At 46.9% G+C, this 1153433-nt stretch overlaps 12 protein-coding genes and 6 long non-coding RNA genes across 50 annotated transcripts; 11 read left to right on the top strand and 7 right to left on the bottom strand.

The window, feature by feature from the left end:
• Nucleotides 1–11039: 11039 nt before the first annotated feature.
• On the bottom strand, nucleotides 11040–14732 carry LOC128333901 (uncharacterized). The gene is made up of 3 exons (XR_008311109.1): nucleotides 14632–14732; nucleotides 12641–12752; nucleotides 11040–11185 (listed from the first exon to the last, which is right to left on the bottom strand). It is a non-coding gene; the product is annotated as an uncharacterized LOC128333901 (long non-coding RNA).
• Nucleotides 14733–54761: 40029 nt separating this feature from the next.
• TRIM29 (tripartite motif containing 29) lies at nucleotides 54762–86054 on the bottom strand. The gene is made up of 8 exons (XM_053269987.1): nucleotides 85923–86054; nucleotides 68155–68250; nucleotides 66598–66831; nucleotides 65645–65843; nucleotides 62602–62700; nucleotides 62056–62154; nucleotides 58581–58657; nucleotides 54762–54824 (listed from the first exon to the last, which is right to left on the bottom strand). Exons 1-8 carry the CDS (start codon nucleotides 86031–86033, stop codon nucleotides 54762–54764), a joined length of 978 nt encoding a protein of 325 aa, XP_053125962.1. The 5' UTR covers nucleotides 86034–86054.
• A 45426-nt stretch (nucleotides 86055–131480) lies between these two features.
• Nucleotides 131481–152761, top strand: OAF (out at first homolog). Its single transcript, XM_053270284.1, has 4 exons — nucleotides 131481–132201; nucleotides 147761–147895; nucleotides 148830–149010; nucleotides 149616–152761. The coding sequence occupies exons 1-4, from the start codon at nucleotides 131938–131940 to the stop codon at nucleotides 149888–149890; spliced, it is 855 nt and encodes a 284-aa protein (XP_053126259.1). The 5' UTR covers nucleotides 131481–131937; the 3' UTR covers nucleotides 149891–152761.
• A 17425-nt stretch (nucleotides 152762–170186) lies between these two features.
• POU2F3 (POU class 2 homeobox 3) lies at nucleotides 170187–234512 on the top strand. The gene is made up of 12 exons (XM_053269926.1): nucleotides 170187–170199; nucleotides 191097–191131; nucleotides 217555–217659; nucleotides 219189–219291; nucleotides 223961–224043; nucleotides 226574–226756; nucleotides 228605–228746; nucleotides 230006–230142; nucleotides 230588–230749; nucleotides 232366–232432; nucleotides 232771–232903; nucleotides 234382–234512. Exons 1-12 carry the CDS (start codon nucleotides 170190–170192, stop codon nucleotides 234419–234421), a joined length of 1200 nt encoding a protein of 399 aa, XP_053125901.1. The 5' UTR covers nucleotides 170187–170189; the 3' UTR covers nucleotides 234422–234512.
• A 12981-nt stretch (nucleotides 234513–247493) lies between these two features.
• On the top strand, nucleotides 247494–254115 carry LOC128333833 (TLC domain-containing protein 5-like). Its single transcript, XM_053269852.1, has 2 exons — nucleotides 247494–247689; nucleotides 253577–254115. Exons 1-2 carry the CDS (start codon nucleotides 247494–247496, stop codon nucleotides 254113–254115), a joined length of 735 nt encoding a protein of 244 aa, XP_053125827.1.
• A 5916-nt stretch (nucleotides 254116–260031) lies between these two features.
• LOC128333586 (TLC domain-containing protein 5-like) lies at nucleotides 260032–270184 on the top strand. Of its 4 annotated transcripts, XM_053269180.1 has the most exons (4): nucleotides 260032–260253; nucleotides 260481–260616; nucleotides 263110–263309; nucleotides 264419–270184. In XM_053269180.1, the coding sequence occupies exons 2-4, from the start codon at nucleotides 260576–260578 to the stop codon at nucleotides 264955–264957; spliced, it is 780 nt and encodes a 259-aa protein (XP_053125155.1). In that variant the 5' UTR covers nucleotides 260032–260253; nucleotides 260481–260575; the 3' UTR covers nucleotides 264958–270184. The 4 variants fall into 4 exon arrangements, with proteins under 4 accessions (XP_053125155.1, XP_053125158.1, XP_053125156.1 ...); XM_053269183.1 differs by lacking the exon at nucleotides 260481–260616; XM_053269181.1 differs by lacking the exon at nucleotides 260032–260253 and having other exon boundaries at nucleotides 260402–260616.
• A 7701-nt stretch (nucleotides 270185–277885) lies between these two features.
• On the top strand, nucleotides 277886–377912 carry ARHGEF12 (Rho guanine nucleotide exchange factor 12). Of its 4 annotated transcripts, none has more exons than XM_053269177.1 (41): nucleotides 277886–278533; nucleotides 316590–316613; nucleotides 317553–317641; nucleotides 322265–322321; nucleotides 329797–329895; nucleotides 331405–331454; nucleotides 332367–332424; nucleotides 333222–333403; nucleotides 334084–334161; nucleotides 335837–335956; nucleotides 336758–336892; nucleotides 340264–340335; nucleotides 341585–341677; nucleotides 342731–342841; nucleotides 343176–343274; nucleotides 343677–343719; nucleotides 344767–344872; nucleotides 346352–346489; nucleotides 347271–347303; nucleotides 348414–348528; nucleotides 348757–348859; nucleotides 349407–349613; nucleotides 350606–350738; nucleotides 351157–351192; nucleotides 352177–352331; nucleotides 353386–353532; nucleotides 354737–354822; nucleotides 356441–356566; nucleotides 358076–358190; nucleotides 359013–359113; nucleotides 359487–359564; nucleotides 359934–360009; nucleotides 360382–360549; nucleotides 361110–361197; nucleotides 364563–364649; nucleotides 364783–364853; nucleotides 366069–366302; nucleotides 366975–367436; nucleotides 368625–368935; nucleotides 371145–371217; nucleotides 373286–377912. In XM_053269177.1, exons 1-41 carry the CDS (start codon nucleotides 278502–278504, stop codon nucleotides 373294–373296), a joined length of 4602 nt encoding a protein of 1533 aa, XP_053125152.1. In that variant the 5' UTR covers nucleotides 277886–278501; the 3' UTR covers nucleotides 373297–377912. The 4 variants fall into 4 exon arrangements, with proteins under 4 accessions (XP_053125152.1, XP_053125151.1, XP_053125153.1 ...); XM_053269176.1 differs by having other exon boundaries at nucleotides 349404–349613; XM_053269178.1 differs by lacking the exon at nucleotides 322265–322321 and having other exon boundaries at nucleotides 349404–349613.
• A 14176-nt stretch (nucleotides 377913–392088) lies between these two features.
• GRIK4 (glutamate ionotropic receptor kainate type subunit 4) lies at nucleotides 392089–733314 on the top strand. 5 transcript variants are annotated; one of them, XM_053269827.1, is made up of 22 exons: nucleotides 392091–392273; nucleotides 392750–393082; nucleotides 515097–515228; nucleotides 606270–606434; nucleotides 618700–618797; nucleotides 623268–623433; nucleotides 632138–632316; nucleotides 637062–637115; nucleotides 657666–657827; nucleotides 672275–672427; nucleotides 674615–674719; nucleotides 688500–688607; nucleotides 690504–690707; nucleotides 707463–707576; nucleotides 714598–714707; nucleotides 719160–719333; nucleotides 720815–720980; nucleotides 722254–722479; nucleotides 724209–724337; nucleotides 728011–728129; nucleotides 730629–730718; nucleotides 732797–732923. In XM_053269827.1, exons 3-21 carry the CDS (start codon nucleotides 515147–515149, stop codon nucleotides 730716–730718), a joined length of 2604 nt encoding a protein of 867 aa, XP_053125802.1. In that variant the 5' UTR covers nucleotides 392091–392273; nucleotides 392750–393082; nucleotides 515097–515146; the 3' UTR covers nucleotides 732797–732923. The 5 variants fall into 5 exon arrangements, 4 of the variants coding, with proteins under 4 accessions (XP_053125802.1, XP_053125801.1, XP_053125800.1 ...); XM_053269825.1 differs by lacking the exon at nucleotides 730629–730718 and having other exon boundaries at nucleotides 392095–392273; nucleotides 732797–733314; XR_008311082.1 differs by lacking the exons at nucleotides 730629–730718; nucleotides 732797–732923 and having other exon boundaries at nucleotides 392089–392273; nucleotides 722254–722430.
• On the bottom strand, nucleotides 518148–526130 carry LOC128333816 (uncharacterized). The gene is made up of 3 exons (XR_008311083.1): nucleotides 526049–526130; nucleotides 523619–523771; nucleotides 518148–518318 (listed from the first exon to the last, which is right to left on the bottom strand). It is a non-coding gene; the product is annotated as an uncharacterized LOC128333816 (long non-coding RNA).
• Nucleotides 728032–730467, bottom strand: LOC128333817 (uncharacterized). The gene is made up of 3 exons (XR_008311084.1): nucleotides 730353–730467; nucleotides 729233–729339; nucleotides 728032–728155 (listed from the first exon to the last, which is right to left on the bottom strand). It is a non-coding gene; the product is annotated as an uncharacterized LOC128333817 (long non-coding RNA).
• A 23819-nt stretch (nucleotides 733315–757133) lies between the features above and the next one.
• Nucleotides 757134–786424, top strand: TBCEL (tubulin folding cofactor E like). 7 transcript variants are annotated; one of them, XM_053269139.1, is made up of 10 exons: nucleotides 757433–757477; nucleotides 757588–757655; nucleotides 761941–762052; nucleotides 764953–765102; nucleotides 766502–766641; nucleotides 769029–769210; nucleotides 770649–770905; nucleotides 773376–773502; nucleotides 776678–776794; nucleotides 782986–786424. In XM_053269139.1, the coding sequence occupies exons 4-10, from the start codon at nucleotides 764970–764972 to the stop codon at nucleotides 783302–783304; spliced, it is 1275 nt and encodes a 424-aa protein (XP_053125114.1). In that variant the 5' UTR covers nucleotides 757433–757477; nucleotides 757588–757655; nucleotides 761941–762052; nucleotides 764953–764969; the 3' UTR covers nucleotides 783305–786424. The 7 variants fall into 7 exon arrangements, with proteins under 7 accessions (XP_053125117.1, XP_053125115.1, XP_053125119.1 ...); XM_053269142.1 differs by lacking the exons at nucleotides 757433–757477; nucleotides 757588–757655 and adding an exon at nucleotides 757134–757204; XM_053269140.1 differs by lacking the exon at nucleotides 757588–757655 and having other exon boundaries at nucleotides 757334–757477.
• A 5574-nt stretch (nucleotides 786425–791998) lies between these two features.
• TECTA (tectorin alpha) lies at nucleotides 791999–852110 on the top strand. Its single transcript, XM_053269138.1, has 24 exons — nucleotides 791999–792062; nucleotides 799396–799529; nucleotides 801280–801567; nucleotides 807951–808088; nucleotides 808402–808567; nucleotides 811876–812288; nucleotides 813910–814483; nucleotides 816768–817360; nucleotides 820280–820853; nucleotides 823210–823820; nucleotides 825304–825865; nucleotides 830779–830978; nucleotides 837514–837897; nucleotides 838497–838783; nucleotide 838929; nucleotides 839807–840110; nucleotides 841562–841672; nucleotides 845954–846156; nucleotides 846659–846822; nucleotides 847965–848213; nucleotides 848327–848489; nucleotides 848767–848854; nucleotides 849282–849398; nucleotides 850307–852110. The coding sequence occupies exons 1-24, from the start codon at nucleotides 791999–792001 to the stop codon at nucleotides 850405–850407; spliced, it is 6489 nt and encodes a 2162-aa protein (XP_053125113.1). The 3' UTR covers nucleotides 850408–852110.
• A 68-nt stretch (nucleotides 852111–852178) lies between these two features.
• LOC128333574 (uncharacterized) lies at nucleotides 852179–869515 on the bottom strand. Of its 6 annotated transcripts, XM_053269153.1 has the most exons (6): nucleotides 869386–869515; nucleotides 868380–868514; nucleotides 857587–857707; nucleotides 856753–856868; nucleotides 853599–853682; nucleotides 852179–852292 (listed from the first exon to the last, which is right to left on the bottom strand). In XM_053269153.1, the coding sequence occupies exons 3-6, from the start codon at nucleotides 857642–857644 to the stop codon at nucleotides 852278–852280; spliced, it is 273 nt and encodes a 90-aa protein (XP_053125128.1). In that variant the 5' UTR covers nucleotides 857645–857707; nucleotides 868380–868514; nucleotides 869386–869515; the 3' UTR covers nucleotides 852179–852277. The 6 variants fall into 6 exon arrangements, with proteins under 6 accessions (XP_053125128.1, XP_053125127.1, XP_053125125.1 ...); XM_053269152.1 differs by lacking the exons at nucleotides 868380–868514; nucleotides 869386–869515 and adding an exon at nucleotides 865046–865214; XM_053269150.1 differs by lacking the exons at nucleotides 868380–868514; nucleotides 869386–869515 and adding an exon at nucleotides 863544–864705.
• Nucleotides 864937–877075, top strand: SC5D (sterol-C5-desaturase). Of its 2 annotated transcripts, none has more exons than XM_053269148.1 (5): nucleotides 864937–865074; nucleotides 867276–867493; nucleotides 868253–868385; nucleotides 869860–869960; nucleotides 872635–877075. In XM_053269148.1, exons 2-5 carry the CDS (start codon nucleotides 867284–867286, stop codon nucleotides 873082–873084), a joined length of 894 nt encoding a protein of 297 aa, XP_053125123.1. In that variant the 5' UTR covers nucleotides 864937–865074; nucleotides 867276–867283; the 3' UTR covers nucleotides 873085–877075. The 2 variants fall into 2 exon arrangements, with proteins under 2 accessions (XP_053125123.1, XP_053125122.1); XM_053269147.1 differs by lacking the exon at nucleotides 864937–865074 and adding an exon at nucleotides 865199–865348.
• Nucleotides 877076–899058: 21983 nt separating this feature from the next.
• SORL1 (sortilin related receptor 1) lies at nucleotides 899059–1037316 on the top strand. 6 transcript variants are annotated; one of them, XR_008310998.1, is made up of 50 exons: nucleotides 899059–899383; nucleotides 919508–919624; nucleotides 922218–922343; nucleotides 923766–923927; nucleotides 927154–927221; nucleotides 928503–928683; nucleotides 932338–932439; nucleotides 933665–933834; nucleotides 935432–935624; nucleotides 935743–935860; nucleotides 936869–936942; nucleotides 939812–939900; nucleotides 941040–941218; nucleotides 943539–943725; nucleotides 945796–945924; nucleotides 948214–948299; nucleotides 948943–949115; nucleotides 949367–949498; nucleotides 951965–952056; nucleotides 952915–953161; nucleotides 954969–955107; nucleotides 956291–956464; nucleotides 958702–958815; nucleotides 959142–959264; nucleotides 960336–960455; nucleotides 962832–962957; nucleotides 963674–963781; nucleotides 965096–965227; nucleotides 966641–966772; nucleotides 967569–967703; nucleotides 968140–968301; nucleotides 969724–969873; nucleotides 970883–971011; nucleotides 973071–973197; nucleotides 973981–974150; nucleotides 975329–975441; nucleotides 975957–976061; nucleotides 977429–977501; nucleotides 978846–978928; nucleotides 979778–979874; nucleotides 980506–980690; nucleotides 981524–981643; nucleotides 982602–982766; nucleotides 982864–983038; nucleotides 984342–984448; nucleotides 986944–987136; nucleotides 987787–987999; nucleotides 988866–988966; nucleotides 998018–998150; nucleotides 1032805–1037316. XR_008310998.1 is itself a non-coding variant. In XM_053269302.1 (49 exons), the coding sequence occupies exons 1-48, from the start codon at nucleotides 899063–899065 to the stop codon at nucleotides 988931–988933; spliced, it is 6684 nt and encodes a 2227-aa protein (XP_053125277.1). In that variant the 5' UTR covers nucleotides 899059–899062; the 3' UTR covers nucleotides 988934–988966; nucleotides 998018–999106. The 6 variants fall into 6 exon arrangements, 3 of the variants coding, with proteins under 3 accessions (XP_053125277.1, XP_053125278.1, XP_053125276.1); XR_008310999.1 differs by lacking the exon at nucleotides 1032805–1037316 and adding an exon at nucleotides 1003775–1003854; XM_053269302.1 differs by lacking the exon at nucleotides 1032805–1037316 and having other exon boundaries at nucleotides 998018–999106.
• A 3295-nt stretch (nucleotides 1037317–1040611) lies between these two features.
• Nucleotides 1040612–1152616, bottom strand: LOC128333715 (uncharacterized). 5 transcript variants are annotated; one of them, XR_008311040.1, is made up of 6 exons: nucleotides 1147211–1152616; nucleotides 1140406–1140501; nucleotides 1139369–1139467; nucleotides 1050114–1050210; nucleotides 1043302–1049250; nucleotides 1040612–1043179 (listed from the first exon to the last, which is right to left on the bottom strand). It is a non-coding gene; the product is annotated as an uncharacterized LOC128333715 (long non-coding RNA). The 5 variants fall into 5 exon arrangements; XR_008311038.1 differs by having other exon boundaries at nucleotides 1040612–1043470; nucleotides 1045760–1049250; XR_008311039.1 differs by having other exon boundaries at nucleotides 1040612–1043470; nucleotides 1045972–1049250.
• On the top strand, nucleotides 1094631–1118611 carry LOC128333721 (uncharacterized). Of its 2 annotated transcripts, none has more exons than XR_008311047.1 (3): nucleotides 1094631–1094795; nucleotides 1101186–1101238; nucleotides 1109982–1110287. It is a non-coding gene; the product is annotated as an uncharacterized LOC128333721 (long non-coding RNA). The 2 variants fall into 2 exon arrangements; XR_008311048.1 differs by lacking the exons at nucleotides 1094631–1094795; nucleotides 1109982–1110287 and adding exons at nucleotides 1097597–1097859; nucleotides 1118473–1118611.
• Nucleotides 1101706–1121414, bottom strand: LOC128333719 (uncharacterized). The gene is made up of 2 exons (XR_008311044.1): nucleotides 1120027–1121414; nucleotides 1101706–1107111 (listed from the first exon to the last, which is right to left on the bottom strand). It is a non-coding gene; the product is annotated as an uncharacterized LOC128333719 (long non-coding RNA).
• Nucleotides 1152617–1153433: the final 817 nt, after the last annotated feature.

Below are 1153433 nucleotides of genomic sequence, written 5' to 3'. Positions count from 1 at the left end.
CTTCCCTGTCAAGCTGACTTTCACTTTGCCCTTTTCATGTTGCATTTGCTTCAGATGGGTTTTACATTTTTGTCACTTGCCGGGAGGCTCATCTCAGAGACCTTTCCCAAAGCCATCCTCTCTGGGCCCAGGGTGGCTGGCGGCGTAGCCACAGATTATGTCCGATGGCAGGTAATTGCCAGGGGGGAGTGGAAAGAGCAGAGCGGGGAGGAACATCTCCAAATGGGAGCAGAGGCCTCCGGGTCATGGCTGTTTAATTCCGGAGATTGAGTCAGACACGGAGCGAAATGGGTTTCTCTGCAGCTCGTTAAAGGGCACCTGAGACTGTGTGATCAATTAGATCTTCTGACTGAGGGAACAAGGATAACCTCTTCCATGTTCATGAGCACTTAACATGGCTCCCTAGACAGTCCTATAAAAGGGCTGTCCTCTATTAACCTGCTGGAAAGACAGCCCCGAATGCTGGCCCCACTCTCTTTCTGTTCGCCTTTGGCATTCAGAAATCACATCAAGGGACCGGCAAACAAGGGCAGTGCAGTGTAGTGGGCAGAGTTTAGCTCTGAAAGTAAAGCCCCTGGCACATAGGAAGCTGTGCCTGATACCAAGACAGGTCAATGGTCCATCTAGCTCAGCATTTCTATACTGATTGGTAGAGGCTCTCCAAGGTTTCTTGCAGGAGTCTCTCCCTACCTGGAGATGCCAGGGGGTGAAACTGGAATATTTTGCATGCAAGTAGATCAAGGCTGCTCAACTTCGCCCCCACCCCCAGCTGTTTTTGAACTGCAACTCCCAGAATCCCCAGCCACAGTGGCCAATAGCCAGGGATTATGGGAGTTGTAGGCCAACATCTGCAGGAGGGCCAAAGTTGAGCAGCCCTGAAGTAGATGCTCTACTTGCCTCACCCTCTAAGGGGGAATATCTCACAGCAGACAGTGCTCAGATGTAATCACCTATCCAGATGCAATCCAAGCTGCATCCTGCTTAGCAAAGGGGATAGCTCATCCTCAGACCGGCTCTCCATCCCTGGTTCAAAGCTATTCTTAGGCAGGTCTCATTGGGTTTCTTCTTTGCCAGTACCAAATGATCACACAGCCAACTGAAAGGCACTAACTGCACCATCCTGTAGCACTCTGCTGTTCTTCTCCACGTAGATAAACAGAAATGGGAGGAGGACAAAAGACAAAGAGAGGCTTCATTTAGAGAGCACTCTGCTTTCTGATGCATAAGGAAGCGGCAATATCAATGATGGAAAGAGCACTTTCGCTCTCCTTTTTGTCAATCCTTGTGACAGGTGAAATGCACAGAGCCCATCCTGGGGGGTTTGGGGACCGGGTGTGCCATGGGGGCTAGCTTTGGGGACAGCAAATCAAAGTGTCTCCCCACTCGCTGAAAGATGAGCTCAGTCTTTCCATTATCAAAACCAACCTGGCCATAAAAAATTCATTCCATGCTGACATTGGGCTAAAAAAGTTACAGCTTGGAAGTAGGAAACTTGTAGTCTATATATTTTCCCCTCTTTTAGGGCCAGCTTGGAGCTGATTTATGCCACCCAAAGTTTTCATCATCCTAAATCAGTAACGCCTGTTAAAAAGTGAAGTTGACTTCCTAGGACTGTTCTTGTAGCTATTGCAAAGCAGGGTGTTGAGTTGGAGACATGAAACAGCGGACAAAACATTCCCTGTGGTATAATTCAGTCACAGGAATATGCATGCCTTCAACCACACTGCCCAGATGTTCCTGATGGGATATGGGCTGCTTTGAACTTCATCGTGGCTGTATCCAGGAATCCTGGATGTACACACACACACATGCACACACACTTCAAATTCTGCAGCACAGAAAATCAACTTCTATGCTCAGAATAAGAGAGATAAATAATTTCTACCTACATGGCCTTGTCCTGATCCAGCAAGGGTTTTCTTATGTCCCTGTGCCTTAGTAGCTAAAGACTTCCATCAGGATCAGAGGGGACATGCCCCTGAACACCAGGTGCTAGGGAGCACCCAGGGAGGGGTCTATTGCCCTGTCACTTGCAGCCTTCCCGAGTCCATTGGTGTTTTTATGGATATTTTAATCTGGTTTTTCTATGTTTTTACTGTCAAATCCATGTTTTGTTTTATTCTTGGTTTGTTTTATGCTGTAAATCGCCTAGAGACTTCAGTAGTGGGCGGAATACAAATTTATTAAATAATTAATCATAAATAAAAATGAAAAATCTGATTGGTCACTGCAAGAGGCAGGGCTCAGGAGTGGGTGGGCCTCGGCCTGATCCAGCATCTCATTTTGTATGCTTGTTCTGGAACTTAATATTTGCACTTCACACCTGGAGAAAAACACCCGAGAAGCAGATGGGTGGGCCCATTATTTGAGTTTTTGCACTGACCATGCTGTGCTCGACTTAGCTTTACTAAGAACATATATGCTACTACATCCCTGCCTAAGACCCTCCTCCCCCACCACCCAGAGCCACCCAAAGTTCTCCTGCTCCCTCATATGACTCCATCCTTTCTCCTTTGCTGTCTTCTATGCCCAGAATGGCCTCCTAGGAGACCTGCATAATGTCATCTCCCTCCCTCCCTCCCTCCCTTCTTCACACCTCTCTTTTTCCATCAACCTTTTAGCAAACTGCCTGGTCCGCGTCTCCTACTATAACAAAGCCAAAAAACCGGTAGCTGACTTGATGTGTGAGCACTGTAAGATAATCCCCTTAGGGGATGATGGAGCCACTCTGGGAAGAGCATCTAGGTTCCAAGTCCCCTCCCTGGCAGCATCTCCAAGACAGGGCTGAGAGGGATTCCTGCCTGAAACCTTGGAGAAGCCACTGCCAGTCTGTGTTGACAATCCTGAGCGAGATGGACTAAGGGTCTGACTCAGTATATGGCAGCTGCCTATGTTCCCCCCAATTGCCCTTACTTCCATTTCCCACACCATCTTCCATTGTTTTCCCTATGTCTTCTTATAGATCTATGTTATATGACCTGTGCTCACAACACACTTATTACTTACCACTTACTTATAGATTGCAGGCTCCTTGGGGCAAGGACCTGTCCTTTTGCACTTGATGACATGCGTATTGATGGCACTGTGTTAACTACAACATCCTGTTTTGAATGGTGGCCAGGCCGATGTATCCATAGCGTCCAAAAGGAAGAAATGAAGGAAAGCGCTTCCCCTGGGTGTTTGCTCCCCAGAAACTGGGATTCATAATCATACGTAACATGAAGCATCATACGCCCACAGGAGGAGGAGAGCTGATCACAAGCAGGAACTGTCCCCTTTGCTAATCAGGGTCCATCCTGGTTTGTATTTGGATGGGTGACGACATGTGAGCTCCATCTGCTATAAGATATTCCCCTTAGGGGATGGGGCCGTAGCTCAGTGGCACGGCAGAGCATCCATTCTGCATGTAGACAGTCCCTAGGTTCAACCCCTGCTGGCAGCATCTCCAGGTAGGGCTGGGAACAATCCCTGCCTGAAACTTTGGAGAGCTGCCACCAGTCAGTATATAGACAATGCTGAGCTAGATGGGCCAAGGTAGAAGGCAACTCGGCAGCAGGCAGCTTCTGATGTCCCTACGTACCAGTGTGACCCAAGGTACTGCAGTGCCTGAGATGAGGTGCCAGATGCTGCTGTGCCCCATACTGCTGATGGGGGCCAACCCACTTTAAAACCTGACCCTTGTGAGCTTTGGGAGTGCCATGGGGTGGGGGGCAGAGAGGAGAAAAGGTTGCCAGCCACTACCACGTCTCTTCTCATGTTTCTTGGCTTCGCACCGAGACTGAAGAGAGGCACTCTTTGGGAAGCGTGTACATTTCAGATGGGTCCTGATGGCAGCAGCAAGAGGCATCTCGCCAGCCTGCCAGCTCCCCAGTAACCTGCCACCTGAGGCGCCCAACTCACCTGGCCTCATGGAAAGGCCGCCCTAGCCCCTGACTCTGCCCCAGCCCCTGCTTTTTCTAGGTCATCAGACTAGCGTATGGAAGACAACAAAGTCAGGCCCATTTACCCTTGGTTTTATGACTTGGTTGATGTTATTTTTGAGAAACATAAATTTGTCACAAGGCTTTGGATTCTCCCTACCACCACCACCACCACCACCACCACCACTTCCAATCTATAATGTCACAAATCATTAGTCGTATTGGCAGAATGCTGAGATTTATGGATCTATCGGGAAGAAAGATTGATGGCTTTGCATCCCCCCCCTTCCTTTTGCTGCTCTGTAGGATAAACTCCCCCCTCCTCTCCCCCGCTCCTTTTCTTGGCATGCATAAACAAATTGGGAAGGATCACAAAGCACTTGAAAAGTAGGCTTGAAAATCCCAACTGATCTTCATAAAACTGAAAAGAACAAAATGAAACCCAACAAAAGGCTAATGTAAAGTCTTACAACTCACATGTGTACAGCAAGAGAACATTTTCTACACCGCAACACCTCTAAGAAAATATTTCAGGGCGGCTATTGCAGAGATTGGGCAGAATATTACTTTTGGCTCTTTTATGGCCCAGCAGCCTGAACTTGCTCAGCCAGCTGTTTTACCTGGTCAGGCTGGAAAAGCCCCTTGTATCGTGAACAGCTGTGTGCCACCCACTCAGCCTCCACCAATGAGGTCAAAAGGTTTCTGAAGTTGCCAAGTAGCAACCCAATAGGAAGCCCAGTGCAGGAAGAGGCCTGCAGAAGATTTAGCCTTCCTCCCCACAATCTCATGCAGCTGCCCCAGATGCAAAGAGGGCCAGTGAGCTGGCCATGGGGGACAAACAACAGCAACATCCCAATCCTCTCCCTTCCCCTTGATAGCCAGGCCAAAAGTGAGTTGGGCACCCTCCTCCCCACACTCCATCTCATAGGGGTTGTGGGAAGCTATGGTTCCTAACTAGCAAGAGCCAGGAGGTTGGGACTGTGTCTTCTGAGGCTCCCCCACCCTCGCTCCTCCAGTGGTATCTTTCAGAGCAATAATTAAGAATGGAGAGGTGAGCTGGTCTTGTGGTAGCAAGCATGACTTGTCCCCTTAGCTAAGCAGGGTCCACCCTGGTTGCATATGAATGGGAGACTAGAAGTGTGAGCAGAACTGTCAGAGATTCCCCTCAGGGGATGGAGCCGCTCTGGGAAGAGCAGAAGCTTTCAAGTTCCCTCCCTGGCAGCATCTCCAAGATAGGGCTGAAAGAGTCTCCTGCCTGCAACCTTGGAGAACCCGCTGCCAGTCTGTGAAGACAATACTGACTTGGATAGACCAATGGTCTGATTCAGTATATGGCAGCTTCCTATGTTCTATGACCTCAATGCATCACAGAGCACACTAAAGGCTACCATTCCCCAAAGGAATTGGGTTCATCTGTCCTGATGATCCATGCAGAAGTATTGTGTTGCTAGAAAAATAATTTCTCAGATCATGCAGAAAAGCGTGGTGCTGAGATGCGCTCTTTTGGACTATTGACATTTTGCTTAATTGTATAATCTCACTTTTTTATACACATAAGAGTCGTGGAGTGTTGATGAAGCCCTGTGAGACAGCTCCTGATTGTGTCATTACTCTGGTTAATTGCCTATTGGCTAAATGCATGCATACATTGCCCATCTGCATATCCGATTGATAGTTGCAAACAATGTTCTTTGCAAAGCCGAAGATGAATGTGGAAGGAGGAGGGGCTGAGCATTCTGGGATCTTCTTGGGCTTAGTATGGAGAAAGTGACCCCTTTGAGATGGAGGGGAAACAGCTCTCCATTTCAATGGACTGCATAGCACCAGCATTGCCCCTTCTCTTGAGTGCCAGCAGAACCACCCACCTCACTAAGATCTCCGGGTGTCAGGATGTCATGGCCTCACTGAATGAGTCAGACCTGGACTCCAAAGAGGAGAAGACACCATCTCTGGACAATGGCCCAGCCCATGAACAGGTCACAGCCATGAATAACCTACATAGCCTCATCAGATCAATGGCACAGCCCAGGAATAGACTGAAGTGGGGGAAAGAGTATCTCTTTTAACCCCACAGCTAGCAAGAGAGCAGAGCCCACAAGTTGTTGCTCAGCCGTGGTATACCTTGACAGTATCCATAAATAATCAAAATGAGAAGATTTTTTTTTGCTGTTGACTTTGTTGAAAATATTCATCCTGCAAAAAGAAAAGGATTTTCAGTTCAGCCCTCTAAGTTGGATTACTTTGCCACAGTATTCTGGTTTTTATTTAAAGCACACACTAGATGCAGCTCTGGCCACAGGATCAGAGGCAGGAGAGCAACAGCAAGAGATGGGGGACTCCTTCACCTCCTGGTTGTGGGTTTCACAGAGGCATCTGATGGGCCGTTTTGGGGACCAGGATGCTGGGCTCGATGGGCCTTGGCCTGATCCAGGAAAGTTCTTCTGTTGTTCTTGTGTTCAAAGAGTGGAACCTTTAGTCAAGCAGTGCATGCTCTGGGTTAGCATCCAGCTCACATTAATGTACAAACTCAATTCCTTTTTGAGGGGTTTTCTTTGCAGGATCTCTGTGCAAGTCCCCTCCCATGCCCAGCACTCAAAAGTACTCAAAAGATTCTGCCACTTTCTGTAGGGTGGCTTGAACTTCAGAACCTAGCCTCTCCAGTCTTTCTGCTCCCCTTTAAACCCATGTAAAAGAATTATGTTGTGATTTTAAAAGGAAATTGAAAAGCTCCTTTTTACTGCTTCCTAAATGAACCTTATAATTTTTTCCCCCTGTCTGTAAGCAGCAATATTCTCCTTGCTCTCTGTCAAAAAAACAAGTACTGGTGAAGGGCAGGAATGCAGTCAAGGAGCAAGAAGGATTTATTGCTTCAATGGCTGGATTTTTTTTTTATTTTTAAAAACTTAGATATATGGAAAAGTTCTGCTAGGAACCTGTTTAGCTCTCTAAATGGACAGGGGCTTGTGCAGCTTGTTCCAAGAATAACGGGCTAGCTCGGAATGCATTCAGGCACTGTAACCACTAGGGATTCCTAAAGTTCAGAGTGTAGAGGATTTGCCCTGGAATGAGCCCGGATTCCCTCCAGTATTGCACAAACATACTGAGCAGCATTAACAAACTTCTTCTTCTTCTTCTTCTTCTTCTTCTTCTTCTTCTTCTTCTTCTTCTTCTTCTTCTTCTTCTTCTTGATTTCTTTACTCTGTCCTTACCTGCCCTCGATTGACTTCATTTGCCTTCACTGACATCATCAGCCAAGTATGTCTGGCTACATGACAAGCTTCATAATTACTTGGTTTAGAACATATGAATTTGGCATGCTCATGAAGCACACTTTGATTCGGAATAGCTCTGTTCTTCTCCATAGGGCACTGCCTTATCCTGAGCCAGACCTCTGCTCCATCTGAGCTGCTCCATCTAGCTGTCCCTAAGCTGGTCAGTGGCAACACTGACCTGCAGGGGTATTGCAGAACCTGAGCTGAGGTGCTATCTTGCTCCACCCCCCTGGTGGGGGCCATATCCTTTCAAAATTGGCCCTTGTGAACTTCGAACATACCTTGAGGGGGCCAAGGATGAGGGAAAGTTACCAGCAAGGTTGCCAGCGGCCTCCTCTTCTCTCCTTCTGCTTCTTACTAGTTTTGCAAGGAATTTGGGGAGAAGCACAATCCAGACGGATCCTGAAAAGCTTCTCTGATGTTGAGAGTTACTGTAGTTCCTCAGTTAGTTTCTCCCCTGGTCAGAATGGGCAGGTGCATGTTTCGTGTGGGGAGGAGTTCCAGTCATTTGCCAGTGACATCTAGCAAGCACCTTTTCAAAGTGGCAATTCCCTTTATCGAGCAGGGGGAGAGCAACTGGCCCTCTCCATCCCCAGCACAGCATCCCTCCAGTGGCTGTTGCTGGTGTCTATGATGATTCTTTTTTTAGATGGTGAGCCCTCTGGAGGACTGGGGGCTCCCAGAGACCCCATCTTTACTTATCTATTTGTTTGTTTGTTTGTTTATATCTATGTAAACTGCTTTGGGAACTTTGGCTGGGAAGCGGTAGAGAAGTATTTGTTGCATTTGTCACATTGGGGGTTGCTGAGCTAAGGTATTGAAGGAGGCCGTGCTAGCCTGGGTAGCCCAGCACTTCTCTGCCAGGTAGCCCAGGTGTTGTACCTGGACTAAAAGTGAGGTGGGAGGGCATGTGTGCCTGCCCTCCTCCCTCACTGCCTGGTAATATGAAAGCTCAGGCTGCCAGCAGTCGGAGCTTCCATAGAGCTGGGCGAAAGGAGTGACCCAGCCGTGGGGAGTCCCCCTATGTACCATGTTCCTTGTGCAGTGCATTGTGGGATCCCGGAAGATGCAGCCAAGTCCCCCCCCCCTCGCTGCAGTGCTCTCCTGCCAGTCGTGTGGGCACGCTGCGTGGCGTGGTGAGGCCAGGAGCGGCAAGGATCATGTGGAGTAAGCTCCCAGCACCTAGGGTCGTGTGGGTGACCTATTATTTATCTGGCCCACTTTCTGAATCAGTTTGAAAATGGCAGGCAAGCTTCATTGACAAGGTAAATAAACGAACAACATTAATTACCTTCCGTTATGTACTTTGTAGGTATTTATTGTTTAGCAAAATCCTCGCTCCCCTGATAACCTCTTCGCTCTCCCCAGATTAGCTGTTCTAGTCGTCCCTGTTTTATCCCTTCACCAGTCACCTGTGCCCTAACCCTATGCCTCATATTAAATTTTTTCTGGCCCCTAAACAGACTATTAATTTTTCTCAGCTTAGCACAATTTACAAGACAGAACCAAGTGTGTATCTGTCCAGCCTGGAGGAAGGCGAGCTGTCTCCCTTCTGCAAAGGCTGTGGAAGAAGCATGACATGACTGAGTAAGCAACGATACGTTATTTTTAAAGGATCCTGTGTATCGATTTGTCTTTAAAGAAAAGCATCATTGCCTCCTTTTAAAGGACATCCCGTGTTTTATTAAGATGTTGCAGAAGGCAGAATCAAACCTGCAGACTTGAACACGGATGTAAGCCATTAAACTGTTCATTAAACTGATTTCAGTGTAGAATCTGGCTGGAAGAAATCCAATTTCTACCGCCACTGCCCTCCCATTAATGGCAAGTTTCTCTATGTCTTCTCCTAAGACTAGACCACAGATAACGCCTGATGTTAAATCAGCAGTGCAGATTTCTTGCTTGAAATAGACCCTTGGTTGTCACGACAGGATTTAAAATATCGACATTTCTACCCACCAGTGTTCCCTATAACAGGAATTCCCTGATGTTGTTCACTACAACTCCCAGCATCCCCAGCTGCAATGGCCTTTGGCTGGGGATTATGAGAGTTGTAGTCAACAACATCTGGGAATCTCTGTTAGAGGGACACTGCCCCCCCCCCACCCCTGGTCTGTTTTGTAAATGTGAACACAAGTAGGAAAACACTAGAGACAAAGTCTCCAGAAAAGTACTTAGAGCTCCCCCCCCCGCCCCCCGCCCTCCATAACAGCTCTCAATATGCCATAAACCACTAGGGGGATGAGAAACAAAACTAAAAGTGGAGTGAAATGGGAAATCCTTTTTGCAAAACAGTTCCGCTCCTGAGAAATTGTGGGGGTGGATTTCAGCGATCTGCTGCTGCTACTAACAACTGTGGTGAAGAGGATGATATCGCAGTAACTGGGGAGGAGAGATGGTAGTAGCGAGCATGAATTGTCCTCTTTGCTAAGCAGGGTCCACCTTGATTTGCACTTGGATGGGAGACTCTGTGTGAGTACTGTAAGATATCCCCTTAGGAGATGGGGCCAAAGCTCAACGGAAGAGCAGAAGGTCCCTGGTTCACTCATTCCCTGGAAGCATCTCCAAGTAGGGCTGGGAGAGGCTCCTGCCGGTAACCATGGACAGTCACTGCCAGTCAGTGCAGACAAAAATACTGATTCAGTATGAGGCACCTTCCTATGTTCCATTGTGTGTCAATGACACACTGCCAGCCACCATCACTCCGCCATCCACAGTCTAACTCTGGGAGGAATTTGGGGAAGTGTTTTGCTGTGTTTCTGATGTTCTCTTCTCCTGAAGCCACTTGAGGTGAGAAATGAGAGAGGAATGGGGGGTACAGAGAGGGTGCTTTTCAGACATTGCCAATAGACCTATGCATGAATGTAAAAGTTGGATTGGGTTTGACCCGATCTGACCCAACACCACAAATGTCGGTTCGGGGTCCTTTGGATCCTTCTGAAAGTCAGGGTAGGAACTGGGATCGGAGTTGGAGTTGGACAAATCTGAAAATATTTTTTAAAGTAGCTACAGATATTCACCGTGAACCTGGATAAAAGGTAATATGAAACCGGAGAGTCACAGGGGAAGTGATGCAACATCACAGCTTTGCAGGAGAGACCCAGAACTTGGCTGCTAGTGAGTCAAAATAGGCAAAAAAAATTTTTTTTTAAGGGGTGGGGGATTCACACAGGCAGGCAAGCAGATGGGTAGGCAGATAGAGTTTTTTTTTTCCTAGGAGATGGGTTTTTTAAGTTAGGAGATGGGTTCCACACCCTCTGGCCACAATCACTTTTTTTAAAAGAGCAGACTCTTGCTACTCTTTGGAGCTCTGGGAAGCTCTGTTTTTGTTTTTTCTGAAGAGGTTCCGCTCTGAACTTAGCTATGCAAGTTCAGGTTCCAACTCTTTCTGAACCCCTCCAATTTGGGTACAGAGGTGCACCTAGGTAATTTTGGAGCCTGGACCTAAAGGCCTTTGGAGGCCCCCCCTCCCCTGCAAATTAAGCATTAACATGCTCCGCCAGGTGACCTCACCACCAAGGACAGACTAAAGAGGAGGCCCTGGACTTCGGCCCCAAAGTCCAGGGGTAAGAGCACCTCCATACACAAACAGAGGTACTCTTACCCCTGGACTTTGGGGCCGAAGTCCAGGGCCTCCACAGTCCAGGGCCTCCTCTTTAGTCTGGCCCAGATGGTTTGGTCACTCGGCAGAGCATGATAATCCGTGTCTGATTTTACCGATCCGACTTTGCACAGGAAGAAGGAAGGAAGATAACACACCTCCTACCAACACCAAAATAAGATTCCCACAAACTTTGAGGGGCCCATCCAGGAAGGTGGGGACCAACAGAGGGAACTTTGCCAAGGGTCTCTTCAAGGCCTGGATCTCTTCATTTTTAGAAATTAAATAGTACATAATGTTCCTTGTTTCTGAGCATTACAACTTGTTGGAAAGGAATGGGACAGGCTGCACCACAGCGTCTCTTTATGTTCAGTGTTTTGATCTGGAACAAGCTGAGCAAACAAATGAACACGGGTCGGAAGAAGCCAAATCTAAAACGTGAAGCAGGCAAAATAAAGCAACAACTACAAAACAGAAAAACCACCCTTCCATTTGCTTCTCACCACACGCTTGTGATGTTTGGCAATGTCGTGCATTTCCCCTTCGCCTGAGAGAACGACGAAACAAAGCCAGCGCTTCTTTGTCAAATGAAGAGGGTTAGCTCACACCTCAGAGGCCTCGACAATCATGGTGGGCAAAGAGGAGGCCGCCGTGCCTCGCGTATTAATGGAGGCATTACTTCTAACGCTCACTCAGAGAGGGAGAGGTGCGTTTCAGAACTAGGCCTCAGCCTGTCAGGCTCTGTGGGGAAATTCGGCTATATTTAGTCCATTCACTCTTCAGAGCCTTTAAAGTCGTTGCTCCCTCCCCTGACACCCTCAGCGTAGCGAGCGTTGGCAGTTTTTGTGAGGGGAAAGTGGCGTGCGGGGAAGGAAGCGGGAGTCGGAAGACAGGCCTAAGAGCCTGAGGCAGTGCTAGGCCTCAATGTTTTCCACAGCGTTGTCAACATTGGAGAAGTGGGAGCTGACAAAACCTGTCATGGAGAATTAGGCCTGCCGTGACAAGGGGAGCGGAGACGGCCACTTTCCATGTCAGAAAGCTGTGGAAGTGAATGGCAGGGCCTGGCTTGGCCTGACAACCTTGTGTTTGTGGAAGCTGTGGGGGCCATGTTGGATCTTATGAGCATGGGGCTTTGGAAACAAAATTCACATAACAGCAGGGCCTGGCAAGGCCACAGAGGGGTGTCCCCCGCTACAAGGCAATGAGATGTGATGATGAAAGACCTGCAGGTTTATTTTTCATGATGACTAATACAGCTACTCTTATGTGACTGCTGGAAGTTTCCCACATTAAAGAGACATTCGTGCGACATCCACAGATCTCACATCAATAACAATTAGGGCTATGCGAAGCTTCGGGTTGCCGTTTGATTCGGCTAAGATTTGGGCTGAATCGGTTAGCAGGCATATTGGCTTTCATCATTGACACCTATTGTTAGATAATCTTACATCAGCAAGAGAGCATGATAAGCAGAAGGGTTGGAAGAGACAATGAGAGGTGAAAACTGTCTGATGGTAACATGTAAACAGGTTTAGGTCAATAAAATGATAGCTGCAAACATCACAGGATATGACTCTACACATGGGCTAATGAAACATAAATGAAACCGTGAATAATTCATGGCAATGTTGCAGCCTAATTACAAATGCGGCAACATCCTCTGTTACTTTATCTTCATGCTAAAAAGGGTTAAATGGTTGTCAAGACACCATACCCTTACTCGGAAACATGTTTCCATCATTTACTTTGAATGTGCCACCTAAAATAAGAGCGCTGTATAACTTGCAAGCTTGCGTAGCGCATTGCGAACATTAGCTGCTCCTAATAAAGCTATTGTTTTTTCTGACCCTGTAATATGTGTGAGAATTGTTGCTCTGGTGCTTGCAGGGGAAGATGGAACTCTGCAGAAGCCGGGGGCAGTGGGGTTGCAATGTGCTCTTCGGTGCTGAAAGAGGAGTACTGTCGACAGAGAAGTGTTATTCATTATTATCACTAAGGCTGTTTATATACTGCTTTCCAACAAAAAATGTTTTCAAAGTAGTTGACATAGCAAAGTTAGAAGTATCCCCCAATACTGACAACAATGTAGCGCTAGGATTTTTGTGGAGTTCCATGTATATACAAGAGCTCAGAGAGCTTTGAAGCTCCATATGTGCATCAGAACCAAACAAAGTCATTGTTTATATACAAGCATAATGGTGGTGGTGGTGGTGGTGGTGTGTGTGTGTGTGTAGAGAGAGGAGGGAGGGAGGGGGGAGGTATGGCTAAGATTCATATTGAGCTCCGTTTGTGCACTGGAGCTCAGAGAGCCTTGAAGCTCCAGATGTGCATCAGAACTGCAGAAAGTCATGATTTACATTCAGTCTTAATAGTGATGTGTGTGTGTGTGTGTGTGTGTGTGAGAGAGAGAGAGAGAGAGAGAGAGAGAGAGAGAGCGAGAGAGAGAGAGAGAGTTGGGAAGTTATGTTTAATCTCTGTGCAGACAGTTCTTAGACAAAAGCAAAGATGAAATATCTCTGGAACAGGGACATAAAGTAGATGCAGGAGAAACCAGTCTGGCACTGAGTGGTAAGGAAGTTTCCTTGAAACAGGCAAAAGTTGAAGGACCTGTGGATTCTAACCCCAGCCAAATACATTTCAGGGGGTGGGAGTATCACTTCAGCTTTATTCCTCCATCCCTTCTCCTTACCCCAATCCTGGTTTTAACAACCAGTGTGTCAGTAAAGCAAGCAGTATCCCTTTGCTTCTGATAGCATCTAATTGGTTGTGGATAATCCTATATTAACTCTCCCAGCTGGATCAGAAGGGGCCTCATGTGATTCAGTCACGTCCCATCTCCGCAGAAGGTTCCGTTATCATGTTTATGAACAGCCACGCCAGGCATGGAAATTTGCATATAAATAACCTGCCAGCACTGAGAGCACAGAGAGGCACCTGGTAACTACTTCATTTATTACTCTGGAGAGAGGCGGAGGCAAATGGCCCAGTGCAGCGGGCAGCCATGTCGCGGCAAATTCATCTCCCATCACTGATTAGCCCCAGCAGGGGCCATGACCCCTTAAGTGTGTGTGTGTCCAAAATCTGCACACAAATGTTGTCATCTCTCACCTCCTACTGAGAGGCTGGAGAAACAGAAGGATTCCATCATCTAGGCAACCTCTGCCCCAGCTAAACCCAAACTAGAGTCTTGTGTGTGCATCTTAGACACACTGCCATTGTTGCTTGTAGGTTAACCTGGGTTCCCTTTGAAGAGAAAAACTTATGAATGAGCCTTGCAGAGTTAGACTAAGGGTTGATCAAATCTGGCAAATCCAACAGTGACCATCATGATGCCTGCAGGCATGTGTCAACATAACATAAAAGTCCTATTCACACAGATGCTCTATCATTGAGCGATTGCCCAGTCCTCAAGCTAAATGCATGGGCAATCTGTGTAGATGGTATACATGCACACATCTGAATGCAAGTACAATTATACACACCCCTATGCACATCCACAGGAGCAAGACCACACTCTTGTTCCAACTCCTAACATAAGTAAACCAACTAGCCCCAGGGCATAAAAACTGTGTTCACACTTGAAGTTCAGAGTATGGACAATCTGTGTACAGTGAACACAGATAAAAATCTGAATCCACATACACATGATACTGAATGCACATACTATCGTACTTCACTTTTGTAGTAGCAGTAGAGGAGAAGTTTGAAAAGGTCTTCGGACTGAGCTGAAAGTGGAATGTTGTCATGAATATTTCCATCCATATCAAAAGTCACTCTGCTTTTGGGGGCGAGTGCTGCAAAAGGGAACCAAAGCATTCCCCTATTTAGGAAGCATTACCTTCACTCTGTGTAGGCTTTTTCTTAATATGCCCATAACCAAATCTGATTGGCTGTGTAGTGTCACAACATCACCATGTTTACGATATGATCCCTGACTGGCCTGGATGACTCTAGAAAGGAGGAAGGAACAAGCTTAACTCAGGGGGGAAATGCACCAAAGTAGCAGCAGGAAGGAGAAACAATGACAATAAACAACTTACAAAATGAGGATATCCACACATTTAAGGGGTTTTTGTGTGGGATAACTCTACCCCCTTTGAAAGAACTACCTATTACTTGAACACTAAAATGGGTGCGTATACAATGCAGCCCTAGCAGAAATGGAATTTAGAAGCGAGAGATCAACAGGGCTTGTTGGGTTGGTGGGATGACACTGAGAGCCGAGCGGAAATCTTCGTCTAGATTCCCTTTATTGAATGTGGGCTGTTTATGTGTCATTGCTATAGCAACAGAATGTTAAGGCAGCGGGCGCTAATGTTGCCACAGTCGAAGCGCTAATGGAGTCTATTAGTACATCTCAATCCACACTGGCAACATGGTTTGGTCTAGCATCATAAGCATGTGCACCACCAAAAATAAACAGCTCAATAGTTTTCACAGAGGCCTGTGAAACCCATGGCAAAAGCTGCTATAGGGAAGCAGAGAAGAAGCTCTGAAGGCAAGTGGAGGCAGTTCTTCTGTGTCTGTTCACAACTGATGGTCCTCTTCGGCATCCAGAGTCTTCCAAATGGAGCCGCAGCCAGGGCTGCTGGCTTCATGTCGAGCTTGAAAGGGATGAACATCTTCATCTTGTCATGTTTCAAAATTCAGTGAGGCATTGGCAATGGCCCTGAAGGTTTGAAACTGGGATTTCAGAAAAAAATAGGACATCAGAATTCTATTCTTGGCCATTTTGGTTTTGTCACACTTTCAAGGAGAGGGTGGCCTGATTGGTTAAGTGCATGGATGAAAGCAGTAGTAGAAGAAAAGCGAAATGCTATCGCATGTCAACTTCCGTATGCCTTACTCATGTCAGATTGACTTGGAAATGAACCAAATTATTTCACACACACACACACCACTCGGAAATAGCTTGGCTCATTTCCAAGACAGTCTGGGTTTACTAGGACCCCCTGCCCCATGAGCCCAAACCCTTCCATCTACTCACACAGCACCCTTCCATCCCACCAAATCCATACACCAAACCCCTTCTATCGCTTCCCTTTCTAAAAAGATTTGCCTAGCTTGTGTGATGATGTCAGCCAAGGAAAGAAGGAAGGGGGGAAATCTAATCTCTCCTTCCCTCACATCTTCAGCATTTTAGTTACACACCTAAAAGAAAATTGGGAAGCGTAGCATTCTCAGGGGCTGCTAGTTTGGGGGATTCTTTTCTGACTTGGATTTTAATCCAGGGGAAAATTCAGAGACTTAGTGATGCTCACATCTTCTTTGAGGTGAGAATCACGCACCTTGGAAGGTTGTTTCTCCCCCCGAGTCTGACAAACCAGCATTATGTTTCTGTTACCCAAATGATCACATTACCCAGCAAACACAGTGAGCATCCAGGCCACTCAAGAGAAGATACAAATCAAGAGAAGATGTAAACCTGGCCTAATCCCTGGTGTTTCTGTGATAAAGGTAACAACATGTACATACAAGCTACACTTTCAGTGGTATCACACGATCCCTTGCTATATAGACCTGTACCTTTCATCATGCAGCAGGGGGGGATCCCATGATGGAATCTTCCCTCCAATTTTTTTTTTAAAAGCTCACTGACCATGGAGATTTAAAAACCTCTAGGAACTTGTGGGGAAAGCACTGCAATATGAGAATGATGAATTGGTACAGTCCAAATAGCATCAGCCATTGGCAATGATGTAAACCATTCCACTGAGAAAAAGAGGCACTGAGCTTTTTTGCCAGCAAGCACGGAAGCCTGAGTCTGAAGGCACAAAATGCAGCCACCTTGCTGAAGATAAGCAGGGTTGGTTCCAGGCAGTGCCTGCATGGGGAACCGCCCGGGAACCCTGGGTACCCTGCCTTGGGAAAGGTGGGACACAAATCCGCAGTTTCAAAGGGGATCATGCAGGAGAACCTCCCCGTTTGCCTTGGCAAGGCTTTGGTACAGCAGCTGCAGGAGCCCAGGTGGAAAACAGAGGTGTTGCAACTTGCAGAAGGGTCCTGTCAAGCTGCGGAATCAAAGGCGAGATAAACAAACATATTTGCAGTGCCAAAAGCGGCTTCTGCCGATGACTCCTTGCTCCCCTCGCTCCATCCCATCCTTCTCCTCTCCTCCCACACTGCCTCCCTCGTAAGTAACGCAAATGAAACAGAAACAATTAATCTAATGTCAGCTGCAGGGCGAAGTGCGAGTCCCAACACAGAATAAATAAATGGATCCTTTTTCTGGCTAAACATTCAAACAAATTCCAGCCCAGAGAAATAAAAGGGCGAGAACAAGAGTTCAAAGAGAATATAACGAATTGGAAGAAATAAGCAGCTAATGGCCTACAGATACTATCAACCAGGAGCCAGGAGAGAACGCTGAGCAGCACAAAGAGAGAAGCAATCTATCTCTCAGGTGTGTGTGGGAAATCTGAGGGGACATTTAGGAGATAAAACAGTCCGCGCTCTGGTCTGTTGATTGGATTCTCAAGGGATTTGTTTCCTCAGCTGACAGGGCCCGACCCACAACATGGTTACACTTCAGCTTAAAGTGGATTACATAGGAACACAGGAAGCGGCCTTATTCGGAGTTGGACCCTTGGTCCATAAAGCTCATTACTGTCTACACAGTGGCTTCTCCAAGGCTGCAGGCAGGAGTCTCTCTCAACCTTATCTGGAGACACCAGGGAGGGAACCTGGAACCTTCTGCATGCAAGCAGGCAGGTGCTCTTCTCATCCCCTCAAGGGGATATCTTGCAGTGCTCACACATGTAGTCCACCATTCAAATGCAAACCAGGTTGGACCCTGCTTAGCAAAGGGTACAGTTGCCTGTGGGCTTCTCAGAGGGATCTGGTAGGACACTGCATGAAACAGGACGCGGGACTAGATAAACTTTGGGCCTGATAGTCTAATGAATTGCTCAGAGCCCCAGATCTCATTAGTTGCCTCCCTCCTCCAGGACCACCTCCAGAACAGAAGTGCAGCCATGGAGACAGCTGCCCGGAGCAAGGGAGAGAGCTCTTTGCCTCACCTGGCTCTCTGCTGCTTCCACCTTCATAGGTACTGTATGAAAATATTAGACACTTTAAAAAAAAACACATATGCAATCATTCTTGGTGGGGTATTGAGTTTGCCACCGAATGGTGCATCAGGGAAATGACTTGACTAGCAAGCCAGAGGTTGTCGGTTCGAATCCCTGCTGGTATGTTTTCCCAGACTATGGGAAACACCCATATCGGTCAGCAGCGATATAGGAAGATGCTGAAAGGCATCATCTCATACTGCACGGGAGATGGCAATGGTCAACCCCTCCTGTATTCTACCAAAGACAACCACAGAGCTCTGTGGTTGCCAGCAGTCGACACCGACTCGATGACACCGAACTCGACTCGACACCGACTCGACGGCAAAATTTACCACTTTATGATTGAGTTTACATATCAAAAGGGTGTCTGTGGGCTGTGGCCCAGATCTTTTAAGTATCTAGAAATGCCCCTGTGAGAAAGTAATTAAAGGGGAGCTGATATGGAGGTGTTATACTGGAGGGGAGGGGGGAGCCCCCCTTTCTGTTCCTATGATATTGTTACCATCTTCTGACTACTTGGCAAACTGGGATGGGAGGAGGAGATGACGATGCCAGGGCCATCTCTCTCTGCCCTTGCAGTTGCCCACAACTCCTTGGGGAGGTTCCAGAGGTTCCAGAGATAAGACGAAAAGGGTGCTGATGGGTCCCGGGCTCCTCCTGAAGTCCATGGAGGCTCAGCCAGGCAGCAGCAAACATGTCTGGTGAGTGACGGCACGTAGAGGATATTAAAAAGAAAGGCAGTTTAATCTTGCAGGTGAAGGCGTAAAAAAGAAATTAATGCCTGAACAAACTCAAATTAGAGATAAGGCATTTAATTGTTAGCGGTGAGGGTAATTCATTACTGGAACAGGCGAATCGAGGAGGTGACGGCTTCTCTGACATTTGCGGCGCCCAAACGAAGACGAGATTCTCTTCTAAGGAATACATCGCTAGTCGGCGCGACACAGATAAAACCAAGGGAAGAAAATTAATTTGCTGCTGAGTGATTCCTTTGGCCTCAAAATCTCTTAATGGCTTGAGAGAAAGTGGAGATTCAGTGGGAGCCCAGTCCCCTTTCAGAAACATGGGGCCAGTGAGCTTTCCATGTGGTAAAGGTAAAGTGTGCCGTCAAGTCAATTTTGACTCCTGGTGCCAACAGAGCCCTGTGGTTTTCTTTTGGTAGATACTTCCCTTTATGTCGTGGTGGGTGCACAGCCATCTTAGGCCTTGTCACAGTCTCAGGGACTTGAACCAAGATTCTCAATGGTCAAGGTCTCGGACATAACCCTTAGAGCAGGGAGATCTCAGCCTTGGATCGCCAGATGTTGGTAGACTACAACTCCTGTCATCCCCAGCTACAATGGCTGGCCACTGTGGCTGGGGATGATGGGATTTGTAATCCAGCAACATCTGGTGACCCAAGGCTGAGAACCCTTGATCTCAAGGAACCTGAGACTGTATGTTCTGAAGGCTCGAGCCCTCTTGAGGCACAGAAGGAAACAGTGTGCAAAATAGGGCCGTGTAATTGGCAGGCAAGAATGAAATCTCATAATTGGCCTGTTCAGGTATAAATATCAGGAGCCTGGCCTCCATCCTATTCTTGATTGGTCAGCAGAGTAGGACTTTCTGGGCACTTCAGGAAACTCCAGGAACTAAGCAAGCTACCAAATTTGAATTCACTGAAAGGAAAGGAAAGCTTAACCAAAGTACGCTAGGTAGAAGCAAGGTCATTGCAGCTGGGGATGATGGGGGTTGTAGTCCAATGATATTAGGACTACAACAACATATCTACTACAACATAACTATAGGCCAGCAAAATCTAGAAAAAAGAAAGAACATATATATGCACTGAGGGTTTTTCCAAATACATTTTTTCCAGGTGCTGGAAGGAATCCTGCCCTAGAATGTAATTCAAAATCCTCTTCAGATTCTCTGGGGTTGCTCAGCAGTCTGGTCCACATTGAAAGGATCCTTGGAACACAGAAAGTCTGAAGTTCTTGATGGCAGGGAGGTGGAGTTACAATTAAACACGAGGCTGCTTGGTCTGATGGAGTGAATAACATCCACTAACCTTTCAAGGTTTTCTTCTCAATTCCCTATGCCTTTAGCATTTCTCCTTGTTATCCAGATGGGACTCATTCCAAGAGGATGTTCTGCAAAGCTCCGGGGGGATATTAGCAGCTCAGGATCAGCATTTTAACCTTGGTTCAATTTCTGTTTTCTTGTAGGGTCCCCAGGGAACATCTCAAAGCTTTTATTGGAAAGAGAGTTACCATGTCGAGAAAGGAACCATTCTGGAGGTTAAGACTTCATGGCCTCCAAGGTGGTGGCATCTTATAAAAGCAGACATTCAACAGAGTTGACTGTGATTTTGAACAACCTTGAGGGGTGTCTGGGTGTCCCAGAAGATGTGTGAAGGGTATGGGCAGTAGGACACACCAAACAAATATTCTGCAGTTTCATTTTTCGGAGCCAAAGAAAAATTGATTTTAGGGAGACAGAAATATTTCCTCAAAAAAAAAAAAAAAAAAAAAAAACTTTGACTCTCAGAACATGCCACTTTTAAAAATCTTGTTTAGTGCCATTATTTTCTGCAGCTAAGACTGCTTTGCTGCCGTTTTCTATTTCGGGATTCCTCCAGAGGAAAAACATCTGAGAATTTTAAGGGAATCCAAATCATTATCTATAAGTAAATTTTGCCAGTGGGTTTCTCTGCATCTCTAGCCTTCCCCACTCCTGGTTCATCTTTCTCCTTTCTGTTCCGTTTAGCCATGTGGGTGATCCTGGCCGCTCAAGGATCACATTGTGATTGAGGTCATCAATAACATGGTACGATGTGGCAAATCCCAGCCAATGAAGGATGACATCGTGAATGGGGTCATCAGTAATATGATACTTTGCTGCAAATGAGATGTGGCTCTGTGATGATATCAAGGAGGGCAAAAAATAGTCAACTGAAAACAATGCCTCATGGATTAGTCTCCTGTGGGTCAGCCAATCAGGGATCACAGAGTGAAAAGGCTCACATCACTATGCTGTGAGGCCAATTCACTGGGTGGCATCACTGAGAGAGAAAGGAAAAGGCAATGCACATGAGTAGGGTCATAGGAGTGCTGAAAAATCCTCGCAAAAGAGAAGCATTCTTTGACACGGCCAAAAATGTTCCCCAAAAGCAATGGGTAGTTTCAACTCCTGCTAACAGCAGTGGCACCTTTTAAAGTGGTGATTCTCTTTAGGGGAAGAGAATCTGGCCCTATCCAACCCCAGGACAGCATCCCTCCAGTGGCTGCTGCTGAGGGCTATTTTATCTTTCTTTTTAGAACCACCTTATTTACTTATGTAGAACCACCTATTTAGAACCTCCTTATTTACTATTTATTTTTGTATTTAATTTTCTAGGTAAACTGCTTTGATATTTGTTGAGAAGTGGAATACAAACATTCGTAGTGGTGGTGCAAGCAACTCAGCTATAATGAATGTAACTGTCAGGCAGAAAACTTAGAAAAATAGAGAAGAGCACAGATCTGCAGTGCACTGAGGGGGTTTTGGGAACCTTTTTTCAGGTGATGGGAGGGCAACACAAACACAAAGGTCTGCGCGGAACCTCCAAATGCTATTCCTCTCCGTGCCACAGCCTTTGTTCTCCATTTCTGCTTTACCTTGCTTACTGCAGCACGGAGGAGTCTCAACGTCCACACCTCAGCGCTTGCATTCCACCAGGAGAATTTCTCATAGCCATTGTAAAATGCTTCGTTAAGGAGGAGTCAAGCTGGGCAGCGTTTCTCGAATCCAAGCTATGAAACTCACTCTCCCAGCCTGGCCATTTCTTCTGTTATATTCCTCCCCACACTCCTCATTTCCACTCCACTCATGGCTGATTTCACCTGTAAAGTCGGGTACTTATCCAGCCCGCTTCACCTGGACCATCAACAGTGTGTCCTCAGCACAGGATGAAATCTCCTTCAGGACTCACGGGTGCTGTTATCGATGCCAGGGCTTAGCCCTGGAACGCCGAGGTCAAGACTCAATCAAAGTGCCTCTGAGCACATGCAGAGTGCACTTGCCTAGAGGTGTCTGCAGAGGCAGCCCTTTCATGAGGCAAGGTGAGGGGACACCTCTCGTGGCAGTTTATTGGGGCACCAGAAGGGTGCCATTGGAGCAGTCCTTTCATACTGGCCTGACCCTTGCAAACCCTGTGAGGAGCACCTCTCTCCACACTACTTTATTTTATTTTATTTTATTTATTTATCACATTCATATACTGCCCAAACTTTCGTCTCTGGGCGGTTAACACAAAACAATTAAAACATATATAAAAAGTTAAAACAATTCAACAATTTAAAATCAATCACAAAATTAAAACCAACAAATTTTAAAAGGCTGAGAGCGCTTGGTTAAAAAGATGGGTTTTCAGATGTTTTTTAAAAATTGCCAGAGATGGGGAGGACCGTATCTTAGTAGGGAGTGCATTCCAACATCTCAGAGCAGCAGAGCTTGTAAGGAGCATGAGGAGAGAGGTGGAGGCGGCTGGTATCCTCCAATCCTCCCTGCTCTCTGTGCCACTTTCACAGCTGGTAAGGACTGGTTTTGAAAGGCTGCCACCCCCACCAAGGCTATGTATGGGGCAGGACAGCATTCTGTGACTCACCTCAGAAACTGCAATACCTTGGGCCACCCCTGCGTGTCAGCTAAGCTCCCTGGGCTTGGATGTGAGCTTCAGGAACTGTTAATGCTCGCTTCGGATAAGAGGTGAGCATCCGAAGTTTATGAATTCTTCTCTGGCTTTGAGGAAAATCCGACATTAGGTAGCCCGTGGGAGAACTCTGTGTCATAGGAACATAGGGAGCTGCCATAGCTGAGAGAGATCCCTGCCTGCAACCTTGGAGAAGCCGCTGCCAGTCTGTGTAGGCAATACTGAGCTAGATAGACCAATGGTCTGACTCAGGATATGGCAGCTTCCTATGTACTGAGTGAGACTATTGTTCCATCTCGCTCAGAATCGTCTACACAGACTGGCAGTAGCTTCTCCAAGGTTGTCTCTCTCAGCCCTATCTTGGAGATGCCAGGAAGGGAACCAGGAACCTAGATGCTCTTCTCAGAGTGGCTCCATCCCCTGAGGGGAATATTTTACACTTCTAGTCTCCCATTCATATGCAACCAGGGCAGACCCTGCATGACAAGTCATGCTTGCTACCACAAGACCAGCTCTCCAATCTGGAAGCTAATTTACTGTATGCAGAACCCCTGCCACCGCCAGGCTGTTGAAATCAGTCTCACCTGCCCTATCTTGAAGTGAGATAGTGGGAAACCTAGAACAAAGGCTCTTTTCTCCACTTTCAGTCTCACTTCAGCCTCTGATTACCCTTCAACTGTGTAAACAGGCTAGAAATTGAAGCAAGTTAAGAGGGTAGTTATTTCAGGATAACGGATTGTATAGACAACCTCATTCCCCATGACCCCAGGGATGCTAAAGGTAAGCACTACATGTTTTGGATGGAAGCCTGGAAAAACCCCAGGCATTTGAAAATCTGATGCCTGCAGGCACTTAGGAACAGGCAGTTGCTTTATTTTTCCAGCCCTGGATTGAATGGGTTTGTGAAATATTGTTTTTCTTTGTAAAGGAAGAAGTGTTGGGGAAACATCTTCTCCAGAACTCCTACGGCACAACCACCACCCATGGACTTCTATTATGGCTTGATGCTGGATCCCCCCACCAGATGGCCGCTCTCTGCTCCCATCTCTGTGACTCTTCGGGCTGCGAATCTCACGATTCCCAGTAGTCAGATTAAGGGTGCAAGAGTTTGGTTTTTGAATGATGCTATCTATATATTTATTTCTCTTCGATGTACAATGCTGCTGATCTTACGTGTGGCAGTTCTCGCGAGAGTTCGGAGAGCTGCCGGATAGCGACAGGGATGGGCAGCCAGCCAGCTGGCTGGCCAGGAGTTAACAATGGCAGTGGGAAGGCAAATGACGGTGCCGGACAGTGGAGAATGAGGAGGCGGGGCGGATGGGGAGGAGGTGGAGGTGGGCGGGGACTGGGAGGAAACGGTGGTGGAGGCGAGGGAGGAGGAGGAAGGAAACGGCGAAGGGGGCAGGCGGCCAGGCAGAAGGGGAAGATGGGGCGGGTGGGAGAAAGCTGCGAAGGCAATGGGTGGGGGAGGAGAGAAACTGCTGGGCGGGGAGAACTAGGAGCAGATGCTCTGCCCCCAGCCCAGCTAGTTTGGTTTTTCGTTTGTAAACCACCCAGAGCCGTTGGATTGGGTGTTATGGAAATGTAATAAATTATTATTGTAATTCTTGTTGTTGTTGTTGTTCTGGTTCTGGTTAGGTGGTTATTAATAATAATAATAATAATAATAATAATAATAATAATAATAGTAACAACAACTACTACTACTACAACAAAATACAAAGATCTACAAATTGAAATTGAAAGGCTGTGGCAGAAGAAGACCCAAATAATCCCAGTGGTCATTGGCGCCCTGGGAGCAGTTCCAAAAGACCTTGAAGAGCACCTCAACACCATCGGGGCCACAGAAATCACCATCAGCCAATTACAAAAAGCAGCTTTACGGGGAACAGCCTATATTCTGCGACGATATCGATAATAACAGCAACAACACTGACAATAAAATTCAGCCATCCCAGGTCCTTGGGAAGGACTCGATGTCTGGATCAAACAAACCAGTCAATAACACCTGTCTGACTGTGTAAACAAGAAAATCATCATCATCATCATCATCATCCTTTAACCTCAGCTAAAAGCTAGGTTTGTTAAGGGGGTTAGGTAGGCGGGGAGCAGAGGGACCCGCGAGGATCCCACCGCTTCTCACGATCCGCCTCACCTCTTCTTGTGAGAAGAGCCTCTCAGGGTGGTCTGGTGGGTTAGAGGATCCAGTGGAGGCTCCAGCCCTCTGTGTGTCTGAGGTCGGGCGTCCCGTTGCACTCCATTGCATAACCCCCCTTTCCCTTTCCTAAAAAGTGGGGGACATCTTGTCACTTCTCTGGCAGCCCAATAATCCACTGCCTGAGGTGACTGCCTCACCTGGCCCCATGAAAGAGTCACCCCAACAGACTCTGGAAAGTGCAGAGTTTCATCCGGGATCTCTGCTGAGCACCCTCGATTCTTTCGAATGATCCACAGCAAAATCCAGTGGGGTGGGTTAGCCTGTAAAGTGCTCCGGGACAGTCCCATTCCTCAGAGGGGGCCATTATATCTGGCCACACCGAACCACCTTGCATCCTGGAGTAACCATGGAGGGCCCCCCCACACACACACACACACTTGTCAGAGCAAGGGGGAGGGCTTCCTCCAAATGCTCCAGTGCCTTCCGGCACTCCTTCCCTTGCTCCCGGAGACACAGTCTCCAACTCCATTAACCTCGCTCAGCAGAGATGCACAAGTGGGCTGCAAATGACAAGCCGAAGTGGAAGAGTAGGAGTCTGTCACTCTGCAAAAAAGCGGAACACATCCGCCCCCACCCGCAGCCTCGACTCCGAAGGACATGGAGCGGGGAGAGAAGAGAGAGGTCAGGATGATGAGCCGCTCCCATAGCTGTGAGTGTGCGTGGGATTGATGAGAGCGAGGGCTGTAGACAGGGGTGTCGGAACTGCACAAAGGTAAAGGGACTGTGTTGCATTGCCAATACCCCGTTCACACCCACAGATGGTCATTTTGCATCTTAGCTGCATGGAAGCCATTCCCCATGGTGATCCGTTGCTTTATGGACACACAAAGCAAACCTTTCTAAGGAGATACGAGTAAGGAGATACTACGTATGCTACGTGAGCAGTTCCTTTCATTGCTGCAAACGTTGGACCCATGGCACACAATGCATGTGCTCCACCACCGAGCCGTGGGCTCTACCCAAAGGGAAGTATGTTTATATGATGCTGCCATCTGAGTCAGGCCTTGGTCCATCTAACTCAGTACTGTCTACCCTGACTGGCAGCAGTTCTCCAGGATCCCAGGCAGAGAAAGGACTTTCCAGGGCGGCAGCAATGTGGTCGGGTCCTGTGTTCTGAACACAGATGCCACAGCCACACCACCAACCCCACTAGCCTCCACCTCCTCCCTGGAAGAAATAAATAATATCTCTCTAGAATAAATGCGGGGTTTTGCAGACAGTCTTTGGCAGTGTGAAATGGCAGTGGGCGGTGTGTGTGTGTGTGTGGCCAGTCATTCTTGCTTGGGAATATAGGGCTGTTACAAAAGTGTCTCTTCACCTCTAAAGTGCTGGGAAGTATGATAGGGTTCACCACACTACCAAGTTTTCAGAATGAACGTAAGCATTCTGTTGGGCCAAATCCTCCATTCTGTTGTCCCTGAGATTATTTTGGTCGATCTCTTTCCAGGACCCGGCAACTCATAAATAAAGCCACGGATTTAAAGCAAGGCTCAAATCTTATTTGAAAGGATTTGCTTTCTCTTTCATTTCTCCCTGCTCCCCACCTCCCCAAATGTAGTTTTATTAACCCGTCTATTCAATCAGAGCTGGGAGTCAAGCTGCCTCTGAGCTTAAAAGGTTCGTGTTTCTGAGCAACGGGTTGGTTGGAGATTTTCCTTGCCATCCTCCTTTGGCTTTGTCGCTTTAATATATATTTTTTCCTTTCTTTCTCAGCACATTCTAATCTGCACACTTTTTTCACCAGATGCTGATTTATTTATTTATTCTTTTATTTATTTATTTATTTATTTTTGGCATCCTGATTTGCAAGGATATTTCAGTCTGTGGGGTTTTTTTGTTCTCCCTTTCGTATGCATTCCCCTCCTGCGCCCCAGCTTCCTATTTCCAAACTAGTTTTGTGCAGCAGAGGGGAATGAACTTAATAAGAACATCAGAACAGCCCTGCTGGATCAGGCCCAAGAAGGCCCATCTAGTCCAGCATCCTGTTTCACACAGTGGCCCACCAGATGCCACTGGAAGCCTACAGGCAGGAGCGAAGGAGGGAGAGGTGACTTTTTTGGCATCTCTCACCATTACAATCTGATCTCTCCACAGCAGGGATTCCCAACCTTGGCTTCCCAGATGCTATTGGACTACATCTCCCATTATCCCCAGCCTTTGGCCACTGTGGCTGGATTGCTCCACCTAGCTCAGTATTGTCTACATTGACTGGCAGTGGCCATTTTATTTATTTATTTATATCTATGTAAATCGCTTTGGGAACTTTTGTCGAAAAGCAGTATATATTCATTCATTCATTCATTCATTTCAAGGCTTCAGGAAGGAAAACCTTTCCCAGCCCTACATGGAGGTCAGTGTTCCCTCTAGCAGAGATTCCCAGATGTTGTTGACTACAACTCCCATAATCCCCAGCCAAAGGCCATTGCAGCTGGGAAAGCTGGGAGTTGTAGTCCACAACATCTGGGAATCTCTGCTAGAGGGAAGTCTGCTGGAAATGCCAGGGACTGGCCCCTGGGACCTTCTGCATGCAAAGCAGATGCTCTTCCACTGAGTTACAGCCCCATGCCTTAAGAGAAACATCTTGCAGTGCCCCCAACATAGTCCACCATCCAGATGCAAACCAAGGCAGACCCTGCTTAGCAAAGGGGGCAGTTCATGCTTGCTACCACAAGACCAGCTCTCCTCTCCAAAGAGGAGCCTCTCTTCACCCACCTGGCATGTTACAACATATGAATCGGCCCCAGGTCTGCCAGAATCATTGACAAGTAATGTCCGTGCTTGTATCTGAGTACAGACCATTTATTTCCACTTTCACAGCATCCTGATTGTGAACCATTCCCGGATTTCGAAAGCAGGTTGGCCTCGACATCAATGGGAGTCTCCCAGGCAGGAGACTTTTGCTTTGAAGCACTCAACTTTTTATATTTAATAGGTTCACCTCCTGCCCCCCTGGATGCCTGCACACAAAGGCGTACAGAAATGGAAATTTTCCTGCTGATTGCTTTGCTGTCCTGAAATTTAGATTTCATAAAACCTAATCATCTTCATTAGCATAATTTGGGCGGATTCGCTCTGTATCTCAGTGACACAGTTGATTATTTATAGGGCCCAACAGCTGATTACAATTAACTTTGATTAATGAAAGGCTTGCTAAAAGAACCCAAGAACAATAGAAACAGAAGCCCCCTTTTCCCTACCTACACCATAATTTATAACACAGACCAGTTGGGCTCTTTTTTTAGAGGGAAATAAATTATACTAGATCATAAAACATGAAAGGGAAGCATGAAAGGGGCAAGGAAGAAATATTTATTGGGCCAGTTTCTTTGTTGGCGACAATTGGTGGTGTTCTACTTCCCGTTTAGACGAGTGAGCGCTGCAAATTTACGCCTGCTAATGAGAACCTGCGTCTTCCTCCCTTCCCATTGCTCCTCCGTCCCTCCTCTGAACGAGACTGAATGCTAAGCTGATCAGAAAAGTGGGCTTCTTTAATTTATGCAAATACATGCGCAATGCCAATATTTATGTAGGCGGTGCGTGCAAAGAGAGGATGGCGAAAGAAAGATTACTCTTTTAGGAGGTGCCCACAAATAAACAGATGCCCCAGTCTCCAGGGGGTTGTGCCCAGTAAAAAATATCTTGAGCCGGGCTAAGTGAGACAAATAATCTCAAGAAAGCTGGAGGCCGGAGATGCCGATGAGCTGAAAGAAATGCAGATTTAAGTTCCAGGCAATATCCAAAGTGACCAGCTGTATCTGGAACCACAAGGGATCAGTGCAGTTGTGATAGACCTCCCAGCTACACACCTACAGACACACCACTCCAACCACTTTACAATGGCTGCCTTGGGAGAACAGAACAGACCTGCCCAGGCCCCAGCCAATTCCGGAGCGAGGAGAGGGATTGGGCAAGAAAGAAACTGAATTGTGCAAGAAAGAAAGAAAGTGTAGGTGGCCTTGGAAAGAAGGCAGGTCTGCTGCACCAGCACCTACCGTATCAGCCCACAAAACAGGGCCTGTGGTTCAGATTTGCAGTGGCCACCCTTTTCACCCACATTTCACCCACCCTTTTCACCCACATATTGGGTGCCAATATGTTTCGGGGTGAAATACAAAGTGCTGGTTATTACCTATAAAGCTCTTAACGGCTTGTGTCCAGGCTATTTAAGAGAGCGCCTCCTTTGTCATGAACCCTGTTGCCCTTTATGATCTTCTGGAGAGGTCCAGTTACGGATGCCGCCGGCTCATTTGGTGGCAACCCAGGACCGGGGTTTCTCTGTGGCTGCCCCAGGGCTTTGGAATATGCTCCCTGCTGAAATAAGAGCATCTCCTTCTCTGCTTGTTTGCAGGAAGACCCTCAAGGCTCTCCTGTTCTCGCAAGCTTTTTAATTAGAATGTTAATAATTTCAATAATTTGTTTTATATAGTGCAGCCTAACCTACTTCACAGGGTTGTTGTGAGGAGAAACTTAAGTATGTAGTACACTGCTCTGGGCCATCCCCACACCTTGTGGCAGCAAAGACTGTAGGTCAGTTCTGCAGATGTTTCACCAAAGGGGAACACAGGAAACTGCCATATCCTCAGTCAGAACACTGGTCTATCAAGGTCAGCATTGGCAGTGGCTCTCCAGGGTTTTAGACAGGGATATATTTTTTAATCAGTCCTACCTGCAGAGGCCAGGAATGGAATCTTTTTGCAAATCATGTGCCCTAACTCTGAACTACAGTCCCTGCCCACAGTTCCCTATGGAATTTGCAGCCGAATAGGCTACCCTGATGACCTCTGAGGCATTCTGCAAGCTTTAGAATCAACCTTGTCTTTGGGTTTCCATCAACACCCCTCAAACAGAAACATCGTTTCTGAGGACGAAGCACCAGGTTCAGTAGAAATCTGTTGCTTAAAGCAAGGATGGTTGGCTCAGATCTTCTGTTCTGGACCTTCCTTCGCTACACTGGAGCTTCCTTAGTTTACAGGATTGGCCCTGTCAATTGCTGGCTTCTGGCACCACTTCTGGCATTCCGTGCAGGTTTCTTTCAGAAGCATCATTCCTCCTGACCAGCTGCCGCTCTGTGGCCATTCATTGCGAATTCAGCTTGGACAGAAAAAAAATGATTCCATTATTTATTCACCCAGCCCCCAAAGCAGTCACCCCTTCCTGTTTTGTATTCTTCATGTGCATATACATTCCAAACTGAAGTGTGGCCATAAGCTATAATTTACCATAATTGTTTCAGAGCTGCAGAAACCCCTATAATATTTTCACTGGCTATATACTTTTTGGAGACACACGTGATCTCCTAGGGTGGTGGCAAGCATGCCTTCTCTTTCCAATTACACAATGAGTGTGGTCGTATCCTTCCTCCAGGACTGATGCTTTAGAAGGAAAACCTCTAACCCCCTGGAAAAAAGAAAACATCTTTATCCGTCCCAATGGTTTTCTTTTCTTTAAAAAAATAATTTCAAAAATCACCACATTTATTTTCACAAGCCAGGAGAGGAAGCCCCACTTTGGGATTTCCGCCACATCTCTGTACTGACACCACCATAGCCTCCTTCCTGCATGGATCAATGCTGACATTTTATGCTCATAAAAAATACTAGCTCAATCTTTTGTGAGAGCGAGAAAGCCCATGCCCACAGGAGAGGGGCTCAAATGCTGGAGCCTCTATAATATGCTTTTAGAAAGGCAACCAGTGACCAGCAACGTGCATTTTTAAGATGGTGCCTGCCAAAGGCTTAACTTTTGGCCTTGGACATAGAAAGCTATCTTCTACCTACCAAATCAGAGCATTGGTCAGTCTAGCTAGATACAGTCTAGCTCTGTATTCACTGTCTACACTGAATGCCCAGGTTTTTGAAGAGAGGTCATCCCATGAAACTGATTGCTAGGAATAAAATGTAGGACTAACAAAAGGAAATACTTTTTCACACAGAGCATAATTAATCTATAGGATCCTCTGCTGTGGGATGTGGTGATGGCCACCAACTTGGATGGCTCTAAAATGAACTTAGACACATTTATGGAGGACAGGTCTGTCAGTGCTTCCCAGAGGCATTTTGTGGGCCATGGTGGGAAACAGGATGCTGAACCAGATGGGCCTTGGGCCAGATCCAGGTAGGGCTGTTGTTATGTTCTTATCACCATCTGCATGCAAAACTGGTGCTCTACCACTTAGCTTGCAGTACCCTTCAGATGGATTTCTAAACTCCAGCTTCGGCCAGCAGTTACCTCTGCTTCGGGACTGATCTTCTTATGGACCCTTTCCAGAGAGGTCCATCCCAAAGTGGCCCTAATCCTTCAGGAACTTGCAGTTTGGCCCCTGGGTGCTCAGCTACATACAGCCCAGCACCAGTCTTGTCCTCAACCCTCACCTGATGCTATTTTGGACAATAGAACCCTCTTTCCTCCCTGCCTTTAATCTACAGCTTTCAGTGATACTATAACACTGAGGAACCATTAACTTCCTATACAAAGCTTGAAGTCTTTAGGTCAAGGGTCTATCACAGAATAATCACCTAGTCTCTTTTTAAATAATCCTTTAAAATAAAATATTTCATAATGCCACATTTTTATCCGAGTACTTATATCTGGTTAATTAGCTGATTTCTCTCCCTCCTCTCTTTTATCATTGGCTTCCCACTGATTACTATGGTATCAAATGACCTCAGTGGAAAAGAGATTGTACAATATATGCAGAGAATCGGATCATATACGCACACACATTCGTATACCAGGTGCTAAAATCTCCAGTCATTAGAAGGCAAATAGAAAGACCATTGAATTTCTTTTATTGATCTTAATTGGCCTTTGGATGAGAGCCTAGCAGGAGAGTGAAGGGTGATTAAATCCATAAATAGGACAGCCTAATAGATCAATTAGGCTAATGCAGTTATTGCTCCTATAAATATGGAAGAAAGTAGAGCAATTTCTTAGCAGGGCAGAAAAAGAAGAGAGGCTGTTTTAGAATGGGGAGAAATAACCATCCATGCGAAACCTGGAGAAAAGACGCCATTCAGCCACACACAATGAAAGTACAAACTAATAGAGGTTTATTATTGTTCAATAACCGTGGCTTAAAGTTTTGGGGATGAAAATCCATAGACAGGACTGCCCACCATCATTTCACCCTCCTCCCTGTGCATTGAGAGTGACTAAAGGGTCTGAGCATGGAGGAAAATTATACATAGAGGAATATTATAGCCCTTTGGTGCTAAGGTAAGGAGGGGAACTGTGCAGAAATGTGTACAGAAGAGTGCCACCTTTGCACAGGTGGGACTGGAGGCAAAGGAGACAGGAGGAACTACCCCGCTTACCCCTGCTAATTGAGCAGAGAGGCACCTTTTAAAGTGGAGATCCTCTTAAATTTGGGGGTGGGGGACAACTGGCCCTGTCCAGCTGCAGCACAGCATCCTTCCAGTGGCTGTTGCTGGTGTCTACCCTGAGTTTCCTTCCATCAGATTGCTGGGCGGGGGCTCTTTTTTACAGGGCAGGGAGACCCATCCTTGGGGCCCAGGGGTGGATGAACTCCCACCAGCCTTCACAATTGTGTCTGGAGACGATGGGAGAAAGTAGGACATCCCAGATGAGCTGGCCCTCTTGACATTCAGGCACTGAATCTTCTTTCTGAGAGAGTGAAGATTTCTTGCTGTTGCGTTGTGTTGAAACCTCTTTGTACACGAGCCAGCTGGGGTGGTCGGTACCATCTGAGGGAGATGGTCCCCTCCCCTCTCCTCTCCTCTCTCTCCTTCTTGGTCTGGCAATTCTCTGTGGGCTGCCATGCTCCAATCCTAGTGTCCCCAGATCACTCACAGCCACATCATGTTTCCTCCAGGGATGGTCCATGATAGCCCAGAAGGACACGTTAGCATCTCACCTCAGCTTAATGCCTGTTGGATCATGCATGTTCACTGAGATAGGAGGCATGCAACTGGCCCCATGGTTGACCAGCCCGAGGCAGTTTGCATGAAACTCTCTGTTGGCAAGCCGGTGGTGATCTATTGCCTTGTTGGTTCCATACTTTATCCTTGTGAAAAGGAGATGGGGAGGGAGCGTTGTAAAGAGATGCAACCTCATAAATTATTGATCCTGGCAGGATTGAAATTAATATGGAATGGATATTTACTGCGACAGACTGAGCGCTTGGCGAGAGAGCTGTACTGGGGGATCCGTGATATACAGTGGGGTGCGGCCCTTGTCTCTGCAAAGGAGCCCTGCCTCTTCTCGGTCCTGAAAAAAGGGAAAATCAACATTCTTCAGCAAGATAGCCCAGCCTTTTGCGCCAAGAGAAACTGGATGCTATAAATGGTTTAAACCGTGCAAATTAAGGAAATCTGCATGCATGGATTTAAATAATTTGCATAATGTATCTTGCTTCTTGTTATCATGAGGAGGGGTGCAGGGCACTGAAGCCTCCTTCCACATATGACCTATACAGGCAGCACATCCAAGAAGAAAAGAGTGTCAAACCCATATGTAGACCCTGCCATTGTGTGCACATGACTTGGGAAGCCCTACACTGGCAGAGCGTCGCAGTGGCTGCTCAGACACCATTGTGTGCAGTCATCACCTGGTAGACAATCAATCCTTAATGTATGAAATGACTTAAGGCTTTGGCATAAAAACACAGGAAGCTGCTGTATACCGAGTCATACCATTGGTTCATCTAGCTCAGTATTATCTACACTGACTGGCAGCAGCTCTCCAAGGATTCAGAAAGGTTTTTCTCCCAGCCCGACCTGAAGATGCCAGAAATTGATCCTCCTGGGACCTTCTGCATGCAAAGCAAATGCTCTTCCACTGAGTAACAGCCCCATTCCCTAAGGGAATATCATAGCGCAGACAGTACTCACTTGTAGTCACCCATCCAAATGCAAACCAAGAAGGACCCCGCTTTGTATCTTATGTTCATAGTGTACATGTTTTTCAAACTTTTAATTAGATTTATATTTTTATATTCCATTTAAATTCTTATTGTGTAGTTTTTTATATAGTATTATTATTATTGTTTACACAGTCAGACAGGTGTTATTGACTGGTTTGTTTTATCCAGACATCGAGTCCTTCCCAAGGACCTGGGATGGCTGAATTTTATTGTCAATGTTGTTGCTATTATTATTATTATCATCATCATCATTATTATTATTTCAATTTCTATATCGACCTTCCAAAAATAACACAGAGAAATAACAAATAAATAAGATGCCTCCCTGTCCCCAAAGGGCTCACAATCTAAAAAGAAACATAAGATAGACACCAGCAATAATCAATGGAGGGATGCTGTGCTGGGGGTGGAGAGGGCCAATTACTCTCCCCCTGCTAAATACAAGAGAATCACCATGTTAAAAGGTGCCTCTTTGCCAGGTTAGCAAGAATTCCATTTGAATTCTCATTGGTTTTTTTATGGTTTTATATTGCTTTTGAATGTTTTGTAAACCGCCTTGAGATTATTTTAATGAAAAGAGGTATAAAAATTTAACAATATAAATGAATGAATGAATGAATGAATGAATAAATAAATAAATAAATAAATAAATAAAAATAAAGTGGCAAATCATATACTTTGTTTGTATATGATTATACAAATCATACTATACTTTGATATATTATCAGCCCCAGACCAGCTCTCCTCCACAGCGACTCTCCAAGGTTTCAGGGGGGAATCTCTCTCAGCCCTACCTGAAGATGCCAGCGACTGAACCCCGGACCCTCTGTGTGTGAAATGGAGGTTCTGCCACTGACCTACTGCCCCATCCCCTTGAAACAGAAATTAGAATTCCAGTTGAAAACTGACACTTCCAACCAGCTGTTTATATAGCCGACTCCATGAGCAGCTCCTAGTGTGTTGGCTTCACTGCAAAGGGTATGAGTAGCTGAGCATCAAGCAGGCCTAGGCCTCTATGCTACAGCCTCTTCTCTGCATGCAGAAGGTCCCCAATTCAGTTCATGACATCTCCAAGTAGGGCTGGAGCCTTGGAGAGCCACTGCCAGTCAGTGTAGACCAGGGTTTCTCAACGTGTGGGTCTCCAGATGTTATTGGACTTCAACTCCCACAATCCCCAGCTCCAGTGTCCTTTGGCTGGGAATTATGGGAGTTGAAGTCCAATTACATCTGGGGACCCACACGTTGAAAATCCGTGGTAGACAATACTGACTTAGATGGACCAAGACCCTGACTCAGTATAAGGCAGCTTCCTGTGTTCAAGACCGTCTAGGACATGGTTGTAGTCAGCAAAGTAGCTCAGGTCCTGCAAAAAGCTCTGCCTTGGCCTGGAGAAGACTGGATTAGACCCCTGAAACCTTGGAAAGCCAGATGGATCAAGGATCCAACTCAGTGGAAGGGAGCCTAATATATTCAGGACTTGCAGTGTCTCCTAGTCATCCTGTTCTCTGATTGCACAACCCTGAGTTCCATCCAGCATTGGCAGAAGGCTCAGTTTGGGACTGTGATCAATTCCACAGCTAACGGAGCAAATGTGAACTCCTTCCTCCTTCCCGAGTTTGCCCCCAGAGGAAGGAAGCAGCAGCTTGTCTCTCAGTAAGAAGCACACAATGATCCTCGGAGGCTGGTTGCTAAACAGCAGAGGGAGGATTTAAAGATGTAGAACACAACCAAGCAGAAAGAACCTATCGGCCCAGTGGGCACCCGCTGGGGGAGAAGGAATTAGAGACGGCTCCCATGCTGAGTAAGTGCCCGGCTTAGAGGCTACGCAGTAGAGAGATAGGGAAGAGCAGTGCTGTGTGCACACTGGAGCATATCCACTGTCATTTGGTGTGGGGGTGGATTTCAGAGTTGCAATGAGATAACAAGGAGATTTGTGGGGGCAAGAAGAAAATAGGGACGTGAAGGAACAGTTTGTGATTGACCCAGACTGGTTCGAGCCATTCAATCACGAACTACTTCAAACTGGTTTGAGCTGGTTCATCAAACCGGTTCGCATACCCATGGTTCAGTCCAAATTCGGTTTGAATTCATACTGGACTGCCCCAGACGGTCCATGCACACCCCTAGAAGGAAGCCATTCCTGCATCATGGCATAGAGCCCCCTGCCATGAACTATGAGTTCCCATAGGTGCCACTTTTTTCATGGTCATTCAGAGGGGGGCAAGAGGGGCAGTTGCTTCCCCCCCCAATTGAACCAGTTCCCATTGAATTGAATGGGGCATACTCCCAGAGAGACAGTATAGAATTTCTGTCTTTGCCCCCTCCTGGAAAAAGTCCTGTGGATGTCCATGATTTCCTGCAAGTTCACTCCCACCAACATTTTGCAGATGAAGATAAGGGCATGCTACGAATACGTACAGGATCATTCCAAGTATCACTGACTGTTATCATAGGAGCATTGGGACATAGGAAGCTGCCTTCTACCAAGTCCAAGCATTGGTCCATCTAGCTCAGTGTTGTCTACATTGACTGGCAGCGGCTCTCCAAGGTTTCATGAAGGGAAATCTTTTCCAGCCCTACCTGGAGATGCTGCCGGGAAGGGAACTTGGGACCTTCTACATGCAAGCAGGCACTCTTCCACTGAGCTTGCTAATGCAAGACAAGCAACCCTCTCCTCATCTCCCCCTCATATATATTGCTGGAGGCTCTGCTTCATCTGCAGGGTTCATTGACTCTGGGCTGATCTCTCCTTCGTTTGAAAGTGGTTTGTTTTTTTTAAAGCATCTCTTTGTGATGTCCACGATATGCCAGCACAACACTGAGTGTGCTACCACCTGTTGTCAGCAGTTCAAAAGATCCCTCAACAGGTGTAGATGAGTGTCTTCTGTGTGGTCAGCATGGTGGTCCTCTTCTGCTCCTGTTCCTCTTCTCTGGCTCCTCTTCCTTTTTTCCTGTGTCGATTAGGCTGTGTGCTGCATAACATATTAGCTCGCCTTAGATCCCAGCCTGCTGTGGCATAAGATCTGGTGATGGCTGCAAGCTTGGAGGGCTTTAAAAGGTATTGGACAAGTTCAAGGAGCTACCAGGCTTGACGGCTATGGGCTATCTCCAGGCTCAGGGACAGAGTGCCTCTCAATCCCAGTTCTCTCCCAGTTCTGACTTCCAGTTCCCCTGAATCCCAGGGGAGCAACAGCAGGAGAGGGGGCGTGCCTTCATCTCTTGCCTGTGGGCTTCCCAGAGGTACCTGGTAGGCCACTGTGGGAAACCAGATGTTGGTCTAGAATGGACCTTGGGCCTGATCCATTAAGGCTCTCCTTGTGTTCCAGTGCTGACAGTTTAGTTACTCACCATGTAACATGGTGCGCTGAACATGAGGGACAAGAATGATAATGCAGGGAGAATGAACATGCAACCAGCAGTGCAGACACTGGAAAACATTCCAAGTTGCAAAGCCATCCCAAAATCATTTGTTTTGTGTTTCTTGATCACTAACCATGTTATAATATTTGTTCTTGTTATTTGGCTAAATACATCTATTTCCATTTCCCTCTGATGGTTTTTATTGGATCCATCTCTTTGCTAACTCATTGCGGCAGGGGGGAGCTAATTGTTAATTTCTTTCTTTTTATGTTATCCTTTTATTGCATTACGCAACCTTTTATTTTAGATTTTGTATTGATCTGTTGTCTTACACTGGTTATTTTGATGTTTGATGGAAGTAGCATTAAGTGGGCAGGGAGAATTTCAGAAGAGGAACAGGAGCAGAAGAGGAACCCCATGCTGACCACACAGAAGACACCCACACATGCACGGACACCATGTGTGTGCTAGTGGCACGTGGGGCTTCTTGGGATGTGCACCACCCCAGCAGGAAGCTGCATGGGGTGGAGGAGAGAAGATAACGACCTGCTCTCCCTTTTCTTAAAGCTCCTGAACTGTGCTCCCAAAATGTGCTGGAACCACAGGTCAATCAGTGGTCCATGCACATCCCTATCCCCACCCCCTTCACCTGTAAGGGTGGGTGCCTCCTGTGGGACAGGTGGACGATCCCATCGCCACCTTGGCTGGCTGTGGCTGGCTCTCTGGCTGGTTCCGATGGTGACCCAGGCCACCGGCGCCCCTCCCCACTTGGAATCCTAGGCAGCCACCTAGTTTGCTAGGCAGGTGGGCCAGCCCTGGCCCTACCCCAATGGTGGCAATATCTGCAGCATTCATCCACTGCTCCAAAGGAGCTGACAGCACCTCAACAACTCACAAATATGTGGCGACGTGAGCTTCTAGCAGCCCCAGCCTGTTTATGAAGACTTCAAGTCAACACCTGCATTGTGCTTGTTTGTGAAAGACACAGAATTTGAGCCCATCTGCTAGCCGCTCTGCACAGCACCAGGGAAAGCCAGCCCCCTTCCAGACCTGCAGGTTGGGGTAGATAAACTGAATGTTCTCCCAGCCCCTGGAATTGCAACCTGCCTCCATCCATATCTGTCTCGTCAGGCCACAGTGGTGTTTCCCCTCTTATCAGCTGCTTGGCAGCCCCACAACTTTCTTCTGGACAGTCCCTGGTTTTCACCCCAGAAGTGGCAGCTTTTTATAGCCAACCAGAGAAAGGAAAAAGAAATTTCTTCTGCAACGCCACTGCTGGCTCTACGAAGGCCATGAGCAATATTTATGTCTTGTTGTGCTGCCTGCCATGGCAACTACAAAGTGAGAAATCACACACTGGTCTTTCGGAAAATGCAGGCCCTGACAGCCCAGAATAGAGTTCCAGCAAATTATTTGCTTTCCTATCACCAGCCGGTGAATTCCACCCATTTGCGGCAAGGGCTTTTCAGCTGAAACTCCTAGCGGGGAAAGAACCAGTCGGTTTCAGTTCCTAATCTGTGATTCCCGCCCTTGCTCTACAAAAAAAGATTCACCTTAAGGCCTGCAATCTGCATCCCACCCCCCACCCCTGCTTTGCCTATTGAATGACAGCATGACCTGGCCGTTCCTTCTTGCTCCTGCACTCAACCAATAAGAATGCAAGGATGCAAGGGACTGTAAAGGCTAGTTTACAGTGTTTGAAGCGAGTCATAAAGTCTGGGATTACTGCAGTTAGCAAATGTTTGTTCGGCACGGCAGAAAAACGCAATGTGCCGTCTTCAAGCACTTTGGTGGTATTAGTGTCATCGTAAACACTCCAAAGTCATCTTCGAGATGAGCTCCAATTTTATTCATGCACAAGGAACAGTAAATAGGTAACAGTGATGCTGTAACTGTTTGTCAGCTCAAACCTCTGTAAAAGAAAGAACCTAGAAGCAGCTGCAAACAGAGGGATGCCTCTAGGTCTAGAAAGAAGGGCCAACCAATCTGGGCCAACCTCTACCCTGTTCAGGCTTGGACTGGCCCACAGGGCAACAGGGCATATTCCCGGCACGCCCCAGCTGCACGGCACCCCTGCACCCCAACTCCCACCCTTAATTACCTATTCTGCTCAAAACTCGGCGCCCTCCACACATATATTCCACCGCCCTCTCAGTGCTCCCAGTCCGGCCCTGACCCTGTTCCCCAAATAATTCCTATTTCCCTGATATAAAAAATGTTCATGGTTTCTCCAAATTCCTTCTTAACACATCGAGTGTCATTCCAAAATTGATTCTACTGATGACCACCTTCCTCCTCCTCCTCCTCCTCCTCTCCTCCTCCTCCTCCTCTTCCACCTGGCCTGATGAGCACTGTGTCCCCCATCCTTACTCTCAACAGCCGTGACGACTGGGGAAAGTCCACTAATTGCCACCAGCCCCAGATATGGAAACTCCACCCCACCCCACCCCACCCCATCCGCCATGATGTTTGCTACAACAGCTTACCAAGCAGGGGATGGACTTGGAACCATAGAAGCATGAGGGCATTCAGGGATGTAATTTAGTCTTGGCTCAATGTTTTGATTCTTGCCAGCTGTGTCTGTGTGCATTTAGATTAATCCTGTTAGCTGGCAGGAATGGCGGAGTGGCAAAGACCCTGCCTGCCGCTTATCAACAGTGCTTTGTGATTCCCGTCTTGATATGCAGCTGTGGAGGAGGAGGGGGGGATGCTACAGCTCCTTGTTGCTGGACAGTAAAATCCAGTCTTTCTGATCTCCTTCCCCACCAACCCCCAAGGATGACCTATCCTAGAATGTATTTATGTATATGGCCTGAGCAAAGAGGAACTCACCAATCCCTACCAGATGACATCAGTGAGAAGACAGATACATATGGAGTAGGGCAGTCAGAATCTTGATCTACTTACATTAGCATTTTTTAATGCACATAGAAAACTATATCAGAGGGGGAAATTCCAGACTCGTCTTCTCCCTTATCTGTTAGTTTTCTAAGTGCAGGGATATTTTGCATTCAGGAGCTTTCAGTCATGTGAGCCCCTCCTGGGATCTCAAGTGGTACAGCCCAGCACTACTACTACTATTTGCTACTTCAACGGGAACTAAGCCCCTGTCTCTAGCAGATTGAAGGGCTGCGAAGAGGTCCAAGCCAGTGGTTCTTAAGCTCAGGTCCCCTGGTTTGACTACAACTCCCATATTCTCCAGCCCAATTGCCTTTGGAGTCATAGTCCAACAACATCTGGGGACCCAAGGTTATCAATGCTTGTCTTAGGCAGGGGGTCTTTGATCGAAGGTTTTTTCCTGAGACAATCAGAGACTGAGTCACAGCTCTAATCTTACACACACCCTCCCCATTATTAAAGGACTGCTGCTTAGGACATCTGTTGGCCAACCGGCCTGGACATCTGTTGGCTGACCATTAAAAGATTCCTCACTCACATTTTGCATTATCCACTCCTATGAAGAACTGCTCACATTGGGGGTTGGTGATTATGGAACCCAATGTAGTCAAGTGGTGCAGAAAAGGACTGGCAAGGTTCTTCTGTTTCTTTGCTTGCTGGGTGATTCCCGCCCACCCCCTCCTTTTTAATAAAAATTGAAAATCATCAAAGAAAATGAACATTGCTCAGTGGTATTCAGGGCTCGATGGTTTGCCCGAGATGACGTCCGATGAGCAAGAGACAGGAGGCGTTTCAGGAAATTTGCTTCTGTTTCTTGGAACCACAACACTGAGCAAGGTTAATAATCAGATTGCTCGCTCGCCTCAGTGTGGACTACACGTGAATCTTAAAGGTGGGAGTCTGAGATTCTTTTCCACTTCCCAGTTTAGCCTGTTTACCAAGCAGACCGCTTGCCCAACAGATGTGAAGAGCAGAGAATTGGTCAGTCATGGAAAGAAAAATGGAAATGTCTGCTTCCCAGAATGCACTTGTCACTGCCTTGCCACAGGCAGCTGAGCACATGGGCCACTGAATCCCAGCTGGATTGGGCCAAGGGGTTCTGCCTGATCTGACTAGACATGCTTCCAGGCCCGGCCAGAGTCATTATCTTGGTGAGGGACAGACTCTGGTTTTTCCTGGGGGAGGTGTGTTACCGAGCTGGCTCTGGGAGTCTCTTTCTCTCAATCCGCTCCTCTTCCAGTTTGCTCGCTTAAGACATTCCAACTACCTCTGGCTTGCTAATCAATTCCCCACTGCGCCATTAGGTGGTAGCAAGCATGAATTGTCCCCTTTGCTAAGCAGGGTCTGCCCTGGTTTGTATTTGAATGGAAGACTACATGTGAGCAAAGTAAGATATTCCCCTTAGGAGATGGGTTCACTCTGGGAAGAGCACCTGCGTGCTTGCGTGCAGGAGGTTCCAAGTTCCTTCCCTGGTAGCATCTCCAGCTAGGGCTGAGCAAGACTCATGCCTGCAGCCTTGGAGAAGCTGCTGACAGTCTGTGTAGACAATAATGTGCTAGATGGACCAAGGGTCTGACTTGGTAGAAGGCAGCTGCCTATGTTCCTATGTACCAAGGTCAGTCCCTGCTTACTAGGGGTGTGCAATTTGACGTGATCTTGAATCTATTGAGATCGAATTATTATTTCTTGTTTACACATTCAGACAGGTCTCATTGACTGGTTTTTTTTATCCAGACATCGAGTCCTTCTCCTGGGATGGCTGAATTTTATTATCAGTGTTGTTGCTCTTATTATAGATATCGTCACAGAATATAGGCTGTTCCCAGTAAAGCTGCTTTTTGTAATTGGCTGGTGGTGATTTATGTGGCCCCTATGGTGTTGAGGTGCTCTTCAAGTTGTTTTGGAATTATTATTATTATTATTATTATTATTATTATTATTATTATTAATTCGATTTCTATACCGCCCTTCCAAAAATTGCTCAGGGCAGTTTACACAGAGAAATAATAAATAAATAAGATGGCTCCCTGTCCCCAAAGGGCTCACAGTCTAAAAAGAAACATAAGATAGACACCAGCAACAGTCACTGGAGGTGCTATGGATTGGGGGCAATTTGGAGGCAATTTGGCAATTTGGCGATTCGACCTCAAATTGAATCACCCTCAAAATAAAGGGTTCAATTCAGGGTCAAAGAGAATCAGCCCTGCTTTAACCTAAATCAATTCAGATGATTTGAGTGCCATTTTGAGGCCCGTTCAAATTAATGTTGAGGCCCATTTTTCTGGGGAGAGCTGGAAAAACGGACCTCAAAGTGATGCTGCTTTTCTGGGGAGAGCTGGTCTACCAATTTGGGTCAAGAGGTAGACCAGCTCTCTGCTCCAGAGTTGGCAAATCTGCCCACCTTGGAGGTCTGGTCTACCTGGTAGACAAGTCCCACAAGGTGGGCTGACATTTTAAGTCTGTCTGAAGCAGAGGGCTGGTCTACCCGCCAACCCCAACTGGTAAACCAGCTCTCCCCAGAAAAGCAGCATCACTTTGAGGTCTGTTTTTCCAGCTCTCCCCAGAAAAATGGGCCTCAACATTAATTTGAATCTCTTGAATTGATTTGAGTGATTCAAGGGTGATTAGTTGAGACAGGCACACCCGTTCGATCATTCTGCTATTAGATCTGAGCTCGAATTGAAGAATCTGATACATGCACACCTCTACTGTTTACTGCCATCTGTCCCTGTTCCTAGTAAGTAAATCTGCCCCCACATTGTCCCTATCGATCCTGATCCAAGCAGGAGCTTTCTGGGTCCCAGAAGGGGACTGGGTCAGGACAGGAAACTGACAGACGATCAGGACCAAGGCTAGCTCCCAGGGCCATGTGCAGGGCACCCACCAGGGGATGGGAGGGTATTGCTTCAGCAGAAGTCTGGTCCCAACTAGCCTTCAGACAGCTTTGCTCTGCCATTCCTATCTCTAGCTCTGACCTCTTCTGCAAGAATGGCCAGAGCATAAAGGGGCAACAAACTGTTTCATAGGCCTCGGCTCTGATGAGGCTGGGAAGTCTCCACCCAGGCTGACTGGCCCTCGGATAGATTCTCAGAGTCTGAGGATGAAGGCAAGGGCACCCACTCTGGTTATGGCGGAGGGGTGGTTCTGATGCAGCTAGAGCTGCCTCCTCTGACTCGTCCCCCAACTGATCTGGGGCCATGACACTATGCTGTCTTTGGGGGTGGAGATATGATGGGGATACCTTTTCCCACTTGTTTAAATTTAGCCCAATTGCGACCTCCTCCCCCAAAGCTGCTTATTGTCCTGGGGGAGAAGCTACTCAAGACATATTTCTGTCCATAGCAGCTTCTTTTCCATGGCAGGAGTGGGGCATAAAGACCTGAAGCTGCTTTCTGAGTCAGATCCTTGGTCCATCTAGCTCAGTATTGTCTACACTGACAGGCAGCAGCTCTCCAAGTTTTCAGGCAGGAGTCTTTGCCAGTCCTTCTGGGATATGCTGCTAGGGACTGGAGATGGGACACTCTGCATATCAACCAGCAACTCTGCCATGAAGCCAAATCCCCATCCCCAAATCTGGCCCTAGCCTGGAGTCAGAGAACCATTTGAGTCAATAAGCTCCTGAGAGGAAGGGCAGAATATAAGTGCAATGAAAAACTGTGCCGTGCAGATTTCCAGATCCCAGAGTCTAACGGTGGTGGAGAAGAAACATGCCCTTTACTGAGCTTCCTGGTGCCGACGGGCTGGACACTGTCAGCAGAGCATTGCTGCAGTCCCACGCTCTCAGGCCCACCCTCTTCCTCTAGACACAGTTTGTCATAACAGTCCCACACACCATTTCTGATGCCTTCAAGCACCCATCATGTGAGCCATCCAAGCGCCTCGGCAGGGGCAGCTGAGGGACGTCTTTTAATTAGCAGGAGAGTAAATTACACTTGGCGATGAGGGCCCCTGACTCCTTCTCGACAGCCTGGGAAAATGGAGAGACTCACATTTTCAATTTAAGGTTTAGTTAGATAATGCCGGTTGGTGCCAATAGATTACAGAGTGGATATTAAATCCTAGAGGATTTGCAAGGAGAGACAGCCAGCAGAATCTCTAAACAGTCTGGAGGAAGGCAGAGGGCAGAGGCAGAGGATGGAGAAACCTGGGTTTGGGGAAGGGTGGAGAGGGGAGAAGGCCTGCAGTAGAGGGTGGCTTCAAGGAGAGAGAGAGAGAGAGAGAGAGAGAGAGAGAGAGAGAGAGAGAGAGAGAGAGAGAGAGAGAGAGAGTGCTAAGGGGGCATCTTTATTCAAAAGCTCTTACTTCCAGGTCCATGTCTCCACTCCACAAATTAATAGGAACGCAGGAAGCTGCCTTATACTGAGTCAGACCTTTGGTCCATCTTGCTCAGTATTGTCTACATCCGGGATTCTCAACATTGGGTCCCCAGATGTTATTGGACTTGAGCTCCCATAATTCCCAACCAAAGACCACTGGGGCGAGGGATTATTGGAGATGAAGTCCAATAACTTCTGGAGACCCAACGTTGAGAACCACTGGTCTACACTGACTGGGGGGTGGCTCTCCAAGGTTTCAGGCAGGAGTCTCTCCCAGCCCTACCTGGAGATGCTGCCAGGGGTTGAACCTGGGACCTTCTGCATGCAAAGCAGATGCTCTACCACTGAGCTGTGCCCTCCCCCACCCACAAAGGTGGCATCCCTGGGTCTCCCATATAGGATTGCTCTACCACTGAGCTACAACCCCATCCCCATTCTCTAATAGCTTACAGCAGGCAATGTTTGCATGTTGTCACCCATCCAAATACAAACTAGACCAGAACCTTCTTAGCAAATTCATGCTCGCTACTGCAAGACTGGTTCTACTCCCTTAGATCTCTGGAATGTGTCGAGAGGAGAGCTGGTCTTGTGGTAGCAAGCATGACTTGTCCCTTTAGCTAAGCAGGGTCCACCCTGGTCGAATATGAAAGGAAGACTAGAAGTGTGAGCACTGGAAGATCTTCCCCACAGGGGATGGAGCCGCTCTGGGAAGAGCAGAAGGTCCCAAGTTCCTTCCCTGGCAGCATCTCCAAGATATGACAGAGAGAGATTCCTGCCTACAACCTTGGAGAAGCCAGTCTGGGTAGACAATACTGAGCAAGATAGACCAATGGTCTGACTCAGTATATGGCAGCTTCCTATGTTCCTGTGTCTCTCTGTGTGTCTCTGTGTGGGTGGGGGAAAGCTGTATCTTGACTCTAGTGTGCATGCACACAAATGCCAATCCAATAATGCTCGCTTCTCTTCCATCCTACCATAACTGTGTGTCTTGCAGAAGCAGCATTAGCAGACGCCCTCCAGTGGTGGTGGAGAGGGAGGAGAAGGAAATGATTTGCCCCCCTCTCCTTGCCAGTGCCTGGCATGCTCTGTAGTAGTTCATCAGTGCAAAGCCTCAGTTTCAAAGCCTTGAGAAATGTAGTTTCCCCAAGGTACACACACACACACACACACACACACACACCCATCTATGTTTAACTCATTATTGCTGTTTGCTAGTGGTCCATCTCTCCTATGGGCTTACTCCACACACCAAAGAAAGGGGACATGTCCTGAGCATTTCTGACCCTGAAAATTTCTGGTTTGCAGAATTCTTTTCATTGGAAAAGGATGGCCACCTTTTTGCCAGCATCGACGCTAGCAACGGATATTTGCTTGCATCCCCCGGGGTCACTGTTTGCAAAAATGAATATTTGCACATCATTTTGAGAAGTCCTGGCAGCATCTGCTTGGATGAGGGGCAAAGGAATATCAATTATTGTCCAAAAACACCACCGCACAGCGCAGATTGAATGCTGGAACCAGCTGGCTTGACAAAGCCCGGGGACCATCTGGGCGCTGCGTAGATGACTGATGAGGACCTATAAGATTACTAGTTTTAATTTATGGTGGGGGGACACCATATAAATTAATTACCAGGAGTATCTGGGCATGTGCTGTATTGTTCGAGCCTCTTGCCTTGAAGGTTAGAGGAAGAATTAACCTCCCGCTCGCTGTGGAAGAACCCTTCCTTCTGTTTCTAGACATTCAGGTTAATGGAGAGCTCTTTAATACAAATCCAGTTAGCAGATGGAGATGGTGCCACAAATGAGTTTGTTCTCAGCCGTGGTTAATGTTTCCTGCCCCCTTTGGGGGAATGTTCCTCCTTGGTCCTTTTGATGCCCCCTGAGATTGGAGTGGAATCTTTGGCAGGAGCTGGAGGTGGGAGTTCTCAATAGGCACCACTAAATGCAACCGCTCCTTTCACCCGTGTGCTTTGGATCTTAAGAACTGCTGGCTAGGCTAAAGATTTCCGATGTTATAGAAGACTCCAGTATACAAACTGGAAAGAGATGAAGTCTTTTGAAAGCCCTCCCTGCTTGGTTCTAAGGACATAAGAACAGCCCTGCTGGATCAGATATGTTAGCATTAATAGTTAGATGGGTGCTTTGGGGAAACTCACAAGCAGCATGCAAGCCACTGCCATCCTTTGCCATTTGTCTCCAAAGCTATGCGGCTTCTGGTTGGAGAGGTTCCATCTAGCTATTATGCTTGACTGTCATTGATCAGTATAAGCTCTATGGATTAGTCGAGTACTTCTTAAAGCCATCTAAGCAAGTGTTGGCCACCCCATCTTGTGGCAGTGAGTTCCATAGGGGTAAATGGGCATTTTGTGAAGAAGTGCTTTCAGCAGGATTGCGGGGGGGTCACTGCAATAAGATGTGTTGTTGGTCACTAGAAAAAGGTAGCTGCCAAGATTGTTACTGCGATTGTTGAGTATTATGAATAGCAGTGCCATTAATTTGCGTGGTTCTTTACAGAGTGCAAGATGCAGATCCCTGCTCCGAGGGGTACTGCACAAGCTCCCCCTTGTCTCCAGCTGTGTTCATAATTTGCCACAAAGGGAGGCAGCCGAGGAAGGGGTGGGGGGCAGAAATAAAGAGGAGAAACGTGTTAAGGGTTGGCGCAGGAAAGGCTGCACGTATGTCACACGTCAGCAGGGGGAGCCCCAGATGTTGTGGTGTCTGGGATGCGGCCCAACATGTTGCCTCCCCCCCCCCGCCCCCATGACGATGGCGGAGGCCAGCCTCCTTTCAAAACCGAGCCTTGCAAACTTTGGGGGTGATGCAGAGAGTGGGGAGGAGGGGAGATTACCAGCAGCCTCCCCTTCTCTCCATGCGCTTGGCCCTGGAGAGTTGCTCCAATGGCAACGGAGGGGGACAACTTGCCACTGTGCTGGCACATCAATAGTCCGCCGCCCGAAGCAATTGGCTCACCTCGCCTCTTGAAAGGGCCGCCCCTGGAAGCCAGAAACCAGTTTAGAAAACCCCTGATCCCCAAACCTGGATTGCAACTTGGCAAAAACAGCCCTGACCTTGGAAGCGTGTGTCCTCCTCCCGCCCCTCCTCAGCCACTTGCAAACTAGGTGACCAAACCTTCAAAACGCTTCCCTGATGATGATCTAAGCGCATGCTGTAAAGGTGCTGGCTGATTCCCCCAACCAGTTGACCGAGGAAGCTCAGCCGTAGCAGGGCTGACAAAATTGACCCATGCGGATTGCATTGCAGGGGAACAGTGACACCTGCTGGGCACATTTTTCTGCGCACCCCCCCCCCCGGTGCCTTCTGCTGTATGGAAACCGCCAGTGCTGCCTGCAAACTTTGCAAAGCAAAGGATAGGGGAAAAGATAAACTTTCAATTTAGAGTGATCTGTTTTCAGCCTCAAGGTGTGAGACATTTCCAACCGTCCACGTTTTCAGATGCGTTGGGCTAGTTCATAAAAGAGGCAGCCTTCACAAATGTGCCTTGAGAGTTTCCAGAGCCGCTGTCAGACTCACAGCAAAAGGAAATGTTGGACAACACCAAAGGTCCATCCAGAGAGCCCATAAAGAGAGCTTAGCCACCCCCATCCCCCACTTTGCTCCTCAGCAATATCACAATGCCTCTGAACTTCTAGAACCATTGATGGACACTTCCTTGCCTCCGAATTTCTCCCATCCCCTTTTAAAGCCATCTAAACTAGAAGCCATTGTGACATCTTGAGGCATTGAGTTCCAAAGACTAACTATTCAATCAGGAAAGAAGTCTTTTCTTTTGCCTATCCTGATTCTACTGCCAATCAGTGTTGTTGGGAGACCCTGAGTTCTAATGTTAGGAGAGAGGAGGGGGTAAAACCCAGACTGGCGGCGGCAGCTATAGTGACCAAGATACCGCTCTACAAAGGCTCCATTCTTCTTGGTACCTGTAATGCTGAAATGACCACATCACAGACGCTAGGGACACTGGGAAATAGTTCACCAGGGCAGGCAAGGATGGAATAAGCACCCTGGAAACTGCATGTCCCAGAGAACCTTGTGCCCATGCTGCGGTTGAGCATACCTGGGACATGCAGTTTCCAGAGCACCTGACATCACTACTGAGTGCTTTGGGGGAGGCATTGAAAACTACACATCCCAGGGGTCCTTGCTACATACCCCAAGGTACATACCCTTGCTACATACCCCAAGGTTGCCCTCCTTGCTACATACCCCAAGGTTCCTTGCTGACATGCACAAGTTCAGATGCTCCGCTTGCATTCTGAGTCAGAGAAGAACTCCTTGTGAAAATGGTGCCCAATTTGTAATGCAACTGAACATTACAAGCTGTAGAAATTTGTATTCCAGGCTGGGTAAATATTAACTTCAGTGACATCAGTACCAATATCTGGTAGTATTCAGCAAATATTTGAACAATCAGAGAATATCCAAAGGATATTTGACATCTACATTCTGAGAAGAGAATTTTGAAGAGAACTGTTGGGAGCAAATTGGTTTCAGCTGTTCTTCTTAAGTCTTAGGCCTGGCATGCTAAATACTGAATTCCAGACAGGGCAGCTGCTTCAGATGACTGCCTTGCAGAGGGCTGAAGCTGATCAGAAATCCAAGCACCTCATTAGCGCAACAGGCAGTGTGGCAGTCTCATAATCGGAAGGTTGCGAGTTCAAGCCTCATGTGGGCCTTTTGGGGAGGAGATCTGGTCTGGTGGTGGTGAGCATGAATTGACCCTTTGCTAAGCAGAGTCTGCTCTGGTTTGCATTTGGATGGGTGACTACCTGTGAGTGCTGTCTACTGTAAGATATGAAGAGGCCCAGTGGTAGAGCATCATTTTAGATGTAGAAGGTCCCAGGTTCCAATCCCCGGCAGCATCTCCAGGTAGGGCTGGGAGAGACTCCTGCCTGAAACCTTGGAGAGCTGCTGCCAGTCAGTGTGGATAATGCTGAGCTAGATGGACCAAGGGTCTGACTCAGTAGAAAGCAGCTTCCGATGTTCCACACTGACCTTGCCACAACCTTTCCCAAGGCAGTCACATTCTGGGATGCTGGTATCAACAGGCCTTGGAGGAAGACCTCCTAGGCAAGACCCCTGCACTAAGCCAAACTCTGGGCTCCCTGGAAACCTCCATGGCGAACACCTGCAGAAAAGCATCCCTGGCTTGCATCCTCAAGGAACTGGAAGCGAAGCGTCAGCCGCCATTTTTGGAAGAGGGAGAAGATTTCCTTCGATTGCTTTTTAATCACCGTAATCACAGTAATGGACGCAGTGAGCGGAATAGATGGGGACGAGCCGAAAGGTGCACCCATCGGATAAATGAGGATAATTGATGGCCGTCTGCACTTAAGAACAGCTATCTTGAGTCTCTTTCTTTGAAAGCATGACTGACCCCCTCAGATCATTATCGGCAAAGATTTGAAATAATAATAATAATAATAATAATAATAATAATAATAATAATAATAATAATAATAATAAAAACAGCAGGTAAAGAAGCTGATGGGCTTCCTTCCCATCTTCCTCTTAGGATGAAATGTTCAAGGATGCTCTGAGGATTTCCATAACTCCGCAGGCAATATTGATCACACAATTCGAAAGCTCTCCCCGGCTTTTCCTCACTTTGGGCTTCTGGGCTTTTGCAGGGACCCCTGACCTCCACTAAGGGTGAAGCAAGATATTTTTTAAAAATGAAAAAAAAAATCCTCTCTAAAACCCTTATTCACAGATTGGAGCCACTGCCCTCATGCATCCAAGATATAAGGTACATAGGAACCTATGTAAGAAGCACTGGTCCATCTAGCTCAGTGTTGTCTACACTGACTGGCAGCAGCTCTCCAAGGTTTCAGGCATGAGTCTTTCTCAGCCTAATTAGAGATGCTGCCAGGGATTGAACTTGGGACCTACTGCATGCAAAGCAGATGTTCTACTACTCAGCAGGTGCATATATGCTTGTTTGGTTTTGATGGACTTAATTTTGTGTTTCTCAAACACCCCTATGATACATGAGAATATAGATCGTAAGCGGAGACCCACAAAGTGCCAGCCAGAGTTGGGACATGGATCTGGGTTCAAATCACTAATCATCCATGCACCTCACTAGATGATCTTGGGCTCCTTATCCCACAGCCTAACCAACCTCAAAGGGATGTGGTGTGTATGAAATTGCAGGGGGAATAAAGTATGTTGCCCTGTGCTTCTTAGAGGAAGGATAAAAATGCATGCCAAGGGAGGAAAGCAATTAATTTTTTTTCTCCCCCTCTCCCGCCCACTTGCTTCCCCTTTATTCCAGACTAGGACTAAGTGTCTTGATTTAGAATTCCTCTTCAGCAATGAAACTCACTGAGTGACGTTGATCCAGTTATTCTCTCCGTCTAAACTACCTCAAAGGCTTGTTGTGAGGCTAGAACAGGAGACAGAGCACATCACCCTTGGAGGACATACAGGATAACAATAAACAAATAAGATCAACACATTTTAAAACAGCCAGGCTGCTCCGGTGCTTTTCACGGCCCCTTGATTTTCAGAAAATGGTAGATGAATCTTTTCACAGCATGAAGATAAACGTTATCATCTCCAAATATGTCTGCAGCAGGTCAAGCGACTGTTAAAGGCCCAGCTGTAAGGCTGAGTAGAAAGTTGAGTTGCTGAACAAAGTCAACTTTTGGCAAAATCTTCCAAATGGGGAAAAAATGAGGTGCAACATTTTATTTGTTTTTATTTGTTCTATTCTCAGGGACACTTACAAAGCGAAGTCTTCTAGATAGCAACTTTTCAAAGGCAATTAACATTAACTTGTCACTCGGCTTGTCTCTCACCCTCCCTCCCTCCACTCACCAAAAAACACCTTTAAATATGATAACATTCAGAACAGGACATGTGGCACAAAAATACATCCACTTGGAAGAATACAACTCAGAATTTTTGCAAGTGGGTCCACATTAGGCCAGTCTGCAAGATTCTTCCCCACCCACCCCAGCAATGGATTTCAGTTCTACATTTTGCAGCCGGAGGGTTGATCTCGGAAAAGTCACATGTCTTGAAGCCCTGGCCCTCATTCTAGCTGTGTGGGAGCAGTTTGGTTCTCATCGTGAAAAGTCTTTCTGTGCATGCCCAAGGGAACTCTTGTCTTTATTGTCTGTTCTGGGAGTTAGCCCTGACCTTCAGCACCATTTCAGGGGCCAGGTTCTGGTAAACCTATGCCCCAATTAAGGCCTGCTATGCAAGAGACATTTTGGATGCCATTGTAAGATTTCCCCAGTATTCGGGACATTGTGGTGAAAGAGTGGTGGTAGAGTGGTGAAAGCGTAAGGAAGGAAGGACGAGGACGTTTTATTTCTTAGAATGATAACCTGACTCTTTAAGGTCTGTTTTTACCTCTGTATCATTATCTACCACTGATTTCACTTTGCATTTCCTGCAAAGTGTTTCCTGCAAAGTGTTACAAAATGTTTATTTTTCCCCTTCCTTTTTTATTCAATTTTTTTTAAAAAAATTGCAGTTTTAGGATACGCAAGATAAACTTTGCAAGAGCTGAGCTGCCAGAGCAACACTGACCAACTTGCATAAGCTTAGCTCCCCTGCGCATTCATCCATGATGCTTAAGCAAGGTAATCAACGACTGTGAGCCAAAGGTTGCTTTTGGACAGAGCAGAATGAAAGCAACAGCATTAAAAACAAAAAACAAAAACAACCCTATACCATTTCAAGTTCGCTTTAAGCTTGCATAATGCAAAAGCAGATGAATATTTTCTTGCATTTTGCTTCACCATACAGGTGGGAATGGATTCAGATGCTTATATATCTGAGCCACTTTAAATGGCTTTATTTCAGTGGAGGTAGACAGTCACAAAGACTAGCTTAAGTTGACTTATTGGGAGAGAGAGAGAGAGAGGCATGGATGTGAAGGATCTGTCTGTACAAGTAAAAAACATCTCAGAAGCAACCTATAAGTCCCCTCTTCAATGACCTCCTGCATCCAGCCTCTGTCCACTTCCTTCAATGGCTACCTTGCATGCATGCTTTCCAACATCTAATAGAGGGAAACAGGTGTGCTTTTTAAAAAGACTGAATGAAGGAAGGGGCCTAGTCACTGACATGCTATCTGGGGGCCTGCACTGTTGAATTAATAACCTCTCTTTCTGAGGCTGGCTTTTAGTGTGGAAGCTATAATTACGGGGAAACACTTTTCACCCTGAAAGGAGGTGGGGAAAGGCACAGCAAATAAACAGAATCAAACTGCAGCAAGCAGGTTTAGGATGGGTACTGAGCAACATCTCCAGCTACAACAAGGTAGTAAACAGAACAAATTCAGGAGCGTGGAGAGCAGTGTTCTCTCTAAGGCATGCGCATGTGTGCATGCACACACAAGTGTGTTTGATGTCCGCTCAGTTAATTTTAGATCCCGCTCAGGTTGAATCAGGAAGGCCTCACTCTGAATGCACATGTGCACACACTGCTTTGATACTGCCGCCCAGACCAAAACTCATTCCACACATAGATGGAAAAAGAGCTAGAGAGAACACTGATGGGGGGGGGGCAGGAAGTCTCTTTGTATGGCAGTTGGCAAGAGGACCTTGGGCCAAGTGGGGCTAGAAGGCCTTCCAAGGACCTTCAAACGCTGAATTCTCCCTGTCTGTGAATGAATTGTCAATCAGGTACAGCAAGTTCCTTTAGCAGCCAGCCTCCCCCCTCAAAGTCAACATATTCCCAGTTCTCAGACCTCGTGAAGCCAGCATCTGCTTATTTAGGAACATGCATATTTAAAAAGTGGGCCATCAGGTGTTCTGGAGGTAACATCATCTGCACTGCAATCTTTTAAAAGTCTAAGGTGTCGGATGAAAAGCAGAGTGTATCTCTCTCTTTTTTTCCCTTTTTAGAAAGGGATTCACCACAAAGTCATTTTCAGCCTGCAATAGGTGTGACCTCTGTTAGTCAGGTGTTTGGTGTTTGCATGAATTGGGGCTAGAGAAGAATGCTTGAAAAGGGAGAAATAACAGGTTTGAAAGGGAAGGGAAGCGGTCTTTGTTTCTCAAGCATATAGAATTTCTAGAGAGGAGATGCTTCCCAGGAAAGGTCTGATGGATTTAAAACGTGTCTAGCTCCCACTAAAGATGATTCAAGTCGAGGCTTTCAAAACCTCACAGGAGAGGGTCCCTAGATTTTAAGCCTGGGTACCATTTCTAGGGTCTTTTGGAGAAACGGTTCCCATGGCAACACTGACTCTAACCCATTGGTTCTCCACTAAAATACACAAGAATCCCCCCTTGCCCTGGTTTTTAGTTTGCAATAACTGCACGTTCACACACACACACACACACAGCTCATCACTTGAAAAGAATAAATCTCAAAACTTCACCCTGAACAAAACAATAATCATTCTTCCAGATAATAAAAGAAAACAACTGAACCAAAACATATCTGCCGGTATCATCTGAGGGTCAGGGGGAAAGGGAATAGCGAAGACATCTAATCAATCTTCCATTAGTAGGATAGATGTCTCCCCCTTTCCTTTTTAATTTGAGAAGGTGGTTGGAGGCAGAAAGGAGGTATTAATGCACTACCAAGCCTTTTGGCTATCAATCCGCAGCCATCCCCTGTTAAATAACAAGAAGAAAAAGTTAGCATTTGGTGGTGGATTTGTTTTTTTTTAATTGGTTAGCAAGTAGAGTTCTCTATACTGAGAACCCCATCAAAAATCAACAGGTGTCTCAGAAGAGAGCACCTTCTCAAAAAAGAAAGGTAAAAGCATTCAGGGATGTTTTACTATTGGAGCGGGGTGGGGTGGGGAGATGATTAAACAGGAATGTGAGGGTGGTTTATAAAATGATGCATGGTGTGAAGAAAGAGGACCTAGAGAGAAGTTTTTATCCTCCTTCTGTGATATTAGAATGTTTGGTCTTCCAGTGAAACTGATGGGGAATAGATTCAGAATGAAAGGAAGTCATTTTTATCTAATGCAAAATTAGCCTTTGGGACTCACTGCCACAAAATGTGGCAAGGATCACTGGTTTAAACAGTTTTAAAGGGGGATTAGACATACTTAGGTATGTCTGTGGCTATTAGCTATATTGCCTTGATGGAATCTCAACCTTCAGAAGCAGCCTGTCTGTCTCAGTCAAAGCGGCTGACTGAGTGAGACCAGGGCCATCATAACACTGACCCCGGAGAGAAAAAGCAGCGTATGCATGCATGAGTGAAGATCTCCCCTTGCAAATAGCCAGCAGGAGCGAAAGCAAGCAGTTCTACAGGGAAGGGTGGTGCCTTGGGTTAGTGTTTGGGAGGCTGCGATGTGGTTGTTTTTAATCAAGAGCAACATGATGTCTGGGCAGTCAGGAAGAGGGGGGGTGAGTGTCTCCTTTTCCCCTAGGGTGCAACACACCACAGCACCTCCTCGCCCCTCCCGCCCCCAACACCTTCCCCCCTAAAAAAAAAAAAAAAAAGAGGAGAGCAGCAAGGTTAATAATACAGCAGCAAGGGCATCTGTGGAAATTCTGGTTTCTGCTTCAGCTCCTCACACAGCTGGGCTTCTCCATCGAAACGCGGGGATCAAGGTGCTTCGTTGGAAGTGACTCCGTTGCCCTTGTTGACGTAGAAGGGGCGGTAGTGAGACTGCAATGGAGAAGGTAAAGAAAGGTGAGTCAAGAGAGGGGTGGGTGGACTTGCTGGCTTGTTTTGAACTCAGAACCCTGCATGCATTGGTACAACAAACACTTCCATCCATCCAGCAATGGAACCCATTTTCCATCTTGATCAGCTAGAGCAGGAGTGCACAACTTTGGCCCTCCTGCAGACACTGGACTACAACCCCCATCATCCCTGAGTATTGGCCACTGTGGCTGGGGATGATGGGAGTTGTAGTCCAACAACATGCACCTGGTTGGCTCCTGCATGAGGCAAGATGCTGGACTGGATGGACCTTTGGCCTGATCCAGCAGGGCTATTCTTATGTTCTTATATGTTCTTGTACTACTGCTATTATTCACTGTTAACTGTAGCTCCCTCTTCAAGGCAAATTGCACCTTTAAAGGACCAGTGTTCCCTCTAACAGGGATCCCCAGCTGTTGGACTACAACTCCCATAATCCCCAGCCACAATGGCCAATAGCCAGGGATTATGGGAGTCATAGGCCAATGTCTGCAGGAGGGCCGAAGTTGAGCAGCCCTGGGTTAAATCCTTCCTCCCTACATGCAGTGGTCCCAATCCTGATCAGGCTCCGTGCAGCTGCTATTTTAATGGTTCAGGGTTTTTTTAATAAAAGCATGACCAAATTGCACGCTTCACGTAACGTATCGTTTGGCGCAGGGAATCTTTCCTTTCAGCTCAGGTTGGTTGAACCCAAACCATCTATTTTAGCACGACGTCTGTGAACTTAGTTGGTGAAAGAGTTGGCTCTTTACTCTGAAGGGTCTACAGTGGGTGTTGGACCACAACTGTCAGCCCTTTCACTCTGCTTCACCAGCCCTCCAGATACCTGCTGTTCAAAGCTGCCTAGAGTATATTAAACCCATTTGCTTTACGGCACCAATTTCATACCTAATTAAAGAGGGGGATAAGCTACCCTTTAAATAACCCTCAACGGGGTGGTGGGACAGGCCTCCGATTGCTGTGCTGCTGGCTGGGAGAATTCATATTTATGGGCCTTTTTCAAAGCACGTGGATTACTCAAATACATATTTAAAGCAGCTTTAAAGTGGGATTATTGGCCCAGTAGACCATAAAAGCTCCAGCCGCGTCTCTGCAGTCCAGTGGAAGTGCATCTATTCTGGGAGTTTTAATGCTCTTTATTTATCAGCCTGATTGTTTGCTTTGAGGTATAACTGGCCAATATAAATGCAATTTAAAGACTGAGAACAGCCTGCACTGCTAAATACACAGCAAGGGCAGCGTCAGAGGGCAGGGGGCCTGGGGAGTTGCTGGGGGCCTGAAGTGTGTTCCCCATAACAGGGGTTTCCAGATGTTTTTGACTACCATCATCCCTAGCTCCAGTGGTCTTTGGCGGGGGATGATGGGAGTTGTAGTCAACGACATCGGGGAATGTGTGTTACAAGAAACCCTGGTCTGTATACAAATGTTTAATTCACAGAAGGAAAGGGGTGTGTGTGTGTGTGTGTGTGTGTGTGTGTGTGTGTGTGTGTGAGAGAGAGAGAGAGAGAGAGAGAGAGAGAGAGAGAGAGACCCCACCCTATTCCCCCCCCATTTTGTGGAGTGACTCATCTCCTGCTGGTGGCTCCTCTCAGCATTGGTGACCACCATCTCCCCCCCGCCTGCCACCCACATAACCAGTGGTTCTGCTGGGGGATCATCCTTTGCCACTGGATGGAGTGTGGTGGGTGCAGCATCAGCCTCCTCTCCTGGCAACCAGCCCCATCAGCCATGTGGATGGCGGGTGGGAGGTCAACGCAGGCCAAAGCCTCCACTGCACGCGGGCTGGAGAAGCCATAAAGGCGCACGCTTGCATCCCTGGAGGAAATCAGAATGATGAGGGAGCTTAAGAACATCCTGTCTTGGGTGCCAAACTGTCACACTCTCATTTTAGATCCACACATAGTGACATTTGCAAGCAGCCTGCCTTCTCCCTCTGGATGTCATGCAGTTAATTATTTCTTTTTTCAAAAAAAAAAAAAAAAATCTCAAGCATCTTCAATCTTCATCAATAGAGCTTAGCCACTATCCCTTCCCTTGATCCTCAGTAATCTCGGTCGCTAAATCCCAAGTCCTTGATGGACTCATGCTGTAATTTCTTCCCTCGTGGATGCATGAGTGAAACACATAGGAAGGGGTGTGTGTGTGTGTGTGTGTGTGTGTGTGAGAGAGAGAGAGAAAGATGTCACAGTCTGGAGTTTCTATATTCCATCTGGAACAAGGTTTGGGTCCTGTGTTCCCAGTAACAGGGATTCCCAGATGTTATTGACTACAGCTCCCATCCCCCCCAGCTGTAATGGCCTTTGACTGGGGATGATGGGAATTGTAGTTAGCACCATCTGGGAATCCTTGTTACAGGGGGACATTGTTTCTGTCCCTTTATGACCCTGCACAACAACTAGTTTTCTCAAAGAGAAAGTGAACGAGGGATGAGAAGTGAACGAGGGATGAAACCAGCACCTTGACTTCTCACCCCTTCACTTGCCTGCTTGTAAATCCTGTTGCCAGGATGGCCATTTACTTCACTCTGCATTTGGCTCTAGGCTGACACTCTGGAGACGAGGTGGGACCCCTCAGCAGGCTGGATTGGGTCCAGTGGTCTCCCACGGCTGACCCTTCCTAAGGCACCAGTAATGTGTGCCTTAAACCAGGGGTCCCAGGAGCCAGGTCTGGTGCCCCCCACACCATGAGTACTATCAGCCCTGCAAGCCGGCCAGACTGAGCCCTGTGCTTCAAAGGCGCCATCTAGACTGCAGTACCAACTTGAGCCTTCTGTCAGCTGACTTCCCAAGGGCCAATCCCTGTCCACCAGACCCTATAAAGTCCTCACTTCAGAACTTGCTCCTCAGTCTCAGCAGCTCCCCTCTGATGACAGGAGTGGGTGTAAATTCCTGCTCCATTTCTCTGATTGCTGCATAGGCAGCTGCCATATACTGAGTCAGACCATTGATCTATCTAGCTCAGTATTGTCTACACAGCCCGGCAACACCTTCTACAAGGTTGCAGGCAGGAGTCTCTCTCAGCCCTGTCTTGGAGATACCAGAGAGGGAACTTGGAGCCTTCTGCATACATACAAGCCTGCAAATGCTCTTCCCAGAGCGGCCCCATCCCCTAAGGGGAATATCTTACCGTGCTCACACATGTAGTCTCCCATTCAAATGCAACCAGGGCAGATCCTGCTTAGCAAAGGGAGCAATTCATGCTCCCATTGTCTACCACAAGACCAGCTCTTAATCCCTGCCTGACTTTATTTTAACTGTTTCATGATCCTTTATGATATTTTATTATTTGATGGTGGTCTCTCATATACCAATATATTGACACCACTATGGAAATATCATATCAATAGGTTAAAAAAAACCAACCACCTACATAATTATAATAATAGGCAGAATGGGAGGCTTCAACCCTGCTCTGATGAAACATAGGAAACATAGGAAACTGCCATATACTGAGTCAGACCATTGGTCTATCTAGCTCAGTATTGTCTTCACAGACTGGCAGCGGCTTCTCCAAGGTTGCAGGCAGGAATCCCTCTCAGCCCTATCTTGGAGAAGCCAGGGAGGGAACTTGAAACCTTCTGCTCTTCCCAGAGCAGCTTCATCCCCTGAGGGGAATATCTTGCAGTGCTCACACATTAAGTCTCCCATTCAGATGCAACCAGGGCAGACCCTGCTTAGCCATGGGGACAAGGATTCCCCAAGCGCACGTATGATCACTTACCAGCAGGCTCTGCTTGGAGGATTTCCATGTTTGTGGCTGGGTCTTAGCGGCTTGGTGCCTCACTATGGAAGGGTATGCTGGGAAGGACACAAGGCGGCCATGGTTATTCCTATAGTAGCACCCTTTCTCACACACAGCCCTGTGCACCTGAGAATTAAAGAGACAGCTCCAGGATCTTTCCCCCTCCAAGTCAGCAAAAAGGCAAGGCAGTCCCAAGGTGTCCAGGTCAAACTGGGGACATTTGGAAGAAAGAAATCCCCAAGGAAAAGACAGCAGAGAAGGAAGGAGGAAAAGGAAGGAACTCAAAGCACATCATCAACACCCTGAAGTACCATTCTTAGTATAGAGGCTCCCGTCGGACTGTTTGCTGAAATCTCCAGGTGAACTCTGGCCAATTGAGGGGAACTGATATGGCATCTTGGTCCCATTGCCCACTGGAAAATAGAAGAAGCAATATTACACTGAGGCGGCATAGGTCACAGTGGCTGGCTCTCAACCGCCTTGTGTGGCCAGTGGCTTGAAAGGCGTGGTATCAGATCTCATACATCAACAACCAAACAAACTCAGCGCTCCTTTTGGTCTGATTCTATCAGTCTCTGCACCGAGGAGCAAACCAGATGTTAGGTGGGGAGGGAGGGGTTGAAATGCACCCCACACCCCATGCTTCTCTCTCTCGGAAAAAGTAGTCATACGAGGGAAGATTTGCATTAGGGTCACAGTGTAGGAAGAGAAGGATGTTGGACGTTAACCACAGAGGAGAAAATATGAAGCCACTCATATTGTGCCTGTTCTCTCGTTTCAGGGGGCAATTCAGGGGAAATCAGCATGGGAGCAATTATTTATTTATTTTTATTTAGCGCATTTTTATACCGCCCCAACCCAAGGTCTCAGGGCGGTTCAGGTACTCTTCTCCCTGGCACCATGATTCCAGTGCAAATTCAGCCTTCCCCAAACCATGGCTGCTTTTTGAGAGAGGAAAAAAACAAGAGAGTTTCAGTCATGGAACTCACATATTACATCTAGTTTGTCCCCGAGACTGAAAATCATAGGATCAGCAAGAGGCCCCACCACTGGCATACAGGCAGGATCTAGCTTCAACATAAGGGCAACCAGGTGGGAAAAGAGAATACTTTCATACAAAGGGAAGAATCCAAATTTGGGCAACAATTTCTCCGATAAAAGCAGAGGTTAGAGTAAGAGATCTGTAGAAACCAGGAAACGATGGAGGGGAATCAGTTTTTACTGATTTTCATGGTTTCCATTGGCATAAACCCAGATGCCCAGTTCTCCTCGAATTTGCCAGTGTTCCTGATTAAGCACATCTTGGCCCTAATCCTGAAACCCTACTCTGGAGCTTCAGTAATGAATCAGTTAGAAAATTCGATAACCAACGAAAAGGCTGTCCCTGATTAATTGGCCAGTAGGTTTAAAGTATAGATGCATGTTATTTTTCAGTATAAGTACTTACTGGAGGTGGCAAATTCAGTATCAGAAAAGAGGCATTCTTTCTCTCACATGGAAGAGAATACCTCTTCCAGGATGATGCTTGCCACAACATCTCTAAAAAATAGAGGCTGACATCCAGGCTGACATAGAGGCCTAAAATAAAGGCTGACATCCAGTCTAAGTTGTTAGTGCTACTCAGGAGTTACTCTAAAGAACAACTTAATATTAGTAGGACTACTCAGGAGTAATTTAGTCTGGCTATCGATCAAAGAAATGATGCTTCTTGCTTTAGAACTATTGTTTGTAAGCATATTCAAATGCCTTTGCTTAATAAATGGACTAATATGAGTAATCAGCACAGAGTTTGTTAATAGAGCTGGTATGATGGCTAGCCCTAGGCCAAATGGCATCCCGGGAGAAGAGTGTCTTCGCATCCTCCATTTGTTCAACATTCAAATACGTTGTTTGATTGTGTTTGGAGTCATGATTTGGATGCACGATATGCATGCCTGGTCGAGCCCCGTCACGTGACACGACAAACGTGCACATGTGGCTCTGTAAATCTGCATTTTGCATGCCATATATAAGCAAATAAAAATAGATATTGCTTCCTCTAATTCTATAGAAGCTTTCTAAATTTTTTACTGAAATGCCCAGTGCCCCCCAAGCTCAGCCCCCTCAGTACTTACCCCTAAATTTGTTTGTTATTTCTCTGTGTAAACCACCCTGAGCCATTTTTGGAAGGGCAGTATAGAAAGCGAATTATTAATAATAAAAATAAATAAATAAATAAATAAATAAATAAATAAATAAATAAATAAATAAATCCAGCAGTGGCTCTAATTGCTACCTTTGCCACCACTAATTTGACAGCTCTGCTGTTTTCAGTAGGCAGTTCTATGAACCGCAGAGCTACCTTTATTGGATTAGGGCCTCTCTGTATCTCCCCACTCTTGCTCTGGTTCTCACTGTACTCAGAGGTACAGCTAGGTAATTTTGGAGCCTGGACCTAAAGGTTTTTGGAGCCCCGCCCCCCACGCCCGCTGCAAGTTAAGCATCATTTTTTAACAGTAGGTTCTTGAGGGCACAAATCATACCATCCTCCAGGACAGTCTAAAGAGGGTTGGGGGGGCAGGGGGTGTGGAGGCCCTGGACTTCGTCCCAAAGTCCAGGAGTAAAAGCACCTCTGACTGTACTGTATTTATGGATTCATTCACATATGACAGTCTAGTTTATAAAGCCAAAGGGGTAGCGTTATGGCAGTCTGTCTTTGTCACCTTCCAGTGAACCCTATAGCCTTGTTCAGATATTATGCTGAACACTTGTATAATGAACATTGATGGTACACAGGTACAGATCTGTAAATAAGTACAGTACAGTGATTCACAGGTTATATCAGGCATGGGTACAGCAGTATACTTCCTATCTCTTCCATGCATTTGAAGGGCCCTGTACCCAGGACCGCATTTAAAATGAAAAGTATAGTCATTCACTGTGTACAGATACCTGAAAACAGGTACAATATAATGGCTGAATAGGGTTTATGACTTCTTCCAAGTGGTGGCAATTCAATGGAGAAAACTAAAGAGCTGCTGCCTGTATGAAATTCCCAGGAACTGCACAGTTTAACTTTATGCACTGAAATGGGTGAACTGGGATGGGGGTCAGCTGTACAACCACCTTGACCCCAAGGCTCTCTTGCAGAATATCTGCCAGACAGAGTCCATGAAAAGGGAATGAAATGTGTTGTCATCATTTCAGACGTGGTGCTGCGAAATGTCACCCACAGAAGCCCATGGGGCCGCTGCAGCCAATCAGATTAAAGGGCAGTGAGGGCAAATGAAGGTGAAAACAATAAGGGCAAAAGAGAGAAAGAGAACGGCATCCCAACTCAACCAGCTTAAAGTCAGGCTGCTCTTAAAGCCACAGGGACAGGAAAACAAGTGAACTGACGACCCTATAGGGAACCTGATGTGTTGATATGGAGTGACGGGCCATCACTGGTATGACTGAGGGTGGGGAAGAGTACCTTTCAGAGAAAAAGCAGAGTTCCCTGAAGAAATTGTCTCCTCCGCAGTCTGCATGGCAGAGTATTCCCATGCTCGGCTGTTGTAATTGTTGCTGCCTCCTAGACAAGAGAATCCAGGTCGGGAATTAGTCAGTGCCAGTCAAATTAGGTGGATTCAGGATCTGCCTAATGTCATCAACATAACAAATCTCCAACCAGCAGATGGAAAGTCAGGAATAATGTAGCCACTTGAGCAGAGAAGCAGCTTGGCCCAGAGAGCAGATCGATGGAATGGGCCAGCCATTCCTTAGAGCACCAGAGTGGTGGACGTCCCTTGTCTGAGCTGAATGACCCACAGTCCTCTCTCGGAGGCCATTAGCCCACTCACGTGACTTCTCTCTGGCTGGTTATCTTGCAGATAATCTCCTGGAGACATTGTCGATTTGGGACAGAGGTGCGGAGGAGAGAACGATGCTACTGACACTGCTGAAAACTAAAGGCAAGTTTCCAAGCGCATGGAAACAAATATGGAACCTAGGGAGGTCATTTTGGCTAGTCCATACATACCTTTTGGAGTCAAGAACATGGAGAACCTCTTCAGGCTATCTGGCTGGTTCCAGTCTGAGTAGCTGCTGTTCATCATGAAACGGTGATCACCTGAAAGACCTGAATGATAAAGCCTTACATTCTTAAGAGGAATAGGATTCCATTGGCAGGTGAATAGACTAAATATTCACCAGCATGAGGGGCATGAATGCTTGGGGTGAGGAGAGCAGGTCAAGCTGAGCATTAGAAGAAGTGGAGCGCACTGGTTGCCATGTGGCACCTGTCACCAAGTGCGGCGCTAGACCAGGCCTGCTCAACTTAGACCCCCCCCCCAGCTGTTTTTGAGCTACAGCTCCCATAATTCCCAGCCACAGTGGCCAATAGCCAGGGGTTAAGGGAATTGTAGGGCCGAAGTTGAGCAGCTCTGCGCTAGACAGAAGGCCAGTTCGAATTTAGGAGTGCAGGAGATTGTCCCCTTCGTGGGTTAATGAGTCCCCAATGCAGAAATCCCACTGATAAGGAGGAAGCAGCATTTCATGGAAGCCGGCATTTTACAACCCAACCTGTACTTTGTGGCCACCTACTAACGCCTGTCATTAGTCTCAGCAGAGTGTCCATCTCTCTCCTGTTCCAGCTCATCCTGGAGGAGATGGCCACTTATCTCCACTCTTGGCAGCTCCCCACAGGCTGGGCCAGCTGTGAAAATTACATTGCAGTCCTCTCAAAATGAGGCCACAATTGCACAGAGGGACTCAAAGGCCCATTTTGGCTGGACAGGAGAGGGTGGGCAGGCTGCAATCTTTTGTCTCCCGGCCTGGCCTAAAATGGGATATGGCTCTAGAGAAAATGCCTCCATTTAGTCACCCTAAGCAGTGTTATGGAGAAGGGCCATCATTGGGTGCCTAGCAAGCAGCACTGGTCCAATCCCTGGCACTGCCAGTTTCAGGAAATGATCAGATACAGACCCAAGGATGGTTTAAATAACTGCGTGGAACTGAAATAATTGCATGCGTATTTATTTTTTACATTAATCTCCTGTTCTTCTTCTGAGAAGCCCAGAAACGTGTATATGGTTTGTGTTTATCCCCACAACAACTCTGTGAGCTAGATCAGGCTGAGAGATAAGTGACTCAGAGTCACCCAGTGAGTTTCAGGGCTGAAGGGGGATTTGAACTCAGATCTGCCCAGATTTTTGCCCTATTCTTGCCTGCCACCCTCTTCCTCTGTCCGTTCCTCAGAGTTGAATTTTAAACTACAAGCTACTTGGGGCAGGGCCAGCCCTCTCCCCATCTGCATCATGCACACATGAATAGTACTATTAATTTGTGAATTATATCAGACCAACCCACCCATTAAGTGTTGACACTACAGACATATACAGTCTCAGCGTCTCTCTCAAATTCCGTTTTCATCTGCGGATACATTAGAAGGCTGGCTTATGACTCTGGAGTGGATGACACCCGTTATTACATTCAACCCCACTCGATAGTTGATCTGCTTCTTTGCACGTCCAGGAGATTGCACCCTAGCGCACCAACATGTTTCAGACACTTTCGATGCATCTGAAGCCCAGAGAGCCTTGGCAGACCTTTGCCAAGGAATAAATAGCAGCGGTATGTTTGATACAGATCTTAATGAAATGATAACCATCTGAGGTTTCCACGGCAACCTTCATCAAAAGCAGCATCAAAGACTTTTTCTCCCCCTACTGTATGACTTGATCCAGTCCCACGTCTTCCCTACACAAATTGAAAGGTGATGGGAGTCATTACTCATCCAAACTCACCAACCCAGATGCCCTGGGCAAAGTGCATCATGTCCTTAGGGCCAGAGATGAGCTATCTAACCCCTAATCTGGTTCTCAGCACAGGAGCTGCCAAACGTTAATTCATTTTTTGCGATCACTGCTCCTGGTGAGGTGGAGAAATATTATCTCCATTTTACAGATAAGTATCTCAGACATGAAGCAGCTTAAGGTCTTAGATTCATTACGACTTCTTTCTCCTCTCTCGCTCAACTGTAGATTGTACATCAAGCAATTGTCAGGGGAGTGTGTGTGACCAAGAATTACATCAGTTATTAGCAGTGATTACAACATTTGTGTGGCATGGCACAACGGTGGTTGGTTTTTGGGGTTTTTTTAGTTAAATAACTCACCATATCAAAAATAAAATTCCATCAACTTTGAGCCATTGGGAGCAATGACACCTAAATGGAAATGTCCATAGGTCTGAACAAAGGAAAATGACACAAAACCTACTGAGGAATAGCAACATTTCTCTTGAGTCCCCAGATGTTGTTGGACTACAACTTCCATTATCTCCAGCCATAGCAGATGATGGAAGCTGTAGTCCATCAACAACTGGGGACCAAAAGCTGAGAACCCCTAATGCATGGAATTCTCTGCCATAAGAGAACATGAAGGGCACTCACTTAGATGGCTTTAGATATTCTGGTCCCAGAGTTTAAAGTTCAACACTTAAGACATAGGAACATAGGAAGCGGCCATTTACCATGTCAGACCATTGGTCCATCTAGCTCAGTATTGTCTACACCAGGGCTGCTCAACTTCAGCCCTCCTGCAGATGTTGGCCTACAATTCCCATAATCCATGGCTATTGGCCTCTGTAGCTGGGATGATGGGAGTTGTAGTTCAAAAACAGCTGGGGGCGGGGCTAAGTTGAACAGGCCTGGCTACACAGACTGGCAGCGGCATCGCCAAGGTTGCAGGCAGGAGCCTTGCCCTGCCCTATCTTGGAGATGCCGCCAGGGAAGTTACTTGGAACCTTCTGCATGCAAGCATGCAGGTGCTCTTCCACTGAGCTATGACCCCATCCCCTGAGGGGAATATCTTACCGTGTTTACACTTCTAGTCTCCCATTCATATGCAACCAGGGTGTACCCTGCTTAGCAAAGGTGGCAATTCATGCTTGCTACCACAAGACCAGCTCTCCTCCCATAGACCAGCTCTCCTCATTTCTCAGATCCCATAAAGAAAGCAGGACTGATGCTGTACTGAATTAGGAGGCAAGATTAAATAAGAATCCACTCTTGGTTCCCTTACCATTTTCCATATGATTCCTCTCAATGAAGTTCCTGCTGAGGTCTGCCTTGCAGATCTTCTCAACATGCCTCATGCATACATTCAGGAGATCATCCCTGAGCAGGCCCATAGATGGACTCATGTTCTCACCCTCCAGCAAGATGCTGTATGTCGGCAAAGAGGGCGGGATGACGTAATTCCTCATCATTGCTCCAAATTCCTGCCAAGCAGAATAAGAAGCAGAAGTGGGATGCAGAGGAAGATAGTCTGAAGGCACACAGTGCAGTGACCTTGCTGAAGCTAAGCAGATCTGGGCCTAGTCCATGTCGGGATGGGAGACTGCCTGGGAAGGGAATGCTATGCCTGGAGCTCCATCGTGGAAGAAAGGTGAGATTCAACTCTAATATACTGGACAGAGATCAGATGCTGGCATGGGTGTGGTTAATGGCTAGTGAGAGCTCAAGGGGAATCAGCCAAAGCTCTAGGACTTGGAAGCTGGGATTCCGGCAGGTAGCTCTTCCCCACTGTTAGCAGAATAAGAACCAGCACTATATATAGTATATCCCCTGCTAACTGAGCAAAGAGGCACCCTTTAAAAGTGGTGATTCTCTTGTATTTAGCAGGGGGAGAGCAACAGGCCCTATCCAGCCCCAGCCCAGCATCCCTCCAGTGGCTGCTGCTGAAGTCTAAAATCTACAATTTTTAGATTGTGAGTCCTTTGAGGACAGGAAGCCATTGTCTGTCTGTCTGTCTGTCTATGTAAACTGCTTTGGGAACTTTGGTTGAAAAGCAATATATAAATATTCATCATTGTATTCATGTAAATTATGCCTACAAATCTGTGCAAAATTGCAGCATTTGTCTGGGTAGAGAATTCAGCATGAAGGGGTTGCGCAATGACAGTTGTCTTGCATTCATGCTGATGTTTAGCGGTCTCATCTAATTCTCCAGAGTAGTGGATAAATGGTTCTAACCTGCAAGAAGAGCACCGAGTCACTGATCATGCCTATCTGCTCCCTCGTCTCCTTATCCTCTTGCAGCAGCTTGGCCCTTTCTTCCAGCTCCTCCACAATCTCCTTGATATTCTCCACAGCAATCTTCTCCCTGTGGTCCAGGCCAGCCTTCACTTCATCGCGCTGTTTCTCCAGGTCACGGATCAGCTCTTTGAAATGCTGCTCTACGGTGGCTTTCTCGTTGGTAGTAAAGTTCTAAATGGAGGAGATGGGGAGAAACCCACTTGCAGGGAATTCAGGTTGACTTCTACATTAGGAACACAGGAAGCTGCCTTATAGTGAGTCAGGCCCTTGGTCCATCTAGCTCAGTATTGTCTACACTGATTGGCAGTAGCTTCTCCAAGGTTTCAGGCAGGAGTCTTTCTCAGCCCTACCCAAAGTTGCTGCCAGGGAGTGAACCTGGCCCCTTCTGCATGCAAAGCAGATGCTCTACCACTGACCTACAGCTCCAGCCCCATAATATCACAGTTTACCAGGGCCATCTTCCTGGGCAGTGGAGTTCCCAGGTACTTGAATGGCTCTGCCCATTGACACTTCTCTACACAGGAAGTGCTGTTCAAGCTTCCTGTCCAGGCTGGAACCTTATCTGTTTAACAATAGTCTTTCCCTGTTTCTAATTTATTTGGACTCTTGACTTATTCCCTGACATAAAGGTTTCTCTCCTCTGCTCACCCAATAACAGAGGCATACATAAGTTTATTTAAAAAGGTAATTAAATCATGCTGATGCCTACATACATGTACAATCAAAAACCCTATGATGCTGCTCCCTTTCAAAATGGCAGTGCCTGATATCAGCCAAGAGATTCTGAGGGAACCAGAAATAACTTGGATACAGCTTATGAAATTTCTCTAGGGGTTCTGAACATACCTGTGTGCACACATATCTTTCATTTCGGTCAAATAGTTGACCAACATGCAAAGTCTTTGGTTTATCAGAGGTTTGGACAATTAGTAGAGCAATAAAGATTATATTAATCCGAGGTGCAGTGAATTCAGATAAGACGTGTTCACATACTCAAGGGCTCTCCTGCGAATTGGACAGAGAAAGTAGGCTTTGCATATTTTGCTTAACATAATTTTTGCAACACCCTGAGAGATTCAGGGATAAGTGCTGGCAGGTGAGATAAAGCAGCCTCTTGGGCAAAGCCAAGGTGTGAAGCTTCACGTTGGGGTGGTCCCCAGAGTGGGAGAGAGGATGCTGTGTGTTCTCGGCCTTCTGCCAAGTGTGTTGCACTACAGGAACCATTTTTCCCATGCTCACAATGGTGCGGTTGGTCAGGCGCCAAAGAGATATTTGAAAAGAAAAAAAGTGAGCAAGAGGTGAGAACGTGAAGAAAAAAATGGCAAGGGAACGTGGGAAAGAAAAGAGCAAGGAAAAGGGATATGGAGGCGAGAGAGTGATAAGAAGGAAAGAAAAAAGCAGAAGGATGTGGGAGGTGAAGAAAGGAGTGTGTGTGATGACTTGCAAATGAGAGGGGAACCAGAAAGGACAGATGGTGACAGCACAGTGTCTCACCTTGATACGATCTCTCTCCTTGTGCCACTTATCCACCTCGTCTTCGAGCTCTATGATCTTGAGCTGCAGTTGCTCCTTTTGCAGAGAGAGCTCCGTCTGTGGGAGGGAAAGAGAAGGAGACCCATTGAAATCACCCAAGCACAAGGCCAGCCACAAAGCCAGGTGATGTTCTTGGCTGATGCATTTGGCCTAGACCACAATGTCTGCAGACTTCAGGTTCCTGGCGATGGTTGAGGAACTAACATGGCTTTGGCAAAAGGCAACATCTGCATAACTCCAGCTAGGTCAAATGATCCAGCTCCCTAAGCAAGAACAGAAAGACCCTGAACAGTCAAACCTCCTTCCCTTAACAGCTTGGGAAGAAGCGATGGGATTGTGATGCCTCTTTTCATCATGATGGAGTCATTCGCTGGAGGGGGCCTGGGAGGCCGATTTCCCAATCCAGCTGCGTTTGAAGCAAAGCACCCAGCCCAGGGTGTGTCTCTGCAACAATAACAGTTTTGCAGGTAATTACGGGATGACGTCGCGCGCTGTTGCTACAGGTGGGATGATGCCCTGGGCAGAAAGTTTGTCTCAACATGACCGGGAATTCGTTTGCTCTGGGTCTAGGTTTTTGGTGCTGTGATCAAGGAAGGGTGAACACTGGGAAGAAGGAAGGGATTGTGTGCCAAGCTGCACTTGGATGGAATCAGCTGACTGACTCAGACAAGGCTTAATTGCAGCCCCTCTTCCCAGCTATCGTTTTGCACATGTAAGCACTGAAGGAGGAGCCCAGGGTTGGGCAAACACGTCTGTGGGACATACTGGCTCCTGGCTGGCGCAAGGTGGGCTGATCTGAGGACACTTGGGACTCAATGCACGTGGACCATCTAGGAGCAGACTCCCACTGGTGCAAATCTGGGGGTTGGTCTGCATCAGCAGTGTACCAACATCCTACCTGTCCATGTGACTGGTGCCACACACTGGGCCAACCATATACCCCTTGTGTGAGATGATGCACAACTGAGCCGATGGACTCACACAGCTCTTCATAAGAACCACCGTGAGGAATCAAACCAACAGTCCACCTCGTCTACCTTCCTGTTTCCAGCACGGGGCATGAAAGCAACATCCCTCCTCTAGTATTGTATTGTATTGTATTGTATTCATTCATTTATTTTTAACATACTGTATTTCTATACTTCCCCAAACTCGTGTCTCTGGGCGGTTTACAATTAAAATCATTTAAACATTAAAATCATTTAAAACCCAACATTAAAAGTATTCAAAACTATAAACCTAAGCAAAAGAGATGGAGAGGCTCTTATTTCAGCAGGGAGCGCATTCCAAAGCCCAGGGGCAGCAACGGAGAAGGCCCATCCCTGAGTAGCCGCCAGACGAGCCGGTGGCGACCGTAGACAAAGCTCTCCAGATGATCTCAACGGGTGATGGGGTTCATGGATTTGTCCCTGGAATCTGGTGCTCAGAGGTAGACTGCATCTGATTATGGAGCTTCCATGCTGTAGTTAATGAATCCAGTACATGAATCCTTTGTATGTGTAAAGTATGCAAAATAGCACTCTGGCCCAAAAGGACTTTCCAACTGAATCTTGAGCAGGGAAGAGGTTGCCAGTGCTTGCTGCAGTCTCCCTATGCTGACAGGGGTTCCCACCTTGGGGCCCCAGATGTTGTTGAACTATTAGCTCCCACCAATAGCCTTTGGAGGCTGTGGCAGGGGGATGATGAGAGTTGTAGTCCCACAACATCTGTGGATTGAAGACTGGGGATCTTTGTGCTAATATCACACCATGCCATCAGAAGGAGACTCGTAGTGTAGATGAGTTTCCCACCATTAAGTCCAGAATGTGTTTACAGAAACACTCCTACAATCCCATGTTAACCCTTTTTTAAAAAAGATAACAATAATTCTCCTACAATAAAATCCCCACTGCAGATAAATATCACTCCTCCATATATTGAAACTATTATGAAAACAGGAGGAAATTCACCCGGCTTCATTTGATCTCTGGTGTAGACAAATATTTTTTAAAATTAAAATGTTGTTAGTGTTATGATTTCTCTCACACCCAATCTCAAGGGCTCAGGGCAAGAAATCTTGATCTTATTTTATCCTCTCAACACTACTACAACTACTACTATACCACAGACCTGCAAGATGAGTTCTCCTGAGAAATGATAGCCCGTCCACCCAATGAGCTTTGTGGGTGAGGATCTGCACCTAGGTCCAAGTCCTCCACCCCATTCATTACCCCACACTGGCTGTACTCCTGGTATAGAATGCCCCTGTGTTCCAGTGTTTTACAGAACATGGCCCCAAATCTTGTGTGGTCTTGCATCTCCCATTTGACCTGTGGGCATATTAGCTACTACCACATGGGAAACAGGAGCTGTTCCTTGAAAGGCATGTCTCTACTACCGAATTAAACTGGTTTAACTGCCACCTCAGCATCCCTCATGGTGCTGTAGAGTTGCCAATGAACTCCTAGCAGAAAATTCTCAGCACTCTGACCACACCAGTTCTCAAGAATCATTTGGGTGAGAAGCCATGACAGTCAAGCCAGGTTTTCTTTAATTGCTTTAATGCATAATGGAGATTTGTCTTAAACTATGATGACTATGGCAAATATTTATATGCCACTTTTCAACAACTTTCAGGATCTGTTTCCACCTGTCTTCTGGCTGAGACAGAAGTGTGGGCTGGCTACAAAGAGAAAACCAGCAAGCACCCAAGCCAATAGGTGGACTATAACTGAGGAGTGTAAGGTGCCCTTTCTATCTCAAGACAAGGCTCCCAATACTCAGGCTCCGGGACCTCACCTTATGAGACCTCTTTTATCACTGCAAGACCAGCAGGCTGAACGCAGTGCTCTGAAGGTGCCATCCACACTGCGACATCAGCATGCAATATTGGTTCGCCAACTCTATCAGAAGTCATTTCTGGAGATTCCTCCCACCCCAGACCCCAATATTTTTCTCACTGCTTTTCACTATATCAAGCCATTGATATTACCAGTATCAGGCCAATATCACAATATCAAGCCAATCTCCAGAGTTGCTTTCAAGAGTTACATGGAAATGGATGCCAATTCCTGGAGGAGTTGGCAACCTATTGCAATACCTGTCTACCTGGTCAGCTGACCTCAAGGGCCAATCACCATCTGCCAGGCCCCATCAGGACCTAGGCTCAGCAATTACGCCTCCATTTGAGCAACTAGTCTCTGGTGTGAAGACACTGCCTGCCCTCCATCTTGATCAAGCTGCTGCCTTGCATCTTGACCTCTGCCTGGTTCGGTCTAGAACCTACCTGCAGTTTAACCATCTCTTAACCACTGGTGGGTAAAATGCTGCCTACCAACGACTGGTCTCAGCAGGGCTTTAAATTGTCCATCAGCCAGGCCCACAAATTTTGGTCATCAGTGCTGGCTCAGGAAATGGATGTTCCTAGTAATTTCTGGCAATTGTCTACCCCACTCGAGATGAAACATAGGCAATAGCATTGTTGAAGTTACAGCTTTATCTGTGTTACCACCCCTCTCTTTATTCCTACCCCCACAAATGATTCAGGTAAAGCTGCAGTCATATTTGCACAGAGGAAATGGTTAGGGTCAGGGGAATAATGAACAAATTGCTGCTCTCTCTCAATGGAGTAATCTTTGGAGGATATTCCTGCCAATTTTCATTTCCATTCCTCTGACAGCATCAATACAATGGTATAGGTTTTCTGTTTTTAAAACTGAACACCATTGCAAATTTGACCACTGCCGGCCTGATGGTCAGGACCAGAAAAGCAGAATAACACACGGAGAGCTGAAATGATTGCAATGCTATCACCTATTTCCCATCTCTAGAGGTGTAAACCTTGTCAAAAATCACAGTGAACATTCATGTCCCCCGCTCCCGGTACCGATCGCCTCAGCTGCCTGATGTAGTAAATGAAGATATGGGGTGGGGGGGGGGTGTAATAGGTAATTGCCTTTTTATGGTGCTTGTCATCAAGATAGATTCCATGGGGATTTCTAAACCTTTAGTTACTAACTCATTGTAGAAGCTATAATCCCTTTGATCTGTTCTCATTCCCAATTTGGAAGATGGAAGCTGTGTCAACATCAATCTCCATGGTACCATGTAGGACAACCGGCGCAATAGCAAATGAAAATTTCAAAGGTAATTTAAGGTAGCCCAAATCTCAGAACCATCACGATCCCAAGGCGCCTTTGCCCAAAGATTTATGGGAAAGAGCACAAGGATGCGGTCGGCCGGTGCATTCCAAGCAGGCATAATGGGAAGAAGGCGGGCGGAGGCAGCAATGTGAGCAGCAAGGTAGGTAATGCAGCGCACCAAAGAGGTGTGATTTATGGGCAGGGTGGGAGAAATGGGCTTTCTCCCATATTAATGGGCTGGAGGAAGTAATTCTTTTAAAAAGAAATGGGAAGGAAGGAGTAAATATCGGAATATCTTACCTCCATGAGCCATTTTTGGAAGGGTGGTATAGAAATCGAGTGAGTGAATGAGTGAATCAAGAGTAGGCTCAAAATAAAGGGCGGGAGACCCCCAACAAAGCCAGGCAAAAATGCACAGCGCATGTCTCTCTGTCTCCTTTCCTGCCCTGTTGTTCCTCTGTAGCATACAAATGGGATTTTTCTCCTTGGACTGTCAAGCTACAAGTATTTCATGTTCTCATACATGGCCAGTGTCCTCCTGTTTTGACCCAAGAACGCAGACACCCTGTTAGGTGCTACATTTTCTCCACACTGGGGAAGTTGTTGGAAATAAATTATTACCAACAACTTTCCCAATAACTGAGGACACATGCCATGCCCTCAGCTGCAGCCAGGTCCCTACACTGCAGCTTATTATTCATATATGGTTATTCTGGTCCTGATCAGGAGAACATCACAGCTGCTGCTAATGGGGTAAGGAGCAAAGAGAAGTGCAACTTGGACATTCTTGTGGCAACTTGAGCCACTGTTGCCCCTACCAAGGACTCCTGGGAGTTGTAGTGCTGTGAGGTGGGAGCCAGGCATTGCTCTCCACCCAACCCAACGGCAATTCCCAGGATTCTTTGGGGGAGACCAGGACATAGGGACATAGGAAGCTGCCATATACTGAGTCAGACCTTTGGTCCACCTCGCTCAGGATTGTCTACACAGACTGGTAGTGGCTTCTCCAAGGTTGCAGGCAGGAATCTTGGAGAAGCCAGGGAGGGAACTTGGAACCTTCTGCTCTCCTCTGGTATATTGTACATTTCTGTGAGTGAAGAAACGGCTGGAAAGGAGAGAGGGGACTAAGGTGAACCAAAAGAGGGGAGGGAGATCAATCCCAGGCCCATGATTTACTAGATTATGTATAGAAAGAGATCACCCAAATGCCAGTCAGTCATGCTAGGGGGGAAATGATGGTTGCAAAATGACAGCAAAAGCTTGTTGTGTGGCAAGAAGGGTTGGGCAAGCAATGCTAAGAGGCCCCACCATCCTGGAGCAGAAAGACCGCCCCAGCTTGGAACATTTGAACATAAGCAGTGCAATCCAAAGGACTTCACACACCATGCAGTCAACTGAAAGAGGACATGAGGAACGCAACTGGTGGGGCTGCATGGGGCAAAAACATCCTGCCCCCCATTTCTTTACATGAGTTGTTATTTTTTTAAACACACACAGACATACACAGGTGGATTCTCCCAGGGAACAAATTGGGGGCAATGCAGGTACAATTTTTGGACCAGGCCCCAAAGACTTGTATTATCCAAATGGGTGATCTAGTCAGCCCTCATTCGGATCAGGAGGAGGCCACAGCCGCCGACCAAGGAACGAGCTGAGGAGAAGGGGGTGCAGCTCAGTCACCATTCCATAAATGGGCTTCTCCACCTCCTCCATCTACCCGGCCCAAGAGCTGCGGCATCCAAGCACTGCACTGTGAATTCTGAGTTTTCACTTCCTGAAGCACAGAGGACTCTGTTCTTTGAATGGCACAATGGAGAGGGCAGGAACAAAAGACGCAGGTGTGCCTTCGTCTCTCTCAAGGTCACACAAGAGTCGAAGCTGGTCCAGTAGAGCCCTCTCTGCAGCGCGGCTCTTAAGGACACGTGAGCTGCCTCCGGGTCAGCTCCTGGCAATCTTCATCTAGCACTCAGTAGCTGGACTGTGGTCAAGGGCTCTCGAGGTTTGCAAGGGGGTTTTCCTAGGAGGGGGACAGCCTTGGAGGTGGGCAGAAGCAGCATGAGCACACACCCCTCCACTGCTGCCGCCAGTTTGAACTCAAGTCAGCCTTCCTGGGATTGTCCTCCTTCATTCAACATGGTATGCTGAATAATCTTATGTTGGAAAGTGGCATGCCTGGAAGGAGAGGCTACCACCGCAGTGCCTGTGCCCTCCTGGACAGTCCGTGTGCATTCCGCCCTTTTGTAACATCTGTGCACAGATTTCCCCAGTTCCAGCTCTAAGGTTCGGGGAGGGGACCGTCAGTGCCCCCCCTTAACCTGGAAGATGCAGGTCATGACAACTGAGGACACCCCCATGCTTCTTGGGTGTGTTGCTGGAAGCTGATGGGCTACACCTGGCTAGACCCAGCTCTGCGCACAGCTGCCCTTTGTGGTGAAATGCCAAGGCTACTGGGCAAAGCATCTCTCCAGGCTGTGAGAACATGAGAACAGCCCTGCTGGATCAGGCCCAAGGCCTATCTAGTCCAACATCCTGTTTCACACAGTGGCCCTCCAGATGCCTCTGGGAAGCCCACAGGCAAGAGGTGAAGAGGCATGCCCTCTCTCCTGCTGCTGCTCCCCAGCAACTGGGATTTGGAGGCATCTTGCCTCTGAGGCTGGAGGAGGCATATATAGCCACCAGACTAGTAGCCATTGAAAGCACCCAACTACTAGAAATCTTCCCAGCTTACTTCTCAGCTACTAGAATAACTCTGCCCACCCAAGCTGTCTTTTATCCACATGAAGGGCTATGATGACGTCCTATTCTGGCTGAACCTTGGCCTGGAATAGTCTTCTCTGGCTCTCAGCTTCTTTTCTGGTTCCAGTTTCCCATCCCTGACTCCTGGCTTGTCCTCCTGACTCTGACCCTTGGATTAGCTGCCAGCTGAGAGGTTGGCCTGTGGCACAGCTCTGGCATCCTCTATGCAAAGCAAGGAGGGTCAGTAAGGCTGGGTCGGTGTGTCCCTTCCCAATCTTGAGACAGCAGCAAAGACCCAGCTTCAAAGACCTTGCCTCACCATCCCTTGAACCATTCCTAGATGTGCCCTCAGAAGCTCATAGAAAATGTGAGCCGGAATCAGTCCCGCCATCTTAATCTGAGGTGGGAGATGTTGTGTCTGGCTCATTATGACAGAGGGCTGGTGAGGCTAGACATCAGCCAGAGTTTTGATTTGTATGATTATCGTGAATTGCGTACATCTGATGTGTGCACAGCAAGTCGCAATGCTGACCACTAATCAACGAGATGAAAGAGAGAATCAAAAAAGCTTTTGTCAAGGCCCAGTGAAAGTTCTAGGCATCCACCCAAATGCATTCCAGATCTAGCCATGAACAAGTGTGTTGCCCAAACCCAACTGCTGGGGCAAGAATGGAGCACTGAAGATGACAGAAGAGGATTCTTGCTTCATGAGTTACGGTGTGAGTCCGTTGTGCAATGTGGCAAATCAACCTGCACAGGTTTGACACCTTCTTAGTCCAGGTGGCCTAAAAACAATTGTATCCTTCAGAGCATATCTCCAGAATTCACTGGCAAAGCATATTAAGCCCAGCAGGTTCAGAACCAGATTAGTGTCTGCATTCACTTATGTCTACATGGATGCAGTTTTCATCCTACATGGCTCTGTTCCACCACATCATCTCCAGCTGACCAAGAGAGCCTTGTAAAGAGTACTTATGGCCGGAAGCCGAAGCATCCAGCCCAGTTCCAAGCCCTGTGTGCACTCCTGAGAGCTGGTGGTTGTGTGTTGGCAAACTTGAGGTAGGAGGAGAGGGAAGTGATTGGGGCCATTCACACGACCTACTGGGTGGATGGAGGGAAGGCTTCCCAAGCCTTGCCTTTCCCCCCCGATGATCATTGTCGCCTTGATGTGAGCACGCTCCAAGCTTCGTGCAGCATAAAGCAGGGACGGATCGCTCTGAGGCCGGGACCTGTTGTCCCAGCCCCTGGAAATCCCATGATGTACCATGCAAGTGGTGGGTGCCCATCAGTGCTTCAGCAGTGGCTGGAGGCAGCTGGTGCTGACACACGATCAATGGAATGGGCTCCCTTCACCTCATTTAAGCACCTGGCTTCTTTGCCGGGTTTGCTGCAGAGCTGCTGCCGGGATCTATGTGTCTCCCAGCAGTTCCCACGGGCAGCCAAGCCCAGTCTTGGCTGCTTGTGAGAAAAGCCTCGTGGTGTGCTAGCTGCGATCTGGGTAGGACAGCAGTGGCCCACCCAGATCGTGTACCCAGCCCTGTCTCTAGGGTGGAGGAGAAGCACGTCCTGCCCCATATCCTGCCCAGATTGCAGCTAGCACACACAATCACCTCGCTCCATGTCTGCTGTCACACAACCATTTCTCAGGAATATGGACGGCTGCTCTTGGGTCCTGGCTTCTGATCGCGAGAACCAGCCCAATATCTACCACACATGCACCACATTCAGCTACTGGGCACATGTGAGGAGGAGCCCTGATCTCATGGCTTAGCTTGGGTGACTGAATGCCGATACTGCCCATCTGAATAGTGGGTACATAGCTGCACAGGGAGATGGGAAAGGTTCTCTCTAGGTAGCCTAGAAGCTTGGAAGATCAAGGCTCCCAACGGCAGGGAGAGAGCTGCATGCCTGCCCTGCCATCGGCTACTCTCTTGCCACACTCTAGACACATCGTGGGAATTGGGCGAGGCGCCCTCCCAGTGGAGGAGCACACCCTTCCTCGGGGGAACAGCCAAGTCGCATCATCCCTAAGCCTTGCAAAACCTGTGTGTTTGGGGTGGCTGCTGTTGGCCAGCAAACAGGGCTGGGGGCTTGTGGAACAGTGCCCTGCTTTTTATCATCTTGTTTTACACATGTTTCAATGAACTATTACCTGCACAAAGCCTTTTGGGACTGAAGGGGCAGACAATTGAGCTAACTGAGCAAAGAGACACCTTTTCAAAGTGGTGGTTCTCTTTACTGAGCAAGGGGAGAGCAACTGGCCCTATCCAGCCCCAGCACAGCATCCCTTCAGTGACTGTTGCTAGTACCTCTCTTGTGTTTCTTTTTTTAGATTGTGGCTGCTGTCTTGGGTTTTCTTTCTACCTTAATTGCAGTGGGCATTGGAGACTGAAGTGCCAGGGATGGTGGAGGCCACCACGAGAAACTCGTCATGATGTCCCATGGAACATGGCCTTTATTTGGCATCTACCTGCTGATCCCACAACTAGGGCTGGCCCGAGAATACTGCAGGGCCAAATGCTGCTTGCCACCGTGACTCTGGCGGAGGCCTGCTCCCTTTCAAAGCCGACCCTTGCAAGCTTTTGAAAGTAGTGCGTGGGGTGGGAAGGAAGGAAGGTGGTGGCCATTGGCCGCCTCTGCTCTCCTTGTGCTTCTGGAAAGCTTTGCAAGATATGAGGAGGATCACTCCTCCTTGCAAAGCTGGTCAGTGCCAGATCAATCCCAGAGAGCTGCTCTGACAACAATGGTGTGGGGCATTGTGCCGCCCTGCAGGCATCCTAGCAATCTGCCACCTGTGGTGACCATCTCATCTGGCTTCATAAAAGGCCACCCCTGTCCACCACACCTTCCAGAAAGTCACTAGGTGATTTTGTCTGACCCGAAACTGGGTTGGAGGAGTCGCCAGCCAGGGTAAGAGAGCTGTGTGCACTCACGATTGACAGTTGTGCAAACTCAAAAAGCAAGGTAGGAGGAGGGGACAGTGACAGGGGTGTAGCTATAATGGGATCAAAGAACCCAGCCCCCCCAGCTCCTGAGGCCCCCCCCCCAGCTCCACTACTCTCTATTTTCTTCATTATCTCCCTCACTCTGAGGGGCTGCTGGGCAGAGGAGCAAACACGGCCCCCCTCTCCCCTAGCTACGCCCCTGGGCAGTGAACATATGGGATACAGGAGCTGGAAAGGATGACTTTTTGTCTATGCTCAGTAAAGTGCTGGGGGCAGGATGTGGTTGAACACACCCCTCTTACCCAGCTCCCGCCTCCCACATGATCACCCTCCCCTCCTCCTGCTGTGCTTTTTGATTTCACATGAGTGCGGATTGGGAACTTGCCTGGCTCTCTTACCCTGGCTGGTGTTCCTCCAGGCGGTTGTGTGGATGAGCCTACTTTCTCCCTCCCCAGAACCTACTTCCCATCCCTTGGTGATCTGCTTGACTGGTTCCAGCGGCCTACTGCTATGTTGTGTTGCAGGCATTCAGAGCCTTACCTTGCCCTCCAATAGGGACCTCAGGGAAGGTTGCAACATTGGTGAGGCTCAACGTGCTAATTAAGAGCAGCTGTTCTAGGTCAATGGGAGGGGCCAGGGCAACATCCAGGTGTCTTTGGGGTTCCCTTCCCCCCCAAATACCCAAACATTTCAAAACCAAGGGCTTAAATCAGGATTATTAAGAGGGACATTTGCCCACTGCTGGGCTTCCCAAAGGAATCCGGTTGACTGCTGTGAAAAAGAGCTGGACTAAACAGAACTTTGGTCTGATCCATCCGGATCAGGATGTTCGTCTGGTTAACTATAGACACCAGGTTGATCTGATGTCTGGCAAATGAGCCACTTATCTACTTGAAGTATCTATGCCACTTAGTCTAAACATGTTTAGTTCAACATTCCACCTTCATCTGGAATGGCCAAGAGCAACTGACCCACCCCTGCCCAATTAGAAAATCTATCCAATTTTCATTTAATTGCCACCTCCTTATACCTCCTCCATCCACAGCTCCTGCACTTCTTCTCCTAGTCCCTGCTCAATCAAATCCACATTTTCTGTGAAGCTGCTAGCTTCTCCCCCTTAGTCCTCATCCCCAACCCAAACATAACGTATGTATCTATTGCCACGTTACCTTTCTTGCCTTTCCTCGGCCCTCCCCTACATTTGATGTCTCCCCCCACCCCCACTGCAACCTTCTCAGGGCAGGGACCTGTCATGTTGCCTCTGGAACTCAGGAAAGCACCACCTATTATCATAATTACAGCTCACATGATTGCTCTGCCCCTCTTTTAAGGAGCTCAAGATGTCATAGGGAGGATTTTTCCACTGTATTCTCACAAGCAGGTCAGGCTAAGAGAGAGTGCCTGGCCTAAGATCAGCATCCCCATGACTTAAGAACATAAGAACATAAGAACAGCCCTGCTGGATCAGGCCCAAGGAGGCCCATCTAGTCCAGCATCCTGTTTCCCACAGTGGCCCACCAGATGCCGCTGCAAGCCACAGGCAGGAGTTGAGGGCATGCCCTCTCTCCTGCTGTTACTTCCCTGCAACTGGGGACTTCTCTCACTCACCACAATGGCAGAAACCACGGGGATGCATGTACTCAACCATCAGCTGCAAACAATGGCACTGCTGCTTCCGTGTCCACACAACAGCAGTCTTCCATCCCTGTTAGACTTGGGTATCATGCCAGCCTATTATTATTGTTTACACAGTCAGGCAGGTGTTATTGACTGGTTTGTTTTATCCAGACGTCGAGTCCTTCCCAAGGACCTGGGATGCCAGAATTTTATCGTCAATATTGTTGCTGTTATTATAGATATCGTTGCAGAATATAGGCTGTTCCCAGTAAAGGAAGTTATTATTAATATTATTTCACCAAGAAGGGGTGAAATTCTATCTGTCCAGTACCCACCAGTATCCAGTCTTGTTTGCAGTCCAGAAGAAAGCATGGAACAAAACACGAGTCTCCAGCACACCTCGGGGGAACTCCCCAGGCCCTCTCCAAAGGGCATCTCTCAAAGGCTGGCGAAGTTCTTTGAACAGGTTTTCATCTGCAAGCCATTTTGTTTAAATTAGAAACACCCAATTCCAGTCACTGATGGCTCTTCTAAGGCACTTCATTAAGCTCCACAGAAGGAAAGGCAGAAAACCACACACACAGATTTAAAAAGAAATGAAAAATCAAAGCTTCCTCCATCAGATGAGATCTGACATCAGATGAGGGCTGGGCTGCCATTTCTTTGTTATTTACAGGTCTGTGGTTTCCAGATATTTTTCTGATGTTTTATCTGGGGTTTGGTTTGGTTTTTAAAGGAGGGGAGGCAGGAGAGAAGAAAGAGCCTTCAAAAACAAGCTACTGAGGGGGGAAAGAAACTTTTAAAAATATGTATTTGACTCCCTGAAGGCTTTTTGGAATTCTGTTTGTAAAAATCTTTTTGTTGTTGTTTGCTACAGGGGGGGCTGTTTTGAGTGTGTGCAAAAGAGAATTCTAACCCCTAATCTATCCCCCCATGTAATGGACTTAGCTTTTCACTTTTATTTATTTTTTTCCTGTGCTGTTTCTTTAAATTTGCAGACCTGAAAGACTGGCAGACTTAAGGGAAGGTTAGAAAAGTAATTCAAGGGAGAAGGAGAAGAAAGAACAGAAGGCAAGCAGCTGTAAGGATAATGTGATCAGCAGCACGGCACCTTGCAGTATTGTAGGGCCGCCTCTGACATTAGAACGATGGAGCTGAAAAATTCATCTAATCCTGCTCAAATCCTACATTTTGGGCTAAACTTGGAAGGCGGGAAATCCAGAGAGGTTTTGCTTCTCGCTGCTAAAGGCTACTCCACTGGAAAGGAAGAAGAGAAGAGGCTGTTTGACTGGAACACAATTTTAACACAAATCAAGGTGACATCTCTGCCTTTTTTATCTTTCCTTCAGTGTGCATGAAGGATAAAAGGGGAAAAGATTCCCCTCTCCCCACTCCCACCCCCAATGCTTTTTAAGGATAGAAATCATAATTTTTTCACCCAATCCGAAGATTCCTGTAGCCCAATTTTACACCATCTGTGCTAATCGTTTGCAGAAATTGACAACGTTTAGCATGTGAGCATCATAAATGGCTGGAGATCTTTGTATCTGTGAATACACAGCTAAGAGAGCAACTGTGGTACAGTGGTTAGAGCATCAGAACAGGACTGGGGAGACCTGAGTTCAAGTCTCATGGTTTTCAGAGCATGGGGGGCTTACGGAGTCTGGATTTTCACTGGATTGGATTAATTTCTGTGTGTCTTTGAACTCTTGGCTGGGATTTAGCAGTATTAATCCTTCTCGATGCTGGCTAGGCTACAGGTTACAGTGCCTGTGTGACACTAATTCATGAACTTGTGTAGGATTTTGCACAAATGCCTGTTACCAAGCCTTTTCTTCAACCTGCAGTGAACACGTGACTACCAAAAACACATTCCAATCTATGCCCATATTAGCTTTCAGAATTAGGTCAAGGGATTGCCAGTTAATTTCAGCAAACCAAGTTGCAGCTTGTCCTTCTGAGTCACTGCCTACACACACACTTTTGGAACAAAAGCCGAGAAGGCCTCTAAATGGGGGTGGGGGGGAATGGTGCTAACTTACAAGCACTTCAGTGTTTCAGCTTTTAGATTCTTGAGAATGCCCATCGATTTTAAAAAAAGGTTTTTAGCCCTCATGAAGAATCGTCATAAAATATATCGCTCCTTTTTTCCAGGGTGCTCCAATATTTTCCCATATGCTCCAATAGTGCCTATCAAATAACTGTCCCTATTTTAACCTTGTCTGAATCATTGGAAGCTGCTTTCTATTGAGTCAGACCACTGATCCAGCTAGCTCAGCACAGCCTACATTGACTCTCAGCGCCTTTCCAGGGTTCCAAGCAGAGACGGGGCATTCCCAGACCCACCTGGAGACACCAAGGATTAAACCTGACATGTTCTGCCTACACATGCTCGACCCATGGTTTATGGGCTCATCCCAAGAGCTGTGCCCCTATTTCCTTGTTGAAATGTTGTTCGTGTGGGTTCCTGGAGGAGTCAGCCCTTCTCAGTTCTGAACTTCTGCTCTCTATCCAGAGTCTCTAGAAGTTCAGTCTCAGAATGGGGATTAGACACATTTTCAGGTCCAGGATCCTCAGCAAACTTCCCTCCTGAGTGGGTCAGTCTCCTACTACCTGGGATGGCCCTGAGAAAGCTGTTCCACCACTGCGACCCAAAGGCCCGGGGCAAAGACAGGGGTCTCAGGGATGCAGGAGGACCTTGGCGGCTGCTCAGGGCTGGAGAACCCTGACAACAGCCCTGTGTCTCTTGTCACTGGGGCACATGCCTGGAAATGCAGGCACGCACGTGTGCTGAAGCCACCATGGTACACGCGGTCTGCCATTTTGCACACTGCAGCCGCAGAGGTATATCCTGACTGTGGACAACTGCTCTGAGTCCAGTTATGCAGTTCTGTGTAACATTTTTTTATAAAACAGCCTTCTGGCCTTTAAGCCGGTGGGAGACAGTCTGGGTGTGAGACATGGGAGCACAGGCCTATTTTTGTTTCTGAAACATTAGCAAATGGTGTGTGAAGGGAGAGACATTATGCTTACAGCTATGCTTCAGTGAAACTGATTGAAAAGGTTTAGGGGTGAATCAGGACCCTACTGAGGCTCATTGGTTGGCCATGTGGGACAGGGCCTTTTCAGTGATTGCCCCAGGCTGTAGAACCCACTTGCAGTTAAGATCTGCATGGCTCCCTCTCTCCCAGCCTTTCGGAGGAACGTGAACCATTATCCAGGCTTTTGGCCAATGAGTGGCCTCTGGCTCTCTTTTCATGTAGCGCTCTGTGTGTGTGTGTGTGTGTGTGTGTGTGTGTGTGTGTGTTTCAGGCTGTTTTTATTGAAATGTTATGATCCTTTTTATCTTCTTGTTAACTGCCCTGGGGTCTTAGGATGAAGGACAGTTTAAAAAGATGGATAGATAGATAGATAGATAGATATCCTCATCTCTCTGTGCCCTTGCTCTATGCATTATCTTACTTCCCTCTACAAATTGGAAGATGGCCTCTACGTACTACAGTCAACTGATGAGGACAACCACCATGTTCAAAATGTATTTGGGCACAGAACCTTCAAAGATCCTGGCTGGCCCAAGAAGCGAATCAGGTTCTCTCCAGGAATCACCCCAGTATGGAAAGGGCCTAGTGTTGTGGGACTAGTTGGGTCTCTCTTCTACAGCATGAACTGAACCTAATACTTAATCTGGCATCACAAAAAGGGAAGCAAGTTTGGGGGGTAGAGAGTCTAGACAAAAACTCCATGAGGGCTGAGAGGATACCCATGCCCTAGAGCGATCTCAGCTGGTGCCAGCCACCAAGATGGGGAGACAGGGAATAAATTAAGCTACTAAAGAAGCAAACCAGAGGAGCAGGGAAGAGGGAGAAGTAGCAAAGGTTGCTGCATTCAGCATTAATGAGGCTGCAGTCAGTTGTCTTCATAAAACAGCAAAATGGTGGAACTCTTAGAAGCAACTGAGCAAATGCCTTCGTCTGAGTAAGAGCATTGATCCCTCTCGCCTAGGATTGTCTGTTCTGACTGGCAGCAATTCCACACTGTCTCAGGTGCAGAGAGAGGTCTCCTTACCACCAGCCCAACAGCCTGAGATACTTTTCCCTGGAGACTGACCACATCTGCATTCAAAACATGTGCTCTGCCACCGAATTGTATGGCCCTTTCAGCTCATGGGAGGGAAAGGAGAGAGGCCTCCCCTCCAAGTTATCCTCCTAAGGATTTCTAAAATGCCCGGAAAATCCTGTCTCCCCTATTGCCTTGCTGCGTGGGGAGAATATTCGTTCGAATCTACCCAAGGACAGAATGGCTGGATTTTCAATTGCAAAACAATTGCCAGAAGTTCCCATAAAACATGTCAGAACATAACGCCATTTCTGGATGCCTGCTCTGCTATGTTCAGCCACAGATTCCCAGAAGTCCTTGCAGAACCTTGTGGTGGCTGCTACTCATCAGAGGTGCTGATACTGACCTTGGTAGACTACTGGTTTGAGCCTATAGTGTACACACACCGAGACAGACACACTCACACATCTTGTTAAGGTCACCCCTGACCATCTTTTGACTGGCCTGGCCTGGCTATGTTTTAATGACCTTTCTTTAGGGCCATTGACATCTTGAAACTTCATAATCCCTGAAGCTGTCCTTAGTTGGGAACAACAAACATACCACAGAGAGAGATTGGGGTGGGGCTCAGTTGGTTTCCCCATAATTCTTTGCCTCTTCTAGAGTAAAAGTCCCCCTTTCAGGGAAAGGAAGGAAGAAATTTGTCATTGTTATAACACAAGACAAACCAATAGGGCTTCCTATAAAATACTACCTGGAAGCTGAAAATCTTGGTGGGGTGGGCGGGGAGGAGATGCTAACCAACAAGTTTACAAATGTGGCCACTGAGCACCACCAAAACCAAGGTGTTGAGCAAAAAATGGAAACCAAAAAGAGAAACCTATAAGGAAATAAGCATGCATACGCTCAAAGTGGAAGGGGATTAAAAGAAAAGGTAAAGGCAAGGGGATGGGAGGCCAAGTGAAAATGTGTGGTGGTGTTGTGTGGCTGCTGATCATATCTAGTAAAGGCCTTCCGTCTGACCTAAATCAAGGCCATTCACTGATTTAATACAGCGAAATGCTCACACAACACTTTTGCATATGTCCACATTTCCCTCAATTTCTTGACTTTTTCTGAAGTAAAAGTGCCCCTCTAAGGGAAACAGCCAAAAGGGGAAAAAAATTGCAAGCCCAATCGAAGGTGAAATTCCTGTCTGGTGAGTACAGCTTTATTCACCCTGAAGCATGAAGTTATGATACATTGTGCTTGCCACAACGAAGTTGTCTAACAAAGGTACATGATCTTTTTCCTCCTTGGCCTGTAATCACCTTCTCTGGTGATTACAAAGCCTGACCCACTCACATCCCTTTCTTGCAGCCCCTCTCCCTCTCCTTGAGGAAATCCATCCATTCTGACCCAGCAATTACCTCCACCTTGTAATTTACTAGGTGCTATTTGCATCCAGCTATTCTGTAACACAATCTAGAATTGCAGTGCAACACTTCTGGAGATCCTTGCAGACATGCCCCAGGAATGTCAATTCGACAACAATGTATAACACATCTTCCATCCTTCTCTCTACGCCTTCCATATCTCCATGCACACCAACCAGTACCCCATCTTCTTCCTCAGCTCCCACAGACACACACTCTTACAACACATCCAGAACTCATCAATCATCCAGCTCTCCACATCATTCCTGACTGCCAACTGTCACGAAGATCCAGAAATTCATTTTTTTTAACATATAACTGCTTTGAGATTTACATTGCGCTTCTCTTGTAAAGGTATGTGATCCCTGATTGTCTTTCCTCTTGACAATTAGGGATCAATTCACACATGCAGGATCATCATTGGGCTACTGCGGCATCAACCAGAAACAGAATTTTCAAAACTTATCCTAAAATGACATGTTTGCACATTCAGGTACAAGGCATTGTATGTTGAGAGACCAAACAATGAGAAGTCACATAATGCCCATGCATCTGCGAACCAGCTCATTGCAGTGACCAGAAATGGAAAGTTAGAGAAATCATATAGTGTTGATGTCATTTGGCATAGTAACAGAGAAACACAGAACATAGTCAGCCATCCCAGTGCCAACCGGGGCAGACCCTGCTCAGCAAAAGGGACAATTCATGCTCACTAATGCAAGACCAACTCTCCATGCAAAGGTCTGCTGGAAATGGGACAGTTTGGATGGAGAGGCCTCCTTCTGGACACTGATGTGGAGAGAGTAAGGGTTTAGTAATCTGCAGAAACAGAATCTTACCTCTTTGCCAGACTTCTCGACCTCTACTGTTACTGTAGTGTGATTCTTGTGCTCCTGGAACATGCAGAGATAACAGATGCAGACCTGATCAGTCTGGCAGAAGAGCTCCATCGTCTTGCCATGCACGAGGCATTTCCTAGCTTCAAAGTCCTTGATGGGATCCAGGAGCTGGTGATCTCGGAACGCAGCCCCTTCTAAGTGAGGCTTCAAGTGGATCTCGCAGAAGTTAGTTTGACACACCAGGCAGCACTTCACAGCCTTCTGCTTGTTGTCAACACAGGAATCACAAAGGATTTCTTCCATAGGCAGCCGGGGTCTTGAAGCAGACCCTCTGCTGACTCTATTATAGTTGGATCTCTTGTCTTCTCCGGATTCCCCAAGGGACACTGTGGGTTTCCTTAGATCCCCAATCTGCCCACTGGAAAACAAGGGCTTCTTTGCATCCCCTTCATTGATGAAGGCTTTCTTGGTGTCCATGGCAAACATGGTTTTCCTCAGCTCCCCTCTCTCGGGGAAAGAGAGCTGGGTCCTCCGAGTTTCCCCTAACTGCACAGAGGGGAAACTGGGCTTCTTGACCTCCCCTGAATCCATATTGAAGTAGGTTGACCTCTTCTCGTCAGCCGATTCAACAAACTGGATTATTGGCCTCTTCCAGTCACTCCCAGAGTAAATCGAATTTTTGACCTGACTTGTCTCCAGAGAGGAACTGGTGTTGTTCTTGTTGGCGTCTTTCTCCCCCCTGTTTGGGCTGGTTGATTTCTTCCCGTTTTCTGCCTCCTTCTTGGGGGATGTGGGAGTCTTCATGTCCTCCTGCTTCCCGGTGGTCCCATTGGCCCTTGCTGTCTCCATTCTGCAGCCTTCTCTCCACTCTTTGCTTTCGGCCCCACAACTTAGCTCGCTCCCTTCAGGAAGGCGTCAGATTGGGGACACCGTTTGTCTTTTCTTGGAAGCAGGCAACCTTGCTGGCTGTTATCCCAGCAAGGAATGGAAGAGGAAGGCAGGAAACGCTCTACCTAAATGCCACACCTGGGAGATGGGGAGGAGAAGAGAGACACCTGGATTTTAGTGGGCAGAGCCAGAGAGAGAGTGGAAGAGAGAGAGAGCAAGAGATGTTACAAAAGGCATCAAGAGATCCAGCTGTATGGTGAATTATGAAAGGCAGCCAACGCCCAGACACATTCTTGTCTAACCAGGTTCGGGAATGAAGAGCTGCTTATATGTCACTTCTTTTTTTAAAAAATAAAATAATGTGCATTAAGAGGCAGCAACCAGTTTTACTGCCTGTTTCTAAAATAGTTACCTGGTGACAACAGGTGTGGAGTGACCTTTTCTGAGGTATGGGCTGGGTTTGTTGGAGAGCGTAAGATACATGACGCTAGTTATAGGTAGGTCAGTGAAAACTGGTGCAAAGAATCAGAAATGAGCCTAGGGATTGTGTTATCAGAAATATAACAAACAAAAGAGCAAGGGAGAGAGAGGCGGAGAGTGTGGGGACACCAGACCCTGATGAAACTTCAAAACTGTGCAAAGTCAGGCTCCTCCATGAGGACTAGAAACTGAAATAATGGGAACTGAGCCACTTCTTAAGAGCCGTTTTCTTTTACCGTGTGATTCTTTGAAGAGCTGCACCTTAACACTCATCTTGTTTTGCTGAAGGAGGAAACAATAGGAAATCCTATATGCTTTCCTTTTCTGAAAAAGGAAAGGGCAGTTCTAGTGGTGAGAGAAAAGGCCTTCATCCACCCTCCACAATGAATGACCATCTTGTAGCAAGCATGAATTGTCACCTTTGCTGAGCAGAGTCTGCCTTAGTTTGTATTTGGATCTGTGACTCCGTGTGAGAACTGTAAGATATTTCCTTAGGACAAGAGTTCTCAGACTTGGAGAGACTGGTTCAGGGAAGTTTTTGGACGACAATTCCCATCATCCCTGAGGATGATGGGAGTTGTAGTCCAACACCATCTGGGGACCCAAGTCTGAGTACCGCTGCCTTAGGGGACGAGGTCATAGCTCTGCTTTAGTAGAGTATCTGCTTTGCATGCAGAAGGTCCTCCTAGGTTCACTCCCTGGCAGCATCTCCGGGTAGGGGTGGGGGAAACCTACCTGAAACCTTAGAGATCCACCCGGTGCTACAGGGTAGATGTTGCCAGACAGGGTAGTAGCTCATTACTGAGCTAGATGGACCAATGGCCTTATTCTATATAAGGTTGCTTTCTATGTTTGCATAATGCTTGTGCCCGTTATGTGGCCACAGCCAAAACACAACACCCCCAGTTCCCAAACTCTTCAGCCACCTATACTTGACTTGTGATCATTACAATGGACTGTGGACACACACACCCAGGGTTGCTGTTTCCTCCCCCATAAATGACACACTCATTTATCAGAACGCCCAGGTACCTAGAAGCTCTTCATGAATCCGAGGCCTTTTACTCCAGGGGGATTCTTGCTCTGCACTTGTCAGATTTCACATGTTGCCTGAAGGTTTCCTGACTAGCACAAAGGCTGATAGCCCAATGCCCTTCCCAATGCATGGGCAAAACTTTGAAAAATGCAGTTCATTAATTATTTTGTTGTGTTTTTAAAAATGTTCTTTATTGACTTGATATACCAGGCTTTTTTCTGTGCTCAGTTGGTGCTTCTCGGGCTGAGCTGATCTCTTAAGACAACAGCCTTGGGGGAACTTGAGGCGATTAAAAAATGTTCCATGGTGGAGTTCTGCGTTCTCAGATGTACCGACAAAAATATGCAGGGTGTGTGTGTAGTGTGTGAGTGTGTTTCTTTTAAGGCCACATTAAGTCTTAAGGTAGAACAGAATTGCAGGTAGCCACCCAGCTCCATAAAATCACATATTGGTAACTTGGTCTTCAAGCTGGGGTGCTTTTATGCTGTTTTAGGCACCAGATGTTCCTAAGCAGAAGGAAGTTTCAGGGAGGCTTTTTTTACAGAGTCAGTTTGCACATGAGAAGGCTTATGGGGATTTGGTCTGTTCCTTGGCAAATGCACCAATCCTAAGCACAGAAGAAGAGTCTTGCTGGATAGAACCAGGTGACTGTATTCGGCTTCCGACAGTGACCAATGAGATGCCTCTAGGAAGCCCTCAAGACTTGAAACCTGCTCTTGAAGAATGGAGAATCCCATGCAGGTCATCTTCTGCTTTCTGGCCCAGGTGAGGTATGCCAAATATTTGTGTTGGGGAGTAGGACTGAAAAGGCATTTCTGCATCCTCAGCCATTGCTCAGGGCTCCTTCGGAGAGAGACCTGCCCCTTCTTATTTTTCTCCCCACACACGTGCAGAGACCAGACCTTTGTCAACAGTGCTGTGTGACTCACGTATCAGTCAGCCACTGGCACTCTAAGCCTTCTGTCATTTTGCTCTATTCAAGGCATGTCTAGACAGCATGGGGTGGGGTAGGGAGAAGTGGAAGTTGGTGACAGACGCAGCAATCAACGCGTCTTATGCTGCGGAAACTCTAGCATCCCTTTTTTTAATGGGACCTTTCATCAGTGTCCCATTGATCGTGGCTGGTAGCCCAAACCTAGCCAAGATGGATTGTCTGTATGGAGCTCATCCCACACAACAGCACCATCTTTCCAAGGGAAGCAGTACTCCAGCTGAAGCAGGTGCCACAAAAGCACAGGGTACAATTGTCCCCAGATTTTGCCCCGAATCAAAGTGCATCTGAAGGCAAAATTCAAAGTGTATCTGTAGACACCTGCACAGGTGAATTAGCTGATGAGCTTCACATGAAATCATACAGGGTTCAGGAAGGGCTAGACAAGATGTTAAATGAGTTATCGCAGCTGCAGAGGATGGACAGCTGGATCGGGACCATTGCATAGGAGTCAGGGGGCTTAACGCAGGAACAGGGGCAGCTGCCTTATACCGAGTCATTGATCCATCTAGCTTGATATTGTCTATACTGACTGGCAGCAGCTTGCCAAGGCTGTAGGCAGGAGGCTCTCCCAGTCCTACCTGGAGAGGCTGCCAGGGATTGAACCTGAGGTCTTCGGCATGGAAACATGCAGATGTTCTTCCACTAAGTAACAGTCCCATCCCTGAAGGGGAATATCTATTTAAATATCTATCTAGTTTTAGCAACATAGGAAGCTGCCTTGTACAGAATCAGGCCCTTGGTCCATCTTAGGTAATTTTGGAGTCTGGACCTAAAGACCTTTGGAGCAGAACCCCCCCCCCCACACACACACACACACTGTTAGTTAAGCATCATCCCCCTACACAACAAGCGTGCGTGCGCACGCACACACACACACACACACACACACACACACAACATGACAGAGTATCTTCAACACATGGGTTCTTGAGGGCACAAACAGCAACTGAACTCACAAGAATGCAAGAATATAAAACAGGTCTATTGATGCGAATATGCATTAGCAGAAACATTTCAACACACAACGTATTCCCATCCCACACATTTCTTTCCCCGCTCCCCACTCTGTCTCTAAAGCACCTGGCACAGGTCATAATCACACTCGGCTGCATGGCACAGTGCAGGCCAAAGGCAACCACACCACCCAGGACAGACTCAAGAGGATTTGGGGGGCCCCAGGGAGTATGGAGGCGCTGGACTTTGGCCCCAAAGTCCAGGGGTAAGAACGCCACTGCATCTAACTCAATATTGTCAACACTGCCTGGCAGTGGTTCTCCGGCAGGAGTCTCTCTCCCAGCCCTGCCTGAGACAGAGCAGGGTGAAAAGGTTGACAGAGCACCAACTCTGGATGCAGAAGGTTCCAGATTTAACCAGGGGGACTGTATGGAGGGAAAGGGCTGGGGGAATAGCATGTCTACAGCACTGCTCTCCCGGTCCCCCTGTGGCTGTTTTCAAGCACTCAATGAGGTGTCAGGTGATCCGACAACAAAGCTCCTGTGTCATGGGACCTCTTTACCCTGAGATCAGACTGACGAGCCGGGGATGCCCAGTTTCCCCACAGGAGCCACCTCGGCTTAGTGTAGGCTGCGGAGTCTGAGTCACGGAGAAACACACTGCAAAAGCATCCTCCAGAGTCATCAGCCTCTGAAGCGGGAGAGTCCTTTGCAAATCCCAATAAATCAAGCTTCGCAACAAACCTGTGAAATAGGTCAATGGCACCACTAGCCTTGAGTAAACAAGCAGGGGAGGATGCAGCAGCCAAGGCCTGGGGAGGAGTGCTAGCTAAGCTGTGTGGACAGACTCTCACGTACTGCTCCCCTTGGCCCTGTATGCACTGGTTGTGGGGTGTGGGGGTCAAATCCCGTCTTCCTGGACTCTCTCCCTATTTCTTGTTACCTGCTCCAAGCTGAAGAGGGGTTCATACGTGCCTTAAAATGGGGGGATCCTCAAACTTGGGTCCCCAGATATCCTTGGACTACAACTCCCATCATCCCCAGTCACAATGGCTGAAGGGGGGGGTGATGGGAATTTTTTTTTTTTTTTTTTAATGTTTATATCCCACTCTTCCTTTGGGCAGCCCAGAGTGGTGTCCCTGGCTACGTTTATCCTCGCAACAAGTCTGTGAGGTCAGTTAGGCTGAGAGAAAAGTGACTGCCCCAGACTCACCCAGTGAGTTCCATGGCTGAACGGGGATTTGAACTCAAGTCTCGCTGGTCCTGGTCCAACGCTTTAAGCACCATACTACACTGGGGACCCAACCTTGAAAACCTTTGGAAACTTCAGCAAGTAGGCAAATGTATCTCATGAGCAGGATGGTGCTGTGCAATGTAAGCCTACCTTTTCATACTGCCCAGGTGCTGGGGTCTCTTTTGAACTTGTATAAGGTATTGCAGGACCATAAGCTGTCTTCTGCTGAGTCATCAGACCATCGGTCCATCTAGCTCAGTACTGCCTGCATTCACTGGCACTAGTCACCTTAAGTGGCGCAGCGGGGAAATGCTTGACTAACAAGCAGAAGGTTGTTAGAAGGTTGCCAGTTTGAATCCCCGCTGGTACTATATCAGGCAGCAGCAATATAGGAAGATGCTGAAAGGCATCATCTCATACTGCACGGGAGGAGGCAATGGTAAAACCTTCCTGTATTCTACCAAAGAAACCACAGAGCTCTGTGGGTGCCAGGAGTCGGAATCGATTCAATGGCAAAGTTTACCTTAGCTCTGCATGGATTCAGACATCCCCAGGGGATGGAGCCACCACTCTGGGAAGAGCAGAAAGTTCCAAGCTCCTTCCCTGGCAGCATCTCCAAGATAGGGCTGAGAGAGACTCCTGCCTACGACCTTGGAGAAACCACTGCCAGTCTGTGTAGACAATACTGAGCTAGATGGACCTATGGTCTGACTCAGTATATGGCAGCTTCCTATGTTCCTATGATCCAAGGTGGAGAACCATTATTCTAAGATATCTTTGATATCTTTAAATATCTTTGAATACTGGGCACAGTCAGGATCAGGATCATGACCTACAGGGATGGAGATATAATCCTTTCCCCTTGTGCCACAATCATGATGAAAATCTTCCCCTCCTCAAAGCAATTAGCAGCTGCAGGGTGCAATTTTCACTCTGCATTTGATGTATTGCGTAGTGTACACAATATATCACAATGCACAGCGGAACCTCCAGCCATGCAGGATAAGTGAGAGCACGAGGACATTCCATGCATCACCCTATTCGTCTGTGAACTACTGGGAGACATCAGACCTTCTGCTCCCTCAGCTGTGCTTTTGTCCCCAGCTGGTTCTTTCGGTGGTGTAGGAGGAAAGAAGGGGACAGTCTGCGGTTGCCAGCAACTAGAGTCGTCAACCCTCCAGGACTGGCCAGGAATCTCCAAGAACTGGCATCCATCTTCAGGAGAGCCTTGCAAGCCATCCTGAGGATTGCCATGGCTTAATAGTGTGAACCATATTGGCCGGGGGAACCTCCAGGAAGAGCGTCAGTCAAGAGTTGGCAGAAACCCTACTAGCAGCTACAAAACATGGAGGCTGTTCTCACAAGCAGACAAGACCGCGCTTGGCTGCCTGTGTGAACTGCCAGAAGCCGCGTGGCTCCCTGTGGTTCATCAACGGCAAACCCGCCTAGGGAGTCCGCTGGTTAGCCAAGGTGAAGGATGCAAGCGTGCCCTTCGCCTGGGTTAACTGCTTCTGTGTCGGCTGCTGGCTGCTCCTAGCCAGCACTCACAGGAGTGGGCTCCAGTTCCCCACAATGCACTGCATCCTGGTGTGGTGCATTTTGGGATGTCGGGGGATGACACATCCCGGCCCCCACACCTCTGCACTGCCGGGGCAGTGGTGGGGCGTCTGGGCACACAACCTGCATGCCCAGCACCAACAGGATGATCGTCTGCAGGGGAGCTAAGCTTTCCAAGGCGTCCTCTCTCTCTCTGCCTAGCCGCTCTCATGCTTGATCATGAGAAAGGCCCAGAGTGATTGTTATTACCTATAAAGCCCTAAACAGCTTAGGCCCTGGGTATTCAAGAGAACGTCTTCTTCACCATGAGCCCCACTTCCCATTAAGATCATATGGAGAGGTTTGTCTGCATTTGCCGCCAATGCATTTGGTGGCTACTCGGGAACGGGCCTTCTCTGTTGCTGTCCCTGGACTTTGGAATGTGCTCCCTGTTGAAATAAGAGCCTCCCCATCTCTGGCAACTTTTAAAGAGGCACTGAAGACACATTTAGTCACCCAGGCTTTTAATTAGATTCATGGTTTTTAATTTTTAAAGTTGGTTTTAAATGGTTTTCATGTTAATGCTTTTAATGTTTAAATGATTTTAATTGTTTAATTGATTTAGCTCTGGTTTTAATTGTTAATTGATTTTAATTGTTTTTATTTTGATGTAAACCACCCTGAGCCATTTTTGGAAGGGCGGCATATCAATTGATCAATCAATCAATCAATCAATCAAATAACTGAGTAAGTAAGTAAATAAGTTTTTTCAACGAGTTCCAGATACATCATCCCATCTCATTCTCCAAGGGTCTCAGAACAGCACTCGTGGGATTCTCACTGGCCTGGTTCACACAGCCATGTCAACCTAAGTTTATTTAATGTGGGTTAGCAGCATAAATATGATTGTGTGAATCCAGGCCAAGGTGGTTGATGGCCTGCGATGAATCTGCCTTGGCATGGGTTCACACAATCACGCTAATGTTGGAAACCTGCATTAAAGCTAGATTTGAATGGTTGTGTGAACCAGGCCCCTAACTTTTTATCTTCACAACAGCCCAGGTACCTCACAACAACCCAACCAACACAACCTCACCACAACACAGCCTCATGACGGCTCTCAGGCTAACTCAGGTTAACCTAATAGTGGCATGCCAGGATCAAATGGTGGTCTCCATTGCTGAGTGGGGATTCAAGCCTGCTTCCCCCCACTCTGCGTCCAACATTCTACAGGTTCTCTTTTGGAGCATGGATTCTCCATCCCTCTTCAATGAGCAAATTTTCTGGTTAATTGGATCTGGCTCTGAAGCATGACCCACAATTGGGCAGCTGGCAACAGTACCTCCTACAGGTGTGGGATCCTCAACAGGTATTCTTCTTCTTACCATTCAGTAGCACTGCCCTAGATTTATTCTGAAGCATCAGAGCTAACACTTTGCTTTGAGTGGATAGAGGAGGAAGGAAATACCTCCCTTTTCACTGGAAGGAGGCCTAGATATCAGCTGAATTCAAAAGAGCCTTTAGCTCTGGAGAAATGAGGCCAGGATGTGTGGCAAGCAAGCTATTTTGTGAGCTTATTCTTTGGGAGGAGCTTTCACTGTGAGAAACTCATGAGGGACTCATGGGGAAAACATGTTTAGGCAAGAATGCTTATTCAGCCTGAAACTGAGTCATACAGCCAGCTTTTTTCCCTCTTCTTTTCCCCTGCTTCTTAAAAAAACAAAAAGATGCAAGGGCGAAATTGAAGTGAGGGACGTTCCAGACAAAGAACAATTAAAACAGGAGAAAGAAAAGGATGAGAAAGAAGAAGGAAGAAAGTAATGATGGATAGAACTGGGAGCACAGGGCAGAAGAAGGGAAATAAAGGAAAACAGAAAAGAAAAATGAAGCAATTAAAAGATGGGAAGACAGAGAGAAAAGATGGGAAGGAAGAGATAAAAGATGGGAAGGCAGAGACAAAAGGTGGGAAGACAGAGATAAAAATGGGAAGACAAAGATAAAACATGGGAAGGCAGAGATATGAGATCGGAAGACAGATAGTGGGGCAAACTGGAAATGATTTCAGAGACTGTGTAAACTTGATGACAATTTACCTTGTAGCAAAGAAACTGGTTTTAGCTATGAGTAGTTTCAAATGAAAACTGATGCAAAGCCATCAAGTAGCCAAATTCTATACCTGCATATTCAAAAATAAATGCTATTCCATTCAGTGGAACTTACTCCCAAGTAAACATGGGTAGGATTGCAGTCTTAGAGAGATGTTGCTTTAAAGTAGAAAATTAGAATGTAAATCTTAAATATTTTCTTGAATATGGGGCATAAATACAGTGAAAGGAAAGAATGAGAAATTGTGAGCATATTCCCTTTAGGGGATGGAGCCACTCTGGGAAGAGCACCTGCATGCTTGCATGCAGAAGGTTCCAAATTCCCTCCCTGGCAGTATCTCCGAAATAGGGCTGAGAGAGATTCCTGCCTGCAACCTTGGAGAAGCCACTGCCAATCTGTGTAGACAAGACTGAGCTAGATGGACCTATGGTCTGACTCAGTAGAAGGCAGCATCCTATGTTAGGCGAAACGTTTCCAGCCAGTGTGTCTGCCTGCCAGCTAAAGTTTTCCCATTCCTGCTTGTGACACAGCTGCTAAAGGCATAGCAGTCCCACCAGAAAAACAAAAGGGTCACCTTCTCAGTAAATGGAACGGTGGGCCTTGCCTTTCAGAGGCACTCACCTTCCTCGCAAGAAAGGTAGGGTGTGCTGCTGCTGTTGCTTCTTCTCCAGGCTAGACTTGTCCAGACTTGCTGCACAGTTTCCCTTTGACTAGCACCATTTTTACAGTAAAGATGGCTTCTCTGGCAGTTTTATGGATGCCTGGTTATTAATCTTTATGAAATCCCTGCTTACGCTGGAAATGTGGGGTGAAGCAAGAGTGATGTCAGTCTCCTCTGGTTCACAGTGTGACAAACCTCATACCCCTCTTTCTGAATCAAAGTCCAGCAACTTTGTCGCTCAGCACAGAGGCACAGCCAAACAAAAGATCAGCAGCTTAATCCCAACGGAGGAGTCTGAACATGATCAGGACCACAAGGCTGTCCCTCAAAACGACAGCCCTGTATTAGCTGTTCTCCTCGATATGGTGGAGCTCAGCTTGGCAGATCTAGTTCCTGTCCTGACATCACTGCATTCTTCATTTTCCCTCCTCCAGCAACAGCTGCTGCCAGTTTTGGTGTGAAACTGTGCAAGATGGGAAGGAGGTGTAATTGAGTGGCAGAGTGAATGCAGAAGGTCTCAGGTTCAATTCCTGGCAGCATCTCCAAATAGAACTGGGAAAGACCACCCCACCCCCCAGCTGAAACACTGGAGAAAGACTGGCAGTCAGCGTAGACTAGGGTTTCTTAACCTTTGGCCCCCAGATGTTGTTGGACTACAACTCTCATAATCCCCAAGCAAAAGCCATTGCATCTGAGGATTCTGGGAGTTGGTCCAACAACATCTGGGGGCCCAAGGTTAAGAAACCCTGGTGTAGACATCCCTGAGCTAGATCAATCAATGGTCTTCCTCAGAAGAAGGCAGCTTCCGTTGTTCCTGGGGAAAACACAGAATGATGATTTATTTATTTTGTGTATTTATTTACATTTATATCCTGCTTTTTCTTCTGAGGAGCTCAGAGCAGTGTACATGGCAGGACACAGCAGTCTAAGGGTAATGGAATTACACAAGATCAGGAGAGCTGGTCTTGTGGTAGCAAGCATGGCTTGTCCCCTTAGCTAAGCGGGGTCTGCCCTGGTTGTATATGAATAGGAGACTAGAAGTGTGAGCACTGTAAGATATTCCTCTCAGGAGATGGAGCCGCTCTGGGAAGAGGAGAAGATTTCAAGGTCCCTAACTGGCTGATAGGGCTGAGAGAGACTCCTGGCTGCAACCTTGGAGAAGGTGCTGCCAGTCTATGAAGTCAATACTAAGCTAGATAGACCAATGGTCTGACTCAGTATATGGCAGCTTCCTATATTGCTAATCAGGAACATTGCAAGGAACAATGTTCCTACTGGAGCCCTACTGCATTCTGCACCCTGTAATGCAACTGAGCCATTCCAAGGATAACGGAGTCAGGCATGTTACCATTTTTTCCAATGACTGTAGAAACAAGCAAATTTTCAAGCTGATGTTATATGCACCTACTGGCAAGAGAACATCTCCTACTATAAGGCCACATTTTTACAAAACTCTTAAATACTATAGATAGTGTCTGAAATGTGCAAAATATTGCATATTTTTATATTGCACAAATATTGCACAAAATATTGGTAACGTAATCTGAGTTTTAAAACATAGTTTCTGATTCAGTTACTAGCATATTTTGCAGATTTCAGACACGATGTATAATATTTAAGGGGATTTTTGGCTCTCTCTCTCTCTCTCTATATATATATATGTGTGTGTGTGTATAAGAGAGGGGGGGGGGAGGGAGGGAGGGAGGGAGAGAGAGATGGGGTTGTTCCCTTGTCAATGGGTAGAAAATCCCCTTGAAAAATTGCTTATGGCTACAGTCATTGGACAAAGTGGTAATGTGCCTGATTCCGTTACAAATGGCTCAGTTGCGTTACAGGGTGCAGAATGCAGCAGGATGCCAGTAGCAGGAGTCCTGTGTTGTTCCTTGCAATATTTAGTTGGCATTTAATGTTCAAGTAAACAACTGTTCTTTTTATGTTTCTTTTTTAACGATAGGTGTAAGCGTATCAGCTGAGCTAATACTTCCCGCTTTGTTCTGAGCAGGGTTATTAATTCAGCCTATTAGCAATGCACATGGAAGGGGCACTCGGAATTAATGAGACTCAGTATAATTAATCACCCTCCAGAAATTATGACTTTGCAGTCATAATTGCTTACAAATAAGCTCAGATATCAAACAAGCCTGGAAAATCACATTCTGCGAGCCTGCCGTTCCCTTTCTCCATGATTCTTGATTTCTTGTGGATTTATTTAAGAACTTGGAAGAAAACCTATTTACCAAGCAACATTGCAACATACAAAGTTGTCTTAGAGTCAGACCTTTAGTGCATCTGGCGGTTTTGATGTAAACCACACTGAGCCATTTTTGGAAGGGCAGTATATACATCAAATAAATAAATAAAAATATTGTTTGCTCCAGGGGTTCCAAGCCTAGGACCCTCAGGTATTATTGGACTACAGCTTCCATTATCTCCAGCCATTATGGCCAAAGACCTTTGTATCTGGGGATCCACATCTGAGGATCCAACATCTGGAATTCAAGGCTGAGAAGCCCTGGTCTACTCTAGCTGGCAGTAAGATCTCTCCAAGATTTCAGACAGACAGAGGTATTTCTAAGCATTCCTACCTGGTATCCTTTCCACTGGGGGTGCTGGAGTTCAACTTGGGGCTTGCTTTCTGCATAAAAACCATGAGTTTCCCTACTAAAGAATGTCCCATCCTGTCCCCTCAATGGGGAATTTGGTGCCATGGGAAGCAGTCTCTTCCCTCAGCCGGTCGGATTCTACTAGGTAGTAAGGCAGTGAAGTGATAGAAACATATCCTCACCTCTGTCCCAGCATTGAACCCAAGCCTTCAGGACAGATTCAGGACAGACAAAAGGGAGTACTTCTTTACACAACATGTAGTTAAACTATGGAACTCACTGCCACCATATGTGGTGATGGCCCCCAATCTTGACTATTATAAAATAGGATTTGACAAATTCATGGAGGAAAGGGCTACCAAGGGCTACTAGCCATTGTATCACCTGCTGAGAGGGCAGAGAGCCACCTTTTATAAGTGGTGATTCTCTTTATTTAGCAGGGGGAGAGCAACTGGCCGTATCCATCCCCAACACAGCATTCCTCCAGTGGCTGTTGCTGGTGTCTACCTTCTGTTTCTTTTTTAGATTACGAGCCCTGTGGGGACAGGGAGCCATTTTATTCATTTATCTATATCTATGTAAACCGCTTCGGGAACTATTGTTGAAAAGCAGTATATAAAAATTCATTGTATCGTATCGGGGGGGGGTGCCCCTAAACACCAGGTGCTAGAGAACACCAACGGGAGGTTAGCTGCCCTCTTTTCCCTTTTTGCAGGCTTCCCAGATGCACCTGGTTGGCCACTGCATGAGGCAGGATGCTGGCCCGGATGGGCCATGTGTTGTTGTTGTTGTTGTTGTTGTTGTTCTTCTTCTTCTTCTTCTTCGGCCACTCTTGATCCTGGGCTAGATGAACCTATGCATTGACACAAAGCGAGGCAACGGTATTCATGAATCCCCACACTGGCCAGTTGGCCGGGAATGCCAAGGGAGGGCTTGGGCTGCAAGCACACCTGTTGGTGGGCCACAATGTAAGCACACCTGTTGCATTCGCCTCAAGCCACCTGCAAGCTTCACCTGCTGGAGTCCTGGGAGCAAGAGGGCAGGACTGTGAGGGAGCGTGGTGGGTTGGACTGGCTTTTTCTCAGCAGCAGCAGCAGCAGCAGCAAGAGACTGGGAAGGCCTGCTTTGGCAACCTCACTCGGCGTTTGGCTGCACCACCCAGGCGCTTGCATGCTTTGGCCCGTGTCCACTAGCTCGGTGTGTGAACGTGAGCTGATGCCGTTTATTCGCTTAATTGCAATTAACTTTAAAGCTCCGTCAAGTCCCAGCACAGCTCAGGGTAGCGTCATGGGACTGGCTGACGCCCAGGGAGCGAGCGATGGGCTAGCCCAGGGGCATGGATGGCCTACATGGAGGCCAAGTCGGGCATGTGCTCTGTGCTCCCGGCTCCACCCAGACCCCCTACTTGCTCTTGGGGGTGGCTGCTCCACCCGCCTCGGTGTGAGTCTGGAGTCTGTAGGTAGTGAAGAGGACAGAGACGGAAATGGTCATCGGTGCCCAGAGCAGGAGCAGGGCTGGGGTCAGGCTGTAGACCAGAGCAGCTCAGCTTCCACCTGCCTGCAGATGTTGGCCAACATCTCCCATAATTACGACCACATGAAGCGACCACATAACACCGGTTTTGAAAGAACTGCATGGGCTGTCAATATGTTTCCGGGTGCAATACCTATAAAGCCCTTAACAGCTTAGGTCCAGGCTATTTAAGAGAGCGCCTCCTTTGCCATGAACCCTGCCGTCTGTTACGAACTTCTGGAGAGGTCCGGTTACAGTTGCCATCAGCTCGTTTGGTGGCAACCCAAGACCAGGCTTTCTTGGTGGCTGGCCCAGGGCTTTGGGATATGCTCCCTGCTGGGGGGCGGGGGGGAGAGCATCTCCTTCTCTGTTTGTTTTCAGGAAGAACCTCAAGACTCTCCTGTTTTCACAGGCTTTTAATTAGAATTAAATTTTAATGTTTGGTGTGTGTTTTTTTTTAAAGTGTTTTAACCACTATTTTATTCTATTGTTTTTATCATCATGTATTTTAATCCATGACTTTTAAATATTTTAAATTTTGCACACTGCCTAGAGATATACATATCAGGTGGTACAGAGATAGATAGATAGATCGATCGATCCCTGGCTATTGGGATGGGAATTGAAGTCCAAAAACAGCTGAGGGGCCTAAGTTGAGCAGGCCTGTTGTAGACCCAGAACATGATCTCCCAACCGCTGCTGAAACCTAAAATATGGGAAGTACCCCTCTGTTCCTTCTGCACAACAGTTTCTGGTTTTGGTGGGATCAAAATTAGGAAAATCGGAATGTAGGAAACTGCCGAGTCAGAGCCTTGGTCCATCTAGCTCAGTATTGTCCATACTGACTGGCAGCAGCCCTCTTGTGTTTCAAGCATGAGTTTCTCCTAGCCCTGCCTGGAGAAACCAAGGAGTAAACCTGTGTTGGGTGTGGGTGTCCTACCCCTGAGCAACAGCCCTCTCCATAAAGTGAGTGTCTTATCCAGTCACTGACCACACCTGCTTAACTTCAGCAAGATGGCTGTATTTTGTGCCCACAGACCATGTTCTGCGACCCAAAATCAGAATGCAGAGCAAGGCTGCACAACTGTGGCTCTCCAGCTGCTCTTGGACTACAACTCCCATCATCCCCAACCACAGTGGCCAGTAATCAGGAAGTTGTAGTTCAACAACAGCTGTAGCACCAAAGCTGATGTAGAGAGTGCAAATGAAACTGATTGGCTGTCAATTCAGGGCAGACCAAAGAAAGTCTTTCTTTACATAATGCATCGTTAGCATATGGAACTCACCGCCACAAGATGTGATAACAACAGCCACTGGCTTTGGTGGCTTTAAAAGGGGATGAGATAAACTCATGGAGGATGGAAGTTCAGTCAGTAGTAACTAGTCATGATGGCTTCCTGGAGTGTCTAGATTCAGGGGCAATATGCTACTGAATCCTGGTTGCTGGGAAGTAGCCACAAGAGACTATTTTCTTCATGTTCTGCTTTTGGGCTTGCCAGAGGCACATGGCTGACTACTGTGAGAAGCAGAATCCTAGCCTGGATGGGTCCTCAGGCTGATTCAGCAAGGTTCTTCTTACATCCTTTTCAATCCTGTTCAACTTCATTCAACCCCAGACTGTTGCAGCTTCTTCCTCCTTGATTAATCCCATGGGCGATCGATGTCACTGAACTGGACACTGCATCGTGAATGATGTTATATACATTGCCAGCTGGATCTGGCTGTGTGATGACATCACTGGGGGGAGCGGGGAGTAATGCCCATGAAAAAGCACATGCTTCTCAAGGTATGCCGGCAAAGTGCCAAGAAGGGGGAGACAGTTTTTGTCACTACTGAGAATGAGAAAAAAGTGAGTTGTTTCAGCCCAGCTACAATGTGAAGGAATGAAAGAAGAATCATTCCTTCAGCTAGTGTGACATCTGCGTCCCTTTCTCAAGAAGGCAGACCTGGCCATGGTTACCCATGCCTTAGTCACGTCACGGCTAGATTACTGCAGTGCGCTCTACGTGGGGCTGCCCTTGAAGAATATTTGAAAACTTCAGTTGGTGCAAAATGCAGCTGCCAGGGTTCTCTCTGGAAGTGCTCATTTGGAGCACATTTCACCTATTCTGAAAGAGCTGCACTGGTTGCTAGTTCGTTTCCGGATCTAATTCAAGGTGCTGGTTAATACCTTTAAAGCTTTTAAAAGTTTGGGCCCTGGATACCTGAGGGACCACCTGCTTCCAAGGGATCATCAGAGGGGCCTTTGCTCTGTGTGCCGACGCTGAGAGAGGCTAAATTGTTGTGCACATGGGACAAGGCCTTCAATGTTGTTGCCTCCAGGATCTGGAATGCTCTCCCAGTTGATATTCACTCTCTGACATCTGTGGCTGCTTTTAAAAAACAACTCAAGACCATTTTATTTAGGCTTTTAACACTTACAAGCTGCCATTTTTCTCAGCTTTCTTGCTTCTGTTTATCTTTTTAATTGGTTTTTGGTGTGTTTGTGGTTTTTAATGTTGTTTTTTTAGGTTTTAAATGTAAGTTTTATGGAATGCTATTGTATTTTATCTTTTGTAAGCCGCCAATATGAAAGGTAGTATAAAAATTGAACAATAAATAAATTGCAAAGAAAGAAAAGAGCTCTTAATCTGAGCAGAAAAGCCATTCCAATCTCTCTGTATCTGGTATATATTTGCAGCCACACCCAGAATTTTAGCACAATGTACCAGGAAGTTCTCCTGCACATCATCTCTGGGAAACATGGAGGTGGTGCTTCCCTTGGCTTCACCTGCTTCAGCATCATGATATTGTTCCCTGGCTGCTGTTTCCTTTGTCCTGCCGGATTAGTCACCTGGGTGATGCAGGAGAAGCAGGGAGCTCATAGTGAATCTGATGGGGTTATGTTGCTCTGCAGTCAATCGATTTGACAATGACATCACTGTCAGTTGCATATGAGTACAACTGAGAGTGAAGACAGTGCTTCCTGGAGCAGTCACATTGGTGATCCCGGCCAATCAGGGATCCTATAGAGTCCAGGATAGCATCCCCATGCTACATAGTCAGTCTAGGTGCTGATGTCATGGAAGGCAGGTGAAGTCCATTAATCAAGAGTCAGAGAAAGTCAAAGCAACATAAATATACACAAATAAGCAAGGAGTGTCCAAAAATCATTGCGAAAGGGCACCTACATTTTTCAACACTCTTGATAGGATGCTTCTGCAAAACTTGTAAGCAGAAATGTCCTAATTGTGAATATTAATCTTCTAATATGACTCCATCACAGTTTTTAGAAAGCTGGTTAAATCTTGGCTTTTTATCCAGGCCTTTACATGATTGTTTTATTGCTGCTTCTGTGTGTTTTTATCCATGAATAGTTTTATGTGTTTGTATATTTTTAGATTTATATTTTTAGTCAAATACTTTTAACTCATTTTTATTATATGTGTTTTAACTTTTGTAAACCACCTTGGGATTGTTTTTAATGAAAGGCGGTATATAAATCTAACAATAAAATAAATAAATATAAATAAATGCCATTTTATCAAGGAAAGTGGGTTGAGTGCACTGGAGAGAAGGGCCATCTAAGCAAGAGGGGGATTTTAACAGCAAACATTGTGCATTAGCGCTCACTGCTGCTATTCAGCCTATGCTGCCCCATAACCTGCAATGTGTTGGCCACTAGTCCTCCTTGAAACTGGCAACCTTTCCCCAAATGCAGGCACCAACAAAGCCAGGACACTGTCGCCATCCTGATGCATCTTGGTTGACAGTTGGTGGTTTATCGAAGAATGAGCCCATTATTTTCCCCGAAAATCAGAATGTGTGAATCAATCAGCCGCAGTATGCTGTGGGGAGAGAGCAGTTTGGGGATTCCAGAATCTTTTAGCTCATCATTTCCCACACCTTTGGATGCAGTTGGATATAGGACTCCAGTAATTCCCTGGAGTTTTAATGATTGCCTTTTCCTGCTTTTCTCTGATTTTAGAGGTTGTGTTCTGCTGTGCTTTTTCAATAAATATTATTGTAAGCCAGTATGAATTCATTTATGAAGAATGGCAGCATATAACACTTTTGAATGAATGCATGAATAATGTGCTTAACAGAGAATTGGCTGATCAACAGCCATTTCATTACCAGCAACGACAACAGCACATGCTGAGGTTTCCAATATCATCCAGTAGGTGTCCTCCTTGACGCGCATAAATGCTTTCTTGGAGAATTGATGTTGCAGGCATGGACATAGCCATAGCCATAGCTGCTTTTCTGTGCTGAAAGATAAAGGAGCTCTGTGCTCTCTTCTGCATCCAGTTGCACAACGTTCCAGGTCCAGCCCTTTGGAACAAGGGCCGAACCAAAGGTTCTTGCTAGAGAACTTTCCTTTCAAAATTTGAGAGAGGTAGAAAGAAATGGTGGGACCCTCCCTCGATTTCTCATATTTAGCCACTGCCCGTTTTGTAGTGGCAGGTAATGGCACTCCTCCCAGTAGCTGACAGCTAGCGGCCATATTTCCCCCACAATTCCCAGTCAAGTGATGCTACACTGTCATATAATATCGTACTGAAGGGCCTTGTGGAGGGAAAATTCAGCTTCTCATGAGAGGACTGCTGAGTTTTGCATATACACCTAATTTTGCACCCCACTCACCCCTGAAAAATGTGTGCAGTCACCACCATCACCAGCCTATTTCCACCGCCTTTAAATGCTTGTTGGAAGGGGAAACATTTTGACACAGTCCTAGAAGTGATTTTCCTTCACACCAAGCACCCCTTGATGAACTTTCAATTACATTGGTTGGATTCTGAACCATGTCAAATGCTAAGAATCCAGAACCAACATACACGGGGTAGAGAGAGTATTATTTTATTATTATTTTGGCCCAGCAATTGTGCATTTAACAGTATCCTGTATCATGGGTATTTCTCTTCATTAGGCCACTGTTAAAAGGCAGAGGAGCAGGGCTGTTGGGGGGGAGCTATTAACCTTGGGTTGCCACATGTTCTAATACTTCCAGTAGCGTCTCCATCTCAGGAGCAGTCTGTGTTTTCTTTCACAGTCTTCCGGAGAAATTCTTTCCTGAGACAGAAAATGTGTCAGCTCTTTAGCCCAGAGAGCAATCTGGGGCCACCTCCCCAACAGCAGTGAGTAAATGAGTTGTATAAATATTTGGTTTTGGAAGAAAATCAAAAGAATATCTGGCGTTTGTATTACTCCCCTTTCAGGACTCCAGAAGGGGAATGCTCCTCTCACCCTGCCCTTGAGGAAAGAGGAGATGTTTACCAGCTGCTTTCATGTACACAGCATAAAGAGGTTTTTATTGTAATGGTCCAATCTGCCACATGACACCAGGGTGTATTGAGTTCTGTGTTGGCAATATACCTTGAAGTATGCAAATATTGCCTTTGAAATATGCAAATATCAGGAAACACTGCAAACACAGCATGAGAGGAACACCACAGGCCTGGCTCTTTCCTGTACCAATATATTCAATAGAGTTCTCAAGGCTGCAGCGTGAATGTTTCTAGCTAATTTGACTTTGCTCACCCAACCAGGTTGGCCTCTTGTACTTTACAAACAGTTGTTTAGAAGCAGTTGGTTTCATTACATTATTATACACTCCATTCAAAACAGGGAAAGTGAGCATGCCCTGAGGCCACTGGTAATCAAAGTTGAGTTCCCTAGAACCTGGCCACAATAAATGTTTCAACCAGTTTCAAAGGCTCTGGTAGCTGGGGATAGTGAGAGTCCTTAGTCCCACAACATCAGGCGACCCATTGTGTTGAGACCCTCTGACCTAGGACTTCTGTGGGCTGCCACTCTATGGTAGAGACACCAGGAGGATGCCGAGTGCTGAGTAAACTGGCCAGGCTCTAGAGATTTTTCTGAAACGGTCCCCACCAAAATTTCATCTTGGATTATGGCATTCCAAACTACTTAGCCTTTCAATCTCGTTGTTCTGCACAGGACAATGACAATAAAGATTTATCTATCTATCTATCTGTTTCCTTTGACAGCAAGTACGGTGCCGGAAGGTGGACTTTATGTCCATCATTCTGCTGCCTGGGTGGATCAGCCGCAACAGTGGGAAGAGGGCTGTTCTTGTGGTAGAGAGCATGGATTGTCCCCTTTGCTAAGCAGAGTCTGATCTGGTTTGCATTTGAATGGGAGACCGCATCTGAGCACCGTAAGATATTCCCCTCGGCGGTGGGGTGGGGTCACTCTGGGAACAGCATCTGCATGTTTGCATGCAGAAGGTTCCAAGTTCCCTCCCTGGCAGCATCTCCAAGAGAGGGCTGAGAGGGACTCCTGCCTGCAGCCTTGGAGAAGCCGCTGCCAGTCTGTGTAGACAATACTGAGCTAGTTGGACCAAGGGTCTGACTCAGTATATGACAGCTTCCTATGTTCCTACACCCATGCTGCCAGGCTGGCCTTCTTCACTGCGCATATTTCATCTGACACATCAGTTTCCAGCCTTTATCTGAATATTGCCACATATGGCCACAGGATGAGAATCTGGCATCAAAATCTCCTTCTGGTGCTGCGTTTAATTCAGTGGAAACTGTCAAAGGGCAGGTATTTAAAAGCATTTCCTGGCTGTAAGAGGTGTTGGGACTTTGCCTCTGCTCTGCTGGGCTCTCCTTCACGTGACATTTTCAAACAGAGGCTGGACAACCATTCAGCAGAGATGCTGTAGGCGTTCCCCAGTAATGAGGAGCGGGGTGGACTAGAGGAGGACCTCCATGGTACCTTCCAGCCCCAACATCCTAGTATTCTAGGACGCGGTGGTAATGTGGATGTGAGGAATCTGAAATATAGGAAGATAATCCTACTGCCATGTGTCACACTTGGGCAGAGTGAGTTGACTATGTACTGTCTTCTTACCAGAAACATCTTCCTCCCTTTTCTCGGGCTAGTAAATCTTGCTGCAGGTTAGGGATGTGCAAGCCGGCTCAAGGTTGAGCTAGCTTGCCCTCGGACTGGCCTGGCTGGGCTTGGGCCCGTTCATTTTTTAAAAAATGGGGGGGGGGGGGTTTGGAATGGCGGACTTATCTGCGTGACCAGGTCATGACCCGGCCAGTGCGCATATGTGACAGCCTCCAAAATGGCCACTGCCAGCCCTACCTGAAGATGCCAGGATTGAACCTGGGACCTTCTGCATTCATTGCAGATGCTTTCCCACTGAGCTAGAGCCCCAGCCCCAAAGTTGGCATACAGGGGGTCACCCATCCAGCCAATGGCCACACCAAGACCGGCTTAGCTTCAGCAAGGTGGCTGTCTCCTGTGCTCTTAGGCCATGTGCCGATGTGTCGCAGGCCAGGGGATATTTAGCTGCAGCTACGTTGGTGGTGGCCTTCTTCATTTCTTGGAATCCCCGTATGTGAAATATAACAGGAGCTGCCCTGAGGTCTAATGGATTAATGCGTCCAAGCTGAGATGAAAGAGACGGGAGGGATGCCAGATGACATTAATCCTTTTAATGCACACTCTGGTGTCCTTGGCCAACTCACTTAATCCTCCTTCCCACACAGCTCAGTTCCTGCAGGCACACAGCCTGCTCTCCACCCCGCAGGAAGAAAGCCATGCCTGGCATAAGGCCTTAGGCCTGGAGGAGGTGGATGATGATGATGATGATGATGATGATGATGATGATGATGATGAACTAATACTTATATACCGCCCTTCAACCAAAGTTCCTGAAGCAGTTTACACAGAAAAATAAACCAGACATAAACATGATGTTCCCCTGTCCCCAAAGGGCTCACAATCTAAAGAGAAGCGTAAGGCAGATACCAGCAACAGCCACTGGAGGGATGCTGTGCTGGGGTTGGATAGGGGCAGTTGCTCTCCCCCAGCTAAATCTAAGAGAATTGCCACCTGAAATGGCATCTCTTTGCTCAGTTAGCAGGGGTAATATTGCAGGCAGGCAGCAGGGAAAGCGGCCCGTTCAACCATACTGCCTGACTGGCCCTCCAAACCACAAAGGGAGCAGTGTGTGCATCCACCCCAACTGATGCAGCGTCCTATTGCTGCATAATAACATGGAGTGCAGAACACTGGGGAGGAGAGCTGGCCTTGCAGTAGCAAGCATGGATTGTCCCCTTTGCTAAGCAAGATCTGCCCTGGTTTGCATTTGGGTGGGAGACTACATGTGAGCGTTGTAAGATCTTGGGGCTATAGTTCTCTGGAAGAACATCATGATGCATGCACAAGGTCCCAGGTTCACTCCCTGGCATTTCCAAGTAGGACTGGGGAAGACTCCTGCCTGAAACCTTGGAGAGAAGCTGCCAGTCAATAAAGAAAATGCTGAGCTAAGATGGAGCAATGGTCTGGCTCCAGATAAGGCAGCTTCCTAGGTTCCTAACATCCAAACCGCCTCTCACTGCACAATTTAAATACTACTAAAGTAGGATTGAAATCATGTGTGAGGGGCAGCTCAGGCATCCTGTGCCCTTGTCCTCACCTCAGTCTGCATGATTATGTGGTGGGACAGGATTCCAGGGGGCATGCAAACGAGCAGGGACAGCTTCCAGTTCGGAAACCCAGTCCCCTCCCTTCTACATCCAAGGCAGATTCTGGTCCGTAGTGAACAGGTGTGTGCCTGAACATCAAGGCAGAGTACATCACCTTCCGTTCCACATATTGAAACTGCTGAGGGGTGTTTTGGAACTGCTGGCAACTTTCTGTAAGGCAATTATGTTTTCCTGGGATACCTTTAAGCCAAAGTGGCATTGCCTTCTTGGCTTTTATATCAAAGGAGGACAAGTGATTGCAGAGTAAGTGAAGACAACATAAAAGCCAGGTGGGAAGGGCCATCAACAGTGTGTGTGTGTGTGTGTGTGTGTGTGTGTGTGTGTGTGTGTGTAGCCTGGAAAGTGAATCTATGTAAGAGAATATTACAAATATGTCCCTATATTCATTTGTGGAACATTGGGTGTACATTTGACGGAAACGTCTTGTTTAAGCTGTTTGGGGATGCATTTCTCCAGAGAGCATCACCGAAGAGAGGAAATGAACATCAAGTTTCCAAACTGGAGGCAATTCAAAAAAGAGAGTTTTCTGAGACAAGGCCTGCTGGTGATGTCACTAGACTGCCAACCCCTGAAAAACTGGAGGGCATATGAGGGGATACCAGCAGGGGCATCATTAGGGGGTGGCCATGGGTACGGGCCCCCAATGAATTAATTGCTCAGAGCCCCAAATCTCATCAGCTGCCTCCGTCCTCCAGGACCATCCCCAGAAAGGAAGGACAGCAGTGGAGGCACCTGCACAGAGCATGGGGGAGAACTCCGGGCCTCCCCGGGCAATCTGCTGCTGCCACCTTCATAGGTGCTGCAGGATAATATTAGAGATTTTTTTTTAAAAAAAAAAACATACATAATTATTCGTGAGGGATTATATGAATTTAATTATCAAAAGGGGAGCTGTGGGTCTGGGCCCTGCATCTTCTAAGTACCTAACAACGCCCTGGATCCCAGCAACAGGCTCAAAATGTTCGGAAACTGACTTTTGCTGTCTGTTTGACAGAAAAAAAGGGGGGAAAGCTGGAGAAACAGGGTCGTTTTGGGCAAACTGACAGCTCTAAATGAACATCATATGGCAAATAAGTAGTAGACTAGCAAGGACACAAAGAACGTGGAGTCTAAACTGAGAGAGAGAGAGAGGGGGGGGGCAGGGGAAGGAAGGAGGGAGAACAAACTACAGAAACAATCGCCAGCAAGCGCTTTGAGATTCCCTTTGATTCCTTATATGGGAGAAGAGACTCCTCTCCAAGCCTGACTAGAAGAATAGTAGAATTCCACCTGAAGCATTCTGGCTGGAGCAGAGCAACCAATCTCGATGGTGGAAAACTAGCAGAAGGAACCGTTCTTGCGGCAGCAAGATGGGGGCTGCTCACAACCTGTCAAGCTTTGCCTTTGTTTAGCTACAGACTACCAAAACCATGGCTCATTTTCTCTTCCTAAAGCTCTTTGTTTCTATGGACCATTTTACCAAGTGCCTGGAAAAGATTGCAGAGTATTGCTCTGTGTGGGTTGCTTCAATGCCTTGGCGATTAAGATGAGCGTTGCAAGAGCTCGGTTGCTTAGAGGAGTTTAATCCTGGTTTTGATTGATACTAGAGGAAGCAATGTCTGAAACAAGCCAGATTCTGGTCACATTTGGGGCATCCTAGAGTAGTGTTGCAGGGTAGCACCCCTGACTCACCACCCGGAGGAAAGGACATCTGCAGTTCCCAGAGTCTGTTTCACTTAGCTTCACCGATCCAGTCATGTGTACACACACACACACACCACTTGGAAGGTAATATGGGGATAACAATAGCAGCCTACTTTACAGGGCTGTTGTAAGAGTTACTGAGCTAATTTAAGAGAACGTCTTCTTCACTATGAGCTCCATCATCCATTGAGATCAACTGGAAAGGTTTGACTGCAATTGCCAACAGCGCGTCTGCTGACTACACAGGGACGGGCCTTCTCTGTTGCCACCCTGAGAGTCTGGAATGCACTCCATGCTGAAATATGAGCCTCCCCATCTCTGACAACTTTTTAAAAGTCTTTAAGGATGCATGTATTCACCCAAGCTTTTGGACTAGAATTGTGGTTTTAAATTGTTTGAAGGTTTTAATTTACATTTGAATTTGTTTTATGTTGCTGTAAACCGCCCGGAGATGGAAGTTTGGGGCAGTCCACAAATATAACAAACAAGCAATGAAGCTCTTTAAATAGTACTGAGTACTGTTAGATATTAGTATTCTCTTGAGACTGTTCTACAGGGGGAAACGCAACAACCTGACAGCATTACTTCATATTCTCGAGTGCCACCTGCTGGCTGTGGACTAATCAAACAAAATGAATTCTCAATTATGCAAATTCAGTTCAAGTTCAGGGGAAATTCAGGGCCCATTCAGATCCCTTCGCACCTGTTAGCAGTTGCTGGGGGCCCGACACTCTGGCCAAACCAAGAGGTTGGGAATGCATGAATGCATCTTCCTCTTACTTGCATAAACCAGCGGTGGGGGTGGGAGGCTGATTGGGATCAGGGCCACCATGCCGAAGGAGGGGTGGTTTAATCTTTCCCCCCTGAAGGCTTTCACAGCATGGTGATGGGGAGAATTATATGTTAATGCTTGCAGAACACATTGATATTGAATGCACAGGAGCAGGGAGCAGGGAGAACTGCTGGCACCCACAGGAAGCGTTGCCCCCACAGGCGAGGGCTTTCCATGGGGCAGATGAGGGGAGCAGTGAACGTCACGCACCAATTCAGCAAGGCCCTTTGCTTTGGCCTCTGGCTCGCCACGGCAGTCATGATCCTGATACGACTCCATTCTTGCCCAACACCTGCTTTTCAGATCTCATATTGGCCTGTTCGGATTTGCTCAGCGGTTACATGGAGCGGGATCTGGCACTCAGCCCACCTTAATCTGCTTTCGCTGTCAAAAAGGATTTTCGCCTGAGAACTGGGAAGGTCAGGATGGATCTGAACTCCTTGAGCGAGGCTCTGGAGCCCCCCCCCCCCCATTTAAGTAACCCCCTCCCTTTCCTGCCTTCACCCCCACCCCCACCCCAGGGACAAAATGCAGGACTTTTTTTCTATCCTGACAGAGCCTCTTTCCTGCTAGGCGGCTCTCCAGCGCTTGTTCGCTTTAACTGGAGCGAGCTCTTTTGAACTCTCCCTGAATTAACGTCGCCATGGCAATGGGGTTGGGGTTTTGTCTCCCCTGGCCTGCCCTTCACCCTTTGGCGAGAGGCTTGGGGTGGGGGGGGAGGGAAGAAAAGACCGGGGAAGGGAGGGGGGAAAGGGCAGCACCTTGGACCGACCCGCCACCCCCCTAGCAGAGAGAGGTTGAGCTACGCTTTCCACACTGAACCAAACAGCCTGGGTTGCCAAGTCAAAAGGTCTCCCAGAACACTTGCAGGCGACCGTGTTGAGGTCCATGAAGATCGCCACACGGCAGGCCATGCAGGCATGGGGGTTTGTCAGGCAGGGTGGGACACATCGGAGCATTCACCCATCTGGTTAGACCAGGGCTGCACCACTGGGGTACGCCAACAGAAGCTGGACTACAACTCCCATCATCCTCAGGCACAGTGCCCAATAGTCAGGGGTGGTGGGAGTTGTCATCCAACTTCTGCAGGAGGCCCTGGGACGGTCCTGGGATTTTTGGCACCTTAGGTGAAGTCTGAATTTGGCACACACCCCAGCTGAGAAGTGCGCCGGAACCCCAGCCTACCTCAACTTCAGCCAAGCAGGTGGTTCATTTGCTGGGATAGAAGAGAGTTCAGGATGGCAGAGAGAGCAAAGCAAAGCAAGGCAAGATTGGCTTTGTTCACTTGCTGTTTCTTCCCCCCTCCTGTGCGCGCACACACACAGACACACACACACACCCCGCTCCCACTCCAGAGAGGAGAGCAAATGAGCATTCCCAGCAAGTCAGGCATGTCATAGTTTCTTGGAGAAAGAAAGGGAGTAATGTAGTCCCCCCCCCCCGCTCCAGCCAAATTGGTGCCTAATGGATGGCCCAGCCCTGAGGAGGGCCGAATTTGCACAGCCCTGCATTAGACCAAGGACATCTGCAGACAGAAGGCAACTTCAGTTGGCTTCAGGATACAGAACAACTACTCAATGGACTGCAAATAAGACCCAGCTCGTATGAGACCCAAGTTGCATGAGTCTTGTGCAGATGACTGCAAACTGGGCATCATTTACATTTGTAGAGGTACCCTGATTGTGCCTCTTGTCCGGCACTCTAGGAGAACGAACTCTATATATAGGACCAGCGAGCACCCCACCTGCTCTCCAGCTTCTTTTTGCTTTTTTTCCCCTCCAAGCTGCAGTTTTTCTTCTGGCCACTGTCAGGGGTGGCAGTGTGGAGCAGTATAACTCAGGCCAGCCACTTCCTGTACACCGCTCTAGTGGTGCAAGAGCCCGGCAGCTGGAGACTCTGTTCAAGACCACCATCACCACCCCACACCTCACACTCCGGAAACTGCAACAAGACATTTGCCCCTCTAGGCTTGCCAGCTCCTATTCAAGTTATGTTTGCCAATATTTTTCACAATATCAAGCCACTACTTCCCATCAGGTGCTTTCAAGGGTCATCTAGAGCTTGATGCCAATCCTGGCTGGTCGGCAACCCTACCTGGGTGGTGGTGGGAACCCTTCATAGGAGGGTGCGGATCGGTAATTCAGGAGGACGGGGTGAAAAGGCTCCCTTGAGAACTAGGAGAAGGTGGAGCAGGAAGTGGAAAATGTTTCCTGCTTCTTGTTTTTAACTTGCTTTTTAATGTTGAATGTTTTGTTTTAACTGTTTGTGTTTGTTTCATTGTAAACTGTTTCAAGATTGAATGAGGGGTAGTATACAAATGCAATAAATCTGGAGACAAGGCTGGTCGTCTGCACTTGGCCACCGGCTCATCTGGCGGCTACTCAGGGATGGGCCTTCTCCATTGCTGCCTGGAGGCTTTGAAACGCACTCCCTGCTGAAATAAGAGCCTCCCCCTCTCTGACAACTTTTTAAGTCTCCAAGGATGCGTTTATTCACCCAAGCTTTTTAACTAGAATTGTGGTTTTAAATTGTTTTAATGTTTGTTTTCATCTGTTTTATGGTGTTGTAAACTGCCCAGAGATGTAAATTTGGGACGGTGTGCAAATCTAATAAATAAATATAAAATAGGGAGCAACAGAGCATTCTATCTGCGGCAGCACCCCTCCCTTGATTTGGATCGAAATCTGCCCTCCTCCCCCCCACCCAGCCAGAACCTCCCCTTCCTTCGCAAGAGAATGCCTCCCCATGCTTTCGCTCGTGGCTGCAGCCTCTCTAAAAATGCCAGGGCTGGCCAAGGCCTCGGAGCAAACAGCCTTAAGATAAAGGACCACTTCATTCCACTCCATCTTCTGTCTCCCACTCCTGTCTCGGGCTCGCACAATCTGACAGCCACCAACAATGTGCGTTTCTTCCCCAGCCCAGAGGAGCCTCTTTGTAAGCAAACCTGTAGGTGGGAGAGTGAGACAGGATGGCTTTGTTTCCTGGATCATTTCTTTGCGTGCAAAGAAGCCCTCCTTATCTCCTCGGATAAACTTCAGGGCTCTGGTCTTGACTGCTTTCCTCTTCTTTTCTTCTTCCAACCCATTTTCTCGTCAGTGCTGTGTCAAGAAGCACTTGTCCATTCAGGAGAGTTGGGTGTCTTGCTCAGAAGTAGAAGTACGAAAACCAGGTGCCCAGAGACCCCCTGATTCCTGGGGACCTGGTTGTTTATGGAACGGTAGCATGTACTTTTCAAAAAATGGGGGGGGGCATCACTCAGTGGGAGCATATTAGATTTGCCTGAGGGGAGTCCCAGGTTCAATCCCTGGCAGCACTTCCCGGTGGGGCTGGGAGTAACTCTTGTGCCCGAAACCCCAAGGAGCTGCTGCTAATCGGTGTAGAGAAGACTGAGCTAGATGGACCAATGGTCTGGCTTGGCATAAGATTGCTTCAAAGAAGGGCCCATAGCTCAGAGCATCTGCTTTGCATGCTGAAAGTCTCCGGGGCAATCCCTGCCGTCTTCCAGTAGAACTGGAGAGCTGCTGCTAGTTAGTGTGCACCAGGGGCTCCCAACCTCTGGTATACCAGATGTTGCTAAACTACAACTCCCAGCATCCCCAGCCACAATACATTGTAGCTGCAGATGATGGGGGTTGTCGTTCAGCAACATCTGGAGTCCCATAAGAACATAAGAACAGCCCTGCTGGATCAGGCCCAAGGAGGCGCATCTAGTCCAGCCTCCTGCTTCACACAGTGGCCCACCAGTTGCCTCTGAGAAGCCCAAAGGCATGAGGTATGTGCATGCCCTCTCTCCTGCTGCTGTTGCTCCCCTACAACTGGTATTGAGAGGCATCTTGCCTCTGAGGCTGGGGGTGCCCTATAGCTGCCAGACAAGTAGCCATTGATAGACCTGTCCTCCATGAATTTGTCTAAGCTCCTTTTAAAGCCATCCAAGCTGGTGGCCATCACATCCCGTGCTGAGAATTCCATAGATTAATTACCCGCTGTGAGAAAAAGTACTTCCTCTGACTGATCCTAAATTTCTTGGCAATCCGTTTCATGGGATGACCCCTGATTCTAGTGTTTTGAGAGAGGGAGGAAAAATTCTCTCTCTCTACTCCATGCATAATTTTATGCACCTCTATCAAGTCTCCCCGTAGTTGCCTCTTTTCCAAAGTAAAGAGCCCCAGATGCTGTAGCCTAGCCTCATAAGGAAGGTGCTCCAGGCTGCTGATCATCTTGGTTGCCCTCTTCTGTATCTTTCCCAGTTCTACAATATCCTTCTTAAGATACAGTAACCAAAACTGTCCGCAGTACTCCAGCTGTGTTCCCACCAGTTGGGAACCCCTGATGTAGACCGGGGTCAGTGTTCCCTCTAACAGGGATTCCTAGATATTGTTGACTACAACTCCCAGAATCCCCGGCTGCAATGGCTTTTGCTTGGGGATTCTGGGAGTTGTAGTCAACCACATCTGGGAATCCCTGTTAGAGGGAACACTGCCAGGGGTTCCCAACCTTGAGTCCACAGATGTTCTTGGACTAGATTATTGATGTGCATTTCTGAAATCCTCCCAACGGTCGGTGTAACCCTCAGAATATCTCCCTGCTGCAGGCCGGGCCATGAATTTTCAACGGTTTCCCCCCCAAATGCTCAAAGCTCCGAAATGAGCCGGCCTTACCTGTAGGCCTGTTTTTCTCCTACAGCTGCTGCTGCTTTCTGTGGCAGCCTCTCCCCCTCTTGGCCCCCTTCCTGTCCCCCCCAGAAAATCTGCAGCTGGATTAGAAGAGCAGCCATGCTCATTCCAGGTTAATGAGAAACTCCTGCACTTTGTCCCTGGAGCGGAGCAGGCAGCCAGCATGCATGTGACTGCATGGCCAGGCTGGGATCTTTGGGAAATGAGAGAGAGGGAGGAGGCCTGAGCCACCAATTCTCCCTTCTAGAGCTTGGTCTTGAAGCCCATTTCCAAGGCCTGCATTTTCCCCCCAAATATCACTCTATATAATCGCCAACTCCAAATATCCCATCTCTGGGTCATTGCTCAGAGAACATCAAAGAGGTAAAATGCTAGACGCCTGTTTGGGTGAAGGGTGGGGGCAATGAATCAAGGCAGCGGGGAGGCAGTGTTTAAGTCCCCCAACTCCCCACCAAGGTGGCTTCTGCACTAGTCCTTTCCTTTGAAAGGGTTCTCCGTTGAGCACTTCTGTTCTGTGCTGCTCTGTACAGTTCTTTCGCGCTTTTTGCAATAAAAGGCAATTGCAGTACTAGGCAAAGTGCAATTGAGGTTTCTGCTGCAGGCAAAGTGCACTTGAGGGCTTGCAGAGCTCCCAGGCTTTTAATTAAATGCTTTCTGTTTGCAGATGTGAGCTCTTTATTGCTCTCCATGGAGTAGGGCTGGGAGAGAAGTTTTGAATTGCCCCTTAATTGCCCCTTGAACCCCCTCTCTGAACTGCCCCAATATCAATTTGGGTTCCTGTGGTGAGGGAGGCTTTATTTACTGATCAGCTCGTATTATTTTTCCTTTTCACTGCAAAATAACATTAGTTCTGTATAATAAAAGAAGAAGAAGAATCTTTAAAAGCCTTTAACGGCACATCTGTTCGCCCAGGCTTTTAATTAAATATTGTTTTAATCATTTTAACATTGTTTCAAAATATTGTTTTGAAATTCTAAATGGTGGTGATGTTTTAACTTTTCCTGTTATCATTTATTTTGTTTTCATGAATGTTTTAACTTTTCTGTTGCCATTTATTTTGCTTTGTTGTAAATTGCCCAGACATATAAGTTTGGGGCAGTGTGAAAAAATGTTAAATAAATAAAATAATACAAAATAAATAAATAATAATGCAAGGAGACTAGTAATTAAAGCCTCCCCCTATTCCCCCACCAGAACAGAAACAGACAAGAAGGGGGAATTTGTAGGACCTGTAAACTCGTCCTACCATCAGGACCTCTCTGCTGAATGAGATGGACTTATGAATAAACATAACAGGAGGATCTTGGAGATATTACTGGATAAAATACTGCAGTGTGGAACTTCTCTTGTAATTCCACATAGCATTCCATGTGGAAAAGCAATGCCTCTGGCCCTAATGGGCTAGTTTAGAACCCCTGGGAATGGTAGTTTTATTAAAGGTCCCAGTTCCCTTGATTCCCTGTGGGAAGCCACACTAGCCAAACCAGGGTGCTTTCCAGCCTAGCTGCTCAACAGCAGCAAAATGCCTCCATTCAGGCAAGTTGCATTCGAAATGTAAGCAGCAGGGGGCGCCATCGCACAGCAACTAACAACCAAAAAACCCAGCAACTTCCTTACACCGGATATACGACGTCCTAGCTCTATATCGCAGCGATTAAATTCAAAACAAGGCATTGGCAATGTGAACGGCACCCTGCTGTCCGCGTAGGGACTGCAGTGTCACAACACGGGAAGTGCGGAAGCTCACTTCCGAGATACGCCCTGACCCCATTGCAGGGTCTAATCTGGAAAGCACCCAGTTGAAAGTGGCTCTAATCTGTAATGTAGATTTTTTCCCCTAGAATTTCAATTCCGTTGCTGCCGTGCACATTCTGGTCCTCAAACAGGCTCTGTTAACAGACACCTTCATTAAGAATTTGCACTGGCATTGTGATGGGAATTTAATCCTTGTGTGAAGCAGCTAATTGCTTAAAAAGCCAGGTAGTTCATCAAATTCATTAGTTGGCTGACAACCTCAATAAATAATTGCTTGACTTTCCATTCCCCAGCTTCCCTTCCCCGTTGTGGTAAAGGGGTGAGTGGGAGAGAGAGAGGTGAAGCAAGAGGCAACAGAACCCATTGTGAAACTTGGATGGGCGTTGTGAAACTGACCTCCAGTGGACAGCTGCATCCCATAAACCAAGACTGTTAAAGGCCTGCTTGTCTCCCAAAAGGACTTTGAGTCACAAGTGTGAGCAAAGCTCACCAATAAAACTGGAATAGTTCGTGGTTTTGATTTACAGCAGACAAAGCCGGGAAGCAGGGGGGGATCCTAGGGAGAAGGAAGGAAGGAAAGAAAGAGGGGTTCTCAAACTGGACTCCCAGTTGTTGTTGGACTACAACTCCCAACATCCCCAGCCTTTGGCCATGGTGGCTGGGGATGATGAAATTTGTAGTCCAGAAAGATCTGAGGACCCAAGTTTCAGAACTCCTGCTCTGAGGCAAAGGAAGACAGGCAAGGGGAGAAAAGGCAGCAGGAGGCTTTATAGACAGGGCTGTTACCCCAAATCTCCTCTGGAAAAGTATGTGTGTGTGTGTGTGTGTGTGTTCACACACCAGCCAAACATACCCCAAAGTCCATTTGAGATCCTTGGAAGCACTCCACACACAAATCAGGCTTTATCTTCCTCATTCTAGCTTATCTCAATGAATTTTCGGGTTTTTTAAAATGCTGGTTTTAAGGAGTTTTTCTGAAAATGCCAGAGCAAATAGGGAGAGGCACTAATGTAGAATCATTAACATGATAAGAGGGATACACTCTTTTAGGAAAGCAAATACAGGCTTTAGAAATCTCAATCTCTCTCTCCCCCTATTGGCTAGAAGGAAAATGCAAAGGCATGCAATGTGAACCTGCACCAAAACAAAACCCGAGAGCAGAGGGGAGGGGCTGTTTCCCTCAGTGCCGCGAGTGTAATTCGAAGTGACTTTGCTCAACATGTACCCCGCAGCATAAAGCCATGTGTGAATAACTCCCAGGAAGTTTTTCACACCCGGCATTTAATCTGCATCTCCTCCGGAATGGAGGATACACGTTCACATATCGGTCAAATTTACCCCCAAAGTCCCTGCGAGCTAACTGGAAGCACTTCACACACAATTCGGGTTTTTCATTTCACGTTAAGAGTGTAGCCTGATTTGTATCCAGGGTGGAGAAAAAAATCCACTTTTTGCGTCAGTTTCTGGGGGCAACTTTGAACGTGCAATAAAGCCTCACAGTAAAAGCCTGCTGTCTGAGAAAGCGCCAGGCACCATGGGGAAACTGAGGCAAAGGACTGAAAAATCTCAAGGGAGCATGCTTTTCTTTTTAATCAAGGACCTTTACGGCGGGGGGGGGATTACTGGAAGAGGGAACTAGGGCTGCAAATCTTGTTGCTATTCCTGGCAGCCTGCCAGCAGAGAGGGAAAGGAGAGAAGGTTAACCTGGCAGGAGTTGATTTCCTGCCTGGCCTTGGAGCGTTGGCACCAGGGCCGGCCGAAGAACCGAACGGTGATGAAGGGCTTCTGCGCTATGGCTCCAAACTGCCACATCAGCAGCGAGGAGGACCACGAGCCTTCGAGCCGCGTGGTGACTGTAACGAGGAACAGATTGTCTCCTGGCTGCTTTCCAGGCGCAGCTCAGGAAAGTCCTTGGACTTGGATACAGAAGTGGGGGAAAGCACAGGGTGTGTGTTGGGGGGTTGGGGGGGAGAACAGTCGGCTATCAAGCCAGACTGGGCCCCGGGCAGAATTACGGGGAGACATCAGAAGCCACAGAAGATGAGCCGCTGGACGGCACCTGGGTTGCTTTGTTCTGATCACCACCAGCCTGCGGGATTTAGCATGCCGAGGAAACAAACAGAAAGTGAACTTAGCTCTGTGATCAGTCAGGAAAGCAAACACTCCAGCGGGAGCGGAATCGGGCTGTCCCTCCTCCCACTCCCAGCCAGTTAACCATGCAACAGCTGGGCTGGGCGTCCTTGGGCCAGGGCCTCTGTCTCTCTTCCTCAGTGAGGCCACCTCGTCCCTCATTCAGCCACACTTGTCTGCTCTCAGGCCAACGGCCTCTGTGATGCACCCGGGCCTCAGCTGGAGGGCTGGGCTGGAGAACCCTCCACTCACAGACTTCCTAGTCAGGGGCTTTGGGCTGGCCTCTCTTTCTCTCTGCCCAAGGTAACCACCACTGCAGGGTTGTTGGGAGGATAACATGAAAATAAGAGATGTGATATGTGGCCCAAGCTCCTTGGGCAGCGGACAAGCCTGATTAATAAACGGTTGCTGTTTTTTGCTACCGTTATGCTGAAAGATGCAGAAAAGTGCTACCTCCATTACTGGGGGCTGGGTGTGAGTCCCTTCCCTGCACAGAACAGCTACAGCATTTAGAGCTTTTTCGTTTAAAAAGAGATGGCTAAGAGGGGACCCAATAAAGCATGGGTTCCCAACCTTGGGTCTCCAGATGTTGTTGGACTTCAGCCATGGTGGTCGAAGACAAATTCAGGAAGGGAGTCAGGTCCAACCATGGTCACCATGTGAAGCCTCCATGTCCAGAGGTAGTCTATCGTTAGCACCCATTCCTGGGCAGGGGCAATGGGGAGAAGGCTGTTGTAATCCTGTGGAAATGGGGCTAGATGGATCCTTAGTCCGGTCCAGCAGCAGTGGCCCTTATGAGAGTGAGTCCTAGTGCCCCATGCAAAGGGGGGAGACACAGGCTCCCAAGCTTGGCCTTTGGCCATTGGGGCTGGGGATGATGGAAGTTGTAGTCCAAGGACATCTGAGCAGGAGACGCCAAGAGCCGAGCCTGGGCCCTCCTGCATGCAAAGCAGGTGCCCTGCTGTGGAGTGGCCCTTCGCCAGTGAGATGTGTGGACTGGGACACCGTCCTTGGATTGCAAGTGGCAATTCAAGAGGCACAGAGCCTGTCCAGTTCCACGGGAATAGGTGTTGCCTTTGAAGCTCCCACGTCGAGTGAGAGTCAAGAGGCTTCCACTGCCTCCCAGTCAGCGCGGAGATTTGAGTCTCTGCAACTGGACGACAGCTGGTTTCTGGGACTGGCAGCCAGTGGTCAGTGGTGGGACCAGGCAAGGAGCAGCCCTACGTCCAGTGGCAAGTAGTACTCTGGATCTGTGGCAGGGGGGATGCAGGAGACACTGGACCCTCTGAGAGGATCAGCCTATCTGCAGCCCACTGGTGGTGGCTCCACACATGTCTGCTGTGTGAATCAGTGGAGAGGAATCACATACTCTTCCGTCTCTTCGACAACAATCAGTTGCTGTGTTTGTGCTGAATCATATGTCCCGGAGCTTTCTCCCTGAGTGGGCGTCGATGGCCAAAAGGAGAATGCATCAAAGCAGGCTCTTGAGTTCCGGAGGAACAAGGATTGCCAGCGGTATGAGAACACAGGAAAACATTTATATCTAGCCAGCAGATCTCAAAGACCTTGAGCCTCCTGCATTCGGAGGATGGGTATAGGCTCCGCCCTGGGACCAAGCTGACCACACAGCTCAGAGGTGGGAGCCAGTAATTCGGGGCAGAAGCCGGGAGGGAGCAGCAGCTGGTGGTTGATGGATGAAGCCAGAAATGTCCTCACAGGGCCTGAATCTTCCTCTCTCATCTCCACTACCCTCTTCCTTGCCAAAACTGGGGAGGAAATCCCTTCGGAACAAGTTCATTGTTATTGTTGCGGTTATTAAATGAAGATAAACTTTATGGGATCCGATCGAACTTGGTCCATCTAGTCCAGGATCCTTCTTCCTGGATGGCTCACAAGATGACTCCAGAAAGTCATCAAACAGGGCATGGAGACAACTGTTGACATGCCCAACAACCAGTATTCAGTGGCATCTTGGGGACAGGGCCATTGATCATTGGAAGAGCATTGGCGGCTTCGCATGCAGAAGGCGAGTCCCAGGTTCACCCCAGGAGGCTTGACACACAGGGCTTCTGCCCCGAATCTCCTTCGGGAGAGCGTGTGTGCGTTCACACACCAGCCAAACCTACCCCGAAGTCCCTTCGAGATCCTTGGACCCACTCCACACATGTTGGGCTTTGTCTTGCAAATTCTAGCTTATCTCGAGGTATTTCCAGGTTTTTAAAATGCTGGTTTTAAACTACTTTTTCTGAAAACATCCGGAGCAAATAGAGAGAGGCACTGAGGTAGAATCATCAGCATGAGAAGAGGGATACTCTCTTTACAAATGCAGATATAGCTTTTTAGTACTCTCTCTCTCTCTCTCTCACCCTCACCCCCATTGGCTAGAAGGAAAACACGGAGGCATGCCATGGGAACTTGCATCAAAAGCAAACCCAAGAGCAGAGGGGAGGGGCTGCTTCCCTCAATGCTGCGAGTGTACTTCGAAGTGGCTCCGCTCAACATTTACCCAGCAGCATGAAGCCAGGTGCGAATCACTCCCAGGTTGGGCAAGGAAAGACTCCTGTCAGTGTCGTCAGTCCTGAGCTAGATGGGCCAAAGGTCTGACTTGGGATAAGGCAGCTTCCTATGTTCCTAATATTTGGGGATGGGGCTGTAGCTGGTTAGAGTGGGAGAAGAGCGCCTGCCTTGCATGCCGAAGGTCCCCAGTTCGATTCCTGGCAGCATCTCCAGCTAGACCTGGGAAGAAAGACTCCTGTGTGAAACCTCAGAGAGCTGGTGCCAGTCAGTGTAAACCAGGGGCAGGCAATAAATTGTGGCTGGGGATGATGGGATTTGTAGTTCAACAACAGCCGTAGAGCCGGGGTTGCTTACCCCATCCCCCACCCCGGAGTGGACACTCACAGAGCTAAGCTAGATGGACCGCTCACCGCCTGACTCAGTATATGGCCGCTTCCTACACTCTGGTGTTCATCTTGCCTCTCTGGACATGGATGAGGCACTCATCTCACCAGCTGTCCTGACTCTTGCTAGCCCTCTCCTCATCCGCGCTCTTGCCGAATCCCCCATGGAGGGTAGTCAAGATTGATGAGCCAACCCTTTCCCTCCTCCAAAAAAAGGCGACCTGGATTAGGCACTGAGGCCCACACAGCTGTGGGGCGGGAATCCGCACACTGAGAGCTGGCAGCCAGGAGAGAGAGCCCACCCGCTGCCTATACCAGCCATTCAGCCCTTTCCAGCTGGCTCCAGAAGGGATTACGGTTTCTCAAGGAGCCTCGGCAGTATGACGTTCCGGCCATTCTTGGAACATGCTTAACTTCCTTGCGGCTTGCAGAGAGAGAGGATGCCTTTGGAGATCTGCTGCGGTGGTCTCTCTTGTGCTGTTTGGCCAGCTCACGTTGGGGGGCGGGATGTTCCTATTCAGGACCCCTTGTGCTGTGCAGCAGCGTCACCATTTCTAAACAGTTCTCTTTGGGAAAACTCCAGGAAGTCTGTTTATAGCTCGAGCACCAGAAAAGAGCTTGCTGGAGAGAGGAAAGCAGGAAAATGGAGTGATGTGCGTTCCGGAGTTGCTCTGTCAGGGAAGTTTATCATTTTACTCTTGGAGGCAGGGAAGGAGTATATAATCCACCACTGAGAACAACTTGGCAATGTTTGTGGCAGGGATGGGGCTGTATTAGCTCAGTGGCAGAGCATCGGCTTTGGAGGCAGAAGGCCCCAGGTTCCCTCCCTGGCGTCATTTCCAGGTAGGGCTGGGAGAGACTCCTGCCTGGAACCTTGGAGAGCTGCTGCCAGTCAGTGTAGACAATACTGAGCTAGAAGGACCAAGGGTCTGACTCAGTAGAAGGCAGCTTCTTGTGTTGGGGTCGTAGGTCAGTGGTAGAGCAGTGGTAGAGCATGCAGAAGGTCCCAAGTGCAATCCCTGGCAACATCCCCAATGAGGGCTGAGAGCAACTCCTGCCTGAAACCTTGGATGAGCTGCTGTATAGACAATAAGAAGCTAAATGGACCAAAGATGGTCCCCTGTCCCCAAAGGGCTCACAATTGAAAAAGAAACATAAGACAGACACCAACAACATCCACTGGAGGGATGCTGTGCTGGGGATGGGATGAGGGCCAGTTGCTCTCCCCCTGCTCAGTAAAGAGAATCGCCACTTTTAAAAGGTGCCTGTTTGCTCAGATAGCAGGAGAAACTCCTGGTTGTGGGCTTCCCAGAGGCATCTGTTGGGCCACTGGGGGAAACAGGATGCTAGACTCTGAGCTTTGGGCCTGATCCAGCAGGACAGATCTTGTGTTCTTAGGCCAACTTGCTGGTTCTATACATCCAGTGATGACTTCTGATAAGAAATCTCTTCCATCTGTCCCCTCACACTTCTTCCAAGGAGTCTCCTTGCAACAAAAACATTCCTTCCTGATTCTGTTACAACTGTCCGGTGCACAACAGGTGGTAGTGGGTCACCCACCTATATTCTCTCAATTCTTCTGTCCAGAGATGGCTTTGAGGCCCCTAAAACTATGCCCATGTTACATGCCCTGCTTCTGTATCCCTCGCTGCCACTGCTTTCTTTTCCAAATGTCCATTTTATAAATCACGTTAATTTGTTTTCTATTGTTCTTTGGTTACATTTACACGGCTCCAGATTGCTCCTCTCCGCTGCTGAGATCATATTTATGGAGGTTGTGTGATGTTTGCATTGCTTTCCTCTCGGCCTGGTTATTGTTTTGGCTGGACGCGTAGCATATTACTTTGCTTAGATTAATATCACTTTAATTAGATTTATACCCCTATGGACACCAAAAGCTTCACTAAGATTAATAGGGCCTTTTCCACTGGATTCATCTCGCCTGGAATAGATTTGTAGGATTTTATTGTTAAACATCCGTGGCTTAATTTGCCTTTCATACTGGTCCAGGGAGTACTTGGTCAATCTGCATGTTAACTTGAGAAGCAGTATGGTATAGTGGTTTAAGCACCAGACGTAGACCAGAGTTTAGATTCCCATTCAGCATAAATCTCCTTGGATGACCTCAGACCATCACACCACCCTGCAGCCTGCCCGACCTCATAGGGCTGTTGTGGAAATAAAGGACGGGAGGGAACTCATTTATACTGATCTCAACTCATTAGGGGAAGGATGGGATCGATGTGTTTTTAAAACCCCGGTGAGGTTTAAGAACAATCGTGGTGGTTATTTATGCCCCATAAGGCCCATTTCAGCCGATCTAGTCCAGCATCCTGTTTCCTACAGTGGCCCACCAGATGTATTGGGATGCCCATGGGCAGGAGATGAAAGCATGCCCCCTCTCCTGCTGATGCTCCCCTGCAATTGGTATTCAGAGGCATCCTGCCTCTGAGCCTGGAAGTAGCCTATAGCCATCAAGACTAGTAGCCCTCGGCAGACCAGCTCTGCTCCTCATGTTTAAAGTCACATCTATTTTGGCTTTTGATGTACAGTGAGGGTTTTTGCTTGTTGATCCCCTGCCTTCCAGCCAGATATTACTTAGATTAATTAGCCCTTTTCACTTCCCTGGCAGAAGCTGTACGTCTGCAGGGAACTCTGTTGTTTGGCCAAATATGTTTTCCTAATACTTCTTTAACAAGTGCAAATACCCTTCTGGCTTTGAAATCCTCAGAAGGTAGGCAATTGCAGAGGACCTGGGGAAGGTGGAGTTAAGGTTTAAGTGATGTGTAATGGGACAGCGGGGGCGGGGGGGGGGTTGCCTCAGAGGTGAGCACATCCGTATTTTCATTGGGGTGAATTGGCAAGTATGCACATAATCTTGTTTCCTTGCTTCAGAAAGAAGATTTGCCTGGTATTTGGGTCAAGCTTTGGAAGGCCGTTTCATTTTCCATGTGCTGCCCATGGACTCTCCTGATTCATGCTACTACTGCTGCACAGGTTGCTTTGATAAAATTTGGGAGTTACCAGTGCAGGAGAAACTCCCTTCCCAGCTAAAAGCCTCTGCCCATCCAAACTATAAATGTTTCCTTTTAGAACATTGGTTACCCTTTTTATATTTTATTGATGCAACAACAACAAAAAGATGCTCCCCCAAACCCCTTCATATATAAGACCCGAAAGGCTGAAAATGGTTTTTATATAACTAGCACAGTTTACCTGGTGTCACTCAGGATTTTGTGGCTCTGCCCGCTGTAAATCCGTCCATCTGTCTGTGCCGGGTGGCTTTCGGGGTCCCCGGGTACCCTATGCTACATGTCGGGTCCTAGAAAGTCACTTTGCCAAGTTCGAGCCTGTTAGCTCAAAGGGTGTGGGAATATGTAGGGTACAGACAGACAAACAGACATTCAATTGCATATAGATACAGTAGATCTAATTTACAAATATCCTAAAAGGATTGAATGAACTAATGAAGTGTTATTTTTATTTGGTCCTGAGCTGAGTTTTCTCTGTCATTTTTTGTAATTTGTTTTCTTTTGTACATTTCTGCAAAAATTAAGAGTATATTTAAAAACTGCTGCACATGAGTTGAGTTTCTTATGAAAATAAGCAAAGGGAGGAAGGCCAGAGAGACAAGGAGAGGACGTGACTGGGTCTGGGAATCTCTCGCTGTGGCTTCAGCACTGTGATGACTGATGCTGTTTTGGAATCTCCCGTTGTGCAAACAAAAGGGACCAAGGGCATCAGTGACAGCTTCCGGCCAGTGTGGCTGGGGCTGATGGGAGTTGTAGTCCAACTTCTGGGGGCCCAAAGATGGGAATTCCTGCTTTAGGGAGGTTTTTTTGGGGGGGGTCGGTCTAATTTGATTGTGCAACAATTATTCACCTCTTGAGATGGAATTGTGGCCATGAACTACAGCCACTCTGTCAATTTCCTTGCACTCCATGTTACCAACCTTGGGGAAAGAAATGTTTATGATGTTTGACAAAAACAATCCACAGTTCCCTGGAAATCTGGAAGCGACTTCTTGCATATTCTCATTTGGAAGAACTCAACCCTGCACAGAGTAGGGTTACATAAGAACATAAGAACAGCCCTGCTGGATCAGGCCCAAGGCCCATCTAGTCCAGCATCCTGTTTCGCACAGTGGCCCACCAGATGCCACTGGAAGCCACAGGCAGGCGCTGAGGGCTTGCCCTCTCTCCTGCCATTACTCCCCTGCAACTGGTACTCAGAGGCATCCTGCCTTTAAGGCTGGAGGTGGCCCACAGTGGTATGGAAATATCTTAAATAATGATACAATCCACCAAAGAACAGCAGTGTCCCAACATTCAAGGTGTGGGGTTGCCAACTTTTTAATGGGCCCTGCTCCTGTGCCATCATTACAACAAAATTTAGCAGATGGCATTTCCCCTGGCACAGATATAATAGTAATGGCAGGGAGTGATGCTTAATATAAAATCAAATCAAATCTTCTATTATGGTCTTAAACCAGCACAAAACATTAACTTATACATTGCAGTACAGTATATGTAATAAAAAATAATTTTAAAAGGAAAGATGAAAACAAACTTACAGACAGTGATACTTATTTGGAATTAGCAGTTAGCAAATATTTTGACGGTGGCCCGCCTTATTTTTAAATGCTTAATATCATACTGCCGTGCTGCATTCATACATGACACAGGAGCAGTGCCAATTTTTAAAGTTGACAACCCTCGTGGGGGATTCTTTGCTTTTGAATCCAACTTCCGGAGGCTGCATTTCCCCCTGCATCTCACTGCTACCTGTAGACAAATTGTGAAAGTGTTTTGCCTTCCCAAGTTGGTGGCTGGAATTTAACCATCTCCGACGCAAGCAAAAAGCAGCTGTTTATATTATACCTCGATGCTGTTTCAGAGGACTTTGGCCTCTTTATTTTCTCATGGCTCCCCCACCCTCGTCAGGGTTAAGTGCATACTTCTCTGGAATGTTGGGAGCATTTGCCATAAATGGCAAATTGGGCCTGCGTTATAAAGAGAAGGAAGGAAAACAGATTCCACCTTGCCTTGATGCAAGCTCTTTGAACCGTGCGATCCGAAGGGGGGAGGGAGAACCCCGGCTTCATTGCAACAGAAAGTCTGTTGTTTGGTAGCGAGATCCAGATGTGGCAGGAAAGCGTCCCAAAACACAATGCAGACTTGGGTGGAGCAAAGCAAATGACCCAGTTTCTCTCTGGCGCTCAGGGCCGGCCCCAGCACAAAACAGGTTGCTTTGGGCAGGGTATTACTGGCCACTGGTTCTTCCCACCCAGTTTATCTTCACAACACCCCTGTGAGGTAGGTTAGGCTAAGAGGTGGTGACTGGCCTGAAGTCATTCAGTAGGGGGTAGGAAAAGCTTCGCAGCCTGATTCGGGAGCTGGGTGCGCTCCTGGTTTTTGGCCATGTGTTAGATAAAAAACAAGGTTGAAGGTGGGGAACTTGATTGTCAGTGAAGTCCAAGCTGGTTAGGAAGAGCACTTCCGACTCGGATTCTGTCCCCAGCTTCCGAACGAGGTAGGAGGGGGAACTATCCTGCTAGGGCTTGACTGATGATCCAGCTCCGCGGCCTCTGACCTTGTTTTTATCCAACACACGGTGGGACACAAATTCAGGGAGGAGAACCCGATCGTGAGAACAGCCCTTGTGAGTGCCATGGCTGAATGGGGATCTGAGCACAGGCCTCGCTGCTGCTACTCAACACACCGACCACTACACCGCACTGCCTTGCGACGTCTTGCAACAACCAACAGCCAGCATGGCATAGTGGTTAGAGTGTTGGACTAGGACCAGGAAGACCCGAGTTTGAATCCCCATTCAACCATGAAACTTACTGGGTGACTCTGGGCCAGTCATGTATCTCTCAGCCTCAGGTTATATGGATGCTTGTTCTGCTCAGGTTTGAAACAGCACAGGAATGCCAGCACTTTGCATCTTTGTGTGTGTGTGGGGGGGGCACATTTAAGGCCCATTCACACATTATGTTTAACACTCATATGACGAGGGTACAGCATACACAGGTACAGATCTCTACACAGGTACAGTCATCCACATGCTATGCTGGCCGCAGGTACAGCTGCAGGGGAGTAACAGCAGGAGAGAGGGCATGCCCTCAACTCCTGCTATAGGCTTCCAGTGGCATCTGGTGGGCCACTGTGTGAAACAGGTTGCTGGACTAGATGGGCCTTCTTGGGCCTGATCCAGCAGGGCTGTTCTTATGTACACTTCCTAACTGCACCATGCATTTGAAAGGCCTGTATCCAGGTTCACTTTTAAACTGAACACAGGTACAGTCATTCACACAAACGTGTATGAGCGTACAGACATCTCTGCACTTGTACAGCATGAATCCGGCTCTGAAATTCTAGCAGGGACCAGGGCAAGTCTGTGAGGATGATCTTCAGCAGAGATTCTCCAAGGTGACTGCTGCCAGTCAGAGCAGAGAATGCTGGGCCGGAGAGACCAGTGCCAGCTCTTTCCCAGCCCTGCAACGTGGGATCCTTTAACTGAGTTGAACCTGGAATGTTCTGCATGTACGGCATGTACTCGAAGTCTGAGGTACCCTGTGGTTTTTCCAGATGTGTCTTCCTTCCTTGAATGAGAAATAAATCCATAACAAAAGACCTTGGCTGGAAATGTTCCCTGCTGCTTTTTGTTCTTGTTCCTGTCTCTTAAAATGCATCTATAAAACAGTCGTCATCAGAGCAGGGGCGGGCGGGTGGTGGGGGGACTAGGACTGAACTGCACGTTGCCAGTTTAATTTCATGGGGAAATTATATCTGAGCACAGATATTGTAGGCACAAGATTGTAGGCACAAGATTGTTCTGTGCCCAAAGGCTACCCAAAATTTAGAGACGGAGATGTGAGACCCACCCTGGCTGGGGAGGAGAGCTGGCCTTGAGGGAGTGAGCATGAATTGTCCCTTTTGCTAAGCAGGGTCTTCCTCAGTTTTTATTTGGATGGGTGACTACATGTGAGCACTATCTGCTGAAAGATATCACCCTCCTTGTGGGGTGAGGCTGTAGCTCAGGGGTACAGCATCTGAATGCTTGGGTGCAGAAGGTGGCACGTTCACTCCCTGGCAGCATCTCCAGGAAGGACTGGGAGAGACTCCTGCCTAGAACCTCGGAGAGCCGCTGCCAGTCAGTGTGGACAAGACTGAGCCAGAGAGACCAATGATTTGATTGGCTATAAGGAAACTTCCTAGGTTCCTGAGACTGAGCTGGAAAATCTGAACCCAGATCTCAAGGTCTAGGATCATGTTAGTCCACCAATGAGTTGCCCTGCAGCCTATTTCTGTGCAGTTTTTATGTCAAGGCAAGACCCACTACATTGGCTGACATCCAAAGTTACTCAGTGGCGTTACTCAGGAGTAAAGGACCACTCAATTCCAGTAGGGCTCCCTCTCATGAATTTAGTGAGGATGTCAGCCACTCATTGCAATGGGACTTCCCCAAGATGCATTCCTGAGAAGTAATCATGTTAGTCTGTTACAAGACAGAGAGAGAACAAAGGAAACTGGGGCAGAGCCACCATTGGGCAAACGGGTTCAAAGAACCCGGGCCGCCACCAATCAGGGGCCATGAGCGCGGCCCCAGACTCGGCTCAGACGCGGTGGGCGTTATTTCGGTCCCGAACGGTCCCTTAAAGGCAGGGAGAGCCGCTCCTGGTCTCGCGGCCCAAGCAGCAGGGCTGATCAATCTCTCTCCCCAACAGGGCTGCGCAGCCTTGTTTAGGAGAGAGATCATCCCGCACTGCATTGGCAACGTGGCCGGAACGGCTCTCCCAGGGAGAGTTGCAGCGTGGGCCACCCTTCCTTCCAAACCGGGCTGGGCGGCCCCGTTTGGGAGGGAGTCCATGTATCCCAGGTGTGGCGTCAGACACGTGAGTGTGGCTAGCCGGGCCCCCGTGTCTGATGTTAGATGTGGGGGGCAGGGCCATGGGGCCGCGGCGGCCATGCACAGGCCACCGCCAGCCTCCCTACACTGCTGGAAAGCACCTTGTCGTACCAAAAGTCCCACTCTTCCAACAGATTGACAAGGAGGGATGGGGTCTTAGCTCAACGGTCGAGCATCTGCGTTGCCTGCAGAAAGTTCAGTCCTAGACAGCATCCCCAGCTGGGGCTGGGAGAGACTCTGGAGAGCTGCTGCCGGTCAGTGTAGACAATGCTGAACTAGATAGACCCAGGGTCTGACTCAGGAGAAAGCAGCTTCCTATGCTCCTATGAACTTGGAAGGGGAAAGCTTTCACCATGACCATAAATCTGCCAGCCTTTAGGAATTCTTCTTTGGAGGATTTTCAGAGGTGCATGAACCCCTGCTGACTGAACAAAGAGGCACCTTTTTAACATGGCAGTTCTCTTTATTTAGCAGGGGGAGAGTAACTGGCTCCATCCATCCCCAGAGCAGTTACTCTGATTAATGCTGCTCCTGTCTATCCTGTGTTTCTTTTTAGATTGTAAGCCCTTTTGGGGACAGGGAGCCTTAATTAATTAATTAATTAATTAATTAATTCTCTATGTAACCCACTTTGGAAACTTTTGTTGAAAAGTGGCACATATATCTATCTATCCGTTGTTGTGTGTAAGCAGGGGGGAGGGTTGCGGCCTTAAAGGATTGTGCCTTTTATCCTTGCAGCTTTCTGCTTTGCTGCTGACTTTCCTCTCTCTCTCTCTTGGTTTTTTAGAAGGAGAAAAATCCAGGAATATATTGTCTTCCAAGCCAAAACCAGGGGAGTCCAATTTCTGGTTAAGGAAGAGAATGTTGCTGGGGTGGTATTGATTAAGGCTGTGGCGGAAAGAAAGGAGTCCCCCCCCCTGTCTATAAATCAAGCTTTCGGTGATGGCGTGTGTGTGTGCGTTAAAGAAGTTGGTTAGTTAGTTGCTTGCACACACACACACACCGCGCCCGCCCTGCCTTCAGCTGGGGACCAGCTGGGGAGCCGCGCCGGGCCTTCCCCGGGCGGAGAGGGGGCGCCTGTCTCTTTAAGGCAGGCAGGTCGCTGCGCCTTTTGTAGCGCTGGCGAGCCTGAAGGAAGTGACGGGGCGATTGAATGGAAAAGAGCGCAAAGGCAGCGGCGAGGCAGCCAGCCTGCGGAGGGGGCAGCAGCGGGAGCCGCCTGTGCCCGAGGGAGGAGGCGCCCGCCCCTGGCACCAGCCCGGACCGGAGGGCGGCGGCGGCGGCGGCGAAGGAGCAGGCGGCCGGGAGGAGGGCGGCGCCGCCCAGCAGGCTCCCGGGGGTGGGTCCCCTCGCCAGCCCATGTGGTGGCGGCGGTGGCCAGAGCAGGGCAGGAAGCGGGGGGGAGAGCGGCGGCGGAGCGGGGGCGCAGGAGCACAGCCAGGCGGGCCCCCCTGAGCCCGGAGCCGGCCGAGCAGGAGCGCAGCGCCCCTCGCAGAAAGTTCCTGCCAACTTCGGAAAGTTTTGGGCCGGCGAGGCGGGGCGCCCGGGCGGGCACGGCGAGGGCTGCCCCGGGGCGAGGGGCGTCCCCGCCGGCCTCCCCCCCTCCCCCGAGGGGATGCGCTGCCCGGGGGGCTCCGGGGGGCTCCCTGCGCTCGCCGCCGTGGCGCTGCTGCTGCTGCTGCTGCTGCCGTCGCCCGGGCTGCGGCGGGCGAGCGCCGGCGGGGCGGCGGCGCCGTCGGAGCTGCGGGTGCGCGTCCGGCTGCCCGACGGGCAGGTGACCGAGGAGAGCCTGCAGGCGGACAGCGGCGCCGACTGCATCAGCCTGGAGCTGCGCAAGGGCGACGGGACCCTCCTCACCCTCACCGCCGACTTCAAGCAGGTGCGGGCGGGGGCGAGCCGAGGTGGGAGGGGGAGCGGGCCACGGGAGGGGCCAGGGGCATTTCTGGGTGGGCCAGCTGGGCCCCAGAGGGAGAACGCCTGTATTTCGCATTGGCCCTGAAATCAATCCTGTTGAGTTCATAAATGGGGCCGGGGGGGGGGACTCCTTGGGGGGGGGACACTTGCCCCTATGCCCTCCCTTGCACCCGTGCGTTGATGTGGCTTACCCTCTTACGAATATGGGAAGCTGCCTTCTACGGAGTCAGACCCTTGGTCCATCTAGCTCAGTATTGTCTACAAAGTCTGGCAGCGGCTTCTCCAAGGTTGCAGGCAGGAGTCTCTCTCAGCCCTATCTTGGAGATGCCGCCAGGGTGGGAACTTGGAACCTAGATGTTCTTCCCAGAGTGGCTCCATCCTCTAAGGAGAATATCTGACAGCCCTCACATTTCTACTCTCCCATTCATATTCAACCAGGGCAGACCCTGCTTAGGTAAGGGGACAAGTCTTGCTTGCTACCACAAGACTGATGAGGTGAGGGTTGGGGTCTGGGGATGAAGCTGTTGCTCAGTGGCAGAGTTCCTGCTTTGCATTTAGAGGGTCCCAGGTTCATCCCCTGGCAGCATCTCCAGGTAGGGCTGTGTCTACCTTACCTGTGCCTAAGACCATGGAGGGCTGCTGCCAACCAGAGTAGACCATACTGAGCAAGAGAGACCAGAGGCCTGACTCAGTGGAAGGCCACTTCCCATGTTCTTCCAGATCATTAAGACTGTATCAATTTCCTACATTTTTCTGCCACCAGGTCCATTTGTCTCTTCACAATGACCCTGCAAGTTAGGTTAGCTGGAGAAATAGCGACTGGTCCAGCATTGCCTTGTGAGCCTTGAGGATTTGAACCCAGGTCTCCCCGAGTCTAGTCTGATGCTCTGACCCCTATCCCACAGTGGGACAGGACAGTTGTGTATTGGTTGCAGGGGGACAGACTTCTTTGGGGGTGGGAAGAACATGCCCGGTGAAGATGTCTTCCCACAAGGCAACCTGATCTTAAGCATCTCTTTTCAAAAGTCGTCCCCCCACCGCCCTATTTCCAAGCAGATCAAACTGCAGGTCCCTAGGGCAGCTGCACACATGATGCAGGTGCACAGTTTGATTTATCTTCTAGGACTGGAGGTACGGCACACAGCTTGGCTCGCCTCGCTGCAGAGCCTTTTGATGGAGTCAGTTTGCACACTCAGCTCCTAGACATCAAACGCCAGTTCAGACATGTAAGACACACACACGGAACCCTCAACCCTGAAATACTGTCGAAGGTGAAATCCTACCCCCACCCCACCCCATGCTGCAACTGGAGGAATGGTCCTGGGTGGCTTGGGTTGTATGTGCAGGTATCTTGGGGCCATCCTTGATGTGACGTTCTCAAAGTTTTGCTTTCCGTGTGAAATTGCGTCCTGAGAGCAATTGTGAACAAATCATCACTTAAGAGATTTTTTTTAAAAAAATGTCAGTGTCTGAATTTAGTCTAAATTCAGACCAAAGGGAAAGAGTTTTAAGCATAGAAAAAAGGATGAGTAAGGGTGGATATAATAGATTTTTTGGGGGGGCGGGAGTAGATCTTGGGTGTACCCAGTGAAACTGGCTAGTAGTAAGTTCAGGACAGACAAAAGCAAAGACTTCTCCACATGATAAGTAGTTAACTTAGGTCAGGGGTTCTCACACTTGGGTCCCCAGATGTTGGACTATGACTCCCATCATCCCCAGTGACAAAGTGGTGGGGATGATGGGAGTTGTAGTCCCAGCCACATCTGGGGACCCGTGTGTGAGATTCCCCTGACGTATGGATCCCCATCTGAAAGCCCTGAGACTGCTGCCATTCTGGGCAGATGATTCTGACGGAAGCATGGCCCGACCCGATGTAGGGCCACTTCTTGTGGACCTTGTGAGCTTCTCAGAGAAATCTGGTTGGCGACTGATGGAAAGAGGACGTGGTCTCTTGGCCTGACTCGGTAGAGATGATATCTGGACGCAAGCAGGAAGAAACCCACCGATGTGTGTGCACGAGAGAAGCAGCACTCTGCCTTAGGAACGTCGGAAGCTGCCTTCTATCAGTCCAGAGACCATTGGTCTAATTCGGTCTACACTGACTGGCAGCAGCTCTCCAAGGCTTCAGGCAGGAGTCTTTCTCAGCCCTACTTGGAGAGGCTGCCAGGCATCGGACCTGGGACGTTCTTCATGCTAAGCAGATGCTCTTCCACTGAGCCACGGCCCCATGGAGAATATCTTTGCCGTGCTCGCATGGAGTCGCTATCCAAATGCAGACCAGGACAGACCCTGCTTAGCAAAGGGGGCAATTCATGCTCACGACCACAAGACCAACTCTCTTTATGGCTGCGGTGTGGAGCAACCAGCATGCACAGACCGATTCTGCTGCACGGAGGAGGGGTGGAGACGCAGACAGGTATCGCCTTAGAGTCATCACCTTGCGCCTACGCACACAGCTCTGATCAGCTGGCCCTGGGGTGTGCCTGCTCTGACCAGGCAGCAGCATCTTCTGTGCCAAGGCAGGGTCCCTTCCCGGTTCAGCAGGGGCCTCTACAGCAATCCGGTCATCCACTGGCCACTGTCTGGATCCCCGTCTGGGCTAATCCCTGGTGTATTTTGCGTGGCCTACATTACGCAGGGGGATGGCGCAGATCAAAGCGTCTCCAGCCTGGGAACGCTGGACACTGATATCTTCTCATGGGGAGAGGGGTGGGAGAGAGAAGCAGGCGGGGGAGTGTTTGTAGAGGATCTCTAGCTGTGATTTCTGGAGCAAGCCTTAAGTTGGAGGAGAAGGGGGGCTGGAGGAGCAGTTGGAAGCCCTCGTGGACCCACTCCTCAGCTTGGCAGGGGGCTGAGGGCCCCCGTTCGGGGCAGCAGAAGAAACCGCTTCCCTTCCCCCTCTTCTGTAGAGGGGAGGAGGGGGTCTCTCATGGAGCAGGCAGACGCTTGTTCCAGAGGCCAGCATGATCGGAGACCCTCTCTCCCCTCCCCCAACCTTTCTGGCACACATGGAGGGCTTGGGGAAGAAGGGACCTCTGTGGACCCCAGTGGGAAGGAACCACGGACTGATGGCTTGCATGATGGGGACCAAGGCAGAATGCATCAGCTGCTACCTGGGTTACAGGTACTCTGGAATGAGAGATGGTGCGGGGGGGGGGGGTCAACTTGCATGAGATGCCATTTAAATCTGGAGGACGTTTCAAACGGCATCCCTTAAAGCAGAGGTTGCTCTCCACTTGGGTCCCCAGATGTTGGGGACCACCCGTCCCATCCACTCCCACCCTCCCCAATGTCTTGTGGGTATTGTGGCTGGCTGGCGGGGGCAGGGGCTGCAGTCCAACAACATCCAGGGACCTCAAAGCGAAGGGGTGCCCTTGCAGAAGTTCTCAGTGCTTAAGCTGTGGGGTGTGGCTGCGGCTGTTCGGAGGAGGCATGGCCCCAAGGCAGTTGGAGGGCCAAGTCTGCCCTCCCCTACGTAGAGGGTCCAGATGAGAGCCCTTTCCAGAGGCAAATGATAAATGCCTGAGAATGAAGCCGCATCGGCCGGGAAGTGGGAGGAGAGGCCATCTCTGGTGGCGCTCTGGCTCTAGGAGATCCTTGGGACCTGTTCTGATCGTGGGGTTGGCTGGCCTTGGCCGGCCGTCTCTCCTCTCCTCCCTGCCCTCCTTGACATTCCTCCCCAGAAAGGAGGAACCCTCTGAACACTTTAACCTCTAGAACTGGGGGAAAGGTTGTTTGTCTCCGTTCCAGGGTGCCGTTAAGCTGTTGCAGGGTGGTGACGCACGGGTGTTTCACACCCACGACTTCTTCCAGTTCCTGGGCTTGTGGTGGTGAGACCTTGCAGGGACCGGTCGGAATGCCGGCCCTTGGGTTTTCTCTGCCTTTCCTTTAAAAGCCAGGGAGCTCCTTAACTGTAGGATGGAGGGGAGAAGGGACCTGAAGGGCTAGAGACGGGCAAACCTCACCCCTGCTCGCTTTGGCCTGGCCCAGGAATAAGTCCAGTCTATTTCCTCCTGCCCCACGAAAAGAAAAAGGAAATAGTTTTAGCTTATTTTTGCTAACTTTGCCTCCCATGACCCTCCCCCGTCCCATTAGAAATTAGACTGTGGAGTATGGGTGAGTGAAACTAGAGACTCGATGTGATATGCTTGTATTATGATTTATTATTATTGTTATTATTAGTTGTTGTTGTGGAATAACCCAGATTAGATCAGGAGCATGCTGCTGGCAGAGGGAAGCCTTTACTCTTTCCCCATTTTCTTGATTAAAATGCTCTCCAGATTCCTGCGGTGACAAGCATGAATTGTCCCCTTTACTAAGCAGGCTTTGCCTTGGTTTGCGTTTGGGTGAGCGGCTATATGTGAACATGGTCTGCTGTGAGCTGTTCCCCTTAGGGGAGGGCCCCTGAACTCATTGGTGTCTTAGCCCTGCTTTACATGAAGAAGGTCCCAAGTTCACTCCCTGGCAGCATCTCCACCTCTGGGAAGGACTCCTGCCTGAATCCTTGGGAGCACTGCTGCCAGTCAATGTAGACCAGAGATTCTCAACGTTGGGTCTCCAGATGCTGTTGGACTTCAACTCCCATAATCCCCAACCAAAGACCACTGGGGCTGAGGATTATGGGAGCTGAAGTCCAATGCCATCAGGGGACCCAGCGTTGAGAATCCCTGGTACTGTAGACAATACTGAGCTAGGTGGACTAATGGTCTGATGCCGTTTGAGGCAGCTTCCTCTGTTACTGATGGATTTTTTCACCTTTGGGGCAATCAACCACCTGGAGGGGGGTATTTGGAACAACAGGATGGCTAGCCCACACACACACACACACACACACACACACACACCGGTGCAGCGGTCTTGATTTGATTTGCTCCTGCCCATGGCTGTGCATCTCTCATGTCCTGCTCAGTTTGATCCTGAGATCTGTGGCCAGGGAAACGTGGCCTGCCCGTATTCTGGGCCATGGCCACGGCTCCGTGGACGCCACGGCAGAGAGGGCAGGCTCCAGGCCATACCCCTGCTGATCCATGCTGCCCTTGTCGCCTTCCCTTGCTTGGGGTACTTCTCTGGCAGTTCCGGCCCTCGATGAGTCAGTAATGAGATGCTCAGGCAAGAATTCCAGCTCCTTTGTGGAGGAGGGAGAAGAGTCGGCGATGGCGCTGCGAGTGAGTTCTAGCATTTCCAGATGTTCTGTACTGCTATTCTTTCCCCATGCAAAAAGAGAGGGGGGGAGAGTTCGGTTGCATTCCACAGCACTGAAGCCACCACTCCAAAGAAGTCGTCCATTTGATCTGGCAGCCTGGATGCTGATGGATCCCGGGAATGGTGGGAGGGAGAGCTGAAAGATGCCGAGGGTTTGTAGGGCCCGAGAGGGACAAGAGGGAGAGGTTCTAGGGCAGGGTGTGTGTTAATATTGCAAGCCTCCTTCCGACATCCTACAGCACTGGCTGGCAGCTGGTGCCTTTGAGCCTAACCTGGCCACTTGGCATTACTGAGTCATTGTTCCGTTTTCCTTGGAAGGCTGCATGACGGGTGAAAATTCCACAGGTGAAGCACTTTCCAGCATGGAGATGCAGGTGGTGGGAAAAGCTTCATCTGTTGTTCAAAGCACACAACTCCCATCCTCCCTGACTATTGGTGGTGATGGCTGGGGTTGATGGGAGTTGTAGTTCAATCACACCTGGAGGGCCAAATCTGGACACCCCAGTTCTAGGACTAGACAAAGACCTTTGAAGCTGTCCTCAACTCATTTTTAAAAATGCCAATGAAAGATTGTGGTTTTGAAGTTACCCTGGACACCAACCCTATGGTGTGACATCTTGATGGAAAGTAGGAACATAGGAAGCTGCCATATACTGAGTCAGACCCTTGGTCCATCTAGCTCAGTATTGTCTACCCAGACTGGCAGTGGCTTCTCCAGGGTTGCAGGCAGGAGTCTTTCTCAGCCCTATGTTGGAGATGCTGCCAGGGAGGGAACTTGGAACCTAGACGTTCTTCCCAGAGCGGCTCCATCCCCTAAGGCGAATATCTTACAATGCTCACACTTCTAGTCTCCCAATTCATATGCAACCAGAGCAGACCCTGCTTAGCTAAGGGGACAAGTCATGCTTGCTACCACCAGTCCAGCTCTCCAAGTAGAGAGACACACACTTTCTCAAGAAGGTCCCAGGTTCTTAGTTTCTTGTTGCTACATTTTAAAGCAGGGGTTCCCAGCCTGTAGTCCTCCCGATGTTGATGAACTACAACTCCCAGCATGCACAGCTACAATAAATCATAGCTGGGGGTGATGGGAGTTGTAGTTGAGCAACCTCTAGCAGATCACAGGTTGGGAGCCCCTGCTTTAAAGGAACGCATTTAGCACAACTGAGAGAGATGCCTCTGTCCTTGTCTAGCTAGGTGTATGGCAGCATCAGTTGGTCGAGAGCCAGGCTGCACAACCAGGGCCCTCCAGCTGCTTTTGAACTACAGCTCCCCTCATCCACAGCTACAGTGGCCAATAGTCAGGGGTGATGGGAGCTGTAGTCCACCGTCTGCAGGAGGGCCGTAGCTGTGCAGCCCTGATCTAGATCTAGATGGTCCAGGATGCTGAAGAGCAGTGTTCCCTCTAAGAGGGATTCCCAGATGTTGTAGACTACAACTCCCAGGATCCCCCCCGCAAAAGCCATTGCAGCTGGGGATTCTGGAGGTTGTAGCCAACCACATCTGGGAATCCCTGTTGAAGAGTGTGACTGCCTCCTATATGTGACTGCATCCCTGCTCCTCCTTGCAGTCGAATGCTGCTCCTCCTTCCTTTCCATCCCTGTGTAAATCTCAGGCAGGTTTTGAATTGCCCCTTGCTCTCCTTGTGGGGGCCTCGTATCAAGAATGGAAAGCGAAAGAATGCCTGCGATCCACTTGGCCGCCTGCCGTTTCTGACCTCTGTTTACTTTCCCCTCTTCTGCCGCTTGCCAGTTGCCTTTTACCTCCACCGCGCGTTCATTCCAGAGGCGAGAAACACAACCCGAGTGCTTGGGTGACTCCAGGGCTCTGGAAACCGAAGGGCTGGGGCTGGAGAGACCTCTCAAATTCCTCGGTGCTGGGCTCAGACGCACAGGCACCTTTTTGCATAAAGCTGCTGAGCCACCATCTGGAATAACTATTTGGCAGGCATCTGTATTTGGTTGATTTCTATCTGCCTTTCGATCTAGAAGGATCTCCAAAGCAGCCTACATCTCCCCCCGCCACACACACACACTTTATTTCAACTAAACTGACAACAAAATAATAATGATTCGTATGGACAATTACATCGTCAGGTTAAAAAAAGAAAAAGGACAAATATGAACAAAGTGGGGGTGGGGAGAAACCCTTAATCCGGGGGCTCTCAAACATGAGTCCCCAGATGTTGGACTACAACTCCCATCATCCCCTGCTGCAATGGCCAAAGGGGATGGAAATGCATGCAAAGCCTTTACATAGTATACAAGTTGTGCTAATGTTAATACTAGGTGGGTGTCGGGGGGCGGGGGGGAATCTTCCCTGGATAGGTTTGTTTGTTTGTATAACATATCTGTATTCTGCCCAAAACGCAACTCTCTCAACAATAAAAACAACAAATAAAAAGGTTAAAACATTACAATAATTTAAAATGTAAAACAACATTAAAATTATGCTTCCACACTCCCTGTGTTGTGACACTGCAGTCCCTACCTGGACAGCAGGGTGTCGTTCACATTTCCAATGCCTTGTTTTGGATTTAATCACTGCGATATAGTGCTATGACGTCGTGTATCCGGCGTATAAAAGTTGCTGTTTTTTCGGGTTGTTAGTTTCCGCGAAACTGCTCCCCCTGCAGGTTTCACGTTTTGAATGCAATTTGCCGAAACGAGGCATTTAGCCACTTTTGAGCGGCTAATCTGGAAAGCACGCAGCAGATGTACCACTGTTCTGAGGAAATTCATCTCAAGAAATGGTCGCAGCTGGCATATCAACCATAGCTGATAGAAGGTACCTCTGGCTACTGCCTCAGCCTGGGACACCAGAGGGAGGTTTGTGTCCAGAAGCACCCCCAGATTGTGTTCCTGTTCCTTCTGAGGAAGTGTGACCCCCATCCAGAACCAGCCGCTCAAAATCCTCTCCCAGGCACAATGGTTGTCGATTGTGGCTGGGCATGATGGGGCAGCTAACAGGAGAGAGCTATTGCTTTCATGCTTTGCATATGTCTACCTGCTCCTGTTGGAAACAGGATGAAAGACTATGGGAAGAGAGCTGGTCGTATGGTAACAAGCATGAATTGTCCCCTTTGTTAAGCAGGACCCACCTTGGTTTGCATTTGGATCGGAGACTGCATGTGTGAGCACTGTAAGATACTTCCCTTAGAGGGTGGTGACCTAGCTTAGTGGAAGAACACCTGCTTTGCATGTCGAAGGTCCCAGGTTCAGTCCCTGGCAGCATCTCCAGGTAGGGCTGGGAGAGACTCCTGCCTGAAACCTTGGAGAAGCCGCTGCCAGTCTGTGTTGACAATTCGGAGCTAGATAGACCAAGAGCCTGACTCAGTATAAGACAGATTCCTCTGTTCCTGTGGTCTGAGCCTGTAGGGCAGTTACATTCAGCAACAGGGAGACCTGTCTGTTTTTAGCAAAGGGTTCCAAGGTGGCAGATGTTGCCTTTCCAAGTGGTCACTTTCAAAAGCTGAGTTGAAACAGAGCATTCACTGGGTAAGGTCAAGGTAAAGTGTGCCGTCAAGTCGATTTCGACTCCTGGCGCCCACAGAGCCCCGTGGTTGTCTTTGGTAGAATACAGGAAGGGTTGACCATTGCCTCCTCCCACGCAGTCTGAGATGATGCCTTTCAGCTTCTTCCTATATCACTGCTGCCCGATATAGTACCAGTAGATGCTCCCAGTTCCCAAATGATAACGGGGGGCCTTTAAACGTTTGGCCCAGGAGGGAAAGATGCCATTTGGGATACACAGCAGCCAGGCGATGCAGGCTGGAAGTCGCAGGTTGGGCTCACAGCATGAATAACTTGGAGACGTTAAACATTAGTGAACTGATCACACTGTTTTTGCAGTATATGTTTCCTGCAAGCTGGGTTGGAGGGCAGCCAGGGGCCCTGCTTGGCAGAATATTGCTGCCGTTGCCCTGTGGGGCAGCCATGTGGACCAGGCAGGGCTGCATTTTAATTGCTTGCGTCTTTAAGCATACGGGCGAATGGGTTTATATCTGGAATGACTGTGAACTTGACACCTGAAAGGGAGTTTCTGATTGGGGTCGGGGTCAGCTGTCGGGCTCAAATTCCAGGGGGGCAGAGGGGCCCAGGTTTCTTAGCTACTGTTATAGCTAGAGAGGACTGGGGGCATATCTGTCTAAAATTGGGGAGAGTCCCGGGTGGGACTTGTGGATTTCGTTAAGCACCCAACATCTGGGCATTGGTTGGATGGGAGCTGGTATCCTGATCCTCTTAAGGCTGTGTTTACATCGGCACTGGGGGGAAATCTGCATGCATTCACCTTTGTGTTCTCCGTGCAGTTTGCCTGATGAACCGGAGATGGTCCTGAAAAGGACAACTTAAGCCCATCGGCAGATGGACACGGCTGTACGTTATCTTGCATGGCTGCACCATTTTGGACTGAAGTTGGCGAGATGAAATGTTAATCGGAGCATGCTCCCACCACAGGTTGTCCATCTCTGGTTCAAGATGGCTGGAGGGTTGGAGCATCTTGCTTATGAGCAAAGGCTTTTTCGGGCTACAACGGGAGTTGGCAACCTTGGGTTCCCTTGTGGCTAGGGAAGGTGGAAGCGTCTGGGAACCTAAGGTTGGCAACTCCTGCTTGGCTGGGGATTATGGGAGTTGTAGTCCAGCATCACCCAAGGTTGGCAACCCCTGCTTTTAAAAAAAACAGAAAAGGAGGAAGCTTCACAAGGGATATGGAGCGTGTGACTAGAGAGGAACTGACTTGTAGGAAGTTGCAGGTAAACACAATAAAGCTTGTCTTCATGCATTGCCTAATTATGGCATGCATCCTTGTTAGGTGAGCTGGCCCACTGGCCTAGGTGGGCTGGCCCACTGGCCTGATCTTGAAGGCTATCTCGGTGGCTGTGATAGATAAATGACGAAACCCCCATGTACAGAGACAGTCTACCTCTGAGTTCCAGATGGGGACAATCAACAGGGACGGCTCCTTCAAGATCCAGTCGCACCCAGCCGGCCACTCTTGAAGGCAGACTGTTGGCCTTAATGGACCTTTGGTTTGAATGAGGAAAGTAATTATTTGTTCTGTTCAGTGGACAGAATGCTGGACTTGGACTGCAAACGTCTGGGTCCAAAGCCCTGCTCTTCAGAAACCTCAGCAGAACTAGAGGAGTGGAAGGGAGATCTCGCTGACATGTGTCCGTGCCGAAATATGTGGCACATACATGTTTGTAGGAGGCATAACGCTCTCTCTCCCCTTTACATTCCGCCCCTCTCCACCTCTGTTCCTCTCCCCCAAGGCCTTCCTAACCAATCCAGAACCCTCCCTGAAAACCCACCTGCAGACCAAATGCCAGGCCGAGCAGCCTGGGGGTTGATGGCTCACTGGTGGAGCCCATGCTTTGCTCGAGGAAGGTCACAGGTTCACTCTCTGCCATCCCCTGTTTAAGGGGGAAAGGTGATGGGAAAGGTCTCTGCTTGAGAGCTGGCAGTGATGCTGCCAGCCGGAACAGACAGTCCTGGGCTAGTTGGAATAACTGGACTCAGCATGAAGCCGCTTCAGATGCTGAGTTCATTTGCATGCACCCCTGAGATGCACAAACTGCCTTGACTGCAGAAGCTGGAGTCACAGGGTGCCGGATTTTGAGGGTTTTAAAAAATCATTTACACCCTAAAATTCTAAGTCCGGTCACCACAGTGTTCCTTTTAGATACAGCTTTTGAACTAGCCTTGTTTGAGACCGAACATAAGCTGGAGTCAGGTCCAGAAACATGAAAAGGGAGATTTCTTTTTTCTTTTTTTTTTTCTTTTTTGCCTTGCATCACTTCTGTCCTTGAGTCACTTTTTCAAAGGAGGATTTCCCAACAACTTCCCCCTGAGAGTGATCATGAGGAGCGCCCCGAGTGGGGAGATCAGTGCCAGCCGGAACATCTGCAGAGGCGCCGATTTCCTGCTCAAACTTGTTGCTGTGCAGGGAAGTTCTGTGGAAACTCTCAGGGACTCCGTGTGTCCTCTGCTTTGCTCAGCCAGAACTTACTCAGGGCTGATTCACCAGTTCCTCGTTGGGATGAAATTCTGGCAGGGAAACCGGGGAAAGAGCTTCTCTCTTTTTTCCAAAACTTGGGAGAAACAGTGTAAATTGGGGTTCTCAAACTTGAGTCCCCAGATGATGTTGGAACACAACTCCCATCATCCTCTCCCACCATGATCTTGACCATTGTGGGTAGGGATGATGGGAGTTGTAGTCCAACAACATCTGAGGACCCACATTTGAGAACCCGGTGTAGATGGTTTTTTTCTTTCAGAAGTAGGAATGTTCCTTCCTAAGAAATGAAACTCAAGTTCACTCCGTCAAGGGGTCTTGGAAGGAACTGATGTGACCGCCCCCCAGCCGTCCAAAAAAGCTGAACTTTTCCTTCGCTTTTGGCATGCTCAACTAATCTGTTGAGAGTCTTTCTCCCCACCGCCCAAATAGAAGTCATGGAGTCCCCCGGTCTGGACTGAAATCACAGTGTGGGGGCAGGGTGCTTTTAACCCTTTGATCACACAGTGGTCCTGGTTGCCAGTGGACTCTTTCTCCTTGGGTCAAGAGCAGCTGGGAAAGCACAATGCAGATTGGCACCAAGGCAGGGACCGAGGCGTTAAGGTTCCTCCCCTCAGCCCAATGCGGATCAGCAGTTGAGAATCCTGTTTAGAAGACAAACCCAAGCATCGCTGCTCTGCTGGCCTGCTTCACAACCATGGGGTGATTTCGGGCAGGAAGGGAGCCATCATTCGGCTCTTAAAATGGTACAAAGCTAGTAAATAGACTAGAGATACAGCTGAGAGGTAGGGGTTTGTGGCACAAGCTCGGCTAGTCGCTCTCTACCACTTGCCTGTGGCCTGAACCAGCCCTCCTGGGCAACCTTTTGGACTGAAGTGCAAAGGACCGTCCCCTCCGCCCGTGGACAAGCAGAGCCGACAGCCGCCGGTTTGTTGAGATAAAGATCTGGCTTTGGTGTCGAGCGTGCCAGGGCGAGATCATACAGAGGAAGCTGTTCTGAGCTGAGCTGATTGGGCGGTGGGGAAGAGCGGAGGCTGGGACTCTCTGGGCAGCAGCCGTGCCGGGGCGGCCCTTCCATGAGGCCAGGCGAGGCAGGTGCCTCGGGCAGCAGGTTATTGGGGTGCCAGGGAGGTGGCAAAGGGCCCTCCGCTCCTTTCACTTTAAAAAAGGGAAGGGAGGAGAGAAGGAGGGGGGAGGCCCTTTGGCGCCCTGCCTCCGGCACCCAGAGGTCTTGAGCAAGCCCCCTCCTTGCAGCAGCAAAGCGGTGCTCTTCACAAGGCGGTGTGGGGCTGATAGGGGTCCGGCTGTGGCAACGGCGGCCACACAGCGCAGCGTCCACCACCGGGTGCCTTCAGAAGAACTGGCACCGTTGCTCCAGAGCGTGCTTGCACAGAGGCATGAAATGGCACCGTTGCACAATGCTGTGGCTACTAGCTTCAGGGGCTGTCGTGTTGTGCAGCTGCATGTGCAGGGTGCGGTTCGGGGCACTTGTGCAACAGGGCTCTGGTGCGGTCAGGCACAGCAGCACGGGCAGTGCAGAAGCCGCCCCCAGGGAGCTGTGTGGTCTGTGGGCCAGTGTGTTGGGAAGCTGACCCGCTGGAACGGATTGTTCTGCAAATCCTCGTTGGCCCTCCAACTGGCTCCTGTGTCACTGAGAACCCCCATCTCTGGGCCGGCCCGCCCTGTAACCTCCTCCTCTGTAGGAGTGGTTCAGGCAGTCAAGGCCTTTCCTGTCGGATGTGCTAGGCAAAAGCTGGAGTATTTGGGCATCTCTGGACCCAAGGACCAAAGCATGGAAAAGCCGCCCCATTTTGCACTTAGCTGGAGGAGAGCTGATGTTGCAGTACTGAGCATGAATTGTCCCCTTTTGCTAAGCAGGGTTTGCCTTGGTTTGTATTTGGATGGGAGACTACATTTGAGTGCTGGGAGATATTCCTCTTGGGGGATGGGGATGTAGCTCAGTGGCACAGCATCTGTTTTTCAGGCAGAGGGTCCCTGGTTCCATCCTTGGCAGCATCTCCAGGTAGGGCTGGGAGAGACTCCTGCCAGAAGTGTCGGAGAAGTCACTGCCAGTCAGTGTTGGCAATACTGAGTTAGATGGACCAAGGGTGTGACTCAGTAGAAGGCGGCTTCCTCTGCTCCTCCTCTTGGCATGTTCTTTTACCTCCTTGCCCCTGCATTTTTTTTTCCTCCCCTGTCAACACATCTGAGGCTTCTCACCTATATAGGAGCATAGGAAGCTGCCTTGTGCTGAGTCAGACCCTTGGTCCATCTAGCTCAGTATTGTCTATACTGGCTGGCAACTGCTTTCCCAAGTTCCGGGCTGGGGTCTCTCCCAGCCCTCCCTGGAGATGCTGCCAGGCACTGAACCGGGAACCTTCTGTATGCAAAGCAGATGCTCTCCCATTGAACTCAGGTCCCATCCAATGGAGTCCCCATCCAAATGCAAACCAAGGCAAGCCCTGTTTAGCAAAGGGGACGATCCGTGCTTGCTGCTGTAAGACCAGCTACCCATCCCCAAGTCCCCTCCCCATCTAACCAAGATGCTGGCTTGGGCCCCACACCGGGAGGCCTCCCAACGACAATTCCTTTCCACACCAAGCCGGGAGGGAGCCTGCAGCCTATAAATCACTCGGCTCTTGCAGAGGGAGTAGATAAATATTTAGACTGGCTCTGCTGGGTCTCACGCTTTCTGGGGAGATGGGGAGGAGCGGGCCAGGGCTGGGGAGTGAACCTCTTGGAGGGGCTGGCAAGGAGAGGAAGGGTCTCGCTGGCAGGGTGCCGGCAGCTCCCACAAATTGGGGTGGGATGCCGACAGCTAAGACATTGTTCTTGCGCCCTTCTCTGTCTGCTGTGGTGGTTATCCGACTCTGTCCTGGAAGCTCTAGGATTCCTTGGAAACTTCCTCAAATTGAAGGTCAGGAATCACAGAGAAGCCTTCCCAAAAGGCAACCCGCATGCCCCAGCTGATCCGCCCCCTGCAAAGGAGTGTGTGTTGGGGATTGATTGATTGTTGGAAAGGAGGCTTTCCGTTTGCACATAATGCCGGTGAGGGCCCTGCATGCCTGCTCACACAGCGCGTATCGCTTACTGAATCCAGGCTCCACAGGGTTCTTAGGTAACTGAACAGGTTTATTAGCAAGGCTATATACAGCCTTCTGGTGGGGCTCTTAAGGCAAGCCTGCAGCAGGCTGCTCTTAGTCCAAGGGGAAAGGGGGGGATCTGGGCAGGGTCTGTGTACAGAAAAGAGGCCATGTCTCCTATACCTTCAAGAGATGCACAGGAGAGGGGATTTCAGCAGGTGCTACTTTTCTCCCCGCTGCGTGACAAGGACCGTGGTGACTGGGAGTGATGGGAGTTGGAGTCCAACTGGGGACCCACGTTTCAGAATTCCTGGTACAGAGCCGTGCATGGAGTCTTGGAAATCGGCAAAAGGTTTTCTTGGCATTCTTTTCTCACTCCCCATTCATGCCACACTTGGGTCGAAAGAGTCTCAGAGAGCAACTCCACACCCCACCCACCCCAGCATTGGATCTCTCTTGGCTGTCTTTTAAAATGCCTCTCCCTGCTCCCTTTTTCTGGTCCCACTTGGGCCAGGGGCAGGCAGGGCGGGTTGCATTTCAAGAACCGGAAGAGGCATCAGGCCTCCTGTTAGCACCATTAATAACTCCCCCGAAGTGGGGCGAGGGGGAGAGGGCTGGACTTAACAGGCTTTGCCGTCCCTCCAGCTGGCATTTCCCTTAAGGAAGAAAGTCTGGAAGAAGGAACAGCTGCAGGCCGTTCTCCTGCAAAGAGGCCCCTCTGGCTTTGGGGACGCCGTCTTGCATTTTTTTTAGAGCAACTCATTTGTCCTTTTGGTGTGGGGCAGGGCAATGCAAGAGGCCAGCAGTTCCCAAATGGGGGGCCTCCAGATGTTGCTGATCGTTAAAAGAAGCAAAACTACTCTGCTGCTTTTAGCCGCATGGTAACAGTGGGGAAATGGCCTGTCTAGCAAGCCAGAGGTTGCTGGTTCGAATCCCCACTGGTGTGTTTCCCAGACTATGGGAAACACCTATATCAGGCAGCAGCGAACTAGGAAGATGCTGAAAGGCATCATCTCATACTGTGCGGGAGGAGGCCATGGTCAACCCCTCCTGTATTCTGCCAAAGACAACCTCAGGGCTCTGTGGGTGCCAGGAGTCGACACCAACCTGACAAAACACTTTACTTCTTACAGCCCCTCACTGAATATTTCAGGCAGAAATTCAGATATTCAGGATGGAGAAGTTCTGCAGGAAACCTCTTGACTCTCCCTTTCCCTTTTCTCTTAGGAGGTGAAGATCTTCCACGCCCTCATCCTCGGGGAACTTGAGAGGGGCCAGAGCCAATTCCAGGCTCTTTGCTTTGTCACTCGGCTCCACCGGAATGAAATCATACCCAGCGAGTCCATGGCCAAGCTACGGCAGGTGAGATGGAGAAAGACTCGCTCATTCCCAGGACAGGCACAGGACATTTGCTGCTGCTGCTGCTTCAGATTTATTTTCACCCTTCTTTAAGGGGTGGGGGGAATCAATATTCAAGATGACTTCCATTAAAAGTATGCAAAGATGTAATAGAAATAGTAAGCGGGGAGGCAAAAGTATAGTATTTAGTAAAAAGTGCAAAAAAGCAATAAAGATTAATACCAGATCTTAGGGGGCAGGGAGAAATATAACAGAGAAGGTGCACCCTAAAACATAGCCATTTCCACAGCATTGACCCAAGATATGTTAAATCTGTGAGGACTTGTAGCAGAGACTTCTCCGTGGTGGCTCCCAGAGTGCAGAACTATTTCCAAGCTGAAGCTTGCCTCCGCCTAGCATTACAAACTGATTTTAGAAAACAGGCGACGGCATTTTGAAAACAGGTGATCCTCCAGATAGTTTAGTGCTAGGGCTTATTGTTTTAGCCATTTTAATAGCTGCTACAGTTAACGAAGGGGCTGTTATTGATTGTTTGATTTCATTGTATGTTGATGCTTTTATCAGTGTGGTCCTGTGCAGTGTAACAGGGATTCCCAGATGCTGTTGATTACAACTCCCAGTATCCCCTGCCAAAGGCCGTTGCAGCTGTGGATGATGGGAGGTGTAGTCAGCAGCATGTGGGAATCCTTGTTACAGGGAACTCTGGTCTTGTGTGAATCCCCCCCCACACACATACACCTCTTTGAGTTGGGGGATGAAGGACAGCAGACTATAAAGTTTCATTTATACCACCTAGGAGCTTTCTCTTCATCCCTGCTCATTCAAATTCTCGGAGTGATGTTTAGTCCCAAACAGCCACTGGGTTTGCCAGCCCAGCTGATCAGACAGACGGCACAGCTCTTAAGACTGTTCTGCCCTTTTCATTCCTCCCGCTCAGAAAAACCCCCGGGCCGTACGGCAGGCTGAGGAGGTGCGTGCCCTCGAGCACCTGAGCATGGACGTCGCCGTCAACTTCAGCAAAGGGGCCCAGCTCAGCTCCCACATCTACAACGTCTGCTCAGAGGCCAAGGAAGCCATCTACACCCGGGAGGAGGATGTGAAGTTCTGGCTGGAGAAAGGTAGGGGGCGCTGTTTCCATGGCGGCAGGGAGTTGGCGGTACCCTTGGGCTCCCAAACTTGCCACGTCTTTGTACAGTGATGGTAAATAACTAGGGATGCTTCCAGAATCCGCCAGATTCTCCTCCTCGTGTTGAGGTCCTGCTCTGCTAGATGTGACTAATGGAGTGGAATTCAAAATGCTGAAATCCATAGGGAGCTTCTTTATACCGAGTCCGATCCGTTGTCTACAGCCGTGGGTCCCAACTTGGCCAGTGTCACATCTAGCTTGGCCCTAAGGGTGATGGCTTTGGGAACCAAAGCATTGTTCCCTCTAACAGGGATTCCTAGGTGTTTTTGACTACAACTCCCAGAATCCCCAAGCAAAAGCCATTGCAGCTGGGGATTCTGGGAGATGTAGTCAACAACATCTGGGAATTCTGTTTGGAGGGAACATTGGTTCCCATCTCATTCACATTCCAGGGACAATCCAAGCATCACCCACCAGGGGCCGCATCCGAAACGTGGGGAAACAATCAGTGTTCCCTCTAATGGGGATTCCCAGATGTTGTTGACTACAACTCCCAGAATCCCCAGCGGTGACTCTTTCTGCCTTCCCTCCCTGCAGGGGTGGACGGCTCCATGTTTGAGGTCTTGCCCCAGTCGGCCGACCTGCCGGACCTGCAGCGGTGCCGGCTCTGTGTGGATCGCTGGAAGCCCTGCATCTGCACCTACTCGCTGAGCATCGAGTGGTACCCCTGTATGCTCAAGTACTGCAAGAGTCGTGACGCCTCCGGGAAGGTCTCCTCCTACAAGTGTGGGATCCGCAGCTGCCAGAAGGGCTACAGCTTCGACTACTACGTGCCTCAGAAGCAGCTCTGCCTCTGGGACGAGGAAACCTAGCAGGTCCTCCGGGCGGCCGTGCTGGTACCACCGGCCCCTCTGCTCCACCTTCCTCCGTGTTGACCTGGGTCTTGCGACTGAGCCGGCAGCCTGGCCAAGGAGGGAAGAGGAAGGGTTGGACCTGGAGGGGCTCCCGTTCCGTGAAGGCTTGGCCTCTCTGTCACATTGGCTTCCCAGCCGTAACTCCCTCGGACTTGTGGAAGGGGACTCCCGAGGAGAACGAGTTGGGGAGGCCGTGGGGACGAGAGGTTTCCTTCGAGCACAGCCTGCTGTGGGCATTTCCTCAGCCCGAGCGCGGGAAACGTTCGCATTTCACCTCTGGACCGAAAAGCATGAACTGAAAGGATGCCGGCAACTCGGTTTGGATCCGTGAGTGGAGAGAGCCAAAGAGCCACACCAAGAGAGCTGTTCTTGCTGCAGCCAAGAAGCTTGAGGGCAAAAGGTGACCTGGGTATCTTTTGGACCCTGGAGAAACACTGTCTCACCCTCTTTAGTGCCCACGTAGCCTTGGGAGCTCCGGAATAACAGGGTTGGCTTTGGGAAGCTAATCCCTCTCCTGCAAGCATTTACCAATCCTGACGAACACGAGAACTCAACGCTTGCTTGCTTATGAAGATGCCTTATACTGAGTCAGCCTATCAGCCTGTCTCACGCCTAGTATTGCCTACTCTGACGGGCAGCAGCTTTGCGGGATCATAGATCTCTCATCGCCTGCTGTCTGAGCCTTCTTTAAGTGCCAGTGCTGGGGACTGAACCTGGGACCTTCTGCAGGTAGAGCACTCTGCCCCTCAGCTGACCCCTTCCCCCTAACCATGAGGAAGCAATGCAGCCCCTACAGGGTTCGGCCGCATGGGCTCTACCCACCATGTCCTGCGATCAACAGGGGAATGAAGGAGTGCCATTACGCCCTGTGCCTCAATTCTGATTGGCTTCTGGTGCCAGGGAAGGGGACGCTGATCCATCGAGGAACCCGCCTTCTAGTTTCCGATTGGCTCCCCAGTGAACAGGCCGAGCCATGGTTCCAGCAAGACAACCTTTCTCTCTCTAGACCTCCAACCTCGCTCACTTTCCTCAACTGCCAGCCGAGGGTTAGTGGACAGCGCGAACCGGAGCCGCTGGAAACCGCAGAGGCCTGGCCACTTCCTCGAGATCCGTGCCTTCCTTCTCCAGTGCCTTCTTTTTTCATTGACTGAGCTTGTCCATGCATTTGGGACTGCCCCCAGAGTGCGACTGGGTAGGAAGGTAGTCCCTGTTGGAAAGTTCCTCCAGCAATCGGAGCTGGGGAGCAAGGAGTTGGGAGGAGGTAGGTGGCCAGGCTGCAACGTGGGGGTCAGAAATGCCACCTAGAGCCAGTGCCACCCGCTCCTGAGCAAAACTCAAAGGTATGGGGTGGGATGGGAGTGTGCCCTTCAGCGACAACATCTCACGTGGCGGACTTGTGGCACATTTGCCACAAGTGTGGGCTCCATCCCCACCAGCTCTCAGGCAGCGGTTCCCTGCTGTTAGACCTCAGTTTTCCTGATCTGTAAAATGGGAGGGAGAGAGCCTAGGCCATCTTATGAAATGAAATCCAAGACTTAGAGGACCCAATTATGCCGGATTCCCCCCATTTCACTGCATGGAGGCAGAAGAAGACCTTTTACCAGTAAAAGCTGTGTTTTTGGCTTTTAAAAGCATTATTTAAAGCATTTACGGCTTAAGGTGCATGCATTGCAACTCGGTACACCAGTTATTGGAGTCATCCTACTAAACAGGGAGGAGAATTGGATCACACAACCCAAAGTGTGCGGTTGAAGTGGCCATCGGTGCATCCACCTGTGGCAGAAATTAGGTCACAAACATATGAAGCTGCCTTGCGCTGAGTCAGGTTATGGGTCCATCTCGTCTGATGTTGTCTACACTGACTGGTAGCTGCATCCCAGGGTTTCAGAGGGAGGTCTTTCCCATGGCATTGCCCTGTCTGGAAGTGCCGTGGGTTGAATCTAGGACCTTCTGCTTGCAGAACAGGCTCTACTCTGGAACGAAGGCCCTTCCCTTCAAAATGACTGAATGTTTACGGGTCATCCCGAAATATATATTTACAGAGTGTTGCCATATTTTTTTTTCTCGCAGGTCTCTTGTTCCCTAAATGTAAAGTTGTGCCGTTGAGTTGGTGTCAACTCCTGGCGCCCACAGAGCCCTGTGGCTTTCTTGGTAGAATACAGGAGGGGTTGACCATTGCCTCCTCCCGTGCAGTATGAGATGATGCCTTTTGGCACCTTCCTATATTGCTGCTGCCTGATATAGATGTTTCCCTATACCTATATAGGTGTTTCCTATATAGGTCTAGGAACACATATAGGTGTTTCCTTCATAGTCTGGGAAACATACCAGCCGGGATTCGAACCAGCAGCCTCTTGCTCACTAGGCAAGTTATTTCCCCACTGCACCTTTAGGTGGCTGTCTTTTGCCCCTAACAGGCAGAAATTCAAGAGGTGGCAGCATTTCCAGCTAGGATGGGGCAGCTTTCCCTGTTTGATTTTTGCCTAAAGGCAGGAAAAGGGTGTCCATTGTATTTGCAAACCGCCTCTTTAACTGGCTCCTTCTGCTGCCTGCACGCCCTTCTTTCTTTGCTCAGCTGCAGACATTTCACTTCACTGAAGTTCCAGACCTTCAAGGTTTCATTTCAAAATAATTATTTCTTTCTACTTTCTCACAGAATTATGTTTGTATGTTGCTCTCCAGGCAGGAGGGTGTGTGTGTGTGTGTTTCAGTCCTTTTGTCCTTTTTAATTGCTTCATGACATGGAACAAATATGAAACTTGAATGGAAAGTATTTTTTAAAGAATTATTTATCATGCGTACAATGAATAAACAGATTTTTTTTGTAAAGAACAATCTTCAGGCTCTCTGTGTTGTTACCCAGAAACCTTTGCACCAGATGCCAGGTGTATATGGAATGTGTACCTCTTTTGCCATAGGTGAGAAGTGATGCATTCATGATCAGTGCGTCTCTACCTGGTGTACCACCTGAAATCAATCTCCAGATTTCCTTATATAAACCACCACATTCCTTCTGCTGTCTGCCTTATGAGGGATTTGTGAACAGGGCTCCCTTTAAAGCGTGTGCATGAAGAGATCATGAAGCATGTGCATGAAAGGATCTTGGGGTCATGCTGGACAGCTTGTTGAATGTGCACCACTCACTGTGCGGCAGCTGTGAAAAAGGCCATTTCTGTGCTTGGAATCATTAGGAAAGGGGTTGACAATAAAACTGCTAATATTATCATGCCCTTATACAAAACAATGGTGCGCCACACCTGGAGTACTGCATACAATTCTGGTCACCACATCTAGAAAAGGACATTGTAGAACCGGAAAAGGTGCAGAAGAGGGCAACCAAGATGGTCAGGGGCCTAGAGCACCTTTCTTATGCGGCAAGGCTACAACACCTGGGGCTTTTTAGTTTAGGAAAAAGGCTACTGCGGGGAGACATGATAGAGGTCTATAAAATCATGCATGCTGTGGAGAAAGTGGATAGAAAGTTTTCCACCTCTCTCATAGCACTAGAACCAGGGGTCATCCCATGAAATTGATTGCCAAGAAATTTAGGACCGACAAAAGGAAGTATTTTTTCACACAGCACATAATTAATCAATGGAATTCTCTGCCACAGGATGTGGTATTGGTTACTAGCTTGGATGGCTTTAAAAGGGGCTTAGACCTATTCATGGAGAACCGGACTATCGATGGCTACTACTCTGGTGGCTATAAGTTGCCTCCAGCCTCAGAGGCAAGATGCCTCTGAATCCCAGTTGCAGGGGAGCAACAGCAGGAGAGAGGGCATGCCTTCACCTCTTGCCTGTGGGCTTCTCGGAAGCTGGTAGGCCACTGTGCGACTAGATAGCCCTTGGGCCTGATTCAGCAGGGCTGTTCTTATGTGCTCAGGGACCCAAGTTTTTTTTCTGTCCGCTGAGTTAATTTGAGATCCCACTCAGGTTGAATCAGGAAGGCCCCACTCTGACTGCACATGTCCACACACCGCCTTGATACTGTCGCCTGAGCACAGATGGAAAAAATTAAACATGATGAGTTTGGGTCAAAGACAAGAGACCCAAATAGGACTGATTCAACACAGGTGAGGTGTCTTGCCATTTTTTTGCTTCTAGACTTATGGCTGGCAATTGAGGGTGTCTCGTCCTAATGAGCTGGTGCCGGGGTGGGTGGGGGGAGTCACACCTGTCTCTCCTTCCTGGAGCTCTGTTTGATTCTCTCTCTCACCCATCCTACGGGGCCCTCGTGCTTATGACAGCCATGCTGCCTGCTGGCTGGCCATTTGTCAGGTAGAGCTGCATGGTTAACTGCGCAGCTCTACCTGATGAATGGCCAGCCTGCAGGCAGCGTGGGACAGGAGACAGAGGAGCAAGCAGAGCTCCAGGAAGGAGGGGAAGCTATGCATCCTTCGGTGCCCCCCCCAGCTCATTGGGACAAACTGCTCCTGGATACAATAGATCCAGGTTCCGACTGTCACCACAAGGTGGAGCTGCTGGCTGAGTTTCTATCACAGCGCCCACATCTGCTTCCACCTGTTTTCCATAGGTACACTTTTAAAAAATTCTTTGCACAGGTTGCTAATGTGTACTACTTCTAAACTTAATACCTGAGCTTATCTGCTAGGTATGCCTCCTTTTGGTAGCACAGTACCAAGAGTCTCCTCTGAGGTTATGTATTGCGATATCAATCTTGGATGAAATTTTGGTTAATTCTGCATGTTTTCGTTTAGGGGTTCCCCTGCTGAACTACAACTCCCATCATCCCCAGCTATAATTTATTGTGGCTGGGGATGATGGGAGTTGTAGTTCAGTAACAGCTGGAGGACCCCACGTTGGGAAGCCCTGTTTTAGTGATTGGGTTAGGGTGCTTCCGATAAAAATCCTGGATTGATTTGCTCTTAGTGGGTTAGAAACGTAAAGGTGCCTCAAGTGTGATTCCACAAGGGGGCGCTCTGCACCTGCCTTTCTGTCTAGCCAAGGGAGAAGTGGTCAGCTCAGCTACAGTATTGGACTGCAAGTGAATAAGACTAAGGCAGCTATTTGGCTAACCTCGTCGCTAAAGCAAGAAAGCAGCAGCGCTGCCCTGGAATAGAGGCTCTTCCTGGCCTTTTTCTTGAATGGGGGTGCCACTTTCCATGGCTGGAAGAACGAAGCCAAAAGTGTCATATCGCTTCGAGCTTGGGATTTTTCCAAAGGACTCTGTTCAGACATTGGATCATGAGTAGAGCACTCCAGCTGAGGTACTTGCTTGGGAGAACAAGCCTCATGAAAGATGCGGGCACGTCGCTTGATGCGTGCCAGACCAAGAGACAATCTTCACAGGTGAACAGCCCGCCACAGATGTACAGTAAGACCCCAGACGTGACTTTGGTGTCACCTCGTTTCGCCTCAGAAGACACATTTCCAATAGAATCAGCTCACACAGTTCAGCCAGCAAGGTCCCACACTGAATGCACACACTGCCCTATAATAATAATAATTAATTAATTAATAAGCTTGATTTGTTAGCCGCCTCATAACAAATTGTCCTCTGGGCAGCTTACAACCACACCATTAAAGCATGCTCTAAAAACACACAACATGTTAAATCATAACAGACAAAAGTGGGGGGGGGGGAGAGAATACAAAATACCAATCAACCATTTTAAAAACTTCTTTTTAAAATCAGTTACAATTGCATCAGAGAGAAAAACCAATTCTAAATTTAAATCTCTGAGTCAACAGAAAGGTCTCCACCTGGCGTCTAAAAGAACAAAGTGACGAAGCCAGGCGGTCCTCACAGGGGAAGCTATTCCATAAACGGGGTGCAGCCACTGGAAAGGCCCTCTCCTTATTCGCCACCTGCCTCACCTCATTTGGCCGGGGCACCTGGAGAAAGGCTTCTGAAGAAGAGAAGACCTTAAGGACCAGGTTGGGACCTATGGGGCAAGGCGCTTCCTCAGGTAATCCGGTCCCAAGCCATTGAGGGCTTTAAAGGTTAAAACCAGCACTTTGAACTGGGCCTGGAAACGGACTGGGAGCCGGTGCAGCTGACGAAGCACTGGCGTAAGATGCTCAAAACGTCCAGTCCCCGTGAATAACCTTGCAGCCCTATTTTGTACAAGCTGCAGTTTCTGGACCGTTTTCAAAGGCAGCCTCACTGCCTTGATTCTCCTGCCCAGAACAAAACTCATTCTGCACAGAGATGGAAGAAATTAGAGGGACCACAGATGCCCAGCCCCAGTTCGGCTTTCTGTGAGAATCGCTGGGATCAGGCCCGGTCCCGCAGAGCAGTGCCGCCTAGCCCTGCTATTTACACCAGCTCTTAGCCAAGGTGGAGGGAACATAGGGAGCTGCCATATACCGAGTCAGACCATTGGTCCATCTAGCTCAGTATTGTCTTCACAGACTGGCAGCGGCTTCTCCGAGGTTGCAGGCAGGAATCTCTCTCGGCCCTCTCTTGGAGATGCTGCCAGGGAGGGAACATGGAACCTTCTGCTCTTCCCAGAGCGGCTCCATCCCTCTTCCAGTGCTCGCACATCAGGGAGCGAGTGAAGGTTCTCACCTGGGGGCCACAATGGAGAAGGCCCGGTCCCACGGGTGCCGACACACAGAGCAGAATCCCTTCTGCTGATCTCGTGTGGTGTGGGCAGCTGTAGAGAAAGGCAGCCCTTCAGCCTCAGCCCTGGAGGACTTGAAATGTGCTCTGCAGCACCGTGAACTAGACGGCGCTTGCAGCTTTTGTTTTTTCCTCCACTAATGAAGCGAGGCCCTTCTGGAGGCTCTCTGGGTGCCCCAAGGGGGCTGGCTTGTGTGGCTCGTTGGCTTCAGGAGATTGCCAGTGGGTCGTCCCATGAATGTGAGCACAGCAAGGTTTCCCTTTTTCCCCCCTCCAGGGACTCCAGACCTCACAGCCTTGCAGAAAGTCGCTTCTCAGATTTCGGAGAGGAAGGCCCACTGGAGATTTGCATCCAGTCTATGCAGATGGCCCGCTTTGCATAATTTGCATTGAGGGTTTGCAGCTCCTTCGCAGAGCCTGCCAAGTACCCAACCTCATCGTTGGGCTGGTCCCTTAAGCCTCCGGCATACAAATCATGGCTTGGGGGGCTGTGTGCCCCGAGGCAGAGTTGGCACCTGTGGGGTTAGAGGCAGGTATCTGGGGGGCAGCAGCCAACAGCCTTTGGAGCTCCGGGAACACAGCGTACATTCAGAGGGAGCTGGCAAAGGAGGAGCCATTCGCCAAAGAGCCACCAGAGGTATCAGAAACCCCACTGCACTCCCTCCCACCTGGGCCTCCTTGAGGCCCTTCCCCCTGGCCTCGCTGGGCAGCTGGGTTTTGGCCCCCACTGCTCGCTGACCCACTGACCTCCTCGGACCCTCCTTCACTGCCACGGCCTCATGATGTCACTGCCCTGGCCGGAGCCCATCCCAGCGAGAAGAACACGTGTCAGGCAGGGGCACCATCCGACCGCCTCGCAGCCAGCAAACCGAGCCAAGGCAGCGGCAGGGGTGGGTGAGCTGCCAAGTGGGGGCCGCAGAAGCAAGCAGCAGGTGGGCAGGGCGCTGCGGAAGGTGAGCAGCAGGTAAGCTGGGCAGCCCCTCCCTCACCGGCCCCGGACCCTCAGCACCACTTGGCGGTCCGTGGGCGCTGCACACTTCCGTTCAGTTGTGGGTCCACCCCGGGTTCAGGATAGATTTTTTTAAAATGTTTTTTAAAAAAAAAAACCACTCCTGCTCAACCTATATCATTGCCGGATGGAACTCTCTGCCACAAGATATGCCACTGATTTATGGCCAGACTAGACCCGACTGGAAACATGACTTCTGGCCCTGCGTGTTTGACTTCCTTGTGTGTGTTTCAGGGTTCTTGTCGTTGCTCAAGAGCCACAGGGGGCCCCTGGTCCATCGTGGGAGCCATGGAGTGGCGGAGAGGATGGATCCCTTTCCCCCAGATGTGGTGCAGCAGACAGATGGCAGGGGAGTGACTCTTACCAAAACGCCCAGCTTATGGGCTTCCAGAAATGCTGAGCTGGCTACTCTGGAAACAAACAGAGCAATGACGCAGAGTGGGGCGCCCAACCCAGGGTTCATGGATGTTGCTGGACTACAACTCCCACAACCCCCTGCTGCAGTGGTATATATTTTTTTTACCATTGTGGCTGGGGATGATAGGAGTTGTGGTCCAACAACAAATGCATGCCCGAGGCTGGGAACCCTTGGCATAGTCAACGGGCCTATGGTCTGACCCGACGTAGTTCTGACTGAGTCCTTGAGACTCTTGGGGTGTGCCCAAATCGACACAGACACCCCCTAGTATGACACAGTATGAGCAGGGCAAAGATTCCCTCTCATCCCGGATCCTTCCTCCGCCACCGAGTCTCCCTGGCTCCTCTGGAAAGTCATGTCTCTTCCCACCCTGTCTCTGGGCCCTGGGTTTCTCCACTGGTCCTGATCAGTATCGCAGCCGCTTCGTCACCAGAGCACCGCAGCCAGACACACACACCCCCCACACACACCCCACAGATCCCCGTGGGTGCAGGGCCCCCCACTCTCCCGTGCCTGTTCCTCCTTTGGGAACTGGGTCAGGATCCGGGCCCCTCTCTGCCGTGGGCCTTTGAAGCTCACACGCCCTCTCGCCGGCCTGAGCAGAAGAAACCTTCCCTGCCGTGCTTTGAAGGCTCCTTCCAGCGTGCCCAGGCAAGGTGGCTTGGCCTGGTTTCCAGGCGGGAGGGAAGCCAGACCCGTTTCCTAAAGGGGGTGATGACTCAGCTCTGGGGCACCTTCTCCTGCTCCCCCTCCCCCCAACTTGGAGTGAGAGCCCCCCCCCCCCCCCGGCAGGCCAGCCCGGGCCCCACGGTGCCGATCCGGAGCAGAGGCCAGGGGGTGGGGGCCTCCTGCTCCCCTCCCCAGCTGGGCCGCCCCTCCCTCCCTCCTCCCGGTTCCTCCGCCGGGCTGGAGTTACTAACATGCAAATCAGCTGCTTTGCATGGGCAGCTGGCCAGCCTCCCGGGCGCACAGGGCTCCTTGCCCGGGCCGAGGAGTGCGAGGAGGTGCGGCCCCAACAGGGCAACGTGTTCACCTGCCTCCTCCGTGTGGCAATGAGCAGCAGTGCTCAGCCGGAGGTGCCAGGAGCAGCCGGCAGGAGAGAGGGGGCCGTGGGAGAGGCGCCTGGGCAGAGGGAAGCTGGCTGCCCCACGGGCCACCACTTGGGGAGGGGGCTGGCTGGGCTGCAGGTACCTCTCCGCCGGCAGGATGGTGAACCTGGACCCGGTGCACACAGGTAGGGCTCCTGGGGTGGGCAGGGGAGACAGAGCTGGGCTTGTCTGGGCGAGGAGGAGGTGGAGAGTGGGAGAGGACCGCAGAGCTGTCAGTTTCGCCCGGGCGGCTTCTGCCGGCTGCTTTCTCCCCCGGTCTCTCTGTGCGCGCGCATGTGTGTCCGCCGCAAATCGTGAGTGCAGCCTCAGCGGGGACAGGCTAGATGAGGGGTGCAGTGACCAATCGGCCCTGGTGGGGAAGGGGGGTGGGAGGGATGGCCCAGGGTGGGGAATGTCCCAGTATGTCAGATGGTGGCATGCGCTCCCTGCTGAGAGATGAACCTCCCCATCTCTGGCCATGCTCAAAACACACCTTGTCGCCCAAGCTTGCTCAGCTTCCTACACTTTTGGGCTTTTAATCTCTGGTTTATTTTAAAATTGGTTTCAGTTTTTTGTATATGTTTTTAACTGGCTTGATGCTATTGTTAACCACCCAGAGATGAACGTTTGGGGTGGTGTACAAATTAGAGAGAGAGAGAGATAAAAAATATTCCATCGCAGGCACAGCCATGTCCTTCCTTTCCAAAACCAAGCGGCACGGGCGTCCCAATCCACCGGGAAGTCGTGCCCTTTGACCTGGAAGCTTACCCATCCTCCTGCTCTCAGACATGCAGGGACCAGTTTGTGGCTGGATTTCTAGTGAGAGAAAGGCTCTTTCTCTGCACATGCTCAGGAGCACTCACTGGTTCCAAAGCTGAGCACCAACGCTGAAAAAAAAGAGGGGTACTAGAGAAAGTCCTCGGGGAAGCCTCCAGCTAGGCCGTGCAGAGTCCAACTGAAAAGAAGGAAGAGTGTCTCTCGTCATCAGTTTCAGCAGGTGGTAAATAGTGAGAACAGTGTGCATTATGTGCCTGAAACAGTCTGGGAGGACCAGGGTGTCTGATGGGCTGCGTGTTCCCTGGAGAAGCTCTGGAAATTTTCTTGGAAGCATTTTCGGTGAAATTTGAAGGTGCTGAAAGGTTTTGGAATGAAATGTGCTAATCAGTGCAACATCAGCAACATTCAAAGAGTTTTGGAATCAAACGGGGCAATTTTGAGGGGGAGAAATTCTTGCCAAGTTCTGGTGGCTTAACACCATTTGGTGATGGCAGTGTGTCCTTTCCTCCCTCCCCCCCTCCCCCCCCCCCTTCCTTCCGTCCACAACTTAGGCCACATTTCTGCAGGCTGTGCAAGGGCTGTGCTCATCATGATGGCTTTCTGAGGGGGATTCTGGGGCATAAAGGCATCTGCCAATAGGCAGACAAGTTTCTTTCAGGCTCTCCTGAGAAATTGCCAAAATTGTCCCCCTCCATTTCTCTGCCTGAGAATATTGTGGGCAAAATGAAAGGTAGACATAGGAACATAGGAAGCTGCCATATACTGAGTCAGACCATTGGTCTATCTAGCTCAGGATTGTCTTCACAGACTGGCAGCGGCTTCTCCAAGGTTGCAGGCAGGAGTCTCTCCCAGCCCTATCTTGGAGATGCTGCCAGGGAGGGAACTTGGAACCTTTTGTTCTTCCCAGAGCGGCTCCATCCCCTGAGGGGAATCTCTTCCAGTGCTCACACGTCTAGTCTCCCTTTCATATGCAACCAGAGCAGACCCTGCTTAGCTAAGGGGACAAGTCATGCTGGCTACCACAAGACCAATCTCTTGGGTCATGGGAAAACTTGATGACGGTGAAAATGAGAGGGGCATTTTGGGTCAGGAGTGGACAAGGTTGTTGCTCCCATATGAAGTTGCCCAGTTGTTGAGATCGTAGGTGCATATCACACTGCTAGATACGCCAACTTTTTAAAGAGAAGTGAGTAACCACCAGAGGCAGGGGCTTCTTCAGAGTGGCACCTTGTTTCTGGAACTCCCTCCCCATATTGATTGGCTTGCAACCCATTCGGCTGTGTTTAAGTGCCCCTTCAAAACTGGACAGTTTACTCAGGCATTTGGTGCTCTCCAAGGTGAACTGCTATTGAAGGGGTGGCTGGACCGAGTTGTGTCTGTTCAAAGGTCGCCACCACATGTTCGTTAAGCATCGGAGGCTGTCTCAAAAACCACGGGCTGGCTGACGGGGTGGGAATACAGACTTCCAAGAAGCATCACAGTTCCTTCTCATGCCGAACGTGGTGGTCCAAGGAGAATCCGGTTGACAGCAAAGAGGGGCCACCCACCACCAAGGCCGTGGTTTCTGCCTGCTGGGAGGGCTCTCCAGATGTGCAGAAAAATACCTGCTTGTCGCTCAAAAGAGAAAGTAAATAAAAAAGCCGTCTGATGAGGCTGTTGTGCTAGGCACAATACTCCACGCAGGGCCTCCGTCCCTTCCAGGACCTATGAAACTGGGATGCTCAAGAACCCGATTGCTTATAATGGGGGTGGGGGTTAAGGTCGAGGGGTTGTGCACTGCAGGGTTTTTTTAAAACAACACCTCTCTGCCCTGTGCTGTATGGGGGAGGGTACCGAAAGGGGAAAGCCAACCCCACACTTGATTTCTTTAGCTGTACACGTATACAACAAGAGGACATTTCAGGGAGGCGGGAAAGAAAAACGGTGTCCTTTCCCCCCCTCTCTCCGCAAACTGGCCTTGCACTCCTGTGGATGCTGGGATTATGGGAGAATAGGTCAGGGACGCGTGACTAAATTAGGAATCCCTTCAGTTCACTCCTACGATGCTCCCCTACAGGGGAGAGGGAGCTGGTCTTGTGGCCGTGTAGGAGTTGTGCCTTTTGCTAAGCAGAATCTGCCTTGGTTTGCATTGGGATGAGAGACTACATGTGAGTGCTGTAAGATACCCGCCTTCGGCTCAGTGGAAGAGCATCTGCTTTGCATGCAGAAGGTCCCCGGTTCAATTCCTGACCGCATCTCCAGGTAGGGCTGAGAGACACCTGCCTGCGACCTTGGAGAAGCCGCTGCCAGTCTGGGCAGACAATACTGAGCTAGATGGACCAAGGGTCTGACTCAGTATAAAGCAGCTTCCTATGTTCCCTGTAGCCTTATAAAAACAGTAGCAAAGGGGACTAAAAGAAGGGGGCCAGCCCCCTCCAGCACCTTACCCCTGGTAGATTTTGTAGTATTTTTTTTTAAAGAATCCCAAGGACATTAAACTGTATTGAAAGAGAACTATGTGTCACAGTACACAGAATGCACTACAGCATACCTTGCTTGTGTGCGTGTGTGTGCAGAGGCACTCTTACCCCTGGACTTTGGGGCCGAAGGCCAGGGCCACCTCAGCCCCCAGGGCCCCCCAAATCCTCTTTAGTCTGTCCCTAGTGATGTGGTTGTCTGTCCAAGCATGATGATGCTTAATTTGCAGAGGCGGGGGGCTCCAAAGACCTTTAGGTCCAAGCTCCAAAATTACCTAGGTGCACGTATGTGTGTGTGTGTTTGTTTTTATGTGTTGGTGGCATATGCACAAGCGTATCCAGAGTCACTTCTGTGTTGTGTTATGAAACCAAAACTTGTTCTGAAACAGCACTGCTTAATGGCCATTCTAGTTCTTAGTAATCACGTGACTGCACAAGAACCCAGAGGTGGAGTGTTCATGGCAACCTTAGCGATGACAACACTCACTCCAATTGTGGCAAACCGCCTAACTCCCACTTTGTGATGTGCAGCGTTCTTAGGGGTGATGTAGTGGGAGCTGGTAGATAACATGGGCAGAAGTACAAAGTTACTCCATTGGGACAACCCAATTGCTTTCTGGTGTAATGTTGTAACTGAAGTACTTTGTTTGCTCACAGGAAGGAAATGGTTAATGGTCACTTATTTCCCTTTGGAGATTTCACACACCAGGCTGCTGGTGACAGTAAGGCAAATGACAGAACCGCTAAGTTTGGAGGTTTTGCAAAAAAAAGAGGAAGAAATACCCACTGCACCTGGGGTGAGCAATTACCCCAAAAGCAAGGTGGAGGTTTAAGCCAGGGGTAGACAACCTTTGGCACTTCACCTGTTGTTGAACTACAACTCCCATCATCCCCAGCCCCAATAATCTGGTGGTCAGCCATTTCAGGAAAAATGATCTTTATATGTGGATGGCGGAATCATGAGAGTTGGCAAATGTAATGAATTTATTATTGTGAAAATTCAAACTGTGTACAGATGCGCACAGCTGGCTTCAGCATCCAGTTGACTTCAGGTGTCGTGTACATCTTTTTCTCCTTGCTGCATCGACAATATACACATCTGTACAGTTACAGAACACTGTGGAAAAGCCACCTAATATTGCACATCTGGATGTCATCAAGAATATTTTGGAGTTCTTTTCCTGCACCACAGTCACTAGCCCAGGCAACCCTACAGCTTCTGCTGTCCAAGCTGTAATAACCCTGAGCTCTTGTCATGTGGGTAGGAGAGATCTTCTGAAGAAATGTTCAAAAGCATGCAAAAAGGGCAGATAAATGCCATATAGCAAACTCTTAGTTTAAAAAAATAAATAAAAAATATTCAAATGGATTTTTTACCAAATAAAAAAGTTGACTTAGGATGACATTAAAATCTGTGTCTGCTCAGCATTTTGAAGAAGCTTCCTTCTGAGTGAGAAATGGCCTCCTCAACAGCACAGGTGGCTATAGTGGGCACTTCAAAAGCCCTCGCTCCTTTAAAAAAAAATCTAGGAGCAAATCCTGATGCTGAAGAGGCAACTCACTTTTGAGTTCCAACACGGAAGCTGCTTGCCTTTTCGGCAGGGTAGGTGGAGGAAGTGGCAGACACTTCTGAGGAAACCCCTGTGACTCTTTGGCGTGGAAGCCAAGTTTTCCCTTGCTGTCCAACTGAAGCAACGCAGCTGTGTGGGAAAGCTGATGGGCGAAACTTGCTCCGTGTGGTAATGAAACCGACTAGGCTGGCTCCTTGGTTGTGCAAGAGTTTAGAGGCTGGCTTTCTCTCTTTCCTGGTGCTATCTATTGGAGGCCGGCGGAGTTGTCTGCAGGGGGGGGTCTGTGTCTTGCATTCCGGTTAGCAATCATGCTGTGGGGATAGAATGGGGAGCGGCCAGAGGAGGGCAAAGACTCGGGGCAGACCGCCTTCCAGCCCTTGAGTCCTGGCCCTAGGGGATCGGGCAGCCTGCCTCCAGACCAACAGAGTTCCCCAGTGCCAAGGACACTTCCTAAACGACTCTGCCAGCAATCCACTTGCGTGTGTTTGGCGTGGAGGCCGAAGGTGTTTTCTCACTAGGAATCTAGAGATGGTTGCCTGATACGGCGACACGTGACGCGGCCCGCTTACCGTAACTGGGTTGTTTGATGTGAAATCCAATTTAATTCTTATTGGCAGGCAGGCAACGGCTCCAGGCATCAAGGCTTGGTGCTGGGTGCTTCTGTGCCAGGGCCAGGCTGGCATCGTGGGCAGGTGTTGAAAGCATGTGCCGACTCCACGCCAGGTGTTCTCTCTCTCTCTCTCTGTGGGGTTCAGGTGGTGGTGGTGGTGGTCAGCCCGCCACCCTGGGCTGCTGCCGTCACCCAGTGGCAGGTGTACATGCATGTGTGAATGCGCTGCCCATGGCGCTGCTTCGCTTTAGGGCCAAGCAAACTCCCGTCTGCAGATGCCAAACATGGATCTAATTTCTTTATTACTATTTTTATTAGTAAAAAAAATAGCTTGTCCTAATGAGCCGGGGATGGCACACACCTGCCTCTGCTTCCCAGCAGCAGCAGCTCAAGTTGCTCCTATCTCTCCCGCCCCTCCCGAGAGTCGCGCTGCCTTCAGGCTGACATTCCTCAGGTAGAGTGGGGCGGTTAACCGTACCACTCTACCTGTTGAATGACCAGCCTGCAGGCAGTGCGGCTTTCCGGTGGGGCGGGAGAGAGAGGAGCGTCCTGGGCTGCCTCCTTTGGTGCCCCCACTGACTCGTTAAGATGAGCCACTGCTGATTATTAGTATTTTGTTCCTTCCAGTTCGCCTTATCCTTTTGCATTCACAGTTTGGGATTAAGAGGGCTCCCCACCACCCCCACCCCCACCGGTTTTTGAGAGGCTTGGCTCTTATGTTCTAAGAAAAGCTATTCGACAAATTCACGAAGGAGAAGAAATGTACCTACTTCTCTTCACCATGGTCTCTAAATGGAACCTCCATGTCCATGGGCAGAGTATCTGAGTGCCAGATGCTGAGGGCAAAAAAGATGGGAGTGAGGATGCTTTCGTGCCTTGCTAGTGTGCCTCCCAGAGACAACAGGCTGCTGGACTTAGTGGACTTTGGTCTCATTCAGCACCACATTCCCTACACCGTTCTGTTTTTATGGCAGGCAAGGGAAGGGACTATTTGGTTGGGCTGTGTTCATCGCAGTTCCACAGACTGCCTCTTGATGTCTCTTTTCCATGCCTTACCCTTCCCATCCCTTCAGGAGTGGGTGGGTGCTGTTTTCCAGGAACTGGAGATCATGTGTAGCATTTTAGGGGCTCTAGAAACTCTTTCACCACTCCCGCTCTTGAAGTGACATTATTCATTCTGGCAAGAGTAATGTTTGTACAAAACTGATTCCATGAGTCTCATTTCTCTCTCACACATCCTGGGTGTCCCTCTGCTATGGCTATACCCACCCCACAATTAGGATCATAGGAAGCTGCCGCCTACTGAGTCAGAACAGTGGCCATCTAGCTCAGTATTGACCACTCTGAATGGCAGTAATTCTCCAGGGCTTTCCCCAGCCCTCCCTGGAGATGTCAGAGATTGAACCTGAGACCATTTGCCAGCTGAGCAGATGTTCTGCCGCTGAGCTATTAGTCACGAAAGAGAAATAGAACCTCCATATCAAGTGGTGGTTTACCTTAATATCAGATGCTGGGGATACACGGCAGGCCCAAGGTCCTTTGGGCCATGCTGGCTTCCAACTGGCTGCCTACTATTGGAAACAGAATGGTGGATTTGATATATATATTTTTTGCTCTGATGCAATAGCACTTTGCTTGCATCATCAAGGATTGCAAGGAGGGGAACTCAATGACACAGTAACTCCTTCCTTTGTTGCTGTTCCTCAAGGACAGTTTTGAACCAAGTGATGAGATAAGCTGAAAGGGGCCAGGGTCCGCTCTGCACGCTTGAAGGGAAACCAAGTTTTGTATTGATGGCTTTGGGGAGTCTGCCAATAAACATGGTGTGCTGTTCTGGGAGGGTGAGACCAGGAGACCATCAATAAACAACCACAGCCAATCAATTCCGCCAGACAAAAGAAACCTGCGGCCCAAATGAAAGGCTGTTTAAGCCCGTAATCTCCTTCAATTTGTGTTTTCCCACGAAAGAGCTTTGTCCGGCAGGAAGGTTTGACACAGATCATGCGGGGAAACTGAAAATAAACAACTACCGAGAAACAGAGGGGAATCAGCATGAAAGCCGGCAGACCTTTCTAAACATGACTTTTCTAAACTTACTTTTGATTGTAACAGAACAAAAAGCCTGCAAAAGTTATCCAAGTGAAAACAAGCCATGCGAATGAGCATTATCACTGAATTTCATATCCCAGGGGGAAATAAACAGGCTCTATCTACCTAGGGTTGCCAACTGTCCCTCATTATGTAGGATGTCCTTCATGTCAGGGATGAAATGTTGGTCCCTAGAGGGACACCATTTGCCCCTCATTTTTTCAATAGCATAACAGTCAATTACATAAACGTCAGTGGTACTCAGGCTCTGGATTGCCGCTGCGTACACCTCCCAGCCCCACCCAACCAGCCAGCCCCCTCCAAACTTGTGTCCCTCATTCTGGCAATGAAATGTTGGCAACCCTAGTTCTACGTTCATGCATTCCAGAATGAAGCCTAGGGTGACTGCAAAACAGTCGTTTCGAACATGGAGTTTGGAAGAGGGATGGAGCCGAAGTTTCTCATAAGTGAAATCCGAAAAGAAGTGTCAAGGGGACCCCATGGAGAAACTGAAATTTGCAGAGAATATTGAGGAGCCATCCAAGAGGAAACATTGGAGAATATTCTCAGATGGTTTCTCTACATCCTTGAGGCGACTGAACAATAGATTACCTCAGGATAGCTGCCCCCCACAACAGCCCGTGGTCACCATGTTTCCCCCCCACACAATTCCCTGAAATTAACTTGGCAAAGAGGCACCTTTTAATATGGTGATTCTCTCTTATTTAGCAGGGGGAGAGTAACTGGCCCTCTCCACCCACAGCACAGGACCTCCAGTGACTGTTGCCGGTGTCTATCTTGTGTTTCTTTTTAGACTGTGAGTCCTTTGGGGACAGGGATCCATCTTATTTATTTATTATTTCTCTGTGTAAACCACCCTGAGCCATTTTTGGAAGGGCGGTATAGAAATCGAATGAATACATAAATAAACAAAATAAGTTCAGGATACTCTGAGGGGGAAAGCATGGTGGCCACTGTGTTTTTCTCCCCAATGCTCTTCACTGAGGCAGTGCTGGGGCTTTGTGGGGAGAATCATGGCCAGCCCCAAGGGGCGCTTTCTAGGCAGGGCTCTGGTGCTCCACATGGACTTTAAAAGCAGTTTTAATAAAGAACAAAGATCCACATCTCAGCCCCACTCAAGCCCTCGCCCACCCCAAATTTACAAATACAAAGGGGAAACGAAAACATGGGGGTTTGAACGCACTGTTGGATGAAAATGAACCAAGTAACAAGTGTAATAAATGGAGAGGAACAGAATCCCCAAATGCAACAAAAAATGCTTGTACACCCGAGTCCCTGGTAAACCGGGGCTGTTCATTTATTTATTTGAAATATTTCTACCCCGCCCCTCCAGTGCACTCCTGCTCGGGGTGGCTCACAGCAATCAAATAGACACCAGATACAACAAAAGTGATAAAGTTAACTAAATTAAACTTGAAAAGAAAAAAAGAAAAAGAAAAGTTGTCAGATTAGAAACCACAATCATTCGGTTCCAGTTAAAACTGAAAATACTGAAAAGCGAAAGAAGCGAAAGAACCTGTCCACCTCGCTCACCGTTGTCTGTCTTCACGGACTGGCAACAGCTCTCCCAAGTTTTCAGGCAGGAGTCTCTCCCAGCCCTACCTGGGTGCTTTCCAGATGACCCACTGCAACACTGTCACCCCTAGCCTGGTTTTCTCCCATCGTGAGAACCACCAGGCTCAGCTGTGAGCCCGGTGGTTCTTCAGCGGGTAACCCGCTAAACTACCCCTGCCCTTAAACCAGGTTTGCTGCGCGGCCCCTGAACTCCCAAGCCCCTGCCGGCTCTGTGACGGAGCCGGTAGCCGCTACGGCCGCCCGGAGCAGACTGACTGCCTCTAAGTGTGCTTCTGCACTGCCTGTGTTTTGACAAGGCGCCGTTCAAGGAGCCGTTCACATTTCTGATGCCGCCTTTCGGATTTCTTCCTTGCGTTTTAGTCCTACAATGTTGCAAGTCTGTCCCAATAAAATAGCTGTATTTCCCCGTTATTGGTCGGTTGCACAAGCGATTTACATTTTCAAAACAATCCTGTCAAGCTGAAGCATTTAATGGCTGAACAGGGTGACGTCTGGAAAGCGCCCTGGAGATGTTGCCAGAGGTTGAACCTGGGCGCTTCTGTGTGCACGGCAGGTGCTCTGCCTTTGAACTACGGTCCCATCTCCATAGCTTTGCTGTGGCCTGGCAAACCCTTCCACAACAAAAATCATATTGTCTTGTGTTAGAATCTCGCACGTGCCTCATATCTCAGTGCTTGAGCATTCGTCCAAAATTCTATGCTTCTGAGCCTTTGCCTGTCTATGTTCCAAGTGGCTTTGGCATCTTGTTTCCTAAACCCTCAAATTATCTTTTGTGGATTCTCTGTGGCTTGTTGCACACATGAGATGGAAACTCTCCGTCCTTTATCTCTCCTGCCTGCTTCAGAAAGAACAATTAGACATTGCAGAATTTGCCTGATTTCGAACGATGTCTCTTTAACGGTGCAATCACCTGGCAAAAACCGCAGAGAATGTGGACGGGGTGCCACAGAAGTGTTATTCATGGATGCAAATTACCCTCCAGTACTCAACAGGGGAAATGGGTACAGCTGGCTTATGCAAATTACTTTTGTAAAAATAAAAAGAATTCTTTTTCCAATGAGGTTGCAAAGAGTTAAAAGTATTCTTGCAAAGCGGGGGGGGGGGGGCGGAGTGCCCAGGTGTATTTAAATGCCCCAGTTTTCATCCTGTACCTGGTTTGATACCTGGGCTCTCTGAATGAGAAGAGCTATTGGGACACACTGTGTGTGTGTGTGTGTGTGTGTGTGTGTGTGTGTGTGTGTGTCTCCACATTCAATCTTGGCTAACTCTGGTGAAGATTTGGGGACTCCGAATCGTGGTGGCAGGCGTCGCACTCAATTTCAGGGTAAATGGTTTCAAACGCTAGCCCAGAATCAGCTGTGGTTAATGCTATGGAATGAGGCTTGCTTGTTCTGTTTGGCAAAGTTTGCAGAGGCCCTGCTAACTGAGCAAAGAGGCACCTTTTAAAGCGGCAATGATCTTATATTTAGCAGGGGGAGAGCAACTGGCCCTCTCCGGCATATAATAGATACTTCTAGTCCTATGCTTCTCAGTGTGGCTTAAGTGTTTTATTAACTCTGCACAGCATATTGAAATATCATCTGAACTTCTTAGAGTGGGTCAAGAAAGCTGCCTTCCCAAAGGGGAACCGTGGCCAATGTTAGGATTAAGAATGGAGGAGTTCACCTCCTGGGTTCTTCTCCAGCTAGAGGAGAAGTCAAGGATTTCCTTTTTCAAACTCCTGTCTTGGTCTTCCAACCATCCGGAATTATGATCTGGGAAATGTATGAAGGAGAAGGCTGAGAGGTGAATTGAGATGAAAGGCAGAGAGAAGGGAAGGAATGCCAATGCCTGGGTTTATGAATATTCTACAGGTGGGATGTGTAGGAATTGGGAATTTGAAAGTCTGATAGCCTATGGTAATGAGGCGCTCATTGATGCTGCTAAGTGGAAGACACATGTGGGCTGGAGACGGTGCCTGTCCTTTTTATTGAAATCAGTTTGTCTCTCATTTTCAGACCTCAAGATGAGTGGCGATGTGGCTGACTCCACAGAAGCCCAGAATGAAGGCAGCCACATGGAAGCCGGTAAGGTGGTTCTCCTTCTCCTTCTCCTTTCTCCTTCTCCTTCTCCTTCTCCTTCAAAGTGAGGGCTACTAGTACTGCACCAGATACCCTGCTTTGGTCTTTGCTGTGACAGCAGATAAGGAGGATCGTGTCAACCCAAACACACAGGGAGAGACGGGAGAAGGTTGCTTTGGCCTTGAATTAAACTTTCCATTTGGATCACTTCACCTGAGCACGGTTTGACATTTTCTGCTAACAGTTGTGGATTTGACAAACCCAGAAGGTTTAGGGCGAATGCATAGATTCCCATTTTTAAAAACAATGTACCTGATTTATTGACTTTGCATTGCTATACATTATTGCCAAGTATTTACTTATTTTGTTTGAATATTTGACACCCACTTTTCAGACACCCCTTGAGAGTGGCAAACATGAATATGAAACAATAACACAAGAATCAATTGAATGTAATACAAAATACTTCTAAAAACAAACAAGCAAAGCAGCAGAAAGGAAAGATACATTAAAACAGACAATAAAAGTGAATGGATCAAAAAGGCCTTGATAAATAAAATGAAGTTCAACAGATGCTCAAAAACCATTAAACACAGTACTAGGAAGCGCGTCCCAAAGGTAGGACTGGACACCCAGTAGAAAAAGCCCTCTAAACATTCAGTAAAGTAAAGTAAAGTGTGCCGTCAAGTTGATTTTGACTCCTGGCAACCACAGAACCCTGTGGTTTTCTTTTTGGTAGAATACAGAGGGGTTTACCATTGCCTCCTCCCGCACAGTATGAGATGATGCCTTTCAGCATCTTCCTATATCGCTGCTGCCCGATATAGTACCAGTGAGGATTTGAACCGGCAACCTTCTGCTTGTTAGTCAAGCATTTCCCCACTGCAGTGTGGCGGGAATCAAACTACCTCTAACAAACTACAAGTATATGTGAGCATCCCCCCACCTAATTATATCCCACCTTTATGAAGAAGTCATAAAGCCCCTTAATATTACAGGGAAACTTGGCCAGTTTATAAGGAAGCTACAGAAGTTGCCACTTTCTAGGAAAGGCAGGATTTTCCCCACATTGCCCAAGCCAAAAATTACCCATGTAGGTTTTTGGTGGAATGATTTTGCTGCTTGCAATATTACCGTCCTAATTACTAGAGACAGAGGCAAGGTGAGCTCATCCTGACACATGTTTTTAAAAGTGTGCTAATAAGGCTCAAATTAGTCCTTCTTTTAGCTCATGAAAACGGAATCTGGGGAAACCCTCTCGGGTTATAAAGTTCAAATGAGTTTTCATTGCAGGATTGTTTCCTCCAGTAGGTATGAATGATATTTTCCAAAGAGCTCGGAGGGCCAATTTAATTTTTTAAAAAACCCTCCCAGAACCCAGAAGTGCCGTCAGCCTGGCACCCAGCTCCTCTGCGATCTAAAAGGGTTGCTATCCATCTAGTACCACACAGTTTAACTGCACCTCCAAGCAATGATTTCGCTTCTCTTGTCGGCGATCTGACTTGAAAAGAAGGCGAGCTAATCAAGAAGTCTTTCAAGCATGGGAAATGTTAGCTCAGTGTGCCCATCCACACTCCAGGACTGGTTCGCCATAAAATCTCATACTGCTTTTGTCGATGCTGGTATCAAACTTCAAAATGTCATAACTTGGACATAACTTGAGTACAATGGACGTTCTGTTAGCCTTAACTATGTCTGCAGAGCTTTTGCTGAATTTATTGCGGTTTTCTCCTGGTAGGTTTCAATGACCCATGCTACAGCAATACCAATTTTTTCTGTTCATGTGAGGACTGTAGGTTTATGGGATTAAACAATCTACATCCAAATTTATCATTTTATTTGTTTATTTATTTATCATATTTTATACCGCCTGATATGTAAATCTCTCTAGGTGGTGTACAGATGCCTTGCCAACATTAAAATCACAGGTTAGAATACATAAAACACAATAAAAACAATATAAAACAAATTATTAAAATTATTAAAGTTATTTAATTATTAAAGTTATTTAAAATTATTAAAATTATTAAAGCCAACATTAAAATCACAGGTTAGAATACATGAAACACAATAAAAACAATATAAAAGAAATTATTAAAATTATTAAAGTTCTAATGAAAAGCTTGAGAGAACAGGAAAGTCTTGAGGGTCTTCCTGAAAACAAACCGAGAAGGAGATGCTCTTATTTCAGCAGGGAGCATCTTCCAAAGCCCTGGGGCAGCCACAGAGAAGGCCAGGTCCTGGGTTGCCACCCAAAATGAGCCAGTGGCAACTGTAACCAGACCTCTCCAGAAGATCATAAAAGGTGGGAGGGCGGGAGGGTTCATGACAATGCATCTTATGCACCATGCAGCACCTTAATGATTTGCTAGTCCAACACACGCCATATAATGATACAGAGTCACCTCCATCCAGGATCCTCAGGCAATAAGCACACATTTGCAGTTGCCAGTTCATTTCTGGGGTTGCTTCCAGGTTCTAAATCAACTCTTTCAAGCCCTCAGGGAGGGACTTGAATCCTTGAAGGACCACCTTATCCCCACAAACCCGTCTTAATGCAAAGGTCCTCCATGGAGATCCCTTTTAGTGGCCCACTGATGGCTGAGGGATGGGTAGACACATGGCTTGGAGACTTTTCTGTGGTGGTGCAGGCTGTGGAACTCCTTGCTCCAGGATACTCAGCTGACTCTGTACTTTTTTGTATATAGATACCAGGTCAAGATGATGTGATTTCAGTGTGCCTGAATTTGGCCAGGGCAAGAATTATCACTAATGGGTCCCTTTATGTAGCTGTGTTCATTCCTTTTGATGATGATGATGATGATGATTAATAATTAATTTAAGCTTTTGGCTCATATCTTGTTATAAACAGGGCTGGATCCAGGTTTCAGAGGTCCCTTAGCAAATTGCCCTCCAGAAACTCCTTCTTCCTATATCATGGGCCCCAAAACACAGCTCCGCCACCAGAGGGGAGGCAAGCTGGTCTTGTGGTAGTGAGAATGAATTGTCCCCTTTGCTAAGCAGGGTTTGCCTTGGTTTGCATTTGGATGGGAGACTGCACATGAGGGCTGTAAGGTATTTCCCTTAGGGGATGAGGCCGTAGCTCCATAGTAGATCATCTGCTTTGCATGTGGAAGGTCCCAGGTTCAAACCCTCATGGCATCTCCAGGTAGGGTTGGGAAAGTCTCTCCAGCAAAAAAAGGGAGATGTCTAACATCAGCTGCTGTGATTGGTGGGCAGTATAAAGCCTCTGGATTGGCTGGGCCTCATATAAATATGAAGAGCTTGGCCTTCTGTTCTCGCCTTGTCAACAGAGCTGCACTTTCTACCAGCTGCACTCTGCTGTCAGGGATCCTTGCAGATCTGAATTCAAGCGTGGTGTAGTGGTTAGAGTGCTGGATTAGGACCGGGGAGACCCGGATTCAAATCCCCATTCAGCCATGAGACTTGTTGGGTGACTCTGGGCCAGTCATTTCCCTCTCAGCCTAGCCTACTTCACAGGGTTGTTGTGAAAGAGAAACTTAAGTATGTAGTACACCGCTCTGGGATCCTTGGAGGAAGAGCGGGATATAAAATGTAAAAGGAAAGAAAGAAAGAAAGAAAGAAAGAAAGAAAGAAAGAAAGAAAGAAAGAAAGAAAGACAGACGGCTGTCCATGATTTGGGAGTGCTTTTGACATAGCAGAAGAGCTGGCTTTGTTCCACTGGTTGACAGAAAGCAGCTTCCTTCACTGAGGAGTCTCGTTTCCTATTTGTTTCCATGTTGTGGTTTTGTTTTCTTTTTAATCACTTCAGCCTGTCAATACAAGGCCATTTTTCTGGAACTTCCTGGGGGGAGAGTATTTCATCACCCCTTGTCGGTTGTTGAGAATTAAGCTTTCAGTGGCACATCTTTTGCTAATCATGTAAAATGCAAGCTCCAAGGAGTAAGAAATCATTAGCACTGTGGCTGAGCTGGAAGGAAGAATGCTTTCCTCTAACAATTGTATCCCCTGTAAAAAGCAGCCCCCTTTGGGATGAGCTTAAAATGGTGCAAAAGGAATTGCACATTCAGAAGTAGAGCAAGCAATGCCATGTGGAAACCATCGCCCTCCCACTGAATTTAGTATGTATGTATGTATTTATTAGATTTATATACTGCCCTTCCAGAATGGCTCAGGGCAGTTCACAGCATGATAAAAACAATTAAAACAAATTAACAATTATAATCGAACTATTAAAACACAATAAAACCAATAAAACAGCTAAAAGCCCTGAAAATCAGGGCAACAATTTAAAACATTTAAAACCCTGGAGGGCCAGGCCAAATAGGTAGGTTTTAAGGGCTCTCCTGAAGGACAGCAATGATCTCAGATTACGAATTCCTGCCTGGAGTGCATTCCACAGCCCGGGAGCAGCTACAGAGAAGGCCCGCCTCTGCGTCGCCACCAGACGAACCGGTGGCAACTGGAGACGGACCTCCTCAGATGATCTTAAGGTGCGGTGGGGATCATGTAAAAGAAGGCACTCTCTTAGATAAATCGGACCTAAGCCATTCAGGGCTTTAAAGGTAATAACCAGCACTTTGTATTTTGCCCAGAAATATATCGGCAGCCAGTGTAGCTGTTTCAAAACAGGCATAATATGGTCTCTCCGGGTTGCCCCAGAGACCAACCTGGCTGCCACATTCTGAACTAACTGAAGTTTCCGGACTACGTACAAAGGCAGCCCCACGTAGAGTGCATTGCAGTAGTCGAGCCGGGAGGTTATCAGCTGATGCACCATTGTTTTGAGGTCATCCTCTCCAAGGAATGGGAGCAGCTGTTGAATCAGCTAAATCTGATAGAAAGCACTCCTGGCCATGGCCTCCACCTGAGATACCAGGGTGAGGCCTAGGTCCAGGAATACTCCCAAGCTGCACACCTGCTCCTTTTGGGGGAGTGTAACCCCATCCAGCATAGGGCAATCTAACTCATCCCTCAGATTCTGAGCCCCCACAATGAGCACCTCCGTCTTGCTTGGATTCAGCTTCAATTTGTTCTCCCTCATCCAGCGCATTACTGCCTGTAGGCAGGCATTTAGAGAGTGAGTGCTATTTCCTGAAGATGAAAAGAAGAAGTAGATTTGAGTGTCATCAGCATACTGATAACACCCAGCACCAAATCTCCTGATGATCTCACCCAGCGGTTTCATGTAGATATTAAAAAGCATTGGTGACAGAATGGAGCCCTGGGGGACTCCATACAGCAGCTCCCGTTTTGAGGAGCAACTGTCACTAAGCTCCACCATCTGGAATCTACCCAAGAGATAGGAGCAGAACCACTGCAAAGCAGTGCAGAGAGAATTGGCCTCTCTTACCATTGTTCACGTTGTCATGTATCATATTTGCCCAAATGCAAGACGACTCTGAGTTTAAGACAAGCCCCTTAAAAAATAGAGGTTAGATATAGGTTATACCTATATAAGAAATGCCTATATAAGAAATATAGTTATACCTATATTTACCCAAAAGGAAGAGGACTTTGATTTTCAGAGGACTCCCTGATTTCTAACATCAAATAACTTGGGGGGAAATCTGGTCTTGGATTCAGGTAAATACAGAAGCAAGTTCTGATTGGCTAGATGATTGTGTCATGACATTGTGCCCAAGATATGATCCCCAGTAGACTTAGAGTGAGAGCAATGCCGTTTAGGAAACTTGGCCTTTATTCCCCTGCTAACTTGGCAAAGATTCACCCAAAGACGTATGGGCAGTGACAGAAAGGGAAGAGGGACCCCTTTCAGCCATGAAACTCACTGGGTCAGCTCAATCCATTCACTCATTTCCAGTCTAGACTACCTTACAGGGTTGTTGTGAGGACAGAATCGGAGGGGGCACTATGTATACTGCCGTGAGTTGCCTGAAAGACGCACGGGGCAAAAATTGAATTGAATTAATTAATTATTAAAATAACCATTCTTAAAATTAAATTAAGAATTGGGGGGCAGAGAGCCCTGCTTTTGCTATATCCCGTTGGGACTATTCTGCAGAGCCTCCAAGGATCTCCCAGTAGCTCCCAGTCCACCTCCTCCCCACCCCCACCGGCCCAATGGGCCCCCCTGCTCCGGCCCAGGCACGCCACCCACTCCCACTCCCCATGCCCCGAGCGAGCGGCACCCTTGCTGCAGGCTGGCTCCTGATGAGACGGAGCTGGCTCGGAGCACGGCTTCTGCGCTGACATACCCGCATTGGTTCAAAGCCCAATTTAATTAAATCCCAAGCCCTGGACACCCTCTTGAAATGGAGTCAAATCTGTCTTAGCACTAGCCACTTCCAGAGTTATTTCAGCAAGCGGAGAGCGAGCCAAGAAGGTTGGAAAATGCCAGTTCGACAGGCTTGGCGCTGGAGGGGCTGGGAGGTGGAGGTTGCGGCAGTCTCATTGGCTGCCAAATTGGCCCCCCAATCCCGGTTTGGATGAGCTGCAGCTTGCCGCTGGCTGCTGGGAGGCAGGTCTTGCCTTTCCTTGAGAGTCGCGATGCAAGCGCTCTCAGCCCATCGCTCCTCGGAGCAAAAGGCTTCACCGTGGGATGTGGTTGCTTTTTTAAAAAAGGAAACAGCCTCTGTGGGGGGAGATGCTCCGTGTGGCAAGAGGTCAGGTGTCTTCTAGGATCAAAAGACCCCACTCCAGTCCAGACATGCAGGGCTGGCCTGAGCATTTTGACTCTCCACCCCCCACACACACTTGCAAGCTGCTCACTCACCAGGACAAGAAAGAGTTTGAGAGAGAGAGAGAGAGAGAGAAGCAAGGCAAGGTGAGATTGGCTTTGCTTGCTTGCTCTCCCCACCCCCCACACTGCCCGCCAACTCCCACTCCAGGGAGGAGAGCAAATGAGCACTCCCAGCAAGTCAGACATGTCAGTGGTTGCTTGGAGAGAGAAAAGGACATATAGCACTGCCCCCATGCCCATCCTGGTACTGGTGCCTTTGGCCTGCCTAGCGATGGGCTGGCCCTGCAAAATGGCACAAGCCACAGGATGGGGAGGGAGCTGTCATGGCTATGACTGCCATGGAATCCCTCCTGACATTCAAACTGGAAGTGAATTCCAAAGCTCCCGCTTAGGTGAAATATTTTTCTGCGTTTTGAAGGAAGCAGGAAGTTCTGATCTGTGACAAAATGTCTCGGGTGAGGGCCCACACACGTTCCTAAAGGCAGTTCACACGATCAAAAATGGGGTAGGACCAGCATCCTACCTGGCTCCCGGGGACTGTACACACTCCTGATGATCAACCATGGGTGAGCAAACAACTAGGTCGGTGGAGCAGGGAGTGATTGTGTGTGAAGCAGGAGCTGGATGGGAATGGGCAATTGTCCCACAAATGAATACCGAATGCAGAGTTGAGACTTCCACGACGGCCAGTGGTGGCGTGATTAGGTAGTGATGTTGGGTATGAGAAGAACTGGGCTACTAAAAACCCAGGTGTTTGTCTGCAAAATGTTGGAGGCTGTCCAGTTGGGAATGGGGAGCTGGACTGTGAGGTCAATGGTGATTTGAGATTTGGGCTCACCAGAAGACCCTCTCTTTGCAGAAATGATCCCCTGCCAAAGATCCAGTTGCTAACTCAGAGGGCTCGCTTGCCTCCTTGCCTTTCTGTGTGTGGCCACAATTCTGGCGTTTCCAGTGCAATAAGGGTATTAAAAACCAGTTGGGAAGCCAAGGTGGCCCCTTGGAACTTGGAACCAAAGCCTCCACCATGTGGCTCCCGCGGTGCGTTAGATGTGTTTCTACCCTTCTGGAAGGCGGCGGCAACAGCAGGGAGTGGTGTTCCTGCAGACTGGGTGTTCTTACCTGCCTCCTTCTCCTCCTGTTTCTCTATCTCTCATAACCTGGTACAACCCTGCACCCAGTTCTCAGAAGCCTGGGAGTCTGGGAAATAGCTCCCAGCCATTCTTCCAAACATCTATTATTCCCCTCTATTAACCAAGGGGAGTCTACTCCATGGACCCCTGTGGATCTCTGAGTCTCGTTGGCCCCCTTCCATTACATGTGGCTGTGCTCCCCTCTTTTTCTATGTTTTAATTTCAGCTCGGGGAGACCCTGACGATCAAGCCCCTCCCTATCTGATATGCCCAAACGAGTAGGTTGGGACACGTTATCTCTGTTTGTTTGCAGCAAGCTCTGCCTCTCTCTGCCTCAATCACAACAACAACCTTACAGCAAGCCGAGCAGCACTCCTTTGATAGGCAGCATGGTGCTGGAGTGAGGGGAAAGCAAGGCCAGGCCTTTCCCAACAAAAACATAAAACAGGCTACGAGGAAGCACTTCAAACACACCTGTTTGTAACCGAACGGCTGCAGGACTGGGAAACTCTGCCATCCCCACCTTCCATACTGGGTGAGTGGGGAGCTGTTGGCATCCTACAAAGCACTAGATTTGGACAGATGCACAGCTCAGGCACAGATCCACAGACTGGACACCCAGGGTCGCCAGAATAGGTGTTCTCAGTCTTTGTCCCCAGCTGTTGCTGGACTACAAATCCCATCATTGGGGAACCTGAACATCTCACAACTTCTGGGAAGGGACCCAAGGATGGAAACCTCTGCTCTAGAATTTAAATCTCTTAAGTGGATAATGGAAGCTTCTCGACAAGTACACATGCATGTAAATCGATGCACGTGAACACTAAGGCCCCATACAATGTGCAGCCCATCATTTCACACCTTGAAGCTGCAGAGCTCTGTTTTGAATGGTGGAACTGTGTTATTTTATTTTACTTTGGCTGAGTATACTTTCAGTGGAAACCAAAGACAGCGACAAAACACATCCTCCTGGCTTTTAAATGGGTGGATGGTGGGCAATTGCCATACAAACAAATACAATATCCAGAAGGCAGAGCAGAGCCTTCAACAGTGGTATAGGGGGATGCACTAGAAATTGACCACATCCGCACATAACGCAGAACCACAGTTGAATGGGCCAGAGGTTCTGTGAGCATTATGTCTGAAAGCGGGGAGATATGGTTTGGAGCAGTGACGAACCCGAGGTTTCAGATTTGGAACTCCAGTCTGAACCCTCGGGTTGTAATGAGTTTTGTTGCTGCAACCTGTGGTTCCAGGAATCCTGTAGTATGTCCGAATTCGGAACCGCAGGCTGCATTCCCCGGAAGCTCCTCCCTTAACTCCAGGCATGATTGACTGTGCAGGCTGTCTTTCATGCAAGAAGGAAACCCACATGGCCATCCCCCCTTCTTTTCTGCCATCTCGCTGACTGCAGAGAGGGGGCTCTCCATTACATCCAAATTGGATGGGAGAGTCAGGGGTGGGGGAGAGTGGAACCGCGGGTCCATTGGACCTGCAGCTCCACGTTATGTGTGAATGCAGCCACTGTAACCCGGGTGAGGGATGTCTGGGCACACTGCCTTGCTGTGAGACTTGAGCTGTGTAGGAATGATTGATTCCCAATGTATTAACTCAACTCTTGCTGTCACAGGGAAGACTCCTCATTTTAATCCATACTGCAGGGTAGGTAGCAAGGAGAAAACTAAAGTGTGCCTCTGGGCATCGGCAGAGTGCCTCCCTTTCCACTGTGAGAAACTTTGGACTCAAGCCACTGTTTTGGGTCCCAGCACGAAGAGGCCGCCTTAGATGTTGCACGGTTTCATTCCGTTTATTTATTTATTCTTTGTAGTGCATGCAAGGCAGGGGGACGTCAAGTTCTTCTCCCACAAGCCCCCTCCATGCTTCTTGGCCCCATCTCTCCCCCCCTTCCACACGCTTCACCCACAACTTGCTCTTCCAAAGTGCAGAACCCAAACAAACAAACAAAGCGAGAAAAGGGAGGCCTTCTACTAGTGGCGCAGCTGGTTGCTATGGCGATGAGATCCTGGAGGAGATTTGCATAGGGCTGCTGATTTCCATAGCAGAGCCCCGAGTCAGACCGGAGAGATTTCCATATCCCCCCCACACACACCTTTCCCCCCACCTGCTCCCTTGAAGTCAGTTGGGGTGGAGGCGTGAGGAGTGGGGGAGATTTGAATTTCAAATGAGGCTGATGACATCCTGGGATGGAAAAGGAGGACAAAACAGCCGGCCAGGTGGGGAGGGAGGGGGTGCTGTGGAGCAGGGGCTGCAATCGGAGATGTGTGTTTTTTAGAACTTCTTGGAATCTTTCTTCTGGATTAGACCCACCACCCGAGGCCCAGCGAAACCAGCGCTCTGCTTCCCACAGTGGTCAGATACAGTAGATGCCTCTGGGAAGCTCTGGAGCAGGCCACGGAGGCAACCCCCTCCCCAGTCCTCTGTCCTTGGGATCTTGTGCTCGGAGCTGTCTGCATCTGAACATGGAGGCTCCACTCTGAGTGGTCCAAATGGCCTGCTCCTTGAAACCCTACCAGAAGCTGGACAGCCTCCCCGTTTTCAAGCAAGCAGCCAGCACGATCCCAATCCAAAAGGTGCCACGTTGATCAGTAGACTCATATAGTGTTGTAGTGCCTTCATGCTTGATGGGAGTTCTGCCCATCCCCATTTTCCAGGCTGGCGTCACAACGAAGCAAGAGGGGCTAGCATGAAATCAGGACCATGTTTTGGGAAGAGGCTGTAGCTCAGTGCTGGAGGGACCAGAAAGAGGAGCCCATGTTCCATTTGCCCAGACTCTGTGCTTCTCCCCTTAAAAGGGTCTCAGGTACAACTTCTGGGAAGATCTCTGTCAGAATGCTGCTGCCAGTCTGTGCAGACAATACTGTGCCCGATGGACCAATGGTCTGACTCAGTAGAAGGCAGCTTCCTATGTTCACAAGGCCTTTGAAAATCAAAAATCCAGCCTTCTTCTCTATTGAGGATATGGCTTAAATGTTCTCTTGCAGAAGGTTGGTGTTTTTTTAATTGTCTCTTGCCTGCAGACCCAAAGTCCTTCTGGCTGTGGGGGAAAGCAGACAGGAAACACTTCAGTTGCATACTTTCCCAACTGAACAGTGGATAGGGACAGGCAGAAGGTAGCTCAGGATATCTGGATGGTTTGCAGTATATTCTGACTGCCAATCATTCAATGAGGTGCTTCACATGATTACTGTGAAGCGCCTCTATGAGGTCTGTGGGGAAAGCATCACAGAGCCAGTGGGGGCTGCAGGGATTGGGGGCTGCTTGGCCCCCGGAAATCCCAAGATGCCCACGCAAGTGCATGGGGCATTCAAGGGGGGGGGAGCCTGGGAGCTGCTTGCAGCCGCCCGATCAGGGTCTACTCGTGTGTCACTGCGCGCCCTGGTGACATATAAGCAATAAAAGGAGGTTAACGGAGCCGATTGGTAGAAAGCGGGCTAGGCTCCTTTAGCCCGCTTTCTACCTATTGTGGGGATAGCTTCAGAAGTTAGTAAAAGTCTGTGTGTGTGTGTGTGTGTGTGTGTGTGTGTGTGTGTGTGTGTGTGTGTGTAATGCTCAGCCATGGGTGGCTTTTGGCTGATTACTTCCCTCTCAGACTCAGACTCAGTGTTCCTCGCCTGGAGCTTTACTGCAGGTTTACTGTGAATTTGCCCCCATCGAATTTGCCCCCATTGAATTTGCCCCCAGGAAAAAAAACAAGAAGTGGGGGTTTTGAACCCATAAATCGGGCTACACTCTCATGCACAATGAAAAACCCGGACCCTGTATGAAGTGCTCCTCAATAGCTCACAAGGACTTTGGAGTGAATCTGGCCAATATGTGAACGCAGCCCCTCCAGAAGTGAGCTAAAAAAGCCTTGTCTGGAAATGCTCCTGAAAAATGCAAGCATGAACTGGTTGCCTTAGACCAGGTCTTTCTGCAGTTCTGCTGGCCTTTTTTGGAGTTGGGTGTTCAACTCCAAAAAATCACGGATCTATAGGAGTGCAGGTATGGACTTGTACTTATGTAAGAGGGTTATCTCTTTGAACGGCTCATGGGGTGGGGCAGATAATTGGCTCCACCCCACCGCCAAGCGACTATTTTGCACGTGGCTGCAGTTGTTGGACCACAGAGTTGCTCTCTCTGGAATCTAGTTTTGTTTTGCTTTAAGGAGATCCGACCACCCTGATATTCTTCCCCCTCCTGGTCTGAAGGTAAAAGTAGTTGCTCTGAGACTGAATCCCACAATTAAGTTGCCAGGTTGGTGCATGGAGATGCCCAATGTGTTTAGGGAGAATGTGGTTCTCCAGAATGTGGTTAGGGAGTGCCCCTCCTGCCCAGCTCCCACACATTCACGCTCCCCTCCTCCTGCCTTGATCTTAGCAAACCGGCTCCTACTCCTACTCCGAATATTTCTATGCCGCTTTTCAACAAAGGTTCCCAAAGCAGTTTACGTAGAGAAATAATCAATCAATCAATATGGCTCCCTGTCCCCAAAGGGATCACCATCGAAAAAGAAACATAAGACAGACACCAGAATCAGTCACTGGAGGGATGCTGTGCTGGGGACGGAGAGGGTCAGTTGCTCTCACCCTGCTCAGTCAAGAGAATCGCCACTTTATAAGGTGTCTCTTTGCTCAGTTAGCAACTGCCGATTGGGAGCACACAGGGTTCTTCGACCCTGGCTGGACGACGCTCCTCCGACCATGCACAGGCTCGTGTGAAGTGAACAGTCCTGGTTTCTCCACGCACCAAACGTAGCACAGAATCACATCAGCCTCTGCCAATTAACCCTCATTATTTAGGCAATGCTGTGGCACTAGTAGAGAGCTGTGCAGAATGCCGGGACACCCACAGCGCCCTGATCCTGTGCATGGAGCAGCAGCGTACCAAGTTGGGTCTGTAAGAAAACTCCTTGTTGACACCAAATACGGTGAGCACTGGGCCTGCAGTGTGAAACCCAAAGCATTCCTACCACACCGGGCACCACCGATAAACAATACTGCAGGGCCTTCATAAACAGATCCCACTCTGTCTTTTGATCCGTGTTTTTACAACGGGGAGAATAATTTTAAGTTACTTTTATCTGCCGCCTTAATAAAACCTGGTCTTCCCTGACAATGCAATTAAGAGGCATTACTCATTTGTTATGTCTTTGGCTCTGAGACAGTTTCAGCCTTGTGGAGCTGATGGGCGCATAGAGAGAGCTGGGTGGCATGCCGCATGCAGAGTCTTTCTTGCAGAAGAGGGGGGAGCAGGTGCACAGCTGTGGGGCGGGGGGGGGGGGCTGTTGCTATATACCTGCCAATCCCTGCTTTTGGCAGGGACATTTCAAAGCCTCATGATCTGCTAAGGCACAGCTCGAGAAAGCAAGGACATCCTGGACATCTTGGCGGAAACCTGAGGACATAGATGCCTTTTAAGTGCTCTAAGCACAGCCCTGCTGGATCAGGCCCATGGCCCATCTAGTCCAGCCTTCTCTTTCACACAGTGGCCCACCAAGCAGAATATCTCTCAGTAACAAAATGTTAGAGTTTCAGGGTATCTTTCAGCAACTTTCAGTCCTTAAGAGCGTAGAGGACATTAATTTAGCATGGTGAGTTGTGTAGAGTATTTTCTTTGGTGTCTGAGCCCATATTGCCTTTGAAATTCACTGCTTCTCATTATGCTACTGTATTTCCCAGGGGAAAAAAACCTGACTGGCTGGCATGATGAGCAAGGGTAATGGGGAAGCTAATCTACTGCAGCATCACAGTTGTGGACGCTGTGGAAACAGTGGTGCGGCTGGGGAGGACGCCAGTTGTGCTATCTGGGTTACTGTCGTTAGCTCCGTTCGCCACACAGGGCGTGCTGCCGGCATCTTCCCCAGCAACACCACAATACCCTCACACATCATGTTGGCCATTGGCAACAGGACATACCAGTGAAAGAGCTTCTTGATGCAATTAGCATGTGGAACTCAGCACCACAAGATGGGATCAGAAGGGTAGGTAGCTTGGAAAAGGGTTTAGAGCAAATTGTTTTGGGGGGAGGCCTATCAAAGTCTAGTGGTGGCTAAATGGAACCTCCATGGTCATGAGCAGTGTGCCTGAGTACAGGATGCTGGGGGCAGGCAGCTTGAAAGGGCAGTTGGCTTCATGCCCTGCTTGTGAGCTTTCCAGTTTGCCTGGCAAGTTTGGGAATCAAGATGCTGGACTGGAGGGACCCTTGGCTTCATCTAATGGCCCATTTCTCACATTGTTTTGTTATGAAAGGCAGAGGGGCTAAAGGGCTGGGTCCATTCCGTTGCTTTCCAATGTAGATTTTTCATGTACTCCCCATCCCAACAGGAGTGGATAGGTACAGATTTCCAGGAACTGGGGAACATTTGGGGCATTTTGGGTGCTCTCAATCTTGATCACTTTGCTCCCAGTCCTAAACTGTCAGTGTTGTCAATGTTCATCCTGGTAACAATGTGTGCAAAACCAATTTCTCGGCCGTTTTGTCTCTCGTGTATATGCTACATGTCTCTCAGTTATGGATTTATCCTTCTTTATGACACCTTAAATGGCATGAGGGTGCCATCAAAATAACTGGAGCAGCTGCGCTTAACATCTGCCAGGTCCCCTTCCTCCTCCTTCCCTGCCCATCCTCTTTCCCTCTTCCACTGAGTGGGGTTTAGTTGTCATTAAATGCACCATCTGTCTCACCCAGCCCCAGGGAGCATCATTCCTCCATCCCCCAGTGCAAAAATGCCTCTCTGCAGCTGAGCTCTCTTGCTATCCCAGCCTTCTCTCCGCAAGGTCTCTGCAGTTGGCTTCCAGGCTCAAAAGTAGCTCTCGACACACTCCCCTGCCTATCTCCACACACTTGTCATTCTTTTTAAGACATCTCCATCTTCCAGACAACTTTGCCAGCTGCTTCACACCACCCTGCACTCGGGGGAAAGCTTTGAGCAAGGTGGTGTTGTTGCGTCGCAAGAGGTACCTGCATTTCCCCCCAGTGGAACTCATACTTTTGGGAGGAGGGGGAAGATTTTGATTGGACAAATGATTGGACAAACAGCATGGGGCGAGGCTAAACAAACATCCCCCTCCCCTAGTACGGCTGCTCCAATCAAAAACAAAGATCCCAGCAGCTGCTTTAATGCTCAAAGAGAATCCTTGGGTAAGGGAGGAGAGCATGTCTTGTGGTAAGGTAATGTGTGCCATCAAGTCGATTTTGATATAGAAGAGGCCTTTACCCAGGTCCCCAGGTCATTTCCTTGATTAAAATGCTCTCCAGACTCCTGTGGTAGCATGCATGAATTGTCCCCTTTACTAAGCAGGGTTCATCTGGGTTTGCATTTGGATGGGCAAGGGCAACTACATGTGAGCATGCGCGGAGGCCATGTGCGTGCCAGCATCATGCACGGGCAGCTGGGGGAGAGTGCCACTGGCACACATAGTTAGCTGGGAGGATCGCCGCCAATTCAGGAAATGGCAGCAAGCTGTGGAGAAGCAGGTATGCACCTGCTCTCCTCCATTTTAAAAGGGTTAGGGATGTGTCCCGAATCGTGTGCCGAATCGTGATTCGTGCAAATCCCTATGCACAACCAGTATGTGGATGTTTTGAAATATTTGTAAATATAGACTTGAGCTCTTTGGATCTCTCCATTGCCCTATCCCCGTGGCACTGGCAGAATTAATTTCGCCATTTTTAATTTTATTTTTTGCATCGAGTAAGTGGTGGATAGGTCCCCCCACAACATGCTGTGCAGTTTAAGCTTATAAACATCCCAAAGGGGACCTGAATAGTTTTGGTTCTGACAAAGACAAAATACAAATTCTTCATGGGGTCTAACTCTGGCATGGCTTTGTCTGTACCCATGGGCACTGAGCTAAGTGTGAACAGGCAGAAAATCACCCTGGGATGCAAATGTTATCCACAGCCATCTGGTAGCCTGGAGCCAGGCAAGACTGGACATTTACCACAGCTTTCGGTCTGCTGAGCTCATGAAGCGGGTAAGGAAATGGGCAAAACTGCAGGTGCTTCTTTAGAAAGAATGTGGTTAGGAGCACTATTAGCTCATATGTTTCCCTCGGGAAATCTTAGCATAGGCTTGCAGGAGAGAAAAGGTTTACCCAGATCTCCAAAGATTTTCTTTCTTTCTTCAAAGGTGGTCCATATCTAACTTTTGGCCTAGGCTAGGATCTTGCCTGATCTGGGCTGGTTCTTGCCTGAGTAGGTGCACTGTCTGTATCTCTTGGTTGAGGTTCTTGCCTGAACAGCAAGGGGTTCTCATACTTAGGTCCCCCAGTGTGAGTAATCCAAGTTCCTCTCGAACCCAGACCTTGGTCAAGTGTACCCATTTCTTCTCCCCTAGCCAAAAAAGTGCTTCCTGAAGGCTCCACTGCTGTTCTCCACAGAGTCTTCAGCAAAGAATGTAAGACTCTTCTGCTGCAGTAACGCGGTCAGATTCCCAGTTCTGAGGATTTTCTCCCACTCTCTGCAGGCTTCCAAATGTCAGGGGATGTGACATCTAGGCAACAAAATACATGTGCACAAGCAAGGAACATGCATGGGTGTGTTTATGTTAGAGAGCAGAGCTGGTCTTGTGGTAGCAAGCATGGCTTGTCCCCTTAGCTAAGCAGGGTCTGCCCTGGTTGCATATGAATGAGAGACCACATGTGAGCACTGTGAGATATTCCCCTCAGGGGATGGAGCCGCTCTGGAAGAGCAGAAGGTTCGATGTTCCCTCCCTGTCAGTATCTCCAAGATAGGGCTGAGAGAGATTCCTGCCTGCTACCTTGGAGAAGCCGCTGCCAGTCTGTGTAAACAATACAGAGCTAGATAGACCAATGGTCTGGCTCAACATATGGCAGCTTCCTACCTATGTTCCTGTGTTCTATGTTCCTATGTCTATCACACAGTCTATGCATAATGTACCTCCTATTGTGTCATTCTGAATTTTCCTTTTAATGCATTTTAATGCTTTTCTGGGTCCCACACCAGCAAAATGTGTGGGACCCTTCCATACATTTGCCTGCCTGAGTCACATGCATGCCTCTCAGACAGCAATCAGCTGAGTTCTGAATGACAGTTGCACTATCACTGCCTGGATGCCTTTGCTTTTGGCACAGCTCAAGAGTGCAATCTTATTTCTTTATTTCATTCATGTATTGGATATATTGACACCCCACCTGACTGATAAGATCATTTCAAGGCGGCTGTCCAAATGATACTCATCTCTTTTGCATTTCAAACTGTTACCAGGTGCATTGTATCTCTTGGGAGTTTGCGCACAGTGGTGGCCACTACTTTTTCGGTTTAACATGCTTCCATTGTGTGACTGCAGGCATATCTGCATCTGTTTCATATCCATATGTTTGTTCTCCAGTCACCCCAGGTGTGTTCTGTCATCCCTTTTTAAAGGCTGATTCTCGGCCCATGGTTATCAACAAGAGCTTGTACCACAACGAGGGCAAGTGCTGATAGGACATTCTCTTGTGCAATTTCTCTTAAGATGAATGGAAGGAGGGCCGTTGTGGTGTTCTTGTGCATTCATTGTCATACATAGCTGGAGGCTGGCCCACAGCTCACCTGACTCGAGGGTTGCTTTCAGAATCTTGAAATTCTGGCTTAGACGCATTTCAGAATCCAGCCCACTGTTGTTTGCGAAAGCTGGCTCGTGTTTACAGAGTTGTTTTTAAACAAAAACCAAAATGCTTCCTACAGGATTGGCTGTGTGTTGTGTAAAAGACATCTGTAAATGCACCTGATCTTAATCTTGCAGCCTCCCAACTTTTCCCACCCTCCCCTCTCTCTTTCCACTTCCTCATCTTGTTTGTTCTGTGATTCCACTTGTTGCTTCTTGTCTGGCATCGATGAGGTGGGCAGAGGCAGAGGGCTCCACTCTCCATGCTGTTATGTCCACTGCTTTGTGCAATAAGCTTTGAAATATCTCTCCCCCACCCTTTCTCCTTCTCTCTCTTTCTTTCTCTGTCTTTTTCCTTCTCTCTCTTCCTTCTCTCTCTCTCTTTCTTTCTCTTTCTTTTTCCTTCTCTCTCTCTCTTTCTCTCTCTCTCTTTCCTGCTCTCTCTTCCTTCTTGGCCTCTGCTAGTAGCAGGGATCCCAGGAAAGGGACTCTGATGGTGATCTCAGCTGCCAGCACAGCTCAGGTAGTCCTTTGGGCAAACCATTACATCTCAGCCCAACCTACCTTGCAGGTTTGTTGCGGCAATCCGGGAGATAAGAATTGTGGAGTATTTCGTTCCCTGAAGTGTGCTGCGGAAGGGATAAACAATAATTATTTTGTCATATCCCAGTTGGAACAGCTGATTTCATGGGTGAGAAGGAAGTTTCCCACAAAGGCGGTAAAGAACTTGCCCTCCATCACAGCAAGGTGGAAGCCGGAGGGAGAATGGAAGGAAGTGCTGTAACTTTGCAAAGCCAAACGGTGCCGCTTCCTACATCTTCACAAGGCCTTGTGTTTTTAAAGCATGTATATCCCACCTTCCCTTTTTAATTTTTTTTTAAAAATTGCATACGGCCGTTTCCAAAATTAAATTAAAAATTTAAAGCATCATTCAAATGTAATAAAATGACTATAGTAGAAACCCAATAAAATTGGCAAAACACAGAAGACCGCATAAAAAGATTAAGAGAAAAACAGCCGCTTCTCAAAAATACCACTTGGGGTTGGCGTCCTTCGTGTTGGAGGACAAATTGCAGTCAAGAAGGAAACTTCCTTTGGAAAGGAAGTTGTATGCCTGTGGGTCAGTGCTCTCCCCACTCATTAATGGCAATGGGCTAGGAGAATGCCAACGTGTGACTGGTCAAAAGGTCCTTGAGGGCGAGCAGGAAAAGGATCAAAGTCTGATTCCTAAGGAAATGATATTAGGTCATCAGCTCTTAAGCACAAAACCAGCCAGATATCAAAATACGCTCATGATTACAACATATCACAGGGCATTTACACAGGCACATTTCAATGTCTCACCTATGACAGTCCTTGAGGGAATATTTTTAAAATATCCATTTGCCAAACGTTTTTACCCTTGTGGAGATGGAGCTCCTGCAACAGCAGATCATGTACTATTATACTGTAGCTCTGATAAGGGCATGCATGACATTCATAAAACTTCATTTTTAATAATTTTTTCCAGGCCATTTGGATGAATTTTATGTGCATCATTTCAGATCAAGATGATTTGATAGATGGTTGCCCGGTTCTGCCTGATAGCCAGTAGAATTCGTCATGAAATGATATCTATCTGATTGTATAAGAATTAAGTTTAATATGATAGTACCATTCTTTTAGTGTAGAATTGTTGGGTAAGGTTCCCCTCCCTCCCTCCCTCCCTCTCCTCCCTTCCTTTTCCTCCATTATAAGTATTGATATTTGTATTGTATTTACTATTTTATCATATGTGTATCTTATCCATACACTTCTTGAGTATTACTACTACTTCTACTGGTCAGTGACTACAATGAAAATTCTGGTTCTGGTTCAAAAACACCACTATACCTGATCTCAAGCTCATGGTCCATTAAAATCCCAGGCAAACCACATGGTTTTAAGGTGGCACCTAAAATTTTGCACAGTAGGCAGCAGGTGAAACTTTCTGGGCAGGGTGTGCCACAGTCCGGGCACTGCCACAGAAAAAGACACTGGTCATCACCCACTAAACCGCTGAAGGTCAGGGGCCCTGAAGAAAAGCCCCCAATATGAACTCCAATATGAGCTGGTAGGTTCCTATGGTGGCCAAGAAGTCATTAGGTTGCCTGGGTTCTAAGATGTAAAAGGCTTACAAGGTCAACACTATCAGCAATTAATTAATTAATTAATTAATTAATTAAATTTCTATAACTTACCTTTTACCATTAAAATATACTTGTGGCAGCACATAGTCAAATACCATAAACAACAAAATGCATATATCAATTAAGCAGGGCCATGTAAAAAATTATGATATACAACACCCTTCCTCTAAGGAGCTTGGACTGGTATGTATGGGTCTTAGGGACATAGGAACATAAGGAGTTGCCATATACTGAGTCAGACCATTGGTCTATCTAGCTCAATGTTGTCTTCACAGACTGGCAGCAGCGGCTTCTCTAAGGTTGCAGACAGGAATCTCTCTCAGCCCTATCTTGGAGATACTGCCAGGGAGGGAACTTGGAACCTTCTGCTCTTCCCAGAGTGGTTCCATTATCCCCTGAGGGGAATCTCTTCCAGTGCTCACACTTCTAGTCTCCCATTCTTATGCAACCAGGACAGACCCTGCTTAGCTAAGGGGACAAGTCATACTTGCTACCAGAAGACCAAGTCTTGCCTCCTACTCCATTTTTATCCTTTTGGTGGAAGGAGAGGGAAAAGAAGAAAAGGCCAGGAGAGGAGGAGGGATTTCCACCCATAGAGTTGGGCTAGAGTGGTACTGCTCATAGAGTTGGGCTGGCTAGAGTGGTGCTAGAGGTTCAGTGCAGTTGCCAACCGCGGAGAGGTGAGTGAGTGAGGAGGTAGGCTCCAGATCTGCCATTCTCCCAAATTTGTTGCCCAAAGCAACTCACTTCCACCTGCTGCCTGCCTGGTGTAGGGGAAGAATGGCAATTCAGTCCCCAAATAGCAGAGCAAAACCATTTTGGTGAGAAAGCAGCCAAGCAAGAGGTCTAGAGACAGTTCTTTAAGTCTGAAGAACAACAAGGGTTTATTTAGAAATTACAAAAGGATAGGAAAGCTGAGCTTAAGGCTGAAAGGAGAGAGAGAGACTAAACAAACAGCCATCTCTGGAGAGAAAAAACTGAGACTAACACTGGAAGAACAAAGTGAGGGGGAGTCCCGCACTTTTATCCATGACCCTAAATCCCCCCAGTGGTCACTATGAGACATTGCATCTGAGAGCTGATACTGCCATGGTCCTAGCTCCTGGGAGGGTCAGCACTATCAGGAAGGTTCTTCTGTATGGAAGAAGCAATTCCTGAACTGCCCCAGCCCTTCAAAAACATATCTTCAACGGAGCACAGAAATAGGTTGTCAACCAGTGAAACTGAAGGAGGATAGGTTTGAGTATGAAGTATTGTCTAAAACTACCACCTTGATTAAGTGTTTGGTCTTCTGTGTGTTTTTTTCATAGGAAATGAACGCAATGGTATGGATTTCAACAGACAGGTAATACCCATGATCTTCATTTCCAATGTGTTTTGCTCGTCGATGTCATATGCCTTTGTTGTTTTGATGTGACCAACTAGGGCCCTTTTCCCCTGCCTGCCAATCGCAGGGTAAGATTGATTCAGGGCTGGTTCTGACATGCAAGTGCAGTTCTTGATCACTCATCACTTGATTATGCAACATGATGGGTTGAGTCTCAGCCAAACATATGAACTTTTCACGTGACCAGTTCTCAAGGCTCGGATGGCTCCCATCCACAGCTAAGAAAGCACCAACCAGTCAGCAAGCCTCTGATTGCCTGATTATGTGAAGTGGCTATTGTGGTTCTTATGCCATGCAGAGAGTTTGGGTCCAGGGATGCAACCAGCTGAATCCCATGGTAGAACATTTCCAGGACTGTACTAATTCAGTTCATGTGTGGAGGAATTACTCTGTCTGGGGAAAATAATTCCAACTATTATGCAACCATGGACAAATGGGACCATAGCTCAGTGGCGGAACATATGCTTTGCATGCAGGAGGTCCCAGGTTCAATCCCTGGCAGCATCTCCAGGTAGGGCTGGGAAAGACTCCAACCTGAAACCCTGGAGAGTTGCTGCTAGTCAGAGTGGACAATACTGTGCTAGATGGACCAGTGGTCTGACTTGGTATAAGGAAGCTTTGTATATAAGTGATTTACTGCAGTGACCATAATATGGCAGCTACATTTGAAAGAGAATTCGGAAACAGAAGAAGGGTATTTATGGGTCAGACCAAAGGTCCATCTAGCCTTCATTCTGCTTCCCCCACTGACCAGCCAGATACCTCCAAGGACCCCCATCAACAAATCTTGACGGCAATCATGCCCTCTTGTTGTTGCTCATCTGCAAAGGGTGTTTAGTGCTTCTGAACATGGAGGCTCCATATAGCCATCATGACTAATAGTTATGCAATATCTACCCAAAGCTGAAGACTGGATGCAGCCTTGTTACAGACAGTGGGAGGTTCTCTCACAAGGTACAGAATCTACTGGATCACTTTGCAGGTTAAGCCTTATCACCCACCCCACCTGCACCCCAAGTTGCCATTGGAAACAGAGACTCTCCACCCACAGAACACCAGCCCAGATTTCCTTTGCTATGTCTGGAGGGAAAACAGTATTGATTCCAATCTCAAGTTTTTCCACCTGAGCATCTTCCAAGATGTGAGTGAGTTCACCAGACAGGAGCCTGGGTGAGAGTCATCATCAATGAAGCTTTTGTTAATTTCTCCAGTGTGCCCATCTCGACATGTATTAATGTGTTGACTCATGCACGTCTTGGAGATAAGCAATTGTTTGTTAGTGAACACACCTGCAGTGGCCGTGACGCCTTTGACAGATGTTCTTAGCAAGAAGGTATCTGCAGCAGATGCTTTCGATAAGATGGGGAGCTCCGTCTCACATCATGGAGACATTGCCAGGTTGGACCGTCCCTGGCGCCAGTGGGGAGAATTGAACATTTGAAATAATGTGAGGAAATATCCTCTTGGTATGAGGTAGGGTGGGTGAAGGACAAAAGGCCTCAGCCCATCTAGGAAATCTATCACTAGGGTGAAAATGAAAATGGTACCTTCTTAGTTCCTTGATCACGGTGGAATCCTAGCTATGAATTAAGACTGAGCCGGAAATTCTCCTTTAAGACTGTTCGGCTCGAATTTGAGTGGCAAAGTCAGAGGGGTGAAGCGGGACCAGAAGAGCCTCTCCCAAACAACCTATTTTCTCTCCCACTTGTGTAGCAGGGTGGCTCCCCTCTGGCCAGTTGGAGGTAGCCATTTTTTTTAATTTCCCAGAAGTACACGGCATTTTGTTCATAAGAACTTATGTGGGAGCAGGCAAATGTTCATCAGGCGCAGCATTCTGTTTCCCACACTGGACAACCAGATGCATCACGGAAACCGACAAAGTGTGAAGGCAATACTTCTCTCCCAATGGGGCTCAGCATTCTCAGGAGAAGTCTGGGAAATATGAAAATGGTGGCCACCAGCCAGTAGCTGTCAGGATGAGTGCTGTTGCAAATAAGACTACCTGTTTTGCTCCCATGACCCCCAAATGACTGAAATCCTCCCTCTGTGTTGCCGACTGTGAATGGGGTAGCACCTTGGAAGGGCATTGCTGGTCAGCCCTACTAAGAAAAGAAAACATGCTGCCCATACCAGGCACAATTATGTACAGCGTGGAAAAAGTGAATACAGAGAAGCTTTCCCTGCCTCTCTTGAAAAACTTGGACTTGGTGACATCAAATGAACCTGTCTGGCAGGAGATGCAAGACAGATGCGAAGAAAACCCTTTTCCCCAAATGCACATTTACCTTCCGCAATTCACCGCTGTGAGATGAGGCAGAACCACAACCACTGTGGACTATAAAAGGGCATTAAATTGATGGAGAAGAGCTTTGGTTATTAGTTATGATGGCTGTGTGGAACCTCCATGTTTAGAGGCAGTCTACCTTTGGATACCAGTTGCAGGGCACCAACAGTGGGAGAGGACTATTTCCCTCATGCTGCTGCTTCTGAACTTCCTGAAGGCCTCAAGCTACCCATTGTGTGAGAGGCATGAAGTTGAATTCTTCTTTGTAAGGCCTGGGAGTCCCCATCAACCTTACGCATGGCTCCCTGACCTGTGTGAAGCTTCATCCAAAGCTGAATGCTCTGCTATGGTACCCCTGGCACCATGTGGAGGTGACCCTTCCCACTGTGCAGTTCTGTGCTTTGCCCAGTGCTGGGGAGGGGGGCATGGGGGGAGGGTTCCTTGAAGGGAAATGGAGCCCTCTGGGGCCCCTGTGCCATCTGGTAATCGTGCACAGCATTCTTGGAAGTGTAGCCCTTCCCAGTGCTTTCCCCATAGAGTTCCTAAGAGAGGACTCTTGTCTCTCTTCAAGGGTCCTTCCAGCACTGGGAAAAGTGCAGGACTGTGCAGAGGACAGCATGGTGGGAAATGGATCTCACATTGAAGGTTCTTTGTGAAGATCACTGTCCTAGATAGATGTTGGGTTTGCTCCTTCAGAACTTGTCTTATCTTCTTTATGGTTTAGACTTAGACCCACGTAGAGAAGGCTGGGCTTCTCGCACGACCTATCGCTTGCTATCTGGTGTCTGGGTGACTCCTAAAGACTTGTCTTGCTTTTCTTTGGTATGGTTGTTTTTTTCCTGGTTGGGGTTGGCATGGAGAATAATTATCCGCCTGCCACACCTCAGACTCAAGGCCTGCTACTGGGGAGAGAGCCCAAGCTATTTTAATTCCTGGAGGAGAGCCCTCAAAGACACCCCCAGCAGAGGTTACAAACGCAATCAAGAGTCAGTGCCCCTTTAATAGTATCCCAGCATTCGTGGTGGGACATCTTTTTGTGCAGGCGACACCTCCGGGAGGAAAGGTCCTAAACCACGACACCTTTCCTCCTACATTGCAGGAATGATTTGTCATGGGAGGGCTGGTTTCCATCATGGTGTTTCCTGCAAAGGAAGTGAAGGGTGAGGCTGGGCCTGAGATCATCTTGCTTCTGGAAGCAAAGAGAAGGAAGTTGTGTGTGTGTGTTGTCAGTTCTGGACACCATGCAGGAGGGTAGATGTCTCATTTTTACAGAGGTGGAGTTATAACTGGATGGATGGGTTCAAAATGCCCTGCTAACTGGGCAAAGAGGCACCTTTTACCGTGGTGATTCTCTTTATTTAGCAGGGGGAGAGTAACTGGCCCTCTCCACCCCCAGCACAGCATCCCTCCATTGATTATTGCTGGTGTCTATCTTGTGTTTCTCTTTAGATTGTGAGCCCTTTGGGGACAGGGAGCCATCTTATTTGTTATTTCTCTTTGTAAACCGCCCTGAGCCATTTTTGGAAGGGCGGTATAGAAATTGAATTATTATCATCATCATCATCATCATCATCATCATTATTATTATTATTATTATTATTATTATTATTATTAAAATACCCAAGTCGCCCAGTTCCTGAGAGCCTCCTGCCTTTCCCCTCACCTCTCTCCCTGAGCTCCAGCCAGCCTAATTCTCCAGCCCACTTTGTTGTCTACTAGATATTTCTCTCGTTCTCTCCAAGAGGTCACCCAGCCAACAATGAAGCCAACAGGGAAATGAAGCCCGGAGGGCCACACTGGCCCTTCAGGTGCTGGCCACACCCCCTGCATGTGATATCACACGCAAGGGGCCAATAGGCAGAGGGGTGAACACCAGCTAGGTATGTGCCCAAATCAAGCTACCACAGCCCAATCATTTCAGTGGTGGTGGTGGGGGGGTAAGCAGTAGCTTTAGATGGAGGCATGCAGGTCTGACCTGCTCCTTTGCTGCCCTACCACAGTGTGGTCAGTTCTAAAAAGCCATGCCACGCGGCTGCATGCTAGCCATGTGTGTGAAGACCCCACGCGTGGGCTGATAGGGGCAGTGCCACAGTCACATGGTGCAGCTGGATCAGACCATTATTCTATCTAGCTCAGTATTGTCTACCCAGACTGGCAGCGGCTTCTCCAAGGTTGCAGGCAGGAGTCTCTCTCGGCCCTATCTTGGAGATGCTGCCAGGGAGTGAACTTGGAGCCTAGATGCTCTTCCCAGAGCATCTTCATCCCCTGAGGGGAATATCTTGCAATGCTCACACATCAAGTTTCCCATCCATATGCAACCAGGGCAGACCCTGCTTAGCTGAGGGGACAAGTCATGCTTGCTACCCCAAGACCAGCTCTCCTCTCCTTTCCTGTAATGGATGTTGAATGTATTATGGCTGTGTTCTCATGACCACAGGGAGAGTGGTTAAAGAGTTGGTCGCCATCACCAAGCCCGCAGAACGTGATGTGAGGACCTGGGATTTCCAGGCAATCCTGGTCAAACAACTATGGTTAAATGGCATTTAACTACGGCAATGTGATCGGGATTGCCCAGAAATTCCAGGTTCTCACATCACATTCTGCGGGAGCATGCGGGATTCAGTGATCACTGTTATCCCTTTAACCACTCTTCCTGTGGTTGTGAGAACATGGCCAAAATACACACACACACACACACACACACACACACACACACACACACACACACCCAAATATTTGGTAACTGTCCCTTCTGCCCTTCACCTAAGAGAAGCAGGACAGTGGAGAGTGCAGGTAGTGGCCCTCTGTGGACTGAGGCGTTCTCAGAATAAGCCCAAGTGCAGTGGCATGTCTGTGGCATGGCAGAATCTCTACCTCTCGCCACGCTCTTCCCTGTGCTTCAGCCATCAAGCCGCCCTCACTCCTTTGAACCCCTTTGAAGGCATAAAGTGTGAAGCGTGTGTACATTTAATTAATCCTCTTGCATGCAAACCTGGGAGCCAGCCGGTTTTCATTTTGCCAGATCTGGGCTTGTTGCCCCGAAGGGTTTCTTTTGTCATCCTCTTTCGTTCCATGCAGTGCCTCATCAGATTGTCTTCCTGCCTTTCTCTTCCCGCCAGCGACTGGTCCTCATTTCACTCTCTGCCCTTGCAAAACTTCCCTCTCATCCTGATGCCAACCAGCCTTTTTGTCTCTCTCGCTCCATAGCATCACCCCCTTTATAAGTTATTGCCAACCTTTGATTTTCAACGTACTAGTCCCTTGGGAGGAGATGGAGAAATAGAGCCAGAGTGGGTGGGGCCTTGGCAAAACTAGAGGGGGCCCCAGATGGGACCAGAGTCAGTCAAGGACAGATGAATTTGGCCAATGAGTGGTGGAGTTGGGATTGAATCTGAAGGGTAAGGGGCATGGCTAAAAAGAATCCTAGTGGATTATGGGCCAGATCTGGCATTTACTGACTCTTCATATTCCATTGATGGCTTCACAATGCTAACCTGAAAGGAAGTATTGAGTGGAGTGCCACAGGGTTCTGTCCTGTGCTTTGTGCTGTTCAACATTTCTATAAATGCGCTGGGAATAGAGGGGATGTTTATCAAATGCACAAATGCAGGGTAAAGGAGGCCTGGCCGGGCAGCAGTCTTTGCAAAAAGGATCTAGCTGTGTTAGTGGACAACAAGTTGAACATGAGCCAGCAATGTGGTGCAGCTGCTAAAAAACTGGGCACCATCTTGGACTGCATGAATGGGAGCATGGTGACCTGGTCACAAGGCGTTTCACTGTTCCACCCTAGTCTGAACTCACTTGGAGTACTGTGGCCAGTTCTGGGCATCACCTTTTAAGAACACTGATCAACTGGGACAGGTTCGGAGAAGGGTAACAGCGATGGTTAGGGATCCGGGACACCAAGTCCCAGGAGGATTGTTTAAACAAGCTGAGTTTGGCCTGGAGAAGGGGAGAGATGATAGCTGCTTTCAGCTATCTGAAGGGCTTTCCCATAGGAACTTGCGTGTTCTCTGTTGCTCCTAAGGTCTAGAACAGATGAGTTGAAAATACAAGGAAGCAGATTCACATGAGACGCTAGGGGGAATTTCCTCCTTGATAGTGGATGGATCTGCCTACTTATCAGTGGGCTCTTCTTCATTAGAGGTTTTCAAACAGAGACTGGACAGCCATTTGTTAAGAATACTGCAGAAGATGCCTAGATTGAGGGAGGTAGACTAGAAGATCTCCATGAGCCCCTTCCATCTCAAACACTCTGTGATGCTAGAACACAGCTGCACTCTTGGGCAATCCCGCATAAAAGATTCTTCTCCATACCACCTGCTCTGCATGTTCTCCAACATTCTTCTGTCGCTTCTGCTTGGAAGATAATCACTCCCTTACCCTATAGCTGGACTTTGATTTGGCTGGCACTTAATTGGAGCCAAAGAACTTCTAAACCACTAGCCAGCTTTACCTGATTTGTGACTGGTCTTCCTACCTATTTCCACATCTTCCATGTAGCACTCTGTATATGGCGTTTGTCTTCACTTCCCATTCCTTCAATTTCCTCTAGTCTTTCCACCCCTGTTTAAACAATCAACACACGTGAGTTGGGGCCCACATCTTTATATGATGGTGTGTCTTGTTGCATCAAGATGTTTTATGTGTGGTCTTCTGCCAATGCACACATCAGTAGCACACAGAAGGCATTTGGATACAATCTCTCTCTCTCTCTCTCTCTCTCTCTCTCTCTCTCTCTCTCTCTCTCTCTAAAGTACACATGAATGAGAACCGCCATTGGAAAATGGCATATATGCCAATTCCCATATAATTTTTGAAAAGCTTGTCATTAAGCCAGAATTCAGAAGGAGTGGAACTCAGGATGGAACAAATGTGAACGGGGAAATGTGAAGAGAATGGGGGGAAATATTATCTCCCATATGAATTCAGATGAACAGTGTGAAGAAACGCTTCTTTGTGCTTGTCCCGAGACTGCTGTCAATCACGGGATGCCCTCAAGTTCTAGTGTTTGGAGAGCGAAAATCATTCCTGACTTGTGTCTTCACACCTCTCCTAAGTATGCAAGCCTCAAACACACTTCCTTCTTTCATTGCTGGGTGGTTTGGTGGTTTGCTTGTTTGTTTAACTTCAAAGCCCCAACCCCTCAAGCTTTCCTCTGTCGGAAAGGCTCTGTGAGCAGCTGAGGTGTGCCTTTTTGTTGCTCTTCCCTATGGGATCCTTTTCGAAATGGGAAATGCAAAAGGCATTTGGGGATCTTGTAATTCTAAGAGGTGGGTAGGAAAGAGAAACTTGGCAGGTCCCAGTTCTGATTCAGGGTTGTGGAAACCTGCATCTTAAATTCCCCATTCTACAGAGCTTTTAATGGACGCATGAGTCCTATTTCCCTTTGCATCATGGCACTCTAATCCAGGAGGGCCCAAAGTGCTTGAAGTGTTCCCTTTACCACCTGGTGGTACCCAACTAGCATTGAATTAGTGTGGCCCAGCAGCAGTTATTTGGCAGAAGAGAAGAGTACACATACAGGACTTTCCTTGGTGCTGTGTTAGTTGACCAGTTCTTCTTTGCCATGAGCTCAGTTCCACAGAAGTAGCTTTGACAGCTGCTAAAGCATCTGTCTGAGCGGCACTGCAGCAAACTTCAAGGGCTGCACCCATTTCACAGATGGACAGTTTGAGGCACAAGGAACACTACACAGATGTCGATAGCCTGGATTTCAGTTTTGCAGTGCTTTTTTGCCACGTCAATCAGAAAAGGCCACGTGGCAGGCCTAGGACTCCAACCCAGGAGCCGCTTTTCAAGATCTTGGGAAGGTATTCCTGAGTATAATTCTCAGATTCTGTTATAGCCACTCTCAGCCGGACAACATGTTTTGGCTCTACCCCGAGAAGACACCAGTGGTCCAGACCAGGGGTTCCCAACCTGTGATACTCCAGAATTAGGTACTCCTCATTCAATTTCTTGTGGCTGATGGGAGTTGTAGTTTGACAACATCTGGAGTAGCACAGGTTGGGAACCCCTGGTCTAGATGGATTCTGTGTATCTTAACATGTATTCTCTTTTTGGCACGCATGCAAAATTGTGCCACTACGTGGTAATCTGCAGGATAGCACGCCAACAAAAATTCTCATCAAAAGTGGGGCACACACAAGGACACCTGCTTGCGTGGTGCCATTTTGCTCCTCTTGTGAAGACGATCTTTGTCCACAGGAAATGGGGCACATCAGAGAAGCTTTTTCCCCCCAGGGGTACCTGCCAAGAACTGCTTGCTGATTGTCTTGCATCTCACAGCATTGCTGGGAATACTGATGCTTTCGTGAGGAGTCCGTTGGCATGGTTTATTGGTTGGGAGAGACCCTTCTCCAGGGCTGAGATCCATGGCAGAAGCCCATGAGTCTGGAATGGGAGAAGCTGGAAAAAACCCAGGAGCAATAAGGGGAGAGGCGTGGTCAGGGAGGGGGTGTAAGAGATAAGAGGGAAGAGGTGTGAAGTGCGAGGCTGTGCCAGGCTTTGAAGAGAAAGAGGAGAAACCTGAACTGAATGGGTTAGGAGGAGGTGCTGAGAGACAGCAAGAGGCCCAGATGAGAGCCGAAGCCCTTTGAGAGTATGTGGCACGTACAAGGATACAGTGGCCCATGGTTCAGTGGAAGAGGTGGCCCTGGCCTGATTTCAGAGGAAGAGAGTAGCCAGAGCACAAGGATGGCCCGCAGCACTAGAGGATCTCTGCCAGCTCACTTTCACTGTGAAATGTGGAAGTGCATGTGCAGCATCTTGCTTTGTCAAAACATCTGTGGGAATGCCAAGGAATGCCAGGAGAGGTTTGGGACTGATGGATTGATGACTGAATGGCTGATGGATTGATTGTGGGGAATGGAGATCTTCCAGCCCTTCCTTAGAATAGCGTAGCTATCAAAACCATCTTGCATAAACCCACAAACAATAGGGGAAATGAAATAAAAGTGCCAGATTTCTTTTAATCAGATTAAACGAAGAGAAATAAAAGGCCTTACAAAACAGAAACTACCTGAAGAAGTGGGGCCGGTAGTGGATGGGGCTTTAACACAGGAACATCGGAAGCTGCCTTATACTGAGTCAGACCCTTGGTCCATCTTAGCTCAGTACTGTCTACACTGGCTGGCAGCAGCTCTCCAAGGTTGCAAGCAGGAGTCTTTCCCAGCCCTACCTGGAGATGCTGCCGGCGAGTGAACCTGGGACCTTCTGCATGCAAAGCAGATGCTCTACCACTGAGCCATAGGCAGCCCCATTCCTAAAGGTGGCATACATGAGTCTCCCATACCAAGACCTGCTTAGCTTCAGCAAGGTGGCTGTATTTTGTGCCCACAGGACATGCTCTGGGACCCTTGGATCATACCCTTGTATTTCCCTGGGGAGAGAATTACAAAGATATGGGGCCACCATGGAAAAGGCCTTGCTTCTGGTTCTCAACGTTGAGTCCCCAGATAGTATTGGACTTCAGCTTCCATAATCCCCAACCAAAGGCCACTGAGGCTGGGAATTATGGGAGCTGAAGTCCAATAAAATCTGGGGATCCAACATTGAGAATCCCTGGTATAAAGGAGTTGGAAGGGAACTTACAGATCCAACCTCTGTTCAAATAGGATACGACAGATATTTATATCCTGCTTTTCAACAAAAGTTCCCAAAGCGGTTGACAGAGAGAGAGGGAGGGAGGGAGGGAGAGGGAGAGGGACAGATGGAACCCTGTCCCCAAAGGGCTCACAAGCCAAAAAAGAAACACAAGATAGTCACACCAGCTACAACCACTGCAGGGATGCTGTGCTGGGGATGGATATGGCCATTCGGTCTCCCCCTGCTCAAATAAAGAGAATCCTCACTTTTAAAAGGTGCCTCTTGGCTCAGTTAGTAGGGGAGTTCAGTGGAGAAAACTTCTACAGCTTCCCTGACAGATGGTCGCCCAGACTCCGGTTGAAGGCTGAGAGATGGTGAGTGGTCCAAGAACACCCACTGATCTTTGTGGCCAAGTAGGAATTGGAACCTGAATCTCCCTGGCCCTAGTCTAACCACTACACTGCACTGTCCTTCAGTACACCATGGATGTTTCTTCTCTAGCTCAAGCTAGGGCCCAAGCTAAGAGAAATGACTGTTAGGCGAAATCTCAGCCTGAGCAAGAAGCCTACTTCCTAAGCCGGTCTGGAGGAACAAAAATGCTCCACTCTCTGAGAAACCTCCAGCACCCAGGTAGACGCTCCATCCTTTAACCCGGATGGCTCACTAGACAAAGCAGCTGCACACAGAGTCATGGGCTCTAAGTTCTACTCCCAGCAGCTCTAGGCAGTTCCACCTCAAACAAGCCATTTGAAAAAAACCTTTTGAAAAGAACAGCCAGAACAGCAATTCAGAAAGCCCCGCCATCCAAAACTGTCAACAACTGGCACGTTCCCAAACCTCAGCGCAGCACATGCCTTGGCGAACACTGAATGGTGTTGACTATGCAACCAAAAGGTTGGGTTGGAGGGATTGTCTTGTGACTCGCCAGATCCTGGATGCCCAGAGAGATCTTCCGATAAGGGCCAGCTGGTATGTCCCAGAGGCAAGAATGCATGTGGCCACATCCTATGGACAGAGGCCTTTTGTGGGGAGTCATTCTCCAACACTTTGGTCAGGCATGGAACCAGGAGTGTGAGGAGTAGCCATGGATTGGCACCCCTTGGCTGACCTTCACCAGTGGTCCAGTTCTCTTATTGCCCAAAGCCAATAAGCTCATTTAGAGCTTCAACCGGGAGAGTATGCAGCTGGTCTCCCTCCCTCTTAGAAAATACCCCTGTGGCCCACATTATTACCATAGAGTTGGTCATAGATGAACCAGATTTTCATCGATGGACATTTTCAGTGTATAAAAGAATGTTTTTCTGAGAGACACCCCCTCAACAAGAATCCCATTGCCTTCTTTTATATTTTCACTCGGATTTTACTGTTTCGCTCCTGTTTGTCTTATTTATTGTTTCCCCATGTAAACTACTTTGAGAACTTTTGTTGAAAAATTGTGTGTGAATTTCCATAGCAGTCATAGCAGTAGTAGTTCACCACCCCTCTTAGGAGCTGCCATGGTTCAATTAAAAGCATGGGGTGGAGACATGAGTTCTTGCTGGCCATGTGATCCAGCCAACCAGGGATCGTTGACCAGTGTAATGATGCCAGGCCATCAATAAGATATGGCTTAGTTACAAGATGGCATCACAAAGCCATATCAGAGAGAGGGCAATGCTTCCTGCCCTTGCTCTGAATAGGCTATGTTTGCCTGGTTTGCAGCCCTCAAATTATCCCCAGACTGGGAAGGTGGCATTTTGTAACAGGTAAATATGTTCAGAGAAATGCTTCCTAGTTTTTATCAATTTCTCAACTATAGGAGTTGCATGTGGCATTTTTTATTCCTGATTTATTTTTATTTTATTTTTTTGCATTTGTTAATCCTTGCTGGTTGTGCAAGATGATACATGCAGTAATGGTAATTGCAAAGCTGTTATTTTTTACGAGCCATGATTATTTTATTTTATTATGTCTATAAGAAGGGCAACTCCAGATGGGGGAAACATATACACATAAGATGGAAAGGATCAAGGGATGGGTAAGTTTGCAGGTGCCACCTCAAGCTCTCTGCCCTGCCAAATGTTTCCTTAGCTGAACTTGATCAAGTTAATAGAAATCTCAAAGGGTGACTTTGGGCCTGTCGCTGCCTCTCAGCACAACCTACCTCACAGGGTTGTTGTGAGCATAAAGAGAATCTTGTTCTCTGCTCTGAACCCCTTGGAGGAAAGGGGGAAAATGTAGTAAGTGAAGGAATGTGATCTGGAATGAAAATGAGCCCATGCAGTTCCATATCCAAGTTTCCATGTTGGTCAGTGATGATGTCCAAGGCCAAAGGCTTTGTGGAAAGGGTTTTTTTTTTTTTTTTAGGAGCATCTTGGTTGTCCCTCGTGTGTTCTGGTGAGAAGCTCCAGACAAAAGAGGCAGTGAGCAAGAGAAGCAGGAGACCTTCAAATGGCTAAAGCTGGTGACTTTGAAGGAGTGAAAGCAAGGATACAGCGCAGAGATTCTCAGATTTGGGTGCCCAGAGGTTGCTGGAATACAACTCCCATCATCCACTGCCATGATGGATGAAGGGAGATGATGGTAGTTGTATGTTGGACTACATGGTTGGGAACCCCTTGTATAGTGGGAAGTAAAGGCTGAGTGGTGAGGTGGACAAGGCCCTGGAGAGCTTTTGAGGTGAAGATGAGGCAGTTGTGCTGGATGAGGGGGCCGGATTTGAGGCGCAGGGTGGCATCACTAGACCTGAGCAACAGAACTGGCTGCTTTAGGCAATGGATTAGTGGACAGAGGAGAGGTATAAGCCAAGGGGAGGGAGGACCAGCCAGAAGAAGCCGGCGGTAGCCAAGAATTCTACCATTTCCACCGCCTTTTATGGGAATGTCATCACATGTTGGGCCTTGGGCAAGAGGAGTCAGCCTCATGTTTATGAGAAGGAGCACTAAATGAGACATCCATCTTGGCCTGACAAGTCCAAAGGCTGCTGCCTATATCTGACTATCGCCACCTGTATCTCTATGGCTCTCGGCATCCCACAGTCAGGGCTGGCGATGTGCTCGCCCCTTCAGCTCCCCTCTCGGAGCCTCTGCACATTGCTGGCGGTTCTGGGTCTGCCGGGTGTCTTCATGATCCAACAGTGTGCCAGGTGTTTATGGATCAGTTACAAAACAGACTTTTTTTTTTATTACTATCATCATTATAGTGATTCCTACCTTTGCTCTATTGGTAAGGAAGAGCTGGAGCAGTAATTACAGGCAGGTTGGGAGATGTTTTCCCTTCATAATTCTCCCGTCTTGTGAAATGTTTATGAAACATCTTCCACAAACGAGTTATGCAACTGGGCAAGTGAGCTTTGATCACTTTCCATCACCCACTGTTTGTTGTTGGGTTTGTTTCCCCATTGAGCTGAGGTGAGATACCCATGGCAAGTACCAGACTAGACAGGCAGGCGGTCTCATCTAGCAAGGGGTCTCGAACTGAGGTGCTGAGAGGCAGGCCCCAGACACCTTATTGCTCCCTCATAGCAGCTTGCAAACAACAGGAATAGCTGGCCCGATCTCAGCTGCTCTACAGCGCCACCACTGCAGATGGCCGGAAATTGATACTGCAGCTTCCAACCTAGCAGGGTTCGGATGTCACAGAAAGTGAATAGGGTTCATCTGACCCTCTGGTGGTGGTAGCAGCCAAGGCCTTTCCTACCATCCAGGCAGGAGGGCAATCTACCATAGAGGGCAATCTGCTGAGGACTCCCTGAAACCTGGAGCCAGTCCTGTATAGCAGGAAGCATAGGAGAGGCCTACAGCGAGTATATACCACCTTGGGACAATTTAGGAGGATAATAATTCAATCTCTTATAGACATCTCCTCATTTAGTGCTTCCAGGCTCCTAGTGGGGAAACGGTTGATATTTTTTTAAAAAACACCTTAGTGTCCCATCTTGAGGTGTCTTTCCCCTCCAAAACTTTATAGATTACTGTTTTTGCAAGCGACAACAGCCGGAGTTGTTAATTAACAAGCAAATCACCAACAGCAAGCTATTTTAAATGTTTTTATATAGAGGGAAATTGAAAGAGGTGTAATTAGTCTAACCGTGGCAGCCATGATTATAAAACTGTCAGTGATTAACGGATGGAAAACCCACAGTATTTGGGTGACCTTGAAACTTGTGAATCTGGGTTTTCTGCAGGCTTCCCAAACTAGGACCCAATGCTCATAGATGCTTCTGGCTTACACTTACAGAAGCCCCTCCATTTTTGATGGGCCAATTTTTACATAAGCATATGTCCAAAAGTTTAGTTAAGCCCTGAGTGACTATTTTTAAAGATCACAACTTGGTGAGTCTGTTAGCTGTCCCTGCACTCTGTTCCTATGGTGCCTTCCAAGATGGCCCCAGGGAAGCTCACCTGTAAGGGGGAAAATGCTTCCCTCTCCTTGTTAGAAGGTCCATTGCAAACCATTAGACCAATGTCTTAGTCTTTGGCATGTGGGGCAATGATGCTGAGCAGTGAGTGCTGCTGCCTGGACTTCCCAACTCAACAGAGAGGGCATGACTTAGGGATGTGAGCTGCAGATAGAAGGCCTAGATTCACATCCAAAACCCTTCTGTCTGTAATCAAAAATCCAAACTGCTCGCCTGTCGTGTTTCTCATAATGTGTGGTGATGCACATTATGATGCCGATGGTCCATTGTTTCCTTTAGAGCACCCTCCATAAGGGATGGCCCAGTGGAGAGCTGTTCCTATGGTACTGAGCATGAATTGTCCCCCTGCTAAGCAGAGTTTGCCTGGGCTTGCTTTTGGATGGGTGACTACATATGACCACTGTCTGCAGTGAGATATTCCTCTTAGGGGGTGGGGTGGTAGCTCAGCAGTAGAGCATCTGCTTGCATGTAGAAGGTCTCAGGGTCAATCCCTGGCAGGATCTCCAGGTAGGGCTTGGGAGGACTCCTGCCTGAAACCTGGCAGTGCAGTTGCCAGTCAATACTGAGCGAATGGACCAATGGTCTGACTGGGTCGAAGGCAGCTTCCTATGTTGCCAGATGCTGCCTTGCCGCATGTTCCTGGTGGGGGGTCAGCCCCGTTTCCAAGCCAACCTTTGTGCACTTAAAAATGGAACAAGGGCAAGGAGGAAGCAAAATTGCCAGCAGCCTCTTCTTGTGCTCCCTGCCAGCTTTGCAAGGGGTGTGAGAAGAGGGCAACCTTCTCTCCGCTTGCAGGGGTCAGATCCATCCCAAATAGCTGCTTCAATGGCAGCAGTGAGAAGGATCTGCTCACCTCACTGTCGCTCCAAGAATCCTCTGCCTGCGGTGACCACCTCACCCTGCCTCACAAAAAGGCCACCCTTCTGCTCCAAGAATAGCATTGCTGCCTCGTTCCCGGAACGACAGCGGCGTGAGAGCAAAGCATTCCACAGGTGCAGTGTTTCTCATCCTGCAGCTGCAGACATGCGGAAAGCAGGACCTGTTGAATTCCTCACTTCTGGAGACAGGCAGTTGTTAAAGGGACTGACGTCTCTTATAGGAACGGAGGTGGTAACTCTATTACAGACGCATGTCTCTCCATGCAGAAAATCCCCGCAGATGAAACACTGAAAAAAGTCTCCAACCATCTCTTCCTTTTAACCACGGCTGCTTTGGCCTCAGTGTAGTCAGACACAGCCCCAGGAAGTTTAACAAGATGTGGGGCCCTGATGTACCAAGTTTGGCTCTGGATCCAGCCTGTTGTGGTTTGGTTCCCTTTCAAATTGATACAGATGAGCAACAAGAAATCAGAAGGAGGGCAGGACTCTACCTAAAACCTTGTGGTGTGGAGGCTCAATCTCCCCAGGGTATTACTGGAGCTCTCCAGTTCCCCATGCAATTTCTGAGAACTTCGGTCAAATGGGAGGGAGACGCTTCACTGGAAGACAGAAAACAACTCATGCTGTCAACCAGCTTTCTATGCCAACCCTACGTGATGTTCTCATGTTATTCAGTGTTTGATACAGCTACACACCCCTTTCTGCTTGGACCGCTTCCAAAACCCTTCTGTTTGGGCCCCAGTAAAAATTGATTTCAGTTTGCAAATGGCTTGCGCTCCTTCCACATTTGGTGCTGGTTGGGATCCCTCTGCTCATGGCCAAGGTCAGGTCTCTTTCCAGTGGCTGATAGCTTTTTGCTCCTTCTCCCGGTGGTTGCTTTGGTTTGGATTTGGATTCCAGAGTCGGGCTAGTCAAGGACACATGAATCCTGAGGCATTTTTCAGCATCTTCCAGAGCTGCAGCTACGCAGAAGAGCTAATTATCTTGTTGTGAGTTTCTTCTCAAAGGGGGAAAGCTCAGAAGGGACATGCGGGGGGCGGTGTGTGGAAGGTAGAACTTTTCCCTTAGTCTGTTGGGAATGCCTCCTAACATGGGCCAGATTGAGGGTTACCTGGATAAAGTTGTGATGTTGGGGGGAACATGATTTTACCAGCAGGTAGAGCTGTGCAAAATGATTTATACGCTCAGTTTGACCACAGAATTGGTGTATTGTTCTTTTTTCTGAATGCTGTTTTAGGAATATTTCAGGGCTTTTTTGTTTTCAAGAAAGAACAGTTGTAGGTTCAGGTTGGTTGTAGGTTATGCTGGTGGAGGGTGTGTGTGTGTGTGTGTGTGTGTGTGTGTGTGTGTGTGTGTGTGTGTGTGAGAGAGAGAGAGAGAGAGAGAGAGAGAGAGAGAGAGAGAGAGAGAGAGAGATGGCATGGTGTATTCTCCCTTGCTGTTCTTTAACATCTATCTCCTACACTGAGACTCTTTTGATCATCTTTTTTTTAAAAGTCCCATCAGAAACTTTAGAACTTCTTGTCTCCCTCTCCTGGTCAGCAGCTGGATTGCATATAATGGTTTTGTAGAGCCCAGCCAGGTAATGGCACAGCAGGGAAATGCTTGACTAACAAGCAGAAGGTTGCCGGTTTGAATCCCCGCTGGTACTATATTGGGCAATAGTGAAACAGGCATACTGCAGTGGAGGAGGCAATGGCCGTAAACCCCTCCTGTATTCTTCCAAAGAAAACCACAGGGCTCTGTGGGCACCAAGAGTCGAAATCTGCTTGACGGCACACTTTACCTTTAGTTAAAGGTAAACATGTTTTGGGTTTTTTTTAACCAAACCAGCACTGATGCTTTGTCAGTGCAAGATTTCAGGTTCCACAGAGCAATTTTCTCAGGGAGAAAGGGGGTTTCTGGAGCTGTGGCTGGAGAGTCAGTGAAGTGGGTCTGTTGAGATGTTGTTTCCAATAATCCTGTTTACCTGAAGTGACTCCCCTGCCTGTAGTGTGCGTATGTTTGATCTTTTTATCATTGTCCGTTTCCAAACATGCATGTGGTTGCAGCCAAGGAATAAGCACGGTCATTTTAAAAAGAGAGGGCCATCTCTCAGTAGTCAAGCACCTGCTTTACCTGCAATGCGCCCACATTTAATCCCTGGCAGCATCCCCATGTTGAGTTGGGAAAGATTCTTGCCTGAGACCCGGGAGACCTGCTGCCAGTCCGTGTAGAGAATACGGTGCAAGACAAACAAAAGGACAGGCTCAGAGTGAAGCGGCTTCCTATGTTTCACTTATTGGTAAATTTTGTTGTCCAGACGTGACATAGCAAAAATACTCCAGATGTTGGCTTTTGATGTTGGGGAGAAGGTCTTAATTGTTGGAGAGAAAAACTAACTGGGAATGAGGACGTTGGAAAATTTGTCCCACTAATCATCTGAGACAGACTGTATATTCAAAAGATGTATACTTAACATACAAAGATTAAAAACCAAAACGCAAAAAGAAAATACAAAGCTACACATTTCTGAACTGGAGCATGAGTTTGTGGGTTCTTTCTCAGTGAAGCATTCTCAACTTTCCTTTATGTTTTCTAACTGAAATGACAGAGAGCAGACAAAAGTTATTGCTCACAGAGCAGGTGACATCAAAAACATGAAGTAGAACGTCTAATGAATGGTCTTAATGATGGATGATAGTGCAACACATTGAATTGGAAATGCATTTTTATGTGTTTTATGGTGGTTATAGTCTTGACCAATAAATTACTGATGTAAGAGAAGACACACGGGAAAGGTTGCTCTTAGATTAATATAGCAGGGAAAGCAAGAGATAAATGGAAACAAAGCAACTCAAAAATAAAGAAACAGCATGCAAGATAAAATGCATTTTTAAACTATGAGCAAACTTTCTGCTTCATGTCAGATGGGAGATTGTTTTACATGGAAAAATGTTAGAACAATTATCATCTCTTTTGCTGTAACTAGATTTGTTAATTTAATCAACTCAAAATAGTTCTAAGCTTGCTTTAAGTGACTTTCTTTCTTTCTTTCTTTCTTTCTTTCTTTCTTTCTTTCTTTCTTTCTTTCTTTCTTTCATTTTTGTCAAATCATATCTTTACCATTTATTTGTTGGGGGTTGTTAATTTTTACCCCAGTAGGTAAAACAGCAGAGCACTAAGGAATGAGCACACACTGCAGTTACAGAGTAGGTAGCAGAGGATGGTTTAGTTGTTGCAGCTATTTAGAGAAAACACATGGACATCCTTGTAGAACTAAATACTAAGTATTTATTGGTTCAGTACACTTGGATAGGAAAGACCTAATCTTAATCTAAAGGACTACATATTGAATAGGTAAGGAGGGAGAGAGATGCTTCATCTTCTCTCTGGGAGGAAAGGAAGGCTTGTGACTCAGCACAGGAACTGCGGAAGAGTCAGATCAAGGGTCATAGAGTAGAGACAAGTAGAACAGTTAAGGAGACCCTCACTCACTATCTCTACTCAGAATGCCCCTAGTGGTCATTAGGATAGTTGGTGCAAAGGGCGATGCATTGGAAGGGGAACTTCATCTCCAACACCCCTTCTCATCGCCTGTCACACCAGCTCACGACTCCCATCTTCTCACGAAGCATTTGGAATCTGTCCCTGGACAATGGCTTGGTTAATGCATCTGCCAGCATCTCTTCTGTAGGGCAGTACTTAAACTGGACCACCCCTTTCTCTTGCAAGTCTTGAACATTGTGGTGCTCTATGGGAATGTGCTTAGTTCGAGGCTTCATCTTCTCCATTTGGGAGAGCTGGATACAACTTTGGTTATCCTCAAACATCACTGTGAACTTTGGTTCCTCAATCCCAAAGTCCAATAGTAGCTGGTGTATCCATACTCCCTCTTTGCACGCTTCACTTGTTGAAACATACTCTGCTTCTGTAGATGACTGCGCAACAAGTGACTGCTTGTGGCTACTCCAAGTTATGGCTCCACCACCACCTCCATACAAGGACAGGTGTCCACTTGTGGACTTGCAGTCTGTTCCATCTTCACCCCAGTCTGCATCCATATACCCCACTAGTTTGGGATTGCTGCCTGCTGGAATCTCCGGTACACTGTGGCTATGTACAGATGCTTTCCAATTGCCTCTCTGTATTGATTGTTGGTTGGTAAAGGCTCACTGTCTCTGTTTTGCTTCCAGAAATTAGCATCCATTGGTGTACTGGTGTCATTGGCGTCTGTCAGTCTCAGGCATTCTAGAATATCCTTTATCTTCTGCTTTTGGTTGAGAAGGAATGTCCCATTCTCTCTTTTTTCCTATTTGGATGCCAAGGTAATAGGAGATGCTTCAGAGTTCTTTCACCTGTATTTCCTTGTTCAGGTGCTGTACAATCTCAAGACTGTCTTGCTGATTCTCATGTGCAAGAATCAAGTTATCAACATGAGTCAGGATATAAGTCCATCTATTGTCTCTGTATCTAGAATATAGGCAGGGGTCAGCCTTTCCATTCCTTGTGTGAACCCCTCCTCAAGTAGCAATTGATTCAGCTTCTCATTCCATGCTTTGGCAGCTTGCTTTAAGCCATAAATGCTCTTTTGCAGTTTGCACATGAGCCCCCTCTTTCCAGATTCCTCGAAGCCTGGTGGCTGTTGCATGCAGATGTCTTCCTCGGTTTCCCCATGTAGGAAGGCAGTCTTTACATCCAAGTGTTCAACTTGCATCCTTTTGGCTTCTGCCACACCGAGCAATGTTCTGACTGAAGTGTGGTTTACAACTGGCGCAAGAGCTTGATCAGGTGGCATCCTTTCATTGTCTTGCCAAGTAGTGGGTTCTTGCATCTCTCCTCCTTTGGCCATGAGTGAGAGTCTTTTGGGTAGAGCCTCTTTGTTGGGCCTCTGTGAGTGCCTCAGTTCGGGTTCAGGTTGCACACAGCCTCTTCTGAATCTGGCACTGGTTCTTCAGGTGTGCTGTCTTGTTACATATTCATTTGAGCCCAATCGCATGGTTCCTTATTTCCCTGAATTTCTGGTAAAATTTCTGACACTTCATCTTTACTTGGCCTTTCTCTTTCATCAAAATATACTGCGTTGCAAATTTTGACCTTTCCACTTTTTGGATCAGGGATTCTGTAACCTCTAGATTTACATCCAAAACTCCCAATTCACATCTGCAATTGAGTTTGGTCCTTTTTGCCTTAGGAACATGCACATAAGCCATTGATCCAAAAACTCTGATGTGTCTCAGGGAAGGTTTTCGGTCATGCCAGAGTTCAAATGGTGTTTCATCTATTGCCTTGGTTTGCAACCTGTTTTGCAAGTAGTTTGCAGTCATCACTGCTTCCCCCCAGAACTTGTCTGCTAAATTAGCATCATGCAGCAGACATTTGGTCATTTCGAGTAGAGAGCGGTTCTTTCTCTCAGCTGTCCCATTAAGTTGTGGAGTAAATGTGGGAATAGTGTCGTGCAAAATTCCATTTGACTTCATAAATTCTTTCATCTGGTTGGACATATATTCCCACCATTGTCTGACCTCAAACACTGGGGTAGCCTTCCATATTTGTTATTCACCAGTGCAACATATTCTTTAAATCTCTCAAACACTTGACTTTTCTCTCTCAGAGCATATACATAGCAAAATCTGGAGAAGTCATCAATGAAAGTAAAAATGTACTTATTTCCAGCCAAGCTTGGTTGCAACAGACTACAAATGTCAGGCTGGACCAGCTGCAGAACCTCCTTTGACTCTACATTTCTCCTTGCATGGCAAGTTGGTATTACTCCATTGTTAAGTATGCAACACTGACATCTGCTGGCTTTTTCTGGACATTCATTTATTTTAAAGCCTTTAATTAATTCTTTCATTTGAAAATCATTTTTCAAATTTAGTCTTTGGTGGCCCAATTTCTGGTGCCATAAGAAGTCACAATTTTTGTGTTGGCATGTGCTTGGGCAATAGTGCAGTGTAATCCAAAAAGTCCATCATCATGCATGTGAGCAGTCATAATCAATTCGTCACCTTTGGAAATATAGCATGCTTCATTCTCAAAAATTGCCTTGCACCACTTCTTAAGTCCATGTCCAATTGAAATCAAATTGGTTTACATTTCTGGTACAAAAAAGGCATCACTTATTTTAACTTCACAGGTTTCAGCACCTGCTCCTTTGCAGAGGATTTTAGCTACCCCTCTTCCAGCTGTGGCTATTGTTCTGCCATCAGCTAGAGTTAGATCAGACTTGTAGTCTTTGTCTAATTCAATAAACAAATCAGCATCAGAAATTATATCCTGACTTGCACCTAAGTCCAGGATAAAGGTGTGCTTTGGGGCTGCTTTTAAAATTATATTATCGCTTTTGGCTGAGACATTGTCCGTTCTGGGGCTATCTCCATTCAGCTTTTCAAATCCACCATATTGCCTCTGTTTTCCCTTAGCCCTTTGTTTGTTCCTTTGTCTGTCTCAACTGGCTAGCTTCCCGCTCTATGGATATGTTAATGAATTACTCCCGATTTGTTTGCTGGAGCAAGCTACAATAGTTTCAGTTTTAAAGTTTTCTTGCTGTAGCTTTATGTTGAAGTTTCTCAGACATGATATTACATTTTCCATAATTAATAATTCAGTCCCTGATGCCTCCAGGGCAGTAATTAGAGGATCAAAACTCTTTGGCAAAGATTGCAGGATTAATCCAATCGGAACAGAATTAATCCAATCAGAATCCAATCCACATTTGTTATTTTTTAAAAGTCTGCCAGTTTCCAAGAGACTTGCTATCTGGGCTTCAAAATCTCTCCCTTCCTGCAGCTGGGAAGTCTTTTAAACAAAAGTCTCATAGTCTTTTAAACAAAAGGAGAGCTGCATTTGCAGAGACCTGGCTGCATTGCTTCCTTAATTTCTCTCACGCTTCTGAGGCTATCCTAGTATCACATATATAAATCAATAAATCATAGCTTACACTCAAAATCAGTAATCCATATGCCTGCTGGTTCTTCTTATCCCACGAGGCTTGAGCAGCTGCATCTTGGGCTGGTCCTTTCTCCATGAGGAGCTCAATAATCCCTTTTGTCATGAAAAATCCTTCCATCTTCAAAGCCCATGTTTCATAATTGCTGCTATGCAATTTGGGGAAAGGAGAAGCTGTTCCTGAGTAGGCTATAGTTTCAGGATCCATGCTGCAGTTTCTAACTAACTCAGCTGCACTTTTAAGAAGGGGGAAATAAACTCTGCTTGTGCCTAAAAGCCTGTTGTTGCTCCTGCTGAGCCCATAACCCTGTTTGGGGGTTGTTAATTTCCCCCCCTGTAGGTAAAACAGCAGAGCACTAAGGAATGAGCACACACTCCAGTTACAGAGTAGGTAGCAGAGGATGGTTTAGTTGTTGCAGCTATTTAGAAAAAACACATGGACATCCTTGTAGAACTAAATACTAAGTATTTATTGGTTAAGTACACTTGGATAGGAAAGACCTAATCTTAATCTAAAGGACTACATAATGAATAGATAAGGAGGGAGAGAGATCTTTCCATCTTCTCTCTGGGAGGAAAGGAAGGCACAGGAAGTGCAGATGATCAGGGGTCATAGATTCTTAACATCTATACAGAACTGTGAGGAGAACATGACCTAAACTGAATATATCCAAACCCACAGGGAATATTTATGTGAGCTGATACCTGAGTTTCCAAACCAAAATGCCAGTCCAACATACTGTCAAACCTGGCTCCAGATCAGAACTTTCATCCATCGAGAGAAATAATGTATTGAACGAGACCAAAATATCCACCTGGTTAAATACTGCTGTCCCATGCATTCAGTCTTATCTGTATGCAACCCTAAATATTTATGGTTTAACCACCACTCCACAAATACCGGTACCCCTTTATCCTCCCAATTTATGCCATTCAGACTGACAGGATATTCCTTTTATAACTTTGATGGCTTTACAAAAAGTGTTAGACACATTTGTGGAAGCAAGTTTTATCAATAGCTGTTAGCCAGGATAGAGAAATGGAAGCAATGCTTCTCCATGCCTTGCTTGTGAGATTCTAGAGGCATTTGACAGGTTACTGTTGAAAAGGCTGGACTGGATTCGATGGGCTTTTGGTTTGATCTATTGCTAAGCTCACACTGTCAGTTTCTTGAATATTTTATGGAAGGAAACCTTGTGATTAAATTACATGGTAATTTAAAAGATTGCCTCATATTAAAAAAATCAAACAGGAAGGAATTTGGATGTCTCATTGCAGTCTCAGATTAATTTCTTCCTCCTGGGAAAGTTGAGTACAGAAATCCAAACATTTTGAAACTTAAGGGGGTTGTGGCGCTGTTTTGGATTCTCACTGCAAAGTGTAAATTTGGCAGATGAATGACTCAGGAGAGGTTGATCCATGGCTTATGAAATTGCACTGATCTTCTTGCCCTGGGCAAGTTGTTCGCGGGTTTTCTGTTTTGCTCTGTTCTCCTGCCAGGTGAGTATACAAACGTTAGTCACCATTATCATCAAAGGCTGAGAGTGAGCAAATAGGATGCTTGGGCTGTCTGGACAGTTGTGCAATCCCTCCGTGATCTATTCCAGGTGGGTGGGCGGTGGGCTGTCTTTGCTTGCGACCCACCTTTTCTGAAAGGCACAGGGGAGGAATGTCTCCTACAGGACCAACTCAAAGGTTGCAAAGTTATGAGCAAGCTTCCGGGTTCTGCAGAACTCTGATTCAGGCTCTATGTTAAGCAAAGCAAGGAGAGAAGAAGAAAAGCAAGTGTAAAACCGATAACCTAAAGTCTGCGGTTCATAAAACTTTTTAGGTGGGGCGCTGGAGGTGTTAACACAGACTAAGCCATCTTTCTGCTAGGTGCAAAACAGTTTCAGGCTAATCCAGGAGATTTCCTGGGACAGCGAAATAGTTGCCCCCTTTATAGATAGATTGATAGATGATATAGATATAGCTATAAACAAACAAAAACAAACAACAAATATTTATATACAGTTTTTCAACAAAGGTTCCCAAAGCAATTTACATAGAGAAAACAATAATAAATTAATAAGATGGCTCTTTTCCCCCAAAGGGCTCACAATCTAAAAAGAAACATAAGGCAGCCACCACCAGCAGCCACTGGAGGGATGTTGTGCTGGGGGTGGAAAGGGTCAGTTGCTGTCCCCCTGCTAAATGTAAGATAATCACCACTTTAAAAGGTGCCTCTTTGCTCATTTAGCAGGGGCTGATCTGCCTCTAGGATTAAGTGGAAAGCAAAAGTAAAAATGAAACATGGTAATCTTTGTATTAGCAAAATAGAGGAGATTAATTTCAGGTGGCACATGGGATAAAGAGTTCAGAAGCCAAAGTAGGTGGTATTACCTAGTGGATGGAAGGCACGTTATCTGCAAAAGTTAACATCTTCCAGTAACTGAAGACCATCCTCCTCCAGTTTTAAGATATTCTGAATTATTCCTCCAGATTCAGTGACAATACCACTTTAGCTCTCTCTGTCTTTGTTCCTCTTCTACCTGTCCATTCTATAGCATCAAGCATTTCACAGGTGCAAAGGAAGACACTCTTGTGCATGTCAACATTATTCTATGCTCACACAAAGGACCCACCCACTTTCCATTGCTGTAAATTCCTAGAGCCCAGCCTCTGCCTGCTATCCAGAGGGGTGACAACTATTTAAGCAGTTGTAACTGCCTTAACCACCACTTTATCTGCAGCAATGAACAGGTGAAACTGACCTAACAACTGCTCGGGGCTGCAAATCAAGCCTCCATTAATGGCACAGTGACTGTGGCTGAAAAGTTGGCAAACCTAATTGTAGATCTTTGATGAGGCTGTCGCTGCTTTGCATCTGCTTTGCATGCAGAAGGCTCCAGGTTCCCTCCCTGACAGCATCTCCAAGATAGGGCTGAGAGAGACTCCTGGCTGCAACCTTGGAGAAGCCGCTGCCAGTCTGTGTAGACAATCCTGAGCTAGATGGACCAAGGGTCTGACTCAGTATAAGGCTGCTTCCTATGTTCATCTGTAATTGCCTGTCCTGCATTGCTTTCAAAAGCAAAGAGATCTTAGTGAATTGACCAGAAGTGTTTCCTTTTTTTATTATCAGTTTACCAACACAGTGAAAAAGGTAGTGCATCTCATTTTAAAAGAAGGTGTTCCCTAAAATCTTCCCCAGTGGTAAAAAAAAATCTAAAATACAAAAGAAATAAAAAATCTTCTAAATTTAAATCATCTAAATTTAAATCTAAAATCTAAAATCCTAACATCTTCCCCAGTGGCATCCCATTTGAAAAGGCATTCCCTAAAATCTTCACCAGTGGTAAAATCAGGACAAGACTGGGTCCAGAACATAGCAGGAATCACAGAAACTATCTGGAAATTTCCACCTGTTTTAAAGAAACTCAAGACTTTGTAAATTCTCATAATTTTCAGCTGGGGGAGGCTTCATGTAATTGAGGCATCTGATCTAGAGATGTACAGAAACTCCTTGAGAAATCTTGTTTGCCTGAGAGTAACTCATTTGGTTTACCTTGCACATGCCCGGGACAAAACCTGAACCCCACTTCTGATTTCACTTTGTGTGACATTTCAGTGCACCATTTCCCCCACTGAAAGCCCCGCAAGTGGCTATTTGCCCCTGAAACAACTATCCTGCCATGGATTTTTGACATCTAAGCAGCACTTCTGGTTGACTTCTGGTTTTTCTGCTGTGTTTAGCTGCTTCTTTTTTTTAACATATCAGTCTGAAAAATCTTATCTTCATGCAAATGTGGTCATTTAGGCAATTCATGAGTCATGTAGGAATTTTCACTATTGATTTGTGTCCCAATAATATTCTCTCATTTGAGTACAAAAATATGCCTTGGGAAGCTCTGGCAACCTTAAACAGGGTGCAATTCAGTGGCAGGTTAATGCCAGCCATGGCAGCTGTAGAATCTCAGAGCTCTCCATCCCAGATCTGTCTCTCCAATCTATACTAAATATAAAGTGTGCCGTCAAGTCGATTTCGACTCCTGGCGCCCACAGAGTAGCCCTGTGGTTTTCTTTGGTAGAATGCAGGAGGGGTTTACCATTGCCTCCTCCCATGCAGTATGAGATGATGCCTTTCAGCATCTTCCTCTGTTGCTGCTGCCCGATATAGTAGCCGTGGGGATTCGAACTGGCAACCTTCTGCTTGTTAGTCAAGCATTTCCCTGCTGCACCACTTAAGGTGACTCTCTACAGAGTCCTTATTTTCTACCTCTGTTTGTAGTGATGTGGTTACTTCTTTTGCTCTTCCTCGCAGATTAAGACGGAAGACCTCAGTGACTCCTTGCAAACGACCATCCCTTCCAGATCGGGTCATCTAGTCCAAGGGCCCTCAATGATGCCTGGCGGCCAGATTGGTGGGGTAAGAGCTTCAGGGCTTCCTAGGGACTTCTGGAAGTGGGTTGGGTCACTGCCTGGATGGGAGGCTGCCTAGGAACCCTATACATGCCAGTCTCAGCTCCACCATAGAAGAAAAGCAGTATCCAAATGCAATAAATAACTAATGTTGTGTCCTGCCTCTTTGAGAGTCAAACCCCGACGGCCTCAGAATGAGAAAGGCAATGTGAAAGAATGGAGCAGCGGGGGAGGGGGACAGTTTCAGTTTTGCAGCAAAAGTCTGTTTGAGTGGTTGAGTCTGTATGATCTCCTTGGAGGCCTAGATGAACCAAAAACTAAAGGCAATCTTCAGATAAACTCTAGGCCAATCACCATTCTAGGTTTTCTGCACAGGGATTTTCCAGTGCATTGTAAACAACTCGCAATTGTGTTGTTAGAAGCAATGGAATGTGTGCTGCTGTTCTCACCTCTAAATAATATTGGTCCCAGGGCATGGTCTGAGGGCACCTTGCTATAGCTAAGCAGGTCCAGGTCTGGTCAGTGTCTGGATGGGGGACTGCCTTGGAACCCCATGGGTGCTTCCTTGAGTTCTATGATGGAAGAAAAATGAGATATAAATAAATACATAATATTAGCCAAGTACCATCACTGCATAACTCTTTCCATGAGGGCCTAGATGGCCAAACAACACAAATTGCTACACAATAGCTAGGCACAAGATATATGGCAAAAGGGCTCCCTCGTGGCAAAAATGTTGGTGAACATGTCTGGGAAGGGAGTTCCAGTGTCTGGGTGCCACCGGGGGAAAGACCCTCTCTCTGATATCCACCTGCCCAACTTCAAATGAGTTGAGTCATTGAATGATGAGGAAATCAAGTGAAGTGTGTGCCTGTGGAGCGTGCCCTGTTGTTTGGGGGGAGAGGAAGAGGAATGAGTGGTGAGAGTGAGGAACCATAAAGATGCAGAGGAGTATTCTGTCCTCTGGGTTCCAGGAGTCCAAGTCCAACAGTGGAACTGGCACCGGGCAGGAAACTGACAGAGGAACAGGACCAAGGCCAGATTCCAGGCCAGGATCAGGACTTGGAGAGTTCCGAGGGTTGCATGCAGGGTATCCACCAGGAGATGAGAGGATGGTGCTCCAGCAGACGTCTGCTCCCAATGGAGCCGTCAAATGGCTCTGCTCTCCAGCTCCTGTCTCTGGCTCTGCCCCCTCCTATGGGAGTTGCCCCAACTTAAAAGCTTAGAAGCTCTGTTCCATAGGCATGAGCTCCAAGGAGGGTAAGGAGCCTCCACCCTAGCAGACTGATCCTCAGATCGGTCCTCGGAATCTAAGAGGAAGGCAAGGGCACCTCCTCTGATTGTGGGGTAGAGGGTGGTTCTGATGTGACTAGAACTTCCCGCCCTGGCTCATCCCCTGAACTGTCTGTGCTCTCCCAGCAATGAGGCTTAGAGACCCGGAGCCATGACACAGAGGGGCAGGCAATAGTGGGAATCTGTAGCTGTCCGAAAGAGCTTCTGTTGTATTTGATTCATCATGTTGTTCTCCTCTTTCAGGATATGAGCTCCCTTCACACTTTGCAACAGCTTGTGCAGGTTCCAGGACATATGCAATCCGTCCCCTTATTCCTTCTTTCTCAGACCTCAGCAGGGCAACAAGGTAATATGACCACAAACAGATAGGGAGGGAGGGAGGGAAGGATGGAGAGGGCAGGGCTGCTCAACTTCAGCCCTCCTGAAAATGTTGGCCTACAATTCCCATAATCCCTGGCTATTGGCCACTGTGGTTGGGGATTATGGAAGTTGTGGTTCAAAAACATCTGGGGGGTCTAAGTTGAGCAGGCCTGAGATAAAGAGATATAGGCCATATTCACATGTAACACAAAACTGGAGGTGAAGGGACCTCTGGTTTCATTTTAAGTATGTCCAAATGCAGGCAACTGCAGTTTTGTGGGGAAATGGACCAGCGGTTTCCCTCTCCCAACAGAGATTTTTTTACCTTCAGTGAGGTCTGCTGCCTGGACCACAGTGCCAGCATCACGTCCGAACACTGGCACCACAGTCTGGATGCTCTGCAACCAGAAGCTCCTCCCTCACTCCGGCTGCTATTGGCTGCCAGGGCTGTCTTTCAGTAAAGAAGGAAACCCCGGCAGCCAGTTCCCCCTCTTCTCTGCAGTCAGTGAGTCTGCAGAGAGGGAGTTCTCCGTTTCATCCAAATTAGGATGGGAGAACAAGGGATGGGGAGGTGCAGAATCACGGGCTCCATCATTGCTGTGGTTCTGCCTTATGTCTGAAGGCGACCATAGTTATGAACAAAGGCTACTGCCTGGTACTCAGTCAAACCATTGGTCCTCCAGGCCAATGCTATCTACTTCGGGGGTTCTCAACCTTTGATCCCCAGATGTTGTTGAATCATAACTCCCATCATCCTTAGCCACAATTTATTTGTATTTCTCTGTGCAAACCGCTTTGGGGATATATGTTGAAAAGTGGTGTATAAATATTCTTCTTCATTATCATCCAACAACATCTGGGGACCCAAGTTTGATAACCCCTGGTCTGTTTCGAATGGCAGCAGTTCTCTGACATCTGAAGCAAAAGTCTGTCCCATATATCAGTCAGTTGGTCACGTTTATTGAGTGGTCACAGACCCCTTATAAAATGCAAAGAAGGAGCAAAAGCACCAAACCACAGATCCATTTGGGAAGCATGCCCAAATGTTTGAAAGGAAAAAAAGATGCAAAACTGCTATACAGAAATAAGACCAATACAAACTATATTAGACAATTAAAAAGTCAAATGAAATGAAATCTCAGAGAACTGCACTTAACCTGATACGATCCTTTTGCAAGTCTTTACTGCAGAGAAAAGAAATGTAGCAACAATCTCTGTCAAGCTTTTATTGGTATTGGCCAATTAAAAAGGTCAGATGCCATTCCAAAATTCTTCCTGGATATTTAATTAAAATAAGAGTGATTAGTCTAGTTCACTCATCTCCATAATGAGATAAAAGCCAAGGTGGTGTAGTGGTTAGAGTGTTGGACTAGAACTGGTAAGACCCAAGTTCAAATCACCATTCAGGGCCAGTCAGTTATCTCCCAGCTTAACCTGCCTCACAGGGTTGTTGTGAGGATACACATAACCATGGGCATTGCTCTGTGCTCCTTGGAGGTAGAGGAGTTTAAAAATGTAAAAATAAATATATAAATAGATTACTTGAGAACAGCACACGAGTTAAAGATCTGACCACTTCATCTCCACAGGGACATAATCGGTGATTGTGAGGAATACCCTAAAAACGGCCACCTAAAACAGCCAAAGGAAATGAATTTAGTCTGGTCCTAGCTCCAGCCCTAAGACCTTTAACGGGAGATATGAAGGACCCTGCCCCCTGTGTCAAACCCTTAAGCTATGAGGCTCCAGACTCCTGGATGTTTCTCATATGAAAGGTTCTGGACAACAATGGAGCCCCACAGCCCATTTTCATCATTGAGGGTTTACTGGAACGAAGAGCATCTTTCCTTCCTTCCTGGTTTGGTGCTTTTCCTCATTTGCATGCCACGTGACTTCAGAGCAATAAGAGGTTGGGAATCCAGATTCCGATCCAGGTTCCTGCCATCCCTGGAGACATGGAGTCGCAGCTGTCCCTCCCTCTCTAACCCTTTCCTTTCTGGATGAATTGTAATGTATTCATTCACACTTGGCACATTCCCATCCCAGCAGAGTTACAGGAAGATGCTCGCTCCTTTAAGTCTATCACCCACGCTGCAGGTAGATGGTGAATCCACCTGGCTAATTTCTGTCTGTCTCCGTTAGATCCTATCTCGCTGACAGTTGCCAAGATACTAAACGTCGATACGAGCCGTCTGGCTTTTGCAAGACCCACGGATGGCTTGCGTGCTTAATTACATTGATATGCATACCCCTAATTTGCAAGGTGCCTTCCTGATGAAACAATGCCCAAACCCAGCCCTCTGGGGTTGACAATTTGGTTTTTCCCCCTCATTTATTTATTTATTTATTTTAATTTTGAGGAGTCATGACATAAGGTTTGAAGCAAGGATTCAGCTGATGTTGTCAAAGGAAGGGCTACAGAACCAGCTGACGGGCTGCAATAATTAGGTAACGGGGAGGGAACCACGGTCATGTGTGCTCATACTGTGACTCAGTTCTCAATAACAGAAAAAGCACTCCCTCACTTGAAGACAGTGCTGTCAGCAATACGTGAACCCAGGAACCTTTGGTCCGCCCACCCCTATGCCCTCCCGCAAAGCGTTCTGTCCTTTGAGCTGGGTGCAGACTGCTTTTCTACTCTAGACGGTGAGCACATGAGCTTCAGCTCTGATGCAAACCCTTCAGTAAACAAAGAAAATGGCGCCACAGAGCAATGTCGCCAACACGTATAATTGCCCAGTTGGGAATATAGATTTGCCCAACTCATCATGTTCAGATGCAATACCTAGCCCCAGAAACCCAGGCTGACGTCCTGACTACATTTGCTAGAGGAAGTCCTACTGAAATTTAGTATCTCTTTAGAATAGCTCTTGAGTAGCACTATTGAGGAAATTAATCTGGACATCATCCTCTGTTTCCTTCAAGGTTCTTCTGCTTCTTGGAATGAAAAGCAGACATGGTAGCCATCTGCAAAGAATCTCTTTTTAGTCCAAGTCCCAGACACCAAATATTGCTCACACCAGAGCAAAGGAAACATCCTCATAGGAACATAGGAACGTAGGAAGCTGCCTTCTACCAAGCCAGACCATTGGTCTATCTAGCTCAGTATTGTCTTCACAGACTGGCAGTGGCTTCTCCAAGCTTGCAGGCAGGAATCTCTCTCAGCCCTATCTTGGAGATGCTGCTAGGGAGGGAACTTGGAACCTAGAAGTTCTTTTCAGAGTGGCTCCATCCCCTGAGGGGAATATCTTACAGTGCTCACACATCTAGTCTCCCATTCATATGCAACCAGGATGGGCCCTGCTTAGCTAAGGAGACAAGACATGCTTGCTACCACAAAACCAGCTCTCCTCTCCTGACCAGCTCTCCTCCCAGGAGATGTTTAGGAGGGATGCCCTTCCTTCTCAGTGCTTTGGGTGTTCAGTACAAATTACAGCAGGGAGATTTTGAGCCAATTTAACACAGTGCAACTGAGTTAATTTAGAATTCTACGTGGGGGAGGAATGAGTTGATCTCCTCTACCACCACCACTCTCTAATATTCATAATTGGTGACCCATCTATGGACTGAGCTGAGGACAGTTTACCCATCATTAGTTCTGCAGAAGAAGAGAGGTCTTAGCAAGATGAGCCTAAGAGAAGAGAGGCCTTAGACCATGCTTTCCATGCAGGAAGTCCGAGGTCTGATCGCCCATTTAAAAGTTCAGTAGGAAGTGACATCTTCCTAAGGTGGTGGTGTTGCCAGTCAGAGCAGACAATCCTGAGCTCGATTGAGCGATGGTCTGACTCAGTGCAAGTTCCGTATATGCAAGTGAAGGTTCAATGAGTAGAGGGTGCACTTGACAAAAAGGGCAGCAGCTCATGCAGAGCATTGTTGGGGATACGGAGGCATGCATCTCAGCAGGGCTTGATTTGCTGATACGTGCGTCTGTCACGCACATTGTGAAATCAGGCTGAGCTGCAAATGAGCTGCAGCACCTCCTCTTTCTCTTGCTTGCCTGCCTTCATCTTTCGCAGCAGGTCCCAGTGTTGAGATGTTATCTTCCCTAGTAAAGGCAGCCAAAGGCCCAATTTGGAAAGGCATAATGAGAAACCAGAAGGCAGTCAATTTGCCTGTTTGATGGCATGCAATTAAGCTACTTTGCATGTCATTTCTGATGGCATTGCAATGCATTCTGGGATCCCTAGCTATTCTGGAGTGGTTCAGGTGTCACTCAGTGGCCTTAAGCAAGCTACAGTTTCATCGCCTGGACTTCCAAGGCAAGGTCGGCAGGCACACGTTACAGTGACTTGAATTTAGCCAGTGCCAATTGGAAGACCATCTGGGAATCCCATATGCACCACCTTGGGTTCCTTCGTGGAAGAAACCCATGTCATAAGCAAATGAAAAATGAGACGCACTGGCAACAGATGTTCCCTTTGGCTGGGAAGCAAATGCTTTGATTGATGAGCATGAGTGAACATGCCCAGAGTGAAACCAAATAGATGATGCAATACTTTGGATTGATCCAGTTTCTGCTGGAGAATGGAAGGACTTGGTTGATGCAGGCACCATTGGTAGTACTTGCTTCCCTGGAATACTGCCCTTGGTTTAAGAAATGAAGGTTTTCAAGAGGAGATGAAACAACCTATGCAATCTCTCCCTTTCTTTTACAGCTCTGCAATCAAATCTAATTTCCTTTCCTCAGCAACAGAGTAGCCTCCTTCTTCCACAACATGGTCACAGCTTAGCATCTCAGGTAAGCACTTCTTGGCGGGCGAAAGGGGTCATCCCATGAAATGGAAGGCCAGGGAATTTAGGACAGACAAAAGGAAGCACTTTTCCACACAGTGCATAATTAATCTATGGAATTCCTTGTCATGGAATGTGATGATGGCCACCAGCTTGAATGGCTTTAAGTGGGAATTAGACAAATTTATGGAGGGCATGTCTGTCAATGGCTACTAGTCCTGATGGCTATAGGCTAACTCCAGGCTCAGAGGCAGGATGCCTCCAAATGCCAGTTGCAGAAGAGCAGGAGATGCGGCATGCCTTCATCTCCTGGCTGGGTGGCTTCCAAAGACATCTGGTGGGCCACTGTGCAAAACAGAATGCTGGACTAGAGAGGCCTTGATCCAGGAGGGCTGTTCTTAGTCTGGAGCTAAGAATGTTCTCAAAGATTCAGCATATGCCCCAGTTTCTCCTTCTGAAAATCCAATGTTGACTTCAACGTTTTCATGCGAATATTGAATGTAGCATTTTGCTACAAAATGTAACTGCTTTTGATTCATTGGTATCTCTTTGGCCATTTGAACAGGCATCCGATATGAAACCTCATAAACTGTCAAATATGAAATCTCATTGCATGGCAACAATAAACACTTGTCAGATTCCAAATCCCATTGCATGTCAGCTCCCACAGATTGTCAAATACTACGTGCCATTGCATGGCCACTGTTGAATACTGCCACTTATCAAACTTGGGCTGTCAAATAGCAGGTATCAAATATTCTGCGAATAGTCAAGCAATGGTAGGCTATCTGAAGAAAATTTGGCATCACATTCACACAGTAGTTCTGCGGAGTATTTGGGGAACAAATTCATTCCTGCTCTAATTCAGTTCTGACTTCAGGAATTTCAAAGCTCTATGGCCAAAGTCCGCCCCCCCTGCCCCCATTCCTTGCTTTAGCAATGGAGAGCAAGCAGAAGTAAGCATGTGGTCACATTCATAGCACTGAGTGTCCTAGAGGATGGAATTTGGAACTAAATGGGATATTCCATTTGGAAGGAGCGTGGGAATTGGAGCCTGTGGCTGAGATCACGTCGAGCCAATCCCAGCACAAAGCATGGGGAGAAGTGTTGGGTTTGGCTTCTCTCATAACCCTAATCTAATCTAAGGGCTAAATCGGAAGACATTTTATTTCCGGCAGTTCCCCGGGGTGCTGCAAAATAACAACAGCCACCCAGCCCCATTATCCTTAGGGCCACAAAATGCAGCCTGGTTGGGCCCACTGCGGGATACCTAAGCTGAGAGCAAAATGCACCGATGAAACACAAAATGAAGGACAAGAATTCCCTGCTTGGGGTTTACCATCAGACCTGGGCCAAGAAATAGCCCAGGTGAATATGTGCAGGCTTCCACTCTCTCCCATTGTATAAGCCTCTCTCCCAGCAGAAAAGGGACACATCTGGGCAAGAGTTAAGCTAGAACCTTTCCCCTGATGTGCCTACTTGCAGGGAGGATTTGTCCCTGCATTTAAACAGGCAGGACCCCTCTCCTGCAGTCTCAAGTGATACCGTCCAAGCAGATTGGAACCCTGCATTGATTCTCGATCAGCAATCACTGAGGAAAAGGCTGCTTAACAATGCCATTTAGTCTGTCCCAGGAGGGTGATAAAAGGGTGGATACTTCCCATCCTTGCTTAAGAGTATAGAGGGTTTCCTTTTGAATACCTGCTCCCCTATTAAAGTTCCCCTGGTCCCAATCCAGGTTGTAGCCCTTATGGGGGCGAGCAAACTGAAGCTAAATCCAGACAAGAAGGAGGTGCTACTGGTCAAAAGCCAAATGGGACAGGAAAGCCAATTGGGACATGGTGATTCAACCGGCTCTGGATGGGGTTGTACTGCCCTTGAAAGAACAAATGCACAGCTCGGGGGTGTTGCTGGACCCTGCTCTGCTTTTGGAAGCTCAGGTGCAGGAGGTGGCCAGGGGTGCCTTTGCACAGCTCCGGCTAGTGAACCAGCTAGTGAACCACCCTTTCTCAAGAAGGCCGATCTGGCCACTGTTACTCTCTGTGTGTGTGTGTGTGTGTGTGTGTGTGTGTGTGTGTGTGTGTGTGTGTGTGTGGTTTTTATTTGTTGATTTTAAGGTTTTAAATGTAACTTTTATGGAATGTTATTGTATTTTATCTTTGGTAAACCACCTTGAGATATATTATGAAAGGCAGTATAAAAACTGAACAATAGATGGATGGATGGATGGATGGATGGGAGAAGCATTAATTTCTGTAAGAAAAGGCAAGCAGGCCAGGGAGAATGACTAACAACACATTTAGTTTGCCTTTTGCTTTGACGAAGATTCATTCATTTTTATGCGGCAGCTTTAATAGTATTTTTGGCAGGCTCCTCTGATGGTTGTCTTTAGCTGTTTTAGAACATGTTCGCTTCTTTCATGGTGAGCCGCCCCAAGCTGAAAAGGCAGGCTGTATAAATAAACCCGAAATAAAAAATCCAAGGCCATTTCAGATTTTCAGGTGATGGAGATCCTGTGCTGGGTTGTGTCTTAACAGGCCGTGGGGCGTCCCGGACATCCTGGGCCAGCATTAGAGCCCCACCTGGAGGTCCCGCAGCATTTACATGTTTCCAAGCACTTGTCATCTTCGACGGTGACAGACGAAGCCAATGACCTAGAGGAACTGGAAAAATTTGCCAAGACCTTTAAGCAGAGGCGAATCAAACTAGGTTTCACGCAGGTGAGATGGAAGCGAGAGCCTTCCCACTCAGATTACTGCATTCAGAGGGAAGCTCTGTCCCCACCCTGGCTTCCTGGTGTCTCCCAAACTTGTGTTAGCCAAGGAACACTTTTGCCAAATTCAGATGTAACAGGAAACTGGAGGTGCCTTCACTTCCGGTCTCCTTTCTCGCACGTCCAAATTCGGTAAAATGGAGTTTGCTGCGGAGAGGGGCCCACGGTTTCCCTCCCCGAACTCCAATCTGAACCTTCGGTCCAGAGTGGAGTTTTGCTGCAGCAGAGAGGCAGCTCTCTCCTGCATGTCTGGAAGTGGACAAGAAAGCGGGGGGAGGAGGGAACCGCTGGTCCATTGGACCCTCAGTTCCACGTTACGTCTGTCCAGGGCCTTTTTCTGAATGAAATTGGAGTCACAATTCATTTGCACTTAGACATACTGTAGGTCTACGGACACACAATACAGCCACCTTGCTGAAGCTAAGCAGGTCTTGATGTGGCCAGTGCCTGGATGGGAGACCCATGAAGGCCACTTCTGGGAATGCGGCTGTGGCTCAGTGGGAGAGCATCGTGCTGAAGGCCTCTCTGGCAGCATCTCCAGATAGGGCTGAGCGAGACTCCTGCTTGAAACCTCAAAGAAGCTGCTGCCAGGCAGTGTAGGCAGTATGGAACTAGGTAGACCCATGGTCTGACGGTATAGGGCAGCTTCCTATGTTCCTATGTTCCTAAAAGTGTACTTCTTTAGAATGTGAATGTCTCCAAATGACCAGTCCTTAGAGGAAGAAACAGTTTATGTTTCTGAGTGAGTCACTGTTCTGTGTTTGCTTCCCAATGGCCTGTGCCTCATGTAGGGACGTGGCAGGCTTACCTGACTACAAGGAGGCAAAACCAGTGCAGTAACTCATTGCAGGGACACAAGGAGGCTCCTCTGGGGATGGATCGTTCAGTTGCATCGCTGCATCAGGAATAATTGTTCATTGATGTGATCATAGCTGATGGCAAAATGCAGCAGATTATAAACCCTTGCCCCCAGCAAAGGCAGAACCATGACTCGTGCAGAGATGCCATAGGGATCCTCCTCTGTGGATTGGGCATCCCCGAAGGAGGCCGATAGAAGGAATACTCTTCAAGTTGTAGGACCAGAGTATGCTATGATTGTATCGTCTGGCACTGTGCTGTCGTCCCATTGAGTCACAGCAGGGACTCACACAGAGACACGATCACAAGACTCCTCTAAGGTTAGATTGTTCTGTTGCATTTCTGCAGCGGGAGTGACTGGATTGTCCAAATCACTGGGGATCTCAGGCCCCATGGGAGCATATTTTCTTGCTGGGGACTGCACTGGGACTCAGGGGCAGATCAACCTTTTTGCCGCCCATTGGCAAATAGGTTTTTGACACACACACCCCACCCTCCCTGCAGCTGCAGCCAGCTGCCACCACTGGGCCCCATCCCGTCACCAGCGATCTTTAGGGGGCAAAAGGGGGGACTTTCCCTTCGCCCGGTTGCCCCTACTCCCTGGAGCGTCTGCTGCTGCCGCTTCTCAAATTTTGCCACCGTAGGCTGATGCCGCCTCTGCCTTTGCATTAATCCGCACCTGCTGGGACTGCAAGTCCCAAGTCACACTCCGTGTGCCACTCCTGTTGGTGTGACCATCTGGGGTGCAACGGATATGCCCCGGTTTTCCCTCTGTGCAACGTTGGCGTCTACGAGGGAGAAGAACAGGAGTGGCGAGGGTGGGAAGGGAGCTGCTCGTCTCCAAGCCAGTGACCTGAGCACTGGGAAGGGTGTGGAGTGGGGAGGGAGCCTTCTCCTGGCCTGCGCCCCTTTCCTGACCACCTTCTGCCTTCTCTAGGGTGATGTGGGCCTCGCTATGGGAAAGCTGTATGGCAATGACTTCAGCCAGACCACCATTTCCCGCTTTGAGGCTCTCAATCTGAGCTTCAAGAACATGTGCAAGCTAAAACCCCTGCTGGAGAAGTGGCTGAGTGATGCAGGTAAGGCTCAGCAGCACAAGGGTTTGGGTTTTTTCCCCCCCTAATAGACAAAGGAGTCCACCTATCACTTTGCAGAATATGTCGAAATCTCCATCTCTTTCAGGACACGTTGAGGCTCTGCAGACCTTGCCTAAATTTATTGGTGTTTAGTTTTTTTTCAACATGGGCCAGAGGCTGGAGACTTCTTGATGAGAGGGGGGAAGCTAAATCCTATCTGTCTGTCTAGGCAGGTACAAATCTAGGCAGGTACACACAGTGGTTTATGTTGGGAAAGACAGCAACTGTACCACACCACTGAGCCACTAGGGGGTGATAGCGCACATTCTCCCAACAGGGATTGTATGGTGTTCCCGTTAGTAATAGTAGAAGCTGCCAAACATCGTAAACTAATGTGCCATTTTTTTTATTTTTTATTTTTAGTTTGCCAGGATTTTTTTTTTCTGGCTCTGTTGGTCAGGGTTTTTTGAAGCTTTGTGCTTCAGGGAATCGCTTTCTCTCTTGAGTCATGGGCTGAAAAATCCCAGCATGTTGCAGAGGCTTCTGGGAAACATTCCTGGGGCATGCACTGCAATTCATACGGAGCGTTGGTCATGCGTGCTGGACTTCGCTTTTGCCTGAAGTGAACTGACCGCCAGTTCACCCAGTTGTAAACTGAGTATCCTGCGCAGCCATGGGAGCTGTGCACACTCCTGGTTGTTGTTTTTTAATCATCTGCTAGCAAAAACCTAGGTAGGAGTAGAGGAGAGCAAGCATCTGCAAGCCAGGAGCTGGGTAGCATGGTGAATGGTGGTTCTTTGCTAAATGCCAGAGCTGGCCAGCAGGTGGCGCTGAGACAATTGAGCAAAGAACCTGCTCTGTGTATGGACAGTGAGTGAAAATTGTACAGTCCATGGGATCCCCAAAGCCTGGCGGTGTGTGGAAAGAGAGTAAGACATGCCTGGAAAAGTGCTATTCCAGCACTTCTTCTCAAGAGCTCTCTGATCTTGATAACTGCTATGTATGTGCCATCCTACCCATCTCCTGGCTCGCCATCCCTTCCCTCTTCCTACCTAAGGTTTTTGATAACACACAACCAAAAACCAGGAAGCTCCTGAAGCTGGATTGTCCCACCCAAATCGCAGCCATGTGAACTGGCTGTGAGAGCACCTTAAGATTCCCCCCCCAGTGGTTACAGAATCACAATCTTTGTCTCAATCCATAAATTGTCTTTCAACCCCTTTTGATATCTGGCTCCTTTCTCCCCTCTCCCTGCCCCATAGAATCTTCTCCTTTGGACTCTTCTGTAAGCACCCCCAGCTCCTACCCATCTGTGAGTGAGATGTTTGGGCGCAAGAGAAAGAAACGCACCAGCATCGAGACGAACATCCGTTCCACGCTGGAGAAACGATTCCAAGATGTAAGAAAAGTGATCTATGCAAGCCTCATAGAGTGAAGTGGGCGGCGGGGGGGGGGGGGGGTGTCACTAAAAACCTGACTAGAAGGAAGGATTGTGGACTAAAATTGGAGACCGCCTATAGCCCAGGGCTAGAACACAAGTGTTGCATGAAGAAGGCCCTGCGGGTTCAATCCCTGGGATCTCCAGCTAAAAAGACCTTCACTAGTAGTAGTGCTGGGAAAATACTGTTTTCAGTGGAAGAGAATCTGCTTCCCATGCAGGAGGTCCCAGGTTCCCTCTCTGGCAGCATCTCCAGGTAGGGCTGGGAAAGACTTCTGCCTGAAACCTTGGAGTAGCTGTTGCCAGTCAGTGTAGACAGGGCTGCTGCAGCATTCTGGGCCATAGTATGATGCCCGCAGGTTGCTCCACGTGTTTCCATTGTTCCTCTTGGACCTTCTCTCGGCAGAACCCCAAGCCCAGCTCAGAGGAGATCTCCATGATAGCAGAGCAGTTGTCCATGGAAAAGGAAGTGGTCCGGGTTTGGTTCTGCAACCGGCGCCAGAAAGAGAAACGCATCAGCTGCCCAATACCCTCTCCCATCAAATCACCCCTCTATAACTCCAGACTGGTAAGAGCTGCAGAACCGAGTGGCATCGACCATGACTCTTTGATAATAACCCAAAGTGGAAGGAATGGGAAGGAGCCGTTACTCAGGGGTCCTGGCATTATTTCCTTAGGGCCCCCTGCTGGCCAGCTCTTGCATTTCATAAAGACCTACTACTTTTATGGTGAAGGGTGGCTCTTCACTAAATGCCAGAGATGGCCAGCAGGTGGCACTAATAAGATTGTGCAAAGACCCTGTTCTATGTATGGACAGTGAGTAAAACTGAACAGGCTGGGATTCCAGAAGCCCAGTGAAGTGTGTGGAAAGACAGCAAGACATGCTTGGGAAAGCGCTGTTCCAGCACTTTGTATTGCAGTCTAGAAATGCTCTCAGTTCCTTTTCCTAAAGACTTCTTTAGACATTTTAAAACACTTTAGAAATGCTGCCTACTTTTTATTATTCATCAAGACTGGTATCCAGCTGAAACTGTGGCCGAGAGCATCAGTCAACAGACTAGGCAGCAATTTCTCATGATGCTCCAGAGGAAATCACATCACCACAGCCTTCCGTAGCACCCAGCACCCTTGTTCTGTGTCCAGAGGGCTTTCAGCAGGAAGGGCTCCATGTTGGTGGCGCTGAATCAGTGGGGAAAACACCTTCTCCTGACTCATCGGTCCTGAGTCAACAAGGAGAGCACTGATGGTGACCCATCCACTCTGCTTTCTGCAAAGCTTGGCTCTGCAGCCATCTAAACAAAGAGTCCTCCAAGTACCAAAGCAACAAGTCAAGGAAAAAAGCAATTTCTTGACCAAGAGTCACCATGCAGCAGGCGGGTTACAGGAGCATGGGTACAGTATGAGGCCATCACTTTCTGCTTCCCTGCAAGATCCTGCTCTGGGATGAACATTTCTTTCAATTGCATTGGAAGAGGGTACTTCTCACCAAATCTGCAGGGATGCAGGGAATCTGCCTCAAAAGATGGACCTCCCAATCTAGACCTGAGCACCCGATTCAGGATCCGAGCTTAGTCCCGAAACTCTGGCCTTCATGCAGAACTTCATGTCATTGAGCATGTGCAGAGTGCCCGAGAACATCTAGAGCCTGGAATGAAGGCAGAGCGCAACAACACATTTATTTAATTATCATATAGCCCTCAGAACTCTAGGAGGGAGGGCAGCAGAGCTTCTGAGGCATGGTGTAGTACTTGGCAGGAATGGCTGGGATTCACACCCTCCAACCTGGACCCAGATATCCCCCTCCTGGTTGTGAGGTCTGCTTGTGGTTACTCAGCAGAGAGGCAAAGGCATGCTCTACGTCTGTATGGCACCCCGCATTTCAGTGCAGCTTGTAGGGGAGAATCTGCTGGTGTATTGTGGCCATACAGACTGGGCTTGATTGATACAGAGCAGGCACCACCCCGAGTGTCTGTCGTGGAGAGCATCAGCAAGCTCTGAATTAGTGACACAGCCAGATGTTTCACTCTGATTCTCATTTCATGTCTCGGGGTGTTCCCTTGACCTCATTTCCATGAGGAAGGCACTACATTGTGCAAGAACTGGGGTTGTTTCATACCATGCTCCACTTCCTAAATCTCCTGCCAATCACTTCCCAGGCCTCATTTGATTGTTTTCCTTCTCTAGGTTTCTACCTCAGGATCTTTGGGTCCCCTCTCTATTACGCCCGTCCACAGCACTATGCATGGTGCAGGTATGTTTTGCCGGCCAGATCCTCCTCTTTTTGCACCATTCCCACCATTCAATCCAACTGCCCAATACTGACCTCGGTGTCGGGGTTTGGTTTTGTCCCCGCCGCCCGGTATTGCCTTTTGCTTGGAGAATCCCATGAGTGTATCCCTCTGCAGAAGGAAGGTCCTCCTTGCCCAGAATCGCAGCAGTGAGAGAGGCTGAAAATGGCATGTTAACCTGCAATTACTAGGATGGAAAACAATGTGGCTGAACCAGTTTTCATGTGCAGAGCCACCGACTTGCGCGTTTGGCTCTCAGTGGCTGTGGTTGTTTTTAATGGCTGCTTCTTCTCTTCCGCAGTGACGTCTTCCTGCTCTCCGGGGAGCTCCAGCCGGCCCTCCTCTCCTGGCACGGGACTCCACGCCAGCAGCCCCGGCATGTCCCCGAGCAATGCCAAAACAGCCATGAACCCGTCCAGTTTCAACTCCCCTGGGTAATACTGCATAGGGGCAGGCGGCTTGCCCTGCAGCCCTCTGAAAAGCAGCCCGAGGCTGGGGAGGGAAGGAAGAGGAGCCGAGCCAAGGGGAGGGGGCCACAGAGGGGAGGCCAGAGAGGGAGGGAGGCCCCCAGTCGGTGGAGTGTGGATGTCTCTGTGCTGCTGAATGTCCCCCCCCCTGAGAAATTGCTCTCCTCGCCTTTGAGCCTGGCTCAAGGGAAGACAAGCATGGAAATTTCACATGGGTGGAAACCCTCACAAAGGCAGGTAAGGATGCCCATTGGAGACATCTGCCTGGGGATGGAGAAGACCTATTTGACAGCATTCTAGCTCTCTCACACATGGGTTGCCTTCCCCTCACCAGTGTGGTGTCACTGGCTGTCCAAAACAGGGTTCCCAACCTTGGGTGCCTTGATAGTTGTTGGACTACAACTCCCGGCATCCCCTGCCAGGGGGTGATGGGAGTTGTAGTCCAACAACTATCAAGGCACCCAAGGTTGGGAACCCCTGGTCTATCATAATGGCCCACATTTGCAGAATTCATTTTCAAGGATTCAAAGGAGTGGAGAAATGTTGCAGGGAAGGAGTTAACCCTCTCTTCCAGCACCATGATCCTAATCTAAATCGGAGAGCCCTGTGGCTGTGATTAACATTTAATCATTTGATTAATAATTATTAGTGTTAGCATTTTGAAAGCTAGAGGTCTAGTCACAGATCTCTCAAGGTCACATCTAGTCTGGCCCTCCATTACAGGTCTTTGCTTTCACTTATTTAATTGAAAATTAAATTACCCCACTCTTTCCCCTTCCAAGACGTTCTCGAAAAGCAGCTTACATAACCAAATTAAGGCAGAATCCAATCACAACGCGCAGAGACACCATCAGCTAGTAAATGCACCCGGAGGCCAAACACAAAATTCACACCCTGGGTCCACAACAAAGAAGGCCCTTTCCCTCGACCCCACCAACCCAATCTCAGGTGGAGAAAGCACCCACAAAAGGCTGGCTGACCTCAATGGGTGCCCTTAAGACATCACCATCCCAGTCTTGTATCTCAGCTCACATCCCGTGAGTAATAACAGTCACGGCCCAGCCTGCTTCAGCCTCCTGTAACCCTGAGTCAGAAGCCCAGGCAGGACCAGCACTAGTCCCGGCCTTGGATCATGACAGCAGAACCAGCATCGCTATATCATCACCCCCCCAAATATCCACATATTCACTCTCTCCACACCATGCATAATTGTATAGACCTCTATCATGTCTCCCCTCCGTCACCGTTTCTTCCAAACTAAAAAGACCCAGATGTTGAAGTCTTGCCTCGTAAGGAAGTTCCTCCAAGCCCCTGATCATCTTAGTTGCCTTTTCCCAGCCCTTCAACTTGGACCTCTCCAAGGCCTTTCCATTTCAGGCAACCAGAGCAGGACAATCATGTGACGTGTTGCCTTTTTAAAATGTATACTTTGTCTCTATGAACAGATCGTGGTACCGATGGAACCAGCCAACCTACCTCCATTGAGGCAACCTTCCCCAAGCAGCATCCGCCTCCACCATTCTCTCCTCTGTAGAAAAAGGGACCCTTAACTTCTTGCGATGGACTCGCTTCTCCGGGAACGGTGGCTTAGGCAAGGATTGGGGTTCCGGTGCCTTCCAAGAGTCGCAGGTCTCCCGGGAGACCTTGGCCTTACTCGATGGGAGCAGAACTGCCGACGAGATGAAAACTGTGATGGAACCCCAAGTGGTTGAGGGTGTGTGGGGTGGATGTGCGGCTTCCGGGCCACATCATAAAGCCATAATCTTGTCAACCTCAGACATTTCTTCTTTTGGTGCCTAGAACTGTTGCTCAGAATTTGATGCCTGACAATCTGTAATGGGGAAGGACAGCTACCTTCTCTTTCTAGCTCATGAGTGCTTCTTGTGTAGGGAAGTGACAGGGCCACCTCTGTGCTCAGCCTTAAACATGCAGGTGCTTCCTTGAGGATCCCCAAAGCTGGCCAAATCAGTGTCACTAAAGGGTTGAATCTGGTTTGGCACACTGACATCTGGAGGTTTAGAATTCCAAGTCAAAATGATTGATTGTCCCTGACAATCCAATCTCGCTTTTCTGTCTACTTTTTCTGTTGCTTTTCTGACTGGATTGGTGCATCCAATCTCGCTTTTCTGTCTACTCGACATTGTGAGTTCTCCACAGTTTAAATGCCTGTTAACGTCCTGCTTTGGAACATAGGAACATAGGCAGCCGCCATATACTGAGTCAGCCCATTGGTCTATCTAGCTCAGTATTGTCTTCACAGACTGGAAGTGGCTTCTCCAAGGTTGCAGGCAGGAATCTCTCTCAGCCCTATCTTGGAGATGCTGCCAGGGAGGGAACTTGGAACCTTCTGATGCTCTTCCCAGAGCGGCTCCATCCCCTGAGGGAGTGCTCACACATCAAGTCTCCTATTCATAAGCAACCAGGGCCGACCCTGCTTAGCTAAGGGGACAAGTCATGATTGCTATTGCTACCACAAGACCAGCTCTCCTTTAATTCTTAGGTACATCTGGAAAAAGTCCCAGAAGTCTTTTGGCCCAGGGGTCTTTGGGTATCAGAGAGTCTCAACAGGGCCGTCAGCTTCTGGCACTCTGTAGTCCAATTTCTGTCCAAGTTCTGGAGCCAACTGTAGTCCAATTGGTCCAGAAGCACATGTGTGTGCCAGAATGGCCAAGGGTCAAATTCCAGAGTAGGCAATTGGGGATCTGAGAGGTGCATGGTTACAGCCAGGCAGGGGTCAAGATCCAAAGCAAAAGGGGTCCCTATCGGGGGTCAAGATCCTGGCAGAGGCCCAGGACCTTAGACAGAATTCACACATCAAAGCCAGGTTTTTCAGGCTGAAGAGCAAGTGCAAAGGCCAGGGCTTTATAAGGCCTAGTGGTCCAGGATTGATCCCTGGGGTCTGCCAATATAGCCTCGTTAAAGTTTGGATTCACCTGAGGTTCTCAAAGTTGGGTCCCCAGCAATCTTCCCTGTAACAGGGATTCCTAAATCTTGTTGACCACAACTCCCAGCATTCCCAGCTGCAATGGCCTTTCGCTGCAGATTATGGGAGTTGTAGTCAACAACATCTGGGAATCCCTGTTACAAGGAACACTGGTCCCCAGGTGGTTTTGGACTAGAACTCCCATTCCCGCCAGCCACAATGGCTGCAACGGCTGCAGATAAGAAGAGCTGAAGTCCAAGCTCATCTGGAGACCCCAGTGTGAGAATGCCTGGCTGGCTTAAGGCATTCCCATTTCCCCAAAGAAATATTTGTCTGTACAGATGAACACAGCCTTAGTTGCCAGCCGGTCTGCATGGCAGATGGTGGGGACTGGGAAGGGAAGATACCGGGGGTGGGGGCAGCCCTACAGGGACTTCTTGCCTTGCTTCTTATAACTTCCCTGGGGAAAGACACACCTTTGGGGAGGGTTTCCTACCAGAAGTAAGAGTATAGAAGGCCATCCAGCACTGTGTATCCTTAGAGACTGGTCTGAAGATCCAGAGAACAGCCAACCTAGATACTACCCACCAGACACATGTAAGAGCTGTCCTCCTTAGGCCCTTTTTTCAGGTTTGTTACCCCACCCATGGGGGAAAAGATACAGAAAGACAGCCCTTTCCCCTTCTGCTCATACCCACTCTCCCCTCCTCAGCTGCTTTTCATTTTTCTTGAAAAAATGTCAGAGGACTGTTACCCACGTCTGCAATGTCAGGCTCTACCGCCTCTGAAGCAAAACTGAGATGAGCAGAATTCCAGGCTTGGAAGATTCTCTTTCTAAAGAGCCTTTTAAAAAATTATTATTTTTTTAAGGTACATCATTCCTTATAGAAAACTCCCTTCTTGCACTGCAGATCCGTTGGTGATCAATATTAGAAACTTCTGATGATCATGAGACGTGGGTCTGAACAGATGTTTTCTACCGTCCATGGGGTACTCAGGTTAGCTACTAAGCCAAGGGACTGTCGTCTTGCTACCCATGATTGCGTCGTGCTGGTGGTGTGGGGTTTTTTGCTGTGTTGTAAATAGACTATCCCCCTCCCCACATATTTTGCAGCCCACTCCCCGCACTCTTCTCTCTTTGGGAGAACAGTTTGTATAACTCAGGTGTGAATTTTGAAGATTTTATGTGTGTGTGCGTGTATTGTTTTGATTTCATTAAACATTGTTTTAAAATGCTGGGAGCTTTCTTCTTGGAGACACAAGGGAAGGGATGTTTAATTATTTGCCACCTAATGGCACAGTGGGGAAATGGCTTGACTAGCAAGCCAGAGGTTGCCGGTTCGAATCCCCACTGGGACATTTCCCAGGCTATGGGACACACCTATATCGGGCAGCAGCGATATAGGAAGAGGCTGAAAGGCATCACCTCATACTGCAGAGGAGATAGCAATGGTAAACCCCTCTTGTATTCTACCAAAGAAAAACCACAGGGCTCTGTGGTCGCCAGGAGTCGACACCAACTCGACGGCACACTTTACTTTACCACTGAGGTATGTTTTGGGGACCATTTCAGTTGGGTGATGATCATGGGAACCTCTATATCTGAGCTCACAGTGTCCTGCTCCAGGCTGCTTGGTACTGAGACAACGGTGTGACAGGCAAAGTTGAAACTGGAGAAAAGAGGGTTTGTTGTGAACCAAGCCTGATTTGTACACTAGATATGCTCCGGAGCTAGCATATGAAATTAGGCTTGTCTCACCAGTGTCACAAAGAGACCAGTTCTTTTTACAGTGACCATGTATAGTCTGGGCACGAGAGTAGAAAGAAGACCAAAATACTCTCAAACAATTCAATGGGCTTTATGGAGTATAAAAGAGCAACAGCATCAACCTAACTGATCAGAAAACAGAACAATCAATCAGAACTGCTAGTAATATTTCAATTATAGCTTGTGATAACGTCAACACAGTGTTCCTAACTATCATATGTGTGTGGATGCATGTAAGGTCAGTATTAAATCTTCCTAAAACCTAACACAATTCAGATATAGATGGAAAAGGAGCGGGGAGTAAGGAAGGCACAGGAGTGAGATAGTTGGGCATCAGGTCTTAGTAGAGGGAAGAGGAAGGGGGATCCAAGGCTGTAGACGCAGCATATTTACCAGGGTCCTATGTGGAGCAGCAAGTGTACACAGCTCGGATCGGAGGCTTGGGAGCAATGAGGCTTCAGATGGGAAAGACTGGTGCTGGATTTCACAGACAGAGTCAGCCCTTGATTCTTTGCCCCACGGCAAGAATCACTGGGCAGTCTCTTGTCTGCAGATTTCAGGCCTCTGTTAGCTCCACAGCTAGACAGCAGGCCCTTGGGATGCACACATGAGCAAAGAACTGCTGGTGAGGCAAAGCTTGCTGCTCTCTGTCCAGTGAGCTCAATTCTTATAGTTGTTTCCTTATTTGATCTCCATAGAGTCTATTCAAAATATCATCATTCTTCCTGGATCACAAAAAGGTGGCAATTTGCTTTTACCCTCTTGATACTGTCTTTTGATTGTTGATATTAGTTCAGGATATTAGGTCAATCCAGGGTGATCAGGATCTTGGTCTCATCTCCTGTTAACTGTTGTTGGGCAGAGTATTGTTCTATTGATATTCCTAAAGCAAATCTGCATCTCAGAGCTTGCAAACAGGCATCTTCTCTTGTCCCCAGATTTTTTGGTGCCTGGTCCCCACAAAAGGTGTTAGGAAGGAAAGATCAAGGCTATAGGTGTGAGAGAGCAGTTAAATCATCTTTTTTGTGTGTGCATCTACCTAGGGGGAATTCTAAAGACAGCAATAGGGTATAAACAATGCTTCTAATTCTACATAGCAAATATCTCCTCCGAGAAAGACAGGATTATCCCTGGCAATTCAAGACAATTCTGATCCAATATGAATGAGCTGGGCACCAACATATCCAAACTGCTAGTGTGTGTAAATCCTAATGCCATGCATCTGTAAAGGCATTCCACAGTGATAGCATTTGAATATGTGTGAGACAGGAAAGCAATCCTGGCTGTTGAGTCTCTTGATTACCCATTTCGCAAACATTGAGAAACAATGCTAGATTACCCCTACCTTCACAAAGCAATTACCATCTGTCCTAGAGGCAAGTCAGGAGATCTGGGTGTCATGTCAGTTCATCTGAGTTCAGGCATTCATTCATTCATTCATTCATTCATTTGATTTCTATACCGCCCTTCCAAAAATGGCTCAGGGCAGTTTACACAGAGAAACAACAAATAAATAAGATGGATCCCTGTTCCCAAAGGGCTCACAATCTAAAAAAAAGACTGATTCCCTAATTGATTCCTTAATAAAATGGAATCAGACATAGGCCTGGATTCCACATAATTCTGGATTGGTAACTCTGGGTTTAATGTTGGAGTCAGGGTGTCCACAACAGGTTGTTGTTGTTGTTGTTGTTGAGGAGGGGGGGTATAGAAGCAGTTATGGGAGGCAGTCCTTTCCTAGGTGCCAGTATTCATTGGCATCTGGGGAACCAACTTTGAAAACTCCTGCTGTACCCTACATTTCAAAAGGAGTCATGCCGCAGATTTGTATCAGGATGTTATTATGACACAGTCAATTTCATCTTCTATGCCTTTCTTCAAATGATAATGTAATTGACGCATTACATTATGGCCTTGATAACATCATTGACACAAGGTACCAGCAAATGGAAAAGAGAGCATTTGCTCAGGTAGGGAAAAAGCTGAGCAGCGTGGTGGGCAGCGCACCAACAGAATTCCCACTCTGTCCCAAGAGCCCAGCGCCAGGTACAAACACTCTGAACCATCACTCGCTCGGACAGTGTGGGCCTAGAGAGGAAAATAGAGCTTTTAGACATTACAGCGACTCGACCCCACCCGCTAGCCCTCCAGCCTCTGCTGCTGCTGCTGCAATAAAAACCCAGATTCAGGGGGCAGAGCCACCATTGTGCAGTGGTGTTCAAAGAATCCAGGCCAACAATGAAAAGGGCCACCAGTGCCCTCATTGTGCATGACATCATGTACAAAGGGGGCATAGTCAGCGTATGTTAGCTGGATGCACTTATTTCCTTTTCCCTCGCTGGAGGGAGAGAAAGGGAAATAAACACAGCCAGCCAGCAAATGCTGGCTGAAAATGAGCTTGGGAGAACTCATCCAGGCTATGTCCGCTTTGCATGTGACATCACTCACAAAGGGGGTGTGGCCCGGGCTCCGGCAAGCCTGTTCAAACTCCCCCGAGCTCATTTCCAGCCAGTGTTTACTGGATGGCTGTGTTTATTTCCTTTTCTCTCCCTCCAGCGGGGGAGAATAGGGGAAATACAAGCATCTAGCCATCAAACGCCAGCTGGAAATGCATTCAGGATGGCTTTGGTGGGCCCTTTGGCTATCGGGCCACATCCTGATTGTGCGGTGGTGATCAGGCCACGCCTTCCCCTTGCACATGATGTCACATGTATGGACATCAAGCGCGGGGGCCACCAGTGGGTGGGACATGGGCCACCTTTCTGCTGGCTACTCCACTGCTCAGGTGGTCACAGCTAGGAGAAACTAAGCTCCCCAACCAGGTCTCCATCATACAAACCAGGTCAGCCCCTTCCTCCACAATTACATTGTAGGTGATAGAGATTTTTTTCTGGACCGACCTGGCATGAAACAGCAGCACCAGCAGGCCAAAGGACACGTTGCCTAATGGTATTACTATGCCATTCAACTTCTTACGAATCACTTGACACACTGCTTAGAAATGCCGATGTCATAGAAAGGCATGGGGATTGCTGGCAGTCACATGCAGCAGGAGTTTGCTTTGTCAGGCTGCAATCCAGAGCAGATTAATTCCTCGTCAACTCCAATTAAATCAATGGGATGTAAATTAGGCACAATGAATCACATCGTCTTGATTATTTTTCAGCGGGATTTAAATACATTTCACTTTTTCCGAACTGCTGCAGTTGGGAGTGTGTATTCAGTGGTGATGCCGAACAGATTCCAAAATCTCAGCCTCCTTAGGTTTCTAGTCCTTCCACTTACAAAATGTGTGTGGTTAAAAATGTAGCGCGGGGATCTTTTCTATGTGGCTTGTTGCTCCATTTGATTTGAGTGATCACCATTCTCATAAACTACTAGCCACGATGCCCCCACCCAAAAAAAGCTATTAAGATTGGCTATTTGATTGCAATTACTACAACAACGTCAACTGTTGTCGAATTATTCTTACTGAATAACCTTTAACCTATTTTAAACCAGGGGCTACCAACCTGTAGTACTCCAGATGTTGCTGATCTACAACTACCCACCATCCCCTGCTATGATTTATTGTGGCTGGGGATGAGGGGAGTTGTAGTTCACCAACATCTGGAGTACCACAGGTTGGGAACCCCTGATTTCAACCACAGGCCAGCAGATGTGGTGGTGACCACCAGTCGAGGTGGTTTTAAAAGGGGATTGGACACCATCACGGAGGATAGCGCTGTCAATGAGCTACTAGAGGTGAGCTGTCTATTTCTATCAGGCTCGGAGGTGGCATGACCCCGAACATCAGGTGCTAAGGATCACAAGGGAGGGGCAGATGCCAGATGCATCTGGTTGGCCACTACGTGAGGCAAGATGCTGGACCGGATGGGCCTTGACCTGATCCAGAAAGGCTTTTCTTATGCCCTTATTATGCTATTAGCCACAATCACCCGATGCTTGCACCAGTCTGTCTCCGCCTACCTGCTGCCCTGAATAAAACCGGAAATGGTTGTCACCTCCTTGTCTTGCTTGTGAAATTTCCAGAGACGTCTAGCTGGTTGCTACTGGAAACAGGACGATGGCTAGGTTGACCTTTGGTCTAGTAAGGCCGTTCTTCTGAGACTGTAACGGCGGCTGCCAGGTAGTGGGCCCCAGGCCATTTCTTGTTACAGCACTGGAACGTAGTCGCACCAAGGAACTTCCACAGTAAACGTAGTGCTCCTTGTAAGCTGCCATGGACCTCGTCACTGTAATGGCTGAGGATTTTCCTCCCCAACCACAGTTGAGTCAATATTACCGGCATCAATCACGGGTGGCTTATTCACTCTCTGCTGCCTTCGCCAGGGAGCTTTTGCAAAGCAAATACAGCATTGGAGGGATGGAGATTTTGCCTGCAGCTAGGAACGTTGCCAGTGCCTTTGTGGACACGTGTTGGAACTGGGATGCTTTACAACTCAGGCAGGAGATATCTGGCTGGCAGTTCTTCCTGGTGAATGTGCAGAGAGGCAAGCTTGAGGGATGACATAATAGGTCTCCCATAGAACTACTACTACTACTACTGTTGATAGAACGCTTTTCTCCAAAGGTTGCCAACAGTGGCAGTACACCTAGGTAATTTTGGAGCCCAGTCCTGAAGGACTTTGGAGGGGAGGGGACCCCTCACCATGAGCCCCCCCCCCTCTTAATTTTTTTTTAAAGAAAAGAAAACCTTGCAGGAGGGAGAGCAGCAAGAGCAGCCAGTAGAGGATCCCGCCCAGAATGTGCAGCTCCATTGCACCAGAAAGGCTCATGCACAGCAGCAGCCAGATTGTTTCTTGTCTGGAGGAAGGGGGAAAGAGCAGGGGGACAGAAGCTGGGGGTGCTTTTTTTTTTTAAGGTGGGGGTCCCGACCCAGCAGCATGATACAAGTGGGTGGTCTGCCCCGGCAGGCAGGCCTGTAACATGCTGCCATAGCCACAGCTCCTGGAGGCCTCTCAGCTGTGTGGATCAGGGCCTCCTCAGAAGTAAGCTGTGCTGATTCCAAGAGGGCTGCTTCCCCGGTTCAAAACAAAAAGCATGATTCGCCTTGCAAAGGCTGAATAAATGCATCATGTAAATTGTTCCAGAAATTACACACACACACACACGTCAAATCCCCCACTTCCCCAGACCCTCATGGGCACACAAGTTCTCTAATAGGGATCCAGCCAGAAGAGGATCACCACTCTGAAAGGTGCCTCTTTGCCGAGTTGGTAGGTGTGAATGTGGACACCCCCCTCCCTCGGCCCCCTGCAGACTAGGCCTGGCCCCTGCAGCCAATTTATCACCCCTCCTGGTGGCCCTCCCAGATACTGACAAAGGTGTAGTGAAATGTTTTGCTCACCGTTTCACTTGAAAGGGAAAATACTAATATAACAGCATGTACATTTGATTAAAAAACCAGAACAGCGGTTGTGCTGGATCAGACCAGAGGTCCATCAACCGCAGCATCCTGCTTCATGGCAATGAGACCAGTTAATGAAACATCAAACAATTAAGGAAGCAGTGAAACACATATGGAAGCACTCTTTCACACTGTGTGAGAGCCTAGAAGCCACTAGGTTTCTTTTTATGACAGCCGTGTGCATGGGTCGTCAGGCTAGTAAAACGGGATTCTTTTGTGAGGACACTTTAAGAGCATGCAAGTAAGGAACTGAAGATCAGTTAGGACAATATTTTGTCGGGGATGGGGGTCTTCTTCTTCTTCCCCTCTTCAATGGAAATAGTGATCTGGCTGTATCCTGAGCCAAGTTATTTTGCTTGGATTGACTTCGCAGGACTTGTGCCTGATCAGGTGTCCTACAGGATTCAACTCATAAGCAATAAGATCTTGCCCTCCCCCAAATATAATAAAGAATGTATAACAAACTCTGTTGATATGGGTGGTTTATTTGTTGATATTAGTTATGTAAGTCTAAAGACACTCAACTTTTAAGAGAACAAACATTTAATCCAAGATAATACTTCATAAAGATACACTTGTGAGGATAATACAACCCCTAGTAGAAAAGTCAATATACTCTATATTATACAAATCCACAACGGTGACCCAGTGACTTCTGTTTAGTTGTTAAATCTTAGAAAAATTAGAAAGCTTCAATTAAACTTGATAACGCTGGTGGTATTAATCCATATGTTCCACTGATGTGCAGAATCACCTCTATTGCTTTTAGAAGATATACTAAACAACTGGCTTACAACATTTCTGGTTGGATTTGTTAGACATTATTTTAGAGAAAAAGTTTTTGCTTTGGAGACGAATATTTGAAGATATTTAAGAGAGCGCCTTCTTCTTCATGAACCCCGCTGCCTATTAAGATCATCAGGGGAGGTCCAGTTGCAGGTGCGACTGGCACAAGTCCTGCTAAGTCAGTCCAAGCAAAATAACTTGGCAGTGTCAGGATGCAGCCAGGGGATCACTCACTATTTCCATTGAAGAGGTGAAGAAGAAGAACTCCCTTCCCTCCCTGACAGAAAACAGTCCTAACTGATCCATAGTTCCTTACTCAGATGCTCTTAAAGTCTCACCACCAAAGAATCCAGTTTTACTGGCCTGACAGCCAACACACATGGCTGTCATAAAAAGAAACCTAGAGTCCCAGTGGACAGAAACAGACCTGCCCACAACTGGAAGGCTATAAGAGATCTGGGAGCTATCCCTGGCCTGGCCCGGCCCAGAGTAGCTGATTTGTAATTCACCTCCCTTGGACTGACCTCCATGGCAATGAGTGCAGGTGGTTAAACAACTCTCTAAGCTTCACTGTGAGGAAAGACGAGAAGGAAATCTTCACGGCTCAGCTGCTCTTCTGGGACAAACACTTCATCCCTGGACACTATAGAGAAGGCGGCTGGCTGGACTTGAATCAATAAACATTTTGTGGTTCTCATTTCAAGGAACTTCAGCTCTGTCTGTGAGTACTTGAGGACTCTGCCCTTTTAATATGTATTCTTGTAGGGGAGAATGAGAGAAAGAGACAGGAACAAGAGCGTGACATCCTAAGAAGGACACGGAGAAGACAGGACGTTCTTGGCTAGGTCAGAGGGTCCTCCCCAGATGTTGCTGGACTACAACGCCCATCTTCCCCAGCCACAATGGCTAATCAGGATTTGGGGAGCTGTAGTCCAATATCTAGGGATCCAAGGTTGGGAACTTCTTTGCTACCTCATGGGATTTTAGCTGGGGGGCCTTGATCCCAAACTGTTCCATGCTGGAACAGACCAGCAACAGAACCACTGTTTTAAATCAGGGGACAAAGACAGAGCGAAAAGGGCACTAAGAGAAAAGAGTGTGGGGGGGGGGGGTAGGGAGAGAAAACAGGTGAAATATGGAAAGAAACAGAAAGACAGTGAGAGAAAGAAGGAGAAATACTAGCTGGAAATGAAAACTGGGTCCATGTTAGAGGGCTACGTGTGGGTCTTGGATCTGAAAAAGTTGGAGATAACCATCTTGGTGCATGCCTGATTGGAGATGTTGGTAGTCATACCAAAACAGACAAGTCATGAGATTCTGTTGCGTCCTGGTTGTTGAACAATACTCAAGTCTTTGGGGGGGGAAACTTTAAAATGAGCATTTAAATCTTAATCTAAAACGATTCTGCATGATTGCCTGTGGCTCTAGTAAAGAAGCAGGATGGCACCAGTGGGGGATATAAATACTGTGGGCAGAAAAGGGCCAAAGTGCATTTCTCGGGAGGTGAGCATTATATGTTAGATTTCTGAAGGAGAAAGGGCAGTCGATTTCTCATCAGCGCTCCTGTCCTAAACATAAATAAAAGTGAGCCTATGGGCAGCTGTGCATATTGACTGATGACAATAAAGTGTGGGGGGGGGACTCTTAGTATAAGGCAAAATGCCTAAGCAAGCACAGGGTTCCAGCAATGGGAAATAAGGTGAAAGATACGGTATGTGTCCTGGGGTTGCTTGCGCTCATGGAGCCTGTGCACAAAGGTCTCGGACAGGATCTCTGTTTAGGTGCAGGGCTTGTTCTGGGAGAATTTCTTAGCCATCCTATCAAAGGATGGTTTCCCTCCAGCACATGCTGTTGGAGAAAGATCCTCACCTGCCCCCACCCAGCCTGCTCTTCTCCACTCTTCCCTCTAAGGCGTCTACATGTGCGCACACTCACAAGTTTTTGGTTGTCTGCTCAGTCAATTTTCGATCCCACTCAGGTTGAATCAGAAAGGCCCCACTCCGAATGCACATGTGCGCACACTGCCTTGATACAGCTGCCCAGAACAAAATGCAGGGGGAGGGGGTGGAATAGAGGGAGCCCTGGTACCTACCCAATTGTGGAGCTCCCAAATCTAGCAATTGCAATGACCATGCTAAGCCACTAGATGGGAGTTTCACAACTTTCCTCAATTTGGAATTGCCTTTCAGCAAAAGCCTGGCTCCGTCATCAGAAGGGATTCTGCATTCCTTGATGATCAATAATTCACAGTTACATCCTCCCGACCCTGCTTGTTGCAAAACCAGGAATGAAGGTGTGTGTTTTTTTCCTAGAGATGTGCATGACATAATTTTTTTAATTTGTTTCTCATTCGAATCAAATACCAAAAACTCATTTGGAATTTGAATCAAATTCGAAGCTGTCCTGGTCCGAAAATTCGATTGAAATTCAAATTGAATTCGATCCTGTCTTGGCGCCTTTTAAAACCAATGAGGGGTCCCAGGTGGTTTTTCAAAAGGTGCCAGATGGATCTTGAATCGAATCTGAATCAAATTTCAAAAATTTGATTTGAATTGGAATCAAATTGCCCTTTCAAGGAGTAATTAGATTCTAATCCAAATCACTCAGATCACCCAGATTTGAGTCAAATCTATTTGAATTAGAATCGATTTGCACTTCCCTAGTTTTGTTCCACAACAAGTGAAGATCAGCAAGCTTTATTTAGAACAGTCCAAAATCAAAGTATCCTTAACAGAGGAAAGGTGAATGAGTCTTTAGACCTTGGCTTTAGGGAGTGGTTTCAGACGGCCACTTCACAACCTCTTGAGTCATCTCCTGTGGAGTCTTTCTTTCCAACAGTGGCTGTATCAGCATGCTCCCTCCCACTGCAGTCTCTAGTGGAGCCTTGTTCCATGTCCTAATGCCTTTGGAGACAGGAACATAGGAAGCTGCGGCTGCTTATACCGAGTCAGACCATTGGTCCAACTAGTTCAACACTGTCTGCTCTGATCGGCAGCAGCTCTCCAAGGTTTCAGGGCTCAGCTGAGAGTCTTTCCCATTCCTACTTTAAGATGCCGGGGAATGCACCTGGGGCCTTCTGCAAGCAAAGCAGATGCTCTACCACTGAACTATTGCCCCATCCTTGTTTGGCTGGGAGAAGGGACTGAAGCTCTGCTGTTGTAGCACCCCAACTGTGCAGCCCCCTTCCTCGGGAGGCCTTTGTGTCCGCCTTCAATAATGGTGTTTCAGGAGGCAGAAAAGTATTCCCATTCCACCCAGCTTGAATTTTCAGTCTCTCCATTGCAGTTATGTTTCCAGGGGATGAAAGAGCTGGTCTTGTGGCAACAAGCACATCTTGTCGCCTTAGCTAAGCAGGGTCCACCCTGGTTGCATATGAAAGGGAGACTAGAAGGGTGAGCACCGGAAGATATTCCCCTTGGGGGATGGAATATCTGGGAAGAGCAGAAGGTTCCAAGTTCCCTCCTTGGTGGCATCTCCAAGAGAGGGCTGAGAGAGATTCCTGCCAGCAACCTTGGAGAAGCTACTGCCAGTCTGTGAAGACTATACTGAGCTAGATAGACCAATGGTCTGACCCAGTATATGGCAGTTTCCTATGTCCCAATGTCTGCACCATGAGAGTCTTCTGAGTGTGCTCTCTCTCTCTCTCTCTCTCTCTCTCCCCCACAAGAGGATGGTCTCCATTGCCGTTCAAGTGGTCTTCAGCCTGCTGGTCTGGCTTTCACTCTACAGTGGCTTTTGGTGTCGGAACAAGCACCGTACAGCTGAATGGAGCTGCCGGCTGGTCACCCTGATGCATGGCCTGATCGTTACCTTCCTCTCTGGCTACATTGTTCTGATCGACGGACCCTGGCCTTTGACTCATGCAGGTAGATAGGGATGGGTTGCCCTTGTCGGGGTCTCGGGGATGAACACACAAAGCTGCTTTATACTGAGTCAGGCCCTCCAGCCATCCAGCTCAATCGAGCCTACACTGACTGGCAGCAGCTCTCCCAGGAATCAGACAGAGGCCTTTGCCACTAGCAGTGCCAGCAGGGGCTGAGCCTGGGGCCTTCAGCCAACCAAGCAGGAGCTCTACCGCAGAACTGTGACTCTCCCAAATCAAGGGCCAGACCTGGAGACTGTTGCCCTGATCTTTAGCCATCACTAACCCTTGGCTTACCTTGCCATCTCCACCTCAAAGCACTGCTCCAATCTGACACGGACTGAACTTGAATCGGGTTCTTCAGGGTCTGCAGTAGGAGGGCCTATGCTCCCATTGATAGTTGTAATCGATGCTCATGGACTCCCTGTTTCTTCCACCTTTGATTCTAGGAATATGCAAAACGTCTCGACTTGAAACAGGCTGTTTTCAGGTGTTCTGAGCTCAAAACAAAATGCTCTTAAATGAAAGGGCCTGTTTCGAGCTCGGAGCAAAACAACCCTGTTTCAATTCAAAATGTTTGCACATTTCGAATGCTGTTTTGGAGGCTTGCTTTCCCCCCTGCTGATTGGTTTCCTGGCACTGGCTTGCAATCCTATGGGGCTTTTGAGGGAAGGTTAAAAATGTGTTTCAAATTGCCTGCTTGCCCATTTCTTTTGTGGGCTGGGTGGTAGATAGCACCCATCATGCCCTACTACCCAACACCAACTACCACGGAGGAGCTATCCGTGGGGAGATCCAAGATATGCATGGGGTGTTCCAAGTTTCCCCACTGTTCCCTATGGCCAAAGCACTCGAAATGTTTTATTCTGTTGAAACAGCCTGTTTTGAGAAAACGTCTTGGCCATCTGCATTTGGTTTCAAGCTCAAAGCAATATGAAAAATTTAGGCACATCCCTACTTGACTCCTGTTGCTTCCCCTGACCCAGGTCACCTCCACTCTGATCTCCACCCTGTGCCTTTCTCCTGCACCTTATCAAGCGGTTCCTCCCTGCCTCTGGCAACACCCCAGGCCCTTTCGCTGCTCCAGCTCATCTGAGTTCTCCCGCCTTGATCTTCCACCTCCAGCCTGCCATATTTGTTTCCCCCGGTACACACTAACTTTTCAGCTTTGTCTCTCCCTGGGTGTGGAAGATTGAAACACAATCAATGGTGCATAACAGCAAATCTATTGTGTCATTTATAGCAGTTGCAGAATTTAGAATGCAAAAGAAAAGACTGCAGAATGGGGTGCTTTGGTTGCAGAATCTAGCTTTCTAAGGATCTTCGCTCTTGTGTTTGTTTGTTTGTTTAAAATCTTTCCACATTTGAAGCTTTGATGGGGGTGTTGTTGAAGGGAGTGCACTTTGTGCAAGCTCAGTGGCACTCTCTTTTTTATTATTTCTATATCAGATAAATCATAGCCTACCTCCACATTTAGGATTAGGAGGATTTGGGATTAGGCGATATATAGAAGCCTTGGTATTCCCAGCACTTCCCATGTTTGACATTGGTAGATCCTGGCTGCCTTTCTTTTCTTAATTGCATTGCTATCCCAGCCTTCCTCCAAGGATCTTAGGGAACATATGCTGTTCCTGTCCCCCTGTTCCTTCCTCACAACAATCCTGTGAGGTAGGTCAGGCTGAAATGACTGATCCAAACCTTCTGGCTGAGCATGACTTGAACTCATGTCTAAATCCAACACTTGCCACTACACCACACTGGCACCAATTCCACGGACTAGTAATCAGAATAATTGTACCAGAATGAGTGGTGCATAGCAGGACACAGTCTGGGAACAAGTTGCATCTTGCCCTATAACAACATTTCTACAATTTCCTTTGTGTGGGTCTCAATGACAGTTCCTGTGCTGTTGAAGAGAAGGTCAGCTGTTATCTGAGATCTCCGGTTTATGCTTCCTTAAGGTGCAGTGACAGAAATATGTTTGCTTATGAAGTTGGATGTCACAGAAGGGAATTCTTTACATATATTATTTATCAGGTCTTACACCTTTAGTACATGAAGCCATCTTTTTCTTTTCTTTGTAAAAATGTCTATCCTGCCTTACACCATCAGTTATAAGGCATCTTGCAATAAAACTAAACCCAATGGAATACAATTCCACCCATCAAATAAAACAGCAGACCAGCTGATAGGAACATAGGAAGCTGCCATATACCGAGTCAGACCATTGGTCTATCTAGCTCAGTATTGTCTTCACAGACTGGCAGCGGCTTCTCCAAGGTTGCAGGCAGGAATCTCTCTCAGGCAGGAATCTCTCTCTTGGCAGGCAGGAATCTCTCTCTTGGAGATGCTGCCAGGGAGGGAACATGGAACCTTCTGCTCTTCCCAGAGCGGCTCCATCCCCTAAGAGGGGAATATCTTCCAGTGCTCACACTTCTGGTCTCCCATTCTTATGTAACCAGGGTAGAACCTGCTTAGCTAAGAGGACAAGCCATGCTTGCTACCATAAACCAGCTCTCCTCTCATAAAAAGGAGGATAAAAAGCTTTCAGAAAACCTCATTCACCAAATCCCGTGCGGCTCTAAAGATAAGAGGTGGTGGAGTGCTGTGAATCAGGATTTCCATGATTTGAATCTCACCTCTGCCACAGCCTACTCGATGGCCTTGGTCACTCCTTTTCAGTTGCACCATGGGGATTGCAATGCCTCTCTCTCCTTACAGAGCTGTTGTAACAATAAGATAATTTATGGGAAGGACTTTCAACACTCAAAAGCACTATATAAATGCTTAGTCTGGGAGAACAGGACACCCAAGTTCATACCAAGTGAACACATCTAGGGAAAGAGTGCTGTAATTTGAGTGCCGCTACAGAAAAGATGTCAGGCTTGCCCCCATAACCAAGAAGACTAGAACTTTCATGTTTCAGATGATTCCCAGGGTATATCCAAAACTCTGTGAACTGCAACATAGCTCCAGCATGAAGTAGTGGTTAGAGCAAGGCTGGGCCACCTTGGCTCTCCAGCTGTTGTTGAACTACAACTCCCATCATTCCCAGCCATAATCTATTGTGGTTGGGGATGATGGGAGTTGAAGTTCAACAACAGCTGGAGAGCCAAGGTTGCCTAGTCCGGTGGTAACAGGGAGACCCAGTTTCAAACTCTTGTTCAGCCATGAAGATCACTGGCTGACCTTGGGCTAATCACTCCCTCAGCCTAACCTACTTCACAGGGTTGTTGTAAGGATAAAATGGAGTGGGAGGGCTTTGGTGGCACCCTGAGTTCCTTGGAGGAAGGATGGAGTAAGATCCTTGGAGGAGGGCTGGGATAGCAATTCCATTAATAAATGAAAGGCAGCCAGGACCAACCGACCAACCTACCTATCTATTTATTTATTTGAAACATTTAATGTACTGCCCACTCCAAAGACTCTGGACGGTGTACAATAACATGTAAATAAGGTAACATTAAAAATTACAATCAATTTTTAAAAAAGAACAAAAAACCGTGCACAACGCTTAACAAACTCAAATAGATAGTAAAAAGGAAATTGAGTAAACTTCAGGGCAAATGCCTGGTGGAAAAGAAAGGTCTTCAGTAAAGATGCAAAGACCAGTAAGGAGGGAGCTAGATGAATCTGAAGGGGAAGAGAATTCCAAAGAAGTGGGGCAGCCACCGAAAAAGCCCTTTTGTGGGTCCTAGAACTCGGAACCTCTCGAAAATCAGGGACTGAGAAAAGGGCCATCTGAAATGATCTAACAGGACGAGATGTCAAACATGGGAAGTGCTGGGGATAGCAAGGCTAATAAATGAATATTGTCCCACCTCGGCTGCAAAATGATCTCTCCGAGTGTAGGCCTTTTGCTCTCTTCCCTCCCTCTCCGTGTCTGCTGGCCTCAAATGTCCGCCCTGCTGCAGTGTCCTCACAAGCCCTCTTGCATATTCGGCTGCTCATCGCTGGGATTAGGTCTTTAATGGCTTCACGGAGGCCCCTGTTGCCCTCAGGGGGGCGTCTAAAAATTCCTGGGAGCAGCGCCTTAATCTGAGCCGTTTGGCCACATGCCATCTGAGCCATTGACACAGCAGACAAATCCTTTTTCGCGGCTGGCATCCATGCAGATTGCCACGCGGAGGGCATGAAAAAGGCACCACCTAGAACGGGGCACGGAAGGGGTGCTGGGGGTGACGGGGCCAACAGAGAGCTGTTACAATCAGGCAGTGCGAGGGGGCGCTTTCTTGTCAGTGCATCGCAGTGGGACACACACACTGCCCAGACGGTAGCTGAGAAGGCAGAGATCAGGGCAATTCACACGATGGCCATTAGTGTGGACTGCCCCGGGATTGGCATCATGGCCCTAATTCGGCAGCTGGGTGTGCTCCTGTTTTGTGACCGGTGTAAGAGAAAAATGGAGCTTGGCTCTCAGCTGGGCAGGGTCAGCGCAGCCTCCTGAGATTCTGTCCCCAGCTTCAGAACAAGGTCTGCGGGAAAACCGACCTGCCCGGCAGGGGCTTGGCTGACAACCAAGCGGGCCAACTCCCACCTCGTTTTGATCTCACACGCAATTGGAAATCGGGAGCACACCCAGCTCCCCAAGCAGGGCGGGAGCCTTCTCCTACCCTACTGTTGATCGTGTGACAGCCCCACGGGCTGGTTTGGAGGCTTAGTGAAAGCAGCAGGCCAGGGCGGAATGGTCCCATCGCTGCGGCTCCTTGGCCTCTTGCCAACAGCCTAACACAGCAGAGCAGACTCAGCCCCTGAAGGCTGCTGCCCTCCCCTACTGCAGGAAGCCCTACTTCTGCTGCCCTCCCCTACTGCCGGAAGCCTTCCTACTGCTGGAAGCAGGGTGTTGGGCTAGGGCAGGGATGCACAGCTTGGGCCCTCCAGCTGCTGCTGGACTAGAATTTCCATCCCCATGCCATGGCCGCCATGCCTGGGGATGACGGAAGCTGTAGTCCAAAAACAGCTGGAGGGCTGAAGTTGTGCAGCCCCAGAGAGACCCCGGGTCTGATCCATCAGGGCTCTTCCCAGGGCAGCCCCAAGTATGGAGGTACCTGAGGTGAGGAGGTGCAAAATGCTGCCTTGACCCTTTCCCTGGTGGGGGCCTTACCCCTTGCCCCCCTTTCAAAATCAACCCTTACAAAGTGGTGGGGAGGATGAGGAGAAGGGAAGGTTGCCTGCAGCCTCCTCCTTCTCTCCTCATGCTTCTTGCAAGCTTTGCAAGGGGTGTGAGGAGATCCACTACTCAGCGTCTCTGCAAACATCAGATCAGTCCCAAAGAGTTGGAACATAAGAACTTATGGGATGACTTCTACCGAGTCAACTCATTGTTCCCTCAAGCACAGGACTGTCTACACCAGGCCTGCTCAACCTTTGCCCCTCCCCAGCTGTTTTTGGACTAAAACTCCCATAATCCCCAGCCACAGTGGCCAATAGCCTGGGATTATGGGAGTTGTAGGCCAACATCTGCAGGAGGGCTGAAGTTGCAGGCCTGCTCTAGACTGACGGGCAGTGGCTCTACAGGCTTCCAGGCAGGAGTCTTTCTTCCCAGCCCTACCTGGAGATGCTGCCAGGGATTTAACCTGGGCTGGGATCTTCTGCATGCAAGCATTCAGGTGCTCTTCCACTGAGCTATGGCCCCACCCCCTATGGGGAATGTCTTGCAGTGCACACATGCAGTCTCCCATCCAAATGCAAACCGAGGCAAACCCTGCTTAGTAAGGGAAACAATTCATGCTCACTACCACAAGGCCAATGGCAAGAGCAAGGGACTTCCTGCCACCCTGCTGGTCCCCCAATAATCTACCCTCTGAGGCAGCTGTCTCCCCTTGCCTCGTGAAAGGGCCACCCCGGTTGATCTTAATTCAGACTCATGTATTCTCTTCTCGCTGTTCCAGGCTCCCCGAACACGGCCCTCCAGGTCTGCCTGATGTGCCTAACCCTGGGATACTTCATCTTTGACCTGAGCTGGTGCCTCTATTTCAACAGCGAGGGAGAGCTGATGATCTGCCACCACGCACTGAGCATCTGTGGCATGGTTATTGTGCTGGTGCTGGGTGTGTCTGCGACCGAAATCAATGCCGTCATCTTCGTGAGCGAGATCACCAACCCGCTGCTGCAGGCGCGCTGGTTCCTGCGGGAGATGGGCCGCTACCACAACAGCCTGGGGGATGTGGTGGATTTCCTCTTTGTTACCCTATTCTTGGGAATGCGGATCGTCGGGGGAGCGTGGATCGTGCACTCAGTGGTGATTTCGCCCAAGACAATCTGGATACTGAAAGGGGGAGTCTTGGCTATGTACCTGGTGTCCTTGGGGTTTCTGCTGAATGTTCTTGGTTTCGCCAGGAGGAAAATGTGGAAGAAATACTTTGCTTGGAAGACTGAAGGAACTGGGGGAGAACTGCCCAAAAGCAATGGACATCTGCCTGCCTGTTAACTTGGACCTCCGGTGGGCTGTTGTGCCCCACCTAGCAAGAAGCAAATGAACACTCCAGCCTTCAGATCTCAAGGAGGACGTATCCAAGACCAAGCTACATTGAGTCATGGCATTCAGGGCTGGGTGTTCTTCTAGGAGGAGACTGGACAAAGAGGTTAGCAAGGAACTGTTGAAAAGACAAGAAATGGGTTAAACCAGAAAGTCAAGTCACCTGGAAACGCAACAGAAGAGCAGATGGACACATAACAATCTCTACAGCAAACCAACCAGGATTTTGGGCGCTGTGGATGAAGGCTACATATTTCCTCTCTGGGATCTCTGCCACGGTATTTGGCGATGGCCAGCAACTTGGATGGCTTTAAGCAAGGTTTAGACAAATTCATGGAGGTCAAATCTATCAGTGGCTACTACTCCTGTTGGCTGTAGGCTACCTCTGTGTTCAGAGGCAGGGTGCCTCCAAAAGCCAGTTGCAGGGGAGCAATAGCAGGAGAGAGGGTTTGCCTTCATCATCTCCTGCTTGTGGGCTCCCCAGAGGCATCTGGTGGGCCACTGTGGGAAACAGGATGCTGGGCTAGATAGTCCTTGGGTCCAGGGGCATAGCTAGGGGAGAGGGGCCCCGTGTTTGCCCCTCTCTCTGGAGGCCCCTTGGAGTGAAGGAAATAATGAAGAAAATAGGGAGGGGTGGAGTGGGGGGGGGGCTCAGGAGCTGGGGCCCCCAGGTTCTTTGAACCCATCCGCTCAATTATAGCTACACGCCTGCTTGGGTCTGATCCGGGAAGGCTCAGCTCACGGTGCTCCTTGTCTCGGAAGCTGCTTGGCAATCTCAGTGGCTATTGCAAGACAGAAGAGTGAAAAGGTTGCAGGTCGCCCTTTCGATTTCTCTCTGTTGTGCTTGGATTTTCTTACAGCACCGCAGGCAGGCCCTGTCGCCCAGAACTGTCTCCTGGGCTCAGGGGAATCATCTGTACTAATCTTTCAGCCTGCCAGAAAGCTGCCCTTGATCTCTCCGGCATGGCCTCTCTCCAGCAGATTCCGCTGCACTAGAGAGCCTGCCCGCGGCTCAGACGCCGGTGGGGTTGCAAAGCCCCTGCCTCTTCCCAAGGAATCACCACACGACTGCTCCAAGTTAGCGGAGAGAAACTGGAGCTGCTGCTGCTGCCGCTGCTGCTGGCGCTTTTCCCTCACGTGCTCCAGCGCAGCGTTCCCAACTGGTGGTGGTGCTCCAGATGTTGCTAAACTACATAACTCCCATCATCCCCAGCTACAATTTATACTGGCTGGGGGTGATGGGAGGTGTAGTTCATCAACATCTGGAGTGCCACCAGCTGGGAACCCCCTGCTCTAGCAGATAAGTCGGGGCTGAGGTTTATTGGGGTGGGTGGAAAGAAATAACCTGCTTTAATCATTCCCTCTCCCAAGGGGATTGTAGTTCTGTGAGATCTGTGGCCTCTAATGGCGGATTCTTAACACTTCACCAAACTACAATTCCCAAGATTCTTGTGGGGGACACCATGACTGTTAAAAACTCATAAAAACCACTAGAGGCAGAGACCCCAAGTCTTCTCTGTATCACCCATCTTTTCCAGACCGAAGCATCTAGACCAGGCCTGCACAATATAAGGCCCGGGGACCAGATCTGGCCCGCAGGGACTTTTTTTTGCTGGCCCCAGGGCTGACCCAAAGTATTGTGGTGCCTGAGGTGAGGTGCAAAATGCCACCTTGCCCCATGGACCTGGAGGGGGTCAGCCCCCTTTCAAAACTGACCTTTGCAAGCATTGAAAGTGCATGGGGGACAGGGAAGATGAAAGGTTGCTTGTGAGGAGCCTCCTCTTACCTCCTTGTGCTGTGAGTAATTAATAATTGCTTCCATTAATATTCTAATAATTAATTCATAATGTATTCATTAATGTGCTGAAAATTCACCTCGGCCCCTGCATACCAAGTCATGGTTGGTTCTGGCCCATCCGGGTATTTGACTTGTGCACCCCTGACTTCTAGGCGGAGTCCCACGACTCTTTGCACTTGGCATGTCTGGGATGATGCCACCATGAGTGAACTTTGAGGGGCAACAGTGCAAGTCTTCTCCAAAAGAAGTCTCTTTTGGAAAGAAAAACAATCAAAACCCCGGCTTATTCGCCATCACTGGGGAAACCTTCAAAATGTGCTTCCAGCCGAAAGACAGGGAGTCACAAACTGGAGCATCCACAAGACGGAGAGGCTCTGTGTGCACGAGCCCAGGTCTTCTCAAACTCAGCTCCTTAGGTGTTGTTGGCCACTGCAGCAGGGGACGATGGGGGTTGTAGTCCAAAATCTGGGGATCCAGGCTTGAGAGCCCCTGGGCTAGCTGGCCTCACATCATCCCAACAGGAATTGGATTTGATGCCAATGTGACGGCTACTGAGTCCCCTCCTCTTAACCGAAAAAAGAAAGAGCCACAGTGAGAAGGAGTGATAATTGTAAAAAGTATAAATGAGACTTTATAAACGTATCACATTTTACTACCTATTAGCTTCAAATGGCCATTTGAAGCCATTTGATGACCAACAACTCACTCCCCAACCTCTCCAGCTGGGTACCAGCCTTTATACTGAATGCCCATAACCCAGCCCCCAGCCATGTGATCAGGAGACATCTAAGGCTCCCCTGGGTCCTACCTTCCCCGTCCCCGTCTCCCCTACTGGTTCCCGTGGTGTTGAATCTGACTCCGTAACCCAGGAGCCAGCCACACAGCCACCCCATTCTTCAGCTTGCCCCAACATCCTCTTCATGTGAAGTGGTCCTTGATCCCATTTCAAGACAGCAGTCGCATTTCCATCGCATTCAAAGTGCTTGCCTCAGCCCTATAGCCAGTAATCTGACCAGTATTATCCCCATACTACTGCAGGTGGGAAGGCTGAGAGAACATGAATTTGCCTCCAGGCCCCAAGAGGGTGTGTGTGACAAGAATTTCCCAGTCCACAACTCATAGGCTGCAGTCCTGTGTACATGTCCCTGAGAGTAAGCCTTATTTAAGTCCGGGTACTTACTTCCAAGTAAACATGCAAAGGATCTAGCTATCAGTCGTGGCCCATTACCAACTCACATAAATGTATCATGGCTCATGAAACCACTGTGTGTATCTTTGTACGTATGTGTGTATGTGAAATGTGCATGTATGTATTGGTATGATCTTCCCGATCATAAAGCAGACATGGGAAAACAACTTTTTTTAAAAAAGCTATCAAATGTATAGTGGGTTACACATCTAAAACAAACCAATTTTTGGCCTTCTGAAAGGATTCATTATTTTCTGTTATTTGCCATTGGATACGGCAATAGGACCTTCTCAGTGATGGTCCCCAGATTGTGGAATTTCCTCCTCAATAGGCTGGTTGGCCCCCTCACTGCTGGCATTCAAGCAGCTAGTTAGAACATATCTGTTCCACTGAGCTTTTTGTTTGTTTGGGGGCTAATGATACTAGTGTTGTTTTATAACTGGATGTGTTGTCTTTGTTATTGTGTATTTTATTTATTTATTTTAATTATATTTTGTAAATGTATTTCAAGCCAACTTAGGGGCTTCTTCAATGAGCTCAAAAGGCATGTATAAGAATTCTGGATAAATAAAAACATATGGAAGTCTATGAGTCAGGTGGCCTCTGGTCTCCAGACTGCCAGGAGCTTTCTCAGACAGCTGGCTTCGCCGTGGGTTTTCTGTGAGGCTTTACAGCGACTTTGAAGTTGCCCCAAAAAACCGAGGCAAAAAGTGGGGTTTTTTTTTACCCCAGATATAAACCAGGCTACACTCTAACGCGCAATGAAAAACCCAAATTGTGTGTGAAGTGCCACCTGAGAACTTGCAGGGACTTTGGGGTAAATCTGGCCTATATGTGAGCGTACCCCCTCTATTCCAGAGGAGGTGTGAACTAAAAGCTGAATGTGAAAAACTTCCAGAAGAAGTGAAATAAAAGAAACGGAATCTAAAGGGCATTTCCCACTTGTGTATCATATCATCAATATACATACAGATACTACTGTTGTCTCTGGCCATAAATACAAATGAGGCTACCATAAATGGGAGGAATGTAAAGAAACTGACCTTAAAAAGCCAAAAGACACCAATCGGTCTTCCAATTTTTCAAACCCATTTTTCAGACTGGACATGGGCAGGGGAAGGAGCCCATATTGCAAGTTCATATTGGACCAAGAAAAAAAAAGGGAGGGGGTTCTCCTATTTGGCTAACCTTAACATTCTCCTCTCCTCTTGCATTTCCCTCCCCAGGGCCCTTTTGAAGACTCTGAGAGGTCCTGCGGGAGGCACAGTGTTTTTTTGTGCCACCCCCACCTTTTTCTCTCCGGCTGACATACTGCACAATGTTTCACACATGGTGGGATGTTTGTGCAGTTGCACCAGTTCAAAAATGGCACAGAGCTGCACAACAGCCAAACGGTTGCACAACTCGGTGCCATTCTTGTGCTTGCCCTTGCCCAATGGTGAAAATGTTAGTTACATCCCACCACGTGCATAACATTACACAAAATGTCAGCCTCTGCCCCCTGTGTCAATGCAGCAAGCACAAATACTGAAATGAAACTCTCGATCCTGGGTAGGGATGTACGAACCGGTTCAAATTCGAACCGAACCAGGGGAAGTTACGAGCAAAAGCAAAACCGAACCACCCCCTCCTGGTTCGAACCTGGTTCGAATTCAAACCGAACCAGGCAAACCGGTTTTGTGCACATCCCTAATCCTGAAATTAAATTTTAACTGATTAGTTTTACTGCCTTTTATGATGAGGATCAATGTTATTTATTTTATTTTTTTCAAATATTGAGCCATACTTTGGATCCCCCCACGCCTCCATGTTTGTGGCCAGGGGCAATTGCTCCTGTGCCCTGCCTCTTTAAAAATCCACCCTGCCTCTCTCTTTTGGTTAGCCTTCTATCTGCACTTCTGCTAGAAACTTTTAGGAATGGGGAATGCCTCCATGGAGGAGGATGAGGATGGAAAGGGTAGAGGGGGGCCCACATTAGACCAAGGGGTACTCCTGAGAGATCTCCTCACCATGGCTAAGAGATCTGGCAGTGGTTTGTCTGCATGGAGCTTAAAACAGGTCGGACAGGATCAGAACGTAAGTTGGAAGGAGATGGTTGTCTGTGTGTGTTTTGATTTCCCAGAGAGCAATTAGCCATCACCCGATAAGTTAAATATGCAAGTCCACAAATACAGAGGCAGATAAATTTAGCAGTGATTAGTCGTGATTCACAGGAGGCTTGAACAACAGGCATTGCTGTAATGATGTGCCTGCAAGCTAGTTCCTCCTTGAATTTGCAGAAAGGGAGATAATATATGCATTTTAAAATCTAAGCCAATTTGGGGTGACAAAGTTGGGCCTAGGGATAGAAATGCCATTTAGCAAGCAGGTATGTAGGCAGAAATGATTTTTTAAATTATCCTATATATATATATATATATATATATATATATATATATATATATATATCCGCTGCATGCAGAAAACTACCCCCATATATGTGTGTATGTATATACACACACACACACAGAGGGAGGGGGGGAGCCTCCTTATGATGTGGCAATTTACAACGTGGAAGGAGCTCTTTCTATAGGGGAGTCGTATTCAAAATATCTTAGAGAAAAAGAAAGCTCAGCTGCTTCATTATCCTGAGGCAGACCCTTGGCCCATTTAGCGCAGTATTGTCTTCAGGGGCTTCCTTGCGCAGAGGCCATCTTCCCGGCCTCTCGTTCTTCCAAATGATGCTGATCTTCTTCTCCTTCCCTACTTTTCCTGCTCCTCTTTTCCCCTCCGCTCAATCAATTGGTTGGAGGGCTGCAGAAAATAAGGGGCGGAGGAGGGGTGGTGGGCGATCTTCCTCCTCCTCCCCAGGCCCGCCCGCTGTCACGGCGCTCGCCGCAGCCTTGCGATCTCTCCTCCCCGCCAGCAGGTGACCCTAAGCCGGGCTCCTCCGCCTGCCTGCCTGCTTGCCGCCTCCGTCGCCTGGAGCTCGGTGATCTTCGTAACCGAGAGACGCCTTGCTTGCTGCCGGCCAGGGGGCGGAGGAGCCGACGGGGAGAGAACGGCGGCGGCGGCGGCGGCCCGGCCCGCGTCCCGCTCGGGCCCCGTCTGCGCCCTGGGCCAGGTAACCTCTCCAAAGAGCGCACGCGGCCGCCGCTCTCCAAGGGTCTGCTGCGCCCAGGGGAGCGCGCGACGCGCCTGCGGGCACGCTCGCGGGGATCCATGGGCTCGGGTGGGGCCGAAGGGAGGGTAATCCCAGCCCCGGGGTGGGGACTCACAGCTTTGCGGCTCGCTCGCCTTGGAGCCGGCAACGGCTGTTGGAAATGTAACAGGGGGCCTGATGGTTTCCAGATGGAAATGCGGGTGCCCAGCGTGGCTGAGCCTTGGAACTTGCTGGCAGGGGCACACGAGGCAACAGGTGGAAGGCGTCTCTGGGCACGTGCAGAATGCTGTTTGCTCTCACCGAGGAATCGTTTCAACGCCACAGGTGTCTGAAGGGAAGGGGAAGGACTCTGGGTCAGGAGGTACGATTTCCAGGCAAACGGAAGCCTTATTCCCCCGCCCCGCCTCCCGTTTCCAAAGTTAAATTAAAATGGAAAGGTCTTCGGTTCCCTCTCAGCATCCCCGGTTAAAAGGATCTCAGGCTGGGAGAAGTTCCTAAAGGGTTACTGCTGTGCCAATCCAGGTAGACACATGGTTGCTGATTCAGCAGAAGCTGCCTTGCCTTTGTATATATTTGCATATGATGCGCAGCCCAGCTCCACACATGTTTACTCAGAAGTAAGCGCAGTGTGTTCAGTGGGGCCTTTCCCCAGGTAAATCTGAATTTGATTTTTCTAGAAAGCACTCAAGGAGCATAACAAACTCAACAGGAAGCCACTAAGCCATTAAAAGAAAACAAGCCCAAGGCAGATGCCAGGCAGGCACCGCTCTCCCCAGTCAAAAGGCTGTAATTTATTTTGCTACATTCAACAAGGCTTGGGCTGTATCCCACCCCTCCTTTGCCCCTCCTGCTCTGGTGGTTGTTCTTTGCACAACTAAAAAGGGATAAAAGAAGCCAAAATGGATTTTCCAAAATCTTAGAAATCAGGTACGGAAAGCAATATACAAACTGAGCGATCTTCTCATTTCCATAGATACTGCTTCTGAAGGTCCCTGGCAGCATCTCCAAGTAGGGCTGAGAAAAGCCCTTCTCTGCCTGAAGCTCTGTAGAGCTGCTACCAGTCAGTGTAGATAATACTGAGCCAGATGGACCAATAGTCTGACTCAGTAAAATGCAGCTTCCTATGTAAAGTAAATTGAAGTTGAGTCGGGTGTCGACTCCTGGTGCCCACAGAGCCCTGTGGTTGTCTTTGGTAGAATACAGGAGGGGTTCACCATTGGCATCTCCTGCGCAGTATGAGAGGATGCCTTTCAGCATTTTCCTATATTACTGCTGCCCCCATATAGGTGTTTCACCAGTAGGGATTTGAACTGGCAACCTCTTACTCTCCAGGCAAATTACTTCCTCATTGCGCCATTAGGAGGCTCTAGCTTCCTATGTAAAGTATGCTGGTGTCGACTACTGGCGACTACAGAGCCCTGTGGTTGTCTGTGGTAGAATGCAGGAGGGGTTGACCATTGCCTCCTCCCATGCAGTATGAGATGATGCCTTCCAGCATCTTCCTATATCACTGCTGCCCGATATAGGTGAGCTTCCTATGTACCTATGACTAAATCTCATTCATTTCAGTGGGACTTGAGTTAGTCAGGAGGATGAACCTGTCTCATTGAATTCAATTCAATGAGCTTAATCATGACTAGATGCCAATGAATTTGTTTATTAAATTTTATATCCTACTGTCCTTCCATCCTGGAGTTCCAAGTAGCATTTAATAAGGACATAGACAACTACAGGGTTCTGTGGTCGCCAGGAGTCGACACCGACTTGACGGCACACTTTACCTTTATATATGTTGGTAATTTAATTGAGTTTTTTAAAAAAAATTGTTCTGGTTGTTTAATTGTTTTTAATGATGTTTTAATTGTTAATTGATGTTTTATATTGTTCGTATTTCTGTTTTAACTGTTATTGGTTTTAATGGTTTTGTTTTAATTGTGAACCGCCCTGAACCACTTTGGAAAGGTGGTATAAAAATCAAATTAATTAATTAATTAAAAGGTGACAATGTCTCTGGGCCATCCTTTCAACATGCAGTGACTTGTGATTTGGCTAGCATATGGAAACTGCAGAAATTAGAGCTGGAAAACTGGCAGGCATTGAGTGGAGCATCTCCCGCACCCAGGATACAATAGAAGAGAAACCAGGCAGGAGTCTCACATGAGTGTAGGGCATGTCCAGACTCTGCAGTTGGTCCACAATGCAGTGGCCAGGTTGGTCTCTGGGTCATCTCAGAGAGACCATATCACTCCTATCTTAAAAGTTGTTGTTGATAACCTTTCTGGGCAAAATACAAGGTGCTGGTTATTACCTATAAAACCCTAAACAGCTTGGGCCCTGGGTATTTAAGAGAACGTCTTCTTCACCATGAGCCCCATTGCCTGTTGAGATCTTCTGGAGAGGTTTGCCTACGGTTGCCACTGGCTCGTCTGGTGGCTACTCGGAGACGGGCCTTCTCCATTGCTGCCCCTGGGCTTTGGAATGTGCTCCCTGTTGAAATAAGAGCCTCCCCATCTCTGGCAACTTTTAAAAAGACACTGAAGACATCTTTGTTCACCCAGGCTTTTGATTAGATTTATAGTTTTTAATACTTTTAATGCTGGGTTTTAAATGATTGTTTAAATGATTTTAATTGTAAGCTGCCCAGAGACACAAGTTTTGGCCGGTATAGAAATATGTTAAATAAATAAGTAAATAAGTAAGTAAATAATAAATAAATGTCCTTATGCTCATCTGTGAAATATTGGAAGGTATGATATGGCTGTCTACCAGATTTGGCTTTAATTTTGCCTCTTCCTTCTCCCCTTCGTCCCATCCTAGAATGGTGGCTTCCATGGTCCTCCGGGTGGCCTGCAGCCTGATTGGCTGGTTCTCGCTCTACACCTGGTCCTGCCATCGGTACAGAGACCGCACCTGGGAATGGAGCTGCCGACTGGTCACTCTCACGCATGGGGTCCTGGCCACTTTCCTCTCTGGCTATATCGGCTTCATTGATGGCCCGTGGCCAATGTCTTACCCAGGTATGTGATGGGTAGAGAGCCGGCCTTGTGGTAGCGAGCATGAATTGTTAACTTTGCTAAGCAGGGTTTGCATTTGGATGGGTGGCTACCTGTGAGCACTATAAGATATTCCCTGTAGGGAATGGGGCCGTATCTCAGTGGTACGGCATCTGCTTTGCATCAGAAGGTCCCAGCTTCAGTCCCTGGCAGCATCTCCAGGAAGGGCTGGGCCAAACCCCGGCTTAAAACCTTGGAGAGCTGCTGCCAGTCAGAGTAGACCAGGAGTTTCCAAGCTGTGGTTCTCTAGAGATGTTGCTAAACTACAACTCCCATCATCCCTGGCCACAATAAATTGTAGCTGATGGGAGTTGTAGTTTAGCAACATCTGGAGTATCTCTGGTTGGGAATCCCTGGTGTAGACCAGGGATTCTCAACATTGGGTCCCCAAATGTTACTGGATTTCAGCTCCCATATTTCCCAACCAAAGGCTGCTGGGGCTGGGGATTGTGGGAGTTGAAGTCCAGTAACATCTGGGAACCCAACGTTGAGAATCCCTGGTGTAGACAATACTGAGCTAGATGGACCATCACTCTGTATAAAGCAGCTTCCTATGTCCATAACTTTGGACTGGATGCTGGTCCAGTGCTCACTGAAAGCGACTTGGAGGCCATGAAGCAAACCAGTTCTGCATGGAGACTCACTAGGAAATTAAAATGCTAGTAACTCAGTTCCTTTCTATACCACCAGTGGCAGCTCAGAACTTCTGGGCACATGAAGAAGGGCATGAAATACCACCCCCATCAGTGTACTTCCCTCCCACTCTTTCCCTTTTTAAAAAATGGGGGCAGCAGAGGAGCATCTTGCTGCCTTGCTGACAACCTAATACCCTGCTGCCTGAGACGGCCACCTCGCCTCGCTCTGCCTCACCTCGCCTCACGAAAGGGCCACCCCGTATTCCACAGTGCTGTTCACCAGTGTTCCTGGAACATTGTCGGAGTAGGATTGGGATTCCCAGATGTTGTTGACTACAACTCCCAGAATCCCCAGCGGCACTGGCTTTTGCCTGGGGGTGATGGGAGTTGTGTCCGGTTGTGAATGCAGGCTGATCTGACATTTGTCTTTCCTTTCAGGGTCGCCCAACACCAATCTGCAGGTCCACGCGCTGTGTATGAGCTTAGGCTACTTCCTTTTCGACCTGGGCTGGTGTGTCTACTTCCGGACAGAAGGCCCACTGATGCTGGCCCACCACACCGTCAGCATCCTGGGGATCACCGTGTCCCTGGCCCTGGGCGAGTCAGCCGCCGAAGTCAACGGCGTCATCTTCGGCAGCGAGATCACCAACCCGCTGCTGCAGGCCCGCTGGTTCCTGCGGGAGAAGGGTCTCTACCACAGCTTCACGGGCGACGTGGTGGACTTCCTCTTTGTGGTGCTCTTCACGGGGGTGCGGATCGGCGTCGGCGCCTGGCTGATGTACTGCGTGTTGCTGTCGCCCAAACCCAAGTGGTTCATCAAGGCCGGGGGCGTCATCATGTACGCTGTGTCTTGGGTCTTCATGGTTAGCATCTGCCGCTTCGCCCGGCGGAAAAGCATGAAGAAGTTCCATGCCTGGAGGAGCAGGTGGAGCGAATGTGGGGACTTGAATGCCAATGGGTACCTGAAAAAGCATTGACCCCCGCCCCACCCCAGGTTGGGTCTGCGTTCATGATCTGGCAAGAAAAGGGGCCCGGCGGGGCCGCAGCACAAGGCCAGATGGGAGAAGCGTCCCATGCAGTGGAGAGTAGTGGACAGACTGCCGGAGTAGGACCGGGAGACCCAAGTTCAAATCCCTGCTCAGCCACGAAGCTCGCTGGATAACCTTGGCTCAACCACTTCTAGCTAGAGAAATTCGCCTAGCTAGAGAGAACTTGCTTAGCCTACCTCACAGGGTTGTTGTGAGGACAGAGTGGGATAATTCCAATTTGCACCGCCTTGAGCTCTTTGGAGGAGGGGTGGGATACAAACGAAACAGGTAATAGAGATAGAATTAATGCTGGCCCAATGTGGCAGGTTTTATCCCTGTGTTTCAAAACTAGCCAGTCTTCTCATCCAGCTGAAAGAGCTGGGGATGAGGTGGTAGAGTCCTGAGGAGGTGGCAGAGTCCACTCTAGAGTGGAGTGTACCCTTTCAGTTTGCAGGGAGACCGAATACTGTACGTTTAAACCTAGCACAGCAAGGTGCGGGTTGGGCTAGAGCAGAGGCTCCCAATTACAACTCCCATAATTCTCAGCTACAATAAACTGTAGCTGGGGGTGATGGGAGTTGTAGTTCAGCAACATCTGGAGGGCCACAGGTTGGGGACCCCTGGGCTAGAGGGACCTTCTCTCTTGATATGTTAGGGGTTTGGGGTTTTTTTGTTGTAAACGGGCAGGCTGTTTTTTCTGGAAGGGGGAGTATTTCCATCATGGAATCCCCACCTGAAATGGGAGACTCCGTTCTGCCGCCTTGTTTTGCAGTATGCCTAGTCTTAGGCCTCTAGTGATGCTGTTGGTGTTACGCTGTAGAAGCATTTATAGATGCTGGGATAGCATGTGCTGCCAACAAGGTAACGACGGCAAGAGAAAAGGGCCAGTTTACTCAGAATATAGTCGGTGTGCATTCCCAAGAGCCCTTTGGATGCTGTTTTCCACTACCTCCTCCTTCAACACTGCCATAGCCTTGAGAGGCATTGCCAACCCCAGTGGTACACTGCAGTGTGTCTGCACATCTGGCGCACCTCCAGTTAGGCGTAGGATGCATACTTGAAGTGCTGGGGGTGGGGGTGGGGACTTGGAAATGTGGCCTTCCCATGTGCACTCAAAAGAACTGTGACCCATTTGGGGCTGGTCAAGGGCCCCACGTGAGTCGGGATTAATCCTCAGAATGAGTTGCAATTCAGTCACTGGACCTGGGAGGTCTTCTAGTCCATGCCCTCCCTTCTTCTGCCAGCTTCCCACCTTTGCAAGCATGTCTTGGAGCTGGGACTACCTTCCACCCCTGGTTACCGCCAACCCTTTCGCAAAGGTAAGGAGGGATTGTTTGCAGGCTACCACCAGGATTTTTCAATGAGTCCTTATGGGGACTCAGAGAATCCAGATTAATTGGTTTATTTGGGGGCAAATGGGGATGGGGCCATAGCTCAGTAAGAGCTCCTGCTTTGCATGCAGGAGGTCCCAGGTTCAATCCCTGGCAGCATCCCCAGGTAGGGCTGGGAGAGGCTCCTGTTTGACTCCCTGGAGAGTTGCTACTAATTGGAGTGGACAATACTGAGCTAAATGGACCAGTGGTCTGATTCGGTATAAGGCAACTTCCCATGTTAGGACCATAGGAAGCTGCCAGCTACTGAGTCAGACCATTGGTCCGTCTAGCTCTGTATTGTCTTCAGAGACTGGCAGTGGCTTCTCCAAGGTTGCAGGCAGGAATTTCTCTCAGCCCTATCTTGGAGATGCTGCCAGGGAGGGAATTTGAAACCTTCTGCTCTTCCCAGAGCAGCCCCATCCCCTACGAGGAATATGTTACAGTGCTCACACTTCTAGTCTCCCTTTCATATGCAACCAGGGCGGGCCCTGCTTTGCTAAGGGGACAAGTCATGCTTGCTACCACAAGACCAGTTCTCCTAGGAACCAGGTTCCTAGATTCTCCCATTCCTATTTTGAATATATTGCTCAGACTTTGGTAGTGTGCTGTACCTAGGGACTAGGAGGAATAGAACAGAGAGGCCAGGAATTCCTATCACTGCCACAGGATTCACTTGGTGGTCCTGCTATGCAAATCTTGCCTTGCTGGATAAGAGCAGAGAGTCATGTTTTGCCACATTCTGGGACATCCACAAGCAGGGCTTGAAGGTAACCATCCTTTGCCTGTCCCCAGAATAATCTCCCATTTAAAGGCAGGCTGCCTCTGTCCATGGAGGTCCCATTATTCTAGGTAAGGGCGTCCTCTACTGCTCAGTAGATGATGACTCAATTGCTCTAACTTGGGGTACTTACCCACCTTTTAAAGGTGTATTTTTTCCAATTCAGATTTTTAGAGAGGGGGAAATTTCTAGAGTCAGCTCAGGAGTTTTTCCAGCAGTAGACTGCCAGTGTGAAAGCAACATTATTATCTTCTATATATTTATTTCTCCTAGGCGTACCTGTCGCTGATCATGGCAGCTCTCGTGAAAGTTTGCAAGCAGCTGCCGATTAGCAATGGGCGAGAAAACAGGGATGCTGCCTGGCCGGTGGGGGGAGCTGGTGGTGGCGGCCGTCTCAGCCGCCGGGAATTGGCGGGTGGGCGGGAGGAGGCGGTGGGCCGGCTTTCCGGCATGCCCACCAGCCAGAAGCCATGGGGTGGGGTCGGGGAGAGGCAGGCCAGCCATGCAGCGGAAGCACAGATGCTCTGCGCCCGGCCCGGCTAGTTTTTAAGTACTGCCTCAAACAGCCCTGAGAATGTAGGTAGGCTAATCACTCAATATGGTTCTTTTTCTTCTTCTACTTTAGACTTCTGTTTCTTCTTTATCTGGAGTGTTAACATCCAGAAGATCAAACCAGTATTGGGTCATGGCGGGGGAAAAGATGGGGAGTGTAGGACCTTCTTCCCTCCACTCCCAATGCTTTGGGTTTACTTTGTTGTGGACTAGTCCATTGTTGAGAAGGAGGAAAGGGGAATAATTTATACTAAAAGCGGAGAGACCGGTGTTCCATACATTTTGGACTGGGTTTCAGCATGGGAGTGCGGCTTTCCCTGCCCCTCATCCAGACATGGGATGCCTGCAAGCAGCAGCATTTATTTATTTATAGTTCCATTTGTCCGTGGCCTCAAGGTGGTATACAGCCTACAGTGTCTCTTTTCGTTTTAGGGTGTGAGTCCTTTTGGGACAGGGAATTATGGTTTTATTTCTGCTGTGTAAACTGCTTAGAGAACTTCTTTTGTTGAAAAGCGGTATATACGTGTTCTTATTACTAAGAACAAAACACAATATACATTCACAGTAACAAAAACAATCAGCAGTGGAAACCCATCAAAGGCAGAAACAAAAAGCGCTGAAAAGTATGTTAGCAGCCTCTCTTCCACCCCACAACCTCCAATAAGATATCCCAGACTTCATGCACACCCCTCTGCAAATATGCAACTGGCATAGGTGAATTAATTATGCATAATTATGAATTAAGTATGCAATAAGCAGTTGGGGCTGCTGGTTATGTCACAACACTTCTGTGTGTGGTGTGTTGAGGGGCCTCTGGACCCTTCTCATTGCTTGCATCTGTTATAAAGAGAAATTGGTTCTCCCTGCACACACACACACACACACACACACACACACACACACACCTCTTTCAAAACTGTAGTTTGGACTCCTGGGAGAAGCTGTGCGGTGATGTAGTCAGACCAGGAGGGAGTAAGCATTTCGTTTCTGATCCCCCAGGGTCATCTGAGCTGAGCTGCTATAAGAGTTTGCATAACTTGTTTCAAGGGCAGTATGTCAGAACGGTGAGTTACTTTGCAACATTCTGTGCTCCAGTTCTGTTGAAAAGGGGCTCTCGTCAATGGCTCTGATGCTGATGATTTCTTTTGCACGGGTGGAACTCTTCCCTGGGTCAATGGGATCTCTATCAGTTGGAGGTGTGAGGGCAGAAGCCAGTGTGCGGAAGGGAGAAAACTGGGCCGAGGATTTAGCTGGGCATAATCGTCTAATCCACTGGATAAGGGAGGTCACTTGAGCAACTCTGATGCTTTGGAGCCACAGGACTGAATCTGTGACATATGGAAGAAGTCACACCTCAATCAGCAAAGGCTGTAGGCAGATACATTAAACCCATCGAGTGAAGGTCAGGAAGACAACTTTCTTTCCTGTTTCCTACAAGCACAGGACAAAGGTGCCCCTTGTCACCCAGCAGAGCTCAGCCTGGTAAGAACTCAAGTGTGTGATCAGCAGATTCCTGTGATGAATCAACTGCTCAATTAGACCACTTTATACCACACAGGTGAGGGATCTAAGGCTGACACCCAATTAAAGACACTTTAGTCGATTCATCAAGCAAGTTCTAATTGGTTAATTAGTTGGTTATATCTGCATAGGACTAGGACAATCATTATGAAGGAAAGAGAACGCTCGCCTTGGTTTTAGATGGTGTGTGTGTTGCCATGGGAGGAATCTTAGGAGGCATTCCTACCTAGCCAAATGGGAATGCCTCGTTTGCAATGGTGTGCACCTTCTACAGCTTTTTAAAAAACAAATTCTTCTATACTTCTCTTAGAAGAAAGCATTGCCCAATTAATTGGAGCTGGTTTTTAAAACAGGTTAAATATGGTTTGATATTGTAATCATAAATATGATTGAATATGGACTTTACCAATTAATTGATGAAAGGTTGCAGTCCTAGAGGGATCAAATGTTTGATAGATGTGCTGGATTAGGGAGATAAATTATATATGAACACCCTGCATCCCTCTGCCTTGCAGCTCAGCATGCCAGGGAGAAGACTAGACTAGAACTCCTCCTTGACTGGCTAGATTTCCACAAACAAGGAGTCTGTGGAACATTCAAATACTTGACCCCCGTGACTGCCACCTGCATCCTACAGTCCAGGGACATGCTTGTCATGTGATCTGCAGACGGTGTTGCTTGACTCTTACTGACCCACAAAGGATACGGAGAGAGGAAGCCAAGGATGTGCCCCCTTTAGAGGGAAAGACAATGTCCAAAAGAGTCCACCACTTTACTGTCTGTAAGGGCTAACCCATGGTGTCTTGGTCCAGAGGGCAAAGGAAACCATGGGACTAGTGTATAAATACTGTGTTTTGAATTACTGTGTAATAATTAATGTTCCACCAGTGTTGGGTATAGCAGCTTTGTATTATATTTTATAAAAATAAAGAGATTTTATGTATGTAAAGAATGCCATAGTAGCAGTGGAGTACAGCCAGATGGAAAAAATGTGGGCCAGGAGCTAGACCCAAAGCCTTAATGTCAGGGTGCTCAAACTTGGGTCCCCAGATGTTGATGGACTACAATCCCTATCATCCCCAGCACGACTGGGCATGATGGAAGTTGTAGTTCAGCCTCTGGGGACCCAGTCTGGAGCACCCCTGCAAATGCATCCCATGAGCCATACACTGGGATGGACTGCAGATCTACAGTCCTGCATCTGAATCCTTACTGGGAGTCTAACTCTAAAATTAGTTAGCGGAGGAGCACAAATACCTGGCCAGCCAATTAATGCTCCTATTTTCCAAGCGAGGAACGCTGAGGCTGAGAGATAAGCAATTGGCACAAAGCCAGCCACAGTATGGGGGGCCCTTTCTGCTCCTAAAGTATAAGCTGTAGAAACTGAAAGCCCTTGCCAATCACTTGGAGATCTGCCTTCTGCCCCCACTGCCCTACAAAGCAATTGGTTTTCCTCCCTGTCTCCTCAAGCCAGTTTGACACGTCTGATAGCATGCTGCCCACCAGTATCCAGAAGTGCGTTTACCCCTGGACTTTGGGGCCGAAGTCCAGGGCCTCCACAGCCTCTGGGGGCCCCCAAATCCTATTTAGTCTATCCTAGATGGTGTGGTCACCTGGCGGAGCATGATGATGCTTAATGTGTGTGTGTGGGGGGGGCTCCAAGGGTCTTTAGGTCCAGGCTCCAAAATTACCTAGGTCCACCTCTGCCAGTATCCAATATTAGATTGCTGGCCAAGGCAGTCTCGAAGTTCACAGCATCTCTACATTGCTGATAGTCAGAAACTGAACAAACATCAAGGGTCAGTTCATTCTAGAAATACAGATCATCCCAATTTGGCAAAGGCAATCTGTGTGTGGGAACTTTTGGATTAGGTTCCTTGAGCAGATGGCTGCTACTGCACACACAGTTCTCATGACTATGGCCTGTTGCATACAGAGGTCATTCACACAAATTAATGGTAACCCACATTAAACCTGGATTTGAAGGAAACACACTGAGGTCATTCGTACAATCAAAAACTGTGTTCTACCCTAGTTTGGGAGCTGTGTGTGCTCCCAATTGTTGATTGCGTGGAAGCGAGGTTAAAGGAAAACCTGGGTAGAAGTGATTGTGTGGATGCAAGGTAGGGAGAAAACCTGGTTAGCTTTTCCTCCTGCCTTGCTTCCACACAATAACTTCTACCCAGGTTTTCCTCTTACCTTGCTTGCATACAACCAAAAATTGGGAACACACACAGCTCCCAAACCCAGGTAGAACACTTTGAGGCTATTACCACGATCGATGGAAAGAGGGCTAAGGGAGCTTAGCCCACTTTCCATCGATCGTGGGAACCACCGGGCAAGGCAGCTAGCCTGCCTAAAACACCCTTCCCTTAAATGAGGTTAACAGAGTGAGCGCTCCGTCAACCTCATTTGTTGCTCATGTGTCGCCACGGCGCGACACATCCAGCAACAACCTGGATGGCTTTAAGAGGGCGTTGGATAACTTCAGGGAGGAGAGGTCTATCAACAGCTACTAGATGGAGGACTAAAGGCCACCTCCAGCCTCCAAGGCAAGATGCCTCTGAGTACCAGTTGCAGGGGAGTAACAGCAGGAGAGAGGGCATGCCCTCAACTCCTGCCTGTAGGCTTCCAGCAGCATCTGGTGGGCCACTGAGTGAAACAGGATGCTGGACTAGATGGGCCTTAGGCCTGATCCAGCAGGGCTGTTCTTATGTTCTTAAATCCACGTTTAATGTGGGTTACCAGCATTAGTGTGATTGTGTGAGCCCATGCCAAGGGGGCTTATGGCTCAAGATGAATCTGAGATTCTCACCTAGTAGTAGTTAGTAATTCAATTTCTATACCGCCCTTCCAAAAATGGCGCAGGGTGGTTTACACAGAGAAACAACAAACAAATAAGATGGAACCCTGTCCCCAAAGTGCTCACATTCTAAAATGAAATATAAGATAAACACCAGCAACAGTCACTGGAAGTACCGTGCTGGGGGTGGATAGGGCCAGTTACTCTCCCACTGCTAAATAAAGAGAATCACCATGGTAAAAGGTGCCTAGGCATGGGTTCACACAATCATGCTAATATCAATAACCTACATCAAACCTAGATTTGAACAATTGTGTGAACGGTCAATGTCTCAACATCCAACACCCTGAACTATGCATTTGACAGCATACAGAATGTGTTTGTTCTTGCAGATCTTTCCCCACCATTTATATTTTTTGAAACCTTCCCTTTTAATTAACAGCCCTCTCTTTTTTCATCATTAAATAGCTCTGCATCACTGTCATTTTTTTCACAGGCTGGCATTTTTTAACGTTCAGGAGTTTCTTTCCTTCTGACACAGACACTGTTTAACAAATGGAATCTTTTCAAGTGTTTGCAGTCGAAAGAAATACTAGCACTGTCAGCAAGTCTGTTCTTTGGATCCAAAGATAAGAGAACATTTAGAGTCTTATTAAAGCTTCCTAAATATGCTTATGTGGCTTCCAGATTCCATATTGCTTGGTGAGTTGGGGGAAAGTTGTAAAACTCTGCTACCATTTCCAAGGGTTGGGGTGGGGTGGGGGGTGGAGATCTGAGACCCACGCAATCTTTTCCAGACGTCTTTAATTTCTTTATATTGTGCCACTTTGATCTTTTTGGTCCAGACTGGAACGTATATTTTGTGTGTGTCTGTCAGAGAGCGAGCGAGAGAGAACGCTGAAATGAGTTCGTGGAAGAATGATCATGTGTGGGGATGGGCATTATCCTTCTGCTAGCCAAGGTTGTCCAAGAGGGTGGCATTTGGCAGTTCAGAGGCAGCTGAGGTGTGTAGAACCGGTTTGACCAGCCCCCCAAAAAACTCGAACTGGACTGCCCCCCCCCAAGGCAGACGGTCTTAGTTTGTGGATGTATGGAGGTCACTCAAATGGCCTTTGCACATCTGCAGATGCCAGCCTGCCCTGCTGAGCGGGGAGTACCAGTGGAGCTTAGAGGAACTGCCGCCACCACCCTTAAAAACAGGTAAGGTGTCTTCTCACTGCTGCTCCCAGCTGTCCTTAAAATACTCTTAAAGAATCCCCCCATTCCTTTGTTTGTAATGGGGAATCCTCACCAGATTTCCCTTTACAAGCAGAGCCCTTGAGCTGGGTCAACCAAATGAACGGGAGTGCCCGCCAGTTCAATCTAACCGACTTGCGGACCAACAATTCGGTTTGAATTCAATTCGAATTCGAACAGAACTGCCGTAACCAGTTCCATGCACAACCCATCCCCTAGCAGCTTCATTACCACAGCAACAGAACCAAGCCCACCATGGGGCAAATGGGTAGCCATCAAAGTGGCTTTCTTACCATACATTGTGGGAGGAGGGGGCCCACAACATGGAGTTCAAGGAGCATTCCCAAGTATGCAGTTTTTGTGAACATTCCATGATATCAGAGCAGTTCAGCCAATGCCGGTGGGGGAGCACAGAGTTAATGCTGCAAATGTATAAGATTTGCAGGCTGGTAGTGAGGAGGCCCAGTGCTGGGATTCAAAGGAGCCCTGTTCTTGATTTAACAATGATAGATTCTTGCATTACAGGAAGAAAAAGGTGAGAGGCTTCTGATAGATTTTCTGGCAAGGTGGAAAAATGGACTAGGCTTCCTTTCGAACTGTTCCTGCTTCAGCCTGTGAGATGTTTGTCCCTTAGAGACCCAACACTAGACCCAGTGAGATGTTTAGTAACTCAATAAGAAGTTTGCAGTTCTCTGATCCTAAATAGGTACCAATCCATTAATCAAGGGAATTTCAAACATGGTTCAGCCATTCTTCTGAAGCCAAGTCAATAAATTGAGCTTGCTTCTATTTTTGCTTAGTATGTGGGAGTTTTTCTTTCCCATGAGACAATCCTCTCCTCCAAAAAAAATACCAACCACCATAGCATTCCCCCCACAATCATGCCCGTCTAAAACTTCTGGCTCTTTAAAGTCCAAACTATTTCCTAAAGCTGATTGTGTTGGCACACATTTTTTATTTTGAAAAGCTTTCTTCATATTCTAATGACAAAAAGAGAAAACTAAACACTTCCCCTCACAAAGCAGAATTACTTTCCTCAATTCAGTTTTGTCTTGAGTCTGCAAAGAACATGACCGACAGTGCCAGGAATTTACAGACCGTGATACAACCCTTTGTATACTTCAAGGAGCTGGCAGCCTGACTGGAGAATATCTAGGAGCTGCCATAAAATCAAGTCTCTGCTTTAATTTCAGAACCGGTATCTAGTCCTCGTGAGAAAAACATTTTGCAGGCCAAAACATGGACAGCTGGTTTCAGCCTCAGAAAAACATGGATCCAAGTAATGTCTCTGCCATTGACTGTTGGCCTCTAGCCAGGGAACCATTATCGTCATAAATATATCTTTGTAAAGATATACAGTGCTTAACATACATTATTCCAATTACTAGGAATGCACCATTCTTAATGTGTGAAATTAATTGCTTAAAACATATTAATGAAGATGCCCCCAATTAATTAGCAAAGCTTCAATATTCATCAGTTGGCAAATTTTAAATTAAAATAAAAAGTGTTTGGCAGGTGCCATCTCAGAAGCATTCCCTACTGTGTGAGATGAGAGAATGCCTCTTTCAGGATGGCTTGCTGCCATTCTTGCATGCATCATCTCAAACAAAGGAAGAATTATCTATCTATCTAAAACTTATTTATTTATTTATTTTATTACATTTTTATACTGCCTTATACAAAAAAAGTCCCTGGGCAGTTTACAATATAAAATCCATCAAAACAATAACATAATTATTGTATGCAAGGCAGGCATTTAGGGAAGTTAGGCCATTTCCTGATGAAGCTGACATAGAGAAATAGATTTGGGTGTCATCAGCATACTGATAATCAGATCCCCTGATTATCTCCCCCAGTGGTTTCATGCAGATGTTAAAAAGCATTGGAGACAGTATGGGGCCTTGCGGGTATCATATGCATTTATGACTTTTGACTGGATGTCTCAAATGTCCATGATCATATGCAAATTCATGCATATTTAACCCACGCATCTACTAAAACAGAATGCCTTTCTGCCTACATTTGTAGTCATTCTTGTTTTTTTTCCATTGACATTTCATGTTCAATAAGTGTATGCTCTGAGTAGCAGCTATTATGCAAAGGAGACCATTTTGGATTATTTTAAACTGGGCAACGGGCATTTTATCTTCCTATTGAGCTGCCAAATTATTTTACATTTCTCAATGTTTTGTGATTTTGATGGGGGTTTTCATGATTGTATATTTTTGTGGCTGTTCACTACATTGCACTGTTGATGAGAAAGGCAGGCTATACCATTTGGAAAATAAAATGAGTAGAAGTTGTATGATTCAGCGGCAAAGATTTCTTTCACTGGGTAACAGCCCTACCAGGAATCCTTACCAGGGTAAGGTAACTGTTCCATTGCATTAGGGTAGGGTTGTTGTGAGCTGGTCTTGTGGTAGCAAGCATGATTTTGTCCCCTTAGCTAAGCAGGGTCTGTCCTGGTATACATTTGAATGGGAGACTACATGTATTAGCACTGTAAGTTATTCCCTTGAGGGGATGGGGCAACTCTGGGAAGAGCACCTGCCTGCTTGCATGCAGAAGGTTCCAAGTTCCCTCCCTGGCAGCATTTCCAAGATATGGCAGCTGCCTGTGTTCCTATTTGGGGACTTCCTGATTCATAGCTCAACCTTCCCAGCCTCTGCTCTAGCTCCCACCACAGATGCAGCAGGAGACTTGTGGCTGTGCCTGCAGAGCACCCCCACAAAAGAGAAGCAGGGCTTATCTATGGCCATAGCCACCTTAAATGGTGCAGCGGGGAAATGCTTGACTAATAAGCAGAAGGTTGCTGGTCTGAATCCCAGCTGGTGTTTCCCAGACTATGCGACACACCTATATCGGGCAGCAGCAATATAGGAAGATGCTGAAAGGCATCATCTCATACTGAGCAGGAGGAGGCAATGGTGAACTCCTCCTGTATTCTACCAAAGACAACCACAGGGCTCTGTGGGCACCAGTAGTCGACACCGAATGGACAGCACACTTACCTTTATCTATGGCCATAGTCTCAATCCCCCTACTCGGCTCTGCAGATTTTGGAAAATGTAGCACTAATTGCTTCCAGTAGATGGCAATATGCTGTTGCATGTAGTTAATCACTTCTTGTTCTTTTCCAATTTGTGCATTGTGGGATGAGATGGGTGTGTGGTGGATACACGGGAACCTTGATGCCAAAAAGTCTACAAAAGTGATATTTATTTGTGTGTGATTTTATTTAATAAAACCCAACTTCAGATCAAATTCTAACATATGGTTGCCACCCCATTTGTGTCATGGTGTGTGTGTGTGTGTAGTAGAGGAATGATGCTTAACTTGCAGGGGTGGGGGCTCCAAAGTCCTTTAGGTCCAGGCTCCACAAATTAGCTCACTTGTGCCTAAAATGTTTACACATCAGCCATCTTGAATTGGGGTGAATGACATCATCACCGTTGAGGTATCCCTACTCCCTACAACTGCATGTACCCTATTTGGTTCAAACTGGTCCAGGCGTTGCAAAGTTGATGGGGTTGGGGTGGGGACAGATGGACACACACACACGGAATGCCAGGTGATCCCCTAAGTTCCAAGAAAGTAGGCGGGGAAAAAAAAAAAACACCCAGCAGAGATCCCAGATTCAAAGACCCCAGCGTGTTCCCTCGGAATGGTCAGCCTCAGTATATGGCAGCTTCCGATGTTCCTAAGGGCTGGGAGCCTATGAGATGCAGCCCCCTTGCTGAACCTAAGCAGTTTTTGGTGGGGTCAGTGCCTGGACGGGAGACCCTTTGAGGCTGGGTCTGCGGAGAGCCCCTGCTTTGCGTGCAGATTGCAGAAGGTCCCAGGTTCACTCCTGGCAGCATCTCCAGGCAGGGCTGGGAGAGACTCCGGCCTGAAACCTCGGAGAGCCGCTGCCAGTCGGTGTTGTAATGCAGACAATGCTGAGCTAGATGGCCCAAGGGTCCGAGTCTGACTCCGGCCAGCGTCCAGAAGGCCGCCGGATTCAGCCTTCCCCGATGAGCTGCTTTTTGCACAGGGCGCGGCGCAACAAGGCAAAGCGGTCGCAGTCAGGGACACCGCCCCCGAGGGAGTGGGGGGTGGGGGCTGGCTGGGTGGCAGCGGGCTCTCTGCTCTCCCCCCCCCACGCCTCTCTGGGGAGGGGGTGGGGGCAGGGGCCCACCTCAACGGCTTTCTTCGTTCCAGGGCCCGCTCCAACTGCACGCAGCCCCGCCGCCGTCCTTGTGGCCTGGCGGGCGGGGTGGGCCCCCTGGGCACTCTCCAGCGGCCGCTCAACCACAGCTCCCAGCATCGCCCCTCGGCGGGAGGGGAGTTGCCGTCAAGCGCCCCCTGCCTTGGAAGAAGGATTTGAGGCGCCCAAGGGAGGCCCCAGCCCCGCCTGGGGCGCACCGCCGGCCGAACCGGAGGCAGCGGGCGGGGCGCACGGCCAGACCTCTCCCCAGGCCCAGCCACCACTGCCGCGACGAGCGCAGCGGCGGCCGCCCACGTGGCCGGGGAGAGGGAGCTGGGGGCTGCCTTGGCCTCGCGAGACATCCGGGGTTTGGGCAGACCCCCCCCCCTCCGCTCTCCCCGCGAGCGTCCTGTGGCAGGAGGAGGAGGAGGAGGGACCGAGCCGAGAAAGAGCGGGCGGGTGCGCGCGCGCGCAGTTACGCACGGCCTCGCCGCTCGCCCCCTGACCGGAGCGCGCTCGCCCAACCAACAACCGGCCTCCTCGCAGGCCGTTTGAGGCGAGGGGCTCGGCGGCTTCTTGCAGGGGCTCGTGGGGCTCGCTGCGCGCGCCGAGGGGGCTGCCCGGAGCAGAGGCCCTTGGCGACGGCGGCGGCGGGGGTGGTGGTGGTGCCAGTGGCAGTCCGGCGCGCGCGCGGGGGCCCCCTTCGGAGGCAGGCGGCGGCGGCGGCGGCGGGGGGGCTCCCGGAGGCCGGGGGCATGCCTCGCGAGGCCTCGCTGCCCGCCGGGGGGCTCCTGCTCCCCTCCCCAGAGGCCGCCGGCCGGTGGCTTGGCAGGACCTGGGCAGGGCGGCCTGGCGGCGGCGGCGCAGAGCAGAGCTGAGCGGAGCGGAGCGGAGCGCGGCCGGGAGGGGAGCCGGGACTCGGGGTGGGGGCGGGGGGCGGATGGGAACGGGGCGCCCCGCCGCAGGGGTGGCGGAGGAGCCGTGAAGAGGAGGCGGCGGCGGCGGACCGGCTGACGAGGCGCCTTCTCGCCCGGGGCTCCAATGAGTGGCACAACGCCTGCAACCACGGACAGGTCAGTCGGCGGCGGCGGCGGCAGGGGGCTGGGGCCGAAGGGAAGGCGACTGGCTTGCTGCCCGCCAGAGGAGCAGCATGTGTGGGAAGGGCAGCAGCAGCAGCAGCAGCAGGGGCAGCTCAAGAGAGGCTGTCGGTGCATCTTCGTCCTGAACCAAACTGGCACTCAGACGGCCTATCAGTCGCATCTTCACCCAATCCCAGCAAGGAATTGGTTAAAAAAGAGCGAGAGCGAGAGAGCCTTTGCCTGGTGGTGAAAAGATCTGATGGGGTCTTTTAAAGAGAAGGTTGTGTGATCTCTCGATCTCTCTCTCTCTCTCTGTATCTCGAAGCCTGTTTCTGTGCACTGCCCATCCCTGTTTGGCAGCTGGATATTTGGCTGGATTTTAGCTTTAATCTTGCACCAGTGTGGAAGGGACAAAGGTTGACAGGCCAGGGTGAATGAGGCTGGAGCCTATTGGGGGGGTTGGGAAGCCCACCTTTGATCTGGTGATCACTGAACCATCCAGGTTAGATTTGAAATGCTTTAGCCCAGGAGTTCCTTTGGCCGTTGTAGCTGTGTGTGCCCGGAATTTAGTCCAGGCCCGGAATTTAGTCCAGGAATTTAGTCCTGGGGCTCCAGGATTGGGAACCACTGCTTTAGACAAATGTAGGGCTTCAGGCCTTCAGCCTGTTGGTTTAGATTGTGTGTGTGAACCACTAGCATCTTTCCTCCGCTTTGCAGGAGGTCACTGCATTTTAGGATTCAGGAATCTGGGGGAAAGGTCGTTTTGGGTCAAGGTGGAAAGCATACAGCCTCTTTCCCCAATACTGTTGTTACCACTCATAAATTCTCATTCCATTTTCAACACCTATAGCATTTGTTTGCTGTAGTGCAACCTGAAGGGCTTGCATTAGGGTTTTCAGGAATAGGTTTTGAAGCGTCTGTCATCCTAGTAGAAAAGAGGTCTGTTGTGACTGGCACGTGGGATCCTGCATACTTTCTCCTTCCTTCCTTTCTCCCCTCCCCCTTCCGGGACTTGTGTTGCATTCCCTCTGTTTATTTTTGGATCCTATTGCACTGCTAACCCACTCCATTTCCTTGCAGCAACTGGTGGCTTAGTGATAATAGCAGTTCCGGAACCAAGAAGGTGTCCTGCCCATCTGTAGGGTAGGGAAATCCTAGTTAGGGGGTATATGTATAATGTTCACATTTCTAATCCCTTCCCATCTGGTAGGGTGTAAATTAAACATGTAGGAGTCATTGTTGCTCCTTCTATTGGAGATCAGATGTGTCACTAGGGACAATGTCTCACCATTGGACAGCTAATTTTCTCTGGCAAGTAGATATTGCTCTTTCCAATAACAAGATGCAATATCAGTTTCAGCACCTAAATACATAAACACTACAAAAAACAAAGTGAAGTTTGATCCAAATATTTGTCTTTGTGGTGAGCACAGTAAGAGTTTTCCAGAGTCTCTTTTGTCGTTGAGTCATGGAGTTATTCAGGAGCATAACCCATCTCTATTGATTGTCTGTCAGGGATTTTCTGGATTCTAGAGCTGGCTACAAGGCAGGCTAATTGTGATACTTGTATATACTTCTAAGGTGTTGAGCCTGTTCTTTTAAAAAGTCTTTGCTTAAATGAGGGGTGACAGGTTGTCACTGACAACTTGTCACTGACAACATCTGGAACTTGAATGCTTAGTTTTGAATGCATTGCCCTGGTGTGTTTAATCTCTCAGAAAAAGATTACAAAATCATGCTAAATGTGTTTGGTATTTCTTCTACAGAGTAGGTGATCAACTGATTAATTTGAAACTATAATAGGTTGGGTGATCTGTTAGGCCTAGGCCATTCATTTTTTCCAAGTTATATTTAAAAATAACATTGTAGTTATTTTAAAAATAAAACAAAAAAAAGGTTTTTGAAAACACACCTGTTATATAACAAATACAACAGATTCTCTTTAATCAGGCTTTTAGTTTATGATGATTCAAAGTTTTGTTTTATGGTAATTTTAATCTGTTTTATATTATTTTGGGGTTTTAGCTGCTGTTTGTTTAGATTGTAAACCGCCCTGAGATTTTACATAGAGCAGTATATAAACGAATAAAATAAAATAATAGTAGTAGTTGCCTAATAGCTACTTTTTTGACATTCAGGTCAGTTATGTTGTAATGGGAGAACAGTGCTGATAGATCTGGCTGGTGGCGTGTTTTCCATTATCACACTAGAACCATCAGTATAAGAATACAGTGGTCCCTTCTGGATTCCTTTGACGTTCCTTGCATATTTGATGTGCAGCATCCCCTCCGATGTCCTAAAGTGTGTGTGAAGGCTGGTCAAAGTTTGCTTTCCGTCTCCAGCCCAGGTGTAGTAAAAAGAGTGATTGGCATGCAAGCAGGCTTATGCCTTTCATGCCACTATGCTTGACCTCTGCTCTAGAGAACTTTTTCTTCTAATACTCATAAGGGAATTGTTTTCATAGCCCCCCCTCCCAAGCGTTGGTTTTATAGGCATCATGCCATGGTCATGGTAGGGGGGGGGGAGTGCTGACCAGCTGTTTCCTTCATGCCAGGAACCAAGCAGATAAGTAGGCATTGATGAGTGTCCTAGACTTAATTTGTTTTGCAGGCTGATCCATGGAGAGAGTTCCTGCTTTCCTTTTGGTTGAGAGAAAGGTAGAGTTCTGTCACCCTAGAAATCTGCTTCAAGCATGGCGTTTTAGGCAGGGATCCATAAATTTAGGTTTGGCTCACTAGCCAGCCATTATTTGTGGTTGCCACCAATTCTCTCTCCTCGAATCCTTTTCTGGCATGCAGGCAGGGCTTAGGAGAGAAGTGGGTCTCCTGTTATGCGCATTGGAATGTGGAAAGGGTGAAAACAGTGGGAGCCCTCTCTTACTGCTCCGTAAGGATTCCTGCTGTTTCTTACTTTCTCAAAAAGGCAGTGGAAAGGAGGCTTCTCAGGAGGAGATCTGTGTTGTGCTGGGTGTTCTGCTCACCAGAGGGCTGAGAGCACAAGCAAGCAGATTTGCAGAGGCCTGGCTTTAATATCTTGTGTATTTTGCAAGTCAGACAATGTGATCTCCCTCACTCACTATCTTTCATTTTTCTTCTATTTTGAACTGACTGCTGCCTTCTTTAATCTGTGTTGGATCAAACTGGGCACAACTCTGCTGTCTATTTATTTAAATTATAGAAGTATTCCTTGAAAGACAAACTGCAGATCCAAGCCCTGTATCTATACGTGTTTCAGTTCAACAAACCTGGCAGTAGGCACTGAATACTTTATTTCCTGTTGGTTTTGGATCCAATACCAGGATGGCTGCAGGACATCGGACTTGCTCCTTCTCATGCTTGCAGCTCTTGCTTATGGACTCATTTGTAGCAGGGGGTTTGCATCCAAATACTTAGCACTAAGATTTTCCAGAGAGGCCTTGCTCGGAGGTCAGATTAGCTGGGGCAAGGAGCAGGGCTTTCTTGGGAACAGCATTCTCTTCTTGAGGCTTCCTCCTTAAGGATAGCTCTGTGTTCACCATCTCGAATGTAGTTAAGACCTTGTTTTTTTCATCAGTAGTTTGGAGGGTGAAATGATTGCTGTTAAATTGACCTGTTAAGAGTGCACGAGTGCATACGCACGCACACACACACATTACGTGGCTTTTATTCTGTAGTTTTATTTACTATATTTTATTGTTGATGACTCTTGATTACGATGTTTTCTAATTTTGTGGGCCCTGAGAGCCTTTTTTTAAAAAAAAATGTGACAGGGTATACATGGAAAATAAAATGCATGAAGCTGACTGACAGCATGGGGCTAGGTTGTAAATAGGGAGGAGGGCTGGTCTTGTGGTGAGGTAAAGGCAAAGTGTGCTGTCCATCAAGTTGATTTCAACTCCTGGTGCCCACAGAGCCTTGTGGTTTTCTTTGTTCTAGAGGGGTTGACTATTGCCTCCTCCTGCGCAGTATGAGCTGATGCCTTTCAGTATCTTCCTATATCACTGCTCCCTGCTATAGTATCAGCAGGGATTTGAACTGGCAATCTTCTGCATTTCCCCACTGCGCCACTTAGGGTGGCTGGTCTTGGGGTAGCAAGCATGAATTATCCCCTTTGCTCAAACCAGTTTGTCTTGGTTTGCATCTGGATGGGAGACTATGTAAGTGCTGTAAGAGATGGAGCCCTAGTTCAGTGGAAGAGCAGAAGATCCTCAGGTTCACTGGAGGTAGGCTGGAGAGACTCCTGCCTGTAACCTTGGAGAGTTGCTGCCAGTCAGTGTAGATCACACTGAACTAGATGGACTAATGGTCTGACTCGGTACAAGTTCGCTTCCTATGTTCTGATGAATCTCTTCTCTCCCCCCTTTAATTCTCTATTCCTGATTATCTGAATAGTTAAAGGCACCTTATAGGTAGGGCTTGAGCTGTGCAAGATATTTTTCAGAATTTAATTGCAACACTCTTGTGCTGAGAAGTGTATCCACTTTCAAATTTGGATCAAGTTTACCTGTCCCATCATGATTCGGCCTCACAGTTCCTCTTCTTTCTATAAACTAAACCAGATTGTCTTGTTCACCTTTCTCTTATGTTTCCTCACTGTCATAAATGTAAAGTGAGTTTTAACATCCCTCTCCTGTCTCTTTTTGGATACCATTCTGTTGCTTACATTTTTCTTTGGCATTTAATCATTTTGTCCCTCAAGCTATACTTAACTGCCTCCTCTCTCTTTCTCAAGGTATGAAATCTGTCTACAACTCTTAGCGTCATTCTGTGCCTCTAATCTGTCCTTACACATCTGCAGAACTTGATGACTTGTTCCTTTTTAAATCTTTCTCATCCCTCCCTCTCAACTTAAAAAAAAACAAAAAACAGACATTTGTGGTATTGACTTTTGGGTCCATTCTTGGCTTCCAATGCATCGACAGGATGACGTAATATCTGGATTCTCATGTCCACAGTCGTAGGAATTGCATAACACAGAGAAGAATATTTCTACCCCCAGCTGAAAGCTGGCTTTAGACATTCCCTGTTTTTCCATTTGTGGCAGGCAGCACATGGCAGAACAAGAGAGGTGTTTTTATCCTCGGAATTCAAAATATTAAAGATGACCAGGGCTCTGGTGTATCATGTTACCACAGCCCAGAAACATCTGAATGTGCCTGCAAATAAAAAAGAAACAAAAAGCAGTCTAGTTAGCTGTGCTTCCTTTCAGTCATTGCCTTGTATATTGTGCATGTGTTTTTTCAAAAACCCTGTAAGAATAATTGACATAATTCTGGAGGGAGTTAGTGTGTCTCTTTTTAGAATTGGTATCCATTCTCTGTATTCTCTTTTGAACCGAGTTTTCTAATACAGGCCTTGAATTTTATCTTTGGATCTATGAGCTAGACCAAAAATTTAGGAGCCAGCAATGGACAAAAATACTGGATTTGATGATGGACATGATGGAGGGGGAGGGAAAATGGGCTTCTCTTTATTTCCTTTACAAGTAACATACGTAGAACAGAAAAAGGACTGTTTGGGACAAATAAAGATGCTATTTGAATAAAATCTCTGAATATCCTAGACTAGGTGCCAGGGTTAAATTTTTAGGTACCATGGCTCCCTGGCACCCGGGATTTGTTAAGCCCTGTTATCATACAGTAGTATTAAAAGCCCACGCTACTGTGACTGTGAAGGTAGGGGTTTATGAGGACAATTACTTCTGGGAGACTTGTTAATTGTTACTTTTCCCATCACTAGCTGCTGGAATAGACTAATTTGTTTCTAATTTGTTTAGATGCACTTTCGTTGTCTTTGAGTGCTTGTATGCTTAGCAATGGAGACATCTCGGTGGAAACTAGAAAGCTTCCGTTAGCTTGGAAAGATTTTCCACGCTAATTTTCTGTGAAATCCACATCCTTCATTGCAGCAGCTTTACTGAAAAGCTGGAGATACTTGAAAGCAGAGCGTAGTGTTCACTTTAGATTTGTGAAACGTGGACAAGTAAACTGTATTGGTAAAGTTGTGCCGTTGAGTTGGTGTCGACTCCTGGTGACCACAGAGCCCTGTGGTTGTCTTTGGTAGAATACAGGAGGGGTTTACCATTGCCTCCTCCTGTGCAGTATGAGATGATGCTTTTCAGCATCTTCCTATATTGCTGCTACCTGATATAGGTATTTCCCATAGTCTGGGAAACATATCAGTGGGATTCGAACTGGCAACTTCTGACTTGATATTTCCCTGCTGTGCCATCTAGCCCACCTTAAATATTTCTAGTCATCCAGACAAGTCTGTCTTAACACATGTCGTTCGTTGTCCATAGCCTGCTTCATTGTGCAGTGATGATTCGTGTGGTGGTAGCACCATCCAAGTCCTTTCTGGGAAGAAGGGACAAGTTATCTTTTTCTTGTGCTTCTCCCAGAAAATTCTCATGCTGCTCTTGGTGGGTGTATAGCTCATGTCAACAAAGAATATCGCAAGATTTACTGTATTCGTAAGCATCCCTGCCTACCGTGTGAAAAAGCAGACTGTGAGGCTTGATCCAGTGATGATAGAGAGGTCTCCAGCCTGCCATTTTAAGATGGCAAACTAGACTTTTTCAAAGATTTGGATGTTGCACTGAATATTACAGAAAATTGAGTTCCTCTTTAATGGGGGCCCCTGTTTTCAGCAGCAGAACCAGGAAGTAAAGGACTAGCTGCCAGTGTTCCCTTTAATAGGCCAGATGTTGACGACTACAACTCCTAGCATCCCCAGCTGCAACAGCTTTTGCTTGGGGATTTGGGGAGCTATAGTCAACAACATCTGGGAATCCCTGTTAGAGGGAACACTGCTAGCCAGTAACTCCTGGTGCAATTCCTACTAGCTCATTGGTGTTGATGAAAACTTGCCTTCCGGGGCAAATAATGACTCCAGGGTTTGTGGGGTAATGACTCCAAGTTTTGTTAGGACCCCTGTGTGTCAGGAAAGCGTTAAATGCCCCCTTCCTGCGCACTGTGGCCCTAATCCTGATCTCAACCCCCCCTCCCCTGAAAACACAAAAATTGCCGTTCAGTTTTTTTAAAAGAAAACACACAGGACCAAACTATGCATGTATTGTAATGTGCCATTGACTCTTTCAGTCCGTGCTTGCTCTTTGGAACATAGGAAGTGGCCATATACCGAATCAGACCCTTGGTCCATCTATCTACTCAGTATTGTCTACACAGACTGGCAGCGGCTTCTCCAAGGTTGCAGGCAAGAATCTCTCTCAGCCCTACCTTGGAGATTCCAGGGAGGGAACTTGGAACCTTCTGCATGCTGATGTTCTTCCCAGATTGGCCCCATCCCCTGAGGGGAATATCTTTCAGTGCCCACACATGTAGTCTCCCATTCAAATACAAACCAGGGCAGATCCTGCTTAGCAAAGGGGACAATTCATTCTTGCTATCACAATGGCGCAGTGGGGAAATAACTTGACTAGCAAGTCAGAGGTTGCCGTTTTTAATCCCCGCTGTTGTGTTCCTAGATTTTGGGAAACACCTATATCGGGCAGCAGCGACATAGGAAGATGCTGAAAGGCATCACCTCATGCTGTGCAGGAGATGGCATTGGTCAACCCCTCTTGTATTCTACCAAAGGGCTCTGTGGGCTCCAGGAGTTGACACCGACTGGACGGCACACTTTACCTTTACCACAAGACCAGCTCTCCTCCTCCGATTCTTGTATTTCACCTTCTAGTAAAAGTGTTGCTTGCTTTTGCCATGGCTATTGGCTAGGACTGGAAAGTTATCCGCAGGCACTCTGATTGTTTTGCTAGCAGAGAGAAGCACGCTGGAGCTTGATTTTCTAGTTTTGAAGAAGGCCGTGGGTGCCGAGGTAATTACTTGGGTGGAGGCAGGAGACTGCTGGCCAGATGTGTGTAATCCTTTGCTTGCTTATTGTGGCATAAATTAGTAATGCTTGCAGAGAACTGAATGATCAGGGCTGTAGTGGATACTGAGTTATTTCTATTCCATCCAGAGTATTGTTGTTTGATCCAGCAAACGTCTGGAGCGGGGGAAGCAATTATGGAGTCCTCGTATTTCAAATTGGCTAACAGTCTGAAGAGGGAGAAGTGAGAACTTCACAACAGCTGCCAAAAGACTGGAAGGGCACCATCTTTTGGTCCCCCTTTACTCTAGAAAATACCTCTGAAGCTGGGAGAGCCCTGGCCAGTCCAATACCATCATGAGTTGTGTGCTAGGGTTCTTCCTCAAGGGTTGGCTGTGGTATAACACAATGCACACCTTTCTACATTCTCCTATATTTGTGAATGCAATCCCTCAAAGATTTCCTGTGGAATCTAGGAAATTCTCTCCCACTGGATTTGATGATGGCTACCAACTTGGATGGCTTTGGAAAGGACTTAGACAAATTCATGGAGGACAGGGCTATCAGTGGCTACTAATCTTGATGGCTATAGGCTACCTCTAGGTTCAGAGGCAGGATGCTCCTAAATACCAGTCTCAAGGGAACAGCAGCAGGAGAGGGGGATTCCTTCATCTCCTGCTTACGGGCTTCCTAGAGGCATCTGGTGAGCCACTTTGGGAAATGGGATGTTGGACTAGATAGGCCTTGAGTCTGATCCAGCAGGGTTGTTCTTATGCTTTCAAGCTATTAATACAGGGATTCTCAATCTTGGTTCCCCAAATGTTGGGCTACAATTCACATCATTCAGAGAGCCAGCATGGTGCAGTGGTTAGAGTGCTGGACGAGGACAGGGGAGACCCGAGTTCAAATCCCCATTCAGCCATGATACTAGCTGGGTGACACTGGGCCAGTCACTTCTCTCTCAGCCTAACCTACTTCACAGGGTTGTTGTGAGGAGAAACTCAAGTATGTAGCACACCACTCTGGGCTCCTTGGAGGAAGAGCGGGATATAAATGTAAAATAAAATAAAATAAAATAATCATTCATATTCGTGTCATCCCCTGGCTACAATGGCCTTTGAGGCTGATGGGAGTTGTAATCAATTCATTATGGTAAACAACCAGCATTTGGAGTTGTAATCCAACAGCAACTGGGGATTTAAGTTTGAGAATAGTATTAAGGCTATTTCACTGCACAAAGCATATTTTACTGGTACTGCTCGTCTGGTTGTTGAGTCTATCCTTTTTTATGTGGCCTGCATACAACACACACACACACACGTCTTCTCCCATATATATCCACTTGAGTGTTATCAGGAAATGAGGCCTCGCTTCAGGATTGCTACCTTTAGAAATCAGATTAGTGGAGAAATGGTGTTTTGAGGTGACCTCATAACTATGAACTTCCCTCCCATCAAACTCACTGGGTCTACTTGGCTGGTCCTCTTAAAAGGCCCGTAGAACACTTTCCCGTTTTGACAAGCCTTTGATCTAAACATTCTTTGGAGGCATTATGCATAGGTCGCCTCCAATGTATAGGTTGCCTCTGCAAGTTTTGGGCGGTATAGAAATATTTTAAATAAATAAATAAATATTCTAGCTTGAATATGGTATTGATATTGGAGTATGTTCTTAATATGAATTTGTCGCCGTAGTTCGTAGTAGTCCATTTTTATTTTATTTTTAAAAACTGATCCTGTGATGTGTAATGGTTAGTGGAACATAGGCAGCTGCCTTATGCTGGGTTAGACCCTTGGTCCATCTAGCTCAGTTATGTCTACACTGACTGGCAGCGGATTTCCAGGATCTTCTACATGCAAAGCAGATGCTCTGCCTCTGAGACCTAGGGTCCAAATCCCCATTCAGCCACGAAGCTTTCTGCATGGCTGTTATCTTTCTTTCTGCCTGACCTACCTCATAAGGTTTTTTTTCAGGTAAGAAAGGAAGAACCATGTTACACTCACACTGAGCTCCTTAGAGGAATGCGAGAATAAAAAAATGACCTATGTAAATATTGTTACATGCGAACCCGTTTGAGGATGCTGATTAAGAAGCAGGCTATATGCATTTTTTAAAAAAACAACCCCTAAAGCAGATCGTAACAAGCATGATGAGAGCTGGGAACTGCTATAATTCAACATGAATTTCTTTTACAGTGCCGCATGGTTCTGTTTTTGTTACTTTGCAGCCTTGCCAGTAGATTGCTTCTTCAAACCTTGCATCCTTTTAAAGATGGTTTTTCTATTGCCTTGGGAGCAATAGGGTGGAAAAGGGGTATATAGATTTCTTACTGGTGTGTGTGTGTGCGCGCACGTGCAAAAGCAAGCAGTTGTACACTTGCTACTCTCTGTTCTGTCAGAAAGAGCTTTGATTAAAGAAGGGAAAGTGCAAAAGTCTGGGAACCAAGCCCCCAGACAACCAAGACATATTAATTATAGAGAAAGGAGTGAAAGGCCAAAGAAGGCACTCTGCTTAAAATGCACACAAGCAGGAAGGAGTATGTTTATCAGAGCACATTATGGACATAAACGTATAACAAAGGAAGACAGGAAAAGGAAGTGGACTGCATGATCTTCAGACATGGATTTATTCTTTTTGCATCCCTAGGAAGCACCCTCCAAAGTTCTGTTGCTGTGTAAATAAATCCTGGGCGTTTGCTCCAGTGGGCCCGAGTCTAACTTTCCAGCCACGTTCGTCTTCTTTTAAGTAAGGTAAATCTGTGCCATCGAGTCAGTGTTGACTCGTGGCAACCACAGAGCCCTGTGATTGTCTTTGGTAGAGTACAGGAGGGGTTGACCATTACCATCTCCCGCACAGTATGAGATGATGCCTTTCAGCATCTTCCAGTATCACTGCTGCTGCCCGATATAGGTGTTTCCCATAGTCTCGGAGACATACCGGTGGGGATTTGAACCGGCAACCTCTGGCTTGCTGCACCATAAGGTGGCTTGTTTCCTTTAAGTACCTGCTTCCATTTTTGCAATTCCAGACTTATTATTCATAACTTCAAAAATAAAAAAAATAAGGCAGCACCTTTTAGACCAGCGGTAGTTGATGAACTACAACTCCCATCGTCCCCAGCTGCAGTTTATTGCAACTGGGGATAATGGGAGTTGTAGTTCAGTGACGGCTGGAGAGCCAAGGTGGTCTGTGTGTCTTCGACTAATGCAGGGGCTCTCGAACTTGTGTTGAGATGTTGTTGGATGACAATTTAACCCACTTCCTCATATACAGGGTGAGAAGAAGGATGGTCAGTTTCAGGCCAAGGTTCATCCTAAATTGTTTGTGTCTGGACCAGGAGGTGCTCTTCCAACCCCTGGTCACCAAAAGCCAGCCACAAAACAAAGCAAAGCAAAACAAAACACTTTGTGCTTGCTCACTTATTTATTCATTTAAAATATTTATACCCTGACCTTCCAGTACACTACAGCTAACAAAGCCAGCAAAACCCATGCACTATATATTAAAAAACCAACCAATAAAAAAACGGATAAAATAGAAACTAACTAAAAGTGAGCCTCAGTTAAACTCAAAACTTAAAATTACAAGTTCAAACCATTAAAAGTTAAAACCTGCCAGAGACATATTCTGTTACGAAACACAAAGAAACGTGTGCTGCTTTTCCTGGCAGCCCATGGCATATTGCCCATTCTGCTGCCTGCGCCCGTGTTCCTTCCGCAGAGAGGGGTTTCCCAACTGATGGCATTCCAGATGTTGCTGAAACTACAACTCCCATCATCCCCTGCCACAAGTGATGGGAGTTGTAGTTAAGTAACATCTGGAGGACCCCCAGCTGGGAACCTCCAGCGTAGAGCAATGAGAACGTTGACACTAGAGTTGTAACAGCAAATGAGTGTGCCCGTCTTGCGGGTAGGATGCAACCATTTGTGTAAACCGTTCCAGTTCAGAGTCTGTACATTCTGAAGTTCACGTCTTGTTTCTGTGCAATCTAATCTGCCTGGCCCTTCGTCCTGTTTGTCAGGCGCCCCTCGGCGATCTGCCGCCGATGGTCAAAGTATCGCTCACTCTCTCTGCGTTAGCAACACATTGTCCTCTTTGGGATTGCAACAGGATGTGCTGACTTGGGATGTACGGCTGCACTTAAGCCTCCGGACTTGTTTGAACAGCTCAGCGAAATTACGGCTTCTCTGCTATGATCTCATTGGGGGACGTGGCGCGGAGCGCAAGGTGTGAATTAACCAGAAGGGCCTTTCGGGGTGGATAAAGGAATGGCACGCCTGCCCTGCCAGAGAGAGGGGGAGAGCTGCTGAGTTGCCTGCCTGTACCCACATGACTGGGAGGTGCGGCCCAGCATGCACGGTGCGCTGTGGAGAGGTCTAATCCGCTCCCGAGCAAGCCCCTGTGCTGCCAGAGACATCTGACTCAATTCGAGCCGCTCTGGCTGCAGCGCTGTGCCCTGGATTGGCCTGAAGGGTTCCTGTTTATGTAGGAAGCCGATCTCCAACCTGCTCTGCTCAGAGTCCCGGTGGTTGGTCGTGTCACATGGCGGAGCGTTGGGGTGGCTTCCGGTGCCGAGAAGTTTTCCAAGCCGATGGCCGAGTCTGCTGCAAGCAGTTTTAGGCATGTCTTGGTGGAATTTTGAGCGAGCCAGTATTCGAGGAAGTGGGCTTGGGACCAAGAGGGATAGGAAAGGGTCAGCTGACCTTAGCGAGCGTGCCAGATGCACTGGGGGAAGAGGAGAGGGAGGCTGTGTGTGGAATGGAAGTGTTGCAGGATTGTAAGCCTGCCAGCTCTCCAAAGGCAGGCAAGCCGTCATTCCTTAGAGCAGGGGGTTCCCCAGCTTGAGTCCCCAGGTGTTGCTAGACTGCAGCTCCCATCATCCCCAGTTCAGCCATTGTAGCTGGGCATGATGGGAGTTGTAGTCCCAATATCTACTACGTTGTTCCCCGTAACAGGAATTCCCAAATTTTGTTGACTGTGGCTAGCATAATCCCCAGCCCAAGGCAGTTGCAGCTGGGGATGCTGGGAGTTATAGACAACGGCATCTGGGAATCCCTGTTCCAGGGAATATTGCTGGGGTCCCAAGTTTGAGAGCCCCTGCTTTAGAATGTGGAGCTTCCTTTCAGCCCTCCAGCTGTTGATGGTCACATCATCCCCAGCCACAGTGGCCAGTAGTTGAGGATGATGGTAGTTGTAGTCCAGGGCTGCTCAGCTTGAGCCCTCCAGCTGTTTTTGGACTACAGCTCCCATAATCCCCAGCCATAGCAGTCAATCGCCAGGGATTATGGGAATTGTAGGCCAACATCTGCAGGAGGGCCGAAGTTGAGCAGCCCTGCTTTAGGCTCTAGCTGTGGCTCTCTGGCCAGTTTATATTCTGTGCACATCACAGGGGCGGGTGAGATAGGTGAAATTGTGTCTTCTGACATGCTAGTTTTTGTGAAGGACCTTCAAAAACCCTCCCCTCTCCTGCAGCTGTTAAGTGGTTCAGTCCAGAAAAAAATGTTACCGCTTGATTCTGTTAATCATATGAACTCGATTAATATTATACTGTAGTAGTTATGCACATTTTTATTGCGTATGCAGGACTTTTAAATACTGTCAGCAAGTATCTTCTGCATGATCAAGTCTTTGTTCTTGTTCCGACTTCCTTGCATTATGTTTTTTTCCTGGGATGCTTTCCCCAGAAGCAGAGAAAGGAGATGTTGGCTATCCAAAATCCAACTGCTTACAAGCATGATGGACAAGATAGACGAGTTTGCAGGTCTTATAAACAATTAGTCAAATGGCTTCAGTTGCAGGATATTAAAGGGCTGCCTGCCTGGGTGTTGTAACCGGTCACAACAGCAGTGGAGCAAGAATAAGGTTGTCCAGACGTTGACAAATTTTCTTTGAATCTTGAAGACAATGGATACTTGACAAAATTACTGGATTTAGCAACAGACATTTGAGAGTAGGTGGGTGGGATTCTCTTTATCCCTTTTACAAGTAACACGCTGAAAGCAGAAACGGGGCTGCCTGGGACAAATACAAATCTAAATAAATAACTCTGAATATCCTGGTCAGGAAGTGCCAGGATTAAATTTCTAGGCACCCTGGCTCCTTGGCGGCTGGGATTTGTCAAACCTGGAGGTAGTAAATCTGATGACTGTGACATAGAAGAAAGCAGTTGGTAGAAAAGAGACGAGGAATCCCTTTCGTGTTGGAAAGCATTATATAACACCACTTTCACGAGCCCTTTTATGGCAACATAAAAACCGAAGTGATAGAAGTGATGCATAAAGAAAAATGAAGAAGGTCTCATCTGCTTGAGAGCCCGAAGGAATAAATATTAATTCCAGGGTTACACATGAAGGAAGCACTTCAGACCTGCTCATGAGGAGCTGAAAATCTCAGACTGGTGACCTGCTCTTTCTCTCTGTTGAAACAATCAAGACTATTGGTTGTGGTTTGCCTTGTGCTGCTTTTGTGGTTCCAAAAGTGGAAGTGGTTCTTGTGGGCGACAAACTGATCACTGTGGGTATCACGTGTGTTGCTGTTTCTCTTCTCAATTCTGGTGGCTGATTTGAGGAAGGTGCTGTCTGGGGCTGGCTTTTGTAGCTTTCGGCAAGAGATTTTTTTCAGCTCGTGTTGAACAGTTGCAGTCAAGCACCCGCAGCTCCGTTGGTGAAGCCGGAACCTTTGGTAGACTCGGACGACGAAATTTCACGGCCCCGAATTGCCGCCGGAACGATGAAGGGATACAGAAGCAATAAAGAGTTGTGTATTAATGCAGGGATTGTTGAGCAAGCATCTGAAAGCCTCAGCTAGGGTATCCCATACCTTTATGGAAGCATACCTTAAGTGGCACAGCGGGGAAATGACTTGACTAGCAAGCCAGAGGTTGCTGGTTCGCATCCCCACTGGTCTGTTTCCCAGGCTATGAGAAACAACTATATTGGGCAGCAGCAATATAGGAAGATGCTGAAAGGCATCATGGCAATGGTAAACCCCTCCTGTATACTACCAAAGACAACCACAGGGCTCTGTGGGCACCAGGAGTCAAAATCAACTTGATGGCACACTACCTTGACCTTTAATTACCTTTAAATATTACAGTTATGAGACAGGCGACACTCTGCATGCCTCCATGCAGAGTGCATTATTAAGGAGTAGGTTATAAATGCATGTTCCATTCAGGAAGGAAGTGGGCAATGGGGGCCCCAGGGCATGAGCCCCCCTTAAAATGGCCTTGTGTTACACATGCCACCACCACCCCGCCCCGGCTTTAAAATCCCCTAGGGATTCACATGCAGCTGGTTGAAAATCCCGGCATTAATGGAGACTGTTTCATTTTCCAGACCTCATTCTAACAAATAAGAGCATAAATGGGCAATGTTTTTATATTATAGGTTGTAATCTATATGTGTTCTCAACAAAGACTAGTATGTGATGTATGCAAACACTGTGTGCAGGGCAATTTATAGATAAGGGAATTGATTTTGGGAACAGATTATGGGAAGTTAATGCAAGAGCAAGCTCTTCCCCTCCCACCAGGTTTCACCTTTATTTGCCACAAACAAATGCTACCCAAGTTGAGTAAAAGGTAAAATGTGTTGTCGAGTCGGTGTCGACTCTGGCTCCCACAAAGCCTTGTGGTTGTCTTTGCTAGAATACAGGAGGGGTTCACCATTGCCTCCTCCCGCATAGTATGAGATGATGCCTTTCAGCATCTTCCTGTATCGCTGCTGCCCGATATAGGTGGTGGGTAAAGCTACTGCAAGGGTGACTGCATCTAGGGAAATTTATTCTCCTCTCTTGAAACCCCATCTCTTATTCTCAGGGGTCAAAAGCAAGATCGTGTTTGCTTTTAATATAAGCCCCATCCAGACATTATATTCAACTCTTGTACAAGAAATGTATGGTGTACACAGGTGCAAATCTGTACACAGGCACAGTTATTTGCATGTTAGGTTGAACACAGATATTAGCAGTAAGCTTCCTATCTGTAGGCAGGCCTGTATTTGAGAGGCCTGGGCCCAGGTTCACCTCTAACATGAATGCAGGTACAACACACAAACATGTATGAGAGCACAGATATTTGTACACTCCTACAACACAAGGTCTTAATAGGTCTCTGGTCCCATGGAAATAACAAAAAAAGTTGCAGAAGAGGAACAAGGTTAGTCTAGCTTTGGAAATAGGTTTACCAAAGTACTAGTCTACTATTTTCTCTACTACTCTGCCCACACCTGTGCTAGCTATACATGACCCACTGATGGCTTGCTGAAAGGGGGTGAAACAGAAACTGGATAATCAGCTTCAGTTTGATTTACCTTCCTCTTGTAGGGGCTAATAAGAAAACCTGTGTGCTTGATTTTCCGGTGGAGTCTCTTATCATCCCTGAAGCTCTGCATGCTCTTTGGAAAGATCAGGAAACAATATCTCCACTCTTTCAGAAGTAGTGCTCGCCCACGGAGTGTGAAAAGTTTATTGTGGAGCTGACTGAAGCCCTTTTGCAGGCTGACATTATCTTGCAGATGACCGTTTTGCTGGTCCTAGCTGGCAGGTGTTGAGGAGATATGCTCTCTTAAAGACCAAACGTTTGTGGCTCTTGGGAACAGCCTTTCTGAATGAGGTTATCTGTCTGTTTCAGAAGTGTTCTTCAATCATTGATGAAGTCGCAGATAATTAAACTCTGGGGTTGAAAAATAACCTTGCAGCAACTTGCGACTCACAGGCACTTTGCTGTTCTCCGTGGTCTCATTATGTGGAAAGCTGCCAGTTGACAAGAATCCCATTTTTGTTGTTAATGCATCCACAGCTGCTGGAAGTTCTTTGTCAAGGCTGCTTATTTACTTCACCAGCGAGAACATCGGGAGTGCCTGGGAAGCACTCCTAAAAAAAAAAATCTTCCCTCCACCTATCACTTGTTTGCATTGCAGGGAAATGTTTTCTTCAGATCTGCCCAGTGCTTCCTGAGATAGTTAAACAGTGCTCAGTCTCTCTAGACCAGATGCAGAACAAAGTACGTTGGCACTTTGCAGAAACTCACATCACTGAGTTAAAGACCTAAGATTTTCCCTGTTTGCTCTGTCTGACTGCAGGTAGCCTTTGTAAAAAGCAAAATAAAACCCGCCAATCCATATATTCCTTCTTGTTAATTTTTGTAAGTTTTTCTCTAGGGTACATTGAATGGTAGCTGTGGGCTTCTTTATTTAAATGGCAGCCACTACCATCTAGCTGTTGGAACTGAGCAAGGAAGTGGGGAAAGAGTAAAGAAACTAGCCGTTAGTGAGGCAGAATATGCTGACTTACGGAGAATTGGGGAAATGGGCCGCTCAGTCTCTGGTGGGTGTCCTCAAAGCAGGACTCTTCTTTTTACGAATCTTTGTCTGTAGAAGTCTCTGCTCCCAGAAGGATGTAAGGAGCATTTAAGGGGAATAATGATTAGCCGTTCTCAACTTTCTAGGTGATAAATAGCTATAGAATCTCAGCATAGCAGCATGAGATCAGCAGCGGCTTTTGGGAAGGAACCCTTGGTCCTTCTAGCTCCGAATTGTCTACCCAGACTGGCAGCGGCTTCTCCAAGATTGCAGGCAGGAGTCTCTCTCAGACCTATCTTGGAGATGCTGCCAGGGAGGGAACTTGGAACCTAGATGCTCTTCCCAGAGCGGCCCCATCCCCTAAGGGGAATACCTTACAGTGTTCACATGTAGTTTCCCATTCAGATGTGAGTCAGGGTGGGCCCTGCTTAGCAAAGGGGGCAATTCATTCTTGCTGCCACAAGGCCAGCTCTCCTCCCATATTGCTGAGAGCTGGTGGCAATCTGTATCAATCCATATGTGTGCGTACATTTGCACAGGGATGTGGGTAGGAGTGGTCTTATGATGGTTTCCCCAGTTGCTCTGCTGTTGTGCTATCTGCTAGGCAAATGTGAGGCTGGTGGCAGTATACAGCTTTCTTGTCAGCTCAGGTTCTGCATTTCCAACAAACTCCCATTCGTAAAAACTGTAAAATGCATTTTTATGAAACGACTTTAGGTGGCAAATGTTCCCTTCAGAGAGTACTGATGCACCAGTCCTCTTTGTACTGCAGTACAATCTGGTTATTTATTTTGTTCTAGAAATACAGGGGTGGCTGGGTGGGCAAATATTCATTCACGTCCATCAACTGCTGCGTTGCAGGCCAGCATTGTGGCTCTTTTTAACACTCGTTTTGCAGATTTTCTACAGATAGAAACATCTCTTGTAAACTGGGAGTTCTCATGATGATCTGTAATGTGCATTTGGTGCTTTTCAGTTTCACATTACTTAACTACTCTATTTAATTTACTGGTCAATGACCAAAATAAACGTGTCTGTCTGTCTGTCTGTCTATCTATTAAAAAAAAGAAGATGATCCCTCTAGAGACTTAACAGCATGCACCTAGGTACCAGTTGCAGGGGAGTCACAGCAGGAGAGAGGGCATGCCCTCAGTTCCTGCCTGTGGGCTTCTCAGAGGCATCTGGTGGGCCACTGTGTGAAACAGGGTGCTGGACTAGATGGGCCTCCTTGGGCCCGATCCAGCAGCGCTGTTCTTATGTTACAATTTGTATTCGCTCAGTTCCTGAAAATTGCGGAATTTTCTCTTTGCACCTAATTATGGGAGCCAGTATGATTTGATGGATATAGAGTGGGGGAGGAGAACTGGTCTTGGGGTAGTGAGTATGAATTGTCCCCTTTGCAAACAAGGTCCACCTTGGTTTGCATTTGGATGGGTGACTACATGTGAGCATTGTAAGATATTCCCCTTGGGGATGGAGCCACATTTCAATGGAAGAGCACCTGCTTTGCATGTAGAGGGTCCCAGGTTCACTCCCTGGCAGCATCTCCAGGTAGGGCTGGGAGAGACTCTTGCCTGAAACCTTGGAGAGCTGCTGCCAGTCAGTGTAGACAGTATTGAGCCTGACTCGGTATAAGGCAAATTCCTTATACACCTGGATCTGAGCCCTCTGCTATGGTCTCTGTTCAAATCCTTTCTCTGCCGTAGACTTTTTGAGTGCCCTTTGGTCACAGCTTGCATTTCAGTCTCTTCTCTATATGTGCTGGGACCTAAAGTAGCTTACTTGCATGATTTTGGTGAGATCAGCTCAACAGAGGCTGCAAAAGCACTTCTAAATATACACGAGTAAGTATATTTATGTCAGGCTGCACAGGCATCCGTTTTGGGTACTCTAGCTTTGGATTTTTTGCTTCAAGCTGGAGATCATATTAGATGGCTTAAAAGACCATTTCTGTATGTATTCTGTAGGCCCAAAACTTATTTGAAACAATGGAGTGATAACACGTGTGTGTGTTTGTGTGTGTGTGTGTGTGTGTGTGTGTGTGTGTGTGTGTGTGTTTATGAACCATGAATTGCTAAATTACTAGCATTCGCCCACACTTTGACTCCTTGCATAGCATTTTTGAGCATTAGAAGCATATGTTAGTGTCTAACTTTGGGGAGGGAGATTGCAATGCCTGGAAAAGACTATTGATTATTTCTTCGCTGGGGGGCAGTGCGATGACATTGGTGGAAGGGAAAAAGTCAATTGCAGAGCAATGAAAGACATGATTAGTTTAGGGTGGCTGGCGAATGGGCAGCTTTCTTATTATTCTCATGCAGTGGCTGGGCTTAAATGGGGGCATCGGTCTATGTTGCTGAGGTGGAGGAGTGTTTGAAGCTGCATTGAGGAATGGACCTTTGTGTGTTCAGAGGTTGGGAGAATGAAAACAGGTACTATTGCTTTTGGTCTTGTATCTATCCCGCTGCTATCTAGTATTGAATGTGTGCAAGTCCAGATTTAAGTGTCCGGATGCATGGATTTCATAAACGTTCCAACAGGGAGTCTGTTTATAAAGTTGTGTCTGCCTACATTGGGGTGGTTTGATGTCTTTTTGCAGGCGTTCTCAAACTTGGGTCCCCAAATATTGTTGCCCTATGACCCCCATCATCCCCTGCCACAATGACCTTTGGTTGGACGATGGGAGATGTAGTCCAGTGGCATCTGGGGACCAGTGTTCGCCCCAACAGGGATTCCCAGATGATGTTGACTACAACTCCCAGAATCCCCAGCTGCAGTGGCTCTTGCTTAAGAGATTATGGGAGTTGTAGTCAACATCTGGGGATCCCCTTTAGAGGGAATGTTGCTGGAGACCCAAGTTTGAGAACCCCTGTCTTAGTGGCTACTCTTCTGCACACAGTTCAGGACTGAATTGAGCAAGTCATGGTTATCCCTCACCTTTCTTATCCCCTGCTGTTTTCTGACAGATGCTTGTTAGTATGAATTATCAGGAGTGAAGAAATGTTGGCTCAGCTTATCAGTCAGACAAAATATTTTACTCATCAAGCTCTGTTGGTACATTGCTCATCAGGACTCTTTTCACTCGTCAGGCATCATTTTTCACTCGTCACAGACTAGTAGACTAGTGGATTTCTGCAGCCCTGTGAATTACATTAAGCTAAATGAAACGTCAGCATTACTCGTGCATTTTGTTGGTTTGCTTCCTGCCTTTCCTTCGAGGAGGTCAGTGGATGTACTTTTGCCTAATCTCTTGTCTCCAATCTAGGTTCTGACCAGCCAGAGAGCTACTTAGCTCCAGCAAAGCTGCCTCATCCTGTCTGCCCAGTGTTTGGTTGCTCTTTGCCTCTTACAGTCTTTATATTTTGAATGTTGTAGATTTTAAGTTTTTCTTTTTAGATTGTTAGCCCTTTGGGGGACAGGAAGCCATCTTTATTTTATTTATTTGTTTATATCTATGTAAACCGCTTTGGGACCATTAATTGAAAAGCAGTATATAAATATCCATCGTATTTGTATCATCTGATCAGTCATAATCTTTATTCTGAGCAGCTGAATTTATCCTCTCCCCAGCTTGGTTTCCTGCCCCATATTCATTGGCAACAGAGAAATTTCTTGTTCCTCTAAGCATGGAACTTTGATGACCCATTAAAATGTTGGTTTTTCACATGTGTGGGGAGAAGTATGAAGCAACAGAGGATTGTGGAGGTGTGGAAGCCAAAGCGCCCCCTGCCCAGATGACTAGGGCTCCTGGGTTTGTGTAGCATCTCTAGAGCTTCTTGCACAAGGCTGTGGTGCTCTTGCATAAAACTTCTGGGAACTTTGAATTCTTGGGAGAAAACATGAATGTCTTTGTGTCTTTCCTTTGTGAGAGAAAAGTATTCCGCTCATCCTGAGAGAGAAAATATTGCAGGAGAAGGTTGTGTTTTAAATTTCTGTTTTTTTCCTGTCTGAAAATTGTGGAGAAATAAGGGGTTTATTCTTATGCTATCTCTACTCATCCATGGCAATTGCTTCCTGCTTGCAAATGTCAATGACTGCGAATAGTTTTTGTTGAAAAGCAAGTATATAAATATTCATAGTCGTATATTTATCAAAGTGGTGTACATAGAGAAATAATAAATAAAATAATAAAGTTGCATCCCTGTCCCCAAGGGGCTCACGATCTAAAAAGAAACACAAAGTAAACCAGCAACAACCACTGGCGCTCTGCCGGGATTGTATGGGGACAGTTGCTCTCCCCCTGCTAAATGCAAGAAAATCACTACTACTGAAGGTGCCGCTTTCCTCATTTAGCAGGGTAACTGGTAAATCCTCCAGGCTTTCCTTTCTTATAAGATGCCTTTCGGTTTCCACCTTAGTATGCTGGTGTTGAGTGGTGAACACTGCTAAGACTTATAGACATCTTTGCAGAAGGGAAGCCAGTGTCTTTTTAGTTAGTTAGACTGTACTCCTTCCCTGTTCTGTAGCTCCTATTCCTTGGGGATCTTCCAGGCTCCGTTCAGCGGAGCTCTGGGAAGCTGCTCATTTTCCATGCCTGGCTCCATATTTGGGGTAAAGGTCTGTGAATTCCACATAAATATTTCCCGTATCTTGTTCTGATCAGCAGGCGAGCCCCCTTGCCTTGTCGTCGTTTTTACAAGTTCCAGTTTGCTTGGCTTGCTCTTTCCGGGATCACGCCAGAGTTCCTTTTTATCCACAAAGGGTGTGTGAGGGAGAAAGCAAAGGCCAGAGTGGAAACAAAAGGACGAGGATCAGGAGCCGCAACGGGAGGACGGGTAGCGGGAATACACTGAACAAATGGCCCTGATTCTTTTATATTTCTGTTAAAAACAAAACAAAAAACATTTCCTGGCATTTGAAACATTCCAGGGAAGCAGCCTTCTTTGACGTAACTCATGGTGCGTAGAGATCATGGCATTTCCACAGAATTTAAGCCATTGGTATGTTTCATTTTTGATTTTGACAATCTAAACATATCTGTCTCTAGGAGGTTGATGTTCTCTTGCTAAAATGCAGGTGTATAATAAATAGAAGCCTAGTTCAGCCCTCCGAGATGACCCATTGTAAAAATGGAGGGCAGTCATGCTGTCCTTTGTCACATGCACATCTTCCACTGTGGTCAGTCCCCACTTCAGATCCATCTCTCCCCACTTAGCTTTTTGAGAATAAAGGAAGTTCTGATTATTTCACACCAGTATCTTTAATGGTCTGACCAAAACTTGGAATATTCTACATAAGAAGCTGCCGTCTACCAAGTCAGACCCTTGGTCCATCTAGCTCGGTATTCTCTACACTGACTGGCGGCAGCTTCTCCAAGGTTGTAGGCAGGAGTCTCTCCCAACCCCACCTGGATATTCCAGCTTTTGAACCTGGGACCTTCTGCATGCAAGCTCTACTACTGAGTTATGATTCCATCCTCTACGGGCAATATTTTACAGCTGGCAGTGCTCACATGTAGTCACCCATACAAATGCAAATCAGGATGGACCCTGCTTAGCAAAGGGGTCAATTCATGCCTGTCACTGCATGACTAGTTTTTCTGGCTGGACAACACACAACCACAATCATCGAACATACAATGTGCTGTTCTTTTGTACTTAGATTCTTATTGGATTCAGCCCCACATGCCTGCACAGAGCTACAACCTGGGTCTTTCCCCTAAGAGACGCCACTGAGCATCACTCAGGTTCCCCCATCTGTTTGGTTTTTGGCCATCACGGCTAGAAATGTCCATACCGTGGCATCTTGGAGCATTTAGGATTCATGGTTCAGTAATTCAGTCACCCATTGGGATGCTGATATCAGGTGTGTATACGGAGGGGTAGGAATGTGCATGTGGTTTTGCAGCATCGGAAGCTGCAGGAATGAATCGGCACAGTCACCTTGCCAAGTTGCACAATCTCCTTGCAGACCCAGACGCTGAGCTCCCCCGCAAATAATGATTTCAAAAGGAGTCTTGTTTGCAAATGAAGTCAGACTCAGGTTTTGAGTGCTCTGTTCCCTGCTGGCCCAGGAACATGAAGCTATTATAAAAGCATTTAAAAATATATATACTGCTTTTTTGTGTTTGTTATTCCAGCCTCCTTACACACATCACCATTTTAAAATGCCAGTTGACGACAGTATTATAACCTAGAAAAATGGGGGTGAGGGGGCAGGCAGAAGGGAGCCCTGTTCCCCCCCCCCCCAGAAAAGGGACACAAAACGCCATCCCCTGGCCCTTCATGAGTGTTCCCTCTAACAGAAAATCCCAGATGTTGTTGACTACAACTCACAGCATTCTCAGTCAAAGCCCATTGCAGCTAGGGATTCTGGGAGCTGCTGGTCAAGCATGACTTGTCCCCTTAGCTAAGCAGGGTCCATTCTGGGTGCATTTGAATGGGAGACTACATGTGAGCACTGTAAGATATTCCCCTTAGGGGATTGAGCCGTTCTGGGAAGAGCATCTAGGTTCCAAGTTCCCTCCCTAGTGGAATCTCCAAGATAGGGCTAAGAGAGATTCCTGCCTGCAACCTCGGAGAAGCCTCTGCCAGTCTGTGAAGACGATACTGAGCTAGACAGACCAATGGTCTGATTCAGTAAATGGCAACTTCCTATGTAACACTGCCCTTCACATCCTTACACTAGACAGCTAAAACTAGTCAAAGCTGATGAATGTACAAGAAATGTTTGATATATGAATATTTCACTTGTCTCCTAAGCCAGGGATTCTCAACCTTGGATCCTCAGATGTTATTGGACTTCAACTCCCATAATTCCCAACCAAAAGCCATTGGGGCTGAGGATTATGGGAGTTGAAGTCCAATAACTTCTGGAGACCCAAGGTTGAGAATCCCTGTCCTAAGCGTCAAAGGAGACAAACACTGCCAGAAGTTCCATTAATCCTCAGAGGTTCACCAGAAGCAAGTAACATTATACCTGTTTACAACTAGGGGAACTGAGGTAATGCGGTTATTCAATGCATGAGAGAAATGTAAAGAATGAGGAACAGGTCTCCTTCCAGAACAAGTTGGGGTTTTTTGTTCTTCATCACAGCCTCTGTATGGACCAGAGTGTGCCTGTGGAGAGGTGGAACCTTCTAGGAATTAAGAAGACATTCCCTGAAGCCCTGTGAGGTAAAGGATAATGCCCAGGCCCATACCGCTTATCACTGAACTGACATTTTAAACTCAGGTCTCCTGGATGAGAGACCCACCACCATGTTGTAAGCAGCACTGTACCCTTAGGTGTACATGATGTGTTGCGAGTGTACGGATGTCTGCATACATGTGTTTGTGTGTGAATGGGTGTGTTCATTTTAAAAGTGAACCTAGGTACAGGCCCCTCAAATGCATGGTACAAGTAGGAAGTGTACTGCTGTACCTGTGTTCAGCATAACATTGTGAATAGCTGTGCCTCTGTGCGTTTGTACACTTGTACAAATGTGGAACATAACATGGGAATAGGGCTTATGCTGCTTCTCCACACACAGGTGCTCTGTAGTCATCATGTGTATTGGGGAGTGGGGTGGGTGGGATTTGGGACTATTTAGCTTAGTCCCTGCTTCTTGGTAGCATCCTATGAGTTCATTGCCTCACATTTTGGAGCTGCCCCAAATTTCATTTTACCTCGTTCTTTGACCTTTTAAAAAAAATTTTAAATAGAGAGTGTCAGTCTTGGGTATCTTTGATCTTGGCTTGGGATCGAGTTCTGTCTAATGTTGGGATGAGAAGCCTTTGTTCTGTCAGTCAGTACCATTTTGCTTTTATCTTAAAGCTCCTCTAAACTGTAGTGGTGTGCAGCTGGGCCTTGTGATTTTTAGGAAGAGTGTGAAGAAGCCGGGTGCCCCACTTCCCACTTCCATTGCTGGTCATGTCTGTGTTCCAACCAGTTGTCTTGTTCCCATCCCCAGCAAAAGTGATGTTACTTTGAACGGCGTTCAGTTCAAACTGTTGAAGCCGTGTCCATGATGCTAAATGATTTCAGGGGGAAGCCTGGAGAGTTTCCCTCTTCCCTATCTATCTATCTATCTATCTATTTATTTATTTTCTCCCCTTCTTGTTGTTGTCGTCAATTGCAGCGATCCTTGTTAACGGAGCTCCAGCAATACTGTTGCCTGGGGCATGGTTAGAGCCTTGGAAAGATTTAAATTAATCAAACACAAACAGACAGTGTAGCGTGAAGAAATTTCTCTCCCGCCAGCACTGCTCACAATCCTAATTAGGTTTATTGGGGCAGAAAAAGAAAACAGTCCTTCCACCGCTGCCCTCCTTCCCCAGGGCTGAATGGGTCAAGTCGCCGGAAGAGCTGTGAGCTGGCTGGCTCTCTGTACTGACCCGCTGACCTCCATCCTCCCTTGCAGGAGGAAGGGATGGGATTCCTGCATCTTGTTACTCACGTAAGTCCCACTGGCCAGGTGTAAGCCCTTGGGGGTTTAACCAAGCCTGCACACAGAAGGGTTCTAAGCTGGTAGAGAGAGCCAGAAGCATTAGATGAGTGCAAAGACAGGATTGGGAATTGGGGAAGCAGTTGGGCTGAGCACCAAATAGAATTGGAGCTGGTCCCCAGAGTAGCCAGGAGCACAGCCAGGTGGGCGATCCAGGGAAGCTAAGAGCAAAAAGTGGAGAGTGAGGGACAGTGAAGCAAGGGAAGAAGTTGTCCAGTGTCCAACTAAGGCCTGGTCCTCACAATCATTTAAATCTAGATTTAATGTGGATTACTGACATTAGCTCGATTGCATGAATCCACACCAAGGTGGTTTTATGGCCCAAGATGAATCTGAGATTACCACCTTGGCATGCATCCACACAACTGTGCTAACCCACAGTTACCCAATTGTGTTACCCGCATTAAACATAGATTCAGATGACTGTGTGAACCAGGCTTATTTAGCTATATCTTGCGCTTGTTATTTTGGGAGGCTAGTGGATCTGGTTCACTCTGAAAAAGAGGTAAATAATAGAATGGTAGATCTGAAGTTGTGATGATATCCCCTTACAAGTAACATACTTAGGACAGAAAGAGGGCTGTCTGGGACAAAGATTTTTATTAAATTTTAAACATCTCTTCCTCTGAATATCCTAGGCTAGGTGCCAAGGCTAAATTTCTAGGCCCCAGGGCTCCCTGGCACCTGGGAATTGATGTAAATGCCATTAAAAAGGTTACGTACAGCAGCCTCTAACCCATTTCAAGACTTCTACATTGGTGGATTCCATGCCCCCACTGCCTACTATGGGAATAAGATTTCCCAATTCTATTTTTAATTCAGCTGCCCTTCAAGACCCCGGCATGCTCAAGTTTAAACCCTCTTTACTGTATCAGATGAGAGGACTCTCTCTAGAGGAAGCCTATAGATGCTGTTTTCTGCCTGTCCATTAGCAGCGCAGTGTTGAGCCTTAGCTGAGATAATGACGGGGAGGGAGGAGGGAGGAAGAAACTCCACCTCTTGGCCAAATGCCTTTCCAGGAATATCAGCTGAGCCTTTTGAAAGAGGACCCCCCCCCCAACAAACCAGAGAGGGTGACTGGTCTTCTTGGAGGATTTGGCCCTGCGTGGTCATCGGAAATAGCTTTTGCTGTCTGTCTTCTGAATTTTCCCCACTCCCTCTTTTCAATCCAGGTAATCTGAAATTCTTTGTCTCCTTGCTGTGATGTGTGATGTGGTTAAGGAAGACAGTAAACAGCTTTTCTGGGTGCTGGCTAATAAAAGAATGTTTCTTGATGGCAAAAACAAAAAGGGAGTTTGGAGAGAGATTTTAGTAGTACATGGCTGTGTTGCAATTGTGCGTTTGTTCTTTTGTGGTTTAACTCTGACTTTTAAAAGCATGTTTATTATTATTATTTTAAAAGATGAGCTTGGCCTCAGATTGAGAACAAAGGTTTTGACAGCTAGAAAAGATGCCTTGCACAGAGAAGGCAGTTAGCAGTGCTACCCTTCTTTCACGCCTGGATCCTGAGCCAAATGCAAGCTTTTTGACTCACTTGGCCAGCTCTGTGGTTTACCTGTGGATGAAACGTCTTGATATCCCTTAGTGCCGTGTGATTTGAGCAGTTATTGTTCAGTGCTTACTAAATTGCCTCCTTCAGTGTTTCTGAATACAACATGCATGTGTGTGTCTGTCTCCTTTATTTACTTCTCTGTAGCAGGGCAAAAAAAGGACTGTGCTTAGCAACCAGTACACTCAAATTAAAATAAGGAATGCATCGGGGTTCCAGGTACTTGTATTTTAAAAGTCTATGGTTTATTTAATAGACTTGACACATGCTTCTGAGACGGAGGGAGCGTTGCCTGAAAACCAAAACTCGACCGCTGCCAGGATCATTGTGCTGGATTACTGCTGATCTTTTTTCCCTTTTTTAAAATCATGGGGTGGGGATAGATTGGCAATTCACATTCTGAATAATATTGCTGGTTCAGAATACGCACAGAGCTAATTGTTCTCATACCATCACTATAGTGACATGCGTGGAGAAGCCGCTGCATGGCTTTGTGATACGGCATCGCCGTATCTGTTTGCAGTTGTGTCTGTTAATGAAAAGATGTCAGGTTAGATGTAATGGGTGGGGATGCTGAGAAATAATTTCCTTGAGGGGAAATGGTTACTAAAGGAGTTGTGTTTTTTCCCCTTCCCTTAGAAAGTCAGTGTTCTCAATACTCTCAGCTTGGTATGTAAAACTGTTGTGTTTGACCAGGCTATGCACTATGAGCTTTTACCTGTCTGCTGGACAGAATTGAGCCTTTTTCCTTTTCAGGACATTTTTTTGATTAACAATGGTTTAGCATGGGTTAGGCCACCTTGGCTCTCTGCTGATGTTGACCTACAACTCCCATCATCTCCAGCCACAATCATCCAACTCCCATCCACAATGTGGCTGGTGATGATGGGAGTTGTAGTTCAACGACAGCTGGAGAGCCAAGGTCGCCTGCCCCTGGTTTAGCAGAAGATGCTTGAGCAAAGGATCTGGATTATTTGTATGTCTGTTGTCCGACAGCAATGATTTCTGAATTTTTTTACTTTGACTTTTTGGTTGCTTTTTTGTTTGTTGAGAACGGCAAGTAGTATGAAGATGAATCAGGACAGCGGAAATGCAAATTGAGCACAATGTACTTGTTTGTATTTTACTTCTATTTAAGATTTCACAATATATTTTGGCATCCTTACTGGAACAGGTGTGTCCCTGTTTCCTCCTTCACCCCTCCTTTGTTCATTGCTATCAAAACTCTTCCTCTTCAGTGTGCTGTATGTGGGGCTGTCCCTGAAAGGTGTTTGGAAACTGCAGCTGCCCTGGAAATGGCGGCCCACCAGCTTTTGGGAGAGCACAGTGGGAATCCCATATGAGTTCCATTGGTTACCAGTTTGATTTGTGGCTAAATTCAAGGTGCTGTTGTTTCCCTTTAAAGTCCTTTACACTTTAGGCCCAGGATAACTGCAGGATCATCTCCTCCCAGACCCATCTTCTTGCTTGTTAACATCCAGCATTTGCGGTCTTCTGAATTGGCTTCTGCAAAAGTGGCCTCCAGATCAGGAGTTCTCAACCTTGGTTCACTGGATGTAGTTGAACTGAGGGTTATAACCACGGCCAACCCACTGTAGACAGCCAGAGGTACAATAACAAACATTACATGGTGAATGTAACTGAAAATCTCAGAGTGCTGTCGGGGGTTCTCTGTACAGGAAAGATGATGTCTCAAAGCCTTAGGGTCAGGGGGTCCTTGTCAATTTCCCCCTGGGTTTTCAGAATACCTCCCCTCCCAATATGGAGAGGACATAAATCCAGCATGCCGTTTGCCACCCAGCCAGAATCCGTTTGTGTTCTTGCCTTCTGTGTGAAAATGCTGAATTCATTACAACTATGGAATAGAGTAGATGGCCCATCAGATCCTAATCTTTGGCTAGGGAAATACTGTTCCCTTCTCCTCACACCCCTGCCCACCCTGTTTCCACAACTTGCTTTCCCATCTTAGTATTCTTATTCTCCTGGTGCCAGAAGATCTTACTCTGAAAAATCTGGATCAAGATTTAATATGCATACATAGAATGAATTCTCCCCCTCTCTACCCTGCAGTTTAAGTCAAGTACAGTACACTGTATAGAGCCCAAAATGCAATAGATTGTGCCACCTTGTCCAGAATCATTATGCAGCTCTTTTTACAGTTATTGATAAAAATGAAAAGTGGGAATCAATCATTGGCAGTTGGTAAGTACCCTAGGAGACCTGTGTGTCCAGAATCCATTTACAAACAAAGTATGCTGTAATTAGATCCAAACAAAATGAAATCTCCCGGCTTGAAGAATCCATACAGGGAAAATTAGGGAGGAGAGCTGGTCTTGTGGCAGCAAGCATGAAGTGTCCCCCTTGCTAAGCAGAGTTGCCCTGGTTTGCATTTGGGTAGGTGACTACATGTGAATGCTGTCTGCTGTAAGAGATTCCCCTTAGGGCAGGGCTAAGTCGCCTCTCAATACCAGTTGCAGGAGAGCATCAACTTCGGCCCTCCTACAGATGTTGGCCTACAACTTTCGTCATCCCTGACTATTGGCCACTGTGGCTGGGGATGCTGGAAGCTGTAGTCCAAAAACAGCTGGAGGGCAGCAGTTGGCTAGCCCTGCCTTAGGGGGATGGGGATATAGCTCAGTCATAGAGCAATTCTTGCATGCAGAAGATCCTAGACTCAATCCCTGGCATCTCCCTGAGAAAGATCCTGCCTGAAACTTTGGAGAGCCACTGCCAGTCAGTGTAGAGAATACTGAGCTCGATGGACCAAGGGACTATCTCGGTATAAAGCAACTTTCTATGTTCCTAAAATAATGGATCCTTTTACCCTCTGGAAAAATATACTTTCAGAAGGCAATACATTAAGCCAGTATGAAGATATACATTCAGAACCTGATCTCTCTCTGAGTTCACCAGAAAGTTACACCAATGGGTAGTTAAGCTGCTAGAATAGCAAGTGCTTCTACACACAATCTAAATTACCTAAAACAGTAAGAATGAGTTATTCTCCTTCCTCTGCCCAGTGTTTAGTTCAGTGTCACAAGGCATATAAAAACCTTCTGAAGGAAAAAGAGAAGAAATTTATTGCAAGAACAAACACAAGTTGATCTTGACGTATCTCCAGTAGCCACAGACGCCACAATATTTGGCAGATTGGTGCTATTACCAGCAAAGTTCAAATTATATGCAGGTTCCCCTAGAAAAATGGAAATCTTGCCTTGGGTGGGTATTTTCTAAATGGGAAGGGAGTACTGTTCACATGTTCCTCTCTAAATGTATTCATTTAAATCAGATCTAGTCCTGAAGCACCACCTACAGAAAGAGGCCAAATTCATATCAAGCTTGAGATCCAAGAAGATTCTGGAAGGGTACATGATACCTCCCAAATGTTTGAATGTAGCTAACATCATTCAGCATCAATTCAGTCAAGATGTTTTACCTGGATACATTATGTTGGTAGGATCCCACGGAAATAACCTGCTATCCCAAAAAACTGGAGACAAAAACTAGCACAGCCTCTCTTGATGGTTAAGCAAATTCAAAATGGTAGCATCAACATTGTAGGCATGCTTTCTTCAAAACACTCTGTTTAACTGGGTGGGACAAGACAATATTGTTGTAGAAGAAGTAAGGTTTAAAATATTAATAACCACTATTGGCTGGATCTTAGACCTGCAGCATATCAACAGATACACCCAAAGTTCCAAACATATCTGCTTGTAGTCCTTGTTGGTCTGACCTCTGCTTTCAGTGGCATAAAGTAGTATGCTCTGGAATACAAACATCAATAGAAGGCTTTCAGCCATAACCCACATATCTTGCTCTGGCTACTGAGCATGTGTGGAAAGTGCTACTATTCAGACTTTGAAAGAAAGGTCACCTTGCATATGATATAAGTAAGTGCAGAGCATGAATGGTCAGTTGTGGAGGATGGAGTTTATGTTGGGCTTGAATACCCTGTTTCCCAGTCCCTTCAAAAGATGAGGGAAGCGCACGCTCTCTCTCTCGCTCTCTCTCTTTCTTCCACAAGGGTTTCACAGCTTTCCTCTTGTACCTTCTAGCTCTGTCCAAATGTCCGAATTCCCATTAAGCTTTGCTTCTCCTTGTTGCTCTGTATTATCTTTACTGCAGCAACCCTAAATGGCTTATTTGACCAACAAATTATTTCTGGTTGTTAAATTGGAAACAGGTTCCCAGTCTTGTCATGTGAGGTGGTCATTGTTGTTCTTACTTTGTTTATCCACTGAGCAATTAGTGAGGATTCCACCTTGCTTTCACTGTATTCTTCTTCAGATTTTTCACTGGCTGGGGTTTTCTAGATAGCACTGCTCACTGTGAGTTGAAATAATTTATTTTTTATATATTTTTAATTGAAGGTATACAATGCACAACATTCCCTAATGGGGCTTCAAGACTGTACATATTTACGGGTTTCCTCTGGTCAGTTCCAAACACACGTGTTAAGTTCTGATGTTCCAGGCGCGTGTCTGTACAGAACATCATTTGTTGAATCTTTTCTTCCTCCTTCTCTGTCGTCAAAATTGCCGTTGGTTATGCAAGGTTTTATGCAAGTGTTTAGTAGCTGTTTCACAAGGTACTTTACAAAGTACAGATTTTAATACTCTGAAAAAGCATTCAAAGAGCAGAGCCTAAATGAGTGTACAGTTTGAGTCTTTTACTTCCAAAGCATTGCAATAGAGTTGACTGAGTTAGTTAGAATGTATACAAGCTTGTCAGTTTTGATGTAGATATGGTGAAAATGTTTCAGATGTCCTTGTTATCTCTATAATTTCATTAAGTGAGCATTGAGATTAATGCCTCTGATTTCATTGGAAAATGAAGATTTTATCTCCCTCTTTCTTGCTGCCTGAACACATCCATCCTCATTTTCTTACTGCCTAAACTTAGTGGTTGACACAAGATCCTTAATTGAGAACAGTATTAATGATTTACCTAAATGCTTTGTCTGCACTTTTTCTTTGAAAATAACATAGCTGAATTCACATCCTCTTCTCCCAGCCAGAAACATGGCACCGATCTCACATGGGCAGTTGGTTTGCTGTAAGCCATCGTTTAATTTAGTCTCTGAACCCCAGGTTTCGAGAACTTCTGCCCTACTTGTCAGTGCAATTTGCTTTCAGTCTTGTGATTTTGATGTGTTCTTTTTATCTGAAGAACTTGGCTGATTGCTTCAGGTTCATATTTTTCAGAACTGACTTTAAAACTCTTTTGGAAATTTTAAAAATGAACCAACATTATATAATAGTTGTAGAGGGGTGCGTGTGTGACATTTTAATTCCTCCTTGATAGATAGCAGGCAATGATTAAGCACTGTCTCACAATCGTAGGTGGGAGGTATGCTTGTACCCCATGCCTCCCATATAACGCAAGTCCCAGGTTGGGTTTACTTACCCGACCCCCACATGATTGGGCAGCTCTGCGCTCGGAGAGAGGGAAGAAAATGAGGCTGGTCTTCCAGCATCCCACAGTGCATTGCGGGAGCAGTGAGGAGGCAGTTTTCAGTACTGCAGCAGCTCTGCTCTGCCTCACCCTGCTTTACACAGGACTCTATGGTCCTGACAGCCATCGGCAGCCAGAATTGTTTTTAAAAACCTATTGAGCATGCAGACGACCACCCAGGATTAGAGTTGTTTTCCTCCTACATCAGTTTGGACCTGAGTAGCAAAGTCAGATTACCCAATCCCAAGTGGGGCAGGTGTGAGGGCTTTTCTGGTTGTGAGAATAATCCTACTGTGTTCTGTGCAGGGAAAACATGCTCTTTAGAATCCTCAGCGGTGAAAGTTTTGGTGCCACAATACTTATAAGATTGTAATTCACAACTGGAGGCGCTGAGAGTGCTGGGATATAGACTGGTCTAGCTCCATTTGGCGTCAGTGAGACTAAAATAGCTTATGGCCTTGGTTGTGGAGTGAGCTGCCCATGGTAGAAATTGATCTCTTTGGGGAAGGACTGTATTTGATGGTGGAACTGTTTGGCTGTAAAACATCCCTCTTCTAAGCAGAATTTCTGCAGCGACTCAAAAGCCACTCACAGGGCTCTGGCTCCAGATCAGCACAATGACCACATTGAGGGTTGCTGCCGGGGAAGCCCTCCTTCCTTGCCTGCTCGATAAATGCAGTTCTTTCTCTGTGAAAAGCCCTGACATCAGCTCTTGGAAAAATCCAAGGACTTGTGTCATGGAACAGTGCTGAGGCACTTGCTCTGGACAGGGGCTGAATGGCCGGACTGTGGCCGAGACTCCAGTCGCACGGCTTCCATGCTCCCGCCCCCTCCGTCTCCAGCCTCCCTCTCACCCGGCTGCTGAGATAGATATTAATGTCTCTGTTGGAAGGAAAAGGATCAGCCTTGGACTTGGTGACCAGCAAAAACACACAAATAAAAAGCACCTTGCTGAGGCACTTGAGAGCATCTTGACTGAAATCTTGACTGAGTTGGGGTTTTGCAGAGGAAGTTCCCGGGATGTGATTCATACAGCTTGAATGCTGCATCCAAAGCCACGGTGTGGTAGCTCTGGAGCTAGTTTCCTGCCGAGGGGCACAGTCCCCTCACATGATGTGTATAATGGCCAAAGCAGTAGCACAGTGCAGTGGCTTCCTTGTAGTGCATGGGGGATCTCGGAGCTTGGAATCCAACGTCAAGGTTCTGGGCAGGCATCAGCCAACCCACTTGCCAGCTCTCCAGTGGCAAGTGCCCCCAGCCCACTGATGAGCAGGACACCCAACGCCACACAGATCTCCTCCCCAGAGGTCGCATTTCCACTGCCAGTTTTGAGAAGGTAATAAACAGCAGGGATCCTGAGGAAGAGGCGAGGACTTCCCCCAGTTTCTTACCATCTCCATATCCCAGTGCCAGTGCCCAAAGACCCACAACTCTCCTAAGAAACAGAAAGGGTTTGGAGAAAGAAAGAAGGCTGGTGGCAAGCGCAAATAATAGCTGGCTTGCCACTTAATGACACAGCAGGGGGAATGACTTGACTAGCAAGCCAGAGGTTGACGGTTCGAATCCCTGCTAGTATGTTTCTCAGACTATGGGGAACACCTATATTGGGCAGCAGTGATATAGGAAGATGCTGAGAGGCATCATCTCATACTGCGCGGGTTATGCTGGCCTTGGGCCGAAATAAACAAATACATACACACTGCGCGGGAGGAGGCAATGGGAAACCCCTCCTGTATTCTACCAAAGACAACCCCAGGGCTCTGTGGTTGCCAGGAGTTGACATTGACTTGACGGCACACTTTACCTTTAGTGAGCTAAGCCTAAATCTGTGGGTTGCTGCTTATGTGGGTAGCCCCAGCCCTCTCCGCTTTTGTCATCTACCTCAACCAGCATTGCATGTCTGGAATAGATTTGTTTGTTGGTTGCAGCCCTATTTGCAGATGGTGGGGTCTGTGGTTCAGCCTTGGTTGCATTCCTCTTCCATGCCTTTCTAGATACCATCTGATTTTATTTTATTTTATTTTGGTCAGCTCATCACAGAACACCCCCAACAGTCTAGGGGCAAATTTGTGAGAGTATTTAGTGACTCACATTTGAAGTTGGTTGTGGGGATTTCCATGCAGAAGATCTGATGCAGCTTGGAAATTAGTTCTGCTTGATTTTTAAATGTGCCGCACCTCTCTGCACGTTGAGTTCACTGATATTGTTATGACAAACAATGTCTATTCTTAATTTGCACTGTAGAATGTAAATGGAAAAAATGTGTGAATTGGATGCCTGTTGCCATAGTTTCTAGTTGCTGCTTTTCCAAAACGAAGGCTCGTTGGCCCCAAGTCTTTTAGCAAACCTAACTCAAGTGGATGATCCATAAAAAGGCATTCTTGATGACTTCGGAGTCAGGTATCTCTAGGGCTGCATTTGATGATTCTGGGAAATCTGAAATTGCAAATTATGATTTGATAAACATTCTGGCTTCCTTAAGTCATGAAGCTTGAATGTTCCTGCTTTGAAGGTGGAGACCAGATTGGTTTGTAGAACAGCCCAGAAATCTAAAGCAAATAATGCCATGAATGATTTCCTTATGAGTCACCTCTCAGCTGTGTCTGCTGTCCAATTCTTCTACCAAAACATGATTGTGTTGCTTCAGGTTCATCAAATCGGGGAGGAATGCCAACAAGTGGGTGACAGAGTTCTTTCAGTTTGCATTACAAAGATCCCATAGTCAGCACCTGATTGTGATCACTTTGGGAAAGGAGTTTCTGTCCATGGAAAGGAGAAAAGCAAGGCTTTGAGACCAAGAAGGATGTTACTGTGCCTTTGCTGTTGACTAACACCTCTTGCAGCTGGACATCCCAGTTCATGAAGGAACAATATATGTTTGGGAGAAATAAGAACATAGGCAACTGCCTTCTACTGAGTCGGACCTTTGGTCCAATTAGCTCAGTATAATCTATGCTGACTGGCAGTGGTTCTCCAGGCTTTCAGGCAGGGGTCTCTTCCAGCCCTACCTGGAGATGCTAGGGAATGAACCTGGGATGTTCATGAAGGAACAATATATGTTTGGGAGAAATAAGAACATAGGCAACTGCCTTCTACTGAGTCGGACCTTTGGTCCAATTAGCTCAGTATAATCTATGCTGACTGGCAGTGGTTCTCCAGGCTTTCAGGCAGGGGTCTCTTCCAGCCCTACCTGGAGATGCTAGGGAATGAACCTGGGATGTTCATGAAGGAACAATATATGTTTGGGAGAAATAAGAACATAGGCAACTGCCTTCTACTGAGTCGGACCTTTGGTCCAATTAGCTCAGTATAATCTATGCTGACTGGCAGTGGTTCTCCAGGCTTTCAGGCAGGGGTCTCTTCCAGCCCTACCTGGAGATGCTAGGGAATGAACCTGGGATGTTCTGTGTGGAGATGCTATGACCAATGATGCTTTCCCACTGAGCTATGGCCCCATCCCCTACGGGGAATATCTTACAGCGCTCACATGTAGTGAGCCTAACCCTAACCCTCCAGATGCAAACCAAAGCAGACCCTGCTTAGAAGAGGGGGCAGTTCGTGCTTGCTACCACTAGACCAGCTCTCCTCCCACAAAATGGCAAAGATGTCAAAGTGAATGCAAATTTAACCACCACCACCCCCCCAAAAAAAATCTGTCTTGGGTGCCTGCACTGAATCTCTGTGTTTTGTAATGACACACACTGCAGTTTACCAGGTGCAGGGGAGCAACAGTAGGAGAGAGGGCATGCCCTTTCCTCTTGCCTGTGGGTTCCCCAGAGGCATCTGGTGGGCCACTGTGTGAAACAGGATGCTGGACTAGATAGGCTTCCTTGGGCCTGATGGAGCTGGGCAGTTCTTATGTAATCTAGTTTCTTACAGTTCTTGGAATCTCTCATGCAGATGATATTTAGGTATAGAAGAATGTCTTCAGCAGACCTTTAAGTGCTATTAATATTAGCTAACTGGTGTGAAAAGAGATTCTTTCTGTGTTTAGAGTTTTCCAGTCTCCACAATAAACACATTAAAGTCTTGTTTGGTTTAATGGCATAGCTCTTTGCTTTGTGGACTCTTTCTGAGATGACTGAAAAGGAAATTTTTTTAGGGAGTTGATCAGTGTCTTGACAAAGGCAGGGCATAGGTCCAGCTTGGTCATTTCTTTTAGCTTTGCTGAGCACTGTGCAAAAGAATTTTGTACTGGAGGGAAGAAACCAGACGTTCTCAGATCCGTCTCTGCAGTGAATGGGCTGAATGTGTGTAGGCCTGTGAAAGGTTCCCCTGTGATCATGACCTACTAGCTGCCCTGCTTCCATATCCCCTCCCTCTCCCTCCCCTCGTGTTGGGGGGAGGGAAGGAGGCTGGGGAAGCTGGCTTGCAGCCCTAGAGCTTCCGGGAATCTATCCCAGAATCCCTCTGGAGCGGTTCTCCCTTTGACGCATGCGGCTTCGTTTGCAGCCTGGCATTCTCATGTAAGAAAGGCGGAGGCGAGGGGGGTGGTGGTGTTACCAGCACTGCATTTGGGAGTGTGCTCACCCCTACAGACTCGAGAACAAATTTGCTCTTCTTTCTGGTGGATTCCCTCCTGCAGTCTTGGGAGGTGTAAAATCAATGCTGATGCTCCTCCTGGAAATATCATTATGAAAACAAGCACAGTTGCTTTATTGTGCAGTGAGAATGCTCCGCAGCTCGGAACGGACTTTATGAAGGCTGTTACTGAGTGTAGGAGCTGCCCAACTGATTGCATAGGCAACAAACACCTGAGTGCTTTTCTAAACTAGTTTAGAACTGAAGTCTCAAGACAGTTCAAAGCAAACATGTTAACAACTCTGTGGGGGTGGGGGTGGGGGGGAGTTTAACCAGTCACTTCACAGTGGAGAGAACTGCCAAGGAGTGACAGAATTGTGTTTATTCCTGCTTGTGAGTCAGGCTCCCATGTTGTGTGTGTTTAATGCTGCACTATAGAGATGTCTGCAGTTGCACTACAGTGAATACAATATTTGCGGGAAAATTATACATCTAAGTATTATTTATACAGCCTTGTACAAAATTGGGTTCTGAGTGTCCAGAATTGAAATATTCCTACAAGAGAAGCTCTACTTGGAAGGGCAGTTCATGAGTGACACACAACAAACTGAAAATACACATCCATTTTTGATGTGCAGATGTAGTTCATGAAGCCGGCATCTTTTTGTCTTGTTGCTTCATTTGTTTTGCAAAAACTGAATATACTTTTGTTCAGCTGGAAAATGGAGGGAATGACTAGAAATGATCAGCTACCCACTTTGATCATGAATCCTTCAGTGCAGGAGTTCTCAAACTTGGGTCCCCAGAGGTGGTTGGACTACAACTCCCATTGTGGCCAGGGATGATGGGAGGTGTAGTCCAACAGCATCTGGAGACACACGTTTGAGAACTCCTGCTTTAATGTGGAACCTGGCATGCTGTTCTTAGTCATGATTAAAAGAGAAAGAAAAGAAATTACATTGCACTAATTTTTATTCTTGCTTTTCAGGTTTCCCCTTAAAAAACCTACAAGGTAAGTTCTTGAAAATTTGTCCACATATACATCTGTTAATTAAGATATTGGTAGTAAAAGCAAAAAACCAACAACTGAAAACCCAATACCCTCTTCGTTCCTCTCCCAGCTTGCTTCCCAGTCCACTTGTTCTTTGTATTCTGTCCCCCAGATCTCTCCTTGTCAGAATAGCTTCTGTGTCAAAGGAGCGAGCAGAACCACATGTGTCTACCTTCTGTATTGCACACTAGCTCCCTACTTAGAAATCTGTGGGGAGTCTCACACATCCTAGTTTAAAGCCATGCTTTCCTCAAAAGTTGGATGATAACATAGGTCAGACTCCTTCATTGTAAGGCCCAAGGGTGGGCGGCAGTGGGGGCCCCCATCAACCCTACATGTGGCCCCCTGGCCAATTGTTTCTTGGACCTGCGTGAAATTTCAACCAAAACTGAGTACTCTGCACAACCCCCCCCCCGCCCGGCACCATGTGGAGGCAATGGTTCCCACTGTGCAGTGTAGTGCCCAGCAGAGTTGGGAGGGGGTGGAACTTCACACAGTCCTGTAGAGGTAGGTGGTGGTTTTAATTTAATAGACTTGGGAGGCCTGAGGGTGAGAGGAGAGCTGGTCTTGTGGCAGCAAGCATGAATTGTCCCCTTTGCTAAACAGAGTCCACTCTGGTTTGCATTTGAATGGGAGACTAGAAGTGTGAGCACTGGAAGAGATTCCCCTCAGGGGATGGAGCCCCTCTAGGAAGAGCAGAAGGGTCCAAGTTCCCTCCCTGACAGCATCCCCAAGGTAGGGCTGAGAGAGACTCCTGCCTGCAACCTTGGAGAAGCTGCTGCCAGGCTGTGTAGACAATACTGAGCGAGATGGACCAGTGCTCTGACTTGTAGAGACAACTCCCTCTGTTCCTATGATTCCATGGCTTTTCAAACTGCATTTGCTTCTGTTTGCATTCAGGCATGGCAGCATCCTGAGCAGAGAGTCTCCAGCGGACAAGAAGCAGAAGGTTGAGCGCTGCATCAGTGCCCAAGACTTTGACCCCACAGGTAGAGTCCTTGCAGCCTCCTATCCAAAAGCCCAGTACTTCATAGCTAGGAGTTTTCAGGATGGTGATAATGAACCTAACCTTCAGAATCTGTTGCTGGTTTTCTTACACACAGGCTGCGTCACATTTTCAGGCCTCCCTTCTCCACGGTTGGACTTGCACGATAGCCTTCACAGTTAGGTGCTGTCAGTTGGGTCAGTCTGAGCTGGGAGAGCGGTACATGGGTCGGGCAGCAATGGTGGTGATGGAATTTCTTGTGAAACCAAATGAGGTGGTCTAGAGCTAGCTTTAATTACTGCCTTTGTTTGCATATGTGTGAAAGGCCTGCCAAGAAAGAAAGAAAGAAAGAGGGCCAAATTTACTAAACTGGGCAGAGAGCAGGCGCTTTCTGGTTGAATGGGTGTCGCGAAAGCCTTCGGGCCAAGCAACATGCGATGTGGAACATCCCCGGTTACAAACAGCTGTGTGGGCTTCTGTTTTTTAATCTGAGCAGAGGTGCTTGCTTGGAGAGGGAGAGTTTAACCCTTCCTCTCCGTGTGGTTTTTCTCATCCAGGTCTTCCCCTTCCCAAGCTGATGTTTGTCCTGTTTTCGAAAATATTTGAAAAACAGCAAGGGCGGGATGGGGAAGTTTGCCACACACTCCTCCTCCAGTTTTATAGCTCCAATCAAAATCTGATTCCCCTTATGTCTGCTTACACTGTATTTACCCGAATCCAAGATGAGGTTCTCCCCCCCCCCCAGCAGCTCTTTCCTGTTAAATATGGAGGGTTGTCTTAAAGTCTTCTTTCTTTTGGATAAACACAGGTATAACCTGTATTTAACCTCTGTCTTTTAAGGCGTCTTCTTAAATTCAGAGTCTCCTTCTGTTTGGGTAAATATGGGTAAGTCTTTTAAAAAGGTGGGGGGGGAGGGCTGAGGAAATCCAGTATGGATCTCCTACACCTTGGGTGCTTTTGGCCCTAAGGCTTCAGAAACCAATTCGGCAGCAGTGACTATAGTTCTCTATTAGGCTACTTTCAGATGGATCTTTTTGTGGATGTGGCTGCCAAGTATGCAGATTGACCGTGCCTGATAATTGTGGGCTCCATGGGGATTATGCTGATCTCTGTATGGCTTGTGCCTGTCGATGGAGGAGCTCTCTCTGCAGTTGGCAGCCCAAATGAGGGGTTTCTGTGGGTTTTGTTGTGTACCCTCTGCACAGCTCTGTACCTCTCTCTCTTTCGCCCTTTCCTGGCAGCACCCCCAGGATTTACCGCTTCGTACTGAATACATGTAGCAGTGTGGGAAGCTTCCAGTGGGGGTGGTTCAAACATAGCACCAAACTATGAGATGTGATGTGACTAAGCAGTCCAGGAGCTGGGGTTTGCACTCTCCCTCCACCTCCTCATGTGCAATGATTGCCTTGAAACCAGTGGGAGTCGGTTACCTTGTGCAAGGGTAGGAGTGAGAGCACAAGGCTAAGGTTCCTTGGGATTGCTCATCCCTGCTTTGGTGCTAAGTAACTGGGCACTAGATCCAAATTGTCTCAATAGATTTACTTGGATGCCATTTCCTTGGTAGCACCTGATGGAGACGTCTGACAATGGTAGACTCCTGGGAGGACCGCTGGCCTTGTGGGAGCAAACATGAATTGTCCCTGTTGCTATAAACATGCTCTGCCTTGGTTTTGCATTTGAATGGGAAACTGCATATGAGCACTGTAAGACATTTCCCCTTAGGGGATGGGGCCACTCTTGAAGAGCACCTGCATGCTTGCATGCAGAAGGTTCCAAGCTCCCTCCCTGGCATCTCCAGATAGAGCTGAGAGAGATTCCTGCCTGCAACACTAGAGAAGCCGCTGCCAGTCTGTGTAGACAATACTGAGCTAGATGGACCAGTGGTCTGACTCAGCATATGGCAGCTTCCTATGGGTAGATAAATAGCTGGTTGCACCTGATAAGGCCGTTTCCGCCTGTTGGCAGAGCAAATGTTTAAAAGTGCATGGCTCTGAGAGCCAAAAACCTTCCTTTTCAATCATCCGGTTGAAGTTTGCATTCAAGTGTTTTGTATTTTTAAAAAGCAACAAACACAGCTTCTTAACTGGACACGCCTGTTCACTCTCTCTCTCTCTTTTCCCCCTGTATTTGTAGACCATCTATGTTGCATTCAGAGTCTAACGCTGTCTTGGGGATTAGTCTGCATGTGAAGGTTCAACCTACCCCAACCTACTAACCCAGTGACTGCTGTGTGCTCCTAACTGTGTGACTGGCTTGCGGGTGAGCCTCTTGGCCCCACGTGGTGTCTTGCTTTGTGTCTGTGCACTGTGCTGTTTGGTCTGTTGCTCCCCCAGATCACGGAACAGGTGAGAGAGCGGACTCTGAAGGCGACAGAATGTGATATGCAAAGAGATGCAAGTGCCGAGGGGATTAAGTTCGTTTGTTTTTATTTGGAGCGTTTATGGGCCACTCTTCAGTATAAAACTCCCAGCGTGGAGTTCAGTCGATAATAAAGTTACAATAAATCATCAACCAGATGCAGGGGAGTGGCAGCAAGAGAGAGGGTTTTCCCTCACCTCTTGCCTGTGGGCTCCCAAGATACATCTGGTGGGCCACTGTGCGAAACAGGATGCTGGACTAGGTAGGCTTCCTTGGGCCTGATCCAGCTGGGCTGTTCTTATAAAAACAGAAGCAAAAATGAGCACACGGAAAGAGCTGCCATAACACCAGTAAAATCCTTCTAGGTCCAAAATCAAATTGATGCCGAAATGCCCAGGCAAATAACATCTTCACCTAACGTGTTTTCCCCCCAAAAGGCATTCCACAGATGGTGCCATAGACACAATCGTCGAGAGATCTGAGTTGTAGGCGGAATAAAAATCAATAAAATAAATGAATGGCTGAAAAGTCCTTCTTTTTGGCCACTGCCTACTTCATCTCAGAAGGGAGGGAGATCCCTGCAATGGCAAAGGATTGCAGTAGGCCATATGGAAGAAGGCGAGTCTTCAAGCAGCCATGTCCCATGGTGCCTTTTTTGGAGCTGTCTGTTGTACCACCTCTTCATATTTAAAATAATAGAATTTTGGAGCTGGAAGGGATCTTGGAGACCTTCTTGTCCATCCTCCCTGCTCAGTGCAGGTAGCTCCTACAGCCTCCCTGGCAGCTGGCTGTCCAGCTTCTGTTTTAAAACCTCTAGTGAAAAAGAGCCCATCGCTGTACAAGGCAGACTGATCCACTGTTGAACTGCTCTAAGAGTTAGGCAGAGTTTCTTAACTCTACTTCCTTGTAACTTCAACACTGGCGCTAATCGTGCCCTCAAGAGCAACAGATATACGTGTTTGATCCTCCTCCTATGAGGCAGCCATTCAGATATTTGAAAACAGCGTTCTTATCTCCCAAGTTTTCTCCAGGCTTAAAAATACCCACTCCTTCAACCGTTCCTTGTAGGACTGGGTTTCCAGACCCCTCGCCATCTGCTTGCCCTCCTACCTGAACCTGTTCTAGTTTCTCATTCTCTTCCTTGGAATGCAGTGCCCAGAACTGGACATGTGATTCCAAGTGAATCCTGACAAGTGCAGAACAGAGTGGGACTATTATGGCTTGTGATCTAGACCCTACGCTTCTGTTAATCCAAGACTGCATTGGCCTTTTAGTCACTGTACCCCCTTGCTGCCTCATTTCCTGCTTGTTGGCCACTAAAACACCCAGGTCCTTTTTCACATGGACTTCTGCTAAGCCAAACCTCCCCCATCCCATACCTGTTGGGTGAGTTTTGGCTTCTGCTTTGGAGACTTGGGTTGGTTCTTGGATCAGCCGTGGTCTCGCTGAGTTGGTCCCTCATTTCCCCATCTGTAAAGTGGAGAGAGTAAAAATCCACTTAACAACTTGATTTCAAGGGTGGATGAGAAGTGCTACCCACCTCGGTCCTTTGAAATCGCACGATCCATTAATGTGGGTAGTGCTTTGTTGCTGTCAAGAGTAAGTACAGCTTTAAAGAAACTGGCATTGGAAACAAATCCTGTTAACTGGATGCAGTTACAGTAATTAATAAACCTTTCTGCTCTTGTTTGTGAAAGATATGTTAACTGGGATCTGCAACCCTCTGGTCGCAGACTGTTGGGGTCTCCGTGACTTTGGTATTCTGATGGAGGACCGTGAAATATTACGTGTTCCTCATCTTCTCCAGAGATTATAGGTAGCAGGTTTGGGAACAAATTTTTCCTAAAAAGCTAATTTAGGAGTTGCTGCTGTTTCCCAACTATCTGGATCTAATTCAAGGTAAGGCAGCACATTTGATACGATTTACTCAACACCACCGACAGGCATGGTGTGTTTAAAGCAGGGCCTGCACATTACTGTATCTAGAATATGCTCTCCCCAGTTGGTGTAGGAAATAACTTGGTTACGGCATCTGTTTCTTCCTTGCTAGAACCTGGCAGTCTGTAGAGTTGCCTTTACAAGTTACACCTCTGGTATTCACATTCTGATTTCCAGATGTTATCACCTCTTTGTTACTCATCTGTGTTTTGCACGAATTAACCCTGTGACACGATCCACTTTTGTTTTTATGCATTGCATTTTACTTTTTCCACGTTGGTCTCCATATTTCCTATATATCTCTCTCCTTTTTTTCCTGCTTTCCGTGCAGATAGCTCTTCCAGGAAGACAAAGTATAGCTCGGAGGAGGGTAGATCCGAGACGTATGGTAAGCGGAAGCCGCTGCTGCAGCCGTGTGCTTTTCTGTTGCGTGTGCTCCGTGCGGTTGTCCTGTGTGCCCGGCAGTTCTGCCTTTGCTGCGCATGGCTTGCTCTGCAGCAGAGGAAAGGGCTGAGCTTTTAATGTGGCTTAAATGTGCAGGCTTGCAGCTGATGGCTACTAACCCACATGTGGCAAATGTCAGATGTCTTCTGTATCGTCTTCTGTTTCCTGATAAGAATGTTTGAGGACTTCATCAGAAGGTTGGCCAACTATTATTCACAGCCGTGGCTCAACACATTTTTTGAATAGATGTGAGTCCTGTTGGGTCCCAGAGCATGTACAAGAGCACACGATACAGCCACTTTGCTGAAGCTAAGCAGGTCTTGGTGTGGTCAGTGCCTGGATGGGAGACTCGTGAACGCTGCCTTTGAGGATGGCACTGTAGCTCAGTGATGGACAATCCTCTTTGCATGCAGAAGGTCCCAGGGGAGGCGGAGCAGCAAGGTACCTTCCACCATTGCCATTGGAGCAGCTCTTTGGGAGTGATTTGACCCCTGCAAGCTTTGCCAGGAGCGCCTCTCGTGCTCCTTGCGGAGCTCACAAGAGGAGGAGGGTGCTGCCCCCCCCCACACACACTTTCAGATATTTCCTTGGTTTGGGAAAGGAGCTGGGCCCCACCAGGGGCATGGGGCAAAGTCGCATGTTGTGCCTCGTGGGCCACCCCAGCCCACGCAGGCTGCTTTCTCCTCCCTGGAGGAAAGGTGGGAAGCCCAAGGGAAGAAAGAACAATTGCAGGTCACCTTTTGATTTCACCAAGTGCCACACTGCCCCCCTGGAGTGAGTACTCAGCTTTCAGGCAGTGTCTTCTCCCTGGCCCTGCTTTGATTTCCATGCCCAGAGCTCCTGATGCAGGGGCACCTTTTCTGACATACCCTGCAAAGCTTGCAAGACTCAGAGGGAGAGGAGAGGGGGTTGCGGCGAACCGCTTCCCCCCGCTCCCCATGCACTTTGAAAGCTTGCAAGGGTTGCTTTTGAAAGGACCTTCCCTCCGCCTCACCAAAGCTGTGGGGCAAGGCAGCGTTTTGCACCCTGCCTCGGGTGCCACAGTACCTAGCAGCACACTGTGGCATGAAAGCCTTTCAAACATAACCCTTCCTAGATGTGCTCCTTCAGTGCATTTGCGGAGGGTGGGTGGGGCGGATGCTTCTTAGGCCTACAAGTTCGGTGGAAATCTACTTGTAGTAACTTGTTGCTTGAGTAGTGGTCCCTACAGAGAGAGTTAAAGTTGCAGCCAGTGTGATGGTTGCAGAAACCCCTCGAAGGGAACTTTTCTAGGGAGTGTAAAGCTTTCTTTTGGAATGAAAGAACTGACTTTATTGTACTAGAATCTCATTGTGGTGGTGGGGGGGAGAACCCTGCCTCCTGCAGCCATTTGCAAATCTTTCTGCCTTATACAGAAAGGTGAAACAAGAATATTATTTCTTCGAATGTCACGCATTGCCTTTTCAAGAAGTTGCAGTGATAGGATATTGAGTGTTGGCAGCCAGAATTGGACTGGTGGAAAACTCCTCCCTAATTTGATGCTAGGAAATCCCACTGACGTAAAGTCTGCTGTGAAGTCACTCCTCTTACTTAATTATGGGAAATGTGTGGTGTGCTTGTTGGAATGTATCTGTCGTTTGCTTCCTCCGCCTGCACTGTGTCCTGGCTTTTCATGGAGAGATATCATGAAACATGACTTTATAACCCAGGCTCCTTTTTTGTTTCCTCTGAGACTTCCTGCAGAAACTGTGTCTACGGCTGGGATTTAGCTGTGCAGGTTCCATTTCTTCTTCCTTTCCAGTGGTGTTTTGCCCTTTTTGGTTCCTGTCACTTTTCCTACTGATGCTGAAATCATTGTGGAAAAACTTGCAGTGTTTGCTTGGGATGAGACCAAGCTGTTGAAGCCCTGGCTCCAAGAGAATACTCTCTCTATGGTGCTGGTGGCTGCAGGTTCCCTTTACTTGCCTTTGGAAGTTAGCAAGGAAATATCTTGAAGTGACAAGATGCATTAGAGGCGTGACAGCTCCTTTAAAAAAAAAAAGACTGGAGTTGTTGAAAGTCTGGTCCAAAAGAGAAATAATGCCACAGTCCTTGATTGCTTATGACATGGGTTTTCAAACTTCCTTAACAAGTGTACGCCTTCTGTCTCAAAGTTTCGGTTCACATTCTATCTATCTATCTATCTATCTATCTATCTATCTATCTATCTATCTATCTATCTGTCAGAGAGAGAGAGATTATTTTTAAAGCTGCAAACAGAACTCCATACAAGAATATCTGGATCCCAGAAGGATGCTGTTAATAAAAACAATAGTGTAAATTTATTGATGAATAATTAAATAGAAATGTAATCTCTCTCTCCCTCTCTCTCTCTCTCTCTCTCTCTCTCTCTCTCTCTCTCTCTCTCACACACACACACACACACACACACACACACACACACACACACCATACCCCTACCTACCTCTCAATGTTTCCAGACCTCGGCCTCCTGGATCTCAAATTTTCCAGACAGCATCTGCAGAACCTAAAATTTGGCCATTTTGCTTCCCCGTTCTGTTGACTGCAGTTCTGGGCATATGCTGTGTGACCTCATGCAGAAAAAACAATAGTTTCCCAAGGAGACAAGGTGTGCAAACTTCTTTTGTAGTCCATCACATTCTGTGTCTCAAGAGCTGCATGTTTGGTGTTGTGCAAACTTACTTTAGCACGTTTTGTGACCATGGTGCTTTTTGCCTCCATTTTCCTGATGATCACCTAATCTGGTCTTGCCTCCCTGCCCCATTGGTCCAGAAAATTGAGGTTCCACTGTACATGTATGCATGCATGCTCATTCTGACTCATGCATACCTGTTTGTAAAGCAGATGAGCAGCCCACTCTGAACAGGGGTCCCAAGGCACGTGCCACCTGTACCCTTTTAATCTGACCCTGCACTCCATGTTAACTCCCCCCCAAAGCACCCCCAGGGATTTGTGTGCTCCTGGGCAAAAATCCCTGGTTTATGAGATGTCAGCTAGGCAGGGAATGACCATCAGGCATCCTGGAAACAATGAGATCAGTTTTACTTGTGTTCTCCCATCCTGCCACCTTCTCAGATACGATATTCATCCAGCAAAGATTAAGCCTTCCCCTTTTTATAATCTGAAGAAAGCACTCCATAGCATAGTTCAGAGTTTTTTATCTTGAGGCTGCGTCTTGTGGTGATTCTTACGATGGTTGGTTTCTCAAGACTTGTAATTTCAGGCATTTAAATGGTTCTAGAAAGGATTATTTGCAATTGGGTTCTTCACAGAAATGCTAGTTACTGTGCCAGGAAGGCTTAGCTGCCTCAAATTTGTGGCAAATAATTTTGGGGTTGAGAATGACTTGGTTATTCTTTATTTATAAAAACAAACCCTAGAACAACCACTTTCTGTATTCAACTTGATGGCATTTTCCCCCTCTCAAATCATTGTTTCCTGCTAGACACCAAAGGAGTGAGATCTGATCTGTAGCTTTATGATGCATGTATTTGCCTAATTTGAAAAGTACAGATTTCTTCCGTAGTCCAAGTGGAGGCTAAAGGAGTTTGAAGGCTGGCAGCAAGACTAAATTACTCCTGAGTGGTCCCGCTGAAATTAAGTAGTTGAGTAATTCACAAGTGGTATGATTGCACAACTATTGGATGTCAGCCATTATATTTCGGCCTGTCCTTATTGCTTGCTTCACACCTTTGGACAATGTCGCTGCCCATTGTGGTCACAATAAGGGTCAGAAATGACTCTTGGAAGCTCTGGCGAAGTTGAATGCACAATGCCCACAAACCGGAGACCTTCAAGAGGATTTGCTAGTTTATGCTTGTCTTATGATGCACTCTAAATATCTGAATTTGTACCAGGTGCCCAGGGCTGGCTTTAGGGCAGGATGAGCCGGGCAGAAGAGGGCCCTGAGCTGAGCTTGGTAGCTCTCTCTTGAATGAAGGAATGCCCTTGAAGGTTTAACTGGATCTCAGCAGAGCACTGGTGCCGAAACAGCAAATTGTTGAGAGGTGACTCTGGGCCCTTTGTGGGTATTGCTGAGAAGGTCTGGGAACAGCAGGGCCTCTGACATTACCAGTTTTTGCAATCTTGCACAAGTCTGGGGATGGAGCCATAGCTCGGCAGCAGAGGAGGAGAGCTGGTCTTGCGGTAGCAAGCATGACTTGTCCCCTTAGCTAAGCAGGTTCTGCCCTGGTTGCATCTGAATGGGAGACTTGATGTGTGAGCACTGGAGGATATTCCCCTCAGGGGATGATGGCGCCACTCTGGGAAGAGCATCTAGGTTCCAAGTCCCCTCCCTAGCAGCATCTCCAAGAGAGGGCTGAGAGAGACTCCTGCCTGCAACCTTGGAGAAGCCGCTGCTGCCAGCCTGTGAAGACAATACTGAGCTAGATAGACCAGTGGTCTGACTCAGTATACGGCAGCTTCCTGTGTTCCTATGCTTTGTGTACAGAAGGTCCCAGTTCCAGTCCATGACAGCATCTCTAGGCTGGGCTGGGAAAGACCCCTGTCTGGATCCCTGGAGAGCTACAGCCAGTCACTGTAGACAGTACTGAGCTGGAAGGACCCATTGTCTGACTCGGTAGAAGGCAGCTTCCTGTCTTCTTAAGCATGGGGCTCTGTGGTCACCAGGAGTCGGCACCGACTCGGCAGCACAACTTTACTCCTTACCCGGAGCGCTGTTTGTCCTAGGGCTGTCCCCACAGGCACCATAAGCAAAGAAGCGCCACTAAAGCATAAGTTTTGCTGAGTGGCAGTTTTGGAAAAGGCATTGGACTGAGCATGCGCAGGAAATTGGGCTGCCTAGGCCCGGAAACAGAGACCTGAAATCATGAAGGCTTTTGCAAGGAAGATTAACTAAGGTCTTACTCATAAAATCCAAATATTTGTCAGGCAAGTTCTAAACAAGCTGGGTTTTTTTTTGTTTTTTTTTTTTTTGGTAGCTCTTGTACCCTTCGGCATCATCCTTTGAGGCAAGGCTTAGAGTTGTTTAGTCATGTTAAAGAATCGGAGGTGAGGGAAGGAAAGTAGTGTAAATGAGAGATGCCACATCTCCAGTCCTGTATTGGGCAGCTTCACACATTATCTTGGCAGTGTGGCTGCAGAAAGAATACAAACCATGTTGCTTTGTGGGTAGCCTTTCACGTGTAGCTGTGCATATGTAGTCAGGGGTGAGTGTGTGGGGAAGAGGGAGGGAGAGAGAGAGAGAGTGAACCAAGCCGAGAGTCACGTAATGCTTGTAAAAGTGTTTATGGCAAGCTGTGCTCCCTGTATCAGAGATTCCCGGATGTTGTTGACTACACCTCCCATAATCCCCAGCCAAAAGCCACTGCAGCTAGGCATGCTGGGAGTTGTACTCAACATCTTCTGGGAATTGCTGTTACAGGGGAACAGTGATGGCAAGGCTGCAGAACTTTGGCCCTCCAGTTGTTGTGGGTTAGGATTGTGGGACTACAACTCACAGCATCCCCAGGCACAGTAGCCAGTAGTCAGAGATAATGGAACTTGTAGTCCAACAGTATGCAGGAGGGCCTGTTGTGCAGCAAGCCCTGGTTTATGGCGTAATCAAAATTGGATCGAATTCACGTGGGCACTGCGTTGCTAATCTGCGTGCCGAGACGCCCATGCGGTCTGCTTACCAGAGACGAAGCCCCACGCTTCAGCGTATGTGTGAAGTGAGTCTTGTACCCCTGTGATCAGATTTCTGCATGTCACTGAAGGAATTAGAATTGCTTGAATTCTCCAGGGAGCTCATGAGCTGTTGCAAACACATGTCCAAAATGCTGCATTGCTGATGAAGTACTGCTACAGAGAGTTGTGGGTGTTTTCGTGCAGCGTGAACAGAAACTTGCTTCGCCCAGCCGAAATGTTGCTCTTAATATAGCTGATTGCATGGGTTGAAACATGGCCAGTTATGTTCAGCTGGTCACTTATATGGTGCTTTATTGTTATGTGAGTTGCTCTTGCAAGGCAGTTGTCCAATTATGTGAAACAAGTAGGTCCTATTGTGCATAGCTTTTTGCGTTGCTTCATCAGACATGTGACCTTTCAGTATGCAGGATGCTCTTCTTGGGTGGATGAATTTTGGGTCATGGCTTATTAAATAGTAAGACCTTAAAGACTTTATTTGATGTCAAAAACCCTGCCGATTTAAGAACAGAGTTAAGGTTATCTCATTTTGGCTCATACTCCACAAAACCAGGAAATTGGAACGCAAGGCCGTAACAGACATGCCACGTGATCAGGACTGATGTTGTCCACTGTCCAATTGTGCTCGCTGACAACTTGCCCTTCATGTACCCACACTTCTTCTTGGTCTTTGAGGCCCAAATCGAGATGAGGACAATGGAGAGATGTAAGTGCCTGGAGGGCAAATTGTCAGCGAGCCCAGTTTAGGTGCTTTGTTTTAAAATTATGAGCCACCTTGAGTCATTTGTGAGGAAGGCGGGATAAAAATGTTATAAATTAGATTGTGAGTGCCTTTGGTACAAGGACACCTCTCTGTTCCTTTTGCGATGTAAACCACTCTGAGAACTTTGGTGGGTGGGGGGGCGTTCAGAAGTGGTATGTAAGTATTCTAAATAATACAGGTCTACCTGAGAGAGTGGTAGGATGTATTGCAGCATTTGACAGAATGGCAGAAAAATGTCAAACTGAGAAAATACACTTTGAGAAGAGAGATTTAAAAGAGGTCAGAGGAAAGAAGAACAATAAAGAGCTTCTCACAATGTAAAGCTTGCCTATCATTGATGGGTAAGTGGTTAAATCCATTTCTGACTGAAGCCAGTGACAAAGGTAGACTTGGTATTAATAGAGCTGAAATGCACCCAGTATGGCCAAAGTTTCACAGTGAACTACAGGTGTGTATCAAGGAACTCCATGTGCCTAGAGAATGGGTGTCTCATAAATGAAGATATCTCAGCGCTTTTTCTCTTTGTTCATGTAACCAGTCTAAATATGCAGATAGAGCGAGCAGCTTCTGCTCTTCCACCATTGCATTTGCCTATTGGTGGTGATTTGGCCAGCTGTAGACAGACATGCCTGAGACTGATGAGACTGCACAGGTTGAGAGAGAGAGAGAGAGAGAGAGAGAGAGAGAGAGATGGAGGGTTCTTCTTGTGAAGGGAACACCCATGTAGAGTGACTGAATAGCCCCATTCTTTCGAGGCTTCTGCTAGTGCGAAATACAATGGATGTATCGGAGCATCTAACCTCTCTTTGCAATGTGTCTGTCATGTGATCAGTATTGTAAGCATAACCTGCTGTAATAATTCCCTTGCTTTGGGCCTGATTCCTTATTTGTACCCCTGCATTTCCTGCCTAAATTCCATCCTGTAGGCCGACTGTCTTTGAGGAGTACGGGCTTCCAGTCTGATGCATACGCCTGTCTCTCTTTCTCTTTCTTTCTCTCCCCCTGTGCAGGTCTTGTTCAACGCTGTGTTATTATCCAACGGGATGAAAATGGGTTTGGGCTGACCGTCAGTGGAGACAATCCAGTTTTTGTGCAGTCAGTCAAAGAAGGTGAGTAGCTGGGCTGAAGATGGGCTCATATGTTAAGAGTTTCAGCAGGTCCATGTTGCCTATTTAATGTGTACCCGGTTCTACCCTGCAATGTGTGAGACTGAAACCTCTATCATATTTGCCTGAATCTGAGACTACGCTTTTTCCAAGTCCTTTGATGTTAGCAATCAGGAGCTCATCTTAAATTCAGAGTCCTCTTCTATTCGGGTCAATACGGTATTCCATTTGTACATTGGCCATAAAACAAGCTGCTTAGAGCTGTCCTTACTCCCATATGTCCACAGTGTACACCCACAAGAAGTAAAGACACCTGTTTGTACCCCCGCAATCTAAGGTCCGTCCATTAAAGCTGTAACATGAAGCTGCACCAAAAGTTGCTTTGTTTAAATCTTTTTGTTACTGGGGAGTACAGTGCCCAAGTCCAAAGTAATGCACCTTGTCAAACAACAAATTTCTGACACCGATTTACAGCTTGAAGTTGCTAAAATCCCAAAAGGTTTATACCTTGCTGCATATTTAAATAATATCACCTTTTCTAAGTTCAGGCGGGCACTATCTTTAGCTCGATTAGACGCGCTTCCTACAGCGGTGCTTTATGAGAGGTTCAGGGGGGTTCCTTATGCGTCCCAACTTTGTCCTTGTGGGTCTGGTGATATTGAGACTACTGAACACGTTATCTTATATCGTGACCTCTACAAGAATGATTGTTCAACTCTTATTTTGCCTTATCTTGTGACGTTTCCCACTCACTCAGATGAATTTCTCTTAAAATGTTTATTGTCAAATTTTAATTATAAATACACCAACTCAGTGGCTAAATTCTGTTAAATTTTTATGTAAATTACATTCTGCTGTGTGTGATAATGCTTCTGGTCAATGACTGAAATAAAAATGACTGACTGACACCTTGCCATTCCAATAGGCGTGCATTATAAAGAGATAAGTGTTTTTTTTTTAAGTGTGGGACACATCTGGCACATAATGCCTGTATTTTGTATTTGAGTATTTTGTCCAAATCTCTTAGGAAGTGGCTCTAAAGACATTAGAAGAAGGGGTTGCAAAACCCTTACTTATATGTAGGGCAGAAGACTGAAGGGGGGGGAGGGGGGTATTAGTGCATCTGCATGACCACTTACCACACTGTGGATGTGGTCATTAGCCCATAACTAGAAGCATGGTGAGTGAAGGCAACAGGGTATCCTCTTGCTGTTTAACAGTATCCTGAAGCATAGACTCAGTGGCTCATGCTGGTCTGGAAGCTGTCCTGTCTGTGACCAAGCAAGGGGCCAGAATGTTACAGGAGCCAGTGCATGCAAATCCAGCATCCACACATGCCATGCCGTCGTGCCCCAAGAGTGGCGTAGCGTGCTGTCTTTGCAGAGCGTGGCCCTTACACAACCTGAAAGGGAAGGTGTGTCGTTCCCCCATCCCCCCGGATATAAGAGAGCAAACCGATTGGGAACAAAACCTTGGATTGGATTCTTAAATGCGGATTCTTTTCTTCTCTAGATGGAGCAGCCATGCGGGCTGGGGTTCAGACTGGAGATCGAATCATTAAGGTAGGGACGATTGGCGTCACTAGAAGAGCCAGTTGCTGTTGGAGGGAGAGAGAAAGGAATGCTTCAGTGGTCCCCCCATCAGCACACCAGAGCTTTGCCAAAGCCTACCTCTCAGGAACATTTGAGGCACTGTGTATTTTCCTATATTTAGAATTGGCAGTAAGCAAGAGGTGACTGTTGCCAGATGCTGACTTTTTTTCATGGAAAGCACTCTCATTTCATAACCTTGCTTTGTTAGCCGATGTACATCACACGAGGTTTCAATTTCATGTCTGCTAAAAGGCCTTTAAGCGCTAGCGGGTGGGGCGGAGGAGAGCCAAGACTGGAGTTCTGCTTCATGGCTGCACACTGAAATTCACTTCACTCCCCTCCCCGCCCCGCACATAGCCCACAGTTGGGGTCACGAGCAAGCAGTCTAGATATTCTGGCTGTAAAACAGCATGCAAAGAAAGCACTCCAAAGATTTCCACTGTAATTATACTGTGTGTTTTATTCCTGTGACTGAAAAATATATACGGGGCTGGCTAGGTCTTGCAAGGGGTTTTTGGCCTAGTGTGAGATCAAAGGACGAATCTCTGTTAGAGGATGAAGGAAGTACATAAGAACATAAGAAGAGCCTTGCTGGATCAGGCCCAAGGCCCATCTAGTCCAGCATCCTGTTTCGCACAGTGGCCCACCAGATGCCGCTGGAAGCCACAGGCAGGAGTTGAGGGCGTGCCCTCTCTCCTGCCATTACTCCCCTGCAACTGGTACTCAGAGGCATCCTGCCTTTGAGGCTGGAGGTGACCCACAGCCCTCTGACTAGTAGCCATTGATAGACCATTGAATGACCCATTTTGATTTCATTGGGTCGAGATCTTCCCCATAGTCTTCAGAGGAACCAAAACTGACAAACCTCTTCCCTTCTCCTAGGTGAATGGGACTCTGGTCACGCACTCAAACCATTTGGAGGTGGTGAAGCTGATAAAGTGTGAGTAAAACTCTGTGCAAATTGTTCCTGATCTCTAGAGTGCTTGGGATGTTGGTGGATGGATTTGGGAGGTGTCTGGGGTGTCTCAGAGAGACCACATTATGCCTTTTTCAAAGCACCTGCATTGGCTGCCAGTGGGTTTCCGGGCAAAATGCAAAGTGCTGGTGATTACCTTTAAAGCCCTAAACAGCTTAGGACCAAGTTATCTGAGAGAGCGCCTTCTTCTGCATGATCCTCAATGGAAATTGAGATCAGTGAGAGAGGTCCGTCTCTATATGCCACCATCTCGTCTGGCGGCGACTTGGGAGCAGGCCTTCTCTGTAGTCGCTCCTGGTCTGTGGAATGTGCTCCCTATAGATACTCATGGCTTAACATCTCCACCAGCTTTTAAACGAGCCCTTAAGGCACACTTTTTAAAGCCAGGCTTTTAGTAATTTCTGAATGTTTTAAATTTTTAATTGCTGTTTAATAGTCGGTTTTATTCCATTGTGTTTATTTTTGTGAACTGCCTAGAGCCTTTGGAGTCAGGCGGCATATGCATTAAATAAATAAATGTCCCGAAGCAGCCAGAAGGCAGTTAGTAATTGGACATTAGCCATGATATTGACCTATGATTTGTCTGAAGCCCTTGGGATGCATTTCTAGAGCACAGTCCTTTTGGCATCGCAGGCTTCACGGGTCTTTTGGTGCAAGTGACTTGAGTTTTCTGACACATTGAAGAGAGGAAGGGTGGTCTCTCTCCTGTCGACTCACGTGGCCCAAACTGAATGGGATTGTTTGTTGTCCTTTTGCTGCAGCGGGTTCCTATGTAGCTCTCACTGTACAAGGGCGCCCTCCTGGGTCGCCCCAGATTCCACTGGTGGCTGATTCTGAAATGGATCCGGCAGCTTTTGGGCACATGTCTCCCATCATGACATCTCCTCACTCACCTGGAGCATTTGGAAACACGGAGAGAATTACCAGCCCGGTGCTGATGGGGGTAAGATCTAAAGGGCTTTGGGGAGATATGGGTTAGAAGATAGGGTAGGGTAACTTTCTTTGTCCTGCTCCATCAGACTTATTGGTGAATGGGTCATGTCAGTACTCTGGCTGCCTGTCTTCCCTGTAACAGGGATTCCCAGGTCTTGATGACTGCAGCTTCCAGCCTCTGAAGCTGCATTTTTGGCTGTGGATTATGGGAGTTGTAGTCAACAACACCGGGGAATCCCTGTTACAGGGAACACTGCCAGTCACAGTAGATATTTCTCCGTTCAGCCGATCACCACTTAACTCTTTTATATGGAGGGAGCATTACAGGGTTAGCACTAGAGGGCATTTCTGTTAATCAGATCTTCTCTTGCAGAACTGCGTGATGGCAATTTGCATGATATTGATGTTATCATTATTATTGTCATTATGATTTTTCCATAACTTTGGTTGTCTTTGCTGAAATGTGAGGATATTAGGGCAATGGGAATTGAAGATGCAACTAGCTGGTTGATTTTTTTTTTTAACACCCAATTATGCTAGTTAGCACTTTGCTTTAAATGCAGAATTGTGCATGGACAACATAGAATATGTTTTACCACGTTATCCTGTTTAGAAGGCATTGTAGAGGCTCTGTTGAAGAGTGGAACTTTCCTTGAAAGTAAAACTGGGCCTTCTCTTCTCTTGCACCAGGAGGAAAATAATATTGTTCACAGCCAGAAAGTGGAAATTTTGAGGAAGATGTTGCAGAAGGAGCAGGAGCGCCTGCAGGTACGTAAGCAGGGATACTTGGGAGGAACAAAAAGTCGAAAGCTTTAGTTACTTTTTTGTACCACCCCATACAAAAAGGTTCCTGGGCGGTTCACAGTCTAAAAACCATTAAAATGCTGACACAATTAAAACAATTTAAAAATACAAACAAAAACTCTAAAACCCGAAGCTTTAAAACTATAAACTAAAAGCCTGGCTAAACAGCTATGTTTTCCAGTCCTTCTTAAAAAAACATTCAGAGAAGGGGAGACTCTTAATTTCATTAGGAGGTGTATTCCAGAGTCCCGGGGCAACTCTAGAAAAGGTTTGCTTTCGTGTCGCTATCAACCAAGCCGGTGGCAACTGCAGCCGGACCTCCCCAGATGATCTTTATAGGCGGCAGAGTTATTGGTGAGGAAGGCATTGCTATTTACTAGACTGGCCAATTTTAACCTGGCACAGTATCCTAGTTCGGTTCAGATGATCCTCTAAACCAGGGTTTCTCAAACCTGGGTCCCCAGATGATGTTGGACTACAACGCCTTTGACCATTGTGGCTGGGGATGATGGGAGTTGTAGTCCAGCTTGGGGACCCCAATTTGAGAACCCCTGCTCTTAAACCATAATTTAGATAATGATGAGTCAGCCACAGTGAGTTCTCTCTCTCCTTTGAGGATGAGGGGAGGAGATTTGAAAGTGCCAATTTTCAGTTTTGAATAGACTGTTGTTTCCTCTTGCATTCAAATTCAGGGAAATGGTGGTTCCTCTCAAATGTGTCTTGTTTGCAGGCGTAGAAGGCACATCTCTGCCGTAGCTTAGCCATTGCCTGAAACTGAGCTCACTGAATTGCAACATTTCTTGCTCGTGTGTAATAGAAGGGGGCAGAGGGATGTAGGAACACAGGCAGTGCTTGAATTAGTGACAAGCAGTGTTCCCTGTACCAGGGATTCCCAGTTGTGGCTGACTACAACTCTCAGCATCCCCCGTTGCAGTGGCCTTTGAGACTGGTCTTGTGGTAGCAAGCGTGACTTGTCCCCTTAGCTAAGCAAGGTCTTCCCTGGTTTGTATTTGAATGGGAGACTAGAAGTGTGAGTACTGGAAGAGATCCCCCTCAGGGGATGGAGCCACTCTGGGAAGAGCAGAAGGTTCCAAGTTCCCTCCCTGGAGGCATTTCCAAGATAGGGCTGAGAGAGATTCCTGCCTGCAACCTTGGAGAAGCCGCTGCCAGTCAGTGTAGACAATACTGAGCTTGATGGACCAATGGTCTGACTCAGTATATGGCAGCTTCCTATGTTGACTGGGGGTGCTGGGAATTGTAGTCAACCACAACTGGGAATCCCTGGTACAGGAGATACGGGTGGCAGCCACAATATATTTATAAGTAATTCATGGTTGGTAGTAATAACTTTTATCTGTGGCACATTTTTGGTTTATAGCAAGGCGTTTTGTCAATTTTAACTTCACTCCACAAGGCGGAAGTGAGCGTCGTTTCCTGGGGATTCCCAGCAAGCTTAAAGCAGATTTTGTCTCCCAAGCACTTCCCTCTGCCATGCTGCTGTGGCTGCCAGCGTGCTAGCATTTCTTGCATTAAGATAAGCAGCAGCTTCGTTGGTCTGTGGCACTGCATGCCATTTGGTTTGTAAATGCAACAGAGGAGTTATAACAAGATTGACTCTCCCACCTTGCCATCCCTGCAGTCCTTGCAAGAAGATTACGGCCGCTCTCCCGCTGCGCGGCTGCTCAAAGAGATCCAGGAGGCCAAGAAGCACATCCCTCAGCTGCAGGAGCAGTTGTCGAAAGCAACCGGCTCCACCCAGGTAACGGGCAAGGTCAACTTGGGTGACTTTAAGTGAGGCTTAGACAAATTCATGGAGGATAGGACATCAGGGGCTACTAGTCCTGATGGCTGCAGTTGCCTACAGGCTCAGAGGCAGGATGACTCTGAGTAGCAGTTGGAGGGGCATGCCCTCCTATCTTTCCCCCTTGGGCTTCCCAGCGGCATCTGTTGGGCCACTGTGGGAAACAGGATGCTGGACTAGATGGGCCTTGGGCCTGATCCAGCAGGGCTGTTCTTGGGTTCTTATTGTATAGACGCTTTCAAGCACTATTGGGGGAAAATCCATTATGCACTTCCTCTCTTTTTTAAGATGGTCTGGTTTGGGGATTGATGTTTTGCCTCTGACTCCATCCATTTGTATATGCTTGGTACAGCCTTTTAAATTAGAGACCCGGCTGTGATTTTGCCAGTAGTTCTCGTATCAGGAATGATCATCTCTCGATGCACTGGCTTCTTTTCTTCTTGTTAAGGCTGATGTCCAAAGCACTTGCGTGATGAGCAGAGTTGCACCAGAGCACAAAGACCACATGGTTGTGCTAAAAAACAAAAACAAAACCACTCAGGGATCTGCACAATTGCGTGAAAGTGGCATTTAAAGCACCGTTGGGCAAACCTACTTACGCTAATGCAACTCTAGTCTTGACCACAAGCTCAGGCTTGGCACAAGTAGCTAGTGCAAGAGTTCTGCATGAAAGCAGCCTCTTTCCACAAGTGCTTTGTTAGGACGCGTGCCACTGCCTTGTGTGGTGCTTGTTTGTGACCCAGCGTTGTCTGTTTCCAGGATGGCGTCTTGTCTTCCAAGCTGGCGACTGAGTCTTTGCAGATAAGTGAGGTGGAAGCTGAGAGCGGGGATGGGCTCAGCAGAGGAGATGGCAGCTTTGGCGATGGCTCCCAGCCGAATAGTGACATGACCGAGGTAAGCACTGGATGTGGCCGTAACCTCTGGAGGCAGCGCTTTGCTTTGTCAGTGAGGCTTCTGTAACCCAGGGTCCTCCCTGGAGTGCAGCCGGTCCCCTGTGGCGACAAACGAGAGACCTACAGGACTCCTGTAGGTAGATAATCCTCCCTGTTATCTGAGCCCAGTTGGAAGCAGCTGGGGAGATTTCCTCCACTCTTATTGCTTGACAAGAATTGCTGAATGTTTTGGGTGTCCTGTAAAGCTTTTCTGCCTTTATCTGGTCGGTTTCTTCGCTTTTCATGGATAACTTTTCATTTCCGTTTTTAAAACTTGTTGTTGATTGTGGTTTTAGTCTGGTCTTAACTGTTTTAACCTTATTAATTTTTTAGTCTATATTGCATCTGTTTTATTAAGGTCGTAAGCCACCCCGAGCAGTAGTGCACTGAAGGGACAGGTTATAAATGTTTCCAACAGGCCCGAGGTTCAATCCCTGGCAGCATCTCCAGGCAAGGATGGGAAAGACTCTTGTCTGAAACTGAGAGCTGCTGCCTGTCAGGGTAGGCCATACTGAGCGAGATGGACCAGTGTTCTGATTCAGTAGATGGCAGTTTCCTGTGTTCCTGTGAGATGGGATTATAGGCTGAGAAAGAGGGACATGACCAAGGCCACCTGGCCAACTCCCTGGCAGAGCAGGAATTAGAACCCATAGCCACCTTCTGCACCTCGACGTCTGTCTCGGTCTACTTGCATTTCGCTCCCATCACTCCTGGGCCTGGGTTTCCCATCACCCTGCCCCGCCTTTCAGGTGTGTAAATGGTTTGCCCGAGTGCACCACCTAGTAAGGAGAGCTGCAGACTCAACACGAGGCGGCACGGAAGCTTGATGCATGGGTCTTGGTTGGCAGGCTGGGGAAGGGGCGCCAGCTTCTTCCAGTCCAGGGCTTCCTGCCAAACACCCACTTCCTGGGCAGAAAAGGGCAGCGCCAGCCTTCCCAGGAGGACAGCAGGGAATGGCCCTACCTTTCCGAACATGTTAGGATCCGTTATGTGGTTAGGATGACTCAGACCTGTAGGGCGACTTGCCATTAAAGCGAGTAGCGGGAGGAGGGAAGGGTAGAGGCCTGGTTCATGCCACATACTGTTCAACCCAGCCGTTCTTTTGAAACATTTAGCTAGGTACTAAGAGGAGCCTCTCGGTATAGGACTTGGGGTGTCTGATCCCCTGAAACCAGTGTGGGGCAGCCTTCCCAACCCAGGGCTTCTTGCGCTTGGGTCCCCAGGTGGCGTTGGACTACATTCCCCTTCTGCGTGCAAATCGGGTACTCTGCCACAGAGTTACAGTCTTGTCTCGTGTTAAGAACATACGGACAGCCCTGCTGGATCAGGCCCAAGGAGGCCCATCTCGTCCAGCATCCTGTTTCCCACAGTGGCCACCAGATGCCCCTGGGAAGCCCACAGGCAAGAGATGAAGCCATGCCCTGCCTCTCCTGCTGTTGCTCCCTTGCAACTGGGATTTGGAGGCATCTTGCTGCTTAGGCTGGAGGTGGCCCAAGAGCTGGAGGTGGCCTGTAAATTAGCCTCTTATGGACGGTCACTGGCTGGGGATGGTGGGAATTCTAGTCCAGCATCATTTGGGAACTCAAGCTTGCAAACCCCCTGGGCTAACCAATTTCCAGATCGAAGTATTATTATTTGGGCTCAGGGATGTTGTTCCTACTATAGCTGCTGCTACAGATATTTACATACTGCTTTCAGCCAAAGTTCTCAGAGCACTTTACATAGAAAAATACATAATAGATGGCTCCTTGTACCCCAAGGACTCACAGTCTAAAAGAAATACAAGGTGACACCAGCAACGGCCACTGCGGGGGAGGCTGTGCTGGGAAAGGAGCTGCCACACTAGGGATTCTCAAACTGGGGTCCCCAGAAGTTGCTGGACTTCAGCTCCCACCATCCCCAGCGGCCAAAGGCCATTCTGGCTGGAGATCGTGGGAGCTGAAGTCCCACAATGGGACCCTGGTTCAAGAATCGATGCACTTCCCAGTTATGAACCAGTGTCAGTCCTTGCTTCCAGCTTTCCATCGCTAACGAAACGCCACAGAAGCAAGCAGCTTGAGAGCTGTATTCCAACATGCCTGTTATCACTTTCAAATCATTAAAATGCACTTCAGTACGGAAAGAAGAAGTGAAAGGGTTTTGCATCTATAAGAAGCATTGGGCAAGAGGGTTTTCCCTTGTGGTCTTCTGCTCTAGTCAAGGTGGGAGCTTTCAGTTCCTCTCCACTTAGCTGTCGGTCCTCCTTTGCTTATTGGATAGTGAGCTGTGGTAGGTGCCTTTGCTTGTGGAGAGGCTCTGGTCCCTACAAGCCAAATCTCCCCAGCTGTGTTTTGTGGTTTTAATATAGTGAGAGGCAATAATGTGTCGGTGCTGTCTGAAACCAAGCTGTATCGGGCAATGTACTTTCTGGTAAGGTGTGTGTGTGTTTGTGTTTGTGCACGCTCGCACGCAGACCTTTAAGGAAGACGTTTTTCTGTGATATACAACTTCATAAGCAGGAAGTAATGGGGGTGAATGGGTCTGAAACGCTAGCCTTCATATCCAGGGGCATTTTTAACTTGAGTGAAAAGGCTCTTAATTTAGGACCACAGTTAGTTTAAAAGAAACGAAACAAAGAACAAGAACCATCATCCCTACGAATCAATGTAGAAACTTCCAGAATTAGGGACTTTTTCTTCCTGCTTTAAGAAAATAGCTGAGCAGATGTTTAGTAAAACTTGCAAGTATGTGTGTGCATGCCACTTTGGGGGTTATATGTTTGAGGGAAGATGAAGTATATTCTATACAATTGGGGGGGGGATTTAAAAATGTGTTTGTATAACAGCTTTCCCCCCAAAGTTACCAGAGAGTGTGTGTCTGTGTCTGTGTCTGTGAGCTCATGCATTCATGCACCAAATCTGTGAACCCAAGATGATAAAAAGAGAGGGTTGAAATTGTGAAGCATTTTGAAAAACTTATTTTACATTATTTTAAATGCCAGGATAGTCTGACTTGCCCCTCCATATCATAGAAAACTTCTGATATTCTTAAGGCCACATAATTTTGAGATAGCATTGGCATAATGTCCCCTTTGTTGCTAGGTTAAGTGTTCATGATAACTTCTTAAAACAAGACCTGCTATAATGTGCAGGACTGGGAAAACAAAACCAATAATTCAGTTGCTGGGTCTCCTAAACATGTGATGCTGGTACTCAAGGCTTTTGGAATATGTTTTCAGTCCTGATGAGAGTGATACTTGACATGTTTGATAATCCTTTCTTTGTTGAACTTCCAATTGTTTGACAGGGCAAGCCCTGAATAGTAAATGGTCTGATTTTTCTTCATTCTTCCCAGAGTCCCCGGAGTGGCCTGAAGGAGCGAATCTATCTGGATGAGAGCCCAGAGAAGAGTGAGACTCAAGATACTGTGAGTGCACGATGAAAATCTTGGCAGTAGTTTTGCTGTCAGGAACCTTTTGTTCTTCCCAGGATTTCCTCTTTTGGTTTTTGAGCTTGCAGATGACATTATAATCTTTAATTAGCTAAGGGTTTTTTAAAAATAAAATAAAAATTAAGGTTGTGTTTTTGATAAATTCAGATTGTGTATTGGAAACTGGGCCTTTCTGTCTTGCATGGACATTTCCAAAGTCATAAGAACAGCCCTGCTGGATCAAGCCCAAGGAAGCCTATCTAGTCCAGCATCCTGTTTCATGCAGTGGCCCACCAGATGCTTCCGGGGAGCCCACAGGCCAGAGCTGAGGGCATGCCCTTTTGCTTGCTGTTGCTCCCCTGCAACTGGCATTGGGAGGCATCGTGCCTCTGAGGCTGGGGGTGATTTAGTATTTTGCAGTGAGGGAGTTTTCTCTGCTGCCTATTAAAAATCAGTCCTCAAATCCATCTTAGAGAAGAGATCACTAGCTCAGTGGCAGAGCTCATGCAGATGGTCCCAGGTTCAAACCCTGCCCTCTGCCTGCCATCCTGTAAAGCTTCTACTGGTCATTCAAAAGAACTGGGCTTGGTGAGACCAGTGACTTGATTCAGCTGTGCATGCACTCTGAATAGCATTATTCGGTCTCTCTGTCTGTCCTGTGCACCTAGGTGGAGATATTTTATATCTTAATGGGTCACAGTACGTGGGTCTGAAGTGTTTTTCTGCTTTTCCCTGGAGTACCCTTGAACTTGAGAGGCAAATCTACAGCCACACATGGGCAGGTTCTCTCTTGACATTAAGGAGTGCTGTTATTTTTCTTCAGAGGACGAGATCTGGCACAAAAGACTTATGCAGGTTTCAAAGATTGCTAAACATTAATTTTCACAGCATTCTGTACAGTGAGGTGGTGCAATCTGCCAAGGCCTAGTTTAAAGCATTATAATCATCCCAGTTTTTCCACAAGGTGTTCAGGGTGGTTTGCAATGGCAAAACATTGGTAAAACATCATCACAGTGCAAACAAAATAACAAATGCATCTTGAAATAATCACAGTATTCCAGCCAGGTCGTGTATTCTAAAGTTGTATTTTCCCTAGTCTAATTAGCAGAGTAAAATTGCTAGTTGAGGCGGAAGTGGTGGTAGAGACAGAACTTGGCCTTGTGCTTATCTTCAGTTGGCAAAAAGAGTAATAAATTGCACTCTTTGCTTTCTTTCTCTCTCCCCCTCCCCCCAACAACTATACCAGGACTCTCAGTCCAGTATTGGAAGCCCCTCCTCACGAATGGCTCCTCCGATAATAGGAGCAGAAGATGATGATTTTGATGGTGAACAGGAGCAGGTGAAAGTTGCACTCTTCTCTGCCGGGATCTTGTCCCTTCCCTTCATACTTGCTGACCATTGTAATGTAATCTCTTCCCTGTGCTTAAGCGGCAGGTCTGTCCTTGGGATTTGTTTTTGTTTTGTGGAGGGGAAACAGTTTCCCTTTGGAAAGCCTTGTTAGGGGATGCACTGCCATGGTGATACTGGAGGGGAGAGTGGGTTTTGAAGTAGCAAGCATGAAGTGTTCCCTTTGCTAAGCAGGGTCTGCCCTGGTTCACATTTGGATGGGAGACTACACAGGAGCACCGTCAGCTGTAAGAGATTCTCCTTGGGGGATGGGGCTGCAGCTCAGTGGTAGAGCATCTGCCTTCCATACAGAAGGTCCCAGGTTCAATCTCTGTCAGCCTCTCCAGGCTGGAATCTTGGAGAGCCACTGCCAGTCAGTGTAGACAACATTGTGCTAAATGGACCAAAGTTCCGACTTGGTATAAGGCAGCTTCCTATGTTCCTGTAGCTGACCAACAGTCATCCTTATTTTAAGGGTTTGTGCTGAGAGCCGTCCTCTTTCTTTATTTGTGAGAAGTGAGTTTTATTTGCCTTACTAAATGCACTGGCTTGCTTAACTCTTGATACTGGTACTTCAGTTTTTCAGCCCAACACTGCCATAATATTTTGGGTGACTGGGGATTTGTAAATGTCTGTGCAGAGCTAACCTTAGAGAGCCTGGGGCGGTGTGTGTGTGTGTGTGTGTGTGTGCAAGGCCTGGGGCAAATCAGCCAGTGCGAGGGCCGCTTCTAGTTAGTTTCAAGGGGGGTTGAGAGAGCGGGACCTAGGTCACACACCCTGCTTGCCCTGCTCTGAGAACGGTGTGTGTGGGTGTGGTGTGGGTGTGTGTAAGAGAGATATTGATTGATTTGTGTGGAAACCTGAATTAAGAGTTCAAACTGGTATGAAAAGAACAGGAGATGAATTTTTGTCCAGCTTCTCCTGAATGGACAACATGTGGAGGAGGAAGAGGGATGCACACAGCTGGGAGGTCTAAGTTTCAATGATTTCTCCTGTGTGTGTACAGATCAATGGGCAGTGCAGCTGTTTCCAGAATATAGAGCTGCTGAAATCTCGCCCAGCTCACCTGGCTGTCTTCCTGCATCATGTCGTGTCCCAGTTTGACCCGGCTTCGCTGGTAAGATGTCTGCTTGCAAGCAGTCCTTTCACGGGAAGCTAATCAATTCTGAAACCCTGTGCAGCACAGATCCAGGTGCAAGTGTGGTTAACACAGTAGCAGCCTGGAAAAGAAAACCATTTAATCTGAGACGATAAAATTGGTTCAGAAACTCCGCCGTGGAAACAAGCGCAGAGAGCACATAGCGACTGGAGTTAGCATTTGCCTTATCTCAGGGCCTTAACTGGGTCTCTAAGGAAATTTTTATCCCCTTGAAAATCTGAATGTAACAGATTGACACTCGCCGCTAGAATTAAGCATTCTTCCCTGTTGTTTCTTTGGTTTTTTAATGTAGCTTTGTTATCTTTTCGCGGACCTGTACAAACAAACAAACTCCAAAGAGACTCGCCGTGTCTTTGCTGAGTTTAATCAGTTCTTCCTGGAGCGAGCTGCGGTAGGTTTCAAAGCAAACGCGCCATTTTTCTCCTTGTATGTTTAACAAATGGGCAGCTAGTTCAGCTTGGCCTGATGAGTCCCGTAATGGCTCTGAAATCAAAGGCTTGCATTTAGGCAGGATGGACATAGTCCCTCAGATTTCCAAGGCAGATTCGTTTTTAGACATGGTGCTTGGACATCGTGGCCTTAAGCAGGGGCCTGTGAGCTCAGCAGAGGGGGGCATGCTTGTTGCTAAGCTAAGCTGGTCTCTTTTTCTCTCCTCCTGCCATGTGTTGTACTGTCAGATGACACTGACGGTACCTCTTCGGGGTGAGGCTGGGGGGTTAAAAGCGTGAAGGAAGGGCCTAGGCTGAATCCAGGCGAGAAATGGATGTTTCATTTGTGCCTTTTATTGTTGCAGAATTTGAAGGTCCCAGTTCCAGACGAAATATCTTCTGATTTAGGTAAGTTTGTTCTAGATACTGTATAGGGCAGCGGTTCCTAATTTGTGGTACTCCAGACGTTGGTGAACTACAACTCCCATCACCCCCCAGCTGTGGTTGGGGGTGATGGGAGTTGTAGTTCACCAACATCTGGAGTACCACAAATTAGGAAGCCCTGGTACAGAGAGAGCTTTTTTAAAAAAAATTAAAGTCCTATATTCTCTGTTTTGTGTCTACGCAAGATCCTCTGATAGACAGTGGCACTGGTGCTTTTTTAGGACAAAGATATGCTGTGGGCTGCCAGATACCGCAGGCAAGCTGGTCTGGCAGTAGCAAGTATGAACTATCCCCTTTGCTCTGCAGGGTCTGCCTTGGATTGCATTTGGATGGGTGACTACATGTGACCACTGTCTGCTGTAAGATATTCCCCTTAGGGGACGGGGCTGTAGCTGAGTGGCAGAACATCTGCTTGCATGCAGAAGGTCCCAGGTTCAATCCCCAGCAGCATCTCCAGGCAGGGCTGTGAGAGACTCCTGCCTGAATACATAGGCAGCTGCCATATACCGAGTCAGACCCTTGGTCCATCTAGCTCGGTATTGACTACACAGACTGGCAGTGACTTCTCCAAGATTGCAGGCAGGAATCTCATCCAGCTCTAAATTGGAGATGCCGCCAGGGAGGGAACTTGGAACCTTCTGCCTGCAAGCATGCAGATGCTCTTCCCAGAGTGGCCTCATTCCCTAAGAGAAATACCTTGTAGTCTCCCATTCATATGCAACCATGGCAGACCCTGCTTAACAAAGGGGACGAATCATACTTGCTGCCACAAGACCAGCGCTCCTCCCATGCAGAGCTGCTACCAGATAGTGTAGAGTCAATACTGAGCTAGATGTGAACCAAGGATCTGACTCGATAGAAGACAGCTTCCTGCGTTCCTATCCTTGCGTTTTTAAGATATGTAGCTTGATGATATCCATGCTGCAAAACACGAGGCAAAAAATATCACTGCTAAATCTCTGTCTGGCATTGCTCTGAATGTAACGGATTACTGTTTTCTGTAACTTGTAGAGAAGAGAAGGCTGGACTTGATTCCTGAAGAGCTGCACCGCTATTATATTCAAACTGTGCAAGATAAAGTCTTCCCTGAGGTCCAGAAGCACCTTGAAGATTTTAGGTATATGTTGTTCACCTGTTAAACGCCTGGCTGTCTGTATGCTCCGAAGAGTGATTGTTGTTCCTTTGCAGGGGGAGGGGGGCATCCATGGGGTTCTAGATATGGGACTGCTCTGGCACAGACCACAGTAATGGAGTCATCCTGAGAGTTATTGCATTTCTTGGAGCAAGTGTGGTCAAACGTGAGTCCCCAGATGTTGTGGGACGACAACTCCCATCATCCCTAGCCACAATGGTCTCAGGCTATTGTTGCTGGGGGTAAGGAAGGCGGGGTAACTTCAGCCCTTTCTGTAGCGTTTCCCCCCCAGCTATCCCACCAGGCGGCCTCATAGAGACACAAGCCTTTCTGGAAAGAGAAGATCTCTTTTTTCTAACTCTGCCTTAGTTCTCCATGAAATTGATTCTAAGTTTCTTTTCTTTTTTCTTTTCTTTTTCTTTTCTTTTTCTTTTTCTTTTTCTTTTTCTTTTCTTTTCTTTAAGTTTCTTTCTGTTCAAAATTCTGGTCTGCTTTTTGCCTAGCAAAGTTCTCCATAGAAAGTTGGCGCTCAGGCCCTTCTAGAAGTGTAATGGCTCATTTCTGCAGCATTCGGCCAAGCCACTATTTGACGACTGGGTCTTTGTGTGCATGTTGCTGTTTGCATTTGGGAGGGAAACAACTCTGTTGGCACAGGCATAAGCCTTTCAGTGGTTGCAGCTGGTTTCCTTTGCTATCCAGCATTTTCCCTGCTTCTCCTTTGCAATGTATTGCGTCCTATTCACTGGACTCCCTAGGGCAGTTCACACGATCGCCATTGGGATAGGAGAGGCCTCCTCCTCTATTTCAGGAGCCGAGCACTAGAAGCAGGGAGCTTGATTGTTAGACTGAGCGTGCCCTACCCAGATTCCGCCCCCAGCTTCTGCACGAGGTTGGTGGGGAAGCCGTCGTCCTCATCTGGGGCTTGACTGACTGTCACAGAAGATGGAAAATCGAGAGAGCACCCAACTCCCAGATTAGGGCAGGAGGTTCCTACTCTAATGGCAATTGTGTGAATTGCCCTCCAGTGTATCAAAAGGGGCTGCGTGTTAATAGTGATGCAGCCATGGAGTTTAGCTCTGTGATCTGTGTGCTGCCTCTGCTTTCTGCAGCATGAAGCATAGTGTGCTGGAAACAGCTTGCCCAGGGGCCTGTCGCTTGATAGACGCATGTCTTAGAACAGTGCCCTCTAGGCACACACCGACTGCCCTGATTAGGTAGGAAACCGTTGTCTTCTGAGTCAGGCCCTTGGTGTATCTAGCTCAGTACTGTCGACACTTTCTGGCAGCAACTTTCCAGGGTTTGGATTAGGCTATTTCCCAGCCCTGCTTGCAGATGCCTGGTACTGAACCCAGGACCTTCTGCATGCAAAGCAAAAGCTGTTCCTCAAGTGATGGGAATACATTGCTTCTGCCTTTCTCCATTACTGTGTTCTTCATGTCCCTGTCCCCGTCTGCGTGTCTTCAGGCAGAAACGCAGCATGGGACTGACGCTGGCGGAAGGAGAATTGACCAGGCTGGATGCAGAACGTGTCCGTGACCGGACCACGCTGGAGAAGGAGAGAGCGTGTGCAGAGCAGATCATTGCCAAAATTGAAGAAGTGCTGTAAGTATGTGTGTGTGGTGGGTGTAGCTCTCCGCAAGCAGAGAAAGCAACTTGATGAAGAGGTCAATCCCAACTGCATTTCATTGTGACAGGTCTCTGCAAGAAGGTGGCTCTCCAGGCCAAACACAGGTCACAATTGCGTACAGCTACTGTTGGCTGAGCTTAGTTTTGGGAGTGGGGATGGAGTATTCAGCACTATCTATCTGTCTATTTCTCTAAGGTGTACCTGTTGCTAATCCCATGCGTGGCAGCTCTCACGAGAGTTTGTGAGCGAGCTGCCAGCAGGGGGAAAGGAAAGTGGCAGAAGCAGACAGGCTTGCGGGTGAGGCGGAAAAGATGGTGGGGAGGAAGAAAATGGCAATGGCAGCGAGAGGGAAAGAAAATAATGGCAGTGGGGGCAGGCAGGGAGGGAAAGAAAATGGTAGCGGGCAGGGTGCGGGGGGGAATAGAGGCACAGATGCTTTGCACCCGGCCCAGCTAGTTTTATTTATTTTATTGGTACACCACCCCAAACTTCTGTCTCTGGGCGGTTTACAGCAGCATAAAACAAATTCAAACAGAAATTAAAACCTTAAAACAATTAAAAACCACAAGTCTGGTTAAAAAACTTGGGGTGAATAAATGTGTCCTAGCAACTTATAAAAAGTTGTCAGAGATGGAGAGGCTCTTATTTCAGCAGGGAGCACATTCCAGAGTCTTGAGTTCTGATAAGCAATCCAGTGCTAGTGGGAAATAAGAAAGCATGATACAACACCAGGTTCTTTTGCCTCTTTCCATACAGGATGACCTCCCAGCCTATAGAAGAGGAGAAAAGGTAATCCAAGGTCTCTTTTCCTCTGGGGTTTTTGGGAGTGTCTTTGCCATACTCTGGGTGAATCCTTCTGTGATTTGTGCACACTCAGCAGGCCGACAGAGCCCTCTGCTGGCTTTGTTGGCAAACATCATTTATGTTTTATACTAATCTTCTTTCGACCATCTAGTCCAGCTGTGTCCATTCTTGTTGGCTTTTAGGGTCCCAGGCAGGCAGTCCTTTTAGATCATGAGTCCTTTGGGACAGGGAAGTATGCGGTTCGTTCTATATAAACCGCTTTGAGAATGTTTAGGGTGAAAAGCCGTATATCAGTATTCATAATACAAATATATGATGAATATTTGTATTCCGCTTTTCAACAAAAGTTCTCGAAGCGGTTTCTATAGAAAAGAAACCACATAGCCCTCTGTCCCAAAGAGCTCCTGATCTAAAAAGACTGCTTGCCTGGGACCCTGATAGGGGTGGTGTCTAAGGTCAAAGGTCACGGACCTCTTTTTATGGAGGCGGTGGGGATTGAAACTTAGACCTTGTGTTTGCAAAATCTGCGGACGGCTAAAATATTGCCCACTCCCATTGCATAAATTGCAGTGTGTGTTTCTGGTGAGCAGTGATGCTGCAATTCAAGTAGATTTGGGCTGGTATAACCTTTAGTTCACTTTCTGCACAATTGTACATTTTGACTTGAGTAAGCAGAACTCACGAATAATGTCACTTGGATCATTTCTGTAGACCAGGGCTGCACAACCTGGGCCATCCTGCAGATGTTGGACCAGAACTCCTTTTAATCTCAGACTATTGGCCACGGTGGCTGGAGATGATGGGAGTTGTAGTACAAAGGCAGCTGTGGCTGGGGATGATGGAAGTTGTAGTCCAATAGTGGCTGAAGTTGTGCAGTCTTGCTAAAGAGTCAGGGTAGAAATGCTAGAGATAAATAAAGAGGGAAGCGCGTTTTTTGTCATAGCATTATAAATCGCTACTTCAATGCTAAAGAAGTACTTGACTGCGGTGAGGGGAGAGAGAATCGTTTGCTAATCTGTTCTTTCCTGCCGCTTCACGCAATCAGCCTGATGAGATATTCTAGGTAGCTTAAGTGTCTCATGGTCTTCCCTGCAGTTCAAGCATGCAGTATGTTGTTCTCGCCTACATGAAGCACCTGGGCGTGAGAGTCAAAGAGCCCCGGAGTCTCGATCAGAAGCGGGGCCGGATTGGATTCCTGCCCAAGATAAAGGTAATGGTGGCACATCTTCAGTCAGAATGCTGACCCAGGTAGGCAAGTGAACACAAGGTAAAAGTCCATCTCAAAGTTCCTGTATTTACTCGTAGAGTAAAAGTACTTCCTTTCTTCGGACTTGGTGCTTTGCCAGTACCCACGGATCTGAACAAGTCAATGAAAGTGTCCTTTAAATGGGACATCTTGCTAACAGTCACTCTTTTCGTGGCTGCCTCTCTCCTCTAGCAAAGTATAAAGAAAGAGAAGGAAGGGGACGAAAAGAAGAGGAGAGTCTTCCCCAACATCCTAGGACCTCCCCGGAGACCGAGTCGCCACGACAGCTATGCAAGTAGGTTGGGCAGAGGAAATGCAGGTTCCTCTTTCTGTCGGCTCGTCTGTCTTGTCTCAAAGTTTGATTTCTTGCCAATCGGTTTGTTTTCATGCGAAAAATGAACTACCGCGTGCAAGCTATAGTGGGACATTTTCCTTTGAAGTGTGGCATGTTCATTGTCTTTAAAATGAGAGTGCTGCTGCCAGTTCAGTGTAGACAGTACTGAGCTAGAGGGACCAAAGGTCTGACTCAGTAGAAGGCAGCTTCTTCTGGAGAAGGACTATAGCTCAGTGGAAGAACATCTTCTTTGAATGCAGAAGGTCCTAGGTTCTGTTCCTGGCAGCATCTCCAGGTGGGGCTGGGAAAGACCCCTGCTGAAACCTTGGGAAGTTGCTGCCAGTCAGGGAAGACAACACTGAGTTAGATGGACCAAGGGTCTGACTCAGCAGACAGCAGCTTCATAGGCCCCACGTCTTCTTTCCTGGTTCCTCAGGTTCAATGAAAGGCCTGCTGTTTGGGCGAGAACCATCGGCATACTGCTAATTGCTTCCTGTCTATCCAGTAGGCCGAGCCATGGAACTGCAAAAGCAGCGCCACCCAAAGCACTTATCCACACCTTCCTCCATCAGTCCGGAGCCACCAGACTCGGCGAAGATGCGCCAGAGCGGGTCCAGCGATGGCACAGATGCAGCCTTCCCAACTGCTAACCTAATGTCTCCACTCGCTGCTGGAGCCTTTCCAGCTCAGGAAGGGAACAAGGACACTGACACAGGTGGGAAGAGAAGCATTGTTAAAAAAAAAACCCACCCTCCCACCCCAATGTGCTTGCTGTTGACGTCATCCTTCCCTTCGAGAGGAAATGTTAAACCTCCCCTAGAGTTTCTCAAAGCACGTGCTGCATTCTGCTTTCAGTTGCTGCAGGTCCCAGACCTCAGTTACCGCTTTCTGGGAGGGAAGTGATACAGGGACATAAGAGCCCTATTCAGACATTCTGCTGTACAGAAGTCTGTACACTCGTACACCTGTTTGTGTGAATGACTTTACCAGTGTTCATTTTCAAAGTGAACCTGGATAAACGTCCTTCAAATGTATGGTACAGATAGGCAGTGTCCTTCTGAACCTGAGTTCAACATAACATGTTAATGACTGTACCTGAGTATACAGCTGTATCTCTGTACAATGTACACTCTTCATATGAGTGTGGAACATCACATGTGAATGGGCCAAAGATAAAAGGGTGTTATGGAAGACACTTTGGGCCCTCTTCACGGGTTATGTGCACACACACACACACAAAAGCAAAAGCAGGTATAGAAATGGACAGACATCTGTACAGTCATACAACATAATGTCTGAATAGAATTTATATTATACCTGCATCCAGGAGTGTGTACTCTTGCTCTTGTTTTCGTGTGAATGATTGTACCTGCGTCCATTTTTAAAGCAAACCTGGGTACAGGACCCCTGAAATTCAGGATACAGATCAGAAGTGTCCTTGCTAGTTTACTAGAGCCCCTATTCAGACATGTTGTTGTACCTGTGTCTGGGGATTATGGGAGTTGTAGTCCAAAAACAGCTGGAGCGGGCCTAAGATGAGTAGGCCTGCTGTATCCAGATCTTTTCCTGTATACAATGTACATAGATTGTATGAGCATTGAACATAACTCGCGATTCGGGCTCTGGTTGTTTTAGAAGCTGGGTGTGACTTTCAAGGTCTGAGAAGCATGGCTGTAACCTCCCTCCCCTATGTTCTTATGGTTTTAGGGCCAAAACAAGTTGGAGACCCTCCATCATATAGTGACTGTGTAGACGGTGCCCCCCGCACACCCAACACCCTCTTTGACTTCCCCTCCCCTCCACTGGACCATTTGCAGGAAGAGGAAGGAGATTTAGACAGGTATGTCTTCGCCTCAGGGCCGCCTTAGCCTTCACTGACCACGGTGCTGTGGGGCAGTGAGAGAGAATTCAGTAAGATGCTGATCTATATAGAACCATGGGCGATTCATGGCAGTTTGCTGAGTATTTTGGCTATTCTTCAGCTTTCCCTGTATTGGGAGGCACTTGTGGCCTATAATATTGGGCACCTTCACTAATAAGAGACATGGGTTGACATCCAGACTAAGTAACTCAACAGTTCAAGTCGAGAGTTGCTTCAAAGGACTCTTTAATGCCTGTAGAACAGCTCAGGAGTAATTTAGTCTGTCGGCCACAAACCTTAAACCTGTGCCTAGGATTTTGGAGAGTGGCATAAGGTTTGTGCCCGGCAGACCGGCTCCATCAATCTGTGTTTGATACCGATTTCATTTCCTTCCTAGGTTAGCAGAATTGGGAACACCCAAATCTTTCCGCAAGTGAGTACAAGTATGAATGTGACTGGGCTTTGTGCCCTGAGGAGGAAAAAACGTAAACAACCTTGTACCTTAAATGTCTTTCTGCCCTGTCAATAGGGAGGGCAGCGGAATCAGAATATATTGCTGCAAAGTTCTGCTTTGATACTGTAGGGCAGGGCAGAGGGTGCTGAGGCTATTCATGCCTGCATTTGGGAGGTGTGTCTTGATCTGTGGGCGCAAGGGACTGAGACCATCAGCCCTACTTAAGCAGGGGTAGACGGGGAGAGTTCAAAGTCCATTCTTGATGCTCTTGTTGAGGAAAGAGCTCTCTGCCCCTTTAAGGTGACTCATAGTGTTGCTTTGGATAAGTCACACAAGCTGCCTCCATCTCAGTTTACCCAACTACTGTAAAAGAAAGCCACACAGGAAGCTGCCATATGCCGAGTCAGACCCTTGGTCCATCTCGCTCTGGATTGTCTACACAGACTGACAGCAGCTTCTCCAAGGTTGCAGGCGCAGCAGGAGTCTCTCTCAGCCCTGTCTTGGAGATGCTGCCAGGGAGGGAGTTTGGAGCCTTCTGCATGCAAGCAGGCAGGTGTTCTTCCACTGAGCTACGGCCCCATCCCCTAAGGGCTCACACGCGTAGTCTCCCATTCAAATGCAAACCAGGGCAGACCCTCCTTAGGAAAGGGGAAATTTCTCCCACTCTCCTCCTTGAGCAGCACCATCAGTAAGAGTCACCGAGCTTCTGGCAAAGTCCTTCTGTCTCTCAAGGCAGGGGCAGGCACGACAGGAGGTGTTTGGCAACAGCTGGGGAACCAAGGCTGCCCACCCCTGCAATCTTAAGGCAATCTTCCCCGCTTCCATTCCTGACCATAAGATGGTTCATGAGATCAGATCTTTGGGGCATTTTATTACTGGATTTGCGGGGGGGGGGTGGCTGGAGAACAAAACAGCCGATTCTCCTCCTGCCTTAAGAATTCACGGAAGCTTCCCTCCTCTTAGGACAGACAGCATGGGTGCTGGGGACATCCAGAGCGAAGATGAGCTCTTTGACTTTGATGTGGAGACAGACCTGCCCAACTGGCAGCAGCTTGTGAGCCGGGAGGTGCTGCTCGGCCTGAAGCCCTCTGAAATTAAGCGCCAGGAAGTGATTAATGGTACATTGGTGCGGGGGGGGGGGCACCCCCATCTTTCCCTTGCAGTGACTAAAGTTGTCGGTTAGAAACCTGTCGGCTCCCAGCAGTGCAAGTTTTGTCTTCGTGGCCTGCACAGGAGGCTGCCTGATATAAATATATTATCTGCACCAGGCATTGCCAGCCTTGGGGGCCTAGATGCTGTTGGACTACAACTCCCATCATCCCCAGCCACAATGGCTGTAGGTGGGGAATGATGGGAGTTGTAGTACAACCTTCTGGGGGCTGAAGTTTGGGAAACCTCCAGTCTACACTGAGTGGCAGCAGCCGTCCAGGAATATAGGCAGGGATTTCCCCAGCCCGACCTGGAGATGCCTGAGACCGTCTGCATGCAAAGCAGGTACAATACTACTGTGCTACAGCCCCCTCCCCGCCTTCCTTCCTTTGTTAAAACCACCTCGAATTTAAAGGCTACCTTATTGTACGTTTAAAGTGTATTATAACAGTGTGGCAGTTAATAATAAAACACTATTTATGAAAATGGCTAGCATGAAAATGTCTGCTTTTGCACAAGCTGTAGGGTCATGGTCCATGTACACAGATGTTTGAGGAGGAGAAGTGGAGTCTGTTCTGGTCCGGCTCCCAGAATAGGGGCAGAGAGAAACATGGACCTCAAGGGCAGGTGGCAGACGAACAAAGGGCAACCACAGGTTCCTTCGGGAAGCATGATCCAAGCATAACCTTCAGGAATACTCCTTAATTTCAAGGAAGCGAATCGATTACCCCCGGTAACTCAGTGGCCTGGAAGGTGCTGATGCACTCCTTGGGATCAAAATCTTCTTCCCTACTCATTTGATTATTTGCAGGGTTAAGAGTGCATCCTTCTCCCAGAGGCAGTTGGCACGCAGAATGGGGTTTTTGAGAGATTTAAACTGCTGATGTAATCCTCTAAATTGCTTAACTCCCTCACTTCCTGACCATTCTTGCTTCCGAATTTAAACTGTTGGGCGTCTTCCTATCCTTCCTTTTTCTACAGAAAGGCCTTTACAGCTATTCTGTTTCTCCTCCTTCTTTCCAGAGTTATTTTACACTGAGCGTGCCCATGTCCGTACACTGAAGGTCCTGGATCAGGTCTTCTACCAGCGGGTATCCCGCGAAGGAATCTTGCCTCACTCCGACTTGCGAAAAATCTTTTCTAATCTGGAGGATATCCTTCAGCTCCATGGTGAGTGAGGGCCTCTGGCCACCCATTGCCTCCGGCTGCTCTCAAAACAGCAGTGGTGGGAGATACACGCCTCATGGGTATTGATGCACAAGTAAGAGTCATCCTAAGATGGTGGTTTCCAAGCTTGGGCCCCCAGATATTGCTAGACTTCAACTCCCATAATCCTTTTGGCCATTGTGGCTCGGGATGATGAGAGTTTAAGTCCAGCAACATCTGGGGCCCAAGGCTGTGAATTGCTGCCTCAAGGCGATGGCCATGCATGTCACACTCTTCCAGCAGAGAGAGCTACTGGAATAATGTTTGGATAGATGCTCACCAGCGTTCCCTGTATCAGGAATACCCAGATGTTGTTGACACCAACTCCCATAATCCCCAGCTGCAATTGGCTTTGGCTGGGGATGTTGGGGGGGTTGTAGTTATCAGCATCTGGGAATCCCTGATACAGGGGACACTGATGTTCATTGCAAAACCACTTGATCTCAAGCCTCCAGTTTACAGGACGACCTCGATATTCGCGGGGGTTCCGTTCCACGGTACAACCGCAGATACGGAAACCATGAATATCAAGCCATTGAAGCAATGGGGAATTAGGGGTTAGGGGGTGGGGATATCAGCAAAACACTGAATTGGGGGGGCAGGGGAAAGCTGCTTACTGTACTTAGCTTCTCCCCCAATTCACACTGCACCTCAGAATGGTTGGCCTCCTCTAAACCTAGTTAGCTTCCATGCCATTTTCTAAATGTTATCCTTGAGAATTTGCATCATTCGTGGTGTGTGTTTGCTTCTTTTTATTATTAGTCAGGTTGGCAGAGAAGGTGAATGTCAGAAGGGGTGAAGTAAGGAGAGATGGTGGAAAGGGGTTAGTATGGAAATGAAACAGGAGTTAGAAGAAGGAGAGGTGTGTGTAGTGCATGCAAGAGTAACATGTGGAGGCCTTCCCCAGATTTTCAGCCAAAGCTCTGTGGAATCTCCAATGCACCTGCTGCATATTTCTGGCTGGAGCAAGAATGCACCATTCCCCTTGCTCCATGCTCACGTTGTGGATGAAATCTGAGTGGGCTGAGTCATGTCAACATCATTGTGGATGCCCTTGAGCTTGGGAACTCTCAAGTGCATTAAGAGTCATTGGATTTGGGGGTCACTGCCACTCTGTTTCCAGACCTGGTGCTAATTTCCACCTCTCTGCTTTTTCTTTGCTGTTCAGCTGGATTGAATGAGCAGATGAAAGCGGTGCGAAAAAGGAACGAGACATCAGTTATTGATCAAATTGGAGAGGACTTGTTAACTTGGGTAAACTGAACTTTGTTTGCTTACTTTTTGGTCTTCTGGAAAGTGAAAACGTTTTAGAAAAAGAAGATTGGCAATGGAATAGCAAATAGAGCCACAGGTCAGCCTTGGCAATTTGTCTTGTCTGAGAGCCTATTATCTGGAATTCTTCATTTCTGAAAGAATGACGTTGAACTGGGGTGGGGGCAGGGGAGACTCGAGACTGTGGGAAGATGGAGGCAGCTCAGCATGGTGTACGTGTTTCACTTCTCTTGTGGAGTCTTTATCTAGCTGAGTGCTTCTTTCTTATTCAATTAACAATAAATGAATGAATGAGTCATTTAGTGTAAAGGTGACCTGCAAAAAAGGGAGGATTTGTTCTGTCTTTTAAAAAAAAAATTGCCAGTGAAGGCGGTGGGATATATATATGAGAGAGAGAATTCGGGACGTGATGAGCAGACCAGGAAATGAACCATCTTTGAAAATGTTCAGGTTATAACATCTTGGCTTCATTTTGTGGATGGAGTCCCTTTTATTCTCAGAAGAATAAATTGGTGTGCGGAGTGTGAGAATTGAGAATGGTGTAGAGGGAGAGAAACGTTTCTCCCTCTCTCAAAACACTAGAATCAGAGGTCATCCCATGAAAATGCAAGGACATTTAGGACCGATAAAAGGAAGCACTTTTTCACATAGTGCATAATTAACCTATGGAATTCTCTGCCACAGGATATGGTGATGACCACCAGCCTGGGTGTCTTTAAAAGAGGCTTAGACAAATTCATGGAGGACAGGTCTGTCAGTGGCTACTGGTCTGATGGCCATGGGTCATGAATACCAGTTGCAGGAGACAAACAGCAGGAGAAAGGACATGCTTTCCTCTCTGGCCTGTGGGCTTCCCAGAGGCATCTGGTGGGCCGCTGTGGGGAACACGATGCTGGACTAGAGAGGCCTCCTTGGGCCTGATCCAGCAGGGCTGTTATTTAAGATGTATGTTCTGGTTCAGTTCAGTTTCTAATCTTCCAACAAGACTTTTATCAAAGAAAGTGCTCCATGATGTGACTTCAGCATGAAGTATGTGTTCTAAGCCCACCCTGATTACACTCAGAACTGAGCTGTGCCTGTTTCTACCAGGCATAATCTTTGCCCTACTTAGTGCACTGCCGATATCCAGCCTCTTGGGAGTTTTCCATGGGCCACCCATGTGCAAAGATACAGAATGTTCAGGCACAGTCGGAATCCCTGCCCCCAAGTTCCAGTGCAGGAAAACAGAGCAAAAAGGGCTGTTGCAAAGGGCTACAGGAGGGCCTGGCCAGTCCCATTTTCTGGGTGCATCTTTCACCCCCAACCCAGGGGCGCCTCTTCCATGAGACGAGGCGGTCGCCTCAGGCAGCAAATAATTGGAACACCAATGTGGCAGCAAGGTGCTCTCCTGCCCCCACCCACTCCAAAAGGGAAGAGGGGGAGGAGGCTTCATGCAAGCAGGGGCGGCATTTGATGCTCTACCTTGGGTGCACCCAAATCTGGAGCCTCCCATCCGTCTTTGTTATCAGAATAACATCGGTGTCTGCTGGTGCGGCACATGGCCTTGTAGTGAGCACTTCTTCTTTTTCTACATTTTGGTTTCTTTGGCTTCTTGTCTCAGTTCAGCGGAGCAGGGGAGGAGAAACTGAAGCACGCCACGGCCACCTTCTGCAGCAACCAGCCCTTTGCTCTGGAGGTAATTAAGTCCCGGCAGAAGAAGGACTCCCGCTTCCAGACTTTTGTCCAGGTAAATCTCACCGGGTTCTCCGTCTAGCCGATGCCTGTGGGAAGAACAGTAGAGGCTTCAGAGAGGGCACAGTGGTGGAGTATGTCCAGTATGTTCCCTTGGCTGTGGATTATTTTTGGCCATCACTTCTGAGGGAAGAGTCTAAATCCCAAAACGTATGGGGAAATGGTCCTAATTGCAGTTCAGGTCAATCGAGAGCTGTTCTGGACGATAGTAGTGTAGATTAGCAGATAATGTTTCCTCCAGAACGTCCCTGTGGTCAGCATAGCAAGCCAGGTGTGTGAGCTATCCAGTCGGTCATGGTCCAGGTTGGCTGTATGGTCTGGCAGAGACCCTCCTCATACCAGCGTAGGAAGCTGCTGAATCAGACCTTTGGTCCATCTAGTGCAGTATTGTCTACACTGACTGGCAGCAGCTCTCCAAGGTTACAAGCAGGAGTCTCTCCCAACCCTATCTGAAGATGCTGCCAGGAATTGAACCTGGGTCCTTCTGCATGCAAGCCAGAGGCTCTTCCACTGAGCTACAGCCCCATCTCCTCAGGGCAATATCTTACAGCCCTCTCATGTAGTCACTCATCCAAATGCAAGTGGAGGAGAGCTGGCCTTGGGGTAGCAAGCATGACTTGTCCCCTTAGCTAGGTAGGGTCCACCCTGGTTGCATTTGAATGGGAGACTACACATGTGAGCACTGTAAGATGTTCCCCTCAGGGGATGGAGCCACTCTGGGAAGAGCAGAGGTTTCCAAGGTCCCTCCCTGGCAGCATCTCCAAGATAGTGCTGAGAGAGACTCCTGCCTGCAACCTTGGAGAAGCCGCTGCCAGTCTGTGAAGACAATGCTGAGCTAGATGGACCAAGGGTCTGACTCAGTACATGGCAGCTTCCCATGTTCCTATGTAAACCATGCTTAGGCAAAGGGCAGAGGTGATGCTCACTACCACAAGACCAGCTCTCCACCCTCACGGGCTGGAATACCCCACACATCTGTAGGAGCTGGAGTGCTGAACCCTCCAAACAGGGCTGTGCTATGGGCCACGGAAGACCTGGTAGGTGTCTTACACTAGATGAAGTACAATATCCTGTTAGGCGAGGAGGAAAGGACAGCCTGCCTGGGCTTAATCCCCACATCACCACGGAAAGGCCTTTGCAGCCATTGGCTGGGATCTCGAATAGGGAATGGTATTCTGGAAAGCGTGCTGCTCTTTCTCCATCACGCGAGAGACAAAGATGTCTCCATTTAAGTCAGTGACTGAGATGGATGGCTGATGATATCACGTCCGTGTGAGGGAAGGAAGCCCCCACCAGCTTTTGTGATGAGCCTTTCCTCTCTGTAATGGCCCCAGACAACGGGACTGTGTTGTCGGTCTGATAAATCTTGGCGTTCCTTGACTTGTATTTAATTGCCAGAAATGTGAACCAGTGAGACATTCATATGATGAATAGACGGTACGCGTTCAGGTAATTATGGTTTAATAAAAATGACAGATGTGGTTATTATGCTGTTTAAATTTAGGATGCTGAGAGCAATCCGCTCTGTCGCCGGCTGCAGCTGAAAGATATAATTCCCACTGAAATGCAGAGGCTGACCAAATACCCCCTTCTGCTGGATAATATTGCAAAGTACTCAGGTATCACAAAGCTCTGTCTGCTAGTGGGTGGTAGGGGTTTAGGGCAGCTGTAAGAACAGTTTCAAGTTTCCGAAGGATCCCTGGTCCCATGACGCATTCTCTTTGAAAAATCTGAATTCCGGCCCCTGTCTCATTGCTACCTCGGCCATTTGAGCCCCCCTACGTCTTGCTCAGAATGTGGGGGAGAAACTCCTCTCTCGGTCACCAAGACATAATGCAAACATCGTTCTTTTGAGAGAATACTCAAGCATCCCAGAGAGCTCATAAGTGTGGGGCTAAGGGAGAGTGAATGGGAAATGGAGCTGTTTAATTTTGTTGTGGTTGCCACAACACAGACCTAAGGGCTGTAACAATGCACATGCCTGTATACAATCTTGGTAAATATTATTTTTTTTTTGCGGGGAGTAAAGCGCTGTAATTTGCTTTCTAAAACATCGCTCGATAAGGTGCAATGTTCGCAGCTTGTCCTAATAGCTGCCTTGTGACTCTCAGAATGTTGAGTGTTTACTATTGACAGGCGGCAACATTTATTTCAGTGGCACAGTCTGCAAATTATATCCTCTGAAAAGCTGTTGCCCATTTCCTTTGGTCTCACTATCCCTATATGATGATGGTTCTCTTCTGAGCCAAGGCAAAGGGATTGCTCCCGACATGGTTGTAGGATTCTAGAAGCAGCTCTGCAGCAGCAGGCAGGCAGGAGGTCTTTTGAAGCCAGGAATACATGCAAAAAAATGACTCGTAGGCACGCTTTCAGTTCGTTAAACTGTAACCTGGGAAGGATGCTTTCTGGAGAGCGCCACCTTGATCTCTGTCTCGTTTTAGAGCAAAGTGAGGAGAAGGAGAAAGTGAAGAGGGCAGCAGATCACTGCCGGCAGATCCTCAACTACGTGAACCAAGCTGTCAAAGAAGCGGAGAACAAGCAGGTGAGCGGGGCGAGGAGGGAGAGAGACCTGAGTTTGCACAAGCTATGAGGGACCCTCGACAACGGTGTGTAGCATCTATAGCAAAAAGATTGTGTGTAGCTTTGCTGCTAAAATGCTGCATAATGCTGGCATTTGGACCATAGGAAGGTGCCTTCCATTGGTCCATCTAACTCAGAGTAGATCGTTGTCTATACTGGCTAGCAGCAGCTCTCCAAGGTTTCAGGCAGGTTTTTCGCCGCCCTGTCAGGGACTGGACCCTGGGACCTTCCGCATGCATGCGAAGCTGGTGCTCTGCCAACTGAGCTATGACCCACCTGGTTGCACCTGGCTCAGTTTGACCGACTTGGTTGGCTTCCTTCTCTTTCATTTCTAGCATTTGGAAGACTATCAGCGTCGACTTGACTTGTCCTACCTGAAGCAGTCAGAGGGCCCTATGCTGGATGAGTTCAGGGTGAGTGGAAAGCCATGAGAGGAGCCCTGTAGATTTGAAAGCTTTATAGATCCTTTTGCTGCCAGTGTATAAAGCAGACCTTAACATTTTCTTCATGCCTTTTTTTTTTTTTTGGTCTGACACTGCTTCATGCTATTGCAAGTTTCTTTTCATAATTCGTGAAAAAGCATTCCGCATTACAGTGCATGTGTTGCTTGGCTAACGCCTTCACAAGAGTTCCAGAACTACTGTGGCTAGGTGCTAATTCCTAATTTTGCAATTACGAATGTTGACAGCCATACTTTGAAAGAGCAATGCTATAAATTCCTCCCGTTTGCATGCATGATCTTCCTGGGAATTTTACTCTTTTGCTCTGTGTTGTGTTGACAGAACTTGGATTTAACCAAGAAGAGGATGATTCACGAAGGGCCTCTGACCTGGAAGGTGAATCGTGACAAGACGATTGGTAAGCCCTCCAAGGTCTACTGACTTCCCATGAGGTTTGGGGCGGCGTGAGGGGGGCCAGTTGGACCCTGGAGGCACATATGCATGTCAAGTTTCCCTGGTACTCACAATAATGTAGGTAGGTTTCTTAGAGCTGATCAAGCTATTCCTGTGCATTTGGCAATGGGATGGAGGCTCATTCAGACCGTGCAAGGACACAGCAGTGATTCGCGAGATGATTCAGCCCCATCTGTAGCTCCGAAGGGAATGACTTGGCTGCCTCGTGAAGCCGGTGCACTGCTGATTACTGGCTCTGCGTGGGACGCATCCTTCTGCCTACCACGGAGAGTGGTCTGTAACCTCTTCCTGGCCGTCTTTTATCACCCTGCTGCAGATCTCTACACGCTGCTCTTGGAGGATGTTCTGGTGCTGTTGCAGAAGCAGGACGATAGGTTGGTGCTGCGATGTCACAGCAAGATCCTAGCTCCCACGGCAGACAGCAAGCACACATTCAGCCCCGTCATCAAGCTGAACACGGTCCTGGTGCGCCAGGTGGCCACAGGTTAGTGCAGCCAGAAACGTTGCCCAGAGAGGTGGCTTCTAGTCCTCCATGCGCCAGGCCCACAAATCGTGGCCATCGCTACCATCTCAGGGGACAAACGCTCCGAGTGATTTTTGGCAACCTCTGCAAATACGAATGGAGTGGGAAAGTTGAATCCATATAGAGAAGAGCAAAATGACTCCAGGAAGCCTCTTCAAGCAGGGGCGTGTCCATGTGGAAAAGCCTGTAAGTTAGGTCAGCTTCCTTCAAAACATGGACACTCCTTTGGTAACGGTAACTGCCATAGCTCTGGGGAAACGCACCAGCTGAGAGCTGTGATCGGTCCCAGAGGGGACAGTAATTGTCTTAGGTCTGGGTGAGCTCACTAGCTAAGATGAAGTTGCCTGGGGGGAAGTAACCTTTTCCTATTTGACTACACTTTGATCTCTGCAAGCAAAGTGCCACTCCATGCTCGTGTGGCTTTCTGGGAGATTCCCCCCCCCCGACCCCCAGCTCCTTGCCTCAATATGAATTCTAGACATGCTGTTTTCAGATTTAACCGCCTCTGTGTTTTCCCCCAGATAACAAAGCTTTCTTCGTCATCTCCATGTCAGAAAATGGAGCCCAGATTTATGAACTGGTGGCACAGACGGTTTCCGAAAAGACTGTGTAAGTGGGCTTTGCGGCCTCTGCCAGTGCACTGCATTTATCACTTCCTAAGGAGGGGAATAAATCTTGTGTTCCTGGGCTGTGAAGCTGTTTCTCGCTGGAAGTATTAGGCTGCTTGTACACAGTTCCTGGAGGTCCCCCCTGCTCCCTTTCCTAGGCTCATGCTCCAAACCAGAGATTCCCAAAGTTGAGTCCACAGTTGTCGTGGGGCTACAGTTCCCATCATCTCTAGCCAAAACGGCTTTTGGCCATTGTGGCCGCGGATGATAGGAGCTGTAGTCCAACAGCATCTCTGGACACAGAGTTTGAGAACCCCTGATTTAAAAACATCCTTGTTTCCAACTGGGTAGAAGGGGATGTGGAACTCTGGAGACGGTGTGGGAAGTTGGAGCTTGCATGGGGGCATCCTATGACTGCAGCAGACGTTATCTTTTGATTAAGACAGCAGAGCCTCAAAGCTTGCCAAAGAGAGCTCTCACTCATACCAACTAGTCGGTAGTATTTGTCTGCAACCTGGAGACTAACTAGCAAGGTGTATATGGGATGTTTGCTGTCATGATGTTGGCCTAATTCAGACATGGCATAGCAAACTGTATTGTTGAGCACAAGAGTTCTTAGGTTCGCACAATTCCTACTACTACTGCTCCATCTATGGAAGGAGAGCAGGTCTTGTGGTAGCAAGCATGCATTTGTCCCCTTTGCTAAGCAGGGTCCACCCTGGCTTGCATTTGAATGGGAGACTACATGTGTGAGCACTGTACGATCTTCCCCCTAGGCGTTGGGGCTGTGCAGGGAAGAGCTCTGCATGCTTGCATGCAAAAGGTTACAAGTTCCCTCCCTGGCATCTCCAGATAGGGCTGAGATTGGTTTCTGCCTGCAAGCTTGGAGAAGGTGTTGCCAGACTGTGTAAACAACACTGAGCTAGATGGTCTGACTCAGCAGAATGCAGTTATGCTTGTATGTCATCTTTCCACGTGACGGGAGATGGCTGGAAGCTTCCTTTCACTGTTCATAATAGACTGCAGTTGCAAGATCAGATCCTCATTTGATATCCTTGCTGGCTGGCTTGTTTAGCACACTTTTATACCAGATCTCAAAGTGGTTGGCAACTAATTAAAATAACATGCATGGCATGGAGAAAGTGGAGAGAGAGAGATTCTTTTCCCTCTCACACAACACTAGAACCAGGGATCACTCCATGAAATTGATTGCCAGGAGGTCTAGGACCAACAAACAGAAGTACTTTTTCACACAACGCGTGTTCCACTTGTGGAACTCTCTGCCACAGGATGTGGTGACAGCCAACAACCTGGATGGCTTTAAGAGGGGTTTGGATGACTTCATGGAGGAGAGGTCTATCAATGGCTACTAGTCAGAGGGCTGTGGGCCACCTCCAGCCTCAAGGGCAGGGTGCCTCTGAGTACCAGTTGCAGGGGAGTAATGGCAGGAGAGAAGGCAAGCCCTCAACGCCTGCCTGTGGCTTCCAGTGGCATCTGGTGGGCCACTGTGCGAAACAGGATGCTGGACTAGATGGGCCTTGGGCCTGATCCAGCAGGGCTGTTCTTATGTTCTTATCTATAAACTTTTTTAAAAAACTAAAGTTTAGAATCATGTTTAAAAAACCAACTAGGAGCCTGGCTGCACAGGCAGAGTGCATTAATAGTGCTCTTCTGAAGGCCACCAGAGAGGATGCAGCTCTTCCCTGTGCATTCCACAGCCCCAGGGTTGTGGTTTGAATACACACACACACAAGGTCACTTGACTCCTTGCCCACTTCATCAATTCATTGTGCTTGGGGCAGATGGGAGTTGTAGTTCAACAGCTGGTGCACCCCATTTGCCCACGCCTGAGCTAGCGTAAAGGACATTGCCTTGCATTATCTTCTGCCCGGACTTCTGCCTCGAGCAACTCAGATAATCCCCTGGAAAGAGAACTTCCAGAGAACGGCTTTGCTGACACTGCACCCTTCATTTCTTTGCTTCTGCTGCATCCTGTGTCCAGCAGCAATTATGCAAGGTTAATGGGACAGGCTGAAGGATGCTAGCTTTTCTGGGCAAAGGTGACCGGAGGTACAGGCTGCTCGTAGGAATTTTGCGACGTGCCTAAGCTTGGTCCAGCCTTGCCTTGCCTTGCCTTGAAAGCTGCCACAGTTGAGAAGGAAAGTGACTGTCCTTGGAAACTCTGAGGCTCCAGGGAGTTGGTTATGAGCCGGATCACCTCTTGCTGTTTGTTTGAGATGGATTTCTCGTCACCTCTGGCAGTCAATTGCCTTTTCATCCTACATGGTCTGGATGGCATGTAATTAAGAGTTTGTTTACAAGGTCAGGGGTGGCTTAGCTTCCCGAGGCAGTTTGCAGGCCGCGTCCTACTGAAGCAAAAAACACCAGACACAGGGAATGTGGGGGCTTTTCATACATTCTCTGGTTGATGTTCCTTTCAATGAATTCTGTTTCTCCTTTATACACACTGCAAATGTTCCTGGAAAGAGGAGTGAGGGTATTAATTATAAACTTTGAAAAGTTCACTGCAGAAAGAAAAGTGCGCAAGTCTTTATTTCCTGCAGGCAGTCTGCAATTAAAGCAACTTCCTCCTTGTAACGAAAGGCCTCAGCAGCGTGACGAGCTTTTTGTTCACCTGCCTGGCATCCCTAGTGGGCTCTTAACTTCCGAAGTGCAGAATTAGTCATTCTCTCTATTTTCATTCATGCTGCCTGGAGACACACTGGAGAGAAATGGCTTTCTGACGACTTCCTGATATATCCATGTGGTTTACTACTTTGGTTAAAAGAGCAGTCCTCTTAATAAGGAAAACTGTTTTTCTCGTCTCCTCTGCCCCCCACTCCCCCCCCCCATCATCAGCTATGCCATGGGGAAAGGGTTGTACAGGTCATCTTTGTAAGCCCCACTTAACCAATTGTTGCCAAACAGGTTTAAGTTAAGGCCCATTCACACGTTGCGTTCAACACTCATACAATGATTGTACACAGGTACAGTCATTCACATGTTATGTTGAATGTAGGTACAGCATTTCACTTCCTATCTGTACCATGCAAGGAACACAGGTATGCCAATTCATACAAACACATTTACGACTTTTAAGGGGCAAACTGCAGTGAAGTGTGATGGTGTGCAGGTGATACCTACACGCCTTTGAGTAAAGCTTTGATTGCTGCCATAATATAGAGGCGAGACAAGAAATACAAGAAGTGGAACGGTGCCTGTGTGCAAGGCAACAGCAATCTACTAGTCTGTGGGCAGTGAAAAATGATGCCTGATGAGTGAATGGGAGTGCCCACCAACAGTTTTGCATTGGTGGGGAGCGGGCAGGATGTTATCTTTAAGTGTGTCCTCCTTGCCTCCCTCCAGGTGGCAGGACCTCATAGCACGGATGGCAGGAACGGGGAAGGATGGAAGAGGCCAAGGGGTGATTCCATTACAATCCGGACCATGCGAGTAAGTTGCTGGGTTTCTGTTTTGGGTGCCGTTCTGACAACTGCATCAGCCTTAACCAGTCAGGGTCTTAAAGAAAGAAAAGCAAGTTGTGTTGCTGTTCAGTACGTGTGGTTAATTTGTTTTCGTCTTGCAGGGAGGAGGAGGAGGACCAGCCTAAACTGAAGGGAGGGCAAGTGACTCCTGACAGCAGCATGCAGAGTCCAGGTAAGATGTCCATGGAACTGCTCATTAGGAGGTTTTCCTGATGCCATGTGGGTGACCTTTTTGTCCGTACTCAAGGCCAGCAGTTGAAGGCAAGACCTCAAAGAAAGAGTTGTCAAACCAGCAAAAGCTGACTGCAAGAGGAGGGGTTATCTAGGAGGAGGAGCCCCACCGCTTCCTGGAGCTGGCCCTGATCCATAGGAACACAAGAAGCTCCCTTCTTACCCGACCATAGGTCCATCTAGTTCAGAATTGTCTTCACAGACTGGCAGCGGCTTCTTCAAGGTTGCAGGCAGGAATCTCTCTCTCAGCCCTATGTTGGAGATGCTGCCAGGGAGGGAACTTGGAACCTAGATGTTCTTCCCAGAGCGGCTCCATCCCCTTAGGCGAATATCTTACAATGTTCACACTTCTAGTCTCCCAATTCATATGCAACCAGGGTGGACCCTGCTTAGCTAAGGGGACATGTCATGCTTGCTACCACAAGGCCAGATCTCCTCCCTTAGGGCAGGTGCTGGAGCTGGCCGGCACCTCCTCCTGAGTAGGGCCATCAGGAGAGAGGCCCTGCACAGCTGGCGGGCTACTGTTGAACTGAGTGGACTTTTGGTCTGGTGGAACAAGGGCGACTTCTCGTATGCATTGGAAGTCTTTCTGCAGTTGTTCGTTTCTTTCAGGAAAAACTGCAAGGGGTTGTGGGGTGGGGCAGAGTGGAGCAAAAGCCCCATTCTGGAACTGTGTTCCAATGTTCCTCCTCCCCCCGGGTCTGTGTCATTCAATAACCAAACATACGTTTAAACACATGGGGCTCATTCGCACGAGTGCTCACTGAGTAGGAGCCCTGTCCTAACCAGTGTTGGGAGCAGTGTGCTCCTGGCTTTTGAATGTCTGCGAGGGAAAAACAAGGTCAGAGGTGCCGGCAGAGATTGTCTGTTGAGTGGCAGCTGGTTCCGAGGGCTCCATCCTGCCCAGCAGCTGCAGCCAGCTGCTTAATGAGGTAGGAGGGAAAGCCCTCTGACCCAGCTGCCGTTTTACAGAGGATTACAGTCAGCGCCTCAGGATGATGTTGGACTTCCACTCCCAGACTCCCCATTATGGGAGTTGAAGTCCGACAGCATCTGGGCACCCAGGTGTGAGAACCCCTGCCCGCCCAGCCCCTGGGCGAAGAGCAGCATTCATGCAGAGTGGCCTTGATTCTGGTGGGCCATGGTTTGCTTCCAGATAAAGACCTGGGCCTGGAGTCCCCCCTGCTGCTGAAGGCGCAGCCTCTATCCGCAGCCTCCGTGTCGGAGAAGTCGGAAGAGGAGGAGCTGCTGGAGGCCGAGGGGCCGTTTGGGAAAGAACCGCCGGCAGACCTGCTGATCAAAGAGTCCTCCGAGCGCTACAGCCACACCAGTCCGGAGCTCCCTTTCCAAATCTCAGAAGAGCAATGGGCGTTGGATGCACTAAGGAATTGTAAGTATACGCCAGGGGCGGTCTGGCTGTTTGGGTAGGGAAGGGCTCATGGGCAGCCATTGCCTGTTGAGCCAGATAAGCACCCTATATTAGTAGAACCCCAAGACTTTCCCACACCTGTGGATTGGGGCCGTGGCTCAGCAGTAGAGCATCGACTTGGTCTGCGGAAGGTCCCAGGTTCACTCCCTGGCAGCATCTCGAGGTAGGGCAGGGAAGAAAGGCTCGGTATCGGTCAGCTGCTTATGTCTATGGATCTCAGACCAGCAGCAGGGCTGGGAAAGGTCTCTGACTGAGACCACAGAGGAGGGATTCGCAAGCTTGGGTTGTCGGCCTGAAACTCCCATCGCCCCTTGCCGTGAGTGCCTTTGCCTGGTTCTTAGCTGTCAGCTTTTTACTAATCACTTTTAATTTGAAACTTTTGAAATTTGCAATTCTAAATGTGGTTTTAGCTTTGGCTTTTAACTTGTTTAAATGTGTTAAACTTTCACTTAAGTTTCTTTCTATTTTATTCAGGTTGTGAGCCTCCCCGAGCAGCAGTGTACTGGAGGGGCGGGGCATAAATTGATTGATTGATTGATTGATTGGCGGGGGTGATGGGAGTTGTAGTCCAGCAACATCTGGCATAAAGCCCACCTGCTAAATTCCGTTACTGTTGTTCATGTTTCCTTTCAGTGGGCTTGTTGAAGCAGCTTCTGATGGAGCAGCTGGGCCTGTCCGAAAAGGGCCCCCTCGTGGCCCGGCAGCGTTTCTCCAGGCATAGGACAGTTTCCCAGGGGACCCAAGTGGAGAGCGGTGCCCGGAGAGGACTGCATCATTTGGACAGTGCCAAGCCCTCCCTCTCCGGGGCTAGCCGGACACCTTCCAGCACAGGAGCAAGTCATTTGGGACTTTGTTACAGCCCCCGGACTTCGGGGGAGTTCGTGCCGCTGGGGGACCCCACACCAAGGAGCAGTCAGCTGACGGACCCCCTGAGCACGGATCCAGATACCCCAACCACGGAGCTGGAAGGGGTGGGGGCCGAGGAGGGCGGGGAGCACTTTTTTGATGCTCGCGAAGCCCACAGCGACGAGAACCAGTCCGAAGGCGAAGTGGCGGAGAGGAAGGAGGAAGAGGAGGTGCAGTTGCGGATCTCAGGTGAGCAAATCCCACAGAGGAATAAGGACGTGGGAAGCTGCCTTCTGCGGAGTGAGACCGTGGGCTCCTCCAGCTCAGTACTGCCTACTCGGTCTGGCAGCAGCTCTCCAGGGCTTCATGCAGGAGTCTTTCCCAGTCCTAGCTGGACATGCTGCCAGGGACTGACCACTGAGCTACAGCCCCCATCCCTATAGGAAGCTGCTTTATATCGAGTCAGACTCTGGGTCGATCTAGCTCAGGATCGTCTACTCTGGCTGGCAGCAGCTTATCCAGGTGTTCTCACAGGGGTCTTTCCCAGCCATATGCCAGGAACCTTCTGCATGCCAAGCAGGGGCTGTGCCACTGAGCTGTGGTCCTTCTCCAGTAGGAACAGAGGAAACTGCCTTCTGCTGAGTCAGAAGTCTGGTCCATCTAGACAGTATTGTCTGCACTGACTGGCAGCAGGGCTTCAGGCAAGAGTCTTTCCCAGCTGTGCCTGGAGATCCTGCCAGGGATTGAACCTGGGACCTTCTGCATGGAAAGCAGGTGCTCTCCCACTGAGATACAGCCCCATCTCCCCCTTGTGGAGGAGAGCTGGTCTGGTGGTAGCAAGCATGACTTGTCCCCTTAGCTAAGCAGGGTCCACCCTGGTTGCACATGAATGAGAGACTAGACGTGTGAGCAGCACTGTCAAATATTCCCCTTAGGGGGTGGAGCCACTTTGGGAAGAGCAGAAGGTTCCAAGTTCCCTCCCTGGCAGCATCTCCAAGAGAGGGCTGAGAGAAATTCCCGCCTGCAACCTTGGAGAAGCTGCTGCCGGTCTGTGTAGACAATACTGAGCTAGATGGACCAATGGTCTGACGCAGTACATGGCAGCTTCCTACGTTCCTTTCTCTGGGATGGACTGGAATGAAATATTGCCACAATCAGAGATGATGCCAAAACATCCTAGTTCAGATGGTGCACACAGGCCTCTGTTTTGAGCTTTCTTGTGCCTCTAGGATTAGCAAGAAGGGCCAGATAGACAGGCTTGAGCCCAAATATCAAGCCATTAAGTTCTAAATACATCTGAAGCTTCTGCAAAAGTTTGCCATATGTCACACTTCCATGGCACGCAGTGAGGTGAAGATGACATGCATATTTCACTATCTCTTTCGACAAGCTTTTCTGATCTGGGAGCATATTGGCATCAAGGTATTCTCTTTGCAGGAAATTATTTGATCCTTGATGGATACGGGACAGTCCAGGAGAGCTCCACAGATGAGGAGGTCTCTTCGCTGGTCCTACAGTGCACTTCGGGCAACGGCACAATGGACTCCCCCCACCCACAGCCAGCCCTTCTGCGGGATGCCCAGTTGGTCAGAGGAGACTCGCCGTTTGCAGAGGAATCAATGGCCTCCCCCTGGGATCCTGCTGAGGAATCCTCACACGTACTCAGCCCTCCCTTCTCCTCCGTAGAGTCACGTAGCCTGATCATGCATTACATACAGAAGATAGAAGCCAATCTTGAACACTTAAAGGTACTGTACAGTGTATTTGTGTGAATGTATTGTTTCCCTTGGGTCCCTGTTTCTTTAAGGACGTCACATTTTTAGTTGAGGGAAAAGGTGACCTCGATCGTGGTTTTAGAAACCATGATCAGGGTTTATGAAATTAAGCATGGACTGGTGAGAAGAGAGAGACTTTTCTCCCCCTCATAACACTAGAACCAACAGTCGTTGCATGAAATGGACTGCCAGCAAATTTAGGATGGACAAAAGGAAGTATTTTTTCACACAGCACATAGTTAACCTAAAGAATTCTCCGCCACAGGATGTGGTGGTTGGATCCAAGCTTGGATGGCTTTAAGCAAGGCATAGACAAATTCATGGAGGACAGGTCTATCAATGTTTGTTAGTCTTGGTGACTGCAGTTTATCTCCAGGCTCAGAGCAAGGATGCCTCTGAATTCTAGTCGCAGGGGAGCAACAGCAGTAGAGAAGGCGTGCCTTCATCGCTTGCCTGTGGCCTCCTCAGAGGCATCCAGTGGGCCACTGTGGGAAACAGGTTGCTGGGCTGCATAGGACTTGGTCCTGACCCTGCAGGAACAGTTCATATCATGTTAAGACCTAAGGATAGATGCATCTTTATCTCCTGGCCTGACTCCCATGGCAGTTCTTCCGACTGAGGTCGGTGGTAGTTCTCATGCCATAAATGCCGAGACCAGCAAACGTAGATGCTGTCTAGATCTTAGAGATCCAGGGGTCACAGGCTGAGATCAGTCTGGATTTACTGAAGCAGGGTATCAAGTCCTAACCACCTAAGGGGAGAAGTAGACAGGATCTCAGCAGCTGGAAGAAAAAGGCCAGCATTTGCTTAGAGGAGAATCTAGATCCGGGGATGGGTCCGTAGCTCAGGGCTAAAGCATCTGCTTAGCACACACAAGGTCCCAGGTTCAGTCCCTGGCAGCAACTCCAGGTAGGCCTGAGAAAAATCTTGTGAGCGATCCCATAGAAATAGGAAGTGTGTCTGTATCACCTCTTCACTCTAACCCAGAAGCAGTCTGCCCACAGCCTGGTGGGGAATCCTCTTCATGAGTGTAAGATATTTCTTTACTTTACTTGGAGATTGAGATGGGTTCCACCGTAGCCCTCTTCAGATCCTACATTGTCCATGTGTACAGTGTCTGTTTTAGTGTGAACAACTATACATGTGTTAACTTAAAAGTGAACCTGGGTACAGGTCCCCCAAATGCAGGGTACAAGTTCAGCAATGCAGTGCCATATGTGCATTGAACATAAGGTGCATACTGATCTGTACATTGTGCATAACATGAGTAGAGGCCTTGTGAAAATTTCGTCTGGGAATTGGCCCGGGTCTTCGTATGGAGAATAATGTCAAGGACTCCTGGCCAAGAAGATGCTATAAAGTGCAGTCTTTGCTGTCGTGGTAATGGCTGTATGGTAGTTACTTAAGAAAGCAACTACCACATTTAACATTCCTAAAGTGCCTCTTCTCACGTTTGAAGGGCTGCTCTGCCCATTGCCACCACAACTGCAAGACTCTGCCCCCTTATCCCAGAGTAAGGTCAACTTTTTGATTTAGTACAGGAGAACCTCAGTGTTCGTGGGGGTTCCATTCTCCGCTACTACTGTGGATACGGAAACCACGAATACTGGGTTATTGGTGCAATGGGATTGTGAAGGTTAGGTTCCAGGAGAGGAAAATCGGCTGAAAATTGTCCTTTTGGGGGTGTTTTTCTTTTCAAAGTGGGGCTAAAAGGACCTAGAAATTGGCAGCTTGGGGTGCTCCACAGGTCCCCAGCAGTCCAATAATGCCCTCCAGGAGTCAAAAATTGCCATCTTTTGCCCATTGTTGTTGTTGTTTTTAAATGATCCATAAAACGGCTCTCTGTGACAAAATGGAGACCGGGCATGACCTCCGAGCCACCCCTGAACTGTGGATACGCAGATCTAACCCTTTTTTACTTCTCCACGCCCACCCCCGCGTATACCGAGGTCAGTATACGTGGCCTATTACCCGGCCACGGAGAGTGAATCTGCAATTAACGAGATGCTCCTGTGTGAGAAGGAGACACTGTCCCTCGGCACGTGAGCTCCCCACGTTGGTTTAAAACGCAGTCTTGGGAAGGCTCCCAAGCTGGATCTGTTAGTTCCGGTCCCTTTGAGTCCAAATGTTCCTCTGCAAGCAGACCACAGATCAAGCTTCTGTGCTGGGTTGTCTCTTTCAGGAGATGGAGGAGAACTACGCCACTCTTCTTCGGCAAAGGCTGGCTGGCTCAGCCCCTACAGACGAGCACTCAGGTACGCCCCTGAACAGTAATTGAATGCTCCAGTATCTCTGGGCCTTGGCACCAGAGGCCACCAGTGGAGCCAGCAGGTAATCTTTCTCGTGAAAGTCTTCAGAGCTTTCGTTTTGGCTCCAGCTTTTTCAGGAGAAGCTGCTGGCTCCAAGACATTGTGAATCAATGCTCAGGTCTGCTGACACTGCAGTCCTGCCTCTAAGCGGATTGTGTGGTAGACGCTCTCCTCTCCTTTTAACCCCGCTCTCTCCTCACTGATGATGTGCACTGATGTGTCAATCAAAATGGGCCAATAGCTCTAAGGAGCCAACAGAAGATCAGCGAAGGGCTCTTCCCATGTTACCTTTTCCCTCTTCAGAATTTAGAAGCTTGTGCGCAACTGAGGTTTTTTGTTGGATTTTTTAAAAAAAGGCTGAAGATGGGGATCTTTTCAGAATGAGCTAGCAAGCTTCTGTGTGACAGGCTTGCATAGCTCCATTCTGACGTGGCTTGCACTCCTGCGGTGACTTTCATTATTTTTAACAGGGACCACTTGGGGCAAGACATCTTCAATGAGAGCCTTTCAGTTCTCAGTGCTGGCTTGGCCCTTTAAGAGCGATGGGAATCCTTCCTCAGGAGCTCTGTGGGGAAAACTCTGAGAAGGGCTGTACTTCACAGCACTTTGTGTGTATGCCTTCCAAGATGGCTCTGTCTCCCTTGAACAGCAAGAACAAATATCTATATACTGCTTTTCGACAAAAGTTTCCAAAGCGGTTTACATAGAGAAATAATAAACAAACAAATAAAATGGCTCCCTGCCCCCAAAGGGTTCACTATCTAAAAAAGAAACAGAATAGACACCAGCAACAGGTGATTCTCTTTATTTAGCAGGGGGAGAGTAACTGGCCCTATCCACCCCCAGCACAGTACTTCCAGTGACTGTTGCTGGTGTGTGTCCTATGTTTCTTTTTAGAATGTGAGCCCTTTGGGGACAGGGAGCCATCTTATTTGTTTGTTATCTCTCTTTGTAAACTGCCCTGAGCCATTTTTGGAAGGGCGGTATAGAAATCGAATTATTATTATTATTATTATTATTAACAACAGCCACTGGGAGGGATGTTGTGCTGGGTATGGATAGAGCCACTTGCTCTCCCCCTGCTCAGGAAAGAGAACCACCACTTTAAAAAGGTGCCTCTTTTGCCCACTTCAAGGCAGCCCCTGCCCAGTGCTGGGCAAAGCGAGAATGGTCCTCTCCGCTCCAGATGGAGCCTTAGCTCTTCCCTGGAGCCTTCCCTGGTTCAGTCCCTGGCAGCATCTCCAGGTAGGACTGGGAGAGACTCCTGCCTGAAACCTCAGAGAGCTGGCTGATGGTCTGACTCAGTATAAGGCTGCTTCACATGTCTGTGTTCCTATCTAGCCTCAGTCGAAGCTTCGCATAGGCTTCATAAATAAACAAGGAAATAAATAGTCAGGGGGCTGCTCTTAGGGCTGAAAGAGGCCTCCACTGGCACTGCGGGTTGCCCTCCCTTCTGTCCTCTGTGCGGCCACATGTGGGTATGGTGCTTGTCCTAGCCAGAAGCCTGCGAGAAGCTCAGAAGTTCATAGGAACCGTGACTCCATTGCTAGCTCACAATCTGTAGCAAGACACAAGGGCTCCTGCTCCTACCTCCTCAGTTCGGTTTTGGTTTTTTGCACCATGATGCGATTCTTTGTTTCTGCTGTTAGAGGAAACAGAAAGAACGGCATCATTCCCCGCCTCCTCTGTTCATGCTGAACTGTGTAATACAGAGATGCATCTCCGTAAACGACGGGAGAGCTTTCTCTGGGATACTGTTAGAAGCGGAGATGAGTTTCCTTGATTGTGCACCTTCTATAAAGAGGAGGAGGAGGGTGTAATGGCAGGACGGTAGTCATAGAAAAGCAAGCTCCATGAAGCAAATGTGATACCAGGCAATAAAGGGAACTTGATGGGAGCTCTGGTTGGCGGTGGTTCATTTCTGGATTTGGCTGTGCATGAGAATCACAGTCCTTGCCTCTTTTGCAGCACAGCCTCTACCTTTCCACCCACCCACCCCCTCTTTCTTCCTCAGATAAAAGTTAGTCACGCTTCCTGTAAGTGGCTGAAGTTTGGACGGAAGTATCAGCCTTGTCTGCACCTGACGGCCTTCTGCCTGGACTCTGTGGCGGGGGAGGTCACTTTCTGCTGACCATCCAAGCACTAAGGGTGCTCCAGCAGGTTGGGGGTGGGGGGGAGGGGGCACTTTCCTTCTGGGCCTCTGCACTAGCCTGTCGGGGAGAGGTGGTTTTTCTGTTCTCCTTCTCCTCCTCTTCCTCCTCCTCCTCCTCTTGCTCTTCCTCGCAACCAGGTTTTTAAAATTCAGAACAGAGGAAAGAGGGGAAGGGGGTGGGGGAAAGAAACCAAATGTATAAAGCTTTGGGTGTAGGATATAAAAAAAATGTATCTAGACATATAAAAAACAAATCAATGTATTTATTTGACTTCATTCCGTGTACTGAAAGCACACTTTAATTTGTATTTTATTTTTGCTTTGAGAAGAAAAAAAGTGCCAGTCTGTAGGCCTCTGACATCCTTCTGCTCCTTGAAGCTTCATGCGAGGCCAGGGTGGGTGGGTGGCGCCTCTCTCAGTTTTTCACTGGATCAGATTCTGCTGGTAACCGGACTGTGCTCAGAAAAGCTACCCACGGGCCACGTCCAGCGCAGTGAGGACAGCTTCCTTCTGGTTATGCACTGAGGATCCACCATGCACTACATCGGTGCTGGAAGGCTGGACACCTGGTTCTCTTTTGGAACCTCCTTCATTGACATGTGAGGGGTTTTTAAAAAAATTAATGTTTTCCCTTCCGCCCTTGACTTTGGGTCGACCTTGAACTGGACTGTCCGCATGGAAAGCAGTGACATGGCCTCTTGTTTTGTGTCTTTTCCCCACCCTCCAAAGCCTTTCCCAGATCAGGGCAGACCTGTTAGAAATGTGCTTACAGCTACCATCTGCGCCTGTCGAGTCCTTCCTGATGCAGGCAGCAGCCCCTGCAAAAGTTCTCCACTGCTGTTTCAGAGTGTTAGGAATCTTCCATGCCCAGGAGTATGCCTTGCAGACCATTGAGGGGTGGAGAGCAGCAGCATTTGGGTTTTTTTATTTGGCTTGCACTGTTTGTGCCAAAGTGCTTTTGAAATGACCGTGGTTAGTCCAGAGGGGTCAACAACAAAGAAAAACAGAATAGCCAGAAAGCAGCTCTGCCATATTTCACTAACCGATTTCTGGTATTCCAGGGCGTTCTAAATCACCCCCAGTCTGAGAATGGAAATTGCAGCCTTATACGGCACAGATTTAAAAACACTAGCGTGGAGCGTTGCGTGCACTGCATCACCCATAATTGGTCCTGGGATGGATGCTGCCTGCATGAGACGAATCAGTTTGGAATTCAGCTGTTGATGTTGCCTCTCTGTTTCTGCACCATCCACCTAAATCTTGGGCTGCCTTTCCTGACCAGCCAGATCTGAAGGTGCCAAACCCTTGAAATTCCTGTAATGTGTTTTCTTTCTGCTGTGTGTGAAGTGTGGAGGATCTTCCTTCCTTCCCTCCCTCCCTCCAGTGTGAAGGTCATTCCCCCTGCTCCATTAACACAGAAACACATTTTCCCTGTAGCTGTAATGGCCAAGAATCAAAACTGCTGTTTCCCAGTCATGCGAAACGCAAACCTCTCCTTCCCCTCGCAGGAAGAAGAGTAGCGCAAAAGCAGGCAGGCTGAATGGGGGAGACGCGTAGGTCCCCTTCAAGCATTTGGAGCCCGTGAACTGACACGTATCACCAGAGCGGAGAAGCCAGGTGTGCGGCTCACCATCTCTCTTCAGTGGCAGGAACCCCTGCAGAGCCAAAGTGTCTCTTTCCATGCCTGCAGGAATTTCCTGCTCCCAGTATCGACCTGAATGCTGCAGGGTCCTGCTAGCTCTCACTTCCCGATTTTTTCCAAGTAGCAAATCCTAAAGTCCTCCCCCCCCCGCCGCCCCCCATACATGAATCTTTTATTTTGCCTCCTTTTGCCAGCCCACTTGAGCTGGCAAGATGAATCAGTGCACCTTTCCTGTTTCAGGGGCTGCTTTTCCAGCCCCTGTTAACGTCACACTCATTGGGTTTCGCTTCCCTTGCCACGGTCCTTGCCATGGTCTAGACGCCATGTTTGCATTCTGATCAGTCCTTCGTGGGAGTGGCTTTTGAGCAGCCCAGTGCCTCGTTTTCATTTGCAGATCCTTGATGCCAGTCTGCCTCTGCTGCTGCTTTGGGAGGCGAGAGTCCTGAGATCCTTGCCTGCCCTTTTGCCACCTCTGAGAGTGTCACCACCGAACAGCAGAGGACGCCCTCTGAGGATGACGTTCCCTAAAAGATACCTGGGGGTTAGTTTCTCAGAATCAACCACATAAGGCAGGTTAACAGAAGACAGTGTTAGTGGCAGTCTTCTCAATCTTCCATGGTAGACCGAAGCCCTTTTTTTTGTTGTTCTGGGAAGCAAAACAAAGTGTTGTGCTCTCTTCCAGTTGTCCAGTTGTGTGTTAGAGGTCCCGCCCGCCCCAGTTTGTCGGGTTTTTGCAGATTTTCCTGTGCTACATTATACAATCTTCCTGTTAAGGGCATTATTCTGCTTATAAGGAGGGGAATGGAAAACGAGGATTGTCTCTTGCTCCCAATACCGTAACCAAAAATCCCCAGGCTAACTCCGTAGCGCATCTACTGTACGACAAGCCCCCAACACAGATTGATTTTTTGTGGAGAGGGTCAATATTCAAATGCACTTTGTGGAGTCCTTTTTCTTTTTAAGTATTTGAATAGTCATGAGGAATTCCAGCCAAAGATACCTTTCCTGTCGTTAACGGCTGGCTATGAACATTCCCATCTTTGGACTGGATAGCAGGATGGAGCTCTCTTTATCCCCCCACCCCACCCCCCAAAAAACCGCCACAAAGAAACACCAGTCATGAAAGACTTCCTTAAGAGGAGAATTTGAAGATGTCTGCTCCATAGCACTTAGGAATTTTGCTTCTTCTTTTGTTTTCTTTGCTTTAATCTAGATTTATGGAACCAGTTGGTAGGGAATTCAAGTTCAAAAGGCAATCCAGGTGGCAGCTTTCTGTCTGTGCCAGTTGGGCTCGGTCTATGCACAAAACAGAATGAGGTCGCAGAATCCCCAAATGGTAGAGCAGGTGGGGGGGCCTGGGACCAACCGCAAAGGAGCTATAGGTGAAAGTTGTGATCTCCATAGGGTTGCCATGTGTTCAACAACAACTTCCCCCCTCCTCTTTGGCCGCCGTAGCTGCGGATGATAAGTGTCCGTGTCCGGGAACCTCCTCCATAGGGGCCTCTTCTACAATAACACAAGGGCCAATATACCCTTCCCTCTTGGCTGGCAGGTAGGGTGTCTGCGTGTATGTCTGCACTTCTGTCTTATGCCTCCCATTAGAGCAGTTTCTACTTGGTGTACACCCTTCGACTGAACCAATTGCTGAACTCTTAGCAGCTGCGTCTGAGAGCCTGGCAGACGTGCAGGTGAGCGGGGCATAAAATAGAAATCCTATTTGCTTTCCTAGTGGAGGAGGGCGTCTTCCAGAGCAAGGAGTGGGGGTGGTCTTTTTGCCCATGTAAAAAGACCCTCCATCCACACTGGAGAAAGAACCTACCACTGGGAGCGCCAATGTTTGGAAAGCATCTCTCTGTACAAAAACAGTCCGCTGCCAGTAGAAGGGGAAGAAGATGGCTCTCTAGCTTCCTGTGCAAGGTTGTTTTTGTTTCAGGGGTGGGATGAGGGGTTTGCACAACAAAACTGTGCTAGTTACCTGTTTTGGTGGTGCCACACACATCATAGGCTCCCCGCACCTTATCTGCCATTTGAGCTTGCAAGGTATAGCATCGCGGGGGGGGGGGGGGGAACAGTTCACAAGAGGCCCCATGTTGCTCACGGGCATTGGGTCTACTAGACTGATGCACCCACTTCCTGCAAAACGATCTCCCAAGGAAAGGCCCTGAACCAGGTTGGGAAAGAACGGTGGAGACTCAACATTCCTTTCCTTTCTCGCGTCATGTCTCCATAAGAAATGCTGCCCCTTATTGGTCATTTGCCTTTCCAACAGGAAGAGCTGTCTGTCTCTTTGCTTGGGTTAGTTTCCCCCTCTAGAATCTCAGTACAGCCCATGTTTGAGGATGCCATTTGATCCTTCACCCTCCCTTGCACCTCCTTCCCATCTGCAACGGAACAGTTCTCTAAAAGAAACACTGCAGCCAGTTGAGCACTACTTTAGCTTTGCTTTAAAAAAAGAGTTGTAGTCATGTTTCTGTTTTCACTTCACCATACAATCATGTATTCCTTCTAACAGATTTTTTTCTCCTTCTAAGTTAAAAAAAAATAATTCAATCTGGAAGTATTATTTGAAAAAGCAAAATACAAAAAAGGCCTCTCATTAATTATCCTGTATTTTTAACAGATCATGTTTTTTTGAATGTTTAAGGAAAAAAAAGAATTTTATTGTCCTAATTATCCAGATGTACGTATGTTTGTTAAATAGCTCTCTTATTAATTAGCTGATAAGGTGGTATGTTTTCGGAACAAAATACTGGTCATTTTTTAAAAAATGAGTTTTGTTGGGGGTTTTTGGAGTCTGGGTAATAGAAAATTAAAGCATTCAAATATCAGTAAATAAGCTTAAAGGAACCAACCATTTGTGTGTGTTGTTCTGTTTGGTGTTTTCCGTCCTCTGAAACCTGGCAACACACCCTGTTCAGTGGAGCGGCAAGGGGGGTGGTGGTGACGGACAGATGAAGCTGATGGGGCTCATATTTGGTTGAACTGACCTTTCCAATTCATTGACGTGGCAACAAAAGGCCAGCTCTCTCCTCGCAGAGTTAAAGCTCGAGTTAATACTAGAAGGGCTATAGCTCAGAGGTAGAGCACGATTTGCGTGAAGAAGGCCCCAGGCTCAGCTCCCCTTTATCTCCAAGGATCTCAGATGGTGAGTCTGGCAAAACCTGCCCGAATCCTTGGAGAGCCGGGTCTAGGTGGGCCAGAAGTCTGACTCGTATGCTCTGTGCTGCAGAGGGTACCTTTCTGCTGGCCTCTCTGGCAAGTTGGGCATCAGGTACCATCATTAACCTGTGGGTTTCTCTGCCACATGATGTGGTGGTGGCCACCAGCCTGCATGGCTTTAAAAGGGGCTAAGACCAGTTCATGGAGGACACGTATATCCATGGCTACTAGTTTTAAGCAACTTAAAACCATTATTAAAATACTTAAACCAGTTTTTAACACCCTGGAAAACCAGGCCAAACCTTTTCAGTTTAAAAACTCTGGAAGGTCAGGCCAAACAGATAGGTCTTAAGGGTTCTCCTGAAGGCTAATAATGAACTCAGATGATGTATGTCTGCTGGAAGTGCATTCCACAGCCCAGGAGCAGCTACAAAGAAGGTCCACCTCTGAGTTGCCACCGGGCGTGTTGCTGGCTACTGAAGACAGACCTCCTCAGAGGGCCTTGACGTGCAGTGGGGATCGTGCAGAAGAAGGCCTCTCTAAGATAACTTGGATGGGCTTTGAGCTTGATCCATCAGGACTGTTCTTGTGTTCTAACTATCTCCCATTCATCTGGATCTAGTACATCCTGGGGGTATGCAACAGGAGCAAAAGGAAGGAAAGTTTGACTTCATCTCTCCGAAGTCTCAGGCATAACACACTTTCCCCCCTGCAGAAAGCCCTCTTCTGCTAGTTCTTTGATTCCGGGTGTTGATGCTTGCATTGGAAAAGATCCAGCGCATATCAAAAACCCTGTTCTAGAATCCTTTGTTCTCTCAGCAAACATCCACATTTATTTCCCCCCTCCATCTGTAGTCCCCATGTTCTCGATTACTCAATTTACATGTATCAATAGATTAACCACATTTTTAACATGTGTTTATTTTTGTGAACAGCCTGTCTAAAAGAGTAAGACAGGAAGACAGATCGGTGTAAGTTTTGGGTTGTTTTTTTAAGCACTTTGGAAAATGGTGTGAATAGAAGAGGATTCAGCCTGTATGGCAAGGAAGGGGAAAGGGTTTAGCAAAGGAGGGCCCTGCATATTGCCAAACCCTGAGATCTGGCCTCCAAGTATGTGCTCAACAGGAAGTTAGCAACTCAATTACAGAATGCTAGCATTGAAAGGGACCCGGGAGGTCATCCAGCCCAACCCGCTGCTCAGTGCTGTCAACTGCTCCAGCATCCCTGAAATAGGGCTGCCCAGCCACCGCTGGAAATCCCCTGCCTCTCCTGAGTGTGCTGATATGCATGTGTTTCCAAACACCTGATGATGATCACCATTGCTCAGCATCAGGTTTTCCAACTTGAGTCCCTAGATGTGGGGACTTCCATCATCCCCAGCTGTAGCTGATGGGAGCTACAGTCCTAACAAGACGCTTGAGAGCCCCCGCTTTGCATGTGTAGGGAAGCAGCTTTGGGGTCCAATTCTGGCAAGCTTAGCTGCATGTAGATGGAGCATCTTCCCTTTGTACTAATGCGACAGGAGATGAAATGCCCACTCCAGCAGATGGGGCTGCATGCCAGGGCATGAGACAAGGATACGTTCCCACCTGGCCTACTTTTCCTACCTAGGAGCTTATCTTCAGGTAGAGATGATGTCCCTCTCTTGCAACCAGGACTGCATACAGCCCCTAATTGACATGTCCACAGCGAGCGTGCCACATAACAGAAGGCCCGGCTGCAGCACTAGCAGGCTTTGAATTTTTCATTGCCGCGTATTGTTGCACGTTTTAATTGTCCCTCCAGCTTCCCCTGCCGCGACGGAGTTGAAATCCTACTGAGGAATGTGCCACATGTTTTAATTGCAACATCTGTGCTCAGCTTTCAGTGCCAGACATCCTGGGTGGGGTGTCTCACTCCTTTTTCTAGAGGACAGTTGAAGATTCCTGTGCTCCATTTACCCTTCTCCAAATATTACCAAATTGCATGTTTCTATTCAGCAAACTCCTTGCCTACAACATCCAGATTCCTAGGACTGTCAAACCATTTGGAACCTCTCTCCCTACCCCTGCAGTATTCATATAAAACTCTGCAATTTACTTTTATTGTAATTGCTAATTTGAGTTCTGTTATGGTTTCCTAGCGATGCTTTTTTCTTCTTCTTTCACTCCTGTGTTCTGTTATCTTGAACATTATGTTATAGACTTTTTTTTCTCCTGGCTGCGTGACTGGCCATAAATTTGACTCCCTCTAAACAAAAAGAAATACTGCCTTCTGAAGTCAGTCCTCCATAACTGAGACAGATCAACTCTTAACCCGTTCATGTGATTATTTTCTTACAGAGAAACTTTCCTTCTTGCTTTCCTCAGGAGTTATCTGGTGATGAGTGCTTCAAGCTGAGGATATTTTTTTTTCCTATATCAGACCCAAATTGTCTGGTCCTCACAGTGCTGGCGGGGGAGATGGCGTGTCCAAAAACATCTTATTGATTAAGATGAATCAAAAATAATTCATCTTATTTCTGCACTGAGGTGGGTAGGACAGTACAGCAACTTGCTAACTTGCCTTATGAGCAAATAATACCAAAAATGCTGTCCTTTCACGTTGGCTAGCAGGGTGTCTTCGCTATTATTGCCCACGCCTCTGCCTCTCCCACTGAAAAAGCAAACTTTTGAGAAGGCCGAGGTCCAGTCTGCAGTTCTGCAGAATGACGCTGCTTTCCTCAAATATTAATGAAGGTTGCATAGCAATAAAAGTTGTTTCGCTCTCGGTCGGGGATTTTTGCCAGCTGCTCGGATGACTGTATTTTTTGCTTAGCAGATGCATCAGAGAAGAAGCCGTCCCAGCCAGAAAAAAACAAGGCAGCTTTGAATGTTTCCCAATTTCAGAACACGATTAAATATTTATGCAGAGGAAAATGTCCACATGGGCGGAGGACGGCACGGAGCATCCATGCTCTCTCCGTTCTGATGTTTGGCAAGCTTCTGTGAACGCTATTTGGGAGACAGGGTGGTTTTGGCTACCAGTTGCCGTGGTCTTTTGCCTCTGGGAAGGTTCTCTGGTCCTTTAGATTGGTCTGCTCTGACGACTGCGTTCAGCACTAGAAGAGAGCTCACCCAGATCTGGTGTCAAACACTCTCCTCTCGTGGCTTAGTCCTGTGCGCTCAGGATGGAAAGGTTGTGTAGCGTGCAAAAGCTTCATTTATTCACTTTTATGTTTCAGTCATGGAGTGTCGGTTTCCTTGCCTCCCTTAACTCTCAGCTCCTAAAGGCTGGCATATCCTAGTCTATACCTTCACTGCCTAAAGGCCTTCCCTGTTCTCTCAAACAACTTCTTTCCTGCTCCGTATGCAAAGGTGTGCTGCTCCCCTTTTGGATTCCTCTGCTCAGCTCACCTTGGCATGAAGTACTTTTCCACACAACCCATAATTAATCTGTGGAATTCTCCGCCACAAGATGTGGTGACAACCACCAGGATGGATGGCTTTAAGACAGGCTTAGATAAATTCATGGAGGACAAGTGTATCAATGGCTACTATCCTAAGAGGAAAGATGCCTCCAAATACCAGTTGCAGGGGAGCAACCGCAGGAGAGAGGACATGCCTTCTGCTCTTGCCTGTGGGCTTCCCGGAGGCATCTGGTGGGCCACTGTGGGAAACAGGATGCTGGATTAGATGGGCCTCCTTGGGCTTGATCCAGCAGGGCTGTTCTTGTGAAGCTCTTGTCACGCCACCCTTTTATCCTCATACCCATTTTGGCCATCACTATGGCTTGTGGTAGCAAATTCCATACTTTCAGTATGCATTACTTGCATGATGGAATGCTCTTCCATACCAAGAAAAGGGAAAAAAGAAACCTCCCCATAGTAAAGTAGCACAAAACCTTCTCGCAGTAAAGTTAGCATATCTCAAGAACAAGGATCCAAGTTTTTGCCCTGCAAACCAGGTTTTGTAGGTAGGTGGGTTAACAAGCCCATTATTGATAGGCCTGTCATTCATGCAGGCTAAATGGAACCTCCAGCTTCAGGAGCAGTATACCGCTGAATAGCAACACAAGGGGTCTTTTGACCTTCTTGCCACACTTGTGAGAGGCTCCTGCTTGCCCTGGGGCATATGAGATGCTAGATTTGATTGGCCCTTTGGTCTGATCCGGTCAGGCTGTACCAACACACACACATACACACACACACACTGCATGGGGTAGTAGTAGTGGTATTCTGTGAGCTGCTCCCTGAAATCTGCAGCAATCCAGCCCAGGCGCTGAGAGCACTAGGCCCTGATCCCTCCTGAAGCCCATCAGGTGAAAGAGCAGTCTTCAAAGCGACCAAGCTTCTCCCCTCGGCCCTCATCCTTTCCCGCCGATGACCTTGAAGTGTCCAGAGAGTCCCTGGGTGAGCTTGTAGCAGCTCCTCCCTTGCAGCCCTGCAAACCGCCAGAGGGCCCCTTTGCAGGCACCGTGCGGTACAATAGTCCGTAGCCTCTTGTGCTGGTTCATAAAACACAGCCATAAACCCACCGTGTGTATTTCCCATGACTCTCTCCCCAAAGCCTGCGAGTTTGCTCCTCTCCTCTCCCGCCCCAAGCAGCAGCTGGGGTTTTACAGCCGCCCATAATCAGTCATGCTTTCGGAGACATAAAACACCCCTAAGCCTACCCAATGGGTGGTTCTGTTGTGTTTTTTAAAACAGGTTTGTTTGGTTCCAAATGTCTGTGGCTTATTTGGCGTGAAGTATGCCCCAACCCGCTGGAGCAATGCTTTAACCTTCTAGTGGAGAGTTTCTTGAATAGATCTCGGGGGGGGGGGGGGGCCTGGGGCATAGCTCTGCATTTCTGTCTGGGCCTGGGATGACGGGCAAGGAACTCCTACCATTGGAGGGTATTGCTGGTACCGGCTGGTAATGAAGAGAGATGCCCTTTCCTTTCCTTTGCTTTTATTTTAATCCTGCTCTTTCTCGCTCTTGAAGCAGTTGCAATCCAGCTAAGAATCGGAATGATGAGAGCATTCTCCAGGCTGAAGTAGCTCCTCTTATTTGAGAATAAAATTACATATAGTGCCATCAAATTATTTCCTGAATGTATTTTTTTTTTAAATTGTATCCTACCTTTTTATCTCATAAGTGAGTAACTTATTTTAACAGCAGCAGGGTAGGATGGACGGATAGGTAACTTAAACCGAATAACATTTAAAGCAATAAAATATAAGGAAGCTGCAGCAAATAATGCTACGTCACAGGGCAATGGAAATAGCCACGAAAACCCCATAGGCCTCTGCCCCAAGGACATTGCAATCACAGTGCTGACTAAGCGAGATGACAAGCATCGAGGAGAGGGCGGGAAAGATGATGTGCCATGAAGGGGTTCCAGGTATGTATGTATGTATTTGATTGATTGATTTCTATACCACCCTTCCAAAAATTGCTCAGAGCGGTTTACACAGAGAAATAATAAATAAGGGACAGTAAAGGAGGCAAGAGTCACCTTAAGTGGTGCAGTGGGTTCTGAAGTCAGGGGTTCTGAACTCGGTTCCCTGAAGTTGCTGGATTACAACTCCAATCATTCTCAGCCCCAATGTCCAAAGGCATCTTAAAGGACTAAGGCAAATCAGGGTTCTGTGCACCCCTAACTGGAGTACATGCATGAAATGTTCACATTGTACACAAATCAGTTGATGTTGCCTTATTTTCACACTGCATTATAAAAGTGCTGCAGTTAAAATCATAGTTGAGTATAAGCTTCATTAAAAAAACACACACACAACCAAAAAACCTACTTGTGGAAGCCTGCAGTCGGTGAGTCCAATAAACAATGCAATTGTACATAATTTATTTCCATTCTGCCTTCTACTGATCGTGGGACAAGCAAGCACTGGTTTCCCAGACTCCAGATCACAGGAAATCTTAAAACTGGGCTTTACAGGAACATAGGCAACTGCCATATACTGAGTCAGACCATTGGTCCATCTGGCTCAGTATTGTCTACACAGACTGGTGGCAGCTTCTCCAAGGTTGCAGGCGGGAGTCTCTCTCAGCCCTATCTTGGAGATGCTGCCAGGGAGGGAACTTGGAACCTTCTGCTCTTCCCAGAGCGGCTCCATCCCCTGAGGGGAATCTCTTCCAGTGCTCACACATGTAGTCTCCCATTCAAATGCAAACCAGGACAGACCCTGCTTAGAAAATGGGGATAATTCATGCTTGCTGTCGAAAGACCAGTTCTCCTCCCTTGTTTGGCTTCTGGTCGCCACCTGCTTCCAAGCCCATCTTTGTAGCCATAAAGACTATAAATTCTAAATGATGGAAGCTGATGCGTATTGGACACCCAATAAAACTCTGTGCTTGTGTGGACCTGTAGGGTGTCTGGGGCTTTCTACAACTGCTGTCTCCACCCCACCCAGGTGAGCACTGTTCACTTGCTTCCGTTCTTGCTTCCTCCTCTTGCATTTCCGTTTTTCTTTTTAAAAGGAGAAGTGATCCTCATGCACATTTGAAAGAGGCTTTTAAAAATGACAGCTTTTTATTTCTCCTCATTACATAAACGAGGCAGACAGAAGTAAACATCTTTTGATGGGAATAATTACCAGGCCGCCAGCAGCAGCATAAGAGAGTGTCGTACAGATGTCAGCGGAGAGACACACTTTGCAACCAGCCAGCTGAAAGAAATGAGCTTGTGTTGCTTTCTTTTATCGGTGCAAGATGATCCTCAGACTGCGTTGAAATTCTAGAACTCAGGGTGCCGAATTCTGCTGTGGTGCTTGGCAGTCCCCTAGTCCAACTCATATTCTCAGCTGCCTGTGATTGATAGACACTGACAATCAATCATCTTCTGCACGCAATCACAAGGTGGTAGAGCTGGACTATACCACTACAGGTTTGGACTGTACCACTTCAGGTCGCAGATGTAGGAATTAGATGTGCACATTCATTTCTGGGACTTCTGGAACCCGCAACAAATGAGGATTGTTTCCTTGTAGATTCCATTCCTTTCAAAGGGATGGTGTACAAATAGGCATCTGATTTGAGGACCTCTGTTCATTTTCAGGGTGATCTTCAGCAAGGAAAGAGCTGCCTCCATCATGGGCTGAGCGTAGGGATTCTCAGCCTTGGGTCCCCAGAAGTTGTTGGATTGCATCTCCCATCATCTCTTTGGCCATTGTGGCAGGCAACGATGGGAGCTGTAGTCCAAAAACCTCTGGGACTCCTCAGTTGAGAGCTCCTACATTCAGATAGACAGATAGAAAGAAAAAGAACAATCTAATGGATAAAATATTGCAGCACTGGAGTTAAGGAGTTGGGCTTCCGTGTCGAACAGAAGAGTGGCACCTCTCTCTTGAGAATTGAAGCATTGCTCTTACCACCCTTGACAATTACATTTTTTTAAAAACAAAACCCTAGTGTACAGCTTAATTTGTTACTCTCTGCTTGACGGTACTTGCTGCTGTTCCTCATCCTTTCTAATCCAGATTTCCATAGAATTTGGAGAATAGTGGGGGGGGTTTTTGCCTTTCCCCTCCCTACTGGGATGAAGCCTACCCAACTGTTTTTCACAAAAGCCATTCTGTGAATGTGCCCTAATTCATCCAAGCTGGCCTGCTCCACTCTGAGAAACACACATCATTACTTGGGGGTGGGGAGGCGAGAGAGGATGGTTTACACTTCGTATTATGTACTTCACTGCACCACATTTGTTCTCTCAAATCTGTTCCTGGCTATAAAATCATGTAATTCAGATCTGCTAGCAAGAAATCACTCTGAATATGATGGAAGTGGGACGGGAGAACAAACAATCCCGCTAGTTGTATACAAGAGATTCTGTTTTGGTCACAAGCATTGTCTTAGCCTACTATGCATGCAAGCGGGGCGACTCCAAAGCATTAGGTGTGTCCACACGGCTGCCAGTAGTGGCCCCAGAGTTGTTTACACACACACACACACACACACACACACACACACACACACACAATCAATCAATCAATCAATCAATGCCCCCACACACACACCGTCTCCAAAGGGCTCACAATCTAAAAAAGAAACATAAGATAGACACCAGTAACAGCCACTAGAGGGATGCTGTGCCGGGGATGGACAGGGCCGGTTGCTCTTCTGCTAAATACAAGAGAATCACCACTTTTAAAAGGTGCCATGTTGCTCAGTTAGCAGGAGTTTTGTCTGCCCAGACTGGCAGCAGCTTCTTCAAGGTTGCAGGCAGGAGACTCGTTCAGCCTTATCTGGGAGATGCTGCCAGGGAGGGAACTTGGAACCTTTTGCATGCAAGCAGGCAGAGATCCTGCCTCAAAGGCAGGATGCCTCTGAGTACCAGTTGCAGGGGAGTAACAGCAGGTGAAAGGGCATGCCCTCAACTCCTGCCTGTGGCTTCCAGTGGCATCTGGTGGGCCACTGTGTGAAAGAAGATGCTGGACTAAATGGGCCTCGGGTTCGATCCAGCACAGCTGTTCTTATGTTCTTAGTTAAAGCACCTTGACTTGCCCACTAAATCAATTTACATTAAAGTTTACATTAAAATCAAAAACACATACAACGATTAATTTTTTAAAACACCATTAAAACCAGATTAAACCATTTAAAAAAGAACTACACTGGCTCCCAATAAGTTTATGGGGAAAATACAAAGTGCTGGTTATTACCAATAAAGCCCTAAATGGCTTGTGTCTGAGGTATTTAAGAGAACACTTCCTTCTTCATCAACCCTGCTGCCTGTTAAGATCATCTGGAGAGCTGTGGTTGCCACCGGCACAGTTGGTGGTGACTTGAAACGGGGCCTTTTCTAGAGTTGCCCCGTGATTCCGGAACACACTTCCTAATGAAACTAAGAGTTTCCTCTTCTCTGAATGTTTTTAAGAAGGACCTGAAAACATACCTGTTTAGCCAGGCTTTTAGTTTATACTTTTAAAGCTTTGAGGTTTAGAGTTCTTATTTGTATTTTTAAATTATTTTGATTGTGTAAATGTTTTAATGGTTTTTAGATTGTGAACCACCCAGGGACTTTAAAAAAAAAATGGGGTAGTATATCACATGGCCATCAGCCATTGTGACTGGGGATGAAGGGTGTTGTAGTCCCAGCAACATCTGGAGTGCCAAGCTTGAGAACCCCCAGTCTGCTATTTTTTAAAGTTTCGTAAGTGCCTATGAATTGCAGAACTCAGCCGTATCTGGTGCGGAATCTGGGTTGCCTGGCTGCAGAATTTTACATTGTTGAAAGCACAGAGTTTATGCAGGCAGGCTTGGCTAGAAGTACGAATTAAAAGACAATTAAGCCCAGCAATAAGCAAATGACTGTGGAGCACCTGGGAAAAAGAATAGATGCACGTTAGGCCTGCAGTGGCTCTAGGGCCGTAAGACTCGAAACTGCTTGAAAGGAGCAACCAACGGCGTTGAACGGTTGTCCAAAGGGAAATGATGGACAGAAAAACATAAACTTGGAGGCTGCTGCTTTTGCCTGTTCCCTATGGATCTTCAGATCAATCTGAATCTGAGGGAGAGGCAGGCTCCTAGTGCTCCCCCCGCCCTTGTGAAGTTGATTCCTTTTTCTTCTCGTCTCTCTGGAGGCTGCTATTTCTCCCCAGCAGGAGGGAGCTCCCGTAATAGCTCATTTCTGTTAATGCAGGAGTCCAGTTAATTGAAGATTTAAAAAGCTTTACTTCTCTTGCTGTTAAGAGGGAGGGGGATAGGCCTACAGTACGCTCTGTGGCAACGCTCCAAAGCACGGCCTCTTAAAAAAAAGCATGAGGACAGAAAGCCAGTCGCAAGCCTAGTGGTGCAAGCCCAGAAGCAAGGTTTAGGGGTTCAGTGATTCTCACCTCAAAGGATCGGTGAGCATTAGAAGGCTCCTCAATCAGTGCTCTCTCTCACAGGGATTCCCAGATGATGTTGACTACAACTCCCATAATCCCCAGCCCAAGGCTATTGCAGCTGGGATGCTGGGAGTTGTAGTGAACATCGTCTAGAAAAACCTGTTAGAGAGAACAGCGCCCTCAAATCTTCTCCAGCTTGAATTAAATCTCCCCACTGAATTCAGTGGCAATGTTGGGGGGTAGAGGGGTTGGATTTGGACTGGCTCGAAAATAAGCCAAGCTACAGTATTTGGGGAAAGAGCAGCCTATTCCAATCAATCATTCCCAAGCCAGTCTGATACAAGCTATGGAGACCTCACCCATCCCCACAGATAAAATGACATGGTTCCATCTTCTGAGAACAAAATCATTCGGCTATGGGCCAAGGGGTGGGCAGACTTCAAACTTGGGGGGCGGGGAGTCAACTTTGTGTTTTATTAGAACCCCGAGATCCCCCAGCCAGAGCCAGGTGTGGATTAGTGGCTGGGAGAGCAGAGCCAGACCCCAAACGAGAGCTCATAGGGTGGGTCCAATTACTTGCTGCACCCCTAATCATAGCATATAATACTTAGGATGTCTGGTGTTTTTTGCAGTGTGTGTGTGGGGGGGGGGGAGCTGGTCTTCTAGTAGCAGGCATGAATTGTCCCCTTTGCTAAGCAAGGTCTGCCCTGGTTTGCATTTGAATGGGAGACTACATGTGTGAGCATTGTAAGATATTCCTCTTAGGGGATGGGGCCACTCTGGGAAGAACATCTGCCTGCTTGCATGCAGATGGTTCCAAGTCCCCTCCCTGGCACCTCCAAGATAGGGCTGAGAGAGACTCCTGCCTGCAACCTTGGAGAAGCCGCTGCCAGACTGTGTAGACAATACTGAGCTAGATGGACCAATGGTCAGACTCAGTATATGGCAGCTTCCTATGTCCCATTGTTCAAGGTGATTCACATGTAACGTAGACCAGTTCTATTATCCCTATATTGCAGAAGGGGGGGATTCGTATTTCATAGCAGAGGTGAGATTCAACCTGGGGAGCAATCCTCTACAAGTTTACTCAGCAGTAAGCCCTACTGTGTTCAATGGGCCTTACTCCTAGGTAAGTCGGCATGGGCTTGTACCCATGAAGTGCAGTCCTAAACCTGTCTACATAATTCCCATTGAGTTCAATTGGGGCTTACTCCCAGGTAAGGATACACAGAACTGCAGCCAGAGTGTTGCAGCACAACATCAGTTCTCAAGTAGGATTGGTGCCTTTTCTGGTTTTTACTTGAGTGTGAACAAAAAGGACGCACGACACGTGAGGAGGAGTATTGATATGCACACCACCAATTATTCTCTGGGCTGTATGATAACCAAACATATGATAATTGGAAATATTGATGTCCATGATTAGATTACATGTGGTTCTTTTCAGATGCGTCTGGTACAGTCGAGCTGTTTGCAGACTAATGTATGATGTCTTAATAGAATGGACAGGTTTGCTGGTTCCTTTAATTGGTTTTATATATTCCTCTCTCTAAAGCCTGTTTCCTGTCCCCCTGACTTTTCAGTGGCTGACTCAACTATATATATTTTAGTGAGCATATATATGTGCTTTTAGTGCCCTCTCCTCTAGAATTTTAGACTGTTTTTACTGCTGATCGGTGTTTTGTTTTTTAAACTGAATTGCTGTATTCAGTTTTATTGTTTCTTGCTGAATGTCATAATCTGTTTAGGATGTTGTTTTATAGAAGAAAAGTGGTATATTTCCACAGGCTTTCTCTGAAGACTGCTTTTATTTATTTGAAAGAAGTTTTGTTATGGCTATGGCTAAACAAATGAACAGATTGAAACTGACATTATTTGAAAAATTTCTGTCCCTCCTTCCAATTTTTGATTTGAGCTAACCGTCACGATAGAAGTATACAATAACCAGGATTTTTTTTAAAAAAATGGAAACAATCCCAAATATAGCATGTTTCTTTTTTCTTTTTCTTTTTTTAAAGGATGCCTTTTCCAAATTATATAGATAAATGTAGGAAAAAATAACACCAGGCCAGAAAGATTAAAGGTAACATTTGCATCATAATATTTTAATGATACCTTAGAAGGCACTAGAAACTGTTATTTGTATTTAATGTTTTTGAAAATACCATTTTCAGTGTTTGGAGAGCCAACTTGTCTCATTGATGTCAATGGTGCTCACTCATAGCTAACTAGACTGGATCTTCTCCACTGATTGCTCAGGTTTACAATATCCTCCTTTCCAGCTTTATCTTTTTGACTGCAAGGGTGGGAATCGAATCAGGCTGAATCCGCATGTAACATGGAGCTGTGGGTCCAATGGACCCATGGTTTTGTGCCCCCTCCCCCCGATCTCCCATCCTCATTCGGACATTCAGAAGAGCATCCTCTCTGCAGTCAGTGAGACAGCAGAGAGGCGAGGGAGATGGCTGGGTGGGGTCCCTGCTTGCTCTAAGGACAGCCCACACAGCCAATCAGGGAGGGAGAGAGGGAAGAGCTTCCTCTCTCAACTCCAGTCTGGCTGAATGCAACTTCCAGTGCTGTATTTGGATGAAAAGAAGGCTCCCTGGACCTGCAGTTTGGAGCAGCAAGTCTCACTACCAATCGAGGGTTCGAATTGGAGTATCATCAGTACGTCCTCGGGTCGCACTATGGATGGGACCGGAGTTGGCTGGGTTTGGACATAACAGTAAGGAAACCGCAGGTCCCTCCATCTCCGGTCCCCCATTACGTGCGAATGCAGCCTCAGAGTAATAATCCTAAGTAAAGCTGCCAGGGAAAGAATTCTCCGCCAAGGCTGGCTTTTTGTTAATTGCTTATCTCTCAGCCTCAGTCAGTATTCCTTGCCCATGAACATGTATTGGTTTGCCTTTGACCAGATCTTTCTGCAGCTCTGTTGGCCAGTGTGGGAGTTTCCTGTCCAAATCCCTGTTCTGCAGTAACTCCCATGCAGTCTCTGCATGGACATGCAGGGCATCCCAGTGGGGTGTGTGGGGCACCTGACTCCTCCCCCGAGCCACCATTTGGCACCAGATGGACTTTGGAGTTCTATTTTAAAAAGGATTTTGCAATCTGGGAGCCAGCCCATTTCTTTTATGCGTCCCACTTCTGTGGTTTTCATTGCAGCCTGATTGACACATGGATATGTACCATGTCAACCTTTCCCCCAGCATTAATGTTTAGGTCAGGAAAACCATTACCAGGAAAATTTCTATATGTCAGTCTGCTGAGCAGGGCTAGAAAAGACAAGGTGTCAACTCTCAGCTGGAGGAAGGGGGCATAGGAAGTTGCCTTCTACTGAGTCAGACCATTGCTCCATCGAGCTCAGAATTGACTCAGTATATGGCAGCTTCCTATGTTCCACCTGTGACTATGGCCATCACGATTCACTGGTGATGAAGTCTGCTGCTCTCCCTTGGACCACGAGGGGGCACCCACAGCCCTCTCCACCTCACTGCCTTGCATGGAGGACCTGCTGAACACAGTCCAAATGGGCTTGAATTGTGGGGAGGGGGCTTCCTGTTCCTCTGACTTTGGGGCCACCCTATTCAAGCTCCTATGACCAACTGAGTGCAAAGGAGGAGAGTGAGGCTTGTGTACCGACAACAAAAGTAGAGGGTGGGTGGGAGTGTCAAGCCGTGAAAGGTTTTTCTTTCTTTCTTGCAGGGCAAGCTGCACTTACGGAAATTCCCTCCTCGATAAATGGCAGAGGAGCCCTCTCTACTTTTGCATTTGGCTACTTTGAAGGCTGTCTCCCCACGCCTTCCTAACACTTTCCTGGGAAGAAAAGGAAATGCCATAACAAAACTGTAGTCTAATCACTACACCACACTCCCCATTGTCCTCCTGGGGAGCCCTCTTCACGGCAGGTTGCCAACTGGGAAAGGAGGTCAGGGGTTCAGGTCTTCCCAGTCTGAGTCTAACCACTACACCCCACTACTCTTTCCTCCTGGGGAAGCCCTCTTCACCTTGGGCAGCCAGCTGGCAAACCAGGACTGGGGCTCCTGCCCCTTTTATCAGGGGCACGAAAGGCGGGATGGATCCTTCCCAGCAGGTGTATCTTGTTAGCGGAGAAGCAGCAGCTGCCGACATTCTCACGAGGAGGCCTCTTCGGCTTCGACCCCAGCCCAGCCCAGCCCAGCCGAGGCGGCACTCCCGGAGTCCTTGTTCGCTCCCCTCACCCAGCGGGGTGCTACGGCCAAGAGCGCGAGGGGATTCCATTCACTTTCGGTAGTGCTTTTATTCTCTTTCTATTTCGCTAGAGTGAGCTCAGAAAAGCGGAGGAAGGCGGCGGGGGGGGGGGGGGGGGTTCTAGTGTGCAAAGGGGAGGCTGTGGGGCCACGGGGGCGGGCCCTCCAAACACGCTTGGCGGCGGCACCCGGCACATTTCGGGAGACCTCTCGGGTGGCAACTTGCTCTTTTTTGAGGGTTGTTTTTTTTAAATAATAAAAATGGTGGCTATGCGGGGAAGTATAACCCAGACTAATTACACTCGCTCTCTCCCTCCCCTCCCCCCCCCAGTAACTGCCAAGGAACAAAATAATTATACCGTAAATTTTTGCCAAAAAAAAAAGCGTAATTGTGTCATTATTTTACTCTGCTGTTTCTGGGCGGGTGGGGAAGGGCAATATCAATGTATTTATTTATTTGCAACGTATCAATTATTTATATTTTTGCTAATAAGGCTTCCCTTCTCGACTTTACAGGAGCGACACCATCTTTCTATCACGACCCCCCCCCACACTCTAATTATCCCCCCCCCATGGAAACGCTGCACCCCCACATTCCATTTCCGGGCACGGTGCCGTTCCTCTGTTCTCCACCGGGGGGCGCCCTTCTGCTCTCTCGGCGCCGCTGGACGCGGCTCCGCCGCTACCTCCGGATCGCAGCGCTTCGCTTCTGCTCCTCTCCTCGGGTCGCCTGGCAAGAAGCGGCGGCGGCGGCGGCGGCGGCTGTAGCTCCGGTGCCTCGGAGACTGCGCGGGGGAAAAGCTCCCCCGAGCCGGCAGCCCTGCATCCGAACCCCGCGGAGCTCCTCAGGTAGGAGAAGCGCCTGTCCCTGCATTGCTGCCTGCCTGCCTGCCTCCCTCCCCGGGCACCGTTAAGCCGCAGCCTCCAGCCCAGCCTTGCGCCCTGCCAGGGAGCGACAGCAACCGCCTCTCTGTGGACCCGGCAGGCAGCCCCAGGGTAGAGGGTGGGAGCTCCCGCGGCGAGCCGGCTGCGGCTTGCTTGGCTTGCCTCCCTCCCTGGGCTCCAGGACTCCCGTCCGACTGGGAGGAAGTGGGGTGGCTCCCCCCTCCCCGCCCCCCCCGCAACCCGTCTCAGCCTCGCTCTCCCCGTAACATGATGGAGGGTGCGTGCTCGCTCTCCGTGGCTGCTGGTGGCTCTGGACCAGCCTGTGCACACCCTCCTCCCTCGAGTCCTCTGGTCCTTCCCAGGACTCCGGTGGGTCTGTGTTCCGGCTGTTTGGGGGGCGCCCCCCCCCTCGGCGATCCAGGACTCCGCGCGGGCTATCAGAACTCCTGGGTCCCCCCCCTCGTCTTGGGGTCCAGCCCCGCTCTGCCCCCGACTTCTCAGCCCCACGCCTTGGGGATCATTCTCTTTCTCTGGTCTGTTTGGGTGGGGGGCAGCAGCAGCCCGCCTCTGAGCTCCAGTTTCCTAGACTGGGTCAGCTTGGAGACCCCAAGACTTGCTTGGCTAAGGCCAGTCCCCTTTTTCTTTGGGGGGGGGAGAGGATTCTCCCCTCCAAATCACTCTGTTCGGATGCTCGTTCCGCTTCCTGCCGGTTCCTCCCGCTCCATACTTCTGGGGTTCAGCCTCTTCCCAGGTCGGTTTCCCAGGTATGGGCAGAGCGCTTCAGGTGGGGGAGTCAGAAGGGGAAGTGTCGGGCGAGGGGGGAGGAGGAGGACGACTCGGGCTGCGATTCTTTGCCCACTTACCTGGGAGTAAGCCCCACGGAGCCCAGCAGCAGCAGCACCGACTCCCGAGTCAGCATGCCTGGGATTGTGCTGTGTGAGCAGCAAACGCATCTGGGGTCGCTAGATGGATAACAGAGAGGCGAGCAGCCGACGAGCTGGGCGGCGGTGCTCCGCTCTGCGAGGCAGCCGCGGAGCACTCGCCGGGGTGGGTCTCCGGAGCGTGGGCCGTGACTCCGGTCTGGGACTGCTGGCGAGACCCGACTTTGGCCCCAGCCGGCGTGCTGCCCGGTTGCGATTCCCCGGCGAGGGGCCCGACCGAGCCCCCCCCCCAGATGCCGGAGGTGGGCCGGGGGGCGCAGCCCGGGGAGGCAGGCGGAGGGGCGTGATGGATGGCTGCAGGAGAGGCGCGGCGGCGAGGGGGCGCGGGCGGCTGGGCTCTGGGGAGGTGCGGCGGCGGCGGGGGGGGGCGCTCGGAGTGGCAGGTGGGAGGAGAAGGGAATGACAGCCCGCCAGGAGATGGATGCTCGCTTTTGCTGCGGGGACGGAGGCGGGCGGGCGGGCGGGCTGCTGGGGAGAAGTTGCGCTCCGTCCCCGGCACATCGCTGCCGAGGCCGCCTGGGTTCTCTCCGGGCTGGTGGCGGGGAGGAGGAGGAGGGAGAGCGGAGCACAGCATCCCCCGGGGCGGGCGGGCGGGCTGGTGTTGGGGCTCTTCTTCCGCGGAGCTTCGCCGCCGGGGCCTTTCGGAAATGTCACCTTGTCCTGAGCCTGCCTGCCTGCTGGGGGAGATGCTCTCCTGTGGAGAGCGGGTCGGGGGCAGAAGAACCACACGGTGGGGGGGGGGTGTGTGTGTTGCCATGCGTTGGCTGTTTCCAAATCCTGCTGCTGCTGTTGCCTCCAGCCCGGAGATTGCCATGGATTTCTCCCCCGCGGTTCTTGCCTGCGCTGCTCTTTCCCAGGCGCAAGATCCAAGGCTGGGGCGGGGTGTGTGTGTGTGTGTGGTTTCTAATGATCAGGCTGTAGCTGGTGAGCGCTACTTCCGAGTCTGCCAGTAGCGGAACGACTGTGATGGCAGCCCCTGGAGCTGGGCTGCGAAGTGGGTACCCCAAGCTCAAGGAGGGCTCCGTTTACTTTAAGGACGTCGGGTGGTGCCATGGTTTATTTTCAGTCTGGAATGAGTCGGCATGGATGAAAAGCTAGACCTTGCGTTGCTGGGAGGCTTAGTGTGGGCAGCAGGCTAGACAGGGCAGCTCAGTTGCGCTTCTCATTGGATCATCTCCAGGCTCAGGGGAGCAACAGCAGAAGAGGAGGACATGGCTTCCTCTCTTGCCTGTGGGCTTCCCAGCGTCATCTGGTGGGCCACTTGGGAAACAGGATGCTGGGCTGGATGGGCCTTGCCTGATCCCGCAGGGCTGTTCTTGTAGCCTTACACCGCAAAGCACCTCCAGAAACTGAATTTTGCAGGTGGGGGAGGAGGAAAATCCTCTATACTTGCTGGGTGACTCTGGGCCAGTCACTTCTCTCTCAGCCTAACCTACCTCACAGGGTTGTTGTAAAAGAGAAACTTAAGTATGTAGAGCACCGCTCTGGGCTCCTTGGAGGAAGAGCAGGATATAAAATGTAAGTAAGTAAATAAATAAATAATAAAATCAGATGCATGGGTCCATCAGGGTTCCTTGTAGCAGGGATTCCCAGATGCTGCTGACTACAGCACCCATCACCCCCCGCAGCAATGGCATTTGGCTGGGGATGATGGGACTTGTAGTCAGCAACATCTGGGAATCCCTGTTACAGGGAACACTGGTGTTTGTACGTTAGCTATGGCAATCCAAAGTGATTAACTCAAGGCTAGTGTGTGTGTGTGTGTGTGTGTGTGTGTGTGTGTATTGGGTGAGGTGTGTGTAGTACTGAGATTCTACCTTGGACAGGGAAATGTCAAGCTGTGGTACTGTTGGTTCAAAGAGATATTCTCCAGGCCCTTGTAAGCAGTCCCATGCAGATATGTGCCTGGACTGGGCTGGCCATTGTGGCAGGGGATGATGGGGGTTGTAGTCCACTGGGGAGCCAAGGCTGAGAAACGCCTGTCTGCATATTAAATAGAACTGCACCAGGGATTACTCTGGGGCACAAAATGTGTGTGTTTCAGGAGTGCAAATACTTGTTAATAAAATACCCACAATGACTTTTCATGGGGGGTGGAGAAGTAGAAAGTCCCTGGTTCAATCCCTGGCAGCATCTCCAGGTAGGGGTGCTAAAACCTTGGTGGTGACATCTTAAGGAGCTGCTGCCGGTCAGTGTAGACAGTACTGAGCTAGAGGGACCAAGAGTCTGACTCCATGTAAGGCAGCTCTCTGTGCAACCTATGTTTGTTGCTGGGGGCTCAGAGCAGGAAATCTGAGTCTTGTTCCACTGTGCATAATAACGCTAACCTTTAAGGACTGCAGAAGCACCCACTTGGAGGAAAGCAAAGGTCCACCGAGTCTTGTGGCCAGCCAGGCACCTCCTCAGGAAGCCCACAAGAAGGGCCTGAAGCAAGAAGCCCTGCTCTGCTATGGTCCAGCAACGGTTATGCAGGGGTAGACTGCCTCTGAAACTGGAGGTTCCATGTAGCCATTCTGGCTAATGGTGGCCATCGATAGCCCCCTTGCTTCGAAAGCATTGATCATTCTTCAGCTGCTCAAAGCACACTGCGTGCATTATCTCAGTCAATCCTCCTAATGACCTTGTAAGGTAGGCCAGCTTCCTAACCCACATATCGCAGGAGGTGGAGGCCAGGCGGGGCAGGCCAAGGGGGCTCAGACTCGAACAGGAGAACTCCCAGCTTGCCTTCCTTTGCCCCGGTGTCCTTCCCCAGCTCGAGTCGTGGACGACGATGGCAGAAGAGCGGAGCTGCCTTCTGTGTTCCATTTGCAGTCAGGACTTCCCTCCTCATTAATCAGGTTTATTATCCCCCCACCCTAACTGGCAGGATTCATCCTCCAAGGTCGTGACCCCTGGGAGAGTTAATCGAATACGCACACATCCCACCGCTGGGGCTTGGTTTAATTTCCACCGCTGCCTGGCTTTCCCGTGGAGCAGCTTGCTGACGCTGGGAGGCCTGGCGCTGTCTCCTGCCTTGCAGCCGCTGGCAGGGGATGGCCCCGCAATTGCCCGTCTCCTCCTCTTGCAGCAGCGGCAACTCGGGGAGCTGGCGTGCGGGGACCCAGCGAGCACCGTCTGGGATTCAGCTCTGCCTGCAGAGCCCAGACCCGGCGATGCTAAAAGGAGCCGGAAGACGTGCGCTTCCAAAGAGTGGCTTAGTTACAACAGAATGCGGGTGGGAGCTGACCTGGAAAATAAGTGTAGACGGTGTCGGGAAGCATCCCTGCGCACAGCACCTTCCGGCTTTACAAAGCACCAGCAGGATGAACCCGTCCCCAAGGGACTGGCCCGGGGATTTGGGGTGCCCTAGGCAAAGTTTGCAGATGCAGCCGAGAGGTGAGGAGCACTGGCTTTAACTTGAGGTACTCAGCAGGGGCGTAACTGTAATAGGGCAAGGGGAGACAGTTGTCTGGGGGCCCACGGCCTTGGCCCCCCCCCCAGAGGCAAGTCACATGACTGACTCCCCCAGCCGCGCACCCGCCCAGGCTTCCTTCAGTTGGATTCATCCTCCAAAACTGATGTGAGTGTTAAGACCTGGAGCTACCAGAACAGCCTGTCTTTCTCTAGGACCATTCAATGACTTACATCGTCCACGATTTACAAAACCTTAAAAAAAATAATTTAGGATGATGTTCTATGGTGGCACATAGGTGTTTATATAAAATTTTACTGTGCTTTTTGTTGCCACTATTCAGCCTCATTTAAGATTTCTTTTTTCATGAGCTGAGCTTCAGTGGGGGGGCATTTTAGAATCTTGTCTCTGGGCCCACTCCAAGCTGGCTACGCCCCTGGCTCAGGCTGCTCATTCACCAGGCTAGATGAAGGGCCAGCCTGCACTGATGACCCACTGTGAACGATGAGCCTGCGCTGGTTTGAGGATACAGTGGGGGAGAGTTCCCCAGTCTGTTGTGGGGGCAAAACTCGAACACTTCAGAGATGAGAAGATGCTGCTGTGAATTTGGAAATCCAGTCCAAGTCCATTTGGGGGACGGGGGGAATGAATGCTGAGGCAGGCAGTTCATCTCTGTAAGAGGGAGTGCAGCTTATGAGACCAGCTGTTTATTGGGGGCCGAGATGTGATGAATGGAAATGGCTGTGCCTTTTGGGGTGCAGAATGGGGAGGCCCTTTGGGTGCCGGGTGACATTCTTCCACCACTGTTCAGGACTTCAGGGATGCCATGGAGGAGGAGGAGAGAAGAATGTGCAGTACTGTATTATACTACTACTAATATTCATATACCACTTTTCAACCAAAGCTCCCAAAGTGGTTTACATAGAAATAAATAAATGAATAAATGCAATGGCTCTCTGTCCCCAAAGGGCTCACAATCTACAAAAAGAAACATAAGACAGACACCAGCAAAGAGCCACTGGAGGGATGCTGTGCTGGGGCTGGAGAGGGCCAGTTGCTCTCCCCCTGCTCAATAGAGAGAATCACCGCTTTAGAAAGGCACCTCTTGGTTCAGTTAGCAGGGGAGCACTGTTTATGCATGCACAGGCACACCCCGAAAACGTGCCCTAGGTCTGCCTGTTGGATGGGCTGGCTAAAATTTGACAGAGGGTATCTGGAGATAGAAGAGTGTGGGGAGTGCCTCACTCTGAGTCATTGGTTCCCAACCTGGCTTCCTCCAGATTTTGCTGAACTACAAGTCTCAGCATCCCCAGCCACAATAAATTGTAGCTGGGAATGATGGGAGTTGTAGTTTAGCAACATCTGGAGGAAGCCAGGTTGGGAACCACTGCTTGAAGTATTGACACCTTGATTTTCAACAAAAAGGTTCTCAAAGCAGTTTACATGCTGCTTTCTTAACCATTAAGAAAATGGTTCCCTCTTCCCAAGGAGCTTGCAGTCCATAAAGCAGCCCAAGGGAAATTCCAGCAGCAGGCACTCATCCCCTCCATTCCGGAGGAGTTGTGAGTGAGGGCTTCAACAGCCCCGTGTGAAAGGCTTCCAGGGGATTTCAACCCTTGGTCTCCAGATGCTGTGGGACTACAAGTCCTGTCATCCCCAGCCATTGTGGCAGGGGATAATGGGAACCGCAGACCATCACATCTCCCTTTGGAGAATGGGTGGGGTCAGGCTATTTGGGGAGACTAGGGATTCTTAGACAGTATGTGGTATGAGTGTACAGAGATCTTCTTAGAGCAACTTGGAGAAAGCTCTGCTCACCAGAGTGGCAGGGTTCTTCCGTGCCTCTTGTAGCTGTGTGGCAGACATCATTTCAATCGGTGCAGCCTTTCCTGGCATGGAGATGCATTTGTGAAGCCCAACACCACCTGCTGGGTGTGTGCCTGTTGCACAGCTGTGAAGGACAGACAGGAGCCCTTGTTTTGAGACCCACAAATTCTCACCATTAAAAAAAAAAAGTGATTGGATTTTGAGACCCACAGATTCTCCATACATATGCACACTGCAGCAGTGGTGGGCCTTCCCCGGAAAAGTGGCCCTATTAACCATTTGCTTTCCGCCTCCTTTCAGGCCTGCATCCCTTTCCATTTGGAGAGATCGGAGGCAAGTTTTAAAGGAGATTGAAAGCCCCTCCTAAAATAACAAGCCGCAGGCTGGAATCAGATTAATGTGATTCACAGCTTCTCTTGCAGAAGGGAGGAACACAAGCGATGCATTTGGATGAGCGGAGGGGATTTATGCACCGAAGAAGCCGCCTCTCCTGTGGCGTGCAGCCCAGCAGCAGATCTCGGGGGGGGGGGGAGGACATTTTGTGGCCCCTGTTTGCAGCTGTGAATAAGCAGCAAACTGCCTTGAAGTCTCCTATGTCGCTTTATTTGGTGCAAGTGAAGGATGCAGGAGGACGCGAATGCAGCTTAATTTCTGTTTAAAAAGTGAAGCCTGTTTCCAAGCCCCACTGTCTGTCATGGACCTCCAAACTCCAGATGTGAGAAGTGTGGGAAGCAAAAGGGTGAATGGCTGCCTGTTTTGTTTTTCCCAACCTCTCTTGTAGTGGGTTAGGGCCGTTATGGAAGAGAATTGCTGACCTCCGAGGATGCCCCAAGGGGTCAGTGCTGGTGTGTGGAAGAGGACTTTGTGGATGGGGCCATGGGGATGCAGAAGGCCCTAGGTTCTATCCCTGGCAGCATCTCCTGGGAGAGATGCTGCCAGTCCGTGCAGACAATCCTGAGCTCAATGGACCAAGGGTCTGACCTGGTGTCGGGCAGCTTCCTATGTTCCTGTGGAATCCGTCCCTGGAAAATGGGGTGCTTTAATCACCCAGAGACTTGCTTCCTGGGATATGCCAGGAACATTATCCATTATGAAAACCAGGGGTTTCCCACATGTTGGGTCTCCAGATGTTGTTGAACTACAACTCCCATCATCCCCAACCTGCAATGGCCAAGGGGAGTTGACATCTGGGGATCCAAGTTCAAGAACCTCTGGTGTCGCAGCTAAGAGATGGAGCTGCGAATCTCATGTGCATTAAGTAAGTCCCTCCAACAGCATTTGAGCTGGGACCCCTAGAGTTGGAACTCCTCGTGTACTTCCTCTCATCTGTCCTGAATCAAGTACCAATGAGTTACACTGGCTGATCCCAGATTATAATCTTATGAGTGAGGGAGGGAAAACCAGAGGAGAGCTGGTCTGGTGGTAGCAAGCATGACTTGTCCCCTTAGCTAAGCAGGGTCTGCCCTGGTTGCATATGAATGGGAGACTAGAAGTGTGAGCACTGGAAGATATTCCCCTCAGGGGATGGAGCCGCTCTGGGAAGAGCAGAAGGTCCCAAGTTCCCTCCCTGGCAGCATCTCCAAGATAGGGCTGAGAGAGATTCCTGCCTGCAACCTTGGAGAAGCTGCTGCTGGTCTGTGTAGACAATACTGAGCTAGATGGACCTACGGTCTGACTTGGTATATGGCAGCTTCCTATGGAACCTGTGACTTTTCCACGCTACCATAATGTAAGAAACCTCTGTCTCCCCCACCCACCACAATGTAACTCTGCCTGATTTTCTCCCCCTGTAATTCCATTATCCTCCAGAAAGAGGGTGCTTCCTCCAACAAGAAGCTTTCTCAGTGCACGTCTAGGCCCTGTCCTGCCTTACTCACAGGGTAGGCTCTGAAGGAGCTTTAGGCAACCTCGTCTTCCCAGCTGTTTTGAACGAAGACTCCCCTTGTCATCTGCAGCCTCCACGGTAAATTGCCGCTGGACAGTGAAGGTTGCCCACCTCCTGTCCTAAAGCAAAGTGATTGCACCGTCTCGGGAGACTGCATTTCGCGCTCATGAGATTTCCAGGGGGACGGAAGTTTGGTTGTCCACAGTACCGGAAAGCGACCTGTTGGGGTATCTCCCTTGTTGATGAAGCAGAAAGGAAGAACTTGGCAGGCTAGAAACAGAAGAAGTGATGGAAGGGGACGAGTATTGGAGAGGAGTAAATACACACTTGGAATTAGTTAGTACTCGGGGCTTAAGCAAAGCGGAGAATTTAATAGGAGGAGAAATCGATAACGGAGGACGGATGACTTAAAATTTAGGGGAAGCTGCCACCAGGCGTGTAGTTAATAAGGGAGTTTAAATAATGGGGCTGGCCATTGCGTGAGACGCTTAAACCAAAGTTGCTGCGGTCTTGATTCTAGCAAACGTCGCACACACTTGGTCTTGAATATCAACTGCAGAAGGGAAGAAGGCAGCACTGCAGAGAGGTGGTCTGGGGCAAAATGTTGTCTTGCCCCTCAAATACTCTCAGGTGATAGTAGTGATGGTTAGCACCCTGGACTTCCAATCCAGCAGTCTGACTTCATATCTCAGTAGGAGCACTTGGGAGATTTGGGGGGGACAAGAGCTGGCCTTGCATTGTGAAAATGAATTGCCCTCTTTGCCAAGCAGGGTCTCCCCTGGTTTGCATTTGGATGGGTGAGCACTGTCTGCTGTAAGATATTCCCCTTGGGCAATGGGGCCACAGCTCAGTGGGGGAGCATCTGCTTTGCATGCAGAAGGTCCCAGGTTCCCTCCCTGGCAGCATCTCCAGGTAGGGCTGGGAGAGATTCCTGCCTGCAACCTTGGAGAAGCCGCTGCCAGTCAGTGTAGACAACACTGAGCAAGATGGATCAGAGGTCTGACTCAGCAGAAGGCAGCTTCCTATGTTCTTAACATATGGGGGCCCTTGGTCTTGTGGGGTTCTGTGGCAGTTTGCTCCCTTGGAGAAGGGTGAGGCGACTGCAGTGCTCATGGGCTGGGGAGAGGGGTTTGGAATGAGAAAGCTGTGCTCGGCCAAAGGTTCACTGAGAAGCTAAAATGCAAGGTCGGCAGCCTTGTGGTTTCCTTACTGTCAGACTGGCAGTGGGGAAAGTGGAATAGTTGAATGTTCCTGTGTCCACATGTTGGCCAGATTTACCCTGAAGTCCCTGTAAGTCATCGATTTTTCACTGCACATTAGAGTGTAGCCCGGTTGATATCCGGATTTTAAAAAAATCCACTATTTGCATCAGTTTTGGGGGGGTAACTTTGAGTTCGCAATAAAGCCTCCCAGTAAACTCGCAGTAAAGCTTGCTGTGTGCAAAAGTCCCTGAAGTGGTGCAGTCCTTGAGGCCCCTGATATGTGGCACCAGCTCAGCATCTGCCCTGTTCACATATTATGTTCAATGCAATATACAAGCGAACACAGGTACAGTTATTTGTGTTCTGTACACAGGTACACGGCAGTACATGTCCTGACTGCATGGTCCATTTGAGGGATCTGTACCCAGGTTCACTTCTAAAAGGAAGGCAGGCATACGATGAATATTTGTATACTGCTTTTCAACAAAAGGTTCCCAAAGCGGTTTACATAGATGTGAATAAATAAAATGGCTCCCTGTCCCCAAAGGGTTCACAATCCAAAAAAAGGAAATGTAACAGAGAGACCAGCAACAGCCACTGGAGGGATGCTGTGCTGGGGATGGATAGGGCCAGTCGCTCTCCCTCTGCTTGACAATCACCACCTTAAAAGTCCCCTCCTCCTGCTCAGTGAGCAGCGGGTAGCGTATAGTCATGCACATACAAATATGTAGGAGTGCACAGACCTCTGTTCACTCGTACCACATACTGTCTGAACAGGGCCATTCTGTCTGCTGACAGTGGCCAAGAGAAACTTTAAGGAAGCTCACCAGTGGAAATTGGTGATAGTTCTGTCCAGTGGGGCAGCATTCAGGGTCATTAGTCTTGCCTAAAGGTAAAGTGTGCCGTGGAGTCAATTTCGACTCCTGGCGTCCACAGAGCCCTATGGTTTTCTTTGGTAGAATACAGAAGGGGTTGACCATTGACGCCTCCTGCACTGTATGAGATGATGCCTTTCAGCATCTTCCTATATTGCTGCTGTTGGATGCATGTGTTCCCCATAGTCTGGGAAACATGCCAGTGGGGATTTGAACAGGCCACCTCTGGCTTGCTAGGCAAGTCATTCCCCCACTGCGCCACGAGGTGGCTTAGTCTTGCCTAAGCACTGTTGAAATCAAGGAGACTAGTGAGTCAGGAGTAACTGGGCTTGGTCCAGTATTTCTGCCGTGCAGGGCTTCTGCTGCCTGGACCTTTTGCCCTCGTATAGCACCGAAGGGCACACGGTTCAGAAAGACGACCTGGGGATTCCCTCGCAAGGTTATTTGATGCAAAAGAGGCCACGGAGTCCCATTTACGAGGTTATAAATCCTGGCTAATGAAAATATTATCCTAATTGTGGGAGTTTGGCGCAGGGCCTTGGACCATGCACAAGGAAGTCAGCGCATTACAAGAGATTAGAAGAGTTGCAAAATCTTCTTGCTTATAATGAGCTCTTCTAACTGCCCCGATATTAACTTGCTGCATGGTACAGTGGGCAAGGACTGGAGGAGCAATTTATGACCTTAATCAGAGTTTCGTCTGCGGAGGGCTTGCTTTAGCCCCCACCGGGCCGTTGGAAATTCGGGATCAAGTCGCCTGGAAAGCAAAAGAACGAGGGAAGGGAAGGCGCGTGCTGACTGAGCAGATGTGCTAGCCTAGAATGGCTTTCTTTCTTACAAGGGCTGCCGTGGCTGAAAAATGGGTGTCTACTGTCAGCATTGGAGCCTTCTTGTGGCAACTGGGAAGTGCAGGAATGTCAAGGCTCTGTGTGGAGCATTGCCTTTGGCGTAAAGGTAAAGTTGTGCCACCAAGTTGGTCTCAACTCCTGACGCCCAAAGAGCCCTGTGGTTGTCTTTGGTAGAATACAGGAGGGGTTTGCCATTGCCTCCTCCCACGCAGTGCGAGAGGATGCCTTTCAGCATCTTCCTTTATCTCCGCTGCCCGATATAGGAGTTTCCCATAGTGTAGGAAACATACCAGTGGGGATTCGAACCAGCTACTCATGTTCATTTGAACAGAGCTCTAGTATTTTAAAAGAGAGAAGCTCTTTTGCTGCTGCTTAATATAAGAGTTTCCCATATTCTGGGAAACATACCAGCAAGGATACGAACCGGCAACCTCTGGCTTGCTGGTCAAGTCATTTCCCTGCTGTGCCATTATAGGTGGTGCCTTTTGGGATGCCCCTGAGGACAGGAGGTCCTCAGACTTATGACACAATTGATTCCTGAAAATGGTGTTCTTAAGTTGAAACATCTTGGCTCAGAAACGATGTACCTGTAGGACACTGGGGTTTCATTCCTGATCAAGGCTGGATACCCAGTTTTCCCCCCTTGCTGCTGTGAAAACAGGTAGTGTATTGCAGACGTGCAGACAAGGAGCAGAAAAGTGGGTGTGGGACAGTGTTCCCTCTAACAGGGACTCCCAGATGTTGTTGACTACGACTCCCAGAATCCCCAGCTGCAATGGCTTTTGCTTGGGGGTTATGGGAGTTGTAGTCAACAACATCTGGGAATCTCTGTTAGAGGGAACACTGGTGTGGGAGCATCTGGAGTTGCTCATCCTTGCCACCTACTCCCTTAAAAACACAAGAACAGCTGTGCTGGATGGATCAGGTCCAAGGCCTATCTAGTCCAGCACCCTGTTTCACACCAGGGTGTTTCACCCTGTGACCCACCAGATGGCTTTCCCCTGCGAACTTTGAACCTTCCAAAATGGTGATTCTCTTATAGTTAACGGCGATGTGTGTGTGTGGGGGAGTAATTGGCCCTATCCAACCCCAGCACTGCACCCTTCTAGTGGCTCTTTGCTGAGGGGATGGGGCTTCTGTGCCCCCATCGGCTTGCATGCAGAAGGTTCCAGGTTCAATCCCTGAGAGAAACTCTTGCCTGAAACCTTGGAGAGCTGCTGGTGGGTGGTCAGTGTAGACCAGGGCCACTCAGCATTGACTCTCCAGCTGTTTTTGGACCACAACTCCCATAATCCTCAGACACACAGCAGTCAATAGCCAGGGACTGTGGGAGTTGTAGGCCAACATCTGCAGGAGGGCTGAAGTTGAGCAGTTCTGGTGTAGGCAATACTGAGCTAGGTGGACCAAGGGTCTGACTCGGTATAAGTCAGCTTTCTGTGCTCCTAGCCCACACACCAACAGCATGAAGCCTCCTTTCCTGTGGCAAGTGTGGTGACATTAAAACTAGGTGGCAGTTCACCAACATCCGAAGTCCTGTTTGTCTTAACTCAGAGCATCTTAAGTCAAGGACTGCCCGCTGTAATCGAAACGACATAGCACCATTCATGCACATGGTGCTTTGCAAAGAACGAGAAGAAAGGTCCCTGCCCCAAGGGGCTCACATTCTTAGAATAGGGAAAGGAAGGGGAGGCAGGGATGAGGCAGGGAAGAAAATGTGGACTAAGGCAGAGGTTTTCAAACAATCGCCAGCACCCGAAAGAATAATGTATTCTCAAAAACGTTCTGCACCCTGGGAGTTCTGCACCTTGCTGTCACATTTTATTTTGATAGTTTAATCTTGTCCTGATGATTTTGCATTTTGATGTTGTGTGCCACTTTGAATTCCATGGTGGAAGAAAATCAGGGCAGGAAAAGTAAGACAAATGCCTGCTGAACTTCAGTATTGGACCTGTTTGAGGCTGGTTCCAGGATGGATGAACTGCTGCAGCACCATTGGGGTCCTGTGGCTGGGTGGCTTTTAGTGAGCTGTTTTAAAGACATTCTGCTTCGCTTCTTAACAAAACTCCAAGCAGCTCAAAGGCAAGTAATTAAGGCATGGTAAAAGAGCAATAAATATAACAAAACATCAGTGAGGGAATCAAACTTCCCCAGCAGCAGAAAACCAGCCAGAATCAATTGGGTGGAGAGCTGGTCCTCCGATGGTAGCAAGCATGAACTGTTCCCTTTGCTAAGCAGGGTCTGCCTTGATTCCCATTTGGACGGGTTACTACATGTGGGCATTGTAAGGTATTCACTGTAGGGCACGGGGCCGTAGCTCAGTGGCAGATCATCTGCTTTGCATGCAGAAGGTCCCAGGTTCAGTCCCTGGCAGAATCTGCAGGTAGGGCTGGGAGAGACGCCTGCCTGAAGCCTCAGAGTGCAGACAGTGCTGAGCTAGATAGACCAATGGTCTGACCTGGCATAAGACAACTTCCTGTGTAAGTGGTAGCAACAGGACCAGGGTTATCACGACCCCAGGTCTAAAGCAGGGATTGCTAACCATGATTTAAGCAGGCAGCCAAAAGCCAACAAGCAGGCCTCCCTGGAGACCGCACTCCATGAAGCTGGTGCCATGACCAAAAAGGCCCTGAGCTTCTTTCAGTATTGAAAGAAGCTTCCATTCTGCACAGGGCGGGTCCTTGGATGCTGAATGGAGTGTGTCCAAAACCAGGCAGTTTGGGGACAGTCCTAGCCCCAGTCCATTTATGGCTGTCGTTGAGAGCCAGCTGTGCTGGTAATTCCATGGAAGCCTCTGCATCTGGAGTGGGGGCCAGAAGACAGACTCTCCTAAAGCTGCTCTGCTCTCTCGAGTTCATTATGCCGCCATGAGCTCATCCCAGCTGCTGCCAGCCTCTGTGCAAAAGCACCTTGATCCACCTGGTCAGGCCGTTAAATCAATTTACTATCTTGTTTGAAACCGATTGATTAACTGATGTGCCATTTCGGCATGGGGTGGTGTGCCCGGGATATTTAATGAGGAGAACTGTGTGGCTTGACTCAACAAAGGAGATGAATGGTGTCTTATCGGGGATGTCATCTTCAAACACATTACCCCAGTTGGGAGGCTTGCGTGGATGGTTTACAACCACCCTGTCGGCTCTGAATGCTCTCCGGAGGAAGACGGCTCCAATTAAAGTTTGATTAAAAATCTGCATTTTGGAAGTCTGATGAATGCATTACTGGATCGATGGTGCCAGTGAGTTGGTTAATGTCCTCAGCCTTATTAGTCATGTTGCCTCAAATGGAAAGGTTAATTAGGTGCAGGAAAGGGGCCTCTTTAGTACTGAGTGTGTGGCTCTGGAGATGACGTGACTAATTCAGGCCCATTGCCTGGACTTCTGGATCTGCTCAGAAACCCGCTTTGGGTGGTCCGGAAATGCTTAGTGGCCACACTCTCTGCCGTACCCACTCTGGCCTTATGCAGTTGCCATGTTCCCAGTTTGCCTTAAAATAGTAGGAGGTGGAAGAGGGTGGCAGAAGTGGGAAGAGGGTGGCTGCAGTGGTCCAAGGAACCTTGGGGAGGAGAGGACAAAGGTACTAGGCGTACCAGAGCAGGGGGACCGCCTCAGGCCCTGCTCTTTTAACCCCCATTAGAATTAACTGGAAGGGGGCCCTACACTGGCTGATTTGCCCCGGGCCCTGCACCCTGCCAGGGCTCTCTAAGGGCAGCCCGGAGAGTGTTTGTGGTGGCTTTGGGAAAGCAAGGCCAAGCCGGCCGAGGAGTGGTGGGCAGCAAGATGGAGGATTAGCAGAGTTAGCAAACCCCTGCGGACTGAGCAAGGAGGCACCTTTGTGAAAGTGGTGGTTTACTTATGTTTAGCCAGGGGAGAACAACTAGCCCTCTCTATCTCAGTCCCAGCCAGTAGCTGTTACTGGTGTTTCTTTCTAGATTGTGAGCCCTCGCGGACAGGGAGCCATGTTTGTTTTTTATTATTCTTTTTCTGTGCTGACTGCTTTGGGAACTTCTGTTGTAAAACAGGATATAAATATCCATAGTACCAATAGGATTGCAGAATAAAGGAACACAGAATACCGAAGGCAGAGCAGAGTTTCGGTAATGGGTGAATAACTCAAGGAGTGGTCTTTGGAGTGAGAACCAGAGAGAGAGGAGCAGGTCCCTATCTTCCTATGTGTTCCCTCTGGCGATGTGTGTTTGTGAGTTGCCTTGGGCATTAGTTTTCTAGCAGGAAGGTAAGGTATAAATCTCTCTCTAAATAACAGAGAAGAGCCAGGTGCGTCAATGCCGGCTTGGTTCTTAGAGGTGGTGTGGTTGAAACGGATGTTCATAGCATGGTTTGGATGTCTGTCCTTAACCATCTGGCTGACTGACAAAAATCAGTCTTGCTTCTGGTTTGGAATCTGCTTTTGTGTCTAGTATGAAAGAATGGTTAAGATTGAAAGGCCCTTGAGCTGGAGAGAGGAACAAATTTGGCTCATTAAAAAGCAGGTGGATGGGACTTACTGATGGTTCTTAGAAATGGCTTCCACTTTTAGTCCTTTTTTTTTAAAAAAAAAGGAAGGAAAGATTCAGAAAGATTGGATTTTTCTCTGTAGTAGTGAAATGTCATCTCTCTCTCTCTCTCTCTCTCTCTCTCTCTCTCTCTCTCTCTCTCTCTCTCTCAAGTGAAAGGTGGTGTGGCATAAAACAATTTCCCTTTTTCAAATCTGACCTTGGCTATAATGTGGTCTAAGACAAGCCATTCTTTCCCTCTCTTTATCAGTCACAGGGGAGCAATAGTATTGGTCAATCTTGCAAGGTTGGTGTGATACCCATTAAGGCCATTTTCTTGCTGTTTGATCAAGAAACATGAATGGTCCATAATGCCCTAGGTAGGACATAGTTCCTCAACATGCAGTACTCCCTGGGGTATGTGAGATGCAGAGAATACAGAACAGTGGGGTGGCGGGGGGGGGGCAGCCCAATGAGGAAGATGAAGAGAAGGAGACCTGTTTGCCCTTGCTGCTTGGTCTTTGCTGCTGGTTACTGCCTAGAAATATTCTTGCACACTTGCTTTTTCTGGCTCTTTTTTGCTCCCACCCTTTCATTCCGTCTCTCAGTTGCCTCTCCATTCTTCTCAAGATGCTGACCAAAATATTGTTGCTCCTTACAATATGCTGCACTTTCTACTTCCTAGCAATAATTCGTTGTGCTGCATTGCTGGGTTCAGCCCTCCTAGATCAGGACAATATCACCCATAGTGAAGGTACATACTTCAGCTGTTCACTCGTAGGAAGCTGCTTATGTCATACCCTTGGTCTATCTAGCTCAGTACTCAGAAGAGCCGACTCGGTAGATAGACTCACGGTGATGAATACGGGGTCACCTCTACATGGAGAGAGGTCTTCTGGCGTCCATGCAGCCTTCAGGTATGGAAGATCCTGGCCACCTCTAATGCATAATCCAAGAGGCCTGGTTCTCCCATTAATGTGCATGACCCACATAGGAACCTAGGAAGCTGCAATGGAGTCAGACCACTGGTCCATCTGGCTCAGTACTGTCTACACTGACTGGTAGCGGTTTCCCAGGGTTTCAGGTAGGAGTCTCTCCCAGTGCTATCTGGGGATGCTGCCAGGGATTGAATCTGGGAGCTTTTGCATGCAAGCAGGTGCTCTACCACTGTGCTATGGACCCCTCCCACCCCACCCCCTCCAAAAGGAAGCTGCCTTACACTGAGTCAGACGCTTGGGCCATCCAGCTCACTGTTGTCTACACTGACTGGCCGCGGCTCTCTAGGGTTTCAGGCAGGCGTCTTTCCCAGCCCTACCTGGAGATGCTGCCAGGGATCGAACCTGGGTCCTTCTGCATGAAAAGCAGATGCTTTGCCAATGACCCATTCCCTAGTGCCAAAGTTAGCAAACCTACCCACTCTAGAGTAGACATCTGTCATATCATGGTCTGATATACTGTACAAAGCCCTTCTTCCAACCTACGGCACACATTACTGTAAATATTATTGTTGGCAAATAGGACCACTGGGCAATTGAGGTGGTACTTACATTTTTCAGAAGTTAGTGGGCACTTGCTACTAAAAGGTTGAACAACTCTGTCCTGTGACATCTTGTGTTCATTGGTGAGTAAGCTGATGAAGGGTGGTGGACGATGAGTTTTTATTTGTGTGATTTTGGGGAGAAGGAGAAGCCTTGAGACTGAAGCTTGTTGCCCGAGTAGGAGAGGCAGTCAAAAACCTCCCTGATGAGGCATGGATGATAACTTTATATATCACACTTTGTCCCAAACTCAGCAGAAAAGGAAGAGGGATGATGGTCCAGATGGGTTTAAGCTACTTGGGGATTTGGTGGCACAGCGGCGGATGGAGTTTTAAGTGTTATAAATGTGCAGAGTGATGCATGTTGGCAAATTTAATTTTGAATTTCTCCAACCAGCTGCTAGTGGACTGCACAGACAAGGATTCTTGGAAGGGAGTTACATTCAAGAGGAATTATCAGTGGCGATAGGGAGTTTGGAGATCCTGAGGCTGTGAGCAGTGTGGGTTGGAAAATCAAACAGGAATTTTGTGTGCGTGTGTGGGGGGGCTCCCTGATAAACAGAGTCACTGTCAGAAGCTTTCATTATTGGGCAACTTCCTCGGGCTCCCTTCTTGAGACCGCCTCTGTGCCCATCACCTTCTTGTGGTGGCAATGGCGGTAATGGGGTGACTTTCTCAAAGTCCCCCAAGGTGAGAGAGCACCCATGGAAAGCAATTTCCCAAAGGCCCCCTGAGGCTGGTGTTGCTGATCAGACGCAAGGGAGCATTGCTCTGCTCTGGAATTAGCTTTGCCAACTCTGACTGAAGTTATTCCTGGAGAGTCCCTCCCTGTCCCCCCCCCTTCACAAGATCAAGCCGCTTAAAATCTCCAGGCTTGCATTAAAAACAAGCCTCATCCTGGAGAGGGACGATTCCTGGAGACTCCCAAGCCCATCCTGCAGGGTTGGTAACTCTATCTGGAATGTCAGGAGGTATGAGCAACCTCTGCAGAAGATTAAGTTGACTGGGGAATCTGGAAAGAATCCAGAAAAGCAACACACATTTCCTGGAGGTCCCAAACTGCTGGGGTGCAGCAACTCTCTCTAAAAGACCTAAAGACCACGCTGCACTGTACAAAGATTTTAAACAAAAACTAGAGTCCCTGCCCACAGACTTCCAGTGATGTTCTTGTCATGTGCTATGGCATGGAGGCACAAGTTCTGCTGTAGCCTTCTGGCGGTCAGTGGAGCCCTTTCCAACAATCTGCATTCATTCCCAGAAGCAGATGGGACAAATGGGAAACCTCCACTTCTGGCTTGAATCCCACAGTGGGATCTTGGTCAACTTTTGAGTTTCCCAGAAATGTGCTAGTATCTGTCAAGCTTGCGCTATACTCGTACACCAGCCTCCGGGCTCCTTGCTGTCATACCTTGTGCTTTCTTGGCTTGGGCATCCATGTGAAGCCGTATCGGTGAAGAGCTGAGTTGTTCTGGCCACACACGCCATTGTCCTAAACAACCTCCTTTCAGACTCTGTATGTTGGGAGAGCCCTTTTTTTTTTTTTATGGAGGTCAGTCAGAGCCACTCCAGAATCTCATGAGAGATGGAGCAGCTACAGGAAGGCTGGCTGGTTATGAATGGGAGAGGGAAGTTGAAGAAATGTAAAGGAGCCTGTGTGTTCTGCTCAGTTGCAACAGGCTCCTACTGGGCCCCAGCCAAGTGATGGCCGAGACTCGCAATATTTATTTTGACCATCCGCTTGCATGGAAGGAGCTGCATAATGCAATTCTCAGCTTGTGTTTCAAGCAAGGGCCGGTGAACCAGCCACTGCCGTGGGCGTGAGGAGACTGTTTGAAGAAGCGAGATCTTGGCAGAGATGTAAAGTCTCCTTTGCATCTTCCATGGGGCAGGGAGTGGGCAGGCCGGTCAGCCAGATAAGAGGCACTGTTTTTCCTTCCCTCAGACCCCGTTGTGTGTTTGTCTAGCACAGCATCAAGCACGGCTGCAGGGGAATAAAGCAAGCGGGAGCGTTGTCTTGGTTTTCGTTTCATATTTATGGCTCTGTACACACTGGGAAAATTTAGCATACTGGCAAAGGCTAGGTTTGAGACCAATTTGCATCTGTGTGAGGAGGGAAGGGGGTTTAACCTGAGTTTTTGCTTGAAAAAAATTCAAATTCCTGTTAGCTAGAAGCTTTTATGAGCAGATTCTCACACCACCACCACCAAAATACTCTCCATTGTGGATGCTAATCCGATAGCCTCAGTAGGGGAATATCTTCATTCAGACTGACTAAAATACCACACAGTTGTGCGCAAACTTTTGAGTTCTCCACAACTCAAAAGCTTGCTCAGTATTTGGTGACATTTTAGTGAGTCCTAATTAAGCTATTCCCCTACTGCTGGACTGCACAACTCCAGCTGCTGGACTACAAATCCCATCAACCCTCACTATTGGCCACTGTGGCTGGGGATGATGGGAGTTGTATTCCAACAGCTGGAGGGTTGAAGTTGTGTAGGCCTGCCTGACTGTAAGCTGAATTATGGGTGCCAACTGATTTAGAGACATTAAAATATTTTAAAGTGTTGAACTTTAAATGTAGCAGATCTTTAGATTTAACTTGTACATGAATAAAATGCAGTGTATGCATAGTCTTGATCAATATTTTTTCCACTTAGTCAGTTTTGAATGCCCAGGTTCCGTTTTATCTGTAATCCTTTCCTAGGCTCCAGTATTTCAGAGATGAAAACAGGGGTGCTTTTCAGGGGCACACCAAGCTTGGAGTGGGCCCGGAGATGAGATTTTAAAATGGGCCCCTCACCGCCTTCCTCTCCTTCTCCTGGCCCCATGTCTCTGCTGCAGAAGAACATTAAGGACACGTGTTATATGGTGTAGCAGATTAACAGGCAACCCAAACTGTCATCTGAATCCACTCCAAGATATATGGACCAAATGATTGGGGGGGGGTGTTGTTCTCAAACCCCCACAACAATTTGCAAAATAAGGAAAAGGCTTCTTGTAGAAATTACATGCTGCCTTATATTGGCTTTTCACAGTAGAGGTTTTCCATGGTAACATAACATGCCTTAAAGAGCAATGCAATGGATTTAACATCCAAACAATCCTGCAAACTTGTGCTTGGATGTGACTCTTTCAGAGTTTTTCCAAACTAGGGTTGTCACCAAGTGACTCAGTTTGAAACCCTTGACCCTTATTTCAAAACACACCCACACCACCTGACTTTGTGCTGATATACTTTTATAATAAAACTGCTTTCCTAAAAACTGACTGGGAAGTTGAGTATCACTCCCTGCCACCACACATGCACGCGCACACACACACACAACGTGGCAGACGTGGGTTCTAGAACGCTACAATTTCCCTGGGCCGGGGAGAATATTGCACAAGACGTGGCAATTCAGAGAGCTGCATACAGTTGGAATGAGTGGGTGTGACAAGGTCAGGAGGAGTCAAGGTCACACGTGCATTCAGAAGTACCAGCCAAGTTCTTGTGCACGATTCCCTACTCTGGGGTGGTCATTAAGATTGTGTGTCCTCCTTTGTTGCAGCAGCAGTGACAGATGGGTACCTAGGATACCTGTTGCCATTGTACTGAAGGTATTGCTTGCTTTCATGCAGCACATGTAGGTTTGGAGACTTACTGCATTGCGATTAAACATCTGCTTGCCACACTTCCATTCTTCTTCTAGTGGCTGTTTGGGGGTGGAGAATTCAAGATTTTTCAAAGTATTTGCCAGACAACTGTGTTCCTAGCACTTCCTTCCTCTTCCTCCTCCTGGAAGACTGTGTCATTAACAAACTGGATTTGTCAATTTCATGCCAGAAGGATTCACATCTAGGATCCTAACCCCAGACATCCCCTGAGCATGGTTTCCCAGTAATCCAAAAGTGTGCCCTTTTATTATGAGAATCCTGGGAGTTCCCCAAAGTTCAGAGAAGGTCTGTTGATATAAGCTGGTATTATGGTACTGATCTGAAAATGTGGCATTTTGAAAACCTGCCGAGTTTGTTTAAACCAAGAATTTATTCCTTCCTCTGTCACAGTCTAGTCACCAGAGAAACGTTGGAGTAGAAATGCACACCTAGCGCTCTGGATTATTTGTTTATGCAACAGATCCTTTACAACTCTGAGGGGGGAAAGTTGTTTTGGTATATTAGATAATTAATCTACATTCTTGAGAATTTCCTAAAGACATATTTTGCAAGAAAACCCACTGAGCTGGTGCTTAGTCAGTCAATAGTTCCAGTACTTAATTGTCCCAGAGACTGTATTTCCATAATGGATGTTGCAGTAGCACCCAGATCTGCATCTTTTCTGTTTCAAAGGTATCAGTGCTCACACACTTTCTATGATGGATTATTCCCGACAATGGGTGGAAAATTCAGAGACATTAGCTTTCAGCTAATAATGATCAGGTTGAAAACAGGTGGACACGCCAAAAAAAAAAGACATGGATACTGGTGTTTTCAGACTCCAGAGGGTGTATTTTTCTGCCGTTTTCATCCTCCAGCAAATGACTTGATACAATATAAGAGGTGATCAAAATGAGATCAGAGGTTTGCCTTGCCACATCAGACTGCAGCCTGGATAGGCCAGCCTTTAGCTTCCCAGCAAGATCCTCTGCCAGGCACCTGAGGGCTCAATAAGGCATGGAGGTGCTGACTAGTGACAACCCATTGCCCTGTTGCTTTTCCCCAGTGGCATGTCTTCTCCCATGAGTGGCATGTCAAGGAGAACGTTGGTCCGTATTCTCCTTTTCCCCAGACATGCAAATTTGAACCCAAGAAGAGTCCTGCTGCGTCACATAAATATCCATTGGTCTCAATATCTTGTTTCTGACAGTAGCTAACTAGACACTCTTGGGAAGCCCACCATCAGGGTAGGAAGGTTCTGCACATCCCCCTTCCTGTTCCAGGCAGGAATTTGCTGGGTTGCAAAAAGGAGTCTGAGATCAGCAGTGGAAGGGGCAGGAATGGAAACTGACAGAGGAGCAGGACCAAGGCCAGCTCCCAGGCCAGGAACAGGGCTTGGAGAGCTCCAAGGGCTTGTGCAGGGCATCCACCAGGGGTCAGGAAGGTGCTGCTTCTGCAGAGAGATGGTTGCAGCTAAGCCTTCAAATAGCTCTGCTTTGAGCTTCTGCCTCTAGCTGGTGTCCACCACGACCCCAAGATCTGGTCAGTGGCCGACAGCTCGGACCCCATCAGCATATATGTGAAGCTGTGTCATGTGCTCTGAAACCATGGCTGGCCATCTCTCCCCTTGCACATTTGTGCTTAGCCTGGATCTGTTGCTAGAGCCACTGCTGGGCAGCATTCCTGCTAGGCTTTGCCATCGCTCAATGGCATGGATGATTCAGTAATGGTTGGTCTTTCCAGTCCCCCTCCACTGTCCCTGCTCTGCGGTTCTCGTTTCCTGACTTCCATTGTGCCAATTAATGAAAGAGGACAAGAATGCATTTTGCAGAAGCGGGTGGGTGGGAAGCATTTTGCTTTGAGTTAATAACATAACTGTTAATTGGACGGTGTATTGATCGCTGCAATCCCTTTTGATTCTGTTATTTGCTTGGAAGATGGAAATCTTGCAGCTGGTGTGAGCTGATTCAAGTGTTTGTGTGCACCTAAGGTATGAGCCTTGCCATAATGTGAGTTCAGTTCCATGCCAAAATTATCTCCAGTGTGGCAACACCACATTGGCCTATCTCATATCGGGTCCCATCTCATATCGCGTCCCCTCCTTGCAGCTGCTTCTTTAAAAGAGAGTTCCAATCATGGAATTCCCATGTCCGGCTCTGCAGGCAACTTCTTGTTCCTTACATTGGTATGGGCCAGGCGTGGCTGTTGACATGCATATGCACGTACATGTATGCACTTCCAAAATGATGCTCCCCACATGCCTTCAGAAGTGGTAAATTTTTCAAATAAGCATGCATGCCTGGACATAGATATCGCTTCATAAGTCATATTATGCAGAGTGTGCTGTTCTAGCAGCATTCCTTTTGGGATCTTTTCCTCCCAAGATGTGTTGCTGGATGTATAATTAGCAGAATATATTCCCATTTATGTTTAGGTTTTCCCCACCCCTCTGAGTGAACCTCAGTCCTTGCTGTGTCCTCCTTTTTCCCAAGCACCTTTATTGAAATGGCTAATACTTCAGAGGTTTTAAGTAGATGGAGACAAGCATTTCACCAAGGGGTATGTTTGAACTTGATCCAATGCCTCTTGTCTGCATGGATTTAAGGGGCTTGTTTTCCTGGAAACTGGCCCATTTGTTAGAGGCACTCTCTTTTTGCTGCAGACTGGAATGTGGATGTGGCAAATAGAGTTTTATGGACTTAAAACAATGCAATCCAAATAGCCATTTTTATGGTATTGCTTATATATGGCCAAGCACTATGTGGATGAGGGAGGGTGGATATGACAGGCTCTCATCCATGCCTTCGATTTGAATCTGTGTTTATAACTAATGCATGGTGTGGGGAAAGTGGAAAGAGAGATGTTTTTCTTCCATAATACTTGAACTCCGGGTCCCCCCATGAAATTGAGTGGCAGATAGACAAAAGACCTCTTGGAGAAGGCGTTCTCAGAGGATATTGTATTATGGCCAAAGCGATCTGAAGCCTTTGGGTTCTGGAAGAAGGAGGCAGGGATTTGAAGGTGCATGTGTGAATCAGTCTCCAAATTCTCCCTCATCCCAAGAGCAACTCATTATGCATGCATTTGAAAAACAGTTTCTGCACATTGCTAGTATCCTCCCTCAGCCTTTATGGGTAGGCCTGTTTCAAAAAAGCAAAATAAATAAGTCAATTATGTCCATGTTTATGGGTTCCCTTGTGATTTGCCTCTGAAGTTTCTTGGCAATGATTAAGGTGGTTTTACGAACGCACAAGCAACAGTCATACCATCCAATTATTTCTCCCCGAGCCTCAGTTCACAGGCAAGAGACAGGATTTTACAGCAAGTTCTGAGAACATTAAACATTTTGCACTGCCCCAACCCTGGCCCAGCGGTCTGACTGTTTCTAACTTGTGTGCTTTTGCTGTTCCTGAAGGGTGTTCCAAAAGAAGCCTAAACAGCTTATGTCTGAAAACATGCGGTGGGGTCGTTTGGCGGTTCACAGAGACATTGATAAACTGCATGTGTGAATGACCCACTGGAAGCAGAGTTCTACAGATCAAAATCTTGGATTGCTTAAGAAAACCTTTCTGGGTAATCAGTGCCCTAAGGTGCAGTAATCAATGAACATGCATGGGAAAGGGGGTAGCTAGTTATATCCTTCGCCTCATTAGAATATGCACAGGGCAGGGGAGGAGCCAGTTTCCATGTCACCATTGCTCCCTCATCATTGATGTTCACTGCACCTACTTTGAATACCTGAAAAGGAATGTAATCGGTGCCCTTCTGGGGAGTCACTTCATACACTCAGCTGCCCCCCATCCAAAGACTGTGCAAACCTTACTTGTGTGTCAGTTTAACCCGTGCACAGGGAGAAGTGACTCTGCTCCCTCTTATACATGCTCAGCATAATGCCTGTGTGCATACAAACTGTATATGTGAGGCCTGTAGGTGCACAATTGGGTTCCCTATGAGGAAGCAGGCATGGAGGCCCTCTCCTGATCTTCCAATGAATGCACATTTTGGGTTGGTGAATCAGCTCCTGTGGTCCCATTCCCACCGCTAAAGTAAAGGTAGAGTTGTGCCGTTGAATAGGTGTTGACTCCTGGCGCCCATAGAGTTCTGTGGTTGTCTTTGGTAGAATACAGGAGGGGTTGACCGTGGCCATGTCCTGCGCAGTATGAGAGGATGCCTTTCAGCATCTCAAACAGAGCTCTAGTATTTTAAAAGAGAGAAGCTCTTTTTTCATGATGTATCCAGGGTTAGTGAGCATGCAGGGAGGGCAGACCTGTGTGCATTCACTGGAATATCTGCACGGAGTCGACGAATGAAGATGGTACATATGTGTGTATAGAGCTTTCACCCTATAACTCTGCTTTTCCAGGGCCACTGGTCATATGGATTCATGCCTACAGCAGTGCATGTCTTGACTCCCTGCAGAAAATATGTAGATCAGGAATCTTGCTCCTCCCTCTGCTGTGTGCTCACCCACCCTGATATTTCATGAGAACATGGCTAAAGGGGTGTTTGTGGTTGTGTGGATGTGTTTTTGAAGATGCAGCCTTCACATTGCCTGCTGCGCAGTGCTTTTTCCAAGGAGTCCCTTCAGACATTCCACTGCAAGTCAAACCGACACCCATGAGCGAACCAGACCCAAGATAAGCAGCACTCGGTGTGTTTAAATTCTTTGGTGTTTTCAGCTTGTCTGATTCTTTGGAATGGCTTCTAAATAGTACAAATGATGGAACAATTTATTTGGGATGATGACTTACGGAAATATTGCTCATACGCCCGGAGCATGACATTTTCAATCACATCCTTGCCTCACTGGAAAGCAAAAAGAAATGATTTTCCTATCTTGACATGTTTATCCTTAGGAGGCTGAGACAATTATCTTACTGTATCAAGAATCACTTTGTAGCTCCCAGACCTGCAGGAATATCACTGCATTTTGAGGAACCTCCTGTTGGACAGTGCTTGCAAAAATCATGGAGCCAAGAAGAGATTTGTAGCAGTATGAACACTTAAGGGCACAGGAGGCTGCCTTCTACTGAGTCAGACCCTTGGTCCATCTAGCTCAATATTGTCTGCACTGACTGGCAGCATCTCTCCATGGTTTCAGGCAGGAGTCTTTCCCAGCCCTACCTGGAGATGCTGCCAGGGAGTGAACCTGGGACCTTCTGCATGCAAAACAGATGCTCTTCCACTGAGCTACGGCCCCATCCCCTAAGGGGAATATCTTACAGTGCTCACATGTAGTCACCCATCCAAATTCAAACCAAAGTAGACCCTGTATAGCAACGGGAACAATTCATGCTTGCAATCACAAGACCGAACCCACCACTCCAAAAGGGGTCTCCAGGACCGCTTCCCAGGTCCTGATAAATTTATATACCCTGTATGCATATATTCCAACAGTCATTCATCAGAGGCAAGCCTCCTTGTTTTTGCCTTTTGACTGTTCCTTGTGAATAAGTTGGTTTTTCATTCTACAGAGTTCACGCCTGTCTTCTAAGCTCTAGAGGTCAAGTGCCAAAGGCTGCAATTCTGCAAACACTTCCCTTGGGAGTCCAAACTTGGTTGGACTGACTTCTGAGTAAACACACACATTCTGCGCAGTCATGATAGTGTATATTTGGGGGTAGGTGCTCTTTCCTCCAGAGCACATGTGTGGTGGAAATGTATCCGCATGGCTGCTAAGGCACCACGCAGTGCACAGCTTGCCTTTTGACACATTGCAGCTGCTAAGGTATATTTTGAACTCCCTGATCACATATTGGAGGATAATTAGGTTTCTCTAATGTATCTCCAGCAACACGCCCCCCCCCCCATGCCATCTTGGTTTTCCATTTTGCAGAGTAAATGAATGCAAGAGACAGGTAAAGTAGAGCCTTTAGTGGTGTGTGTGGTGGGAACATAGGAAGCTGCCATATACTGAGTCAGACCATTGGTCTATCTAGATCAGCAGCGGCTTCTCCAAGGTTACAGGCAGGAATCTCTCTCAGCCCTATCTTGGAGATGCTAGGGAAGGAACTTGGAGCCTAGATGCTCTTCCCAGAGCGGCTCCATCCCCTGAGGGGAATCTCTTCCAGTGCTCACACTCCTAGTCTCCCTTTCATATGCAACCAGGGCAGACCCTGCTTAGCTAGGGGAAAAGTCATGCTTGCTACCACAAGACCAGCACTGTGTTCATTTCGGAGATGCTGGAGGTCATGATAAATTCATGTGTGCTGGAATCTGCATGGTCCCTCCCAGATTGGAGAATGTGTGCTCACCCTGGATCTCTTTTCCAAAATCCTCAAGGTTTTGCATTTGGCTCCGCCCCTGAGCCACCATTTTGCAAGTAGCTCCAGCTGATGGACCTTGCGGTCCTGCTAAATAAGAAAATAGATCCTGCTAGCCTGCACACCTTTGGTGTACAGCCATGCTAGAAGTGAGAGGGAAGCAGAGGAAGCTGATGCTGGTTTCATTTTGGATCAAGATGGACTGGATTATGCTAGTTGAAAAGTGGGATTCTTTTAGGTCTGAGTGCAGAGATGTGTGGTGGCATCCCATCCTGTGTTCTCTCTAACAAGGATTCCCAGATGTTGTTCTCTACAGCCCCCAGCATCTCTGGCTGCAATGGCCTTTGGCTGGAGCCACCTAATGGCTCAGTGGAGAAGTAACTTGCCTGGGGAGCAAGAGGTTGCTGGTTTGAATCCCCACTGGTGTGTTTCCCAGACTATGGGAAACACCTATATCAGGCAGCAGTGAACTAGGAAGATGCTGACAGGCATCATCTCATACTGCATGGGAGATGGCCATGGTCAACCCCTCCTGTATTCTACCAAAGTCAACCACAGGGCTCTGTGGGCACCAGGAGTCGACACCGACTCAACAGCGCAACAGTTTACTTGGTCAACAGCATCTGGTAATTCCTGTTAGAGGGAACACGGATCCCATCCCACTTCAAGTACTGGCACAGAGCTGGCCTCAGACATCTTTTCTCCCACTGTACCTCATATAGAAGCGCCCCCAGTCCATCCGCTGCCACGTACAAACACCCTGTCATGTTTTTCTCTCTTGCTCCTAATCATTTTTTATAGAAGCATAGTGAACACTGGTGTGTTATGTCTTTCTGTTTCAAATCATGCTTCAGAACTTTGCTTTCTTCGGTATTCACTCCTTATTCCTCCATTATTTATTTCCATTATACAAATCTAACAGTGCAGTAGTCATTAGTTTTGCTACACCTTTCAAGGCTGCCACAAATAACTAATAGAAGGATTTCTGCTGAAAGGCTTTTTTGTTGTTGTGAGTTTTTTTTAATTTATTACTAAAATGCACCCCATGCCTGGAGGCCCGTTGGCACGGCTGCAACATAAAACATACAATAATTAAGGCGGTGGTGGGGGAGAGAATATAGATATATATAAAGGGATAAATGACTTAGAGTAAAACTGCAAAACGTTTAGAATTGCAGAAGTGCTTAGGAAGCAACTTAAAATGAGACATTATGCACCATTTCCGGGAGGGTTGCTGCCACAGGCTTGAAAGCCGGTGGCATGACAGAAGGTACAAAAGTGACTCTCAGTCGAGGATCCTCTAAGACTGCAAATTCATAGGCAGATTTACTTGGAAGCAAGTCCCATTTAATAAAACGAGACTTATTGGCAAGTGGGTGAGCACAGGATTGGGATGCATGTCTGATTCTCCATCATGCAGTGTTGCAGTTATGGACTGATGAATATGCATGTGTAAACATGCCATCAGGTGGTAGCACACTGTTCCTGATGAGCAGATGTCAGGCTTGAAAGGTGTACTGGATTTTTGTTGTTGTTGTTGTTGCTAGAACTGAGTCAGGTACAACATAATTGCTGGAGGGGTGGATCCAGGTGCAAAATGGTGGCCAAGGGGCAGTGCCAACTACCTGCTGCACTCTACAGCCATACCGTGAGAGGTCTTGCATCTACAATTGCAAAATGGCACAGATCAGGGATTTTAAAGCAAACCCCTCAGAGTGGCCAGCAAAGGTGTACAAACTAAGGCCAGGCTGAAGGCAGCCAATGAATACTCCTGTTTTGATAGGTGAGGAGCATTGAGGCTGAGAGATGAGCAGTTAGCACAAAGCCGGCCATGGCAGAGAATCCTTATTTTATCTGCAGTTTTAGATGCTTCTCTTAAACTATTGTCAGAAATCCCTCCTGATCTGTTGCAAATCACCCAAGACCTAGCATCTGAGTCCAATCGACTTCTTGCTTTTGTGAGAACAGCAATATGTAATCTGGTTGGTAAGGTGGATAAAGAAACATTCACCCACCCTCAGCCCCAAGATAGAGCAGGCTATGTATCTCTCATTGAATAACGACCCAATTTAATTTTAGGGCTGCAGATGTGGCATGGTATTTCTTTTCAAACAGATTAGTCTGGAGCATGATGCTAAGAATATGCTATTGGGGTAGCCAGAATCAATGGTCCACCTTTCAAAGGGTCTGAGCTTCTTGCAGACTCCTTGCCCTGTCAGCATTCTTGTCACCAAGGACTGTTGCTTTATGTGGCTTTGCAGAGCGTGAGAGGTCTGATCCGGCAAGATGTTTATCCCAGAACTGGAACTTTAATCTGGGACACAGCTCTGCTCCTAAACCTGGTTTCAGCAGTGGACCATATGCATTAAAAAAGAAAATGATGGAAAAGTGACTTCAAGCATATGCAGAATGTTTTGCTTGGGACCTGATTAGATATGCCATGGGACTTCTATTGATCTGAACTTTTTGAAAAGGTGCCATGTGGGAGAGCAAATTGAATCCGGGCCACAATGCAAGGTGGGAGGTGTCTAACTCTTTTTCTCTGCATGGTAATCCTGATCCAAATAACCTACCCTGAAAAAAGGCTATTAGCCATGGAGGGGGCAAATGTACATGCACAATTGTCTTGTTGAAGTGAAGGTTGCTAGGTTTTTGGTTGCTTTGTTTGTAGTTTTTTTTAAAGAAGAAATAAGAAGTTTGTGCCTCATTCCCTCACAGGTGGCAAGATCTTCCCACCCTTTCCCTCCATCAGCTTCCCTCTTTCCTGCATATTCCTGTCGGTGTCTCTTTCCTATGGAGTTTTGTCATCCATGCCTAGAAGCTTGGCAGATGAACTCCATCCTGTTTTAAGGCCATCTGCTGTTGGTGATCTTGGTCCAGGTCTCCCCCCACCCACCCACCTTCCCTCAGTTCTTGCCAGCTGAACAAATGTTGTCTATTGGGTGCCATCTAACTTCAGAGTTCAACCAACCTTGAGTGGTGCTCTAGGGGATGGGGAGTTCTTCAATGGTTATTTATTTTTTTAAGTGCCGGCAGCCCTAGCAATAACAACAAAACTGGATTGTTAGCCATTTCAGTTCCTAGCCCGCATGGTCCTGAGGTTCTGCCTTGGTGTTTATCATCATCTGGTTCTTCTGTACAACCAAAACTAGGATGCAGATCACTGTCCTCACAAAGGCTGCCATTGCTTAGAGCAGAAGTGGGCAGAATTCAGATTGGGGTCTGTTGGTAGATCCCTGGAGGATGTTCTCAGAGGCACCCTATCTGCCCAAGCGATTATTTTGCACTTGGCACTGTCTGGTGGGCCTTGGGGTTGTAGCTAAAAATCGGAGCCAATGCCACTAGCTTGAAGTCTGCTTGCCCCACATCTAATCATTCAACTACTTCCTTGGCTGCATTCCCGCTGCAGATATATATAAAATACATGGTTACTGTTTGTCTTATTCTTTTTAACAGTATATGCTCTTCAAATTCTTTGCACATTGGCCTTATTAAAAACTTGCTCTTCTTTCACCATATCTCAGCTCGTTTTTATCTCCCTCATTTGAGTAAGGCTTCCATTTTTTAAACAGAGCCGACTCTGCTCTTTAGCCCTGCTGGCATTCTCTTGGACTTGTTCACACCTTTCCTAATCCCACACGTGCACATATGTTTATCTGAGCTTCTGTTACGGTGGTTTTAAATAAATCTTGCAGAGCTATAAGGCAAGGTTCCAGGTGCAGTTAGTTAAATCTAGAATCCTAGTCCCAAGCACTAGTAATTCAACAAAAAGTTTAAGCAAAGGTTGCTTTTGTAAAATCCCTCCTAGACGAACCCTCTGCTGCTGCTTGGTTATTTTCCAGCCTTGCACAGCATGCCTTCCATGCTCCTCGGGTACACCTTTTATGTCGTCTCAAGTTTGCCCTCTGCTGTAACCCAAGCAGAAAATGGCCTGCAAGAGCCTAAACCACTAATGATGCCAGTTTAAGAGCTTTCAGAAGGCACTGAAGAAGAACTGCTCTGCACAGAGGAGTGGAGATTCCAGGTTGGTTTTAATTTGTCATCCTCACCCGTGGTTCATTTGAGTGCTCTGTCAACAGGACGTAAGTGCTCCAGGCACCCCACAAGAGCAGGTGATAAACGTTGCCTGGGAGGACACTGATTGCTCCTTGATACCCAGAACTGCCTCGCCCCAGGCAGCCCTTGGCACAGCTGCTCCTTCCACATACTGCTTATTTGTATTTGTGCTTCCCCCAGTTCTCTATTTCAAACTTTCTTTTAATTAAGGGCTGCATCAGGCTAGATTTCTCTGACAGAGCAAGGGCCCATCTTGCAGGCAGGTGGATGGTAAAACAGGCCAGATCTGGCATGGGCAAAAGGTACTTGTGTCCAGCCTGAGGCAGAAAAAGCCGGGTAGCACCATGGACAGAGCCCTAGGTCCAGTGATTGGACAACTGCCAGAGGCAGACTGAGCTCTTAAAGACCTCTGGGCCCCACCTTCCGACCTAGAGAGCAACAGCCTTAAAGAGGCAGCCCTCCTCTCCAGCTGATCCTGCCTTGCCTGTGCTGATGTGCAGGCAGGTATTGGGGAGGGTGATGGAAGGGGAGGAACAGGGCCCCCCAGGGCCCTGGGTTCGAAGAATGTTGGTTCAGACTCTATGGCAGGCCTGCTCAACTTAGGCCCCCCCCCAGCTGTTTTTGGACTACAGTTCCCATAACCCCCAGCCACAGTGGCCAATAGCCAGAGATTATGGGAGTTGTAGGCCAAAATCTGCAGGAGGGCCGAGTTGAGTAGCCCTGCCCTATGGGCATTGTCTCAGGAGGCTCCATCCCTGGAGCTCTCTTGAGCTCTGAGCTGGTGTCATGGCCCAGGTCTGGCCCTGCTGCTTCAGGGTCAGAGTCGCTGGCCAGGGCTGGGGTCATGACCATGCAGTGTTTTTGCTCTCCCACCCAAGGTGTGCTAAGTGTCCTTGTGAGCCTTGCACCTCTGCTTTGAAGCAGAGGAGGGGAGGAGGGCTGGCCTTGCAGTAGTGAGCATGAGTTGTCCCCTTGGCTAAGCAGGGTCCACTGTGGTGTGCATTGGGATGGTAAATAAAAGGCCACTCTTGGAAACAGGAGGGTGGACTTGATGGTCTGATCCAGTCAGGCCCCTATATTCCCCTGGCCTTTTCCTACCCCCAAATGCTATTAAGAGCCTCCTTTGCCTGGATCTTGCCGATTATCAGCTCCATCCCAAAAGAAGCATGTAGAGGAAAGGGATCTTTGCCAGGGCTTTAAACAAACAAAGCCATCTTGCGTCCAGAGGATGCTTGAAACATCACTTTCCTTAATTAAAAGGCCCTGTGTAATTCTGGACATTCAGGTGTCCCCAGCAAGCTGGTTGATGTGCTGGAACTCTGTTTAATGCGCTGAGATGTATTTTTATTATACCTTTACTAGGCTTTGCTCTGTAGGTAGAACCTCAGCTTGCCTTGTTATAGCAGCCAGAAGCCTCTCATTAGTGGGGGAGAGGCACTCGTGTGGAATGGAATAATCAAGCCAGCCCTGGCTGGTGAGAGAGAGAGAGTGTGTTTTCCCCAATTTGGAGTGTGTGCGTATCAAATGCAAGTGGCAGGGAAGGGTGAAACATCCTTGGCTCTGTCTGTCCACATCTAGCTCCTGTTGCCAATCACAATGAGATTGTCCACATTGTTTTTGCCATGGAAGCTGGTTTCAGAAGAATATCATGCAACCCTCTCAAACTGCCGGTGGCAGAAAAATGGGGTGAGCCTGGGGCTATATATTTTGCCCCCTCCCCCTCCTAATCCCCCTCAGTATTCCAAAGAGAACTTCGGACTCAATCCTACAAAAATTCTGCACTGGGTTTCTATTGGCAAGGAGTTGGGTTTTAAAAATATATATTTTGGGAATACTCACCTATGTCAATTGCTCTGTATCTCATCTTTGATTGTAATAAGCTGATTGGCATTAATTGTCTACCTGCAGTCCAGAGTGGTAGTGTCTATTCTACCATCCTGGTGGGAGAACAATAGTGTTGTGTTTCCATTAAAAATAAATAAATTATGTACTACTTTCCAACCAACAAAAAGTTGTCAGTTTACATAGCACAAAGTATGGGAAGATGGCTGACTGTTCCAAAAGGGCAGTGTGTGTGTGTGTGTGTGTGTGTGTGTGTGTACACAAAGAGAGAGAGAGTTCTTTCCGTGCTGAATCGAATTGAATCAAATTGAATGAATCGCTGAATCGAATGAATGAATGAATGAATAAATATGAGAGCTACCTAGGAGAGGAGAGCTGGTCTTGTGGTAGCAAGCATGATTTGTCCCCATCACTAAGCAGGGTCTGCCCTGGTTGCATATGAATGGGAGACTAGAAGTGTGAGCACTGCAAGATATTCCCCTCGGGATGGAGCCGCTCTGGGAAGAGCAGAAAGTTCTGAGTTCCCTCCCTCCCTGGCAGCATCTCCAAGATAGGGCTCAGGGAGATTCCTGCCTGCAACCTTGAAGAAACCACTGCCAGTCTGTGAAGACAATACTGAGCTAGATAGACCAATGGTCTGGCTCAGTATATGGCAGCTTCCTATGTTACCACTTTAAATGTGGTAGGGGTGTAGCAATAACTAAAGAAAGGGGAACAAATGTCCCCAGACCTCTTGTGGGTGGGTGGGTGCCTGGATGACAGCTTGCTCTTCACAGTGGATGATGATTGTAGTAGGCATATATGTTAAAAAGATATATATGTCTGGATCTGGGGAGTGTGTGTGTGCAAAAGTGTTTGTGTGCATGGGGATTGCGATTTTTATTTATTTATTTTTTTGCGTAGGAGTGAGAGAAGGTGTGCCAAGGATATGGTGTGTTTTTCATCATGCCCTTGCAGTTCTTCTGCAACAAAGACCCTGGGGTGGAGAATGGGTGGCAGGGGCCCAACTTCACTTCTTGTCCTGGGACTCACTCCAACCTTACTGCACTCCTGAAATGGTGCCTCTTTGCCCCCTAAGCAGGGCTTTCCCAGTCAGCAGGAGTTTGGAAGCTCGGTCCGTCCCCTTAAAGAACTTTATTAGGAAGGAAGCCATGTGTGCATACCTCCAGAAAGGGTTTGCTTCTCCCATCGCTTCATATTTAGGCTTGCACAATGTGCTAAGGTAACCGGGCCCTGCGTTTGTGCTGCCGCTGCTGTTTTTATTTTGGAGCTGAACTAACAAGGAACATATTAAAAGGAATGCAGAAACATGGAGCCATGGGGAGCGGTTTGTCAATGAATATGAAAGGACGAAAGCCTTTAACGGTGGCAAAGGGAAGTTCTTTATGTCAGTTGCAAGCAAAGGGGACGGCTGCAAATAGATTCGGCGCAGCATGATGCGAGGGGACATGCCGATAACAAAATGCGATCCAGCAGGGGTGGTGGTGGGGGAGCAAATCCATGTTCTGGGTGGTTTGTTGTTGGATTCTGGAGCTATTTAGGGCCTTGTGTTCCTCCTCTCCTTGGCAGAGGAGTTGAGCAGGCAAGGAGGGCAGTGTTCCCTCTAACGGAAAATCCCAGGTGTTGTTGACTACAGCTCCCAGCATCCTCAGCCGAAGCCCACTGCAGCTAGGGGTTCTGGGAGCTGTAGTCAACATCATCTGGGAGTCCCTCTTCCGGGGAACACTGAAGGAGGGAGACGATGGTGGGTGGTTAATATTTGTGTCTCTGTGAGGTGGTTATCACAGATCTGCTGCGGGGCACATTGCTTGGGGCAGTGCCTGGGCCAGGGGACAACAGGAGAACTGAGCTAGGCAAAAGTAATTCTAGGCCTGGTGGAGTTCAAGCCTGGAAGGGTGAGGCTGGGAAACTGCCTGCCTGATACTTGGGGGTTTCCATGGGCAAGGTGCCTGATCATTCACAGAGGGAAACGCCGGCGATGCTCTGGTGAAAGGCCCCATGCTCATGTCAGGGACTGCTGCCCAGCACATTGCTGGGGACCTGCTGCAACCTTCTCTCAATCCCCCCACTTTTTAAAAGAAGTTTGTTCTTTAGGGCTTCCCAAATTTGGGTCCCCAGGCGAAGTTGGACTACAACTCCCATCGCCCCATGCCTTTCCCCATTGTGGCTGGAGATGAGGAGAGTCGTAGTCCTCCGACACCACCTTGGGACTCACAGTTGGGAACCTCTGTTTTAGGGGTAAGGAAATGGAGCGGCAGCATCAATTGCTCTCCCGTCTCTTCTGGGCAGGTAGCACTGGATGTGACGTGGCAATATATCGCCTTTTGAGTTGGGGGCTTAATTCGAACCGCCAGCAATGTGAGGGCCTGCTCTGGGTCAGGGCCACAGTGTGGAAGTAGCAGGCACTGAACCTGCTTTGGTGCTGTTTGTCCTGCCGGCAATTTCCCCCAAAGCTGCTCTGGACCCGCTAAGGTGCCAATGGCAGCGCAGAATGGAACTGACATCCCTTGTTTCACAGGAGAGGGGCCATTGCTTCAGAGCTCCTCTTTTTGGAGATGGCTTTCAGGGGTGGCTGTTATCCATGCCGGCTATGCAGAACCTCCAGATTCAGAGGCAGTCTACTACTGAATCCAAGTTGTGGGGGGCATAAGTGGGGAGGGCTGCTTCCTTCAGGCCCCCCAGCTGTGGGCTTACTGGAGGCATCTGGTGGGTCACTGCAGGAGGTAGGGTGTGAGCCTTGAGCTCAGATTCTGCAAAGCTTGCCTTGAATTCTTATGAAGCTTTTGCTTAGCAACCATATGGCAAGGAGGTTTGTGTTCTTGTCTCCACCAGGCCCCTTTGCTCTGTCTTTCCGTGAAGGATTGACACTGCTGCGGCCCACATCTCTGGTGGTTGGGGAGGGCATGGTAAGAAGGCGAGGGAAGTATCCTACACCTGGGAATGTAAAGGCGGTTCCAGCTGAGATACACTGGCTTGCCTCCGCCTTCCCTCACATCCTGGCAATGGCTTTTGTGTGTTTTGTATGATTTCAGAGAGAGTCGGTCTATAGGTTGTTGTTGTTTTTAAAGACTCATCATGCAGATGGGTCATACATATCCTCTTTCTTTGCCAGCTGTGCTGATCCTGCAGTTCTCCCTGATCTGCTGTTTAGGCAGACAGGGGAATCAATTCAAATTGTGTATTGGCAATTTGTCTTGAGTTCTGACCTGAAGGGGAGACCCAGCAGAGCACCTTTTTTCTCAGGGCTTTCAGGGAGAGTTGGGTCTCTGGGTGGGTGGGAGGCTTGAGGGGTTTTGCTATTAGTTCTGCTGAGCGTGTGTGCATGTATACACACACACACACACACACACACAACTCCCACCATGTCAATTGGCACCATCCTGAAGCTCTACAGCAGGATTCTCAACCTTGGGTCCCCAGCTGTTGGATTCCAACTGCCATCATTCCTTGCTGAAGGTCATTGTGGCAGGGGATGATGGGAGTTGTAATCCAACAAGAGTGGTAGGGGTAACATTGAAAAACCACTGCTCTAGACAGTCATCAAGTTGGTGTGGTGCATTGACCAACTTCTAGTTTGTCTTGGAGGCTTCACTTGATGTTGTCCAAAGAGGAAGCCGACTTTCCACATGAAATGATATTGTCTGAGTTCCAGCAAGAATGCAGAAATATTCTGCTCCCATTCACAGCTATGCTAAACATCTGGGTGCCCAAAGGCAGCCAACTGACCAGAAAACCAGACCTGGCCTGCTCCTTGCCTTTTTATCGGTAGCTTAACTGTTAGAAGTCAACAGGTAAAGCTTTTGTAGCACAGAGATTAGCATGAGCACTGGATAGTGTCTGCAGAGTACGAAAGGCACAGGTGCGAGGTATAATAAAAAGACCGGGAACCCTACGGGACAGGTGTTCTCAGGCTGGCCTCCCCTCCTTGCTTGTTCTTTGAATCTGGTATGCCACCTCTGTACATGGAGGCTCCATTTGGCTGTCATGGCTAAATATCCATCTGTGGAAGTGCTGTGCGTGAGGAGGAGTTCAGACTGTACTTTAAGCTTTTATTTTCCCTCAACAGGTGTGGAAGTGTTTGTCTCGGTCCAATTTGCATTGCTATTATTCTGAAAATTGTGCTTTGGGGGGACTTTTAATGCTAATGCTTCCTTTTTTCACCCTGGCATGTCTCGGATTTTCCATATATTATTTCTTCTTCCCCCGGAACAGCTCATGTTGCTGGAGGGATGGATTGGCTGTTGCTAAGTCCCAGATATCTGGCAGCGCAATCTCCTCCTCCTCCTCTCTCCTCCTCGCTGGATCATTGTTTAAGGCCAAGCTCCAATGTATTCTTTAGAATCTGGTTCCTAAAGCATGAGCCGCCCGCCTGGCAAGTGTGATCTGGATGGTAAGAGGGGCCATGGAAACCTTTGGATTAGCAGAAGCCACAAACACTGTGCCTGTGTGTGGCCAGTTTGGTCGACACTCTCCGAATCACACAGTGTTCTTAGCAAAAGGGCTTAGGCCCCATTTAGCTGTCTAAGCAAATGGATGTTGCTCAGGGCAGCCCTTGCATGAGGCACTCCCCTCCGGCGGCACACTATTGTGGCACCAGCAGGGCGGCCAGATGGCCACTGCTGTCAGAACTGCTCATCAGCACCCATCTGAGCCTTGTAGGCTTTGCAAAGAAGGTCTCTGCTCTCCTTGCCAAACTTGCAAGAAGAGGAGGCTGCGGGTTACCTTCCCTCCTCCTGGCCCCACTTTCCAAGCTTGCAAGGGCCAGTTTTGAAAGGGGGCTGGCTCCCACCAGGGCCGTGGGGCAGGACAGCATTAACACCTTGCCTCGGGCGCTGCAATGCCTTTGGCCATCCCCAATGCAGGTGGACTCTTCCCTTCATGCGAAGGGTTGGGTGCAAAATGTCAGGTGCCCTGCTGTCAACATGGACTTAAAATCCTAAACCCAGAGCCTGGTCTCCAGCTTGCTGAAGAAAGCAGGAGAGTCGTTGTCCTCCTCCTCCAATGTTTGCTGCTGTTTGGAAGACCTGGGCATCTCCTTTTATCTGCCTGTTTTTCTAGATCGTCTTTCTGTGGACACATTCGAGGTGGTTTCCTTTTTAAAATAACGGCATACAGTCCAAGAGAGACACGGTACAAAAGGGATGGAGAAGGAAGAGGAACAGCAGCAAATTCAGGGGTCAAACCATACACGGTTATGTGACTGTTCAAATGACCAGGTGGCACAGTGGCCGATGGAGATGACTTTGGGAGGGGATGAGCCAAATAGTCCATGTGTCGTGCCTGGGTGGGTCAGGTGTGGTAGGAAGCACACCGTGGAAGCAGGGACGTCTGAGTCAAACCAACACAGGGTCCAAGGCCAGAAATCTAACAAGCAGGAAGAAGAATCAAACAAGCAGAGGACAGGAGCCAAAGATCAGTCTGTTAGGAGCAGGTAGGGTCAGAGGCCATGGAATCCAAGAGCAGGAGCAGAACCAAGGTAGCATGCATCCGCCAAGAAGTTGCTTCAGCAAGCAGTGGAAGCAAACTGAAGCCTTAAATCCAGAGCCAGCACTGCAGCCCCACCCAATGCTTGAATGTCTTAAGGAACTGCACCCTGTTTCTTAAGCACTGGGTGGTTGCTGGTGGGAGTGGGGTGCTTCTGGTTCATCCTCCGATTCAGAGGACACAAGCAAAGGTGTTGAGGGGGTCAGCAGGTGCTGGCATTTCCATTGGTGGAGGCGAGGGCCCTCAAACCCTGCCTCGTCCTGTGAGTCATCTTCTTGGTCAGAGTCGGGCTCAGGGCCACTTTGCCTGGAGAGCCTCTGGTGTCCAGCTCAGGGGTCATGAGCAGTGTTCGCTCCAGTCTTTTCCATCTGTGCGCAGAATGAATTTTGTCTTGGGCGGCAGTATCAAGGCAGTGTGTGCATATGTGCATTCAGAGCGGGACCTTCCTGGTTCAACCTGAGTGAGATCTAAAATTAACTGAGCGAACATCAAAAAACTTGTGAGTGTGTGCACATCCGCACACCTTAGAGGGAACATTGGTCATGACCCCTTCATCCTGGGACTCCTCCATGTCAGATTTGGGGTTCATGAAGGCACCATGGGCCAGGGCCAGAAATTTTGGGAATTGGGCCCATCTCAGGGGATGAATGCTCATAGCGATTTTTGGCAATGTCTCTAGAGCTGGGAAATAGCAGATAGCATTGTTGTGTTTAGTTTTCTCTGTGTCAGTTTCCCCTATCCCCAGGGTAAAATTCGAGTCGTTTTTGCGCAGAGGAAAGGGTTAGGGTAACAATGAACAAATGGTTGCACTCCATGGAATACCCTTTCGGAGGACATTCCTGCCAATTTTCATTTCCATTCCTCTGACATCGATGGAACTTCATCGTAGTTTTGGTGTGTTCAGTACTTTTAAACACCAATGCATGTTTGGCCACTGCAGGCCCCACGCTCAGGACCATAAAAGTCTGACGACACACTGAAAGCTGAAAGTCTTGCAATGCTATCCCCGCTTTCCAACTTCCAGGCATGTAGAGCTTGTCAAAAAGCACCATGAGCCTTCCCTCCACCCACTCCAGGTGGAACTGGCCACCCCAGCTGGCTCATGCAGGGACTCGAAGGGATGCTGGTCATCCAGCCAGGCTGAAGGGAGGAGACCTCCCTGGCTTGCCTCTCCCTCCATAGCAGCTGGTTAGAATAGCTCTTCCTTGCTTCCTTTGGGTCCGAGCTTCCCAGGGCTCCAGACCCGCTTTCAATGCAAGGGCTCATCTCTGGAAGCTATGAAGTGGCAGTAATGATTCTGCTTGGTTGTGAGCATATGCCAAGGCGGTTCTCTTCCGAGGGGGAGGGCTCTCTGTCGGCACCCAGTCAGGAGGCTATTCATGCAGAAATGCAGGCCCTCCCATGCCGGGTTTTTTGTCCAAGTCTTCAAATCAGAGACATTTGGAAAATTAAATATTTCTGTTGAGTGCACAATAAATCTTTGCTGTTTAGGAAGGTGAGAAATTAAAATTGCAAAACAGTCCGCAAGGGAGAGAGCCAACATGTGCTGCTGGGTCTCTCCAAGCTTTTGTCACGGCTCTTGGAGAGAGAATCGGATGCAGGGATGGCTCCCTCCACATCCAGCAAAAGTGGAGGCTCTCCCCATGTTGAAGGCTGAGGGGTGTGAAGGGGTGGCAGGGTCCGAAGGAGGCCCTCTCCATGGACACTGCAGAGGCCTCGTTTCTGTTTGTATTGCTGAATCTGTGGAGTTTGGGAGCACTTCTGGAATGAGCCACTCTTCACTTAGCAGAATGCCTGTGAATAATCTGCTAAGCCCCAGTGAAGCAAGGATGTGGACTGAGGTGGAAGGCACATGGCAAGCTCATTTGCAAATGAGCAGAAGAAAGGGAGGGGGGAAAGTATGTTAACTGTCCAAGATGGAGTATGGAGGGATGTGTAGGAGGCTTCAACAGCGTTGAAGACAGTCCCGCCCCCCTGCCCTGGGCAGTTCCTGACTTCCTAATGGTGAGAACTGCAGGGTGAGGTCCATCACCATGACTGCAGATAAAAGTCAATAAGGGACCAGCCCGTGTTAGACAGCACGAGGCCTAAAGCAAGGTTTCTCCAGATCTCTGCATTGAAAGGTTTGTGAATGTCAGAGGGCAGCCAGTGATGAGTCTCAAGGAGAGGAAATTGGGAGGGGTGGGTGGGGGTCTTGTGAGTAGTGAGTGCTAAGCAGGGACTGCCCTGGTGACTACATGGGAGCACTGCCATGTTTCCCCCTCAGGGGATGAGAACATCGCTTGGTGGAAGAGTACCTGCTTGCATGCAGAAGGTCCCAGGTTCACTCCCTGGCAGCATCTCCAGGTAGGGCTGGGAGAGACCCCTGCCTGAAACCTTGTGGGACAGTTGGAAGAGAGAAGTCTGGGGCTCTGGAAACTGCCTGGATGATGTCAACAGAGAAGAATAAACACCAGGGCCATCCAGGGGGCCGTTAATTAGCCCAAACAAGCGTCCAACCCAGCTTCGAGAGATTTGCACGCTCCCAATTTTTTGATTGTGTGTAAGCAAACTACTGGGTAGGAGGGAGTGGTGATTATGGGTGGGAGAGGAGCTGGGTCAGACGGCTTTGCCTCCTACCCTGATACAATGCTGAGGATGAGAGCTTGTCAGACGACGTCCTTCAACTCAGCTCTTCTCTCACACACGATTACTCTCCACACCACCTAGCTGCTGTCTCTCACGCAACCGGAAACTGAGAGTGCACATCACTCCTGGAGCCGGATGCTTGCCCTATCCAGTGTTCAATCCAGTGTGTGAACAGCCTTATTGTGTGTACTGCTTGTTAATAGCCCGAGTCCCATGCTTAATCACCAGAGACCTATGCTTTAAGAATCAAAAACATTGGCTCTTGGCCTTAACCCGTCATCCAGTGAGAGGGAGGGAAGGAGAGCGGTGGTGCTGCTGGATCTCTCGGTTTGCTCACCTGGGGAAAAGGCTAATCCTTGGCTCGGATCAAGCCCCAGCTGCTGGCTCCAGCCCAGCACCGTGGAGGCAATTGTAAAAGCATGCAGGAGGGTGCATTTGCCTTGGGCAGTGCAGCTGCCCCCTTCCCCATTTGAGAGAGCCCCCAGGCAGTGCACGGCCTTTCCTTCCTTCCCCGCTGCCGCCCACCCCCACCCCGGATGACCCGTGGAAGCAGGGCCAGCCTGGTTTCTCTAGCAACAGCCTGTGCTCAGACAGCAGCAAGCGACTGAATCCAGCCCCTTGTTCCTGGCAAAATGCTCTCATTGAAGCCGAGACGCCGAGAAGCCTCCTGCCTCTCTTCCCCTGAATGATACCCACATCCATTTGTACACTTATTAGCGGGGATGCAGGAAAGGAGCGAGGGCGGAGGCGAGCTGCAGATGAAAGGGAGTGATGGACCTTGGCGCATGCTAATCAGGGGAGGCCATGGCTGCCTCTGTTCACCCTCCTCTGGCAGGGCAAGTCTTGGCCGATGGGCCAGGATCTTACTCCTAAGCAAGTTCAAGTGCATGCGGCTGCAGTAACTGCACAGCCTTCCCCTGTTTACCATGCTTCTATTATCCCTGCCTGCTTCTAAATGGTAGATTGGAGGCTCCTTGGGGCAGGGACCTGGACTCCTTGTGTATGTGGCAAAGCCTCCTACCCGTTGATGGCACGAGCCTATAGTACTATAATAAATAATAATCCTATATCATCAGTATAAGGCTGAGTCAAAATATTCCACCCCACTTTCACAACTCCATTTGCAAGGGGTGAAATTGGTGGGTGTGTGCACATTTGTGGCAAATTTAGGGGTGTTGAAAGGGCGAAACGAAAGCCTTGCCAAGCAAAACATTAATCTTGTCTGCCAAAGGTATCGCTCTCTAGTGCAGGAGCCATGAAAACCGAGCCCTGGATGTCTGCAGAAGATGCTACTCGCCCCCCCCCCCTTTGTCCGGGCAGGAGAAGTCTTTTAAAAAGTCTTGCAAAGCACCTTCTCTCCTCTCTTTGTTTTGTCAGCTGAAACGGGCCACAAAGGTCTTTGTGCAGCTGGGGATGTGCAGCAGCAGCTACGGGATTGTGGGGAGCTGCCCGGAATGCTAATTGGGCCTCTTCCCCCTCCCTTTCTCAGTTTGTTCTTTTAAAAAAGAAGAAGAAGAAGAAACAGTAACAAATGAAGCCAACAGGCTATTGCACAAAGTAATTAACTGGACAGATGGAGACAGCAGAATCTGTTAATGTCGACAGCAATTGTAAAAGCTGAGGGAGAGAGAGATCTCACAACAGTTCTTCACTAGGGTAACCTTTTCCATAAGAGGTGTCGTCTTCAGAATAAATGCCATGTAGTGTGTGTGGTGGTGGGCACATATTGACCCCACTTCTAAAAAAAATCTTGATTGGCTCCACGTGTGCTTCTGAGGTTTGTGTGGTTTTTTGTTTTTGTTTGTTTTTGAGGTGCTGGCCATTCTCTTTAAGCCCCAAAGTGCTCTGGGGAATTGACAGGCCGGTCTGCTCCTGCATGATCTTATCCATCCATTGGGACTGGGGGAGAGGGTGCTGAGGGCCGCCTGCCATGCACGGACTCTGTGGCACGTACTTGGAGAGGGCAGCCTCCTCTGGGAAGCCTGTGTTGCTCCGTCCTCTTAGCCTCGTCCCACCCCAAAGACATGACAGAATGACCATATCTTGACCAGCCGTCAGAAGGCTAGGAAGGTCTTTGAAGCATGCTCTTTTTGTGGTTGGTTTTGTGCTCTCTATGGGGTGGCCACATCTGGAGTACTTTGTACACCTTTGGTTGCCGTATCTTAAGAAGGGTATTGTAGAACTGGGAAAGGTGCAGAAGAGGGCAACCAAGATGATCAGGGGCCTTCCTTATGAGGCACGGCCAGTCCTTTAATCAGCTGATAGTCCTGTTTGATTCATAAGGATAAGTTTTGTCAATTAGAAGCTCTGAATTACTGGATTTAATTTGTTTTGGAAACTTCTAAAGCTGCAGGCTGGTGTCGACACTTGTCATGGGGGTCTAGAATTAAAGCCACTGCGGTATATACCTCATGTTGGAAGAAATCTTATCTCCTTAGCAATTTGCTGGTCAATGACCAAATAAACTTATCTATCTATCTCTTTAGCAAAGAAATTGGAACACCATGTCACAAGAATCCAGACCTGTGCCATGCATTGTTTGTTTACTTATCTATCACATTTTTATACTGCCTGATATATACGCCTCTAGGCAGTGTACAAAATTTAAAACAATAATAAAAGTCAACGATTAAAAAGTGTACAAAACACAGTAAAAGCAATAGCATAAACCAGGTATTAAAACAAATTATTGATGCTTTACCCCGCCCCCCCCCCAATGATCTCCACTTGCTAACAATGGGATTTTCTTCTTATTCCAGTTAATGGGTGAGGATCAGGAGGAGTTCTATCACATGTGGGAGAAGGCAGGGAAAGGCCACCCAATGCCAACTTTCTGGCCATGTGGTATTTTTAAAAATTCTTATTAAAGAAATAAGGTTGAGAGAAACATGACAGGCAGCTGGCGTGCTACACCTTCTGAATGCGTAATCATCTGGCCTCTCTCTGAATCCTCACCCCCCTCCTTGGTAAACGGAAAGCAAAGCATCTTAACAGATCAAATATTGTAAGGGAAGCAGCAAGGAATACCAAAGTGGGGAGGGAAGAACATTGCCCAGCTCCAAATAGGCCAGCAGCTGACGCTCTATGTAGGACGATGATTTGTACTTCATGCATGTTTTGATTTAGCAAAGAGATACACCTCTTGCTTTATTCCCAATTCTGGTTTGATCTGCCTTAAGTGGAGACAGACTGGGGCGGCCCTTTCATGAGGCGAGATGAGGTAGTTGCCTCAGGAAACAGGGATACCAGAAAGGTGGTGAGATGCTCCTGACCACTGTCATTGGAAGAAGCCTTCAGGGCTGCTAGGAGCCTTGTGAGGAGCACCTCTGCTCACACTCCTTGCAAAGCTTCCAAGAAGCATGAGGAGAGACGAGGAGGCTGTGGGCAACCCTTCCCTCCTCCCTGCCTCCCATGGCACTTCCAAAGTTTGCCAGGGTCAGTTTTGGAAGGGGGCTGTCCCCCCACCAGAGGCATGGGGCAAGGCAGCATTTGGCACCTGGCATCAGGTGCCTCAAAACCTTGGGCCACGATGCTCTGTCATCTGCTGAAGGGGAATATCTCACAGCAGACACTGCTCACATGGAGTCACCCATCCAAGTGCAAATGAAGGCAAGCCCTGCTTAGCAAAGAAGATGATTCGTGTTTGCTACTGCAAGACTGGCTCTCCACCTTGACTAAATTAGAAGCAGAACCACCACTTTGAAATGAGCCTCTTTGCGCAGTGAGCAGGGGGAAACCCCCCCTCCCCAGATCCTCAGGTACTTCCCATGACCCCCCCCCCACCCCATTTACAATTCTATAGTTCAACTTTTAAAAATGTACTGCTTTATTATAAGTAATGTTTTTGAGAAGCTACTTTTCATTATATATTTAATTTTCCCATGGACCACCACCTGAATCTACCCCATGGATACTCAGAGGATCCATGGGCCCCAGGTTAAGATCCTCCATGAGATAATCAATAGGTTGTGAACCATAGGCAGTGAAGCATAGGCACCATGACTAAGCACCATTGACACCTGTGCGACAAGTTAGTCATGACTAACTTAAGTCTTATTAATGGTGAATGGGACCTGGCCATGATGGGCTTTGTCTATGGCACCTGACCACATTTATATCCCTCCCTCCTTTCTTTCATGATGGAACTCAAGGCAGCGGGCAACACAAGGTTCCCAGACAGTCTCTCACCTAGGCATTGACCAGACCCAGACCTGCTTAGTTTCAGCACAGTCTCTGCTTTCATGTGCCTTCAGACCATGCCTTGGCCTGTGTGAGCCAGCTCGTGGTATCCATGCAGCCAAAGACGCAAACCATGGAGTCATATTAAGGCAAGGAAATCCAGAGATGCTTATTAAGCTTCCTTCTTTAGGAAGCTATAAAAAATAAACTCTTCAAGAAGCTCATCCCCAGTGCAATTAGCTAACCTCTCTTCCCTTCCTGTTTATGGAGTGAAATCTTCCAGCTGTCATCGAGTGGCTTCATTTGCAGGATGATGCTTGGGCAGGAAACGGATGCGGCACCATTTCCCTCAAGCAGTTAGGTAGGTAGGCAGGTTTACCACTTCCGCCCGAAGGGCCCGTGGCAGACCTGCTGAATTACAATGGCTTAGACCAAGATGTTCCAGTCAATAAGGTCAATGATCCGTAAGGCAGAGGGGAAAAAGCTCCAAGCCTTAGCATGATAAATGGAAGCCATTCAGAGCAGCACAGATGTGGCTGGGTAAACAGCATGTATGCTCTAAAGACGTTCAGGTTCAGAGAGCCGGAAGACAATGAACAAGGGAAGGTTCCCTGAGATGTCTGCAGATGGAGCATTGGCTCGGACTCTGCCTTTTTTTCCAGGGGCAGCCTCAATGTGGCTGTCCCAGGGTTTTCTGATTTGCCCCTATTTTGCTGGGGAAGATGGCGGAGAACTTGGGCAACTACTACTTCTTAGCCATGTTTTAAACATGCGCTTCAGCTGTCCTCCTCCAGGCTTCTTCACCCTCCTCCTCTTGCTCTCTCTGTTGAGAGTTGGATAAAGATGCTGGTGATGTTCACCAGACTTGGGCCTGGAAATGAGCTTTGGAGGCTCAGCCCTGCTTGCCTCAGAGGACTGGCTCTTGCAGGATGAACTGATTCATTAATACAGCAGAGAAACAGGAGCTTTATTTGATTATCAAACTTGCAGAAAGATTGTATCAAGAGAGCACATCTCCACTTATTAAACAAAAATGGAGTTAGCATCCTTGTGACTGGTCCCCACATAGTCTCAAATAGCCATTAGGTTTACTTAATTATTCTCAACCCAGCTATATAAAAAATTTAATATTCAGATTTCCAATATATCCCCAGCCATCTCCCCTAATTTTAAGCAAAGCTTTTAAGCAGAGCTTTTAACTGGGTCTGCTAGTGAGGGAGTGGGGAGGATGATTGATCTTTGGTGGGGGGAAATGAGCATTTTGTAAGCATGAGGGCAAGAATCCCTCTTTTCATCTCCAAATTATTAAAGGGTAGGGCAGAGCAAGGGTTACCAACGCTGGGCCCCAGATGTTGTTGAACTGCAACTCCCACTCTTCCCTGATGCAATGGCTCAAGACCATTGTTGCAGGGGATGATGGGATTTGTAGCCCAACATCTGGGGACTCGAGGTTGATAACCAGTGCAATTAGGGGGACTCACAAAGCTGCTCTTTAGGGACAAACTCTTCCATATGTGCTGAAGAGATGCCTAGCTGGGTCATGGGTGGCTACCTGGATCCTGGCAGACCAAGGGTTAACTTCCTCACCCCATGAGAATGGAATGTTGTACTGGATGGGGTGTGACCTGCTCCAGCAGGACAATTATTATATTCTTAAGAGAGAGCTGCCCAGCCCTGCTCTCTGGGATCCTTTTCACTGGTAGCATCCAGGGAGGGGGGATCTGGAACCTCTTCTTGTCTGGAAAGCAGTTTGGCCCGCCGGAAAAAGTGCACTGCCAGAAGCAGTAGGGGGTGGTATGGACTGGTAATGAAGTAAGAGGATATAAAAGGATGACTAATATATTCAAAGGAATAATTGCAGCTTTAACTCAAGTTAATCTCCAGTTGAATTCAGTGGGAGTTCTGCCTATTAGGCGAAGTGTGGAGAGACAGAGCTTGGAGGGGGGAGGGAGAGAGAGAGAGAAGCTGGCCCGGCTGTCTGAGAAGAAAATGTTGCTAGTCATTATCCTGGGGTGCCACTATAGTAGGAGTTGGGCCTCCCAGAACGTGGGCACTTGCTAGAGCAAGAGGAAGTAGCAGGGAGGGAGAAACATGGTCGAGACTGATAGCATTGCACATGGGGTAGAAAAGGTGTTTAGAGCGAAGCTTCAGGGATGCTTCCCTAACATCAGAATCTGGGGTGGCCTAATGAAGTGGATGGGCAGAAAGTTCAAGACAGAGGCGAGGAAATCCTCCAACCTGAGACCACATAATTTATGGAATTTGCTGCCACAGGACGTTGCGGAGCTGCTAGTTTAGAGATGGCTTTAAAAGGGAATGGGCCAGATGCATCGGACTTTAGCTCACTTGCTCTGCAGGCGTCACTTCCCAGGTTTAATCCCTGGCACCTCGCAGCGGGGAAAGGCTGGACTAACAAGCAGAAGGTTGCCGGTTCGAATCCCCGCTGGTACTGTATTGGGCAGCAGTGATATAGGAAGATGCTGAAAGGCATCGGTGCACACTGTGCGGGAGGAGGCAATGGTCAACCCCTCCTGTATTCTACCAAAGACAACCACAGGGTCAAAATCGACTTGATGGAACACTTTACTTACTTTTATTCTAAGAAATATCTCCCTGAGTCCTTGGAGAGCAGCTGCCAGCCAGAGTTGACAACATTGGACCAACATTTTTATAAGGCAGTTTTGTATGTTCATGTGGCGATTGGAACAACACTTGTCATGGGCCTCTGATCAGAACTGTTTGGAGGACTTGGAAGGCAGATGCAACAAAATATCTGCTCCAATTTTCTGGGGGCTAGAGGGTCTCGGTTCATGTGTGGCTGGTGTGAGGGTGCATCTGTATGACCACAGGCCTTTTGTTAGGAAGGGTGAGGTTGTTACTGAGCAGAAAGCAAACGGGGGCTGTTGTGTAAGACCCAGAGAGAGTGCAAATGGATGCAAGAGTGAGGAGCCAAACAGTAGATCACCCCCACTCTGACTTGGTTCTCCAGTTTATTTGGAATTGTCTGCTTCTCAAAGTGAAGGGATCTGAGTTTAAGAATAAGCACTCTGTCATCCGTATGCTAGTCAGGGAGAGGAAGGCTGGGGATGTGGCATTAAAAGAAGATCCTTCGTGCTGTTAAGTGTACTGCAAAGCAGTAAAAATTTATATCTGTAATATATAAATAGTGTAATCGGGCAGGGTACAAGATTATGTTAGAGGACTAGAATATCAACCACATTAATAGGGACCAGAATATCAACCACATTTGTGGGTGGCTGCAGCTGGAGCTTTTTCATGGAGCAAAAACTGCCATGTAGTTCATGACCAAAGAGGGCTGAGTTGTCATTCTGTCTTTTCCACTGACCCTGGTGCCCAACCTCATAAGAAGCTGCTCACCTCACTGCTCTTTGACTCCAGTGCTAGAAACATGTCAGATTCATTGGAGCCATCAGGGTGTGTGAGTGAGTGGTGTTTTTTTTTAATGTAATAGGTCTTGTTCAAAGTAGATGCCATATTTAAATTCTTAGATGCTGGCGTCAGATTTACAGGAACCAAGGGATGGTGATGCCTGGAATTTTTCCAGTCCTGTTTAGCATCCTTGGTGTTGAAAGTTTCCTTGGAATGTATCCCATGTCCTTTTCCTAGTACATCTGATCTCCTGGCTGAGACCCAGGCGATGGACTGGGGTAATCTCTCCCAGACATCTGAAAGCAGGGTCTGCGGGACCTTGGAGAGCTCCCAAGGAACTTAGATGTTTCTCTGGAAATAGCTGTAGCATAATAAATGCTTAAGGGCCAGAAAAGGTCTGATAATTGACCAAGTCCCTACCTTCAGTTGCGATCCAGTAGGTCCTTAAAATAGGTAGACTTCATGGGCTGGAGCTTTGCATGGTATCCTGGCCTAGGAGAATACAATCTTAGACATAGGTACTAGACATAGGAAGCTGCTTTATACTGAGTCAGACCAGTGGTCCATCTAGCTCAGTATTGCCTACACAAACTGGCAGTAGCTTCTCCAAGGTTAGAGGCAAGAGTCTCTCTCAGGCCTATCTGGAGATGCCAGGGAGGGAACTTGGAAGTTTCAGCATGCAAGTATGCAGATGGTCTTCCCAGTGGCCTCATCCGCTAAGGGGAATAGCTTACAGTGCTCACACATGTAGTCTCCGAATCAAATGCAAACCAGGGCATACCCTGCTTAGCAAAGAGGACAAGTCATGCTTGCTACCACAAGACTAGCTCTCCTCATTCTGGGTTCAGTCCATGAAAGTGGTTGGAGATGGGAAGCAATTTCATAAGGTGGTCTTCTGTGGGCATCCGCCATGCTTTGGAAATTATCCAAGAGTCTTTCAGGAGGAAGATGATGTTTAAGTAGTGGAGGCGTTCAACTATAACTTGGGGATGGGGCTGTAGCTCAGTGGTAGAGCAGCTGCTTTGCATGCAGAAGGTCCCAGGTTCACTCCCTGGCAACATCTCCAGGTAGGGCTGGGAAAGACTCCTGCCTAAAACCCTGGAGAGCCACTGCCAGTCAGTGTAGACAAGACTGAACTAGAGGGACCCATGGCCTGCCTCAGCATAAGGCAACTGGCAGTTCAAGTGATTGAAAACTGGGTAAGACCAGTGCCCTACTCAGGTTTGGGACATGTTCACACTCCTGATCTTTGATTGTGTGAGAGCAAACTAAGTCGGAGGAGTGGGGAGTGATTGTGTGTTATAGAGGAGGTGGGTAGGACTGCACTGCCCTACTTAACACTTTAGCAAGATAGGAGGAAAATCCATTCTACCCAGCACCCTCTCTCTCAGTTATTCCTCCCTTCTTCTTCTCCCTAGCTGTTTGCTCACACACAGTAGGAAATCAGGCACATGCATAACTCCCAAAACTTGTCATACCCAGATTCCAACCATGTGAATAGCCTTATTGTTCCTAACGGCTTCAGCTAAAAACAGGAATTGTGTCACCTTTAAAGATGCTCTGGATACCAACAGGAGACTCACCCAAATGCATCCCTGTTGAAGGACCCTCATGGAGAGCAGTGAGGATTGCTGCAACTCTGTGGAGTTCTGACTTTCATCCTGCCACTGACATAACAAACACCGAGCCCAGCCTGGTTATCGCCTTGCTAGTCTAACCCTACCGCCTTCCGGGGCAGGGATTTCTCGATATGCTTGCGAGGCTCCAGCCTGCAGAATGGTGTTGGCCTCTCCCACACTGACAGGAGCGGCCAGCTTTCGTTCAGACCAGTGGGTGGTGATTTGATTATGCAGCTTAGGGCGCCTCTCACCTTCCTCTAGTTGGAGCAGACACGAGTGGTTTGCAAATGTCGGAAAGCAGCAGTGACAGCAGCGAAACGCCACCGGTTCCCGTTTAGCAGCTCGCGTTGCCTTTTGCTTCACTCCCCCCTGCTCTCTCCAAAGCTGCTGCCTTTACCTGATTTAATTTCACACCTTGTCTTGCTGCTTCTGGAGTCACCTTGTCTGTGCTAGTTTTTCTGTCCAAACCTTTCACTGGGCGATGGAGCTTTTCGTCTTGGCTGATGCTTTGGCTGCACCATCCTCTTATCTCTCTATCCAAGAGACCCCATTGCTGGGCGGGCCAGGCTGCTTGAGGGTCAGATGGAGTCCATCATGGAGACTGCAGGAGCAGCAGTGTTTGGCTCCTTCTCCATGGAACAGGCTTGCCATTTCTCCGCTTGACGATAGCTCTATTCCAGATGTCTCTCTCGATGCTGTCATTACTGGCTCCTCCATCCTTTCACTTAAGAGGAGGGCTGTTGGCTCAGGGCATTCTGGCTGAAATGTTTTCAGCCTTCCATTTCCCCCTATGCAATCTCATCTGTGCTTTGAGGATGTCGGTGCACGTGAATAGCATCATCATCTTTGCAAGCAGCAGTGTGGTGTCATCTTGGTTTTAAAAGTTAAATCCCCCATTTGTAAGTGTCATGTTTGACTAAGGAAAGCAATGCAGAATGGCTCTTTCACTCCTCGTGGTTCTCTCCACTCCACTTACCACATCTGTTCGCTGGGTGCTTTCAGAGGCCAATCTGCTCCTGGTGGTGGTTAAAATTAATACAAAGAGAGTAACGTAAACATTTCTTGTGCAGAATGAGGGTGGGGTGGGGGGAGAAGCAGCTGGTGGCCTGATCCTATGGATGTTCATTCAAAACTCCTACTTGGAGGAGAGTTGGCATGAATTGTCCCCTTTGCTAAGCAGGGTCTGCCCTGGTTGCATTTGAATAGGAAACCACATGTGAGCACTGTAAGATATTCCACTTAGGGGATGGGGCCACTCTGGGAAGGGCATCTGAGGTTCCAAGTTCCCTCCCTGGCATCTCCAAGATAGGGCTGGGAAAGACTCCTGCCTGCAACCTTGGAGAAGCCACTGCCAGTCTGTGTAGACAATACTGAACTAGATGGACCAATGGTCTGACTCAGTATACAGCAGCTTCCTGTGTTTGAGATTTGTGGATTTGTCCCTAGTAAATTTAGGATTACAGAGTTTTAATTGATTGACGGCATGTTCAGGGCAGACTAAAGGAAGTACTTGCTTACTCATTGTAATTAAAGTATGAACTCTGCAGCCCTAAGCTGAAGTGAAGATCACCAGCTTAGATGGCTTTTGAGAAGGGTTGGATGCATTTATGGAGGAGAGGTCTCAAGGGCTAGTACTAGCCAAAATAACTTGATGGAATCTCTATATCCCAACAACAGCATACTTCTGAATACTAGATGCTGGAGCAAACTGAGACAGGCTGATGTCCAATGGTCTGTGAACTTCCCAGAGATGTCTGATTGGCTCCTGTTGGAAACAGGATACTGGACCCAGATAGACTCTTGAACCAATCCAGCAGGGTTGTGTTTGCATTTTTTACTGTGAACTTGCTTGCTTGAGCAAAAGGGGGACACATTGTCAGCTGGTGTAATAGGCTGAAATGGGTGCATTTTGATAACATCCCACAAAATGTACCCTTGTGTGGGGATGGGGTGGGGGGTGTCAGTCTAGATATAAAGGTGGATGTGCAGCTTCCTCCCCAGCACCCATTCAGAGGGAGAGCAATCCTTCATGCCCTCCCTCTGTATGAGCACTGAAACATTATCATATAGCCAGATCTGACTGGCTGTGCCACATTGTACATATTCACAAGATAACCCCTAGTTAGCTGAAATCACTGCCCTGGAGCATGAGGAGCCTAGTAAATAAAATAAAAATGGCACTGAGTTGTGTTTACCAGTGGATGTAAGCAAGTGAACATGGAAGTTGAGGAACATCTTGCCCCACATCTTGCCCCAGTTTTACACCGAGGGTTAGCTAGAGCAGGGTTTCTTAACCTTGGGCCCCCGGATGTCTTTGGACTACAACTCCCATCATCCTTAGCCACAAAGGCCATATCTGGGGATGATGGGAGTTGTAGTCCAACACATCTGGGGGCCCAAGGTTAAGAAACCCTGAGCTAGAGAATATTCAGTGTAACATACATAAATGGGCTCAACTGACAGATGCAGTCACCCATTGCCTTCCAAAGACCTGGTTCAACGTTTTTTGTGTTGTTGTTTTAATTTAGCCAGTGTTTGCATGCTGGTTGCACTGGAATATTGGGTATTTTAGGATTGTTTCCCCACAATAAGCTTTCATAACTCTTAAGATCTCCAGAGGAGATGCTGTTCAAACCCTCCTCTTCAAACATAGCTAAATGTGGGATAGACCAGAAATGTTAGAGGTGTGGTCTTCATTCTACAGAATAGGTTGCTTAAACCAGGGATTCTCAGACTTGGGCCCCCCAGATAATGTTGGACTACAATTCCCATCACCCCCAGCCACAATGGCCAACAACATCAGGGGACCCAAGTTTGAGAACCCCTAGTTAAGATGATGGGTCTTCTCTGCGTGTTTCCTTTTCCTTCACCTTACAAAACAGTATCGAACTTTAGGAAGGTTGCAGTGTGGGTGGGTATGCATGAAAAGTCCGGAATATATTCACTATTTGCAGTGTAGAAGTTTCTGGCTGGTTGTTTCCTGCTGATGTTGATTTTGTGTATTTGTGGAAAATAATTTTAAAAAGCCAAATGTAATCCTTTTGAGAACTGTTAAGTTGCTTTTGAGTGCTTTTTGATTAGGCAGCACGGGTGGGCGGGGGGGAGGGGAGAAGCACAGCACAGAGGATTGTACCTCTTGCTCATAATATGGAACATTACCAATAACAAAGCTGTAAATAAATACCGACATCTTTCCTTAGGAATGAATGTGTCTGTAGCTATACAGAATGGCATAGGCTGAATCCTCCCACTGACATCCTCGGATCACCAGTGAAAGACCTGGCGGGAGCCCAGTTTTTGACAGCTGCAGGCCTTGAGTTCTGCACCCCTTCCGCTGCAGCCCAGTGCCCCTTGCATAACTTGGAAATTCTGACACCTGGAAATTCTGTGATGCTCCAGGTAGAAAGATGCTCTGGGTTTTTGGTCCTTTCCTGAGTAGGTACCAGTGCTACCAAGAAGAGGAAGTGACCTCCTTGTTGTCTTCACTCGTGCCCCGTGGTTTTGTGCATTGGTGCTGGGAATTCTGGGATAGATGCATTTGCTCATCTTGTGCCACTCTCTGTCTCTATCAAGGCATTAGGCCTGCTGTTTAAAAATGCGGTTAAAAAGGATGTTTAAAAAACACCTTCATTGAAGCATAAAGGTTATCTACACCCAGATGAGAAGCACTGCTGCCCCACCGCAGCTAGCCTGAGGCTGGAACAAGCTCTCCTCTGGAATGTGCTTCCGTCTGCATGTTCCCAGAGAAGCAAAATGGCCATTTTCTTAATTTCCTCCCCCTGCTTTTGCCAGAATGTGAAGAAAACAAAGTGTATGAATGGCAATAATTTACAGGGCTCAGAGGCGAATTTGTATTTCAACCTGATTATTGAGCGCGCTCCATAATTGCAGCAATAAAAAACAGAGAGGAGGAATGGTCCATCTTCTAAATGCGGACGGCAGTTGCTGATTGTTATTTAATTAGTTAATTCCAGTGGTCGAGAGGTGAGTTCAGCATTGCATTTGCAGGGCCTATTATTTCAGGGAGACTGCCGAATTAATTAGAAGGACAATTGGATTCCTCACTGTTGATGTCTTAAGAGCTAGGGATGTGCACAAAACCAGCTTGGCCTGTTTGGTTCAAATTCAAACCAGCTTCAAACCAGGTTGGATAGGTTTGGTTCTGGTTTTGCTCGAACCTCCCACCCCACCCCCACCCTGTTTGGTTCTAATTTGAACCCAGTTTGAACCAGTTCCAAAAGGTTCTACATAGGGTATAATGGGGACTCAAATGAGCCCATTACTCCCTATTTAGAGCACCTAGGGGCACAAAACCAGGGTGGGTGTTAGGCACCCAGGGGTGCCAACCACCCACCAAACCCCAAAGCAATTTGACACTTCTGTGATTTTTAATGGATTTTTGAAGATTTTTCCAATTTTTGCATTCCTCCCATAGGGAATAATGGGGATTTGAGGTACCTTCCAAAGCAGCATCTCCCCACTGCAAATGGTACTGGCTAATCTACCTCGTCGATCTTCTGCATGCATACTCGGTGGCCTTGAGGTGGAGCAACTTGCTCCACAGCTTCCACATTGGTCTGTTCAAGTCAAAAGCAGAAAAGCGGAACAACCCATCGGTCACCACAGCTCCACGCCTGCTCTGCACCTGAGGCCAGCAACTCAAGATGCCTTTCAGGCTTAGAGCCTTCAATTAGCAATTAGCCTTAGCCCAACCAACTACCCTGAACTCCTGCTGAGATTATGGCAACCATACCTAGAGATGTTGGAACCTGCAGTATAGCCACAGCTGATGAAAGCAACTTCACCAGTTGTCCAAACTGGTCAAGTTGCTTCCATCAGAAGACCTGGTCTTGTGGTAGCAAGCATGAATTATCTCCTTTGCTAAAAGCAGAGTCTGCCCTGGTTTGCATTTGAGTTGGAGACTACATGTGAGTGCTGTAAGATACTCCCCTTAGGGGATGGGCCACTCTGGGAAGAGCACCTGCATGTTTGCATGCAGAAGGTCCCAGATTCCCTCCCTGGCAGCATCTGCAGATAGAGCTGAGAGAGACGCCTGTCTGCAACCTTGGAGAAGCCACTGCCAGTCTGTGTAGATATTACTGGCCTGAATTGGTAGAAAGCAGCTTCCTATGTTCCTCTCTGCTCTGTTCTTAAAGATTCAATTCAGCCTTTACTCTGGAGCAACAGGTGGACTCCCTATGTACTCTCCAAGGTCCTGAAGACCTTCTTATCCTGCACCACTTGTGATCTTCTTGTGCTGTCCATCTCTACATCCAGTGAATCATCCTCATCAGAATGCGCATAAACACCATTTTGCTCACTGCTTTTCCTAGATCAAATCGGCCTGTGAAGCACAGTGTTTTGAAATGTTACTAGACATGTAGGATGCTTTTAAACTGCAGTTGTGATTTCCATGTGCTTTGCTTTTCTCCAGTTACACCTAAAACCTCACCTTCTGGAATTGCATGCCTCCAGTATATTGGGAAAACAACTGTGTGATTTGTGCTGGAATTCTGAGATCAGCATTGCCGATTCCACACTCTGAAGCTACAGGGCTACTAATCTGTTCTGAATCAATAGCACAGTGTTTGAATATGACCAAATCGCATGGTAGCTTCCTCAAAAGTCTATTGATCTTGTGTAGCAGAATATCTTTCGTGTCAAAGGGGAAGCTGGGGTTGTGGAATGCAAAAAAAGGTGACTGAAAATGAGACGTTCATCTAGGAAAAAGCTGTCGTTTTAATGTTTTGCTTTTCTTCTTCGGTGAAAACGTATTCCATTTTAACAGCCTTTGGGGGTGGTTTATTGTGATGTGGCTTTTATTGCAGCTGACTGTGAATTTGCTGGGATAATGCAGCTCAGCAACAGCAAGGAACGCAAAATAGACCCGCTCGGTAGTCATTAGGGGGATATCAAAACGTAATGTGCTAATCTTTCCAACAGTCTCCTCCCCCCCCCCTTCTAACATGGTGACGGTGCACAAACGAAACTCTTGTCAGGTTTCTGGTTTTTATTCAGCATTCCAGGGAGATGTTGCAGAGCTCTGTGAGACTTCTCAATCCTCTGAAATTTGGCCTCCCTCTCATGAACAAGCTGCTCTCTGGAAGCTGTTTGAAATGTGCATCTTGGAAGTATTGAATATGTGAGGACAGCACATCTCTTGTAATAGTTCAACTACTTTATTGCTAACAATTCACTGGAAAAGGTCTGTGCAAGTAACACACACCTTAAACTATGCTTGCTCTCTCTCTCTCTCTCTCTCTCTCTCACGTACATACATGCGCACACGCACACACCTGCAGCTGTCCCCAGTTGTTAGCCCATTTGGGCCTAGGATTATTTAGGGCCCTGAGGAGAACATACAGGCCCAACCAGTCTCGCAGGCTTCTGCTGCAAAACCAAAACTCTTTCCCATTCTCTCACTTGGCCTTTCTCACCCTGAGGTCTTCTGAGTTTCTCTTAAATAAATAGTACCCAACAGGAAGAATACAGCTGGTTTAACAAGGACATTTTCAGGCTTGCTCTGGAAATAGGAAAGTGGATGTAGTGCACCCTACCCTGGGGATATCCCTAGGGACTTTCAGGTGAATGATGGGAGTGAGGCTTAGCACAGCTTACACCTACCACATCCAATTTCTGGATGGGCCCAGAGTCCTTTGCAAAATGTCAATTTCTGGATCCACTCTGGAGGTACTTCTGGACAAGGAGACCTGGTGGTTCCAGCTAAGAATCCAGATAAATATTGACAAATGGACCACTACCTTGTCCTTGAAGGTCACGTGGTTAGATGCAGTATTAGATGCAGTATTGCTAATTGTTTTTTTAAAAAATACTCAGAGTTGCATCATGAAAGAGGAGCTTCTGCTGCTTTATTACGCTGTTCTTTCCAAGGGGCTGTCGGTAGATTGTGTCATAATTGTGCTCTTACATGTGGGGAGTTCTGTGACAGTTTCACCTGCAGCGAGAAGTAATTTAGAGGTCTTGTAAAAGCAATAGCAGCTGGGCATTATGTCTCCTCCAGACACTAGTATATTACTTTGTTTCTCTGGCAATTGTGTGTAGCTGTTCCTGGCATGCCGGAAGTTGTTCCATTTATGTACTCTCATTCAATGCTTCTCGGAAGCAACGACTCCAATGAAGCCTACAGTCAAGGCAGACCAGGGGACGACTTCTTTGCACAAGACATGATTCATTTGTAGAACTTGCTGTCACAATATGTGGCGATGGACTCTAGCCTGAATGGCTTTAAGATGGGGTCCTCTTAACCTTTGGTCCCCAGATGATGTTGGGCTACAACTCTCACCATCTCCAACCACACTGGCCAGAAGCCGTTGTGGCTGGGGATGATGGAAACTGATGATGACCTACAAGCCTGAGAACCACTGCTTCAAGACAAAATCAAGGGTCAGGTCAAGCGAATCCCTCTGCTTGACACCTCAAATCTAAGGTCCGGCTGTTGAGCTGTTAAGCAAAGTGTTGCTGTATCTCCGTTCTCGGAAGCCGTGTCACCTTTGGGGGACTTGAGCATGGAGATGAGAAGATGCTGATGGGCCCTTTTGGTACGTGGAAGCGAGGGAAGGGAGATGATTGGTTCAGCACAGGGCTGCACAACTTAGGCCCTCCTGCAGATGTTGGACTAACACTCACATCATACCTGGCTGCTGTCCACTGTGGCTCTGGGGGTTATGGGAGCTGTAAGCCACCTAATGGCACAACGGGAAATGACTTGTCTAGCAAGCCAGAGGTTGCCGGTTCGAATCCCCGCTGGTATGTTTCCCAGACTATGGGAAACACCTCTATCGGGCAGCAGTGATATAGGAAGATGCTGAAAGGCATCATCTCATTCTGTGCAGGAGGAGGCAATGGTCAACCCCTCCTGTATTCTGCCAAAGACAACCACAGGGCTCTGTGGGCCCCAGGAGTCGACACCGACTCGACGGCACACGTTACCTTTTTAGTCCCAAAGCAGCTGGAGAGCAGCAGTCGTGCCGCCTGGTTTTGCAGAATAGAAAAGAGCCGAAACAGGTGCCTGTGTTGAAGGTGGTCGGAAGTTGAGGAGCAGCTTTAGATTTGAGTGCCAAACTGCATCAAGTGAGCAAATTTGAGAGGAGTAAAGACGTACTGGGAAGCAGCTTGATTAGGCGTTGCTGGAGCCTGTGTGCTTTAGGGTTGGCGGTTCCCAAACTGATCAGTGTCTAGGCAGACGTGGAATGAGTCCCTTCCCCCCCCCCACCAGCCCCCTTGCCCTGCCTGTCACTCACCTGACAGATTGATAAGATGCAAATTCTCTCTGACCAAAATTGGATTTAAACTGCAGCCTGATGAGTAGGAAGGGGAGAATTGATGGAAGAGAGATGGGACCTTCTCTCCTTTATTTATTACTCTTCAGCTCTGGACCAAAGCAACCTTTCCCTCTCTCTCCCTCAGCCACAATTTATTGCAAAGAGAATAGGTTAGAATGAGCTTTAAGGTAACATTCTGCAGGCTGAGGCTGCCCCTGTTCTTAGCAATTATCGTTGTCGATGTCTTGGCTGTGGGCCTGCTTTGAACCACAAACAAGCTGCGGAAGGATCTTTGCTCCAGTCGGGGCGGGGAAGAAAGAGGATGGGGAGAGAATGTCTAGATAGAGGTGGGAACAGAAGAAAATGCCAATGACAAATAATGAAATATAAAATGAAAAAGGAGAAATGTTATTACATGTCTACCCGACTCATCTTCCAAGGAACTCAGGGTGTTGTGCATTACTTCCTCCAACTGCTACCCCATATTATTATCTCTCATAGATTTCCTATTGTAACTTGAGGGGAAAGCAGGTTTGAAAACTAAAAGACATTATGTGATCCAAATGGTGCACCAAAAAGGTTGTAGTTCAGTGCTGGAGCAGCTTGTATACATGCAAATGGTCCCAGCATACAAATCTTCCTGAAAACATCTAAGCAGCTTCTCTTCGGCTTATGATAACCCTGCAAGGGAGCTTAGCCTCAAAGACAGCACCTTGTTTGCCCAATATCACACAATGAGTTCCATGGCGAAGCAGTGTCTGGTATCCAAGCCTAGCTCTGCCTCTCTCTCTCTCTCTCTCTCTCTGCTGCTGGCTCTTGTTAGGTGGAGAGCTGGTGTTAAGAACATAACAGCTCTGCTGGATCAGGCCCAAGAAGGCCCATCTAGTTCACAGTTGACGTCAGATGCGGGGGGCATGTCTGGGGCCGCGCTCGCGGCCCCTGATTGGTGGCGGCCCAGGTTCTTTGAACCCATTCTCCCAATGGTGCCTCCACCCCTGCTGCTGCTGGAGTCTTATAGGAGGGGTGGGTGAAAGGGAGGGATGCTGCACAGAAGGACAGGCGGTGTTTGGTCTGGTCGGCGTTTCTGGAGGTGAGGCTGAAGAGGAGTTCTGAACCAGGAAGTGCGGAGATAAAGGAGCCTCTGGGGAGAGGGAGATGAAGTGAAGCAAAGAGAGCAGCCGGAGAAGAAAAGCAGGACACCCCAGCAGTCTGGCCGGGAGCCAGGGAGGAGGCTGCACAAAGAGACCAGGAAACTGACAGCCAATTTATAGCCTCCAGGAGGGGAGAAAAGGCGCACAGAGAAAGAGAGAGAGAGAGAGAGAGAGAGAGAGAGAGAGAGAGAGAGGGGCTTCTTTTCACTCTAGTCTGGAAAAAAAGGTTACTTCCAATAAATTAGTCATTGAAATGGATCCTCTGTTTCCACAACTTCACACAGTTGTCGGGCTTCTGAAACAGCAGGCCAGACCAAACCTCTGCAGCCACCCAAGGAACGGGTGGTGTGACTCTTCACCAACCACTCACAATTCCTTAGAGTAGGGGTTCTCGAACTGGTTTCCCCAGCAGTTGTTGGACTACAACTCCCACCCCCAGCTGCATTAAATTGTGGCTGTGCATGATGGGAGTTGTAGTCCAATAACAGCAGGAGAGTTTTGGACTGGCCACCGCTGGATTAATCCATCTCAGTTTTTAGTAATGGACCCTGCAGTTAGAGTTGGTATGAGGTAAATAAATGGAGCATACTAAATAGCACTACCTATTAGTCATGGTGAAATATATAGACATCCATATTCAGGAGCAGTCTACCTCTGAATTGCAGTTGTTGCTAGGAAGCAACAGTGGAAAAGGGCAGTTATTCACATCCTGCTGGTGGGCTTCTCAGAGGCAGCTGGTGGGCCACAGTAAGAATGCAGGCCTGACCAGATTCTCAGATAAGTTCTCCCAACCTAAATTTATTTGGAAAAATCCACATAAAGGCACTAATGAACTTTTAAAGGGGGAGGGGGGAAGCCCTCTCCTAATGCATTTATGCTGTTGGATTTTGAAGGTTTCAGAGAAACAGTACGCAGCGTAGTTAACGCAGTCTGTTGTTTGTTCTCTCATTCAAGGGCATCCAAGGAAGCTGGTTATTAGTAGATTCAGGACAGACAAAAGGCAATCACATTTTACCCAGCATGTGATTAACTTGTTAAGGTTGCCTTGGCAAAGGATTATGGCTCAATGGCAGAGCATTTATTTGCATGCAGAAGGTCCCAGGTTCAGTCCCTGACAGCATCTCCAGGTAGGGCTGGGTAAGACCCCTGTCAGGAACCCCAGAGACCTCCTGACACTCAGAAGAGACCATCCAACTCTAGGTGGACCAGTGGTTTGATATGGTATAAGGTAGGTTCCTATGTAGCCTATCTAAGGTGCAGTGCTGCTGGTCACTAGTTTCAAAAAGGGACGGGCAGATTGGTGGAGTATTGGCTTAGCCTTTGTAACTCACAGCCAAGGACAAGGACAGAACGTCCATGCTCAGAAGCAGTTTACCTTTTGAGTATGAAATATTGTGGATGAACAGTACAGGGATAACTGTTTTCACCCCAGTTCACTGGTCATCTTCCTTGGGCCATCTGCCTGGCCACGGTTGGGAGCTATTACTGCCCAGTGTCAGAGTACCTCCTTTGCATGAAGGAGGCTCTGAGTTCCGTCCCTGGCAGCACCTCCAGTTTTGAGGGTCTTGATGGTAGCAGGAACGACCCCAGCCTAAGGCCCTGGGAAACTGCTTATTTTCTTATTCAGCTAGATTGGCTATGTAAGTGGCTTACAGTGTAATATGCCCCAGAAGGAACAAATGTACTGGGATACTTTGGGATCTGTAGGGTAGTCTCTGTCGTCCCTAACATAAGAGACTACATAAGAACAGCCCTGGTGGATCAGGCCCTGTTTGCCACAGTAGTGCACATATGCAGTCTCCCATTCAAATGCAAACCAGGGCAGAGCCTTCTTAGCAAAGGGGGCCATTCATGCTTGCTACCACAAAGACCAGCGCTCGTCCCTTTCAAGTTAGGATGCTCCACCGCAGATGACTCCTTGCAGGCTGAAGAGGTTTAACCGGGAGGCGGCTTCCACACTGGTGGCTGACGTGCGTGCACTGGTGGAGAGGCTGCTGTCACAGTAGTGCAGCAGATGCCTCTGGGAAGCCCACAAGCAAGGGACGAAGGCATGCAGATGTTCCCCTGCACCTGCAGATGTTCCCCTGAAACTGGCCTTTGGAGAACACCTTTAGCCATGGATAGACCTGCCCTCCATGTATTTGCCTAAGCCCCTTTTAGAGCCATCCATGCTGGCAGCTATCACCACACCCCATGGCAGAGAATTCCATAGATTAACTGTACACTGTGTACCTGGTCCCTCTAGCTCAGTACTGTCTACACTGACTGGCAGCGGCTCTCCAAGGTTTCTGACAGGAGTCTTTCCCAGACCTGCCTGGAGATGCTGCCAGGGATTGAACCCGGGACTTGACCTTCTCTGTGCAAAGGAGGCGCTCTGCCAATGGGCTGTGGCCCTGCAGTCATATATCCAGTCAGGCAGAGAGGGCCCAAGGAAGCTGACGAGTGACTGGTGGTGAAGACTCATCCCCCATTGTTCACCCACGATATTTCGTTCTCAGTGGGGGAACCCGGCCTTTGTAACTAAGAGCCAGTGACAAGTCAATATTTGGCCAACCGGTCCCTTTTTGAAGCCCCTTAAAGCTGGTGGCCATCACTACATCTTTGATAGGCTACATAGGAGCCCGGCTTGCACCATATCAAGCCACTGGCTCTTCACCTGGGTCAGCATTGTCTCCTCTGACTGACAGCACTCTGGGGTTTCTGATAGGACAGGCTACAGGAGCCTTGATGGCTCTAGGCATGCTCCAGGCTCAGAGCAGGGCCGGACTGGGGGCCCTGAGAGGGTGGTGCAATGTACGTGGGGAGGGGGGCCAGGTTTTGAGCAGAATGAGTCATGAAGGGTGAGAGTCAGGATGCAGGGGGAGGGTGGGGCGCACCGGGAATAGGCCCTGTTGCCCTGAGGGCAGTCTGAGCCTGCTTCTCATGACCTATCAGAAGGACAGGGGGACAGAGGAGGGGGAGCCGGGCAGCTGGCGCAGGGAGAGCCCAGCGAGCGCAGCAGGGCGCACCAGGTGAGGGTGCACCGGGAAAATGCCCTGCTGCTCGGTGGGCCAGTCCAAGCCTGGCTCAGAGGCAGGAGGCCTCCAAATACCAGTTACAGGGGAGCATCCATAGGTGACGAGACACGCCTTCCCAGAGGCATCCAGTGTTCTACTGTGGGAAACAGGGCCTGATCCACCAAGGCTGTTGTTATGTAGTTTCTTATGTCAGGGACTACGGACACTACCATTGATAGATTAAGTGCTGTCAAGTCGGTATCGACTCTTAGCGACCATGTAGATAGACTCTCTCCAGGATGAAGAAACTACCATGCAGACCCCAAGGTCTCCCAGTATAGTTGTTCTTTCCGGGGCATACTGCACTGTAAGCCACTTACACAGCCAATCTAGCTGAATATGAGAATAAGCAGTTCTGGTCCTGGAAGCAACTCTCCAGGGCCTTCAGCTGGGGTCTTTCCCAGCCCTACCTGGAGATGCTGCCAGGGACTGAACCTGGGGCCTTCTGCAAGCAAAGCAGATTCTCTACCACTGAGCTACAGAGTTTTCATCCAGGTTCTACCCTCTGCCCTTCAGATGGGGTGGTGGCAGAAGGCACTGCCACTGAACCCCAGAACTGGCGGTCGGTCGGTATATATCCAGGACCAGATTGGCTTCCCATCAGTTGGCCTGCCCTTCGAAGGAATGGAGACTCTGAGTTTGCATTAGCTGACTGAGATGGGTTAGGAGCGTTGAGTTATAAGGCCAGTGAGAAGAGAAGTGGCTGGGTGGTTCATTCATTGTCTGTATTGGACACTATCTCCTTTGACAGGAATATAGATACAAGGGTGGTTCTCTTTCACTCTGTCTGAAATTGCTTTGTAATAACAGGAGGAGTTGGAGAGGCATTTGTATTGATTAAGCCATCGCGGCCGTTTGTCTTTCCCCAAACCCCAGACGTGGAGGTGTCTCCTTGCTTTTCCTCCATAGGCATGACCATTCATTCATTAGAGGCAACAGTCCTTATAATCAAGCCAGTGTTTATGATGGCCTGATTGTGATAACAGTGGTTGTTGATGACTTGGAGGGAACTCGAGTGCACAGAAAAAAGTGCATGTAAATATACAAAATAACCAGGAGCACTGGAGTGGAAAGAGTGAGGAACCAGGTGCTGGCATCAGACTGGGGAGAAATGATTGCTAAGGCATGCTGTGCCCTAGATCAGTGTTTCTTAACTTTGGGCCCCCAGATGTTGTTGGACTACAACTCCCAGAATCCCCAGACATGGCCTTTGTGGCTGAGGATGATGGGAGTTGTAGTCCAACAACATCTGGGGACCCAAGGTTAAGAAACCCTACCCTAGATCACAAGTTCCCTTGTAAAGCTTGAGTACTTTTTGGTGCCTGTGTTCTCCTTTGAAAACCAACAGCAAAACAAAACAGGATGCCATTCTGGCTATTGAAAAGTTCAAGGGAGACTCTGATCTTTTTGCTCACTCGTCTTAATAAACGTGATACATTTATCAAGTTTTTCCTTTGAAGACCTATAAGATGCTGGACAGCATCTGTCACAGGTGCTGTAGCACAAGAGTTCTCAAGCTTGGGTCCCCAGACATTGCTGGACTACAACTCCCATCATCCCCAGCCCCAATGACCTTTGGCCATTGAGGCTGGGGATAATGGAAGCAGTGGTCCAGCAAGATGTAGGGACCCAAGTTTGAGAAACCGTGCTCTAGCCAAATCCTGCACTGAGCAGGGGATTGGACCAGCACACCGCCAAGGTCCCATCCAGCTCTCACATTCAGCAAACTGCTGTTCAACTGGGAAGTGAAGTGGAAGCTCTGTGTTCAGCTGCAGTCTCCTTCTGAGTAGCAGGGAAACAAGAGTGGGCTATTTATTTATGGCCCATACTTTTAGTATAAAAATAAGCAGCCTGTATTCCCAGGACACTAATTCCAAAAAGGTGAAACTACTGTAATTCAAGGATGAGTAAGATCCAATAAAACAACCACTGCAACACAAATGGCAGCAGGATCAAAGTAGAAATGATAGCATCAGGTATGGGGAGGGAGGGGGGCAACTCCAGGGATCTGTAAAAAGCCCTGCAAAACACCAGTGTGCAAAATGAGGGTCTCTGGCTATGAAGCATGCCTGTTTTCATCTGTGAAATATTTGGGGAGAGATGAGTTGCACATCCCTGGGTTTTCTTTGTGGGTGAGGCATACAAGGATACCCTCAAAGCACTGTAGAAAATGCAGGTGTTGAGGAGGAAATTTGAAGGGGGAGCGGAGGGGAGGGGTGCCCGTAGCAGCTCCAGTTCTCTGCTGGGGGCAATGAAGACTGCTGTTCATAGCAACACAGGTAGCTGCCTTCTACCAAGTCAGACTATTGGTCCATTTTAGCTCAGTATTGTCTACACCAGGCCTACTTAACTTTGACTCCCCAGATGTTTTGCTCCACCCCAGATGTTTTTGGACTACAACTCAAATAATCCACAACCACAGTGGTCAGTTCCCAGGCATTATGGGAGTTGCAGGCCAGCATCTGCAGGAGGGCTGCAGTTGAGGAGGCCTGGTCTACACAGAGTGGCAGCAGCTTTTCCAAGATTGCAGGCAGGAGTCTCTCTCGGCCCTGTCTTGGAGATACCGGGGAGGGAACTTGGAACCTTCTGCACGCAAGTGCTCTTCCCTAACCGGCTCACACATGATGTCTCCCATTCAAATGCAAACTGGGGCAGAGCCTGCTTAGCAAAGGGGACAAGTCATAATTGCTACCACAAGGCCGTCTCTCATCCCGTTCAAGTTAGAATGCACCACCGCAGATGCCTCATTGCAGGCTGAAGAAGTTAAGTAGGTTAAACAAGGAGGTGGTTTCCACTGGTGGCTGGCATGCACTGGAGAGGTTGCTGTCACAGGGTTTCCTGGGCTTGCTCTCAGCAGTGGGTTCTGGCAAAGGCCGGGGCTTTTTGGATCAGGCATGGCCTTTGTAGGGATGTCTTTAAGAAGACTGGAAAGCAGCACAAAGCTGTGAAGTTGTCAACACAGTGTGCTTTGGGAATCTTCCAGTTTCTGCCTTGTCTTGTTCATTCAGGGAAATACTTAAAAGCTGAGCTCTGGCTTTGTCATGTCCAGAGAGACCTTTATCATCCTCCTTGAAAAATCATCCTCTCTCGCCTCCATTTCTCTTTTCCAACTCAGATCATCTTCTCATAGGGGAAGCTTTCCACATCACCCCTTTGGTACATATTCCCCTTGCCTCTCACTTAAATTGGTGTTCATGCAGGAAATGGAGAATGAAAGACCAGGGCAGTGAGGAGAGTCCTGGCCTCTTTCGCACCAGCAATTCTATTTTAGGATGAAGGCTTTTGAAGTCAGCCAAAAAGAGTTACCTCCCTGTGTTTTGGAGCTGGGAAGCGTTTTCATCTGAATGTTTTAAAATGACCCCTGCAGCAGCTTTCTCAATCAACAAAGCAGTCAAATACTCCAGGCAAGTTGAAAAATGGCCACCTGTCTTGCTTGTCTGATGGCTCCGCTTGGAACTGAAGTCTGCAGACTTTGCTTTTGATCTGGCAGGTGGTAAGAGGGCTTTGGCAGCGGCGGGGAGGGGGGAGTTATTTTTTAAATAGCTGTCATCACGTTGGTTGCATTAGGATAGGAAGTTTTTTGCCCTGACACTGTCACTTGCCATCCAGCAAGGGAAATATATTGGTGATGACCTTTGCGGTCATAATCTGCTAAGCACACCTGCCGAGCAGTCTTAGGTGGGGGAGTCAAGCAATAATTAGGGGAGATCCTTTTCTTTTGTACCGATTCTTTACCAAAAAGAGAGAACTAGTAGTGTATGCATTTAAAACGTCCAGCTTTTAGCCAGTGTTGCTATATTTTCATGCAATACAGCTCAGAAGAATCTGACAACAGAGCATAGAAGTGTCCACTATGCCATCACAATCATCTGTAATGTCCAGTTGTTAAAAATGTTTCATGCTTTATTAAATCTTAGAACAATTCCATACAGTTGGCCAGGTTATTATCCCCAGATTGAACAGGGAAGTGGTTGCCACACGGTGACAGATGGTTGCCATGGAAAGCACCAATCACCCACTTGAGTGTCGAAAACCTGAATTCACTCTCCACTTAGAAAGAGGCAATTGGTTTTGCCATGTTAAGGCAGTGTTTTTCAAACTGCCTCCTAGAAGCCACCTTGGAAAACCTCTTGGGATTCTTCAGTGGGAAGTTCAAAATGGCAGACAAGTATCCAAGAAAGAAGAGCTGCCCACCATAAGGACAACCTTCCCCCTGCATTGTGGAACCAAACATACAAAGCTACCTTATCTTGAGTTGGTTCTCTCCACAGTTTTAGTCAGGGGTCTTTGCTGGCCCTACCTGCAGATGCTGCTAGGGATTGAACCTGGGAACTTTGGCATGCAAAGCAAAGGCTCAGCCACAGTTCCACGGCCCCATCCCACTGCAAGGTGAGTCCTCAGGTCTGCAGGGGCCGATATCTCCTGCTGGAACCTTGCATGAAACTGCCTATGTACTCTGCTGCCTTCCCCAGAATCTACTATGACAGGCCTGAGTTCCTGGCCAGACAAGTCAAACAATCAGTCTTTATTATGGTCATAGACCAGCATAAAGTATGAGGGTGATTGCATGTTAAAAGTGAGAGTAGATAAAAAGTGATTACATAATATGGAACGGTACTTAAGGTACATCACAATACTAAAAATAGTACAAAGCACACCAGAAGCATGAGGGCATCAAGGCCTGGAAAGTAATAAAAGTCATAAAAAGCATTGAAAGGGATGGGGGGGCATAAAAATGGATGTAAAAAGATTAAAAGACGTGAGAAGACAAAAATACATAAAAGCCTAAACCAGACAAGTCAGTGTAGGAAGGAGTCCTTGGAGGTAGGAAGTTTGAATATGTTAGAAGAGGTATCCTTAGGCCAGACATCTTCCATGCTCAGCATTTCCTTCTGGCACAGTACCCTTCTGCATGAGTAGTGTAAGACCTCGTTCAGCAAGAGGAATATTGGGTTGGAGGGAGATCAGAGATTTCCCCAAGACTCATGGTTCTGCACTCAATACCTAGCCTAGGAAACTGCCTTATACAGAGTCCAGTCTTTCCTAGCTCTACCAGGGATTGGACCTGGGACCTTCTGCATAGCTACCATGAAGCAATGGAAGCAATCTCCCTGGGATAGTAATCTTAGGGACTCATCATGCTCACTCGGGTACTAGGCAAGCATTTATCTCTGGATTGCGTTTTCTAAGTAAGCTGCTTCGACAACCTTTTTCCTGCAGAACAGTATACAAATAATAATAACAGTAATGGAGGAAAGAACATTTGAGAGTGAACATGGTGTGTGTGTGTGTGTGTGTGTGTGTGTGTGTGTGTGTGTGTGTGTGTGTGTGTGTAACCTTCAGTCCAAGTTCAGATTGGTTCACAAACCAACCAAGCTGTTCTCTCCCCCAGTTGTGAACGAATTCTGCTTATTTTCAACCAATCTGATTTGAGCCAGGGACTGGGGGTTTCTCTCATCACTCCTTAGGAAACCTCCTCCCAAGTGCTGCTCCCTCCCCTATTTAAATTTTATTTGCCACAATCTGTTGGTATGTTATCTGTTTGAAAACCTCTGAGGTGATACTATTGCAGGTAATGGGGTGAAATTGAACCTAGGTAACAAAAGCCAATTTCTCCAGCTTCGCTATTATCTGCAGGAGGAAAAAAGTAAAATAAAATAAAATTGCCTCTTGGTTTTACTTGGCTGCCTTTGTAGATTAAAAGACAGATCCACCACCACCCCACATACACACCTGCTTTGAGTGTTCTGTTCTGAGAGGGCATATATATATTTTCTCTCTCTCCATCTTCTTTTAATTTCTCTCTTCTCCATCTTCTCTCTCTCCATCTTCCTTCACTGCCTCCTCCTTAATTTGCTATATAACCTCTTTTGCTTTTCTCCCTCTCTTTGTAATGCACATTTATTGAGATGGGGTGAAAGGAGAAATTACATAAACCAACGCTCCCTTAGCAGAAGCTGCCTCAGAGACAGAACCTCACCAATTCGCCTCCCTTCCATAATTAGAAAAATCTGACTGACTTCAAGGGAGGATAGCAACTACATTCTCAGATTTTGCACCCGTGCTCCTAATTACTTCTTGATGAAATGAATAAAGACACTTGTGCATAATACAATAGACTTTTTTTTTAATTTGTAAAGTTGCTGAGGCAGTGAATATTGGATGAAATGGTTTCGGCTCTCTTTCCACCCCACTGTCACCCTCTTCCCAAAGGTAACTCTGCATGCAATACATTTGATACACTTATCCTTCCATTGGTTGCAATTGTTTTAAAATGCTATTTTAAAACATTTTAAAAATGTTTTAAAATCCCCGAAGGATTGAAAACCTTTGAAGGATGAGCAGTGACGTCCCTGTTCTAGCAATGCACACTGAAAAAATGTTAACAGAAGGAAAAACGGGGATGGTGGTTGCCCAGAGACACAGACCAGAAATCAGGGACTCTCCCTGGTGAATAAGGACAGGTGGACGGGATCCCATCTGGAGCATATCCCGTCTTCAGGTGGGACAAAGGTAGGGTAGCTCTTCAGCCTTATCATGGCATCCTCCAACTGGGAAAAGCTTTGATAAATTTCTGACTTTGCACAGGCCTTAAATTTAAGGAACCCTGGGAGAAGAGAGGGCAGTTCCATGCCAAGGGATGGGTGTGGGTTGGTTTTTCTGGGAAGGCAGGTTGGGGAGAGGGAAGCCAGAGTGCTGAAGGACCATCTTCCAGGAAAAATGCATAAGGTTATGAGGGGATCTGTGAGTCTCCTGGTAGGTAGGGAGACAAATGGAACGATCAGCGATTCACCATATCAAAGAGATGAAATCACCAGCCAAAATCCGTAGCTCTGACTTTCTGGTATATGACACCTACAATACAGTAAAGGACAGGAAGACTAGTTTAAATTACTGGACTGGAGCTTTTGGTCACAGAATAAGCATGTTTAGCCCCAGATGCTGCCTCACTCTTCCACATCACAGTCCTACCATCTTGTTCCGATTGTTCTTAAAATAAAGAAAGCTCCACCATTTATTAAGAGCTAACTGCCGATTGCCAGCATCCCAGTTAGCGTGTTTAACTAAGCCCCTGTAATAGGTTGGAGCTCCATCAAAAAATAATTATGCTCTATATATTTGCTTTCTCGTTCTGCCTCCAAAAAAAAAAGAAGAAGAAGAAGAAGAAGAAGGAGCTTGAATTTTCTGACATTGTGTGGATGATCCTTCTGTGAGGCTTCTCCAAACAAATTCTCCACATTCAAAGGTTGATGGGGAGGGTTGTGTTCCCCCCTCTAGCCTACTTAGAATTAATTTGCTTTCATCATCTGGGAAATGGAGATAGGAGGTTTTTAAGTCTTTTGAAGGCAAGGTTTAGAGAGATCAATAGTTGTGATTGGAGTTCTAGGGCTGGATTTGACATCTATCTAGCTAGAAGATTGCCTCCTGATCACCCTCACTCTTCTGAGTCACAAAGAACCTGGTTCTTTTGCTTTGTGGATTAGGTGCTAAGGCAGGCTGCCATTTGAAAAATTCATTTTCTGTCCTCTGCCCCACCTCCCTTTGAGAAAGAGAAATTTAGTAGTACTGTGTGTTTGGGATCAGATTTAAATATTGCACTGATTGTTGTGGGGTTGTGGTTACAATAGAAAAGCCATTTCTGGATTGTGGGGTGTCTGATCATTGCACTAATATTTTTGTGTGATGCCAGTAAGAGAGCGGCTATAGACCATGGTTTGTAACAGGGGTAGGCAACCTTAGCTCTCCATTTGTTGTTGAACTACAAACTTCCAACATCACCAGCCACAATAAAAAGCTAGAGAGCTGAGGATGTCCTACCCCCTGGTTTATAATCACCTGGCCACTTGTCTTATCATGGGGGGAAGTCCAACCAGGAGGATGGAGGAGAAATGGTCTTGTGGTAGCAAGCATGGATTGTCCCGTGGTTTGCATTTGAATGGGATATTACATGTGATCACTGTTAGATATTCCCCTCAGGGGATGGACCCACTCTGGGAAGAGCAGAAGGTTCCAAGTTCCCTCCCTGGCAGCATCTCCGAGATAGGGCTGAGAGAGACTCCTGCCTGCAACCTTGGAGAAGCCACTGCCAGTCTGGGTAGACAATATTGAGCTAGATGGACCAATGGTATGACTCAGTAGAAGGCAGCTTCCTGTGTTCCTATAAGAGAGGCTCATATGTTCTGGATGGATCCTAAACTAAATGACATCCAGCTGAGGAGCATCTTTTGTTCTCCCTCCATTTGGTCAACGTCTCATTTCTTATTGCATTTGTAGCCCCCTTGCATGACTTTGGTGCATGAGCTTTGTGCAGGATTTCGCCCTGTGCTATAGGACAATAGATTTGCAAGTGTGTATCTGTAAATCTGCATTTTATCCATGCTATATAGAAGCAAGCAAACAGACAAAATGTTTTCATCTAATCTTATGAAACTAGGACCAATGGGTAATAGGTGGCTTAAAAATAGAAACACAGAATAAAGAAATAGAAGTGTTTTTAATCTTAACAAGAACTGGAATGCTCTGTGCTCTTGAAGCTTCATGTTTTTGAAAGGAAGTTGGCTTGGTTGCTCTATACTTATTCATAGGAAGCTGGCTTGTGCCAAGGTAGAACAAAAGTCCATATACCGCTCTCTTGTTTCCAGTTATTGAAAGCAGCTCTAAAGTTTTCAGATGGAGGCAGTGTTCCCTCTAACAGGGATTCCCAGATGTCATTGACTACAACTCCCAGAATCCCCAGCTATAATGGCTTTTGCTTGGGGATTCTGGGAGTTGTAGTCAATGACATCTGGGAATCCTTGTTAGAGGGAACCCTGGATGGAGGTTTTTCACCTGCCATGCTTTTCACTGGGGATTGAACCCAGTGGGCTCACTGGGACCTCCTGCATGCAAAGCACATGTTCCACCATGGGCTATTGACCATTCCAATATGAAGCTATAGGATGAGGCACTTTCTTCTCTGCCCCTGCCGCCTTAGATTCTGGGTCAGTTGTGCATGTGTGGTTAAAATCACATCGCTATTGTGTGATCCAAGCAATTGCTCCGATGTGCCATTTTTAAAACCCAGCACATCTTGGACAATCTGGCCACTCAGAGGAGCAAAATGAGGAGGCCATTAAAGGGCTTATTGTTACCACGGTATAATTGTGAGGAAGGGAATCTGAAAGCCCAGAAGCCAGATGACTGAGAAAAGGGTGCAGAGTAAAATAATGGCCTGGGGAAGGGAAGTCTGCGGGGAAGTGTAGGAGAGAGCAGGAGGTCGGGGGTGGCGGGAGAGACAGGAAATGGAAACAAGGTGGACTAAAGAGAGAACAGTCTCTTCATAAGCCTCCCCATTTCTAGGAGCTATAGCTGCCCCCGGCTCATGCTGGTTGGGCTCCCACGTAAGCTGAGCTGCTTTTCAATGAACAATTGGGAAATAGATTTGGAAATCAGCCAAGCTATCTGACCTTGGCCCCCTAAATCCCCACCTATTCCACCCCAAAGCTGTCACTTTCTTTAGCCAGGGACCTTAGTTTAGTTTAGTTACAGTCATAGACCAGCACACAGCAAGGGACCATGAGGACATCATGCTTCTGTGCCGCACCCACTAATATTTTTTTAACCTCTGCCTTTTGTTCCTGTGGTCCTGGTGTAGCATGCTTCTCTGTGTAGTGTCCTCCATTCTTTCTGAACAAAAGAGACTGGGGTGAGGGCAGGATGCATTACTTCTTGCCTCCTCCCTCCTGTTTTGGCTTTACGACGGTGCCGCCTGACAGAAACAGGAAGTTTTGCTTCATGCCCTCACTCTGGTATCTTCTGGGTAGGATGCGCTGAGGAAATGGTGTTTGGGTGCCATTTTGGCTCAGCACCAATAGAAACAGACACAAACTTCCAGACACCACCATCTCAAAAGATGGGCCTTCATTTCTTTCTGAAAACCTGCAAGGGTTGGGTGCATTCATTGACTGCCTCTGACAGTGTACCCCAGGGTCTCAGGGGTGCACTTGTCAGTCTTGACCCTCCCTTACCGTTCTCTTAGGGTGATGTATTCAAACATTGGAAACCAAGCCAGAGAAAACAAGTACAGAGCTTTCAGCCCACCCACCCCCCATGACAATTTGGGTGGAAATAAATGACTCATCATTTTTTAAACTCTGGGAACTGGCTCTGTTGGTGTGCTTGTTTCTCTTAAACGGTATTAATGACAACAACCACCTCAGACAGGCAGGCTTAGTTGGGTTTATTAATCAATAACAAAATAACATTACCGACTAATCAGCACTACAGTTCAGTAAGAAAGACACGAGAGGCAATTACAGCCTTTCAGAGGAACCAAGCAGATTAACATTTTTTTTGAAGAATGCAAAAACACGCACAATATTTATAGATTGCCGAGACAAAGCTAATCTCTCTTTCCCATAATCCTCTTAATGAGAAATTCAATTCACAATCGCTTTCCCATCTCCTACACGGTGCCCTTCCCTTTGTGAGCTGTTAAGAAGTTGAGATACCCACAGATATTTTATTCATATATTTGCGTGGCAGCTGAAGAGCCTTCATTCATGTGTTCCAGAGAGGTAGCCCCATTCATCCCTTGGGGCAAAAGCAACAAAATGGCTTTGTGGCATATCAGATATCACCTTAAAGGCACACTTATGTTAGAAGACCCTTTGCATTAATTGATAAGCAGTCGCCCTTTTGTTTTAAGATTTGGCCCAGAATCTGAGGTCCAATCCATGTGTTGTGAAGCAGGAAAGCAGAAGGCTGCATCCTCTGGTGTTCTGAGAATCCAGCCTCTGACACACACAGCTATGAAGAGAATGTGTCAGGAGGGCGCCCATTGCAGTGGCCACCCTGACACCCTCCGGATGCATCCCTTTGTTGAGGAGAGGCTGTCAATCCAATTGGTCCCTATCCAGGTGCTCTAGATACCTGTCACTTTATGCCAGGAGGTCATCCGTGAGGGACATTGTAGCAACTGCACTCTTGGAGCTTTCCCTTTAAAATCTGGGAGGGCAGCTTGCCTTGTGTTAGCAAGCATGATTTGTCCCCCTTGCTAAGCACAGTCTGCCTTGGATTGCATTTGGATGGGAGAGGGCATATGAGCACTGAAAGAGACCCCCCTTAGGGGATGGGGCCTTGGCCCAGTAGTGGAGCATCCCCTTGCATGCAGAAGGGGCTGGGAGAGACTCAAATCTGAAAGCCTGGAGAGGAGCTGCCATTCAGTATAGAGAATGCTGACCTAGATGTACCAAGGGTCTGACTCTATATGAGGCAGCTTCCTATATTCCTATGCGTGTGGCAGTGGCTGAATCATTGGAACTGGCCTGATATCTGACAGAATTTAATGATATATTCTGAGGGGCAGAGCAAAGGATTCTGTGAGTTATATACACCATGCATCATTCTGTATCATATACAAAAAAGGACATGGTAGAACTGGGAAAAGGTGCAGAAGAGGGCAACCAAGATGATCAGGGGCCCAGAGCACCTTCCTTATGAGGCAAGGCTACAACACCTGGGGCTTTTTAGTTTAGAAAAAAGACGACTGCGGGGAGACATGACAGAGGTCTATAAAATCATGCATGGGGTGGAGAAAGTGGATAGAGAGAAATTCTTCTCCCTCTCCCATCACACTAGAACCAGGGGTCATCCCATGAAATTGATTGCCGGGAAATCTAGGACCAACAAACGGAAGTACTTTTTCACACAATGCATAATTGACTTGTGGAATTATCTGCCACAAGATGTGATGAGAGCCAACAACCTGGATGGCTTTAAGAGGGGTTTGGATAACTTCATGGAGAAGAGGTCTATCATTGGCTATAGGCCATCTCCAGCCTCAAAGGCAGGATGCCTCTGAGTAGCAGTTGCAGGGGAGTAACAGCAGGAGGGAGGGCATGCCCTCAACTCCTGCCTGTGGCTTCCAGCGGCATCTGGTGGGCCACTGAGTGAAACAGGATGCTGGTCTGGAGGGTCTTGGGCCTGATCCAGCAGGCCTGTTCTTATGTTCTTTGGTCAGTCCACCTAGCCCAGTATGATCTACTTGAAAATCATGGTGACTTTCCAAAGCACCGTTGTCTGTATTCCTTTAAGAGACTTAAAGGGGATTGTTGCTCCCCGCCCCCGACGACTCCCACTGGAAACCACTGATGCTCAAACATCACTTACAACCCCCACCCTAACCTGCCACCCCACAAAACAAGCTTTTTGCTGTTTGATTTATTGTCCAGGCCTTTTGTGGAACCAGCCCTCCAATCTCATAAAATATTAAATGCATCCATATATTGACTCTCACATTTTGATATATTTCATGCCTCATTTGCCACCAGAGTCAAGGACAACTTCACATTTTCTCTCGGCAAAGGATTGAGATGTGGGTAATTTGAAGAGAAAATTCGATTGTTTTCTCAGGCCCCCTTTCCTCTCTCTCTTTTTACCTGTGCGCCTGTTTGCATTAAGTCTCTGCAGCCATAGCAACGCAAGTACACTGTGCAGTTCTTCACTCTTGAGTTTGGGAAGCACTTAGGGACACTTTCCCTCAGTCAGCGCTGGAGAAGAAACTCTTTCAGGGAGCGGGTGGGGGGGGAAGCGCAGCTGTCTGCTTCCTCTCTGAAGGGAAGAGCACGTCTCTCTTGCTTGGCTGTCAATCTGGAGAAGACAAGGACCACCCTGAAATGCCCGTAACAGCCTTCCTTTTTACCCCGATGACAGTTTTGTTAAACATCTCATATGCTTTAATGAGAGGATTAGGCTGAGATTTTCAGTCAAGGTCAAGGGCAGATTCACTCCCCATTAATTAGTGAAGAAGAAGAAAAGTCTCAGACTTCTCTCCATTGCAAATGGAGAGGGCAGGATTATTCCCCTGTTGCAAAGCAGCACTTGCACCTTTCTGATCTTTAAGCAGAGATCACTCAGTGGGAGCTTTCTGGTTTTCACTCCCAGCCTTTTTGGAAGGACACTGATGTACTGTATAGTTGTAGCGGGAGGGGAGTACCCAACCCAGGGATTCTCAAACTTGAGTCCCAGATGCTGTTGGGCTACAATTCCCATCATCCCTTTTGGCCATGATGGCTGGGGGTAGTGGGAGTTGTAGTCCAGCATCTGGGACTCAAGTCTGAGAATCCCTGGGTTAGGTACTCCCCTCCTGCTTCAACTATACAGTACATCAGTGTCCTTCCAAGAAGGCTGGGAGTGAAAACTAGATAGACTAGACAGACTTTGGGCCTGATCCAGCAGGGCTGTTATTATCTCTTCATTATCATCGTGCAAAGACTCCAACCCAGAACAAGGAAGCAGTTTGGCTCCCTGAAGTTAATCATTGGCACTGAACTTCACCACATGCAAAACCCAAGGCCAGAGAGTAGGGAAAGCAGAATACGTGCCAAATGAGCACTGCCAGACCAATAGCCAGAAATGTTGGGGTGGGGGGGATTTAGGGTGTAGGCAGAAGGGAACAGATAGAATTTGTCAAAGGGAAGAACTGGATTTTAAGAGGAGTGAATGGCTTCTCTTAGGTCTGTTCTGCCATTCTGCCATTTCCCCAACATATGGGAACAACCATTCACTCTAGCTGAATTTCAGCAGGACTTCCAGATTTCAGAGTGCTGAAATGGATTTCATGCATGCACTCAAATTTGGGGGGTGGGATTCTGAGAAACAGGCAAGCCCACTAGTTTGTGAGCAACCAGCCCCAATGCCAATTAGTAATCTTGATTTGAATACCAGGAGCCTGGGCAGAATAAGGTACTGAGCTTTTCTTTCAGATTGACATACGACTAAGTAGGTGCTAGTGATGGGAGTTAGCTCTGTTGTTCATAACTCTTGTCGCTTTTATGACCTTGCATATGACTATCTTACTCCAGAGCATATATTTCTTGTGTCCTAGCTGACCAAACATCATCCTGTGTTATTGCAACAGAAGGTCCCTGTGCATGATTGAGAGAGGGGGAAATCCCATCCCAATATGCTCATATATAATTTCTGGGCCGAAAAGAGGTAGGGGTGTGTGTGTGTGTGTGTGTGTGTGTGTGTGTGTGTGTGTGTGTGTGTTTTAAACGTAACAAGGAATTTACCCTCCCTCTCTTCCTTTCAGTGCAGCAAACTAATTGAAAACAACATGAATGTTAATGATGCATTTCATGTTTGGAAGTCAGAGGGGTGATTAATATGTTGTACATTGTATATTAACACCTTATAATTGAGGTGAAATATATGCAGTGCAAAGAGGTTGGTTGGTTGTTTCCTCAGTTGTATTTGTTCCCCCAACCCTATATGTCTTTAGATACAAGCCTTCGGATTCAGAGATCTGATATTATATTCATCAATAAAAGTTTACTTCTAAGTCCTTTTAATCTCTTTTTTTTTCATGTGAAGGAAGTCAAAAGGCAACCTACCAGGCTGACATTTTGGTTTGCTTCTTGAAATAGGACAGAAGCCTTTTTGGAGGGTTCCCTTTGGTGATGGAATGCTGCATCAGAACCTTTTTAGCCCCTTTGGTCAAAGAGCAGATTGAAGATTTGCAGCGTCCTGTGATGAGAGAGTTTCCGTGTGTGTGTATAAAACATCACAATATATTCCATTGTAATATTCTTTATCCCACCTGTCTTCAAAGGGAGCGTAGGGTGGTGTACTGGAGGATAACATTATGTTTATCCTTATAACAGAGGTTTATTCAACCTTGCTGAAGCTAAGCAGGTCTGGGTCTGCTCAGGACTTGGGATTGGAGACCAAATGAGACTCCCCTGTTGCACCATCTTGAGCTCCACTCTGGTCATACCATAAAACCTCCAATGTGTTTATTGTTCATTGAAGAGAATTGGTCATGGAAGATTCCTTTTCTGATTTTACTAGAGGAGATACCAAGATCGAGCAAGCTCTGAAGGACTTGGACACTTCTCTAGTGTTATACTGTGAGAAATCAGTGCATCTTAAGACATGCACTTGCTTTCGTTTTCAATATTTGGTGATAACTATACCCATGTTATCACTCATAGAGGTGTGCAGGAATCGCCTGAGAAATTTCAGTTGCCCCTTAAAAACTCACTTGGCTCTCCTTGAAATCTTCTTCTTCTCAGGAGTTTCTTTTTTGGAGAAACCCTGAAATTTGCTTCGGTTTTCAATTTGTGCGAAATTTCAGTTCTAAATCTAAAGTTATCAGTACAGATGAATGGTCACCCTTTGGCATGCCTGCCTGTTGCATTTATTTAATAATAGTCAGAGTTGAAAGCCAGGCCTCTAGCTGGTGCTCCTGAGGAAAAATCATTTGTAGTTCGAACACTGGGAAGAGGGCTCTTCTGTTGCTCCTGCCTCACCCTCCTTGAATGAAAACCACTGATTCCATCTCTCTTCACCAGCTGGTAGCTGAATCCCTGATTCTTTGTGATAGTTTTTTTAAAAAAGAACAACTTACAGTGATGAATTGTAGTTGTATGGTCTCTGGCATGGCTGTGGGATGGAGTCTGCTGTTACAAGGGATGCATTTCACCCCATGTGCAGATCTTTCAGTGCAGATCCCAAACAAGACATTTCCCAAGTCACAACCACAGGTTTAAAACCCCAAATAGAAATATATTTCATTGAGTACAATGAAGAACCTTGACTATGCTGGTCATGCGGGGTTTCCCATGTGACTTTGACACTCAGATGGGCATGTGTCCAGGCTCAACACTTTACCTCTGCTGTTAGGGATGTGCACAAGCTAGTTGGGCACCTCCTCTGGGAAGCTCCCAACTGGCCCGGCATTCAAACTGGCTCAGCGGGGAGCAGTTCCCTTAAACAGCAGCCCCCAAACCTGCTGCTCCCTTCAACCTCGGCACAGCGGCATGCAACCTTTTGGAGAGTGGGTACCACTGCCAGAAAAGCAGCAGGGCAGCAGACGAGCCTGTAAGGAGCTCCTTTCCTGCTTTTTAAGGGAGTACCAAGGGGAGTAATGGCAGGAGAGAGTGCTTGTCCTCAGCTCCTGCCTGTGGCTTCCAGCGGCATCTGGTGGGCCACTGTGCGAAACAGGATGCTGGACTGGATGGGCCTCCTTGGGCCCGATCCAGCAGGGCTGTTCTTATGTTCTTATGTAAATGCTCTCCACCCCACTGGCAACTGCCCGAGCCGGTCATGCAAATTCCTCTCTGCTACGGTTCTGAATATACAGCTATAGCTATGATAGCACATGAGCATCCGTATAACATGTGAGAGAACCAACCTCTGGGGGCGTGTGAGAAAAAGATAATGTGCAGAGCGGTGGACTCGACTTTGGGGTTATTAATTTTCTGTGCGCTCTAGAATCTGTCCTTTCCATACACTTTCGGCAACACTGGCCTAGTTTGCCAATAAAGTATCGTTTCATTTAATTGCACAGCACTTGCTTGTGTCTCTCACTCTGCCCTTTAAGGCCGTTGGGAGACAAATCCGTCAGGGGAAAGGAAGTTTGACAGCATCATCCTGAAGACACCCCCTGATGGATGGTAGAGCATTGCCGATATGGTTTTCGTTTGCCTTCGGGCCCTAACCCTTGAAGTCTGAAATATGGAGTCTTTTCTCATTCTAACAGTACTCTCGTTGGGTTCAAAGATTCTCCCACGCTGCTTTCACTTTACTTTCGTCTCATCCCTTTTCTGTTCCTCCATCAGAGTTCAGGCTGCCTTGCTAGAAAACCAGCTTTCTTCAGAAGGGGAGGGGGAGAGAGAAAGCACGGGAGTCTCCTGGTATCTGTGAAAAGATCTGTTCATTTGCAAGTCCAGAAGGAATGGCTGGGAAGCAGCAGTCAGCACTAGCCATAAGATGAAATTAACACAGCTCCCCCAAGGCCAAGAGTCTCTCAGCCCTCCCCAGTCCGGTTCCAGGGCTGGAGCGAAATTCGAGAAATACAATTCCCCAACAGTGTACATCACCTTGAGCTCATTGGCAGAAGGGAAGGATAAAAATATCAATAATTACGATGATGATAATAAACGGTTTCTCCAGTTCCCTCTGCCCTGTGTTCCTCTTGAATTCTCATTCAAGTAAGAGAATGTCTCAAATTAATTCCAGAATAGGAGTCTGCACAATGGCTTGCTGTTCATTTTTATTTTAAACTCTGTTTGCATTGCTACATTGATCAAATGCCACAAAAAGGGAATCTTGATGCAATTGTATGCATGATTGGGTCAAGATTTGTTTTGTGCTACAATTTGCTAATGTACACATGTACTCATATGCATCAGTATGGGTCAAATATGCGTGCTCATGCAGTGCTTTAAATGTGCACAGATGCATCAGTAAGAGACTGCACGAAGAGGATCATGGTAGAATTATGCATGCAATCAGGAGTGCACCTAGGTAATTTTGGTGCCCAGCAGTGGCACCAAATTCTTTTTCATCTCTGTGCGGAATGAGTTTTGTTCTGGGTGGCAGTATCAAGGCACTGTGTGTGCACATGCATTCAGAGTGGGGCCTTCCTGATTCAACCTTAGCGAGATCTAAAATCAACTGAGCAGACACCAGAAAACTTGTGAGAGTACGCATGTGCACATGTGCCTTAGAGGGAGCAACGGTGCCCAGACCTGAAGGGCTTTGGAGCCCCCTTCCCCCGACTGCAAGTTAAAATTAAAAAGTTTTTAAAAGTTAAGCTTGCATTATTTGAAGGCCTCCTGCGGAAGACCTCCCCAGAAGAATGCCACCGCTGCCCTGCCACGCCGAACCGTGGTGCTGAAAGGTTCCAGGGGGCCTCCAAAGACCCTGGGGGACCGCTGAAAACTTCAGGAATTCTAGCCGCCATGTGCGCAGCTGGTGTGTGGTGGGGGGTGAGCAAAACAGCATGCCTGCCCTGATGGGCTTGTGACACTGTTCTAACTGCGCTGGGGTGCTGGAGCACCTTGCAGTTCTCAAGAGCCACTGGCCGAACGATCAGGCCCAGCAGCTGCTCCCGCTACACCCCCTGATCCCACCACCATGGGGATGGGGGGCACCTGCTTAGCTCACCCCCACCCCACCCCACCCGCAGCCGCACACGGCAGCTAGAATTCTTGAAGTTTTGGGTGGTTGGGGCAGTGGCAGGGTGGTGTGGTGGTAGGAAGCCCCGCTGGACTTTGGAGGCCACGGACCGGGTCCCCAAGGTCTGGGGGTAAGAGCACCACTGCATGCAATCCCACAAAACAGCGCCAAACACTTTTGATCAAGGCGCACCGGTGGTGTATTAGTGGGTAAGCCATGAAGGGGCCACCAACTGCAGTGAAAGGGCCATGCATGCAGCACGTTGAGCAGACATACAGATGACAGGATGTGCACATGCATTTTCACATGAATGAGCCCAAACGTATTTTAAAATTCAGCATGGGGACTGGACCATTGAAATGTAGAACTGCAGGTACTGCATTGAACACAATGTCTGAATATCTGTACACCATCATGCATGCACTTGACACAAACAGCTACACACATTGAACAACATGTGTGGGTTGGGCCTAAGTGCTTACGCACAAGGGTTGTGGACAGAACTGGGTTATTTATATTAAAAACAAAATTCTAAAGTATCATCAGTTCCACTTGGCGATAATGTTGAATGAATTGATCTAGAATCTGGAGAGAGATCCAGCTGAGGATAATTTGGGAAGCCCCCTGAACCTAAAGCTTTTCCATTTGCCACGTTGACTCCATGCCAATGGATTGCCTCCTAGCATTCCTCCCACAAGGTTCCTGAATCCTGTTGATACCTTTGGGGGACCGCTTTGATGAGATGAAATGAAGTTGGCATCAACCTCTTATACGTTCTAGCCACCAGAGGGAGCAAAAATGCATGTGAGTTCCCAAGAGGGAGTGTTTTTTTAAGAATAATGTTTAGCCTATGTCCGTGAAAATGAGATTCTCATTACTGGACTTTGCTGGGCTTTGGTTTCATCACTGCTCTTTCCACTTTGCTGCTTTGTGAATACGCCTTGTTATACTGAGCACTGTTTCCCTTGATTTCAGTTCGATTCTGCCTAGTAGCCAGAGTTGCCAAGTACAGGTGAATCTCGTTATTTGCGGGGGTTCCCTATAACCACGGAAACCACAAATATAGGAACCTTGCCACTATGAGAATCTAGGGGTTACGTTCCTACACACACACACACACACACACACAAAGTGGTAAGTGGGGGGAGGGAGATAAGGGTATAATACCAGAGAGGAAAGCTGGTTGTGGTAGTAAGCAATAAGCATGACTTATCCCCTTAGCTAAGCAGGGTCTGCCCTGGTTGCATATGAATGGGAGACTTGATGTGTTTGCACTGTAGGTTCCCTCTCTGGCATCTCCAAGACAGGGCTGAGAGTGACTCCTGCCTGCAACCTTGGAGAAGCCCCTGCCAGTCTGTGTAGACAATACTGAGCTAGATAGACCAAGGGTCTCACTCAGTATATGACAGCTTCCTATGTTACCCTGCCCTCCAGAAATGCCCCCGAAAACCTCCAAATCAGCTCAATTTTTGGTGAATATTTGCCCCAAAGAGGATTTTATTTAAACAGAAAGAGCCTCATAATGGCTCTGTGTTATAAAATGGCAACTGGAAGTGACACCAGAAGTCATTTCTGGGACATTTTCAGCCGCTCAGCAACCATGAATAGGTGAATTTTAGCCTATTTTTGTACCAACTGGGTCTCTAAGACCCATTCGTAGATACGCAAAACTGCAAGTGCCAGGACCATGGGCAATGAGGACCACCTGTACCACATGAAAGCCCCCACAAATTGCCAATGCTCCTAGAAGCCGAGCTTCTCTTCAGAATGGAGAGACCTGCTTGAATTTTGCAAGACAAAACCCCCACAGTGAATTCTCCAAAAAGCCCAGTACTGTGTTCTCTCACAAATGAGAGAGAACCACATTGTGCGGTCCTACTGGGGGACAGGTGCCACCGTCATGGCTCAGCACAGACTCTGAGGCGTGGGTGGCTGCCATAATGTGGAATGATGGGAACCAAGCTTAGAGAAGGCCCTTTCACGAAATGGCTTTTATTGTATGAGGAATGCAAGAAAAAAGAAAATCCCCCAGCCAAGAGAAGGCTATGCTATGTTCCCTTCTGCATGGTACATTCTCTGCTCATGACTAATTGGAGTCTCTGTGCTGTGAGCCGCTGAGATGGAGCAACCAGGTTGTCTGTTTACAACCTGGCATGTACTGTGAAATGTGGGTGGCAGGCATTTTGTTGAGTTACTAAGCAGTGACATCTGAGGTAAGAAGGCCTACGTATCAATGCATCAAAATAAGGACTGCTTTTTTTGTTGTTCCTTGCAAAACGTCTGTGCTATTAACATCTATAGGCCATGCATAAATTTAACAGGTATGGCTTTTTCAGCATGATGTAATGGTTAGAATGTTGGACCTTGACCCCAGGTTCAAATTCTCACTCAGCCCTGAAAATCACTGTGGGACTTTAGATCAGTCACTGTGTCAGCTCCATGAAATTAGAGGCATATGTAATAAGTATATTATTGTTGTGTGTGGAATTCTTTCACTTGTAGAATTACTGCCTGTTATGAAGCTATAACCAGCATAGAAGAAAACAGTGGACGACTCTATCTGTTACTAGTATTGAAATAGAAATGAGTTAAATTATGAGCAGAGTTGGGAACTAATTCTTGATCTTGATCCTAAAGGTGGTGTTAGAACATTCCTGTCATTTCAATACCCCTTTGATCTGAATCAGACATAATGTTCAACTAGGATTTAGCATTATGAGAACATGTTGTGGCCAGCCTTGGCTCATGCAGACGTCCCCCACTTTCTTTCTCCTTTTACTGCTTGAAGAGGAGGTTTATTGTTTTTGTTCATGGCTTGTGATAAATCATGATTTCCCATTTCAGCTGAACATGGGAAACTGTGGGCTGGTTCAGATGTCTGGAACCTCAGTTAGAGCCAACTCTGCTTGACATCTCTGAGCCTCGGGCATGCACATTCCCCCCTCCTATACACACAATGTCACACACACGAGTGCCTACTTTCTATCTCAGTTAAAATAAGCCAAGACTGGTTGTGTTGTTAGAACCCTCTAATCTCAGTTTATTATAATTGACTTGCTTCAAATAACCCACTTCTGTAACCGACTTCAAACCTGGATACGGATCTCTGGTTAATCGAAGCAAGTTGGTTAGAGTAAGCCAAGATTGGATTTGGACAACATGACCAATCTCAGGTTATTTTAACCTAGAGAGGAAGGAGATACTTGTGTGGGGGTGGAGGGGACTCAGGGACATTGTGTAGGGCCCGGCTTTAACAAAGGATCTGTATGACACCTGAACCAGCTCTGTGGTTTGTGCAGCTGGTAGTTAGCAAACCAGGGTCAAATCCTGGTTTGATATCCTGGTTTGTTAACTGACTATAAATCACAGTCCCCCATATTCATACAAATGTGAAATGGCACTTTCTTCATGCCATTCCACTGGTATCCCAGTAATATTCTGTTGTTTGCGGTAACTGTCTCACCTCAGCTAACCTCATAGAAGAGCCGCCCATGTTTATTTGGAGATGTCCTTTTGACATCAGTGGGCCTTACCCCTTAATAAGCTTGCTTAGAACTGCAGCCTACACGCAGTCCTCTTATAAATCAGCATTCTCAACTATACACATGGAGACCATATAATAACAGCATTTGCTCCAGAAGTCTGGGGGGACCTCGGATGTCCCTGCCTTAAAACCCATCTATCATTCACTGCCTCAAAAGACTGACCTCAACATTTGTTTAAAAAGAGCTGTGTTCAACAATGTGCGATGTCCCTCTTGGCATACTCCTTCCAGAAAAGAGAGAGAGAGAAGAAACCCCCTAGGCAGTTCTGCATCTGATCCCTCTGTTAGCCACACCAGAGTTTTAGATACTGGATGGTGTTGAATAGAAAGCAGGCAAAAGGCTAAAATTCCCAGCAATGGCGATCTGGTTCTCTATTTACATACAACTCTCCTCTTATTATCAAATTCTGCCTGGCACTCTCCCCATTTTTGCATTTTCTTGTTTTTAAAAAAGATGAGATAGTTAATGACCACCAGTCGATAATTTTAGCATTCCTTGACTTTTTTTGAATGTTGGTGAATAGGGACTCTCTTTATTACTGTAAATACCTGCAGTCTCTCCCAGTTAAAATGCTGATGGATTTGTCCTGTCCTGGCAACCTCCAACCCTCCCTTCAACTTGGCCCACGATTTGCACGCAGGGAAAGCAGACCAAGTCTGGCTCTCTCTTCCTCCATTGTCTGCAGTGATAATAGGCTCAAAGGAAGCCCCCAGAGTTGCTCCTAAAATTGAGCACATTCTACCAGACTTGTGGTTTGTTCCTGCTTGTTTTTCTGTGGCCGCCACGTCCTGCAGTGCCTTGAACCACCACAGCCCCGAGTGATTCAGTTGCTTGAAATGGCTAGTGCTGTTGACCCTAATGACAACTGGTTGTGTTTTTGTTTTTTTTTAAAAAAACCTTTTTACTACAATGGCAAGAAGGGCTGTGCAGTTCAGTAATGGTTTCTGTTGTACAGCATTATGTTGTTAAGGAAGCCAAGAGGGCTTTGTAGATATGGATGACAAATGCAACAAAATTCTGTGTGTGTGTGTGTGTGTGTGTGACTATGTCAATGTTCATGGTGAATTAGCAGGATATCTGTGTTCATTTTTATACCCCCCACCCCCCATGGTTTTTGATTGCTAGTGCCCCTATCATGGTAGTACCATCGGCATCTTCTAAATGGTAGGAGTTGGTAACATCTCTAGAAATTCAGCAGCTGTTCCGAGCATCACCAAGGGGAGGAGAGCTGGTCTTGAGGTCATGAGCATGACCTGTCCTCTTTGCTAACCACCTTGGTTTGCATTTGGATGGGAGACCATATATGTGAGCACTGTAAGATATTCCCCTTGGATGGGCTGTCACTAAGTGGAAGAGCAGAAGGTCCCAGGTTCACTCCCTGGCAGCATCTCCAGGTAGGGCTGGAAGAGACTCCTGCCTGAAATCTTGGAGAAGCCACTAGTTGTGAGTTAGACTGCTGCCTTATACCAATGGTCTGATGTGATATAAGGTAGCTTCCTATGAACTGATGCTTAAAGGAACAGTGTGTATGGCTCCTGAACTCAACTCATGATGGTTGGACCCACCCAGCCATGCTCTGGTCTATTTATGTGTGTGTGAGAACTCAAGCACTGAAATTTCAGGATTGGTTTGTGCATTCGTTCGTCACTTGTCAAATGTACCAGCAAGAGACAGCTTCCCTGTGTGGATGATCTGTCACACATTCTGTTTGTACTTATCAATTTGTTGCCTAATATTAGCTCAGACTACACTTTTCAATGGGAGTTGTTGGCTGAAAGTCGAGGTCAGTCACTGAGAAATTAAGGGAGGTGAGCTGGTCTTGCAGTAGAAAGCATGAATTGTCCCCATTGCTAAGTAGAGTTTGATTGATTGATTGATTGATCACATTTTATACTGCCTTTCTGCCTTGACAAAGGCACCCAAAGCAGTTTACAATATTAAAGAACAAAGAAATTACATAAGATTAAAAACACTGTTGTCTCAGGCTGTTGATCTTTTCAGGAGCTGAGGATAAGAGCTCACTGGCCTGAGTGCCTCCTTCCTTGCCTACCTCTCAGGGAACACTGATCTTTCCATACTCCTAGGAAGGTGAAGGAGGGGCTGCCCCAGGTAGGGTTGCCAACGTTGTGTTGGCCAAAGTCAGGACAGAAGTCGGGGGGGATGGGGGGGCGGGGAGTCTTGGCGCAGGGGTGAGCCACTTAGTGGCCAGTTTGCCTTGGTTTGCATTTGGATGGGTGACTACATGCGAGCACCTACTGCAGCAGATATTCCCCTTAGGGGATGGGGCCATAGCTCAGTGGAATAGCATGTGCTTTGCATGCAGAAGGTTCCAGATTCAATCTCTGGCAGCATTTCCAGGTAGGGCTGGGAGAGGCTCCTGCTTGAAATCCGGGAGAGCCAGTGCTAGTCATTGTAGACAGTCGTGAGCTAGATTGACCAATGGTCTGATTCGGTATAAGGCAGCTTCCTGTGTTCCTTTGTTCTGGGGGTATGGGGTTGGAGGGGTCCATAGCACAGTGGTAGAACATCGGCTTGCATGCAAAAGCTCGCAGGTTCAATCCCTGGCAGCATCTCAGATAGGACTGGGAGAGACTCCTACCCGAAACCTTGGAAGACTGCTGCCAGTCTGTGTACTGAGCCAGATGGACAAATGGTCTGACTTGGTATAAAGCAGCTTCCTAGGTTCCTATGTGGGTCATGCACAGGCCTGTTGGATTATGCATTAGAGGTGGCCAGGATCTTCCATGCATGGAGGCTGGATGGATGCCAGAAGACCTCTCGGCATGTAGAGGTGACCCTGCATTTATCACTGTGTGTCTATCTACTGAGTCAGCTCCGCTGCTTCTGAGATGGGGGAGTCTAGCTCCCTGGCGCTGGCAACGTCTGGTTTATTGCTTTGGTTGTGACCTATATTGCACTGTGGATATTTATCCTTTGTCCTCCAACTCTCCATCTTCTGGCCAGTCCCTTAACAATGGTACCAATGTTTTTTAACCGTACAATCCTTATGTACCCAGACGTTTTCATAAAACTATTATTGAAAATTTCCCCCTTTTTATTAGCACTGTAAAGGAAAGGAAATGAAACCACAAATACTCATCATAAAATGATGGCAGAAGGGCCTGAACGCGAGATCCACATGGGCCAGCAAATTCCCTGGGCTGCATTTTCTCCTCATTAGGCTTCCTGTATGTGGCACAGAGGTTTGTCCAACTTCGAACTGTAGCGGACACCTTGCTAATTGGGGATGCTTATCTTAAATATATAGAGCATTAGAGAGGTTAGAGCTAAAGAATCTCTCGGTTTTGTTGGGAAATCAGGCAGGGGACTTGAAGATTTATTCACACCTGGATTTCTGGTTGCCTCTATCCCCACCTTTGGCAGTGTTTTCATGTTGGGGAGTTTTCATGTTTACCAAGTCAGACCCTTGGTCCATCCAGTTCAGTATTGTCTACACAGACTGGCAGCGACTTCTCCAATGCTGCAGGCAAAAATCTCTCTCCCAGTCCTATCTTGGAGAAGCCAAGGAGGGAACTTTGAACCTCCCAGAGTGACCCCATCCCTTAAAGGAAATAGTTTACAGTGCTTGCACATGCTACCCCAAGACCAATCCAACCAATCATAGACCAGCATAAATATAAGGGTGATTACATGTTAAAAGTGAAAATAGATTTTAAAAATGATTACATATGGAATGGTACTTAAAGTACATAATAATACTAAAAATACTAAGAAAGAAAGAAAGAAAGAAAGAGAGAAAGAGTAGAAAGTACTATTAGTACCAGAAGTATGAGGGCATAAAAAGTACCATAAAGTACTTAGAAGCATGAAGCGTAAAGCATAAAGTACCAGAAGCATGAGGGCTTAAAAGCCCGAAAAGTCATAAAAGTGTATAAAAGGCATAAAAGGGGGGCATAAAAATGGATGTAAAAAGATTAAAAGGCATGCGAAGACAGAAATACATGAAAGCCTAAGTAATAAAACTGGATAATGGCCAGACTATAAGGCTAGAGGGGACAGAAAGAAAAAGGGAGGAGCGTAAATCTTCTATTGAATCAGTATTGAGAGAGCAAATGTAGAGCCCGCCCTGAGTCACCAAGGGTCAGACTAAGGCTGATAGGGCTCACTGCCTACCATCCGCCGACGAATGCTGGTCACTGCAGCACAGAGCCTGGCAATGCTATATGTGATGGCAGGCTTAAAGTCAGAGAGCAGCAAGGAGCTGTAGAATTGACTCAAGCATCCCGGATCCTTGCATAGCAATGGAAGGACGAGGGAGGTGCGAATGTCTCTATAGAACAAACAGTGGAGGAGGACATGCTCAGTAGTTCCGATCTGCCCTGAGCCACAGGGGCAGAGTCGCTCTGCAAACGGAGTCCTTCTATCATGGTGTTCTGGCACTGCCAAAGGGAGGGCATGACAGTGAGCCAGAGTGAATGCCCTTCTGTGCCTAATTGGGTGAGGTATGTATGCTGCTGGAGAGGCTGAATATCTAAGCCCATCACTGATATGAAAGTTCGGGATCCTGCTGAGATCGGTTTGGTGCTCAGTGTCTATAATGCGCTGCTTGATGGTGGCTTTTGCTTGTACGAAACAAAACCCATACTAAACAAGGTCAAGGGGGATACCGCAAGACCAGCTCTCCTCTTTGATTTGTGTGTGAGTTTCACATATTATTGAATGGATATTCTTTTGCTCACAACTTACCGGGCTTTGCGCACATGAGATGGCACTCCTCCATCATCTCTGACCTGTTCCAAAGCTTATTTTACCCTTGGCAAAACAGAGCAGCAGTTGCAATGGATGGTCAAATGGGTTGGTTATTGGCCAGTTAATTACATTCTTCCTACCCACTCTTCTAGCTGATGCTTCAAGATAGAGCATTGTTCTTTTGATTAGAGTGCCAAGTTCCTCATCCCGGAGCTGTCAGGAGAAGAAATATTGGAATCATTTTATACTGCTGATCATCGGTTATTGCGCTCTTGTTGTGGTGTGTGCACAAGAGACAAGCACTCAAGCAGAAATTGTCCCAGATAATCCATTAAGTTTACATTTAAGATGAATTACCTGTGCGATTGAGATTGAGGAGGGGCTGCCGTCCAATCTCACATCATGATAGCCAGGGAAGGAAAATGGGAAACTTCCAAGTGACTTAACATGAAGTTTGAAACTGCATATAGAGGTTTGAGAACACATTCATAAGATCCCAGTCCACTCATCTTTCCATCTGCAAACATCAATGCAGATCAGACAGAGCAGTGTAGTGGGTGGTTATTGATTGATTGATTGATTGATTTGATTTGATTTGATTTGATTTGATTTGATTTGATTTGATTTGATTTGATTTGATTTGATTTTTATACCACCCTTCCAAAATGGCTCAGGGCAGTTTACAATTAAAACCAAACCATTAAAATCAGTTAACAATTAAATCAAAAATTATAAAACAGTATAAAACAACAATTAACGATTAAAACATCATAAAACAGCAAGTAAACAATCACAACAATTAAAAAAAACACCCTGAAAACCAGGTTACAACATTAAAACCAATTACAATTATTTAAAAACCCTGGAAGGCCAGGCCAAACAGATAGGTTTGGAAAAGAGATATGTCAATGGATCTCCCCAATCTTAGTTCAGCACTCTAAATTGTTGCAACTGCCTTATTCTGAGACACATCAATGGTTCATTTAGCCCTGTGTGGCCTGATCTTCATCTAGGGACCAGTCTGCATGATTTTATGCACGAGGACTTATTTGCACATGCATGTTGTATGTATGTACATCTCTGCACCAGACTATGGAATGCCCGTCTTGCTTCCTCTCTGCTGGCTTTGTGCCAATCCATTAAACCTTTGTCTTCTGGCAGTCATTTTGATGCATCTTTCTTGCAGAACTTGGAGCTCATAATAATAATACTTGATATCTGTGTAGTGCTTTTGAGTGTGCAAAGCATTTCACATGTATTACTTTGATGAAATCCTTACAGCACCCCGTAAAGTAAGTGAGTAGGATTATCCCCCTATTGCCAAGAGAGAGACTGCAAGGGAAGGGGGCTTGCCTAAGGCTACTTAGGGAGTTAGTAGCAGAGGAGAGATTCATACTAAGGGATCTTGCTTTGTGGCTCCGTCACTTACAGGACTGGCCCGCCCACTAGGCAGACCTAGGCACTCACCTAGGGCACCATTTCTTGAGGAATGCCACACTTTCCTCTCCAAGCAACCACTAACATTTCTGCCTTGCTGGAAGTACTCATTTGCTCTCCTCCATGGAGGGGGAGTGGGCAGGGCGCAGGCGGGCAGAAAAAGCAAGCAAAGGCAACTTTGCCTTGCTTTGCTTTCTCTCCCCTTCTGGACTCAATTCCATCCCTGCAAATGAGCAGCCTGCATGACTTGAGCTAAAGCTGGAGCTCCGCACTTCTTTCTTGGGTGTGGGGCAAAGTCCAACTTCACCCAGGGTGCCAAAAAGCCATGGGGCCAGTCCTGGTCACTGAGACACTCTGCGACACCCGCTCCTCATGTTTGTCTTCCCAACATCCTATTTTGGCTAGGATTGCTCTGTTTCTCTTTTGTATCTCTCAGAGATAGCTTGGCCATACTTACTCATGCTCTGGTTACCTCTTGCTTGGATTACCACAGTGCGTTGTATGTGGGGCTGCCTTTGAAAATGGTCCGGCAACTGCAGCTGGTACAAAATAGGGCTGCAAGATTATTAATATGTTTTGAGTATATTACACCAGTGCTTTGTCCACACTGGCTCCCAGTTCATTTCCAGACCCAATTCAAAGTGCTGGTTTTAACCTCCAAAGCCCTAAATGGCTTGGGACCAGGTTACCTGAGAGAGTGCCTTATCCCATACGTACCCAGGGAGAGGGTCTTTTCGGTGGTTGCACCCCATTTATGGAATAGCCTCCCCAGTGAGGTTCATCTGGCTGCATCACTTTGTTCTTTTAGATGCCAGGTAAAGACCTTTTTGTTCACTCAGGCCTGTTAAATTTTGCTTTTCAGATTTTATCTGATTTTTAACTAATTTTAAAATTTAAAGCTACCCAGAGAACAATTTGTTATGGGGCGGCTAACAAATAAAGTTGTTTATTGTTTCTTCTTTACACAGTCAGACAGGTGTTATTGACGAGTTTGTTTTATCCAGACATTGAGTCGTCGTCGTCATCATCATCATCATTATCATCATCATCATCATAATCTGTGTGTGTGTTTATGAAATTATTCTGGAGTTCTCAACTGTGGACATGCAGATGTTGTTGGAGTACAACTCCCATGGCTGTGGATGATGGGGGTTGTAGTCCAATGGCATCTGCAAACCAATGGTTGAGAACCCCTGACTTATTCTATTTTGTAAGCTGTCTTGGGCATCTTTATGGAAAGGTGGGGTACAAATGTACACAATAAATATCACATCACATGATACCTGCAGTGAATGTGTGAACCAACCGTTGTGTGGAGGACTTATTCAGCACCCTCTAATTCAGGCCAGCTCAACTTAGGGCCCCCAGCTGGGGGACTACAACTCCCACAATCCCCAGCCACAGTGGCCAATAGCCAGGGATTATGGGAGTTGTAGGCCAACATCTACAGGAGGGCCAAAGCTGAACAGTCCTGCTCTAACTGGAGTGGCCAGCCGGGACTTTCTGCTTGCAAACTCTGTGCTATAGCTACAGTGTGGCCTCCCATTGCTCTGGAAGGAGCCCTCTTTATGAAAACAGCCTCTTCTGCATGGTGCACTGCCTATTCCCTTGCTTGGGTTGAAGTTCACCGTCTGTAAATGCCCAGGAAAGCACGATCATTGGATTACTTTCCTTAAGATCTGCATTCCTCTGTCTTCAGCATCATTAAACTTGCCCTTTTGGAAGCTTGATAATGTGCACAACCATGCACAGATGGCCAGAGCAGTCTGGGGAGCAGACTTTCTCTTCATTTGTGAGATGTGGAATAGTATTTTAAGTGACTAAAGTGTAATCGCAATAATGACAAAGAAATCCAGATGCCTTTTTAAAGAACAACAGCAAAAAAAAAAAAAAAAAAGAGCCACGCTAATGAATGCAAACAGAAGGCTTTGAGGCATTCTCGGAGAAAAAACCGCTGCTCCTCTTTGGCACAGAATCCTTATTTTCACTCCTAACTTCACAAGCATCAGCCTTACCCATTATCCTTAAAGGGGAAGTCTCTTCCAGGAAATGGCTCTTCCATAAGCGGAGAATCATTTCCAAATCTGTGTGTTGTTAAAAAGGCTCCCCCATAGTATTCTAATTCTGCCTTTAGTGGCTTGTATTTCTTAAACTGGTTTTCAGAAATGTGAGGGTCCTACGAAGTGCCCGATGAAAAGTATGCTGGGGAAATGCCATAAAACATTGTGACAGATTGGCTGAGCTCTGTAGCTCTTGCAAATCTTGAGCAAATGGGGCAGATTGGGATTGGGACGATGGTATGTTGGGAAGGAGCCCCACAAGGCTGAAGACCCCCAATAGATTGTTTCATATTGACAGCATTTCAAGGGGGGAAATGCAAGAAAAGGGCTTCTCCAAATTTTGCCTTTAAGTTTCTGCTTTCATGGTTAACAGTAACATGCATTGATGAATTGGATGGGGGATCTTTGCTCTCAGAGTAGATCTTCTCCAGTGCAAAGCTGTGACAACTGTAGCATCACACAGGGACTCTTGCATGTGTGAATGAGCCACAGCAGATTGAGCAGCCCGCAAATTGAACTTTGGGCGTCATGATCTCCCTGGAGTCAGCCCATACATCCAGCCTATGAATTGCCCTTTGGAGGATTCCTTTCCAAGTTGGCTTTGGTTGACACATCCTAAAGTAACGTGAAGTTGTGCCCTTGAGTCCGTGTTGACTCCTGGCAACCACAGAGCCCTGTGGTTTTCTTTGGTAGAATACAGGAGGGGTTGACCATTGCCTCCTCCCGTGCAGTATGAGACGATGCTTTTCAACATCTTCCTATATTGCTGCTGCCCGATAGAGGTGTTTCCCATAGTCTGGGAAACATACCACCGGGGATTCGAACTGGCAACTTCTGGTTTGCTAGTCACGTCATTTCCCGCTGTGCCATTAGGTGGCTCTGGCAAGTTACGTACAGCCTGCTTAAAAGGCAATGGAGAACTCCGCCTCAAACTGTTTTAAAGCTGCTTGATAAGGGAAATGGTTCTTAAATGGAAATGTTTTCTCAGCTGTTTCATTACACAAGATCTGGAATGGTGGTCCAGGGGTGGCCCATGGGCATGAAAGAGAAACAGCTTCTCCAGCAGAATGTGCTTGGCTTCTTGGGAGTCTGGGGGCAATAATTTATAATTCCCTTTTCCTTGAAATGACGTACTGAGAACATTACAGCTCTGAAAGCTCATGCAAACAAAATTTTACTTTGATGAGATTCCCCTCAAAATGAAATCCTCCTAAATGCTGCTTTTTCCTGGGCACTTTGAATTAATTAAAGTCTTCCATCAAATTGCACTGAAGTCTCTCCTCCCCCGCCCCCACCCGTTCTTCCTGAGACACCAATTTCCATCTGCTTAACATAACTTCACCCAAAGGATGATCCTTGCATGCTGCATTTCTCTAAAATATTGTGCTCAAGAGCTATAATTCGATGCCTCCCCCTTCTTTTACTCAGCTAGAATTCCAGACGCTGCAACACTCCATCAGCAAACTGCAGCTGCAGGAGTAATTATAAAGCCACCAACTTCAGCAATTCATTGCATTATACCAGCCCTACAGGAACAATGCCAATAAGGCACAAGACATTCCTGTCTCTGAGGTTCTGGAAAACCGGAGCACAATTTTAAGACTTTCACCCTTTTCTCCAAATAGGAGTAGATTTACACCGGGGGTCCCTGCCTCATGGGTTTGCCTGCTTGCTAAGATAAACTTTGGGACCTGTTTTCTGATGCTATGACATGGAACAGTGCCTTCTCGGTGGTGGCTTTTAGACTGTGGGACTCCCTTGAGGTTCACCTGACCACATACTGTAGAGACCTTCTGGTGGGTTATTTCACTAAGTATCTGGCCTGAGCTGATTGTGTATTCATCTAACTAGTGCTTTCTGGTTTTTAACTACTGTCTGTTCATGAAGTAGGTTCATAGCTTTCTTTGAAAACTTGCTTTTGTTACTTCATACTGCTGTAAGTTTGCTTTTATTCCTCTTTTAATTTCATTTTCTGGAAAGGTTCTGTAGCTTTAGGCTGACCCCGGTGTTTCAGGATCAAAGCCAAAGAGAGAAATGATTTGGTAATCATTAGGTAATGTTTCTCTAAATCTGAGTGATTAACCGCATCATAACCTCTCCAGGTAGGGCTGGGAAAGACCTTTGTCTAAAACCCAGGAGAACCACTGCCAGTCAGTGTAGATAATACTGGACTAGATGGACCAAGGGTTAGGGATGTGCACAAACCGGTTCGGAGACCCTTTTACAGGCCTCCGAACCAGTTCGAACCCTGGCCGGCTTGAAGTTTCAACAGCCCGGGGGGATGGCTTTCAGGGTGTAGGTGGGTGCACTCACCGCCACCCCACACACCGCATTTCCCCCACCAGTGTGGCAGTCCCTAAAAGCCTGTCAGGGCGGCAGCATACCTCCCTGCCACCCTGTGCTGATGTTTACCAGATGTACCTGGAAGTAGGAGCTGTGACTGCATGTATCATTCTCACATGCACATGACATGTACAGTCGCAGCTCCTCCTTCTGGGTACATCCGGTAAATGTTGGCATGCGGCAGCTGCCACTCCGACAGGCTTTTAGGGACTCGCATACTGGCGGGGGAAACGCGGCGGGGTGTGTGTGGGTCGGGGCATCCAACCCTGCCCTTAAAGCCACACACACACACCCCACCGTCGAACCAGCCTCTGCCGGTTCCGTGCACATCCCTACCAAGGGTTTGACTTAATAGATGGCGGCTTCATTTGCATTAACAGGCTTTTGAACAAGTTTAAAGCCACTTAGCATTTGTTTTTGTGTGTAGAATTCTTTCTCTGGGGTGTTGTAAGGGCTATTGCCTAATAAAAATGAAATGGAGGATTTCATCGGTCACTTGACCAGTGTATCAACCCTACCCTTGTTGAAGCTCTGTTTGCCTGAAACTGATTGGGAGTTGTGCTACTTAGAGAAGTACATCTGCTTTCTGCACCTGTTGGGTTTCTCTTTGCTTTGGCTTTGTGGTGGTGCCTCTTCGGTGTGTGCAGATAGGTTCAACAGGCCCCACTTCTCTAGAGCTTGAACTGCAATGACAGTGAAAGCTATGTGATTGCTGCCTGTTACGCAGCCAAGGTTTCTTGCAGAAAAGAGGGTTTGATAGCTAATAATTCTGTGAATACTTGCAGAAAAAAGGAGGTTAAACTCTTCCTGAGCCCGCCAGCCAGCCAGCAATGTATGCTTTCTCTGTGTTGCTGAATGCTCTCTCATATGTGCACACCACTTCACAAGTTAATAATCTGCTTTTGAGCACCTTGGAGAATCTCGGATATTCAGATGAGATCCAGGTGTGCTACAGAGCAGAGTGCCAGCAACAAGGGGCTTTTCAGCCAGAGACAGTCCTTCGTGCGATAACCGTATAAGTGGAAACAGCTGGGCACCCCATGCAGGCGGCTTCCACAATGAGGCGTCTGGAGGGTTATGATCCACAACCGGGAATTTTATTTATTTATTTCCCTTTGGCAAGTGATGTTAGAAAAAGCCGTTCCTTGTGATCAATGCACATGTTTAGAAGTAAAAAGTTCCAAAGAGCAGCCTTCCCACACACAAAATAAACCAGTTGCTTCATACAAAAGAACACACCATTTTATGTAAAGGCTTCTTGCAAAGAGCAGGTTTCTTGGGAGATAAAGCACTTCTTGTTATGGGCTCCTGTCTGCAGGCTCCTGTTCAATTTACAGCTGAGCCGAAACCCCTCCCTGCTTCCCTACCCCATTTGCAGGTGGAAAAATGGAGGGGTATTTATTTTATTTTATTTTATTTTATTGTTTTTATTTATTGTTAAATTTATAGTATAAGTCCTGCCTTTCCTAAAGAAAATCCCAAGACATTTCCACTCTCCCACCTCCCACCCCTCCAAAGTTACGCTCTGCCGTTTGTCTCACTGGTCCTTCGGGATTTGTCTCACTTCATTTAAGTAAAGGAAGCCGAGGGGGGAGCTTTAAGAGGGTCAGTGGTGCTGATGGTGGTGGAGGGTTGCTGCGGGTAGCTGGTAGCTTCCGTGTGCCAGGCCAAGGCTGGCTGGATCTCCCAGGGAGCCCAGGATCAGCGGTGGGAGGACAGGCTGCCCGCCAGAGCAAGATGCCAGCAGGAAATGGGACCAGAGACTAGTTCTCGGAGCAGGTCCAGGGATTGGAGAGCTCCGAGTGCAGCAGCCTGAATGCAAGGCATCTGCACCCAGGCCAAGGAGGGTGCTGTTTCGGTGAGGAAGGATTCCCCAGCTGGGCCTTGAAGGAGCCCTTCTCTGGAATCCTGTATGCAGCTCTGCCCCATCCTCCTGCCCAAGTTGGCAGAACTTAAAGGGGAAGGGCCCTATGCCACAGGTACTGGCTTCAGTGGAGTTGGGGGCATCTACCCTGGCAACTTGGAAATCGGAGAAGTCTCCAGAGCGAGGAAGCCCGTAGGGGTGCCTCCTCTGGGTTTAGCAGGGGAGCCAGAACTGCCAGGGCTGAGTATCTCACTCCGATTCACCCCCACTGCGGGGCTTCTGGATTTGGGGTTGTGACAGTCTTTACTTTACTTATGTTGCGTATATACCTCTGAACTCCATTCCCCGCCCCGCCCTCAGCATCTTCCCCGGGAGGCATTCTAAGTGATAACACGGCATTGTTCCCCAAGGCATGAAGTGTGGGCGGAGATATGGGGCTTGCCAGTCAGACCACTGCCACACAGTATTTGCACAAAATGTGTCCGGCGTGGAAGCAACGGCGGGAAGAAATTTGCCGCTTGCAGCATCTGTGAAGCTACCGGAAGAATAGGGCTTGCCTGACCTAGAGGCCAGCCTCCCCTTCTCATCCTTTGGGAAGGAACAATCAGTATTTCTTCAGGTGAAGATTCTGTTGCAGTGGTCAGTCGGATAGGGACCACTCTCTACTCTACTTTCTACTCTCCCACCCCCCATCCCCACCCTGCCAAAGTTACGCTCTGCAGCTTGTCTCACCGGTATTTGTCGGGGGCCTTGGCTCTCTCATGCAGCCACCGGTGCCGGTGCCTCTGGGGAGCTGCCCTTTTGCACTAAGCAAGGTGGCCACACTGTTGCTGCCAATGCCATCCTTTCTCTCCTCACCCCTTCGTATCTGGGCCTTTGATCCTCGCAATGCTGTAGTCCCACTCCACTAATTGGATGCTGCCTGGTGTTATACTGTTAATCAAATGCAGGTTCCTGGCTTTGAAATCCCTCTTTTTGTGTGTGCAACTTCTGCTACGGCTCAAATTAAAAGCTTCGCCAGAACAAATAAATCTCTCTTAAATGGAGCATCCGTAAGGGACTGGAGTTCATAATCGGGAAGATTGCCTGCCCTCGCCCCTCCCCATGCTGCATGCTTGCTTTTTGTTGTTGTGGCATGTTCCTATTTGTACATGCTCGTGGTTGGTCATCCTTGTACCTCATTATGTGCACGCTTCTGGTATGCTAACCAGGCTGTATGCTCACCAGCATTTGTTCTCCTATCTGGATTTTTCACACTTGCAAATATGACCTGTGTCTTAATAATAGTAGAAATAGCAAATGTGTTAAACCCAGCCCTAAGCTTGCTTAATTAGAAGTAAGTCATATTGGTTTCAGTGGTCATTACTCCCTGGTAAGTGTGTTTAGGATCATAGCCTAGTACCACAATCCTGTAGATGTTTAGCATCTTCCCAGGGGAATGATGAGGAATAAAGAAGGGTTGCAACCAGCCACCTTTTGGGGGGAAGGAGAGCTGGTTTGATGGTAGCAAGCATGAATTGTCCCTTTTGCTAAGCAGTGGCCATCTTGGTTTGAATTTGGATGGGAGATTATATGTGAGCACTGTAAGATATTCCATAGCTCAATGGAAAAGTGCCTGCTTTGCATGCAGACGGCCCCAGGTTCAATCCCTGGCAACATCTCCAAGTAGGGCTGGGAGAGACCCCTGCCTGTAACTTTGGAGAGCCACTGCCAGTCAGTGTAGACCAAGGATTCTCAATGTTGGGTCCCCAGATGTTATTGGACTTCAACTCCCATAATCCCCAAACAAAAGCCACTGGAGCTGGGGATTATGAGAGTTGAAGTCCAGTAACATCTGGGGACCCAACGCTGAGAATCCCTGGTGTAGACAATACTGAGCGTCTGGGTTGGTCTAAGGCAGCTTCCTATGCTCCTAAGAGTATCTCCGCTGCCAAGAAGCCCCCCATATATGGTCACCCTCTATCTATCTATCTATCTATCTATCTATCTATCTATCTATCTATCATTATTTTATTTAACAAATTTGTATATCACCCACTACTGAAGTTTCTAAGCAGTTTGCAGCACAAAACAAACCAAGAATAAAATAAACCAAGAATTTAGCAGTTAAAGCATATAAAAATCTGATTTAAAATATCCATTAAAACACCAACGAACTAAAAAGCTTGCTGGAGAGATGTGTCTTTACTTGTTTCCTAAAAGCCAACAGGGATGAGAGCAGCTCTAATCTCAGCAGGAAGTGCCTTCCACAGCCCTGGGGCAACTACAGAGAAGGCACGCCTTTGAGTTGCCACCAGCCGAACTGGTAGCAACCTCAGACGAACCTCCCCTGGGGTTCAAATTGCCCAAATGCCCTCCCCATTTGCCGCCGGTGAATGATGGCAAGCCCTTGAATAAGCATTTAAGCAGGTAGCACACATGAAGGTGGCAGGGGGAGGGAGCAATAAGGAACAGAAAACCAGCACTGGATTTAGAGGCAAACCCTTGAGAGGAACAGAGGCAGGTGGAATCCAAGATAACTCTGCACCAGAACAGAAAAAGTCCAGAAAAGGTCCAAAACCCCCAGCCACCCGGCTCCTGGGCGCTGCCTGACTTGCTCCTCTCCCAAGCTCCGGTGGCCTCAATTCCCAGCTGGCTTTGTTGAGGGAGAGGGTGAAGAAATTACCCAGCTGGCAATGAAGAGCTCACAAGTGTTGCTTGCAGGCCCTTCTGGGTGCTGGCCCTGTGTGTGATATTGCACTCAGCGGGGGTGGCTGGCAGTGTGAAGGAGTGTCAGGCGGAGGGGGTGAACCCGAGCCCATTCTCCTTTAGCTACATGCCTGATCTCCATGCAGCTTGTTTCTCCTGGAAGAATGGCCTCTTTCCAAGGTAGGATGAGCCCCAGCCAGTGTCTTTTCTCAGGCTGTCTGAAAGATAACAGGCTTCTCTCTAGGAATTCATTTTGAGTGGAAATTGCCTCCTGCGAATGAATGGCTGGGTGTGTGTGTGTGTGTGTGTGTGTGTGTGTGTGTGTGTGCGCGCGCGCTTAGGGCTTGCAAGGTGGTATCGCTGGAGGTGGAGAGATTGTGCTAGGTGAGACTTCTGCAGTACTGCCTTATAAAAGCACTCTGAACTTGTGACGGGGGGAGAATTGGACACTGTGTTCACGGAATGTCTCCATAGTGTAGTCGGGAGTCATTTCAGAGCCACCTCTCTGGCAGTGTCTGACCCCTGGGTTCTCCAACCTGGTCCCCAGCTGGTGCTGGACTACAACTCCCATCACCTCACTCCCAGCTAGAATGGGCAGGGATATAACTACATCTGGGGACCCACATTTGAGAACTGCTGACATAACCCAGAGTGAACGTGTCTGCCAACGCAGGGATTTCTGCTCCAAGATAAGATGCAAATTGGCTAAACCAAAAGGGACCTTCCCCCCCGAGTGCTTTCCAAAGGATTTGATAAACTCAAACAAAAAGCTTTTCTTAAATCAATCAAAAAGCTCTTGGGACAAGAAATGGAAGATTAATCTATTTATTTCACTCATATCTTTTTGGCAGGCTTGGGGGTCGCGGAGAAGCCTTTTGGCCATATATGGGCCGTCTCATTGCTTCGGAAGAGGCTGCTTGCCTTTCTGTTTTTTAAGCAGTGCCAGAGATGTAAGTGGAATAAATAGATTAATCTTTCTCCCCACTCTTGCCCAGAAGAGAACATTTTGAAGTATTTCAAGTGCATGTTTTGTGTCTGTGTGTCTGCCCTGGTAAAAAGAAATCTGCACAAAGTGGGCCCCAAAGTAAGGAGATTTTGAACAATCTTTAATGAGAAAGAGAAAGTTTTTGAAACTGCTTTGTGCTGAGCCTGAGGACATATCCACAGAGAAACAGTTTTTTGTTGAATTATTACTCTCTCAACATAACATTTCCCATCTTAGCCAGGCTTGGTGCCTAGAAATGAGGCTCAGGCACCTGCCTTGATTTCTCCTGCTCTGAGGGACACTGCTTCTGTGGGAAATCCAGGCTGCTGCTTCTCATGGTTCAAGGTGTGTAGCTAAGCTCATGTCAACACCCTTCTTGGGCGGGGCGGAGGAGGGGGTTGCTCACTCTTTCCTTTGCACTATTCAGTTTCCCCTCTCTCATCACATCCAGTGAAACAGACTGGCGGTAGATTCAGGACAGACTGAAGGATTATTTCTTCATATAGTGCTTTGCTAGTTTATGGGATTCATTGGCACAAGCCATGGCGATAGCCACTAGCCTAGACAGCATGAAAGAGGGATTTGATTACATCCATGGAGGACAAGTGTATCAATGGATTCTAGGCATGATGCTTATGAATACAGCATGGTGGTTCAGAGGCAGGATGTGTCCGAATTCAAGTTGCGGTGTCAAAGTTCTAGCATTCCCAGCAGCGTCTGATTGGCCACTGTGGGAAAGGGGATGTTGGGGTAGATGGACCTTTTGGTCTGATCCAACAGGGTGCTCTTTGAATGTTCTCAAATATGGGAATATGGTGGCATTCCACACAGGACAGCACCTTTCACCGGCATGGCTGGTAAATCAGAGATGGCCAAGCCACTCTCATCCATGTGCTGGCAACACCCAGAATCGACTTCTGCCAGCTTTTGTACATGGGTGCTGCCTTTGAAGACAATTCATAAACTTTGACTGGTTCGTGACACTTTGTGGCTGATCAGCACAGATTGTCCAGATCAGGGCTGCATGGCTTCAGCCCTCAGGCTGTTCTTGGATTACAACTTCCATCATCCCCTGCTGCAGTGGTGAATAGTCAGGAATAATGAGAGTTGTAGGCCGGAGTTGTGCAGCCCTAGTCCAGTTCCTATCTTGCCGGTCCAGGTCATATCTTGCTGGTCTTAACACAGCTGGGCTGGTTTATTGTGCCTTCCCAGGCTCTGTTCAAAGTACTGGTGTTAGCTCCTAAAAACAGAGGCTCTTCTGTCTACTGATGTGAGGCAGATGATGATCAAGGATGGGGCATTTTCTGTTGTGGTGGCTCAGCTCCAAAATCACCTCCCCAGGACTGTCTGTTGGACCCTCCCAATCCACACCACGTCTCGGAGGGAGAGGAACAAATGAGAAGAGGCTCTAGCTCCATCGGCCTGTTGCTGTCACTGCTCATTCACTCAGAAAGGGCCGGTGAGCAGGCAGCAATAGGGAGGAGCAGTAACAGGACGGGGAGCTCTGAGAGGGTCCAGTGTGGGTCCCTTGCAGGACCCTGGGTTTCAGCAGGCGCCCACCAGCACAGATCTCTGGCGCTGGCCCTGATCCCTTGGCCAGCTCCATCCTAAGAGCAGAGAGGCTGGCACTGTGCCTTCTTTGAATTCTGGTAGGGTTTTGTTCCTTGTAATTACATTTCACCTCCCTCCAATGACCCCGGTGGTTTCAAACAAGCACGGAATTTGTCATCATGTCTCTTTCTTGATTGCATGCCTGACTTTTGCGTGGTCTCATGGGGAGAAAAGGCTGGCCTTGCCTCTCCCTCCATAGGTGGTTCCCTTGAAGTGGTGACCTGCATAGCACCACAGGGTCCCTTTTAATAGAAGATGGGAAAGGTTTTATTAAAATGACAGCAGGTGCCTCGTTGTGCTGGAAGACCCACTGAAGGGGAAGGTGTGCGCAGGGAGGTGGGGAGCGGATGGACGGCCGCAAAGGATGAGAGCCAGACATTCCCAGGGAGGGCATCTGTGACTGGGCAAGGGGCATTTTTCTTGCATTCAGACAGGGTTTATCCCTGGTGCAGCTATCAGCCCGGTAATTATCATTACCGGCGTATTTATAGCGGCTAAATATTCAAAGCAGTGTTGAGTTTTTATAGCTCTCTAAATAAGAGGAGCATTTAGCAATCGGAAACCGCAGCCTCCTGTTCTGGAGCAGCCTCGTTGCTTCCCTTCACCCTGAAGAGCTTGTGCCTCTCTCCGCGCTCTCCAGGCATCTCTCCGCAACAATTCACTCCCTCGGCCTGGAACGTGTGATGGTCCTCCTTCAGTACCTACACTGGCTTCCTGATTGCTCCTGGCTCTCGCCATAGAGGTGCCCAGTTCCAGCTGCTGCTTTGGCCCTGTCCAGCTCCGGTTGGATTACAACTCACATCATCCCTGACTATTGGCCAAAATGGCTGGGGGTGGGGGTGGGTGATGGGGGGTTGTAGCCAAACAGCAGCTGGAGGGCCAAAGCTGGGCAACTTTCGCATCCTTACCTTCAAAGCCCTCGTGGACTTGTCTCCCTCTTCTCTCTCCACACGCCTATCCCAACACACGCCGGTCCGTGACCTTTGTTTATCTTGCTGCACCACTTCCAGCCTAGCGGTCTGCACCGGTAGCCATGACAGTTTCAACTGATTGAGCTACCTATCCATAAAAGATCTATGGTTTGGAAAGAAAGCGGGGGGTTGAGTTGCCCCTTTCCTTTTCATTGGGGGCGGGCCTCTTGCTGCACATGGTTAACTTGGGGGTCTCAAACCCGGGTCTCCAGATGTTGGTGGACTACAACTCCCAAGGCCATTGTGGCTGGGAATGATGGGAGCCGTACTCCAACTACATCAGGGGGCCTGAGTTTGAGGGCTCTGGGTTAGCCGTCTGCCAAGAGTGCTTTCAAACATTTGGTCGTTCGAGCTGGCTTTGGTGCCTTTGACCTTGCTCTGCTGTGCAGTTCTCGTTCCCCCAGAATTTTCTGTTTCTGGAAAATTCCAGGAGACTGTAGGGGTAAAAAAAACAATTCACACACAGAGAGAGACACTCAAAATGACACACATGCTCGCCAGCAGCAATCTCTTTCATGCTCACAGGTTTTATCTCTATTATCACCTCCTCTTGCTCCAGCGCTGAGCAGTGCTAAGTGAACGGCCCCTTCCTGCAGCTGTGCCTTTGCCACCCTATGATGAGACGGCAACAACAAAGAGGCCCTTTCATTTGCGGGGCCTCCGGTAGCAGTGAGCTGCCGCCAGCTTTGCCTCTCACCTCGGCTGAGTTCACTCCAGGCGGGGGACGTTCCAGAGTCTGTCGATGACACGCCTGGTGTGACAATAGGCAGATGTTTCCAGGCCAGTTTATCAGCTATACAATGAGAGCTGAGTCCTGAAAACAAACACGGACGGTTTCTATGGGATTTAAGTTGCTTTGCAGATTAGGTTTCAACAGAGCATCGAGCATCAAGCCAGAGGACCTTATCCCCAAAGTCTGGAGTCCTGCTGATGGCAGGAAATGGGGATGAAGGTACTTCTCCTCCCACCAAGCTCCAGTGGAGTCCAGCCTTTGTTACTCTGCTGTGGCTAGGAGTGCCACAGTCTACTGTTCAACCCACTCGTGTTAGTACTTACTTACTTACTTACTTACTTATTTACATTTTCTATCCTGCTCTTCCTCCAGGGAGCCCAGAGCGGTGTACTACATAGTTGAGTTTCTCCTCACAACAACCCTGTGAAGTAGGTTAGGCTGAGAGAGAAGTGACTGGCCCAGAGCCACCCAGCAAGTCTCATGGCTGAATGGAGATTTGAACTCGGGTCTCCCCGGTCCTAGTCCAGCACTCTAGCCACTACACCATGCTGGCTCTCTTATCAAAATTCCATCCAGCACCCAGGCTGCTAGTTACGAGAAATGGAGCCTGCCTATTCAGAGGCAGTATACCTCTGGAGAGCAGATGCTGGAGCCAGGACAAGAGCAGAGAAAGATCTCTTGCCTTCACCTCTTGCCGCTGAGCTTTTGGGAAGCTTCTATTTGCCTGCTCTAGGAAGTGGGATGCTGGACTGGATAGAACTTTGTTCGGACTCAGCAAGGCTGCCCGTGTGTTTTGAAGTGTAAACCCTTCACTTTTCCAACAAGAGTAAGTGGCAGAGACGTTGTGGGGTGCAACAATTAATGCCCACCTGTGGTTACCCCAGTTTCTGGTGGCAAGAGAGGTTTTATCCTGCTCCAATATTCTTCCTACTTTCAAATTCTTTGCCCATTCAGCCTAATGGCCCTCCAGCTCCTGTTGGACTACAACTCCCATCACTATTGATTGTTGGCCACTGTGACTGGGGATGATGGGAGTTGTAGTCCAACAGCAGTTGGGGGGCCAACGTGGGACAGCCGTGACATAATGGGAGACACTGAGAACCAGCCAGATGAGTACTGTGAAACTCCTTACTTTCTTTTAGGAACATCGGAAGCTGCCATATGTGGAGTCAGACCACTGGTCCATCTAGCTCAGTACTATCTATGCAGCGACTTCTCTAAGTTTGCAGGCAGGAATCTCTCTCAGCTCTATCTTGGAGATGCTGCCAGGGAGGGAACTTGGAACCTTCTGCTCTCTCCAGCTCCATCCCCTGAGGGGAATATCTTGCAGTGCTCACACATCTAGTCTCCCATTCATTTGTAACCAGGGCAGACCCTGCTTAGCTAAGGGGACAAGTCATGCTTGCTACCACAAGACCAGCTCTCCTCCCTAGGACATTTGCATTGTCCTCCCTTATTGCTTGATTATCTCTCTGTTTCCCAGAAACAGAGACTAGTAACTGACTTCTATCTGCATCCGTCTATCTAACTTTGCTACCCACTTCTAGGTGGAAATTGCTCATCAACAGCCTTTCCAGTCTCTCTTTTTTCCCCTCCATCTCCTCTCTCTAGTTTCATTTAAGTTCATCCTTGTCTCCAGACAAGGCTTCACAAAATGAAATCATTCACTCCCTCTACCAGGAGGAGGAGGAAATTCTAAAAGTCATTTACTGATTTTTCCAGACAGTTCCTCTGAATTCCTTTCCACACTGCAGTTGTTAAATTTGTTGTTTCAGCTGCAGGAGAGTGACCATCTTTGCTTGAACTGCATTTTCTTGCATTTACTTCTGCTTGCAATCCATCAAAATCAAGAGCTCAGGTTGGGTCTGTCCTACCAAATTGCAATGGAGAGCTTAAAGCCTCATCAAAGTACCCAGTGAAGCAGTTGTTATAAAGAAAAGCAAGCCAGTTGTAGGGTGGGAAGGTAGGCTCAGTGGTGTTCTTCACACAGTGAATAATTGGCATGGAGTTTGCTATAAAGATGGCCATTTAGCTGTGATGGATTTAAAAACGGATCCTCCATAGATAATGAGGATAGTTCTATCAACAGCTGTTAGCCACATTAGCTAAATAGAACCATTGTGTACAGAGAGGCATTCTACCTCCAAGTGCCAGATGCTGGGGAGAGAAGAACAGGGGAGGAACCTAGGAAGCTGCTCTATACCAAGTCAGACCATTGGTCCATCTAGCTCACTCGTGTCTATCTGACTGGCAGTGGCTCTCCAAGGTTTACGACAGGAGTCCTTCCCAGCCCTACTTGGAGATGCTGGAGACCTGACACTATCTGCATACAGGCATGCAGATGCTCTACCACTGAGCATTCTCAAAGGGGAATATTTTACAGCAGACTGTGCTCACATGTTATCACCTATCCAAATGCAAACCAAGGTGGCTCCAGCTGAGCAAAGGGGACAATTCATGCTTGCTACACAAGGCCAGTTCTTCTCTCCAAGCACTACCTTCATGGTTGGCTTGTGAACGCTCAAGAGGCATCAGTCTGGCTAGTGTTGCAAATAGAATACTGGAATGGATGCAGTATTGGTTTGATCCAACAGGTCTCTGGAATGTGGCCCCAGGTCTGGAAGCTCCCCAGTGGGAGGAGGATGCAGTCAGGTCAGGGAATGAGTCAGGATGGGAAACTCTTATCACATGAGGTCCACCTCCACCAGCACAACTAGAGGAGATGCTTTTGTCTTTCTGCTCAGACTTGGAGGACCCATCTGACTGACAGTGTGCTTAGATGAAGGTGCCACAGCCTCATCAGAACCAGCACCTAAGGAATACAACATCATCTCTTTAAGTTCTGGCAACTTCTGTAGAAGGGGCGGAGCTAGAGACAGGAGCTGGAGATAAAAGCTATTTGAAGGCTCAGTTGGGACCAGACCTCTGCTGAAGCAAATGCATCCGCCTTCTACCTACTGCTGGGTGCCCTGCACGCCACACAGCCCTTGGAGCTCTCCAAGTGCTGATCCTGCCCTGGGAGTTGAATTTGGTCCTTTTCCTCTGTCAGTTTTCTGCCCTGAACTGGTCTCCTTCCACTGCTGATTCGAGGCTCCTGGAACCCAGAAAATCTCTGTCTGGTATAGGATAGTACCTAGACTAAAGAAATAGCCACTGATGGAGGCAGTTCTGGAAGGACTGCCAAAGGACAACTGATCTGAGCACAGCAGATGGAAGGGTCCTCACAGTCTCACCCCTCCACCATTCTTCTCTTCCTCTGAGGAAGGCTCTGATAGATAAGCTGCTTCCCTTTGTGCTTTCTGTCCTAGGAAGAGGGTGTCTTTGGGGCCTGTGGTGCCTCATCAGAAGAGACTCCTCTTCAAAGGCAGATGTGTCACAGTATGGTTATGGCCCAGTTCCCCCATTTGTAAAAAAAGGAAAATAATTGCATAACAAAACAAAACTGAGGATCAATCTATCAGCTGGGATAGCCACACAAAAGCGTTCAAGAGCAGCTGCTGTTGAAAGGATTTATTCCAATACATCCCCCCCCACACACACACACACAAATCCCCTGGACTGCAGCAAGGCAGTCCTTTTCTTCCATGCTTATATGTAGGGCCAGGGATTTGGAGTGTCGTGGCTTGGTGGTCGTGACCCTTGGTGCCCCTCATTGGAGAAACTAAGTCAGGCGCTGACCTGCCCTACTTAGCCACCATTAAAAGCACGACTGGGCCAGAGGGAATCCTCCAGGCAGTACAGCAGGGACTCCATTAGCAGCATCCAGAAAGATCACCTGTTCTCGAAATGGGAGAAGGAGTGGATCTCACCCCAGAGGGCATGAATGGGCAAGGATGGTTTCGGCCTTCCATGCTGGCTGGATAAATAGCAGGAGAGGGATATGGGCAAGCTCTGGAGACCTCCATCCCAGGGAAAGGCCTCAACAGCTTCCTGATAGCACCATTCTGACTCAGCAAGGAGGATGGGAACATAAGAACAGCCCTGGTGGATCAGGCCCAAGGAAGCCCATCTAGTCCAGCATCCTCTTTCACACAGTGGCCCACCATATGCCACTGGAAGCCTACAGGCAGGAGTTGAGGACATGCCCTCTCTCCTGCTGTGACTCCCCTGCAACTGGTACTCAGAAGCATCCTGCCTTTGAGGCTGGAGGTGGCCTATTTCAGACTAGTAGCCATTGATAGACCTCTCCTCCATGAAGTTATCCATGTGGGTGAGTTGCAGGAGTTGCCTACAAGAAGGGAAAATAAGTGGGGGAATGAAACAGGTGATGCCTCCAAATGCTGCCGGAATAAATCTAATGGCAGCATGAAAGCAATGGAACATCAGCCTCCTATAGAGGAGCACCAGGGTGACAATTAGTCAGAAGATGGAGCACAGAGGGATGCTTCATTCACCTAATGCATTCTCCACAGCAAGGGGAAAAAGCAATCCCACCAACCGTTCACTTTCGTGCCTGAACCAAAAGCAGTACAGAAATAAAGTCCTGCAGATGTAGGCAGGGGCAATGTGCGTCCTAACCCACAACAGCACCACAGTTGAGCGGCAGCGCAAAGAATCCAAAGTGGCTGGCAGTGAAATGAGAACAAGAAATCCAAACAATGAAAAGCAACAGCAGAGCAGCAAGAAATAATAAAAAGCAAGCAGTGGGAAGTAGGGTTTGCCCCCAGTTTAGTCCTGGCGTTGTACACATTAAAACATAATATAAAAATATTTTAAATTCATAAAAACTTTTTAAAATCACAGTAGAAAAACACACACATTAAAATTTAAAATTTAAATTTCAGTTAAAAGCCTTGGAAAACAGGTATATCTTCAGGGTCCTCCTAAAAGCAAACAGAGAAGGAGATGCTCTTATTTCAGCAGGGAGTGCATTCCAAAGCCCTGGGACAGCCACAGAGAAGGCCTGGTCCTGGTTCCCCACCAAACGAGTTGGCAGCAACCATAACCGGACCTCTCCAGATGATCTTAATAGGTGACAGGGATTACGACAGAGAACTTCCCTAACAAGTTGTGCCTTGACCAGAAGATGAAATGAGTTTAAAGGATGAGTTCCGGTGGGCTTCCCTGGGGAAGGTATTCAATGACATTGGTGCCACAACCAAAAAGTCCCTGTCCCAGGGAGAGGTGTGTGTGTGTGTGTGTGTGTGTGTGTGTGTGTGTGTGTTCTGGTTGTGTGGTAGTGGTGGGTGGGGCTGCTGTTTAAAAAGCTTGTGTTGTAAGTCTTGGGTGAGACGGAAGCTGGTTTATTATGTGTCTAGGCTTTTCTGGAGATGGGGAGATGGGGGCATATCCACTAATTATGGGGTGGTTATCCTGGTGGTGGTGGGGAATAGAAGAAGTAACATTGGCCAGTCAGCAGGCCATTTCAGGGGAAGGGAAATCAGAACTCTACTGTTTCCCCTTCCAGCTGGCTTGCCAGTTCTTTGACCTTGGAGAGCAGAGCCAGCCACGCACAGAGTAATGCTCCTTTGTAATGCCAGGTTGGTCCAGAATAAACCAGAAATCATCATCATGATCTGATTATGGATGAAGGAGCCAAGCTGGTATGTATCACAGACTTGGCTGGGGGAGGCTGGTGGCCCAGTCTGGTCCCAGCTTCTTCCTTCAGGGTACACTGTTGAGTAGCAGAGGAGGGGACGTGGGTGGGGGGACTGAATGGCTGTGGCCTATAAGAACATCTCCCTTGCCAGGATCCCTGTCAACGTTTCTGACCATAGTGAATGTGTACACTTAAATTTGGGGACCAGGGATAGGCTGGGACTTGATGTAACAGTCATCCCTAACTGAACTGACAGGCTTGGTCTCAGGCTTGGTGTTGGAATCTCCCAGGCTTGTGGTGGGTGTGGGGACTTCAGTGTTCACTCAGAGACCAATTTGTCTGGTGTGGCTCAGGAGTTCATAGTGGCCATGATGAGCTTAACCCAAGTGGTCTTGGGGCTGACACACATTGCTGGCCACATGCTTGATCTGGTCCTTTACTCTGATCAGGGTGGTGTTGATGGGCAATGAAATGATGTCCACCCAGTTAGGACAAGCAAGGAGCTTGTGTCTCCTTTGACCACCTGTACGTTCTCAGGACTAGCCCTTGCAAACCACCAAATGGCCGCACATTTTGCTGCATGGAAAGTTTGGCAGTGAAGTCTCTCATTGCAGTAGTGCTTGCCTTCGCAGCTTTTCATGTGCTTGGCTCTGGAAATACAAAGCCTCCGGATAAGATAAAGAGAGAACGCAACAGATCCCGCCTCACTTGGCTCTGTGAAATAATTCTGATGGCATGTTTAGACATTTTTAAAAGCAAGATTTGCTTTCTCAAGAGAAAGCGGCTACTTCGGGGGTGGGGGAAAGAAGCCTGCTGCATATTTAATATGATCTCTGCTTTGTTGTGCTAAAGAACATTCTTACCAATTTATGTTGTAGCAACTTGGTGAGATCTTGAGACATTTGCGGGAACTTGTTACTCAGAGCGGCACAGCTAAAGACAAAATATGCTGTTAAGGCGGGGAAATGATGCATGCACGAATGCCGAGGCTTCTCTCTGTGGGCCTGAAAGCATCTCTGCATCCCAGATACGGCTTGGCTGACTTTTCCCATTGCAACAATGATGCTCCTAGATAACAGGTGTGCCTCTTGCACCATCCTTTCAGTAGCCTGAGCATGTGGTTGCTCTCCAGTATCCTTGTGGGGGAGAACTTGAAGCACTTTGAAGATGCTGTGTGATGCCTAATTGTTATTAACAACATAGCCTCTTCTGTCTTGCATATCTTTTTGGTGTTACAAAGGTAGGAAATTATTTTAGCAGTTGCTGTAGGAAAAATTTATTCCGACGTGTTTTGATATCTTTTTCAAGATTCCCCCCCCCCCCAGAACTGCCAGGAAGAGAGAGATTCTTTCAAAAATCCTAGACAGTCTTCAGTCAGCTTAGGATTTTGGAAATAATCTCTCTCTTCCAGCCAGCATGGAAGGCCAAAACCATCCTTGCCCATTCATGCCCTCTGGGGTGAGATCCACTCCATCTCCCATTTCGAGAGCAGACGATCTTTCTGGTTGCTGCTAATGGAGTCTCTGCTGTATTGCCTGGAGGATTCCCTCTGGCTCAGTTGTGCTTTTAATGGTGGCTAAGTAGGGCAGAGCAGTGCTCGGCTTAGTGTCTCCAAAGAGGAGCACCAAGGGTCACGATTGCAAAGCCACCAGCACTCCAAATCCCTGTCCCAAAATATAAGCATGGAAGAAAAGAACTGCCTTGTTGGATGAGACCAAAGGGGATAAGAACAGCCGGGCTGGATCAGGCCCGAGGCCTAACCAGTCCAGCATCCTGTTTCCCACAGTGGCCCACCAGATGCCTTTGGGAAGCCCACAACTAGGAGATGAAAGCTTGCCCCTTCTCCTGCTGTTGCTCCCCTGCAATCAGTATTCAGAGCCATCCTGCCTCCGAACCTGGAGGTAGCCTATAGCTATCCAGACAAAGAAATTCAACTCCTCCATGAATTTGTGTAAGCCACGCTGTGAGCCAGTGTGGTGTAGTGGTTAGAGTGCTGGACTAGATCTGGGGAGACTCGAGTTCAAATCCCCATTCAGCCATGAGATTAGCTGGGTGACTCTGGGCCAGTCACTTCTCTCTCAGCCTAACCTACTTCACAGGGTTGTTGTGAGGAGAAACTTAAGTATGGAGTACACTGCTCTGGGATCCTTGGAGGAAGAGCGGGATATAAAATGAAATAATAATAATGATGATGATGATGATGATGATGATGATGATAGCATAGGTCCCTCTGCTTCAACCTTCTGTGCCAACAGTGGCCAACCAGAGGGAGCATATGGAGGATAGTAGTCCTCATGCTTGTCTATCTCTTGCATCTGGTCCTTGGAGGTAGACTTCCTTTGAACATGGAGGTCCCCTGTTGAACACTGAGGTCCCCCTCAATTGTCATGGAGAGTCTTCTAGATTGGACCAAAGACCCATCCCCTCTGGCACTTGGTTCCTCTCGGTGGTCAAGCTCAGTGGCTTGAGAACGTTTGCAAGAATGAAGATGATTGATTACCTCTCTCTGCTCCTACCCTCTGGTATTCAGAGGAATACTGCCTCTGAGCCTGGAGCTTTCCCCTTTGCTACCATGGCTGATAGAACTCCTCCTATAGGGATTTGCCTAATCTGGAAATGGATAGCAGGAGTGTGTGCCTGTGTTTGTGAGCATATGTGCCCACACGATTAGAGTGGTAGAATAAAGACACTGCTCTCTGTCGTGTGTACACTCGCTCTGTTCCGATAGTATCTCCAAAACCTGTGGAATCTGTTTGGAAATTGATGAGTGGGACAGAAGAATGAGTGCGTGTACCATGGGAAGCAATACCCCTGGTTGTTGTGGTGGTGATCATTACTATCCCACCCCTCCTCCCCAAATCACTGAGTGGAATAAATTGTTCTTCTGCCCTTGGCCCAAGGTCACCCCATCAGCTCCTTGGCTGAGTGGAGATTTGAACCTGGGTCTGCCCGCTCTTTGTCTGATCCTTTAACCACCACACTGGTTTCCAGCTCCATTCGACCACCTTTGATTCCTGTAAAAACTAGAGGGGACACAGAGGCCTCTGGGTAACTTCTCATTTCCTGATGAGCTTAGGCAGCTGCCTTATACCAAGTCAAACCATTGGTCCATTGAGTGCAGTATTGTCTACACCAGGGATTCTCAACGTTTGGTCCCCAGATGTTATTGGACTTCAACTCCCATAATCCCCAGCCCCAGTGTCCTTTGGTTGGGGATTATGGGAGTTGAAGTCCAATAACATCTGGGGACCCAACGTTGAGAATCCCTGGTCTACACTGACTGGCAGCCGCTCCCCAGGGTTTCGGAGAAGGGTACTTGCCAGTCCTACCTGGAGATGCCAGAGACTGAACTTGGGACTTTCTGCATACAAAGCAGGGGCTCTGTCACTGAGTTAAGACCCCTCTGCACATGAAAGGAGTGTATACCAGGTTTTTCAGCCTGGGGAAGAGGGAAGCACTCCCTCTGGTGAATGTTAGGAGCCACAAAGATGGCTGCCACTGTACCCATGGGAAGCTCCAGCCCCGAGAAATGTTGTCGACTTCTTCCTAGCTGACGAAGTTGGCCTTTGCCAGTCTCGGAAGAGAGACACATGCATCAATTTGGTGGGAAGAAGCTGTCTTGGTGATATCCTCCAGGGAGGCTGCAAGACGTTATAGAAATGTAATATGTCATTACGGCAGGTTGGTACACTGGCAAAGAGAAATATTAAAGAGGCGGGCTATACAGAGTTGAGGCAACCCTTGGGTGTCAGATTCTGCTTTTCCAGTTCTTTCTGTTGGACGCGCTGGGGATGGAGGGATTTGTCTCTGCGCTTTTCATTATCTTGACAGGGCGATTCTTTGCTCATCTGACAAGGTTTTCTGCTTCCCCCCTCCCCCTTCACCCTGGTTAGTCTTTCTACATTTCATTTTAACAAATGTTGGCAAGTATGAAGTCTTTTCTGAAGCCTGGGCCTGCACTCAGGAACTGCTGCCATTTCTTAAAGGGTGGCCTCTCTTGACAAATGCCATAGACGAGTGACAAGAATCAGACAGGAGACTGAGGCAGGGTGGTGAGAGAGAGAGAGAGAGAGAGAGAGAGAGAGAGAGATGAATGGGTGGGGCTGGAGCTTGGGTGATAAAAGAACATCACACATACAGAAGCCTTCCAGTATTTTCACCGCTCCCTGCTTCTGCGTGTCACTGGAGCATCAGTGACTGGCAGACGGCAGTATGAGCCTAGTTGGGGAAACAGAAGAGGTGTTGAGCAGCTGGCAAAGTTCTCCATTGCAACACAGGCACCAAAGGTAATTGGAGCCTCTCTTGGCATCTTAATTGTATGGGTCGGATGAAGAGCAGAGGCGAGATCCCCCATGGGTGACATGTCAACAGCACCATGTTGGCTCAGAAGTAAGCTTTCGGTTCAGCATCCTTTCCAAGACTTAATGCTCCGGATTGCAACTCAAGGGTACTCTGGAGTGGCACATGAAAAGGCTCCCAGAGATCCACTCTTGGACTTCTAAGAAGACCTTTTGCAGGCATCCTATGAGAGAATTTTGCTGGCCTGCCTAGTAGAGTTCATGGTTTGGTGCAGATAAGACTAGGCCACCCAATGGCGCAGCAGGGAAGTGACTTGACCAGCGAGCCAGAGGCTGCCAGTTCGAATCCCCGCTGGTATGTTCCCAAGACTATGGGGAACACCTATATCAGGCAGCAGCGATATAGGAAGGTGCTGAAAGGCATAATCTCCTACTGCGTGGGAGATGGCAATGGGAAACTCCTCCTGTATTCTGCCAAAGACAACCACATGGCTCTGTGGTTGCCAGGAGTCAACACCGACTCAACGGCACATCTTTTCCTTTACAGACAAGACTGCAATTGCTATCTCAGTTTAATGGATCTCAAGGAGCAGGCTGAGGATGAGTCAGTCTCTGGCGGATATTCTAAGGTCTGCTGTCCATCAGAATAGATTGTTTTAAGCTTGATGGATTGCTGGTGGCTTGGCTGAGAATTTGCATTTGGAGAACTGCTCAGGCAATATTGGCCAGCAACACTGAGGACCAACATGGACCACAGAATATGGTGATGGGCCACTCGCTTAGGTGGCTAATAAAGGGGATTTGATATGTCCATAGGGAGGAGGAGAGGTTTATCGATGGTAGCCAATCCTGATGGCTCTGGAGAGCCTCCGTGTTCAGAGGCAGTATACCATGGAATTCCAATTGCTGGGAGCATCAGTGGGAGGGCTATTGCCATACCTGGAGGATTCTTTCTTGAAGCTTTTAACTGGCCACTAATGGAACCCCAGTGCTAGGCTAGCTGGATTCAGGAGGACCCTTCTCATCTTCTTATGCCCCACACCAGCAGGTAGAACTGGGCTGAAATTACCATCAGGACTTGCACAAGCCTCTCTTTTCACAAGATGTACAATGGGAGTGAAACCTACTCCACAGGGCTGTTGTGGAGATGGATGAAATAAGGATAATAAAGTCCTCTGGATATCTTCTCAGAGAAGGAGCTGAGCATGTGATCTACCTCCTCTCTTTAACTGATCGTTGGAACGATCCGGGTGCAGCCAAGCAGTGCTAATCACCACCCAAAGCTGTTATACAGCATGTCACATGTCGCAAAGCATTCACAGGCCTTACAACCACTGTGCAAAGTGAGTTTACCCCCATATTATAGATGGTGAAACTGAGGCTAATTGAGACGGGTTTCCCTAAGGCCACCTGGTGAGTTGATGGCAGAGGTGAGATTTGAACCGCAGGGTTCTTGATGTATAGCTCAGATTCTTAGCTTCTGTGTTCCCCGGGGAGGCAGGAACCTGGCAGAACTAGCTACACTAAGAAGGATGCCAGACACCATCCTTGTACACGTTTTGCTGACAAGTTTTTTGTGTTTTTTTAACCCTCTTAATTCAGGAAGAGGTTTTCCAATATTACTGCTTGGATGGCTGCGTTGATCATACTTCTAAATGGAAATTGCAATGCAGCTGATTTTGAATGTCTTGTGTTTGGTTATAATAGATCATTGTTTTAATGCTTGATTTTACTGTATGTCTCTTTGGGTGTCTTAAATAGAAGCACCTAATTATGTATAAATAATACCCTACAATTATGGTGTACCATAATAATATGCCAAAAAGAGTCTGGATGACATTTTACTTGGCGAATGCTTGCTTTTATGTGTTGCTGGTTGATTGTAGTGATAAAGGATGAATAGGAAATGCAAAGTAGTTCATCCTCCATTGGCATGTGCAATAGTAGAAATAACAGATATTGTAAACAATGAATTGTAGCACCTGTGGATGCCAGTTTTTGCCCCTGTTTCTGGTGATCAGATATCTCCAAGAACTCTGGAGTTTCTGGGAGGCACAGAACACCTACAGAATTGGGGAGGGATTCATGTGTGTGACTTTCAGTGGGCATCGGAGCTTGTGAAATTGCTATTTAGAGAGAAATCAAATTGGTGCGTGTGCGCATGCACGGTCATAGCTAGCTTTGCGTGTCTCTCGCCATAATGCCAGCACAATGGAATACCGACTTGATCCTGCTGTTTTGTCAATAACCTGGAAAGTTTTTAAATAACTGCCTCAAAGTCTTCAAATGATATGTTGCACCACAGCCTGATTTGGCTGTCGGAAGCACTTGTAAGTAACCAATCTGCCATATGCTGAATGTTTTCAAGTGTGTGGCAGCCTTCCGGAGGACTCTGCTGCTAGTCAACGAATGCAGGCATGCACCGAGTGCTTGGGATTCACACTTCCAAACTATTATGATAAGTAATTATGCAAACCAGGCATGTTTCCATAGCTCTGATTCCCAGTCCCAGATTTGGGGGGGGGGGGGCTTCTTCCATGCTTTTTAGAATTTCTTGGCAGAATTCGGAATGCATCTTTCCTCTTAAAGGCACAGCATGGGTGGGGGAAGAGAGAGACAGGGCCTGGAAGCCATGCAGAGAGCCCTGGATCCTAGGCAGGATGACCATAGGAAGCTGCCTTATACGAAATCAGAGCATAGTTCCATCTGATTTTGTCTACACTGACTGCCAGTGGCTCTCCACGGTTTCAGGCAGGAGTCTCCTCTCCGCCAGCCCTATCTGGGGATGTCAGGGATTGAGCATAGGACTTTCTACATGCAAAGCCTGGCCCCATCCCCGCAGGGGAATATCTTACAGCAGACGGTGCTTGCATGCAGCCACCCATCCACATGCAAACCAAGGCAAGCCCTGTTTAGCAGAGGGGACAATTCATGCTTGCGACCACAAGACCCTGGAAAGGAAACAGTTGCTGGGAGGAGAGGAGCTAAATACCTGCTGGTCTCCCAGCCAGAGTTCTCTCATATTTTTGTCATCTGTGTGTGGAATGAGTTTGTTTGTTTGTTTGTTTGTTTGTTTGTTTGTTTGTTTACATTTTTTTATACCGCCCAGAACTTACATCTCTGGGCAGCAGAGTTCTGGGCAGCAGTGTCAAGGCAGTGTGTATGCATTCAGAGTGGGACCTTCCTGATTAAACGAGCAGGATCTACAATTAACTGAGCGGACGTCAAAAATGTGTGAACGTGTGCTCACATACACGCCTTTAGAGGGAGCACTGATCCCAGCCAAGTTGCTGGATGGTGGGCGTGAAGGGCTTGCTATCTCACCTCTCCCGCTTGTGCAGCCAGCTCAAACTGGCTGCTAATGGAAGCAGTTCTGAGAGGAGTGGATCCAGATTGTTTTTCATTCCCCCAGCAAGTCCAAACAGGGCTCTTTGTGTCTCTATTCTTCCGTGAGTTTGAATGTCTTAAGAACAGCCCAAAATATTTACAAGCAAACACAGGTTAACCACAAAGGAAAGTGTTTTGCACATGAAAGTGCTTTTGCAACAAGATTTGTGTTTCAGCCCCCAAGTTTGTGATTTGTGATCCAATACAAAGCTTTAAAAAATGTTTTAAATGCAAGACTTGAGCAGTCGAGCAGAAATCCACAACTGCCATGTTTCTGAAAACTCAAGAGTTTAGGATACTCTGGTTTGGGCTTTTTGCCCAGAGGCAAAAACAAAGATGATAATACTTATGATGCAAAATTTAAGAATAAGCATAATGTGTTAACCAGCTGTGGCTTGGCATGGTCTTGAAAATGATATGCAAATTATGTTAATTACATGTCATTAAAACCTGAAAATTAGCAGAGCAGCCCCTCCTGATGCAAGATACATTTATCTCTGTGCTTAAGAGTTTATCCACCCCTTAATTAAAGCGTATTGTGGGAGGGGGGAGAGAACGTTCTTCTATCTTTGGGTCACTGGCCACCTAGAACAGATTAAATGGTGTCTTTTATTGGACCAACTCAGGGAGGCAGATTTCCAACTTCGCAATAAATCTTCAAGCCTGGATGTTTATAGCAAAAAAGAGGGGGAGGGGAGTGGGAATAAATTCTTTTGCTCTGACTTCTTGACTGCCAAAGAAATCTCACAAGATTTGAAAATATACATATTGCCGCACTTTGGAGTAACTCATAACTCCTGTAAGAGAGAGTTGTGAATTCTTTGTCTCTTGAAGGTTGGGTCCACATAGTGCTTATCCAGGGTATCAGATGCTCTCTTATTATTTTGAAATATTTATTTATTGCTTTTCATCTAAAGTTCTCAAAGCCGTTTACATAACAAAAGGAATGAGGCCCCAAAGGACTCACAATTAGCTCATAAGGAAAGCCCTGCTGGATCATCTAGCCCAGCATCCCATTTCCCACAATGGCCCACCAGATGCCTCTGAGAAGCCCACAAGCAAGAGGTCTGTGCATGCCCTCTCTCCTGCTGTTACTCCCCTGCCACTGGCATTGAGAGGCATCATGCCTCTGAGGCTGGAAGTGGCCTATAACCCTCACACTAGTAGCCATAGATAGACCCGTCCTCCATGAATTTGTCTAAGCACTCGCTGATGTGTACATAGCTTTAGGCCAGTGTTCTTCACTGTAAGGCAGGCCTGCTCAGCTGATTGATTGACTGATTGATTGATTTTATTTACTTAACTTAGGCTGTTTTTGAACTACACCTCCCATAATCCCCAGCCACAGTAGTCAATAGCCAGGGATTATGGGAAATGTAGGCCAACATCTGCAGAGGGTCAAAGTTGAGCAGCCCTGCTGTAAGGTCTGGGGGCCAGCGGCAGCACCCATCACCCCTAAGTGCAGCTCCCTGACTAAGTGTTTATTGGGCCTGTGTGAAGCGGAAGTCGAATAGCCTGCACAGCGCCCCTGGCACCATGCAGAGGTGACCATTCTTACCATGCAGTGCTGTGCTTTGCCCAGTGCTGGTAGGTTCATCCATCCAGGTGAATGTTGTTCAGCCTGTTCTAGATGGGGTTGCACTCCCATTGAAGGACCAGGTTTGTAGTCAGGGGGTGCTCATCGATCCAGCCCTTCCACAAAGGCCTCAGGTGTGGCTCGGAGTGCCTTTGATCAGCTTCGGCCAGCTGTGACCTTCTCTGGATGGAGATAGCTTGGCCCCAGTTACCCATACTCTAGTGACCTCCCATTTAGAATACTACGACGCCTTCTACTTGGGTCTGCCTTTGAAAATGCTCTGGAAATGGCTGTTAGTCCAAAATAGGACCACAAGGTTGTTAACTGGGACTGCACGTTTTCATCATATCACACCCATTTTGTGTCAGCTTCACTGCCTCCCAGTCCATTTCCAGGCCCAGATCAAAGTGCTTTGTTTTTAACCTTTAAAGCCTGAACATCTTGAGACCAGGTTGCCAGTAACAGAGTGGCTCTGAGCATGTGCAAAGTACCCTTCCCCCCCACACACACACAGAGTTAAGCACAATCAGTGGACATGCTTCCCGAATTCCCGAAACTGCTTCCCAGTCCGAGTGCCTGACTTCCATGCAGGCTTCATCCTCAGCACCACTCCCTTTGAAATTAAGCTTTTGGTGGAGTTAAATGACTGTCATTAAGCCAAAGGTCATTGGGCAGGTAGGTGTTCAACTCTGAGCGGATGCGACACTAATAGACTCCCGAACCCGAAACCTTCCCCTCCTCGGCAGTTGCTGGGCTGCATGCTGGCTGGCTGGCTGGCTGCAATTACTGACACCTTCCAGGGTGCTTACAGCTCCGCGCTGCCTCGGATCCTCCTCTCCTCCTTCTACCTCATTTATCATCACTGCCGCTCCCGGACGGCAAGGCTCTTCTCAGGCTCTCGCAGCTAAACTTAGCAGCGGAGGGGTTTTTTCCGGCTGTCAGCTCGCTCGCTGCTCTCGCTCGTCATGGACTCCCCTCTGTCTTCCCCTCAGCGATCCATCTTCTTCGTCTCTTTCCTTCTGCCCAGTGCAAACTGCGCCTCCCATTGGTTTAAGCTCTTGGTGGAAGGTGCCCTGAGGTGGTGTGTACTGCAGCTGTTTATGGTTGGAGACCTGGCCGTCAAAGAGCAACCTTGCTAGGCAAATTGCTCTCTGGCTTTCTGCACCTGACCCCAGCTCACTGCCCGTTGGCCTCCCTGTCCCCTCAGCTCTTTTGCTGCTCAGGGCACACAGGACCTCACATGGTTTCAAGGCCCAGTGTGATGGCTGTCCCAGCCTCTCCTCGACTCCTCCCGTCTCCAGTGAAGTTGGAGTCTGGGACCCGGGAGAGCTCTCTGTCAGCCCCAGTGGGCCAGAAGCAGGCATGTGAACCCAGATGGACAGGGGTAGATCTCCACAGCAGCAGGCAGTGATCAGAGGGGCTGGAGGCAGGTGCAAAGTGGCGTCCATGCAGGAGCTGAGAGCAGGGGCGGATTAAGCTTTTTGCCACCACTGCTGCGTGATGGGATGGGGTGTGGCAGTGGTCGCAGTGGCTGCAGGTTGGGGGGCCAAGGGAAAGTTCCCCCTTTTGCCCTCTAAAACAGGATGGGGCATGGCAGTGGCTGCTGGGAGTGTGGGGGACAAGCAGGGGAGAGTTCCCAAATTTACCATTTTTAACGTTGCTACTGCCACCCCCAAAGAGGGATGGCAAAATTTGAGGAGCGCAAAATTTTGCCACCAGAGGCAAATGCCTACCCTGCCTCTCCATTAATCCTCCACAGGTTGAGAGCCTAGGCAACAGTCAGGAGATGGAAGCAGCAGTTCAGGCAGAGGGTACCAGTTGCTCAAACTGAGGACCCAGCTCTGGGGATACGGCTTGATTGGGCCTGGTGGCTTGGGAGTAGGACACTTGCCATGCACTGGCCATGCCCCCTGCATCAGTGTGCATCTGAAATCAGGGGAGCATGGCTAGCACTGGGGAGGGGGAAACATATGGCCCCTCCCTCACTCCCGGCTGGCATTTTATTCCCTGGCTGGGTGTCTTCTTGCTTTCTTTTTCTCCCTCACTCTGAGGACCATGCCGCGTGCAAACACCTCATTCGCTGGCAGGGTGTGGGAGAAGGAGAGGCAGTGCCCTCCTTGGACACCGCCCTGGATGGGAGGTGTCGCCATGGCAACCCCCAGACCCTGGTGGCTCAGTGTCCCCCCTTGCCAAGTGGCAGCCACGCCACTGCCTGGTGGACAGGGATTGGCCCTTGGAGTCAGCTGACTGGGTCCACAGGCAGACCGGTACTGCAACCTCGATGGTGCTGTTGGGACACAGAGTTCCGTTGGTCACACTCACAGCAGAAACAGGGTGCTGTTGGTGCAGGAGAAGGCGCAGCTTGATTGCTGGGAATCCATATTTGAGACTCCTGCATGCACATCAGCACTGTACTGTCTGCTCCTTCTCTGCCATGGCTTCCCCATCCCAGGATCTGACTTGTCCACCAGCCACACCGAGCTTGGGCTGCCCACTCCTAGGCAGCCTCCCAGCCCTGGTGCTGCTTCTTTCTTCCCCTCCCCGACACAGTGTGCCGTGGCCTTGGAGGTTCCTCCACGAGCGAAACACCTGCAGGCTTTCCAGGGAAGCCAGAAGGAGTTTTGCTGGAACTGGCGACATTTCTCCGGAGGGCTCTTCCAGAGCTCTAGTAACTTACAGCTATTTAAAATGCAAAATGTACAATGATGTGATTTTATCACGCCTGTTAGGTGGTGGGGATGGAAATAAACAGTGGAGTTTGACATCTCTTTTGCTTGGTACGCTCTCGTGTATCCAGGAAGTGTGAATTAGCTGTAATTTGTTTATGTGACTTAAAAGCGTGGATAAGGGCTGATAAATCCCGTACGACATCCCTGGAGGGGGTAATATAGGGAAACAATTCATCCTCGCCACGCTGCCGGTTGCTGGATGTGACAAGTTTATTTTTCAAGGCTTCCTCTCTCAGTCTCCCTCCTTCACATCTCTGTCCCCAATTTGGACATGATCTTTATTCAGTTTTGCAGCTGCGTCTCCATAAGGGAAGAAAATAGCTTATAATAATGGTAGGCAAGCCACCCCATGCTATGGATCAGCCGGGCTAATATTGCTGATGCCATGCAAGAGATAATAAGCACCTCCCTCCAAATGCCAATCATTCTTGTTCAGGGGGTCGGAGGAACCACCAGTTGGGTTGAAGGTTTTGGCCTCCCATGAGAGATTATTTGTTGCTCTTTTGCAAATACCGCCAGCCTGAATTCAAGTAAGGAAAAGCTCAGCAAAACTCAAAGGGCCATGGCTCTTAGGGATGGGGACTCGTATCTCAGTGGCAGGGCATCTGCTTGGTGTGTAGAATGTCGCAGGTTCCGTCCCTGGCCTTATCTCCAGGCAGGGCTGGGAAAGAGGCTGGAACCCTGAAAGGCTTCCAGTGCAGAGAATACTAAGCTAGATTGACCCAGAGTTTGACTGGAGGAAGGAAAATAGCCCGATCCCGCGATTTGTGATGAGAATGCAATTATAATGCATGAATAGTGATATGAATGAGGCTTTATCACCAAGCATGAATGGAGATACACAATTATTCTTTCCCCCCCTTTCCATATGCCCAGCTAGCTCTGTATGATCGTTGCCCTGATGCAGAATCTCGTGGTTTTGCAAGCGTGTGTAGCCGACTGCAGAGTTTCATAGCAGCGTCTTCTTTCCTCTTGCAGAGTTATGTCATGCCCAGACCACCGCAGGGCTCCATGAGGATTTATAGAAGATGCCCCGGATCTTGGCGCCTCTGGTGCTCCTTCTGGTGTGGCTAATGAAGATCGCTGCCAGCCCGCACTCTCTGAGAATTGGTAAGTGGTGGCAAGTGGGGAATATGTCACCCATGTGCTGGGTTTTATTGTCATCCTCATACTGTTAGCACATTGGTACCTGGAGAAACCATGGACCCCCGTTCACGAACCCCAGTGACCCAGCTTGTGACCTGTGAGCTAGATCCAACTTTGCTGTCCCTTGCTAGCCCCACCACTCTCGTTGAGATTTTGATGTAACCCTAAACTGTGGCTGAACATATGTGCCCCAGGGCTATGAAAGGCATACTGCTGAGTCACAACAACTTAATACCAAAGCCTGATGACAGACACCTGAAGAAGCTTTTTGGGGTTGAGTGGCAGCTCCTGGTTCTGGATGCTGGAGCAGCCTAGAAGGATGCAGAAACTGGCAATGTACATGGAGGAGTCAAGGCTTGGGCGGTGGAGGGGATTGGCTACTGTGGTGCTGGGATGGGACTGGGGAGAGCGAGCTTTCCGTGGAGGCATCAGGGAGCTAAGGCGAAGCTAAAAGATGCTGCCTCCCACCCCCTCATCCTCAGCCTTGGCTTCTTCAACAGATTTGGCCCTTGGGGCAAACACCCTGTCTGATTAGTCTGGGGGTTCTCCAACTCGGTTAGGCTTTGGCCATTGTGTCTGCGGATGATGGGTGTTATAGCCCACCCTTCATCAACATCTGGCTGCCTTTTATGAGGTTCTGCTGTGTCAAATGAAGTATTCTAAGCTGGTTTTAATAGAGATATTCCCTCTTCCTGGGGAATGTAGCGCTGTGTGGATGACAGCTAGGCCTCTCCTACACACGGCATTCGCAGCACTTTTGCCCAACTGTGATTTACAGGATTTTTTTTGTGTGTCAGCCATGGCTGCTTTATGCTGTTCAGTCATTTCCCCCGTGCATGTTCTGGTGTGGGCTCATGCCCGTTGGAACTATCCCTGACTTCTGCCCCTAGGGATGTGGAGAAACCATCTGAGGAAATTATCTGAAATTTTGCCTTGAGAGGAACCTCTCTGAAATCTGGAGGTCACTTCAGTTGCTCCTTGGAGAAACTTGGAGAACTTCCACTTTGGAGAGGAGCTCTTCCACATGTTCAGGAACCCCACATGATCAGGGTTCTCAGTCACCTGGAAGAGCCTATGCACATCCGGTAGGAATCATGTTCAGACTCTCCATGACATGTGTGAATGCCAGGGGTGGGGCAGCAAATTAAATCACCCCACGCTCTGTGCATCAAGTATATGCATGGTGGGAATGGGTGGACAGGACTTCTAAAACAGAAAGACGTCTGCTGTGCCGATGACACACTAAGGCCTTTGGAGCTGTGCAAGCCTCCAGCATGTGCACCAGGCACTGCTTTCATTTCCAAAGCATAAATCAAAAGCGGCTGTGTGCCTTTGCTTACTTTTCATCTTGATAATGCCACCTTATGGGGGTCTTTTGTATCTAAATTTGTGCTCGGGGCTCCTTGGGAACAGTTGCAAAAGAAAGGCATAATTAGTTTGGGTAACTTTTGAGAGGAATGCTTCCCCAGCATCGCCTATGGAAGAGTCTGTTTGGCTGCGTTTTGTTGTTGCAAGCAAGATTCTCCCCCACCCCCCAACCCGCAAACACTCTTCTTCAAAAATAGATTGCATTTAATTCCATTTAGTGCCACCGCCGCCAAACTGTTAATAATCTCCACGGTGCCTAATATGTGAGGGGATGCGGGTTTGTGCAGCCGTGGCTGCTTTTTCTTCTTCATCATCGAAATCAGGGGGGCTGTTGCCGTTTATTTGCTGCTGGTGCAGATTAGGAAGCAAATGCAGCCGGAAATTCCTGCCGTGAACATTCTCTGGTTGCATTGACACCTCGCTTTGCTGTTGAGTAAAAGAAACAACTTGCCTGCTGGCTGTCCCTGGAAACTACCAGCAACCCTTTCTTACCTATTTGCAGCTGAAAAGTGGCTAATGTTTTCTACTCCTGTTTGTGGCGTGTGAATGGGTAATTAGGATATCTTTTTCTTGGCTAACTGCACACCCTGAACCTGTAATGTGGGGAGGATGAATACAGAACTTTCCTCAAGATCAAATCCAGCCAGATATTTGGGATGTCTTTTGTTTGAATTTCACACTTGCGGTCCCCAGGGGCCACTCCACAAAACCTCTCCCTCTTCGATGCTGTAGTCAGTTGAGCCCAGCTTTGATCGTGGATTCAGTGTGCATTGTGTGGGGTAGCTCTGCATTGCAAGGCTAGACTGGTTTCCAACCTGTTTAGTGACCATCATTCCCCAGCAGGGGATTCTGGGGACTGTTTCTGAATACCCCTTGCAGGGGAGCAATGGCAGAAGGGGGCATGCCTCCATCTCCTGGTTCTGTGGGCTCCCAGGGCATCTGGTGGGCTACAGGGTGCTGGATTAGATAGGCCTTGGGCCTGATCCAACAAGGCTGGACCACTTGGGCAAAAAAAAAAAAAATCAGTGCAAGAGCAATTTCCCACTGTGCTGACCTTTGCACTGTATGCACCTTTCTCAGTGCTAGGAAGGCCCTTTAAGGGAGATGGTGCCTTCTCTTAAGAGCTCTTGGAGGAAAGCCCTGGGAAGGGCTGCAGCAGCTTAAGAGGGCTCCGTTTCCCTTAAAGAAGCCCCCCGGCTAATGGGCACCACGCGACATGTTGGGAAGGATCAGTCTCCACATGGGGCCAAAAGGATTGTGCTGAGTATTCTGCTTCAGGCAAAACTTTGCACGGCCTGATAAACAATTAGGGAACTGTGCTTAGGGTGCATGGGGGAGCCTCCGTGAGCTCCCAGGGCTGAACAATGAAGTGTGCTGTTCTAGAGGAACTCTCAGGATCCTCATATGATGTTAGTTAAACTGGTTCCAAACGGCCTCACATTTGTAGTTGAGACACGCTCTACATGTCCTAGCAATCGAGTTGCTCTGTGACGGATGGATGCAGTGCTGACTTAGTAAGGAAAAGGTGCTTTATCTCTGGAAATCAGATGATGCTGTGCAACTTGGGCACTCTGTCTCCCCTCCAGTAGGAGCAGTAAAGCAGCTTCTTGAAATGTATTCAGTGGTGAGCATTTTCTGCATGCTCAGAGATACTCTTGATACCTGGCATTTCTGCCTGTCAGCCACCTGTGGCAAAAAGGTAAAGGTTGGTACAGATCAGTAGATGAGAATAATTGCATGTATTTAGAGAGGTGTAAAGGATATAGATGTAGAAATACGGGGTAGAATATATTTGATCAACATAGGCTGTTGATCAAATGCAGGGGTTCCTGCAACCAGGGCAGACACTGCTTAGCAAAGAGGACAATTGCTGCTTGCTACTACAAGACCAGCTCTCCTCCCATATCATTAATGAAATAATGCTATATTTGTTTCCATTCGAATGAGGTTCAAATACATTTAATTCTCCCTTTCTTAGGGGTTATGCTGCTTCATGGTAGGCTGTCTCTAGTTTCTAACCCTTCTGGGCTCAAGACTGCTCAGGCCACTGAGAGATCACACAGGCCCAACCACTCACATGAGCTTCTGCTGCCAAACTGAAATTGTTTCCCCCAGTTCTCTCACCTAGCCTTCTCATTCTGAGGCCTCCTGAGCTTGGTTTTTAAAGAGGCAGCGCACACACACCATGGCCTTTGGCACTGTGCCCCAAACAGGTTGCCCAAAGTGGCTTCACTCACCCCTACCACCCCCCACCTCCACCCCAAGAAACCCTTCCAATTTAAAAACAGGACTGCCCTCTATCTATCTATCAAATTTGTATACTGCCCCAAACTTTCGTCTCTGGGCGGTTTACAATAACATAAAACCAGTTTAAAACATATACAAAAGCTTAAAAACACTTTAACAATTTAAAAATAACCAGAGATTAAAACCCAAAAATATTAGGAAGCTGAGAAAGCTTGGGCAAAAAAATGGGGTTTCAGGTATTTTTTGAAAATTGCCAGAGATGGGGAGGATCGTATCTCAGCAGGGAGCGCATTCCACAATCTCGGGGGCAGCGACCGAGAAGGCCCGTCTCTGTGTAGCCACCAAACGAGTTGGCAGTAACTGGAGACGGACCTCCTCAGATGACCTCAATGGGTGGTGGGGCTTGTAGTGAAGAAGATGCTCTCTTAAATATGCTCTCTCTTTAGGAAAACAACCTCCCCAGGAGAGCAGGTGAGCACGCTCTTCTCCTCTGGCTGGTGGTGATTAGCACAGCTCTTGGCTACTGATCACACCTATTTGGGGACTGGTGTGATCAAGGGCCTGCCTGTTCCAAAGGGAGAAGAGCTCATTACGCCTAGCCTGAGGGGGAATCGGAGAAGACTTGAGAGCAGATGAACCAGAGGAGAAGTAGGTCATTAAGACACACTTGTGTGTGATTAGCAGGCTGTCTTTTCTCATATGGAAACCTGCAGAGCTGTCTAGGAACATTTTAGGGGATCAAAAATGGTCCCGTTGGGTCGTTTCAAAGGTGGGCCAAGACCTCCCAAGCGATGTGCACCAGCTGTGCCCCATTTCACGCATACATGGATTTCTGTGTCCCCAAGTAGAATCTGCCCTCTTTAGATCCTCCTGTAAAGAAAAGTCACTAGGCTTGCAAGCATAGGAGGTGCTAGAGGGGAGGGGTGGGTGGGCAGGCATTGCTGGACCCCTGGGGTAATTTGAATGGACGGCACTTCTTACCTACTCAAAGTCAGCATTCCCTGGCTGTCAGAGGGATTCCTAGACGTTGTTGACTACAACTCCCACCATCATAAGAACATAAGAACAGCCCTGCTGGATCAGACCCAAGGCCCATCTAGTCCAGCATCCTGTTTCGCACAGTGGCCCACCAGATGCCGCTGGAATCCTACAGGCAGGAGCTGAGGGCCTGCCCTCTCTCCAGCTGTTACACCCCTGCAACTGGTACTCAAAGGGAACCTGTCTTTGAGGCTAGAGGTGGCCTATAGACCTCTGACTAGTAGAAGTTGATAGACCATGAAGTTATCCAAACCCCTCTTCAAGCCATCCAGGTTGCATCCAAAGTGCTTTTTAGAAATTATAAGTAGTGGTGTGTGTGACAGTTCTCCATGGTCTCACTTCTGTTTCTGTTTAGACTGTGTGTTTGTGTGTGTTTGTCAATATATTTATATTCAAGGAGGCTAACAGTCTGCTTAAAAACCATCTTGTAAAACATATGCATCCCAAAAGCAAAATCAATACAGTGCCACAATTCAAAGGAGAATAAAACCAACAAAACAACAAATGCAAAAACCTCACCAATCCATCAATTAAAAGATTGTCCTGAGATGAATTGTGGCAGGAAGAAATGGCTGTCTGGAAAGAGAAATGCTTCCATTGCTAGCCTGTTTTGGCTTTTTTTAAAAAACACCAAACCCTCGCTTTTCTTGTACTTAGCATTTCAAGTTAGCTTTAAAGAGCTTATCATGAAAAGCAGAAACTGTAGCAAGTCAAGGGGAAAGTGTGACCACCTTAAATAGCATGGCTGTGCCTTCCCCCACTGGCCAGGCTGTATGGAATGTCATCGTCGTCATCATCATCACGCTCTTTCAACTAAAAAAAAAAATTCTCAATGCAGTTTGTTCAGCAAATGGTATAAGGAAATGGTTCCCTGCCCCAAAGGGGCTCTCAATCTAAAGAGAAACACAAGAGATATGCCCCCAGCAACAATCACTGTGTGTTGCTGGGGCCGAATAGGGCCCGTTGCTCTTGCCCTGCCTGCCAATATGTTTCCAGGTGAATTACAAAGTGCTGGTTATAACCTAAAGCCCTTAATGGTTTGGGTCTAGGCTATTTAAGAGAGCGCCTCCTTTGTCATAAACCGTGCTGCCTGTTACGATCTTCTGGGCGCCTTCCAGACTAGCTGCTCATCAGCAGCAAAATGCCTCCATCCGGGCAAGTCGCATTCAAAACATAAACAGCAGGGGGATCAGTCTCGCAGCAACTAACAACCCGAAAAAAACCAACGACTTTTTCACGCCGGATATACAACGTCCTAGCTCTATATCGCAGTGATTAAATTCGAAACAAGGCATTGGAAATGTGAACGGCACCCTGCTGCCCGCGTAGGGATTGCGGTGTCATGATGCAGGAAGTGTGGAAGCACACTTCCGAGATTCGTCCTGACCCTGTTGTAGAGTCTAGTCTGGGAAGTGCCCTGGAGAGAGGTCCGGTTACGGTTGCCACCGGCTTGTTTGTTGGCAACCCAGGACCGGGCTTTCTCTGTGGCTGCCCCGGGGCTATGGAAGATGCTCCCTGCTGAAATAAGAGCATCTCCTTCTCTGCTTGTTTGCAGGAAGACTCTCAAGACTTTCCTGTTCTCACAGGCTTTTCATTAGAATTAATTTTAATAATTTGTTTTAATAATTGTTTTATGCTATTTTAATCTGTGCTGACTTGTAAATATTTTTAAATTTTGTACACCACCCAGAGACGTACATATCAGGTGGCATGAAACTATGATAAAGAAATGAAATAAATAAATATAAGAGCCACTGCTTTCAAAAGCCACTCTTTCCCCCATTAGCAAGCGTGCAGCCATTCCTCTATACTAGCAGCAGTTGCCAACAGGGGCTGTGCATGCTCATAAAGTCACTTAGGTTTGTAGGGGGTACAGAGCAAACTGTGCCCGCCCGCCCCAGCCAGCTTTTCTCCTCGTTGCCACCCTCCCTCCATTCCTGGCTTCTTTTCGAAAGCTGGTAACTGGGGAAGGCAACTTAGCAGAAAGAAGTGTCTCGAGGAGGACAGAGAGCAGAGTGCTGGTCTCACGCTCCTTAAAGCACTCCCTTCCAGCCTCCACCTCTGGCTGTGAGGAGGCCTGAGTGCGGAAGGTGATGGAAAACACCCGGCAGCTCGACCTGGCGGGGAACTTCAGAAGTCTGTGGCGCCCTGCTCCCTGCAACGCCTTTTCCATCTCCACCAGCAGAACTATGGAGACGGGCTCGATTCTGCCAGCCGAGGAACTATTCTTAGCTGCTCACAGAACACCGAGTCCCTTTGCAACTCTGTGGGGTTTGTGTTCATAAATTCCTTAATTGCTTTTGAACACTCACCCACACAGGCTTCACGGTCCCTTTCCCAAGCAGCCTGCACATATAATCACTGGAAACGAGGGGAGACGGAGAGCAAGGCGGCGGCAGGGGGAGACCGTCTGGCAAAATCTGATGTTTGCAAGCGCCCAGGCCCGTCACAGAAGTCTTTGCTGGCAGAGTGTCGGGGAGCAGGAGAGACGAAGGAAACACATTGTGGCTTGAAGGCAGGGGTAAGCCACCTTGGCTCTCCAGCTGTTGTTGGACTACAACTCCCATCATCCCTGGCCCTAATTTATTGTGGCTGGGGATGATGGCAGTTGTAGTCCAACAGCAGCTGGGGAATCAAGGTTGCCTACCTCTGCTTTAAGGGGTCATTTGGATCAATGCACAAGGTGAGGGAATATTTTGAAAAACAGCCTTCTCAAATATAAATCTGTTTGAGCTTTATGAATGACAGCAGAGGCTGTCCTCTCTGTCCCATCACTGTTAGAGATATTTTGGGTGGGTACAAGAGATGGGGTCTTTTCACTGGTGGCACTGAAATTTGAGGAGGTCCATCAGACTCCCTTTTTCCATGTTAGGCACGCATTGAGAACTCACCTGTTCAGAGACACTGTAACAGCGATCTGCTGTTTTAAAAGTGGTCCCCCCACCCTGCTAATTCTGGTGTTTTCTCATTTTATATTGAATCAGATGATTTGTTACATTCTGGATTGTTTTGACCAGTCATGGCTGATATTGTTTGGCTGCTTTGTTTGTTGAAAGCTGCTCTGAGGAGATGTCAGTGTCAAAAAGCATGGTCTCGGTTGGAAGCTAATAAGCAAGTAATAAATCCCCAGGGCTGTTTGTCTTCTACAATAAACAGAGGGGTGAGTGGGTGCAAAAGGGTTTTTACTGGGAGCAGAGCAATTTTGCAAGTCCCTCCATTTTCATTTTGAAATGAAGTTAGCTAGTTTCTAGCTGCTATGCAAAGAAAACCTGGGAAGCAGGCAGATGAATCGCCAAAGGCAGAAATGCAGCCAAATAAAATTCCCATGGGTCGGGAGTGGCCCAGTTTGCCAGCTCCCTCCTTGGTGCTACCCATGACTAGAGGAGTCTTTGTCCTTCCTTAAACACCCATGTATGCCTCTCAAGGAGTTCCAGTTAAACCAGCATTGATAGGGATGTGTGAGCCAGTTCGCGGGAGCCGACCCGGTTCGGGCAGTCTGAGTTTGAACCGGCCCGGTCCCCCGGTTCAAAGAACTGGCTCGCAGACCAGCTCGGGTATACTTGTAAAGGGGAATCTGGCGAGGATTCTCCTTTACAAGTAAAGGGCATTCCAAATCTACTACTTGGGAGTTACTCCAAAGGATCACTTAGTTTCTATAGGACTACTCAGGAGTGATTTAGTTTATCAGCCAGTGTCCTTACTTTCCTCTCTGAAATGTTTGCAGGGGATGGGTTCTCAGCTGATCTTTCCAGATGGGTTCCCTCAACAACATCCGAACTGTCTCCCAGTATCCATGCTCTCATCCATGCTGTTCTCCTTAAAGCTTCCAGTTCTTACTGTCGTCAGCTTGAATTCTGAAAGGGAAAAATTGATGAGAGGAGGCAGCTGAAGGGAGGCATTTCCTCGTATAAATAAAAATCCTTGCTGATGCGTGTCTTGGTAAATTTGCCTGGTTGTGACACTATAAACATTTTCCCTTTTTTCCTCCTGTAGAAACCCAGCTCAAGCCCATGATGGGGGGATAAATTCATTCTTTTTATTTATGTTACCAGTGCATGAAAGGGAAGTGTGCGGCACAAACACTGCACTCATTTGTAAGCTCTTTGCCCTTCTTAATTTTATTTTGAGACAATGCTGGGAGAGTTATCTTTTATTTATGTTTGGTGTGACACATGAATAAACCCGATAAAAGCACCCACAAATATGTCAGTCCATCTTCGACTTTCTGTCACCCAGAAATGCCCTCTTGCTACTTTCCCTCGTCTCTTGAATCCGATCTATATCCAGGTGTTACTGCTTGAGAGGGCAGTGGCAAATGATGGGGAGGGGGCACTTCCCCCAGTAGGGATTTTCACCAAACCAGGTTGCCTGGTTCAGTTTGAATCCAAACTGAATTTGAGCTGGATTGGGCATGTTCGGCTCCGGCGCCTCTAGCTGGTCTGCTCATCCCTACCCGCCGGCCTGTTTGGAGGGCATTCCAAGATATCATTTCTTCATGGAATGATGAGATATTTAAGGACTAGGATCAAGTCCCGCCCTCTGCTCTAGAGTAGGAGCCTCGCATATATCAGCTCCCTGGGAGGAAAGCTGTGAAAATAGTCAAGCTGTAAGCCAAATGCCCCAACATTTAACAGATGAAAATAGGGACGTGCTGGGAACACCCTTATTATCATACCAAATTTGACATAACACTAGAACCAGGGGGTCATCCCATGAAACTGATTGCCAGGAAATCTACGACCAACCAACAGAAATACTTTTTCACACAACACATAATCAACTTGTGGAATTCTCTGCCACAAGATGTGGTGACAGCCAACAACCTGGATGGCTTTAAGAGGGGCTTGGATAACTTCATGGAGGAGAGGTGTGTCATAGGCTACTAGTCGGAGGGCTATCGGCCACCTCCAGCCTCAGTGGCAGGATGCCTCTGAGTACCAGTTGCAGGGGAGTAACAGCAGGAGAGAGGGCATGCCCTCAACGCCTGCCTGTGGCTTCCAGCGGCATCTGGTGGGCCACTGTGCGAAACGGGATGCTGGACTAGATGGGCCTCCTTGGGCCTGATCCAGCAGGGCTGTTCTTAGGTTCTTATCACATGATATGGGGATTCCTTTGTAAGGACATTGCTTAAATTCCAGCCACTGTCTCCTGATGGCTTCCTTGGATCTTGACCTCTGCTTGTTTCACTATACTTACTTCCGGCCACTCTGATCCCCAAGTGTTGCTTTGGAGATCAACCCTGGCCTGCTTGAACCACACCTACTTCAGTCCCCCTTGGACTAACTGCCAGATCCCACCCTCCAGTTCAGACACTGACCACCTAAAGTCAGACCCTTGCTAAGGCCGGGCAGGAAAACCAGCAATGGTAGGGAAAGATAGCCACCTTGCTGACCTCATTGAGGGACCACTAATAAACTTCTGAGGAATGCAAGAGTTCTCTGGAACACACAGTCATTGCTCTAACGAAACGGCAAATGTTGGTCCCAAGAATGGAAGTTAAAGATTGGTTTCTCGGTTACGGCTTGGCCTTCATATTGGCCTTTTGTAACAGCAGTGCTTTCTCTTCCTATTGTCAAGTGGTGGGATTTGCTGCCCTGAAAGGCCATTGATTCAGCTGATGGAACTGGATTTTCGAAAAGGCACCGGAATAATTTTAAAAATGGTTAATAACTGTTGTAATCACGCAAGCTAAGATCAGGATAATCCTGTCTTTTGTTGAGGTTTTAAAAAGTCATACAAAGAAATGAGTGCAACCACCTATGAATTGGAGAGGCCTTCACCTTTCACAGAAACTTCACACCACAGCTCTCATCTGGTTGGCATTTGAACAGGAGGCTACATGTCTGAGCACTGTAAGATATTCTGCTTAGGGGAGTGGGCTGATCTGGAAAGAGCACCTGACTGCTTGGTTTCCCAGTTCCCTCCCTGACATCTCTAAGATAGGGGCTGAGAGAGACTCCTGCCTGCAACCTTGGAGAAGCCGCTGCCAGTCTGTGTAGACAATACTAGGCTAGATGGACCAGTGGTCTGGCTCAATATAAAGCAGCTTCCTATGTTCCTAAAGTCCTTAATGGATAACTTCTTGCTCCAATTTTGGGGAGTGAAAGCAAAAGGAGGCACCCACAGCTCACCTTATTTCATTGGTGCCACCAGTTTAACAATGGTGATGGTTCTCCTGGTAATAGTGTTCCTCCGGGTGACCAGACAGTGACCACTAACAGCATAGGGCCATCTTCACATAATCTAGAATGTTGGAAACTCAAGGTTCCCAATCATGGTGAGAGAGTCCAATGTGCCACAACTGTGTCCTGTGCACATCAGCAGTACACATCATGCAGGCTTTCAAATGAACAGACAGATTATCCCTCTGCATGTGTTCACTTATCCTGGCTAATCTTATGTCATAAGAATATGACTATTGTTTTCCCAGGGACAGAAAACAGGACCCGTATTTTGAAAGTATGGATAGCTGAAGGGTGTTGTTTCCCAGAGATGTCTGCTTGGCCACAGTGCTGGTGTTCTCTTAGCCAGGTCTACATCACTGCAACGACCTTTAGTTCCATCCAGTCCCTCTCAAAGCCTTTCTCATGGGATAGCAACTTCCTTCCATGTACTTCTCATTGCAAATCTGCAGCCAGGTCTCCACCACATCCAGTGGAAGGAGGAGGAGGAGGAGGAGAAGCCAGTCAGCTTCTTATTTCCATGCAGCATCTCCTCTCCCAAAGGGCTCCCAGATGCTTTTGAGCCAAGAGTATCCTTTAAATAATGCAGAGGCAACTAATGTGTAAGGGCAACAGGATTGATGCTGCTGTGCTGGAGCTGTAGGCGATGCTGGCAGCAATGCCGAAATCCGATGTGACCAAATGCTTCCCTTCCATTATAAGTCAGCCTTTTAATTGTCTTTTTACTTGAGCAGATGGTTTCCCCCGCAGGCTGGAAAAAGGCGTTGGAATGCTGAAAGGTGCTCCATGCAGGCCCCCCTCCTCTTCTGGAAATAACGGCACATCATTCAGACATTTTTCTTGCGATGCCCTTTGCTGTTTCCAGCAAAAGCTGAAACGCATTTGGGAGAGGAGGAGGAGGAGGAGGAGGAGGAGGAGAGATTGGTAGCTAATGCTCCTAAAAGCATGTGTTTCCCAAGGAAATAAAACACACATGTGAGAAAACGGACAAAATTCACAGAGCTTAGGTTTGGAAATGAGCACTGGGGACACTGTAATGGTTACCTTGAGGAGAGGAGAGGCAAGCAAGAGGAACCCCGAAATTCTTCTCTAGCTCGGATTAAATCTCCCTGCTGAATGCCATGGTGCCATTGACATCTTCACGGATTTAAATAAAGAGCAACAGGCTGCAGCCCTGGAAGTGCCTAACAGGGAGCAAAACAGCATCCTAGTCACCACCCGCTTCATGAACTTCTTGTCTAGTGCTCAGCCTGGCATTTCAGCACTGTAGCTGCTGAGGTCTGTTTTGAACTGTGGATGCCACTGTAGGACCATTTCAAAAATGTGTTTAAGTCAAAGAACACATGTCACCTTGGCTGATTTGATTTGATTTGATTTTAGGTATTTATTTATCTATTGATTTACTGAAAAGATGTATCCCCTGCCTTCCCATCTAATGATCCCCAAGGTGGTGTGCAAGGGTGCTGCAGTGATATAATGAAAACAGGCCCATGCTTGCCCACCAGCCAGCACATCCCACCATCCTGGGACTGATGGCAATGGCCAGAGGCTCTTTCCCTTCAGAAATGCTGGAGAGTTGTTGCAAACGAGAGCTCTTTCTGGGAGGGGGTTAGAAAGTAAGCTCCCTGCAATTGCACTCCTCCTCTGGCCAGTGATTGAGAGCAGGCTGCTGATCGCCCCTTTGCTGAGATGTTCTTCCTGAGACGCTTGAGGGAGCAACCTTCCGGGAACTTTAATTTTTGAAAACACATACTTTATTTATTTATTTATTTATTCATTCATTCATTCATTCATTCATTCATTCTATTTTTATACCGCTGTTCCAAAGTGGCTCAGGGCGGTTTACAACAAGGTAAAAGCAATTAAAACCAGTTATTAACAGTTAAAATCAAAACTATAAAAACAGAATTATTTATTTTTTATTTATTTATTCAATTTCTATACTGCCCTTCCAAAAATGGCTCAGGGCAGTTTACACAGAATAAAACCAATTAAACAATTCAACAGCTAAAAAACCCCGGAGAACCAAGGCAACCGTTTAAAACAATTTTAAAACAAATTTTCAATCATTTTAAACCCCGGAAGTCCAGGCCAAACAGATAGATTTTAAGGGCTCTCCTGAAGGACAGCAATGATCTTGAATTACGAATTTCTGCCGGGAGTGCATTTTGCCGGGAGTGGTAACTGGAGACGGACCTCCTCAGATGACCTTAGCGTGCCGTGGGGATCATGCAGAAGAAGGAGTTCTCGGAGATCTGTGAAGAACAAGCAAACGAATACAGCATGCAGCACAGTCTGGGATAGAGTCTCTACAAGAGGGGTATTGCAAGCACATCTCTGTTTTCACCTGTAAAATCTAGGGCGGGATGCAGGTAGGCTACCCACCATCCTGCTCTAAATTAATCCCTGGTCCTTTGTGCATTGGGTCTCATGCACAGTGAAGACACCGCTTAGAGCTGCAGTCTCTGAGCAAACTCCCCAGAAATCTGGAGATGGAACCAGGCACTCCTTTGCAGCAGGATCGGAAGGGGGTGCAATTGCAGCATGGCACTTATGGGTGGAGGTCAGTTTGTAGCAGTGTGCTGGTGGCCCAGCCTCCCGCCAGCCTGTGGCTGCTTACGAGCTGGAGGGTTTCAGGGGTGGAATGGCTAATCCTCCCAAGGACACTGCTGCTTTATGAATTCTGCCTGTGCTCCCCCCCCCACACCACCGCCAAAAGCTGTGGGGGTTTCGGGAGACTAAATTGAACTTTATCTGGAAATGATGGCTGAATGTCAATTCCTCTATCGAAGCCAATTTGGGAAGCAGGAAGTGCTAAAAAGAATTAAGACAGTTAAATGGAAAGAAGTCTACTTGGTGGAGATGAAATAGGGTTTAAATGAGTGAAATTATCTGTGGATTACCCTTATTAAAGCACTGCTTTATTTAATAAACTTGAGGTTTAATCTGCTGCAAGCATTCCTAACGGAATGAGCCGGCCTCTTCTGGGGTAGGGTGACGTCAACCGGAGGAAGATATTGGGCTGTGTTTTCATGAGGACAGAGACCAGCCATTGGTTTGGGTGCCAGTATCCCACAATTCTCTGGGGCTGCTGCAAAGGGGTTGTGCGGCATCTAAGGCCACTGCTAGGAACGTGTGTAAGTTGGAGGGGCAGGAGTCATTTGCATAATCTATTTGCACATAATTAGCATAATGTACAGAAACGAGGCCCTTGGTGGTGGTGGATGAATCCTGTTTTGCCAGCTGGAATGAACAACAGCATATGGTGTTGCTGGCCCGGAATGTTATGGAAGTTGAAATGTAGAAAACCGAGCCTGTCACGAGGATAGGGCGACAGGGCCAGCTGCAGAGGAGGGGAGCACACAGACGTGGCAGAGCGAGGAATGTTGCTTTTGCACCTCTGATGAACTGTAGAACTGCAACTCTCCGTTGTGCTCAGGCACTGAAAAGTGAGAGCGGTGTGTGTGTGTGTGTGCGTGTGTGCGTGTCTGTCTCTGTGCCTGTGCCTGTGTGTATACACACATACTTCTTCATACCATGCATAATGAATGTAATAAATCTTTTTGCCCTAAGATAGGGAGACGGTAACTGGTTACATGGCTTTAAAACAGGGATAGCCTCATTTATGGAGAGAGGAAAGTCTGTCACTGGTTGTTGGTCAGAATGACTCTGTGGAACCTCCCTGGCTTCTCCAAGATAGGGCTGAGAGAGATTCCTGCTTGCAGCCTTGGAGAAGCTGCTGCCAGTCTGTGAAGACAATACTGAGGGCTAGATAGACCAGTGGTCTGACTCAGTCTATAGCAGCTTCCTATGTTCCTATGTTCCTGTGCAGTATATCTCCAAATACTAGTTGCTGATGGGGGTAGCAGAAGGGGAGGGGTGGAGAGCAGCTGTTGCCCTCCTGTCCGACTTCTGGGCTTCTCGGAGGCATCTGTAAGAAACAGAAGGCTGGAGCTGATGGTTGTTTAGTCTGATGATCTGGTAGGACTCTTCAAGGTTTGTATTTTTAATGGGTCTGTATTGATTTTTTAAACTTGGCCAGGGTAGGAGAAGAGAGCTGGTCTTGTGGTAGCAAGCATGAATTGTCCCCTTTGCTAAGCAGGGTGTGCCCTGGTTTGCATGTGAATTTGAGACTACATATGAGCGCTGGCAGCATCTCCAGGTAGGGCTGGGAGAGACCCCTGAGCCTGAAACCTTGGCGATCTGCTGCCAGTCAGTGTAGACAACCCAGAGCTAGATGGACCAAGGGTCCGACTCAGAACAAGGCAGCTTCCAATGTCCCAGGGTCATGCCACTAAGCCTAGTTCCTTATGACCCAGTAGCTGGGCTGCCTGGATCCTGGAGCGGTCAGCAGGGGTCTTTCTTGCTTATCAGTCCTTTAAATGGGCAAGGTAGTTACTTAAGCCAATGAAAATGAAGCTGGTTATTTGCTCCTTTGTTTGCCAGCCCTTTGAATCAAAAAGTTGGCTTCTTCTTGTTCTCAGACCAACAGCTCCAACAACAAAGGCTGGAGGCTGTTTAATGTGAGGAGGGAAGAGGCAGCCGAGGCAAGCCCCGCAGGACAACAGACACAGTTGGGCAAACAGGGACGGCCCCACTGCAGAAGCAGCAAGCACCAAGGCCCATGTTCTCCGCTTAGGATGCTCTGCTCAAATTCTTTTGATTTGCTTTGTTTGGGGGAGAGGTTCAAAATGGAGGCTGGAAAGCACAGACACCCCCACTTTAATTTTGAGGGAGAGGTGTGAGAATGAAGGTCATGGGGGCTGCAGGAATGCTTTGCATGGGGGCTGCCATGGTTTTTCCAACCCAGAAACCCTTGTTGGGGTACTTGGACAATCTGCACATTTGCAACAGGGGGGAGCGGGTGACATTTGGCTAAAAATGGACACCCACCAGCAGTCGCACTGCTGCAACCTTCAGGGAGTTTCCCCCTTGCCCACAAAAGTATCCCAAATGGCCCACCAGTTGAAATGCCTGAGAACAGGGTGGTAGCATTGGGGAGCATTTCTTCCCCTGCAAGCAGATCATGGAGCCACTTGAGGTGACCAGGTTTTCAGAGGTGCCGGCAAAGGAGCAGGCCGTCTAGAAGCTCCCCAGCCACCCTCAGCATCCCCTGCAGCATCACCCAGAGCATAACAGGCTGCACCTCTTGGACCATGCGTGGCTGCACATCACTCAGGGCATGCATTCCAGCAGCACCCTCTGGGACCCTGTCAGAGATCTCTCTCCGGTTGATCCTCGGGTCACCAGCTTGTGTTGTTCGCAGAGCTTCACTTGTACTCTGCACATGTTTAGAGACACCCTTATTTTTCACATTTGAGAACTATGCCCTCTAAGGAGGTCCCAGGGCTGTACCCCAAAGATCTCTGGCTCAAATGAAACCTAGCGCTCACTTGTTTGAGGCTATTCAGAGATGCAAGCTTTGGGTGGTATAGAAATATGTTAAATCTCTCTCTCTCTCTCTCTCTCTCTCTCTCTCTCTCTCTCTCTCTCTCTCTCTCTCTCTCTCTCTCTCTCTCCTGCCCCCCATCACTCAGTTTGGCCTGAAAAGTTTTTTGTGTTTTGTTGTTTGGATGTTTGTCCCAAGCGAGATCCTGTAAAGAGAGTGGGAGTGGAGTCAGAAAGGAAAAGGGGGGGAAAGGAGAAGGAGAAACTTGATTTATTACTGAATCAGCCTTTAGCTGAATCTACATATGTTGTCTTTCTTTGTATATGAGGGAAGCCGCAATCCAACACCTTCCTTTCCAGACCCAAAGAGTGGATGAAATCCCCGGCCCCTCCTCCTAACGTGTCCTGCTTCCTCATGCAGAGAAAGATTGTTGATGGTTAATCTTTTAATCTTAAATCTTAAACTACACCGTATACGATCAGTAAGCCTGATTAAAAAGCAACCTGAAGCTAATACAAAAGACGTGAAGGTGCAAACTAATCACAAATTACAATACGATCCTCTATTAAACTCCATGGGTAGAGGGCTGCTTTTTCCTCTATAAAGGACTGGAGGGGGGGGGAGTTACTTGGGAGAATGTATAGTGGAGTGGGGATGTTTTTGGAGGGGAACCAAATTTTCTGCATAGAAAATAATAATTTCATTGGTGGTTGTTTCCCCCCCCCCCTTCCCAAGCTCACTGAATCAGGGCTAAAACGACGTCCTCTGCCCTGGGGCTACTGAACTTTGATTCCATTCCAAGTCCTTGCCACTCGTATGCAGTGCTTTTTGGAACCAAGTCAGATTCCCAGGCTGTCTCTCTTCCCAAGAGCTCATGCATGCCCTTCAGCATTTCGCCATTGAAAACAACAGTGCACGTGCATGCCTCTCTGCCCACCCCCTTTCTCTTGCTAAGCATCCCTGTGCCAGCCTTACTCCTGTAGGAGTATACTCTGTGTTTGCCTGCCCTCATTTAACAGAGAAGGTAGTACTTCTTCTTTTGATTTAAAGATATGCCCAATAAAAATAATTGCTCTCCAATGCCATCCAACTGTTTAATATTTATCTTAGCAGCTGCAGGGAATAAAGCTGCAGGCTACATGCTGTGTGCTGTTTCCCCTCCACAACTGGCTTTCGGAGGCATGAACCTCTGGACCTGGAGTTAGCATATGCAGACGGCCTTTTTTCCAAACCAAGAAAATCCAGACGTTAGCATTGCCTGATAAGTAAGGTCATTTTCATCATCCGTTATGGTTGCTGCCTTCTGCCCCTTTTCCAGCTCTAGAATATACATTTTGAGTTGTAACACAACCTGAATGGCACACAGTCTTCCAGATGTGGCGGTACCATAGATTTATCTAAGGTAGGGGTTCGCGATCTTGAGTCCCCAGATGCTAGACTGACTGACTATCTATCTATCTATCTATCTATCTATCTGTCTATCTGACATATTTTTATACCATCCAAAACTAATGTCTCTGGATGGGACTACAGCTCCCATTATCCCCTGCCATAATAACCAAAGGTCATTGTGGCTAGGAGTGATGGGAGTTGTAGTCTAACGACATCCAGGGACTCACCTCTGGTATAAAGGCATTATAATATTAGCAGTTTTAATTATCCTAACCATGGAATTTCCACTGTGTCCATATTTTCACTGAGCTACCCCATGGTGACTCCAAAATTTGTTTTCTGGTTAGTTCACCAACAGCTCAGACCCTATCCGTGTATATGTGAGACTGGAGGGTTTCTTGCCTCCATGTACATCACTTTTCTCTTGCCCACTCACCCAGTTTGGAGAGATCCTTTTGGAGCTCTTTGCAATCCATTTGGAGTTTCACCAGCCCAAATAGCTTTGTTTTATCTAGGGATGTGCACAAACTGGTTTGGTGGACCTTTTCTGGACCACTGGACCGATTCAGCTGGTTCGGCAGCTGGGGGGACTACTATTAAGGAGCAGGGAGGGTGTTCTCCCCCCCCCCACGACACCGCATTCCCCCCGCTGGCGCTGTGTACAACATCACTGGCATGGGGCAGCAATGTACCCTTTTGACACCCCGGTCAGCATCAGACTGGAAGTGGACGGTTTATGCACATCCTTAGTCTTATCTACCAACGTCAGTATCTCTCTGCTTACCCTTAACTCCAGATCATTTGTGAACAAACTGAAAAGCACCAGTTCAAATACAGATCCTTGGGGGGAACCACTCTGCTTTCTTCTCTCCACTGTGGAAATTCTCCATTTTATTCCTACTCCCTGCTTCCTGTTCTTTGACAGTCACCAGTCCCTAAAAAGAACCATCCTTGTATATCCCACAACTCCTAAACTGACTCAAGAGCCTTTAGTGAGGGACCTTTGTCAAAAACGTCACCTGTTACTGTCTGCACATCAAGTAGCCCTTGAAAGGTTCAAGAACAGGCAAGACTTTCCTTTTTCCTGGACAGTTGATAATCTCAGGTGGAACCTGACAGACGAGGCTTATGGTTGCAACAGCCGTACTGTGCAGCCCCAAAAAGAGATTTCTTTCCCACTCATATGCTATTTCACAGTACAAGATGGATTGGATTTAAATCAAGGTGATTTAAACCAGCCATTTAAATCATGATTTCTAATCAGCCGGCAAGAAAGCCCTGATTTAAATCGTCGATTTTCATCAGCTTTCCCCATTTGTACCTGAGCTACTTTCTGGAAGGCAACAGCAAATTCTTATAGGGATGTACAAACAGGTTTAGATGTTGAAAGTGTTTGACTTCAACCTGTTCGGTTCAATGGTTCAGGGTTGAACACAACCATCCCCTGTTTGGTCCGACCCCAGACCGAACTCCCCCCGACTGTTCGTGGGTTCGTGGACCTTTTTTTTTTTTTTTAAATGAAATTTTTTTAAAAAAATTACCTTACCCCCTTCAGAGGAGTTGTTGGAGGCAGCGGGGGTTCCCCCTCTCCCCTCCACAACCGGCCTCCCTTGCAGCCCAAACTGGCCATTCGGCCGGCTCTTCAGCCCATTCAGGCTCCCCCTCTCCGGAGCGGCGGCCATTTTGGATGCTGCCACACCTGCGCTATTGGCCTCTGCATGGCCTGAGTCACAAAGAGGCCTATTACAGGCGTGGCAGCCTCCAAAATGGCCACCGCGCCGGAGGGGGAAGGCCTGAACGGGCAGAAGAGCCAGCCGAATGGCTGGTTTGGGCTGCAAGGGAGGCCGGCAGGGGGAGGGGGAACCTCTGCGGAACCCCCTCCCTGCCGCCTGCAACAACTTCCCCAAAGGGGGTAAGGTAAAAAAATAAATAAATTTTAAAAAACCAAAAAAACCAAAAAGGTCTGCGAACCCCCGAACAGCTGAATTCAGCTGAAGGTGAATTGCTTAAAGGTAGAGCTCATTATGGGTGTGAAGCTCATCCTTCAAGATTGATCTAATCATGAGGCTCTAGTCCTCAAGGCTTAACCAGTAGTCAGAAATAGGTTTTGTGCTGGAATGGTGAGATTGCTCTGCCAAGGAATGTCTTTAGTACTGGATACCTTTAATTTCCCTGGGAAGGCTCCTTAGGATATGCATATCAGAAATCTTTGCAGTTGTTCTAGGGTCCACCCAAGTCACTGATTTACTCTTTTGCTATTGGTATCCAGTATGGGAGAGGGGCAAAGATGCCAAACCTCCTCTCGCATTCCACTGTCAAATGTCTTTTTCCATGTAGGCTCCGGTAATGCCACCCTCTACCTGAGAAAGTGCTGGTACTGCTTGGGAGACCCATAAAGCCTATAGCTGGGGGTTACACCTAACAGTGATTTGTGGACTGTTTGCAGCCTCTCCTGATCTATTCTATAGCAAGGCTGCACAATGTTGGACCTCTCTCTGTTGTTGAGACTGACGCACCCATAATCCTTAGCCACAGTGGCCAATAGGGGTGTTTGGAGCCCAGTCCAGACCTGCAGGAGGACTGGAGTAATGCAGTCCTGTTCTACAACATCCTTAACCTGCATCATGTCCGCAGACAAGCCATGCCATTGGGTCCTGCAGGTCTGAAACCATGAGCCCTGCAGCGGACTGGGCAACTGGTTTCCTGATACCTGCAGTTTCTGATCAAAGGAAGGAGCTGCAGGCGGTTCGGTGATGGGACACCCACAAGTCCTCTAATCCTTCCGGCCTGGGAGTTGGGTTCCACTCTCGGATATGAAGCCCCCAGTTCTGCTACCTGCCCCACCCTCGGCCAAAGCAACTTGTTGCCAAAGGAAGTCATTGGATGATTCATTTGTGCTGAGAGGCTGACAGTCTGCCTGTTGATCTGCTGCCACCTGGCTGGCCAGAGCTACTGGGATTCTGAGTGCCTGACACCTGCTTGCTCAGTCCTGATCCTGCCAGACTTCTGCTGTGTCCCAAATCCAGCTCAGACAACATATCTTCTGATATTGCCCATAGTTTATGTTGCAGGCCATTTAGCTTTCAGGGGTGGATGGGAAACAGGCATATTTGCCAGGAAGAGATTAGGTGCACCGCACAAGAATAAGAATACTGTGCAGCAGAAAACTCCCCACATTAAGAAAACCAGAGTTTATGTTTCAGCTGAAGTGCAGATAACAAGCAGGCCCTCTCTTGGTGAGGGAGCAGTCAGGCCAATTGGTGTCTGCAGTACCAAAGAGCAAAGGCAATGTTTTGGATGCTAGCATGAATGCGCTAGAGCTGAGCTGAAATGGGTTATACCATTTGGGGAACGTTTTCAGCAGTGCCACCACATGCAGGGGTGTGAGTGTTGGGGGGCTGTGAGCAGCCAGAGAGCACCCCAACCCCCTCCAGTGGGTCCTCTACCCCAACTCATGCCAGCCACTCACTAGCAGCTGGGCCAGCTTGGTGAAGCAGATCTGTCCTGACGGTAGCAAAAACAGGTCTACATTAAAGGGTCCTCTTGTTCTTGCCGATCTGGCTTGATCTCAAAAAGAACAGGCAACCTCTTTAAGACAGGCCTGTTCTTGCTGGCATCGGGGCAATCTTGCCCCAGTGATCTGGTGCAATGATGTTATCAAGCCATATTGCTCCGCTGAAGAGTCACAGCCAAGCATGGCTATTGAGGTAGGAACCAGCAAAGGTGGGGCATCTTCAAATCTTGTCCCAGGCCCCCCTCCAACCTTGCTATGCCACTGGCAAGGCGTTGCCCCTTGGGGGAGACTTTTCAGCACGACTTGCAAAAACAGGTTCTGTACCCATTTATGATGCCCTTGCTTGACCTCACCAATGTCGTCAAAGCCCATCGACTGAATAGGATTGTGGCATCATCTGATTCGGTGCATAGTCCCTTGAATGAGCAGGATCACCTAAATGATTAATCCAGGAAGGGGTGAAGAGGCCTTTGCCTGTGTCTTGGCTCATGTGGAGATGATAAATCACTGGGCAGAACAAAAAATCAAAGCTCTTTGTCTGCATCTCAGCTTGCTCGAAAGGAAGTGGCTAAGATGCATCATAAGGAGTCGTGTCCGTGGGACGGAGGGCTAGCTAGGGATGGGATCAAGAGCCCCCGGAGCCACACTAAACCCACCACTTGCTTGCCTCTACACCCTGTAATTTTAGCATGTAGTTTACTTCACATGACCATGTGAATGTGAGGGCCAATTTCAACTCATTCCCCTGGACCCCGCACCCCACATTGAATTTAAACATTCTTACCAGAAAACGTTCAACTCGTCCTAGCTAGTAGCTCACTTGTGCTTCAAAGTGCTAGCACTTCTTTGTCTTCGTGTGTGTGTGTGTGTGTGTGTGTGTGTGTGTGTGTGTGTACGTATACTATATATACTTGGCACAAAAACCAGACCGACAGACAATAAAAAGCAAATTACTTTTCCGGTAGCTTAGTCACACCAGGTGGAATTATGTCACGTTCAAGAGATTTTTAAATCAGCTGACATTGCATGGCGTGTGGGAGTGGATCCTGCGAAGGGGAAATGTAGCGAGCCATACTTCATCAAATTGATTTCGTAGTTCACTCCCTGTGCTTCTTGCATGCCCCTTGTGAATGTTGTGAGTCCATAATAAGGTTTGCATCCTCAGCCTCCATGCCATAGGGGGTGGGGGGCTTGGGCCAGTGAAATATTTACTCCTGTGCTTGGTTGCCTGGGATGTGGTAAGCTGTGTGTCTAGTCCTTGCACAGCTTTAATAAATTTCATGCCAACCTATTTGATTTCTGTCTGAGAACTGCTTTGTCCCCGAGGCTGCCTCTTCTGCTGCCCTGTTAAGGCAAGCCAAGGGACTTGATAGTAATTAATTCAGCAGCACAACTGATTTGGACATTTTGCACCCTGCCCCATGATAAAAGATGAGGATGGGTCCATAGCTCAGTGGAGGAACATCTGCATAAGGTCCCAGGTTCAGCTCCTGGGACCATCTCTAGGCAGGGTTAGGAAAGATTCCTGCCTGGAACCTTGAAGAGTTGCTGCCAGTCAATGTAGACAATACTGAGCTAGATTGTCTGACTTGGTATCTTCTTGTGAACTCAAAGTCCCCAGATGTTGTTGGACTTTGAATGCTGAATCCCCAAAAGGCCATCATGGCTTTTGATGTTGAATCTCCAAATGCCATTGCAGCTGGGGATTATGGGAGTGGAAGTCCAACAACATCCGGGGACCTGAGTTTGAGAACCCCTGATGTAGACAATACTGAGTAAGATAGACCAATGTTAGGCCAATTAGCAATGCTTGTTACAACCATGCTTGTTGCCACAAGACCAGCTCTCCTCCATGTAAATGCTGCCTTCCCACTCCTCACAGTGCTAAAAACTTGGCAACCATAAAAGGTATGTTCGTTCTCTCTCTCTCTCTCTCTCTCTCTCTCTGTGCAATGAGAAGCCTTTGGCATCACCTTCATTTTCCACTGATGAGATGAGCTGGATTGGTGTCGTTTTGGGTTCCCTTTCTGGGACCAGATCCTGCACGTGCTCCAAACAAGATGAAGCGGCTGACCTGATTGCAAGCAATTCAGCGGTTTTCTCCAGGTCTGCTGCTTAGAGTGATTTATAATCACCAGCAGCTACCTGCCAAGGCTGGGGATGCTGCGTGCTACAGATGCTCCTGCTTCTTGGCACACTTCTGCTGGCATCCAGTCTGGACCGGAGCTTCTTGGGAAAAACTTAATTTCACAACCACAGTATGGCTCTGCTCCTTCTCACCTCTGTGATCGCCTTGCAGATTTGTTTATGCAAGCCGCCATATGTGGGCTGTCAGGGCTGTCTTTTCCTCTTTTCTGCCCTAAAAGAGGCAATGAAAGATTATTGTGCAGGCTCCCCTGCGCACTTCTTCGCCATCTTGTTAGTCCTGCATGTGTGCAGATGGGTAACTGCAGATATTTAAGCATAGTTAACATGGGTGTTGAAAGAAATCTGCAAAGTTTAGTCAGATGTAAGGCAGGGTCTGAACTTTGCTTTCGTCCAACTCTGCAAAATTGTTCCAGGCAGCCAGAGTTTAGAAGGAAGAAAGGCTTTTTAAAGTTTCTAGTCCTTAATGTTCAAGCCCCTTGCCTTTCTTTCCTTTGAAATAACTCTCATCAGCATCCTAGAGTAAGATGATAACCCTGATCATCTCCCATACTTGATTGTGTAAACAGGGCCTTGGTCTTAATTCTTTTGGATGGGACTTGTTAACAACAGATTATTGATCATCTTGCCTGATGACAGTTGGCCTTGAATAAAGATGGTTCTAGTTAGCGCAGAGCTGAAATATTGATGTGGTGATACTCATGAACCCAGATCCTAGACCCCCCGCCAGGAGGGGTTGGGGGGGGGAGTCTGGGAGAGGAACTGGATTGGGAGAGACCACTTACCCCAGAACCTGGTGACCCCCTTCCACTGGGAATCTCCACACTGGATGAACCAAAAGATTTCAAATCAGTACCCCCCACCAAGGATACAGCCCTGCTAAGTCTGAGGAATCTTCCAAGGACCTCCTGGCCTTGATGGAGGCTCACCAGTGCCAACAGAGCAGGTGCCTGCAAAATTGAGCAGAGTCCCCTCACAAGACCAAAGCTTGTTCCTGGAAGGGGCGGGTCCAAGTCACTCAGGCCTGATCAGCAGGCTACGGAAAACTCAGCAGTTCTTGAAGAATCACTGCTGGAGCATCCTCCCCCCTTTGTTGTGACACCCCTCTGAGTTATCCTGATCAGCTCTGACCATGGTCCTGAACTGTTGCCCTGAGAGCTGTCCAAGGTCTGGGGCATCTCTGATCCTTGTCTCAGAAATGACTGTGGCAGCACCTGGCCCAGGACAAGTTCAGAGTTAAATGGCAAGAGATGTGAGGTGCAAAAGGTCTCCCCTAGAAAACACTCTGTAGTGTCTTTCAGATTGCTCCTTCTATAGCTGTTTGCTAGCAAAAAATATTGAAGCGACAGAAGAAGCTGGTTGCAGAACAATGAAAGGTAGAGAGCCACCAGACTGTCCAAGCAACTCAGCACTTTATCCTTCTTCCAGAAAGGTGCTGTGGCTGCAGTAGAGAGGTAGCTCAGAAAGGCCTGTTCACTGGCTTACCTGACACCAGCTGCCACTTGGCTCCTTTCCCAGGTTTCTTTTTCTTATCAGGAGTTCCATCTGTCTGCAGCAGAGGGAGATTGTATAGCCCATCAGCTTGCACTGAACCTACATTTGGCTCCTCCCTTCCCAGGAATGTCTTCTGCGCTGACCATTCCACCTGGATAGTGGTGATGATAGTGCTTAAAATTGGATTGATGGGTTTCCCCCTGCTCTGCTCTGAGACTATTGCACCATGTCTCTTTGATCATCAGTCTGCAGGCAGGACATGTGTTGCTCTTTCATCTGTGCCTAGAAAATCTTAGGCACTTTCCGAAAATAAATCACATTTAAATACGTTTGCAGATTAGTAGAACTTGGATATCTCTGCCTTTTTGAGATAGCTTGCAGTGTAACAGCAGGAGTTCTTCAGCTTGGATCCTCAGATGTCGTCGGACTGTTACTCCCATCAGCTCCAGCCTTTGGTCATTTTGGCTGGGAATGATGCAAATTCTAGTCCAGCCACAGCTGGGGACCCAAGTTTGAGAACACAGGAGCATAGGAAGCTGCCATATACGGAGTCAGACCATAGGTCCATCTAGCTCAGTACTGTCTACACAGACTGGCAGAGGCTTATCCAAGGCTGCAGGCAGGCGTCTCTTTCAGCTCTATCTTGGAGATGCCAGGGAGGGAACTGGGAACCTTCTACTCTTCCCAGAGCGGCTCCATCCCCTGAGGGGGGAATCTCTTACAGTGCTCACGCTTCTAGTCTCCCTTTCATATGCAACCAGGGTGGACCCTGCTTAGCTAAGGGGACTACTCATGCTTGCTACCACAAGACCAGCTCTCCTCTCCTTAGCGAGGACCCCTGGTGCAATGGACAAAAGCAACCATTCAGTAATAAGGTTGACTTGAATATTTTCTCGATTGCTCCTTATTATCGAAACACATCAGAAACACACCAGATATTCTAGAGGAAATTCATTATAGAAACCAAGATGGAGCCCAAGCCCAAATGTGTACTGTTAAATCTTTTTTCCCAGCCTACATTTCTGGTAGCTTGAACTACCAATCAAACCCACCAGCCTTTACTATTTGGTACATTTAACTAGTCTTCTGCCAACTCTGTTCAGAGTCTTGCTTTGCTGCCGTGAATGTCAGCTCCATCTGCTTGGGACACCTGCCCCTGCTGTTTCTCCCGGGGAATCTTAGAGCTCTGGACCATTTAGCTTGCTGATTTACTCCCTTGTGCTTTGGTTAGCTTGCAGTGAGTAGGGTAGAAATGTATTGCAGTGCCAGGGACTTATAATATCCTGTCTCCGCTTTGCTGAATCCACCCATCACAGGCAATCCAGATGTGCTACCACTTTATAGTATTCCTTTCATTACTGCATCTGGCAGCCAGGCAGTTGTGGTTAACTCAACTGATGCAGCCCACACTCACTGTTTCTGCCGAGGTGAATCCAAAGCTGCCAGTACTGGATGTCTACCATCATCCAGCCAGTGTGGTGTAGTGGTTAGAGTGCTGGACTAGGACCGGGGAGACCCGAGTTCAAATCCCCATTCAGCCATGAGACTAGCTGGGTGGCTCTGAGCCAGTCACTTCTCTCTCAGCCTAACCTGCTTCACAGGGTTGTTGTGAGGAGAAACCTAAGTATGTAGTACACCGTTCTGGGCTCCTTGGAGCCATGGTGTACATGTTTGCCTCCTTTATATCCTCACAACAAGCCTGTAAGGTAGGTTAGGTTGAGGAAAAGTGACTGGCCCAAGGTTACTTATTGAGTTTCATGGCTGAGTCAGGACTTGAACCTGGGTCTCAGCATGTCTAGGATGGGGTCTCTAACAAGTCCTAGTCTGACATGTTAACTACTCCACCATGCAGATAAATAGTCCTTTGTTACTGCCCATATTCATGTAAGCAGAACTGTGTGGCTTGGAATGTACAGTCTTTGTTCCTGCTGAGCTGCTAAACACGGGAACAAAATGGAAGGCAGCGTTTAAGATTCGGTGAGCAAAAGGGCAGCCAGTGCCAATAAACTTCAAAGATCCATCCTGCCACATATTTCATTTTCCGACTTCAGCAGCGAAGAGGAGAAATGGGTGCCTCTCCCAGCATTTGCTAAAGATCGGATGCACTCCAGTGGGTCAGAATAACCCTCAGAACCTCTTGCAAAGACTCCAGGGCACCCCTGATATTGGGGGTATTTATAGAGCGACTTGCAAGTCACCTCAGTTTCACCCCCTCTCGTCTGAGCGATGTTGAGTCTGCAGTCAAAGTGAGGAGGAAGAAATATCACAGGCACGCTTTGTTCCTTGGCCGTTGTGATTTGCTTTATAAAGGGCAATAAAAGCAGAAGGCAGGAGGATAAAAGCTGGCTGGATCTATGCTTGCCGAGTGCACGAAACTGACAGAATGGATGGAGTCATTACCAGCTGTTGTGTAAATACAGCTCTTATTAAATTATAAATATATCACCTCTCATTTGTTCGGTGGTAGAAGCAGTTACTTCTGAGCCATGTGCAGTGTCTTGAATCTTCTCTTTCATTGTATCCAGTGGGATGGGCAGCCTACGCAAATGCATCAGCATACCTGCGTGTTGAAAAGTGCAGAGGTCTCTCCAGCTTGATCGACTGGGATGGGTTCAGAGGAGGGCCACCGAGATGGGTCCGGAAGCCCTGTGAGGAGCCGTTGAAGGCGCTCAGTATCTTTGGCCTAGAGAAGACCAAGGGTGGTGGGAATATGACAGCAGGCTACAGATATCTCAAGAGCTGCCACACAGAAGGAGGTCTGTTGCTTCTGAGGTCAGGCCTGGAACCAGTGGGTTGGATTGACCAGGGACCAGAAATCAGGAAGGATTTCCTAACTGTAAGGACTGTTCAGCAGTGAACCACACACTTGAAGTAGTGGTCTCTCCTTCACTGGAGGTTAGATGATCATCTGTCGAGGATGCTATAGCAGTTTCCTGCCCTTAGCAGGAGTTGGACCAGAGTGCCTCCCAGGTCCCTTCCAACTCGCACATCCAACGATTCAATGAACTGAGGGCCAGTGAAGGTATGCAGTTGCCTCTCTCTTTGCTGTGGTTAAGGAACTGGGGGTATCACCCCTTCCCTTGAAGACTCTCGCCTCTCATGTGCACATTCCCAGGTTCACCATGGACTGCACTGAGGTTCACAATGCTCACTAAGGTTTGCTCTGAATCCAGGGTTCAAAACCAGCACTTTGAATTTAGCCCAGAAGCCAGTGCAGATCTTTCAGAACTGGGTTAGGAACATAGCAAGCTGCCTTGTGCTGAGTCAGACCCTTGGTCCATCTAGCTCAGTCTTGTCTACACAGACTGGCAGCAGCTCTCCAAGGTTCCAGGCAGGAGTTTTTCCCAGCCCTACCTGGAGCTGCTGCCAGGGCTTGATCCTGGGACCTTCTGCATGATTCCTCTACCACTGCAGATTGTTCTGCCTCTGAGCTACAGCCCCATCCCCTAAGGGGCATCTCTTGCAGCAGACAGTGCTCCCATGTAGTCCCCCATCCAAATGCAAACCAGGGTGAGCCCCGCTAGCAAAGGGGACAATTCATGCTTGCTACTGCAAGACTAGCTCTCCTTCTGTGCACTCAGTAGCCCACCCCAGTCAACAGCCCAGCAGCTGCACTTTGTACCAATTACAGTTTCTGAGAACTCTTCAAAGAGCAGCTTGTACTGGCCACAATTGACTTCAGCTTTCCAACGAGCTCACACTGTGTGTTCCAGCAGCAATTTATATACATGTCGCACAATGTGATTTTTTTAAAATGTGGTTTCTTAAGCATATATCCTACACTTCCTTCAGAGAGCTCCGAGCAACTTATTTGAGCTGGCGTTTGAGCAGTGCTCAGGTTCAAACCAGCTAAATTTAATCAGTGCAACGGGGTTCAGTGCTCTGGGATGATTCACTGGCCCACTGCAACTTTGAAGGAAACTCACGTTAAGCAAGTTGTTCTGAATAGGACTAATGGAACCCACTTTCCACTTCTCTCAACACTGAAGGGTTGAAAAGGATTTCAAATGAAATCCATTTTGTAGCATTTTACTATCATTCTTGCAGATCTAGCTTGCTTGTTCAATATTTTTTTCTAAACCGTTTTGAAGGGGAAATATTATTAACGGGCGCGTCCACACCTCTTTCCAAGGTGGTGGAGTCTCACATCAGGATACCCCGAGCCCCAGCCTGTGGCCTGTGAATTTGTTTTGAATTGCAAACACATGAGTTCTCAAGGGGCGGTGCTTATATAAGAACATAAGAACAGCCCTGCTGGATCAGGCCCAAGGCCCATCTAGTCCAGAATCCTGTTGTGCACAGTGTCCGACCAGATGCTGAATATCTGAATAGCCACCATCTAGTTTCAAGATGGCAGGCAAGTGGAGGGGGAATACTGCCATCAGGATACTCTAGGGCCCACTCCCATATGCTGTCAATTTGGTTTCTGTCAACATGTGAGTTTTAGGAGGGTGTTGCTTATACGTTGGCTGCCATCTTGCTTCAAGATGGCGGGTGGGAGGGAAATAATCCCATCAGCATAACCCGGGGAACTCCTCTTACGTGCTGTGATTTTGGTTTGTATTAAACTATTTACAAAAACACATGTTCTAAAGGGGTGGCAGTTATACTTTGATGGCTGCCATCTTGAATCGATAGGGCAGAAAGGAGAAAAATATCCCTGTCAGTTCCTCTAGGACCCACTCCTATGTACTATAAATTTGGCTTGCATTGGACTTTGAACACAAAAGTTGTTAGGGACACACACAGTGATCTCATAAGCCTTCTGCCCTCCAGAGACTAGGCTAAAAATGTAAAGGGGTGTAACAAAGGTATCCTGAGAGCCACTTTGGGCCCACTTGGCCCCAGAACCTCCTAGGTGTAGGTGATTTGGGGGCTGTAATTCATTGAGTCAGACCATTGGCCCATCTAGTTACTATTGTCCTCACTGACTGGCAGCGGCTCTCTGAGGTTTCAGGCAGGAGTCTCTCCCAGCCCAACCTGGAGATGCTGTCAGGGAGGGAACCTGGGACCTTCTCTGTGAAAGCAGATGCTCTACCTCTGAGCTACAGCCCGGTGGGGAATATATTGCAGCAGACAGTGCTCAAATGTAGTCCCCATCCATCTGCAAACCAAGGCAAACCCTGCTTAGCAAAGGGGACAATTCATGGTTGGTACCGCACAACCGGCTCTCCTCCACCCCAACAGCAGAGAGTAATCAAGCCTGCTTCCAGCAGGTCCCCAGCTACACAGTCTCGGGTCTCCAGTCCCCTGTGCCGTTCTGAAATGAGCACACAGAGGGCCTCCTCTCGCACCGCATGTAATTGTGTGTGGAGCCTGCTTGTAAAACGGAAGCGGCTTAAAGGTCATGCGTTTCAGATTGGATTTTGTTACATCTGGAAAGGCCAGCCTCTCGCCTCTCGACCTTCCCTCCGAGGGGGCAGGCGGGGAGGAGGAGGCAAGGCCAGAGATGGAGCCCGCTTGGAGCCCTAATCCCTCCTCTTCTCCCAGGAGTCCCCCCCCCCGCCACCTCCACCTTCCCTGCCAGGTGCCTTCAGCGCTCAGTGACAAATAAATGTTTTGCTCACAACTCAAGGGAAGTGACACCTTGAGCAGATGTGCCTGGCTTGGAGGGACAATCAATTGATTTAGCTGTCCGTGTTCAGGGCTTCTCCTCCTCCCCGCAAACCTTCCTTCTCTCCCCCCACACCCCCGTCTAATAGCTGTTTACTTCCCACTGGGGGCATACATTCTCCTCTGATTAAGTGCCATTTAGCTGTGGGCCTGCTTGCTCATTTAATTTTTATAGACTCATCCACCCAAGCACAGACTGAGAGAAGAGAGGCTGAGAGAGCGGGATGGGTTAGGAGGAAGGGCAGCTTCCTGATTGGAACGGGTTGTAATAAAGTTTCCAGGTAAGCTATACATCCCCCACAACTGCCCCTTTTAGTGGAGGGGGGCAGCTATTGTTTGAGGTCCACATCCCAGCTCTTCCAATGTTGCCCTGTTTTTGTCTTTCGTGGATGTCTGGTTGAAAATTTGTTCGTGTATGTTGCTTATCTTCTTGTTCTTCAGGAGCTCCCACCTACTCACCCCACCTGGGATCTCTAGACATTAAATTTATGTGGGGGTGGGTGGGAGTGGAATGCATCTTGTCTCAGGTACCCAGGAAGGACCATTGATGGAGGAGAGGAGTGCCCACTGCTCTGAACCGATGACAGCTCAGTGCAACCACCCTATTCAAGGGCCTCTGGATTCTGTAAGCACAAAAGAAAAGTCCACCCTACCTCACACAGAGGCCAACCAGGTACATCTATAGAAGCCCACATGGGGTGGGAGAGAGGTAGACTGCCCCCTCTTGCTGGTGCTTCCTAGCACCTGGCGTTTGGGGACTTGCCCCCTCTAGTCCTGATGGAAATATACAGCTACCCAGACTAATAGCCACTGATAGCCCTACCCTCCTATGAATTTGTCTAGTGTCCATTTAAAACTGTCTAGATTGGTGGCCATCACCATAGGAAGCTGCCATATACTGAGTCAGACCATTGGTCCATCTAGCTCAGTATTGTCTACACAGACTGGCAGTGGCTTCTCCAAGGAGAAGCCGCTGCCAGTCTGTGTGGACAATACTGAGCTAGATGGACGAATGATCTGACTCAGTTTGTAGCAGCTTCCTATGTTTCTATGGTGTAATGGCTAGAGTAGGGTCTCAAATGGTGGCCTCCTGCAGACGTTGGGCCAGCTTTGTTGTCCCACTACTCTGATCCTCCCTGGCTATTGGCTGGGAGTTGCAGTAGTCCAACAACAATTGGAAGGCCTCAGCTTGAGACTCTTGGGTTAGGGTGTTGGACTAGGTCTGGGGGAAATCCAGGTTCAAATCCCTGCTCAGCCATGAAGCTCACTGGTTGACTTTCGGCCAGTCTATGATATCTCAGCATAATCTGCCTCACAGGACTGCTGTGAGGATAAAGAGGTAGCGGGAAGAATTGTGCACACTACCCTGAGCTCCTTGGGAGAAGGGAAAGTTGGAATATATTTTTTAAATGGTCTTCACACAACAGAAGATCATAAATGTCTTTCTTGCTGGGTGTACCTTTACTGGGACCCAGTGACTGGTAATTGGTTCTATGTCCATGAACGTACAGTATGCCAAGAAAAATATTTTTGGGGGGACAGGAATAATTAGGTCTGGAGAGACCTTAAGTTTTGGTTTTATGGGAAACAGAATATATTCAGCTCATGTTGAGATGGTTTGTAAGCAGGAATGAGCCTTTACACATTCCCAGAGACATTCTCTCTTTGACCTCAGACCTGTCTATGGCTCTCCAGTCTGAATTACGTTTGACCCTCTGAACTGGGAAGTTCAACGAAGTCAGCAGTAAGGACGGCTCCTTGTCAATTTCTGCAGCCACATCCTTGACCACAGGAAGCTGGGAGTGCTCCTTATACTCAGAGCCAAAATCTCCCTCGGGGACAGAATGGTTTGCTGTCATTTGGCAGCTGCTAATTAGCTGCAGCTGATGAAGTAATTTATAAAAATTAGGAGTGATTTTCTTCATGGTGATAATCTTGCTTGACAATTAAGTTGCAGTTTTGACTAAAGTTACAATTTTGAAAGGGTGGCTTGTCTCCATAGAGCGTTGAGGAAAGCAAGATTTATAGACCTATCAAAATACAGAGAGAAAGAGAAATGAAATAATCTCCTCCCACGTCCCTTGTGTGTGTTGGTGTGCTTCCTCAGAAGCTCATCGAGAGTTCTCCAATGACCTGAAAACCTGAAGAGCTGCTACCAGTCAGCATAGACAATACTGAGCTAGATGGACCAAGGGCCTGATTCTGTATAAAGCAGCTTCCTATGTCCCTAGGTCTATTATGCTGCTGCAAGAGTGTTGAATGTGTTGGCTGTGGCCATGGAACCTCTCTGCCCTGCAAAGGATGGTGTGGAATCTTCTAGGGCAGTGGTTCCAAACCTTGGGTTTTTTCTCCTGGTTTCTTTCCATCCCTTCACCTCTCCAGGTCAGAGCTGGGAGGTCAAGGTCATAAATGTTCCCTGGCCGATTCTAATTCCCAGAAGGTCAGGCAGCATCCCAGCCTGAACAAGTAATTTGTGTGGACAGGTTCACTCCAAAGCCTGGGAGTCCTTTATGTCCTGGAGAGATGCTGCAGTTTGTAGTCCTGATGGCTCACCACACCTTACACAACCAGGGGTTCCTGCTTCTAACATGGGCAGCTCCTGTCTGTCACCCTAAAACAGAATCCTCTGCAAAGCGCATGGCTCCATGGAAGAAAGCCAGATGTTCCCCAACCGCCAAGTCATTGTGAAAACCATTGCGTCCAGGATACAAACTCTGCTCCCTTTTTACAGATTTTTGAATGTTGGCAAGTGTGTGCTTACTCCTTAAGGGTGTGCAGTGGAAAGGTGGGCCCAACAGGTAATGTGTCTTGTGCACAGGCAGTCAGGAGGGAACTTGGCAAGCAGATGGAAGTGTGAAAGGCTGCCCAGAAGGTAGGCATTCATGAGGCTGAGAAGTGCATCAAAGGCAAGAGACTTCCACGACTCCATCAGGTTCCTAATGATTTTGTCAGAGTGTTAATCCCAGGGCTGAGCAGCCACATTCTGATCTCCAGCAAACAAATTATGTTGCCGGGTGGGCAGCCCAATATGGAGCCAGGCACAATAGCAGAAAACAATCCATCAGTCTCTAAATGAGACCCAGAGATGTCCGTCAAGAATGGCATCCTGTAATTCTGGTGAGGAGCCAGAGGGAAATATTTCAAGGTGCAAAACCGACAAGGTCTGGCGATTCTGTTTGGTTTGCTTTCCTGCTGATGGATGAGCTGAAACTCTCCATTCAGTTCTTTTGTGTTGTTATCGTCATTTCATTATCATCATTTCAATGCTTATTCTTACTTCAGTGATACATGTCAGATTTGGTTTTGGAGGAGAGGTGTATGGATTTGTGCCATGACATTACAGAAGTGGTGAGCAGGGATCAACATTTTTAAAGACGGGTGGCCCCATGATCGTGTTCTGGGAGGGAGTTCCAGGCACTTGGGGTACTCATGTAATTGGAGGGCATTTCCATAGCACAGCTTATTCTAATACAAAGCAAAGTGATTTTCCAGGGGTCCAGATGATATCAGTGGACATTGCACTATTTCTTAGCACCATCTGCTGGCCATGTTGGCAGGCCATGATAAATTCATCAAAAATGTGTCCCTTTTAAAATACAAATTTATAGTACTATTTAAAAGGGAGGAATTTTCAAAGAGCTGGTCTCGTGGTAACAAGCATGACCTTTCCCCTTAGCTAAGCAGGGTCTGCCCTGGTTGCATATGAAGGGGAGACTAGAAGTGTGAGCACTGTAAGATATTCCCCTCAGGGGATGGAACCACTCTGGGAAGAGCAGAAGGTTCCAAGTTCCCTCCCTGGCAGCATCTCCAAGATAGGGCTGAGAGAGATTCCTGCCTGCAACCTTGGAGAAGCCGCTGCCAGTCTGTGAAGATAATACTGAGCTAGATAGACCAAAGGACTGACTCCGTATATGGCAGCTTCCTATATTGCTATGTAAAGGATTTTCCAAAGATTGTGGCGGAGGTTGGTGGGAGTTATAGTTCAACATCTGGAGACCCAAGTTTGAGAACCCCTGCAGTAGACTCTTCTGTGATTATTCAGTCCATGCCTCTTACTTATACTACCTTTAACCATTTTAAGTTATTTTCTTGTCTCTTTTATGGGACATTCCTCTCTCATTTCTCTTATGGAGGGTGATCATTTACCCCTTCATTTATTGTCCCCCTAAGCTCTATGCATCACTTCCCTTTAACTTCCACTGATAGATCATGTCTAATTCCTTTAATCATTTTTACTGCCCTCCTTTGGGTGCTTCCTCACCTATCAGCATACCTCCGTATGCAATTTCCTGTTAGAAGTCTGGGACCTGAGCAGACTGCTGTAGAAATGGCTTTGTTTCTTCCTCCCGCAGAGCTACATTACAAGGAAATGATAGACAGGTGTGTTGTGTCCTGCCTCTTTAAGAGTCAAACCCAGAAGCGCTCAGGAAGAGATGCGCCATGTGAGAAAATGGTTTGGCAGCAGGTCTGTGTGCATTGTATGGGCCTGTATGGCCTCAATACCGGATGGGCTGGTAATTAAAGAGAAACACCTCATATAACATCAACCTGTTGTTTCAACGACCTAAGATGTTTTGGTCTCAGGTTTTCCAATGAGTTTTAGGCAATAAAGAATTGGGTTATTAAAAGAAGTGGCGTGTGTGCTGCTGCTGTTGCAATATCTAATAACACAGACTTGCTGTGTCTTCTTGGATTGTTCACCATTGGGGGCTAGTGTAGATGCAATCATCCCTACAAATATAGGGATGATTCCATAATAAGCAATCCTAGTCAGTGAATAAGCTAGGTGAAAGAACTTCCAGCTGAATTGGGGGGTTTGGGGGCAAAACAAAATGGCAGACACCGGTCGGCATCCCCAAGTAAGCACACCACACTGAGCCAATGAGCTTAATTCCCCACCCGCAGCTCAGTTTACCTTCCCCAAATCTCCCAAATGACTACCCCATATGAGCTACGTAACCTCTGCAGCCTGAGAAAGGGAGCCCCAAACTGGAGGGGCATTTGGGGCAATCCTAGAAAAGTGCTCCCCTGATTCCTGGTATGTTTCTGAGTACAATTCAAAATGGTAGCATATCTATCTATCTATATATTTATTTCTCTTAGACGTACCCGTCGCTAATCCCATGAGTGGCAGCTCTCGCGAGAGTTCGGAGAGCTGCCGGATAGCAACAGGGATGATAGCAATGGGGATGAGTAGCCGGTGGGTAGGCCAGGAGTTAACGGCAACGAGTGGGCAAACAACAACGCCAGATGTCAGGAGAGCGAGGAGGCGACGGCAGAGGCAGGCGGGGACTGGGAGGAAACTGTGGCAGAGGCGAGCGGGCAAGGAGGAGGAAGGAAATGGCGAAGGTGGCAAGTGACCAGGCAGGAGTAGGGAGACAGGCCGGGCGGGAGAAAGCCATGATGGTGATGGGTGGGAGGGGAGAGGAAGAAAACGGCCTTGCAGGGAGAACTAGAGGCGCAGATGCTGTATGCCCAGCCCAGCTAGTTTACTCTTAATAATCTTTATGGTGTGGGAATTGTGTACCTAAAGGGCTGCCTGTTCATGAGTGTAGCTGCTGAATGTTGAGGTCTCTGGAGGTCCTGTTCCAAATAGACCATCTTCAGAGATCAGGTGAATAGCTACTGGCATTAGGGCCTTCCTGGTGGTTCTGCCTCAGGTACAGATTTCTTCCCCAGGATAGTCACTTTGGTGTCAATCCTGCTAAGCTTTAGGTCAAAAGCTCACACTTCTAACTGAATGGTGATTGGGTTTTAAAACAAAAAACAAAACCCACTTCTGTTTTTAGTTTTATTGTGGCACTTCATATTTTATGCTGGTTTTATGCTGCCTTCTGCTATTTATCATTGTATTTTGTATATTGATTTTGTGTTGGTTTAATAGTGTCTATTTTTTCATCTTAATTAGTGAGCCACTTTGAGAATTTTATCACATTGAAAGGTGAGGATATAAGCCCTTAGTGATGAATAACACTTGTAGATCAAATAGAAGGCTAAAATGCTAATCTTCTTCTGGAGATTCTAGCTTTCCAAAAGCAGGAAGTCTTTGGCAGGGAAGGAGTTGAGTGTGATACATACATGTCACCTGGTGTCCCAGGAGAATCGCACATAAGGCTGAGCTGAAATGTCCCTCCCCATTTGGTTTAGTGACACCATCCATTTGTGGGTGGCAAAATGTGGGGCTATTTCATCTGGGGGGTTAGATGTGAACCAAGAGGTTGCTTACTGTTGCTTAGCGGTCCTGATTGTGGTCGCCAGTTGATGTCAGCGGTTGAGACGTATTTGCCGCGAAGTATTCCCATGGTGAATATATGAGGCGGGACATTCCAAGAATATCCTGCTGGACTTCCCATTCTTCTCCAAATGATTCTCACGCTGTGGCTTCATTTGCAAATGAAGAGTTAATCTGCACCTTTTTGCAAATCAATTACCAGGCAATTACCTGCTTAGAACCAGGAATTAGTGTCTCTTAGAAGGCGAAGTAGACTCATGCCTTCTCTGGAAAAGGCACTTTGTTTAAAGGTATGGAAGTAAGAATAGTTTTGTTTAAATTAGTCAGTTTGATTTTAGATCAATCTGAGCATGGGATTGGCAGAAGGTCACCTGGTGAGTTTAGTGGCTGAGAAGGAGAATTGGACATGGGTTCTTTCCCCACTGCTCTGAAGAGCTTGGTGTGGCCATGCTCAGATGTATACAAACATACTGGTACCTTATGACTCTAGAATTCCATTGTTTCCCTGTGGGTTCCCAGCTCCGGCAGGATTCCAACACTCATCACCCTATTGTCAAGTGCAGCAGGTCATGATGGGTGACAGAGTACACCTGCAGGCAGACCAAAGTTGGATTGCCATGCTCCAGGTCAGGGCTGGATCCTGAGGCTCACCAGCTGTGGCTGGACTCCAACGCCCATCTCTCTATCGTCCATCACAGCAGAGCATGATGGGAGACAGAGTACCCCATCTGCAAGCGGGTAAAAGATATATGAGATATCTTATATAAGATACAGTATGTGCTGAAAGGAACTGGAGTATTGGTGGCTATGGGGTTGCTCTGGGAAGAGCACCAGGGTGCAGAAGGCCCCAGATTCCCTCCCTGGCATCGAAAGGACAGGGCTGAGAGCAGGAGCGGCCGGTGCAGGCGCCGCAGGGGGTGGTGAGAGGCACCTTTAAGCACACATTAGTTGCTTGTGACCTCCACTCTGGCTGCAGTTGCAAACTACTCAGAGCAGCCGCACGCTGCCCGTCACTCCCTGCAGTGGCGGATCAGCTCTGCCACTCACTGGGCAACTGGTGGGGGATAGGCTTAGCAGAAGCCAGGTGAGTGGTGGGCCCAATCCGCCACCACAGGGAATGCCGGGCAGTGCGCTGCTGCTCGGAGTAGTTTGCAGCTGCAGCCGGAGCAGAGGTCAGCACCTCTTAATTTGCGCTTAAAGGTGCCCCTCACCACCACCACCCCACTGGTGGCACCCACACTGGCTGCTCCTGGCTGAGAGAGACTCCTGCATGTAACCTTGGAGAAGCTGCTGCCAGTCAGTGTAGACAATACTGAGCTAGATGGATCAAGGTTTCTGACTCAGTTAGGCAGCTTCATATGTCAGGTGGCAGCAGCCCAAGAGATGTCAGTTTTGCCCCCCATCCCCCCCTGCCAATGATAATTTTCAGCCCAACCTTTATTACAGTCACAGACCAGCATAAAATGCTGGGGGTGATTACACAGTCCAAAGTATAATGTAACACATTAAAAGGCCTAAGGGAACATTAAAAAGCATTTAAACGCATAAAGGGGCATAAAATAACATAAAGAGGCATACAAGACATAAAGGTAAAAAGTCATTAAAAAGGATACAAAGGGATAAAAAGGCATAAAAAGGCATAATTGCATAAAAGCCTAAGTGATACATACAGCAAGACTATATAACTATAAATAAGGAGCGCAAAGCTATCGTGCAAAAAAGTGGGAGGAGCATAAGCCTTTCAGATGGTGTGCTGTGTTGGATGAACACATTATAGTGCGCAGGAGGTCAGACTCAAGCTGCTTGGACCCACTGCTTGGCAGGGTCCAGTTTTGGACGCTGCTGCACAGAACCTGGCAACACTTAATCGCAGGCTTAGAGTCAGAAAGCAGCATAGAGACATCACTATGGCTCGAACGTCCTGGGTCCTTGATCAGCCCAGCCTGGGTACTTGATCAGCAAGCTCTCCATGTTTATGTCTGTCTACAAAGCAGCCCAAAGTAGTACAAAGCAGAGGAGGCCCTGGTTAATATTGAAAGCATGTGAAAGAAAGGACTTGGACCTTCCCCCCACCAGCAAACCTCCCTTTGGTCCATTGCAGCTGGCACCTTTCTCCTTTCCTGGTTCACTTCTGGCAATCAGAACTAGAAAGGAAGGAAACTTGCTCAAGTAAGAGTGAGGGGGCAGGGGTGACTCTCCATTCATGATCCTTTTTATCATTAAAAAAAAAGCCACTGCCCCCACCCCCAGCTTGATAAGTAAATGGTGCAAACCTGCGAATGACACCAGGCAACCCCACCAGAAGATGATCTTGGACTTGAACGTTTGCCAGATGAAAACCCAAGCTTCCCTTGTTCTCAACATGGACTTAGTTTTGCCTTAAGCGATCTCACATTACGCTGTGATATGGCCAATTTCAAACACCGCACAAGGTCAGGATGCATCGGAGGAGCCTGCAAGGGACATCTGAGGTTCTGAAAGATGTACCTGGGAACCAGAAAGTGAGATCTTTGGCTTGTCAGGTAGCATTCAAGCTGGGACTCTGCCTTCCTGCCGGAAGAGATGTTGTGTCCTTTTGAGTGAATTTTTTTTGGGGGGAAAGACTTCTGCCTCTTCTAAAGTGACATGGCTCCAGGGTTTTGCCTCTGGTGCCCTGCGTGAATCCGAGAGAACAGAAGTGTGGCCTGTTATCTGAATTGCCCCCACCAAAATTGGTTAGAGACGGTGACTTGATTCACTTTTCTGTGTAAGGCTGTGTTGGAATGCATCCAATTTTGCCATCCTTTTCATGATAAGTGAAATCTGGTGGCAATTTAGTGATGTGGGGGGGAAGGGGGTCATTTACCAATGTCAGCAGGAGGCATCCTAGGAAGCCAGCAGTCAGTGGGAGAAACACCCCCGTTGCTGCAAAACAGACAGTGACGTTGCTGGTTCGAATCTTCTTTCAGTCACGAACTCACTTGGGTGGCTTTCTCAGCTCCTCTCTCCCAATTCCCACTCAGCTGCTTCCCTCAGGAAGTCCAGAAACAGCCAGCCCCTCGGCCTGGAGAAGGTGAGCAACACAGCCATTGACTTGTATTGCTTTTCCTGTATAAAGAGAGAGGAGAGTAACTCTCCTTTCTTTTACTTCTTGCTCCAGAGCTATTGGTTTTACCAATATGTAAATGTGTCTATGCACATTTACTTGATTGATTAGTTGGGGCATGCGATAAATTGACTAACATTTTTTAATCTAGTTACACTTCTTTTAAAAAAAACCAAATTAGGACGCAAGGCTGAGTATAAAGCTCCCCAGCATACTCAAATCTTTAGGGGCAAAACTAGGCTCTTTTCATCCAACATTCCAACATTCACATTCCTAACGATAGACACTAAGCTACACCAGGGCATAATAGACCCAAGTTCAAATTCTCATTTGAACATAGGAAGCTGCCATATACTGAGTCAGGCTCTTGGTCCTTCTAGCTCAGTACTGACTACTCTGACTGGCAGCGGCTACCCGAGGTTCCAGGCCGGGGTCTCTCCCAACCCTACCTGGAGATGCTGCCAGGGATTGAACTTGGGACCTTCTTCATGCAAAGCAGATGCTCCGCCACTCAGCTACAGCCCCATCCCCACATAAATGACCAGGGGCGGCCCTTTCTGAGGCAAGGTGAGGCAGTTGCCTCAGGCAGCAGATTACTGAGCCACCAGCAGGGTGACCAGGTGCTCCCCACTTGTGGCCATTGGAGCAGTTCTTCGAGACTCACCTGACGCTTGCAAGCTTGGCCAGGAGCCCCTCCCCTCACAAACCTCGCAAGACCTGCAATGAGCATGAGAAGAGAAGCTGAGGCTATTGGCGCCTCCCCCCGCCACTTTTGAAGCTTGCCAGGGACAGTCTTGAAAGGGAGTTGGCCCCCAGCGGCGGCATGGAGCAAGGCAGACCTGTGTGGCCCCCCTCAGGTGCTGCTCTGCCTTGCGCTGCCTCTGTCGATGACCAGAGAGTGTGGGGAGGGCTCTGGATCACTAGAGCATTGCTCTCTGCAAGCACTGACACCAGGAGGAGAAATATGATCAGTGCCTTTCTCTTACAACTGGTTGCAGTCGATTCGATCTGCAGCCCTAAGAGACAAAAAAAAAAGGATATTTCTTAGCCCAGCAAACTTGGAAACCAACAGCGAGTCCTGGTGTGGCCTTGGAGATTTTTTTATGATCACAGGCTGAAAGAGCCCCTCCTCTCTCTCCATTTATTTCCCTCCCTCGCTGCCTCCTCCGTGCCCGAAAGCCCTTCACGCTGTCTCTCTGCATCCCCCAGCGACACCCTGTCACAGCGCGGCCGACTTCTTCTGTGCCGCCTCTGAGTTCTAAAGGCGAGTGTGGCTCGTCTGGTCCTCGTTTCTTTCTCCCCTGGTGTCTCTGCCTGGCTTTTTGCTTTCTGCAGGCAGCCACCCCAGGAGACCCAAGTTTCCTTTTGCTATTGTGCTGCTGCTTGGAAAGCGGCGAGAATTCCACGCGGATTGTCAGTGCAGAAGCCCTGCTCTGCACACTCATTAGGAAGGCTTCGGCGGCAAGGCTGAGATGCATGCCTCTCAGATCGGAGGTCACTCATGGCTGAGGCTCATCAAGCATCCCTTTCTGTATGTCAGGCACAGGTCAGGGGGTCACATCCAGCATCGCGGCTGAGGACACACCAGAAGGAGACAGAACAAGGCAGAGAAACACTAATAAGGATGCTGGTTGGGTCTTGTTAGCAAATCTGTTGCAACATGCAGAGCTTTTGCTTGCAGCAGATTCCGAATTTGAAGTATTCCTTGTGTCAAAAGCAGATCTAGGCCAGCATTCTTTCATTTTCCAACAGTCTTTTCAGACCTGCATTCCTTTTTCAGTCATCTTTTCCCTTCTCCTCCTCACAGAAATGATTCCTGATTTGTTTACCTTCCCTCACTCTCACTTGCCCTCACTTGCCCTTGGCGAGGTAATCATATAGCCAAATACAATGGGTTAGGAACATAGGCAGCTGTCATATACTGAGTCAGACCATTGGTCTACCTAGCTCAGTATTGTCTTCACAGATTGGCAGCAGCTTCTCCAAGGTTGCAGGCAGGAATCTCTCTCAGCCCTATCTTGGAGATGCTGCCAGGGAGGGAACTTGGAACCTTCTGCTCTTCCCAGAGAGGCTCCATCCATCCCCTGAGGGGAATATCTTACAGTGTAGTTGTGTAGTGTTGTGATGTCATGCCATTTACAGTTTAGTGGTCAGTTTGGTATTGCTGTTGTTCATCCTGGCTCCACAGCTAAGTAGCTTAATAACATGGGTGGGCCCTGTCTGTGCTTCTTCTCTTATTCTTTGCAACTGATGTATTTGTGGAAGAAGTTGCTTTTGCTTTCCTTTCACTGATCTGCTATTCTTTTTTGCTGACTCCAGCTTAGAAGCCTATTCAGGACACTTCTCCAGAGCTGCAAATAGCTACTCACATTGTTTAGGCCAAGTCAAGGTGATGTGTTCAGAGCGTTGGACTAGCCATGAACAAGCCCAGGTTCAAATCCTTACTTGCCTATGAAACCCGGTGGCCTGGTTTATACAGACATTTGAATCTAGGCTTAAGGTGGATTACTGATGTTAGTGTGATAGTGTGAACCCACGCCAAGGTGGTTTGTGACCCAGGATTAATCTGAGATTCCCAGCTTGATTTGGGTATACACAATCAAGTTAATGACAGTAAACCACATCAAACTTAGATTCAAATGGTTGTGTGAACCAGGCTACTGGGTAACGCTGCACCAGTCAGCCCAACTTACCTCATAGGGTTATTATGAGAATCAAATGGCTGGGGAGGGAGTGGTACTGTGCATGCCTCCCTGAGTTCCTTGTAGGAAAGGAGAGACAGGAATGTAATAAGAGTTTGTATGCTGAAGTCTCCTTGAACACATTGGCAAAACTATGGCATATACAGATAGTCAAGGAAGCAAATGTGCAGTTTTTGTTTGGGGAAGCAAAACAGCAGGAATTTGTTGCACTTCTACATAAGAGGTATTTTGAGGTGGAGAGAGAAGGTAACAGAGTCAGTATGGGAAGATGGGGACATAGCTCTGTGGCAGAGCATCCGTTTTGCATGCAGAAGGTCCCAGGTTCACTCCCAGGCAGCACCTCCATGGAGGGCTGGGAAAGTATCCTCCTTGAAACCTTGAAACCTTGGAGACACTGCTGCCGGTCCGTGTAGACAACACTGAGCTAGACAGACCAATAGCCTGACTCGGTATAAGGCAGCTTCCTATGATCTTTGGGAATGGGGCCATAGCTTAGGGGCCAGAGCATCTGTTTTGCATTCAGGAGGTCCCAGGTTCAGTCCCTGGCAGCATCTCCAGGTAGGGCTGAAAGAGTTGGTGCCCGTCAATGTAGACCAGGGCTACACAACTTTGGCCCTCCAGATGTTTTTGGACTATATCTCCCAGCATCCTCAGCTACAGTGGCCAAGAGTCAGGAATTATGGGAGTCAAGAATTATGGGAGATGACCAACATCTGCAGGAGGGCCAAAGTCGTACAGCCCTAGTGTAGGCAAAATTGAGTTAGATGATGCCATAGAAAGCAGCTTCCTGGGCTCAGATGTGCTGACCGAGCCGCGCTTCTAATGATGGGATCCTCCATTCATTTACTCTCCCTCTCCAGTCATAGGGTGGCTGGTCTTCTGTAGCCTTTGGGGAGGGGGAGGAGGAGGAGGGGGACAGTGATCAATCCCAGCTGGAGCAACGGCAGCCTCTCCTCCCAGGTGGTGCCTTTGCCTGCCTCATTCCATTTTTTGTCCCCCCTGCCCTCACTTTAGGTTTGCTGCTGGGGCTCTAGATGCAAATGACTAACAAGATCAAATTGGCTATTAAAGAGGGAAAGTGGCTCTGGAGATGCTGAGGACCAATTAACCCCGAGAGCAGGTCGTGCGACACCGTCTCTCTGCGCAGCGAGGTGTGCAGAAGGGCCTCCGTGTGTCACTGCTGAAAGGAGCGATAAGGGCCTGTGTGGGGCTGGCGTGGAGGGTTTTGGGCAGAGATCCAGTTAAGCAATCACTTGTGCCGGGTCCCCCCGCTCTGTTGCTGGATATCGACTAGCTTAATAACTAGGCAGTTACAAGCACAGGTAGATCAGCTTCAGCCAAGGCTGTTAGCAGCTTGGAGGTGAATGTCCGATGCCCCCGGTGCCGAGTCAGAAGGAAAAGGTGGTGAGTCAGCACAGTGTAGCTTGCTGAGCAGAAGAAACAGGAAAGGAGGCCGGCCAGAATGGGACAGTCCTCCTGCTTATTGCATCTCTGTGGTCTGTAGATGGTAGAGGGGAAACTGGAATTTTGCTGGAGTTTTTGCTATGAAGAACAAGAGACAACCTAGAAATATCCCAGCCAGTGTGACAAATACTCCATCCCACTCCATGCAAGCTGAGCTAAACACATGAGCAAAGGACCTGAGATACAAAGTTGGTTTTTGAAGACTCTTATCCAAAGGCTGTTGCTTGATGGGAGGACTTTACACAGCAGGCTTAAAGATGAAGGTTGGAAACCAGTGGTCCTTCCTTGGACCAAATATGATCCCCTGTTGGGAGAGTGGAGGAAAAGCCAGGAAGACCTTAGGGCTGCCTTCAACATCACAGGAAACCTGCGGCAAAGTCACCTCAGGCTGGTCCCCTGTGAGGTCTGAATATTCGGAAGCGGAACCACAGTTGCAGGACCCAACCTCAGTTCTGATTTCTCCCCCAGACCTCCGATGGAACCCTCAGTTGCAATTCAGTTTCACTCACCTAACTGAGGCTCCATAGGCTCCATTGTGCTGTCTGGATTGGGCAAATTGCCCAAACTGGCTCCCAGGCCGAATACTGAATACTTTTGTAATCATCTGGGAGTACGCTGGGGGACTGCAGGCATACTGTGAGTTTGTTGGACCCTCTGCTTCAAGGTATACCCAAAGGGGGCCTGAAGGAAGCAATGCAGGGAATAGCAGCTGTGCCTTTGCAGGAGGGGCTTGTCAACCACTCTAAGTGGTTGCCTGGCCATGCAGGTTGCTAGCCCGCTTGCACACATCCTCCGAGGTTAAATGTGGGCATCTCTTGGAAAAGAGGATGTGAAAAGCTGCTCTCCTGGCTTTGGTGTGCTCTGAGTCGAACAAGAAAAGAACCGCCTCTGTTGTTGCTGCCTTGCTTGCCCGGGTGTCTCTTACCTTATCAAAGAGAGAATCGTGGCATGTTGTGGAAAGGAAGCTAATGTCTTAATCTCCCTCTGTCAGGCGCTGTGCAAACAACAAACTGCAAACAAGGCCCAGATTGGAGGGACTTGGATGCCTATTTGCATGGCGACATCCGCTTCCGGAGATAACAGAGCCGCCCTCGGCAGGCCCAGCATCCCTGCCACCTCTGTGTAAAGCTGTTTGTGCTGAAGGCCAAGCGACAGGCCATAACTCTGCATTTCCCAACAGCTAAGCCTTTCCTGTGCTTCTTTCTCTCTGGTCCTAAAGACTTTGGCTTGCAATTAAGAGACTGACCCATACATGCCCCGGGCATAGAGGCGATTCTCACGATCGCCCAAAAGTTGGCTAAGGGAGCCTAGCCGGCTTTTGAGCGGCCGTGTGCTGCAACGGGAGCTGCGTGGCTCCAGGCAGCTAGCCTCCATAAATAACCCTCTCCATAGACAGGGCACTCCGTTGACCTCATCTTTTTGCTCGTGTGTTGCCGCAGGGCGTGGTGACACACAAGTCGATCCCCGGCCAGGAGGCTGCAAGCAGGGCTCAGGGGTCTCTCCAGGATGCCCCGCGTGCTTGCTCCCTGGAACTTCCTGGAACTTCGGGGGGGGGCCTTCGTGGCCCCCACCGGCTCCGTGACAGAGCTGGCAGCCATGTTGGTGGCCAATCCGGCTTCAAACTTCATTTTTTGATCGTCTGTCAGCTGTCTGATTGCGGCACTCTTGGAGAGGGGAAGGGGATCCCCATAACGCATTGCACACTCACGCAGTGCATCACTGGATCTCCGGTGGCGGGGGGTGGCGCATCCTAGCGCCCTGACCTTGGAGCTGCCAGCAGCAGCCGGTGATCGTCTCAGCAGGGCAATCTGCCCACCCAAGGACAGCTAACTGCTCCTGTGTAAGAGGTCAGCTCTTTAGGGCTTCTTCCCTACAAACCCTCTAGCCCTTCCCCACTGCTCGTGAGAAAGGGATCTATCAGCACTTGTCTGGATGCCACCCCTTCCCCTGTTTCTCGCTCTGGGCCACACCAACTGCTGTGCCGATGCAGGCCAAGTGCTTTTGAATTATTAACACTGTAATTAATAATAGAGTTGGGCAGGAGCCATCCCATTCTCATTCAGCACCGATGATCCGGAGGAAATCCCAACACAGCAAGTTCCGAGATCGCATTTTCCTTACCTGCAGGGGCTCCCTCGCTCCCTCTTCTAAACTTGCACAGAGTTCTGGCTTCTAATTAAGGCTCAGTGCCTTCCCTAATAGGTTTCCTGCCAGCACACTGATGGCACCTTTGCCCACTAACAGTGAACGCCCGCTTCACTCCTGCTCACTCCTCGTGGAAAGTAGCATCTGCCAGGGGCTAGTACTTCAAGGAGTATTCACTCGGGCTGCAGTGTTTAGCACTTCTGCTAATTGAGGACATCTTCTTAGTTGGCCAGCAGATTTTGTTTTTAAAGATATATTATCAATACAAAGTACTTTGCTCTCCTCAAAGCTTGTGAACTCTATTCTTGAGCTGTGGTTCTGCCCCACTGCTCAGCACTTTCTCTGCTCAACTTCTTCCCAATACACGAAGGAGGCTGAAAACCGCTTCCTGTTCTCCTGAAGCCACTTCTGCCCTTTCTTTGCCCTGCCCAAATACTGGGGTGTAATTGGTTTATGGCTGCATTTGATGCTTTCAAAGGGAACTGAAGAAAGCAGTATTAATTTTGATTAAAACATAAAATATGTATGAATGGAGGGGAATAATTTCCTGGCATGACTGGATTTAATGATGATATATGCCAGTGATGATGATAAAAAGCAAAAAAAAAAAAAAAAAGCCACGTATGTAGATGTTGCCGTATGGATAAATAAATAATGTAACCCCAATGAATAAAGGGAATGGTCCATGATGCTGCTGATATTGGCCAAGTTCACATGTGTCCTCATCAATTGTGGTAGCAAGCACAAATTGTCCCCTTTGCTAAGCAGGGGATATTTCCGTCCCCTGTCCACTATGGAATCTATGGAATCCTTTGCCATGGGAGGTGGTGATGGCCACCATCTTGGATGGCTTTAAAAGGGGCTTAGAGAAATTAATGGAGCTCAGGTCTATCAATGGCTACTAGCCTGGTGGCTATAGGGTGCCTCCAGCCTCAGAGGCAAAATGCCACTAAATGTCAGCTGCATGGGGGCCACAGCAGGAGAGGGGGCATGCACACATACCTCTTGCCTGTGGGCTTCTCAGGGTTCACCCTGGTTGCATATGAAAGGGAGACTAGAAGTGTGAGCACTGGAAGAGATTCCCCGCAGGGGATGGAGCCGCTCTGGGAAAAGCATCGAGGTTCCAAGTTCCCTCCCTGGCAGCATCTCCAAGATAGGGCCGAGAGCGATTCCTGCCTGCAACCTTGGAGAAGCCGCTGCCAGTCTGTGAAGACAACACTGAGCTAGATGGACCGATGGTCTGACTCGGTATATGGCAGCTCCCTATGTTCCTACGTCCCACTGTGTGAAACAGGATGCTGGACTGGATAGGCCTTGGGCCCGATCCAGCAGAGCTGTTCTTATGCACTGGGAGAAGTGCCACCTTTTGACAGCAAGTTCAACACTGAACCCTAAAGATTGCCCCCACCCATGTTATGTATAAAACTAAATTAATAAAGTGTAACAGGACAGAAGACATGGGGAACACAGTGAGGAAGCTGTGAGGGTGAAGAAGCAAGAGGAGAAGAATCGCGAGACTTGTGATGTTATGGCAGCCGAGTTGGTGCCTGGATGGGAGGTTGCTATTGAGCCCCCCGCTGCCCCCCAGAGAGGTTGCTCTGGAAGAAGGGCAAGCTAATCGTGCAGTAAAACAGAGCCCTCCCCGGCACCTCTCTCCCTCTCATCCTCCAAGGTGCAGAGAGAAGGGAATAAACAGGTTTGGGGCTTTTTTTAACTTTGGATCTCTAGTTAATAACTTGTCATGCTTCCAGTAATAGCTTTCACCTGTGAGGGGCTGTGTGTGTGTGTGCCTGTGTGTGTAGACATTAAAGCTGCTCTTTGAAAGAGTTTAAAGATATTTAAGCTTTGCACAGCTCTCCGCGCCTGACCAAATTGGCATGGTTAATCTGAAGCCGAGGTGTCACTTGCTCCCCACTAATCTCCCCTTCTAGAGGAGGCAAAATAGACAGATAGCAAATTTGAAACTGCTCCAAGGGAAGGCAGGCACCTCCAGATAAGGAAGCGCCTGGGAAGAGATCGCTTGGCAGAGCAATTTTTTGATAACACAAAAATCTCCCCCTGCCCCACGTGAAAGAGATTGGCCGACCCACCCATGCATGGTCTGGTCGCCCCTTGATGAGGACACCATCAAATAGAGACTCCTGTGTGTGAATGACCCATCACACATCATGGTCATATTTCATTTTTACTGTGCAGATCACTAAGCTGAATATATAGAGATGCAAAGGAGCAACAAGCCTTCATGCCCTGTTTATGGGCTTTCCGGAAACGTCTGATTAGGCACTATATGGGAACCAGAATGCTGGACTTGTGCGATTCATGGTCTGATCCAGCAGGGTTCTTCTAGGTACACAGCACTTAGCTAATAAAAACTGGGTTCCTTGCATATATGGAAATAGTGCTTGCCTGGAGGGAATGAGGGTGTGTCCTCTTGGGATGGATATGAATATTCTGGTTCATGTTTTCAAGCTCCTGAGAATTGATGCCAGCTTATCTGACAGGTTGAATCAGTGCATCACAGTGCATGCTTCCCCCACCCCCCATGTTTTTACACAGAGCACGAAGTGCTCAATGCTGTAACTCTGCAACCATCACTCTGAGCTACCGGCAGTTGGTGCTTTATGGTTGTCAGTGTGCATTTGGCATGGCACCTGTATTACATTTGTGTCTGCTGGTTCCCCTGCTGAACAACTTGTCTTTTGCATGTTCCCCCGCTAGCTCGGCAAAGAGGCACCTTTCTAAAGCGGTGATTCTCTCTATTGAGCAGGGGGAGAGCAACTTGCCCTATCCATCCCCAGTACAGCATCCCTCCAGTGGCTGTTGCTGGTGTCTCTCTTATGTTTCTTTTTAGATTGTGAGCCCTTTGGGGACAGGGAGCCATATTATTTATTTGTTTATTATTTCTTTATGTAAACTGCTTTGGAAACATTTGTTGCAAAATGGTATATAAATATTTTGTTGTTTTTGTTGTTGGTTCTCATGTGTTTGAGATTAGCAAAAGAGGCTGACCCATGCAAGCAGCAAGGACCAGTTGGGGCGGGGTGAGGGGGTTTAATGGGGTGGGCTGCTTCTTCCTGGCTTGGATTTAGTTTCAGACGGGTGGGCCCTGGTGCTTATTTACTAATGAGATTTCCATCAAATGAGGGAACTGCAGTCACAAAGATCGACTGTAATTGAGAGAGTGGATGAATGCCAGCTCCACTTTTTCTTCCCTGCTGGCTTTCCATCTCTTTCCTTTTGGTTTCTTTTCCCTCTCAGTTTCTTGGGATACTTACCGCTGTTTCTACTTTCCCAAGTCTTCCTCTCTCACTCAATAGTCTTTCGGATCTCAGGTGTGCTGGGTTGTGTGCTGGAACCCGCCTCAAAAACCCCAATCCCATTCTGGACATTTTGTTCCAGGCCCATCAAGAATGGTCACTTTCTCCCCTTTCCTTTCTGGGAAGTGTGTTGGTTGCTAGGCATGCAAATAGGTCTGAGATGAGAACGGAGGTTGACGTAACACTTTTAGCTGTTGCCAGGGTCAGCCCAAGAACTTTGGGCAGCTGAGGCAGGGTGCCAAATGCCATTCTCTACCTCATTTGCAACACACACACCCCCGTTGTTGTTGTTGTTGCTGGTGCTGCTGCTCCATATGCCATGACAGGCCTCAGCCCTCAGCACACTGTCTTTGCAAAGGAAGAGGACTGAGCAGAAAAGGAAGTGTGGAGGAGGATAGTGTAGCTGGCTAGAGTGTCTGTCTCCCTTTTCTGAGGACGTTCCTTCTGATTTGAGTTCTCGGACCTGGCAGGTCCTGAGACAAGAGTATTCATCCGAATACCCAGAAGACTGATCAGATACTGCAAAGATGTGTTTGTGGTTTTGTCATCAGAGGTTTCCAAGAAACTTCTTTATGAGGTGTCACTTCTGAAGCGGAATAGCTTTTTGCCTTTATGGAAACCGATAAGCAGGGATGTCTGCTTCTTCTAAGGCTGCATTTTGAATGTTTTGTGCATCACTCCACAAACAGGCAGAGCAACAGGAGCCATCTCCACACTGACGGATTCTGCGTAGCCAAATCCCTCATCCCCTTTTTTGCCTCCAAGGGCGGCTGCAGCCTGGTTTACGGGTGGCGGAGTGGGAAGCCGGCCTTTCGGCTACAACTGGCCTGTGAGTGAAGAGGAGCTTCCCTCCCCAAAGCTGCCTTGACTCCTCTGCCACACTCTCTGCAGGGTCCCCATTGGGACAAATGTCCAAACAAACAAACCCCCTAAGTTTACTGAATTGAATGCAGGAACAAGTCAACACACGGGGGAGTTATGCAGTTGTTTTCCACCCATGAATGCTGCTGCTCCCCCAGTTTACATATGGTCCTAATGCACATGCGCGTGCGCGCGCGCACACACACACACACACACACACCGAGGTAGCTCATGCTGTGGTTCAGATACCATCTAAAGAAAAAAAGCTCTGGCATTCAAAGGGGCCTGGCAGAGGTTGTCACCTGGACAGCAAATGGATTGCCTCTCTCAGCTTTGCTTTTCCTCCTCAATTGGCAGTGCTTGGATCAGGGCCAGCCCTCGCTCTCCCGGTGAGACACCCACCAGCTCCTCTGGGGAAATCTCTGAAAGGTTCTGGAGGACAGAATCCGCTTGCGGTTGCTGAAAGCGATGAGATCTTCCAAAGGTTAATTGCATCCGGTTGGTGTTTGGCTGGAAGCGACTGTTTTGGAGGGGAAAATTCTCCTGCAGTCTATTCCCCAGCCTAACATGGTCTGGTGTGGAGAACAGGAGCCCCTCTTTCTACCTGGGTTCCTGCATGTGTGCTTGTACAAGTCGCAGTACCGGTGTGTACTTGCAGGTCTTTTGAACAGGGTTGGTTACCCTCGTAACTGCCGCAGCTATGGTTCAGTTTTCTGCTGGAGCACATGAAGGCGGGACTTCGGCAAGCTGCAGGGACTATAGCCCTGGTCAGACATTATGTTGTACCTCTGTTCACATACCTGTCTACACACATACATGCTTTGTGTGGATGATTGTACCTGCATTCATCTGAAAAGTAAACCCGGGTAGAGGTATCTGCAGGATCTGCATTCAGCATAAGATGTGAATAACTGTGCCTGCATGCTGTACACAGAAAATAGAAGTGTGGCACATAATGTGTGAACAGGTCTAATGGCCCATTTCAAACATGATGGTGAGCATCAGGGCTATCATCAGAGGCTCCCTCTGCCTAACTACTTACATGTACCATCAGCATAGGACCCAAAAGTGTGAAGTCTGCTCTACATAGTAATTAATTTGTGAGTGTTATGATGGATTAGGGTATCTCATATCTTCACCAAAAAGCTCAGGGCAACATATACATTCCTTCCCCCACCACCTACATTTCTTCCTCGCAGTAACCCTATAAGGCCGGTTAAGCTGATGAAGAGCGACCAGTCCAAGGTCAGCCAATGAACTTAATGGTCCCTCCAACTGTAGACAGGTGCTCTAACCACTGTAGCACACTACCTCTCATAGGAACTTAGGAAGCTGCCTTCTACTGAGTCAGACCAAGAGCTCAGTCTTGTATACACTGACAGGCAGCAGCTCTCCAAGGTTTCAGGCAAGAGTCTCTTCCAGGCCGACCTCAAGATGTTGCTAGGGACTGAAGCTGGGATCTTCTGCATGTGAGCAGATGCTCTAGCAATGAGCTATGGCCTGGTCCTCTAGGGGAAATCTCTGATGGCAGACCATGCCCACATGTAGTCACTCATGCATATGCAAACCAGAGCAACCCTGCTTAGCGAAGCAAATGATCCATGCGGCCTACTGCAAGACCGCTTCTCCTTCCTATGACCAACTCCCCTGTGAGTCCTGTGGGTTTCTATATTTTTTTCTTTCCTTTGCCACACCACAAGGACACTCCTTTTATTGTGGTTTGCGGCTGCTGACCACATGCACAAATCAGGCTGGTGTATGCAGATGATATTTAACACCCAAATAAATACCTAAATATGTAAAACACTTAAATACCCAAAACACTTAAATACCCAAACAGAGGCAGGATGTCTCCAAATACCAGTTGCCGGGGAGCAACGGCAGGAGAGAGGGCCTGCCCTCAACTCCTGCCTGTCGGCTTCTCAGAGGCATCTGGTGGGCCACTGAGTGAAACAGGATGCTGGACTAGATGGGCCTCCTTGGGCCTGATCCAGCAGGGCTGTCCTTATGTTCTTACCTTGGGCGCCTGCTTTCCTGAGTCTCAGCGATGGGGAAGGCCAGTGTTCCTTAGTGCAGCAATCCTGCCTTCTTAGCCTTTGGCAAGGGCTAAAGCTGGCCCCTGGGAAGCAGGGAGCTGCAAGCCAAGCTGGAGGTGCTGCTGATGCCCTGATTAATATTGCAGCCTGGCCCCGCTGTGTCAGAGAAGAAACCTTTACTCCACACACATTAAATATTAATTGCCGCAATAGAGACACCGATAAACAAGAGAGGGAGGGAGAGGAAATGTTCACGTTGAGGGCACTCTGGTGTAAACACTGGCTTCTGTGCACTGCTGCATGAAGCCAGGCCTAAGGCAGGCTTGGTGCTTAACTCTCTGGTTTCTATGGTGGAGACACCTTCCATTTCCATCTGGTTCATTTTGCAGCCCCGTCCCCCAAGTTGCTCTCCAAGGTGCTGAAATGGAACTCCACCTCTCTCTTCACAACAGGGGTGTGCTCTTGCATGGACTGGCTTTACCCTGCGGCTGACATCAGTGTGTTGTGTATCCCCCCTCCCTCCCTCTGTTCCTGGATATACATGACCTGCCTGGGAGCTAATCTAGCCGTCTGGCTGCCTGATCTGTTTTGCGGTGAGCAGGAGAATTGTCTTCCAAATCTGAGCAGACAACCTTGTGCTTTGATCTTGACCAATCTGTACAAGCTTCAGAGGACTGGACCTGTAACTGTTGGGATGGGTGATTGTCACAGAACCACACACCACAGTGCCTGTGATCTTTGAGGTGGTGCTCTTTCCACCAAGCTGACAGATAGCCAATATCTCAGCCGAAGGTAGCACCGTCCTCCCATCTTTTATTCCCAGCAGCGCTTGTTTGTAACCATGCTGTGCAGAGACAACCACGTTCAGAATTCTCAGGGAAGTGACAAACTTTATGTCCATCTGCTGGCATCTCTGCCCATCATGGATATGTGGTCATTGCAGGTTGATAGAGAGGGAGGGAGTTGATCCAGAGCTGTTCTATAGATACCGCAGGACTTCAGCCAAAGCACCTTAGGCCAGCTGCTACCCAGGCTTGGTGGGGCTGAGATAGGGATGTGCAAACTGGCTTGAGGTTCAACTGGTTCATCATCGAACCGGGCTGGTTTGAGGGTTTGCCCTTGAGCCAACCCCCCTGGGCTGGCTCAGAGCCAGGCTGGAGTTCAAAAACCTTTTTTTTTTTTAAATTAAACTTTTTGAACTCTGGAACAGCTCGAACTTGAGCCGAACACTTGGGGAGGGGTTTGGAGTGCACAGAACTGAACATTCCCAGTCCAGTTCGAGTTCAGTCTGGATTCGAACCAAACTGGGCAAGCTGGTTTTGTGCACACCCCTAGGCTGAGATTCTCCTCCTGCTCAAGATCTTTTGTGCTCTTGAAAAGTTGAAGTGGGAGAGGAGAGTTGGCCTTTTTCTCACTGCCCCAACCGCCTCCAGTTCCTGGTTAGGATCTAGTCTTCCCAACCAACCTCTACATCAATCTGTAAATAAAGAGGAGCCACAGATTATAACCCGATCCTTCCCATGAGCCTCTGAACTGCGTTGGGTAGAAATAAGGTAAAAAGAGTCCTGTGAGATTAGACCAAAGGCCCACAGAGGCCAGCATCCTTTTGCCCACAGTGACTGATCATGCAGGATTCCTTCCCTGAGATGGGCTTGAAGTCATTAGCTCTTCCTTGCTCTTCTTTCCCCGCAGCTAGAATTCAGAGGTAGAATCCCTCCATGTCGCTTCCATGACTGATGACCATTGACAGACTTCTCCTCCTTGAGAGTGTCTCAAAATCCTCTTTTAAAGCCATCTAAGCCAGTGGCTTTCACCACATCTTGTGCAAGTAAATCCCATTACTTAATTCTGTATTGGCTGTAGAAGTGCTTTGTCTCATCTGTCCTCCTGAATCTATTAATGATCATTTTTCACTGGAGGTATCTTATGAATCCAAGCAGACCACAGCCTCTGTGATGGTATGGCAGCTCCCGATGAAACTGTGGCAGCATGTATCACTGGGCATGAAAAGGGATAGAGCCCTAGTTCAGTGGCAGAGTACCTTCTCTGCATGCAGAAGGTCCCAGGTTCACTTTCTGGAGGCATCTCCAGATAGGGCTGGGCAAGACGCCCGTCTGAAACCTTGGAGAGCCACCACCAGTCAGTATAGACAATACTGAGCTTGATGGGCCAATGGTCTGGTTTGGTATAAGGCAGCTTCCTAGGTTCCTATGTTTGGATGGAGCCATGGTCAGCTGGAGTATCCTGGATTGGGTTTGGGCTTGCTTGCATTATTGCTGGCTTCCTTCCTGTTTTCTGTTCTTTCTAGAGGCCACAGAGCTTCTTGTAACCCCTCCACCGTGGTTTTAAAGCTGGTTTCCATGTATTTTACCCTGCTCTGCTACTTACCTGTTTTATCATGTTTTCTTGTTCTTTCCTTTTACTTTTTGTCATTCTCATTTTACTGTGTTCTGTTTCCCCTGTCTTGTGCTCACCCATTTCATATTCTGAAAAGTGGTACAATAACACATTCACTGTCACCAATAGTGGAGAAGAGGGAGCTAGCATCAGAATATCACCTTTGAGAGACTCCTCAGCTCTCTGGTGTCATCAGTGTATGCCATAAAATTAAGCCCTAGCTTCACTTTTACAAGACTAGCACGGTCTACTGTTTCACTTCAACCTGTTAAGGCGACAGAAAGTGAAGGAGACAATCTAGGTTTTTAGACTTCTGCTATGCAGCGTGGGTTTATGGCCTGCCTCATAAATTCAAATTGGGATGGTTGTGCATTGAGAGACAGACAATTTTGTGCAATGTCTCTGATTCCTACATCTTGCTCTGGAGTGGATGCTGACATGAACCGCCTGTGGAACAGACAAAGCTCCATTAGTTGCAGGATCCACACTTGGATGTGTTGGTGTCTGTCTGGCTTACTCGGGAAAACTCAATACCCCAAACCAGAGATAATGCTCAGCACTGCTCAGAGTAAAGAACAAATATAAAAACACAGTAATTATAGTGGTGTGTGTGCCTTCAGCAGCTCTGCTGGAAAAGTAGCCCTCAAATGAATACTGTTCTGCAAACTAACGCCAACCAGTGGGGTTTTAAAAAGTCCCTTCTTAATAAAATATTCTCCAGCAAGGAGAACCAAGCTAGCAGTCCAATGGTTTAATGCAAGAATGGTAACACTACTAATATCCTCCAAGATCCTTTATGTGTAATATGCACAGAGAGAGAGAGATAGCTAAGTTAAGCTTTGTGTTAAAGCAGGGACAAGGAAAGCAGTATACGCTAATAAAAAAGCACAACTATTAATAATTTGGCATCATGATTTGATTACTGATATTATAAACATTTGTGGGGTTAGATTGTGTCAACAATATGGAGTAAGGAGGGTAATTAATACAGTGTTTTCAGCAAATTTTGTGATTTGTTAAAATCTCAAAGTAATGAATATTTATCATTTTGAGAGAGATTCCAAATTCAAGGGAGGTATCTTCTTTAGATGCCGTGATGTGTCTGTACATACAAATATTAGAATCTTTCGGACAATGGTTTTTCTGGTGATACTCTATGGATGCGAAAGCTGGACTTTGAAGAAGCAAGATAGAAAAAGTATTGACGCTTTTGGACTTTGTTTTCCTGCCTGTCCATGGTATCCTCAAAAGTCTTCTTCAGCACCAAACAAATGGATCATAGAACAGATCAATCCAGAATTTTCACTCCAGGCACAAATTACCAGGCTCAAACTGTCATACTTCGGATGCATTATGTGAAAACCCAGCTCCCTTGAGAAGTCCATAATGCTGGAAAGAGAAGAAGAGGATGACCAGAAGCAAGGTGGATGGACTCGATTACCACAACAATGAATGCACCACTGAGAGACTTTAAAGGCCAAGTTGAAGACAGATCATCAGACAGATCATCCTGGAGAGAATCTATCTATGTGATCGCTAAGAGTCGACACCAACTTGACGGCACGTAATCTATCTATCTATCTATCTATCTATCTATCTATCTATCTATCTATCTATCTATCTATCTATCTTCTGAAGGTTCAAGGGCTCTTGGGCCCAACTTATGAACGTTCTTCCATCCCAGAGGCCCAGTACACATTTGGACCCTCCTCGTAGGTCCAGCCTGTGGCAGGGCTTGTGGGCAAGTCAACCACAATCTTTCATCATATTTCTCACCATGTATGGCCTTCAGTCTGTATGGGTAGATTGCAGGTTTGCCTATGTGAGCTGGCCCACCTGTGTGATCTGTTCAGGCCCTTTGACTGATTGTGCAAGTGGGGCCTATCCCTTTAGCTACTGAGGACACTTCCCTCCCTTGCAAGCTCTGGTAAGAAGACAAACGATACAATGGGAATCCTCTCAGGGACACTGGGGTGCATTTTTAAGCCCCCCCTTTTTCCTGCCCCTTTTAATTTCTTGTTGGCTCCAGAAGAGAGAGGGAGAGAGGGCTGGACACTCAGCAAGTCATCTTTAGGATGATGAGACTCAAGGTAAGGTGACCATTGTCAGAGCAACATCTGCCTTGTTTAGGAACACACTGTGGTTGTGTCAAGTTGCCCTTGTCCTTCTGCCTGAGACATCTTGCCCCTTGCTAAACATTTCCCATTCAGAGTTAGACTGATTCCAACCTTGACCTGTTCCCTGTGCCCAAAGGTCTCTCCACCTGGCCAAAATGAAACAAAGGGCATTAGGTACTCCTGGGAGCGCTGGTGCCGTGGCCGTTGCAGGAGATCGGAACATAGGAAGCTGCCTTAAACTGAGTCAGACTTTTTGGCCCATCTAGCTCAATATTGTCTACACACTGACTGGCAGCAGCTCTCCAAGGGTTCAGGCAGGAGTCTTACCCAGCCCTACCTGGAGATGCTGCCAGGGATTGCGCCAGGGGCCTTCTGCATGCAAAGCAGAAAGCAGATGCTCTGCCACTGAGTGATGGCCCCATCCCTAGGGGGGATGTCTTACAGCAGACAATTCGCATGTGTAAGCATCCATCCAAATGCAAATGGAGTAGACCCTGTTTAGGAAAAGCGACAGATCATGCTCACTACCTCGAGACCAGCTCTCCACCCCAAGAGATCCTTCTGGAAGGGGATGGGGTGAAATGACTGTTGGTCCCAGCCAGATCCCTTTGCCTGCCAGGATTTTGTGCCTTCCCAATGGTCCACTTCTCAGTGCTTGGCTCTGCAGTTTATTCTTATTCTGGGAATGGGCTCTCTTGCCACTTGCATTTGCTTTCTTGGCCAGGAAAAGGGAAATGCTAAGCAAAACTGTTAAATAAAAGTAGCACATAATCTATATTGATGTTGCATCGCCCCAGAGACTGGAAAAATTGGACTTAGGGAGAAGGCAAAAGGAATAAGAATAACTGGGGGTGAGAATGTTTAGGCCAGTTAAATTGGCAGATAAATTAGATTACAGAGACTGAACACCGTGTGTGTGTGTGTGTGTGTGTGTGTGTGTGTGTGTGTGTGTGTGTGTGTGTGTAGGTGGTCTTGATGAGTAATCTATATATCTGATGGAATATTCCAAAAAGAGAGTTGCACCAGCAAATCTTCCTTCCTTCCTTTCTTATAAGGGGCAGGATTATAAGGGGTAGCATACGAAAAGACTCCATCAGGCAATAAAGCAACCACTTAAAAATTATTGCCAGAATGTCCCACATCTACGATAAACAAGAGCCCATTAATGGGAGCTGTGCCTGGAGAGAACGGCTGCATTATTGTTTGTGTTGCTTATTGTAAAATATAGAACCTGACAGGGAGCTTTGTCAGAAAAGATCGGAAGGGCCGTGTGGAATAAAAGAGTTGGCTTGAGGAGAGGAAACTCAGGGAGTATGGCAAAAATCCTGAGCATCTTAGGAGAGATCCTTATTAAGGCCGGGTTGTGCTGTGTCATGCTTGCTGTACCTTCAGAGAGTCAGGATTCTGATGACAATGATTTCTTATTGTAAGCTCCTTGGAGGCAGGGCCTGTCTAGCTGCTTATGTAACTCCAGACAATGCTGTACATATTAAGGGTGCTGCATAAATACTGATTCCTGGTGTCTATACAGACACCTAAAAGGACTGGGAGAACTGTGGATTCAGTTGGCAAACAGAATATTCCCCTTGGCCCCATTCAGACAGTACGTTGTCTGTATCTGTGTCTGTTCACATGCACACTTTAAAAGTGAGCCTGGATAGGGGCTGCCTCAAATGCAGGGTATAAATATTCAGTCAATAATTTACGACTCTATCTAGACCAGCGAAATATAGCTGGGATGTGTACTACTGTATGTGGCCTTGAACATGTGTGAATGACTCTGTGTGCGTGCAGATCTGTGCATGCAGATTGTACATAATGGGTGAATAGGGCTGATGATGTCTTGGAATCCTCTGGAATGGACCTCCTCCCCTCCCCCCACAACCAAGGACATTACAGAGAGAGCCAAAGAGGATCGTCAGCAGGGTGGTGAAAGTGATCTCAATCTGCCATGCAAGAGCAGATTGCATCTCCATAGGAAGCTCTGTAGGAAGCCGCCATAGTATACGAAGTCACACCATCAGTCTGTTAGGATGGGAGGGTCGACCTGGAGTGCCAGTGACTCTCTAGGGTTTTGGATGAGCCCTGCCTGGTGATGCCAGGGACTGGTCCTTCTGCATGCCAAGCAGGTGTCTCATCTCTGGGTTCCCCTCCATGTCTTTGCTTTCTAGTTCTTGGTTTCAGATCTGACCCCCCTACCTAAGCAAGAACCCTCAAGGAACATATCTTTCCCCACGGTCATTATGGGCAAAGTGGACAATGACCCCTGGCGCATGGCGGTGATCTTGGTGATGGTTCCTTCTGTGTCAGGAGGCAGATGTCTGTTTGGCGCCTTGCGCGTTGCAGCTGTTTGTTCTGAACCTCACTCAAGTGGCATTGGACTGGGCCAGGCCAGGCCTGGAGCAAAGGGGGAAAGAGCAGGTTGCCAATGGCAGTTTTAGCAAGATGGGGAGAGTGAATCAAATGGCCATGATGCAGTGAAGCATGAGACCGGTGGATGGCATCCAAAGGCAAACAGCAGATGGCCACTGATGCACAGAAATGCGGACCATACAGGGGAGCAGCTGACGATTGTCCGGCTGCAGATGGAGACTCACAACTGTATGGCTCGGAGTCAGGGAGTGACGCTTGGGTCGTGGCAAGCAGCCAGGTTTGGTTTTATTGCCCCTTCCATTCCTGCAAGCTAACTTGGTCAAGGGCTGATCAACTGTGGTGGAAGTATGTTTGCATAGGGGTCAGGCAGTCATATCAAAGAGAAAAGCACCCTTCCCATGTTTTTTCAGTTATGCATGCCTGTGCACAGCAGGCATCAGCTTCGGAGAGACGTTTTTCTCCAGTGAGGACAAATGCCTTTTCAAACGTGGCGCCCTGTAGACTTGCTTCTCGGGGCCCTCCAGGCTGCAGGGAGGGAGTTTGAAAGGCCAGGACATCAGGCCAAAGTCTGATGTACAGAGCAGCGCACAAAGGTCATTGAAGGGAAGGACGCCTGGGAAGGACACCTGCAGCCCTGAGACAAGGTGCCGTGGCTGCGCCTGCCTTTGCTGTGGCCCACCACCATGCCCCCCCCACAAAGACCCTTGCATCGGCAGGCTGGCTTGCATCAGGGGTGTGGCCAGCCCTGGGGCACAGACATGTGGCCCCTCGCCCACTCCCAGCTGGTGAGTGCTTTGTCGGTCAGCCATTGGCTCACTCCACCTCTGGTGAACAAGAGGAAAGAAGCACCCAGCCAGCAATCCAAGGGCTGGCCAGTTGGGAGAGGCAGATGTGCGGCCCCTCACTTGCTTCCAGCTGGCTGGTGCTTTGTTTGCTGATTGGGGGCTTCTTTCTTCTCCCTTGGAGCTGGAGTGAGCCAGCAGCCAGCTAACAAAGTACTGGCTGACTGGGAGAGGGTGAGGGGGTGCCCTTGAGGCCCCTGGACACCAGCAGCCCAGGGAAATTTATTATTATTAATAATAATAATAATAATAATAATAATAATAATAATAATAATAATTCAATTTCTATACCACCCTTCTAAAAATGGCTCAGGGCAGTTTACACAGAGAAATAACAAACAAATAAGATGGCCCCCTGTACCCAAAGGGCTCACAATCTAAAAGAAATATAAGAGAGACACCAGCAACAGTCACTGGAGGCACTGTGCTGGGGGTGGATAGGGCCAGTTACTCTCCCCCTGCTAAATTTTATCTATCTATCTATCCGTCTGTCTGTCTGTCTGTCTGTCTATTTATGACATATTTTTATACCACCCAAAACTTTCGTCTCTGGGCAGTTTACAACAAGAAAATAAAGAGAATCGCCATGGTAAAAGGTGCCTCTTTGCCCAGTTAGCATTTGTCCTCCCTGCTCTGCTGTTCTTACATGCCTGCACTGAGGCCAGATACAGGTCGTCATCCACACTTTACCTGTTTCCTGCAGGTATAACGATGGGTCAAATGATGTGGGTTTTCAGTGTAAAATTTTGTCTTTCCAGATTTACTGTTGCAAAATTAGACTTTGGGGTGTATTTTGTTAACAAATTTAAAAGGACAGAATTTGCGAGTAACTGAAGAAGGCCTCTGCAATAGAAGTCCTGCTTCTATTCCTCAGTGCTCCCTGTGTCTAGAATGGGTAGAGTAGCTCAGAATTAGGGGGTTCATTAAAGGCAAATTACTCAGCTAGACAGCTCAGTAGAGAAAGATGAAATGTCATGGACCCAACAGTTTCCCCCCCAAAGGGCTCATTTGTCAGTTCAGTCCTAGACTGAAATGGTGTTATCGGCCATTGTATAAGTCTGTGATGAAATTCTGAATGAAACTCAAGGAGATTTTTAAAAATATGTTTCTATTTTACGCATCTGTCTAGACACAGCCATCAATGCAGGCATTGAGGAACAGATGCTATTTGTTTTCTTTCTGTTTTTTGTTGGTTGTTTTTTTTTTAAATGAGGTAATAAAAGACACTTCTGTTGCTGTTATTCATGTCAGATCCTCGGCAAGTCGATCGCTGGTGTAGCAATGTTGAGAGCGATTGATTTTTTGGGCTATGTGTTTAGAATCTCCAAGTCCATGAACTTTGACTTATAGCAGCAGATTCCAAACTCTACTTTGAGAGAATCCTTTGGCCACATTTGGATGTAATGAAGATTTAATATTTAGACAGCCATTGGACCCGTGGCTCCGCACCCACCCCACCCCTGCTCTCCCATTAGAATTCAGACGTTCAGGTGAGCAGTGTCTCTCTGTAGTCAGTCAGAAAGGGGGATCTGGCTGTGCAGACTTCCTTCTTGACTGAAGGACAACTCAAACAGACAATTATGCTGGAGCTGAGGAAGGAGGTTCCTCCTCCAACTCCGGTTCCAGGGGAGGCAGTCTATGGTTCCAAATTCAGACATACCACAGGCTGCCTGGAATCTCAGGTTGTGGCAACGAAACTCACTACAACCCAAGTGTTCAGACTGGAGTTCCAATCCTGAAGTCTCGGTTTTGTCACTGCATTGGACTCTAGTTCCCCACATTCAGACATACAATCTGCAGAACCGCAGGCGTATTCAACTGCAGTTCCATGTTACGTGCAAATGCAGCCTTTCTGTATTGATGACCATCAAGGAACCTCTGCATGTCTCCCATGCAGATCCTGAGACACATTTTTTTATTCATGATATTTGTGACCATGTGTTTGCCTGGCTTCCTCCCCTCCCACATGAATATCCCCCAAATGACCCCCACCTGCTTCCTGAGATTAGAGAGACTAAAAGGAGCCCCCTGCTTGTTCAGCCTTGCATTACTATAATTTTGTAAGCCTCCCTGATGGCTCAGTATGCCATATGACAGCATGTAAATGTAGCAAATCAACCAACCAACTAATCTACTTGACATGCAACAGTATTTAGTATTTAGACAGCCTTCAGCAGTGTATGAAATGTTATGGATCTCTCCATAGATTAGAATATATGTCTGATTCCAAGGATAACGGAATCAGGCACTTTTTCAATGATTGTAGCCATAAGTAAAATTTCAAGTTGCTATTATATTACACCCACTAGCAAAAGAACAACTTCTGCTACAAGGCCATATTTTTACAAAAACTTTAAATATTACATATATTACATTATATATACACACACACACACACACACACACATATTACAAATATTACATATAGCACCTGAAATGTTCAAAATGTGTCGGTAATTGAATCAGACCTTTTGGATGTCATTTTTAATTCCATTAGCAATGTATTTTGTACGTTTCAAACACTATCTATAACATTTAAGGGTTTTGTAAAAATATGGCCTTATAGCAGGAGGTGTTCTCTTGCCAGTGGGCATATATAGTATTAACTTGAAAATTTGCTTATGGCTGCAGTTATTAAAAAAGTGATAACATGCCGGATTCAATTGCCTTTAGAATTGCCCATACATAAGAACAGACTTGCTGGATCAGGCCCAAAGCCGATCTAGTTGAGCATCCCATTTCCCACTGTGGCCCACCAGATGCTTCTTGTTTAGAGGGGGGGGAGAGAGAGATTGCACCCCCCTCACCCCCCCAAACCCCCAAAAAATTCCTGGTGTGAGCCAAACAGCAATCAACCAGTAAATACATCCTTGCTCTAAGGATTATCAGCCATGAGTTGCTGTTTGCCACCACCAGCATTTTCAGGACAGTAATGTCTTTACATTTCCCTCTTGAAACAAACAAGGATGCATCGACATCTCCATTCATTTCAGTTCAGATTGTCTCAGAAATAAGCCAGTATTTGGGGAGGTAGTGAAGCTTATTTCTGAACCACCCCAATATGAGCCATCTTCCCAAGAGAGCATTCACAGCTCAGAACTGGCCAGATTGCCTTCTATAGTTCACCTAACTTGGCAACCCCGAAGAAGTTTAAAATCAATTAGTTTGTCTGTTTAATGCCAGTGCTGTGAAGACCCCCACAGAGTGGCTCATTTTCTAAATAGGAAATTGCCTCGAGGACCCCGATGGCCAATGACATTATTGCCATTCTTCCTGAACTGCCATTGTAGTTACTGGTCTCTAGGGATGACCCAAGTTTATTCACTGCAGTTGGCAACCAAGGCTGACCAGAAAAGGCTCTTTTCATTATCTGCCTAGCATTTAGGGAAGAAGCACAGCTTATCCAATTCTTGGACTATGTAAAAGGGAACAAGACCATGAGAATTAAGGCCCACCACCGTGAGAGCAAGACAAGCATCTGGGAGCCCCACTAAGTTGCAGGAAGAGAGCATAGTTATTTTGTCCATGCTCAAAGTTTTGTCCAGAAAGCTGGCCTTTCTCTCCAATCCTCCTTCTTGGTAGGGCTGAGCCAAAATGTCACCTCCCCATTTTCACTATCTCATTCACAGGTGGTGACAATTGGGGGGTGATTGTTCCCCAGGGGGTGAGCACAAATTTCCATTAAGTTTGTTTCTGAATAGAGGTCCTCACAGTGGCCGACAGTCACTATTTTCTCCCAAATGGAAGAATGCAATGTTGTGGTGTAGCATCATTCCAAGGGGGCTTCTGGGTGCAAAATGGTGACCACCATTGCTGCTAGCCATTTCTTCCCCTGCCTGAAGCCCATTTGGAACAATACTCATGACATAAGCCCCATTCAGACATTGTATTCAACACCTGTATGAGTGCACAGTAAGCCCAGGTACAGTTATTCACATATTATGTTGAACACAGATACATCAAGAACACTTCCTATCTGTACCAGATACGAAGAGGAGAGCTGGTCTTGTGGTAGGAAGCATGACTTGTCCCCTTAGCTAAGTAGGGTCCGCCCTGGTTGCATATGAAAGGGAGACTAGAAGTGTAAGCACTGTAAGATATTCCCCTCAGGGGATGGAGCCGTTCTGGGAAGAGGAGAAGGTTTCAAGTTCCCTCCCTGACTTCTCCAAGATAGGGCTGAGAGAGATTCCTGCCTGCAACCTTGGAGAAGCTGCTGCCAGTCTGTGAAGACAATACTGAGCTAGATAGACCAATGTTCTGACTCAGTGTATGGCAGCTTCCTGTGTTCCTATGTTTCTATGTTACCATGCATGTGAGGGGCCTTTGCACAGACTGACTTTTGAGATCAATCCAGATTTCACACAAAAACATGTACGAGTTTCCAGACATCTATACACTTGTACACATTAACTTCAAAAACCAAGCGGAAAAAGAGACTAACAATTTGCCACCACTGCCACTGAAGAATTTCCCTCAAATATCCCTCTTTTGTTGAGGCTGAACTTCACCTGCTCCTCAAATTCAAATGGAAAGAAACATAGGCTGCCTAGATGGACCATGGGTCCATCTAACTCCATATTGTCTACAATGACCATCATTAGCTTTCCAAGGTTTCAGGTAGGAGTATTTCCCAACCCTTCCTGGAGATGCTTCCAGGGATTGAACTAGAGCCTTCTGAATGCAGAGCCGATACTCCACCACTGAGCTATGGCCCCATCCCCTCTTGGGAGGCCTTTGGGATCCCATCAAATCTCCTCCAGACCCCACTGGAACTAGTTACCTAAGCTCTGATGCTCACAAGAAGGCGGCTGATCTTGACTAGCACAGATTGCGAGTGAGTGCTGTGATCTGAGGAATGCTAAAGTCAGGCTCTGACCAGGATTTTAGGACATCCATCAAAACTGCATTGGCTTGTTTCCTCCTTATGCCAGCTGCTCGGATGGGCAAGAACTCAGGCCTGGGAAAAGCCTCAAGGTTTGCTCATCAGTACAGCTAATCCATCTTGGAGCATGTTGATGGAGCCAAAGCAAACTCCAGAGCATCCTCCCGCTCAGTATCCTTCAGGGCAGCCTGTAAAAAAAAGAAAAGTAATGTAGGCCAGTCCAGACTACGCTGGCAAGAGCAAGAAGAGCAGGCTGATGTTCTCCAAGGCTGGAGCTTGTGATGCCAAAATTGCTGCCCCCCCAGGAGAGCACAGAGATGGAGCCACAGCAGGGTCTGACCAGCTAGAGGAAAAGCCTGGACAAAACTTGGCAGACGACGGGTGTATGTCCCGATAGAATGTAGTCCTTATATTGGTTTTTCAGATTGTGGTGGTGGTTTCAGGGCCCTGTTTTTGTGTTTGGACCAGTAGCATGGTGGCTGGTGGGCAATCTCTACCTGGCATTGGGCAGGGGCCTGACTGTTGGTGGGATCCAGATATCTTGTAGGGTTATTGGATTAAAGGCCTGTTGATCCTGTACACAGGTTGCAGGCAGAGGAAGAAAGAGAAGAGAAGTAGCTGGTGAGCCAGGCCCACAGATTTTGGCCATCAGTATCATTTTGGGACAAATACTCCTAGTGATTGCTGGCAATCTCTACCCCGCCCCCTGCCCTCACACCACCCCAGAGATGGAAAAGAGGTGATGGCATTGTTTCACTTATAGCTTCCAGTGTGTTATCACCCTTGCTTTATCCCTACCCCATATGATTGTCACCTTAAGTGGTGCAGCGGGGAAATGCTTGATTAACAAACAGAAGGTTGCCAGTTCAAATCCCCACTAGTACTATATCGGGCAGCAGCAAGATAGGAAGATGCTGAAAGGCATCATCTCAAACTGCGCAGGAGGAGGCAATGGTCAACCCCTCCTGTATTCTACCAAAGACAACCACAGGGCTCTGTGGGCACCAGGAGTCAAAATCGACTTGACGGCACACTTTACCTTACCTCATATGATTAGGGTAAAACTGCAGTCATTTTTGCACAAGGGTTAGGGTAACAATGAACAAATCATTGTCCTCTCTCCATGGAGTAATCTTTGAAGGAACTTCCTGCCACTTCTCATTTCTGTTCCTCTGATCAATGAAAGTGTATCGTAGTTTGTGTGTTTTTAAAACTTTTCAAAGATGGTACAGACCACTGCAACTGGTCCCTGTACTAAACCTATGGCCAGGGAGGACTCCCAGCCCTGATTGCAGGAGCCTGGAGAAACCTGGGTTCAAGGAGGGAGGGAGGAAAACCGTTATGACAACCAGCCACCCTCTTCTCTGTGCTCTGGAGCTCAGGGAGTTGCTTAGTTCGCTTATGGCCTGGCCAAGCCTCCAGCCACATGACTGAAGCCCAGGATTAAAATGCTGGAAGTCCATCTCAGGCCTTTCCTTGCCACGTTCATCTCTCGTGCTCATATTTTATCCCTCCGGCAACTCATTTCCCGCGGCCTGCATTCCACTGATGCGCTGACAGATCTGTGCCCCTCCGGCAGCTTTAACGGAAATAACTTGCTGCCGAACAGGTACAATGCCTGTAATTTTATTTCCTGCATGTATTTAATTACAGCCTTGAATATATATTGCTTATTTAAAATAATCATGACCCTTCTGGTCTATAAGAATGGATAGGGTTCTGTCATGGGCACCAGAATGAATCCGTGTGGGTTTTGGGGTTGGTTTGTTTTTTTAAAGGAAAGAAATAGCAGCCCTTCCAAGCAAAGTGAGACTCAACAGTTGGAGGGAGTTGCCTGTGAATGTGTCTGAGGGAAAGCAGTTTCTTTGCATGCTAAGAGGATATGCAGAAGACGAAACCTTTTTTATCCTGGATTCAATGCAACAGCATTGGACCGAGCCGTTGGAACTCAGGAAAGCTGCCTTATACGGAGTCAGACTGTTGGTCTATCTAGCTCAGTATTGTCTACACTGACCGGCAGCAGCTCTCCACAGCTTCAGGCAGGAGTCTTTCTTGGACCTACCTGGAATTGCTGCCAGGAAGGGAACCTGGGATCTTCTGCATCCAAACCAGATGATCTGCCACTGAGTGATGGTCCCATCCCCTAAGGGGAATACCTTGCAACGTCCCCATATCGTCACCCATCCAAAGGCAAACCTATGTGAACCCTGCTTAGCAAAGGGGACCATTCATGCTCACCACCACAGGACCAGCTCTCCTCCCCAAAATGCCTCCCCCATTTTGCTAAGGAGGGCCCACCCCTGTTTGCAGTTGAATGGGAGACTATGAGGCTATTCACACGGTGGGAGAAAATGAGGCTAGCCCAATTTTCTCCCATTGCGAGAACCACCAGGTTCTTCAGTGGGTCACCCACTTAAGTAGCCCATTTTTTGCAATCAATCATGAGTTGCTGCGTTGCAGCTCTGCGGTGCAGAAACTCACAAGCAGACCCCTGACTGGGAGGCTGGAAAGCAGCCTCCCGGCTCAGGGACTCTCCAGCATGCTCGCTGGAGCTTCCAGGGGGCTGCGCGGCCCCCAATCCTCCCAGCCCCCGCCAGCTCCGTAATGAAGCCAGCAGTCGTGTGGGCGGCCGCTTCAGCTGCCCGAAGCAGACTGCCTGCTCGTGTGTGCAGAGAGCGGGCTAAGCCCGCTCTGCCTGCTAACCCTCTCCAGGTGGCTCCCATTGGTTGTGGGAACCGCCTCATCATGTGTGAGCACTGTAATATGTGAGCCCTTAGGGTAGGGGTTCTCAACCTTGGGTCCCCAGATGTTGATGGACTTCAACTCCCATAATCCCCAGCCAAAGGCCATTGGAGCTGGGGATTATGGGACTTGAAGTCCGTCAACATCTGGGGACCCAAGGTTGAGAACCCCTGCCTTAGGGGATGGGGCCATAGCTCAGTGGAAGAGCGCCTACCTGCTTGCATGCAGAAGGCTCCAAATTCCCTCCCTGACAGCATCTCCAAGACAGGGCTGAGAGAGACTCCTGCCTGCAACCTCGGAGAAGCCGCTGCCAGTCTGTGTAGACAAGACTGAGCTAGATGGACCAAGGGTCTGACTCGGTAGAAGGCAGCTTCCTATTCTTCTTGTGTTCCTATCCATCTGCCAGGCACCACAGTCTGGCCCACCAGCTTCCATCTGATTTCAACGATTTTGTTTCATCATTAGATATTTAATCAGGAACAACAAGCCTCTCTCATGGCCAAAAATTTTGCAATTGTGTGTTGGATTTGGATAGAATGGAACGGCTTAGCAGAAACATTTTCCAAAGACCAAATAATGGGACTGGCAGGGTTGGTTGGTTTCAATTTTTTTTAAAAAAAACAAAAAACAAAAATTGGAACAGATGCAAAATGAGTGAGAAAAGGGGAATGAAGATCCTTGGATCTGAAATCCAAGGGTTGAGAACTAGGCAGAAGATGAGAGAGGAGCAAAGTACGTCTGATTTTTGCCAAAGAGCTTCTTGCTGCCCTGGATTCAGCACTCCGAGCAGCAGGAGAAGAAGAGATGATTGTAAATCAGTGATTCATCCCTCTAATAACACCTGATGGCAAAAGGCAGCCGGCTTGCTGGAATCCGTCTGCTTTGTAATTGGTGGAGGAAGGGCTCTTGAAGCTCTGAGTGGTCCTATTTGGTCACCACCTTATTTATATTCAACATTTTTATCCTGCTTTGGGACTTGGAAGAGCCCCCGAAGTGTCATATAATCATAATTAAAAAGACAATTAAAAACAACACACAATACAGAAAAAAGATCATAAAATACAACCCACTAGAGCCAGGTTAACAAAACCCAATACATTTAGGGGAACAACACGAACCGGTGTGAAAGGCCTGTCTAAAAAATATGGTCTTCATGAGTTTCCAAAAGGCCAAGAGGGAAGAGGCTGGGTGGGCCTCCTGAGCTGAGTTCTGAGGTCAAGCTGCCACCACTAAGAAGGCTCTGCCCCTACCTGCATCCCTATCATCTGGGCTTCAGATATTGACAGAGCACTGAGACATCCCTCTAGATCTTAGTGATAAAGCAGCAGAGTAGATAGTCTCAGTCCAACACATTTAGGGCTTTGAATTGAGTTCAGGAAGAAATAAGGCACCAGTATGGATCATGTAATAATCATATGCTCTGAGCAGAGTAGAGAGCCGGTCTTGTGGTAGTGAGCAGGTTTCCTGTAACTCTAGGTTAGATGTCACATCTGTTGGGCAGTTCAGAAACTGGGAAATGATGGTGTGAACCTTTGAGAATATGTCTTTCTTTGTTTATTTTATTTGGGGTGGGGGTGGGGAACTGACCTCCAAAGTCGAAACACTGAGATGTATTTCAGTCATTGCTGAATTTTGTTTGCTGTCAAACACTGATTGCCATTTGAATTCCTTCCACTGATCTACCACAGTAATTATTTTGGCCATTCTATGGATAATTCAATATTTCCTTAGATTAAAACAAGTTGCTGATCAGATGTGATCTGTCTACCGAGAGTCCAGCTTTATTTGTTTGATTTATTAAAGCAATGTCAGGCCTCTTGTAACTAATTGTTTTCCTGGTAATTATTGGCTATTCCCCAAAGAGCCATTAATTGGAGTTTTTGAAGAGGGCTCTGTAGCCAACTGTCCAATAAAACTCCTGGATGTCAGCAAGGGGATGCTCAAGGGCTGTTATCTGATAAAAACTATTTCTGCTAAAAGTTCTGCCTGTCTGTCAGTTCACCGTTAAGTCGAGATTGGAAGAGACACAGATAATGTGTTCAGTTGTTTCCTGAGGATTTGTGACAGATGTTACAGGAACTGTAGTCACTTGGCAACTTTTTTTTTAAATTTGCTTCTGTAAACACTTTGTAGCAATCAGCGGATCTTGAAGGGCGTCATTAATCCTTCATCCTCGAACTATAGGGCATGAAAGAGCATCAGTCCCGCCCCCCATGTTAGGGACATAAACCAGCACATCCAAAGCATGTAGGGAGATCCTCGATGTTGTAAGTTATCCAACAACCTGTACTACGGCTGATCCAGTTATTCTCTCAGTGGCAGTTCAAAAACTTCCCTGTTGTTTCCATTCATATAACTGAAAAGTGATATCACATGTTAGCCATTTCAGGTCCATTCCGGGGTGGCTAGGGGGGGAAGGGGGAGCAAAACCCAGTTTATAATTTTGCCAGCCTTTCTCACCAGTATCAGTTTTATGGCTACAATCCTCCCAGCAGTTGCAAGCCAAAAGTGCCCTTACCCTCAGAATGCCCCTTAAAATTTATTTATCTGTTACTTTATTTAACATATTTGAATGCTGCCCACTACTGAACTCTCTAGGCAGTTAACAGCAATTTAAAAAAATTAAGAATTAAAATATATAAATATATCAATTTAAAATACACATAAAAACTGCCAAATGATGCTACATCATTGCATAGCATCATTCCAAGGGGACATTTTTTAAAGTTTGCCAACTACTCGTTTCCTGCATGCCTGGATAGTTCCTCAAATGTTCCAAAGATGCTGCTTTATCTGTGGCTGGCCCTGCTCTGCTGTCCTACTGATAGCACAGGCCTGCCAAATTTGCTATTAGTAGAAGCCCAGTTCAGATGACCCATTCCCAGTCCAATAAACAGTCCATGGTTCTCTGGATCTGGAATGCACCATGTGCTTCTTCTTTTTCTGTCCTGCACCCAACTGAACACAAGATGTCCTGGTTTAGCAAACCACTGTTTTAAATAGTATTCAAAGCAGGAAACTGTGGTCTGAACATCCTCTACAAACCCCGATTGCAAAGCAAGATCAAATCATGGTTTGATTTCCTGGGTTGCAGGGATTGCTCAAACCATAGTTTCCCAGTTTGGGCATCATGGTTTGGCAAACTAGGAAGACTTATATTAAGCCAGGCACCTGAGGGCAGGGGAGGGGAGGGGAGGAGGGAGTGTGCAGGCACACTGTGCATTCCCCAGTCTGCCACACCATGTTTTGCTGGACCAGGAATATGACACCTGAACTGGGTCATTTAGTGTCTGTGGTGATAGAATGCTTTTCCTTTGCAAAATGGCCTAAAGTGGTGAAGAAAGTGTTAAAAGGAAACCAAAGAAAAGAGAAAGAGTAATGAGACACTCCGGTGTCCCCAATCCCAGGAGTGCATTTCCTCTTTCCTCCATTTTAATTACTAGTAAGCAGCTTGGAAGAGAGATGCAGTGCTGTCCCCCCCCCGCCCCCCTCTCCTGACGTGCCCTGCACCATCCTGGCTGACAGGAGCTGATTAATCACAAGGCAGAAGCAAGTGCTCCCAGCTCCTGGAGCCTGAGGCCAGGGGGGACAGGAGCAGAGGGGAGAGAACCACAGAGGAACGGGGAGCCAAGGAATGTGGAATAAATGACATTTGTTTAAAGGCACATTAGAAGATTAATGACGGGAGTTTCGAGTATAGAGCAACAAGACTCAAGTGTGATATTGATGGGCCCGATTTCCACTGCCACCTCCTGCAAGAACACTTTGGGAGTACGGCATGGAAGAGGGGAATGGGGTACGGGGAGAGAACCACTTTGCAGTAATACCTGTTATTTATATCAGAAAGCGGCATTGGATATTGCCAAATGTGAGGTTTCGAGGCAATAACCGGACCCGCGCAATCACCATTGCACAGTTAAAGGGCAATTTCCAGGACAGTGGATGTGAGGAGAATGCGACAGGCAGGCAGTAAATAAAATTCATCTCTCTCATTGCTTATTTCCTAATCTGATTGTATTAAAAGGACACAAAAGGCTTGGCCGAGGTGAGCGGGAGACTGATAATTGTCATGGGAGCAATTGATGAGAAGCGGTGATGAAGGCTCGCGGGGACATCTGAGAGGCCCCTGCCTGTGTTCATTGGAGTCACTGGTCCAGCTCCGACCGCCTTTCATTTCCGCTCATGAGGAGCTTCTGAAATGACAGAGGTGGCGAAATACTCTCTGTTGGTTTCATATGCTTCAAAAGACTCTCCTGGCTGTCTGAATGTTCTCCCTGGGAAATCACTGCCCCTGTTTTATGTGGTGGGTGGGAAGAGGATAATATTTTTGTTTATTTTTGTTGATTTTTGCATGCATATGCTGCCCTCTACAGCGGTGCTTTTACCCCCGCCCTGGGCCTTGGTGCCCCTCGCAGTTATCAAGAGCTGCTGGACCGAATGGATAAGCCCAGTGGTTGCTCCAGCTGCCACTGACGCCGCCATGGGCAGGGGGAGGCCTGTTTAGCTCAGCCGTGCACCGCACACAGTGTCTGGAATTGCAGGGGGGTGGAGGTCTGGCACTGTGGGGCAGGCACAGGGTGGCTGCAGGAGGCCTCCCAAAGTAGGTTTCGTGGGTGCCAGAACTATCTAGGAGCACCCCTGGCCCCATATACAAATATCTGGCAGCATCTTTCCATGGTTTGAGGCAGAGGTCTTTTTGCCAGCCTTAACTGGAGATTGAACCTGGGACCTTCTTCGGGCAAAGCAGGTGCTCTAGGGTCTAGACCCTCTCCTTTTCCCTGCCCACCCCATATTTCTACTTCTTTCTTTCTTTCTTTCTTTCTTTCTTTCTTTCTTTCTTTCTTTCTTTCTTTCTTTCTTTCTTTCTTTCAGCAAGTGCTGTGTTGCCACTGGTATGACCCACCCTAGGTTAGGCACCCCGTATCTGCAGACCGTAATGCTGTAAAGGGCCTGCTCCAAAGGCACACAATGCAGCCACCTTGCTGAAGTTAAGCAGGTCTGGGTCTGGCCAGTATCTGGATGGGAGACCACCAGGCAACTCACAGGCCCTCCACCTTGAGTTCCATCTTGGCCGGATGTAAATTATATAAACTGGGAAATGGGACCCTCAGCATCAACATGACCTGTACCTGAGTCCAATGTTCCCTGTGACTGGGGTTCCCTGGTGTTGTTGACTACAACTCCCATCATACCCAGCTGCAGTGGCCTTTGGCTGAGTATGATGGGAGTTGCAGTCAAGAATACCTGGGAATCCCAGGCACAGGGAACACGGCCTGAGTCTGGGGGCCCATCCCCATCCTTGTGTTTTCGGTAGCCTGGAGCTGGGCTTCTGCTTCTGCTGCTGGTGGGGCTCTTTTCCCAGGCAAGGTAGGGCTTAGAAGTTGCAAACCGTGCCTTTTATTCCACTCATCAATGTAAACGTGGGATTATTTACAACATAAAGCACAGTCCTATGGATCTTGTTTAATTAAGCTTATCACCACAAACCTGATCCGGTCCCCCAATGGATTAATGTAACTAATTCAATCTCCGCCCTTAAGAAGCATCACAATAAATGCCACAGGATGTAATTCACTTGCGAGAACCTCCACTCCACCTTCACTTTGCAGGAGGTTGCTGTTTTTGACTCCTGACCTAGAGAGGCTGGGTTCACACCTAATCCCACCACCCTGCTTGCATTACAATGCCGTCCTCTGTTCTTTGCTTGCCTGCACTTAATGTGTGGATTGTTCCACTTGCACTGGCATGAGCTGTCACCCTCCTTTCATCTTCTTTGCTAATGCTTTGAATTGTGCTGTTCTTAATATCCTTGTGATGTTGGGATTTTGGTTGGGGGCTTTAAGAAAACCGAGCTGCTTTGGGCTCTGTTTCCCCCTTCATATCTTGCTCTGTTTGCTAAAGAGCAAGTCGACCTGTATGCAGTATGCATGTATTTATTTCAAAGTTTTAATAACCCACGGCTCTTCAATCCAAAAAGGATACTCAGGGCAGCTGACGAGAAAGATAATTTTAAAATCCATAAACAAGAACACCAGTAAAATTATGAAACAAGGACCGTAAGCTTTTGCAGCACATCAGAGAACAGACCAACATAAAACCAACAGATCTAAAGGGCTGAGGAAAATGAAAAGCATCTTTACCTGGCACTGAAAAAATACCAAGTTTGGTACCACATGTGCTCAGTGGTAAAGCATCTGAAGGTCCGAGGTTCAATTCCTGGCAGTATCTCCAGGTAGATACTGGGAAAGACTCCTGCCTGAAACTTTGGAGAAGCTGCTGCCAGTCAATGTAGACCATACTGATACTGAGATAGATGGATCAAGGGTCTGACTCAGTAAAAGGCAGCTCCCTACGTTCCCTTGCAAAGGCATTCTTAAGGTAGGGCACCATAGCCTGAGAAGACCCTCTGTGGTCATCCACCTCGCCACTAACAGTGGGGGACCCAGAGAAGGGGCCATGAGGGTGCTTCCCTCTTCATACAGAGGCTGGATCTGTATGATCTACCAGAGATGCTGTAGGAGTTTCCACCTCTGAGTAGGAGGTAGTCTCGAACAGGGATTCTCAACGTTGGGTCCCCAGTTGTGACTGGACTTTAACTCCCATAATTCCCAACCAAAGGCCACTGGGGCAGGGGATTATGGGAGTTGAAGTCCAATAACATCTGGGGACCCAACGTTGAGAATCCCTGGTCTAGAAGATCTCCAGGTCCTTTCCAAGTCTAACGTTCTATGATGTTAACACTCGGGCAGGTCCCTATCAGTGAAGGTAGCCTTTAAGTATGAGGCTGCCCATTTGTATTAAACACTTGTGTCCTGCAATAAAATATGGTTGCTTAGCAGAATGTTTTATTAAATTGGTGTCCCACCTTTCCTTCCTTATTATGGAATTATCAAAAAAGTGAACAACCATGAATGTTAATCAAAATCAAAACATGCATCCCAAACTCTGCAGCAGAAACAAAAGGCATGAGATGAGAGGGAGGTTTAAGTAATAGAAAGGCTAAACACTTGCTGAAAGAGAGTGATCTTAAGCAGGTGGCAGTATGCCAAGATCGGTGGGGCTTGGCCGATCTCATAGAGTAGGGAGTTCCACAGGCTGGGCACCACGACTGAAAAGGCCCTTTTGCACGTCAGTACCAAATGGGTCTCTGAGAATGGCAGGACATTCAAAAGGTCCTAAGGAGACTGAAGCATAACTTGAAGTATGACTGTTTGATTCTGAGGAGAGCAAGGATGGTAAGCCCTATGTGGCCTGGCTGTGTATACCTATGAATGCAGCTAAGAAACCATCTCCCTGCCAGTACCCCTAAGAGATCACCTCTCCACCACTGCCACCATGTTCCAACACAGCCATTCGGATCAACTGGGAATATTCTTTTCAGTGCGCCATCTGTTCACCAAGTCAGCACCACAAGGGTGCACAGAGTGACGTTCTCATTGGCTGCCCCTCAGTGTTACAATTCTCTTCCACCTAAAGACCCATCAAAGCCTCAGCCTCCGCATCTTCCAGAAATGGTGTAAGGATTTTAAAAGCTGCTTTATTGCCATTTGGTGACCAAGGGTAGGGAGAGATTACATAGCATAGTGTTCCCCCTGAGTCCTTGAGACAAAGTGGGCTATACTTCCAAATAAATAAGGCAAGGAAGTCCACATAAAGGGTGAATATATGAATTGCCTGGGTTGGGGAAAGCCAGCAGCTTAAAATGTGCACGATTCCATTGCTGTGGTCCCCCCGCCCCCCATTTACCACTGAGACTCTGCAAATGCATCCAAGGTTGTTCTCCTTATAAATGGAATTAATCAATTAGCAATGGCAGCCTTGGAACCTGTACCTGGCACCTCTTTGTGCTCTATCCCTCTGTCCAAACTCTGCATCTTCTGCAACCAGCTACTGAGCAATGACTGCCAGTTAGCAAATTCAGTAGAGATGCTGTTGTTGACCAAACCTGAGGCCCCAACTTCCTTTGAACCAGCAGCATTGGTGGGCAAAGGCTGAGATGGTTCTGGAGGCCAGATCTGGAATACCAGTATTCCTTCCAGGGCAAGGACGATGCCAAACCCAATGCTTTCATTTCGGTTACCACCCACAGAAGCTGTCCCTGTTTACTTGGACTGTGTGAAGTTTCGGCGGCTATTCTGATTCGGCCCGAATTGAGCCACCATCTGGTTCAGCTTCAACTGAGCTTGGATCAAAGTGGCTTCAATTGGGTTTTGCTTCAGCCCCTCACCTACCGCCATTCTGTTGACCACTTAAGGAGAGAAGAGCTGGTCTTGTGGTATCAAGCATGACTTGTCCATTTAACTAAGCAGGGTCTGCCCTGGTTGCATATGAATGGGAGACTTAAGATGTGTGAGCACTGTAAGATATTCCCCTCAGGGGATGGAGCTACTCTGAGAAGAGCAAAAGGTTCCAAATTCCCTCCCTGGCATCTCCAAGATAGGGCTGAGAGAGATTCCTGCCTGCAACCTTGGAGAAGCCGCTGCCAGTCTGTGAAGACAATACTGAGCTAGATAGACCAATGGTCTGACTCAGTATATGGAAGCTTCCTATGTTCCACTTAAGGTGATTACCAGACTGGACAGGAGGAGACAAGCTAGCAGACTCCTGGTGGTAAGGAGGCAGCAATTCACATACAGATTCCCTTTTAAACAAACAAACAAAAAGTGTGCTCTCTGTATTTTTTCTTTCATTCCCTAGAAATCCTGGGAGCCACATGGGTGCTTGTAGGAGTGATAGTCTTTTCTGGGGCTGAGACCATTGCAGCAACAATTTTATTCTGATTTTCACGGGGGGAGGGTGTTACCTGGGAGGCCCGGGGGGTGGCTTAATTCAATGCTTTTAGTGGGAGTTGTTTAGTGGGGGTTGTTCAAGTTGCCATTCTTCAGGGGTCAACTCTCCTCTCAGGGTCTCTAGAAGTGAAGTGTCAAAGAGGATGCATCTTCTATCTCGCGCATGTCCATGTAAAGTGTTGTGCATGAATACTGAGGTACCCTGCAGTATACATCCTGCCATTTCATGCACAGCAGCTGCTGAGGTCTGCTTTGAGTAATGCTTTTTAAATGTGCGACTTTAACCAAAACAGCAAAGACCCTCTTGGCTTTAGAATCAGTGGAGGGCAGGTTATTTCAGGATAGATGAATACAGCCTACAGCACATGGCATATAGATGTCTGTGGTGTGTGATACTCAGGAGGGTCTGTAATTCTTGCTATAAGAATTGCAGTCTTATAGGCATGTCCCTATTTCCAAAGGTGAAATGTTGGAAAGGTGCAAAACCATTTTGTGGGAAGCTTGTCAAGCATGCACCACTGAGAGACCTTAAAGGCCAAGTTGAAGACAGATCATCCTGGAGAGACTCTATCTATGTGGTCACTAAGTCTCGACACCAACTTGATGGCACTTAATCAATCAATCAATCAATCAATTGATCAATATCAAGCATTCTGTAATGGCTTTATTTTAATGAGACCCTTGCTCTTGATGTCATCGAAAAGTTGAGATTTGGCCAGGTTTTCCACCCAGAAATCATTAAAAACAAGACAATGGTAAAACAATATATCTCCAGCATGACTAAGGGAATAATTGGCCAAGTTAGTCAAAAAGCCTCCCCTGCCACCAATGATTTTTAACGATAAGGCACAAGAGATACTGGATTCCACCCAAGCTGCTGAGCAGAAGGTTTCCTTTGCTCTGTTGGGAACCAACACTGGCAGCAAAAATTTAACTATTTTCCAGATAATTAGTTCCTCTACAGTATAAATGAGGCCATGTCAAAATGGCCTCTCATCTTTCAACACCCCATTTGTGGGTGACAAAAATGGGGGGATTCTGGTGATTTCTTGTGAGGGGCAGGGAAAATTCTAGATCTCAAAGGTCGGGCAGGTTCAAATGGGAGAAACCAGCCCTTTAAACAACAACAGGAGTTTTGAGTGTGGCTTTATACTGCAGTTTACTTAGCATATTCATTAATCCAGACTGTCAAGGGATCACAGTATTTACCAGTAAGGGATGTCCCCTCCCCCTTAACATCTCAAGTTACTGAGATGGTACGAGGAAGTTCTCCATTTCAGGAAGGAAAAACAGGCATATATCATATGATGCGGCAAAATTCAAGGGCATATCAAAAAGCAGGAGTGTAATTATGTGATTTAATTAAATGATTAAGGTGAGGGTGAAATCCTTCATAAGGAGCAAGGCTGGGATTGTTTACATTTGAAAGAAGGTGAATGGGAGAGAACGTGATTAAAAGAACACAGAGGAGGCCGGCTGGCTTAGACAAGAAAGAGGGCATCCAATGATACGAGGTAGTCAATTTAAACCCGATAAGTGGAAACAATGGAATTATTTGCTTGCAAATAGAAGTGTGTGTGTGTGTAACCTTGCCTAAATAGAGCTCTTCCTACCCTTGAGGCCTCTATACTATCTTCTACAGCTATGCCTGAGAATTTGCAGCATCCCCTGATGCCATGCAGAAGTGCCTGCTCCCAGCATGGCCATCTCCGCACAGTTCCTGGCATTTATGGTACCAGGCGGGCTTCCTCTATTGGAACCAGAGCCTGTGGGACCTGCTGGGAAGGCATGTGGGAACATCTGGGATGTTCTTTTCCTCCCAGCATTTCCCCCAGGGGAGCAATTTGAGGGGTGGAGAGGATTCTTTGGGGACAGAGGATCTTTTTTCCAAGATTTGGCTGAGAAAAAGGACTGATTTTCGACTAGTTTTCGAAGAAGAACGTGGATCATTTAAGAGTTAATTTGAGGTGAACGAGGGAGTTCTCGCCCGTCTCTAATACTGCCTCACCTGATATTGTAAGGATTACCAAGATAATGTATTTGAAGTTCTTTGAACACTCAGAAGTGCTAACCAAATCTTAAATATTATTATTGATCATCATTGTGGTACTTTACATGGAAATATGGATGATGTTCCTGTTATGCCTCATTACAGATTAGCAGGGCAAGATGGAGGAGTCAATCTGAACAGCCAGTTCCCCGAAACCTATCAAACCTGAGTTCCTTCCTATTTTTGTCAATGGAAAACCATTAACATTCCATATTGTAGATATATCTTTAAATGTAAATTGAATGTTTGCTCACTACCTGCCTGTAATTGGCCATCCTTGCTTTCACCCTGCATCTGAGGAAGTGGATTATAACCCACAAAAGCTTATGCATTAAAATGTTAATCTAAAAGGCGCTGCCTTTTTCTATTTCTGATTTTTAAAAAATCCCAGCTCTTAAGTATGATTGTGACCTTGACTTTCAGGCTTTTTCTAAAAGCTGCTTTCTATTACCACTCTTTGCGTTCTCCAAATAATGCAAATCTTACACACACACACACACACACACACGCCTTGGAGTCCTTTCCTCCGGGCAGTAGCAGCTCATTCTAATGAGTCGGGTAAAGGAGGTGCAGCTGCCTCTGCTTCCTGGCAGCAGCTTAGGTTGCTCCTCTGTCTGCCGCACTGCCTGCAGGCTGGCCATTCATCAGGTAGCGCTGCACAGTTAACCTCACAGCTCTATCTGTTGAATGGCCAGCCTGCAGGCAGCACAGCTCTTGGGTGGAGTGGGAGAGAGAGGAGCTACCCAAGCTGCTGCCGGGAAGCAGAGGCAGCTGCACCTCCTTTGGCACCCTCCAGGCTCATTAGGACGGACCTCTACTGCCTCCAGGTCCTCAGCATCCTCATCCGTGCTTAGCATGCCTTATCCAGATAGATTGTGCCTTTCAGTGTCCCGCACGCCGGGTGACAGTTTGCTCTGCAAATGCTGGTCTCTTTCCTTCCTTTGCTTTTTTTGCTTGTGGCCATTTTCTGAAACCTGCCTGCCACTTGCTATCCATCAAATCTCAAAATCTAGTGTCCAGAACGCCTTGCATCTCTCCACTCCATCATGGCTGCTATAAATCCTGACAGGTATCTTTTCACCTATATTTCCAATGTCTTGCATTTCTACATATCATTCCTTGCTTGCTGGTTTAGGTTTTATTACTTTCCCCGACCACCACCAGCAGTGTTACAATTCTCCACTGATTTAATTAAATCTCCTGCTCATCTGATACATGCACAAGTTTCTTGGCTCCATGACGTCTTTCCCCCACCTTCTCCCTGGCGGCCAAACTAAATGACAGCTCAATATCGCCCTTACCTTGCTTACCTCCATGCAGCCTCGCTCAAAGCACTTTCCTTTCAACCACAGTCATTTCCTGTATCAGAGTCCCCTCTGGGAGAAAAGGGTCTGAAGAAAGCATTGGCCATGGGCAGGAGGAGGATTCTGCAATCCTCACCCATTGTCAGTACTTACCAGTGCTCAGACCCCAGACCAATGAGCTCTCATCTGATTGGGAAGAGCAGCATCCTCTTGTTTTCACCAGCACAGATATTATTATTATTATTATTATTGTTGTTGTTGTTGTTGTTGTTAATTATTATTTATTACATTTCTATCCCGCTCTTCCTCCAAAGAGCCCAGAGCGGTGTACTACATACTTGAGTTTCTCCTCACAACAACCCTGTGAAGTAGGTTAGGCTGAGAGCGAAGTGACTGGCCCAGAGTCACCCAGCAAGTCTCATGGCTGAATGGGGATTTGAACTCGGGTCTCCCCGGTCCTAGTCCAGCACGCTAACCACTACACCACGCTGGCTCTCATATATCTAGCTGAGAGACAGCCAGAGTTCCCCCCATGCCTGTCTACCCGAGCAGACTGCAATAGGAACAATCTCAGTGCCACCCATTGGGTCAACCACCCTGGCACCACTGCCTCACTTCAAGCGTCTCCGGAGCGGTGACAGGCATGCGGAAGCCCTGATCGGGCAACACATAGTGCCTGTGTCTGTTCTGTTGTCGTGATGTGGGAACACATCTCCATTTCACTAGAGCAAAGGTGACAGGAATGCAGATCAGGTTCCTCAGATTGCAGCCAGTTCTCCGGGGTTTGTAACTCCCAATCATTTCGCAATATTAGACAAAACTGGGATTTTTTTTTTAAAAAAAAAATCAAAATTATCTAGCATGGCTTGTGCTAATTGCTTAGCTCTCAGGGCCAAAATAGACATTGCATTAAATGCGGCACTGACTCGTCTGAGACTTGTTTTTTGTTTTTACTTTAAAATATCAGCTGCATAGGGGGCCCAGTCCAAACTGGGATCTTGGTGCAGAAGTAGTGGGTGTTTTTGATGCTTTTACTTAATAAGATTTTCCAAGTGAAAATCCCATCTAAAGCTGCTGTGGGCCTTTTCTGGGTGTGACTTGGTGCATTGACCCATTAGAGGACCCATGCAAGGAGGACATTTTAAAAACAGGAAAATGACAGAGATTTATTTTATTTATTTATTTATTTATTTTTACATTTCTATACCGCCTTTCGTTAAAAGAAAACCCCAAGGCGGCTTTCAAGATAGCAGGCTTGGCACCTGTGTACCTTCAGGACTGCTTCTCCCTTCCAACCGACCCGCACTCTGAGGTTGTCTCAGGTGGGCCTTCTCAGAGTGCCGGGCTCAGGGGAGGTGCATGGGACCCGGGCTCGTGGGAGGGCCTTCTCTGTGGCAGCCCCCTCCTTATGGAACACTCCTGAGATTCATAATGCCCCTCTCTTCTGTCTTTTAAGAAGCTCCTGAAAACGTATCTATTTAGCCAGGCTTTTAGTTTTTAACATGGGTGGGGTTCTTTTCCTCTTTTCCCCCCCTTTTCTTTCTCCCCTCCCCCTTCTTCTCTTGTCTTCGTTGTTGATTTAATTTATGTGAACCGCCTTGAGTCTAAGGAAGTCAGACGATCAATAAATTTGATAGATAGATAGATATTGGGTTAAACATCACCTACCTCCATGATGCTGTCCCCATCTGGATTGTGCTCATGCATAGCTGCTAGGCTGGTTTTGCCCTCAGCCTCAGGGGTTCTGGGTTCTAGAAAAAACAGAATTAAATTTCCTACTTGCAGCCTGGCACACCACATCGCAGCATGCCAGATTCTGGAGAAGGGAGGGGAAGAGACCTCTCTCCCTCTGTCCCTCCCTTTCTCCTCCTGCTTGGCACAGCTTTCTGCTGCTAGAGCACCATTCCAGGAAATGGGGTAGAAGGGAAAGGGAAAGGGAGAGAGGGCTTGGAAGATTGGTGGGGGTAAGGAGACAGAGGGATTCCTTTCTGGCTCAGATTGCAATCTGAGCTAGAGAAAAACTCAGGGCTCATAATCCTTGCCTCATATTTGAGGCAAGCATTGCAACCCATGCAAAACTCTTTCTTCTGAACCCAGGAATATGAGTCCCAGTGACATCACTTGTGCCAATCAAATGAGCCTTGCTTGCCTCTTCCTCTAAAGTCCCCACTGGAGTCATGGATCACTCAGACAACCTGCCTTTCCTTGTCATTTTTAGCCCTGCTTGGGGAGTATCAAACTGTATGTTGTGGAATGAGCTCTTGCCCCTTGGAGCATCTTTATTGATGCTGTTGCTAAGGGAAGGGCTAGCAGGACTTCAGACTGTTGCTGTGCATTTGCTCTCTCTTGGACTGAAGAGCGGCCGCTCTGCCACTGTGCCCAGCTCCCCATTAGCCACCGGTCCAGAGAGGGCCTTCATTACCAAAGCATTAATGGCTCTTCCGTGATAAGGTCTGTGGTCTGGCAATCAATGAACTCAGTTAGAAGATGCATTTATAAATGCAGAGTACAGGCAAAAGGAAGAGAATCCTCCAGGCACCCAGCATCAGAATAACAGCCAGACCATCTCCCTCTCTGACCAGCATCAAGGCCCCCTTTCATAGCTTTGTTTGTTCATTCAGTCAGACGGGTGCACTTGCTCCCGCTCTCCTCTTGAATGCCTCCGAAAAACGTCAGCTTTTTTGTCCATCCCCTCCAAGAGTTGGTGGCCCATGAATGTCACACGGATGTGGCAGGTGTTTTGAGCTCCTGGGAGAAAGATAGCTGCACCTCTGTAGCTCATGCAAGGAGGGAGAGAGAGAGAGTGGTTACACCTGAGATCACAAAAGGCCTGGAGGAGGGAGTAGCAGCTAGTAACCTGGCAACACACTTCTTTGGGTGTACCAGATGGACCATTTTTACCTGGACAGAAAGATAAGCTTTTGGCAGGCAAATGACATTTTGAGTATTAACAAACCCAGTCTATAAGCCCAGCATCCTTCAATGTGTCCCTGGGCGTCAAAAGGGAGCCAGTACCTATTGTCTACCCTCCAAGGCAATTTGAAAAGGCTGGTTATTTTTTTTTTTTTTTTTTAGTGTTGATGCACACAAAACAATGATTAAGAGAAGGGAAAATGGACCCTATTATTAAGAAACTGAATTGCAAAGCTCCTGGCTATTTCGCTATTCCTCCTTCCACTCCCACCCTACCTCTTTCACCTAAATTCTCATTTTTTCTCTCTCTCTCTCTCTCTCTCTCTCAAACTCCATTTAAATGCAGATCTCTCAGGTCCTGTCCAAAAGCAATAAGAATAGCAATGCTATGATCAGCCAAACATGTTCGAGCCTCTTTGTCTGGATAGGAGAGATTAGAATTTTGACAATCCTTTCCTTTTTCAAATGATTTTTCAGTGTAACTTTTCCCCTTTCTTCCCCCACCCCACCATCCTATACGGGGTAGCAGTGGATATTTTGGTAGCATCCAGCAGCAGAGTCCATCAGAGCAGCATAAACCCTTCCACTTCTCCACTGGAGCTCCACATGACAGGCCCATAATGAGGGACTTTGCAAATTCCTCACAGTTTACTGAATTGACAGCCTGAAGGGCTGAGACTGTTTCCAACAGAGGGGAAATTCACAGAAACAAGCCAATCTTGCAAACATCTTTAACCCAGCCAAAATGACAAAGAAAGGGGAATCGCCTCTTTTTAAAAAAACAAAATCCCCAAATGCTGATTAGCTTTCTGTTGGTTGGGTCAGCCGCAGATATTCTTCAATAATGGGAAAGAAGATTGCGGAGGTGCCTATGGGAACCAGGGGATGCCTTCCATAGCAAAAATTCAGTACACATGCAGCTTGAACTTACCCTTAGTTCACTGACATGAGTGATCTGGAGCTCTCTGTAGTAGACAGAGATGCCGGTGAACTTCTCCCTAGACAGACCTGGAAATGAATTTTGGAGACTCATTTAAACCTGCCTCAGATAGGAGGTGATGTTTTCAAGCATCCAAATTCTTCTTCAGCAGACATTGAAATGGGAGATGGAGCAGAATTGATGGCTTCCCTAACCCCCTGTTTAATGGCAGTCTACCCTATTAAAAAGGAGCAAAACTGAAATGCTGCCAGGGCAAAAATTGAGCAGGGGGATCCAGCCCCTCATGGATACTCATGGGTTCTCTGAAAAGTTGAGTTCCCCCTCTCCTTGCTGCTTATGCCTCTGAATTCCCCTCGCCCCCACTCAATGACATTGAATAGCACAAGATGGGTCATATTTCTGGGCCATGACATTGCTCAGAAAAACTATCAGAGCTCTGCTGAATTTTTTCCAGAACTTGGGTCATTTCAGGGAGGGTTCCTCCAAGGTCACTCACTGAGTTAGTTACACATACATAATAGACTGTTTTTCTAGCATGAAGGCTCTCTTTAGTATGGTGTTTTACTGATGTGGACCAGTAGAGTGGTGCATCAATGAAACAAGACACAAAAAGAATCTCAGTGCAGTTCTACATTCATTCATACTGCTGCTCCTTCCACTCAGCTCTCAATGGATGCAGAGTCAGTTTGCTCACCCATGAAAGGAGGGGCAATAATTGCTAGGTGACTGCTGCCTCAGCCATAGAATTGTACTTGTGCTCTAGGTTAATTGATGTTCCAGATATAAGTTTAATGTTTGATTAATAAAGCTGTGGCCTGCAATTTATTAATCCATGCAACATGCCTATTTGGGGACCCGAATGCAGTGAGATTGCTCCAGACAGTATTTTATTAATATATACGTGCATATTTCTAATGAAGGGAGGAGAAGATGCACATTCACTGAAGGAGCTGAAAGCTGTGTCATACAATGTATGTACAACACACTGTGTGCATCATTTGGAATTTAAAAAAGCAACCCAGAGCATTTAGGATTCTTAATGCAAGGGTTCCTATTCAGAAACAAGGTCAGGGAATTCAGGACATCAACATTGAGGAAAATAAGCAATGGGGAGGAATTCTGGAAGCTTTACTAACAGTGTCTTCCAATGATTTATAAGAGGCATCCTCTGAGAGGCGACAGACATGTTTATATTAAGGTTAACCTAGAAAGGTCAGGTAGACTCTAGCAGCTCAGAAACCACACAGTGACAGCCGTTCACTGTTTATTGTGAAACTGTGGCTGGAGCATGAATTACCTACTGAAGTGCAATAAAGACCAACAACCATATTGGTGCTGTCAGCATGTTTCATGTTATAAATGTACTAGTGATACAGGAGGCTACATAAAGAGAGTATTGCTTTATTGCATCCCAGGAACTGAACACAGAGGTTGCTTTTTCCAATCTCAAACCTGTAGCTTTTCCTAAATTATGTCAGAGAATGGGTTTTCCTTAGGTAAAGGTATTGTACATCCTTTTAACCATGTGAAACACAGTTTTCTAGATTGTTCATATATTCAGCTTTTCTAAGACCTTGGGGGCGGAGGGAGAGTCTGGTGGGGGAAGCAAAAGGCCTGTCTTCTGAAATTCCATAGAAAGAGTAGACAGAAAGAGATTCCTATGGTTTTTGCTTTTCTGAGTGCCTGGTTAAAACATAGAGGTCATTCACACAATCAAAAACTGTGTTCTACCCAGGTTTGGGAGCTGTGTATACTCCCAATTTTTGATTGTGTGGAAGCAAGGTTAGAGGAAAACCTGTGTAGCTTTTTCTCCTACCTTACTTCCACACAATCACTTCTACCCAGGTTTTCCTCTAACCTTGCTTCCACACAATCAAAAATTGGGAGTACACACAGCTCCCAAACCTGGGTAGAACACAGTTTTCGATTGTGTGAATGACCTCATTGTCTTTGATAGTAGGCAATGAGGTCTGTTGCATGAGACAATGAGGGTAGGCCTCATCCTACCCTGATGGAGATGGAATGTGAGCAATCCCACCCTCATCTACTACTCTTTTCTCCCGCTCTCCTCTTGATCTCACCCGTGATCACTTCTCCCCTTGTCCTACCCTGCTTTCTGAGTTCACATGACTGTGGATTGGGAACTCACCCAGCTCTCCTACCCCTGGCTGGTAGTTCCTCGCACCCAGGCAAGGGTTGTGAGAAGAACCAGCCTATAAAGTGGGCTCCCAGCTTATCTTCTATGGCTAAATGTAGACCCAACAACTTCAGATTTGAAACATTTGAGCAGAGTTCCCAATGCATTTGGCATCCATAACAGTGTTGTTACTTTACAGACCTACATGGCTAATTTATGTATTTATCTTGCTAAGGATGCCAATCAAAGGAACTATTTGCCCCACTGACGTTGCAGAATAGAGAAGCCCAGGAAAGCAAGGAAGGGAGCTAAAAAGTGAGGGGGGGGTGCAATTTGTGGCTAATACAGTTCAAAGGCTTTCCCGTAAATTTAGAAGGATTAAAGACTTATTTGATGCATGTCCCCGTATTTTACTGACAAGAATAGATGAAAGTGAATTTAAATAAAGATTTTAGTTCGCTCTTAATTATGCTGTTATTATGCCAGTTTTGGCAAAGTATTCCCCAGACGAAAAGTTTTAAAAATCAACCTTTTAAAACATTAAATTACCCTTTTAGTCTGCCAGCTCTAATGATAAATAAAACTCCGTTCAATCTCATTAACCACCCTGATCGCGGGCTGGGTTAATATTTGGTAGAACTAACTACTCTCACAATCATCCTGTGGATATACAAAGAGAGAGGAAGAGAAAAAAAATTAATGGCACAAAATTGCAAAAACAAAACAAAAAAACACCTTATAGGGAATTGAGTTTCTGCATAAACAGGGAACAGGGCACGAGGGATGTGGGTTTTTTAAATGCAGCTATGGCTGCTGCCAGCTGGGAGGGGGTACCTCTGTGTTTCATGGGCACTATACTTTGTAGGTCTAAAGCAATGTTGTGCAGAATTCTTTCCTCCTCATAATCCCTCGTGCCCTGTTTAATGCAAAGAGAGCCAGCGTGGTGTAATGGTTAGAGTGCTGGACTAGGACCGGGGAGACCCGAGTTCAAATCCCCATTCAGCCATGATACTTGCTGGGTGACTCTGGGCCAGTCACTTCTCTCTCAGCCTAACCTACTTCACAAGGTTGTTGTGAGGAGAAACTTAAGTATGTAGTACACCGCTCTGGGCTCCTTGGAGGATGAGCGGGATATAAATGATGTAGTAGTAGTAGTAGTAGGTAGTAGTAGTAGTAGTAATAAGGCTTTCCACAAGTGGTTGGCCAGGGAATCTCTGGGCATCTCCACATAGTAGATAATAATGGGATGTCTTCTAGGGTGGCAGTTCATTTCACAGATGGAGGTTTTGTTGGCCATGGCAATCATCCTGTGTTGAACTGGTGTTGCGTAGTGGTTAGAGGGTCAGACAATGAAGCTCTTCTCACAATCCGTGAGTCTGAGAGTGGCGAGTCTGCAGGGAGATCACGCTTAGCAGACGAGCAGCCTCCAAGCCCTGGGCGGCCGGACCGACCACCCACACGACTGCCAGCTCCAGGGATCGGGGGCCACCCATCTCCCGGAAGTTCCGGGATGCCCCGTCCGAGGGTGCAGGGCATTCTGAAGAGACCCCCAAGGCCAGGAGGCTGGCTGCAGCCTCCCAGTTGGGGGTCTACTTGTGTGTCATCATGCACTGCAGCAGCACACGAGCAACAAAATGAGGTTAGTGGAGCACTCACTCCATTAACCTCATTTAAGGGGAGGGGGAATTAGGCGGGCTAGCCGCCTTGGGACCACCTGGCTTGCCAGTGAGCCCGGGAGTTCCGACGATCAGTAGAAAGCGGACTAGGCTCCCTTAGCCTGCTTTCTACTGATTGTGGGAATAGCTTCTATGACTGTGTTCAAATCTCCATTTGGCCATGAGTTCACGGAGTGATCTTGGGCCATCTTTTATTTATTTGTTCACACACACAATCATTTTCAAGACTCAGTCCATGGGGTGTTTAGCATCTTGTGTACAGATCTAGAAGTTCACTCTTTCTTCTTATACCCTTGCATCAGTTGGTTTTTTCAAAAGGAACCTTCCCAAGTTTGAAAGTGTTGTGGCCATCAGAAGTAAACTCCTTAGCAACAGGTTGTTCACGCGTCATTGTTGTGAATGCTAACTTGTGGTTTCTAAATGGTGTATGGTGTATTGTAGTTTTTCCAACATGTTGAAATCGAATGAATGAATGAATAAATAAAATAATTGATTCAGCATCTCACTGTCTGGGCCTCGACAGTGTCCTCTATGTTCATTCCAGACATAAATTGTCACAAGGCCAGGAAGATGCTTCTGGGAGCCTTTGTACAAGTAGTAGGGTGGCGGGAGAGGTCTGCCTGGAAACTCCTGGCCTCCTCTGCCTCTTCTGTTCTATCCATCTCCTTCACTCTGAGTGCTGCTCTACTAAGCAACTGGCCAAGTGACAGCAGCTATGCTAGGCTGCTTTCGTTTCGTTTTCCCTGGTCCATTCAAGAATTGCAGGTCATCCTTCTGTGTAGGAAAACAAGAAGCTGCCTTACACAGAGTCATGTCCTTGGTCCATCTAGCTCAGTATTGTCCACTCTGACTGGCAGCAGCTCTCCAAGGTCCCAGGTGGGAGTCTTTCCCAGCTCTCCCTGGAGACGCTGCCAGGGATTAGACCTGAGACCTTCTGCATTTATGCAGATTCTCTTCCACTGAACCGCACCTGCATCCCATAAGGGGGATATCTTACAGAACTCACATGTAGTCCACCCAAATGCAAACCAAGGAGGACCCTGCTTAGCAAAGGTCCCGTGTTCATGCTCTCTGCCATAAGACCAGCTCTCCTCTTCATCACAGTGTGACAAATCATGTGTGGACATATGAATAGTCCTCTGGTTCACTAGCCCAATCTCCCCTAGCTACACACCGGATGACAGCTATGCTTCTCCCAGTGGTCACAATTTTGCCCTAACACTCCCCAACAGCCGAGCAATGCTACGTGGTTGCTTAGCATTCCTCGGAGTGGGGTGACAGGGCAAAGCAGTGGCCTCACAGTTATGCGGCAGCCAGTGTGTGGTGTGTGTGTGTGTGTGTGTGTGTGTGTGTGTGTGGTTCTTTCCTTCCACTATTGATTGTGGTCAAATAGGGGTTTTTTGCAGGTCTTTGGAGCACTATGAAGATATTTGAAACAGATTTGGCTTATTTTAAGCCAAATTTTGGGTTACGGCCCATTTGACCCACGAGTATACCCCTTGGGTTCTGGCAACATTTGAACTCCCCCCTGAATCTCCTCCTAGTTGCTTCCTCTCCGCCCCCATCATGTTGCATACCCCTATTCACCCACTCAAGCAAACTCAAAACCCTGGATGGCCAGCAAGGAATGCTTAAGCATGGCTCCCACCCTTCCTTCCACTACAAAGTGCCCTCTCCTGAGCATGCACGGCAATGGAGAAGGGACCACTGGGATGGTCATGCCGTACAGCTGCGACATCTTCTGACGTTTGTCCTTCAAAGTCACAGCAATGCAGGAGCTGTTCTCTCCACGAGTTAGACATGGTACGCCATGCCCTGTGTCTATGTGTGTGTTAACATGGGCTTCGAGCTGGCAGGGCGCTGTCGATTTGTGGTGCTGCTTCTGCTTAAATAGCTTTGTGAGCACGCCAGTGGCCCGGCCAGCCTCCTCTGATGTTAAGAGCCGAGTCTGAAAGGCAGAGACGTGCATGAATAGCTGCTTGGGAAACGGAGCGTGCTTTATCTGCCTCATTTATCTCACCACCTCTCAGTTCATCCACATGGATGCTGCTTAAATTTAATGGGAGATCTGTGTATGCCTTAGGACAGCACGGTCGCCGCCGCTGCCGCCACCACTTCCCCTGCTGTGCTGATCCCTCTGTGTGGAATCCTGACACTGTAGGTACATTTCTTCAGAACTGGAGCTCTTAAGTGCAAATTAAATTTACAGCCCCGGGGGTGGCGGGTGTGTAACCTCAAAGGATAGATTTCAAATGTCCCACTGCCAGCTCCGCCCACCTTACTAAGCCCCGCCCACACATTCCGCCTACCTCCCACCTTCCCAAGCCACACGCTCCCATCCTGTGAAAATGCTTTCAAAACATGTCAACTAACTACATGAGTTGTTTCTCTGGTTGTTGATTTCTGCAGAAGTGCTCAAATGGGGGGGGGGAGAGAGAGAGAGAGAAGTCAGGAAGAAAGCGACATCTATTAAATGAAGCTTCAAAGCAACTATTCTGGGACTATTCTGGAAGCAACTATTTTTGTTTTGCTCTGAAAAACTCCACAGCATGTCTCAAACAGGCACTTGAATTCCCCGCACCAGTGGCACTTGCAGGGTTTATTTTGTTTTTTGCTGTAACCCTGAGATCAATCCAACCACCAGAGCAAGGTGCAAACAAGTATTTTGGGTGGGGAGGGGGGAAATAAGGTGCTTCTGAGCACATGCTTGACCTAGGAATTTATTTCCAATAGCAGAACTGAGCTCACAGTCCTGTTGCACAAAAAAAGTATTATCATCCTCATATTGGAACTAGGGAACCGAGACTAAGGAAGAGGCTTGCCTATCGCCTTCTCAAGTTGCCACCACCTACTTTCCTAGCCCCCTGCTTCTTCTTTCTCCTCCTTTCCCAGGAACATAGGAAGCCGCCGTATACAGAGTCAGACCATTTGTCCTTCCAGCTCAGTTTTGTCAATGCTGACTGTCAGTGGCACCCCATGGTTTCAGGCAGGAGTCCTTCACAGCTCTACCTGGAGATGCTGCCAGGAATTGAACCTGTGGCCCCAGACCTTCTGGGTGCCATGCCCCTCTCTAGGATCTGAACAGCTCAGCCGCCCAAGACCTCTCTGCATGTCCTGCAACTCTGTGATATCAGGACATTTCAGCTCTAGGCCCTCCAGAAGGGGCGAGGTGGTCCTGAGGGCATTAAAAATAGAATAATTCATGCACCAAAAAGCCCTTCCTGTCCTCTTCTCCAGCTAAAATTGAATAGTCAAGAGCAACATCTTTTATTAACAAGCCTTGATAAACGATGCTGCAGCCTCCTTCCTGACACATCGCTGAATATTGAGATTAATGTTAAACTTCATCTGTTTCTCCTTCTTCTTTTTTAAAATGTTCTACAAGCAAACACAACGCAGCATTTATCCCCTGCCTGCTGCAATGCACAAGTTCAAGAGGGCAGAGTGTTTGTATGCACCTTGCCTCAAAAGTAGCTCTCCAGCACAGACCAGCAAGAGACATCCAAGAATAAAAACGCCAGGCTTTCCTCCACTTGAAATGTACCATTTAAGCTTCCGTTGTGTTTAACCTCCATTTTCTGATCCCCACCTTGACTCACATTGCATTTCTTTTCTGCAGCCGCCATTCTGGACGACCCAATGGAGTGCAGCAGAGGGGAGAGGCTGTCCATTACGCTGGCGAAGAATCAGATTAATCGGGCTCCGGAACGAGTTGGGAAAGCCAAAGTGGAGGTGGACATTTTCGAGCTGCTGAGAGACAGTGAATATGAGACAGCTGAAACCAGTACGTACATCTCCAGGGACTGGGTTTCTTGTCAGCAGCACTTAATTTCTAGAAATAAAAAGATACTGAAGCTCTTTGAGGTCCGTAGTGGAAACCCCAACCTGATTTGGAAGCTGAATTTGATCTGGAAGCCTTTCCCTTGATCCCTGTAAAAGCATTATTATTACTTTTTATCCTTATTATCCTTCTCTTCCTCCAAAGGGTTCAGGGCAATGTACATGGTCTTCCCTCCCTTCTTATTTTATCCTGTGAGATAGGTTAGATTGAGCTACAGTACCTAGCCCAAGGTCACCCAGTGTGTTTCATGGCAGCGTGAGGCTCCCTGTTCTCCGACTCAGAGCTCCCTGTTCCAAGTTTGACATTCTGCCCACTACACCACACTGGCTCTTGGTCCATGAACTGTGTACAGTCAATGCAGGGAGGTGCCACTCCCAGATACCCACAACCTGGATGCACAACATATATGCATGGTCTCTCCCTTGCAAAAAAAAAAGTTCAGGCTAGAAATCACACAGAGAGAATCTATATGAGTAGAATATGAACATGAGGAATGATAAATGTATGGATGTTAGGACAGAGCCTGTGGGTGCAATTCCTTCCCTCCCGCATGCAGTGTGGCCATCAATATAGAGAATTGGTCTAAATGGATCATAAATTGCAGCAGTTCTGTGCACAGGCAGTCTGAATAGATGCAAAAGACCAAAACCTAAACAAACATGCATGAGCTGGAATAAAATGTCAGGGCAGGCTTGTGTGTATGATCTGATCCTGTCCAACAAGAAATGCCGAATGTTCATTCCGTGAGGTGCCTCCACCAAGCTGGGCTTCCGACAGACATGTTTTTGCCCCTGACTTACTCCAATTAGGAGTTTCTTGTGGCCCCCTCAGTGTATTCAGAAAGGGACAATCCTGTCCGTGCTTATTGCTAGAAGCAGTCACATTGGAACTGATGGGATTACTCACAATAGCAAGCATCTGCACTGCTAGTAGGCCCCAGAAAATCAGGGCATGCATTAGTGACACTGACTGGCTCTTTAGCTCTGACAGTGCCCTCCAAACCTATGTCTGTAATAATTACTTAAGTGTGTAATGGGGTTTGAAAATGGCTTAGAAGGCGGTTGGGCTGCGCAAGTGGAGTCCTCCTTTTCATTTATAAACCATGCATAAGTAAAGACCGTAAAAATTTCCGTCACGGTTCTGCCTCGCCTCCCCGGGCGTGTCTTGAGTGGGAACGGTGGTTGTGATTTTCAAATACATTAGTTGGCATTTGCCAATTACCATGCTGTAAACACCCCGCAGGACTTGGGTGCAAAGGCAGAATGTGTAATTGGTCCAGCACTATAAAATCTAGAAAGATTTGTATTTAGAACTCCCCCCCGTTTTTTTACAGGATTTCTCAGACTTTAACGCACATGTAAAGTGCGTGAATCACAGCTTCCATGTTGCTTCTTAAAGTGTGTTTCTGGCTATGTTGAGTGTGAAATTTATACATCCACACGCCTTTTCTTTCTTTCTCTGCTGTGAATCCATAAAGCAAGGATTCAACACATTCCTAGAATATGAATTCAACAGCTATTAGCTGTGATATCTAAATGGAGAGGCTTTCACGGGACCCACAATTGTTTTGCCCCACAACCTTCCTGTCAGGACCAGGCCAGAACTGAATGGGACCTCAGAGGAGAAGGAGGACGCCGTAGTTTGCTGCAGTGCCTGTGAAAGTCAAAGGGAGCCTGCAGACCCTGATCTCTCCTATGCTCCCCAGACCAGCACCAATAAGGCTGCAGATCTGGGGGACCTGATGTACACTACCTGGCTGCACCCACCAGCTCAGAACCCTTCAAAGCCGTTCCTGGGACCCCAGGAGTCAAGGCTGTGGCAAGGCTCTGAGCAGAGGTCCAGATCAGGAGGGGAAATGCCCATCTAGCAGCAGGCCTCCCATTCCCGAGCCCTTCACATGAGGCAGAGGCCAGCCAGGATGTCCATGCTGCATCAGGTAGCCTCCAGGAAGAGGTGGGCCAACTCTCCATCTCAGTTGGTTCCCAGCTGTTGCTGATGAAGCACCAAAGCTAGACCGGTTTGAGTTTCAGGAGATTCCTGCGCTGGACAGTGCCCTGGTTCTTTGGCAAACCTTGTTCTTTTAACTGCCCAGCCTCACTTATGTCATCTTAAAAGCACCGGAGCTGTACTTCTTTTCAGAGGTTTTCCTGGAAACATTTTTCCCCTGCTTTTCACAGCTGCTTGCTGCTGTCTATAGCTGCTGTTTCCCCCTCTGCTGCTGTTTTGCCCCCCCCTTTCAGGAAGATTGGAAACTGCCTTCTACTGAGTCAGACCACTGGTCCATCTAGCTCAGTATTGTCTCCACTGACCTGCAGTAGCTGTCCAAGATCTCAGACAGGAGTCTTTGCAAACCCTACCTGGAGATGCCGCCCGGGACTGAACCTGGGACCTTGTACATGCGACAGGGATGTTCTACCACTGAGCTATGGCCCCATCCCTCAAGGAGAGTATTTTAAAGCAGACAGTGCTCACGTGTAGTCACCCATCCAAATGCAAACCAAGGTGGACCCTGCTTAGCAACGGGGGCACAATTCATGCTCACTGCTGCAAGACCAGCTCTTCCCCACTTTTCCTTCTCTAGATGATCGTAGCCTATGTGATTCATTATCAGTCGGATCTCACTCAGGAACAACATCACCAAACCAAGTCCGTGAGGACAAGGATCCTGCCATTTATTCCCTCTGCGGACTTATTCACACTTCCTCTCCTCTATTGCAGCCCCTCACACCCCACCAAATTTCCAAATGGGGGAGATACTTTTGCAGCTGATGAAAGCTTTTGCGAAAAGGACTCCCCTTTTTGGCTCAGCCCCATGACTAGGATCTCCATGTTTAGAGGCAGTATACCCCTGAGTACCAGGGGCAACCAAATGGAGTTTGTCCCTGCCTTCATCTCCAGGTTGTGACTGCCTGGAGGCAGCAGTCTGGCTACTCTCGCAGAATGAATGCTAGACTTCAAAGACCTCAGTCTGATTCTGCAAGGCAGTTATTTTTTAAGCCTTCTATGCCCGTGACCATCAGCCCATATTGTGGTAGTCAATGCTTATTGCATGTGAATGGTCACGGTTTATGGGAGAGAGGTTTTCTCCAGGGTGTCAGGATCTGCTCATGGGGACATAGAAACCTGCCCAGATGTGAAATTCAGCCAATTCCTAGCAATAGTCTTGCGTTTGGGGAGTTTTAAAATAACAGTTTCTTGCCGTGGAAATCTCCATCTGCATTGGGTGCTTTTAAGGTCCTGTAGTTGTGGCAGGCTTACCTCTACTGAACTATGTATTAATATTTCCACTCATCAAGTAAAAGAGCACCCAAGAGTTGAGGAAATGGATATTTGCAGGATTCGCAATCGGCCCTCTGCCCCTCATCTCCTTCTTTAGGTCATCCAAGAAATCAACTCTGCTGTCTGAAGGATTTTCTTGTTCTGGATTTGCCTGACTTCTCACCTTTTCTCCATGCAATTGCTTCTCATGGCATATAATAGTCACAGAAACCATTTAGATACTTTAACCTGTGGCCGTGAGGCTTTTAGACATCTCTTTAATGCCACTGTCAGATTTCAGGCATCTCGAATTGCTCCTGACCAGATCTCTCATTTCCAGAATTACATGTGTCCAAAATGGTGACATTTTGCATTCTATATAATTAACATTTTAAAGAGACTCATGTGAGGTGCCCCTTCATCCTTTTCCTCATGCACACTCCTTTACTTCTTCCTTTCCCCTCCCCCTTCTTTCTTCTTATTAAATTTTCAGAGATAATGCATGAATATAGAAAGACACTCTTAAAATGAATCTTCTCCTCAAAGCAAAATAAAAGAGGAAGAAAAGAAGCATGTCATATTGTCTGCTCCTCCATAGGATGATTTGGTTTCCATGTCCCTTCTCCCAGCTTTAGAGAGCGTGTTAATGGCCACCATTGCCAAACACCCCAAATTCCTCTCAGCCATTCTGTGAGAAGGTGGCAGAAGAGCAAACCTAGCGCTGAGGGGCTGGTCAGTTGACTACTCAGATATTTTAATTCTGCTTGTTGTTTGGTTGAGGTTAAATATTGTCAGCTGTTCAGGGAAGTCAACCATGCAAATGTAGCAATGTGATTCTCCCCCCCCCCCTTTCATATCATTGGTAACAGCAGGAGTGAGTCACCTAGTTCCCAACTCTGATGAGCTGAGTTAAGGAGCAAAGGATCCTCACCCCTTCCATGTGTACACACACACACACACACAATCTTCTCTGCCACCCTCAAGGAGCTTCTGCCCTTTCCATGGCCAATGCAACAATGTGGATTAGCTCTTCCCAACTCATCACGTGCTGTAGTTGAAGGCATCCCTGGACAGGAAGTGGAGGAGATGTGACGTAAACACCCAAGTCTCAGGTGCTCTGGAATCTGAACTGCCATCAAATCCATAGCATTTGCTAGGAGGTCCCTTCAGTTAGCCCCTGCTAACTGAACAAAGGGGCACCTTTTAAAAGTGGTGATTCTCTTCATTTGACAGAGAGAAAGCAACTGGCCCTATCTGTCCCCAGCACAGCATCCCTCCAGTGGCTGTTGTTGGTGTGTTTCTTTTCTAGATTGTGAGCCCTTTGGGGACAGGGAGCCACTTTATTTAGTTACTTTGTATTTATTTACTTATATCTATGTAACTTTGGTTGAAAAGTGGAATATAAATATTTGTCATATTCGTATTATATTTGTGTTCTTCCCAAAGCAATCTGCAGCTGCTCTGTGAAGTGACTTGGAAAGACTGAACTCTGGAATCTCCCAGGAGAGTGTAGTTTTTGTAAATAGCACATTTCTCTCTCATTCTCCACTTATTGTTTTATTAAATTAGTGCTTTAAAAATATGGTGATTTTTGACTAGCCAATTGGCCAAGCTTAAAAAAACCAACAACCCCAAAACACACACCATTAAATTACAGCCGTAAATGAAGCCCTTACAAATTTCCATTTTTGAGACATAATTGACTAGGCTATAAATATAAGATACCAAATCAATTCTGTTTTTCCTTTTAAAGTGTCTTGCTCTAAAAGCTGATTTTCATATACTGCTTAAGATGGGGTTTCTTTGCGCCAATCTCTCTTTTTAATCCAGAGCAGAAGCAGAGAGTTCTTAATCAGGTTCATGGATGGCTTGACACGCTGTGTCTGTACCTAAAGACAGCCAACACTATTGACTTATTCTTCTTGGAAAACCGTCCGTAAATTACTGTGATCTGAAATGATCCGGCAGTTAAAAAAAGGTTATTGATGGGGTGCTTCTGGCAATTACTGGTAAAGCTTGCCTTCCTGGTGTGTTTGACTTCCTAAATCCCCTTACAGAAGGCAAGGTGGCCTGTTTAATCATATCTTTCCCTAACAGCCGGCTTCCTTGGGAGGTCCAGAACTGAGCTCTTTTCTTGCCCAGGGTACCAGACTGTCTCCCGTGGTTTTGTGCATTATGAATCCTCCACCCACTATTCTAAACACTCAGAGGCATTTCACCTGACAAAAAGAATGGGAGGGTTTCTATAATTTTGAGAGAGAGAAACAATATTTCAAAAGATTTAGCTGGCTTCCATCTAGGTTTAGTCAGGCACAAGAGGTGGAGAGGAGGGTAGCACAACTTTCCCCTCAAGGAGACTTCCACGGTGCTTTGGGGGCTCTGGAGATCACAGTCAAAGGGACATTTGGTCTCTGTGTGTAATGGGCAGCATACAGCAAGAAAGGATTACATGGGTCAGTGAGCAGAGCTATTGCCTGTAATGGAGCATGGCACAGAATGAGGGGACCCTTGTCTTAACGCAGGAGAGGAGAGGGAGATGAACGTTCCATAGAAATTGCAATATTTCCACACCTCTCAGACCTGGGTGGGAGTGGGGCAGCAAGAAGAGTTCCTTCATCTCTACTTTGCTCTCTGCTCTCACTGACAGATACAGTGGTCAGGATCCAAAAAGTGTGTCATGGAAGGAGGGAGGGTGGTGTGCCCAAGCTCAATGAGGCAGGTACGTAGCCATAGGGGCGCTGTGTAGGCCTAGCCTCCTCAAAGATATCTCAGCCTTTGATTTTTAGCTTCTTCTTTTTTTAAGCAAGTCTTTAGTCCCTTCTGGCAACGTTAGGGGAAATGGATTCTGTCCAATTGCTCACTAACATCTAAACTTACTCCTGCCTTCCAGTGTACTCAGTGAGTGTTATATTTTACGCAGTTAAATAACTTTAAACATACTCAGTGACCGGTTTGTGATTTTGGCTGTTCTGTCACAATTCTCTGCACTCTTTGGCCTCCTTGCCACAAAAATGTCTGCTGAGGGGCCTCCCCTGCCATTTTGCAGATTTCCTTTTCTCTCTGTAGCACCTTGTGATGCATCAAGGTAACTTTCCAAAGGGCTTTTTCCCCAGGGATCCCGGGAGCCTTGGACATACTAGGAAGTTCCCATGCAGTGGCAGGAGCTCTATCCTCATGGAACATCTTTGACTGCTAGCTGAATTCCATCTAGGAATTTCAGCAGCAGCAGCAGCAGCAATGCTAACATAGGTGGGCATTTAATGCTCTTTAATAAGCTGAGCCTGAACAAGCTTCTAATTGCATTTGACAGAAGTTCTGTTTTTTAAAAATATTTTAAAACACTTTTTCCCTGCCTTTGAGAATCCGGGGTATGGCAGGGTAGAATTTGAGAACTGAATAGTTATTAGTGCTTCATGACTTCTGAGTCATTTGTGAGTCATGGGTTCATGCTCCCAGCATCCCCCATTCCTAGTCCTGCTCTTTGCTTTATCAGATGGAGGCTGATGAATCCCATGAGGAAGGGGAGAATAACTAGAAACCAAAAAAGCCTGAAATCTGAGGAGATAGTTTCCACCAGCATGAATGCCTAGGAGGTGTATGAGGATCAGGAATCCAGGCCAAGGCCCTGGTGCTCTGGGCCTCAGTGGGATATTAGCATCCTGCTCTTAAAGATGGGGGGGGGAGAGATACTGGTGTAACAAGAGAAGAAACTCTCTCTACATGGAGTAATCCTTCGCCGGAGGCCTCTCCACTTTGTTTCAGTTCCTTTTCTCTAATTCCGGTGGATGTTTTCACCCTGCAAATGATAAGCTTCCCCCCCCCCCTTTTTTTCCTCTGGCGGTTGTTGGAGCTCAGTTGCTATGACGACTCAGCCCCTTCTCCCGGCGTCTTTTCTCTCAGCTACCCGAGAGACAAAGGGTGACAAAGCGTTCACCAAACTTCCCCTCTTTCCTTGAGTGACAAAAATCCACCCCCCTTAGGACTTTTGACTCCTTCACACACGCATGCCCACATGCAAATAGAGATGGTTTCTGCTTGAAGCTTGAGACTCTGAGACAACAGACAACACAGGCACAGTCGGGGGATTTTTTCCCCCCACAGGGCCAGCTTTGGACCAAATGCTGCCCCAGGAATGCCTTTGTGGTGTCCCTACTTTACCTTTGCAACAGCCTGTATTTATGGTATTTGTCGCCCTTGCGTGGTTTTGATTCACGTTCTGCATGCACGATTTATCCTATCATATCAGATGATAAAACTGCATGCATGGATGCATATGTATTCATGACACACATAAGCCCATAAAGGCAAAATTGTTTCCTCTAATCTTACAGAAGCTCTTAAATACTGAGAATAACCACAACACCTGACGACACCTCCCCACCAACCTAGCACCCCAGGCAGTCCCCTGGGCCACTGCCCCTACGCCCAGCCCTGGCTCAGCTTTAACACCCATGCTGTTGGCTTTCCAGGGGTGGGGGGCCACAATAGCACCAGCAATACTGGCATTGACCAGGTCGCAGGCTGGAAATGACTGATACAGAGACGCAATGAGCTCGTTCCCATGAGCAGCCCAACCCGGAGAGGGCAGGGCTAGCCCGGGTAAGGCAGGCCAGGAGAAGCACTGGGATCATTCCTGATCCCGCCGCTTCTCCCCCTGCTTTTCTCCCCAGCTAAAAGTGAAGTAGGGGATGAGTGCACGCCTCCTACCTCATTTCCGGGTCATGTGGGCACTTGGGCTGCCGGCAGCTGCCCTCGCCCAGGTTGCCAGCAGCCATCTTTGCCATAGAGCTGGGGGGGAGGAGTGGCCCGGCAGCAGGAACTTTCCCAGTGCTCTGCGCTGCGTGTGCAATACGTTGTGGGGTTCCTGGGAGCCCAGTTGCCTTCCCCCTACTCCTGCTCACCATGCCACTTGGCGCCGTGCCACTTGTCTGGGTGCGTAGGCAGCGGAACCCTGTCCGGGCTCGGATCATGTGGGGGAAAGCAGGTAGGCTCCTGCTTTCCCTCCAGACCTCCCTAGTCCCAGTCACTTTGGTTGTGTGAATGACCTCTTTATGTTGGGAGGACAGGATGGGGAAGGAGCAAGGTTGCAGACCGTCTTGAGTCATTTCTTAAACAGTCATCATCTCACACTCTGAGCATATCTTGGTTTCTCTGAAGGAGGGATTTGCTCTAAAACTTCTACAAATTCTATAACTTCTGCTAGAGAGGTGCTATCATCCCTATTATAAGAACGGATAGAGAAGGCAGAATGACTTAATAGGCAAAACGGAGAATAACTCTCTGGAGTCTTCACTTCCTGCGCCATCCTCATACCACTACATTATACATTCATGCTTTTTTTTTTTAAAGGCTGAAAGTAACCCATTATGATAATGTCCAGGTCTCTTGACAACAAAGACTTTTCTTCAGTGATTTCTCAATAATATATGTCAAAGCTGGAGGAACTTTTTTGCAAAAGGGATTCAGAATGACAGAAGCTGCTGTATCCCAGATATACTCTTCCAGCTTTATTACTTCTGTTTCCAATTTGGATTTTTTTTTTCCATTTGAGAGGATCTGGACCATAATGAAATGCATAGACAGCTGCTATGACACACAACAGCAGCAGCAGTGTCCCTTAATTGAATTCTACAGGAGCTGACATGACTGTATCCATGTCCCCACCAGCTCCATTGTCCTCCCTTCCAAGAGAAGAGCTGGTCTTGTGGAAAGGTAAAATGTGCTGTCAAGTCGATTTTGACTCCTGACACCCACAGAGCCCCGTGGTTTTCTTTGGTAGAGTACAGGAGGGGTTTACCATTGCCTCCTCCTGTGCAGTATGAGATGATGCCTTTCAGCATCTTCCTATATCGCTGCTGCCCGATATAGTACCAGCGGGGATTTGAACCGGCAACCTTCTGCTTGTTAGTCAAGCATTTCCCTGCTGCACCATTAGGTCTACATTGTGCTAGCAAGCATGAATTGTCCCCTTCGCTAAGCTGATTCCACTCTGGTTTGCATTTGAATGGGAGACATGTGTGAGCATTTTAAGATATTCCCCTCAGGGGATAGGACCGCTCTGGGAAGAGCAGAGGGTTCATAAGAACATAAGAACAGCCCTGCTGGATCAGGCCCAAGGCCCATCTAGTCCAGCATCCTGTTTCTCACAGTGGCCCACCAGATAAGTTCCCTCCAAGTTCCCTCTCTGGCATCTCCAAAATAGGGCTGAGAGAGTTTCCTGCCTGCAACCTTGGAGAAGCCACTGCTGCCAGTCTGTGCAGCCAATACTGAGCTAGATGGACCAATGGTCTGACTCAGTATAAGGCAGCTTCCTCTGTTAGGAACATAGGAAGCTGCCATATACATTCCTAAGAGGAAGGTGTGTTGTGAGTAAAATTGCCCCCCAAATTCACTGCCAGCATCTTCAGGAGCCTGTGCATCCGTGAGCTAGATGGTGAAGGAACCCCTGAGCAAGAGAGGCAGAGGTCACTCTGGGGTTGTCTGTACAGGTGCTCTGATGACAGGTGCTCTGTTTTACCTGATAATCATTCATTCATTCATTCTATACCGCCCTTCCCAAAATGGCTCAGGGTGGTTTACATAGAGAAATAATAAATAAATAAGATGGCTCCCCGTCCCCAAAGGGCTCACTATCTAAAAAGAAACATTAGATAGACACCAGCAACAGTCACTGGAAGTACCATGCTGGGGGTGGAGAGGACCACCCCCCCGCTAAATAAAGAGAATCACCATGTTAAAAGGTGCCTCTTTGCCAAGTTAGTAGGGATAAGTGACAACACATCTCAGCACTTGGGAGATTTTGTAGCTGGGTGATCAGGGAGGACGGATGCCATGCTTTCTGCTGTGATGGCTCCCTTAGTTTGTCAGGGCTGGTTAATGTCACCGCAGGCCCTATGGCACCCAGCCGGGCCACTACTGAATGGAACGTGCAACAAAGGGGAACCGAGGCTAAAATAATTTAATCCATATTGGCTATGTAAATTAAGAATGAGGAAATGTAGGCAAGTTTGTCATCCATCATGTGTTGCTTTAACCTGGGTCATTTCCTCACTTAATATCTCCCATTAGCTGCCGTGAAAACAGTACTGCAGGATGGGTCTGGAAGGCTCTGTCAGGGTGCCGGGAAAGAGATGGGGAGAAGCAAAGTAACAGGTTCAGTTTACACCATTGGCTGTCACCTAGGAGGCTTCTTCTTCTGTGGCCCTCCTTCAAGCCACTTGGAAGTAAAGTTGCTGCATATTTGAATGCTACAGAGGATGCTGCCGCCTACTGAGTCAGACTCAGTAGTTCTAGGACCCGCGGAAGGGCTTTTTCAGTGGCTGCCCCACGTCTTTGGAATTCTCTTCCCCTTCAGATTTGTCTAGCCCCTGCTTTAAATCCTTACTGAAGACCTTTCTTTTCCGCCAGGCATTTGCCCTGTCATTGACTTTATTTCCTTTCCATTTCCTATTTTAGTTTGCAATTTTTAGTTGTAATTTTTAATGCTACCTTATTTACATGTCATTGTACACTGCCTTTGGAGTGGGCGGTATATGAAATAGCAATAGCAATAGCAATAGCACTTACATTTATATACCTCTTTATAGCTGGAAGCTCTCTAAGCGGTTTACAATGATTTTAGCATATTGCCCCCAACATTCTGGGTACTCATTTTACCGACCTCGGAAGGATGGAAGGCTGAGTCGACCTTGAGCCCCTGGTCAGGATCGAACTTGTAACCTTCTGGTTACAGGGTGGCAGTTTTACCACTGTGCCACCAGGGGCTCAATGCTTCTAATATAAATAAATAAATTAAATTAAATTAAATTAAATTAAATTAAATTAAATATTGGTCCATCTAGCTCAGTATTGTCTACATGGACCGGCAGCAGCCCTTCAGAGTTTCAGGCAGGAGTCTCTCCCAGCCCTACCTGGAGAGGCTGCCAGGGATTTTCTGCAGGCAAGCAGGTGCTCTTCCATTGAGCTATGATTCCATTCCCTAAGGGGAAATATCTTACAGCGCTCATATGTGACCACCCACCCAAACGCACACCAAGGTGGGCCTAACTTAGGAAAGGGGACCATTCATGTATGCTACCACAAGGCCAGCTCTCCTCCCACAGGAAGAAGAGAACTTCCTCTGCAGAGCTATGATAGTTAAGTGGAATCTCCATGCATAAAGGCAGCATGTCTCCAAATCCAAAAGCCACTGTGGTTAGAGGGATGAGACCAAAATGCTCTAATGAGAAAATTCTCTAATGAGAATTTTTGGCCGAAATGGGTGGAGTGTAGAGGAGTGAAGTGGGGACCCACGCCAGCCCAACTCACAATTTTTCTCCATTGGCAGTCTCTTTTGTGGAAGCAGCAGCAGAGGTGCCCCATAATGGATGCCCCATGATGGTGTCTCACAGAGGGAGGGAGCTTCTGAGGAAATTGCAGGTGCCAGCTCTGCGCTGCAGCTGCCTCTCTGCCAGGGGAACATTTCACACACCTCTCCCAATTTTGATGCCAAAATCCCTCCCATGATTGTCACCTGCAAATGGAGTGGCAAATATGAATCCTTTTGGCTCAGCCCTGGTTTGATTGGAATCAGAGAGACTCTGCTTCTTGAAGCTCACTGGTTGACCTTGGGCAATGAACTCGCTGCCCTGCAGCCTGCCTCACAGGGTTGCTGTGAGGATAAAATGGAGGTCGAGTACACTGTTCACAGGCTTGAACTTCTTCCAGAAAGGGTGGGTTAAAACCTTTAATCCACACAACTGCTGGAGATAAACAAGGAGAGGGCTATCCCTTTCATTCTCTGAGGCATGCAGTTGGCGGCCACTGTTGGGCAGAGAATGCTGGCAAAGTTGGCCTTCTTGTTCAGGTCCAGCAAGGCAATCCTTCTGTTCGTACTCCTCCATTTATCTGAGACTACCAATAACTCTTCTTTCTTCTCCTTGCTGGTTGACTCTCCATTGGGGACCCCCAGTGTGCCAGATTCTTCCGAAAGGGGTGGTAGGCGTCTTGGGACCGTCTTCGAGTCCTGCTTCCAGCTCCATCATCAGCAATATCTGTGGGGAGAAAGAGGTGAGTGGAATGTTGCTCTCAGCAGTGCAGTCTTGGACTGGAGCTTGGATGTGACCAAGCGGGCAACAGAAGCCAGTGGTGGCCAAAGACCTCTGTGCCTGAAACAGGGTGTCAAATACCAGCCCCCTTATGCACACCCTTCTCCCATTTTGTCCCTCTCCCCCCCCCACCTACAAAAACAAATTAGGAAGCAGGATGGCATCTTGCTGTCTGGCTGGCAGCCCAATAAACTTCTGCCTGAGGTGACCATCTCAATTTGCCTCATGGAAGGGCCGCCCTGATCGATCCCAAGCAAGGCTGAGGGCAGTTCTTTGTGATCTGGTGATGTGGCCAATCAAATAAGCTTTATGAGTGAACACTTTCACCCTCTTGTTGATGTGTTCTTTTAAAACTCACGAAAGAGGGTCCTTTTTGCCACTGTCGAACATATTTCCAGAAAGCTCATCCTTAGACCTTGCCTGCTCATTGGGTTGAATAAAAATAAATTGGCTCTCTCATGATCAAAACCAGGGTAGAAGGCGCGCCCAGCCAGAGTAGGGAAGCTAAGCGTGTTCCCGATCAGTGGTTGTGTGTTTACAAAGATCAAGATGGAAGGGGGGTTGAATAACATTAAAATGAAATCCGAACTTAATGCAAGCATATCATCTCTTAAAAATGAATGTATGACCCATTTATGACCTTAGAAAAGGCTGCTTTTGTTTGTAAAGAAGGAAATGTGGAGAAAACATCTTCAGGAGCCGTCACAGAGTGCAACGGTTGTATTATAACTTGATTCTAGGGGCCAGGCAGAGTCACCACAGGTGTCATCCACTTCACCAGCTGAATGACCTTTCCCTTCTATTTTATACCTTGTAACTATCTGAATGCTGCATGGCCCAGAGTCAGCGTTCATAAATATTTATGAGTCTACTTACTCTTCAAAAACATAGATGGTAGACAATTACCTTCCAGCTCATGGAGAACTGATCTACCCAGTAACTACTACTAATATAGGGTTCTGGTTGGGAAATTGTGGTGTAAATCAATGGTTTAGATTAGCCCCCTTTTTCCTTGGTGATTGAAATCATAGTTTGAACTGCCTTGATTTAAATCGATCAATCCTCCTGCAGCTTGTGAGCTTGCACATGACTCCCTGGGAACTTCATACCTTCTTTGCTTTGGAGTTTTTTGTTTCAGACAAAATGCATCCATTCTGTTTCCAAATGGTGCATGGGTTTAATATTTTATGTGCCCTGCACTGCCTTGTACAGATCCTTCTCCATTCCCAGGAAACAGAATGGAGCTCTCATAATTCATCCGCTTAAAGCCTGGTAGCATCTCTCTGCCCAGTTAGTGGACTCTTCAACAAGTCCCTTGACACCAGGTTGCTGGAGTGATTGAAAGTAAGCAAGTCAATAGGAGGCATTCATTGATGAAATTCAGTCAATTGCTGCCTTCAGATTGCATGAGGGTGGCTAGAGGAGATGTTTTCTTAACTTTTTATTCTTTAACTTGTGTCTTGTATAAAATGCTGGCTTTTCCCCAAACCAGGCTGCATGCATTCAACCTTTCCATAGGAACACAGAGAAGATGCAGAATGTGATAGTTGATAGGATAGCATAAAACTTCTTACTTCCTGTCAAAATCAGGTTTCTAGCCCTCGTGGCCAAGAAGACATGCTTTGATTGGGCAATGCCTGCTGGAATCTCAGAAGCCAAAAGAGTTGTTAAATAAGGTTTCCAGCAGTTGAGAATGGCTGCAGTGCATGGCTTCAGTGCCTCTTCTCTGAGGCTTTGGCAGTGGCTACAGCCAGTGAAGCAAAAGCAAAGCTTTGAGGGGCTGAAGGGTTTGGCCTGGTTTGCTTTGTTTTGACCCCACTTCAACCCCGCCATTCAATGCTTCAGACCAAAGCGAGGATGAAGGATGCCATACCTAAATACACCCCTGAAGCTCCAGAGAGCCCTATTAAAAAGGACATCCAAACTGATAGACCTGCAAATTATTCTGCTGCTCCCAGCTCCCACTGTGGATAGCCTGTAGACCCCAGCTACACTTGATCCATCCCACCTGCTGTTAGAAAGCTAGGAAGAGAGATTCCTGTCCCTTAAGCCTCTGCTGGTTTCTCTCTTCTCTCTCTCTCTGGTTCTCTTGCAAGCAGCAGTGTGCTGCCTGCCTGCCTGAACTCAGATTGAGAACATTCTTCAGTGTCAGATCACCTGTCATTAGGAACCCTTCCTTAAGTTCATCCCAATTTACTTTTAACTCTGTCCATTGATCTTTGCAATTTTTCATTTGTTCCATCTCGGGCATTCTCACTCTTTCGCTCGCTTGCTCTTTCTGTCACCATAAGGACACATCCAGGCAGCTCATGTTTGGGGGTTTTGAGATGCTGTTTCAGCCCTGGGATTCCCCATGCACCAGGCATTAGAACAGTGCAGCCAGAGCAGAGGTGGAGGCTGCACTGATCTCATGACTGGCTTTCTGGAGTGATGACAAAAGTGTCCCTAGGGTGGGGGTATCTGCCTGTGGTACCATGGTCAAGCTCTCCCCAGGAGGATCAGAGGGGAGAGGAGGAAACACTAGGGAGTGAGGCGGACAGGGCAGATCAAGGGCGGCTTTTTCATGAGGCAGTAAATTGTCTGAGCATCAGCAGGACAGCAAGATGCAAACCCCACCCCACCCCCATCTCCACTGCCATCGGAACAGCACTTCCAGACCAATGTGACCCTTGCAAACGTTTCGAGGAGTGCCTTTCCTCACCCTCTTGCAACATTTTCAAGAACCACAAAGAGAGAAGAAGTGGATGCTAGCAGCCTTTCCTCCCCAGTGCACTTTCCAAACTTTCAAGGTTCAGTTTTGAAAGGGGGCTGGCCACACCAGGGGCATGGGCAAGCAGCATCTTGCAACTCACCTCAGGGGCCACCATATCCCGGGCCACCCCTGGGGCATATGCCAAGACCCAGGAAGGCCTGTGTGACAATGTGATGCAGTGCATTGAAGTTAGGAAAAGGCTCAACCCTGGGTGGGAATGTGGAGAGACATTGGCTGCATTCACATGCAACGCAAAACCGCCAGTGCAATGGACCCATGGCCCTGCTCCCCACTCTCCTGTCTGCATTTAGATGAAATGGAGAACAGCCTCTCTGCAGTCAGGGACTGGAGCAGAGAGATTCGTGCCACAGGAAAGAACAAAAGCTGAGGAGATGTGGAGTCGCTCTCTGTGAACATTGACTCTACTGACTGCATTCCATGCTTTGCAGCAGCATTTTGAGAACCCAGGGGGCCCCGTGTTATTCCCTGCAGGGCAGCTCCTCTGTGTGCACAAGGCAGAAAGTGGGAGGAAGGGAGGACAGTTGTTCTTTTCAAAGAGGGAAGTTGCTTAAGCAGGGAGACATTGGAAGAGTTGCTCAAGGTCATTCAAGGTTCTGCTGCTGAGCTAGTGGCTGGACCCGGAGGCCCATCTCCGGCAGTCCCTCCGCCCTGCCGACGATGGTGTTTGCTGCGAGGCCCAGATTCCATCTGGCACCACTGAATGATCAACAAGCCCATCTTGTGGAGGCACCGTCTGCTTTAGTTAACGGAAGCTGCCCAGAGGCACCCAGACTGCCTCCCTCTCTCTTAATCAAGCCTGGGCTAAAGGCTATGGAGTGAAATCAAGGCAGAGAGCAGCTTATTGCTCCTTAACTTTTCTATTACCAGCCAAACTGCATATGCCTCCAATAAAAACAGGCACTGCAGCTGGTTAACAGCCTTCCCCCAAGAGGAGCACGGTCGCAGGCACAAGGCGATCGCTTCCGGAAAACCCCAGCAATGGAAGCAGAGGGAACTTGACGTTCTCCTAATGAAGCAAGACCAGATGTTTCCCTTTGCCACATTTCTGTTTTCTTCCAACCCATTTGCTTTGCAGAGGGGCATATTCTGTAGGTCCCCACCTTGCAAAGCTGTGGCGGCAGCACCATGTCAGTCTCTTTCGTCTTCTTCCCAGGGTGTGCTCTTCTGGCTCCAGGCCCCTGAGAAGAGCACACCTCCCCGCTTGGAAGGAAGTGAAGGAGCCCCCCTGTTCGGGCTTCAGGGCTGCTGTATTTCCCAGGGAGGCAGCCGAATTCCCCTGCTTCCACTTTGATTTATTAATGGCAAACGAGCTCTTATTAGGATCTGTGGCCGTGGTCCCTCTGGGGAGCATGTCTCACAGCAGCCCATCCTTCTCGGCAAAGCCAACACGCTGCAAATTCAGCTGCTCAACTGCAGTGCTTCTCACTGTCAACTGAGAAGTAATCAGGGAAGAGTCCTGGGAGTTTTGCAACCAAACTTACCAGCCTCTCCAAAGCAAGGAAGCCCTGCAGCCACCCCACACATACGGTCGGCAGCCTTACTCTATTATGCAAATGGAGGTAATTAAGAAAGCCCATGTGACTTCCCTAAGGGGAAATGATGTGATTAATACACTCTTGCCTTCCCTGAGTAATCACTTTCTTTTCCTGCCTGTTTCAGGTCCCCCATTTCAAGGTTGCCCCCGAAGAATTCCTCAAGCTCCAGTTCCAGAGATTCACGACCTTGAACCTCCACCCCAGCAACACGGACATCAGCGTGGCTGTTGCTGGGATCCTGAATTTCTTTAACTGCACCACTGCCTGCCTCATTTGTGCCAAAGCTGAATGTAAGTTGCCTGAAGTTTTCCTTTCTCTCTCATGATTCCAGCACTCGGGGTGTGTGGAGGGGGCGGGCTCATCCAGTGGAACTGATGGGCTGTAGAACCAGGAAAGAGCACAAAGAACAGGCTTCTTCACACGACACAGAGGTCATCTGCGGAATTCAGTGGCAGAAGATGTAATCACAGCCACAGGCTGAGATGGCTTTAAAAGGGGATTAGAGAAATTCATGGAGAAAGGACGGAGGTCTATCAGTGGCTGCTAGCCTCAATGACTGGATGGAGCTTAGACAAATTCATCGAGTACAAGTCCATCGGTGGCTACTATTCTGGTGGCTGTGGGCCACCTCCAGCCTCGGAGGCACAATGCCTCTCAATACCAGTTGCAGGGAAGCAACAGCAGGAGAGAGGGCATGCCCTCACCTCTTACCTGTGGGCTTCTCAGAGGCACCTGGTGGGCCATTGTGGGAAACAGGATACTAGACTAGGTCGGCCTTGGGCATGATCCAGCAGGGCTGTCTGTGTGAAATCAAGGGAAGAAAAAGATAATCTGCAGCTTCCAGTGCAGAGTCCAGCTAAACCTGTCTGTGTCCTCAGAGTGATGTACCTTGCAGCATATACACTCATGCGTGCACCCATGTGCAAATCCCCACAGATATTGAATCCTGGGAAAGTATAACACACCTGCAGGCAGGCGCACACAGATGCCTGCCACTTAATTCTATCCCTGGTTAATTTGATTCTCCATTTAACAGGATCGACAATCTCGGGAACCAAACCGCTTTTAAAATAGCTCATCACCCATCCGTTAATTGAGTCAGGTTTGATTGCTTTAATCAGGTATGACTGGATGAGCCAATTGTTGGTAGGGATGAAGGCGGGGAGCGGGGAAGCAACGGTTTAAGGAGAAACTGGCTTTCTTCGACAAGGCTTGATTAGGGGCAGTGTTAGGGGCGTGCACCAAGCCTGTGAGGGAGTGCATGAATAGGGGCCTGGCTACATCTGTTGCCATTCTGTGGGAGACCAGGAAAAAAAAGTTGCCAGTGCATCTCCGCCCTTTTTTTAAAAAATGTAAGTTTCTAGACCTCTGATTGAGCAGATACGTTTGCAAGTGTGTGAACAATGTTTGCTGAAAACCTCAGAAGCCAGAGGATGGACTGAATACATTTCACAGTGCCTGGGGACAAAATTTGCTCCTGGATCTCCAGTGGTGGCCCCAGAAAAAAACCGGAGGGGGACACAGAAGGGGCAACGTGCATTTCTGAGTGGGCGAGCTGTGTCCCACCTACTAGATTTCTGAAACAGGAATGGGGGGCACTTGGGGGGAGCACGTACATTTCTGAAGGGGCACTTCCCCCCCCCCAGAGCCACCCTTGCGGCCCTCCCCCATCACTAGCAATCTGGGATACCTTATGCAATACTGCAGACACACAAGTCGGCACATTGCATAGCAATAATTTGCATGATTTATGCTGGTCGCAGAACTTAGCTCTCCTTGGCGCAATATCTGGAGTGCCCAGGCACAGAATTTTATTTTCTGACGAGTGCCCATGACTTTGACCTAGACCACTTTGCTGCCCGGGAGGCATTTCTACCGATTAGGCTTCAAAACAGGCTGCTGTGCACAGTGAGGAACCGCTCTTCATGCAGCCCACGTCCGATTCTGCCTCCCCTTCCTTGGTGGTCCTCGTTTATGTACTTCAAAGTGGCAGGGAGGCGCCTACAAGCCCTGGCTCATGTTTGGCCTGTAAAACAGCCCCTTGAAAGAGACTCCGTCTGCCAGCAGCAGGGTACTTCAGAGCCTCACGTCATCAGAACAGAAGGGAACATCTTCCGACAACGGCGGATCCTTGACTTCCTCGTGTGGGTGATAGGTCTGAGCTAGGGTAGTGAGGAGTTCTTCTCACTCAGTGGGTAAGGGGGGGTTCCAAAAACCTTCGACCTAGGCTCACATGACTTGCTATTCTCCTGTACACTTGTCCATGTTTAGATCCGCAGAGCTCTGCTGTTCCAACAGCAGTCAAACCGAAGGAGATGGATTTAGAAGAAGAGGGGACAGGATAGCGAAGGGGAAGCATCTGAGAACAGTCAAAGGAACTCAGATGAGTTTTTAGAACAAAGCTGCAAAACTTTGGCCCTCCAGCAGTTTTTGGACTACAACTTCCATCATCCACAGCCACAGTGGCCAATTGTTGGGGATTGTGGGAATAGTCATCCAGCATTGGAGGGAGGAAGGAGGACCAATGTTTTGCATTCCTGATCTAGAAGAAAAGTGAAATTTCTCAGGGGTGGGTGGGCGGGGTTGCAGGTCCCTAGGGTTAGCAGCACCGATACTTCACAGAAAGTGAAACTGAACACAAACCTCAAGGTCTTCCCAAGTCTAAACACCTGAGAATTTTCAAGTAAATTGAAATGAGCTTCTAGAAGACAAGTGGAATTTCTCAGGGAGTTTTTGTACATCTCTAGGGTTAGCTTCATATATTCAAGGGAACCCAAGCACGTTTCTCTTGGGTACATGAAATCTAATTTATGCAATGCATAAATAATATATGTAATCCATTGCTACAAGGTGTGTGATGGCCCAGCAGCTTAAATGGTCTTCAAAGAGGATTAAGCAAAGATGGTGGACAGGTCAGTCACTCAAGATCAGCCATGATTGCTAAATGGAACCTCCATGCTCAGACGCAGTGCATCTCGCCAACAAGAGAGGGCTGTAGCCTTCATGCCTTGCTTGTGGTCTTCCCAGAAGCATCTGGCTGGCTTCTGTTGGAAGGAGAGAGAGAACCTAAATGATGCTCTGGAAATGTAATCAATTTCTCTGAGACAGTACAGAAGATTGCTTTGTTTAGCTAGTGCCCCTGAAGAAAAGTCACTGACTCAAAATGCATTGAGCAAGAGAGGGGTTTCAAAGGTGCATGGAGGACATATTGTGCAAATATAGGCTTGCAACAGAATGTCACAGTATATCCCTAATGTGCATGTGTTATCTGAGTCTGTGCCTGAGCATGACAAAAAGCTTTAGGCATCTTTCCCACAAGAAGCAGAAGGGGTTGTGACTATTTTGAGGGGTATTCTCCAAACCGAGAAATGCCCTGTTCTTTTTGTCCCTTCTCCCTATTTCACTACTGAGTGTCTTTAGCTCTGCCCACCTGGTTGTCCATTAACTGTCCTCTGAGTTCATGAATTATGACGACGGCAACGATCAATATTTATATACCGCCTTTCAACAAATGTTCCCAAAGCGGTTTAAATAGAGAAATAATAAATAAATAAAGATGGTTCCCTGTCCCCAAAGGGCTCATAGTCTAAAAAAGAAACGTAAGAGACACCAGCAAAGAGCCACTGGAGGGATGCTGTGCTGGGGATGGATAGGACCAGTTGCTCTCCCCCTGCTAAATATAAGAGAATCGCCACTTCAAAAAGGTGCCTCTTTGCTCAGTTAGTGGCGGGGGGAACCTAACATTCCATTCCATTCCATTCCATTGAGGCAGTCTGGAGGGGGAGGCTTGTTTTCTTAGGTTTTTCCTTCAGGTTTTTGGTGAAACTGACATATTGGCAAATTACCCCACTGATACCTCCCTCTCGCCCACAGGTGCTCCAGTTATGCATTCATAAGGTTCATAACATTTCCAGCTCTGTTGGAAATAGGTAGAAGGTCTTCTGCATTGGTGTCCTCCCTCCTTTCCTGCCTCAGCAATAAACAGAATGCCCGACTAGATGGACCCAGCAAGGCTCATCTGATCTCCTGATGTCAGAGCGGCACCCATAGATCGTGGGGATAAAAATAAGCCACTCTGTGTGTGTATGTGTGGGGGTGGAGGGACTAATCAAGAGAGAAGCAATGAAATCTCAGCATGAATTGCCTTTCCATTTAGCTGCTGAGTTAGGTAGGTGATGCTCCAATCGGCCTCGTAAATGCAAGACTGTAAAATTAAGGAGCAGGATCTAATTTTATTTGAGGGGAGAACTGAAATTAGACATAAAACTAGAAAATGCCAGAGGGAATTGCTGCCTCTTAAGAGGCAGAGATCTTCGGCTGGTCTCAATGAGCATAAATTTTTGCCTCCTTTCCCATTTATTACTGCACTGACCAGCAGGGTGTGGCATGGCCCAGTAGCTGCTAATTGCCAGCTTCCAGGGAGCTGTCAGCAGAAGCATATTAAGGTGGCACTTGGGTAGAACAGGAGTTCTCAAAATTGAATCTCCAGATGTTGCTGGACCACAAATCATGTCATCCCCAATCACAATGGCCATCCATTGTGGACTTAAGAACATAAGAACAGCCCTGCTGGATTGGGCCCAAGGAAGCTCATCTAGTCCAGCATCCTGTTTCACACAGAGGCCCATCAGATGCCACTGGAAGCCTACAGGAAGGAGTTGAGGGCATGCCTTCTCTCCTGCTGTTACTCCCCTGCAACTGGTACTCAGAGGCATCCTTCCCCTGAGGCCGGAGGTGGCCTATAGCCTTCCAACTTAAGGCTGAGAATCCCCTGAAGTACAGGGATCAGAGAAAAATGGGTTCCAGCAACTCATGACCAAGGATTATTGGGATGTTTCAGAGCAGATTTAAATGGAGGAGTGAACCAGAAACTGCCTTGCAAAAAAAATAATGACCTCTGGAGGAATTAGACATGGTAGCCCCACCTTTTCTCTGAGAAACTGCTAGAGTTCAATACTGTCTCAATCTTAGAACTATTCCAAAACAACATCCCTAGTTTCATGTTCTTTTTTGAGTTTCTGTGTTGACACACCCCGCCAAACTGTCAATTGGCTCTCCTCAACAGGAAGTGCTATAATGACTTCCTGTTTGGGGTAGGACTTTGCCTAGTCATTGACAGTCTCTCTCAGCTCAGGCTTGTTCTAATCATGGCATGTTCTTTGGCTTGACCTCTTGGCTCTGCTCATGGTTTGACTTCTCAGCTCCTGGCTCCCACAGCAGCCCTGATGACAACAGCCATTTCCTGACAAAAAAGAGTCATTTGCAGAACATCATCTTGGAAAAACTCCAACTTCTGCAGGGTTGTAGATTATTCTGCATTAGTAAAATGCTTCCAGCATCTCAAACCTTCAGTGGAGGAGATTACAGAAATTCTGCCGAAATTCTGCCAAAAATTATTTGTCCCTAAAAGAAACATTCGTGTATGTGTGTGATGATCACAGGGGAGAGGTGTGAGCAGTTGGTGGCTTTAAATCTCCACGTGTGTGAAGCAGGGCTAAGTGCTGTTTTGACAGCTGAGGTGGTGCTCAAGGAGCAAGGTGGCCTTCCATGTATGGTTAAATCCTGACTTTAGCAAAGCAATTCATGATTGCTGGAATTCAGATGAATTCCTAAGTTTGGGGAAGAGAGCAGGAAAAAGGGAACTTGCGTAGGCAAATGGATGCCCCGGGTGAAAAATAACCTCCACTGAGTACAGCCTCCTCATCTTGGGTTTTTCATCCCTTTAATGCATTACTTGGTTACCTTTTGTGATTCAATGGGAATCTTTGAGGGGGGTGGCAGTCTGAACCTTTGATTATATTTTGTCCTGTTGCAATGCTGAATTTCTGCACCACAGACTGATACATGGTTAATACTCATCCCTTCTCTGCAAGGAATCCTGGCATGTGTGAACGAGAGCCCCTAATATGGGCAGGGGCAGGTAGGAGACTACTTCAGGGTTCCAGAACTTTGACCCTCCAGCTGCTTGCTGTTTGGGAACTACACTTCCCATTTTCCGCTGCTACAGTGGCCAGTGGTCAAGGACTATGAGAGCTGTGGTCCTACATCTGAAGGAGGCCCCAAATTGTGCAGCCCTATTCTAATATAATTCTCAGTGAATTCACCAAATATCCTTCCCAGGATTTGGTGGGGGTGGGGAGGAAGCTATGATAGTTAAGCTAGCATCAAATCAGTTCAGGTTTTGGAGGGTAGATAAGCCCTCTGTTTGAGAACTGGATCAGTGTTGTGACCATTGATCCAGGACCTCCTTGGATCAATGTCTTATCCCCCAGTTGGGGGATAAGACAGAGAGTTCTGAAGATGAAACAATATGGGAAGAACCAATGACCCAGCCCTCAAATGCCCCCATGCCACTGGGACCGTCCCACACCAGGAGAACAAGGGAAATGCCTCCACTACGCCTGAAGGACACAACCCGGCCTTCATCCTCCAACTCAGAGTCCCCTGAGGACCTACCAGTCTTAGTAAAAACTCTCCAGCATCACCAACACCAGAGAAACCAAACAAGGCACCTTTTAAGACACAGAGCCTTCCCTAGGGGAGGGTTAGATTGACCAGTTCCCTCTGCTTGGGCAGCAGCCATAAGAATGGACAGTCCTCTGCAGGAACCTGCTGGAGCAACGTTCTGTTAGTCTTGCATTATCCAGCCCCTGTGATCCTGCCCAGCTCTAGCCAAGGTGCTGACTCCCTGCACTTGGAGCTGTCCAGGGTCTGTGTCAATCCTGGATCTCTTCCTTGGTAGAGACCCTGGCTTAGCCCAGCGCGGGATTGAAAAGCATGTTGAAACATCTCTGGACAGTAGGGCACAACTTTTGATGTAGAGGTCCAGGTTGGTTCTGTTCCACCATTCTGTCAATATCTTGGAGGGGCACCACCATTTCCCTGCAAGATTAGGACTTCTTGGAAATGGGCAGCAAGGACAGACAATTCTTAAGGAGGAAGTCAGACCAAATTGTCTAACTGAGGGATATAATGGAGAAAATATTCAGAAAGCCAAACAGAGGTCAGTTCCATGATGCCTGTCTAAGCAGGCAGGGCAAAGTTGATGGAGCAGAGGAACAGGGAGGGGTCTAGCAAGAATAGGGAATGGAGAACTCTTGAGTCTGAAATTAGTACAGGAAATGATTTGCTGAATTGGCAATGTCAGCTGGCTGGAAAAGGAAGTTGATACGAGGATGAGCAAGTGACCATTCGTATAGGAGAGAGTGGTGCAAGTCAGAAGGCAGGTGGAGCTACTTGGGACCCAGGAGGTCTAGAGTGATCATACCCATTCCAGTCATCAGCCAACCAGATGCTTCCAGGAAAGCGAAAAACAGTGTGTAAAGGCAACAGCCCTCTCCCTTGTGGCCTCTCTCCTGCATCCCGTATTCATAAGCAGCTACCTTTTGAACATGGAGGTTCCATTTAGTGATCATAGCAAATAGCTTAGCTATTGATAGACCAGCCCTCCATCAAGCTTTTCAAAGGCCCAAAAGGAACTCATTTCAAGATCGCATCTGACAATTTTCTGTAGAGGGGAGTTGAAATGTACCTCTTCCGGTGCATCCTGAGATTCTTTCTGATGAACAAAAAGAACTTTCCTAAAGAGCTTCATAAATTTAATTCATGGCTGAAGCCTTTAAATATATTGATTAATCTCATTCATCATAGATCCATTTATCATTTAATAAAACAGCATTTTTAATTTATTATTAATCAGGTTTTATCTCATTCTAATTCCGGTGGTACACCATGGAAAGTGGCACAGGGGGAGAAGCAGAAGCTTCAACAAGAAGATTGTCCAAACATACAATTGTCTGTCTTATTCATTTGCGAGCAACTATTGCCTTCATTAAATAACCTCAAAACATCACCTGTAGGAAGTTATCGTAATTGTTACTTTAATCAGTCAGAAGTGAGGCAGTTAATCAGTGAAAAGCATTGCTTTCAGAAGCCATCGATTCAAGAACGGTCTTATAAATGTCAGTCTTTGATTATTATGGATGTAAAGACTACACACCATTTTGCATAGATTTTGAGAGCACTGGGGGCATGGATGTTAAAACTGTGTGTGACTGCATTTTCTTTCTATTGCATTAATTTATACTAGTCAATAAAAGCCTCCGACATACATTTCATGTTATTTCTGTCTTACTAGGTACCTTAAGCATCTTTTGTATTCCGGCAATGGCCCAGCTCAGACACAACAATCCCAGTCTAACTATTCATGGTTTCTTGGACTGGGAACTGGATATATGCCCTCATGCTCCCCTTCTCCCTTTCCCTTTCCTCTTGCACACCTTAATCCAGTACACTCTGGCTTGTTAAACCGCAGTTTCCCATGGCATCTGAATCAGGAAACTGTGGTTCAAGTGATCCCTACAAAGCAGGATATTGAACCAGAACCAAAACAACATTTGAGTCCAAGTCAGGAAGCAGATTACAACAGCCCCCCGCCCAAAAAAAGAGTGATGCCAGGCAAGTGGGTTGATGTTTGTGGTGGAGGTGTAAGACCACGTCATGTTGAGCTTGCCAACTGAGGTCTTTGCCTAGTTTGCCTCATGATAGAGGTGCCTCTGAATGCAGTTGTCTGTATTCACCATGTTTTATGTGTGGAAAACCTCATGTTGGCTCCTTACAGCATTCTGTAACCATTGCTGCAATGTTATTCAAAATGTTACACTTTCACAATCATGCCATCAACTTATCAGGCAAAGCTTTACCTGTTGAATTTCTTTACAGCTGCAGCTGTGAAATCAACAGAAAGTATTCCAGGGGGAAAACCAGCGACTTTATTCCTGAAATGGTCAGACAAGGGTGTGAACTGTTTTATTTTTTCTGATACAAAGAACTCGAGGGGCTATGTTTATGGATACGCATTCTGCATTATTCAATTTATTTTCCAAGTCTTTTGTGGCCAGATTTGCCCTGCCTGGTTATTCTGGTTGTGGGAAAGGGGAAATTGGGGGAATGGCTAACATGTTACATGGGTCTTCTGTGTTCTCCCCTACATAGGCCTTCTAAACCTGGAGAGGTTACTCCGTCAGTTCCTTATCTCTAAGGAAACTCTCTCAGTCCGGATGTTGGATGACAGTTGGGATCCTACGCCATTGCTGAAAGAGATCAGGGATGACAAGACGGCCACCATCATTGTCCATGCCAATGCTTCCATGTCCCACATCATTCTCCAGAAGGTAGGCAGCAGGAGACCTTCCTCAGCTTGAGCCTACCAAGTTTGGGGCGAGGCTGCTAACTTGAAAATTTTGGATTTTCAGTCACCAAAAGAAATAGATTTGCAGTAGGTTCAGGACTAACAAAATGAAAGTACTTCATGCAATGCAAAGTTCAATATTTGTTGTTTGCAAAATTCACTTCCACTACCCTGTGTCGAATTTTAAATTGCATGCTCCTTGGGGCAAAGACCTTATTGACTGTTAAGTACCATGCACATTGCTGATGCTACATCATCATCATCATCATTATTATTGCCACAAGATGTGGTGATGCCCTCTGGCTTAGATGGATTTTTAAAAGGTTTAAATTGAGGGAGTACTGTCAATAGATCATAGGCGTGATGGCCAAGCAGAGATCCATCAAATTTCCATCAAATAGTATTTGAGCCACTCATTGTTTAAAAGCTACTGTTTAGAGTTAGTTCCATGTGCAAAACAGGGTCAGGGGTTTCTTGTTCCAAGTCTATAACCAAAGCTTTTGTTTTCTTTGTTTTTTTTTCTTGATCTGTGAACAGATTTCTTTACATTGACCATTTTCCTTCCTTTCTGAAGCTTTTTAAAAATGGTGCTCTAAATGTTGGGGGTGGAGGCCCTTGGCTTTAAATTGCTGGCAGTGCTCCCAGCTGATCCATTAGCTTAGTTCAGGTGGGACACTTTTGTGGTGGTATTTGTTTCATGTAGAGCAAGCTGAAGGGATGGAGCATTTCCATCGTGTAACTCGCCTGCACGCAGAGTCAACTCATGTTTCAAAGCAACTGGCAGGGAACAAGGGCCATGAACCAGAAATCTGATAGCCTGTGACTGGGATCTAATGTAGCGCCTTACCTAAGGCCACTCGGAGGTCTTGGAGCCTTCTTCTATCCCATATCTATACCTGAAGGAGATGGAAATCTTATAATCCTTATGGACTCATAAATGGAGCCCTTGCAGGTGGGAGGGAGGTGCTGGCAGCTTGGGGGTAAACTGAATTTTAAAAAGTTAGGGCAAAAATCCCAACATTGCCCCAATGTAACTCAATGGAGTGAAATGTTCGTGGACTCCAGGGGCAGTTAACAGTCAATCAGGTGGGCCGAGTTAATGGAACTCAGTGGCAAGGAGTGGGGAGGAGGGCTTGAACAAAAAGAATGGGATGTTTCTCAGCTTGAAGAATACTTCCTCAAAGACGGTCATAACCCCTTCTGCCACAACATCTGTCTGCAGGTCCATACCTGTCAATAACTCTTATCCATGCTGAATACATAGAGTCTCCACGTTCTGCACAGTATGCAGTCATCACCTGTTGTTGCTTTAGCACCAAAAGAAAAGTCCTCTCAGAAGCCTCCATTTCCATCTGACCGCTTCTCTGATGTTGATTAATGACTGCTTTCCCCATGGGCTGCAGAGATGCAGAGTGTGGCTTGGAGGACGTAAAGACACAGCTGCCTATAGAAGCTCCTGCCGCCCGGACTTGCCCATCCAAAGTGGCAGATTTTGTATTCATGCAAAGCTGTTCCCATTATTAGTCACCGCAGGTACTACAGATGTGCTTGTCTTCAGTCCGCAGACTAAGGTCAAAAACAAGCTAGCTAATAGAGTCTGCCCAGTTCTCAGAGATATCAGATAGATCTTCCACAAGTTAATGCATCTCATCAGTCTGCCGTATCATTTTAATTGCACATCAAATAAGTTGTTGCAGGAGTGTGTGTCTGTCTGTGTGTGTAGATATATCTAAACCAAGCAACAAGTTTTATTTGGTGTTTTGCTAAAAGGCCCAACCTGATCTGTGGGAAAGTAGAGCCAAGATATGGTCTTTCTCTCTCTCTTTCTCTCTGCCAAGTTAATAAAGGATTTGAATGAATTTACTCAGTAGTGAGGGCTATCCCTTCAGCCTGTTACCATAGTAATGTTGCATAGCTCCAGAACCAGCGGCTTCTTCTGACACCCCCTTCTCTCTCCCTCCCTTTCTCTGGGGTATTCTCCTGCCGTGACCAACATAAAGATGTCAAAAATGGAAAGGGTTTCTTCTTCTTTCCGTATTTTATTTTTAATTGTTTTAACGCTGCATCCTCACAGTTTGGTTTGACTGAAGTACGGGGTTCTTTGGGCAGACGGGTAGGGAAGAGATACTCTATACATAAATAGGCTTTTGTGTTTGATCTCCTCTTTGAACTTGCAGCTTGTCAGGCTTGAAATCTACGGCACTCGTACTGGTGGGAAATGGAGGAAGATGATCATAAACTGGCTAGTGGCTACTTGCGAGGTCCAGGGTTTGCAGAGTATGAAGCAAACACTCTGAGCCAGGGTTTAACCCTCTGAGCCAGGGTTTAACCCTCTGCATGGCTTTCAAATAGAGATGTGCAAATCAATTTAAGTCAATTTGAGCTCAAATTGGGCCAATTCGAGTGATTTGAACTCGAATCACCCTTAGAATAAAGGGCCTGATTTGAGTTTGAGTTTACTCAACCACAGCAGCCAATCAGAATGGAGAGAGGGACAAGCTTCATTCCCTCAACTCCGGTCTAGGAGAAGGCTGCCTCCAGTTCGGCGTTTGGATGTACCAACTCTAAACTCAAATCTCAGATAGGAGCAGCAAAACTCACAACAATCTGAGGGTTCAAACTGGAGTTTGAGGAAAGGAACCTCAGGTCGCTTTTTGAACGGGACAGAGGTTCCATGCTTTCAGATGTACAAGAAACCCAACTTCTGCCTCGTTTAACTCCAGTTTCCTGTTACGTGTGAATACGGCATCTCTCTCTCTCTGGTCTGTCTAATCTTATTCTTCTTGACAAGGAATTATCTCCACCAGCCAAATGGCATGTGTTTTATCTCGGGATATGATGCACTCTCCTCTCTGGCAGGATTCTGGTCCTCACTCCCACCTGCAGTCCTTAGCTGGTGCCATCCAGATACCCTCTTTGATTCATTAAGCTGTCGCCTGGACTCTGTTTCCCAGCCCTACCAGCCTCAAGCAATGGATCTGCCAGCACCTCGCGCCGCACACACCATCCCCCTTATGGCCCAGAGTCACACGGTTACTGACAGCCCCATCCTGGTTTCCCACTTGCCAGTGTGTGCATGCAAAAAGGCCAGGGAAAATAATTTGTGGTTTTCTTTGATTTTCTGCCCTTGGAACAGAAAGCTTCTGACTTCAAAGTCAGTTGCCGCAAGAACAGATGTGGCTTACTGACCCAAGCTAGAGACCAGGTGCGGAGCTGGAGAATGGAGAGGAGAGGCAGCCATGTGTGGAGCAGGAGAGCAGAATCCGTTTCTCTATTGAAAATCTGCTCGCCTCGGCTTGCCCATCCCTCTGCCTGGTTGCCCGAGGCAGCTAACAGCAACAACCTCTTAAAACAGTACATTTTTAAGAATTAAAAAAAGCAGCAGCAAATAAAACTATTAAGAGAAAAGCAAGTGAATAAATATAATAATAATGAGGAGGAGGAGGAGGAGGAGGAGGAGGAGGAGGAGGAGGAAGAGGAAGAGGAAGAGGAAGAGGAAGAGGAAGAGGAAGAGGAAGAGGAAGAGGAAGAGGAAGAGGAAGAAGAAGAAGAAGAAGAAGAAGAAGAAGAAGAAGAAGAAGAAGAAGAAATACTCATGGCATAGATATGGCCAAATAAAATAGTTCTTACTTAGCCTCTGCATGCCATCTGGGAGAGGGCTAACTAGATCTCTTGAGGCAGGGAGTTCCATAGTCTGGACAGCATGATGGAGGAGACCCTCTCCTGCTTGGACTTCAACTTCACTTCTGATGGTGGCAGGATACAAGCCGTGCCCCGCCCCCATGACTTGAGCAGGTGTGCAGAATAGTGAGGAAGGAGACTATCTTTTAAAGTATTTCGGTCCCAAATTGTTCAGCACTTTAAAACGAATGACTAGCACTTTGGATGGAGCTCTGAAATGGACCTGGAGCCTCTGACGCTGCTATAATGGAATTCTGCGATTTGAGAAACTGGCCCCTGTTGAAAGCTTTGCTGCTGCATTTTGCACCAATGGAAGTTTCCAGACATTTCTCAAGTGCGCCCCCGTGTAAAGTGTGTGTTGCTGTAAAGCAACCTGGTAATCTAGCAAAGGCATGGGGGTGGGACCATAGTTCATCTGCTTTGCATAAAGAAGGTCCCAGGTTCAGTCCCTGGCAGCATCTCCAGGTAGGGTGGGAACAGGTCCTGCCTGAAACACTGGAGAGCTGCTGCCTGTCAGTGTAGACAATACTGAGCTAGTTGGACCAAGGATCTGACTCAATAGAAGGCAGCTTCCTATGTTGGCATGTGTGCCCTTGGCCAGGTCCACTGTTGCTGAGACATTGTATGCTTTCTCTCTTGATTCTGCAAGTGTGGGTGGCTCCATGTCAGGATCTGTATCCAAAGAGTGTGTGTGTGTGTGTGTGTGTGTGTGTGTGTGTGTGTGTGTGTGTGTGTGTGTTCCCCAGCAAATTCCCAGATCAATGGGGGAGAAACTTCTGCCTTTCATTTTGCGAAAACCAGCAAGATTAGAAAGTGTATGGCTAGACCAGGGGAATCAAAGACCCTTCTTGTGACCAGTTGAGCAAACATGCAGGAGGTAGGCTCACATCCAGGGAGATAATACAGGCCACGGTCTAAACCAGACAGCAAACACTGGAGCCACGACTCAATTCGTACAGATTTGGTGCAGACTCTTACACTGCAATGGAAAACGGTTGTTCTCTCCTGTCTAACCTCTCCTCTCCTCTCCCCTCCTCTCCTCTGCAGGCAGCCGAACTGGGGATGGTGTCAGCCTATTACACCTACATCTTCACTAATCTGGTAAGACATTTTCTCAGCTCACCCCTCTCTGTGCAAAAAATTCTTGTTGATGAAAGCTGTGCCGTGAGTGTCTCTGCAGCGTCTGGCAGTTCCACCGGTGCCAGCAAATGGGAGGCAGAGGAGAGCAGCCTGGGTGGGGGGAGGCGGGGAGGCCCCTCTGTGAATGCAAACTTTTGGGTTTGTTTTTTAAAAGACTCAGTTGGTTGTGAAATATGTCAGCTGGGAGCAATAATAATTCACATCGGGCTGAGCCAAAACGAGCAACTGGTTCTCTTAGATATTTCTGGCGGTGCCTGAAAATGCCTCCCCTTTTGGCAACTTCCTTTTTGGCGCACAAATGTTTTTCCTTTACATTATGTTGCAGTTGCAGAGGTCAAGGCAATTTTTATGTTGTTTTAGCATTTAAAAAACGCTTTGAGCATTGCAGGGAGGACGGATCTATCCATGACTACTGACAGCTAAATGGAAACCAGGGACTGTACACTGAATATTCGAATCTGGGGTCAAGCAATAGCAACTGACCATAACCATCCTGGCCTGCTGATGCACTTTCTAGAAAATTTTAGCTGGAAATGGAAAACTGGGCTAGGTGGACATTTGGTGTGATCCCAAAAGGGAACGACTTGTTCAGATGTTTTAAGTGAACCTTATCTGAACTTCCTAGTGTGTATGCTTAGGACTGGTGACCAAAATGGCTGGAAAATATCACTTTATGACTTGTAACATGTTTTGCGACAGGGGATTTGCTAATTTGTCTAATTCAGGGCTGCACACCTTGACCCTCCAATGGTTAATCCCCAGCCACAGTGGCCAGTAATCAGGCAGGATGGGGGTTGCAGGTCTGCAAGATCTACAAAAGGCCCTGGGCTAGCTGCTAATTCTGTTCCTGTTTGTTTTTGATGTTCCTCTTAAAAGTGGATATAATTAGTCTTGTAAAAAGCAGGAACTGGGATATTTCAGCAGGATCCAGCTCATGTTGAGTATCTAATGCCAGAGCAATGTTTGTGTCATGGTGACAAAGGTGCACCCAGGTTGTGATGCTTTTTGCAGCTGTTCTGATGTGCAGATCGACGACTGTCGATATGAAACTTGTCGTAATTTCAACTGTGTCTTGAGGTTCCTTTTACCTCGGCAAAACTGCCTCCTTTTTAGCATACTTAGAAAGGGGGCACTTCTTACGTTTTAAAATGAAGGTTTGAGCTCTCCTTTGTGGAGGGGAGAAGGTGGCTAATGAGGAGAATTAATTCCAGTTTTCTTTCCGGCTTCTTAAAATTGATATCGGCTTTCTAATGCTATAATTGAAACATAGACTCGGGAGGACACTGGATGCAATTTTCTTCTCTTGAAATTAACTTTTGTGAGAAATTTCTCCTGCCATTGGCAAATCTTCCTCGTCGGCAAATCTTGGTGTGGATTTCTCATGATCGTTTCTCAATAGCTCTATTATGCCATATAAATGATTTTTTAAAAAGCCTTCCTTGGCAGTTTTATCTGTGGTACTTCAAAGTCATCAAACAGCCACTCCTGTCCATCAGCGCTGGTTTCTTTTTTGTTTCTGGGGGCTTGGAACATTAACCTTTTTTCAGGTGCTTGAGGGGCTAGTCTACAGGGCAGTTTACCAAGCCTCCAGGTATATAAGCATTCCTTTGAACACAAGGTGGTTAGATCATGCCTTCCCACCTGTTATTATCAGAATCTGGATTTCAACCAGGAGAGGAGTCTTCTGGTCTGTATATTGGGGTCTCTTGCGGTGAGTCAGGATCACAGCAAGAGACTTTCCAGTGAGGAGGAGAGCTGGTGTTGCAGTAGCGAACATCAATTGTCCTTTTTGCAATGCAGGGTCCACCTTGGTTTGCATTTGGATGGGTGTCCACATGTGAGCACTGTCTGCTTAGGGAATGGGACTATAGAGCATTTGCTTGCATGGAGAAGGTTCACTGCATGGCAGCATCTCCAAGATAGGGCTGAGAGAGACTCCTGCCTGCAACCTTGGAGAAGCCGCTGCCAGTCAGTGTAGACAATACTGAGCTAGATGGACCATTGGCCTGACTCCATATAAGACACCTTCCTATGAATTGCTCAGGGCTACAGAACGGAAGAAGAAAGGGGCAGAATTGCCTCTTCCAGGTCCCAAAATGGCTTCTCCCAGCATCCCCTTGGTTTCTTCTGACCTGGCCAGGCATGATCCTGTGATGCCAGTGCTGAGAAAATAAGAGGTACAGCATTGAATCAACTTTTTCCCTTGGAGCTCTCCAAGGTCCTGTAGACTCACTCTGCCTTGTCTTTGTCTTCACCTTTCCTCACCACTCCTCATGGGCAACCAGGACAGCCTCCAGTTCCACCCCTCTCCAAATTTTGCCCACTCACCCCCAAATTTGAGGCCAGTTATTCTTCAATGAGAATTTTCAGACCAGCATAGGAACATTGGAAGCTGCCTTATCCCAAGTCAGACCATGGGTCCACCTAGCTCAGTATTGTCTACACAGACTGGCAGTAGTTCTCCAAGGTTTCAGGCAGGAGTCTTTTCCAGCCCTACATAGAGATGTTGCCAGGGAGTGAACCTGGAACCTTCTGCATGCAAAGCAGCTGCTCTACCACTCAGCTACAGCCCCATCCCAGCACTGAAAGAAGTTGTTAATCATAAAGAGACTGAGTCCATTGGCAACTTGGGGGTGGGTGCCTAGAGAGTGACAGGCAGTGCAGGGTGCCTTTTGCAGCACAGCTTATGGCAGAAGAGACTGCCTTTTGCTTCACCCATTAGCCTTAATGGGGAGCCATGGTGTTAAATCCTCCCTCCTGCTGGTGCCTCTCTGTATTAAAATGTGAACTAATAGGCTTACGCAGCAGCAAGGAAAAGCCCTGGTTAAACATCAGGCACATTTTTCTCTCCTTCCTAGAGGAGTGGAGAGGCTGGGGGTGGGTGGTGCCAAGGCAAGTGTGGGGAGGAGCACAGAGAGGGGGCCATCGCCTGAGACCACGCAGATGAGATCAGACACCCATTTACTAAGGCTGGTTTGGGGTAATGAAATCTCAGCTGCCTTGGATGCAAGGGGACGGATGAGGTGATTAACTAGAGGTGCCTTCCAGCCCCAGTGGGGCTCTGTTTCCATGAATATTTATGCTCTGTCTGTGAGTGTGCACGCGCACGCATCTGTGTGCCAAGAGGAGCAGAGAGCGTGCTGTGTATTTGGGTGCAGGAACAGATGGAAGCAAGCAGGGAGGAACTGTAATCGAAGCGTAGGGGAATGGAATGGATGGGCAAGAAATCACATCACCAATAGCAGACAGTTCGTAGGGTGAGCTTTCTTTGAGTTCAGCCCTCCAGATGAGGTGTTGCTGACCTACAACTCCTATCATCCCCAGTTGTAATGAATTGTGGCTGAGGATGATGGGAGTTGTAGTTCAGCAACATCTGGAGAACTGCACGTTGCCCACCTCTGGACAATGCTGCCTAAAAATCAATGGAGAAGGGAGAATCTTGTTTGCAGTGTACTAGGCATGCATTGTTACTGAAGTAAAATGCCTGTTCCTGGCTTGAGGCAAACTACTTCTGCTTGACTCTGGGGCTGTTGTGGAGAGGTCAAGGTATGCACCAGTGCCTATGCAAAGCTGTTCCTGGCTTGAGATGGTTGAGGGGCAAGGCATATGCTTCTCTAAAACAAGCAATTGTTCTTGGCTTAAGGCAAGCTAAACCTGGTGTACTGTATGGCTGGTTTAATGAAGTCTGCTACTTGCTTCTATGTACAAAACTTTAAATCCTTGATTAAATGTTTGCTATCCCATTGAGGGCCATTCTGAAGCTCAGTCACTCCCTGCAAATGAAATTTTATTTGCACTCATGTCTTGATTAATGTATTGAAAATGCCTAGCCCTACCTCAGAGCAACTGAATTTCTGACAGGGTTAATTAAGAAGGAAGGAGAAGCTGGCTGAAAACTTGGGCAGATGGAAGAGAAATTTAAGGAAATTAGTAATATTTAAATGAGGAAAAGAGATGAGAGAGAGAGGAGCCATTTAAACTAATAAATCTAGCGGGATTATCAAGCCACTAATGAACCCTCTGAGTTTTGCAATCACATCCTAACGAGGGGTGGGGGGGAGATAAAATCAGCATGACTGGCTCTATGGGATAGCAGGCGGAAGGACCAACTAATTCATGTTGGGGTAGGGCAGGGGGAGAGCTGTCAAAAGTAGGAGAGATGATATGTATATTTAAGAGCAAGGATATTAAACTAATAGGAGCTGGAGAGAGTCATCAGGCATGAAAGGTGGAAAAGGGGGGCAAAGGGTTGATTCTCCTGCAGTGGGCATGTTCTGAAGGTCAGCTCTTTGGAGAGGTAAATCAGCTTATTACATCTGAGAAGCGGGGTCAGCTGAGGATGCTTCTTGTCCAGTTCTCTCCCCGCCCCTCCTCTGTGCACTTGAAGGAAATGAGTTCTTTTCCTTGCATCTTTGTGGATTTGGGGGACATCAGACTGGATTGCTGTGAGGCTGGCTGGCTGGCTGGCTTCCATCAAGATGGGTGACTCATCATGACTTTAAATCCTACTAATTAGACAGTTCAGCAGAGAGAGAAAACATGGCAGGTGAGCACAGATAGGAACCGCTGGCAGAAGGTCAGGACACAAGCGATGATTTTGTTGTCCGTGCAGAAGGTGAGTGCATAGCTACCCCCCTGGAACGACCTGCAAATATTTCACAAGCAAGTGTGACACAGAGGCAAATTCATGACAGAGACCCAACCGCCTGTGCCCTGTCATCATTGGATGGCCACATCATCAAGCACTTGCATATGCGAATGATGTAGTCAGAGCTGGGCTACACATTAGAGGATCCACCTGGGAATCCAACAGGGATTCCCAGATGCTGACTACAATTTCCATAATCCCCAACCAAAGGGCTTTGCAGCTGGGGATGCTGGGAGTTGTAGTCAACAACACCTGGGAATCCATGTTACAGGGAATACTGTTCTCTCCACATGAGAGCTGTCTTGCTCTGATTACCAGGGACATACCACTGGGTTTGCACGTGGAAGGCCTCAGGTTCAATTCCTGGCATCTCAAGGTAGGACTGGGAAAGACTCCTGCCTAAAACCTTGGGAGAAGTCACTACCAGGCAGTGTAGACAATACTGAGCTTGATGGGCCAATAGTCTGATTCGGTAGAAGGCAGCTTCCTATGTTCTAGGGCTGTGCATGGAATTGGTCCAGGTGGTTTGGTTTGAAATGCTTCCTGTACGTGTTTGGCAACAACTTAGCTCTTCTTCCTTCATCCCTTTCAGCAAGTTGGCTTTCTGGGTTCAAGCAGGGAATCTCCACCAGGGGATCACATGTGACCCAAACGTAAAGAGAAGCAAAGAGCTAGAGCATTGACCCAACTCCAGCTGTTCTTTTCAGGGTGGGGGCAGTGGCCTTCACAGCATTGATGATGATGATGATGATGATGATGATGATGTGCTCAGCTATTTTCTTCCTATGAGGAACCTAAGACTGAGATTCTCAAACTCTGAGATCAAGAGGGGGAAAGTTTGGGAAGAAATAAGCATTGCTGGAGCAGTTTTACTTGGCCCGTAATGAGCTAACCTGACTCTCCGAAGATCTGCCCCTTGATACCTTGTTCAGGCAGGCAGTTCAACCTCCTAGACCTTTCCAATGTCTTGTGTCTGCCATTTGCTGTCTCCATCTCCTTTTAATTTAATATCCTTTTCTTTAAATATAGGCTTTGGAAGGCTTTGCTTCACTCATCTTCTCCCCAGTTGATCGGCAAATGTTGCTGGGAGCACCATCCGTGCTCCCACACAATCCATTCTTGGAGAGCTGAAATGATGTGTCCTGGCCTCAGGGTATCCCACAATGCATTGCATGCTGGGGGTGGTGCATTGGAAGATTCCCCCAGGGGACGGGAGCTCTAAGCGCCTGTCTCTGTGTCTCCTCAAGCTGAACGCAGCTGAGGAGACAGACAAGCAGGAAGACTGGGTTAAGGGAGTCCTCACTCCCTTCACCCCAACTAGAAGTTGGGCTAAGAAGCTGGGCTAGGCGATGCTGGGCCAGGATCAGGCCCGATCCCAGCGGTTCTCGTGTGCAGCCTAATCCAGGCTTGGCTTCCCTGGATTATGTTGGGTTAGGCTGTGCATGAGAACAGCCTCATTCTCTTTCTATGTCAGGATATTTCCACCTACTGTTGCAGACAGCTCTTCCACACAATGATGTCTTTTCACATAAACTGCAATTCAATAATGAAACCTACAATACAGCCTACTAATACTAGCATCTGTGGTGCCATGTTCTTTGGTCCAGGTACTTGGGACTAGCTCTGGCTCATGGTTTTGAGGTTGTGTCCTACCATGATTTTGTTAGTGTGTTGGACCTTGACTGGAAAATTTGCATCCCACATAAGAGCTGGGTCAACATGACATTCCACTGCCACCACCTCAGTTTCACCCCTCTATTTGCAGATAGAGAAATGGGGATGTTCTGGTGATGCGTTGAGGGATAGGGCAAAATTGTGAAACTTACTGATGGTGCAAGCAAAGGGTTCTTCATGGTGACTACCAGCTTTCTCCTTTAAAATCCCCCTTTAGGCATTGCTATGCCCTGATGTAGCATCACCCCCAGGGAAGTTTTGGACTAAAATGGTGCCTCTACCCCCACTGGCAGATGCCATTTCCCCCTAAAGCCCTCTTGGAATGATGTTATGTCATGACTCCCAGAAGAAGAGCACCCTCACCACTACAAAATGAAGTAGTACAGGTGAAAAATTGTAAAAGTCTGGGGGAGCTATTTTAGGGCCCCATAGCCCTACAAACCTTCAAGCCAAATGTTCTCAGTAGACAACTCTTGACTTAACTGGTTGGCTCTCAGGGCTTCATGAAGCTCTTGACACCACTCATCTCCATAGATTCCACACACACACACACCCCTGGGCAGAGTTGGAAGTAGGGAGACCTCTGAGCTGCAAAGAGAGCAGTTCACATCCTTTGCTTGTAAGTATGTTGCTTACCTTCTGTCCTCCTTGTCCTGGGACAATTCTGAGGAATCCTAAATAAAGAGTCGGTATGGAGCAAGTTCCATGGTTGGGGTCACTGAGGCCCACAGTGGATTGGTGTCAGGTGTTGTCAAGTCAAGAACCAGGAACATTTCCAGATTTGTGAACTGTTGCCCTGTATGGGGCTATGAATCAGAGCATTCCTCGAATGTCTTTGCCCATCCAGATTGACCATTGTGTGTCCCTGACTAGAAAGGACTAGAAAGTCTGCAGTCTAGCTCTGATACTTGGGTTCCAAGTCTTCTGCTGGGTGGAAGGACCCCATAAATCTTTCACTCCACAGAATCGTCCACATGATTCAGGCTCCTAAAGTCACAACTGAGAATCTGGAGGTTTCATTCTTCAAAAATAAATCCTTGGTTGCTCCAATCCCGTTGGGGGTTTAGGAGATTATTTGCGGCTTCCATAGAGACAAGAATTGTGTTTGTTTTGCACAATTGGAAACCAGACATTTGAGCCGATAAAATCCAGAACCATTTTTATCTGCACACACTACCATCACCATTAATGTTCGGAAACAAAACTGCATTCACCGAGCACTCTGTCGGGCTCTAGGCATTACTCAAATTATGTTTTATACCTTCCCTCCAATGATAGTAACTTTAAATCGTTTCATTTGTTTCCCTCTAATCTCCCTAATAAAATGTTTCAAATGTTAAAGCCCAGCCTTGGGGCCCTATAGATATTTATATTTCTTTCTTTTTTTTAGGGGAGAAACATCCAGACATTACATGGAATTAATGAGCTACAATAGAATTAATTCAATTGCAGGCTTTCGGAGGCATCCAAAATCCCTCTCCTGTTCCGTACTTGTAGTTTCCAACCTCCCAAGACCTGTGGAAAGCATTTATTTCCTTGAAGCTTGCACTAGCCTGTCTGTAATTTTCTATCTGCAAATTGTCTCCCTGTGATGAGGAGGATTATAAATCAAGCATCAATGTGGCTACAATTTGTTTTATTCTAATGGATTTCTAGTCAGGTTTTCCTGCTGAACAAATCGCTTTAATTAAAACTTTTAGTCAGATATATTAACTAAAAGCTCTGCTATATTGCTTGTACTGGCATTAAAGCTGCAGGCAGATGTGGCTGAATGCAAACGGGTCTTGTAGCCAGTGCAGCCCTTTCATGAGGCAAGGTGAGGCAGTCAGCTCAGGCAGTAGATTAATGGGGTGTCAGCAAGGTGACAAGATGCTACTGCTGTCAGAGCAGCTCTTCCGGACCAAGCCTTCTCTGAGGGAGGGCAGGATGCCCCTTGCCTTAAGGAGGCAATCATTAGACCTCTTTTGAAGAAGCCTGCCTTGGATCTCTCAGAGTTGAGCAACAATAGGCCTGTCTCCAACCTTCTGTGGTTGGGCAAGGTGACTGAGAGATGAAACTGATTATCTAGACCCATTTCAGACTAGCTTTCAAGCAGACTATGGGGTGGAGTCTGCCTTGGCCAGCCTGATGGATGATCTCCAATAGGGGATTGACAAAGGAAGTGTGACTCTGTTGGTCCTTTTGGACCTCTCAGCGGTTTTCGATACTATTGCCCATAGTATTCTTCTGGGGCATCTGAGGGGGTTGGGAGGCACTGCTTTGCAGTGGTTCCTCTCCTACCTCCTAGGCTGATTCCATATGGTGTCCCTTGGAGACTGTTGTTCTACAAAATCTGAACTTTTGTATAGTGTCCCTCAGGGCTCCATATTGTCTCCGAGGTTGTTTAACATCTACATGAAACCGCTGGGAGAGATCATCAGGAGGTTTGATGCAGGGTGTTATCATTATGCTGATTACACCCAAATCTCTTTCTCCATTTCAACATCATCGGGAGAAGGCATAACCTCCCTAAATGCCTGCCTGGAGGTGGAAATGGGCTGGATGAGAGATTACAAACTGAGGCTGAATCCAGATAAGATGGAGGTACTTATTGTGCTGGGTCAGAACTCAGGAGATGATTTTGATCTGCCCATTCTGGAAGGGGTCACCCTTCCCCAGAAGGAACAGGTGCGCAGTCTGGGAGTGCTCCTGGATTCACACCTCTCCCTGGTATCCTAGGTTGAGGCAGAGGCCAGAGATGCTTTTTATCAGCTTTGGCTGATACTCCAGATGTGTCAGTTTCTTGAGATGAACAACCTCAGAACAGTGGTACATATGCTGCTAACCTCCAGACCTGACTACTGCGATGCGCTCTATGTGGGGCTGCCTTTGTACATAGCCCGGAAACTGCAGTTTATACAGAATGCAGCAGCCAGGTTGGTCTCCAGGTCATCTCAAAGTGTCCATATTATTCCTATACTAAAAGAGTTACACTGGCTGCCAATAAGTTTCCGACAAAGCACAAGTTGCTGGTTATAACCTATAAAGCCCTAAACAGCTTAGGCCCTGGGTATCTAAGATAATTTCTTCTTTGCCATGAGCCCCATTGCGCATTGAGATCATCCAGAGAGGTCTGTCTGCAGCTGCCACCAGCTCGTTTGGTGGCTACACAGAAGCAGGTTTGCTCTGTTGCTGCCCCAACCCTCTGGAATGCATTCCCCATCTGAGACGAGAGCCTCCCCATTTCTGACAACTTTTAAAAAGTCGTTGAAGACTGACCTTTTCACCCCAGCTTTTTAATTTAATTGTGGTTTTAAATTGTTTTAAGGTTTTTACTATTGTATTTTGGTTTGTTTTTATGTTATTGTAAGCCACCCAGAGATGGAAGTTTGGGGCAGCATACAAATTTGATAAATAAATAAAAGAACTATGACCCTTTCAAACTTTGCAAGGAGGGCTTCTTTTCTCATTCCTTGTGAAGCTTGCTGGAAGCACAAGGAGAGAAGAGGAGTTTGCTGGCAAGTTCCCCTCCTACCTGCCCCCCTCCCCCGGCACTTTCAGAACTGGCAAGGATCTGTTCTGAAAGGGGTCTGGCCCCACTAGGACCATGTCCAGCACCTAGGCACCACAATATTTTCAACCTTCCCTGCTTTTCGTTAACATTATTTCCTCCTATGTTCTCAAGCTCTTTATTTATAGGTTGTGGCCCTGATTCACTAAGCCCCTTTACATGCATGTAAGGAATTATGCTCCCATAGCCTGGCTTTTGTTTTTCTTTTTCAAAGTAGCAGCCCCCTGGTGTCAAACATAACAGGGCAACCCTTTCTCCAGCACTGGAACTCTCCAAGACTTTGACTGATTTGGCTGATTCAAACACCGCCAGCTACGTCATCAGATTAAGACTTTTGCGCTTGAATGAGTTACCTCTGGTTAATTACCACACATGAAACTTTTCACGTCACCTGATGTCAGATCAGGCATGGTGCTTTTAAATGGAGCATATTAACACATTCAACTTTTGATCCTCAAAGTGATCCAAGCAATGTGCATGATTAAGAACACAGGAACATAGGAAGTAGCTTTATGCAGAAACAGACCATTGGTCCATTTAGTATACTGACTGGCAATGGCTCTCCAAGGTGTCAAGACAGGAGCCTTTCTCAGTCCTACCTGGAGATGCTGCCAGGGATTGAACCTGTGACCTTCTGCATGCAAAGCAGATGACCTGCACACTGAGCTGCAGCCCCATCTCCATTGCATGAGCCAACCTATAATCTTTGTCTGGGACGGAAGGAGGTTCTATTTGACATCCACCGTATATTTCCTGAGCTCAGGGGGGAAATCTGTGACATTCTGGGTGAGTTGTGTTGAACAGGAATTCAGAGTATATGATGAGAGTGAACCTTTCTGACCTCAGAAATCTATTAATCCATGTGAAGAGTTCTGTCATTATTCTTCTCGGCTCAGAAGATCAGCATTAAAGGATAACATTGATCCCTGCTGACTTAGGTCAAGTTTGGAATATAGATCTAAATGTTTGGATCTCCCAACTTCTGGAACTTTTGGGGTGACCTGACTGGCTGGAAACTCTGAGGTCCCTTAGCACCTCTGTAACATTCCAACAACACTGAAAATAGAGTTATATCCCATTGGTCGGACGACTTCCTCTTTGCAGGGGAAATTGATTTCTGCATGTGGTTTATTATGCAATTATTGACACAGTCAATATATTATGACTGTAGGAACCTTTTTTTTAAAAAAAGCCATAAAGCACTTAAGGTAATCTTGTACAGTTTAGTGAATAAATGAAAATGTTTTCCGGGCAGCTTAAGAATGATAAATTGACTTAGCAGCTTAGCATTTATAGACCCCGAAGGCTACTGGATTCACAGAGGGAGGGTGTCAACTCCCAAAAGAACGTCTCCCTGTGCTCGCATATGGGAGGGAAGAGCCAGGCCTCAACTGGAGCAACAATGCCAGGGTCATGGGAGTGAGCAGTTCAACCAAGACGTAAGAACCCCTTTTGTCGCAACCTACATTGGAGGCTATCACTGTGGCAGTCGTGGCAATAGGCATGGTCAGAAATGATGCATGTACCGCAGGGGCCAGGTATTGTGGCACCAAATGCTGCCTTGCACCATGCCATAGGTGGGGACCAGCCCCCTTTCAAGCCAACCTTTGGGAGCTTTGAAAGTGGCACAGAAGTGGGGAGGGAGGGAGGTTGCCAATGGCCTCTTTTTCTCTCCTTGTAAGCTTTGCTAGGAGTGTGAGGAGAGGCTGCCCTTTCAAAGCTTGCAGGGGTCAGATCAACCCCAGAAAGCTGCTCCGAGAGCAGTTGCAGGGGCATCTTGCCCTGTTGACACCCCAATAACCTGCCACCTAAAGTGACTGCCTCATGAAAGGACTGCCCCACTCTACTAATGGAGCACACTACTTGAAATTTAGACAGGAGGGCCATATGTTTTAATGGCCCCCATGTTTTCTTTCAAAAGGACCCTCCCTGGGAATCCCAAATTAGTCTGTTAAAGAGAAGGCTATGTTAGAAACTTCTCTTGAACCTGCTACCATGTTTGTGTAAGGGGTGTTTTTATGTGGAGTGGGGGCATTCAAAACTGGGCTTCCCTGCGTGAAATGGTACATTCCTGTGGCTGGTACATCCCACAGAACTGCTAATTGCACCCCAAGTTCCCCACTGCTGTGTGAAACCTTCTTGTGCAGTCAGCAGCTCCATGGGATGCTGAACACCATGGCTCTGTTCTCTCCATTGCCGGCACTTCCTCTTTCTGGGTCCAAGCAGGCTGCAAGAGCCATTCTGTGTTCTAATCACATGAATCAGTTAATTTTCCACTGATGACATAAGCCAGATCTCCAAGATGAACAGAGACGTCCCTGCCAGAAGACAAAATGGGCATAAATCACTCTGTGTGCCATTGAGAGAGAAATGCAGTACGTATACAAATTCAGCTTGGCTTAGCTCATGCAGCTGATTTTGGGTGGTGCTAAGGAGAACCCATTTTGCCTTACTGTCTTTAGAAAGTGGACTGTGGAGCAGAACCAGGGGGGCACGTGCTTGCAAAGTTGGCTCTGGATATGTGCACTGTGAGCAGGTTTCCACCAGTACTTATTCTAGGATGCAATGATCTTGGACAACATGCTGTCACTGTAATGACACCATTCTAGGAATCCTGTGCCTAATATATCACCTGGCACCATCTTGGAAGTGCCAGAGAGGAAGAGAACCAAGTACTGGGATCTTCAGGAGCCCCAAAGTTCCTAATGTCAGTTATAGGGCAGGGGTTCTCAAACCTGCATCTCCAGATGTTGTTGATGACAACTCCCACCATCATTCCCAGCCATAATGGCCTTTGGATAATGGGAATTGTAGTCCAACAACATCTGTGGACCCAAGTTTGAGGACCTTTGTGACAGGGGATTATTGTAAGTTCCACAAAAATCCATCCAGGGATTTACAGGAGTCTTCTTTTCTTGTTAATCTTGTACAATGATAGTCCCTGTTTATCAGATGGAACTCTAGAATTAGATAAAAGGAGCACAGATAATTATTGATTGGGGGGGATAATGTCCTGTGAAGCCCCTGCCCCCACGAATTGACTGCCCCACTGCTGGAAAGTATTGAAAAGAACCAAATGAGAATTCCTAGCATTTCCACAGTTCATGTCAAAGTGTTCCTCATTTCAGTAGTGCTTACAACAAGCCCTGTAAAGTAGGCCCTCTGCTGCCTCAGGGTAGTCCCAAGACAAGTTAGTGAATAGCCAGCCAACCTTGTGCAATCCTGCATTACATCCCTTGGAAGCTGGACCAGAATTGGGAATGGTAAGTGGCAGCTGGCAAGATGGCCGGAGGAAGGGCTACAGCTGGCGGGGAGGAGCCATCCTCGGGTTTGCTTCGGAATCCTCCTCTGTCTTATTGAAGTCAAGGGTGGGAGAGAAGTTTCAAGTCTGAGAGCTGCAGTATGAATTCCCTCCCATTCCCTTCCCTTCTCTTCCCATTCAAAAATAAAATAATGGTGTTTGGGGCAAGTGGGGCCAAAGAAGTAGGGTGATGCTCTGCCATTTCAGAGGCCTTAGCTGGGTGAGCTAGTGTCTGTGCTCTTGGAGCCCGTCTGCTTTCCCTGGTTCTAGATCTGACTCCTCATCAGTTCTTCCTGTAGCGGCATTAGCAACATTTGGTGAAGCACAATTCAGGAGGTCGTTAATCAGCAACAGACCTAGAAATCCAATAAAGCTCTTGCAGTAATTAATAGAATAAGAGAAGTAGGAGTCTGTGCTTCTGTGTGAGAGGAAGGGGGGAATGGTCTTACAAGTGGGGGAGGCCTGCCCACTAGGCAAGGGCGTAGCAAGGTTGGAGTGGGCCCAGAGACAAGATTTTAAAATGCCTTCACCCCTCACCGAAGCTCAGCTCACGGTACTAGAGAAAGACATGCTGTTCTGGTAGCTCCAGGTCTTAACACTCACATCCATTTCAGAGGATGAATACAACTGAAGGAAGCCCGGGCAGGTGTCATGTGACTTGCCTCTGGGGGGGCAGGGCAGTGGGCCCCCAGACAACTGTCTCCCCTTGCCCTATTATAGTTACGCCCCTTCCACTAGGCACACCTAGGCAGTCGCCTAGGACACTGATTGAGGGCGGGGGGCATGGTATAAACAGCACCGGAAGATGGCACTGCCCATTCTTCTTTCTCTCTCTCTCCTGTATCGCACCCCTGCAGTACTGCACAGTGGTGGATGAATGTAAGACGCAATCCTGCACCTTCTGCGCGCCAAAAGACGAAGTCTTCTTTATTCACTGCACCTCAGCACCTCGGCCTTTCAAGTTAACAGCGGCATCTTTTGATCTCTGAAATGTTAGAGTTTTGCCTCCATAATGGACTAGGAAGTCTCTCCCACTGTATCCTCGAACTGGCACAGCCTGGTCATTCTCTGGTCATCTGTGTGGGTTGATCCTCCTTCGACCCAGCGAAGGAGCAGTCTGCATGGCTTGAGATAAAGCAAGGGCTCTCCACATCTTGGATGGGGTGGGGGGTGGAGGATGGGGGACACTGAAGCCAAAGTTCACCTAGGGTGCCAAAAACCCTACGGTGGCCCTGGGGCGAGGTGAGAGGAGGAAAGAGGAGCAGGGATCTCACATGAAACAAAAATGAGCATCTCTCTCTCTCTCTCTCTCTCTCTCTCTCTCTCTCTCTCTCTCTCTCTCTCTCTCTCTCTCTCTCTCTCTTTCTTTCGGAGGAGGCAGCCTGGCAGCCTCTTGCTAGCTTTGTAGGTGATCTGGGTTATTAAAGCTGCGATAAGGATCTGGTGAAGGAGGAGATATTCTGCAGCCAGGAGGGGTTCAGGTAATTTGGCCAGGCGAATCGATGGGAATGAAAAGGGCTCCCTGACTAATGTGGGTAGCCTAACAATAGCAACTTGGCCTTTCTTGGCATTCAGAGATAAGTAATTAGCAGAAGGCGATTGCTGTTGCAAAGCCAGCTGGGTTTGACAATGCAGACAGATTCTTCCAAGGAGTCTTTTAAAATGCATTTGCTTCTCATCATCTATGACAATCAGGCTCAGCTCCTTTCACTCGGGAGTCCTGCAGCTAGTCCATGGCACACATGAGGTATCTTGATTCTCCGGTGTGCTAGGGGAAGGGCTGGCACACTTACCTGGCACATTTACTGGGATCTCACACTAGGATTTGCATTTTAGTCAGGCACAGTAAATTAACTGGGCACTGCTCCCTTTAGGACAACCCAGGCTCCTGCCTGTCTTTCCTCCTTTGGCTTAGGAAGAATCCTGCAGCAGGCCAATGTTAGGACAGGTGACAAGTCCACCGAAAAGTAAATTCAGGTTGCTGTTAACCTGGTCTTAGTGTGGAAATCCATCTTAAGACTGGGGAAAGCCTGGGGACAAGAATTCTAGAGAACTTAGAGGACTCTAGAGGACTTACCACCATTGTGGGGCTTTAGGGGTACTGCAGCGGAGTAGGGTTCCCCTTGCCCCTCCGACCTCCCGCGGTCTCAAACTGCCCTTTGAGACTGGTGAGAGGCCGGCAGGGGGAGGGGAGACCTCAGGAGCCCCCCTCCACTGCAGCAACCCCAAAGCCCCACAATGGTGGTAAGTCCTCCATCTGAAAAAATCATTCCCTCCCTCCCCAAGCTGGGCCTGAACCGGTTCAGATTCGAACTGGACCATGCCCAGCTCTAGTGTGCACAGGACTGGACCGGGCTCGATTCAGTTTGAGTCCAGTTCTACTCAAACCGAACTGGGTTTTCGGGTTCCATGCATAGCCGTAGGGCACGGGCCTCCCAGTGAATTGCTCCGAGCCTCGGATCTCATCATCAGCCACCTTCCTCCTCCAGGATCTCTTCCACAATGGAAGCTCTCTGCCACTTCCACCCTCATAGGTGCTGCGTGATAATATTAGAAGTTTTTTAAAAACATATTCCATTATACTTGAGGAGGGGTATGTTTGGGTTTAATTATAGAAAGGGGGGCTATGGGTCTGAGGCCCAGATCTTTTAAGTTTCGATCGAAGCCTTTGCTACAAGCTGGTCCGTGACATGCAAGTTTCCTTGGAAGTCAGTGCTGTATTGTGTGTGAAACACTGATGATTGAATTCAGGCATCACCCTGGTGTTGAGAACGTACCTGGTTAATTAACAAGGTTATATCCAGCTGGACCCGTAGCACTGGCCTGTAGCAGGAGTATTCCAAAGCCAAGAAACAGGACCCAATTAATTCACTGTGCCTGAACGCAACACAAATCCTTTGTGCCAAGTTAGCTTGCTTACCCTTTTTAATTCTCTGGAAGACAGGCTGTTGAAGTGCAAATGGATCCAGTAGAGCTTTCAGCAATGCGTAACTGGTCTGCCTCTGCGTGGTGGAGGTGTGTGCTGAGACAGTGAACTTTGAAATGAGAACAAGAGTGTTAGCTGTTGTGTCCCTTTTTAAATTTGTGAAATGTTGGCAGGTTTGTGACAGGGATGAAAAAGAGAGAATGAAGGCACATTCCTAGGTATTTGTTTCTCATTTTTGTCATTTCCCACATGTTAAAGTGACATGGCAGCTGTATTCTCCGTATAGGATCTGGCGATGGCTGGAGCCAAAAAGAGCTCAGCACTGTTCAGAATTAGACCCTTAAGCGCTGCATATGCATACTTGCACTGAGCAACAAGCCGAACCTCGGCACTCTTATAGGTTAAACAGTGTTGAAAACACTTCATGGAAAGTGCAACTCCCAGCTGATCTGCTAAAGATCTTGCAGAGTCTTTCCACGCTGCCTAGATTAGGGGAGAATCTGTCCCTGAGCCAAAGGTTTCGGTCACTCGGAGGAGTTCTCCTGATGCTGTAAAATGCGAGAGAGCGTAGGTCAGGCACCCTGCGGATAACAGACGCTGCCCCGGAGAGACTTGTGGCCGGCAATTTCTCCTGCCAGCTGTCTCCCCGAGAACACAGTTCTCTTCTATTATTTAATAATGCAAGGCCAGCACTTTGGAAGGAGGCCCTGCCATATCATGGCAAAACGCAGTCATTATGTAATGTACATATTTCCTGCCTGCTTAAAATGTGGGTCAAGAAGGTCAAGGATCTGGCTCCTGCTTTGCAAGGACAGCATTTTCTCGGCGTCTTTACCTGTTGAGGCTGGATTCTGTCTTAGTTGTGCTAAGATGTGTGAGAATGAGGGCAGTTACCAGAGAAACCTTCAGGCTCCCCATATGTGGTTCAGCTGAGACCTCCATACCCTTGAATGCTGTATCCCAGAAAGGCTCAATATGAGATGCTTTCCTGGCTACTTTTCATAACAGGCACATTTCATCAAAGCAGATGCTATGGCCCCATCCCCTAAGGAGAGCACCGTACAGTGTTCACATGCAGTCTCCCATCCAAATGCAAACCAAGGCAGACCCTGCTAAGCAAAGGTGACAATTCATGCTTGCTAGCACAAGACCTGCTCTCCTCCATTAACCAGAGGCAGGTGCAATATAATGTCTCTCTCAAGGACTTGGGGGCATAACTTAGAATAAAGGAACCAGGTGCTGCAAGGCACATGCTGAGCCCAGGACTTAGTTGTCCACAACAAAACTGAGCCCACAGTCCTTCCACACAAAGCTCCACTCCTGGTTTTCTCCCAGGCTTTCTTCATTTCTGCAGCCTAACGGGGTAGAAAAAGAAAGCCTTTTTGTCAGGGCTGCTGTTCACCATTTGGGTGCTGACCTTCTCCAAATCCCCCAGAGATCTGCCAGTGGATTCCCATCTACCTTCTGCCTGCCCCTGTTGTGGCTATGTGCCTTTCTTTATCCAATAACAATGGCAGCAATGCTGTCAACCTAGGATGGTCTCCTCCCTTTTCTAAGCAAAAGGTTGGTGACTTTTCATATCTTTTCATATCTCCTTGTAGGCCTGCTTGGCTGGTCGTTGCAGAAGGGGTGCTTCTGCAGAATAATGAATGTGGCCTCAGACACAAAATGCATGCACTCTCATTAGCTCTATTTACAGGGAACTGTCCCTGCTTTTGCTTGTTGTGGATGCCCAATTAAAAGTATGTGCATTGTTAGAGCTGTCATTCTCCAGGGTTGCATTCCCTCTCCAGTGTCTCTGAAAACTAAATCTCCATGTGAATGGTGGATGCATTTTTTTTGTCTAGTGTGCATGCATTTATTCCCCCTGCACACTAATGTTACTATGCAGTGACAGCCTGTCATTTCACACACTCTGGAGAAAGTGTTGTATTTTGACCTGCAAACACATTGGCCCTCTTCAGATGTTTGGGGGGAAAGGATGATGTACTCACATATGCTATGCAAAGCGGATCCGGAAGTCCCCCACAAACACACACACACCAGCACCTAGGCATGTCAATCATTCCCCCTCACTCCCCCACTGTTACAGTGTTCGCCTGAAGAGGCAAACACCATGAAGCCTGGGGTGTCTCTTTGGATAAATGCCATAACCATGGGTGGCCCAGAGGGTGGGGAAAGGTTGCCATGCCAGCAGGCACGACTGCTGGACCCTCTTTGGATGGCATACGCACGTATGCTGTCCTGTTACTGAAACGTCTGAAGAGGGCTATATTCTCAGGTGATCTATCTGCTTCACAGAAGTACTAGTACCATCTTGGTTTTTAAATCCATGGCTGCTGAAGAGTCTGTAAGTACAGTATGCAACAGATCGAATTGCATATTTAGCTCTGCACAAATGAGTGGACAGGGTTGAGACAGTGATCTTTGATATGAGAGTAGGGGTGTTAAAAGTATGCCCCTACCTTATCAGCAGACTGTGAAAGGGTATGCCCTGAGAAATTATCCCCAGGATGGAAAACCAGGGCAGATTTCAGTCTCTGCCTCTTGCCCTGGTTTTCCATCCTGGGGATACTTTCTCAGATACCTCCTAGTCTGACTGATGCTTCAAGCTAGACAAGACACTAAATGCACCATTGTCTAGTTGCAAGCTCCCTTTTTCTCTAAAGTATCAGCTGTGTGGGTGAGCCCAGTCTGGATCAGGCAACTGGATGGAACAGACCTTTAACCCTTTCATGCCATGCTCTTTTGCTCCCGAAAATCTTCCCAAAGCTGTTCTTGGCCCCTCAAGATGGAGTGGGGGGATTTTCGGTGAGAAAATGGCATGGAGATGAAGAGTTAAATGCAACCTTTTCCTGCACTGCAACTTGACAATGATACATTCCGCAGCATGTCTGGTTTGACCTGAATTGCTCGTTTTTGCTTTTCTTCATTCTGATCTTTGGTCAGACTCAGACCCCTGGTCTGGGCCCAGGGCTGCCACCTCTTCTTCTCCAGTGGAAGCCATTAATGTTCCTGACTAGGCCCGGCAGCCGGCAAGAGGCTTGGCCCCACATTCCCCTCAGATTTGGTCTCCTTCATGCCTCTTTGGCCTCTGTTGGGGGAGAAGAGCGGACAGGCCCTCGTACTGGTGTTCAGTGCAATTGTTTCCACGCTCTTTGCATCCGAAATCTCCTCAGGCCCAGACACTCATTAGCCATCTGCCCTTGTTCTGCTGGTTGACAATGTGCCATGCGGAAATGGATAACCTGTCAGGGAGACAGGATGATAATATCATTCAAATGAATCAATAGTGCACAAGCAATTGTTGCGTTACCTAATGTAAATGTGATGGTGTCCAAAATACTTCTTTATCCCATGCCTCATCTTGCTTTCCTCAGAGCTCCCTGCTCCAGAAAAGTCTGATTTACTCTGTTTTCCTTCTGTTTGGGTTTTAAGGATTAGTTGTATCAGCCAAACTCATAGCAGGGAGAGCAAAATAACAAACTTTACTATTTCCGATAGTGTGTGGGAAATTCATCTCCAGGCAAGGGTATGGTTTACCTCAGGGCCGCAATTGCTCAGCAAAATGGAGGAACTGACGCCTCCCTCTGCCAGTTGTACGCCTCCCTCTGCCAGTTGTGGCTGCTCCTGATGTTACTTGTGGAGTTGATGTCATTTTCATGTATTTCTTTAAAATATTTTTACCCACACCAGCTGTCAGTCACAAGGATTCTTGGGGCAGCCAGCAATAACATTAAAAACATCCAGAATTAATTTGTTGAGAAAGCAGTCAACAAGTCCACTTCAACAGTGCACATCAAACCATATTAAAACTTATACTAAGTAAATAAATGAAGTTAAAGTTTTCAAAAGCAGCATTTTTAGTTGTTTCCCAACAATACTCAGAGCCTGGCATATAGGCAAAGCAAAGGATTTGCAGAGATTAGGCACCACAACTCAAAAAGGCCTGTTGCTTTTCACCACCCATCAGACCTTAGAAAGCAGAAGAACTTCAGGAAAGGCTTCAGAAGATCATCTCTAAGATCATCTTAGGCAGGTTCATTGAGGGTAACTAAGATTAATCTCCCCTCTTGGAGAGGCCATGCTGTAGCTGTCTCCACTGAGGCAAACCTGGTGGACACGAGGGAGAGGACCTTCTTTATGCTGTCCCTGTGGTTGTGATCAAGTGAGGTATATGACGTTTTCCTTGGCTTCTTTTAGGAAATAACAAAGTTCTTTGTGTTCTAAGGTATTTGGAACAATCTGAAATGTGGGGTGGCAGACCGTGGTGCTCTCCGAATTACTGTCAGCCTTTGCCATTCTTTCACCTCTCGCTCCCTTCCATAAATACTTTGAACTGCTGAAGAAGGTGTTGCTTTTCCCAGCCTCCTAATCCCACTTTCTGTGCTCTGTTTGCTGGCTTCCTTTAGGAGTTTTCCCTCCAGCGGCTGGATAGCCTTCCCGACGACCGAGTTAACATCATGGGGTTTTCCATTTTCAACCAGTCTCACGCTTTCTTCCAAGAGTTTGCACAAAGCCTCAACCAGTCATGGCAAGAGAACTGTGACCACATTCCTTTTACTGGGCCAGCGGTAAGTAAGCAGATGCAACTTTCAACTCTCCATGTAGTTAGGGTCTCTAAGAAGAAGTAAGGAGCAAAATTTTAAAAGAAACAAAAATGATGGGCGATTGGGGGTCCGGCATCCTAGGTACCTCTCAAGCCTCCTCTACTGCTGCAAAGGTCTTGTGAGTTCAGATGAACTAAATAAGTGTGAATGAGATCATTGCAGAGTACCCAGCTGTACTGCCTTGACAGTCCAAGGACAGGCTGAAAGCCACAAGGGGCAGGGTCTTTTCTGTGGTGACTCTTCTGCTGTGGTGCTTCTCTGCCCGAAGCAGCCCAACAGGCCAGCCCCTCTTAGTCTTTTTGATATTGCTTAAGCTTTCTTTGATCTATAGGGCTTTTGAGGGTGCAGGCTAGGTGGCTGCATTGTTGCTTCTGCAGTGGTACCGCGTGTGACCTGCTCAGTGCTTTTGTGGCTTGCCTGTGCTATAAGATGTTCTCCGCTGGTTGGTTGTTTTTATGTGAGCCCCTCAAGGGCCTTTAACTGGGGGGTGGCAGGGAGAGGCATATGAACTAATAAATGGACTTCTGCCCCATCTCACATAGGATCAGTTGTATAGACCTGTCATGGTGGCTTCATGGCACCATGTGGTGAGCTTCCCCTGTGCATCAGCCTAGGATGTCACTGTCAATGTACAGAATGATGTGTACCTCTAGACCCCCCTCTTTAGTGTCCATTTCACCAACCCTCAGCCGTGCAGGAGGTCTCAAGAAGCAGGAGCAAGAGGGAAAGACCTGGACCAGCCAGGGAGCTGTCTAGCAGCTAGTGCTCAGTCAGAGATGGATCTGGTGCTTTCATCACAGGTCAGTTGGCTCCACCTCTTCCTGGATCTTCTCAGGGCCTCCAGCTGGCCAGATGGTGGGTAAGCCTCAGGCTGTCAAACCGGCTTACCACGTGGGAATTTAGGGCCAAGGAAAGGAAGCACTTGTTCACGCAGCATGTAACTAATCTTTGGATTAGGCCCTCATCTCCTGCTTGTGGGCTTCTCAGAGGCATCTGGTGGGCCACTGAGGGAAACAAGGTGCTGGACTAGATAGACCCCCAGAAGAAATGATTGCTTTCTCCCTAGAAATCAGGCCCAAGGAAGACCCTGGGACACTATTCCCGCATGACTTGCCTCAAGGTGATCTTCCTTGTAAGGAATCTGTCTTGTTTAGCTGCCCTAGGAGAACTTGGTTCTAATGGGCAGGGACTAAAATGAGTGGGGACTACTTTTAAAATAAATAGATAGGCATTAATAACTGTGTGAACTACCAGGCACATGCGCCTCAGTGGAACTCTAAATGTTAAGGCATAAATACAGCACTGCTACAAAGCACTCAATGCTTCAAAATTCCTGTTCTCGTGAAAGGTCAAAATGACCTTAAGCAGACGAATTAGGATAGTTGTTTTCATTGAATCTGCCCTAAAATCCCAGGGATGGTGGACATCTAGTGGACACCGTAAGTTGCTCCAAGCAGCCATTACTGCCTCATCCTTGAATCATCTCTGCACTCGGCTCAGCTCACACCCTTGCCTGCCCGGCCTTCTGTCACTGTCCACCCACTCCTCCAGTCTAGGGTGATACGGATGCTGCTGCTAATTTACTGACCAGTCTGGTTGCAAATCTGATGCAATCTCCCCTTTGCTAGCCGTCTTGGATGACAGCTGAAATGCATTATAAATAAACTTTGCTAATAAGGCCAGGGAGCAATAATGACAGACAGAAAGGAAACTGGATCTCTTCCCTCTCTTGCCTCGCCATGGTATGTGTTTATGATATGTTTAAAAACATTCTCCTTCTGTTCTTGGTGAGGCACAATCTGCTGCTTACCTGTGCAAGACCCCTGGAAATTGAAGCTCAATCCTTCTGCCCCCCATACTAGTCTCCCCTGGGCTTCTGCCCAAAGAGAGAAAATTTACATGCTCCACAATAAGCAGCGTGCAGATATCTTTTCTTTTTAAAGGAGAAAAGCAACTTCAGGAGACAGGAATATAGAGCAGAGCAGTGGTGAAAGGTGTTTAACTCTTTCCCTGCCAGCTGTTTTCCTCTCAAAATCACCCCCTGGAGGATTCCAGGCACAAAAGTGGCTTGAAGGGGAGATTTTGAGAGCGAAATGATTGGTAAAGCATCTTTTCCCTGCCATAGAAACTTCGGTAGTGGGTGGTATACAATTATATAAATATAATTGTATATATTTGCTCCAAATACCATGCTCTTTAAAAAAAATTAAAGATGTAAACTTGGGTCCTTGTTATATGCGTTACCATGTTAAATCCTTGATATATGCTATTAGTTTGGATTGCTTTAGCTTTAAGAGGGGTTTAGATAAATTTATGGAGGAGAGGTCTATCAATGGCTACTAATCAGAGGGCTGTAGGCCACCTCCAGCCTCAGAGGCAGGATGCCTCTGAGTACCAGTTGCAGGGGAGTCACCGCAGGAGGAAGGAAATGCCCTCAGCTCCTGCCTGTTGCTTCCAGTGGCATCTAGTGGGCCATTGTGCGAAACAGGATGCTGAACTAGATGGGCCTTGGGCCTCATCCAGCAGGGCTGTTCTTATATAACATGAAATAAGTTGATCCGTTTCCAGTGCTGGAGGGGAGCTTATTTTCCAAGCCAGTTTGACATGAGCTGGGAGAGAGAAGTTGTAGGAAGCTGCCTTATACCAAGTCAGACCATTGGTCCATCTGGTTCAGTATTGTCTGCACGGGCTGGCAGCAGGTCCATGGCTGGCAGCAGCTCAGCAGCATTAGAGTTGAGAACCAGACTGAAGTGGGCAGGAGTGCTTCCCACTTCCCAGCCCTACCTGAAGATGCTGCCAGGGATTGGACAAGGGACCATCTGCATGCCAAGCAGATGTTCTTCCACTGAGCTACAGCCCCATCCCCTAAGGGGAATATCTTACAGAAGATAGCATTCACATGTTATCAATATGCCAATGACACCCAAATCTATTTCTCCTTATCAATATCAGGAAATGGTGTTAGCCCCTTAAATTCCTGATTACAGGCAGTAATGGGCTGGATGAGGGATAATAAAGTAAAGTAAAGTGTGCCAGCGAGTAGACTCCTGGTGTCCACAGAGTCCTTGGTTCTCTTTGGTGGAATACAAGAGTGGTTTACCATTGCCATCTCCCGCACAGTATGAGATGATGCCTTTCAGTATCTTCTTATATTGCTGCTGCCTGATATAGGTGTTTCCCATAGTCTGGGAAACATACCAATGGGGATTCGAACTGGCAACTTCTTGCTCTCTAGGCAAGATACTTCCCCACTGTGCCATTAGTTGGATAATACCGAAGCTTAATCCAAGCAAGACAGAGGTGCTCATTATTGGGGTTCATAATCTGTAAGACAGGAAAGAACTTCCTGTTCTAGACAAGGTTACACTCCCCCAGGAGGATCAGGTCCATCACTTGAGAGTGCTTTTGGACCCAGGTCTCACCCTGGTGCCTCAAGTTGAGGCTGCAGCCAGGAGCACTTTTTACCACCTGTGATAGATTCAACAATTCTGCCCATTCCTTAAAGAGAATGACAGTGAAAACAGTGGTACATCACCTGGTAACCTCCAGTTTGGACTACTACAATAAGATCTATGTAGAGCTGCCTTTGTACGTAGTTTGGAAACTTCAGTTAGTTCAAAATGTGGCAGCCTGATTGGTCTCTGGCCAGTTGCACTGGCTGCTGATATGTTTCTGGGCAAAAGTGTTGGTTATTAACTTTAAAGCCCAGAATGGCTTTGGTCCAGGTTACCTGAGAGAGCGCCTTTCTCTAGTCTAGAAGACCCCCGCTGCTTATTAAGATCATCACAAGGGGTCCGTCTTGGGGTGCCACCAGTTCATCTGGTGGCAACCTGGGATAGGGCCTTCTCAGTGGCTGCCCCTAGTTGTGGGACACACTCCCCGGGGAGCATTATCTTCCTTGGAGGCCTTCAGGAGAGCCTTAAAGACCCATCTTTTTTGCCTGGCTTTTAATAATATCTAGTTTTAATTTTAATCTTGTTTAAATGTTGTTGTTTTTAAATTTTGTTTTATTATGTGTTTTTTATTTTAATGTAAACCACCCTGAGCCACTTTAGGAAGGGTGGTATATAAATAAAATAAATAATTTTACTTTACTTTACTTTAATTTAATTTAATTTAATGAGTCATTATACTCACACGGGTTGCTGTTCACACAGGGAGCTGTTTTTCAACACTTGATACACTTTTCCGAAGGCAGTTCCCCAGGAAGGGTCTTCCTGCCTAGGGACTTGCAGATCCACGCATCTCCCTCCGGGGAACCGAGCCTCCCCAGACAGCTCTGAAGCCTGACAGCTGGGCAGGCCAGGAGGTTCCACATACGCCACTGCAATCCCAGGGCTTTCTTGCTAAGAGACGGTGGCACATGTTTGCGAAAGGAGGAGGGAAGCTATTTGCTCAAAATGCAGCTCTCATTAATCACATTGCAAAGAAAGGAAATCAGGGGAAATCATTAAAATTACAGATGGCTAGATTAGGTAATTAGAATGTAGGCTAAAGCAGATGTTTGTAATTAACTGTTTATTTCATTGACAGAAACCCTGATTCTACCAGGGGATTGGGGTGCCTTCCATTCTCTGTGCTAGGTTTGGGGGGGGGGGGGCAAAGATATGCCTACAGCTTGCTGCACTCATGCCCAGAAATGTGGTTTGGGGGCTCATCATGTTTCCCTCAATGGAGAGGGGAACATTAGAGTCTTCTAGCTTGAAAAATGCCCAGCGTGTCCTTCCAGCCCCTGCAAACCACCTCCACCTCCTCCCCTTCCTCCTCCTCCTCCACCTACTATGGAAATGTATATACTGCTCTTCAACCAAAGTTCTCAAAGCAGTTTACAATAGGAAAATAAATAATACATCAAGAAGATGGTCCCCTGTCCCCAAAGGTCTCACAATCTAAAAAGAAACGTAAGGCAGATACCAGCAGCTGCCACTGGAGGGATGCTGTGCTGGGGTTGGGTAGGGCCAGTTGCTCTCCCCTTGCTAAAGATAAGAGAATTGCCACTTTTAAAGCTGCCTCTTTGCTCAGTTAGCAGGGGTAACGCTCCTCTCTTCCTTTTAACCAGAGGACAAACTCCTGCTGGCAGCCCCTACCACCCTGAAAAGGGTGTACGCTGGTGCACACGCCCTAACCACACCCTCTGCAACAACATCAGATGCAAGGGGTGTAGCCAACACTGGGAGAGGGTGAACTCAGACCCTGGGAAATAGGACTGGGAAATGGCTTGAGCACACCATTGCAATGCTGGCCATGCCCCCTGCATCTGACGTTAATTCGGGGGTGGGGGTGGCCAGGATCAAGAAAGAGATCTGCTCAGACCCTCCCTGGATGCTCCCTAGGCAGTGCTTCATTCAAACACTGGCTGGCTGGGTGTGTCTTTCTCTGTCGCACTGGGAGCGAGAGAGGCAAAGAAGCCCCCAGCCAGCCATCACTGGAATGAAGCACCAGCTGGACAGGAGAGCAGCATGCTTTGTGTTCCCACCCGGTGAATGAAGCACTGGGCGGCTGGATGCAGGAGCGGGCATGCTGTGGCAGCCCCCCCCCCCAGACCCCCACGAACCGAGGACTGTTATCCCCTCCAATGGTGGCTATGCCCCTGCTTTTGGAACAAGGAACAATCTTCTCATTCCTTTTGCTATGTAAGTGTGTGTGTGTGTGTGTGTGTGTGTGTGTGTGTGTGTGTGTGTGTGTGTGTGTTGAAAGAGCATATATAAATATCCTAGTAATAGTCATATCTTTAGACACCAGGTGGTCCATCCTCTTCTTTGGGGTTTTCAATAGCACTTGAATGCTTTTTTATTTTATCTGGTCCCCCTTTTAATGGGATGATGGCTTTAATGGTGGTTGCACATTGGCGTATTGCAATTATGTTTCTCTTTGCCTTTATCTGTGCATTTGAGACTTTTAAAAAATGGATATGTGGTTTTATTCTTTAATTTTAATTGATCTTGTTAGCCGCCTTGAGGCATTTGTGGAGGGGGGTGGAGACGGCTGGGTTTAAATCCCTAAACAAGCAACCAGACATATAAACAAATGACTTCTAAGTACCAAACCAAGAGAACAAGAAGCTACTGGCTAGACAACCTCCCCCCCACAAAACCCAGAATGCCTTTCAATGTAATTTATCACAGCACTATTTTAAACAGGCGAGGGACAAAAAGGAAAATCAACAACAATGAAATAATATATGATAATGCGTGGATCAGGCGATATTTCCAGAAGGGCTATTAATGTCAACAAGAAAAGGATAAGGATTTTCAAAGGGTGGAGATCTGATCTAAGAGTTGGGTGGAGGGCGGGTGTATTTCACACTAGTTGGGTGGCAAGGAAGCCCTGAGGATCTGTGCAACAGACTTTGTATGGAGAAATACAACTTAATTGTGTACGCCGTCCTCCATATGATCCGTATCCCAAATTGCTTTATTGCGTTAAATAAGGCTAACAGATAAATAGTGGCAGAGGGAGATGGCAATTAAGAGACCTAGACAAAATAGGAAATATTGTTTTCAGGCAAGATTTGAAACAATCTGGAAAGCCGATGAGCCAGAAAGCGATGGAAGCGGCTCTTCCAGATGGCTGGCCCTGCCAAGGAGGCGTTGAGCATTCCCGGTGTTGAGACTGGGTTGGAAGTCAGAGGGCAGTTCAGCACAAAGGAAGCAGCCAGTGGAACCCACATTGGCTCGTAGATGAACTGTGTTTGCAGGATCTGAGACACTGAGAAAGGTTTTGACCGGATCAGGTCTAGGATAGAACAAGGATTCAGTCGCAGGGAGAGGAAGGAAGGCACTGCTCTAGGAAACAAAGAGGGGACACCAAAGGTGAACTGGAATCGGTTACACAAGGGTTCACACCCTTGGGTCCCATATGTTGTTAGGAACAGAGGGACACAGAAAGCTTCCTCACACTGACTCAGAGCTTTGGTCCATCTCGTTCAGTATTGTATGCACTGACTGGCAGAAGCTTTCCAAGGTTTCAGGTAGGAGATTCTCCTACCCCTAACTGGAGATGCTAGAGCGTGAACCTCTTCCATTGAGCTACGGTCCCATCCCCTAAGGGGAATATCTTTCCTGCCTCTGAGGCTAGAGGTGGCCTATAGTCCTCTGACTAGTAACCATTGATAGACCTCTCCCCCATGAATTTATACAAACTTCTCTTAAAGCCATCTAGGTTGTTGGGCCACACTGCCCATCATCCCTTGTCCCAGTGGCCAAAGGCCATTGTGGCTGGGGATGATGGGAGTTGTAGTCTAACAGCATCAGAGGATCTGCATTTGAGAACCCCTGGTTTAAACAAGGAGTGTGAAGTCAGAGCCAGAATATCTTGTATGCTAAAAGTATTTACTAACAAAACTGGATGTATTCTTTACATTTCTTATCCCACTCTTCTGCCAGAGTGCAGGGTGACATTCATAACTGTCGACACTTCCACCCTTCTGAAGTCTGGAGTCGCACCCCTGCCTGGCAGTTCTACAACTCCCAAGATTTGGCAGGAAGAGGAGGTGGTGTGGCAGGAAAATCATTTCATTTAAATGGCAGAGGATTGGCAGCCATCACAACAAGGCATGTTCATTGAGGGTGACTTCCCTGCCCCCCAGGTCATGTTTGATTGGCTCATAAAATTAGCTGAGCGGCTTCCAAAAAAACTTCATGGAGCTTGACATGTTTGCTGAGCCAAACTGATTTTGGAAGGCACCTCTCTCCTCCCCGCTGTCCTCACAGCCATCCCTTGGCCCAACCAGCCTCCCTAATTCCCCCTACCATTATGAGTCTGCAAAACATGTGTGGGCCCAAGCCCCGTGAATTTCACCAGCATCAGCCCTCTGAAAATTGAAAACTTAGAAGCTTAGAAAACTATCTTTGATCATCTTGTCGAATAATATTAGACAAAAAAGGACATGGGTGAACATCAAGACCACTCCAGGAATTTCTGCAATGTTTGGAGGCTGCAAAGTCAAATATCCCAATCGATAGTGTCATATGCTTCATTAAGATCTACAAGCATCATTTGTACTAGCTAATAAGAAATCGTTAGCCACCCAGGAGAAAAGGGGGGAAATGAAAACCTGTCTGGAGACAATGAAATTGATGAACCGGTTGCCCAATATCATGGTAATGACAGTAGCCTACCAAGATATGCTGTGTTTTCCTAGGGCTTGCTAACCCCCAGAGACAGAATTGAATGAGAGTTTGTCATCAGAGGAGGACCACACCTTGGGCCCTAGTATGAACCAGAACCAAGAGGGGAGAGGGAACCCAGAGGTGCACTCCAGGAGAAAACCCTGCCCAAGAACCCTGCAGAATCAGGGGATCTAACATGCCCCAACTGGGCTAAACCCCCAACACTGGACCTCCCCGACTCATGACCAGAACTTCATCAACAGAAGGAAATGAGCTCGAATCAAAGTTCAGGTACACTGGCCAAGAACTCACTTAGGAATACCATGCATCCTATTTCAGAGATCAGCTTGTGAGAAGGAATCCTTACCTCACACAGGAACATAGGAAATTGCCTTATACTGAGTCAGACCATTGGTCCATCTAGCTCAGTACTGCCTGCACAGATTGGCACTGGCAGTGGCTTCTCCAAGGCTGCAGACAGGAATCTCTTTCGGTCCTGTCTTGGAGATGCCAGAGAGGGAACTTGGAACCTTCTGCATGCAGGTGTTCTTTCCAGATTGGCCCCATCCCCTGAGGGGAATATCTTACTGTGCTCACACCATGTCTCCCATTCAAGTGCAACCACGGCAGACCCTGCTTAGCACAGGAGACAAGTCATGCTTCCAACCACAAGACCAGAATCGGAGCTTATTCACCAGGAAGGATGAAGTGTCTAGATGGACTACATAAACCCTCTGTGCTTTCCTGAAAGCTCCTGGTACAACAGCCCTGTAGATCAGCTCCTAATTCTAGCTCTTTCTGGCCCCTCCCCTGCTCAGCATTTAGCCCCCAGGTTAGGACATAGGAACGCAGGAAGCTGCCATATATTGAGTTTGACCATTGGTCCATCTAGCTCAGTATTGTCTACACAGACTGGCGGTGGTTTCTCCACGGTTGCAGGCAGAGATCTCTCTCAGCCCTGTCTAAGAGATGCCAGGGAGAGAACTTGGAACCTTCTGCATGTAAGCATGCAGATGCTCTTCCCAGATCAGCCCCATCCTCTAAGGGGAATATCTTGCAGTGCTCACACATGTAGACTCCCATTCATATGCAACCCAGGTAGACCCTGCTTAGCAATAGGGATGAGTGAACCAGGTCAAGGTTGAGCCAGTTCACCATTGAACTGGGCTGGGCTTGTTTCAACTCTACCTTGAACCAATCCCCCCAGGCCAGCTCAGAGCTGGTCCAGGGTTCAAAACATTTGTTTTAAATGTTAAATTTAAATTTTAAACTTATTTGCATGCTGGGCATGCAAATAGCCAGTGCGCATGTGTGGCAGCCTTCAAAATGACCACCAGGAGAGGGTCAGAAAGGCCAAGAATGACCGGGGGGCTGGTGGAGGGAGGGGGAAGCTTCAGAGATTCCACCCCCCTGCGGCTGCAGCAACACACACACACACACCAGAGCCGACAGAACGACCCGGGCCTGGCGGTGAGTTGTTTTTTGTTTTTTGTTTTAAATGGTTCCTCGAACTGAACTGGGCAAACTGGTTCTGTGCACACCCCTGCTTAGCAAAGGGGACGAGTCATGCTTGCTACCACAAGAACAGCTCTCCTCCTGGACAGCTCTCTGACAGCTCATCTGCCAGTCCATCTTCTACTGCCAGCTTTTCACAGAACTTTACTGGCTTGGCGGCATCGTTGCCCTGTGTCATTTGGAAGACTGAAAGGGACAAATTTACCCGGCTAGGTGTATTCTACCAAAGAAAACCTCAGGGCTCTGTGGGCGCCAGGAGTCGAAATGGACTTGACGGCATGCTCTACCTTTAGGTCAGCCGCAGGGCTGATCCATGAGCAGACCTTCTAACATTAGCACTGTTATTCAGCCAAAGATGAGGAATCTTGGATGTGGGGCAAAATCTGGAGTCCTAAATCTGAGTCCTTGTTTTGCAAGCTAGTTCTAAACCTCACGGAAGAAGGGGGTACTAGAGAGCGTGTCCTTCCACTGATGGAGGGGTGACAACATTTTTGTTTTTGGAATGGCCTTTTTCCTTAGAGAGTGAGATAAAGGTTTGTTTGTTTTTTAGTGAAATGTGAAAATTCAGGGGAGATGAAGTGTCTCAGGGGTAAGCCCCCCCCCCCACAGGCACAGCTCTGAACGAATGTCATGCCTGAAATATTTCTCCCAGATCACACGTTTCCCCTGTGACTTCAAGCTTTGTGGAGTTTCTCTTAATATGTGCAAAGTACATCTATTCTCCCTCCTGAGAAAGGACTTTCATCCATCAGTTCATCGATGGGAGCTCCACTCATATTGAGAATTAACTCCAGAATTGCTTCTGGATGGGGGAATTACCTTCCAGACTTGCTTGAATTCTGGCCATTCTGCAAATTAACTACCTGTTCCATAAGCAGAGTAGTTTATACAGAATAGCCGGGGGAGAAAACTGACACAATCAGTAGGTATTCTCAGATTTAATTGCATTTGCAAGCTGGAGAAGGTGAGACGACACCACGGATTTGGAAGAGCAAAACCACTGCTCAGCCCCCACAATGATAATCAGGGAGAGAGACTCTGTTCATTATCAGAAATGGAGCTCTGATATTAATAAAGAAGCAACAGCAGCGGGGAAGCAGGAAGTGACGATAATTAAAGCTGAAATCCTAGTCATAGCTGCAAGGAGGAGAGAGAAAATGACCAGTTAATATCTTGAGGAGGAAAAAGACAAAAACAAAAAACCCAAAGGGATTGTGAATGGGGAGGATGCAAAAACAGCACATGAGACCAGATGAATAAATAGAAGCGATTAGGAGCAAATGCGTCTAAGTTGGCCTGTCAAAATGGCTTGTGAACCATCCTACAGAAGTAATATTGTCAGATGAAAGTCCCGAGTGTAGGAAGGGAACTAGAGAATTGAGTGGGATTAAAATGTCCATCTCAGGATGTGTTTCTGGAGAGGTAGAAACAGAGGATGTACATCTCTCCACAAGGGCAAAGAGAACAAAAGGTCCTGAGGGTCTGCAGAAGCATTGTGAGCTGAACAGGGCTTATGCTGTGACTCCACCAGAAATGGGAAGGATGTGGAACTGGGTGCAAAATTCTGAAAAATCAGCAATAATGCTTCTTTTATTAAAATAGCAGATTCTAGCTCCTGTGATTGTGGAATTACAGAAATCAGAATTGTGTAATTGGATTCTTTTCAGAATATTTGGCTGGGGTGACTCTAGAACAGGGCTGCTCAACTTCGGCCCTCCTGCAGATGTTGGCCTACAACTCCGATAATCCCTGACTATTGGCCACTATGGAAGGGGGTTATGGGAGTTGTAGTCCAAAAAACAGCTGGGGGGCCTAAGTTGAGCAGGCCTGCTCTAAAACATTTAGACTGGGGGAGCGAAGGTTGGGAAAAAAATTATTAGGGGAGCACAGATTTTGCTGTACATTAAGTATTTACAGAGGTGAGGTAATTAATTTTGTTAGTTTATTTACTTTATTAATGAAGTGTTAATGACATTTTCAGACTGTTTCAGAAAATGGGCCAGGTTGCTCTTAGAAAATACTGCCTAAGCTAAACTTTTCAGTCTGCTTTCCAGGCTAGTTGCTCATCCTGTCCAGACCATGGAGCAGGAAAGACTAGGGTGGGGAGAGAGGTCAGTATCAGGCCATCCGTGGGAAATCTGCAGGAGAGGTGACTCTGCACCCCTCGCACACATGGTCTCACCCAGTCCTGTCCTGGATGGAAACTAAGGAGCTAGGCTGGCTCCTGGGAGGCTGGAGGAGTCTCCTACTTACTTACCTGGTTGTGTTGGCTTCTGCTGCAAGTTCAAGAGTAGAGGGATAAATGAATGTGGCTTCTTTAAACAACCGTGGCCTTTTAAAATAAGCAATTCAGATTCTAGGGTTATAATATACTGTGACTGACATTTTGCTGTAAAGTTCCAGTCTGGTGGATGGGGAGAGCAAGCAGTATTTTGGGTGGAACACCCACTACCACTTGGAGTCATTCCTTCTTTTCGCCGACCTCTAGGCAGAACTCAGTTCCCAAAGGTGCTCTGTAACATTCTGCATTCTGACCATGCAGCACAAATTTTGTAGTTTGCATTACAGGTGTGTCAGGATAAATCAGATGCATTCTTTTGATTGTAACATGCATTCATATCAATCCCTCTCGAGGCCTTTTCTTGGCTCAATGAATGCAAACGCCAAAGGTTACTTGGGCAGAAGTTAATACCATCATAGCTGTTGAAATCGCGGGATAAATAGAGAAATAAACTGAGCCCTGGCATATCTCCCTTGGAATCTAAATTTAATTTAGAAGGTGTTTTAGGAGACTTTCCTTTGTGAGAGTGCCATAATGTGTTTAAATTTAAAGGATTTAGTGGGACATAATAGGCGTATTACCAGTGAAGAGATTAATGTTAATTCGCAAGAGTGGGTGTCTCCTGGGTATCAATACTTTCAGATCCAGTATTTTGAATTAAAATGTGATAGTCAGTTGAGGAATGTAATACAATGTGAAGAACTACTGGGGTTAACCAGAGAGAAACAGCATTTGTCAAAACTTCATAAAATAAACTGTGGTTTAGAGATTAAGAGGGATCGTTGTAATCTTATTTGAACAGGACACTTGAGAAAGGGGGGAAGTTCCATATAGCAGTTAGATCATGTGATTCCTGAGTGCAGATTCATATATCTGCATTGAACATTCTTTTGACACAGATTTAAATAAGATCTTAAGATCTTTTGATCATAGGAACATAGGAGGCTGCCTTATACTGAGTCAGAGCATAAAAAAAGAATCCAAATCTTATATATGAACATTTTAATATAATAGTAATAAAACTGTTTGGTTTAAAAACAGTCCAACTATGCAAGAAATTATAAAACCGGATCAGTAAAAATGTAACTGTAAATCTCAATAAGACTAATATAAAATGGTCATCGAGAAACGATCCGTATTAAGTCCAATAGTTCATTCCAAAATCACTGATTAAATGGGAGAAGTGTGGATGAATGTTCCCAGGACTGTGCTTTAGTTGAAAGATGAAGCATCGTCTCGTGATTTTGCCAGCATCTGATCATTCGTGTGTTGTTGCCAGATGCGTTTCAAGTATTTCAAGTCATCTTCAGTGGTAATTGTCTACTGTTAGTCTCCAAGCAACCAAAGGACTGGATTTCTGGAGTCCAACCCCATGTGCGGTGGAATACGAATATAACGAATATTTATATACCACTTTTCAACCCAAGTTCCAAAGTGCTTTACACAGATATAAATAAATAAAGATGCTTCCCTGTCCACAAAGGGCTCACAATCTAAAAAAGAAACATAAGATAGACACCAGCAACAGTCACTAGAGGGATGCTCTGCTGGGGATGGGTAAGGCAAGTTGTTCTCCCTCTGCTAAATATTTGGAGTTCTTCTGGTGTTCAGTCTCTCCTTCCAATAAACCACTGCTGGGGAAGTTGTTTGTTTGTTTTCATAACTGGTGCAAAGCTAACATTTGCTTATCAAAGGCTAACATTTGACACCTGTGGAATTATTTGGACAACAGCTTTCAAGGGGGCTTTTAAAATATTGTTACAGAATCTTTTCCCTACTCCCAAAATCTATCAGCTCATCATTGGAAAGTTATATCAGGCCCATCAAATATGGAATGGGTAATTAAAGTTCTGGCTATTGCCAAGGTGCATACATTGATAGATAAAAGTGTATTGAAAGAATGGCTTAGGTCTTTCTGTGGAATCACTGAAAAATAGTTGTCTTTTATTCTGTGTTGGAATATTCAACATAAATAATGTAAGAGTGGAAAGGCATATTATCTTCTTGGGTATTTTTACTCCTGCCATTAAAAAAATAAAAAAGATTTGCAGTTGTCAGGGTTAAGACCTCAGTGCCCAGCAGAGCACTTTGTACCTCCTCTTAACTAGAAACATAATGAATTATGCAAAATAGTAAAATAAAGAATAAATTATGCAAAACAGGAGAAATTGTTCCTCCTCCAGGCTTCTCAAAAAGGCACCTTGGTGGAGGTTTTTGTAGTTCATTTTTTGCTTTACATTTCATTGAGCCATTGATTTCGTAAAAACTAAGGAGTTGCTCAGTTTAAAAAATCTTCTTTAATTGACAGATCTAGTTGTTATCTCCTTGTTTTACCTTAAAAAAAACAAACCTTGTGGCTAATACCTTCCTTCCTTGAGAATGAAATTTTAAGGTTTTCTTCTGCTTGAGTTTTAACATTAAAAAAGAAGAAGAGCTGAACCAATGAAAACATGCTATTGATATCCTATGTGGTTTCTGGCCCTGATTACAATCCTGTCTCCCAGCTGTCTTCTGCCTTGCTGTTTGATGCCGTCTACGCTGTGGTGAGCGCGGTGCAGGAGTTGAACCGGAGCCAAGAAATTGGGGTGAAGCCCCTGTCCTGTGGATCAGCCCAGATCTGGCAGCATGGCACCAGCTTAATGAACTACTTGAGAATGGTGAGAAAGGGCTGGACATTGATGGCTGGCTTCCATGTGGGCACCACTTCACCCGTGAGGAAGAGAGCATGCTTGCATGTGGGTTGACTTTAAAAGAGGGAGTCAGTCAGGATCCTGTCAGATGAGTTCTGTGACTTGGGATAGCTCGCTAGAACAGGGATTCTCAACGTTGGGTCCCCAGATGTTATTGGACTTCAACTCCCATAATCCCCAGCCCCAGTGGCCTTTGGTTTCAAGCATCCTGTTTCACACAGTGGCCCACCAGATGCTCCTGAGAAGCCCACAGGCACGCCCTGATGTTGCTCCCCTGCAACTATATTTAGAGGCATCATGCCTCGGAGGCTGGAGGTGGCCTATAGCCACCAGACTTGTAGCCATTGGTAGACCTGTCCTCCAAGAATTTGTATGAGCCCCTTTTAAAGCCATCCAAGCTAGTGACCATTACCACATCCTGTGGCAGAGAATTCCACAGGTTAATTATGCACTGTGTGAGTTCCAGAGCAACTAAGAAGGTTCCGAGGGGACAGAGGGGGGTGCATGATCAAAATTAAGCAAGGGGTAGAGGTCCAAGGCAGCAAGGAATGAAAGGAGCTGCTCCTCACACCAAAGACAAGTCACTCAAATTATGGAAGTAGAGCTTCATAGGGCCTGGAGGACAGGGATTGGCCTTTAAGGGTCAGCTGACTGAGTGCCCAGGCAGGCTTGGACTGCAGCTTAGATGTCCCTATGAGGAAAGGCTTTTTCAGTTTAGAAAGAAGGCTGGTAAGGGGGGACGTGACAGAAGTGTATAAAATTACACACAGCGCAGATCAAGTGCATAGAGAGAAATTTCTCTCCATCTCTCATCTGAACACCAGGTGATAGGTAAGCATCTGAACACCAGGTGATAGGAATGCCAATGGGAAAGGGAGGTTCCCCCCACCTTTCAAGATTCCCAGATAGGCACCTGGTTCAGCTACTGCATGAAACAAGATGCCTATGACCTGAGTCAGCAGGGCTTTTTCTTAAATTTGTCCCAGACTGCCAGGGTTGCGCGGGAAACAGCACTCAGGGCCCCTCCAAGATGTTGGAACCTGACTGCTTGAGACACACACACATCTCAGTTCCTTAAAGCAAGTTAATCATTCAGCCTATGACCTACTACTCCTGGCATAGTCATCAGCCATACTTCTCGTGGCAGAGGTAACTCACCAGAACAAGGCCTCTGTTGGTGCTCTTAGTAAATCAGCAGCCTGGAGTGGAAGAAGACAGTCCTTAAGATACCCTGGGCCTAGACCTCGGTTGAGTTTCCTTGGGTGAATGCCACAGCAATCCCCCTGTATAAGATCCTTTCTCAGCTGTGGGAGATTTCAACCCATTGTGTTCCTTTCAGTCAGTGCTGACATGCAAGTCATTGAACTTTTCCATCCCAAGCCCAAACTGGAGCTTAGCATCCCGCTGCAAAAACTCCTGAACATGAGGACTGTGGACACGGCTATATTTTTTACCAATTTTCTGAAGTGGGAACTCCATTACCACCAGGTTGTTGTGGAGTGCTTTGACAGCAATTAGCAACAAGGGTTTTGCTGTATTTGCAAGCCCTTTACACAACACTGCTTCAGGTTAACACAACGCCAAGGTGACTCCTTGCCATACACTGCCATGTCACAGTTTCCCCCAAATCCCAGGCAACACAAATGTATGTTGTGCAATTAAGCATTTGCCTATGGCAGTGCAATGACAGTTCAATAAAAGAAGAAAGGTTGTGGGGGGAATGCTGAGAAAGGAAGAAGGTTAGCAGTTAAGAAAAATGAAATACTCAATAAACTGGAATGCAGAGAGGGAATCCATTGCAACTCAGCTGATCTACGTGTTCTGAAGACTCACACAGTATAGTCCTCCTGGATATTTATCATTTCATAATGAAGGTGTGTATTGGGGGAGTGGAGACCAAATGCTCCCCCACGTCAAAAACCTCCCTCCCTTTCTCCCTGACAAGCTGGCTTTGCCTGTGCAGGGATATGAAGGAACATTCAACCCTGCAGCCTCCAGCTTGAATTATGAATGGCTGCAGTTTCCAGCGACTAGATGAAAATGTGCTTTATTCCTATGGCTTTCATTGAGAGGGTGCATGTCCGAGCCATGCTGCCGGAGTCTGATAGGGAAACAATATCTATTTGGCGCTGCAACTCACCCTCTCTTGGACAGGTAGAATTGGAAGGTCTCACCGGCCACATAGAATTCAACAGCAAAGGCCAACGATCAAACTATGCCCTGAAAATCCTGCAGTATACAAGGAATGGCTTCAGACAGGTAAGGAGATGCTTGCCCCAGTGGCAATTCTGATTATTTTTTTAAGCTCAGTTTGGCTTGTTCCTCAGTGGCCTCATGAGGCTCATGTCATATTTCCTATGAATATATGCTCTAGGGACTGTAGGCTGCTCTTTTGTTCAGGTTATGGATTATTGTTTTCTTACATAAAGCTAAATATGTCCACAGGTGGCCGTGCATCTTTTTCTTGTGGGGGGGGGGGATGTTGAAAAAGGCAGTCTTGAGATATTTATTTGGTATAGTAAAATACTCAGGGTTTTGTGGGATCAGGAGAGAAAGACCATCTTGTCCTTCTCTTCCATGAGTGAGCCAAGGTAAGGCCAGTCTTCAGGACCTTGGAGAGTTCTAATGAGCACATTGATCCAGGGGAATCGTAGCTCCAACTGGAGCCTTTTATGTCTCTTGTAGGGATGTGTGAACTGGCTCAACTTCGAAACGGTTTGACATTAAACTTGGCCGGCTTGAGGGCTTGCCCCTAGCTCTCCCTCAAGCCACACACACACACATAGGCCGGTCCAGGAATTCTGACGGAACAAAGCCCTCTCTCTGCCAGTCTCCCCGCCCCTCCTATCTCAAAACAGCCCAGTTTGGGGCCCATTCTGGGCTTCTTGGTGCTGGCGGTGGCCATTTTGGAGGCCGCCACACAAGTGCACTGCCACCTGCGTGACTGGGGTGCATGCGCAATGGCCTCCAAAATGGCTGCCACCGGCACAAAGAAACCCAGAACAGGCTGAAAACAGCCCAGAATGACCCCCAAACTGCCCAAAACAGAAGGTTTTGACACCAGGGGGGAGGCTGGCGGGGAAAGAAGAACCACCGGAGACCCACCCCCTGTGGCTACAGCAGCACCCCCTTTAAAAAAGAACTCACCACTTCCAGGTGATCATCCACTGATGCAAAGAATCTTTTTTCCCCTTAAAAAAACCCTCACCACCTCTCTTTTCTGTTAGAACCCCCAGACCGGCTGAAATTCGAGTCAAGCTGGGGAGTCTGTTTGGGGTGACAAAACCAGACATGCCTGGTTCCATTCAAGTCCAGTTTGGACTTGAACCAAACTGGGCATACCGATGTTGTGCACAGCCCTAGTCTATTGGCCTTGACTGCTTCTCTCAGACTCCACACCCTGTGGCAGGGTGTGGGGCCTTAAAGGGGCAGGCCCCAAACCTGGAGATAAACATTCCACTTCCTTTCAGCTGCATCTCACCTGAGGCATTCCCTGCATTTGCAAGCAAAGTGTCTCCCCTGCCCCACAAGTTTGGCTAGAAGTTTGCCTATGACAGCTTTCAACCCAACTTTAGGCACTGTTTGGTGACCCAGAATGAAAAGTAAATATGCCGTTTCTTTTTATTTATTTATTTATTCATTCAATCATTCATTACTTACTTACTTACTTATTCATTACATTTATATACTGCTCTACCCCCGAGCAGCCCAGAGCGGTTATGTTTATCCTCACTGGGATAAGTGACTGGCCCAGAGCCACCCTGTGGGTTTCATGGCTGATTGGGGATTTGAACTTGGGTCTCTGCCATGCTGGCTCTCCTCCTCTCTGCCTCTTCCCCACCTAACCCAGCAAAGTCTGGTAGCTACCTTGGGAAGCCTCTCAGCAGAGGCAATTTAAGCAGCATGTGCATGTGTGGAATTAGCAGCATCTGACTGCGTATAGTGTCGATCCATCTTTGTTTCCTTCTCTTCACCAAGCTCTTTATCCTTCCAGCTTAACAAGCACTGCCTTTCAGAGAGGGGCTTTTTGGATGGAATTATAGAATTTGCTCCATTGCACAAGATTGTCTGCAGCTTCCGTAATCCTTTAAGCAGAGTGTAAGCAAAGTGGCATCCTTGGGAAAACTCATTCTAATCTTTGCTCCCCCCTCCTTTTGGGCACTATTTGTGCCTTATCCCAGGACTGTACAGTCTCATTTCCAGTTCTCCAGCAATCTCTGTGGCTTTCAGTTGGCAGCAAATTGTAGCTTCTTCTGGATACGGAGTCTGTGCATCTTCAGCTTTCATTTTAAAACCATGAGCATTTTTCCAGATCTGGGAGACCTCTCTTTAAGGAGAGAAACTTGAGAGCTGTTTGTGCTCAAGCCACATGGGCAGGTGAAGGGAGATGAGACGAGTTTTAACAGATACTTTCTTTGCATCTGTGGATGATCATTGATATAGCTCCACTGGTAACAAAAAGAGTGATGGGGTGAGACTCTGCACTACAAAGAATGCCAACACTGCCAAGGAAAGCTAGATTCTCTGTTGTGCATAAATTATGCAAATTTGCATAATGTTTACTGATTTTGCATAATTGTTTCTGCTTCTGCTAGTTATTGAGAGGGGCAACAGACTATGTGGGGAACTAGTCCTTTGGCCTCGTTGAAAGGACAGTGGCCTAAAATCACAGGGAGGCCACTGAGTCTTCCTCTGGTTTTAGCAGTTTTCACCAGCATTGTCTGGAGACTTTCAGTCCTAGCTTTGCAGTCATGAGGGCCAGAAGCTTGCTTTCTAAAAACATGAAAGAAAAAATGGGCTGGGGCCTGATTTCTGCAGCCAGAATCAAATTCTGAGACTTTTCTGCACTCCTGGGGAATTGCAGAGCACAAAATCTCTTGAGCATGAATGGCTTACTGCATGGGCAAAAATACTACTTTGCCTTCTCCAAGGACAGCCCTTCCATGAGGTAGGGCAAGGCAGTTGCCGCAGATGCAGACACAGTGGGGGATGCAGGGGACACCAAGTGCTGGGCTCCTTCCAACACCCCCACCAACCACTGCTCCTGCCCTTCCTTACCCTGTTGGCCATACTCTTCCTTTTCCCTCATGGGAAGGGCTATGTTCTACTTGATTTTGGAATAATGCATGAGAAAAGTGACCCTAAATCTTCTTGCACACGAGCTTGTGGAAGGGCATGTGCAAGGCTTTGCACAAGCAGAAACACGAAAACTGCTGTGGAACCACCCTTCTGCATTTGTAGAGCCATGCTGATGGCTTTTTTCCTCTGATCACGTTTCTTTGGATGCCACCCAGCAGGTGTATTTACGAGCTAATGTAGCATCTGTCATGTGAGAAGTAGGGAGCAGAGAGGGAAGGCCTTGGCGTGATAGCTCCCTCTTCTCTGCGAGGGCAACTTCAGGAATCAGTGGGTGGAGAAGTGGCTGAAGCAGCCACACACAGGCAGCTGGTGCTAAACTGACAGCAACCCCCATCTGAAACGATGGTAGCATCTCCGCAGCCTAAAATGCCTTCCTTCCAGAAATCCTTTCGCACCGGGCTTCTAAAAATGTGGGTCCCCAGATATTGTTGGACTACACACCCATCATCCCCAGCCACAATGGCTGGAGGCCTTTGTGGTTGGGGATGATGGGAGTTGTAGTCCAGCAACGTATGGAGGCCCAAGTGTGAGAAACCCTGTCTGAGAAAATTTGTCAAGCAACTCCAAAGTAGTGCTGATGCAACATGGCCTCTCCCAATGTTGCTGCTACATCCACAGGTTCTGATATTGGCAGGTGGGCATTTCAGGGATTTGGCAGGGGGAGGGCACATGAAACTCAGTAATGGCAGGATCACTCCTCAGAGCAGCTGTGGGCTGGTGGCCACTATTTTCCCCCACCCAGAAGCCCCCTCACAATAATAGGCATCTGCTGCCATGATCACCCATTCACTGACATCTGCTGTTAGTGACCAAGCTGCACGAACACTACAGCCACGCTCTCCATAATAGGACAGCATGCTTCGTAACAATGCAGCTTTCAGCAGCTTTGAGTTGGCTGCTTTCCCGTCTGTTTGGCTTTTCTTCCTCAACTGCACATCAATCAGCAAAACGCAGCCCATCATTTTCTGTTCAAATTGTAGCCTAGGAGCCTTTAGAACCTATCGAATTATTAATAACATAATGCTTTACATATTCAAAGCACTGAACAAACACGCTCTCTGCGCCATGCAGTTCTGTGTTACTGTGAGTTAGATAATGTAGGCAGCTGATAAATAATAGAGGATGGAGAATATCAGGGCTGGGAGAAGAGAGAGATGTGTAAGCTGAGATCTAAGAACAGGGAGCAGTTACACCGGGAGGTGATATCACCCAGGGAGAGTCGGCTCCCTGGTTCCATGGATTCTCCCCATTCCCATCCATTAAGATGATCCAGGGAGTCTCTTTTGCAAATGACCCACCTTCTGAATGAGTGGGAAGCCATAAAATGAAGAGTCTTTTCCATGGTAACACCCCAACCGGGAACCCCCTGTTCAGGAGGTTCACGTGGGGCCCTTCTTTTCAACCTTCAGAAGGAAGGGTGGTAGATGCTAGGACTGAGCTGAACTAGCACTCCATTCACAAGTGGAAAAGCCAAGGGGCATTCCAGTGATTTTCAGGGGGTGGAGAGACATGGTGTCATTCTGAGGAAGGTTCTGGGAAATAAAAGTGGCAGCTTCCCACTTGTGACCACTAGGAAGAGCCCTGGTGCCACAACACAGGCAGCATTAAAAGGGTCAGCTGGGGGTTGGTTTCCACCCCCCACTTTGCAGCTCCTCCTTGGCGCACTGCCCCAGCCACCACATGTTCACACAATGTACTTTAATGTAGTGTATCAACGGCACACTTGGGAGGCATCCAGTCATTTCATCGTCATGTGTGCAGATGTGGAACCAGTGCCCCCGGTGGACAGGGAGGAGATAGTGCACTCACTTATCCCTTGATCAGGTAAGATGTATTGTCCTTGCCCAATATGGGCATGGAATAGAGAGGCTAACCATGAGAATAGGTAAGGGAGCTATCCATGGTGCTGAAAATCTGCTCTCCAGCCACTGATCGGCCCAGGGTCCCTTGGGAGTTTGAAGCAACTTGGAGCTCATTCGCACAACTGTCCAGGTGTGTGGTGGCTGCAAAAAAAAGCCTGCATGTGGTGGTCCCCAGATATCTTCCCTCTTTTAAAAGAAATTATTCTGGACTTCTGACCTAAGCTTTCAGGCCACAAGGAACCCTGACGTGGCTTACAAAATGAAAAACAATATCAGACAACAAAAGTAATAAAGATAGCATACATACATCAAGAAAACAGCCCCAAAGCTGCCCACACCAAACCAGATCCAGCAGCAACTAACATCACCCTAGCCCTGAGGCTCTCCTAAAGAGGCTTTGCTGGCCAAATATTTGAACATGTTTGCTGGGGTGGTCCCTCAGTATTGGAAACCACATGGGTTGGCTTTGCAAACCATTTCCTGATGTGGCAGACTGGTGGACTTCATCAGAAGAGCACCCCAGAACCACAGGGCCATGGCTGAAGAGGCCCTATGCCTCAGGTCCACTTGCCTTGCCCCTGAAGGTGTGGGGACATGGGGCAGGGCTTCCATTGTTGACTGAAGTGTACTGGTAGGAACATGTGGGGCAAAGTAGTGTTGGGCACTGCCTGGGTTGACTCTGCATGCTGCTGCCTCGTGTGGCAAACTGATGAACTGCATCCAGAAGACAGAGCTCTTATGCACTCTACTGTCCCCCACCAAGCCAGGCTGCTCATTGGATCTTCCTCATTGGAAAGGTATAAAAATCTTCCTAACTCATGCAAGGTTTTGCCTAAGTATCAAGATCTTCTTGGCCTTGGTGCATTGCTGTCTGCGACCCCTGGTTTGTCTGCTTGGCTTTGACCCCGACTCCAGCTCAGACGCATGGCAGGACCTCAACAGGTCAAGAGACAAGCTGGTGGTAGTCCAGCTTGCTGCCAATGGTGAAGGAGCAATGGTGGCAGCCCTGGTGGCTTCCAGCAGATGATCTCAAGCCACTGCCACCACAGGTGCACCCTAAGAACTGGGAGCAAGATGGCCTCCTGCCCAGTCTGGTGGTGTCTTCAGGGATTGGGGGAGTGGCGAGAGGCTATGGGGGAGATTCAGCCCCAACTCAAAACAACCAAGTGGAGCAGGAGCCTCTCCAAAGCCCAAACTGCACTGAAGCCCCCTCACACACGCACACAAAAAAGCTCCAGGACAGTCCTTAAATCAAAGCAGGGCTGCCTGACACCTAAAAGAAGAGCATATCATTCAGAACTCCAGAATTGGGGAAGGAATTCAGATGAAGAGCCTTTTCAAAGCGTCTTCATTGCAAACATGCACACACACACTCTCTCTACCTTCAGGTTAAAGTGATACACTGCAGGAAAAAGCTTCATGATAACACTTGATCCTGCTGTCTGCGTAAGTGGCCTCTAAAATGCATCCAAAATGAGGTGAGGCAAGCAGAAGGGCATTGCCGAGGCAAAACAGGAGGACGTGACAACCTGCTTGAAAAATGCGATGCCCAATTTGGGAGGTTGTCATTGATGGTGGTGACCTTTCGGTGCTATGCAGCAAAGCACCTGCAGAATCCGCAGGAGTTAAAGAACCTCTCCCTGCCACTGCCCTCAGAGTCAAAATTCAACAGGAACTTTCTCTGATGGACCACTATGCTGCTGATTTATCCACTCCTTTCCTCCTTTACAGTCAGCCCTAGGAGTAAAGTTGCATTATTATTTTAAAATAGATTTAATTAAGAACAGTTGGTCTAAACCCACTGCAGCCCACCATGGGAGAATCTGATGTGTCTATGACACAGATATGAGCCATTCCCAAGGGTCATATTAATGAGTTACTGTCAAAGGATGTTCAAAACCCTGTTTCTACCTTTTTCGGGGCCAGGAGGATCTGCCTGTCCCCTGATAGGTTCTTCTCCGCCTCTCCCTGAGTCGTCAGGGCTCCCTGCTCACCAGCTTTGATAGAAAATTCAGCCTGTCTTGAAGCAGATCCAGGTCTCAGCCAGCAAGCAAATTAGTGGTGCTTAAGGCTTTTCATCCTCCGCCGTGGTGCTGTTGGCCAGGGGGAGCCTGCAGCTCTGAGTGATTTAATATTTAATATATTTATATAGCAGGTCCCAACACGGTTTCTTATGAGTCTACTAGTTGAGAGTGCATTTGGGAGGGAAACCCTATAGTGCTACTAGATGTTCTCTCTGTTCCTGGCAGAAAGAGCTTGACTGTTATTTGGAAAAGGCTCAAGGAGGAGAGCTGGTCTTGTGGAAGCAAGTATGAATTGCCCCCTTTGCTAAACAGGGTCCACCCTGGTTGCTATTTGGATGGAGGACCACATGTGAGCTATTCCCCTTAGGATATATCTCAGTGGTAGAGCAACTGCTTGCGTGCAGAAGATCTAAAACCTTGGAGAGCCGCTGCCAGTCAGTGTAGACAAAACTGAGCTAGATGGACCAATAGTCTGACTCAGAACGAAGCCACTTCCTGCATTCCTATGTTCCTATGCCCATCTGAACCCTGGCATTAAAACAGATCCCCAAGCTATATCCAGGCTTACCTTATGTTCGACTGTGTCCTTTGTTGGTGTGTTGATGGAGCCATCCTCCTGCTTCACAGCTGGGGTCATTTCCTGCTAGAAAAATCCTTGTGGTCACCTGGTAGAACAGCGTGCCCTGAAAATGTCCCTGGAGTGGTGCCCTACAGGCTGCTTTCAATGCCCCTCCCCACCTCACAGCAGCTGCATGAGACCAGAAGCCAGGGGTCCAAGCTTTCCTTAGTTGGCCAGCTCTGCCCCCTGTGAATATTTGGAGACTTTAGACCAGCTGCACCTGGGAAACGAGGCTGGAGAGCAGAAGAATTTTGCTGCTCGCCCGTGCTTGTCATGGACATGGTGCGCCTGCTCCATCCAAAGCCCTTCATTCCCAACCACAGTGGAAATGGGAGCTGTAGGACTTCAATTCCCATCTCCCCCACCCCCCAGCCACAATGGCCAAAGACCATTGTGGCAGGGGATGAAGGGAGTTGTAGTCCAACAATATTTGTGGGCTCAAGTGTGAGAACCTCCGAGCTAGACGATTTACTGTAGATATTACTTCTATATGTTTAGCAGCCCCTAAGATGCTTACTCTTAAACCTTCCCAACATGCAAAACCTCCACCACCATCACCCCAAGACAATGAACTCCGAGCATCCTTTGCAGGGTCCAGCCTGGATTTCTACAGCCAAGTCTATATTAGTCTTTTTGCATGAGATGCTAATCCCTTCTCTTTGGACTGATAAGGAGTCTCTTGCCCGATTGCCTTGCCATATCTTGTGCCCAAACAGTTCCTCCCTCCCCTGTTAGCAGTGACAAGGATCTTCAAAAGGGAATGATAATTGCTTTTTTCCCCCCCTTTCTTGGGGAAGGGGAAGAAGCTGGCATGATGAATGTGTCGTGAACACAAAGTAAATTTGCCTTCATTTCAGGCAGAATGGCCATGCCATTGGAAGTCGTCTCACCCATGCATATTCAGGGCTGCCTGCTTGCTGCCTTGGAAGATGGAAGAGGGTGCTTTGGTGTCTGGAGGGCAGAAAGGACTTCTTATGTCACTTCTCCTTGATATCTACTGTAGCTGGCAGGGGGGGCGCAGGGGGTGTGCAGGCCCAAGAGCTGCTTCGTGTACCCCAATAGCATGGTGTCTGTCAGTCTGCACTTTGTGGCCCTTGGAAGTGTTTTTAGGGGAGGAGACGGCTGGGGACCCCTTACGCAGCTGTGCACAAAGAGAGCTAGTGAGGGCGGGTTTGCTCAATCCTTAACTGGGAATTTAACTAACCAGTACTGCAAAAGACATGAACAGTCGATATGCGTGCTTTCTGTGTCTGTTTATTATTCTGTGCAATGATCTTTTTCAAGCCTTTTGCATTCATGGGGAGTCAGGGACGTGATATCCCGAAGATCACTGCCCATGGGAACACAAGGGACGGAGCAGTGTCCTCCGATAGTTTAACGTCGTTTCCCACCCAGTTGGATTTTAGAGGTTGTCGTCTGGGAATTTATCCTCTAAATCAGAGTTGGGCAACGTGTGGCTCTCCAGATGTTGCTGAACGACAACTCCCCTCATCCCCAGCCACAATTTAATACTGCTGGGAATGTGGTTCAGCAACATCTGGAGAGCCACATGTCACCTACTAGACCAGAGGTTCCCAAACTTGGGTCCCCAATGGTGTTCCCTGCCACAGGGATTCCCAGCTGTTGTGGACTACAGCCCCCATAATCTCCAGCCAAAGGCCACTGCAGCTGGGGATGCTGGGAGTTGTAGTCAGCAACATGTGGGAATCCCTGTTACAGGGAACGCTGGTTCCCACGTGTTGTTGGAGTGCATCCTCCAAAGCCACTATGGCCTCCCATTGAACTTCTGACATATCCAGATTCTGGTCTCTCTAAGACCCCTAACCTTGGGTCTCCTGATCTAGAGATACCAGGTGTTGGAAATTCCAAGAGTTCATTGATAGGGCTGGCCCTTCTGCCACATTGATACAAGGCACACCTTGCTTAAGTTGCTACCCCTGTGTGGCATTGCCTGTCCCCCAAACATCCCCTTCCAGCCTCTTGAGGCAGCCTTGGCTCTCCAGATGTTGCTGAACTACAATTCCCATCATTCCCAGCTGCAATTTATTGCAACTGGGGAGGTTGGGAGTTGTAGTTCAGCAGCAGCTGGAGAGTCAAGATTGCCTACCCCTGTGGACACATGGCCAGACACTGCCGCTGTTCCTCTCCTGTCTGTGTGTGATTTCGGTGCCCTCTAGCTTTCTCGGTCTCGTCATGGGGAAGCTTTTAGCATTCCCAACAGGCAACAGTCTCTTGTGTGATGAGTGTATCATACAAGTTCCCTTCTGCACGAACCACCACCTGAAAGAGCAAATCTGCCACTTCAGTGCCTTCTGATGTATCCCACTTCAGACCCAGAGGACTGCAGGAGTCTATTAGTGCCATTCCCATCCCATCAAGAGGGTCAGCTCTGAGTTGGAGTACACACAGTATGAGGTGGAATAACCTTGACACGTTGATATATTTAGCCCTGACGCCGGTGTACAAGCGAGGGTCACATCAACTCTTGTGTCAAAGGAGGGGGCCGTGGCAGCCAATTAGTTTTGGCATGCCAGCAGGGAGAGAAGAAATTATGGACTTGGAGGGCTGTCAAAATTAAAGTTAATCTGTTACTAACTGGCTGGTTAGGAGATCTGGCAGGGAGGAGGGGGGGAAATGAACATTGTGCTACTGGAAAAATGAATGCAGTGTTACTGGCATCTGGTCATTGCAATCAAGGGGGAGGAGAGCTGGTCTAGTGGCAGCAAGGATGGACTGCCCCCTTTGCCAAGCAGGGTCTGCCTTGGCTTGCATTTAGATGAGAGACTACCTGTGAGCGTTGCAAGATATTCCTCTTAGGGGGTGCAGCCATAGCTCAGCTTAGCAAAGCATCCGGACTCCAGGTTTCACTCCCTGGCAGCATCTCCAGGTATGGCTGGAAAAGACTCCTGCCTGAAACCTTGGAGAAATACTGCCATATACTGAGTCAGACCCTTGGTCCATCTAGCTTAGTATTGTCTATACAAATTGGCAGTGGCTTCTTCAAGGCTGCAGGCAGGGGTCTCTCTGCCCAGCCCTATCTTGGAGATGCTGCCAGGGAGGGAACTTGGAACCTTCTGCATGTAAGCATGCAGGTGCTCTTCCCAGAGTGGCCCCATCCCCTAAGAGGAATATCTCACCGTGCTCACACATGGAGTCTCCCATTCAAATGCAAAAAAGGGCAGACCCTGCTTGGCAAATGGGACAATTTGTGCTTGCTACCACCAAACCTGCTCCCCAGTGTGAACAATACTGGGCTAGATGGATCAAGGTCATGACTCAGCATAAAGCTGTTTCCTGTGTAAGGAGAAGAGGTGGTAGCAACTAGTGGTTAGACACCTGAGTCGGAAAGGTGTAAATGTGCAAATGTCCACTCATCTGTAAACTCTCTGAGCAACCTTAGGCTAACTAAAGACCTTTTCTTTCATCTGGAGATACTAAGATTGTCCTTATCTTTCCGGAACAATGGTACAGATGGGATGTATGTGAAGTACTGCGGGGAAGTACTACTTAATTACTTGCTAAGTGTTCCCAATTTATTTTTATTGTGTGTTTATTTAAAAGATTTTATATGTCGCTTTTTCACCTTAGTCTTAGGCTTTAAAAGCCCGAACACATCCATAAAATTTTACAGTCTAAATATAGCCAAACAATAAAAGCAAACAAGAAATGCCAAATGCTGCTATCAAGAGTATCACCCAAAAGGTCCTCTCAATATCAGTGCTTGCAAATGGGATAGAGAAATTTCCGCTCGGCCCTAAATGAAACGAGGGCAGTATGGTCCGTGGTTGCAACTGGAGCGGAGAGGAATGCCTTTTGACTTTATCTGAAAACTTTGGCGCCCATATAGCCAACCCGTCTGGCAACACCATCCCGCACTCTTATTACATGCTCACTTATTGCAGTTTAAAACCCACTTAGACTGATTAGCACATTAAACTAGAGTGGGATTTCAAGTGGGTAAAGAGCAGTTACTCGGAGAGAGTGGTCCCAGCCAAACCAAACTGATTTGGGCTTCCTAGTGGTAGGAGAAACCAGGGCCAGTTGCTGCCCTTCCTTCATTGCCCAGACATTTCCTGACCCTAGGATGGGTCCACGTGCCCGGGAACACCAGCCCTTTCCCATCTCAGAATGGATTGAGGAGGCTTAATTCATGAGTGAGCGTACGTCACATTCCTGTAAGGAAAGTGCTTCCGAAGCAGTAGTTCTGCTGGAGTTGAGCTGAGAGCTGAGCGTTCCCTGTCATATCTCCAGAGCACCTGTCACAATAATAAGAGGGCATAGCAAGATGTTCCAGCCAGGCAAGAGGCAGGGTGTCTCCATTTTGCCCTGGATCTGGAGCTGCAAGGAACAGGTCTCCGGACTAAAAAACAGTCTGTAGCAAGTGCTCTCAGCAATTGCTAGTCTTCATAAGGTAATGATATATACCAACTGCTTTATACCGACTCAGATCCACAGTTCATGAAGCCCAGCATTATCTGCTCTGAATGGCAGCAGCTCTTCAGTGTATCATACCCACCCCCCCTCCCAATGCTACCAGGAGATGCTGCCAAAAACTGAGCCTGAGATTTTCTATGTGCAAAGCCAGTGTTCTACCACTGAGCTGTGGTCCCTACCCAGAAGAGAGTGTGTTCATATAGTGCTGCTTCCTACTGAGTCAAACCACTGCTCCATCTTTCTCAGTGTTGTCTGCTCTGAGTGGCAGCAACTCTGAAACCTTCATCTAGGTGAAAGCAGCAATTTGTTGTCTTTTGTGTTGTCTCTTACAAAAGGCTGGACAAAAAGCTGTGTTATGGAGTCTCCAGATTTCCTGATACCTGAGCATAATGTGGGAGATTTAATATGTCACAAAACCTTGGGTGGGAGGAAAATAAATCATTTGATCAAGTCTTTGTGAATGGCATGAAAAGAAGGGGAGCATCATGAAACCTTGAGGTCAGTGGACAAGGTGGAAGTGAATACTGTCACTAGGGACATATGAATGGTGAGAGTTCTGTCCCCACGTCTCACTCTAGGAGGCAGGCATGTGTATCTGTTCCTGCTGTATGCAAGCAGATTCAGTTTGCAAGCATTCAGTTAATTCCCAAATGCATGTTAAAAGCAAAAACTTTTATTCATTATACTAGAACAATAAATTAGCATTTGTGTGACAGTTTTTGAGGGATCATAGAGTATCTCATGTATCCTAGAACCTTCCATAGTCAAGATGCTGACCAGTATAACAATAATAAAACTAAGAAACTAATATTTTCTTAAACAAATGTTGCTAAACTTGAGGAGCTATATAGCTTTAGTCTGAAGTCTTGCAAAGTTCGCCTGGAGTACCTTAGAGTTGAGCTATCTAGGAGATTGCAACCATGCTGCAAAGCTTGCAGTTGAGCTGAGCTGCATTCCAAAAGGCATCATTTTGGTCTGGAAAGCTCAGTCCTTCATTCATTTTTCAGGGGGGTGAATAGTTTTCCTGAACTGACTATAATATTGTTTAGGAAATCACAATGAAGTGGAAACTGACCAGAAAGTAGCATGAGATCAGCTTACAGAGCAGGAGGGAGATCAGTCTTAAAACTGAGTGTCTCTGTGTGATTTTTATCAAAAGACAGATATGTGCTTAGCTAAGATTTTAATCTTCTGTGGGTCCCCATGGCCTTGTGATATTTCTTTTGCACAAAGGGAAAAGCTAGACACTTCCAGCGTCAGGAAGGATTTATGGCTCCATTCCATTGCCGTTGGAGAGTGTAAATTAGTTTTAATAAGAATAACATGGAAGCTTAGATAGGGCGGATTAGACACCTCATTCAATGGTTCAGGATGAGTAGCTTGAGTGGTATCATTTGGAAGGGGTTAATTAATCTCTAGGCAGCAACAATAAAGGAGAGGAGATCAGGGCAATTAGAGGCTGAACAGGACCACAGAAGAGCATGCTTGAGCTCCAGAGCCTCGCCCGGAGATGAAAGAGAGGAGGAGTTAAAGATATCTCCCTATCCATGCGGAGTTACTCTGTCATGAGAGTTCCCAGTGGAAAGTACAATGAATGGTCTGTGTTTCCATTCAGTGGGGACTATTCCTCTGTGGCTTGTCACCCTCCCAGACGCTGAACTGAATCCTGCTTACAGGACTATTAAGCATCAGTTCTTTCTGCTCTGCACCCCATGGAATCAGGCCCATGGTAGGAATGTGACAGATATACACTGAGATTCTGGTAGGCTCTGCCAGAGCTGAGTGGCTGCTGAACTCTCTCTCTGACATTATGTTGGTGGGGTGCTCTGTAAAACTAATGAAGCATCAACAATCGCCTTTTCCAGGGCCAGCCCAACTGCTGATAGTTCGCACAGCCATATGGCAGAAGCAGGCAGTAATTTCCACTATGAATGTCACAACTGTGCTCTTCCATTCTGCAGATTGGCCACTGGCATGTTACGAAAGGCCTTACCATGGATGAGCAGATCTTCTCCTCCAATGTCTCGGAGAGCCTCTTCAATACCACACTCATCGTCACCACCATCCTGGTAAGCGTGGGGGGTCATGCTGCTCTCCTTTTCATCTGTGGTGTCTCAGGGATGACCTCCAGATATTTCTCCCTGCTGTCCTCCATGCCGTAGGCAGTGCCTTACGCAGCAGCTGCATTCCCGAGGAGCAGACGATGCAACCACTAAGTGCAGCACCGAGGAGAACCACTTATGACAATACAAATAAGCTTGCGTTTATACTCCATGTGGAAATTAGATTGGATGCATTCAGAGGCGCGGTTGGGTAGAGGGTCAGAAGGGAGATACATCATAGTCTTCAGTTCTTCTAATGCTGTTTGGATTATGGGCGTCGGTGGGATATAGAGAGGGTAGCTCACCTTTTGGGTACATATACATTCTCTTGCTGCCATGAAGAGGGATATGATTTGAGTTGCCCAGATTGTATATCCAGATGCTGTTTTCATAATTTCAGAAACTCCTTGCATCACTCATCTCCCGCCATGGCCAAATGCTTTCTGGTTTTCTTATGCTGCGCTCGCTCTCCAGGCTTCCCATATTTGAGGCTGCATCCCTGGTTTTGTTTCGGGCATGTTATGCTCAGTCCCAGACTCAGGGCATTTGTGCTCTGGCCGGCATCCTGCTTCCCCAACAGGGAGACTCCTGGGACGCAACTGTGGTATGCAGCAATCATAAGGTTTCCATGAGCTATGCTGTTGTCTACCCAGCAGGTCATGTCTGGGCAATGGGCAGCCCCTGATTCCTTGAAGCTGCCAGCTTCCTTAAGTCAGAGCTGGGGGCAGCCAACCTGCTGGGGGCAGGAATGATGCCAGTTTAGGTTCTCTGGTCTTCAAGCAGCTTGGAACCAAGCCCCTTAACTGCCATTGCTGCTCTAAGCCAGGGTTATTCAGCTAACAGTCCACAGGTCAGCTGGGGTTGTTGGTACCATTTGAGGGACAAATGCTCATTGTGATATTTGACAGGTCGGCACCCCTAGAGACAGAGAACAGGGGATAGCATTGCAGGACATTCAGCTCTCAGTGGGTCACCATGTTTCAATTGTCCTGACCCTCAAGCCTGCAGCAACCCAATCTGCAGTGGTGTCTTAAAAGCTTCGAAAAGTTTTTAAAAGACAACTATATCAGACTATAAAATGGTATCAATGCCAGAAGAATGGAAATTAAAATTGGCAGGAATGTTCTCCAAAGATTGCTGCATGAAGAGACTACAGTGTGCTCCTTGTTTCCCTAACCCTGACCCTAATCCTTTCCTCTGTGCAAAAATGACTGCATTTTTACCCTAATCATTAAAAGCTGTAAGTGCAACAATACTATGACCTATTTTCCATCTCTAAGGGGGTGGTCATTGCAAAAAAAAAACCCACTCAACACATCATGGTGAGCATTTGTCCCCTGAGATAATACCAGTGGCCAAAATTTGTGGGCCTGGCTCACAGACTATCATCAGGAGGCCTGCCCCACCAGTCCTGCTGTCCTGGAGAGATCACCCGTCTCTCTCACCTCTTCTTCCCAGTCCAGGCTATCAGTTGTTCTTAACAGCCATTCTACCTGCTCAATCTTGCTTTGCATCACATAACTAGCTCTACCTCTGTCCTCCTCCATCTTGGCCCATTTTTGTCAGGGTAGATTGATTAGCCCATGGAGCACCATTGTCCATGTTGGGTGTCCCTGAGAGAGCTTTCAGGCGGCCAAATGTGGGCATCTCCAGTTTGGTTCTGGTTGCTATTGCTGCATGCCAGGTGACTTGAAAGAGAGCTGAGAGTCCAGAGAGTCTTTTTCTGGAGCCTTTGTTTCCTTCCTGGTGATTCCCAGAGAGTCCATCACATCACCCGCCCCTGCTTTCCGATTTGTGCTAAATCTAGTGCTGTTGCGACTCCATGACTAAGATGGGAATGACAGCTGCCCAGTTTCGATGCAGGAAAACCCTTACTTAATGCTCAAGGGGAACCATCAGGAACTGGAAGGGAACGACCGCTACGAAGGCTTCTGTGTCGACATGCTGAACGAGCTTTCTGAGATCCTGCACTTCAATTACAAGATCCACCTGGTTGGCGATGGAGTCTATGGGGTTCCTGAGGCGAACGGAACCTGGACTGGCATGGTCGGGGAGCTGATCGCTCGGGTGAGTGCTGAAAACTGAGAGCTAGGCAGTGTGTGTCATAGAATCACATGGTACAGCATTTCCTGGACTGTGCCACTTCAGATTGTGGATGGGGAGAATCTCTTGTGCTTGAAAGTTTCCCTTGTGAATAAATCTTGCCTGCAGATGGACAATTAGCATGTCAGTCACAAACGTTCTATACTAGCCTTTTCCGACATATCCTAATTTTGTTTGGGCCGTGAGATGTTTGGTGAAGGAGCAGTCAGACGTGCCATCTCCCACCTGCACTCTAAAGTGTTGCAGACCAGCAATTAATACATGCTGTCTTGTGCTTGTGGTTTATTGCTAACTTTATGATGGGTTTGATGATTGTATAGGTTTTATTGTCTTTGGTTCAGCTAGCTGCTGTGGGTACATTATTGCCAGAAAACAGGACAGAAATGATGACAATGACAATAATAACAAAAAACAAGACATGATGTGACTGTTGATAATTCTGAGAAAGGAAGAGGAGAGCTGGTCTGGTGGTAGCAAGCATGACTTGTCCCCTTAGCTGAGCAGGGTCCACCCTGGTTGCATTTGAAGGGGAGACTAGAAGTGTGAGCACTGTCAGAGATTCCCCTCAGGGGATGGAGCCACACTGGGAAGAGCATCTGAGATTTCAAGTTCCCTCCCTGGCATCTCCAAGATAGGGCTGAGAGAGGTTCCTACCTGCAGCCTTGGAGAAGCTGCTGCCAATCTGTGGAGACAATACTGAGCTAGATGGACCAAGGGTCTGACTCAGTATATAGCAGCTTCCTATGTTCCTAAGTAGTTAAGGCTGATTAACTTTTGGGTCAAAATCTCAAGAGGATGAAATATGGCCCCAAACTGCCACCCTAGGTTACCCTTTCCCCCTGCTGCCATCTGCCTCACAGAGCTCCAGTTTCCCCTTTTTTTTTCTATCCAGAAATCTCCTCAGAACAACAGTACATGTCGTAGCATCATTCTAGAACAGGAGTAGCAACCTTGGCAATCCAGCTGCTGTTGAACTATAACTCCCATCACCCCCCCCACCATAAAAACCGGTTGCTGGGGATGATGAGAGTACTAGTTCAACAGGAGCTAGAGTGCCAAGGTTGCCCAACCCTGCCCTAGGGAATTGTGGGTAGAATAAGTGGCAATCATCAGCTACCAGGAGGCAGGTAACTTTCAAGAAGATCGGCCAGCTTTTGCCAACAGTCTCTCCCCCCAGAAAGTGTCCATAAGAACCTCCCCACAATCATTCCAACTGCAAACGACGCAGTGAAATTTGTGGGGGGATTCTGGCTCTGCACTCGAAAGCAATAGCAGCCCTCTCTCATAAAAGGCTATAAACCTTCGAGCGCCCTGGCTTTCTGTGGTTGCTATTTGTTGCTGGAATGTTTACAGATACCTTGGGCTGTCATGGTAGATTTTTTATATAGATAAACAGCTTTGCAGCCATTCTTCACGGAAGTGAGGAGGAAGAGGCACAAAGGAGTGTGTGATGTTTGCAAACAAAAGCGGGGAAGAAAGAAGCGCGGTACTAGAATTCTCTGTCAAGTGGGAGCTGCGGGTTTTGTGTGGAGATAAGCGTTTTCACCTTTCCTCTTCATGGAAACAAATTATTTACCCATCATCTGTTCCATGAGGAAGGGTGGCTGGGGAATGGAAACCTGGACTCAGACAGGAGTGAATGAAGTTGAGCCAAAGATAGCCCATTTTTAGGCAAAGTGGAACCCACGACAACAACACTGTGTCAGGTCAGATCCGAAATCTCATGTGTGATATTAATATGGAAAGGACAGACAAGAGCACTGATGCGCAGCAGGAAGGGAAAGTGTAGTGTTGGGATGGTCTTGCCATGTATGCTTGTCTTTGTTTTCTTGGTTGGTAAGGTGTATTTTGTTGCTTTCACATTTTGTTGTTATTGTTAAGAATTCGGTTGTTGCTTGTTTGTTTGTAGGACATCCTATCTTGGGGGAGTGGGGTTCTGTTTGGCATCTTCTCCCTCTTTTTCTCCATAGAGACCATATCATATGTCTCTAACACCACCTGTCACCCAGTGCCTGTGGTTTTCCTTGCCCCCCCTCACCCCCTTCTCCCAATTCTCTCTCTCACCTCCCTTCCTCCAAACTTCCAGTGTGATTGGCTGTGCCCTCTTGATTGACAGGAGGAAAAGAACCTCCTTTCAGAACCTTCCTTCAAGCATTCCGTGGCTGCATAGTGTATGCGCTCACTCCTTTTGTGTGTGTTTGTGTGTGAGGGGGTAGGTTTTGGTTGGGGGGTGGAGTCCAGCTGTGTTCCCTCTAACAGAAAATCCCAGGCGTTCTTGACTACAACTCCCAGCATCTTCAGCCAAAGCACACTACAGCTAAGGATCCTGGGAGCTGCAGTCAACAACATCTGGGATTCCTTCTTACAGGGAACACTGAAGTCCAGGCCTCCTCCTAAAACTAACATTTTCAGCATGCCTTGTGATTAAAGTAAGTAGCTCACACACCAAAGCTACTATAAGCTGTTAGCAATGTTGTCAGAGGAATGGATATGACAATTGGCAGGCATGTCCTCCAAAGATTATTCCATGGAGAGAGGACAAGAATGTTGCCCTAACCCTGACCTTAACCCTTCTCTCTGTGCAAAAATGACTGCAGTTTTACTGTAGTCATTGGGGGTGGGTGGGTTTAGGGATAAAGAAGGTGTGATGACAAACAGAAAGCTGTCGATGCAACAAAGTTGTCACCGACAGTATTGTCCATTTCCAGGGGAGCAGACGTTGCCAAGAAGCATTGAGCATTCGTCCCCTGAGAAGGTACCAATGGTCAAAGATTTGTAGGCCTGGCTCATGGACTATGGAGGCAAGTAGCCTGTATTTCTTGCCTGGGCTTGTGAGGAGGAGTAGGTGGACAGGTAGAAGGTCTCTGGTCAGGGGAGCAGGGGGAAAGCAATTGCTTCCCTTGAGAGTGGATGAGTGGGGAGCCAGTGGCCACACCCTACAAGGGTCTGTCAGGGAGGCAGCTGAAGGCTTCTTTTAAACTGCAGCTTCAATAAAAGAGGCTATTCCACTTCCCAGCCTTGAAGTCCATGGAATCATTCAACACAGAGCTTCCTCTTGCCCCAGGTCCGAAGACATTACAAGATGATACAGAGTCATCCTCAGAGTGATTCCTGCTGGGCTTAACCCCAACCCATCTTCTGGCTGTATCTTACTGGCCGTCAAACAACTGAGATGAAAACCTGACTTTTTGCTGAAAAAGAAACTCTCAGGGAATGGAATTTCGGAGCAAACAATTAATGTTGGCTGCCATGGTGCAGGGTTAATTACAAACACTTCTGTACTTCACAGGGTTTTTGTGGGGGTAAGTACATGAAAAAGAGAGGCAGCGATTCATGTGGCGTGCTAATTAGAATGAAATGAAAGACTTCAAGTGGTCACACAGAGAGCTAGTCTAAGAAGTCCAGTGGTGGGGGGACACTCTCTCCCTTTCTTTTTCCCCCCACTTTTGGGCTGAAAAATAGACTTCTGTGGCATAATTTTACCTTTGCCTAGAAAAGGTCTATTCCACTTCCCCTTCAATGTATTTAATTTATTTACTAGCTCAACCCGTGCAGAGCATCTGCCCTCACCCCCCCGCCACAGCACCCCCTCACCTCCGAGTTCTCTCCACCCTCACCTGAGCTACGCTTTTGCTCCTCCTCCTCCACCCCACTGCTTCCATCCTCCTCATGCTTCCCAGGGGCATAGGAACATAGGAAGCTGCCATATACTGAATCAGACCATTGGTCCATCTAGCCCAGTATTGTCTTCACAGACTGGCAGCAGCTTCTCCAGGGTTGCAGGCAGGAGTCTCTCTCAGCCCTATCTTGGAGATGCTGCCAGGGAGGGAACTTGAAATCTGCTCTTCCCAGAGCAGCTCCATCCCTTAAGGGGAATATCTTACAGTGCTCACACATCAAGTCTCCCATTCATATGCAACCAGAGTGGACCCTGCTTAGCTAAGGGGACAAGTCATGCTTGCTACCATCTGGTGGGAGACTGTGGGAAACAGGATGCTGGATTATGTTCTTGGGGAGTAACAGCAGGCGAGAGGGCATGCCCTCAACTCCTGCTGTAGGCTTCCAGCAGCACCTGGTGGGCCACTGTGTGAAACAGGATGCTGGACTAGATGGGCCTTGGGCCCGATCCAGCAGGGCTGTTCTTATGTTCTTATGTTGACTAGATAGGCACCAACAAATCAATAAATTGCCACTGGGGGTGATGGGAGTTGTAGTTCGCCAACATCTGGAGGGCCACAGGTTGGAAAGAGGTTGGGCCTAGAAGAGATGCATTTTGCTTTAAATCCTTCACCGTTCTCGCTGATTTTGTGTGTGTGGCTCACACTCTCCTGCTCTTTCCCCCAAACTTCAAGCCATCCCCTCCCCAGTCAATGCATGTCACAGGCAATGTGGCAGCCCTGCTTCACTTCTGATGCATCTATACCAGCTGCCTTTGCCAGCAAGCGTCTGGCTGTGCTGCCTGGTGCCTCTTCCTCGCGTCATCCTGTGAAGAGACGTCAGCAGCTGGGCCCCCTTGCTGTTCCGGCTCCCAGAGAGCCGGGGACGCTTTAGAAGAGATGCTTCAGAAGGCAGCAGCCAGGGCAGCTCAATTTACCTGTCGCTCATCACTCATCTTCAGAAAAGAGGATGCCGGATGGAGGGACCGGCTTCGTCAAGTGCCGTGTAACTTAATTAGCTGAAGTGCAAGCTGCCGCTTTCGGTACAAACGACCCTCGGTTGTATCCTGGCTGTTATTTATTGCTTACGGCTTCGGCAGCGCCCGTCTGGAGAGGCCTCCAGCCGGCGGAAAGAGGCCCTGCCATCGTGATTGGCAGGGTGTCGGAACAGAGTTTGGAGGTGATCCCTGCCACAGGACTCGGAGTCTAGCTTAATGGCAAGGTCCTAGGGGAGTACCGGAGGTGCCAGGGAGCGAGGGGGAGGGGCAAGGTGACAACAGTACAAGCATGTTTCCGTGTCAGCCGGCAACACGCTCTGCCACTCGTCTAATTATCATCAACTGGGTACAGCGCGGCGGGGCCCCATGCAGTCGGCATGCCGAGCTGCTTAAAATTCAGAGGAAAGCTGAAAATAGAAACCGTATGAATTTTGATCAACTAAGTGGAGAAGGGCAGGGACCAGGGACTGCTCTAGGCGCTTTGGTGCCCCAGGCAAAACATTAAGCTCCTCCAAACCCAACTTGCACGTAGGAGGCTCCTTCAGGCCTGCGGACTTCCTGGGTTCCCAGGATGGCACCAGCTAGCCCTGCTGTGCCGTTTAGTCTGCCCTTCTCTGGCGTCTTCCTTGGTGTTTGTGTGTTGATTCTGGCACTCTGCTGATCAACAGGGGTGCTGATGCTGTGGAATCAGCCAATCCCCAAATCCCAGGCCTGGTCAACTTAGGCCCCCCAGCTGCCTTTAGACTACAACTCCCACAATCCCCAGGCACACAGGCCAATAGCCAGGGATTATGGGAGTTGTAGGCCAACAGCTGCAGGAGGGCCAAAGTTGAGCACATCAACTTCTGGAGAGAGTTGCTTAGGACCTGGACTGCCCCATTTATTTATTTATTTATTTGAAACATTTCATATACCGCCCACTCCAAAGACTCCGGGCGGTGTACAATGACATGTAAATAAGGTAACATTAAAAATTACAATCAAAAATTACATTAAAAATTGCAAACTAAAATAGATAAGGGAAAGGAAATAAAGTAAACTACAGGGCAAATACCTGGCAGAAAAGAAAGGTCTTCAATAAGGATTTAAAGACCGGTAGAGGGAGGCTGTCATGACTCAGACTTCTGACTCAGAAAAGTCAGAGCAGGACAACTTACCAGCTAGTGAGGGCTTAGAAGCACAGCCACAAGATTTGGCAGAGAAACCACACTCTGGAGCTGAGGATTCGCAACAGCTGCCAGACATGATCTCTGATGGGGAAGAGCCTGGGATTTCACCTGTCTTGAGACGAGGTCTCAAGAGGCAGGCTCAGTGGGAGTCACGCAGGTGTAGGAGATCCCAAGAAAGAAAGCCAAAGTGCTGACTCAGGGAAGCCTGATTGGCTGCTGGTTCTCTTGAGCCATATATATTCAACAGTCTCTCTTTGCTCTGATGCTATTTGCAACTTTGTTGGCTGCAGATAGTGTGCTCTTGAATTTCAACCATTTCTGTGTCCCAGTTTGCCTTGTCTGTACTTTCCTGCATTGTTCCCTTAATTCCTTGTTCTGTGTTCTTCGCTTGTTTCATTCCTTGTTTTGTCTTTTCCTTCCACTTATTACTCAGTTAGTGTTAGAGGGGGGTACCTAGTTTCAGTTCAGGGGACTTAATCCATTGACTAATTGCTTTGTGAGCCTTTTATTTTCCTTCATTTGGTTTTGCTGCTGCTTTCTGGTTACTCTCAGGGGAAGTGCTGAAGGGGGTTGTAAAATCCTGTTGGGTTAGCCGAGCTAACAGATTCACGACAGGGGCCTAGACAAATCTGAAGGGGAAGAGAATTCCAAAGAAGAGGGGCAGCCACTGAAAAAGCCCTTTTGGGGGTCCTAGCACTCCGAATCTCTCGAAAACCAGGGACCGACAAAAGGGTCATCTGAAATGATCTAACAGGATGGGATGTAACTGCATGCAAGAGGCGATTCTATAGGTAAAGAGAAGAAACAGAAGGGCTGATTCGATTTTGCTGGCATCTTCACCATCAGGCATTCCCTGAGACTATCTTGCCCCCTGGGTGAACAGTCTGGCACCTGGCCTGTACACTAACAGCCAGGGACTAGAAGAAATTCTTCCGCTACACCCTATAGTTCATTCACACACACATATACCCCTCTACAATTGTATTGTACCTTTATGTGGATTTCCATTGTAGGCTGCTTCGAGCACCAATCTTAGCTGCAAAGCAGGGTGCACGTATAATGAATAAATGCTAGTAGGCATTGCAGACTACCTGCCTGCTTATCTTGTCTCTGGCTTCTGGCCTAGACTAGCAAATCCCTTGCCTACTTTCCCTGACTTTGTTCTCACTGCCTGCCTCCTCCTTGCCTCTTTCTAGCATCAAGGATCTCTTCCCACTAGCAACATTCCTGTTTCTTATCAATGTAACTCTGTGGAGGGAAGATCATTTCCATGTACATTGGTGGCAGCAACTCTAGTAGGAACCGGGCGGGGGGGAGGTGTGCACATGCGCATATGCGCATGTACTTCCAGTCTTTTATGATAGATTGATTGATTGATAATTAAATGTCTATACCCCTTTTCTGCCTTAAATAGTACACAAGGCAGTGTGGAACCCAAAGGTAAAAGTATAAAATGTAAAATATAAAAGCACCACACAAACAAATCAAGAGCAGGGATAACAGCCATGCCATCACAGGATAATAACTCAGTGGGCAAAATGACTGTCTGAATAGAAAGGTTTTATTCTGCAGTGAAATACCTCCAGAGATGGGGCCTATCTAGCCTCCAGTGGGAGGGAGTTCCAGAGTCTGGGTGGTGTTACTATAGTAGAGGCCCTGACTTAGGTCACTGCCAATCCCTGAGAGGAGGCAGAACTGGGAGCATTTATATTCAGTGCTTCCTTCTAGGAGATACAAAATAGAGGGGGGTGGGATACAAGCCTATCCCGTAGAATGAAATAAAAGTCATTTTACCACCCATCAAAAGCTAACTAGAGATGGAGCCAGGCTGTCCTCTCTTGTAAGGGTGTTCAAGAGCTTTGGCACCATAACAGAAAAGGCACTGTGTCCCCACTTCTGTCTTTATATTTTAAAAAAAAAGTTTGGAAGACAGCCAATACCAAATTGGCTTGGATTTCCAATTGTGCTTTCAGCATTTAATTAAGAACAAATGTCCAAGTAGAAGTGTGAAGCCCAACAGAAAGCAAATATTTCAGATAGTGAGAAAAACGGCGAACTCTGTGTCACATTGAAGCCGTTGCTCTAAAATGCTGGGTGGCAGCAATAACTGTGTGTATTGATAGTCGTGGGGGGGATACTGGCGAAGGCACAGCAGGCTTTCCCCCTGCAAAAAAAAATTAAATGGTATTGGCAATTCTAAAAATATATCTGAGATAAAAGTTACCCCAGAAGCGGTATCAAGAAATAGGTGTCAAAGTGTTTTAAAAGCTGTTCTGAAGAAGAGTCATAGCAACTAATCAGATGGGGGGAAGCTGTTACTTTAAAAATTCTTCCTCCTGATCCAGCAAGGAGAATATGCACACAGAAAAAATTGCTCCAGGTAGATCGTCCTGTGGGGTGGACTACACCTCCCTCTTCAACCTAACTCAAGTTTTCCCACCCAAACCTCTCTCCCCTTCTATTTGTCATGAGTCTGGTTCCAGGACCCCTTCTGTGGGGGTGGGATTGAGGCAAACTCTTCGGGGGGGGGACTGCATGAGAAGACCCTATGATTCCATCCCCAGGTGACCCATGCCACAGAGTCAAACTATGCCAGGGCAACTCCGTGGACCAAATCCAGAATGTCCACCTAAGGACATGGTTCTGTGATCATCCTTTGACTGGAAGGAGTCCCTTGAAAACCTGCTGGTCCAGGCAGAAGTCCCTGGAGCCAGCTTTTACAAAATTAAGCAAGGACTCGTTAAAGTACAGAGCCTTCTTCAGAGGAGGAGAGCTGGTCTCGTGATAGCGAGCATGAATTGCCCCTTTGCTGAGCAATATCTGCCTTGGTTTGCATTGGGATGGGCAACTACATGTGAATGCTGTAAGATACTTCCCTTTAGAAAATGGGGCCATTGCTCAGTGGAATCGCATCTGCCTGCTTGCATGCAGAAGGTCCAGGTTCACTCCCTGGCAGCATCTCCAGCGAGGGCTGGGAGAGACCCCTGCCTGAAACCTTAGAGCACTGCTGCCAGTCAGTGTTGACAGTTCTGAGCTAGATGGACTAAGGGTCTGACTCAGTATAAAGTAGCTTCCTATGTTCCGATGAAGGGGCAAGGTCACTTCACTCTACGTGGGCAGCAGCTATGAAACTGGTAGTCGGTTCCAAAGATTTGCTGGAGCAACGTCCATCTCCCCCTGTTGTACCCAACTCTCTTGCTCAGAGCTATCTGAGGTCCTGACCCTTTTCTCAGCTGTGCATCCCTTGGAGCTTTCCAGGCTCTGTGTCCCTCCCAGGACCTCCAACAGCATCTGAATCCCTGCCTTGGCTGAGGCCCCATCTCAGCCATTGACCCTCACCTAGAATAGGATATCTATCCACATCCAAACGGCTGCTTCTCTTGCATGGACCTGCCAGGCATCGTCTCAGACCCCACCAGTGGAAACCAAAGCCTCCATTCAGAGGCCCGTCCATAGTCATTAGGAAGCATTCACTTTCTTTTGTCAGAGCGCTGACCACTCATTCCCTGTGATCAAGCCAGCCAAACGCCCAACAATACATCAAAATGAGATAAATTGCTATGTTGCAGGACAAATTACGGAAATGAAGCCAAACACATGGCCACATGGGAAATTATAATATAACGTGCATAAAGGACTGTGGTAATGGAATATAAAATATCACACTTTAAAAATTCAAATATAATTTGCTTTGAGACCAAAGTTGGATTAGAATGCAACTCCGTCTTCTGTACAACCTCAGGTCTGCATTCCAGCTGTCATGAAATTCAGCTCTGCTAAGCTAGGTAGCCATTACAAAGAGTAAGGAAAGGCAGAACAGGAACTGCGGTTTCATAGGAGCAGAGACCAATCAGCTGCTAAGCAGGTGTCAAATAAGGACTCAATTGCAGTGCCAGCTGGTCCAATGTGGTCAAAGCACTACTGCTAGCAAAGCACTAAGGGCTACTATGCCTTTAATCAAAGCTTCCTGTCTTCAAGCTATGCTTGCTTTGTGGCTTCTTGCTCAGCGCAATGGGGGAATTTGCCCTTAATCAGTTGGCACAACTGGGGAATTGCCCCTCAATTTCTTTATAGGAAAGGGAATCAAATAATGACAGGTAGCCAGTAATTGAAGCCCCGCTGCTGGAGAAGAAAGTTGAACAACCAAGGAACTATCCATCATGAATCCTTGAGGGCCAAACCATTACTAAGCTGTAGTTCTGTCCTACCACAAGTTTTCTGGGAGGCTTTACTGCAAACCCAAAGGCTTTACTGCAAACCCCAAACCCAAAGCAAAAAGTAGATTTTATTTTTTACCATGGATATAAATCAGGCTGCACTCTTAACACGCAATGAAAAATCCAAATCGTGTGTGAAGTGCTCCCTGATAGCTCATAGGGACTCTGGGGTAAATCTGCCCGACATGTGAAGACATCCCCCTCAGTTCCAGAGTAGATGTGAGCTAAAGGGCTTTAAAAGCCCTGTGTGAAAAACTTCCTGGTGACCCAGTAACCAGGGAACACACCTCCGATTTGAACTTCATGGCAGCTGGCAAGCGGTGTTTGGCATGCCCTTAAACTGAGAAAGAAACAAACCTTGTAGGCCAGGGAAGGAAGGAATAGCAGGGAAGTGCTCTTGGTTAAACAAGAGCCTTAAGAACCTGCAGTGTAATCAATGCACCTTGTGGGACAAGCTTTGCCAGGATAACATGCCCAAGCTTTGCTGCAGTCTGTTTCCAGCAGAGTTGCCTTTAATTACCCCACCGTGTTTTCCACAGAACTCAGCACGCTAGGATTCCGATGCATTTGGCTTCTCTTTCTGAGTTCTCCGTGCATAATTTTGGAACCAAAACAGAATCCAGTGGGGAGATCGAGGGAAAGCATTAGCATAAGTTGTTTCCTCTGTGTGCCTAACGCCTCCAGAATACTTCATCTGCAAGTGGGATGATTGCAGTTTGGAGCCCTGTCCCAGGAAGTTTCAGAGAACTGTCTCAGGTCTGGCATGCTCAACTGTCTCTCTTGTTGCTTTGGTCCATCTAGCTCAGTATTGTCTACCCAGACTGGCAGCGGCTTCTCCAAGGTTTATTTTATTTTATTTATTTATTTTTACATTTTAGGATTCTGTTCCTCCAAGGAGCCCAGAACGGGGTACTACATACTTAGGTTTCTCCTCCCAACAACACTGTGAAGTAGGTTAGGCAGAAAGAGAAGTGACTGGCTCAGAGTCACCCAGCTAGTTTCATGGCTGAATGGGGATTTGAACTCGGGTCTCTGTGGTCCTAGTCCAGCACTCTAGCCACTACACCACGCAGTTGCAGGCAGCAATCTCTCTCACCCCTATCTTGGAAATGCCGGGAAGGGAACTTGGGACATGGTCTTCCTAGAGTGGCTCCATCTCCTAAGGGGAATATCTTACAGTGTTCACACATGTAGTCTCCCATTCACATGCAACCAGGGCAGACCCTGCTTAGCAAAGGGGACAATTCATGCTTGCTACCACAAGACCAGCTCTCCTGGCCTGAATTCTTTTCGTCTTCCTTTCATGGAAAAGTCCTTTCAAATTCCTCTCATGCCTAGCCTCCTAGGTAATTTGCAGCGCATCTTGGAATCGATTTGTAGAGTCCACCTGTTAGTGGAAGAGAGGTTTTTCTTCCAGACATGGACACAACTTATGGGAATGTGCCCATGGCATAAAAGAAGATGCACAAAAGAGCCTGTGTTCTTCACTAGCTCTAGATTCAGCTGAAATGCTCTCCAAGCTTACCAGGTGTTTGGTTTAGTTTTCTTTCTCCAACTTGGCAGGAAACATTTGAACAGCTGAAGGGGCAGGCCCAACACATGCACAGCCCTGAGTGGTGCTGAGTGCTAATGGAGTCTTGCTTAGCATCGCTTCTCTTACCAAGTGGCATACCAGCACCTTAAGCCATCATCAAGCCCCACTCATCACCATTAGAATCGGAATGAGCTTTATCAGCCCCTGCAGCCGGATCATCCACCGGGATCCAGTCCTTGAATTTTAATTTTTCATGTGCTTAATTGCCAAGTTCGTAGAATTCCGCTTTCACCTCCACAATTAATAACGGGCTTGCTGCAACTCGGGCATCTTCTGAGCATGCATGCTGAACCGGAGACAGCATCAACATTTAATGACAGCCGAGTCAGGTCAAGCTTTTAATTTCAGGCAGCAGTCTGTCAGGGGAGCCTCTGGTGTAGGCAGTATTTTGTTCTAATTTAAGCAACCTTCTGCCTGGGAAGCATCTGGAGGCACTGAAGCTATTATAATATGCTTTCTCTGCCTTGAAATATCCTACTTCACTTGTTTCCCTCTAAAAGAAGTTAGGACACTTGGAGCAAGAAATCCACACCCTGAGTTAGCTTTTTTTTTTAAGTGGCAACTCATAAGTCAGGATGGGGAGGGCACACAAACCATCCATTCCAGCTACTACTACCATCCCTTGTAACCATCAGAGGTAGAGACACAACTGGACATTTTGATCATGTCTCACCAGTGCTTCATCAGCTGCACGGGCTCCCGGTCCATTTCCAGGCCCAATTGGAAGTGCTGGTTTTAACTTTTAAAGCTCTAAGTGGCTTGGCACTAGGTCACCTGAGAGAGTGCCTTGCCCCATATGTCCCAACTCTGACCTTGAGACGTTCTTCGGAGGCCCTGCTCCGAGTTCCCCTGCCAAATGAGCTGAGGCAGGCAGCTACTAGGGAGAGGGCCTTTTTGAAGGGGGGAAACATACTTCCTTTGTTTTTTTTAAATGATGCAAAATCATCTAAGAATCATAAGAACATCCCAGGTGGATCTGGCCCAAAGAGGCCCATCTAGTCCAGCATCCTGTTTCCCACCGTGACCCACCAGATGCCGCTGAGAAGCCCACAGGCAGGAGCTGAGGGCATGCCCTCTCTCCTGCTGTGACTCCCCTGCAACTGGGATTCAGAGATCATGGTCTCAAAAGAAGCCTTCCCTTTTGTATGAGAGAAAAGGGGGATGCCTCATTTGAGGTGGCATCTACCATCTGCAGCTTTTATAGCTATTTGTATGATAGACAGACAGACAGATCATGCTTCCCGATTAATCGGGAGCACCTTTTTAGTCAAGTTGGTCTTCGTAACTGATTAATCTAACAAATTAATCAATTAAAGGTGGCAGCCTCCACTGAAATCTCTCCCATTGAAAAATCTATGGGGCTTAAAGGTGCTTAAACCTGTCTGGACCTTGTTTAATTAGCAGCGGCAGTTTAATCAGTCAGAGCAAAAAGGTCCCCCTGCCTGCGCCCGTCTGCTGGATTCCACCTGTGTGCTTGCCTAATGAATGTCATCGCTTCCTAAAGGCTGGCTGAACCAGAGGCTCTCCACTAATGCAAATTGCAGTACATCCTTCTGAGGGTGCAACCTCCCATCATTAATGCCGCAGCAGACGTTTTGACCCTGCAGAACAATAATCTTTTGTCACCTGGAGACGATGAATCTGGATGTGCTCAAGGCCTAGCTCAGAGGATGAAAGGGCACCCCGGATTCTTTGCACAGGGTCTCAGTGTGCGGATACTCATTTCTTTTGTCACCAGAGCTCATGCTTAAAAATAATACTTTTTTTTATCTGTGCCGTCACATGCAGCCTTGTCTTTTAGAATTCCCATAAGCCTTCTCAATATACAGGAGCCTAAGTCGGATTTAATGTGACACCAAGCTCCACAGTCACCTTGGGGAAAAGCCGTTTGGGATGTTGGGGAAGTGCGGGTGTGTGTGTGTGTGCTGTTTCTCCAGCTTAACTCTTTCCTGCTTGTGGACTCAGGATCAGCTAGAAGGCTCTGCACCCATTTTGATCTACTGTCAGGATTGGTGCTCTGGCATTCCCGCATCTTCAAGGTGCCCCGGAATACTTGATTCTCAAGAGCAGACAATTGCCATGCTATATTTCACATATATATTTCACACATATTGCCATGCATATTGCACGTGCAGCCAAACAAACCTGCCCATCTGTTGAGACGGTCAGCAAAGGCTTCACTCCATATCCGGTGACCACCAGAGGCGTGGCTCTCAGGGCCTTCAAGGTGGGCCGCTGATGTCCCACGGCATGGAATGCTGGCCATTGAGAACGTGGGTGTTCTAAGTGTGTTCCTAGGGGATGAGGAGAGCTGGTCTTGGGGTAGCAAGCATGAATGTTCCCCTTTGCTATGCAGGATCCAGCCTGGCTTGAATTTGAGTGGGAGACTCCATGTGTGAGCACTGTAAGATATTCCCTTTAGGGGATGGGGCAAATCTGAGAAGAGCACCTGCATGCTTCCATGTAGAAGGTTCCAAGTTCCCTCCTTGGCATCTCCAGATAGGGCTGAGAGAGACTCCTGCCTGAAACCTTGAAGAAGCCACTGCCAGTCTGTGCAGATAATATTGAGCTAGATAGACCAGTGCTCTGACTAAGTATACAGCTGCTTCCTATGTTCCTGTGTTTTCATCATAGAAATGCTGGATTCTGTGTCCACACTAGCCTTATTCAGGCATTACAGAAAGAAATGCTGTACTCACGTACAGTGTCTAAATCGGGGCCGGATTTCAGTCCTGCCGCGGCCCCATCATCACTCACCCCTTCAGCCTGCCGCTCACAGTCATTGTGCCATTTGTCTGAAGAGGTGAGCATCGTGTCGGTGAATGTGGGCATTTCTGTGGTTGAGGGGCTGGACCACCGAAGCCTCCCGAATGCAGGGGTACCCACCCTCACGGATACAGCATTGGCCTTTTCGGATGAACATCACTGTAACTGTGAACAGCGCACTTTCAGGGACGACTGGCAGGGCCGGCGTGCGACTTCTTCCAGCCCCGCTTTCGAGGCTGGACACGAGTAGAGTGTCTTTCCCAACATGTCTGAACAGGAGCCCTGTTGCGTGCAATGGAGGTTGAGATGCCAAGGGTAGCTTGGGTAGCTTTTAAAGCCACTTCAGCTGGGGGTGGGGGTGGAACCAGAAATGGCTCGATAGCTTTGACGGGCCATAATGTAAAATATCGCTGCCTCCTTTCGCTGCCTGTGGCAGGCCCATCGATGGCCAGCTCCTTCTTTCTCATCTAGTTTTTATTGCCTGTTGCCTTCGCTAGGAGGGCAATAAAGGAGCTTGTCCCCACAAGCCGACACGCTTGTTTTCATTCCACTTGCGCTTTCTGGTGCCTTGCTCAGAGTGTCTTTTATCAGCAGGCAGAGGTTATGCAGGCCTCTAACAGAAAGGGACAGATGCAGTAGTTTTATTTTTATTTATTTTTTCCCCTTTTAAAAGAGGAAAAAGAAAAACATTGCACTACGGGCGAGTTCAGGCATCCCACATGGCGCACGGCCCATGCAAGACATCTCTTTCTACCATGTTTACAGCTAGAGCGATGAATCCTGGATGATAAATCCCCCATTTATTGCCCCCACAAGCCTCTCTTCAGCAAGGAAGCCAATGCAGCCCTGGATGTAAAGCTCAAGTGAGTGTATTTGCCAGCCATTTTTAAAAGCAGTACAGTCGCCTGTTGCTGGCAGGTAGGAGCAAAGGTAGGAGGGAGACCGCATGATGCTGTTTGGTTCTTTAAAAAAGAAAAGAAAGCAATTCAAAGTCATTAAAAGAGACCGATAGCAATAAAAACCATATTTAAAATTAAAATCCTTATCTGAGCTACATGATTATTAAATTGGAATGCGTTTTTAAAAAATTAATTTGCAATGCGCCGTCGACAGCTCTTATTTCTCATCAAGAGCACAGCATCTCCACCTCCACCAGCGGTGAGCAGAGGATCGATGCATCTCATTTTACATGGGGTGGCTTCTCTGGTCTCCTTTTAGATAAAGCGGACTCCCCATTGCAAAATACACACCGCCGCTGGGAGGCTTGGTCCTGCAATTGTTTATTCACCACAGTTTTATCCCTCTCTTCTGCCCGTGAGCTCAAGATGGTGTACGTGACTGTTGAGTGTCCCATTTTTATCCTCAAACCATCTCTGTGAGGTAGGCTAGGTTCAGACAGAGTGACTGGCCAAAGTTACCCCATGCCTGAAATCCTCAGTGCAGATAACGCTGAGCTAGCTGCATCAGTGACTCGACTCTCTGGGAGAAGAGCTGGTCTTGTGGCAGCGAGCATGCGTTGTCCCTTTTGTTAAGCAGGGCCTGTCCTGGTTTGCATTTGGATGGGTGGCTGCATAGGAGTGCAGTCTGCTGCAAGATATTCCCCTTCGGGGTTGGAGCCATAGCTCAGTGGTTACAGCAGACTCCTCTTCTCTCCTCCTTGTGCTTCTTGCAAGCTTTGCAAAGAGCGTCTCCTTGCATGCAGAAGATCCCAGGTTCAGTCCCTGGCTGCATCTCCAGAGTAGGGCCGGGAGAGATTCTGGCCTGAATTCTTGGAGAGCTGCTGCCAGTCAGTGTAGACAATTCTGAGCTAGATGGACTGACTCGGTATGTGCTCCTTGCGAGGGTCAGGTGGGTCCTGAAGAGTGTTCCAATGCTGGTGTGGGAGTATCTTCCTACCCGGGGGGGACACCCTAATAATCCACTGCCTGAGGCCACTGCCTCTGCTTGCCTCATGAAAGGGCCACCCCTGAGTGTAAGGCTGAATAAATCATATGCTTGGTTTGTACTGGATTAGCCTTTGCTGCCTCAGTACAGTAAAGAGGATGAGGGAAACCGCTGACCTAGTCTCCGCTCAGCTGTGGGGCTCAGTGGGTTGCCCTGAGCAAGATACTTTCAGCCTGTCCTACCTCACAGGGCTGTTGTGAGGCTAGAATACCAGTCTTCCAGGAAGGGCAAGGCAGAACGTAATAAATAATGGGTAGACGCTAAGTTTGCTGGCACCCTTGGGACAAGCCACCCTGGGTTCTTCCACCGTCCTCCCCACCTCAGGCCCCATTTGGGGGAGAGTTATTGATCCGCTCTGTGTTCTTTTCGTTTTAGAAAGCTGATCTGGCAGTGGCTGGCCTGACGATTACAGCGGAGAGGGAGAAGGTGATTGATTTCTCCAAGCCCTTCATGACGCTGGGGATTAGCATTCTCTACCGCGTTCACATGGTAAGAGGCTCCTCTTCTGGAACCGTTCAGGCCAAGGGCTGATATATGCATGCAAGAAGGAACCATCCAGGCTTAATTCATAGCAATGTTTTCTCTCTCTCTCTTTTGGCTTTTCATCTGAACGCAAAATGGGCCAGACCCATCCTCTCAACCTTCATGGCTGCATCCTGGCTTTTGGAGTAGGCAGCAGGTGCATTTGGGACATCTCAGAATGATTTCCAAGCAGACTTGAGAGCTGAAAGGCATTGCCCTCAGCCTCACCAGTCACTCAGGTGAGAGGGCCCGTGGCAGGCATAGAGAGAAGCTTTTCTCTCTCTCCCATGACTCTAGAACTCAGAATCACCCAAGGAATTTGATTAGGAATGGATTTTGGACACACAGGAAAAAAGGCTTCTTCACACCAGAAATAATTAACATGCAGAACTCACTGCCACAAGATGTGGCAGTACAGATGGCTTTGAAAGAGGACTAGATGAATTCATGGAGCAGGAGAGTTCTATACACTGTTATCAGCCAAGATGGCACAGCAGAGCCTCCATTTACAGAGGCAGTCTACCGCTGACGACTAACCTCAGGAGACAAACTGCAGGAGGGAGGGCTGTTGTCTCCACGCCCTGCTTGTGAGCTTCTTGGAGGCATCTGGTGGGGGCCACTGTGGAGAAAGGATGCTGGGCTAGATTCAGCTCTGGTCTGATCAGAGCATCTGCTTTGCGTGCAAAGGTCCCGGGTTCAATCCCTGGCAGCACCTCCGGGTAGAGCAGGGAAAGCCTCCTGCCCGAAACTCTGGAGAGCCGCTGCCAGTCAGTGCAGACAATACTGAGCTAGAGGACAGCTTCCTGTGTTGCTATGGAGCAGGGCTGCCCTTCTGTGAATCAGACAACTGGTGCATCTGGCCCAGGGCTGCCTACTCTGACAGGCAACAGCAGCTCTCCAAGGTCTTGGGCACATGCCTTTCCTTGTCCCAGCCCTGCAACCTAATGCCATTTTAACTTAAAGATCCCAGGGATTGCATCCCTGGACCCTCCCTGACCCAGGCATGGGAAATAAAAATCTTGGATGGGTCAAGGAAATCAAGTGTCAGGCCTGTGTCCAAGGAGTGAATCCTCATCAGGGTTCGACTGGGAGGCAGGTATGGGAAAGAAGAACAGCACTGGAGCCAATCCAGGGGGCTGCAGATGAGTTGGCAGTGGGTACACACTCTGGACGGTAGCTGCATCTTAGCCTGACCTGGCCAGCTGCCCTCCCGCTCCCTGAATCCCTCTGCAATATCCGGCATACAAAATAGTCTTTGTCAGACACAAAATGGGTTGATACTAATCCTGTCTTTGCCCCCGGACCGAGCCAGACTGAGGTAAGGAAGATGCCAGGAATGTCCTGGCTCCGGTGGAGAAAATCAATAAAGAAGCAAGCTGCCTTTTTAAAAAAAAATCAGAAAAGGCAGATAAAAAAGCAGAAAGCAATGGATGTGTGAAGCCGCCATCCTGTTCCGGCGACAGTCTTCCAATTTTTCTGGTTTGGGGTAGTTGTGTTGTCCTGGTGGCTGAGGCCAAACTTTTGTAGCCCAAGGAGATCTAAGCAGAAACCTGGGGTCTTCTCTTTGGGAAAGAGACAGGGAGATGGCTGAGGAACCCTTGCTCTCCACCTGAAAGAGGAGCAACACAGACTCCCAAACAATCCCCAGCAGGCTGGATGTATGAAGCTGCCTTATACTGAATCAGACCATTGATCTATCTAGCTGAGGGTTGTCTACACGGACTGGTAGCCACTCTCCAGGGTGTGAGCCAGGAGTTTTTCTCACGCCTCTTGGAGATGCTACCAGGAACTGAACCTGGGACCTTCTGCATGCAAAACGAATGCTCTGCCACTGGCCTATGGCCCCTCCATTGAATGGCTGGTTATCTTATTTCCATTCCACTTTGACTGCTCTAGGATCTGCATTGCCTTTTCAGAAGCCTCACCTCTTTAGCTGTAGCCTACCTGCCTGTTGAGGGAGTCTTTGCCAGGAAAAGATGGCAACCCCACGGTGCCCCATAATGCACCACCAGCACATTAATAATGGCATAAACATGCTTGCAGAGCTGCATGCTACGCCGATGTTACTGCTTCTTGCTGCAGTGAAAGAAACGACAAATGTATCAGTGGCCCAGTTCAGACGTACAAGTTAACTGGAGTTAAGCATGGCCAAGGTTTCGATTCTTAACTCCGAATTGCACCGCAGATGTTCACCAAACCGTGGCCAGCCGAACTCCAGTTGAATGAGGGGGAGCCCCTCCCTGCTGCCCGGCCGCCAAAAGCACACCCCACCTTCTCTGTGATTGGCGTTTGGAATAGACACGAAACCGCGGATATAGCTGAGTCAGCAATCGAGCGTAACGCTTTGTCAGCGAAACCTCCATTGACGGCAGTGAAACTTAGAGATAACCGAAGGTTCCAATTGGAGTTTGGCAAGCCCAACCAGAGTTAGCTTTGGGCCCGTAACCGCAGTTTCGCACATTCAGGCACACTGCAGTTACAACCTTGGCCAGATGTAACTGTGGTTATCCTGTACGTCTGAACTCAGCCAATGTGAGTGTATGAAGCTGCTTTTTACTGAGTCAGGAGGTTGCTGCATCCTGCCCAGTACCGTCTGCTCTGGCTAGTGGGTGGGGTTCCCTAGCAGGAGCCTTTCCCAGCCTTGCTTCCCAGGATCGAGTTGAGCTGGAGATCCACTTGGATCACCTTCTGCATACATGGCAGGTGCTCTGCTTTGGAGCAAGCTGTTTTGAAACCTTGCTATCCCATCTTTCCATCAAAAATGCAGCAGGCAGCTCAGGAAAAACATAATTAACATAACAGCATCACAACAACCTAAGGAACCGATATAGATATCCACACACAAACATACCATGAATAATACAACAGATAAAATGACCTGGATGCTTTAAAACAGATCTTTTTTTTTTTAAAGAAAGCCATTGGCCTGCTCCCCATTCCAGCTAGGTCCCTTTTTGTCAACGCACAGATAATATCATCTCTATCTGCATTAGATTGTTTTTCTGGCTTTCCAGAGCCTTAGTGCTACCATTGCTTCTTTGTCACGCCTTAATAAACCTCCAAAGGGGCCGCATTCTGCCCAGTACACCTGGGCAAAGCTGACTAGAAGTCATTAGTGCTTCCCAGGTGTCGCTGAGACCAGAATATTTGCATTCGAGTTGTTCTGAACGGAGCCCTGCCTATACCTGCTTTGTGTTCCAATATGTGCTCCATATGTTCCGTGGGCATTCAGAACACACTCTTGATTTCCCATCAGCTGAACAGCAACATAAACAAAACAGTGCAACAATTAGAGCAGATTTCTCTGCTGTCCCAGCTTCCACCCTTGCCGTATCCGAGACTAGTAAAGATGCAGCCTTCCGCACCAACACAAACAGAGCACCTGCCGTCTTACTGCCAAGAACAAACAAGTAATTAAAATCCACTTAGAATCCAGTTTCCTCTGCTACGTGTGGAATCAAGGATCAATGAGGGAGCTCATCAGTAAAGTCCCCACGTTATCCTGTGCTTTATTGCAATGTAGCCACTTGGTGTCCTGTACTTCCTCCAAAGAGCTCAGAGGCAGGTTCTCCAAGCCTCATGGCTGCCCCGGAAGATGAGTTAGGCTAAGAAATAGTAGAGCAAGTTCACATGATCTACATTAAGGTAGGAGAAACCCCCCTCCACCCTCAGCCAGGAGCTGTCTGCACTTCCGTTTGCCGATCATGTGTCCGTGAAAAACAAGGCCAGAGGTGGGGAGCTGTCAAGCCCCAGCTGGGTAGGACAGTTTCCCCTCCTACCTTGTTCCGAAGCTAGGGGCAGAATCTGGTAGGGTGTGCTCATCCTACCCAGCTGGGGCACGATCAAGCTCCCAGCCTCTGATCTTGTTTTTGAATGACACACAAAGAGAAAATGGGAGTGTAGACAGCTCCCGGATTACAGTAGGAGGTTTCTCCTACCCTAACGTAGATTGTGTGAACTGCCCTCATGAGTCACTCAGTGAGTGTCATGGCTGAGCAGAATTTGAACCCAGGTCTCCCCCAGCGCAAGCCCAACCAAACATGTAGGAAGAGCCCAGCTCCACAAGTTGTGCAGCCCTGCCCAAGACCCACATTCAGGAACATCTTACCCAGGGCACCCCACTGGCCCCGCCTGGGGATACAGAATCCCAACGGGACCCTTTTCTCGGACCCTCACAAATGCCTTTGTACTGTGAGGACCGAGAGATGTCGCTCGCATCCTTCTGGGTGGGTGGAATATTTTTAATTTGGCCTATGCTAGAGTTTCCCAGTGCTGAGAACTCTTTTTGAGGGTGTGTTTTTTTGCCATGTGGCTGAAAGGTGACATCGTCCAGTTGCACTAGGAGCACCTTAGAGGTGGAATCTGGAAAGGTGGCACATCGCCTCCTCTCCTCACTACACCCCCCCCACCCCAAATTCCAGCTCTCCTATCTCTTTAGTCCCTCTGTTGGTTTTGGGAAGATCTTCTTGCTTAGCATTAACACTGCGCATATAAGAGCAACGTGGCAATTAGCTAATTAAACCAGTAAATATTTATTTAACAATGGAAGGCATGATAACTAATCACAGTTGTCTTCCTTTAAGGATCTGGTTTGCACAGCAGACGAAAGCGGCGCCAGAGACCCATCTTCCGCTTCCCTTCCCTCTTCCCTTCATATTTCAGCACAGAAAAGCTGCAGCTGACGTTGTGTTAATCTACAGTTCCGATCAGACATTTCCTAACAAATAACTACAAATAAATTTCCTGCCCGGTCACTGCCTCCCCATCTCCATCCCCTCCCAACTCTAATAACATTTTATTTTATTTTCTGTATCTACCGAGCTTCCCCGTCATGTTTTTTCCTTACCACCACCCCGTTTCCCGGCCTCCCCATCCATGCGCCGTTTTCACGCACGTCCGTCTTATCGCGGGTAACCAAATATGGCAGGTTTAAATGGATCTGTCATTTTCCTCAATTTCACTAGTTGTGATTTAATCAAGTATGGATTGCTGACGTGGGGCTCCGATGGGGTTTCCGAGTAGCAGGCTGTAGAAAGAGAGGAAGTAGCTCCCGGGTTATGGTTATGCCCTGCTCTCCGTTTGGGTTAATGGGATACAATGGAGAATATTTGCTTGGCCTGTCACTGTGTTTTCAATCAGCCAGTCCATCGGTTCTTTATTGTGTAGCAAGAAATATTGCTTTACGCTGCACCGCAGACCTCCAAACAGATCCACAAGAAAACAATACATCAATATTGTGTATCAGACAGTCCTGTTGGTTGTGTTCATCACCCCGGCCGCCTTATCAACTCATTGCTCACGGTTTTCAAATTCATCTTGGCTGTGCCCGCTGCAGAGAAGGCTACCTTAGAAGTCACATGCTCACCAAAGCAAATATATGCATTTAAGCTTTGTGGGGCTGCCAGCCATTGGCTGCAGATAGCATCACCAGTTCCTCAGTGGAGGGGAAATTGGAAGCAAAGCTAGCACTACTGTTTTTAGTGGAAATCCAAGGTATTATTAGCTTTTGTGCTGCACACCAGTACACTTTGCAAGGATATTGATCACGTTGACAATGGACAGTTCCTTCCGTTTAACACACGTTTGCAGTCAGGTGTTCTCAAACTTAGGTCCCCAGATGTTGTTGGACTACAACTTCCATCGCCCCCTGCCACAATCAACCACATCCAGGCATCCAAGCTTGAGAACTCTTGCTCTGTCTTTGGAGAAGGGAGGAGAGATGATCTGGTGGTGGCGAGCATGAACTGTCCCCTTGGCTAAGCAGGGTCTACCCTGGTTTGCATTTGGATGGGTGATTACATGTGAGCGCTGTAAGATCTTCCCCTTTGGGGATGAGGCCACAGCTCAGTGGCAGAGCAATCTGCTTGCATGCAGAAGACCCCAGGTTCAATCCAATGCCAGGGATTGAACCTGGTACCTTCTGCATGCAGAGCAGATGCTCTGCCACTGAGCTATGGCCCGTCACCTCCAAGACTTGTTCTCTCTCAGCCCGTGCTCCTTGCTTTGTAAAATGTAAGCAGTAATTGGTTGCCTCTGAGCAGGTCTTTGTGCAGTTCTGCTGAGCAGTCTTAGAGTTTGAGTTTTGCGTCTCTGATTTGTAATAACTCTGATATTGATTTGTACTTGCACATGCATATCCCTTCACTGTATGACCCATTGGTGCACTAGGCTCCCATTTTGCACCTGGCTCCTCCTCCCAGCCGCTAGATTGCATCTGGCTCTGGTTGGTGAACCACAGTATTCTGTTAATAACGAGAAGAGATCCTGAAACCTCCCCACTGCTGATGGCCTACCGTTCCCCAACCTCTACATATCCTAGTAGAATGCATGCCAGGGAGGATTCTGGAAGCGACCCAAGGATGCCTTGTCCCTCCCTGGCACTTGCTTCCCCGGCACTCCATCGGGCTGTCCTGGCTGTTTCAGAGGAGGAAGCTCGCTGGCTCCTGGCTAGAAAGCCCTTGTGCCTGGCAACTGCCTCTTTCCCCCACCCCTTTCGGGAACCAGTAAATTTGCCAGCAAGGGCTGCGGCTCAGCTGCAGTAAAAGAGAACCCCAAGAGGACAGAAAAGCAAGTCAGGACCCAGGATCCAGAGGATAGTGAAGGCTGGAAGCAAGCTGATTCCAGGAGATGCAAAACAGGGAGCAGACCTCCATGGGGCCTCCACGGGTGGCATCGAAACATCTCAAGCAGAACCCGTGCTGCTCACCACTTCTTCATAAAGGGTCGTCTGAGATGCTTCTTGGAGAGAGATGCAAATTAGCCGGGGAGCTGCTGGCTTGTACTCTGCTCCCGTTGTCTTTCTGCAGAATTTTGCAGGACACCCCCCACCCACCCCACAATGTTTGCTTGCATCATCATTCCCCCGTCATCATTGTCATCATCACCTGCTTTTCCACGTGTTGCATTTCTGACTGTTATTTTGTAGAATGGAGATCTGGTTTTTAAATAAATATATATTGAGCTCATTTTTTCCCCTCCTTCGTCTTAGGGGCGCAAGCCAGGCTATTTCTCCTTCCTGGATCCTTTTTCTCCGGGCGTCTGGCTCTTCATGTTACTCGCCTACCTGGCCGTGAGCTGTGTCCTCTTCTTGGTGGCCCGGTATGGTTAACTTTTTCCTCTTGGTCCCCTCTTCCTTCCCCATCCTCGCAGTGCCACCTGCTGTCAGCTTTTAAGAACTGCAGGGGGGATTGAATCATCTAACGTGGGGTCGAGCCTCATTCATGGAGCAATGCTGACGTTTTGGATTCGCGAGTCAAGGAAGTAATTCCAGGAGCAGGGCCAGTGCTTTGCAATATCACTGCATGATCGCGCTGGAAGAGAAGGGAGTATATTGGTATCACTCCGTACCAGCCAATGGGGGGGCCCAACCTATGGTGGCCCCGGGGTGAGGTGTCAAATGCTGCCTTGTCCCGTGCCCCTGGTGGGGGCCAGCCCCCCTCCAAAAGCAAGCCTTGCAGTCTTTGAAAGTGGATGGGAATGGGGCCCGGGGAGGTGACTGCAACCTCCTCTTCACTCCTTGTGCTTCTTGCAAGCTCTGGAAGGATAATGGATAATTTGCCAGAATAAACAAAACCAGGCTTGGGGATTTCTGAGTTTGCCTGATATGGGCCCACTTATGGGGCATGTGGCCAGCTATTCTGGGATGCCACCATGAAACCCAATAAAGCTTTTGAAATGGGATTTTGGAAGGTGGTAGGCTTAACTTTGCAGCTCTGCTCTCCACTCCACTGAAACACTGGAGCTTAAGATCATCTTAGCAGTGTCTGATTTGAGGGGGCAAAGGGGAAGAATGCCATCTCAGCTGCCATTTTCACGAATACCATATACAGTACCTGAATAAGACTAGTTTTCCCCAGGTTCTTTAATGTTAGAAATGGGATGGGGAAGACAGTCATCTTAAATTCAGAGACCTCTTCCTTTCAGGAAGGTACAGATACAACCTGTACTTTTAAAAGGGATTGTCTTAAATTCAGAGTCATCTGCTATTTGGGTAAATACAACAGCACTAGGTGCCCTAATGCCTAACCCTATTCACTCTAGAGTAGATTCACTGGTCACTATAGGGCTACTTGAGAGTAAATCACTTGAGGATTGCCCGTCTAAGCTCTGGTCCTGTGCACACTTACCTGGGAGTGAGCCCCATTTAACACACTGACTCATTTCTGAGTAAGCATACATAGCATTGCCCTGTACGTGACTGCCTGCTTCTTCAAAACATCTATGAGTTTAATTTTTTGAAACCACACAGTCTCAAACCATTAAGATTAAATTCCTAGATTTCAACTGAATTTTCACTGGGATGAAGCACCTTTGTAGCCTCATCCCAAACATTTTGGAAGTGAACTCCATTGAACTCAACGAGATTTACTTCCTTGATAGGTGCACTCAGAATTGGAGCATTTGGAAGCAAGGAAGAAAGGAAGTCTATAGGAAGTGGGTTTGTTTAATTTTTTTAAGCGTTTAATTTGAAGAAGCCAAAGGGAGTAAAGCCCAAGATTACTAATCTGTGGATCCAAGGCTCTCTTCACCTTGCACAGTTTATGAAAAGGACCTGCTAGAAATGTGGCCCATTCATTTTCTCTCGACATTGATGGGCACAGAGGACTATCAAGGATTTGTCTACACATTGCATCTGCATGTTGCATCTGCTTAAAATGGAGCTTTCCGTTGACAGAGTATCACTGTGGCTCCTTCCAGGAGAATAGTTATTTCCAGAATTCTGTAACTGCCTCCCTTAAGCATGCGAAAGAGGCACTGGAGATTTTCTACATCGTTTGCAGGTGCAGTAATAACGCTGCAGAGCTGCAATCCCATTACCAAATGGAAGCGTGCCGTCCCTCAGGGGTCCCTTGGCACGGCCCAAGTTGTAGAGTTGATGGGCTGTAATGCTTTTCAGGGGCACGCAGCTTTTAAGACTGCTTGATAACGGCGCTGGGGCCTGTCTACACCGAGATATGGCTTCTCTTGATGCCTTTCAACACGCTGCTTCCCAAAGGTGTCGGTGCAGATTCCTGTTATGGAGGAGACAGGCCTTCGGATAACACCCTGCTCGTGTCAGATGGCTCAGAAGCATTCCTAGCTGAGAGCCGTGATGCCTGGCCCCCTCTGGTTGTCAAAACACTTCAGTCTGGGTGGTGTTTTTTACAGTGGAAAAGAGAGAGGACCTCTCTTGCACCAAGACCCAATATAGATAAGGAACTGTGTTCTTGGAGTCACAGAGGGGCAGACAGAGAGGATGGGGTCATGCTTTTAAACAATTTCCATTGTGCTGTAGTAGTTACAGTGTTGGACCAGGGAGACCCTGTTCAGCTGTGAAATTCACTGAGTGACTCTGGGCCAGTCACCTAACCTACCTCACAGAGTTGTTGTGAGGTTGAAGATAACAATGTTATCTGGGATCCTTGGGGAAAGAGTGGGATATAAATGTAGTAAAGCAATAAATAGTAACTAACTTTCTATGAGTCCCTGCAGTGCTTTCAAGTAAAATTATCTAAGCATCACAGAGTTGCTTCCCCTGCTTGTTAAGGTAAAGTGTGCCTTCAAGTCGATTTCGACTCCTGGCACCCACAGAGCCCTGTGGTTTTCTTTGGTAGAATACAGGAGGGGTTGACCATTGCCGCCTCCCACACAGTGTGAGATGATGCCTTTCAGCACCTTCCTATATCGATGCTGCCTGATATAGTACCAGTGGGGATTCGAACCGGCAACCTTCTGCTTGTTAGTCAAGCATTTCCCTGCTGAGCCCCTTAAGATGAATGTTTGCCTACTTGAGGCTGGTTATATTAACTAATTAGGAAACTAAAATAAGCCACTGGCCTGAATGTTCTTATAAAGCTTTCCCTATTCATTTGAGTGGAAGGAGCACCTCTCTTTACAGTCATGGAGCTGACAAGGGAACACATATGAACATAAGGAACGGAGTCAGACCATTGGTCCATCTAACTCAGCATTGTCTACACTGACTGGCAGCAGCTCTTCGGGGTTTCAGAGAGGGAAAGGTTTCACTCCAAGATGCCCCCCAATCTTAACGGGAGTTTGCAGAGGCTCTGTGCCTAGCCACATGCTCCGTTAGCAGTCAGCAGTATATAAATAGATACTGTACCAACTCTGATCAGACCTTCCCTAACAGCAAACTGTCATAATCAAAACCGAACATTCTGAGCCCCAAACATCCAACTGATCCTCCAACCTGTCAATCATGCTCCGGGTTCTATTTTCTCCAAGCTTCAACACCCACCACGCTTCAATCCTGATGAAAATTGGGCTATTGGCGCCAAGGAACGATTCCGTCCCAGGGCTAATAGAGCCGCTTCAGGGCCATGTTTTGCATCAGGATCATGGCACAGTGAAAAAGGGTTATATCATGCCTCCTCTCTGCATACTGTGCTCCTGAGCACGCTATTTAGCTGAATCAAACAAACGAGGAGGGCCAAATTACACAATGCAAATTGCAAGCACAGGGCCGAATTGCATGTTTCACTTTATTTTATTTTATTTATTTATTTATTATTACTCCTACTACATTCATATCCTTCCTCTAAAGAGCCCAGAGTGGTATACATGGTTATGTTTGTCCTCACAACAACCCTGTGAGGTAGGTTAGGCTGAGAGATGTGACTGGCCCAGAGTCACCCATTGAGTTTCATGGCTGAATGGGGATTTGAACTCAGATCTCTCCAATCCTAATCCAGCACTCTAACCACTGCACCACTCTGGCCCTTCGGAGGCTTTTAAAGGAGCTACCAATGGCTAAAACCATCCCTGCCCTGAGGCAGTGTGCCGTGAAGGGGCTGGGGGTCAGAAGTGGGGGGTGCGATTGCCTTCATGCCAGCTTGTGGGTTCTTGGAGGCGTACCATCTACTTGGCCATTGTTCTGCTAGATTAGATACAGGGTGCAGGAGTAGATGGACCTGATCCACCTGGGCTCCTCTTGTTGTCCTGGGAGAAGGTGACATGCAAACACACCATGAGCCTTCAGGATTGTACCAAGAGTTTGAGTACCATCAAACAGCCCTGTGGTGTGGGAGGATGAAATAACGATGGAGGTGCAAGTGATGCATGGGGCAAAGCCAGAGCAAACTCTGGTGGAGGTCCATAGCAGTCCTGACATGCAGATCAGTCCGGTGGGTGGCCGACATCACCATGGACCCCAGACGCCTGTCGCACCCCCAGCTAGGGAGGCACCACAACGGGCACCTGGGGTCCGCAGCAATGTTGGCCAACCACTCAACCCATCTTGAAACACCGACCAAGGATTGCTAGGACCCCAAAGATGGTGAACTATGCCTGAGCTGGGCTCCCCACATAGTTCACCATCTTTTCTCCCAAACTTTCCTGGCTACAGGCCGAATCCAGGTGAGAAACTGAAAAAGAATGTCCACAGTCATTTGGCTCACAGGGCAAAAGCCTTTTAATACCAATTGCCTTGCCAGTCGGTTAGCTGCAAATCTCCATTCCTGGGAGAATTGAGAAGTTTATCATTGTTGTTTCCAGTTGCACTCAACAGCGATTCCCCAGTGTGATTAGACATCTTGTGTTTTGATGCTGCAGACTGACGCCCTACGAGTGGTACAGCCCCCACCCCTGCTCCCAAGGGAGATGCAATCTTCTAGTCAATCAGTACTCTCTCGGCAACAGCCTCTGGTTTCCTGTTGGGGGATTCATGCAGCAGGGCTCCACCATTGCCCCCCGGGCTTTGTCAACGCGCTGTGTCAGCGGAGTCTGGTAAGGAGTCATACTAGTGGTCCCCTCTCACCTTGTGATGGTTCACTGTAGAATGGTCAGTGCAATGATGTTCAGTGAGTGCTTTGGGGACTTGTGGTAGGACAGAAGATCTCCAAAGTCCTGCTTATTGCTTACTCCAGGGGTTCCCAACCAATAACTTGTAGCTGGGGTTGATGGGAGTTGTAGTTCAGCAACATGTGGAGGCCCCCAGTTTGGGAACTCCCGAGTTACACCATTGGAGGAACTCTAAAACTGGATATTCTTGTGGGTGACACATTTGGAGAGGCCTTGCATAGTCCATTTCCACATGACAACATGGACCCCTCTTCTAGAGTCCGGTGAGATGTTTGTCTTTCAGGCAGCTCCATCCCAGACTGTATTCATATGTATTCATATGTATTCAGTGCAACCACAAAGAGTTCATGATGTTAACAGAGATTCTAGTATCCTGAGCAGCTTTTTGTTGATTTTTTTAAAGTAGACTGCTAGTCCTCATGAAGTTCATATTTTTAAACTGCTAGTCCTCATGGCAGCAGATGTAATCCTGGAAATGCATGAGCATTTAAGCAGATTGAGCAGGTTTAATCTTGAGAGTACATTTGTCGTGAAGGCTCAGAAACAAGACAACTGTGAAGGGTGTGTTCTTGTTGTGGGGGTATTATATTTATTATTATTTCTTGTTTGCACAGTCAAACAGGTGTTATTGACTGGTTTGTTTTATCCAGACAGCGAGTCCTTCTCAAGGACCTGGGATGCCAGAATTTTGTTATCAATATTGTTGTTGTAGTAGGTATCACTGCAAAATGTAGGCTGTTCCCAGTAAAGTTGTTTTTTGTAGTTGGCTGGTGGTGATTTCTGTGGTCCCTATGGTGTTGAGGTGCTCTTCAAGGTCTTTTGGAACTGCACCCAGGGCGCCAATGACCACTGGGATTATTTTGGTCTTTTTCTGCCACAGCCTTTCAATTTCAATTTGTAGATCATAATATTTTATTGTAGATCATAATATTTTATTATTATTTCTTGTTTACACAGTCAGACAGGTGTTATTGACTGGTTTGTTTTATCCAGACATCGAGTCCTTCCCAAGGACCTAGGATGGCTGAATTTTGTCAATGTTTATTATTATTATTATTATTATTATTATTATTATTATTATTATTATTATTATTAACTGAATGGGGTTAAATGTCCCTGAAGCACTCAGTTAATAACAATTGCATCCATTCTGGAGCATGTCTACCTCTCTTTATGCCAAGATTAAGCTGAATTCCTCCTCCTCGTCAAACTGGGGACTATCCTTGAGACACTGAGCTCTTCACAAGATCCTGCTGGGACAGTAGTGGGTGCTCAGTATCTTGCAGAACCCGCACTTCCTTTTCTGCAGGAGATGGTAGCTCCGAGATGCAGACAAAAGTGTGGGAAATCTCACTTTGCCTCCTTCTCCTCCTCCTCCTTCTTCTCCTCTTCCTCCTCCCCCCAAGGTGGGCCTTCACCTTGATCATCATCTCCTCCTACACAGCCAACCTGGCAGCTTTCCTCACCGTGCAGCGCATGGACGTTCCCATTGAGTCGGTAGACGACCTCGCTGACCAGACTGCAATTGAGTACGGAACCATCCATGGGGGCTCCAGCATGACTTTCTTCCAGGTCAGTCTTTTGCTGTGTGGTTCATGGGAAGGCAGGTCCTCTTTCCATGAGAACTGAATGCTTCCCATTCAGCCAAGTCCTACACCTGGTCATGTCAAATCTTTATTCTTGTCCAGAGGTTCCCAAGAACCTGTGGCCCTCCAGATGTGGCTGAACTGCTGTCCCCATCATTCTCAACTACAATTTATTGTGGCCGGGGATAAGAGTTCCAACAGGTTGGGAATACCTGCTCGACTCTGTATCTTAAACCCAAATCGTTGGGTTTACACAAACAGATCCTTCTCTTTTAAAAGCCCTGGGTGTTCTTTAGAACTCCTCTATCAATGTTCAGAGGAAAAGGGTGGTACAGTACTCCCAGAGAGCAGGAGTAAAGACCCTCCTTTACAGAGGATGCACACAGTTCTCCAAGTGCAATCGGCAGTGACCTTCAAGAGATCTACCTTCCCCCTTTCTGTATGGTGTTGGTTTTTGTTTTTATTTGTTGTTCAATTTCTATACCGCCTTTCTATACCACCTCCCAAGGTGGTTTACAAAACTTAAATTGTTTCGTTTTGTCTTGTTTCTCTTCAACTGCTCCTTCCAAGTCCCATCAGCAGGGACTCAGCACACCCTGTTGTGTGGCACAGCCTCCAGCGTGCCTATTTCAGACCAAGGGCAGCAGATACTGAGAGCTTCAATCTGCCAAAACCCTGCCAATGCATGGATTACAGCAGATCAGAGGGGTCCTGATCCCCTTACCTTTTATCATGCCCCGCCATTGCTGTTTTTTTAAGACTACAGGGGGGACTTGGTCTGTTTAAAATGTGGCTCCGACCATGATTTGGTAGGAGCAGGGACTTTTTGGTGGTGGCATCCCCAACACTTTGGAATGTCCTTCCATTAGAGACCTATATGAACCGCACTCACCCGCACTCTTCCTTTAGGCACCACATGAAGTGTGTTTCTCTAGGCATACAGGACTGGGTGATTTTTCTACTTGGTACTCCTTTCTGGCTGCTGTATTTGTGATCAGCCTTATATGTCAGGGGGCTGATGTAGCATTGTTCATTTGTTTCATTTTTATCACACTGCTGCTTTTGCTTCTTACCGATGTGAGCTGCTTTGTGGTGCAGAACATCAAGAAAAGTGGGGTAGGAGGTCGTAAGCATAAAACTGAACTGGGGGTGGTGAAGGAGGTGCTTGTATTCTATTCCCCCACACACACACACATCGCTCCTCTCTGGTCATGGCCAAGATTCCTGCTGCAGCTTGTCTTCTGTTTGCTCTCCTGCAGAATTCGCGGTACCAGACATACCAGCGCATGTGGAATTACATGTGTTCCAAGCAGCCGAGTGTCTTTGTCAAGAGCACAGAGGAAGGGATTGCCAGGGTGCTCAACTCCAACTATGCCTTCCTGCTGGAGTCCACCATGAACGAGTATTACCGCCAGCGCAATTGCAACCTCACGCAGGTCGGGGGCCTTCTGGACACCAAGGGCTACGGGATTGGCATGCCAGTCGGTAGGCAGTGAAGCAAAATTCTAGCTCTTCTGGGCTGTCTGCGGAGGATCAGGGCATTAATAGGCTGGAAGAGTTTCCGAACAGATGCCAGGCGCATTTGCACGGCCTTCGTGCCTGTTGCTTGGCTTCAAAGAGACAATTGCCAGATCAATGGCTTCTAATGTATTCATTGGGGTGGCATCTGAGATGAAAGGTTTCCAGACATTTCCATGATAACTCCTTCCATGTTTGCACTTTGTTGTTCAGCTTAGATTCAGGATGCACAAGAGAGGGGCAGGTTTTGACAAAAAGACATGTGGGGATTTTTCGATAATACAATATTAAATGGAGTCTGAAATAAACATTGGGCTCCCTTTCATGTTGTTGATAGCTCCTAGACCAGTGAGGTTCACTATTTTTCAAGCAGGGACCACCTTGGCAAGAAAAGAAAAAATCCTTCAGTGTGAGAGCTATTTCCCCCTGTACCTCAGGACAGTACTGTGCTTTTCTTGGGCTGGGAGGGCCCTTGAGGAGAGAAGGAACCCTCTCTTAAGAGTTCTAGGAGCAAGAAAGCACTGGGAAGGGCTACATTTCCCAGCACTCTGTGCATACCTTCCCCAATGGTGCAGAGGCTCAAGAGGGCTCCATTTCCTCTAAAGGAGCCCACTGGCACTGGGCAACGTGCAGCACTACACAGTGAGAATGGCCGTCTCCACATGGGGCCACGAGGACTGTGCAGAGTATTTCGCTTTGGACAAAGCTTCAGTATTAGTTAGGGAGACACACTTAGGGTTGATGGGGGTGACCAGTGATCTCGGGGCCTTAATGCTGGTTTAGTCAGTTGGCTCCATGTGGTTCCAAGGGGAACTGGTATGGACATAGTCAATGACAACGGCAGGGATATCAAGAGAGAACTCTGTCATTCAAGGGCCACATGGGATTCCAGAACCTGAAAGAGCTCATCTGGTCAATTTCATATTTCTGGCCGAGAAATAGACACAACTGTGCTGCAGTCTGTAAGCAGTTTAAATATCGGGGCTCACTCCAGTGTGGTGTAGTGGTTAGAGTGTTGGTCTCGGACAGGGGAGACCCGGGTTCTAATCCCCATTCAGCCATGAAACTCACTGGGTGACTCTGGGCCAGTCACTTATCTCTTAGCCTCACTTACCTCACAGGGTTGTTGTGAGGATAAACATAACTATGTATAGTAATGGCTCCTTGGAGAAAGAACTAATCGAAGAAAGAAATTAATAATAATAATATAACCCACTGACAAATTATCCAGTGCAATGCTTCCTGAAATGTGCACAAGTTACACAAGAACATAGGAGCAGTAAATGTAACATTCTGGGAGTTGTGATCAGTTACCAGAAGCAAACTTCATTCAACAGTTCATATTTGACAAACATTTGGGTTTTTTTAAATATTTCACTTTAATATTAAATGACCTAACACTACTCTGTTAAACAGCTAACTCGGTATGTTGATGACTCTCCAATACACAAAACATTGGTTACCCTTGAGGTATTCTGATTAGTTTTTAAGCTGAAATCTATGGGAAAGGAGGAGTGTGAACCACCCAGGGACTTGTGTATGGGGTGGTCTAAAAATGTGTGTCAAATAAAATATCTTTGCAAATCTCAACTATTTAGCAAATTATGCTTTTGGAGGGTGGGGAAGAGATTCAACTAAAAACAAACATGGGCACAATATCTGCTCTTCCTTTGAAACCTCCCTCTTGGCTTTGCAGGTTCCCTTTTCCGTGACGAGTTTGACTTGGCCATTCTGCAGCTGCAGGAGAACAACCGTCTGGAAATCTTGAAGCGGAAGTGGTGGGAAGGAGGGCAGTGCCCCAAAGAGGAGGACCATCGAGCCAAAGGTGACATTGACTCCCCTCCCTCCTTCCTCTAGTGTGTGTCTGTTCATAAAGATGTACCAGGAATAGGGTCACTGCTGATGAGCATCTAGGTTGTTCCACATCAGCTTTCCAGCTCAGGGATTGCAGAGTCCTCCTAACGCGCACTAGCTTTTCTGAATAATAGGAGGAGAACACCTCGAAAGTACGGCCATGCCTCATGCTGGGTGTTTGGCCTAGGGCGGAGAGTGGAAATGGCCAGATGACAAATTTTGGGGACAGATGGAGGGCAAATAGGCTCTAATGAATGTCCACTGTGTGGTGGCAGAAAATAGATCACTTGCGGGACACTCTCCAAATCCAGAGGTTCTTTTAACGGCAATGGAACTTCACCAGAGGAAGCTGCTGGATAATGGTCCATTCTAAAGAAGGGAAATGGCAGGGAATCTAACAACAAAGTGCTACAGCTGAAGAGCAAGACCTTCTGGGAAAGTGATGCAAATCACCACGCAAGACATGACTTTAGGCTGACATCCTAGCTAACACGAAGACCCACTGCCAGCCAAAAGGAATTGCTGGGTGTGTTTTGGCAGTCACCCTAAACTAAAGCAGAACAGCTTTCTTTCTTGGGAGAGTAAAAGGTTTGCTGGCGAAGGGAAGGGCCTTTTGACACTTACAAGATCAGGGAGCAAAAGCCAAGCAGCCTGGGTGGGTGGCCTCCGTTATGTTCCTTTGGGGGGGGGAAACTAGCTGGAGGGCGGCGAGCTGGGAGACCCAGCATGGCCTGAAGGCATGCACTTCATTAGTCAAATTGTCTCTCTCTGTCTGTGTTGCAATGTAGGGCATAGGCAAGAAGCTGGCATCTGGATACTGTATGGCAGTGAGCATCACCTTTTTTCAAGCGGGGGCCACTTTGGGGGTGGAGGGGGGAGACTTCAGCATGAGACCTATTTCTCACTGTGCTCAACTCCACATAATACTGTACTTTTCTCCATGCTAAGAGGGCTCTTTAGGAGAGACAGAACCCGGCCCGCTCTTAAGAGCTGTAGGAGGAACATGCTGCAAAGGGCTACACTTCCCAGCACTCGATGCATGCCTTCAAAGATGGTGTGAGGGCTCAAGAGGGCTCAGTTTCCCCTCCCAACTCTGGGCAAAGCAGGGCTCTGCACATCGGGAACAGTTGCTTCCACATGCTGCTGGGGGAGTGGGGGCTGTGCAGAATATTCCACTCTGGCCAAAGCTTTACACAGGTCCAAAAGACCATTTATCCGGGGCTGATGTGGACCACCAATGATCCTTGAGCCTTACAATGAAGAACACTGCTGTATGGGCTATAGAATTTGATTTTAAACAAGGATAAGCATGAAAAACAAATATGCGGGGAATGGAGGACCCTTGGAAACATTTTCCAAGGAGTCGGGAAGCAGAGATCTAGGAGGCCAGATTCAGGAGCATCATCCAAATCTGGTGGGAGTTGGCAGCAACAAAGGATTTGAGGGACCCCTAAGGAGATGCGAGGTCCAAGTCAGGAAGGGGGTTACAATCTGAGGCAGCAGTCAAGAAAAGGGATCAGGAGTGTCGGCAAGGTTCTTGGGCTAGCAATGAGTTGCTTGGAGTGAGGAGCAAACTCCAAGTTTGGCCTTTATAGAACTTGGTGTACCGGGCTTGGCTATTGGGAACAAGCTGTCCTGGTACTCCAGGATCAGCAGACTAATAATCCAAACAAGATGGTGTCCTCAATGCATGGAACTCAGTTCCTTGGGTTTGCAGAGGAAACAGAGCACTAGAAGGTGCTGGAGTCTGATTCTGGAAGCCCCAGCACTCTCGCTCACTCTCTCCCCACCCTTTGGTGACTTACTCCCACCTTGAGGCATTTTACTGGTGACTTTCAGATGACTACTTCTAGATTCTCTTGTTCCTCATCCCGCTGCCTAGACTAGTAAATGCCATCCTAGTTGAAGCCTTTCTACTTACAGCGGTGTGATTTACTGGCTAGCAGGAACGCCCCACAGATGCTGCGAGAAGAATGATAGGGATCAACAGAGAGACAGACCCTCTGCTTTTTTTAAAAAAAGGAAAGCAAAGCAGGTCAACAATTTACAAGGCAGCTGGTGAAGCTGTATGTCTAAAAGCTATGTGGAGATTAAGTCAATAAATCATTGATTCTCACACTTTGATTTACTGTTCCAGCGGGGAGAGGAAGAATTTAGAGGTGTCCCGGGTGATTAATAGTTGAACATGATAACCCCATCAGAAGCCACCACACGGTCTATGGTAATCAATTTAATCAACAATCAAGTCCACCTAAGACCCCCGAACAACAAGGAACATAGACAGGAATGTTGCTTAGAAACCTTTGGCCAAACATATAGGTGCAATTCCCACAACTTTTCTCTTGGGTCCAGTCCACCGTGACCTGCTGGTTTCATGGATTTATATTTATGGACTTAATATGTTTATATCCCACTTTTAAATTACCAACATGGTTTACAATAAAAACAGCATTCCATTTCAATCATTCCAGTGCCGCTATACCATAAGTGGATGAGAGATAGGGACCAGAATCAGTTAAATGTTTTACTGAGATACTGATTTAAAACTTTCATTAAGTTTTAACTTAACTCACTGATGGCATTCTGGTCCAACATACCTCTAACATAGTATCTATTGTTAGTATAATATGACTGAATTTCAGGCAAAGTACCATCAGACTCACAGCGAACAGAATCCAGAGTGAAAGAGTCATGATTATGTCCCATTGAAATGAATCAGACTTAAGTTAGTCATATTTCATTTATTTCAATGGAGTTTAATTGCCCACTCTCTCTTTCCTATCGGCTTGAGCTATGATATTTGTGTGTGCTGCTAAATGGTGTTCTTACCCACATAGTAAGAAAATGTCTTTATTTGCAGAAAAAATAAAGTTTTTATATTTGTGTAGCATAAGCACCTTGAGAATGTGATAATGAAAGGTGGTACAAAACAATAAATAAAAAACAAACAAACATACATGCCTGCTCTCAATCAAAGTTAGCAAAAGAAAGGTCTGGGTGGGTCTGTTGTTCTCTGGAAGTATGAAGCAGCTCCTTAAAAGTTAGTCTGGGTCATTACCCCAGACTCTGGAGCCCCCTGAGTAGGGAGTGGGGAGTGGGGAGAAACTAAGAGATGAGTCGGATAGAGAGGCACCATAAATGCAGACATCCAGTGATTCCCTGCCACTGGGAACACCCATACCTGATAAACCAGAAGAGGATCAATCAGTACCCCCACCAAGACTCAAGGGCTCCGCCCTGCCAACATCCTATAATTTGGAGGAATCTTCCAAGGACCTTCCAGCTATGATGGAAGCATCCCAGAACCATCAGAGCAGGGACCTGCAGAATTGGGCAAAGCTCCTCTAAAAGGACCAACACTTGCTCCTGGAAGAGGTGAGATCAAATCACTTCATAGCAACAGGCTACAAAACCTGAAACCCGACGATTCGCAACGAGACACCACAGGAGTAATTTCCCATTTTGCTGCAACACCCAGCTCTGAATTCTCCTGATCTGCGCTGACCGTGGTCCTGACCTGTTGCCCTGGGAGCTGTCCAAGGTCTTCGGGCATCCTTGGTCCTTGTCCTGGTAGAGACTGTGACAGTGCCTGGAGCAGGCCAGTCTGCTACACTAATGTTGTTGCTCTTTCTGTTGCTTTGTAGGACTGGGAATGGAGAATATAGGTGGAATCTTTGTGGTTCTGATCTGTGGTTTAATCGTAGCGATTTTTATGGCAATGCTGGAGTTCTTATGGAGCCTCCGACACTCTGAACACTCTGAGGTAAGTCTCTTCAAGAGGTGCACGTTCTAGTATTTAGTCAAGAAAGACACATAATAGCCCCAGAAGAACAATCCAGTGGGTTCCACAATATCACAGCAACAACAAATATTTATATACCGTTTTTCAACAAATGTTTCCAAAGCAGTTTACATAGAGAAACAATAAATAAATAAGATGGATCCCTGTCCCCAAAGGGCTCACAAGCTGAAAAGAAACATAAGATAACCAGCAACAGTCACTGGACTTACTGTGCTGGAGGTGGATAGGGCCAGTTACTCTCCCCCTGCTAAATAAAAAGAATCACCACGTTTAAAATGTGCCTCTACCACTAAGTGTTCTTCATTTTAACGAGTACCTAAAAATCCAAGAAAGCGTTAAATGGTGAAATTTAGACCATGGAAGCATTCTGGATGGAAGCAGAAAGATCACTTTAGATATTTCAAATGCAAATGCTAAACACTAGAGCATCTCATCTCTAAGAGCCAATTCATACACAACACATTTCCCACACGAAACTTACTTCTATGTAATTAGCACAAAATCTGCAAAGTGGTCATCACATGTGTCAACTGCACGGGTGAACAATTTGCTTCTTATTTGCTTCCCATTGCTAGTGTGCATGTTTTCTGTCTAGAGAATCGCATAATAAGTGGAGTCCCAGATTTAATAGTTGAGGGAACAGAGCTGAGAACAGGAGGTGACATCATAGCACTACCAGCAATCAAGATGGCGCCCACCAGCTCCTGATGACTTTATGCTAATTTTGAGTTAATAGAGTTTTTCAATATTTTGTCCATAGAAGTGGGGGAGGGGCTCCCAGCAATTTCAGATTTAAGTAAAGCTTTTAAGACTATTATGAATTATTCTGATTCCCCAGGGCACTGGGAAGGGAATTAAATTGTTGCAGTCTCTCGTACAAGACTTCAGGAGCGCAGAGTAGAGCAGCAGCAAAGAGTTCAAATGAATAATCCAACCCCAACATCTTCAGAGGGGTAGTTAACCATTTATAAGGCATGATACTCAAAAAGTTTTTTTTAACTACCTGTTAAATATATCCCTAATACTTTTGCTTTGCCGACATTAATTTGCAGCCTCAAACTTACTGATATTTCTCCCGTTCTGTCTGAATTTGAAATGTAGCTACTGTATTTAAAGTGGTATCACCTGCAAATGGACCCATCTGATGCATTTTGGAGCCAATGCCTGTAACCTGTAAAAAAAATTATTATTTTGCCTGATGAGACAAGCAAAGGGTTCAAACAGAAGGAAATGAAAGCAGGAAGATAATGTTCCCCTGCCTTGCCCCCTTTTTCCAAAGTAGTTTTTCTGACAATACACCATTGACCACTGTGATTGCCTCAGGACAGGAATAAAGAGAATTAATCCTTCCAATGAATTTTGGGCTGAATTCCATTCTAATTAGCATTGCTTTTAAACACAGCCAATTCTAATGATCAAATGTGTTCCCTGCATCAGTTGCAAGAATTACAACAGGCTTTTTTCTCCATTTTACTATGATGAATTATGTTAATGTTTCTTCTGATGCAATCTGCTAAACATCCATTTGGTATGAAACCAGATAGGAAAGAATGTATATGATGCATTTGCTTGTATTATACTGCAGTACAATTAAGAAGGGCATTGAACTCCAAAAATAAATTGGGAAAAGCTGGGGAAATAATTGTGAGGTGTAGGCTGCCTTTAAAGCATGTGGGCTTTTGATACTTTGAGTCCTAAAACAGTACACGTATACATAATTTGAATAGTTGGAGAGCAAAGTTAGAACCTATTAGTATTTCAAACATTTATTCAGTTTTCAGCAAAAAGGTTCCCTGCCAAGCCTCCGGAGAGCCAGTGTGGCATAGTGGTTAGAGTGTCGGACTGGGACCAGGAAGATTCACATTACCAGATCTCTGACTAAACCCTGGGCCAGTCATCATCTTTAACTAACCTACCTCACAGGGTCATTGTGAGCATAAAGTAGGAGGGCAAGCATGTCAACTTGAGCTCCTTGGAGGAAGGGCAGGACAGCAATTTAACTGATATTTCCATACTAACTAGGGCTGCGCCGAAATGGGAGTGAGTTCATAAGCCTTTTCTCCCCTCCCAAATCCCTCTGCCTTTTGGGATAACTTTCAGGGGGGCATTTTCACTGTTTTGGAGGGGCACTAAACAGAGAATGCACATCACTACAGACACACAGTCAGGTGACTTGTACCTCACCTCCATTCTTGGCCTTCAGATATCAGCGGTGGTGATCTACAGTGAGCCTCTTCATAACCCTGATCAGCAGCACCGCTTTGTTGCTTAGCAGTGACACCATCATCACACAGCCAATCAGATTCGCCCGTGTGACAATATGACAGATGGCAAAGGAAACTAATTCAGTGCAAGTTCAGTGCCTATTCTGCCCTCACTCCGAATGAGCTTTGCTTGTCCTCCATGAGCCAAGTCCATCGCCAGATATTATTGGCTGTGTGATGGTGTCATTTTTACTAGGAAGAAGAGCTATTTTTCATACAAACAGTTGTGCTGGAGCTGCACCCAACTGAGACAATGAACAGCACTGAACCTGTGCCCCCAAAATGAGTAAGTTCTGGATGGTCTTTTAGGAAAATCAAACTCCTCCTCAAGCCTTGTTTTGCGGCTGAAATGCTTGCAGGAGAACCCTGCTCTACATATTCAGATTGCTAATGAAGATTTAAGAAAGTGGGCATTAAAACTGAGATCATATGGTATCTGTAAAGGTATAGATGTGTGGAGAAAATAGAGCATTGCTACCAAGAGAGTTATTTATTGCATGAGTGTCTAGACCTTTTGCCACCTAATGGCACAGTGGGGAAATGACTTGAACACCTATATAGGGCAGCAGCAGCAATATAGGAAGATGCTGAAAGGCATCCTCTCATACTGCGTGGGAGGAGGCAATGGTCAACCCCTCCTGTATTCTACCAAAGACAACCACAGGGCTCTGTGGGCGCCAGGAGTCGACACCGACTCGACAACACACTTTTATTTTATGTAGATCTTTACATGGCTTGGTATCAATGCCTTCAATTGTATTCCTGTTTGAATGCAAATGTGCTGAAGGAACTCCTTTTAAGTAGTCCTTCTGCATTTGAATCCATTCGGATATCTTATGTTCTAAAGATCTGGTTTCTGTACTGCATGAATTCTGCTTCCCTGCACACCTAAGGGCTAAAGGAGTGAACACAGAGGAGTCCCTCACAGTACTGGTGTATCATGCAGACTAAAAGGCAGAGGTACAAATCAAGAAGTTCCTAGTTTGAATCTTGCCCTGTCATGATTGTGGTAATCAGCCATTTATGCTCAACCACAGCTCCCCATTTGCAATATAGAAATATTAAAACTGACCTACCTTACAGGGCTGTTGTAAGGATTACCATGTGTATATGAAACACCTTGAACATTCCAAAAGTGCTGTACAAATGCTCAGTATTGAGATAAGACATCACTGCACAATCTGGCTATATCTAATGATAGATATAGATAGATATAAGTTTATTCGGTCATTGACCAGCAAATCTTGACTAATGATATTTGTGAAAGGTCTGCCATATTTGTGTCACGCAGAAAACAAGAGTACTTGGTTTAAGTTGTAAACTGCTTTGTTCATCTGAGAACGTTACTTGTATTTGCTTGCATAAAATAAATAAAAAAACGAGTTGATAAAAGGTTAAGACACAAGCCCCGAATGTGGGTGGGGTTGCTTAGAACAGCATGATTACCCAGGGGAAGTCAAGATAGGTTTAATACCCAGGTTTTAGACCTCATCAAGCATCCAAAGCTTAGTTCTTCCTATGTGGTAAACCAGCATCTCTAGGGTGTACCCCTTTAGATGGACCAGGTGTCCCTCTACAAAAATGTTTGTTTGTTTTTAAATCCCCAATCGCAACAAAACGAGCATGTCAGAAAGCTAGCCTGGAACTTTTCTTCTTGGCATCAATGCACTGGGGTTTTGTTTCCTTGGATGGAGGAACATTCAATGAGTCCAGAATAGGACAAAACCTTGTTGACCATCACAGTGAGAACTAGCCCAGAAATTCGGTTCTGAACAGAAGAGAGATGTTTGATGGCAAATAATGGATCCCAGCTCTGAAAAGGCTGCAAGGAATGTAGGCTTAAAATACACATGAGACTTTTTCTGGAGCCCAGAAATACTAATTCATTGATAGTGATTTCAGGAATGGGCAGGCTTTAGACCAGGGCTGTACAACATCGACCCTCCAGATGCTTTTGGACTACAACTCCCATCACCTACATCAAAAGTGACCAATAGTCAGGGACGATGGGAGTTGTAGTCCAACACCTGCAGAAGGGCCAAAGTTGTGCTTCTGACAAAAGACTACTCCAGAGTTTTGAGAGACCTCAGGAGACTAGAATGAAACCCGACTTAACATATGCAGGAGAAGGAGATGAAAGAATGCACTCTATCACTTCAGACTGCATTTGGAGGTTGCCAATTCTGGGGGCTCCCATATATCGAGAACACAATGCAAACATAACACCAGAACAGTTGGCTAGTCCCTTAGAGGTGCTGGTTTTCTATCTGCATGGAGAAGCATTCAAAAGTGGTATCCACCAGCAGAAAGAGGGTGATGCTGAGATGGTCTCTTCCACGAAACTGACCTTCCGTTTGTTTGTAGGTGTCCGTCTGCCAGGAGATGGTGACAGAGCTACGTAGCATCATCCTTTGCAAGGACAGCTTCCACCCTCGGCGGAGGCGAGGGGGGATACGGACTCGCCCCATTATCCAGGAAGAACGGCGGGCCCGCGCCACAACCACGCTCAGCAATGGCAAGCTCTGTGGCGCGGGTGAGCCCGACCAGCTAGCACAGAGACTTGCGCAGGAAGCCGCCCTGGTAGCACGAGGCTGCACGCACATCCGGGTGTGTCCGGAATGCCGGCGATTCCAAGGACTCCGAGCACGGCCGGGACCAGACTCCCCCTTGCAAAGTGACGAGAGCTTGGAATGGGAGAAAGTCACAAACAGCAGCGAGCCTGAGTAGGACAGGCCTGGGGGTGGCCGGAAGAAGCTAATGTTCCATTTTACAGAACATGAGACTTGTACACAGTGCTGAACTATTTTTAAATTAATAAAGCAGTTCCCCAGCTTCTCAAGAGCAAGTCAAAGCTTTCAGCTGGGGACTGAGCCCAATGGGAACTTCTTTGTTACCTGTCTTATATGGGAGAGTGTCTAACCTACCTACATGCTGAAGCACTAGGAGGAAGATCCTCAGGCCAGGCTGTGTCCTGGGAGGGTCCTTCCTCAGCCACTTCCTTCTCAGAAACTGGAGGCAAGGGGTGTGCCAAGGGGAATCCACCTAGAGAAGGGAGGAGGAAGCTAACAGAATTACACAATATGGAAGTGTCCTAAACTGGGTGGAAAAACCAACCTTGCCACCATATGGACTTACTCCTATAAAATTTGGGGAGTTGTGTTTTTGATTTCTGATGGGGTTGGGAGGAGGGAAGGAATAATTTTTTTGTTTGTTTTATTGGCAGTTCAGGACCTGGAAAGGTCCAGTACACCTGAGTTCAGGTTCAAAACTCACATCATCTTCCCAGCCTCAGGGGAAAGGGAAGGATAAGGTAGCTCCCAAACAAGGGCAGCCACCGACAATGAAAGGCCATTCCAAGAGTTACAGATACCAAAAACTAACCGACACACACTGAACTTGGAGGCCTTGAAACAGCTAAAATTCCAGGGGGCTCTGTGTCTTTTTTGTCTTTATGAAATTATCTCCCCCCACCCTTACTTAGGTCTTCGATCGCACGGGTTTTGAGAAAGCTAACCAGTAGCAACCAAGCAGGCTGATGGATGGGATTCCATATTCGCCCACCAGCAGAGGGTGGTAGAACTTAACTATCCCAGGATGTCCATTTCTGAAAGCCAAGTCTAAGCACTGTATTAAGAAGAGACAGGTCCTCAGAAATTTGGACACCTGGAATAAGCATTGTCCTTTGGAGGAAAACACACACACACACGTGTCACCATCCGCAGGCTCAACTCACCCACTTCTGACCCAGAAACCAGCTCAAATCCGAGGGCTTCTTTGCTACCAAATGTCCTTGGTTGAAGGTCACTGGGCACCAATGCCCATTAAAGGGCTGGGATATTGCACAATATTCCAAATGCCTTCCCCCGTCTGCCATTTTTGTAATGGCTGCCCATTGTGCAACTGCATTTGCACAATTTGTGTGTTTTGTGCAAGCGTGTTCTTGCGCATACATTCCATTAAAAGGCAGATGGAACATTGCACAGTATGCCAACCAAGGTCTTTTAAAGGTCCAGAGAGAGGAATGGATCAAGAGTCACGAAATCCTTCCTAAACCGTTGATTAGGCAGATGTGGGTTTTCTGTGGGAAAGTTTGAATTTCCTGATTGACAATTCTATGCAATTTCTGATTGTACACTAAGAGGAAGAAAATCAAGAAGGGGTGACAAGCAAACACTGGTCAAAGAATAACCTGTTCTTGATTTATTTATTTTTTGGTTGGTTGTTTTCTGAATGTACTGAAATAAAAGATGTCCTTCTATAAATATAGGGTTTCCCCCGTATCCCCTTGATATTCAGAGGTAACTGGTATCCCAGTTCACCAGGAAAAAGAACCATACCTATAGCCAACTCAATAGTTTCAATTTTTTCCATCCACATTGGAGCAGTTTGCTGCCTAGTTAAGTTAGTATTCTGATGCTGTTGCACACAATCTAACACAAAGCCAGGCACTCTAAAGTACATTGATTTTTGTTTTTAATAAAGCATGAAAGATAATACAAAAGAGAATACATAAAACTTCTACAGGAGAGCACAATGTATATGGAAGAACATCATCATGGAAATTAGTGTTCCAATAATGGACAAAATCCACCTCTCAACAAATCTGTCTGTTGAGAGTCTTCCTCTAGCTCTTTTATGATTAAGTCTGAAGTCCATTTGTGTTGGATTGTTGGAGACGAACTGCAGCATATTGGCAAGCACATGTTTTATATGCAGAAGACGTCAGGTTCAGGGGGATGGGGCTGTAGCACAGTGGTATTGTACCTGATTTGCATGCAGAAGGTCTCAAGTTCAATCCCTGGCAGCATCTCCAGGTAGGGCTGGGAAACACTCTTAAAGCCCTGGAGAACTGCTGCCAGTAGACCATTCTGAGCTCATTGGACCATTGGGCTGACTCACTACAAGGCAGCTGCTTATGTTATTGGTGAACTGGCATGGCCAGTTAAAAGAACATTAAACAGCAGGTGATGAGAATTACCACTCCTTGAACTGCTGCCCATCAGAGTAGACAATTCTGGGCTAGACAGGCCTATGGTTTGAGTAATAGGAAGGCAGCTTCCTATGAATTGTGGCCACTGACTTTGCTGGTGCAAGCAGTAAATGAGTCATCCCAGGAAGTGCTGGAGGGAAAGATCCATCAAGTTTCCCTGCCTTGTTTCAGAATTTATTTGAGGTTTGCATCAGCTTCAGCAAAAATGGCAGTCCACTCAGACAGCATGCAAGCGTTCATTAAATACAGAGAGAGTCTGATTTCCCAGGAAGGGCTATAGGCCGGCAACATAGGAAGCTGCCAAATACTGAGTCAGACCATTGGTCTATCTAACTTAGGATTGTCTACACAGACTGGTAGCGGCTTCTCCAAGGTTGCAGGCAGGAACCTCTCTTAGCCCTATCTTGGAGATGCTGCCAGGGAGGAAACTTAGAACCTTCTGCTCTTCCCAGAGTGGCTCCATCCCCTGAGGAGCAATGGGGCATTGTGATCTGGGATGGGGTGGGGTGGGTGCCAGAGAGATCCGGCTGTTATCACTCATTCTTCTTCAAAACTGGACAGTCAGCTTGATACTGGCAAGGCACCATTATGATTAGTAGACTCAGGAAGCCAGGGGAGGGCACCAAGCAGTGCCAAGCCGAGGGGGTCCCAAGGGCTAACTCACTCCCTGAATGCAGAGGGGTCTTGAAACTTGCTCTTTTCAGCTCTTAATATTGTAAAGGAAACTTTAAACCCCCGACATGGGTACTGAGAGGACCCCTTGGGAAAAGAGAGGAAGCAAACAATCATGATTAGCCTACCAGCCAAGAAAGCTCCTTCCTATCCTAACCCCAGGCAGTTGGCTTGGCACCAAACTCTGAGTGGAGAAGAATAAAGATTTGGGTTACTTTTTGCTCCTGCTTTAACTCCTCAAAGAAGCATTGGGTTTTTACTGATCTAGTGGGAACAACACACTCCCCACCCCGCCCCCCCCAGATCTTGTTCCTTTGCTGGCAACAGAACCACACATGGTTGGCACCATGGAGCCTTAATTTATGTTCTGTACAGAAATCTAAGTCAAACAGTCTGAACTGAATTAGCTGCACCTGGTCCAGGTTCTAGTAAACAGTAGGCTTGTTCACACGGCTATTTTGAGGTGAGTAGGAGCCCAGGTAACAAGATGTGGCCCTGTTGGTAACACACTGCAAAACCAGCAAGCAGGCTGCCGTGGATTCCGATTCTGCATCCATCAGCTGCAAAGCCCCACCCCTCCATGGGAGGTCATCCAAGGGCCTATATGTCTTCCCAGCATTCTTTGCACGGCCAGAAGGCTGGCAAAGCTGCAGGAGCAGGAGGTGGATGCAGTCCTGCTAAAGCGGCTTGGCTTCAGGAACCCAGTGTGCTCTTTGGAGGCTAGTGCGTCCTTTTCTGGCAGCCACTCTGGGCCCAGGTGTCTATGGTTGCCACGTAGGTGTGGGCAGGGTGCCTCTGGAATGGTAGCCCTGTTAGCTTGTTTAAGCAGGAACCAAGAGTCTGGCGATACCTTAAAGATAAATGTTTGGTGACAGAAGCTTTCATGGAGTAGGGCCTGTTTTGTCAGAGGCATGTCATGTTATCCTCAGTTGGCAGGGAACTATGTCTATCTTAAGGCTTAAATGTCTATAAGATAAGCACAGTGACAATTCACAACTGCCATAATTGCCGATAACGCCCTCTTCCTAGGTTTCCAAAGTTAATTAACTTAGCAATACTAGGAAGGGAGCCGTTATCGCCAATTACAGCGGCAGTGAATTGTCACTGTGCTTATCTTGCAGACATTTAAGCCTTACACAGCATTGTCAGAACAACAAAGGGTCTTGTAGCACCTTAGAGATGAGCAAATGCATGTATCATAGCCGAAGCATTTGTGGGTTACTGCCTGCTGCATCGGGACAGGTGAAGTGGAATGTAGTCCATGGAAGGGGATGCTACAGTAAGTAAATGCATTAGCCTTAAAGGTGCCATAAGACCGCTGGCTATTTTTGCTGCAGCAGACCAACCCAGGAAGCTCCGTGGCTAACCACAAATTGTACCTCCTGCATTTGATAGCCATTTGGCTCCACTGGCTGACATCCTGACTCATGGTGCGCTTATGCAATGAGCAAAGTTGCACCAGCACCAGCAAACCTTTGTGCCGTTGTGCAAAAGCATGGGGGGTTGGGGAACTGTGCTGTTATGCTGCTGCACAGACATTGCCTCTAAAGCATGCCACATGCAGTGTGAATTCCAGGTTTAGCACAAGTAGCACGGCAGCCTTGTGTTAGCACAGGATTCTTCACCCTCCAGGGGGGTGGGCAGTGGTGGCCCCCATGAACCCTAAGTGCACCCCCCTGACTAATTGTTTATTGGGCCTGTCTGAAGCAGCGCATTCTGCACAGTCTCCCTGGCACCATGAGATGACCCTTCCCACTATTCAGTGCAGCGCCCAGCGCCGAGGGGCTCCTTTAAGGGAAACTGAGTCAAGCCCTTGTGCCGTCGCGGAAGGCTTAGTGTTGGGATGTGTAGCCCTTCCCAGCACCTTCCTCCTAGAGCTCTTAAGAGAGGGCTCCCAGCACCAAGAAAAGTACAGTAATGCTTGGAGCTCAGCAGAGTGGGAAATGGCTCCTGCTTTTCCTTTTCCTTTGCCAAAGTGGCCCCCCACTTGGAACATAGTGAAGATCACCGTGTGTTGTATTGTGTTTTATTGTAAGCCGCCTTGAGCAGCCGTGTGCTGGAGGAAGGGGTGAGAGAGATATTTTAAATAAATAAGCTCACACTTAGTCAGGAATCAGGATGTCAGTCACTCTTTACAGAGATTTTCCATATAGTCATGTATGCAGCTGATAACACTTCAGGCACGTCATCAGCAAACATGTTACTGAGCAGGCCAAAGGCCAGGACAAACTGGAAAGAGCCAATGAATGGAACACATCCCACAACAGAGTGTGTGCAAAATTAAAGATACATGTCAAATAAATAGATTCCCCCCACTAAGGTCCCCAACTCTAGCTCTGATTTTCCTTGCTGTGAGGGCAAATGTGGACACTTGATATGTCAACACCACATCGTGATCAGACAACAGAAGAAGTAGAAGAAGAAACTGCAGCAAACATACATGTTCCCAGGAGATCTGCCAAAATATTTCACTTCACGCCTTTGTTGCAGTGGCCTCCAGGCCATGAAAAGCTTATTACGATAAATGTCTCTCTCACTTCCAGGTGCCACTAGACTCTATTTTTTTTCTCCAAAAGGGCGGGGGGGGGCGGCTTTCCACCAGTCACTCTCCCTCCATGACTCTAAAGCACCTCATCATCAGCGCTTCTGTAACTCAGCGGTGGCAAATGATGGATCGCAGCTTGCAAATCAAGTCACATTAGCCTCACAGAGCAGGCCGCAAGAGCACAAGCCAGGGGTGTTTGGGAAATGCGGCAGGAAGTGACTGACACTAAGCGAAGACAGAGCCCGACTGGTTGCACTCCCAAAAAGTCCGGAGCTGTTCCTAGGAACCACAGAGCGCCGTCACGTTGCCACCTTCCTGACAGCAACAAGAGGGCCTCCTCTGAGCAAGCCTGCGTCGTGTTTAAAGGCCGACACGTTGGCACAAGCAGTGGGGAATATTCATCAAAAGAACAGGGTTCTTTTAACATTTATTTACAGATTACCCAAAGGAGGTGGAGGGGTGCTCATGAATAATTGAATCTGAGCTCCCTTTCGCAGGGGCGAGTAAAGAGAAGCCAGAAAACTGAAAACACTGTTTCATTTCCAGCACCAAAGCCCCTGCAGGCATCAAGGAAACCAATGTATACCGCTGAGTTGTCACATGCCAGTTTAAATCACACTGTTGACTTTTGCTTTTTTGACTTGGGCTCCCCCCCCCACCCCGCCAAAAAAAACCATTGTTCTTTCTCAGCAGCTGTACCACCAGTACGTATTTTTTCTTTGCAATTGAGTCATTTGTATGTGTCATCTTAGCCCAATTCAAACATTACGCGGTACAAGTATACAGATGTCCATACACTCTTACACATGTTTGTGTGAATAACTGTGCCAGTGTTCATTTTAAAAGTGAACCTAGATACAGGCCATTTTAAAAGTGAACCTAGATACAGCCGAGGGAGACACGGACGCACGCCAAGCTCTTTATTATATAGGATAACGCGGAATTTAACCACACAGAAAGCAACTGAAGCACTCTTATCAGCAAAAAGATATGCTACATGAAATTCTAAGGATCTTCCCGGCAAACCTGTTAAAAGGGGTAAGATCAATGAGCTAGATGGACCAATGGTCTGACTCACTATAAAGCAGCTTCCTAAGTTCGTTTAAGTTCCTTATAGTTATAGCTCTCGAGGTGGGCAGGACACTTTCCCTACCCACTTCTTGACAGTTGTGTGGACAAGCCTACTGTGTTACAAGTAATGCACAAAGATGATCAGACTTTACAACCAGGGTGGAAAATGTATTGGAGGGGCAGAAAAGGCAAGGTGCATTTCAGGAGAGGCACATGCTTTGTTGCATATGTTAAATGTTTCAAGAGAAATAATGCTATATTTTACATTAAGCCTCCCAACCGAAACATATTTTCCTCTAACATACGTTCCATTGATTCTGATGAAGTTAAACCATGCTTTTTCTTTCCCGAGTTCTGTAACAAATGGATGGAAGTGGGCCCATGGGAAACTGCTCTTTATAGATATTGACCAAAGATAACAAAGAGAAGCACTCTGAATATGGGAGGATGCCTTTCCAAGTAACCATAGGGCTCGGTCAGTCAATCAGTGGGGAGGTAAACTACTTGTCGGCGGGGATGGGAGAGGCACGTGACCCCTCAGGTGCTGCCTGTGTTGATGAGGAAGCCCTAATATTTGTTCATGCTTTTCTTACCTAGTCAATGGGTTTCCTTTCATGTCGTATTCTTGGATTTTGGCAGTTGGATTTTTCATCCAGTTCAGTACATGTTTTACTTTTTGGTGGGGTTGAATTCTTTCTCCCCCCTCCCCCCTTTTTTTTCTTGTTTGTGCACAGTTTTGGAAAATGCAAATTATGAATAACTGGGAGAGGGGGGAAAGCAGCTTTGGCTGAGGATAGCACCACAACAGGACCACATCGGTTGCTCTCCTCTTCTCACTCTGGGGCTCATTGTTAACATGGTGGGAGCAGGTTTTGGGTGGCCTCTTTCCTCTGACCAACCCCACTCACATGCAAATGAAGTTCACGGTTTTTGTCATTTGAAATGTACTTTCCCAGAATGCCTTCCTATTGATAAAATGTGGTAATTCTAGTAAGATATCTCTCCGGATCCCAGCGGGAATGGAAGATTAGATCAATTCAAATATAATTGCTTTATCCCTTTTAATTGTTTCACCACACCTGCTGTCCATTACAGGCCTTCAGCTCCGGAACCCCAGGAGGCTCATCAAGTGAGGATTTCAAATTCCTCTCTGGCTAATTTTCTCCTGTGTTCCATATTAGAATATTCATCCTGGGAGTTTGCCAAGTTTGACTCTCTTCTGCGGGTTAGGCGAAACTCCCATATGACAACGAAGATACTGGGAGCTCTTTTTGTAATGAATGTTTTATGAGTTTTGATTTCCAGGCCAGTTAATTTGCACGCCACTCTAAAGGGATATTATTTTTCCCTTAGGGTCCAGCCTTGAACTTGACTTCTGGATGCATTAAGGTATTGATGAGGGTCACAGGCCATCTCAGAACTCCGCAGATGCAATTACTGAGATTTCTGGTCCCGGTAAATCATCCCAGAATTGCTTTGCAGTTCTGAAGCCCTATGTGAAGAGATAAAGCTCCCAGTGATAACAAGGGAGGTGGGACTGATCCTCCTATTTAGGTCAGCATGTCTACTAAGAATGACTAGACTACTTAACCCTTCTGTTGGAAGTTTCTTAGAAAGAACAGCACAATGGCCTTTTCACAAAGTGAGAGAACAAAACCTTGGCATTCTTCTCTACCCTTTTTAGTTACCTTTGACAGTATAGTCATTTGCTGCTGTTACCAACTCACTGCCTGGATCTCAAGAGCAAATACAGACTCTGCTGGTGCCAATGGCAGCACTTGTACGTGTTTAGGATGCTGCCTTATATCGAGTCTGACCATTGGTCCATCTAGCTCAGGATTGTCTACACAGACTGGCAGCGGCTTCTCCAAGGTTACCAGCAGGAGACTCTCCCAGCCCTACCTGAAGATGCTGCCAGGAAGTGAACCTGAGACCTTCTGCATGCAACATACAGGTGCTCTATCTTTCAGCACTCGCATGTGGTTTCCTGTGTTCCCTCTAAGGCATGTGCATACACCCCCAAAACATTTTAAGGTCCATTCAGTTAATTTTAGATCCTGCTCAGGTTAAGTGAGGAAGGTCCCATTCTAAGCGCACATGCATGCACACTGCCTTGATATTGCCACCCAGTACTCATTCTGCGCACAGATGAAAATTAGAGGGAACACTGGTGGTATCCCATCCAAATGCAAACCAAGACAGACCCTACTTAGCAAAAGGAACAATTAATGTTTGCCACCACAAGATCAGTTCTCCTCCTTCTCACTGAGGAGATCTTTAACTAGATCTTCATGATTTCATGCCAGCTCACGATCTGGTTTTGTGCCATGAGGACAGGATTCTAAATCCTCACCAATATCACTTGGAAACCATTCAAAAGAAGTCACTGGATGTTATGAGGTGGACAGAACAATAGCACTATCCAAAAGGCTTAGGTTAACATCCCTTCTTTCTCCAAACTCACTGGGTATCTATGTGCAAGTCATAGTTTGCCATTGCATTTGAACCTGCAAACTATGGTTTGTGTTGGCCTCCAACCCAGGATTGCAAACTAAATTCAAACTGTGGTTTGCAATTCTGGTTTGGAGGGCATGTGTAAACCTAGTTTGTTGGTTCAAACATAATGGCAAACTGTGGTGTTTCAGAAACTGGTTAAATTAAAAACAAAAACAAAAACCCACACATACACACATTATGAGGAGTGGACAAGCACAGGGCTTGTGCTGTAATGCCAAAACATGGTTTGGCAGTCTATGTGAAACTAGCCATGATATGGGAGTTCCATGACTGGAAGGTGCAATATCATTTTAGTTGTGTATGAGGAGGAGGGATTTGGATCAGGGCCATGGCATGGAGGGAGAAGGGTTAACCCTTTGCCAAGCAGTGATTCCCAAAATAAACTCCCCCTTGAAGCTAATATTTAAAAAATTGGGGGGGGGGCACAATTTATACCTGTTTGTCCCCTTCACTGATAATCCTTACTTTTAAAGGCGGCTCATATTTATTAGGGGGAGAGCAGTCTCTGGGTTCAACCTGACAGAGCCTCCCCCTCCCAGTGGCTGCTGCTGGCGTCTCCATTCTGTTTCCTTAGATTGTGAGCTCCTTAGGGACAGGGGACCATCTTCTCATTCCTTTTGATATGCAAACGGCTTTGGGAAATTTTGTGGTTGAAAAACAGTGTAAAATATTCTAAATAAGTATTAACAGCTTTGGGAGTGATTTGGAACAGGTACACAGCAAGGGGGAAGGTCAGGTCAAATCCCCTTGTCCCCACATGGTGGCCCTGATCTCCCTACTCCCTGCAGTTTCTGTTAGAAAAACAACTCATGTTTCAGTCACAGCCCCACATATCGTGGAGCCATAGGGAAGCTGCGTCCCTCAAAGGGAGGAGGCTCTGAGCTCAACCAACATAGGAAGCTGCCTTATACAGAGTCAGGCCATTGGTCCATCTAGCACAGTATTGTCCGGTTCTATGCAGACTGGCTGTGGCTTCTCCAAAGTTGCAGGCAGGAGTCTCTCTCAACCCTATCTCAAGATGCCAGGGAAGGAACTTGGAACCTTCTGCATGCAAACATGCAGATGCTCTTCCCAGAATGGCCCCATCCCCTGGGGAACATCTTACAGTGCTCATGTAAATTCAAATGCATTCAAATGCAAACCAAGGCATACCCTGCTTAGCAAAGGGGGCAATTCATGCTTGGTACCACAAGACCAGCTCTCCTCTTGTTGAGCAGCAAAGCACATGCAGTGGGAGGGCAGAATTATTTTTACTGGTCCCTCCTGTATCCGTTAGTATTCTTTACCTTCTAGAAATATGTCCCTGAGGGTCTCACAGCCCTCAGGGACATATTTATGGGTGGCAAAGAGCACTAACAGAGGTGGGGGAGTCAGCAAAAATTGCACTGCCCTTGTCCTGAATGCTTTCTGCTACTAGCCGGCAAGATGTTGACTGGGTTCCAGACAGTGTAGAAATGTAGCTTCCCAATGGCAGTGGATGGCTGTACAATGTGTGGGCCACTGACCTCCCACGTAAAGTCTAGCTTGGCCCTTAAACCTGATCTGAGGCAGCCTGGCAGTGGAATGCTGGATTCTAGGATGCGGCTACTAAAGTACTAGAGACATGGTAATAACCGTAAAGAGGATTTATTCTTAAGCAAATGATGCTGTAAGCCTATTATCGTTCATTGGTGAAATGACAACAATAGTGACTTCGCTAAGGCTATTGTGATGATGGATGAAGATTGGAACGCACTCTGCACATTTAACAGTGATGAGTGTAAGAAATATGATAAGATGAACAGGCTTGGGAAAGAATACGTTTAAAAGGGCCCTGAAAAGAAATCTGAACAAGAAAAGAAGAAAAGGTGTGGGGGAGAAGACAGACAATGGCAGAGAGACCAAATGACTGATACAAATGTCCTGTTGAGGAGGAAAAAGCTAACTGAGCAAATTCCGTTTTTCAAGAAAGGAGGAGCGAAAGCACTTGTAAATCAGTGCTTGTAAAGCAAAAGATCAATGTGCCTAAACACAACCCAATTATTAAGTACCTAAAAGTGCCATAAATCCTGTCTCAATGTGACGGAATGTATAGAACGCAGCTCCTTTTGATACCTGGGCGGCAGTGATCGTGTCCATGCGGTTGCTAGGAAGGTTGCCCGAGCACCACCTCAGCAAGCCGTTGAAGACGGTCGGGGTTATTCCAGAGGGTAGCAGCTGCTCCCCACCCCAGAATTCCCCACTCTGCCTTTCCCTGCCCCATCCACCAGACTGGAATTTGACAGCAAAGTATAAGACAATAGTCATAGTCCATTAAAGTCCTATACCTAATTAAATTAAATAATTATAATTATTTTCAAAGGCCTCCATTGTTTAAAGAAGATGCAATCATTTACTCCTTTACCTCAGAACCACCACCAACAGTGGTGCCAGTGCATCCAGGTAGGTAGAAGACTGCTCCAGCCTTCCAGGAACCAGCCACTTGTGCCAGGACGGGGTGCAGGGTCATCTTCCCCACCGATTTCACCTGGCCCAGTACTGACCTCTCTCCTCACTCCCCAGGTCCTCCCTACCACACAGTCTAATCCAAAAAGACAGTCTTTCCCCCAAATATACCTTTTGGGCACATCTTCCCTAAATGCCTGCCTGGAGGCAGTAATGGGCTGGATGGGGGATAACAAACTGAAGTTGAATCCAAATAAGACGGAGGTACTGACTGTGGGGGGCCTAGACCCAAGAGATGGTTTAGATGTGCCTGTTCTGGATGGGGTTACACTCCCCCTGAAAGATCAGGTACGTAGCTTGGGAGTGCCGATACGTCAGCTACATCCATTTCTAGAGGTGAATGGCCTTAAAACAGTGGTACATATACTCATTACCTCCAGGTTTAACTACTGTAATGGGAACTATATGGGCTGCCTTTGTATGTAGTCTGGAAACTACAATTGGTACAGAATGCAGCAGCCAGATTGGTCTCTGGGACAACACAAAGGGACCACAAAACACATAACATAACAGTTAAGAGAACTGCACTGGCTGCTGATATGTTTCCGGGTGAAATACAAAGTGCTGGTTATTACCTATAAAGCTCTTAACAGCTTGTGTCCAGGCTATTTAAGAGAGCGCCTCCTTTGTCATGAACCCTGTTGCCTTTTATGATCTTCTGGAGAGGTCCGGTTACGGATGCTGCCGGCTCATTTGGTGGCTTTCTCTGTGGCTGCCCCATGGCTTTGGAATATGCTCCCTGCTGAAAGCATCTCCTTCTTGGTTTGTTTTCAGGAAGACCCTCAAGACTCTCCTTTTCTTGCAGGCTTTTAACCAGAATTAATTTTAATAATTTGTCCTAATAACTGTTTTTATTGTGTCATGTATTTTAATCTGTGTTGACTTTTAAATATTTTGAATTTTGTACACTGCCTAGAGATGTACATATCAGGTGGTATAAAAATATGATAGATAGATAAAATGTTTTCTAAGAGGCCCATTTTCTGAACAAACTTTAAAGTGTCAAACAAGCTTCATTGATAAGGAAAATAAACTAACATGAATTACCTTACCTCTATAAGTATTTAAGGTACAGCAAAACTCTCTCTCCACTGATAAGATAATTTTCTTTGCCAGCCTTCTGCTCCCCTCCACAAATTGTTCTAGAGTAACCTCTGCAAGATGGCAAGCTTCCCCTGCAAGGGCAAACACAGCTAAGTTAATAAACATTAACTTAGTGCTGATGATTGCTGATTCCAATCAGGTGGCAGCAATGAGCTGTGTGTGTATGTGTGTGAACCCTTCCCTCCCCAGCCATTTTCCCCATCCAATATCTCCCCTCCATTGAGCTATTATTTGACCTTCTCTGGGGCAAAACATGCTGATACCCCTAGCACCTTGGCCCCAGTCCAAATGGGGCCCCTTAGCTGCATTCCCACTGTCATTGGAGGGGCCACACTGTTCACTGTTAGAGCATATGTCTTGAATGCAGATGGTTAGGAACACAGGAAGCTGCCTTACACCGAGTCAGACTATTGGTCCATCTAGCGCAGTAGTTATGTTGACTGGCGGCAGCAGCTCTCCAGGGTCTCAGGTAGGGATCTTTCCCAGCCCCACTTGGAGATGCTGCCAGCGAAAGAACCTGGGACTTCCTGCATGCAAAGCGGACGCTCATCCCCTGAGATGCAACCCCATCCCCAATGGTTGAAGGTTCAGTCCTTGGCATCTTCAAGTAGCAGATGCTGGGAAAGACCCCTCTCCGCCTGAGAGTCAGACCATGGCAAGTGGCAGTCAGTCAGAGTAGGCACTACTGAGAGGAGCAAATGGTCTGACTCAGTGTAAGGCAGCTCCATAGGACTATGCAGCTCTGGGTATGTGTAGGATCAATACCATCAATACCATCTTGAGGGTCAATACCATCTTGAGCAGGGTGTGCCTCTGCTCTGTGTAAAATAGCTGAATACGGGTTTTACAGTTAATAGTACTGCAACATTTTTTGGAACATTTCTAACCCACTCTTCTTCCTCCCTCCAAGGAGCCCAAAGTCTAGGCATAAACATGGTTCTGTTTATCCTCACAACAACCCGGTGGGGTAGATTAGGCTGAGAGATGCGTGACTGGCCCAGAGTCAGCCAGTGAGTTCCATGGCTGAATGGGGATTTGAACTCAGGTCTCTCCCAGTCCTAGTCCTCTGACCACTACACCACACTGGCTAACTTTTGACTTCATTCAGCCAATTCCCCTTTCTAAAATATCTTGAGGATGTGACTGCCGCTTGGCAAAGATGGGAATGGCAACCCAGCAACATCTGAGGACCCAAGTTTGAGAACCCCTGCTGCAAGGATTTCAAATTTAATGTACCTGAAACTCCCCCAAATCCTAGATTTGTTCGCACAACTGTTAAAAATCAGGGAAAGAGGTGAACTAACCAGGTCTGCATGATCATCAGAACCCACACAAACCCCACCAACCCAGGTTGCTCCAAGCAAGGTTACCCAGCTTTCTTTGCGAGCATTTTACTGAGGGTGGAACGAAGAGCCCATGCTACCTTGATTCTCTCGTTGTGTGTGTTGGGAATTCTCTCTGGTAAGAGATACCCTTCTATTACAGCAGAGTGCACTGAGGCACAACACAGCATAGTCTGCCTAGGCGTCCATGTATGCTGAGAGTAAAAGAAACTTGGAGCCAGTTCATAGTTTCAAATCAATGTAAGGAGTCTTTATTGGTGAACTCCATTCTAGATAGTAAAGTGGAGAGATAGGATCTCTAAGCTAGCTAGCTAGCTGGATGCAGAGGGATGGTTTCTGCATCTCTGCACACATGGTGCAGGGAGAGAGGAGCATGTGTGTTGCAAGGGAGAAGAAAGGGAAGAGGCAGGCAGGCAGGCAGGCAGTCCCTGAGAGTAGCAATCTACATACCAAAGGGATAGGGTCAGAGCAGTAGAGAAGGGATGACCAATGTCTTGACCCCTCTAGCCCTCTGACTCACTAGTCTGTCCCCGAGGCATGAGCCAGCGCAGAGTCCTTCACTTCCAACAGTGTGAACCAGGCCTGCTCAACTTAGGTCCCCCAGCTGTTTTTGGACTACAACTCCCATAATTCTCAGCCACAGCATCCAATAGCCAGGAATTATGGGAAGTGTAGGCCAACATCTGCAGGAGGGCCTAAGTTGAGCAGGCCTGGTGTGAACCCTCGAGCCTCTTCTACCCAGCCACCAGGACCCAGCATGCCCTCCATTGCATGAAAATCCTAGAGAGCTGTGTCTATAGGGGCTGCCGCCAATGGATGTGCTAGCCAGCAACAGACTCTATGGTCCTGAGGCAAGAGTAGCTTTGGCAGAGCTGTGCCCGCCTTCTGTTCTGCTCTTTTGTGTCCAATGGGAGGGCAGAAGCTGATATCATGAGGCTCTTCCAGTCTACTGGCAGCACAAAGCATGCTGGGAAGGCATGGAGGGTCTTGGAGGACTTTCAATGGAGAGGTGGGGCTATTTGCTGACAAATTTCAACAACAGACCCAGCAGCTGCCTTGCTCCTCTCTTTCCTGGGTTTGCACACGCAAATAGAGGTCTACTGATGACAATAGGAGCTTGCCTGCTTTCCAACCCATCCTCAAATAGCTGTGTGAACAGGCCTGCTGTGTAAATGCTAAGCATTGGTATGCTTAGTTTATTGTTAATCATCTGCTAACTTTTCCTATAGTTGCCAGTTCCCCAGGTGATATAAAGTGGTGTTAGTTCCCTATTTTTATCCTAACTAAGAAATCTAACCCAATATGCAAACTGCCAAGATGCAGAATACATGGCAGTAAATCAATGTAGACCAGGTCCCCAGCTGATATAAATCAGGTTTTTAAATATATACATGTATATTTGTTCCCAGGGAGGGCTATGGCCTTATTTCACTCACATCCTATTGGCTTCTTCAAACTGTGTGATGCTTTATTTGGGAAAGAGAACATTTCTCGTCAGGGCTTGTCTGTGCTTCCAGGTAACATTGATGAGTTTAGCACTTCAGCTTTTCTAGGCTTAGCTCCAAGCGGGCTGAGGTTGGATGTAATTTATTTCAAAGCCGAAAGGGAATGCAAATGAATGCAGGGAGAGAGATCTCTCCGATTCCCAGGTGAATGTTAAAATGACTGATTTGTCTGTTCGGATCGTCTCGTTGTTCTAGATTCTATAGCCTTACCGCATTTATGAGCGGCGTCAGAAAAGAAACTCCTGTTCTCATTTGCAGGACTAAACTGGGCCAATTAGCCACACGCACACTGCTCCCAGCTGGATTCTTTGCCTGTTTATCAGCTGTGACAGGTTTTGTTTTTAAGCTGTCTGAAGAGAGGAGACAGTGAGTGCTGTGAGTCTGCTGCGATACCAGTTATATTTCCGGAATGGTTGTGACTCCATGCAATGCAAAATGGACACCAGTGAGCCACTGCGTAGAAGAGGCGGCTACCCCATCAAGGCCCAAACCAGAGTCCTCCAGAAGCAGAGGTAAAAGGCTTCACGTCGGCCTCTCCGCTAACTATTCCCACAGGGGATTTGGTTCAAGATTCAGAAAGCCAAGACTTTCCCATGCCTTTTGTGAACTTGGCCATCACACATCAGGGCACCACAGAGAGGCCATTGAGAGACAGTCCCTTCCCTTGGCCGCCTGTTCAACCTTTGGTCTGCTTTCGGAGGATTTAGGATCAGGTCTTTACAGAGGACAGGGAATGTTGGCATCAGTGCGGACAGATTAGAAAGCTACGGATATTGCAAATATTTATATACTCCTTTTCAACAAAAGTTCCCAAAGTGGTTTAGATAGATAGATAGATAGATAGAATGGCTCCTTGTCCCCAAAAGGTTCCAGATTCAACTGTTGCCAAGCAAATTGAAAGGGGATTAGCCTTGCGTCATACCCTGTATTAGGGAATGTCTAGGTAGATCCGTGTTCGCTTTCTAGTTCACTCCACTTTCAAAGTCTCTCTGTCCAAAGATTGACCCTTTACTTCCCCTCCTCTGCAGTTGCCTCAAACAAGCTAATGCTAATCACCTCAGCAGGAAAAGTCAGATAAGGCACTGTGAACGCAACTCCCTTCCCCATCACAGAAGAGCGAAGAAGTGGGCAATAGGAACTCAGGAAGTGCACTCATTAAAAATACTGATTGGTTGACTGGGTCCTTCCGAACAGATACTGTCCTTGCATGTCCATTTACATACAAGATGTTCTTGACCATTCATGCCATTGTGCTTTACTCAAGCACAGCAAGCAAAGACAATGGATCCTTTTGAGATCCACCGGAAATTCCCTCCTCAGGAAGAAGGAGTGGCCAGTATTTTGCCTCATGGCCTGTTTTGGGCTATAACTGGCCCTAGTTTCTTGAACCCATGTGCTTCATCTGGTCTCTACACCGTGGAGTCAACCACTGTATGGGAGATAGATCTGGCCCCCGCAATAACACCAGGCTGTGTCGTACTCTTCATGCCATGCACTTTCTCAGCCTCGAGCTCGGCCTTCCTCGCTGTTCTGACCTACCCAGCATGCCTCGCCGCAAGAAACTGGCTGCATGAAAACAGCCACCTTTTGGATTTCCCCCTTCTGCCTAACCCCCGAGCTGCCTTCGGTTCTTTGCTGCCTGGTTCCATCCCTCTGGAAAGAGGTCCTTCGGCTGCACCTGAGCCACAAGAGTCCAATCACCACTAAAGGAAGGACGAGGTTGTATGATAATCACTGCACCCCTCTGCACTCTCCTGATCCTTGCTCTTAAATCCAAAAACCTGTTTCTCTAAAGCCTTCTTCTCTCTAGCCAGCCTGGAAGTCATTTAATTCGGACACTAACTGAAATTGCCTCTTTGCAAGTAACTGGTTCATCTTTGTAACGTATTTTCAGTAGTAATATTGCTCTAATCAATTCTCTTGTCCCACTGTACCCGTAAATCCCCAAATAAAAACTTACTTTATTTTGAACTCCAACCTCTCTGACAGTTCACTGCCCCGGGACCAAAACTTTGCACAGACATTATTCTGACAAGGGATTGCTCCACTTTAGCTCACTACTTCCCAAACACATTTAGGGGTGTTCACCCTAGCGCAGTTCCATTAACACTTCTCAACCCTGGGTCCCCAGATGATGTTAAACTCCCATCATCCACAGTAGCCAACATCCACTGTGGCTGGGGATAATGGGAGTTGTAGTCCAGCAACATTTGGGGATCCAAAGTTTGGAACCCTGTTATAGTGGGAAGGTAAATTGGATAATTAGTTGGCCAGAGCTCTATTTGAAACTGGATTCAGAACTTATTAGTGGCAGGAGAATGTTGGGGACCTGCAGTTGTTGCTATGCATTTGAATGAGTGCGCTACATTGCCATTGTCCCCATCCTGGAATGCACATAGATCTCTGACCACCGCCCCCAGCCACCCTCAGTGGCTCCCAATGAATTTGGAAATGCTCAGAACTCAACTGGGTTGCCACATCAGGGCAACATGGTTAATGGGGTTATTTTGCACCTTGAACTCCCCTCTTAATCCTATGATAAAGAGTTCTTCCTTGCCGGTTATTAAAGCTCCAATTTCATTTCTCATTATTAAATCATGAAAACGGGCAAAAATGTTTAAATTAAGTGAAAGGAAGAGAGATTTGTGGAAAGAAGATTTCTTTGAAGAATTGACGAGTCTTCTCCAGAGGAAAGAAAGATGCAATTTGCCAAGAAGCATATGTTTATTTTTCTGAAACCATCTCCCTGCCTGTCATTCCATGTTTTGGGTTTTTGTTTTTGTTTTTGTTTTAATTAAGATGTGTGTCTTTGAGGAATAGGTAATTTAAAATTTGTGATTGGCCCTGAAACCTTAGAACATGGATTATGAGTGGGGAATAAATATATAGGTGATAAGAAAAGGCATGGTGAAATGAGCATTGTGTTTTTGTAAAACATTGTTGGAATGTATTCCTAGGGTTGATAGAGGGAACATGAATATTCCATGTAAGTTTTATTGGGCACAGAGTGTGAGGGGCGGGGAAAATGTGGAAGAGAAGAGAGAAACCGGGAAGAAGAACACCTAGGAAGAGAAACTGGGGGCAGTTCCAAGGGTAACGGAATCAGACATGTGACCACTTTTGCAATGACTGCAGCCGTAAGCAAACTTTCAAGTTAATACCATATGAATAATACTCACTGGCAAAAGAACATCTCCTACTATAAAGCCATATTTCTACAGAATCTATAAATATTATAGATAATGAAGCTGTTCTCATGAGCAGCCAAGAACGGGATAGGGCAGCTAAACCCAGGCTTGGCTGACCAGGAAAACTGGCAGGAGATGAGTGCTCGTGCCAGTGTTGTAGAAACAAACTGCAAACCCGCTTATGGAACCCACCGGTTAACCGAGGTTAGGGGCACTTTTTAAAAGGCACTGAAGACCTATTTGTTCATTTTAATTAGATACTGTTTTAATAGTTTGATGGCTTTTAATAGTTGTTTTAAATTTTAAATAGTTGTAATGTTTTAACTTTTTTACTTGTTTTTATTGTTTTAACCGCCCAGAGACTTGCGTTTTGGGTGGTGTATAAATATGTTAAATAAATAAAATAAATCTGGAAAAGTTTAGGCACTTATGTATAAATAAACAAAACAAACAACGGCCAAGTGATAACTATTCCTGTTTTGCACACATGAAGCTGACCATTCCTGTTCCATGACCAAATTTTATTCTCTAGAATACAGTGGCTCTTCGAGTATACCGGACAAGGTTTCTGTACACATAGTGCCAACCCTCCAACCAAATCTTTAACTGTCGGAAACAAGAATTACAGGAAAATTTTCTATTGAAATGTCAGCTAACAGGACATGACAAGCAAAGATGAATTCCACTTAGTCTTTGTGCCTTGGCAATTGTGAATGGCACAGGTGAACAGTGCAAGTGTGGAAACATTGCCTGCAAGGAAGTACCAATTTTGAGTGCAACAGGGGTTTCTTAATCTCTCTAAAACAGATACCAGAGAAATACAAACAGACAAATGATTTCTAAAGAATACAGAAAAGACAGCAAGGGAGTCAGAGGCATGCAGATTAAGTGTTTTTTAATGGGAGCTTGTTAGGTCAATGCTCATTTAAAGTGGGCAGCTGGTCCTAGATAATACCAGTGTAGAATCCAAGGGAAAGAGTTGTGGGATGAAAGGACAAAGCAGTGGAGTGGAAGCAGGAATATTAATAGTTTAATGAAATAGATACTATGCACAGAGAGGCAAGTGCAGACTGCCTTCTCCGCGCTCTTGCTGCTGGCTGTTTGTTAGCCCCACCTCTACACCTGGACTACAATCCAAGTAACTAGAGCCCCATTCAAACGCTGGCCTGGATTAAGGAATGGGTTAACCAAAAACACCACAATATTAACAAGGCAATAGCGCAAAACAAGAACACATTTCCTTTGCATTCAGGAAAAATCCAGTCCATTTCTTACCTTGCCTCCAAGCAAGTGGCCTAACAGTTTTAGCGGTGTTTGCTTGTGGAAGCGATGTCAGGAGATGGAGACGCCAGGACTGGAGGCAGGAAGCGTGGAGAGTCAGCAGGGCTACAAGTTGGAGCATCTCTTTGGGCAGTGGAGGGTCCCCAGGTCCCGGAGAGGCTCTGCCCGTCCAGGTGAGCCATTGGCTCTCCTCAACAGGAAGGGTGAGGAAAACATCCTGTTCAGTCTGGGGCTTCGCTTGGGCCATCGCACCTTCTCCTGGCTCTTGGCTTGACTCCCTAGGGAGTCTCTCTCTAGTTCCTACTTGACAATTCCCTACAGCTCAGCTATGACAAGTAGGGGAGGTGGTGTCCAAATCACCATTCTTACATGGCCTTGATCGCTTTAGGGAGTGAGTGATGCTCTTGTTGCATCGCTGGATACCATGCCATAACTTTCATGAGGAGCAACAGCCACCGTCACTGAGCCAAGTGAAAGCCTTCACTGCTGCCCGATATAGGCATTTCCCATAGTCTGGGAAACATAGCAGTGGGGATTCGAACTGGCAACCTCTAGCTTGGTAGTCAAGCCATTTCCCCGCTGCGCCGTTAGGTGGCTACCATAAACAGCTTACAAATGTAAATTAAGAATCTTCTATTAACAAGCTTTTTTTACCAAGTAATTATACATAAAGTTTGGACTAGGACTATCCCCTTTCACTCACATAATTCACTGGGTGACTTTGGGCCAGTCACCTACTTCCCAGACTAATCTGCCTCACAGGGTTGTTGTGAGGACAAACACACACCAGGTACATCAGGGATTCTCAATATTGGGTCCCCAGATGTTACTGGACTTCACCTCCCATAATCCCCAGCCCCAGTGGTCTTTGGTTGGGGATTATGGGAGTTGAAGTCCAATAACATCTGGGAACCTAACGCTGAGAATCCTTGATGTACATCACTCTGGGCTCCTCAGAGGAAGAGCAGGATATAAATATGAAATTTTATTTATCCCCCAGCAGCTGCAGGAAATCCGCTGCTTTCCCTCTGGTCCCAATTCCAGCAAAAAATCAACAGGTGTTCCCCCGCACCATTCTGCCTCCTTATGCCAGGAAAATATCCATATGCTTAAGCATTTCCTCCTCTCAAGCAGTTTCTAAAAGGCACAGGAGACTTGTGGGGAAGAAAAAACATGGAGATAGAAGCCTTATTATAACAGAGGCTGGTGGCTCTTTGAAATTGGCATTGCCTCCACCTTTTTATCTTAGGAGAATTTGGATTGACTTGTGTATAGGCCTGTGTTATTCCTGTACGCTTGCTTTTGATGTATTTTTCTTTCTAATTTAGAAGGAAAACGGCTAAAGTTATCAATGAAAAAAAGAAAATGCAAACGTTGGTTTGTGTTGGGGGGAGCGTGTGCGTGCATCAAGAAAGGGTATTGTTTTGACTATACAGAGAAAGGGAACCAGTTTTGAACGCAGGGAGCTGCCCAGCTGGCAAGAGTAATCCACGGTGAGCTGTCAGAGCGCCCTGCTGCTGCTGCTTGCGGGACTGATGCAACTTTAGGATTACATGTGTCTGCCTGCTTTCCGCCTGCTTTCCACCTGCTCTGCCTGGAACTAAACACATCGGTTGTTTCTCCATAGAAGGAAGCCTGACCCTGTGAAGTTGCCCCTCATCGTCTTAATATTTGGAGCGTGAAATAACACAATAAAATGTAATCGCTATGTGTGAGAGCGCATACATAAAGGGCGTGAAAAACAAACCGCGCAGGATTCCACAAGTCTTTGGTTCTGCGGGAGAATAGAATCGAGACACAGAAGGTGATTAAGAGGATGGATGACTGACAAAACAGAACTAGAGACGATCCGTCTCTTAGTTTTGTATGGCTACATTTTATACATTCTTGTGGTAGCAAGCATGACTTGTCCCCTTAGCTAAGCAGGGTCTGCCCTGGTTGCACATGAAAGGGAGACTAGAAGTGTGAGGACTGTAAGATATTCCCCTTAGGGGATGGAGTCGCTCTGAGAAGAGCGTCTAAGCTCCAAGTTCCTTCCCTGGCATCTCCAAGGCAGGGTTGAAAGAGATTCCTGCCTGCAACCTTGGAGAAGCCACTGCCACTCTGGGTAGACAATACTGAGCGAGATGGACCCATATACTAAGTATATGGCAGCTTCCTATGTTCCTATGATGTATAGATCACACAGTCGTTTGAATCTAGGTTTAATGTGGGTTACCAACATTTGCATGATTGTGTGAACCCATGCCAAGGCGAGAATCTCCTATTCATCTTGGGCTAAAAACTACCTTGGTGTGGTTCACTTGATCATGCTAATAGTGACCTACGTTAAAACTAGATTTGAACAACTGATAAATACATTATAATCCATCTTTACTGCACAGCAGGATATAACTATGACACCAGTACGTGTAATTTGCTATTTGCTATTATGTGCATCTGATGCACAGACAGAATATTTGAGAATATTCCCTTCTGGCTCTTTTTCACTCGGGGACCCTAGACTGTGCCTGATGCGGAGACAGCATTGCAAAGCAGGCAACAAGACACGTTTTATTTTATTATTTTTGTTTTATGTTTCAAATGAAAATGAAACATGAAATTCAGTGTGTTGTTTTGTAATGAATTGTTAGCTGAACATCGTTTTTTCTAAATGCAATGTTGCATTTTTATATTTATTATTGTTTGATGTTTGATGTTATTGTTTGTAAACCAGTCTACTGTGAAAATGCAGTCTATAAATAAAACTTAACACAAGCCTACACGTGTCGTCACAGACAGAAGCCTTATTGAACTGAAAGAGTCTTACTCCCAGGCTGGTGTGTTGCATTTTGGCCCAAGAACCCCTCCAAGCAGAGTAGAATCAGTAAAATAAGTATATAAAACATGTCTGGGCAGGTATTTCCTAGTCAGGGAAGCAAGACAAAAACCACTTGAGTGTTCTGGGATATTCTGTCAGAAAAAGCCATTGAATATGCTGAATAACTATGATATATTAAGGGAGGAGAGCTGGTCTTGTAGTAGCAAGCATGACTTGTCCCCTTAGCTAAGCAGGGTCCGCCCTGGGTGCATATGAATGGCGGACTTGATGTGTGAGCACTGTAAGATATTCCCCTCAGGGGATGGAGCTGGGAAGAGCAGAAGGTTCCAAGTTCCTTCCCTGGCAGCATCTCCAAGATAGGGCTGAGAGAGATTCCTGCCTGCAGCCTTGGAGAAGCCGCTGCTGCCAGTCTGTGAAGACAATACTGAGCTTGATAGACCAATGCTCTAACTCAGTATATGGCAGCTTCCTATAGTTGTGCAAGGCAACGCTTGCTCTGGTTTTGTGGTGTCTTTTAATAGCTGTTTTAATGTTGCTTTTTATCATTATTTAATGAATTATTACTAAATTCACTCCCAAGGAGAGGAGCCTTTTCGGTGGTTGCACCCCATTTATGGAATAGCCTCCCCAGTGAGGTTCGCCTGGCTTCATTGCCTCGTACTTTTAGACAGCAGGTAAAGACCTTTTTGTTCACCCAGGCCTTTTAAATTCAGGTTTTTAAATTCATCTTTTCAGATTTTATCTGATTTTTAACTAATTTTAAAATGAGTTTTTAATGCTGCTTTGTATTGTATTTTATTTACACCTGTTTTGCCTGTTATGATTTAATGTGTTGTGTGTTTTTATTGTATGCATCTGTGGTGAGCCTCCCAGAGAACAATTTGTTCGGGGGCAGTTAACAAATAAGGTGTTATTAATTAATTAATTATAATTAATTAATTGTTGTTAATTGCTGCTGCTGATGATGCCTGGTATCATTGCTTTTACTGTGAGCTCCTTGGAAGGCAAGCAGGAGGGATATAAATGCAGCAACAACAACAACGATTTATCTTTATTGACTGCATGTATTGTTTGGAAGGGAAGTCTCTGTATCCAAGGCTGAACAAGGAGCCAGCCCTGAGGCCTGTCTTTTGGCCTCAGGTTCAACGGCTGCCCGGACACGACGTTCCAGAACATTCCATCATGGGGCACGGCGGGAGTGGGGGCTTGTCCTGCCCTGGCACCCGCCCGAGGCAAAGGCAGCATCACAAGGTCAGGCATTATGTGGCGCTGATTGGTGGGGCGGGAGGGAGAGGGGCGGGGCCACTGCGTGGCAGAGTCACATTATTATACCCCGACGCCCCTCCCTGAGGAGCTCTGCGCGTAAGCGAAGGGAGGGGGCGACGGAGAAGCGGGAAGACGCGCGGGCCAAAAAGGGCCGTTTGGCCCGCAGTGCCTGCTGGGAAACGTAAGCTGACGCTGCTGCTGCCGCCGCCGTCGCGGTGGAGCCGCTGTGAGCAGGCCTTGGGCGAAGCCGTCTCCATGGTAACCGCTCGCCTCTTCCGCCTCGGCTCTCACGTGACCGGCCTGGCTGGGGAAGTCACGTGATGTTTGATTTCTTTTTCTCTCTCTCTCGCTCTCTCTGCCCTCCCCAGCAAGCTGTTTCCGGGTCAATGCAGGACGCGGCGGTGGCCGGACGGGGAGCGCAAAGCGGCGGGGGCCGGTGAGAAGGGGGGGGGAGTTGAGAAGGAGGAGATCCGCGCGCAGGGCAGTGATGGGGGGGAAGGCTGAGCAGACTAGCCCAGCCGCCCCCCCCCCCCGTCCTCAGTCGAGGCTTCCCTTAGACCTGCCACCCTTTTCGGAGGTGGAAACTCAGGGGTTAAATTGAAGGGGGTGCAGCGTGTCAGGGCCAGAGGGTTGCATGGAGCCTCCATGTTCAGAGACAGTCTTCCTTGGAAATACTAGGTGCTGCTGGGGATGGGGGAGCAAAGGGTAAAGGCAGGGTTCTTCCCTTCTTCCCTTATGAGCTCCTTGGAGCTCTGGCTGGTCTCTGGGGAGGCTGGCCTTGATGGACCTTCGCCCTGTTGGTTCTCTTGAGCTTCTTGCATGCTGTGATAGCTGAGAGTGGGATCTCTGCTTTCAGAGGAAGGCTGGCTCTTGAGACCAGAGACAGGGGGTTGCCTTTGTGACCTGCTGATGAGCTCCCCTGTTTTCTCTTGGGATGCTGGGACCTCTGCTTTGATATGGCATGGCAAGCCCTACGGACCAGGGTCATAAAGTGAAGCCAGTGAGAGATTGGAATTCCTAGTCTCCCCTGCTCCACTAGTCTCCTAGTGGTGAGCTCCTTGGAGGCCTCTGGGTAGCTTCAGTTATGACCAGGATGCTAGATTAGATGGACCTTTGATTGGCTCTACCAAAGCAATTCCTGTGCTCTTATTGGCCGTCGTAGTTAGGACTGGGGCTTCCATATTCAGAGACCGCCTAACTCTGAAGGCCTGATGCTGGGAGAGATGTGGAGATGGAGTTATGGCCTTCATGCCCTGCTGATGAGCCTCCTGGAGGCATCCAAATAGCTGCTGCTGGAACCAAATGCTGCTCCAATCCAGCAGGGCAGGTTTTCTATTCATAGAGTGGGGACAGTCAGTCTGTGTGGGCAGTAGGATGCCACAAGTGTCAGCACTCGTGGACCTTTAAGTAGCTTCCTTCTACAAAACACGTGTATCAGAGCAAGTTATTATACCACAGCATTGAAGGAGGTGAGGAAAACCAGCAGCTGCCAGATCTGCCTCTCTTACGCAGTGGTTGAAGGTAGTCACAATCTTTGTTTATGTGGTCATCTTATGTGTGACTACAAAGAGCATCGCTTGCTGTTGGGAAGAGATCAGTGAACGTACACATGCATACCTTCCCCCCAGAATGTTGTCGTGGCAATCGAGGAAGACTTTGTGCTTCTAGCATTGACCCAACTTGACTGTACTTAGGCCCAAACTCTTTGTGTTAATGAGTAATAGCATCTGGTGGGGCATATACTGTGGGTCCTTGGCTGAGCTGATCTGATACCAGTGAATTCTAGGTGTGGTAACATATTTTTAAAGTGTAACTTCTAAAACTATAATGCATACCAAACAAAATTAAGGGCAGGGGGAGACCATGGGGTTCCAGGTTTTCAATATTAACACTTGGACTTTATAGTAATCACGTGGCTGTCATTACCTTTTCATCACAGAGCCTGTCTAGTTTGCTAAGGTGCTTGACGGTTAAATTTAAACATTGACAACCTGCCTGCTTTAACTTTAGCTGCATTTACTAAGACAGTAATCTAAAGAATTGGGAATCCGTTGCACCCAGATTAGAGGAGAACTACTATTTTGTGAAAGTGGCAGTTATACTCTTCTCCCCCCCCCACCCCCATGGTGAGAGCCTTATAGAAATGCTCTGTGAAGCTTGCTTGCTCTTATCATCAGGAATTGGATGGATAAATGCAATTCGCTATTTGCTGCTCTCATGCATTTCACATTTACATCTCCCCAGATAAAAATAAAGATAATGCAGTCTTCTTTATCATGTATCCACTGCTCAAATGGTTATCCTCGCTTCATTTGCTTAATAGTGTTGAGCAGGTTAATTAACTCAGGAAGTGAACAATCTCCAAGCAATTGGTACTATTCTCCATCTTAAGATTTTAACTTCCTGTTGATGTTTCTATACTACACTATGTTATGGAATCTTGGTGCCTGCCAGACATCATTATTGGACTGGTATCCTTGATCAGGTTTTTGACTTACACAGGTGACACAGTTCCTTATCTCATCCATCCTCACAACAGCACGGAATTCTGTTGCCACTCTTCCCTCCCCCAGTATAGATTTATTGTCATTTGAGTTTTTGAGATAAAGTGATTCAGTAAGCCTGATGATCAATACATAATGCCTTTGTAAGTCTCAGCAGCAGCAGTTTGTGTTTGACCTAGAGAATCCTTTCATGTCTAATGATTTCACACAACTTTTTTTGATTTTTATTTCTACATCCTTTCCTGTTTTCCCTAAAGTGTACCAAAGTGCAGTCTGTGCACGTAGAATGTAACATTTAATGCTAACTTATTTGATCATAAAGAGTTGAAATGGCTCAATTAAACAAAAAATTGTTTAAAAGCGAGCATTTACAACCAAATCCCAAATTGTTGATGCCACAGAACAAGGGATTTGCTGGTCGAATGACCATGACAATAAAGATTTTGATTTGATTTTACAGAACAAGGGAGGACAGCCAATCTTGTGGTAGCAAGCATGAATTGTACCCTATGCTAAGCAGAGTCCAACGTGGATTGCATTTAGATGGGAGACTACATGTGAATGCTGCAAAATATTCCCATTAGGGGATGAGTGGTGGAAGAGCACCTGCATGTTTATATGCAGAAAGTCTCAGGTTCACTCCTTGGCATCTGGCAAAGACCCCCCTGCCTGCAACCTTGGAGAGCCACTGTCAGTCAGTGCAGACAGATGAACCTATGGTCTGGCTTGGTATAAGGCAGCTTCCTGTGTTCCTCAGTGTGTAGAATGGGGCCTACCTACACAGGCAGGCACCCACAAATATCCAGCCCCCTAGTGAGCAGGGCAGCTGGTGCCAGAGTGATCCCCTCCCTGGAGGTCTTGTTTCCACTGCTTTTCTCAGGAATGTAAATAGCGGGGGTCCCCACCAAGCAGTGGAAGGGACTCTTGTTGTTTCTTACTTTCTCAGTGCCCCAGCACAAAAGAGAGAAGACCCCAGATGGCTGGACTAGGACCGGGGAGACCTGAGTTCAAATCCCCATTCAGCCATGAAACTTAAGTATGTAGTACACCGCTCTGGGCTCCTTGGAGGAAGAGCGGGATATAAATGTAATAATAATCTGCTGTCCCAGAGTACTTGGGGAAGGGGAGATTCTAATAGCAGGGTATTGGCATTGTCTTAATGTGAACTTCCAGAGGCATCGTATTGGTCATTGTTGGAAGCCAAATGCTGATCTAGATGAACTTTGGTCAGATCTGCAAGGCAGTCCATACCAGGAGGAACCCAAGATTATCGGTTTGTTGTAAACAGCCCAGAGACTTGTGTTTTGGGCAGTATAGAAATATGTTAAATAAGATATTAATGTTTTGGTTCATATGGTAATGCTAAACTGTAGTTTCGTGCTTTGAGAATGAAGCTCTGTAAGCCATGGGCTCAGTATGTCCTGCTTCTTGCATTCAAGAGGAAGAGATTTAAAGCTCACACTTCAGAACAAACCACAGCTCTGTGTTCTGGACAAAGTTATGAAACTGCAGTTTGTTCAAACTATAGCTCATAAAAATAGATCAGAGTCTGACTGATTTCATATCCTGTTTTGTTAAGGAGAGCTGGTCTTGTGGTAGCAAGCATGACTTGTTTCCTTTGCTAAGCAGGGTCCACCCTGGTTTGCATTTGATGGGAGACTACATGTGTGGGTACTGTAAGATATTCCCCCTTAGGTGATGGGGCTGCTCTGGGAAGAGCATCTAGGTTCCAAGTTCCCTCCCTGGCGGCATCTTCAAGACAGGGCTGAGAGAGATTCCTGCCTGCAACCTTGGAGAGGCCACTGCCAGTCTGTATAGACAATACTGACCTAGGTAGACCAATGGTCTGACTCGATATAAGGCAGCTTTCTATGTTCCTAACTAACTATAGCTGGAATAAACCACAGTTCCCTGGATTCAAATGTAGCACAGAACTATGGATTGTTCAAAAGCAGGGCCACACAGCGACTCCCATCTTCCCTGACTATTGGCCACTGTGGCTGGGGATGGCAGGGACTGTAGACCAACAACAACTGGAGGTCTGAAGTTGTGCAGCAAAAATGGAAGGTTTCAATTACAGAGTGGTGGCAAAACATGTGAGCCCATCATTCAGAGGCATATTCTTATAGTTCATGTACATTTTAGAGTTGTCTTTGAAGCTGATCTTGCTACTTACAGTCTCTTGTATTTCCCCCCAATCTCTTCATCCCCCTGCAGTGAATTACCGTAAATGGGATTGTAATGTTTCTCCTCTGAAAAGATGAAGGGCTGAGTGGATTCTTTTGGGATTCATACCTGTTAACCTAGGGAAGAGCTGATGCCGAGACCGGTAAGTGACCCCTTCTCATTGGCATGGTCCAAATGATAACACAGAGAGAGAGAGAGAGAGAGAGAGAGAGAGAGATTACAGTATCCAGCCTGACACTCTTCACAAGAATTAGATGTTTGTCATATATTAACATAAAGAAAAATAACATATAGGACTGCAACTCTTAAAAGGTTTCATTACGACTTGTAAAATGCACCACCCAATTGTGCCCCCCCACCACTTCAAAATGATTCTTCTAGTCATATGCAGGTATAATTGTGTAAAACTCATCTGGTTAATTAACTGAGATTTCTGTAATTGAGCGACAGCCCTACAGATACATCTCCTGAGCTTTGATCCCATGTTAATCTCAAATTTGTCATTGTCAGTTTCTGTGCAGTCTGCTGCATTCATGTCCACTTAGCCAAGTGTTTTCCAAGCTTTTGACCAATGAAGCATGCTCTCCTTGGCTCTCTAGACCCAAATTAAAACTGGAGGTACACTCCACTCTTACACCTGTAGAGGTTTATATCTAGTGTGTGTAAATGAAACCCTTGGAGAAAACCACTCCCTATCTTTGAATGTATTAAGCTGCCTTATACTGGGTCAGACTCTAGGTTCATCTAACTCAGTGTGGTCTACACTGACTGGCAACAACACTCTCAGGGCTCAGACAGGGGTCTTTCCCACATCTGCTTGAAGATATCAGGGATAGGGATGTGCATGGTTTCTTCGGCACCGGCGAGGGTAGACCTTTAAGGGCGGGGGAGGGTGCGCTCACCCCTCCTGCTGCATATCCCCCGCTGGTGCTCTGTTACTTTTAAGCCTCTCGGGGCAGCAGTGTTCTTCCCTGCTGCCCTGTTTTCGTCATCGGCAGGAAATGGCCAGAAAAAGCAAGCACGTGTGCACCCGCAACGGGCACACACGTGCTTGCTTCTTCCGGCCGAATGACAAAAACGGGGCGGCAGGGAGGAACACTGCTGCCCCGAGGGGCTTAAAAGTAACGGAGCACCGGCGGGGGATATGCGGCGGGAGGGGTGAGTTCACCCTCCCCCGCCCTTAAAGGACTACCCCTGCCGGTGCCAAAGCACTGAAATGGCCCCCGGAGCCAAAACGTTTCGGAAGCTTTCATAATGGCCTCTGAAACGTTTTGGGCACAAGCCTAACCAGGGACTGAATCTGGGGCCTTCTGCCTACAGAGCAGGTGTAAAGGTTTATATTAACAGTAAGCCATGGTCCCATCACCAAAAAGACATACAGAGCTGCCTTCTACTGGGTCAGATGCTTGGTTCATCTAGCTCAGGGGTTTCAGACTGGGGAGTTCCCAGCCCTACTGGAGATGCTGCTAAGGACTGAATCTAGGAACTTCTGCAAAGTGCTATCACTGAGCTGCTGCTGGTCCCCTGCTTACTGTCTGTGTGAGTAACTGTTCTGGGTGTGTCTTTTCTGTGGGCAGGTAATGCATGCATGCTCGCTTGCTCTCTGCATGGGGAGTGATTGAATTCTGTAATCACACCCAAAACAGGTGTAGCAGAATTTGCCTGCCCCACAAATAAGCTTATTGGAAAGAGGGTAGAGCAGTGAATCATGCAGAGAAGCAGCAAGCAGACTCCTGCGTGGATCGGTTTGTTGAGTCTACAGAAAGGCCTGCAAAGTTTACCTGGTCTTCTGTAGGACAACTGGGGAACAGACAAAAAGATGAACTCCAGTACTATATTTAAAACTTCAGAAAAAGATGACTGTTTACAATAATGAAGCTGTTAATGAATGTGTTGCTTCTTATAGAAGGTTATATAAATCTGATTGACCTGGAAGACAAGATGGTGAAATTTTTCCAAAAGCCTTAACTTGCCCCTCATCAGAAGTGAAGACAGATTAGAATTCTCCCATCAATGCTTGCAAAATCTACTAGCCATCCAGATCATATGACTGTTGGGACCCTGCCTGTCCCCAGCTGGAGAGGCAGAGTTTTGTCTCACATTGCACTGAGCTTTGGGACACCTCTGCAGCACATCTTTGGGGACACTCCCATGGCCTCCTGCCCAGCTTCAAGCATTGGAGGAGGGCTGTGGTTTGTTTGTGACCTTCTGGGGACTTCTGAGGCACTTAGGGTATTTCCAGTGCACAGCACAACATGGACAGTTGGTGCTGAAATGGTACCTCTTAAACACAGTGCAAGCATAAGGAGAATCTCCTGCCCGGTTCCAAAGTCAAAATCTCAATACATTTTCCAGAGACAGTCAGTATGCTCACTGTGGAGAACACATTTACATAGGAAACTGCCATATACTTAGCCTGACCCTTGGTCCATCTGGCTCAGTATTGTCTATACCAGGGATTCTCAACGTTGGGTCCCCAGATGTTATTGGACTTCAACTCCCATAATCCCCAACCAAAGGCCACAGGGGCTGGGGATTATTGGAGCTGAAGTCCAAAAACATCTGGGGACCCAGCGTTGAGAATCCCTGGTCTATACAGACTGGCAGCAGCTTCTCCAAGGTTACAGGCAGGAGTCTCTCTCAGCCCTATCTAGAAGATTCCAGGGAGGGAACTTGGAACCTAGATGCTCTTCCCAGAGTGGCCCCATCCCCTAAGGGGAATATCTAACAGTGCTTTCATGTAGTCTCCCATTCAAATTCAAAACAGTGCAGATCCTGCTTAACGAAGGGGACAATTCATGCTTGCTATCATAAGACCAACTCTCCTCCTGTACTAAGGAACCTTTTGCTCACAGGAGCTGTTGATTTATTTCTCAGCAAGCGCAGCTTAGGAATTACTGGTCGCCAGTCCTTAATTGTAGAAACAGACACTTGTTTGTGTTTACAAATAGCCTTCTTCAAGTAGGACAATTGCTTCAACCACTTGCTAGTGTAAGAGACAGACTTGATTTTTCATTTGTCTTTCCCCCTCTTGTACTATAGAATTTCAGGAAGGGACCATGGATCAGCCCAGTGGGAGAAGTTTCATGCAAGTTCTTTGTGAGAAATACAGCCCTGAAAACTTCCCGTATCGCCGTGGCCCCGGAATGGGCGTGCACGTCCCAGCCACACCTCAGGGCTCACCTATGAAAGGTAGACTTCGGCCAGTATTTGGTTGATTCTTCTAATGTTTCAGGGAATGTGGTTGAAATGTGAGAATTGAAACTGGGGCGTGAGGGTCCTTATTCTTTCTTTTCTGCAGCTATGTTATAGGTTGGGGGTGAGGGAGAGTGGGAAAGAAGCTGGGCCCAGGTTTACTTCAACATAAAGTCCTCCACCTCCAACACACACACACAGTCATTTTAAATTACTGTCAGGTTGATTTGTATTGCAACCATCCCCAAAGGGGGAAGAACAAGGAAGTTATTTGGGTGGAAATGACCGTAACTGAATTTGACAGAAAAGAGCAGAAATAAGTTGAGTCAGTCAAGGACAAAATGCACCATATGTCACTCAAAATTAACCACAACTGAGTCACCTTAATAAAACTTTCAGACTATTTTCTAATGTCTCTATTTGAATGCTGAGAAATGATAAAAAGGACATCTTGACCATGGGCCCAGCTGCATCTTTTAAAAGCTAGCATCCAAATTAATACATGCCGCAGCAGCAGATGAGTCACCTCTGATCGGGTGTGCAACTCTCGAAGTCCTGTCCCTGTTCAACGCAAGGCATAATCAGACATTCAGTTGTCCTTTTTGCACTCTCGCTTGTCACATTGTTGTTCATGTCAAAATGCTTAATGGGGAAAGGCAAGAGCTTACCGTGCTGTTGCATCTTTGACGTTGCCCTTGTGAGCATTTTTGGCAATTCTCCCTTAAAAGGTCAATGTAATTCAGCAATTGCAGCATTTCAGAATGCTGGCCCTGTTTAGGTGGCCACCTGGCTTCCAAATGAGTGTGGGAAGTCTGTGCATGGCCCATGCCATCCTACTGACGTTCTCAAGTGCCAGGAGCACAATCCTGGGTGTGGCAACTACGTTCTTTGGCTTTGGTTTGTTTTCTGTAACAATAAGTTCTATTACCTGTTGTTTTCTGTAACGATTCCTGGTGTTTGAAGCCAATCGTCGTCATCATCATCAGATTATCATTCCTAAATATAGCAACCTAACATGGTTAAAAGTTATATTAATATATTGCATTTTTAAAATAAAAAAGTTACTGTCATTGTTTCACATTAACAGCCAATATATTGATTATTAAATTGTCCCTTTTTGTTTTCCTAAAAGTAAGTGCTTTAAAATTCTAGGCCATTATTTGGCAAGATTTGATCTAGACTCTCTTAATCAGGTCTAATGCCTGATCCTAGGGCCGACGTAGCTGACTTGACTAGGATATGTTGCCTGCCCCTTGATTAAGCCATTTTCTTTCTTCCTCTACTGGATTTCATGTGGTCTAGTTTGTGTGTTTGCTCAGATGTACAAGCGATCATTTTGTATCTCCAGAAACAAAACCGCCCTGCAAATTAGTGTGCCATTGTTCCTGTCTTTCAGATCGGCTCAACCTCCCAAGTGTGCTGGTGTTGAATAGCTGCGGCATAACCTGTGCCGGAGATGAGAACGAAATTGCTGCCTTCTGTGCTCATGTGTCTGAACTGGATCTTTCTGACAACAAACTGGAAGATTGGCATGAGGTAATGGAGGCTGTATGAATGCCGCCCTGAATATTAGCAAGAACAGCTGCTTTTGCTGGAGCTCAATATGTCTGCTCCAGTTGTATGTGTGTGGAATGGTCTCTCAAGAACTACAAGTTCCAGAGTTCCTTAGTTCTTGCGGGCATTTCCTGATTGCAGGCCAGGGAGAGCCAATAGTGTGGCTGTGGACTGACAGCAGGAGAAAGGGACAGGCGCCATGATAATCACTGTGCTCCCAGGGACACTGCGAATCCACACTACTGATACCAAGAAGCCTGCTTTTTATTGCCTTCAGGTATTTCCAGAGGAGGAAAGAGAGATGTTTATCTTTCTTTAGATTGTGAGCCCTTTGGGGACAGGGGACCATTTTCTTTCTGTATTTATTTTTCTCTATAAACCACTTTGAGAACTTTTGTTGAAGAGCGGCATATAAATGTTCATTGTAGTAGTATTCTAGTTTCACATGGAACTGCCCAAGCAGATCAGCTTTACGATGATGAACCCAGACACGTGTTATCCTGGAAGTTTATGAGCTTCTCCCTTCCTCGTCCTGCTTCCTGAAACACCAGCTTCCTCCTCCTCATAGATGGTTAGCTGATTATGATAGCTAGTTAATAGGAACTTAAAGAAACTAGACATCATACAAAAGAAAACCAAGGCAAACCCTGCTTAGCAAAGGATAACTCATGCTTGCTAACACAAGACTGACTCTCCACCTGCTGTAAGAGGCAGGCTCACCCATTGCACAGAACCTGCTTGCAGTCTTGGTTACCTTGTTATCTGCAGTTGGGTGAACCTCATCAAGGCAGCAACCTGAGGCTTACTCGGGTCCTCGGACTGAGATGGGTAGCCAAGATTTGGCGTTGACTTGCCAAACTACGTGCTGCTCCCACTGAGGTGCACGTTAACGTCTGTCTGAACCCAAAGCTCTTCATGAACCTCTGGCTTGTTGTAGGCAAGCCTGCCTGCTTTCCCATCAGGACCAAAGAGTGCAAGGAACACAAGGCAGGCTGAGATAGCATCCAGGGCCTCACTGGGAGTGTCCAGCCAGGGGGCATCCCTCTGGCTTAACTCAATTACTTCCAGCAAACCAAAATCTGTGCTCATCTGCAGTGCCAACCTCGAATCCCCTCGATATCTCGGGCTCGGGGAACCTCAAGTTGCACATTATGTTTGAACCCAACCTCGAATTGGGTTGGGCATGCCAAGCATCTTCCATTCTTACCAATGAAGCACACACTTCCTGTTCCCGCAACAGAGGCAAATCGTCTATGAATAGGTTCACTGGTCGTAAAAGGAGTTTCTGTTTCATCTGTGTGCTTTTGTTTGGTCTTTGACTAGGAAAGGGCAACATAAAAGCAGGCAAGGGCATGATAGTATCAGGCTTGAGGAAGCCTTGTCTAGGAGGAGGGTGGGCGATAGGTTTGTCTGAGTTTTGCATCAGCAAAACCAACATTCTTTGTTTGAAAAAACTTCAGTGATTATTGGGGACCTGTGAACATTCACAGAAGAGTGTTTGTATTTTTAGTACATCCCCCTCGGATAATTAAACTGTGAAAACTATTCAGCCCAGCATTGTGTGTGTCGAGTGGCTGTTGCTGGAGTCTCCCTTGCGTTTCTCCTTAAACTGTAAACTCCTCTGAGACAAGGAACTGTTTTCGGTCTAAACCACTTTGTGAACTTTTTATTGGAAAGCAATCCAGAAATGTGTTTAATATGTATGTGGGGTGGATTTTGTGGCAAGAAAGGAAGGTGTGGGCAAGGAAGTTGGAAGCCAAGGCTTTTGACAGGGGTCCAAGACCCAATGTCAGAGAGGCTCCATTTGACCAAGGACTACAGCCTTTGGCCAACCAGTAGCATTGAACATTTTTCGGACTGAAACTACAAGAGATCAAGAATTCTGCTTTCAGGGTTTTTTTTCTGAAAGCAACATAAAAACGGGCTCTCAGGAATCAGAACTCCTTGCTAGAAACGGAATTCAGTGCATGCAAGATCGCCGAAAAGATGACTAGCTACAGGTGAAATGGCCCTTTGAAAAACATTGGCTCCCGTGAGTTTTTTTTTTAAGCTGCCATTGAGGTGGGTTTTATGAAGCCTGCCAGCTATCTGCTTTTTTCCTTATCAAGCCTTTTTAAGAGTGTAATTAAATGAACCATTGAGGTGAACAAGCAATTAGCCAATCAATCTAGATCAGCAAATAGCTGCAGTATGAATTACAGATAGCTATCTTGAATGCTGTTAGAATCCATATCATTCTCCGACTCAATGAGCTGTGCTGGAAGGCCTGGGTTTTTTTAGATGACAGAATATTATTTGAGATCTGATTACTGCCCGATATGTTCGTTCTTACTTAACTCTTTCCCCCCTCCCCTTCCTTTCCCTCCCAGGTCAGTAAAATTGTGTCAAATGTCCCTCACTTGGAGTTTCTAAACCTGAGTTCCAACCCTCTGAATTTGTCGGTTTTAGAGAGGACGTGTGCTGGATCTTTCGCCGGTGTTCGCAAACTTGTGCTCAACAACAGCAAAGCTTCTTGGGAAACAGTCCATATGATCCTGCAAGAATTGCCAGAGTAAGCCTGGAGACACAGGGCATGCTGGATTTCCTACACACTGTTTGAATAACAAGTTACAGAAGCAAGCCTAGTGCAGTGGCAAAGGGACTGTGAGCCAGGTTCCAATCTTGCGGCAGCCCCAGCATTCACTCGGTGACCTTTAGCCAAACCCCCATGCCTCAATTTCAGCCCCTTCCATCTGCAAACAGTGGCTTGTTTTATAAGAATCAGGCGAGTCTCATCCCCGTTTTCAGCCTATTCAAGAAGTCTGGTATTCTGACTGCATCTGGATAATGCTGTTTTTTGAACTTGTCACTAACTCTTAAATCTGCACACTAACAGCTCCACACCAGTGTTCACTGTAACAGGGATTCCCAGCTGTTGTTGACCACAACTCCCATAATCCTCAGCCCAAGGCCATTTGCAGCTGGGGATGTTGGGAGTTGTGGCCAACAATATCTGGGAATCCCTGTTTCAGAGAAGACTGCTACACGCCCCTCTTCTAAATCTGCATACGTTTGATTGTCAAGTAGACAGACAATGATGATAGTACACTGTCTCTCTTGCACTCTTCTCAGGTAGTATTGAATTATCCCGGTGAAATACCTTGCTAAGAGATGCTGGCTTTTGAATGAAACTTAATTGAGGGAAGTGGGGTGCCTGCTGATCACATACCATGAATGGTCTCCTTTTATTTTTCATAAGAAACTGGATGTTAACTGCCACATTCTGGAGGATGGACTCCACCTTGGTAGCAGCCTTCTACCTCCTTAAGTTTATTATTTATTTAGTCATTCAATCATTCATTCATTCATTCAATCAATTTTTATACCGCCCTTCCAAATAGCTCAGGGTGGTTTCTCCCTGTCATGTTGTTTTTCCAGGTGTAATTAGTATTTTTTTTTCACCCTAGGGTGAGAGATTCCAGTGTTCAGGCCCCCACCGGCAGCCACTGGCCCATGACAATCCATGAAAAAAGAAAGGCTCCTAGCATGTAGAAACCTAGCATATCAGAGACAAGACTGAGGAAAGTCCCTCTTTCCTCAGCTAGCAGGGGTAAACACTTCTCCCTGTTATGCTAATTTTCTGTATGCAAGGAATTGGGGGCGGGGGAGCATCTTCAGTCGTCGTCCCCCCCGCCCCCTGCAGTCTTGGCTAAATTAATTGAGCAAAGATGTCCCTTTTAAAGTGGTGACTCTCTTATATTTAACAGTTGGAGAGCAACTGGCCCTATCCAGCCCCAGCACAGCATCCCTCCAGTGGCTGTAGCTGTTGTCTACTTTATGTTGCTTTTTAGACTGTGGTCCCTTTGGGGACAGGGGTCCATCTTATTAATTGATTATTGTTTTCTTTAGATAAAGTGCTTTAGGAACTTTTGTCGAAAAGTGGTGTATTAATATTCATTTGTTCGTTTGATATAAGAATTTTCCCCCCTTCTTTCATTTTCTGTCTGCAGCTTAGAGGAACTCTTCCTGTGCCTTAACGACTATAAAACGGTGTCTTGTTCTCCAGTTTGTTGCCACTCGCTCAAGTTACTTCACATAACTGACAATGATCTCAAAGACTGGCCTGAAATCCGAAAATTGGGGATAATGTTCCCCTCGCTAGATACACTCGTCTTGGCCAATAATTACCTGATGACCATCGAGGATTCGGAAGATTCTCTAGCAAGGCTGTTCCCAAACTTGCGATCTATCAGCCTACACAAGTCAGGTGAGGTCCTGAATGAAGCACGTTCTTCTGAAACAGAATGTAAGCTCCCTCACTCACACTCACACCTTCCTACCTACCAACTTTGAGATGAATGAACTGTTACATGGCACAATCTTGTTAACATGGTAATGAGAAGGAACAACACCTTCTTTTATTTATTTATTTTTGATTCTTGTTTTATTGCATATTCCTCAGTCAAGCCTTGCTACTTATTGCTCAGCAGGCCAGTATATTATTATTATTTATTATTTTTACATTTTATATCCCACTCTTCCTTCAAGAGGTCCAGAGCGGTGTACTACATACTTAAGTTTCTCCTCACAACAACTCTGTGAAGTAGTTTAGGCTGAGAGAGAAGTGGCTGGCCCAGAGTCACCCAGCAAGTATCACGGCTAAATGGGGATTTGAACTCGAGTCTCCCCAGTCCTAGTCTAGCACTCTAACCACTACACCACACTGGCTGTGGTGTGTCACCCAGCAAGTATCATGGCTGAATGGGGATTTTAATTTGGGTCTCCCCAGTCCTAGTCTGGCTGTGGTGTGTAGAGTATAGGCCTGAAACTACTGTATTGTGAAATGCAATCGTGTTTCTCAGGAATATATTGAGCCTGTCAGCTCAGTTTGTAGTTGTGGATGAGGAGAGATCAGAGGGAGAACTGGAAAGCTTTTAGAGAGATGGGCATGGAGTTTATTTAAATTCAGGATTTATGAGAATTGCAATCTGCTTTCTTGCACTTGGCTGCAAGGTGGCTTACACACAAATGAAGGATTTGTTGATAATACCACCAGAGCAGTGGTAAAAGCCATTAAAATGACCATCAAAACCAATCCAAGCATCTCGCAGCTAAAGGCCTCAAATCTTCTAAAAAGCCATTAAAGGCATGGGAGAACAGGACTGATTTCGGCTGGTCCCCCAAATATAGTAAAGAATGCACCAGGTGTGTGTGTGTCTTGGGAGGAAATTCCACCATTTGGATGCTGCCACTGCACAGATCCCCTCTGCAGTATCCACACTCTTATCAGAAAGGCCTCCAGGGCAGACACGTTACTACTGGAGAAAATGAAGCCCAGTCCCAAGACACGGAGGGCTTGTAAATGTTGAAACCACCCCGGAAACAAACTGGTAGCTGGTGTAGCTCTCTGAATTCTGGCATGACTTCTTCTCTGGCATCCGTCCCAGTTAATAATCTATCCACCGTGCATTCTGTACCACATGCAGCCTATGACTGTTCTTCAGTGGCAGCCCTGCATGTAACTCATTGCAACAATCTATTCTGGATATTGCTAGAGCGTGGACAACTGTGGCCAGACCATCTCTGGGAAAGGCATTATGTGCCATGAATGCAGCCTGGGCACCAAGCAGCCAAGTTGGACTGAAGAGTGTCTGTGTGTGTGTGTCTCAGTCTCACACTCATACACACCCCTACCTTCTAACAAGATTTATGGGGGACCACAATCCTGTTGTGAGCAGGTGGAGGCTTTCTTCCCTGGGTCGATAAGCCATTAACCAGCAGCACCTCTGTCTTGTCTGGATTGAGCTTCAGCTTACTAGCCCTCAGTCAGCCCTTTACTGACTGCAGGTATCTGTTCCCAGAGCCCATGGCTTCCCTTAAATCTGATGAAAGAAAGATTGCTGGGTATGTCATCTGTGTATTGATGGTACCCAATTCCACTGGGACTTGGAAAGTCCAGCCTTCTACTGTTCAGATCCCAGTAAACGCCACTTCCTCCATGGAGAAAGGCCCTTCAAATTTAACTCCTCCCATCTGTCAGCTTTTTCTGATACGTTCCCAGCCTTGGGTCCCCAGATGTGGTTGAACTACACCTCCCAGCATCCCCAGCCACAGCAGCCAAAGGCCCTTGTCCAACAGCATCTGAGGACTTTACGCCATAACTGAGCAAACCATTAGCCAGGGTGAGGTGGCCTATTTCATGAAGTATATGGGGGTGGTGGGGAGGAGAATGGTCATTGTGTTTATAGTTGGTTTTCAAGCCACGATTGGTTCCCAAAGCAGCTCACATTTCTTCTGGCCCCTGGCAGCAGGTGGCACAGTCCAAGTTCCAGGTTGTTCCCTCCACGGGGAAGAGATGGGAGGCTTCTGGCTGATGGTAAAGATGACAGCCTAGAGAAACAGCCCCTGCATTGAACTGCAGAGTCTTATGGCAGCTGGGTATACAGCTAAGGTTCCAGGCTTATTAATTAGTATTACTTATGGTTTTCATTCTCTGATGTCTGGAGCCGAGGACATCTCTCATGGGGTTATCCTTTCCACGTGCTCCTAGGCACACATGTGCACGCTGGTAGAGGTGGGTGCATGGGGATTTCTTTATTCTGTTTTCTTCCGTTCTGTCCTTTTTTGCCCCAAGCCCAACGCAACTGACAGATTTGCCCTGCCTTCTAGTATCTGGTGCTTTGAGCCCTCTTTCCAAACGCTTTTCTCTCCCTAAACGCTTCCTTTCTTTAAAGCAGGTCTGAGCTGCTGGGAAGACATTGACAAACTCAATTCTTTCCCCAAGCTTGAGGAAGTGAGGCTGTTGGGGATTCCTCTCCTTCAGCCGTACACCAATGAGGAGCGCAGGAAGCTGGTAATAGCCAGGTCTGGAATACATCTATATCTCTCCTTTTTTCTTTCTTTCTGGCTTAATGTAACCTCAACATGGTGAGACCTAAAACACACCCCGGTGTATATACTGTATCTACCAACAGAGGAGACACTTTTAATGCCTCTGACAAAGTGGGTTCCAGTCCACAAAGCCTTTTGCCACAATCAGTGTGTTAGTCTTTTAAAGTGTCACAGGAATCTGGTTTTTGTTGCAGCAGACAATCACGGCTATTTAAACAGATGCAGATTTGACCTAATTCTAGTATTTAAAAATGGATGCAAAGATAACAGGGGCACTTGTCTGGCGATAACATTGTCATCCATTCAGCACCAAGCAAAGTACCTTCTTATTCTCCCAGGGATTTTACAGATGCTTAGTTTAAATTGTTTGCTGTTTTTAACTGCTGGCTGTTGTTTCAATGGGACGTATAATATTCTTACACTGTGGTATTACTGTTACATTGTTTTGATTTCTCCCCCACCCCCTTCGTAAATCACCCTGTAAACCTGGTGGAAGGGTCTTATAAATACATTTGGGAAAAGATTATTTTATAGGGTTTTTTTGAACTCTAAACAAAAGTACAGACAGCCTCAAACAGAAACCAGCAGAACAGTCAGCATTCTTGAAAGCTGTCCGTAGTTACACCTCACTTAAAAGCTTGAGTGTGTTCTTCGGCTGTCACCAGGCACTGGACTGATATTAAGGTTGGCGCTGAAGTATCGCGAAGGACCTTGCTATGCCTCTACAGTGAAGGCCCTGTCCGAAGCCACCTGCCTCACTTACAAAGGTGAGGGACTTCCGCTCGTGACCAAACAGATATGTTTGGCTTCCACTCATGACCAGTAGATCTATATGGGGGAAGGCAGAGCTTCATACTCCTTGGTCTGAAGCTTTAATAGGTCAGAACTAAAACTCTTTGAGTATTATCCAGACTAATTAGTCATGACCAAGCACTGCTGAAATCAGACAAACTAGTTGTGACTAACTTCAGTCCGGTTAAGTTCACTAGGACTTAGTCATGCCTAACTTAGTTTGGGTGCCCGCCCCCACCCCAATTGTGTATAACTGATTTAGATAGCAAGATTTGAATTTTTTTCAGAATTTGGAACAATGTAGGAATGTCCAGGCATTTGCATAACACAGACCACTTTATCAGTCAGGATAGAGAGAGATGGCTTGTTTTCAGATATAGCAAAACTGCTTACAAGTACTTCAACCACTTGATGTAAATGGCAGTCTAATTGCAATACTAAAATCAGTCATGCTACATTGGCCAGTTGGAAATCGGACTGCCGTAATGACTCGGGAATCCAAAAGTGTCTATTAAAAAGTGTCTTTTTTTAAAAAAGCAAAAGGCATACAAAGAAAAGAGTTGCAATTAAGTCCTTAAACTGCAACATTGAAAAACATTTGTACGATGTGAAGTCCATGTTTATATCTTGATTTTATGAAGTCAATAAAGGAATGTAGAGTGTTCTCAGAAGACTTGGCAAGCTGTTTACTGTCACAGAGACATACATATTCCTTGAGCTTGCTGTTCCTGCCAGCTCTTTAATCTTGCATAACTGCTCTGGAATTAAGGAGAGTTGCGCCATTTCTTGGCTGCTAGTAATTTTGCCAATTAGTAGGTTCCAGATCCAAGTCAGAAGGTTTACACTTAATTTTCTGAGAAGCTTTAGCAAGGTAATTTGCAGGATTCAGATAAGATTCATAAAGCTAATGGCATATATTAGAATGACAAGGTCTCACGAAAAAACCAGTGGTTGAAACAATTCCTAAATTAGGCTGCATTCATACAATCACAGTGATTCTGGTTAAAGAGTTAACCTGGATCACAGAGCACAATAGGGTTGACTGCAAAAATGCAGAATTTTCAGGCAATCCTGGTCAAACCTCTGTGGCTAAACTTCATTTAACCAGGATAGACAACCAGGATTGAATCCTAATTATCTATCTTGGTTAAATGCTGGCTAACTGGAGTGGTTTGACCAGGATGACCCTGGAATTCTGTGTTCTCACAATCCACTTCACCAGGCTCAGAAATCCTGGTTGGCTCTTTAACCAGGATCATCGTAATTGTGTGAACGCAACCTTAATATTCTGTTTAATTCTCATTAATTACTGCCTGTTGTCATCTCTCAGTTGGTGGCTCTTGGACTATAGTATTGGTATTTCGGTTTCAATCCTGGGCACGACAACTTTCCACTTGACTCACAGTGGTCCCATTTTTAGTGATTTTGCAGCCCCTTCTAGTCTAGGTTGAGACACAGGCAGGAGCCATGCAATGGCCAGAACAAGCCCGCAGGGGTTTTGCTTGAATGCATCCCTTGGCCATTGAATGCTAGAAGGTATCCTGGCTTGGCTAATCATTGGCCACTGGGTCCATACTCACCTGTACCTCCTAAAGAAGAAGGTCTTGCCAGACCCCTCACTGTGTGGTGCTCAAGTGTCCTAACATACAAAGTGGTCACCAGACTTTTCTACAAATCCAGGTGCCTGCTCTGTCATGTAGACCTTGTTTCCTCCTTGGAGAGGGCACTAATTTGTATGGATTATAGGCTGGTTGTCCTCCTCCCCCCCCCTCCCCTTTTTGGGACCTAGTTGCTGACAGAAGACAGTTCTTTGCACGACCTAAATAGAGGTGGCCGCTTGAGTTGTGATCTAGTGCATGGTGTAATATGGCCTAGGTGCCACTGCACCCCAGAATCTCTGCCCTTCATACCTATCTAATATTCTGAAAATCCAGACCTGTGTTTATTTTTACACTCGTAGTGGCCTATTCACAAGACCTTGTCTGAAGTGACTCAAACACTTTGCGTCTCTTTCTTGTGCTCTCCCTCTCCCTCTCCCCCTCTCTCTCTCTCTCTCCTTTCCCCTTCATACTCTGCCTGATCAGCCCAGGGCTGCCAACACATAGCAAGTTTCTAGACAAACTGATCTGCAGCCGACTTTTGAGCGTGCCAGTATTTTATGAAGCGCCCTTGGAGAATTCCGATGTATTTATATTCAAACCATAATACATGGTTTTAAATCAAATCCTTTCTGCAAGGAAGCTGCATAGAAATTTGCTCTCCTTGGAGAGCCACATCTTTGGGTGTCTGAGCCAGGTTTGCCAGGGTCCCGACCCCCCCATTAAGATCTTAATGTTTTCTGTCTGTATACATGCAGGTTACCATCTATCACTAAGCTGAATGGGAGCGTCATTTCAGATGGTGAACGAGAGGACTCCGAGAGGTTTTTTATTCGTTATCACATAGACTTCCCCCAAGAGGAGGTTCCTTTCAGGTGAGATTCTCCTGGCCCAGAATGTTTGGGGTGTGTGGAATGAGGGTTAAAGTTGGACTTGGTCAGGGGTTTCCAACAGGGGGTACTTGAAGAACTCGCTGAGCTACTGAGAGGCAAACTGTGGCACGTGGCACCAGACTTTGGCTACCCAAACTGCTGCAACACATTAGCCCGTAAGAGAACCTGTAATTGGTTAGAGTGCATGCCACAGCACTGGAACAAAGGGAGTCCCACATCAGAAGAGTTCTGCTGTTCTGAAGCAGAGGCTTCAGCTTCTTCACATAGCCTCCCCCCGACCACCTCCTTTTTTTAAAATGCGAAGATGACAACTCACGTTGACAGTTGCAGCACCCATTTGGGCTTTTTGTGAATGGCATGTTACACATCCAAGCCTCTGGCTCATCAAGTTTTGGTTCGACCCACTTTTGGTGGAGTACTCAGGATGTAGAAAGTCACAATTGGTCATTACTTGAGAATGATTTAGCAAGACCAGACCTTGGTTGTCATCACATGGGAGGAAGAGCCTAGGCAAGTTGGTTAACTGCAGATATGTTTGCTAAGAAATTATTACTCCCAAACTGGAAACCACAGTTAAGATTTTGACTAAAGAGGAAAAGAGACAAAAGTTTTGCTAGGATACATGCTCTTGTTGGAAAGAAGTGACCAGTGGTATTCCTTAGGGGAGATCAGTCACAGTTTCCAGACTCAACTCTGGCTTCTGTGGATTAGCTAGAAAGCAGCAAACGTGTTCTACATGCTGTGCATTGCGGGAGAGTTGGGACTATGAACTGTTCCCAGAATTCATCTACCAGCAAATGTAACAAACGAATCAACCCTCATAAGGTGCTGTAGGAGCATGTGAAGCTCATAGTCCCCAAAGCAATGCAACTTTTCTTATGCCTGGCACCATATGCAGGTGATTGCTCTTCTCATTTCACTGAGCTAAGCCCTGTGCTAAAGAGTCGGCATCTCCTGGAAATGGGTGCTAATCCTTTCATTTGATGCCATTGCTAAGTGGCTAATCCTCTTGCCATCTGGTACTGGGTAGGATGTGCAGGAGGCTATGCCCTGCTGCCTCACCCCCAACTCTGCAAAAGCTTCAAGGATTATGTGCCAAAAACTAAATTGACTTTGGAATTGTCTGTAAACCATTTCCCTCACTCCTTCATGAAGGAGTGAGAAACAGCTGACCATGCTTCAAGCCACTGGTTGGGAAGTGTGAACATCTGCAGTTTATTATATCCAAGGACAAGAGCCATTTCTAAGAGGATGTCTTGGGGGCTTCGCTGTGAAGCAGAGCAGAGCTGGCCCAAGTCATGGGAAGGAGGAGATAAGAAGTGGAATGTGGAGCAAGGCTGTCCCGGAATGGGGTAGAGGCAGGTTGATGATGGCCATCTCCTCTGTTGGTATCTGTGAGGGCGGGCAGGCCTGTCCAGGGATGTCAGGATGTGGGATTGGCCCACCAGAGTTATTTAAGGACAGTGGTGCTGGAACAACTGGCTCTGGAAAAGAGGGGCTCCAAAAAAGTTGGAGGTTCCCGAGATCCATGAGAGAGCTGAGAACAAGCTTCAGGGGCAGAGCTGGGGCAGAGACCAGAGCTGTTTTGGCTAGACAACAGAAAGGGCTGATGGGGAGTTCTGCAAGGTGGTAGACCTGTGAAGGCTTGTGAAAGAATGGGCCACTGTGTCGGGGGCCATATTTGGGACGTGCTTCTGAACTAAGGACCCTGGGTCTGTTTTCTGTTCCCTCTGTGTGTAACATGTACTGGGAACAATACTTCTCCTGAAACAGATTGCCTAATATTTTCTTCAGGGCTCTGCGCTCTGTGTGTGCATGTGTGCAGAGCCCAGCACAAGGGAATGTGTTATAAGACGTCTGAATATTTCTTTTCGAAGTATAATGGTGGGTTTTCCAGTTGTGATGGCACATGTGCCAGTCTGAAATACTAATATCCAATCCTCAGAGGGCGTCTCTTTAATTTATTATTAAATCTTCACTTACTTCCTGGCAAGTGCTCTCTGCACAGGTTGTAAGTAGAAGGGGAGGGGAGCTTGTCTTTGGCCTCCCCCTTGTTCATAGCGTTTAAACAGCGCTGTGTGTTCCTCCCACCCTTCCCTGCTCAATGGCCCCTTTGTCCAAACGCCCTCATCTGTGCGGGGTCTCTAAGAGACTCCTACAGCCATTGAAGGTTGTTTTTCCACTCCACAGAGTTAGTGTGCCATTTCAGGCTAGCTGCAGACTGCTGCCCATGGCTGCGGTGATGTCCCCAGTGGCCAGGGTTCAGGTTCCACATCCTGGACCTTTGACCCATGCTTGATGTTCCGCCTGTGATCTGTTTTTCTAACCCGCTTTCCTTCTGCTTCTCCCTTTCCAGCCCATATTACAAATCGAAGCCCCTCTCCCTTGCCTTGATTGAAAAACAAAACAAAAGACGCAGTTGGGTCCTTCACATAAGCCGCATTGCTCCCCTTTACCGAACTGCACGTAAATGTCCTCTGCCCCAAACAAAAATCCAAGCCTTGCATATCTTAGAAACAGTAAATTTCTCCACCACTGATTCGGGCAATCGAATTTCAAGACGCAAACACTGGAACAAGGATTTTAGACATTGCAGGGGAAGAGTGTGAAACCAACGAAGCTTCCTTAGACAGAGTCGTACCTCTTGCCCAGCCAGGCCCACATTGTCTCCTTTGACTGGAAGTGGCTCTCCAGGGCCTCAAGCTGAGGACTCTCCAAGCCTTGCTGTCTGAAGTCCCTTCAAGTGGAAAGAACAGAGACCGGACTTGGGGCCTTCTGCATGCAGAGGAGATGCTCCTCTCCTGCTGAGTTATGAGCTCCTTCCCAGTAGCAGCCAAGGAGAGCTGGCCTTGTGGTAGCAAGCAGGAATTCTCCCTGTTGCTAAGCAGGGTCTGCCCTGGTCTGCATTTGAATGGGAGAATACATGAAAGTACTGTGAGATATTCCCCTTCAGGGATGGGGCTGCTCCGAGAAGAGCATCTGCAAGCTTGCATGCAGAAGGTTCCAAGTTCCCTCCCTGGCGGCTTCTCCAAGATAGGCCTGAGAGAAACTTCTGCCTGCAACCTCTGAGAAGCCACTGCCTGTCTGTGTAGACAATCCTGAGCTAGATGGACCAATAGTCTGACTCGGTATATGGCAGCTTCCTATGAGGAGAACAGGCAGCTGTGGAAGGCAGTGCATCCCCCTCTTATTCGCCACTGGGAGACTTGCTGAAGACTTTGTTTCCTTCTGGACTGTTGGCGGATGCTGACGGTGGTGTGTTTTTAACACTTGGTTGCAGTGATAAGGGCTAGTAATTTCTTTTTTAAAAGAAAACAAAAACAAGGGTAAGATTGGTGTGAAATGTTGATTCAGATTGTACACTATGCAGCTGTGCTGCTCACGTAAATGTGTAATAGGCATGTGGGAGTTAAATTAAAAACAAACGAAGCTGCATTGACTGAGTGGATTGCCTTTGTTCTCAGTTTTGGTACAAGATGGATAAGAAAAAGGACCTCTCTCAGCAGTTTCGAGTCGGACTGATGAAAATCCTGTTTCCAGAATATTGATTGTTCTCCCTTTGCCTTTTTCTTGTGTTCTCTGCCCATTTCTCCTGTACAGAACACGTGCGGTGGGGAGGGGCACAAATCAGTGGCAAAGCACTGAGGTGGTGTTTCAGAGCACACTTCAAATTGCAAATTGGTATGAGGCGGGCTGGATCTTCTTGCAGAAAACTGTTTTGTTGCATGCATCTCCACCAAAATGGAGCTTCCAGAAGAAGTGAAGGTCTTGTGAACCCATGCTATGTCAGCCATAGATGCTGCCATGGAGCCCTTGATGCCAGCAGAGGTGTTGAAGGCTCCCTGGGAAGCACCTTGCTCATTCATTCCCCACTGCTCGTTTAACCGCTGTTGGCAACTGCTGGATTCCTAAAAGTCCAGTCTTCTCATCTCGGGAGCCATCGCCTCCCAAATGGGTCAACGGTGTCTTGGTGTTAATTGCTAGAGCAAAGAGAGCAGCCGGTAGTTGAACGCTCCACCCTGAGGAAGGCCAGCTTTGCCAGAGGCGTGGGGGGAATCGTAGCGTTCTGGGCTGGCTGCTTCATGCTCTAGGCAGACAGAGGCTCTGCTGTTGAGGGAACATTCCTACATTTAACATGAGTCCCTTGGGGGGCCCCCCTCCCCGGTTGCCAGGCTCCATCATCCTCTGGCAGGGGCAGTGACACAGCAGCGATCGGGTTTAAGCCCCAAGTTGGACGGGAGACAAAAGGAGCTTTCAGCCCCAGGCATCGCCTAGAGACTCTGAAATGTTACCTCCTCTCGGCCGCTTTCTGTCTTTTGTCATTTCAATTACCTTGTCCTTTGGGTTGACTTTTTGCCACTTTCCCAGCCAGGCAGAAGAGACACTACTGCCTCATTACTAAGTGGAGAGATACCTGCAGCAAAGGAGAGAAGCGGGGGGGGGGGGTGGAGAGAAGAGAGGGTCCTCATCTCATCTCTGCCCAGGGGCACCGAACAAAAGAGCATCTCTGGGACAGCCTGAGGAACTTGCTGAGCTGGTTCATGACCATCCAGGCGGGCAGCACTTCTGTTCTGCCTTCTCCCCTTCCTTGTCTTCTATTTGTCCCACCTATGATGCCGAATATTATCAGGAGACATGCAGCTCTTTTGCCATTTTAAAATTTTATTGATTTTTACAATATCTTAACAATCAAGATACACTTAATTAAGTAAATGTTGACTTCCCGCTTACCAGTCTGCGCGGTTCTTGTTAACTATACATATAAGCCATTGCTATAATATTACAAAACATATATACTCCGCCTTACAATTGGATTTTACCCTACCCCAACCTGCTGTGATACTAAATTTCAAACCCTGCTGAAAAGTCCATGTTAAAGAAATAGTTCTTTAAGTAAAGTAAGAGAGGTTCCCAATGTTTTAATTCCAAGATTTTGTCCCTTATAAGTGTTGTAAGTTTTGCCATCTCGGCATATTCCAAAATTTTTATCAACCAGTCTTCTTTTGAAGGCATTTTATTATCTTTCCATTTCTGCACATATACTATTCTAGCCGCCGTGGTTGCATACATAAAAAAAATTAAATTTCTTCTAGAGAACTCTCCTTGAGTTATTCCCAACAAGGAGGATTCTGGCCACTTAGGAAATATCATTTTAAAAAATTTCTTCAGCTCATTATATATCATATCCCAAAAGGCCTTTGCCTTCCCGCATGACGACCACATATGGAACAAAGTTCCTTCACATTGTCCACATTTCCAGCATTTCTTTGAAACATTTTTATACATTCATGCTAAGTTTTTTGGTGTCAGATACCACCTGTACATCATCTTATAACAATTTTCAGGAGACATGCAACTCTAGCAAACTGCTGCCAGCTGATCAGCAGCAACCAACAGGGTATTTGTGTGTATGTTTTTGTGACTGCTTTTGAGTGTGCTCATTACGGAATAGCAGTGGCAGTCTATCTGAGCAGTGAGAAGTTGGGCGTTCCATGGCACTATCCCTAAAGATACACAACCCACCATTCTTGATTCACCCAGATGTTACCAGTTTTTCTCCATTGAGACTGCCCGTCCTTGCCCTTCTTTAGCCATTATAATATCCTAGACATCTTTTAACCATGTATGGTGATGGATTTCATGGGATCTTGAGCTAAACATAGATGTGACGAGCTCATTGGCTTTCAGAGGTTTTCCGGACCTATCCAAGCTGCTGAGTTTGGCCTGCTAAAGACCCAGATGCCCTGGGTGTGTGATACCTAAAGACCTGCCTCTCCCATGTGAACCTACCTGTTCTTTCTCTGGAGCCTTGCTTTGGGTTTCCTTGCTGTTTGTTTATTTTATTCTATTTCTATGCTGCTTTTCATTAGAATAATCCCTAAGCTGTTTACAACATAAACAATGCACCATTAAAATACAAATCAAAAGTACAAATATAAAATGTAAAAATATCATGTCTATTTAAAAGTACATAAAGGGTCACCTGGAAGTTAGGCCCTTTACACAGTGCCACTAAGGATCTGAAACTTTCAGAAGTGGTTTGTTCTTCCCTTTCATTGTTGGCTTTCTGAAGGCATGCAAAGGCTTTTGTTTTAGACCTTTTACTGGTTTTTATTGTCGCTCTACTGTTTAATTGTTTAAATTTTCTTCTCCCTCCACCGCACCTCTCCCAGGTATCATGAGCTAGTGACAAAATACGGGAAGCTGGAAAAGCTGGCAGTGGTCGACCTCCGGCCCCAGAGCAGCGCTAAGGTTGAAGTTCACTTCAAGGACCAGGTGGAGGAGATGACCATCCGCCTGGATCAGACAGTCGCAGAATTAAAGAAACAGTTGAAAACATTGGTCCAGTTGCCAACCAGCAGCATGCTTGTTACCTACTTTGACCACGAAGCTCCCTTCGGTCCTGAGGAGATGAAGTACAATTCGCGGGCGTTGCATTCTTACGGCATCCGGGATGGAGATAAGATCTATGTGGACTCCAAAGCCAAATAGCCTTCTGCATGGCCACGTCCTCCACCCTGTGCGTGCAGTCAAGGACTCCTGCAGGGGGGTTTCATTTTGGTCCATCGGACGAGGTTTGGTTTGGTTTTATATTTGTACCAGGTAGCTTCTCTAGCCCAGGTTAGCAGGTCCAGATCAGTGAGACGTGCGCCATGATCCAGTGCAGATTGTGGTTCTAATGGTTTTAAGAGGAGGTAACTGACTTCAAGTGTTTGTGTGGGTTTTCTTATTTGGTTTCAATAGTACCTTGACATTCTCCCAACCACTCCGGTATACCTGTGAATTTAGCATGGAAGTCCTTCCTTCAGAGCTTCAAAGGTGATTACGGCCACACAATCAGGGAGTTCAAGCTTCGGACGACAGATGAAGCATGTGTCAAATATATTTTGTATGGCTGTTGTTCAGTCGGCAGTCAGGCTCCAGTTACAAACAACTGCATTGCCATCCTTCACCTGAGTGGCCTGTCCCTTAGTTACCTGAAGTTAGATGGGAAGCAAAATGGTAGTCTGCTACCAGACCTAAGCCTGCAGGATATCCGATCCCCTTTTGGATTTCAGTTCACTGAAGGAGCACAAACGTCTGACAGAGATACGCACACAATAAAGGCTGCAGCTTCCAAAGCACAGAATCCAGGGCACTCTGCTGAGTTGTGTTCACTTTAACAACCTTTTTGGTTTGCACTCTAGGATAACATGGGGCCAGCCTTGGTGCAGAAAGCACTAGGTAGAAATTGATAGCACTTTGTACCATGGGCTGATCCACATTGGCAGCTATGACAGTATGTTGATAGTATACTGACAAACATTAGTTCTCTCATTGATGGTTGTAAGATCAATGGTTCCTATGATGGCCGGCAACCCAGCTGTTTGCCAAAGGACCCTGAACCCCTTTGTTGTATTTTTAATTATATATTCATCCCACCCTTTCTTCAAAATGCTCAGGTTGGGGTATGTAGTTCTCCTTCCCTCCCCCACCCCCAGCCAGCTTCATTTTATGATCACAACATCCCTACTTGGGTAGAGTAGGTTAACAGAGGGTCATCGAGGGACACCGAGTGGGGATGTGAGTCCTGGTTTCCCCAGTTGCCCAGCATCCTAAATCACTACCCCACAGCAGAAACCAAAACTTTGGCCCTTTCAGAGGTGTAGAGGGGTGTGTGTGTGTGTGTGTGTGTGTGTGTGTGTGTGTGTGTGTGTGTACTTAGCACTTCTTAAGCCAAAACTAGAACAGGCTGGGTTCCCTTACCTTCATCAGGTTAAGCAGTGAGGGAGCGACTTTACCCAAACCATCCACAGAAGAGGCCCACCAATGGTTTCCCCATTTGTCATTTCCAAGCGCCATGAGACATGAACTAAGTAACTCTGCCCCGTCTCTGCACAATTTGCAGTTGAAGCTTTCAGTCACCTCAACAGGAGAAGCAACATAATTGCCCCTCCTTGGAGGAGGTTGTCTCTGCATCTGTATGAGTTGCTACGCTAGACTTGCTTACTTCCAGTCAAAAGAGGGTCTGGGACAATGACTCATGCAGCATCTCAGAAGGTGGGCTTCTCTGAAAACAGACTGTCGATCCTTACCCATCTAAAAAATAAAGTTCCAGTGTTATTTGAGGGGCTGGGGGATGCTGTGTTTCACCTATAAAAAGTGTGGGAAGCTACCACCAAGGGCATAAAATGCATGGCATTGTTCTTAGACCCCCCCCCTCCCGCCCCCTGCCCATGTTTCCCTAGATCTCTCTTATGGTGGTTCTATAAAATCCATTCCTTAAAAGAAAGGGAAAGTCTGCTTTGTAAGTCAGGCAGGGCTTCTCTCAGCAGTGTCCTTCCTTGGTCATCTGTCAGTTTGACAAGTCAGGAGCTGGAGAATGACTTGGTCTTACACAAGTACGTTGCGGGGGGTTGTTTTCCAAGCAGTAGCACCACAGTTCTTGTTACCTACAAATTTTTGACCTTGGTTGCTTAACCTTGACTCCCTAACATGCAGCAAGCAGTGCTTTCCCATGATGCTTCTGGTCTCTCATGACGCTTCTTTTTTATGTATCCAAGAGTGTGAGAGGGCTTTTCTCCCCCCCCACCCCCGCCTGCCCCCTTAATGTCTGCATTGTGGAAAATCAAAGCAGTCATCTCATCCTCTTCCTGTTTGCAGGGGGCGCTTAATGTAGAGGAGGTATCCCACTAGGGCCCATCCTGCCTGTACACTAGATGTAGTTTAAGGCAGATTTTTTTGTTTGTTTGTTTAGAGAAGAATTCCTCCACATCAGACGTCTTCTCCCCATAACAATCTTCTAAAGATGAGCAATATAGAGCAGATTGAGGCTTGCATGTGGAGCCATATTAGTCGATTATCTTTATTTGACTGGCTCCCAGTAAGAAATAACTATATATGTCTATGTAGAGTCATTCCAGGATAATGCAATGCAATGACTCTGGGTTTTATAAGCTGTAGCATAGCTGAGGCCGTTGTTTCCTCTCCAGTGGGGTAGCGAAGCACCTTCTTGCTATCCCACGATGGAGCTCCAAACCAACGCTTTATGTACGATGTGTGTGTATATGTATATTTAGACATAATGGGAAATGGTCATGTTAATAAGATATTTTATTATAAAGCAAAGATTTATTGAAAGAAGGGGGTTGTGTAATAATATTAAAAGAATATTATTTCATCTGTGGACCTACTGTATACAGTACATTAGCCCTGCAGTCCTACAGAGATCTGGGTTGGAAGGCTGAATCGAGTGTAAAGGAATGGCTAATTGAATTGTACGGATCAGTATTTCTTTTTCCTTCCTCCCCCATCCCACAGAATATTTATGTGGTGCTGACAGGCACTATTGAGATACTGTAACTACTGGCCAGCTCTGTTCGCCGCGCAACTGTTGGCTTCCTAGATGGAAATATACTGAGTATTAAAAGTTCATTGAAGGACTCAATTGAAGATCCATGTATGTGTGTTTCTGATCTTGCGAAAGAATATCATTGTCAAAATCTGAATATTGTCTCTGCAGTGCACAACAATCCAGGGCTGCGTGACCTCCGTGCTTAGTAAAACACGCATACACAGTATTGCCTAGAATTCTGTGATGTATGATTTATGCAAATAAAACAAATTTGCATATTCTGTTCGTCATTATTGAGGGGAAGAGGAGAGAGAGAACTATGCAGGCACTTATGTCCACACCTTGCCCTTGACAACTGGAAAACGTATCTAGCCACCCTTCTGCCTTGTCGGATTTCTCTGCTCATTGGCCTCAGACTTTCAAGCCTGTCTTTTCCATCCATAAGGGCAAGTGACTTGTGTCTTTGTATTTAACACATGCTAAGATTCTTGGAAGCTGAACACCATGTTCTGTAGACTTTCTGCACTTGTGCAGAATTCACACAGCCCTGAATGAACATGTCAGGATTGGAGGAGGCAAACACGGGTCAGAGATGTATTGTTTAGCCAACTGGATCATTGCAAGATGGAAGAAGTGGCGGGGGGGGAGCAGGCTGCTTCTTGTAACTGCAATGCACACATAACACCCTACCCAAATGTGCTGTTTCTTTGACTTGGTTTTCCCAGTTTGCAACCATCTTGGCATCAACCTTGCAGGCAGCATTCTCCGATTCTCGTCCTGCACATGTCACTGAATCTTGGGGGTTTTGTTTTTTTAAAACTGATAACCAAAAATTATAAAAAAGAATAATTGGTGCACCCTTGCCATGCTTCCACTGGACATGTTTGCAGAACTGCACAAAATGTTTGCAACAAAGACTGAGGGCTTTGTGTTGGATTATTTCAAATGGAAGCTGATCCTGGTGGTTGCAGTTTTGTTAGAGAATGCATGTGTAAAGTTCACACTCCCCCATTTGTGCAGTAGTCACCATTCTATAAACTAGACACATGAAATGGCCATCGAGATGAGAAATCTAAAATCACTGACTCTTAGCACGTCAGATGATCGTAGAACAATGAGAGCTCCAACTTGAAACTGAACTTGTGAATGCATCCACGAGATAAGGCTTCCTTTGTTCTCAGTTGTAAAGTGGGGGGAACAAAGGTGAAGGTCATTCCTAGTGGCAGATCTGTTGATACAACAAACTCCTGTCCAGCAAGCCAAATACTATGAGCAGAGCTATTGGCTTACTCTGTGGCTGCACCCTGAATCGTGGCATCTAGCTTCCAGCATGGCAGTGGGAGCATTTGTTAGATTCCACCCCCCCACCCAGAATCTTCACTGTTATTTCAAGTCTTCATTTGTGTGCTGCACTTGCTTAAATTCCATTGGTTTCAATGGGAGTTGAGTGAACCTAACTCTGCCTAGATTGCCCCCACAACTTTCATGTTCCAAAGCGTTGATCGGCAGCCATGGTATTTTAAAACTTGTTTCTTCAACCTGCCATTCTCGAAATGCTGAATGCGGCAGCACATGAACCACAGAGATGTGGGGCGTGCATAGCTCTGAGTATAGAATGCTGCAGTGTGCCACCCAAGGAGCTCTGATTGATAGTGATGGCCAAGTGAGTGGCAAGTTCTGCAAAGAAAGAGACTTCAATCAAATATATATTTATTTATTTTTAAAAAGCTAAATCGTATGGATGCAGAGCTACCGCACCTGCTGGTCCATCTGTCCATGTGCTAATTTTATCAGCAGCTGCTCACTAATGATGCATCGATCTGCCATAGATACTTGATGAAGTGCCTTCTTATAGACCCATATGTGGGGGGCCTTGCCCTGTACACAACTAAACAATATGCAGATAAAGAACAAGCAGGTGAAATGGAGGCTTGGAGAGCAAAGCGTAACCAAGTCTCCCTTTTCTAGGCTTTTTTCGAGCCTTAGCAGGTTTGCAGCACCTCTGCAGGTGTAACCCTGTCTTGACACAGGGAGAATTGCTCCGAGACCCAGGAGCTCACAGCAGCAACTCTTGGCAGTCCTAACTATCACCTGATGGATGGAGGGATCAGGATAAGCTGAAATGGAACTGGCCTACCACCTGTCCTTGTTCCTGATTGGTCCATTGTTTCTAGAGAAGGAGAATGCTGGTACATCGAGAGACATCTTTTTGTTTGTTTGCTGAAACGTCTGCCAAGGACATGAGCAGATTTAGCAACGGGACCAGCACTCTATGCAAGTTGGGCCGACACCCTAGTTTGCAGGCAGAGGGTCCATATCTTTAACAGCTGCATGATGGTCAATCAAATAGGCAAAGCTTTCCTATCTTAACCTGTTGATTTTCTACAGATGCAGCTATTAAAAGACATACCAGCCTGTTTGTTGTTTTGAAAAGATGTCAGCCTAGGTTTGGTGCTAGGAACCGGCCTTTAGCTAGCAGGCAAATCCCACACAAGCGTGTAACTTGAAGTCTGTTGGACCACAACTTTGACGTTTTAGCCACAATTGCAAACGGATTGTTTGATCGGGGCATTCGTGTTCCCTCCCACAGATGGTCCTTTTATTATCTTGAATAGTCAAGTGTTTATTTTAAGCACTGGAGGAAAAAAGAGAGACGGAAATTAGGTTGCCAACTTCTTAACGAACCACGGTAACTCTGCCTCTCAGTTTGATCGGCAGGCATCAACAAGTGGCCCATGCTATGGAAACTTCAATCGTGGGTTGGCAAATGAAGCTGCTAAAGGCAAAAGAGAGAGTGCAGCTGTGTTTTTGTGATGTTGGCAACCCTAAAGTCATAGAGAGCCTCTTTGAGATGCCCTCCCAAGCTACCTTTTGCAATGTTTCTTACAGAAGATGAGGTATAGATGTTAGTAAATAAATGATAAACCTGCAGTGGGTCCTTAACATCCGAACACTAAGCAAAGCAAGGGGAAATTAACTGGATGTCGCTTCAAAGGGCCCTGGCTTTTGTGCTTGCTGCTTTTTTGTTTTTCTGGGGGGAAAATTTAATTCTATGCTGTTTAATGCTAATTCTGTAACACTATATAGACCCTCCCTCAGTTGCACAAAGGAGGAAGGGGTGCCTTTTCTTCCTTGGAGGTTTTTTTCCCCCCTAAGTGAAAAGTGATTCTGATCAAAACAACCACATACCTAGTTCCTTCAAGCTTTGACATTTCCCTTCTGGATCTCCTGGAAGGTTTAACTTTTCAGAAAGAGAAGCAAGAGAGAGAGAGAGACTACTCCAGGTTCACACAGGCTACCTGCTCATCTACGCTTTTGATTAATCAACCAACGTGCCATTAATCAATGGAAAGGAAATGCTGATGTATTTATTTTTAAATTGAAACTCAACCCTTCTCCTTCAGGGAAAAGTTGGATATACCAAAAGGACTTCAACCATTACTGGCAAAAGGCTATTGACATGTGTCTTTCGTTGGTGTAATTTCCCCAGGGTTTATTAAAGTTTTGGTTTTACATTTCAGATTTAATTTTCTTCGTGTTGCCACAGTCCAGGTTGGTGATTTTGTTTCCACATATATATCTATATATTTCTCTGGGGTTTTTTTCCCCCTTTTCTATCGCATTCTACTTTCTTTCTTTCTTTGAATCCTGTAACTCTACGACATTTCCTTTTGGTATCTTGCTTCTAAGATAGCATTTCAATCATGTTTGGTAGAAAGCTAGCTAGCGAGCTTGAAATTCTGCTTTGTTCAGGGGGCTGAAATTAATCCTATCCTTCTAATAAGGCAACTGAATAAGGCACAAGCAGAAATACAGTCACTATTATGGGAACGGTTTAATTGCTTTGATAGTTGAATAGCATTTTACATTTGCAATAGGGATGTCAAGTCCCAGTTATAGAGATAGATAAATACTGACATTTCAGCATAATATCTTCTACAACTATAATGGGCACCTTATAAATAGATAGAATGTTTCTGTATAATGAGAGAGATCTCTTTTGTCAGCACTCCTACGTTCTAGGAAAACGAATTTGTACATGCCTAAGGAGGACTAAAATACCCAGATTTGCAGAGAATATTAGGGGATACATTTACAAGTCTGCAGAGGATTTTAGCAAATGCAACTGACGGTTCAGTATCACAGTAGAAAGCAAGATGTATGATGTGAATCTGGTTCTTCGCATAGGGCACTGAGCTAGTGTTTGTCTCCCAAGAGTCACATTGATGCCCCGATGGATAATTGCACACATCTTACATTCCTGCGCTTTTCGGAAGCAAATATATAGACAGACATAAGATCCAGGAAATATTAGTTGCAAACAGGGATGTAGAGGACCTCCCAGATCCCAGCAGGCAAACCAATAAATACAGCAAAACAGAATGACTCTAGTCACCACGGAGGCAGCACACTTACTTGGGAGTAAGCCCCATTCAGTGGGGCTGATTTATCGGCAAATTTGCATTAGACCATGCAAGACCCACTGAAATCAGCTCAAAGCAATGGGATTTGAGTTAGATACTATGGTCCCATTCATTGCTCCCAGTGGCTCATATAACCTGATCCTGTGCATGTTTACTCGGAAGCAAGACTTACTCCTTAGGGAGAGTGTGCATGTAATTACAGTCTTTGGTCCCACTCCGTTCTACAGGGATTTTGCCGGTGGACTTTGCAGCGACTTAGAAAAATGTACAAGATCAGCCGTATCCTCCTAGCATATGTGTATGCTTCCCTTCTGCTTTCCAATGGGATCCCCAAACCACCTGGGCTGACGACCCTGTTCTTATGTTAGTCTAGTTTGGATAGTGGCAATGCAGGAGGAGACTATTTCCTTCTTGTTGTCCCATTTGGTGTTACACACCACCTACTCCAGATCGAGAAGAACCCCACAAGTCTCTCTCTAATAAAAGGTCAGTTCTCTCTGTGCCCATCCTGGGACTGCTCCTTCTGTCAAAGTGAATGGAGGAGACCTTGTGAGTAGAGGAGCATTATCTGTACATCTGCACTCTTCTATAGATTGTGGCAGCAGGGAGACACAAATACAGAATCTGGGCCCCAATTTTCTAAAAATGAAAAGGTAGTAGAATTATGAGCACTCCTCTTGAGACTGTTCTGTATGGATTAATAATGTATAGCAAATTCCATTGGACGTGAAAAGAGCTAAAATACCCTTCTAAGATTTCTGTATAATTTATGTAACTTTGTTCTTATCTCCTCCTTCCCGACCCCAATCACTGCCACTCGTTACAAATTTGATATCTGTGTAGCGCAGAAGATTGGCAGCTGTGTCAATGTTTGTACTTCCTACCAGTCAAGAAATCTGAAGTGTCCCTCATCGCACCAGCTGGTACCCAACAAGAAAACAGATTAGTTAATGCAACATTGAAAGTTTCCCAGTGATGAGAGCACTTCATGGGCGGATAATTGGCTCTTGGTTTTGCTATACAATGCAAAGCTCTTCTGCCAAAGCCTCCTAGCATCAGCTAATTGTTTGATGTTATTAAAGGTTTCCTATGAGCTATTTCCATATCAGTGATGATGATGGAAACCTTTTCTATCCACAACTGCAAATTCCCAAGTTGTGCTTCGTGCTTGCCCTGACAACATCAACTGAGTGATTTACTTTCTCTAATGAGAGCAGTGTCAGTGTCATTAACCGCCACCTAATTAAGACGTTTTGTATTTGTGTACACAGATGAAGATCTTAATTTCCCAAATTTCTGACTGTCCGGTCTAAACAAACTATTCTGAGGCACTCTTGACGCAACATTTGCTGTAGAATTTGCACACGAGACCCGGTTTGGTTGTGCGTGATTGGCGTCTGTTACACATTTTCTCTTTCTTTTTCTAGGATGAATTATCCATCATTCGTCAGAGCCTGGGTGGCCTTTTCCTTCATAATTGTACGACAGCAAGGTTAGTATTTCGGCGTTTCAGTGGTGGGTTATTGATACTCTGTGTTCAGAATAGGAATCCCATTCCCTTCAAAGATCTGCTACATAAGAACCAGGCATGCATAGAGAATGGCTTCTCAGTCTTAAGGTATGTTTTCTTGGGAGTAAGTATATCCCATTAGCTGCAACCAAACTTATTTCCCAACAGACATGCTTAGGACTGCAGGCTGTTTTACCCTGTTCCTAAAAAGGGGTCTCCACCTTCTGATGCAATCCCACATGGCATGGAATGGGTACATAGGGAACATAGGAAGCTGCCATATACTGAGTCAGACTAGCTCAGTATTGTCTACACAGATTGTCAGCGGCTTCTCCGAGGTTGCAGGCAGGAGTCTCTCTCAGCCCTATCTTGGAGATGCTGCCAGGGAGGGAACTTGGAATCTTCTGCTCTTCCAGAGCAGCTCCATCCCCACAGGGGAAGATCTTCCAGTGCTCACATGTGGTCTCCCATTCATATGCAACCAGAGTGGACCCTGCTTAGCTAAGGGGACAAGCCGTGCTTACTACCACAAGACCAGCAAATGAAGCCACCATATCAGAGGATCAGTTGAATGGGACCATCTGAAGCTGCATTCTGCCAAGTCAGACCATTGGTCCATCTAGCTCACAGCACGGATGGGCAGCAGTTTTCCAGGGTTTCGTATGATATTTCATTCCCCACCCCTACCTGGAGATGCCAGGGATTTAACTGCAACCTTCTGTTTGCAAAGTAAACACTCCACTCCTGAGCTATAGCCTCTCCCTATTGCACGGGTTCCTCAAACCGGTTTTCAACTGGTCAGAAGGGAAAGTAGGAAACCTGCAGATAATCAGCCCCATGCCTGTGGTTCTGGAATTCACCCATGTCCCACAGGCACACCATGGAGAAGCAACTCTGTTGCATATGAGGGACACAACCACATGAAATGATCACTGAGAAACCCATGGTACCTGCTTGCTGTAGCTTGGTTGCAAATTTGCAGAGAATGACCTTGATTTCCTTGTGGACTGCCCCCTCCCAAGGATCTCACACAGAGATAGTCTAAGGAGGCCATAAGAACATAAGAACAGCCCTGCTGGATCAGGCCCACAGCCCATCTAGGCCAGCATCCTGTTTTGCACAGTGGCCCACCAGATGCCGCTGGAAGCCACAGGCAGGAGTTGAGGGCATCCCCTCTCTCCTGCTGCTACTCCTCTGCAACTGGTATTCAGAGGCATCCTGCCTTTGAGGCTGGAGGTGGCCTTTAGCCCTCCAACTAGTAGCCGATGATAGACCTCTCCACCATGAAGTTATCCAAACCCCTCTTAAAGCCATCCAGGTTGTTGGCTGTCACCACGTCTCGTGGCAGAGAATTCCACAAGTTGATTATGCGTTGTGTGAACAAGTCCTCATTTTCCTGGTAAACCATTTCATGGGATAACCCCTGGTTCTAGTGTTATGTGTGAGAGAGAAGAATTTCTCTCTCTCCACTTTCTCCACACCATGCATAATTTTATAGACCTCTATCATGTCTCCCCGCAGTCGTCTTTTTTCTAAACTAAAAAGCCCCAGGTGTTGTAACCTTGCCTCATAAGGAAGGTGCTCTATACTAGGTGCTCTATACTTCAGGTTCCTCTTCTATCATAAGTGTGGAGGTGAGCTTCTCAAGGATAGCCCTCAGATTACAGAGAGAGAAGAACTGAGCCTGTCCTGCTCCTCTTCTGTCAATTTTTAGGTATTGTGTGAAAAGGTTTTCTTTCAGAAGGCCTCAGGGATCTACTGAGCTGTGTTTTTCTCTTTGCTGGTTGTTTCTGTTGGATTTCTGGCAAGGAGTCGAGGCATTAAAATGTTGGCTTCAGTTACAGTTCACGTTCTTCAGTTTTTTTGTAACAGGAGCCCCACTGCTGTTAAGACATGAACTTTAAAAAGTGCTTGGAACCAATATAGACACTTTGAACCAGTCTGGGTACATTTCATGCAGAATAATACCAGATTATATTTTGCTTGCTGTCTATTTCGTCAAATGAATACAATTATCCCTGTTTGCCATTTGCAAACCAATATTATCTTTTCAAACTCTTTTGTTTTTGAATTTTAAAAGGAGCCTTACAAACATAACACAATGCGTTACAAAACAGGGAACTGTTTGTTATACAACTGAAAATGGGGTGTCTGGTTTGTTGAACCACTTCTTCTGAATCTGTTTCTACTTCTGAGGTTTAGGGGTTCTGTTCTAGTCAGATTCAAGGCAGACAAGAGACTCTGGGTTTGGATTCAGTGCCAATTCATTACAAAAACGTCTCCGAGTTGTGTTTGAAGGGTGGCGGGGAGAGGGGTCAGGTTTGTTTGACTACCTGATTCCTGGGGTCGTCTTGTTTTTTAATGCATGTTTTTGGTCTCTGTTTGAAGAGAGATTGTATTATCTCTTCACTTCTTGTAAACCCTCTTGCAGATCTGTAACTCCTGCTAACTGAGCAAAGAGGCACTCTTTTAAGTCGTGTTCCTCTTACATTTAGCAGTGGGGAGAGCAACTGGCCCTATCCATCCCCAACACAGCATCCCTCCAGTGGCTGTTGCTGGTGTCTACCTTATGTTTCTGTTTAGATTGTGAGCCCTTTGGGGAGAGGGAGCCATCTTATTTATATATTATTTATTTTTCTGTATGAACGGCTTTAAGAACTTGGTTGAGAAGTGGTGTATAAATATCCACAGCAGCAGTAGTAGTAAGGGTCAAAGAAGCAGAATAAAAATATTGTAAATGCAGTGAATAGATCGACCTCGCACCATTTCCTTGGATTCTGAGCCGTTCCCGATTTGCCCCTTTTCCAGTTCTCCGTCCTTGATCAATCAGTGCCCCCCTAGCTTCTGTCCCTATTTTGCCTCTTAGGGAGATGTCCTTTTTTTCTTTTTTTAAACAAGCTCACTAATCTGCGTGTTTGTGCACCTCACAGTGAGCTTGCTTCCTTTCCAGGCCCTTATAGCTGCCCATCCAAATGGCCAGGGCTGCCGTGTGGTCTTGAGTTGCAGCTACTTGCCTTGGCTATTGTGAGGTGGAACATGGTGTTAGATGTTCCTAAGTCCTCGCAAAAGAAAACCGGAAAGTCCTAACGTGGCCTGCTCCGGCAGCTGGCAGGACGAGCTGATTCAAAGTCAATGAATTTGGCAGACTGTAAACAGCTTTCAGTTAGTAATGTGTAAAGGGGACTCAGAGACACTCTCCCTGGCGTGCACTGCAGTATATCTGGGGTGAATGGATGTGTGGAGAGGGAGTTCTATATGTGTCTCCTTGAGTGTCTGCATAGTCCCAGGCTCAATCCGCAGAATTCACAGGTAAGGCTGGGAAAGATTCCTGCCTGAAACCTTGGAGAACCACAACTGGTCAGTGTGTAGACAATACTGAGCTCTGCGGACCAATAGTCGGACTCGGTATAAGGTAGCTTCCTGTGCTCCTATGACTTGGTAGAAAGCAGCTTATTGGGTGGGGAGGGATCCTAGCACAAGAGCAGAGCATTGGGCATGGGTTGGTTGTAGCTCAATGGTGGAGCATCTGCTTTGCATGCAGGAGGTCCCAAGTTCAATCCCTGGCAGCATCTCCAAGTAGGCCTGGGAAGGACTCCTGCCTGAAACCTTGGAGAAGCTGCTGCCACTGTAGACAATACTGAGCTAGGTAGACCAAAGGTCTAATTCAGTAGACTATGTTTCTAAACTGTTTGCAGATGGGGCCATAGTTCAGTGGCAGAGCATCTGCTTTGTGTGCAGGAGGTCTTAGTTTCAATCCTTGGCATCTCCAAGATAGGGCTGGGAGAGATTCCTGCCTACAACCTTGGAGAAGCCGCGGCCAGTCGATGTAGACAATACTGAGCTAGATGGACCAGGGGTCTGATTCAGCAGACAGCAGCTTCCTCTGTTCCTGGTAAAAGCATCTACAACTGTATGCATGCAAGGATCGCTCCCTGATTGGAGGGAGAGAGCCCTGCTTATACTATTGATTACAACAAGATGTGAATGAGGATCGTGAAGGGGGTGGAGCCTGCTGCTGTGGTCCTCCTCCCCCTTTGATGGGTGTTCATTCACCCTGGATATTTTCATGAGGATAGGGCTACTCTGACTGAAGTTATTCCTGGAGATGGTTTTTCCTCCCAACGCGATTGCTAACATTAGTGAAATCTCCCAGGAGCCTGATTCCTGGAGACTAGCTCAGTCCTGGAGGGCTGGCAACCCTAATGTGGCTATAGGTCCCAGAAGAAGCTCTCTGTATGAGCTGCCGCATGCTCTCGCTCCATCCCATAATGGCTGTAAGGGCCTGACTCCTAAGGGGAGGCCAGGTGAGCTTCACGAGTGGGCAAGCTTTGAAGAGACAGCCCTTGCCATGATTCAGCTTGCTGCTAATGCTCAAAATGACCACTGGGAAAAAGTTGGGCTGAGTTCCATGCTCGGAGAAGGGGAAACAGGGCTGTGTTTCATAGCGCTGACCAGAGTTGTAATTTGTTCAGCTATTACATAACAGCTGTGAAATGATTTCATCTGCTATCTGGCCCAAGTATCTTGGCTACAGCCATTAACATTGTCCATAACCGTATGCAAAGGTGGGTTGATTTTCTGATTGGCTGTACCATATTGGCGGTGGCACTCTCTCCACTGAATGATATCCTGAAAGCTTTGTGTGCGTGCGCTTAGAAAGAGCATTTAAAAGCGGGGGGGAAGGGGGGAGCTGGATGTCAGATCAGGTTGCTTCCTCTCGGAGCAAGCTCCCTCCCCTGAGCAAGACTGTGTGTAAAGTGTGTAAGGAAGGAGGGGTATCGTGGAATGGAATGGAATGGAATGTATGTATGCATGATGTAGGTTTACCCTCCTTTTCTATAGTGTTAATATTCAAGGCAACTTACAGATATATATAAGCATATAGAAAATAACTGCAGCAAATGGCACATTAAAGCAAGTGAAACACATGAGGAGGAATGCAAAACTTTAGCAGCAGAGGAGCCAGCGTGGTGTAGTGGTGAGAGTGCGGGACTAGGACCGGGGAGACCTGAGTTCAAATCCCCATTCAGCCGTGAAACTAGCTGGGTGACTCTGGGCCAGTCACTTCTCTCTCAGCCTAACCTACTTCACAGGGTTGTTGTGAGGAGAAACTCAAGTATGTAATACACCGCTCTGGGCTCCTTGGAAGAAGAGCGGAATATAAATGTAGTAGTAGTAATAATAATTTAAAACTAGTGAAATAGGCAGCAACTGAGTGAACCTGAAAGGCTGCTTGGGAACATAGGAAGTTGGCATATACCAAGTCAGATCTTTGGTCCATCTCGCTCAGGATTGTCCACACTGACTGGCAGCAGCTCTTCAGGGCTTCAGACAGGAGTCTTTCCCAGCCCTACCTGGAGATGCTGCCAGGGGTTGGAGCTGGGACCGTCTGCATGCAAAGCAGAGGCTGTGCCACTCAGCAATGGCCCCATCTCCTAAGGGGAATACCTTCCAGTGCTCACATCATGTAGTCAATGCCAACCAGAAAGACCCTGCTTAGGAAAGGGACAGTTCATGCTCACTACCAGCTTCCTAAGAGCATGGTTTCAGTGAGGTTTCCGGGAAGATCTTCCCAGTGCATTATGCTGTGTCCGAATCCACGGGAAGGGAAGGTGCCCTTGAAATGGCCTGCCTCAAAGTGTCCCGGGCCAGCTTTGCGTGTGCGGAGTCCGGTGCTGGGACACGCCAGCAAGAGGCGTCCAACCCCTCCCAACTAGCAGTTCCGGCTCTCCTGAGGTTCGGAACCTGAGAGGATGGGGGGGGGGAACACAGCCTCCCAGGATGGCACCTCTCCATGCCGAGGATGAAACCACCAGGTGGCCCTTGGTGCTTCTGAAACAAAAGGAATCTCACGTCTTGCCTTGTAACTGATCTCCAGGGCAAGACCAGTGCCCTCTTTCCCATGTGCTTTCAGAATAGCTTTCATTATGTCTGTCTTGGTGTTTGCCTCTGAGTTGCTCTGTCCCACAGTATATGAGAGAGAGAGAGAGAGAGAGAGAGAGAGAGAGAGAGAGACTGTGGCGGGAAGAACATGCCGGGAAAGAAAAAGAAGGGAGCCTCAGAAGCCGGGGCTGGATTATGACATCCCGAGGCCCTAAACTATGTCAAGCTTAAAAAGCCCCATAGCGTTACTAGAGAGAGAGGGAGAATAGAAAAGGACAATGAAAGCCAAAATAATAAAGCTTTATTTCTACATATATACTTGGCAAAGATGCAATGAAATAATAACCGGTTAATGTCTAAAAACTAATAATCTAATAATGTCTGTTTTAGAGTCCCCACCCGGGCTCTCTGCTTTATTTTCCAGCTAATTATGCAAAACTTGAAAGTTAGTCTCTCTCTTTTTAATTATTATTCAGAGGCACGGTCTAAATCTGCCGCCTACTGAGTCAGGCCCTTGGTCCCTCTAGTCCATTATTGATTACACTGACTGGCAGCCCCTCTCAAGGATTTCAGATGGGGGTCCTTCCCTATCTGGAGATGGTGGGGATTGAACCTAACCCCTTTTGACATGCTGGTCAAAATATGAAAACCATTGCCCTTGGAAGGCAGGCAGAAGGGGCCCGTCTCTTTCTGCATGTCCAAAATTCGGGAAGACCCGGTGGGCAGGCTACCGTATGATAATAAAATGGCTCCTCCGGCCCCAAATGCAGCGAACGGTGATAAAGGATTGTTTTGCCTGCAGCTGCTCAGGTCAGCATTCATTGAATATAATGAGGACTGTGAATTTATCTTTCTATCTGACACCCTATTCCCTCGCATAAAAAGTCGACAACACGGGAGGTAACCTCACCAGACTAGATAATGGAGCTGTATGTATCTCACTCAGTGACTAGTTTATATGAAGCATGCCTAAAGGACTGGCCCACCCACGAGCTCGCTTGCTCAGTCAGGGAGGCTAGCAAGCCTCTTCTGTGTGTTCTGCCACTGTCTGCTGCCACACCTAGACTGCGGAACTCCCTGCTACGAAAGACTGTTCCCCCTGCTGGTGGCTTTGCACAATGCCCTTTATTTACAGCTTCAAGATGACCCTGCCAAGCCAAAGTAAACTACCGCTGAACAGCATGTAATCCGGAAAGTGTCCAGGACTAGTAGCCTTTGATCGATCTGATCTCCATGAATGTGTCTAAGCCTTGCTTAAAGCCATTCAAGCTGGTGGCCATCACCACATCCCATGGCAGAGAATTCCACAGATTAATTATGTGCCATGTGAAAGCACATCACTTTGTTGCAAAGAAACTCCTGGTGGAATGGTGGGATAAAAATGTAACAGAGAAAATAAAAGTTAATAATATTCTGTATCTCCCACTTACAGCTTGGTCGGTGACAGTTTTGTATCCATTCTGGCAGAATGACACCAAAACCCCCAAGGTGGATGACGGAAGCTCTCCGGAGATCAAGCTGACAGTCCCGTTCATCTTCTTCGGAATCCCGTATAGGGCCATTTTTGTAAGTACAGGACCTGGTCTGTGACAGTTGCCTGGACCCTATCATTCATGCCACCACTATTAGCGCCTGCATTTTAAACACAGCTCGGCTCCACCGTTCAAAGAAGAGGAAGATTTATTGGCACCCACCTGACAAGTTCTTAGATTTCATGAACTGATAGGTTTTATGATTAAGAAAGTCAAAGGTACATTTAATGGGCTAATGTGCGTGGGGCATGAATATAAAAGGCAATAAATTGCCTTTTGCAAGTGATTAAATACCAAAGCAACGCTTGGGCCTTGATATGCTGAGCATTATTCCTCTTGCATGACAAGAAACAAGAATATGCAGAGAGCTGAGGGGGCGGGAGGGGGGGGAACTAAAACAGTTCTGCACCTGCTTCAGGCATTTTTTGCATAGGGCCGGTCTATGGACTTGGTCTCTGTGTTGCCGGCTGAAACCCCAGGGCAAAACAGTGGCCCACAGGGGGTACTCAGGCTGTGCATTGCATCAGTCCAGTGACTGGAGCCAAGGCAATGTAAACCTGTTGGGAATTTTTTCACTGGAAGCAGGGATGTCCTTATGGGGTGGCCCATGGGGCACAGGCCTCCAGTGAATGGCTCAGAGCCCTGAATCTCATCAACCGCCTGAATTATAATACTAGAGACTTTTAAAAAATATGCAGTTATTCTTGGGAGGGGTACGATTGAGTTTAATTGTGGGAAAGGGAGGCCTGATGGAGATGCGGCCAGCAGTCTTCCCTCTAACAGGGATTCCCTGATGTTGATGACTACAACTCCCAGAATCCCCAGCTGCAATGGCTTTTGCTTGGGGATTATGGGAGTTGTAGTCAACAACATCTGGGGAGCCCTGTTAGAGGGCTCTGTGGTCGCTAGGAATCGACACTAACTTGACGGCACACTTTACACTTGAGATAGGAAAGACTTAGTCTATAGAACTACATAATGAATAGTTAGGGGGAGAGAGAGATGTTTCCATCTGTTCTCTAAAAGGAAAGGGGGGGAATCTGACTCTCACAGGAAATACCTGAGGAGTCCAACCAGGGGTCATAGAGTAGAGACAGGTAGAACAGCTGGGGAGACCCTTACTCACTGTCTCTACACCCAATGCCCCGAGTGGTCATTAGGATAGTTGGTGCAAAAGGTCGCTGCACTGGAACTCCATCTCCAACAGAACTGAGCCTGGAATCTCCTGCATGCCAGCAGATGCTCCACCCTGAGTGATGGCCGCATTCTGCTTCAAAAGCCAAGCTCCATCATCCAGGAGAAACACACAGTGTTGTATGTTTGATTATTCACCCCAAAATTCTCTGTGCGCAGGGGAAGCTAGCACACTGGCGGTGTGGGGGGAGGAGGATTGGAGGAAATGTGCAGAGGGTTTGTTTCACAGATGCCAGTGAAGCTATTGTGGAATCTGGCATGGATTGTTTTCACAAGCCTGTGACTTTCAGTGTCACGGAAATATGTTGAAGACTGGCACGCAGAATACGGAAAGTTTTCCCTAGGCTTTGACTGCTGGGTTCCATTCTTCTGTGAAGTTCTGAATCTTAATTCCATCCCAGCCTCAGGATGGGGAGAATGCCATCGCGGAACCTAGATATATGGTCCTATTTACAACCCATAATTGCATCGCCCGGCCTCTACCATTGACTCCTCCAACAGAAGTATAATTTTAAGCTGACGTTTTTGCCTCCTTGCTGCCAAGGGCGCCTGTTTGCATAAATCAGACTTTCCTCTCCTTTCCCCTGCAGGTCAACAACAATGGTGTCATTTCCTTCAACGTGATGGTCAGCCAGTTCACGCCAGAGGCCTTCCCCCTGACTGACGGGCGGGCTTTCATTGCTCCCTTTTGGGCGGACGTCCACAATGGGATCCGGGGCGAAATCTTTTACCGTGAGAGCCTGGATCCTGCTTTCCTAGCCAAAGTCTCCAAAGATATCCGGAAGTATTTCAAGAACATGCCCTCATTCTCAGCTGTGTCGGCTTTTGTGGCGACCTGGGAAGACGTCACTTTCTACGGAGGCAGCAGCACCACACCGGTAAAGGGGAAACGTTAATGTGATGTATAAAAAGTTCAACGTGATCACTTCTTATGGGGCCAACGCTTCTAATCAGAGTGTGTGGTTTTGGTTGGAGCTGGAATGCATGTTAAATGGATTTGATATGAAGGGCGTGCCTGGGTAGCAATGAATGTAAATTACATATAGATCAGGGGTTCTCAACCTTGAGTCGCCCAGATGTTTTTGGACTACGATGCCCATTATCCCCAGCCACAATGGTCTTCAGCCATTTTGGCTTGGGATGATGGGAGTTATAATATCTTGGACCCAAGGTTGAGAATCCTTGATATAGATGATCACACCCACCAATGTGGATGGCCAGAGTCCACCATTGCTGGGGATGATGGGAGTTGTAATTCAACAATACCTGGAGACGCAAGGTTGAGAACTCCTAATATAGATGATCACACCCAAACAAACCTGTGTGGGAGAGCCTCCCATACGACAATCTGCAAATGGGTTTCTTGCTCGTTCATAAGATGGGAAGTAATATGAAGTGGCGTGAGGGGGTGCAGGGAGGACCCATTTATGGCATGAGTCCAGCAGCAGGGCCTCGAGCCCTAACCCATCATGATGATGTCATCTTTGGGGACAGGACAGGACAGTGGCCAAGAAACTGAATTACAAACTAGAAGTCATGGATTCAAATCTCACCCCTGCCATGAACTTATAGGAATTGTTGCTCAGTTGTAGAGCATCTACTGTGCATGCAGAAAATCCCAGGTTCATTCCCTGGCAGCATCTCCAGGCAAAGCTGGGTAAGACTCCTACCTGAAACCTTGGAGTGTTGCTGCCAGTCAGTGTCGGCAATGCTGAGCTAGATGGTCCAGTGGTCTGACTCAGTATAGGACCACTTCCTAACTCATTAGGTGGCCTTAGGGAAGCCCCTCCCTCTCAGCCTCAGCTTCCCAGATGCAATATGGGGATAACATTGTTGTAAGCCTGCGACAAGGTAGTTCATAGGAAGTGCTGAGAGCACTCAAAGGTGCTATGAAAATGCTATTAATTATGACGATTTATTCAACATCACCACAACCACCACCTCCATCATGATCTGCTGAGCTCAGTTGGATCTATTTCAAACCTTCCATGGACTTCAAACACTCTGGGTCTGAAATGGATCACCCAGGTTGGGAGCACTGCCCAGATTCATGAGAAATTTGGGGTTTGCCCGAATTCATAGGCATCTCTCTACAATTAGTCCAAAGCATATGCTTGTCTTTCTGGGTTTTTGCTGCTTTCCCATAATTTCTGCCTAGGACAGCAATACGGACCCATAAAACATCTCCCTCCTCATGCCATCCAGTTGGGTGTGCACCATTGCTGCCTTAAGGTAGCCTGAAACAAACCTTTTTCTATTTTTGTCCAACAAACCCCACTGCTCAACATGCATTTTGAGCAGTGGAACAACGTTTCCTCAGTTGCTTCTGCACTAGACCTTTTTCAGGAATTGCCCTGTTCACTCGCTTTTTACGGAGAATCCCAGCATCACCATTGCCAGTATGTTGCATTCCATGGTTTTCTGTGTTCTCCTCTTGTCTTTCCTTCAGGCCTGGGTTATGGGCCTATCTTAAACTTAAAATACAATTGCAGCACCAGCCTATCCAGTGTGGACCCGCAAAGCACTGTAGAGGCAGCTGGTAGGAGGAGGGGAAGACACCGTGGGTGATGTCGTGCCATTGCATATCACTCAGCCACTCATTCATTTTCTCACTGCTTCTGACCTCTTTGCTGTCAGCTCCTCCTTCCCTGCAAGCCGGTTGTACATACTTTGCCCTGGACTAGGTGGAAGTTGGTTCCTGCCAAAATCTGGTTCATGCCACTTGGCTCGTTTTGATTTCATTAGCATGTCTGTGATGGAGGCCTTTGTTCTTAACAGCTTGATGGCGGGGCTTCTATTCATTCATTCTCGTCTATTGATGGGAGGCTTCTTATAAAGTCTATATTGCACAGTGGGGGAGAAACGGATGTGGGTTTTTAGGGTCAGTTATTGAATGGGAATAGTATCTGAGCTAGTAAATTCAGCTGGTCTCTCAGGTCCCAAATGGATCCCCAGTGGATATTAAATGGAGCCAAGAGAGATCTCCTCGATATAGTCTATCAATGAAGTTTTTTGAAGGGAAAAATCAGTATCCACTCGGCCACAATAAATTAACCTTTGGCTGCCATCCATTTGCGGAAAAACCTTCCTCGAGGGATAAGAAATCAGGGGGTCTTTAAAAAAAAAAGTTTTGGCCCAAGTGGCTGATTTAGTTTCCAGAACTCCATGGCTTTTAAATGTAAGCACAGATTGAATTACTCACCACGATGATAATCTGAATGAGTATGAAAGGTAGGCCATTGAAAAAAAAGGGGGCTAGGTGGCTCCTTCCAAAACACCCCATAGGAATCCCAGCAGGGGAGAGGCTGTAACTCAGTGGTAGAGTGTTTGCTTTGTATGCAGAAGGTCCCAGGTTGAGTCCTTGGCAGGCAACGATCCCTGGAGAACTGCTCCCAGTCAATACTGAGCTGGATGAACCAATGAGCTAACGGGGGGTGGGCCCATGGCTCAATGTAGAGCACATCTTTTGCACAGAGAAGCTCTCGGGTTTGGTCCCCAGCATCTCTGGATAGGGTTGAGGAAGGCTCCTACCAGAAACCTTGGAGAGCCATCACCAGCCAGCATATATAGAGCAAGTGGGTCCGTAATCTGAGTCAGTCGAAGGCATCTCTCTACTTTCACTGCTAGAGTTTTACCCCCATAATGGACTGGGGAACTCTCTCCCACTATATCTTCAAACCAAGCCAGATACCATTGGTCTATCTTGCTCAGGACAGGACTGTCTATACTGACAGGCAGCAGCTTCCCAAGGTTTCAGGCAGGAGGGATTGCCAGCCGAAAACCCTGCCAAGGACTGAACCTGGGACCTTTTGCTTATACATAATTGTTCTACCAGTGAGCTATGGCTCCATTCCCTAAGGCAGGCCGGCACAACTTTGGGCCCCCAGCTGTTTTTGGACTACGACTCCCATAAAGCCACAGTGGCCAGTAGCCAGGAATTATGGGAGATGTAGGCCAACATCTGCAGGAGGGCTGAAGTTGAGCAGCCCTGCCCTAAGAGGAATACCTTTCAGAAGACAGCTATAACAACATAGAGTCACCCATCCAAATGTAAACCAGTACAAGACTGCTTAGCAACAGGGGCAATTCATATTCACTACGGCAAGATCAGCTCTCCTTCCTCTAGACTAGCTCTTCTAGTAAATGTGCCTAAGACCAAGCTTCACATCCCATTGAAATCAATGGGATTTAATCAAGCTTCAAAGGACTCAAGAGACTCTAGGTGAAATATGTCGCCTGCCAATAGGTGACATCATTCAAACCTCCCTGTTGGCGACCCGTCTTCTTAAAGACCTTGAGGCCTGGTGTGTGTTTGTGTGGATGTGTGTGCTTTAAGTGAAAGACTTTTCTTTGTGCTTACCGCATTGGAAACTGGGTGGACAAACATCAGTGGACATATTGACTAGGCTGAAAAACAAAATAAAAAACCCAATGGTCCATAAAAGCCAGCCACCCAACCTTTCCTTGCCTTTCCCTCCAAAAAATGAACCATTAAAAATGGCCTCATAAGTTTAAGATGAGCGCTCTGTTTCACCGGTGTGGAATTTAGATTTATCAGACTAAATTGATCCTTCGTTTAATCATTCCATTAAACTCGGGGGAATTAAAGAAGCTGGCCGACAGAAAGAGGAGGGAGCTGGTCTCTTGAGCCTCTTTTTATGGTTGCTGAAATAGTAGGTTCTATAAAACACCTGTCATGGAGAAGCCGTAAAAAGAAAGCTACATACCACCAAAATTGCTTTGAAATTGAGCCTTTTCCAGACAGTGGGCCGTATCCCAATCTGATGTAAATTGGAATCGCTTGCATTTAATTTTCTCAAGCTGAGCTGTTTTAACTGAGGCTGCCAATTTGATGTATCATCTGCTGGACTCTTTTAATATTCAGTGATTCATATTTTGAACTTCCCATTTCACAAGGGGACTGTAAAACTGTCCTATGGGCATTGATGCGTTAAGCTGACCACTCGGCATCCTAGTAAGGAAAGTCCTAGGGAAACAGATTTGGCCTGCTGTATTTAAAAGGTGGCCACCTTTTAAATTATGGCCAGTCTGGTCTTAAGACCCACCAGTGTGGGGCAAAACAAATAGGGTAACAGGGGGCTTTCTGGAATCACCATTCATTCATTCGTTCGTTCATTCTATATACTGCCCTTCCAGATTATAGAAATGAGTGGAGGAGATCTGGGAGAGATAGATACAAAATAATCAAGGATTATCTACTCCCATTGTTTTAATTATTTTGGCTGTGTTCATTGTGGTCTGCTTTCTTTCTTTAATATGGTGCAGGGCAAAAAAAAAGGACATTGGACAGATGGAATAAAGTTGCCTTATGCTTTGGGGGCAGGTGGAGATCTCCCAGAAAAAACCTCTCTCTCTCTCTCTTTCCCCCATTGTAAAAGGTAGTGCCCAACTGTTACTGTGGATAATTTCTGTGGATAATAAATACTGGATAATTTCAGTATTTGGTACCAGTATTAACAGGATGTTGAGCATACTGACTTGGCAGAGGACATATGGGTTAAGGTAGTGTGTGAAAATCATGAGTAACAACTTTGTGGGGAGGGCATTTTAATCGGGGTGGTTGTGCTAGGACAAAGGGTTAAATATCCCCTCGCTCTTTGCAATGGTCCAAATCCTGATTCCACTCACCCACCCACCGGCCGACACTTTTAAAAAATTTTTAGAAAACAGATACACAGACATGTTTAGCGTCATGCGTAGTTTGAATAAGACTGCCATCTATAGGACCCATGAGGTATGAAACGGTGAATTGAGGGTAGTTTTTCTGAGCAACAGCTTTTGGTTTGAGATCAACAGCTGACATGGAGTGTGGGTGAACAGCAAGGAAGACTTTTCAAGTCAAATCCTCGGATCAATGTTGCTTGTGAAAATTCAAAATCATTCGTCTCATTCGATTTTGACTTTCAAAATGATCAGTTAAAGATGGATTTTCGAAAAGTTGCATTTGGCAAGCAGACTCAAACTGTTTACCTCCAAGTTCATAAATAAAAATGAGCACTAATTCACTTTGTTGAATAATTTGGAATTAAAATTGAAGGATATTTTAAAAATACCTAATACCAAATATTAATAACTAGCTGGCCGGGGTGCAGAGCATCGGTGCCTCTAGTTCTCCCCCCTCCCTCTTGGCTCTCCCTCCATTCTCAGCCCCCCCCCCCCCGGCTGCCACTTTCTCTCAAAAAACCCCCACCATTCCCCCCCCCCGCCCGGCCACCGTCATTATTTTCTTCTGGCATTTTCTCTCCCCCCCCCACCGCCCACGCACCTGTCCACCACTGCTTGCTTTCCTCTGCCCCTCCCAGCAGCCTTTTGAAAAAAAGGGTTCTTCTGAGGTTAATTTCCAATGCAACTTGTTCTAATTTTGATTGATTTAAAGCAATTTCTTATTTCAGATCATTGATTGAACTCCACATTTCTGTGATAGGAAAAACCCGTTTCTCTGCTTAACAGTTTGTGTAAGGTGGACAGATTTCTGCAGACTGATTAAAATTCTCGGTTTGTTCTAGTTGCATTTACTAGTGTCCTTTGCATCTAGTTTAGTAATTGCATTTAGTAATGACGTTTGTTGGGGAAGGGTATTTGAATAAGCTTCTGTTTGCAGTTGTGCTTTCTTGACCCCTTAGAACAAGTGTTAGAAAACGTGGTCGTAGCCAGGGGAGAGGGGGCCTGTGTTCACCCCTCTCCCCGGAGGCCCCTCAGAGTGAGGGAGATGATGAATAAAATAGGGAGGGGTGGAGCTGGGGCCCCCCGGGTAGTTTGACCCCCTTAATCCATTCAATTAGAGCTACACCCCTGGTTGCAATGGAAGACTTGACAGGAATTGCTCCTCAGTCCTTTTCTGCTTGGAATTCCAACGTGCCTGGGGACCATCTGACCTTCCTTGCTCTGTTTGGCTTCAGCTTCCCATCAGCCCCTGGGTAAGGAAGCCTGGAGAAACATCCTGCCATCTAATAGTCCCTGCATAGAGATCTTCTTCTCCTGTGCTTTGAAGCTGCTTGTTCATTCTCTTGCTTTCTTTGCCTTGTCCAACCCTGATCTTTTCCAGGTTTCTATCTGCCCTGAATCTCCATTGGTGCCTTTCCCTGTTTCCTGCCTGTGTGTCTCTAACTTTCTTAGATCTGCCTCAATGGGCTTCTTCAGCCCCCAGATCCAGGCCATGTGCCAGCTTGTCACCTGAGATGTGGTTGGCAAAAAGGGGAACTTCTATTGCTTTCTGAAGAAGCATTGATGCTTCCAACAGGTGAACACCTTTCAAGCACTCCTGGTCACCGATGGGATCTCAACGTTTGCCATGTTTAACTATGAGGAAATCAACTGGACCACTGGGACTGCAAGTGGAGGAGATCCTCTAACTGGTCTTGGTGGTGTGATGGCTCAGGTAAGATCTTCAGCATAGCATCATGGGCTTTGTATTCTCATGACCATGGTAACACAACGGGAGAGCCAAAGATATGAAAGTCCTAGAATATTCTCAGGTGGGAGATGTTTTTCCACATCTCCCACCTGTACTGGATTATATGGCAATCATGTCTGAAACATGGCTAACTGTGGCCAGGCTATTTCTAAACATAAATAAATACAGTCTAACCATAACTAAAATGATGGCTGGAAGTGTTGAGTAAGAGATCAAGCCAGGCCTAAGGGACATTTCTTTGTGCTTGCAAGTGAGGTTTGCCTTTTCTGTCTTGTAGGCAGGCTTCAACGGTGGGAACAACACCAACTTTTTTAGCATCCCTGGTTCCAGAAGCCCTGATGTTGCCAACATTGAAGAAACCACCAATGTGAACTTGCCTGGCCGTTGGGTCTTTAAAATAGATGGGAGAGAAATCGACCCAGCCTACGGGTGCAGCTTGAAAGGTGAGCAGTCCTTCATGTACAACCGGCACTCTTCATTTGACGTCTATGCTGGTGTAGGAAGGGTGTGTGAGGTCATTGGGGATGGGGCCAAAGCTCAGTGGTAGAGCATCTGCTTTGCATGCAGAAGGTCCCAAGTTCAATCTCTGGCACTTCCAGGCAGGACTGGGAACAGTTCCTGTCTGTAACCTTGGAGAGTTGCTGCCAGTCTGTGCAGACAAAAAGGAGTTAGATGGACCAATAGTCTCTCGGTAAAAGGCAGTTTCCTGTGTTCCTAGGTCAGATACACACTACAAACGTAACCCAGTTTTTAAACTCTTTAGTTTGAGTTGTTGCATTTCGCCCTAAACTAAAAACAAAGGTGAATTTGGAGGTTTCTACTCAGGCAGGAAACCCACAGAATATCAAGGGAAGTTAAAAGACTTTGTGAAATTTCTCAGTTCATGCATTTATGCACTTAATTATAGCGGCTTTTTAAGGAATTCTCGAAACTGTAGTTTTCTTAGGAAATTATTGGGAGGGACAAAAGGGAAGAAGCTATGAGAGTGTGTGTAATGTATTATAATTACAAAATGATTATAAAAACATGTATTAATGTTGTGGGACAGTTGCTTTCTGAAGTGAAAAGGGCATTTTCAGGTGCTGTTGAATCAAAGTTCCGTGATAGCGAATTTGCTAATGAATTCCAGAAGCTGCTGCTTCTCTTTGAAACCTTTTTGTTGAAGCGCAGAGTCTTCAAGTTCTCCATCCTGCGAGACTGAAATGTCTATTAAATTTGCAGATGATGCCTGCATAATTAACAGAGTCACTTAGGAAAACAGCCATGTCTTTCTCCACTACCCTCTACCAACTTAAAGACCTCTTGCATTAGACTTTTAAAATACCTGCATTGATAGAGATCCTATTAACCTTGTCCATACATGCGACGCTCAGCCGGTAATGAGCTAGCCTCTTCTGGCGGAAACGCCACAAGAGTAAAAAAGGCCTACAGCTGATCTCAATTTCCCTGAGTCCTGAATTATGGATCACAGACCTGTTCGAGGCCCTCCGTGCCAATTTCTGTGTAGCGTTTGTGAGAACATCAGTGCAGCAGTACCAAAGCTGTCGCTGTGATCCCACTGGGACTTGGCTGCATAGAGATTATGGCATTAACAGTTTACAAATTTAAAAGAAGACGGGACAGTGTTTCTTTCACTCCTGGGACATTTTCTTCCATGAAGGAAAAGCAGCTCTCTGCCGGATGCTTGCCAACATCAGCTATTGAAATCAACTTTGGGATGTGCATTGGCACTCTCAGAAGTGGTGCTCTGGGGCAGATCTGCAGGTCTGGCAGCAGAATTGACTGCAAGTCTAAGAGTGAGCTGTGACGTTTGCCCAGAGGAGGGATGCAGGCAGGCAAGCCAGTGGGGAAACTGAAGGACTGGAAGGGGAGCAGGCCGTTGTGGGGGCAGGGCGATAGAAAGAAAGAGCTGGGGACTAGGGCTGTTCATCAGGCCTTCTCTGTTGCTGATTATGCACAAAGCATCATCAACTTGCGGAATTCTCTGCCACGAGATGTGGTAACAGCCAACAACCTGCATGGCTTTAAGAGAGATTTGGATAACTTCATGGAGGAGAGGTCTATCAACAGCTACTAGTCAGAGGGCTATAGGCCACCTCCAGCCTCAGAGGCAGGATGCCTCTGAGTACCAGTTGCAGGGGAGTAACAGCAGGAGAGAGGGCATGGCCTCAGTTCCTGCTTGTGGGCTTCCCAGCAGCATCTGGTGGGCTACTATGTGAAACAGGATGCTGGACTAGATGGGCCTTGGGCCTGATCCAGCTGGGCCGTTCTTATGTTTTTATGTCCTTATGCTTTTATGTGTTTATGCCCTGAAGCTTTGGAATGTGCTCCCTGCTGAAATGAGAGTCTCCCCATCTCTGATGGCTTTTGAAAGGACTCTTAAGACACATTTATTCACCCAAGCTTTTTAACTAGACTTGTGGCTTTGAATTGTTTTAATTTCTTTTATGTTTGTTGTAAGCTGCCCAGAGATGTGAGTTTGGGGTGGTGTACAAATAGACTTAATTAATGAATGAATTTAAGTGATTAAAATAAATCTGCAGTGCTCTCCATTGCTGCACGGAAGCTCTCTGTGGGAACATAGGAAGCTACCTTATACTATCGAGTCAGGCTCGTTTATTTTGGCTGGGGATGATGAAAACTGTTAGCTGGAGAGCCCAGGTTGACCACCACCCCAAAGATTAGGAATGATTCCTCTGGGTTTTTAGTTAGATAGCTTTAAATACCCTTTTAACCCAACTGCTTACTACTTTCTAAAATCAAATCAAATCAGAACTACAACCTGTAGGTTAAATTCAGCAGCACCGTGGCTGTAATAAAGCATTTTTGGTCCAAGACTACATGACTTGATGTCTAATTACCACTAATTCATATTGCAGGAAAATGAGCCTCATGAAGCAATGGCAGATTAATGCCCCTTGAGTTGCAAACATAACTCACCCACTGTTATTAGGATTCAGCTACAGCCGCGATGGCGTATTTGAGATATAATTCACGCTGCGGGGATGTAGTAATTTGCAGATGCCACAAACCTTCGCGGCGGCTTAATTGTGGTCAATGCACTGTGGTGTGAACATGTTGGCTTTTTCTCTCTCCTTGCCTTGGTGTATATAGAAGTGACTCCTGCTACATTTTCTCAGGCTTGAAATCACAGCAATTTAGGGTGGGTTTTGTTGCTCCCCCCCCTTCATGGGGTGGAGAGTCATGGAGAGTGAAAATGCTGATCTACTGTTCTGAGAGGGGGAGAAGCCTTTTTGTGTGGACATGTCCTGGGACAAGGAAGATTTTGCAGCCATGAATTGTGATGATACTGGCTGGCTTAAATGGGACCACAGCTCAGTGGCAGAGCAACTGCTTTGCATGTACGTAAAATGAGATTAGACACATTCTTTAGTTGCTTAGGAAGCTGCCTTCTACAGAGTTAGACCATTAGTCCTTCTAACTCAGTATTGCCTACACCAGGGGTTCCCAACCTTTGGATCTCCAAATGTTGCTGGACTACAACTCCCATCATTCCCAGCCGCAGTGGCCAGTAGCCAGGGACAATGGGAGTTGTAGTCCAGCAACATCCGAGGTCCCAAGGTTGGGACTGCCTGGACTAGGCTTTAGCCGGAGAGTCAGTTCATATGTTTTCATGGTGGTGGTTTCCAATGGCAAAATAAAATTTCCAAGATCAGGAAAGCGTGTTTGAGGATTTTGCTAAGCACTGTTTGGATGTTCTGGAAAGTTAATGCAACGATGTGTTTTTCAGGCCATTTTCTCCGTCAAGGGGAGATATTTTGGGAGAACTCAAACTGCTCCGCCAAATGCCGTTGCCTGGACTTCAACAACGAGATCTTCTGCCAGGAGGCCCTCTGCAGCCCTTATGAAATCTGTGAGCCCAGGGACAGGTTCTACCTGTGTGCGCCGGTCGAAAGCAGCACTTGCGTGGTGTTTGGAGACCCGCATTACCACACCTTCGACGGCTTCCTCTTCCACTTCCAGGGCTCTTGCTCCTACCTTCTTGCCAGGCAGTGCTGGCCAGGGTCCAACCTGCCTTTCTTCAGCGTGGAAGCCAAGAATGAGAACCGAGGTGGTGGTTTGGTCTCCTGGCTGAAGGATGTCTCTGTTGAGGTTTATTCCCACAAGATTATCATCCTCAAAGGCGGCTTTGGGAAAATTATGGTGCGATTCAAGTACTCTTTTTGTTATGGGGAGAATTCTTCTTTGGTTAAGGAGCTTTCATTCACCCAAGACTAGAGCCCTGTTCTTAAAAACTATCCAGGGTTAGTGAACAGGCATAGAGAGGTGATCTCTGTCCTTTCACTTGAATGTCCTCATGGAGTCAATGCAGGCATAACTGTGTACTTATGGAGGATGCTCTCCATGCAAATGGGAATCCTGCTTTTCTGTTTTTTCACTTAAGTGCAGAAACTTAGAAAGACACACCTGTGCAGCTGTACACTATGCAGACATTCAAGTTAATGATGCATGAGGCAAACCAGAGAAAATGACTTGCTGCCATGGTCCTGTGAGTTTTCACTCACCCTGGATATGTCATGAGAGTAGGACATGGCTAAGCAGAAAGTGTGGAATACTCTTCATAAACACATTTGGTGGAAAGTGAAATTCACCCCTCCTTGCGGTGATTTTTTTTTAAATGGGGGGACACCACCCATTACAAGCACATACAGGCCTGATTTTGTACTTAATGCCATGGCAGCAGCCAACGATGGAAATATGGGTGAAACAGAATCAGGAAAGGGTAAGTTTCAAAGCTGTCCAGGTAGAGGAGAGCTGGTCTTGTGGTAGCAAGTATGACTTGTCCCTTTAGCTAAGCAGGATCCACCCTGGTTGCATATGAATGGGAGACAGTGTGTAGGCACTGTAAGATATTCCCCTTAGGGGATGGAGCCGTTCTGGGAAGAGCATCTCAGGTTCCAAGTTTCCTCCCTGGCAGCATCTCCTAGATCGGGCTGAGAGAGACTCCTGCCTGCAGCCTTGGAGAAGCCGCTGCCAGTCTGTGAAGACAATACTGAGCTAGATAGACCAATGGTCTGACTCAGTATTTGGCAGCTTCCTACATTGCTAACTTCACCATGAGGAGAGCAAAGGTGTTCTCCCAGACAGAGTGAGGGCAGTGCTTCCTGAATTGCCCTCAGATGATATGTGGCCAATTCAGATTGGTTACGTAATGCCATGATGTCACTGCATCCCCAAGGCTGGGTTTGCACCAGAAAGAAGACAATTGATGAACAAAACTAGTATTGAAATAGCAGCCCGGGGGGGGGGGGAGCCGCAGCAATTTGAGCTTTTTGCATGGCTTTGCGATTTTCTTCAGGGGTGCACAGTTTTGCTTGTTGTAGAAGCACCGTGTTAGTCTGAATGTCATCCAGATTCCACACTTCAACACTGCATCTTTCTTCCTGGGTTTCTGTATGTAATACATACATGCCAATTTTTAAATATATTGCTATGCCTTTGAGCACATGTGCTCCATAACTATGAAGCCTTTACTGCCAGATTATGCCAACTTTCATGTGAAGCTGAATGCCCCTCGGTTACTAGCTGAGATATAGTAATCTCCCCACAGAGGGAAGCACTTGGCCATCCCTGCCTGTTGGGACCCAAACTGAGCTTCCTAATAGAATTCCAAATGGCTCGAATCATTCATTTCTGCTCACGTCTGGTTTGCCTTTACATCAACACTGTGGAAAGCTTGGTTGTAAATTACAATTTTGCACTCCTTGCTTTTGGGTATTTACATGATTCTTCTGAACAAATGGCATTTTATGCCACCTTATAGGTCGATGACTTGATCATGTCTCTACCCGTCTTCCTGGAACTGGGAGCTATCAAGATCTACCAGAGCGGTTTGTCAACGGCGGTGGAAACGGACTTTGGGCTTTTGGTGACCTACGATGGAGAGCACTATGCTGCTATTTCTGTCCCGGGCTCCTACATCAACGCCACTTGCGGACTGTGCGGGAACTACAACAAGAATCCTGAGGACGATGCCCTGCGCTCGGATGGGAAGCTGGCCACATCGGTGCTGGATTTAGGGGAGAGCTGGCGAGTCTATCACCCTGACTGGAAGTGTTCCCCGGGCTGTGTCGACAATTGTAGCCTTTGCGATGCAGCCATGGAGTCGCTCTACTTTGGCCCTGAGCACTGTGGCTTTATCAACAAAACAGGGGGCCCTCTGTGGGAATGCGGGGCCATCGTGGACCCCACAGCATTTGTCCACAGCTGTGTTTATGACTTGTGCAGCATCCGAGACAATGGCACGGGAGGGCTCTGCCAGGCCATCCAAGCGTACGCCTTAGTCTGCCAAGCCCTGGGGATCCCCATCGGAGACTGGAGAGTTCAAGCAGGATGTGGTAAGTGCAAGCCGAGTGGCACTTCGGAAAGACGACACGAGCCTCTGCATAGCTCAATGGGACGCTCCGACGGAAAGGAACACGTCCTAGGGAGTGCTGCCCATTGAAGCACAGAATCATAGTAGCATAGAATATTACTCTGCTCAGTGAAGCCATTGTAGCAGCCACTCAGTAGTATTGTTGACGTTGCAAACTGGCTGCATTGGGGTGGGAAATGGAAGCCAGGCCTTCATCATGCCAAACCAAAGCCTTTGGAGCATGGGGAGCTGCCTTATACTGAGTCAGGCCGTTGGCCCATCTAGCGAGGAGTTGTCTACACTGACTGGCAGCAGTTTCAGGCAGGAGGGATTGAACCTGGGACCTTCTGCATGCAAAGCAGTTGCCATCCCCTAAGGCAGGGATTCTCAACATTGGGTCCCCAGATGTTATTGGACTTCAGCTCCCATAATCCCCAACCAAAGGCCATTGGGGCTGGGGATTATGGGAGTTGAAGTCCAATAACATCTGGGGACCCAACGTTGAGAATCCCTGCCCTAAGGGAATACTTTACAGCAGACAGCTGTAACATGTGATCACCCATCCAAATGCAAACCAGAGCAGACTCTGCTTAGCAAAGGAGAACATTCATGCTCACTACCACAAGACCAGCTCTCCTCCTGCTCCCTGCTGGAGATGCTGCCAGTGATTAAACCTGGGACCTTCTGCATGCCAAGCAGATGTTCTACTGCTGAGCTACAGTCCTATCTTCCCCCTGCTTGTGAACTTTCCAGAAATAAATGATTGGTTGGTGGGCTGGGTGGGAGAGACATTTGGTCCAATCCAGCAAGATTGCTCTTGCATAGGGAAGGGAGAGGTGACGGCAAGAGAGAGGATCGTGCACAAAGGCAAATTCGTGGACATGGCCAAAAAAAAAAAAGGCCAAGGGGTTAATTCCTGCTGCTTCTAACACGAATCCCCTTCCTAAGGTGATATGTGGTTTCAGGGGCCTTCCAAACTCCTGCAGGAGCATTAGCGGGGAGGAAGGAATAAATTCCTTGATGAGATTAGACAGAGGAGTCACAAGGACGTGGACTCAAACAGGCATTGTTGCCGTGAAAGCTGATTCAACCCTTGCCAGCTTATGCTCTGGGAAGGACAAAGGGACACTTGAAGGAACTGAGGGACAACGAGGAGCAAAGGACAAACGGAAGTAAAACCTTCTCTGGCTTGCTGACTGCTCTCTGGATGGCATTCAGAGCTGGGTGGAAGGAGTTGCAATGCCCAGCTCAGTTCAAGCAAGGAGTGATGGGATTTGCAGCTGATATTCTGGGCTATAATCAGTCAGGGGCATTGCAGTGGTTTCCTCCCTCTTCATATATTGATATCCATCTTTGGCCGCATAGCCCAGTGTTATGCTTGCCGAACTCGGCCGGCAGGCTAACATGGGGCATGGGCAGCAACTGAGTTGTACCTGCTGTGGCTGATGTCGGAGGGCACTGGGTGTGAATCAAGCATTGCCCCAAAGTGTGGAATGTTGGGAAGGAGGCAAGTAAGGAGGTTGGAGAGGAGGAGGAGGAGAGAGGTGCCAAGGGGGAGGGAGGAAGAAGGGGGAGGGAGGAGAAGAGCGATCCAGTTGTTGTGCTGTCAGGAGAGCAGGGTGGGGCAGGATGGCTGTGAGGAGCAGGCAGGAGTGGGAGGTCTGCCCCACAAGCGTTTAACACTTCTTGTTTTAAAATTGTTTTAATTTGGTTTTTGTCTGTGTTGTTTTATTGTAAATCACCCTGTCCTCGAAGGGCTCACAATCTAAAGAGAAACATGATAGACACCAGCAACAGTCACTGGAGGTACCATGCTGGGGGTAGATAAGGCCAGTTACTCTCCCCCTGCTCAAGAAAGGGAATCACCACGTTAAAAGGTGCCTCTTTGCCCAGTTACCAGGGGATGTTTTCAGGCTGTTTTTCTTGAACTTTTATTATTATTTTTTTAACAAATCTTACAGTTAATCGCCCTGGGTTCTTAGGACAAAGGGTGCGGTGCGTGTGTGTGTGTGTGTATAAATACTGTATTAACCCGAATAGAAGATGACTCTGAATTTAAGACGATCCTCTTTAAAAATACAGGTTACATTAAAGGTCATACCTGTATTCACCTGAAAAGAAGAGGACTCTGAATTTAAGATTATACCCCTGTTGCCATTTCTAACATCAAAGAATTTGGGGGTGGGATCTAGTCTTGGATTCAGGTAAACCGGGCAAGTAGATGAACCAATGAAGTCGTGACGCTGGTGTCTTACCTGCCCCTCCAGCTACCATGGTCCAGTGTCCAGAGTTCAGCCACTACGCCGTGTGTGCCAGCAGCTGCCCAGCCACCTGTTCTGACCTCATTGCCCCTTCGACCTGCACCTCGCCATGCACCGAGGGCTGCGAATGCAATGACGGCTACGTTCTCAGCACGAACCAGTGCGTCCCGCTCCACCAGTGTGGCTGTGACGTGGACGGCCGCTATTTCACCATCGGGGAGGCGTTCTGGGCCTCTCTGGACTGCACGCTCCAGTGCTGGTGCGAGGAGGGAGGCGAGGTCAACTGCCTGAATGCCACCTGCCAAGAAGGCGAAGTCTGTGCCGTGGAAAATGGCTACCAGGGCTGCTATCCCAAGCGAGAAACCGTCTGCCACGTCACTCAGGATCGCGTGCAGCAGACGTTTGACGGGGCTACGTTCCCTTATCCCCCGGAGAATTCCTACACCCTGCTCAAAACCTGCCCAGACAGACCCAGCTTCCTGGAAATCGACATTAGCAAAAAGAAGCCCGAATCCAGTCCGGACGGGCTACGAGGCCTGAGGATACAGGTTGCCCGCCAGGAGGTCAAGATAGGAGGCATCGACAACTCTGAAATCAAGGTAAGGGTTTAGGAACATAGGAAGCTGTCATGTACTGAGTCAGACCTTTGGTCCATCTAGCTCAGTATTGTCTACCCAGACTGGCAGCGGCTTCTCCAAGGTTGCAGGCAGGAATCGCTCTCAGCCTTATCTTGGAGATGCTGCCAGGGAGGGAACTTGGAACCTGCCCTTCCCAGAGCGGCTCTATCCCCTGTGGGGAAGATCTTACAGTGCTCACACAAGTAGTGCCCCATTCATATGCAACCAGGGCAGACCCTGCTTAGCTAAGGGGACAAGTCATGCTTGCTACCACAAGACCAGCTTTCCTTTGCTAAGATCCTGCTTAGCAAAGGGATAATTTATGCTTGCTACCACAAGACCGAGCCACCTAATGGCACAGTGGGGAGGTAACTTGCCTAGGGAGCAAGAGGTTGCTGGTTTGAATCCCTGCTGGTATGTTTCCCAGCCTATGGGAAACACCTATATTGGGCAGCAGCGATATAGGAAGGTGCTGAAAGGCCTCATCTCATACTGATGAGAAATGGCAATGGTCAGCCCCTCCTGTATTCTACCAAAGACAACCACAGGGCTCTGTGGTCGCCAGGAGTCGACACCAACTTGATGGCACAACTTTGCTTACCACAAGACCAGCTCTCCTGTTCCTTTGTGGGAAGCAGGCTGCCGGATTAGATTGTCCTTTGGCCTGATCTAGCAAGGATTCTCTTGTGAGAGAGATCCTGGTGGAAACGAATGCAACATTTATTGCATACTGTAAGTCCATGTTGATTAATTATAGAACCATCACTTGTTGAGCCAATGTTTCAAATACACATCTGGCAGCAGCACAATGCTGTGCATGTCAACTCAGAAGTGTGTTTCACTGTGTTCAGTAGTACTTGCTTTTTCATTAAGTACAGTCCAAACCAGCAAAATGGTTCTCGAAATGGGTAAACAGTGCTCTCTTGCCAGATGTCTTATCTGCCACCTGAACATCTGAGAGTCCTAGGAACTCTTTGCCCAATGATTAGAAAGTTTTGGGTCTTAATTCTGCTGAAATGGAGGTTCATCGGTAATCGCAAAAGCTCGCGAGCTACACACATGGCTAAATTTCTTGCCCCAATACACAGTGCATCAAGCAGTTTTAATCCAAACGTTGCAAGTCAAAGGAAGAGTTTGTGTGAGTGATGAAACCACCTCCTTGATCTCATGGTATCAGCAGTTAAAATAACCACCCGCCTCTTGGAAGCAGAGAGTTTGAAACACAAATCTGGATGCTTTGTCAGAGGGGGAAATATCACCTATAGGGTTATTTACATATGGGAAGGTTTGGCGTTTTTCTCTCTTGCTGATGAAGGGTGAGGCAGACAAGCACAAGAGACAAGACGAAGGTGCCAGCAATGGTGATGCTGCCAGAGTCTGGATGGCTGGTTGTTACCAACATGGTGAGTGTCAACAGGTGGACTCTGTGAAATTAAACCACACACCTTTAAAAAAAAAATACTCATGTGTGTTGTAAGCTGCAATTCCTGTAGGCTAGGGATGCACCATTGTTTTAGAGGCAGATGGTGTATGACATCATTTCCCATAGCATTGTGCATCCGTCGCTTTGGCCCTGCTCTTCCCTTTGGGCCAACAGGTTCTCCAGGTTTCTGAAGCACTGTGGGAACATACAGAACCTCCAGGCTGAAAGAGCAGAGGGGAGTGAGCCTGTATGTCCCGACTTTTACACACAACAGGCAGGTTTACCGCAGGTTTACTGGGAGGTTTTACTGAAAACTCGAGGTTGTCCAAAAAAACCGAAGCAAAAAGTGGAATTTTTTAACCCCGAAATAAATCGGGCTACACTCTCTAACATGCAGTGTAAAAACCCAAATTGTGGGTAAACTGTTCCCCTTTAACTTGCAGGGACTTCGGGGTAAATCTGACCAATATGTGAACGAACCCCCTCTATTACGGAGGAGATGCGAGTTAAAGGCCTTTAAAAGCCCCGTGTGAAAAACTTCTATCGCTCCACCTTAACCTTTTGGATTAAAAAAACCCCCTCTACTATCCTTAGTTACTAGCTTCCTAAGCTGGCTCACGTGCATAGACCTGCCAGAGGGAAATGGAAATACTCCAAAAGATGTGCCTTGAACTGGTATTGGACTGTTAATTTACGCCAAATGTCCATGCACAACCTTTGAAGCTGCCTCATACGATCTGCTTGAATAATAACCCTGATGTATGGTGCTTTAAGTTAAAGTAGGGAAAGAGCACCCCCAGAGTTGCACAAGTTCAGTGGTGTATTCCCCCCACTTTTGTTTTATGCTTTCCTGTTTGTAATTTTGCACACTTGGCTTTCTGAGAGACATCCCAGAAAGAAAGAGGGATATTCTCTTCTGGGAAAGCCGTTTTAGATCTTAAACAGTTTGGCTGGTTGCCCCCAGTGATCTGTAAGGACTCTGTCTCTGCATGCTGGAACGCTAAGTGAGATTGCCAGGGGCTGCATAATATGTGAGCAAGGCCTTCGGGGACAAACTCTGCCATTTTAGTGGAACTCCCTGCCTAGCAAAGATCTAAGTGCCTCTCGACTAGTATTCAGGTATCATATTTTGGCGTGTCTGCTAAGTACAGCTTGTTCCTTTACCTCTCAGCTCTGCTTACTCCTTGTTAGTCAAAGGAAGAGGAAGAAAATGTTGAGGGATTCTGTGACTCATCTCATTAACCAGCCAGTGTGGTGTAGTGGGTAGAGTGTTGGACTAGGACCAGCGGGATCCAAGTTCAAGTCCCCACTCAGCCATGAAACTCACTGGGTGACTCTGGGCCAATATTTGCCTCTCAGACTCACCTAGGGTTGTTGTGAGGATAACATAACCATGTCCACGGCTGCTCTGGACTCCTTGGAGAAAAAACAGGACAGAGATGTAAAATAAAATAAAAAAATATGTCATTCGTTTGCAGGTGAATGGATACGAAACAGAGCTGCCCTATTTCCACCCTTCCGGCCAACTGGAAATCTACCAGAGCAAAAATGGGACGGTTGTTGAATCGGAAGGACTCATCCATATTGAATACTTGGACTCAGGGCTGCTGGAAATACGCCTTTCCACACTCTACTTCAACTGCACCGGGGGCCTCTGTGGCTTTTTCAATGGGAATATTACTGATGAGTTCTGCTTCCTCAATGGGAAATGCACAGACAACCTGGCCGTTTTCCTGGACAGCTGGACGACCTTCAACGAGATCTGCAATGGGGAGTGTGGTGACCTGCTCAAGGCTTGCAACAACGACTCGGAGCTCCTGAAGGACTACCGGAGCCGTGCTAAATGCGGCATCATCAATGACCCCACCAACAGCTCCTTCCTGGAGTGCCATTCGGTGGTGAATGTCTCTGCCTACTACCGGACCTGCCTCTTCCGCTTGTGCCAGAGTGGAGGAAACCAATCCGAGCTCTGTGACTCAGTGGCTCGCTACGCCAGCGCCTGTAAGAATGCAGAGGTGGAGGTTGGCCAGTGGAGGAGTTTCAACTTTTGCCGTAAGTGGGCAGAGGCATGGAACCATAGTTGCTTTGCCTAGGGTTCAGGCCATGTGCCTTTGCTGTCCAGATTATCTTCGATTACTTGGCAAGGGGGAAGAGACCTTCAAGGTGTCGAGAAGATCATTTGTTGCCCAAGGTTCTTGGGGTCCACTCTATCCACCTTTGACCTTCAGGACTGGCTTTTTGGGGGCCTACAAAGAGTTCTGTGAGAAGGGAGGGATCAGGGGCATAGCAAAGTTGGAGTGAGCCTTGGGACAACAGTGAAAGCCTCCGTACCTTCTTCTCCATCCCTATCCCTGGCGTCTTTGCTGCAGAAGTGTAAGGACATGGTGAAAGACAAAATGTTTTAGGACACCCTTTCTCATACTCCTATGCAAATAATATAACTCATTCCCCACTCCCACACACACTTGCATATGCTCATCCCCCTGGCAGAGAGAGAGAGGGTGGGGGAGAACCTATATACCTACATATATACCTCCTGGAGAGGGCTCATGTTTGAATCCAAGAGGAGTCCTCCAGTCAGGAGCCAAACATGTGCCAGTGAGCAGGGATGGGGAGAGTGAAGAGAAAGCTGTCAGTCACCCAGCCAGTGGACCCCTTGGTGCCTAGGGACATTTGTACGCGCCCCCCGCCACTCGATTGCTTAATTATAGCTATGCCCATGAGGGGAGTGTCCTGAAAATGTTCTGTTGAATGTCCAGCCACCTACATGCAGCCCTTACATTTGAACCCTCCACCAGTGTCCCCATAACAGGGATTGCCAGATGTTGTTGACTACAACTCTCATCATCCCCAGCCAAAGGCCATTGCAGCTGGGGATGATGGAGGCTGTAGTCCACAAAATCTGGGAATCCCTGTTGCAGGGAATGCTGCCCTCCACCCCCAAGGCTCCGAGGGTGGCATATTACTCGCATAAGGCATGGATCCCTGCAACCTCTCACCCTGCCTCTCCACACAAATCCCACCCATCTTAAGGATGAACATGTCACAAATTGGATATATAATATAGATTGAAATTATGCTCCAAAGGTATTGCCTTTTCACACGGAGTATTTATTATCTTAACAGCTACCCTGGCAAGATACAGTGTCCCAATTAAATAGAAGCATTTCAGGAGCCATCCGGAGTTTTATGGCGCTATATTCAAGTGTCCTTGAACTGCAATAGAGATGATGACAAATACAGTAACAAGAAAGGCTAATGAGAATGTGTGTGTGTGTGTGTGTGAGAGAGAGAGAGAGAGAGAGAGGCGGGTTTGTTTGTTTGTTTGTTTGGGTGGGTGGTGTTTTGTTTTGCTTTGTTTTGCAAGGGGTAATATGCATGCTGCTGGTGATATAATGATTGTAATCTAAAAGTAAATATAGAAATGTCGTGTTATAGAAGCACATTAGGCACACAGCTGCTGGTACTCATCTTTTGAACTTAGCCCAGTTGGTGAAAATGGGATGGGATGTGGGATACTTTGGCCACTGGAGAAGCTGGCAGACAATGTATTTGATACAGAATCAGGAGTTTAATTCCCTTAAACTCTCAGATTAAAGGAAATAATTTAACTCTGAGACCATTTTATTTGAACACGCCACAGACTCCTACAGACCTAGAATATGGAGTATTTAACACACACACACCAGAAACCCAGATACATAAGAGCCCACCTGTTGGATCAAAGCAAAAGTCCAATATCCTGCTTCTTATTATATGAATATCATTATGAATATTATATCTTGCTTGCTTTTCAAGCAGAAAAAAAGTTCTCTAAGCAGTTGACCAGCGGATGACAGAGAAAAAGAAATAAGATGGCTGTCTGTCTTAAAAGGGTGACTCTCAGTCTCAAAAAGTAGACACCAACAACAGCCACTGTGGGTGCTTTCCAGATTACACCCTGCAACAGGGTCACGAGGTATCTCTGAAGTGCGCTTCCACACTTCCTGTGTTGTGACACCATAGTCCCTACACTGACAGCAGGATGCCGTTCATATTTCCAATGCCTCGTTTTGAATTTAATCGCGGTGATACAGAGCTATAATGTTGTATATCCGGCGTTTTAAAAAGTTGCTGTTTTTCTGGGTGGTTAGTTTTCGCGAGACTGCTCCCCCTGCTGGGCACTTTGCTATTTACGTTTTAAATGCGATTTGCCTGAACGGAAGCATTTTGCTGCTGTTGAGCAGCTAATCTGGAAAGCGCCCTGGAGGGATACTGTGCTGGGGCTGGATAGGGACAGTTGCTCTCCCTCGGCTAATTATAAGAGAGTCCCTCCCCACTCTAAAAGAGAGTCCCCACCTCCTTGCTCAGTTGGCAGGGTGAAAGGGACCGGTGAAGCTGACCTGGTGTTCTCTTCCTCTTGCTCCAGCTCTCACGTGCCCTGAGAACAGCCACTTTGAAGAGTGCCTGACCTGCACAGAGACCTGTGAGAGCCTGGGGACGGGGCCTGTGTGCGTGGACAGCTGCGTGGAAGGCTGCCAGTGCGACGAGGGCTTTGCCCTGAGAGGTACCCATTGCATCCCCAAAAGCGAATGTGGCTGCAGCTTCGAGGGCCACCAGCTCTTCACCAACCAATCCTTCTGGATGGACATCGACTGCCAGTACTTCTGCTACTGCAACGGCTCCGACAACAGTGTACGCTGCGAGAACGTTCCCTGCAAGGAGGACGAGTATTGCCTGGAAGAGAGCGGCCTCTACTACTGCCAGGCCCGCACCGACGCCTCCTGCGTCATCTCTGGCTACAGCCATTACTTGACCTTTGACGGGTTTGCCTTCGACTTCCAGAGCAGTTGCCCCCTGGTCCTTTGCACGACCGTCTCTCGTCAAAGGTCTGAAAGGACAGACGCAGTCCCGGAGTTTACGGTCACTGCCAAGAATGAGGACCGGGACCCTTCCTTGGCTTTATGGGTGAAGCAGGTGGAGCTGGAGGTCTTCAATTACAACATCATCATCTACCGGGCCTACAAACACACAGTGCTGGTGAGTTAGCCCGGGGGGGCCGCTTTGTAGCTACAGACCAGCTAACCTGCCTTCACTGAATGGAAAGTGCCCAATAATAGTAACTGGTTTGGACCCAGAGAACCATGAGCTGTGCTCATCCCCACAGTAAAGTAAAGTGTGCCATCAAGTTGGTGTCGACAGTCCTGGTGACCACAGAGCCCTGTGGTTGTCTTTGGTAGAATACAGGAGGGGTTGACCATTGCTATCTCCCGCGCGGTGTGAGATGATGCCTTTCAGCACCTTCCTATATCGCTTATAGGTGTTTCCAATAGTCTGGGAATCATACCAGCGGGGATTCAAACTGGCAATCTCTGGCTTGCTAGTCCCTGCAGTACCCCTTGAAAAGCCAATCCTGAGGTGGGGGGATTCCCTGGAATAGTGTGATACATGACACATTGTGATGCTGATGGAGCAGGAAGTTGGGAAAATATCTCTCTGTCTCCCCTTCCCCCCAGCTCTCTCACTCACATACATGTACACACACACACACACGTGCGCACTCTCTCTCCATCTTATGCAACTGGAAATGCTCTTCAGCTTGCACAAATTATCCTCAGGACGCAACCAATCATTTCATAAGTGCCTTAAAAAGCAAGGTGCTAACCAAACATGGCATGAACAGAGACAAAGCCCTATCTGTAGCTTTACAAACTAAATAAAGAGACACCTGAGGACAAGGCAAGAAGTGGGGGAGATGGAAAAGCAATGGGGGAAGAGAGGCACAGAGCTAAATTCTCAGAAATGACTTGAGGGGCTTCTTCAAGAGCTAGAGGGACTGAATCATGTAAGTATCTGAAGGCAATGACTTTCAAGGAAAGGGTTAGCCAGAGAAAATGAAAAGAAGCATGAGACTGCAGATGTAATCTTTTGTCTAACTAAAAGATTGGTGTCAAAATAATGTAGAGGCCTAGAAGGAGACTAAAGAGAAATTAAAGAAGGAATGAAAGGAGCAGCAACGTATATGCATTTCAAAGGAAATAGTAGGATGGACATGATAAAATAGACAGGAGAGGGGAAAGGAAGCAACTGCAAAGAGAGGAGAGGAGGAGAAACATGGCCATATTTATGGGCAAGAGAGATGAGACAAGCTGCAGGATGATGAGTAGATATCAGTAGTTTCAAATGGTCCCTCTTGGTCAGTACTGTCTACACTTGACTGGCAAAAGCCCTCCTGGGTTTCAGGCAGGAGCCTAAAGCATGTGATCTATCAATGACCTGTTGCCATTGTATAATTTGTTTCCCACCCTTTCTCCAAGGAGCTCGGGGTAGAGTTTTGACCTCAAACAATCCTGTGAGCCCCGTAGAGTAAGAAATGTTGATTTCTCCAAAACCACAGAATGAACTTCACAGCTTGAGTGTGGATTTGAACCTTGAGTTTCTACATGGGGCCATCTTTCTTGGGAGCCTGCCTCCCAAGATGCTGTGCCCTCCTTCTAATGAGTTCCTTCCCATCTTTTTGCAGATTAACAACGAGCGCCTTTACCTACCCTTGAAGCTGGGCCAAGGGAAAGTGAACATCTTTGCCTTTGGTTTCCACATTGTTGTGGAGACGGACTTTGGCCTGAAGGTGGTGTACGACTGGAAGACCTTCCTCTCTGTCACTGTTCCACGCAGCCTCCAGAACACCACGTATGGCCTCTGCGGGCAATATAACGGCAACCCTGACGATGACCTCCAGACCTCCAGCGGCCTCATGGTCCCCAGCGTTAATGAATTTGGCCACAGTTGGGTCAAGCGGGACCCCTTTTGCCAGGTGGGCTGTGGTGACCGCTGCCCAGCCTGCCGCAAGGTAGAAGGTTTCTGGAAGCCCCAGCAACTCTGCAGCCTGATTCCCAGCAAGAGCGGCGTCTTCTCCAGGTGCCACAGTAAGGTCAACCCCGGCTTCTTTTACAAGAATTGCTTGTTCGACACCTGCATTGACGGAGGAGCAGTGCAAACGGCCTGCAGCTGGCTCCAGAATTACGCCAGCACCTGCCAGACCCAGGGGATTGCCGTCACGGGCTGGAGGAATCTCACCTCATGCTGTGAGCAGAGCCATTTATTTTTAATCTCTATGATTACCCATGAAAAGTATCCTTTCCGTCCATCTACAGTAGCTCCGCTGACATTAGCAGGACTGTTCCTGCTTTCTAGGGGATGCTTTCTCTTGGGATAAATGGAATGTTCGGAAACAGCCTGCCTCTGCTGACATGACCCAGTTCACCCTTGGCAAGCCTCTGGGTCTCCGGTCTCCAGGCTGCGCCATAGTGTCCCTCTGCCCTTTTTTTTCTAGCCTCAAAAATAACTGATTGTGTGTCGTGGGTATCAGCTCCTGCCAAATGGAGAGGGTAGCCAAGGCGGAAGCAGAAGCAACCCATAACTGGAGAGAGTAGCAAGAAAGTCCCTTCATTGCTTAGAGTTTAGACCAATCATCAGCGACCCTGGTCAGGAATCTTTTATAAGAGATGGGCGAAATCCTTCAAGCTTGCCTCAAATTAACTTGAAACTGATTAAAGTTCTTCCCAAAGGATTCAGAGGAACTTGGATCATTTCTTGGAAAAATGTCCTCCCCCATCTCCGAGAGGAGCATATGAAGCTGCCATATACTGTCAGGCCCTTGGTCCATCTAGCTCAATATTGTCCACACTGACTGGAGGTGGCTCTCCAAGGTTTCAGGCAGGAGTCTTTCCCAGCCCTACCTGGAGATGCTGCCAGGGATTGAATGTTGGACCTTCTGCATGCAAGCATGCAGATACTCTTCCACTGAGCTGCATCCTCATCCCTTAAGGTAGTGGTTCTTAAGGTGGGGTCGGCCAGATGTTGCCAACTCAACATTTAAATTCAGATTTATTGGATTTAATTCAAATTTATTGTGGCTGGGGATGCTGAGAGTTGTAGTTCAGCAACATCTGGCGGACCCCACCTTAAGAACCACTGCCTTAAGGGGAATATCTTGCAGTGCTCACATGTAGTCACCCATCCAAATGCAAACCCAGGGAAGCACTGCTTAGCAGAGGGGCCAATTCATGCTCACTACCAGAAGACCATCTCTCCACCACTAGTCCCCCAGGCTCCCCAAATGCCCCCTCCTCCTCTCTGCTTCCTTGTTCAGTGGCAAAGGCGGAGGGGGTGGCAGTGCCCAGAAACAGGGAGAATGAGGATCCCGCACTCGCTTAGCTTGGTTCATTCTGCAAGCCACAGCCCTGGTCAGGATGTGGGCCCTCAGCACCTTGCCTCTGACCTCCTTTCTGCCTGTTTGGTTTGCATCATTTAACCATCACCCTGTACCACCTCCTTCACGTGGAGATGATGTTTTGCCTTCTTGGAACCTTCGGAGGTTGGAGGAAGAGGCGCTCAAGGTGTTTCAAAGATGCAGAACAGTTAGTATTGATGCTGAGCTTTTCAGAGAAATGGGGATGAGGGGGTGTGTGTGTAGGCTGCGGGGACAGACCAAGAGAGAGAGATTCTGCCCCCAGGATTTCCCCGCAGAAAGCAGAGACTCTGATTAGGGCAACTAATGACAGAACGGAAAGTATTGGATAAAAATGACACAGATAAGAGGAGACAGAGAGAAAGAATACCTCAACACGAAAGAGATGTGTACCAGAGTCACAGAAGATTATCTCTCACGTCACCAGTTTCATAAAGGAAACGGAGCCGCAAGAGGATGAATTATGGGTTGCTCGCTAAATCTGACAGATATTTAAGTGCATGGCACAGAACGTCGGACTGTCCTTGGCAAACTCCTTGGGTTCCTTATTTTATTTTTTAAAAAACCAAAACCAAAACCCTTCTGGAGTGTTGCCTAGCAAGAGGCTTTTCACCCAGGTGCTGCAAAGACCAATCCTGTGGTCCTTGTGTTGTATCTGGAGTGGGGTGTGTAGGTCAGTTTTGGCTATCACACAGGGGCTATCACAACAGTTGGTCCACCATGGAGAGACAGAGGCACAGTTCAGTGGTGGAGAACAAGCTTTGCATACGAAATATCCACATTTCAACCCCTGACTGGAAGCAAAAAGCAGGCATGCAGTGCGTAGTTGATTAGATCAGGGCTCCACACTTCAGCCTTCTGGCTGTTGTTGGTCTACAACTCCCAACTTTCCCAGCCACAGTATCCAATAGGCGGGGATGGTGGGACTTGGAGAGAGTTGGAAGGCCGAGTTGTGTAGCCCTGGGTTAGATTAATCAGTTTAAAACTTAAATAAAACGCTGCCCGCAGCTAACTAACTAAATAACTATTTATGTATTTATTGATTGATTTGATTTGATTTGATTTTTAAAACTTATATACCGCCCAAACCTTCGTCTCTGGGCGGTTAACATAAAACAATTAAAACACATATAAAAGTTAAAACAAATCAACAGCTTAAAAACAACCATAAAATCAAAACAGACAATTTTAAAAAGCTGAGAATGCTTGGGCGAAAAGATGGGTTTTCAGGTGTTTATTAAAAATTGCCAGAGATGGGGAGGATCGTATCTCAGCAGGGAGCGCATTCCACAATCCCAGGGCAGCGACCGAGAAGGCCTGTCTCTGTGTAGCCACCAAACGAGTTGGCGGTAACTGGAGATGGACCTCCTCAGATGACCTCAATGGGCGGTGGAACTCATAATGAAGAAGATGCTCGCTTCGATACCCAGGGCCTATGCCGTTTAGGGCTTTATAAGTTATAACTAGCACTTTGTATTTTGTCCGGAAGCCTGTTTTATTTATTTATTTATTTATTTATTTATTTATTATTAAAACTTTTATACTTATATTGGCAGCCAGTGTAGCTCCATCAGTAAAAGAGTAATGTGGTCTCTCCACGATGACTAGGCAGCTGACATCCATTTAAAACAAAACGGCTCCACATTTGCACGTGTTAGGTTGCAAGCCCTCTGAGGCCAAGACTTGCCTTCTGTTTCTTTGCAAAGCACCACACTCATCAATGGCCCAATATAAATAACCGTCTATGCCCTTCCAGTGGTTAAATGTGTAGCCCCCGCTTCCCATAACTTTGCTCTCAGTTCTTGAAGTGCTGTAATCATCATCAGGGGTGCTCAATTTGGCCCGACGTTATCCAAGAAAGGTCAGGCAGCTGCAGCATTCTGCCAAATTCTCCTTCTCCTTTGCATCCTGTATCCCAGGTATGATGTGCCCCCCCGCTCATGTAGAAGGGTGGCTGGGCACCCCACATTAGCGGGAGGAATTGCTACGTGAACAAAGTTACTCTATCCCACTCATTGTAGTAACCCCATCTTGGAAAGATAGGAGGTTAACTCTTCAGGTCCAGAGCCGTCTTTCTTCATTTGTCCGATGCAAATGTTATTAGCTTATAGTTCCAAAGGAAAGTGCGTGTATTTGTTCCAGAGAAGCTTGCTTCTGCGGTCAATAGGATTACAATGTATTGTTCAATTACGCTCCTCATAAATGAAGATGAAAAGCCTCTCCGGCAGGCAGGCCATCTGGCAGATCAATTGAAAAGTCATTTTCATCACTAATAAGATTTAAAAATTAAATCTGGATCGTTTTCTCTCCACAAATCCATGGCCTAAATCGGACCAGCTCCTGAAACTCAAGGACCCCATCACAGTCATTAGAAGCAGCGCAGGAGGAAACGTGAGCACTCAGGGTTTGTGTTGCCGGCCTGTTTGAGCTTTGGGTGTTCGTGATGGCTGAGAAGAGAAGTGGTGGATCAAACTGCCTCACAGACTGGAGTCTTCACTGGTGAAGACTATGTGGGGAGAAGCATTGGAGTCCGCAAGAAGCATCTTGCAGGAACATAGGAAGCTGCCTTGTACTGAGTCAGACCATAGGTCCATCTAGCTCAGGATTGTCTACCCAGACTGGCAGCAGCTTCTCCAGGGTTGCAGGCAGGAGTCTCTCTCAGCCCTATCTGGAGATGCTGCCAGGGAGGGAACTTGGAACCTTCTGCATGCAAGCAGGCAGGTGCTCTTCCCAGAGCGGCCCCATCCCCTAAGGGGAATAGCTTACAGTACTCACACATGTAGTCTCCCATTCAAATACAAACCAGGGTGGACTCTGCTTAGCAAAGGGGACAATTCAGGCTGAATTGTCTGACAATGCAGACACGGGGTAGGGGGAGATAAGGTGGGGGCAGTCCTGTGGAAATAATATCACACACTCCAGTCAGGAGCCGGCAACTTCATAGGCGCCTGCAGGACTTTTTCTGTGGATGCCGGTGGGGTGGGTGGGTGGAGCAGCAATTCTATACCCACTTACCTAGGAGTCAGCTACCCCTCCCTTCCCCCCCCCACCCCGACACCCAGCATAAGAACAGCCCTGCTGGATCAGGCCCAAGGAGGCCCATCTAGGCCAGCATCCTGTTTCACACAGTGGCCCACCAGATGCTGCTGGAAGCCTACAGACAGGAGTTGAAAGGGACATGCATTCAAGGAGAGGAGAGCTGTGGTAGCAAGCATGACTTGTCCCCCTAGCTAAGCAGGGTCTGCCCTGGTTGCATCTGAATGGGAGACTTGATGTGTGTGAGCACTGCAAGATATTACCCTCAGGGGATGAAGCCACTCTGGGAAGAGCAGAAGGTTCCAAGTTCCCTCCCTGGCAGCATCTCCAAGATAGGGCTGAGAGAGATTCCTGCCTGCAACCTTGGAGAAGCCGCTGCCAGTCTGTGAAGACAATACTGAGCTAGATAGACCAATGGTCTGACTCAGTATGTGGCAGCTTCCTATGTTCCTAAGCCTGCATGGTTTCCCCTTCCCTGCAGGCTCCTGGTGAGTGACAATAGTGCTGAAGAAGGGAAGGGCAACCCACATTGTGGAAGGGGCCACATTGTGGCTGATACGACCCCAGGGGCACCATGTCTGTGGGCAGTCCCAGGACCCCTTGCCGTCTCATCCTGGGCCTTCCAGTGTGCATGCACCCTAGAAGGCACCACTGGCCAGAGGTGGCTGAACCCATGCCAGTGTGAAGAGCATGTCCCCCGTTTCCTCCTAGCGGTCAGCTGCCCTCCCAACAGCCACTACGAGAGTTGCGTGAGTGTGTGCCAGCCCCGCTGCGCGGCCATCCGGCTGAAAAGTGACTGCAACCACTACTGCGTCGAGGGGTGCCAGTGCGACCCGGGCTACGTGCTGAATGGGAAGAGTTGCATCCTTCCTCACAACTGCGGCTGCTACTTGGATGGCAAATACTATGAGGTAAGGGGCCGGGTCCAAAGCGGCACCTCTGAGGCATTTCCGGGAGTTCTGAACTGAATTGCCGCCATGGGGAGGGTGGGATCAGGACCACAGAGCTTGGGGAGGGTGCTGTCGGTTTTCTCAACTGCTAAGCCAGTGGGTCAAAATAGCTGGGGGATGTGTGGTTTTTTATCTGGGAAACAGCCTGGGAGAGGGAGGGATTGCTCCCTTTCACCCCTCAACATTGCTATTCAGTTTTTAAAAAAAGAAAAAGGAGATCCAGTTTTCATATCTAGAGGTCACATGTAGAGAACAAGTTGGAACTGATGGATTAGTCCGAGCAGTGGCAGCTGGTACGGGCAGATTGGAGGGAATGGTAAATGAGCCTCTTGGGTGAGACTTGTTCTCTCCCTCAGACCCAAGTGCCTTGCTCTCCCTCGGTGTGCCCAACCATGGATTTAACCCCTTGCATGTGGGCTGTGGGGAAATGCTTGACTAACAAGCAGAGGTTTGCTGGTTCAAATCCCCACTGGTATGTTTCCCAGACTATGGGAAACCCCTATATTGGGCAGCAGCGATATAGGAAGGTGCTGAAAGGCATCATCTCATACTGTGCTGGAGGAGGCAATGGTAAACCCCTCGTGTATTCTACCAAAGAAAACCACAGGGCTCTGTGGGCGCCAGGAGTCAAAATTGACTTGATGGCGCACTTTTCTTTACATGGGCTGGTCACTTGCCCAGTTTTCCAGCCTGGCAAACGAGCAGCTCACATGGGAGAGTTTAATGCCACAGCCAGGCACAGTGAGAAGAGTGAGAGCAAGTCTCAGCTGAGGCTCATTTACTGCTCCCCTCCCTCATCCTGGCTGCCACTGAGTACAAATGAGTACAAATTCAAATCATTATCTTTGAATTCATGCTTTTTGATTAAGCTGAGAAACTTGCACGCGAAAGCAAAACTAAACCAGAAATCCAAAGTATTAACTGCTAAAAGGTGAACTGCTTTTAAATTGAAATATGAATGTTTATCTCGTTTGGTTGCTTAGGAAGAGGAGTGTTCTGTTAATGGAATGGATGTTCCAAAAAGGATCAGTGCTACCAGGGGGTTCTAAGGGCCATAAAAGTGCAGGGAATGGATTCTTGCTTTGCATTTGCAAATTCCTTCCTTTGGTCTGCCTGAGCCAGCCAGGCCAAAAAAAAAAAATGTTCTTTGAAATGGGCAGCAGCAAAGCAGCAGTATAGCTAGGTGTCGACTTTCCAGGTTCTTTGCCTTGCTTCCCGAAGAAATAAGGGCCTCTCTGTTTTTCTGTCTCTGATGATCTCAGCCAATCTGAGCTTCTGAGCTGCAGGAAACATTGCATCCAAATGAGGATTCCTTCGAGGAGTTCTTCCTCATCTATATTCCTCCAAGCAGCAACAGTAATAGAGGAGGGGAAACCCTGTAGAATTACGGTGGTGTTTTTCGTCCCTAAGCTGCCTATGGGACTGCTTTGTAAACTGTTCCCAAATCAGAAGAAGCCAGAAGATGGGATGGGATGCTCTCTGCCTGTCATTGTGGCTTCTGATGCTGCCACTGCATTAATGGGTTGATTTTTGGAGGATGTAAACAGAATGCCCTTGGGAAGTTGCTTGCGCTTCTTCAGAAAGATATTCCCCCACCCCACACTCAGATAATTTGCAGGTCTCGTGGGCAGCCTAGTCTTTCTCTCCTCTGCTATTTGGCATGGCTGTCAGCCGCAGATTTTCTTTGCCATTATTTAAGAGCAGGATCCCGAAATAATGAACAACACCGATGTATTTAGTGGGATAGTGCCAAGCATTGTGTAATATTAATCAGTTTAATCCTTACAATGGAATGGCAAATTCCCAATAATGAAGCTGCAGCTTTCAGCCGTGCTTTCAGGGCGGCAAAATATACAACACAATTCAACTTTAAACTTTTATTTTATCGCATCCTTTCCTTTGCATGGACCCTGCTATTTACACCAAGGTGACTAGTGAATTGCAGAGCTTTACTCTCCATGTATGTCAATGAAATGATATACATGCAGGAGCAAAGAGTGTCTTTGAATCCCAAAAGCAGGGATTCTCAGAGATTCGTCCCTCCAGATGTGGCTGGACTAGAATTCACAATGGCTGAAGTCTAGAGGTGCTGAGAGTTGTGGTCCAGCTTCTGTGGGAACCTCTTTTGAGAGCCCCTGGACCAGAGGATAATCCAAGAAAAGGACTAGAATGTGTTGCTTTCAAAGCACCTTTTATTCTGATTGGGGACGATGGAGAGATCTGTAAATTTTTGGGATGCTAACCGCACCCCCACCCCCACATTTACGAACAATAATCCCTCATTTTGTTACCTATCCCTGATAAATTGTGATCCCTATTTTATTTTATTTTATTACTTTTGGAGTTTACCTTGTTAAAGGGTTGTTGGTATGAGTTGTTGGCAGTCTTAAGCATCTGGCTCCCTTCCTATGTCCTCCAGAAGTCACACCTCTGAGTGCACAGGAACATAGGAAGCTGCCATATAATGAGTCAGACCATAGGTCCATCTAGCTCAGTATTGTCTACACAGACTGGCAGCGGCTTCTCCAAGGTTGCAGGCAGGAATCTCTCTCAGCCCTATCTTGGAGATGCTGCCGGGGAGGGAACTTGAAACCTTCTGCTCTTCCCAGAGCAGCTCCACCCGCTGAGGGGAATCTCTTACAGTGCTCACACTTCTAGTCTCCCTTTCATATGCAACCAGGGCAGACCCTGCTTAGCTACAGGGACAAGTCATGCTTGCTACCACAAGACCAGCTCTCCTCTCCTTAAATCTAGAGTCAACTTCTACTTGGACAAATACAGTACATTGCTATTTAAAAGTAGCCTCTGCTTTCACTCCAGTTCCTTTAATTGCAACCCCTGGAGAAGATCTGTTGCCCTATTCCAGGCTGCAAGATGGCTGCCAGGAAGACTCGCTTCTGTCTTTTTTCATTTTCCTGCCATTGCTTTCCTTCTTCCCTGAAAAATGTGGTGCTAGAGCCCCTTATCAGCAGAGGAGCAAGATCATCCGCTCAATTATTCCATAAATCTGATAACAAGAGGATGGAATACAATTTGTGCTCCTCTTCACAGGTACACATTGGTGGTCAACAGGATATTTGTAGTGCTCACTTGCAAAAGACAAGGAAGAGAGGTTGCTGTGGCAACTGTAAATTCTGAATTTCCTCACTTTTACAGCTGATGAAAGTGTCAGACAAATAGTAACAGGTTGGAGTGGTTCACACTTCTTCTTCTTTTTTTGCCAGATAATTAAGTTCTCAAATCAGAATGTGTTAAAAAGAAAAAAGCCAGGAGGTGAGTGGGTAGGAAGCACAACTGAATATTGTTGTGACCTCCGGCTAACATCTAGATCCACAATCGTGTTTCATGCCTTCAGCCTTGTCCTGTTTGTTTATTACATTTATATCTTACCCTTCTCCCATGGACTCTGGATGACACACATGGTTCCTTCCCCACAAACACACACACTTTTAGTTGACACATAGTCCGCGAAGATGACAGTTCACACACGCATGTAGAACGATAGAAAGATGCGTTTACTGTTTTAACCATAGGTCATAACAAACAGCCACCTAATGGCGCAGCAGGGAAATGGCGTGACTAGCAAGAGAGAGGTTGCCGGTTCGAATCCCCACTGGCATGTTACCCAGACATGGGCATGGGAAACACCTATATCAGGCAGCAGCGATAGAGGAAGATGATGAAAGGCATCATGGCAATGGGAAACCCCTCCTGTATTCTACCAAAGCCAACCACAGGGCTCTGTAGTCACAAGGAGCTGACTCCAGGGCACACTTCACCTTTTACTTGACATAACAAACAAGAGTACAAAAATGTGGAATGGATGTTCACAGTACTAACATATTCCACATGAAAGGCAAAAACCCTCCTTTACTCAGTGGTTACTCTCAGTAGCAACTCTGTGGGATAAAAGATTAACTCTTTTAATTAAGGGCAGAATTCACCGCAGTCGACGGAGTCTCCTTATCCTGAGAGGCCCTAGTAAAAAATTGATCTTCTGTGGTTCAGACCATCAGGTTTTTTCCCCTAACATGAAATCTGAGGATTTTAGATGAACTGCCAAGGAAATTGACCAATAAAAGAATGAGTGGGGGACATTCTCCATAAAGCTGCTTACACAAGGTGAGAGGCATAATGGGAGAGATATGCATGGATGTCACTTGATTATTCAATAGCTGATTATCTTCAATGCAGAGTGTGAATTGGTTTGTTGGTTTCATTTATATACTGCCTGTCCCAGAACGTCTCAGGAATGGCTTACATCAAAAATTCAAACCATTTATAATTAAAAAAAAAAAAAACAACACATAAAATAAGAGCAATTAAAGTGTTAACTGCAATTAAAAGCAGTTAGGATATTAAATCTTGGCAAAATATTGTTAGAAGTAATATGGAAGTTCTGTCTGTGGTGTTCGGTCTATGATGGTTCCATGCAAGTCACTACCTAATACTACAAGCATCAGGTGATGAACATGCTGATTCGGAAGAGCAGATTGAGATGTGTATTAGGTGTCTTGGAAGTCAGTCTCTTTTTTTTTTGTATGAATGGTGCATCACCTTACATCAAGCATACAAGTCCATATTTGAAGAGATCATTTCTCACCACTGCACACACGGGCACCAAAAGCAGTCACGTTCCTTGAAATAAACCTTTTGGTGGATAATATCTGTAGGCATGTTGGAGAGAATCGCACATCCAAACTGCATAGATTAGAGTGTGGTAAATGTCTGAAGCCACCCTAAGATGGGTTGCTGATCACCCTAGGATCTATCTGTCTGCAGTGTATCCGGTTAAATATGTGCTGCATGATTGCCCTCTCCTGGTTGAAATGAAAACTCTTGGCCAACCAGTTCAGTGTTCTGCGACTGGAGCAATGTTTACATATCCCTGGTTGGTTAAGCAAAGGAGAGCTGGTCTTGTGGTAGCAAGCATGACTTGTCCCCTTAGCTAAGCAGGGTCCACCCTGGTTGCATATGAATGGGGGACTAGAAGTGTGAGCACTGCAAGATCTTCCCCTCAGGGGATGGAGCCACTCTGGGAAGAGCAGAAGGTTTCAGGTTCTCTCCCTGGCTTCTCCAAAATAGGGATGAGAGAGATTCCTGCCTGCAACCTTGAAGAAGCCACTGCCAGTCTGTGAAGACAATACTGAGTTGGATAGACCAATGGTCTAACTAGTTTCCTATGTTCCTTTGGTTTGTATGCGACATGCTTCTGAGCATGCTCAACGGCAGCAACTGAAGCCTGGTGCCATTTTGCTGCCCACAATTGGGATCTGATAGGACAAAGTGCCTTGTTATTCAGAATCTGCAGCTGAATCCCATAAGGTTTAGGGATCAGGCTGCTGGCTGACTATCTGAAGAGACAAAAACATGTCTGCATGCTTAACCAATGTTGCCCTTTACAAATGATGGGCCATTTCACAGATTCTGTTTTCTGACACAAATGTTACTAATTTGTGCATCAAAGAATGCACATGGAAGGTAAAGGATGTGCAGGAAAGAATCTGTGTTTCTTTCATGCCAGAAAGACCACACCAGACACCCAAATATGACAGCCATCTTATTAACTTTTTTTCCATGCTGGTGATATCATAAGTGGCTTATTAGTTATGGCCACTGCTTCTGCATTTGGGGGGCAGATCCATGGTGGACTTCAGGTTCTGTTCAAAGGCAAGTAAAGTGTGCCAGAAGATGATTGCTTAATTTGACTAACAAACTCTATAGATGATAGTTTTATATATTTAAGTAGGCATAGGATGCTTTCCCCCCCCCTCTCCTTTTAAAAATATTTTGGGTAGTTTTTTCAGTGTTTAGATTTAATTTCTGAGGGGTAATCAATTCATTGTTGTTAAATTGTAATGTTTATTCTGGTCGAGGGCCAAAATAAGGCCCATTTACACATTATGTTCAACACCAATATGAGTGTCCACTGTACACCAGGGTTAGGGTTGGACCCATAGCCCCGCCTCTTGCATCTGACAGCAGATGCTAAGCCACGCCCCCTGCATCTGACATCCGGTGCAGGGGGCATAGCTTTGCTTGCAAATGGGGCTGTGCGGCCCTGTTTGCAGGCAAAATCCCCAGCCAGTGCTGAATTCGAGGGATTTTGCCCCGTCTGCAAGCAAAGCTACTCCCTGTGCATCTGACATCAGCGGCTTGGGTTCTTTGAACCCGTTCACTCAATGGTGGCTCCACCCCTCATGTACACAGGTACAGTCATTCACATGTTATGTTGAATGCAGGTACAGAAGTACACTTCCTATCTATAACATGAATTGAAGGGTCTGTATCCAGGTTCACTTTCAAAATGAACACAAATACAGTACAGTCATTCACACAAACACACATACAAGTGAGCAGACCTCGGTACACTCGTGCAGCATCCTGTCTGAGTCAGACTATAAAGGTCCATTATTCATCCATCCATGATGGGCTTCATCGCCTAGATAAGCCATTCAAGTTCTGTGTTGTCCTTTCTCCTGCTCACCTCCTGCAGCCCAAGCAGCTCTTCTGGAACAGCGACTGCACCCGCCGTTGCCGTTGCTTTCGCCGCAACCTCATCCAGTGCGACCCACGGCAATGCAAGTCAGATGAGGAGTGTGCCCTCCGGAACGGGGTCCAAGGCTGCTTCAGCATGAAGAGCTCCTATTGCATTGCGGCAGGCGGAGGGGTCTTCCGTACCTTCGATGGCGCCTTTCTCCGCTTCCCTGCCAACTGTGCTTTCGTCCTCTCCACCATCTGCCAGAAACTCCCTGATGTCTCCTTCCAGCTCATCATCAATTTTGATAAGTGGTCTTCCCCCAATCTGACTGTCATCTCACCTGTGTACTTCTATATTAACGAGGAGCAGATTCTGATTAGTGACCGTAATACCGTCAAGGTAGAGTATCAACTTGTTGTGCCACCTTCAAGGCAAGACGGGAAGATGATCTAATCTATGGGTGGTGCCACCATAAGCCACCTGTATCCCAAGGTTCTCGTGGAGATCTCCTGGTGTAACATCAGCTGCTTCTCTTGACTGTTGACTGGCATCAGATCTGTGGGCTCTGGAGTTAAAAGCCTGATTCTCTCTAGCGTGTGCTGAAGAGCCAGGTTCCATTCCGAACATCTGAACAGCTCAGTTCTCTCCTGCGAATTTGAAATGTCCAGATTGATCAAATGTCAAATTTCGGATTGGCTATTTGGAACATGAATTCTAAAATTCAGATTCCTGGGTTACCAATGTTGCAGGGAAACGCTACACCCATTAGCAAACTTGGGATCTGGGTTGTGCGATATGAGTGGCTGCATTCTGTCATGGAAGTTGGACTTCAGAAAGTTCAAACGTTCACAAAACGTTTTTGGAAATTTTCAAAACGGAAACTTCCAAATTCCATACTGGCGCACAGCAATTGTGTTGATATTTACTCAGTAAGTAAATGAATGAAACCTATCTAAACCTTACCTTTCAGTCTCAGTGCTCTTTACTTCCGCTCACAGGTGAACGGGACACAAGTGAACGTGCCTTTCGTGACAGGCCTGTCCACCAAAATCTACAGCATGGAGGGTTTCCTGGTCATTGACACAAGCCCTGACATCCAGATCCACTACAACGGCTTCAACGTCATCAAAATCAGCATCAGTGAGCGCTTGCAAAATAAAGTCTGTGGCCTTTGCGGGAATTTCAACGGGGACCGCACGGACGACTACGTCACCCTGCGAGGGAAGCCAGTGGTGAGCAGCGTGTTCCTGGCCCAGAGCTGGAAAACCAACGGCATGCAGAAGAGGTGAGCTGAGTGCAGCAGCAACACATTTGGTGCGGGGGCAGGCAGTGCCTCATTCAGGACATTTTCTCCCCATGTCTGATGGAGGAGTCTCCTCTCCTTATATTCTATCCTCCGAGTGATGGAAAGGACAGAAGGTCTCCTCCAGGGTCTGCTGCAAATCCTAGGCCAGGGGTAGGAAGCCTTTGGCACACCAGCTCTTGCTGAACGACAACTCCCATCATCCCCAACCACAGTTTATTGAGAGAGCAAGCCAAAGGTTGGAACTTGGGAACAACCCAAGAGTCAGAATGAGAGGGAAGAGAAACCCTTGTTCCCACACCACAGTTCCAACATGAAAGGGAAGTTTCCATAGCCACTTCCTCTTGAGAAGATCTGATGGGTAGCCTAGGTGAACAGAGTCACCCCCATGCCTAGCAACCCTTGGCTATCTCTGGAGGTGCCCCACACGGTAGCCCTTCTGGATCATCACAAGGGAAAGCTGTGCAGGGCTATGAATGTCTGGTTTTAACCCTGGCAGCTCCTTGACACCAGGAGACAGAGGAAGCTGCCTGATACTGAGTCACACTGTTGGTCCATCTAGCTCGGTATTATCTACACCTGGGGTGGGCAACCTTGACTCTCTCCAGCCATTGTTGCACTACAGTTCCCATCATTCCCAGCCATAATTCATGGGCTGGGGATAGTGTTGAGTTGTAGTTCAACAGCAGCTGAAGAGCCAAAGTGGCCTCCCCCTGGTCTACAGGGACCGGCAGCGGTTCTCCAAGATTTCAGGCTCAGGGGTCTGGAGATACTGCCAGGGAGTGAACCTGGGACCTTCTGCACGCAGGCATGCAGATGCTCTTCCACTGAGCAATCGCCGAAAGGGAATAGCTTGCAGTGCTCACGTGTAGTCATCTAAGCAAGGCAGACCCTGCTTAGTAAAGGCGACTCGTCCTGCTTGCTACCACAAGATGAGCTATACCCACCCCCAGAGACCTGCCCATGCTCCTCAGTGTGCCTTTCCACCTCCCCAGTGTCCTGTAGCCTCTGAAGTTTTGTGCTTCCAGCTGCAACGAGCTCCAGTACTCTCAGTACGCTGCTGCCTGTGACAACGTGCAGATCCAGATCCTGCAGAGCGACAACTACTGCATGAAGCTGACCGACATGAAAGGCTTCTTCCAGCCCTGCTACGGCCTGCTGGACCCACTGCCCTTCTACGAATCGTGTTTCCTGGACGGCTGCTACAACCAGAAGAAGTACCAGCTCTGCGGCTCGCTGGCCGCCTACGGGGAGGCCTGTCGCTCCTTCGGGATCCTCAGCACGGAGTGGATCGAGAAGGAAAATTGCTGTAAGCGAGCTAGGCTTCGTTCCGTCCTCCCACTGAGGGGCTCTCGCACGACACCACTGGGGGCCTCCCCAATTCAAGAAAACAACTTGTCGCCTTCTCTCAGAAGGAAGGAATAGAAACCTCAGCATACATTTAGCTTGGGAGCACCTGGGTCTACCAGCACAGGCACAGCTCCTCCCAGCAAGTAACAGCCTCTGTAAAAGCTCCCTCTAGACGGAGGCCACTGCTTCAGGGTTAGTCCAAGATCATCACTAAATGCCACCAGACCTGCTCCCTTCCACTGCCTGGTTTGGTAGCAGCACAAAGAGCTGCTTCTGTTTCTCCTTGACATGCTGGATTTGGAAAAGAGGTGGTGGTGGTGATGGTGGTGGTGGAGGAAGAGGAGGAGGAGAGTTGTGTGGAGACACTCTAGCTCGCTACTCTCCTCTACATGTCTGCTCTTCACCGCTCCTCCTTTTCGTCGCTCCTACTTCTCCTCATTGTCCTGGATTTGAAATGGAGGTGGTCGTGGAGGAGCAGAAGTGTGGAGAAGAGGAGAGTGGTGTGGAGACACTCTAGCTCATTACTCTCTTCTTCTCCATACCAACACAAAGAGCCACTCCTAGTCCTACTCCTCCAGTGCACTGAATTGGTAGAGGGGGAAGAGGGGGAGAGGAGCGTGGTGAACCTAGAGGGTCTTTCCCACCGTTCCCCTCTCCTCCACACTTTCCAGATCCAACACACCAAGGAGGCAAAGGAGCAGCTGCTCTTTGCACTGCTGCTGCGTCAGGCGGCAGTAGCCACCCCCTCATAATCTTCCATCGGAGGCAACCACCTCCGTTTGTCTCGTTATGAAGCCAGCTCTGCACTTTCAGTGCAAGGCCCTCACTGGCCAGCCAAATGCTTCTGAGAGCTCCTAAAAGGGGCTTGAAGGCAATAGCTCTATCTTGCTGTTGCTCCCTAGCATCATCCAGTAGCATATTGCCTCAGAACGTAGCCATTGTGACAAATAGTCATCCTCTTTGGATTTGTCTAATCCCCTGTTAAAGCCACCTAAGCCAGCAGCCGGTGCCATACCTTGTGGCAATGAGTTCCATAAATTGTGTGAAGAATGCTTCCCCCCCCCACCCGCTTGTCCTGAATCTACTGCCCATCAGTTTCAGTGGATGGCCCCGAGTTCTAATAACGCAGGAGAGGGAGAGAAACTTATCCCTATCCACCTTCTCCAAATGATGCGTGGTTTTGTAAACTCTATAATATCTCATTTTTGTTTCCAAACAAAAAGATGTGAAATGTCTAGCTCCACTGAGAAATCCCCCTCCACACACACACACACCCTGTACTGGAAGGAGGCTAGTGAGTCTTCCCTTGTTGCACCTGGCAGATAAGTATTAAAGAACAGCTCAGGTAACTGGCCTTAAAATAAATTGGTTGCCCTTGTCTGTCTCCCTCCCTTCCTTTTTCCTTTTTAGCAGGAGTGGTTGAAGATCCCTGTGTGGGGGCTGATTGTCCCAACAGAACTTGTGAGGTGGACAACGGAGGGGAGCTGTGTGGCTGCATTGAACCCCCGCCCTACGGAAACAGTAAGTGGTGGCCACTAAACTGCTAAGGGCGCTAATTCTATTTGTTGATTTGTTGATTACATTTATATTCCATCTTCCTTCCATCATGGAACTCAAGGTGCAATGCAGTGGTGTTCCAAGGTGGTCTCCCATCCAGGCACTGACCCAGCCAGGACCTGCTTAGCTTAAGGAAGGTGGCCGTCAGATCTGCTCTCAAACCAGCTGGGAGGGTTGCCTCTGGGACTGTACTTGGAGGGAGAGAGAAGTCACATTAGGTAACAGAGGGTCTAAGCAAGCTGCCTGGCCCATAGACCAACCATGAGAAGACATGAAGCTCAACTCGCTCACACTTCCTCTCCTTCCAGCCCTACCCAGGAACGTGACCCTCTGTGCACTTCCATTCCTGGGGTTGAAGGCTGTAGATCTGGTTGTAATATCTCTTTAGGGCCAAGAAAAATGTTCTACCAGAATATCTGTTTTCACTTGATCAATAACAGTGGTGAAGGGGGACTTAAATCCTTTGGCCCACCATGGTCCCAAACTGGAGACTCTTCGTCCAATCCTGCCAGTGGGTACTTTCCTCCTTGGGCAAATGGCCACTACAGTTAGGAGTAGTGATCCCTAATGGGGCAAAGGGTTAAACTCCCTCCCCTCTTTGAATCCGACACACACACACACCCCGCCGCCGCCACCTGCTATTTACTGGGTAAAAAGCAAGCCTGTCAGTGCTAATAACAGGCGTTAACGCAATATGTAGTTTGGCCCTTTGTTTTATTCTTTGCAGTGATAACCCTGCATGGTCTTAAAGAACCCTGTTCCTCAGTCTCCTCCAACCTTGACTGCAAAATAACGAGACGTCGCTTCGTGGGCGTGTTGTGACACTACATTTTATTTTTATTTTGCGAGGCGCTCGTGACGCTGTTAGATCAGTGTACAATATGACAACACAGTTGTGGGAACAATGTGACAGCACTGAATGGAGGGGCTCAGGCAGGGAGCAGAACTGTAGACATTTTGAATCGGATCTTCAGCTGCAGGGGCGGCTCTTCCGTACGGCATGGTGAGGCCGTCGCCTTATTGCTTTGATTACCGTCAAGTAAATTCTTGAGGACTGATTTGACCCTTGAAAACTTAGCAAAGAGTACAAAGAAAGAAGGGGAGGTTGCGGGCCACCTTCCCTCCTCCTTGTCCCCACATGCACTTTCAAGGTTTGCAAGGTTTTAAAGCGGGGGCTGGCCCCCACCAGAAGCCTGGGGCAAGGCAGCATTTGACACCTAGCCTCGGGCACCGCAGTACCTTGAGCCATAATGTTCAGCTGATACATTTTGGTCCGGTTAACTTCCAGCAAGTGTGGGCATTGCATTCACTCAGTCTGCATCAGTGGAGGATCAGGCCCTTGGCACTTCATCAAAAAAGGGTGCATTAATTCATCTAGTTTCTCCCTTGAGTCTCAGAGATCGGTTGTCTCCTGTAGCAGGATTTTCTATTGCTTTGCCCAGCCTTGTTTTTAGCTTGCTCTGAGCCCCAGGGGCTCATCCAATTTCCATACAAATGAATACTCATTTTTTGGGGGGGTAGGGAGGAAATCAATTTTGCACAGCTCTCTTCCTTTCCATCAGCTGCATGTCAATCACCTGTAGCCTCAGTTGCCGGCCCTGGAAAATGCAGCTTTGGATCTGTCCATTAACTCTGGAATGACAAGGGGAAAGCCACTCCTTTAATTAAAGGGACTTTGGAGAGTCTTGCTTAAGATTTGATCTTGATAGATTCCCTGTGTGCATTCTGAGATATTACAGAAACATAGGAAGCTGCCTTCTACTGAGTCAGACCCTTGGTCCGTCTAGCTCAGTACTGTCTACACTTACTGGCAGCAGCTCTGCGAGGTTTCAGGAAGGAGAGGAGAGCTGGTCTTGCGGTAGCAAGCACGACTTGTCCCCTTAGCTAGGCAGGGTCTGCCCTGGTTGCATATGAATGGGAGACTACATGTGTGAGCACTGCAAGATATTCCCCTCGGGGGATGAAGCCACTCTGGGAAGAGTATCTGAAGGTTCCAAGTTCCCTCCCTGGCAGCATCTCTAGGTAGGGCTGAGAGAGACTCCTGCCTGCAACATTGGAGAAGCCGCTGCCAGTCTGTGAAGACAATACTGAGCTAGACAGAACAATGGTCTGACTCAGTATATAGCAGCTTCCTATGTCTCTCCCACCCCTGCCTGGAGATGCTGCCAGGGATTGAACCTGGGACCTTCTGCATGCAAGCAGATGCTCTTCCACCAAAGTATGGCCCCATCCCCGAAGGGGGGAATATCTTATAGCACTCACATGTAGTCTCCCATCCAAATGCAAACCTAGGCAGGCCCTGCTTAGCAGAGGGGACAGTTCATGCTCACTAGTGCAAAGCCAGCTCTCCTCCCCTTACAAGCCCTCAGGACTTGGCAGAACCCTTCTTGGTAACCAACCAAATACCTTATCCATCTTTAAGAGGCCATTGAAGCAGCTACTATCCATAGATGAGGTGATGGTGCCTCATCTATGGACAGAGGAGGAGCATTGCAAGGCAAGGTTGAGGCAGTCCCCTTCAGGCTCAGGAAGGGATGGAAAATGTGCCCCTGCAACTGCGGCTGCCACCTCACCTGCCACTGCCCTCCTCATCCCTCTGGGACATACAGTTGACTTTCCCTTCCTTCCCCTTCTTCTCCCCCACTCAACTTGAGCTGAGGGCACCCCTGTTGCCACTGCCCGGCTTGGGGGCCACAGTCTGGGGGGGCTCATCTGTCCCCACATTCTCAGGCCTCAGCAGCATGGCCTGAGATCCCTGAGCACCCAATGGGTGGGGTCCGCCAATGGGTGGGGTCTCGTATCGTCCTTCGCCTCAGGCAGCCAAATGTGTTGAGCCGCCCCAGCCTTGGCTTTGCCTCAAGGGATTGTGAGGTCAGAAAACAACTCCGGGTAGTAGGCAGCTCACAGCTGCTCTGGAAATCTGTTCTCCAAGAATGGATTAGAAAAGAGCTGGAGTCCGGGCATCTGTGGGAGAGGAAGGCATGTCTGTGCTGATGATTTTTCTCACCAGTGCAGTGCCTTGCGTGAGCTGGAAGGAGAGCCAGCTCGGTGCCGTTGTGTCATAAAGTTCCTACCCATGTAGCATGCATAACAGCTTCCCCAGCAGGCATAATTGTTTAAACACCACTCATTTTATTTGTTTGTGTTCCATCTAATTTATTAATCAATCCCTGAAATCTCTAGGTAGGGCTGGGAAATGTCCCTGCCTGAGACCCTGGAGAACCACTGCCAGTTAGTGTAGACAGTACTGAGCTAGATGAACCAATGGTCTGAGTCATTATAAGGCAGCTTCAAAGCGGTGTTTCTCTGCAAACTACTGGGTTTTCTAGCCTGCTGCCTCCAGGAGCAAGCTTTGGTCTTTCAAAGGGGCTTTGCTTGATTTTGCAGGTGCCCCCTCTGACCATGCTGGGGGGCTTCCATTGTGGCTGGAAGGTCCTTGGAAGATTCCTCTGATACTAACTAAGGTTCTTCTGGTGTGGGGCTTCCCAATAGCAGAAGCCTTCCAATCTGACTCCTCTTCCCAGATTCTCTATCCCACCCCCTAATCAGGGGGCTCCAGGGTTCAGGATTATGGTACCAACCGGCCAAAGCTGATACAAAAAACATCCATCACAGCCACTGTTACCTGAAGGAGCAAGGAAGGGTTGAGGAATACATCAAGGCTTTGCACCTGCTCCCTCTAGGGGAGTTAGCCTCATCTGAGGCAGGATAGACTCCCAGTTCCCATTACATTGGCTCACAATCTATTAAAGCCTCCATACTTTTGGGATTTGATTTCAACCTGTTGAATGGAATTCCATGCCACACTTGAAGCCGATGTCAGATGAAAATAGAGCTGGGTGTTGTCTACATACTGTTGACAATACACTGCATAGTTTTTGGACAATTAAACTCTGCCTAAATATAAATATTAAACTACTTTTGAACCAGATAAGTCAATAATATATGCAGGCATCATTCCCAGACACCAGACACTTCCATCTTAATGAAGTTACGATTAATTTTACTTCCTCAGTTTTGCATTAACTATAATTAAAGAAGAAGAATTCAGTGGGGCCCTCAGACTCAGGTCTTTGATTAAACTGAATATGGAGCTGAATTGCTAATGCTTCCATCTTTTGGCCCATATTCTGATCTTTAATGGAATCTTGAACACTAATGTGTTTAAAGATGTTACCCAATTGTCCATCCCTATGACTGCACACAGATCTTCCCTTTTTGTAACAACCTTGACGTTCGTTGCAGACACGCATGACATCTTGGACGCAGAGGTGACCTGCAAAGCGGCTCAGATGGAGGTGTCCATCTCAAAATGCAAGCTGTTCCAGCTGGGCTTTGAAAGGGAAGGGGTGCGCATCAATGACCGCCAGTGTCTTGGCATTGAGGGTGAAGATTTCATTTCCTTCCAGATTAACAACACCAAGGGCAACTGTGGAAACATAGTGCAGGTCAGTTGCGAGATTCTGGATTTACTTCTGCTCTTGGAGTATGTATTCTTCCGTTCCTTAGCTTCCAGGTTTCCTGCTCTGAAGAGTTTTGCATCATTACACTCAAGATGGCATCATAAGCATGCTCATGGTTTCTGTATACAGCACCACAAGTGTGCACTGTGCTTTCCAGAGTTTCATAGGATTAAAATAGACAGGCCTCAGTGTCTCCATAGAATATAAATGTAAAAATAAAATAAATAAAATTTCCACTTCTCTTCGATTTTCCACCCATAAAAAACAAGTTCATTCATGGTTCTTCCTTGTAGATTAAAGTCTCTTCTTGGACGGCCACCTTCATTCCACTGAATGATAGTATGAAAACTAAGTCTCTGTAGCATAGTTATGTATGTGGTACATTCCAACAGGAGGACTGTCTAAGCCTTGAGATGGTGCATCTATCACTTTGGAGGTTATTCTTTGTACATGATTCTTTCCCTCCTTTCTGTCTTTCCCTGCACAGTCCAACAGCACCCACATTATGTACAAAAACACTGTCTGGATTGAGAGCGCAAACAACACGGGTAACATCATTACACGTGACCGAACCATCAATGTTGAATTCTCCTGTGCTTATGAGCTTGACATAAAAATTTCTTTGGATTCCGTCATAAAGCCAATGCTCAGGTGAGAAATGCAACCTGGCTGCTTGGTGGGCTTGGAGGGGTCATTTGGGGGTTGGATGAAGGGGCCCCATCTAGTTAATTTCATTTGAAAGCCTCCAAAGCCCCACACAGAGGAACACACTGGGGCCTCTTCACACCTGACATGGTCAGACGTTTGTAGATGCTGAAATCATCCCTGCATCTGAATCAACAGGAGTGATGTCATGTGTAAGCCATTGTATCTCAGTGCTAGGAGGAAGCTGCCACATATGCAATCCAGTTCACGAGCTCCTGGCTTACCCATTATGTTGTTTCTGCAAATGAAACCTCACAAAACCATCCCCTGGCATAGCATATAGACTAGCCCTTTCCCCTTACCCAGGGGAAGATGGGGCAAATGAGAATTGTCAAATCAGGACTTGTTACAAATGAATGTTGCAGGAAAAATGAGCCAGTATTAAAGAGTTGGCAGATTATCATCATCCCAAACCTTCAAAGTTTTCAGGTTTTGCTCAGGATTCTTGTACAGGGCTGGAGAAATGTGGAAGACACCAACTTTAGCTTCCTTCTTCTATACCAGGGAGGAGAGCTGGTCTTGTAGCAAGCATGACTTGTCCCCTTAGCTAAGCAGGGTCCGCCCTGGTTGCATTTGAATGGGAGACTCCATGTGAGCACTATGAGATCTTCCCCTTAGGGGATGGAGCCGCTCTGAGAAGAGCAGAAGGTTCCAAATCCCCTCCCTGGCTTCTCCAAGATAGGGCTGAGAGAGTTTCCTGCCTGCAACCTTGGAGAAGCCGCTGCCAGTCTGTGAAGACAATACTGAGCTAGATAGACTAATGGTCTGTCTCAGTATGTGGCAGCTTCCTATGTTATAAGCCAGATCACCCCAGAAAAGTGCTCTGGAAAACCATGCCTACCATTCTCCTCCCAAAGGAGTGCAGAAGGAACTGCAGATTGATTCGAGGACTGGATGATGGTAGAGGCCAACCCAGAGAAGTAGCCCCTTTGCTGATATGCAGAGTTTTTTTAGGCTCCAGGCAGTTTGGTGATACAGTCAGCATTTCAGGCTCTTCCCTCTAGATGTTGCTTCTTGACCATTAGCATAATCCGTGAACATTCCATGTCTTTCCCGTTCTTTCTTATGAATTTTCTCTTTCCTTTAAGTGTGATTAATTTGACCGTGCCTACTCAAGAAGGCAGTTTCACCACCAAGATGGCACTGTACAAGAACTCCTCATACAAGCATCCCTACCGGCAAGGAGAAGTGGTCTTGACCACCCGTGATGTGCTGTATGTTGGCGTCTTTGTCCTTGGGGCAGATTCCACACATCTCATCCTGATGCTGAACAAATGTTATGCGACACCTTCTCGAGACAGCAATGACAAACTTAGATACTTCATCATTGAAGAAGGGTGAGTATGCCTTCCTCCGCCCCACCCCCTCGATTTCTGAGTCAGTCAATATGGCAGCTGCAAGTTTCTTGAAACTGCAGCAGGACCAACCAATGAAGTCGTGTGTGTTCTAGCTGCCAGAATCTAAAGGACAACACCATCGGGATTGAGGAGAATGGGGTTTCACTGACCTGCCGTTTCCATGTCACTGTCTTCAAGTTCATTGGGGATTACGATGAGGTTCATCTCCACTGTGCCGTCTCACTCTGTGATGCAGAAAAAAACTCATGCAAAATAGTAGGTGGTATGAAGCCTTGCATCCTGGCCTGTAGAGGTTTGTAGCAACCCTGTGTACCTTTGGGAACCTCCAGCCATATGTGTCCCCGTCATCTTTCATAGTCTGTGGTGCTATGGGGGAACGCATGAGGAAAGGTGGTGGGGCCTTCTTTGTGGTGGTCCCCAAACTTTTTAGGCTTGCCCTTTGCTCAGGCTTTTAAGCTTTTAGATTTGATCTCCGAAGTTCTTCTGAAGCGCACACATTTAGGACAAACTCTCCTTGCTTTGACTCGGTCAGAACTGTCCGCAGAATACCAGGAGGGCCCGCGATTATACCAAAGATCTAAATGAGCAGATCATCTCCGTGGGGCCAATCAGGAGAAAGCGTAAGTGTGATATTTCGTCTGAGTTTCAACAAGTACATTGCATTGACTTACTGCAGGGTCGCATCATGAAATGTGGCATCTGTTGCAGGCTTACACTTACACCTTTTGTTGTGTGTTTAAAAATAAATAGTGACTCGCAGCTCAATGTTGCAATGTGCACTGAACCTTGCGCTGGATGTGAGTCAGTCTTTATAACTCCAGACCTCAAAAGTAACAGAGAAAAGCTTAGTGTTGATGATGGAGTGGAATTATGGGTGTTCCAAAGGAACAGCGTTGTTGTATAAGCAAAAGAACCTCAGTTCTATCATGATGTATTTGGAATCCTCTTTTGCTTGGCTTTCCTGCACTGTGTCATTCCCACCCAGATTGCAGTCTTTGACATGGGAGAGATTCCGCTTTCATTCTTCCTTCCTCTCTTGTGTTTTAGGCCTAGACTGGTGTGAAGACAATGGCGGCTGTGAGCAGATATGCACAAGCCAGGTGGATGGGCCACTATGCAGCTGCGTAACTGGGACGTTGCAGGAAGATGGCAAAAGCTGCCGAGGTGACTTACTATGGCATTCCTTTAGTGCTTTCAGTGCACAAAATTGCCCATAACATATTCCAAACATTTGCAATTATTTTTTAAACTTCCTTTCCTTTAGTCTCGGTTATAACGAAGGTTATATCCCTTGTTACAACTTTGCCACAAACATTTGAAGCTGTCTTATACAGAGTCAGATCTTTTTTGGACCATCTAGTCCAGTAATCTAATCTATCTATCTTTTTATTTTGTTCTACACCGCCCTTCCAAAAATGGCTCAGGATGGTTTGCACAGAGAAATAATAAATAAATAAGATGGTCAGTCTAGAATCTAGAATCTGCCTTGCATCATGCATTTTTAAAAAATAAATGACGATCCTCCTGTCCTTTTGCCATCTTTTTTTTCTAACTAGTCTAGTTGGACAACTGAGCACAAGAGCTGGGGATGGGACAGAAAGGATGGGAACTCTTGTGCAAGTGAGTCCACGGCTTACCTACTGTGTAGCCAGTGATGCATCCAAGAGGAATGTGGACTTGCCAGGACATGGGCACTCCTAGCAATAGTGGGGGGAGGATCCAGGTGTCCTAGGCAGAGCAGCTGTAACCTACTCTCATAATTCCAAGTAGGAGTAGGTTGCAGCTGTTCTGACACAACACTCAGGCTGCATGGAGCCTCCGGCCACCATCACTAGGAGTGTCGATGTTCCTCCTGGATGTGCAGCTGGCTGTGTGTATGTATGTATGCCAGTAGCACTAAAGAATGCTGGTGAGGTAGTGTAATGTATTATCCTTTTGAAATCTTAATGGCCATGTCTGGTTATTACAGTGTCAAGCTCTGTGCTAGTTTTTTATTCCATCTTCCAAGAAATGCAGGCTTTGCTTATTTTAAACGTGGCTCATGGTTTCTTTCTCTCTCCCTCTCTTTATAGCAACCAGCTCTTCAACTGGACTTCACATTGGACTGTTTTTGCTCATTGTTACCCAGCTATCATTATGGTGTATTCTCTATAAATCAAACCCGACCTCATAATTAATCCATTGCTTCCATTTAAAGTACTGTAATTTACTTTAACCCTTCCAAGTCCCTGTAGGATAAACGCATGCAACCCTAAATTTGCGACCCACGCTGTTGTCAATCACCACCATCTAAGATGACAAACTTTTTGACTGTTGCTGCACTGGAGTCACTGACCTTTTTCAGTGGTCTTAATTCTATGGAAAGTGTAGCAGCCAAAGCTGGAAGAATTTAACAGGGCACCAAACTCTTCTAAACCATCAGGGATGCGGCCAACATAATGCATAGAAAATAGTTGATTGCGTTTCTTCCCTTCTACCTGGTCTTCCTTTTTAGAACAATTTCCATTCCTTCTTGATGCTTACATTTCGGGGGAAATTTTATTATTTGACCTTGCAGGAGAAAGAGGAAAATAAGGGGTGAGGGGCTGTAGGTAGTAAGGCTCTGGTGCCTTGAACTTTGAGCATTGTTGCTTGTACCTTCCTGCCTTGAAGGCCTTTCAACTTTGGGGATTAGATCTGTCTCTAGCCATGCTTTCCTTCTATAGGTTTGTGGTGAGTCTTGCATGTACAAGAGAAAATAACCATTGTAAAGTCCATAGGATGGCCAGTTTTCAGAGGGCTAATGGGATTGGTAGACAGGAGAGATCAGATGGCACTTGGAAATTTTCTCAGAGTGTTTGAACCTATCACAATGGTTTCATGTGAACAAGCACTTCAGTTTGGGGGGTTGGGGCAGTCTGCTTCCTCTTGAATGCTCAAGTAGATTTGAAGTTACATATTGGCCTGACTAAAACACAACAAACCATGGTTTGTTGTTACAAGATGAGCCAGCACAACCCTCCCCTCTCCTCCGCTTTTTTGTGTGTGGTAAGAGATTTCAAAGCGTTTTGTGGTTTAACAAATTACAATTTGATTTGTCGAAACACAAAAAATGAGTTTGTTCAAGCCACTACAGTTTAAAACAAACTGCAAATGAAAACTTTCAATCTTGTGGGCGAAGAAGATGGGAGAGCATCAGAGCCTTGGATCTAATCTAACTCATCCCTTTTGCAACCATGGTTATTTCTTTTAGCAACCATGGTTTGTTGTGACATCTGAACCAGGCCAATGGGAGCTATGTCTGGTTGCCTGGCATCCTCCTATTTTGGAAGCCCTGGTTGGATTTGGACTTCTAGAAATGCATCCTGGTAATCTTGACTATAGGCAAATATTCATCATGAGAAATGCCTCTGGTGTCACCCTATTGCAATGTGGATTGAAAGCAATATGGGCATATCCACACTATAGGCTTAAATGGCTTTATCAGTCATTCCCGCTTCCCAGGGAGACCTGGGGGAAGTACTTCTGTGAGGGAAATGGGCTAGGGGTCTCTGAGAATTCTTAGCACCTCACTGAACTACCATTTCCCAGGAAACTTTGGGGTAAGCCACGGCATTTAAGATGGCTAGTGCCAATATAGGATTCCAGTGCTGACAGGTCCTATGTTTCTGCCCAAGAAGCTACTGTCCCCTATGCTCACATGCTGCCTTTGAACTCCATAAATAGCTCCATATTCACATGGGAGCTTTGGACTGCTGGGATGTCTCTTCCCCTCCCTCCCTCCCCCCACCTGCCTTTGATCTGTGCTTTGTGAGCCCTCTGTCTCCTTTTATTATACATTCAGCCAAATAATTTAAACATGGTTTATTCTTAAATAAAACTTTGTGTTCAAATATTCTCATTTGCAGCTTGTTTTTGATTCACACATGGAGTCCAGATAAGCATACAAAAAGCAGGGGCCGGGAGAAGATGAGCACTACTTTATTTGCACTGAAACTAAACATGGGCATGCCAAACCTCCCAAGTTATTCACAGGCTCTTTTTCTCTCTTCTAGAGGCTTCTGTTAATACTCTTGATCCTGCAAATGAAGCGGAACAGAGAGAGAATGAGTTAAATACTTCTCTCAAGATAACTGATCATGTAAACAAGCCCTTCCAAGAGAGCATGGGATCTGCTTAGTTCAGGGTATTTTCTCTGTTAGCACTACTCAATGCAGAGTCTAAGGTTTAATAGATATGAGGTGATCAGATGCAGCAAAACATGTGCCTACAGTGCCTTCAGCAGCTTCTAGAAGAGTTTGTTGGGCAGCTGCATTAATCACAATGCTGTGATAAACTCTGCAGTGGCTGAGGCTGGGATCTAATCTAAACAGCTACCTGGACAACCTGCACTCGGGCCTCTTCAGATACAGAAAGGAGCTGGGGAGTGCCTATTGGTCCCTTCCACTGGAAGGCAGTACAAGTCTGGCCAGACCTAGAATAAAAATATTAGGTGCCTGGCCTCCTCCTTTTGCCTAAGCAATAGAGTTGCAGCTTCTGCTTGCTGCATTTCAGACTTTGATATTCCTGGAGATTTCCCCCTCCCCAATATCTTTCATAGTATCAAACCATTAACCTCTGCAAGACTGCTCTCAATAGTCCCCTGTTCTGAAAACCAATTCCTGGAGGGTTGGCAACCCTGCTTGTGGTTCAAGCCTCCAGCTCCAGCAACTGATTTGGGTCTAGAGTCTCAATCTGATGCCTACTTCCTTAAGCACTGTCCACTTTAGGCAGGTAATAATAATCCATAATCCCTGACAAAAATTCAAAGCAAGTGGGAAGGTTGGTGTTCCAAGACCAGAGGAAAAGGTAGAGGAGTCCCTAATTCTGGCATGTGTCCTGCAGACCCAAGAAGGTAATTTTATTACAGGTGTATAACAAGGTTGGGCATGTTTCCCAGCTGGGTATAAAAAGGCTAGGTTGCCAGGCATCAGCAGGAAGGAAACAAGCAGAAGAAAGGAGCAAACATGTGGAGCTTCAACAGTAAAGGGAATAAGGTGTCCACTTTTAGAATCAGGCCAGGTATACTCAGGCCAGGTGCCACAAGCCTTTCGCAGGGAAAAGAAGATGTACAGACCATTGTGGGCGAGTTTTTATGTATAGCTCTTCATAGCTATTATGCTTAATAATGAAGCCTCTGCGTATGGAGTCTAGCTGCTGAAGCCCAAGAACAAAGGGAGGTCATCATCTTAATGTGAGGTTCCTGGGTATCACACATTGGACAAAGTAGTCTAGACTCTAACCTGTCAAGCCTTCACATAAGTGTACATTATCAACAGTAGATCAGGTGCTGTCAGAAAATGTGTGTAACAAAAGCCATGTCCCTGCCACAGGTACCCTTCCTACCTTAACTTCTCTTTCATATTCCAGCAGATCTTCCATGTCTTCCTCTGCCACTTTATTCAACTCTGCCAAGATAACATCTAGAGCCTAAAAGACACCAGAGAGCCATTTCAAAAGGTAGAGAGAAGGGGAGAAAGTGAGGGCAGGAGCTGAGCCAAAGAAATAAACCAGTGTAATACTCTGAGTCGAGGCCTTTCCACAAGTGAGGTTAAATCACAAAGGCTTTGTACACTGCCAAAAATAAGGGGAGGAGGGATTGATTTGATGTGCACCACACTGTTTTCTTAACAAAAGGAGTGGCAGCAACTGGAGTCTGATTACAGTCCAAAGAATGCTCCTGGAGCCTGGAGAAACGCAAGCTGTGTGCTCTGACAATCTTTCATATTTTAAGATTTTTTTTTTAGGGTGCCTTGCAGCTTAAACGGAATTTAAATTTGCCTGCTCTACTGCCATCTACTGGGTGATCTGGTTTACCAAGCATTGTTTGCAATAACTTCATGTCACTATGCTGTTCCCTCTTAGGAAAATATTAATTGTATACAGTCCTTGAGTGCCAATACGCTACTCAATCTGCAGGGCCAACACTAGTAAACAGCAAAAGCCTCATGGCACGCACAGTGCTTCCGTCTTCAGGGATGTGTGCCAAAAGGCAAAATGCCTTCACTTGAAATTCCATTCAAAAGGGCTGCAAAAGGATGGGGTGCTGAAAGGTCATTCAAGGACAGATTGGGACAATCGCCTTCTTTGTGCTGCGGAATGCTTGTTCTCTAGGAAGACATAACAGGACCGTTTGGCTTTTATAAGGCTTGTGAGCAAATCATATTTCACCCTTCATTAAGGTTGCCAGGTTTAAATGGTGAAAAAAGTTGATATCCATCACCAAAAAAGTGGAAATAGGACGCTTTTGATTGAAATAGTCTCCAAAAAGTATCCACTTTGCATAAGATTTGCATATGTCTGTTGGTATTATATATGTATATTTTGATAAAAATGGATAATTTGAGAATATAGTCACCACCACTGTGAAGCTGATGACGAGGCGAGCTGTATGTCTGCTAAGTCTGCTGTCTAGGTGCAGAGTTCTCAAGGCCCCTGCTTCTTAACCATAAGTTCATCTGCTGGTTGGGTTTACCACACACACTCACACTACTCCCCTCCAACGGGTCTTTCAGCCTGCTCTCCCTAACCAAGCCAGCAACTTCACCTCATGGCTCAAGGCAGGGCAGCCAGCTAGCTCGTGAGCTGGTCGGTTTGCATGCTGGCACAGTGGTGCTTGCCCAGTCTCTCCCTCGCTTGCTGTTCTCTATGACTACAAACATTTATACACCAGTTTTCAACATATAAGGTTTCACAGTGGTTTTCAAATAAAAATAAATAAGAAGATGCTCCCCTGTCCCCAAAGGGCTCACAATCTCAACTGAAATTAAAAAGATGTTCGGCAACTTGTCCTTTTAACTTCGATGGGACTACTTGAAATAATTTCTCTCGTCATGGAAGCCCCTGTACTTTGCTGTGGGTTTTAACTACAACGCCCTTTTGGGAGCCAGTCTGGACAGAAAAGCACCAATATGGTGGCAGAGCCGAAATCCATCCCACCACATTTTAGCTAAACTGGACACAAACACATCCAATACCAAGTATATGCATGAAGGACAGCTGCTACTGTAATAACCTGAATCCCAAGACAAGGTTTTTTTCAAAGTTCTTTGATGTTAGAAACTGGGGAGTTGCCTTAAATTCAGAGTTCTTTTTGGTAAATATGCATCTAATCTGTGTTTACCCTCTATTTTTAAGGGGGTCATCTTAAATTCAGAGTCATCTTCTATACAGGTATATTTTCAACCCCACCCTTCCACCAAGGACCTCAGGGCAGCTTACAAAACAATTTATCTCCTCAACAACCCTGTGAGAGAGGCTTGGCTATGAGAAAGAGTGACTGGCCCATGGTCACCTTATGAACTTTATGGGATTTTGAACTTGGTCTCTCTAATCCTAGCTTGACACTGAAGGTAATTGTGGCTGGGGAGTATGATGGGAACTGTAGTCCTCCAACAAACATCTGGGAACCCCTGTGCGCGCGCTCTCTCTCTCTCCTGTGCTGGTCTTGTGGTAGCTGGTCTTGGGGTTGCAAGCATGACTTGTCCCCTTAGCTAAGCAGGGCCCACCCTGGCTGCATATGAATGGGAGACTAGAAGTGTGAGCACTGTAAGATATTCCCCTTAGGGCATGGAGCCACTCTGGGAAGTTCCAAGTTCCTTCCCTGGCATCTCCAAGATAGGACTGAGAGAGATTCCTGCCTGCAACCCTGGAGAAGCCACCGCCGGTCTATGAAGACAATACTGAGCTAATGGTCTGACTCAGTATATGGCAGCTTCCTATGTTCCATGCAGAACTGCTGTTTGTGAGTGCAGAGTCCTTATAATGCTCACATAAATATGTTTTATCTTGAAAACCCTTGCTACCTGCATTTGTCAGTTCTGATCTGCTGCAGCTCTCAGGTGGGGAGAACTCCTTCTCAGCCCTACTACTAAAAATTATTTTACTGGAAGTGCCAGGGACTGAACCTGAGACTATCTGTGTGCAAAGTTCATGTCCTTCCACTGAGCTAGGGTTGCTCCTGATGAACATCTACTGAATCAGGCCATTGCTCAATCCAGTCTAGTATCTACAGAGGCTTGGTAGGAGGTCTCCAAGGTCTCAGGCAGGGGGAGGTGTGTCTAGGGAGATGCCAGGGACTGAACTTGGGACCTCCTTCCAAAGCATGCACTTTACCCCTGAGTGGTAGACACTCTCTCAAGGCAGTTGCTAAATTGAAGGTTTTCAGGTTGCTTTTGTTTTGTTTTTTGTTTACACACATCTTCAGCATTGTGAAGGTTAAAAAGAATACAGGATATGTAACACAGGCCTGCTTAAATATGAGGTGGGGCAGTAATCTATGATTAGCCAAGGGGACAAAGCCAACCATCCATGATCACTGCAAGGAGCTTTTAAGTAACTTCTTACCATTACATCAGAGCCTTTCATTTTAATTAGCCCCATTGCTGACCTGGGAGAGGCCAGGGAGGGGCCAGGATCTGCAACTCCTCTGAATGCTGCCGTGGAGGGAAAACAGAAGCCAGCCAAAACAATCAACTGCAAAATATATGAGCCTACTTACCACCTCGGTAAAAGCTTTCAAATAGAAATCTCCCAGGGGACTGTTTTTACAGGTAGTTTGCTGCTGCTGCTGCTGAATGCTAAGGAATTGCCCGAGGAGAATATTGAGCATCAAACCTGGAAGGAAAAGGTTGGCAAGGGAGTGTTAGCCCCAGTTCAGAGGTCACAACACAAAATGTGGTTTCTTGTGGACCACGGTTTTTTCTACAGGTCTAAACTGAGCCTTAGACAAGACGTTAGCAAGCCACAGAGACACACGATTCCTAGGAGTTATGCATTTTCCTCCCCCCCCTACCAAAAACAGTAGTTCACTGCAGCTTTCTAGATTTGCCCCAAAAATAGATTCCTTGAGGGTTTTCTTAAGGGATCTGTGAAAGCTGAGGCCATTTGTTAGTCATATTGAAACTTCGTTGGATTGAGTTGCTTTCAGTCACTGACTTAGTACCCAGGGAAGTAGGGAATTGGTCTTCTGATCTAACAAAGTGCCTTAAATTAATTGTGTGTAGACGCACACCATTGCTAACCTATATTTAGGGTGGCTTGTGGGTACATGCAAATTGCAATGGCTGCACTCTGCATATGGCAGCAGATATGCACACCCAGCTCGTTTTACGTGGTCATTATAGGTAGAGATAACAGGCCTATTTCAGGCATGGCAAGCATGATCCCAACTTTGTGAGTTTCCTCAGTAACGTAATCAAAGACCCCATCTTCCCCTGCCATTTAGATTTTGCACAAGGCTTCTTGGATGCCCAGCATTAAATAAGCCTAAGGTATTATGGCTTTTCCCCAAAGTTACATGCGTTCAGCCTCCTCCCAACAGTTCAATACTCACTATCTAACGCCATGCTCGAGTGCTCCTTCCCAGAAAGCCTTGGGCCCTGAAAACTCATCTTCCCTATCAAATGCTCCAGGAGAAATATGTCAATAAGTTGTTTAGCAGCAAAGGGAGCAACCTGGGGGAGACAGAAATAGGCACCCCCGTTATCTTTCTCACGGAAAATAAGGCATTCTCTAGCAGCTGCTTCATACAGCTTCTCACCGCTCCAGGAGAGAATAGAGTTCGTTCCAGTGGCTGCATTTATATGTGCGCAAACAAAACACAAGGTCAGGGTCCTTGGATTGGTGCGAAAGTGCTTGTTTTGCAATCTTTTCTCAAAAAGGCATGATGGAAATACATCGGTTTTCTGTGAATTACTGAAAGAAAACATACTCCATAAGTCTACACCCATCACGGCCTGCCATTAACTTTGCCGGGGCCAAAGATGGAGAAGACAAGTTCCACCATGGGACTCACAGCAGTCTCAGCTGAAATTGACATCAACCATGAGTTCAGCTAGACAAACGTTGAGTGCATTTCAGCCTGCGACAGACTCTCTTCACACAAACACCATAAGCATCATGTTCAGCTTGGGTGGGGCTTCTGAGCGCATTAACACCAAGGCTTGCAGCCAGGCACACTCCTGGGAGCCTGTGTACACAAGTACAGGGTTCCCCTACCCCACTTTTTAATCAGAGATTTGTCTGCCAATTCCATTTCATAGACAATTCACAGATTCCCATATTTCTGTACCCCTGGCTGGTACCATTTCACTTCATATTAAGTTACCACACTTATTTAATAGCTTAGGGTAGGATCAGTCCCCCTTTCCCATAGCTTCCCTTCAGAAGATTAATCTTGTATTATTCTGGCTCTTTGCCTGGGCCTTTTAGCCTGAGATTCAGTTGGGATGCATCTATGCAGAAAATTCAACAGGTGCAGCTTCTCCTATCACTCGCTAGAGATGCCTCCGATAAGTTTTTTGCTTAATGCCTTTTTACAAAGCACAGTGTTTCACCAGAATGCTACAGTATAGTAAGTATCCAACCAGAAACTGAACAGGTCCTCAACCAGCAACAATAACTTCCTACAGATTCCTACAAACAGAAAACCATTGAATGAATCTCTAAAAGGCACAATTCTTTTCCCAAATGCTATGTATTCTAGCAGGTCTTGGAATCTTTACTCATGAGTAGATATAACCCTTACTCATTAGAAAACCTTGCATCCTTTTTTGCAAGTAGACCCTCAACCTTACTCATAGGTAGCCTCTCAGACTTGTGAGCAGACAGTGCATCCTTGCTCACAAGGAGCACCCCAACCTTATAAACAGATCTCTCCCTTACTTGTGAGTAGGCCTACTCTTGATGAATGGGTGCAAGATTTACTTGCAAGGTTGCAGGTCAACCTACAAAGCTCAGACATTTACAGATGTGTAAGGGTGCACTCCTTTTCATGAGTACACCCTTTATGTTACCCACACATAAGGGTGCATGTAAGAGTGCATGTTTACTTGCAAGGGTTAGGTTTACTCTCAAGCAAGGATGCAAGATTTCTGGAGAAGTTGTAGATCTACTCATAAGGGCATGGGGTCTGCTCATGAGTAAAGGTGTGAGTGCATGGAGCCTCATTGCTATGGTAACATAACATACAAGACTGTATGAAGTATTTACAGCTCATATGGTGTGGCAATTAAGATGGACTCTTTATTTCCAGACTTAGACCATGAGTGAAAACTGAAAGCATCTTAGCTCTTATTTAAATGAAGGTTTTTGGATGACTAAATTAATCTTGTACCAAGACTCATAAGAGCAATACAAGTCTAACCTGTTAGACCTGGTGTTCCTCAAGGCTCCATACTCTCTCCAATGCTTTTTAACATCTACATGAAACCGCTGGGAGAGATCATCAGGGGATTTGGAGCTGGGTGTTACCAGTATGCTGATGACACCCAGATCTACTTCTCCATGTCAACTTAAGGAGTTGGCATATCCTCCCTAAATGCCTGCCTGGAAGCAGTAATGGGCTGGATGAGGGAGAATAAAGTGAAGCTGAATCCAGATAAGACGGAGGTACTTATTATGCGGGGTTGGAACTCTAGAGACGATTTTGATCTGCCTGTTCTAGACGAGGTCACACTTCCCCAAAAGGAACAGATTCACAGTCTGGGAGTACTTCTGGATCAACGTCTCTCCTTGGTTTCTCAGGTTGAGGTGGTGGCCAGGGTTGCTTTCTATCAGCTCCGGCTGATACGCCAGCTGTGCCCTTTTCTTGAGATCAATGACCTCAAAACAGTGGTACATTTGTTGGTAACCTCCAGACTGGACTTCTGTAATGCGCTCTAAGTGGGGCTGCCTTTGTACGTAGTCCGGAAACTTCAGTTGGTTCAGAATGCGGCAGCCAGGTTGGTCTCTGGGTCATCTCGGAGAGACCACATTACTCCTTTGTTGATGGAGTTACACTGGCTGCCAATAGGTTTCCGGGCAAAATACAAAGTGCAAGCCCTAAACGGCGTAGACCCTGGGTATTTAAGAGAGCGTCTTCTTCGCTATGAGCCCCACCGGCCGTTGAGGTCACTTGAGGAGGTCCGTCTCCAGTTGCCACCAACTCATTTGGTGGCTACACAGAGACGGGCCTTCTTGGTTGCTGCCCCGAGATTGTGGAATGCGCTCCCTGCTGAGATACGATCCTCCCCATCTCTGGCAATTTTCAGAAAACACCTGAAAACACATCTCTTCAACCAGGCTTTCTCAGCTTTTTAAAACTTGTTTTTAAATTGTTCTGATTATTTAATTGTTGTTTTATGATGTTTTTAATTGTTAATCATTGTTTTATGCTTTATAATTTTTGTTTTAATTGTTAACTGATTTTAATAGTGTTTTAATGTAAACCGCCCTGAGCCTTTTGGAAGGGTGGTATAAAAGTTTTAATAAATTAATAATAATAATAATAATAATAATAATAAATAACCAAGCTTAGCCAGGTGGTTGCCAAGTAGATTGACAGACACTACCAAGGCATCCATCGTAGCTTTCAGCCTTCTTCTTCTTCTTCCTTTATTTTCCTTTTGAGGGAGCACAGGCACGGTCAAACACAACAGCAACTCCTTCCACAAGACAACACACAACTAAAAAGAATTCATCCCTTTTCCAGCAGAGAGCAACTCTGTAATCAAAAGCAACACAACATCTACAGCACTTGCTAACAACAGTCCAGCCAACAACATTTGATTCCCAACAGATTCCCAACAACAGTTGACCAAGATTTCTAGTTTGAATTAAATTCCTGCTTGAAATTAAATCAATATCTCGGGGTGGGGGGAATCCAGTATAATACTATAATGCAAGACCCTTCACAGCTCAGTGACTCTTTGCTACTCATCACAGCCTTCTTGGCAAATACACCTCCCCCCAGGGCCCCCCCAGAGACATCAAACTGGCTGGAAAAATATATTTCCAGGAGGTCTTCTCATGGGATTAAGCCAGACCTCACTTGCTGCTCACTGAAATCAAAAGCTTTTTGATCCTCACCCTTCAACTCATCCTCCCTTCACACAGCTTCAGGCAAAGCACAAGTGGGAAGGGAACAAGCATACGGAGCTAGATGTGGCTTATTTCTACTCATTCACTCTTCCTTTCCCCCACAATCAACTCAAGGCAATTAACTTCAACTATGTGACTTTGTCTAATATTGTGGAACTTTGGCAATTAATTATAAATTTAAGAAAAATATGGATTTTGAGTTCCTCTGGATTTTGAGTTCGGGCACAGTTTCTCAAACTTGGGTGCTCAGATTATGTTGGACTACAACTCCCAGCATCCTATGCCATCATGGGATGATGTGCATTGTAGTCTGACATCATCTGGGTGGGGACCCAAATTGAGAACCCTTGAGTTAGGGATTTTGTGAAATACATCCAGGTACCACCTCATCCCTTTTTCCTATGCCTGACCAACAACAGAGTTTGATTTGCTTCGTGGTTGTTAGAGAGACCTTAAAATGCCACTTTGATGCTGAGAAGCATTAAAAGGAAAAATGCTTTGCTTGGGCACGAGGAATAAGAATTGACAGGCAGTGTAAATACTTGTGGCATATGATTTATAGATTACACCCTGTCGTGTCGTGGGGAACTCACCATGCATAGTAATGGATTTGGTTTCCAATAAGGAAGAGCAGATTGCAGTTTTGCTTAGCTCCTTGCTAACGTACATGTTGGGACATTTGTTTGTAGAGATTATCTTGGCAGCCTGACATGATCCTGCCTGATATGCAAATCAATGAAGACAGGTCACTTCATTGTGCCCAGCACTAACCGCAATCTGCCCCCCTCCCCCGCTTTTCTTTCTCCAGATAATTAGAACGTGAAGGACAAAGTCTACGCTGAATGGTGTGTGTTAATAGTGAGATGAATCTCAAAGAGAAACAGTTGCCAAGCAGACAGTGGAGGGCAGCAGGAAAGGTGAACTCATTCACTGTGGCAAGCAGAGGGATGCATGCACTGCTTTCGGGGAGAGATTAGAAGTAATGCTATTCGTTTCATTAATAGCAATTAATATAAAATTTGAAAATTGAGGCTGGGAGGCAAAAGAGCTCAGCAGCAGGTGATGGGGAGCATTCATTTCCCCAAAAGCATCAGGAGACAGCTACTGAAGTTGCTCGTTGCATGACCAAACTGAGCATCCTGGACTTTTAAAATCCTATACTTATCCCACCCTTCGTCCCCACACCCATTGTAGCCTCACAACATTAGGTTATGCCGAGAGATCATGGCTGGCTTCCTAGGCCACTCACTGAAATTCATGGCTGAGTGGGGATTGAAAGCTGGGTCTCTCAGGTCCAGCTGAGTCTAACCACTATGGACCACACTGGTCAAACACAGCCAGTTAAAAAAACAATGTGCAAGGTCAATGTTCTCTTGCTTGGCACCATGACCGTTCAGCCAATGCAAGTCCAGATCAAAAGTGGGAGGCAGTTGCATAAGAGTGCCTCCTGCTTTGTGTCATTTACACCGTTGGAAGTGCCTCTGGGATAATCAAGCTGGTCGTCACTGCCCTTTCATGTTCTCCCACTTGAATATATTTCCCCTGCGGGTAGCTGGGGGCGGGGGGAGACCAGTGTTCTCCCAAATTAATTTTTTTTTTAAAGCTGAAGCAGTGGCAATTGCTGCAGGGAGGGGGGTGCCCGGGCGAGTGGAAAGTTCCCCCTTTTGACCCCTAAAGTAAGATCACCTCTGCCTGCAGCTGTGGGATGGGGCACGGGCGTGGCTGGCTGCAGGGAGGGGGACGAGGATGAGAGAATGTGCCTTTTTTAACTTCTGAAAGCCCGCTGTGAGGCCGGGCGGCAGCAAGCTCCTTTTTCCTCCCCTCCTCCTCCTAAGTGACTGTGCATGGGCTCTACTATCTGCAGCCCATTTCCTTTTTTTCCCTTCCACATGGAAGGAAAGCAGAGCTGGTGTCTATGTTTCTTTTTCAGTTGTGAGCCTTCTGTGGACAGGGAATAACTTTATTTTATTTGCTTGTTCTTCATTTTGCTGTGTAAACTGCTTTGAGAACCATGCAGCACAAAGGTTACAGATGATCACGAAAAGCTAATGTTTTCATCTGCTGCCTAAAAACTGTTAATGCATGAAACACAAAGTGTTGGTTATTACCTATAAAGCCGCTTGGGTCCAGGATATTTCAGAGAGTGCCTTCTTTGTCATGAACCTTGTTGCCTATTAAGATCATCTGGGGAGGTCAGGTTGTGGTTGCCACTGGCTCATTTGGTGGTGACTCTGGACCAGGCCAGCTCTGTGGCTGCCCCAGGGCTTTGGAATATGCTCCCGGACCCTGCCAAAATAAGAGCATCTCCATCTCTGATTGCTTTTAGAAAGACCCTTAAGACATACTTGTTTCCTCAGGCTTTTAACTAAAATCAAAATGTTGTTGCAGCTGATATATTGCGAGAAAGGAATTTAAGCACGGTTGTGATACCTGGTTTGGTAAGCAACCTGATGATGGTGTTTTTGCACAAGTTTGGTCCTCAACTTGTAACATCTGGTATTTTATCTTTGCATAATGAAGAGGTCTTGGAAGAATTGCTTAGAACTAATATGTGCATAGCATTGCCAACCTATCCATGATAGATAAAGGATGGTTATTGTGAGCCCACAGCAATCGTCCACAGAGGACTGCTGTATGTCTGCTCCTCACTGCTCCAAAAGGCAATGGAGGCTGCATGCCTATGCACTATTGACTACTTGGGTGTAAGCCCACTTGCAACCAGCCGTAGCTACTTCTCAGTAAACATGGATCGGACTGGGCTGCAGAATCCAGGCCCAATGTGTTATTCAAACAGAACATGGATCCTATTCCTGCTACACTATTAGTGATATTGCTTGCAATGTCTCTGGAAATAGAAGACATTTTGCGGCTTCAACAGCGGCAGCGATGATCTTTCTGTCACTTAAGCTGCACTGCATTTAGTATACTTTGGCTCATTAGCACAAAGAAATAAGATATGGCACATCTTTTCAAGCTTCCCATAAGAGCAATGAAATTGTCCTCTCATACAGTAAATACAAAGTGTTTCATTTTATACTTATTAAGTGCCAGATAGGTTTTTGACACTGGTGCAGAATTGGAAGTGTACTGGCTTTTTGGTCCAGTGTTGCCAGACATGCAGGGCGGAGAATTATTTGAAGATTGCTTTAAAAATTAGAGAGGCAGGGTAGGAAATGATGGCTTTACTTTAAAGACATTGAAAGGATTTTCTGTGAGTGAAGACATTAAAGTAGGTCTCCAGTGGCTTTTAAAAAGCTGCCAGAAAGAGGGAAGCTCTTGTTTCAACATCTGACGTGGCAGTACTCTTTATTTCCCCCCAAGTCCCTTTTGAGAGCCTTTTGAGGCCAGAGAACCAAATTTCTGAATGCCTCTCTCTGTATTTGGGTGCCTCGCGTGTTTCCTTGAGGGAAGGGAAAGCAAGGCAGGGTGAAAAGGATAAACAAACAGGAATAATAAACGAACAGGAAACGTCGTTAGGTAGGTAGGCGTTTGGTTCAAAGCTTGCGTTTTTATTATTATTATTATTATTTATTATTTAAACCGTTTAATGGGTGAATACTAGATCTCGCCATTGACCCAAAATGCGCCACTGAGCTTCATTTAGCGCGTGACTGTTCCACCCTCTGAGGTAACGGCCCCGCCCCCTTTCAGAGCCGCCCTCCTCGCGACACCCAGCCCCGCCCTCTCAGAACAAGAGCCTCTCCTCCAATGAGAAGTCCCGAGTTCGCCCCTTAAGGGAGCCTCGCCCAATCCCGTCGCGCGCTCCCACTAACGAGCGAGCGTCGCGCGACTGCCGGCCGGGTGGAGTGACGTTTCGTCAAGCGGCTCCGCGCCCTGGACCCCGCCCTCCTCCGCGCGGCCCCGCCCTCCTCCTCAGCCATTGGGCCAGAGCGGCCCTTGCGTAGGCTGAAGCCGCCGCACCCACTGGTTACCTGCTTGTTGTTTTCCCGCCTCGCAGCAGGTGAGAGAGAGTGGGGGCGTCAGAGTCTGACCTGGATTATCTTGTACGGAGGGGCGGGTGGGGAGCGAGCGCTGTGGGGGGCGAGAGGAAAGGGCAGGGGAGAGGAGACACCTGGGCCCAGGTACCACCGGAGGTGGGGGGGAGGGGCGCGCATCCAAAGAGGCGGTGGGGGTGGGAAGAGACTTGGCAATTTTCCCAAGATGCAACGGGGCTGATGCTCCCCCTGTAGTCGTCCTTCGCCGCCGCCTCCTCCATCTCTTGACACGCTCCTGGGGTGAGTCTTCATCCTTCCTGTTCACGAGTTTCCATCCATGCACGCACATGTGCGTAGGTGGTGGGTTTTTGCTGTTTCCAGCTTTTGTCTTGCATTTAAAAGGGGGGTGGGTGAGGATATGATTGGCACTCCTCCAAAATGGGCCTGGAGTCTCTGGGCTGGGAGACGACTGAAAGCAATCCTGGAAATTTTAATTGCTTAATATTGAGAAAGACATGGGTGCAGAGCGGATCAGTCGAGGTGTGGGTATCTTATCCAATATCTTTCTCGATGGAGTCCAACAGAAAAAATGAACTTGACAGCCCTTTTATTCCTTTGTTGTGTAGTAGACCAAACAGTTCCCTGGCTGGCCTCCTACTTTTAAAATTCATTTTTACTGCTATGTCTCTAACAGTGTGTTCCTCTGGCTTCTTTTTCACTGCAGTATAGCTAAGTTGTGTATGTTTTGCCGAGTTGTTGCTCCTCCTTGTTCTCTTAATGTGGACAAGGCTTTAAAGAGAGCTCTCTTGCTTTTTACAGTTTTCTTGACTCTGCTCGTGAATTATGCTGGCATCCTCTTGAGCTTTATGATACTATTACTAATCTGTGTTCATACATTCCAGATGAGCTTCTATTATTGTGCTCTTTAAAAAAACAACACAGAACAACAACCTTCGTGTCCTGGAGAGGCTCATTCCTCTTCTCTCTCTCTCTCTTCCCTTTAATTAATTGTATTTCTCAGACTTTGAACAATGTTGTTTGTTTCTACCCATTGTGTTAACAGCCTTGTACGTTTCTGTTATAAAAGTTGAAAGGCAAGATACAAACATTCCTAGAAACAATCTAGTAGCAAACATACTTGATAAAAACAATGTTTAAAACAGAACAGCAGACAAATTTCAAAAACCAGGAGGACAAATGAACCTCTGGACAGGTTGAATATCTGCTGAAACAAGTCTGTCACCTCCTGAAGACCGCCCTCCACCCCCCAAAAAAGGTCTGGGAGCATAAATCCTTAAATGGTGCACTACTACATAAAGTTAGTACTGCCTAGGCCATCCATGTATGTATGTTAAAGTGATCATGAATGCAAAAGAGAGGATTTCTTTTCTTTTCTTGGAATGGCAGTTTTCACCCCACCCCCATCATCCCTGTTTCCTTGTACAGTCAGATCCACTCTCCAAACCTCTTTACAAGCTAAGATGGGTGGTCAAATTTTTTACACTAAACCACACTGTGTTACATCCATTTGCCTGCCAAGAACTTCTTGTGAGTCTGTGGAACCTTTGGTTTGCAATCTTGTTAGATTTCAGCCTTACCCTGTGTTAACTTATAGTGCAGCCTAGAAGATATTGTTCCTCTTCTTCAGCTGCACATTACACAGCCAGACCAGCAGTGCTGGGCAAGCTATCTTTTCAGAAAGCTTGTCCTCCATTTTGGCTGCTCTTGCAGAGGAATCCTGGATTGTTTCTAAGGAAACTCCCCAAACATTTTGCTGACTGCTGACTTAGATGGAATGAGGGAGTGCATTGTTTAATTATAGTCATACCCTGCTTTTCAGCTAAGATTGGCTCACACAAGCAGTATACAACTCAAATGTGCACACACATTTTATAATAGGGGTATATGGGGGCATGTGTGGTAGAATCTTCTAGTTGCTCCTTGCAGTTGGTTACATAGCTTAGTTTCCAAGCTCTTTAGGGTCATGAGGAGTTTCAGATGCATTCAGAGGCTGGCTGATTATAAAGATATCAGCCTACAGAAATAGCTTCTCTGTGGCACTGCAGAGACTCATGCAATTATGTGGTTATGCTGGGTGCGCACTGAGCCTATTGGCCTTGGGCTGGGAGAACTCTACCAGTAGGCTTATGTGTATCTTTGTGATTTCTCATTCTTTTGCCTTCACAGTTTTATATATTCTTCTTCTTTCCTGGTTTGTCTTGTGCAGGTACAACAATGGATCTTGTCCTGAATTATGCAGACAGCTCCATATTGACGCCATATATTTATCCAGCAACATGGCCTGAAGATCACCCTTTTCGGCAGATTATTAGCCTCTTTGTTATAACAAACTTGGGTGCTCTTATCCTTTATTTGCTGTTTGGGAGTCTCAGCTACTACTTCATATTTGATCACTCACTAAAGGAACACCCCCAATTTTTAGAGGTCAGTAACCTTTCAATCTTGCAGCTAGTTGAAATGTCTCTTCCTTTGATGTAGGTGTAAGGAAGAAAAGGAATTGCTATGACATGGTGGAACATAGGAAGCCGCCTTATACCGAGTCAGATGGGAAGTAGTGGCGAGAGCAGCAGGGGTGACTCAAGGACAGCGGGGGCGGCCTTCGGGGGCCTCTCAAACCATGTGGGCCCAGGTGTGATTTTCTCCCCTTGTCCAATGTAAGCTACGCCCATGTTCCTTAGGCTCTAATTGTTTCCTCCAACTATTTATGAAATAGATTTTATGAATTTATGAAAGGCTATTTTTCGTTGTAATATGATACAACTCCATCAGTCATCCTTCAGTATAGCAGCTTATTTAGTTGATACTGGGGGCTAGATCTTTTCCTCCTCTTTTATACTTAGCAACTACCAAATTACTGCAGTTACCTCAGAATCAGTACTCTGTTTTAAGATGTATGACTCTACCTGGCAACCAGTTAGTATGCATTTTATTTAGTGAGTATCGGAGTCATAATTTTTTTAAAATTTCAGTCAGTGATTTAAATTCCCCCAGCTTTTCTTGATGACTTAATTGCCTTGATCTAAACCAGTTTGTCTTGTAGGCAAGCCAAAGTGCCTTCCATTCTCTGGAACAAGTCAAAGTTATTATCCCATCTTGCAAGATCATGTGTGCTTGGAGCTGTTGAGTTTTGACAGGCATATACGATAAGTGGTATTATGGTGAAGTGTCTGCTTCTGTGTTTAGAATCAAGTACAACGTGAGATAAAATACGCTCTCAATTCATTGCCGTGGATCAGCGTGCCCACTGTTGCTATTTTCTTTGCTGAAGTCAGAGGCTACAGCAAGCTTTATGACAACATTGAAGACTCACCTTTTGGTAAGAAAACGACTACTTGGCATCTGCATAGCTGTGTTGGGAGTCTGCCTCAAAAGTTTAACTTTAACCCAGCATAGCCATTTCTTACAGTACCTAGGACAACATCTGTTTCCTTTTCTTAGGACCGACCTGCAAAAATTATGTGTATTATAGTCTCAGTACTGTCTATATTTTAGAAAAACAACTTGGCGGAATGGAGTGGGTTGAGAATGCAGAAGTAGCAGGGATACTTAACCTTTCCCCATTTGCTGTTTCCCTGCTCAGTTCTCCTCCACCCCCTGCACCCACCCATGATTAAAGTGCATGTTTGTCAGAGTAAATGCACATCTTGAGCCTCATGACTGGAAGTTGCTGTGAGGTGTGTGTGACAGACAGACACAGGTGTGGAAGGGTTAAGTTCCTCCATCAGTTCTCTACTGTACAGCTGCCATTGCTTTAAAAAAAAAAACTACAGCACTGGAGCTTAATACACACACCTTCTACATGATGGGCAGCATCCAGGTGAAGTTAGTCATGATTAAGCCCCATTGAAATTAATAGGTCTTAAATTGGCCCTGGCTACTTTGCCTCATTGACTTGAATTGTGCTTCATCGTGGCTAACTAGTCTGGATGCTTCCTGGTATATAATTAGCCCCTTAGAAGAACTGCCTTTTATTTCCTGTTCAACAGTATCCTTTCTCCAAACCATTGCCACCTAATTCTCCCCTACTTAAAACTCTTGTCTCTAAAATCTTCAAGATCCAGTAGCATATCTTCGCATTAGTGATGCAGTTGTGATCAACTAGTTTATCGATATCTTATAAGCCATATGTGGCAGTATAATTCCAGACAAAGAATGAAAGTTCTCTGAATGGAGTACAGTAGTTAGAAACAGAAATACAATACATCATGTTAATATGCTTTAACTTGTAAAAGCAGCCTGATAAATAAGCCTGTAGGAGTGATTTACCCTTAAAATAAAATTTTAAAAAGCATAGTAGCCAGCCTTCCTGTACATACCTATGATGGTGTGATAGATTAACAGACTCAATGTTCTCTTCCAGTTTGCAAGAGTTCTCCTCCTGCCTGGGGAGGCCCAGGCAGCCATTCCGGGACAGTCTGGTAATGTTTTGCTATTAATTGGTGGCTGAGACTGTGGAAACAGTCTCTTTGGATTAGCCAATTTGTGTTCCAGAGACAGCTGCTTACTGTTTCATCATTTTGGCATAGGAAACCAACTTTATTTGACTAGGATTGCACTTCATGTTCTAAGCTTCAGGGTTGCAAAGCCTTTTAAAATGTATAAAGAACCCTGCTTGCTTGGATATAAAGCCTGTTCTATATTAACCCAAACCTCGGGGAAGGTGGTTCATAAAAGCAGCTGTACATAAAGTTCAAGAACTTAATTTTGGTTGTCGTAATACCAGCGCTGTATACATCTACTTATATTGTGGAGGATCTTACCCTTTTTTCCCCTCCCCCCACCTTACCTAGGCTGGTTTGGTGTTATCCTCAGCATGCTGTCTTTCCTCTTCTTCACTGATATGTGCATTTACTGGATTCATCGATTTCTCCACCACAAAGTCTTCTATAAGGTACGACCAATCATTGGAGTAAGATACATTTAGAAAACTTGTTCCTAACACACCGCTGAAATGCAAACAAGCATCTCAAACCAGGGAGTGTAATCCATATGCAGTAAGAGATCTGAAGATAGTTGAAATACCCATATATAAAGATAGTATATCTCTAAATACCAGATCCTGGGGACAAAAAGCAGTAGGCTTTTCCTTCATGCCTTGCCTGTATGTAGCCAGAGGCCTCTGGCTGGCTACTGATGCAAATTGAACACTGAACTAGTTGGCCTAAACCAGAAATGCTTTTCTTGCAGGCAAATGCAGATCAGCCATGATAAGGGGAAATGCTGCATTCGACATGCTGTACCCTGTGTACAGCTTTCTCCACCCTCTTTCAGTTCTATAGTTATAAGTGGTGACAGGGTGGGATGGAGAAGCCCCTGGAATGTTTGCAGCACACATACATGCACCAAGCTTCTTTTCTTTTGCTTCTCTGGAGTGGAGGAGTTTTTCTCTCAGTTCAAAGGTTATGTATTATACATTGCTATAAACTACTGATGATAAGATTTTAGGCAGAAGAGATTACATATATACTTTGACCATGTTGTTGTTAGATGGTGAATTTGAGTCTGGTATTCAAGGATAAAATGCTGATTTAGCTTACAGAGGAAATAAAAAGGACTGCAGTAGAAGCATAATGCTAACATCCTGGTTCTGTGGCCCACTGTGGATAGAATTGGGTGCAATATCAAGCTGTTTATTTTTATTTATTTATTGCATTTTTATACCGCCTTTCTGCCTTGACAAAGGCACCCAAAGCAGTTTACAATATTAAAAGAAGCAAATTACAGAATGTTAAGCTGTTGGTCTTTTCAGGAGCTGAGGACAAGAGCTCCCTGGCCTGGGTGCATCCTTTCTTGCCTTGTCCACTGTTGTGGTGGTCCACTGCAGTGTTGTAGGAGCAACAAAAACTATGACCCTTCACTTGTTCAGTAGCCCAGGGAGTGCAATTGCACTTGTGCAAGATCATCCATGAGCTGGTTGAGGAGAGAAGTGGGTATTGTGGAGCTGGAGAAATATTTTAAAAGGGTAGCTAAACTCATGAGGGAGATTTGAGTGTCTTCCTTATTGGAGGCCACTGGCCTCCTCCATTGCTGTCCTGTGGCTTTGGAATGAGCACCCTGCTGAAATAAGAGCCTCCCCATCAGTGTTGCTTCTTAAGGTGTGTGCATGTGTGTGCGCTCAGACATTTTTTGATGTTGGCTCATTTAATTTTAGATCCCGCTCAGGTTGAATCAGGAAGGCCCCATTCTGAATGCACATGCGCACACGCTGCCTTGATACTGCTGCCCAGAACAAAATTCATTCCGCACACAGTTGGGGGGAAAACATAGAACACTGCTCCCCATCTCTGATGGCTTATAAAAGGGTTCTTAAGATGTATTTATTCAGACTTTTAATTAAACTTACAGAAGTTGTCATTGTTTTTAAATTGTGTTAATGTTTTAATCTGTGTTTCAGTCGTAAACTGTCCAGAGAGATGAGTTTTGGGCGATATATAAATACGCTAAATTCCTTAGGAAGTTAAAAAGCAAATGAAGTTGAGATGATAACCTTGTAACACTATTACAATAATACACTTTTCCTTGCCCCTTCCTCTAAAGAGCTTCAGGAGGCACACCTTGTTCCCCTTTTATCCTTTCCACAGTCCAGTAAGGTAGATCAGGCTGAGAGACCGTAACTGGTCCAAGATCACCAAGTACCTTTTATGTCAGTTGTCTTTTGGTTGAGGCAAAGATTGAGAGGGGAGGGGAAAAGAGTTGTTACAATGATGACAACACATACCGTAGTGATATAGAAGTATGAACAGTGTAAGGAGAGAGAGGAAATTGATATAGCATGTGACCCAACAAAAGGATGTATTTCTTCATTCAGCCCATCATTAGAATATGGATTTAACTCCCTTCCATTCATTATTTGATATGCTTCTATCACATAGTAGTCTCCTCTCCCCGCCACAAGAGCTTTAGCCTTTCCTCATAGGAAGAATGTCCCCATCCCTTTATTGTTTTAGTTGCCCATTTTCTGTGTCTTTCCCCAACATGATGTTATCTATTTTGAGATGGAACAACCACAACAGTAGACCATATTCTCCCTCAGCGGAGGAGGAACCCTGATATAGAGGTGGTTCCTTCTACTTGCTCAACAGGCGGGGCCATATCAGTCCTTGCAGGCTTCTGTCCTACCCTGGAAGGAGGCCCAGTCCAGTCTTGCCTGTGACAACGCTCTTAGAATACTGCCTTTTCCTGAGTCATACCATTGGTTCATCTAGCTCAGCATTTTCTGTACTGATGGGTAGCAGTTTTCCAAGGTTTGAGGCAGGAGTCTCTCCCAGTCCTACCTGGAGATGCCAGGGATTGAACCTGGAATTTTCTACATGCAAAGCAAATGCTCTGCCACTGAGCTGTGGCCCCATCCTGTTCTCCACACATCTATGATCTATGGCATGTTGGTGGCCAACCAAAAACACTTGAAAAAGTTTATCTACTTCACTTGCCACAGGTGATCTAGGTGAGTGCCTGCTTCCAGGCCTGTTGGATATCCCAGCAAAGAAGGCATTAAAGCACAATGGCTTTCAGTTGGTTTTCCTCTTCAGTCCTAAAGACACTAATTCCTCTTCTTTGTTCCCCAGCGTTTACACAAGCCTCATCACTTATGGAAGATTGCAACTCCATTCGCAAGCCATGCTTTCCACCCTGTAGATGGCTTCCTTCAAAGCATCCCTTATCACATCTACCCGTTCCTTTTCCCTCTGCACAAGGTGACCTACTTGGGCCTTTATATTTTCGTTAACGTCTGGACAATCTCAATTCATGATGGGGACTACCGTGTTCCTCACGTGTTGAAGGAGATCATCAATGGGTCTGCCCATCACACCGACCACCACTTATACTTCGATTACAACTACGGCCAGTACTTCACGCTCTGGGATAGAATTGGGGGTTCATACAAAAACCCTTCGTCTTTTGAAGGAAAGGGCCCCCACGATCTTCTGAAAAAGCTGAAAGAGAGCAAATTGAACAGTTTGAGAAATGGCCATGGGGATGAGGACATGCTAGGAGACAGCCTTAAAAATAAATAGGTTGCTTTCTATCCTGGGTTTTAAAGCCTGGTGTATAATCTTTGTAAAGAACTATGTAAGATTAGGGCACCCTCTCCTGTAACACCATTGGAAGCCAGGCAGTGTAGACACGTGTGGAATCTTGTTGATGGAATTCTGACATTGGGAACTGAGCTGTTCTGTAATGAGTGCTGGTCTTGGTGAGCCGAAAGAAACAAGATCTAGTTCCACAGCAATGCCTTTAACGTTGATACAGTAATGGAGAAAGTGGCCTTGATGCTAGTGATGGCTCATTAATTCGGGAATCTTCCCTTTTCTTGCATGATACGTAAATCCAACGTGTGACTTCTGCTGTTGTCATTGAAATGAGACTAGAAGCCCTTTGCTTCTTGGCGTGAAGCTAACACTGCAACTCTTGAGCCCAGATCAACAAGATGCTGCAAGTCAGTGCCATGTAGTTAAGACATGATACCTGCCTTTGCAACTGCATTCACTAGAATGAAAATGGACACTTAGTAGAAGGAAGGAACTCGGCATGTTAATTGTTCATTCTGCAAGTGAAAGCCGACATCAAACATACAATATACCTGTCATTTTCTAGCAGGTGGTGCATGCATTTTCCACATGCACCAATCTGTCAAGGCAATAAGATAATGAGGAACAGTTTCACATGAAGCATAGACATGTCCATATTTGTTTTGTAGGTTGTTTAACAACCCCCCCCCCTAAATTTTTGTGGCTTTTATTGTGTTGCAATGTTCTCTCTGAATTGCCAAGTGCTTATGTGCTGGTAGCTTACCCAGCTTCTGCTACCATTGATGTTGCAGGATAGACCCTTGCTGGGTAGTTTGATGTCCCTCAGTCAAAAGCATCACAAAAGAAATGAAGAAGCGCAGTCCAGAAACTTGGCTTATTTTCAAGATGCCTTTTACTATGCTTTTAGAAATACTATGGCTTGCATTTTGCAGTGAGTTGCACTGGAGGGCATTATAACCTTGCTTTTCCATAAAATATTTGGCTGCGTTATAGGCTGTCAGTGCCTTTAGCTTCAGATGAAGAATGACCAATTATTCTGAAGCTTGTGAAAATCAGGGGGTTTAGGAGTGGAGGGGGAAACTGTGTTGCTGGGTGAAATTCCCCCCTTTCAAGGAATTAAAATAAACTGAACCCTCTTGTGTAGCTAGCTTCTCTTTTAAGCCTTCTAATATTTCACAGATTTTTGCCAGCATTTTTAGACTGTACAGTATTGCTTTACACACACACACACACACCACAAAATTCTGCCACTCAGTTCATTTTTGTGGGGCTTGCACAGGGAAATTCAGTTGGTGGGCTGAGCCCAGCAGATAGTCTAAGGTGTCTCCTTGGCACTCTCTCTCTCTTTTTAAAAAAATTGCTGCTTGTTTCCTTTTACATGTGCATTTTGAAGTCTAAACACAGAAGAAATGGTTTCAGCAGACATTCACCATGCTACATTTTACTGCTTTGATAAATTTATAGATTACTGAAGATTGTACAAAAAAGTTCTGTTTTATGATATTTTGAAGGATGTTAGTTTTTATTCTTTTCAACCAGGTTGTGAAACTGCCCATAAAATGCTTTCAGGAGATCAAAGCATGAATACTGTTGTGTTGTGTTATATTAAGTTAAATGTAGGCTTACAAAATTGCCTTCAGTGAATAAGAAAAAAATGCTTGTGAATGTGAGCTTTCTGAAACTGCAGAGGGTGGTAGGGTATGTGGTTAACAGAAGTAAGGTTGATTGCCTTGCACCCAGAACTAGGGAATGCAGCAAAAAATAACTTGAGGACTAAAGGTCAAATGTTTCTTCTATACAGAACAAGGCAGAGTTACTGCTCCCCTCACCATATTCAGACCCTGATCCCACCTATTTATATAGGTGTCATTGACTAATGCAATATGTTTATTTGAAACTTTGTTTGGGTTGCCCTTCCAAAGCTTAAGTGAATTGAAACCTAAGGATTCCTCTATATGAGGTGCATACCCTCTGTCTGGGGAAATTGGGCTCTATGATGATGACTTCTACATGGCCACGTTCATATCTTGCACCAGAGGCATTTGGTGGTATATACAGACTAGGATCAACTCAAGTTTGTTTTTAAAGCTACTAGCCTTTATCATGGGCAGTTCCTGAAGAGTTGAAGAGGAGTTCCTTTACCCTTCAGCATCCAACTTGCTGTGAAGGATGACAAAGGGGAAAGTCTGCCGGGAACCTGAATTTGGAGTTTTTATGCAGAACGCCACAACCTCCCTTCTCTGCACTTTCACTTAATTGCTGCTGCTTGAAGAATCATGGATAATTCTCCCTTGCCAAAGGAACTGGGATCCTTGTGTTTTTCCTTAATATGCTTATATGTATTCTGCAAGAACTGCAAAAGGTTGTTTTTGCACACCCATTGGTAGTGGAGTAGGGCTCCTCAAAAGCTGGGCACTAGAGAGGCAGCTGCTGAAGATAACAGACATCCTTGGAGGACCGCTGGTTGATATCTGTTGCTGTGTTGCTAAACCAACAGATATCTGTTGCTGTCAGAGAGGGTCAGCTGGTTGTGATTCGGGGCAAGGAGGCAACTATTGGGAGGAGAGCAGCAAGAGGAACTTTCTCACTGTATCTAGTAACCCCTTGGTAATCTTCACAGCTACCTGCTGCTCCCTCCTGGTCATGTTAGAAGATCATAGGTTTTTGAAAGGCTTCTCCCCCACAGTTCACAGTGACTAGGAGCAAGTCAAACTTTCAGCCCATTACTTATTGAACTTTGGAGTTGCGTAGCAAAAAAGGCGAAGAGGACATAGAAGGGTTTTGCATGTCATTGTTAATAAAAGGTGACGATGGTTTCTAAATGTGAAATGGAATTGTTTACCTGTTTGTTCACGCTAATGTTTCCTGGCAATTAAAATGTTATGTACTTAAAGCTGCTTTTGAGTTTAAGGAGTAAATGATAGAGGATCTGTTATGGAAGGGAAGAGCGCAGATGTAGCTGATGCCTAACTCTCTTTCCCTCCTGACATCTGCCAAGTAGAATGACTGGTTATGGGGATTTTGTGGGAACCATCCACTCTAGCACAATCCAATGCAAAAGTAGAAGTTAAAATGCATATCTTGGGCCTGGATGTACATCTAGTTGATGGGGTGCAATCATTTCCTACAAGGTAATGGATGTCTTGATTTAGTATAGCAGCTTAAAAGATGCAGGTTGGACACGAGGGGGAGCACTTGAGTCTAAGCAGAAATGGAATAGCTTTCAAGACAAACTAGAGGCTGTCGGCTTACTCAGAGGCAAGAGAAAGAAAGCAAAATATATGCAATGCTAAAAGCTCATAGTGTTCTTTAAATGGTCAGATTAAATGAAACTGGAGAGCCACTGCTGGTCAGTGTGCAAGAAGTAAGTTAGGTAGACCAATGGCCTGGAGCTTTTTGAAATGGCAACTTTACCGTGACTTTACTTTGAGAGGATGGATCTGTTCACACACTGGCCAGATTTATCCCAAAGTCCTTGCGATATTTCAGACCCGATTTGCATTTTACACATGATTCGAGTCGTGTAACACAACGCAATTTGAGTTGCATACATACGATTCACATTTTATCCATATTAGAACCTCACCCAATTTATGTCTGGGGTGGGAAAATCCTTCTTTTGCGACTGAGTATCCATCTTATGCAGTACTCACAGTAAAGCCTTGCAGTAAACCCATGGTAAAGCTTGCTGTCTGAAAAAGCTCCTGGCATGATACACAGTTTCGTATGCTCCAGTGTCTGGGATTCATTCTGCAGAGCACTAATGACCTCTTGAGACGGACAATATGGTCAAGTTTGGATGACAACTTATCTCCCCATTGTGGCTGTCCAACTGGCACTTCCTTGAAATAGTTTTTTAAATAAATAAATAAATAAATTGTACCTGGTTGTAATTACTATAGCTGTGCATATGCAGGCATCGAAGTGGCCACACTAATTGCCCTGTAACTGAATTAAAGTGACATTTGCAATATCAGCAGCTCAATTGTAATACTTTCTTTCAATCCTGTTTCAATTTATCTTTTAGACAAGGCAGCCAGAGGCTAATTAGCTGCCCCCTATTTATTGGTTGGTCATAAAATGTGCATTTGAGCTGATATTTCATTAGTGTTTGAAATGTATTAAGTGTTTAATGAGCTCTCTTTATGCTGCAGTTTTTTTACTGGGGGGAGGTCCCCTAACTAATTAAAATACAAACACAAGTTTGAAATCCAAGGCCTACTGAAGTCAGTGGCAAACACCCCATTGATTTAAATGGGTCAGAACCCCACCCAAAAGTCCATGGGGGGGGGGACTCAAATCAACAAAGACTGGTTTTGAATGTTCAGCATTGACGGGTTGGTGGTTGCGAGATGCATCAGAACATTAGAGTGGGCCAAAGGTTACAGGAAGTCTACGGACATTACGATATTGGTTCCTGAAAATTCTGCCTTAAGTCCAAATGCCCACACACCACTCGCTGTCCAGTGGAGCCTCCCCTCCCATGCGGAGTGCTGTGAAGTTGAAACAAGGTGGCAATTTATGAACATGTTGATAGGTTGATGTAAGATGGCAGAGTAACATGGCTGAGATTCGAGGTTGTAAAATGTTGCAAGCCCTGTAGGTGGTGATCTTGGAAGCCAAGTTTTCAATGGAACCCTGCCTGAAAAGAACTGACCAGGGCAGATCAATGGTCTGTCTTTTATTTAAGGCAGCTGAATATACCTATATAAGTTCATCTGTACTGCCTGTCTTCCCACCTTCATGTTGTTTGGGGAAAAATAGGTCTCTGAAAATAGATTAATGTTCACATGTGGGACAGAACAAAATCCAGTGTTGCAGATCCCCTCCTAGGAATTAAGAGCCCCCCCCCCCCCCGCATTTGACTGACCTCCCCCTCCATTAAATCTACTAACCCATCTCTTCAGTCCCCGAAACATCCCCCTCAAAAGTAGAACCTAGGAAGCTGCCTTATACTGAGTCAGACCATTGGTCCAACTAGCTCAGTATTGTCCACACTGATTGGCAGCAGCTTTCCATGGTTTCAGGCAGGAGTCTCTCTCAGCCTGAGCTGGAGATGCTGCTCTTAAACCTGGGATGTTAGGCATGCATGCAGATGCTCTACCTGTGAGCTACAGCCCCATCCCCAAACAGAAATGGAGATGAGTGGGAGTATATTTCCTCTCCCCCCAAATAATTTAAGTGAGGAGTTGCTTCTCAAGTTTTCTTTCTGTCTGCACCCCTGCAGTGTTGTGGGAAATACAGTTCCACAAGACCACAGGGGGGCAAATTGTCATTTTGCTCAAACACTGAAAAAGGTGTGTGCGTGCACATAAGTGTGCATTTTTTTAGGCCTTCCCAAGGTATTGCAATGTCCGATCCTGATTCAACCAGAGACATCTCTTTCTACAGCAACCTTTTGTACAGGATAACATTGCACAGCATCGCTTAGAGTGCTGATTTCCCCTCCACTTTAAATTGAATTGTTACCGATCTTTCAAGGTTGGATCTGCAGCCTTGTTTACCAAATTGCCTCATGCAGCTAAGACAGTTTTTTCCTCCCCATGGGTTTTGCCTGACCTTTCACAAAAGCTTTCCACCGACTGGAGTGCCCGTTACCAAAGAGCGGTAGATATTTATTACGTGTCCGGGCCTATCATTTTCTCCATTTCAAAAAACATAATGTTTGGCAGGGCTGCATTGCAGCAAGATGGTGATTTGCTGCCTAGGAGACCGTCTTAAGAAATGGCAACCATTTATTTATCTTGCCCCGCTGGTGACCTTGTGTCTTTGCGGACAGCACCTCTTTGTTCACCTCCCAATGTTCTCCAGCACGTGGATGAACTTGGGCGGCTGTTTGCAGATTAACTCGAGATCAATAGTGGGGTCAAAGACCACGCAAAAATACATAATCAATATGCTGGGAATAAATTAAGGCATTCTTTCCTCCCTCCTCCTCTTTCTCTCTTTGGATATAAAGGTTATTCATAGGCAACCTTCATCTGTACAAGTACATTTAAGGCTGATTAATTTCCTTGGCTTAATTTATATCTAGATTATCTCAATGTTCTGGAGGGTGTTGCTGGAGTCAAACCGAAACTGCAGTTTTGAGCTTACTGTTCTCAACTCCGGAAGAATTTGGTCGACAGACTTCCCACTCTGGTCACGATCCAAGCCCTCCTGCACATGGTGAGATGCATGAGCAGGAGGGGAGTCCTAGATGGTGTCACCAATCTTTCCCCCATGGGGACCCCTGAAAAAAATATTGGGAACATATTAGGGGCAACATGCATGAAGGAACAACTTTGTTCAACATTTTAGATTTCTGGAAGAGTAAAAATTATAGATTTGCCATTAATGTTTCCATCCTAAACCCCTTTCCCCCTGAAGTGTAAGCACACAAGTTGACCCTCAGGCAAGCCACTCCTTCTCAGCCTTTTCTCCAGCTGTAATTCTTATTTATTTATTATATTATTTTAGTACATTTAGTACAATCATGGTGGTTTACAGCAAATATCCTCTCATCTGTCTTAATTCTTTCAAGTTGTATAAGACTTGAGCTCTGAAAGAAGCGCTTTCTGCACTCAGACTTTTAAGTAGCTTCTTCCCTGTGTGATTTCTTTGATTCACACAGGCTTTGTGTGAATCAAAGGCTTTGGTGTTGCTTAAGTTCTGAACTCCAGCAGCTCCTTCTATCCTCCAAACATATACACAGTTTCTCTCCAGCTTTTATCCTCTCTCACCTGTGTAGAATTTCATGTTTTGGAAGACGTGAGCTCTGAGTTAAGCGCCTCCCACACTCTGAACATTTAAATGGTTTCTGCCCTGTATAGATGGTAATAACATAGCCACCTAATGGTGCAGCAGGAAATGACTTGCCTAGCAAGCATGAGGTTGCTGGTTTGAATCCCCACTGGTACCTATATCAGGCAGCAGCGATATAGGAAGATGCTGAAAGGCATCATCTCATACTGCACGGGAGGAGACAATGGTAAACCCCTCCTGTATTCTATCAAAGACCACCACAGGGCCCTGTGGTCGCCAGGAGTCAACACCAACTTGATGGCACACTTTAATAACATAGGAAGCTGCCATATACTGGGGCCAGATCTGAGGATGGGTCCCCCACCTGCCACCACCACTGCCTACTTTTCACCATCCTGCTGCCATTGCAACTGCTGCTATACCCCGCCCCTTGCCATAGAGCCAGAAAGCCACTGCCAATCGGTGGAGACAGTACTGAGCGAGATGGACCAACGGGCTGACTCAGTATAAGGCAACCTCTTGTGTTCCTAGGCATCAGGCATCAGTATGTGATGGGCCAGCCTTGCTGACGATCTGCCTTAAAGGGCTATTGTGAAGATTGCTAAGATTTTGTGAAGTGCCTTGAACATACTAAAGTAGCTTCATTACCAAAATCATCAATGGGGCTCTGTGGATTTGATCCTAAATCTACGCTTTTATCATGTTTAACACCCAACAGAGGCTTAGAGGGACTGTTATTAGCTGGGTTTATTTTCCTCTACATTGCATATGAATTCTTCATGCTTTTAGGTCCTTTAAGGGGAATCTTAGGATGAATTGGGAGCAGGGGAAAGAAAGAAAGACTCAAACATCAAAGGAAAATAATCTCTTCTTATGATTTGTTTGGAGCTCAACATCCATGCAGAGTTATAAATATGATTCTGGATATGTTATTATTTTTTAATTTGCATTCTATTAACGTTGTGCTTCAACACACAAAAACCTTCACATTTTCTCTCTTACCACAGGGCTTAATATGCACCCTGCCATATATCTTAGTTTAGCTTCCAGATTTTCTCATAAATGTAATTACCTCTCCCTACTGCTTTCAAAGTGGAAGCAGTACATTAAATGTATGTTTAACTCAACGCACTTTGCTGGCTGGGACAACAGAGGTACAGAGACAGTAAAGGGAGATGGCACTGAGCAGGCAGGAGGAAATCTAGATCAAAGTAGGGTAGGTGGTCAGCGCTGAGATAGCCCACTTGACTGGCCTCTGTTCAATGTAGGGTGACCAGGAATAAAGGAGGTCAGAGTTCCTGCCCTTTTGCATCTGTTAACGGGGATCCTATTGTGCACATTGTGTTCTAGTTGTGCAGAAGTGGAGATTCAGAGGAACTGTGAATATGAACTTGCCCAAACACTGAGATCTGTAGGGGGAGTCTCGGCTCTGGGTCCCGCCACCAGCAGAAGTGTGGTCGGCAGTGACTTGAAAAAGGACCTTTTTGGTGATGGCACCTAAGTTGGGGAACTCCCTTCCTCTAGAAGCCTGGCAGGCTCCGCATTGGCTGTCTCTAGTTGAGGAGTTAAAATCTTTCTATCTGGGCAGCTATCTGCCTTCTGATGAGCTGTTCATTGACTCCTACCTTTGTGCTCTGTATCTGCTACTAGCTTGCAGTTTTTTGCCTTTTGATATTTTAAATTGTGTTTTAAATATGTTCTTGTTTTTATTTCCCTTACTGTACACTGTTTTGAGTATCATTAGCAGAAAAGCAGAGTGCACATTTAGTAACAAATAAACAATTTCCGCAGATGTGGTTGAGAAAAGCTGCAGCTCCAAAAGTGCCCTCTTCCATTTGTGTTCTGAAGTTGCTGTACGCTGAATTGTAAGTTCACTCCCAACACTTTATTTATTACATTATATCCTGAGTACCCTCCAAAGAGTACAGGGCAGTGGTTATTTCTGTCCACATGATGACCCTGCAAGGTAGGTTAGGCTAAGGATAAGCAACTGGCCTACGGTCATCCCATGGCTGGATGGGGATTTGAACTCGAGTCTCTCTAGTGCTAACCACTACCCACTACGTTGTTTTATCTTTGATATAATAGAAACATAGAGAGATAGTTTCTCTTTGAGTACATTTATTTGAAAAGCAGCACCACAAATTTCCCATGTAAAGTGAAATTACCAAGCTCACCACATCTTTGCAACCCAACCACACAGCAGTTTACATTTTCAACTGCAATTTGAAAAGTGAGAGCAAGAGCAAGAGATTTTCTCAGGAGACATTTTAAAAATGAGAACTCCCACCCATGCAGTATTTACATGTTCAGGAGGAAAAGTGAACTGTTTGGGTTTTTTAATTCTTCTGGGTGATTAAGGCTGGTAATATTTATAACGATTGATTGATTGATTGATTGATTAAGTGCTGTCAAGTCGGTGTTTACTCTTAGCGACCACATAGATAGATTCTCTCCAGGATGATCTGTCTTCAACTTGGCCTTCAAGGTCTCTCAGTGGTGCATTCATTGCTGTCGTAATCGAGTCCATCTGCCTTGCTGCTGGACGTCCTCTTCTTCAATTTCTTTCAACTTTTCCCAGCATTATGGACTCCTCAAGGGAGCTGGCTCTTTGCATAATGTGTCCAAAATATGATAGTTTGAGCCTGGTCATTTGTGTCTGGAGTGAAAATTCTGGATTGATTTGTTCTATGATCCATTTGTTTGTTTTTCTGGCTGTCCATGGTCTCCTCCAAAGTCTTCTCCAGCACCAAAGTTCAAAAGCATCAATACCTTTTCTTTCTTGCTGCTTCAAAGTCCAACTTTTGCATCCATAGAGTGTCACAGGAAATACCATGATCCGAACAATTCTAATTTTTGTAGCTATAGACACGTCACAGCATCTAAATATCCTTTCCAAGGTCTTCATTGCAACCCTACCAAGTGCTAGTCTGTGGCGTATTTCTTGACTTCTGGATCCTTTACTGTTGACGGTCAGTCCTAAAAGGCAGAAATCATATAACCTTACTTGCCTTATATATAAGCCATATAATCTTATAATCATACTTGCTTGTTTTTAGGCCACATTTCAAAATCCCTTGCTTAACCAATCACTCTTCATTTCCCGCAGACAAATCAAAAATATTGCCTTGGTTTCCCCGTCAAAGGAAAGACTCTTCCCCCTCCCCTCTTCGCTTTTTTTTTAAGAAGACGACAGTTCAGCAGTGAATGTAAGGGGAATGTTCATCAGATTTTAATTTCCATAATTGCCAAATAATTGAAAATTGCATCTTTGGTAACTTGGGGCAAATCAATTTCTCTCTCTCTCCAGATAGATAGGCCTGCAGAAGTTGTTGTTGTTACATTTATATCCCGCTCTTCCTCCAAGGAGCCCAGAGCGGTGTACTACATACTTGAGTTTCTCTTTCACAATAACCCTGTGAAGTAGGTTAGGCTGAGAGAGATGTGACTGGCCCAAAGTCACCCAGCTAGTTTCATGGCTGAATGGGGATTTGAACTCGGGTCTCCCCGGTCCTAGTCCAGCACTCTAACCACCACACCACGCTGGCTCTGAGGGGGGAGTACCCACTACACCTTCCTACCCCCCTTGAATGTCACTTCTGGCTCATAGCCCCCTTGCATGTTGAATGTTACACCTTTTCATCCTCTCTATAGGAATCCAACACTCTCTTCCCATTTTTGAAACCATTAATCACCAGTGCATTCATCAACTCAGGCAGTGTGGAGGACTAGGGCATTAAAGAACTGGTGCGGGGCGTATGTCCAGATCACCCTGTGGTGTCAACATCCTTGCAGCCAGTGGGGGAGGAGCATTACTGCCACCAGCAAGGACCCCATTTTGCCCCCTCCCAAGTGGCAGAAATCATGACCCCTGAATTCCACTGCCTACAACTTGGGCAGTGAAATGCGTGGGCTGCATTTTGGCTCAGCCCAAGAATGCTAGGCTGATTCCTTGAATGGATGTGGATTTTAGTTGACATGGATTGATGCTGCCGTCTTGAAGATGTTGCGGTGGGCGGGCAGGGTCTAGATGCTTTCGGTAAAAATAAGTAACGGTTTTCCCTCCCACTTTGGCTGGTCAGTCTTTCTCTCAGCGCATGGGTGTGAAAGACGATGGCATGACGTCATGCAAGGACAGAGCAGGCGGGTTGCTAAGCTCCTTGCTGTGGCTTACGAGGGCTGTCTTATGCCAGCCATGGCAGGTGAAGAAGTGGAAAGGGGAGATAAGCCGTCCCCCTCCAAGGGCACGCTTGTGATTAGTCCAGTGTTTCCTTTGTCAAAAGGGCTGCATTCTGCATTAGGAGCCTCTGAATTCCAGTGCTTTCAGAGGCATAGGTTTCCACTACTGCGCTGAAAAATTGAACCATCCCAGAGCAGTTGGAAAAAGAACACATTGGTACTGATAAGTAAGATGGAAGAAGTATTTCCCCATGCCTTCTGATCAGGCTAAGCATAGAGGACACAGGAGCAAACCTTGACATTACATCTGCTTCCCTCTCCTCTGCTGCTTGCCTGCAGCAATGAGTGTCTGGTTTTGACTTTCCATTCATCTGGGAAATGGCACTAGACAAAATGTGCAGACAGTGGCCAGAGGACATGACTTTGATGGAGCAGCTTTGCTGAAGGAATTCTTAATTTTTCCCAGCCCTATTACCTGCCCATCCCTTGAGATTCCTTTAGTCGGCAATCAGAATAAATAGAAACGCAGCCTCTCCATCCTCTGATGATTCTGGCTGGAGGGATCTATGTTCTTCACGCCGACAACCCAGACCACGGGGATTCAGAAACGCAGGAACACAAAAGGTTACAATCTTATAAGCCGTTCTCCATCTTGGCCATGACCCAAAGGAGTCTTTCAAATTGGATCCTTTGGGATTGGATATATATAAACATTCAATTCCTCTGGATCGAGCCCTTGTTGGACTTTGGTGCTTCACAAACAATAAATATTGTTGCTGCTGGGAAATAAGGAATTTACCTTGCCTCTAGCCTGTGGTACAGTTGATAGTGAAAGATGTAGTTTTAATTAGTATTATTGGCTTGTGACTGCAATATTAACTACTGTATACATGGGCTGATTACTTGTAAATGCATGTTCACATCACCAAAAGCTATAAAATGCACTGAAGGAAGTGTGAGATATCTCACAATTGAAAGCCACAATTCATCATTAGAATAAAAGGCATGTATTTTATGTCCCACTCTATCCTGAGTGGAACAAATGTGTATGTGTGTGTGTCCCCGCCGCCAAAAGGTCCTTTTGTACAAAGTGCCTCTGAGCATAGGTAAAATGTCTTTCCTTTCCTCCAAGAAGCTGCTTTGTAAAACAGAAATGGAAGATCTTGATCCCACCCCCCGCCCAACCAAATTGCTTGAAATCAACTCAAATTTGCAACCCACTTCAAAACATGGATTCCGGTCTCAATCTATTTCAGGTCATTTAAGAGAATAAACCCAGACTGGTCAGTCTGGACATCATGATGGATCTTGGTTGGCTAGAGTATAAATGTTCTGACTCCTGCGTGGGCACAGAGGCATGTGCCCACCCTTGAGGCTTGGAGACATTGCACAGAACTAAGATCTCACCATAGTTTCACGTGCCATCTGATCCACACCAGAGTCTCGGTGGAGGGAGCTGAGCCCTGAACAATAATCCCGAAAAGCAATTTTCCCTCACCAAGTATTAATAAGGCATCCCCAAAAGGCAAGAATGGAAATAAAATAAGACTAGGCTGACTAGGCACAGGGACCAGAACACAGGAAAGGCCCCTAGTTACAGTCTCCATAAACCCAGCTCAGAAAGCCCAGCGATCGTCCGAGAGGCAGAAGGGGAGAGAAAGCCCGCTCTGATGAAGCACACGCTCCAGGAACACTGTTTACAGTCTGAGCGGCTGGGCTGCACTGATTCGGTAACCGGAGAGCCCCCGGGGAGCTCTTGGGAGCTTGTCCTTGCTGTCTGCTGCGCACAGTTGGTATTGTCTGTGTGTACATATTGGCGTGGCGGAGCGGGTGGTAGACCCACTTAATTATTAAATGTTTTTCATGTTTGACGAGGAGGAAGCCAATTGGAGCCGTTTCCAGCCTAAGAGGAAAGGGAAGGGATTTGGGGGTGCGGAGAGGCTGCTTGAGGAAACTTTCTGATGGTTTTGCCTTGGGAGAAGCCTTAGGATTTGTCTCGGTTTGATAGTTGACATGCAATAGTATTCCCTGTTGGACAATGGTAATAGTACTTAGCATTCAGCTGTATCTGATGGCTGACATGCAGTGGTTATCTGACACTCACTGGGTTATGGCAGGAGTTCTCAGATCTGGGTTTCCAGGCGGTGGTGGACTACAACTCCTATCATTCCCAGCTACACAACCATAAGGAATCAGACCACTGGTTCAGCTAGCTCAGTATTTTCTACACTGGCAGGCAGAAGCTCTCCAAGCTTTCAGGCGGGGCTTTCTCACAGCCCTAGTCAAGGAGACTATTCATGCACAAGACCAGCTCTCCTGTGGCTAGGGATGATGGGAGTTGTAGTCCAACAACATCTGGGGACCCAAGTTTGAGAACCCCTGGGTTATGGAATATCCTGTGGCTTGCACAACCTGGACACTCTAGTGGTTGCTGGACTACAACTCCCATCATCCTTGGCCACAGTGGCCAATTTTCAGGGTTTATGGGAGCAGTAGTCCAACAACAGCCTTAATTTTGATTAAGGTGCAAAACACTCAAATTTTGATTAAGATCAAATTTTACATTCAAAATGTGGATAATAGATTTGAGAAAGAGTTTGTTGCTGTGGAGTAAGAGGATTAAGAACACAAGAACAGCCCTGCTGGATCAGGCCAAGGAAGCCCATCTAATCTAGCATCCTGCTTCCCACAGTGGCCCACCAGATGCCTCTGGGAAGCCCACAGGCAAGAGATGAGGGCATGCCCTCTCTCCTGCTGCCGTTGCTCCCCTGCAACTGGTATTTGGAGGCATCCTTCCTCTTAGGCTGGTCACTAGCCCTCGGACTAGTAGCCACGGATAGACTTGTCCTCCATGAATTTATCTAAGCCCTTCTTAAAGCCATCCAGGCTGGTGGCTGTCGCCACCCTCTTTTTAGAGACCCCTCTTTTTAGAGAGGCATTTTAGCTTTTATTCCTTGTTTCTAGTAGATTTTTAATGTGTAAATGTAGTTTTACATGTTTTTAACTGAATTTTATATTGTTGCATTAGTTTTGTTGTCTGTGAACTACCCCAAGCAGTATCGTATTGGAGGGGTGGGATCACACATATTGTAAATAAATAAATAATGTGGAACCTCCATGTTCAGAGGCAGTGTACCTGTGAGCTGCTGGGAGGCAACAGCAGGAGAGAGCTATTGTGTGCATGCTCTGCTGGGGTCATCTGGTTGACCACTGAATGAAATGGGCCACGTAGTGGACCTTTCGTCTGATCCTGCAGGACCCATGCGTGTTCTTGTTTTTGAGATAGTGTTCAGTTGTGTATTAGCTACTTTGAGTTCCTTAGGAAATAAAAGCGAGCTACACGTTCTTATACAATAATTCATTTCATTCATTAAATCTTGCGGCATCCACATCCTGCAGATCTTCCATGATTATTGGAGCCATTTTCACATTTGTAAGACATGAGGCTACGGTAGAAAGGTTTCCTTAAAAGCAAAGCTGTGACGCTTAGAAACCCAAATCCGGCACTGGGTTTCTGATTCAGGGCTGGACAGGGCACGTACGGGCAGCATCTCAATAGATGAACCTGCCTGGCTGCACATTTCTGCAGCATTACTCTCCTCCCACAGTCGCTGCTGTAATAGTGCAACGTTAAAGCGTAATATTTCAGCCGTGACATCTCTTGCAGCTCCCTTCTTAGAGACAGTGCACAGCTGTCGACGGGGGAGCAGTCTGAGCATGGTTTATGAAGCACAGCCTTGCACACTGGCTTTATGTTTACGATGCACAATAAGACCTGGCCTTCATTCTGAAAACCACACCCTGTGGGCTCAAGCCTTTTCTCTTGTGACAGGATCTGTGCCCACCCATCCCCGCCACCCTGGCGGGGTGAAGGACCACTCAAGGTCCTTCAGAACCACCAGCCACCTGCTTTTGCAGGAATGAAGGACATCATGCATAGTCTTGGGGAGACACTATGAAATCTCTCCCCCTTGGAGAGATGGATTGCACATCCCTTCAAGATGACGATACTGCGGAATGTTCTTCTGCCTGCACAGCAATTACCTGTCAGCAGGCTGAGCTTCAGGGAATGGCTGAGGTCTTTTCCACCTCTTTTGCACTCCTCTCCATAAGTGGAGAATGAGCGAGTGAATACACAGAAGATTCTGAAATGGACCTTTTCAAAAGCAGCTATCACTTGCAGGACTTTTTGAGAGCCCCCTGCACCTTGTCTGGAAGGGGAACAGAACAGGGGCAAGACAGAACTTTATTGATGACCCAAATGACCATATCGAAAAACTGCAGCTCCAAAAACAAGGCAAACATTTTTTTAAAAACAAATTAAACCTTAAAAAAAAATAAACATCACATGAACACCTGCTTAACCATTCATCCAAAAACATGTGCATGTGTACAGACAACCCAAACACACTTGCAACATAATGTCTGAATAGGGCTGCAGAGAGAGAGCTGTAAATTAAGGCCAAACGATACGTGCCATTTCTGGGACTGAAGCTCCTCACGTCTTATTGATTTGTTTTGGTTTCAATCAATCCGTTTGGAGAGCAATTTTGGATCAAGGCTGTGGTGCATGTGGAGTGGGGACAGGGCCGTCGCTCGGTGGGAAGGCATCTGCTTTGCATGCAGAAGGTCCCAGTTCAATCCCTGGCAGCATCTCCAGGTGGGGCTGGGAACGATATCTTCCCAAGACCCTGGAGGGCCTCTGCCGGTCAGTGTCAACAATACGGGGCTAGGTGGGCCATTGACTCAGTGTACGGCACCTTCTTGTGTTCCTTTGCCCTCGCCCTGATAAACCACCAACTTCACAGCTGCTATTAGCCACAGAAAAGGGGGGGGACTATTTTGTGCCTGTAAATCAGCCCCTCCAGAGGCTTATAGCAGTTCTGGTGGCAGGAGGTGGATCAGGGCTGGGCTGCAGCAGTGGTGTGTGTTGTGGGGGAGAGATCTTATTCAGTCATGGAACTCCTGTCTCAAAAGCCTAGCTTGTCCCTTAGCTTAGCAGTTCCCAACCTTCAGTCTGCAGATATGATTGGACTAAAACGCCCACCATCTCCAACCATAATGGCCAGGGACGATGGGAGTTGTAGTCCAACCATCTGGAGACCCAGGAGTTGAGAGCCCCTGCCTTTTGGAATGGAAGTCCCTTGGGAGACGTGGAGTTTCTCTCTAGGTGATATGATGTGATGTAATGGACATGTGGTCTGAGGAGTGTGCATCCTAATTGCCTCCACTTATGTCCTGCTGGTGTGTCTGCTGATGAAGCAAAGTCTGACCCTTGGTGGTCCTTGGAATCTTTTACTGCTCTGAACAGGGGGAGTGAGCCACAAGGGCAGGGCTGGAGAGGCCGATATGGCTAGAAGATACTAGCCTGTTCTTCCCTTTGGACCGCAGCAGGCTACAGAAACCGCATGCATGTCCATGATGGGTCCCACGGCACCAATGAGGCAGGATCGAATGTCAGGCACAGAAACCACAGAAGGCGGCCTCGTAGAAAATGAGGCTGAGGAGAAGGCGGTGTCAGCTGCCTACCTTTGCAAAGCCTGCAGTAATCTGCGGGAGGCAGGGGCGTAGCTATAATTAAGCAAAAGGGTTCGAAGAACACCGGGCCCCCAGCTCCTGAGGGCCCTCCAGCTCCACCAATCCCTATTTTCTTCATTATCTCCCTCACTCTGGGGGGCCACCAGAGAGAGGGATGAACATGGGCCCCCTCTCCCTATCTACGCCCCTGGCGGGAGGGGATTTTTTCAGGCTGCTCTGCAAAAGGACAGACCCAGAGACAGAGAGCCTGCTGAGAGATTTGTTCATCTCCCTGGGCGCCAAAGAGCCCCCATCAATCATGCTGTGAAGGAGCAGCCTGGATGAGGGCAACGAGGTCCTATTCCTTCCTTTTGCCATTTTGCATATCTAGATGAGAGGTCAGCTTTCTCCTGTCCCATTGGTTCCTCCAGGGCAGAATGGCAGCAGCTCTCTGGTGTGTGGCTGCCGGTCCATGCAGACCATTCTGCGCTGTGCTTCAGATCGCTTTTGCCCCCAGCCCTACTTGGAGAGACCAGGGATGGAACCTGGGACCTTCTGCATGCAACGTGGGTGCTTTGCCCCTGGGCTCCTGCCTCTTCTGGTCAACTTAGAAGATGACTACTAAAGAGAGCAGTGTATTGGGTGCTGTGAATCTGGTATCACCTGTGTGCTTGCTTCTGCACCCAGAAATGCCTGCTGAGCTTCTGCTTTTAGGGGCAAATAGAATCTCAATAGAAATGTGAGAAATTATGTTACCCCATAACAGTATTCATCCATGAGCCAGGCCCACACATCTTGGCCAGCGGTACCATGTCAGGGGACAAATGCTCCTAGTGATCTTTGGCAACATCTGTCAAATGAGATGAAAAAGAGATGATCACATTGTTGCAATTGCAGCTTTCTTTGTGTTATCACCTCTTCTTGATCCCTACCCACAAGTGACTAAGGTAAAATTGCCATCATTTTTTTGTGGAGGGAAGGCTTAGGGTGTGTTCATTAGGGTAACAATGAACAAATTGTTTTACTCTCTCCATGCAGCAATCTTTGGAGAACATTCCTGCCAGTTTTCATTTCCATTCTTCTGAAAACATTGATACAATTTTATAATAGTTTTTTGTTGTTTCTAAAGCTTTTAAAACACCCTTGTAAACGTGGCCATTACAAGCCCGATGGTCAGGACAATCAAAGCGTGAGTCTTGCTATGCAGTCACTTCATTTCCACCTTGAGGGGTGTACAGCTTGCCAAATACCACAAAGAGCATACACCCCCCAGCCATGTACTATATATTTATACAATTACTATTCATTTGTTAATTATGCAATTAATGCTGGATGATACATCAAACCTTTGCAGGTTCTGAACACTGCCCCCACCCGATAAGTTCCAAGTTTCTGCAATGTGGATAACCAGTGCTGTACATATGCCAGAGAATCTGCCAAGTTTCTACATGTTGCCAAAAGCAAAGAAAGCAAAATAAGCAATTGACAAGGGGCACTTAGTAACTGACAAGGGCAATCTCCACCTTCCTCCCCAAGTCCATCAATTTTTGCATATCTTAATTTCGCACTCGGCTCCCTCCAGGAGATTACTTCCCCTTGCCTGACACTGAAAGCGGCTTGACTACAGCACCATGTTGTTAATAATAAGATTCAAGGCTTGTGGGAAACAATTCTGTCCATTAAGTTGCAAGCCAAGGAAACCTGGCCAGACGGCGCTGAGAAGGAAAGGATTAAGCAGCGACCTGCGTGGCTAGTTTAGTGCCCACCTCTTGAGATTTGGCACCTTAAGAAAGAGAGCACTAATTACTCCAATAAGAATGAGATGGCCTGTCCAAACTGCGTGGGAATGCTCAAACCTGTTTCCTCTCTCTATGACATTTTCAAGGAAATCCTGTTGGATGAATTTGCACTACAGATTCAAACCGGTTTAACAGTCATTCCTGCTTGTAAGGGGATTACAGATCTGCAAGGGGGGGATAGAGAGAGCAAGAAGAGAAATTGCAGCTGCCTAAGTGAACTTCAGTTTCCAGGATTCTTTGGCGGAAAGCAGTGTGGCTGCTAAAGCGATGTGGATTTGATATAAGATTGTAGTGTAGCTATACCTTTTGAAACTGGTCTTGTGGTAGCAAGCACGAGTTGTCCCCTTTTCTAAGCAGGGGCTGCCCTAGTTTGCATTTGGATGGTTGACTACATGTAAGCTCAGAGCAAGAGCATCTGCTTTGTATGCAGAAGGTCCCAGGTTCAGTCCCTGGCAGCATCTCCAGGTACGACTGGGAGAGAGCCCTACCTGAAACCTTGGAGAGCTGCTGCCAGTCAGTGTCGACACTACTGAGCTAGATGGACCAAGGGTCTGACTTGATCTCCCTAATTCCTATCTCCCTAATTCAGCAAAGGAGGTCTGCACATGTAAGCAGGTTCTGCAAGCATATTGCTTGCTGGATAAGGAATTGCAGATGTAGATCGAAATGTGCATCCAGTGATATTCCCCATCTCACCCAGGGGCACCACTCAAAAATACGGGTGTAATGATCAGAAAGAGGCAGCTAGCTCAGCCCAGAATTGAAACAGACTTTTAAAGGGATTTATTTACTATTCTCATCATAACTGATTTGGCTACACCCACTGTTTAAACCAGCTTATGTTTGCTGTGTAAACAGGCTCTGTCCAGGAGGCAACCTCCCCCAGCAACAGGAGCAGTGAATAGAAATGATGCATCTGTGAATGATTCACCAAAGTTACCAGCCAGCACAAGGTTTTGGTACTAGCATCAATGGCTTTTCTAGGGACTCGTGGAACCAGCAGCGCTGGTTCTATCATTATGCAGGGTTTGGAAGCACATTCGATCCATTAAAATAATTGACATTATTTCGCGTCCCATTATGTACTGCGCCAGCTTAGTGGCACCATTTTATGTTTTATGCCTCAGCCCCAACATGTTGTGAGCAGTCTTTGCCTCTGAGAAATTTTGCTAAACTTATCAAGTCTTTTTTTCTTTGCTTCTCTCAATATTCTCCAGTGGGTTTGGCTGACGAGGACCTGCCAAATTCACTTCAAGGTTTCAGTTTAGCAGTATTCTAAGGATGGTTGCTGCCTGCATGGATTCCCATTACCCTCTTTGGACAAAATGCTGGCTTGGGTCAGGTTTTGCCTCCCAGCAGAAAAGGTGGGAAGAGTAGTAGCAGGAGGAGGGATGTCCTGCTTTGCTTTTTCAATTGCTTTACCATAATACTTGCACTTCTGTAGACCCAAAGGCAAGCAACACTGAAGGCAAGTACCCTGCATTTTAACTTCCTTCTCAATAACATGTTTAACTATCTGTTCTTCAAGTTTTCAAGCTCTTTTTTGCAGCAGTGTGGCTGGAGAATTTTTTTTTTAAGTCTCCTTACCTAAGGCCTCTGAGTTCATGCTGTTCCTTGCTGATGGGATCCAGATGTACCTTAAAATGAATTCTGTTGCATTCCTCTCTATACACACACACACACACACACACACACACCGCCCCGCTTACACTATAGAATGGGGGAGCTGGTAGAATGCATCCAGCATTTATTTTATCCTGCAAAGAAATTGACCTGAAAGAGTCAGTTCTGGAAATCCAAAGAGGGTTCCTTCCATTCCCTCCCCTGCTGTATTATTCCCTTCTTCACGTGTAGATGACATCAATTATTTCAGTGAATCAGAGCTGGTAAGGCATGGCAGTTGAAAGCATGAGCTGTGATCTGAAGCAATTTAAATTTCCCCGTCCATATTTGCATATATTAGGTCTTCAGTTATTTATTAACATCTTCAGTGTTTGGATTTTGTAATCTTCATTATTGACTTGGAGTTATACCTTGTGCTGGCTGGTAACTTTGGTGAATCATTCACAGATGCATCATTTCTATTCTATGCAGTCTGGTATTAAATTGATGTTTTTTTCTATTTACATGTAAAATTTATATTTAAATATTTGATTAAAATTTGTGTAAATTTAGGAGATGGCAAAACCTAAGCAATACTGAATATGGCCTGAGATGTCCTGCATGAAATAGAAAGATCCTTAGAGAAGGCCTCTGCTCTGTTGAACAAACAAGAGATATTTGTTGTGGCCGTTGAATGCACTTACACGTGAGCCTGTCAGCTTTCTATACTAGTCTTCACCCATGGTTTGCTCAATTCTAACCCCACCCTACAAATAATTGCATATGGAACAGTACATTTTTTTAGCTATGTCTAAATTTGATCACTCTACCGGCAGTCGACACTGACTTGACAGCACAGTTTTACTTCACCATTGGGTTAAATCTGATTTTATACATGTAAATACAAAAGTGATATCTTGGCTTTTTACCCCGGCTTTTTATGAGAGTGTTGTTTTTGTTGCTGCTCTGCACCTTATGGTGCGTAGTTCCTTATGGGACTGAGGTTCAGGGTTGTGAACTCCTGGATTAATCCCAAACCCCTTTCTGCCCAATTAAACCCTTATTAATTGAGGGGTGTGTGTGTATACGTGTACACATACACAAGTGCATATTTACTGTGTGTTTAGCCACCTTGAATGTTTTATTGAACCTGGAGAAGCAAAATATATGTAAAATAACAAATGTGTGTGAATGACCCCTTATCAGTTGCCATATAGGAAGACTAGTACTGCTATAAACCTTACTCATTTTCAAAATTTTCAGAAGGTGGGGTGGGGGGGTGGGTTGGAGTCTGGACTGTACCTCTTTAGACTGAAAGTAGGGAGTGGGTCATATTTTTTTAATGCCTCCCCTCCAGAAAAAGTGTCCTAATTGTTAAAAACCTAGTATCTCACAGAGAGGGTAACACTAAACCTTTCTTTCTGATGTGCTAATTTACTACATGCAGGGTGCTTATGACATGGGGGAGAACTTCCAGAAATATAACACACACACACACACACCCAGCTGCAATGGAACAGTCCAGAATACTACCATCTCATTGGACACAATATGAAGAATGGCTCGTAAAAACATGTGCATGGTTCAAATAAACCCTCACACTGCGATGCAGAAAGCAATGGTTTCAGAGTGAGAAAAGCACGTATACCTATGGGAAACAATCCAAATTATCACATTCTTGCAGTGCTCAGAATCCCACCTCTCGCCATCAATTGATGCTTGTACCATAAAAATCTCATAAGCAGGGACAATTTCATACCCTCCTTAACGCCCTGACCCCTAGTACCCTGGAGAAGTGTTTGTGCTGATTGAGTCGAGACAGCCATGAGCTTCATTGGTAAAGTACGTAATTCCAATCCACTCAATCAGTAAAAAGATACTAACTGGATTTGGAAGTGTAAAGAATACCACGGGGAATGATCTTAGCGAGAGATCTGTGATTAACCTCAGCACCAAAGAGGGGGAGCTAGCCCCATTTCAGGATCGATGCGGAGATTTATAGACTTCCATCTGCTGATGGCCAGTTTCAATCCATTTAAAATTTGCATCATCTGTGGACTGTGGCCTTGCACTCCCCCAACGGGGGGGGGCGGGGCAGGCAGTTCCACAGGTATAGCCTTTTTACAAGGTCACTTTCCTTGTCAAGAAAGAGATTACCATAGACTTATGGTGCCTCAGTGATATGTATTCAGATGCAAATAACCAGATTTAATATTCAAGAAGAAGCAGACAGTTGCCCAGAGAGGAAGTGCTAATCCTGTGGTTCCAAACCCGTGTGCTCTGGCTGGTGTGTCTCTCACACCCCATAATGCACCAGGAAGGACACACACACCCCTCTTGTTGCACAAGGGCGCAAGTCACCTCCTCCAAAAGTAAGGAGTTCAAACCCATTTGCTTATGGAGGTGGCTCGCCCCAGAAAGCAACAGAAAGACCCATTGCTCCTGGTGCACGATAAATAAAATAAAGTTGGAAAGTGCAGCAACTTTTCTGCTGCAAAAAAGGGGGGTATTTTTGCAGGGGGCTCAGTGTGCTTAGGTTCTTCTTCTTCTAAATGTGCCTGGGAAAGAGCAGGTTAAAAAGCATTGTACACAGGAACATAGGAAGCTGCCTTCTACTGAGTCAGACTCTTGGTCCATCTAGCTCAGGATTGTCTACCAGGGCTGCTCAACTTTGGCCCTCCAGCAGATGTTGGCCTACAACTCCCATAATCCCTGGCTATTGACCACTGTGGTTGGGGCTTATGGGAATTGTAGTCCAAAAACAGCTGGGGGGCCTAAGTTGAGCGGGCCTGGTTAGGGATGTGCACAGAACCGGTGAGAGCTGGCTTGAAGGCAGGAGGGGGAAAACTTTAAGGGCGGGGGAGGTTGCACTTATTCCACCCCCACACACATTTCCCCCACCAGCAGTCGCTTAAAAACCGGTCCAGCAGGGCGGCAGCGTACCTTCCTGCCACCCCGTCCTCTCCTCAGACTGGAAGTAACCCATGCGCATGCGCACGTTGGTTCATGCACATCCCTAGGCCTGGTCTGAGGTCCTCCAAGGTTTCATGCCTGGCTTCGCTCATTGCATGCTGAGGCTCAGACTAGGATAGAAGACCTTCGATTTGACGGATTGGCCTGGTTTGGGGCTCAGACAGACGAGATGATGGAGAGAGTGCAAAAGATGAGAAAGACGACCAAATCTATGAGCTTCGTCTCTCCCGGCTCTAGTTGGAGATGCTGCCAGGGAATGAACCTGGGACCTCCTGCGTGCAAAGCTAATGCTCTACCACTGAGATACAGCCCCATTCCCTAAGGGGAATATCTTACACCACTCACATGTAGTCACCCATCCTAAAGCATACCAAGGCAGTCCCTGCTTAGCAAAGAGGAGAATTCATGCTTGCTACCACAAGACCAATCCTCCTCCCCTACAAAGCGAAGCAATGCCCTTGAGGCTCTTAGGGGCTACTTATTGCCAGATACTCCCATGACATTTCTTTTTCCCCCTCTCTGCCCCTATTCCAAACTGCTTCTTCCCCCTACCCCTTGCCCCCCCATCATGCATACCCAGACAGAATAATACTCTTGGAAGTAGGGGTAATTTGCCTCCTGATCATAACCCCCATCCTTTCTGGCCCCCAGGGCACCTATGATGAGGTGGTGCCTTCTGCTTGCTGGCTCAGCAAACAGGCTCTCCCGTTCACCGTGCTGCCTTTTACAATAAAATCAGCTTTGGGAGCACTGCTGAAGTCCTAGCCGAGAATACAAGGAAGGGACGGGAACATTTAACATAGTGTTAATATTCTGTAATGGACCTCCATGACACGCACCAGGAAAGTCAATCATGCTCCCCTCGGCTCTCTCCCTAGGAGAAGCGGAGTGCTTGGTTTCATCCATTTATCATCGAAAGCCAGGAGATGGAGAAAGACCCCAAAGGTCAGCAAATCCATCTTCTTGTGCCAGTGGAGAATTGGTCATACATTATCATACATCATCCCTTGGCTTTTGCATATGTCACTGGAAAGATTTTCGTTCAATCCAGGCAGATTGGGTGGGGTGCGGTTTGCTTCCTTAACTACCTGTGGCAGACTGCTATGGCCACCGACAAAACTGAGTGACCTGGAATGTTTTCTAGATATTTGTTGGAGTATCAGCTCACCCAACATTAGCTGAGTGGGGGAAAGAGTGAAGAAGCTGGCGGTTTCCTGCCTTTTACCTAAGGGGCTTCCCACTGGCTGAACTGCTGTGATGTCATGGAATGTTCACCAATATTCCAGTTGCACACAGGAAAGCAGTCAGAGTTGATATGTGGACAACTGTAGCCTGTGAACCATCTGCAATTAGAACCTGATGCTGCAGTGTGGTGTAGTGGTTAGAGTGCTGGACTAGGACCGAGGAGACTTGAGTTCAAATCCCCATTCTGCCATGATATTAGCTGGGTGACTCCGATACTAGTCTGGGCCAGTCACTTCTCTCTCAGCCTAACCTACTTCATGGGGTTGTTGCAAGGAGAAACGTAAGTATGTAGCTCTGGGCTCCTTGGAGGAAGAGCGGGATCAGATGTAAAAGAAAAAGAAAACCCCCATAATCCCTGGCTATTGGCCACTGTGGCTGGGGATTATGGGAGTTGTAGTCCAAAAAACAGCTGGGGGGGCTAACTTGAGCAGGCCTGGTTGTAGCCTTTTGTGAAACAATGAGAGCAAGAAACCCTTGCTGAATCTATAGCACATCAGAGATCTAATAGAAGATTTAGATTTATTTTCTTCCCCACCCCCTGCTGCTGTTGGACTAAAGCGTGCTGTCAAGTCGATTTCCACAGGAGTCCTGGTGCCCACAGAGCCCTGTGACAGGAGGGGTTTACCATTGCCTCCTCCTGCGCAGGATGAGAAGGTGCCTTTCAGCACCTTCCTATATCGCTGCTGCCTGATATAGGTGTTTCACATAGTCTGGGAAACATACCAGCAGGGATTCAAACCAGCACCCTTCTGCTTGTTAGTCAAGCATTTCCCCGCTGTGCCACTTAAGGTGATGCTGTTGGACTACAACTCCCATTATCCCCAGCCAGAATGGCTGGACACCATAGTGGCTGGGATGATGGGAGCTGTAATCCAACAACATCGGGGGCCTCAAGACTGGGAACCCTGGCTCTAGGAGGCAGAGTCTGCAAACCAGCTACAGCTGCAGATCCACTCACAAATCCCACGGGGGTCCATGGATGTATGCCCAGGCTGAGCGGGCTCTGGAGTCTAGCCTCAGAATGGGGAACCTTTCCCCTCATTTTGTTAAAGCACCCCCACCCCCACCCTTTTCCTGCAAAATAAAGGGGGCCATAATTCAGTGGCGGCGTGAGAAAAATTGAGGGGGGGGGGCACAGAAGGGGCAAAGTGCATGTCTGGGTGGACAAGCTATTATGCCCCACATATTAGATTTCTGAAAGTTTCAGAAATCTAATGTGTGGGGCATAATAGCTTGTCCACCCAGACAGAAAAGGGGGCAGCAGGTGTGTGTGTGTGTGTGTAAACTACTTTTCTGAGGGGCCCCCTTGAAGCCATTTTGGTGCGCCCTTGTTCGCGACAGGTGTCAACCCCACCCCCCCACCCACACACACACTTTGCACAGCGGCCCCCTTGGCACCTCCCGAGAGGCAAGCGAACCCTTCGGGTCCCCAAAAAGAAAGGCGAGCTGCAAAACAAGAAGAAGATTCCTCCCTGCCCGAGCGCAAGCCTCGCTCGGGCTCGCCCTGCTGCTGCGTCCAGGGTCAAGCGGGAGGAAGCAAAGCAGCTCCGCGAGCGGCCGTGTTTTGCTGTGCGCGCGGGGGACGGGGGGGGGGTTGAAGAGCTCAGCCGCGCACGTGACTTGTTGCGCCCCCAGCCAGGGCTGCCGGCTGGTGCAAACACCCGCGGCAGCCGCTGCCTCCCCAAGCCAGGCAGCGCTTGGCGGCTCGCCAGAGGTTGCCCAGCCGGGAGCAGCCCCCGGGCCGGGCTACGTGTACGGTGGCGGCGGCTGCTCTTGCGCTCTCCTCCTCCTCCTCTTCTTGGGGACGCCGCGCCGGCCTTGCGCATTCTCTCCTGGCGGCGGCGCCCTCCTCCTCCGAGCCGCCGCCGCTGCCGCCGCGCCGCAGCCCCGGCTTAGCAGGGAACATGGCGACAGGGAGAAGCCGCCGCGCCGGGCAGCCCCGCCGCTGCTGCTCTGCCCTCTCGGCCCCCGCTGCCTGCTGGCGGCGGCTCCTGCTCCTGCCGCTCCTCCTCGCCGCCTGGCCGGCCTCCGCCTCTCGGACTCTGCGGCTGCACGCCGCCCTTGCAGCCCGGCCCCAGGAGCGGGGCTTCGAGGTGCTGCAAGCGCCACTTGGCACCGCCGGGCACCAGCCGCTGCCGCCGCCGCCGCCGCCGCCGCCGCGGGGCAAGAGGAGCGCCCCGGCCGCCGAGCAGCCGCCGCAGGAGCCCATCAAGGTGTACGGGCAGGTAGGTGAGCAGCCCGGGGCAAGCCAGCGGCTCCCCCCTCGGCCAGCCTCCCGCTCTTGCCAGGCTGATGCTTGCGGGCGGCGGGGGGGGGGCAGCATCTCCTCTCATCTCGGGACCTTGGCTGGGAGAAGCGGCGGGGAGGTCGCGGCTGCTCGCAGCGCCGTGCTCGGCTCCTGGCATGTTCTTGGCAACATCTCCTCCTCCGCCCCCCACCCCTTTGCCAAAGGGAGCTTTTGTTGTGGCCGTTCTGCCCGGTGCGAGATTCCGGGCATGAATGCAGAGGAGCCTCCTCCTCCGATGTACGGCGCACGCTTTAAATCCGGGTGGTGTGTGTGTCGGGGGGGGGGCACTCTGCAGTTAGTTCCTCGGGGCTTTTCCTCCCCCCCCGCCCCGCCCCCGCGACAAATAATAATTCAAGAAGAGGACAGTGTCTGCTGCTGCCTGTCGAGCACGAAGCCATCTCTCCGGGGGGGAGCCACAGGCCAGGTGACTCACCGGGCCGGGAACATGGTGGCCTCGAGGTGTGGAACTGGTGGCAGTCGGAGTGTGAATGTGGCTTCTTTACAATCTTTCGGTGCCATATGCCAAGAAGGGAGGGAGGGAGGGAGCGCTGCAGCACGCCAGGGGCTAGGTGGGCAGGGGGCCAGCAGGGCAACCTTGGCCCGCGGCATCGGCAGTCTTTATACTTGCAACTCTCTCCAAATAAATTCAGGATGGTTGGGGAGTTGCGGTCTCTGTCTGTGTTTGCTCCGTAAAAAAGGAAAGACCAGCCTTGCAAAGAAGTTACTAGTCCAGGAGCATTAGGATGCTGCGTGTTCCCTTGGTTCAACAGAATCGTGCCCTTTTAGAGCAGGAGGGACCTTGAAGGTCTCTTGGTCCAGCCCTCGGCTCATTTTCTATCTGCACATTATGACCTGAAGGAAGGGGCGGAAATCCAACTTCTGTAGAACTTCACGGGTCACTTGCAGATGGCTCTTCCTCCCCATAAGTGAGCAGGTGAAGGGCTATTTATAAGCCCTCTCCAGGCCTTTTATCTGTCAGAGAGGAGAGCAGTGTTCCCTGTAACAGGGACTCCCAGATGTGGTTGACTACAGCTCCCAGCATCCTCAGCTGCAGTGGATTATGGAAGCTGTCGTCCGCAACATCTGGGAGTCCTTGTTATTTTTTTATTTACTTGTTTAACATATTTGTATTCTGCCCAAAACACAAGTTAGAGGGAACACTGGAGGAGAGGAGGCCATAGCTCGTGGCTAGGACATATAGTTAGCATGCAGAAGTTCCCAGGTTCTGTCTCCAGCTAAAAGGATTGTCTAACAGGTAATGGGATGGCTTCCTGCCTAAGACTCTTGAGAGCTACTGCCAGCCAGAGTAGAACTATTGGTCTAGATGGACCAATGACCAGACTCAGTATGGCAGCTTCATATGTTGAAGGGAGGGAGCCAGGAGAGTTGCTGCCAGTCAGAGTAGACTATACTGGGTTGGGTGGACCAATGGTCTGATTCAGTATGAGGCAGCTTCCTAGCTTTAGTCACGGGCTCATTTCTTCTTGTAAGAACCATCAAGTCCTGTGGCTTACACCGAACTCTCCCATCCAGCCTGGCATATCCGACTGTAGTGTTGCTGTGTTTTGCTGGGGTGGTGTTTGGAGCTTCCCTTTTGGGAGCAAGAGAAACAGTGACCCGGCCATGAATGACCACAGGGCTGTGGCTTAAATACCCCGGACTTCTTTGTGTGTGCAGACACAGGGGTTGTCATCTTGGGAGAGAACAACCCTGGAAGAGAAACCCCTGGTTGCCAACCTGGGATGGCAGCCTGCATCACCTGTTGAGCCCTTGAGGGAGATCAAATCCCTTTCTGGGTTTTCTTTGCATGCCTAACACACAAGAGAGAAGAGAGCTGGTCTTGTGGTAGTGAGCATGGCTTGTCCCCTAAGCTAAGCAGGGTCTGCCCTGGTTGCATATGAATGGGAGACTAGAAGTGTGAGCACTGCAAGAGATTCTCCTCAGGGCATAATGGAGCCACTCTGGGAAGAGCATCTAGGTTCCAAGTTCCTTCCCTGGCAGCATCTCCAAGATAGGGCTGAGAGAGATTTCTGCCTGCAACTTTGGAGAAGCCGCTGCCAGACTGTGTAGACAAAACTGAGCTAGATGGACCTAAGGTCTGACTCAGTATATGGCAGCTTCCTGTGTTCCACCTATGTTCCAAGCTCTGTTTCTTGGGACATATCCAGGGTGACTGAACGTTAGCTGGGGGAGCAGGATCACTATAGTGTCTGCATATAGCTGCATTTCTTTTGTTTGTTACCTTTTCCGTCTTCCAAAGAACTCAGAGCTGGGAGGGGGGTGGCATTTAATTATCACAACAACCCTGCAAGGTAGTTTAGGCTGAGAGAGACAGTGACTAGGCCAAAGTCATCTAGGGAGCTTCATAGCTGAGTGGGGATTTGTACCTGGATCTCCCAGGCCCTAGGAACACAGGAAGCTGCCTTATACTGAGTCAGACCATTGGTCTGTCAAGCTCAGTATTGTCTTCACAGACTGGCAGCAACTTCTCCTCAGCCCTATCTTGGAGAAGCCAGGGAGGGAACTTGAAACCTTCTGCTCTTCCCAGAGCGGCTCCACCCCCACACTTCTAGTCTCTCATCCATATGCAACCAGGGCAGACCCTGCTTAGCTAAGGGGACAAGTCATGCTGGCTACCACAAGACCAGCTCTCCTGAAGTGTGCATTCAGACACCTGTATATGTGAATAGTCATGGGGAAGAGCTCTGTATGTGCCCAGTTATATGCGTGTTTCTTCTGTGCTACCATTCCAGAGAATGTGCATAGGCCTAACTTTCCCCTGCTAACTGCGCAAAGAGGCACCTTTTAAAAGTGGTGATTCTCTTTACTTAGCAGGGAGAGAGCAACTGGCCCTATCCAACCCCAGCACAGGCTGTATCTTATGTTTCTTTTTTAGACTGTGAGCTCTTTGGGAATAGGGAGTCTACACACACATAAATTACACATACACACAACCCCTTTTATTGAAAAGCGGCATATAAATATTTGTTGTATTTGTAGATCTCCCCTTTACATAAGTTCCCGCACCCTGGATATGTCGTGAAAATGAGGTTGATGTTGACTTTTAATGTAGTGGCCGTGAGAGGAATGGAGTTGGTTTCATAGAGGTGCTCGAAAGGAGAACAGCCGGAACAGGACTGCAGCAGGGGAGAGGGCTGTACTTACCCTTGCAGAAAGAAAAGACTTTCTTGCATTTCTAATAGGCTGCCGGATCCATTTCCAGAAATGGCAACCACTATTTTTAGGGTCGGCGGAAAGGAGTATGTAGAAGACAGTATGTGCTTTTCGCTTGCTGGAGAGGCCTCCTACAGGATTACAGCCACATGATGGAGATCTGGCTTTTCTTCCCATGAAAGAAATGCGAAGTGGGGGGTTTCTTGGCCTTTTATTCACGGCAAATGCCATTTGGGACTAATGCCCAAATATAGTGCAGTGTGATCTACCACCGTTTGTGCAGCTCGCTAGCTGTGCATTGTGGCCTGCTAAGGACTTGGCACCCTGCCACCTTCCCTGCACACAATTTTTGCAGTCCCAGAGAAGCAGGAAAACCACGAGGTTTGCTGTCCTCCCGGGGGCTGCCACAGAGGGATAGCAAGTGCTGGTTACGTTGGTGGAGTGCAAGTTACCCAGGCCTGCTTTTGCTCTTCAGTTCTCTGTTGCTTGCTCAATTAAACAAGGGAAGCGGCCCTACACTGAGTCAGACCGCTGGACCATCTAGCTCAGCATTGTCGACACTGACTGGCAGTGGCTCTCCGAGGTTTCAGCCATGAGTCTCTCCCAGCCTTACCTGGAGATGCTGCCAGGGACGGAACCTGGGTCCTTCTGTACGCAAAGCAGATGCTCTGCCACTGAGCTACGGACCCATCCGTCTTATGGGAAGCAATCCGTGTCCCCGTCGTGCAAGCCAAGTCATAGAGTTTGTTTATACAAGGAAGTGATTTCAGATAGAAAACTTCCCACAGTCATTATTACTTGGAGCAGGCATCCGTTTTTTAAAAATCAATGTGGACAGAGCAGCATCATTGTAGAAGCAACACAAATCCCAATTGCAGGAGAACTTGCTGTAGAAGTGCACTTGATGGTTTGCAATGAAGGCCTTGGAAAGGATACTTAGATGCCGTGACATGTCTATACCTACAAAGATTAGAATAGTTCGGACAGTGGTTTCCCCCGTGACACTCTATGGATGCGAAAGCTGGACTTCGAAGAAGCAAGACAGAAAAAGTATTGACGCTTTTGAACTTTAGTGCTGGAGAAGACTTTTGAGGAGACCATGGACAGCCGGGAAAACAAACAAATGGATCATAGAAAAAATCAATCCAGAATTTCCACTCTAGGCACAAATGACCAGGCTCAAACTATCCTATTTTGGACACATTATGCAAAGAGCCAGCTCCCTTGAGAAGTCCATAATGCTGGGAAAAGTTGAAAGAACGAGAAGAAGAGGACGTCCAGCAGCAAGGCAGATGGACTCGATTACGACAGCAATGAATGCACCACTGAGAGACCTTGAAGGCCAAGTTGAAGACAGACCATCCTGGAGAGAATCTGTCTATGTGGTCGCTAAGAGTTGACACTGACTTGACGGTACTTCACAACAACAACAAATATTTATATACCGTTTTTCAACAAAATGTTCCAAAGCAGTTCACATTGAGAAATAAAAAATAAATAAACAAGATGGATCCCTGTCCCGAAGGGGCTCACAATCTAAGCAATCTACTTAATCAATCAAGCAATCAGTTGGTAACCAGAATTCATGTTTGCTTCATGTATATATCAGTGTATATGGTAACAAGCATGTCTTGTGGTAGCGAGCATGAATTGTCCCCTTTGCTTAGCAGGGTCTGCCTGGTTTGCATTTGAATGGAAGACTAGAAGTGTGAGCACTGTTAGATATTCCCCTTAGGGGACGGGCCACTCTGAGAAGAGCACCTGAGGTGCCAAATTCTCTCCCTGGCATCTCCAAGATAGGGTTGAGAGAGACTCCTGGTTGCAACTTTGGGGAAGCCGCTGCCAGTCTGTGTAGACAATACTGAACTAGATGGACCAATGGTCTGACCTAGTTGGGAAGCTTCCGAATGGGCCAGTTGTATCAACTCTCTGGATTTCCTAACGTTTTGATTGCATTGTTTGCTGTTGAGATGAAGGGAGTTGCTGATGTTAGAGGTAGAAAAGGATTCATACTAATTTCACCCCCATCTGTCACTGTTCTGAGATTGGCCACCCAGGATGAAGATCCTCTGTGGAGATATGTATTCTCAGGGTTGTTCCCCATCTGGGATAGTCATTTGCCCTTGAGACTTGTCAACGTTCAACATTTCTGTTTGATCTATCCCCTCAGAACAGCGGTTTTTAAACTTTCTTCCCTCGGTCACCCTTTCCCACAGTGACCTTTATGGTGAAGAACTCCCTATCTATCTGCCACAGAAGTCCTTATGCGCTGAAGAGGATTTTGGGTAGTATTCTGGGACAAGGGTAGGCAGACCTCAGGCTTTCAGGATCTACGTTGTTCTTTAACATCCCTCAACTGGAGGCAGCTGCAAAATAATGTTGGAGGCAGAGGCAAAATGGTGACTGAGGGGTAGGATCCATGAGCCATATGGATCCCTTGAGCCATATGCTGGGATAACCCTCAGGGGTGAAGGGGACACGCAGGGATGGAGTGCCGGTACTTCTCAGGTTTTCTGGCTGTTGGGATGGGCATGGCCATGGGGCCTATCATGGAGAGCACCTTCTGCACTTCTGAATTTGCAGCGACATCACTGGATAACCTGTGTACACATGTACACATTTACCTCTGAGTTACTACAGATCACGGATTCTTACAGCCTAATTGGGGAGGAAGGGACTTCTTTGTGGTTGGTATTGTGAAACAGTTGGGAATCAGAAACCTCCGCTGACTACCACAAATTACTGGTGCCCAGAGATCTACCAGTATCCTCTAACACCGTGATCGTCACTATTTTTCCAGTGGGCCCACTTTGGCAAAAACCTTTAAATGTGAGAGCCGTTCTCCACTGTTCTCGGTGTTGGGAGGACTCTTCAAGAGAGACGGATGGAGCCCTCTCTTAGGAACTCCTCCATTTCCATGTGCATTGCACGATGGGAATGCTGATCACCACATGGTGCCAGGGCATTCAGCTCTGACTGAAACCACCTCCCACACACACATTCCTGACCCTGCATCCTGGAAAGGTATAGCTTCTCGGTGAGACAGTGAGCAGAATCCTGCCAAAGCACTTGAACCCCAGTGATGGCAGAGAGTTAAGGATGCACGTAGTTCTACTGGAAACTCTGGGAGTCACAGTTCAGTGCTGTGTGCCGTATTTACTTGAATGTAAGCCCTGCTGATCCAACAGGCATTACTCTTGAGTCCATGCCTAGGACTACAGCTTAAAAAAATGGCTTTTTCGTGCATTGGTTTTGACTGCTCCCAGTAGGGCATTTTATTTGATAATTCGTATACCTTTTGTTTGCATGCTGATGAGGGGGCTGGAGAGAGGGCCCATATACTACATGAACTGGAAGTGAAGGAGAGCTGTTCTTGTAGTAGTGAGCATGAATGGTCCTCTTTGCTAAGCAGGGCCTGCCCTGGTTTGCATTTGGATGGGTGACTACATGTGACCACTGTAAGCTATTCTCCTTAGGGGGTGGGGCCATGGCTTAGTGGTAAAGCAATCTCCCCTGCTAACTGGGCAAAGAGGCACCTTTTAAAAGTAGGAACATAGGAAGCTGCCATATACCGAGTCAGAGCATAGGTCCATCTAGCTCAGTGTTGTCTTCACAGACTGGCAGTGGCTTCTCTAAGGTTGCAGGCAGGCATCTCTCTCAGCCCTAGCTTGGAGATGCTGCCAGGGAGGGGACTGGGACCCATCTGCTCTTCCCAGAGCGGCTCCATCCCCTGTGGGGAATCTCTTCCAGTGCTCACACATCAAGTCTCCCATTCATATGCAACCAGGGTGGACCCTGCTTAGCTAAGAGGACAAGTCATGCTTGCTACCACAAGACCAGCTCTCAAGTGGTGATGCTCTTTTTTTAGCAGGGGGAGAGCACCTGGCCCTATCCATCCCTAGCACAGCATCCCTCCGGTGGCTGTTGCTGGTGTCTATCCTGTGGTGTGTTTTTTAAAGATTGTGAGCCTTTGGAGACAGGGAGCCATTTTTATTTATTTATTTAATATCTGTGTAAACTGCTTTGGGAACTTGTTTGAAAAGCGGTATATAAATATTGGTCGTATTCGTATAGTCTTATGTAGAAGGTCCTAAATTCAATCCCTGGCAGCATCTCCAGGAAGATCTGGGTAAGACCCCCGTCAGAAACCCTGGAGAGACGCTGCCGGTCAGTGTAGACAGTACTGAGCTAGTTGGACCAAGGGTCTGACTCTGTAGGCACCTTCCTATGTTCCTAACTATGTGTGAACCTGTATCTGTATTTGATTCCTTCTTTTCCCTCCATGAGGCTTCTTTTGAGCCACTTGCTCTCAGGAGTGATGGGCAGTTTTTGAAGCGGAGTCTTCAATACAACACTTCATTTACTCCCCATGCAAATGTATGGCCGCCGTTCACTTAGCATGGATTGGGAAGTCAAGGGGTGCACTTGGGCACCCTCGGGAGAAGCCTGAATTTGTCCTCTGCCCCTTTTGATGCCATTGCCTGCGGTCAGGTTGGTTTCCTCCCAGCTGTGTCCTTGACCTTGGCCCGTGTCCCTGTTCCCTTCTCTTAGAGCTCAGACATAATGTTCCCATTCAACAAACCATGCTTTGGAGATGGGGAATTTACTGCATGCAGATGCAGCCTCCATTCTTCTTCTCTCATTTGAATTCCCCCACCCGACTTCTATGACTTGCTTTCAACAGAGCAGTTTCATATTGCATCTGCTGGCACACACTGGTTAAAGCCTTGAAGCTGCGATTCAGAACCAGGGTTTTAAATAGGCTGGCAACCATGGTTCTGGGCAGCCCTGGTTAGGCATAACCATGGTTAGCGCCAGTACAGCCATAGCACTGAGCTGCAATTAGAGGAAATCATGGAAGGGAGGGAGGAAGTTGAATGCAGGAGGGAAGATGTGTGAGCTTGTGGCATGTCCCTGAGCTCCAGCCCATGAACTGGGAATATTATGTCTTCACGGGACCAATGAGAACCATTGAGAGAGGAGCTTTCTTGCATAGACCCCCCCCCCACCTCCTTCTGCACATCCATGCCTAAGGTGGTGTTCCTTGCTGTCATGACTGAGTGTGGCAGGAGCTGTAGGAATTGGCGGCTGCTAATATAGGGCATGCTTTTCTCTTCCCATGCATAGCAATCAGGCCTTGTTGGTGAGATGGGAAAACCATAGTGCTCTGTTGTGATTGTAGCTGTCACGCTGGGACCTGCCAGATGAGGAGGATTATTTTGGAAGGGCATTAAACAGACGTCTCTGTTCTGCTTTCCCTCTCCCTTGCATAGAACAAGGAGAGAAAAGCTGCGGCACAGTTGCCGATTCAGGATGGAGCTGTTATGCAAGAACATATTCCTCCCAGTATTGAGACTTTGGCCGGCACATGAATTAATTCACTTCCATTAGTCTGGGGGGAGAATGAGCTAATGGTGGTAAATCCCACCCAGCTCCTGGCTTCTTCCAGTTGGCTGACAACCCTGTTACACTCCCTCCTTAATGTGGACTGTGTGGGTTGGATTCAGTCTCTGCCTTTCTCCAGCTTATATCAGATGAAGCTGCTGTATGCTGAGTGAGGCAATTGGTCCATCTAGTCCAGTGTGTGCTCTGATCGGCAGCGGCGTTCCAAGGTCTCAAGCGGTGGCCTTTGACTCACTGATGGAGCTCATCAGGTGACCCTGAGCCGTCACTCTTTCTCTACCTCATAGGGTTGTTGTGAGGATAAAATGGGGATAGCACCATCCAGGGGTGAAGAAACTTTGCCTCAGTTTATCAGCCAGATAAAATATTTTACTCATCAAGCTATGTTGGTACATTGCTCATCAGGATTTTTCCCACTCATCAGGCATAATTTTTCACTCGTCACAGACTAGTAGACTAGTGGATTTCTGCAGCCCTGGCCCCATCCATTTATGCCCCCCCCAGAGTTCCTTGGGGGGAAAGGAGGGCTATAAATGTAGAACACAGATAAACTTTCTGAGACCTCATTAACGGGAGCTGGCTAGAATCGAACCTGGGATCTTCTTCATGCAAGCTGTGATCTCTTTCCTCTAAAGTAGAGGTAGGGCAACTTTGGCATTCTCAGTAGAAGCTGCCTCCCTAATATGTTACAACAAAGAAAAAATTCTTTCCCTAATATGCTATCTATCTATCTATCTATCTATCTATCTATCTATCTATCTATCTATCTAACTTGCAGGAAGGAGCATTAAAAAATGGCACCCCTCACCTGCAATCTGACATGGTACCTAGCACTTCAGGACTACCTAGCACTTCAGGACTCAACCACCTCATTCTGTTACCTCCGAGGTTCCCAAGCAGTGGTACTCCAGACGCTGCTGAACTACAACTCCCATCATCCCCAGCCACAATAAAATGTAGCAGGGGCTGATGGGAGATTTAGTTCAGCAACATTTGGCGGTTGGGACTCCCTGTGCTTCTGCTCCAGACCAGGCCTTATTCATTGCACGGAAGTGGCTATTTATGAGACTCGGGTAGGTGGGTGGGTTTTTAAAAAATGACTCAAATAAACCAGAGTTTTTCAAGGCGATCAGGATTAAGATGTACATTTGGCCATCACAGTCTGTAGAGAGAGGAAAAAATCATCGTCAGTTTTTATTGACTCGTTCTGAATGTGTTTTAAAAACCCACTGCATCTCTTTATTGGGTTTTGCATAAAGATTCTGAAAGTGGCTCGCAAGTTCAGAAAGGCAGATGTCGTGTGGCTTTCTGCTTGTGGTTTATGCTTCCAGTTTCTGTACCCAGCTTCAAGGTGTGATTCAGAACTGCCCTGTTTTCTGCCTTCATGGAGAGGGCTTTGCAAAATCTGAGCAGCCCTTGACCACATCCTGAATGAGTATTCAACAATCTTCTAGAGCACACTATTTGCAGCTGTAGCTCACTGCTAGAGCACCTGCTTTGCTTGTCCTGAGTTCAGACCCTTCCATTGTTACCTGCAAAGCCCCAAACGGCTTAGGATCCAAATATATAAAGGCCACCCTCTCTCCATTTTAATCGGCCTGCCCCCTGAGGTTACTGGACAAGACCCTCTTGCATGTACCTTTGGCATGGGATGTATCTTTGGCAACAAACAAGCGGGCTTTCTTCTTGTGGCCCCCAGCCTGTGGAACTCCCTGCCACAAGAAGTTCAATTGGCTCCCTCTCTGCCATAGATCACTGAAAATGTTTCTCTTTTGCTGAATGTTTAATTTAATTTAATTTAATTTAATTTAATTTAATTTACTTCACTGTGTTTTAGTTTTAATGTTCTGTGTTGGTTGGGGTTGCCATGCTTGCCAGAGAGCAGCAGCACACTCAGCACAGCCATTGAGGCAAGTGAAAAATGTGGAGTCCTGGGGAAGTGCTTGAAGTACTCTAAAAGAGTGCCTGGTCTGGGATCCCTATAGAAGTGGGGAGCTAGGGGGTCCAGGCCTGACCGATATAGCCTTGGCAGGGTACTGGAGGTGGCAGGAGGGGAGGAAGAAAGAGGAAACTTTAACAGACAGGTTATCTGCTTAGCAACTGAAGATGAGTTGGGTTTTTGCAGCATGAGGTTAGCCTAGGTATCTCGTGTGTTGGATGCCAGCACAGTGGGGAGGTGTCATTGGTATGGTTTATGTGGATAATAGCAGGGCTTGACAATTCCCAGGCGCCTGTTGGCCATGGCGCCTAGACATTTAAGTGTGGCTCCTGGGGCTGGTGATGGATGGATGAGACTAAGAAGTGGAGGGAGCAAGCCAGGTGGCGAGTACACAGCCACCACCGAGCGGAGGGCATTGCAGGGGGCGAGTAGGGGATCGGCCCACTCCTGAAACAGAGGGCAGCCCTGGCTCTTCCATCTAGCTCAGTATTGTCTACACTGACTGGCAGCAGCTCTCCAAGGTTTCAGGCAGGCGTCTCTCCCAGCCCCACCTGGAGATGCTGCCAGGGAGTGAACCCGGGACCTTCTGCATGCCGAACAGATGCTCTACTGCTGAGTATGGGCCCACCCGCTAAGGCAGTGTTCTTTCTTGTAAGGCTTGTGGAGGGCCAGTGGCAACCCCCATCAACCCTAAGCAGCTTTGGGGACCTGCAGGGGTGTGTTGTTGAATTTGGGTGTGCTGATACTGCCTATACAGCTGCTTGCTTTCCACCTGCTTCATCTGTACATCTGTCAACAAACAGACCCTTTCTTATCTATATTTTGCTCTCCTGTATTCCACTGTCCTATATTTATCTGCCATTCTGTGCTTGTTTTTCCTTTTCTTTGCTTCACTGTTGTTTTGGTAGTTTTGCTAATGTTTTCTATTTTGATGGTTGGGTGTTCCCCCCCACCTGTTTTCTATATATTGTTGCTTGGTTTCATAGGAAGCTGCCATATACGGAGTCAGACCATTGGTCTATCTAGCTCAGGATTGTCTTCACAGACTGGCAGCGGCTTCTCCAAGGTTGCAGGCAGGAAACTTTCTCAGCCCTATCTTGGAGATGCTGCCAGGGAGGGAACTTGGAACCTTCTGCTCTTCCCAGAGCGGCTCCATCCCTTAAGAAGGGGAATCTCTTCCAGTGCTCACACATCAAGTCTCCCATTCACATGCAACCAGGGCAGACCCTGCTTAGCTAAGGGGACAAGTCATGCTTGCTGCCACAAGACCAGCTCTCCTCTCCAATTCCATTCATTCATTTATTGATTCATTTCTGTTTATTCATTTATGGGGCAGGCTTGGCTTGTTCGACCATTTTGGGGTTTGCTAGTTGGTTGGGCTTTTCTGGAGAAAGGAAAGCAGGGTGCAAACGTTGGGATGGATACAAGAGATCTGGTCCAACCGTTGCATAACTAGCAAGAGTCTGCAATCCACACTCTTACTGCTCTCAAGGGAGCCAGTCGGGGTGGTCCAAGGGACTGAGAAGGCCGGGGGCCTGGGCCCACAGCCCCCCTTCTGGTAATAATTAAATTCCATCATGACCCCCAAGAATAATTGCATGTGGTTTTTTGCAGCACTATGAAGGTGGAAGCAGCAGAGAGCCTGGGGAGGCCAGGAATTCTCCCCCATGCTCTGTGCAGGTGCCTCCACTGTTGTGCTTCCCTTCTAGAAGAGGGAACGGTGGCTGATGAGATCTGGGGCTCAGAGCAGTTCCTTGGGGTCCCGTACCCATGAGCCACCCCCTAATGACACCCCTGCAACCAATCCTGTATTGCTGCCCTACACTTTTGGAAAAGAGGGGGGAAACAAAGCAAAACTCTGTTCTCGCCTCCTGCATCTTAAGGATGAGGCTTCATTTTTAAAAAAGGGAAAAAGAGTTCCTGGGGCACCTGGGGGCAACCGTCTTGTCTGAGTCACAAACAGGTGATTAATTAACAGCTGAACCAACGCCTTACAGCACCCCAGGCAGGCGGAATCTGCTGGGAGCTAAGTATAAATATCGAGGTGGGTGTTAAGGCGTCTTTCCGCTGGTGAGCTGCTGAGCGCTGTCTATCACACCCTTATGTATTCTTCAGAAGGCTTGCAGCACTGGTGAAAGGCACAGGCCTTTGGAGGGGAAAGCAGAGGGTCCCGGCATGTCAGAGCTGGAAGGGTCTTCTAGACCAGGGATTCTCAACGTTGGGTCTCCAGATGTTATTGGACTTCAACTCCCACAATCCCCTGCCCCAGTGGCCTTTGGCTGGGGATTATGGGAGTTGACGTCCAACAACATCTGGGGACCCAACGTTGAGAATCCCTGTTCTAGACTAATCCCTTGCTCAATGAGGAATCTCTTCTAGCAGCGGGGTTGAACTTTTAAAAAACACGTGTGCCCTTTTTGTCTGAAGCCTTTATCTCAGGTACCCCATAGAAGTGTGTGTATGTGTGTGTCAACCCTAACCCCACCCCTATTTATCCTAAACCTTTGCACTTGGAGAACGCCTATTGCAAAGTTTCCCATGGCTTACGGTGCTGCCCTCCAGGCAGAGGAAGGTGATTATTCTGTAAGGATAAGAGAGATTTATCTGAACTGTTCCACCAAGCAGCGTTGCAGTCAATACCAAGATGCCGCTTTGGTTAAACCAGCAAACCTAGAAGGCAGCTTCTGGCTCTCTCTCAGTATGTTGTTAGGATTCTCCAGGGTGCAGCAAAGACCTCGTTTTGCAAGATGGTAATGAGCCTGAGCCAGCAGTAGGCTGGAAACCGAAAGTAGAAGGAAGCTATCTTTGATGGTGGAGACAACTTTGGATCTTCAAAACCTGGGAGCATTTCCTCTTCCCTCCATAATGGAGAGTTTTCCAGCAGATGTCACAGGTGGTGCGTGTTGTGGCCACATGGGTGCTCTTCTGCATGTGTATGCGTGTGCTATATAGTGTCGGATCATGCAGACGTTTGGGGAAAGGTTCTGAGAATTTGCAGTCGCTGGGAACTGTAAATGGGTTTGTTCTGCGATGATATTGTCAGAGACGTTGGTAATGAGGATCCCTTCTGGAAAAACTTCCTTTTCGCTGTGCCTTTTCACCAGTTTGTATCTGTTTATTGAAAGTGGGCCAGGGTCCACAGTTTCAGGGAAACAGCCCTAGTTTCCCCGAAGAGTGCTTTTCCCAGCATCGCTTAGGAAGGCTTATGGAGGTTTTAATGCTTTGACAATATTTGCCCTCCAGATGGATTTGTTTTTAATGTGTCCTGTTATGCTTGTTCAGCTTCTGTTGACAACACACCCCACTGGGAACTGTTCAGTTGTCAAATGTATTTCATTTTCCTTATTCTGAGTGGGCCAAGCTGCTTTTTGTACGTGCCAAGGCAGGAAGTGTGACAAAGCCTCACTTCCTGTATTTGCACATTCAATTCAAAATGGGAACTTTCACTTCACACCTAAAAGATTATTGTTTCCCCACATTTCGGATGCTGTCCTTGGTGGGAGATGCTTGAGATTGTCCTTGGAATGTGAATGAGATGGAAACCAACGTTCCCTCTAACAGAGATTCCCAGAAGTTGTTGACTACAACTCCCAGAATCCTCAGCTGCAATGGCTTTTGCTTGGGAATTATGAGAGTTGTAGTCAATAACATCTGGGAATCCCTGTTAGAGGGAACACTGATGGGAACATAGGAAGCTAACTTCCAACAAGTCAGACCATTTTATTTAGCGTTGCGAACTTTTGTTGAAAAGCGATATATAAATATTCATCGTATTGGTCCATCTAGCTCAGCATTGTCTCCACAGACTGGCAGTGGCTTCTGCAAGGCTGCAGGCAGGAGTCTCTTTCAGCCCTATCGGGAGATGCTGCCAGGGAGGGAACCTGGGGCCTTCTGCATGCCCGGTGCGGCCGCTATCTACAATGTAGTTCTCATGGATCTCCTCCTCCTGTATGAACATACTTGCCCCATAAGGGTTAGGGTTTGGCACCCCAGTCTACTAAGGCTAGGTGGATGTCAGAGATCTGGGGTGGAAATTTTTTCACATACTTTATTTTTCAGTGGAAAATTTTCCATTTTTAAAATCTCTATTGGCTTTTAAAAAAAACTGTATAAATAGGTCAAATAACATGCCAGACCATATCAAAATCCATTTAGGGCATCAGGCAAATGTGTATTTTTTAATTATTATTTTTTGCTGGATGGAATGGAAATTTGATGCAAATGAGGGGAAATTTGCATGGGATCCCCTCCTCCCAAAAAATTTCCAATTCATTCTTTTCGGGAAACAGTAATCACATATCAGGCCTTCTCTGCACCCTCTTGAATCCACTTCCCTGATAAACAGAACTCAAGCCAGCAGTGACAATGATAGCATTTTAAAACAAAAGCAATATGTAAAACTGGGGATGATGGGAGTTTTAGTCCAATAGCATCTAGGAACCCAGGTTGAGAACCCCAGATTATAATAACCTGAAGCTCTCCCAATAATGGGAGACTAGGTTCCTGGGGAAAGGACCTTCTCTGGCGTGGTCCCCTATTTAAGGAATGCTCTCTCTCCCAGGAACCTTGCCTGGTACCAGATCTGATGGCCTTCATGTGCCAGCCGAATGACCTTATATTTGCCCAGAATTTTTTTAATTGTTGGGTTCTTCAGTTTTGTTGTTCTTTTCTTTAGCTGTGTTTGTTTGATTGTTTTGTCTGCACTGTTTGATTTGACTTGATTTTGTATTTGGGGGTGGTGGGGTTGTTTTAATCACATAAACAGCCTTGGAAAGGGAAAGTCAGGCTGTAAGTAATTGAAACGTAAATAATGTTTCGGCACATCCACAAACTTTTCTGCATGCGTTTCCCAAATCCCAGGGCCCCCAAAGCTTTTCAATGATACGAGAGTGTCTCAGTGTTCTTGTTCGTGGTGAACTTTTGGGAGCTACCAATGCAGACAAGATCCTGTATGGCATATGGAACACAGTGCCTCTGAGGAAGAGTATTTTCCTCCAAATACGTTGAGTCCAATACAAATAGATATTTCTCGTGCATGTTAGGGGTTATTATCTTTCCTATTGCTTTCACTGCTCCAGGACCCCAAATTCCCCAGGTTGTTTGCTTAGAGGCACAAAGAACTCTGCTTCCGAACAGGGAGAACTTGGAAGCACACTGCACATTGGACATTTGCTGTGTGATTCTAACAGGGATCCACAAATATAGACTTAACTTACTAGCCAGTCACTATATCTGGTCACCAGCAATCCACTCTCTTCCCTCAGATCCTTTCCGACTCACATTTTAGGCAAGAATCAGATCTTCCATCATTTGCGTTGGGATTTAGAGATGGTAAGGAACAGCGGGGGCTCTCTCCTTCTGCTCAGAAAGGATTCCCGCTACTTCTTACCTTCTCACAAATGGCTGTAGAAAGGAAACCTTTGGGGACTAGATCTGTGTGGGGCCAGGTGTCCTGCTGGCCAGAGGACTGGGGGCATTCACCACAGTCAAGTGGATTTGTAAATCCCAGGACCAGAGCCTTGTTCCCCTCCGGTATTATGTTCAGATGGATTTCTCAGAATATGTCGTCATTCTTTTGGCAAAAGATTTCCCAACGCAAAGGTTTGTCCTTTTTCAGAAGTTCCAGAAGTTCTCTCATCCTTTCCTTGTTGGCTGAGCTTTCTGCAGAAGCGTTCTAAACTTTCCCTTCTGGTTGAAAGGGAGGATTTTCATCTGAGTAGCAGGATTCCCCAGAGCCCATTCAGCACTGGCGTTGACCTGCTGTGACAGCAGCCGGCCAGCTGGTGTTAGATCTGGGACAGAGACAAACTGCAGAGGGAATTAGTGCATCTGAGTCTAAGCACGCAGGCCCCCCTTTTCCCCAGAGAAGCAAAAGCGTAGTTTTTTTTCTCCCAAAGAAGCCCCCGCATGGCTCTGTCAAAGCTCCTCCCGAATTTATATTTTACTTGTTGTAATGGCAGATGGCTGTTTTCATAAATAAGTTAGAGGCACTGAGCCTTTGGGTTGGAAGACACCTCAAGAGACACCCGGCCACGTCCTTTGCAATGGCAAGATAAGAACTGTTTGTGACATTTGCTCATCCGGCCTCCTCGGTAGCAACTTTGCCAAGAGCCAGACTGGCAGGCAGACAGGCAGGAAGGCATGGGTGGTTGGGCTCTGGCAGATACGCAGGAATGGTAAGATCTCTATCTCGTCTGTTTCAGGGTGAGCCAAAGTTCTTAGTTAAGGGTAAGGTCACTCAGCAGGAGCTGGCCAGTTTGGTGTAGGGCAGGGCTTCTCACACTTGGGTCGTCGTTGGACTACAACTCCCATCATCCCCAGCCACAGTGGATGATGGGCTGTGGCTGGAGATGATGTCTTGTGGTCCAACAACATCTGGGGACCCAAGTTTGAGAACCTCTGGTTCAGTGGCCAAACTCTTGAACTAGTACGCAAGAAACCTGCATTCAAAATATCTCCTTCCTCCCCTCTGCTGCCATGTCCTGCTGGTTCTTTTTTTAACCTGTGCACAGGAAACATGGGAGCCAAGAATCACTAGGATTTGAAGTTCTTGGGAGAACATGTGGTATAGTGGTTAGAGCATTGAGCTTGTACTGAGAAAGTTGCTATCATGGTACATGTCCCTCCTACCTGTTGCGTGTGCAAACCCTGTTGGCATGTGCACAAAAAGTGCCTGCAGGATTTGCACAAGGAGGATTTGAGCCACCAGGATTTGAAATTCTTGAGGGAGACGTTGCATAAGGAAGCAACACCTCTCATATTCCTAGAATCTCCTCTGCAAGCACACTCTCCCTCTCTAGCCTTATTCTCATGTTATATTCAACACTGTGTACTGAGATACAGACCTGTATGCAGTTATTCACATGTTGTCTTAAACTCAGGCACAGGAGTGCACTTCTGCTCTATATCCTGCATTTGAAGGGGTCTATAACCAGGTTCACTTTTAAAATGAACACAGATACAGTCATTTACTCAAGAGCAAGTATGTGTGTGCAGACATCTGAACGCAAAGACAACATAATGTCTGGATAGGGCGCCTCGGTGTTCTTGAGAGGCCTTCAACAAGCAGCTCACTGTTCATAAAGATCCTCAGGCTTGTTCTAGAACTTAGCCTCAGTTTTTCCCTCCTGGTAATGGGCATGAAGCCCAGGCTGGACTCCCTCGATAGCATGTTCCCTTTCCCTGCATTCTTGGAAAGGGTTCCTTCAATGCAGAAAGTTTGAAAACCCTTGAGACAACTAAGATAGTTCTTTGAGCTCTTGCTTTGCTGAAGTTTCCTCAAAAGCTCCGTTTGAACCAAAAATCCACTTCTCATTACGCCGTGATCACAGCTTTCTGACAAGGAGAGGACCGCGCATCAAACAGCTCTCCGTGGGGTTTTGATCGTTTTGATGCAGCCTAACGAGGCAAGGCCGTTCCCCACAGGCATGTTCTCACAGTCGCTGGCTGTGGTGTGGCTCTTCCTGGGAGCTGTTTGACTTTGATTGTATTCCTGGTGTTTGGAGTGTTTAACATGCATTAATACTGGGAGCCGTGATGTGTGTGCCGCTTCTCAGAAGCGTGGGTGGCTCAGCAGCGCTTTTAATGAGGAAGGAATTAAGGGATAAGTGGGGGACTCTGAGCAAGACCTAAGGTTACAAATATGCAGTTCTGCAGGGAAGAGACGTTCATAGCTAGTATTCCGTCGTCTCACGAGTGCCTCCTGCCACTCTCCTCTTCCGTGTGATAGAACAACCTACAGCCTTGTGGGAGGTCATCCCTATCCCATGATGCAGACGTATTGATGAATACATGCTAGGAGAATAGGACGTTGCCTTACACCGAGTCAGACATTGGTCCATTTAGCTCAGGATTGTCTATACTGACTGGCAGTGGCTTCTCCAAGATTTCAGGTAGGAGTCTCTCCCAGCCCTTCTTGGAGATGTCAGGGAGTGAACCTGGGACCTTCTGCATGCAAGCAGATGCTCTGCCATTGAGTTGCAGCCCCTTTCCAAACCCAAAGAGCAAGGAATATCTTACAGCAGGCAGCGCTCACCTGTAGTCCCCCATCAAAATGCAAACCAGGGCAAACCCTGCTTTGCAAAGGGGACATTTCATGCTCACTACTGCAGCTCTCCTCCCGATACTGAGCATCCTGGTCTTTTAAAATCCTACTCATCCCACCTTTCCTCCCAGTATACCTAGATCTACCCACACCCATTGTATCTTCACGAGGGTAGGTAAAGGTGAGAGAAAACGGCGGGCTGCAGGTCACCCAGTGGGCCGTTACTGGCTGAGAGGAGTTTTGAACCTTGGGTCTCCCAGGTCTGAATCTGAGAGTCAAACCACTACATTACGCTAGTGAAGGAATGAAGCCGCAAGGAACCGGAAGAGCGACCACAGAGCAGAGAGAAGCTAGATAATCAGTTGTTGTTTTAATCTCAAGAAACAGAAAACTTGTGGGGAAGTGCCAGATTAAGTTTTTCCTTTGAGAATTAAATGATCCCCTGTGAACGGCTCTCGCTTGTGCACCAATGGCATCCTTTCCTGGACAAAAAGGATCAAGTTCTCAGATTGGACCCTTTTCACGCACTCTAGCAGGGGTAGAGTGCCTTTGAAGCACTCTGCCTTTGACGTTTGTTGGGAAACTGCAAGTGATCCAGAATGCTGCTGCCAGATTACTGACTAGAGCAGGGATAAGCAACCTTGGCTCTCCAGACGCTGTTGAACGACAATTCCCTCTATCTCCAGCCACAAAAAAATTGGCAGGGGGTGATGGGAGTGTAGTTCATCAACATCTGGAGATCCAAGTTTGCCTCCTGCTGGACTAGAGTACGGAGCATCTAACTCTGGTTTTGCTTCACTAGATTTCTCGCTGATTTCAGGGCTGAACATAAAGTTCTAGTTTTGGCCTTGAACGCCTGAAAAGACCTGGGACAAGAATCTTTCACTTGCTCTCTGTGAAGCCTCCCACTCATGAGGTCATTGTTGGAGGGCCCATTTTGAGTCCTCCCACAACTGATGTGTGCGTGATAGGGCCTTGCTGTGGTGGCATCAAGATTGCAGAATTCCCTTTGATGGGAGGTGTGTGTATGTGTGTTTGGCTCCCTCATTATTACGGTTTAGGCAGCAAGTTAAGATGACACAGTTTTAGAGACCGGGCTAATGGAGCAGTCAGCTGCTTGCTGCTTTTTTCTTTCTTTTATGGTTTGTCATGTGTTTTCTGTGGTTTTTGTCTTCATTATTTATTGCTTAGTGCATGGCTTTTTTCTTTCTTTTTTAATGGTTTGATTGTGTTCCAATTGCTTGTTTAATATTATTGCAATCTCCCCTTGGGGCCCTTATGGGCAGAAGCGTGTGAAATAAATGATAAGAATAACTAAACAGGTTCTCCTGCTCCTCTCCTGTTCCCAGAGGAGAAGGAAACAAACGTCAAAAAAGGGGACCCGAGAGGACGTTCCCGTTGTGTATATAATTTAACTAGGCTTTCTTTTCTTTTTCCTTTTCCTTTTCCTTTTCCTTTTCCTTTTCCTTTTCCTTTTCCTTTTCCTTTTCCTTTTCTTTCAGGTTAGCCTGAATGATTCACACAACCAGATGGTGGTTCACTGGGCTGGAGAGAAGAGTAACGTGATTGTAGCGTTGGCCAGAGACAGTTTAACCTTGCTGGGACCCAAATTAAGTGATGTAAGTATGTCTGGGGAAGTGTTTTGGTTTGTGTGTTATTTATTCTACACACACACACACACACACACACACACACACACACACACACACACACTTTTGTGTGTGAGAGAGAGTAAAAAAAGTAGCAGAGTACTCTGTCCCAGTTCTTTCTTAATACTAGGAAGCTGCCTTATACAGAGTCAGAAGCTGCCTTATACAGAGTCAGACCCTTGGTCCATCTAGCTAGCTCATTACTGTCTGCATTGCACTGACTGGCAGCAGCTCTCCAAGGTTCCAGGCAGGAGTCTCTCCCAGCCCTACCTGGAGATGCTGCCAGGAACTGAAACTGGGCCTTTCTGCGTGCAAGCAGATGCTATTCCACTGAGCTACAGCCCCATCCCCTAAGGGGAATATTCTACAGTGCTTGGTTGTCACATATACACCCGGCTTAGCAGAGGACAATTCATGCTCCCTACTGCAGGGCTGGATCTGCACTGATAAAGGTTCAAAGTGAGTCATAGTTTGGGTTCTAATTGCCTTTTTTGGTTTCTTTAATGTGACTGCATGCAGGCTTTCCGTGCAATCTAAGGCACTTTCTTCGAGTGGTTATAATTGCAAAGTACTCCTCCTGGGAAATAGAGTTCCTTCCCAGCTTTCCTCTTCTCCAGGGGTGTCTCCTGTGAGCTTCTCCTTAGCAACTAGGCACCTGCTGCATCCAGGGATATGATCCCAAGATGCACTGGTGCTGGGACTGTCTGCCAGTTTGTGGAATTAGAGGGCACTGTAGGGAGAGGAGGCCTTAAAACCCCTTTTATGTTCCAGTGCTAGAGGTTGTAGCAAAGTGATGTCTAGACTGTGTGACCACATTTGCCAAGGTACATATTTGGCTGGCAAGTGTGGTATCAGTCAGAAGCCTTATTTTCAATTTGCCTTTTCTCCAAAGAAGAAGATAATTAAAGCTGTGTTAGCTTAGTAAAACACATTTACTAAAGATTTGGAAACATAAAATGTCCACTTGCTTCCTCGACTGTTGGAATTTAGATTGTAAGCTCCTTGGGGCCAGAGACTTGTCTGTCTCTGCTCATGCTTCTCCATGAAGTACATTAACAGTGCTCTATAAATACTGAATCATTCTACAAATTTTGCAGTGGCTTTTCAGGCTCAGCTGCCTGCATTTGGTGCTGTGCTGCTGCAGTCCTCCCCTGCTGCACCAACCCCTTCCAATTTACTGCTGCCAGGGTGAACAGCCTTAATTGTTTCCTGAACAATAATGAGGAAGGTTAAGAACATAAAAACAGCCCTTCTGGATCAAGGCCAAAGTTCCATCTACCCCAGCATCCTGCTTCCCAAGAAGCCAAGCAGATGCCTCCAGGAAACCCATAAGCACTTGAATTTGAAACAAAAAAAACCCTATAAAACTTCAAGACTTCAAGTGCCTGGTTGAACAAAAAGGTATTCACCTGGTGCCTAAAAGACCACAGTGAGGGCACCAGGCGAGCCTCACTGGGGAGGCTATTCCATAAATGGGATGCCACCACTAAAAAGGCCCTCTCCCTTGTAGCCTCCCGCCTCACCTCATTTGCTGGGGGCACTTGGAGCAGGGCCTCTCAAGAAGATTTCCAGGTCCAGATAAAGGTCCTCTTTCATGTAATGCAATAACGCTCTCTCACTGTTACTCCCAGCAACTACTATACATTGGCCTACTAGCCCTATTAAGACCTTATGTGGTATGAGTGTACAAATATCTGCGCACTTGTATAGGTTTTTCTGTGAATGACTGTGCCTACGATACGATACGACACAAGACAATACAAGACAAAGAATATATACCGCTTTTCAACAGAAGTTCCCAAAGTGGTGTACCTAGAAATAAATAAACAACATGGCTCCCTGTCCCCAAAGGGCTCGCAATCTAAAAAAGAAACATAAGAGAGGCACTAGCAACAGCCACTGGAGGGGTGCTGTGCTGAAGGCTGGATAGGGTCAGCTGCTCTCCCCCTGCTCAGTAAAGAGAATCACCACTTTTAAAAGGTGCCTCTTTGTTCAGTTAGCAGGGGACATTTGTTTTAAAAGGGAACTTGGGGCTGCAGGCCTCTCAAATGCATGTTACAGATAGGAAGTGTACTGCTGTACCTGCGTTCAACATAGCATGTAAATAACTGTACCTCTGTACAGATCTGTACCTGTACACAGATCGGGTTAGGAGAGCTGGTCTTGTAGTAGCAAGCCTGACTTGTCCCCTTAGCTAAGCAGGGTCCACCCTGGTTGCATATGAATGGGAGACTAGAAGATCACACTTGACTCAGTATATTGCAGCTTCCTATGTTCCTATATGCTCTACACTCATTGTACGAGTGTTCAGCATAATGTCTGAATAGGGCTCCTGCCTCTGAACTCTTCTGTGCCACCGTAGCTTTGCACTGTGGAAGCTGCTATTGCTCGGCACTGTGGAAACCTAGCTCAGCGCTATGCCCCATAGCTGCTAGAGCTCCCGCCCTGTCTCCTGGCATTAAAGGAGGCAAATTCCCAACTTCAAATGAACCTCGGGAAGCTGATTTGGTGGCTTGGGGAAAGAAACGTCGTCGTTTCTAACGACAGTGTCTTTTCTGACTAGGTGTATGTGTCCTACGACTACGGAAAAACCTTCAAGAAGATATCGGAGAAATTCAACTTTGGCCCTGGAAACACCAGTCAGGTGGTGATTACTCAGTTCTACCATAGCCCGGCTGATAATAAAAGGGTGAGGAATGAAAAACCTTGAATGAATGAGCACAAGGTTTACTCCCTGCAGTTTTAAGTTAAGGGTCTGCTGAATGCTGGTCAGTTGGTTTCCAGAATGTTGGCCAGCAATTTTGGCAGGTTAGAAATGGTCCCATTGCAAAGATACCCTGGGCAGCAGCTGCGCCCTCCTTGTCACATGGCTGTTCTCACCCAATCAGGGATCATGTTGTGAAGGGAACAGCATCATGGTGCATATTATGACATCATCATATCACCAAATGTCCGTAAACAGCCTCTTCCTCTTGTTGCTTTTGGTACTTGGTTGGAACATTCGTAGCATCATTAGATGCGTGGTTTTATTGATCGAGTGTGTGGAGATGTTGTTTTCCATTCACAACTTGGCCACAGTGGCACAGGTTGTCTGTGCGTACCCTAGAGCAAACAGAGAAGGGCCTGTGGGTCCTCAGCAGGCAAAACAATGCAAATCACAGTCAATAAACAACTGTTTGTTTAACATGAAGGAGTTCACAACACAGCCGCGGGAAAATATTGGTCTCCTAGGGATGATACATTGCATTTGATCACAAAAACCGACTGAGCTCCTTCCAAGAAAAACAAAACAAAAACACATGCCGAACAAAAGCCCTCCCATCTCCCCCCCACACACACACACTTCTTGCACAAAGGCAGAAGGGGGCCCATGGTCTGGTGTCGCAGATGTATACGCAGCAGCGATTCCCAAAGCACATGCTGAGTGCAAGTGGGCTGAAGTGTGCCTTGAAAAATAGAACTGCAGTGTTGGTTGCTTCTGTGCCTCTTGGAGGTGGGGGTGGATTCAGCACTAATCTCCCCGCTCGCCATAACAATATGGTCAGTGACGTCCTTGGGATTCCCTGACTTGGGGAATATGCAAGTCCCAAGCTGTGTTACTGCAGATCAGAGATTCTGGCAGCCTAATTGTGCAGGGTGGGGGATCTTTGTCTGTTGCAATTGTGCAGAAGTTGTGACTCAGTCACTTTTGCCGCTCCACTTCAAGCCACCCAGAGATCTTCCAGTATACCCCTCTCTCCCTTCTCTCCCCACCCAGGCTGATGGCAAAGGCCGGCTTAGCCATCATCCCATGCCAAGTATGCCCTCTACTCATGCCCCAGAATGCTTTGCTCAGGGGATTCTATGGCAACATTCTGGAGGGCCTCTCAACATAGAAGATGATGTGGAAAGTGTTTCCTGGAGGTAGACCATTTGAAGCCAGTGATTTGCACCAAAATTGCTGTTAAGCAAAAAAAAAGTTAGCAACGAAAGGATTCATTGCTCGGTCTTCCTCTTTTCATGTCCTCCACATTCTTCACTTCTAGAAAGATCTGTGTGCAGTTTGGGGAGGGCCTGATTGACTTTTTCCTTTCTTTTCTCTCCCCCCCCCTTTTTTTCTTCCCCTCCACAGTATATCTTTGTTGATGGCTACACTCAATACTTGTGGCTCACAGCAGACTTCTGCAACACCATCCAAGGCTTCTCCATCCCGTTCACAGCAGCCGACCTGCTACTCCATAGCCGGATTCCCAGCCTGGTCTTGGGTTTCGATCGGTCCCACCCCAACAGACAGGTGAATAGCTCTTCAGTGCTGCCCTTTGACCTCGTGTTGTGACGTCACACTGTTGTTCCCCTCCCTCGTCCCCTTGGTGGAAGCCAATAACTATGGAGCAGGGGCCAAGGAACACACAACCCTGGGACAGCCCAAGGAAAGCTGCATATAGCATGATGGAGGAGAGGAGTGAGGTGTACAGCTGCGATTTTCGATAGTTTTAGTACCCAGATTATGTTGGCTGGGTAAGGGGCAGACAGTTTCCTCATGAAGAATGAGGCTAGGCTTTATTGGCCGTTGAGGGTTTAGCTGATTGGTGGTGCAGGCAGGCTGGCACTGCAGCCTAAGTGGCACCCTCGAAGCACCACAATCATTTCAGTGGGCTAGCCACAGGAACAGTGCATTGGTGGTGCAGGAAGTTAAGGTGTGAAGTTAAGGCGCTGTCATCTGACTTCTGGGAGCCCCGGGTTCAGCCCCCTCCTGGGACTTTGCACTCTTGTGCAGAATAATGAACAGTTCCAGCCAGAAATATGTGGCAGAAGATCCTTTGCATCCTCTAGAGGAGAGCTGGTCTTGTGGTAGCAAGTATGACTTGTCCCCTTAGCTAAGCAGGGTCCTCCCTGGTTGCTTATGAATGGGAGACGTGATGTTTGAGCACTGCAAGATACTCCATTCTCAGGGGATGGAGCCGCTCTGGGAAGAGCAGAAGGTTCCAAGTCCCCTCCCTGGCAGCATCCCCAAGATAGGGCTGAGAGAGATTCCTGCCTGCAACCTTGGAGAAGCCACTGCCAGTCTGTGAAGACAATACTGAGCTAGATAGACCAATAGTCTGACTCAGTATATGGCAGCTTCCTATGTTCCTCCCGAGAACCCACGTGTGGCTTCAGACACACACAGTAGAGCACATTGCACAGTATTCAGCGGCAACGTTTGCAAATGCTGTGTGTGAGCTTGTGAGCTTGCTAGGTTTCTGTGGAAACAAGACCTGGAGCATCCTCCACATCCTCCTCCTCTGTCTGACCTCATTGTGAGCAAGGGCTGTGGAAGTAAGAAAATAGGCCAACGCTTTCCAACAAGAAGGACGCCTTTGTTCCTCTTTCAGCCTGGCTTATATTGTTTGGCTCTTGAGTTGGGAAGGGACCATGAGGCTGATAGACACCAGCAGCACACTGTGTTGGCTGAATATTTGGCAAGAATGACATTGTTTGTCTTGGATGGTCACATACCAGCACTTATGTGGTTTTCTTTTGGCTTTGGGATCTTTGCTTCGCCATAATTGGAAGATGGGCAGTGTCCCCGGCTGGGCTGTACGGAGACAATTTCTCACTCTCTCCTGGGTATAATTAGCTGAACCCCCTCCTTTAGAAAAAGACATCTTGCTGCTCCCAGCAAGAGAGAGAGATGGATTTATTGCTCCCCACCCCCCGGACCAGTTTGTTTTTTGTCCTTTCCACATTTCATGACTTTCGTACACTTTGGTTCACTTTGATAAATGTGGTGCTTGTTTCTCATACCCATGTTGAAATTGCTAAACAAGTTTCCAGTGGCAGAAAAAGCTGGATCCTTAAGTTAGAAAATTAAGTCAGTTTTGCAGATATGGTTTTTTTCACTTTTACGTAACGAGTTCTTCCACTGCTTCATGGAGAAGAGCAAATTGGTTCGCAGAGAACGAAACCCTTTGCTCCCTGACTCCTAGGATGTTTACAGAAGTATCTCCAGTCATTGCCTACACACCTTAAATCAGGGGTAGGCAACCTCAGCTCTCCAGCTCTTTTTGAACTACAACTCCCATTATTCCCAGCTTCAGTCTGTTGTGGCTGGGGATGGTGGGAGTTGTAGTTCAACACCAGCTGGAGAGCCAGGGTTGCCTACCCCTGCCTTAAATAATACCTTGAGGACTAGAACCGGCGCCCAGAGTAGATAAATATGTTAAATAAATAAATGCAATAGAAACTTTAGGCTGAGATTCTCTGCATGTGTGGGAAATTATAGCCTAGCGCCTGCTAACTGGGCAAAGAGGCACATTTTAAAATGGTGGCCCTTGGATTTAGGAGGGAGGAAGGAACAGCCCCTGTTTGTCACAGCATAGCGACCCTCCCAGTGGGTGCTGCTGGGAACTCTCTTGTGTTCCTTTTTAGACTGTGACCCCTTTGGGTGAGCAGACGATTTCCTCGTTCCTTTTGCTGTGTAAACCGCCTGGAGAGCTTTGTGTTGAAAAGCGGTAGATACGTATTCTACATAGTATAGTAATAATAATTTACACCCATTTCTTCTCATGCCAAAATGCTTGTGCTGCACTTGGAAACGACTCTCTTAATCCACGGCTGGGGCTCCTGCCTTGGATGTGTATGTGGAAGGAATTTGCAGGACGGCTTGCAGTCACCAGCTGGTTTTTGCCTGGCTGTTTATTCCTTGGGCCAGCAAATCATTCATCCTGTGTTTGCATAGAAGTAAATAACAGGGCACCAGCCTCTTCAAGTTAATTTCAAATTCCAGAAACGGGGTTTCATTTACCTTTGCAGCTCGATCCTAAGCATGTTTACTTGGAAGCAAATTCTACCGATCTCAAGGCTACTTGCTTCCTGATAAGAATGCTTTGCATTCTGCAGCCTTGATGAGGTTCATTGCATAGGAAAGGAAGTGTAGTATCTTCCTCTGTGTATATTTAGGATGAGGGGTGATGATCCTAAAGCAATTGCAAAATGCACTTTAGTCCTTCCACTCTAACCCTTTTCCTTTCCTCTCCGCCCCCCATGTTCCCTTTTGCCGCTTTAACATCCACTCCATTAAGGGTTCTCAAACGTGGGCCCCTAGATGTTGTTGGACTACAACTCCCATCACCCCTGGCCAGCAGGGAATGATGGGAGTTGTAGTCCAACAACATCTGGGGTTTGAGAATGCCTGCATTATGAGCAGCCTGATATAGTTTGCTGCCGAGAGTGGCAGAGCTGTAGGCGATGAGGCCATAGCTCAGTAGAAAAGCACCTGCTTTGTATGTTGAAGGTCCCAGGTCCCGTCCCTGGCGGCATCTCCAGGTAGGGCTGGGAGAGGTTCCTCCTGCCTGAAACCTTGAAGAAGCTGCTACCAGTCAGTGTGGGCAATACTGAGCTAGTTGGAGCAAGGATCTGACTTGGTAGAAGGCAGCGTCCTGTGTGCCTGTGCCTTCTTGATATTTTTTGCTCACCCCACTGAGTTTTTACTGACCAACCCAAATCCCAATGTATTTCTCCATGTTCTGATTCTGCAGCTCTGGAAATCGGACGATTTTGGGCAGACGTGGATCATGATTCAGGAACACGTCAAGTCATTTTCGTGGTAAGTTTCAGAGATTTATGTGCTGTCTCCAGTGATTATATAACCCCTTGGCACGCGACGATCAACCACACATGCTATTGTGAACATTCTCTGAAACATATTCCCAGCCCTACCCTTGGAAGGCCACCGAGGCCATTCACAATGCACAGATGCCATCTGCAGTTCCAGATGCTTGATTTAGGAAAATGCCCTATGACTCCCTTCTCGGTCCTTGTGTCAGTGGGTCTGTGGGGGACATTCCTCATTTGTTTTACTGTTCTATTTCACCGATGGCTCATATATAAAATATTTAGATTCCGTTCTGGTGGAGAAAGCCCATTGGTTTGAGTTGTAGAAAACTGATTGGCTGTTGGCCAGATCCGATGGCCCTGGTGGGTTTTGCCTGGGTGGCGTCACTGGCTGCTAAAGGTCAGGCTAATTTTCTAGCTTGTGCCATCGGCAGTAGCTTCGCAATTAAAGGCTGCCTTATGGCTTGTTTATTTACAAGGTCTCATTCCTTTTTCCTCTGGAAAACAAATTAAGGAAGCTCATGGATGTCTTCTGGATATCTGTTTAGAACTTGTTTTCATGGGGAAAACTCTATCAGGGTAATCTGGATTTAAGTTAGTCGTGACTAAAGCCCTGTTCACACATTATGCCCAACACTCTGTGCACACGATATGTACACAGCTACAGTGATTCACACGTTAGATTGAATGCAGGTTCAGCAGCATGCTTGCTGCCTGTACCCTACATTTCGGGGGAGGGGGGAGGGGCGGGCTGTGTCCAGGTTCACATTTGAAAGGGAATACAGGTACAGTCTTTCCTGTACTTGCCCGTACAGTCTTGCAGAGAAATATGTACAAGGGTACAATATAATGGACTCATTCACACAACTCTAAACAGGGTGGACGGAGAGCTATGCACTCTCCGATCTGTGCGCATCTGAACTCAAAATCAAGGTGGTATGAAGAGAGTGTGATGGTGTGGGGGCCGGGTGCAGCTGACCCACATTCCGTCCCGAGCATTTTATCAAGGGTGGACAAAAAGCTGTCCTACCCAGCTCCCCACCCCCTTCCTACCCTGATCTTGGCAAACACATGGCCACCAATCAGGTGTGCACATGGCGCTCTTACCCTGACTGAACAGGACAGGAGTTCCTCTGGAATTAACAGGATTTACGTTAGTCATGACTACCTTGTCTTGTAGGGTTCAGCATTGCTTAGTCAAGACTAACTGGTCTGGGTGCTGCCCTGTGTCACCACTATGGATTACTCTCTTGATTCTTTCCCCTTCCCTAAGGGGCGTCGAGCCATACGACAAGCCCAACACGATCTACGTGGAGCGGCACGAGCCGACGGGCTCGTCCACCGTCCTTCGCAGCACCGATTTCTTTCAGACCCGGGAAAACAAAGAGATTCTGCTGGAGGAGGTGGAAGACTTTCAGCTCCGGGAGAAGTATCTCTTTGCAACAAAGTCTGTGGTAAGGAAGCAGCTCTTGCGAGGTTGTGGAGGTTGCCGTCTCTGAAAAACCGCTTGAATGAGCTCAGATCCACACACGCCACGAGGCCTCTGAGACTCTGGCAGCACAAGCACAAAAAACGTCTAGAGCCGTGAACAGTCATTCCCAAGGTTTGCTCTGCTGGGAATAGAACAATAGGGGGATGTGATGTCTTGTGAGAGAGCAGCACCGCAGGCTCCTTTTGGCTTCTGTTTGCAATCTGGGTTTGTTTATCTTTCCAAGGGAGTCTGGCAGGCAGCCTGGTGCGTCCTAGAAACACACCAACAGAGAGCATCCCAGGCGCAGCAAAGTGGGCAGCTCTGTCCAGGTGCAACATTTCCTCAATAAGCCATTCCAGTGCCAGATTTCCAGTTTTGAAAGGGAGCAGGTGATGGGCAAGACAGCTACTTGAGATCCCGGGGAGCTGCTGCCCATCAGAGCAGGCAGTACTGGGCTAGCTGGAGCAATGGTCTGGCTCAGTAGAAAGCAGCTTCATACCCTTCAAGATGCTTAAGAACATAGGAAGCTGCCTTAGACCAAGTCAGACCACTGGTGGTCCATCTGGCTCGGTATTGTCTACAGTGACTGGCAAAAGAACATCTACTGCTACGGATATGTATATACCGCTCTTTGACCAAAGTTCACAAAGCAGTTTACGCAGAAAAATAAATAATACAGTCCCTTGTTCCCAAAGGGCTTACAATGGTCCCTTGTCCCCAAAGGGCTCATAATCTAAAAAGAAACATAAGGCAGATATCAACAACAGCCTCTGGGATGCTGTGCTGGGGTTGGACAGGGCCAGTTGCTCTCCTCCTGCTAAATAGATGAAAATCACCACTTTAAAACGTGCCTCTTTGCTCAGTTAGCAGGGGTAAGATCTGCAAGGTTTCAGGCAGGAATCTCTCTCAATCCTCTTTGCCCAGTTCGCATGCTGGGCTTAAACTGGGAAGATGCAGGTTCAGTTCCCAGCCAGGATAGGGGAGCCATATGCCCTCCTGGTTGCTGGCCGTGTGTTTGCACGAGGAGAGAGTGATTGTGTGGGACCTGGGTGTGGCAGCCCTCCTGACAGGTAGGGTGGCTAGCTGGACACCCGGCATTTTAGCGATAGTGATCAAAAAACCCTCTCCTACCCAGCTCCCAACTCCCACGTGATCACTCTCCCCTCCTCCTACATCGATCTTGGCAGACACACACCCGCCGACTGGGAGGCTGTACAGCTCTCCTAGCCTGATTCTGATTGTGAGAACAAGCCTACCATCCCATAATCCAACCTCCTTCGCAGGGGTGTTGTGCAGATAAAGTGGGTGGTAAGGACCACATATATTGCCATGTGGTTTTTTTGTGTGTGTTTTTTTTAAAGAAAGCATGGTACAGCCGTCCTTATAACGATATAAGAAAGGATTTGTGAACCGCTTAGAGCCTTTGGCATCAGGCAGCATATGAAATAAATAAATAAATAGTATAGACCTGCAGTCTGTAAAATGTGCCTGAAGTTAGGAGACCTAGCCCATGTGGTTTTCAGTGCTTAGGGGGCAGGAGCACACAAGAACAGAGTCACATTTTCTCTCTTGCCATATTTGGTCTCCGTACGCTAGGCAGATCTAGGTCAGCGGGAAGCGCGGGAGTCCTGGGAGGGGAGTTTAGATGCCTGTAAGTAATAGGCAAATGGAGATGACAGAGGAATGGGGGTGGAAGGGAAAAGCGGAGGGAGTGCATCTGCAAGAAGGAGTTCATGGAAGGAATGCTTGCCAGATAGAATAAGTCTTCAACAGCTGATAAAGTGGATCTGCCCAGGGGCAGCGCTCATGGTTTCCATGCATGAGGACCCACATCCAGTCCTTGGCATTGTCATTTTAAAAAAGGGGGGGAAAAACTCAGAAAACCCTCTGCTAAAATGCTGCTACCAGTCAGAGTAGACAGAACTGGGCTAGACGGACCAGTGGTCTGACTCAGTTCAGCAGCGTCATTTTCGTATGATATAAGATTGTCTTTTTTTGCGGGGGGAGGGGGTAAGCTGACCAAAAGAGCTGAGCAGTCCCACAATTCTGCTTACGGCACTGTGGCTTCTCTTAAATAGCTCAAATGGTAACCAGTGTGCAAGTGAGGATTGGCTTGGGCAGCAGTCCCAAAACCACCAACGTGTTAGCTGCCCCGCTGAGGCGAACACATTCATTTGATTTTGGGGGCACGCTGAGTTTGAAGAGGTAAAGTGGTTCCTGGTTAGACTTTTATGGGGCGGGTTCTTCCCCCCCCCTACAAAAAAAAAAGTTGCCTAGCATGTGCATACCTGTAAAAACAAACTTGTACAACTTTGCCAGTGTTCAATTTCTTACCAGCTCGCCCATCCAAACGATCTTAATTACTTGTAGCACATTGAAAGCCAGAAAGGAAAAAAAAGTCCAATAGCCTACCCTACTGCAGGGGTTCTCAGCCTTAGGTCCCCAGATGTTATTGGACTACAACGCCCATCATCCTTTTGGCTGTTGTTGCTGGGGACAATGGGAGTTGTAGTCCGACAACATCTGGGGACCCAAGGTTGAGAGTCCATGCCCTCCAAAGACTAAACATGAGTTCGTGTAATTGAAATACATGCATATTCCCTACCACCACCACGACCTGTTTAGCACTGCCTCTATTTTCCTTCCCTTCCTCTGTTGTCTCCTTTTGTGTTGAATTATAGATAGTAAGCCCCTCGGGGCAGGGGCTTTTCCTGTTGCGCTGAGACAGCACCAGAGAAATTAATCAATAATGGCAATTCACCTGCAGCTGCTGCTTAACTTGCTTCAGGTGACTAGGTTAGGAGGGACAGAGCCGTTTCCGTTTTTCTTTTGAAAATTCATGCCTGCGCACTAGAAGATAGAAGAGGCATTCTTTCTTCATGAGATGGAAGAAGCAGAATGCCTCTTCTGCAGGTTTTTATAAGTTATTAAAATCATTATAGTTTAAAAATAATCCTCTGCCCAATCAACTGAGTGGCACCTATTTATTTATTTTACACAGGGGTTCCTAACCCATCACCCATCACCCCCAGCTACAATTTATTGTGGCCAGGGATGATGGGGTTGCAGTTTAGCCACATCTGGAGTCCCCGTGGTTGGGAACGCCTGCATTAACATATTTATAGCCTGCCTTTGAGTCCCGAAAGGTCCTCCACAATTAGTGGCTTAACCATCTTCTTCTTTATATATAATTCGCTAAGGCATACCCGTGGCTAATCTCATGTGTGGCAGCTCTCGCGAGAGTTCAGAGATAGTGGAGGGGACGGGCGGGGGGGGGGGGGAGAAAATGGCAGCAGCGGCAGCCACCGAGGAGATAACGGCCGGCGGGTGAGAAAAAGCACCGCTTGTGGGTAGTGAGGGAAAACGCTGGCCGGCGGGGAGGGAAAGTGCTGGCCAGGCTGGCCGGCAAGGGAAAGCAGACTGGGAGGGGGAGAATGGACTTGCTGAAGCGGGGCAGGGGGTGGAAATGAAGATGGGGAGGAGAGGCAGGGAGAACTAGGGGCGCAGATGCTCTGCGCCAGATCACCTAGTTAGTTATAATACTCTTTCGAAAACTGTAGTGCTTCTCATAGTCAATTGCACACTTCGAACTCAAGAGAGCTTTACTTCTTTTCTGTCTCTTGCTTTCCTTTTCCAGCATCTTTTGGGTTCACAGCAACAGACGTCTGTTCAGCTCTGGGTGTCCTTCAACCGGAAGCCCATGCAAGCAGCTCAGTTTGTCACAAGACACCCCATCAAGGTATTCTCTCAAATTAGCAGAGGTGTAAGGAAGCTCTCTTGGCATACAAGTCAGAGTGGGAAGGTGCACCTTGGAGACCCCCTAGTCCAACCCCCCGGTCTCTACTCTGGAGAACTGGCTAAACATTGCTGCTGTTTTTATGTCGCATATTAAACTGCAACAATTAGTTTTTAAAACACTTTTTAAAAAAAAGTTTAAAATACCTGTTTATTGGAAATGCAGAAATTGGTAGAATAATTACAACTATCCACGTAGCACTTTTTTGAAGTCCTTAGAGCAATATTTCAGAGCAATACACACTTGCTGATCTGAACTGCGGAATAAAATCTGCATAAATGATAGTTATGCCACCAATCCCTGTGCTTTTAATGGATGAACCTTTTTTTTTAAAGGAACTCATTTATTTATTTATTTATTTATTCATTCATTCATTCATTCATTCATTCTTATATACCGCCTCCTCCAAATACTCTAGGCGGTGAAGAACAACAATACCAATACCAAATAATAATTATAATTAATAATTAAAGGGCAAACACCTGGCAAAACAGGTGGGTCTTAAGAAGGGCCTTAAAAGCAGCCAGGGAGGGGACTGAATGACTCTGGGTGGGGGAAAGAGTGTTCCAAAGAAGAGGGGCGGCCACAGAGAAGGCCCTGCTACGGGCCCAGGCACCAGGGCACTAAGGAGGCCAGCTGAGAAGACCTCACAGGATGGGATACAACTGGCTGAGAGAGGCAATCCCAGAGATATACAGGTGCTAAACACATAAGGGTTTTGTAGGTGAGAACCAGCACTTTGAATTGGACCCGGAAGCAAATGGGCAACCAGTGCAGCGACCATAAAAGAGGTGTGACACTTTCAAATCGACGGCCACCCATAAGGAGGCGGACCGCTGCATTCTGGACTAGTTGAAGCTTCCATATCGTTTTCAAAGGCAACCCTAAGTAGAGCACATTACAGTAGTGCAAACGAGAGGTAACATCATCTTGCTAAGGAAAAGGAGGGAAAATTATACTGTTTCCAAAAGCCCCATTGGATAGACTGCTGCTGTTCTCCCTATGCTGCTGTTGAGGGGCTGAGGCATTCATTGTTTGTTTAAGGCTAGAAAACTCAGAGTGGAAGTGGGATTTGAACTCAGGACTTTCTGACTCATGCTGTTAGTTGCTGTGCTAGCTCTTACTGCCTTTCAAGCATGAAAGCGGCTTTCTCAACTTTGTCTTGAAGGAATACTATATTGCGGACACGTCTGAAGACCAGGTGTTTGTCTGTGTCAGCCACAATAACAGCAACACCAATCTCTACATCTCAGAAGCAGAAGGCCTCCGGTTTTCACTGACTTTGGAGAACGTTCTGTACTACAGCCCTGGAGGAATTGGCAGTGACACTCTAGTCAGGTAAGGAGACTGACGTGGTCCAGGCAAGAGAAGATGACCTCGGTTTTGTCCTTAGCTCAGAAAGTCTTGTGGTAGTGAGCATGAATTGTCCCTGTTGCTAAGCAGGATCCAGCTTGGTTTGCATTTGGATGGGAGACTGCATGGGAGCGCTGTAAGATATTCCTCTTAGAGGATAGGACAATAGCGCAGTGGAAGCACATCTACACGCTTGCATGCAAGTAGTCCCAGGTCCCCTCCCTGGCATCTCCAGGTAGGGCTGTGTGATACCCCTGCCTGAAACCTTGGAGATCTGCCACCAGTCAGTGTAGACAATACTGAGCTAGATGGACCAATGGTCTGACTCAGTATAAGGCAGCGGCTTCTGTTTCTAAATGCCTCAAAGCTCTCTTTGTCCTGCACGGTTTATCAGATGAGCTAAACAGGAACACACCATTCCTGTTTGAACAGGAATGGCGCAGAACAATAGCCCTGTTCAGGCCTTATAAAAACTGCAAAAGCTGCACCCAAGAGCATGCTCTGGAGCTCCAACCCCAAACACAGAAGCCCCGGCCCACTGTCCGTGGTTGCAAAGACAAATGCTTTTCTCGTGGACAGACACTTCCTGTGATTGGACCACCAGCGGAGCACAAATCAAAACAAACATCGCTCCTGCCACTGAAAGTCCTTATTTGCTCTCTGCCAGGCAGACCCAGCTGCTGTTGCTGTTGCTGCTACTTTCTTGCACAGTTCCTGGCAGGTGTTTCTAGCTCCCCCGAGCAGAAAAGACTTGCTAGATATTTTTGCTTTCCTCCCCTCTTGGTGTCTATTCATTGTAAAAGCTATTCATAGCAATTTCTGTTTCAAGAACCAGTCCTGTGAGAAAAGAGCATTAACATTACTTCAGAAATGGCCACTTCAGAGCAGAGCAAGGTGTCAGGCACTCGAGGCCAGGGATGGCCAACTTCCTTGGAAAACTGGGCGAGTGGAGGCTAGTTGTCCGGTGGCACAGAGGGGAAAGTTGGTGGGTTCCATTAGCAACCTATTGCCTCGAGTGAGGGAAGGCAGCCATTCTGCAAATCTTTATACCGTCCACTGGCACTGGATTGGCTCTCCTGTGTCGCCTGACTCGGCAGGCCAGAAGGGTCATGGATTGTTGAGTAAATGTCGCAGCTGGAACTGCCTGTAGTTCTCTCTTCGGATCAGCAGTGTGGTGGCAGAGGGAGCTGATGTCACATGCCCAGAGCTCCCAATTTGAGTCTAGTGGCCCCTGGCCGTGAGACGAAACATAAGGGCCCAGTTTGAAATTCCCAAAGCCTTTTAAAGTCATCTTTCTTTCAGTTGAGCCTGGACCAGTGTTCCCTCTAACAGGGATTCCCAGGTGTTGTTGACTACAACTCCCATAACCCCCAAGCAAAAGCCATTGCAGCCGAGGATTCTGGGAGTTGTGGTCAACAACGTCTGGGGATCCCTGTTAGAGGGAACGCTGGTCTGGATGTTTTCACACTGCAGAAACCTCACTCTTGACTATATAACGCACTTCAGTTTCTATCCTCATCAGCCAGCCCCGGCGAGGTTTCTAGCTAACCAACCGGTGTGCGCTGATGCTCCATTTTTGCAGATATTTTGCCAACGAGCCTTTTGCAGATTTCCATCGTGTCGAGGGGGTGCCAGGGGTCTACATCGCCACCTTGATCAATGGCTCTTTCAGCGAGGAGAATATGAGGTCAGTCATCACCTTTGACAAAGGCGGCAGCTGGGAGTTCCTTCAGCCTCCGGAGTACACGCGCTATGGTGAAAAGATAAATTGTGAGGTAATGATGCTGAAATCCTGTCCTGCTGCCTCATTCAGGGTTTGGGGGCTGTTTGTTATGTTGCCCTCCTGGTGGAGGTTAGTCTGTGACTGATGCTTCTGTGGTTCGACTCTTCTAGCTTTCTCGGGGTTGCTCCCTCCACTTGGCCCAGCGACTGAGTCAGCTCCTCAACTTCCAGCTTCGCAGGATGCCCATCCTCTCCAAAGAATCTGCTCCAGGACTTATAATCGCCACAGGTATTGCTGGTGCATATTTCTTTTGATTTCCGGCCTGCCCCTCACCCTCAGTGGAGTGGCTAAACCCGACTTATAATGACTAAACCCTAATCTTACCCTATCCCTCCCTACTTACGCCCACCAAAAACCAATCTAATTTTTTTAAAAAAGTCCTACAACACTGCTGGAAGATGCACAGGCTCAGGCTTTGCTGAGTCTCCAGTGGAGTCTTCAGAGAATGGACAGCAGCTGGGGGGAGCCATTGAGAACACTACCACTCTGTACACTCTTACGAAGCTGTTTTAGTGCACGAATGGGGTGCTTAAGAGAGTATTCCTGACTGATCTTGGGGAATATGGGGTAGAGACAGTATCTCTGGGTACATTTAGAGCTTTATAGATTTGCCCTGTAGTTTACTTTGTCTGTTTTCCATTAGCTACTTTAGTTTTTAATGCAGAATGCAATCTTTAATGTTGCCTTATTTACATGTTTTTGTACACTGCCCAGAGTCTTTGGAGTGGGCAGTATATTAAATGTTTTGAATGGAATGAATGAATGAATGAATGAAGCTGGCATCCTGACCTAGAAGACAATAGGGCAGGCCTGCTCAACTTAGACCCTGCCCCAGGTGTTTTTGGACTACAACTCCCATAATCTCCAGCCATGGTGGCCAATAGCCAGGGATTATGGGAGTTGTAGGCCAACTTCTGCAGGAGAGCTGAAGTTGAGCAGCCCTGCAATAGAGAGTCAGTTCAGATGAACCCACTGCCCAGGTCACTCCTATAAATAGCACAGCAGCGCTCCTGTTCTGGAGTAGTTGGCACTCCAAGCAATCATTCCTGTTAGGGGCCGGGGATGCACTGCAGAATTCTGAGGCGTATCTCCACGTTTATATGTAGAATTTTCAGGCTCCCAAGGAGCCGCTCTCACATTAACTCCCCGGGTACCGCACAGGGGTGCGGCAATCCTTGGCGGGCTTGAAAAGTTCCACACCGCAAAACCCTGAAGGTCTGTGCACTTGTTTTTCAGGCTCAGTCGGCAAGAACATGGCAAGCAAAATGAACGTGTACATTTCGAGCAGCACTGGCGTCAGGTGGCGAGAAGTAAGGATGTGGTTTCTGCATGTTTCTGCACAGGAGTTTCCTCTGGCCCCGAGTAGGTGCTTCAGGACTAAAGCAAACAGTGCAGGAGGTAGTTCATGGACAAAAAACCAAGGAGCACTGGGGCCAGCGTTGCACTGGACTTGTGTTTCCGATTCCCCCTGCAACTGTGGTGCACACAGGTGCGGAACGAATAAGTGTTCAGTCCAGGCCCTTGCAGCCTGTGGGAACAACTGGGTAGGCTTGGAGCATCGCGTTCCCAGGAATGGCTTTGTGCCCTAACAACTGCTGCTGTGAACCGCTGCAAGCAGGTGGCCTGTGCAATAGACCCCCTGTTTGCTGAATAAACGCTGCTATCACAACAGCAGGGAATGTGTCACCGTTATCAGTGGGAACACAGCCATTTGTGACCTTGGTCAGCGGGGCAAAGAGGCACCTTTCAAAGCAGTGATGCTCTTTAGATTTAGCAGGGAGGGGAGCAACTGGCCCTCTCCATCCCCAGCACAGCATCCCTCCAGTGACTGTTGCTGGTATCTGCCATGTATTGCCTTTTAGACTGTGAGCCTTTTGGGGACAGGGAACCATCTTCTCCTTATTCTGATACTATGTCAATCACTCTGAGAATTTTCGTTGTTGTTGAAAAGCGGCATATAAATTCAATTCAATTCACCTTGCCAAGTTTGATCCTGACATCCAGTTAGCAGGGCAGCAGCAAAAGATTTCTGCCTGACAAGTTAGGGAATTGGATTTCAGATCTGCTCTTAGTGTCTGAACATACTGGGCTAGATTAGATCACTGGTCTGACTCCCAGGTTTAATTTAAGCCAGCATTAAGCCCTATTTTCAGTGCTGGTGCCCAGTTTGGAACATGCATAGGACGTTGCCATATACTGAGTCAGACCATTGGTCCATCTAGCTCAGTACTGTCAATCCAGACTGGCAGCGGCTTCTCCAAGGTTGCAGGCAGGAATCTCTCCCAGCCCTATCTTGGAGATGCCAGGAGGGAACTTGGAACCGTCTGCATGCAAGCATGTTAAGGAATGAAAAAGAGTTCCCTTGAGCATGTGCAGGGTGCCTTGCCCTCCCTGAAAAGTAAGTGCTACCAGATTTCCTACTTTTTGGATCAGTGGGAAGGCCTCTAGGTTAGAGTTCAGAACTTGGCAAACATGCTTGGATCTTATTTTAGAAACGAAGCACAGCTCCTTATTAATTCATTGACAAGAATTGGTAGAGCTGTGGCGAAATGGTCCCCTGATTTTCACTGCTCTGTTCATAGGATGCAAAAATCAGGGTTCGTTGTGGTGATTTTTCTTGAAAGTGGTAAAAATGCAAGAAATGATTTGCAGAGAGAGGAGGCTACCAGGGTGGCGGCAGCAGCAGGGATGGGTGGTCTTACCTTTCCCCCATTTGTTTTTGCCACGACTATGGCAAATATCCATATATTTATATACTGATTTTGAGCAAATAAATAAATAAATCAGTATATAATTATATGTTTATGTACTGATTTTCAACAAAAATCAGTCTGTTTTTTATGTATACTGATTAATACTGTATAAATGTATACACTGATTTTCAACAAAAGTTCTCAAAGCAGTTCACATAGAAGCATAATAAATGCTTAAAGTAGATGGTTCCCTGTCCCCAAGGGCTTACAGTCTAAACATGCACTCAAGGTAGACCCCAGCAGCAGCAACTGAGGGGTTCCTGTGCTGGGACTGGGTAGGGACAGTTCCTCTCCCCCTGCCGAATAGAAGAGCATCACCACTTTGAAAGGCACTTCTTTCCCCAATTAGCAGGGAAAGTTGTTGCTTGCAGTGAGTGGAGGCTGCCCATTTTTCTCACCCTGGATGTCTCCCCTGGCAGCCCACTGCTTGCTGCCACCACCCACTAAGAACCCCCTGGAAATATTTGCTGCCTTTCCCCCATCCTATGCTGAATATATGCTGCATGTCCCAGGGCACTGAACTTCCCCACCCGGCCCTTGAAATTCGAGCCGAAATCTTCCGAATGCGAACTCTTGGCCTGGCCCTACCGAACGGGTTTCTCTGCAAAATTATATCTTTCCAATAAGAGGGCTGGTTGGTTTGCTTTCGTGTATAAGTGTTATGTGTTATGTTTGGCCATTGTCCTTTAAAAACATAACCAAAATGCAGTGGGATTCTCCTCTCCCCCCCCACCCCACCCCCTGCCGTCTGCCCTTAAATCTATTTGAGTGGCCAAGAACTTCTGGCGTCCTCTGCCAGTGGGGCTCAGTTCCAGTTTTATGAGTTCTGTTGGCCGATTGGGTGGTCTGGGCTGCCGTGGGGTTTGCGGTCTGCCTCTCCAGACTGATGTTAGTCTAAGGCTGTTTTCGAACATCTGCAAAGTGTTTAAATGCTGTGAACAAAGCCACCTCCCTTTCCTCTCCAAGAGTGGTGTGGTTTGGTCTGGCAAACGCCAGCACGGCTGGGGCAGGAGTAGGCAGGGATGTGGCCTCTGACCTGGTAATATATTTCTCCTCTATATGAAGACATTTGGATCTGACAGCTGCAGTCACTCGTTGGGATTGAATGCAATCCAATGCATTCAATCCCAATGATTGAATGCATTGGGAGAGCTGCTGCCAGTCAGTGTAGACCAGGGATTCTCAGTGCGGTGTCTCCAGATGTTATTGGACTTCAAATCCCATAATCCCCAACCAAAGGCCACTGGGGCTAGGGATTATGGGAGCTGAAGTCCAATAACATCTGGGGACCCAACGTTGAGAATCCCTGGTGTAGACAATACTGAGATGGACCAATGGTCTGACTCCGTATCAGGCAGCTTCCTATGTTCCTATGCAGCTCTCTCATCACACTTCTCTGGGGTTTTTTCTTGTTTCTTTTCTTTAGGTCCTATCTGGACCCCATTATTACTCTTGGGGTGACCATGGAGGGATCCTCATGGCAGTAACACAGGGTACAGAGACAAACCAGCTCAAGTAAGTTCCTTCAAAAGATGGCCATCCTTCCTGAGCTGATGGGAAACAATAAAATAGCAAATAACCAATCCATCACTGAAATGGCTTTAGCCGAGACAGGAAAACAGCGAAGGGGAGGAAGGGGGAGGCTCATTATCTGAATATTTTGTAGACAAAGAACTTGAGACACTGAGAAATTGTGTAATTCTCCCCACACACACCCACACCCCAATAAGCAGAGAGCATTTGGAGAGCAGAGTAGAGGAGAATCTGGAATATCAGCACCAGATGTTCTTCCCGAGAAATATAAGCAGTCCAAATGGCAGTTCAGATTAACATTACTGGTAGGGCTGAGGCAGAATTCCCCTCTCCACCTTGACTGTCCCATTCACTGACAGTCAAACTATGGGGACAAAATATGGGATTGGTGGGGGTGGGTGAAACTCACTCGCTCTGCAGCATTCCTTCTTCCAGCTGGGTGCTACCACATTTTAATAAAACGTGTTTTGTTTGTTTTAATGTAGTATGTTTATATACCACTTTTCAAGGGTCATCTGTCCTCCATGATTTGTCGATAAGAATAGCCACTGAAACAATGCTATACCATAGCACACCCCTTAGCTCAGTGGTAGAGCATCTGCTGTGTCTGCGGAAGGTGTCCGGTTCAGTGTCTGTAGCATCTGAAATCCAGCTGCCAGTTGGTAGACAATACTGAGCTAAATGGACTGATGATCTGACTTGGTATAAGGCTGATATTGTTGACTGCAACTCCCATAATCCCCAGCCAAAGGCCATTGCAGCTGGGCATGATGGTAGTTGTAGTCCCGATTTCAGGGGTCTTGGAATCCCAATTTCAGGGAACTCAGGTTTCAGCTCTTCACACACCCTCCTCAGTTTCGAAGCTTCGTTTTCTTGGGTGAGAGGGTTCGATTCAGATTTGTTAAGAGGCTTATTTTAGGGGTGTGGGGTGGCAAACCTCTCTGTTCAGGCTGCCTTTGCTTTCTCCAGGAAGAAACTTGGGGCTCAGCAGTTGGGTTGCTGGAGGTCCTGGGACTGGGTTTCCCTGCGTGCTTTTTTGAAGCAGCTGACGGGGTCCAAGAGGTGGTGCCTTTCATTTATCAGCCTTGATCACTTTCCTGCCCTTCTCTCTTTCTCTGTAGATATAGCACAAATGAAGGGGAGACCTGGAAAACATTCAAATTCTCGGAGAAGCCGGTCTTTGTTTATGGCCTCCTGACAGAGCCTGGGGAGAAAAGCACCATCTTCACCATCTTTGGGTCTTACAAAGAGAACGGGCACAGCTGGCTCATCCTGCAGATCAACACCACTGACGTCCTTGGTAAGGGAGGGAATCTGCTGGGGCTCTGTGCAGGCAGGCATGTGCCCAGGTGAGATGAGAGCCTAGATTCTGAAAATTGTATCGGTCACAGTTGCTTTCCAGTGAGCCCTGGGAATTGTAGTTTGGGGCTGAGACTTCTACATTGTGGATGCCCCTTGCAGAACTACAGTTCCCATCAGTTTGAGTCCATAGTGGAAATTACATGCAGCGATTTATTTAGGGACATAGGAAGCTTACTGCCTTAAACTACATCAGGCCATTGGTCTGTCTAGCCCAGTATGTTCTATTGTGATTGGCAAGGCTTCAGAGCAAAGGACCACTCGGTTTGATGGCCCTTAAAATAGGAAATGAACCTGTGATTGAACATATGAAGCAGATCATTGGTGCATCTATTCCACTATTATCTACTCTGGCTGGCAGCATCTCCCTGGCAGATGTCCTGCTCCCTCTTAGGCGAAGCTGCAGTGCGGGAAATTCTGCATGAAAAGCAGGTGCTGTACCACTGAGCTATGTCTCCCTCCCTTAAATATATGAAGCTGCCAGGCTGAGTCAGACCATTGTTCCATCGAGCCCAGCATTGACTACTCTGACTGGCAGCAGTTTGCAAAGCACATGCTTGGTCACTGAGTTATGGGCTGCCCTCTCAGTTCTGTTGAGCTAGGGCGATCTTTGTGAACAACTTCCTCCTTGTCTCTTTAACATCCTATCAGACTAACTAAAAGGAGTAGCTGAGGATTTGCTGGTGTGTCTGTGTGTGTCTTTCTCCTTCTGCTTTTTGTCTGGGTTTGTGGGGCCAGCGGGAATTCCCACTTCTGAAAGCCCTTCCCATGTATGTTTTAGAAGTGATTTCAAATATGATTGTGTAGTCACAGATTAAAATCGGAGGCAGTTAAGCGTGGCAGCGGGATGTGCTTGGATGGAACTTCTAACCGATGGCTCCTGATGCTCCATTTATGAAGGGCGCTGCTTGATAGCTGGAATGGCTTTCTTTAAGTAAGAAGCTGCACGTCACGCTGCTGCTGCTCAGTGGAAGAATCCCCTGCCTTCTGCCAAGGCACTGCCTCCCCCCCTCCTCCTCCTCCTCCTGCATTGCATGCTGTTAATCTGAAGAGATAACAGCCCGGCTCTAGGCTGGGCTGGTCAGCCCTGAGCTGAGTTACTGTTGCCATCGCTTGACACCGAGTCCATGGCAGGCAGGAAGTATTTATTGTTGTTTGCTTAGACTATTTATGTACCGCTTTTTAGCAGCAACAGTACTGCTTTCTGCAGCGTGTTGGTTTGTCTTTAATAGCCCAAACCGCATTGGGTGCTTTGGTCGAGGCAGAAAGGCTGTATGGAAATGCAACAAATAAATGCTGTTCTGTTCTGTTCTGTTCTGTTCTATTTCATTTCTACACCGCCCTTCCAAAAATGGCTCAGGGCAGTTTACACAGGCAAATAATAAATAAATAAGATGGCTCCCTGTCCCCGAAGGGCTCCCAATCTAAAGAGAAACACAAGATAGACCCCAGCCACAGTCACTGGAGGGATGCTGTGCTGGGGGTGGAGAGGGCCAGCTACTCTCCCCCTGCTCAGTAAAGAGAATCACCATCTTAAAAGGTGCCTCTTTGCCCAGTTAGCAGGGGGATAAACAATACTGTTTATCCCAGCCTAGCAGCCTTCCAAGAGGAGGCAACTGGGGGCGATTGTGCGCCTCTTTGGAACGGGGAACCATTTGTGGGAAACGGGACACGCTGCCTTCTACCGAGTCAGATCATCGGCCCATCTAGCATAGTCTTGTTTCGACACTGACTGGCCACGGTTTCTCCCAGCCCTACCTGGAGAGACCCGCTCTACCACTAAGCCATTTCGACAGCCGAGGACAAGCTCCCTGACCTGGGCACCTTCTTGCTTGCCTTCCTTCCACTCAGAGCACACTGGTCTTTCAGTGCCCCTGAGAAGCTGGGGGGTGAGCTCTCACTGGGGAAGAGAGCCGGTCTTATTGATGTATGTATTAAATTTATACAGCGCCTGACTTCAAAGTCTCTAGGCAGTCTTTCATAGCCAGTATGAATTGTCCCCGTTGCTAAGCAGGACCTTCCGGGAAACCCATAATAGCCCCTCCCAGCTAGCTGTCCCTCACCACAACTGTGTGGATTTCCCCTTCTTTTTTCTTTATTTTCACCGTCCTTTTCTTTCCCTGCTGTTAGGAAGGTGCCTTTCTTAAACTTAGTGCAGCACGTACGTGGCACATGATCTGCTGCGGTGACTCTTGATGTCAAACGCTCTAACTCTTTGGGGTGGCTTTGTCTTTCATCCAACCCTGCCCTTTGCCTCTCAGGGGTGCCTTGCACGGAGAACGACTACAAACTGTGGTCCCCATCCGACGAGCGTGGCAACGAGTGCCTCTTGGGCCACAAAACGGTTTTCAAACGGCGGACACCCCACGCGACGTGCTTCAACGGGGAAGATTTTGACCGGCCAGTCATGGTGTCCAACTGCTCTTGCACCAGAGAGGACTTTGAGTGGTGAGTTAATCATTAAGGTCTCGGCGGCATGCACTACAGCAGTTAAGATAAATTCGGTGATTAAGGGCTTTGCGTGTGCGCACACACGCACACATATCCAATTTAAATAAGCCCTGGCTGTCTGTTGGCTTGATAGGATAATTGAAAGGGAAATAGGTACGTCCTTTTGCTACCAGCATGGGGTAGGCTTAGCTCGGCTTCTTGCATCTTTCCTTGAGCCTCTGCACAGAGAGAGCTGTGCAGTGATCATTCCCTCCTCACGTGTTTGTTCCTTTTGAAGGGTGCAAGTTTTGAATTGCAAAGTTGGCAGTGATTAACATGCCTCTATGAGCGCATGACTCCCATGGGAAACTGTTGGTCCTGGGCACACATGGTTGAAAAAAGGATTGCTAGTGCTTCGCATTTCTCTATTGTTTTAGAATGCCCAAAGTAGTTTACATACATTAGCTGTTCACATGACCCTATACAGGGTCGGAAGCACACACGCCAGCCAAGTCTGGTATTACGCTGACTGGAGCGGCAAGAGGGTATACCGCCGCCCTGCGCCAGTGATTTTGACAGCAGTGCTGGTGGAAGAAACACAGCGGGGGAGGTAAGGACACCCCGCTTCCGAATCGGCTTGAACGCCGATCTTTCGAACCGGTTCGGCGGTCTGTGGATAGACCGCCGAACCGGGTCATGCACATCCCTATGTGTTGTGAGCCTCCCAGAGAACAATTTCTTATGGGGCAGCTAACAAATTTAGCTGTTGTGTGGGAGCTGGGTAGGGCGGATTTTCTTCCACCCTGGGGACAGAATGTGCATTGACCATGCCCATCCTACCTGTCTCCCACAGAATCGCTTTCCCCTCCTCCTGCCTTGATCTTTCCAAACACACAACCACCCTTTGAGAGCCCACGCAGTTCCCCAACCCTGACTGGGCACTCCTCGGATCCAGTTTAGGGCCATGTGAACAGTCCTAATATCTTGTAATCTTTATAACGGCTTCTCTAACTTGGGTCCCCAGTTGTTGTTGTTGTACTACAACTCCCATCATCCCCAGCCACAATGGCCAACAGCCATAGGTTATGACCAGAGGGTATTAGAGCTGTGCAGGGATGAGTATTGTAGGGTGAGATTTAATTGCCTGCAACAGATGTTGCATCCACTGGCTGTAAGGAGATACAATAAAGGTAAAGTGTGCCGTCGAGTCGGTGTCGACTCCTGGCGACCACAGGGCCCTGTGGTTGTCTTTGGTAGAATACAGGAAGGGTTTACCATTGCTCCCTCCTGCACAGTATGAGATGATGCTTTTCAGCACCTTTCTATATTGCTGCTGCCCAATATAAGTGTTTCCCATAGTTTTGGAAACATACCAGTGGGGATTCAAACCAGCAACCTCTGGTTTGGTAGCCAAGCCATTTCCCCACTGTGCCATTAGGTGGCTATAAGGAGATACAATGGGTGCTTTCCACCTTACCAGATTGTAGCAATGCAGGGGTTCTCTAACCATTGTATCTCCTTGGGTGCTCCTTATCAATGGCCGTTGTGGCCAGGGATGATGGGAGTTGTAGTCCAACAACATCTGGGGACCCCAGTTAGAAAACCCCTGCATTGCTACAATCTGGTAAGGTGGGGGGGGGTTATGATTGTCTCCATATAGCAGATGTAAGGAAATAAGAGGTGTTCTATTGGATCTAAGCAAACATCTAACATCCTGCTCCCCTGCCTTCGAGGATCCGATAAGTGGAACTCCTTGGAGAAAGGACTGGGTAACAATGTATTCAATAAAAACATGACCAATGGGGTATTCCATTGGGAAAAGAAAATCCAAAGGGAGGAGTGACATGGAAATGGAGACTTGTGGCCATTTTTCCCTCTCCTTCCCAGTAAAATGGTGGATAAACCTTTCACCACAACTTAACTGAAATTCAGTAGGGTCATGGATGTAGACATTTCAACTTTCAGCATGTTGTGAACACTTGCATTTTAGCCCCTCTACAGTAAAAAAACAACAGACTTTAAAAAATAAATAAGTAAACAACGCTTGAAGGTCATCCTTGTCCTCCTCTCGTCCCCTTCTCTGCTCAGTGATTTTGGCTTCAAGCTAAGTGATGACTTGTCATTGGAAGTTTGCGTACCAGATCCAGAATTTGCCGGCAAGCCTTCCTCTCCCCCTGTGCCATGTCCTGTTGGATCGTCTTACAAGAAGACCAGAGGGTATGTAGAGCTGTACAGGGGCGAACCTTGTAGGGCGAGTTGTGATTGTGTTGCAGATGCCTGCAACAGAGGTTGCATCCACTGTTAGGAGATACAATGGGTGCTCCTTCTCAAAATCCTTAGCTCAGTGGCACAGCAGATGCCTTGCATGTAGAAGGTCCAAGGTTCAAGGAAAGCCTCCTAGTCTGAAACCCTGGAAGCTTAAACAATACTGAGCTAAACTGAGATAACTATGACTCTTGGGGCAGCTTGTTATGTTCATGAATTATGTGCATATGAAGGGCTGTAGCCATGCAGGAGATCCCAGGTTCAATCCCTGGCATCTCCAGGTAGGGCTGGGAAAAGCTCCCTTCTGGAGATCAGCTGCCAGTCCGTGTCGGCTTAGCTAGATTGACCAATGTTCTGACAGTAGGAGGCAGCTTCAAATGTCCATTGAGTTTGCGGGCCATTTTGAGGGTCCAGCCCTTAAGCACGTCGTTAGGACCACCTCATTCCGTTGTCTGTCAATAGAGCTTCATTGGAACGAGGTGCAAAGTCAATAATTATCCTTTGGCAGTTTGTTAAATTCCCATGCACAGATATTTTGATGCAGTGTGGGAAATCCTCAGGGAATAGCAGCAAGGACTGAAAGATTCTTTGGCCTATTATGCACTTTTTTAAAAAGAGGGGTGAGGGGTGTTTATAAATTGGAATGGAGGGAAAGAGTGAGAGAGCCATGACTTTTGAACAGGTGATGAAAGAGATGGACTAGATTCTTCATTATGAAATATTCCAACGGGAAGAAAAGGCTTACCCTGGACTGATAGCCTTCGGGATCCTGGTTGGTTGACTCTCTAAATTCCTCCAGGCACACAAAGCCATAAAATAGATAAGGAAGAGTTTTTATTGCTTCTCAGCAGAGACGGGGCGGGGGGGGGGGGAGGATGAATCTCTGCCTTTAAATCTGAGCAGGCACCACCTATCCATAGCAGACAAGAATACCTTTTCCTTGACGGCCACCATTTCAGCTGTGTGTGTGTGTGTGTGTGTGTGTGTGTGTGTGTGTGTGTGTGTGTGTGTGGAGTTTTGGGATAGAATCAGCAGGTGTGTGAGCAGTATACATCTTGCTATTGCAAATGTGTATTTGGAAACACACGTTTCCTGAGGTAACAAGTAGTTTAGGAGGCCGTATCAAGCTGCGTGCATGTGATGGGTGTGTGCTTGTTTGTGTAGGATTCAGAAGCACTCAAGCAGCATAGTAGCAGCATGCACACACACACACATACACACACACACATACACCCATTTTTCAGCCTGGAGTTCTTTTGTGTGAGAACCTGCCTTAGGGTTTCATGCTCTTTTCTACATGGAAGCACTTTCTTTCTAGCCCTGCTTAGACACGATGTACATACATTCTGGTATCTGTAGACATGTCCATGTGTCTACATGAATGTCTGCTCCTGTGTTCATTTTAGAACCAAACCTGGGTACAGGCCAGAAATGTAAGGCACAGATAGCAAGTGCACTGCTGTGTGCGTGTTGAACATAATGTGCAAATACAGATCTGTGTGTGTGCTCAGATTGTACAGGTGTTGAAAATAATGTGTGAATAGGGCTTCTTTGTGAGAATGTTCAACATTCCGATGTGTCACTTTTTAAACCCAAACACTTCAGAATGTTCTGCGTAGTGTATTTTAAAGCACCGTTCCCTCTGCCTCTGCTCAGAAGACCCATCTCATTGGTTTAGCCTTTATTACAGTTATTCACCAGCCCCACCCCTGCTGCGGCGAGCGGGGTACACTACCAACAAACAGAAAGCCATCAACAGTGTATTTAAGACACCATCCACCTATGTACAACTATTCCCAGTTTATAATTCTATAAGTACATGTTGTCTTGATTATTAATACTTAATTATAATTAGAGTCAGCACTGAGTCACCACTTGCCTAACCTTAAAGGCAGTGACACAAAATCTGTCCACATAGTTAATGGGTTCTTGATCTGTGGGAAGAAAGGAGGTGCAAAATTCGTCAGGCCTACCTGGCATATTCAGTGGAAAAGGGAGTAATAAAAACAGCCTGAAGATCTCAATTAAATGAGCAATGTAAGAGTACGTGACCCACAGTTTCAATTTCACCTATACCACATGGGCCAATGAGTTGGACGAAAGGAATATTTTTGTATCTATCCTCTAAAACTGCTGAAATGAAGGATGAGCAATAAAATGGGTCATGTCTCCCTGGTTTTAAATGGACTTACTCCCCAGTAAGGGAGTGTGAGATTGAAGCCTTTTCTTTTTCTGCGTTAGGTACCGGAAGATATCTGGAGACACTTGCTCAGGAGGGGATGTTGAGGCCCGACTAGAAGGAGAATTGGTACCTTGCCCCTTAGCAGGTAAATGGGAAGGGGAATAACGCGGGTGAAGGCAAGGGCTTGGTCAGGGGGATTAATGGATGACCAACATCTTGATTGTCTAAAAGCCCCCCCCCCCATTAATAAGGCAGCAGATTTTAAATGTTGTGGGGGAATGGTTTGAAATGCAAGCTAAGAGTAACCTAGCCAAGCTCTTCTGCTTTTTGTCAGTCAAATGTCTTTGCTTTGAAAGTTCAGCATTAGTGCTGTCCAGGGAGCTGTTTTATATTTCTATAGTCTTAAATGCAGTAAGCCTGCGGTCCTCAAACCTAGGTCCCCAGCTGTATGTAGTTGGAATACAACCCCCATCATCCCCATCCACAATGGCCAAGTTCCTGTGAGTGCTTCCCCTGTGTGTCGAAAGTCCCAGCTGCCACTTAGCAAGGCCTGCGTCTTCCTCAGAGATTGAGTCGTCTCTTAATTCTTCTCATGCTGAGAGAATGACGGGAAATTGCAGTGACTCTGCATACAAATGCAGTATTTGGATTCGCTCTTCTTCTTGTTGAACTGTAAGCGAAGTAGAATCGTTGTACTTCACTCTTTCTGAAGATAAAGAAAGGGAGAGTTTAAAATAGAAAGAAAAAAAAGGATTCCTTCACAAGGCTTTCTCTCCACCTCCCTCTAGAGGAGAATGAGTTCATTCTGTATGCCACACGGTACTCTATCCACCGGTATGACCTCTCTTCTGGCATCAGTGAAGAGTTGCCCCTGACGGGATTACGAGGGGCAGTGGCACTGGACTTTGATTATGACCGCAACTGTTTGTATTGGGCCGATGTAACGCTTGACATTATCCAGGTGAGTTGTCCCTTGGAGCTTCTAAGTTGTAGCGTGATGCTTCTTTGCCACCGTTCTTGAAGGGAAGGAGATGTGGGGCCATGCACAGTTGAGAAGAAATGCGTTCCTAGTTCTCTGCCCTGCTTCTGTGGGGCAAAAGGGGGGCATTCTAGTGATATTCTAGTGTTCTCCTTTCTGTATCAGCTCTTCTCTGTGGGGCTCCTTCAGTTGGTTCCTGAACTCCGGATTGAACTCCTCGTTCTTCTTTTCAGCGCCTGTGTCTCAATGGGAGCTCTGGGCAGGAAATCATCATCAGCACCGGCCTGGAGACAGTCGAGGCCCTGGCCTTTGAGCCTATCAGTCAGCTGTTGTATTGGGTGAATGCTGGGATTCAGAAAATTGAGGTAGGCTTTCATGCCACCAGGATGCTTCACGCTGTCAGAGCTGAGCTGTAGGCAGCCCAGGGGGTCAAGCCGAGAGCCAGCAAAGACTACAACTGCCCAGGCAGCATCTAAGCTTCTGCAGGAAGCCATCCTTGACCTTCCTGTTGAGGAGAGCCCATGGCCAGCTGAGGGGGCAGAGTCGCGCTAGTATCTGGGAATCCTTCACTTCCAAGGGAGATGCTCTAACCTGTCGCCTTTGTGGCTCAGGTATGGGGCAGTTGTGCACAGCGCTGTTGGTTCTAGCATTTTTTCCTAGTTGCTCTGTCCATCAATTTAGCCTGACTTGTGATCTCTTTTGAGATCAGGGAGTATCACTTGATTGGCTCCAATTGATCACTTGATTGGCTCCAACCACCAATTGGCTTGATTGGTGCAGGAGGTTGCTTGGCTGGTGTGGCTGAGTCCCTGCAGTGCCCTCCTTTGGCCAGAGTTGGCTGGTGCCTCACCAAGTGTGTTCTCATCCTACATCCCTCTGATCACTGCCTCAAGACCTGCCTTGGGTTCGAGTCCTGGCAGCCATGTCATTTTCATTGGGCAGTGTCAGTAGGTCTGATGTGATCTAGTGGGTGGAGGGGTGGGGCAATAGACAAAAGGGGGCATAAGAGGTGGTTTCTCCCACCCAGTTTAGCTCTGGATATAAGATGCCAGGGACAAACCAACAGGAAAAAGCCCTCACCTTTGTGCTCTGCCTGAGAGCTTCCCAGAGGCATCTGCTGTCAGAAGAGAATATGGGACTTGATGGAGCATCCCCTGGTTTGCTTCAGCAGGGAAACAGAGTCTCTCTCCCTCCTGCAAGTGCCAGTGGTGGCTGTTTTTCCACCGTCACCCGCCTGTAAAGCTTCATGCATTGAGTCGCGGTGCAGAAACAACCCCTCGCGTTGTACAGAGGAAGACAAATCATGTATGCTGGACCATCAGCCCTGGCGCATTTGTGACTGTTCCGTCGGCTGATAGCAATTTGCGTCCAACCATCCAGCAACTTCCTGGTAACCAACCCCATTTGCTTTAATAAGCCTTGGTTTGCCAGCAGCTGACAAGCCACATAAATGAAAAGATTCATCACTGCTGCCTGCAGCAAGCAATTTGCTGCGCTTTAGAGAATGTGTCTGCAGTGTGTGTGTGTGTGTGTGTGTGTGTGTGTGTTGTACAGCAATAGAGCGAGTGGCGTATTTACAGCACTAAAAGGACTGTGGTCAACAGGCTGTCCTGGTTTTATCCAGACCGTCTCCCATATTCGGTTGGCAGTGCAAAGCACTGCTTCTTACCTTTGCCATTGGGACGTTTGGACTGGCCTTGGAGGTCTCTGAAGCGATTTCTCTTTTCCCAGAGGGAGAGGGACTTTCTAAATACTTCTGCGGGAAAACCCCGGGCGAGCTGCACAGAAAGAGATGCCAGAGCAGCTTGACTGGTGAGAGTCCAGCTCCCTGGAGCTGCAGACACGAGGGAAAACTTGGCATATGGATTTGCATTTTGGAATCACCAGCCCAGTCATGGGCTCCAGGCTTCTGTTATGGCTATAAGGAATACTGCAGAGCTGAATAACAACAATGATAGGAAGGAGAGCTGGTCTTGTAGTAGCAAGCATGAATTGTCCCCTTTGCTAGGCAAGGCCTGCCTTGGTTTACATTTGGATGGGTGGCCTCATTTGAGCGCAGTAAGCTATTCCTCTTAGGGGATGGGGCAAAAAGGTTCCCTCCCTGGCAGCATCTCCAGGTAGGGCTGGGAGAGACGCCTGCCTGAAACCTTGGAGAAGCTACTGCCAGTTAGTGTAGACCAGGGATCAGGGGCGTAGCTAGGGGAGAGGGGGCCCGTGTTCATCCCTCTCTTGGGCGGCCGCCCAGAATGAGGGAGACAATGAAGAAAATAGGGAAGGATGGAGCTGGAGGGCCCTCAGGAGCTGGGGGCCTGTGTTCTTTGAACCCTTTCGTTCAATTATAGCTATGCCCCTGCCAGGGATTCTCAATGTTGTGTCCCCAGATGTTATTGTACTTCAACTCCCATAACCCCCAGCCCCAGTGGCCTTGGGCTGGGGATTATGGGAGTTGTAGACAATACTGAGCTAGATGGACCAAGGGTCTGGCTCAGTATAAAACCCAAAACTAACGATGTGTACTTTGTAAGCCACCCAGAGAACAACCTGCTATGGGGCGGTCATATCAATGAGGTTATTACATAGCTTATACTGAGTTGGTTTCGCATAAATCATGAACGATAAATTGAAAATACAGTACAATGAAAACACACAACGGCAAACAAAACTAGTGAGGAATACCACTAAGAAGCCGAAACATTTAAAAACGTCTTAAAAGCCTGGGTAAACAGAACGGTCTTCGCCTGGTGCCTGAAGAAGTGTGATGATGGAGCCAGGCCATGCCCATGATGGCAGCTGCTTCACTCGTTGTTCCCCACTGTCTGGTGTTTCCCTAGGTTGCCAACCCAGACGGAGACTTGCGGCTTACGGTCTTGAATGCCTCCGTGCTGGAACGGCCACGGGCCTTGATTCTGGTGCCCAAAGAAGGGTGAGTCGGGCTCCAGGTTTAACCGCCATGATGGCAAGACATAAGCCTAGGAATCTTGGTGTATTGTCCATCATGGACTTGCTGGTTGACCTTGAGCAAGTAATGGCCTTTCAGTCATAGTCCAATACCTGTGACCAGCCATGAAATGAAAATGAAAACAGGAGGCTTGTTGAGCTACTGACGAGACTGCCCAAGGGTCACAACTTGTATTATTATTATTATTTTATTACATTTATATCCTGCTCTTCCTCCAAGGAGCCCAGAGCGGTGCACTACATACTTGAGTTTCTCTTTCACAACAACCCTGTGAAGTAGGTTAGGCGGAGAGCAAAGTGACTGGCCCAGAGTCACCCAGCTAGTATCATGGCTGAATGGGGATTTGAACTCGGGTCTCCCCGGTCCTAGTCCAGCACTCTAACCACTTCACCACACTGGCTTCTTGTAGGTCCAAACTTGTAGGTCCAAACAGCACTGATTTGAGCCTTTCTGCATTTCCCTGTCCCTCAACACTTAATTTACATGGGGAGGAGAGCTGGTCTTGTGGTAGGGAGCATGAATTGTCCCCTTTGCAAAGCAGGGTCTGCCCTGGTTTGCATTTGAATGGGAGACTACACTTGCAAGCACTGTAAAAAATTCCCCTGAGGGGATGGGGCCACTCTGGGAAGAGCACCTGCCTGCTTGCATGCAGAAGGTTCCAAGTTCCCTCCCTGGCTACATCTCCAAGACAGGGCTAGGAGAAACTCCTGCCTGCAACCTTGGAGAAGCCACTGCCAGTCTGTGTAGACTATTCTTAGCTAGATGGACCAGTGGTCTGACTCTGTATAAGGCAGCTTCCTATTTTCCCATGCACATTCTCAGGTTGATGTTTTGGACCGACTGGGGAGACTCTAAGCCTGGGATTTACCGTAGCGAGATGGACGGTTCTTCTGCCACCTGCATCGTCTCCGAAGGGGTAAAGTGGCCTAACGGGATTTCTGTGGACGACCGTTGGATCTACTGGACGGAAGCCTACATGGACCGGATTGAGCGTGTCGACCTGAACGGCCTGCAGAGATCGGTGATCTTGGATAGCCTCCCCCATCCCTACGCCATTGCCGTTTTTAAGGTATTTACATCCGTACAAAGGACTGTTTATGTCCACCAAAAGCCGCCTCTCTCTGTCTGCAGTCAAACTCCTAGAGGTAATGTGCCTGCAGCAACCAAGGATTTACAGTTGCAGGCTTCCTTTAGTGTAAGAGAGGGGCAGATTGTAACTGCATCACGCACACGGTAGCTCCTAGACCAAGGCTGCGCGAGTATGTTGGTCTGCAAATCCCATTGTCCACAGTCACAGTGACCAATAGGGATGATGGGAGTTGTAGTCCAGCATCTACAGGAGGTCCAAATTTGTGCAGCCCCTGTGTAAAGGTAAAGTGTGCCGTCAAGTCGATTTCGACTCCTGGTGTCCACAGAGCCCTGAGGTTTTCTTTGGTAGAATACAGGAGGGGTTTGCTATTGCCACCTCCTATGCGGTTTCTGCATCTTCCTATATCACTGCTGCCCGATATAGTACCAGCAGGGATTCGAACCAGCAACCTTCTGCTTGTTAGCCAAGCATTTCCCCCACTGTAGACACATCCTTTTGACTGCAGTAACTAACTTCCAGTTCTTAAAGCTACTGCTGAAGTCTGAGCCAGCTAATTTACCGCAGGGTGAATGCAGAAGGAATGTAATGTTTGGGTATAAGCTAGGAAGCTCTGTTCCAGTCAGCTTGCTTCCAATTCCTCTCTGTCTGCTTACACGGAAAGCCAGGTTAGGGGTTGCCCGTAGCAACCTGATAAGGAAAAGATGTCCTCCTTTACAGGATGTAATGTCCTTGCAAGAAACATCTGGACTTAAGTAGAAATAAATGCCGGCCTTTCAGTTCCAGGAATTTGAAGTGTCCACTTCTTAACTGGAACTCTCCTCCTGCCCTTTTTTTGAGGGGAGGCGGTGCTTTTGATAATGTCTCCTGATTTTTGCACCAGTGGAGGAGGATATTGTATCAGGGTTTTCTAGAAGGGGCAGCTAGGCAGGCAGTCGGCTAGAGACCCACACTTACCGGGGGCCCGTGCTACAGAACAACTAAAGAGACTTGTCTAGTTCTGGCAGTGCCAGAATCATGGAATAATATTGGTCCATCCTGGTTATAAAGTCCAGCAGATGCTAGAGGTAGCCCTGCATTGTATTGTCTTTCCAGTCACTCCATAGGGTGAATGTTGCACACTAAGCTAAGTCCTCCAATTTTTGCTTCTCCCCATTTAATCCTCACAGCAGTCCTATGAGGTAGGTTCACATCAACCCTGTAGGGTAGGTTAGGCCAAGAAAGACTGACTGGCCTCACATCTCACAGCAATCTTCAGAGATTTGAACCCCAGTCTCCTCAAACTTCATCCAGGACGCTGATATCAATACCACATTGGCTCTCCGATGATCACAGTTACCTACCTTAGAGGATTGTTGTGAAGATAATTGAGGCAATGAGGTCATTCACACAATCAAAAACTGTGTACCATCCTGGTTTGGGAGCTGTGTGTGCTCCCAGTTTTTGGTTGTGTGGAAGCAAGGTTAGAGGAAAACCTGCTTAGCTTTTCCTCCTACCTTGCTTCCACACAATCATTTCCACCCAAGTTTATTCTTGCCTTGCTCCCACACATAACTGAAAATTGGGAGTATACACAGCTCCCAAACCCTGGTGGAACACAGTTTTTGATTGTGTGAATGACTTCAATGTATGTGAAATGTTTTGAACCCTTGAAATTAATATAAAGTATTATTCACCAATTCATATATTTCAAGGATGTGTTTTGCTGATGTTTTTGTTTTGTTTTCTGAGCTGATCTATAATTGCAGTTCTCCAACACTTGCTAAAAATTAAAAGGATTGCTTTTCAGAATGAAATCTATTGGAATGATTGGTCGCAGCTAAGCATTTTTAGGGCTTCCAAATACAGTGGCTCTAGAATGGAGACCTTGGTTGACCATCTCAATGGTGTGATGGATATGAAAATCTTCTACCGTGGGAAGACAACAGGTATTTCTGGACATGGCTGAGTGTTTTGACTATAGTGCTTGTTTGCGTTTCAGTATCTCCCTTGAATATTAAGAGAGAGAGCAATGAAATTCGGTGTACACATTCTAGATATGATTCTCCATTTCAAGTTCAAAAATTAGCCTGATTGATCTTGGTTGATTGATTAAGTGCCGTCAAGTCGATTGATCTACTCACTTGTTTTTGAGGGAAGAAACTGGTAAAATATGCTACTCAAGGAAAATGAGTAAAATACGGAGGTTTAAAGGCTATTGAGTTGGAGAGGCAGATTGGAAGAATGCAAGGTCTTGTTCCAAGTTCTGTTTATGGTGAAGCCAGATAGATTTCCACATAAAGCAGGGTCTTTTGGGGGGCGGGGGCAGGTCATAGCTCAGGAGAATTCTGTCTGGTCTCAGGAAGAGTCAGGCTTCAGCCCACTGGGTTCCAGGAGAGCTGTCTGTCCATCCCAAACGGGCTAGAAATAGGTGCATTGAGAAAAGGCAGAGTCACATTCCAGAACAGAAATGAAGAACCAGAGAGGTCATCTTACTGGTATGCAGTCAAGATTTAAGGCAGAGGACAAGACTAGGCACTTAAATAACATCCTCACACCAGGTTGCTCCGAGTAACAAGCAAGGCTTGGGACTAGGGTTTTATAAGGTCCAGTGGTCAGGGATTGGCTCTTGTGGGTCAGCTGACTTGGGGATCCGGCAGATTGGTACTGCAACCTAGAGGGTGCCCTTGACACACTGTCTGCTAGGCTTGTCCTAGAGCTGGTGGCATAAGAGATGAGACCCCTGAGCCTGGCCGTGAGGAGTCCCGGTTCAAAAGCCCTGGCGCTCTATGGCTTGGAGTGCTTTCTGGAGGACTGTTTGTTTGCCCCCATCTTTAATAACACTCTAGGGGAAACTAAAAGCAATTCTGTTCTGCTGTGCTTTGGGAAGCTGCTTCCTTCTGTCTCTTTACTGTGACTATTTGAAGTTCTGTTTAATCATTACAACTTTGTTATGAGTATTCCTGGTGTAGATGCTGGTATGTTAATCCTTTGCGCAGAGCTTCGGGAGTTTGGACTGAAAATGAGCTCATATGTTTTGTAAATAAATACAGTGATGGCATGACGTGAGTTTGAAGCGAGGCCTCGTGAAGGCTGACATTTACAAGGTGTTCCTCCTCTTGCTGTGGACAGGGCAGAATGCCTGCATTGCGAAGCCTTGTAGCTTGCTGTGCTTGCCAAAATCTAACTCCAGCCGAAGTTGCAAGTGCCCAGAAGGAGTCTCCAGCCATACGCTCCCATCCGGGGAGGTGAGATGCGATTGCCCGCGTGGGTATCTCTTGAAGAACAACACCTGTGTAAAGGAAGGTAAAGCTCATCACTTGCATTCTAGTCTGGTTGGGGCTTTTTATACTCCAAACAGGAACAAAAAAATGGGGGGGGGGTGGAGATCCCAAAGGTGCTGGGAAGATTAATGAATGGTTTATTCAATGTTGCCTGATGTGTTTTGTTGGATGCTCTTCTTCAGAGGCAAATGTATTTCTACTATCAATCAATCTTTCTTATTACGGTCGTGGACCAGCATAAAGTACAAAGTAGAAAAGTATACAAAGTATAAAAAGGCATAAAATGGCCAAAATGCCATAAAGTGCATGAATAAGAAGAGAGCTGGTCTTGTGGTAGCAAGCATGATTTGTCCCCTTAGCTGAGTAGGGTCTACCCTGGTTGCATATGAATGGGAGACTTGATGTGTGAGCACTGTAAGATATTCCCCTCAGGGGATGGAGCCACTCTGGGAAGAGTAGAAGGTTTCAGATTCCCTCCCTGGCAGCATCTCCAAGATAGGGCTGAGAGAGATTCCCACCTGCAACCTTGGAGAAGCTGCTGCCAGTCTGTGTAGACAATACTGGGCTAGATGGACCTATGGTCTGACTCAGTATATAGCAGCTTCCTATGTTCCTAATAAGGCATTAAAAAAAAGATGTAAACCTCCCTAGATCTTAATGCCCCAGGCCCCAAGGGCCTAAATCTCAGAGTTTCAATGTCCTGAGATCCCAGAGTCCCAACAGCTTAAAATTCCATGGTTGAGTTATCCAAGATATTGCAAAGCTATAAGATTGTTAGATTTTTAAATGCAGGTTATAAGAAGCTATTATGAAGTGTTGAGGTTTCTAATATCTTTCTGGGGATTGTATCGCACACCAACAGAGATATCGGTGCCTACCCTCCAAAAGCAACTTCCTGAAATAAAAACCCTTCTGGCCTAACCGACTCTGAGTAGCAGTTATAAAAATTTCAAAAACAACCTAACAGCGATTTAACATACATAAGAACACATAAAGATGTAAATGTGTTGCTTTTGTTGTGATTTGTAATGATTTAGCAAAGCACCAAGGAATCTACCATTCCAGTTACAGAGTACAGAGTTTAGTTGTTGCAGCTATTTAAGGAACACACATGGAGATCACTGTAGAGTTTAAATTAAATTGATTTATTGGCGAAGTATATTTGGGATAGGAAAGACCTGTCCTATCTATCAGCTATGTAATTAATGGGGAGGGAGAGAGAGAGATGTTTCCATCTTCTTTCTAGAAGGAAAAGAAGAGGACTGACTCACTACAGGAAGTATCTGAGGAGTCAAAGCAGGGGCTCATAGAGCAGAGGAAAGCAGACAGAGAGAAATTCTTCTCCCTGTCACATAACACTAGAACCAGGGGCCATCCCATGAAATTGATTGCCAGGAAATCTAGGACCAACAAACGGAAGTACTTTTTCATACAACACATAAACCGCCTTGGGATTGTTTTAATGAAAGGCAATATATAAATGTAACAATAAACAAACAAACTTGTGGATTTCTCTGCCACAAGATGTGGTGACAGCCAACAACCTGGATGGCTTTAAGAGGGGTTTTGATAACTTCATGGAGGAGAGGTCTATCAACAGCTGCTAGTTGGAGGGCTATAGGCAACCGTCAGCCTCAAAGGCAGGATGCCTCTGAGTACCAGTTTCAGGAGAGAGGGCATGCCCTCAACTCCTGCTGTAGGCTTCCAGTGGCATCTGGTGGGCCACTGTGGGAAACAGGATGCTGGACTAGATGGGCCTTCTTGGGCCTGATCTAGCTGGGCTGTTCTTATGTTCTTATGACAGGTAAGGAGACCCTCACTAGCTACCTCTGCTCCCAGTGCCCCTAGTGGTCATTAGGATAGTTGGTGCTAAAGGTCGATGCACTGGAACTCCATCTCCAACAGCTTTCCAGTGTGGTTCTTTGTTGATGTTTTTATGTAAACCACTTTGGGAGAAGTGGTAAGAAAAATGCCATAAATACATACATACATACATACATACATACATACATACATACATACATACTGGTTTCCATATCGGGGTTACAGCTCCAGAAGGGGATTCCCCTTCCTCCTGCGCCATTACTCCCATTGAAATTTCTTCCTCCTCTTCTTACCATAAGATGGATTGCCGGAAACTGGTTTCTAAAATTTTTGTCCATCAATAGAAGTTGCATTGTGAATTGGACTCTGGCTGTAGTTTCCAGCGTGGGTGTGTGCTGGTTTCTGACTTGCCCCTGTTCTGCTGTGTTGTCGCAGAAAACACCTGCCTCTCCAACCAATATAGATGTTCCAACGGGAATTGCATCAACAGCATATGGCAGTGTGACAACGACAACGACTGCGGGGACATGAGCGATGAGAAGAACTGCCGTAAGTTGCGTCGCTGTTAGTGGTTCTGCGGCGCCATCAACACACAGAGTGCTCTACAGGGTAATATAAGCAAAGGGGGCAAGGTCCTTGCCCTGAGGACCTTGCAGTTGGAGTTTGGAGAAGAGGAAGGGGAGAGGCAAGGGGACTTGACACACACATGGAGTAGAGGTCTCCTACGCCTGTATGGAACCTGGATGGAGGTGCAGGAGTAGTACATCTCTGAATATAAGTTGTTAAGGATGGGGCAAGCAGCACCTGGTGTCCCAAGAAGCTGGCATCTTATTTATGGCCTGGGGCTCTCTCTCTCTTTCTGTCTCTTGCCACAGCAACAACTGTATGTGATACTGAGACTCAGTTCCGCTGCCACGAGTCGGGGACCTGCGTCCCGCTGTCCTATAAGTGTGACCTGGAGGATGACTGTGGGGACAATAGTGACGAGAGCCACTGCGGTAAGTGTGGCAAGACTCTATATCTGCGGGCTTCCTTCACACTCTGTGCTGTGCTGCATATGAGCACAGGAAGCTGCCTTATCTGGAGCATTGGTTCTCCACTTTGACTGGCAGCTGGGCTTTGGAGAGGGGTCTTTCCCGGCCCCACCTAAGGTTGCCAGGGATTTGACCTGAGAACTCCTGCAGGCAAAGCAGATGCTCTTCCATTGAGTTACAGCCCCTCTCCAGACCCAAAGAGCATAGGAAGCTGCCACCTACTGAGTCATTGGTCTGTCTAGCTCAGCATTGTCTGCACTGACTGGCAGCAGTCTTTCCATGTTACCTGCGCTACTGGATTCCTCCGTAGGATGTGAGAGGGCTGGTGGTGGCAGGCCGGGCCCACACGCCTATTTCTGCAGGCCACAGTGGTGCTCCAGGGCTTCTGAGCACCTCCATGCTACAATGACATCATCTGTGTGTGCCATACTGTGAAGACCTAAAGGGAAGGCTCAGAGAAAGATGCCAAGACAGGCAGGTGCTGTGTAGGGATCTGTTAAGGTACTCCAAACATTCCTAGGAAAGGTTCCAGCGTTCTGTAAAATCTTCTAGATCAGAACTGCCTGGAACAGCCACTCCTTCAAAATCCCAGTCACTGGTGGGGATTTCTCATCATTTGTGGTTTTTTGTTTTTTCCTTCCAGAAAGCATGACTTGGTGGAGAGGGGAGAAGTAGAAAAGAACATTTAAAGGGATGCATTTTGTTGCGGGAGGGGTGATGCAAAGTACCATAAAAATTTGAGGGTGGAGGAGATATGGTCACCCCTTGAAAATGGGGAGGCAGCCATAGCTCAGGGGAAGAGCATCTACTTTGCATGCAGAAGGCCCCAGCTTCAATCCCTGGCGGCATCTCCAGGTAGGGCTGGGAAAGAATCTTGCCTGCAACCTTGGAGAAGCTGCTGCCAGTCAGTGTAGACCGTACTGAGCTAGATGAACCAAGGGTCTGACTCAGTATAAGGCAGCTTCCTGTGTCTCTCAAATCTCTCTTAAGTTTATATATTTCCTTCTCTGGGCCTCGTGGGCCTTGTTTTTGCAGAAGCCCACCAGTGCCGGAATGACGAGTTCAGTTGCAACTCAGGGATGTGCGTCCGTCTCTCATGGAAGTGTGATGGTGACAATGACTGTCGGGATTGGTCAGACGAAGCAAACTGCACCGGTGAGCTCTTTTTTCCGGCACAGTTAATAAGCACTCAGAGGGAACTGCTGATGGGTGGATTTCATCTCTTGTCTGCATGCTTAATTGCTGTGGCATTCATGTGGCCACTTGCAAAGAAAGGACAAAGCCCATGAGAGTTACTGTGCAGCAAGAGGACTCACGTACAACTGATGTTCTGTTGCTAGCTGGTAAGGGAGACTTTTTGCATAGTTGAGCTGTGCAATGCAAGGCTGGGAAAAGAATGTTCTTCAAGTTCAAGAGTCTTGTGGCCCCTTGGAAGCTGCCGTTGGGCCATCTAACTCAGTCTTGTCTACTCTGACTTGGCAGCGGCTTTCCAGGATTTCAAGGAGCAGTCTCTCCCAACCCTACATGGAGATGCTGCCAAGCATTGAATCTGGGACATTCTGCACACCAAGCAGATGCCCAACCTTAAAGGATAAACACATAGATTGTCTCTCTGAAGGCTCTTTCACTGAAATTCCTATTTCCCAATTTGGAAATGTGCATTTGGGCCGTTCATCATTCTCCCTTTAAATATGAGGCAAGCACTGCCGTACCAAAAGCTCTTCTCCAAACTACGCTCAGAATCAACTGAGTAATTCTCCAAATTATTGGGAAATAATTTTCAGAGGCTGGCCTGCGGAGTTCTCTGTATCGGCAGCTGCCAGTTGATCCGTCTAGCTCAGTCCTGTCTACACTGACTAGCAGTGGATCTCCAGGGTTTCAGGCAGATATTTCCCAGCCTTACTTGGAAGTGCCAGGGATTAAACCTGGGACCTTCTGCATGCAAAGCAGATGCTCTGCCACTGAGTCTTACCCCAGCTCTGGTCCATCCTTCATTGCTAGTCTTTCCCAGACTTTCTACCTGGGATTCTTTGAACTGGAGAGGCTGAGGAGTGACTCTAGCACCTTCTGAATGCCAATCTGGTGCTCTGCTGCTTAGTACGGGCCCTCCTTGTGAAATTGCTTAGTTATTTCTGTTTCCCCTCTTGGCTGTATTTGCGTGCAAGTCCTTCATTGCTGACAAGATGAAGTGGTTGGTATTCTGGCGGTGTGGGTGCGCCGAGGAGGTCTATGTGCTGCAGTGGCTTATCTCTCCTGTGAGTTTTCAAGGGCGGGTGATTATAGGGACAGGAGCCTATTCCAAAAAGCCTGTTAGGTTTGGGTTTTTTTTTTTGTTTTTTAAATAAATGTTATTTTTGTTAAACCCTGGTTTGAAATTATCTGAGGATAACAGTTATTTTAGAAGCCGTTTGCCTGACAGTTCTGCAAGCTGCATTTATGCCTCTTATCGAAAATAATTACATTTCACAGTGAATACTTAATAGAATATTATTGCCGGAAGAGTGTCGTAGCTTAGAATATCAGGAAACGCGTCATTCACTTGTTGGCAGTGAGTAGCATGCAATTCAATTAAGTGGAACATGGTTCGCCTCCCTGATAAAGCTGATTCCTTTTTAAATAAGGTGAAGGGGCACAAAAACTACATGCCTTTTTGTTTCAGAGTCACAGGAAGCTCCTTTTGCACCTGGGGCTGATGTCTGGGATGGGGCCATCGCTCAGTGAAAGAGCATCTGCTTGGCATGCAGAAGGCCCCAGGCTCAATTCCTGGCAGCATCTCCAGTATGACAGGGAAAGACCCCTGTCTAATATCCCTCTGAGCTGCTGCCAGTCAGAGCAGACAGTACTGAGCTAGATGGAACAAGGGTCTGACTCAGTGTAAGGCAGTTTGACAAACATAGAATATTCAAGAGACAGGAGCAACGAGAATATTACAGCTCTGCCAAAATGGGGCTGTAGCTCAGTGGTTTTGCCTGCAGAAGTTCACAGGTTCAGTCCCTAGCAGCATCTCCAGATAGGGCTGGGAGAGACTCCTGCCTGAAACCTTGGAGAGCTGTTATTGTGACAGGGAATGATGGGAGTTGTAGTTCAACAACAGCTGGACGGACGTTTGCTGCCCCCCCCCAATATAGATCTAGATGGACCTGAGGGTGTGACTCAGTGCAAGGCAAGTTCTTACGTCTACATAATTTCAGTCCGTCCTTTCCTATCTGTCCTCCGACTCCCTGGATCCTCACAGCAACCCAACTCTAATTTCTTTCACCCAGTCTCTGCACAACTTCTCTGGGTCTTTTTAGACAAGGAAAAAAAGATGTCACGGGGCAGAGATGTGATAGGGGATTCTAAAATTAAGGATTCCATGAAGAAAAGATGGGTAGGAATGCAGTTTTCTTCCTCCCTCCATAATGCCCAAACTCAGAATCATCCAATGAAAATGGGTGGACGGAAAGGAATGGACCAAAGGAAGCTCCTGGCCTGCTGTCTCTTTCGCTCTGGGCGGCTTCTCAGCTCCCTCCTCGATGTGCTTCCTTTTAGCAGTTTCCCACACCTGCGAAGCCTCCAGCTTCCAGTGCCACAATGGGCACTGCATCCCACAGAGGTGGGCGTGTGACGGTGACGCCGATTGCCAGGACGGCTCTGATGAGGACCCCAGCAACTGCGGTACGGAGAAAGGCTCTCAGCCAGCCGGGGAGGGTTCAAGAGGGCCGCCCAGGCCTTTGCCGGGCTCCGAGGCTGGCCTTAGCTGGGGGCGGGGTCCGGTTTTGGAGCGGGCAGGTGAGAATCAAAGGGGCCTGAGGCAGAAGATGGGATCGGGAACAGGCAGCTGCTCCAATAATGGGCTGGACTGTCTGCTTTGCGACTCGCAGTGTATCCTGACTCCAGGTTGCAGGGCCTTCCCCACAAACTGGGGGAAGAGGCAGGCTGCTCAGGGGAGGAGATGGGGTGGGGAGATTCTGTGACCTGGGCCCCAGGTGACTTGTGTTGTTGAGCCCCATCACACACACACACACACACACCAGGAGAACCAGGAGAACCTGATCTCTTGATGATCTGCCCCCCACCGCCATCCCCACAGCACCACCAGAGCCAACGCACAAGAAATCAGGCACGGCCCCTTTAAGAAACGGCCTTTCCTAGGGAAGGGAAGGAGGAAACCAGGTGTGTACATCCAAGAAGCTTCTAGAGCAACATTGCTCTTACCTTGCTAGACCAGCTGGCGAGCCAGTGTTGCCTGCCCTTGCTCTGTGGCATCCCCCCCACCCTGCTCCAGTGGCTCATGGATGTTCATGCAGGCGCTGTCAAAAGTTGTCTGCAGTCTGCTTTTTATTTTTGGTCTTTTTTGGTATTATTTTGTTGTGTGTTAATTTGCATTGCAGAGAAGAAGTGCAACGGATTCCCCTGTCCAAATGGGACCTGCATCCCTTCCAGCAAGCGCTGCAACGGCGTGCGTGACTGTTCAGAAGGCGCCGATGAACAGCACTGCGGTGAGTGTGCCTGAGGGGTCGTGCCCCACAGTGGCGGGCTTTCCCCAGGGTGTCAGCCTGGTCTATTGCACCACTTACTCTTTGCCACCCCAGTTAGCATGCAGAGCCTTTCAGTTCCCCAGTGAAGGAGGAAACTCTGCACCCACGTCTGCTCCTGCTCCGGCTCTCTTACTCCACATGGTCTTTGCAGCTGGCCCCGCCTCTTCTGACCCTGCTGTAACAAGCAGGATGGCAGCCGTGCCCCAGGGCAGTCGGGGAGGGCGCGGCCAAAAGGACCAGGAAGAGAACTGGGGGTGGAAGCAGCGGCTGTTGGATCTCCCACTTGGCTGAGGACTTGGAAGGTTTCATGTCAGTCTCTGGGTTGCATTCTCTCATCCCTTGGCTCAAAAACCAGCTTCTGCCTGGAAGTTTCAATTGCCAAATCACGTGAATTATCCTCCTTTCTGACTAGGGTTGGCCACACTGAGCCTCGTCAAAACACGTATGGTCAGTTGACTCGGTATCGGTCAAATAATGGTCAATTTAAAAGAATAGTAAAGCTGTAACATGCAGAAATTGAGACTTGGGTTGCACAAGAATGATGTTAAAAAAGAGCACCAGCTACAGTCCCCCCCCCCCCCCGTATCAAGCTTGTTTTTTCCCTAGTGTGCATGCACACACATCGTCCCTCTGTTGTGCTTCTGACAGACATACCTATCAGATAATCAAACACTGATTGTCTGCCTTGCTCCTTATCCATGCTGAAGGCAGGCTTCATGCCTCCCCCCCTCATCCAAGTGTATTTGCTACAATGATTGCCCAAAACTTTGTTTTATTTATTTATTTGGTTGGTTACACACACACACACACACACACACACACACACACACACACTTCTTAACACATTGAAAATTCCCCAGGTGGGTCATGAAGCCAGAGGCCGCTAGCCAATTAGCACTGTGCACAGCCAGTTTCTGCCCCCCAACATGCAGAACTGGCTTCCCCCAGGCTCCGTTCTGGGGAGAAGATTTGTGCTTACGGACAAAACGTTATGGGTGAGTTTCCACAGCAGTCCCGTGGTTTCAAGTACATACATATTGGAGGTAGCCTTTTGTGGATTATGGAAACAGAGAAACCCTCAAGCGTAAATGCTAAGTACTATTACCGCTGTGGATAAATTAGGCCTACAGAATAAAAAAAAATGTCTGAGCGGTAATCCAAGGAAACAATGAAAAAGTAGAATAAAGTCCAGGAGACGAGGCTGAGAGACACTGAAACCCTGCTCTCTTCCTGTTTTCTACTCCTTCCCCCTTCCCTTCGCTTGCCTCTCTGCAGAGCCTCTCTGTACGCGTTACACGGATTTTGTGTGCAAGAACCGGCAGCAGTGTTTGCTGCACTCCATGGTGTGTGACGGCACCGTGCATTGCCGGGACGGCTCAGACGAAGACCTTGCCTACGCCGGGTGCTGTAAGCATAGTGGCTAAGACGGTGTCCCAAACATGTGGTTTCCTGCAGTAGAGCTGGGGCAGTGCAGTGATAGCAGCTCCCCCTTTCCTCCTTAAGCATCTGGTTGCTGAGCCGAGAGAACAGAGGAACTGCTCCTTACGGGATGCGAGAGACATCGCCAAGATTCGTATCTCTAGCAGATGGGCGTGGCCCTGCCTTGGGGCAGACCTAGCTCACCTGTACGGCGGAGGCAGAGGTGGTGCCCCTGCTACTGGGCAAAGAGGCACCTTTCCAAAGCAGTGGTCCTTTTTATTTTATCAAGAGGGAGAGCAGCTGTCTCTGTTCAGCCCCAGCACAACATCCCCGCGGCCAGGGGGTGGAGGGCCGGTCTTGCGGCAGCGAGCATGAATGATCCCCTTTCCTAAGCACGGTTTGTGCTGGTTTGTATGTGGGAGGGTGACAGCATGTCAGCACTGCCTGCTGTAAGACCCTTCGGAGGTGAGCCATTGTCCCCTTTGCTAAGCAGGCTCTGCCCTGGTTTGCCTTGGATGGGTGACTGCATGCGAGCACTGCCTGCATTAAGATATTCCCCTTGGGGATGGAGCCATCGTTCAATGGAAGAGCACCTGCTTTTCATGCAGAAGGCCCCAGGTTCAATCCCTGGCAGCCTCTCCAGGAAGGGCTGGGAAAGACTCCGGCCTGAAACCGCAGAGAGCTGCTGCCAGTCAGTGCAGACAATACTAAGCTAGATAGAGCAAGGGTCTGACTCAGTAGAAGGCAGCTTCCAATGTTAGTTTGAGGATAGGGCCGTAGCTCCGGGGTGGAGCGTCTGCTTTGTAGGTGAAGGTCCCAATTCAATCCCTGGCAGCATCTGCAGGTAGAGCTGGGAGAGAATCCTGCCTGGAACCTTGGAGAGCCACTGCCAGCCTGTGTAGAGAATCCTGAGAAAGATGGACCCAGGGTTTGACTCAGTAGGAAGCAGCTTCCCATGTCTTTATTTTCTTGCCCCTCCAGTGGCTGTGGCTGGAATCTACCTTGTATTTCTTTTAGACTGTGAAGCCTTTAGGGACAGGAGACCATCTTCTCCTTGTTGTTTCTTCTGTGCAAGGCGCTCCGAGAACTTTGTTGAAAAGCGATATGTATAGGGTAGTCGTAAGTGCTGGTGGGGTCAGCAACTAAAACCGTGACCCTTGGGATAGTGGCTTTCCAGAGGCAGCCCACTGTGGAGGGAAGGATGCAGGGAGCTGCCAGCTTGAATCAGGTGCTGCGACTTTGTTTTGTTTCGAACTTGGGTCCCCAGGTACTGTTGGACTGCCGCTCCCATCTCCCCCAGCCGCAGGCCGTTGTGGCTGGGGATTATGGGAGCCGTAGTCCCGCAGCGTCTGTGTACCCGAGTTCCAGAGCCCCTGTTTTGGTGTGTTCTGTTCCTTGCAGCTCAAGGCCAAGAGTTCCACCGCACATGTGACCAGTTCAGCTTCCGCTGTCAGAATGACATGTGCATTAGCCTGGTGTGGAAGTGCGACGGCATGGATGACTGCGGTGACGGCTCTGACGAGGCAAACTGTGGTGAGCAGGAAATGCTTTATTGCCCCCCCCCAACAGCGGAGGGGGTGAGTTCCTTCTCTCCCTCCATCCATTGAAAATTTTTTGCTGATGTAGTGACGCAGGGATGGGTGAGGAGGAGCCCTGCCAGATGCCGAATGTGAGGGCCCTCTTGAGGCAGGCTTTACTAAGCAGGGCCCACCCTGGTTTGCGTTTGAATGGGAGAGTGCATGTGAGCCCTGTAAGATCTCCCCCTTAGCGGGTGGGGCCATGGCTCAGTGGAGGAACATCTGCATGCAGTAAGTCTCAGGCTCAACCCCTGGCATCTCCAGCAAGGGCGGAGAGAGAATCCTGCCCATAACCTTGGAGAAGCCGCTGCCAGTCAGTGTAGACAGTACTGAGCTGGATGGACCATGGGTCTGACTACCGATATGGCAGCTTCCTGTGTTTCTCTCTGATACACTTGGGTCTGCTAAGACCTAAGTTTCTACTATCAAAGAACTGGGTAGAAACCTAGTATTGGATTCAGGTGAATGCGGTAAGAAGAGCCTCCCTGGATCAGGCCCCTGGCCTGTCTAGTCCAGCACCCTGTTTCCTACAGTGACCCACCAGATGCCTCTGGGAAGCCCGGGCACGGGAGATGAAGGCATGCCCTCTCTCCTGCTGTTGCTCCCCTCAATTCTCCTTGCAACACTCACTGACCTGTCCAGGCCTGCCTGGGCCCTCTCCTCTCGGGCCACGCTCCAGGCGGGTTGGTCAGGCTTTCCGTGCTTCTTAGTGGTCCTGAGCAGGTGGGACCTAAAGTGTCTGTCCTCCCCAGAAAACCCAACGGAACCCCCGAATTGCTCCCGGTACTACCAGTTCCAGTGCGAGAATGGGCACTGCATCCCAAACAGGTGGAAGTGCGACAAAGAGAACGACTGCGGGGACTGGTCGGACGAGAAGGCGTGCGGAGGTAAGGGGTGGGACGCAGGCACCTTTATTGCAGTCACTCCCTGGAGGTGCTTTTTTTTGCTTGTTTTGTTTGATTTATATACCACCCTTCCAAAGGTGGCTCAGGGCAATTTACAATGTGGCTTACCAACGTTAGCATAATTGTGTGAAACCACACCAAGGCGGGGATCTCAGATTCATCTCAAGCCATAAGCCAACTTCGCATGGGTCCGCGCAATCATGCTAATGTTGGTAAGCCACACTAAACCGAGATTTGGATGATGGTGCAAACCAGGTTTGCCAGGGGTGACTGCAGTTCCATTTTTTCGAGGACGAAGGGCTGCTCCTTGTCTTGCTTCCTCATGAGCTTTGGCTCGCTGCTGCTGAAAACAGGCTACTGGGCTGGATGACCCATTAGTCTGACCCAGAAGGGCTTTTTCGATGTCTCGCTGGTTCAGTCCTAGGCTCAGCGATCGTTCCTGTCGCCACTGTGGCCCCTGTCACTTGTTCGCCCAACCACTTCCGGTGCAACGGCGGCGGCTGCATCATGAATAGCTGGGTTTGCGATGGATATCGGGACTGCGCCGATGGCTCCGATGAGGAGGCTTGTCCCACCGCCTGTGAGTCTCCCCCCGCTATTTGCTGCGGTAGCTCCCTTTCGGGAACGTTGTCTAGCACCATCTATGGGCCAGGTGTTGGGCGGAACTCAGGAATACGACATTCCTCGCCCGGAGAACTTACAGGCGAACATTAGGTGGAAGAGGCGTGGAAGGGGGCAAAGTGAAGTGAGGGATTTGCAGAAAGCTAGAGAACTGGTTCCTAACTGGGAGTCCTGTGGTTACTCTGGAACTTGCCCAATGAGATCAATGATAGTGCACCCATTTCTAGGGCTGTGCATAGGATGTTCCGATGCCTGTGAATTTAAAAGGGGAAAGCACTAGGAAGAACTACACTTCCCAGGTGCCCTTGCACATCCTGCCAGCATCCCCGTGCTTTTTCCCAGCAAGCCTCAGGTGCTGTGTTCCCTGCAACGGGATTCCCAGATGTTGCTGACTACAACTCCCATCATCCCCAGCTGCAATAGCCTTTGCCTGGGGATTATGAGAATTACAGTCAGCAATATCTGGGAATCCCTGTTACAGGGAGCGCTGGTCAGCTGCCTCCAATTCCAGCGCAAATCTCAGTGCCAGAAACGGAAGGTACTGCACAGGGAGGGCCATGGGGCGGGGAAACACTGCCCCCTCCACAGCACGAGGAAATTGCCTCAAATTCATTGGAACGTCTGATGCCCAGCCTTACCAGGTTGCAGCTAGAGGATAGTGCTGGGGATTTTCCAGAGCTCACTCTTAATCCAGATGAGCCTTGCTAAGCACCCCACAGGATTCAGGTACGCCCCCTAGAACGGGGCTCTCATTTGCATCTTTGGCCATTGCGGCTGGGGATTATGGGAGTTGTAGTCCAACAGCGCCTGGGGACCCTGTTCAGGAATCCCTGCCCTACCAGGAATTTTTCGGCAGATGAACTGGTGTGGAAAGTGTTCCCTGAGGATGCAAGTTAGGGGAGAGCCTGGGAGAACCAGAAGTAAAGATGCAGACGGATTCCCCTGAAGTAGCCAACCAGAACCTGTCATGTGATTCAGCCTCTTGCCAGGAGAGAGGGAGGCAGCTGTGCTGTGGCTGCCTTCCTTAAACTGGCGGAGGCTGCCATCTGGCGGCATGGGAGGCAACGGAGCATAGTATGGACTCCTGAAATGAAGAATGGGGAAGCAAGTTGTGAAGTCATGCAGATGGTAGGACTGAGTCTCTTGTTCTGTATTCATGAATCTCGGACTCTTAATTTCCATATTTTGTGTTGCACACATGATGGTTGCTTATTTCTCCTTCTGGTCCACTGACTGCAACAAACTGAACTGATTGACTAATGAAATGTGTTAAACAACAAAAACAACAACTGCTGAGGGCAGAGCACCGTGAGGATGCAGCATCCCGTCCCACCTCTCCTGTGGGAGTCGGTTTTAATGATGCTTTCCCCCTGCTCTCCAGCAACCAGCTCAACATCGCCCTCCGCCGCCTTTCCCGGCCACTGCAGTCGGTTTGAGTTTGAGTGCCAGCAAATGAAGAAGTGCATTCCAAATTGGAAACGCTGTGATGGATTGAAGGACTGCCAGGATGGGACAGACGAACTGAATTGCCGTAAGTGCCTCCTGGGATTGCAGTGGGCACCTTTTGGGGCTCTCTGGGTTTTCAGGCAGGATGCTGCCAGGGAGTGAACCTGGGATCTTCTACATGCAAAGCAGATGCTCTACCATGGAGCCATGGGCCCATCCCTTAAGGGGAATATCTGACAGCAGACAGTGCTCACATGTAGTCAGTCGCCCATCCAAATGCCAACCACGGTGGACCGTGTTTAGCAAAGGGACTCTTCATGCTCGCTACCAGCTCTCCTCCTTGGGTTCCTTTAGCCAAAAGCTCTCCTGCATTGCAGCCTTCTAAAGCACGTCAACTGAATGTTGAGTTTGGATGTGACAGCCAGCAGCAGAATTCAGACATGGAATCCCCAAGCTTGATGCTTTGTACTTCGGAGAGCACAACTTTGTAATCTGGGCCTCCTGCTTTGGATAGAAGTATACCCGTGAAACCGAAGGATCAGACCCACCCGTTCCTTGTGCCAAAATGGAGCAGAGAAGTGTCCCTATGAACCTGGCATAGGGAAGCTCACAGTTGAATTGTAGAGCATGGACTTGGCATACCTAGTCCTTAGGAGAGGAGAGCTGGTCTGGTGGTAGCAAGCATGACTTGTCCCCTTAGCTAAGCAGGGTCTGCCCTGGTTGCATATGAATGGGAGACTTGATGTGTGAGCACTCTTAAGAAATTCCCCTTAGGAGATGATGGGGCCGCTCTGGAAAGAGCCTCTAGGTTCCAAGTTCCCTCCCTGGCAGCATCTGCAAGATAGGGCTGCGAGAGATCCCTTCCCGCAACCTTGGGGAAGCCGCTGCCAGTCTGTGAAGACAATACTAAGCTAGATAGACCAATGGTCTGACTATGGCAGCTTCCTAGGTTTCGTCCCTAGTTAAAGGAGCTTTGGGAGCAGCACTGGGAAGGCCCTTCAGCCTGAAACCTTGGAGAGCTCCCTCCGCTGAGCTGGATGGAGCACTGATCTCACTCACTGTAAGGCAGCTTTGGGTGTTCCTTTGTCTTCCAGCGACTCGCAGAACCTTGTCGTGTCCAAGTGGGTTTAAATGCCAAGATGGGGAGACGTGCATCACGATGGTGGAGCGGTGTGATGGCTTCTTGGATTGCTCAGATAGCAGCGATGAAAGAAACTGTACCGGTAAGTGAGTCAGAGGAATCATAAGGCCCTCTGTGACATCGTCCATGTTTGGATCGAGGAGTATATTTTATTTTATTTATTTATTTTTGACATATTTATATATTGCCCAAAACTTTCATCTCTGGGCGGTTTACAATAAAACCATGCAAACAAAACAAAATAAAAAGATTAGAAACATTACAATAATTTAAAATGTAAACCAGTGTTAAAAAGCGATTAGAATAGTATCTAATTAAAAGCTTGGGTGAAGAGATGTATCTTTTAACTGCCTTTTAAAAAGTTGCCAGAGATGGAGGGGGGGCTCTTATTTCAACAGGGAGCACATCTCCTGGATAGAGGAGGATGCACCGTAAGTAGAACTTGGAAGGAAGGAAGGATGGAAAGTGGATTCTATCTCAGTCTTATCTCTGATAAGCTAGTGCTAGGGTTTTTTTTAAACACAGGGGGCATTTCATAATGGCACCCCCTGCATGCAGTCTTAAATGGTCCAGACCACCCTACTGTAAGCTCAAGACTGAACTGCTTCATTCTGCTGCATGGGTCGACTGGATTTCAGAGAGGTGCATGGAGAATGCTGTCTCTCCACCTTTTTTTCTTTTCTTCCGTCCTCCGAGCCCTGCAGACACGAAGCTGTTTTGTCAGCAAAATCCCTGGCTCTCAATTCATTATGACTTAGATAATGGCAACACTAATAGTGATCGATCACGCTCTCTCTCCCTCTCCTCCCTCTCCTCGCCCCTTTGAGATTCCGCCATTTCTCCCCCCGTAGCGCAGGGACCACGAAGCATCCATCAGTTTTTAATTCTTTAATTAAATATTGATTGGGAGAGACTGCCCAGACGCTGCTTGCTGGCAGGGCCCCTCAGGATGGCAGCCTGGACAGAATTCTAAAGAGGAAGGACTTTGGCGGCAGCAGTGAAAGTGTGAGCCCCCTTTGTGTGGGTGTCGGCGCCTTCCCGGGATACTGGAACAGGCTTCAGACAGTCCAAGAAATCACGTGCTACAGATTCCAGGACCATGCCATTTCAGATTCCCGGATGGGGAGGACTGTACATCTCATGTCTCCCTCACATCAAAATCTCCTGGTTCATGGAAAACAAATCTATCACGGGCCTAGCTTTCCCCCTGAAATGCTAATTTTTTACCTGCAGGAAGTTGTGGGTTTTTAAAAAGTAGCTAATTATTCAAACATAGGAAGCTGCCATACGGAGTCAGTGATTGGTCAATCTAGGGCAGTATTTTCTACACAGACTGTCAGGAGTCCCTCCCAGCCCTACCTGGAGATGCTGCCAACATGCAGATGCTCTTCCACTGAGCAGAGGCCCAAGGGGACTACCTTACAGTGCTCACGGGTGGTCTCCCATCCAAATGCAAACCAAGGCAGCTCTTGCTTGGCAAAGGAGACAATTCATGCTTGCTGCCACAAGACCCTTTAAGAAGGGTTTGGATACCTTCATGGAGGAGAGGGCTATCAACGGCTACTAGTTGGAGGGCTATCGGCCACCTCCAGCCTCAGTGGCAGGATGCCTCTGAGTACCAGTTGCAGGGGAGTCACAGCAGGAGAGAGGGCCTGCCCTCAACTCCTGCCTGTAGGCTTCCAGAGGCATCTGGTGGGCCACTGTGCGAAACAGGATGCTGGCCTAGATGGGCTTCCTTGGGCCTGATCCAGCAGGGCTGTTCTAATGTTCTTAAGACCAGCTCTCTCTCTTCCTCAAATGCCGCCATTATGGAACAATCTGAACTGGAACGGTCCCAGGAATCTTATGCCCTGTGATTTATCCAGACGTAGAGATTGGTTCTTATTCACCTGGTTAGCTAGCAGCATTGGTTAAATTTCATTAATACAGCCAAAAGGAACGTGTCAGCTGAAGAGGACCAAGAGGTGACTGTGAATGGCATTGGAAGTGAACTCGAAGCAACTCAAAATAAAGAACAAGGATTTTCCTAGCTATAACTCTAATAATAGTAATAGTAATTGTTGCCTTCAGGTACTTTGCATCAATGTTTTGTATTTCCTAATTCCTACTAAAGTTACAAGGTTCACATTCTTTTTCCTTAGATGACCCCCTTGTCTATAAAGTGCAGAACCTCCAGTGGATGGCTGACTTCTCAGGCGACATCACTTTAACCTGGACCCGGCCCAAAAAGATGCCCCCTGCTTCCTGTGTTTACAGTATCCACTACAGGTAACCTGGCAGTTTTACTGTGCCCATGGTTTGGAAATCCCCAGGACAAGTCTCATCTCTAAAATCACGTGTGCAAACATCTGATTGAACCTGAGATTATTTGGATGCCATTGGAGCACATGGCAAATTGGAGAGCAACAGATACAACAAACTAGATCCAGGTCCCTGCCTCAAGGAGATGACAGTCTTCTTGACCCAGGTCCCTGCCCCAAGGAGATTCCAGTGTTGTCCTATGCATGCCTACTCAAAAGACAGCTCTCACCTTTACCTAGGAAAAATGGCCTTCAGCCCTTGTGACTCGGGACTATGGGAATTGTAGTCCAACAGCATCTGGAGACTCAAGCTTGGGAACCACTAGCTCAAGAGGACAGAGGCTGTTTGCATCAACCAGTTTCAAAATGTTGAGCTATTGAAAAGGCCTCTGTGCCTACCCAGATTCCAAACCAGAGAGGAACAGAGGAAGCTGCCATATACTGAGTCAGACCATTGGTCTATCTAGCTCAGTATTGTCTTCACAGACTGGCAGCAGCTTCTCCAAGGTTTCAGGCAGGAATCTCTTTCTCAACCCTATCTGGGAGACACTGCCAGGGAGGGAACTTGGAACCTTCTGCTCTTCCCAGAGTGGCTCCATCCCCTGTGGGGAATAGCTTACAGTGCACTTCCATTCATATGCAACCATGGCGGACCCTGCTTAGCAAAAGGGACAAGTCATGCTGGTTACCACAAGACCAGCTCTCCTCTGAGACAGCTGCTGTTGTTACTTCTCTGAATTCCCAAATCCAGGATGGTCGGCGAAAGTGTCTGGAAATCCTTAGAAACCCACAGCAACAAAACCAACAGTGTCTTGAAAGTGCTGAAACCAGACTCCACCTATCAGGTCAAAGTGCAAGTCCTGTGCCTGAGCAAAGCCTACAACACCAACGACATCATCACCCTGCGCACCCCGGAAGGACGTAAGTGGTGCAGTCACTGGGGAAGGGCAGCAGAGTGGTGCGAGAAAAGAAGGGGTGGGTGGGCAACCTTTGGCATGCCAGCTGTTGCTGAACTACAACTCCCATCATCCCCAGCCACAGTAGGTTGTGGCTGGGGGTGATGGGAGTTGTACTTCTACAGCGGCTGGCATGCCAAAGGTTGTCTACTCCTGAATTAAGGAAAGGTGCCTTTGAGTGGCTTTTGCAGTTGGTGGACCAGGATGAGATCTCTTGGGAACAGAGGAAGCTGCCTGATAACTGAGTCCGATCCTTCGTCCATCTAGCTCAGTCTTGTCTGCAATGGCTGGCTGAGGCTCTCCAAGGTTTCAGGCAGGGGTCTCTCCCAGCCCTACCTGGAGAGATGCTTCCAGGGACTGAAATTGGGACCTTCTGCATGCAAGCAGGTAGTTGCTCTTCCACTGAGCTACGGGCCCATCCCCTAAGGAGAATAGCTAAAAACACTCAAAAGCATTCAATGCATTCAAGCACGCGAAAGCATTCAATCCATGTAGTTGCCCATACAAATGTAAACCAAGGCAGACCCTGCTTAGCAAAGGGGGAAATTCGTGCTCGCTACTGCAGGGCCAGCTCAGTTTAACTCACAGTTCAAATGCAGAGGCCCTCTTCCCTTTCCCTCCCTTTATAAAGCCCCCCCTGGACCCTCGGCGGTGGCCAGGGGTCCAATCCAGAAGAACACTGGATTGGATTGGAGCCCTGGCCGCCCCAGTTCCTCCCATTTAGTGCCTTCAAGGTTGACTCAGCCTTCCATCCTTCCGAGGTCGGTAAAATGAGTACCCAGAATGTTGGGGGCAATATGCTAAATCATTGTAAACCGCTTAGAGAGCTCCGGCTATAAAGCGGTATATAAATGTAAGTGCTATTGCTATTGCTATTGCTATTCTAAACCAGGGCTGCACAACTCCAGCCCTCCTAAGATGTCAGACTACAGCTCCCCATCATCCCTGACTATTGGCCAGTGTGGCTGGGAATCATGGGAATTGTAATCCAATAATTGGGGGTGGGTGGGTCGGGGGGCGAAGTTCTGCTGAAAAAGAACAGCTCTAACTAAGATGCCCTTTTCGTTTATAAAAACATACGGAGGGATACCTGTGCCTAGGTTGCCCCTGATAACCCCTCCCTCTGCATCTTATTTTCCCCAGTGCCGGACCCCCCTGTCCACCTTCAGTTGTTGCTGAAGAAGGACGCCGAAGGGGCCGTAACTTGCCAGTGGGCACCGCCAGCCAACGCCCACGGCCTGATCAGAGAATACGTTGTAAGTCCTTTTAAGCCGTTATTCTGCAGCCACGCCAAATGGGAACCCCGCACAAATGCCGGCGAGGCCAGGGTAGCAGGGCAGGGGACAGTTGCCTGCCCTCAAGAGAGTGGGGTGGGTCCTTGGGTTCCCATTTCGGTGCTGAAGGCACAGCTGGGAGCCCAGGGCGTGTCTTGGAAGGAGGCAGATGGCCCTGGAGAGAAAGGGCCATCTTCCGCTCACTACAGGAAGAGCATAGGAAGCTGCCTTGTACCAAGTCAGACCATGGGGTCCATCTGGCTCAGTCTTGTCGACACAGACTGGCAGTGGCTTCTCCAAGGATGCAGGCAAGAGGCGTTCCCAGCCCTACCTGGAGATGCTGCCAGGGACTGAACCCAAAGGTGGCACACGTCCGTCTCCCATCCAGGCACTGGCCACATCAAAACCTGCTTAGGTTCCGCAAAGCTTTAACAGGTTTGCCTCCTGAATTCTGTTGTTGCTATGAGCTAGGGACTGTTCCTTTTCCATCTTGTTAGGTAGAGTACAGCAGAACTGGTTCCAAGGAATGGTCCTCTGTGAGGGCCCCCGGCAACTTTTCAGAAATTGAGGGGCTGCAGAGCAACACATCCTACACTTTCAGAGTGAGTACATCTCTTAACAATGCCTTGTTATATATGTTGTTGTTGTTGTTGTTGTTGTTTTTATTTAATGTATTCCTATACCACCCAAAACTTGCATCTCTGGGCGGTTTACAATTAAAATCATTAACATCAAAATCATTAAAAACCCAGCATTTAAAAGTATGAAAAGTATAAATCTAATCAAAAGCCTGGGTGAACAAATATGTCTTCAGTGCCTTTTTAAAAGTTGCCAGAGATGGGGAGGCTCTTATTTCAACAGGGAGTGCCTTCCAAAGGCCAGGGGCAGCAACGGAGAAGGCCCGTCCCCAGGTAGCCACCAGACAAGCCAGTGGCAACCGTAGATGTACCTCTCCAGAAGATCTAAACGGGCGATGGGGCTCATGGCGAAGAAGATGTTCTCTTAAAAACCCAGGGCCTAAACTCTTTAGGGCTTAAACCCAGCTATCCCCACCTCCAGCTTCAGTGAAGACTGTGGGTGCAGGGACTTTACGCTTCAAGGGCTTCCCAGTCATGGGCATCCACAGAACATTTTCTGGCAGCAGGGGGCAAAGCCAGTAGTCCAATACTCCACCGCCCGGAGTATGCCCCCATTGAATTCAGAGGGAACTGTCTCGATCTGGGGGGTGGGCGGTAGAAGCTGCCCCCTCTTATGCCCCTGGACACCCATTGGACTTCAGTGTTAGGGGCAGCTCCATGAGTCCATTCCTTTGCATGTATGGAGATCTGCCTTCCTTTGAAGTGAACGGGGCAATCTGTGTGAGCTAGACTGTGGGTGCACACTAATGCCCTCTTCAGGATAGAGCCGGGCTTCTCAAGCTTGGGTCCCCAGGTGTTGCTGGACTACGATTCCCATCACCCCCAGGCACAATGGGCCCCTCACTTGTGTTTCTCTAAAAACAGCCCGCAACACCCCACAGTAAACTTCCCTTTTGAAAACACCCTTCCGTTTCAAAGGCAGCTTTGTGAGAATAGCATCTGCAACAGAAAACTTCCTTGTTCCTCTCTGCTGTTCAGGACCAAGAAAAAGTCTGGTGCTTGCAGAGGGAGAATAAGCAGGCGGCAGTGATGCTGAGTTAGGGTTGGAAGCAGTATCTCCGCAGGTGGCTATAGTGGCTGTTGGAACTGCTAGCTGCTGCAGGCACCCCGAGGCTTCTCATCATATGGGTCTTCAGTCATAGGTGCCTGTGTGATCTGGAGGTCTGCCTCTGCTCACACACCCCTTTACCACAGAGTAAAGGAACCGCTCGTGTCTGGTCCTGAACTGTTCTCCCATCCTCTCCACCCCCTTTCAACCTGCTTCATTTTCATTAAAAGGCTATTTCGACGGCACTCTTCCTTACATATTAACTAACTTCCTCATTCAAAAGGTCGCTGCTGTAACTAGCCGTGGAGTGGGGAACTGGAGCGATTTGAAATCCATACGGACCGTGAAAGGCAAAGGTAAGCCATCCAGTCATGAGTTTCTTTTGCTTTCTCTGTGCACTAGGCAACAAGAACAACGAAAACCCCAAACTCATACATAGGTCTGAGCACAAATACTGCGTTTACCTGAATCCAAGCCTAGGTTTTTTCCAAGTTCTTTGATGTTAGAAGTTGAGGGGTCAGAATCCTGTTCCTTTTGCATAAATGCAGGCATGGCCTGTATTTTTAAACGTCTATTTTTAAGGGGGTCGTCTTAAATTCAGAGCCGTCTTCCATTCGGGTAAATACCATTGCAGCTTCACTCATCTCTCTCACACATTTCTTACGTGTTGATATATTCATGGGCATTCTCGGAACATTCGTTATGTTCCTCTTCCTCTCTTCCCGTGGCAGGTCATTGCTCCTCTTGCAGGGCTATTCACAATGGGAGTGTCATCGTGCCCACAAATTGTAAAAAGTAATCGCTCACCAACTTAAACATGTGTTCTTTCGTTCCCAAACCTGTATGCATTCCCTGCTAATCGCATCTTTTAACTTCCCCCACCCCACCTCGCCACACTGCAAGTATATTTTTTTAAAAAAATGGGATTTGGGTTAGAATTACTTTGCGCCTTGCTTTCAGTCAGCCTCTCATTGAACTTGGGCTGCAGAAATCAGGGTGCATGGTTTCTTCCAGAGTATAGGAGGGTATCCTCTAAAGACGGGTTGTGAGCACTGTTCCCTGTCAAGGGGTTACAACTCCCATCATCCCCAGCCAAAGGCATTGCAGCTGGGGATGATGGGAGTTGTAATCAACAACAGCTTGGAGTCCCTGTTACAGGGAACCTTGGTTGTGAGGTCCACTTGCTCTCAATAGGCAGGGCCGAATGTAAATTAAAAGGATGCCCATGATGCAGCACCAGGAGCAGGCACCTCCATGGTCCAATCCTGTCTCACTTAGAAACTGTAAGGCAGTTTCTGAAGAGCACAGGCGATGGCCCTCCTTGGAGAAGAAGGAACTGACCCAAAGAACAACCTTCTGCCTTTCTGGGGTGCTGTTGCTGCAGGATATTCCTACCTGGGGGCCAGCAAAAAGGTCCCCCAGCTTGGATCCTTATGTTATTTATGCAGGCCTGCTTTAAATCCTTCATGTCTTAGACCTGATCTGCCTCTCCCCACAACCCCTGCTCTGTTTAAGCTTTTCTGTTCAGTCTCTATAGCATGCAATTTTGGCATGTGTGGTTTTTTAAAATGAATAAACATATTGGAAACCCCGGAACAAATTTTCCATGAAAGTGCTTTGAATTTCAATGCAGTCTGGCATAGCATTCGCTTTGGTTGCATGGCTGAAGACAGGTTCTCTCTGTTCCTTCTCCATCTCAGTTATTTCACCGCCAACTATCCGTATCGAGAGTTGCAATGAAAATTCCATAAGCTTCACCCTGAGGATGGACACAAACATTCCGGTAATGATTTGAGTTTGCAAACACGGATCAAAATCCAGCATCCAAAGAACAAAATTATTGGCTTACCATATAAACACTGTGCTTTGGACTGGTTTTCTGCCTGCCTCAGAAATCAAAGATGGTGCAGTCATGGGTCTGGAGGTTTTATTTGCAGGGAATGATACAGTAAAGCATTATATGCAGCTTCTCTGTTGTCATCTGTTATTTGATGATATCCTACATAGCAGATGAAAAGAGTGATTTTCAAATAGAGTAAATACTACTGCCCCATAAGTCCTGGCATCTTAAACACAATTAAAATTCCTGGGACTCAAATTTAGTTTGTCTGGAAGGGATTTATTTTTGGTGAAAAGATGGGGAGAGAGAAATGACTCAGCACCAATAAATTGAAGGCAAAAAAAGGAGGGAAGAACTCCCAAGGTGCTGGTAGATTTACTCAATGTTTTTATTGGTATGACTCCAGGAAAAACAAACATTGTGATTTAATTTTATCTAACGAAGAATTGCCTCTGAAGAAGAGCAGAGCTCGAAACGCGCAAGGCAACATTAAAACAATTTTATGCACCTATACCAATTAAAACATTGAGTAAATCTACCAGCACCTTGGGAGTCCCCCCCACAACTTTTCTCACCTCCATTTATTTTTAGGTGCAAAGATAAGGAGTATCTTTTTTTGTTTTGCATTAGCTGTTTTAAACAAGCTAACAAGGATTCTTTGTATTTCTGTTGTGCATGATCATTAGAGATTTCATCAGGCTAGGGCAAAATCCTTCTCTCTCCACTCACTTTTAGAGCCTTGTGATTTTTTGTTTTGTTTTGACTCACCTCATCTCTGTTGCTGGCCAACAGGTGACGGGTTATGTTGTGAAGATTTTCTGGACCTTCGACACCCACAGACAAGAAGAAAGATCTTTGTCCATAGAAGGGGGAAAGTCAATGCAGACGGGTAAGCTTGCCAGAATAACCATCAAAGCGGAGAGCATCCATTGGAAGAAGACACTGTGAAAGGTGGGGCTTTCCCCAGACAGGGATTCCCCAGACTACAACTCCCAAGGACCTCCAAGGCTGTTGTGTCTAGGGATGATGCTGAGGACCTAAAACTGGGAACCCCCATGTTAAGGGAAGCAAAACGAATGGTGCTATAACTAACGGGATTTCTGTGGCTGGGGCCCATAGATTCCTAAATTGCTGCAGGTTTAGAGCAGCGTCATGGCCCTGAAGGGGCAGTTGCTCAGTGGCAGAGTACCTGCTTTGCGTGCCTAGCTTCATTCCCTGGTATCTCAAGTTTTCTAGGAGCCCAAGGATAGCAGGGCTGTGAAACCTTTTTGTCTGGAGAGTCATCACCAGCTAAGAGGAAGTGATATTAAGCTAGGTGGACGTTTGGTCTGATCTGATGTAAGGGCAGCTCCGTATATTGTCGGGAAATGTTCATAGTTCAGTGGAAGAGCGCACCATTTGAATGCAGAAGGCCCCAAGATCAAATGCTTAAGCATTTCAGCTTAGCACTATATGAAACTCTCAGGGTGGGGTGTTGGTCTGCCCATTTCTACTTAGCCCCAGTCTTTTCTGCTCTGCAGTGAACAACCTAACGGCTCAAACACCATACGAGATTTCTGCTTGGGCCAAGACTGAGCTGGGTGACAGCCCTCTGTCTTTTGCGCATGTGGTGACCAGTGGAACAAGACCCTCCCCACCCAGCCTGAAAGCCAAAGCAGTCAATCAGACGGCTGTTGAGTGTAACTGGTCTGGCTCTCGGAACGTGGTAAGGACTCCTTTCTTTTCCTCTGGTGAAGAGAAGCAGTTGGTGGAAGGAGAACCCGCCCTCTGATCTAAATGTTTACCCTCCACTCATGTGACTATGTTGATCATGTGACAATGACTATGTTCTGTGTGCCACAGAAGTGGAACTGTGTGCCACAAAGCTTGACGAAGCTTTTTCGTCAAGGATGCACAAGTCTTTTATTTTCTAACAATTGTTAGTTTTACATCCCACTCACAGCAAATTCTTAGCCTCAAGACAACTCTGTGAGGTAGATCAGGCTGAGAGAGAGTGACTTGCTCTTCCTAGTTGAGAGGTGGTTTAAACCCAAGCCTACCATGCCCAGAATGTTTCTGGTCACACAGATTGGCCATAAGAAGTGAGGCTTTTGAGGAATACCAGTTTAGATCGTGGAGTTAGAATAGGGATTCTCAAACCTGGGGCCCCATATGTTGTTGGACTACAACTTCCATCATCCCCAGCCACAATAGCCAAAGACCATTGTGGCTAGGGATGATAAGAGTTGTAGTCCAGCAACATCTGGGAGCCTAGGTTTGAGAACCCTGGAGCTAGGACATAATAAAGTCATTCATTAGTTGCCTGTAATGAGTTAAGAAGCAGCGACTAGACTGGCCAGCTTCCTGAAATTTTAGAAACTGGGAACAGTGCATAATTTGAATTTTGTTCTTATTATTTCTTGACTTCTTTCACAATTTATCGCCCATTTCAATTCCCCAAATCTGAAATTCAAATAAAACAATATCCCATATCCCAAACAATTTTGGAACAATGGCAAGTGGAATCTGCTCATCCCTAACTTTCCCCTTCCTTGATAGGTTTATGGAGTATTTTATGCCACATCTTTCCTCGAGCTTTACCGGAATCCCAACAACGCAACCACCACATTGCACAACATCACAGTTATCGTCAACAGAGATGAGCAGTATTTATTTCTGGTGAGGAGTTTAGACGTAATTCCCCACTATTACCCCACCCCCACCTCCCAAATGCAACTTGGACATGAGCCATCTTGGGGGACAAAGGCTCGTTGTGATTTTTGACAAGAACTACACCCCTAGAGATGGAAAAGAGGTGACCGCCATATACTGAGTCAGACCATTGGTCTATCTAGCTCATTATTGTCTACACAGACTGGCAGCGGCTTCTCCAAGGTTGCAGGCAGGGATCTCTCTCAGCCCTACCTTAGAGATGCTGCCAGGGAAGGAACTTGGAACCTTCTGCTCTTCCCAGAGCGGCTCCATCCCCTAAGGGGAATATCTTACAGTGCTCACACTTGTAGTCTCCCTTTCATTTGCAACTAGGGCAGACCCTGCCTAGCTAACGGGACAAGTCATGTTTGCTACCACAAGACCAGCTCTCCTCCCATAATAGCTTGTGTTAAAAGCTTCTAAAACATTTAAAAATTCAAAAACTACTATAAAGTTTTATCAGTGTTGTCAGAGGAGTGGAAATGAAAACTGGCAAGAATGTCCTCCAAAGAATACCCCATGGAGAGAATACAGCAATTTGTTCATTGCTAATCCCCAACCCTGACCCTTTGCTCTGTGCAAAATCAACTGCAGTTTCCCCCTAATTGTTTAGGGGTAGGAATAAAGAAAGGGATGATAACACAGAGAGAGCCGTAAGTGCAACAATGCTATCGCCTATTTTCCATCTCTGGAGTGTCAGACGTTGCCAAAAATCACTGAGAGCATTCGCCCCCTGAGATGGTACCTTTGGCCAAAATTTGTGGGCTTGGCTGATGAACCAAGGTGATTTATGGAAGATGCTCTCAAGAGAGTGTATTATAATCTCCTTGAAGCAGGAATTTGTGTGTGGGTTTTCTTTTTGCTGCTTCTGCTTTATTCAAGTGAAAGTTCTTGTGAATAACAACCAATAATTGTCCTACTCAAGGTACGTGTGATCTCTCCATACCAAGGACCACCTTCCGACTACATCGTTGTGAAGATGATCCCGGACAACCGCCTCCCACCACGACATCTTCATTCTGTGCACCTGGCAAAAACGTTCGCTGTCATTAAGTGGGAGTCCCCGTACGATTCTCCTGACCAAGATATGGTAAGATGCTTTGTATTGCAAACTCTTCACAAGAGATGTTGGATGGTTGAGGGCAGGAGCTCTGAGGATTCACGGTACCCAACTTGGCTCCCTCCAGCTGTATGCTGTCGCCGTGAAAGATTTAATCAGAAAAACAGACCGAATCTACAAGGTGACCACGCGCAACAGCACCGTGGAGTATATCGTCAAGACACTGGAGCCAGGTGGGAAGTACCACATCATTGTTCAACTGGGAAACATGAGCAAAGAAGCCAGCTTGAAAATCAACACAGGTGAGCAGTGACCCCGGTATGTAGGGTCAAGGGAGACATGCCCTTTGCTCTTTTTAAAAACTTTTAGCTGTATTCATTCATTCATTCATTCGATTTCTATACCGCCCCTCAAAAAATAACTCAGGGTGGTTTACACAGAGAAATAATAAATAGATAAGATAAGATAAGATGGATCCCTGTCCCCAAAGGGCTCACAGTCTAATTTGTTTTGTTTTTATTGAATTGTTTTTATCTTCTTGTCAACCACCCTGGGGTCTTTCTTATTTATTTATTTATTCATGTATTTATTTAAACATTTATTCCCCGCCCCTCCAGTACATTACTGCTCGGGGCAGCTCACAACATTTAGAAAACGGTTACAATATAAAATCAGATTAGGACGAAGGGCAGTATATAAATATAAATAAATAAATGCCCGTAAATACATGCTAAAGAGGCATGCTTCCATCTGGGAATGCTTCTTCTTTCACCCCAAATAACTGCCAGGGAGGGAGGAAGCCAATCCTGATGACTCCGCTGCCATACTAGTCCATCACATACTCGCTCAGTGGCTGTATAAATGCTATACAAATGTGTATTAGTGTTATTATTATAATGAAACAGCCAGTCACATGTTTAACGGTTTAGAGACCTGCAGAGGAAAGGCAGAGTTGCTCCAACTGAAGCTAATGAACTTCCAAGGGCAGCTGCAGGTTAAGCCCCTTATGGTGACAATTCAGGCATTATTGTTCACGATTTATTTATATGCACCCAGCAATCTAGGAACACAGGAAACTGCCTTATACCGAGTCAGACCAATAGTCCATCTAGCTCAGTTTTGTCTACACAGACTAGCAGTGGCTTCTCCAAGGTTGCAGGCAGGAGTCTCTCTCTCAGCCCTATCTTGGAGATGCTGCCAGGGAGGGAACTTGGAACCTTCTACATGGAAGCATGCAGGTGCTCTTCTCAGTGGCCCCATCCCCTAAAGGGAATATCTTACAGTGCTCACACATATAGTCTCACGTTCAAATGCAAGCCAGGGTGGACCCTGCTTAGCAAAAAAGACAATTCATGCTTGCTACCACAAGACCAGCTCTTCTCTCTGTTTCCATTTCGTATCTCCAGTTGATGCTTCTTGGATGTCATTCTTCTTTTTAACTTGGAAAGGCCAGGAACGAGCAACGGAAAGAGAATATTGTCTGCTGGCCTTAACTGATGAATTGAATATTCATCAGTGTGTTAGAGAAGCGTGCAACTCTATTGCTGAAACGGTAAAGACATTTGCCTGAATGTTTTCCCTCATCTCCTGTCCCCTTTTTTGCAGTGTCCCTGGCAGCTCCAGACGCCTTAAAGATTATAGCAGAAAATGACCACATCTTGTTGTTTTGGAAGAGTTTAGCCTTAAAAGAAACTTACTTTAATGAAAGCCGGGTAAGTTATGACCATATTCCCCACCCCACCCCCTCTGGAGAGCATCTGAAGCAGCCTTATGTCCCATCGTTCCCTCCCCCACCCCAGCAGAACTCATGGTGGGCTGACTATTAAAAAATGACAACACTAGCAAATACACAAGATAGCAGCAGTCATTGACTTTAAAAGACCAGAACCAGAGAGAGAGAACAAACCGCTTACCCAGGGGCAGAAAATAGCTCAAGAGACCATCAGAGAAGTCTTGCTGCAGTAAAAATGAATTTAGTCTCCGCATTAAAATCACGAGACACAGTGCCACCCAAGAATCAGGTGGTAGAGAGCCCCAGAAAGCTTATGCTCCTTTGCCCATCATGAACATACATACTGTTGATGAGGACTAGAGGCAGGGCCTTTTCTGTGGTGGGTTCACAGAACTCACCCAGGGGCTTACATCAGGGGTCTGTCTCTCTCTCTCTCTCCCCTCCGCTCTCTCAAACACACACTCACTCACACAAGTTTTGAAAGCAGACCCTCGGAGTCATTTGTCGTCTGTCTTGCAGCTAACCACTGGTGCTGTTGAAAGCCCTCAAAGGTTCCTCAAGACAGCTTTCAGGATAAAACAATACATATTTTCCTCCAAGCCAGCATGATGCAGTGTTTAGGGCAGGGTTTAAGAACATAAGAACAGCCCTCCTGGATCACATCCAAGGCCCATCTAGTCCAGCTTCCTGTTTCACACAGTGGCCCACTAGATGCTCTGAGAAGCTAACAGGCAAGAGGTGAGGGCATGCACTCTATCCTACTGTTACTCTCCTGCAACTGGTATTTAGAGGCATCCTGCTTCTGAGGCTGTAGGCGGCCTATAGCCCTCAGACTAGTAGACAATGAGAGGCCTGTCCTCCATGAATTTATCTAAGCCCCTCTTAAAGCCATCCAGGTTGTTGGCTGTCACCACATCTTGTGGCAGATAATTCCATAGGTTAATTATGCACTCCCCAGTCGTAGACCAATGGGTTCTCAAACTTGGGTCCTCAGATGGTGTTGGGCTTCAACTCCCATCTTTCCTAGCCAAAGGCCATTTGGGGCTGGAGATTATGGGAACTGAAGTCCAAGGGTCTTTGGGGACCCACGTTTGAGAGCCCCTGGGTTAGGGTGTTGGTCTAGGCCTGGGGAGTGCAGGATTCAAATCCTCACTCAACCCTGAAGCTTCACTGAGTGACTTTAAGACAGTCTCTCTCTTTCAGCCTAATTTATCTCCCATTCTCCAGCAGAGGATAAGCAGTGCATCCGACAGCTCCTTATCACTCGCTCTTAGACAGGATTAATCAAAAGAAAAGAACCCCAGGCAGCCCCACCCTTTGCAAGTGGGAGGAGCTTCTACAAATTGCCCAGTTCTAATCTGTCTTGCTCCAAGAAGGCAAGGTGTCCTCATTGCTCTTCAGTTTCCTTCTGTTTTTGGCCAACTACTCCAATTTAAATAATAATAATAATAATAATAACTTATTACTGCTCTGGTAAGGTTTGCTTGGGTGGCTTTCCCCACTGAGTGATCAGCTAAAAAAAAAAGAGTCCAAGGAGCGGTCTTTTCCTCATCAAGGTGGATTCGGGCTTGCATTTCTTAGGCCTACGCTTCTTCAGGAGTTCCCCCTCCTTCCGGCATCATGGCACATTCTATGCACAGTGCAGCCACTTCGGCCACATTTTCGACACAAGTGCCATTACTGGACATACGTAGGGCAGTGACCTGGTCGTGTCCTAAAACCTTCGTGAGACATTACAAAATTAACACTCTGTCCTCTGCTGATGCCTCCTTTGGCAGGAGGGTTCTTCAGCAGGTGATAAAGATGTAGTCAGCAGAAAGGAGCCCTCCCAGGGGGACTGAAACTCATGTAGGTCCCGCTCTCGGATGCACTCCTTATCCTCTGCTGCAGAATGGAACATTGTACTTGCCTGAAGAGTCCATTCTCAGCAGGGATATGGAGTCCACCCGCCCCGCCCTTCTCTCTGCTCGTGGGTTTGTTTCCTGCAGTTACAGTGGTTTGTTGTGGGCAGTTCTCTGTGTCCTTCAGCAGTTGCCAGATGTTCTTCAGGCCTTCTGTTTGCCCATCTTTCTGGCTATCTTTTACTGCTTTTTAATGTATTAACATTTTCTGGTTTTTATACCCTGTGCACCTTTGGCTGAGTCAGACAGAACTGGGCTCTTAGGATAAGCTACTTCCACTTGCAAAGCAGGGGGCGGGGGCTGCCTGCGGCTCTTTTCTTTTGATTAACCCTATCTAGGAGCGAGTGGTAAGGAGCAACCCACTGTCAGATGCACTCCGTATCCCTGCTGAGCATGGACTCTTCAGATAAGTACCATGTTCCATTCTTGGGAACAAGGTATGCTCAGACCCCGGGCTCCTTGGAAGAAGAGCGGGGTCAAATGAAATAATAAACAGAGCTACAGATCATCCTCAATCCAGCAGCCAAGATACCCATCCAGTTGAAGTTGCTTTGTTCATTTTTTTCCATTTCAGGGCTATGAGGTGCACATGTTTGACAGTGTGTTGAATAGTACAGTGTACCTGGGGAACACCACCGAGAACGTCTTCAAAGTTTCCAACCTCAAGATGGGCCACAATTACTCATTCACGGTGCAAGCCAGATGTCTCTACAGTGGGCAGATGTGTGGGGAGCCTGCGACGCTGCTGTACAATGAACTTGGAAGCGGTAAGGAAGAGGCCCTTCTCTGCAGATTCAGGGCCCCTCCTGCGTTTGCACTGCCTCCCTGTGGCTCTCCCCTCACCACTGCAGTAATGCCTGGGAGCCAAGACTGATGCAGACAGAGAAAACCCGTGTGGGTCCCTCTCACTCACTTCTGGTCAAACACTGCGAAGTTGCCACTACTGATTTGGTTCCAAACTTGGCAGTGGTATCATGGAGAAAGAGCCCTATGTCCCTTGGGACAGCACATGAAGGCACAATCCGTAGGAACATAGGAAGCTGCCTGCTACTGAGTCAGACCATTGTTTCATCTAGCTCAGTCTTGTCTACACTGACTGGCAGCAGCTCTCCAAGGTTTCAGGCAGGAGTCTTTCCCAGCCCTACCTGGAGATGCTGCCAGGGATTGAATGCAAACCAGGTGCTCTACTATTGAACTCCATCTCCAAAGCTTCAGGGCCCCTGGTCCACTGAGTTCCATCATCATCCTCATCCTCAAAAGCCAGTGCTTTGCTACCGAGCTTCAGCCCTTACCCAAAAGATCTATGGCCACGCCTGCTCTTCTCTTCTGCTTTTCACTTGCTTGGATGCTTCTGCTACTTCTGAATTGTTTTGCTGATGGTTTTCTCTGCTGCTGCTTCTTCCTCTCTCCTCTGTAGGTGGAGATCCTGCCGCATCTCAAATGGGCCAGTCATCCGACGTGGCCGCCATTGTGGTGCCAATATTATTCTTCTTGCTCCTGACTTTGGGCGTAGGGTTTGTCATCTTGTACATGAGGCACAGAAGACTTCAGAATAGCTTCACAGCCTTCGCCAACAGCCACTACAGCTCCCGGCTTGGGTCGGCCATATTCTCATCAGGTGACGATTTAGGTAAGTGGCGCCATTTCCTTACGACCTGGAAGTGACTTTCGCTGGGCTACGAAAGCCCATAATGGCTTGGTTACATTTAGTTTTTAGTGACTATTCATTCATTCATTCATTCATTCATTTGATTTCTATACCACCCTTCCAAAAATGGCTCAGGGCGCTTTACACAGAGAAATAATAAATAAATAAGATGGACCCCTGTCCCCAAAGGGCTCACAATCTAAAAAGAAGCATAAGATAGACACCAGCAACAGTCACTGGAGGTACCGTGCTGAGGATGGAGAGGACCAGTTATTCTCCCCCTGCTGAATAAAGAGAATCACCACATTAAAAGGTGCCTCTTTGCCAAGTTAGCAGCGGAATTTTTAAAGACAGTGTTGCTTGTCTACAACTGGAAGGTAACTTAGATGCCACAAGTCAGGCTGCTTTATGTATGCAGGAGGGATGTCATTTCAGGAGGCAGAGGCCACTGCAGAGAGGAGAGGGGATTGCTGAAAACCGCCCCTCACTGTGTCCATGGAAATGATTCCTGCACGAAATAACTCCAAACGCTGTGTCCCTCCTCTTCTCGCATACAGTCCCAGTCCCCTTGTACCCCTTTCTCCCCGCTCTAAATTGGGTTCTCCTCTCCCCATTCACATTCAGTACAAAAAAATTCACAAACCCAGGAGATGGGGGTGGGTGGAACCAGTGAGTTTCGTGACTGAACAGGATTTGAACTTGGGTCTCCCCCGGTTCTAGTTCAGCACCGTCACTATTGCAACACATTGGCTACCCAGGGTTTGTGAGGTATTGTGCCCATGTCTAGAGAAACCAGACAGGAATCTCTTGCTGTCCTGCCTGAGTAGTGTTTTGCATTTATTTCCCAGGAGACGAAGATGACGAGGCACCAATGATCACGGGGTTCTCAGACGATGTCCCCATGGTGATAGCATGAAAAAGCGTTTCTGGCGCCAGAAACCCAAATGGTGTAAATATTTTATTTGATAAGAAGACAAAAAAAATAGTCAACTGTTTATTTTAAAAAAAAATATGCACTTTTGAGTTGCAATATGTTATTTTTGTATGGGCCGAAAAAAAGAAGAAGAAATAATTATTACACTTTGTAGTACACAGCTGTGAACTTTCAAACCAGGTTGATTTAGTAACAATTTCTGTTGATTTGTTTGATTTGTTGTTTGTTTTTTCTTTCCTTCTGTTGAACGTTAATTTAGTCTTACAGGGCTGTGCTTGCTGGGCATGCTTTTAAGTCTGTGAGATATTTCCTTGACTGTGACTCTGGTCTTCAGATAACTTGTGGGGTAGTTAGAGAACCCCTGGACGCTCTCTCTGGCTTTGACATAGGATGGAACCATACACAATGAATGCTGAAAATCAGCCCTACATGTCAAATTCCAGAACCTCTCCTCCAAAACGTGTGGTAATGGGAAGGCGGCGTCATTGCATCAGGCATTTCCTAGAGATGGGCAAACCACTCCCGGCAACTGGTCTTTGCTAAGATTTCTTGCAAGTGCTTAAAACCCCTTGAAGGATTTTGTACATACTTCCAAGCTCACCGAATCCAGTTGGAGGGTTCAGACTCCCGTCTCCCACAACAACCCTCTACCATTGTGAGAGAGAGTGGGAGGAGGGTGTTTAGCTCACCACAGCCCCGGCTGCCTGACTGACTCCAGTACTTGACTGAGACGATGCTTCTGAATATGTTGTTCAGGATCATTGGCTTTGTAGTTTTCTCTTGGTAGAGAAGACTACAAATCCTTCAAGTCTCACAGGAAATGAGCATTTCCGGAAGCATTGCTGATTTCACGAACTGGAGCCGGATAGACAGGCAGAACAGCGTGTGTGATAACATGGGTCTCCCCACTCCCACCTGCCAGTTTCCTCTCCACTTTGCAGTGGTAAGGTGGGCAGCTGGTTGAGTGTGAATGTGGAGCCCGCAGGGAAGTTAGCAGGTGGGGCGAAAAGTCGGCTCTATTTCAAGGCTGAATCTGGATTCACCTGGGTGTCGACCAGGGCTGCACAACTTTGGCCCTGCAGCTGTTGCTGGACTCCAGCTCCCATAATCCCCCACCACAGTGACCAATGGGAATGATGACGCTTATAGTCTGATGCCTGCAGGAGGGCCAAAGTTGTGCAGCCCTGGTGTAGACCAACTTAAAATGGGTCTTGATTTCCTGACTGTAGGGGGTCATCTTTTGAGCCCCCTGTCCGAATCCTTGGCTGATCCCAACATTTCCCCAGGCCTGCTCCCCATTACTGGCTCCCACAGAGGTGGTGGGGACAGCCTGGAAACCCACAGCCCCACAATGTTGTCTTCCCATTACTGGGCCATTTGAGGAGCAAGGAGAAGGAGCTCGACATGGGGCCGCTGTTTGGGGTGGCAACGCCTGGTTCTTTGGTGTGTCTGGTTCCATCCGTTTTCAGATGCAGGCTGAACGGAGGCTGAGTGGTCTCTTTTCAACCCTCCCTCTATGAAGGGGGTCCACCGTAGATAGGGTTTCAAGAGCAGATAAGGAGAGACAAGGTGGAGGGCTTGGCCATTGGTTTTTGATTTGGGGCACAGTCCCCCAAATGCTGCTGCTACGAAACTCCCTTCCTCTCCAGAAATCTCACATGAGAGTCTTATGCCCACCCACCTGACTATCAACTCAGACATGGTGGCCAAGCTGCTATTGCTGGACTCCAACTCCCAGGGACCACTAGACAGCCTCAGCTTGGCCACCCAGAAGTTAGAGAATCGGTTCTCTCAGGATCAGAGTCTAAACTGGCTTTTCTTTTTTCTTTTTCTTTTTAATTTTTCTAAGAGATGTTTTATTTAAAGAATTCAGGAAATTATATATATATATATACATCTATCTATATATATCTATGAAGAGAGAGAGAATAATTCCTGAAGGTTTTACATTGACTTTTTGTTTTATATGAGATTTTTGTTCTGTTCTATTAATTTATTGGGAAATCTGCTTTTGGTCAGAGTTCCAAACTGCTCAGTTGTGTGCACACTTATTGTGTGGAAGATGTGCCATTTTAACAGTTTGCAAAATAGGTTGTCGTCGGGTTCCCCACCTTGTCCTATAACTGAATCGGGTATTAGCGTCATACAGGGGTGGCCGACTGGAAGCTATCTAGTTGCCTTGGGACTACAACTCCCATCATCCCCAGCTGCAATACAGTGAGGCTGTGGGTGATGGGAGTTGTAGTACAGGAATTGGAGAGCCTCAGGTTGTGCACCCCACCATAGTAAAAAAGAAGAAAGTAATGTTTTGTTTTTAAGAGTGAATTGTTTTCATGCTTTGTGAGAAAGCAAGAAAAAGAAAAAGGTGGAGTGACAGATTCAATTGTTTTGACAAACTGAGGGCTGAAATAATTTCTGCAAAATGCTCATAAGGGTGCATTCCTGGAAGCAAAAAACAGTTGCACAAAAACCCGTGGACTTCAGTTTCATTGTTTTTGTTGATTGGATTTTTGTATTCTTCCCCCCGCCTGCCCCATGCAGCCCCACGCCTGCCCCGATGCACATGTGGCAGCTGGCACATGAGTGGGCTTTCCTGTCTGCTAAGATGGAAGGAGCAGTGCCAGTGATGTGTCACTTTGGGTGGAGTTGTCCCCCGCCTCCCAACATATGCAGTGGAGTTCCATGAGCCCTTGAAACGCTTCTGTATCTGGGCAAAAGGCCTCCCATATTTTAAGGATTCCATAGGCAGCGACTTTGGGGTCGCTCAGCAGGCTGGCTTGTCTTCCAGCCTACGTGGGCTGGATCATCACTGTTAATGTAGGGAGGGGGCTGCCAGAACCACCTCTTTCAAGGTTCCAGAGTCCTGCCCTTGCAGCCTGGGATCTTGACTAAGCCAGGATCGTGTATGCTGTGTCGTTCCCCACCCCACCCCTCTTGCCACGGCACAGAAAGTTTTAGGTGCTCTTCAGAAGTACTCAGATATTTCGGGGCAGGCTGGAGGCGGCTTCCCACTGCTAGCCCTGCCTTCCGTTGATGCCTCAAGCCCCTTTAGGTGAAGAAATGCATTCTCCTCTCTGCAAGCCGCGTAATTGGAGAAGAATTGCAGAATGCCCACTGGGTGTGCACAAGAATCCACTTCTCAGTGTTGATAGATCAATTGTGGTTTTGCCGATACCTTTTCTTTTAAGATGCCATTTGGATGTTCTGGTTTTGTGTTTTTAGACCCACCCGCCCCCTTCGATGAAAATCCTCAGTTTGCTTGAGCTTTCCAAAGAGAGTCCTCTTATTTTTTCTCTCCAGGGCTTCATGGCTAACGTTCCCCAACAGTAGCCACAGGGTGTAACCTGCTTAATAGCCACAGTCCCCCGATCTGCAGGGGCTGCAGACTTAGTTTATCTGCTCCCATTGGTCTAACTCCAGCGGTCCTCCATGCCTGATACCCTCATCGTCATGGGAGTTAGCAGGTAGACTTTGCCTGCCTACAAGCTGCAAAACAGAGTGCTCATTTTAAAAGCTGCAGCCCCCATGGGAAGGCGGCCAAGTAGCCCCTCCCCACGGTGGTTTCTCACATGGCAGGCATAACATTTAAAGGCGTCCGACCTGAGGGCCAGCCCTGAGGTGTGCAGAGTCCATGCTGCAGGCCCTGCTTGAGATTCGGCCCAGTTCAGACACTTCTTCGGCAGCAACGGCCTCTTTACGATGGAGAGCGGGCCTGTGAAGTGCCTCTCCACCATCCACCTAACACAGGGCTGCACAACTCCAACCCTCCTCCAGCAGTTCTTGGACTACAGCCCCCAGCATCCTCAGCCACAGTGGCCAATAGTCAGGGGTGCTGGGAGTTGCAGTCCAATATATGTGTGATGTGGAGTGAATAGAATCCTCGAATGTAAGAGCTAGAAGCAGCCTGGGAGGTCTTCTAATCTAGCCTTCTGCTTAGGGCAAGGAACTGCTACAGCATCCATCCAGCCTCTGCTTGGAAACCTCCAGTGAAGGGGAGTTCCACTGTCCAAATAGCTCTTACAGTGAGGAGGTGCCTGCCCGTGTCTAGGGGAGGCATTGCCAGCTCTTTGGACATGCAAATGCTCTTGCTGCCCAGGCAGGGATCTGAAGTGGGCCTCAGGGAGAAGCACATATTTGGGCTTTGAGACATGCAGCAGCCCTGAGAGAGCCTCATTTCACCCGGCCCTGCGTGTTCACGGGTCTCACCTCTCCATATCCCGTATATGCAAGCGTAGTCTCTCCACACCAAGAAATGCAAAGCTCCTTCTTCTCACGATGCGAGTATTTTTACTGACTTTAAACCAAAAGTGTCTCTTTGCTGTGTCACTCAAGTCTTCCTGGGGTTGGAGCGAGAATTGAACGGACCAGGCTTTGATAAGCGACTGTTGGCTTTGATAAGCAATCTTTTAACTTTCTCTCCCATTCCCACCCACGCCTTTCTAGTGATGTCGGCAGTTGTTTCACTGATAACGGAACGTTTTAGAGTGCAGACCTAAAACCGGCAAACCACCTTCCCTTTTCAGGTAAATTCAGCATTAGTGTAGAGGAGCTCATAACATGTGCCTCAGTAGTGCTTTCCGAGTAAAATTAATTCATCATGGATTGTCTGTATGTTTCTTAGGATAGACCGATAGTTATCATATCTTCAGGGAATACATTACACAGTTGGTTCTCTGCTAAGGACACATGTGTGTGCATGTACACACACACACACATTGATTATAGACACACTGCAGAGTGTCACTCCTGCAGAGGATTCTGGGACATGGGGCAAGCTACAGTTTCAAAACCCTTTTCCCTTCTGAGGCAAACAGAGAGTAAGAAGGGGGACGACGACAACACACTGCCCCCCCTCCCCTGCCGCGTGACCAATTTTTATTTTCTTGCAGTGGGTCGAGGGGCTGATTTGGATTGGGGCTTGGGGAGGGAGGGGTTTAACCTTTTTGTGTGGTTCCTCAGTGCCCATGCCCTCCTGGAAACAGTACTAGCCACAGAGGGGGGAAGAGTGGGCCTGTATAGCAGCCTCGTTCACACAGCCGCTCTCAGGGTTGGGGGAGTGCCAGGCACACTCCCGATCAGTGGTCACATGTACCCAAAGAACAGTGGAGGAGGAGGAAGAGAACGTGATCATGTGGGAGCTGGGTAGGACAGGTGTGTCCTACCCAGATCCCCCCCCCCCCCGTCGTTTTACCAAGGGTGGCAGGAAAGCTGTCCTACCCAGGTCCCGCCTCCCACACAATGGCACTCCCTCCCTTCTTCCTTGGTGTTCTCACAAGCGCCAGTCAGAAGTGTGCCCGGCTCTCTTCCTACCCTGATGGCGGTCATGTGAACAAGGCTAATTTCTTCTTCCACAGCAGCTTCTGGGTGGGAGGGTTGGACCGCCCCACTGCCCATGGCATGGCCTTAATCCAAACCAGAGACCACCACCTCTTGTGGGTGTTTTTAGGACAAGGAACATACAATGGTCATTCTAAGCTCAGATCTCCAAAACAATGTGTCATGGCCCCAAGTGGACCTTCAGAGATACCCAACAATCCCCAAGGGCTGGATATTGCAGGGGTCCCAGGCACTGAATCCCATCTCACTCTCTCTGATTCCATACTATGCTAGACAGACACCCCTCAGTTCTTTAAAATGGAAAAACCAAGAAACCCGCTGCTGTTCTGCAAAAATGACCACTGTGTGAAGATTCTTTACAGGGCTAGTGCATTTTCTAGAGATATAAGAAAATCCTCTGCCTCAGACACGTGAGCAGGATTGATGAAGTAATGAATAAATTGTATATTTTTATGAATGTTTGAAGCACAAAGATGCGTGTGAAGGGTGTTTTTGTTTGTTTACTGTAAATATACAAATGCTGATTTTATGTTTTGTGGCAGTTGTTTTTGAAACATGACATAAATCTGGAGAGATTTCCACCTGGGCTTTTTCTTTCTCCCCCCCCCCACCTTTTATTGTGATATACAAAAGAAGCTAGAGAACGCTTCAGTTTCGAGATTGCCAGTTACAATTTCTATGCGAAGAATAGAGCGCAGTCTGGCGGATGGAGGGGCCGCGCTCTTCAGAAGCAGGGCGTGATGGGACCTCAGAAGAGGAAAAGCCTCATAGCACATAGGAACCCTTCTCCTGAGTCAGACCCTTGGTTCCTCTTGCTCAGTATTGTCTTCACAGACTGGCAGCGGCTTCTCCAAGGTTGCAGGCAGGAATCTCTCTCAGCCCTATCTTGGAGACGCTTCCAGAGAGGGAGCCTGAAACCTTCTGCTCTTCCCAGAGCGGCCCCATCCCCTGAGGGGAAGATCTGACAGTGCTCATGCATGTGGTTTCCCATTCAAATGCAAACCAGGTGGACCCTGCTTAGCAAAGGGGACAGTTCTTGCTTGTTACCACAAGACCAGCTCTCCTCCCCTCCCTTATTGTCCTGCATTGATCTTCTCAGAAGCTGTGCTGATGGGCAGGCAATCTCTTGGACGCTCCTTAGGCCTGGCCACTCTGTAACAGCATCACCAAGTCCAACTGGAGTTCCGAAGTCTTCCATGAAAGCAGTTGGTGATGCTCAGTATCCCTTAGGAAGGCAAAGGTTGAACAGTAGTAGTAGTAGTAGTAAGTTTATTGCGGTCACAGACCAGATTAACAAACAATAACAATTAATAGCATTAATAAGAAAATTCAGAAAATCTCAAAGTTTACAAAATCACTAACTGTTCAAATTACTAATACAGTCTTTACTGTATTATTTTCCAATAAGTTTCCGGGCAAAATACAAAGTGCTGGTTATAACCTATAAAGTCCTAAACAGCTTAGGCCCATGGTACTTAAGAGAGCGTCTTCTTCTGCATGATCCCATCGTCCACTGCGTACATCAGGTGAGGCTCGTCTGTGGCTACCTTCATGTTGTCTGGTGGCCACCCAGGGACGGGCCTTCTCTGTTGTTGCCCCAAGACTTTGGAAAGCGCTTCCCATGGGAATAAGAGTCTCCCCATCTCTAGCAGCTTTTTAAAAGTGTCTAAAGACTTATTTTTTTACCCAGGCCTTTTAGCTTTTTAGCTTTGTAACTTTTAAAATGTTGGTTTATTTATTGATTTGGTTTAAGCTGGTTTTAATATTTAATCGATTTTAATGCTTTGTTTTTATTTGTTGTGAACCACCCTGAGACCTTGGGTTAGGGCGGTATAAAAATGCACTAAATAAATAAATAGCGGAGCTTTGACACCATAAAACAGAGCTTTGCCACATTTTCTGAAATTACAGGTTTAAAATTGGTCAGCCTAATTTCCAAATAAAATTGGTCTGTGTGACCAGGATAAATGGCTAAAATAGGAGCAATAAATTTGGTGCGAGCGTCCTTATAAAACTGGCAATAAAGAATAACATGGGTGATAGACTCTATATCCCTTGAGCCGCAGAAGGGTTGAACAGGGAAGGAAGCAGATCAAGCAGAAAGCCGCTGTCTAGTCCTGGCAGAAAGAGGTGGGCCAGTTTGAAGCGGGGCTATAGCTCACCTTCAAAAACAGGAAAAGGAAGGGGAAACGCCCAAGATGCTGACAGATTTATTCACTATGTTTTTATTGATACACTTCCATTAAATTAATTCAGTGTTGCCTTGTGCGTTTCAAGCCGATGCTCTTCTTCAGAGACAATTCTTGGGTAGATGCAATTGATTGCAATGTTGGTTTCTCTAGAATTATCACCCTGCACCACCAATAGCATCTATACTTCCAGAGTATATGTAGTGCCAGAGAAATTGGTTTGGGCTATCGTACCTTAAGTGGGCTGGACTAACAACCAGAAGGTTGCCAGTTCAAATCCCCGCTGCTACTATATCGGGCAGCAGCAATATAGGAAGATGCTGGAAGGCATCATCTCATACTGTGTGGGAGGTGGCAATGGTCAACCCCTCCTGTATTCCACCAAAGACAACCACAGCACTCTGTGGGCGCCAGGAGTCAAAATTGACTTGATGGCACACTTTACTTTTCCTTTACTTTGGAACCCAGTTGGTGTTGGGGGGGGTGGTTTTTGTTTTGTTGCAGTGCCAGCACCTGTTGCCTTCAGCAGTTCTGGAGTGGGAAGAATTTTGCATGCCCAAGTATATGCTCAATTGTGTTAATGAGCTCTGAAGCATAACAATTGTGAGGAACGGCAACCTTGTCCCTCAGTGGTAGAGCATCTGCTTAGGGTGCAGAAGGTTCCACTTTCAGATCCCGGCATCTCCAGGTAGGGCTGCTGCCAGTCAGTGTAGACAGTACTGAGCTAAATGGATCAATGGTACTGACTCAGTAGACAGCATCCTATGTACCTGAGGATTCAACGCAACCAGGACAAGGCTCAGTCCCTGAGCTGGAGAGGGGACTCAAACTCCCAAGCCAAACTGCTTGTCTCCAAACAAAAACAGTGTGACCAATTTCCCTGTTCCGGTTTTTCAAAGACTGCTGTAGCAACCGTACATCCATTTCAGTTGAGAAGAGCTAATGGAAAACTAATGTTGGAGGAAGAACTGTTTAGATTCCAATAAAATTTGCAGAAAATCTTTCCCGCTCCAATGTATTTGTCCTCTGTTACCATCTCAGCCAACCATATCAGTCGTGAAACAAAAGCTAAAGAACCACAAACGGAATGTTCACATGTGCCAATATACGTTGAAGTACACAAGCCTCCAAGTGGGAGGCTTCAGAAGGTTTTAGGAATTACTTCTTGTATCAAATGAAACAGCTAAAGAACTGAACACTTTTAAAAAATCAAATTGTTTACACCTCACATGTTGAAAGTTTACAAGTGTGGATTTTGGTAGCAACACTTTATGTCTAATTTTGTGTGCTTTCTGCTTCTGCTGGTGGCATCTGGCTGTGCCAGAGAATTCAGGACTTGCAAAACTTCACAGCTGTTTAGAAGTTGCACTTTAGAATCCCAAGATTTCAGTGTCAAGAAATTTAATTAGGCTGTGGTTTTGTTTCACAAATAAAAGGGGGCATAATTATGTGTCGTAAATAAGGACATTTGAATTTTGTAGTTATGACTCACTTCCTCGATGTTATCTGTGCTCATCATGGAAATGATTTCTTCAAAAAGGTTGCCGGGTGCTATTTATGACAAAGCCAGGATGGCCTCAGGATGTGAAAGGGTTCTGAAGCCTGTGATGGGCACCCTCATCCTTATTTAGAAAGAAGAGCACAGATGACCACTAGAAGAACCCAAATTATAGGTAAGCAACCTGTTGTTTCTGTGCCAGGTGCTGTACAGAAATTTAAAATAAAGCACAAGTTCCTCAGTACAGTCATCCCTTGCCAATTGCGGTTTTGAGTATCCGTGACTGGGAAATTGGGACAGGTCTTGCCAACGGCGACCCGAGTATCTGCTGTTTGGCAAGATTTTCTGGTCATTTTGGGAAGTGGCTCGTGATTTGGGGGAGGGGGGTTGGGGTGATTGCTGTCTATTGACAATTTAAAGGGATTCTGGGTGATTTTTGGCATTTTTTTGTCGTCATCATCCCCCCCACCCCGTATTCTTCGGTTTTTCACAACCACAATTTCCTCAACCCCCTTTCCCCAATGCTTTTCAATTGCTCGACAACCACAAAGTTTTCCCAAAATGGAACCCTCGCGGTTGGTGAGGGATGCCTGTAGTTCTGAGGTGGGGGAGCCTTACTTTTGAGAAGCACTTCCCCAAAGTAAAGAGTGCCCCATCTCGGAACCCCTGAGAATGGACATCCTCGATAAGTTGAAATTGTCCTTTCTTGCCTATAGACTCAGAATCTAAAAACCAGGAGAGGAAAGGTGAGGCCACGGAAGCATACCTACCCTATTCTTCCCACCCAGTTCCCCTCACGTTCACAGAGGCGCTGTAATTCAGTGGCAAAGCACATGCTTTGTACATGAAAGGGACCAGGTTCAGTCCTTAGCAGCATTTCCAGGTGAAATGGAGAGATCACACTCCTGCCTGGAATCTGGGAGGCTTGCTGCCAGTCAATGCCAGTCAAACTTGTTTTTAAATTCTTCTGATTATTTAATTGTTGTTTTACAATGTTTTTAATTGTTAATTATTGTTTTTATGCTTTATTATTTTTGTTTTAATTATTAACTGATTTTAATGGTGTGTTGAGCCATTTGGAAGGGCGGTATAAAAGGTTTAATAATAAATAATAAATAATGCCAGTCTGGAGATGCTGCCAGTGACCTGCATGTAAGTATGTAGATGCTTTACTGCTAAGCTGTAGCCCCATCCCCTAAGACAGGCCTGCTCAACTTAGCCCCCACCCAGCTGTTTCTGGACTACAATTCCCATAATACCCAGCCACAGTGGCTAGTAGCCAGGGATTATGGGAGTTGTAGGCCAACATCTGCAGGAGTGCCAGTGTTGAGCAGCCCTGCCCTAAGAGGAGTATCTTACAGTGGAGAGCATTCACAGGTGAATGTGGACCTTGCTGAGCACAGAGGACGATCAATGCTTGCTACCACAAGACCAGCTCTCCTCCCACGTATTGGCTGGTGCCCCAGTTTACACAATCCAGCTGTTAATTATACATTCACCACCCACCCTTTGCGACTGTTGCGTTCTCACGGCATTCTCCTGCTAGCAGTCAGTTCCTTGCTAAGGCCAACGTCCCTGTTGTTGGTGTTTGAAATGTAATTTACTGCATGCAAATGCTCTAGACACCCACACAGTTTGGAGGAAAAGCACCAAGGTATTCCCTGTGGATCACAATAATGAGGAAGGAGCCAAGTCTGTGGATGTGTGTTTACAGCCAACATAAGTGGGAAAGCAGGGCAGGAGCAAGGTAGACATCACTAATGCAGGCAGGCAGGCTGCTTAAATGTGTTGCTGCCGTTCATTAATGTTGTGCTCAGGGCTACGTTTAAAAGGAGTCTTGCCCCAAAAGGAAAGACGCCTTGCATCTCAAAGACACACTTTTTATTGTTTCCTCCACTAGTGTTGCAGAAGTCCTGCGTTCTCAATTTTGGGAACCCCAACAGTGGGATTGCAGACTTTGTAACACATGGAAGCTCTTTGTGAGTCCTTTGGGCTCTTCTACTTCCAAGGTAGGGGGTGTGGCACCAGGTGATGGCACAGAAACAACCCCTTACCTCAGCGGCGGCTGCTTCTCCTCGGCCGCCGCTTCTCCTACTCCAACATGGCCGCTGTGTCTCTGCGGCCGTTTCTTTCTCGGATGTTCTTTCTCGGCGGCCGTATCTTTCTCGGCGCTCCGCGCATGCCCAGAATGGCCGAGAAAGACACGGGATTACGCCTAAGCATTTTATTATAGAGGATGCCCAGTGGCTGGACAGCAATCTTGAGTTGCTGGAGAAAAGAAAATGGGCAGAATGAATTCTCCTTCATGCAATAAGCATTGCCCTTGGGAAACATGTCAGCAGTGAGTGCCTTGCCAAGTCAAGGGGTCAGCTGGGTTCATTGTTTGGATGCCAGGCTGCCAGTTCAAGAGCCAAGGCCAGCAGGTGGTGCCAGAGAGCAAGGCAAAAGCCCTACAGCTGCTGCCCATGTCCACGAGCAGATGTGGCACTCCTTCGCCCTTTGCCAAGCGCCTTGGGAGTTGCTTGGTATGTCCTAAACGAAAGACAAAACTCTCCCCCATGTCGGAGGGGCACGAAGGGGGCAGTGAAGCCTAGGCAACTCTGAAGCCTGTGGGCTTTGGCTTGCCCCAGGGCTTCTCAAACCCCATGGGGGTTGGGGATGGTGGGAGTTGTAGTCCAACAACATCTGGGAACCCGAGTTTGAGAACCCCAGGCTTTCTCCGTTTACTTGCCACCCCCCAACTGAAACAGAGTCTAGAGCCAGGTACAGTAAGTCTAGCAGCTTACAGTCCCCCTCCGCTATCCCCTCTCTGTGATATGCTACCCCTTTGTTGGCTCCCTGCGGTCAACACTATAAGCTCCCGGAGGCAGGGAAATGCCCCCTTTCTGTTAGTGGCTACCCTATAAAACTCCATGTAATTTATTTGTGTGTGTGTGTAGTGCCTTCTGTGTACATAGTGTTTGCAATTAATAAGAGGTCTGGTCCTTGCACTAAGGGGCTTATAATCTAGACATCAACCCAGTAGGAAGCTGCCTTATACTGAGTCAGACCATCAGTCCATCTAGCTCAGGACTGTCTACACTGGCTGCCATCGTCTCTCCAGGGTTCCAGACCAGAGTCTCCCCCAGCCCTACCTGGAGATGCTGCCAGGGATTGCACCTGGGACCTTCTGCATGCAAGCAGACGCTCTACGATTTGAGCTACAGCCTACAGGGACTGTCTTATCGCAGAGGTGCTCACGTGTGGCCACCCATCTAATGCAAACCAGGGCAGAGCCTGCTTAGCAAAGGGGACATTTCATGCTCACTACCGCAAGGCCAGCTCTCCTCCATCAGAGGAAGGGAGGTAAATGGAGGCAGGGAGGGAAACCGGGCAAAGAATATGTGATGATTATATTTAGATTTAAAGTTAATTACAGGAGGGCCAGGGTCCCCAGATGTTGTTGGAGCACAGCTCCCCTCATCTGCAGTTGCAATGGGCAGCCCAAGGTTGGGAATCCCTGCAGTTGTGTGTGGGAACGAGGGGGCTGGCACAAAGACTTCATGGATAAGGTAAGCCTTGAGGAGGGAACTGAAGGCACCGTGAGAGGCGGCATCATGCAAGTGTCTTGACTGGGTGGCAACTGCAGGTATATGGGGAAGCAAGGTATAGAGGGCTGGGCTGTCTGCAGAAGGATGGTGGCACTATTACCCACCCATTTATTTAAATATATACCTCCCCCATTTCTTGTCAGCCATCGAAAATGCAAGAAAAGCCTATGCAGTCATCAATTCCATAGCATGCTACCCATCCCTGCAATATCTTCCTATTATTAGTCATTGAATTTACACCTTGCCTCATGGCTCCAATGCTACCTCAGAGTAGCTCACAAAAGAAAATATAAGCTACATATAAGACCGCTAGAGAGGCATGATGAAGCCAACAAATTCCAAAGCCTGTCTTCAATGGCTGTTAATGCAGGAAAGGAACAAGGCAGAGAGAGGATGCAGCGAACACCTGGGTGTGTGACTCCAAAGGATTTTCGAGACAAGGCCTGTTCATTTATGTAATCATATTTATATACTGCCTGATCTCTCAATCTCTCTAGGCAGTTAATGCAAGATGGGAGTGATTAGAATAAGAATAGTATTAATATTAGCAATAATGAAGACTGTCTTGTGCGCCTTTTTTAGGAGAAATTTTTTTAAAAACCAATATTGAAGGAAGCAAGCCAGATGATGGCCTAGCAACTGGTGTCAAAGCAGACGGTGTTGCCCTATGGCTCCAGACCAAATGAAAGGCTACAGAATTCGGTGGGGAGGGAGAAATCCTTTTCATTGCACTCCTATTCAAATGCAGCAGGGGGCAGCGTAGACTTTACCTCATCGTCCACCAAACTGAAAGTCGATTTTTCTTTCTTCCCCTCTTGGTATTGCTTCTGGTGGGCTCCAGAAATTATTTGTTCCAGATGAGATCTTGCCATTGTAATATTTTGTTTAACCCAACCCGCTCTGAATGAAGTTGGTGCAAGGATAAATACAGGGAGGGGTCCGTCCCCGTCCCCCCCGCCCACTTTTCATATACTAGGAGCCATTAGACACACGGTTCTTAAAAGGCCAAATGTACCCTATTTGCACATCGGCAGCTGATTGGCCTTTTGAGCTCAAAGAATCCGTCGCCAACAATAACAATGGAACTTTGTGGAAGGAATATTACCAGAGTGGAACTGAACATACATATTGAACCAGGATTCACGGGCCTGGATTTCTCTTTGAAGATTAGAGCCACTAAGTCAAAGCAGGGACATTTAGCTTTATCAGGAAAAGACCCGGCTAGTCACGTTCGCGGCTGTTGCTGGACAGAGTGTCCACTGCCTGCCGCCTGTGACTACGGACTTGGCTTCCGCTGCATTCGCCTTTGTCTTTTTGCTGTTTGAACTGGGCCACATACAGAGAGAAACATGAAGAGATTCTTGCCCCCATTTTCCATCCCAGAGATTTCATGGGTGTCTTCATCCTCTCGCATTGAGTGTAAAAGACAAATTCGTGTTTGGCCTTTGGAATTTCCCAATTGGAGAATCTGCTAAATGTATCATCATGCCTGCATTGGCTCCCTCTGCCACTCTTTAGGGTTAAAACAGCCGTGATCTGGGCCATGGGCAAAGTGCTCTCTTATATCAAGATCCCATGGATGCTCAGACATGTTTAAATGCAATGGGATAATTTCCAGTTCAAGTCCAGTCAAGTCACCTTTATCACAGTCCGAGACCAGCGTAAAATTACACATTAAATGAAGGTAATATTAGAGAAAAGTTACATGTTGATAGAGGTGATTGTAAATACAATGACAGATATTGTGAAGAGGCTAGAATTAAGAATAATTATAATGTCCAGTTTGCATGCAACACTCATCTGGGCTGCCAACAGTTACTACAACGACAATGACGAATATTTATATACTGCTCTTCAACAAAACTCTTAAAGTAGTTTACACAGAAAAAATAAATAATACATAAATAAGATGGTTCCCTTCCTGCCCCAAAAGGGCTCACAATCTAAAAAGAAACATATGGTAGAAACCAGCACCGGAGGGATGCTGTGCTGGGGTTGGATAGGGCCAGTTGCTCTCCCCCTGCTCAATATAAGAGAATCACCACTTTGAAAAGGGGTCTCTTTGCTCAGTTAGCAGGGCTGGCACCAGGGGGGAAATATTGGGGGTGTGGTGTGGTGCACAGGGCAAGCTCTGTCCCACATGTTGGGAAAACTCTGTAGTCCACATTGTAACACAAGGCGTCTCCATAAGGCTTTTGGTTGGTTTCAGGTGAGCTGAGCCTCAGAATGGGCCTCAGAATGGGAGCGAAGGGGTTCCAGCACCCTCAGCCTTCACCTCTCAAAGCTGCTTGTGCCCCTCAGATGTTCTCCAGAATCTGGCTACAGATGCTCTGCTCTGCTGCTCTGCTCTCCTTATATACTGCACCCTGGCTTCCTGGATCCGCCCCTCCCTTCCTCCCTCCCTCCCTCCCTTTCCCTATATGAGCTTGCTTGCTTTCAGTTGCTCTCTCTTTATTCTCTCTTCTTCCCATGTGTGGCAGTCCTTGTTGATAGAGCAAGCCCTTCCCTGCCCATCCCAGCTGCTCTTTCCCCCTGACCACACCCAGGTAAGTCCTTTACTTGAGGAACTCTTGCCTGCTCGTGTCTTGCCTCAAGGATGCTCATCTCCTTCACATCAACTGAAGGGAGCCCATAAAGACTGGTTCTTTATATATCTCAACTGGTGATGATTAAGAAAAGCTCTCTGAGCATTTGGAAAGTGCTTTTCTTCCAAGGGACCACAGTGATCCAGTAACGGGGAAGTGCAGGGAGGAAGCTATTTATCGGGGTGAGGGGACATGTCCTCTCGGACATGCCAGGAAGTGAAACAAATCAAGAGAGCTGGTATATAGGTGGAAACAAGCACCTTTGCTGCTTAACCCTTTGCTAAGCAGGGTCCACCCTAGTGTGCATTTGACTGGGAGACTACATGTGTGAGCACTGTTCCACTTAGGGGATGAGGCCATAGCTCAGTGGAAGAGCATTTGCATGCAGAAGGTTCCACTTGCCCTTCCTGGCTCAGCCCAAGATAGAGCTGAGAGAGACTCCTGCCTGCAACCTTGGAGAAGCCTCTGCCAGTCTGTGAAGACAGTACTGAGCTCGATGGATCAATGGTCTGACTCGGTATGAGGCAGCTTCCTGTGTTCCTAAAATAGGCACTTCACTGGGCAATGGAAATATCATTTATGCAAATTCCAGCAATTCTAGACACAAACATTCTTTGAGAAAGAGATGTTTTCTGTAAAAAAAAAGCTTTTTAAAAAGACATAGTTCTATGACACGCCCATCTTGGATACTTCATCCAAGGTGGGACTTACAAGTTGTCTTCAAATGTTTAGGCAAAATCTGACTATTCTGGACTTGACCCTTACACACACACACACACACACATGCATTTTACGAGGGAAACGAGTATTTCTGCACAACACAAAGAAACAGCCCTGTTCAAAGTTCTGAACTGACTCTAGGCTTTTATGTTTTGCCACAAGGGGGAGAACAGAGCACCATTCACATCCATCAGTGTCCCTCATGTCATGAGGGTTGGAGTGCAATGAGGAGGCTGGATCAAGGGTCGTTTCAGATCTAGGATTCAGCATAGTGGGTCCTCCAAACATCTATTGGGCCCAGAAGGCCCAGGATGGCATTTAAAATCAGGAACAGCTGGGGACAGCTAGAAAAAAAGTCATAAAGAAAGGTATGGAAAATGGCAAACTAGATCCAGGTCTAGTGTGTGTTTTATTGACTACCAGCTTCGCTGCAATGTGAAATAATTTCTGGTGCACATTCAGGAAGGTATCCAGTTATCAAGACATCACTTCCAAGAGCTCAGTTTTTCAGACTTCCCTAACATCTTTCGGTTCCAGTGGTCATGGGATACAGTGCCATTATAAACGTAACAATGCAAACCTCAACCACGCAGTTATAAACCGTAGCTGACATGACAATGAGCAACCCATGATGTGGATGTGCATCTCCATCCACATAAGAAATGTAGGCAGCCATTTAAGTGGGACCCACATGCAGTATGCTTAGCCAGATGTGCATCTCCTGTACGCTCATAAGCCTTCGCCTTTGCAGAATCAAGGCAATTATCTAGGTATATGAGAGTGTCTGTTCAATAATAAATCCACCCTTCGATCCATAAGTTTGATAGATGTGGTCTTGAATTTTTCTTTCCCCCTGCCAGCTTTGCAGGAACGGATTGCAAATTCTGCTCCCGCTTCTCTCCCTAATCTGCTGGGCCCCTTTGCTGGTCAGCTTGGGAATACGCTTGCCGGCAACTTCAGTGGAGTTATGAATTTGTGCTGTGCTTGTTTCTGCTTTTTTCCCAACATTGTTTCAGCCTCCTCTGCTTATCAAATTTCCATCTCTCCGTCTTCCTTGTTCCTTCCCCCTTCTCCATTGCAAGCTCCTTTGTTCTGGTGTTTATAGTGGCATTGATTTGCTTTCAGAAAGCAACATGGCCTTCGGTCTGCTGCTGTGTGTATATACATACCCAGGAGAAATTCAGCCAACTGCAACTTCCTTCTCCGGGTTTTGTGCTCTCAGGAAATCCGTTGCAGTGGGCGCCATCAGGTATGGCTTCCATGCAGCTTTTTGGTGCATAGAGTGGCTAGCAACTTTTGCACATGCTTCACTATGCAGATTTCCTTGCGTCAAAGAATACTGGTGGTGATCTTCTGCAAGTATCAGTGATTGTAAATGTTGCTGCTAATTGTCTGCTAAGGGAAACATAAGAGGCTTATAAAATTATGTCTGCTGTGGAGGGAGTGGACAGAGAGAGATTTTTTCTCTTTTAGTACCAGAACTGCTATTGCTACATAAGTAGCTTTGAGAATTTTCATCGTTGTGGCTAGAAAGTGGTATATAAATATTTTAAATAAAAATGAACAATAGCTCAGATAGTTCCAATGAAACGGATTGGGGGTGTATGTAGAACAGGCCAAAGAAAATAATTCTTCAAACAATGTGTAATCCAGTTATGGAATTTGCTGCCACGGGATCGGGTGATGGCTTTAAAAGGGGATTAGACATCATTATGCCCTTATACAAAACTATGGTGCGGCCACATTTGGAGTACTGCGTGCAGTTCTGGTCACCATATCTTTAAAAGGACATTGCAGAACTGGAAAAGGCGCAGAAGAGGGCAACCAAGATGATCAGGGGCCTGAAAAAAGGTGACTGAGGGGAGACATGACAGAGGTCTATAAAATCATGCATGGTGTGGAGAAAGTTTATATTAATTTTTCTCCCTCCTGCATAACACCAGAACCAGGGGTCATTCCATGAAACTGATTGCCGAGAAATTTAGGACCGACAAAAGGAAGCACTTTTTCACACAGCACATAATCAGCCTATGGAATTCTCTGCCACAAGATGTGGGGACAGCCAACAGCCTGGATGGCTTTAAGAGGGGGTTTGAATCAATTCATGGAGGACAGGTCTATCAATGGCTACTAGTCTGAGGGCTATAGGCCACCTCCGGCCTCAAAGGCAGGATGCTTCTGAGTACCAGTTGAAGGGGAGTCACAGCCGGAGAGAGGGCATGCCCTCAGTTCCTGCCTGTGGGCTTCTCAGAGGCATCTGGTGGGCCACTGTGTGAAACAGGATGTTGGACCTGATAGGCCTTAGGCCTGATCCAGCAGGGCTTTTCTTATGTTCTTATGACAAATTTAGGGAATAGCAGAGACCTATCAATTACTATTACTCACGATGGCTATATGAAACCTCCAAGATCAACAGCAGTATACCACAGAATACAATTTACTGGAGAACAGCAGCAAAGCTGGGCAATTGCCTTATGGAAGGGAGCATTTTAAAATGTGATTTCTCCCACTGGAGTCTATGGTGGACCATTCCATTCTACCATTTCACAATTCTTCTATCTCACTGTATGTTACATGTTAGAGTGTTGGACTAGGACCAGGGAGACCCGAGTTCAAATCCCCATTTGGCCATGAAACTCACTGGGTGACTCTGGGCCAGTTGCATATCTCTTGGCCTAACCTACCTCACAGAGTTGTTGTGAGGACAAACATCAGCATGTACACTGCTCTGGGCTCCTTGGAGGAAAAGCGGGATATAAATGTAATAAATAAAGCAGCCCTGAGATGATAGGAGCCAGTGTAGTCTAGTGGCTAGATGTCAGACTAGGACCTGGGAGACCTGCTGGGTTTCGTCACTTCATCGCCAATTTCACCCCACCTCTAAAAATCCTCAAAATGCACACACCCCTTGCTACTTACACATGAGATGGTGAAGTTTGGAAAAGGGGCTAGCCCCACCAGGGTTGTGGGGCAAGGCAGCATTTGGCACCCCACAATATCTTGGGATGCCCCTGATGCTAATTTCCATCCCAAGTGGAACGGCCACTCTGACTTTTGAGATTGCAGCCAGAGGCCAAGAGGCACAGAGAGACTGACCCCAGGTCAAAGCCAAGAACAGGCCAGGTCCCAAACGCTGCTCCTTCCCTGATCCATCTCCAAGCCACACCAGCTTCCCTTTCCTAAGCTATAATGATAGGCCTGTAATAAAGGCTTGCTGTAAATGCCCTTCGTCATTTCCCAACTTGTGGTATTGGACATTCCTCTTTCCAGGCTTGTGAGTTGCTGTTTTCCCTGAATCGGATTGGTTTGGGCCTGAGAAAGCCTCTATCCGTCATTCCCTTTTCATTCCCTTCTGCAGCTGCCCTTCAAAAAGTGCCAGATGCATGCACATACACCGGGAAGTTTTTCACACCCGGCTTTTAGTTCGGACCTCCTCCATCCGAAATGGAAGGTATGTCTCCACATATTGGCCAAATTTACCCCAAACTCCCTGCGCGCTGTCAGAGAGCACTTCACACATGATTCGGGGTGTTCATTGGCGTGCGCCCAATACTTCCGTCACTTCTGGCCGAAGAGGAGGAAGGGGCAGCAGGGAGGTACACTGCTGCCCCGAAGGCTTTTACCAAAACCGAGCACCAGCAGGGGGGGAGCGGGGGGAGGTGTAAGTACACCCTCCCCTGCCCTTAAAGCGAGACACACACACCCCCGCCTTCGAACCTCAAACCCACCCAGTGTTCGTACCTGTTCAGAGGCTCGTAAAGGGCCTCCGGACAGGTTCGTGCACATCTCTACCTGCAAGTTGGTGAAAATGCAATTTGGGAGGATTTCCTCTGATAGGGCAGTTACTTTACTGCCTAATATAGAAGTTCTGTTTGCTTTTCATTCTTGAAAAATTCTTAATTAGTTTTTTAACACCTCCTAGTTCCGCATCTTAATTATTATGTCACTTCTATGTGTTTTGCAGCAATGAAATCCTTGGGGATGTTGAAACTTCACAACTATCCGCAGGATCCCACCTCTCAGGATTCACGTGTGTGATTCTGTCATATGGGTAGTTGAGTCACATGAGTGTCATGTGACTCAGCCAGTGGTCAGGTGACCTACCAAAGGATGGGCATGTGGATAGGCTTTGGATGTGTTTTGACAGGCTCTGAACTGACTTTTAGCTTCAGGTTTGGGTTTGGTTCAACTCCCTGCTGCCAAGAAAGCAGGGAATGAATGGTCCTGGGTCTCATCCAAAAGGGGAAAAGTCACATTGCCTTAACAAGAAGTACCTTCCCCATTGCAGGGATGTTAAAGCCCCTGTGCTGAGCCATTACCCCTAACCCCCAGCATTCTCCTAGCTTCCTATCAAAGTGCATTGGAGTTAGTTGTGAAACACTGAAGTGCACTGCATGACTGTTTCACTAGCCAGCAGTAACAGGTGGAATCACTGCTCTGCCTGAGTCTGTTTTAAAGGAACAACAACCTTGAGTATGGAGAAACTCTTGGGGGGTTGGGACTATTGCCTAGATAGGTGTGAACATCACTCTGGCCGGGGTAAGCCCCAAGGGAATGGAGAGGCCGATTCTTTTGTGCTCCAAGTCTGTTCGGGATCCTTCCATAAGTGCTCCGATAGTGCAAGGCAACTTCTGTCAGAAGAAGGGGGATCGTAAAATGATTTGACTGCCTGTGGTTTTGAGGATGTGCTCGAGTTACATGGAGGAATGAATTCCTTTGGCTAGAAGCCACCCAGCCAAGTAATCTGAATCTGGGATTTGTGTGAGTGCAGGGCCCCTCGCTGCCTGTGCCTGCCCAGCTATAAAGGCCGGTTTTATAAAGAGGCTAGATGATGCTCTTGGGTATGTTTGTTAAAGCAGAGGATATCAGAGGTAATATTTGTTTAGCCAAAAATAAAAATGGAGACGGTCAGCTGTATTCCACTGCAGGTGTCTACAGCCCTGGGAAGCAAAGAAGCAATGATATAGAAGAACTCACTCTAGGGATGTGCAAAGAACTGGTTTTTCTGGTTCGGGTCCGGTTTAACCACCGGACCGGTCCGAACTGGTTCACAGAACAGTTTGGGGGTCTACTGGTAAAGGGGAATCCGGTGAGGCCAGGTAGCCAGTGGCCCAGGCTATTCGGGGGGAGGCCAGTGGGGGTGGGGAGGAACCTCTGCTGCTTCCCCTGCCCCACACGCACCCTGTGGCCACCGCCAATTCTTCTTGTCAGTACTCCTGACACCCCTCCGCCCTTTCTAGTCCTGCCCCTTTAATGGTAAAGGGAACCCTCACCAGATTCCTCTTTACCAAATAGACCCCCAAACCGGTCTGAACTGGTCAAGTTCAAACTGGGGCCAGTCTGGTTTGAAACCCCACCCCCACCCCTGGTTCTAGTCGAACCAAGGTTCGAACCGGACAAGTCTGCATATCCCTAACCCACTGAGAAGATCACTTAGCAAGTGGTGACATGGTACAGATGACCAAACTACCCAGGCGGAGAGCTTGTTTATCCATGTTGTTCTGCCAGATGGCAAGAAGAACTTTAACCGAATATCACTGGCCAATGGGCCAGTTTGGACACTACATCTGAGCCACTGCCACCCCAACACACATGATTAGGGACGTGAAGTAGCACCTTCTTCCCCTCCCAGTGTGCCTTTCTCCTTCTTCTAATCACGTGAGGGGGTTCATCTGACTCAGCTTTTAGATCGTGAATAAGGGGATGGTCGGAGGCATCCCAGAGCATGGTCTAGGCTAGGGGCACACAATACAGCCACCTTGTTGAAGCTAAGCAGGTCTCAGTGTGGTCAGTGTCTGGATGGGAGACCCATGCATCCCACCTTTGGCGTTCGGGCCATAGCCCAGTAGTAAGTAGAGCATCTGCTTTGCATCCAGAAAGTCCCAGATTAAATCTCCGGCACCTCCAGGTGGGGCTGGGAAAGAGTCCTGCCAGAAGCCTTGGAGAAGCCACTGCCAGTAAGTGCAGACAGCACGAAGCTAGATGGACCAATGGTCCGACTCGGTACAAAGCAGCTTCCTGTGTTCACTTGGAAAACATCCATCTGTATTCACCTGTGTCATACAGCACGGATTGTCAAGTATGTGCCCCCAGATATTGTTGACTGCAAATCCTATCAACCCCAGCCACAAGGGGCAAAAGGCCATTATGGCTCGGGATGATGGGAGTTGTAGTCCAATGCACCTGAGGATCCATGTTTGAGAGCCCCTGATGATGGGAGATGTGGTCCAGTAACAGCCGGGGGACCACCTATGAGAACCCTTGATGATTTCATGACGTATGTATCATGAAATCCATTAGTTTTATTTTGCACGTTGGGGCTGGGGGGCGGACCTCTGATATCAAAGAGTTAAGCAGAATGGGCAGACAGTACTGCTAACTCGCCTATTCCTCGGTGGAGTGTTTTTTATATACCCGCTTAAGTGAGAAGCGAGCTTTTTATAGCACGGCTGGGATCAGAAATAACATCAACGTACCCTGTGCCACTTTACAAAGTGTGGCACTCTAGATGTAAAATATTCTGTCTTTATCGGAATATTCTGTCCTGCTGCCTCTGGACTCCCCCTCCTTCTCCCCAGTCCTTCGACCTTCTGCCCCTGTGGTTATTCTTCCCCCTTTTCCAGCCTTGCAAGCACAGAGGGGGACCTGTCAAATAAATGCTTTTGTAGACACGGCTTTCCAAATGGAAGGGGAAACCTGCAGTGGTTGCAACTGCAAAATTGGCCAATTGATAGTTTTAATTGTCTCCCTGATGACAATGACTGCAAAGAATTAAGCAGAGGCAAGAAACATGTCTACAGGGCAACCAGTATGGAAATGCTCTGCATCGCTGGGCAAAGGCAGGAGATGCAAATGTTGTATAATGTCCCTACACTTGTCTTTGGCAAGTGTTCTTCAACATATGACTGTACGTCTTTTAATGATTTCCTGCTACCCCCGGTAGGGCTTCATCATCCGTTGACATTGGGTAAGGTTTTCTCCTTTAAAAAACAAACACACACATATACATCACTTTGCTCTCCCATTTGCTTTGACGCTGCAAATGCATTAATTGTGAGAGCTGGCTGGTCTCTCTGCTTCTCATTTCTATTCCAACTTCTGCCCGGCAATTGGCTTGCAAGAAATCCCCACCAGCCAATGAGGCCTGGCTTTGCCATTCATGTCCTAGCAACAAGCCTTGTTCCAATACTTCTCCAGCAAACTGACACCTGAAAAATTACATCATGAATAATAGCAAAGCAACAAGGGCCAAGACATTAAAAAAAAAAAATCTGTCTGCAGCAGAGTTCATTTAAGGTGTTTCAGTCTAGATTCTTAAAGCTACATAGCTCTGAAACGGTTGCTGATCTCAGCAGCCTTTCAGTCTTTACCTGTGGCCAGATCCGGATCCACACAGAACACGTTCTTAGATAGCCTTGTAAATACCTGGTGCATCCTGGTGGTAGGGATGATTGATAGCAGATAAAGAGAGCCCAAGGATGTGTGCAGAAAAGGCTGAGCCCAATATAGTAACGGAGGTGGCTTGGGTGCGGGGGTGGGTTCCAGCCATTAATGAGAAAACCTTATTTTATTTACATGATTCCTGCTCCTGTTGCATATTTTCTAATTGCCTTGGCACTGAGGCACCTATCAGTTAAGAGCAAATTGATCAGTAAAGGTTGCACAGTATGTACAGCAGCCTTCAATCAGTGGCGGGGAGGAATCAACCCAGGGTGCATGCTGTTTCTTTCAATGCCAAGATCAAACTCTTTCCCTTTCTTTCCTGGGTATCATTTTTTATTAATGAAGGCAGAACTGCCAGTAGACAAGAGCCTCTCCCCCATTGTATTTTCAACAGCAGCAGGGGGAAAAAAGACTGTGATCAGCAAAGATTCTGTTGTGGCAATACCAAAAATTATTGCAATTTCCTTTTCTTTTTTTCCTTCTTAAAGAGGTAAAGGCAGATGGGTGCAGGAGTGAGATTCATTTGAGCGAGGTGGCTCTCCTCAGAGTTAGGAGCCAGCAGCATACGAGCAAGCTGGGAAACCCGCAGAGAACAATCCCATTGCAGATATTTAAGACAGGGTGCAGAAAATGCTGCCACCTGCATTGAGCTGAAATACGGCTCATTGTAAGGAACTGCTATGCCGATGAGAGGAGGAAAAGTATTTTGGGGTGATTTGGGGAACTGCAGTGTGATCAGGGTTTCTGAATAGTCTTTTCTGTCATTTGAACTGTGCTCATCATGTATTTTTGAAGTAGGTAAGGGAGAAAGAGATGCAGAAAGGGTGGGGTGGAAGAACCCTCTGCAGGTTGTGGGATTATACAAAGGATTCTTGCTATACATTTGAAATGCTGCAAATACCCACTTTGACCTCTGGAGGGTCTCTAACATTACTGTGGTCTTTGGATGTATGGGGAGAAGAAAGCGCTCTCTCTCTCTCTCTCTCTCTCTCACACACACACACACACACACACACACACACACACACACACACACACACACCCTTTGAGCAACAAAGTTGCATTTTATGGATTCCCAATGGAGAATGTGCAATGCAGTGGGCTGTGTTACCGCTCTGAGCTACAGATCTATATTATGTTCCCGGTCTCCGTCACGTCCAGTTATTTATTTATTTATTCCTCTGAGCATTTGCATTAACAGCATCTCATGATGCAGCAAAAGAGATGCGTTCGTGTCTTGAGTTCTGACTCTCTTTTCTGCTCTGGGGTGCAATTGGAGCTGGGTATGAATGAGGGTTGGTGGCTCTGGGTGCTACCTTGCAACTTGGAAATAACGATGATGATGATGATGTATTAGTATATAAGGCTGGTGGAAAAGGAGCGTTAGAACGGGACATATTGGCGTTAAAAATCGGAGCAGAGAGAGTGTGTCAGCTAAAACGATTGGTCTCTTCTCCCTAGAATTGTGGACCATGTTCATAGAAGGGAGAAGTTTCAGCTGACCCATTCAGGACATCAGACGTTTGTCTTGGGTGGGAGGCCTGAAAGTGGCGTTCTGAATACAGCTGATTCAGATGATTGCTCAGGGTAACCTTTGTCTCTTCAAAGCCAGATAGACCTTGCTTATGTCTTGGTCCATAGCAAAGAGGTTTGTGAAGCTTCTGCTGTCATTTCAGAGTGTAGCTGACTGAGTGTGTCCTCATACACAGAAATTAACACAACAAATTACAAGTATAAAGACCTGGGAGAATAAAAGGGCCTTTACCTGGCCCTTCAAAAAAATATTGATGGGAACACCAGATGAGCCTCCTCGAGGAACACTTTCACAGGAAGCTGCCACCTACTGAGTCAGACCATTGGTCCATCTATCTCAGTATTATCTACACTGATTGGCAGTGGCTCACCAAGGTTTCAGGCAGGAATCTCTCCCAGTCCTACCTGCAGATGCCAGGGAGTGAACCTGAGATCTTCTGCATACAAGCAGATGCTATACTCCTGAGCTATGGCCCCATCCCCTAAGGGGAATATCTTACAGCAGGCACTGCTTACATGTGGTCACCCATCCAAATGCAAACCAAGGCAAGCCCAGCTTAGTAAATGGGAGAATTCGTGCTCGCTACTGCATTCCAGGGCTCTGTTCAAGAACCAGTGCAGTATCACTGACAAAGTCATCACCTGCCTCACTTCAGATGGCTGGCGGCACCTGGAGAAGGGCCTCCAATGAAGACCTCAGTGCCTAGACAGGTGGATGTGGAAACAGACACTTCCGAAATGGCACATTTTAGGGAATACTGCCTTTTGTGCTTACAAATATGGATTTCTCAAACCCATTTGTTGCCTGCTGAAAATCTTTGATGCTGAAAGGCATCATCTCACACTGTGCGGGAGGAGGCAGTGGTAAACCCGACACTGAGTCAAGGGCACAACTTTACTTTACCCAGACATGATTAAGGCTGCACCTTTTGCCCTGATAACAGACTAAACATACATGCCACCTTGTGATTTGAAATACTAGGGTTGTGCTCTCTGAAGGGAGAGTCACTACAGAAAGGGCCAGAATGCTGCGGGGAAGGAAGATGAGCAGGAGAGCAGATCTTTGGATCCAGAGGCCAGGGAAGTTACATTAACACAGACCAATTCTGTGAAAGAGTATCCAGTAATATACCGAGATGGTTGTCCTCCTACCATCTGGCTTCAATAAAGTTCTTTATTAAATAAAAGGATGTGATGCTCCGTTTATTTGTTTGACAGAAGAGTGACATTGGAAAAAAAGGAGAGATGGCCAAATAGATTGCAAACAGGAAATTATTGCCTATACTCTAGGCCCAGGCCTGCTTAAATACCCAACCATCTGTTGGGGGGGGGCACTGCTTTTGGGGGGCACCAGTGGAGCACTATGTCATCTAAGAGGGGTGTCGGAGAGTCACTGGCAAAGAGACTGCATGCAACTGTGCGTGTGTTCTGGATTGTACATCAGCATTGGTTACAACCTTGCACAGGGAGATGTCAAAGTTTGAAATTACCTGGTTTGAAATACCTAGCATTTGTATTCCCCAAGGATGTGCTGACTATACAGGCTCACAGTTTGGCCACCATAGCACAAGTAGACCATCAGCCAGGCCTACAAATCTTGGCCATCACTACCAGCTTGGGATGAATGCTCACCATGATTTTTGGCAATGTCTAACTACTAAATATGGAGATAGGTGACAGCATTGTTGCACTTATACTTTTCTGTGTGTCATCATCCCTTCTTTATCCCTAATGATTAGCGTATAGTTGCAATCATTTTTGCGCATACGGTAACAATGAACCCTTTGCTGTCCTCTCTCCGTGGGGTAATCTTTGGAGGACATTCCTGCCAATTTTCATTCCTCTGACAACAGTGATGATATTTCATAGTTTTGTGTTCTTGAGACTTTTAAAAGCTTTTACATAACATAAGAACAGCCCTGCTGGATCAGGCCCAAGGCCAATCTAGTACAACATCCTGTTTCCCACAGTGGCCTACCAGATGCCTCCGGAGAGCCCACTGGCAAGAGGTGAGGGCATGCCCTCTCTCCTGCTGTTGCTCCCCTGCAACTGCTATTGAGAGGCATCGTGCCTCTGAGGCTGGAGGTAGCCCACAGCCACCAGACAAGTAGTCATTGATAGACCCATCCTCCATGAATCTGTCTAAGCCCCTTTTAAAGCCATCCAAGCTGGTGGCCATCACCACATCTCATGGCAAGGAATTCCATAGATTAATTATGCACTGTGTGAAAAGTATTTACTCTTGTCGGTCCTATATTTCCATTGCACATCTGGTCGCTCCCGTTCTGATGGTAAGGACCATAAAAACAGGACAACGCACTGATAGCTGAAAGTATCGCAATGCTCTCACTTCTTTTGCAACTCTAGGGTGCAGACCTTGTCAAAATTTACAATGAGAATCTGCCCCCCCATCTGGCATTGACCATCCCAGTTGCCTCAAGTACTAAAGAGGATATTTGGGCCCCTCCTCCTTTTGGCCTCAAAGTGTCTCCATACCCTACATGTACAACTTGACTTAAAGTAATGCCTCTCTATATGCTGTGCCCTCCTGACACAGAGAGGGTCCTCTCTGCCACTCTAATTTTGGTAAATGGTGCAAAGTGGACAGGGGAAACTAGACAGGATCCTATTCATTTTGGCAAGAGTGGAGGGCCTGTCTGTTCTGACTTTGGGATATTGTAGCATTGATTGGAAGCAGACAAAATGTTTAAGAAAGTTAAAGGTGTCGGGAGCTGCCATGCCCCATAACGTATGCTGTACACTCTCTTCTTTGGTGCCTGGTCAAAGATTTTACAGCTTCTTACACACAAAAAGCCCCTGCAGAACTGTTCCATGAGAGATGAGTGTGCATCACAACACAGATATCTAGATGTGTTTTGGTGACAGTCATTGGCTTAGATGCCTTGAAAAGGAGATTTTATGGAGGAGGAATCCTATTGATGGCTGTTGGTCACAATAACTATTATGGAAGTTTCAAACGGATACCATTGGATACCATTTGCTGGTAGGAAGCAGCAGAATGGAGCTATTGTCAACTTCCTGGAAACTGCAGGAAACTGGATTCTAAACTAGATGGTCCTTAGATCTGATCTAGCAAATCTCTTAAGAGTCCTCTTTGGTCTGATCCATCAGGACCCCTTAAGCCAAGGGTTCCGTTGTTGAATGTTAACTCCCATGATTGCAAATGCCATCCCAAGACTGTAAATGCCATTCCAATGCAAAGTGTTACCTTTAAAACTCCATATGATCTGAGACCAGGATACCTTAAAGGATCACTCCCATCCATCTGTATCTACTCTCAAATTTTGATCATCATTTGAATGGTCTTTGGCCATTGTGGATTATGGGAGATGAAGCCCAACACTATAGTCCTTGGTTTCAACATCACTTCTCGACACCACGTTAAGTTCTCGGGCTAAAAAACAAAACAAGCACTTGCCTCCGAACAGAGCCTGTAAGAAAGACGTCCAGCTGAACAGCAACTTTTTCTCTTGGAGCTCACCACACAAGCAAAGCTGGTAACCTAACCAGCACAAGACAGCCTGGGCTTGCTCTGGGGAGAAACGTATTCAGAGAAAGGAAGAGGAAAGGAGCCCAGCCTTTCTCACAGACGGATAAAAGCTTGGCCTAGCTCTGTGTGCCAGAGCCTGCCTAGAGTTTCTATCTCTCTCAACTATTCATTAGTGATTACATGCGCGCGCACACACACGCACACACACCACACACCACCCCCTTCTGCAGACACCTGCAAGACCAACTCATAAAGCACGCATTCATAAGATCCTGGCAGCACCAGCATGGGAACTGGAGGCTACAGGGCGACAGTCATTGTATCTGCAGGGAAGGGAAAAAAAACCCACATTCCCTCACCAAGGCCTCTGAAAATAGATTCTGGCTGCAATTTTACTTTGGCACCACAGGATATGTTCTTTAAAAGAGAGAGAGAGAAGAAAGGAAGGAAGAAAGGAGGGTTCCTTCACCTCCCTCCTTTCTAAAGTCACTCAAGAGGAAGACAGTTGTGGCGGGTAACAGGCTGGCCAGCGTTTTTGCGGCGCGACAGAGTGAATAGGGGTATGTTTCTCCCTTGCAGAACTTGGCTGACCTGACTCTAAATCAAGTATCGAAAGGCTTGGCAAAATCCAGAAGAGGGAGCCCTTAAGCTCCTCCCACTGGCTTTGAAGGCTCCACCCCTTCGCTCCACTGTTCACCAACCATCCAAGCAGGAGCGTTGCTGAGGACTTAAAAGAGCCGGGCCCACAGTTCCCTTTTTGATTATTAAACTCAATCATACCCCCACCCCACCCCAAGAATAATTGAATGTGTTTTTTAAAGTCTCTAATATTATCATACAGCACCTATGAAGGTGGACGCAGTAGAGAGCCAGGTGAGGCCAGGAGTTCTACCCCATGCTCTGTGCAGGTGCCTCCACTGTTGCACCTCCTTTCTGGCAGAGGTCAGGGTGGAGGGAGGCGGGCAGCTGATGAGATGTGGGGCCCTGAGCATGGGGGACACCCCCTGATGACACTCCTATAAAGCAAGGAAATCGGTAGATACTTTAGCATTGCAAATCATGTTTCTCAGTGCACTCTAAAAGCAAACAGCACTCTAACTTGTCAAAGGAAGTGTCTATACATAGGGATATAGGAAGCTGCCATGTACTGAGTCAGACCTTTCATCTATCTAGCTCAGTATTGCCTACACAGATTGGCAGCAGCTTCTCCAATGTTGCAAGCAGGAATCTCTCTCAGCCCTATCTTGCAGTTGCCAGGGAGGGAACTTGAAACCTTCTGTTCTTCCCAGAGCGGCTCCATCCCTTAAGGGGAATGTCTTACAGTGCTGCTCACACTTCTAGTCTCCCTTTCATATGCAGCCAGGGCAGAGCCTGCTTAACTAAGGGGACAAGTCATGCTTGCTACCACAAGACCCGCTCACTTCTCATAAAAATGCCATGTTTAAACATCCCCACCCCCACCCCCACCCCGGATAAGAGTGCTTCTTAAAACATTGCTCTGCTCTAGCATGTTGTCTTGGGTGCATCTGAAAGGTCTTCATCTGGCACAAAGAAATGCAGCTGCATGCAAGAACTTTGTGTGAGCTTTGAATGGCAAATGGCATTCTGGATATGAGCGAATATCCAGAGCTAACCAACAAGAAAACCCACAACTTCAATGTGCTTCTCATTTAAGGTCTAAACATGCATGGCATATGTTTACATTTATCTTAAGCCAGGTAATCAAAGGGATTTGAAGTTTGCTTTAGACAATCAAGGTAATCAACAACAAAAAGCATTCAGACAAAAAGCTTTCCTCTTAAGTTTCCAATTCCCCCGAACTCTTTACCTTCCAAGGCCAAAAAACAAAGCAAAACAAAATAACTCGATGGGAATAATAAAGTTTGTTTGTTTGATTGATTAGGTGGTGCCATCAAGTCAGTGTCGACTCTTAGCGACCACATAGATAGATTCTCTCCAGGGTGATCTGTCTTCCACTTGGCCTTCAAATAAATAAATAAAGTAAGTTAGTTAGTTAGTTTACAAAGGGTTAAAAAAATCCATTTTTGGACAGAAATATAACACACCTCTTTTTAAGAGACTGGCAAAGTCACAGGAGAAATTATGAGAAGATATGAACATCTGAAGCTGCCCTTTTGCTGAGTAAGACCATTGATCCATCTCATCATGTGCTTTCTACTGACTGGTAGCAGCTTGCCAAGAACTCAACGTCTTTCTTAACTTCTTCTACCTGATTCTTTTAAATGGAGAAGCTGGGGATTCCATTTGGGATTGTAGAAGCAGGTACTCCACCGCTTGCTCTAATGGTCCCTCCCCATTAAGATAGTCTTTGATAGAAGGATAAGGGACAAGAAGGACACTTGAAGGGGACACTTACCCGGGTAGTTGGAGTATTGGTCTAAAATGGAGAGAAAGACACACATCTGGATGACATTCCTATATAGCAGGGTTTCTTAACCTTGGGTCCACAGATGTTGTTGGACTATAACTCCCATCATCTCCAGCCATGGCTCCAACATCTGGGGACCTAAGGTTAAGAAACCCTGCTGTATAGGAATAGAGAATGATAGAAAGTGATGCCTTCTTCAGTTCAGATGGCCAACTCCATGAGAAGGTTCTGAAGATCACATGATAAATCGCTTTGGGGACTTTTGTTGAAAAGTGGTATATAAATATTTGTTGATGCTGGGTAGAAATGTTATCAATTTCCCCAGGTCTTTTAACTCTAATGTTGCTCCTGCTAAATTCTGTTATGGCTGCTTATGTTTGCTGGGCTTTTGTTTCACTTTTAATTGGTTCCATTAATGTATTTGAGTGATGAGAGTTTTAACATTGCATTGGAAAAAGCTTCTTTTGAAGGGCAGGATCCAAACACTTGAAAATAAAAAAATAAAATAAAAACCATCCTGTTGCATTTCCTGAGGGATGATGATGATGATACCACTTTTCAACAAAAGTTCTCAAAGTGGTTTGCACAGAAAAAGAAATAAGATAATTCCCTGTCCCAAAAGGGCTCACTTTCTAAAGGGCAGGATATACATCTCAACGTAAGTAAATTATTATGGGAAGGAATCCTTCCATGAAATGTCCCTAGACTAATAGATCACCGCTGCTTCAGCATCTGTGTTCAGCTGCCAAGACTGGTATTGCAAAATCTCAATGCCCCCACCAAAAATCAATGGATGGACCATATTTGGGAATTTGTGATTATGAACCACCAAACTCCACAAGCTGAACATCCACCTATGAAATATGAATGCAATGGGAATTTGATTTCCTTTTATATGATATATTGATGTTATTTGCCCTAATGAGCATGTACCTCCTAAATACAAGTGTGCGTATTTCTAGTTTGCTATAGTTGATGCAATTCTCCTACATTTTTCACTGTTCCCCAAGCCTGAAGTCTTCCTTCGTTTGATAACATTTTAATGTGAAAATCGCTCTATATTATTATACAGTCATTATTTGTGTGTTTCTGTCAGGGGTGTAGCTAAGGGAGAGAGGGCTGTGTTCACCCCTCTCTCTAGCAGCACCTGTGAGTGAGGGAGATAATGGAGAAAATAGGAGGGGGTGGAGAGTTCTGTTTGTTAAAGTTCTTGTGTGTGTATATATATATATATATATATATATATATATATATATATATATATATATATATATATATATATTGCTGCCCCAGAAATTCCTCAGATGTTTGTCTGGTGTAGGAATGTCCATGCTCACCTCAAAATGTTGCTTTCATTGGAATTTGGTGGCCGTGCTAGTCTCAGATCTTATCAACTTCGCCCACTGTAGCTCCATTATTTCCCGATTCCCAGTAGGTTATCCAGTGCTGGTGAGAGGCAGATAACACTCCCACAGTACTGCATGACTAACAACCCACTTTAATGTATTCTGTGACCAATTAAAGTTTGCAGCACTATTTTAAAAATCTCCTCCAAGGTAATCCCAAGTCCTGAAGGCTACCAGCTGGTCTGGTGGTAGCAAGCATGACTTGTCCCCTTAGCTAAGCAGGGTTTGCCCTGGTTGCATATGGATGGGAGATTTGATGTGTGAGCACTGTAAGATATTCCCCTCAAGGGATGGAGCTGCTCTGAGAAGAGCATCTAGGTTCCAAGCTCCCTCCCTGGCAGCATCTCCAAGATAGGGTTGAGAGAGACTCCTGCAACCTTGGAGAAGCTGCTGCCAGTCTGTGAAGACAATACTGAGCTAGATGGACCGATGGTCTGACGCAGTATATGGCAGCTTCCTATGTTCCACATTGCCCTATTTCTGCCCAAGCCACCCATTTTTCACCCACTTCAACTTGTGGGTTCTCATGTGATGGAATCTGCTGTCCGCGGAAGATCAAGAGATGAACATATCTTGAGGCAGTTCTGGGCCCTGAGGACTTTCCTCCCCATCACACACGCAACACACACATACACCAAGTGTGAAATATTGGATTGTTTTCCAGAAGGGAGTGAGATTATAAAGAAGCTAGGAAGCTGTGTACGCTTTTGACTCTGTAATAACTGTAGCAAATTTCCCCAAGAGATACAAACAAACACAGATTGCTGCAGAATGCCAATGAGTTCTTTTAGAGCAAGGCACATTAAGATGCAAAACAGGAGATAATGAGATAAAGCTGCAAGTTGCAGATCCCAGATTTTGAAATGCTTGAAGCCCTTGGAAATGTGAGGACGAAAGGCACCTCAAGAAGAGCTTGGATTTTAAACCAAGTTTGCTATTTTCAGAGCAGGGAAGAAACCTCTCACCACCCACCAACATGTCATGGGATTCTTCGGATATAATACTTGCAACTCCTTGAGCTTGTTCTCATGACAGCCCTACTTGGGTAGGGCCAAGATCACTCCCGATCTCCCCGTTCCTCCCCCGGGTAGCCTTGCTTTTTTACCCAAACTAAAAATTAGGTTGGACTCACTCCCAGGGTCATGTAGATGCTTGGGTGGCCGACAGCCATCTTTGCCATAGAGCTGGGGGAGAAGAGTGGCCGGGCAGCAGGAACTTTCACAGTGCACAGCGGTGACCTGAGGCACGGCCTTTTCAGAGGTGGCACCTAAACTATGGAATACATTCCCCTTGGAGGCTTGGCAGGCCCCTTCACCAGCTTTTTTTTTTTTTAACCATCTGGCTAAAGCATTCCTTTTCAGACAGAGCCTACTGTTATGACTTTACTGTGGACCACTGCTGTTATATTTTTTGTGAACTGTTGTCTGCCGCATTTTAGATAGTTCTGTTTGCATTTTAAAATGATGGTTTGAGTCTTCTGTTGTACACTACTTTGAGCACTAAGTGGAGGAGCGGTATATAAACTGTAATTTAAGTGATGCTGCATGGGAGGAGGGAATGAGAAAAGTGGAAGGTTAGAGCAGGTAGAGTGAAACATGTAAAAGCCTTCACCTCATCACCCCTGCCCAGGGATGAAGTGAGGGCTTTTAATTCTTTCCAAGTGCTGTATGTAATTGCCTGGGGTGGGGTGGGGGTGAGAGGCATTTCTTTGACTAAACCAATATTTCATATCAGTGTCAGGAGCAGATTTTCGTGGACTGCAGCTCCCCAGCTGTTCCTTGACTTTGGTCCAGACTTTCCCGGTGGGATTCGTTGTAGCAACACGCCTTGCTTATAGGATTCATATGCAGAGGAAGGGGAGAGGGGTGGGCTGCTGGTGGTGGCGATGGAGGAGGAGGAGGAGGAGACCCACAACTGTAAGTTAAAACCATGTGTCTGTGATTCCAGTGTATTGAAATTCAAAAGTTTTTGTGGCTGTTCAAAAATAGCTTTTTCACTACAGTAAAGGGTGGGAGGGGGGAGAAGAATAGCCCCCCCTCCAACTAATTTAAAAGAAGCAAAGCTTTTATGTTTGCCCTGTTTCACGTAGGAGGTCTCGGAATAAAGGTAAGAATGCAGAGCCCTTTTATACTCGCCCAATAAAAATTCAGAGCACTTGGTCTGGTTTGGGAAGTGGAGGAGGGGAGCATTTTCTGGGCTGTTGAGGAAAGCTTGAAGCAAATGAACACACAATTAAAACAAATCCCAGAATCTGGTCATGTGTTTTAGCCTCTGGATTTCCTTAATCCAGGGAAGGTAGAATAAGCAGTATCTGCGGACAGCATTGCAAGCCAAGTTCAGAGATTGCGTCACTTGGGATGCACATTAAAAGCATGATGGTAGTGGCATACTGCAGTTAAGAAATGAAAGATAGCACCACTCTTTGGCACAGTCCCTAGTACACTGAGATGGCATTTTCCAAGACTGAGAACTGCTGGGTCATGGAAATGCTGTTGCATCTAGTGGTAATTTCTTCCTCTCTTGTCGTCATTTCTTCCTCTCCTGTGATACGAGTCAACTACAAGCATTTGTTTTGGGAAGTGTGTGCACACACCAGCTCTCCCCAGAAAAATTGGAGGGCTGTTTTTCCAGGGAGAGCTGGTCTACCAGTTGGGGTCGGTGGGTAGATCAGTCCTCCGAGGAGTACCAACACACTGTCCAGAGCGGAGGCCTGGTCTACCCACTGTGTCAGGTGGGTAGACAAGGCCTCTGCTGTAGACAGTGCATCAGCCCACCTCGGAGGACTGGTCTACCCCACTGACCCCAATTGGTAGACCAGCTCTCCCCAGAAAAACAGCCCTCCAAAATGGCACTCAAAGCACTTGAAATTATTCAAGCTCGAAACAACATTTATATATCATTTTTCAATAAAAGTTTCCAAAGCAGTTTACATAGAGAAACAATAACTAAAAAAGAAAAGATGGATCCCTGTCCTCAAAGGGCTCACAATCTAAAATAAATTTAAGATAGACACCAGCAACAGTCACTGGAGGTACTGTGCTGGTGGTGAATAGGGCCAGTTACTCTCCCCCTGCTAAATAAAGAGAATTCACCATGTTAAAAAGGTGCCTCTTTGCCCAGTTAGCAGGGGTAAATGGTGTAGTTTTGTTTCGAGTTTTGTTTTGTTTTGTAGTTTTGTTTTGAAACGGCATAGTTTTGTTTCAAGAGCAAAACAGGCCTTTTGTTGTATTTATTTATTTGTCAAATTTGTACACTGGCCCAAACTTTCATCTCTGGGCAGTTAACCATAACATAAAACTACTAGTTAAAAACATGTTTAAGCATGTTTCATTCCAAAACCGAAACGCTCAAAACAGCTATTCTGAGCTTGAATCATTTTGCACCTCTCTAGTAGGAGCGAGGGGGAAGAGATCGTGTAGGAGGCCAATGGCACCATCCTACCCAGCACGTTTATCCAGCAAATTACTGAGAATGGAGGAAATGCCATCAGAGCCTGCACCCACCTCCCACGTGATCACTTCTCCTCCTCCTCCTCCTCCTCCCTAGGTTGTAGCTCACACGACACTTGTTCTACCCAGTTCATGGTCATGTGAACTGCCTTATTATCTGCATGAGCAGGATCCTAAATTTCATCCTAAATTGTGTGCATTTCTATCTATCCTAATGTTTCCCTCGAGAGTGAGAAGACGTTGGCACCGTGCAATCCAAAGACTTAAAGCTATGAGGGTTTTCTTTTTGAAAGCACGACTTTCCTCCTATTGGCAAATCAGAGCAGACAGAAAACTGCTTCTTTTTGAATTTCCCTGGCTGATATGTCATGTTGCAGTGTGTGATGGATGAGACCAAATATGACAAGTCAAGGCAATTACTAGGTCAGTTCTGCCAGTTTTTGAAGGAAGCTACTCTTTGTAGAGCATATTTAGGAAGAAACAAAGAAAAACCCAACACAACCAACTCCCTTGATTCAGTCCTGAGCATGTATAACAGGCCCTGCATTGTCAGTATGCCGTCCCAAATGGACTTAAGCAGTTCTATTGAACTCTCCTCCAAAACGTATGCCTAAATGATGACATTATGATCACTGAATATATTCCAGATTTCTATAGTTCACGGCTGACATTTTGCTTACAGCAAAATGCAAACAAAACTTGGGAGTTTTTCCACAGACAATAAGTGTGAGATATTTCAAGAGAAGCCCAGCAGTTTCAATATGACTGGCAATATTTCACAAGGGTGGGGCAGGGCAGAGGACCTGTAGAGTTCAGGGGAAAATTCAAAGGAAAAAATTTGGAGACCCTTCTCAGGTGAGACGTCTGAAGAATGTTGAGAGAAGCCCCAAAAATGTGTCAGTTAGACTATTTAAATTAATCCAGGATAGTTTTGTATATCTGTACAACCTTTGCAGTAAATATCCACCTTTTATGTAACATCTTGGATCCTTGTATTCTTTTGCCATACATATTGGGTTACTGGCTTGGTTTTATTTGCATTGACTGTGGTCTTTCCCAAACCTGATGGTGTAGAAAGAATTGATTCACCAGACCTTTCCTAGTTAACCCCATCAAGCAACCCTTCCATACTTCTCCCTGCTATCCGTTTCCACCTTTCCCCAAGATATTAAGTCTGTAATAAAATAATCATAATTAATTAATCGCTGGTGTGATGCAAAGCCTAACAGAGCCAGAATGCTCCATTAGTTAAAAATTAATTTGCTACAATGGGGATAGGAACATAGGAAGCTGCCATATACTGAGTCAGACCATTGGTCCATCTAGCTCAGTATTGTCTTCACAGTCTGGCAGCGGCTTCTCTTTGGTCGCAAGCAGGAATCTCTCTCAGCCCTATCTTGGAGATGTGGCCAGGGAGGGAACTTGGTACCAGAGCGGCTCCATCCCCTAAGGGGAATATCTTGCAGTGCTCACACATCAAGTCTCCCTTTCATATGCAACCAGGGCAGACCCTGCTTAGCTAAGGGGACAAGTCATGCTTGCGACCACCAGACCAGCTCACCTCTCTTTAACACAGTAAATACTAAATGCAATAAAGCTGCTCCCACTGGGTCTGGGACTCAGAGCACGTTCTAAAGGCACACAATACAATAGCCTTGCTGAAGCTAAGCAGGTCTTGTTCTATTCTGCACATATTCTTGCACAGTCTTTAATTTATCATGCTCAAAATCTATAGCCAGGAGTGACTGACCTTGTGATATAGCTTGGGGGTGGGGGGATTGGATGTCTCCTCCCCCTATAGGAATTTGAAGAATAAGTCCTATTAAAAACAGCTTCCCTTTCTTCAAGCAGAAAGTGATTTCATTCACAACCCAAGCTCCACATATGTTCTTGGTCATATGGATCAGAGTGGGATTTTATCAGAGAAACTTCTGAGTGTGTGTGAGTGTGTGTGTCTATAATCAGAAGAAAACAAATCTTACAGTGAACTTCACCCCTTGCTGAAAACAAGAGGGGTCCCTGGTTTCTTTCCAGCCATACCTTTTCTGTTGTGGTGCCACAGGAAAAGAAAGATGACTAAGAGGGGGATATGACTGAAATTTATAAAATTATGCATAGTGTGGAGAAAGTAGATACAGGCAAGTTAAAAGCTTCTAAGACTAGATAGAGACAACACAAGAGACTTTGGTTCCTGCGATGAAGCACCAAATGCCGGGGTCAACCCCCATCAGAATGGACCCATGCAAGCTTTGGAGATGGTGTGGGGAGGAGGAGAGGTTGCCAACAACCTCCTCTCATCTCCATATGCTTCTTGAAAGCTTTGCAAGAAGTGTGAGGTGTGGAGAGCATCTATCTCCTCATGCTCCTTGCAAAACTTGCAAGGGTCAGATCAGGGCCTTTTTCCAGTTCTGAGAGACGTGGGGACAGAATTTTCATTTGAGCATGCCCCACGACCACCGCTTTCTTCTCTCTGGTTGACATATTGCACAAAATTATACATGCAGTGGTAGGTAACATTTGTGTCGTTGTGCAAGAGCACTGTTGGACAGTGCAAAAATGGTATAAATGGAGTTGTGCAGTCATTATAATAGCTGCACTGTCATGCAGTTAAATTTGTGCCATTTTTGCCCTTGCGCAACAGTGCGCTCGTGCAACAGCTCAAATATTACATTTCAGTGCATGTGTAATGTTGCTCAGTGGGTCAGCCACTGCATCCTGGGTCTGCGTAATAATTCCCAATACTGAAATAACTCTTGATTTCTGGCATTATATTTTAATTGATCCGTTTTACTGCCTTGGATGAAAATGATCAATCTGACCATTTCAAATACTGAATGTGGACCCCCTTTGTGTGGGGTTCAGGGCAATTACCCTTCTTGCCCCCCCTGGGTCAGATTGGGCCCAAAGAGCTGCTCCAGTGCCAGTAGGTACCAGTTGGGCATCTGGCCACCCTACTGGCACCCCAGTAATATGCTGCTTGAGATCTCCCCGAGACCCAACTTAGTGACATCCAATGGGATTGATTGGCAATAGATTCCAGGGCAGACAAAAGCAAGGGCTTCTTCACAGAATCAGGAATGGAGTGTCCAGCCACAAGATACTGTGTGAGAGATACTGGTTTAGATGCCTTTAATGAGGATTAGACAAATGCTTGCAGAATAGTCCTTTCAGCAGCCATTAGCTGTGTGGGGCTAAGACAGCCTCTATTTTTCAAGGTCAGGGGGGAGCCACTTTGGGGGATGGCTGTTGCCTTCAGTCCTTGATACTGGGCTTCCTGAAAGCACTTGTCTGGTCACTGTGGAAAGCAGGACGTTGGGCTAGATGGGCCCTTGGTCTGATCCAGCAAGGGCTTGTAGGAAACTCTTGTAGCTTTAGAATGTTCACAGACATTCCAAGAGCTGAAGAGGAAGGCCATGGAATGTTGAAACTGGGTACAGCTGCTGTGAACCAACCATCAGATGTCTCAAAGGAAGGAGAACTCATAACTTTTCTGGACAAACATAATAGGGACTAATATTTTAATGAGGTGAACATTCTTCACCAGCAGGGCTTGGCTCTTTGGAAGCATCCTCTTCAACCTCTTAGGAACCCTGCTGATTATCAAAAACTTTTTATGAAAACTCCCCAAAGAAAAGCTTACCACATTCCAGCAATCATAGAAATGGAAGAGGGCCTATGAGAAGTCCAGTACAATTTTGCCATTCTGAAGTTGAAACCCGGCAAGCAGCCTAGGCTGGACAGACCATGAAAGTCTCCTTTTTCAGATTATGGACTGAAACCATGGGGGGCGGGGGATAAAGATAGAACAGAAAGACTGCAAAGGCCTGGTAGAGGTTTTATATTCCCCATCCCCAAGAGTATGAGAATAGAGGACTTAAAGACAGTTGCCCCTCGCAACAGCACAAGTAGGAAGCAGATATTATCTGCAGCTGCTGTCACTTGTCAGATTGGAGATCAATGCAAGGAGCTCATGGCCCCCCAGGATGCTGTGCAGAGAAGGCCAGGGGATTATCACCTCAAAACAGAGCTGGGCAGTAATTGCGCCAAGATTAGCTGTCTCCACTGCTCATTAGAGAAGGAAGAGGCAATATTAGGAAGGTGGGCATGGTGTAAAGTTTACACCACTTTGCTAATTGGGAAGGAATCCAAAGGACCAGAGGCTAGTGTGAGAGGCACAATGGTGCATTTGGTTGGAAGCTTTTGACTTGGTTTGCCAGATCAAGTAGCCAGGAACTATCTTCTCCGTGGACACCTTCTTGAGGTGCATCTCTCCTCTTACTTTTGAATCTATGACAGCTTTCCACAGGTAAAAATATTGGTGGGCATGCAATATCCCTATTTCCATATCAAGTTTAATTGCCCAACGTCTCTCTCCACCATCATCAAACCTTGCTGAAGGATCTTCTCCATCATTTTGCCAGAAAATATGACAGGGTAACACCTTTCCTGCAGTCATTGCACTGGTTGCCTATTCGCTACCAAGTTCAATTTAAGGTCCTGGTTTTGACCTTCAAAGCCTTGCGGAGTTTGGTACCTGTCTATCTACAGACCCGCCTCTCCTATCCAGTTACATCCCATCCGATCAGATCTTCTCAAATGGCCCTTTTGTCAGTCCCTAATTTCCGAGAGGTTCGGGGTGCTAGGACCCGTGAAAGGGCCTTTTCGGTTGCTGCCCCAGTTCTCTGGAACTCCCTTCCCCTTCAGATTTGTTTAGCTACTTCCTTATTGATTTTTAAATCTCTATTGATGACTTTTCTTTTTCGCCAGGCTTTTACCCTGTAGTTTACCTATTTGATTTTTGATTTTTGTTAGTTACTTTAGTTTTTAATTTATAATGTAATCTTAATTCTGTCTTGCTCTGTATGTTTTTGTATACCGCCCAGAGTCTTCGGAGTGGACGATATATTAAATGTTTCTAATAAATAAATAAATAAATTTTCATTTGCCATTAATGAGAACTTTCTTCTGTGGTAAATGGTACCACTTGAAGACGGACTATGATTACTATGAAAATTTATATATCACTTTTCAACAAAACTGTCTCTGCCTGTCTGTCTGTCCGTCTATACTTAGATTAGATTAAGGTGTCCCAAGCAGTAGTGTACTGGAGGGGTGGTGGGGTATAAATATTTTAAATAAATTAAATATAAAATAAATTAGATTAGATTTAGGTAGAGCTGGTTCCCTGTATTATTATTACATTTATATCCCGCTCTTCCTAAAAGGAGCCCGGAGCGGTGTACTACATCCAGAATTCACCTTATTTTGCCGCTGCCACCTCTTTGGTGGCAGAAATTCTTGCAGTGGCAGAGAGGTGCTCCTCTTAGAAGCTGACATCATTTTTACTCCCAAGTCTGCTCACTATGATGCTACATGTTGATGTTGTGTTGCAGTGACAAAGCTCCTGGGGGAGGGCAGGGGAATGTGGTTTTCAGCAGTTGCTGAAAGTTGCTGAAACACCAGCACCACGTGCTTTTTGTGGAGCACCAGCACTGTCTGTTTGCTTGCCGTAATGAGCCAGGTGGTTAGTGGGTGGCAAAGGAGGCACAGCTGCCCCTGCTTTCTTCTGCTCTATTTGCTCCTCTCTCTCCTGCCCTGAATGCTGCCTGCAGGCTGGTTAACAATGCAGCTCCACTTAATGAATAGCCAGCCTGCAGGCAGCCAATCATTAAGGGGCAGAGGGGAGAGGAGCAAACAGAGCTGTGCCTCCTTTGGCACCTCCCAGCTCCTTACAATGAGCTGCTCCTGGCCATCCCTAAAATGACCACCCTAAATGCTGCTGCTTGCCAATATGGTAAGAAAATGGGCGGGTGCATTTTGGCACAGCCTTAAAATATTAGAAATAACCATCATCATTGTCGTTGTCATTGCCGCCGCCACCTACCTTTAAGTGCAGATACATAAGTCATTAAAAAAAACCCATAACACCGGTTTTGAAAGAACTGTACTGGCTGCCGATATGTTTCCGGGTGAAATACAAAGTGCTGGTTCTTAACTGTAAAGCCCTTAACGGCTTAGGTCCAGGCTATGTAAGAGAGTGTCTCTTTTGTCATGAACCCTGCCACCTGTTACGATCTTCTGGAGAGGTCTGTTTACGGATGCCACTGGCTCATTTGGTGGCAACCCATGACCGAGTTTTCTCTGTGGCTGCCCCAGGGCTTTCGAATATACTCCCTGCTGAAATAAGAGCATCTCCATCTCTGTTTGTTTTCAGGAAGAACCTCAAGAATCTCCTGCTTTCACAGGCTTTTAATGAGAATTTATTTTTTAAAATAATTTTTAATAATTTTAAAAACTTGTTTTGATAACTATTTTATTCTATTGTTTTAATGTCATGTATTTTAATCTGTGACTTTTAAATATTTTAAATGTTGTACACCATCTAGAGATGTACATATCAGGCAGTATAGAAATAGGATTGATAAATAAATAAATAAAACAACTTATGGATAGTGCCTCATAACAAATAAGAATAATAGTGGAGGTAGTGGTAGTAGCATTATTCTCCTTTTGGGCAAGTCTCTTTTTTAAAACACAGTATACCAAAATTTAACAATGTATTTGTTCAGTTAATTATTATGATTAATAACCCACTTATCTGTTACAATTTACATCCAAAGCAGCCTGAAAGCATAAAATTTACAATCCATAAACCAACTGAGACATAAGAAAATAACAAACAAACAATTAAGATCATGAAACAGCAGCATTAGAAGAATTTATCCCAGCCACGAGAATTTTTGAGATGGCTTTCCTATGTACACCCCACTCTCCAATGCCTCCTGAATATATAAGAGAGAACAGATAAAACTGTCAGGGAATAACTGAAAAGATTCTCCATGCAGAGGGGAGCTAATCTAAGCAGTCTCTCTCACTCCATCAGAAAAATGATTGTCCGGAGCAAAGGGATGGAGTGTGACAAATTTATTTGCAAATAGCCTGATAAAAGAATGCCTGTAGGAAGAAGAGAAAGTGCTGATTGACAAAATCCCAGGAATGAAAACAATGGTGCTAGAGATAACAGAAGACGGGTGGAAAAGGTTCAGCCAGTAAGGAATGTGGCTTACCCACAGTCTGGGGCTTATTATGGGATGGTGACCACAAGGACTGCATCAAGCCATTTCACCTTCCTTTTATTCTAGAACAGGATTTTTCAACCTATTTTAAAAAAACAGTTTTGTTTTGTTTTTAAAGAAAGAAAATAGAGATCAATATTACAGAAGCTGTAGAGATTTTGTTGAAGGAAACAAATAACAATCTTTGCTATTTTATAAAAGCAGGGGGTGGCTCTTATATGAAGCAAGGAGACACAGTCGCAGGAGCCAGCGTTTGACATTCTGCCTCAGGAGCACAGGGGTCTTGAAAGGGCATTTCTGAATCAAAGCCTTTATTTTAAGGATGATATCTCAGTAAGCCCTACAGCAACCCTGTAAAGTAGGCCACTCCTAATACCCCCATGTTGCAGATGAAATTAGGTATATTCCACTACACAGCAAGGCCTTTTCAGTGATGGTGCTGACCTTGTGGAATGCCCTTCCCATAGATGTCTTCCAAAAGTTCCCGGCTCTGCACACTTGAGTCTTCCAGAAAGCCTTTGGTTTATACCGATTCTGCATTTAATAGGTCAGCCTCTTTTGTACAGGTTGTTGGTATTGCCAGATTGGCCAATTATTGTTGCTTGACTTCTGTTGGCAAGGGATTTTTGTTGTCCAGCTGCCATACTGACTTTGTATTCATTGAGCGTTATTTTCTATGCACATTTTAAGCTCAAATTCTGTACAGACTTACCTGGGAGTAAGCCCCACTGAACTCAACAGGACATATTTCTGAGTCGCCACCAACAGGCTTGTCCTGTTCATGTTCTTTGTTAGCCACTTTGAGTTATCCTTTGATAAGATAAGACCACTTGTTGGGCTTACAATGAACTTTGAAACCGATGGCTCACACTCCTAAGCACTATGCTGACAGTGACACCAGCTCTTGACAAACTATAAATACTGCTAAAATGCAAAGAAAAAAGCTTACACAAATTCCAGCTGACAAGCTTCCCACATTGCAAATAGTTAGCCGAGTATTTTGACCAATACATTTTTTTCCTATACAAGTTTAAGCAATGGCAAGCATTACAAACAAGATAGTAAATGTTTATTTTCCCTCTCTCCCCCATTTTGAACCTGACTTTATTCCTTTACCGTTCCTCCAGCACATCCTACTCAAGAAGCGGGCAACGAAAAAGCATGATTACATAAACCTCATAAAACAAAATATCCAGCTAAATGAAAGTGACCCCAGCTGGACTGGAAGAAGATGAGCGTGGTTTTAAAGCTGGAGGAAGAAACGTCAATAACCTGCGCTACGCCGATGACACCACTCTGATAGCTGAGAATGTGGATGATCTGCGAGCTCTATTAATGAAAGTCAAAGTCAAGGAGCACAGTGAAAAAATGGGACTACGTCTAAATGTAAAAGAAGACTAAACTAATGACAACATATACAGCATCCAGCCTCAGAATTGATAATGAAGACATTGACGTGGTGGATAGTTTCTGCCATTTAGGATCAACCATCGAAGGATCCAGCAGTCAAGAAATATGCTGCAGACTAGCACTTGGTAGGGTTGCAATGAAGACCTTGGAAAGGATATTTAGATGATGTGATGTGTCTATACCTAGAAAGATTGGAATCATTTGGACAGTGGTTTTCCCCATGACACTCTATGGATGTGAAAGCTGCACTTTGAAGAAGCAAGATAGAAAAAGCATTGACACTTTTGAACTTTGGTGCTGGAGAACACTTTTGAGGATACCATGGACAGCCAGGAAAACAAACAAATGAAATGGATCATAGAACAAATCAATCCAGAATTTTAACTCGAGGCACAAATGACCAGACTCAAACTATTGTACTTTGGGCACATTATGCAAAGACCCAGCTCCCTTGAGAAGTCCATGATTCTGGGAAAAGTTGAAAGAAAGAGAAGAAGAGGATGACCAGCAGCAAGGTGGATGGACTTAATTATGATAGCAATGAATGTACCACTGAGAGACCTTAAAGGCCAAGTTGAAGACAGATCATCCTGGAGAGAAACTATCCATGTGGTCGCTAAGAGTCAACACTGACTTGACAGCATTTAATCAATCAATCAATCAATCAATGAGGGGAAGCTCCCTTATTTTTGTGACAGCCTTCCTGTTTTTAGAAGGCTAACAGGGTGTATTTAGCAACCTCTGCTAATTTAGCAGAGAGGCGCATTTTAAAATGGCAATTCATTATATCTAACGGGGAGAGCAACTGCCCTATCCAGCTTCAGCACAGCACCCCTCCAGAGGTGGTTGTTGGTGTCTACCTTATGTTTCTTTTTAGATTGTGAGCCTTTGGCGACATGGAACCATCCTATTTATTATTTATTTATTTTTCTATGTAATCTGCTTTGGAAGCTCAAGTGGTATATAAATAGTAGTAGCAGCAGCAGTAGTAGTATGATTTAGCTAAAAGTGAGGGAGGTCAGGAGATGGAACTTGTGGATTTCATTAAGGGCCTCCTACCTTTCTGCCCATAATTAGAGCATTGCCCATAAGCATGCGAGACCGACATGGATGGGACAGGGATTTTTCAGTGGTGGTCCCAAAGTTCATGTTGAAATCTAGCAGGTGAAGCTTTTCAGGGCAGGGAAATAACATGAGGGGGGCGGGATATTTCACCTGCTTAATTTCTGCATGTCAGGCGGGTCTTAAGAGCACAGGGTAGCAACCTGCTCCTCTTCTTTTAGCTGTATAGTAACTTGTCCACCTTCAAATAAAATGCCTCCTGAGGCCCTGCTCCCATCAATTAAAAAAACACAAAGCAAGATTATCAACCTGGACTGGAGTGTTGTTAAAACAAATACAAGAGTGAATGGAGCTTAAAACAAAACCTTTTTTTAAAAACCCACCCTCGCCTATTCTTTTCATTTGAGATAGGCTGTTTATTATTTCTTGCAGCTGAAAGCCCTCACATGATCTAGGCGCAAAACCTCAAAGCTCTGTCAGATTGTTTATTTTATACCTTCTATCGCAAACCGGAGGAGCGCTACTACAATCATTCTTGCCCACCCGTTTCTGGCACAATGTTTTTATATTTCAAAAGATCTTATTGCAGGCATTGCTTTCCAAACTTTCTTATCAGAACTGTTGGAAGGCAGCCAGATAATTATCTGCCCTTCACCTTCCAGCTTGCCATGAACCCCAATAGGTGTGTATATGCAAAATCTGTGTACAATAGGGGTTCTTCAGGGGTCCTTCTCTAGCAGAGGATTCCATTTCCCCCCCAATGGAAGCTGAAACATTATATGCATCCTCATATATACACCTTGGAAGAAGAAGAAGAAACATAGGAAGCTACCTTATAATGAGTTGGGCCATCAGTCCGTCTAACTCAATATTATCTACTCTGACTGGCAGCAGCCTTCCAAGGTTTGAGGCAGGAGTCTTTCCCAGCCCTACCTGGAGATGCTGCCATGGACTGAACCTGGGACCTCCTGCAGATGCTCTTCCACTGAGCTATGGTCCCATCCTCAGAAACATAGGAATCTGTCCTCAACTGAGTCAGACCATTGGTCCATCTAACTCAGTATTGTCTACACTGACTGGCAGCAGCTCTCCAGAGTTATAGGCAGGCAGGGGTTTGTCCCAGCCCTACCTGGAGATGCTGCCAGGAATTGAACCTGGGACCTTTTGCATGCAAAGCAGATGCTCTACTATTGAGAGCCCCTTCCCCAAAGCTTCAGGCCCCATGATCCGCTGAGTCCTCCATCAATCATCATCATCATCATCATCATCATCATGTGCTTTCCCCCTGAGCTTCAGCCCTTATCAAAGGAGCTACAGCCACTTCTCTTCTGCTTTTCATTGTTCTGATGCTTCTGCAACTTCTGAATTGTTCTGCTGATTGTTTTCTCTGCTGCTACTTTATTGTGACTTTATATTTATCAGCTACCTTGTGAATTCTTGCAGTTTCAGGGTGGGCTATAAATATTTCAAACAAACAAAAATGCATTAAAATCGAATTGTTTTTTTTTTTTTTTAAAGCATTTTCTGGGTATGATGAACAGAGCTCCTAAAATAGGAGCAATCCGCAGAAATTATGAATGGGAAGCAATAGGAGGTCCAATGTGCTTTAATGATGAGATCTGGGCTCCAGAAGGTGGTTGAGCAAAGGGCAGTGATAACCTGATATCAACAGTCCTGTCCCACACTGAATTTGGCAACGATAAACAAAGGCCTCTTCTCACAATTCCCAGTCGCCTTGCTTCCGCCCTGTCCTGACTTCTTCTCTGCTTATCCATCGTCTCCCCTTCATGGAACATGAGCCGATTAAATGGCGTCCATTTCTATTTGTGGCATCTAATAAATCTAAATTTTCAAGCATGGGAAACCAGGCTAAACAGCTGGCATGGAGATAAATGATCCTTCTTCCAAAGACAAATGTATCGTTGCTCAAGGGTTTCCTATGTACCAACTATTTATTTTAAAAACCCTCTATCAAGACCTTAAAAGCAACTCTTTCTCCAAAACCAAGGACATGCATACAGGCTATGTCTAGACCAGCCCAATTGTATTGTGTGGTGATTTGGATCTGGAAATAATGTACAGTAGTTTATGTGGTCCATAACTCATTGCGCAGCATGCCCTGATGTGAGCTTCTTTGGGCAAAAGTTAGTGCCTCATTAAAACAGGTGCTAACCTACCTGTGATGTCCTTTTCTTCTGTTTGGACAAGCAGTTTGTGTGGCTGCAGTTTTATTTTATTTTATTTTATTTTATTTATTTCTATACCGCCTTTCATTAAAAGAATCTCAAGGCGGTTTACAAAACATTCAACAATATAAAACCATAAAAACTGCACAATAAGAATTAAAATGAAATATAAAAACACAAATCTAATTAAAAGTTAAAAAAAAAACACATGTACAATATAACCATAAGATACAAAGCAGCAGCAAACAAAACACTCATTTAAAAGCCTGGGTAAAAAGCAAAGATTTTACTTGCATTCTAAAAACTGTGATGGAGACTGGAGAGCGGAGGTTCATGGGGAGAGCATTCCAAAGTCTGGGGGCAATTACTGAGAAGGCCCTGCCCTGCATACATGACAGGCGAGCCTCCCTCATGGTTGGCACACAGGCAGAAACCCTTGGGATCTCATCAAACAGGCAGAAACCCTTAGGAGCAGGTGGACCCTCAAGTATCCAGGGCCCAAACCGTTTAGGGCTTCAAAGATCAAAATCAGCACCTTGAATTGGACCCGGAAACAGATTGGCAGCCAATGTAGCTCTTCCAAAAGGGAGTAATATGGTCCCAGTGGGCAGCTCTGGATAACATCCTAGCTGCCACATTTTGCAATAGCTGCAGTCTCCAAATATTCTTCAAGGGCAGCCCCACATAGAGCACATTACAGTAATCCAGCCGTGATGTGACTAAGGCGTGGGTAACAACTTCTGATGTTTCTAGTGTTTACTTCTAATTGCATAGCTGTTTTATTTGTGCCTCATTTGGGGTGTTTCTTTAAAATAAAGAAGCAACATCAATTCCATGAATAAATTAAATAAGTTTTTTATTCCCACCCAGCTGCCTTTATTATCTGAGCCCTTTTGCTTTTAATGCTCCCCATCCCGGTTTTAATCTGATCTATCATATATTCACCTACTGTACTCACCAATAAATATCTCACTAATGGTTGTTCAAAGCCAAAAGCAATGTTTATTTCACAATCCCATGCAACTGTATCATTTCCCTCTTCCCACATTTGCTCTTTCTTTTGCTCATCACAGCAAGATAATTGGTACATTAAGTGTTCTGGATTGCAGGATCTGCTTTGCTTTTAACCAGAACTCTGAGGTCCACCAAGTAGAATCAGGGCAAAATAGTGGCTAGGAGGAAGGTACAGCTACAAGCAGAATGCGGGCTTAGGAGGTTAAGCACAACATTCCCTTCTTCACCCCGTGAGTCATATACTAGTATTCGTATACTATATGAATCATATCTCAAATACTAGTACTCATGTACATGTGCAGATTTGTACATATGCACATGCACATGTTCTGCCCGAGTTACTATAGATCAGGATTTCTAATGGGGGTGGGTGGGTTGTGAGCCTGTGTTTTTTTGTTAAACTATTTGGAGTGAGGACCCCTTGTTGATCTTCTGTAAATCATCCAGTGATTGACCAATAGGTCCCAATCCACCTTCTGCCTACCCTTGGTATACACACTGTCTATGCACATATTAGCATTGTTTTTAAAGAAGAAGAAGAAAAAGTGTCCACAATGGTCTATATATACTGCAAGGGTAAGTATAGATTTATCTAAAAATTGCTGCAGTTTTTCCTTACTGCTTGGTAAACTTGGCTTCCCCTCCTGAAATCATGTACTTTTGCACTGCAAAAAAACCCCAGAAACACTTGCCTCCAAATCAAAGATGACTTAGTATTCAGCTTTGATTGCCTCTTTTTTTAGGTGGGGCTCTCTGAATTTCTTTATTGTTTAAAGTGCTGCTTATATGTTTTTGCATTTTAAAGTCCATTCAGTGCCGCCTCCTCCTCCTCCTCCAAAATTCTTCCCAGTCAGATTTGTAAAGCTGAAAAACAGGTGCAGTTTGAGTGTGTGTGAGAGTGTGCGTGTGTGTGTGTGTGAGAGAGATGGTTTTGTAACATCATAGGTCCAAGCCAATCAGTGCTATGTACATCTAGTTTGGGCTGCAAACTGGCAGGAGCTGTTTCCCTTGAGCTCAGGGCTGAAGAGAACATACATCTGAACAAAATGCAGCAGCAGGTGTGCTTCTGGAATGGTCTCACCACTCAAATTATCTACATCTATACACAACCAAAGCCTGTGAAGAGCAGCACCGGAAAGTAAAATTAAGCCAAAACGTAATGAATAGCACAGGAGAGGCTTTGATGCAGACATATCCCTAACAGAGAGTGCCATGTCCTCCCTCCTGTCCCCTGGGGACATGAATATATGAAACTTCCCTATACTGCATCAAACCCCTGGTCCAACTAGTCCAGCAGTCCATGCCAAGCCGATCGGCAGAGTCTCTCCAGGGTCTCAAGCAGAGGTCTTTGCCAGCCATGTCACCTGATAGCCTTATAATCGGAGGTGCCAAGGATCGAATCTGGGCCCTTCTAGAAGAAAAGCATGTGCTATGGCTCATCCCTAAAAGTTTATGGACATCAACTGAGCCATCCTATTGGTCCATCTAATCCATCACGGTCTATGGGAAAGGGCAGTTGTTCCCTGGGGTCTCAAGCAAAGATCTTTCCTTTCCCAGCCCTGCTACCTGATACAATTTTAACCGGAGGTGCCCAGGGATTGAAACTGGGGCTTTCTGCATGCAAAGCAGGTGCTCTTCCACTGAGCGACAGGTTGCTCTTGGATCTCACCACCACTAAGATTTGTGTCTTCTTTTGGCAAAGCACACAGTTGGAGTCAGTCTCTCCCTCCCTCTCTCTCTTTTCTTCTTGCAGACTTGACGCAGAGGGGGGGGGGACCCTTTTTGAAAAAAGGCTTGATACTCAGCACATGCTCCAGCAAGCTAATAAATGGCGCTCACCTCATCCTCTCCTGGCTTGAACAAGGAGATGGGAGGGGGGAAGTCTCTTGAGCAGGGATTAGAGCATTGGCAATGGTCACAACATCATCTCTTAACTTCTGATGTTGGGAGTTGGTTTTGAACTTGCTGGGACAGTGTTTTGACACAAATATATAAGCTGCAGTCAGCTTTCCTTCATCACCCACCCCCCGAACGTCTTCCACAGTATTGCTTTACAACCAGAGAGGGGGATTGAAATGGATTAGTCGCTCGGCACTTCTTACAGTGGCCAGAGGTAGCTGCCACACATCATACCAAAGGCGGCTGTCAGGTCAGCCAAAAGCACCAAAAAGTTTAGTGCAGCCCTGCAGAGGGAGTATTCGGCTTGCATCTCTTGCATGCATTTTAGTTGCCTGTGTTAGCACCTGTCGGTGTGGTTGCATGTGTGACTGCAGAGCTATCAAAATTCTGAACCATGAACCATCAAAGTGCACATGTTTAAAGGGTATATAAATATGTCAAATAAATAAATGAACATAAAATTTTCTGATGGTTCACCTTGGGAGGAACTCTAGAATTCACTTCAAATGACACTTTCTGTGAAATTTCTGTGCTCACTTTTGAACACAGACTGGGCTGGCTTTCGCAACCAGCAGTAGGGTAGAACAAGCCTCCTACCCAAGCTCGGGAACTGAGTGCACTTCTGTTTTGTGATTGTGTGCTCATAAAAAGCAAGGTAGGAGGCAGGGGAAGTGATGGTCTGTAAGGCTTCCCCTGGAGAGGAGGGCTGTGTCCTACCCAGCAGCTGCATCCAGCTGTTTAATGAGGTGGGAAGAAAAGGCCTCCTACCCAGCGAGAGCCTTGCAGACAATCGCTTCCTCGGTCTCCTCCCTTGCTTTTTACAAGCACACAATCACAAAACAGGAGAGAACACAGCTCTCAAATGTAAGATGCTTGTCCTACCCAATAATTATTTCACCCCCAAGCCCCAGTGAAGACAAGGCATGCTTAGATGGAGAAAAACTAGAGCCACTTTATGAACATACAGAGAAAGGACACTTGCAACGAGGTACCTAATTAACCAGAATGCAAGTACTCCTCCCGTGTGGGACAGCCTCCTAGGAAGGGCCATCCCACACACCAGGGTGAAGGGCCGGGTGTTGACTCTGTCAGGCCCCAGGTCCTGACATCCTCTCACCACGAGGCTGTTGCCTGCTGAGGGGAGGGCAGCTCAATCCACCACAACCCAAGCCACATGACTCTGAGTTGGTGAGCCAAGTCACCCACTCAAATCCATCTTATGTTTCTTTTTAGATTGTGAGCCCTTTGAGGACAGGGAAGCATCTTTATTTATTATTTAATTTTCTGTGTAAACTGCTGTGAGAACTTTTGTTGGAAAGTAGGATATAAATAGTAGTAGTAGTAGTAGTAGTAGTAGTAGTAGTAGTAGTATAATTAATAAAAAATCATCTTTATTATGGTCCAAGAGAGACCAACATAAGATAGCAAATTATGAGACATTACATTAAGATAAAACAAACAGCAAAGCAATAAGAGCATATTATGTTAAAATTACTATCAAGATGCCATAAAACTACTACTGCAGCTCAAAACAGTTGTAGCAAGATAAGGATATGAAAAAGCAAAGCTATAAAATTACTAAGATTATATTCAGAGTAGTAAGCATCTATCTTTAAAATGTTTAAAATATAAAAACAAGGTGGCTAAAATATATAAAATATAAAACAAATTACAAAATGCTAGAAGCATATTATGTTAAAACTATGATCAAGATTAATAATAGTACTTATAATTATAATAACCACTATTACTAGCAGCAAGGTGGATGGACTCGATTACGACAGCAATGAATGCACCACTGAGAGACCTTAAAGGCCAAGTTGAAGACAGACAGACCATCCTGGAGAGAATCTATCTATGTGGTCGCTAAGAGTCAACACCGACTTGAGGGCACTTAAACAGTCACTCAGTTACTGCTACTAGCCTACTTTCTGTCATGGAATGCAGTGAATGGATGTGTCACTTGAAAAGGTGTGTCTGCCCAGAAGTACTGTTACTTGTGAACCTGTCTTTGATCATCTTCTGGCTCACGGGGTGAGTGTCTCCAGACTGCGCCCAAAACTCTACCCCCTGGCCTGCTATGCACCTCCATTAAGTTCTTGAACTCCACTTTCTGAGTCTCAGGGACTGATTATTGGGAGACGTGGCAACTTTCATCCCAGCCCCAAATATCCCTTAAACTTTATTTGGCTTTACTTTACCAAACCCTTCCTTAAGCATGTGTTGTGTGTCCCCTGTGTGTTTATCCCTCACCTCATGCCCTGTAGCATTCTGCCAGACAGGGCGTGCGTCTTAAATTTACAATTTATTTGCACAATGTTTCATCTTGTTTCTGCATCTCTCACACAGTGACGAAAGGGCTAGAAGGCAATGAGATTTATATCTGCTCCCTCTACTACTTTGTGTAAATAAAAAGGGGGATATAAAGTATTTTCACTGACAGGAAGTGTGAAGGCTGCAGTGCTTTGTTTAAACATGCCTTTGAGAGATTTGATTTGTCATGTAATATGTATGCTTCTGGCTAGGTTTTCAGAGGATCACAGCTTAACAAAAGAACATGAAAAGAGGCTGGATAAATTATCAGTGTTATATGTGGGTGATATGACTCAACGGGGAATAGACCTATTCTCTGTGAATTCATCACTGGCTGTTAAGCAGAATGGATAAAAGGAACCTCCATCTTCAGGTACTGCCTACCTCTGATTACTTGCTGAGGACCAACAACAGGAATGGGTTTTTGCCTTCAGACGCTACTTGCAGGCTAACTAGAGATCTAGTTGGCCACTGTGGGAAGCAGGATGCTGGTGAGATTGACCTTTGGTCCAGCTTAGCTCTTCTTAGATTGTTATGGACTTAAAGTATTCTCAGCTTCCATGCAATGCTCTCTGTAACATTGATTTCCAGAGGTTGTTGATTATAACTCCCATATCCCCAGCCAAAGTCCATTGCAGCTGGGGATTATGGGAGTTGTAGTCAACAACGATAATCTCTGTTACAGGAGGACACTGCTTCCAAGGGTTTAAATTTGATCCAGATGGATTCGAGCTCCTTCCTAAGATACCTTCATATTTAGATCTGATTAGCTTAGGAACATATGAACAGCTCAGTTATACAAGACCAAAGGTTCTAGTCCAGCATTCTTTTTCCAGCTGATGTCTCTAGAACAGAAACTGTGCCAACTTCAGAGTCTGAAGGTGATGTTCATCTCTCCCTGGAATCTGTTACTCAGATATACCACCTCTGAGCATGGAGGCCTCATTTACCCATCATGGTAATAATAACTGAAAAACTATCTCTGTGACAGGACTGCATGACTCCAGCCCCCCCAGATGTTGTTGGACTACAACTCCCATCAACCCCAGCCACAGTGGCTGGGGATGATGGGAGTTGTAGTCAGACAACAGCTGGAGGGCCAAAGTTCTACAGCCTTGTTCTATTAATTTGTCTAAACCTTTTTAGGATCCCAGTGAAGAAACCCTGCCACATAATATGGGGGTAAGATATCATGGTATGGGAGGTGGCCCAGGGCTACCATAACTCTAGCATGAATCAAATTGTGTTTTTTTGTGTTTTGTTTTTGTCATCTGGAACTGCTCTTTAATCTTTAATCATTCTGGCCTTTAATCTTTCATAACGGTTCTCTTTTCTTACATTGTTTGAGTGGGGGAAGTACAGTGTGCATCTTACAAGAGATCAAACTGAATCTTTAATTGAATCAGTTGTTAATAAGTGTTAAGACAGCAGGCTGTCCCGGTCTTTTCCTTTGCTTTACACACTCACAGTCAATGGATCAGGAAGCCAGGAGAGCATCCATTTTGAAAAGCTACCATGAATATTTTTTTTCCTTCCTTCCACAAATCTCCCAGCACTGACCGTTTCCTGCCTGGTTCCTGCACTCCATGGCACCAACAATTAGCAACAAGATGCACACCTTTTCAAATAGAAAATGACACAAATTGTTTGTTAAAGGCATAGACATCTCTAAAATATATCTAAATATGCCCATTGATGGGGTAGGGTGATCTCTGCAGAGAAGGTATTCCATTATCTCACCGCTGAGAAAGATCCGTCTTGTGTGCCTGATGTCATACAAGGGTGGAACAGAGACCTTCTCTGGCCAATCTGTGGTGATCGGCTTCATGTGGGAGCCGATGGTTCCAGAGGTATTCTGCTCCCAAATCATTTAGGTGCTTAAAGGCTAAAATCAGCAGTTAAATTGAGCCTGGAAACAAGCAGACAACCAGTAAGATGGTGCAAGACCAGAATTATATACTCCTATCTTTGATACTTTGGACAGCTTGAAGTTTCCAGATGGTCTTTAAAGGCAGCCCTACGAGAGCACTGCTGTAATCAAGCCTAGAAGTATCATCAGGTGAAATCAATTGCAGCTAAATCTGCTTTCTCCGGGAAAGATCACAGATGATGCCTGAGCTACCATCTGGGGAAGGCACACCTTGCCAGTGTCACCATCACTGTCTGGCTAACCAGACTCTGGTTAGAAGATGAATCAGATCAAAGACCAGCCCAAAGCTGCATCCCTGCTTTTTCAGGGGAAATGTAATTTCATCTAGAACAGAATAGAAATCTACAACTTCTCCCAATTCACCCTTGACCAACAGCACCTCCATCTTATTTAGATTGAGTTCCAGCCTGAAAAATGATTGCATTGACACCACCTGACTACAGATCTTTTGCACACTTGACTTCTAGATGGCACAGGAATCCTGGTAGATTTGGGGGTATGTATCAACAATATTTTTACAGATAATTCTGAACAGCTGTATTCTTAGAACTCCTAGAAGAGTTCAGTGATGAGATGGGAAGCTTGCCACTCAAAAGACATTCAGTTGGGGCTTATAATAATGCAACGTTTGAAAATTCAGGGGCCCCCTTTGATCACTGTGTTCTGGTAGGCCCTATTATGGTATGTATGCTATAAGCTGCCAACCTTAATTGAATAAAAAATAATTGATAACAGGTGGGCTGCTCAGGAGTCAAATTCTGGGCTGCCTTGTCCATGTGAAGTGATATGCCAGGTATTTGGATCCAGGAGGGGAAAGGGAGACTATATTAATGATAGATTTGTGATTGCATGGAGTCCTCGGCCTGAGGGGTTATATTTTACAAGTGCCCAACACCATGGAGGTATAGAATTTTCTCTGCCATGACTGTGTGGCTGGAATATTCTGAAATACAGATTCCTTCATGTCCAGTCCAGCTGTGGCGCTGGAAATAAAGTGCGGTTTTGTTTTATACTCCAGGTAGCCCATTGGGGTTACTATGGCTTTGGGCCCACTACAGAGGTATAGGGATAGAACCACTGTCTCAAGTGAGAAAGCAGAGGACCGTGCTGACAGGAGAATGCGGGAAATTACTCAGAGGAGTCTCATTGAAATGAAAAGATTGTTTTTAGATTGTGAGCCCTTTGGGGACAGGGATCCATCTTATTTATTTATTATTTCTCTGTGTAAACCGGCCTGAGCCATTTTTGGAAAGGCGGTATAGAAATCGAATGAATGAATGAATGAAAAGGACTGTGCCTAACTTGCGCTCTTAATTTCAATGGGTCTACTCTGAGCAATTTTCCTCAGCAAGTCAGCCACTCAGGACTGGACCCAGCAGGTTTTAACTGAGCATTTTGTGAAGTGAGAATAGAAAAGAGTGTATGTATGTCCATATATATTCACATGACACCCACAGAAGCAGGAGCCTTAAATAAGTCATTGGCAGTGGGGAGTTTCTATACACCAAATATAGAAAATGTCCATAGTGGCAGGATATTTGGTATCCAGTCTCTTTAGGATTGCCTCCTTCTTCTTTTTGCTCTATAAGTATGTTTTTTTTTGTTTCTTAGAAATAATGGAGATATGTTGGATTTCCCTTTTTGGGAAATGCTGAGGTGAAATGTGCTCATACCATTTGCAAACAGGGTGTTTGTTTTAACCAAGAGTGTGAAGGATTCAAGAAAGTAAAACATAATTGGGTTGGGGAAGGAAGGTAAAGAATTTCTGGAGATGCTGGCTGGCATACTGTTACTCAATGCAGTCTCACTGAAATTAAAAGGACAAGTTAAGAATTCCTTAACTTTATTATGTATGTATGTATTTATTTGATTTGATTTGAATTGATTTGTGTACCGCCCCTCCAAAATGGCTCAGGGAGGTTTGAATAATTCTCTTCAGTATGTCTGCCTCAATCGGGTGGTAGAAAGGGAATCTTTCTTGGGAAATATTGAGGTAAAATTATTGTCTGGCATTCTAAAAAAAACTAAGTTGGGGCTCTTCTTTTAGTGTTTGTAGCTGTGTCTGTTTGGTTTTGAAGATGTGTTTACTGAAATTCTGTTATTGTTTACTGCCCTGGGATCTGAGAACAAAGGGTGGTATACAAATTTAAATAGTAAATAATAAATAAAGAGGGGGTCCTTCTTATGTTGTCTGGCGTTTTAGAGAAATTGAGTTGAGGAAAGAGAGGGGTTCTTTCTTGGGGGAAAATACTGAGGTAAAAGTCTTACCAGGCTGTCCTTTAGTTTGGAGGGTATAAATGATATAGGAGGGAAAGGAAGCTAAAGCCCTGTAACCACACGACAAAATGGTAATCCTGCCTGAAGCGCAAGCTTTTACATGGCACTGGACTTTAGCAATCTGCTTGAGAAAATACTTTTTTGAAGCGCACACACACCATTTCTGAGTGAAAAAGCCAGTTGTGTGGAGCTGGGAAACTTACAGCTGTGGACAGCTGTGGCGCTGGTCCTGAAACAGAATCTGGCAGGCAGATGGGAGGCCCAGGAAGGGGGGTTCTGTCACGAAAAAGTACAGTTTTGCTTCTGTATTAACCAAAATACAGCCACCTTCCTCACACTCAATGTAACAAAAGGAAGCTTAAATCTAAATTAGGCAAAGAACCGTAGTAGTTTCATTCTGTCCTTTTAACTCTGATTTCCCCCCCTCCCTTGAACAAGGAAAGAATTTCGCTTGATGGGCTTTCAGCCCTGGCAGGCTTCCAGGTTATTCCAACGATTTTCTTGATTTATGAGACTTGCCCTGAATATACTGTAACTACATCTCCAGAGGGGCGCTTAGGGAAAGTGCTTACAAAGACCCCACCTCTATAAAACTGGAATGTTCTCTTACTACCCACCCACCCCCCATTTTTTTTTAAATGTGTGCTGAAACTACGAAAGCTGAGGGGGTGTGTGTGTGTGTGTGTGTGTGTGTGTGTGTGTGTGTGTGTTAAGCAAGGCCAGCTCCTGGTTTCTTGGGGCCACCAGGGGCGTAGCTATAATTGAGCGAAAGGGTTCAAAGAACACGAGCCCCCAGCTCCTGAGGCCCTCCAGCTCCAGCCCTCCCTAATTTCTTCATTATCTCCCTCACTCTGGGGGGCTTCCAGAGAGAGGGATGAACACGGGCCCCCTCTCACCTAGCTATGCCCCTGGGGGCCACCCTACCCAGATGGGCCCCAAGTGTGCTTCTGCCGCCATGAAAAGAAGGCTATGGGCATAAGGGTGGTCTGGGGGATCATCAGTGGGCCCTCCTGAGGATATTGAACCCCCCAGTAGCTGCCTGCCATTGCCTATCAACAATGCCAGCCCTGGTTTACAATGTCATTTTTTAAAACTCAAAGGATGAATGTGGTTCCAAAAATATAGTGTGCACAGATTTCGCCTGGTATACATTTTAAGTGGCACAGTGGGGAAATGCTTGACTAACAAGCAGAAGGTTGCCGGTTTGAATCCCCACTGGTATTATATCGGCCAGGCAGCAGCAATATAGGAAGATGCAGACTGAGCAGGAGGAGGCGATGGTCAACCCCTCCTGTATTCTACCAAAGAAAACCACAGGGCTCTGTGGGCGCACCAGGAGTCGAAATCGACTTGATGGCACACTTTACTTTACATTTTAACACTCTGGAATTACTACTCTTTGCGGACTAGTCTGCTTGTGGAATGGTAAGCAATATTAAGTCAGTTGCCTTGAAATCATCTTCAGTTTTTTCCCTTGCAGAAAATAGTATTGTTGTGGGCTGAAATGTAATGAAGATTCTCTCCTTTCCTTGTACCTTTTTAACCGACCCCCTTAGGAGGTCATGTGGGAAGGAAAAATGTCCATGGCGTGAAGCAACTCTGTGCACACAAACAAGGACAAAACAGCACTGTAGGCCCATCACAAATGGTAAGTGATGTTGCCCATGATTTAAGGCTATCACTTGCCACATAGATACACTGGCAACCTCCTAGATATGGCGATAAAATAATCTAATTTGTCCCTAAAGCTAACACTTTAAGAAGGAGAGCTAGTCTTGTGTAGCAAGCATTAATGTCCAGACTTGGGCATTGTCCCCTTGGGGAACAATCTGCCATGGTTTGCATTTGTATGGGGGACTACATGAGAGCACTATCTCATAGCAATATCTATGTAAGATATTCCCCTTAGGGGATGGGACCTTAGTTCAATGGAAGACCATCTGCTTTGCGTGCAGAAGGTCCCGGGTTCACTCCCTGGCAGCATCTCCAGGTAGGGCAGGGCAAGGCTCCTGCCTGAAACCTTGGAGATCTGCTGCCAGTCAGTGAAGACCAGGCCTGCTCAACCTAGCCCCCCGCCCCCGCTAGCTGATTTTGGACCACTGCTCCCATAACCCCCAGCCACAGTGGCCAATAGCCAGGGATTGTGGGAGTTGTAGGCCAACATCTGCAGGAGGGCCGAAGTTGAGCAGCTCTGGTATAGACAATACTGAGCTAACAAGGACCAAGGGCCTTACTAAGACAGCTTCTTATGTTTCTAATGGTCGTTTTTTAGGGTGAAATTGCAGTGGCTTTTTTCCCCCTTCACTGTAGGAACTATGGTTAGCCAAAACACATAGTGCTCAACTGAAATTAACAGCAGTACATCTTTTTTTATCTGGGGCATCCACCATACTGCTGGACCTTGAACTTCTTTATTTTAACACATTTATTTACTACAGTGCCCTTTTCAAATTCTCCCAGCAGCATGGCAAGTGCTGATCTATGACAAACTTCTGCAAGTCCTGTATGAACAGTTAAATGGGGAAAATTTGTGTCAATGGAATCTGCTTCCTTTCTCCCATTGTGGTGCAAAAGACCTGGGGAGACCCATCGGATCAGTCTCTGCCTCATGGTTGAGTCATTTATGTCCTCCCACTCCCCAGTTCTGCAGCGACTGCTTGTGCACATGTGGCTCTTATACAGCAAGGAAAGCATCTAAAAGTGAAAGCAATGTGGATGGGGTGGTTAGAGTGTTGGACTAGGACCAGGGAGACCAGAGTTCAAATCTGCATTCAGTCATGAGACTCACTGGGCGACTCTGGGACAGTCTGTAGTAGCGTAGTAGGGAAATGCTTGACAAACAATCAGAAGGTTGCCGGTTCGAATCCCTGCTGGTATGTTTCCCAGACTATGGGAAACACCTATATCTGGCAGCAGCAATATAGGAAGATGCTGAAAGGCATCATAATTTCATACTGCATGGGAGGAGGCAACGGTAACCCCCTCCTGTATTCTACCAAAGACAACCACAGGGCTCTGTGGGTGCTGGGAGTCGAAATCAACTTGACGGCACACTTTACCTTTAACCTACTGTATCTCACAGGGGTTGTTGTGACGGTAAACAGAACAATGTACCCTACTCTGGGCTCCTTGGAGCAAGAGTGGGATATAAATTCAGTGAATATTAATAAACATTTATTATTTATTAGGGTGTTTACTGCAGGGTATGTTCCTACTTTTGAGCAATAAGTGGTAGGTTCTTCCAAAAAAAAAAAAAAAAAGGGAGACTACCTTATACTTAAGCAGTCACTTTCCTCCAGAATCCTCAATACACTTTAATGGAGCTTTTGCAAATTTTGCATTTAATTGGTCAATTAATTAGTTAAAAGCCACACAATCAATCAAGTGAAAAGCCTTCCAGTGAGTACCAGACAGAGGACTAACTGTCAGACTTACCATTTTTCATGAGAATGGGGTGTCCACAGAACTCGAAAGAGATGACCCTGGGTATTGGACAAGACAGGAACCAATCAGGAAGCGGCTAGTTTGGGGCGGGGAGGAAACATATTACCAAAAATAGTGGTGTGGGGGAGAGCCCCTAGTCACTCTTGGAGGCAATACTGAAAGGATTTAAGTCTGAGAATTTATTCTGTGCATTCAGAGGATGAATGCTTTCATCTTTCTACTGAACATGCTGGAAACCTGGTTTGGGGCATGTTTAACATTTAGCTTGCTAGTAAAACAAAGTAATTTGGCCTCTGTTAACGCATTGTTTTAAGTGAAACCTCAAGGGAATTTTTTAAAGCAGTCCATAAAAGCATGTGTCACTTTAATTCCAGTTGTTCCCTTCCTCCCTCTGAAACACTCTTGTTTAAAAATGTATTTTTTATTGGTGGTCTGGTTTTTGAAAACAAAGATCAATAGAGAATAGTTAACTATGACTCCACCCTCCATGTATGGGCCTGAAGGCGCAATCCACTACATTGCAATCAATGCACGGTGTGGAGACAGAGCGGACACAGAACTTTTTATCCTTCTCTTATTACACTAGATGTCAGGGTCAACCAGTGCAATTGATGGGAAGTAGATTCAAGACAGACAAAAAGAATACGTAATTAATTTATGGAATTCCCTGCCATGAGATGTGGTGATGACCAACCACTTAGATGACTTTAAAAGAGAGTTAGACAAATTTGTGGAGCACAAGTCTATCAATATCCATTAGCCATTATGGGTAAACAAAGAAGCTGGCATCTCAAGAAAGACAATGATAAACTGGAATGGGTTCAGAGTAGGGCAGCAGTGAGGGTGGAAGAGTCTTGAAACCGTCATGTGAGGACTGTTTGAAGGAGCTTGGTATGTTTACCCTGGAGAAGAGAAGACCAAGGGGGTTATGATAGCAGTCTTCAAATGCTTGAAGGGATGTTGCATAGAAGGAGGAGTGGGCTTGTTCGTGGGCACTCCTGGGGACAGAGAAAGAATTTGCAATTATAAGGAAGCAAATTTAGGTGAGACAACTTCCTAACTGCAAAAGCTGTTCAACAGTGGGAATTCATGAAGCAGGAGTTAACTAGGCAGCAGGTAATTCCCCCCGCCCTCCACAAAGCCCCCAATGTAAACATCATTCCTGAGCCTTGTGGGGAAAATGGCAGCCACTATAGTTTCCCCCATAATGCTGCAGAACACTCCTCTGATCCGCACATTGTGAAAGAAGATGGCAGCTGCCACCAAAATGGCAGCTGGGGCTAGTCATCCCTGAGCAGCCAGAGGGCTGGTGCCAGTAGTGGGGGCCTCCAGGGTTCTGGGCTCCAAATAGCTAAGGGTGGTGCACGCTGATGTTGAGACTGACTGTGTGAAGAACTTTTGTTCTTAAGTGCCACTCATTTCTGTGGCAAATGGACTGCACCTCTATCCTTTACAGGCAAAGTAGCTAATGCAGTAGAAATGCTCTTGTTAAGGAAAGGACCGAAATATGAAGGGTAACCCTCCCTTTGGCTCACAGCCATATAAAACTGGTCTAATGGGCATGAAGAGTGGTTGCAAGGTCGTGCTTTTTCATACTTGCTTTCTACAGCTCTGAAGTGCTGGTTGCAACTTTTTGACATCAGAAATATTTGTAAGATTACGGAGTATAATAAATTAAGCACTGCATATACCCTATATCGAGCAAGGATATGAGCACCCAAGTTTACCTTTTGTTGCCTAAAGTATTGTACAGGTGAGTGGTAGTGCTCGGATGCAACGTCTTGCATCTCCCGCCCCCCGCTGCCCCATTAGTCATGGCGGAGATCCAGAAAAGCTCTTAGGAAGGTGTGTGAGTTCAAGCACGTGTGTTTATTTCCATTAACTTTTATGGGACTACACATGTGTTTGAGTGGTTTTGTGCTTAAGGGGAATTGCTATGGGCTTGTATCCTGAGCCTTTTGAAACAATCTACTTTACACATGCACACACACCTCTGCTTTTCTTGAACTTGTGCACCTCTCTTTCCCCATTTTCTGCTGTTTCCCCTCAACTGAGTAACTCCTTCCAGTTTTCCTTTGTCATTAAGAACCTTTAAAAGTTTCCTTTCTTTAGTCCTGTCTGATAATAGATAGCCTGCACCCATAAATATCTGTCAACTCTCTGTATACAAGCAAGGGGAAATGATTTCTCTGCATCACGCACTTTGCTCCCAATCCAGTAAATGACCCATATAGAAGATAATAACCTATCATTGTTAATGGTGTAATGTGGCACTGGGTCTTAGCCAACATCAATTAACATTACTCGATACTGTGTGTGTTTGGTGTATGGCTTCCTAGAAAGCTGACACCCAAACATTCCATGCTGCGGAAAAACCAAAAATGTTAGGCTCCGATTTGGTTTGATTTGCCTGATTTTGCAACCTGAAAGTGTCCCGAGAACAATACGAGTATTAGAATATGGTTTCAAGCATATTCTTTGGATATATGAGAGGTCTCTCTTTCTCTGTAGGCATATGTTTAACCTGATAGCAGAGGCTGATGGTCTTTGGTAGCCAGTACCAAAATCCCAATTTCAGTCGTGTGCAAATGAAAAACAAGTTACGAGGCAGGCAGCATAATGGTATGCTAAGCCCCATCTGGAGCTTTCCCAGACAACAGGCTTCTCTGCAAGGCTGTACTGCAAGTTTGAATTTGCCCCCAAAATCCGACACAAAAAGTGGATTTTTTAAACCTCGGATATAAATCGGGCTACACTCTAATACATGATGAAAAACCCAAATTGTGTGTGCAGTGCTCCCTGATAGCTCACAGGGACTTCAGGGTAAATTTGACCAAATGCAAATTTTATGAAATATGTGAATGCACACCTCCATTCTGGAGGAGATGTGAACTAAAAGCCAAGTGTCAAAAACAAGCATGCTCAACCCCAATTCCATCTCCAACTTCTGAACGAGGTAGGAAGAAAAACCACACTACCCAGATGTCAAGCAAGCTCCCCACCGCCTAACTTGTTTTTCACTTGACCGAAAATTCAGAGTGCTTATCCTTCCTGTTCATGGTCATGTGAACTAGCCTAGTGACTGTTCTACTGACTAGAACTTGCACCACATTGTCTCTCTCTCTGTGTGGGGGGTGTTAAATAAATGTGGGTGAGTTATGTAGCTGTTTGAAGAAAGAAAAAGGCAGCTGAATTTTCGAAGCTGGCTGGAAGAAGTAATTGGCTGGAAGAGCATGCTGTTTCTTTGGAGGTACTGAACTATCTGTCTAAAAACTAGCACTGTCTCTCCAAATTCCTGCCTGCTCCTCCTTTTTAAAATGTCTACCTTTGTAAATAAGTGGGTATAACTAAAATATGATTATCTCCACAATTATCTCCTTATATGAAAGTTGACCATTTAATTATACTACGTTTATGTATGATATGTCAAGGCACTCAAGGTGGTTTACAGCGCAAAATAATGGCACAACTAAGAGATGTGATACAAAAGGGAAAAGAGTGGGAAGAGGGAAAGAAGCAAATTCAGATCCTGACTCTTTTGAATGTCTTTCCTAGGGGAAAGGGCCCTTTCCTCTTTCCTAATATAGTTGCACAATGGCCGCATGGAGAAAATTCTTGGAGGAACCAATGAAAGGAGCTCACTAGACTCATTTACATGGTATGTTCAACACTCATACGACTGATGACCAGTGGAGACAGTTTTGTGAAGGAAAGAGTCAAATGGTTATTGGTCCTCCTAGCCAAGCCAATGAAGGGGGCCTCTTCTCGCCCCTGATGCAGTCAGTGGAATGGCCACTGAGGGAGACAGTTCTGGGAGGGAAGGAACTAAATTGTAGCTGGTTATAACTGATCAACGATCATAATAAAGTCAGTTTCAGTGTAGCTGGTCCCAGCCAGGCCAGTGGATGGGATCTCCCTCTCTCATCTTTCCCTCTGATGTAACCCAGTGGAATGACCACTGATGGAGACAGAAAGGAAGGGAGGAGCTCTGCCTCTGGAACTTCCTGCTGCTCTCAGAAAGCGGGTGGGGAGCATGAAAAACTGTGCTGGAAATTGATTATGTGGGTTCTGCAACAAAACTACAATTTTTGTGAACCCAGAAACAAGGAGGTTCCATCAAATGGAAGGACTGGACATGAGTAATGCATGAGTGTTGGAGATAGAGAGAGATGAGCGTGATCTGAAGTTCGTGCACTGGTCTGGCGCCGCAGGGAGGGGAGTGGTGAGCGAGATCTTTAAAAAAGAGAGCAGAGCCTTACATGGCAGACACCATGTGTGTGCCAGTGCCACGTGTGGGTTCTTGGGGGGGGCGGTGGCACCATCGCAGCAGGAAGCTGCATGCGGTAATGGAGAGCAGGTAAGGGCCTTCTTGGCTCTTTTTTTTAATTTAAAGATTGTGCTAGCCACTCCTCTCCTTGCTGTAGAATCCTTGTGGTATGCAAGGACAAGACAGTGGAGTTGAATCAGGAATATTAATGGTTTAATGAGAGAGATACTATTTACAAAGAGGCAAGTGCAGTCTGCCTTCAGTGTGCCTGCTGCTGGCTGGCTGTTAGTCCTGCCTCTACTCCAGGACTGGAACAAAAGTAACTAAAGCACCATTAAAAAGCTGGGCTGGCTCCATGCACGGATTAACCAAAAACACCACACCTGCGGTGCCAAACCTGTGCACAAAACTTGGTTTGTGCACATCCCTAGTTGGAGAGCTACCATTCTGCAGTGATGAACTAGGATCAGAAGGCCCTCAGACACCCAAGAAGCAAAACACTCTCTTTTAGCTTGACTTATCTCACAGAGTTGATGTGAGAATATTTTTTTAAAAGGAGCCCTCTCTCTGGCTCTTTGGAGGAAGAACATGTGATAAATTTACCAGCATTGGTGGAGAAATGGCCAGTGCATTTCAAGCGTTTGCAGCTGCTCCAACCGCAATTCTCTGCAAGAAACTTAATACCATTTCCCATTGTGTGATGTTGCAGAGAATCTCAACAAGTGGGTCTTAGGTGCTCTCTTCATTTCTGCTTCTGAATCCCAACACTTGACCACAAGGGTTGGGCGCCCCCCCTCCCCGCTTCAAAACCGATATTTCTCGAAACAAAGCTGCAATCCATTTCACCTCTTGACTCTACTGCCTGCATCATAATGCCCAGCCGCTCACCTCCTGCCCTTTGGTTCATTCTTACTTTCATACTGAATTACTAAAAATAAAAAAATGCTACAATATACCTTCTCAGACTGCTGTTCACGGACATCGTCTCAGCCACTTTAGCCTTTGCAGTAACATAGGGAAACTAAATCTCCAATTGCCTGGGTGCTTTAGTAACTGGTTATCTGTCATGCATTCAGGGTTATGGAGTGTTGCATTCCACTTACTTTCAGAAGTGCTTTCAAGAACAACGGCTCCTCTGGTTCTCTTATTTGTTACTGCACGGCTCTAGGTTAGTTCAGTGCTTCTCATTTCCCCATTGTAAATTCCTCTGTATCCTTCACGTATACAGTTTATAGGACTACCTCTGATCCCTAGAAATGAATCTGCTCCCCAAAATTCTCAGCTAAATTTACAGAAAATATTTGAATGTTCTCCAGATGCTGCTTGGATGCTCCAGTGTTTCTCTGAACCATTGATGCCTGTATTTGACATCCTATGATATTATTTGACATGCAATAGTATTTTATTTCTGACAGCGTTGATCAATGACATGCAATGGTGCTTTATAAAAATGAAAAGTGGAGGAATTTTTAAATAAATAAATAAATAAATAAATATTTAATATTTGACACTAATAGATTAGATTTCACATGTGATGCCTGCCAAAGCCATTAACAGCTAGTGTCAAGTGCAATACTGAGACAAAACATCATATTCAAAAATACAAAATCAAGTTTTGAATTCAGAATGTCACAATCAAAAATTGACCAGCAAAACTGAGAAACTGGCAAGTTTGTTCTAACTCCTGACAAATATGAAATGGCGATAAATACCCTATTATCTTTCTTTCTTAGGGGCAAACAGTAGTATTGGGATCTTCTCCTGCACAAGGTCTAGTTTGGTCCTCTGTGGGAGCCATTCAGATGTTGTTCTGACCTTTATCTTCACAGCCTCTGTCTGGATTCTGTGTCACTTGTGTGCAACACTATGGGGAGCTGATGTGTATGTTATGCACAGGATATGATAACTAGGTCTGTGGATCAGTGGTGGAGAGCACACACATTTGCATGCAGAAAGTCTTAGGTTGAGTCTATGATCTCTCGAGTTAAGAGATCTCTAGTAACTGGGCTAGGAAATATATCTGCCTGAGGTCTTGGAGAGCTGTTGCCCTAGAGCAGAATTAATATCCTTTGGCTAGATGGAGCAATGATCCAACACAGTAAAAGGCAGCTTCGTACTATCAGCTAGGTTGTAAAAGTTTTTCAAAAGTTATATCACCCGACTCTTTGATGATTTGCCTGGCTTTCAGTGACCACCCCTGTGGCACCAGGAGGAAACCAGAGTTCTTGGAAGTATGTTTTACTTTTGATAGGTGGAGAAACTCTAATTAATCTTCATTATGTTGCAAGGGGGGGTTAAAAGTGCCTATAGACAGTGTATTTCCTGTATAGGTCTGGTCCAGATGGGTTCTCTTAGCTCATTCTACAAGGCCCTGGGGTCTTATCATATGGAGGGTTGTTCAGCATTTGATGAGGAAATGATTATAATTTTTGTTCCACGGCTCTTACTTAACTCACTCGGCAGCTGTTAGTAGTCTAAATATTTAAGATGGCTGTTTGTGGGCTGTGATGAGGGTCCTTCCATGAATTTAGCAGAAGTTAGTTATAGGAGAGAGATGTACCTTAAAAACAAAAAACTTGTACCCCACTTACTAATGGGGTATGAGCATTGAGCTACTTAGAATTCTAAGGGTGTGCTGTTGCTTTGGAAGGGACTAAAGCTGTTTGAAAATCCAGTACTGACAATCTGAAGATTTGCCTGTTCTTTCCTTCCCACCTTGTAAAATTTGTGACTCTACAAATATACAATAGCAACATAAATCTCTGGACCTCTCTCCTCACAAGGCAGCTGGCTGCCACTGGAACTTTCTACCTCTTGAGGAGCTGAGGAGTGTTCCTCAACTGAATTATAACACCCAACCAAAACAGTATGTTATAAAACCCAACCAAAAGCTGCCCCTGGAACTTCCTAACACTTGGGAAAGGGAGGACCATCAAACACTTTTATAAAACTGAGCCAGCCAATCGGCTATCCTTACCTGCATCATGGTGGTCGGGTAAATTGACTTTTTGGTGCAGACTTTTAAAAGATCAAAGCCAGGGGTGTTGCTAGATACTTAATAGATCCCAGGCCCACAGTCACAACCACCCCCTTTTGATGACTAAATGCAGTCCTACTGTCCCAAGAATAATTGTGTGTGTGTGTGTGTGTGTGTGTTTAAAGTCTCTGATATTATAATAGAGCAGCTATGAAGGTGGAAGCAGCAGAGAGCTTGAAGAGGCTAGGAACTCTCTCCCATGCTCTGTGCAGGTGCCTTCACTGCTCCATTTCCATTCTGGAAGAGGTCATGGAGGAGGGAGGTGGCTGATGAGATCTAGGGCTCTGAGCAACTCACTGGGGCCCCCCGATGCCCCTGATCCATCCACGGATGTCACTGTGTTTATATGTCTATCTTACTAGGTCTAGGTACATTACTCTAAAAATATAACTATATCGGGTTCATTAGTATCTTGATTGCAATTTGCAAACATGCTCTTTCCCCCACTTCTTCTTCTTCTTCTTCTTCTTCTTCTTCTTGCGGTTGTTGGCATGAAGGGGAAAGGAGCACACTGGATTGTTTCCCCGGTTCCCACTACTGTTGTCTCAGAAAAGTTCCTATACATTAACAAATGCTTGTTTAAGGCACTGAATATAACTTAATACACGGTGGAGTGAAGAATGTCTTGTTGGTTGTGTGTGTGTGTGTGTACTGTGTGTGTGAGCGCGTGTGCTCTTCATGATCAGATTCCTGCTTGCTTTAATTTTATTTACCATTTTGCTGGAACTGAGGAGGAGAAAAAGTTAACTTCTTTGGCCTCCCTGCTCAGTTAATCTTTAATCTATCAAAAGAATTATGAAATCTTTCAAGATCAAATGCTAAGACTCTTCACAAAGGTTGTCACAATGAATTCGTTTGCAGGTCTTTCATCCTTCCTTCCCCCACTGTGCTGAAATAATGTGGGTGAGTTTTTCCATTTCTGTCACTCCTGCTCTCTCTGTCTGTCTCCTTTCACACACTCTCCCACCCTGCAGGTCTTTCTCAGTATATGTGAGGGTCTATGTGCAAAGGTTGCTGATACTTGTGCGCCCTGCTTTGCCTTCCCTACCACCACCCAGCTCCAAAGGAGGACCAGACAGCTTGAACACAGGTGCCAAAAATGTTGTTCCTCTGCAAAATCTGAATGCAATTTCATGAAAACTCTTTGACACTGGTGGGAGCCACATGACAGTGGCAAAGGCAAAGCACAGTCACGTTTCCTTCTTTTCTCTGTGCTCCCTTTGTTTTCTGATCAAACTGGTACATAGAAATCCAAAAAACAAAACTGTGAATCAACATTAGAGCTGGCCCAAAAAATTCTTCTTGGAACTCTTTTTCGTTCAGATTGATAGGACTCTGAGGGTGAAAGGTTTTGCGAAACTGCCTCAAACTCTCCTGTTTCATCATCCTGGTGGCAGCAACTGTAGTCCTGGTGGCTGCCTGGTACCATGTTCCCCCCCCCAGCAAGGTGAGGGTAGAAAGAGTTGCCCTCATTTTGACAGGTTCCAGCATTATCATGCTCCACAATGGTGATGAGGATGGGGCCATTGCTCATTGGTAGAGCACCTGGAAGCAGATGGTGCCTACTTTGCATACAGAAGGCCCCATGTTTGTTCCTTGGCATCTCCAGGAAGTGGTGGGGTGGGGGAGAAACTCCTGTGAAATCCCAAAGGGCTGCTATCAGTCAATGCAGACCATGAAGCTATTGTCACGATCACTGGAAAGCGGGCTAAGGGAGCTTAGCCCACTTTCCAAGGATCAGTGCTCTCAAGGCGGCTAGCCCGCCTAACTACTCCCCTGAGATGAGGTTGATGGAGCAAGCACTCCGTTAACCTCATCTTTTTGCTCGTGTGCTGCCGCAGCGCACGGCAACACACGGGTAGACCCCCGACCTGGTGGCTGCAAGCAGCCTCCCCGGTTCAGGGGTCTCTCTAGAATGCCCCGCACGCTTGCGCGGGGCACCCTGGAACTTCTGGGCACTGCACGGCCCCCGATCCCCGCCGCCCCTGCTGGCCCCATGATGGATCTGGCAGTCGTGTGGGCAGCCAATCTGGCCACCCAGCTACAAGTGGCTGCTCATCTGCGGGGAGAGTGGGCTAAGCCCTCTCTCCCTGTAGTTAGCCCCAAAGCTCTTCTCACTGATCGTGAGAAGAGCTTCAATATTGAACTAGATAGACCAATGGTCTGACTCGGTATAAGGCAGCTTCCCATGTTCCTATCATGAAGCCAAAATGAGGGCAATACATTCTGTCTTTACTTTGCAACTTGCAAATCGAAAACAATGGTGCTTGCCAGAACTTCAGGAGTGCAATTTTGCTGTTACATTTGTGGCGGATTTTATACCTTTCGTCACTGCTGCTGCCCAACTTTGCAGCATTCAGAAAAGGTAGCAAACTGTTGAGAAAATGCATTGACTTTTCAAAGTACTTTAGAATTGGGAAATATCAATAATAACCTCAACCCGAGCACACAGGAATCCTGGTATCCTTTGGCAGTGAACATAAGAACAGCCCTGCTGAATCAGACCCAAGGCCCATCTAGTCCAGCATCCTGCTTCACACAGTGGCCCACCAGATGCTGCTGGAAGCCCACAGGCAGGAGTTGAGGCCATACCCTCTCTCCTGCTGTTACTCCTCTGCAACTGCTACTCAGAGGCATCCTACCTTTGAGGCTGGAGGTGGCCTATAGCCTTCAGACTAGTAGCCGTTGGCCTCTCCTCCATGAAGTTATCCAAACCCCTCTTAAAGCCATTCAGATTGTTGGCTGTCACCACATCTTGTGGCAGAGAATTCCACAAGTTGATTAAGTGAAAAAGTACTTCCTTTTGTTGGTCCTAAATTTCTTGGCAATCAATTCCATGGGATGACCCCTGGTTCTAGTGTTATGCGAGAGAGTGTAATTGAAATGCTATTATATCACATCAAGTGAAGAGGTGACCATCTTTTTTTTTAAAATCCTCATGAACACTGATGCTCTAACGGTAACCTATTGTTTCCCAACCTGTGGACCTCCAGATGTTCTGAACTGCAACCCCATCATCCCCAGCTACAATTTATCATGGTGGAGCATGATGGGAGTTGTAGTTCAGCAACAGCTGGAGAACTACAGGTTTGGAACCCCTGTTTTAGAGCTTGATGAAGATGGTGTCCATGACTTCTGGTGGCCAGAAAATGCCTCTTTAATGAGCATAGACAGCTGGTGGCTACTATGACACATTCTACATGCCTAAGTGAGGTTAAAGAGAAACACGTTAGTTTGAGGTTTGAATGTAGCCCGCAAATGAGGCAGATGTTTTGCAAGTGGCTGGGAAAAGAAGTCTGAGTGCTTCTGGGGGAATGGTTGCTGCATAATATGCTAGCACTGCCTGGGTGCTGGCCTGCTCCCCTGCATTAAGCGTGTACATTTGTTTTAAAAAAACGACGACGATATATCACACTCTTCACAAGGAAACTGACCCTGTAGCAGCTGCTGCTGGAACATTGTACCACTTAGGGAAGTGGTGAGCATTGCTGAGTGCATACTAAACAATAATAGTAAACCAGTATTGTTTGTAAATAGTAAACAATAAACAATTATTGTTTAGTGCATGCTAAACAATAATAGTTCATCTTGCTTCACTTACCAGCGTTTTGGTTTAATGTTCTGGAAATGATTGACACTTGTATGTATCTTTAAAAAAACCCCACCAAGTCTAGGAATACGGGAAGCTGCCTTATATTGAATCACTCAGACCATTGCTCCATCTAGCTCAATACTGTCTACACTGACTGGCAGCAGATCTCCAAGGTTTCGGGCAGTAGTCTCTCTCAGCCCTATCTGGAGATGCCATGGAATGAACCTGGCGATTTTCTGCATGCAAGGCGGATTATCTTCCACACAGCTACAGCCCCATTCTCAAGTATCCAATGACTTAAAGCAGGGGTTCTCAAACTTGGGTCCCCAGATGTTGTTTGACTAAATCTCCCATCATCCTCAGTCCCAACAGCCTTTTGCCATTGTAGCTGGGGATGATGGGAGATGTAGTCCAACATCTGGGGACCTGAGTCTGAGAACACTTGGCCAAAAGCTTTCTGCCCTCCCCCACTGTCCTACCTGATTAGCAACTGGAGGGACATTTTGCCAATTGTGGGGGGTGATGGAAAACTGGGGTGGGGAGAAGAACCCTGGAGAGACCAGTCTTCTCCCCCCAGAATCTCTAGAAAATCATGCTATGCCATTCTGATGGAGGGTTCTGAGACAAAAGGTGGCAGCTGCCAAGCCAGCCAGCAGAGAATGTCCTGTAGCTCAGTGATGCAGTATTCGTTTTGCATGTAATTCCCAGGTTCAGGCCCTTTCCCCATCTCCAGGCAGGGCTTGGAAAGACTCTTGAAACCTCAGAGAGCTGCTGCTACTCAGAGTGGGCAATGCTGAGTTTGATGGACCAATGATCTGATTCAGTATAAGGCAGCTTCGTATGAAACTAACAATAGCAGGATCTAGAGGTGGCTTCTGTTTTGCTCCCCATATCTCATCTGAAAGTTCCCAGGCGAGAACAATCCTCTCGGCTCTAAAGAGGATCAACATGGGGAAACTGTGAACTCTGCAGGTGCTGCAGAAACTCTCCCAAGACAGGTTCAGCACACCACAATCCATTCGTGATTCACTGCTAAGTTCACCGGGTTAAAAATGGCCTGGTGCACTTATCATGCTGTAGTAGTTGGTGGTGAGGAATCTAGAGTGCTGAGAACTAGGGGCTTGAGGTCATAATCAACAGGGAATCTGAGCAAAGACTTTAGGCAAGGGGAGACAGTCATAATGAGAAGGGGTGGCTATTACTTTAGCAGGACTATCTGGAATAACCTGGAAAAGAATATTCTCCTGCATCTTTTAGAATATTTCAGATAATTATACTATCAATTCTATTAAATGCAGCTGCTGGAAGTCTTTCTAGGGTCTCATGTTGGTACAAGGAGACAGACAAAGCTAGAGAACACAAAGCATTGTAATCTCTGCAGTTTGACCTTTTCTGACCTAGAGCATCTCCAAGAGAACGAAAAAAGAAAGCACAAGCAGAAATCCCGCTTTGAAAAACGTATTCTTTCATCATCCTGGATGGAAGGGTTCACTTTCAGCATTTGCTTTCTTGAGGAACACATTTTGGAAGATGCTTCTTTCTCACATGGGAGATAAAAGGCACACCACTGCATCAATGCTGCAAATGAAAACACTAAACTGGATATGGAGGATGGGCTGTGATATCTGTAGAAAAGATTGCAAAATGGAATAATCATTTTAGGGTGTTTGCGTGGAGCCACAACTGTGAACAGCACGTTAGAAGAATACAAGAAGAGAAATGAAGATGTTTCTTCATCTCTGGTCTTTCGGCTGCCACTTGAGGTCTTCTCTTTTTCCTGGTATGACTGATCCTGGCCTCTTTTGACTGCTGTCTTCCAATGCCCTGAAGCTGCAAGTAGCTGGTTTCTCCATGACCATCGCTACTTCTCCCTGACTTGGCCATTTTAGCTCTTCTAACAGAACATTTGCCTGGCTGGACCAAGCAGAAAAGCATTAATGCATCTTCTGCTTCCAAATCTCTGTGTGCAAGCTAATCATATGGAAGTTTAGTTATGCAAACACCTGAGCCTAATTAGGTTCATATGTTAAATTTGATTCAAGGTATATCTTTCAAATTAGATTGCCATTTAACAGGTGATTTACTTAACCAATCAATACCTTTAAAAAGTTCCAAGAATTACCATCTTCTTATTTCCAATCATTTGCAACTTCTCATTGAAGTCACTGGCTGCCTCCCTACCATGTTAGAATTAGGAGCTCTGTTCTCAGCAATCAAATGTATTGCACTTAACCTTTTCTAAAATTTATCTGCACTCGGAATAGCTCAGCATTACGGCACACTCAATTTTTAATGGAGTTATAACAGACAGCGCTAATCTATTCATAGCATATATGGCCCCAGTGCACTCACATCCTTCTTCCCTTATCCTCTCTCTGCCATACATAATGTATAATTAGGTGGCGCTCCACGTCCAATTTATCAGAAAATATAGCAGCACTTAGGAAGTTGTGTAAGTTTCTTTTTCACAAAATCAAGTCTTGTAGGCAGCCAATGAATCATGCCGTCCAAGCCTCCACCCCAAGACTTGCATTCTTAACGGAATGTCACCCAAAAGCAACGTTTAAAGTGAATTGTGGTGGTTCCTCCTTATGCAGAATGTTGGAGGAATTTTGAGGGAGGCCATTTATATGATGTTAGGAACAGTTCTCAGGACAGTTGTACATATTCCTAAACTGCCACTGGATTTTGCCTAGTCAGTTTGGAGAGTCCTCCTCTTGCAAAACAGCAGAAGAATGCTAACAAACTTTTTGGTGGCTGTCCCTCAAAAAGACACTTTGATAGGGCCAATAAAATATCTTAAGAAAGCTTTGCATGTCCCCATATAAGACAAGGTACCTTACATCTTAAGCACTCGACAGATGTTTCTTCAACTGATACATTGGTAACATATGAAGCTGCTGTCTACTGAATCATTGGTCCATCTAGCTCAATATCGGTCAAACCAGGGTTTTCCAAACTGTGGTATTGTAGATGCTGCTGAATGACATCATCCTCATCTGCAATTATTATTTTTTTTTTTTGGTGGCTGGGGATGATGGGACCTGTAGTTCAGCAACATCTGGAATAGCACAGGCTGGGAAAACCTGTGTTTACACTGACTGGCAGCAATTCTACAGGGTTTCAGAGAGGGGTATTCCTCAGCCCAATCCTGGCTATGGATTGCACCTGAGAGCTACGGTACTTTCCTGAATCAACATATTCTGAAGATATTAATCTCTAGACCACATTGCAGGTTTGTGTGACTGGAGTAGGAACGGTTTCTATAAGGCACTACAGAGCAGCTCCCTACCAGCTAAGATAGCACTATGAGCTTTTTAAAGGGTTGTAAAACCAGTGAGCGTCCACACCAGCTGTTTAGTTCAAGCTTCATAAAGTGTTTTCATTCTAGACCACCTCCTAAGTCAGGGGTCCCCAGCTGGAGGTACTCCAGATGCTGCTGAACTATAACTCCCATCACCCCCAGCTACAGTTTATTGTGTCTAGGGATGATGGGAGTTGTAGTTCAGCAACATTTGGAGTACCACCAGATGGGAACCTCTGCCTTAGGAGGTGGTCTAGAATGAAAAAATCAAAATCGAATGAATGAATGAATAAAACACTCTACAAAGCTTGAACTAAACAGCAAGTGTGAATGAGAACTGAACTACAACTCCCATCATCCCCAGTCACAAATTGTAGTTGGGGATGATGGGAGTTGTGGTTAAGCAACATCTGAAGTACCTCCATCTGGGGACCCCCTGTCCTAAGGCAATTTAGAGTAAAAACACTTTGTGACAGAAACTTTTATTGTGTGAATGCATAGAGGGACTGGAGGTGGGGAAAACCACACATCCACATCAGGTTGCCAACTTTTTCTGGCCCCACTTCTATGCATAGAACATCAGACTGGTGTGCATAGAATGAGCAGGGAAAATGGGTCCTGTACTGTTTTTCACCCTGCCAAGAAAAGCTTCAATTTCAGCATGTCATGTTGTTATTAAAGGCACATAAGTTGGGCAAATACAGGAAGTTGGCAACTTCTGTAAAGTATATCCAGAGCAGTTCAGAGAAATATCAATAAAAATAGTATGCAATAAAATTTGTTTTTTAAATTTAAAACCCACCCCCTCACAAATAAGGATTCCATCACAACAGTTAAAACGGAACAGCTCTGAATTTTCAGAAGATCTTAACTTCCTATACTGAAGGCAAAGATTGCCAGATCTTTGCTTCATTGCAAAGATTGTCAGATGTCAATAGCTCAAATTTGTATTGTGAATGCTGTGTAAAAAGGAAACTAACACAGTGCTAGCACAACATGCCCCATTTGCAGACAGCAAATAGGGTTTGATTGGCATGGAGAATCCAAATCTGGAGTTTGTTGCAGCAGAAAAAACTAGCCACAGAAAATCCCCATCATCGGCTCCAGGGTAACCAGTATTCCAAGAGAAAAATTTCGATAGCAAAAGGATTGTTGAAGCCATGGTTGGAGCAATTACTTCATGGACAAAAACACACAAAACCCAATCTGCAGCAACCCAGAGAAACAAAAATGATTTCAGCCCCTCAGTTTTGGAGTACAGCTGCTAGGCGAATAATACAGAAGCAGGTCTCTGGACTTAGCATCTTAAGCATAAAGCCCCTTTCACATGAGCATCTGGGTTTTTGGAGCAGCAGGGTAAGAGCTTCTATCCAACCTGATAGACGAGCAGAGCCCCCATTTGGCTCTGCAAGTCCAGTGCATACACGAGTAATGCAGTCAGAGTCTCCACTAGAATCTGGGAGCTGGGTCCTCCAAGGATTGAAAGAGCTATCCCAAGATGCATTGCACTGCCTGGAGGTCAGCCACCCTCTGATTGGCCATGAGGGGGCAGAAGGTGGGCCCAGCCCTATTCGACCCATTTTGAGGAAAGGATCATAGAATGTGCTGTGCAGAGCAGCACACACACAGCAACCACCACCACTGTAGCCACTGCTCTCTATTACAAACATGGTGACCAGCTGCCAAGAGTTGCTGCAAAAGGGAAATGTCCACACAGTCAAAAGCCTCAAGGGAAGGGGAGCTCTCGTTTCCTCCTACCTTGCTAAAGAACCAAATAGAGAAGCTTGGCTACCCACAATTGAGCACACTAAGTTGAAGAGATTTCTGTGGGTTCTCATGAGCCTCCCAACCTGGGCTGCATGTCTTCAGTTTTCATTTTGGTAATCATGTGAATAGCCCTTTGAATCGCAATTTTAGAGGGGCTCAACAGGCCTTCCCTCTTGTTGCAGTTTACAGGAGTCTTCAGGAGAAGGCATCTATTACATCCCCCCCCCACTTCCTCCTAAGAGCTCAGCGTGGTGTTCAAGGTACTCCCCCCTTGCTTTCACAACAACCCTGTGAAGTAGGTTAAGCCAAAAGGCTACACTCTAAAGTCCTACCCCACTGCAGTGAGTTTCTGCTAGAAGCAGGGACTTTTGGGTGGTGGCACTGATCTTGTGAAGTGTTCCCTTCCAAGGGAAGCCTGTATGGTCTCCTCATCAGACACGTTGAGATTCCTGATCAAGGTCTGACCTTCTGAAGGGGATTTTTGGATCGGACTGTGTTTTTCTGCTGCTGGTTTTTGGTTGAACTGGACTGAATTTCTTTTCTGCAGCTGAGCTGTGCATCCGAGTTTAACTGTTTTGACTGTGATGGAATTTCTTGTAAGCTGATTCAGGTTACTTGATAAAGGCAGGATATAAGTTCTTAAATACATTCTTGCACCCCACACAATTTAACGACTTCATTTGCATCTCTCAGCCACAGTTGTGCCCCTTATTGGTACTTTAATCCTGAACGTAACCAGTGGGGCAGAGGTGTTCTGCTACAGTGAAGCAGATTCGAGCGGGGATCTTGGAATCAAACTCCGCTTAAACCACCCAAGTTTCACCTGATTTCATGTCGAAAGAATGTGAGGCTTCTCGGCAGGAAAAATGGAAACCAGCCCCTCTGGGCTCGGAAAGGGCCTTGATCTTTTGAGGGAAGCTGTTCTGAATTTTGAGGTTGTAATGAACCTTCCCTCTTATATATGTGCGCGCGCACACACACACACACACACACACACACACACACATGCCCTTCACTCTCAAAAACCAGGACTCAAGCTTCACCTTATTTGTGATTTGCTGCAAATATAGAGAGCTTTGCTGGATGGAGAGAACAATATGATTGAGATAATGTGGGTTGAATTGTCACATAGGAACAGCCTACTGAAACAGGGACTGGATAGGTCCCTTCAGGGCAACAAAGGAAGGGTTCTATCCGACCAAGTATTCAAATTAGTGCCAAGCCAAAAATTCTCATTGAAGAATGTTCAGCTTTGTATTTGGGCTGGCGGGCAAAACTCAGTGAAGGGAAAATAGGGCCACTTTTTGCGGAGTGCCCAGGCAGGTTTGCCATCAATCTCCAGGGAACTAATGAGAGCATCACTGGAGATTTTAATGGCTTGATTGAAAAATATTGGAGTAATTATGGGGAGGGAGGGATCTCCAGAATAACTTCAGTCCAAGCTGGCAACCCAAGCCCAGATAAATTTATTGGGGAAGTAGGGGAAACTTCTGGATGAAATTTCAGGAGTAGCTCACCACTGACTGGTGGCAGGTAGCTGTTCTCCTTTAACTTTTCCTCCTGCCTTTTTTTTTTTTTTTTTTTTTGGTAGCAGCAGCAGTAATGGTGTGGAGCTCTTCACAATGCCTGCCTCCTCCCACTGGCTGCCATGAATGTTCTTGCAGAATGCCTTGTGTTGTGAATGACAGACACAACATCATGATATAATGCCAGTCCAAGAGAACCAAGAGACTTGCCAAGTCAGCAGGGAAACTTTGTTTGTTTGTTTGTTTGTTTGATATTTATATATCACTTTTCAGCTGGAAGTTCTCAAAATGGTTTACTTAGAAAAAGAAATAAGAAGTTTCCCTGTCCCCAAAGGGCTCACAGTGTACAAAAATAACCCCTCCACCTACGCTTTAAAGAAGCATGGCATTCCCAGCTTAGACCCTCTGCTCATATTGTTTTTGTTAATATTGTTGCACATTTTGGAATAGACAAGCAGAAGTGAGGCTTGCTCTCCCGGTAGCGTAGCTGTAGGAAGCCACCCGCCCTCCAAGTGCTGGCTGTTGATTGCGGCCCTGGGAGTCACACACTGTGGCATGTCTTTAACATCCGGGGAAAGGTGAGGGGAAGAAGTGTAGGTGAGAGGAGGAAGGTGGTTATGCAAATTTCAGCCTCACTCCCCTGCCACTGGCAGCTTCACATTTGGCCTCAAGCAAACAGAAAGTGTTGCCTGGGCACATGGGGAATGCTGCAGCAAAACCTCTCCGTCCCATCAGTGGTTTATGCACGCACTCTCAGTTCCTCATTAAAGAACTGGACTATTAGCTCTGAGGAGAACAGCAGGAGACAGATACCAGAACGCCGGGCAAAACATGTTGCTTGCTTAATCTATGTTTTCATTCCGTCCCCTCTCTCTTTATCGTGCTTCCCCCAACCATTCCCTGCGTGCATGTCCCTTCCTTGCTGCTGCCTGGCCTCTGTACCTCTGCGCCCACCCAGACATTTCGGCATTCTTCTCCGCTGGTGCCCAGCAGCAGCAGCAGCAGCAGCAGCAGCACCCACCTCCTCCCGCTGCATTCCAAGCCCAGAAGCCAGCCGCTGTGCCCCCTCCTCCCTCTTCGCATTTCTGAGTGTTCCTTAGATCACACAGCCGCTGCCGCCGCTGCTCTCACCCACTGTGTGCCTCTCAGTACATATCCTTTAAGGCCTAATAATCCTTTCAAGTAATGGCACTTTCTCCTATGATGTCGCTTGGCTTCTAGAGGGGAGAGGAAAGTGTCTGAGGTCTCTTGGGGAAGATGACAAACCACGAGCCATCTCCAGCGGTTTATTGTCATCTACAAGCGCTCAAGAGCTGATCAGTCTATTGTTCTATTAGAGCCCATCCTCCCCCCCCCACCCCGCAAAAAAACCAGGCCGTAAGTGCGCATGCATCTCGCAGACAGGGAAGCAGTCCAAGTATGTTTTCACAGATACTTACATGGCAAGCCAGGCTTCTTTATTTAGTTGATTTGGAAATATCTGCCCCAGATTTCTCTGGCTCAAGGGGGCTGACGGACATCGTAAGAACACAACAGCACTGTTTTATAGCTGCTTCCCTCATAAACACAAAGTAATCTTATGTAGATTTAACTAAGGGTTTATTCAGAAACAACTCCATTGTCTCATTCTCCTTCCCTTCCCTTTTCCTTTCTGACTCCACCCCCCTACACTCTCTACAGGATTCCCTTTGGGATATCCTCAACTACAGAACATAAGAGATTACTAGACAGAATGCAAGTAGCACTGTACAAAATAAAGGAACAAGCATTTGTGCTCTAAGAACCCCAGCTGTGAACAAACACAAGAACTCATGCTATGGACAGCCTAACTAAGAAAAGTGCTTGCAGATTTCCCCCCACCCCAGAACCTGCAAGCTCAGTCTTCTGTTACATATCACTAATTAAGCGATTCCTTAACGTTGGGCCCACAACCAAAAAGGCCCTGCTCCCTGTCCCCAAAGAGCTAATTTAGGGTGTGCACAAGGGCTTATGTATGCATACTGGGGATTTTTCACAGGGCTGAGACAAAATGCAAGCCTGAGCTTTGCAGCCTCCAAAGCAGGACTCCAAAGCAGCCTCCAAAGTCAGCCCGGCTTTTTGTTAATGCTTTGTGGGTACCTTCAAAGTTGGGTGTCACTAAGGGGCTTCTACCCCCAGGAACATATTCCTGCAAGTGGAAAGGGCTTTTGGATGGAGGAGAAAGAAGTGAAAAATTGTCCCCCACCCCTAGGCCCACTAAACTGCACAACATCCCATCTCCACAGAGATGCTGGAGATTCGCTGTGGTCTCGCAGTCCTCCTTATTACCGATCTACAGCTGCACATTATGACAGCCACTATTTTTACCAATTTTCATCACCACTCTCTCAGAGAAACTTAGCAAGACAATTAACTGAGATAAAGTCTTGAAAACCTCTATAGCCCTTAACTGCGAGAGTTCTGCCTTCAGCATGATGAAATGAACTCTTCCTTAACTATTGGCTCAGCTGTGGCTGATGGAGTGTTTATGAACATTCCAACTCCTCAGAAATGTAATGTTCAGTGTACAAGGCAAACTCATGGCGGGGAGAGCTGGTTTTGTAGTAGCAAGCATGAGTTGTCCCCTTTGCCTTGGTTTGTATTTGGATGGGTGACTACATGTGAGGGCTATAAGATATTCCCCTTAGGGGATGGGGGCCATAGCTCAGTGGAAGAGCATCTGCATGCTTGTATGCAGAAGGTCCCAGATTCACTCCCTCGCATCTCCAAGTAGGGCTAGGAGAGATTCCTGTCTGAAACCTTGGAGAGCTGATTCCAGTCAGTGTAGACAATACTGAGTTAGATGGACCAAGAAAAGTCTGACTCGAGATAAGGCAGCTTCCAATGAATGGCAAGTTTGAGCAGTGTGTGTGTGTGTATAAGAGTATATACATGCATGTGAAGTGTGTGTGTGTGTGTGAGAGAGAGAGAGAGAGAGAGCGCAAGCTAACAGAGGATATGCAAACAGAGACAGAAACAAGCACCCATAAACTTATGATTGATTGATTAAGTGCCGTCAAGTCAGTGTCGACTCTTAGCGACCACATAGATATGCAGGCCTCATTTTATTATATCAGGCATACAGGATCGGGAGAGGGTAGCAGATTCTGAGAGTGAATGACTATAGAGAAATGAGTATTAGTTGAAATACAGCATCAAAGCCACCCTTCTTAAATCTGGGGTTGGGGGGATTGTTGGTGCTATGAGAACAAAAAACCTACTGTAGTTCCATTAAAACAATTAGATGTACATGCTGATTTTCTGACTTCCTGGCAACTTGGTAATGCTATAAAACTCACGCTTGGAAAAGGAAAGGCTTAAAAACCAATGGATTGACTTGAGAGAAGACCTATCGCCGTCTCGCCTTGATATATTGTTGCTTTGCTAAGTTCAAACAAGTGTGACTCACTAGACAACCATTCTATCAGTTTGGAACAAAAACCGGCATGGGATTATTATGCTTTTAATCCAAAGAGCTGGTGTGTTTGGAGTTCCTCAGCCCCTTTGTGGTGTCATATTAGCCAGACCAGCTTCTCGTGAAAAGAATGCATTGTTGCACAGAGCTGAGTCCGGATCTCTGCTCCATTGGGTTGAGAAAATGGCAGTTGATTTAAAAAGAACCAGTTTGTCTGGAGAAAGGATTAGCAGATAGGAGCTGCAAGTAATTTTTTTAAAAAAATGTAACATAAAGTTTATTTCATAACTGAAAGGGATGGAGTCGCATGTTCGCGGAAGCAGAGATGTTATGCTGTTTTTCCCAAAGACAAATGACTCGAGACACACATGAGAGGTTCACGTCTGCTCCTGTTGCTTCAATAGTGTAGGAGGAGTGGAGAGCTTCCTTGTCTGTTAGCTGATGCAGAAGGGACTGGGGGTCAGCAGCTGTGCACTGACTGGGCAGTTTGATTTCAATGACATGGATAATTACCAAAACAAAAACAAAAAACCACCCACCCAAAAACACCCTTATGTTTTCACAATCAAAGTCTTTTCTCTCTGAACTAGGAGAAGGGAGCATGGGCATGTTTTGCTTCTGTTTTACTCTGAAAGTAATGCCTGTAAAATGGGACTGTACAACTTTGGCCCTCCAGCTGTTTTTGGACTACAGCCCCCATCATCCCCAGCTACAAAAGTCATCAGGGTTGATGGGAGTTGGAGTCCAACAGCTTTTGGGCCAGAGTTGTACAGCACGGCAAAATATGCAGCTGCTCTCTCAACCTAACATTGTTGGGGGTGCCTGGGCATGATCTCCTGGAACTCAGACTTTGAGATTGCCTACACACACACACACACACACACACACACACACACACACACACACACACACACACCCTGCTTCCAAAATGTTGAGATTTTTCAAAGGGAGACAAACAAGCTTAATGAAGATGACTGGCATTTCTCAGTGGAGTTCTGTACATTCCTGCTTGGTTTACCCTTTGCATCATGCAGCTTCCACTTTGGAATCTCCATATTTACACACAATCACGCTAATAGTGGTAACCCACATTAAACCTAGATGTGAACAAGTGTGTGAACCAGGCCAGTGTCAGAAACAAAATATTACAGTGAGACATTTTGGATAGGTTATTTTTAATGCGTTTTTATTTTTGAAACGTTTATGAAATGTTCAGAAATTGTAACTGGGAAAGCATGTGATGAAATGCTTTACATTAGGAATAGAGGAGATTGCTACTGCACTAGTGAGATATGTAATGAAAAGCAAATGACAAGGAAACTTAAGGCAGTGGTGAGCTTCAGGCAACTGTAGTTTTATGTTGGGGATAGTTTGGGAGTGAAAAGCCGCTTTGTGCCCAGGATTAGCCAAATGGCAGGATTTCATTAATGACTGACTAGCTTTTTAGCAAAACAAAGATAGTTAGGCAGTAAAAGAGAACATGACTAGAATGTGTGCTGCTAATTGGAAATGTATATTATCTCCACTTGGTAGGGAAGTGGCGGTGCTGGGTGTTCTGTCATTGTCATTTGGAAAATGTCAGATTGTCAAGAGTTTTCCCAGACTGGGCCCTTGAGCTACAAAGCTGAAAGAGTTGGCTCCCTGTGCATACTTCCTACCTATTCAAAGCTAGCATATTTAAATCCAAGTATCCAGAACTCTCGAATCTCATCTCAACATTTAGAAATAGCATGTGGTACAGCTCTGGCTGGACTGTATCACTTCAGATGGGGGGAAATTACATGTTTGGTTGGATCCCCATGAACAAAACTCCCTGCTCGTGAAACATTAGCATGTCAGAGAGAAGAGTTTTAGCATAGCTTTCTGCCTGGTGCCCTAGCTTTATTATGTGGTTGACCACTCAAAGGTGATTCTCAAATCGGAAATGGTTCAGGACAGGACAGGATTCTGCTCCATGCTTTCCCCACAGGTTTCATGAATTTTTCAGTGGCACAACAGTTGACATGGGCAAAAATGCAAGAGGGTGTGTCATGGCCTTCACAATTACCAATGTTGGTGTGCCTCATTCATTTGGAGTGGATGAAGAAGAGCCAGCGTGCAAGACCCACCTTGAATAGCTTAAAATAAATGTTCCCGGTGGGGTAATTGACTTCTGACACCTCTGTGTTCTTCTGTAGGAAGAAGTCAGAGGTGGCCAGCACTTTCTTCCTACTGGAGAATACAATATGAAGGACCTTTTCCTTCTCCATATCGTATCCTATAGGTATATTCCGTGCTTCAGAAGCCTGTGCAGGGTGGGCATTTGCAGAATAAATGAACAATTAGGCAGATAGGAGCCTTCAAGAATTAGGTAATGGTTTGTGTATGTTAGGGTGGAGTGGGAACACGGGAAGCTGCCTTATACATAGTCAGATCCTTGGTCTACCTAGCTCAGAAGTGTCTACACTGACTGGCAGTGGTGCTCCAAGGTTTCAGGCAGGAGTCCTTCCCAGGCCTACTTGGAGATGCTGCCAGGGATTGAACCTGCAACCTTCGGCATGCAAAGCAGATGCTCTTCCACTGAGCTATTGCCCCCAACACACAGACTACATGTGTACAAGAGTGTTCCTGTTTTCATTTTTGAAATGCGAATGGATACTGGCAATGATGCCATTGCCATTGCCGTACATGGGGGAGGACCCTAAGTCCATAAGAACAGCCCTACAGATGTCCAGGTGAACAGGCCATTTCATCTGAACTGTTTCAGAGCAGGAGGAGTGGAGGCGGATGGCCACCCCATTCTCTAGCACTCAGTGTCTGCACACCTGGAGCCAGCACACAATTTATCCTCCTGCAGTGTAGTAAGAGAAGTCACCCTGGTATTGCACCTAGGTAATTAGGAGCAGATCCTGCTATCCTCAGGAGAGTAAACAATAGAGCTCACAGAAGGACTGAATTGCTTTTGTTTTATCTCCTTTCAAAACTGCATGTCAGGGGAACATAAAGAAAATAGAGTAGGAAGGGAGAACTTCAAGATCATTTTGACAATTCCTAGCATTTTTCAGTTCACTTTGCAAAGTTGAAATATGATGGCAGGCTTTCCTTGTGCAGGAGGAAATAATTCATTTCAGTGAAAAGTTTAGGTGCCTTGACGGGGCTTTTAGCTGGCTTCTCCTCCGGAATGGAGGGTGTGTGTTCATATATCGGCCAGATTTACCCCGAACCAGCGCGCTATCAGGGAGCACTCAAGGTGATTCGGGTTTTTTTATTGCACGTTAGAGCGTTACCCAATTTATACCCGGGGTAAAAACAATCCACTTTTTGTGTCTGTTTTTTGGGGGGGTGGGGGGTGGGGGGCGCAAATTCAAACTCGCAGTAAACCTGTGGTAAAGCCTGCTGTCTGGAAATGCTCCAAGTAGAAAAGAAATAAACTTCGATCTCCAATTGAAAAAGAAAACGCTTGCTAATTTTGTTCCACAATGAGCACTGATGCACTGCTTCCTAAGGCCTTTAATGGTAGCAATCCTTCCCCTCATCAACCCGGCACCTTTGATTTAATGCAGGATGGTGATTTGACAGTGGGGGCAGCTTCCCAACCATGCTTGCAGGGATATCAACATTTCAGTGGAATTCTGATCACGGTGGTGTTTTTTTTCTTTTTTTTTAATATTCCATGCAGCTCTGCCCCCTCTGATTTCACGCTGAAACATTAACAAGAGCTGACACTGGAGATTAGAAGCAGACAGCTGGAATGCCAGGTCTTTGTTGCAACATGGCTACGAGCCAACACCGTTCAACCGCAGCCAAAAAAGACCTGGGAAAGTCTTCTTAAGAAAGGGGAGGTGGGGGAAAGAGCACAGGGGGCAGGCAGAGGGGGGGAAGCAAGGTAGTTTTCTGAAGGGCATAGACCAGTATATTAAAAAGCTAGAAAGGCGTCTTCTGTTATTAAAATCCAAATCTCAAACTAGCTTGGATGTCTTATTAGAAGGGGATGAAGCTTATTGAGAATGGTTTAAAAAAAAGCAAACTAGCAACTTTCTATTACATTCTGAAATCATTGCCATGTCAAATTTTGCATAGCAGAAACGTTTGCCTGGAAGGGAACTGATCGCCTTCCTTAGCCACTAGTTTTGTCTACCAAACAATCTGTGATTATCTGAGGGGGCTTCCACTTGTAAATGCAAACCTTTTGCAGGCTCAAACACTACCCTTATTTACCAGGGATACTCCAACTTTTTGTAACCTGTTCCTGGACCATCACTGTCCTTATGTTTCCCTTTTGGGGGGATCTTGCTGAAATGTTGTCAGCATGAGTTGCGAGATATGTCATTCTTCGGAGTCCAGTACCTTCCCAGGATCTAGAGTTCCATCTCTGAGTAGTCCCTGCATCTAGTGCTCATGCATCCAAATACATGCGCATGACTTCCAAGGCATCATGCAGTGCACAGCTTGCCATCTGACGCACTGCAGCCATTGAGGCACAACCAATTGTGTTTTTAAATATACATCTTTTAAATTTATATTCTAATCAAAAGAATACACACCATCTTGGCTTTTAAATCAACAGAGGGCCTTTGTGCCCAGGACTGGTATAGAAGTCAGCATTGTTGGGCATATTGCCAGGGGGCCACTGCTCATTCTTGGGACCAGCCTGCCCATGAGGCTGAGGCAGTCACCTCAGGGTGCAGACTGGTGGAGCCAGCAAGTTGGCAGCACATCTGTTGTTGCCTCCACCCATCTCTGGGCTCTCAGCCCTCACACAACAGTGCTCCAGCATGTACTTTGCAGCATGCTCTCATTCCTTTTGCTCTGTAAACTGCTTTGAGAACCGCTTTTGGCTGAAACGTCATATAAAACGTCATATAAAAATATAAAATTTTCATCTTAAATTGGATGATGATGATCTGATAAATATTGCAGCCTATTTTGCAATATATGATCAGTATTGCAACCTAATCAATATTGTGAACTCTATCTATCTATCTTTCTTTGGAAAATGATGTTGAAAAGTTGAATATAAGTAGTAGTAGTAGTAGTCATAGTGAAATATCACTACTACCAATAAATAAAATCACTGTTTGTTCATGAAAAACATCCCATTATCCCCAGTGGGGTTCCGATCTGCCATGTGGAATCTCTACATGCATGGTGATTCCTAGCCAGGGTGGCACATTTTGGGCAGGATCTGGTCTGTTTTCATCAGGGTTGTCCTTAGGGCATGGCAAGCCCTGGTCCCCGCTCTTTTAACCCCCATTAACTGGAAGGGGGCCCCGCACTGGCTGATTTGCCCCGGGTCCCACACCCTCCCAGGGTTCTCTAAGGGTAGCCCTGATTTCATCATGGCTAAGCACTACTAAAATAAATGAGACAAATAGTTTGTCCCATTAATGTCAATAAAATTCAGCCATGACTAATTTCGCCCTTTGTATATAGACAGGGCATTGTTATCTCTTTTGAAATGTCCCCAAACTCACTTCTTGTTTCACCTGAAATGGAACTATTGCACCCAGAGCTCCAAAGCATAAACCTTTCCAAAGACAGAAGAATGCCGCCATGAACCAACTGGTAGTTTTTTTTTAAGACAATCAAGGACATCCATCCTAGAACAAACTCAGAAGAGAAAATTAGAGAAGCTGAAACAGAGTGTGGATGGAAATGAAATGGCCCTCAATGAATCTGTTGATACTTATTGACCCTTCCCACATTTGCATCATTAGCTCAAGTTAACGAGAGACCTTCCATGCTTGTTATCATTATCCCTCATTAGAAGTCACTCTCAGAGAATTTCAGGGGCTTGTTAATTGGTTTTCACACAGCAACATCGATACCAACCAATGGTTCCTGGGATGAGCACTGCAGAATGGCCTTCAGGGCAAACTTTTGTGGAGATTCATGCTCAGTGTCTTGGAGCATGAGAATAACGTAGCCTATCGACAGACCTGCTCACCTGAATGAATGAAAGAGTGAAACTAGAACAAAACTTGATAGGAACAGAAATGTTGGTTCTTTCCATCAGTCCTAATATGGTTCAACAATCATCCTTAAACAGAACTTCATACTGAGTGCTAATGTAGCATAGTGCTTAAGAAAAATAACAATCATGTTTCACATCTAGATAGTACAAGTGGGGACCCATAACAAAATGCTGCAGTATATCCCTGGTGTGCATGTGTGTTACCTGAGCCTGTGGCTGAGCATGGTGAATAAAACAAAAGTTAGCAACAAAGACTGAAACTTGGGTCTTACACCTCATATAGAAATTTTATTCCTCCCCCCACCTCTATTTTCTGGGGTTTTGTGGAGTGGGTGTGGGCACTGGTACTCTGTCCCAGCTTCTTTTCATCCTGTTGACTTCTTGTGATTATCTTGAGGGAGTATTTATTCTTCAAACTGATGAGATTTCTCTTCTTTTTGTTCAAGCTCTACTTTTCCCCCTTCCTTGCCATTGAGTTCCATTAGCTCCACCGCCTGGTTGTATCTTAAGTGCCCTCGAAATGTGCAGACACTTTGCTCCATTACAGTGAGGCAGTAGAAGCCACTGGCCCCCATAAGATTCCCTCCCCTTCGGATTTTTGTATCTGCAGGTTACCCCAAGTCCATTGGTACCTCCCTCTCACCTACAGGAAATGTTAAGGATCATAACATTTCCAACTCTTTTGGAAATAGATATAAGATTAAAACTCACTGTGTCGAATGTATGTATGTATGTATGTATGTATGTAATTGAATTTCTATACTGCCTAATATAGAAATCTCTAGGCAGAGGGGACTGCCTAGAGGGAAGCATTGCGTCTTGTTACCCTGACCTATATACATTTGTGTCAACTTCTGGGGGGGAAAGGTCTGCATACATGAACCGCCCTGAGCCATTTTGGAAGGGCGGTATATAAATCTAATAAATAAATATATACATACATACATACATGTGTATGTGCATAGGGACCAGTGTTCCCTCTAACAGGGATTACCAGATGTTGTTGACTACAATTCCCAGAAACCCCAGCTGCAATGACTTTTGCTTGGGGATTATGGGAGTTTTAGTCAACATGATCTGGAAATCCCTGTTAGAGAGAACACTGATCGGGATCTCTCCATACAATTGGGAGGGCAGGGTTTCCAGTTGTGCAGAGAGATCCCTATGCACATGCATTTCAATACGCATATGCTCATTTCAAACAATGAACTGAAAGAAGCTTGCCTCCAGGAGACAGAAGTTATGGCAATACAAATCTACAAATATGCTTCCAGCCCCACCCCCCAAATACTATTTTTTCCACTCAATGTTTTAAGAAAGACTGAAAGAGGCTTTAGTGTTCAAAATGCTTCACATCAAGTAGCAGGATTGTAGTTGTGCAGCACTGGTCTGGAATGTAAGCACCAGACCCAGCACAACTAGATAGCACAACAACTTGCACTAGTACAACATCCCCCCACATGCAGCACACTTTGCTTGGGGTGTCAGCCACTCTTACTCTCCATCTTGTTCAGCCTTCTGGTCCCCAGAAGTCTGACTGTTCTCAGGATTGCAATATGACAGGCAGAAATTTGCCAGCTTTTAAAAAAATATTGAAGCCGGTGTTTCTCAGAATGTGCAATATGTTCACATTTGTGAAATATATGACTATGAAGTTTCAGAAGTACACAGTAGCCCTGATTCTGCTACTTTGTGAGGATCAGGTCATGGCTATGGAGAACCATACCTGTGTGGTTACCTGCACTTTGTGTTAACTTACGCTTTGGTAACTGATCATCTGTATTCATGCTATATATGCAAGGAACACAATACATCATCCTTTATGATTCACATCTACCCTCTCAAGGTCATGCATGTCAATTTATAGTAGTGCTTATATATGTGCTTCCAGGGGAGGTTACAATCCTAAAATTATTTGTTCAATCTGTGATTGTTGGAACAGCCACACACACCCCGCCACAACACACACCCGCGTTAGCCTCATTATTTGCTCTTTCCCGTAAGAACAAAGAGGAAAGCAAGCCCCAGGAAGTGGTAAATTATCATCAATTGTCACCAAAATTCCTGATCAGCATTCTGGGCTCCTTTGCATTCAGCCCACACATTCAGAATGACTTTAAAAACATGGGGACGTGGATGGAGAGGAGAGAGAAAAGCCCAAGCAGCCAATAGCATATTTAATGAGATTCAATGGCTCTAAATTTTCTGGTATTGATCTTGGAGGAAAACACCTGACACTTCAAACTCTCAGTAACTTCTGTAATAGACACAAATGAAGAACACAGATATGATGATGATAGTGCTTCCAAGTAAGAGTGGTGCCACCAGACAGATCTATAGCACTGGTGCTGGTATTTATTTATTTATTTATTGTTTGATTTATATACCATCTTTCATAAAAACATATCCTAAGGCGGTTGACAAAATTTAATATGATAAAATTCCCTAAAATCACATTAAAATATTAAAAGCTATTAAAACCACAAAAACACCAAGAAGCAACGGCCATTTAAAACAACAACAACAGAGTAACCAAAAAGGAGAGACTGGAAACCCCTAAGGGATAAAAGCCTGAACAAATAAAAGCATTTTCAAATAAAAACAACAATAAATGTCGTTTTTTCAAAGCAATCACAGACACCAGAGAACAGACACCCACCAGGAGAGCATTCCAGAGCCTGGGGACAATAATGAGAAGGTCCTGTCCTGTGTGCACAACAATTGTGCCTCCCTCAATTTCGGCACGTGGAGCAAAGCCCCCTCTGATGACAGTGGGCAGGAGGGAACACTTGGGAGCAGGCAGTCCTTCAGATATTCATTATGTCAGATCTTTCGATGTTGGAGGCAAACCTGGAATTCAGAGAGTTCAAAATCTGAACCCTCTCCATTCAAAAAGCCTCACCTCATCTTGAGTCAGGCCAGGCACTTTCAAACTCAGGTCCAGCTTGAAACTGGATTCACCCCATCAATAAGAAGGTCCTCCCTGATCATCCCGCTTCCCAAGCAAAAAACAAAATTGAGAATAAAGATCCAGTGTGGATTCGAGACGAACCGCCAAAACTGGTTCTGTACACATCCCTAGGTGGGGTCATAGCTCAGTGGTAGAGCATCTGCTTTGCATGCAGAAGGTTCCAGGTTCAATCCCTGGCAGCATCTCCAGGTAGGGCTGGGAAAGACACCTGCCTGAAACCCTGGAGAGCCACTGCCAGTCAGTGTAGACAAGACTGAACTAGAGGGACCAGTCGTTTGACTTGGTGTATCTCTATGTTCATAATCTCCTATACCTCTCTTTCAGAAGAGGTATACAGATTTTGCACAAAATCGATGACAAATGTATCAACTGCTGCATTTCACCATGAGAGTGCTTGGGGATACTCCTAGATCCCCAAGACCCTTCCTCAGGGTCAACCTTTGTCCCTCAATTCCTACAAGAGCCTTTGCTACACTTAAGTAACCCCCCAGAAAGGAAATCATGCATATGTTACATAATTTGATGCAAACCTCTTTGATAGGGCTCAAGTCTATATTTTAAAGAGAAACAAAGCATTCCTATCGGCAGATGATATAATTATATATAATTATTAAATTGCAGTGTGCTTATGTGAGGTGCCTTAATTTGTTTAATTAAACATATCAGCTTGAAGACTGCATATTTTTATTTTTCCTAATTAGAAATGTTTTACTTCATCATCATCCTCACTGTTGCGTGATGGGAAGGGTGTTTTTGTTTGGTTTTGCAGAAAACCAAACTGTGATAGTCACAAGTTCTCCAGAAACTCCCCTTCTCTGCCCAGTTGACCCACAGATTTCTAGACAATAACCTACTGATAATCACTCTTGCTCTCATGGAAACCATGTTCCTAGGTCATCAGGAGTTGCTGTTGCTAGGCCTTATTTCTTGGGTTTGTTATCTAGCCATAATTTAGTGGCCAGGCCTTTCCTTTCAGGGAGGATGCTCTGACACTCTGATTATTTGGGTAGTCCTTTTCTGCAGCTTTCCCATCTCTATGATATCCTTTATGAGAGATGCAACCTCTGCTCACTGTGAGGCAGGACAGAAGAACCATCTGAGAAAATTCTCCCATGTTTCTCCTTGAAATTCTCTTTCAGATTTCTGTTTCTCCTTGGAGGAACTCTGAAATTCTCTTTTGAATTTCACTTGGCAGAAATTTTGGTTCCAAACCTAGGGTCAGAAGGGGTGCATAGCATACATTCATTGCAGCTATGGAGCTGATTTTCTATGGGGCAGAGAGGTAGGGGAGCCCTGCAGCTGCAGAAGACCTTTGTTCTGGGCCCCAACACTCAAATGAGTGAATCTCAGTTGCCCCACATGCAACCATTCAGTTGTTGTTGTTGTTGTTCTTCTTCTTATTATTATTATTACATTTATATCCCACTCTTCCTCCAAGGAGCCCAAAGCAGTGTACTACATACTTAAGTTTCTCTTTCACAACAACCCTGTGAAGTAAGTTAGGCTGAGAGAGAAGTGACTGGCCCAGAGTCACCCAGCTAGTATCATGGATGAATGGGGATTTGAACTCAGGTCTCCCCGGTCCTAGTCCAGCACTCTAACCACTACACCATGCTGGCTCACCACGCTGGCTGCAATCCTACGTACACCTACCTGGGATTAAGCCTCAATGAAAGCTGTGGAACTCACTTTTGTGGAAACATGCATAGAATTGTAGTGTTAGTTAACAACATGCTTTAGAACCCCTTCTGTTTAATTGCACAATGAGTCAGGTGCATTTAGAGGGCTGATGAGGCCTCTAGCAAGGAGGGAAAAAAGGAGTGCTAAGTACCGGATCTCTACAGTTATTGAGAGAGGATCTAAGCCCCTTGATATTTTTTAGCAATCAGTGCCTGCATATAAATAGAACCAAGCCCATTTTTAAAAGTCCTTTATATTTTTAGAAAGTAGGGCTGCTCTTCAGATATGGTGAGCTGGATCCTGTCTCCATTCACCCCACAGGAAAGAGGGATCTCTACGTAGTAAACTAGTATACAGCTAAACTATATAATTAGCAGGTTTAATTAAGGTACCTTAACTGGCCCCAGTTCTGTGATGCCTCTCAGGACAACCTTAAAGACCTGGGTTTTGTGCTGCTAAGTGCTGGATTTCAACTGTGGAATAGGGGAGCTGCATAACAACAGTACTGTAAGCATTATTGGAGGACCTAGAGAGTGGGAGAGCGTAAGATCTGAGGTGGCAAGGTACAGTGCTGTGCCCCATCTTTATTTCTGCTTTCCTCCTGATTTTTTGCTGATTTTTTAGATCATTTTCCAGGCTCCAGAACCTAATCCCCTAATTCCCATAGAGGCAATTACGAAATTATTCACAGTCGTAAGCAAGGAATGGAACCCCTGCAAATAACGAGGTCCACCTGTACTATGTTTAAATGTGCAGGGAGAGCATCACATGAGAGCATTCAGACATTTGATCTCATCACCCCCTCCCACTGATGGATGGAGCCAATCACCAGCTGCACCCCATGAGCCATACACTCCGATATCATATATGCACAAGTACAATAATATTACATCGTGTTTTACTACAGATCAAGGTGTTACAGATCAAGGTGTTACAGATCAAGGCTACAAAAAGCAGCCTTTTTGTTAAATGATTGAGAGTCAAAAGCCTTTCTCTAACTACTGCAGATCACCCAGAGGTCTGCCAGTAGGTCCAATGGTAGCTAAAGGCCTCTGTGTGCCCGAGGCAGAGTGCAAAATGCTGTCCCCCTTCTCCTCCCTTTATAAAAGGGGGGGCCATATGGGCATCTTGCCGATTCACTGGTGCCTCAATAATCTGCAGCCTGAGGTGGCTGTCTCGCCTTGCCTAATGGAAGAGCCAGCCCTAAACAGATTCCAATGTACCTTCTGTCCACACCATTGCTACATGATGTTGATTACTATTTGGAATCCACACCCCCAGTTATACCTGAGACAAATGCCCCCATTGGCCCAGCCTACTTATACTCATGATCCTTCTTCTCTCTCTCGCACACATACATGCACACACGCACACACTTTCCCCCATTATCACTGAAACTCTTGCATGAGGTACATAGTGACAATATGGTGCCCTGTTCTCCTGGAACCGAAACAGTTATTAAACTCCACAGTGGCAAACCCCCAGCATTTTTGTTCATCAATTCAGATTAAAATTTTAATTTCACGGTACAATGAACCCATACGTAGCTATATCTATTAAGGTCACCTGTTTCTCAAAGCTTCTATAGGAACTGATGGACACAAAGCTCTTTAAAAGATAAGAATCACACCTTCAGACATTTCAGCTCTTGCAAATTCTAAATGTGAGACTTGCTATTTTTTATATCTCAGTACCCAAGATGCTGTTTTCTTGCAGAAGTGAATCAAATCTCTTCACTGCTGAATGCAGTATGTTTAATACCTGGAATAGGACTTCTAATTGAAATTTTCCTTGTGGGAGAGAGAAGAAATACAGGTCTAAGTAGACTAAACTACTCATCACTGTTTATTTTTTAACATTTTGGGAGTGCTTAGAAACCCTATTCCAATGATATTTCATCATTCCTTGCAAAAAATAAATAAATGCTGAAATGTAATTCCAAAGAAAATGCATCTACATTTTCCTCGATGACTTCATCACATAGCCAAATTATCCTACTGCCATCTGCTGAGTCAGATCATTGGTCCATCTAGTACTGTCTTGTCCACTTTGATTGCCAGCAGCTCTCCAGAGTCTCAAGGAGAGGTTTTCCCCATCCCTCCCAGATGAGAATTTTAACTTGAGGTGCTAAGGAATGAACCCAGGACCCTTTTCATGCAAAGAAGATAGTCTACTACTGAGGTACATACCCTCCCCAAGTATTTTGCTAGAATAAGCATAAATAGTATCGTGTGCAGCAATCCCTAGGCACATTTTGTTAGGAGTAACCCACTGAACACAATACAACATGAGTAAACATTCACAGTATTGAGCCAAAAGTCATTGCTCTAATTTTTGGCATCTTTGGGCTACTGGAGTGTGTTTACAATATGTAAATCTAGTCTTAGATGTATCCCATATCTCAACTGCATGGGGATGTAAGGTGGATGCCCCACAATTCACTCAATGCAAAAATGTACTCCCGACTGGTGAATGAATGAATGAATGAATCTTTATTTCGATCACAGACCAGAGAAAGGAAGAGATTGGTACATGTGTACTTTATCCCCTATGCCCATGTAATGGAGCACATTACTGCTGTGACCATTTCGATGGATTCTGTGCATTCAAACACTGTTCCTGAAAAATAAGTATTTACATGCCTACTTTGCAACGTATTACCATGCCAGCTTTTGGGATTCTTGAAAAAAAATGTGTATTACATACATATTTAAATATGGGCTTTTTTCTGTAATGGGAAAAAATCAGAGGATTTTTCAGTGGCGGCATGTGAAATGGAAATCCAAGAAAAATAGATGCAATTCTGAAAGAACAGAGATGGAAGGGGTGGTACAATTTGAGAAGGTACAATTTGGTACAAATTGCCACTTCATTAGTTGGTGTGCTTAACAGGTTGCAAATAAGGTACATGTCAGAAACAGCATGTGTTGCTGGCCTCTCTGTTTCCAATATGACCAGAGCCCTGTTTGTACATTATGTGCAATTCATGACCAGATCTACATACAGTTATTCACACATTATGTTCAATGCGTATACACATCCTATCTGTACCCTGCATTTGAAGGGGCCTTGATCCAGCTTTGTTTTTTAACATGAACTCATGTATAATCATTCACACAAAAACATGTGCATGTATACAAACACCTGTACACACAGAGAATGTAATGTCTGAATATATGCATGCTAAGTACACCTTACAATTCTTTGCTACTTCACAGGGTATTCTGAAGCACAGACTCAGTTGCACACTGCCTGCAGCAGTAAATCAGGTGGGGGGGGGGACCTCTTGCATTGATCCTTTACACAATGCAAAAGGATTTCATATTAGTTTGAGTGTTCCCTCCCCAAGCTGTTAAGCCTTCAGTGCAGCACTGTAATTGCTTTCTCAGAGTCTAGACAACCAAGCCTTAAACCATGGCACAGACCTTCGTTCTGGTTGTCTTAGAGAATATATTTTGATTCTGATTCTTCTTGTTAAAACAACTGTAAATGCTAACCTCAAATTGCCACTTAATTAGTTAGTGTGCTTAACATGTTGCGAATAAATCCATTACTTGCACTTAACTTTGCTTAAATTTCAAGCCAGTTCATTGAGAGTTGAAGTAGGAAGGAGAACAATATTTCTCTTGAGTGGGTAGCATGGAGGTGGTGAGACACCAGAGTTTAGCTACAGTATACTGGGTCACCTGCAGTGTTCCCTCTATTATTATTTTTCATCTGTGTGAGGAATGAGTTTTGTTCTAGGTGGCAGAAGCAAGGCAGTGTGTGTATATGTGGATTCAGAGTGGGGCCTTCCTGATTCAAACTGAGTGGGATCTAAAATTAACAGAGCAGACATTAAAAAACAACTGTGAGTGTGTGCACATGTGCATGCCTTAAAGGGAACACTGGTCACCCGCACTTTTTATTTAGCTTTATATGGAAGAAGATTCTATATAAAGTTTTTAATGGAAGTTTTAGGGTTGAAAGGTTTTAGGGTTGAAAAGTGTCCTTGCTGCACTAGAATGACCATGGCCTATGCTGAACCAAGGTTGCATGGTATGACCATTGCTGCAGGGGTTGCTGTGTACTCAGGGCTACCCTACCCCTTCCCTATACTTATGGAATAGACAGGAAGGTGGGGTGGAGAAAGGGTCTGCAATCATACAGATGCTACACATTCTAGTAGGTTTAAACTTAACCCCCTCCCATTAAGAGAGAAAGCAGACAGTTCAATTGATGAGACTTGGTGGGAAGACCCTATAAATAATCCAGTCTCCAGGTAAAGCTGGGTAAACCCTGGTAACCCCCGTGCCAAGATTACCAGGATACCCAGAGCAAGAACTTCCATGATGTTCCAAGAATATTGCTTTGCCTTCATCCTCTAATTTGAGGGGTCCTTTGAAGACCTGCCAGTCCAAACAGAGGTCCCCCAGTGCCACTGGAAACTCACACTTACGAACCAGACAAAGCCCCTTTAAATTACAGAGACCTTTCCCAGAGAAGGTGTGGGGCCAATAAACTCTGCTTGAGCAGCAGCCATATGAACTGATAGCCAGCTCCAAGCATCTGCTGGAACAACATTCTTTTTAGCTTGTGCCCAGCTCTCTTGTCGATCTGCTGAGAGCTATCTGAGGTCCTGATGCCCTTTACTGCTATGCTTCCCTGTCTAAGGTCTATGTCCCTCTCAGAACTCCTACCAACATGCAGATTGCTGAATCAGCAGAGGCACTGCCTTGGCCATTGACCCCCTACCTGGAACAGGTTATTCTGAGGCCTGAAGCCCTTCTCATTCTATTAACTGAGCCACAAAGTATTTATTTGTTTGTTTAATTATTTTATTTATGTATTTATTGTTTGTTTGTACTGCATTTCATCAAATCTTATCCCAAGGCATTTTACAAAAGTTAATACAATAAAATTCCACAAAATCACATTAAAATATCAAAATAAATTCAGACCATAAAAACATAAAAACACCAAAAAGCAATAGCCATAAAAACAAAATAGAGCCGCCAGAAAAGAAAGCCCCTGCTCCTTTTACTGTGTGGTCTTCAGACCAATGGACTTCATGAGCAGGACTGTTATATAGTGTTGTATAGTAGATTCAGACCACACTCACATATTCTGCAAATAAATTACACCCATCAACATGCTGATTTGTTTTTAAATACCAGATTCTCGAGACCTTTTTGGCATTCTGTATGCTAATTATCCGATCACAACCCTTCCAACCTATGGGGGTAAGCGGCTAGGGCTAACTAGTCAGTCATGATGCAGAATACTGAAAAGGTCAAAGCTATATAGCATGTGGCCATATTTCACAAGTTATACCAGGCATAAAATACTGGCACCTCATTCTCATCAGCAAGGCTGTAATGAGAAATAAGATTGGCAGAACAGCTCCCAAACTGGTATCTGAATCGGGGGTTTATCCATTCAAAACCTGTTCCTATCATGTTTTGGCCAGTGTAAGATAAGCCCCAGAAGACCCCTCCGAGTCAAAAGTAGCTGCACAAGATCAGTTCCACATATTAAGGATGGTGGGGTAGTCTTGTTGAAGTAAGGATAACTGTGCAACGGTTCCTGCTTCTAGAAAAGAGGCCAGGTCATATGTGCTCCAGCTCACACTGAGAGACAGTGCAAACAGGGAGTTCACACCGGAGTGAAACTGGTGACTTTCCATTTCACCAGGACACCAACAGACCCAGAGCCTGGTCTGAAGACACACAGTGTGATAATCTTGTCAAGCACATCTGGGTCTACAACTACAACTACAACAACAAAGGATATTTATATACCACTTTTCAACAAAAGTTCCCAAAGCGGTTTACAAAGAGAAATAAAAATCAATAAAGATGGATCCCTGTCCCCAAGGGAATCTCTGTGGTTGCCATCTTGGCCCAAGCTGTGAAAATTCTAGCATGATGAAACTAAAGGTTATAGAGTTGCACACTGAATACCATCATCAGACAATCTAGTAAAATTGTCACCACGCAGTGATTGCACTTATCATTATGCATGGGGATGGGGTAGGGTGGGGAAAATAGACACCCGGATTTCCTTCAATAAAATGTCCTTGAAACAGCTGTCTACAACCACAGCATTCACACTTTGGTGGCTAGAAATTAGGCAGATTTAAATAAGTGGTCAAATACTTTGGTTTTCCCTCTGAATCCTACAAGTCTCCTAAGCAGCTCTTGCTTGGGTCAGTGTGAGCTTGTGGCCCTCAATTATCTAATGCTTTTAAAGATGATAGCGCTTCATTTTTGCAATAAATGGGAATTTTTAAAAATGCAGGGTGGTCCAAATAATTTTTTTAAAAGGAGAGAGAGAAAGATAGAGAGGGGGAAGAGAGTGTGTTATTAGTGCTGTCAATTTAGCCTGAATGTTATGGCATGTGTGTCACTAAAAGAGACAGAAGCTATTATTGAAATGAGATTAGAATCATTTTGAAGCATCAACAGCAGCATTACAGTTGCTAACATTTCCATCTAAAATAGGTGACATTGATGCTATACAATCAACAATGCCACTGGGGATAGGATATAGAACAGAAAGACTGGATTGTTTTAGCATGCATTGATTTCCCCTTGGCGGAATCTGATAAGGTGCTAAGTTTTCCCCACCCAAGCATATCAGATATCTATATCTCTATCGCTATCTATCTCTCCTCCTATCTTCATCTCTCTGCATCATCTCTGATCATTAATAAGCATACTCGAGAAGCTCAGACAAAACAGAAGGGCTCAGCACTGGAGGAAAGGTCATGGCAATGGCCTTCGCCTGGTGGTGCTAGAGGGAATGGTCCATCTTGGTTTTATTAAATAACATTGTGAAGAGGTTGGATCTCAGATTCAGCCTTATCTCAGGTTGGAGACAGATGAGAGTTGGTGACAGGATAATTGCCATTGGTGAGCACATTCAACCCAATATTGTTTCTCTTCACAGGTTTTTGAAGCACTTCAAAACCTGGTTGATCACAGATGACAGAAGCCAGATCACAGATGACAGAAGCCAGAAGCAAGAAATGGGTGTATCTGCCATAAGCAATGATGGATCTATCATACTACTTTAAATTTGCTTAAAACAATTGTCTGCCTCCAACCATAAAATCTTGATGACCATAAGTCAAAATATGGGTGTGTAGAGACTGACTGCTATACCATCTTTTTAAGGAACTATAATTATGAGATGGAGAGAGGGAACCTCTAACAGATAAGTAGTACCCTCACCAGGCTGCAATTCCCAGATTCTTTGGTAGGAAGCCATGACAGTTAATCTGATATAAATCTGATCTCAATTTGTATTGTAGATATAAACTCAGCAGGAACCTTGCTGAGCGTACAGAAGTTGCCCTATGGCTTTGAGGATCATGGCCTATGTATTAATTTGCACCGCTTAATGGCAACCAGTAAACTCACAAAACAGCAAATACTGTATTCTCATTCATGATGGAACGACAACGATAAATATTTATATACTGCTTTTCAACAAAAGTCCCCAAAGCAGAAAGGTCAACAGACACATTTCAAAATGTCACTTTCTTTGAGAAAAAAGCTTACCGGTTTCCAAAATTTTAAAAGGATTGTCATCTCTAAGCATTCAAGTGGGTGCACCATTAAGGTGAAGAAGCTGCAGTCAATGTCTGAGGTGTTCTTTTGAGAGTAGATTCTCTGGTAGGAAATGAGAGAATCCACTCTCATTTCCTACCAGAATATGTACTCTCAGAACACCTCAGATATTGAAAACAACATAACCCAGTGCCCCATGGGCTTGTGGTTTGGGGGGTGGTTGACACCCTATATACCATCACACAACCCGCTCTGGGCCACTCTGGTGCCCCCCAAGTGGAGTTATGGGGCTGCTGAATTCCCCATTATTCCCCATGGGGGGAAAGCTTAAAGACTTCAACAACAACAACAACAACAGCAACAACACTTCAACAAATTTTTAAAAGTCACCCCTTTCACCGGTTTATTTGAAATCTGGGTGGTAGCACACACCCATTGGGGTACTACCACCTGACCCACTCTTCTGCCCCTAAAACCCCTTTTCTGCCCCAAATCTGCCACAAAGATGTGCCAACTTCAAAAAATTGTTAAAAATCACCCCTTAGCCCAATTCCTTTGAAATCGGGGTTGTAGCTTCCTTGCACCCATTTGGCATTACCACCCACCACAACCCACTCTGGACTACCCTGGTGCCCCCCATGTGGAGTTATAAGGTTGCTGAAATCCCCCTTGTTCCCTATGAGAAAAGGCTTAAAGATGCCAACTTCAACATAAATAAATAAATAATCACCCCTTTTAATTTCTTTTCAAAGAAATTGAGCAATTTCTTTGAAACTTGGGTGGTAGCTTCAACCCATTGGGCACTACTCTCAGACTAGTTAACTCCTGCTTAACTTGGCAAAGAGGCACCTTTTAATGTGGTGATTCTCTTTATTTAGCAGGGGGGGAGTAACTGGCCATATCCACCCCCAGCACAATATCTCCAGTGATTGTTGCTGGTGTCTATCTCATGTTTCTTTTTAAATTGTGAGCCCTTTGGAGACAGGGATCCATCTTATTTATTTATTTATTCTTTCTCTGTGTAAACTGCCCTGAGCCATTTTTGGAAGGGTGGTATAGAAATTGAATGAATGAATGAATGAATGAATAAATACCACCCACCCCACACTTTTGCCCCGGAACCCTTTTTTGCCCCAAATCAATTCAGATTCAGATTTGGAAAATTCGAGTACAAATTGAATCTGGGGTGATTCGGACAAACAAATTGGGGGTGATTTGGTTCAAATACAAATCGAATTTTTAAAATTGATTCATGCACATCCCTACTAAGAAGGGCCCTAGTGGATCATTTTATCTAGCATCCTGCTTCCTACAGTGTCCAACCAGATGACCCTAAGAACCTCATGTCAGCAAATAGCCTTCTCCTACCATTGCTCCCCTGCAACTGATATTCAGAAGGAAAGGGCAGCTTTGGATGTACCTTTTAACTGCGGGTTCAATGGACTGGCAGTTTCCATCCAAGATTCCCTTGGTGTTCCCAAACGATAACTATCTGCAGTCTGGGAGACTGCAAAGGGGGCGGAACTGGCTGTGCAGGCTTCCTCCAATCCATGACGGAAAGAGTTCTAGCAGTGGGAGGAGCTTCCTCTCTTAACGCCAGTTTGGGCAAGTTGCCCAAACTAGATGATAGACTGCAGCCTCCAGGCCCTCAGTTTGGTAAGTGTACCTTCTTTCAAACCGAGAGTTCATCCGGAGGTTGTGGGCGGGGGGGTGGGGTTGGAACTGTGGTTGGATGTCCAAAGCCAATCATAGTGACTGATTCTGGAGCCATCTTGGATGTCCAAAGCCAGCCATAGTGACTGATTCTGTAGCCATCTTGAGACTAAGACCCCTGAAGAGACTTTCTCCTCCATTAATTTGTCTAATCCCCTTTTCAAATTACCTAGCCTAGTGGCCATCACCACATCTTATGGCAATGAATTCCATGAATGAATGATGTGCTCCACGAATAAGTCCATTCTTTTGTTATACTGAATCTCTTGCCAATTAGTTTCACTAGCCGACCTCAGGTTCTAGCATTATAAAAGAGGGAGAAAAATTTCTCCCTATCCTCTTTTGCCATACCATGAATCATTTTGTATTCCTCTATCATGCCTGCTTTTGGTTACCCTTTCTCTGAACTAAAAAGCACCAAATGTGTTAGCCTTTCCTTGTAGAGAACATGCCCCAGAATGCGAATCAAATTGCTGTGGACTGCATTGTTTTGGCCTTGAACTAAACTGAAAGTCTGTGGGAAGCAAGGAAATGCAACTTGCTCCAGTTTTACTCTGCTGCTTGGAATTTCTTTCTTCATTTTGTGGTCATGGCTTAGAACTAATTGAAAACACATGGCAAAGTTCATCAAGGCCCTAACTTGGTTTGAGGATCTGCCAAGGTGAAACGGAATTACCCAGCATCCAGATCTGGCCATATTCACTGACACTTCAGATTAACTTCCATTAAAATAAGAATTGAGGAATGTGGTAGCCATTTTTTTTTCATTTTAAAGTTGGAGCCAAGTGCAAAGGGTGCTACCTCTTCCAAAGATATCCTTTCAGTCTGTTTCCTCTAAGACTCACTTCTTGGCTTACAAAGATTATTTTCCCATCTTGAACAAATGCAGTATGTCTCCACTAACTATGTCGATTTTGGATAAAAATGGTTTTATTTTGGATAAAGAGGTCAACAGACATATGAAGCTGCCTTATACAGAGCCAAGTTGTTGGCCAACTTGGCCAGTTTTGCCTACTTTGACTGGTACCACATCCCTCTGAAGCAGAGATCTTTCCCAAACCTGACAGCCTGAGAACCTTTTAAAGGAAGTTGCTTTTTAAAGAAGAGGAGAGCTGGTCTTGTGGAAGCAAGCATGACTTGTCCCCTTAGCTAAGCAGGGTCTGCCCTGGTTGCATATGAATGGGAGACTTGATGTGTGAGCACTGTAAGATATTCCCCTCAGGGGATGAAGCCGCTCTGGGAAGAGCAGAAGGTTTCAAATTCCCTCCCTGGCAGCATCTCCAAGATAGGGCTGAGAGAAATTCCTGCCTGCAACCTTGGAGAAGTCGCTGCCAGTCTGTGAAGACAATACTGAGCAAGATAGACCAATGGTCTGACTCAGTATATGGCAGTTTCCTATGTTCCTATGAACCATGGACCTTCTTCAGGAAATGACATGCTCTGCTACTGAGAGATGGCCTCTACCTGAAGTGAAGCACTCCTTAAGCCCTTGGGCAATATCAAGGCTTTGAGGATGGGGCACATTCATCATAGGTAAATCTCACTTTTTCTTTAAGCAGTGTAAACCAGTTTATGTGGAGCTCCCAGACAGTCACTGGGCATCAGCAATGTCCCAGATATTGTCCAATAGGCACCCCTCCCATTCATGAAACCACATTCCAGATAGCATAATCAGTCACTATAACTTGCTAGTTGGGGATAAGAACAGCATTTCTTCAGTACCAATGTATTGTGCTTTGAGTGCTAGGGTAATACAACATTCCCACTGGAGAAAAAAAATTTGAGGGCAGATGTCTAGATTGCTCATTTGTTGTGCTGCAGAAAGATATTTGGGAATGATCCTTATCATCCAAATACTGCATTGTTCCATTATTTCCTCACCCATATCCGTGAAATTCATGGAATTTGAAAGATACTGATAATATCTTTAATATCTTATTAAATACGTTTCTAACTAAGGTGGTCCAAACATTCCTAGTTTACCTCTATTTCCCTTAAATTAAAATTCCAAGGCAATTTTGGAAGTTCTTGCTCAGGCAAAACTTCCAAAGAATTTTAAAGGAAATAAAAGCGAGGTGGAGGGGGGGATTCAAAGGGAAAATGTAGTGAAATTTCTCAAGGAACTTCACAATATCCCTAATAAAAATGACTATAAGACTTAACACACACTTACGAGACAATTATTTTGGGGAGAAGCTCTCAGTGGCAGTCTCTGTCTCCTGACATAAGTCTCCAAGCAGTACAATTATCTTGCTACTGCAGCTGAGTGTAGCTACATTGGTTTAAGTGAATAGCGGTACGCAGATTTACATCCGCTGGTCACGAGTCCCATTGTCCAGTCTGGCCTCCTGCTGATTCCCTCACATGATAGTCTGATCCTATTATTATTATTATTATTATTATTATTATTATTATTATTATTATTATTACTACTACCACTACTACTACTACTATTATTTTTATAATGACCATCACTAGAGTACATAAATTGTTTCATAAACTATCTCCTGTGTTTCCACATGAAATGGTTTCATGTTGCTAGATTTTGCCCCCTTTTAGAGTATGTAACTGTAGACAGAGCACTCAAGCGCTACGCAAAACTACAAAGAGACTTATTGCGAAGATTTGCATTTTACTAACAAAAGCAGTTCATGAACCCCCCCTCCTCTGTATAAGTGGTGCAGGGAGTGGGGCTTCCCCTCCCTGCTTTCCTTAAAATCAATCAGATGCTATTATTCAGCTAAACCCAATCTCATTGTCTACTTTTTCCCTTCAAAGGCTGATTTTATGCCAGGTAGAAAATTAAGTTTCCTTTACTTTTCTTCCCCACACAATTCTTTGGCATTCTCGGTGCCATTTGTTCGGTGTGGGAAACCCACTTCCTGTCTCAATAAACAAGTGCATGGCAAGTCTTTTTTCTGGATGCATAATGGGGTCTCTCTCTCTCTCTCTTGCACTCTCTCCCTGTCTCTTTTTTTTTTATTTGATACAAAAAAATCATTCCACACTTAACACATCAATGAATCCACTTAAGCTCTACTGAATCTGAATTAAAAGGGGAATTGTGTGATCAAAGAGTGTGAAAAAACCACACATGGAGTCCTTCAGACGCTCTACTTTTGTTACATTTGATACCTAACAAACCCAATAAATGCTTATCCCGCGAGCCGTTTTTCATTATCTTCAACATTTCTGTTTAAAAGCGTTTCCTGAAATGGGTTATTCTCTCTCCCCCAGAGCTTTACATTCTAAAATGTACCACTTATTTTAAAGTACAGAGTTTTACAGGAGAACTAAAAATATATGGCTATATATACATATAAAAATAAAGGCAAATCAACAGATACTAGCGTACACAGGAAACAAATCGTTTTTTCTGATAGGGTTTTCCAGAAGGCTTTTCAACTAGGAAAGGACATTGTCTCTCTGAATGTCTTACATATACATAAGTATCCTGGGACGAGGAAAAGAAAAAGGCCTGAAACATTTTTGTGAAACTTGCAATAATTAGGTGCCGTCTTAGGCCTATTCATGGATGTGGGTAGTTGGACAAAACCATGAATAGTCAAAGCGATGCCATTGATGCTGCATCCAATCAGTGGATTGCATTGGTATAACTCTATATACCAATGGTGGTACTCCATATTTTACCCTAAGACAACCAAGATGAAATTCTCAATGTAACTTTATTGGAAATATATCATGTTTATTGTCAAAGGGCCCAACTTTCACCACTATGAGGACCTTTTACATTGCAATCCTTTGCACACTTGCAGACCAATCCTTAACATGTTTACTCAAAATATATTCCACTGAATTAAAGGTAAAGGGTGTCATTGAGTCAGTGTCGACTCAGTGTCGAGCCCTGTGATTGTCTTTAGTAAATTAAGTGAGGCTTATTCCAAAACAAAAAGATGTGCTTAACTACTGAAACTTATGGGGCTTAGGCCCAGAGATGTGGATAACTCATTGGGTGGAAATTCAGTGTTGCTCTTTGTAAAGTTTATTTTTCAAGTTTCTCTTGGAATTTAAAGTTTCTGCCATGGAGACACTCTGAAATTCCTATTCAGATTTCAATTTCTCTTTGGATGAATCCTTCCATTCTCCTTTGAAGTTAACTTTGGAGAAATGTTAGTTCCAGTCCTACTTCAAGCCACACACAGGCACACTCAACATAGGAGCTCATTTTTTCTCATGCAGTCCCCAAAACGGAGGTGTGTGTGTAAATATTGCTACCATGTGGGCAAAGGCAATTTAGTGGATCTTTCCCAACTCAAGAGCAGCCCAAAGGGAGAGCAGGGAACCGTTTCATAGGAAAGACCTAGATGGTACTCCCACTGAGGGGGTTGCAATAGTCATGTACCTTTCCCAGCAATGGTTTGGAAAACTGCTCCCTGAGTGAGTGACAGAAGCACTGTAGAAGTCATTAACATTTGACTGGATCATGCCACAAGTATGAACAAGATTTCAACCTCACCAGGTAAATCTTGTTGACCTTTCTGGGACTTCCAAGAAAACATGCATAGGATCAGGCTGCTTGAAATGCACAGGTAAACAACGTTACGTTTCAAAAAGCAACCCAGCCAACTCTTACTCTTTCTTGTATCTCAACCACAGAAGCCTGCTTATTCTGAAGACACCTTCTCTTGGGGAGCAGGTAGGATCTCTCTTGGAAGATAACACCCAGACAAGACTGGAAAAGGTTGAATGCTGTGATAGTGAAGAACCACAAAGACATTGCCATGGAACCAAAGAATCGCACAGTTACTTCCACATACCCAAATAAGGTATGTACTTGTGTTTTTTGGTCATCAGGCCCTACCCCACAGGGCAAGCCTCATCTGAAGCACAGGGGAGTTCCATAAGCACTTTGGGATATGGGGTGGGAGTCTGCCATCCAAAAGAAAGGATGTCAAAATAGCTCACCAGACATACCAAAAGTCTTGGGTACACCTGAAGGAGTTCTCAAGATCCTTATATTTTTCACATCTTAGGCTGATGATTATCACAATCAACTAGAGATTCCTTGAAGAACCTCTGCTTATAATGCTGCCTACTTAAAATATCCGGGTTAGTTTGTCTCAAGACTCCTGAGCATTTCTTTCTCTGCAGAATTTAAATCTGGGATACCGCCAGAAATTTAAAGGAGCTAGATTTCACATACCATTACATAGTGGTATGTAAAGGCCAGTGTGCCAATCCTGCAAAGGTTAGTCATGACTAATGCTTAGTTCTCATGGAGATGGTGAACATGCATCTGGGCTGTACCAATTCAGACTGCAGGTGGGGACTCATGTGACTGAATACTTTCATACGGAAGGAGGAGCATGCCTTTCCCTGCACATAGAAAACAAGCATGGGAGGGAGGAGTATTATAGCCTAGTATTGTCACTGGCATGCTAGCTTGCATTATGCAGGGAATTTTTTTAAGAAGGAGTATTCCATCATCTGAGCCTTCACCTATAGTCTGAAGTGTTGCAGCCCAGGCACTGATTCACCATCTCTGTGAGAGTTAGGTCTTTCCCATCAAAAGCTGTAGGGCTTGCGTTCAGTGTGACGAACTTGTTCAGTTGACTTCAACAAGACTTAGCCACTGAGTTGCTACAAGTATTTTGTCATTTGAATTACTAAAATATACATTCATTCATTTTCCATTAATTTTGCAAAAAAATGAAGGAGAAATGATTGCATAATAGGGATGATTTGCTATTGCTCTCAATTTGATATTGCGCTCTCTCTCTCTCTCTCAATATCATTGTGTATATGTATATATATTACTATATTTATAGATTTTTTAAAAAACATCCAATGTCTAGGCAGCATTCATGTCCTTCATATGTTTTCAGTTTTTATATGTAGTGTTTTACATTTACTAGCAGCTGTCTTCACATTTTCACTTCAGCAGGGGGAAGCAGGGAAAGGACAAAAATGAGCCAGCACCAAAGTGGTCTACATGCATTAGAGGGCAAGCCAACACGCAGGCATGAAACAAGTCTGGGTTTATAAGAGGTGTTTTAAAGTGCAAAAGTACTCCAGGCTGGATTCAATAAAAATGGCATCTGGCTCCCACACCACACAACTTCCCATTCACCCACTATCCTCACCTCAGAAGTCAGTTCCCTGGAGGCTGACGGAAGCTTAACTTGCCTGGAATCTACATGGAACTAAAACTGCAGTGAGGCTTTTAGTGAATGGGATATTCTGTGTGCGGGACCCTTTTGCAAACGGAGAGTTGCTTATAGTACGATTCAGGCGTGCCTGATCTTCAGATGTTGAAGCTGTTACTCCCAGTTTTGGATTGTGTTCTCTTTGTTCTGGTCAGGTTCACATTCATTAACAAGTTTCCTAAACAATGCTCTTGGTATTGGCAATGAAGGCCAAGAGCCCTGCAATGTTGGATAAAAATACAACACTTTGCAATTCAGTTCAGGTCTTTTGCACTTTGCAAATTCTTTGCCAAACAGCTTCTGAAGGACCTGTGCTGATTTAGCAAAGAGCGCTTAGCAAAGTGCTGTGTTTTGATTTCAAAAAGACCACTCTTGGATCTTAAATCTTAAAAACAAAAGATTCAGGTCTTAAGACTGGTTGACATATGTAGATTCAACACTTGAGGACTGCATCATCAAGTGAAAACTGGAATGTAAGAGTAGACCACCACAGGTATCACAAACAGAACTTTCATATCCCCACGTAAAACAGAAAGGTTTTTAACTGAATCAGTTTACACGTTCATTATATGTAATCATGTGAAGATAAATCAAGTGTTGCATATTTGTCTCATTTTCTCAGATATCTTATGATATATATAATCTTTTAGCACCGATAATTAAGCTTAGAGACATGATAGAAAGGGTCTTTTTAAAGCAAAAAAATCATTTTTTCAGTGAGATTCTTAGGCCAAAGGAAACAGAAATACTTGGATGAATAACTTTTTATAAAGTCATAACTGATGTAGGATAGCTTCAGCATGACCCATAACTGACTTAAGCCAACATTGTGTGATTTATGGCACTGTAGCCCCAGTTTAAAATCCATCTGATGAAACAGGCTAAGATTCAAATACTTCTCTGTCACAGGGCTATGTGCATCAAGCTGTGAGGGAGTTAAATATTTCTGCAATGTTCAATAAACCCATCCCCTCATGAAAGTGCTTTTATAACCAGCATGCTGGCTGCCATTCTGTCTAATGGCACGGAGCTTCAGACAGACAATGACACCAAACAGAAATCCGATTGCTTTTCTAACTGACGATGATCATGCTTGCAAGACTCACTTTGGTATTTTCCAGGGTGCGAAACTTGCAGAGTGCATAGAGACCACATAATTTCCCCTTCGCCTCCCCCGCCGCCAGCCCATACACAATTAAACTCTGCTGGGTTGTAGAATGCCCTCAAAATTCCAATTTTATTCTAGACAGATGTAGAGGCTGAGAAAAGTCGGGCAGGGGGTGGGTGGGAATTAAGCAGCCATTTTGCAGTCCAGATCTGAATTGGACAGGGGAGGAGGAGAAAGAGATGGGCGGAGTTTCCTTTCTCCTGGAGAGGATCGTCGTGTAATATTAATACACAATAAAATATTTTCAGTCCATGTGTGTGTTTATGAGGTCCTGGGGAGGACAGCATTCCTGCAGCCCGCAGGAGGCTGAAGAATTGCGAGGGTAAAGCAGGGCTGCTGGTAGATCAAGTAGATGACAGACTCCATTCCTGTGTGCTGCAATTCCTGAGGAAGGGCAAACAGTATTGGTTTCCAGTGTATCTGCTAGTTTAATTGTTTCTGCCTGCTCCGTTCTTTGTCCACTGAAACCACTAGCCCGGGGGAGTTTTAAGGACTGGGCGAAGAAGGAATCAAATGGTAGGTCTGGAGTTAAACAGGAAATTAACCCTGCTATTGCAGGAATATTAAACTTGGAACGACTCTAGGAATGAGCATGTTAATGGATTGTTGAACTGCATCCCCTCTTCTCTCTGACTAGTTGCCAGGCACACAAAAAAGATTGCAGGCAAGTTGCTAATGGTCATTGCTAACGTACAGAGTGCCATCACAGTACATGGCACTGTGCAAGGCAGCATGAACAAAAAGACACCAGTCCCTGCCCCAAGGGGCTTACAATTTAAAGTTAAACAGTAAAGCAGAGTGAAAACAAAGGAAAGGAAAATAAGCAATTGATTGTGTAGGGCATTTTATTCTGAGCCTTTCTAGCAGGATTGGGCTGCAAGTCATTGAGGTCATTCACACAATCGAAAACTGTGTTCTACCCAGGTTTGGGAACTGTGTGTACTCCCAATTTTTGATTGGGTGGAAGCAAGGTTAGAGGAAAACCTGGGTAGAAGTGATTGTGTGGAAGCAAGGTTAAAGGAAAACCTGGGTAGCTTTTTCTCCTACCTTGCTTCCACACAATCACTTCTACCCAGGTTTTCCTCTAACCTTGCTTCCACCCAATCAAAAATTGGGAGTACACACAGTTCCCAAACCTGGGTAGAACACAGTTTTCGATTGTGTGAATGACCTCATTTTCTTGCCCCATCAAGGAAGGGAGATCCATATGTTATTGCCTGAGCCTCCCATTAATGCAGGGCCTAATTTGACTGGGAAATGCTTCTGCACATGGAAGATTTCCATGGCTCCAGGGTGGTGTTACCATGTTTGCTCTGATGCATGATTGTTACCATGCTTCATGACTATGCTTTTGCTAAGTGGGGAACTTATCTCAAATGGGGTGCAAATGTGCATACAACCATGTTGTATACAGTAGCTGGAAAGCTGGTTGCAGGTAAAGACAGTTTTAGTGTTAGGGTACCAGAAGGAGCAATGGAGTCAAGACAAGTTTCTCTGGAAAACAGAGGCTAAGTTTATTAAAAACTAGAAATGTACAGAAAAAAGTGGTTGCTGGTTATCTCCCAGACACACTGACAGAGATTCTGACTACAAGATGCTGGTCCTTAGGAATAGTACCAAATTCCAGTGGATAAAAACTTGAGTGGGAAGGTGCAAGGCTCCTTACTCCTCCCCATGACTAGGCGAAGAGGCATAATTTATATGGGCTGAAATCAGTTTTGGAAGTTTAACTTTATGCTCCAAAAATAAATTTAAAAAATCTGAAATTTGCACTGAACACACATAGTTCTTAATAAGAAGTTATTATGAACACAGCCTGTGTTGTAGGCCAACAGGGTGAAATTATGTAGCTCAGGATCCTTCCACATATTGCACAAACTGTAATTAATATTCGGTATCCTTTGGCCATATAAACATCATGGATAGAGATTGTAAGCTACTCAGGGCAAGGACTCTCCCCTCCCTGCTCATGCTAGTAAAGTAAATTTATGATGATGATGCTACCTAAATCATCTACCCGAGGGGATGAAAATTTAAATGAATCATCTAGCTACATCATCACAGGAGTGAACAATCTAAGGCTCTCCATCCTCCCCAGCTGCAATACATTGTGGCTGGGGAAGATGAGAATTGTAGTCCTACAACTGGAGACGCAGGCTGGCCAACCCCGGGCTAGATGCTACTTAATTTAAAATAATCCCATTTAAATTTGTTCCCCGGCTTATTTCAAGTTGTTGGTTTTAACCTTTCAAGCCCTAAATGCCCTCTGAGGGAAGGCAGGATGCCTCCTTGTCTTAAGGAGGCTATTATTAGCCCTTATTTGAAGGAACCTACATTGGATCCCTCAGAGCTGGCTAATTACAGACCTGCTTCTAATCTTCCTTGGTTGGGTTATGGGGTTGAGACTGCCTTGGTCAGCCTGATGGATGATCTCCAATTGGCTATCAACAGAGGGAGTGTGACTCTGCTGATCCTTTTGGATCGCTCGGTGGCTTTTGATACCATCAGCCATGGTATCCTGCTGGGTTGCTTGAAGGAGGTGGGATTGGGTGGCACTGTTCTACAGTGGCTCCATTCCTACCTCTCTGGCAGATTCCAGATGATGTCGCTTGGAGACTGTTACTGTGCAAAGTGTGGAGTCCCACAAGGCTCCATACTGTCTTCAATGTTTTTTAACATCTACATGAAACTGGCTGGGAGAGATCACCAGGAGGTTTGGTCTTGGATGTTATCAATATGCCGATGACACCCAGATCTATTTCTCGATACCAGCTTCATCAGGAAGTGGCATGACTCCCCTGAATGCCTGCCTGGAGGTGATATTGGTCTGGATGAGGGATAACAAGAGGAAGTTGAATCCAAATAAGATGGAAGTACTGTCTGTAGGAGGTTGGGACCTGAGAGATGGTTTAGATCTGCCTGTTCTGGATGGGGTTACACTTCCCCTAAAAGATCAGGTACACAGTCTGGGAGTGCTTTTGGATCCCATACTCTCACTGGTTTCTCAGGTTGAGGCAGTGTCCAGGAGTGCTGTTTATCAGCTTCAGCTTATACCAGATACATCCATTTCTGGAGACAAATAACTTTAAAACATATGCTGGTAACCTCTAGGCTTGACTACTCTAATGCACTCTACGTGGGGCTGCCTTCGTATGTAGTTCGGAAACAAGAACTGGTACAGAATGCAGCAGCCAGACTGGTCTCTGAGTTTATCTGAAGGGACCACACATCACCAATTTTGATAGAACTGCATTGGCTACCGAAATGTTTCCAAACAAAATACAAAGTGCTGGTTATTACCTATAAAGCCCTCAGTGGTTTGGGTCCGGGGTACTTAAGAGAACGCCTTCTCTGTCGTGAAACTTGTCACCTATTAAGATCATCTGGATAGGTCTGGTTACGGTTGCCTCCGACTTGTTTGATGATAGGACCTGGCCTTCTCCGTGGCTGCCCTGGGGCTGTGGAATGTGCTGCCTGCTGAAATAAGAGTATCTCCTTCTCTGTTTGATTTTAGGATGACCCTGAAGACCTGTTTTCCCAGGCTTTTAATTGGAATTTAAATTTTAATATAGTTTTATTTATTGAGATTTTTTATCTGTTTTATGAATTTTAAGTGTTTTATGTTGTTTTTATATTATGTTTTAACTGTACACTGCCTGGTGATTTCTATATCAGGCGGTACAGAAATATGATAAATAATTAATGAATAAATGGCTTAGGAGCAGGGCATCAGAAGGTGGGGGAGAATCTTCTTAGGGAGGATCTTCTCAGTGGTGGCACCCATACAATGGGACACCCTCCTGAGACATGTACATCTGACACCTTTGTTGTTATTTTTTCAGCACCAGGTAGACTCTGTGCTGTTCCTACGGCCGGGAGGCAAACCATTAAAAACGTAAGTTCAGTTCCCATTAACATTTGTTAGCATTTTTAAACTTCCTGGTTCCATTGTGTTTAGGACAGTGGTCAACTTCCAGCTTGTGAAAGGACACTGCACTAGTGCAAAAGTGTTGTGCTAAGTCTGGAGCTTGCACTCTGGACTAGTGTCACATTACTGCAAGGATGCTTGCACAACTGCAGCGCCCCTCATTTGTTTTAATAGGGACATTTGCACAAGAGTGCTACAGCAAACGTAATAGCACAGTCCTGCAAATCCTGATTTTTTTTAAGCTCAGCCTAACTAGCTACTTGCGCTAGCACAAGTTTGATTGCTCCACAAGTGCTTTGTTGCTGTGGATATTGGCCACTAACTATAAAAATGGGTAGCTGGTTCAAGCATTTTGAACCAGTTTCGATACAATCCATGCAGAATAATATCAAACTCTTGTGTTTGCAGTGTAACCTCAATGACAACTCTTTAACTTGAGAAAACTATTTATAAACTGCTTTTGAATATTTTAAAGGGTGGGTTTAAACAAAGAAAAATACACAAAACAGGATAAAACCCTGGAAAAACAGATCATACTATGGAAATTGAATGATTACAAACATTAATCACCATACAATGGGAGAGCTGAGTTCCTAATTACTGAACCGGCTTTCAACTGCTTACCACTTTTTGTGTGTAGAGGTTTCAATTCTGTTCAAGGCAACACAGATATTTTAGATTCAGGTTCAGCTCTGGTTCACTGAATAATTCTCTCTGAACTAGTTATTGGGTTCAAGTTCAGATTGTGTGATTCTGTGCAGGGGTGTCATGGAGGAGGGATGCGCTGGGCCGGAGAGCCAATACTTCTCGGCTTCTCTGGCTGTTAGGATGGGGATTGCCATGGGGGCCGTCATGAAGAGCACCTACACTTCTGAATTTGCAACTATATCACTGATTCTGTGTCATGAAAACATTTGATGTTACTGATCAGTCTTTTGGTTGTTTTATCTCCACCCTCACCCCACCCCAATCTATTGGCTGTGGCTTTTTCAAAAAGTGTTGTTGTTTTTGCTGCTGCATTGCTTTGGTTCATGTTTTCCATAGCTGAAAGTTTTTTTGTGATAAATTTGTGAGCTGCTTTGAGACCTTTGGGGAGAAAGGGAGATATACATTCCCCTATCTATCAAGCAATCTATCGTCAAACCACAAAGCAAGTAGCATATCCTTAGGTCTACCGAAACTGATATAGATTCTAGATCACTGTAAGGCTGAAAAAGGGAACTTCACATGAGCTGCAAACACTCGTTGAGCTGTATACTTTGGGAATTAATTGAAGCTCCTGCACACAAGGACATGCAAAGTGATAAGTAATTATGTCCCTCCTGCCTGTCGGGAACAATGAATTTGGGTCTGGTCCAACTTCAGGAAAGGGTGTTGGCAGTGGGCTGAAATATTGTCAATTTATTGTGCAGCACACTTCCGTAAATGCATATCCTGCTCCTTTGTCCATGGCAGTCTATTCCAGAGGCATGACGTATGTGGCAGAATTAATTTAATTTGAAATCAAATTTGATCATGTATTGGGTAGCAGCAGGTATGTGCTGGAATGATTGTTCAAGGCAACTTAGCATTTGTGTAATGTTTTTTGAGTGCTCAAAGTGCTTCATCTATATTATCTATATTATATTGATGTAATCCTTATAACTACCCTGTGAGATAAGTTGTTATGATTCTGATATTGTAGATGGGAAGGGTGAGGCTTACAGACCGCCTAGTGACTTCACAGCAGAGGTGAGATCTGGACTGGGAAAGTCCTGGTCTGTGGCTCAGTTATAGATCTACATTATATACCCTAGAGATAATTGGAGAAAGTCAGACAGCATTACAGGTGGCCGCATGGTGCATTCCACATGAAGAAGAAAAATAGTTGATCATATGCCATTTCCTTTGGATAATATGAATCCTAGATTTCATGGTAGCAGTGGGCAGAGAGGGAGTATATGTAAAGCAAACAAGCATGCAAAATGCTACATGTTCAAGGTGAATGCATAATGCATTGGTGATCAAACTTAGAAATATCAGACATTCAATAAAACGCGCATTAAAGTTTTGTGTTTTTTAAAAAAACCATATTTGGAAGAAAACAGTTTTTCATCTTTGTAAAGAATACACACACACACACACACCAGACTGCAGGCATTTTTCGTCTCTCTCTGTCAAACACAATTCTTTCTTGATGAATGACAAGGTACGATAATAGGGCTGTGGTTACCGTGGCAACCAGACAGCCGAGCTGTGCCTTGAATTTTGTCATCTGAAAATGAAACCAGAAGCTAAAGGGAAGGGAGAAAAAAAGGGAGAGAGAGAGAAAGAAAAAGCTGAGAGTGTAGCCAACAGATTAACTCATACAGGCAAGAGGGAGGAGGGAAGGTGAGGGAGCCAGCGGAAGAAAAGAGAGAAAACAGCATGGGGGAGGATTTAAGGATGAAGAGAGTTAAGCTACACAGCAATTAATACTACAGTAACATGAAATGTGTTGTGGTTTTGGTGGCAACTCTCGTCATTGAGGATGCTGAGGTGATATGTTCAGCCATGCACAATCTGAGAATTGTTCTCTGCATTCAAAGGAGATGATTCTGCCACAAAACATGGCAGGAAGTTCCTACAGATTCCTCGATGGTGAGCAATGGAAGCCATATATCACACACCCTTCAGTCCACCATGTGGCAGGTGAGCCGTACTTTGGGGAAGGGCCATAGCTCAGTCGCAAAGCACAGGCTGTTTATGGAGGCCCAGTCAGGCCAAACTGAGGCTCCCCAGCTCTTGTTGGGCTACGACTTCCATCATCCCTAGATGCAGTAAATTGCAGCTGGGGGTGATGGGAGTTGTAGTCCAGCAACAGCTGGGGAGCCTCAGGTTGGCCATCCTGAGGCTCCATCCTTCCATCCACTAGAAGGTAGGGATGGAGCCAAAATTTCTCCAAAATGAAATTTAAAAGAGAACGTCCGGTTTCTCCCAACTTCCTCTGATCGTTCCTCCGCATCCTTGGAGAAGGTCCCAGATTCAATTCCTGACTTTTCAGGTGGCATGACTGCAAAGGACCTCATGCCCAATACCTCGGGGAAGTGCTGTTAATCAGAGCAGACAGCACAAGACCAGATGAAGCAAGGATCTCAGGCGGCTCTTTTCCTCTGTGGTCTTGAGCCCACATTCACATGAGAAGCCTGAAGTCAGATCCACAAATGAACTGATGCTTCCTCTCAAATTTTATATATTTATATCCCATGCTTCCTTTAAAAGACTTGGAGCCCATTTCTTCAGCTGCTCTAAAAGCCACTCCCGCCACCCTTTTACTGTGTTAGCGGAGATATGGGATAAGCGGGGTGGTGGTGGTGGTGGTGGAATTGTGGGCCCGGCCTGAGAGACAGGCATGTGGGCTGCCATTTTAGTCCGCCAGCACATGACACTGGTGGACCAGTCACACACAACTGCGTAAGCAGTTGGCTCTTTTGCTCTGTCTTTCATTTGCAATGAGCTGGCACCCCCTTGCCTGCCCATGGACTCAGTGAGGGATATTCTCATCGCCATTGGGGCCAAGTAGGAATTTTTTTGGTCTCTCACCTGATTGGCTAATGTTGGGGCCTTTTTTTGCCTGCTACTCACTGATTTTGTTAAGGTAGTCCCTGGGGTTAATTGGTCACTTTGCGGATGAGTGCAGGTCAGGGGGTAGGTTAATTTACATTGGTGTTGGGCTGGAGGGCCGTTATGGTGAGTGGGAATATGGAGGAAGGCTTGGTGATCTCGTGACTCTCAAGCTGGATCTGCTCCCACTCGGATGCATGCCAGAGAACACCGCTCAGTGCCTAGTGACCTGGGTTGAGGTGGGCTGGCATGCATCCCCTTGACGGGGGTGACTTCATGGTAGAGAAGAGGTTCGGACTGGATACCGAGCCAAATCAAAGCCCGGTCCTTCGCCCTCCTCCTGTGGGCAGACCTCCTATGAGATTGACCCGCATAGGGAATACCTGCACTATAGTTAATATTCCTCATTACAGGTTTTGCAAATATTAAATAATGTGGCCCTAGTTTTTCCAACTACGTGTGTCCTGTTGTTATTTGGGCCTGAGTTTGCAAAGCTTTCACATGGAACATTACTGTGGATGCAGCCACATGATGGAAGTTCTGACTCACCACAGAACTGTGGACAGCCATTAGCTTCTCAGATGTGACCCACATGAATGAAGTGAGGAAAAATGGTCCACTACATTTATGTATGTCAACACATGGCAGTGACATGATAGCACTAAGGCATGAGGTTGCATCCACAGTGTCACTCCACATTGAGGCTTTTACAGCAACTGAACTGAGCCTCCAAGAAACTTAGGAAGGGGCCATTGCTCAGTGGTAGAGCACATGCTTTGAATGCAGATGGTGCCAGGTACAATCCTGGGCATCTCCAGTTAAAGGTTCTGAAACCCTGGAGAGCTGGTGCCAGTCAGAGTAGACACTACTGGGCTAGATGGACCAATGGCCTGACTCAGTCCATATGTCCCATGTTTGCTGCTTGGGGGCCACAACTCAGTGATGAAGCAAACATTTTGCATGCAGAGAGTACCAGGTTCAATTCCCCTGGTGTTTCCAACTAAAATGATCTTTGGAACCCACATCTGAGGCCCTGGAGAGCTGTATGGTGTAATGGTTAGAGTGTTGGATGAGGACTGGGGGGACCTGAGTTCAAATCCCCATTCAGCCATAAAACGCACGGGGTGACTCTGGGCCAGTCATGTATCTCTCAGCCTAACCTACCTCAGAGGCTTGTTGTGAGGATAAACATAACCATGTACACTGCTCTGGGTTCCTTGGAGGAAGAGAGGGATATAAATGTAAAAATAAAATAAAGCATTTGACTCAGTCTCATCTTCTGAGACTGGGCTTCACTGGAAGGTATTGATCCATCTACCAGCAGTTATTGGCCATGAATGGAACCATCAGCCTTAGAGGCAATACACCACTGAGTGCAAGTTGCTGGGAGGCACCCTCATGAGAGGGCTGTTGTCTCAAGCTCTGCTTGTGAGCTTCCTGGAAGCTGGATTAAACAGACTTTTGGTCCGATTCAGCAGAGATAATCTCCTCTCTATAGCATTTTCATTAAATACCCATAAAAATCAAAGGAATCTTAAAACATAAAAAAGAGTCTCAGCTTAAGTCACAGAACTGGGACAATAAAGGTAGCAAAATGCAGACGGGCCTGAAGGCATGAAAAGCATGTAAAGCAGCAACCTTGATGAAGCTAAGCAGGTCTGGGACCTGGATCTGGCCAGTGCCTGGATGGAAGACTGCCATGGAACCCCCCATGTATGCTACCTTGGGTTCCAGCATGGAGGAAGGGTGTGATATAAAATACATACATAAATTAGCCAGCCCAAGGATAGGCCAGATTATTCAGATCATCCAGAGGGTTCCGTGTGTTGCTAGAGAGAAGGAAGTTTCACCAAGTAGGACCCTCCAAAATTTCTTTCAATCTCCAATTTCAGCAAAACACTCAAGATTAGAGTTACCAACAAACCATCAAGAGACAGCTGGTAGGATCTAACTCATCAGACAGGGTCAACTCCAAATGTATATAAAACATTTAAAAACATGGCAGAAACATGTTGAGCTATGAGCATGCAGAGATTTTGCAGGAATAGGACTGAAGCTCCAGCCAGGCAGACAAGAAGGCAGAGCTAGAACCAGGCACTCAGGACAGGCAGGCAGAGAGTCAAAAACAGATATCCCAGGCAGACAGGATCAGGTCAGCAGGATGGGCAGAAGGCAGGCAGAGCCAACAGCTGGGGTCAGGTGGCAAACAGGGGGAACTGGAGACCAGGAGCAAAGTGTACAATCCAACACCAGAAGATCTGTGCAAAAAAAAGAAAGTTAATGAGAAGCTTCCAGTTGTTACTGTTGACGTACTTTGCGTGGAACACCAAACTACATCAGCTAGGAACCAAGGTGTAGTCTACAGTTTGGGTGCTTGACAGCAGCTAAGGTTTGAGGCAAGCTGTGATATATTGAGAGATCAGCCAAAGCCTTAGTTTTCCTTATGCTAAGGGAAAGCAAAAACAAATTCACTCTTGTCCCAGACATACAATGAAGCAGGGGCCTAGCAGCACCAGAAGAATCTAGGCCACACAAAATCTTCTGAGGAGGAAGTAACTGAGGACAGTTGCATGACCCACATTGCTGTCAGTCAACACCACTTGGCAGAGATTTAGGCTCAGTTCATATAATTAGCAGAACCAACTAGTAAAGCTTTTTCTGGAACTTACCACTTCAGGCTCAGGGAAAGGGTGCATGCTTGAAAGCTCCGACATCCATCCATCCATCCATCTGTTTAGGAAGAAGGCTAGGTTGGACCTTTCTCTCTCCCTTGCTTTCAAAGTGCAAGCAGATCCCACCCGCAAGGAAGAGCATTTTGCATGAAACATGTCGAACAACCCAGCAACCTGAAGGAAAAGCTTTACCACTTGAATCTACCAATTGTATAAATTGACCCTTAGAACTTAAATGACAATTCTCATTGAGTGCTCAAAAGGAATCCTAAGAGGCTAAGAACGGAACAAGTCCTATCCTTCAGGTGCGCAGCATGAATAAAACCTCGAAGCAGCTAGCATTTTCCATAGTCCATGCCTTAACATCATTCCTTTGTTAGTAACACCAGGCTAAACTCTCATGTACTTCGTAAAATTCTTAGTGGTGATACAAGTAAGTGTACCTAGCGTGATGAGATTATTTTAATCAGTGTTGTTTCAGATATCAAGGACAGGTTAATTTGTTAAAAATGGGTTCATAGAAAATATGCCACATGATATATCATAACGTAAGGACAGATGAACTGCTTTCAAGGTCATGCCCAGGTCCAGCTACAAACAGAATTAAACCATATGCAAAGGACCAATATTCTGAAATGTCCAGTCCCAGTATCGGGATTCATGACCAGGAACTAGGCTGGATGGATACAATTATCTTGTTGCTGCTTCAGCCTCATTCATTTGCTCTCCGTGCAGCTCCAGGATTCTGGTAACACCACCCATTACTGTCACAAGGGAATGGGGATCCTGGCTCTCCATCCCTAGCCTTGGCGGTTGGGCTCCAAACAGTGGGTTGCTGCCCCAGTTCCCTCAGTCTGGAGAGTCCACTAGCGCCCTTTTAGGTCTGCCTGCACTACCGCCCTGTGCCCTTCCACCAGCCTCCTGACCACAGCTGCCCAGTCTCAAAACCCTTTGGCACCATCCAGGTTCAGCTGCTAATGCATCCTGAGCCACAGCTGGGGTGCCTCCATATTGGCAACCTGGGATGGGTGTGGGTGGCTGTGTGGCTGCACTGTGCACACAATGCCACAACAAAATCCCCAAAGCCCGCTCAGTAAAACTGAAACATGCCATACGACAGACCATAAATGGTATACCAGGCCCTGTTGCAATTTTTAGAAGAGAAACCAAAGATTCGTACCAGAAACGTAAGAGCTGTTTAGTCTTCCCTTTTTCATTTTTTTAAAGACTCTAGTCTTGAGGAGGGAATGGGGCCATGGCTGGAGATGGCCACAGTTCCCTTCCAACGGTCTGTTACCAAGTCCAATTGCCACAAAAACCAATCTCCAAACCGGCTTCTGGGTTGGGTTTCTAACCAGAAGTGCCAGGCAGCAGCTCACAGAGGGCTAGATTTGTCCCATGAGCTTCCAGCTGCTGATGCCATTTTAAGACATCTGGATAGTCCAACAATCTGGTACACAGAACTTGCAAAGCAGGTGTCCAGACCCAGACCTGAAAAGCAAACTAACATCCCTGGGCAAACTCATCAGGAAGTTCTCCTGCTCCGTTTGTTTCCATAGGACTTGCAGAGGAGAATTTCCCCTAAAGGATTGTTCTACAAAATCATCATCAAAATCCCAATTTTTGTAGAATTAAGATGCTAGCAGGTTAGATTTTGTCTTGTTGTGCAAATGGGGTGGTTTGGAACTAGAAATATGTAAAGCTGAGCTGGGTTTTCTCCCCCCCCCCCTTTTAGTTTCAGCTCCACTCTTAAATCTGCAGGTGCTGCTTGTATAAAACCCAGCTCATGGTATCCATTTCAGCCAGCTGATGCTACCCAGACTTCACCTTGCTCAAATGACTACCATAAGGCTCCTGGCCCAGAAAACGGTCTACAAGCAAGAGCAGTCGCTCTCCTGCAGATTCTAAGCAGGATTGGCCTTGCACACATCTGGCTGAGGCTGGTTAGTTTCCTAAGAAGCCATTCTAAACCGGGCAAACATTTTAATGTTGTAAAACATTTATATCTTGCCATTCTCATCATGGATTCATTTTTTTAATGGAATAAAACAATGGCATAAACACACCACCATGGATCTGGCAGCAGGAGCCCAGTATAATATTACAAATGGAATGAAGATTTGGTTGGATGCAATTAGAGTTGCCACTGCCATTTTGCCTAAAGGGCAACTTCTCCCATGGGAGCCTGCCTGCTCTGTTAGGACATCCACTGAGGCCATGTTCTGTGCCCTATCTGCTTCAGAGGTTAAGAGGTTCAGAGCCAGTGTAGCATAGTGTTGGACTAGGACTGGGAAGACCCAAGTTCAAATCCCCATTCAATCATGAAACTCACTGGGTGACTCTGGGCCAGTCATGTATCTTTCAGAGTTGTTGTGAGGATAAAAATAAGCATGTAAACCACTCTGAGCTCCTTGGAGGAAAAGTGGGTTATAAATGTGTTTTGTTTTGTTTTTAAGTTGGGTATGCAAGACAGGGCCTTTTTGGCCACTGCTCACAGGCTCTGGAATTCACTCCCTTGAGAGGTATGTCTGACCTCCTTGCTCTTGACCTTCTGAAGTGGTGGTGTTGAAAACCATTTTTGTTTGTTCATTCAGAATGCGTCTAGGGTGAGTGTTTAATTTTATTGCTGCATTCCAAATTCCTTCTGTTGTATTATTATTATTTTCTGCTAATTTGGGTGTATTTCTATGAGGACTTGTTGGCATGGCTTCTTTTTAATGCCTGTTTTCTTGTCATCGTGAACAGCTTTAGTTATTTCCCTCCATACAGGTAGAGTATGTGTATTTGAAAATAAATATTACAATAACACTAAATTTACATTGAATCTGGACGCTCTAGAGTCAGATTCCTTGGTCATTAGTTGGTTACTTCCTTTGATTATTGCACAAGGATAATCAAGCCAGAACCTTTACTGGAACTGACATTTTCAAAAGATGTTTGGAGTCTTCAGGCAAAACATCTGAGGGATCTCAAGGGAAGCCAAAAAAAGTGCCAGGATAATGGGGCAATCCCTCAAGTGCACTGTAGTTTTGCACATGCATAGATCTCACAGTGATCCCTGCGACCCTGGCTTGCCTGTGACTGTTGGCCATTTGGCTCTTCCCCTCCCAGAACTGCCTCCTCCAATAGCCATCTCAACTTGCTGCCTCAGAGGAAGAGGTGACACACTGAGGCCGACTCTGTGGCCTTGGCAAGGACCAGTCTGCTATTTGACTCCTCCTTCGCTCACCCCCTATCCCTGGAGAGCTGTCTTCTGCAGCATCTGTTCCACTTGGTCATTATACAGCCCTTCTGAAATATTATTTAAGAACTGGTACCTGAACTCACTTGTTTTCCTCCTTCCATCTCATCCCTTTTGTCTTGTTGGATTGTATGCCATTATTTTAAATTGTACACCACCTTGAATGCTTTAGCATAAAGAGAGTAAAGTGGCCCTCGTTATTTGTGGGGGTTCTGTTCCCGCCAATTTCTGCAGATAACGGAATCATGAATAAAGAGAACTTAACCCTATGGGGGATTGGGGGGTTAGGTTCCTTGAGCTTTTAAAAAAATGCTAAAAAAGCAGAGCAAAGTAGGGAAAAGGGTAGAAAAGCATTCTTATTCCCCAGGTCTCCAGAAATGCTCCCCAAATCCTCTTATTTTTCATTTACATTCTTTTTTTAAAAAGTTATTTTACACAAAAGAGCCACAACAGCTACTGAAATGTTGTTTAAAGTGAAATTCAGTGCAAATTTGGAGTTTCCTCCTCAGAAAAATGTGAGGAATTAGAAAGGAGAGCCAAAGAGCGACAAAACTAATGAAATTCTCAGGGCAGCAGTGGGACATTTCTAAACCAAGACATTCAGACATTTCTAAACCAAGCCCACATATACTTTCAGAGAACTCTGGTCTCAAATGAAAATAAAATAAGGTTCTGACTGGTCTAAATCCTTATAGACAAACAATTCACTGTACATCATATTCAGCTAATGTTGAGCTGAAATCCCCCCCCCTTTCATGAAACCTTTCACCCTCTGCAAAAAGGGACCCTCCATTTTGGGACGTATATAAACAAGGTGAAAATGTTAAATGTAGCCCCTATCACTTGAAAAGTAGGCAATGAGCACTTTCATTCCTTCTTCTTTCTTTGCAAGCATTTGGCCAAAAGAAGGGGAACGTGTAGAAAAGATCAAGTCTTTTCAAATAGCAGTTCCACTTTAAAGTAGGCAGTGCACAACACAATCCTCATCTCTCCCACTCCCTTGACAAAGTGCTTGCTAAGAGTGCAGGACGATGGTGTTGTGTGTTGTTTGGTGCAAAAAGCCTTGTCTGTTTAAACAGGACCTTCACGACCCCTGGAATAGCAAGTTTTGTACCGGAAATCAAAACCCATAAAAATTCGGCACAGGACTAATCTCACCTAGCTTGGCATCTCCAAATTTTCAGCTGTCCTGAAATCTTCCTGGTTCTTCCCATAAATAGGGTTCCCTGATAGAAACTTCACATTTCCCTGCATGTAATATGAAAATGTCATCATCCATTCTAGCTAGCTAGTTTTTGGTTATCTTCATTTTTGGCTGGTAGCAAAGACAATTGTCCCCGATTTGATCCAGGTTAGCTGCCTGAATGTTTGGAGTTTACAGTCAGTAGTCCTGCTTAAAAAAACATTATCAAGACATTGAACTCTAGTAAAATATGCTTTTTGCTTCTGTTGGACTTGCAAAAATAAATATTTCTTTATCTTCTTCTGGAAGCTACCTCTTGGCTGCAGTACATGATCAGGAACACCCAAATGCATAGCAGTTCCACCAATGCCCCACCCCCAACCCCACTAAAAGCAGAGACAGAACATGGCCACTGAAATCGAATGCACCAATTGTTCATTTTGTGGAAGAGTGGGTGGGGGAAGATGTAGGTTGCATATGCTGGAGTTCTTTGTGCAGAATACAAGCCACCATGGACGATTCTGCAGAACAAAGGACTATGGAAAAGCCATCCAGTGCATCAGGCTATCGAAAGTAACAGGTATCTCAGTACTACAATGACTATTTTTAAAACACGAAAACAAAGCATCAACACTTGAATCTATAAGATAGATAGATATTTCTAGTTCCACCCCACCATCATCAACCATTGTTTATTGAGAAAGACCCGTTTCTCTTCTTCACTATATCTATATGTATAACTTTTGGCAACTGACCCAGTCATTTATCACTATATATATTTGTAAACTACATTTAATACATACTCCCACATTTAAAGTCCTTTACTCAACAGCTAATTATAATTCTCAGTCTTTATTAGCTGCATGTCATGCTGTCTGTGTTGATGCCAGTCAATCTCACTGGATCACTACACTTTGACATTTCTAGCCTCTCAGATAGCCTCTAAGCCTTGGCTATCTGAATCACCTTTTCCTATCTGCATTTCCTGTGTAGATCCAGTCCCATGTCAACAGGATTCTGTGCAAATATTGTAGGCAACCTATTCATCCAAATACTTTATTTACCCAGGGCTTTCAGAGAAACACAGTCCATGTCTGAGAGTGTATAGTTGCAGAGGCAAGAGTGACTGGTGAACAACTAGCTCACAGAAACAAAGGAGTACGTAAAATAATTCATATGGAATATAGAGATACAAGCATGATTTTTCAGGTTGACTTCCACAAGCAGTATGTAAATTCTCAGCCCTACCACACACCATCACCTATGAGCTGGACAAATCAGTTGACAGCGCCTCCATTTGTTTGGTAGCCCTCAACCATTTTCTTAATATATCAGTGTGACTTTCTGCTCTGAAAAGCATCTGTACAGCATCTGATTGCATTTTGAAACCTAGCAGGTGCCTCAAACTCCTGCCACAAAGCAAGGAAAACATAAGCTGTTGTGAAGTACAGATCATCTATGCTCCAACAATTGGAGATAGAGTCAAGAAATTATTGGGAGTCAGTGATCATTCAAACAATGCAATCTAATTTATCCCAAAGGCCAAACAGGATGTCCAAATTGTTTGGATAATCAGAAACCCAACCTATCAGAAAGCTCTGCTCATTGACTTGGGGAGTCCTGTGAATTTGGATTAACAAGGAGAGGAGTTTCTCAAGTATTTACTTGAGATAGAATGTCCACAAATACCAGAAATGCTAGATTGTCATACAAAAAGTACTATTCCTGACATTGCTGTATTTTGGTTAGGGTCACTTTTGATTCCCTTGAAATATAAGCAACATATTAGCAAAGATGAGTCAGCAAAGGTAATACATGTTATCTGTTCATACAGCCGTATATGCTTTGTGGGCCTTGCAGTATCACTGCATATATCCCAAACAATTGAGGCGATATGGTTAATAGCTGTTGAAAAGGAGGCTTCCAACAACAGCATCAGCATCCCTGCTTTGCAGGTGCATCTTTGTGGTGTCTGCTCATTTGCAGGAGGAACCACAGACAGACTGCCCCTATTGTGCTCCCGTCTGTGATGCGTAGACCGTGGCGCCTGCTTAAAGACCCATGCCCTTGAAGGAGAAAAAGAACCTCCTCCCACAATGACTGCAGATCCCACTCTGATCTCATTCACTCCTCTGGAAGAACATCAGCAACTTTAAGGGATGTCAAATGGCAGAGTTTCTCCGGAATTCCATCCATTACAATGAGGTGGGAATCCGTAACTATAATTGGATTCCAAATTAAAGATGCAAGCAGAAAGGGGGTTGGTGGTTTCCCAGATTGTTCCTAGAAACTGGTAGACATGTTTTTTTAAATCCCAAAATGGTGTTGTGGGGGTGTGGTGAGGGGGAGAAGTAGTTTCCCAATGAAGCATATCAGAAGATCAGAAGCAAACAGGGCACGTGCAACAACTATAAATCAAAGCTATTCAGTTTTTGAATCATCAGCATATTAACAAATCCATGCCTGAGAATGAATACTTTTTGTAACAAAGCAAGAAAAAGAGAGATCAACTATCATGGACCTGATTTTCTTAATCCGTGTACAATATTGTTTTCATCATCATCAATTCACATTGGGAACTCCTGCCCACAGTACATATATAGGATAAATATATACATACGTTTGGAAATAGCTAATCACTTTGTGAAGGGAAAAGAGCCATCGTATGGGAGGCCTAATTGATAAAGCACACAAATCCATGTAACCTCAAACCGATTTTTATCAGCTGGAAATGAACGGAGGCAAAAAAAGATGCTATCATTGCACGATGCAGCTTATTACATTGAATTTTATGAGGTCTATTTTTTTTTCCTGATGGATTCTGAAGAAGTGGGGGTGGGTCTTTGTGCTAATTAGCTATGAATACAAATGAATTATTTAATTATCTCGACTTTTGTAGAGTGAAATATGTTGTCATATCACACACTTTATCTGCTGCAACTGTTCATCCTTAATGATGCCTTTACAGTGAGTGTCTTCTTTTGTTCTTCTCAGCAAGTGTTTCCTTTGGAGGGGGGAGTGCAGAGAAGGAAATGAGAGACTATCTCTGTGGGTTTTTTTAAGAAAGAAAAATCAAATATCATATGTGCGGGAAGAAAACCTCTGCAGTTAGAGATCTGGATTTAGAGGTTTGCAAGTGAAATAAGGTGACGGGGGGCGGTGGGGGGGGAACACACACAAACACACACACACCTTTAAGTAAGGAAGACGCAACAGTCCAACTGCTTCCCTAAAAATGTAGATTAGCAAGGAATGCATTTAACGAGAAAGAGGTAAATTATGATAATTACTCTGACTGGTAGGGTCCTTAAGCATTACTAATTAGCATTTATTGCCTGGATTATTGAAACAATGTGTGTGTGTTCTCCAGAGTAAAGGACCAGGATGATTTTTCCTGTCTGAGCCATGGGGCAAAGCCAATGCAGTCAGAAAAACTGAACTGTTAACAGAGGGCTCCTCTTTTAAGCTTTGTAGGCATCACTGGTTACAAAAGGTATGAGACTATATTTCAAAAAGTCCAGCTTCTTGTTTTCCATATTTCATCTTAGTTTTCGGATGCAACAACTATGCAGTAGCCTTTGTGAGATGAAAGCAGAACCTTCAAATCTAGACCACACAGATGGGAACAACCACCATTTCAGGACAACTCTAATAAAAACATTATTAAGGAGGAAAAATATGTATTTGATTATCTGTTTAATGAAATGTGATCAACCGCATCTATACATTAGCCATTAAAAGAACAGAAAATGGCCATTATTTTAAAAAGAGACAAAGCATGGCATTCGAACGATGTATTTAAAATCAACAAATGCAGAGAATTTAAAAATGTGACTCTGAGATTAAAAAACAAACCCAAATGGACCCCCTACAGAAGCTGTTTTCTCTCTGACAAGGATTTATAATGTGGAAGGAGCTTAAAATTAGAAATCAATTAGGAACGAATCAATCATCTCATCAGCACCAGCTCTTTAATTGTATGTCAGCCATCTAATTGGTAACGGGCCCAAGAAAAACTCTTAAGCGCCCTGGAAGGAATTAGAAAGGGAAAGGTAGAAAAACTAGTCTCTATTTTAGCGTCATAGTGCTGTACCACCTGCATTCAAAATCTCTTGATTTTGAATGGAACAAAGAACTTCGAAAGAATAGGCCTGGACATTCTAACATGGAGAAATTAGAACTCCTGAACTATAAAGAGTGCTTGCAAATAAAAACTCCTGCAGATTATAAGGAAAACATCAGGCAAAATGTCCTGCTAAAAGAATTTGGCTAGATTTTGTTTTTGTTTTTTAAAATAAACCAAAGAGCAAAGAAAACAAAAAGAAAAAACCCTGACAATATAATAGTGCCAGATTTTAAAATATGTTAATTTCTAAACAGTTTAGTAGCGGGACCTGTTCTATTACCTTTCATTAAGAGAGATCAGTTATATTGCAAGTCAAACTTATCAAAGATGTCTATTCCTGATTTGTCATCCTGGTTCATACTCACAGAAATGAATCTAGAATTATTTTTTAAGAAAACAAAGTCAAAGTTGGCCAGGTACTTTCCTGCAGTTTCTTTTAAATTAAGTGCTTTTCTTCTCATCTATCCAAAGCAACACACACACACACACACACCAATAGAAACACACTGGTAAAATTATGGACTTGCCCAAGCTTCATTCTTGATTTTATAAGGTTGAGCTATCAGAACTTTGTAACATAATACATTTCTGGGAGAGAGGGGAAGGAGGGGGGATTCTGTAGGGGAGAGGAAGAATGATTTGTTGAAGGAGCAAAAGGAAACCTGCTTCTGATTATTCAGATGGATTCCTGTTTGATTACCCAGAAATTCTTCCAACTGGATACATTTATAATGCAATTAAATTCCAGCACCACCTTTACCTCTCAAATGACACAAATGCCAAGCTAGTTGAGAAACCCCCTTGAGTTTATGTTCCCCTGCATGTCAAAAAGAGTGTGCTGGGAGAGTGGAATGTAAAAGATATATGGTGGTGTGGGAGAGAGAAAGGAGAGAATGGAGTGCATTATATCGTAGTTATTATATCTCTTTTCTCCCAGAGTTCCTGCTTTCTTAATGAACCCCGCTCCCAAATCTATCTCTCTCATGTTTGTCAAGCTAAGATTTTGCACTTTTGGAAAAAGAGGGAGATCAGTATCAATAAGGGTCTGCTTGTTTCAAGTGTGCTTTCCCTTTAAAAAAAAAAAAAAAGACAGCCCCCTCTAATTGATGTGTCTGGGCTAGTCTAGACTGGTAGTGATTGAACCAACTCCCAATTATGTTATTCATTTCAGTGAATTTCAGTGATGTGCTTCTGAGAGGAGGGAGGGAGGAAGAACCTGCCTGTGCTACAGGAGGAGAGAGACTCTGCATTCTTATGCTTTGCTGCCTTACACCTTGTTTCCCTATGTAATCTATTACCCAGCAGTCATCCAAATGCATTGACAAATCTGCCATTACCCTTAAGGGATGGAGGTGGGGAAAGAGATCATTTCTATAGCACCTACATATGATCAGGTTGCTAGACCATATTATTCTGCACAATTTGATTTGTGGATATAAGGCTGGAGCATGCTTTGATTAAAGATAGCAAATCTGCTTTGCTTAATTTTATTTTTAACCCTTCCATTCAACCATTATTATACCTGTCCTGAGATGTTTCACACAAAGAAACATTAAAATGTTTCACACAAAGAAATTAAACGATTTCTTGCCGAAACCTCAAAAAAGACCCACAGTCTCCTTCCTTCTCTTTGGAAACGAATGGTTCAAACCTGCTTTAATTTGTCACTGCGAACCATAAAAGAAAAAGAAGAAAACAGCAACACCAACCTTTTCCTCATTATTCCCAGGTGTGAAGTAAAAGACCCCAGAGACCTAGTGTTGGATTTAAACAGCAGAAAAGCAGTGCCAAAAATCCGGCACCAGGTGAATTTGTCTGTGAATTCTGAAGCAACTAAACAGACATTTTGCTTACATCATATGGTAAAGTAATAATATTGTGTGCAATATAGTGGACGCAATATTTTGCCTTTAATTTTGCGGAACACCTAAAAGCAGCAAAATTATAACTTTGGTTATTTAACATTTTCTACTCATATGGGGTGAGCAATATGCAGTCTGATCTTTGCATCTTTACTCAGAACTAAGTCCTAAGGAGTTCAGTGATGACCTCCAAGTAACCATGCATGGAACTGCAGTTCTACAGCCCAATCCTATGAATGTTTACTCAAAAGTAAGCCTCCTTTAGTTCAATGGGACTTGTGCATCAGATTGCTTCCTTAGTCTGACAAGAGTTCAACCATCTCATCTTCAGTTACTATTTTTACCGCATTCTGCTTCAGGCACACTAAAAGGACCATCAGACAGTACCATAACCTCATTCTAAATGGTTTTGCAAAGGAAATAATAAGAAATACAACCACAGCCATAACAAATATGACAGCGCCATAGAAAAGGGCCATTTCATTGTTTAAGAAAAAACATTTTGTTAGTTTCACACTGATTGGCTTTCTTACAGAAAAAGTCAAGATGGATTTGAATGCTAAAGACAAGAGAGGAGGGAAGAAACATGACACATGCAGGAAAAAAAGAGATCTTTGCTCCCCAAAGTTATATTTGTTTATTTTGAACAGAATATAGAGCCAAAAAATAAATAAACAAACAAGAAAAACCCAAACATGTCATTTCTTGATTTTCACATATATTGTATCTCTTTCCACAAAGCATCTGCCAAAAATATATTGTTCACTTGTAAACTCAGAAGCAGGTGGAATTCTGGGATTTCGGCTGAAATCGACTGAGGTCAAGCACCAAGGTACTGAGCTGTTTCTATTACGCTCTCAGGGTACTGTGTGCTGCTCTCAAGAAAGGCCGGGGGTGGGGTGGAGGGGCAGAGGAAGAGGTAGCTGCTTTTACCAACAGGCCCATAAGAGGTGCAAAGCTTTATCATCCTGCAAAAGTTGATAATTTACCACAGATATTTATTTCTATATAAACATTAGAACTCCTGATACCAGAGCATCTTGCAGGAGAGAGGCAGGAATTATGTTTGGGTGTTAATACATAGAGCAGCCTCAGGGGGACATAAAGTATGTGGATTCTTGTCATGTGGGGCATTTAAAAGAAAAAAGCCATCTCTATGAATCCAAAGATGGGGAGTTCAGATAAACAGAGTTCTACCATTTATATAAAATGCAAACTTCTCGGTTCCTATATGTAGCAACATACCGACACCTGGATCTTTGAATTCATATTCATCCCTATATTATCCTGCACAGTGCAAACCCTCCAGCCGTCCTTGGCATACATTTACAAAGAACAAGTAAGCCCAGTCTTTCTGGGAGAGAGGAGTACAAATATATGTCACATTGAAATATATATTTTTAGGCAAGCCAAGCTGCAAATCTCCTTGTTCAGGGGAGGGAAATTACCCGAACCATGACAACAGCTAATTGGACTCAAAACAAGTTTTCTTTCCAAGTTTCACTAATTCTCAATAGACTTGAGAAAGATGCAGTGGCACAACTCACAGCTCCCAAGAGCCTAACCCGTGGACTTACAAACTGAACGTCACAAGTTAGGGTCTCAGGGACAGAGAGGGGCGCAAGTCCAGGGTTTCTCACATGCCACACAGATTAATATTATTCCTCCCCACAACCAAAACCTTAAATAAATTAATCTAAAGGGAGACAAAAAAGGAAGGGGGGGGGAATCAAACAATAATCAGGGAAAAGTTGACTCAGGAAGCTTAGAAAATTCTAAAACACCTAACAGGAAAGACAGGGCTTCTGTGAAGTGGAGGTGTGTGTGTGTGTGCGCGCGGGTGGGTGGGGGGGGAACATTCTAACAGTTGGTACAAATTACAATTTGCAAGCCAGTCCATTTTATAAGTGCTCATCATAATCTAAGCAAGAGCATTCTAAAGCAGACAGTATTACAATATTCACCTGGTAGAAAGCATGCAATAATGTCGTAGCAATTTTCTATCTGCCCCATGGAAGTAATCATCGTTGGAGGAAATTTAAAAGGCGTCAAAAACTCAGGTTTAAAAAGAAGATAGTCTGAAACTCACCCTTCAGAGATGGCGAAGTGTCCACTCTTCAACAATAGCAGAGCAAAAAATTTTAAAGCAAGGGGACGGTGGGGAAGGGAGGGGGAGAGTGTGTGGTGGGAAGGAATAAGTGGATTGGGGGTTTCCTAGAACAAGAAGTGAGTCTAGGAAAGGAATCAACCCAGACTTTAATCTGCCCTATAGACTTTGGATCCAAGAAAAGGCAGAAAGGCAGCTGAGTATGAGCTGGGGGGGGGGGGAAGCTGAACTAGTTTTTTAAAAAAAAAATCTCAAAAGAAAAAGCAGTATCTTAACCAAAAAAATCTCCCTTTTCCTTTGCCCCCTCCCCCCACCACATCTCCCCCACCTATCAGTAGTACAAAGTGTGGCCCTCAATGATTCAGAATCAAGGCCAGTTTTAACAACCGCTAGCTCTGGTTTGTCTGTGGACGGGGAAAGAGGAAGGGGGGAGGGAAGGAGGGAGCTGGTGCAGCCCCTTTCAGAAACCCCCACATCCCACGGCTAGCCTACATTTTGGCAGGGGGGCGCAGAAGGAAGAGACCTGAAGAGAATAACCACCTTGCAGCGCTCTGAAAGAGAGGGCTGGCAACAGGCTAGTGATGGGGGGGGGTGTCTGTCTCTTTCTCCTATTCCCGCCCGCCCCAATAACAGAACCACACACCTAATTGATATAAATGAAGACCGCAATAACTCTAGGACTGTCTCCCCCCCACCCCTTTTCACATAGCTTTTGACAATTCCGCACTGATTTTCGGGGCGGGGGGAGGGGGAGAGCAGACTTGCATCTCCCCTCCCCTCCCCAAGAAATCACTTTGATCTCATATTTCTGCATTACTTTCCTGCAACACTTCCTCTCCCTCCTCCATACCTAGGAAGACATCAGGCCTTTGCTATTCCCTCCCCCACGCCCCGGCCAATGGTGTGTGTGTGGTGGGCAAATATGAAGCATTCCGTTCTTTACGCAGTTAGAAGAGAGGGGCTAAAATAGATAGACAGATAGATAGATAGGAAGAAAATCCAAAGCCCGGGATATGTTCGGGGGTGGGCGGGGGGAGATTTCGCTTTGCTCTCCTTCTCTCCCTCAGGCAGCCCCGCCGCGCAAATCTCCGCCAACCTTTTCTTTCCGCACCTTCCCACCCCTTTGAGTTTAGCAGCGACTGCCAAGATCTGGCAACTTTGCTACGGATCTTTCTCGCGCCCTCCGCACTCGCCGCCTCCCCCGAGCTCTCACTTTCACTGTCAACGTTCTAAACACAAACCACCGATGTTGCAAATCCCGCTACAAAGCAGGGAAGGAAGGAAGGGAGGGAAGGAAAGGAAGGGGAGCTCGCGGCGGCGGCGGGGGGGGAGAGAAGAATCCATTCCTGGCGTTCCATCCTTTCGCTCACCTCCGCAGGTCGCCAGACCCCTCCCCTCCCCCCTCCCGAGCTCTCAACTCCCCCTCCCCCGCGCCTCCCCAGTTTTCTTCCTGGATCAGCCAGTTACCGGCGTCGTTAAGCTACAAGTCCTCTTTCTCCCTGCCTTCTTTCCCAAGCTCCCCCCCCCCCCGCACTGCTTTTGCTTTTTCTAAAGAAGGGGAGGGAATGGCAGCAGACATAGCAGCAGGAAGGGATTGAAGGGGGGGGCGAGAGAGAGGAAGAGAGGTGTGTGGCGGGCGGGAGGGAATAATAAAAGGAGGAGATAGATAGATAGGTAGGTAGATAGATAGGTAGGTAGGTAGATAGATAGATATTCGCAAGGGAGGCTGTTGAAGGGCAGCAAGCAAGAGGCTCAAATCAGCGACCAGCTGAAATATACAAGATTAGACTGCCCCCTTCCTTCCTTCCTTCCTTTCTCTCTCTGGCTCTTTCTTTCGTTTCTGTTTCTCCTCGGGCTCTCTCACACACCCATCTTTCCACGACCCGCGGATTCTTCAGGGTCTGGCTACAGTACAGACAGACAGACCGGCAGGCGAGTCCAGGGCCACCTATTCTACAGATGGCTGGCACGCTTTATTTCTGAATCATCACCACCCGGGTTCTTTGCCTTCGCCAGAGGCACGGCTCTCCATTCCCGCTCCCTGCCTCCCCTCTGCCTCCAGAGTCATCCTCCTTCGGGTGCCCCCCATCGCCGCTACCACTCCCCCAACCCCCCCCCACCCCCGACACTGCTCACATCTCCAAAAGCCGGGGTGTCAGTGCCCATCACGTCTCTGACTTCCTTTCCGGGCGGCTGAAGTGAACCCTTCCTCCTCCTCCTCCTCCTCCTCCCCGCCTTTGCAGCCTCTCTCTCTCCCTCCAAGCCTCGCAACTGCATCCTTCCCCTCACTGCCGGCACCGGATACTTTAGTCCATCACCCTGACTACTAATGAGACCAAGAATATAACAGCAGGGTCGGGGCAGGAATAAGGACAGATCAGGTATCCCACATTAACAACCCCCCCCCCACACACACACTCCTCCTCTGCCACCCCACCCCACCAGATAGAGGCGCGAGGGTATTAAGGAACTGATGGGTGGGTCCCGTTTCCCCAAGCCTCGCACCTCTCCTGGCTTCTGAATTCTAAACAAGAATAAAACGGCATGCAGCAATCCTGGCTTCCTTTCCCGACCCCACCCAGACACCCCACTCCCTTGATTTGCAGCATATCGTTGGAAATAGCAACATTAAGGCAGCATGAAGGGAAGCAGACCCACTGTCTCGTGGTGGGGACGGCTTCAAAGCTGGTCGTCTCCTCCCCCCCTCCAAAATAGCCCATCCACCCACCATTTCCAGCTTAGTGGCAGGGCTGCTGCCCCCTCCCCTCAGACAGAGCAGACTATATTTGCAATATGTAGTAATTCCCCAGCTATATGCCCTTGGCTTTTAAGATGAACTCATCAGTCAGACAGTGTTTCTAGGAAGGGATGCTGAGAGAGAGGAGGGGGGGGGAGGGAGATGCAGACATGTTGCTCATCTCTCTCGAAGCATTCCTCCACCGCCCCTGTCCACCCAATCTCTCTCCTCTCCATTGGTCACAAAATCCCTCAATAATGGCAGATAACATTACCAGGCAACCAACAATGAAATAATAAAGATCAAAAGGATGAGCAATAAATAAATAAATAATCAGTGTCTGTTGTTTCCCAGAAGGCTGACAGTTGCCGTGTGCACGTGTGAGGTGCATGCACAACCATTAGGCTACAAAATCCAGGCAGGCAGACCTCAGGAGGGAGACTTTATGTGGATGCATCCACCAATTTGAGCAGCACAGATGATCCCTTATGGATTCGAAAGGCAGCTTCACATGACTGCGGGTGGAGTGGATCTAGCAAACATCTAGGTGGTGGTGTGGGATGGGGCTGGGGGAGACGTCAGGGCAGAAAAAGAGTTATTTTCTTCCTTAGGACACACAACTCTCTGCAGTGATTTTGTGTTACCTATATCTATCCTAGAGGAAAACACACACCCACAAAACTGGATCTGTTATTTCTAAGGTTTCTTCTTCATCATCATCAGACAACCAATTTACATTGTGCTCTACATAGAATCATATCACGCAGGAGTTCTCAAACATTCCCGCAATGAGGTTGGACTACAGCTCCCATCATCCCCTGCCACAATGCCCCTTGACCATTCACCTGAGATGATGTTTGAGAACCCCTGACAGAACCAAAAGAAATAAATCCCTATCTTAGCAGCCTATCATATACCAAGTAGGGGTCCAGGAGATACCAAAGAGGGCAGGGGCAATGGTAAAAACGATCACCACACGGGGCGGGATAGAAGAGGATGAATGTGAGCAAATTCAGTGGCGAGAGGGATGAGGACTAAGGGGTTAAGAGCCAAAGGCGCTGCTGAAAAGGTTGAAGAGGGCGGGTGCCTCCAGAGGCCTTTGAGTCACTGGGGTGTCTCCCTTGGACACAGAAAATGGTGATTACTCAAAAGCATTACAAGCTGCAGCTTGGAATCAAGTAGCCTCCAGACTACATGCAAGACTGCCAAGACAATTAAGGATCTGAAAAGGTAAAAATGTACTACTGAAGAACATATAAATGAAGGAAATGGGGACCCTACACAAAAAAAAACCCAAGAAAAATCTGGGTGGATGTCTACGGTGTGCATGAAATAGGGTGAGTTATACTAGGTCGGTGGCTCCCAGACGTTTTGCTATAAATAGCCACAGTCTATTCAGGAACACACTTTGCTGGTCTCAACTCACTCTGGAAATCATCTGTTAAGCCAGCAGTCTCATGAGAATAACCTGCTGCTGGACTGCATCATTTCAGACTGCAGGTGAGGGGTCAAAGGTTTGAATGCTACATCCTATTAGGATAAATGTCTGCATGTTTGAGGATGCAGAGAGAAGTCTAGGCACTTTCATAACTAGTCTGCCTGACAGACTAGCTATGAAAGTGCAGGGAGATGTCTGGCTTTGTTTTTAAATGTGGGGGGAAACTATTCAAACATTGAATGCCTACACCTGCAATCTGAAGTCTATCAAGAAATGCATTATGTTAGCCTTTTTTGCTGCATCAGCTCCAGTTGTACTGTATACAACTTACAAAATTACCCACATTTTATAATACATATTGATATTCTGCCTTACTGTTTTATGTTTAAACTAGCTGGGCCAGGCGCACAGCATCTACACCTCTAGTTCGTCGCTGCCAATTTATCCCCCCCCCACTTTTTATCCTGCCTGCCCCCCACCCATCTTCTTCCCCGCCCACCCCCCGCCTTCTTTCCCTGCCTGCTGGCCATCTTCCTTCGAGCCCACTCACCCACCCCTGCCGCCGCCGCCGCCACCACCACCACCGTTTTCTTTGTCTGGCTGGCGCCATTCGCCACAGTTATCTTTGCCTGCCGGCCAGCCAGCCAACCGCTACCGCCATTTTCTCCCCCATTCCTGTTGCTATCCAGGCAGCTGCTCATGAACTCTTTTGAGAGCTGCATCACATGGGATTAGCAACTAGTACACCTAAGAGAAATATAAATAAATGCTCAATGGAGCTCTCAGTGTCTTACCCATGAATCAGACTAGGTGACCATTCTGGATTAAAACTAGTTGTTCTGGTAAGAACTAATCTGCCTACTTTCCTTTATCTAGAATCTTAATTGATCATTACCATCCTCACAAGTTAGCCCACTTGTGCCTCAAATATTCATGTGTCCACCATCTTGAATTGGGGTGGACGACATCATCACAAATTAGGCTCTTGAGGTGTCCCTATGTGACTCCAGAACTGCACCCAATTTAGTTCATATTGGTCCAGACATTGCAAAGTTGATAGTGGGGGACACACACACGGACACACACAGAGAATGCCAGGTGATCTCATAAACTTACTTTCCTTAAGGAAAGTAAGCTAAAAGGGGGGATTGTCTCTCACACACATCATACACTTAGCATTATTGATTTGAGTTGCTACTCATGCTTGTACAGTACAACACCTTTAAAGGCCAAACTGAACATGGTGTGGAAGTTCTGTTATTAGAACTCCTGGCATTTTTTTCTCTTCATTTCCCCCCAGAATGCAGCCATGATGGGGGATGATTTGGATCAAGGCTGCTTGTGGGAGGAAGGTTTACCCTTTGCCTCCCATGCTAATTCCTCAGCTTAAATGGTCCCCCAGCACAGATGGACTGGGCGTTAGTCACAGAATTCTCACATCATGTCTTGTTTGGCCATTGGGCACTTACAGTAATCACTATGACTTTATGCAGCTGAAGCTATCCTAGCAATTCCTAGGATCCAACACAGTACTGCAGAATTCAGAATTGATGCTGGATTTGAAAACATGGTTACTAAATGAATCTATGCAATATTCCAAACTACATTCTGCTGAAGTGGTCGTGTGGTTGTGAACAGAGTTGCTTGTTGGGTGATGGCAAGCTTTTCCGATGCCAGGGCCTCTGCCAATTAAAGGGGCTGCTAACAGCATATGTGTGACATGGGGACTGGCCACGTTGGAGGCAGAATGAAGCCCTCTCCCACCTGGCCAGAACTGTGCATACTGAGAGGCCCTGTAGAGTGCGAGGTCCTCAAGGTGCTCTAGAAAACCCTTCAGGCAGAATGGAGGCACGTATGCCACCTTTGACCCAGTCTGGGCCATCTGAAATGGCACCCTGTCTCCACCCACAGCAGAGAGTCTCCCCAGCCCAAGTTGTTGGAGGGCTCCTCCCCAGCCCTGGGGTCAGTTCCAGCTGGGCACATTCTGAAATCACCACACAAGCAATTCCCACATGCATCCCCTCAAGTTACCTTCACAAGGCACCAATTTGATCCTGTGAACTAGCACCAAGTCTCACTTCACAAGGAAAGAATGGTACTCCAAACATGAGGACTCAGTGCCATAAAATCCAACTAACAGCCACCCAAAGGTATGACGTGGGAGAGCCACGCTGACAACCAGTGGAGAAGCATGAAAGGTATAAAACAATTCAACAGCAAGGACTGCTTTGATGGGTTGGCATCTTCACCATCCACCCATGTCTACCTGAAGCTTATGCTGCCCCCTCCCTCCGGAGACCAGAGCCTGGCACCTGGATTATCATTACTGGCGGAGAAGCACCTGACGGGGCTGCCTCCTCCATCACACACCAGCATACCCCAATTATATTGCACAAATATTAATTATATTTGGGTTGTCACTGTAAGCTACTCTGGGCACCAATCTTGGCTAAATAGTAAGGTATACAGATACAAAATGAATCATATGCATGTTCCACATAGAGCTTTATAGATTATGAAGCATTTTTTCCTGCAATTTTTTTGGGAGGCCTGAGCAATACTGATGAATTTCAGTTCAGATGAACTGTCTGAACAATGGCCCATTGCATGTTACGAGCAGGGGCATAGCTAGGGGAGAGGGGCCCGTGTTCATCCCTCTCTCTGGTGGCTCCCCAGAGTGAGGGAGATAATGAAGAAAATAGGGAGGGGTGGAGCTAGAGGGCCCTTAGGAGCTGGGGGCCCATGTTCTTTGAACCCTTTCGCTCAATTATAGCTACGCCCCTGGTTATGAGTGAGAGCCTGCTGCTCTGTTCCCCCTGCTCGGTGCTGTCTCCAGCCCTGCATAATCAAGTTGGGCTGGAGCATCTCAACCAACCCCCAGTCATGCAGTTTCAACCACGGTTTTAATCATCTGATTAAACATGTCTAGTGCTAGTGATTAACATATCTAGTGATTAAACATGTCTAGTACAATCAGGCCCCATTGTGGGGTGGCCAAAATGGTGGGGGGGGGCATTTAGCATTTTCAGGAGATGATGGGCACATAAAATCCTTCAAATTTTATGGAAGACGGGCTACCACTGGTTAGTGGTGGCAACAGGCATCCTCTTTCCTCTTTAAAAATACAATTTTATGGTGCTTTGGTGTGTCTTTATTTGGGAGTGTCCCCACCCCCAGTTTATGCTGCCCCTTTGCAGGTGGTGACAGAAACAGCACTGGAAGCATTGTGTGAAGGTTTCCTCACACTACTCTATTTCCCTTTCCCAGAATTCGCCTTGGAATTATGCTACATCATGATGTAGCCTCATTCTGGGATCTTTCTGGAAACAAAAATTGTCGCCAGGTAAAGTTGGCCTAGCATGTCCACCACCGCCTTTGCTGCCATGTCCTATCTTGCTCAGAATAAACTTAAAGAAGAAAAAGCAGGCAGGGAGGAGGGAACAACAGCTGTTATTACTGACATAGTTGCCTCCCTTGGAACCTTATTTCTTGCCCAGTCCTGAAATTTCTCTTGTGTCATTTCTCTTCTCTTTAACCCTCAAGTTCTGTCAAACATGCTTTTAGGAGAATGTTTGATCAACTCGAATATATTTGGAGGAAGGAGCTCTATTTGCAAAGGGAGAGAGAAGAGAGTTGGGGATTCTATGGGATGCTCTCTAGCCATGTTAGTAATACTGCAACACCCTTCCTGTGTCTCTTGCACACACACTCAACAGAAATGAAAAATGGATATGCCATTGACATCTTTTTCCTGAGTTTTGAAAAAAAAAAAACCCACCACCCCACCATTCCTTTATACAACTCAGCAAAGTCTTTGGAGGATACTTATTTCAAGCAGTTAACACCTGACCCCAATTTCTGTGGGTAATTAGTGAACTAGATAACCACACAAAGTGGGTAATTATTTAGTACCCAAGGGTACCGTACAAGTGGGTAGTGGCTGGCAATGTTAACAAAAGCACATCTCTAATTATTGTATATTTGCGCTGGCCATGTTTTAAAAATACAGTCGCTCTTCCCTAATGATTCATGATAAATCAGTCAACTCTTCCACTTCCCATAGCACACACGCATGATCTAATCAAAGGCAGGCTGGATGGCAAAAGGGAATTAAGTACACTTACCTTTTTGAGTCTCTCGAGCTTGAAATGTGCCTTGCTGCTGGTTGCAGGTGCCCAGTATTTCCTTGTTGTGCAAATGGGCAAGAGAGGGATCTTTGGGCACTCTCCGCAGAAGGATTGTACACATCCCATTGAAACCCACTGGACAGAAGTGCACCATTAACCACCTCAGGCCAGGACCCCACTTTGAGGAGGGGCCCTCGCTCAGTGGTAGAGCACCTGCTTTGCATGCAGAAGGTCCCAGGTTGAATCCCCAGTAGCAACTCCTGGGATTGGGTGATCAGGAGAGCTACTACCAGTCAGAGTAGACACAATGCTGAACTAGGTGGATCAATGGTCTAACTCAATAAAAGGCAGCTTCAAACACATTCATATGATTCAAGGCATTTCTGTTCCCTTTGTGGGATTCTCAAGGGATCCCCTGAAACTATGGGAAGTTAAGCAGCTGAGAAATTGCTGTCCATTCATGGCATGCAACAAAGGCCTTCTAAAGCAGACCACCTCATTCTGCCTTATGGTGGAGCCAGCCCCTGCTCATTGAAGAGAGTCTTAAGCATGTCTTTGTTTCCAGGAGCTGTGCTTGCTATTCTAAGGGCAGAGGGAGGCTGGAAGAGCAGCCACTTCCTGAGGGCAAGTTAAGTGAGACCAAGGAAGAAGGGAACAAGAAAGTTATCAGTTGTGTGCTCTGCGAAATGCCACCTCCCACCCCGCAGAGCTTTAGACAGCATGAGAGGCAGCATCCTCAAGCAGGAAAGACCACATGCTCTCAACACATGGTTGCAGATTGTCAGTTTGCATTATATAATGACCATGTATATGTGGCATACATTGGCAATCAGCAGTCAACAAACAATACTTTAATGGGCCATCTCACAGCTTCTGTGATGGCAACCCTGCATCTGTGACCAAATATACACTGGAGAGAGAGCAGCCGCCAATCCCGGCTTGCTGGAGAGCACACTTGCATGGTGCACACTTCCAAACACAGCTGTCTCATTTACACATTCCACCGTGTACACTTCCAAAGATTACAAAAAAACAACAACCCATAATGTGCAAATAAGCCCATGAAACTGGGAAACACAACCAAGGCTTTGAAAGAGCTGGTCTTGTGGTAGCAAGCATGAATTGTCCCCTTTGCTAAGCAGGGTCCACCCTGGTTTGTATTTGAATGGGAGATGTATGAGCACTGTAAGATATTTCCCCTTAGGGGATAGGGCCGCTCTGGGAAGTGCATCTGAATGTTTGCATGCAGAAGATTCCAAGTTTCCTCTCTGGCATCTCCAAGATAGGGTTGAGAGAGACTTCTGCCTACATCCTTGGAGAAACCGCTGGCAGTCTGAGTGTGTACACAATACTGAGCTAGATGATCTGACTTGGTGTAAGGTAGCTTCCTATGTTCCTTCAAAGTAAATAGCGTTTTCATAAGTGCAAAAAAGGGGGTGTTGAGAAATAATAGTTACAAAATCACCCTGCCATGTTATACCATCTGGGTCAATGAGGTGGTGCTGATCTTGTGCCTGATCTTCACATTTCATATGATGAAGTTCAGTTTGAGACGAATGACACTCAACTTGGGTTCCAGTGGGGATCCCTGGAATCCAAGAGGGAGGGCAAGAGCATGTTCACAACTGCTCCATAGCCTGATAGACTGGTGTTCATCAGTGACCTTCTGCTTAACACAGGCTTCTTGCTGGCCATCCAGCTCTTCAGTAGCTCATTGCCTTGTGAGGGACAAGGATGTCCGAGTGTGACTTCACAGAGAGGACACCCTCACAATGACAAGCAACATTTGAAGCAGACATTGAATGGAAGCAGATCTACTGGATGAAGCAATCCAAGACATTAAGGATGCCTGAGATGGCAGTGAACATACTTGCCAGAAACTGGTTGTGCTGAGATCTTGATGCTTCTAGGTCTTACGATTGCTTATAATTTGTAATAAATTATAATATAATAATTTATAATAAATTCAGGACCATATTTGTGCAATTGAGTCAAATGATCTTGCCAAAGATCGCTGGAAGACCACAGAGTTGCAGGAATTCTAATCTGAACTGTACATTGAGGAAATCTTTTCTCTGAAAAACAAACATACTCCAAGCTGTGTCCTCCTTGCTCAAAATGCCATAATCAGGGACCAACTTGATAATTACATGAAGAAAAGAAAGGAGACCAAATAGCAGCATTTTGTACTTACACAGATGCTGCTGTGCAAGCAGGGATTCTCTCGACGGAATCAGAAGCTCAGAGGATATCTTGATGGAAATATGCAAGTTAAATGCCCTTCAGGTGAATGGAGATCAAGCTCTCGCCTTCCCAAAATTGAAACAGATTTTCCATCCAGAACTTTTGATGCTGAACATATTTGTTAAGACATTCAGATTGAAGATTGCCTAAGAATGCCTGTTCTGCTTGGGTACCAGGAACAGAAAGGAGTTAACTGATGGTGCCTGCTTAGCAAAGAAGTAATTCTAGCAATGGTATGAAGAAAAAAGTGTTGGCAGAATAGAATTAGTCCTGCACAGACATCACATTTACCTTACTGTGGTTGACAAGAGGCTACGGTGTCAATGTGATAGTCTAAAACATGCCAAGTTACACCATGGCCTCTAGACACCAGCCCGCCAAGCTGAATATCTGAGGTATGACAGCTGGGCTTGTGGCTCTTTATCATTTTTCTAGATCAGTGGTTATTTGTTCGGCTTGCTTGCCGAGGACCAATTTGGATCTAGGAGGTGATTCATAGGGCAGGAAGCATAATATTTGCTTTAATTCGTTAATTTCAACCCCGCCTCCTAGTTTGTGCATGAGTTTACAAATGCTCAAATACAAGATCAAATATATAAAATCAAATCAACATCAATAAGACAATTTGAAAACATTGGACAAACAAAACCAAAACAGCCAGCAATAAAATACAGTAAAATAGATACAGTTGTGACTGCACACAAAATAAATTGCAAAGGCTTTCACAAATAAGCCTTTGCAATTTATTTTGTTTTCAAATAAAACAAAATGAAAATAAAACGTTTTCATCAGCTTCCTGAAAACAGTCAACATACTCACCATTAGGAATTTGTGGACAACCTCCCACTTGGAGAAATTGCATAATTGTATTAAAGGTTTTTGTTGTTGCCTTCAGATTAGCCTCAACATTTCACTTTAGGTGAAATTCAGTGGCAACTCTACTTTCCATTTTTCCATGGTCTGGGATACAATGTTTCTGTTAATATGACTAGGAATGGCATGGGTATTTTCTGCCACAGCCTCACTCACATTGTTGGCTCGTCTTCAGATCATTATCTATTATAATAACCATTTCCCAGCAATTCTATTGTCGAGCCAGCTATTTCTACCAGCCCTCTTTATACTATGAACTCCTTGGAGGAAAAGAGAAGTACCCATGTGGCAAACAAATGATAACTCATACTAGGTCATCGTTTTGTGTGAGAGTGCAGTAACCACAACCAATGGGCAACCATCTCATTGTATGTGAGTTAACATCATCTTGATAAGATCAAATGTAGCCAAAAATAGAGTGTTACTAACTGTAAACCATTGATGTAAATAGAGTTCCAACGGAAGCATTAGTATATACTGTAAAGGGTTTCATGGTGGCACTCCCAAACGTGATTAGGGATTGTGGGGCAGCTCCTACATGACATATTGTAACGATCAAAAGGTGGGGGGAATACAAGATCCCTCCTCTAGCTGTGAAGAGTCCCAGGTAGGCGGCCACCATCCACTTTTTAATATGAGCAGATTCGCCCTTCCAAGGGCATATTCTGGGAGAGTAAAGTGGAAAACGCTTCCCCACAAGAAAGGCTTGAGCAGTTGTGGGCCTTCAGAAGCGTGTGAGTAGGGCAGGACCCAATAAGGAGTGATACCCTATAACAAGGATGTATTAATAGCTAGATGATCAGGAAAACTACAGCGGCATCAACAATCGCTGCTTCCATTCAAGAAAACTCTCCCAGAGGAACTACAAAAACCATGCAGTCAGATCCAAACACTTAAACAAGAATAAATTCCCTGACACGTCCAGCTAAACTGGTCCCTGTCCTTCCTACTTGCTTCCAGGTAAGGAATTTCCAGTAATTCCCAACCCTGTTAGTCTCCCCTTTCTTTACAGTAGTTGCTGATTAAACCTCACTCTGAGGCCTCCAGGTAAGAACTGAACTCTAACACACTCCTCCCCTATTTCTCTATAGGCTGTTGTCCAGTAAATTCTGCCCCTCACTCTGGATTGGGCCACACTGAGCCCCCGTTAGTCTCCCCACTCTCATTGCTTTGGAAGATTTGTGGGAGGCCTCTGCACCACCGATATCATTTGTACCAGTTACGGTCTGCTGCATATTTTACTGCCTTGCACTGGAATGCCACCAGGACTGATAACGTTGGCTGCCGCCAGTCCCTTTTCTCCTTCCACCACATCAGACTCCACAGTCTCTCCAACCCCTACACTGCAAAAGCACTTCCTGGGGTTACTTTTCTTTAAAGTGGTCTGGTGGGCAAACACATCTTCCTTGGTGTCATTCCTGTTGATGAAGCCATAGCCGTTCCTTACATTAAACCATTTCACTGTCCCCACAACCTTTGTTGCTTTCTTTTCATGAGATTAGGAAGAAGCATCTGGACGTTGACTGCAGGTGGTTTGCACCTCGCGCTCTAATCCCTCTTGTGTAGGATCCTTCTCACCTGAAGAGTGTCCCACCCATGCAAGGCCAAGTCATTACCAATCAACATAGCAATAGGGTGATGATCCCAAACGGCAAACTCCCATACTCCCTTCTAGTCCGGATAGCTAGCGTCACTAAGGGCATCTCCTTCGGTACATGGGTTCCTTCCATGTATATTATAGGTGCATTGGCCAAGGGGTGGTCCTTTAAAAAGGCCTTGTGCACCACAGAGACATCAGCACCAGGGTTGCTTTGGGCTGCAACTGATGGGTCATTGACAATTACTGGAACTCCCCTCCCCCTCCCCAGGGGAATAATGCCCCCATTAAACTCTAGTGGGGTGGGTCTAGTCTTCTCTGTCCCCTCTTCTGAAAGGAGACATATGTGGTTGATAAAGGTCATTGCTCAGGGATAGACCTTTTTAAGGTGCCCCCCCCACATCCGAAACATCAGGGGGAAGGTGTGTCTGCAGGGCAGCCTCCAAGTGGGGGAAGCTCCTCCCGCTTGGGTGTGGTAGGATGTGCAGAGGTCCCTGCCCCTTTGGTTCTACCGACATACATACAATGGGTACTGGAGAGTTTCTTGAGAGGATGTTCTTATGTCTTTGGAGCTCAACTGAACAGTTGTTCGTGGAATAAATCTGGGAATTGTACATGGAACTGTTCAACTTCAGTGAGGTTCACCAAGCCCTCTAGGGTCTTCAGCTCAGCTCTCTCCATCCACACTTCACTTGCATGATGTAGCTGATAAACGAAGATCTGGTATGTCTCATTGGGCTTTTTCTGGAGGTTACAGAACTTCCTGCAGGCATTCTCGGGCTAAGTCCCAATCTGGACTTCATTCTTTGCTGCAACAGCCGATAGTCCTCCATCTCCTCTATTTTCATCTCAGCAGACAAAGCCAGCAATACTCCACTGAGGTATAGTCTCAGTTAGTACATGTACATTGTGTCTCAGGTATTTTGTAACAGATGCATGTTCTTTCAAAAAATTTCTAGGTATATATTAGCCTCCTCTTTTTTCCTATATTCAGGAAACGTGTTTTTCCGCTGGTGCTGCTGGGGTATTTGGTTGGGGAATTATCTCTGCATTAATCCATGCCATCTCAGCCTCGTAGGCTAACTCAGCTCTCCTCTGCTCCACTGCTGGTCTTTCCCTTTCTATTTTTAGTTTTTCTTGTTCCATTTCTATTCTTATGTTTCAGTTGGTGCTTCTAAATTTCCAATTTTTGAGGGGTTGGCTCTGAACCTTCATCTAGCCTTGATCCAGTCACTGTGTGACTGAAGCTGGGCTTCCTCCCCATTTCTTCCTGAAGCTAGTGTTTTGGTTTCAGTGTCCCCCACTGCAGGGTTGGTGCTCTTTACATGCGGACTCTTATTCCTAGCACTACCCTGACTGTCCATCATTTCCCAAGAGCTAGAAATAAAACAAACTGTGTGCTTGCTTTGATCTGTTTGCAAAATCTTACTCCTTCTTCCCTTCCTTACAGTTAAGAGAAAAGGCCAGGAGAGAAGGGGGGAGACTATCTTGCTGCTCTCTCATTCACTCAGGATTGCCCCAGTGTTCTTCTTGTTTCCTTCCAACAAAAACCCCACCATACTGGCACCATGTAATGATCAAAATGGGGGGGGGGGATACAAGATCCCTTCTCTAGCTGTGAGGAGTCCCATGTAGGCTGCCACTATCCACTCTTTAATATGAGCAGATTCAGCCTTCCAAGGGAATATTCTGAAGTAAAGTGGAAAACCCCTCCTACGTGGAAGGTTTGAGCAGTTTTGGGCCTCCAAGAGCATGTGACTAGGGCAGGACCCAATAAGGAGCAACAGTCATTAACAAAGATTTATTAATAACTGGATGATCAGAAAAACTATAGAGGCATCAACAATCGCTGCTTCCATTCAAATAAAACCCTTCCTCAGGAACTACAAGAACCATGCAGTCAGATTCAAGCACTTAAAAAAAATAATAAATTCCCTGACGCGTCTAGCAAAACTGGTCTCTGACCTTCCTATTTACTTCCAGGTAAGGAACTTCCAGTAATTCCCAACCCAGGGCTGTTAGTCTCCCCTTTCTTTACAGTAGTTGCTGATACGATCTCACTCCAAGGTCTCCAAGGATGATCTGGAGACACTCCTCCCCTGCTTCTCTATAGGCTGTTGTCTAGTATGCCCTGCTCCTCACTCTGGATATGGCCAAAGGGATTTGATTCTCCCTGGGGTTTTTTCCTTATTTGGAGAGGCCCACCCTCCAAGCAGTTACTCTTGCCTTCCTCAAGCCTGACTATCACTACACTCATGCATCAGGAGCAAACTGCACTTCAGACTAAAGAAGAACTCAGTTAACTCTGTGCACCCAAGAATGCACCCAACCACAACTTGACTTCCGTAGTGTCTTTGTCCAACACCTGTTATTATGCCTAACAAGGGCATTAGAAGTTTCTGTGCTTTGTTCATTAGCTTCATGAGAATTGAAAAGGAATTTCCTGAAACCTATGGATTGCTGAAGGTTCCAAAAAGCCAATACTTGGATCTAGTGTAATCCCTAATTCATCCTACTAGCAATTTTTCAGGAGATCAGTGGAAATTTGGATTAAGAGGTATGGAAATGAATGCATAATCTTGCTTGGGAAAGAGCAGGGTGCTTGCCTGAGAGCCTAAAACCTAGATTTGGCTTTGGTTATTGTTGTTATTAAACAGTTATTGTTTTTTGCTTCCCCGGGTACATGCAGCTAAGTTTGTTTGAGTTATCAGGAGCTACTACTCAACAAACACCTCTTGATAAACTTTCAACACACTATGGTGTAGATTGCATAGATCAATCTGTAGAGGTTGAGCCATCTGTGGAGGTTGGGAAGCAGGGAGTTGGACTCCCTGACTATTCCACCTGGCTGCAGCAGAAGGAGAGGTAAGCCCCCAGTGAGGACCCTTCCATTAGCCTGGCTCAGACCAATTGGCATTTCATTCCTTCCCTCTCAGAACTTCCTCCATCAACAGCCATCATTTCCAACTGGTCATTATGCATTTACTCAATTTCCTGTTCCCTCCCCATTCATTTGTCCATTTCTTATCATGCTTATTAGGTAGTAGGTCATTCTCTTTAACTGCCTTGATTACTTTGTTAGAAAGGCAATATTATAAGTGTTAGAAAATAGCATTTAGTTCTTAGCTCTGTTGTACAAAACACAAATTAGAGGTGTGTCGCAAAGGGGCAACACCAAGCACAGTAGAAAGAACAATTCTGCAACCAGCAAGGGAATGCATTTGGCCCACTACGCATTTCCCTAGAAGCCTCCTGCTCTTCCCCACACCCGACAATGCTACAAATAGCAACCGGAGAGGAATGCTACAGCCTATCTCCTGATGCTCGTCTAGGTTTCTGAATCATACCCACCCAGAGATAACACCCAGAGATTATACGACACAATTTCAAATTGGAAAATGTAACAACACTGCCTTTTTACAGGAGCAGAAGAAGAATTTAGTTCCTGCAACTTGACAAGCCAAGGATTGAAACATAGATGAATAAGAGAAACAAATACTTGTTTATTTGGGACACCCTGGGTTTGGACTGGGTGTAATATAATCCTTTGCAACCAAGTCCTTTTTCTTTTCTTTCTTTGTGTGTGTGCATGGATAACAGGCAGAGATTTCATTACAGATAGCAGCACAGTCGCCTTTTGATTTCAGTGCTTTCATACTTTCTACCTGCTTATCAACTGCATATTAATTAAACATCTACCAGGTCTTATAACTGTATTGGAAACTAGAATATCTGGAAAAAATAATACAGAACCTGTCCAGCCCCACAGCATTGCCCTCTCCAAGTAAAGTTTTATCTCACCAGTTTTCAGCTTTGAAAATTAGTCCTGTTCCAAGGCCAACTTTAAGCGTAAGTGTACGTGGGCCCTTGTACAGGATACTACCAGGGTTACAGATCAGAGGCGTCCCCATAAGAGCCTGGTGATGTCACAAGATGGGGCCAAGTACTGACTAACCCCCTCTCCCAATGGCCAAACCTATCTCTTCCTGTCCTTACAGGCCAACTGGGAGAAGCAGAATGGCACACCAGAAGTGCACACTCAGGTTTGAATGGAGATGAGGAGGGAAGACATGGAAGAAATGGAGGCTGACTAGACCATGGTGGGAGTGAACTACCTGCTCTCCATACTACAGCTCAATCCACAGGGGGGCCCAATCTGGCTGTTATTTATTGAACAAAAAGCAAGCATGGTAGCTCAAATCTGTGCTTACACTAATGTCTACTTTGACCCTTCCTGGAAAGGTCTCCAGTCAGCATTTAACAAAAGAGAAATGGATTCTTCTAGAGAATTCTAAGTGTATTCTAAATTAAAAGCAAAAAAAGGCCAAGGCAAATCTATGATCTTTGTTCCTTCATGTGGCAGGATTCCTTAAGTCCGTCTATATACTTTGTATGTACAAATACGCTTGGAAGTGGAGTTACATAAGCCCACTGAGTCTCCATAGTTGGCTGGGTACCCAGGAACTCTGCCAAGACCATTTGGCAATCATCTCTTGACAGTTCCAGGAAAATATGGAATATTCAGAGAATATTGGGGGGGGGGCTCACAGTGATTCTTGTCACAACAATTGTTCCACATTTCCTTAAAATTGAGTTCTTGAAAGTTTATTTAAAAATATGCGATTGTAAAGAACCCAATTTAAAAAAAAATATGGGCAGGGGGAGAATCTCTTAGGTCCAATCTATTTTAAGAAATAATAGTGGACCAGGAAAAAGGGAATGTATGTCAAAAGCATCCTTCATTACCAGTCTTTACATATCTTAGAATCCAAAGAACCACATGGCCAGCCTCACATGCTTCAGGGGGCCTTCAAGTTGTGTTTCTTGAAGAGCAGACTCTCTTCCACCTGTCACAGATGGCAAATAAAGTTGGCCAGGGCTTTTAAAACAGACTAGGGGGTGGGGTGGGTACTTTGAAAGCAACTTGTGATATGCATGAGTGGAGTCTGCTGTTCAAAGCAAAAAAAAAAAAAAAAGTGCCATGAGGTGTATGCAAAGCTGTTGGAAGTCCATTGAACCTCAGCCGTCTCATTTCATCCTTCAATATCTATTTCCTATCTTTCTAGTCCTGACATATGAAGCTGCCTTATATTGAGTCATATCACTGGTCCATCTAGTCCATCAGTGCTTGGCAGGCACTCCAGAGTTTTAGTGAGGGATCTTTCTCAGCCCTACACAGAGATACCAGGGATTGAACTTGAAATATTCTGCATGCAAAGGAGGTGCCCTACCATTGATATAGGGATGCTTGCATGAACATACAAAGCTGCTTTCTGCCGAGTCAGACTCTTGGTCATCTAGCTCAGTCTTGTTTACCCTGATTGGCTGCAGCTCTTTGGGGTTTTAGCCAAGGATCTTTCCAAGCCCTACACAGAGATGGCAGGGATTTCCCAGCCCTGTCTGGAGATGCTGCCAGGGATTGTACCTGGGACCTTCTGCATGCAAAACTAGTGCTCTGCCACTGAGCTACAACTCAGTGCTTGGACCACACCAGGCGGTGAACATAAGATATTCACACACTTTCCCCATCTCCGTTGCTATCTCTGTGTATCCCTGCATCTATTATATCAGGAGTGCCCAACTTGGGGGTCCACAGATATAGTTGGACTACAATTTCCATCATCATACCCACAATGGCCAAGCTACACGTTAATGGTAAATGTTTCGTCTGACCCTTGTGTGCTAGTTTTCTGTTCAAATAAAAAAGGAAGGAGCCCCCCGCCATGCAAATCAGCAGCATGGTAGAAACAGAGGGAGGCTTTAATCCTGCTCCAGCTCAGCGTCCCCCACAGCTGCTATTTCCCCTGGAAGGGAAGTTTTCTGATGGAATTCCGTGCTGATGGGATCCTGAATGCACCCATCCCATTAAGGAAACAAAACCAGGCAATCTGGGACTCCAGAATCTGAGGAGAAATTCAGAAGAAGCGAACTTGGAGAGCATCTCTGTATAGGACTTCCCCCAAGTAGTCAAGTGCATCAGAACATTCTCTTGAGGCTCCTTAACTACAAGTACGTAAGGCAGGGAAATACTATCACCCCCATATCACAGACAGTGGATGACAATGGAGAGACTATGGCTTGGTGAAGGCCACCCAGCAAGTACACTGCTGAGTTGAGTTGGGGGACATTCTGGGAATATTTGGGCTCAAACCTCTTGCTTGCAACATGGCACCAGCTCAGGTGGAGGACTGCACCATGCTACCTACAGTATTTTCTGGTACACATCATACAGCGTAGACATACCCTGATGAAACGGGGAAGGTACAGAAATCAAACGTGAAGTGTTTTGGACACCACTAGTTCACAACCTGAACGGAGGTGTTGCAGGGAAATCTCCTCAGGAGTTAATGAATCTTCTTTTCCACTTTGAATGAATCAATGAAGCCCATCTCAAATTTCAGAATTTCCTGTTGATAAGAGAATTTTAAAATGTGGTAAACAGACATATTTGTAAAGAATGAAAGAAAGTATTTTTGTTCCTTGTTGCAGTTTGTTACAACATACATATAATTTCATAATAAGTCAAATAAAACATCTATTCTACAACATATGTATGGTGCAGAAGATATCAACACCTATGTGGATCCTGAATAGAATAGCCAAGGTTCAACAGACAACACACTATTCATCAAAGTTTTTTTTATCATGGATCATCTTTCTGAGATAGAAATTTGATGGATTTGGACACAAGATTTTGACACAGGAGAAGGTATGGATTCTGATGGATATGCATGGATATTGACACAGGAGAAGGTGTAATGAATATCCAGAGGGGAAAAGACTTAAATTTAAAAACAATAATACTGCAAAAGAATAGTCATATCTATATAAAAGATGATACTTTAATTCCAGTTTGTGCTACCTTAAGAAGAGAGGCCTTACTATTAGTGCAAACCTGTGTCTATCCACTAGGAAAGTCCCATTGAGTTCAATGGGATTTGCTCCTAGATCAAATGTGCATAGAATTATAGCTATAGTAAAATTTATGATTTTCCTAATATTTGCTAAAGAGATAATGGAAAACTGGGTTTGTTTGTTTGTTTGTTGTTTTTGCATATTTGGTAGCATTGACCTTATAAGGAAAAGTAGATATCATTTAGGTAAAACACACGGACTTAGAGAGTAAACCCGATTGAAGACTGTGGGACTTATTTTTGAGTAGTGAACAGGATTGTAATATTAATTGATCACTGGATACATACTTCCTTTGCTTTCAAGAGTGATGGCTTTGGATCTATTGAAAAGATGATGTGCACAGGGAACATACTATAGTATGGGACATTCTCTTACTATAGGAGGAGCTGGGATATTAAGAACAGAGGATAAGCTGGAAGGCTGAACTCACATGACGAAAGATGAGAAGATTTTTCAAAGGTATCATTAATAGGAAATATCAGATCCTGACATGTATCAAGCTAAGTGGCTCTTCTTCAGGGGATATCTTTAAAACAAAAATATATGAATAATTAATCATGAAGGTAATTCTACAGTTTTCTATTTTCTTTTATTATGTAAGCTATGGGGGGTTTTGTGGTAAAAAATCAGTATAAACATCATATGATGATGATGATGATGATGATGATGATGATGGTGTAACTACTTACAAATGGTCAAAGTGTCTGAAATGTTACAAAATCATTTTAAAAGAGTCATTGTCTGAACCAAAGAGTTAAAAATGCTGGTGAGCCTGAACTGGAATGGCAGAAACCCAAAAGCTTAATGGTTCAACTCTCTGATTGACAAGCCCACTGGACATCACCACTGCACCTCTTGAATAGAAAAAATATCTAGAACATACTAAAAACTCCTCTTTGTTGGCATATTCCTGGGAAGATCAATAGTGGTGGGCAAATTACTTTCTTGTCCACCGTATTTGGTCTTCTCATTGGAGAAGCCCAGGGTCCTCCAGAAAATGTTCTCTAGTGGTTTGAAAATCACTCATCTAAGCTATATTCTAAGGTTATAACAGAAGCTATGGACAATTCTTTACAGGAAATTTCCAGGCATCCAGGTACCAGCTATAATCGGGGATGGAAAATCTTGGGCAAATAGAGAGAAAACATCTTCATCTCCCCATCGTCATTGTAATGGCACTGAGTCATGAATCTATCCCACAAAAATGACAATTTGGCAAGGCTTTTGGCACACTTCGGTCTAAAAAACAAAAACAAAAACCCCAGCTCCCCACCACCTTTTGTGAAAGGAAAGTGAAATATTCAAAGAGAAGCTATGGCATCTGACAGACCACACAAACCATTTATTGAAAAATGTGTGACCTCCAATGCCACAACTGTTATTCCTGTCAGAGTAATAAAAGGGAAAGAAAAATTTAATCCAACCAAACTTGTCTTAACCAAACTCTTTAAATATTTGTGTGTGCATAAAGATGTATAACAGCTATTTATAAAGAAACAGTTTTGGAGTAATTCCACTGAAGTCAATGAAATTATATAAAAGGCCCTTAATTCCAAACCCGCCGAGTGGAAATCCATCTGTTGACGTGAATAGGTTCTGGTGAGAACCATTTTAAAAGGGCATCACTTGGAATTATAACTTTAATTCTCTCCCAACATTCTTGTGTGTTTTTATCATTTCTGACATGGTTGTATTTCTCCGAATTGTCTTAAGGGGCTTCAAGTAGCCTCTAGAAGTCTATGAAAAGACTCCAATTGACTGGAGTGGACTTTGTGTTCAGCCATTTAATGGATGAAGATTACAGCCAAGGCCTAGCATTGAGACAGAAACCAAAAAGGAGAGCAATTCCTTAGTATTTCAGCATGAAATGGAAATGGAGTCCCTTCATGCAACCCCCAAGGATTATTTAGATGGAGTGTGGAAAGATTTGCCAGACTTGAGGAGAAAAGCTATTGTAGAATCCTAAACAGCTCCCCCCCCACCACCAAAATTCTTTCAGATATTGAAGACAAAAGGAAAGGGAAGATGTCCCTTAAGGAATACGCACGATTGTGAAAGGGAGGGTAAAAATTGAAGGAAGGAAGGAGCAGAGAAAGGCTCTCAATGGATAATAGATTTAATGGATTATATCAAGAGCCAGTGTGGTATAATGGTTACACTTTGACCAGAGAAGCCTGAGTTCAAATCCCCACTTAGCCAGGAATCTCACTGGACGACCTTGGGCCAGTCACTTTCTTTCAGCCTAACCTACTTCACTGGGTTGTTGCAAGGATAAAATGGGCTAAGGAGAATTATTATTATTATTATTAGATTTCTATACTGCCCTTCCAAAAATGGCTCAGAGTGGTTTACACAGAGAAATAATAAATAAGATGGATCCCTGTCCCCAAAGGGCTCATAATCTAAAAAGAAACATAAGATAATATGATGAAAGGGCAGATTTAAATATAAGTCTGCTCTACAGCTGCTCTGTCACTGCTCTGAAACAAACTTTGCTAAGTGACTTCCTATGACCCTAAAAGTAACATAGGGTACCTGGGAACCCTGACAACCACCACGCTAAGTTTCTATAAACTGTTATTATAAGCTCGAGCAATGCCGGGTACTGAAAGTTAGAATATAAATAAATGAACAGAGAAGAAATAAGAAGTCTTATTGCTCTCTCATCCAAATGGAACCAAATTTGAGTAGCACTGGAACTTCTATCCTGGCAGGGAAGTGGGGAGCATGCACCAATGTCTTTCAGAATTTCCTTCAGAATCCTGAAAGAGAAAAACTTAACTTTTCTAACATTAGATCAGGAATTCCGAAAATTCGTACAAGACCATTTGAGCTGTCTTTCCCCCTTTTTTAAAGAGTAAGGTTGATTGTCCAGCATCCAAAGACCGCCCAACAATCATTTGGAGCCTCACCATGTCCCTGAGTCATTTTTAGTTGCAATTGTTCTGTTGGTGGGACCCAAACTGAGACCGTCAAGAATATCTCTTCTCTCACAGCCAGCTTTGCTGAAGGAAATCTGGTTCACTTCCACGTCATTTTTCTTTTTCTTTTTAAAATCGTAATAATCAGAAAAATGGCCCATTCTCTCTCCCAGTGGCTATGATACTTATTGTTAGTCCTGACACCTTGGCATGGCTGTTAATTATAAATTGCTTTGTCGTGACTTTCAGCTAAAACATTATGGAAGATGTAATGAAACCCTACGAGCTGGAGGTATTCTCTACCTGTAGCAAAGACAAGCTTTGAAGAATTCCTCAAGACTTGGAGGAGGCTAAAAGGGACAAGGATGACTCACACTCTCAATGAACAGCTGCCTTGTCTCTTCTCTGGGGAAATATTGAATAAGGGTGTGTATGAATAACTCCATACCATCATCATTCATTGGGTTTTCACTTCCTTGGGTCCTTCTCCTCTGGATCACCAAGTACATACTTCACCTTCTATTTTTTAAGCCTCTGTTTATTAATCCTCATCTTGTTAATCTTAAAGAGATTTTGGAAGTTCCTTCTTCCTGCCCCCAATTTAGGAGAGCCCATTATGAAAGAATCTCTGATCTAATTAATCGTAATATTTTATAGGGTAGGGCAGAGCACCTGCTTTGCATGCAGAAGGTCCCAGGTTCAACCTCCGGCATCTCCAACGAAAGGATTCTGGGTAGCAGGACTGCAAGGGACCTCCGCTAGACAGTTGCTTCCAATCAGAATACTGAGCTACATGGACCAGTGTTCTAACTCCGTATAAGGCAGCTTCATACACAGAATGTTCAAAAACAGAGCAGACATTACATAGTACATGTGCACATGTTTTTGGGTGAAGGACCGTATATGCATTCATTAAAAAAGTGAACCTGGCCAAAGGGCCTCTCAGAGAAAGGGTAAAGATGGGAAGTGTACCACCGTACATGCATGGAACATAATGTGTGAATAATTGTATATTTATACACAGACTGCACATGCTGTTAGCATAATCTGTGAATAGGGCTATATTTTCTCAACAGTCCTTACAACACTCTTCTAAGGAAGGGCAGCATTGTTCTCCCCTTATTACAGGTGGGCGAGGTCAAATTTATTTAAATTAGGGGTTACCCCAATGCTGTTGGATGACAACTTACATCATCCCCATCTTTGTGTGTGTGTGTGTGTGTGTGTGTGTATATATATATCACTTATCCCCTCCGGGGGAGTTTTTGGAGGTGGCGAGGGTCCGTGGAGGTCCCCCCTCCCCCCACTGGCCTTCCTTGCAGCCCAAACTGGCTATTCGACTGGCTCTTTGGCCCATTCGGGCTTTCCCCCTCTGGCGTGCTGGCCATTTTGGAGGCCTCTGCATGGCCTAGGTCACGCAGAGGCCTATTGCAGGCATGGCGGCCTCCAAAATGGCCACCGTGCCAGAAGGGGAAGGCCCGATCAGGTCGAAGAGCCGGCTGAACTGTTTGGGCTGCAAGGAAGGCTGGCGGGGGGAGGGGGAACCTCTGCGGACCACACACACACACGCCCCGATGCTTCCAACAACTCCCCCGGAGGGGATAAATATATATATATATATGGTCCGCGACCCCCCCTCCCCGGACTGAACCAGGGGGCGGGGTTTTGAGTCCGGTCCGGACTTGAACTGAACCAGGCCAGCCGGTTCCATGCACATCCCTAGAATGCACCACTGAGAGATCTTAAAGGCCAAGTTGAAGACAGATCATCCTGGAGAGAATCTATCTATGTGGTCGCTAACAGTCAACACCGACTTGACGGCACTTAATCAACCAATCAAAATCCCACCCTTGAATGCATTTGCTTTTGCTTACAATCAAACACAGTCTTTTCCATGGGTCTTCACTTGCTTAGTTTTTGGATAATAATTTTAAATTATAACCAAGGCTCTCTTCCAATTTAATTTTGAGGATGGCCTACATAGATGATGCTACAGAAGCACAACTGCATTTTAACCCACTATGAAGAAGCTGAAGTGTTGCCCTTTGTTTTTTGAAGTAGTGGTTTTTGTGTTTATAGGAAAACTGCATAAGACTTCAGTGGAAGCACTCCAAATGCTTTTTATATCATTGGCAAAAATAAATCCATTCTGTACAGCTTGCAGGCCTCTCTGTATATGAGAAAACCAATTCTATAAGTCAGAATCCTTGACATCCAAAGAGGGAAACAAAAGCACAAATCAATGAAAAAGCAAAAGTTAGCATTTGCTCTGAATTATCCCCCTCGGAAAAGAACATACAGAATTTACAATTCAGTACGCACAAGAGAGACATTTATATGTAATATGCAGAGCAACAAACCTGAATACGTTTGAATTGGCAGGTGAACTGGTGAAAGATTTAGGCTGAATTCCTATGCACTGTTATCTGGGAAAATAGGAAACTGCCTTATACTGAGAGGCTGTTCTCACTCACAGGCAAAACTGGGCTAATGAAACCAAGCCTGTCTTGCCCGTGCGTGAGAACCTCGGGGGTCATGCCTGATCCCAGAGGTGCCTCGGGAGCAAACCCATCAAACCAGCATCTTCTTAAATGGGGTTAAGGGATCTAGTGCTCCCTTAGACCCATTTTCTTGATTGTCTGCCAGCCTCAGTTGCTTGCAGCCAGGCTGGACTTGGGGGAATCCCTGTAATGCACCACACACTTGTGCATTATTGGAGTCCTGGGGGGCAAGGGAACACATCACGGCACCTCAACCCTCCAAGCTGCTACAGAAGGCAGCCATATGTCTGGATGTGCAATCTCTGTGCCCAGACCAGTAACAAGCATTGTCTGTGAGCCAGTAAGCTTTTCAAGGCTCCCGTCCCACTCTCCCTCAAACCCCTTCTCATGGATCATGAGAAAGGGCTCTGAGTCAGACCACTTGTCCATCTAGCCCAGTATTTATTGACTGGCAGTAGCTCTCCAAGGACTGTAGGACTCAAGGGAGTCCCAACCTGAGGTTCCCAGCAGCCTGCCCACCTCTGGTTCTTCAACAAGCCAGGGGTGTGTCATGTCCTATGGCTAGTACTGTAGCATATGACTTGACATAAGCCAGGGAGACTAGGCACTGGGAGTCTACAGGTATCCTTGGGGCTGCACTTCTGTCAGCTGACTCCAAAGCTTAATGAGAATGCACAAGAACCTATACAATCCCTGCCTCCAGCCCAATTCTCCAGTCAACCAGCCCTACCTACATACCCCGGAATACCCATTAATGTGGCAGGAGGAAACTGGAGGCATATTAACTGGACAGCAGCAACCAGCCTGGGAGTGATTCTGGAAATTGTCCTGGGAGTGATTCTGGAATGGGGCAGGGCATAACATTGGGAGCAGACCCTAGATACAGAAACAACTAGTTACTGCACTGTCATGCATTTTGTTTCATAAACACAAGCAGAAAGTGCAGAAATAAATATCCATGTACCGTGGTAAGAGGAAGTGTCACCAAAGCAGAATGGATGGAGGTGGCTGCACCAGCCGTGGATCAAGTTGGGGCACTGCCATAGTATCAGAACCTTTTTACCTAAGACCAGAGCTCAAGCAATAAAACTGGGTGGTTTTTGTGTCTTTATTTTAAATACAGCTTCAGCATCACTGTGTTCCAAATGCATACCTTCACTGTGCTTGGCTTCCAATTGCTATTGCTGGAATTGAGCCTACAAAGGTTACTGTCCTCAGATTTCCAGTTATGACATGAATTCTATACATTTCATACAGATATTTATAAACAGCCTGAATAGAACACTTAGGGCCTTATTCACCAAACAATGAATCATTCTAACATTCCGTTCTTTTTCATCTCTGTCCTTACATATTTGGCCATGCTGAATGTCTGTGAATGAACAACAGAGGAGTTGCAACAATGCTGGAAATGGTGGCAAATAAGACAGCCTGAAGCCAAAATGGTGAAAAGAGAGTTGGTGGGTCTTGGGGAAATTGCCAGGTGGGAGGACATCTGAGGTGGGAAGGCCACATGTTACGTGCAATGCTTGCTTTTTTCCAACTAATTAGCAGCCAAACTGGCTAGTTTGAAAGAATTATTGGGGTTTTCTTTTCCCCTTACGCCCAGATCAATGTTTTGGGCCCAACATTTTGATTCTGCAGACAAAAGAAACATTAAAACCCCAGTGCCAAGAGAACTTCCCTTATTTTTCAACCTCCAGCAGAAACTTTATGTTAAGAATTTAAAAAATAATAATATTAAAAAATAGATATCCTCTTGCAATGTACTGGGGAAACCAAAGAGTCAAATGAATGTATATAAACAACAAACCAAGTAGATGTTTTTTCATCTCTGCACTCTCCAAGATGTGAGAAGTTTGGGGAGATCCTCCCAGATCCCATCACTCTGTTTTCCTTCTGTTTCTTCTTCTTGTGTTCTGTTGCTCAAAGGCTGAAAGGTATGGAGTGGCTGTTCCTGTGCCCACTGCAAAAAGTCCACACTTGCAACACTGGCACATGCTCCAGAAATCTAATTAATGTGATGGAAGCCATATGATGGAAGACTAATTAACTAGCAAGACATATGGAAAATATACGACAGGAGGACATATGGAGGACATACGATAGAAGGGCACATGAGGATATATTAGGAATGCTTTAATTAATCAACAGTCCAATATTCTTATCAGGGATGCTCTTTTTCTGAAATTACTAAATAGCCACCTTGTATTGCTAGTGTCATTTTCACTCATGAAATCCTCATAGCCGTCACACAATACACACAATGCTCTCATCATTTTCAGGCTTCCATTATCTGTTCAGTAGTTTACAATTAAGGAACTTTTGACAGCATTAGCTTGATTTCCTACCAGCCTGCATTGGATATAGCAAAATATCTACATACACATAAAGTCTACCATTCCATCGATTAGAGATATAAGAAGCAAGCAAATGGAGAAAGCAAGAGGCTAGACCAGATGCCCAGGTGGTGTAGATTGAAAGTTAATCCCCCAAGTTAATGGAATTTGCCCACCTGAGAATGTCTCCTCCTCTACTTTCAATAAAGATCAAAAGGTTGGATAGAAGAGGAGCCCATTAAAATGTTTTAAGCCTAGTTCCTAAATGTGAACTAGTCATATGTTCATGCACCTATTCATGCACCTATTCACGCAGGCTTTTAATTATTTATTGTTTTAACAGTTTTAGCATCATTTTAAAATGTTGTTTTAAAAATTTAAATTGTAATGTTTTAACTTTACTATGTCATTTATTTTGTTTTAATTACTGTTAAGTTTTTTGTTGTCATTTATTTTAGCTAATGTTTTAGCTTTTTGTTTGTTTGTTATAAACCACCCAGAGACGTGAGTTTTGGGCGGTATAGAAGTGTGTTAAATAAATAATAAATAAATAATAATATGTGTTTTAAACATAATAAAATGCACGTTCCAAGATCAACTTTAATAGAGTGCAAATGCCAGCTCTTAAGAGATTACAGAGTTATGATACCCATATTCCTTTTGAAGACATAATGGAGTCGAAGCACATGCTTTGTTATTGCAAGTTATATAACTTAAACACATTGGCAGCCTCTCGTCACATATTTCAAAAGCATTATCCAATTGTAGGGTACATCTAGTTGGCAGCTTGCCTCTGGGATCCTTGCAACACATATCCTTTTTCTCCAGGAGACTTCCAAGCAATGCAGAAAGTCGCCCCTGAGAAGTTTGTACTTTGCCCCCTCAGTTCTATGACAGCCAAGTGGACAAGGGGTAGATCAATGAAACTGAAGCCCTTTGCACATCTACAGAAACTGCAGAAAATGGAAGTGCTGAGACTGCACCCTTGATCCCAACGCTTGACACTGCTGGTTGAGCCCCATGGGAATGAGTACAGCTTCATTTCCTTATTCATTTAAAATATTTATATTCCGCCCCTCCAGTACACTACTGCTCAGGGTGGCTCAGAACAATAAAATAGATACAATGTAAAATAAAACTAATAAAATAAACCAAATTAATTAAACAAGTTAAAAGTTTCCTTAGAAGTAGAGGAGTATTACCAATAAGCCCTGTGTGATGAACACATTCAGGAAAAGCATTCAAGGCAACCCCCCAGCTTGGACGTTCCTACCTCATAATTCAGGTGAGAGATTGCATGATTAAGTGCACCTCCACATCAAAACTGTCCATTCCACAGAAAGTTAACATAGCAGGGAGGAGAACTCCAGCCTAACCTTCTCTTGGGCATCTAGTTTTCTAGGCAAAAAGAGTTGTGGGATTTTTATTGTTATTAAATGCAGGGATGTACTTTGATAAAAAGTTAAAATATTTCACCCCTATCTTTGTGTCCCTTTATTATTATTTTTCTCCAAACTCTATAATCTTCAGGGTTCAAAAAAATAAAAGCAGTGAGCAAAACATATGTGCAGAACTTGGTTGTACCCTCCCCCAATTCGTCTGGGGGGCAGGCTCTTTGCCCCAGCCTCTGAGTGAGGCATGAGGCACTATGGAGCCAGCCACTGGCGGGTGGGCCTGTGGGGGTGGGGCTTGTGCGGCCATTGCTGGGATGTGGTCCAGTTCCGTCAGTCTTTGGCAAAGAAGCAACCCCTCCTGACCATCCCTGACCATAGTGTGGGCTTTAACTTGTCCTTTGGGGAGATGGGTAGGAATTTTTTGGACTTCTGGCAGATTGGCCTTGGCCAGAAGCCAGTTTTGCCTACCTCGCACAATCGGCCATTGTTAGGACCAGTTAGGTTTCCTTGTCACAACAGCAGGAGCAGTGCAGTTTACATGGGTATTTGAGGGTTGGTGAGCACCTTCAGGCACGCATTTGGCGTAGGGAGGAGTCTTTGCCACTCCCTAGAATCTTTGTGGCTCAGGGAACGTTGGAAGAAGAATTACTCCAACCTGTTATGGAATCACCAGCCTTAAAGGCTTGGCAGCTTGGGGATGGTGAATCCTGAGGCAGATGCCTTCACATTAGATGCGCTAAGATGGGCAGCAATTGGCCCTAGGGTTTATGCTGCCTGGAGCCAAGGTGTGCTGCCCTATGCGTTCAGGTTTGATTCATGTGGCAGCAGCAAGTATTTAGCTTCCACACTGTAGGAGGTGGAGTGCCACTCCTCTTCCGTTTATCAAATGTTAATCGATAATTTGTGGCCCATTTTACTCCATCACTGGTGTCTCACATCTTCACTGGGTCCAGGTGCAAAACAAAAAACCAGAGTCGTAATGCAGGACATGGATGCTCATGCTCCTAAGTAATTTCCAAATTGCAGCCACAATCAAAACAGACATTATGCGGTCCAGGTGCCCTATTGAATGTGTAGCTTTTAAACCTGCTGAGGGAAATGCGTGTGATTGGACTGCTGAATGTGCTAAAGCCAGGAGAGATAACACATTCAACTTTGAGGGACACCTTGAAAAGGTATTGAAAGCCAGAGGCTCACCTTTAACTTGTGCTGCACTCTCCGCATACAACGGAATTTGCATTAACACAAAAGTTGCCTACCATTAGGCAATGGGTATGTCATACTTCTGAGATACTACCATGAACCAAGGAAACTTGTATCAACATGCTGGAAAGGGCGCCAAGTCTCTCTCACGTGTAAGACTGAGGGACCATATTACATGTTCCACTGGAGGTCTATGACTTGATGGAGTAGGAAGAACTGGGCACGGCTGCTGGTAGCTGTTACTTCCCTACCACCATTTCCTAGGTGCAGGATCATTCAAGAGCATTGTGGGGGGAAATGGTCGTCCAGACAGATTTCCCAGGACAGGGAGTTCCATAACCTGGGAACTGAAAAGGAGAATGTCCTTCCACACAACTTCATCAACTGGACCTCCAATAGAAGTGGGATGCACAAACGGGTCTTCCCTAGTTGATCTTAGAGTGGAGATAAGATAGTATGTGAGAAAGTGGCCCTTCAGATATTCTCATTCAAAATCACTTAGAGTTTTAAATGTGATAACCAGCATTTTGAACTGAGCCCAGAAATGGTCCAGCAACCAGTGACAGTAAAAAACCAAAGAAAAGGGTCATACTCTCCAGTACACTAGATGAAGCCAGGTATTTCATTGGAGTAACAACTAGAAGTTTGATTTAAAACAACAACAAAAACACTAAACTGAAATGTCTAGGTTTTTTCTAACAAGAGTCTCTGGGCTATATGAACTGCCCCCAGAAGCCTGTTGGGTGCATGTTGCCCACCCATCATACGGATTTATTTTTGTTGTGGGAAGACCTTGTTAATGAAAATCCCACTTGGTTTTCTATATATATATATTTTTAAAAATCACAAAACAAACCTTACCTTTCACTTCTTAATTTGTGTGTGCAGAGCAAAATGTTCTCCAAGGATCACAGCCTTTTCACCACGCTCGCTGTTTTGTGCAAGACCCAAGGAAAGCTAGGAGGTTGTACAGTTATCTCCCTTGGTGTAATTCTAAACCATACAACCTACTACCTCAACCCGGATACATGCAAGCAGTCAAAAAAAAGTTGGGGAATCGGGGGGGGGGGGGAACCACCCTGACCATCCAGAACCAACAAGCGCAGCATCTGTGTGTTAGGTTGGCCAGGAACATAAGCAACCTCCTCAAGAGAGTAAGCTGGGGAAATGCTGGATTCATGGCTGGTGCACCAGCAGATACCAAATCGATGGAGAGCAAGCACCAGACGAGACCACAAATAATTACCGGAAGGTTTTACCAAAGCTGGAGGGTAAGCATGGGAAGATTCAAAAAGCAGGAGGCAGGAATATTGAGCTGGACCCTGTAGGAACATCTCCAAGCAAGATATTGCTCCATGGGCGCTATTATGGATGCATCTTGCAATTGGCCAATCAGAGTATGTCCACTCAAGGGCTTATTAGAGCAGGCACTGAGTTGCAATGGCTCTGCTAGCAAGTGCCCTGAACGCCTGACAGTGCCAGGTTCTAGGCGTGGATCCCAATTCAATCTTCCTGACATTACTCTTCTGGCTAAGGTAACATCATTGTAAGTTATGTCACATGACAAGACCATAAAACAAGTATGAAACTACTCTATGTTAGGTATGTCATTCCTTTAGTAGCAAAATTCTACACATACAGTTGGCAGTAGAGACATTGTAAAGCTTTTAAGCAGGAAAAAGTCAGCTTGCAGAAGGACAGGAACAGTTTAAAAAGTTGTCAAGTCGACATCCGAAAGAAACACACATACTAGTACATGGTAGAGGGGAGCTAAGCCAGCAAGAAAGAGACTGCTTTTGTCTCCTGACCTCTTTCCCCCAATAATTCGAGCCAAAAATTCTCACTAGAGAACCTTCAGATCAGCAGTAGAATTAAGTAAATACAAATGAGTAACACAAAGTTGCTTCATGCATATTACTCTTAAAATACATTCTCAGATATGCAGGAGCTGCTTATCCGTGTCAAACCTGACATTTCTGGAAGCCTCATTGAAATGACCCAACCACCTGAACTAAGCTGACTGAATGCATCTTTCCTATGGAATGAGCATCATGTCAAAGACAACTCTGTGTCATCAGCCCATTCAAGTGGTTAGATCATTTGTCTGCTGATTCTGTGGGAAAGACCTGGATGACTGGCCCTGTCCACAAGGTATGAATTATTTAGAAGTTCTCCCAGCTGCCTGGGATACGCTTGCAAATAATGCAACACGGGGCCATAGCTCAGTGGTGGGTCACCTGTTTTGCATAGAGAAGGTCCCAGATTCAATTGCTATTATCTTCAGTTAGGGCTGGTAAAAACCCTGGAGAGTCCACCACTAGTCAGTGTAGTCAAGAATCAGGTAGATCAGGAGTAGGCACCCTTGGCTCTCCAGCTATTGCTGAACTACAACTCCTATTCATCCCCAGCTGCAATAAACTGCATCTGGGGATGATGGGAGTTGTAGTTCAGCAATAGCTAGAGAGCCAAGGTTGCCTCCTCCTGAGCTAGATGAACCAAGTGTCTGACCCAGGAGAAGGCAGCTATATATCTATATCACAACTCTGAAACAACTGAGAGAAGGTTTAAAGGGCACCTGAGTTTCCTTGCTTTTGGAGAGTTAATTAAAACACACAGGGAGAGTTTCCTCCAACATACTTTTTCTATTGGCAAGATTTCCTTGTTGATTTTAAAGTGATTTTAGTCAATTACATCTTTACCCAATTATTGCAATTATAGATAATTATGTAATTAGGGTGAATATGTGCAGTCATGTAATAACAATGTGAAATTACAATATGTATTGATGTCATGAAGGCATTAGTATAAGTAAATATAGTCATGCTGAAAGGCATGCACATGAGAATCAAAACCAAAAACAGCTATTAAGTTTATGTCTTTTGGATTTTCTGTTTCTTTCTAAGAAAAAGTAATTTAATTTCCGAATTCCTAGAAATTTTTTTTAACAGTTTAGGGAGAAATGAAGTAAAGGTTAAAAACCACATGTAAGTGCAGGTGTTTGAGAAATGGCTTATAGCTCTGGTGATGGGATTATAATGGTGCAAACTAAATAGCTTTTAAAAGTTCCACACACACACCCGGGCATATTCACATTGAGATT

This window comes from Hemicordylus capensis, chromosome 8, assembly GCF_027244095.1.
Source record: "Hemicordylus capensis ecotype Gifberg chromosome 8, rHemCap1.1.pri, whole genome shotgun sequence".
Taxonomy (NCBI): domain Eukaryota; kingdom Metazoa; phylum Chordata; class Lepidosauria; order Squamata; family Cordylidae; genus Hemicordylus; species Hemicordylus capensis.
Note: the sequence above shows the minus strand (reverse complement) of the source record. Positions and strands in the feature narration are given on the sequence as shown.

Excerpts from the sequence above, each read along its gene's own strand:
- TECTA (XM_053269138.1), top strand. The coding sequence starts at position 791,999 with ATGAATTATCCATCATTCGTCAGAGCCTGGGTGGCCTTTTCCTTCATA. Across the intron at positions 801,568-807,950 it reads GAGGCAGCAGCACCACACCG|GTGAACACCTTTCAAGCACT; the intron begins GTAAAGGGGAAA and ends TGCTTCCAACAG. Across the intron at positions 840,111-841,561 it reads GATCGAGAAGGAAAATTGCT|CAGGAGTGGTTGAAGATCCC; the intron begins GTAAGCGAGCTA and ends TTTCCTTTTTAG.
- POU2F3 (XM_053269926.1), top strand. Across the intron at positions 226,757-228,604 it reads TCAAACTAGGTTTCACGCAG|GGTGATGTGGGCCTCGCTAT; the intron begins GTGAGATGGAAG and ends TGCCTTCTCTAG. Across the intron at positions 230,143-230,587 it reads TGGAGAAACGATTCCAAGAT|AACCCCAAGCCCAGCTCAGA; the intron begins GTAAGAAAAGTG and ends TTCTCTCGGCAG.
- LOC128333574 (XM_053269149.1), bottom strand. The coding sequence starts at position 857,983 with ATGGGTGTAGACTTATGGAGTATGTTTTCTTTCAGTAATTCACAGAAA. Across the intron at positions 856,869-857,586 it reads CTCGAGCATGGCGTTAGATA|GTTTGATGCTCAATATTCTC; the intron begins GTGAGTATTGAA and ends TTTTCCTTCCAG. Across the intron at positions 853,683-856,752 it reads TGAAAGCTTTTACCGAGGTG|GCTCTAGATGTTATCTTGGC; the intron begins GTAAGTAGGCTC and ends GGTGTCTTTTAG.
- SC5D (XM_053269148.1), top strand. The coding sequence starts at position 867,284 with ATGGATCTTGTCCTGAATTATGCAGACAGCTCCATATTGACGCCATAT. Across the intron at positions 868,386-869,859 it reads CATTGAAGACTCACCTTTTG|GCTGGTTTGGTGTTATCCTC; the intron begins GTAAGAAAACGA and ends CACCTTACCTAG. Across the intron at positions 869,961-872,634 it reads ACCACAAAGTCTTCTATAAG|CGTTTACACAAGCCTCATCA; the intron begins GTACGACCAATC and ends TTTGTTCCCCAG.
- GRIK4 (XM_053269825.1), top strand. The coding sequence starts at position 515,147 with ATGCCCCGGATCTTGGCGCCTCTGGTGCTCCTTCTGGTGTGGCTAATG. Across the intron at positions 672,428-674,614 it reads TAATGAACTACTTGAGAATG|GTAGAATTGGAAGGTCTCAC; the intron begins GTGAGAAAGGGC and ends TCTCTTGGACAG. Across the intron at positions 714,708-719,159 it reads GTCCTCTTCTTGGTGGCCCG|ACTGACGCCCTACGAGTGGT; the intron begins GTATGGTTAACT and ends TTGATGCTGCAG.
- LOC128333833 (XM_053269852.1), top strand. The coding sequence starts at position 247,494 with ATGGTCTCCATTGCCGTTCAAGTGGTCTTCAGCCTGCTGGTCTGGCTT. Across the intron at positions 247,690-253,576 it reads CTGGCCTTTGACTCATGCAG|GCTCCCCGAACACGGCCCTC; the intron begins GTAGATAGGGAT and ends TCGCTGTTCCAG.
- LOC128333586 (XM_053269180.1), top strand. The coding sequence starts at position 260,576 with ATGCTGTTTGCTCTCACCGAGGAATCGTTTCAACGCCACAG. Across the intron at positions 260,617-263,109 it reads GAATCGTTTCAACGCCACAG|AATGGTGGCTTCCATGGTCC; the intron begins GTGTCTGAAGGG and ends GTCCCATCCTAG. Across the intron at positions 263,310-264,418 it reads GTGGCCAATGTCTTACCCAG|GGTCGCCCAACACCAATCTG; the intron begins GTATGTGATGGG and ends CTTTCCTTTCAG.
- ARHGEF12 (XM_053269176.1), top strand. The coding sequence starts at position 278,502 with ATGAGTGGCACAACGCCTGCAACCACGGACAG. Across the intron at positions 348,529-348,756 it reads GATTCCTGCCCAAGATAAAG|CAAAGTATAAAGAAAGAGAA; the intron begins GTAATGGTGGCA and ends TCTCTCCTCTAG. Across the intron at positions 350,739-351,156 it reads GAGGAAGGAGATTTAGACAG|GTTAGCAGAATTGGGAACAC; the intron begins GTATGTCTTCGC and ends TTTCCTTCCTAG.
- TRIM29 (XM_053269987.1), bottom strand. The coding sequence starts at position 86,033 with ATGGAGCTCTTCTGCCAGACTGATCAGGTCTGCATCTGTTATCTCTGC. Across the intron at positions 65,844-66,597 it reads ACTCGGTGCTCTTCTTGCAG|GAATTTGGAGCAATGATGAG; the intron begins GTTAGAACCATT and ends TCTGCTTGGCAG. Across the intron at positions 54,825-58,580 it reads CCTCCAAGCAGAGCCTGCTG|TCTCACTACCGCCCCTTCTA; the intron begins GTAAGTGATCAT and ends TCTCCATTGCAG.
- SORL1 (XM_053269302.1), top strand. The coding sequence starts at position 899,063 with ATGGCGACAGGGAGAAGCCGCCGCGCCGGGCAGCCCCGCCGCTGCTGC. Across the intron at positions 948,300-948,942 it reads GGTACCTTGCCCCTTAGCAG|AGGAGAATGAGTTCATTCTG; the intron begins GTAAATGGGAAG and ends ACCTCCCTCTAG. Across the intron at positions 949,499-951,964 it reads CTGGGATTCAGAAAATTGAG|GTTGCCAACCCAGACGGAGA; the intron begins GTAGGCTTTCAT and ends GTGTTTCCCTAG.
- TBCEL (XM_053269142.1), top strand. The coding sequence starts at position 764,970 with ATGGATCAGCCCAGTGGGAGAAGTTTCATGCAAGTTCTTTGTGAGAAA. Across the intron at positions 770,906-773,375 it reads TATCAGCCTACACAAGTCAG|GTCTGAGCTGCTGGGAAGAC; the intron begins GTGAGGTCCTGA and ends TCTTTAAAGCAG. Across the intron at positions 773,503-776,677 it reads AGGAAGCTGGTAATAGCCAG|GTTACCATCTATCACTAAGC; the intron begins GTCTGGAATACA and ends GTATACATGCAG.
- OAF (XM_053270284.1), top strand. The coding sequence starts at position 131,938 with ATGCGCTGCCCGGGGGGCTCCGGGGGGCTCCCTGCGCTCGCCGCCGTG. Across the intron at positions 132,202-147,760 it reads TCACCGCCGACTTCAAGCAG|GAGGTGAAGATCTTCCACGC; the intron begins GTGCGGGCGGGG and ends CTTTTCTCTTAG. Across the intron at positions 149,011-149,615 it reads GAAGTTCTGGCTGGAGAAAG|GGGTGGACGGCTCCATGTTT; the intron begins GTAGGGGGCGCT and ends CCCTCCCTGCAG.